General features: G+C 40.5%; 4 protein-coding genes across 11 annotated transcripts; 2 read left to right on the top strand and 2 right to left on the bottom strand.

The window, feature by feature from the left end:
* Positions 1-16,871: 16,871 nt before the first annotated feature.
* On the bottom strand, positions 16,872-84,193 carry TNFSF10 (TNF superfamily member 10). 2 transcript variants are annotated; one of them, XM_072142792.1, is made up of 5 exons: positions 84,067-84,193; positions 25,369-25,518; positions 25,210-25,255; positions 21,136-21,264; positions 16,872-19,703 (listed from the first exon to the last, which is right to left on the bottom strand). In XM_072142792.1, exons 1-5 carry the CDS (start codon positions 84,121-84,123, stop codon positions 19,294-19,296), a joined length of 792 nt encoding a protein of 263 aa, XP_071998893.1. In that variant the 5' UTR covers positions 84,124-84,193; the 3' UTR covers positions 16,872-19,293. The 2 variants fall into 2 exon arrangements, with proteins under 2 accessions (XP_071998893.1, XP_071998892.1); XM_072142791.1 differs by lacking the exon at positions 84,067-84,193 and adding an exon at positions 33,973-34,137 and having other exon boundaries at positions 16,876-19,703.
* A 16,928-nt stretch (positions 84,194-101,121) lies between these two features.
* On the bottom strand, positions 101,122-124,973 carry NCEH1 (neutral cholesterol ester hydrolase 1). Its single transcript, XM_072142790.1, has 5 exons — positions 124,679-124,973; positions 120,927-121,155; positions 115,657-115,726; positions 109,259-109,430; positions 101,122-105,678 (listed from the first exon to the last, which is right to left on the bottom strand). The coding sequence occupies exons 1-5, from the start codon at positions 124,814-124,816 to the stop codon at positions 105,061-105,063; spliced, it is 1,227 nt and encodes a 408-aa protein (XP_071998891.1). The 5' UTR covers positions 124,817-124,973; the 3' UTR covers positions 101,122-105,060.
* A 38,690-nt stretch (positions 124,974-163,663) lies between these two features.
* ECT2 (epithelial cell transforming 2) lies at positions 163,664-203,227 on the top strand. 4 transcript variants are annotated; one of them, XM_072142785.1, is made up of 27 exons: positions 163,664-163,846; positions 169,370-169,443; positions 169,533-169,676; positions 171,419-171,498; positions 171,586-171,678; positions 175,112-175,294; positions 175,774-175,863; positions 177,033-177,140; positions 177,602-177,675; positions 178,718-178,848; positions 179,041-179,156; positions 179,242-179,304; positions 179,910-180,132; positions 180,967-181,103; positions 181,294-181,413; positions 181,624-181,692; positions 183,649-183,759; positions 184,651-184,747; positions 185,478-185,559; positions 187,107-187,185; positions 187,333-187,452; positions 190,322-190,460; positions 194,624-194,778; positions 198,606-198,713; positions 198,976-199,125; positions 200,031-200,349; positions 201,988-203,227. In XM_072142785.1, the coding sequence occupies exons 3-26, from the start codon at positions 169,550-169,552 to the stop codon at positions 200,334-200,336; spliced, it is 2,961 nt and encodes a 986-aa protein (XP_071998886.1). In that variant the 5' UTR covers positions 163,664-163,846; positions 169,370-169,443; positions 169,533-169,549; the 3' UTR covers positions 200,337-200,349; positions 201,988-203,227. The 4 variants fall into 4 exon arrangements, with proteins under 4 accessions (XP_071998886.1, XP_071998887.1, XP_071998888.1 ...); XM_072142786.1 differs by lacking the exon at positions 171,586-171,678; XM_072142787.1 differs by lacking the exon at positions 200,031-200,349 and having other exon boundaries at positions 163,666-163,846.
* A 459,930-nt stretch (positions 203,228-663,157) lies between these two features.
* NLGN1 (neuroligin 1) lies at positions 663,158-1,152,940 on the top strand. Of its 4 annotated transcripts, none has more exons than XM_072142782.1 (8): positions 663,158-663,692; positions 875,469-876,267; positions 876,659-876,718; positions 975,929-975,988; positions 982,758-982,910; positions 1,146,011-1,146,223; positions 1,149,241-1,150,030; positions 1,151,465-1,152,940. In XM_072142782.1, exons 2-8 carry the CDS (start codon positions 875,775-875,777, stop codon positions 1,152,273-1,152,275), a joined length of 2,580 nt encoding a protein of 859 aa, XP_071998883.1. In that variant the 5' UTR covers positions 663,158-663,692; positions 875,469-875,774; the 3' UTR covers positions 1,152,276-1,152,940. The 4 variants fall into 4 exon arrangements, with proteins under 4 accessions (XP_071998883.1, XP_071998882.1, XP_071998884.1 ...); XM_072142781.1 differs by lacking the exon at positions 663,158-663,692 and adding an exon at positions 849,098-849,510; XM_072142783.1 differs by lacking the exons at positions 663,158-663,692; positions 876,659-876,718 and adding an exon at positions 849,098-849,510.
* The last annotated feature ends 493 nt before the right edge of the window (positions 1,152,941-1,153,433 follow it).

The following is a 1,153,433-nucleotide window of genomic DNA, read 5'->3' as shown; positions in this document are numbered from 1 at the left end:
GTAAATATTTGCATACAATACTTAAGGTGACACGTGAATATTATTTTATGCACTCAGGACCAGCTGCCACATGCAATATTCATGATAAAAGCCAAGTAGCAATTTAGAGAAAGTAAATTGCATAACAAAAATGTCAACAGATCCAGAATGCACGGCAGCAACAAATGGGATTTCTTACCTAGTAACGTGTTTTCCAGCATAGTCTATGTATTGATATTCTTATCTGCACTGATATATGATTTAAGTCATCCATATATTGAGTTGTATTTCATTTCCTCATACTGATTAGCTGAAAAGAGTTGTACATATTAACTAATTAAGGATCAAAAATCGTAAATTGGCTTTGGCCGTAAACTCTTCACCATTGAATCACAGAGCGGGTTTATACTCCTGCAATTAGCAATCTAGAAGCGGCTAATAATTTTATTCCTCTATGACTTAATCCCTTTATTGGCGTCAACAATCATATGATTAAACGGTGCTCCAAAGCATGGCGGAGCTGCTTGGTATTAGCCAATCCAGATAATTTATTACTGTCACTATGAGGGTTGTATTTTCCGGTAACTAGGACCCTTAGAGTTCTGTGCAAAATAAAAAGTGCAAAATAATTGTGTATAATAGTCTCTGCTGAATCCCATAAAAGATTATTCTATTATAATTTCAGTTGATCATCTCATAATGGAGTTTCCTTGTTTTTGTGCCATTGCCATTCTAAGGATTAAGGCCGCCCAATTAAGGGCTCTTTCGCATTGGTGTTTTTCATGTCTGTGGTCCAGTGATCTCCACAGATGCCTCACAGAGCCATTGATTTCTATGGCTGTTTTCACATTGGCTTTTATATTCACTGATTCATTGTCTGTGGAAAAAATTATGAAACGTCATATTTTCTTTATAGATGCGGATCACGGAAGGCAATAGAAGTCTATGGGTCTGCAAGAAATACGGATGTGATGTTTTCAAACCAATGTTAACCTTCAGTCTTTTTTGCAGACATGGAGACAAAACTGATGCACCACGGAGACAAGACAGAGAAACACTGAGACAAAACGCAACTGAATCTGAACATCAACGCCAATGTGAAAGACGGAATAGTAAGTCTTGGTGTATATAAAGATATACGAAGAGGGCTCACGGGCTGGAGGCAGGGTCTAAATCAGAAGCAGCAAAATACAGTAGTAATGCAGTATACTGTAGGAATAATCAAGTATTATAGGGGATATATAAAATAGTAGAATTTAGGAGAAAAAAAGGAGTAATTGTTCTCCACCAAGGGATTTTAGGAAAAATGCAAATATGTTTTCCAGGATGAGAACAGGTAAACCACACATCTTTTGCTACCTTGTAAGGCAGCAACAAGGTGCAGAAGAGGAATGGTTTTCCTTGTCCCATCCTGGAAAACTATTTGCATATTTCAAAGAAAAACTAATCAGCCCTGGTTCCCTAGAACTAAAATAAAAAGAAATACCCAACATAGCAGTGCCAAATCTATCAAAATATATTTTTTTAAAAACTACTTTTCCCTATACCTTGTGACGGAAAATAGGTGGTCCAAATTACCACCTCACAGTTTTGTCACACATAAATTCAGTGCCTCCAGGTCTGTTAAATTGACTTTTATACTAGCAATAAAAAATGATAAAATCTTTACTAACCTTCTCTGGATCCCCAAACATGCATTGCAAGTTCAACCAGAAGACCACGCAGTGGAGTAATGTCCTATATGTTTCTTTGCAGGGTGTAGGGTCTATAATCTTTATTGGCCTTTTGATATAGTTTTAAGCATTCATGGATATCCGTTTCTTTCTCTGCCTTCTCCTCCACCTTCTTTTTGGTTCTCCAAACTGGATGCCTTTTTTAATGTCTAAAATTATAACAAAATTGAGTTTAAGAAATCTGCCCCTATGTGTATGTTACACACTTTACCAAAGTACAGAGAACATCAAAATATACTGTAAATATAAAATCCAAATATCACAATGGTGCAAAGCAACTTGAGAGTCTTTCCCGAAACATCCACATTAAAACTTCTTTATTTATATAGGACACACAGATTACACAGCGCTACACAGAGATTGCCAAATCGGTCCCTGTCCCCAATACCCCCTATTATCTTTTATAAATTGTACATCGGTCAGCACAGATAATATATATAGCAGATACTGTATATCAGTGTATATAAACTCAGATGAAGCTTCCAGGAGACAGAAAATGTCATCCTTGCTAAAGTCCAGTGGTAGAATGGATGCTGGTAAAGTTACTCTGCCCATGTGAATCTATATGAGTAATATAAGTATATACAAGACCTTGCTAAAGCATTCAACCCCTTAAAAGGTCAAGAGATTTATCCAGATTATAAATGGCAATGACAGAACCCACTAAGGCACTGCCGTGTAAAACTAAGAGTTATGTTTTATTTTTCCAGACATGAAATTCCTAATATTTAGGTATGAAAAATGGAAAAGCTCGAGTGGTTAATTATTTTGTCTACTTTACGCTACTTTAGGCTTGATCTATGTGTTTACATTTGAGAATGTGTCTTGATGTTTGGAATGGTGGTTTTTGGAATGGTGATGGGCATTTTATTTTGCTTGGTTTAGCACAAGTGACTTTATCTTCAAGAAAAAACACCTGATAAAAATCTTCTTCAGCAGAACCCAGGGCTTTCTGCTATGGACATTTCATTAAATGGGGCATCTGCTATGGACATTTCAATAGATGGGACATCTGATGTGGACATTTCATTAAAGGGGGACTCTTCTATGGACATTTCATTAAATGGGGACTCTGCTGAGGAAATTTTTGTAAAGGGGGACTCTGCTATGAAAATCTCTGTAAAGGGGCATCTGCTGTGGAAATTTCATTAAAAGAGACTGCTGTGGACAGTTCTTTAAAGAGGGGCTCTCCTAAGTAGATAACATTAAAGGGGGGCTCTCCTAAGTACATAACATTAAAGGGAGGCTCTGCTGTGGACATTTCTTTAAAGGGGGCTGTGCTGTGGACATTTTATTAAAGGGAGCCTCTGTTGTGGACATTTCTGTAGAGGGGGCTCATTTCATTAATGAGGTGCGGCTGCTGCTGGAGTAGTGGCTGCATTTCCTATCCTATGGCTTAGACACAAGTATTTACAGTGTAGCAGTCCACACCTACTGCAGTGTCTGGGAGATTTGGCCTGGACGGTAGTTGTGGTGGATGGTTTCATGCAGTTAGGCAATGTAATCGGTTTTCCTAAATAGATGGGTTATAAGAGCATGTTTAAAGTTCATCATTAATGAATTACTTTTAGGAACAGTGCAAGATTAAGGATATAGAGTATATAGAGTAGTACTTAAGTCCTAACATCCGGGCACATGTTGGGTTGGATGCTGGAGGACCCTAGTTGTGTGAACAGCCCAGGGCCCATGGGACACTTAATCCGACACTGGACAACATAAATATATAATGTAGAAAATAAGGTCTGAAAAATCTGAAAAAAAATAGCAATAACCATAAGTCTGTAAAAAAGTATGATAAAAACTGCCAATACACAAAAAAACATTATGTTACTTGCACCCCTGTAACAACCCAGGATAGAAAACTGTAATAGTATTTTTCCCATACAACTAAAAATTTAGAAACATTACCTGAATTAACATTTTGAAATCATCCATTACACAAAAATTATATTAAAAATACCAAAAAGCTTTATGAACTCCAAGGTAGTATACAATGAAGACAAAAAATAAGCCCCATACAGCTGCAAAAGGTTTTTTTCTGCCGCCAAAAGATCGAAATCATTTGAAATAAAAATCGCTATAAATGTGGCATTGTTGTCTTCGCACTGACCCTGAGAAAAAAAAAATATTTTAAAAACCAGCATCAGATTTGCAGCGGTTTTCAAATATATTATTTCATCTAGAAAAATAACATATCCAGCTATAGTGACAGAAAAATAAAAACCTGTTATTAAAGCTTGTAGAAGGCAATGAAAAAAGCTGACAAATAGCCTGGCCATGAAGGTTGTAAAGAGTTATCTATGTCCATTTAAGAATAAAGAAGTTATGGCTCTTAGAAGGTGAAAACACAAAAAGAACAAAATACTGGGTCCTTGAGGCCCAATTAGGTCTGGTGATTCAGGGGTTAATGAGCCTGTGTATTTTCGGCAGCAGTTCTCTCTGTATTATTAACCTGTACATCATGTTGTGACTGGATTTAGCAGATGAGGGAGGTGAGTAATATAAACCCTTAGGTGTGTGCTGGCTATGTCATGTTCAGGATTATTAGGTGGAATATATTTTCTGCTACATTTTGATGCCCTCTAGTGGTAAATTTAACAATGTACATGACAAAGTAAAAACTGCAGTAGCCTACACGTGTATATAGGTAGCCCGTCTGCTGTATACATTAGATCCTTAGATATCAGACAGGTGCATTCCAAAAAACTGCTTCTGAGGTGCTACATAAGGAGTGTAAAAGAGGGGCCTGTACAGGACTCCTAAAACTGCATCTCAACTGCATCGTTATATGTTTTGTGAGGATTTAGGTGCAATTTATTAATTTAACAGGTGAAAGACATGAAGTTAATATGCTTTAATCCCTACATACAAGATAACAGTAGAGTATGACATGGTGAGGGCTGATTTAGAGCACCACAAAGTACTTTACCTTACATACAAGATAGAGTCCATCAGTTTGTTCTTAAATTGAATTTGTATGCAAGTCGAAACTGTATATTTTATAATTGTACCTCCAGAATTTTTTTTTTTGCCCTAGTGACAATTGGATTTTCAAAATGGGACCAAGGATTATCAATAAAGCTTCATTACAGACACTTTACAGCTGATTATTGCAGTCAGGGCCCACCAGGCAGCACGGTGGCTGGGTGAGTAGCACTTCTGCCTTGCAGCACTGGGGTCCTGGGTTCAAATCCCACCCAGGCAAAGAGTTTGTATGTTCTCTCTGTGTTTGCGTGGGTTTCCTCCGGGTACTCTGGTTTCCTTCCACACTCCAAAACATACTGTTAGGTTGTTTAGATTGTGAGCCCCATAGGGACAGGGACCAATTTGACATGCTGTGTGCAGCTCTGCGTAATCTGTGTGCGCTACATAAATAAAGAATTATTATTATTATTATTCAGAAACCTTCACCAGAGGTCACAGTGGTCAGAGGGGACTGTCTTTAACTAGGTGTGGTCTGTAAGTCGGGTGTCCTTAAGGACGCAGGGTATTTTCGCTAATTTCTCGCTCTCCATCTTCAAAAATCCATAACTTTTTCATTTTTCCGTGTACAGAGCTGTCTGAGGGCTTATTTTGTGCGTAACAAATTTTACTTTCCCATGATGTTATTTATTATTCCATGCCATGTAGTGGGAAGCCGCAAAAAAATTCCAAATGTGGAAAAATTGAAAAAAACTGCATGTGCGTCTTGTTCTTGTGGGCTCAGTTTTTACGACTTTCACTCTGCGCTCCAAATAACACCTCTACTTTATTCTTTGGTTCGGTGCGATCGCGGTGATACCAAATTTATACAGGTTTTATTGCGTTTTAATACATTTTCAAAAATTAAACGAATGTGTACAAAAAAGAAAAAAAAAATTTGCCATCTTCTGACGCGAATAACTTTTTCATACTTTGGCGCACGGAGCTGTGTGAGGTGTCATTTTTTGCGAAATGAGCCAACGTTCTCATTGCTACCGTTTTGAGGACTGTGTGACATTTTGATCATTTTTAATTACATTTTTTATGTCATCTAAAAAGGTGTAAAAGTTGCGTTTTGGACATTTGGGCGCCATTTGCCGTTCCGGAGGTCACCGCCGTCAATAACCGTTTTTATATTTTGATAGATCGGGCATTTTGGAACGCGGCGATACCTAATGTGTTTGTGATTTTTACTATTTATTATATTTTATATCAGTTCTAGGGAAAGGGGGGTGATTTGAACTTTTAATATTTTATTATTTTTTTACATTTTTTAAACTTTTTTTTTCTTTTTTTTCCCACTATTTCTTAGACCCTCTAGGGTACATTAACCCTAGATGGTCTGATCGCTCCTGCCATATACTGCAATACTGCTGTATCGCAGTATATGGCATTTCTGCTCACTATACATTACAATGAGCCACAGGCTCATTGTAATGCATATGCAGAAGCCATGTATCCTCGGGTCAAACGAAGACCCGAGGCTACCATGGCAACCGATCGCCGCCCCCCGATGACGTTCGGGGGAGCGGCGATCGGAGGTAAGATGGCGGCACCCATGCGCCGCCAAATTTAAAGTGCCGCCGGCGCCTTTGCCGGCGGCAAAGAAAAGGTTAACACCCGCGATCGGTGCAAGCACCGACCGCGGGTGATAGCGATGGGTCTTTGCTGCGATATGCAGCAAAGCCCATCTCTGTATGAAGAAGGCTCAGCCCGTGAGCCTTCTTCATACAACCTTCACAGCTCCGTGGCGGATATATCCGTCACGGAGCGTGAAGGGGTTAAAAAGGGGAAACATACAAGATAGGAGTTACATACAAAATAGCTTCTGTGGGTTTCTACTTAAGTTGAATTTATATGTAAGTTGGAACTGTATATTTTATAACTGTAGCTTCAGACAATGTTTTTTTTTGTCCCAGTAACAATTGGATTTTTTTTTTCATCCTTTCGTGGAAGAGTTAATAAAATTCAATCAACAAATTATAGACACCATAAATGGACACCAAAAAGTACAACTCTGGAAAAAAACGAGTAATCAACCAACAACAAACGTGGAAAAAAACGTTAAGTCATTTAGAATTTACGGGAAAAAAAGGAAAAAGTGGTATGATCCCGGAGACCAAAAGTGGTTCTGTAAGTAACCGCAGTAAGTGAAAACACCCTCCCTATTGTCTCTTTTAACCTCTTAGGTAATATTCACATGCTACACAGATATCCATCTGAAAGCCATTAAAGCCAGGTGATTTACCTTTGCCCTAACCAGGTCTGCTGTGTAATGGCCAATGCAACCATAGAATCTCAATTCTCTGTATTAAGACAACTACAGTGTCCCTATAATGTTGAGAAAATATACAAAGTTTTCCAGGATGGAATAAGGAAAACCACTCCTCTTTTTAGCTACCTTGTAAGGCAGCTCCCTTGACATCAAGCATGACCTTCAGGAGGCCTTATGACATGATGCCGGATCAAAACCAAGCCAGTCTATCTATTCCAGAAGGAACGGACTCCCAACTGTAGACAGCTTTGTTTTGATCTGAATAGGTCTCCTCAGTACAGCATAGGGAACTGGTTTGGCTGGGTGAGAGGCTTGTAACTAGGGTTGGGAAGTAAGAGTTCTCCTTACTGAGCCTGCCAATTAAGGCCACCATGTAGGCGTGAATAGTATTATAGCCATGGATGCTCCACTAGAGGGATTCTGGGAAAATATGCAAAGTTTTCCAGGATGGGATAAGGAAAACCACGCCTCTTTTAGCTACCTTATAAGGCAGCTCCCTTGACATCAAGCATGACCTACAAGAGGCTTTATGATTTGATGCGGCATCAAAGCCAAACCAGTATATCTTACTAGTGATAAAACAGACTTAATACCCCTCATAAGATTGATATACAAAGAGCACACAGTAAAGATTAAAAAATAAACCAGATATGAAGTCATGAAGTTAGTACATAAGAATAAAAAATACATCTGAAGATCCACAGAACAGAAAATAAGGATTAAACAAATTTGATCTACGGCAGATGCACACTTTTTGAATGGCCGATACATGGCTGGTCCCTTTTGCGTCACGATACAATACATTATTGATCTCATTGGGAAATGTTTTGTACATGGTGTCCGGAGTAATTTGCACCTGAAATGCCCTTTGACATTTTAACATTTTTAGGCTGTTTTCTGACTCTTCTGAAAAGGGGTGTGTCCTCCGTAAAAGAAGGCGCGGCCCTGCCAGAAAACAGACGTAACAACAGAAAATTCAATATTGTGTAGCAGCAAACAAGACCGACTAATAGGAGGTGCAAAGTAGGACTCACCAGTCTTATCCGGCACCAGATAATTCATCCAGTATCAGACACAATGAATAATCTGGTGCAGCAGAGAACTGCCTAGTTCTGGTCTAAAGATCTACACATTAATACATCCCCCCCTCGGTCATCTGACTGGATCTTCTCTACAGTCTTAGTGCTCTGATAGCATTCAGTGTTCTTGCTCTGATCTGCCAGGTGCCAGTGCTCCAGTTGCCAGTGCACCGAGCCTTCTGATGCTAGGGTCCTGCTGGCTGGATCGGCAGGAGGTCCAGTCAGCATCTTAGGAACATACCTTGTTTGGTTGCAGGTGGTTTACTGTATCTGTACTCAAAGCTTTAGCTGAGGTTAGGTGCACTGTGAAAAATTTTGGACAAAAATAACATTAGGTATAACTTAGAAATGCAGAAATGGGTCAAATGCAGTTTTTATGACAGTAAGGCATTTTCCTTCATTAGGGATTGTTATTGGAACACATAAGAAAAGACATCATCCGGCCGTACCTTAACAGGAAAAAACAGTTGCAGAATAGCGTCCTATTCCTGCCTGCTCGATTACAGGAAACTTGGGCTTAGTCCAAGGCATATTTGTTAACATTGTCAAAAAAACCTTTCCAGAGACATTAGTTGTCAATGGAGCCTAAGGTGCAGCACAATTTTTATTACTTTCAGATAAAAACTACAATATTTAGGTGAAAACCACCTAGAGTTCATTCATGTTTAAGATAAATGTACAGATCACTATACTGTTCATGCCCAGTATTAGGGAGCATTAGATGTATAAGTAGATGGTATACATGAAAGAACCATACAGATTGCTCACAACAGGGCCATATGGTAAGTAACATCACATTGTAATGAACCAGAGGGCAATACTAAATTGTTATAGTTAATGCAATATAGTGTATGTAAGTGTAATGTAATGTTAACCCCCTAGAACCTGTTTATTATTACTAAAAGCTGACTGATATCTGGATGGATGGGTAACACATCCTTAGGGTACACTCACATGTGGTATGCCCGCCGTGTGGGCATACTGCCGTGTGCTGGAGGTGAGGAGGAGGTGTCCCCTCCTCCATCCATAGAAAACAGCGGCGCACGGCCGCACACTCACAAAAAGATAGAGCATTTTCTATCTTTTTGAGGTGTACTCAGCGGATCAGTGCCACACATGTGTAGAACCGTACCGCCGCCGGGCCGCCATTGCTGTCTATTGGTAGTGCAGTCTTATGTTGAGTTTGGAGGTTCCGTGAGCAGGAAGTAAAGCTGTAAAAGGAGAATTTCAGGAAGAGTAGCAAGGCTATTGTGTGAGGGCACTGCCTGAGAAGACCCCATGTATTTTTCTCTGAGCAGTTATTGGGCTCAGCCCTGCTTTAGCTACAAAAAAGAGAGTTACTTGTCTGAATAGATCCACACCCCACAGCTGTGGGTTCATTTTGGATGCCACAATAAGAATTAGGCCAAATTAACACAACCACATTGTCGTACGTCCCCCATAGATGGCAATTTCCGCACGGAGCATGCGGACGTACATATGTCCCCATAGACTGAAATGGCCGCACGGAGCGATACAGTGCCGCACACATGTGGCACCATACCGACATGTCCTATCTTTCCTTGTGTGCACAGCCCGCAACTCCTCCTCTCCATCACGCCGGATGTATGCCCACCCGGTTACGTGTAAATGCGGCCTTAGAGCAGAAGAGGACTCATTTAAAGCAGCTGTTGAAGAGAAGGACAAGCTTAACAAAACCATCACCACCATCATCTCCCTTCAGGTCTCAGCCATTTGCCAGCTTATAACCAAGTATTGTGCCACCATTTTATAGAAGAAGTTCTTCAGTAATGTAAGCCATCTGGTTTACCATGCTGCCTCCTGCCTCCATCTATCTTTCTTTTTCTGTGTCCCTGCTGCAATATACTGCACCAGCACATCAAAGGCCCTCTCAAATACCATCAGGCCAAGAACACTATACAGAAAGAGCGTCCCAAGGGAAACTAGTTCCACCACCATCACCAACATCAGACACCAGTGCGTCCCCCTCATAAGTTATAGAGCAGACTCCATAATCCACTGGGATATAGAAACAACATCACAGCTGGGCTGGAGGATTCACAAGCCACGAGCCTCCCTGTCATAAGTATAACCACCATCATCATCTCCCCATTCCTTCATCATACCATCTTCCCTAACTGGACTGCTTGAGGCATTGCTACTGCAATATAGAATAAAAAAAGTTTACAAAGTGCAGATTTTTAGATTAGGCACAGCATTAGGGAGCATTGGGCATGTTTGAGTACTGGTTTAGAAGTGGAATGGGCTTTAGGTTTATGTAGGTTTATTATGTAGTGTTTATATATTTAGCCACAGCCCAATATTTTAGGCCCCAACATCTCTTTATGGAGCACACCTCCAAACTCTAGGCATATTTGGACCTACTACTGCTATAATACTTCAGTAACATATAAATGTAACATCTGTATCTAGTTACTTCACTTCTTTGTGGGGCATATGGTGTTTGGTTAAACAGCTCTGAGAAGGGAGGATTAACTCCTTTTCTTAATGTTTGAATATAGTGCTCATATCAGACTGCAGCTAGGGAGAGAGCAGGGTTAACACTCACATCTGTGTAAAAAACATGAGAAGAGAGAGACCTACAGGATCGAAGACTAATTTGCCATAGCCATTGTAACTAAGGGGCAATTTGCAGTCTGTTTCTTTACAAACTAAGGCTACACTACCAGTAAATGCAGCCTACGGTGAATTTCTTAATACAGTATATTAGAAAAATGTCCACAACACCCCCCCCACACACACACACACACACAGACGCTTTATCAAAAATAATGTGAAATAATTCTTACAGTTTAAACCACACATTATTGTTATTATTGCTACACTTTATTCCTAAAAGCAAGTAATTACTGCCGAAAACATGTTTTAAAAGTATGCAAATTCATCTCGGGTGCTCCTGTGTACATCACGCAGGGCGCTATGCTAATTTCCAAATATGCAAATGAGCCTCAGGGGCTCCAGTGAACGTCACAGAAGCTCCTTATGGGCCAGTTTGCTGTCACACACTCTCTGGCAGGGGAAGGGGGGGACCATAAGCACCAGCTGATGGAGCCAGAAGGGGTTTCTGTGACATACACAGGAGCACCTAAGGCTGAAGTGCAAATTTTTAATGGTCCTTTTTCATGAAAAATATGCCATTAACAGCTAAATGAAGAACAGAACCTGTCCCAGAGGGCACACACCAGTGTGTAAGTATGCTTGGGTTAAAACCACTAAAGCGTGATGGATCATGGGGTATCCTGAGGTGTAAAGCATATCGGCAAGCATCTTCTTATACCATAACTGGTCAACACAAATTTTTTTTTTTTTTTAAATGGCAAACATTTTATCCCATTGATTTACATGAGTTGCAAAAGAAAGGAACTAGACCCTATCATTACTGCAGATCCAGGATGTTACAATTAACCTGTCACCTATAAGCTACAAGGTGTACATTATCCATATTACACCCACACAGCATGAAATAGAAGCAGCTAATCTGCCTATTACTGAAATGGTACATTACTCTCTGATGTCATCAAATAAAAGGTATTTATTATTCATGAGCCATAGCCACGTAGGAAGATAATCACAAACTTCCTGCTGCTGGTATGGAAATCTGCATGTGGCATGTAATGTAATGTTATACATACCAAACATATTATCTATACCAAAACTACTATATATACCAAAACTATTCATTCTACATACACCATGCAGCATTTATATGATGTAATCTGGTGGTTTTATTTCCTATTTAGACCAAATTTCATTTCCCATTTTAGACTATCAACTCTTATCAGTCTGGGCTCATTTAAAAAAGAGTTTTTCAACTTATCTGAAAGTTTGGGCCACTGAAGAGAATAAAAAATGAAACAAATAAAGCTTATCACTTCTCCCAGGTGCTGCTTTTAACACTACCCTCTGAACCAAGATCTAATAAGATATTGATATAATGTATAAAACTTGGTGAAGTCCCTCTGAAACAAGGATCAGGGTGTTTCTCTCCCAACTCCGGTCTGTATTCCGCTTACTGTGTTATTTATCCCAACTATGGGTGTGGACTGACTCCGTATTTCATGGTGTATTTCATATCTTAGTTTTTAGAAATTTTTAGTAATGGGGTGACATTCCCATTGGTGGTTTCCATTGTACTTTGCTTTACATGATTTATTACATTCTAAATGAAAAACATAGATATGCCAGGTCACTTGAATAAACAGTGATCAAAAGGTAAAAGTGGTATCAATAAAAACATCAAGTTTGCATAAAACATGAAACCTTACCCATCTTTGTACTCTGAACTATGAAAAGGTTATGGCTGTCAGAATAAGTTTGACATAAGATTTAAAGGTGTTGTCTGGGAATCTAAAAAAATAAATGACATTTCACTGGAGGTATAAACCTCTTATACTTACCTCCTTGTGTCCTCCAGTTCTGCTGCTGTGCAGTATGCCAATGCTGGCCTTTGTTTGTATACAGAGGCCAACAGCTGCAGGCCTGCTACAGCAGGAGTAGAAGGGAGTAGAAGGACCATTGCTGTGGTCAAGACTGCATCATCGGCCTCTGTATACAAACAGAGACCCAGCAGTGAGAGGTGATGATATAGTTGAACAGGAGTGCCAGAAGAGGTGAGTGTAAGAAGTTTATTATTTATACAGCAACACCTCCATAGACATAAATTATAAATTGTATTTATTATTGAATTTTTTTTCGCCTGTATCTCCACATTTTATGCCAGTACATTGCAGGTAATACTAAATTATCCCACCAGGAAGTACAGTTCATCCTGCAAATAAAAAGCCCTCAAATGGATCTATAAATTAAAAAAATGAAAATAAAAAAATAATGGCTTATGGAAGGAAGGGAATGAAAAACAGAAATGCAAAAAGAATGGAATAACATTGTACTAAAAGGAATTCTAACTACAATAAATCATTAATTAAAATCATTATCTTTTGTTGTATTTGGATCAATGTAGTGCTGTAGGGGAGATAAATACTCTGTGCCAGGGTGTGCAACTAATGAAAGGTTATGCCAGCAAAGTAACCGAACTACAAAACCACTGAGCTTTTAATTCTTCAGAATTTAGAAATGAGTTTCATTCATTCCCCAGAATAAATTGGTTTCAGGATGTCATTTAGTGACTCAGATTAGTTAAATGAATGGGTACCACATGACTAATCAGGCAACAGCCCAGACTTTATTTAGGTGACATATTATCCTACTTCTATGTAAAGTTATTATTATATGAAAGTCTAAATGAAGGACAGAACTAATAAGGCGATTGTTGTAATAGGCATAAAGCAATTTATAACACAGTGAAGAACCTTTATAGCTGGAGCCTTCCCAGTCACCTTGTAATGTTATAGTGTTAACAAGCTGCAAGAAGAATTACTAGCACTAATATTGACTCGCATTGATTCAAAGAAATATTAGTTCTTATTGTTTTCCTTTTCTGCCTATAGGAAGCCACTTCTGACTACTGTATTTCCGCCACGTAAGACGCCTCCCAGCATTTCCAGTTTGGAATATACTTGCCGTATAAGACTATCCCTCTTCTAACGCACAGATGGTAAATTCCATATGGCAATTTTAATGAATTAAAACCTTCTATACAAAACATAAATCTTCATTTTGCTATCCTCTGGCGCTAAGAACTTTTTCATATTTCAGTGTATGGAACTGAGTGACATGTAATTTTTTTTGCCAGAAGAGGTGGTGTTTTCATTGTTACCATTTTGAGGACTACATGGCCTTTTGATCACTTTTTATTACATTTTTATGTGATTCAAAATGACAACAAAGTGCCGCTTCGGACAAGACGGGAATAACTGTTTTTTGATAGATCGGACATTTTGGGCAATACCTAACATGTTTATGTGTGCCCCCCACATCAGCAGCCACAGTGTCCCCCACATCAGCTGCCAGAGTGCCCCCCACATCGCCCCACATCAGCCGCCAGTGTACCTCCCACACCAGAGGCAAGAGTGCCCCTAAAATCAGCTCCCAGAGTTCCCCCCACATCAGCGGCCAGAGTACCTTCCACATCAGCGGCCAGAGAACCTCCAACATCAACGGCCAGAGTTCCCCCCACACCAGCCACCAGAGTGCCCCCCACATCAGCCCCCACATTGCCCCCACATTAGCACCCAGAGTTCCATCCATATCAGTCACCAAAGTGCCCTCACATCAGCCCCCACATCCAGAGCAGTTAATAAAATAACTTTAAACACCTTACCCTGCTCCCCCAAAGCAGCGTACGTCGTCTTTTTTCACTTCTATGAACGACGGCTGTATGCTTCGGCTCTGAAGCAGGCAGATGTAATGATGTGGCCGGGGTTTACAGTCGTCATTCACAGCAGTAAAGATGACGATGACTGCTGCTTTGGGGTAGCGGAGTAAGAGTTTTTTAGTTTTGGCAACGATGAAAGAGTTAACACCTGCAGGTGTTAAGGGTGGGTCTTTGCTGCAGGGGGCACCTTTTTGAATCTTGCTAGAAATGTTTGGGAGGGAAAGGGGACAGAAGAACGGCAGGAGAAGAAATCTCTCATCTCTAGTCCCTGCCATCTATTTCCCTAGTGTGGTCAGCAGCTACAGGGCTGCATGACATTAGATCTGTGATCTCTGATACCCCCAGGGATTAGAACAATGCCTTACACTGAGCAAGTACAAGTGTGTGAGTATAAATGTATGTGTATGTATATGCTGTGTGTGTATATACTTTATATATGTGTGTATATGTTGTATATATGTGTGTGAATGTGTATACATGGTGTGCGTGTGTGTATCTGCTGTGAGTGTGTATATGTAGTATGTGTGTATTATGTGTATATACTGTATGTGTATATATGGTATGTTTGTATGTTTAATTATAGGATGTATATATATGTGTGTGTATATGATGTGTATATACTGCACAAGTGTGTATATTATGTTTATACAGTCATGGCCATAAGTTTTTATAATGATACAAATGTTAATTTTTACAAAGTCTACTCCATTAGGCTTTGTAATGGCAATTTGCATTTACTCCAGAATGTTATAAAGAGTGATCAGCTTAACAGCAATTAATTGCAAAGTTAATATTTGCCTAGAAAATGAACTTTTTCCCCCAACACACATTTCAACTTCATTGCAGGCCTGCCTTAAAAGGAGCAGCTACAATCGTTTCAGTAATTTCTCCAGTAACATGGGTGTGGATGAGGACAGGGCTGGAGATCAATCTGTCATGATTAAGTAAGAATCACACCACTGGACACTTTAAAAGGAGGCTGGTGCTTGGCATCATTGTTTATCTTCTGTTAACCATGGTTATCTCTAAAGAAACACATGCAGTCTTCATTGCACTGCACAAAACTGGCTTAACATGGAAGAGTATCGCAGCTAGAAAGATTGCACTTCAGTCAACAATCTATCGCAGCATCAAGGAATTCAAGGAGACAGGTTCCTTTGTTGCCAAAAAGGCTCCAGGGCACCAAAGAAGGACCAGCAAGCACCAGGACCGTCTCTTAAAAGTGTTTCAGCTTCAGGATCGGACTACCAGCAGTGCAGAGCTTGCTCAGGAATGGCAGCAGGCAGGTGTGAGTGCATCTGTACGCACTGTGAGGCGGAGACTCTTGGAGCAAGGCCTGGTGTCAAGGAGGGCAGGAAAGGAGCCACTTCTCACCACAAAAAACATCAGGGATAGACTGATATTCTGCAAAAGGTACAGAGAAAGGAGTGCTGAGGACTGGGGTAAAGTCATTTTCTCTGATGAAGCCCCTTTCCGATTGTCTTGAACATCTGGAAAATAGCTTGTTCGGAGAAGACAAGGTGAGCGATACCACCGGTCTTGTTTCATGGCAACTGTAAAGCATCCTGCAACCATTCATGTGTGAGGTTGCTTCTCAGCCAAGGGAATCGGCTCTCTCACAGTCTTGCCTAAAAACACATCCATGAATAAATAATGGGACCAGAATGTCCTCCAAGAGAAACTTCTCCCAACCATCCAAGAGCAGTTTGGTGATCAACAATGCTGTTTCCAGCATGATGGAGCACCTTGCCATAAAGCAAAGGTGATAACGAAATAGCTGAATAACACATAGAGATTTTGGGTCCATGACGGGTGGGCAAACAAAAAACAACAAATTGTGACAAAATGCAATCATTGATCGTGCAAGAATGGACGGCTATCAGTCAGGATTTGGTCCAGAAGTTGATTGACAGCTGCCAGTGAGAATTGCAGAGGTCCTGAAGAAATATTGACTTGCTGCATTAACTCATTCTAACTGTGAATAAAAGCTTTTGTTACTTATAATATGATTGCACTTGTATTTCTGTATGTGATAAAAACATCTGACAAACACACATAAAAACCAGAGGGCAACAGATCATGTGAAAATATAATATTTGTGTCATTCTCAAAACTTATGGCCAGGACTGTATACTTTATGTATGAGTGTTTAAAAGAATGTATGACTGCATATGAGTATATAAATGTATGCGATTGTATAAACATGTGTGTGTTCAAAAATGTACATTATATATTTTTTTTTTGGGGGGGGGGGCTCATGCAGCAGTATGTAATGGGGCCCAGCCTCTCCTAGTTACTCCCCTGCCTGATATATTACTTCTGCATGGGGTGGAGGGGGTGGCGTTCTATAGCTCACCGCAGGCAGCAGAGACTTTAGATCCATCCCTGGTGCTACCTGTCTTTACTTTCTAGGCACCATCTGGGTCTTCAGTCAATAAGCACCTTCAACCATTTTATATGCAATAGTAAAATACACCACATGTTTGCATTGAAAATGTATCTGGTGTCTATGAACATGGCCTTTATTTTCCCTTTTCCCCACATTCCAGTTCATAGGCACAAACATAAATGTTGCTCTAATTAAAAACAAATTGTATAAAACATTAAAAGTACATTTTTTCTATGTTTTTTATTTATGTAAAAAAAAAATTGAAAGTACAAAACACATTCACCTAAAATGATAGTGAGCAGAAGATCACAAAGTGTTTGATTATATTGTACAACATGAGATAACTATACAGTCCTTCAAGAGATGCATGTAGGGGTTTTATGCATTTAGAATGATAGAAACATTAATAATTCTAATGCTATTTCATTAGTCAGAATGAAAAGAACTGTTGTGCATGAGTAAAGATTGCTAATGGCTGCATTCATTATTATCTTGATTTATATAGTTTCTCCTTCAGTGGTTTTCCCCTATTGGTAGGCCGTCTAATGGCATATTTTTATATAACATATTATTACATGTGATTATCGTATTCACGTCTATTTATGAGATGAGAAAATCGAAGGGTTGCCTGCTACTTGATTATAGACATAAAATCTTAGAAACCTGTACAAAATTCTACATTATCTACAGTCACATTGTATCTTCATATGTTGTTCAGGCTTAATATAAGCAGTATTCACATTTCCATTGAAATATTATTTTATAAGATAATCTTACAATGCATAGACAGGGCACAACTATCCTTATGACACCACATCATAAAGATATCTCCTACAGTCATTCTTCAAGAGGAGAATCGCTTGTTTGGCAACATCCTGTGGAACCTGCAACACTTTGTTGGATTTGAAGAATTTTTAGAAAGCATGTAAAAGCAATATGCTGATACGTGGGTGAGTACTTGAGTGGAAAAAGTCAAGTCTAAGCTTGGTGGTCACCGGTACTCCCCTTATTCTCATGTCATATACTGTTTGTTTCAACAGTAAACACATAGTCAAAAACTATTGTCCATTCTTGTGTAGCCTCTTATTCACATTTTTTCACACAAAAAGGTGGACCTATTAACTTGACAACTAGCTAGAAACCCAAATCACAGTCCCAGAACACAGGCCATTAATAAACATGGCTAGAATAGAACAGGCCATAGCATGCTACGTGTTCATCCAACAGTTATGTTCTGAATAATTGGAAACCTTGGTGGGTCATCTGTTCGTTGTCTTAAAAATCAACAGCTGTTGATATGAAACTGATTTGTTGGCTACATTTGCTATGTCTGCTGTGTCTTCTTAGATGTTAAAATGTATGGAAACTTGGTAGTGTTATCAGTAGAGCTGAAATGTTTTGGATTTATTCCAAGACATTCACGATCAGAAAAATCCCCATTCAAAGAGAATTAAGCATGCGGTAGGTAGGTAGGTAGGTAGGTAGGTATGTAGGTGGTACTTGATGCAGCTTTTATTGAAAATCTAACATCAAAATCAAGCCTGCTAAACCAGGGTCACTTACTCATAGATCCAGGCACCGTGACTGTGGTCATCTTCTTATATTTGTTGTCCATGGCCTCCATCCTTCTAAATGAACTTTTCTAATTATGCTTGAATGGCTCTGGTGGTGTAGCTTCAAAGGCTATTACAATGAGCTGAGTAGGTCTCCCCCTCCCACCGCACTTCCTGCTGTGGCTAGATTACACAGGCAGAGGGTGTCAGGAGAGAGCATTGGCTTGATCTGCAACATGTAACAGCCTGTGAATCTGCAGCACTGATTGAAAGGAAGGAGGCCACGGATAACAAATTTAGTAAGATTATCACAGTTACGTTGCCTGGATCTATGAGTAAGTGCCCCTGGTTTATCATGATGGATTTTGATGGTAGATTTTCTTTAAGCTTAAAGGAACACTAAATGTGTAAGTAAATGAAATGAAATAACAGGAATCTTTGATTTTTTTATCCCTTCCGGTCATATATTAAGATTAGACTAATGTTTTGTATCCTAATTCTCCTGTGTGCTTCCATGGAGATTACCCATTTCTCTGTTCCTTCTCCTCACAATCCGGTGTCTGGCTTTAAGGTGACTGGCTGCAGCAGGAGCCTCTCCCTACTGCTCTGTTAGCAATAGGAGACAAGGATACAATCTGCGCCCCAGAAACTGATCAGTCAGTATCGGAAAGATTAGGAGGAAATCTACATCTGAGTTCTCTGGAGAACTTCTACATTTTCTTAGGAGACATGCAGAAGCTCCTACAGACTAACAAACAGTGTGAGCAAGTGCATCTCCAGTTTACCTTGAACAGTCATTTCTACATTAAATGTTCCTTTAAGCCAGTGGTATGGGACGGCACAGTCCTCGGACAGGACTCCATGTCATAGGTATTGCACAAGTTCCTTCCATTGCCTCTACGTATGTCTGCAATGTCAAAATTGCCTTGAGATACATGACACTCAAGACATTAAACTGGATGGCTTTAAACTTGATGCTTAATTCTCTCAATACTTTTGCAAAGTTATTAAATTTCTTCATCCTTTTTTTCAGAAAACTAGGAAAGCTCCAAAAAATGTTGCTTTTTCATCCATATCAAGCATATTTCTGTGACTTACGGTGACAAATAACCGATCATTTTCATTTAGTTTAAAAACTCCGCCTTGATAAATGGAATGAAGTCCATATTCTGCACTTTTCGACCAACAAGTCGTTTTCACGTTTTTCATGAGTTCTAAGGGATCTCGGTAGCTTGTAATTTTATAAATGTGTTGTACTAGTTGTTTTACTTTCCCTTCATCATCCGTATTACGGAAATATGTCTGGGCGTATATATAATAAAAGCCGCTTTTTGCAATGACCAGTTCTCCATTCTGCACTTTGATGCTGTTCATATCTGACAGGGTATTATTAGACCATCCTGTAATTTTTTGGCCCTTGTAACTTCTATGTGGAAAAACTGTTGAGGAAAGAGTGACATATGCATTAATGATGAAAACTTGGATACATAAGAAATAAAAGGAAAATTGTTTACAGACATGCAAATATTGGGGGCACATTTACTTAGGTATTTGCGCCATTTTTCTGATGGACTTTGCACGTTCTTTTAGGTGTAAACTGCTTGCACAGGTATTTAAGAAGTGTCTGCATTACAAATGTGTCGCACGTGACTGTTTTGTGGCACAGCTGCACTAGCCACCATATGACACAAATTAGGGGGCGTTCCGGTGCTAAGTCGGACCGTGCGCCTGATTTAACATGCAAAGTCTGTTGCACGCCCTATGTTAAAGGTGCATCACAAAAAGTTGGTGAACTCTGTCGGGCCAGTGCAGGGAAGCGACAGATTCATGATTTCTGGTGCACGTTCTTCATGAATCTGTATCATTATACACAGGCAGAGCACTTTTAGTGTGGTTTTCCACATTCTTAATGTAAGTGCCCCATTGTGTATTCTATGGATAAAGGATTTTCCTAGGATATCAGATTGGAGATGGCAATCAGCCCCACCAATCAGCCAGTCATTGTCTAAGTGGCCATCATCAAATATTTGAGAGACAATGGATAGGAAGTGGAGTACAGTGAGGATCTGTGCAGTAACTCAGACAAGAGGGTTAAGAGAAAGGTTGGCGGCAATTAACAGCTTACCATTAGTACCCTATGGTATTTCCTTTCAAATATTGTAATATACTGTATGTACAAATATACATTTTAAAAAAGTGGCATGTGGGTGGTGGATGGGGAAGAAAGTAGCTATTTCCTGGCTGTGCACCATGAATTTTGACTTTTTCATGCCACAAAGCTGCCATATAATGCATGATAAATGCCCCCGCAGACCATGATACCCCTATATGTAGATGGGGTTTATCATGCTCCAAATATTTGCATATAGTACTTTTTGAATTCAATGAGTTGATAAGTGAAGCAATTTAGTTAGATAAATTTCAAATATAGGTCATCTCAACCAGTAATACCTGCTTATCCAGAATTCTACCAGCCGGCTGAAGTATGCAAGTAAGACTTCTTATATTTCTTTTATGTGTGTTTTGTATACTGACTATAGTGCATATCGGTTTATGTTTATGCACAGGAATACAACAGGAAAAAAAATACACTAATGGCTTTAGGTCTGCAACCATGGAGACACATAGGTTTGTAAGTGAGCTGCAAACATAAATTGGTAGGATTTTCATTAAGACTATGGTAAAAAAAATAAATGTTTGCCCAGATGTCTGGCTCATACGTCATAGCTGTAAGGCCTACGATGTACTGCTTTAGGTGAAATAAAATCTTACAAAATATATGATCTTTCATACCTTTACATCATCACCATTCAAAAATCACCATACATTATTAGATTTCTTATTAAAAGCTATTAAAACCTTGTAACATACGTCTCAAAGTTGTCTCAGTGTTTGTTGTCTCATCGTTCTTATTGTTTCCAGTGAGATGGGCCGCAATCATTGGGCTGGCATAGACTTGTTTCTCAGCCACTGAGACTGGGAGAACTTCTGAGACCTTTTCTGGACAAAAAGAAGGATAGTATTTATAGAATTATACATATGTATGTACTCAGACACAATGTTTTACTGGCACAATGGAGACAATGGTGCAGATTTATCAAGCAGTCTGAAAGTCAGAATATTTCCAATTGCCCATGGCAACCAATCACAGCTCCCCTTTAAAATATTCATGAGCACTGGTGAAATGAAAGCTGAGCTGTGATTGGTTGCCATGGGCAACTGGAAATATTCTGACTTTCAGACTGCTTGATAAATCTGCCCCAATATATTAAGACTGGTGCACCCAATGCACAACACTCAGGTTCCAACCTCTTAGTAATCCCGACAAAGGACTGACTTGAAATCTACGCAAGGTCCGACCTTAGTGGGATGCTGGAGTTTTCTAACTCCCACATAAACAAGACATGGCTGTCTTTATTAATATGGGGGTTTACAGTTTGACTAGACAGTTTAAGAGATGATATTCTGTAATTTTCACAGCCGATTTGCCTCAAAATGGCATCTATTTATCACTAGTCTATGAGTGAAAAGGTATTATGACTTGGATACTCTAGTTTATGACGGACTGGATGCACAGTCTGTTAAAGTAACGTACATGATTAATGACCCTGATGGCCTTAGACTGTCCAGTCTACCTCTCCCTCTTAGCTACCTTGTAAGGCAGCTTCCTTAACATCAAGCATTACTTTTTCAGAAAGCCTAATGTTGAGGGGGCCTTACAAGGTAGCTAAGAGGCAATGTTTTCCTTATCCCATCCTGGAAAATGTATATTTGCATATTCCCTAGTATCTGTACTGACACATTTAATACTGTCTATTCTAACTTCACCTGCACCTCTAACTTTCTGGCTTAAAAAAATATGTTGGAATCATGTTATTCATGAGCGACACATCTAAAACCTTTTATAAATAGTGGAAGGCATTTTTTTGCTGCAAAATAAGACTGGTTTCTATCTTTAACAGATTGATAAATATGCACCAGTACATTAATGTTGAGCTGCCTGTAGCTGTATATATCAGAGTTTCATTAGATTTTGCCAGTCATTCAGGAAGACATTTTATCGTATATAAGGACATGATCAGACATCACATATAACTGGCCATGAATCATGCTGATAGTACATGTATAAGCATAGCCCCCTTGTGAGTCATCTCCAGCATTTCTATTTCACTAATAATTCACAAAGGAGGCATGAAAATAGGACAAATATGCTCTGCCAAGTTTATGTGATTCTCTTGTCTTTTAGAAAAGTGAGTTAAAGAGGTAATACATTTTTAGTAAGGTTTATGGTTTTCATATAGAAAGACTTCCAATAAATCCTACTTTGTTTTTCTTTTACATTTGAGTGTGCACATTGTATACATATACAGTATGTGTTGTGGTTAACATATGCTGCACCCCACCCTTTGATTTGCTATGCCTATTGCAGTATTAATTATTTTAATCAATTCAATAACAATAATATGGGAATAAATGGGTATTCTCATCTGGGTAGTCACATTTATTTTAATTGTCACATATATACATTTCTTCAATTGGATGTTAATAAAAATATGTACCTGTGTGAAGATAATTTCCCATAAATGTAGCCATGATGTCCCTTAGAAACAAGATTTTTTTTCCCTTGGATATGGCTACCTCTGCTGGAGGGATTGCACAAAGAAACAAATTGTTTTTGCATATCCCAAATGTGTCCTGTGGTAATAGATGCTGAATGTAGGTGGTCAGGCAGGACTCAGTAGTGGATGTATGGCCACCACTGCCAGGGTACGGGGGTGGTCGTAACCAAGGAAGCTATCTTGTTTCTATTGGACAACATGGCTACATTTATGGGAAATTATCTTCACGCTTAATGACAACCAATTGAATAAATGTATGTATATGGCAGATGAATTTAATGTGAATGTCCAGATGGAAATACCCCTTTAAGGAATTTATGCAATTGATATAGATAAATACAATCAATAATATTTCTGCAAGAAAGTACAGGTAATATTGACAATGAAATAATCTACTTTGATCTACTTGTATTCTAGGTAATGACTTTGCTACAAACACTTTGGAATCCTGTGTGTTATTGGCGTTAACCTTGTGCACAATGTCCCATGTAACTATGCACCTATTTAAAGTTCAGAAACTAGTGAAAGGTTCTCTAACAGACATTAATAATTACTAACTTTAGCAAATATGTACCTAATAGAAGAGACTGGTGACATGAAATATTGATTTATTTATGACAGGTATCAAGTTAAATTTAATAGTGAAGCTCGGACTTTGACTATGTGATCAATGGGCATTAATTTTGAGTTATGCTAGAGTAGAAGAAGAAAATCTGTAAAAAGCAAATTGTAAGGAAATATATGGGAAACAGTTTTCTCAAAGGCTGCAATGTGTAAATCTAGTTTCCCTTCTTCGGATGACTAATATCCTGTCTGAGACAGCAAAGCAGACATAAGAGGAAGATATCCAACTAGCTCCTATGGCCAATGAAGTAACTTCTCATTAGTTGTAGATGTCATACATGGGGGTGTGGGAGAGTCTCTTGAGGCTAAAGTCTGTGGACTCCCTGGACCACCGCAGGGGATGATGGTACTAGCCACAACCCGGGACCGGAATCTAAGTGGCCCCTGGTCTTCGCCAGAGCCCACCGCAAAGCAGGATGGTCTTGATGCGGCAGGAAGCCACCAGGTCGTTCCACGGGTGTGACTAGGCCTGCGGTGGCAGCCATGGTATGGACACAGGGAAGGCAGGACCTCGGGAAGACAGGACCTCAGGTAGGCAGGACCTTGGGATGGCCTCTGGGATACAGGACCGCCGTAGGAGTACAGGACCGCCACAGGAACACAGGACCGCCACAGGAACACAGGAATGCCACAGGAGCACAGGAACCCCACAGGAACACAGGACTGCCACAGAAACGTCACAGGAACACAGGACCACGGAAATACCACAGGAACATGGGAAACACGGAGGCGTCTGGAAACGCACAGGAAACACGGAGGCGTCTGGAAACGCTCAGGAGGCTTTCAATTCAGTAGAATAACTTGAAGATCCGGCAGGGGATGCTGGGAGCCGCCGGATTATGTAGCAGGGCCGGGAATGCCAGCGGGAATTAGGAGGATCCTGGCCCTTTAAGTTCCTGGAGAGTCGGCGTGTGCGCCCTAGCAGCGGGAGCACGCAGCCAAGCCAGGAAGCAGACCTGCGGCGGAGCCATCAGGAACTGGGGAGGTAAGTGTGGACCTGGGGGAGCAGGGACCACAAATGAAGGCATGGGGGGGGACCCGCAATCTGTACCGAGGATTGCGGGTGTAACCATGACAACAGAGTTCTGATCTCATAGTAAAGGAACAGAGAAGATGCTCTAACAAACCCAGAATTGCTCATTATCAAAATAAACAGCAAAGTCATCTAGTGATTGTAAATTGTTGTCATCAAACCTTAGCCAACAAGCATCTGGCGTGAGAACATGGGGGTGATATGTGTTTATTTTATGACTTTGCATCTGCCTTTTTTCTGGGTTTTAGGTGTGTGTTTAATTTATCTTAGCCAATGTTACATCTTGCAAGTTGAGTATTTTGTTATAGACTATTTTTTTAAAAAGTCAGACATTTTTGTGGGGTATTTTCTGTGCAAAAATGTACAACTTTAAGGATTTTAACATCTGGGTTCCTAATAAGGCACAACACAGGAAAATCAGGCGCTGTGAGCGAGAGAGTGTCTTGGGCGGAAGAAAAAATGCAAATCCACCATTGTGTCAAAAAAGCTGCAAAGATTAAAAAGAGAGAAGATCCAAAAATGTGATAAATCACCCCAAATATGAGTAATAAATAGTAGGGTTTGGAGGAGTAAAAAGGATATAGACACATTCAAGATCATTTATGAGAAATATTCATCCTCCAAGATCAAGTACTAGCATAAATTAGAAAACACAGTGTAAATAGATACCTTTAATCAATGATGTTATCTCAAGTCCATACTTTTCCTCCAAAATCTAAAAGGAAAAAAATGAAAGAAATTGTAATAATACAGTCAATTATCCAACAAATGTCACAGTGACATGGATGGCAGTGTAAACTAATAGGTAATAATTGCAGAATAATTTACCATTCTAATGACACGCCGGACCTGCTTCCTCACTTCTCTACATGGTTCATTCTTCTCGTCAATGTTATTGATATTGGCTGGTTGTAAGATATCATTTAGGTCATCTCCCACCAGACAGGCAATATTGTTTCTGATGTAATTTTCATTCATCTAGAAAAAAAAAGTCTGTATTTAAGGATATGTATTTATTCAAGTACCTGAATCTTATAATGTTATTAAGAATACATAAAAATAAAAATATTTTTAATATGGAAAGGATCGCTACCAAGAAGGCACACTCAAAAATTTTTCATATACTTTTCCAGCATTGCATCTCATATATACTACCAATAGCTCCTACATCAGGTGCCTACCAGTATTGTACAGCCATGCAACACAAAGAGGAATTATATCCTATTCCAAGATTTCCAGATTTCTATATAGATTGACATTCAGGCTTTATCTCAGGAAGCTAAATGGCTAAACTATAGGTTCCCAGCCATTGGGTGTGTATAACAGCAGCGCATCAGATATGCACGGCCCACACAGCCTTCACATACACTGCTACAATCTGTGCATTTTACTTTGCTGAGTCACCTTTCTTATGGGACATTAAATGAAAAAAAGGGAAACATCTGGATGAAGTCTGTGATCAGCAGATTTATATAGGGTTCTTCCAGTCAATGGCTTTCCAGAAGAATAGGCCGGCAATCTAAGATGTCACCATATCTTCATTGTAAATAAATGTAATGTGTCAGTGATACTATTAGTACAACATTCTGTAGCGATAATGATAATATTAGTATTGCAATTATTAATTGCTAGAAATGATAAAAATATATCAATAAACCTGATTTTTCTATCACTTCTCTTGAGCATCTAAAATTGAGGCGCATCTATCTGAGAGTTACTAATCAGCAGCAATTTTATATGTATATATTTTATGCTGCATAGATAGAAGTTGTTCCTAAATCCTGTGGTTGCCCTTAGGCTGTTCAGATATAAGAAGAAACCTTTATAAATGGAACATGATAATTGTTACATTTAGGACCTGGGAGCTCAAGTTATGCCTCTATCTCTAGTCTCAGCCATAACCTTTCTTTGGGTTATGTCTCTGTTTCCCTTCAATCTATGGATTGTACATGTCTATTAGTCACAAAGACCCCTAACCACCACTATGCCCTCCAGTGTCCAGAGAACTGCTTGGAGTTTGTGCCTTTATAACCTGGTATCCTGTAAATGGTTATTGCCTATGTGGAATATATCAGACTTAGCTGCTTCACCCCAGTTTATAGCCTAATAACAAGCAGAACAGGGACTACAGGGTTCGGTAAATCAGGATGTGGCTATTTGCCATTGTCTATTTCTGTGGAATAGGGTACAGGTAAATAAAAAGAAGGATTAGACATGAGAACCTTTTATATTATTTCACTGATGGCTGACTAAGCCATTTAACAAATATTCTGAGGTCTGGAAATATTCTTTAACGAGACATAACAGAATGAGTCATAAAAGAGCATTGGGTTTAATGATTCATCAGCAATATCAAGGAAATACAGTAAGAAAAAAATATACATTTCATCAGTATTTGCTGACTCAGTGCTTTCAATGGTCATGCCAGATCCAAATCCATATGTATTTTACCAGACTGAACACATTATTTATATATATGTTTGAGTTGTGTTTAGATCACTCGCCTTAGACCTTCATATACATGCGTCATAGAGGTATCTGATGCTGGGGGTGCCTTTTTCGTATAATAATAATTCCTTTATTTATACCTAGCTGTGACCAAGATACAGTTTGGTTTTGTGGGGAAGAAGGGACTCCCTGCATCAAATATCACTATGATGCAGAAACCCAGTGTCTGCACTGTGATCGATACATGAGATCCAGCTACTGCACAGTCCGCAATTCATGGACAGAACATGGAAAAATCCACATCCACTTTTGATAGGTCTTCCCATACACAAATTCTTTTAGTAAGTGGAGTGTGAAACCTAAAACTTATAAAAAAATAAGCAATTTGTACAGATCTGTGCAAAAAGGGGCAGCTTTTTAAAGCTAATAATACCCCTCATAAACCCCCCCCCCCCACACACACACACACGCACACACGCACACACGCACACACGCACACACACGCACACATTTTTTCAACCTGTAATATAGTAGATAACACTAGGAAAACTAGCAGGGGATAATCTTCTTATTAGAGACCCAGTCAAAATGAGGTTTTCTGCTGTTATAGATTGAGCTCCACAGCTTTTGTTTATTGTTGAAGGCATGAGGACATTTCCTTGTAAAGAATTGAAACGAGTTTCCTTATTGCTACAGGTCAATTCTTGGGAATTTTTTCAAACCTGCTTTAAAGATAAAAATAGCAGAAAAGCTTCTGCCTTTGTTTCCTGGATTGGAATTCCCAGACCCATCTTACATTCACCTTGCAGAGCGGAATTTGTACCCAGCAGTTCTACAACTATTAAATAAGGAATACTTCCTTAAAATTACTCCAGAAAATACATTTTCAGTGTGTGAATTGCTATTTTTATAGCTCTGATTATAGGTTACACTATAGATATCTCTAAAGTCCATTTGTAGTATCAAAGAGCTCTGGCACCGTTACAACAGAAATACAGGCCCTACCCTACTTAAGAACACCCGACTTACAGACAGACCTCTGAATATTGGTAATTTACTGTACTTTAGCCTTAGGCTACATTAAAAAGTTATAACAGTTATTAAAGGTGTCTGTAATTAAGCTTTATTGTTAATCCTGCTTCTCACGTTCCACTATTTGGGGCAGGGAAGACTAGGTGGGGCAGGGAACAAGGCAGACCAGAAAACTGGCATATATAATAATTATGATCGACTCAAAAATGAAGTCCCGCACACAAAGCACAGGTCTTAATACACCAACCTACGTTTTTTCTGAGGAACTTGGGGAATGTCATGGATATGAACCAAAATATGTACCTTTTTGTTAAGTGTCTGCCACATTTATATTCACAGGATAAATCTGGAGAAGTGATAAGTGAAGTGGGTTGGCAAAAAGTTGAAACATTTGGTTAAAAAAGGGCACCAATTTTGAGAAATGTTGAAAAAAGGAAATTGATGTAAGTGAAATGATACATGCCCCATTGTCTCCTGCCGCAGAATTGTTTTGCCTTGAACTGGACGGAATTTCTTTCTCAGATGTTTTAGTGACCGTTGGCATATGCTGCCGATATGTGGTTGCTGCACGCCATTGCCCCATATGTGGCACTGCTCTTGAGGACTCTCCAACATCTTCTTATCCACAGCATTAGAGGAAGCAGACCAGTATTATCCAACAGAGGAGGCCTATAAATATTTTACTGTCCCATGTGGTGTGGCACCACTTCAGCAGTAACACCAGCAGTAGCAATCACCCACCCGCAGTGTCTTCCCAGCAGAACGATCCCCCCCTCCCCTTCCATAGAGGTACCTGTACCAGCCGATGAGATGTAGTTCCGGTACCAGTACAAAAAAAAACAATCGCAACCCCTCCACCTGACCCTTATACCCCAATTCTAGGACCCCATCCCCAAGTACCCTTCAACTGTTAATGTGATATTTCTAGCTACCTTTGTATTAGTGCTGAAATTGGGATAAACACTGTACGCTGTACCTAGGTGATTGTCACACATGGCAGATCTAGACACCGGCACTACTGAAACAGCGGCCATTGCCCCAAATAGCGCTGTGTATGTGTGAAACCATAACGGTCTAGTTTGTGTCCCTCTGTTTGTACTGATTGTTACTGCTAGGCCTGCGCACTGTATACAAAGTAATTCCCCCAACGGGAAATACAAATTCTATAGAATTTGGTTTTGTAAATCTGCATTTAATTGTATTATACCGTAAATGGTTGTAGGAACCATGCAACATTCTGAAAAATAATTCTACCGCACTGCATGAGGCCTGTTGCATTCAATGATGAACTTCATGCATAAAGATCTGCATCAGAAACCACATGGAAAATCTGCACAAATTGCACAAATAATATTAAGGAAATCCTTATTAAGAAAACGGACATCCTGTGGATAATAAAAATCTTCAACACTTATCAATTTCTATGCCTTTTATATGATATAAAACTATAAATGTACTGGCTTAACTACTGAAAACCTGCCCTAAGTCATTGTGCACACCACAATGTGAGGAGTCAGTTCACATCTTTCTTTTTAGGACTTCACTCAGTTTCCTTGTTTGAGAAAAATGAAACAGGATGAGATCCAGACACTCCCAAGGTTAAGCACAAGTTAAGTGCTTAAAGAAAAACAAAACTTTGCATTGTTTTTTTTTTTTTCACAGAAGTTGGATTGTACTTCACGTTGGTGAATTAGAAGTTTGTGCAGCATCAATGCCGTAGATGTTAGCATCCTATTATATGATGCTGGATTTATCTTGCATATTTCTCTATACTGTAGTTCCTTTCCTAAAAACAAAAACTTGTGCAATCAACATCTGGAACAGATTATTAAGGGCGAGTTCACACTGGGCAGTTTGCTTGCTTTTTCATGGCCAGATGTGCAGCTTTAATATTCCTTGTCATACAACAGAGCATTTGAGAATTGTGTCATTGTTTTGGTGTTTGTGATATCCAGATGTTTTACCTTATTTACATCAGTGAGAGAAAAATACAAACACTAAAGTAAATGTAAATTTATTAGTAATTAGTAATTTTTTCGATACAAAAGCTTACTTAAGAACATCCGACTTACAGACGACCCCTAGTTACAAACGGACCTCTGGATATTGGTAATTTATTGTACTTTAATCCTAGGCTACAATAAACAGCTATAACAGTTATCACAGGTGTCTGTAATGAAGCTTTAGTGTTCTTATGACAACCTAACATTTTTAAAATACAATTGTCACAGAGACCAAAAAAATTCTGGCTGCGTTTACAATTATAAAGTATACAGTTCCGACTTGCATACAAATTCAACTTAAGAACAAACCTACAGACCCCATCTTGTACGTAACCCGGGGACTGCCTGTATTTACTTTGATGGATGCCCAATGCATTAAAGAAGAACTCTTCTATTCCTTCTGATCCTCTGGATCATCCCTTCTCATAACTCTACATTGTTTTGTTGCTCTATCGCTCCTCGGGGGTGTGTCCTATCAGTTCTATCAGTGCCAATGTATAGTTAATGGGCAACTCTCCCTAGTGGATAATGCTGGTATGTTATAATGTAATCATTAAAGTCAATCTACCATCAAAATCCATCATAATAAACCAAGGGCACTTAGTCATAGATCCAGGCACAGTGACTTCTTATATTTATCCATGGCCTACTTGCTTCCAAAATAAACTATGAAATTATTCTAATGATCCTGAAGGGCTACTGTGGCAGTTCCAAGAACTCCTCTGTGCTGCAGCTTCACAGGCTGTTACATTGTCCACCCTCCACCAGCACTTCCCTTTCCTCTGCCTGAACTAATCACATTGCAACACTGGAGGTTTCAAGACAAAGTAAGAGGGGGAAGTGCTTCTGCACAGTGTAACAGCACGTGGATCTGCAGCACCTGGGGGCTCTTGGAATTACCCAAATAGCCCTCCAGGCTCATTTGCAGAATTTTAAATGTTGATTTTAGAAGGAAGGAGACCATCGATAACAAATAGAAGAAGATCACCACAGTCACATTGCCTGGATCTATGAGGAAGTGTCCCTGGTTTACAATGCTTGATTTTTATGGTAGATTCCTTAGGGAATTGTCTATGTTATAAGAAAAGAATAAGTAAAAAATATATAAAAAATTACACCACTCATTGCTTTAGTTGAAAACAAAAATGTATGTATAAAAATAACTGCAGTGTAAACTCCTGACGTTTGGGCCAAACAGGTTTTACAACATTTTAGTTACTGTGGTATTTTTATAAAAAGTTCCATATATAAAATACAGGCAGTCCCCAGGTTACATACAAGATAGGTTCCATAGGTTTGTTCTTTAGTTGAATTTTATTTAAGTGTAACTGTATATTTTATCATTGCAGATCCAGACCAAAAATTTTCTTTGCCCCAGTGACAATGGAAATTTCAAAAATTTTTTGCTGTAATGGGACCAAGGATTATCAATAAAGCTTCATTACAGACACCTTACAGCTGATCATTGCAGCCTGGGACTATAGTAAAGCATCCAGAGAGCTTCACCAGAGGTCACAGGGGCAGAGGGGTCAGTCTTTAACTAGGTGACGTCTGTAAGTCGGGTGTCCTTAAGTAGGGGACTGCCTGTACATTAAAGACATAGAAAGGGTAACAGTTTTTGCGTTGTACCATACATGTATTTATGTGTAGAAACTGGTAAAGGAATATTTTGAAAAAACAAAACCATATGCATGTGGTTTTACCATTTTGGCAGTAAGTGGTGCTATTCTCAGAGGCAATTATTGGCTCTGCGTGAGTGCCAAGGGCTATAAGAAACAAACCAAAGCCAAGAAGTGTGTACTGAACAGTGTATCTTACACTGTTGTCAGGTTATACTGCTAGTGTAAACTAAGGTGAAGGTCCAATCCAAATCTGCGCTCAGCCTGTAAACACTAGCAGCAGCCAGGAACATTGCCTTGTATACTCGATAACATTTTGCAAAGTTAAACTGTTTTATATCCATGACCTTAATAAAAGATAACAACTGGATGTGTTTTTCTGAGAAAACTTAACTAGAATGCATTTGTTTTGGCTTATGGGCGTCTGCTCAGCCACACAACCAGGGACACAACAACATAGTATAGAGAAACTGACTGAATACAAAGGTTTAAAGTAAAAGGACATCTACCACCAGGATGAAGTCTTGTAAACCAAGCACACTGACATACTGGTGTGTGCCCCCTTTGGCATGATCTATTCTTCTTTAATTTTTCCTATGAGCTTTTAAGAAAAGCTTTTAAGAAAAAAAATGCTTTTAAAATGATGCAAATGAGCCTGAGTGGGCTCCAGGATCTATTAACACATATGGAGCCCGGAGCCCCTCAGGCTCATTTGCATCATTTTAAAAGCATTATTTTTGTAAATACCAGAGCATAAGAAACTAAAAGAAGAGCAGATCCTGCCATAGGGGGGACACACCTTTATGTCAGGGTGCTTGGCTTAATATCCTTGATCCTGGTGGTAGATGACCTTAAAAGAAGCATAACACAGTAACAACATTCACATAGCTTCCATACAATGGCCACAGCTCAGAACTTGGATTTTCCAGATAAACATTAGAGACTAGCAGTTATCTTATGTGAATCACTTGTAGATGCTTGGGGATATTTGCACCTTTTATCCTCCTTAGAATGTATGTGCACTATAATACACATGTTACTATCCCAAGTATTATGTATATAAGTTTTATGTATATAAAAGTATAGACATTATATTATAATCACTGAACATAAAAAGTTAACCCTGTTTTAACTAGTGGAAATGTTGCTTTTTGCTTTATGCGGTTGGTTGATGCCTAAAAACAGTACATATAGCAGGTATTATTTACCTCTAACTTTCCTCATATACTTTAGAGTATAAGATTATAATTGCTGACAGTTTTGCTTTTTTAGGCGCACATACACACACCCACATTCCTACTGTAGCCTCTAACAAGCTGTATACATTCAACTCTAATGCTTTCAAGGGAGCACAAGTTAACAGCAGAGGAACTGCACAAGATCACATGTTTATTACTATAAGGTTGAAACATCATAAAATGTTTACATGACGTTTACTGTATGTGGTTCCCACCATTGTACATCATCATTCTGCACATAGGAATCTTAGGTTAGAGGAGCTATAGACTTAGCTGCTTCTCAGATACAGTGGAGCTGAGTTTGTCATTGTGTTTATCTGTTGCTATAAGCTACAAGTAAACTTGAACATTAGAATCTTTTAAATAACTAGACACAATGCATCAGCGAAGAGTTAAATTGCAAATCCAGTCTATGAGAATCAATGTTAAAATATTTCATACAGGCAGATAAGGGAAAGATAAAAAGTTTTATAGAAAGGTAAGAAGATGCCAAAACTGCACTGGGAACATTTCCAGAAAAATCTTGGGTTTTCTGGAATTTAGCCAGAACTGTTAACTGTTGCATATACTGTAGTGCAGCTGCAGAATGACCCCGGACGATACTGCGAACACAATGGTTGCATATAACAAAGGATCTAAACTCTAGCAACAAAGAAAGTAGTAACTAGATCCAACGTGCAAAAAGAATATGGTGATTTCCCCCAAGAAGTACATATAAGAGGTATACTGTACTTATACTGTACTACTATACTGTACAGTGTATAGGTAAGTGTTATAGGGGACCCCAGGTCTTAGGAACATGTAAGAGGTATATACTGTTCTTGGAGTACATATACAGTATATAGGTAGGTGTTATAGGGGATCCCAGCTCTTAGGAACATGTAAGAGGTATATACTGTACTTGGAGTACATATACAGTACATAGGTAGGTGTTATAGGGGATCCCAGCTCTTAGGAACATGTAAGAGGTATATACTGTACTTGGAGTATGTGGAGTACATATACAGTGTATAGGTAGGTGTTATAGGGGATCCCAGCTCTTAGGAAAGCTCCAGTCTGGAAGCTCCAGAAGGTGAAGTAAATGCAGCCTACCTGTTTGATTTCATTTTTGAAGTAAATAAATGTAACTGCAAAAAATACAGACTGAAGCAAAACAAGGAATAGGATAAGTCCAGCCAGGGGGAGATAAGGGGATCCCGGAGCAGATTTCATGTTCATGGTAGGAGGATTGTTGCCTGAGTGCAGAGGTGAACATTACTCTGCTGCTTCTAATAGAGAGGGAGGAGCAGGCTGCAAACTTCTCCACTTTCTGTACTTTCATTTTCATCAGCTATGCAGGAGAGTTTTTATTGGAGGTACGTGAGAATCTAAGAATTTTATGATTTTGTTATTGACTGAAATCAAATTAAACTTTAGATTGGAAGGTTGGGAACAGACAGTGAGTTGCAAAATTATTTATACCCCTTGAATATTTTCTCAATTTTAAATGTTACAGCTACAAGCTTAAATGTTTTCATGTGGTTTTATGTGATACACAAAGTATCAAGTATAAGTAAAGAAAATGATACATCCTTACAACTTTTTGTAAATAAAAAAACTGAATAGTGTGGTGTGTTGTGACATGTATTTGTATCCTTTCTCTTCATCACTTTGCAAGACCACCATGATCTGCAATGACAGTTGTCTGTTGGGGAATGTCTCTACTAGCTTTGTACATCTAGAGGCTGGAATTTTTGCCCATATCTGTAGCTCAGTCAGATTGGTTGGAGAACATTTGTGAACAGCAATGTGCAAGCTACAGATTCTCAATGGAATTTAGGACTGTAGTTTGGGCCATTTTAACAAATGAATACGCGCGGATTTAAACAATTCCATTGTGGGCAGCACGGTGGCTCAGTGGATTCAAGTCCCAGGGTCCCATCTGCAAAGAGTTTGTATGTTCTCTATGTTTGCGTGGGTTTCCTTCGGGTCCTCCAGTTTCCTCCCCCATTCCAAAAACATACTGGTAGGTTGATTAGATTGTGAGCCCCATTGGGGACAGGGACCGATTTGGCAAGCTCTGTGCAGCGCTGCGTAATCTGTGTGCGCTATATAAATAAAGGAATTATTATTATTATAACTCCATTGTAGCTTTGGTTGTCTGTTTATTGCTCTGCATGAAAGTGAACCTGTGTCCCAGTCTCAAGTCTTTTACAGTCTTGAACAGGTTTCCCTCCAGAGTTGACATGTATTGAGCTTTGGTCCCTGCTGTAGCAATGGTGGCTTTCTTCTACACATAGCATTTGGCATTTACAACAAAAAGTTAGATTTTATTAAATATGTTAGCAGTACTTCCTACATAGAGTTACATAGATGGCATTCTTCTTGCTACTCTTCCATAAAGGTAAGATTTTTGGACTACACGGCTGTACTTTTGGAGTAACTGTTGTGCGATGGACAGATTCCCAATCCTGAGCTATGGATCTCTATAGCTCTGCCATATTGACCCTGGGCTTTTTAGCCGTTTCTCCGAGTCTGGGCTGTCTGATTAGAAGTGAAGCCATTGTTACATCCTCTATTTACAGATGATGTTTTGAACAGTGTTCTGTAAAATGTTGGATATTATTTTAAACCTAGACATGCAATAAACATTGCCCAAACTTCATCCCTGAGCTGAATGTTGTGTTCCTTGTGTTCCATGAAAACACGCATTTACGTTTGTGGCTGTATTTGAAACTGAAAAAAACTTTGATGGGTAAGAATTTGCAACCCACTTTATTTCTATTAAGTTTTACCTTTCATCCTGTTGATGAGCTGTGCCATATGGAGAGTCTTCTGCACCTAGAACCCGGGAGAGCTGCTTGTTTCAAGAAAATATTTCTGCATTAGTTCTCCTTTAATTCTCCACCCCTTCCTCCATGTCCCATTCATTTTCCCCTTTCTTTTCCCAGACCCCGCGTCCTTCTTGTATCTTGTGTCTGTAGATGCGCCTTATGCTTTCTGTTCATTATTGGCAGTCTAAGCCTTTGTTCTGTTAATTGACTATCTCAACTATCTCCTTAGATGTGTACTATTTATCTGACAGCACATACTAACATAATACTTGTATACATTTATATATGAACAATGCAAGATATACAATGCCGTGTAGAAAGTTTTATTACTATGCAACATTCAATAAAACCTTTTGTTGAACTATAAATCTTCACCAGCCTACAATGCCCCGACTCGTGATCAGGGGTGAACCTGGCTTCGCTGCTGCCTTAGGCGAACTATAAAAAGACGCCCCCTCCCCCTTGCAGTCCAATCATTATACATTATGTTAAGTACAAATACTCAATACGCATACAGCGATACTGAATTTATACGATTCTTTTTACATAATAAAATACTTTTGGGGAAGAAAACATTTATTTGCATCGCCACCTTCCGAGCACAATAGCTTTTGAAACTTTTTGTCAATGTGGCTGTGTAAGGGCTTATTTTTTGCGAAAAAGATTTGTAGATTTTATTTGTATATTCTTGGGGTTCATAAAATGTTTTGATTGTGATTAATATCTTTTTTGGTGTGATGGGTGATTAAAAGATGTCAATTCGAGAATTGTATTGAAGCTGCCTGATTTTGCTCCTATCCCTGCATCTGCTCACTGTATGGGTGCTTTCACACCTAAAGTATGCTCACCCAGCTGTAGCTTGGCAAGTATAAGGTAGCACGCTGGAGAGGAGCGCTACTCACCCCTTCCGTCTCCATAGCAAAGCACTGCACACGGCCTTAAACACGGCGAAAGATAGAGCATGCTCTATCTTTTCCCTGTGCACAGTACGTACCGCCTTCGGCCGTCTATAGCTGTCTATGGGGACATATTCTACACAGTACATCCCCACACGACATTACACCTTCTGTAGCCCTTGCATGCAATATGTTTATAATGGATCACTTACATGGCACCCTCAGGCTATTTCTAAGCATGTCCTTGCATGCCATTCCTACACCTATCGTCTAGTGCAGTGGTTCTCAACCTGGGGGTCGAACGACCAAAACCGGGGGTCGCCTAAAGCCATCGGAGCCGAAATTTTACTGTGTTTTTACTGTGAGTTGCATGGGGTCACCACAGCATGAGGAACTGTATTGCGTGGTCACCGCATTAGAAAGGTTGAGAACCACTGGTCTAGTGCTTTCCCTTCATGTCCCCATCTCCTGTGACATCTCTTACAGGAGCTTTGCGGCCCCACAGCATGCCACCCTAAAGTCAACCTGCTACTACTCACCATCTCACCCCTATGCCAGGCGTAACTAGGAGAGGCTGGGCCCCATTGCAGATTTCTGCATAGGGCCCCCCTTCCCCTTAAAAAAGTATTTGTAAAATCACACACATTTATATACTCAGATATACACACATTGATATGCAGACAAAGTTCTACCTTCATACACACATTAATACACACATGTATACACTCATATGCATAGCTTTTTCTACACACACACACACATATATATATATATATATATATATATATATATATATATATATATACTTGTGCATATATTATATGCAAACTCAAACAATATACACACATGCAATATACAGTATATAAATCATATAAATATATAATATTTACACATCATATACAACCATCCTGTATAGTTTACATTATACATACTATATATACAGAATATACTTATATATTGTATTATTTTATATACAGGCGGTCCCCTACTTAAGAACACCCGACTTACAGATGACCCCTAGTTAAAGATCTCTGGTGAAGCTCTCTGGATGCTTTACTATAGTCCCAGACTGCAATGATCAGCTGTAAGGTGTCTGCAATGAATTCATAATCCTTGGTCCCATTTCAGCAAAAAATTTTGAAACTTTAACCCCTTAACGCTCTGCGCCGTAGCTCTACGGCGCAGAGGTATAAGGAGTGTATGAAGAGGGCTCACGGCTCAAGTCCTCTTCATACAAAGGTGGGGGTTTTTGCATATTGCACAAAACCCCCACCGCTAATAACCAAGCACCGACCGCGGCTATTAACCCTCTCGTTGCCGCCGGCAAAGTCGCTGGCGCCGCCATCTTTTTTTCGATCGCCGCGCACCCGAACGTCATCGGGGGGCGGCGATCGGTTGCCATGGTAGCTTTGGGTCTTCGTTTGACCCAAGACTATCTGGCATCTGCAGATTCGTTACAATGAGCCAGTGGGTCCTTTTAATAATATACCCTACCCGGTATTATTCATTTACATACAACACCCTTATATACAGTGTAACCCTGACTAATTTATATACTATGTACATTATCTACAGCCCCTCTCAAATTCATTTACATACCGACCCCGCTAATTTATTAATGTGTATACCGCCTGCAAGTAAATGCCTCATTATAAAAAGGCCCCACCCATTTAAATTATTAAATAGATTTCCCATTCACGGGTCTCCGTGATCAGGAAAATGGGAGTCCAATGTACGGTGGTATATACAGCCAGCCCCCAGTAGTAGGTACAGCCAGCCAGCCCCCTGTAGTACGTACAGCCAGCCCCAAGTAGTATGTACAACCAGACAGCCCCCAGTAGTATGTACGGCCAGCCAGCCCCGAGTAGTAAGTACAGCCAGCCAGCCCCCAGTAGTACATACAGCCAACCAGCCCCCAGTAGTGCGTACAGCAAGCCAGCCCCCAGTAGTGCGTACAGCCAGCCCCCAGTAGTGCGTACAGCCAGCCAGCCCCCAGCAGTATGTACAGCCATGCAGCCCCGAGTAGTATATACAGCCAGCCCCCAGTAGCAAGTACAGCCAGCTAGCCCCCAGTAGTACTTACAGCCAGCCAGCCCCAGTTTTATGCACAGCCAGCCAGCCCCCAGTAGTACATACAGCCTGTCAGCCAGCCCCCGGTAGTACGTCCAGCCAGCCAGCTAGCCCCCAGTAGTACATACAGCCAGCGAGCCCCCAGTAGTACGTCCAGCCAGCCCCCAGTAGTACGTACAGCCAGCCTCCATTAGTACATACAGCCGGCCAACCAGCCCCCAGTAGTATGTACAGCCAGCCAGCCCCCAGCCAGCCCCCAGTGGTACGTACAGCCAACCAGCCAGCCCCCAGTGGTACGTACAGCCAGCCCCCAGTAGTACGTACAGCCAGCCAGCCCTCTGTAGTACGTACAGCCAGCCAGCCCACAGTAGTATGTACAGCCAGACAGCCCCAAGTAGTATGTACAACCAGACAGCCCCCAGTAGCATGTACAGCCAGCCCCGAGTAGTAAGTACAGCCACCCAGCCCACAGTAATACATACAGCCAGCTAGCCCCCAGTAGTACATACAGCCAGCCAGCCCCCAGTAGTGCATACAGCAAGCCAGCCCCCAGTAGTGCGTACAGCCAGCCAGCCCCCAGTAGTGCATACAGCCAGCCCCCAGTAGTGCGTACAGCCAGCCAGCCCCCAGCAGTATGTACAGCCATGCAGCCCCGAGTAGTATATACAGCCAGCCCCCAGTAGCAAGTACAGCCAGCTAGCCCCCAGTGGTACTTACAGCCAGCCAGCCCCAGTTTTACGCACAGCCAGCCAGCCCCCAGTAGTACATACAGCCTGCCAGCCAGCCCCCGGTAGTACGTCCAGCCAGCCAGCTAGCCCCCAGTAGTACATACAGCCTGCCAGCCAGCCCCCGGTAGTACGTCCAGCCAGCCAGCTAGCCCCCAGTAGTACATACAGCCAGCAAGCCTCCAGTAGTACGTTCAGCCAGCCAGCCCCCAGTAGTACGTTCAGCCAGCCCCCAGTAGTACATAGAGCCGGCCAACCAGCCCCCAGTAGTACGTACAGCCAGCTAGCCCCCAGTAGTACATACAGCCAGCCAACCCCCAGTAGTGCATACAGCAAGCCAGCCCCCAGTAGTGCGTACAGCCAGCCAGCCCCCAGTAGTGCATACAGCCAGCCCCCAGTAGTGCGTACAGCCAGCCAGCCCCCAGCAGTATGTACAGCCATGCAGCCCCGAGTAGTATATACAGCCAGCCCCCAGTAGCAAGTACAGCCAGCTAGCCCCCAGTGGTACTTACAGCCAGCCAGCCCCAGTTTTATGCACAGCCAGCCAGCCCCCAGTAGTACATACAGCCTGCCAGCCAGCCCCCGGTAGTACGTCCAGCCAGCCAGCTAGCCCCCAGTAGTACATACAGCCTGCCAGCCAGCCCCCGGTAGTACGTCCAGCCAGCCAGCTAGCCCCCAGTAGTACATACAGCCAGCAAGCCTCCAGTAGTACGTTCAGCCAGCCAGCCCCCAGTAGTACGTTCAGCCAGCCCCCAGTAGTACATAGAGCCGGCCAACCAGCCCCCAGTAGTACGTACAGCCAGCCAGCCCCCAGTAGTACATACAGCCAACCAGCCAGCCCCCAGTAGTACGTACAGCCAACCAGCCAGCCCCCAGGTGGTACGTACAGCCAGCCAGCCCCCAGTGGTACGTACAGCCAGCCAGCTTCCCAGTAGTACGTTCAGCCAGCCAGCCCCCATTAGTACATAGAGCCGGCCAACCAGCCCCCAGTAGTACGTACAGCCAGCCAGCCCCCAGTAGTACATACAGCCAACCAGCCAGCCCCCAGTAGTACGTACAGCCAACCAGCCAGCCCCCAGGTGGTACGTACAGCCAGCCAGCCCCCAGTGGTACGTACAGCCAGCAAGCCCCGACAGCTGGCCAGCCAGCCCCCAGTAGTATGTACAGCCGGCCAGACAGCCCCCAGTAGTACGTACAGCCAGCCCCCAGTAGTACGTACAGCCAGCCCCCCAGTAGTACGTACAGCCAGCCCCCAGTAGTATGTACAGCCAGACAGCCCCAAGTAGTATGTACAACCAGACAGCCCCCAGTAGTATGTACAGCCAGCCCCGAGTAGTAAGTACAGCCAGCCAGCCCCCAGTAATACATACAGCCAGCCAGCCCCAGTAGTACATACAGCCAGCCAGCCCCCAGTAGTGCATACAGCAAGCCAGCCCCCAGTAGTGCATACAGCAAGCCAGCCCCCAGTAGTGCGTACAGCCAGCGAGCCCCCAGTAGTACGTATAGCCAGCCAGCCCCCAGCAGTATGTACAGCCATGCAGCCCCGAGTAGTATGTACAGCCAGCCAGCCCCCAGTAGCAAGTACAGCCAGCTAGCCCCCAGTGATACTTACAGCCCCAGTTTTACACACAGCCAGCCCCCAGTAGTACATACAGCCTGCCAGCCAGCCCCCGGTAGTACGTCCAGCCAGCCAGCTAGCCCCCAGTAGTACATACAGCCAGCGAGCCCCCAGTAGTACATCCAGCCAGACCCCAGTAGTACGTACAGCCAGCCCCCATTAGTACATACAGCCGGCCAACCAGCCCCCAGTAGTACATACAGCCAGCCAGCCCCCAGTAGTACATACAGCCAACCAGCCAGCCCCCAGTGGTACGTACAGCCAGCCAGCCCCCAGTGGTACGTTCAGCCAGCAAGCCCCCAGTAGTACGTACAGCCGGACAGCCAGCCCCCAGTAGTACGTACAGCTGGCCAGACTGCCCCCAGTAGTACTTACAGCCAGCCCCCAGTAGTACGTACAGCCAGCCCCCCAGTAGTACATACAGCCAGCTTCCCAGTAGTATGTACAGCCAGCCCTCAGTAGTACGTACAGCCAGCCAGCTACCAGTAGTACATACAGCCAGCCAGTCCCCAGTAGTACGTACAGCCAGCCAGCTCCCATGTACAGCGAGCCCCCCAGTAGTATGTACCGCCAGCCAGCCCCCAGCAGTACATACAGCCAGCCAGCTCCCTGTAGTATACAGCCACCAGTCCCCTGTAGTATATAGCCTGCAAGCCCCCTGTAGTATATAGCCTGCCAGCTCCCTGTAATATACAGCCTGCTAGCCCGCCATAGCATATAGCCACCATCCCCCTGTAACATATAGCCACCAGGACCAAATGATTCGGACTAAGCGCGGGATTTAACATTTAAATTTGTGTCGCAAGCCATGCACTTACATGCACCAGGACAAAGAAGGTCAACTCCGGCGGACCTGAGCATGGAGCGACACATGCAGAAAATTGGACGCACGATCTTGTTTGAATCGCAGCAGCTCTGAATCCTCGTCGGACAACGCACCGCGGGGATCTTAACGGGACAGGTAAGTAAATGTGCCCTTGAACTGTATGCAATGGTACACCTTTGTTCTACACCTCTGCCACAATTGTTCTATTCACTGGGTTTATAATAAATACAGATTTAACATTAAAATACATTTTACTACAATTATGGCTGTTTCATAGAGTCCATAAATAGCCCATGCCGAGTGCCCCCCACACACACACACACTGCAGAGGGGTGGGACTCTATGCATCATATTAAATTATGATGCAAGGAGTCCCTGCTTCCCCAGTAAACAACAGCGCCAATACTGTAATGCATTGCAGCTCCAAGGATGTTAGGACTGAAACTTCTACTTGTAAGAAAATCCAGAAGTTCTTAATTATTTTGTGACTACATGTTTCAGTTGTAACATCATTCGTGTCCCAGCGTGACTCCATGTATGGACATACAGCAAGGGTCGCAGCCAGTCACCAAGTCGCCTCAGCCTAAAATTTATTACAGGAAAAACTTGATAGACATATGTCTGCCATCAAGTTTTATTTGATTTCAGTCAATAAAATGATCATAAAAGTTTTTAGACAAAACATCCAGTATGAATCAGCAGCAAACTAGTCTAGTTGCATCAGGAAAACACATTCTTATCAGCTTCCAGTGAGTATCTTACTATACCTCTGGACCACGCACATTAGTTTCACATCTTATACTGTTACACCATATCGCAAACATATGTTTACAACTATCATGGGACATAGGCTGTAAAGAGATAATTACAAGATTACTACATGTATACAGCATGAAACCAAACTACAACATACATATGATATCAGAAGTAATATTACTACATAGATAGAGTATCAAAATCAAAATTAGTAAATAGATACAGTATGTTACCCGAAGCAAGACTACTTAGATGTGTTACCAGAACCATGTTTACTACATGACCAAAATCAAGATTGCTACATAGAAGAACAAAGATTACTCTATAGAAACAGCAATGCATCTAAACCTACTACATAGATACATTACCAGAAGATAGAAATAGAACTGGAACCAAGCATAATACATAGATAAATGACCAGAACCAAAATTACTACAACGATATGTTACCAGAACTAAGATAACTACATAGATACATTACCAGAACCAAGGTTACAAGATAGATACAAGACCAGATTACTACAAAGATTTGTTACCTAAACCAAGATAACAATACAGATCTGTTACAAGAACCAAGATAACTACAAAGATTTGTTACCAGAACCAAGGTTACAACATAGATCTAAAATCAGGTTACTACAAAGATTTGTTACCAGAACCAAGATCACAATAATAAATCCAATAAAGAGTCAGCACTCCAAAGTGTGTTCCAAATCAAGGGTGATTAATTAATTCCATTGCGACATTGCTACGAAAAAACACCTTTTAGCAACTTTTCACCGAAACATTGAAATGGAGTTAACGATTCACCCTTGATTTGTAACATACTTTGAAATGTTGCCTCTTCATTAGATAATGGAAAAATAGATGATGGATAGATAGATATGACATGAGATTATATTTTTTGGATAGTCAGTATTACATATAATAATATATATTTGCCATCATAATAAAAGAAAACAACAACATATACAAGATCAATTAATGGTTAATTAAGACAACCTCTGTTTATGTCTCTGACAGCAGATGAACATCATTGTCTGCTCAGGATTTCCTTATTGAATGTATCATGAAAAGGAATCTGTACCTATGGCTTTTAGTATCTATAAATATATTGATAAGTATGAATTAGCAGCTTGCACTGCCAACAAAATGCTGTCTTAGCAGGGCCGTATTTAGTGTTGATGCTGCCCTTGGCACTCTCATTGCTATTGGAGCCGTCAAGCTACAACCTCTGCCCATAACCCCCAGCATGTTACTAGACGAGAGCAGCACCGAGCCCAAGAGGAGTCTCTGCAATGACCACTGCCAGCATTAGAATCAAACACTGCTTCAGGATGATCCCCAGGATCCGTTTGCCTAGTGTTTTGGGCAACATTTTGGGTAAACACATTGGACGAAATACTTCATCACATGTAAATATATTTTCTTAGTAGCAGCATGTGTGTGACATTGTTAGTCATCATTATTAAAGGGGATGTACCATCTAGCAAGTACAGTGCTCAGCTATCTCCGTCAGCTCCATAGATGAACGGGGCAGCTTGCGCATGATCTCATGGCCCTATCCGACAACCCCTTTAATATTAACGACCCCTTTAAATTTGGTGCACCTCTTGTTGCACTGATTATGTTGGATGAACTACCAATAGTCTCAAAACATGCATCAGAAGACTCCTATCTGTTGCTAATACAGACAATGCGGTAAAAATCTCTGCGGTTTCGAAACACATCAGAGACTGCTATGCGGGTGATTATATTGCTCTTAGGTGTAGGGGAAATGAAAAAATCATTAAACCAAAAAGGGGTTTATTCTTAAACGAATTCTCCTAAATCATGAAACTTTTTGGATTTTTACATTGCAAACCAGAATTCCATATGGTCTTAATAAAAAAACAAGACTTAATTAATTTTTGTTAAAATTCATGCGGTTTTGTACATAATGGGGGTCATTTACTAAGGCCCTGATTTGCGTTTTCCCGACTTGTCAATTGAATATTTCCGTTTTGCGCCGATTTTTCCTGAATTGCCCCGGGTTTTTGCCGCACGTGAACGGATTGTGGCGCATCGGCGCCGGCATGCACGTGACGGCATGCACTTACCTTCACCAGGAATAGGATCGTGAACTCCGGCGGACCTCGGCGGACTTCAGCGCAGCAGCGACACCTGGTGGAGGAACTGCCTTAGTGAATCGCCGGAAGACCCAAATTCACCGCAGAGAACGTGCCGCTAGATTGCGAATGGACCGGGTTAGTAAATCTGCCCCTATGTGTTATTCATGAAGTGCATTGCTTTTATTAAATGTTTCTACCATGGTAAGAGTTAAATTTGTTTCTGGGACCATGTGATCTGGAAATCAGGTTTATAAGGCAAGACTGCAGTAAGTAACGCAGAAGCCATGAATAATTGTAGCCTTCATGTCCTTTTATCCGTCCTACGTGATGTGCTGTTTGTTGTTGTTTTTTAAATGGATTAAATAAAATCTGGAATTTTTACCTATCAACCGACTCTTTGCGTCCAGCTGGATATCTCTTCGTGATTTCTGCTCTGTGTGCACCTGTGGCCTAGGTTGTCCATGCTGGAGGTGTTGGAGTTGGGAAACTGAGGACTGTCTGGACAATGTGGTGAGCTGATCTTACGGAAGTATATATTTCTTTCGTTGAATTGTTTCCTTTAATATTAAAAGCCAGAACACATGTTGCTACTTACATAACATATGTGTTGTCCGAGCTGAGGGAGTGAAAGAAAGCATTTGTACTTACCCTCTCTGGTGCCCCGGTCCAGTGCTGTGCCCCTCATTACTTCTGGACTGTATGTCTACAGAGGGCCAGCAGTAACATCACAACCAGAGCGGCAGCCACTGCAGGTCCTGCTATGGTTCGTGTAACACTTAAACAAAGGTGACTTGGACAAACTGAGTGTTTGGTCATCCACTCTTGGCAAATGAGGTTCAATGTGGATAAATGTAAGGTTATGAGGGCTAATAATCCACAGGCAACACATGTCCTTTGGGAGTAAATCTGGGAGAGCCCGTTGTTAAAAAAGACCTAGGTGTTCTAGTAGATCATAGATTAAAGAACATCATACAATGTCAATAAGCTGCCTCTAAAGTCAGCAAGTCGTGTATCAAAAGTGGTTTGGACTCTTGGGTATAGGGATGTAATATTACCACTATATTTAGAACATATCTGCTCATGTGTGTAAGTATGCACAATGCAGCACTAGAGCGGAATCAGAAGAGGGTCAAGTCGCAGAGGTCAAACAGTTCTGGGATATATTACCATAGAAAAAGCAGTATACAGCCTCACAATAAATACCCCTTAGGGCTTTTCATTGCAAGTCTTTAAGGTTGCAATCATAAAGGGTTTCTTTGGCCTTAAAACTATTAGGATAGAAGCACACAGCTGGGGGTGGTTTGTGATTTCATGGATCAACCACTAAGCAGAGGATGCGACATACGTCCTTGTTTTTTGTCTGTGGCTTGTGTTGTATGTCTTTCTTGTTTTTGCTCCTACATAATACATCTTTGGCTCTGGTTTGGCTCTGGTTGTCTGTTATATGTGTCTCTCTCTTTGCACCAGTGTTTGTGACAATTTCAGGCTCCATGACAAAGATTGCACAAACCCAGAATATGAGTATGCCTGGAGGAGGTATAAAATTGCGCCTAGAAAGTCTCAAGTTTGCCCAATAATAAGCTGTGAAAAAGGTGCAATTCAAAGTAAACATCTATCTTGCAAAAATATATTGGGAACATATATTGCAGAGCCCCTTAGGCTCATTTACATATTTTATTAAACACATTTTTCATCAAATAGCGAAAATTCCTGAATATAACAGAAAGGCTGCACTGGACTCCACTTTATCACATTGACATGTGAATGTTAGATGTCTACCATCATGATAAAATGGCACAAGATTTTGGCACCATAAATTTATGTTTTTTTCTGTTTTGAATTTTACATTTCTGAGCAGAGTAAATAGGTTCAGAATAAGACAGTCTGGTAATGCTGAATTTCCAAAGTTTGGAAGTTTTGCTCTGGGTATCTTATTATCATAAAGGAAGTGAAATTTAAAGTTGCTAAATCAGCTGGATTTACTTTTTCCTTCCAAACACTTTGTGCACATGACAGGAGAGAAACTGTGGTTTTTACAAGTAATGCAACACATACAGTATCCTAAAAAAACATGAATTGCATTACAAAATTTGGCAACATTGGTTTAAAACTTCTACAATAATACAAAAAGAACATGCACCTGGGCGGAAATTCAAAAAATTGCCATTCATTATGTAGGTGAAATGTCTGCAGTGTATCATAGTAGCAGCAAAGGCCATCCCTTACTCATCACTTTCCCATGCTGACGCCTCTTGGCTGCTGGGCCCCCTGGCACCTTAGAGCCCACTATGGCCACTATATCAGTAGTTACCCCCATGCACTGGACAACTGATCTCTGCAATTTTTTTTATAGTTCCTTTTATTAATGACAGACAGTAAATCAGATTACAAGAATGAGAGTTCCACTGGATGGCAACAGGTCAAATACAGTAGAATTCAAAATCTCAGAGATATACATCCACAAGAAATATAATGTTAATCTCTGCAAAATTGGATAAAAGGTTAATATGCTAAAAGTTGTAGATTAATGCTTCAAAATTTGGATACCTGTGAGGTACAGCTAAGAAGAGGCAAAGGTGACCTTATGTGGAACAAGACTTCCTATGGTCATAGAGGGCCACAGCAATGTCACCAAGGTTGATAAAATAGGAGACTCCTTTTGTTCTTATTTTTCTACTTTTTATGTTAAATGACACTAATTTGTAAATGGCATGAAATCTAATATGCCTGGACAACACCACATGTGGTCGCTGAAGCTCTTATAATAAGGTATAGTAAGCTGCATATTCGTAGATTAATAAAGTATAAATAAAAGTTTAAATATAGTCTCCATGTCTGTGTTTTTAGATGTGTATTCTCACTAGCTTTCGTTTCTTAGAACTGTAGATAAACTGGTAAGTCAGTACAGAAAGGGAGCAGATTGAAAAACGCTCATGAAAAACGCAGTAAGAACGCAAAAAACACATGCACGAAAAATGTAAAATGACTCGTACAAAAAACTGACCAAAAAGGCAGACAAAATTGTCACTTTTTTACGCATTACACTCTGACGTGATCTGCAACGCAAGTGTGTAAAGTGCCTTACAATCACCTTTTTAAAAAGATTTCTATTGCATATCATTACAGCTGGATAAAATAGTAGTTATGACCTATTAACCGTTTACTCAATGCACTTACTTACTGGAAGATACACTCTGGCAAAAACACTTTCCAACACGGCACCCCTGATGTCGTTGTATATCCCATTCCATGCTTCTTTCATTTATACTGTGCTCATATTCCTTTCAGCAAAGGCCCGGAACAAATAGCATCTCAACTTTAATATATCTAGGCCCTGTTATCGATCCCATCATGTTTACACATTGTATAATGATTAGAGATGAGCGAACATACTCGTCCGAGCTTGATGCTCGATCGAGCATTAGCGTACTCGTAACTGCTCGTTGCTCGGACGAGTATTTCGCCCGCTCGAGAAAATGGCAGCTCCCGCCGTTTTGCTTTTTGGCGGCCAGAAACAGAGCCAATCACAAGCCAGGAGACTCTGCACTCCACCCAGCATGACGTGGTACCCTTACACGTAGATAGCAGTGGTTGGCTGGCCAGATCAGGTGACCCTGGGATAGACTAGCCGCTGCCCGCGCTGCTCGGATCATTCTCTGTCTGGATGCCGCTAGGGAGAGAGCTGCTGCTGCTCAGGGAAAGCGTTAGGGTGTTCTATTAGCTTACTGTTAGGCAGGAGTGATTCTTAAAGAACCCAACAGCCCTTCTTAGGGCTACAATAACGTTATATATATTTTTTTTTTTTTATTTGCAGCTAGTACCATATTGTGAGGAATTAGCAGGGGGACTTGCTACCGTTGTGTTTAGCTCTTAGTGACACACATATCCACCTCAAACACCAAAGTGGGAAAATTTATTAGGGGTTTGAGTAGAATTAGGCACAGTCTGCTAGTTTCTTTTTATTTTACGTTTATTTTTTTCATAACTCAGCGTCATCTCATCTGGCATAGTAGTGTGCTGTAATACTTGGCTAGAAAATAGCCATAGGAGAATACAAACGTCTTAATTACGCCTGCAGTAGCGTTATATATATTTGATTTCTGGTTGATCTGCTGGTGGCTGTACTTGCTGCAGTGCATCTACTATCAAATTGGGAGCAATTTGGAGTCAGACTTGCGACCACTGTGTTTTAGTGACGCACATATCCATCGCAAAGACCGAAGTGGGAAAATTTATTAGGGCCCGGGGTTGTATTTCAATTAGGCACAGTCTGCCAGTTTCTTTTTATTTTACGTTTATTTTTTTCATAACTCAGCGTCATCTCATCTGGCATAGTAGTGTGCTGTAATACTTGGCTAGAAAATAGCCATAGGAGAATACAAACGTCTTAATTACGCCTACAGTAGCGTTATATATATTTGATATCTGGTTGATCTGCTGGTGGCTGTACTTGCTGCAGTGCATCTACTATCAAATTGGGAGCAATTTGGAGTCAGACTTGCGACCACTGTGTTTTAGTGACGCACATATCCATCGCAAAGACCGAAGTGGGAAAATTTATTAGGGCCCGGGGTTGTATTTCAATTAGGCACAGTCTGCCAGTTTCTTTTTATTTTACGTTTATTTTTTTCATAACTCAGCGTCATCTCATCTGGCATAGTAGTGTGCTGTAATACTTGGCTAGAAAATAGCCATAGGAGAATACAAACGTCTTAATTACGCCTACAGTAGCGTTATATATATTTGATTTCTGGTTGATCTGCTGGTGGCTGTACTTGCTGCAGTGCATCTACTATCAAATTGGGAGCAATTTGGAGTCAGACTTGCGACCACTGTGTTTTAGTGACGCACATATCCATCGCAAAGACCGAAGTGGGAAAATTTATTAGGGCCCGGGGTTGTATTTCAACTAGGCACAGTCTGCCATTTCCTTTTTTATTTTACGTTTATTTTTTTCATAACTCAGCGTCATCTCATCTGGCATAGTAGTGTGCTGTAATACTTGGCTAGAAAATAGCCATAGGAGAATACAAACGTCTTAATTACGCCTACAGTAGCGTTATATATATTTGATTTCTGGTTGATCTGCTGGTGGCTGTACTTGCTGCAGTGCATCTACTATCAAATTGGGAGCAATTTGGAGTCAGACTTGCGACCACTGTGTTTTAGTGACGCACATATCCATCGCAAAGACCGAAGTGGGAAAATTTATTAGGGCCCGGGGTTGTATTTCAACTAGGCACAGTCTGCCATTTCCTTTTTTATTTTACGTTTATTTTTTTCATAACTCAGCGTCATCTCATCTGGCATAGTAGTGTGCTGTAATACTTGGCTAGAAAATAGCCATAGCAATAGGATAGCATCGTTTGGTTTTAAAAACTAAAAAACACAAAAAAAAAAAAAAAAAAGTTAAAAAAAAAATACAAGTTATAACTCTCATTTTCAAAATGTTTAACCCGAGGGCTAGGGGTAGAGGACGAGGGCGGGGACGTGGGCGTCCAACTACTGCAGGGGTCAGAGGCCGTGGTCCTGGGCGGGGTGAGACACCACCTGCTTATGAGGGAGCAGGGGAACGCCGCAGAGCTACACTCCCTAGGTTCATGTCTGAAGTTACTGGGACTCGTGGTAGAGCACTGTTGAGGCCAGAACACTGCGAACAGGTGATGTCGTGGATTGCCGACAATGCTTCGAGCAATTTGTCCACCAGTCAGTCTTCCACGCAGTCCACCCATGTCACCGAAATCGGCACTCCTCCAGCTCCTGCACCTCAGCCTCCTCCCCCCCAGTCTGCCCCCTCCCAGCAAAATTTGCCATTTGAACCGGCATACTCTGAGGAACTGTTTTCTGGACCCTTCCCACAGTCACAAACCACTTGTCCGGTTGCTGATGAGCAATTTTCTGATGCCCAGGTTTTCCACCAGTCGCAGTCTGTGGGTGATGATGACCTTGTTGACGTAGTGGAAGAAGTGTGTAAAGAGGTGTCCGACGATGAGGAGACACGGTTGTCAGACAGTGGGGAAGTTGTTGTCAGGGCAGGAAGTCCGAGGGGGGAGCAGACTGAGGGATCGGAGGATGATGAGGTGACAGACCCAAGCTGGGTTGAGAGGCCGGGTGAACACAGTGCTTCTGAGACGGAGGAGAGTCCTCGACCAGAACAGGTTGGAAGAGGCAGTGGTGGGGCCAGACGGAGAGGCAGGGCCAGAGCTGGTGCATCAGCGCCAAATGTGTCAACTAGTGAAGCTCCCGTGGCGAGGGCTCCTGCGGCGAGGGCTAGATTTTCAGAAGTCTGGAGGTTCTTTAAGGAAACACCGGATGACCGACGGACTGTGGTGTGCCACATTTGCCAAACCAGGATCAGCAGGGGTTCCACCACTACTAGCTTAACTACCACCAGTATGCGCAGGCATATGAATGCTAAACACCCCACTCAGTGGCAACAAGCGCGTTCACCTCCGGCCGTGCACACCACTGCTCCTTCCCCTGTGTCAGCTGATAGTCAGCCCCCTGCCCAGGACCCTGCCACAAAAACCCCATCGTCACCTCCACGATCCTCCACAGCATCCACCAGCGTTCAGCTCTCCATACCCCAGACGCTGGAGCGGAAACGCAAATATAGTGCAACCCACCCGCACGCCCAAGCCCTTAATGTGCACATTTCCAGATTGCTAAGCCTGGAGATGCTGCCCTATAGGCTAGTAGAGACCGAGGCCTTTCGCAGCCTCATGGCGGCGGCCGCCCCTCGGTATTCGGTCCCCAGCCGCCACTACTTTTCCCGATGTGCCGTCCCAGCCCTGCACCAGCACGTGTCAGACAACATAATCCGTGCCCTGACCAACGCCGTTTCTGACAAGGTCCACCTGACCACGGACACGTGGACGAGTGCTGCCGGGCAGGGCCACTATATATCTCTGACGGCACATTGGGTTAACTTGGTGGAGGCTGGGACCGAGTGTGACCCTGCGGCTGGTCATATACTGCCGACGCCGAGGATTGCGGGGCCTACCTCGGTCCAGGTGTTTGAGGCCTACTATGCCTCCTCCTCCTCGCACCCCTCCTCCACCTCCTCCTCCGAACGACCATCCGTGGGCATGGCGCCATCAGTCGGTAGCTCTAGGCACAGCAGCAGTGCCGTCGCTAAGCGACAGCAGGCGGTGCTCAAACTGCTGAGCCTAGGCGATAAAAGGCACACCGCCCAAGAACTATTACAGGGCATCACGGCGCAGACTGATCTGTGGCTGGCACCGCTGAACCTGAAGCCAGGCATGGTTGTGTGTGACAACGGCCGTAACCTGGTGGCGGCTCTGCAACTCGGCAGACTGACACATGTGCCATGCCTGGCCCATGTGTTAAATCTGATAGTTCAGCGTTTCCTCAAGACATACCCCAATCTGTCTGATTTGCTCACGAAGGTGCGCCGCATCTGTGCGCATTTCAGGAAGTCCAGCACAGATGCTGCCACTCTCAGGGCAGCGCAGCGCCGCCTCCAACTGCCCGCTCACCGACTGTTGTGCGACGTGCCCACGAGGTGGAATTCAACACTGACCATGTTATCCAGAGTTTACCAGCAGCGCCGAGCCATTGTAGACTGCCAGATGTCAACTTCCACCAGAACTGGTAGTCAGGTCAGTCAGCTTCCTCAAGTCTACAATGAGGAGTGGACGTGGATGTCTGATATCTGTCAGGTGCTGAGTAACTTTGAGGAGTCAACACAGATGGTCAGTGGCGATGCCGCCATCATCAGCCTCACCATCCCGCTGCTTGGCCTGTTGAAAAACTCTCTGGTCAGCATGAAGTCGGAAGCTTTGCGCTCCTCACAAGAGACAGGGGAAGAAGATTCCCTTGTTGATAGCCAAAGCACCCTTAGGTCTGTTTCTCAGCGCATATCGGAGGAGGTGGAGGTGGAGGAGGATGAGGAGGAAGAGGAGGAGAATGTTGGCGAGACACAAGAGGGGACCATTGTTGAGTCCTACACTGTTGAGCGTGTATGGGCAGAAAAAGAGGAGTTGGAGGAGTTGGAGGAGGAGGAAATGGACAGTCAGGCCAGTGAGGGGAGTGAATTCTTACGCGTTGGTACTCTGGCGCATATGGCAGATTTCATGCTAGGCTGCCTATCCCGTGACCCTCGCGTTCAAAGAATTTATTCCAGCACCGATTACTGGGTGTTCACTCTCCTGGACCCACGGTACAAGCAAAATCTTTCCACTCTCATCCCTGGAGAGGAAAGGAGTGTGAGAATGCATGAATACCAGCAGGCCCTGGTGCACAAGCTGAAACAGTATTTCCCTTCTGACAGCGCTAGCGGCAGAGTGCGTAGTTCTGCGGGACAAGTAGCGAGGGAGAGTAGGCGAGCAGGCAGCTTGTCCAGCACTGGCAAGGGTACGCTTTACAAGGCTTTTGCCAGCTTTATGTCACCCCAGCAAGACACTGTCACCTGTCCCCAGTCTCGGCAGAGTAGGGCTGATCTTTACAGAAAGATGGTGAGGGAGTACGTAGCTGACCATACCATCGTCCTAAATGATCACACAGCTCCCTACAACTACTGGGTTTCAAAGCTGGACATGTGGCACGAACTGGCGCTCTACGCCTTGGAGGTTCTTGCCTGCCCTGCCGCTAGCGTCTTGTCAGAGCGGGTTTTCAGTGCAGCTGGTGGCATCATCACCGATAAGCGTACACGCCTGTCGACTGACAGCGCTGACAGGCTGACGCTTATCAAGATGAATAAAGCATGGATTTCTCCTAATTTCAAATCTCCAGCAGGTGAAGGAAGCTCAACCTGAATAATTTATCCACTCCTCCTCCTCCTCATTTTCCTCCTTCTCCTCCTCTTTCTACAGTAAAGCAGAGGAAACTGGCTGTTTTTTGACAGGGCCCACTGGCTCTAGGTATAGTACTTTATGCATTTAATTTTTCTGGAGGGCCACCGACACGGTCCTCTGTTTTAAACAATTTTTGGGAGTGCCACATACAGGCACTCAATCTATTCCATTTTTCTGGAGGGCCACCTACCTGCTCCTCTGGTTTGAAAAATTTTTTGGACTGCCACATACAGGCACTCAATCTATTCCATTTTTCTGGAGGGCCACCTACCTGCTCCTCTGGTTTGAAAAATTTTTTGGACTGCCACATACAGGCACTATCCAAATTGAATTGTCTCCATAGCAGCCTCCACACGTTGTCTCCATTGCTACCTCCAAAAGTCGTCCATATAGCTGCCTCCATACATCGTCCCTTTATCAAACGAGGTTTGTCAGGCCGAAATTTGGGTTGTTTTCATGGATTCCACATCAAAGTTGTTAACTTTGTCGCCACCCTGCTGTGTTATCCACAAAATACACTGGCAAACTTTTACCATTTACGGATATTATTTCAGCGCTTCTTGCGCATCTGTTTACATTCCCCTCACCCGCCATATCCTAAACTTATAAGAACGCTACTACACTTGATCTTATACAAAAGGTTCTTAGAAGTGCTGTTTGGGGAGTAGCCTAGAGACAGGGGCTTGGATTGGCGAAAGCTCGCCTAGCAGCGGAGCGCCAGCTCCATGCGCATCATGCGCTTCTTGCGCATCTGTTTACATTCCCCTCACCCGCCATATCCTAAACTTATAAGAACGCTACTACACTTGATCTTATACAAAAGGTTCTTAGAAGTGCTGTTTGGGGAGTAGCCTAGAGACAGGGGCTTGGATTGGCGAAAGCTCGCCTAGCAGCGGAGCGCCAGCTCCATGCGCATCATGCGCTTCTTGCGCATCTGTTTACATTCCCCTCACCCGCCATATCCTAAACTTATAAGAACGCTACTACACTTGATCTTATACAAAAGGTTCTTAGAAGTGCTGTTTGGGGAGTAGCCTAGAGACAGGGGCTTGGATTGGCGAAAGCTCGCCTAGCAGCGGAGCGCCAGCTCCATGCGCATCATGCGCTTCTTGCGCATCTGTTTACATTCCCCTCACCCGCCATATCCCAAACTTATAAGAACGCTACTACACTTAACTTGGTGCAGGCTGGGACCGAGTCTGACCCTGGGGCTGGTCATATACTGCCGACGCAGAGGATTGCGGGGCCTACCTCGGTCCAGGTCTCAAAGGCCTACTATACCTCCAAATCCTCCCACCCCTCCTCCACCTCCTCCTCCTCCGAATTACCATCCGTGGGCATGGCGCCATCAGTCGGTAGCTCTAGGCACAGCAGCAGTGCCGTTGCTAAGCGACAGCAGGCGGTGCTCAAACTGCTGAGCCTAGGTGATAAAAGGCACACCGCCCAAGAGCTATTGCAGGGCATTCCACATCAAACTTGTTAACTTTGTCGCCACCCTGCTGTGTAAGCCACAAAATATACTGGAAAACTTTTTTCATTTACGGATATTATTTCAGCGCTTCTTGCGCAGATGTTTACATTCCCCTCACCCGCCATATCCCAAACTTATAAGAACGCTACTACACTTGATCTTATCCGAAAGGTTCTTAGAAGTGCTGTTTGGGGAGTAGCCTAGAGACAGGGGCTTGGATTGGCGAAAGCTCGCCTGGCAGCGGAGCGCCAGCTCCATGCCAAGAACCAACTAACATAGTTTTAACTGCAGTACCTTTAATCTACTACTAGTTCACTGCCTCCATACATCGTCCCCTTATCAAACGAGCTGTGTCAGGCAGAATTTTGGATTGTTTTCATGGCTTCCATGTTAACTTTGTCGCCACCCTGCTGTGTAATCCACAAAATATACTGGCAAACTTTTATCATGTACCAATATTATTTGAGCGCTTCTTGCTCACCTTCTTTGGTTCCTCTCTGCTACCCATTGGTTTGAAGCCTGAGTCCATTTAGGGTGTGTCGCCATGCCACTCTCTAGCCTTCCGCTGCTGCCGCTGCCTCTGCATGCCGTCCCCTATAGTGTCAGGGTCAATTATTGGATGTTTTAGATGCTATCTAGCTTCATTCTGTCACTCTGTCATGGCCATGCTGTTGCCCATAATTTTGGCATAATGGTGCGATTAAGCAGCCTCAGAGGCATCCATGCATGCTGCCCCTGCTGTTTCCTGTCCATTTCCGTGGTGTTTCCATCCTTTTCTGAGGTTCCCAGGTGTTTGGCCAAGCTTCCCTGTGCAGAGCCTTGGTCCCCTTGAAAAATGCTCGAGTCTCCCATTGACTTCAATGGGGCTCGTTACTCGAAACGAGCACTCGAGCATCGGGAAAAGTTCGTCTCGAATAACGAGTACCCGAGCATTTTAGTGCTCGCTCATCTCTAATAATGATGTAATTTAAAGTTTACTACATCTATCGGCTGGAGGATAGAATATTGTTTTCTCAATATTTTCCTTACTTATCTTGGCGACTCTAAGCATTCACCCAGGGGTGCACCTAGCTATTCTGCTGCCTGAGGCGAGCAGTGAAATAGCGCCTCCTTCTCTCTTACAAGTGAAAAAAAAGCTAAAGTTACAGAAATTAAAACTGATTATATATTGCTGGCATATTATATAAGATGACTGCCCCTAACAACTATTTTAAGGAAACCTACCACTGTTTTCATGATGAAATCATACAAGCACACCACCCTGTAGGCTACTTAATCCTGATGCCGGCACATACTTTGGTTAGGCATAGTGATCTTTAGTTTAGCCCAAAAAAAACGATTAACTCACATATGTAAATTAGCCCTCCGGTGCTCCCCCCACGTCATCAGATGTCTGTCGAGGGTTTTCGTTTGTTAATTATTCACGCCTCGGTCTTTTTTACCCGCGACGTCACCGAGCTCTCTGCACTTATCATGCATGCGCAGACACTAACTCTCACACAGCCGGCCGGCGATAAGTGCAGAGAGCTTGGTTACCTGTGGGAGGGCGGGTAGAAAGATGGAGGCAACAATCTGAAGCCATCAACAGACGGCTGATGACGTTGGGGTAGCACTGGCACCAAAATATGCGCCGCCATCAGGATTAAATAGCCTACAGGGTGGTGTGCTCGCATGATTTCATCACGCAAGCAATGGTAGGTTTCTTTTAAAATAAAGCTGGATCAATAGCATAACATGCAGTAGTATTATCCAAAAATTGAAATGTAAAAATTTCAATTCACTTTTGTTTGATTCCTGCAAAAGAATTAAATGGTTAACAAACATAAAATGATGTTACCTGTGGGGGCTTATAGCACATAAGCCTTTATATGGCATTTCCAAACTAAATTGGTAACCAAAAATGTAGCTTTTTTCAAATCTCTTGAAAATCTAAAAAAACTAACTGATCAGCAAAATTATACTATTGAAAAGTTATTACCATAGAAAGACACTGGTCAGATTTTTTGCATAAAATGGGCTGAGCATTAATGGACAAATTGGCTACATCCTTAAGGGGTTAAGAATCTTGTCTTTGTGGGAATGCCCCTTTAAAGACTTGGCTGGGCAAGTGAGGTTATCCTGCACCCTTAATTAAAAGAGCATTTCAGAGGAAATGGCAAACCTCACAAGGTTACCTTTCTAAGATACAGGAAAAAGTAAGATTTCATCATATGTATGATCACTTTTGTTGTTTACATTCTAATGTGCCCATGTAAAAGGTGTTACATTGGAAAAACCATCAGGAATTTGTCAAAATTCAGGGAAATCTGCTACATCTGGCAATTCAATACCACAAGAAAAATAAGGAGTCACTCAATTCTCCAATAAAATTATATAGAATTTTTATTTCATTAACATATTTAAAATTAATTACAATGGATGTTAAATGGAGGATATCCAATACTATTGGTCTGAGTAAACTGTCCTCCTTACTAACACAAAGGGTATATTCACCATAGACATATCACAATTATTTACTTGTTTCCCCAGTAACTTAATAAAGTGCAGACTTGCCTGGAAAAACACTACTAAGTATAATAATTGATGATGAAGCCATCAACAGACGGCTGATGACGTTGGGGTAGCACTGGCACCAAAATATGCGCCGCCATCAGGATTAAATAGCCTACAGGGTGGTGTGCTCGCATGATTTCATCACGCAAGCAATGGTAGGTTTCTTTTAAAATAAAGCTGGATCAATAGCATAACATGCAGTAGTATTATCCAAAAATTGAAATGTAAAAATTTCAATTCACTTTTGTTTGATTCCTGCAAAAGAATTAAATGGTTAACAAACATAAAATGATGTTACCTGTGGGGGCTTATAGCACATAAGCCTTTATATGGCATTTCCAAACTAAATTGGTAACCAAAAATGTAGCTTTTTTCAAATCTCTTGAAAATCTAAAAAAACTAACTGATCAGCAAAATTATACTATTGAAAAGTTATTACCATAGAAAGACACTGGTCAGATTTTTTGCATAAAATGGGCTGAGCATTAATGGACAAATTGGCTACATCCTTAAGGGGTTAAGAATCTTGTCTTTGTGGGAATGCCCCTTTAAAGACTTGGCTGGGCAAGTGAGGTTATCCTGCACCCTTAATTAAAAGAGCATTTCAGAGGAAATGGCAAACCTCACAAGGTTACCTTTCTAAGATACAGGAAAAAGTAAGATTTCATCATATGTATGATCACTTTTGTTGTTTACATTCTAATGTGCCCATGTAAAAGGTGTTACATTGGAAAAACCATCAGGAATTTGTCAAAATTCAGGGAAATCTGCTACATCTGGCAATTCAATACCACAAGAAAAATAAGGAGTCACTCAATTCTCCAATAAAATTATATAGAATTTTTATTTCATTAACATATTTAAAATTAATTACAATGGATGTTAAATGGAGGATATCCAATACTATTGGTCTGAGTAAACTGTCCTCCTTACTAACACAAAGGGTATATTCACCATAGACATATCACAATTATTTACTTGTTTCCCCAGTAACTTAATAAAGTGCAGACTTGCCTGGAAAAACACTACTAAGTATAATAATTAATCTTGGTGAAACTTTAAGTAAAAGAACAGTGTCTTACCCATAATGTGGTGTAGGTAGGGACAGCTCCCAGACACCCCAACGCGCGTTTCGCCCACGCTTCCTCAGGGGGTACGAAACAGACGCTGGGGAGCCGGAATTTAAATGTGTTACCTGACCGGATGGGTTTTGCTGCGCATGCGCCTCGAACAAATCTCCGGCGTGTTAACATGCCCCACTTCCGGTGTCCGGGAGCTAGTGCGCACGCTCGGAACCCGACAGCGCTATCGGAGTTCCGGTCATGCGCAGTGCGCCCAAGACATCGGGGGATGCCAACCAGCCAGAGACGTCTACTGCGCATGCGCCATCATCCAGATCGAAATCAGTCCAAAGGTAAGGAACAGATGTATATAGATAAGAATACATAGATCGTAAAGGGTTGTTATTTGTTCAGAACAAAAATGGTAATCTGCATGTATATGTACCGAGGTAAAACATCTTGGAAGGTATAAGTTACCCTATTGTGAAATTTTAAGTATTGTGCTGCATCATATTAAGTATACATGTTGTGACTATACATATAAATCTCAAAAATAATAAAGTGCCCAGCATCAATCAATATTGTACAAAAATGTTCTCTAAAAATTGCATAAAGTGCAAAGTTTATAAAGTGCTAATTAACAAGTGCTAAGTGCAGTTTCATACCACATACAAACATTTATCAAAGATATACAAACAAACAATTTTATAGAAAAATATATATATACTTCTTCCTATATTTTAATATTTATCCAATTTAAAGGAGAGGGGTGTTATTCCCCCTATCCTTTCCAGAAAAAGTGCTAAGAATAGTGCAAGGAGAAGGGGTGTTAATCCCCCTATCCTTTCCAGAAAAAGTGCTAAGAATAGTGCAACCAATTAACTATTACCTTCCTTCTCTTAACCTTATGGAGTTAAGTATTTTCTCTTTAGGAGTCTACTCCATTTACAATAAAATGCTACATTTTTAAAAAATTATATATACATATACTCTCCTCCCAACATAATTTCTTTCTTAAACGTACAAAGCATATTAAGCATACAAAGCATATCACGACTTCGTTCCGACAACTTCTCATGTTCCATTATTTTCATTCCACAATACGTAGATTTCTTCTATTAATTAGTTATTCCTTCTCACATCATATTCCATCATAAAGTCCAGCTCCTCCCAGCATGTAATCTTTCTACTCAATATAAGAAAAAATATAGTTAAAAACTCATGAACGGATATAGACAATTTTTCAACTAGTTAAACTCACAAAAATGGAGCGAAGCTCAGGGCTTCATTGAGACCTGCTGGGGACATAGTGCCAAGTTGCACAATCCACCTACATTCTTTCTGGGCTAAAATCCTTTTCAGGTTACCCCCTCTGACTCCACAATGCACCACTTCTATACCTCTTACTTGGAATCCCTTCGGGTCACATCCATGGTGGTGGTAGAAGTGGCGCGGCACCGGTTTTAATTCCCTTACATTGGTCACACTTTTCGCCTTCATAATGTCCCTTACGTGTTCCCTCACTCTTGTACCTAGATCTCTCAAGGTAAGTCCCACATAAATTTTTGGGCACTCACACGTCGCGTAGTACACTACCCCCGTGGTGCCACATGAGATGTAATCCCTGATTTTATATGTCCTACTTCCATCTGCCGCATCAAAGGAGTGGGCACGTTGTATATTTTGACAAGATATACATTTGCCACATGGGAAACTGCCTACCTTTTTTGTCCTCTGTCCAAAGGGGTATTCCATCTTGGGGACATAATGGCTTTGTACCAACAGGTCTTTTAAATTTTTGCTTCTCCTTGCCGTAAGTAACGGTCTCTCCGTCAGCAGTGTTTTCAGTGTAACATCTGTTTTTAAAATGGGCCAGTGTTTACTAAGAATACCTCTCAAATTATCCCATTGTTTGTTATAGGTTGATATGAATCGGACATTGCGATCACTTTTTGTTTCCTTTTTTGACTGTAATAGTTCCATTCGTCTTTTCTTTTTGGCGTTACGATACCCAATTTTGATACAACGTCTGCTGTATCCCCGATCTTTAAATCTTTCTTCAAGGTCCTTAGCCTGATATTCAAATTTTCCATCTGTGGAACAAATACGACGGGCTCTTAAAAATTGACCTCCAGGTATGGAACGTATAGTGGACGGGGGGTGGGCCGAGGAGGCATGCAGGAGAGCATTTACAGAGGTGGGCTTTCTGTACATATCGGTCTGCAAATATCCCTCAGCATCAACCTCGATCGTAATATCCAGAAAGTCCACCCTGGTCCTGCTATATGAATATGTAAGATGGATATTAAATCTATTATCATTAAGCTCCTGCATGAACTCAATCAGCTCACCCTCCGTCCCTTGCCACACAACCAGGACGTCGTCCATATATCTGAGCCAGCACTGCACATGGGGGGACCCCCTGGCACCGTCATCGCCAAAGATGGTTCTCTCCCAGTAACCTAGGAATAAGTTGGCGTATGACGGCGCACAGGCGGCCCCCATGGCAGTGCCCTGCTTTTGCACATAAAACTGATCTTTAAAAGTAAAAAAATTATGGGTTAAAATAAAAGACAGGAGTTCCACTATCAGTGATCGCAATTCCAGATCCAATGTACTGTTTAAGAGGAAAAATCTTACCGCTTCCAACCCATCACGGTGTCTAATACACGTGTACAGGCTTTCCACGTCTATTGCTACCAACATCATGTCCGATTCGACACAGATCCCGTCGACCCTCAACAGTGCATCCATACTGTCCCTGACATATGAGGGCAAGGTTTCGACCAGGGGTTTTAAATAGAAGTCAATAAATTTACAACTGGGATCACAGGGGCCCCCAATGCCAGAGACTATAGGGCGCCCAGGAGGGTCGACGGGGTCCTTATGTATTTTGGGGAGTAGATAAAACGTCGGAACCTTAGGTTCCTTCACCACTAGTCCATCAAATACTTTTTTTGGGATCACTCCCGATTCCACTGCTGAGTCTAGAATGGAGATTATTTGACCATTATATCCTCGTATGGGATTAAAGGGAAGCTTCTCATAAGTGTCTTTTCTGCGTAATTGTCGCAGGGCCTCCTTCTCGTATTTATCTTTTGGCCACACCACGACGTTCCCCCCTTTGTCCGCCGCCTTATAGACAACGTCATCGAAGGACTGTAATTCCTTCAAAGCTGCCCGCTCTTGTGCTGTTAAATTATCATTCCTCCTACCCTTCAAGTCTGATAAGGCTTTCAGATCCTCAGCCACAAGTCTAGTAAAGATCTCTATTTGAGGGCATAATGACAATGAGGGGAACGTCCTGGATCTAGGCATAACAGCCTGAGGGAACCTACCTTGAGTTTCATTGGATTGTTCTTGTTGGAGTTCCTCCAATGCTTGTAGTGCCTCCCTTTCCCTTTCGTTATCAATTTCCAACCTTGCTTCGCCACCACCATGGAGTTTCCCCAAAAGTAATTTTCTTGAGAATAAATGTAAGTCCTTTAATGCTGTAAAATAATCGAGATTATTACTTGGGGAAAAATTCAAGCCCCTACTTAGTAGGCTACATTGTGGGTCAGAGAGGGACCTGGAAGAAAGGTTAATCACCTCAAGTTGGTTTTTTGATCTCTTCTCTGATTGGTTGTTCACTGTCCACTTCCGCTTTGCCCCAAGATTCGGAGGTTCGGTCTGAGTATTATTTTGAGAGTTCTGAGTGACTGTATCTCCTGTCTGTTTTTTAGTATTACTCCTAGTTTTTGGTTTTTGGTGTCCCCCACCAGAACCCTGTGATGAAACCGATATGGATCGGGATCGGGATCTGTATCTAGTACGCCCTCTTCCATGTGTCCATCTGTAAACTCGCCCTACTTGATAGTCCGTCATATCTCTTTGCAGTTTCTCGGACTTCGTATGGCAGACTCCTTTCTCCCATTTCCCAAAATCACTGTCTAGTTCTTGATTCAGTTTCTCTAGGGCTTCTTTTGATAGTGTCTGTTTAATTTGTTCCTGAATAGCATCTATTTCAATCTCCATTTCTACCAATTGTGAATTATTCATCTCGATCAATAACTCAATATACCCAAGTGAGCATTTTGAGGATAAGTCTTCCCATTTCTTTCTCATAATTTCATCCTCCACTTCAAATGAGGGGAATACCTGTATCCTAAGTCCCCTGGGTATTAGTTTCTTCTTTAGATATTTTTCTAAAAATGCCCTATTCCACCATATTCTAGTTCTTTTTTCTAGGAGTACCTTTAACTTTACTACAGAATCTCTCATGTCTCTACCGTTCACATTAAAATCAATATTGGAATCTTCTTTAAACATTACATCCAATTGTTCCAACCAAGATTGGTCACGGACTCTAAAATCCATATTTAGCGTTGAAGAAGTTGCTGTGAAAAACACAGAAAACGTAATCAAAAACCACATCTTCATTCTGCTACACAATGGGACCAGGCACCAAGCCCCCCATCCTCAAACTTATTCCTAGGTTACTGGGAGAGAACCATCTTTGGCGATGACGGTGCCAGGGGGTCCCCCCATGTGCAGTGCTGGCTCAGATATATGGACGACGTCCTGGTTGTGTGGCAAGGGACGGAGGGTGAGCTGATTGAGTTCATGCAGGAGCTTAATGATAATAGATTTAATATCCATCTTACATATTCATATAGCAGGACCAGGGTGGACTTTCTGGATATTACGATCGAGGTTGATGCTGAGGGATATTTGCAGACCGATATGTACAGAAAGCCCACCTCTGTAAATGCTCTCCTGCATGCCTCCTCGGCCCACCCCCCGTCCACTATACGTTCCATACCTGGAGGTCAATTTTTAAGAGCCCGTCGTATTTGTTCCACAGATGGAAAATTTGAATATCAGGCTAAGGACCTTGAAGAAAGATTTAAAGATCGGGGATACAGCAGACGTTGTATCAAAATTGGGTATCGTAACGCCAAAAAGAAAAGACGAATGGAACTATTACAGTCAAAAAAGGAAACAAAAAGTGATCGCAATGTCCGATTCATATCAACCTATAACAAACAATGGGATAATTTGAGAGGTATTCTTAGTAAACACTGGCCCATTTTAAAAACAGATGTTACACTGAAAACACTGCTGACGGAGAGACCGTTACTTACGGCAAGGAGAAGCAAAAATTTAAAAGACCTGTTGGTACAAAGCCATTATGTCCCCAAGATGGAATACCCCTTTGGACAGAGGACAAAAAAGGTAGGCAGTTTCCCATGTGGCAAATGTATATCTTGTCAAAATATACAACGTGCCCACTCCTTTGATGCGGCAGATGGAAGTAGGACATATAAAATCAGGGATTACATCTCATGTGGCACCACGGGGGTAGTGTACTACGCGACGTGTGAGTGCCCAAAAATTTATGTGGGACTTACCTCGAGAGATCTAGGTACAAGAGTGAGGGAACACGTAAGGGACATTATGAAGGCGAAAAGTGTGACCAATGTAAGGGAATTAAAACCGGTGCCGCGCCACTTCTACCACCACCATGGATGTGACCCGAAGGGATTCCAAGTAAGAGGTATAGAAGTGGTGCATTGTGGAGTCAGAGGGGGTAACCTGAAAAGGATTTTAGCCCAGAAAGAATGTAGGTGGATTGTGCAACTTGGCACTATGTCCCCAGCAGGTCTCAATGAAGCCCTGAGCTTCGCTCCATTTTTGTGAGTTTAACTAGTTGAAAAATTGTCTATATCCGTTCATGAGTTTTTAACTATATTTTTTCTTATATTGAGTAGAAAGATTACATGCTGGGAGGAGCTGGACTTTATGATGGAATATGATGTGAGAAGGAATAACTAATTAATAGAAGAAATCTACGTATTGTGGAATGAAAATAATGGAACATGAGAAGTTGTCGGAACGAAGTCGTGATATGCTTTGTATGCTTAATATGCTTTGTACGTTTAAGAAAGAAATTATGTTGGGAGGAGAGTATATGTATATATAATTTTTTAAAAATGTAGCATTTTATTGTAAATGGAGTAGACTCCTAAAGAGAAAATACTTAACTCCATAAGGTTAAGAGAAGGAAGGTAATAGTTAATTGGTTGCACTATTCTTAGCACTTTTTCTGGAAAGGATAGGGGGATTAACACCCCTTCTCCTTGCACTATTCTTAGCACTTTTTCTGGAAAGGATAGGGGGAATAACACCCCTCTCCTTTAAATTGGATAAATATTAAAATATAGGAAGAAGTATATATATATTTTTCTATAAAATTGTTTGTTTGTATATCTTTGATAAATGTTTGTATGTGGTATGAAACTGCACTTAGCACTTGTTAATTAGCACTTTATAAACTTTGCACTTTATGCAATTTTTAGAGAACATTTTTGTACAATATTGATTGATGCTGGGCACTTTATTATTTTTGAGATTTATATGTATAGTCACAACATGTATACTTAATATGATGCAGCACAATACTTAAAATTTCACAATAGGGTAACTTATACCTTCCAAGATGTTTTACCTCGGTACATATACATGCAGATTACCATTTTTGTTCTGAACAAATAACAACCCTTTACGATCTATGTATTCTTATCTATATACATCTGTTCCTTACCTTTGGACTGATTTCGATCTGGATGATGGCGCATGCGCAGTAGACGTCTCTGGCTGGTTGGCATCCCCCGATGTCTTGGGCGCACTGCGCATGACCGGAACTCCGATAGCGCTGTCGGGTTCCGAGCGTGCGCACTAGCTCCCGGACACCGGAAGTGGGGCATGTTAACACGCCGGAGATTTGTTCGAGGCGCATGCGCAGCAAAACCCATCCGGTCAGGTAACACATTTAAATTCCGGCTCCCCAGCGTCTGTTTCGTACCCCCTGAGGAAGCGTGGGCGAAACGCGCGTTGGGGTGTCTGGGAGCTGTCCCTACCTACACCACATTATGGGTAAGACACTGTTCTTTTACTTAAAGTTTCACCAAGATTAATTATTATACTTAGTAGTGTTTTTCCAGGCAAGTCTGCACTTTATTAAGTTACTGGGGAAACAAGTAAATAATTGTGATATGTCTATGGTGAATATACCCTTTGTGTTAGTAAGGAGGACAGTTTACTCAGACCAATAGTATTGGATATCCTCCATTTAACATCCATTGTAATTAATTTTAAATATGTTAATGAAATAAAAATTCTATATAATTTTATTGGAGAATTGAGTGACTCCTTATTTTTCTTGTGGTATTGAATATGTCTGGGAGCAATTCCGTAGTTTGAGGATGGGGGGCTTGGTGCCTGGTCCCATTGTGTAGCAGAATGAAGATGTGGTTTTTGATTACGTTTTCTGTGTTTTTCACAGCAACTTCTTCAACGCTAAATATGGATTTTAGAGTCCGTGACCAATCTTGGTTGGAACAATTGGATGTAATGTTTAAAGAAGATTCCAATATTGATTTTAATGTGAACGGTAGAGACATGAGAGATTCTGTAGTAAAGTTAAAGGTACTCCTAGAAAAAAGAACTAGAATATGGTGGAATAGGGCATTTTTAGAAAAATATCTAAAGAAGAAACTAATACCCAGGGGACTTAGGATACAGGTATTCCCCTCATTTGAAGTGGAGGATGAAATTATGAGAAAGAAATGGGAAGACTTATCCTCAAAATGCTCACTTGGGTATATTGAGTTATTGATCGAGATGAATAATTCACAATTGGTAGAAATGGAGATTGAAATAGATGCTATTCAGGAACAAATTAAACAGACACTATCAAAAGAAGCCCTAGAGAAACTGAATCAAGAACTAGACAGTGATTTTGGGAAATGGGAGAAAGGAGTCTGCCATCCGAGAAACTGCAAAGAGATATGACGGACTATCAAGTAGGGCGAGTTTACAGATGGACACATGGAAGAGGGCGTACTAGATACAGATCCCGATCCCGATCCATATCGGTTTCATCACAGGGTTCTGGTGAGGGACACCAAAAACCAAAAACTAGGAGTAATACTAAAAAACAGACAGGAGATACAGTCACTCAGAACTCTCAAAATAATACTCAGACCGAACCTCCGAATCTTGGGGCAAAGCGGAAGTGGACAGTGAACAACCAATCAGAGAAGAGATCAAAAAACCAACTTGAGGTGATTAACCTTTCTTCCAGGTCCCTCTCTGACCCACAATGTAGCCTACTAAGTAGGGGCTTGAATTTTTCCCCAAGTAATAATCTCGATTATTTTACAGCATTAAAGGACTTACATTTATTCTCAAGAAAATTACTTTTGGGGAAACTCCATGGTGGTGGCGAAGCAAGGTTGGAAATTGATAACGAAAGGGAAAGGGAGGCACTACAAGCATTGGAGGAACTCCAACAAGAACAATCCAATGAAACTCAAGGTAGGTTCCCTCAGGCTGTTATGCCTAGATCCAGGACGTTCCCCTCATTGTCATTATGCCCTCAAATAGAGATCTTTACTAGACTTGTGGCTGAGGATCTGAAAGCCTTATCAGACTTGAAGGGTAGGAGGAATGATAATTTAACAGCACAAGAGCGGGCAGCTTTGAAGGAATTACAGTCCTTCGATGACGTTGTCTATAAGGCGGCGGACAAAGGGGGGAACGTCGTGGTGTGGCCAAAAGATAAATACGAGAAGGAGGCCCTGCGACAATTACGCAGAAAAGACACTTATGAGAAGCTTCCCTTTAATCCCATACGAGGATATAATGGTCAAATAATCTCCATTCTAGACTCAGCAGTGGAATCGGGAGTGATCCCAAAAAAAGTATTTGATGGACTAGTGGTGAAGGAACCTAAGGTTCCGACGTTTTATCTACTCCCCAAAATACATAAGGACCCCGTCGACCCTCCTGGGCGCCCTATAGTCTCTGACATTGGGGGCCCCTGTGATCCCAGTTGTAAATTTATTGACTTCTATTTAAAACCCCTGGTCGAAACCTTGCCCTCATATGTCAGGGACAGTATGGACGCACTGTTGAGGGTCGACGGGATCTGTGTCAAATCGGACATGATGTTGGTAGCAATAGACGTGGAAAGCCTGTACACGTGTATTAGACACCGTGATGGGTTGGAAGCGGTAAGATTTTTCCTCTTAAACAGTACATTGGATCTGGAATTGCGATCACTGATAGTGGAACTCCTGTCTTTTATTTTAACCCATAATTTTTTTACTTTTAAAGATCAGTTTTATGTGCAAAAGCAGGGCACTGCCATGGGGGCCGCCTGTGCGCCGTCATACGCCAACTTATTCCTAGGTTACTGGGAGAGAACCATCTTTGGCGATGACGGTGCCAGGGGGTCCCCCCATGTGCAGTGCTGGCTCAGATATATGGACGACGTCCTGGTTGTGTGGCAAGGGACGGAGGGTGAGCTGATTGAGTTCATGCAGGAGCTTAATGATAATAGATTTAATATCCATCTTACATATTCATATAGCAGGACCAGGGTGGACTTTCTGGATATTACGATCGAGGTTGATGCTGAGGGATATTTGCAGACCGATATGTACAGAAAGCCCACCTCTGTAAATGCTCTCCTGCATGCCTCCTCGGCCCACCCCCCGTCCACTATACGTTCCATACCTGGAGGTCAATTTTTAAGAGCCCGTCGTATTTGTTCCACAGATGGAAAATTTGAATATCAGGCTAAGGACCTTGAAGAAAGATTTAAAGATCGGGGATACAGCAGACGTTGTATCAAAATTGGGTATCGTAACGCCAAAAAGAAAAGACGAATGGAACTATTACAGTCAAAAAAGGAAACAAAAAGTGATCGCAATGTCCGATTCATATCAACCTATAACAAACAATGGGATAATTTGAGAGGTATTCTTAGTAAACACTGGCCCATTTTAAAAACAGATGTTACACTGAAAACACTGCTGACGGAGAGACCGTTACTTACGGCAAGGAGAAGCAAAAATTTAAAAGACCTGTTGGTACAAAGCCATTATGTCCCCAAGATGGAATACCCCTTTGGACAGAGGACAAAAAAGGTAGGCAGTTTCCCATGTGGCAAATGTATATCTTGTCAAAATATACAACGTGCCCACTCCTTTGATGCGGCAGATGGAAGTAGGACATATAAAATCAGGGATTACATCTCATGTGGCACCACGGGGGTAGTGTACTACGCGACGTGTGAGTGCCCAAAAATTTATGTGGGACTTACCTCGAGAGATCTAGGTACAAGAGTGAGGGAACACGTAAGGGACATTATGAAGGCGAAAAGTGTGACCAATGTAAGGGAATTAAAACCGGTGCCGCGCCACTTCTACCACCACCATGGATGTGACCCGAAGGGATTCCAAGTAAGAGGTATAGAAGTGGTGCATTGTGGAGTCAGAGGGGGTAACCTGAAAAGGATTTTAGCCCAGAAAGAATGTAGGTGGATTGTGCAACTTGGCACTATGTCCCCAGCAGGTCTCAATGAAGCCCTGAGCTTCGCTCCATTTTTGTGAGTTTAACTAGTTGAAAAATTGTCTATATCCGTTCATGAGTTTTTAACTATATTTTTTCTTATATTGAGTAGAAAGATTACATGCTGGGAGGAGCTGGACTTTATGATGGAATATGATGTGAGAAGGAATAACTAATTAATAGAAGAAATCTACGTATTGTGGAATGAAAATAATGGAACATGAGAAGTTGTCGGAACGAAGTCGTGATATGCTTTGTATGCTTAATATGCTTTGTACGTTTAAGAAAGAAATTATGTTGGGAGGAGAGTATATGTATATATAATTTTTTAAAAATGTAGCATTTTATTGTAAATGGAGTAGACTCCTAAAGAGAAAATACTTAACTCCATAAGGTTAAGAGAAGGAAGGTAATAGTTAATTGGTTGCACTATTCTTAGCACTTTTTCTGGAAAGGATAGGGGGATTAACACCCCTTCTCCTTGCACTATTCTTAGCACTTTTTCTGGAAAGGATAGGGGGAATAACACCCCTCTCCTTTAAATTGGATAAATATTAAAATATAGGAAGAAGCATATATATATTTTTCTATAAAATTGTTTGTTTGTATATCTTTGATAAATGTTTGTATGTGGTATGAAACTGCACTTAGCACTTGTTAATTAGCACTTTATAAACTTTGCACTTTATGCAATTTTTAGAGAACATTTTTGTACAATATTGATTGATGCTGGGCACTTTATTATTTTTGAGATTTATATGTATAGTCACAACATGTATACTTAATATGATGCAGCACAATACTTAAAATTTCACAATAGGGTAACTTATACCTTCCAAGATGTTTTACCTCGGTACATATACATGCAGATTACCATTTTTGTTCTGAACAAATAACAACCCTTTACGATCTATGTATTCTTATCTATATACATCTGTTCCTTACCTTTGGACTGATTTCGATCTGGATGATGGCGCATGCGCAGTAGACGTCTCTGGCTGGTTGGCATCCCCCGATGTCTTGGGCGCACTGCGCATGACCGGAACTCCGATAGCGCTGTCGGGTTCCGAGCGTGCGCACTAGCTCCCGGACACCGGAAGTGGGGCATGTTAACACGCCGGAGATTTGTTCGAGGCGCATGCGCAGCAAAACCCATCCGGTCAGGTAACACATTTAAATTCCGGCTCCCCAGCGTCTGTTTCGTACCCCCTGAGGAAGCGTGGGCGAAACGCGCGTTGGGGTGTCTGGGAGCTGTCCCTACCTACACCACATTATGGGTAAGACACTGTTCTTTTACTTAAAGTTTCACCAAGATTAATTATTATACTTAGTAGTGTTTTTCCAGGCAAGTCTGCACTTTATTAAGTTACTGGGGAAACAAGTAAATAATTGTGATATGTCTATGGTGAATATACCATTTGTGTTAGTAAGGAGGACAGTTTACTCAGACCAATAGTATTGGATATCCTCCATTTAACATCCATTGTAATTAATTTTAAATATGTTAATGAAATAAAAATTCTATATAATTTTATTGGAGAATTGAGTGACTCCTTATTTTTCTTGTGGTATTGAATATGTCTGGGAGCAATTCCGTAGTTTGAGGATGGGGGGCTTGGTGCCTGGTCCCATTGTGTAGCAGAATGAAGATGTGGTTTTTGATTACATCTGGCAATTGTTGTCCCAGATTTATAGAACATGTAAAAGACGGTCATATGGTACAATATGACACAACTTTATTAATCCCCCTGTGCCGCGATTCACTAAGATTGTACGCCCAATACCCTGCATGTGTCGCTTCCCCGCCGGAGTTCACCTTCTTCTTTTTGGTGCGTGTAAGTGCTTTGTCTTGTGACAAAATTCGAATCTCAAATCCCACGCTCAGCCCGAATGAGTTGGATCGTCCGAGGGCACGCTCCCTGATTTCTGCCACATGAAAGCCAGCGCAGCCGCACCACAATCCAGTCGCGTGCAACACAATCCCCTGTTGAATACCTGTAACAGCGGCGCAAATCCCGATAACTTCGAAAATCCGACGAAAGTGCAATCTGCGGAACCTTAGTAAATAAACCCCTTTATTTTTGTGTCTCCCTTTATGCTACCTCCCCAACAGAATACAGCATAAAATATGATGGTGGCCATCGTGTTTTTGTTTTCTGAGACCATGCCTTTCTGTAAATCTTTTCACTGCTTGTTGTCCACTCCAGTTTGTTGCCCTGATTTTGATAGGGTAGCAATCTGTTTTGTTCCCATGTAGATCAATGACCATCTCCTTTGTTTTGTCCACTTTAAGAATAAGATTGTTGCTCTCCCTCCATTCTACGAAGTTGTCAATAGACCTCCTTGTAATCCACAGTAGTTTAGTGTCCTTTGTCACCGGCTGACCACACTGCCATGGATAGATGATGCTAGGAGTCTCTTCTTCCCTGCAAAAGAGTGGTCCTGGGAATGTAATAAATTAAAGTGTAGATTCTGCTGTTTAGCAGAGAAGCTAATCCTGTCCATGGCAGTGTGCTCAATCTGTGACACAGGACACTGCACAGTTGGGTGGCACGGTGGCTGAGTGCACCTGAGTAGCACTTCTGCCTTGCAGGGCTGGGGTCCTGGGTTCAAATCCCACACAGGTCAACATCTGCAAAGAGTTTGTGTGTTCTCTCCGTGTTTGCATAGGTTTCCTCCGGGTCCTCCGGTTTTCTCCCACACTCCAAAACACACTCCAGGTTGTTTAGATTGCGAGTCCCATGGGGACAGGGACCAATTTGGCATGCTTTTTGCAGCGCTGTGTAATCTGTAGGAACTATATGTAGGCACTCCAAGTTTATCTGCTAAAAGTAGGTGCCAGGGTGTGCAGTGTGTACTGCTAGGCCCCAATAGGCCACACAAAGTTGTGGCACTGGTCAACTACATGGTAGACAATCAATCGACTTCCTTGGGAATATGTTCGCCAAGCTCATCCTTAGTTCGAATTACCCTTTACATCACCCCCTTCAAAGTAGCAAGTCATGGAGCAGTCAACCATGCTGTATGATGGATCCTCTAGATGGGATTCCATGGCCCATCAACTTGTCCCTGCCCCAGTAGCAGAGAAAAGTTTCACAATTCCCAAGAACTTTTATAAGAGGATGACCAATACTCCTGCTCCGCTTCCTCCTGCAGCCGGTGCAGCGTCCACACCACCAAAGCCATGGGGAAATTGCAGCAGGCTATGCTAAAACTCATATGCCTGGGCAATAGACCACACACGACCCGGCAAGATGGTGTGCGACAACTGCCGGAAACCTGTAGAAGATTGGTTTGAGATAAACTTATACAAGAATTCTTGCCTCACATGATGCCTATATGAACATGTGCAGTCATTTTGTTCATCTGAGATTACACTGTGCCTGTCCACTCATGAAAAAAATCACTGATTCCTCAGAGTAGAGACCAAAGCTAGTCATGATACAACAGACCTGGTTTAGAACCTTAATATATTTTCATATTATATTTTACAACACTCACATACTAGCTTAGTTTCACTTACAGTAGTAATAATAGCAATAAGGAATGAAATCTGGCAGGTTTCCCTGGCATTGCTTGTAGGCTTACAGGAAAATGAAACCCTGATAGACAACAGTAAGAAATGAAAGCTACTAGCAGGTAACTAGAATAAGACAGCTAATGTTTATGACCAAAGGTTAACTCTGCAGAGATAGGGTTAGTATAGAAAGGTAGCTGAAGGCGTAAACCTTAGAATATTATTTGAACACATCCACGCCCTATCTGTATATTATCAGTCATTGGTGCAGTAGACAATTGACACCTTTAAAAAGTGCAGGAAACTGATTCAGAAAAGAAAATGCCTATTGAATTCTCTACTAAAACACATAAACAGATATTGTATCACTCAACTTGGAGATCTGACAAGACGTGAGGCGAAACAGGATGATTGCAAAACTACAGCTGTGACCACTTCTCCTCACCTCATGGGGAAAGAGATCTCCAATATTTCATTTCACTACACCAAATAACCTTGACCAAAGTACTGCTTCCATTCCGACCAACCCCTCCAGGCATGTACTATAAGGATAAAGGGGGTGTAATTATTAGGGCTTCTGTAGCCTGAAATAATCGCACATGCTAACTTATTTCTAGCACCTGCGATTATTTTTCCCTTTCCGCTACCTCCACGCTTGAGGGGCGTGGCTGGCCGGGGAGTGGGCGCGACCGGCAGAGGGGCCAAGGGCGGGGAACAAAATACAGCCGGCGACTTTTCATATGTGATGCAGCCTAGGTGCAACCTCTTGATGTACCTGGCTGCGCCCCAAAATCTCTATTTCTATGTATCTATGCTTGCTCATAAAGGTAATTTATTTTACAGAAAACGTAATACTCCTTGCTAATCAGCATGCAGCATTCAATTTTCTTTTTAGCATAAAGCTGATTCTTCTAGAATATAGAAATACATCAATGTTATTCTGTCTCTGACCTGGATTATAGTTTTGTGATGGCTCATGGCCTGAATCCTCCCAGTTTCCTTTAAATTTGTGTATGTTGATATCTGTGAAAAATTAATTTATTTTCCAGTTTTTCCAAGTGCAGTGAGGACCAAAGCTCACACAGTTGTGCTCTTAACTCTCTGCACAGAGACACCTATATGGTTAAATGGTATCACATATAATCTTCAAACTCTGCAGACAATTCATTAGAAGCAAAACACCTATTGGGGCACATGTATCAAACTTTTGGGTTCCTTTTTTTAATTTTTGAAACTTTTTATGGTACTTGTGTTCATTTGCGACCTTTTTGTGGTGCCTAAAACAGTCTCTCTTCAAAGTTCACCATTGTCTAGTTTTCTGCAGTGTTCCCTGAGTTATTACTTGAATCCAGATGTGAAAGTTTGACCTTTTTTTAAAAAATTAGCTTGGATCTGATTGCAACTTTTGGAGACTTTTATGCAACTTTTGTTTTACTTAAGGCCAAACGCCACATGTATCAATAAGGAAAAGCCGCTAAGATACATCTGACAAGAAGAAAAGCCAATAAAAGTCCCAAAAAAACAGACGGACAAAGCCGAACTTATGATACTTGTGCTCCATTGTAGTAATCCATGTTAGGAAGTCTAATGTTCAGATCATTGTTGGAATAAAAAGATTCCTACGGCCATGTTTTTATATCAAAGATAGAGATTTTTTAGGCATTTTATTTATTTATTTAAGGTGAATTCTAAGAATTTTGTTGACCTTCAACTGACACGCCTTACTGTATCTGAGCTTCTATAATCCACTTGGATAGTTGTTTTTTTTAACATGGTACAATCTATAAATTACATTTCCAGGAATGAAAATCATGTACAAACATAGAACCAGTGGGGAACATTGATGCATGTAATGTACCAAGTAGAAGAAATACACAATGGTTCTATTTTTTTAAGGTACACTTGAATTTCCATAGTTATATTTGTAGCACTCTGTAAGACAAAGCCTAGTAAATATAGTTACTTTTGGCATTATGAGCCAGAAACCTGCTGGACTAGTCTTGATGTTGTAGCTAGAAGGCTGATGTTTGTCTACATCAGAGGTACAATAGACACCGCAAGAAAGAGCGTAATATGAAACACTTTTTCTTACCTAACAAAGGAAGGGTTTATAGACAAGTTCAGAGAAGTCGCCGTTTCCCGTGGAAGTATGTGGAAAAACAATGTGTTGCAAACATTTCCTGCACAGTCAGCACGCCATGAAAACACAGATATGAGTTAGCTAAAGAGAAGACTGCAGCAGAACATGGAAAACACTTATACACTGTATGCAGGGTCCCAAAATCAGCACATGACTTCCATCTGTATAATAAATATATGTACAGGTCAAGCGGTGTAATATCTCACAAAATACACATCGGATCGGAAGACAGACTATCTGTCAAATATTTTTTAAAAATCTATTCAATGATACCAAACTCTGCCAGCCTACACCCACCCTCTAGTGGTGGGGCAGACAGAAACTTTTAAATCTTAAATAGGAACCACATTTTCTATTTCCTTAAAGGAAACCTACCACTTGGAAATGGTCATTCTGACTCACACTAACCTGCACATAAGTGGAGCTGAGCTGGTACAGGCACATATTTTGGTTAAACATATACTATCCAGAAGTCTTGTGCTATCGCGAGACTTCAGCAGTCTCCTCGCGTCCGCAGTGCGCATGCCCTAATGCTCCTGAGGGCTCGGTGAATTCACCGGCTCTCAGGAGCAAAGAAGGGAGGGTGGGGGGAGGCAGGGACGGCACTGTGCATGCCTCCCATATTGCTAATGCCCAAGCTCTGTGACGTAGAGAGAAGCGCCGAGTGGCTTATTAGCAAAGATAAGAATCTATAGTTATAATCCATCCATTTCAGTATATGTTTAACCAAAATATGTGCCTGCACCAGCTCAGCTTCACTAATGTGCAGGTTAGTGTGGGTCAGAATGACAATTTCCTTTGAGAAATTCCTTAAGAAAAATTACATTGATTCAGTCTACAATTCAAGTCATTTTATCGACAAAAATTAAAATGGGTAAAAAGTTGTTTAAAAATGGGGGCATTTCTCGGAAATTCTCAATTTTTAACAATTTTTTACCCATTAAAAAAATATGTGATAAATATTTCTTAAAAATGTATTCAATAGTATTAAAGTTAGCCCTGTATTTTCACCGCCCGGGAGTGCGGTGGGGGTATCTAATTTTGTATGTAGAAACTACATTCAGCCAAGGACCAGGTTTTCTGCTCTCTTCAGGGTGCTGCTTTAATGTGTTCCCTTGCCTGTAATACATCAAGAGAGCTTTATTAACTTAATACTCCTCCCCTCTGAAGAGGAGGATTTTTATTGCTGTCTACAAAGTTTGCAAATATTGAATGCTCTACTTGAAGTGCTCAAACTTGGTAACATTGGATAACTGTTAGAAAAATATTGCATAAGTCTATTTTCAGATTTTGGATTTTTGCACACATTTTGATTGTTGACAATTACAGTGCCATTTCTATTTTTAAGTTGCTTCCCAAGGGTTGGGGGTAGCAGTAAGAGGCCCGAGTTTGTTATGATTGGATAGATTTTTAAAAAAATATTTGAAAGGTATATTTTTACTTTTTCACTCTGATTTGTATTTTGCAAGATATTCCACCATCATGAACTTTTATATATATTATTAGGTACACCATGCTAGTAACGGGTTGGACCCCCTTTTGCATTCAGAACTGCTTCAATTCTTCGTGGCATAGATTCAACAAGGTGCTGGAAGCATTCCTCAGAAATTTTGGTCCATATTGACATGATGGCATCACACAGTTGCCGCAGATTTGTCGGCTGCACATCCATGATGCGAATCTCCCGTTCCACCACATCCCAAAGATGCTCTATTGGATTAAGATCTGGTGACTGTGGAGGCCATTTGAGTACAGTGAACTCATTGTCATGTTCAAGAAACCAGTCTGAGATGATTCCAGCTTTATGACATGGCGCATTATCCTGCTGAAAGTAGCCATCAGATGTTGGGTACATTGTGGTCATAAAGGGATGGACATGGTCAGCAACAATACTCAGGTAGGCTGTGGCGTTGCAACGATGCTCAATTGGTACCAAGGGGCCCAAAGAGTGCCAAGAAAATATTCCCCACACCATGACACCACCACCACCAGCCTGAACCGTTGATACAAGGCAGGATGGATCCATGCTTTCATGTTGTTGATGCCAAATTCTGACCCTACCATCCGAATGTCACAGCAGAAATCGAGACTCATCAGATCAGGCAACGTTTTTCCAATCTTCTACTGTCCAATTTCGATGAGCTTGTGCAAATTGTAGCCTCAGTTTCCTGTTCTTAGCTGAAAGGAGTGGCACCCGGTGTGGTCTTCTGTTGCTGTGGCCCATCTGCCTCAAAGTTTGACGTACTGTGCATTCAGAGATGCTCTTCTGCCTACCTTGGTTGTAACGGGTGGCGATTTGAGTCACTGTTGCCTTTCTATCAGCTCGAACCAGTCTGCCCATTCTCCTCTGACCTCTGGCATCAACAAGGCATTTCCGCCCACAGAACTGCCGCTCACTGGATGTTTTTTCTTTTTCGGACCATTCTCTGTAAACCCTAGAGATAGTTGTGCGTGAAAATCCCAGTAGATCAGCAGTTTCTGAAATACTCAGACCAGCCCTTCTGGCACCAACAACCATGCCACGTTCAAAGGCACTCAAATCACCTTTCTTCCCCATACTGATGCTCGGTTTGAACTGCAGGAGATTGTCTTGACCATGTCTACATGCCTAAATGCACTGAGTTGCCGCAATGTGATTGGCTGATTAGAAATTAAGTGTTAACAAGCAGTTGGACAAGTGTATCTAATAAAGTGGCCGGTGAGTGTATGTTCGTACAGTGTAATGCAGCTGTGCTTGGTATTGCAGCTCAGTCCCAACCACTTGAATGGGACAGTTCTGCAACCAGCCTGCATGACAATGGCCGTCATCTCACTGGTCACTGATGCCAGACACTTTTCATCTTTACTAATCTGAGACTGATCACCTATTTCTAAGGAGGGTTGAAGGTAATGCTTAACAGTCTGAACAAGGATCCTTTCTTTTACTAAGAAGTGTAAGTTGCTATGTATCCATTCTTTTCCTTTCGGTTCTGGAGATACCATGACCACATAACCACCTGAAATTCAAATTAATGAGACATTTCATGCGGTATAACATAAGCCATGCCCACAGTAATGTGCTCTAAGAATAAACACATACACGCCGGCTTTATAACAGAAACTTACATACCCAAATTGTTGTGCAGATTCTAACAATAGCAATAGGGAGTTGCCCGACAACACTGCACGGACAACATTCTCTAATGTTATTATAAATTTGTGCGACACTACATTATACAAAGATATCTTCTAATGATGATGACCCATTAACCTAATTTAGAATAAATATTGTACCATGAAGCAATCTGTATGAGGTACTTATTACTAAAGTATTACTCAAGGAAACAGATCAGCATGTCTACAACCTATACTTCACTATGCCCTTAAAACTGCAATCGCCTGTTGAGTCATCAAATTCAAGAGTATATTCTAGTGAAATGAGGAGCGTAATAATCCTTTTTTCCCCAGAAATAAGTGAGGTAATCGTGATACAAACAACAGGTGAGAGGGGTTGTAGGATCACCAGAAAAAAGAAGTTTAAAGATACAGTAGATAAGAGTTTCACAACCTGGAGCCCGCACATTACTACACGGAAGACCAATGAGCACTGCCATCACTGGTACAGGAGACCAGGCAATGCTAAGCATGTAAGACAAGTGCTCACCCCTCCCGGCATGTCCTGATCTGCCCTGGCTTCTGACACTGGCTGTAAGTGCTGGCATTAGGACCCAGGGTAGTGCAGTGCCCGGAGCGAGAGGGGACTCGAGCAGTGAGGACATGTCTGTTGTACTGCACTCACAGCTAGGACCCTCTCCTGCTTCAGGTGCTGCATTGCATTGGGTCCTAACGCCGGCAAATACAGGCAGCATCAGAAGCCTGAGCAGAGGAGGAGAGGAAAGAATGAACGGAGCCTGGATAAGTGATCATTTGTTTGTTTTTTTTTTGTCTGATCTGGGGGTCTCTACTATTATATGCCTGCTCTGGGAGACTCCGGTATAAGTGCCTGCTCTGGGGGTCTCTACTATTATATGCCTGCTCTGGGGGTCTCTACTATTATATGCCTGCTCTGGGAGACTCAAGTATTAGTGCCTGCTCTGGGGGTCTCTACTATTAGACATCTTTTCAGGGGGTCTCTATCTGCTCCAGGGGTCTTCAGTGTTATGTGACTGCTATGGTGGTCTCCAGTATTATAGGTCTGCTCTAGGGGTCTCCACTATTATACGTCTACTCCAGGGGTCTCCTATATTATGGGTCTGCTCTGGGATCTGTACTATTATACATCTGCTCTTGAAGTAGGTCTGCTCTGGAGGTCTCCAGTATTAGTGTCTGTTCTAGGGGTCTACTGTACTATAGGTCTGCATTGGGGTTCCCCACTATTATATATCTGCTCTGGGGTGTTTCCATTATAATAGGTCTGCTCTGGAGGTCTCCAATATTATACATTTTCTCTGGGGTGTCTCCATTGTAATAGGTCTGCTCTGGGGGGGGGGTCTCCAGTACCATTATCCAGTTATATATTATAGCCCACAAAATGCAAATCACTGTCTAAGAAAACAACAACAATTCCTTACTCCAACTTTGGCGTGCACACCCAGGCTGGAAGAGCATGATATACATATGTTTTAAATAGAGACAAGAGAATAAGCTGTTGCTTATTGTGATGAACCCCCGCTCTCTGGTCCAGTCACGGGGTAAACTTACTCTAGGGAGCCTCCCAATTTGCAACATAAATCCCATCCAACTATCCAAAAGGGTGTATTTTCACTCTCAGCGTTCACACAACTGCCACCAGCACCCACAATTCATTAAGAAGGTCGTAGGCACCTTTTGTGCACAGATAAGTCACGCTGGTAAATCACACAGGACATACAATTACTAAATATGTTTTTCTATAACAAAATAAAAAAACTGTTCAGAAACTCAGATTCTATAAGGCTAGAAGTTTTAAAATTTAATATACAAAAAAGTACAGTCCACACATAAAATATACACTTATCGGGTTAAAAAAGGTCATAGAACAATATACATCCATTACTTACAAACAGTTCTGAAAATAAAATGATATAAAAAAAACAAATAACTTTACTATGGGATAGTTAAAACTATTCGGCTGGGGAACTCAGCAAACACGATTCAGGTAGCCTTCCAGTAAAGATAGATTTCCCAAGACTGACCAAGAGTAGATGCTGGTATCCTCTTTTGAAATCTCTACCTAATCCTGCCCCCTTTGTGATCACCCTGTACCAAGGTGTGAGCTTTGCTTCCCAACCCCAAAATCCTTGGTGCTCGATACCCCAAAGGTATCTAAGGCAACAATCATTATTTCATTGACAAGGATTTGAAATTTATGAATTATGGCTGACTTTGAAGTATGGTATAGTATATACTATATAGTATAGTATATAGCAGCCATTTTAAGGGACATGGCAAATCACAAATGGGGAGCGGCCGCAGCATCTACTTTCATTGCCATTTCTTATTTATGGAACAGAGCACAAACAGAGCGGAGCAGGATAAGCATTCGTCCTGAATTATGAAATTTGGGGAATGTTGATTGCTTATCTATAAATGAAATTTGGTGAAGTAATTTATGAGAGCATGTGGGCCACAATTAAAAAAGAAAAAAAATGCAGAACTTGTGTAATATTATCACACTTATTCTTTTCATCAGCTGGAACAAAGTACTTTCTGGAGCAATTAAAAAAATGAAAGGCATATCTTTTTTTCCTGCTACATTTTCGATCTGATTTTTGTCATTGGTCACTTTGGGTGACATATATCTAATGCTCATGGTCAGCTTTAAATAAACACACAAAAGTTTCTTAAAACATAAGGGTTATTGCATGTCATTTCTTCATATCCCATGCAATATGTAGTGCATGAGGGTTCTCCTCACTAGTGGATAGTTTGTGGCCCTTGCAAGTCCCAAATTTAAACCATTCTCTTACATGCTGCCATGCAGCATAACAACAGGGAAATTGTTCATGGAGTTCTAAGTGCCACATTCAAAATTACAGTTTTGCTTAAGCCTTAAAGGAAATCTACCAATTGAAATGGCAGGTTTAGATGGAAATACCGAGCACCAGCTCAGGGTGAGCTGGTGCCGGAGCTTATTTTTGTTAGTGTTTTAAACCGCGGTATCGCGGTTTAAAACACTTTTTAAACTTTATAGCCGGCGCAGGGAGGTACGCGCTCGGCGCTTACCATGCGCGCGGCTACATAGGAAGTGAAGGAGAGCCGTGCGCATGGTAAGCGCCGAGCGCGTACCTCCCTGCGGTTTAAAACACTAACAAAAATAAGCTCCGGCACCAGCTCACCCTGAGCTGGTGCCCGGTATTTCCATCAGAAACCTGCCACTTCAAGTGGTAGGTTTCCTTTAAGGGTCCCATATATGTACATTGAAGGAGATTTAAAAAAAATGGGTGTGGGGTGGGTTTATGTATATTTACAGTCATTTATGTTTATTTGTGGATGTGTATTGTCTTTGTTTATTGGTTTGGTTTAGGTTGTGATAATCGGTTGGGTGGGGGTTGTGGTATTTGGTGTTTATTCATTTTGGTGCATTTTAAGTTATTGTTCTTGCTAGGTGTGAATGTGGCTGGACCAGCAGGTAAGTTATTGTATATATTGTATATTATGTTTGGTTTGTGTTATGTATTGTTATGTTTTTTTACTTTTATATAAAATAAAAGATCTACAGGGCCTGACTTAAGCTTGTGCTTTTTGTCACAAAAAAAAATAATTGTTATGTGAAAAAGCCAACTATAAATTCAATATTTTCTTATTCACATTTTTAGTGGATCTAATGTCTGTTCATGTGAAAAATAGAGCACGTCCTAGTCTAAGCCATTTTTATTCACAAAACCCTCATAAACTATATTTTATAGATATAAGTATAGGATAAGTAAAAAAGGATGGCACAAGAATGAAACTTGGAAAGTGGAAAGTGGTGTTGTGTTGAGGCTACAATACTCAATGGCCAACACACCAAAAACACTGTATAATTCAAACAAAGAAAAAGCCAGTGTGTATAGGCTGAAAACAAATATTAGTTTTATTATACAAATACTAAGCACACCAAAAAAGAGATGTCACAGTCATGTGACTTCCTCAGGGGTAAGTGACTTACCCCTGAGGAAGTCGCATGACTGCGACGTAACGCGTGGGGTGCCTCTGGCCACAGGTCCCGGACCATATCGTCCCCTTGGTTACGCTTTTTCACATGCCTCTATTTAGCTGCTTGACCCTGCCCTGTTCTTACACTTACCTCCTAGGATGCCCTCCTTTGTTGAGGACCTCTGCAGGAGTGCATGATTATTGTCATAGGGTAGTTTTGTATGCACATTTTATTATGTATTGACTTTATATATGGGGGACTTGTGTCCGCTCATTGATTGACTTGTGGCCGCATGTGGATCTCTGTTACTTGTATTGATCCACATGTTCATGTGTATTTGTACACTTTTTAAATGTTTTTAAGGTTTTGAGGTGTGACATCTCTTTTTTGGTGTGCTTAGTATTTGTATAATAAAACTAATATTTGTTTTCAGCCTATAGACACCGGCTTTTTCTTTGTTTGAATTATACAAGAATGAAACTTGGCCATCAAAAAGAATAAAAATGTCAGTTTTTCCTGGCCTAAAATTGGATATGTTATGTGGATTTACTTTTCTCCTTTGCAGTGGAGAGCCTGGTGCTTTATTTACTTAGAAGTATAAGCCTCTTAAAGGAAGTCTATGAACTCCCCCCCCCCCCTATTATAATTTGCCTTTGCTATAATTACCCTTATTATGTATTTCTATTATACTGCTTTTAAGAAATTTCCAGTTTAATCCATATGTTATTGGGGCAGTTGTTTCACCTAAGGAGTGTCCTCAGCATCCGGGTGACTGCCTGAGCCACTACCCTCTCCATTAGATGAGCAGGAGATTTGTCTTGTGGAACACACAGGGCAACATTGGAAGAAAGAAGGAAATGGTTTAGGTGGGAAAAGTAGGACTCAAGGGCTGGACAAAACATCCTGGATGCACCAACTGTCTCATTAGCATTCATATTACTATTGATCTATCTCAAAAATGGCATAATGGACAGAAATAATAATAACATGTCCATTAAGGTTGGTGAGGGCCCCTGGCCCAAAGTCTGGTAGGATGTAGCATACATACAAATCCTTCTGCTCACTATCTACTATCTCCTCAGTAATAAATTCATATGCAACTGCCTCAACCCCAGTAATGCATCTACATATAGTGCCTCATGCCCCAGCAATACATCTATACGCAGCCACCACCAGTAATACATCTATATACAGCCACCTCACCCCAAGTAATACATCTATATGCAGCCGTCAACACCACCAGTAATACATCTATATACAGCTGCTTCACCCCCCACTAATACATCTATATACAGCCACCTCATCCCCCAGCAATACATCTATATACAGTCGCCTCACCCCCTACAATACATCTATATGCAGCCGCCAACACCACCAGTAATACATCTATATACAGCCACCTCACCCCCAGTAATACATGCATATACAGCTGCCTCATCCCCCAGTAATACATCTATATATAGCCATCCTAACCCCCAGTAATACATCTATATACAGCTGCCTCATCCCCCAGTAATACAACTACATACAGCCACCAACTCCGCAGGAATACATCTGTATGCGACTGCCATATGCCCCAGCAATACACCTTTATACAGCCACTAACCACCCAGTAATACATCTATATATATCTATAAACCACTGCTGAGCATTGCTTAAGCCAGAGACAGTCAGCTCATATGAGACTGTATGGGACTCAAGGTACAAAGGCCAGCTCTACACAACTAGACAGCTCACTGCAAGCCGACTGGGAATCTGGGAATGATGTGCTGTGGCACTGCCGTACTATCTGGGAGCGGCAACGGCGCATCATGCGGGATGCTAGTGAAACATACAAATGTTTGACTGACACTATCATTCAGACATTGTTATCTGATGGAGACTCCTTTGGGAGCAAGATGGTGGCCTATAATCCGGCTCTGGGTATGTTGAAAATTGCATTTAATTACTCTACAACATGCCAAACGCATATTATAACGCTTGGTAGAGATGGAAGGCATTTCTCCTGAGCATACAACTATAATGTATAACAGTGTTTTCAAATTTGATATTATTTCAATCATTTTCCAGAAACTGACATATAATATATGATGAATGGCTTCCAATGTCTTGCATATAAGTCTTCCAAAACTGACAATTTCAAGCAACCATCTCATTTGCATTAAGCCCTCTGAATCCCCCAAGACTCACCACTTACGACAGATGTCAAGGACGAAAAGGATTTGGCAAGTTTAATTTCAACTTTCCGATCACCTTGTTTTGAAAATTAAAGAGCTGGCAGCAGCTACATCTACTTATTGAATGATGCTGCATTTACCTTGTGTGTATGGGTGCCTGTAGGCTGCAGGTATTTTATATGGAGGTAAACATTCATTTACATTTAGCAGCTCTTATTGCCATCACTGTCACTTCTCTTCATTATGTCGGCCTGCAGTATGCCCTAAAAGTGGAGAGAGATTAATAGATCAGGTAAATACACTAACCGGCCACTTTATTAGGTACACTTGTCCAACTGCTCGTTAACACTTAATTTCTAATCAGCCAATCACATGGCGGCAACTCAGTGCATTTAGGCATGTAGACATGGTCAAGACAATCTCCTGCAGTTCCAACTGAGCATCAGTATGGGGAAGAAAGGTGATTTGAGTGCCTTTGAACGTGGCATGGTTGTTGGTGCCAGCAGGGCTGGTCTGAGTATTTCAGAAACTGCTGATCTACTGGGATTTTCACGCACAACCATCTCTAGGGTTTACAGAGAATGGTCCGAAAAAGAAAAAACATCCAGTGAGCGGCAGTTCTGTGGGCGGAAATGCCTTGTTGATGCCAGAGGTCAGAGGAGAATGGGCAGACTGGTTCGAGCTGATAGAAAGGCAACAGTGACTCAAATTGCCACCAGTTACAACCAAGGTAAGCCAAAGAGCATCTCTGAACGCACAGTACATCAAACTTTGAGGCAGATGGGCTACAACAGCAGAAGACCACACCGGGTGCCACTCCTTTCAGGTAAGAACAGGAAACTGAGGCTACAATTTGCACGAGCTCATCGAAATTGGACAGTAGAAGATTGGAAAAACGTTGCCTGGTCTGATGAGTCTCGATTTCTGCTGCGACATTTGGATGGTAGGGTCAGAATTTGGCGTCAACAACATGAAAGCATAGATCCATCCTGCCTTGTATCAACGGTTCAGGCTGGTGGTGGTGTCATGGTGTGGGGAATATTTTCTTGGCACTCTTTGGGCCCCTTGGTACCAATTGAGCATCGTTGCAACGCCGCAGCCTATCTGAGTATTGTTGCTGACCATGTCCATCCCTTTATGACCACAATGTACACAACATCTGATGGCTACTTTCAGCAGGATAATGCGCTATGTCATAAAGCTGGAATCACCTCAGACTGGTTTCTTGAACATGACAATGAGTTCACTGTACTCAAATGGCCTCCACAGTCACCAGATCTCAATCCAATAGAGCATCTTTGGGATGTGGTGGAACGGGAGATTCGCATCATGGATGTGCAGCCGACAAATCTGCGGCAACTGTGTGATGCCATCATGTCAATATGGACCAAAATCTCTGAGGAATGCTTCCAGCACTTTGTTGAATCTATGCCACAAAGAATTGAGGCAGTTCTGAAGGCAAAAGGGGGTCCAACCCGTTACTAGCATGGTGTACCTAATAAAGTGGCCGGTGAGTGTATATAATTACAAACCTCAAAATTTGTAAATCATATAACTTTCAGCTGTTCCATTATCAGTTTGTAAGAATAAGGCCACATATAATCTTACATTTGGGTACTGTTGATTTTGGCTTTGTTGCAAAAATCTGTTTACAGGTTCACTTTGGAGTGCTATGACCTAGAACAACACAAAGCCTTGGTTAAATTCTATATACATCTTATGTTTTGTGATTCTTGCCTTCCAATTAACCATATTATGAAAATAAAATCTAAATATATCAAAATCAGCAAACAAACAAAGTGAGAACACAAAACAAGACTTACAAACAAATAACATAAAAAGAGAGGTCAAGTCACAGCAGAGATAACAACTACGGCACAAAATCAGAAACACAGAAGTATAATCAAAATATGTAAGTCAAGATCAGATAACCAGAAATACAGCAGAACAGCAAGCAAAGACAATAAGGAGCTAGCCAGGAAATAAAACCAGCACTGGGAATATATAGGTGGCCAGAAAACCTCAGCCCCATCTCATTAGAGCAATGGCCTGTCCATCACAGCAGATTAACTGTTGCTGGACCAGTGGAACTTCTTATCCTTCTTCCTGTGAATAAACAACCACTTTTTTATTGGAAGAGTATTATTAACTGCCTTTATCCAGTCCCAGAGAAATGGAGCATGAGCAGCAATCAAGAACCTGGCAACTGTTTTCCTACCATAATATATGGTTTCAGTAAGGCAAGCTCTTAATGTAGTAGATTGGAACAGTTTAGGATCTACGAGAAGGAGACAAAGCTTAGGATTGTCAGGGACGGCCAGTCCCATTTTATCAAACAGAAATTTGCAAACCTGTTCCCAGAACCCCTTGACCACAGGGCAAGACCAGAGTAAGTGAAAAAATGGGCCTGAGGTCTCTGAGCGCTTAGGACAGAGGTCTGGAAACCCAGGGCGAAATTACGCTGGAGCGGGTGTTTGCTTGGTGTGGGTGGACAGTAACTCACGTGAAAGGGAATAGTAAGATAGCAATCCATATCCCACATAATTTATTTGTACGGGTGGTGCTCGCAGCTGGGGGTTCTGGTGCTCAAAACCCAAAGTCAGGCATTGCCGATGGAGGAAGCCACAGCACCGGGGAGTTTAAATTCCAAAACACTTTATTTGCATATCATCCAGGCATAAAAACGTGACATTTCGATTCCCACCTAATCTTTATCAAGCATAAATAATAAGGTGAATGCAAACACATATATACAAAAATGCAGAATGACATAATTTCCCTTAGTGACATAATTATCAGTTTCACGTTTGTTACCCCTTACAAAAACTCATGTTTAAGAAAATACACAGTAATCTAATACATAGACACATAAGTCTAGTCTACATTTCAGTGTTTTATAAATAGTGCTTACAATAAAAAACATCTCCTCATGTGTGCATCGTAAGTACAACAAGCCCCTATCCTTATTCGTGGAACGTTTAGTCAACATACGCATGCATGGTTATTCTGGTTGTCATAGCAATCGGGTTAGTCACATGATCATTCTGGACTCCATGTCTTCATCATCTGTTCCGATCATGTGATGCTTTTGTTATATGTATGTATAACTCAAGAAAGCCATCTGGACAGTAACACACTATATAACCAATAAACAAGGGCCTCTAGCAGGATTGGGGGAACAGAAAAGGAGTTTTCTGCCAACTAGTCACCAGGGAACTGGGTGTTTATGGCGTGGAGGTATGAGAGGTGAAAGGAGTTTGGTAAGCCATGGGAGTCCTTCAGCTGAAACGCGCAGAGGACTCCGTCCGTACAGATGTACCTCAGGGCTGTATATTGGTAAACCAATAGCATAGTAATGGGAGAATATTCTTGCCCATAACAGACGGAGCTGGCGCAACAAGGGAGATGTCCCCCTCCCTTCTCCCTCCCCCAAATAGGAGATGCTCAGGTGAAGTATACAGGATAGAATGGGGGCCAACGGGAATGGTTTACAATTTTTAAAAATGCTTTTTAGAGCTTTGATCCTGGGATGGCATTGCATGGTATTATCTGCTATGATACATATGTCTACACTAACAACTAGACAACAAGGGCACAAATGTTTTTTTTGTCCGTGTGTTACCTGTATGAGTTTTTTTAGCGGATGTCACACTTACACAGTAATTTTCATGGAAACATGCACAAGTTTTTCACACATCCATATGGAGGTTGTAGAAAACTGGATGGAAGGATGGAGGTCCTATTCCTGCCTGATACCACAAAGATATCACACTGGTGTAATCTGAATGCATATTTATTTGCTGATCCGCTAAATAAAGGAAATCTACCATAATAATCAGGCATGATAAACCAGGGGCTATGGGGCGTGTTACCAGAGCCCCTTCATGATATAGCTTCACAGGCTGTTACTGTGTGCAGGATTAAAGGGGTTATCCGGGTTTAAATTTTTTTTTATGGCCGGGCTGGGGAGGGCTAGTTAAACATAATAAACATGGACTTACCCCCTCCGGCGCCGCCGATGTCCCGCGCCGCGGTCACTTCGATCCGTGCCCCTGTAAACAAACAGGGGCACGGAAGCCGCGCACAGGGAGCTTCCGGTCCGCGATGTGGACGGCTCCTCCCATGTGTCCCTATCTCTCAGCGTTGTAAGCGCTGGGAGATGGTGCGCATGGGAGCTTCCGGCCGACCAGAAGCTCCCTGTGCGCCGGTGTAATGAAACCGGCGCACGGAGAAGACCGGCCGCGGTGCGGGACATCGGCAGCACCGGAGGAGGTAAGTAGATGTTTATTATGTTTAAATAGCCCTCCCCAGCCCGGACATAAAAAAAATTTTTAAACCCGGATAACCCCTTTAAGCTCCCCTTCAACTTTGTGCTAAAATGCACTGCTGCCCTCAGTTTGCAGCAGGTAGAGGGCGGAAGGCAGTGCAGAGGGAGCAGGGGGTCGGGGGAGACATGTGCAACATCACCCACCGTGGCCTAGCCTTTTCTTGGATATTACAGATAGAAGGCCTTATTCGCAAGAACTCCTTTGCCTACACGTTGGCAGTGGTGTTGCACATGCTCATCCACGGTGTAACAGTCTGTTAAGCCAGAGCAATGAGGAGTTCTGGTATTTAAAAAAAATATATTTTAGAAGGAAGGAGGCCATGGAACACAAATATAAGAAGATTACTGAGTAATCGTGCCTGGTTATCATAAAGGATTTTGATTGTAGATTTCCTTTAACACAATTTTTTTTTCAACAGTAATGTCATTATTAGCTGGTGACAGGTTTCAATAGTCTATGCTATGCTGGGTTTAAAAATGCCTTTGTTTAGTAATCTGAATCATTTCAGTAGTTTATATAACTTTAATTCACATTACCTGGCTCCCTGCCAGTGGCATGTGGTGAGTCTCCGGGTAGGGGTAGATGCAGCCTGTATGTGCCTTTGTTTCCTCATGCATTGTTCTTCTACTCCACACCATCCGCCTTCCTCAACTGCCTGCTCAAGGCACATGACAGTAAATGGGGAGAGGACTCATCACCTGCTACTTTCAGGGAGCCAGGTAACTTAAAATAAACTGCTGAAATAATTCAGAATGCTGACAAAGGCATTTATAAAATGTTATTATTCTAAAATATATGACACATTTTTTTTATGGACATGCGGCTCCTAAACTGATTACACACTGATGACATACAGAACACAAAAACTCACCACGGATCGATTGTTTGCGACCTCTGAGCAGAATCTGTTTGTGTGTAGGTAGCAACATATAGTGACAGCTGACAATCACAACTGCTGAACAATATCTATTGGATGCAGCCTCATCAAATCTCTGCCACCCAATCACTTATCTTCAGTGTTTATCAGAAGCAATTGATTAGCTGCCAACTACTTTGGCGTTCCTGAAACAGTAGAAAGTTGTGCTCTGCAAACATGGCTTAAGAGATTTTGAATTGTGATCATATTTCAGACACTCAACTTACCGTAAGGTCAAATGTCTCAATCAGGTCCAACAGGAAACAGAAATAAAACGAAATGCCTTAGCTATTCCTCACTATTTATACAGTCAGATAGATAGAGAGAGTGTTATTCAGGACAACCTCTCCTTGTTATGTGAGTTTTCTTAGTTTTATTTAAAGGTATCACAAGGATAATGATAGTTGTAACAATCCAAGCAGTTCCCGCAGATCAGTGGAAGGCAGTGATAGATAAGGAAGTCCTGTGCCCTGTGTCTTGTTGTAGTGGTCTCACTTTTTAGCCCCACTAAGTAGGGTATTCCACAGCAGCAAAATAGCTAATTATTACAGTCTACATAGGAAAGCATTGTACATAGTAATCCTACACAAAATTCCATTATTTCCAGGAGCTCTCCATTCAAAACCCAAAAGTATCTGATACACAGTATATTCACTGGCAGGGTTCTTTTTTCTTTTTTAAATTTGTATTCATCGTGTGGGTTCTATAATGACCATATATTTAGCTAAATACCATATATTTAGCGGTGTTGTGGTAATGTTAACTTTTTGACCAAATATGTCAGTTTTATATCTATAGGCGATGTTTGGGGAATTTTTAATTTATTATTTTTTAAATCATTATTACCTTTTTTTTTAAAATTTGTCCCACTGATTGGTTTTGCAGTATAATGCGGTAATAATGATACTAACATTGGTCCCAGCTTTCTGCAGGTCATTCACTAGGTCCCTCATGTGGTTCTGGGAGTTTTGCTCACCGTTCTTGTGATCGTTTTGGCCCCGCGGGGTAAGATCTTGCGTGGAGCCCCTGATTGAGGGAGATTATCAGTGGTCTTGTATGTCTTCCATTTTCTAGTTATTGCTCCCACAGTTGATTTCCTCACACCAAGCTGCTTGCCTATTGCAGATGCAGGTCCAGCCTGGTGCAGGGCTACAATTTTGTTTCTGGTGTCCTTCGACAGCTCTTTGGTCTTCACCATAGTGCAGTTTGGAGTGTGACTGGTGTCTTTTATACTGATAACAAGTTCAAACAGGAGCCTTTACTACAAGTAATGGAGGACAGGGGAGCCTCTTAAAAAAAGTGACAGGTCTGTAAGAGCCAGAAATCTTCTTGTTTGTAGGTCACTGTCATACCGTATATACTTGAGTATAGCCGCATGCTGACGTTCTACTATGTATGCTGGCATCGGCATACACTATGGTGTCAGCGAGTGGCTGACGTCACAATCCCTGCAACGGACCGGGACACGGAGCCGATGCCAGAGTATCGCTGTATAGAAAAGAACCTGCCGGCGGGGTATTGGAAGGTGAGTACACAGTTTGTTTCTTTGCAGGCTATATACTACAGGGGGCTGGCAGGCTAAATGATACAGAGGGCTGGCAAACTATAAGCTACAGGGGGCTGGCAGGCTAAATACTACAGGGGGCTGGCAGGCTATATGCTACATGGAGCTGCTTAGCTGTATAAAACTAGGGGCTGGATGGCTGTATATTACTGGGCGCTGGTGGCTATATACTACAGGGGGATGGGAAGGCTATATGTTACAGAGGGCTGGCTATATACTACAGGGGCTGGCAGCAGGGCCAGATTAAGGGTCCCAGCGTTATGGAGCACCTCATTTAGGATGGGGCCCCCCCAGCTCAGCAGCCAATGCGGGGCCCCCTCCCATAACAATATATGTAAAAGATATCACATAGTTACACAGTTTCAAAGCTCTAGAGATATTAGAAACAAAGATATCTTTAGTTTTAGATAAATTCCTACTTTTACTAAATGATTTCCAATTTTGGTCCATGACAAACTAAAAAATACTACCAACATATTATTACTGAATAATGATACCACAATACTGTTACCAAAAGAACTAACATAATTCCAATATTCCAAACAATAGCGCTACAATTTGCAAGTGATCCCTTGAAACTGACCCACAGGATTACCACAACATGACCAGTATTACCAATAATTTACCAACTATAAATTCCATTTACTGATGATCTGTATTGTTATAATACAAACACCACCGAGCACAGTGCACTAATGATACCGCTGTACAGGGCCCAAATAATAGCATTACATCATGATTATCACCACTACAAAATGACTACAATACTAAATGATAATCTACACACACAGACCAGTATGTACCACCATATAGTGACCATATAGTAGCATATACCAGTCCTGCACAGAGGCCGCAATGTCATCCAATCACTTACAGGTGACGTCTTCCCTTCTCTCTGATCTTCCAGGAGACTTCTTCCAGCCATGACTCATCTCTGCTGGTTTATAAAACAGACATGGTTGACTGTGCCCCCATATGTATACCCCTCACACCACAACTGACCACACTGTGCCCTCACATATATCATATATACCCCTCACACCACAACTGAACACACTGTGCCCTCACAAATATCATATATACCCCTCACACCACAACTGACCACACTGTGCCCTCATATATATCATATATACCCCTCACACCACAACTGACCACACTGTGCCCCACATATATCATATATACCCCTCACACCACAACTGACCACACTGTAGCCCACATATATCATATATACCCCTCACACCACAACTGACCACACTGTACCCCCACATATATCATATATACCCCTCACACCACAACTGACCACACTGTACCCCCACATATGTCATATATACCCCTCACACCACATCTGACCACACTGTGTCCCCACTTATATCATATATACCCCTCACACCACAACTGACCACACTGTGTCCCCACTTATATCATATATACCCCTCACACCACAACTGACCACACTGTGTCCCCACTTATATCATATATACCCCTCACACCACAACTGACCACACTGTAGCCCACATATATCATATATACCCCTCACACCACAACTGACCACACTGTCCCTCCCATATATATATATATATATATATATATATATATATATATATATATATATATACATATATACTCATACCAAAACTGTTCACACTGTACCCCAATATATATCATATATACTCCTCACACCACAACTGTTCACACTGTACCCCAATATATATCATATATACTCCTAACACCACAACTGTTCACACTGTACTCCCCACATATATTCTGCTCACCCAAATATATCATATATACCCCTCACACCACAACTGTTCACACTGTACCCACACATATACCCCCCACACTATACCCCTGACCAGTGTTAATACACACACAGTGATGTCACAGGACAGAGGGTTAATACACACACAGAGATGTCACAGAACAGGGGGTATTACAGTAAAGTCACAGCACCAACATTATCAATAAGATAAAACCATAACAATAACTGATGACAATAACCCCACACCCCAATGCTGCCTCACTATAGACACTATGAATATAACAGTACATGTACAGTACAGGCTGAGAGCTGTCTCACACTAGAAGGTTAGTCATTGAGTACAATACTGATCTGACACAGGCAGAAGTGTGCTCTAGTACCTCACAGGTGACATGTCTTCTCCTTCAGGGCCAGAATCGGCGTAACTTATGGCTGAAGAATCTTCCACCAGATGTCTCCAGCTCCTGACAGCACATGCCCCACACTGGGCACCTAAAAATACCACAGTTACTCACAGTACAATGCCACCTGGATAACAGAAATATGCCCCCCCCCCAAATATAGCCCATAATAAAACCTGTGTTCCCTGCATATATTACTATACTACAGACCCGGAGTAATACTGCACCTCTAATTATATGTCACCTCCCAATTACACAATAAATGGATCCCCCATGACTTAATTTATACATTGATCCCTTTAATGAATTAATTTCCCTATTTATGGCCCTTTCTAATATACTGGGGTGCCACATGAATTTTAGAGGCCCCTCAAGTAATTATTTAATATACTGCCCCCCCATTTAGTTATTTGATATGCTGCCTCCCCCACCCTTTGAACTATTTTACATACTGGGCCTCACCCCCAATACATTTCATACACTGGGCTCCTCTGTAAATTATTTTATATTCTGCTCCCTCCATTAATTATACTGGGCACCCAAATGAATTTTGTACACTTCACTCTTTGGGTCAGTAAGATCAGAGGGATACTAAATTTATGCAGGTTTTATTGAGTTAAATTAAAACCTCATCACGAAAAAAGGGGGTTTTGTCATCTTCTGACGCTAATAACTTTTTCATTCATATGTACTTGAGTATAAGCCAAACTTTTCGTCTTATACTCGAGTCAAGAAAAAAAAAAAGAAAGTCAAAACTCACCTTTCCGACCTGAGCAGGCTGATGGAAAGGTGGCGTCGAAAAGGTGAGTTTTGACTTTCTTTTTTTAAGTGCTACCGAGGGCAGGAGCTGGCTATATATGGGGTCAGGTGCAGGCTATATACCAGGGCAGGATCTGGCTATATACAGGGGCAGGAGCTTGGCTATATCGGGGGCAGGTGCAAGCTTTACACCAGGGCAGTAGCTGGCTATATCGTGGGCAGATGCAAGCTATATACCAGGGCAGGAGCTGGATATATACAGGGGCAGGTGCAACCTATATACCAGGACAAGAGCTGGCTATATACGGGGGCAGGAGCTGGCTATATCAGGGGCAGGTGCAAGCTATATACCAGGGCAGGAGCTGGCTGTATACGGGGGCAGGGGCAGACTATATCAGGAGCAGGTGCTGTGTATATATGGGGACTGGCTGGCTATATCAGGGGCAGGTGCAAGCTTTATAGCACAGAAGGAGCTGGCTATATAGGGGGGCAGGCTACATCAGGGGCAGGACCTGGGTGTATATGGGGACTGGCTGGCTATATAGGGGCTGGAGGGAGGCTATATACAGGTGCAGGAGGAGAGCTATATCAGGGGCAGGTGCTGGCTATATAAAGGTTGGCTTATACTTGAGTATATAAGGTACTGAGATGTGTGAGGAGTCATTTTTTTGCTGGGATGAGCTGAAGTTTTCTTTGCTACCATTTTGAGGACTGCAAGACCTTTTTATCAGTTTTTGTTACATTATTTATGTTATGTAAAATGGTGTGAAAGTCACATCTGGGACATTTGGGCGCTATTTTCAGCAATGTGGTTCAACATCAGCAATAACCGTTTTTATATTTTGAAAGACCAGACATTTTGAGACACGGCGATACCTAACGTGTTTGTGATTTTTACTGTTTAATAAATTTAATATCAGTTCTAGGGAAAGGGGAGGGGGATTTATTTTTTTAAACTTTTTTTTTTTTTACTATTTTTTAGACCTGTTTCTACCATATACTGCAATACTACTGCAATACAACTGTATACTGTATACTGTATTGCAGTATATGCCACTGGCACATTGTAACGAATCTGCAGAAACCATGCAGCCTTGGGTCTGACAAAGACCCAAGGCTGTCATGGCAACCGATCGCTGCCTCGATGACGTCGTACGTACCAACATGCCACCATCCTTTAAATGTTGGCGGCGGCGGCATCAGACCGGTTAATACCCGCGGTTGGTGCTAGCACCAATCACGGTTATTAGCAGTGGGTCTTTGCTGCAATATGCAGAAAACCATACCTCTGTTTGAAGAGGGCTCAGCCCGTGAGCCCTCTTCATACAGCCCCCGTACCGCTACGCCATACACGTATGCTGAAGAGGGCGAAGGAGTTAATAGTTAATATTCTAAACCCCCACACACAATTAATTATTTAATATGCTGTCCCTCCCAATTGATTGGTTAATATGCTGATGCCCCCCTTAATTAGTTGATATGCTTGCTGCCCGCCCCACAATTAACTATTTAATATTCAGCCCCACCCCCAATTAATTATTTTATATATTTAGGGCCCCCACCATCTTTTACTGCTGTTCTATTAAAAAAATAAAACCTTATACTCACCTCAGGTCCCGCATCTTGTTTCTTCTTGCTGCGTCTGGGCAGAAAAGGGTGCGCGGCTGCGTGATGACATCATCACGCGGCCGCGCATCCTAGTGCATGGAGCGATATGCGCCGGGGTTGTCTTCCGGCCACATCGCGCCAGTTATAGTGCTCTAGTGGCCGGAAGCGGCCGCATCGAGCACTATACAGTGACGGGCAGGAGCTTCCGGTCCGGACGGACGGAGGCCCCTGCCTGACTGCCGATGTGTCCGGCGGGGGCCCCAGCAGGAGCTTAATCATTGGCGCTATTGGAGTGCCAGGCCGGGGGCCCCTAAGCAATAAATCTGGATCCGGGGGCCCGGCGCTGGCGCTCCAAGAGCGCCAATGAGGATACGGCTCTGGCTGGCAGGCTATATCCTGGGAGGCTGTGACCAATGCATTTCCCACCCTTGGCTTATACTCAAGTCAATAGGTTTTTCCAGTTTTTTTTGTGTTAAAATTAGTATATCGAGTATACTAAAATATAGTATATCGAGTATATACTATACTTACTTTCCACCATAATTTGCTAATTAATTCTATAAAAACCAAACAATGTGATTTGTTTTCACTTTTTGTGCACGCCGTGACACAATACCGTGCACATGAGTGGCTGTTCCAGTGCACAAGAAAACAAGCACATTCAGCTCATGCACTTTGGGCGTTCGCAGCGTTCTCCGGTCTTCATGAAACTGTTGCGTGATGTACATGGAGTACAGTGTAAGGAACTTGCACAATTGGTAGCTGACTAAATACTTTATTCCCAACTGTATGGGGGTCATTTATCGTCAGTAAGACTCATTTATCTTCTATTCCAGATGTATTAAATGTCGCAAATAAAATTTATCTGTTCAAATTGTCTAAAATTTTCAAAATTTTTTGCCACAAAATACTCCAGAAGAAACCATACTTAAGGGAAACTTAGAAAATGTAAAGAAGTAAAGAAGAAAAATTTGTAATAAAAACCCATTTAACACAAGGAAAAGTGAGAATGATTACCAAAGTAGCAGACGGAAAAAAGACAGGAAAGATAAGAGATAAGATAAATTACCACCTTTATATTTTACTTATATACTTCCAAAGGTGGTGGGGGGGGGAATGGTGCTTTTTTATGGTAGTCCAAGTTCACAGTTTATCTGATAAACACTTTGCTAGCAGGAACAATCCAGGCACATAAACTTGCAGAATACTATGTCTCAAGAATCCAGATAGACAAGTTGAGTGATAAGAGGAAAAGCCAAGCATATCCAAAGTACAATGACATTTTAAAATGAACTATTACTTTACATAGATAGTAATAGATTTCATGCAGCATCTAGGAAGATAAATATGCAAATAGGTTTTCCAGGGTGGAATAAGGAAATCTTTCTCTTAGTTGCACCTTGTATTGGCAGCTGCAAACAAGCATGGAAGTGGGACCGAGCACAGTTCAGTGGATGGGAGTTCTTGCATTACAGAGAAATATGATGCAGGGAGTCCCTGTTTGGCAGCTGAACAGCATTTACAAACTATAACAGTTGGATGTCCCCCAATTTGCCTGGCTGGTAGGTGATATATGATGCACTAAACTGCTTGGTCTGTGGACCTAACCAGCACATAGTCCCTTTTCCACAGACCGGGAATGTTTGTATGCCTAAGGTAGCACTCTCCTTATCAAGTGTGACTTTCATGAAGCCTAGTAAAAGGATGATGTAAAATAGGCTAAAGGAGCAGAGTCCTGCATGACTGTACTGATCCATGGGCTATTACAAGTGACAAAAAAGAAACAAAACTGTATTTGCCCCGCTTGTGCTACAGTTCCAGTTTGAAATTATACATTACATTCAATAAATGTATCTATTGTGTAGAGGATTATCACAGAGTATAAGGTGGCTGTACCACTGCAGTTTCATCTGATGAGTGCACCAATTTTTAAGCAAGGCAAACTTCAGAGAACTTAGCGCTTCTGACATGAAATCAGAATAAACCTTTTGTATTTTAGGTCATTTAGGATTACCAAAAATATTCCTTTGCCAAATGCAAGAATAAAAAGTGAAAATTCCTAAGGCATCTTTAATCTGCAAAGTCAAAGTTTTACATTTCATTTGTATTTGGTACCATTGCCCTTAACCCCTTCAAGCTCCGCGCCGTACATAAGCGGGGGTGTATGGAGAGGGCTCATGAGGTGGAGTATGATGCATATCGCAGCAAACTCCCAGCAAATAGCCGCAGTCGATAATAGAACCAATCGGGGTATCAACCCAGGCAAAGCCGGCAGAGGCATTTAAAAGACGGGAGGCAAATGGGCACCATCATCTTGGTTCTGTTCGTGCTCTCCCGAACGTCATCCAGGGGCAGCACTCGGTTGCCATGACAGCCTCAGGTCTTTGGCAGACCCGAGGCTACATGGTTTTATAGCCCATGTTTATGCAGGACTTGTTTCACTGCGGATAATGACACACACTCTTACCAGCTTCAGCCGGCATCTTCACAAGGTCTTTAGCTTTTGTACTTGTGTTGTTATGCACATTTTTGGTTAAAAGAGGCTCAACTCTGGGACCCAAAACTCGTCTCCCTGCAGGGCGGTATGATGGGTGGACATTTTCCTATTGTTTATACTTGCACATAATTGTCTGTATAGAAAAAAAAGAGGCACCTTCAGATATCTGGAAAGTGCACCCAAGGATGAACCAGACTTATGCAAGTCCACAATTCCCTGTGATATATTGGCTGATTTCTTTCCCATGATGTAACACAACTAAGCAGTGTGTTTCAGGTGTGCCTTAAAATGCATGTACATCTGATTAACTAAGATGTTGCCAATAAATCAGAAGCCATAACATTATCATCATATGTGCTGTTTCAAATTGTTTAAAGGCGCAGTAATTGTAGTGTATGTAAATTTTTGACTTGGCAGAATGTAATAAAAAGGTGTTGAATTGTCTCTCATTCTGGCATTTGGAAAATATCAATTATTTTGGGAATTGTAAGTGATTTAAAACGGGACAGGTATATTCTGATTTCATGTCATGGCTAAAACCATACATATGTGTCTAACTACTAAACTACTCTAATAAATATGTAGCCCAATACACCAAAGATATAAAAAAAACCCCGGTAAGATCCTACCTAATGATAAATCCGTTTTACAATGTGTTTTCCTTCAGTGTTTGATCTGTTAGGCCCATGTACTGCTCAAGGCGGTGGTCAGTCATTGAGTCACGTTGCCGGATTCTGTGTACTGGCCACAATGGCAAGGATGGGACTGTGGGTATTATAGTGAAGTATGATGCAAGGAGTCCCTGAACCAATGAAACAGCAGTGCGGATTTATAATCCACACTGTATTCGGTCTGTAAATTCTGGCCACTGCACAACCCATGATTTACAGCCCTTCCACGGCTGGGTGTTTCAATACAGACAGACCCCTACTTAAGGATACCCAACTTTCAGACGGACCCCTCTGCCCACTTTGACCTCTGGTGAAGCTCTCTGGATGCTTTACTATAGTCCAAGGCTGCAATAATCAGCTGTAAGCTGTCTATAATGAAGCTTTATTGATAATCCTTGGTCCAATTACAGCAAAAAATTTGGAACTCCAATTGTCACTGGGGCCAAACATTTTTTTTGTCTGGATCTACCATTATAAAATATACAGTTTCGACTTAAAATTCAACTTAAGAACAAACCTGTCTTGTATGTAACCCGGGGACTGCCTGTACTTGGATACAGTCCATCAAAACAAGGTTTAATAAGCACTTTATCCCCAGTGTTATGGATTTTACTACATTTATCAGATAAGAAATATACATCCTAGACACATGAGACACAAGTGATTCTACCATCATCTTCATTTACTACAGCAAGTTTTTCTGAACTTATAAACACAAATGCAAGTGACTTACAGAAGATCTTTCCACATTTGTCCTTAGAATTCCCCATGACTCATTATTTTCTGCCACGTAAAACAATACAAATAGATTAATAAACATAGGTCATGTAATGTTAATAACATGGTTCAGATGTTGCCAACGTATTTCAGTGTCAAGATAGTAGCATAAGAAAATAAACAAATGACTTGTTATAAATTAGGAAGCGAGGACAAGTGTGAACTGTCTAAACTCTTGTGAAGTGTCCATCTGCTGGCAGAGAACTGAATTACATCTCAAAATAAATTAAACCAAACACTCCCAAGCCTTGTGTTCTGTGGAATATGAAAACAATAAAATTATAGCAAAAGTCTACCAAAGTCACGGGCAATGCTGCGTTTACCAAGCCAGGGGCACTTGGCAATCACTGCCACCGTAAGAGGCAGGGTCTCTGTTGCTTCCACTTTTCAGTAAGAAAATCTAGTTTTAATGACAGTAGCGGGATTTCCTCGCAACCTTGAAATCTTTCCTCATAAAGGAACTATGCCAAAAAGTTACAAGATGTCCAATATATCACGAGGGAATGGCACACATTTACTAAAAACAGCGCACTGTGTGACACTTCTAAAATACATGTGCAAGCAGTTTGCACTGAAAAGAACGTGCAAAGTCCGGCAGAAAACTGGCACAATCACCTTAGTAAATGTGGGCCGTTGTGTCACCACCTATTGAACATTGGCTATATTTATCTAGATAATCCTAGTGACCGACTTCTGCAGTAGGCACAAACCCTGCTGGAAAGCTGGAAGTTCATAGTGCTGGACACAGTCACAGATTCCCTTTTCTTACCACAATTATCCCTGGGTCTGTTCCACATTAGAGGGTTTTTGTTAAATACCCCCAAGTAAACAGCAGGGTGGGTAAAAATGTAGGAACTTGCATTCAGAACATCGCCACTGGCAAGTCAGAGGTCCAGCAGTGGATCGCCTGCAGAGAAAAGAGTTTTGTGGTCAAATGGGTTTGCCCATGAACAAAAGATAGGCCCTATCCGCGGGAAAGGGCCTAACTTGCAGATCAGTGGGGTCTCAGTGCCGAGACCCCCACAGATCGCGAAAACGAGGTATTCTGCTTCATTAATCCCTATGGAGCTGATGGAAATTGGCGAGCCTTACGCTCAGCGATCTCCGTTGGCTCCATAGAGATTAATGGTGCAGAACGGTCATGCGCGGCTGTCTAATTCATTAGTCCGACAGAGCGGCGAGGGGTCCGATGGATCCCTCGTTTTCACGATCTGTGGGGGTCGCAGCACTGAAACCCCCACTGATCAGCAAGTTAGGCCCTATCCCGTGGATAGGGCTTTACTTTTGTTTGTGGGAAAACCCCTTTAATTGTACACAACGGGTAAAATAAAATGAAAACAATTCTCAAGTTTCAGTTAGTATGGGCAAAGTAATCAATGAGGAATTTAAATCAACCAAATGTCTGTGTTATCAAAAAACCTCCAGTATGGACGGCGGATGGACGGCGGGTCCCTATGAAATCCCTCTGAAGAGTCATAAGACGAAACGCGTCAGGGAAGGTGGCGCAGTACAGGGGGCATGCGTATTATTTATTAAGGACAGTTGTGGACTGCCCTTGTCAGGGCAGGAGTCTTGGGGTACTCATAGGGAGAGTAGAGGTCCTTATGCCCCAGGATACCCAGCCCGGTATCAGGACGTCTGAATCACGGTAGGACTTGGTTACCCATATACGCAGTTGGCGATACAGTTACCTTGACTGCAAACGGTCATAATCCTATCTAGTGGACGATATATACCTTTGATTGCACTTCTTTGCATTCTGTACTACATAGTGCAGGTGTTTTCTTCTTTTTTAATATTCTGTATCCTGGCGTTCACACGGATGCGGTTTTACATAATTATTTATTAAAAGTTATGTTTTATATCCTCCATCACCCTTCATTGCTGTTTTTTCCAAAGTAATCAATGAATCAACAAGTTTTAAGTTTTTCACTTTTATTCATTTTTTTTATCTTTACAATCTTGGAAATATTCCTAACATATTTGTGGACATTGAAAGTCTGGTGAAAGTACAATAAGGCAATTTTTCTGTGTAAATATGGTTTTGGTGACTGGTACAAGGTCAGGCAGTAATCATTATATAAACAATATAACAAGATTAATACAGAATGATCTGCCCTATAGTGCAGTATGTGGAAGAGGCTATTTTCACATTTTACTATTGTAAGGAGTGGTATATAATGTCACCTACAAATTGAGAAGTTTTTGGATTGAACACATTACCAAAATGGTCATGTCACATCTTATGTAATACTGTTCAGGCAATTGGATTGTGCAGATAACCAGAACAGCTAAAAGATATTCCAAAGGTTTTGTGCAATAAAAGCATAGACATACATTATTCTGTGCAATAATATGCTTAATACATGAACAAGAAGAGTAAAAACATTTTTTTAGTATCCCGAACCCGGAGCATTCATAGAAAGAATGAAATGAAATTTGAATGAATAAAATGAAGTTTAGTTTGTTCACATCCATATAAAATATACATTATCAATTGAATACCATCTAAAGTAAAGTTAATTTCCTTAAATGTACTGTATATCTGCAGCATATTAATCTACCTATAATCTATATTATTTGTCTGTGAAGCAACACTGCTAGCTGTGCCAAATTTTTTCTTGTGCATGGGACCCAGTGTAGCCAATGTTTGAGCCCCATTGGGCATCAGTAAAAATAAACAACATCATCCATAGGATTCCAGGGTGGACCCATTAGAAATGGTTGACAATACCTATAAAAAAAAAAAAGCACATTCGCATTGCCCTCAGTACAAGGTGAGGACCACCCTGTGTTTTACCGTTGGCTCCTATTACTTCTTTTGTTGCTCTAGTTTACAGTTCCTATTTCCTACAAGTCCACTTCCGAGTCACTAATATCGTGGCGGGTCCTATTCCTGCCCAGTCGTCTTCTACAGTCATTGGCGCTTGAGTGGACCTGAATGCCACTGCTTGTTCTTTCCACCCAGGCCTATATAATATCCATATTGACTATCACATACCAAACTTGAGCTGCACCCTACTGTATGTCAAGACTGTTTGTTGTGCTCAAACAACATATGGACCTCACAGAAATATAAGACTACACTCAGAATCCAATGTACAGTGTTCAGTCTGGAAAATATGTTTGACCGACAGGTCCATATATCTGGTTATACTGCACAGAATTAATAAAATAAAAAGCACAAGCATACAAGTCACATTCAGAGAGGAGAACGTCAGATTTTCACTAACAAGTAACATCTCAGATCCCTTCGGACCATTTTAATGTGTTGCAGCTGCAGAACACAAATCCAGGATTATATAAACCCACACACAGCACATACACATCCATATCTACCCTAAAATACTACACGTTGCTTCTACGAACACTACTACTACTACTGTAAAACATACAATTGCATTGATTTTCTCTGCTGGAGGTAATAATAATCGTTTATAGCTTAAAAACAACACAAAAGACATTACAAAAAAAAAAACACACGAAGACTGTGCACAGGCTCCTGGGCGAGGGCCAGTCACATAGGCGTTTCCTTTCACTTTTAAACAATAAAGGTTAGTCGGGGTTAGTGCAAAGTATCTGCAATGTTTAGCAGCAGAAATATTACAGCAGATATTATTTCTATGCTCAGAATCTGTGATGGGCAGAAAAGCAGAATTTAAGGTTCTCCTCCAAGTGACTGGCAAACATTCCTTGCATTTCATTCCATGGTGTGTTTGTCAGGGGCGAGGAGTGGTTGTAGCCTGGCTTACATGCTCACGGTGTGTAAGGATACTCTACACTTACAACATGAGCAATCCTGAACAGAAATACTAGTAACACTTTGTTATACACTGTCTGCATATATTGCACTCCGCATTGCTAGAGGTATGAACACCAACATAAAATTACATGGAAGCAGATGTAGTAAAAGTATCTAAAAGTTGGAATGACTCTATTTGCAGTCTAGTTGTACTTTGCACCTACAAAAATAGGGGCACGTGCATATTTATTTGGTACTTTTCCAGTGAAGCTACACCCCTTTCATCCCTGATAAATGTGGTGCAAGACATTTTATCCATTTCTTTTTGGTACAAATTAAGCCAGATTTCTGTTCTAGACAGATTGATAAATCGTGGCCATTTAGTCTGCAACAAGTCAGTATGGGGCTGTATACATACAATGACACTTACATGAAATCTGCCACTGCCATTTAACTACAGAAACTAACTTTCCTGCCTAAGACAACAAAAATACCCCCAACACCAATAGCAATGTAACCAGACAACAAGGCTGCTCCTACTGGATGACATCTTGTCAGGGCGATTTGGGAAACCAAGTCACCAACAAGTCCCCATTGACCAGAGGTTAGGTGTTCCAAATCACTTTGAGAGGCGTCCAGGGCCACATTTAAAAAACATAAAATGATATTTAAACACTTATTCTTTATTGATTCTGCTACCTCTGCGTTGGATAAATGAAGCCCGAGATGTACACCACATCTTTATTAAAGATGGTGCCAGAAAGGAGATAGAGAAGAGTTTAATGAGACCCATCTAAGTTGGTAAAGAACTTTATGTAGTCAGGACACTGCTGAAATCGGATGATTTGGGACACTACATTACCAGTCCATAATGAGCTTCAAATCAAGTGAACGTATTAAAAAAATAAATAAAAACATAAACCTTTATACTCACCATGTCTCTCTCTCCCTTCGCCCGCTGCACGTTGCAGTGATGTCAGCATAGTACACCCTGGCTTCACAGCACAAGCTCTTTAGTTATGGCACACTCACAATGAAGCTGGGGCATTGTCCAGGATTCAGTCTCCATATCGTGAGAGGACTGGCACGGATCTTCTGATGCCAGTTTGATGTGCTTCGTCGAGTATAAAAGTTTATTTTTTTATTTTTTCAATAAAAACCTAATGCAGATTGATTTAGGACCCTAAAACATAGGTCCATAAGAAACTGTAGTTGGTTTAGGGTGCCAAATCGACCTAACAGGTCTTCTTGAACGACTCCTCCCTAAGGGTATGCTCAGAATTGTGCCTAAAAGGACATCTACCACCAGGATAAAGGATTGTAAACCAAGCACACTGAAATGCGGGTGTGTACCCCCTCTGCCAGGATCTGCTCTTCTTTAAGCTTTAACCCTTTTTTTTTAAGATAAAAAAAGCTTTAGAAATTATGCAAATGAGCCCGAGGGGCTCCATTAACAGCTATGGAGCCGTCAGCACTGATTTGCATTATTTTAAAAGCCTTTTTTTCTTAAAAACAAGGGCAAAAGGAGCTAAAAAAACAGAGTGGATCCTAACAGAGGGGGCATACACTAGTATGCCAGTGTGCTCGGTTTCCAATAAATGAACAGAGTTGATGTCCATGTTTGGCTGCCTGATCAGAATGTATTGCCGGATTGGCAGCTGATCTGCCAATGAATGGCCCCTTGCAACTAGACAGGGCTATGAACTTGGACATCAAGTCCACACATCTCTATTTGTAAGCCAAAGTGGATGCAATACTGAGAAGAAATACCATCATAGAGATTAATGGTTCTGTAATTTCTGGTCATTTCACCCTTGGTTAGAGCGGGATTTGAGCCAATACTATGGCTTGTATTAAAGGGATAGCTTATGGCCGTCTACATGCGTCCTAGAGGGGATTCATTTGGTTGCATTTGTTTTGGGGATGGGATAGTGACAGGTTACCTTTAAGGCTGTTATACATACTTTCAAGTATAAAAACAAGAGTAACTACTTACACAGTGGTGAGACATGGTCACAAACTAAGGGCATTTCTATAAAATTCCAGTTCCGCTGTATTATAGACATACAAATATAAAGAAGATATAGATATAGAAGATTCCTAAATATATCATTATAGATTCTCTCTAAGCCATTTGATATAGCCATCTCTTGTTTTGGCCCCAGCTGAAAAGTAAGTTGGCCAGCTAGCAAAGAGCATGCAGCCATGAAAGCAATCTTCATAATGATCATGAGTGACGTCTACACCGGCTTCTTCTAGACGCTTCACATACATCGTTCCATCATCCCGCAAGACATCATGTTCACATGTTAGCATATAGGTCTTTGGGACCTTCTGAAGAGTCTCTTTGAGTGCAATCAATGGAGACACCCGGGGGTCAAATAGACCAGGAACCTCTTGAACAATTCTGGGGCTTCCTAAATCTTGCATCAGAGGCTTGAAGTTCTTTTTGAAAGATGAGGGCAACAATGAATTCCAGTTCAGAAGTTGTCGGAGTGCAACTGCTTCACCAACGTCCAGAGACGTGTGATTATTTACCAGCATGGCATGAGCAAAAGTGTGGCTTCCATTTAGGTAGTCTAGCCAGAACTTTATCATGACAAAGCGAGACAGGATCGGCATGTTCATATTTTGCTGATAGGAGGGAGTGCTGAAATCTAATACTTGGAGAACTGGATAAATCAAAGCTTGGAGTTTCACTCTGGTTGTTATAGTCTTGTCTTGTGCAAGCTGTATAGAAAAGGAAGAGAAGCATAAGTATCATAAAGAAATTAAACTCTAGATCTCTGTTAAAGATTTCAGTATGACGGGCAATGTGTTATACATATGTAAAGAGTACTGGTTGCCTCGTTAGGTGTTGTGCATTCAGGCTGTTTTATAGCCATAAAATAGTCCAGAAAAATTAAAACAATTCAGCTGTACTAGAAAAATCAGGTGCTCAACCTTCAGGTTTCTTAAATCCTATTGCATATAAAGGTCAAAAAACGGTGGCACTCCAAGTTCAGTGAAAAAGGAATTCTTTTATTCCAAAAGTGCTACATTTCAGCTCCCATATCTGGAGCCTTTCTCAAGCTTTGTACTTTGAAATAATGTCTGTTATTTACATACACTGAATTAACTGTATTTATGCACATGTTTGATATGATGTCACTTCCTTATAAAACGTTTGTATGTATCACACTCATTTGGCTTAAAAAATGCTCCAGATATGGGAGCTGAAACGTAGCACTTTTGGACTAAAAGAATTCCTTTTTCACTGAACTTGGAGTGCCACTGTTTTTTGACCTTCATAAAATAGTCCATATACATGAAACTGGCAGCTATATCCACAATATACAGCCCAACTGCAGAGGTGCGCCTTGTGTGCCACAGCAGGGAAGTGCTAGGACTGATGGTTTATTGTAAAAATCATCTGTGAGCACACAGAAGGACAGTATAACACAATACAGTTCTAAAAGATGCTCAAAACCTGCTATTTTTCCAAGTAAAACAAGTTAATGCTGCAAGAGACAAGGGGAGAGGTGACATGGTGAGCAAGCTGTGAATTACTTTATGTTGAGGACAGAGGATTATCCACTGTCCTGTACAGTACAAAATGTGTAGTACGTGGTAACATAATAAAATATATAATAAGAGAAATATCTATTCGTGTTTTTAAGCGAAATATCATGAGCATCTTGTATATGGTATTATTACTAGGTGACACTAGATGTCACTTTATTATACAAATACAATTTTCAAAACAAGTAGCAACAGCGCCACTTAGTGGGCAGTAATGAGACTGCAACATTGGGTCATGAATCCACTGCTGTGGTGTCTTTTAGTAGAAATGTGAAAGGAAATACAGGTTCCTTCAATAATGTAAGGGATGAACTAGGTAAAATGATCACGTGACTGCCTTGTATAAATCTAGGCCAGCACATTTACAGTGTTTTACAGCTTCATGTAGAGATGGTGAGTAATGACAAGCTGTCAGATATACAGTACAGACTAAAAGTTTGGGTACACCTTCTCATTCAAAGAGTTTTCTGTATTTTCTTGACTTTACAAATCATGGATTGGCATTCAAGGCATCAAACTATGAATTAACACGTGGAATTATATACTTAACAAAAAAGTGTGAAACAACTGAAATTGAAATATTCTAGGTTCAAAGTATCCTCCTTTTGCTTTGATTACTGCTTTGCACACTCTTGGCATTCTCTTGATGAGCTTCAAGAGGTTGTCAACTGAAAAGGTTTTCCAATAGTCTTGAAGGAGTTCCCAGAGATGCTTAGCACTTGTTGCCCTTCTGCCTTCACTCAGCAGTCCAGCTCATCCTAAACCATCTCAGTTGGGTTCAGGTCTGGTGACTGTGGAGGCCAGGTCATATGGCGTAGCCCCTAATCACTCTCCTTTTTGGTCAAATAGCCCTTACATAGTGTGGGGGTGTGTTGGGGTCATTGTCCTGTTGAAAAATAAATGATGGTCCAACTAAACGCAAACTGGATGGAATAGAATGGGACTGCAAGATGCTGGTTCCCTATACCTTCAATTTTGAATAAATTCCCAACAGTGTCACCAGCAAAGCACCACCATACTACCACACCTCCTGCTTCATGCTTCACGGTGAGAACCAGGCATGTAGAGTCCTTTCATTAAAGGAAACCTACCACTTGAAGTGGCAGGTTTCTGATGGAAATACCGGGCACCAGGGTGAGCTGGTGCCGGAGCTCATTTTTGTCAGTGTTTTAAACCGCGGTATCGCGGTTTAAAACACTTTTTAAACTTTATAGCCGGCGCAGGGAGGTACGCGCTCGGCGCTTACCGTGCGCACGGCTACATAGGAAGTGAAGGAGAGCCAAGCTTGGTCCCAACCCCATTTAAACGGCAAGAAATCCCACTTATAAAACCTGACAGGGCACACCTGTGATGTCAAATCCTTTCAAGGTGACTACCTCTTGAAGCTCATCAAAAGAATGCCAAGAGTGTGCATAGCAGTAATCAAAGCAAAAGATGGCTACTTTGAAGAACCTAGAATATAAGACATATTTTCAGTTGTTTCAAACTTTTTTGTTAAGTATATAATTCATAGCTTTGCTGCCTATAGTGTGAATCTACAATTTTTATAGTAATGAAAATACAGAAAACTCTTTGAATGAGAAAGTGTGTCCAAGCTTTTGGTCTGTACTGTACATTAGGGGAATTTTTCATCTGAGGAAAAATTCCATGCATTAATGTAAGTCAACTAGCTAATATTGTCATTCAGGACTTGTTACCTTTTAGTACGTTTCTTGATCCTAACAAGTCATAAGGTTCTCAATCCTTTTTCCTTAAATGTTTCTTCTAATGTAACTGGAATCATCAATCCAAAAATTATATTAAAGGGGATCAGAAAGTTGTATGAACCCCATCGCTGTCAAAATGAAAACTATACCTCTTTACGCAAAAAGTATTTGCACAATTCAAATGAACCCACTTTTCCCCTAGAATGCACATCAACATGTTGAACCCACTGATTAAAAAAATACATGATTCATTTGAACAGAAAAATAATCCCAGAAAAGGTAAACAGCATAAAAGGAAAAATCCACATACCCATATCCCAGCTTTAACCCCCCCCCCCCCCCCCAAAAAAAACCTTTCAGTAAAAATTAATGGTAAATATCTTGAAAAAGGTATCAATGAAAACATCACTTGGTTCCACAAAAATGATATCATACACCACTACATGCACCAAAAGTATTAAGAGAGTCAATGGGGGTCATTTACTAAGGGCCCGATTCGCGTTTTCCCGCCGTGTTACCCGAATATTTCCGATTTGCGCCGATTTCTCCTGAATTGCCACGGGATTTTGGCGCACGCGATCGGATTTTGGTGCATCGGCATGCACACGACGGAAATCGGGGGGGCATGGCCGAACGAAAACCCGATTCGGAAAAACCGATGCATTTAAAAAAAAAAAAAAAAAGTGTAGCGAAAATTGCACTTACCTTCACTCGGCCCAGCTCGGTGTATTCCAGTGCGTTCCAGGGAACTTCAGCGCAGCAGCGCCACCTGGTGGACGTCGGAGGAACTACCTTAATAAATCCCGGCCAGACCCGAATCCAGCACAGAGAATGCGCCACTAGATCGCGAATGGACCGGGTAAGTAAATCTGCCCCATTGTTGCAATTACACTGACCCAAATTATAGAAAGGGGATTTCTCAGGGGATGTCCATTTGGACTGCAAAAAAAAAAAAAATCTAAACCTAAAAATAAAAACCATAAACATATGGCACATGACTAATGAATAACGGAAGCTGACAGACAAGTATAGGTGCATGTTACCTGCTGACACACTGCTGCTGCCAGGTTCCCACCAGCACTGTCTCCAGAAATCGCTATCCTGTGCGGATCCACAGAGTACTTGGCAAGAACCTCTGGTTGCAAAAAGAACTTTGCGGCTGTAAATACATCATTTATTTGTTCTGGGAAATGGACATTTGGTACCAGTCTGTACCTAGAAAAAAAAAACATTCTACATATTAATAGATCATAGTTAAAATGAGAGGATTCTACATTAAAATATCATATGATAGATCTGCACTCATCGGGATAAGCCCCGAGGAGGGCTGTGGAGCCATTTTGGTGGAGTTATGAGAAAATAGACCGACTCCACAAATATACAATAAACTATAAAAATGATGAAATTTCCTGTAAATATCTGTTCTGTACCTGATCTAAGGATATAGGCCAGGGGTGAACAATTAAGCAGCACCCTAGATGCAGGCTAGAGATGACTACTAGTATTTGGCAACATATGTTGAATTGTGTATATTGAGTTATGGTATCAATCTTTACGGAAGCCTACCATCACAGATCTACCTAATAAGGTATATCCGGTGGCAGGTTTATCCAATGTATTGAAGCCTTATCCTTTTTATGCTGATCCCTTAGTGGCCCAGAACATCATATCTTTTATCTGGGGCATGAAGTAGCCGTGCCGTGGAGCGGGAGCTATGGTTTATCCATACCACAGTAGCATCTTTGAATCCCCCCTACCCTCCTGTCTTCAGTGCGCAGGAGGTCGCCAAAACATTTTGAGGGTCTTCGGAGCGAGAAAACATTGATTTATTTTCCCCTGTGGGGAGTGCAAATCGCCCGTAGTACGGCCTTTAAGATGCCAATGTAATTGACAGGCAGAGCGGTGCCGCACACACGCGCCAGCGTGCACCGCTCATTGTGTGTAATGACATCACGCACGTTGGCCTGTGTCCCTTCACCAGGCTACGCGACAGCCGGAAGAAGAAGACGAGATGGAGTGGCAGGGGAGCACTAGGGCCGGAGGCTGAAAGTAAGTATTAGGTTTCATATTTTTTGAGGTGCCATGGCTGTATATAATGTCACTTAGGGTGAGGGGGGGGGCTGTCTATAACACTACTGAGGGGATGGGGTGCTGTGTATAATACTACTAGGGGGACGGCTGTGTAGAATACTGATGGGGGCTATGTTTACTATCTACTAGGGAGATTTTTTTTATACATTTTACTGGGTGGGGGCTCTATATACTGTCTACAGGTGGTGGCGTGGCTCTAAATTCTGTACTGTACTTGCCGTGTATACGGTCTATTGGGGGTGGCCTGGCTGTGTAATGAAAATAATTTTGCGGTTGGGGGGGTCACCAAAACATGAGAAACTGTATTAGAGGTCATGACATTAGGAAGGTTAAAAGCCACTGCTTTAGAGTATAATTATTGCAGTAGGTTATAATAATGCCTACACAATAAATAGAAGAACAAACTAAGCATATTATTATGGTTTCTATGGCATATTATTAGTCGCCATCTCTTGCCTAACGTGACATTAACTTGACTAACTTTGTAAATAAATAATGAAAGTTAATAGCGGGTAGCACTAGTCAAATTTTAACATCACTTTCTGAGTGCTCAAAACATTTTTAATTTGTTACAAATAAAAACCACAGTATAGCACAAAACGCCATCAGTAATGAGTGGCCCCGAAGTTTCCATTCAGGTACGTTCCGCACGACCCGGACATATCGGCAGATTGGCGGCTGAACAACCAATCCGGCAAACTGATGCACCTAGCTCCCTGGTCAAGGATGTCCCCTGGCCAATCATAGCCATGGCTAGTTAGCTAGGGGAGTCAATTTATCAGATTGGCTGTTCGGCCACCAATTTAGTAATGTGTCCAGATAGTGCAGGACACACCAGGACCCACATAAAAGCCTTGCAGTTCATCTCTAAATACCTCAGGAACCAAATACTGTATCCATAGCAGACAAAGATAGTGGACACTGCAGAGAAGAAAATACTGGAGATCCCCCAGAGCAGACTGGTTACAATAAAGACCACATAAAAGACTAGTAATACTGAAGATTACCTCCCAGATCAGACAAAAAACAAAATACTCTCGTCTCCTGGCTCCTTTTCTAGTCCCTGCGTCACACAGCAACTTCTTCTCTCCTCCATGTGTCACTCTGCTGTGTGTCCCGTGATGGTTGCATGAGGCGGCAACAGAACCCGGGCAGAGCAGTGTGAAGAGCAAGATAGGACCCAGGAGCAGTAAAGTAAAGCTAACAAGTACTATGTATGTGCAAGTGTGGGTCCTCACACTTGCACATACAACCAGTGTCAGCACACGGAGCAGAGTGGCAAGAGAGGAGCTGCGAGCAGGGTGGAATACACAGCTGCACTCACCACTACCTGGCCTTTTGCACAAATGAATACTTCCATCAGTTATGGAAGGGCTCATTGGACTCAGACTGTCAGCAGGGTGCCGGACACAACTTAAAGCTTGACAAGTCGCCTTCATGTTCCAGGCTTTAGGTTTGAGATGAATGTGTGCGCTTTATGTACATGCTCAGTAGTGAAGCTCCTGGAAAGGAATGCTAGTCAATGGGAAGGAATGCTAACACTCAAGCTAGAACTGCTAGGGTAACCAGGGCTCTGGAGTCAGAGTAAGGGAAATTGAGGTGATGAAATCTATACAAGGAATAAAAAAACTAGAAGTTCATAGATTTTATCTATGACGGAGAATACAACTGATCCATAGACAAACATAGCTCAATAGAAAATTGAAGCACGCGGTTTCTCTATCTGGCAGACAGAAACAATTTCGATGAATAAGGGATCCTTTCTGGCATCGGTTCCCTCTGGCTTTTCCGCATCACATGGCATGGACAGAGGAAATATCTGAGCCCTTTGAAAGCATAGCCCCAGAGGTGAAAAATAAAAACATCAATGTAAAGCAGATATACCACTGTATGCAATGTTAAGGGCCAGGACCAAACACCTCAGATTCTCCTTTTGTTTTTGCAATAGTTATTGTGAGCCAAAACCAGCAGTGGTGTCCACAAAGAGATAAGACATAATAGAAAGACCTGCAACTGGTCTGTGTGTTCCAATACGCCAGGTTTGTACAATGAGCAGCGCAGAAAAAATAAAAAAAATCATACAAAAAAACTGCACGCCAATGTAAAACTTTTGATTAAACAGATAGCACATAGACAAACAGTATACTTTGGGTTCACATACGGCGCAAGTATGAGCCGACTGCCCAAGCAAAAACTTGGGCAGTCTTTTCGGGCGTAAAAAACAACGGACCACTTTGTTTGCCTCACTATAATGCAAATAGAGTTGCAGTCAGTTATGGTCACTAGGCCTTATAGTTCCCATTAGCTGGGTCATTCCTGTATACAAATAATATATTTATGTATGCTCATAGTGTGACATCAGTGTCAGGCTGCTAGAAGCACAGTCATTTATAGTGAGCAATTTCCTATCTGGGTGTGTAGACTACATATTTATGTATGTAATGTACTTTCACTTATTCCCTATAAAGAATATGTGTATTAATAGAATAGTAATAAAACAAATACAGTAAATCATATTTACAGAATTGTCCACATCATACATGTGATGACAATGTTATACTTTTAGTACAATGCTTTAAAGGCTGAAAGAAAAGCAACGCCGATGATGTTGCCGAACCGAATATTTCATATAATTATTGCCATGTCAATGCCTTCCAGACAAATATTTCTTTAAACTTAAGTTGTATTAATAAGAAGATTAAGTAAAATTGCTGCATCAATTACTACATAGAATCAATAAAACAATTACAAGACGTCTAAATCCTCTACACAATGTTGTAGTGCTTAGAATGTAGGAGCTCCTTAAAGGGGCTGTACCAAGTTACAAGCTTATCCCCTATACACAGGATTAGGGATAACAAAGTGACCATTGAGGGCCCTTCAGCTAGACCCCTATGATCACAACAACAGGATCCCCTGCAATCTCCGGCGCTCTCACACACTAAATAATAGGAAGAGCAGAGTGCTTGGCAATTTCCATCCCTCCCATACTATTGAATGCATGTTTGACTTGTCTCTCCACCTCCTGTAAGAATGGGGCACCACTTCTTGCTCTTGTGATCACTGGAGGTCCCAGCAGTTGGACCTTCACATATTTTTATCCCCTACCCACAGTGCATAACTATTCTAACAACCTGGTTCATACCATATACTAAAGCATATGGGATTTTACTGATTGTTTGGCAGACAGTTACAGATTCTGCCAAGAGACAGGTCAGGGAGACTAAAGACTCCAAGGGTCCTGGTGACGGTTCGCCACTCCAGAATGACTTCTTGCGGGAGGAGACTATCACAGCCAAGGTTATGGTGTGCATGTTAGCTGCGTAATGCAGCAAACACTGGGTGAAGTATGGAGACAACTCAGCCTTTATGTATGACCTCTATCCATACCTCCTTAATTCCAAGACAAAATAATACATCATTGGTCATCATTGGGTTAACTAATCCAGTTCCACTTCCCTATAATTACAGAAATAATTGGAATCAAGTGTTCTTGTCCAATCGAGCTACTGATTAGCGGAGCCCAAACAAATGCTAACTGGTTGGTGGAGTGCACAGGCCAATAACAAGAAAATTATCAGCTGAACATTGAAGTTTCTACAGGGAAATGTTCCGTCAATATTCCTGCATCTTTTCTACTACATAAAAGATGCAATCAGCCGATCACCGAACGTTTACTTGTTGGTTTACCATCGGCAAAACAATTAGTGACTGCAATTATTGGGAGGGTCCCTTCCTAGGAACTCTTTTTTCCTGATAATTCCCACAATCATTGATCTGCAAAAGGCCCTTACACATTGATGTGCGCTGATAATCAGTGGGGCTGAATGGTGGCGGAACGATCACCATATTGATCATTCTTCTGCCTTTCACTTAATAGTAATACTGGCAGCTCTCTGCTCTCTTTCAAATAATTATCACCACTTTCTACTTATTCGCATTCACAAGGAAGAAGAATGGAAAAAAAAAAAGGATTGTCCTATTTAGCCCTTGAAAACCAAATAGTCTCTCTACTGCAATGGGTGGTCCTGTGAGATAGCTGGGTCCCATCTTTCTGACCAAAGAAAGTAGAAATAATGAAAGTGGAAACCGGAGACATATCCACAAGAATAACGCTATATTTACACGCGCGTGTCGGCTCCAGGGAGGATACACCCCTCACCTCTACCCCTCTCCATACCGGTGTATGGTGCACGGCGCCATATTCCGGGTAAGGGTAGGACATGTCCTATCTTTTCCCCGGCTACAGAACAATACGGTGCCTCATGTGTGCTGCACCGTACCGCTCCAGTACAGGGCTGTGTGCCCATTGCCGTCTATTGGACGTATATACACCAAATATACGTCGGCCTCACATACGCCCCCCATACGGCCGTGTGAATGTAGCCTAAGTGGTACAAAACATTGTGGTTGGTGAGGGTGGGGATAATGTTCTGGGTGTTTCAGTCTATGACCAAATATAATTTTGCATATTTCTGTAAAATGTTGCAATAGATTGGCCTCAAGTTAAATTCTAGTGCAGACAAGTGAACTGCAAGATGTAAATTTACAGCTGTTTTGAGGCTACAACTACATGCCCCGGGCTGTCACTGCAGCTTTCACAACATTTTAGGTGTAGAAATGAGATATGTCTAGGTTTCTGGCCAGCTTAAAGGGTTATCCAAGTTGCTTAATTTGAGCATTGGGTTGAAAAAGGTGAAGTAAACTTGCTTCACTCTTGCTTGTTCTGGTTCATTACTGACCTCAGTGCTCAAGACAAACAGCATTTGGTTACGCAAAAATTGCAAGCTTTCAAGACCAATTTTAATCAGCGATTTAAGTTATCCAATTACAAGCATCAGTATTTTCTTTGGTTTCCGAGTCCAGTTGTCCAGTGTCAAGCAAAGCGAATTGAGGTCATACCCAAGAACAGTGATTTGTGGGTGAGCCACCCTCACAAGACAACACTACAACAAGTGTAGCTGCAGCCATTACATGTCATCCAGCACTGGAAGGCAATGGTCTCATAAGTTTATTTTACCCATTTTTACCACTGTGCTGGAAGCAGCTTTGATTCGAGTAGGACAAGAACAGAATGAAATACCCTTGTATAAATCTGGAAAATAAAGTGCACATCCTACCCATCGTACATATTTGGCTTCACTTCTTCATGAATCACTAATCAAACAATTAAATATTTAAACACTTGACTTATATGATAATATCCAAGCGTGCAGAGCACATTTCAGCAGTGGGTGTGAGAGCAAAAACTCCACAGTGATTCACTACCAGGCAAGTTTTATTTAATCAGGTCACTGATTTCTGACACTGTGCTCCATACAGTATAAAGAATGAAACCGGAAGAACTTACTCTATGGAAACAACAACCGCATCCACATCTTCTGCAATCTTTCTACACAGGCTGTCGTAGGATCGCGTTCCTAAAATAGACGTAATAAGAAATATAATAAATATAAAAAAAGAGGAAAAAACCTGCTAGCACACTTGCACAAGGCTGTGTGCTCAACTGGGCATAGCGTACAGACAGGTGCAGGAGGAAGGGGGGCGAGTGCTCCTCACCCCTCCCCTCTCTATAAGAAGCCTGGTCGGCCTGACATTGTGCAGTGGGCAATATGTCCATTCAAACAGATGACCATATTGCCCACTGAAGTGAATGTGGCAGTTTGCTACCCCTATAAAAACGTTAGGAAAGAAACTTCCATGTGCAAGGGGCCTAATACTAAGGCCTGCTAAAAAATAGAAATGTACTGATCAGTTGTGAGAAATCCAATTGTCATTCATACTTTAAATGAGCATAACTATAGTACTAAAGCAAAATTGCTAATATTTTTTATTTCTAAAGCATCAATCATGTAAAAATGGATAAAGTGTCCCCTTCAGAGACCCTGCAAAAATCAGTTCTAATACAAAAAAGAACTAGCAATTCATGTTAGTTACCCCTGTGGTGGCACTGCATGGATGTACACTCACCGGCCACTTTATTAGGTACACCATGCTAGTAACGGGTTGGACCCCCTTTTGCCTTCAGAACTGCCTCAATTCTTCGTGGCATAGATTCAACAAGGTGCTGGAAGCATTCCTCAGAGATTTTGGTCCATATTGACATGATGGCATCACACAGTTGCCGCAGATTTGTCGGCTGCACATCCATGATGCGAATCTCCCGTTCCACCACATCGCAAAGATGCTCTATTGGATTGAGATCTGGTGACTGTGGAGGCCATTTCAGTACAGTGAACTCATTGTCATGTTCAAGAAACCAGTCTGAGATGATTCCAGCTTTATGACATGGCGCATTATCCTGCTGAAAGTAGCCATCAGATGTTGGGTACATTGTGGTCATAAAGGGATGGACATGGTCAGCAACAATACTCAGGTAGGCTGTGGCGTTGCAACGATGCTCAATTGGTACCAAGGGGCCCAAAGAGTGCCAAGAAAATATTCCCCACACCATGACACCACCACCACCAGCCTGAACCGTTGATACAAGGCAGGATGGATCCATGCTTTCATGTTGTTGACGCCAAATTCTGACCCTACCATCCGAATGTCGCAGCAGAAATCGAGACTCATCAGACCAGGCAACGTTTTTCCAATCTTCTACTGTCCAATTTCGATGAGCTTGTGCAAATTGTAGCCTCAGTTTCCTGTTCTTAGCTGAAAGGAGTGGCACCCGGTTTGGTCTTCTGCTGCTGTAGCCCATCTGCCTCAAAGTTCGACGTACCGTGCGTTCAGAGATGCTCTTCTGCCTACCTTGGTTGTAACGGGTGGCAATTTGAGTCACTGTTGCCTTTCTATCAGCTCGAACCAGTCTGCCCATTCTCCTCTGGCATCAACAAGGCATTTCCGCCCACAGAACTGCCGCTCACTGGATGTTTTTTCTTTTTCGGACCATTCTCTGTAAACCCTAGAGATGGTTCTGCGTGAAAATCCCAGTAGATCAGCAGTTTCTGAAATACTCAGACCAGCCCGTCTGGCACCAACAACCATGCCACGTTCAAAGGCACTCAAATCACCGTTCTTCCCCATACTGATGCTCGGTTTGAACTGCGGGAGATTGTCTTGATCATGTCTACATGCCTAAATGCACTGAGTTGCCGCCATGTGATTGGCTGATTGGAAATGAAGTGTTAACGAGCAGTTGGACAGGTGTACCTAATAAAGTGGCCGGTGAGTGTATAAGCATTACACAGTTCCTATATTATTCCTAGTAAAATCAATCTAATTATGGAAAAATCCTGGGATCTTTATTACCGTATATACTCGAGTATAAGCCGACCCGAGTATAAGCCAAGACCCCTAATTTTACCACCAAAAACTGGGAAAACCTATTGACTCAAGTATAAGCCGAGGGTGGGAAATGCATTGGTCACAGCCTCCCAGTATATAGCCAGCCTACCCCCTTAAGTATACAGCCAGCCCAGCCTGCCCCCTTAAGTATACAGTCTGCCCAGCCCTAAAAAAAAAAAACAAAAAAAAAAAAACTTATATACTCGGCACGGGTCCTCCTCTGTCTTCTATCTTCCTCTGCTTCTGCAGGGCGTCGCCATATTTCCCGGGCGGCAGGTGCATAGTATGACGTGGCCGGTTCTGACGTCATACTATGCGATGGCCGGAGAAGAACATGGCGTCGCGCTGCGGAAGACAGAAGACAGAGGAAGATAGAAGACAGGAGAGGACCCGCGCGGACATCGGGTGAGCAGTGCGGACATCGGGGCCACCAGAGGGTGAGTATATACTTTTTTTTTTTTTAAGTGCTGGGCTGCCTACTAACTCGTGTATAAGCCGAGTTGAGGATTTTCAGCACATTTTTTGTGCTGAAAAACTCGGCTTATACACAAGTATATACAGTAATTGTATTGTGGGGCTATAGTTTCCCGTCTTTGGCTTAGTATGTATAAGCTAATTAGTATACTTCATTCCCACCTCCCAGAGCATTAATCTCTGTACACCACTGCCGTGCTTCGTCTGTGACTCATGGACCTTAAAGGACACCTGTCATCAGTTCTGTGTCACTTGTCCTGTCACTACTACCTGTTGGAGCAGCTCACAAGGATCCCATCCCAGCCTTTATCTAGTTATTTCATACATCAATCATTGTAAAATCATCTATTCTTTATCATGTAAATGAGGCTGGTCACATGGTCAGAGGCAGTGATGTCACCCCTGTTACCCCTCCCCTCTCCTCCCCCTGCTCATGTCTGTGTGTAATGTATAGTAAAGCATTGCTAGTGTGTGCTGCATCTGCTGACATGCTGCATCCTCCTAATACACAGGTGAGAGGCACAGACATCAGCTACACATGAATCTGACATGTTCTGCTGTAACATGGCTGCCTGGAGCTGCTGTATCTCTCCAAACACACACACATGCACACACAGGCTGCAGGGGGCGTGGCCACCAGCACCAGGAAGCACATCATCCTACAGCCTCACATCATTATACAGGCTGTCAGTCAAGCACTGGGGGTGTGGCTGTGCCTCCCACTCATGAATAGAGTGGACAGCTTGAATATGCTAATGCTTCATTGGACATTTCACAGGTCATTTGCATACAGCTTTAGGACCTCATTGCTTAGGTTTACAGGCATGTAGAGGGACAATGAAGGGATAGAGGCAATGCTCTCTAATGGCAGTTTATGAAAATATATTTAGTTTAGGGGGGTTATTTTGCATGACGGGTTCTCTTTAAGGTGTCCTTTATCACAGACCGAGCACAGTGTCGGAATGGGATTCCTTACATCAAATCGATATAGGATATTAGTAATCTCTGCTTCCTTACTAAACAGCAACGTGTAATCATTACAAGTCAGCTCTGCTCTTTAGTGGCCGCTCTGTGAAACAGCACCGAGCATTCCATGAATAACGGAACGGCCATGGCAGTGTGAATCTGCCCTTAAGAATACGTTCACAACTGTGAACAATTGCAGACTCTGTTGGTGTCCAATAATTTACAAATCAGGGGCTTACCTTTTTTATCTATAATGCAGAACAAAACAGAAGCCAGGATGTTAGTGTAAACTTAGCCTTCCAAAACTCATCCAACCAACTAGTACGCTCATCTATACTGATAATAGGGTAAAAAGCCTTATCAGCCAGCGCAGAGGGACTGATGGAAATACAGGGTGTGTCACTGAAAGACACTGGCGTCTGCATTTTCCAGATGACAACAAAAGTGTCAATACAATAAAAAGGTCTATTCAGTGTATCTCCAGACAGAAAGGGAAAATTCTGCTTTTATCTGGAGTTTGGCCCTCTGCAAACTGACTGGCATGTTCATAAAGCATCTGGTAGATGGCTAAGCCCTTACTTTCTCCCTGGGAGGGATATGCTAAAGAGGGAACACAAATTACTGGGTTTTAGGAAACCAAATAAAGCCAGCGGCACACGTGGCGTTTTGAACCCATTTTTGGGACGTTTTTAAGCAGTTCGTTAAAAACCGCATGTGTTTTTGTAAAACACATGCGTTTTTTGAAAACGCATCCGTTTGTGACCCATTTTAAGATAATTGGTAAAACCAATCAAAAACAGACGCGTTTCCAAAAAACGTACTGCTTAAAAAAGGCCCAAAAACGGGTTCAAAATGCCACGTGTGCCGCCGGCCTAAGTTCTACAAGTGCTGGGATACTACTATTTATTTGTGCGACAGGAATTTATATTCATTTTCGTTAAAAGAGTTCAGTTCTGCTGTTCCATCAGAGGAAGAAAAAAAGCCCATTGGATCGATTATAAGGCTCAATTCACACCTGTGGCTCGCTCCTACAATGGCAGGTGAACAGAAAGTCTCAGTTCACCTTCCATTCCCCATCAAATTCAATGTAAGGAAACCCTTTCCGTTATAGTTCTGTTATAATAGCAGGGAAAAAAAAAAAAAAAAAAAGAGATAGAAACAGAACCAGTCGATCACAGGTGTGAACTGAGCCTTTTACATTGATTTCTATGGGTGTCTAAATGCATCAGTTATCATCAGTTTGTCATCCATTATCCGTCCCCATCCATCAAGCTTCAATTTTTTTGCATGTAGGAAAAAGGCAGACAGTACTTCTAGAATAAAATTAATGATCCCTGAGAAAATGGATGCAAATTCATGGCAACTAAAATCAATTTTTTTTTAAACTACAATATTCATTTTTTGTTTTTCTTTAAAAAAAAAAAAAAAACAGAAGGACTGACAGTAAAATTCAGATCTGAACTTAGCCTTACTTCCAAACTTGTCCTCTCACAAGAGTTTTTCCAGTCTCTAGTTTGCTTCTCTCATTGCAGGAAATGCTCCCCCTAGCTAACACCAGGGACAGTCTCCCCCTCAGCACTCACACTACTCCTGAGGCGCCTATAAATATTACAGGAAATTTTTATAATGCGTCTCAGATGGGATTTGAACTCAAGACCTTTGGTATTAGCGGTAGCAGCAGAGTGTTGTAATATGAAAATGAAAATGAAGATTTTCGTAGCCTTCACTAAAGACACAAAACGCTAGCATATGAAAATAGGAGGAGACTCTCCCCAATGTCAGGAAGGGAATCAATTCCTGTTGGATTAAAAGGAAGGTTCCCACCTGAAAGTAAAAGCTGAAAACCATGTGATGATGAAGCAACTCTCTATCCACGTAATGAACACATACTTGCACTTCCGAGGGCCCATCCTCCACCATGGACATAGATGATGCTGAGCTGTAAGGAACCATGCAGCTCCTTCTGGGGTTCAAAGATTCTGACCTCTATGCCATCAAACACAGTGTCTGTGACTTTTAAGCGGGCAGATGAGTATGGATCCAGCTGGTCAAAGTAGTTGGATACAAAATTAAGAATTCGCAAGTGATGACTGAGACCAATATAATGACCAAAGTTGCTCTGAAAAATAAAAAGAAGAAAGAGTAATAAAAATGTATAAAGTTAATGCAGTTCAGGAAAATAAGGCTGGATTCACTTACTTTTTTGTCCTCCATTGTAAAGATACGTCAGGTGGATTCCCAACGTAACCTAACAAATGAGGACATGGACGTACCTACTGTATGTACTAACCTTGTCCTGTTCCTCCCATCTGAAAGTAGGTGGAGGAGTAACTATTAGGAGCAGTCAATAGCTGCTGGGGGAGGATGTTCAGGGTGTTTCCCCAGTGATGTAACTGTGTATTATATGGGCAATTACATCACTGTGGACCTCCCTGAGCAGAGGCCAGAGCTTGATGCAATATGTTGCATCCGCCCCCTCATAGGACCCAACGGCCTCCACTGAGGGAATAATTGGCAGGATGGAAAGATATAGCTTTCTGCATCTTTCCATCTTACATATCTTATAGGATATAATGTTAATGGTACAGACGGAGGCAAAAAGGGAGTCTTCATCTGCCAATATAGATTTATGTATATGCCAGGAGCTTTCCTGGTGTATATGATGAGCGTATGCAAAAATCAAACTTGATGTGAACGTACATTTCCCATGGCACTATTGTGGTCAGCATTTTGCATGGCAAAATCAGAATTGGATACACCGAAAATGTGTCTCGCTCCATTTGAAGGGGTTTGCCTATAAAAGAAAATTCTCAAATTTCAATCCCCTAGTGATGTTTACAGAATAAAGATCATTTTAACCCCCTTCCTTTTACTCAGTTTTAATGGTGAGTTTTATTCCTATCACTCAGTGACGGTCAGTGTAAGATTCCTCTCTAAGCAGATACATTATGATCCCTGTAGTGCTGTGAGATGCAGAGTGCTACCAATGTGCTTACATTATCAGGGTACCGGTTTATATACACTTTCATCTAGCTTCTGAACACTGAACAACTGACACATAGAAAGAGAGAGATGAGATGATGAGATCCATGAGATGCATATTTCACACAGAGACACACTGTCAGCACTGCTACATCTCTGCTCTCACACTTTCAGATCTGATGTGCCTCCCGCCCCCAGATAAAGAACTTATCTGGTATATTTAAGAAACTTGTCTTTGTGGGAATATTCTATATGATCTATTTCTGGTTTTGCCATAAACATGCTAATGGATAATACTGATGAAAATACTGTTGTGTGAAAGTATCATAAATATAATATATTACATTCCATCAAATAAAAGAAAAACTTGGAAATACGAAGCAAAAAGTTGCCCTTGAGCATGGGGGAAATACAGTAGGTATTTCTAGTCTGGATGTGTGCAGGTAGCTATTTTCGATCTGGCTGCATATGACCTGCATGTCCTGTGACCACACTCAGCAGATGGAGAAGTCCAGGCGTAACATATTTGGAGAGCCTGGGAGAAGTAGGTGATAGGTCATTGTACAGGGAATGTCAGGCTGGAAAGCAGTGAAAGTCTGGCATTCTTCTGCCCTGCCTCGGGAATACTATGACCTCCTATCACCTTACTATAAGAATGTAAAGAAGGTCAGGTCATAGTTCATGATGGATTATGGGTTATGGCAGAACTGGTACTCTGGAGGGATTTACACGGATCCATTCCGTTTTGTAATGGGGATTGCAAAATCCGACACCATGTAAAACCACAACTTTCTGAAGCATAGATGAAGAAATTCTGCTCTGACAGATTAGTGTGTGCAAGTTTACTGCAAGTCAAGATTGTGGGTGAGCGGTCAGCACCAGCGAGACGGATCAGTGACCCCTTGCCTCAGTCTGGGGGAGCTGCTGACATCTGCTCACTATGCGCTTGTTTTCACACATGTACTGTATGAGTATACTGAACATTAATCCAGAGCTACAACACATATACGTATATGTGTGGTATTAAAGAGACTGTGCAGGATTTCTGACAGCTGATACTGGACCTCCACTCATACCAAAAAGATAGTTTATTGATATTAAATTCCCAAGAAATCCCTTTAATAATTACTGACCCGTCCGTATGGACATGCATGCACTGCTGGACACAATTGGGCACATTTACTTACCCGGTCCGGAGGAGTTCCCGAAAGTGCATTGTCCGACGATAATGCACTGTGCCGCCATTCAAGAAGATTGCGTGCCTGATATCCTGCATGTGTTGCTTCCCCGCTTAGGTCCGCCGAGTTCACCATCTTCCTCCCGATGCATGCATGTACTTGGCTTGACACAATTTTTAAGTTAAATCCCGCGGTTTGTCCAAATCCGTCGGATCATCCGATGGCCCACCCCCCGATTTGTGTCACATGTAAGCCGGCGCGATTGCAACTAAGTCCAATCGTGTGCGACACAATCGCCTACTAAACACCTGTCTCAGCAGCAAAATCCCCGAAAACGTCAGAAAACCCAACAGAAGTACGGCCGGGAGACCCTTAGTAAATAAGCCCCAATATGAACAATCACTGCTACATTATGCTTAGTTTCAGGACTACTCAAAGTTGTATCACCTTAAGAACGGAATGATCTCAAAGCGATTTATGAGCTCAGCGTTTTTTACTTAAACACTCCCACTTGCCCATTTGATGTGACAGCCAGTAGACCTACTTACTGGGTTAGGATTTGTTTATACAAATCCAAGGAGATAAAACAAAACTGAGCAGATTTTATTTCCGTTGTACCTTATCCTTCTTTCGTTTCATGATATTTATCCCCAGGTTTCTTGCTGCGCACATGCTCGCACATCCTGAACTTATGTAAACATTTGGGCTACAGGTGAGGTCACGTGCCCTATACCTCTTACACTAAACCCTGTTTGTGGGCGGTTATGTCACTAGATCACAGTGACGATATACTCTGTATATTTGACTATGGGATTCAGTGTACAAAAGGAAGACTTTATTTCCATTTGTTATTAAAGGATCACCAGTAAAGTCCTATCTACTACAGATCTGGTATGATATGTCCTTCCTAGAATTCCCTCTTTAACATGAAAAATGTTTATCTTCTCCATACGACATATGCAAATGAGCAGAGAAGAGTCACTTTTTGCCTTAGATGAGTCACTTTCAGAGACTGGAGGAGAAAGTCACCTCAGGTGCCTTTAACTTGGGATCTATAGAGGCCAAATACCATAATAATAGTCTGGAATTGGACCTTTATCTGCAGCTACGTCTCCATCTCCCATTGTATAGCTTCCCATCTCTGGGCTGTTTGCTCCATAGGAAAAGTAAGTAAAGCTCATCGAAGGATCGTGCCATCCCTGGCATCAGCCGCCATATGGCGTTTATTCAGACCTGACCTCGGCCATGACATGCACATATGATGTCTGATGGGACCAGAAGCCCCAGAGACCACAGGTTCTAGGACCAGGGGGAATAAATCTATATCACTACAAAAGAAACTGCACCAGTGCACTAAAAACATTCTGAAAACTATTAGCACAAATGGTTACAAGCAGTACATAGAGGTGGGGGCCTTTGTCCAGCCTATGTGACCTACATGCAGCAGATTACCGAGGATCTCCTTCCTGACAATGCACTCACCAGATCCTGGGCAGCTCTGAAGGTGGCATCGAGCAGCAGGAGCTTCCAGGGCTCTGCCAGGCTGCCGGGCAGCGGGGTGTACACATAGTAGGCAGTGAGAGCTGCCAGGGCGGTGAGCAGGACGGGCACAGTCCTCATGCTGGCGGCTGCACATACAACTCCCTGCTGCTGCTGCACAAGTTTGTGTTGGTTTCATTGTAGCAGCCCTGCCAGAAGTGACCAATCAGAGAGCGGCAGGGAGGAAGCCACAGCCGGGTGTCATGTCCTTGTGTGTGTAATGTAAGCCGGCAGCCTGGCGAGCTCAGCATCGCCACCGCCTGGCAGCTCTGTGTACTGCTATCCACGCTCCACCTACAATACTTGTGATAACCAGACGAGGCCGGACACCGTCATGTACAGTAATAGCCCTCAGTCATATAGTAATACATGATGTATACATCTGCCATATAGCGATACATGATGTATACATCAATCCTATAGCGATACATGATGTATACATCAGTCATATAGTGATACATGATGTGTGCATCAGTCATATAGCGATACATGATGTATACATCAGTCCTATAGTGATACATGATGTATACATCAATCCTATAGAGATACATGATGAATACATCAGTCCTATAGCGTTACATGATGTATACATCAAGCCTATAGAGATACATGATGTATACATCTGCCATATAGCGATACATGATGTATACATCAATCCTATAGCGATACATGATGTATACATCTGCCATATAGCGATACATGATGTATACATCAATCCTATAGCGATACATGATGTATACATCAATCCTAGAGATACATGATGAATACATCAGTCCTATAGTGATACATGATGTATACATCAATCCTATAGAGATACATGATGAATACATCAGTCCTATAGCGTTACATGATGTATACATCAATCCTATAGAGATACATGATGAATACATCTGTCATATAGCGATACATGATGTATACATCAATCCTATAGAGATACATGATGAATACATCTGTCATATAGCGATACATGATGTATACATAACAGAAATTTTTTGGGGAAAAGACAGAAGCCCTAAGAATCTCTTAGAGACTTTGCCCTTTTCCTACAGGAGATGTGGAAGGCTATCATCCGACTTGACCCTTAAGAGGCTGAGAATTCTGACCAACCCCTGCGGGAACAATTTATTAATGGACTTCTGGATAAGCATAATAAATGTCAATTATAAATGCTGTCTCTTCAACACTCCCAGGCTTGTTTTCTTGAGTTCAAGGAGATTGCCATCGACATCCTTGGAGAACGCTTGCCTGCCCCAGGAGCAGCCTGAGCCTGTGGAGCTGGAAGATGCCGATCTAGCCTCTTCTCCAGCGCAACTGTCAACATCACCTCCGGTGGCTGAAGAAGTTGCTATTCTGGCAGAGCAAGTCCTGGCACGATGAGCAAAATGCTTGAGCGCCTAGTGCAGTTGGAAGTAACTTCCCCTTTAGGTCGGCGCCACACGTGGCGCTTTTGTCTGCGTTTGCAAACGCAGACAAAGTCGCGCCCACCGGGGCGGGCCTCGGCCCGATCGCATCGGCGTTTCTATGGAAACGCCTGCGATCGGGAACGAGCCGCCGGTGTTTCGCGTTAAATTAACGCAAAACACCGGCGGCTCGTTCCCGATCGCAGGCGTTTCCATAGAGACGCCGATGTGATCGGGCCGAGGCCCGCCCCGGTGGGCGCGACTTTGTCTGCGTTTGCGTTTGCAAGCACAGACAAAGCGCCCTGTGTGGCGTCGGCCTTAAAGAGAACAAGAAACACCTGATGCTTCCTCACAGCCAGCCACCCCCTGTGACTCCCAAGCCAAGTTGTGGCCAACTCTGACAAAGTCTCTCGAGACCTGGAGACGAAAAGAAACAAGATTGTTTACTGACTACTGCTGCTAATACGGATATGAGAACAAATGCCATTGGTTAAACAACAAACCTTTGAAGCTATGGGACAACCTTCAAGGGATGAACCTCTAAATCCCCGAGATTCCACGTGGATGACAAGGTTTGTAGGGGCTCGACCTGTGACCATCAATGGATTAATCCATACCGGCTCAAGTGACCACCATCCGCAGTGCTACCATTGAGAAATGCTGCAGAGGAGCATCCCTGTTACAGCCTCCAAGGGCTTATTTGAACATCATTGCTACTAATGAAAAAACTAAATACACGGCTACTGGGACCTCAGGCTCGTCATTGGGGATACCACTACAAGGCATAGTGGTAACGCAAGTACCTGAAGATGGTTACTTTTCCCTGTTATTGGGTACCAATATCCTCCGCCACTGCTGAAGGCTCTCCAGAATTCTCTACCATCTGTGCCCAGTGACTCCAAGAAGGTGATTCAAGAGATAACGCAAGTCCTAACGGCGCAACAGAACTTTTCTGGCCCTGACTGATAAATTTGTAGAGTCCGGATCAAAGATCCTCAACCTGTCCGCCTCTAACCTGGGTCTGAGACATTGGTATGGTGTCAAGCCTCCATGGGTGTCCAAGGTCAAGACTACCAGGGCATAGTAGAACCTCTACCAGCCGATGAAGACCTACTCATTTTGGCAGCCAGAAGTCTAGTCACAGTGTCCCGAGAACAAGTACCTATCCCACTGCTAAATGTGGTAGACTCCTCAGTTGATCTGAGAAGATATCTGTGGCCACCCTCTTCAGCGTCCACCCCGAAGACTTGGTGGAAACCTCACTGTCTGCCTCCCAACAGTTGGAGGTCAACCACAGCGCTGAAGGCGAGCCTGCCGAGAAATCCTGGTGGCTTGAGCTTAATAATAATAATAACAATCTTTATTTATATAGCGCCATCAAATTCTATGGTGCTTTACAAAGGGGACATACAGTCTATGTACAAACAGTCATATGGAAAAATAGGACTGCTCGCAAGAGCTTACATTGTATGAGGATGTAGGGAGGGACACAAGAGGTAAAGAGCTTGTACAATGGTGCAGCCATTCTTTATAAGGAAACAGTATAAAATAATTTAATAATTAAAAATTCTGCTGCTTGAACCAGGCATTAGCTGTAATCATATATACAAAGTCCAAGGTGAAAGTGACTGCAGAGAAGCAGTGAGTGATCAGTCTGCGAGTCTCCTGTCCTGTGAATGTGCAGGATGGAAGTGGGTCCGGCCAGAAGTGACCCGGTTGTGTGAGGGTCAGATTGTGAGTCTCCTGTCCTGTGAGTGATGAATCTGCAAGTTGGGTCAGGCCAGAAGTGACCTGATTGTGTGAGAGTCAGTCTGCAAGTCTCCTGTCCTTTGAATGTTCAGGTTGTAAGTGGGTCCGGCCAGAAGTGACCCAGTTGTGTGAGGGTCAGTCTGCGAGTCTCCTGTCCTTTCAATGTTCAGGTTTTAAGTGGGTCCGGCAATAAGTGACCCGGTTGTGTGAGGCTGCAAGTCTCCTGTCCTCTGAATGTTCAGGTTGTAAGTTGGTCAGGCCAGAAGTCACCCGGTTGTGTGAGGGTCAGGCTGCAAGTCTCCTGTCCTCTGAATGTGCGGGTTGTAAGTGGGTCCGGCCTGAAGCGACCCGGATGTGTGAGGGTCAGATTGTGAGTCTCCTGTCCTGTGAGTGATCAGTCTGCTAGTTGGGTCAGGCAGAATTGACCGGGTTGTGTGAGGGTCAGGCTGCGAGTCTCCGGTCCTGTGAGTGATCAGTCTGCGAGTTGGGTCAGGCAGAATTGACCCGGTTGTGTGAGGGTCAGTCTGCGAGTCTCCTGTCCTTTGAATGTTTAGGTTGTAAGTGGGTCAGGCCAGAAGTGACCTGATTGTGTGAGGGTCAGATCGAGAGTCTCCTGTCCTGTGAGTTATCAGTCTGCAAGTTGGGTCCGGCAATAAGTGACCTGATTGTGTGAGGGTCAGGCTGCGAGTCTCTTGCCCTTTGAATGTGCAGGATGTAAGTGGGTCCCGCAATAAGTGACCCAGTTGAATGCAGGTCAGTCTGCGAGTATCGTATCCTCTGAATGTGCGGGTTGTAAGTGGGTCCGACCAGAAGCCCCTGGTTGTGTGAGGGTCAGATTGTGAGTCTCTTGACCTGTGAGTGATCAGTCTGCAAGTTGGGTCATTCCAGAAGTGACCCGTTGTGTGAGGGTCAGTCTGCTAGTCTCCTGTCCTTTGAATATGTTGGTTGTAAGTGGGTCAGGCCAGAAGCCCCTGGTTGTGTGAGGGTCAGATTGTGAGTCTCTTGACCTGTGAGTGATGAGTCTGCAAGTTGGGTCATTCCAGAAGTGACGCGGTTGTGTGAGGGTCAGTCTGCTAGTCTCCTGTCCTTTGAATATGTTGGTTGTAAGTGGGTCCGGCAATAAGTGACCTGATTGTGACCTTAGTCTCCTGTCTTGTGAGTGATCAGTCCGCAAGTTGGGTCCGGCCAGAAGTGATCGGGTTGTAAGTCTCCTATCCTGTAAGTGTGCAGTCTGTAAGTGGATCTGACTAGATTACTCTGTTCACGTTCCAGAAGTTATTATCCTATGAAAGGCCGGTGGTGGCTTTTATAGATCCAGTCTGTGTGATCCTCAACCACAAATGCCAAGTCTGTGAATGAGGAGACATAGAAGTTATTCTGAGACTAAAGAATTAGATATCACACACAGGTCTAATAATTACATGTATATGTGATGTCTTCTGCCCCTAAGGCCCCTTCTACACTCGCGAATTTTTCCCTGACACAAATTGTCCAGGTTTTTTGCCTTCTTCTGGATCAACAGCTTTAGGTATAGGAAGGGGGTTGTGTATAATAAACCATGTTTAACCCTCCACATGCTTTGTCCTGGTTATTTTTCTGTGATACATAACTCTCAGGTCATTCTGTATATTGGTTCCTAGGCCTGTAACCCATGGCGATGGCCGTATAACGCCACACGGATATACAGGAGGGAATTATGGCGTAGGTCTATTATCTGCGCCAGTTTTCTGTCTGAATTTGCACTAGAAACAACGTGCAAACTGGTTATACATGTATGTAAAGGACGTCCACAATCTGTACCACTGATGGTAGGTGTGCGGCACTTACCTCCGTGTTTCTTTATGTAATAAGGGGAACTGTTCTTAAAGAAAAATAAAAAAATTTGAAAAAAAAGAAAAATCGCCACCTAATATGGAGTGTTAGCTCTTAGTTGGAGTTTGTGACACATTTAATGCAGCGACTCTACAGACTTGTGGCGGACGCTGTATAGTAAAGTTGGTGCCCACTTCCCGAACAGCGCAGGGGGCGCCAGATAATTGGAGACCCTGCGCCAAGTATACAATATTCTGCTGCCCCCTTCAAACTGCACTGCTTCTAGATTGCACTGCTTTAGATACATCCGGCCCTATGGGGTTACTAGAGGCCATTGGGCCCTAAAGCAAAATTCTTAACAGGGTCCACACATCAGGTTCCATCAGAATGTCTCCCATTGGAGTCATTTGTAGCACAGCTGAGGGCTTTGGTCATGAAACATGCCCGTCACCAGGGCCGCCATCACAAGAGGTCTAGTGGGACTGAAACCCCACAGCACTACCTGTCGCCATCGGTCTGAAAAAAATAAAATAAAAACCTAAACTCACCTTCCGTCTTCTCCTCTTTCTGCCCTGCATCACTGTGACATCACATGACCGCGACACCGCCGCCTCATGGTTTATGTGCCCGGGCCACAAGGAGAAGTTGGAGCCACAGGGCGGGGGAGAGGAAACCAAAGGGGAATATAGGTTTTTATTTTTCAAGAGGCCCCTGCTGTGGACATTTCATTAATGATGGGGTGGGGGGTTGAATTTATGTAAAGGGGATATCAGAGGTGGACATTTCATTAAAGGGGGGTATCTGGGGTGGACATTTTATTAAAAGGGATTATCTGGGGTGCCCCTTTTAATAAAATGTCCGTGGGGCATCTGGGGTGCCTTTTTTAATAAAATGTCCACAGCAGATGCCCCCTTAAAAGAAATGTCCACAGCAGGGTCCTCTTGATAAAAAAAAACCCCTTTATACTCACCTCTGTCTTCTACTCTTCCTGCTGTCTCAGCAGACGCACCCACTATGACCTCACACGGCTGCCATATCATAGTGTGTGCAACAGGACCGGAAAGAGAAGTTGGAGCCATGGGGCCGAGAAAAAGAACCCGGAGGTGAGTATAGATTTTTTGCGGATCTTCATATAGGGCCCGGGTCGTGGGCCCCTCAGAAGCCAGAGGCCCCGGACACCAGCCCATATCGCCTAATTGAGGATCTGCCATTGATTTCCCCCTCTTATTGTGGCAGCTCTTCTCTCCTCTTCTTTCTCTGCTGCTGTGAGCGTCTGTGATGACATGAAGGATCCCAACTCTATCTGATCAAGTCCCAAATGGAGTCAGCAGGGGGCAGAGTCAGCAGGCAGCCAGTCCAACGCTCATGGCAAGAGACATAGTAAAGAATGAATCAAGGACAATGTGTGACCTCCATTGTAGTCATGAGTAAGGAGTTACCTTTATTTAACCCCTTATTTCTGCAGTCCCTTTCTGTTTATTCTATATACCTCACCTTCCACAAGCCATGACTCTTATTTCCGGCACAGAGCTGGATGAGGCTCGTCCTTCCTCATGGCCCCATTCAATATTCCTGGGAAAAATTACAAAGGTGATGTCATAATCTAAAAAGTTATTTGTGCCATTTTTTATGGGCTCTGTTTTCACAACTTTCACTGTCCGCTCCTAATGACACGTCCCCTTTATTCTAGGTTGGTCCGATCGTGGAGATTGCGCTAAAATCTTTTTCATACTTTGGTGTACGGAGCTGTGTAGGGCGTCACTTTTTGCAGGAGGAGCTGACGTTTTCATTTCTTCTGTTGTGTAGATGGCGCATCCATTTACATCACATTTTACTCCAATTTTTATTAGCTGCAAAATGTAAAACGTGGTTTACTTTATTATTTTTTAACACTTCTGAGGCCTGAGGGTGTTTGAACTCTAGGGGCTTCTGATCGCTCCTTCCTACAGAAGATGTTTAGATATTCTGGCTGTCATAGCAACAGATTGCTGCTCCCGATGACCTATAGGGGTGCAAGGTTCAAACAGGGTCCTCCATGGTAAGGAGCATCTATTTGCCATATAGGCTGTTCGGCCGCCAATCCGGCAATATGTCCGGGTTAGGCGTGATACTGCTGTGCCTCAAACCTCCTCACTGTACCCCTTATTCCACTGCTGTGCCTCATACCTCCTCACTGTGCCCCTTATCCCACTGCTATGCCTCATTCCTCCTAACTGCACCCCTTATCCCACTGCTTTGCCTCATTCCTCTTAACTGCACCCCTTATCTCACTGCTATGCCTCATTCCTCCTAATTGCACCCCTTATCCCACGGGTGTGCCTCATACCCCCTTACTCTACCACTTATCCCACTACTGTGCATTATTCCTCCTCACTGCCTGCTTACCTCACTGCTGTGCCTCATACATCCTCACTGTACCCCTTATCCCACTGTTGTGCCTCATTCTTTCTCACTGCCCCCTTATCCCACTTATATGCCTCATACCTCCTAACTGCACCCCTTATTCCACTGCTGTGCCTCATACCTCCTTACTGTACCCCTTATCCCCGTGCTGTGCCTCATACCTCCCTTCTTTTATTACAGCCAATCATATTGCAGCTTTCATTTCATCCACTTATTGGAATTGGAAGCAGGGCTGTGATTGGTTACTATGGTCATCTATGACACGCCCAACATTCCATTTCTCCTGGATGGAGAAGGAAAAGACAAGCGTCAGCGGGCGCCACAATGAGCAGACTCCTGTTTGGACCCCAAATATGTGCAGAAAACACCTCGAAAACCTAAAGGTCAGATTCTGGGGCTCGAGTTTCAGTTTAGGATGGAAAGAAGAAAGGGGAGTGGCTAATAGAAGATGAGGCGCAGCAGTGGGTGGAACTAAGAGAGATATAGGACTTATATAGGGGATGAGGGGGCACAAAGAATGGGTGTAGCTAGTACATACATCACCCAGGGGAAGATTCGGATCAGTACCCCACCCCGTACCCTCTACAGGCCATCAGGCCATGGCCTAGCCTTGTGGATATCCTCCTCAACCCAACGCTTATCCCACTGATGTGCCTCCTACCTCCTCATTACCCCTTATCCCACTGCTTTGCCTCATACCTCCTCACTGCCCCTTATTCTATTACTATGCCTCATACCTCATCATTTTACCCCTTAACACACTGCTGTGCCTCATACCTCCTTACTGTACCGCTTATCCCTCTGTTGTACCTCATACCTCCTCACTTTAATTCTTATCCCACTGCTGTGCCTCATACCTCCTCACTGTACCCCTTATTCCACTGCTGTGCCTCATACCTCCTTACTGTACCCCTTATCCCCCTGCTGTGCCTCATACCGCCCTTCTGTTATTACAGCCAATCATATTGCAGCTTTCATTTCATCCACTTATTGGAATTGGAAGCAGGGCTGTGATTGGTTGCTATGGTCATCTATGACACGCCCAACATTCCATTTCCAACGGCCGTTTCTTCCAACTGTCTCCTGGATGGATAAGGAAAAGACGACCTTCAACAGCCGCCACAATGAGGAGAATCCTGTCTGGACTCCAAATATGTGCCGAAAACATAAAGGACAGATTCTGGGGCTCAAGGTTCAGTTTAGGATGGAAAGAAGAAAGGGGAGTGGCTAATAGCAGATGAGACGCAGCAGTGGGTGGAGCTAAGAGAGATATAGGACTTATATAGGGGGCGAGGGGGCACAAAACATGGGTGTTGCTAGTACATACATCACCCAGGGGAAGATTCGGATCAGTACCCCACCCCGTACCCTCTACATGCCATGGCCGAGCCTTGTGGATATCCAGAACAGGGTGTAGCAGGACACAATTAGCCCGGCCCACATTATACCCTAGACCTGAGTATACCCAGGGGCAGGGGTGCACCTAGCCTTTCTGCTGCCTGAGGCGAGCTATAAAAAGACGCCCCCCCCCCCCATTCCATATATGTATTACATCAAGGAGTGTCAGGACCAGACCCAAATCATATTGGTTTAATTTGAAAATAAAGCAAAAGTACATAAGAGTGTGCCACCATGTACTATATAATGCACACAGCGAGCTACCATATAGAACAAAATACATACAAGAATCAATACATCATGCCACCATATATTATAAAATACATCCAGCGTCCTCCATGTAATATATAATAGATCCAGTGTGCCACCGTATACCATATAATACATACAGCGTGCCGCCATATACCATATAATATATACAGTGTGCCACCATATATCATATAATACATACAGCTTGCTGCCATATACCATATAATACATACAGCGTGCTGCCATATACTATATAATACATACAGTGTGCCCCCATATACCATATAATACATACAGTGTGCCCCCATATACCATATAATACATACAGCGTGCCTCCATATACCATATAATACATACAGGGTGCCTCCATATACTATATAATACATACAGCGTGACGCCATATACCATATAATACATACAGTGTGCTGCCATATACCATATAGTACATACAGCGTGCCGCCATATACCATATAATACATACAGGGTGCCGCCATATACCATATAATACATACAGTGTGCAGCCATATACCATATAATACATACAGCGTGCCGCCATATACCATATAATCCATACAGTGTGCCGCCATATACCATATAATACATACAGCGTGCCTCCATATACCATATAATACATACAGTGTGCCGCCATATACCATATAATACATACAGCGTGCCTCCATATACCATATAATACATACAGCGTGCCTCCATATACCATATAATACATACAGCGTGCCGCCATATACCATATAATACATACAGTGTGCCGCCATATACCATATAATACATACAGCGTACCGCCATAAACCATATAAAACATACAGCGTGCCTCCATATACCATATAATACATACAGGGTGCTGCCATATACCATATAATACATACAACGTGCCGCCATAAACCATATAAAACATACAGCGTGCCTCCATATACCATATTATACATACAGTGTGCCGCCATATACCATATATTACATACAGTGTGCCGCCATATACTATATAATACATACAGTGTGCCGCCATATACCATATAATACATACAGTGTGCCGCCATATACCATATAATCCATACAGTGTGCCGCCATATACCATATAATACATACAGCGTGCCGCCATATACCATATAATACATACAGCGTGCCTCCATATACCATATAATACATACAGCGTGCCTCCATATACCATATAATACATACAGCGTGCCGCCATATACCATACAATACATACAGCGTGCCGCCATATACCATACAATACATACAGCGTGCCGCCATATACCATACAATACATACAGCGTGCCGCCATATACCATACAATACATGCAGCGTGCCGCCATATACCATACAATACATACAGTGTGCCACCATATACCTTATAATACATACAGCGGTATGCTGTATGTATTATATACTATATGGCGGTATGCTGTATGTATTATATGTACATTGTATGTATTGGCATGCCGCCATGTTATATAAAATACACACATTGTGCCGCCATATACCATACAATACATACAGCGAGCCGATATATATATATATATATATATATATATATATATATATATATATATAGTATACACACACTCATACAGCATGTACACATATATACAGCAAATATACTCATATAGCATGCATATACACACACTCACCACACACAGTATAAACACACTTATATACAGTCATACAGTATACAAACACACACACTCACCGTACAGTATATACATGTACACAGAGATGCATATAAATATACATGTGTGTGTATATATATGTGTATATACATGTATACACATGTAAATTTAGATGCATCTTAGGATATAATAAATACACACTTACCATGACAGCGGCCGCGGACGGGTGAAGCAGGCGGTGAAGCAGGCGGCCGGGAGAGTCGGGCGGGCCGCGGAGGCATGAGGCTGACGGCGAGTTGCGAGTTGGGAGTTGTGGGCCGAGGAGGCTTGAAGCGGGCGGCTGGGAGAAGTGGGCGAGCCGCGGAGGCGGGTGGCTGGGAGTAGCGGGCCGCGGACGAGTGAAGCGAGACACTGGCGGCCTGCGCAGGTGTGAGGCCAGCGGCCGGCCCGCGGACAGTTGAAGTAGGCGGCCGGGCCGTGGAGGCGGGCGGCCAGGAGTGGCAGGCCGTGGATGGGTGAAGCGGGTGGCCGGGAGACGTGAGCAGGCCGCGGAGGTGTGAGGCGGGCGGCCGGAAGTGGCGGGAGAGGTGGGCGGGCCGCGGATCCATGAGGCGGGCGGTCGGGTCGGGGACAGGGGAGGCGGGCTTCAGATGGGAGACGTCGGCCGGCCAGAGGCAGAGAGGGAGGGGGGCGGACCACGGACTGGAGAGGCGAGCCGGGGGTCCGGGAGAGGAGGGTCAGAAGGCGGCCGCAGACAGAAGGGGCCGAGCTGTGGTGAGTGACCTGCCTGATGCCGCCCCACCGTCCACCAGGAGGCGGTGCCGCCTGAGGCGAGTTTCTCAACTCGCCTCATGGTAGGTGCGCCCCTGCCCAGGGGTATAAAATATCCTAATTATACCCCCCCCCCAGGCCAGAATCTACCCCTCTAATATGGTACAGTCCGGCCCAGGCCTCATTACACCCTGGGGTAAACTCTATAGCAGGGGGTGTAACATTCACCTCTATAAGATGAAGTTTACATCATATTCATATCAACTGTGTTTATGTAAACATAATTTGAATGTCATGTTTATGTTAACGCAATGTGAATGCGATAATGCACCGCTTAACCCCTTCCTTACTGCTGAGTCCTCTCTATATACGGTGGATGTCGGCTCCGATTGCGGCAGTTAACCTGTTAGGTGCTGCAGTCGAAGCTGACAGCGGCACCTAAGGGCGCATTCACACGTTGCGTTTTGGCCTGCGTTTCCATTGCATTTGAAACACATTAAATAAGCTGAGGAAAGGTGATTTGCCTAATTACATTACTGTTAACATTTCTGTTTACAAAACGTATTGTAAACACAATGTTAACTCACACATTTTGTTAATGCAATCGTTAACGTTGCGTTAACACACATAAACAGTAATGTCATTTGGCCAATCACCTCTCATCAGCTGTTGTAATGAGTTTCAAATGCAATGAAAACGCAACCAAAACGCAAGAAAGGTCACTATTAGACAGGTGTAATATGTGCGCCATTGTATTAGCATTAGGACGCCATAACACAGGTATAAATAATATTAATACTAGGGACAGGAAGAGCTGTCATAGGGTCCCTTAAAGCGTGGTGTATGGCGGCTGTAATGTGCCTGTGCTCTTATTCCCAGGAATCCTCACACTGGAGAAGATGTGGCCGGTTATTCTTGGAGCTTGTTATGGAGCGGAGAATCTGCGTCCGATAATGAATGTGAACAGCGGTCGAGTGACTGTAACTATATTCTGGGGGTGAAGGGGTTTCATTAGCAGAGCGACTCCTGCTCAGGCTTCACTAAGTTAACTAGGCCGGATACTGCTTTTTAATTCTTATCCGATTCTTCTCCCCTCAGCAACGCAACTCTCTGGTCTTGTGACATTTACTTACCTCCCAACTTTTGGGAGAGAGAAAGAGGGACAAGAAGCCCCTCCCCCTTTTTTTTAAACATGTGGAAATGAACCGCCAGGCAGAACTCTATTCTCTGCCAGGGTGCTGAGGTGGTCATGTCCAAGGACAACTATCTTGTTTCTAGGGGATTATATATGGCTACATTTATAGGAAATTATATTCACACAGGTAATTTTTATTTTTCATCACATGCAATAGAAGAGATGTATGTATATGGCAGATGAATTAAATGTGAATTTTCAAATAAGGATACCCCTTTAAAGGAAATCTACCACCAGAATGAAGGATTGTAAACCAAGCACACTGATATACTGGTGTGCGCCACCTCTGGCAGGATCCACTCTTCTATTAACTTATTATGCCCTTGTTTTCACAAAAAATTAAGCAAATGAGCCTGAGGGGCTCTGGGCTCTATTAACAGCTATGGAGCCCAGAGCCCCTTGGATTCAATTGCAAAATTAAAAAAAGTTTTTTTTATAAAAACAATTGTATAAGAAGGTAAAAGAAGAGCGGATGCTGCCAGAGGGGGCGCAAGTCACACAATACAGATGCATCACTTCTTTATATTGTTTTTCTTCTGAATAAATATTTAATAAATTACAATACAAAGAAGTAGGAACTCTTATCAGAAGTTACCAGTCCAAATATCATCCAAAGTGAGTCTCCTGTCCTGTGAGCGATCAGTCTGCAAGTTGGGTCCGGCCAGAAATGACCCGGTTGTGTGAGGGTTAGTCTGCGAGTCTATCGTCCTTTGAATGTGCGGGTTGTAAGTGGGTCAGGCCAGACGTGACCCGATTGTGTGAGGGTAAGGCTGCGAGTGTCCTGTCCTATGAGTGATCAGTCTGCAAGTTGGGTCAGGCCAGAGGTGTCCCGTTGTGTGAGGGTCAGGCTGCGAGTCTCCCTTCGTTTGAATGTGTTGGTTGTAAGTGGGTCAGGCCAGACGTGACCCGATTGTGTGAGGGTAAGGCTGCGAGTGTCCTGTCCTATGAGTGATCAGTCTGCAAGTTGGGTCAGGCCAGAAGTGTCCCGTTGTGTGAGGGTCAGGCTGCGAGTCTCCCTTCGTTTGAATGTGTTGGTTGTAAGTGGGTCAGGCCAGAAGGGACCAAATTGTGTGAGGGTCAGATTGTGAGTCTCTTGTCCTGTGAGTGATCAGTCTGCAAGTTGGGTCAGGCCAGAAGTGACCCGGTTGTTTGAGGTTCAGTCTGCGAGTCCTGTCTTTTGAATGTGCGGGTTGTAAGTGGGTCTGTCAATAAGTGACCCAGACTTTTGAGGGTAAGTCTGCAATTCTCCTGTCCTTTGACTGTGTAGATTGTGCCGGGTCGGCCAGAAGTGACCCGATTGTGTGATGGTCAGATTGTGAGTCTCCTGTCCTGTAAATGATAAGTCTGCCAGTTGGGTCAGGCCAGAAGTGACCCGGTTGTGTGAGGGTCAGGCTGCGTGTCTCCTGTCCTTTGAATGTGTGGGTTGTATGTGGGACCGGCCAGAAGTGACTCGATTGTGTGAGGGTCAGATTGTGAGTCTCCTGTTCTGTGAGTGATTAGTCCGCAAGTTGGGTTCAGCCAGAAGTGACCCGATTGTTTGAGGGTCGGGCTGTGAGTCTCCTGTCCTCTGAATGTTCAGGTTGTAATTGGGTCAGGCCAGAAGTGACCCAATTGTGTGAGAATCAGGCTGCGAGTCTCCTGTCCTTTAAATGTGCGAGTTATAAGTGGGTCCGGCTAGAAGTGGCCCGATTGTGTGAGGGTCAGTCTGCGAGTTTCCTGCTTTTTGAATGGGCTGGTTGTGATTGGGTCCGGCTAGAAGTGACCAGATTGTGTGAGGGTCAGTCTGCGAGTCTTCTGTCCTTTGAATCTGTTGGTTGTGAGTTGGTCCGGCCAGAAGGGACCCGGTTGTGTGAGGGTCAGTCTGCGAGTCTCCTGTCCTGTGAGTGATCAGTCTGCAAGTTGGGTCAGGCCAGAAGTGACCTGATTGTGTGAGGGTCCGGCTCAAAGTCTCCCGTCGTTTGAATGTGCGGGTTGTAAGTGGGTCAGGCCAGAAGTGACCCGATTGTGTGAGGGTTAGGCTGCAAGTCTCCTGTAATCTGAGTGTTCAAGTTGTAAGTGGGTCAGGCCAGAAGTGACCGGCTTGTGTGAGGGTCAGATTGTGAGTCTCCTGTCCTGTAAATGATTAGTCTGCAAGTTGGGTCAGGCCAGAAGTGACCCGATTGTGTGAGCGTCAGGCTGCGAGTCTCCTGTCCTGTGAGTGATCAGTCTGAAAGTTGGGTCAGGCCAGAAGTAACCCGATTGTGTGAGGGTCAGATTGTGAGTCTCCTGTGCTGTGAGTGATCAGTCTGCAAGTTGGGCCCGGCCAGAGGTGACCTGATTGTGTGAGGGTCAGTCTGTGAGTCTCCCGTCCTTTGAATGTGTTGGTTGTGAGTGGGTCCGGCCAGAAGTGACCCGGTTGTGTCAGTGTCAGTCTGCGAGTCTCCTGTCTTGTGAATGTGCAGGTTGTAAGTGGGCCCGGCAATAAGTGACCGGATTGTATGAGGATCAAGCTGCGAGTCTCCTGTACTTTGAATGTGTAGGTTGTGAGTGCGTCCAGCCAGAAGTGATCCAATTGTGTGAGGGTCAGATTGTGAGTCTCCTGTCTGCAAGTTGGGTCAGGCCAGAAGTGAACCGATTGTGTGAGGGTCAGTCTGCGAGTCCTGTTCTTTGAATGTGCGGGTTGTAAGTGGTTCAGGCCAGAAGTGACCCTATTGTGTTAGGGTCAGATTGTGAGTCTCCTGTCCTGTGAGTGATCAGTCTGCAAGTTGGGCCCGGCCAGAGGTGACCCGATTGTGTGAGGGTCAGTCTGTGAGTCTCCTGTCCTTTGAATCTGTTGGTTGTGAGTGGGTCAGGCCAGAAGTGACCCGGTTGTGTGAGGGTCAGTCTGCGAGTCTCCTGTCTTGTGAATGTGCAGGTTGTAAGAGGGTCCGGCCAGAAGTGACCCGATTGTGTGAGGGCAGATACTGTTCTGTGAGTAATCAGTCTGCAAGTTGGGTCAGGCCAGAAGTGTCCCGTTGTGTGAGGGTCAGGCTGCGAGTGTTCTGTCCTGTGAGTGATCAGTCTGCAAGTTGGTTCAGGCCAGAGGTGTCCCGTTGTGTGAGGGTCAGGCTGCGAGTCTCACGTCGTTTGAATGTGTTGGTTGTGAGTGGGTCAGGCCAGAAGTGACCAGATTCTGTGAGGGTCAGGCTGCAAATGTTCTGTCCTGTGAGTGATCAGTCTGCAAGTTGGGTCAGGCCAGAGGTGTCCCGTTGTGTGAGGGTCAGACTGCGAGTCTCACGTCGTTTGAATGTGTTGGTTGTGAGTGGGTCAGGCCAGAAGTGACCAGATTCTGTGAGGGTCAGGCTGCAAGTGTCCTGTCCTGTGAGTGATCAGTCTGCAAGTTGGGTCAGGCCAGAAGTGACCCGATTGTGTGAGGGTCAGGTTGTGAGTCTCCTGTCCTGTGAGTGATCAGTCTGCAAGTTGGGTCAGGCCAGAAGTGACCCGTTGCGTGAGGGTCAGTCTGCAAGTCTCCTGTCCTTTGAATGTTTAGGCTGTAAGTGGGTCAGGCCAGAAGTGACCCGGTTGTGTGAGGGTCAGGCTGCGAGTCTCCTGTATTCTGAGACTAAATTATTAGATATCACACACAGCTCTAATAATTATATGTAATTATGATGTATTCTGCCCCTAAGTCTTTATTTCCTCCTTTTATTTGGTGCTATTAGTAATAGTCCTCAGCCTCTCCTATAGGGGGCAGTGTGTGTTCTCTCTTTCAGCAGTGGAGATGAATGACGTTCGGCCTGTGAGGTCCAGAGGAGACGATGGTATCGGGAGCACCCCCCACGTTCTGCAGTACTGGACTTATATTGTGGCTTTGGTCCAGGGTTTTAGAACTGATCGCCTTTTCCAGGGGATCGAGAAGGAATTTTTCCCTGAGACACAAATTGTCCAGGTTTTTCGCCTTCTTCTGGATCAACAGCTTTAGGTATAGGAAGAGGGTTGTGTATAATAAACCATGTTTAACCCTCCACATGCTTTGTCCTGGTTATTCTTCAGTGATACATAACTCTCAGGTCATTCTGTATATTGGTTCCTAGGCCTGTAACCCATGGTGATGGCCGTATAACGCCACACGGATATACAGGAGGGAATTATGGCGCAGGTCTATTATCTGCGCCAGTTTTCTGTCTGAATTTGCACTAGAAACAACGTGCAAACTGGTTATACATGTATGTAAAGGACGTCCACAATCCGTACCACTGACGGTAGGTGTGCGGCACTTACCTGCGCGTTTCTTTATGTAATAATTGGAACTGTTCTTAGTGCGTAAAGAAAAATTTAAAAATTAGAAAGAAAAGAAAAATCGCCACCTAATATGGAGTGTTAGCTCTTAGTTGGAGTTTGTGACACATTTAATGCAGCGACTCTACAGACTTGTGGCGGACGCTGTATAGTAAAGTTGGTGCCCACTTCCCGAGCAGCGCAGGGGGCGCCAGATAATTGGAGACCCTGCGCCAAGTATACAATATTCTGCTGTCCCCTTCAAACTGCACTGCTTCTAGATTGCACTGCTTTAGATACATACGGCCCTATGGGGTTACTAGAGGCCATTGGGCCCCAAAGCAAAATTCCTAACAGGGTCCCCACATCAGGTTCATCAGAATTATTAACATTCCAAACAGATTTATGTCATTAAAGCCCCTAGAAATGACCCCAGTACCCTACTGTCCCCCATTGGAGTCAATGCCCGTTACCAGGGCCGCTATCACAAGGGGTCTAGTGGGACTGTGTTTAAGGAGCTGAAACCCCACAGCTGACCCCCCTGTCTGTCGCCATCAATAAACCTAAACTCACCTTCCGTCTTCTCCTCTTCCTGCCCCGAATCGACACCACCGCCTCATGGTTTATGTGCCCGGACCGCAAGGAGAAGTTGGAGCCACAGGGCCGGGGAGAGGAAGCCAAAGGGGAATATAGGTTTTTATTTTTCAAGAGGGCCCTGCTGTGGACATTTCATTAATGATGGGGTAGGGGGTTGAATTTATGTAAAGGGGGATATCAGAGGTGGACATTTCATTAAAAGGGAGTATCTGGGGTGGACATTTTATTAAAAGGGAGTATCTGGGGCCCCCCTTTTAATAAAATGTCCGTGGGGCATCTGGGGTGCCTTTTTTAATAAAATGTCCACAGCAGATGCCCCCTTAAAAGAAATGTCCACAGCAAATGCCCGCTTGGAGAAATGTCTACAACAGATGCCCCTTTATGGAATGTCCACATAAGATGCCCCCTTTAATACAATACCCACATCAGATGCCTCCTGTAATAAAATGTCCACATCAGATGCCTCCTGTAATAAAATGTCCACATCAGATGCCCCCTTTAATGAAATGTCCACAGCAGGGTCCTCTTGATAAAAAAAAACCCCTTTATACTCACCTCCGTCTTCTACTCTTCCTGCTGTCTCAGCGGACGCACCCACTATGACCTCACACGGCTGCCATATCATAGTGTGTGCAACAGGACCAGAAAGAGAAGTTGGAGCCATGGGGCCGAGAAAAAGAACCCGGAGGTGAGTATAGATTGTTTTTTTTGCGGATCTTCATGTAGGGCCCGGGACGTGGGCCCCTCAGAAGCCAGAGGCCCCGGGCACCTGCTCATATCGCCTAACTGAGGATCTGCCATTGATTTCCCCCTCTTATTGTGGCAGCTCTTCTCTTCTTTCTCTGCTGCTGTGAGCGTCTGTGATGTACAATACAGCAGGGAGGATCCCAACTCTATCTGTGCCCAGAGGACACAAATAAAGATGAAGTCCCAAATGGAGTCAGCAGGTGTCCACCAGTGGCCAGTCCAACGCTCATGGCAAGAGACATAGTAAAGAATGAATCAAGGACAATGTGTGACCTCCATTGTAGTCATGAGGAGTTACCTTTATTTAACCCCTTATTTCCCCTAAATAACGTTACCTTTATTTAACCCCTTCCACAAGCCATGACTAGAGATGAGCAAGCACTAAAATGCTCGGGTATTCGTTATTCGAGACAAACTTTTCCCGATGCTCGAGTGCTCGTCTCGAATAACGAGCCCCATTGAAGTCAATGGGAGACTCGAGCATTTTTCAAGGGGACCAAGGCTCTGCACAGGGAAGCTTGGCCAAACACCTGGGAACCTCAGAAAAGGATGGAAACACCACGGAAATGGACAGGAAACAGCAGGGGCAGCATGCATGGATGCCTCTGAGGCTGCTTAATCGCACCATTATGCCAAAATTATGGGCAACAGCATGGCCATGACAGAGTGACAGAATGAAGCTAGATAGCATCTAAAACATCCAATAATTGACCCTGACACTATAGGGGACGGCATGCAGAGGCAGCGGCAGCAGTGGCAGGCTAGAGAGTCTCATGGCGACATACCCTAAAAGGTTGACGGTATATTTAGTCGATAACACAGCATGGTGTCGACATAGTGACCAAGTTCCATAACGTATCTGGTGAAACACCCGAAAAATGAGCCTGACACAGCTCTTTTGATAAGGGGACGACATGTGGAGGCAGCCATGGAGACGACTTCCATGATTAAGAGCGACAGTATGGGGCATTCATATTGCGCTGCTATGATTGCAACTTCAGGTCGCCAGCATGGCGGCGACAGATGGGCCGAGTTCCACTATGTATCTGGTGAAACACCTGAAAATTCTGCCTGACACAGCTCGTTTGATAAGGGGATGATGTGCTGCATATCCTCTTGTGCTCCAGCGTCTGGGGTATAGAGAGTTGAAATGAGACATTGGTGGACGCTGTGGAGGATCGTGGAGGCAAAATGGACAGGAAACAGCAGGGGCAGCATGCATGGATGCCTCTGAGGCTGCCTAATCTTGGGATGGAGCTGGCGGTCCACTGCCAGGCGAGCTTTCGCCTGTCCAAGCCCCTGTCTCTCGGCTCCTCCCCACCCAAAATGGGCCTGGGGGCCAGAAGCGTTTACTTTGAAAAAATTATAATTTTCAAAGCAGGCCGGGTCGTTTGAATATTTCACCTAGGAATAATGGAATAGCATAGTGGTTCTATTTTTAATTGTTTTTACAGAAATGGTTCCATGATTAAGAGCGACAGTATGGGGCATCCATATTGCGCTGCTATGATTGCAACTTCAGGTCTCCAGCATGGCGGCGACAGATGGGCCGCATTCCACTATGTATCTGGTGAAACACCTGAAAATTCTGCCTGACACAGCTCGTTTGATAAGGGGACGATGTATGGAGGCAGTGAACTAGTAGTAGATTAAAGGTGCTGCAGTTAAAACTATGTTAGTTGGATCTTGAGATGGAGCTGGCGATCCGCTGCCAGGCGAGCTTTCGCCAATCCAAGCCCCTGTCTCTAGGCTACTCCCCAAACAGCACTTCTAAGAACCTTTTGTATAAGATCAAGTGTAGTAGCGTTCTTATAAGTTTAGGATATGGCGGGTGTCTTGCTGGACAAGCTGCCTGCTCGCCTACTCTCCCTCGCTACTTGTCCCGCAGAAGTACGCCCTCTGCCGCTAGCGCTGTCAGAAGGGAAATACTGTTTCAGCTTGTGCACCAGGGCCTGCTGGTATTCATGCATTCTCACACTCCTTTCCTCTCCAGGGATGAGAGTGGAAAGATTTTGCTTGTACCGTGGGTCCAGGAGAGTGAATACCCAGTAATCGGTGCTGGAATAAATTCTTTGAACGCGAGGGTCACGGGATGGGCAGCCTAGCATGAAATCTGCCATATGTGCCAGAGTCCCAACGCGCAAGAATTCACTCCCCTCACTGGCCTGACTGCCCATTTCCTCCTCCTTCAACTCCTCTTCTTCTGCCTATACACGCTGAACAGTGAAGGACTGAACAATGGTCCCCTCTTCTGTCTCGCCAACATTCTCCTCCTCTTCCTCCTCATCCTCCTCCACCTCCTCCGATATGCGCTGAGAAATAGACCTAAGGGTGCTTTGGCTATCAACAAGGGAATCTTCTTCCCCCGTCTCTTGTGACGAGCGCAAAGCTTCCGACTTCACGCTGACCAGAGAGTTTTTCAACAGGCCAAGCAGCGGGATGGTGAGGCTGATGATGGCGGCATCGCCACTGACCATCTGTGTTGACTCCTCAAAGTTACTCAGCACCTGACAGATATCAGACATCCACGTCCACTCCTCATTGTAGACTTGAGGAAGCTGACTGACCTGACTACCAGTTCTGGTGGAAGTTGACATCTGGCAGTCTACAATCGCTCTGCGCTGCTGGTAAACTCTGGATAACATGGTTAATGTTGAATTCCACCTCGTGGGCACGTCGCACAACAGTCGGTGAGCGGGCAGTTGGAGGCGGCGCTGCGCTGCCCTGAGAGTGGCAGCATCTGTGCTGGACTTCCTGAAATGCGCACAGATGCGGCGCACCTTCGTGAGCAGATCAGACAGATTGGGGTATGTCTTGAGGAAACGCTGAACTATGAGATTTAACACATGGGCCAGGCATGGCACATGTGTCAGTCTGCCGAGTTGCAGAGCCGCCACCAGGTTACGGCCGTTGTCACACAAAACCATGCCTAGCTTCAGGTTCAGCGGTGCCAGCCACAGATCAGTCTGCGCCGTGATGCCCTGTAATAGCTCTTGGGCGGTGTGCCTTTTATCGCCTGGGCTCAGCAGTTTGAGCACCGCCTGCTGTCACTTAGTGATGGCACTGCTGCTGTGCCTAGAGCTACCGACTGATGGCGCCATGCCCACGGATGGTAATTCGGAGGAGGAGGAGGTGGAGGAGGGGTGGGAGGAGGAGGAGGCATAGTAGGCCTTTGAGACCTGGACCGAGGTAGGCCCCACAATCCTCGGCGTCGGCAGTATATGAGCAGCCCCAGGGTCAGACTCGGTCCCAGCCTCCACCAAGTTAACCCAATGTGCCGTCAGCGATATATATAGTGGCCCTGCCCGGCAGCACTCGTCCACGTGTCCGTGGTCAGGTGGACCTTGTCAGAAACGGCGTTGGTCAGGGCACGGATGATGTTCTCTGACACGTGCTTGTGCAGGGCTGGGACGGCACATCGGGAAAAGTAGTGGCGGCTGGGGACCAAATACCGAGGGGCGGCCGCCGACATGAGGTTTCGAAAGGCCTCGGTCTCTACCAGCCTATAGGGCAGCATCTCCAGGCTAAGCAACTTGGAGATGTGGACGTTGAGGGCTTGGGCGTGTGGGTGGGTTGCGCTATACTTCCTTTTGCGCTCCAGCGTCTGGGGTATGGAGAGCTGAACGCTGGTGGATGCTGTGGAGGATCGTGGAGGCGAAGATGGGGTTTTCGCACGGGAGGTGTTTGGGCCGTAGTCCTGGGCAGGGGGCTGACTAGCAGATGACACAGGGGAAGGAGCAGTGGTGTGCCCGGCCGGAGGTGAACGGGCTTGGTGCCATTGAGTGGGGTGTTTAGCATTCATATGCCTGCGCATACTGGTGGTAGTTAAGCTAGTAGTGGTGGAACCCCTGCTGATCCTGGTTTGGCAAAGGTTGCACACCACAGTCCGTCGGTCATCCGGTGTTTCTTTAAAGAACCTCCAGACTTCTGAAAATCTAGCCCTCGCCACGGGAGCTTGACTACGGGCAACATTTGGCGCTGATGCACCAGCTCTGGCCCTGCCTCTCCGTCTGGCCCCACCACTGCATCTTCCAACCTGTTCTGCTATAGGACTCGCCTCCGTCTCAGAAGCACTGTGTTCACCCGGCCTATGAACCCTGCTTGGGTCTGTCACCTCATCATCCTCCGATCCCTCAGTCTGCTCCCCCCTCGGACTTTCTGCCCTGACAACAACTTCACCACTGTCTGACAACTGTGTCTCCTCATCGTCCGACACCTCTTTACACACTTCTTCCACTACGTCAATAATGTCATCATCACCCACAGACTGCGACTGGTGGAAAACCTGGGCATCGGAAAATTGCTCAGCAGCAACCGGACAAGTGGTTTGTGACTGTGGGAAGGGTCCAGAAAACAGTTCTTCAGAGTATGCCGGTTCAAATGCCAAATTTTGCTGGGAGGGGGCAGACTGGGGGGAAGGAGGCTGAGGTGGAGGAGCCAGAGGAGTGCTGATTTCGGTGACATGGGTGGACTGCGTGGAAGACTGACTGGTGGACAAATGGCTAGAAGCATTGTCCGCAATCCACGACATCACCTCTTCGCACTGTTCTGGCCTCAACAGTGCTCTACCACGAGTCTCAGTAACTTCAGACATGAACCTAGGGAGTGTAGCTCTGCGGCGTTCCCCTGCTCCCTCATCAGCAGGTGGTGTCTCACCCCGCCCAGGACCACGGCCTCTGACCCCTGCAGTAGTTGGACGCCCACGTCCACGCCCTCGTCCTCTACCCCTAGCCCTCGGGTTAAACATTTTCCAAATTAAAGTGTAAACTTTTAATTTTTTTTTTTTTGTGTTTATTTTTATTTTTTTTTAACAAAACGATGCTATCCTATTGCTATGGCTAGTTTCTAACCTACACTGACAGCACACAACTGGATTTTGTGCTGTGCCTGATGAGTTTGAGCTATAAAATGAAATAAAGGTAAAAAAAAATAATAAATCAGCAGACTCTGCCTAATTCTAATCAAACCCCTAATAAATTGTCCCACTTCGGTGTTTGAGGTGGATATGCGTGTCACTAAGAGCTAAACACAACGGTCGCAGGTCTCCTAGCAAATTCCTCACAATATGGTACTAGCTGCACTACTAATGCCAGCAAGCCCAGCCACAAGCAAACAAAAAAAAGGAAAATATAACGTTATTGTAGGCCTAAGTAAGTCGTTGGGGTTCTCCTATGGCTATTTTGTAGCCGACACTGAAAGCACACTGCTTTGCAAGATGAGTTTGAGCTATAAAAAGAAATAAAGGTAAAAAAAAAAAAATCTGCAGACTCTGCCTGATTCTAATCAAACCCCTAATAAATTGTCCCACTTCGGTGTTTGAGGTGGATATGCATGTCACTAAGAGCTAAACACAACGGTCGCAGGTCTCCCAGCAAATTCCTCACAATATGGTACTAGCTGCACTACTAATGCCAGCAAGCCCAGCCACAAGCAAACAAAAAAAAGGAAAATATAACGCTATTGTAGGCCTAAGTAAGCCGTTGGGGTTCTCCTATGGCTATTTTGTAGCCGACACTGAAAGCACACTGCTTTGCAAGATGAGTTTGAGCTATAAAATGAAATAAAGGTAAAAAAAATAAATAAATCAGCAGACTCTGCCTAATTCTAATCAAACCCCTAATAAATTTCCCACTTCGGTGTTTGAGGTGGATATGCGTGTCACTAAGAGCTAAACACAACGTTAGCAAGTCCCCCTGCAAATTCCTCACAATATGGTACTAGCTGCACTACTAGTGCCAGCAAGCCCAGCCACAAGCAAATAAAAAAAAAATGTATAACGTTATTGTAGCCCTAAGAAGGGCTGTTGGGTTCTTGTAGAATCACTCCTGCCTAACAGTAAGCTAATAGAACACCCTAACGCTTTCCCTGACCAGCAGCAGCTCTCTCCCTAGCGGCATCCAGGCACAGAATGATCTGAGCAGCGCGGGCAGCGGCTAGTCTATCCCAGGGTCACCTGATCTGGCCAGCCAACCACTGCTATCGACGTGTAAGGGTACCACGTCATGCTGGGTGGAGTGCAGAGTCTCCTGGCTTGTGATTGGCTCTGTTTCTGGCCGCCAAAAAGCAAAACAGCGGGAGATGCCATTTTCTCGAGCGGGCGAAGTATTCGTCCGAGCAACGAGCAGTTTCGAGTACGCTAATGCTCGACCGAGCATCAAGCTCGGACGAGTATGTTCGCTCATCTCTAGCCATGACTCTTATTTCCGGCACAGAGCTGGATGAGGCTCGTCCTTCCTCATGGCCCCATTCAATATTCCTGGGAAAAATTACAAAGGTGATGTCATAATCTAAAAAGTTATTTGTGCCATTTTTTATGGGCTCTGTTTTCACAACTTTCACTGTCCGCTCCTAATGACACGTCCCCTTTATTCTAGGTTGGTCCGATCGTGGAGATTGCGCTAAAATCTTTTTCATACTTTGGTGTACGGAGCTGTGTAGGGCGTCACTTTTTGCAGGAGGAGCTGACGTTTTCATTTCTTCCGTTGTGTAGATGGCGCATCCATTTACATCACATTTTACTCCAATTTTTATTAGCTGCAAAATTTAAAACGTGGTTTATTTTATTATTTTTTAACACTTCTGAGGCCTGAGGGTGTTTGAACTCTAGGGGCTTCTGATCGCTCCTTCCTACAGAAGATGTTTAGATATTCCGGCTGTCATAGCAACAGATTGCTGCTCCCGATGACCTATAGGGGTGCAAGGTTCAAACAGGGTCCTCCATGGTAAGGAGCATCTATTTGCCATATAGGCTGTTCGGCCGCCAATCCGGCAATATGTCCGGATCAGGCGTGATACTGCTGTGCCTCATACCTCCTCACTGTGCCCCTTATCCCACTGCTGTGCCTCATACCTCCTCACTGTGCCCCTTATCTGACTGATGTGCCTCATACCTCCTCAGCCCACCCCTTACCCCACTGCTGTGCCTAATACCTTCTCAACCTAAACCTTATTCCACTTCTGTGCTTCATGCCTCTCCCTTTACCCCTTATCCCACTGCTGTGTCTCATACCTCCTAACTGCACCCCTTATCCCACTGCTATGCCTCATACCTCCTAACTGCACCCCTTATCCCACTGCTATGCCTCATACCTCCTAATTGCACCCCTTATCCCACTGCTATGCCTCATACCTCCTTACGCTACCTCTTATCCCACTGCTGTGCCTTATTCCTCCTCACTGCTTGCATACCTCACTGCTGTGCCTCATACATCCTCACTTTACCCCTCTTCCCACTGCTGTATCTCATTCCTCCTAACTGCACCACTTATTCCACTGCTGTGCCTCATTTCTTCTCACTGCCTCCTTATCCCACTGATGTGCCTCACACTACCTGAGTATACCCCTTATCCCACTGCTGTGCCTCATACCTCCTCACTCTACCACTTATTCCACTGCTATGCCTCATTTCTTCTCAATGCCTCCTTATCCCACTGATGTGCCTCACACTACCTGATTATACCCCTTATTCAACTGCTGTGCCTCATACCTCCTCACTGTACGCTTTTTCCCACTGATGTGCCTCATACATCCTAACTGTACCCCTTATCCCACTGCTGTGCCTCATACCTCCTAACTTTACCACTTATCCCACTGCTGTGTCGCATTCTTCCTCACTGCCTGCTTACCTCACTGCTGTGCCTCAAACTTCCTTACTGTACCCTTCATCCTACTGCTGTGCCTCTTACCTTCTCAATGCCTCCTTACCCCACTACTGTGCCTCATACCTCCTGATTATACCCCTTATCCCACTGCTATGCCTCAAAGCTCCGCACTGTAACCTTTATTGCACTGCTGTGCCTCATACCTCCACTGCACCCCTTATCCCACTGCTGTGCCTCATTCCTCCTCACTGTACACCTTATCTCACTGCTGTGCCTCATACCTCCTCACTGTACACCTTATCTCACTGCTGTGCCTCATATCTCCTAACTGTACCCCTTATCGCACTGATGTGCCTCACCCCACCTCTTACCCCACTGCTGTGCCTCATACCTCCTCACTGTACCCATTATCCCACTGCTGTGCCTCATACCTCCTTACTGTACCCTTTATCTCACTGCTGTGCCTCATACATCCTCACTATACCCCTTATCTCACTGCTGTGCCTCATACCTCCTCACTGCCTGCTTAACTCACTGATGTGCCTCATACATCCTCACTTTACCACTTATCCCACTGCTGTGCCTTATAACTCCTAACTGCACCCCTTATCCCACAGCTGTGCCTCATACCTCCTCACTCTACCACTTATTCCACTGCTATGCCTCATTTCTTCTCACTGCCTCCTTATCCCACTTATGTGCCTCACACTACCTGATTATACCCCTTATTCAACTGCTGTGCCTCTTCCCTCCTCACTATACCCCTTATCCCACTGCTGTGCCTCATACCTCCTAAGTGTACCCTTTATCACACTGCTGTGCCTCATAGCTCCTAACTGTACCCATTATCACACTGCTGTGCCTCACCCCACCCCTTACCCCACTGCTGTGCCTCATACCTCCTCACTGTACCCATTATCCCACTTCTGTGCCTCATACATCCTCACGTTACCCCTTATCTCACTGCTGTGCCTCATACATCCTCACTATACCCCTTATCTCACTCCTGTGCCTCATAGCTCCCAACTGTACCCCTCATCCTACTGCTGTGCCTCACCCCACCCCTTACCCCATTGCTGTGCCTCATAGCTCCTAACTGTACCCCTCATCCTACTGCTGTGCCTCACCCTACCCCTTACCCCATTGCTGTGCCTCTTACCACCTCACTGTACCCCTTATCCCACTGCTGTGCCTCATACCTCCTCACTGTACCCTTCATCCCACTGCTGTGCCTCAAATCTCCGCACTGTACCCCTTATCTCACTGCTGTGCCTCATACATCCTCACTATACCTCTTATCTCACTGCTGTGCCTCATGCATCCTAACTGTGCCTTTATCTCACTGCTGTGCCTCATACCTTCTAACTGTAACCCTTATCGCACTGCTGTGCCTCACCCCACCCCTTACCCCCTGCTGTGCCTAATACCTCCTCACTGTATCCATTATCCCACTTCTGTGCCTCATACCTCCTTACAGCACCCTTTATCTCACAGCTGTGCCTCATACATCCTAATTGGACCGTTTATCTCACTGCTGTGCCTCATAGCTCATAACTGTACCCCTTATCGCACTGCTGTGCCTCACCCCACTCCTTACCCCACTGCTATGCCTCATACCTCCTCACTGTACCCATTATCCCACTGCTGTGCCTCATACCTCCATACAGCACCCTTTATCTCACTGCTGTGCCTCATACATCCTCACTATACCCCTTATCTCTTTGCTGTGCCTCATACCTCCTAACTGTACCCTTCATCTCAATGCTGTGCCTCATACATCCTCACTATACCCCTTATCTCACTGCTGTGCCTCATAGCTCCTAACTGTACCCCTTATCGCACTGCTGTGCCTCACCCCACCCCTTACCCCATTGCTGTGCCTCATACCTCCTCACTGTACCCCTTATCCCACTGCTGTGCCTCATACCTCCTCACTGTACCCTTTATCCCACTGCTGTGCCTCATACATTCCCACTGTACACCTTATCTCACTGATGTGTCTCATACCTCCTAAGTGTACCCTTTATCTCACTGCTGTGCCTCATACAACCTCACTATACCACTTATCTCACTGCTGTGCCTCATACCTCCTAACGTAACCCTTATCGCACTGCTGTGCCTCACCCCACTGCTGTGCCTCATACCTTCTCACTATACCCCTTATCTCATTGCTGTGCCTCAAACCTTCCCACTGACTCCTTTTCCCACTGCTGTGCCTCATACCTCCTCACTGCCTCCTTATCCCCCTGCTGTACCTCATACCTCCCTTCTTTTATTACAGCCTATCATATTGCAGCTTTCATTTCATCCACTTATTGGAATTGGAAGCAGGGCTGTGATTGGTTGCTATGGTCATCTATGACACACCCAACATTCCATTTCCAACGGCCGTTTCTTCCAACTGTCTCCTGGATGGAGAAGGAGAAGACGAGCTTCAGTGGTCGCCACAATGAGGAGACTCCTGCCTGGACCCCAAATATGTGCCGAAAACACCCCGAAACTGTAAAGGTCAGATTCTGGGGCTCGAGGTTCAGTTTAGGATGGAAAGAAGAAAGGGGAGTGGCTAATAGCAGATGAGTCGCAGCAGTGGGCGGAGCTAAGAGAGATATAGGAATTATATAGGAGACGAGGGGGCACAAAACATGGATGTAGCTAGTACATACATCACCCAGGGGAAGATTCGGATCAGTACCCCACCCCGTACCCTCTACAGGCCATGGCCGAGCCTTGTGGATATCCAGAACCAGGCGTAGCAGGACTCAATAACCCCGACCCACATTATACCCTAGACCTGAGTAATACCCAGGGGTATAAAGTATCCTAACTATACCCCTCCAGGCCAGAATCTCCAGACCACATTACACCCGGGGGGGGGTAAACTCTATAGCAAGGGGTGTAACATTCACCTGTATAAAATGAAGTTTACATAAAGTTTACTTCATGTTCATATCAACTGTGTTTCCGTAAACGTAATTTGAATGTCATGTTTATGTAAACGCAATGTGAATGAGATAATTACACAGCGTTTGCTTAACCCCTTCCTTACTGCTGAGCCCTCTCTATATGCAGCGGATGTCAACTCCGATTGAGGCAGTTAACCTGTTAGGTGCTGCAGTTGAAGCTGACAGCCGCACCTAAGGGCGCGTTCACACGTTGCGTTTTGGCCTGCGTTTCCATTGCATTTGAAACGCATTACATCAGCTGAGGAAAGGTGATTTGCCTAATTAAATCTCACTGCTGTGTCTCATACCTACTCACTATACCCCTTATCGCACTGCTGAGCCTCATACCTCCTCAGCCCACTGCTATGCCTAATACCTCCTCAACCCAACCCTTATCCCACTGTTGTGCCTTATTTCTTCTCACTGCTTCCTTATCCCACTGATGTGCCTCACACTACCTGATTATACCCCTTATTCAACTGCTGTGCCTCATACCTCCTCACTGTACCCTTTATCCCACTGCTGTGCCTCATACCTCCTCACTGTACCCTTTATCCCACTGCTGTGCCTCATACCTCCTCACTGTACCCTTTATCCAACTGCTGCTGTGCCTCATACTTCCTCACTATAGCCCTTATCTCACTGCTGTGCCTCACCCCACCCCTTACCCCACTGCTGTGCCTCATACCTTCTCATTGTACCCCTCATCCCACTGCTGTGCCTCATACCTTCTCACTGTACCCCTTATCTCATTGCTGTGCCTCATACCTCCTCACTGTACTCCTTTTTCCACTGCTATGCCTCAAACCTCCTCACTGCCTTCTTATCCCACTGCTGTGCCTCATACCTCCTCACTGACTCCTTATCCCACTGCTGAGCCTCATACCTCCTCACTGTACCACTTATTCCACTGCTGTGCCTCATACCTCCCGACTGTACCCATTATCCCACTGCTGTGCCTCATACCTCCTAACTGCACCCCTTATCCCACTGCTGTGCCTCATACCTCCTCACTGCCTCCTTATCCCACTGATGTACCTCACACTACCTGATTATACCCCTTATTCAACTGCTATGCCTCATACCTCCTCACTGTACCATTTATCCCACTGCTGTGCCTCATACCTCCCCACTGTACCCATTTTCCCACTGCTGTGCCTCATACCTCCTAACTGCACCCCTTATCCCACTGCTGTGCCTCATACCTCCTCACTGTACACCTTATTTCACTTCTGTGTCTCATACATCCTAACTCTACCCTTTATCTCACTTCTGTGCCTCATACCTCCTCACTATAGCCCTTATTTCACTGCTGTGCCTCACACCTCCTAACTGTACCCCTTATCGCACTGCTGTGCCTCACCCCACCCGTTACCCCACTGCTGTGCCTCATACATTCTCACTGTACCCCTCACCCCACTGCTGTGCCTCATAACTTCTCACTGTACCCCTCATCCCACTGCTGTGCCTCATACCTCCTCACTATACCCCTTATCTCATTGCTGTGCCTCATACCTTCTCACTGTACTCCTTTTCCGCCACAATGAGGAGACTTCTGTCTGGACCCCAAATATGTGCCGTAAACACCCCGAAACTGTAAAGGTCAGATTCTGGGGCTCGAGGTTCAGTTTAGGATGGAAATAAGAAAGGGGAGTGGCTAATAGTAGATGAGGCGCAGCAGTGGGCGGAGCTAAGAGAGATATAGGAATTATATAGGGGGCGAGGGGGCACAAAACATGGGTGTAGCTAGTACATACATCACCCAGGGGAAGATTCGGATCAGTACCCCACCCCGTACCCTCTACAGGCCATGGCCGAGCCTTGTGGATATCCAGAACAGGGTGTAGCAGGACTCAATAACCCCGACCCACATTATACCCTAGACATTAGGTATAAAGTATCCTAACTATACCCCTCCAGGCCAGAATCTACCCCTCTAATATAGTACAGTCCGGCCCAGGCCACATTACACCCAGGGGGTAAACTCTATACCAGGGGGTGTAAGATTCACCTGTATAAGATGAAGTTTACATAAATGTTCATATCAACCGTGTTTACGTAAACGTAATTTGAATGTCATGTTTATGTAAACGCAATGTGAATGCGATAATTACACAGCGTTTGCTTAACCCCTTCCTTACTGCGGAGCCATCTCTATACGCGGCGGATGTCGGCTCCGATTGCGGCAGTTAACCTGTTAGGTGCTGCAGTCGAAGCTGCCTGCGTTTTCATTGCATTTGAAACACATTACATCAGCTGAGGAAAGGTGATTTGCCTAATTACATTACTGTTAACATTTCCGTTTACAAAACGTATTTTAAACGCAATGTTAATGCATGTTTTATGTTAATGCAGTCGTTAACGTTGCGTTGACACACATAAACAGTAATGTCATTTGGCCAATCACCTCTCATCAGCTGTTGTAATGTGTTTCAAATGCAATGAAAACGCCACCAAAACGCAACGTGTGAACACGCCCTAACAGCGCTTACAGTCAGAGACAGACACAGATATATTACTGTACATTCCCTTATACAAGGGTAACCCCCCAAATGATAAACTACATATCCATAAACCACATGAGATAAAAAAAAGGTCACTATTAGACAGGTGTAATATGTATTAGCATCATGACGCCATAACGCAGGTATAAATAATATTAATACTAGGGACAGGAAGAGCTGTCATACGGTCTGGCGGCTGTAATGTGCCTGTGCTCTTATTCCCAGTAATCCTCACACTGGAGAAGATGTGGCCGGTTATTCTTGGAGCTTGTGACGGAGCGGAGAATCTGCGTCCGATAATGAATGTGAACAGCGGTCGAGTGACTGTAACTATATTCTGGGGGTGAAGGGGTTTCGTTAGCAGAGCGACTCCAGCTCAGGTTTCACTAAGTTATCTAGGCCGGATACTGCTTTTTAATTCTTATCCGATTCTTACCCATCAGCAACGCAACTCTCTGGTCTTGTGACATCTCCCCCTTTTTTCTAAACGCCCATTGTCCCACCCACAAGCATAGTATAATATTGACCTTGATGGTCTCCCAGTAGTACAATGCTGCTAACTTTGGCCACCCCCCCCCCCATCCCGTACCCATATAATACACCCCTAATGCAAATCTCCATTAAATAAAACCCCTCTTTAATTTTATCCCCCCTTAACATTTGGTTTTCCACTTTAATTTATCTCCCCAAACTTACACATAATAATATCTGTACTACTACCCCCACCCCTCCTCACATGGTATGGTCCCTGTCCTCCTGTAGCCCCCTGTCCTCCAGCCTCCACCTGTGGCCTCCTGACCTCCAGCCTCCACCTGTAGCCCCCTATCCGCTATCCTCCTCCTGTCCCCAGCCTCTTACAGCCTCCTCCTCCTGTCCCCCAGCCTCTTCCAGCAAACCGGGGAAAGTGGAGAGAACTCAGGACATTCTCTCAGCCGCCCGTGACCATGGGACAGAGCCCAAAAAACGGGACTGTCCCACCGAATCCGGGATGATTTGGAGGTATGCATTTCGCTTGCCCACGATGGCGTCTCACCAGTGCCAAGCCAAGGTCCATTAAACGAAATATGCCTGAGAGGGGGGCGCGGCCTGTACATCTTATACACATGTGCGTCATATTGTGAGACCAGAGAGTGACGTAGCTGAAGGGCAAAGCCTCGGAGACGGCAGTGGGCACTTCATCCTGATACTTATAGGGTTGTTCTCATCTGGGCATTGACATTTATTTAAATTATCTGCTGAATATACACATTTCTTCAATTGGATGTTATAAAAAAATAATTTCCCCATAAAAGTAGCCATGTTGTTCCTTAGTAACAAAATGTCCTTGGATACGGCCGCTTCTGCTGGAGAGATTGTAAAAAGAAACAAATAGTTTTTGCATATGAAATGGTTAGTAGTAACTGCATGTCCCTCAGCCGACATGTGGAAATGAACCGCCAGGCAGAACTAAATAGAGCATGTCTGGCAATCGCTTCCAGGGTGCGGAGGTGGTCGTATTTAAGGACAACTATCTTGTTTCTACAGAATTATATATGGCTACATTTATAGGAAATTATCTTCACACAGGTAATTTTTATTTTTCATCACATGCAATGGAAGAAATTTATGTATATTGAAGATGAATTAAATGTGAATACCCCATTAAAGGAAATCTACCACCAGAATGAAGGATTGTAAACCAAGCACACTGACATACTGGTGTGCACCCCTTCTGGCAGGATCCACTCTTCTATTAACTTATTATGCCCTTGTTTTCACAAAAAGGCTTTATAATTTAATCAAATAAGCCTGAGGGGCTCTGGGCTCTATTAACAGCTATGGAGCCCAGAGCCCCTTGGATTCATTTGCAAAATCATTGTATAAGAAGGTAAAAGAAGAGCGGATGCTGCCAGAGGGGGCGCAAGTCACACAATACAGATGCATCACTTCTTTATATTGTTTTTCTTCTCAATAAATATGTAATGAATTACAATACACAGAAGTAGGAACTCTTATCAGAAGTTACCAGTCCAAATATCATCCAAAGTGAGTCTCCTGTCCTGTGAATGTGCAGGATCTAAGTGGGTCCAGCCAGAAGTGACCAGATTGTGTGAGGGTCAGTCTGCGAGTCTCCTGTCCTGTGAGTGATCAGTCTGCAAGTTGGGTCAGGCCAGAAGTGACCCGATTGTGTGATGGTCAGATTCTGAGTCTACTGTCCTGTGAGTGATCAGTCTGCAAGTTGGGTCAGGCCAAAAGTGACCCGATTGTGTGAGGGTCAGGCTGTGAGTGTCCTGTCGTTTGAATGTGCGGGTTGTAAGTGGGTCAGGCCAGAAGTGACCCGGATGTGTGAGGGTCAGTCTGCGAGTCTCCTGTCCTGTGAATGTGCTGGTTGTAAGAGGGTCCAGCCAGAAGTGACCCGATTGTGTGATGGTCAGATTCTGAGTCTACTGTCCTGTGAGTGATCAGTCTGCAAGTTGGGTCAGGCCAGAAGTGACTCGATTGTGTGAGGGTCAGGCTGCGAATCTTCTCTCCTTTAAAGTGTTGGTTGTGAGTGGGTCCGGCCAGAAGTGACCCGGTTGTGAGAGGGTGAGTCTGCAAGTCTCCCGTCGTTTGAATGTGCGGGTTTTAAGTGGGTCAGGCCAGAAGTGACCCGATTGTGTGAGGTTCTGTCTGCAAGTCTCCTGTCCTTTGTACGTTCAGGTTGTAAGTGGGTCCTGCAATAAGTGAACCGGTTGTGCGAGGGTCAGTCTGTGAGTCTCCTGCTCTTTGAATGGGTTGTTTGTGAGTGGGTCCGGCAATAAGTGACCCGATTGTGTGAGGGTCAGTCTGTGAGTCTTCTGTCCTTTGAATGTGTTGGTTATGAGTGGGTCCGGCCAGAAGTGACCTGGTTGTGTGAGGGTCAGTCTGTGAGTCTCCTGTCCTGTGAGTGATCAGTCTGCAAGTTGGGTCAGGCCAGAAGTGACCCGATTGTGTGAGGGTCAGGCTGCGAGTGTCCTGTCCTGTGAGTGATTAGTCTGCAAGTTGGGTCAGGCCAGAAGTGACCCGGTTGTGTGAGGGTCAGGCTGCGAGCCTCCCGTTGTTTGAATGTGCAGGTTGTAAGTGGATCAGCCCACAAGTGACCCGGTTGTGTGAGGGTCAGTCTGTGAGTCTCCTGCTCTTTGAATGGGTTGGTTGTGAGTGGGTCCGGCAATAAGTGACCCGATTGTGTGAGGCTCAGTCTGTGAGTCTTCTGTCCTTTGAATGTGTTGGTTGTGAGTGGGTCTGGCCAGAAGTGACCCGGTTGTGTGAGGGTCAGTCTGCGAGTCTCCTTTCCTGTGAATGTGCGGGTTGTAAGAAGTGCCCGATTGTGTGAGGGTCAGATTCTGAGTCTACTGTCCTGTGAGTGATCAGTCTGCAAGTTGGGTCAGGCCAGAAGTGACGCGGTTGTGTGAGGGTCAGGCTGCGAGCCTCCCGTCGTTTGAATGTGCAGGTTGTAAGTGGATCAGGCCAAAAGTGACCAGGATGTGTGAGGGTCAGTCTGCGAATCTTTTCTCCTTTGAAGTGTTGGTTGTGTGTAGGTCTGGCCAGAAGTGACCAGATTGTGTGAGGGTGAGTCTGCTAGTCTCCTGTCGTGTGAATGTGCGGGTTGTAAGTGGGTCCGGCCAGAAGTGACCTGATTGTGTGAGGGTCAGATTCTGAGTCTACTGTCCTGTGAGTGATCAGTCTGCAAGTTGGGTCCGGCCAGAAGTGACCCGATTGTGTGAGGGTCAGGCTGCAAGTCTCCCATCGTTTGAATGTGTTGGTTGTGAGTGGGTCCGGCCAGAAGTGACCCGGTTGTGTGAGGGTCAGTCTGCGAGTCTCCTGTCCTGTGAATGTGCGGGTTGTAAGAGGGTCCGGCCAGAAGTGACCCGATTGTGTGAGGTTCATATCCTGAGTCTACTGTCCTGTGAGTGATCAGTCTGCTAGTTGGGTCAGGCCAGAGTGACCAGATTGTGTGAGGGTCAGGCTGCGAGTGTCCTGTCCTGTGAGTGATTAGTCTGCAAGTTGGGTCAGACCAGAATTGACCTGGTTGTGTGAGGGTCAGGCTGCGAGCCTCCCGTCGTTTGGATCTGCGGGTTGTAAGTGGGTCAGGCCAGAAGTGACCCGGATGTTTGAGGGTCAGTCTGCGAATCTTCTCTACTTTGAAGTGTTGGTTGTGAGTGGGTCCGGCCAGAAGTGACCCGGTTGTGTGAGGGTGAGTCTGCTAGACTCCTGTCTCGTGAATGTGCGGGTTGTAAGTGGGTCCGGCCAGAAGTGACCCGATTGTGTGAGGGTCAGGCTGCAAGTCTCCCGTCGTTGGAATGTGCGGGTTGTAAGTTGGTCAGACCAGAAGTGACCCGATTGTGTGAGGTTCTATCTGCAAGTCTCCTGTCCTTTGTACGTTCAAGTTGTAAGTGGGTCCGGCAATAAGTGAACCGGTTATGTGAGGGTCAGTCTGTGAGTCTCCTGTCCTTTGAATGTGTTGGTTATGAGTGGGTCCGGCCAGAAGTGACCTGGTTGTGTGAGGGTCAGTCTGCGAGTCTTCTGTCCTTTGAATGTGTTGGTTGTAAGAGGGTCCGGCCAGAAGTGACCCAATTGTGTGAAGTTCAGGCTGCGAGTCTCCCTTCGTTTGAATTTGTTGGTTGTGAGTGGGTCAGGCCAGAAGTGTCCCGTTGTGTGAGGGTCAGGCTGCGAGTCTCCCTTCGTTTGAATTTGTTGGTTGTGAGTGGGTCAGGCCAGAAGTGACCAAATTGTGTGAGGGTCAGATTGTGAGTCTCCTGTCCTGTGAGTGATCAGTTTGCGAGTTGGGTCAGGCCAGAAGTGACCTGATTGTGTGAGGGTCGGGCTGTGAGTCTCCTGTCCTTTGAATGTTTAGGCTGTAAGTGGGTCAGGCCAGAAGTGACCCGGTTGTGTGAGGCTCAGGCTGCAAGTCTCCTGTATTCTGAGACTAAAGTATTAGTTATCACACACAGCTCTAATAATTATATGTAATTATGATGTATTCTGCCCCTAAGTCTTTATTTCCTCCTTTTATTTGGTGCTATTTGTAACAGTCCTCAGCCTCTCCTATAGGGGGCAGTGTGTGTTCTCTCTTTCAGCAGTGGAGATGAATGAGGTTCGGCCTGTGAGGTCCAGAGGAGACGATGGTTCCGGGAGCACCCCCCACGTTCTGCAGTACTGGACTTATATTGTGGCTTTGGTCCAGGGTTTTAGAACTGATCGCCTTTTCCAGGGGGTCGAGAAGGAATTTTTCCCTGAGACACAAATTGTCCAGGTTTTTCGCCTTCTTCTGGATCAACAGCTTTAGGTATAGGAAGGGGGTTGTGTATAATAAACCATGTTTAACCCTCCACATGCTTTGTCCTGGTTATTCTTCAGTGATACATAACTCTCAGGTCATTCTGTATATTGGTTCCTAGGCCTGTAACCCATGGCGATGGCCGTATAACGCCACGCGGATATACAGGAGGGAATTATGGCGCAGGTCTATTATCTGCGCCAGTTTTCTGTCTGAATTTGCACTAGAAACAACGTGCAAACTGGTTATACATGTATGTAAAGGACGTCCAACAATCCGGCCCTATGGTGTAACTAGAGGCCATTGGGCCCCAAAGCAAAATTCCTAGCAGGGTCCCCACATCAGGTTCCATCAGAATTTTTAACATTCCAGACAGATTTATATCATGAACGCCCCTAAAATTGACCCCTGTACCCTAATTCCCCCCATTGGAGTCAATTGTAGCAAAGCTGAGGGCTTTGGTCATGAAACATGCCCATCACCAGGGCCGCCATCACGAGGGGTCTAGTGGGACTGTGTTTAAGGGCCCCCCATTTTCCAATCAAAAGGGGGGCCCAAGGAGCTCAAACCCCACAGCACTGTCTGTCTCCGTCAGTCTGAAAAAAATAAAATAAAAACCTAAACACACCTTCCCTCTTCCTGCCCTGCATCACTATGACCATGACACCACCGCCTCATGGTTTATGTGCCCGGGCCGCAAGGAGAAGGAGGAGCCGCAGGGCTGGGAGAAGAGGCCAAAGGGGAATATAGGTTTTTTTTTTTCAAGAGGGCCCTGCTATAGACATTTCATTAATGATGGGGTGGGGGGTTATATTTATGTAAAGGGGGCATCAGAGGTGGACATTTCATTAAATGGGGGTATCTGGGGTGCCTCTTTTAATAAAATGTCAACAGCAGATGCCCCCCTAACCCCTTCACGCTCCGTGGTAGATATATCCGCCACGGAGCTATGAAGGGTGTATGAAGAGGGCTCATGAAGAGATGGGCACCAAATATTGCATATCGCAGCAAAGACCCATCGCTAACACCCACCGATCGCGGGCGTTAACCCTTGCTTTGCCACCGGCGGCACTGAAAGAATGGCAGCGATCGCTTGCCATGGTAGCCTCGGGTCTTCGTCTGACCCAAGGCTGAATGGCTTCTGCCTATCCGTTACAATGAGCCAGTGGCTCCTTATAATGTATAATGTGCAGAAATGCCATATACTGCGATACAGTAGTATTGCAGTATATGGTAGGAACGATCTGACCATCTAGGGTTAATGTACCCTAGATGGTCTAAGAAACAGTGAAAAAAAAAAGTAAAAAAAATTGAATAAAATATTAAAAGTTCAAATCACCCCCCCTTTCCCTAGAACTGATATAAAACATGATAAACAGTAAAAATCACAGACACATTAGGTATCGCCGCATCCCAAAATGCCCGATCTATTCAAATATATAAACAGTTATTGATGGCGGTGACCTCCAAGACGGGAAATGGCGCCCAAATGTCCGAAACGCGACTTTTACACCTTTTTACATGACATAAAAAATGTAATAAAAAATTATCAAAATGTTGCTCAGTCCTCAAAATGGAAGCAATGAAAACGTCGGCTCATTTTGCAGAAAGTGACACCCGCCCTCCAGCTCCGTGCACCAAAGTAAGAAAAAGTTATTAGCGTCAGAAGATGGCAAAAAAATATTTTTCTTTTTTGTACAATTCGTTTAATTTTTGAAAATGTATTAAAATGCAATAAAACCTATATAAATTTGGTATCACCGCGATCGTACCGAACCAAAGAACAAAGTACAGGTGTTATTTGGTGCAAATTTTTTTTCAATTTTTCCACATTTGGATTTTTTTTCCGGCTTCCCACTATATGGCAAGGAATAATAAATAACATCACGGGAAAGTAAAATTTGTTACGCACAAAATAAGCCCTCACACAGGTCTGTACACGGAAAAAATGAAAAAGTTATGGATTTTTGAAGATGGAGAGCTAGAAATGAGCAAAAACACCCTGTGTCCTTAAGGGGTTAACAGAAATGTCTAGATGAGATGCCCCTTTAATGAATTGTCCACTGCAGATGCCCCTATTGCTGCAGTTGTTAGTCGTCCTTTGCACAGTCTGGCTTTTATGAATGTATTTGTGGGTTTGGTGTGGTACATGTATGCAGTGTACTCTATGAGGCGCAGCACCGCAGCAGTACACGGCCATTCCCACAGACAGGAGAGGAAGGTAAGCAGCGTCTAGCAGCCGGTGGGCGGTGTTTCCTACGTTACGTCACCAGTCAGTACGCCGGAGACTTCTTACTGAGTCCGTTATCATCCAATCATTCAAACTTATCTGTGACCAATCAGAACGTAAATACGTCATCCCCAGAGACCTGGAGGGAGGCGTCGCAGCCAATCAGAGAGAGTGTATGTGTCGTCACGTTCTGTGTTAGCCAATGACGGCTTGGATGACAAGCTGCCTTCATGCGACCAATCAGAGGGCTGCTTATGGTTTGGCTCGAGTTTTGAATACGGTTGATGGCCGCTGCTGGACCGGTGTGGTGGATGCGGGTCACCTGTCTGCTGTAGTGTGGTCCCGAGCCGCCCGCCTGTGTGACAGACCTCTGACGGGTAATGGAGGATACTGGGGCGGGTTCTGGTTGTGTGTACTCTGTACTGGGGCTGAGGTGGGTGCTGCAGGTGTCAGCCCTGGCCTGTGTGCTCCTCAGCGGGGGAGGAGGTGCAGGTGTCCTGTGTGTGACACCTGTCAGTCACAGTGATGACTATACATCACCATGACACATTAGTTAGGATCTCCTGGACCTAGGGACACATCAGAAGGAAGAGTTCACTGCCATTTATACAAAGAAGGGCACACCCACTGGGCACTTGCAGAGCTATGTGTATGAGCTCTGGAGTGCACACCTGGATGTGTTTGCACTGCTTCCACTCACCTATTTAGCTGCCTGCAGGTGGAGTGAGCTTTTATGTACTGACTGGTTTCCTTTATATCTGTGCTCTTTTTGTTTTTGTCTTTTCTGCAGACTAAAAGAATTTATTCTAAGTATTAAGTGCAAGTTCTGAGATTGTGAATAGTAACGCTATACTTATGCTATATGTTTGCTACATTAGTAAACACTACTACTCTCAGCTGAGTGTTTGCTTCAGTTGTTTGCTCTCCTCTGAACAGTCCTAATACTAGGAATGTATTTGTATTGTGGGCTTAGTTTTCTACATATGTATCCAATCTAAGCTTGGAGATATTTATACTGGAAATACTGGTTCAAAGAGTTCCATTCACTGACAAAAAGAAAAGTCATGCTCAAAATGTGTCTCTTAACGGCTGGGAACAATCTGGAAACTTTTTTAAAGGGGTTACCCTCCTTTGGCACAAAATATCCTCTTGTGCTGCTGTATGATGCTGTCCCCACCCCTCTGCCGCCTTCTGATGTCTTTGGCAAGGCGGCTGCGCAGCGTACAGCCCTGCCGGGCATATGATTCTAATGCAATCTGTGATCTTTCAGCTGTGGTACATTGTCTGCTGTAGGGAGTGCATAGGCGTGGGCCACTCCCCCACCAGCTACGACCCTCCACGACTATTGGTGATTTGTAGGTTATTGTGATTATATCAGGCCGTACAATTTCCCTTTTTTTTTTTTTTTTGCACATGTGATTTGTCATAGTGGCTCAGACAGTTTGATAAATGTGGCACATACAGCGGGAAAAAAAAGTGTATTTAGGCAGACACCCATTGTGCAAGTTCTTCCACTCAAAAAGATGAGGCCTGTAAGTGACATCATAGGAAGAACCTCAACTATGAGAGACAAAATGTTAAAACAAATCCAGGAATTCACATTGTCTGATTTTTAAAGAATTTATTTGCAAATTATTGTGGAATGAATATATATATTTAATTAAAAACAAAAATTCATCTCAATGGCAGATGTCGAACGTGTTCTGTGATGTTTTGGGGCTGTCGCTGGGCAACACAGACTTTCACCTCCCTCCAAAGGTTTTCTACGGGGTTGAGATCTGGAGACTGGTTAGGCCCCTACAGGACTTCTTACTAATCCACTTCTTTTGTTGTCCTGACTGTGTGCTTGCTCTCTAGCAAACTTCAGATGGGCCCAGGTATGTACGGGCTTGTGCATGGGGGACACATCTGGCACTGCATGATCTGAGTCCCTGGTTGGGTAGTGTGTTACTGACAATACCCTTTGTTACGTTGGTTTTGGCTTTCTGCAGGTCATTCACCAGGCCCCCTCTGTGGTTCTGGGAGTTTTGTTCATTGTGCTTGTGATCATTTTGACCAGACTGGGTGAGATCTTGCGTGTAGCCCCTAATCATGGGGGATTATCAGTGGTCTTGTACGTCTTCCATTTTCTAATTATTGCTCCCACTGTTGATTTCTTCACACAAAGTTGCTTTCCTATTGCATATTCAGTGGGGAACATTTACGAAGGCGTTTCCGCTAGTTTTGTGGTGCTCTCACCGCATGTTCTACTCAGAAATCAGACAATGTGATTTTCTAGGTTTTATTTTCACATTTTGTTTCATTTGACGTTCTACGGTCTTCTTTTTAAGTGGGAAAACTTGCACAATTGGTGGCTGACTACTTATTTTACCCACTGTATGGTGTTAATATCTTCATTGTAGTCGCAAAAAGTGGCAAATTTGTCTCACCTTTTGGATTTGTGACTTTGAGACGTTGCATTTCATGAATCTGTCCATTGCATCTGGATTCACGTGATAAATCTGGAGCAAATTATCTACAGTAAGAAGCAGAGTGGAGTATTTACAATGTATACTTTGGTCAAGCGAGTATCTCTGTGGCTGCATGGATGGCCCTTTCCTCTAATGCAAAATGTTTAATATTTTGCAAATATTTAAAAGAAAAGCCTGAATTTGTTGCAAAAGAGCAGATGCAACTACTGTGAGACTTTTTGAAGACTGAAAACTGATGTGACTGCATAATCTGCTTTAGTTTCCTAAACCGTATCAAATGGTCATAAAAACCCAGCAATGCACCCGGGATGATAATGCTTGTTGCATTTCATTGGTAAAATGTTGCAGTTTGAAATCCCGCAGATGATGGGATTTCTCAGGAGTACTGGAGTTGCTATTGCTGATCTTTCTGCAGCTTATCTCCTTTGACATGCCCTGCAGACACCTGTTGATGTGTGATGGCTCTAGGAGATGTTATATTCTCTGTTTTGTATGTTACCCTAGTGATAGTGTTGATGTAGTACCTGTATCACAATCCGTCATTGTTTTCAGACCCTTGAGTGACAGATTATGTCATCTTGGTGATCATGAGAAATCTTACTATATATATGTTGGTGATCATGAGAAATCTTACTAATTATATATATATTGGTGATCATGACAAATCTTACTAATATATATATTGTGGACCCTAAAATGCAAAATGGCAACATTTTGACATAAAAAGGTCCTAATCCGTTTTTCACTTTTTATAGCATTAGTGACGTTTTACTTTTCAAAGATGGCTCCAGTGCGGAAAACTACATAGAACATATGCCAGTCTGCTGCCACCTGAAAATCGCAGATTTTGATGTATATTTGGTTTAGTAAGCACCTCCTAACCTAAAGGGTTTATTTGGGGTGTCGGGTCCTCCATAAGGACACCGGACTTATAGACAACCCCTAATTACAGAAGGACCCCTCTGCCCAATGTGACCTCAGGTGAAGGTCTCTGTATGTTACTTTAGTTGTCTGTAATGATGTTTTATTGATGATTCTTTTTCCCATTACAGCGAAAAATGTTGAAAATCCAGTTGTCACTGGGGCAAGAAAAAATAAATCTTGTCTGGAGCTACAATTCTAAAATATACAGTTTCGATTTGCATGCAAATAAACTTGGTAACAAACCGAAAGAATCTATCCTTCATGTAACCTGTGGGCTGCCTGTAAATTTTTTTTTTTTTTTGGATACAGGCACATGGTACATTCCAAACTGCACGTAAAAAAATGACCCACGGTTTTTTGATGAGATTGCAGTTTTTTTTTTTGTTTTTTTTTTCAGTTACTGTTTTAATGGAAAGTTAAATTTAGAAAATGCAGGGAAGATAAATCCAGCAATTCCTCCTCCCTTACTCTCCTCCTCTTCACACCCCATAACACAAACAAAACTGTGAGAAATATGAGAGGAATTCTCCAGGGTCTCCCAGAGGATCTCCATTTCTTCCTCCTCCCGCTCACAATCTTATGGGGGGATGTCAGGGCACAGATGCTGTTTTCTCATCCCTTTCTGGAGAGGGAACAGGAATTAGTTTGCCCACTTATTTTGTAGCGTCTGACTAAGGCTACATTCACACGATGTATGCCCACCGTACTGTAGCACCGCTCACCACCACCCCTCTCCATAGGCATATACAGCGCACGGCGGCGTATCACGGGAAAAGATAGGACATGTCATATATTTTCCTGGGCTACGGAGCGGTACGGTGCCGCACGTGTGAAGTGTATGGGGGACGTATATCGGCCGTATATACGTCCCCTATACATGTGTGTGAAGGTACTATAAGCACTTTAATGAGCACATCGTAGTGATCAAATACAAATTTCACAGAGTAGTTAGCAGCACATTTTGCACTTTAATAGCACATCATAATCTAGACACTTTGTCTAAGAAAAGACGAGTAGTATAGTGATTAGAATACACAGAACAACAATAGTGACATAATAGATACAGCATTCTACATACACCTACCTGTGAGCGCATCCCGGTGGTGAACTCCGCTGGAGACGTCCTCCTCCGTCAACATACAAGTGCGCATGCGCTAGTCTGAATAAGGGATAGAGATTCTCTCTCCCCGCTCGGACGGCGCAGGCGCAGTGGTGACCGGAAGAGGGACGTCGCCATATTAGTACAGGCAGACGTAACGGAAGGGCATGCGCCAATCAACAGGTGAATACCGCAACACGCATCCACCAATCACAGTAGGTGTAGTGACCACATGACTCACTCCCAGGGCTTTAAATAACCGGACATCCTCTCAGTTAGACACGCCTCCTGAGGAAGCAATAGACGAAACGCGCGTCGGGGTGAGGGGCGCACGGCGGCCACAGTAGCAAGGTAATTAAAACTAACCTTTTTCAATGGGAAGAAAAAAATTAATCTAAAATGATGGGAATGCCAATATAGGACACTGCAATGTAATGTATCTTTGACTTGCGACAACTGGGCTGCCTGAGCCTCAATTTATCTTGGGATTATTTTAAAGCTGAAATAAATTGTTAAATAGATGTTTTATTGTTAATGAAATAAAGAGATTTTTATATATGAAAAAATATATTTTGTAAGTTCCCCTACTTTTTAGGGTGCGATAAGTTAGATTGGGGGGAAGCTACCCGTACTCCTCTATAGGACGTAACTTATTTGGGTTATAATGTGTGTGAAGGTAGCCTAAGGCGGACCATTGTTTTTACACAAACGGATGTTAACAATGTTGGACTTCTACCTATATGTGCTGCTATCAGAGGGCGCACTAACATTTTGCCAGAAGCGTAACCATACTCCTCTTACTGAGTTTGAGGAATATTTTTAGCCGAGGAGTATGAAATTTTCAATAATAGAAATATGACTCCTAGTTGTATATAGTTCATTTTTCACTCTCCACCTTCAAAAATCTATAACTTTTTCATTTTTTAACGTGAACAGAGCTGTATGAGGTGTTTTCAAACGCACCACAATAGCGAAGAAAGGGAGATTTGCCTGATTACATTGATGTTAACATTGCATTAATGCATGCCTTTTGTAAAAGCAATGTTAACAGAAATGCAAATCTGCTCTTCTAAGATGTTGTAGTGCGTTTCTAAACGCATGCGTTAGCGCCACATGTGAATACACCCCTGGCACAACTGACTTGACCAGGTCAGTACTGCACCTCTAACTGCGATTGTAACCTCATTCACACAAACATTTGGCTTTAACAATAGCGTAATCCCAACCTCCTTGACTTGTGCATTGCTCTCCCCTCCACCACTCTGCGATAGAGGGAGTCATTGACACAGATGTAAACAGAGGCTAAACTTTGTCTTTGCTGGTATTGTATTGAGATGTTGACTTTAGAGCTTTAGAACTAAAATTATTATGCACATTACAATAAAATTGTCAATCTTTTCATTCAGGAATAAAATGCACCACCAAGAGCATTGAAGCTGGTTACAGTCTGCTCACAGGAACAGAGTTTGCAACCTTCAGTGTAAGTGTTCTAGATTGTGAGAGTTTCTTTGTCTCAGTATCTTTCTTCTATAGTACAGGCTTTGACTCTTCCTATGTTTTATTTTATAGGCTGCTAATAAACAATCATGACTGACAATAGTGTCCTGGTACCTGCCGGGGGCAGGAGTCTTCTGGTTGACTCTTCTGTATTTGATTCCAAAATAGCAGAGACGTCAAAAGAAAATCTATTCACAGGATCTGCAGATGTTGATGGTAAAGTCCAATGAGAAATACACTTTAGTTATGTGTTTCAAAAATGTTAAAATATATATCATAGTTTTTTGAATTATAATACACAATACAGATTTTGTCCATCAAAATAAAGGATAAATATATTTGACAACCATTTAAAAATTCCCTGTTTGTTTTTCAGGACAACGCTGACATGTTTGCTAAGTTCACACACAGATGGCTCTTCCACATTGGAGCACACTACTCTGCCACATTCATACACACACCATATAATGGCTGAACCCCCTACATATCCTCAGCTATGGATCCACAATATTTAATAAATACCCTGCATCAGCTTCCCATCCCTTCAGTGTACCCACCCCACAGATATTCAGCTCTCACAACCTCTTGTACCGTATTTTCCGGACTATAAGGCGCACTTAAAAGCCTTGGATTTCCGTGGAAATCCAAAGTGCGCCTTATAGTCCGGTGCGCCCTATGTATGGCGCTGGGCAAAGGGCAGCGGACCATACTTACATAGGTCCCCGCTACCGGAGACCGGAGATCTCCAGCGGGAACTGCAGACCACGCGGCACGAACAACTTCTGCCGCGTGGTCTGCAGTTCCCGCTGGAGATCTGCTGTCTCCGGTAGCGGGGACCTATGTAAGTATGGTCCGCTGCCCTCCTCCACCTTCCCCGCTCACCTTCCCCGCGTTCCCCGTCGGGTCTCCGCCACGCCCCCGGACCCCGCGCCTTATAGTCCGATGCGCCTTATATATGTAATTATTACATATATAAGGCGCATCGGACTAATGCGCCTTATAGTCCGGTGCGGCTTATAAGCCGCAAAATACGGTACTTAAGGAATATTAGCCCCTAAACCAACAATGGCTGCTGGTAAAGTGTTAAAAGTGTCCCCATTTCACCTAAAATTAACTGCCAGTGATGCACTGTACCTTAATTCCAGCCTTCTTTTATGTAAATTGGTTGCCTTGACTCATATCTCCTGAGTTTGACTCTTCTCCTCCCCCGGGCTGCCAGTGACCCCCCCCCCTCCCCCCTTATTTTGACTGACAGCTCTGTATCTTTTCAAATCACTGCCCTGCCTCCTTGTACTTTAGGGGCGTATATATTAAACTACAAACATATAAAGCTCTATTTACTTATAGGAAATATTTTGCCTTGTGTTAGTCATGTCATGTGGCTACTGTGTTGTCATCGAATGTCCTATACCCTTTAAAGTTGCAACATCTACCCCATGTATGTATTTGATTACATGAAATCACAGCAGCCTCCATGGAGATTGGAGGGGATTAAAAGGCAATGGAGGCTTCTGTGATTTTATGTGATCAGATACATACATGGGGTACATTTGGCAAATGTAAAGGGTATATGACCTTAAATGACATCACCCTGGTCACAACAGCTGTTAAATAGTAAGGAGGCATAAAGCATGGGGAGGAGTAGATGGAAGGGGCTGGCTGAGCAGGAAACACCCCAGGAAATAAAAGATAAAGTTGATTTATGGTGATCAAGACGGAAGGAGATTTCATGTTGGCTCTCCCCTACAGTCTCCATTTAGCTGCAGAGCACAGGCAGATTAAGAATTTGTATGTAAACAATGCAAAACTTGTGGAGCTCTTCCCTGGTGGCGTATATGATCTGGGGTACCTTCCCCTCTGTGTGTGAATTGCGTATGTAGCGTATCAATGTGGCCTGAGCGGGATGCGTTTCGCATACTTGTGCTTTTCCCTCATATTGAGTTTCTTCATGTTTGCAGAAGACATGCCGCAAATCGAGACCAGAGTGGTTCTAGTCCAGGACGCTGGGAGACATGAAGCTTTATTGAGGGCTCTTGAGGTACTGACTCCCTCACAGGCTCTATATTCCTTCCAGAAATGTTCATATATTGTGTTTGTAATATTCTCTGACTCTTCCTTTCCACAGACAATTAAGCTAATGGAAGTTCCTGTTATAAAGATAAGGGAAAATTGTCGTGAAAAATCCCGAGACTCATTTATAAAAAGTATTGTAAATATGGTATGGCTGTTTCTTCATACCAGCTGATGCTGCATGCAGCGCCTCACAACTGCACCATTAACCCTTCATCCTGAGGAAGGCTGCCTCTGCTTCATCACCATAATCTTTAACACACGGCCAACGTTTTGCTCTTGGGCATTTTCAATAATTGGGTAATTTAATCTTGGGATTTAACACGTGGTGAAGGATTCTGGTTTCTTTAAGAATGATTTTTCTTTATCTTGGTAGATCTATTGAGCTTCATTTATCAGAACTGGTCTTGTTGCCTAAAGCCGGGACCTAGCTGTAGAGGGGTGCAGAGGTTACAGCTCTACTCAAGGGCCTGGAGTGAGACACATCCTGTATTTTACATCACTTGCCTTTGATAGATGTTGGGCGATTAGAAATGCTACTTGGAGTCTAAAGCTTCAGGCCTTATCCAGTTATAGATTTTATCTTTTCTGATAAAGATAAAAATTTGATCTGTTATTGGTTAATAAAGAGCAACAAGTCCAGTTATTGTATAATATGATTAAATGAGGCTCAACAGGGGACAATTCACTTGGGAACCCTCATAGTATTCTGTTGTACTTGGCTCCTGACAAATTAATTTTATGTGCCACTTATGCATTATGTAACTGTAAAATGCAGCCAGTTTTAGGATCTCCGATTATGTGAGGCAAGACACGATGTATGCAGGTCAGCCATGAGGAAGTCTTGTGAGATGCATTTCCTAGTTTTTCAAATTTCTTGATTCGCATTTTTTACAACAGAAGTGGTGATTTATCAAGATTATATCAGCTTTACTGGCTCCTCTCATAGTCCACACTTGTCCATTTCAGGGTCCTGTGTTCTGTTTGCATGCCCTCTCCTAATGACCATTGATGCGTGTACAATTGACCATTCATGTGTTATAGGCAGATTAGAAGCCAATTCCGTTGTGCGATTTGCTTGGATAACAGTCGTTCTTTTGTGGCCTGTTGTAGGTTTGATGCCTACAGGGAAGCGCTGAATACACACAATTTAAAAGTAAAAACGAAAAGGTCACAACTGTCAACACAATAATGTGACATTCTTTAATCTGCACGAAGACATCAAGCTTGCACGGAATTATGTATCTTTACATCTATTATATCCACTACAATAAATCACAGGAAGCCTTTTTTTCTTACAATACAGACACATTTATAGCTCTCATGATTATAATACTTGAAAGTGACATTGACCATACAGCCAAACCTGCAGACAGCATGTTACAGAGCAGGAAGGGAGCTATAGGGACCCATTTATATAGTTTTGTGTGAAAAAAGTATGTAACTTTTATGTTCTCTATAAGGGATAGGAATTTTTTGTTTCATGTATTCTGATTAGTTTTTCTTTGTTTAACCTACCATTGAAATCAAGCATGATAAACCAGGGACATTAATCGAGGGTGCATTCACACATTAAGCTTTTCGGATGAAGTTTTTGAAGCCCATAGCAAGAGTGGATAATGATGGATAAAAATATATCATTTAGAAAAGTTAATCCGCCTCCTTTTTTTTTTTTTTTACTCCACTCATGGTGTGGACATCAAAAACGAATTCTCCACATCTGGGACTGGGAATCATCTTATATTTGTTATCCATGATCTCCTATCTTATTAAATCAGCTTTTAGAATTATGCTAATGCGCCAGGAGTGTTAAGAGATCATCCCTACTGGAGCTTCACAGAAGGTTACATGGTCTTCCCCTCAACACTTCCCCTCCTTCTGCCAGAGGGGCTCTGGTAATGCCTCTATAGCCCTTATGGCTCAACATAACATAATTTTAAATGTTTATTTTTTTGGAAGGCGCCCATGGTAAACAAATATAAGAAGATTACCACAGTCACAGTGCCTGGAACTATGAGTAAGTGTCCCTGGTTTATCATGCTTGATTTTGATGGTAGATTTCCTTTACAAAACAAGACACACGTAAACACGTCAAAAATCTCACCTATAAAACTGTGTTCGGATGTTATTTTGGGCGCTGGTAAACTTGTGGCCACGTTTGCAGATCTTAAGGTTTAATTTGGCAGTGGCTGAGGATGGATAAGAAATGTGGTATGTATACCGCCTGCCTCGAAGATAACATCACCTACTTATTGGCCTAGTCCATACTAAGATATTACACCACACCCATTTCGCCTAATACACTGCCACTTGTCTAATGTAAAAATAAACCAAAACTAATACTAGAGGCCCTACTATTGTGGTGCCTCTTACTCTATATCACTGGTGCAATACCTTGTTTATTCACTGCTCAAAAAATGAAGGGCACACTCAAATGACACTTCATATATCTGAATAAATGAAACCTTCTCATTGAATACTTTGCTCTGTATGTTGTATGTGTTGACAACAGAATCACAAAAAAATCATCAATGAAAATCAAATTTATTAACCATTGGAGACTTAGTTTTGGAGTCGCCCATAAAATAAAAGTGGAGAAGCGCACTACAGGCTGATCCAACTTTGATGTAATCTCTGTAAAATGAGGCTTATTATTGTCTGTGGTCCACGTGCCTGTATGACCTCCCTACAGCGCCTCGGCAACAACGTTTTCTGTGTGTCAGCATAGTGTCCACAGTCTGGAGGCACTACTGGGAGACAGGCCAGTACACCAGGAAACTAGGAGGGCAAAAATCCATCAGCAGGATTGCTACCTCTGTCTCTGTGTCTGCACAAACGGTAAGAAACCACCTACATGAGAAAGATGTGAGGGCCCAATGTCCACTTATGGGGGTTGTGCTTACAGCCCAACACCATGCAGGATGCTTGGCATTTCCCATAGAACACCAAGATTGGCAAATTCGCCACTGGCTCCCTGTGCTCTTCAGATGAAAGCATGTTCACACTGAGCACATGTGACTGACACGACAGTCTGGAGACACCGTGGAGAGCCATCTGTTGCCTGCAACATCCTTCAGCATGGCCAGTTTGGCAGTGGGTTAATAACGGTGTTGGGTGGCATTTCTTTGGAGGGCCGCACAGCCGGATGCTTTAGTCCAGGTTTTTTTTTTTTTTTTCCACTGATTTCCATTACTGATTTTTCAGATTTTTTTTTTTTTTTTTTGTGAGCGCATACAACTTTGTACAGAACAAAGTATTCAATGAGAATATTTTATTCATTCATGTGTCGTTTGAGTGTTCCTTTTATTTTTTTGAGCGGTGTGTATACCTGCTCGCTCTTCTTTATAAAAGAAAATGTTAATAAATTAAAGAAACATTTACATTTCTTTTATTATAATTTGTACATTATAAGTTTTGGTTTTGATTTCCTTTTTAATGCTGACATATAAATGTGCGCTGGAATCTGGTGGTTTTTGGCAACTGTTCCGCTTTCTATTAAGTAGATTTCTTCTTTATTGTTTATGTACTGTAAGGGTTACAGTCTTTAAACTTTTTTTATCTTTTATGGACCAAAAAAACAGGAAATCAAGCATCCATATGTGACGACGGAGTCTGCAGAAGAATATGCTGAAGCAGATGCACCAGAATTTGAGAACATATTTGTTATATCAGATTTCCAGCACCCGTCCTTTCGATACCTCTATAAAGCCGACTGCAGAGTGCTCGGTCCTCCCATCATTTTATATTGTGCACAGAAAGGAGAGGTAGAGTTTTATTGTATTTTTTTCCTTCTTTGTTTTTCTCCTCCACTTTGGGCTGCATTCACACTGCCGTATGGGGGAAGTATATGTATACGGCCGACACGGCGCTGTACGGCAGCGGTATGGTGCAGCACAAGTGTCCTATCTATTCCCGGAATACGGCGCCGTGCCCCATTTTTCTCTATGGAGAGTGGTGTGGGTGGGCAGCACTCACGCCCCCCTCCTCTCGCCGACGTGTGACCACCGTGCTACGGTATGGCGGGCACACATTAATGTGAATATAGCCTTACACAGGGTTTAATCTGCCATCTATATGCTGTCTCTCGAATAGTTTAAGCTAAAAGCAGATTATCTATTTTGATTATTTAATGGGTTGGATATGTTACTCTGATAAAACCATAAACTATTTGTAATAAACTTGAGGTACTTGTTCCAGTCTTTTTGGTATCTGCAGTTACATTTTAGTTTTTTTCTCTTTCTAGCCATTGCCATTCACTTCTCGTCCCCTGTATTGTGCCAGCATGCTGAATCTCGTACTGTGCTTTACAGGATTCAGAAAGAAGGAGGAACTGGTAAGCTGCACTGGCTAAAAGCGTGTGTATAATTTAACTAGAACTCCGAGACTTTCCAGAGCATTTTAAAGATAATATTGATGACCTTTCTGCAGGGGTGAATATCAGCTGAGCTGCAGTTGTATAGTATTTTCAACTCTGTTCTGTCTTTGGTCTGGTACTGCAAGGCTCATGGGCTCATAAAAGAGGATCCAAGGTATCGGACCTTTACTGAACTGATATTTGATGACCGATAGGTCATCAATATCCTTATCCTAAAGAAAACTCTCTAACAATGAAATGCCTATGTCGGACTCCCAGCCCCTGTGCTATTTTATAAATTGAAAAGGTCCTGACACTTGCATGAAATTTTTTTTTTTTTCATAAACTGTCATTAGAAAGCATTGCCCCTAACCCTTCTCCCTCTGCATGCCTGTAAACTTAAGCAATTGGGTCCTAAAACTGTATGCAAATGAACTTGTATGGCTCCAATGAGTCCTCATCATATTCATCAGTCCAGCTTATACATGAGTGGGAGGCACAGCCACACCCCCAGTGCTAGACTGTATAATGACAATTCTGCTTCTTGCAGCTATGCCCCCTGCAGCCTTTGTGTGTATGAGATGCTCCTATACCCATGACTGACAGCCTGTATAATGATGCAACACTCCTAGTGTTGGTTCCTCTGTGTTTGCTGGCGGCCATGCCGCCTGCAGCCTGTGCGCATGAGATACAACTGATACATGATTCAGCCATGTGTATGGGAAAACACAAGATGTCAGGTATTTGTGTAACTGATGTCTGTGTCTCTTACTTATGTGTAGGAGGAGAGCATGTCAAGAACTTGTGTACATGTGTGTCTCTCAGGTAGCAGAGCACTAGCAATACTTTGCTTTCCTCCCCTGCTCATGTCTGCGTGTTATGGAGATGGGAGGGGTAACAGGGTAACATCACTTACAATAGCTCTGTTATTGGATTGATGGTGTTGTCGAGGGTCAGACATCGAATATTGATGACTTAATTATAAGAATAGATAATTATATCGAAAATCCTGTTCTTTTGTGTGAATTCAAAAGGGGCCATTGACCATCTCCTAAAAAGAACAAATAGTAGAAATCCGTTGTGGTAGTTTGCAGGTTGTATAAAAAAATGAAATGCATGTATGATATGATCTGTCTTTTCGTGTTTAGGTAAAGCTGGTGACATTGGTCCATCACATGGGAGGAACTATACGAAAAGACTTCAGCTCTAAAGTAACACATCTCATCGCCAATTCTACTCATGGTGATAAATTTAGAGTATGTATCTTTTTTATATTTCTGCTTCAACTTTCAGATATTTCTACTGTTTATTGACTATATGTTGATGAAGTGATTAGTTCTTGTAGTTTACGTATGGATGGTACAAAAACCGGTATAAAGATGGTCTTCTTAAACTTTGGTGTAGGCTGCATGTCTGTTTTCAGGCTTTCCTCGTGACCTAGGACTGCATTGTGCAGTTTAATCTTTTGTTTTTTCCAACCATCATTACATTTTGCTGCACTAATGGCATGCTGGGATGTATGTTTCCTGAGGTAATGGAGTGCTACATCCATGGGACTCTTTGGGACTCCTATGATTGCCTCAGTAGCTTTAACATGTATTATTGCACTGGGCCATACCTTATAGTAAGATCTGGTTATGAAAACATGAAACATTGGCTTGAACTACAAGGATCCTTAAACTATGCTTTAACAATTTTATTTTTTCCTTTTCCATAGGTTGCTGTCAGTCTTGGGACTCCCATCATGAAGGCTGACTGGATATTGAAGGCATGGGAAAGGAGGAATGAGCTGTAAGAACCACTGTGATCTTTGCTTAGAATACAACCAAAAGATAGTAAACTTTTTTGTATGTGACTGGAAACTCAGCACCTTGCCATTGTCAAAAATCCAAGGTTAATTGCAATATGGGGAGCTATGTGTAAACTGTGGTTAAGGAAGCTGACTATACAATGCGGGGACCTGCTGGGTCACCAGGAGTTAGGATTTTACCAGGAATTGTAAGCTGGATCATCCAAATAAAACTCCGAATTGTAGGGCACTTGACAGTGATTAAAGTGAACCTGTCACTCGAAATAAATACTGTAGGAGCACTTACCAAAGTAAGCAGCTCCCTAGCCCTATCCCAGTAATAGCAGTGTTAAATCACTAGCTGTTTACCGATAAGGCCGGCAAACGCTGCGGTACATAGCGCTCCAAGCGCTGGACAAAGCACTCCCTTCTCCTTAGCTTCTGCCCCAGAACCGCCACCCCCACACCATATGCAGTCAGTGACTACCAGGTTCCATGCTGCAGTCGCCACATCCTCGGACCGCCACCGCAACAAGCCACACCCCGCCCCCCAGGTCGTGAATATGCCGGACCGCTGTACGCTTGGTCGGGCATTCAGGCGGCTATGTACTGCAGTGTTTGCTAGCTTTATCGGTATGTAGGGCTTTGGCGCTGCTTACTTTAGGAAGTGCTGTTAAAGCGCTTATTTCGGTTACAGGTCCTCTTTAAAAAGATACCATTTCTTTGCATTAGCTGCATTTGGGCAGAGAATTCTTGTTATAGCTTTCCTTAAAAGTGCCCTCAGATTGCCTCTGCCTCCCGACTGCTTTTTAGTGATGGAGGCACAACCTTCAAACTTCTCAGAAATATTGTGTCACCAGTAGGAAACAACAGCTTTATGACACATTCTTGTCTACTATGCAGCAGGCCTACAGGTGTAAGCAACAGATTAGTTCTAGTAGGTGCTGGTGGCTCTGTTTTTTCCAGAAATAGATATATAGATGGATATAGACCTTTATTCGTGTTTCTTTACAAATGACTAAGCTTATGCCTTTATTTCTTCAGAGAGTTCAGTGCAACCGATGAGGAGTTCAAAAGTGACTTCAAGGTCTCCCCATTTCAGGACTGCATACTGAGCTTTCTTGGATTTTCAGAAGAAGACCGGGTTAGCATGGAAGAAATGACCGTAATGCAAGGTACAGAGAATGTGAATTTAGTTTGAACACACTTTACTTTATAATGGAGCTAAATAATACATCATAAATCTACAGTATATGAGAGGAACACATTTTTGTTATAGTTAATATTCATTAATGAATAAAATAAAGACCCTGAACATTCTCTTCAATAATGTGAATATATACTATTTTATTTTTTTCTCTCTCTAGGGGGGCAGTTTTTACCAGTTGGAGATGAAAATTGCACTCATCTTGTTGTTGAAGAAAATTCTGTCAAAGAGCTTCCCTTTGAGCCTCCAAAAAAGCTATATGTAGTGAAGCAGGAGGTGAGTGTCTCATGTGGTGTCCTGGCAGCCTGAGCAACAGAAATGTCTTGTGCTGGTTTCTTCATTTCTGTTCTTGTCTCTTCAGTGGTTTTGGGGAAGTATACAGATGGATGCCAGAGCTGGAGAAACAATTTACCTCTTTGAAAAGGTAATGGACATTGCGCTTTTAGTCCTTTGTCATTTGCCGCCTCTTTAAATAGATTATGACTTGCATGTGGTCTGAAGCAACATTGTCCTTTTTATAATGTATAGATTGATCAGGGATTATATTTTACAATATCCTATTATTTTTTAGAAAGTAATGTCATATTTCCTATAGTAATCTACTTATACTGGATACACTTCCAAGACCATCTAAGCCACACATCAGTATTTTGGACAGGATTTTACTTTGAAGCTTTTGTTTATTTTCAGTATTTGGGACACCAAACTGACCTTTTCCCTGAATATGATTCTCTCTTGGTTTTTGCCTAAAATATAATTTGCACAACTTTGGTCGCTTTTTGTAGAAATAAAGTGAAAGTAGCCTTAACAAGCTAAATATGTTAATGGTTCAGGGTCATCAATATGAGGTTTATGCAGTACAACACCTACCACTACCTTTTAACGGTTTGCAAGGCTTCCAGCAGCGCTGTAAGTGTATGATGGCAAAGTCTTCTGGCAATAGATGATTTAATGAGTGTCACTTTTTTATATAAATGCCATCATATAGTAGAGTATCTCTGTGCCATTTGTCTATTTGTTTCTTTGTAGCATGATAGCCCAGCCCTCAAGAAGTCTGTCTCGCTGCTTTCTTTGAATACTCCAAGTAGTAACCGCAAGAAACGCAGACTGAAGGATACCTTGGCACAAATCACCAGAGAAACTGACATTTCACCCTTTCCACCTCGAAAACGGCCTTCAGCCGAACATTCATTGTCTATGGGATCATTGCTTGACATCTCAAACACCCCAGAATCTGGAAAGTCTCTTTCAGGTAAATGTTCAGACCTGGTCTAAAACCGATGAGACTAATGTGATGGACCCTGTCAGATTTGGGGCATCTTGACACATCTATATTTATCTATATTTTCATTTGTGTTCATACAAATGACATACACCCTTTTAATTAATAATTTGCCAGCTGTGTTAATTTTTTAAATTATTTTCTTGATCAGATATTTCTTTATTGTTTTAGCATAACACATTAACACGGAAACCCAACCCTTCCCAAACCAACGTTACATTGTTATGGCAGAATTGGCAAAAAAAAAAAAGGAACCATACAATTTGCCACACGGGGCAAAAAGGTCCTTTCAGAAAAGGTTGCAGAATCAGCAGATTACATGAAGAAAACAACCATGTTAGCTCAATAAAAGTATTGCCCTCAGCATCTCTACTGACTCCATTCTAGGAGTGTTTATCCATGGGGCCCAGAGTTTTTCAAATTTGGCCCTTGCTTTCCTTTTCCTATATATTGTTCTCTCATTAACCAAAATTGCCATAGCGTTCTGTAGGAATTCCACTTTGGTAGGGGAAGCTGATTGAACCCATCTAGTAGCAATCGTATTTTGTGCAATCTATAACAACCTTCCTACTGCAATTTGGCCCATATTATTTACAATTTATTCTGTATACCCCAATACACATGTAATTATGTGCCTAGAAACCATTATTGAATACGCCCTGTCAATAAGGTCTAAATTGTCTGTCCAAAACCCACAAACATCAGGACCGCACCACAGCATATGTGAAATATCAGTCTGACCTTCCCCACACTGGCAATTTTAAGTGAAAACATATATATATATTTTTTTTTCCCCTGAATCAGATACCCCCAAAATTTCTTCTAAACCATCCAAGATTTCCACACCTGTGCCCCAAAAGCAGTCGGCAAGATGGCAGGTTGCAATGGAACTCTATCAAACGGAGAGCAACTATGTTGATATTCTTACCACCATAGTACAAGTAAGTTTACATGCCCTACATTGTGGTGCGATGAATGATTTTTTTTTTTTTTAATTTTTTTTGTACAATAAATAATAATAAAAAATATATAATTGGTGTGTGTTTATTATACGTACATAATGAAATCTTACATTTTCTGATGTTAGGAAATTTATTTCTGTTTTCTACTTTCTCTCTTGCTTTTCAACAGCTTTTTCACGTTCCTTTAGGGAAAGAGGGACAGGTAGGAGGCCCAATTCTTGCTCCTGAAGAAATAAAGACAATTTTTGGAAGCATTCCAGATATTTTAGATGTCCATACAAAGATAAAGGTATGATACCAGTGTGACGTGAAATTAAAGTCTGACTCTGTACGGTAAAGACAAAGTTATTAGCAATGTGGCACCTGGACGCATATTCCTGTCACTTTCTTGTCTGCTGCTCTCACGTTGTCTATATCGGTCATCAGCATTTGTGCTCATTGGATACTTGGCAAACTTGTCTCTTTTCTTTTTAATTTTTTTTTTTTCTGCCTTTTTAAGGGTGACCTAGAAAAAATGATGATGGACTGGTCAGAAACCAAAAGTATTGGAGAAGTGATTCTTTGTTATGTAAGTCTTTTTAAGTGATTAAAAACAGTGTTTTAAAGAGGACCTGTCCTCTATATCAAAGGCACTAAGTGCTACTTACTGAAGTAAGCAGCTCCTGGTGCTACAACAGATGCAGCAGTGTTACACTGCGAGTGTTATCGGAAACCTGCTGTGCTGCAACATAGAAACGCTGGACAGGGAAAGGGTTAGGTGGCTGCTTTAGTAAGCAGCTCCAAGGGCCTTTTATATAGATGACAGGTCCTCTTAAAATATGCAGGGTTCTATTTAAACTAAATAAGAAGTGTTCTGGGCTTAAAATATTGATAACTTTTACATTAACTAGATCCTCGATTGTTTTGGACCCAGCATCCCACAGCAGTTTTCACAGAGAATGAAAGAGGAAATGGACCGCTTGCCTCTCAATATTGTGGGCAAGTTTTCTCACCTAATTGAAACTGATCTGCAGTAACCTGATTTGGCCACTACACTGAAAATTTCACGGTCTGCTTCTCATTACATTCTCGGCATCCGGTGCTGAATACTGCTGGTCTGTAGGGGTGTTGGACTTCACCAATCTGAGATTTGGAGGAGAAGACTTCACTGCTGTGGCTCCCTGCTCCCTCTGCGTTGAGATTTTATGTAATGAATACAGAAATGGAATCTACCTTTGGAAGATATAAGAGGAGGGATCTGTATGCTGCACATATGCAAATAACAAATTAGAAAAGCACAAGGAACATATGTCAAGCAGCCAAAAGAGATATGATTAACAATATTTTATTATATTGAAGTACAAATATACACGGAAAACTCAAAAGGACAAAAATATAAAAACATTTAAAACACAAAAATGCAGGTCAACTGCCTTCGTGACTGCACATAGCAGGTGATGCCATACAATAGTGGCAAACCACCTGCAACAGGGCCCCCCAGAACACACCAAAGGATGAAACAACCTAATACCACATGCTGCACTCAAGCTATAACAAGGAATGTACTACACAGTGTAGAGGTCTAAGCAGGAGAGGACCAGGTGTGAGTCAACTCCATATAACGCCACCAGGGCAAAAAACAGTCGGCCCTGGCGGTGTAATGTATGGTCCGCAGAGTGAAAAATCACTCAAAATAACCAAATCCAATGAAAGAATGAGCAAAATCAATAAAAGACCCAGATGGCTATGGATAAAGCTGAGGCAGAATATTACCGAGTGTGTGGAGGTGGTCCAAGGGAGCCCAGGCATTGCTCCCTTGGACCACCTCCACACACTCGGTAATATTCTGCCTCAGCTTTATCCATAGCCATCTGGGTCTTTTATTGATTTTGCTCATTCTTTCATTGGATTTGGTTATTTTGAGTGATTTTTCACTCTGCGGACCATACATTACACCGCCAGGGCCGACTGTTTTTTGCCCTGGTGGCGTTATATGGAGTTGACTCACACCTGGTCCTCTCCTGCTTAGACCTCTACACTGTGTAGTACATTCCTTGTTATAGCTTGAGTGCAGCATGTGGTATTAGGTTGTTTCATCCTTTGGTGTGTTCTGGGGGGCCCTGTTGCAGGTGGTTTGCCACTATTGTATGGCATCACCTGCTATGTGCAGTCACGAAGGCAGTTGACCTGCATTTTCGTGTTTTAAATGTTTTTATATTTTTGTCCTTTTGAGTTTTCCGTGTATATTTGTACTTCAATATAATAAAATATTGTTAATCATATCTCTTTTGGCTGCTTGACATATGTTCCTTGTGCTTTTCTGAGATTTTATGTAATCTGACACCTCAGTGGGTTTCTGTCTTCCGGTTTGTAAGACAGAATTAAGAAAAGTGCTGATTTGGGTGGAGAAATTATAAGAACTGCAGCTAGTGGCTATGGAAGAACTATGTTGTGATAAGATTCATTGTTCATACTGTAGTTTCTTGTACTGTTGTTTCTTTTATGTAAAACATGTTAAATTTAACTTGAACATTTTCCTTTTTAGTCAAAGGAATTGGTGAAAACATATCCGCCGTTTGTAAATTTCTTTGAAATGAGTAAAGAAACGATTATAAAGTGTGAAAAGCAGAAACCAAGGTTCCATGCATTTCTAAAGGTATGCAGCAGACTTGATGCTCTATACTACTTTGTTTGTTAAGGTGAGGTGGGGCCAGGGGTTGCAGAAGATTCAATGGAGCCCTATTGGACCCAAAATACAGTTGTTGTGTTTTTTTATTTTATTTTTGTAGTTGTTTTTTGTAATAGGAGATGAAATGGAATAATATAAAAGAAGGAGATTAGTGGAGTGGTGGGATATTTTTGTGATATTTCTCAGTTGTTTTTTTTTTTTTTTTTTTTTTTCAAATTAGGTTTAACTTTTGGCTATGAAATTCCACAGTATTACAATGTACACATTAACAGGGTGCTGTAATATTGCTTTTAGAAATGCCTACATATTTACATTTGTTTTTATTGCACATTTTCCTATAAAATTACATTTTTCTTTCAAGTTGGTATGTCTGATATTACATGACAATGCTCGACTGAATTAATAGTTTGCAGTATAAAATAAAAAATCATTTTGTAGTACGAGATTTTACTGAATTCTGTTGTAGCTTGTAAGGCATTGGGCCGAGAATTTATGGGACCATACTAACTTAAAAATGTTTTAATTAACAACATAAAAGAGACAGTTATATGTTGTATATAATGTCTATACACGATGAAGATTGAATATGTAAACCTGCAAAAGACATGTTTAATACAATTAACATCTGTATGTTAAATATTTTGGAAAAAATTAATAAATAATAAATAAAAAAATCATCTGCTTAAAATTGGGCACAATCCATCCAGAATGGATGCAATATCCCTCTTGTAGGTGGGTAGTATAAAAGTGTGGCAACCTCTCAGAATAGAATTGTTAGGCCAAATATATCCAACCAGCTGCGCCATGTGATGCATTCATCTTAATATTGTTGTGTAATATAATCTTCTGTGCTTGCAGATTAATCAAGCAAAACCAGAATGCGGGAGGCAAACGTTAGTTGAATTGATGATTCGTCCAGTACAAAGATTGCCGAGTGTTGCTCTTCTCCTTAATGGTAAGAAAATTGTAGATAAATTTAGATTTTCCTTTTAACAGAGGAAGCATACATAATACTTCAGAGGTATAGTGTATATGTATCCCCAAATGTTGTTTTTTTTTTTTTACTTCCCAGTAACTTGTATTTCTTTTTTTAATGTGACTTTTTTATTTTTTTTTTTCCCTACTGTGTGCATGTGCTCTTCTTCCTTGTGAGTGTGGTAACCGTGTCTGATATGTCTTACAAAGTTGGACTGAATATGACATGTCAGGATAAGTGACAGCGGTCCTCTACGAGCCCTCAACAGTTTTAGAGACTGCCTATAAGGGCTCTCCTACAAACATACTGTCACGGTAGCAGCATCCAGGCGCCATGGCAATCCATCAGCAACTTAAAACATGTCGCTGTGGATTATAGAGCTGGTAACATCACTGACAGACCCCTTTGTGGCTACAGTCTACATTGATTGCAGCAAATAAGGGGGTTAGTCAGATTTGACATTTTCAGAAAAACATACAAACGCATATGAAATTGATTTTGTCTTCGTGAATACACTTCATGTCTACTAATTAACACTAGTCATTAAAGGGGGTTGTCCAAAATCTGAAAGACAGGAGGGTGGCTATCTTCTGAGAACACCCCTGAGCAACTCCTGCAAACCCCCTGTAATGAGTAACTGCATTCCCACATGTGATGAAGTGCTGTTATCTAGTGGACACACTATAGCCATCATTATCTGTGTTTCTAGATCTTAAGAAACATACTTCTGAGGACAATCCAGATAAAATGATGCTTGAAAAAGCTATTGAGTCGCTAAAAGAAGTGATGACGTAAGTAATAACCTACAAATGGCATAACTACTGCTACCTGGACTACTAGATACTACTAGCTTGTGAATTTATTGTTTTACTGTCAATCTGTATTAATTAGGATATTTGTCCAGTGTCTTCATTTAATTTATAGAAATCTATAGGTCATTAAGTTACCATTTTAGATTTTAAAGGGGTTTGCCCCTTGTAATCCTAGTGATGGTTACACAATAAAGATAACTTTTAACCCTCTTGCTTTACAATTTTACTCAGTTTTTTAATTGATGTTTTAGCTCCTATCACTGAGTTGTGGTCAGTTTAAGATTCCAGTGTGGACGGGCACTAGACACTTCTTGTTTCCTCTGTGCTATGAGATTCTGGGTGCTGACAATGTGGTATAGGGTTTATCTACACTCTTATCTTTTGAACATTCACTAGTATGTGACGCATAGAAAAAGAGAAATGAGACCGATCAGAGATTAGATCAATGAGTTGGATATAAGACACAATGACAACACTCTATCCATGCTACCACCACTTAACTGTATATTGTACCCTGTACTCCTTTTGTATCTATGACACTTGCAGGGAAGGTTTTTCTCCGGGAAAAAAAAAAGTTTTCTGAATATGAAAATTCTATTACAAAGTGTTAAATAGAATAAGCTGTAAATAGTTTAGTCATTAGTCATAATCTTTCCTCTTTTGCGCATAAAGAAATGACACTAGCTTGATTTTTACATTTCTTGTGCTCTGTTAACTTTGTTTTGCTGTTTAATACCATGAGGCCTCAGGACAACATGATCTGACTATATCTGCTTGCTGTGATGCACTGTACTTCTCTCCATCTGATTTTTGTGCAGTATTACACAGCTTTGGTGCACCATGCACAGTCTATAATATCTAGCAATTTGTTCCATGAAAAAGAAGCTAAAAATAGGCAGTTTTGCCATTAATGCTGGCACATTCTTATGGTATCACACAGCAGTATGCTTCAAGCTGTATTGATGGCAGCTTATGCAGTTTTCAGATCCTAAGCACCAGTCTCTTACACTTTGAAAGGGGTCACTTAGCAGCCCCCAAAGGTGTTGTGAACCTGCGCCAATCCCCATCTTTCCACTCCTTCACACAGTATTGATTTCTAGTATTATCTCTGAGCATCAGTGCAGCCTCCACTTATCAATACTATCAGAGTAATGTCACAGAGATCTTGTAAATGAGTCTGTAACCTACAATCACCCTACACCCCTCCTAAAACCGCACTGTATTTGGCTTTTGATGGGCTCTTTGAAATGCATTTCTCGGGCATATATTTATAGTATGTAATCTCTCTCACTTGACTACATAAATATTTCACTTTCATGACATTCTCTGCATTACATATTCCCAGCAATAACCAGATAAACAAGCAACTTCACATTGATCAGTCATCACTAATCCCATCCTTTCAGCCTGACAAAGCTTTTATTGCGCTTTTATATATTTGTATCAAAGTCTGTTTTAAGCCATTAAAGAGGAAGATGAGGTGGTTTTCAGTGCATAAATCTCCAGCTTTTGCTTCCTATTGGCAGACACATCAATGAAGATAAAAGAAAAACTGAAGGGCAGCGACAAATCTTTGATGTGGTCTATGAAGTGGATGGATGTCCTGTAAGTGGTTAATCTATATAATGTCTATAGATCAATTACAAGAGTTACTGCCCATTAAGGCCATTTAATGTTTTTTTGGGGCATATTTTTTCTTTACTATCCCACAACTAACGTCACAGTGTGTCTATCCCCTTTTCTTTGTTGTAGGCAAATCTGTTATCTTCCCACCGGATGCTGGTACAGAGAGTGGAGACTATAGCTCTGGGGGAAGACCTCTGTGATAGAGGAGAACAAGTCACACTCTTTCTATTTAATGATTGCCTTGAGGTGAGACCGTATTCAATGTCAACATCTGAGGAGATGGAGGGTGATCTGGTGGGAACTTTTTAATTAAAGAAGGTTGTTAGAAATGTTACATCAATTGATTAGCTGAAAATGTGTGGAAATTGATCCTTTTTCCTGTTTTTAGTCCAAATCTTTAGGTTCTTACACTGGTTTATAAAATGTGTTCACATTTATTCATTTTATATTTTATTTGTTTTGTTTAAAATCAATTTGAATGCCGAATGTTGCTCAATCTATTTTACACATTTCACAACCTATAGCTGCCACGTATATTACAGAGCAGGAAAGGAAAGGAAATCTACCACCACAATCCATCATCATAAACCGGGGTTCTTATTTGTACTTCCCAGGCAGTGTGACTGTGGTAATCTTATATTAGTTACCCATGGCCTTCTTTCTTACAACAACTTCTTTAACCCCTTCCCGACTTAAGCCGGGGCGAGCCCTCTCCATAGCCGGTAAGTCTTTACTTTATATTGCAGCAAAGGCTTACCCGACGATCGCCACCGGCAATGTTGCCGGCGGCTTCAAAAAGATGGCGCGGATCGTCGCTCCCCGTGCCGCCATCAGGGAGCGGCGATCCGTCACCATGACAGCCTTGGGTCTTCCGAAGACCCGAGGCTACTTTGTTTTAACTCATTCATTACAATGTGTGATCAGCACATTGTAATGAATGAGGAGGAAAATCCACATATACTGCCAGACTGTAGTATGGCAGTATATGATAGGATCGTACAGACAATCTAGGGTTAAAGTACGCCAGGGAGTTATATTTCTAATTAAAAAAACCTAAAAATTCTAATCGCCCCCCCCCCTTAACCTAGAACTGATATAAATATTAATAAACAGTAAAAATCATAAACACATTAGGAATCGCCACATCCGAAAATGCACCCCGATCTATCAAAACCTTATAACGTTTTTTCACTGTGTTTTAACCTGTAGCAGGAAATCGCGCCAAAAGTCGCTATTTTGAAAAATATAAAAAAAATCTAGAAAAAGTGATCAAAAGGTTGCACAGTCCTACAAAATTATAGCAATGAAAACGCCATCAAAAGACGCAAAAAATGACATCGCCCACAGCTCCGTACACCAAAGTATGAAAAAGTTATTGGCGCCAGAAGATGGCAAAATTATAAAACCTATACAAATTTAGTATCCCCATGATCGCACCGACCCAAAGAATAAAGTAGACCTGTTATTTGTGGCGCACAGTGAAAGCTGTAAAATTCAAGCCCACAAGAAAACGTTGCAAATGCGGGTTTTTTTTCAACATTTTCACTGAATTTGGAATTTTTTTTCCCAGTACACAGCATGGAATACTAAATACAGTCACTATGAATTGCAATTTGTTACGCAAAAAATAAGCCATCGCACAGCTTTTTATGTGTAAAAATAAAAAAGTTATAGATTTTTGAAGGTTGGGAGTAAAAAATGGAAGTGAAAAAACTAAAAAAGGCCAACTCATTAAGGGGGTTAATTATGCTGATGAGTCGGAAGGCTCCTGTGGGTGTTACCAGAACCCCTCAGTGCTGTAGCTTCATAGCCTGTTACACTTCACTATAGCACTTCCCTCTCCCACTGTGTAATGTAACGTCCTTTGCTGCTATGAGACTACAACAGGTAGTGGGAGGGGGAAGTGCTGAGAGAGCAGAGGATGGGGGTGTAATAGCCATGAAGCTGCAGCATGGAGGGGCTACGGTAACACCCTTATGTCTCATAATTTTGAAAGTTGAAAGAAGGATTGTGAGAGTCACGACACCTGAATCTATGAGTAGGTATCCCTGGTTTATCATGCTTGATTTACCTTAGAGGGCGCTTACGGTTTTTCTTTGCAGCAAATCCGCATTGCAGTGTTTTTAGATAAGTATAGTACACAATCTCCCAAAAAGTAAAATCTGCTTCTGAATCCTGCATACAAGAGCAAAACTATGGCATAAAAACACAAAATAAGCCAATTTTAATGTGGTTTGATGTGGAATAGCTGAAAGTTACAGCTGTGGTCATTTCGGCAGCAGTTCTGCTACATGTGCAGATAGTGTAAGGGGCTGCTCTCTCTGCCTTTGTTTTCATTGGTTGCCATCGGAATCCATATCTCTGGAGATTAGAGCAGGGTGGGTGGATCTTGTTGGGATGGGCACTAGTCCTGACTATTGCTAGCAGTATGTAGTTTCTGACACCTAGAGAGAGATGAGATCCATGAGGTGGATAGAACATTCTCAGCACTGCTACATTTAAGCTACACTCACACACTCTCAGATGAGATGGGCCTCTCCCCCCTCCCCTGGATAAAGACCGTATCTGTCTGTAGCTGTACTCTCCTCACACACGCCAACAGAGAGTCTCTGTGTGAGCTTGACCTGGAATGCAAGGTTGGAAGAAGAGAGGAGCTCAGTGCAGCTTCAGACAGAACAATATGGCTTCCCCGACCCCAAGTTGAAGATTCATGGTCAGAACCAGGGGCAACTGAAATTGTGTACACGAGGACTGATAGAGACAGGTTGGAAATATATCTGTGAAATGCTGTATTTTTGTTAATAACAGTGGCGTTGAGAATGGTGTTATTTTCTTATTGTAACTTTTAAGTATCTTGTCTTTGTTCCAGTTGTTGCACAAAGGGGTATTTCCACAAAGTTCTCTCCCTAGCAACACTCATAACCACGTGTGTTATACAGCTAGTATTGGAAACCTAACCTGCCTCTTCTCTCCATATGCTGCGTATATCACTGTACCGTCATTTTAACTTTTACATTTTATGATCTTAATTTTTACGGACCAAATGCTTATGTCCTGAAGAACGTGCCCCCCACACATGCTCCTATACACATGTAAAGTCATTTTGTGTTTTCAGATTGCAAGGAAGAGGCATAAAGTTATCGGTACTTTCAAGAGTCCTCATGGACAAACCAGACCCCCTGCATCTCTTAAGCACATTAGCTTGATGCCTTTGTCACAAATAAAGAAAGTTCTTGACATCCGGGAAACTGAAGGTGTGTTGTATTTTAATGTCTTTTTACTAAACTCTGTCTCTTCTATGCAACATTGGGTTTCTATTCTCTGCATCTCTTATTACAACCATCATTCTAGGAGATACAATGGGGCACATTTACTTACCCGTCCCTGCGCGATCCCTGAAGATCGTGCACCCAATATCCTGCATCTGTCGCTTCCCCGATCAGGTCCGCCGGAGTTCACCTGGTCCATGTAAGTGCTTGGCTTGTGACAAAATTTAAATGTTAAAAGTCCCGTGCTTAGTCCGAAACAGTCGGATCGACTGATGGCCCTCCCCTGATTCATGTCGCATGAAAGCTGGGGCCTGTGTGCCAAAATCTCATCGCGTGCGCCGAAATCCCCAGTTAAATGCGTCGCACAACAGAAATCGGCGGAATATCCAACGACAGTGCGGTCCGCGGACCATTAGTAAATGAGCCCCAGTGTGGTTGAATGACACATTTGTCCCTTCTCGCAGTCCATCAGTTTTCATGGTTATACATTTACATAACTAGAGTGGTCTTCTGTAATTTCAGTTAATTTCAGACAATATCAGTTAGCAGAATATTCAATTCTAAAGACATTAAGTAGATGGGCAGAATGAAACCCTCATGAAGGAATTTTCTGTGTTTCCATGTAAATAGTCATTAGCGGGTATAGACTGATCAGTACAATCATCTGACCGGAAAACTGTTCTAGTTGCTCATGGCAACCAATCAGTGCTCATGATTCCTTTTGTAAACAGTTGTTTGAGCTTTGGTGTAGGACACTTTTGATACATCTCCCCTATTTACTTTCTGCCAACAAAATTTATTAATTTAAACGGGTCGTTTTGAGATCATTTTATATTGTTTCATGTGGCATTTTGTTAACAATTTGTCCTATATACTTTAAGAAATTCCACTTCTTTTAAAAAAAAATATATATATATTATTATATTATATTAATTATACAACTCCTTCCTCAGTGACCGTTTTTACCTCTCTGTAGAGATCTGTATTCCACCCTGGCCATGGAATAGATTTACTGGCTGTGTCATTAGGCTTCATGTTAAAGGGGTTTTCCATTTTCAGTAAATAATTGATATCATTTGTGTATCGATAATTATATAACTTTTCTTACATTCTTTCTTTATCAATTCTTCATGGCTTTCTAGACCTCTGCTTGCTGTCCTTCCATAGATAGCTTGGACATGTTTCTATCCACTAGAAGTAAACATAGAAGTTTTCTATAGAAGGACAGGAAGTGGAGATCTTGAAAACTGAGGAATTGATAGAGAAAGTATATTGGAAAATTGTATTACTTTTAATTGCACAAACCATATCAAATACCGTATTTTCCGGACCATAAGGCGCACTTAAAAGCCTTGGATTTCCGTGGAAATCCAAAGTGCGCCTTTTAGTCCGGTGCGCCCTATGTATGGCGCTGGGCACAGGGCAGCGGACCATACTTACATAGGTCCCCGCTACCGGAGACCGCAGATCTCCAGCGGGACCTGCAGACCACGCGGCATTAACAACTTCTGCCGCGTGGTCTGCAGTTCCCACTGGAGATCTGCTGTCTCCGGTAGCGGGGACCTATGTAAGTATGGTCCGCTGCCCTCCTCCACCTCCCCCTCACCTTCCCCGCGTTCCCCGTCACGTCTCGGCGTCGCGTCGGGTCTCCGCCACGCCCCCGGACCTCCGCCACGCCCCCGGACCCCGCGCCTTATAGTCCGATGCGCCTTATATATGTAATTATTACATATATAAGGCGCATCGGACTAATGCGCCTTATAGTCCGGTGCGGCTTATAAGCCGCAAAATACGGTATTTGCTGAAATTGGGCAGCCCCTTTTAAGGGGGCTCCCTTACAAAGTAGTTAGAGAGGCATTGGTTTCCTTACCCCACACTGGAAGCCTTATTTTCATATTTTCCTGGCTATGTTATTCTATTTTTTTCCTTCTCATTTTTCTTCTCATTCTCAGCTCTTTCCTTATGAAACTAAAGGTAGATTTCCTTTAAGTATATTCATAATGTCTGACACACTATTAAAAATTATCTCTTTTAATCACATTGTATTATACTGAAATAAATCAATAAACAAGGGTTTTTAATCAAGTTAGGGCTCATTCACACGGCCGAGTGTTCGCCCGGACCGAATCACAGGGACGGGAGGAAGGGTTGGGATGGGTGAGCGCTCTTCACCCCTCCTACCTCTGTAGGCAGAAGAGCTGCTTTAGTCGTATACTTTGCATTGTGGCTGCCAGACACCGTCGTGGTGTGGTGAGGAGGGCCTTGATCTGTTTGAAAATCGTGCACCCAGATCACGGCCATGTGAATAAGGCTCTAACATGTATGCAAATGAGTTTGCAAGTGCTAACAAGGTGGCCTCCGACACTCCTTGGTAAACAGTACCCTGGTCTTTTCAGACTTGATTGGCAGCATTGTTCACATCGCCCCCTAACACAAGGAACAGTAATTTAAAGTGTAAACCGTTTTCTGTTCTGAATGTTTTAACACTCTCTCACCAGAGGTGGAGTGGACGGAGACTAACAAACCACTTCCTGCCCACGGTTTACTCTGCCCACAGTTCCCATGGTGCCTTATGTTCTCTTTCAAAGTAATTTAACAGCAAATCCACTGAACATTGCATTGTATGCATACATGTTGTATATAGTGACTAGCCTGAGAGCTTTCATCTCATGGGGGTACATGGAGCAAGTAAAATAAATTGTTAATAAATGGTTACATGAAGTTTATAGTCTGTGGTTTTTGAGCATTAAAGATGCCCCCCAACACTAAATATATTCATAAACTGCCATTAAAAAGCATTGCCCCTATCCCTTCATTGTCCCTCTACATGCCTGTAAACTCAAACTATCAGGTCATAAAGCTGTATGCAATGTCCTGAGAAAGGTCCAATGAATTATCATATTCAGCAGTCCAGCTTATTCATGTGTGAGGCACAGCCACACCCCAGTGCTTGACTGTATAATGATGTAACACTCCTGGTGCTGTCTCCTCTATGTATTTCAATGATGCTGGCGCCCCCTGTAGCCTGTGTGTGTATGAGAGATGCAACTGCTCCAGGATGCAGCCATGTTATAGCAGAACATGTCAGGTACTTGTGTAGCTGATGTCTGTGTCTCACACATGTGTATTAGGAGGGAGAGCATGTCAGCAGATAAAGCACAATGCTTTACTATACATTAAACACAGACATGTGCAGGGAGAGGGGAAGGGGAACAGGGGTGACATCAGTGCTTCTGACCATGTGCCCAGCCTCATTTACATAATAAAGAAAATGTTTGTATGTATTAACTAGACAGGCTGGGATGGAAATCTTGTGATCTTCTCCAACAGGTAGTGGTGACAGGATTAGTGACACGGTTGTGTGCACTGATGCGGGTGGTGTCTAATGACCTCCTAACACGCTGTCTGTCTGTGCCACTCTGGAGTACCCAAACTGGTTCTTCGCTGCTCATCAATGGCATCTGCGTCATAAGTACATAGATGCAGTTGATTTATCTTGCGGCTCTACAAACTGCAATTCTGCCGCCCCCTTCAGGACTCCATCATTTACTGCCAGAGGCAGGATTCTCATTCCTCCTCACAGCAGATGAGGCTTTTGCTGTCATTACTTTAATGGTGGGGAAAAAGGAAATGGGACTCCATTTAATCTGTGAATACGTGTGTGTAGTGTGCAGCAATAAGCAGCACTTGGTTTTATCACTAGCTATAACCATGTTTGTTTCAATAGTAAAACCTGTTTCTCTGGGCACAGCATGCCAGTGTAGTGTGCCCATCTGCCATTATAAAAGCTGCAGCGAATTAACAGCAAGACTCAGATTAAAGTTAACATTCATAGCTATGTAATTATATACTGCTTCCTGGTTACACAGCTAACAGTACAGTCTAAATCTAAAAATATAAATTTACAGATAGTGCTGAATTGTTCACGCCTGACTGCTCTCCGTCATGTCCGCTGTGCTGCAGTGTTGTAGTGTGCCTTAAGCAGAATCTCATTAATAAGCTGTAAATTGTTTGTCTGTATTTTATATCATAAGTAGGACATAAAACACAGACTCCTGCACAGGCCAAAAACCTTGTGTTTATTTTTGAATAAGCGCGCATGGCGTTGGCATCATAAAACTGACTAATGTTTTCATTTGGATCTGCAGAATGCCATAACGCATTTGCATTGGTAGTGCGACCTCCAACAGAACAGACAAACCAGTTATTTAGCTTCCAGCTGACATCCGAGGAACCTCCGAAGGTGGATTGGCTGAAGATGCTATGCCGGCACATCGCCAACACGATTTGTAAAGCAGACTCTGTAAGTAGTGCTTCCCCCTCCCTACCTCCAGATATATGGGAATGTGTGAATTGCAGCTTTATTTTCCCACCACCTTAAATGTTTGTCGTGGTTTTTGTCCTCCCCTCCCACACCAGAGAATTAAATAATGGGTATAGAGATAATCTATGGCTCGATTACATCGGAGACACTATAACGCATGGGCCCTAACACTGCACAGTGGTAGCGCGGTCGATAAGGGTGCACATGCATTGGTGTACTCCCCACTTGCGTGCCGGCATGTGTGCTTTAGTAGGCACTCGTGTGGAGAGCTGTGTAATTGCTTCCGGACGCCACCGTAATTTCGCTTCTGTTACATCTGGTTACTGAAGAACAGCTGAGAAGCAATGGGAGGAACCAGGCTGAGTACAAGGCACTGTATCCCAGATACATGAACCCATAATGGCCGCCAATGAGCAATCAGGATGGGGCTAGGTATACGATGGTCGTATTGCAAGAAATATGTGGGATAAAACACAAAGGAAAACATTGTGAAAACACTATTGCAACAAGATGACTGTGCAATCGGGGATACAGGGGGTCAACCAACATTTAGTACAATCTATAGAAGCACAGACAACCCCTTTAAGCAGTGAAGAGGATGCTGATCTTGTCTGAATGCTGCAGTCTCTTCAAATGGCCGATCGGAGTCGGTGTCAAACCCCCGCTGATCAGAGAACAGTGATCTATCCTGAGCACATCATGTGAAGCTTCAGAGTTTACTATCATGTTTCAGTCCTTTGCACCTTCCTTTATTATGTCAGCGGTGATTGGTTTGGAAACCAGTAGTGAAGTGCCCTAAATGCCTCCTATAGGCGCAGTGTTGCAGCCAATGACGGCTTTGAAATTAACACAAATATTGGCTAATAATTGATCATTTCTGCTGCACTTGCTCCAGCCTTTATATATTCATGAATACTTTGTACCAAGAAATGGTGCTCACAGAATTTACCATAGCCCTCTAATGGTTTCCTGAAACAGCAGGTAGGACATTATCATTTTAGAGATTGAAATGGAAGGAGAGCTAGCACAAACCTGTGAGATTGATATTGAGTCTGCAGTGTGGCTTACATTGCCCTGAGCCATGTGGTGGCCGCTAGGAAGTCATTTTGTATGTGCATAGCTGACAGACCAAGGGAAGGAACAGTCTTTGCCAGAGGGGCAGCAGACAGCGGTGTCTGCAGTTTTCATGAAATCCAGCCAAAATAGTCTCTGCTGCATGGGAAAAGATTGTCATTTTCAACCTGTTGTAAAAATAAAAAGCATAAATTGGATTAGTTGAATATGGGCAATTCTCTCTTTCTACTTTTACTAAACCTTGTCTAGATACAGTCCACATAAATCTCCAACTCCTCTGGCAAAACTTTCTTTTCCGTTAAGCTAACCTTTAAAGCAACCACCGTAGCTGTGATAGTAGCCTGGGACATCATCAGGAGGTGATACATAAAACCACCAGCAGGTCACAAGAGGAATTTTCAAATAGGAAGCAATAATTAAAATGTAACTAATCTTATAGGAAAGTGTTATCAATGAATATAGTGAATTAAAGAATCCTGTTCCTGTGGGGTTTTTTCCTATTTGTGTAAATCCATGGGCAGCAGAGAGATAAGTGCCTGATAGTCTAGTGACTGTGTGGCTGGTCCCAGTATTGGCTGCAGCAGTGCATTTATATCATGCTGCAGACTGAGGGGAGGTGAAAGCATCTGCTCCCCAGGCTGTGACCAGTGCTCAGGCACAGGCAGAACAAGCTGCAGATTTGGTCTGTCACTGTGACAGCTTGTGCTGGACATGCAGACAGAGGAGGAGGGCATATGGACTGCTCATGCTGTTATAGAGGCAAACGGAAAAGAATAATAAGATATAGAACAATTGTGCCGACTTGGATACAACCAAAACCTTCTGATAGTGATGTGCATAGAGGCTGATTACTTGATATTTCACTAACACTGCCTGCTCCTAAAAAAAAAACTCCCTGATAACAGTTATGACTGGTAAAATACACAGAACAGTAGCAGGCCTGTCCTTTTATCTTGCCCTGTAGCTTTTGTGATGTCAGGTTGGGCAGTTCCACTTTTGGTACATTTGGAGTTGACCCTCCAGCCGGGGCTCAAACGCTCTCTAGTCCACAGCATATTGCCACTCAGAAACCAAGGAGAGATGTCTTTGTGTAAGTAAGGATCATCCTATGCACAGTAAGATACTATTTATTAGCTAATTTGTGGAGAAAGTGGTGCACTATATGACGTGGGGGGGAGAGAAAGTGGCGCACTATATATGACGTTGGGGGGAGAGAAAGTGGCGCACTATATATGACGTGGGGGGGAAAGAGAAAGTGGCACACTATATGACGTGCGGGGGAGAGAAAGTGGCGCACTATATATGACGGGGGGAGAGAAAGTGGCGCACTATATATGACGTGGGGGGGGAGAAAGTGGCGCACTATATGACGTGGGGGGGGAGAAAGTGGCTCACTATATATGACGTGCGGGGGAGAGAAAGTGGAGCACTATATGACGTGGGGGGGCGAGAAAGTGGCGCACTATATGACGTGGGGGGGGCGAGAAAGTGGCGCACTATATGACGTGGGGGGGGCGAGAAAGTGGCGCACTATATGACGTGGGGGGGGGGGCGAGAAAGTGGCGCACTATATGACGTGGGGGGGCGAGAAAGTGGCGCACTATATATGACGTGGGGGGGAAAGAGAAAGTGGCACACTATATGACGTGCGGGGGAGAGAAAGTGGCGCACTATATGACGTGCGGGGGAGAGAAAGTGGCGCACTATATATGACGTGCGGGGGAGAGAAAGTGGAGCACTATATGACGTGGGGGGGCGAGAAAGTGGCGCACTATATGACGTGGGGGGGCGAGAAAGTGGCGCACTATATGACGTGGGGGGGGCGAGAAAGTGGCGCACTATATGACGTGGGGGGGGGAGAAAGTGGCGCACTATATGACGTGGGGGGGGGCGAGAAAGTGGCGCACTATATGACGTGGGGGGGGGCGAGAAAGTGGCGCACTATATGACGTGGGGGGGGGGGCGAGAAAGTGGCGCACTATATGACGTGGGGGGGGCGAGAAAGTGGCGCACTATATGACGTGGGGGGGGGCGAGAAAGTGGCGCACTATATGACGTGGGGGGGGCGAGAAAGTGGCGCACTATATGACGTGGGGGGGGGGCGAGAAAGTGGCGCACTATATGACGTGGGGGGAGAGAAAGTGGCGCACTATACTTGCACATGCTGCTTGAATTTCTGCATGGACTGAACTGCACTGAAAGAGCTGAGGAGCTGCTCCCTACACACGTCATGGGAATTGTATAGTCTGCATGTAAACCGGCAATGTGCCATATAGGTGGTGTGTGTGTTACAAATCATTGGCATGTCGAAACGTGGGCACAAGTATTGTTAATTATTTACTATATCATCTTGAGGATTTTTTTTTAAAGGAGCATTTTTTGAGCCAAGAACAAAATTGGTGCAACCTTTGGTCGGGACTAACAAGCCACAGTGTGATGTATATATTTCTATTCTTAGTGTAGGACATGATGATATGCGCAGAAATGTAAATGCCTTGCGGGTGTAAGACCTTATTATTTAAGAAATCAATCAGCAGATGCCGGGTGAATATTTATTTGGCAGTTCCCTATTTCTCCACTTGATGGCAGTATAGAATTGAGGACTACCTTGTTATCCTTGTTCACTAATCTTATCTGTGGCTTTTGCAAAATTGACTTTTGTTTCTACAATTTCCTTTTCCAATCTCAACAGAGTAAATTTCTGTATCTGCATGTATTTTATTTTTTTGTAGGAAAATTTGATTTATACTACTGATCCCGATTCATTAGAAGTGAACACAAAAGATGTGGATAGTACATTGAGCAGAGCGTCGAGAGCCATAAAGAAAACGTCCAAGAAGGTAAGTTAATTTCTTGGCATCTCTCCGGTAGAAATTTCATTATATTACATGTTTGTTTTAATTTTAAAATATTTACACTGTGATTTTAAAGTTCTTGTTGCCTCCTTCAGTGTACTTGGCCTAGTGTCTTACATGTAACAGGACCTCACTAGACGAATATGTATTATTGTGTTTTATATAGTATGCTTTCATATATATCCCGGTTTGCCTTTTTGTTTTTGTATTTTTAGTTCCAATTTTTTTTTTTGTATCTAATTTCTAGGTTACAAGAGCATTTTCTTTCTCGAAAACTCCCAAGAGAGCCCTGCAGAGGGCGCTGATGGTACATAATAATACTCCTGATGCACGAAGCCCTGGCCCAAGCTCAGAGGGAATGGCAGGCAGCCGCATGCCAAGTACCACCTCTCTAGCAGTACGTAAAGCATATTATACACTTCCCCTTCTGTGGTCTCTCCTCACAGCTGTCCTAATAAGAATCATTTTTAATATTGATCTCTTCATAAGCGGCTAGATGACGATTCTTTGTGTTTCCATACGGGTAACTGTGTGCATCTAGCAATGTTCTGCTTAGTGAGATTACACTAGCCAGAACCCAAATATATGTAGTCTTGGCATTTAGTGCTGGCATCACTTGAAGATCTTGTTCAAGGACTAGTAATGATTGAGAGGATTTCTCTTTTGTTTTGTACGCTTTAACCTTTTCATGATCAAGGGTGATTGGTGCCTGAACGTTCAGGTAAATTTTTTCCAGTTTTGTTTTGCTCCTCTTTACATGCAGATATCTTTGGAACCGCTTTACAAATCATTGCAGTATTTACTTTTTTTTTTTTTTTTTTTTTTTTTTCCAAGACATGTGAGTTTAATATGATAGTCTAAGAAATCTTTTAAAAAAATTTAATTATTAAAATTATTCTAACTAGAGCCTGAGATGCAGACAACCAAAGACATAGTTGGAAATGTGAACTGCAGATAAGCAGGCAGTAACAAATTGTTGGGAACTTGATCTTTGTCTAGTTTTGCAGCTTAAAGAACCATCAGCATGTTTCTAGGTACTATCTAACCAAAGATACGGGTGTCTTACTGACACTACCCCCGCAACCACTAAACTTGACTGAACTAGGGGTAAATCCTGGTGACTCATCCCCTGTAAGATGGATTTTGATAGGATTTATAGTTGTATAATTATAAGCTATTCAGAAAATACACGTCCTCACATTTAGTAGTGAATTATTTTAAAATCTAATTCTACTGATAGGAAAGAGGAAAATAAGGTTCACGGAGTATGTGTCTTAACAAACGATTCATTCCTGTTCATAGATTACACGCTCTTCCTCTACATACAACCTAAATGGACCTACTAAACACACTACTGTGCAACGATCTAACTCCCTTGATGGGAACTCGCAGAGTCCCAGGTCCCGCAGCATATTGGGCTCTTTGACTCGCACTTTGAAAGGAGAAGCAAGCCATTCCACCCCTCAGTTATGTGCTACTAGTCATCAGGGTGAACCGCGTGTTATTCCCAAAATTCTTACTACAGAATATAACGGCCAGGATGCTCAGGGCACAGACTCTCCGCACAGCAAGAAGCCTACGATCATGCGATCGGAGTCCTCGCAGTGACCCTCGTGCCTGTGTGAGCTTCAGAGATTTCTTGTGTCACAACTATCACTAATGGTCACCTCATTTGAGAACTGGTGCTAACACGTCCTCCCCTAGGCACAATTATCATTTAGGCTTTCTTTCCAAGGATTTTAATGCCAATTATACTTGTTTGCTTTCTACTTTACTGCGCAACACTGGGGTACTTCTCAGTTATTTGCTTATTGTCTTTTAGTCTTGCACTACATTGTTTAGTGGCTGTGCTGGAATATAATAGCTCAGCTACCATTTTCTTGATTGTTTGCGGCCTGATAAAGTAGATAACTTCTGTACTGCCGCTTACCTTTAAAGCATCTGTGTGTTGCAGCATGTGTGTAATAAATTGATACCACACAAAATGGTAGGAAAGACTGCCAGAGCCACAAACACAGACCGGAATAAGACCTGCTCTGCGTTTTGTAGCTTGGATAGCTGGCAGTGGAAACCGTGTGTATGAGCCCCAAATTAACAGGTAGCACAAGGACGATATGTCATTGCGGTGGAAGACTTGCACTGTGTTATCTAAGGATAGGACATCAATACCAAAGTCTTAGACATCCCATATATATATATATAAATAAGTGTACAAAGCCGCGTTCAACATCTTGCACCCTTGTGTTCTAGACGTAGCCTACACCTTGTGGTGGATAGACCCAGATTCTGGATTTGCAGCCCTGATATGGGTGTAATACATTTTGTTACATTCATTTAAGATCCTTGCTGTGTTACCAGCCATGTAAACTAGAATGAGCAAATCTTCACTACAAATTGTACTCTGCATAGAAATTTACATGCTTTGTGCATTTTAGATTTTCCACTACAGATGTACAGGGCGGGGCAGATGATTGGAGACCATGCCCAGTATTCAATAATCTGGGGCCCCTTGCACTACTTGGGAATGTATCATTTTTTTTTTTTTTTTTTGTGCATCTTTAACGTACAGCATGCAACACCATTCTAGTAATAAATGTGTTGCAAACTCCATCTAAACACCTACATGCTCAATTGGCTGCACATTTTTATTTTAATCTGTTTGCCACAGTGCAGCCGCGACACAAAACTGGCAAAAAAACTTCTCAAATACATGTGCAAGCTCCAAAGCCTTTCTTTTCAGTGCAGACAGAAAACTGGTACAGCCAGAATAATAAATCTCCTATAACAGGAGAAATGGACTGTCAGAACCATGAAAAGGGACAGTAATAGAAGCTGCTCTGGCTCTTGGAGCCAGATCACACATGGAGCCATGGAAATGGCAGCCTTATGAGAGGAGGCATGTGCTATCTGAGTCACTAGTTTCCTTCCATTATAACTGCAAATGAACTCTGGCCATATAGTAAATTTTCTGTAGTGTGAGAAACTTGATGGAATGGATCCTTCTGTACATGCAGGTCTGTGGCGACTATATGGGAACGGAATGGCTTCCTTCTACCATCAATATTACGTGTCTGTCATACTGGTCACTGTTAATTTGGCTAAAAACTTGGAAAGAAAGCTGAATCTCCATGGTCACCGATGCACACACTGGGTCTCTGGTTTCACTAATCTGTCTGTACACCACCACATATTCTTCATGGTTATCGGTTATTATTGTGATCATTTGATGCTTATGTGAAATATTTCTTTACTTCTCCAGCACGTCCCATCTCCGTCACTGGTGAACCTATTTGAGCGCAAGTACCATACCTTCAGTCGTTCAACCACTCATCTTATCTGAGGAAGGAAGACTATTTTTACTGATATGACTGACTAAAGCAGCGGGCTGTTCTTGTAGACGACGTCGTCCCAGTATGGTACTTCACACTAGCACTTCTTCTAATGAAGACAAAGACTTGATTCTGAGAGATGTCGAATAATGAGCTGTACCCAAGCGCAAGGGCTAGCGCTAAAGCTTAATTTGTATAAATGATTGATGTTGTGTCTGTGCATTATACATGTTTGTGCTGCCATGATCTATGCATGTATGATGACTTTACATACATGCTGTAGGAGTGGCTCCTTTTCATCTCTGTTTTTAGATGAGGTTTCACAATTTATATATTATGAGAATATTATGATGGTAAATTTTCTTTGGTCCTTGGTAAAAATCATTCCAGCATTGCCTACTGGAACGTATGTGCATTGCAGGCCTGGGTCATGTGAGTAGATAAGACCTGCTTACAGCATCAAAGGGGTTATTTGGGGATTGTCCTAAGCAGGAATTTAACCCTTGGACACCCGAATGCATGGAGGGATGCTGGTAGATACTCTGGTATAGAAACCGTCCCTGTACCAAAGAGCAGTCAAGACGGCTCAAAGAGCAGTTTAAGACACTACAAACTGTTTCTCAGGATACCTGACAGGTAACAGACTAAACAATGTCTGTGTTGTTGAGGAATTGTTCTGAATGTCTGCACCTGGAACAAACTGAAATTTCTTCCCACTTTTTTTTTTTTTTTTGCTTTCTTTAGTGCATATATATCTATATATTTTTGTGATTTCTTAGAGGAATAATTAAGCGTAACCAGAGGCACCTGGAAAGTACAATGTTTGTGTTACTTTTAATATTTAAGAAAAGAATGGTTAAGACTGTCTGGAACACGTTTCTGATTTTGTTTTAACCAGTCACATATATATTTATTTGTAGTCAGTTTGTTTCACGCAGGGAAATTCTAGTCTCTTGATGGTTCTGTGTACTAACACTACTATTCCATGTGTGATGATCTTTTAAAGTAGGAAATTTTGGGATGTCAGAAAGCAGCTGCTCATCAACTCTGATAAAGACGTATTGTATTAGGATAAAAAGCAAGTCGCTTCATTTTAAAACGGTTTGTGTTCTCAGCAATAGTAACTTGTATGTAAATAAATTGCTAAACTGATGGCTTAGATTATTATCATTCTGTGTTTGTAGCATTTTACTTTGACCCCCAAGAGCAATTTCTTGTTTCTATGGACTGTACACCACTGAAACGCCGCAATCTGATATCAAGGACCTGCGAAGAGGAATTTCCAGCAGTCTCCACGAGCCATTTACTTTATTGAGATTTTTACAGTTGAGCTTAAAAGAAGCCACCACTAGAGGGAGCTAATAACATACATTTGTACAACTAATGAACTGACATAGTGAGCTCATTCATGCAATCAGAGGTACGGGTGGGAGATCCCTTACAGCACATAGAGCAATTCTTGCTGACTGCACTTGTTCTTGGACAAGAGGCCTAACATTTTGCCCTATGACTTAAGGTAAGAAGGTGATCTGGAGATGTGAAGGCAACAGAGCTTTGACCCCCTATAATTCTAAACTATTAAATTCCACGCCTTGCTATACATTCCTATGACTCGTATATTTTTTAAAACGTTCAATATAGGAGCATAAATAAACCCCTCCCACACCATGTGGAAGTATTTTCCGTAACCAGACATTGCGCTGGCATGGTATCTATGCAGTCCATGTCAGCCAGAATGGGAGATGATCCATATCTGTTGTGGCATGATGATGGGGTGGCATCTGGAGAAACAGACTGGGGAAGATATAACTTCTGTGTATTCATATACTGTAGATGTGTGTATATTACTGTATCTCAATCTTTGCTGCTTGTCAGGAGACCTTTTTATGCTGGGATTAATTTCTTCGTAAGTTGAATACCAAGTTAGTATGTTTTTTTTTTTTTTGGTTTTTTTTTTATGGAAAGGCTATTACTGAACACAGAAAATCCATGTTCATGGGAAACCATAAAACTTTTGCCTAAATGGTCAATGAATGAAAGTAACATGGCCTTGCTATTACCGTCTGCTCTGGCAAGGGTTGTCACTGTGCTTTGCAGTTTATCTAGAAGCAGATGTAAATACAAGGATAATTGATTCTCAAAATGTCTGTTTTCTGAACTTGTGCCTTGCAGTTGGTATGTCAGTAAAATCAGCAGTGATTGCTAATTAGAAAATGGAATATGTTGGAGGATTTCACACATCTTCCTTTCTTCCACTTAATACAAACTTCAGAAGTAGACGTTTTGCAAAGCGTAACAAGAAAATGTATAATTAACTGCCATTTTTCTTTTCCGTCAACAGATCATGAAGGGCGAGCTGCATCTGACTGATGGCGCTGTACTTCTTACAAATGCCATGTCATATTTGCATACGATGATCAAAACAAAATTGTTTGCTTCTGTATAAAAAGTGATGGCTGCATTGCTGGAGGTCCTGCAGCTTGATGGACTCTGTCTAGACAACATGTTTTATTTTCATTAATGTTGTTTTTTGATGTAAGAAACCTTTCCAGTCATAATATCAAAACTGATAACATATATACGGTTACAACTCTGCAATTGCTAGAAATATTGTCTTCTGGCTTAATCCATGAATCTGTTGTGGTTTCTTATTAACCATCACAGCTTCAGCATAGCTCTCCCCATCCTTGGCCAATCCATAGCTATTAGATGTATATATCACTTTTTCTGCACGAACATGTGATCTCCTATAGCTGATCTTTCCCCTACACTTCCATCTGTGCTATGAAATTCTGTGGACCATCCTCTCCCCTCTTAGACTTTCTGACGTCTGCAGTTTCACAGGCCACAAACTGTGGGCCTATGCTCCATCATTTGTGGCCTGAATGTCATCGGCGTATGAAGTCTGCTCACGCATAGATTTTAAAAGCAAAAGGTTGCCTAAGAAGCAGACTCGGAGCAGGTCCTATTCTGGACCATCTGTGGCATCTTTGGTGTGAACTGGACATTCACAGGGCTATGGAATACACGAGGAATGTGCACAAGATGCCCATAGACGCAAATAGGGGCTTGTGCAATCTGTTTTTTCAGCAGCTAACACATGTGCCCATTTAGCGTTTGTATGCAAGAGACCTTCCACTGTGATGTGGAAGATCCACTGCTCCCCATCACCATTTTTAAAACTTCCTTTAACCTACCATCAAAATCAAGCATGAGAAAACAAGCAGCACTTGCTCATAGATCCAGGCGCTGCACAATTCCTGTGGAAACAGGGGCAGGGTGAGACAGTGTAACATCCTGTAAAGCCAGATCACAGTAGGGTAGCTCTTCTGGCTTATTGAGACAATATTGGCCTCCTTCATTCTATAATCAATTTTTAAAACTATGGCAGTCACTGGATCTATGAGTAGATGTTCCTGATTTATCATCCTTGGTTCTGATGGTAGATTTCCTTAAAAATGAATTATATCACCTCATTTATCATCTACAAAGCAATACCACTGCTTTGTAGAGGTTAACAAGCTTAATGCTAGCATACTACACTTTAAACATTTAGGCGCGGGGGGCGGGTTGTTGGTGGGAACATTATTGGAGCCCCTCTTGGCAGGGTGTAGGGAGCTGGATGAGTGAAGATGAGAGGAAGAATGCATGTGGGAGCAGACACAGGCTGTGCAGCTGCATTCCTCCTGGACTCGGTTAATGAGTAAAAAAAAAGCTACTGAAATTATTCAGAATGCCAATAAAGGCATTTTACAGTCTGCACAGCATAGGCTATTGGAACCTGTCACCGGGGACAGGTTTGCTTTAACGATGTAGCGGATGCTGAGATCCGCTCAGCTAGGAGGCAAGTGGAGCCACGGGGACCACCAGAAGGTGAGTAACTTTATCTTTTTATTCACTTGTGTATAGGCTGAGGCAGTATTTTTAGTGCGTTTTTTTTGTGCTGAGAAGCGCTGCTTATATAAGAGTATTTAGGGTATTTTATTATGCAATAAAAAGTGATTAAAAAAACTTCCTCCACAATGATTCTGGTGAAAAGTTTTCACATTTGGAATTTTTTTTTCCTGCTTCCCAGCACACGGCATGGAATAATAAATCCCGGAAAACTAAAATTTGTTACGCACAAAATAAGCCCTCACACAGCTCTGTACATGGAAAAATGATTAAAGTTATGGATTTTTGAAGGTGGAGAAATGTGCGAAAAAAAACCCCTGCGTCCTTAAGGGGTTAAAAATCTTTGGTGTAAGATTCCAGAGTGTGGGTGGGGACTCTGAGCAGAAACTTCATGATCCCTCTAGTTCTGTGGGGTGACAATGTGGTTAGATTATCAGGGCCCAGGTTTGTATATACTTTTATTTACCTTCTGAACATTCATTAGTATCTGACACATAGAAAGAGAGAGATGAGAGATGATTACACACAATGACACTTTCCAGTTGTTGCTTCAACTACACACACACATTATCAGATCTTGTGTGCCTGCCTCACATTTATCATGCAGTGTCCAACAGAATTGTGTCGCAGGTTCTATGTTAAACGTGCACCAAAATAAGTTCCATTCTACCAGAGCAGTGTAGGGGGCACCAGATTTGTCACGAATCTGTTGCACACTGCTCATTCTGATGAATGTGGGCCAATGTGCTGTAAACCATGCTGTCAACCCTCTACCCCCCAATATGCCAGGAGCATCATCTTTTCACAAAATTGTGCAGTGATCTGCTGTCATCCCTACACCCCCCTGTGTGTTCTGATGTGCACAGTACCTAGTCTGACTGCACCACAGGCAGCGATCATATCACAGAAAACATCATGAAGCTTCATTTGACTTGTAGCTCCTGTTATTTTATTAATAATGATTTTTGTAGCTTGATTTCCTCATTCTATTGTTGCTTTCTTCCATAGCCTCGCATTCCGCCTGGGTACAAATGGTTTGCATTTGCTTGTACTCAGTAATTCTTTCTGATTTACAAAGTCTGTCAAATACAATGTAGTGTAGTGCATAGGTCCAGCTGAGAACCGTGGGTTCTAATATTGTTCAGATTGGCAAATATTCAACAGCATGGTAGGAGGCCCAAGCTAAGTCGATAGCAATATTCGGTGCACACCTCCAGCACGCTGGGTTGTATATCTCATCACTTGCAGATACGTGTCACTTTTTCTTTGCTCTGTTACAGCTAACATCTGTATTGTATTCTTTGCACTCTGTGTGATCTCTAATTATACAGAGTGCAAGTATCTGCTGCCTGGCGCTGCTTACACACTGCCTCCCACTTGCTTGCAGTACTGCCATAGAGTGTCAATGTGGTGTTGGGAAACAAGTCAATGTCAATCAATGAGTAGTGCTGAGTTATACAGAGGAGGTGCCCATTAACAGCTGCACATAGTAGGACGTTCTGGTCAGCGCTTCTGTTTGTTCTAATATCTGACCCGTCCTGATTAGGGCTTCCATTCTTTGCAGGTATATTTATATAAGCAGCTTTGCCACTGCCAGCTAAGAATAATGATGTTCATGATCTCCTTGCTACAGGATAGTTGGTGCATGGGGACACCTCATTAATCCAAAGACCAGCCTTTGTTTTCCATGCTGTCATCCATCTGTGGTGCTAATGTCCTTGCCGCTTATTTTTGAGGGTCTTTCGGACGTGGTGCTGTCCCTGCAGACTGACAAAGCCGATCTTTGAAAGTCTCTTCATATTCATCCTTTTCCTTCAAGCGAATAGTTGTTTTTGCTGTTTCTTTATCTGCCTGACTTCTTACTGGCACAAAAAAACCCCTTCAATTTGGTCAATCTACAATAGAACAGCAGACACCAGACTGGATCATAAGCTGAAAGTTGCGCTCCGGCGTATGAAACAAAACTGTTTACTCTGAAGGGAAAAGGGAGCGAGATCTGAAAGGACAGAAGCTGCAGAAAGCTGAAGGTTTCTCAACAAAACACTTCTTCAGAAAAGTAGATATTCCTAACTTTTTCCTGGGGGATTCAATTACTTTGCATTTGTAGAGCAGTATGAAAAAGAACCTCTTTGACGACTCCAAATTGGGAATTGCACCCGTGTTCCTGAATGGCATTGAATAACAAGCACTTTAAAGGGAATGTGTTATAAAGAAATTAATCTCTGCTACTACATGGCAAACAGATGGTTTGGAAGTGTCCCATCAATTATTTATGATAAAATGGCAAAATACTCTATCCATTTACAATGCAGCGGCAGGTTACACTGTGCCACTTGTGAATCCCGTCAGATTCTGTTAAAGCAATACTAGTTGTCTTAAAGGCAATGTATCATCACTACCAAGGCTAGCAGGAACATGTGGTGCAATGAAGGTGTTACAGGGGGCATGGTGATGTGCTAACCCATATATGAACTATAAAAAAAAGAGGAATGTGCCGTATGACAATACAAGAGTAAACCTTTATTCAAATACAAAACAAAGCAAATCTCCCGGCATAGGGATGATAGAAAACATAAAAACATTTAAAAATGTACCAAGTACATATCAAACCATATCGTTGGTACTGCCAGGTAAGGCAGTCCAACAAACCATTTCCTCCACCGATAAAAAGGAGGTATAGGAACCACCCTTGATGGTATATAGGTCAAACAAATAATATCTAAGTAGGCACACAATACAAGCTCTAATATAGATAATACAGTAGTAGAAATATAACAATGGTCTAAAAAGCAATGTGCTATCCCCAGAGCCGGCGTCAGCACCCGGCTGACCTGGGCAAGTGCCGGGGCCCCAGAGCTCCACAGGGGCCCACCACGACGATCCATGAGAAACAACAGCTCTATTACGTGCCCCCGGGCCGTTCCACTACCTACTACTGATTGCTTAGGAGGTGAGCGCGGAGGTAGAGGGACGGTCCCGGGGGCAAAGTATGATCCCATCCACTCCCGGCCTGTTCCTTGACTGCTCCTGAAGGATCTTGACCGGTCTGCCTGCCCACTTCACATGTGACATGGCGCATCCCGTGCCTCTATTCCGACCCGGCCAGCTGCCTCTCGTCCGGCTTATCCTGCGCGCTTCTCCTCCGAGCAGGCCAGAATCCTTCTGTCCGGCCCCGTCCGCGCGCCTCTCCTCCATGACATGGCGCATCCCGCGCCTCTTGTCCAGCCCAACCTGCGCGCTTCTCCTCCATCCCGGCCGGCGCACCTCTCCTCAGGCAAGTCTCCTCTCGTCCAGCCCAGCCTGCGAGCTGCTCCTCTGTCCCGGCCTCCCCGGCGGGCCCGTCATGTCTGCCCTTAACCGATCCGCGTGACTCACAGGCCTGTCCGCCTTCACCTAAGCGGTCTCCTACTGGGGTGAGTATAATTGCTACAAATGTAAATGTTGTTTGTTTGCTGTATATGTGTTTATGCGTATTTCTGTATATGTGTTTGTGTGTGTATCTGCTGTATATCTGTGCGTATGTGCTGTGTATACTGGATGTGTGTATATCTGTGCGTATGTGTTGTATATACTAGTTGTGTGTGTGTTTATATATGTTGTATATCTGTGCGTATGTGTTGTATATACTAGATGTGTGTGTGTGTGTGTGTATATATGTTGTATATCTGTGCGTATGTGTTGTATATACTAGTTGTGTGTGTGTTTATATATGTTGTATATCTGTGCGTATGTGTTGTATATACTAGATGTGTGTGTGTATATATGTTGTATATCTGTGCGTATGTGTTGTATATACTAGATGTGTGTGTGTGTATATATGTTGTATATCTGTGTGTATGTGTTGTATATACTGAATGCATGTGTATATCTGCTGTATATCTGTGCGTATGTGCTGTGTATACTGGATGCGTGTGTATATATGCTGTATATCTGTGCATATGTGCTCTATATACTGGATGCATGTGTTTATATGCTGTATATCTGTGTGTATGTGTTGTATATACTGGATGTGTGTGTATATATGCTGTATATGTTGTGTATACTGGATGCGTGTGTATATCTGTGCTTATGTGCTGTGTGTGTATATATTGGATGTGTGTGTGTATGCTGTATATACTGGATAAGTGTGTATGTATGGTGTAAATTTGTGTATATACTATATGTATGTAAAAATGCTTGTGATTTTGTAAAAACATGCATCCATCCCCTTCAATGGTCTGCTATGGAGCCAAGCCTCTGCTGGTTACGCCGCTGATCAGAAAATGTAATTACATCAGCAACGGCATCCTGGTTGCCTATGTAATTGAAATATATGATTTTGTCTGCGTTCGGGTGGTAAGGCCATGCCACCACATGAGTTCACTGTTAAGGGGCCCACTGAGGCTCTATCGCCCAGGGGCCCACTGAAACCTGGAGCCGGCCATGGCTATCCCTATTGTATCTAGAGGTAAGTCAGTGTCCATACATTACAAGTCAGTAAGACAGGTCAGGAGGCTGTGTGGGACAAAGGCCCATGCTGTCCACAGTCAGGGTGGTTCGGTCGGTGGATTGGAAAGGGAGATTTGCTTTGTTTTGTATTTGAACAAAGGTTTACTCTTGTATTGTCATACGGCACATTCCTCTTTTTTCTTTCTAGTTCATATATTGCTATATATGTGCCGATGTGCCGACATTGTATACAGTTTAGGTTGTGCTAGGTCCCCTGCATATTTTCATGATGTGCTAACCCAGTGATGGCGAACCTTTTAGAGGTCGAGTGCCCAAACTGCAACCCAAAACCTGCATATTTTGTGCAAAGTGCCAAAACAGCAATTCAAGCAGTAAATTGCTATTTTCTTGCTCCGTGCTGTACCACAGCTTTCAATGGGCCTGAGTGCACCAATATCTTTGTCAGGAGAGGAAATTTGGGTTGTCACTGGAGCTTCCTTGACAACCTCCTAAACGGGAAGATTCAGGGGTCCACAGGAAGGGCTCCAGTAATAACCTGACCCTGTCCACACCTCCTCTCTCTTCCTGCAGCTTCAGGTATACCAGGATGCTGCACATTAAAGGACACCTGTCATCAGGTCTGTGTCACTAGTCCTGTCACCTCTACCTGTTGGAGCAGCTCACAAGGATCCCATCCCAGCCTTTATCTAGTTATTTCATACATTATTCATTGTAAAATCATCTATTTTTTATCATGTAAATGAGGCTGGTCACATGGTCAGAGGCAGTGATGTCACCCCTGTTACCCCTCCCCTCTCCTCCCCCTGCTCATGTCTGTGTGTAATGTATAGTAAAGCATGGCTAGTGTGTGTGCTGCATCTGCTGACATGCTGCATCCTCCTAATATACAGGTGAGAGACACAGACATCAGCTACACATGAATCTGACATGTTCTGCTGTAACATGGCTGCCCAGAGCTGCTGTATCTCTCCTATACACACACACATACACACACGCACACACACGCTGCAGGGGGTGTGGCCACCAGCACCAGGAAGCACATCATTATACAGCCTCACATCATTATACAGGCTGTCAGTCATGCACTGGGGGTGTGGCTGTGCCTCCCACTCATGAATAGAGTGGACAGCTTGAATATACTAATGCTTCATTGGACATTTCACAGGTCATTTGCATACAGCTTTAGGACCTCATTGCTTAGGTTTACAGGCATGTAGAGGGACAATGAAGGGATAGTGGCAATGCACTCTAATGGCAGTTTATGAAAATATATTTAGTTTAGGGGGGTTATTTTGCATGACGGGTTCTCTTTAAAATAATGCTAAACATGGCAAGTCCTGAGACTCCAGGAGGATCCCTGTCTGGCGAACTCTGCCATGGTGCAGCAGCCTGAGTGCCCACTGAGAGGGCTCTGAGTGGCACCTCTGGCACCCGTGCCATAGGTTCGCCACCACTGTGCTAACCCATGCTTCTTCTAAAAAGTCTGCAGGAATTCCTACTGAAACTGTGTTAAGTGTATAACCGGGAAACTTTACAGTCTCTTTCCGTCTGTGAGAGGTGATCACAGCTCCCTATAGGTAATGTTAGTAATTATTCCTTTTATATAGTGCACACAGATTACGCAGCACTGTACAGTGTTTGCCAAATTGGTCCCTGTCCCCAGTGGGGCTCACAATCTTAGTACCGTATAAGGCGCACAAAAAATCCTTTGATTTTCTCAGAATTCAAAGGTGCGCCTTATAAATGAACGGTACTTACAGACAACAGCTGCCTTGAACTGTGCACAGGTCTGCCACCTGCTTGTCATTCATCCTTATAATCACGTGCGCCTTATAATCAGGTGCCCCTTTTATATGAACCTAGACGTTTTAGCAGACATTTATTGATGGTGCGCCTTATAGTCCAAAAAATACGGTAACCAATCATTTTGTTTTTAAGTGTGGGAGGAAACCCATTTAAACACGGAGAGAACATACAAACTCTTTGCAGATGTTGACTGTGGGACTTGAACCCAGGTCCCAGCGCTACAAGTGATAATGTTAACCACTAAGCAGGCGATTAATATATTGTTGGTTGGAGCAATGAATGGAATTCAAATTGAATTCAACGGCCAAGGATGGGCCTACAACTCATTTTGGGAGATGTTTCTTGAGACTCTCAATAGACACTACATATGGCAGGGCTTATGACAAACAAGTCATGCAGTTGCAAGATGTGGGGCACTAATGCTAGCAGAATTATTTAAGGAAACTTTTTAGCTTTAACCCCACTAAATTAACAGCCCCCTCAGGTAGGGTATAAAAAAAATCTCCATACTAGAATTTCCTCTTTTATGTGAAATCTCACCTGTTTTACGACTAGAGAAACAGAAATCTCCTCAGTCATATGCAAATGAGTGTAAAGGATTATATTTTCTCTTTAGAAGAGTGGCAGGGAGCCCATAGCGTAAGCTAGTAGAGCCATGCTTTTCAGATTAACAATGAGAATCTGTAATGGCCCGGAGGATGGGCCATCATGAACTTATACACTCCAGTTGGCCTCCTGGAAAGCTGATGGAGTCTGACCAAGTGTCGAATAGGTGGAGGAAGGTGGGTGAAAGGTCATACAGGTCTGTATAGAAGGCTGTGCAGGTATCTGCTATTTTCCAAGTCTTGTATACCTGCGTTCCTACAGAATTTTTCACAGTAGGGATATGCAAAGCTGCTTGTCCATCTCTAACATAGTGCCCGGTTTATTACCCATCCTGTAGTATTAGCAGGAGCAAAGCGGAAAAAGGCACTTTTGGCTGTGGTCAAGTATGGCCCTCAAGTCATGCCTGACCTTTATAAGATCCAGTAGCGTCTCCTGCTGCAGTGTCTGCTTGTGGTGAGATGCAAGATCCTGTAGCTGAGATAACAAGGCCTGGATCTTACATCCAGCAGATTTCATTGAGCGAGACCCATGCGTTCTAAGTATTCCTCTCCAGGAGGATTTCAGCCCTTCCCATATGAGAGCTGGTGGGGCAAATCATGAGAGTGATCCAAGTTGTAGCATTGAACCTCAGCCCAGAGATCAGAAAAGCATAACACGTCATTCAGTAGCGATTTTGTTCAGTCTCCAGTTCAACCCCAATGGGAGGGTGGTCAAATAGGTAATATAATATATATATATATGTCTGTATGATTGATGGAAGGAGGACCTGATGCGCAAAAATATAATCAATGTGGCTATATGACTAGTGGACAGCAGAGCAGAAAGAGTAATCTCTCCGGTCAGGGTGATAGTGTCCACATATCGCACTACGACACTGCATGTAGGGATTTCCACAGTCTATTAATTCTGTTGTGGGGAATGGACGATCTATCTGTGGATGTATCGAGTAGGGGATTAACTGGAAGGTTACCCCTGGTAAAAGGGACACAACTCATTCAGGGTTTTAAAAAAATGTCAATGTAAAATTATTAATGCTACATCTTCGAGATGGCAACCTAGCAGAGGGATCAAGTTTAGTGTCCAGGATTTTCAGCAGCAGAGACTTGTGGAAGAACATAGACCACCCTTTGATTTACTGGATTTGTGCAGTGCACATGTGTTAAATGAAGTGATCTTGATTATAAGTGACCAGACACGGTGACTACAGTGTATTAGCCAAAAGAGGAGTGGTTTGGTGTGGCACACCGAGTCACCTAAGGGGAGGGGACAGATTTTGGAGCGTTAAGAGGGGAAGGAAGCAGGAGGAGAACTGACAAAAGCGAGGGTTTGCCACAATAAACAGTAGTAAACCAGATACAAAATGACTTCCGGCTCTCAAACAACAAAAACTACAACTCGAACCTTGGAAATACAACCTAAGGTTCACCTAATGGGGGGTGTATACAAGGATCTGTAGAGGATCACGTTAACTATTCAGTAACCAAGGGATTTTTTTCACATTTTTTTGAGATTCGCCCAGTACAACAAGTTACCTAGAAACTTCCCGGAGTCTGAGATAATGTGGAAAAGTCTACTTTGCTAAGCCTGCGTTCAGGCATTGTTTTTAAGATGTTTTCTGAAATGCAACTCAAAACAACTGGAAGGGGCTTAGTCTGATTACATGTACATTTCTACGGAAATCCTTGATACCAATGTTTACATGCCAAACACTTGGAGCTCATTCCTGATCCCATTATTTTCAGTGGAAATGCATATGTGATTGGGCCCCTCCCTTTGAATTGTGTTTCAAAACGTAATTGAAACGCAACGTGTACACGCAGCTTTAGAGTATCTGCACATGCTATTGAGTGAGGGTACGTTACGCAGAAAATCCGCCATGTCAGTGGGTTTTATTACTATCCTATACACACTTTGAGGAAAATATCTGTGGTGTATAAGTGACCTGTCATTTACTATTGCGAATGGTGTGGAAATCAACTATGCAAAATGGCGGCATTATAAGTGTAACAAATCGGTCAATTTCAGCTGTTTTCTGATTCTTATAGAAAGACTGCAAGGATTATCGCTGGCGTAAATCTCACAGCCTGCAATGTGATAGGTTTTCACCATAATTTAAAGCAGCATGAATTTTTCATTGTTGGATAGAATTTAGTCCTGCTAAATTATACAACAGTATCTTAAAGAAGACAGATTCATTGATACCATGAGCATGAAAGCACTGATTGTAACAAACTATAACTCCACCAATACACATAGTTTTTATTGTATTGTTATTGTATATGCCATGCCTGCAATACTTCACCGCTTGAGCCGTGTACAGACACTGCTCTCGCCTCCCTTCTTCTAACTGCATCGTAATGGATTTGACATTTCTGTAGACCAGTGATTTCCTAAAGCTCTCCGGACTGTCTAATATACTGCAATGTGATAGCACATTACGCTTCTAGCTTTCATTATAATGCACTTTCAGATACACTACCAGAGAATATTACAGAAGACAGAAATCTCACAAACTCCAAATAAAGATAATTTAGCAATACAGGTGTCGGTAAGTGGAGACGTGGATGGAAATTTTTTTTGACCAGGAAATCCTTTAAGCATCTTTTTCATTTTAGCTTTGCATGAGGGAATTTTCAGCTAAGCCGGAGCAAGAAAGATATGCAGTACATTGTATAAGTCACATAGAGCCACGCGCCATGGCCAGGAGTTATCAGATTTATCATACTGGCTTAAGCTCGGTAAATGTGGCATGTTAGATTTTCATGTTTGCAGTGGATATGCAACTTTTTATGTTAAAAAGTTGCTCAAAAATCTAACTATTGCATGTGTTTTTCTAAGCCGCTGGGTTATACTAACATGGATTTGCACCGAAATCTTATCAAAAAGTCACATTTCAGAAATATTTCTGACACACATGAATTAATTTCATAAATCTGGAGTAAAGCCGGTACAAGCTATTTCGGTCCAAGAAACATGCTCTGTGGGTGTGATTTCCTAGACTGATTCTCGATCCACCGGACTGAACTGACTGGCTGAGTACAGTCCAGTGATATAAGGTTCTGAATTCCCTCATGGGCAACCAGCGTAAGTTGGCTGAAGTAAAAAATTAATTGTGACAAACCAGGCATATTCGACAACTGTGAACTGCGAAAACGAATTACTGTATATATTTGAATATAAGCTGACCCGAGTATAAGCTGAGGCACCTAATTATACCACCAACAACTGGCAAAACCTATTGACTCAAGCATAAGCCTAGGGTGGGAAATGCATTGGTCACAACCTCCCCCCCCCCCAGTATATAGCCTGCCCGACCCTGCCCCCATAGTATGTAGCCTGCCAGCCCATATCCCCCATTATATAACCAGTCCCCTGCCCAGTATATAGCCAGCTCCATGGAGAAAATAGCCTGCCAGCACATAAAAAAAGAAACTGATTACTCACCATTCTGCTGCCCTGGTAGCTCCTGGTCGGTTTCCAGAGCCCATAAAAATTGAGTTGTGAAGTGGTAATTCCCCTTCATCTATACATAGACCCCACTGATCAGATACTTATTGATGTGTTGTTCATGTGAAAACACTTTATACCGTGTTCATACAAAGTTTGCATAGCAGATGTAACAATTGTGAAAACGCAATTCAAGGATGGAGGAAGGAGCTTGGCCTGATTGCATTGTGTTAACGGTGTGTTTACGTAGTGTTAACATTGCACTTATTGTAACACTATGATTGTACGTTTAGAAGTTTGAAACTTTTTCCATGTGGCGGAATGGAGAACAGCTACATATATTTTGGAGGTTAAGAGACAACTTGGATACAGAGGTAGGGGCCCACTATTTGACAGGTTACAATGAGTTTTTCAGTGTGTGTAGTGACCTAACGAGGTCCTTGTGTACCGTGGCCCACTCTAATTACGCACTTGGTTGTTTAGTCCAGAACTAAATAGACATCAACAAGTACCCCTTTCTTGTAGGGGAAATGGACACAAACAAGATTAAGATAATAATAAAAAATTGAATCTTTATTAGTACTGCAATATATATACAAAAACATGGAGGTGCCAAAATGGTTGGCGCTGGTGTGTACATAAACAATGTGACATACAATATGAAACACAGTGGTTTGGCACAGATAAAAAAGTGTACCAGCCTGAACAGAGGAGACAGATTGATGGTATACATAAAGCAATTAATGTGGAGCTGGGCAAAAAGGTGTGTTAAATGTATAATGTCTCCATAGATCACATGTCTAGGAGCAATGCAAAGAGACTCCTGTAAAAGTGGAATATTAGTGTTAGATCTATCTGACAGGTGTGTGCCAGCTCTTACCAGTTAGGGGTGATAAAGCTCCTCTGCCCAAGGTAGGCCGCGTCCCCGACGCGCGTTTCGGCTCGGAATGAGCCTTCGTCTGGGGGGTGGCGTCTACTTAATGCAAGGGTAATATGAAATAAAAAATGAGCCAATGAGAATACGGCTGGACGATCACGTGCCCGTGAACTCCCGGGTCACGTGTTAAAGTCCCGCAAGAGCACGGGAATGCGGTGTGCCGGAGCAGGATACGCGGTCTCGCGAGAGCAGGGCACCTGTTCACGGCAGGGATCCGAGTATTTGACCTGGAGCGCATGCGTGAGAGGCGCCCCATACAGGGATATGTTTGGCTGTGGTACTGCTGGGATGGGTATAACAACTAGAGTCATACAAGTATTGCATTTAAACAGTGAAAAATGGTTGTGAACATTATAATAATGCCATTGATTAGTAAATGACAAATAACCCATATGTTTCTGGGTTCATAAATGTGGTACATGACAATAATTATAATTATAGTGGGTACCATAAAATACCATAAACCATGGTTGGAATAAAGTGACGTGTGCATTGAATAATAACATAAAAGGTTAACATAATTACACAAAGAATGATTATGATACTTATAAATATGTGCTACAAAACACAAAACATGTTAAATGCTGCAAACAAATAAATATATATATACATACACATAGATATATGTCCCTGCAAAGGGAAAAACAAGATAAAGTTATTTAAGTACATCGAATACTGTACAGTAAATTTGTCCTTATGACATACATATATTGAAATCAAATGAATAAAAGTGAAGTGTGGGAAGTGCTGGGGAATGAAGTGAGGAAAAAGAGGTGGTGAAGTGAGGGGAGAAAGTGAGGGATGGTGAAAATACATATTATAAACAACTCAATAAATATTAGACTCAATAATGCAACCCTATGTTACCCAATAGGATCTATGTACTACCAATTTGTAGTCATATTTATAGTCAAGAGATTTACCAGGAGATGGTTATGATATTGTATCGTACTTCTAAATGAGTATTTTTGACATGGTGGTATAAGCCGCGGCGGGCCCTGGAGTGAAGGGAATTAATGTATTCAACCAGATTGGTTATATCGTAGGGTTTAGTCCCGTTTGTTCTTCGTCACTTGACGGTGCAGTCATAGAGGCTCATTGTTGTTGATGACATATGTATATCAAGAACTATGAAAGAATATTTGCTGAAACATAAAAATATAGAGTTAGAATCAGTTAAAAACAATTAAAATCTGGAGTGCTAAGACGCCAGAATGTGTATGCATGACATGAACCCAGTAGTGTAAGGGGGTCAAAAATTAAATTAGGGAGATGAGAATGTTATGGTGGGAGGGTTTTTTTTTGGATTATGTTTGTTGGAGAAATGGAGCGAAACTGAGGGTCTCGTTGAGACCTCTTGGTTTTAGGGTTTTCAGGGTCCAGATCCATCTGGTTTCGTGCTGTGCTAAAACTTTCTGAATCGGACCTCCTCTAATCCCGAGGTCCACTTTTTCGATGCCACGTACCTTTAAGAGGTTTGGGTCCGATTTTTGTTTCTCCTTGAAGTGGGCTGCAACTGGTTTGCCCTCACAATCCGCATCGCTATCAAGTGTGGCCTTGATGTCCCGCATATGTTCTCTGATTCTCACTTTTAGGGCACGCATTGTTAAGCCGATGTAAATCAGGTTACATGGGCACGTGGCATAGTATATTACTGCTGTGGTTGTGCATGAAATGTTATGTAAGATGTTATAGGTCTTAGTACCTGATGAATCTGTAAAGGTATGTGCATGTTCCACATTGGGACATGCAATGCACTTTCCACAGGGTTTACATCCACCTGTTGGACGATCGGCCCCAAAAATGGTTCCTGATTTGCCCGAGGTATAGTGACAAGAAGGTCACGCAGGTTTTTGGATCTTCGGGCTGTTGCTGAGGGATATGATGTAACATATTTGCCTATGATAGGGTCCCCCGATAAGATTGGCAAGAAACGCGCCAGAATTTGGCGCATTTCATGCCATTGGGAGTTGTAGTTTGTGATGAATCTTACCAGGTCTGGGGCTTTTTCCTTTTCCTTGGGTATGAGCAATGTTTGGCGTGGAGTGTTTTTTGCCCGTCTGTATGCTTGCTTCAGAGATCTTTTGCTGTAGCCGCGCTGGAGAAATCTATTTTTAAGATCTAATGCTTGTGATTCAAAATCCTCTTCTGTGGAGCAGATTCTCCTGATTCGGAGGAATTGGCCCGTAGGTATGGCTCTGATGGTTTGGGATGAGTGAGACGAAGTAGCGTGTAATAATCATTTTTTATTATTATTATCTTAATCTTGTTTGTGTCCATTTCCCCTACAAGAAAGGGGTACTTGTTGATGGATATATATTTTGGAGGGCTCAAGAAGATTGATCAATAAAATAGACATCCGTTTTAAAAATTCAGCCCAACACTAGGTATCACATACACACATTACTGGACATTTATGTTACGCAGGCTCCGTGCACTGGCATATGATGAAGACCCAAACCTTCCAGCGACGCCAGATCCATCAGGAGCCTCCGGCCTACTCATGCGTCCATTATGTCGGTGTACTATTGTACGCAGGGCCCTGTCACTTGGTGTGGAGGGGACGTAAAGGAGGAAATAACTTCTGGAGGTTTACTAGTAATTAGGATTATTTCAGGGCTTGTACACCAAAACACTAGCATACAAGCCCTGATCGATGGCTCACATTGTGCTTTTGCTCATGCTGATTCATTGTTCTTATTTGTCACCCACTTTCTTCTTCAATTTGATAACCCAGCAATCTCCATGAGACCAAATGCAGATTTATTATATCACATCCAATTCTCCTAAACATTATGCAGAAAAAGGTTAACTCCAGGCAATGACATTTAGTGTTACTTTTAATCAGGCCTTCGATAAAAATGTCCACAGAAAACTTCAGAGTCATCTAGTGATTGAGGCTTTATAGCCAAACTACTGATTGATTTAGTGCGATTCTTCCTGGAAATGAGCGCTTACATAGACGACATGATCATATACACTCACCACATCGCTGAATCTTTATTTTCCTCTCAGTAAGGAGGCAGCGTTCACATATATAAAGCACATAAACACGTAGGGGTTTGCATTCTAAAATATGCCTGCATTCAGAAATGGGATTGCACGCCGCATAAAAGGCAGGTGGATATATACCAAAAGCACTTCAATAAATGTATTTACAGACAATAGATATATGAATAGTATATATATATCTTCTGGGAGACACTGCAGTTATCAAGAACACTTTTTAGAAACAACCTAAAGTACTCAGTTTTGGGTCTAAAAGAAAGGATACAAGAGGTGAGCAAATGGTAGCTGCAATAAAGGAGGACTTTCAGGGAAGGTTCCTTATAGTGCCCTTAGACGAAACCTACTATAAAAGTCAAGCATGATAAATCAGGGAAACTTACAGAGTCCTTTATCCCGACTGACCAAACTACCAGGAACAGGATTCCTTGCATCAATGATGCAAGGAGTCCCTACTTTCCCACTAAATAGCAGCGCTTACACTCTAATCAATTAGTGTCGGTTCTGCTGTTTAGTGGGGAAACCATTGGGATTCACTGGCGGGCCCCTTATTCAGAGTGGTCTCTCAATTGCTCACCCCATGCATGAATATCTTGCAGTACAGTAATTGCACTTAACAGCATCCCTACAACATAAGCCTCCAATCAACTGAGTATATAATAACTATATATATATATATATATATATATATATAATAAACACAGCTAGTTGTCGAAATAACATCTAGGTACATGTATGGGTGATAATATCACGTTTCATGCATAACAAGTACTGATTGTCAGATAAGGATGGTGATCTATGGTACCACACAGGATGACAAGGTCCACATGTGTGGTTTATGCACGAGAACTCTCTGCGTCCACAAAAACTTGTGTTCTGCATTTGCTACGTTTATGAATTTGTATTGACATGGCAATGTGTGAGTGGATGTTACCCTAATATTCATTGTATTGCTAATCCTGTGTGCAGACCTACAACAACTGTGGAGATTGCTATGATAGGTATGGGGAAGACCCTACAATGACTTGCTATTGTTTGTGTATACTAAAGTGTGTAATGGTGATGACATATATTATCTCTGCATGTACTTACAAGGATCACAGGGGGCCTGGCTGTCCAATCAGACCTTTAGTCTCTTGAGGATAGAGGTTAAATGTTGTTTATACATTGTGTTAAATGTTATTGTAAGATGAACAAATATTTATGCCAAACTCTACACGGAAAGGAACAATGTTTCGACTCTGGCCCTGCACAGGGGGATTCCTCTGTGTCCTGGCCTGATCTGTACCAGCTGTTTGTACAAAGACTAGACAATGGTAATCCTAAACTTATCACACAGCTACAGGCAATAAATATTGTGTCAGCAAAGTCTTGTAAGAACTGGACCGTGATCCCATTCAGTGCTGTTAGCATAATATCAGAGTTTGCTAGTTGTGTTATCTATGTGCTACTATGAAATGGCGAGCTGGTTTAAACATTCAATTCAGTGAGAAAATATTGAACGTAACCTTATTTATGAAGACTCGGAGAAAATGTTCCTGTTAGTTGCTAGGAGACTGGCTGTAAATTTCTCCCACCATATTTTAGGACTGATGAATACCACAGAATCTATTTGGAGCAGAATGTATATGATTCTAGGTCCTGCAAGGTCAGACAAAAAGCCTTCCTCTCTTATAAGCATGAAATTGTAAGAAGTGGTTATCTAAATGTGATGCTTTGTAAAGGTGATCATGTATTTTTATGTATCACTCCTCAGTCACAAGGTCACCCTCAGCCCAGGTCAAAAAGCCTATTTATTCAGCCATAATGCCGTTTGGGACACCAGGACAGTCGCACAAATTATATCATCTGAATAATTCATTGAAACTTTCCTATTCCCTAAAAAGCCTCACATTACACGAACAAGCTGATTCAAATAGACAGGTGATGAAAGGCCCAAGTCACAGCAGAAAACAAGGTCAAAATGCTAAAAATTATATTATTTTCCAGCTATTATTGATTGGTGGCTCCAAGGCATTCATCTAAAGTAGACCGTGCAACAGGGAGTCTTTCCTTTCCTAATACACGCTGCAGCTTTCCATCCACTTTTTACAGGAAAAATCAGTTTGAAGGCTTTAGTTTAACATCAACCTGAAGTTCTCACACAGGACCAAATCTAACCTGAAGGAACATGCGATGGCTTTGCAGAATGTCTAATACAACTTCAGTATCAAACACCAGCCATGTAGCCGGATGTCTATCCTAGTCAGTGATTGAAAATACATATCTAACTTATCAAGATAATACTTTTTCATTGTTATAGTATGTCTAAAATAAAAAAAATACTACTGCAATAGGTTATAAAGAGAACCTGAATCATAAAATGCAGTGTAAGCTGCTAGAAGCATGTTCTAGAGTCCAGAGAGGAGCCGTCCTGTCTGCATGCAGCATATTATACAGCTGGAGGAGCTAAATAGGTTGTACATACATCCCTGTCTGCAGGCTGCATGTTAAAGGAGTATAGACACAACCATGTAACTTCTGACTTAGGGTGCAGTCACATGTTGCAGTTAAAACTGCATAGCAATCGGTTTTGTGGTGGTTTTAGGTGCAGTTTTGTCACTTTCACAGGTGAAAGACGTGAGCTGAATGGGTGAATTTGATTTTGAAGGAGAAACCTGTTCAACAAATGTCATTCACCTGTTGATTTGATGTCTTTCACTTGTTAAAATAAGTAATACCACCTAAAACCACCCCAAAACTAATTGCAATGTAGTTTTAACTGCAACGTGTGACCCTTAGGGTTGGGCAGCCATCTTGGATGAGATTGTGCAGATCAGATTTCTGTCCGTCTCTGCTGTGTTGCTGTAGCCCAGCCCCCTGCACAGAGCTCACAGACACTCACTGTCACTCAATGTCTCCTGTCAGGAGATTGTGAGCAGAGTGAGAGGCTGCAAACTACAAACTAAAAGGAGAAAAGTGATCCGGGGGAAGGGGGAGGCAGGCACATATCTGTGAGATGTAGTAGAGCTCACAGTGTAATGGTCTGTCAGCCTCTGTGTAATCTCATGCATCTCTGATCTGTCTCATCTCTCTCTTTCTATGAGTCAGTGTGTTAGTACAATGTCGGACACCAAATGAAAGTGTATATACACCTCAGAACTGAAAATCTAACCACATTGTCACCCCACATAACTAGATAGGTCGAATGTATCTGCTTAGAGAGGCCCCATCCACACCCTGGGATTTTGCTAAAATAAAATTCTGTAAAACTGTAAAGTAAAGGGTTAAAATGATCTTTACTGTGCTAACATCACTAGGGGATAGAAATGTGAGAATTTTCTAGTAGGAAAACCCCTTTAAGGATTAGGAGAAGCTGCGCAGATTAGAAATAGTGCTGGAAAATGTTACAGAGCAGGATGAGCTGAGCAGATAGGACACTTGGGGCACATGTATTAAACATTTGGCTTACCTTTTTCTTAAATTTCGAGACTTTTCATGGTGCTTGTGCTCATTTCTGACTTTTTTTGAGCCTAAGACAATCTCACATCAAAGTTCGCCCATTGTTTAGTTTTCTGCAGCGTTCCCTGAGTTATCACCTGAATCCACATGTGAAAGTTGCACATTTTGGCACCAATCTGCAGTTGCCCTTGACCAGGCGTAGAAGTTAGCTTAGGGTGTGTTCACACGTTCAGTTTTTCAGATGCAGTTTTCAAAGCCAAAAGCAGGTGTGGATCATAATGGGTGAGAACATATCATCGAGAGGTACTGCTACTCCTCTTTTTTTCACTCCACTCCTGGTCTGGACATTGGAAACTGCATCTGCAAAGCTGAACATGTGAACGCACCCTCAGAGTTGATTGTGATTTTTGGTGGCTTTTGCTTTAAAAAGTTGCAAATTAACTAAAGAGCAAATGCCACAAGTATCAATAAGGGAAAAACACTAAAGTACATCCGACCAGCGGAAAGACCTAAAAAAAACCGGACAAACAAAACCAGACAATACATTTGCCCCATAGTGCTATCTTCAGGCAGATTGAGGAGCAGGAACAAATTAACAGATTGTATGTGTCCTATCTGCAGGTTCCATGTTAGAGAGCAGGAGGAACTGAGCAGGTTATAGTGTCCTCTGGTGGAAAAATGTTATAGAGCAGGAAGAGCTTAGCAGATTGTAATAGTTTTCTCTCTGCAGGCAGCGTGTTATAGAGCAGGAGGAACTGAGCAGTATGTATATCGTGTACTCAGCAGGCAGCATATTACAGTATAAGATTAGTTGAGTTAGTATATTGTACAATCTGCAGGCATCATGTTATAGGGCAGGAAGTGCTGAGCGATTCGTATATAGTGTCCTATTTGCAGAAAACATATCATACAATAGGAGGAGCAGAGTTAACTGTATACAGCTTGCTATCTATATGCAGCATGTTATAGGCCGGCAACCCTACACAGTTTCTATATTGTCCTATGTGCATGCAACATGTTATATGGTAGGAGTCTACCAGGACCATAGAGATGATCTTTTTACAGATAATCAAGGCCAACTGAGATGGGATTATTTTACCAACAGACAGCCATAATGAAGGTCCAGACTGGAAATGAGATTCCCTGATAAGGGATGGTGGTTCCAAAGGATAGTCGGAGGAGCACTTGATCTTTTCTATAAAACCTAGAAAATATGGCGTCCCCTTGTCCACTTGCTGAATGATTTGCATTCACATGTTACCTTTAATACTAGAAACGCAGGTGGATAGTAATGTGGTAGATTCAAGCAACATCGGAAAAGGACCTCATTTTCACCTCATGAATTGCCCTATAATTCTATATTCTCCTATTTATTCTATAATTTCTCCTTCAACTGGTTACACCTAATTAATAATGTACTTATCAATGGGGGTGTAACTAGTAGAGGCTGAGCCCCATAAACAATTTATGAGTAGGGTCCCCTTCCCCTGTAAACTCATACATGTTTTTAAAAACACACATTAATACACACCTTTATACACTCATGCAGGCACATTTATATACTGATATATACATTTATACACTTATACATACAGTATATACACTCACCGGCCACTTTATTAGGTTCACCATGCTAGTAACGGGTTGGACCCCCTTTTGCCCAAAGAGTGCCAAGAAAATATTTCCCACACCATGACACCACCACCACCAGCCTGAACCGTTGATACAAGGCAGGATGGATCCATGCTTTCATGTTGTTGACGCCAAATTCTGACCCTACCATCCGAATGTCGCAGCAGAAATCGAGACTCATCAGACCAGGCAACGTTTTACCAATCTTCTACTGTCCAATTTCGATGAGCTTGTGCAAATTGTAGCCTCAGTTTCCTGTTCTTAGCTGATAGGAGTGGCACCCGGTGTGGTCTTCTGCTGCTGTAGCCCATCTGCCTCAAAGTTCGACGTACTGTGCATTCAACCTTGGTTGTAACGGGTGGCGATTTGAGTCACTGTTGCCTTTCTATCAGCTCGAACCAGTCTGCCCATTCTCCTCTGACCTCTGGCATCAACAAGGCATTTCCGCCCACAGAACTGCCGCTCACTGGATGCTTTTTCTTTTTCGGACCATTCTCTGTTAACCCTAGAGATGGTTGTGCGTGAAAATCCCAGTAGATCAGCAGTTTCTGAAATACTCAGACCAGCCCTTATGGCACCAACAACCATGCCACGTTCAAAGGCACTCATATCACCTTTCTTCCCCATACTGATGCTTGGTTTGAACTGCAGGAGATTGTCTTGACCATGTCTATATGCCTAAATGCACTGAGTTGCCGCCATGTGATTGGCTGATTAGAAATTAAGTGTTAACGAGCAGTTGGACAGGTGTACCTAATAAAGTGGCCGGTGAGTGTACACATCAAATACACACACATGTAGTATATATATATATATATGTATATATATATATATATATATATATATATATATATATACACATAATATTATCACACATACAGTATAAACATACATATATACACACTGAATACACACATACATAGAGTACCATATACAGTGTATATAATGCTGCTACTCTTCATTCTCTCTTCATAGTTGGGTGGTGGGGCCCCATGAGACTGGGGCTCCTTAGAAGCTGCTATGGATGCTGCCCTGTCATTACGCTTCTACTCATTAAGTTATAGAATTAACAAATAGACAACAAGAAACATACTATATAAAAAGTCCGGGAGTTACTGCAGGTCCCACAGCCGTCCTGTGATAATGATTGCTGAATCCCGGTGGTCCGGCAGGACTCTATAGCGCATGTCTCGCCACTGCTGCCAAAATGTGAGGTGGTTGTATCCAAGGAAGCTATCTGCAAGGGATTTAAGGAATGCAGGGAACTGTAGATTAAGGAAGATGGTATTGAGGCTAAAAGTCCTTGAAGGGCATTACCTGGGTATCGACTGTTACGGCTTAATTTATCTTCCTGTTGCTATTCAACAGAATGCATAGTCTAAGTGTACTTCTAATAATCCTACTAGGGTCTGCTATTCCAACACAGCCAAGATTTCCATCCATTAAATGAGTATCAGTTTACTGCAGTTTACAGTTACTGCCTCTTACCTGTTATGTGACTGACTGTATTTGACCTGCTCTTGAGGGTTTTTTTGTGTTATCTTACAATTATGCACATCAGGGAATCAGTGAGTGTCTCTGAGCTCTGTGCAGGGGGCGTGGCCACAGGCTCAGAGCAGAAAGACATAGAAGCTCAGCAAGCATGGCCTCACGCAGAAATCCAAGATGACAGCCCAGAAGTCAGAAGTTACAGGGTAATGTCTGGGGGAAACTGAAATTGTATGCAGCAGGACTGATAGAGACAGGTTGGACTTATATCTGTGAAATGCTGTATTTTTTTTATTAACAATGAATTAGATAATGTGTTATTTTGTTATACATATAATAAACTTGTCTTTGGGGGAATACCCTTTAATAATCATTAGTTAGGACCTAGATGAATTTTCGGGGATGGTGAAACTCAATAGAAGTCAAATGTGGGTCAGAATCAGAATATTTAGGTTAAAAAATCCAAAAGGGGAAACTAAGTAAAGTCAAAAATCTAAGGAAATACTCAGAAGTATAATATTCCTAATTGTAAGATAACACAAAAAAACCCTCAAGAGCAGGTCAAATACAGGCAGTCACATAACAGGTAAGAGGCAGTATCAGTATATAGAAACTGATACTCATTTAATGGGTGGAAATCTTGGCTGTGTTGGAATAGCAGACCCTAGTAGGATTATTAGAAGTACACTTAGACTATGCATTCTGTTGAATAGCAACAGGAAGATAAATTAAGCCGTAAAAGTTGATACCCAGGTAATGCCCTTCAAGGACCTTTAGCTTCAATACCATCTTCCTTAATCTACAGTTCTCTGCATTCCTTAAATCCCTTGCAGATTGTTCTACATCTTTTTAACATTATGTAACAAATGTGCTTGTTTGGAATACCTATGCTTAAGGTACGGCTGAGGATGCGCTGATAAGTATAATTTTTTTTCATTCTGTCTTTGCTAGTCTGAGTACTGTTTTAATCTTTTCCTAGTAGCCCTAATTGATTTCCACCACACCCATCTATCTCCTGTGAACTTTGCTCTGGTTTACTAACAGTGCACTGTAATGGACAGAATCTTTCCCAAATCTCATTACTATATTGTCTGAAAAAGTATCCAATGATCTTCTGGATTGGGGCTCTGGAATCTTATAAAGGTTTTGTGGACTACTGCCCGTTGCTTGCCATAGTATTGTATTGAGATAGGAAGTATGCATTTTACCTTCTGTCTTCTGGCATATTTGACCTTTTACTTGATTTTCTGAGGTTTGCCTAGTGATTTTGTACTGCATTGTTCTCTTGGTTTTGACCCATATTTGGTATTTATCCTTTTCTGTTTGTTTTGTTTTGTCTTGTCTTTGTCTCAGTATATGCCTGTTACAGAAGGAAGAGAACGTCAACCAGTTGTTTCCTATTGCTTAGGGCAAGTAAGGCAAATAGGCAGCAGCTGGGAGGGTGTTTTTTACCCAGCATCACAAATTGGTTCTTCTTGTTTCTCTGTCACCATGTCCAGTCTGAGTAATAGAAAACCAAGCACTAGCAGAGAGACCCATTTTGTTTTTTTCATCTATGTCCCTGTATTAACTCTAATCAACTTGGGCATCTAAAAAGCTTTTGAAGATAATTGAAATATCAAGCCAATTTACAGCGAATATGTCTATACGAGATAAACACACTTGGCACTACTGCAGTCTATTCAAATGTACTTAAAATTAGAATACATTTTTCTGGTTTTGTGTAAACATTTCCTAAAAATGAAGACATTTATAAAAAATAAATAAAAAAAGGGAAAGGATCCAACAGAGAAGCTGATGGTGAAATATAAAAGCTGCATAGCTTCAGATGTGTAACCTGCATTGTGTTTTTCAAAGAGGAGATGACTGAAGGAGGGTGTTATTTTAACCTAATTACAGATGACTAAACGTGGCGTGCAGAGATAAAATGACTCATCCCTGCCTCACTGAGCCCATGGCTCTCACCAGTCTCTGTGGTCATAGTTTTTTGGTCACAGCACTGACAGAAAACTATTTCCAGCAGTTTTAGCCCAAGGTAGTTTGTTAAGCCTTTTTGTTAAACTTATCATTCAGAAAATCCTCCTTCTGCCGAGCTGCAGATGAATAGTGCTGTTGTTGAAAGGTCTCTCTAATGCTCTATTCACATCGCTAGATTTTCGCAATGTTCAGCCAATCAAGCGATCCAATTAGCTGAACATCCCGGAGTGCTTTATAAGAATGAACAATCACCACGCAGTGTATATTTTTAATGGACACATCACTTTCATTTAATCTTTTGCATCTTTTTCCTTCTGCGCTTTAATTATTAATGCAGATCCCCCCCCCCCAGTTCAAAAACAGCACTATCATTTTTATCATAGTTTTTCAACACTTTTGCTTTGCTGCATTTATAAACATGTTAAGGAAATCACTTGCGAGAAGGGAAAACAGGAGAGAAAATAAAACAGATAAATACAGACGTTTAACCTCTAGAGAAACGTCCTTTAAGATGTTTTTGTCTTATGACCTTATCTCCTTTTGTGTGTCTATAAATAGAATGATGAAAAGCCACTGCCGTCTCTGCTGTCACCGTTACACAAAGACACTTCATTGCTGCAGATCATGGAGAGATGAGAGGCAGAATTAGCCTAGGTAGTGGTATAAAGACACGCTAACTCAATTACTGCGGCTCCTGCGTTAATTCTGATTTCAGTCCAGATGGGGAATAAGTTTGACAGTTCATTAGTTAAAAAGAGCAACAATGTATCGATCACAAAAATTGCAATTTTTTTTTTTTTGCAGGCAAGGCTAGTCATAAATTGCAAACAGTTCTATTTATTTCCACATAAGGCAACACATGTAAACTGCAGTGCAAATCTATGCAGTGACCTCCAACTACCAAGGCCATAGGAATAATGGGAGATGGGAGACAGTTGCATCAGTAAGCAGCTATCAATGCAAAAAGGGACTGGAAAATGAGCTGTGGGTACAAAATGTCATTTATGATGACTGATCATTTTCAATACCACTTACACACTTGAAAGGCAATTTACCATTATAATAGATGGAATTTGCCTTACTAATATAACTGTGCCTTTTATCGTGAACCTTCATGGACATGTAGGAATTTGTAATATTTACTGGGTTCAGTTTTCACTTGTTGTTGAAAATGTTGACTTGAAGATGATAAAAGATGTCAGTGTATGCTATGTGTTAGAGAATATAGAAATCTTTTAGTTAATCTGCAAGTCAGTAGAGGTTGCAAATGGGTAATAGAAATATGCACCAGCCTAAAATCTCAGTCAATAATGAGTCTCTGTAGAGGGCAGCGCTCACTAGTGTTCTGAAGACTTCTGCCATGTTATTAAATGAAATGATATGCCTATTAGACACGTCACTGTTCATTCATCATGGAAATGTCTGTAAGTAAAATAAAAGGTTTGCATGTGTAGTATCCTGAACCCTATGGATAGCATTGAGAATAACTACATGTTGGCTATGTATTTTTAATGAGTTTATTATTTTTATAATATTTTTATTATAAATGTTATTAAGCTTAAAGGACATCGACCTCCAGGATGAAGGATTGTATAACAAGCACACTGATATACTGATATACATGTGCCCCCTCTGGCAGGATCCACTTTTTCTCTAAGTGTCCTATAACTTGAAAAATTATGCATATGAGTCTAAGGGGCTCCATTAGGGTATAAGAAGCTAAAAGTAGAGTGGGTCATGCCAGAAGGGGCACATGCCAGTAGGGAGCACGGCAGTTGGCTTGGTTTACAATCCCTGATCCTGGTGGTAGATACTTAATTATTTAATTCTTATTATTTAATTATTATTAAGTTTTGTCCTCTTTTACGTTGAAATGTAATTTTTGGCAGAATATGATAATGTGCATTTAACCCTTTTGAAACAAAAGTTACAATACCTAACAGTGGATCCCTTAGTACTGGGATGTCAGCTTACAGACTCCTAGAATCCGGCGAGAGACCTTATACTGAACCCAAGACCCATCATCACCACCTTAGCCAGATTAGAAACTTGCCAGTGTTCTAAGACCACAATAGAATGTAAAACTGTAGTGTAGCAAGCAGATGGGCCAGTTATGCCAAGAGAAATTTAGAGCCAAGGAAGATCTTGAGATAAAGGTCGCAGTTGACACATCAGAGGGTAAGGGACCTGTGGAGATATAAAGACAAGGTCATGTGCCAGTGTATGATAGCCCCACCACCCTTCCAAAGCAGTTGGATACATCAAGAGGTTTGCAACTCCCCTACCCCTTCAAGCCACATGCCCCAATGGCGTGGAGTTGTTGGTAAGGTGAAAATAACCACAAGTAATAGTTATACACTAGTATGTGCAATATTTTAAGTGACTTTTCTGCCACTTTTGTAGCATAGAAGTCCTGATAAATACCAACCATCGAGAGCATTATTTTGAAAGGTCATAGTCACATAACTTATTTGCAGTGCCTGAATTTGATTGCCTGACATTGCTTTGTTTACTGAACCTTGCCTCCTGATTCTGTACTACATTTCCATTTGATTGTGCCTTGGTTCATACCATGGCTCTGGATTCTCTAATTTGTGATTTAGTTCTGATGACACACAGTATAGCACGCAATAGCAAGCAAAACGGACAACAGATGTCAGGGGACCGAAAATTTAACCAACAAGCTGTCCTGCATGGCCAAAAGTTTTGAGAATAATACAAATGTTAATTTGGTTTTCAATGGCAATTTGCATATATTCCAGAAGGTTATAAAGAGTGATCAGCTTAACAGCAATTAATTAATTAATTAAGTCAACATTTGCCTGTTTTTCCCCCAAAAACATATTTCAAGTTCATTGCAGGCCTGCCTTAAAAGGAGCAGCTAACATCGTTTCAGTGATTGCTCCAGTAACACAGGTGTGGGTGTGGATGAGGACAGGGCTGGAGATCAATCTGTCATGATTAAGTAAGAATCACACCACTGGAAACTTTAAAAGGAGGCTGGTGCTTGACATCATTGTTTCCCTTCTGTTAACCATGGTTATCTCTAAAGAAACAGGTGCAGTCGTCATTGCACTGTACAAAACTAGCCTAACAGGGAAGAGTATCGCAGCTACAAAGATTGCACCTCAGTCAACAGTCTATCGCATCATTAAGTAATTCAAGGAGAGAGGTTCTATTGTTGCCAAAAAGGCTCCATGGCACCCAAGAAGGACCCACAAGCGCCAGAACTTCTCTTAAAAGTGTTTCAGCTTTGGGATAGTGCTACCAGGAGTGCAGAGCTTGCTCAGGAATGGCAGCAGGCAGGTGTGAGTGTATCTGCATGCACTGTGAGGCGGAGACTCTTGGAGCAAGGCCTGGTGTCAAGGAGGGCAGCAAAGAAGCCACTTCTCTCCAGAAAAAACATCAGAGACAGACTGATATTTAGCAAAAGGTACAGGGAGTGGACTGCTGAGGACTGGGGTAAAGTCATTTTCTCTGATGAATCCCCTTTCCGATTGTTTGGAACATCTGCAAAACAGCTTGTTCGGAGAAGACAAGGTGAGCGATACCACCAGTCTTGTCTCATGCCAGTTGTTAAGCATCCTGCAACCATTCATGTGTGGGGTTGCTTCTCAGCCAAGGGAATCGGCTCTCTCACAGTCTTGCCTAAAAACACATCCATGAATAAAGAATGGGACCAGAATGTCCTCCAAGAGCAACTTCTCCCAACCACCCAAGAGCAGTTTGGTGATCAACAATGCCTTTTCCAGCATGATGGAGCACCTTGCCATAAAGCTGATAATTAAATGGCTCAGGGAAGAAAACATAGAGATTTTGGGTCCATGGCCTGGAAACTCCCCAGATCTTAATCCCTTTGAGAAATTGTGGTCAATCATCAAGAGACGGGTGGACAAACAAAAAACAACAAATTGTGACAAAATGCAAGCATTGATTGTGCAAGAATGGACTGCTATCAGTCAGGATTTGGTCCAGAAGTTGATAGAGAGCTGCCAGGAAGAATTGCAGAGGTCCTGAAGAAGAAGGGTCAACACTGCAAATATTGACTTGCTGCATTAGATCATTCTAACTGTCAATAAAAGCTTTTGTTACTCATAATATGATTGCACTTGTATTTCTGTATGTGTGTAAAAACTGACAAACACACATAAAAAGCAGAGGGCAACAGATCATATGAAAATATAATATTTGTGTCATTCTGTGTCAGAACTGACGCAGATAAATAGTAGTTCGTGTACGCTACCCTGAGCAGCACACTAATTAGATCATCCATCATTAAATCAACAGAACAGAACTCAACACAAAATGAAACACTCAGTTTTCTTCAAGAAAGAGATCCTGAAAGGCAGCTGCCAATCAAAAGCATCCATGGGAGTGGTTTTCAAGCCCATAAACCTAAAAACTGGTCCAATTCAGAGGCTTATAATCTCTTATACAAGATCAAATACCGCAGGCTCCCTGTACATATTTTTTTTCAACGTGAAAATGAGGAAATTTGTAACTATGCATATGATTCAGACGCCATTTTTCATTAAAAAAGATGAGAATATCTGGTGTCACTTGAGTAGTGAGGGGTAAGTTCTTTTACTCTTAAAAAAGTTAAGTAGCAGAGGTGCTCATTACAAGACTTAGAGCTTTGTACTCACTAATAGTTCCTTGGTGACTCCTAATATTCATATAATTTACAGTAAGAGGTGAATTACACTATATATTATCAAACAAATTATCGTAACTTTCATTATCTAAAGACCATGAATACAAATGTCCTAATGATAAAAATGCAGTGTCAGATACATAAAAGATTCTTAAAAATGACTCCTGAAAATGAAAGGGTTTCCGCAACGTTTAAAAGGAACCTGTCACCAGGAGACACATTTTTAGCACTCCCCCAGTCCCCACAGAGCATAGTACATACTCTGCCAAAGTGTTTTTTGTATTAAAATCTGGTTTTACAGAAAAAAAAGATATGCTATATTGTACCTTTCAGTAGCATCTGCTGTGTGACTAGGCACTTGTCCACTGGGAGTGGCTATAGAGGAGAAGTTTCCCCCCACCCTTGGGAAACCGCTCCTCCATGTGTCCTTTTCAAATATATGAAAAACACCTATCACTTGGCTTAGCAACGCCCCCTGCTCCTCTACAGCCAATCCAGAGTGAGGGGAGTTATTCATATATTTGAAAAGGACACATGGAGAAGCTGTTTCCCAAGGGTGGGGGGGACTGCTCCACTCCAGCCACTCCCAGTGGACGAGTTCCTAGTCACACAGCAGATGCTAAAGAAAGGTACCATATAACATATTTTTTTTCTGTAAAACCTATTTTTTTTTTATACAAAAACACTTTGGCAGTGTATGTACTATGCTCTGTGGGGACTGGGGGAGTGCTAAAAATGGGTCTCCTGGTGACAAGTTCCCTTTAATGCCATTTTAATGAGATATGTTATGAAGATCACATCAGTAGGGATCTGGCAGCAGGGTCCTCACCGATGTCTCCTGTAGGACATGTCAAGTCTACCAATGTAAAAAATCTTGATGAATTACATCACAAACTAAATAGGTTTTTGGCCTGGTTGAGCAGAGGAATTGATGAATAGAATTAATTGTATTATTTGCCGTTATCATTTCCTTTTAGCGCACCATAAATTACAAGGCACACATATAAAGGGCTTTACATACACGGCACAAAACAATTTCAATAAACATGACTCAACAGGTACAGAAGATGAGATCTACATTCTACAATCACAATCATCTACAATCATAACGGTATTGATACCGTTAATATTTTTGTTACTATAATACTTTTTTACTAACACGCAGTATCATGCAGAGTTACAAAAGGGATCATTTAGGTGTTGTTTATGAAATTCCTAAAATCCCTACTTCCTAAAAATTTTATACAGATAAACACTTAATATTATATATATTATAATTGGATTTAAAGACCGATCCAGCAAAATCAGATTGATGGCAGTCTGATACTGGGTCCTGCATGGAACAGTTTGTATTTACTGTTGTAGCTATGGCAAAAAACACAGTGCATAGAACTAGAAGTAGATAGATCCATACAGTATTTAGTGGCTGAGCTCATAATTCAGATTAGGTTGAATAAAAGATTTAGGTCCATCAAGCAACTCACATGAACAGGGAGGCTTTTAGACAAAGTGGGGCCCCAAAATAAAACTATTTTATAAGCAGTTCCATTCAAAAAGACTAATAAGATTTATAGACAATAATAGATACATGGTTAGACAGATATATAGAAATGAAATAGGCAAATTATAGGAGATATATAGAATGTAGATAGATGATAGATATATAGAATGTAGATAGATGATAAGCATCTTCACCCGGGCATTCAACCAAGGGATATTAAAAGAGGAATACACCCTCTGCCCACAAAAGTCCACATGTAAAGGGCCCCTTTAGGACATGGGGCCTTGGGCAAATGCCCAGTTGTTCACCCCCTAACACTAGCCCTGCACATCAAATGGATCTGTGTTTTTCAGGTTTCATACAATATGTTATTCTTTGCTTCTGATAATAGACCCCCAATAGTTAGGTATTGATAACTGATCCTAAGGATAAATCATCAATATCAAAATCCTGAAAACACCCTCTCAGAATTATGTTAAATCTATCACAATCACTTGCTGAACCTACAAAAATCACAGATTAGTAGTTGCTTGCAAATTTTCTTGCAAGAACCAATAATCAGGTTACTGATTTGGCCTAATCGAGCTACAAAAAAGTTCTGTGATGTCACGTGCATGGGTCACATGGTCTATTTCTATTTCATCCCCCTTTAACTGAATGGAGTTAAGGTGCTTAACCAAGCCCCTATGCAATTTAGAGAACTGTACTTGTCAGACCTTTAAGAAGCACCATGCTAATCTGAATATTGCAGTCATCAAAAAAAAAAAAAAAAAAATTGGATACCCCCTTTAAGCATTCAATATATTACCACTGGTGACAGTATAATTTCAAATTCAGTTTTAAAGAAATCCAATGGTTTATCAAGAGAGCTGGAATGGATTTGTATTTACAGTATATGAAATTTATGGATTATGCCATTAGTCTACACAAATCCATGTGTTATTATTCTAATGAACAATTCAATTAAAACATTTTTAATTAAAAAAGCAAAAAAACATTCATGTCACTAAAATGCCAAGTTTGGGATTTACTTATTAATAATATCCCAACGATGGGTGTCAACCCTTTTGATAGGAATGAAGAGGTCTGGGCATTCCAATCTCTTATTATCAATGCTCTCAGCGCCTATTACTGTGTATCACATCTTCTTGGCTGAATGTTACATCAGGGTTTATAAGACCTTTGAACTTCCCTGCTGTACACACTCAAGTCAGGCAGGTGCAGATCATAATATTAATCGCATCAGGTCAGGAGAATAGAGCGGCAGTAGTCAGGTCACTTTATCTTTGTTTCTTTTATATTTTGTTGTACAATGTAAGTCTATTTTTAAAGTCAGCATAGGAAAACACATTGAATAGCAATCCCATGGATTCCTGTATGAAAACCCCTCCCCATGTGTGCAAAAATGTAAGAATGAAAAGAAAACATCAACTGTTGGGAATATGGAGACTGACAATATGAAATAAGACATGTCCAACCTTTCCTCCAGCTATAATCTAATTGTGGTTTTGCCCTGTAGCAGTTTTTGCACTTCAGGTCAGAATCCTGACTCCAGAACCAGTCACTCCAGAAGCACAAATTATTTCTCAGGAAACCGAGAGAAGCACCAAACAGATAATGCATTGAAATAACTTGTAAAGGGGTTACATGACCATTTTAAATCGTTCTACCTCTTTATCATGGGCATTGGCGGTCTTTTAAATGCTCAATCAATGATATTGATGTCCTCAGGTTGGCAGAGAGAAAAAGACCAACTGTAATGATCAGGAGGGGCAATATAAAGGGATGAAATGTACATTGACCACTAGAAAGCTGCAGGGGCAGGACAGATGGAGCTAAATTGAAGCTCTATAACAATGACCAAAAACCAATGGCACTGGTGGCACTCAGCACCTTCTAGGGACATTCAAGCCATTTCCCCAGCACAGAGTTCACCAGAAAGGAACATCCCAGGACATGCCAAGTTCAGCTTAACAGAAGCCACATAGACCAAAGACCTAATAATGGAGATCTGAATTGGGGGCTATAGAGAGATTTCTAGGTATCCTCTGTGACCTGTGCAGAGGTCGTGCAGAGCTGTGACTATCACCTCTTGTGAATAGTGAATCCTTGATCATGAATATATAGATGTTACATGTAATTATAATGCTGCATGAGACTGAGTAATGTGAGGCTACACTTAAAATTGACCAGTCCCAGGTCACAAGCTTTTTCCTATGAAGAGTATTGGGGGGAGCTGAATGTTGTTGCTGAGGAGGTGATGGATAGAGGTCATGAGTCTTAGAAGAATGAGCAGCCGTCAGCCCTACATTAACAAGTCTCTAAAAAGAGTATTATGAATATTTTTGTAAGCAGGATCTAAGCATCTGTCAATCTGTAGTAAGCTTACAAATTCATAAGGAATGGACTGACATAGCTTTGCTACAGAGTAGGGACTTCTAGAGTTTCCTGGGAGCTGCTGCCCATGTAATGATGGCTGAATTGTATTTTGTTCCCATTTGCCAGTGTGTTTCAGTTTCATTGGGTCTAAAATTGTTGATGCCGAGATGAAACTGTAATAAGGAATTTCATAGGTAAGTCATTAGTTTCAAATCATGTAGTCAGCATGGTAGGGGTAACTACATATTTTAGATGACATTGGGGGTCATTTACTAAGGGCCCGAATCGCTATTTTTCTCGGGTTTCCTGAATATTACTGATTTGCGGCGTTTTCCCTGAATTGCCCCGGGTTTTGGCGCACACGATCGTATTGTGGCGCATCAGCGCCGGCATGCATGCAACGGAATTCGGGGGCGTGCCCGTCGGAAAACCCGACGGATTCGGAAAAACCGCAGAATTTTTTTAAAAAAATGTGTCGCTTGACATGCACTTACCTGCACCAAGAAATAGAAAGTGAACTCCACCGGACTTCAGCACAGCAGCGACACCTGGTGGACATCGGGCGCACCACCTTAGTGAATCCCGGCCGGTATCCGAATCAGCGTCGGAGAACCTGCCGCTGGATCACGACTGGACCGGGTAAGTAAATGTGCCCCATTAAGTCAAGGTCCTTATTGATAGATTGTTCTGTTTCTGAAATGTTATAACTTATTGTAAATTATTTTATGTCATTTCAAAATACTGTAAATACACTTTTTTACACTTTGAAGGAATTATTGTTCTCACGGTTTACCTAAAAAAGCTTTTCACCCACTTCTTGTGGAACCTATCTCACAGAAAATGGGATTGACTGATTTAGTTCTCTCACTCTTATGCCCTATATGATGTGTACATGAAAAGTGGAACTTTTGATTTCAGGGAACAAGGCTTTTAGCTATTGTGTGGGAATAATACTGGAAGAATAATTCAGTATGCATACAGAACCAAGTGCTCTGTCTAGAAATTTGCAGGAAATTGTCAAGGTTATTACATATGGTATCACTTAGTTTTCCAGTTTGCCAGAGACTGTAGGCAGCATTTTATATTGTCATGTTGATAAAAAAAATCAGTGCAGTTTACAACTGCGACAATATGAAATTCCGAAAATAAGCACATTTTTTAAAGAAAGGTATGAAAATCTAACTATTAGTTCAAACACACAACTGATGGATGAATATATATTCAATGGTGTTCTCCACTTAGAGGACTTTTCATCTCTCTTATGGTCAGTGTTACATTATTGCTGCCAAGTGTGTCAGAAGGTTGCAACATTAGTGCTGGATCATATAGAGATAAGTAATACTTGTTTCATCATAGGGAGTCACTATATCACTTTATACATTTCAAAATCTCAGTCAACATTTCCTGCATGTTATCTTGGCCAGTTGCTGTCATACAATGCCCCAGTGCAGAAGACCTAGGGGCAGATTTATCAAGCTGTCTGAAAGTCAGAATATTTCTAATTGCCCATGGCAACCAATCACAGCTCAGCTTACATTTTACCAGTGCTCATGAATATGGGGAGCTGTGATTGGTTGCAATGGGCAACTAGACATATTCTGACTTTCAGACAGCTTGATAAATGTGTCCCATAGACTTGTGTGACAATCAGTAGCCATAATAACATCAAAGACCATACATAAAGTACGTAAATGTTCATCGTTGTGGACTATTTTTTTAACCCCTTAACGCTCTGCGCCGTAGCTCTACGGCGCAGAGGTATAGGGAGTGTATGAAGAGGGCTCACGGGCTGAGTCCTCTTCATACAGAGGTGGGGGTTGTTGCATATTGCAGCAAACCCCCACTGCTAATAACCGCGGTCGGTGCTTGCACCAATCACGGCTATTAACCCTTTCGTTGCCTTTAAAAGACAGTGGCGCGCGGCAATCGGTTGCCATGGTAGCCTCCGGTCTTCGTTTGACACGAGGCTACATGGCATCTGCAGATTCGTTACAATAAGCCAGTGGCTCATTGTAATGAATGACCTGCAAAAATGCCATATATTGCAATACAGAAGTATTGCAGTATATGGTAGGAGCGATATGACCATCTAGGGTTAATGTACCCTAGATGGTCTAAGAAATAGTGGAAAAAAAAAGAAAAAAAAGTTTAAAAAATTAAAAAAATTAATAAAATATTAAAAATTCAAATCACCCCCGTTTCCCTAGAACTGATATAAAACATAATAAACAGTAAAAATCACAGACACATTAGGGATCGCCGCGTCCCAAAATGCCCGATCTATCAAAATATAAAAACGGTTACGGCCGGCGGTGACCTCCGAGACGGGAAATGGCGCCCAAATGTCCGAAATGCGACTTTTACACCTTTTTACATCACATAAAAAATGGAATAAAAAATGATCAAAATGTCAAACAGACCTAAAAATGGTAGCAATGCAAAGGTCGGCTCATTTAGCAAAAAATGACCCCTCACACAGCTCCGTGCGCCAAAGTATGAAAAAGTTATTAGCTTCAGAAGATGGCAAAAAATTTTTTTTCTTTTTTGTACACATTCGTTTAATTTTTGAAAATGTATTAAAACACAATAAAACCTATATAAATTTGATATCACCGCGATCGCATCGAACCAAACAATAAAGCTGAGGTGTTATTTTGAGTGCACAGTCAAAGTAGTAAAAACTGAGCCCACAAGAACGTGACCATGTGCGTTTTTTTTTTCAATTTTTCCACATTTGGAATTTTTTTTCAGCTTCGCAGTACATGGCATGTTAAAATAAATAACATTATGGGAAAGTAAAATTTGTTACGCACAAAATAAGCCCTCCCACAGGTCTGTACACGTAAAAATGAAAAAGTTATGGATTTTTGAAGGTGGAGAGCGAGAAATGAGCGAAAAAATCCTGCGTCTTTAAGGGGTTAAACAACTAAAAAATTTCAGATTTGATCAACTTTTTGATTATATATATATATTTTTTTAATACAGAGCTTTAAATGACATCTATGACCAGATTACTAGTGACAGAGTGTCCTAATTAGGTTGCTCATTCTGTCTAGGGTATTGGGGGGGACTCTTTTTTACACATTTTCTGGTGCATAAATTAAAATCCAGGGAAGCCGTGAGGTGCTTGGGCACCATCTGCCTGAGCGTCTCCGGCTATTTTACAAACTTAAAATTTCATTATTAAAGATGACAAAAAAACATGTAAAAATCAGTCCCCCATCCCCTAGATGGAATGAGCAGTCTTATTAGGACACTCTACCCCCAGTAATCTGGTGATATGTGACCTATAAAGGGGCATTACCATATGGACATTTACTTTTAATTGAATTAATCTGTCATATACATACATTACTTCAATACCTGAGATAGCTGAGTTGGTGAATACTCTCTATTTAAGTCATATAGTCAATTTCATTATTATTATTGAGTTTAACCCCTTAACTGCACACACAATTAGGCCTTAACACTACTTTTTTTCTTGGAAGAATTTCAAAGACTATTGCCTTTATAATTTTACATAAATGTAGTTTTGTGAATGTTTATTTTTTGTAGAGCTGAGTTCTCTTAATGCAGGGCAAGTGTGAGCTGTATTTTAAAGCAGGCACTTGCAGTTAACTGCTGTGATTAATGTTGCCGACCACTGCACCCAAAAATAACATTGGTGCCGATTGGTGCCCCTTGTGACGTTTCCATGACAGTTGGGAAACTCTCAGTGACTCCCGGACCTGTCGTTCTGCCTGATCTAGAAAGGTCCACCAGACATAGACTGTTATAGATGAGCAGTACTTTCACAATATTCCGCAATACACTTGTATCATATTATACTGTTTTATTATCACTATGGGGAATAACATCATAAATATAAATAATCTTATAAAATTAAATAAAATAATAAAATCATGAATCATCACTGTGTTCCAATATGTCTGATCTATTAAAATATCAATCTGAACAGAAGGAAATGACAGACTGTGAAACCAAAAGGGGAAAACCTCCACTGTCACTTGTTACAGGACTGTGTAGTGTGTAGAGATTGGGGCACATTTACTTACCCATCCCTGGGCGTTCCCCGAGGTGCGTTGTCTGACGATCATGCACTGTGCCGCTATTCACTAACATTGCACGCCCGATATCCAGCATGTGTCGCTTCCCTGCTGAGGTCCGCCGGACTTCACCATCTTCTTCCTGGTGCATGTAAGTGCATTGTCTTGCCACACAATTTAAATGTTAAATCCCGTGCTCAGTCCAAATCAGTCGGACTGTCTGACAGCCCGCCCCCTCGATTTGTGTCGCATGGAAGCCGGCACCGATGCGCCAAAATCCTATTGCGTGTGGCACAATCCCCTGCTGAATGCGGCACAAATTGGAAATCGGTGGAACATCAGACGATAGTGCGGTCCGGGGACCCTTAGTAAATGAGCCCAATCGTGCGACTTAGCACATGTTTAGATTTTCCGAATTCTTTTCCAAATGGATCTTTTCTAAATTGCGTCTGTATTTTGGAAGCTGGAGTTCATTCAGTAGAAATAGCTGTTAACTCATCGCTTGTGACTCATTTTACAAGTACTTGCCCCACACTTGACTTTCATTGTGTATTGGCTTTTAAACAGCATGAAGAGGTAAAAAAAAAACCTATGTACAACCTAATAACCTAATAACAAAGGCATGTGTTATGAATTCTATATACCTATTATATATTCATAACATTAACATTCAAGATAAATACCAGTGCAGTGCAAAAATGATAATCACCAGTAATGAGAGGTTACAAGTAGCTTTTTTTTATTGTTTCATTGTTTTTTATTAGGTAGCAAATTGTATCTGTTTAGCTCTCAGGTCTTCCAGTTTAGATTTTTACCACCAGCTGTTATGATAGATTACACCCAGGATATTTTAATAAATAGTTCCACCAGATGGGAATATGTATTCAGGGGAGAAAAGGTAGATATACAGTATTGAATCAATATTTGTTATGAACTACAACTTTGAAATTTATTGCACTTGTATAGCTAGTAGTCTTGGCTCCCTCATCACATCTTGTGCAAACTATTCAATAAGGAAACTGCCTTTAATATATTATCTGCTGGATGGCCCCTTATCCTTATGTGACCTGTTATGTGAAATCAGCAGAGGATTTGTTCGAATTTACTCACCCGCTTCCACCTAGCCAGCTGCTTGAATGAGGAAACATACTAGATCTATGCTCCAGCATCTCATACAGATATCCATGGACCTGAGGACCTGCAAAGGGCAAAGGTAACTACATGACCCTAATAGGGACATATTTTGCTTACCCTACTAAACTTGAGGCCTCCTATGATGTTCCATGTCCTGCTGGATTCAAGTGGGCCATGCACTAATTACTGTATGTATATACTCTCCATGATAACCACTCCCATCAGTGATTGTGGTGCATGCAGATATCCTTGGCCGCCCCTCCAACAACAGACATGTGACTCCCCTGGACTTCAGAGAAAGTTCCTCGAGGTAAGCACAATATAGGTGACCCTCTTAGCGTGTTGTTATTACACTAGTTTATATTACTGGCTCACCCAGAGGCATAGCTAGGGGTCCAGCATAGGGGGGCAAAACCCCTAATCCAAGTATACTAATATAACTACTATTTAGTGGTAGATATTGGTTACACTTAAACTCCTTAAACTGATCGTAACTCCTAGGGACACAGGGTTGAAAACATGTCAGTTGGCCCCTCAAAGTCCAGGGGCCCAGAGCCATCGCCCCCCTTGCCCCCCTGGTAGCTACACCTCTGGGTCCACCCCTATGAATAAAAAAATTACATTATGACACTAATTGACAATTTTATATAGTTAAATGCTTTCAACATATCAACATATGATACCGTGTGACCGCTATAACTGCACAATGATGAGAGTAGAAAAACCTGTGCACTGAGGAAAAAAAAAAAAGTAAAAGTAGTCTACTGTATATAATTTCAAGTTAAATTGTATAAACCATAATATATCCATGTGGGCTTTATACAAGCTCATAAGTCTTAACATTTCAGACACGTCTACAAAGTTACACATCTTTTCTAAGAGATGGGAATGTGGTTTTTTTAGCGTTATTCTAAAGAAGAATAATGGCATGGGCTGCCAAGACAGTGTTACTGTATACAGCTAAGGGCATCTAGCCTCAAAATGAAACTTTTTAATTTAACGTTTGTTACCATTCAGTTATTTCTAGTTTATATGATAAAGAAGTAATGGCTGTAACCCAGCAGGAAAAATTTACACCTGCAAATAATGAGTTATTCATGTAGCAGAGTAAATTCAATAACAGCAATTAAATATATTTCCACCATTGCATTTCTCTCATGTTGTTGTTTGTGCAACCAAGGATCTCAGAAAGGGTATCTTGGGTAATTAAGGATGTCGAGTAAGGGTAATTGGGTAATTAAAGATGTCTTTAAGGCATCATTACATTTGATGGTGTGACCTAAAAACGAAGCCTGGTTCATTTCTTGCTACTGCTAATGCAGAACACACGGTAAATATTTGCTAATGAAAAACAGAGTATGGGAAGTGCCTTTTACAGATCTCCTCGTCGATTTTTGGGTATGTCTAATAATAGTACTAGAATACAAAGATTGTCTTAATGTATCAACAATGTAGTAACTGATTGGTTTCATTGAAATGCTGGGAACAGCTACTGAACCTAAATTATAAGTCTATTTCCATCATCAAATCTTATTACTGAAATCATTTAGGATCCAGGATTTGACAATGGAAAAATATATGTTTTATTCAAATAAATTGAGGTAACTGTGGAATAAGTGAAGCGTATTTACAAGCTGTTCAGAGCTTTAATCGGTTTCTTTATATCACTTTCTATAAAGTAATTCTTATCACTCAGTAAACTGACTCAATCTACAGTGTCGATAATCATACAAAAATATATTTATACAAAACATAATATCATTGACCAGTAAAATGTACTTACACCATATGGACAAAAGTATTGGGCCACAGGTCAGGACAGTGAAGAAGAGCAAGACTTGCGCCTCCCCAAAGTCTACTTGTCAGCACTTAGCTAATCAAAGGAGACAACTAGGCAAAAGTCCCTACTCTGGGTTCACACACAAGACAAAAAGACAAACAAGAGATACTGACAAGGGAAGGCAAAGTGAGTCAAAACAAAGGTGGCGCTGAGGTACAAGACAAAGTATGGTAAAAGATACAAGACAATGGTCAGATACACAGCAACAGCACATAGAGAATAAACGGATAGCCATAAGCCAGAAGAGTCGTCTAAAAAGCACTGAAGGAAGTCACCAATGCATTAAATTGAAGTGCCTGGATGCTGATTGGTTGGGCCATCTGTCACTCCAACAAGCACAGGTGACACACGCCCCGTTTAAGAGAGATGTCAGCCACTTAGCCCTCTGCAGAGCATACAACCGGGTGTGGGACCCATCCAGTGGAACAAAACCTGACTCCACAGCCTTTAAAAGGGTTAACAAGTAAGCAACATACTATGTAGAATGTAATAGAATGCATTCAGTCACTGCACATTTTATACTCCCTCTGGAGTAGCTATTTATTTATATTTATTCAGTTTTATTTTCTATTTTTTGCTGTTAACAGGGCCAAGGTCCATCCTAAAACTAACAAGGCTAGAGCTGTATTTTCATCTAACGCTTGTAAACACAAAGACTGAAAAACTTGTATCTTTACTGAAGCAGGATTGCAACAATTTCACTGATTTCAGGTGTGAAGGGAAATTCAAACCTCTGTTATTTTGGATGCAATGGAGAGGAGATGAGAAAGCGCTTGATTGCAGTGTTCACATATACAGTTATCTATCATAAGCACTCATTAAGACAATTGTTTGTATGATTAAGACATTATTTGTGTCATCATTTTACTCTTACAGTTTTCTGAGAATGGGGATGAATTGAATGTTTGTTCTCTGTAAAGTCTGAAAGCAGCAACTAAGAACATTACAAAAAAAAGAACCCATTAGCCTCTAAACTTGGGTCATTAGAGAGGATTTCTTGGTATAGGTTAATTGTCTCCTCTTCTGTTCCCTATTCTTTGGTATTGGACACATTGGGGCAGACTTACTTACCAGTCCCGCGTGAACCCCCGAGGTGCGTTCCCCGATGAGAATCCACAGCTGCCGCGATTCACTACCAGCGTGCACCCGATATCCTGCACCTGTCACTTCCCCGATCAGGTCCGCCGGAGTTCACCTTCTTCTTCCAGGTGCATGTAAGTGCTTGGCTTACAGCACAATTTAAATGTTAAATCCCGTGGTTTGTCAGAATCCATCGGATAGCAGGGTCAGAATTTGGCGTCAACAACATGAAAGCATAGATCCATCTTGCCTTGTATCAACAGTTCAGGCTGGTGGTGGTGGTGTCATGGTGAGGGGAATATTTTCTTGGCACTCTTTGGGCCCCTTGGTACCAATTGAGCATCGTTGCAACGCCACAGCCTACCTGAGTATTGTTGCTGACCATGTCCATCCCTTTATGACCACAATGTACCCAACATCTGATGGCTACTTTCAGCAGGATAATGCGCCATGTCATAAAGCTGGAATAATCTCAGACTGTTTTCTTGAACATGACAATGAGTTCACTGTACTCAAATGGCCTCCACAGTCACCAGATCTCAATCCAATAGAGCATCTTTGGGATGTGGTGGAACGGGAGATTCGCATCATGGATGTGCAGCCGACAAATCTGCGGCAACTGTGTGATGCCATCATGTCAATATGGACCAAAATCTCTGAGGAATGCTTCCAGCACCTTGTTGAATCTATGCCACGAAGAATTGAGGCAGTTCTGAAGGCAAAAGGGGGTCCAACCCGTTACTAGCATGGTGTACCTAATAAAGTGGCTGGTGAGTGTATAAAGGAATTAAATAATTAATTAAGATGCAGCTCTTTTGATTCCAGCAGAGTTAGCATCTTGAGACAAAATTACATCTTTCCCGAGCAACCAGTGATTTAGAATTTTTACTGTCAGATGGACGATGCTTGGCTGTCTGATCCAGCCCAGGACCACCCATCTGACAGTACAGAACCTCATTAGTATACTTTCAGCACAGTTTCTCTACCCAATATAATTACACTCTCTAGTGTCAGGTGGGTGGTCCTGTGCTGGGGCAGCCTAGCATCGCCCATCTGACAGTAAAAATTCTAAATCACAGGTTTTCGGGAGACAAAATTACAACTCTGCTGGAATCAGAGCAGCGGCAACTAACAACCAGCGATTTTGAAACTGTGCTGAAAGTATGCTAATAAGGTTCTCTACTGTCAGATGGGTGGTCCTGGGCTGGAACAGACAGCTTGGCTTCACCCATTTGATATATTGACACTGATTGCTCAGGAACAATGGGGGGTCAAAAAAATAAACTCCAACTGTGCTGGAATCAGCTGAACAATAGAAAAAAAAGATGGTGGAACAAGTTGGGATTGGTTAAGGTACATATCATAATCTTCACTTAGTTTTTTTGTCATTTTCCATTAAAAACCTTTTTAAAAGCAGTAAACCAGTACCAACCTTCACCAAAAAATATCTTATAAATATGTCCATCCATCGCCATTTTCCAGGTACAGAGGCAGAGGGTGCAAACTATCTTCTGCAGCTCCCTCTGTTCTCTGCCTTCAGCTGACAGGCTAGAGGTCGACTCATTTGAAGTGGCCATATGTCCTGACACCTTGAAACACAATTCTAATGTCCTATTAAAAAGAAGAATATCCAAACTTTAATATCAGGATTGTGTTTCTAGGTGAAACAGAATCGGTAATATCCACTCTTAAAGTTACAGTCAGGAATTGAGATCTGTATTCAAAAATCGAATATTAATTGTCGGATATCTCTGGTTCTTTTTCAACTAGAAACGCAATCCTGATATTAAAGATTGGAGATTCTTCTCTTTAATTGGACACCAGAATTGTGTTTCTAGGTGCCAAGGTTTAGGAGTTATAACCTGAAATGTTTACACTGTCATGATGTGTACAGTATATACATGTTATCTGCATGGGGCAGGTACAAATAGGATGTACATTGCCATAGCTTTGTTTGGTTTGTTATTTTTACTGTTGGAGCCTAGTATAAGTATATGTTTTTGGAAAAATCAGGATTCATTTTATCATCTTTTCTGGTGCATGTCAAGCAGCCCATGTCTATTGACTTGTTTGTATTAAACAAAAAGAAGTGAATAGAACATGGCAAGACAAGTATGCCAGTGTCACGCTCCCCAGAAATCCCTGTAAATGAAAGTTACACTCAGTTGATCTGACAAGTGTGATGTCTTGCTGCCAAAAGTCAGATATTTTGACTCATGCTTTGTCTGTTCCATTCTGGAAAAATGTTTTCATATTGTACATGGCAATTTTCACATAGCAGACAGGCTGGCTGCTGCGCTACTGTCATTACATAAGCAGAGCTGAAATCTTAAGTGTGTAGCATTTAGCCCTAGCATTACATTTACAAGTGGAGAAGAACTGACCTTGACTTTTTATTGTTTATGTATTGCTTATGTATTCTTCACATTTACATATATGAATTATATTTCAGAAACCGTCGCTATGATGCATTTTATTTTCCCTAGATAGTGATTATCTATTTCTAAAGAAACAGATTCCATTTATATAATTTTCTTTTAATTTAAGAGTAAATATGAAACATGTTTGTCACGGGTGCTCCCGCCATACATGTCGCGGATCGTGGGTGCACCCGTGCTCCGCTGCCTGCCGGTCCCCTTCCCCCCGCCCCCACTTACCTCTCCTGGCTCCTGTCTGTGCTCCGGCTCCCAGCGTGTAGGCTGCACGCTCCTTCCCTGCAGCCGCACGCTCCTGCCGCTAGGTGACACACGCACTGACTTCACATCCCTGTACTTTGGCTGCCACCGCGGGCCTCATACCATCTTCCGCGGTGGTCCAGGGAGTCCACTGGTCCACAGACTCCTCCCTCTGGACTTTTCCCATAGAGACTTTTAGTTCTGTTGTCTGTGTGACCCGTTACAATGTGCATCAACTTCAACCAAGGATGGAAAAGGGCATAGCTGACTGGAGGGGATGTGGGGGTAAAGAATGTTGTACAATTATACAAGTACAGTATCAATGTAAAATGCTTGCTACAAGAAGGCATCTGGGACCTTTAAAGGGGTATTCCCATTACAGCAAATTAATGTTATTATTTGTATTATTGGAAGTTGAACAACTTTCAAAAATACTTTCTGTATCAATTCCTCATGGTTTTCTAGATCTCTGCTTGCTGTCTATCTATAAAAAGCTACTATGTTTACTTCCAGTGGACAGAAATCTGACCATGGTCACACAGGTGCACAGCTCGTTATATAACACAGCTCTGATTACTCTCCCTTTGATATAACGAGCTGTGCACCTGTGTGACCATGGTCAGATTTCTGTTCACTGGAAGTAAACTTAGAAGCTTTCTATAGAAGGACAGCAAGCAGAGATCTAGAAAATTGTGAGGAATTAATACAGAAAGTATATTGGAAAATTATATAACTTTTTATCATAAAAACAATAACATTACTATGCTGAAATGGGAATACCCCTTTAAGAAGCATTGATCTTAGCTCTTTTACATCATCCACCTCTGTAAAATCTTGGTGCTTCCTTGTCAGAATCCAAAATCCACTATGTGACAAATGTACTCTGCTGTCCACCAAGTCTGCTATACTCACGTGGTCAGCTCTGCTATCTGTTGATATCTTTTTTTTCAACAAACAAGTCATCCGGCCCATGTGTGTCTGCGTCCTATCTTCTTTTACCGATAATGTGGAACAGATTTCCAATACCTTGTTTGTATATAAAACAAAATAGATGACAATGATGGTTACCACCTGAATGGAATATGATTGCTATTTATCTATTACATTCATTGTGACATTTGTAATACCCTGTTATAACGTGGATGGACCTTACTTCTGATGTCTCATTCCTTTCTGTGTTCTTGTGGTTGATACCTCCTGCCCAGTAGTCAGCATTCTCCCTCCTGTGACCACCAAGCCCACTGATGAGCCGCGACAGTAGTGTAACCACAGGCACTTCTGGACAAGCCAGAAGAGTCAACAAAGGACTAGAGGACCAAGCTGTGAGAACGAAAGCAAAGAAAGGTGAGTACCTTCATTTCTCTCACCTCCACCCTACCTGCCCAGAGTTTTTCTAATACTGAAACTGGCTTGGGTCATGATAATCCTGTTCTCTTCTGTAGGTTGGAAAGGGGAATAGGATCTAAAACACCTCATGTAGGCTACATTTTTCCATGCGGAGTAGAAATAAATAATAATGACCCTTAAATGTTGGTTACCATTACATTGTGGATTATGACTAATGGGGATAATGGGGCTCATTTACGTACCCAGTCCTGTTGTGATCCAGCGGCGCGTTCTCTGGATTGGGGTCTTCCAGTGATTTAGCAAGCTCGTGCGTCCGGCTTCCTGCAGGTGTCACTGCTGTGCTGAGGTCCGGCGAGTTCACCATCTTCTCCCTGGTGCATGTGAGTGCTTGATTTGGCGGCACACTTAGTAGTTTTAGGGTTTTCCGACGGCCACGCACCCGATTTCTGTCATGTGAAAGCCGGCGCGATTGTGCCGAAATCCGATCGCGTGCGTCAAAATCCCAGTGGAATTTGGCGCAAAACGGAAAAAGTCGGGAAACACGACGAAAGTGCGGCCGTGGAGCCCTTAGTAAATGAGCCCCTATATTTTTAGTTTTGGTTTATTAGCAGTACACTTTTAAGAGAGTATTTCACATGTAAGATTGGTTACATATTTTATTGGATTAGATAAAGTATCATTAGGTATTTGGCAATGCAGACAGTTAGACCCCCTACACATAGGAACACAGTTTTATAGCTCTGGACAGGAGACATACAATGAGTGCTTCTTGTGAATCAGCAGTTGGTAGATCAGGTTGAGTAAATCCCAGCATAGAGAGTACAGTAGTAAGTTATTGGTATAGCGTGGATAGGACGAGTCTATAAGGCACTAAAACTAGCAACACTACAGGATCATTGAAGTCCAAAAGGACCACAACAAACCACATTACTGCAGGAACATTCGATTGGTGCACCAACCGGGACATTTTGCCGATCCCAATTTTGGCCGCTAGTGATTAACATGATTAACCACCTGATATTTTAACCAGGTGAACCACTCTTCAGTGTAGTATTGCAAACACATTGGATTAACCCACTATCCACAGTAACAGAAGAGCAAGTTGCTAACCTTAAAGGGGTATTCTCATCTGGGCATTCACATTCAGTTTCATTAATCTGCCATAAATAAACATTTCTTCAATTAGAGGTTATTAAAAAAATGTTCCTGTGTGAAGATAATTTCTCATAACTGTGGTGACATGGTCCCTTGGAAACAAGACTGTGTCCTTGGATACGACCACCTCCGCTGGAGGGATTGCACAAAGAAACAAAAGGTTTCTGAATATTAAATGTCCGAGGAGTTACTGCATGTCGCTCATTTCGTCCTGTGGTAATGAAGGCTGAATCCAGGAGGTCAGGCAGGGCTCAATAGTACATGTCTGGCCACTGCTGCTAGAGTGTGAGGTGGTCGTAACCGAGGACACAGTCTTGTTTCCAAGGGACCATGTCACCACAGTTATGAGAAATTATCTTCACACAGGAACATTTTTTTAATAACATCCAATTGAAGAAATGTTTATTTATGGCAGATTAATGAAACTGAATGTGAATGCCCAGATGAGAATACCCCTTTAAGTCCACCACTTGAGGACTTCACCATCTCTCAAAAAAAAGGCAGCACCATCATCACCTTAATTCTATGGACTGGCCTGCTGCATTATTTATAGGATCTTCCTTTAAAAGTCAGAAGCATTGAATTCCCTTCCAGTTTGCCTGTGTGATGCTTATATCAGGACCGGTGGCATTTGGCAGAAAGTAGAAATTATTATTGGCATGCTCCTATGGACATTGTGTTGGGACTACAATGGCTTTGACTGACAACTCTCGCTGTACACCATTCATCTGCAGTTCTCTTTTCTGTGCACCACAACACCCCATTAGTCCAGGTGAAATCTTTTTTTCCCCTGAACACAATGGAGAAAAATCAGGCTGCGATGGATATACTAAGAGGCATGGAATTACTCTGTAGTCTGTCTCATGGACTGGTACAGGATATTACTAAAGCTCCAGCACAAGGCATCTCTGCCCCTCTTGCCGTGGAGGTGACATAAAGGAGGAAAAATCACAGTTCCGGCCTTATAACAGGAATTATGACTTATTCAAGGCTTGCACTATAGTACAAGACTTGATAAACCCTCCATATGATTTTCATTTTTTTGCCCTCTTCTGAAGGTTGCAATGACAATCAAAAATACCATAGTCCTAAAAGTTACATTTAAAGGTTGATAAACATGACTTATAAAGGAATAGAATTTGCAAGTTGAAGCCCTTTTAAAATTCACGCTATAGTTCTCCGATCTAAATGCCACAATTGCAAGCACTTTTCTTCATCATTAAGCAGAGCATATGACATTTGCAGTTTGACTTGTTACACCCATAAAAACATATAAGGTGATATAGATGAGATGACATCTCACACTGTTCAATGAGATTGTCTAACATACAACTCGGATTGTGAAAATTTCAAAAATATGTCACCTTGGCATTTACCATAATTAGCGTATTGTAAAATGACCGAGAGCATGCATTCCCAATCCGGGTGTCAGACACTGCTTGATAGAGTCTAAATGGCTTCATATATTGAATCAGAAGATAGGTCTTACTATCTCTATACGGTAGTTTGCTGTATTGTATCTATTTGGCAAAACCTAGGCTGTAAAAAAAAATGTTACTTGTGCTTCCTCCTCTTAGTAAGTCTTTACAAGGATTACAACCATCCACTACTGCCTTATTGCAAATTCAGTGTTCTGCGGAGGTCACCAGTTTTCCAGTGCTGCTTCACTTGTGAAATGATAATTATATTGTTTTCTTCCTTTTCTTTCCCTGTGATGGGAAGGTTAAATCCCAGGACACCGGTCTTAAGGGAAATCATAAAAATGAAGAGCCGACAAGTCTAAAGAGACTTAAAAGATTTTAAAACAGTGAAGAGGCTGACGGTGTCTTAAAGCGGCATTATGCGCCCATGATAGGAATTTAATGGGTTCAAATAGAATTCTTATAGGGGAGACAGGTCAAATGTGACCTGTGAGAGGCATAGTGATTATCATGGTGAATTTATACATAAATAAGTGGATTATATTAATAAGAACCTTCACAGAACTTAAAATAATAACTAAAAGATATATTGGACTCATCAAATTCCATTTTATTTAGTAAACATTTAGTTATTTAGTATTAGTATTATTAGTGTTTTGTAGATTGTAATGTCTAAACTTGTAGGGTTCAAATATGACCCATGACAGTATCAGAAAGAGGCACATTGCCAAGGCCAAGTGAAGGGGAAGCCACTTGGGTATGATATGTTTTCCAATCTTACTATATGATACCTTATTAATTAGGTGGTGCATTTAAACAGGGGCAGAAGTGGCACTGCCCTTGTAAGGGTGGGAGTCATATTTATGGCTTTTTTTGGGCATTTACTTCTTTCCCTTTGTTTTTTTAGATCTGCATGCCATCAGATGCCCAATCTCCTGCCCAATCTCCTCCCGAGAATTAAGAGTTGATGAAGTTTTGAAAGTCAATAGATGGCAGAGTATGGGCTCCACCATATTGTCTTTGTATTGTCTTTCGGTCCCTGATGTCATTGAGGTGTGCCATTTTTGCAAATAAACAAAATTCACATATACTGTCATACTATAGTATGGCAGTATATGGTTGGATCAATCAGATAATCCAGACAATACCCTAAGGGGTCTGAAAAATAGTGAAAAATATATTTGTAAAAATAAAAAATAAACAAAACCTTAAAGTTAAAATCGCCCCCTTTCCCTATGCCTGATATAAAAATAAATAAACTGCAAAAATCGTAAACATGTTGGGTATCACATCCAACTGCATTCCAAAAGTCCTCATCTATCAAAATATAATAATGTCTATTCTCTGTGTTGAACCTCTTAACAGGAAATAGTGCCCAAATGTCCAAAACGCCATTTTGCAACACATAGAAAATGTAGTAAAACTTGATCAAAAGGTCATACAGTTCATGGCAGCAAAGAAAACACCCCTCCATACATCAAAGCTCCATACATAAAAGTATAAAAAAATTGTTAGAGCCAGAAAATGGCAACCTTTTTTTGTACAGAAGGTTTTAATTTTTTTAAGTGTATTAAAACAGGATAAAATCTATATAAATTTAGTATCCCCATGGTCGTACCAACCAAAAGAATAAAGTGTCATAGCAGGGGGAACAGTAAAAGCCATAAGCACCGAGCCCACAAGAAAATGGTGCAAATGCATTTTTCACCAATTTCCCCACATTTGGAATTTTTTCCCACTTCCCAGTACATGGGATGGAATATTAAGTACTATCACTGCAAAGTACAATTTGTTACAGAGAAAACAAGCCTTCACACAGCTCTGTACACGGAAAAATAAAAAAGTTCTGTGTTTTTTGAAGGTGGGTTGTGAAAAATGAAAACACAAAAACAAAGAAGTGGCAAGTCTTGTAGGTAACCTGGTAAATCAGCCCCAATGTCTTCATTAATGGAGGTAAGATGGGCGGAGAGATGCCCCGCCTCTGGGTGCTGTCAGCAAAACTTTTCAGCATGTCTCCTCTGACATGCATGCCATAGGTTAATAATCACTGATCTAGATTATCGATATCCTAAGCGGGTCTTCTTGGAGATAATCCTAGTATTGTGCCTTACTTCTCACATCTCCTGTGCTTTATCATGCATGTTTAAACTGATTTGTTTTTGGCTGTTTTTTAAGCATTTGGATAACTAAACGTTATTAAAAATCGTCTCCACATTTCTAAAGACCTCCTTCATGTGGAACATCTGGTCACTGTTGTTATCCTGCTGCTAAAAATGTGTTAAAAAAAGTGACAGGTGTGAACCTCGCTTCTAAGTGTCATAAAAACTACTGTAGGCTGCTCATTTCCCAAACATTGAGACAGTTTTAAGACACCTTGGTTAAAATGAATGAACAAGAACAAGTCCCTGTGACTTCCTCATCCAATGTGTTCGGCGCTGAATATATTTGTTGGCGACAAGTGCGTTGTATCACTGCATATGACATTGAGCCCACCTGTTCTCAGGATGTTATGCTAGTGTAGCACAGATAAAATTATCATGTAAACACTTCTAAACTTGTGCTTTGCTTCCATTGTTCTTAGCTTTTCAGCTTTCTGAGTGCAATCAGTAAAGTAATGGCTGCTTTCATCCTGACTGTCGTCATCTAGGGACATGTATAGTACAGTGCTGAACTCCATGTACATGCTCATAGACATGTCAGCTCTTCACATTATATGCTGTCCTTCTGGTGTCTGGTGGCATGAAACAGAGTCCATACTGATCAGCTCAACAACCCTGCAAGGTCTGACATATGTCTCTTAGGAGATAGATAGTGACAAAGTATATGTTAGATTGCATTTACATGCTCCAAAGCTGTGAAAATCACATTATTAGAATGAATATGCATCAATTTTTCAATACTTTATAAATAGCATAGCATAGATGGCATTCTGAGATAACATCATTCATCTGTATGTTGAAAGCCTCGGATTACACTTAGTGATGACTACAATAAGCCATGTCTGTTGACACAAATATTTAGCATGTCAGATTAAATTCAATTAAGATAAAGAGAATTGTGAAGTGGAGATGATGGTTTTGGATGATTTACACGCAGTGATTATTTCTAGATAAGGTTGAAATTAAACGCTTGCAAAAGCTTGATGTCTACCATCCCCCAAGTCATCATGTATCATAACATATTGCAAAGTGCTTCATTGCCTTTAATACAGGATATATATTGCAATATATATTATACACTGATCAAAACATTTAATCCTAACATTAAAAGATTGCCAAATTAAGTGAATAATATTAACTATCCTTTGACAATGGCAGCATCAGTGGGTAAGGATTTGTTAGGCAGTAAGAGAACAGTCAGTTTTTAAATATACTGTGGGGCTTTTATCAATTTTGGTGCAAGGTGGCTCAGGAAGTGTGCTATAATTTTCAGTGGGATGTAAATTTGCAGGGCAAGGGATTAATGAATTGGTACATGGCCAAAAATAGTCTAAACATACATCCCCAAGGTGAAGGTGTGTCATGGGTGTTCCCCTGCCGGATCTTTGTGCGCTATGCCATAGAGAAAGCTTGTTTCCTTGCCTTGCATCAGTGTATTGACTTCCCGTTGTGACCCCGGACCTTTTACCGTTTACGCTCCTCCGCTGTCAGCCCTGACATTGTTCTCTGCCTCTGACCCTGAACCTTTGTGCCCTGCCTCGACCTCCTGTCTCAGACCACGAACCTGCCTTCTGTTTCTGTACCTCACCTTGGCTGCCACCACGAACAAAGTCGCACCTGTGGAACGACCAGGTGGTACCACGGTGTAGCAAATCCAGCCCACTTTGCGTCAGGCTCTTGTGAAAATCGGGTGCCACTTAGTCTTGGTGTCAACTTACGTCGTTTGCAGTGGTCCTGGGGGTCCACTATCCCTGGAGACTGACAAGGTGAAATAGAACTTCCTAGACCAGCTTTATGCTGCTCTAATTTTGCACCCAAAATTGCACCAACAAATGCAGCAATGTGTGAGTGTCAGAGGATAAGGATCTAAAACACTTTGATAAGTCCCCAATTGTAATGGGTATATAAGGAATGGATTAGAGTATCTCCATAAATGCAGCTAGTCCAGATATAGTGTTGCAGGGTAGTGTTTTTGGCACCTGATTAACACTGGGATGTTAGATTGTGGAGCAAGGGTTTAATGAATTGGCGCATTATCGAAAATGGTCTGAACTAACACTGCATTCATGAAGGTGATATAGAACATGGTAGACAAGCTTTTGGTTAGTCTTATTTTACATCAAATATTGTGCCAATAAAAGTGTCTGTAACATAGAAGTGCAGGAAAAGTGTTGGGATTCCACAGCCCAAATCGTGTCACCAAAAAGAAAAGGTGTGGAGGTCGGGAAAACATTTGTGGCACTGTTCATAAATATGGTGCAGACATTGCAAACACCAACTATCGACCAAAGACCACCAAAAAAAGCAGTAAAAATGATAATGAATGCCCCTGGAAGTGTCTAGTGTTCGTCACAGGGTTAGGGGATCCAAGACTCACTGAGGTGTAAAGGGATTGAAGACACAAATTGCCCAGATGAGGGCCCATGTAGACTTCTCTTTACCAGCGTGCCTTTAATGGGAACATAAGCACCAGGGTGGTGTAAGAAAGTGAATTGTTCTCATGAATCACCTGTTCTTTTACATTGTGCGGATGGCTGTGAGGATGGGTGTCACTTACCTGGGAATCAAATAAATCAGAGTTTATAAATAGAAACGTAAGGTTTATACATTTCTTTTTATGTGATTGAGATTATTGGAAGCATTGTCACCAATGTTTGCAGGTTTTTATTGCAGATTCACTCTTTTTGCCATGCAGGACTTTTTATATCTGCAGCAATTTCCATAGATTGTTTCACAAATTGCTACAGAAGTTCTGTTCTATTCTGTTTCTTGTGTGACCGTACCTAGGGGCCAGTATCACACAGCAGTATTGTGAAGTGTATTTCTTTTAATAAATCTTTTTTGAAGCCAAATCCAGCAATGAAACTTATCTATATTAAAGAACATAATGAGAAGTAAAATACCACATATAGCAATATTAAAATAGTAATATATCAAAAAGTGGTCTATACCATTTTCTTTACAGGCAACATTCCCACACTGTAAGCTCATGGATGTGGTAAGAAAAAAAATTCTGTGTCCCATCCTCCAGCCAATAGCTCTGAAAATACCTGCAGTACCATATGCAATAACAGAGGATGCAAAGCCAAAGTAATCAATAATGTTGGATTGCAATTTTTGCCATATACTAGAACACTGGAGTATTTGTAGGCGCAGCACACTGGAGCTTTAATCCATTCTAGACGAGTTTCAGATGGACATTTAATAAGGGATTTGCATCCCTAAAGACTTGGAGCATATTGCTCTGTTTTCAGTTATATTCACTGCTTGCATGGCACGAATGATTTAAAGAATGCTTACGACTTCAGCATTTTGTTGACGGATCTCCTGCAAATATGGGATAGTTGCTGGTTCTGCCAGAGCTTGATTAGTCACTTGGGACTGTTTCTTTACGCGTTGCGATTGACTGAGAATGCTGGCATGGTGCAGCCTTTCTATCACACCTCAATATGGAGAGTTGCCACTCTACACTCAGCACAATGAGACAAACAAATGCATATCCGATAGGGTGAGATACATATTAATTCAGTCCAAAGTAGCAATTTAACAATGCTATGCTTGGCTCTATACAAAACTTTAATGAGTCCCTTAAGTGCCGGACATTATAAAATAAATGTACGATCAGTTTACTATAATCCAGTGTCTTCATTGTTGGCATTCGGTAGATGCTAACCTTTATTTAAGAGAAAGAAACTCTTTTCAAGCTAATAGCAATATATTCTCGCTCTTGTTTAGCTTTTGTAATGCAGTTTTTTTCACCCGAAAGAGTGGACTGTAAAAAAATATAAGCTCTGTACTAAAGATACTCTCTGACTTTAATTTCAAAAATCTACATAAAAATTACTGAACATGTAAAGCCTGGGGACAGATGGGGCAACATGACTGTGAGAAATCCAAATCAATTACCAAAGCAACAAAAAAGTGGGTTTTAGGCAGTTTTTCTGCTGCAGTGGATGTGGGGTGGGAGGGGCGAAGTCCTATAACACACATAGTTCTGATATATGCCCCCCTGCTAGATAAAGACCTTATCTGTCTGTAGCTAGTAGAGTGAATAGAAAAAAAAAAATATATATATAGCGGCTCACCTTTGCCTGAAGCCGTGCTCGTGGAGTACGTCCGGACCTTGACGTGGTAATGCGGCACTGACGTGGCTTGGTTAAAAAATTTTTTCCGTTTTTATTGTCATCCAAAGTTAAAACATAAAAAGTTGACAACCCAATGGCAACACCAGTTGTTACAAATAGCGGGACAAAGCCTACGCGTTTCAGGTGCTACACGCACCCTTAATCATGGCATAAGTGAGAGTACAACACCTCGGGGTAAATATGTTAAGTACGTGATGACGTAATGGGTGTGTTTCCGGTATGCACAATCGTACTCAATTAACCCTAAAATCAACATTGTGTGTTACATAAAAAAGCTAAAGTAGATATACTTCTCCTTAGTAAAAGGCTCCTCAAATATATACTTATATCGGAGAGATATGATCATTTCCTAATTGGATAACATTTACGGTCATAGGTTACGTGGGTTAAACGCCAAGTTCATGGGCAACAAAAACGCCCTTTTTTTTCCCCGTAATATATGCATACAACACCTCCTGATATGTTAGATTCTCCTACCGCAATGTCACAGAAGGAGACAGGGCGAAAACGAACATAGAAAGAAGCAGCAAAATCAATACAACGTTGCCTAAGTTGTAACTCGGTTGGTTACTGATAATTCAGTGGGAATATGTAATGATATAATAAGGATGTATCTCCGAGGCAAAGGTGCGTATAGGCTCCTCCCCTAGACTACGGGAGGACCCATTCTGGACCAACAAAAATACAAAAATAAATTTGACTTAAACATCAATTAAAACATCCTCACATTTCTAATGATATTCCTATGGAAATGCACAAACAATGTTGCATAATGTAAGTAATATGGGACCAAGGGGGTTAGGACTGGTGTTCTGGAGGTATCATATATATATGTGTGTGTCCAGGTAAAATATGAATTGTAATAGTAAAAAATGTTTTTTGTGATTATTTATATTTTCATATTATTTCCCGTTTGATATTCAATGTTCTTCATTTATTATGAGAAATATATATCACTTCCAATTTAGGAAGGGGAAGCCTGGAGATGAAGGCATAACATATATTTAGTAATGAAATAGGAACTCATGTTTATAATTTAACCCTCTCGGTGTTCTTGTGTCCAAGTGGAGGATCCAAAATGCCTCCCTGTCTCGTAAAATTTTTAGCCTATCTCCTCCTCGTATAAGTCCCTGTATTTGTTCAATGGCTTATGTTTCCAGGCTGGATGTATTACCTTGGTGAATTTCTAAGAAGTGCCTGACGGCCCCAGAGATATTTCGTTTGTGAGTTTTTTCTGTTTTCTTATTATTGTTAATGTCTCTGAGGTGTTCGGTAAATCGCTCTTTAAATTTTCGTATGGTACATCCAATGTACATTAGATTACAAATATTGCATTTAATGATGTATATGATGTACCTACTGTTGCAATTGAGATGTTTTTTGATGTGAAATGTTGAGGTTCCGTCAGTATTTGTGAAGGTTTTGATGTTTTTAGTGTAGCCACATGTGATACATGGGTACGTACCACACTTGTAGAAACCTTTTGTGTCGAGCCATGTCTCCTTTCTAACTGTCGAGGGATCACGTAACATACTGGGGGAAATGTGGTTGCCCAGTGTTGGTGATCTTCTCGATACTACTTTACATCCTTGCTGTAATATGTTGGCCAATACTTCATCTTCCTTTAAAATTGGTAAGTTTCTTTCGATGATGTGTTTAATTTGGAAGTATTGGTTACTAAATTGTAGGGTGACATGTGGTATGTCAGTAGTAACATTGCATGAGGTATCTTTGGAATTGTGGTATAGGAGTTTTTGTCGATCTTTCTTATCCACTATATCTTTCGCTCTGCCTAACATCCACTTCGGGTAATCTCTTTGTCTGAGTCGGCATGTGATGTTGTTGGCTTCTACCTCATAGTCATGTGTGGTATTGCAGTTTCGCCTGGCTCTGGTAAGTTCTCCCACAGGGATGCTTTTGATTGTGTGTGTGGGGTGAGAGCTGCGGGCGTGTAAGATGGTATTACCCGATGTCTCCTTACGGTATGTTCGTGTCGTGATATTCCCTGTGTCACTGATAGTTAAATGTAAATCCAGAAAAATCATGTTTCTATGGTTGACACAGTGGGTAAACCGCAAGTTAAAGGAATTGTTATTGATGTATTCGATAAAAACTGGTATGGCAGATACATCACCCTCCCAAATCAGGAGGAGGTCATCGATGTACCTGCCATACCAGTGTATCGAACACAAAAATGGGTTGTCATTAGAGATGAGCGAACATAGTCGTCCGAGCTTGATGCTCGATCGAGCATTAGCGTACTCGTAACTGCTCGTTGCTCGGACGAATACTTCGCCCGCTCGAGAAAATGACAGCTCCCGCCGTTTTGCTTTTTGGCGGCCAGAAACAGAGCCAATCACAAGCCAGGAGACTCTGCACTCCACCCAGCATGACGTGGTACCCTTACACGTAGATAGCAGTGGTTGGCTGGCCAGATCAGGTGACCCTGGGATAGACTAGCCGCTGCCCGCGCTGCTCGGATCATTCTCTGTCTGGATGCCGCTAGGGAGAGAGCTGCTGCTGGTCAGGGAAAGCGTTAGGGTGTTCTATTGGCTTACTGTTAGGCAGGAGTGATTGTACAACAACCCAACAGCCCTTCTTAGGGCTACAATAACGTTATACTTTTTTTTTTTATTTGCTTGTGGCTGGGCTTGGTGGCAGCTAGTACCATATTGTGAGGAATTTGCAGGGGGACTTGCTACCGTTGTGTTTAGCTCTTAGTGACACACATATCCACCTCAAACACCAAAGTGGGAAAATTTATTAGGGGTTTGATTTCAATTAGGCACAGTCTGCCAGTTTCTTTTTATTTTACGTTTATTTTTTTAATAACTCAGTGTCATCTCATCTTGCATAGTAGTGTGCTTTCATACTTGGCTAGAAAATAGCCATAGGAGAATCCAAACGGCTTACTTACGCCTACAGTAGCGTTATATATATTTGATTTCTGGTTGATCTGCTGGTGGCTGTACTTGCTGCAGTGCATCTACTAGCAAATTGTGAGCAATTTGGAGTGAGACTTGCGACCGCTGTGTTTTGCGCTTAGTGACGCACATATCCATCGCAAAGACTGAAGTGGGAAAATTTATTAGGGCCCGGGGTTGTATTTCAATTAGGCACAGTCTGCCATTTCCTTTTTTATTTTACGTTTATTTTTTTAATAACTCAGCGTCATCTCATCTGGCATAGTAGTGTGCTTTCATACTTGGCTAGAAAATAGCCATAGGAGAATCCAAACGGCTTACTTACGCCTACAGTAGCGTTATATATATTTGATTTCTGGTTGATCTGCTGGTGGCTGTACTTGCTGCAGTGCATCTACTAGCAAATTGTGAGCAATTTGGAGTGAGACTTGCGATCGCTGTGTTTTGCGCTTAGTGACGCACATATCCATCGCAAAGACCGAAGTGGGAAAATTTATTAGGGCCCGGGGTTGTATTTCAATTAGGCACAGTCTGCCATTTCCTTTTTTATTTTACGTTTATTTTTTTAATAACTCAGCGTCATCTCATCTGGCATAGTAGTGTGCTTTCATACTTGGCTAGAAAATAGCCATAGGAGAATCCAAACGGCTTACTTACGCCTACAGTAGCGTTATATATATTTGATTTCTGGTTGATCTGCTGGTGGCTGTACTTGCTGCAGTGCATCTACTAGCAAATTGTGAGCAATTTGGAGTGAGACTTGCGACCGCTGTGTTTTGCGCTTAGTGACGCACATATCCATCGCAAAGACCGAAGTGGGAAAATTTATTAGGGCCCGGGAATGTATTTCAATTAGGCACAGTCTGCCATTTCCTTTTTTATTTTACGTTTATTTTTTTAATAACTCAGCGTCATCTCATCTGGCATAGTAGTGTGCTTTCATACTTGGCTAGAAAATAGCCATAGGAGAATCCAAACGGCTTACTTACGCCTACAGTAGCGTTATATATATTTGATTTCTGGTTGATCTGCTGGTGGCTGTACTTGCTGCAGTGCATCTACTAGCAAATTGTGAGCAATTTGGAGTGAGACTTGCGACCGCTGTGTTTTGCGCTTAGTGACGCACATATCCATCGCAAAGACCGAAGTGGGAAAATTTATTAGGGCCCGGGGTTGTATTTCAATTAGGCACAGTCTGCCATTTCCTTTTTTATTTTACGTTTATTTTTTTAATAACTCAGCGTCATCTCATCTGGCATAGTAGTGTGCTTTCATACTTGGCTAGAAAATAGCCATAGGAGAATCCAAACGGCTTACTTACGCCTACAGTAGCGTTATATATATTTGATTTCTGGTTGATCTGCTGGTGGCTGTACTTGCTGCAGTGCATCTACTAGCAAATTGTGAGCAATTTGGAGTGAGACTTGCGACCGCTGTGTTTTGCGCTTAGTGACGCACATATCCATCGCAAAGACCGAAGTGGGAAAATTTATTAGGGCCCGGGGTTGTATTTCAATTAGGCACAGTCTGCCATTTCCTTTTTTATTTTACGTTTATTTTTTTAATAACTCAGCGTCATCTCATCTGGCATAGTAGTGTGCTTTCATACTTGGCTAGAAAATAGCCATAGGAGAATCCAAACGGCTTACTTACGCCTACAGTAGCGTTATATATATTTGATTTCTGGTTGATCTGCTGGTGGCTGTACTTGCTGCAGTGCATCTACTAGCAAATTGTGAGCAATTTGGAGTGAGACTTGCGACCGCTGTGTTTTGCGCTTAGTGACGCACATATCCATCGCAAAGACCGAAGTGGGAAAATTTATTAGGGCCCGGGGTTGTATTTCAATTAGGCACAGTCTGCCATTTCCTTTTTTATTTTACGTTTATTTTTTTAATAACTCAGCGTCATCTCATCTGGCATAGTAGTGTGCTTTCATACTTGGCTAGAAAATAGCCATAGGAGAATCCAAACGGCTTACTTACGCCTACAGTAGCGTTATATATATTTGATTTCTGGTTGATCTGCTGGTGGCTGTACTTGCTGCAGTGCATCTACTAGCAAATTGTGAGCAATTTGGAGTGAGACTTGCGACCGCTGTGTTTTGCGCTTAGTGACGCACATATCCATCGCAAAGACCGAAGTGGGAAAATTTATTAGGGCCCGGGGTTGTATTTCAATTAGGCACAGTCTGCCATTTCCTTTTTTATTTTACGTTTATTTTTTTCATAACTCAGCGTCATCTCATCTGGCATAGCAGTGTGCTTTCATACTTGGCTAGAAAATAGCCATAGCAATAGGATAGCATCGTTTGGTTTTAAAAACTAAAAAACACAAAAAAAAAACAAAAAAAACAAAAAAAAGTTAAAAAAAAATTCAAGTTATAACTCTCATTTTCAAAATGTTTAACCCGAGGGTTAGGGGTAGAGGACGAGGGCGGGGACGTGGGCGTCCAACTACTGCAGGGGTCAGAGGCCGTGGTCCTGGGCGGGGTGAGACACCACCTGCTTATGAGGGAGCAGGGGAACGCCGCAGAGCTACACTCCCTAGGTTCATGTCTGAAGTTACTGGGACTCGTGGTAGAGCACTGTTGAGGCCAGAACAGTGCGAACAGGTGATGTCGTGGATTGCCGACAATGCTTCGAGCAATTTGTCCACCAGTCAGTCTTCCACGCAGTCCACCCATGTCACCGAAATCGGCACTCCTCCAGCTCCTGCACCTCAGCCTCCTCCCCCCCAGTCTGCCCCCTCCCAGGAAAATTTGGCATTTGAACCGGCATACTCTGAGGAACTGTTTTCTGGACCCTTCCCACAGTCACAAACCACTTGTCCGGTTGCTGCTGAGCAATTTTCCGATGCCCAGGTTTTCCACCATTCGCAGTCTGTGGGTGATGATGACCTTCTTGACGTAGTGGAAGAAGTGTGTAAAGAGGTGTCCGACGATGAGGAGACACGGTTGTCAGACAGTGGGGAAGTTGTTGTCAGGGCAGGAAGTCCGAGGGGGGAGCAGACTGAGGGATCGGAGGATGATGAGGTGACAGACCCAAGCTGGGTTGATAGGCCGGGTGAACACAGTGCTTCTGAGACGGAGGAGAGTCCTCGACCAGAACAGGTTGGAAGAGGCAGTGGTGGGGCCAGACGGAGAGGCAGGGCCAGAGCTGGTGCATCAGCGCCAAATGTGTCAACTAGTGAAGCTCCCGTGGCGAGGGCTCCTGCGGCGAGGGCTAGATTTTCAGAAGTCTGGAGGTTCTTTAAGGAAACAACGGATGACCGACGGACTGTGGTGTGCAACATTTGCCAAACCAGGATCAGCAGGGGTTCCACCACTAATAGCTTAACTACCACCAGTATGCGCAGGCATATGAATGCAAAACACCCCACTCAGTGGCAACAAGCCCGTTCACCTCCGGCCGTGCACACCTCCTTCCCCTGTGTCAGCTGATAGTCAGCCCCCTGCCCAGGACCCTGCCACAAAAACCCCATCGTCGTCTCCACGATCCTCCACAGCATCCACCAGCGTTCAGCTCTCCATACCCCAGACGCTGGAGCGGAAACGCAAATATAGTGCAACCCACCCGCACGCCCAAGCCCTTAATGTCCACATCTCCAGATTGCTCAGCCTGGAGATGCTGCCCTATAGGCTAGTAGAGACCGAGGCCTTTCGCAACCTCATGGCGGCGGCCGCCCCTCGGTATTCGGTCCCCAGCCACCACTACTTTTCCCGATGTGCCGTCCCAGCCCTGCACCAGCACGTGTCAGACAACATCATCCGTGCCCTGACCAACGCCGTTTCTGACAAGGTCCACCTGACCACGGACACGTGGACGAGTGCTGCCGGCCAGGGCCACTATATATCGCTGACGGCACATTGGGTTAACTTGGTGGAGGCTGGGACCGAGTCTGACCCTGCGGCTGGTCATATACTGCCGACGCCGAGGATTGCGGGGCCTACCTCGGTCCAGGTGTTTCAGGCCTACTATGCCTCCTCCTCCTCCCACCCCTCCTCCACCTCCTCCTCCGAACTACCATCCGTGGGCATGGCGCCATCAGTCGGTAGCTCTAGGCACAGCAGCAGTGCCATCGCTAAGCGACAGCAGGCGGTGCTCAAACTGCTGAGCCTAGGCGATAAAAGGCACACCGCCCAAGAACTATTACAGGGCATCACGGCGCAGACTGATCTGTGGCTGGCACCGCTGAACCTGAAGCCAGGCATGGTTGTGTGTGACAACGGCCGTAACCTGGTGGCGGCTCTGCAACTCGGCAGACTGACACATGTGCCATGCCTGGCCCATGTGTTAAATCTGATAGTTCAGCGTTTCCTCAAGACATACCCCAATCTGTCTGATTTGCTCACGAAGGTGCGCCGCATCTGTGCGCATTTCAGGAAGTCCAGCACAGATGCTGCCACTCTCAGGACAGCGCAGCGCCGCCTCCAACTGCCCGCTCACCGACTGTTGTGCGACGTGCCCACGAGGTGGAATTCAACACTGACCATGTTATCCAGAGTTTACCAGCAGCGCCGAGCGATTGTAGACTGCCAGATGTCAACTTCCACTAGATCTGGTAGTCAGGTCAGTCAGCTTCCTCAAGTCTACAATGAGGAGTGGACGTGGATGTCTGATATCTGTCAGGTGCTGAGTAACTTTGAGGAGTCAACACAGATGGTCAGTGGCGATGCCGCCATCATCAGCCTCACCATCCCGCTGCTTGGCCTGTTGAAAAAATCTCTGATCAGCATGAAGTCGGAAGCTTTGCGCTCGTCACAAGAGACGGGGGAAGAAGATTCCCTTGTTGATAGCCAAAGCACCCTTAGGTCTGTTTCTCAGCGCATATCGGAGGAGGTGGAGGAGGATGAGGAGGAAGAGGAGGAGAATGTTGGCGAGACACAAGAGGGGACCATTGTTGAGTCCTTCACTGTTCAGCGTGTATGGGCAGAAGAAGAGGAGTTGGAGGAGTTGGAGGAGGAGGAAATGGACAGTCAGGCCAGTGAGGGGAGTGAATTCTTACGCGTTGGTACTCTGGCGCATATGGCAGATTTCATGCTAGGCTGCCTATCCCGTGACCCTCGCGTTCAAAGAATTTATTCCAGCACCGATTACTGGGTGTTCACTCTCCTGGACCCACGGTACAAGAAAAATATTTCCACTCTCATCCCTGGAGAGGAAAGGAGTGTGAGAATGCATGAATACCAGCAGGCCCTGGTGCACAAGCTGAAACAGTATTTCCCTTCTGACAGCGCTAGCGGCAGAGTGCGTAGTTCTGCGGGACAAGTAGCGAGGGAGAGTAGGCGAGCAGGCAGCTTGTCCAGCACTGGCAAGGGTACGCTTTACAAGGCTTTTGCCAGCTTTATGTCACCCCAGCAAGACACTGTCACCTGTCCCCAGTCTCGGCAGAGTAGGGCTGATCTTTACAGAAAGATGGTGAGGGAGTACGTAGCTGACCATACCATCGTCCTAAATGATCACACAGCTCCCTACAACTACTGGGTTTCAAAGCTGGACATGTGGCACGAACTGGCGCTGTACGCCTTGGAGGTTCTTGCCTGCCCTGCCGCTAGCGTCTTGTCCGAGCGGGTTTTCAGTGCAGCTGGTGGCATCATCACCGATAAGCGTACACGCCTGTCGACTGACAGCGCTGACAGGCTGACGCTTATTAAGATGAATAAAGCCTGGATTTCTCATAATTTCCAATCTCCACCAGGTGAAGGAAGCTCAACATGAATAATTTATCCACTCCTCCTCCTCATTTTCCTCCTTCTCCTCCTCTTTGTACAGTAAAGCAGAGGAAACTGGCTATTTTTTGACAGGGCCCACTGGCTCTAGCTATAGTACTTTATGCATTTAATTTTTCTGGAGGGCCACCGACCCGGTCCTCTGTTTTAAACAATTTTTGGGAGTGCCACATACAGGCACTCAATCTATTCCATTTTTCTGGAGGGCCACCTACCTGCTCCTCTGGTTTGAAAACTTTTTTGGACTGCCACATACAGGCACTCAATCTATTCCATTTTTCTGGAGGGCCACCTACCTGCTCCTCTGGTTTGAAAACTTTTTTGGACTGCCACATACAGGCACTCAATCTATTTCATTTTTCTGGAGGGCCACCTACCTGCTCCTCTGGTTTGAAAACTTTTTTGGACTGCCACATAGAGGCACTCAATCTATTCCATTTTTCTGGAGGGCCACCTACCTGCTCCTCTGGTTTGAAAACTTTTTTGGACTGCCACATACAGGCACTCAATCTATTTCATTTTTCTGGAGGGCCACCTACCTGCTCCTCTGGTTTGAAAACTTTTTTGGACTGCCACATACAGGCACTCAATCTATTTCATTTTTCTGGAGGGCCACCTACCTGCTCCTCTGGTTTGAAAACTTTTTTGGACTGCCACATACAGGCACTATCCAAATTAAATTGTCTCCATAGCAGCCTCCACACGTTGTCTCCATTGCTACCTCCAAAAGTCGTCCATATAGCTGCCTCCATACATCGTCCCCTTATCAAACGAGGTGTGTCAGGCCGAAATTTGGGTTGTTTTCATGGATTCCATGTTAACTTTGTCGCCACCCTGCTGTGTTTTCCACAAAATATACTGGCAAACTTTTATCATTTACCAATATTATTTCAGCGCTTCTTGCGCATCTGTTTACATTCCCCTCACCCGCCATATCCTAAACTTATAAGAACGCTACTACACTTGATCTTATACAAAAGGTTCTTAGAAGTGCTGTTTGGGGAGTAGCCTAGAGACAGGGGCTTGGATTGGCGAAAGCTCACCTGGCAGCGGAGCGCCAGCTCCATGCCAAGATCCAACTAACATAGTTTTAACTGCAGCACCTTTAATCTACTACTAGTTCACTGCCTCCATACATGGTCCCCTTATCAAACGAGCTGTGTCAGGCAGAATTTTGGGTTGTTTTCATGGCTTCCATGTTAACTTTGTCGCCACCCTGCTGTGTAATCCACAAAATATACTGGCAAACTTTTATCATGTACCGATATTATTTGAGCGCTTCTTGCTCACCTCCTTTGGTTCCTCTCTGCCACCCATTGGTTTGAAGCCTGAGTCCATTTAGGGTATGTCGCCATGCCACTCTCTAGCCTGCCGCTGCTGCCGCTGCCTCTGCATGCCGTCCCCTATAGTGTCAGGGTCAATTATTGGATGTTTTACATGCTATCTAGCTTCATTCTGTCACTCTGTCATGGCCATGCTGTTGCCCATAATTTTGGCATAATGGTGCGATTAAGCAGCCTCAGAGGCATCCATGCATGCTGCCCCTGCTGTTTCCTGTCCATTTCCGTGGTGTTTCCATCCTTTTCTGAGGTTCCCAGGTGTTTGGCCAAGCTTCCCTGTGCAGAGCCTTGGTCCCCTTGAAAAATGCTCGAATCTCCCATTGACTTCAATGGGGCTCGTTATTCGAGACGAGCACTCGAGCATTGGGAAAAGTTCGTTTCGAATAACGAGTACCCGAGCATTTTAGTGCTCGCTCATCTCTAGTTGTCATCAAGATAAATGTATTTCTCCTCCCAGTAAGCCATGACCAAGTTAGCTAGTGATGGGGAATATTTTGCCCCCATTGAGACCCCACAAATTTGTAAGTAATGAGATTTATCAAAAGAAAAAAAGTTGTGTGTCATTAGATACCATGTTAATGCCTTAATAATCAATTTGTGGTTAAGCTCGTATGAGGTGTATTTGTCTAAGTGGTGATTGAGTGCCTCCATAGCAACTGCATGGGGTATACTAGTGTACAGGGAGACAACGTCACATCCGACCCAAACAAATTTTGAGGACCACTCCATCTTATCCATAGATCTTAAAACACCCCTCGTATCCTGGATATAACCAGGTATTCTCTTTACCAGAGGTTGTAGTTGTGAGTCCAACCATTCGCAAGCGTGTTCATTTAGGGACCCAATGCCCGAAATAATTGGGCGCATGGGGGGAGGGTTGATTTTTTTATGTACCTTCGGAAGAGCGTGTAGTATAGGCATAGTGGGATGGGAAACCTCCAAGAATTCCCTTTCTTTTTGGGAAAAGACACCCAGCCCCACTCCATCATTTAAAATTTGTGTTAATAGTTTGGCATATGTTTTAGTGGGGTCCCCTGACAATTTGATATAGGGCGCCCGGTCCTCCAATAAAATTTGGATTTGAGTAATATATGTCTCTAAATCCATCACAACCACACAGCCTCCCTTATCTGCCATTTTTAGGACTCGAGAGGTGTCCTCTTCAAGTTCTCTTAGGGCTGACCGTTGTTTGTGATTGAGATTAGATTTAATTTTATAGTCACTGGAGGAGCAGGAATTGTACAATTGTTTCAGTTCTCTTTCAATAATTTCTTGATATCTGTCCATAGATGGAGTTCTAGACTGAACTGGGTAGAACTGGGAATTAGGAATATTTAATTTTTTTACATTTTGTTGTGTAATTGTTGAACCCAGTTCATCCAGCTCAGTTAGAGTCAATATGGACAGTTGTTCTGAGAAACTGAAACCTGTAAAAATATTACTGTGATCAGGGTTGGCATAAGCTCTCTGTTCCTGATTTGGGGCTTTGTCTAATTCAGATGTGCTGAAGTGTCTCTTAACTGTGAGACTCCTGATAAATTTATTAATGTCCTTCAGTGTATTGAACAAATTTTTACTAGGAGAAAAACTCAATCCTAGTGACAATACATCAGACTGATCTTTTGTGAAGGGTTTACAGGATAAGTTCAGTACATTTATTTTTTTTTGTTGGTCGTGGCTTGTTGGCTGCGGAGTGTCCATTGTGGGGGCGGAGGAGTATTTTTTGTTCTTCCTTCGTCCGCGTCTCGTCCGTTTTTTGAAACCTTCTTGTTATTTTTCGGCTTATTGTAATATGCTGATTGAGACGATGTCGCTTGGTTGAAGTTGTCAGCGTCTGATAGATCATCGTTATAATCAGAAGTGTCTCCATCTGATGACAAAAAATTAACCTTTGGGGTGTTTCGATGTTGTTTATTGTGTCTCCTGTGTTTTTTCAATATTGATCGTGGTGTGGTTTTGTGGTAGTCTCTTCTTCCTTATTCATATACTTGATTATGGGAATAATCGTAGCAATCCCTCTGAAATTTTTCTTTCTTTGTGGTCATAATGTCTTCCTCTAGTTTGCTAAGTTTTTCTTGTATTTTACGTTCAAGATCTTTCATGGACTCTGTTGGCATTTGTGTTTGGATTGACGTTTTCACAGTTTCTATTTGTTCCTGGAGTTCTTTCATTTTACATTCCTCGTTCTCCACAGTTTCATGAGTCGTATGGAGCAATCTGACAAAATGGTGTTCCAATTAGTAACAAATTCAGGAGAGTATATATAAGTAGGAATCTTTTTGATTCTCAAGCCACGTGGAATCATGTTTTTCGCGAGGTACTTGGTGAGTGTGGTGTGATCCCACCATATTCTACACTCTTGTGTAGCAAGATCCTCCCAGGTTCTAGTGTCCATTGATGCATTATTATGGGGATTTTCCTCAAATTCAAGGTCACAAAAAACTTGGGCGGCTTTACTTTGCCGATCTGGTGGGGATCTGTTCACACCTATATCCATTTCTTTAATGATTCCACTGCCTATTCCCGTTAGTGAATACTGGTGTGCCTAGATTTCATGGGTGTCAAAATGGGAGCAACTCTATACCTCGGTCCAAGAAACGCAAGTGAATAGAAAAAAAAAAAAATATATAGCGGCTCACCTTTGCCTGAAGCCGTGCTCGTGGAGTACGTCCGGACCTTGACGTGGTAATGCAGCTTGTGAAAAAAAGTCACTCCGGCACTGACGTGGCTTGGTTAAAAAAAAATTTCCGTCTTTATTGTCATCCAAAGTTAAAACATAAAAAGTTGACAACCCAATGGCAACACCAGTTGTTACAAATAGCGGGACAAAGCCTACGCGTTTCAGGTGCTACACGCACCCTTAATCATGGCATAAGTGAGAGTACAACACCTCGGGGTAAATATGTTAAGTACGTGATGACGTAATGGGTGTGTTTCCGGTATGCACAATCGTACTCAATTAACCCTAAAATCAACATTGTGTGTTACATAAAAAAGCTAAAGTAGATATACTTCTCCTTAGTAAAAGGCTCCTCAAATATGTACTTATATCGGAGAGATATGATCATTTCCTAATTAGATAACATTTACGGTCATAGGTTACGTGGGTTAAACGCCAAGTTCATGGGCAACAAAAACGCCCTTTTTTTCCCCGTAATATATGCATACAACACCTCCTGATATGTTAGATTCTCCTACCGCAATGTCACAGAAGGAGACAGGGCGAAAACGAACATAGAAAGAAGCAGCAAAATCAATACAACGTTGCCTAAGTTGTAACTCGGTTGGTTACTGATAATTCAGTGGGAATATGTAATGATATAATAAGGATGTATCTCCGAGGCAAAGGTGCGTATAGGCTCCTCCCCTAGACTACGGGAGGACCCATTCTGGACCAACAAAAATACAAAAATAAATTTGACTTAAACATCAATTAAAACATCCTCACATTTCTAATGATATTCCTATGGAAATGCGCAAACAATGTTGCATAATGTAAGTAATATGGGACCAAGGGGGTTAGGACTGGTGTTCTGGAGGTATCATATATATATGTGTGTGTCCAGGTAAAATATGAATTGTAATAGTAAAAAATGTTTTTTGTGATTATTTATATTTTCATATTATTTCCCGTTTGATATTCAATGTTCTTCATTTATTATGAGAAATATATATCACTTCCAATTTAGGAAGGGGAAGCCTGGAGATGAAGGCATAACATATATTTAGTAATGAAATAGGAACTCATGTTTATAATTTAACCCTCTCGGTGTTCTTGTGTCCAAGTGGAGGATCCAAAATGCCTCCCTGTCTCGTAAAATTTTTAGCCTATCTCCTCCTCGTATAAGTCCCTGTATTTGTTCAATGGCTTATGTTTCCAGGCTGGATGTATTACCTTGGTGAATTTCTAAGAAGTGCCTGACGGCCCCAGAGATATTTCGTTTGTGAGTTTTTTCTGTTTTCTTATTATTGTTAATGTCTCTGAGGTGTTCGGTAAATCGCTCTTTAAATTTTCGTATGGTACATCCAATGTACATTAGATTACAAATATTGCATTTAATGATGTATATGATGTACCTACTGTTGCAATTGAGATGTTTTTTGATGTGAAATGTTGAGGTTCCGTCAGTATTTGTGAAGGTTTTGATGTTTTTAGTGTAGCCACATGTGATACATGGGTACGTACCACACTTGTAGAAACTTTTTATGTTTTAACTTTGGATGACAATAAAGACGGAAATTTTTTTTTAACCAAGCCACGTCAGTGCCGGAGTGACTTTTTTTCACAAGCTGTAGCTAGTAGAGTACGTCTCTTCATGTTGCTTGACAGGAAGTGCCTGTTTCTGAGCTGTTCTTGAAATGTATGAGGGGAACATGAAGCAGAGATAACTGAAGTGTACAGATAGGAGAAGCTATTCATGAGAAAAATCTGACCATAGTGAGAAGATTTACGGTCAGATCCAGGGGCAACCAAATTATGTAAACCAGGACTGATAGAGACAGGTTGGAATTATATCTGTGAAATGCTGTATTTTTGTTAATAACAGTGAATTAGAGAATGTGTAATTTTGTTATCTTGAATATATTTAAGTATCTTGTCTGTGTAGGAATACCCCTTTAATATTTGTTGTAGAAGTCTTAAAACTGACTTAAGCCCTTGATAAGTGTTGGGCAAGGCATTTAAAACAGTATCTTGGTGCAAATAACAACACATTTCCTTATTAACCAGATCTAGCAGCGGGCGCGTCAAAGTATGCACCTGTCGGCAGAGTGCATGGCCGCGTCTCTGCCGGCTGTTACAGAAGACTGAAGACAGAAGGGGAGCCGCGCTGAGCATCGGGGCTGCCAAAGGGGGAGTATATAAGTTTATTTTTTTAAAGTGCTGGTTGGGCTGGCTGTATACTACTGGGGGCTAGCAGGCTGTATACTACGGGGGCAGGCTGGCTGTATACTACAGGGGCAGGCTGACTGTATACTACTGGGGACAGGCTGTCTGTGTACTACAGGGGGCTGGCTGGCTGTATACTACAGGGGGCAGGCTGGCTGTATACTACATGAGGCTGGCTGTATACTACATGGGGGCAGACTGGCTGTATACTGCATGGGGGCAGGCTGGCTATATCCTACTAGGAGCTGGCTGGCTGTATACTACTGGGGGCTTGCTGGCTATATACTGGAGGGGCGGGGGCTGTGACCAATGCATTTCCCACCTTCGGCTTATACTCGAGTCAATAGGTTTTCCCAGTTTTTGGTGGTAAAATTAGGGGCCTTGAGTATATACAGGCATGTTTTTTTAAAAATTGGTTAAATAAATATAACAGGTTAAAATACATACCACACAGACTGGACAGCATGGCATTGTGAGTAAAGTGCTATATACAAAAGATAAGGAAGAATGCATATCATAAAGTAGGTTCCGGTTATATGTTAACATGTTAATGATACAAAATCAAGTGGATATCACCACGACCAGGTTAACAAATATAAAGTCAGACCTTTCTCAAAGGGCCCACATTGTATATGACATGGTTTGAACAGTCTGTTGAAGGTAAAATTTTCAATAAAATAATTTGGCACATGTTTGACTCTCCTTACTTCAGAATGTGCGTTATAATATTTCAAATTTCCAGATGCAGGTTAATGGGAATCTGTTGGTCTGGGAAGGCCATTCCCTCATGGAACTTTTTCAATTGAAAAAAAACCCCAAAAAACACCACTTTTCTGGGAAAAAGAATAGCGGCACACAGTTTATTACGTAAAAAAGTTTGATATATAAATTCTCCTTATTTAGACAGTGTGATGTCACCAGTACTGGAAAACAGGGAATCAGGAGGCCTCAATATATGAAGTAGGAGGATATATAAAAAAACGTATAGTATGAAGATTTGCAAGAGGAGATTTACATTTCTCTCTGATATGCTGCATTGTGCTAAGTTACTGGAAATCATTTCCAAAAAGAACTATCATTTTAGTCACTCTTCATTCCTATATAATGTGTGTAGGTTTACCGGCAGCCCTTGTGCTGTTAAGGAGCATTAAAGTTCCAATGTGTAGAGAAAGCCTATACAAAATACTGCTGCTGCCTGCAAAGTCAGTATATTGTCTCCAAGACTGTTCATCCCGGGATTCATTTTCTTTTCTGGCCGGGAGCTTTTTCCTCATTGACCATAAATTCCTTTAGTTTGTATATAGCAAGTATTCTTTCTTTATTTTTTTATATATATTAATATAATTGTATTAATAAATCAGCAAAATAGCTATAATCTACATTATATTTGAACAAAGCAAAGATCCATAGAAAGAGAAGATGGCCCATATGTTAGAAATGAGTATATAAGGCATGACAGTAAGACTCATTAACATGTTAAGGTTAAAGGTGAAGTGGACCTGCCACGACTTTCTCCAGATTCCTGATTGAGAGCTGCATTATTTATCTCTTGGGAGCCTCTATTTCCTGAAATATTTACACTGTAAAGCGCTGAATCAAAAATTGCTGAAATATTTTGTTACTTTTTGAGAAAATGTTTTTCCATTTAATTTACTCTCTCTCTCTCTCTCTCTCTCTCTCTCTCTCTCTCTATATATATATATATATATATATATATATATATATATAATACCGTATTTACTTCAGTATAAGCCAGACGAGTATAAGAGGTACAAGGTACCTAATTTTAAAACTAAGAGGAAAAAAATACTGACTTGAGTAGAAGCCGAGGATGCGAAATGCAATGGTCACAGTCTCCAGCCAGTATATTGCTAGCCAGTCCTCTTCCCCCCAGTATATAGCAAGCCCAAATAGTAGCCCTCTAGTATACAGATAGCTAGCCAATGGCATCTAGTATATAGCTAGCCATCCCATGCTGCCAGAATATAACCAACCAGCCCATATCCCCAGTATATAGCTAGCCAATCTCCTTCCCCCTAGTAAATAGCCAGACCATGCCCTCTAGTATATAGCTAGCCAGCGCATGCCCTCTAGTTTATAGCTAGTCAGCCCATGCAATCTAGTATATAGCTAGCCATCCTATACCCCCCAGTATATAGCCAGCCAGCCCATACCCCCACTATATAGCCAGCCAGCCCAGGCCCCCTAGTATATAGTTAGCCCATGCGCACTAGTATATAGCATGCCAACCCATGCCCACCATGCCCACTAGTACACAACCAGCCTGCTTATACTCTCAGTAGGTAGCCAGTGATCCAATGCCCCGGCTGGCCCATGCCCCCGGCTGCTTGCCGACATCATTGGTTTTGCACTGTGGCCACTGCTTGTGTCAGCAAGCATCTGACTTCATAATGGGGGTGCTGGCAGGGACCCAAAGACGGACCCGGAGTACCGGAAGCAAGAAGAGGACATGCAGGGGTGTTGGAAAGGTGAGTGTTCATTTTTTTTATAGACTCAAGTATAAGTCAAGTTAGATTTTTTTTCAGCACACTTTCAAACTTGACTTAAACTCGAGTATATACGGTGTATATATATATATATATATATATATATATATATATATATATACACATGTATATACATATAAGTATGTAGTATTTCAAATTTTTATCGCTAATCTAACAGATCAATAAATTCATAACAGTGTGATTCCTTTTATGTAGGTTTTATATTCCATTGACATGCCCTAGATTTGTGTCTAGGCCAAGGGGAAAAAAACATACATAAGATTTATGAGCAAATTCATTTTTTTTTTTACAGTTTACGGATTTATTGATGCTCTGGTAACATACAATTGGGCTATACCCTTAAAAATACATTACATTTGTGAACATTTCCTAAAGAAAACTACAGCTCCCAGGAGGTATAAAAATATGCAGATGTCCCAAAATAGCGGGAGCTGCAGTTTTTAAAGCTTAAACTCTGAATTTTAACTGCATCTGAATAGTTTTATTCAAAATTTATAGTGGTAATGTACAGAACCCAAATGAGAAAAATATTGTCTCTGTCCATGTGCCTATCTGTATGTGGTCAGTCAACTTACTCTCTAACACACCTCCAAACCAAACTTTAACTCCTCTACTTGGCTAATCCATTTCTCTCCATTTTTATTCACTCATTCAACTAGTTACTTAATATACAACACATTTGGTTTAAAATATTAACAATGACTTTCAAAGCCATCCACAACCCTTCCCCTCCATGTATGTATGAAATAATCCATCAACCCTGTCCCACAAGAAATCCCGATCCTCGCAAGATTCTCGCTAGACTTTCCACTGCAGTTTCTTACCATCCTCTCTTCTCACTACCGTCTCCAGTACTTCTCACACTCATTTGCCATATTCAACTCCCTGAACTTAACCAAAATGTGTCAGATTGTCCCCCACCAACCAAAGTTTTAACCATAACCTAAATTATTTAGGATTGCCTACAAAACACAAGAACCCAACTGCTATACTCCCTTACTTAGTGCCTCCTTCTACTCTTACATATAGATTCTGAGCCCTCACAGACAGGGTCATCCCTCCATGTGTTGCATTTGCTTTCATCTTAATATAATGTATGTGAACCCCTTTTTGTTTGTAGAGCACTATGGTATGAATGGTGCTCTGTAAAAAATAATAATGATATTGCAAGCTTGGATGCACACAAGGCTTGGAGAGCTGTCATGGGAGCCAAGGAGGGGAGAGTATAGGTTTTTCTCTTTTGTTCATCAAGTTCTGCCTGCTAAGATTTTTTTCTCATAAATGGAAAACCCCTTTTAGTATGGTGCATGCAGTTTCTTATAACTATGCTGACAATTTTGTAGGTCAAGTTGATTGAGATTGAAAATGTTTAATATTTACTTGCAGAACGTGGATCTGAATGCATTTTAGCATACACATATAATATAAAGTATATTACAGTATTTACTGGGTGGAAAAATAATTAACATAACATATATATCTGATTTGTTTTTTTAATCCTTTATTAGTTAGATGAGCTTGGCCTATACATGCAGTCCCCGGGTTACATACAAGATAGGGTCTGTAGGTTTGTTCTGAAGTTGAATTTGTATGTAAGTCGGAACTGTATATTTTATCATTGTAATCCCAGCCAGAACTTTTTTGGTCTTTGTGACAATTGGATTTTAAAAATGTTGGGTTGTCATAAGAATCAGGATTAACAATAAAGCTTCATTACAGACACCTCTGATAACTGTTACAGCTGATCATTGTAGCCTAGGACTAAAGTACAATAAATTACCAATATCCAGAGGTACGTTTGTAACTAGGGATCGTATGTAAGTTGAGTGTTCTTAAGTAGGAGACCGCCTGTACTGGCATATTTCAAAATCTCTAAATATCTTGGCTGACTCTTGGCACCCTCCACTGATCCAATGTTTGAATGGGCAGTGGTGCTGTTAATGGTATTTGGCCTCCTCAATGCAAGTAGACAAAGATAAACCCTGAAGAGACCAAAGTGCTACAAGGGTTAGTTTTCATTTTGGGTGCCTTTAAGCAACTGTACGTCATGATGCAATTAAAAGACACCTGTCATCAGGTCTGTGTCACTTGTCCTGTCACCTCTACCTGTTGGAGCAGCTCACAAGGATCCCATCCCAGCCTTTATCTAGTTATTTCATACATTATTCATTGTAAAATCATCTATTTTTTATCATGTAAATGAGGCTGGTCACATGGTCAGAGGCAGTGATGTCACCCCTGTTACCCCTCCCCTCTCCTCCCCCTGCTCATGTCTGTGTGTAATGTGTAGTAAAGCATTGCTGGTATCTATGCTGCATCTGCTGACATGCTGCATCCTCCTAATATACAGGTGAGAGACACAGACATCAGCTACACATGAATCTGACATGTTCTGCTGTAACATGGAGCTGCTGTATCTCTCCTAAACACACACACATGCACACACAGGCTGCAGGGGGCGTGGCCACCAGCACCAGGAAGCACATCATTATACAGCCGCACATCATTATACAGGCTGTCAGTCAAGCACTGGGGGTGTGGCTGTGCCTCCCACTCATGAATAAGGTGGACAGCTTGAATATGCTAATGCTTCATTGGACATCTCACGGGTCATTTGCATACAGCTTTAGGACCTCATTGCTTAGGTTTACAGGCATGTAGAGGGACAATGAAGGGATAGAGGCAATGCTCTCTAATGGCAGTTTATGAAAATATATTTAGTTTAGGGGGGTTATTTTGCATGACGGGTTCTCTTTAAAGGTTTATGGAGGGGGCTCTAGGTCAAGCCCTCTCAATACAGGGCAAGCGCCTACTATATTATACAGAAGACACCTGAAGTTAACTGTGTGCTGCAATAAAAAAAGCTCAAATCTCCCCCTTTGCCTAGAAAACAATATATAAATAAACATACAAAATCACAATTCTCCTGATCCCAAAATGACTGTTAAAATATAATTATCCAAGTGAAGCCTCTAAATAGAAAACAATGTCTGAATTTCCAAACAGACCCTTTTTTTGTCATACATCACCAGAAACAAGTTCAGTGTATAAGTATTAACAACCTGAAGACTGTGCAGAAGGATACGATCCTGATCATCACAGAACATCCCTGATTGTCACAGAACAAAAATTGGACTTCAGTCCTGACATGTCTGGCGAGATAAATTCTTGTACATATATACGCAGTGACAGGTTCCTTTAGAGCCTTATTAACTGAATAACACCCTTCTTTTAGCTAAAAATGGTTTCACTTACATCCACATAAATCAATTTTAGCTTATATTAACTGGAATCAGAGGGGTGTGGGCCCTCCCATCTACTCCTCCCCATGCCTTATGCCTCCTTACTGATCATAGTTCAGGTCATGTGACCAGAGTGACATCTTGGGGCCTTTATCTTCTTAATAATAGTAAACTGTACCCCATGCATGTATCTGACCACATGAAGTCACAGCAGACTCCATGGACTTCTACTCCTCTCCATCCTCCATGGAGGCTGCTGTGATTTCATGTGATCACATGGTGTACAGTTTGCTATCAGAAAACTCCCTGTAATTAAGGCAAGTGACCCAATGGCAGCTAATTTTAGGTGATGTAGGGAGGACCTGTAACCTTTTATCAGCAGGCATTGTTAGGCAGGGGGTCAAAATCTGGTGACAGGTCCTCTTTAAGTAATTCCTCTTTATATGTTCATCCAGACCTCAGATGATTCGGTTCAGGAGGCCATAAAATTGGTGGATGGATTCGGTTTCTTCTCAGGATTAAAGATCAATTGGGGCAAATCAGTCCTCCTACCATTGGATGGAGTGGGAAGAGAGGAAGACCTCCCTATTTCTCGGTTAGAAAGGGGTGCTTCCTTTAAATACTTAGGTATATGGGTTTCCGGGGATTTTGGGAGGTTTGTGGAATTAAATATAACCCCGCTCATTAATAAGTTAAGAGGGAATATTTCGGGGTGGATAAAAATGCCCTTTTCTAGAGCTGATAGGGTAGCTATTGTCAAAATGATCCTTCTCCCACAGCTCCTTTACCCTCTAGCGGTGTCCCCAATTTGGCTCTCCGGGAAGCTATTCAGAACTCTTGAAGGTTTGGTCAGAGATTTGATTTGGGGGAAGAGGCGGGCCCGGATTGGGTTGCCCTCTCTCTATTGTCCTCTGGAGGATGGGGGGTTGGGGGTTCCCTATTTTTTTGGCTATTTTCTGGCCTCCCAACTTGCTTTTCTGGTTATAAGAAAGAACTGCAGTGCATATGGTAGGTTAATAGAGTTCAGTGTGGGAAGTAGGGATTCCATTTTTTCTCTGCTAGAAAGTGGGGAACTTAGATTTAATAATTATAAGAATATTCACATGGCGAAGTTATTAGATAGATGTTGGGGAACATATAAAAAGCTAAAGGGTATAAGGGGTATTTTTTGGTTCACCCCAATATGGGAGAACTTTCACTTTGATGAATTTAAATCTATTCCAGATAGTGAGCACTGGTTTAAGAAGGGGGTTCGATTTTTCTCACAGATTTTAGATGGGTCTCAATTATGCGATTATAGGGTGTTTGGGAATCGCTTCACAGGGTTGGATTCGAGTCTTTTTCGATTCATGCAATTGCAGCACGCATTTAATGCAGTGAGGGGTAAAGATAGATTTACCTTATGCACAGATGTAGGAATAGAATTTTTGATCAGTACTAGTCTTAGGAAGAAGGTGACTTCACAGATGTATAAATATATTATGCACGGGTTTGCGAAAGGGGTGGTTCATCCCTCGAGAAATAAATGGCATATGCAAGTTGGGGAGATATCGGAAGAGCACTGGAAATGGTGTTATAAAGGTATCGGATTGTCCTCTCGGTCTTGGAACCATAAGATGGTCCAATTTAATTTTATTCACCAGTTATATTATACCCCCAGGGGCTTATTTAAGATGAAACTTAGGGCTGATTCTAGATGTCGGAGGTGTCCCCTGGAGAATGCGGACTTTTTTCATGTAGCTTTCGGTTGCCAGAAGTTGAGGAACTATTGGAGTGAGATATTGGACTTTATAAATAGTACCTACAATTTGAGACTTACTTTCTCACCCCAAGTTCTGCTCCTGGGCCTTATAGACTTAGGGAGAGATGAATCTAGGAAAAGGCTGATAGTTCATAAACTTCTGTTCCTGGCTAGATTGATCATTGCCAGGAAGTGGGGTAGTGCAGAATCCCCGTCCCACGGAGAATTCATGACAGAGGTACAAAAATGTAAGAGCTATGAGAAACTTACTGCAGAGAGAGGTGGATCTATGGATAAGTGGAGGAAGATCTGGGGCGTGGGTATGTAAGACAGTAGTTCTATTACTTGCAATATTCTATTTATTTATTTATTTATTTTTTTTCTCTTTTTTTTTTTTTTTTTTTTTTTCTCTTTTTCTCCCTTTTATGTTTAGTTTTGGTTTGAACGGTCAGCTCCGAGTCTCTCCATCATCCTCCTGGTAGGGTGGGAGGGGGTGGGGATGGGAGGGTAGGGGGGGGCGGTACGGGTTTCATAGTTCAGATCGCACTTTAGTATGATGTGCAATATTGTATATTATATATGGTATTTATTTTTTGGTACATATGTATTATTTGAGGAATGGTATTGTACATGTTCATGAGAATTGAATAAACAAAAAATTCAACAAAAAAAAAAAAAACTGCATACAACACACACTGTATGCAGGGTTTCTCCCTTCAATATTCAGAATATTTAATTCATCTAAATTATAAAAGAATTATTTTAGAATTTCATGAGTTTAGATAACATAGAAAAAATATGGAAAAATACCTAATTCCAATAGGCACTTTGCTCCTATGCATTGCACAGTCTTCACAGTGACCTCTCTGCCATGCTGATGGGATGATGAGGTGATGATCCTAATTCAATCTACTGTTGATCTTTATCTAATATGTATGGGTAGCATTATGCTCCATGTTTAGTTTATACTTGAGGGTGAAGAGAAATTTGGAAGGATTTTGATTATATTTTATGTTGACCTATTATAACCCTGGGGAAATGACCTTCTTGGCTGCTAGTCTTCATGTTATTAAACATAAGCTTGATAAATAAATCGTGAGAATCCTAAGGTCAGTAATCACTATTCATTTCCTAAGAGCGTTTTTGGTGTTATTCACGGTCTCACTCTGTAAAGCCCTCTGAAGGTATGATGGTAGGAGTGGGGATGCAAATTAAGAACCCTTGAATAGCAATTCATTTCTATCTCTCTACCGCTGAATGGAATAATAAAGCCAGATGGGAGAATTATTTTAGTAGCTCTTTTCAACAATGTTCACCGATGAAGTACTGAAATGAATTTATTTACTTCATTAAATGCTAATCATTTCTTAAACCACATTCATTAAAAGCTTGAATTGAAAGGGAATTCAAAGGGAAAGCAAAGATGATACATTGGTAGATATGTAGATTGTGTATGTTGCAGTACATTCTGCAGTAGAATAGAGGCTATTGGGTTGAGCGTACTGTTAATCAATTGATAGTCGTGTATTCTTTCATTGCCTCTTCAATTTTCATGTGTTGAAATATGAGATAAAAGCCTCCAGTGGACCTATTGTATTTCTAATTACAAGTATGAACTTTACACTGGATCCTGTCTTCAAATTGGATCAACAGCACTTTAGGCAGCATTTCTAATTATTTAGAGATCCTGTCCGCCCTTCCTACTTGTCTGTCAAGAATAAAAACAAGATGTCAAGAGGAAGCAACACTGATTGACAATCAATTTCACAGGCAATTAGCAAGACACAATCAATAAAGGAGTGGTTCTGCAGGTGGGGACCACAGACCACTTCTCAGTACCAATGCTTCCTGGATGATGTTTTGGTCAATTTTGAATGTTGATGGTGCTTTCACACGCGTGGTAGCATGAAACGGACTCTACAACCCGCATAAGTGGCTCAGTTGGTGCAGCTCATCCAGGATGGCACATCAATGCGATCTGTGACAAGAAGGTGTGCTGTGTCTGTCTGGTCGTGTCCAGAGGCTGGAGGTACTACAGTATGTACAGTAAATTATATTTTGTCTTAATTCCTTTTAGAATGTCTCAAATATCTTCTAGAAGATCTTTGCATAGATATAAATGTTCCTTTCATATTAAAATTGTATATATTTCTTCAACATTTTACGAAGAGGGACAGGGAAAGGTTATCTTGATTATATGTGTATATCAGATTATATGTGTATCCACTGATGTACTGTACTTTGTTCTCCTCTGCTGTTTGCTTTAATTTCTTTTTTATTACCACCTGATGAAATACATAATATACCAAGTCCATCACTTATTTACCACTACAATATCTAAATAATGTGTCAAGACAGGGAAGAAGTGCAAACCCTGTGCTTTCCACCACCTCTATTCCTGCCTACTTGCTGGCCTGGCGCTATACCTCAGGCAACAACTGGGTCAGATGCATAATTAGGAGAGGAAGGATAGACTTCCGATTGGGCCCCTCACCCTTTAAAGTATACATATTATAATCCTATATACAGACAAATATTTATATACTTATAAAAATGCAGTTCTTCACTCATACACATGAATTTATACACTCGCACACACAAATAGACACATATAGAGCATATACACCTCACAAATACACACACAAAGCATATGTACAACACATGTACACACATACAGTATATACACACCATACACCATAAACACATACAACATATATGCATCACATATAGACACACATATACAGCATAAAAACATCACATTTATGTTATTATATACATATTATAGTGTACAATTTGCAGCAAAATGGGGCTAATTTACTTACCCGGTTCAGTCAGCGCATTCTCCAACGAGGATTCGGGTACTTCCAGGATTCAATAAGGTTGTGCGCCTGATATCCAGCAGGTGTCGCTGCTGCGCCGATGTCCGCTGGAGTTCACCTCCTTTTTCTCGGTGCATGTGAGTGTTGCTCTTGCGACACATTTTGTTTTTTAAACTCCGCACTTTTTCGGAATCCATCGGGTTGTCCGATGGCCACACCCCCAATTTCTGTCGCGTGCACCAAAATCCCAGCATAATTCGGCGCAAAACGGAAAATTTGGGGTAACCTGACGAAAATACGCCCGCAGAGATTTTAGTAAATGAGCCCCAATATGCCTGTAATGGTGCACATCCTTCATTCTTTAGTGTCAGGTCACAAGATGGGCCTCCTGACATTGGGGGACCCATAGCGGCTGCTATGGTTGCTACCACTGTAGTTACGTCCCTGAACTGGGTGGTAGTCTCTACATTGTGTAAGTTTAGAAGAAAAAAGACATAAAAATCAAACAGACATAAAACAGACAACTAGGGAAAGTCAGGCCAGTTCAAAACCAAGATGGTAGCGAAATACAAAATGGTCAAAGAATGGTCAATATTAAGCCAAAGGTCAGAATTACAGTAAAATACAGCACAGTATTACAGAATACAACAGGAGCTAGAAATGCATATCATAATAGGCACCTTTATACTAGCCAAGCAGACTCTTGCTGCACATCAAACCTCAATGTGGTGCGCATCCAGGAGAACTTAATCTGCAGAGCTAGCTCTTGCAGAAGTTCTTGCATCATTGTTCTAGTTCCCCAACAGGAATATGACTTTTCATTTTTTATGTTACCAATCCACATTTAAATTACTAAGGCTAGCAACAACTTGTTTGCTGTCTATGTTCTGCATACATGTTTTTTTAATTATGCTTTGTATTTTCTTTCTTTTATCTAAGTAGTATGCTTGTGGAAAACAGTTATGCTGAAAAAAAACAGACAAACATCAAAGACATGTTGTACATGGAAGCCAAATTGTTCTTGGTGGGCCTCATTATGTCCACTCTCAACATAAGTTTTTCCCCTCACAATAACCAACTACTGACACTTCTTTGGAAAGAAAACATTTCTGAAAGACAGAATAAAAAGATTTGCATTGCAGTCCAGCATATGCAATTTAATAAAATCATGCTGTGAGATTCTCATTGAAAAACATATTCTAAAACATTTTTACCCTGTGTTTTCATGTCAGTCTGTAGAGGTAGCAAATAGCAGTGAAGTGGCTTCTCAAGATCAGCTTCTGCTAGATAACAGCCCATAAAGGGTTTGTGTATAGATTTTGCTAAAATCTAAAATGTCAAACTAATTAAATTTGGGGTTTTGTAATGGTCATAATTATAGCATTCAGCTCTTCAATAAATTCTGCTAGCGGGAATTCACATTATGTGGAAAAAAAACCTTTCCTTGGTACAATTTGTTCTATATATTTTTATTAATTAAGTCCATTAAACAAATCTTATTGTAAGATGCCCATTCTTTAAAGTTTTTTTCATCCTTGCTTGGGATTTGTTTTAAGTGCTTCTAGATGTCAATATCTAAGCTCATAGTCTAGATTAGAGGTAAATAAAAGCGTAGACAAATGCATCTACTGGAGGTCTGGTAACAGTTGAATTACTAAAAAACATGTGATGAAATATCTATAAACAAAATATAGCAAGATAGAAATCATTTTCAAAACATCAAAATTACATTTTATCAAAATGTAATGAAAAATTACATTTGAATAAAAACAAAAAGCTTGTTTTTTTATTAAACTTTTAGCTTGACACGGCAGATATTTTTTCCAAAAAGAAACAAAAGAAAACTTTCATTTAGTTTTACATTAAAAAGTAATTTTTTTATGGGTTAAAAAAGATGTCCAGTTAAAAGGTAACAATCAATATGGCTGCACTTTCTACTCCAACTTTAAAAATTTGCCTGGAAAAGTAATAGTATACATTATGATTCGATTGGTAAATCTCAATATTTACCGTATTTTTCAGACTATAAGGCGCACAAAAAATTCTTTGATTTTCTCAGAAATCAAAGGTGCGCCTTATAATCCAGTGCACCTTATATATGAACCATACATCAGCTGCCTTGAACTGTGCACAGGTTTGCCACCTGTTGGTCATTCATCCTTATAATCAGGTGTGCCTTATAATCCAGTGCGCCTTATATATGAACCTAGACGTTTTAGCAGGCATTTATTGATGGTGAGCCTTATAATCTGGAAATATGTAGATCTTGTAATAAATTGTTCATGTAAATGTTTTAAAAACAATTTAATCAAAATATATCAAATCATTAGGAGGTCATTGTCAAACTTTAGTAATGGAAATCAGAACTGTTGTAGTTGCTTATAGAAACCAGAGATCAGATTTAATTTTATAAACTGCTTTTGAATGCTGAGCTCTGTATATTTCTGCTCTCAGACACTTCTAATAAATCTCCTCCATGCTGTCTATGTTGTCCAGTTTAAGTTTAAGCTTAGCTTTAAAAGTTGAGATTACGTCACGTCGGCTGGATCTATGAGTAAGTGTCCCTGGTTTATTATGCTTGATTTTGATGCGAGATTTCCTTTAAATACATTTATCCCTTATCCACATTCTGCTGATCATTTTTGGTTGACTGCTTTCAAGGAGATGAGTGAAAAAATGTCATTATTGAGCAATCTGCTTTAATGGTTTTGTCCACATTGTTATGATCATGGGGTTCAACAGCTTTAAGAATAATACAAATCCTCAATGTGTCAGTGTTATTTTTTTACTTGGTTTGTGTTTCTTTCTATTTTTATTGACTTTACTAGACAATGACTTGGTTTGCAATCAATGAGGCACATTTACTTACCTGGTCCCTGCGTGATCTCCGATCCGGACTGTCTGACGAGGATGAACTCTGCCTCGATTCATGAAGATCGTGCGCCCGATATCCTGCATGTGTCGCTCCCCGCTCAGGTCCGACGGAGTTCACCTTTTTTTCCCGTTAAGTTTGTCTGAATCCATCGGATCACTCAATGGCCCACCCCCCGATTTGTGTCGCATGAAAGCCGGCGCGATTGTGGCAAAATCCAATTGCATGTGCCAAAACTGCAGTGCACCTTAGTAAATGAGCCCCAATATGTTTATAAATGATACTGACAGTACATGCATGCGATGATAAAATACGTCACCACTATCTTATTTGAGATCGCTAATCCCTGCGACGTCATCCGAAAGCGGCAATCTGTTGCTATGACAGCCTTAGGTCTTTGAGATGGTTTCTGAAGATTTGTTACAGTGTGCCAGTGGCACATTGTAATGAATCCTATGTAAAAACACCATATACTACAATACAGTTGTATTGTACTACATAGTAGGAACAATCAAACCATCTAGGGTTAAAGTACCCAAGAGGGTCTAAAAAAATAGTAAAAGTAAATGTACATTTAAAAAAAAAACCAGATAAATAAAAATTCATATCTTTCCCCTTTCCAGAGAACTGATCTAAATATAAATAAACAGTAAAAATCACAAACATGTATCACCTAAAAAAAATTTAATATACCAATTATTATGTTTGCATGCAGATACTCTTTAGAAATAAGTAAGAGTGTATAAAGAGAGTTATATAGAGAGACATCATGTAAACTTTTTGCAAACCTTTGCCAACTTTTTTGTAAACATTTCTGTAAACATTTTTTAAATAAACTTTTGTAGATGAAATTAGATGGGTCGGTCAGGGGGAAGAAACTAATGACACTCACTAAATAATCACAATAAACCGAACAATTCCATTTTGGCATTAAGACTAGAGATGAGCGAACACTAAAATGCTCGGGTACTCGTTATTCGAGACGAACTTTTCCCGATGCTCGAGTGCTCGTCTCGAATAACGAACCCCATTGAAGTCAATGGGAGACTCGAGCATTTTTCAAGGGGACCAAGGCTCTGCACAGGGAAGCTTGGCCAAACACCTGGGAACCTCAGAAAAGGATGGAAACACCACGGAAATGGACAGGAAACAGCAGGGGCAGCATGCATGGATGCCTCTGAGGCTGCATAATCGCACCATTATGCCAAAATTATGGGCAACAGCATGGCCATGACAGAGTGACAGAATGAAGCTAGATAGCATCTAAAACATCCAATAATTGACCCTGACACTATAGGGGACGGCATGCAGAGGCAGCGGCAGCAGGCTAGAGAGTGGCATGGCGACATACCCTAAATGGACTCAGGCTTCAAACCAATGGGTGGCAGAGAGGAACCAAAGGAGGTGAGCAAGAAGCGCTCAAATAATATCGGTACATGATAAAAGTTTGCCAGTATATTTTGTGGATTACACAGCAGGGTGGCGACAAAGTTAACATGGAAGCCATGAAAACAACCCAAAATTCTGCCTGACACAGCTCGTTTGATAAGGGGACCATGTATGGAGGCAGTGAACTAGTAGTAGATTAAAGGTGCTGCAGTTAAAACTATGTTAGTTGGATCTTGGCATGGAGCTGGCGCTCCGCTGCCAGGCGAGCTTTCGCCAATCCAAGCCCCTGTCTCTAGGCTACTCCCCAAACAGCACTTCTAAGAACCTTTTGTATAAGATCAAGTGTAGTAGCGTTCTTATAAGTTTAGGATATGCCGGGTGAGGGGAATGTAAACAGATGCGCAAGAAGCGCTGAAATAATATCCCTAAATGGTAAAAGTTTGCAAGTATATTTTGGGGATTACACAGCAGGGTGGCGACAAAGTTAACAACTTTGATGTGGAATGCCCTGTAATAGCTCTTGGGCGGTGTGCCTTTTATCGCCTAGGCTCAGCAGTTTCAGCACCGCCTGCTGTCGCTTAGCGACGGCACTGCTGCTGTGCCTAGAGCTACCGACTGATGGCGCCATGCCCACGGATGGTAATTCGGAGGAGGAGGAGGTGGAGGAGGGGTGGGAGGAGGTATAGTAGGCCTTTGAGACCTGGACCGAGGTAGGCCCCGCAATTCTCTGCGTCGGCAGTATATGACCAGCCCCAGGGTCAGACTCGGTCCCAGCCTGCACCAAGTTAAGTGTAGTAGCGTTCTTATAAGTTTGGGATATGGCGGGTGAGGGGAATGTAAACAGATGCGCAAGAAGCGCATGATGCGCATGGAGCTGGCGTTCCGCTGCCAGGCGAGCTTTCGCCAATCCAAGCCCCTGTCTCTAGGCTACTCCCCAAACAGCACTTCTAAGAACCTTTTGTATAAGATCAAGTGTAGTAGCGTTCTTATAAGTTTAGGATATGCCGGGTGAGGGGAATGTAAACAGATGCGCAAGAAGCGCTGAAATAATATCCCTAAATGGTAAAAGTTTGCCAGTATATTTTGGGGATTACACAGCAGGGTGGTGACAAAGTTAACAACTTTGATGTGGAATCCATGAAAACAACCCAAATTTCTGCCTGACACACCTCGTTTGATAAAGGGACGATGTATGGAGGCAGCTATATGGACGACTTTTGGAGGTAGCAATGGAGACAACGTGTGGAGGCTGCTATGGAGACAATTTAATTTGGATAGTGCCTGTATGTGGCAGTCCCAAACATTTTTCAAACCAGAGGAGCAGGTAGGTGGCCCTCCAGTAAAATGGGATAGATTGAGTGCCTGTATGTGGCAGTCCCAAAAATGTTTCAAACCAGAGGAGCAGGTAGGTGGCCCTCCAGTAAAATGGATTAGATTGAGTGCCTGTATGTGGCAGTCCCAAAAATTGTTCAAACCAGAGGAGCAGGTAGGTGGCCCTGCAGTAAAATGGAATAGATTGAGTGCCTGTATGTGGCAGTCCCAAAAATTGTTCAAACCAGAGGAGCAGGTAGGTGGCCCTGCAGTAAAATGGAATAGATTGAGTGCCTGTATGTGGCAGTCCCAAAAATTGTTCAAACCAGAGGAGCAGGTAGGTGGCCCTGCAGTAAAATGGAATAGATTGAGTGCCTGTATGTGGCAGTCCCAAAAATTGTTCAAACCAGAGGAGCAGGTAGGTGGCCCTGCAGTAAAATGGAATAGATTGAGTGCCTGTATGTGGCAGTCCCAAAAATTGTTCAAACCAGAGGAGCAGGTAGGTGGCCCTGCAGTAAAATGGAATAGATTGAGTGCCTGTATGTGGCAGTCCCAAAAATGTTTCAAACCAGAGGAGCAGGTAGGTGGCCCTCCAGTAAAATGGAATAGATTGAGTGCCTGTATGTGGCAGTCCCAAAAATTGTTCAAACCAGAGGAGCAGGTAGGTGGCCCTGCAGTAAAATGGAATAGATTGAGTGCCTGTATGTGGCAGTCCCAAAAATGTTTCAAACCAGAGGAGCAGGTAGGTGGCCCTCCAGTAAAATGGAATAGATTGAGTGCCTGTATGTGGCAGTCCCAAAAATTGTTCAAACCAGAGGAGCAGGTAGGTGGCCCTGCAGTAAAATGGAATAGATTGAGTGCCTGTATGTGGCAGTCCCAAAAATGTTTCAAACCAGAGGAGCAGGTAGGTGGCCCTCCAGTAAAATGGAATAGATTGAGTGCCTGTATGTGGCAGTCCCAAAAATTGTTCAAACCAGAGGAGCAGGTAGGTGGCCCTGCAGTAAAATGGAATAGATTGAGTGCCTGTATGTGGCAGTCCCAAAAATTTTTTAAAACAGAGGACCGGGTAGGTGGCCCTCCAGAAAAATGGAATAGATTGAGTGCCTGTATGTGGCACTCACAAAAATTGTTTCAAACAGAGGACCGGGTAGGTGGCCCTCCAGAAAAATTAAATGCATGAAGTACTATAGCAAGAGCCAGTGGGCCCTGTCAAAAAATAGCCATTTTCCTCTGCTTTACTGTACAAAGAGGAGGAGAAGGAGGAAAATGAGGAGGAGGAGGAGGAGTGGATCAATTATTCAGGTTGAGCTTCCTTCACCTGGTGGAGATTGGAAATTCTGAAAAATCCAGCCTTTATTCATTTTAATAAGCGTCAGCCTGTCAGCGCTGTCAGTCGACAGGCGTGTACGCTTATCGGTGATGATGCCACCAGCTGCACTGAAAACCCGCTCGGACAAGACGCTAGCGGCAGGGCAGGCAAGAACCTCCAAGGCGTACAGCGCCAGTTCGTGCCACATGTCCAGCTTTGAAACCCAGTAGTTGTAGGGAGCTGTGTGATCATTTAGGACGATGGTATGGTCAGCTACGTACTCCCTCACCATCTTTCTGTAAAGATCAGCCCTACTCTGCCGAGACTGGGGACAGGTGACAGTGTCTTGCTGGGGTGACATAAAGCTGGCAAAAGCCTTGTAAAGCGTACCCTTGCCAGTGCTGGACAAGCTGCCTGCTCGCCTACTCTCCCTCGCTACTTGTCCCGCAGAACTACGCACTCTGCCGCTAGCGCTGTCAGAAGGGAAATACTGTTTCAGCTTGTGCACCAGGGCCTGCTGGTATTCATGCATTCTCACACTCCTTTCCTCTCCAGGGATGAGAGTGGGAAGATTTTGCTTGTACCGTGGGTCCAGGAGAGTGAACACCCAGTAATCGGTGCTGGAATAAATTCTTTGAACGCGAGGGTCACAGGATAGGCAGCCTAGCATGAAATCTGCCATATGCGCCAGAGTACCAACGCGTAAGAATTCACTCCCCTCACTGGCCTGACTGTCCATTTCCTCCTCCTCCAACTCCTCCAACTCCTCTTCTTCTGCCCATACACGCTGAACAGTGAAGGACTCAACAATGGTCCCCTCTTGTGTCTCGCCAACATTCTCCTCCTCTTCCTCCTCATCCTCCTCCACCTCCACCTCCTCCGATATGCGCTGAGAAACAGACCTCAGGGTGCTTTGGCTATCAACAAGGGAATATTCTTCCCCCGTCTCTTGTGACGAGCGCAAAGCTTCCGACTTCATGCTGACCAGAGAGTTTTTCAACAGGCCAAGCAGCGGGATGGTGAGGCTGATGATGGCGGCATCGCCACTGACCATCTGTGTTGACTCCTCAAAGTTACTCAGCACCTGACAGATATCAGACATCCACGTCCACTCCTCATTGTAGACTTGAGGAAGCTGACTGACCTGACTACCAGTTCTGGTGGAAGTTGACATCTGGCAGTCTACAATCGCTCTGCGCTGCTGGTAAACTCTGGATAACATGGTCAGTGTTGAATTCCACCTCGTGGGCACGTCGCACAACAGTCGGTGAGCGGGCAGTTGGAGGCGGCGCTGCGCTGCCCTGAGAGTGGCAGCATCTGGGCTGGACTTCCTGAAATGCGCACAGATGCGGCGCACCTTCGTGAGCAAATCAGACAGATTGGGGTATGTCTTGAGGAAACGCTGCACTATCAGATTTAACACATGGGCCAGGCATGGCACATGTGTCAGTCTGCCGAGTTGCAGAGCCGCCACCAGGTTACGGCCGTTGTCACACACAACCATTCCCGGCTTGAGGTTCAGCGGTGCCAGCCACAGATCAGTCTGCGCCGTGATGCCCTGTAATAGCTCTTGGGCGGTGTGCCTTTTGTCGCCTAGGCTCAGCAGTTTGAGCACCGCCTGCTGTCGCTTAGCGACGGCACTGCTGCTGTGCCTAGAGCTACCGACTGATGGCGCCGTGCCCACGGATGGTAGTTCGGAGGAGGAGGTGGAGGAGGGGTGGGAGGAGGAGGAGGCATAGTAGGCCTGAAACACCTGGACCGAGGTAGGCCCCGCAATCCTCGGCGTCGGCAGTATATGAGCAGCCCCAGGGTCAGACTCGGTCCCAGCCTCCACCAAGTTAACCCAATGTGCCGTCAGCGATATATAGTGGCCCTGCCCGGCAGCACTCGTCCACGTGTCCGTGGTCAGGTGGACCTTGTCAGAAACGGCGTTGGTCAGGGCACGGATGATGTTGTCTGACACGTGCTGGTGCAGGGCTGGGACGGCACATCGGGAAAAGTAGTGGCGGCTGGGGACCGAATACCGAGGGGCGGCCGCCGCCATGAGGTTGCGAAAGGCCTCGGTCTCTACTAGCCTATAGGGCAGCATCTCCAGGCTAAGCAATCTGGAGATGTGCACATTAAGGGCTTGGGCGTGCGGGTGGGTTGCACTATATTTGCGTTTCCGCTCCAGCGTCTGGGGTATGGAGAGCTGAACGCTGGTGGATGCTGTGGAGGATCGTGGAGGCGACGATGGGGTTTTTGTGGCAGGGTCCTGGGCAGGGGGCTGACTAGCAGCTGACACAGGGGAAGGAGCAGTGGTGTGCACGGCCGGAGGTGAACGGGCTTGTTGCCACTGAGTGGGGTGCTTAGCATTCATATGCCTGCGCATACTGGTGGTAGTTAAGCTAGTAGTGGTGGAACCCCTGCTGAGCCTGGTTTGGCAAATGTTGCACACCACAGTCCGTCGGTCATCCGGTGTTTCCTTAAAGAACCTCCACACTTCTGAAGATCTAGCCCTCGCCGCAAGAGCCCTCACCACGGGAGCTTCACTAGTTGACAGTGGCGCTGATGCACCAGCTCTGGCCCTGCCTCTCCGTCTGGCCCCACCACTGCCTCTTCCAACCTGTTCAGGTCGAGGACTCTCCTCCGTCTCAGAAGCACTGTGTTCACCCGGCCTCTCAACCCAGCTTGGGTCTGTCACCTCATCATCCTCCGATCCCTCAGTCTGCTCCCCCCTCGGACTTCCTGCCCTGACAACAACTTCCCCACTGTCTGACAACCGTGTCTCCTCATCGTCGGACACCTCTTTACACACTTCCACTACGTCAAGAAGGTCATCATCACCCACAGACTGTGACTGGTGGAAAACCTGGGCATCGGAAAATTGCTCAGCAGCAACCGGACAAGTGGTTTGTGACTGTGGGAAGGGTCCAGAAAACAGTTCCTCAGAGTATGCCGGTTCAAATGCCAAATTTTCCTGGGAGGGGGCAGACTGGGGGGGAGGAGGCTGAGGTGCAGGAGCTGGAGGAGTGGCGATTTCGGTGACATGGGTGGACTGCGTGGAAGACTGACTGGTGGTGGACAAATTGCTCGAAGCATTGTCAGCAATCCACGACATCACCTGTTCGCACTGTTCTGGCCTCAACAGTGCTCTACCACGAGTCCCAGTAACTTCAGACATGAACCTAGGGAGTGTAGCTCTGCGGCGTTCCCCTGCTCCCTCATCAGCAGGTGGTGTCTCACCCCGCCCAGGACCACGGCCTCTGACCCCTGCAGTAGTTGGACGCCCACGTCCCCGCCCTCGTCCTCTACCCCTAGCCCTCGGGTTAAACATTTTTAAAATGAGAGTTATAACTTTATTTTTTTTTTTTTACTTTTTTTTTTTTTTTTTGTGTTTTTTTTTTTTTTTTTGTGTTTTTTGTTTTTTTTTGAGTTTTTAAAACCAAACAATGCTATCCTATTGCTATGGCTATTTTCTAGCCAAGTATCAAAGGAAGCACAGTACTATGCCAGATGAGATGACACTGAGTTATTGCCTAATAGAAATCCAACCCCTACTGAATTTTGCCACTTCGGCCTTTGCTATGGATATGTGCGCCACTAAGCGCAGAACACAGCGGTCGCAAGTCCCACTACAAATTGCTCAGAATTGGCAAGTACATGCACTGCAGAAACTACAGCCACCAGCAGATCAACCAGAAATCAAATATATAGAACGCTACTGTAGGCTTCAAGATCAAGAAGCTGTTTGTATTCTCCTATGGCTATTTTCTAGCCAAGTATCAAAGGAAGCACAGTACTATGCCGGATGAGATGACACTGAGTTATTGCCTAATAGAAATCCAACCCCTACTGAATTTTGCCACTTCGGCCTTTGCTATGGATATGTGCGCCACTAAGCGCAGAACACAGCGGTCGCAAGTCCCACTACAAATTGCTCAGAATTGGCAAGTACATGCACTGCAGAAACTACAGCCACCAGCAGATCAACCAGAAATCAAATATATAGAACGCTACTGTAGGCTTCAAGATCAAGAAGCTGTTTGTATTCTCCTATGGCTATTTTCTAGCCAAGTATCAAAGGAAGCACAGTACTATGCCGGATGAGATGACACTGAGTTATTGCCTAATAGAAATCCAACCCCTACTGAATTTTGCCACTTCAGCCTTTGCTATGGATATGTGCGCCACTAAGCGCAGAACACAGCGGTCGCAAGTCTCACTACAAATTGCTCAGAATTGGCAAGTACATGCACTGCAGAAACTACAGCCACCAGCAGATCAACCAGAAATCAAATATATAGAACGCTACTGTAGGCTTCAAGATCAAGAAGCTGTTTGTATTCTCCTATGGCTATTTTCTAGCCAAGTATCAAAGGAAGCACAGTACTATGCCGGATGAGATGACACTGAGTTATTGCCTAATAGAAATCCAACCCCTACTGAATTTTGCCACTTCGGCCTTTGCTATGGATATGTGCGCCACTAAGCGCAGAACACAGCGGTCGCAAGTCCCACTACAAATTGCTCAGAATTGGCAAGTACATGCACTGCAGAAACTACAGCCACCAGCAGATCAACCAGAAATCAAATATATAGAACGCTACTGTAGGCTTCAAGATCAAGAAGCTGTTTGTATTCTCCTATGGCTATTTTCTATCCAAGTATCAAAGGAAGCACAGTACTATGCCGGATGAGATGACACTGAGTTATTGCCTAATAGAAATCCAACCCCTACTGAATTTTGCCACTTCGGCCTTTGCTATGGATATGTGCGCCACTAAGCGCAGAACACAGCGGTCGCAAGTCCCACTACAAATTGCTCAGAATTGGCAAGTACATGCACTGCAGAAACTACAGCCACCAGCAGATCAACCAGAAATCAAATATATAGAACACTACTGTAGGCTTCAAGATCAAGAAGCTGTTTGTATTCTCCTATGGCTATTTTCTAGCCAAGTATCAAAGGAAGCACAGTACTATGCCGGATGAGATGACACTGAGTTATTGCCTAATAGAAATCCAACCCCTACTGAATTTTGCCACTTCAGCCTTTGCTATGGATATGTGCGCCACTAAGCGCAGAACACAGCGGTCGCAAGTCTCACTACAAATTGCTCAGAATTGGCAAGTACATGCACTGCAGAAACTACAGCCACCAGCAGATCAACCAGAAATCAAATATATAGAACGCTACTGTAGGCTTCAAGAAGCTGTTTGTATTCTCCTATGGCTATTTTCTAGCCAAGTATCAAAGGAAGCACAGTACTATGCCAGATGAGATGACACTGAGTTATTGCCTAATAGAAATCCAACCCCTACTGAATTTTGCCACTTCAGCCTTTGCTATGGATATGTGCGCCACTAAGCGCAGAACACAGCGGTCGCAAGTCTCACTACAAATTGCTCAGAATTGGCAAGTACATGCACTGCAGAAACTACAGCCACCAGCAGATCAACCAGAAATCAAATATATAGAACGCTACTGTAGGCTTCAAGAAGCTGTTTGTATTCTCCTATGGCTATTTTCTAGCCAAGTATCAAAGGAAGCACAGTACTATGCCAGATGAGATGACACTGAGTTATTGCCTAATAGAAATCCAACCCCTACTGAATTTTGCCACTTCAGCCTTTGCTATGGATATGTGCGCCACTAAGCGCAGAACACAGCGGTCGCAAGTCTCACTACAAATTGCTCAGAATTGGCAAGTACATGCACTGCAGAAACTACAGCCACCAGCAGATCAACCAGAAATCAAATATATAGAACGCTACTGTAGGCTTCAAGAAGCTGTTTGTATTCTCCTATGGCTATTTTCTAGCCAAGTATCAAAGGAAGCACAGTACTATGCCAGATGAGATGACACTGAGTTATTGCCTAATAGAAATCCAACCCCTACTGAATTTTCCCACTTCGGTCTTTGCTATGGATATGTGTGCCACTAAGAGCTAAACACAACGGTAGCAAGTCCCCCTGCTAATTCCTCACAAAATGGTAAAATATGCAAATTAAAATAAAAAAAGTAGAACGTTATTGTAGCCCTAAGAAGGGCTGTTGGGTTCTTTGAGAATCACTCCTGCCTAACAGTAAGCTAATAGAACACCCTAACGCTTTCCCTGAGCAGCAGCAGCTCTCTCCCTAGCGGCATCCAGAGACAGAATGATCCGAGCAGCGCGGCCAGCGGCTAGTCTATCCCAGGGTCACCTGATCTGGCCAGCCAACCACTGCTATCGACGTGTAAGGGTACCACGTCATGCTGGGTGGAGTGCAGAGTCTCCTGGCTTGTGATTGGCTCTGTTTCTGGCCGCCAAAAAGCAAAACGGCGGGAGCTGCCATTTTCTCGAGCGGGCGAAGTATTCGTCCGAGTAACGAGCAGTTTCGAGTACCCTAATGCTCGACCGAGCATCAAGCTCGGACGAGCATGTTCGCTCATCTCTAATTAAGACCCATCGGGGCCATTGAGCCAAATTCAAAAATTTGTCTGGATTCTGCTTCTGACATCTTGCCAATAAAACCAATGCCAATCCTTTTCTACAGAATGTAATGCAAAAAAACGGACTAATGAAGGGTTCTTATTTTGATGTGTTGATAAATGGGAAATAAAGAATGATTTTTGATTCCATTTTTTAAGTTTCGTAAATGTTCACCCGTGCGTTGTTTTAAAGGTCAATTTGTGCATCTGAAATATTGTTTAGAACATGGGCATTCGATAAGATATATTATCCCCTTGCTATTACATGTTAAGAGTTCTTTGATCTTATGTACGTGGAAGAGGATTAAACAGAGTCTGGGCCAGGAAGTCAGGAACCTGGTTGTAGCAGAACACATACCTTTGTATCACTCATTTTCACACATGAGGATCTCCCATGAAAGTCTATAGGTCAGTGAAAAATGACATCACTTGCTCATCAGCTCTTTTTCACTGTTTCTTAACTATATGCAAGTGATGCAACATTCATCAGCTTATTATTTACAGGAGCTGTACAAGTAGTGTTTTATTTTTAAATTGACCCCAAATTCCTTAAAATGACCACATAACTATAAATTACCTTTTTTTTGCCCAAGCGACAACCCAGGGATTCAACTCTTGCTTATCTTTAGCAGCACATTGACATTATTGGGACACCAGGAAGGAGCAGATAATGGAAACGTGAGCAAAGACTAGATTCAACTGAACTATAGATATATACAGCACCTTGCTGTTTCTATATTCTGCTGTTGTCACCTGACCATTACTATGCAGCTGAATGCAAACAAATACCTGATTAAATTAACTGAAAATTGCATAATCACACTGCAAATAGCATGACATTTGCACAAAAAAGAAAAAGTTTTCCAAGCTTAAAAATTGACATTTGAAAACTTATCACAGAATTTAATAAACTCTATCTGATCATTTTCATGGACTATAAAAAAAGACAAATGTCGAGCGAGTGCAAATGAAAGACTTTGCTGTCAAAATGACTATCTTCGTTACTTCATAAAGCAATTTGTTGTGAGAAAAAAGTTGAGGAGACCAATATTATATGACCTGCGCAAAGGTGATTAAAAACCTTTAATACAGGGATCCAGGAGGATTGGAAGGGGGTTGTAAAAAAATAAAAAAGAGCTGATTTTGACCTCCTCCAGCACTGCCCATCACATCCGGCTTTAGTTTGTACACAGCTTGAAACTCCTGCTGTAGCAGGCATTGGGCTGTCGACAACAAGTCACTTCCAGTCTTTGTATACAGCCAGAAGCCAGCAGTAAGGCTGCTTTCACACAGCGTTGTGTGAACATATATCCGAGCACAAGCTTGTGGCTGGACATACGTCCCTATAGATGCCTATGGTGCCCAGTGGCTATACAGTGCTCTCTCATGCGCCATCTTTTCCCATGTTGGCAACCAGGTGACGTGCATCACTATGGAGAGGGTAGGGTTAACAGCACATATTGTGCATCACCAAACCAAGAAAAATACTAAGAGGAGACAAATGTGAATGTGCCATTGTAGAAAAGGTGCAACCTAAAATGCATAGTATGCATTTTCTTACAAAAGAAAATTCTGAAATCTCAATCCCCTAGTGATGTTTAAACAATAAAGATCTTTTTTGCTTGATCTTGCGACACAAATGGCTTTTTAAATTCTGTGGTTTTTCCGAATCCTTCGGGTTGTCCGGTGGCCACGCCCCCCGATTTCTGTCGCGCGAAAGACGGCGCGATTGCGCCAAAAATCGATCGCGTGCGCCACAATTTCGTGAAATACAGCGCAAAGCGGAAATATTCGGGAAAAACCCGACGGATTCGCGGCTGCGGACCCTTAGTAAGTGTGCCCCATTATGATCCTTTTAGTTCTATCAGGTGACAATGTGGTTAGATTATTAAGGTCCAGGCTTATATACACTTTCATTTAGTTTCTGAACATTGTTCTAGTATCTGACACATAGAAAGAGAGAGATGAGACAGATCAGAGATGATGAGATCTATAAGATGCCTAATACACACTATCAACTCTGCTACATAGGTGCTCTCACACTATGAGATCTCCTGTGCCTGCCTCCCCCTTCCCCTGGATAACTTTTCTGCCTGTAGCTTGCAGCTTCTCGCTCCTCACAATGTTCTGTTTACTGGCAAGAAGTGTCTGTGAGCTCCATCCTGGATTGCAGGGAGGCAGGACAAGAGGCACAGAGCAGAGAGAGAGAGAATCTCAGCTGCACAGCCGTCACACAGAAATCCAAAATGACGCCCTGACCCTAAGTCAGAAGTTTCAGGGTCATGTCTAGGGGTAACTGAAATTGTGTACAGCAGGACTGATAGAGACAGGTTGGGCGTGGAAATATTGTATTTTTGTTAATAACAGTGAGTTAGAGAATGAGTTATTTTGTTATCCTGAGCACATTTAAGAAACTTCTCTTTGTGGGAATACCCCTTTAAGAGACAGCTTTAATCTTACTTTGATAACTACTAATTGCATACCCATACCCATTAATCAGATTAACTACCTTGATTGGCAGTCTCCTCAAGCACCCACAATTGTCCATTATATAAATTCTACATTACAACGTACTCTTTAGTAGTGTAGTTCTATTGCAGGTACCTACACTGTAATGAAGCTCAGTTTCTGTATAAAAGTAGGTGGCTACAAGTCTGTAGACCACTGACTAACACACATTTATAAGCTTGTTGGACATATCACCTATGTGCTAATATAGATTAAAGCTTAGTTTTCATTCTTTTCACAAGGCTCTCCAAAAAATGTTGCACTGATAATGAGTGAGAATGTCTGACGAGTAAGTGAAATTTCAATTCTTCTCAAAGGTGTTGCAAATATTGAAACAGTTATGCCAGATGGAAAAATATTTCTCTCAATCTGTTGTCACAAAGATGGAAGTATAAAATTTTCTAAAATGTGCATTTTGTATTGCATGGACTTATGGGGCATATGGGGCATATTTATCAGGGCTTCAGCGCCACATCAGCCCTGAAATAATTGCAAATGCCAGCTTATTGTTAGCGCATGCGATTATTTAGCCCTCTCTGCCACATTCACAGCAGTGAGTGGGTGAGGAAGTGTCTCCGCCACTGCGCACTCGCTGCAGCCAGTGGCTTTTCACATGTGAATAAACGCCGGCTGGGTTTTTTTTCTATGCCAGGCAAGGCCTTACTTCTGCATGCCCTCTGCGTGCCTCTGTCTCACCGGGCTGCACTCCGGAGAGATGGCGGCACAGGATACCAGAAGCGACTGCGGAGGTAAGTACAAGTTTATTTTTTTAAGCAGTTTCCAACCACATATCTATTTTTCATAGGGTCTCGGACAACACCTTTAAAGATGGCACTTTATGTCTGAAACTATTGTTTAAGTTGTAGCCAGTTCATATCTTGATTTATCGGCTTTGAGCCCAAACTAGAAGTGTAAACTCTATTCCAGTGGCTGTTAGATGTGACAAAGTGCACCAGGACCATTCCCAAATTCCGGTAGGAAATTGTTGCTCAAAGTAAACCATTTAATCGGTATAATCGTACAGACCAAGAATGCACCAAATTATCAGGCAGACATACAACAGGTGAAGCTCTCCTTCAGATACTTATGGGAGGATGAGGTGGATAAACCAGGCTTATTCCCAGGAACATTCCCGGCCAGACCAAGACCCTCACATGAGCCAGCGTACTCATCCAGCATCAGCTGGAGAAGAAACTGGAACATTTTTAGATAAGTAAATATGCCACATATTAAAGAAACGTGAAATTGTTATTTGTATGTGAGACTGCATTCACTCTACAGTGTATGCATATGGCATAACAGGAGAATATAATGAAGAATATAATGAGAATATATTACATAAGTTGTAGGAGTAATTGTCAACGCAAGCTACCGGGAATAAACAAGAAGCCAACGCTGTACAATAAAAAAGTCAGACAATAGGAAAATATTAAAAACATCTTTAGAAAGTGCTGCTTCTTTCTCCAAGGTTACTTAGAAGACCCATCTCGCTAATTGCAGAAAGGGTAGCTAAGCAGTAGGACTGCAATGACCACATAAATGTGGCTGGTGATTGATAACATCACTTCTGACCTTCATCCTTAGTTTCCATAACACCTTTATCATTAGTATGTGATTTATGCTTTCTCACTGGGAAACATTTGAGCCGGCTGCAGTTTTTATTGTTATTGAACAAATGTAAAATGCCATTCAATGAAGGGTTCATGAGATAAGAGATTGTGCATGGCTTTTTGGTCTCTCTCACTGCTCAATATTGTGGCATTTTGTTTCACGTAATGCATATTCCTTCGTCATTTAGGTGAGGACTCATACATCCTTGGAGCACATTTTCAAGTCAAAAGCTTCCCCATTTACACACACTGTGCACTCTTATTACAGGAGGTAATTAGGACTTGTCTTCTAAGGTACTGTATGTTTTACTGGATGAGTTTAATGCTGCCCATCTATCCAGGATGCTGCAAACAAATGGCCTTTTAATGACATGCAGGTTATTAGCGGTTGCTCCGTTTGTTTTTAAATATGTCTTCCTTTACTTAACTTATTCCTACAGCCCACAACATAGCAACACAATGTTTTCTGTAATTTATGGAGCTGGCTTTGCTCTTGGCAACCTTACCACATGAATATATATAGCCTAAAATAACATCATCAATGGATGTTCAGGGCAGAGTAAGGATGTTTGATTCATGTGTATTTTCTATTTATAATTGCATAAACTCTAATAATATAGTGTATAATTGAATACTAATTATTTAAAGGGCTCTTCCATTTTAAGCACATTACAAAAAAGAAGTAATATTGTTTGTGGTATGAAAAGTAAATAAATTCTAAAAATAGATGTCTGTATCAATTCTCCTTGATTTTCTAGATCTGCTTGTTGTCTCCTTGCAACAGGAAGCTTAATTTTTTTTACTTCCTGTACATAAACACCAGTCTGTGATGTCACACAGATGCATGACTCCTTAGCATAACGCAGCTCTGATTACACTGTGTATTATAATGAGCCGTGCGCCTGGGTGACATCACATGACCATGGACCTGTGTTTATCTAAAGGAAGAAAACAATGAAGCTTCCTGTTGCATGCACGCAGGAAACTAGCAAACCGTGAAGAACTGACGCAGAAAGCATATTGGAAAGTTTTGTAACTTTTTATAACACAAACAATATCCATTATTTGCAGGCATGTGCTTAAAATGGACAACCCCTTTAAAGTAAATAACTATCTTTTACACATGTTGTCTTTATAAATGTGACAGCTACCCACCCTCCTTGACTTGGTTGTTTTACTTAATACTTACACTCACCGGCCACTTTATTAGGTACACCTGTCCAACTGCTCGTTAACACTTAATTTCTAATCAGCCAATCACATGGCGGCAACTCAGTGCATTTAGGCATATAGACATGGTCAAGACAATCTCCTGCAGTTCAAACCGAGCATCAGTATGGGGAAGAAAGGTGATGATAGTGCCTTTGAATGTGGCATGGTTGTTGGTGCCAGAAGGGCTGGTCTGAGTATTTCAGAAACTGCTGATCTACTGGGATTTTCATGCACAACCATCTCTAGGGTTTACAGAGAATGGTCCGAAAAAGAAATAACATCCAGTGAGCGGCAGTTCTGTGGGCGGAAATGCCTTGTTGATGCCAGAGGTCAGAGGAGAATGGGCAGACTGGTTCGAGCTGATAGAAAGGCAACTGACTCAAATCGCCACCCGTTACAACCAAGGTAGGCAGAAGAGCATCTCTGAACGCACAGTACGTCGAACTTTGAGGCAGATGGGCTACAGCAGCAGAAGACCACACCGGGTGCCACTCGTTTCAGCTAAGAACAGGAAACTGAGGCTACAATTTGCACAAGCTCATTGAAATTGGACAGTAGAAGATTGGAAAAAACGTTGCCTGGTCTGATGACTCTCGATTTCTGCTGCGACATTCGGATGGTAGGGTCAGAATTTGGCGTCAACAACATGAAAGCATGGATCCATCCTGCCTTGTATCAACGGTTCAAGCTGGTGGTGGTGGTGTCATGGTGTGGGGAATATTTTCTAGGCACTCTTTGGGCCCCTTGGTACCAATTGAGCATTGTTGCAACGCCACAGCCTACCTGAGTATTGTTGCTGACCATGTCCATCCCTTTATGACCACAATGTACCCAACATCTGATGGCTACTTTCAGCAGGATAATGCGCCATGTCATAAACCTGGAATCATCTCAGACTGGTTTCTTGAACATGACAATGAGTTCACTGTACTCAAATGGCCTCCACAGTCACCAGATCTCAATCCAATAGAACATCTTTGGGATGTGGTGGAACGGGAGATTCGCATCATGGATGTGCAGCCGACAAATCTGCGGCAACTGTGTGATGCCATCATGTCAATATGGACCAAAACCTCTGAGGAATGCTTCCAGCACCTTGTTGAATCTATGCCACGAAGAATTGAGGCAGTTCTGAAGGCAAAAGGGGGTCCAACCCGTTACTAGCATGGTGTACCTAATAAAGTGGCCGGTGAGTGTACATCCCCATTGAAGCTCCCTGTCTGATTTATAAAGTTGAGGAGATCAGCAAGAACAGTTGGTGATCCTGATGGAAGACACAGCTACATTCTTTGTCAAAAGTTTGTTTATTATGTGTGCACAATACTTTTGGCTTAGTACATAAGAATTGCTTACATTGTTCTTGTTGAATTCCTCATATTCTTCCGTGATCCAACGGCTGTGCGGATGCCTGTTGCGCAAGCAACCGATTCTCAAGATTCGATACTTATTCATATTCATGGACATTTGGTGAGCAGAATAAACCCCATTATTCTGATTGTTTGTGATCTGTTAATCTACATTTGAATCTGGACTTTATTTCTTGTTTTTAATGTCTTCTGCTGCAACCTTGGCATGTTGAGCATCCACCCTAGGACACAGCCCAATTACTCCATTTACAATATTTACATAAGGATTGAATTAACAACCAGGACATGTTCTGAGGTTGCTTTGTTATTCTTTCATGTCATTTCTAGTAAAATAAGTAGTTAATGTGTGCTACCAACTGAGGGATCTCCCTGCAGTGCCATGTCCATTAAGTGCTAAAAATGGTAGAATTTACATTTTTCCTATTACCTACTTGCATAACTACTTAAGGTAATATAGAAATCTATAACATATGAGAAAAGTGGTGCAAACTGCCTTTGAGCAGTTTACCTCACTCATGCACAGGTTGCGCCAGCTGATCCAATAGTGGCGCACCATGTTCAATTATATGACACAATTGGCGAGCACCACCAGTGTCTATAAGTATGAACAAGTGCACTTGCACATCAGCATTGTATTTATCAAGAGAAAAACATGGCCAAAACTGCTGCCCTCCACAGATCTAAATGCAACCTTTGCGTTGTGTTTGTATTAGCAAATAACCACAATCCCACAATCACATGACGATCCCCCCAATGTATCTGATGATCTTAAAGGTTTCTATGGGGACTGATGACTAAAATAGTTAGGCATGATATAAGATTAGCCATACCCTAAAATCTTATTCATATCTAGCCTATAACGAAATTTTCATACATTACTTTCAATGTGGTTTTTCAGTAGAGGTGCTGGACCGCTCTCAAAGCGGCCTGGCGTATTAATGAGGGAGTGGGATTATGGGCGGAGACTGCCACATGAAGCTTGGCAGTCAACACTGACCTATGAAGTGGGCAGGGCGGTCCGGCGTTTCTAGTGTACATCGCGGCAGTGTCTGCTAGCGTTATCGGAGTTTTAGGATAATGCTAGCAGTGTGACACTGCTGCGTCTGTCATAGCACTAGGAGCTGCTTACTTTAGTAAGTAGATCCTACTGCCGTTTTTACAGGTGACAGGTCTTTAAACTGGAGTTGGTCTTTTGTTTGATTTGCGCTTTGCAATGTTAATTGTAGGCACACATATTAGCTTCAGTCCACACTAGTGTTCATCCCACAGTGTTGTTTGTTGTCGTGTTAATGGAGTGAGAAACAGAGGATTGTAGGATAGTGTCAACTTTGACAATTTAGTTAAATAATACATTACAAATAAGGCACTTTTCTCTGACATGTTACGATATCTGTGTCATCCTGTATGCATATTTTAAAGTAATAATGATCGTCTAATGATCTGGCCAGGTTGATTGGAGCGTTCTGCTTCAATCTTGCCTTTAAAGGCAGTTTGGTCTGTCAAGTCCTTGGCTGTTTTTACATGTAGATTATTTGCTGTGGCAATGACTACTCCAGAAAAATCCAAGCATTAAAAGTGTTCTTTCAAAAGTTCTTTCTATGGCACTTTTTTTTTTGAGTAATTACCTTTTCTGTACTTTGATTTAGGTATGGTTTCATAAACCATGGAGCTTATATCCATTGGCCCCGAGATTTTTTTTAAAAAAGTGAAGCTTAGTTATGTAAAGCCAAATTCTTCAGCAATGCAATGCTAGAATGATACTGAAGCCATGTAATATAGTATAGAAATTAATTTTGCAAGGCCATGTATTGAGTGTGAATGAACGGTTTGTGGTTTTAAGGCATTTTCCAGATTTTTTTATAGATGGGAAAAAAAGATGGATCGTTTATCCAAAATCCGAACTTCACGTGACACAGATCTGTAATCCACCTGCATCGCAGAGGAACAAAATCCAAGAGCAGACCACAATCAGAACATCTTGCATATACAGGCGGTCCCCTACTTAAGAACACCCGACTTACATACGACCCCTAGTTACGAAAACAGACCTCTGGACATTGGTAATTTGCTGTACTTTAGTCCTAGGCTATAATGATCAGCTGTAACAGTTATCAGAGGTGTCTGCAATTAAGCTTTATTGTTAATCCTGGTTCTTATAAAAACCCAACATTTTAAAAATACAATTGTCACAGAGACCAAAAAAATTGTGGCTGGGGTTACAATTATAAAATATACAGTTTAAGAACAAACCTACAGACCCTATCTTGTACGTAACCAGGGGCTGCCTCTATACCAAACACTATAAAAACAACTAGAACACACTAAAAAACACTGCCAAAATCACAAGTTTTGTGCCCCAGTAAAGTTCTCAAACTTTGAACTGTTTTACATCGGGTCAAGAATTACACATCAAAACCTGACCATATTATAATTAAGAGTGCATAGTTTTACTAGTATTACTATCTACTGCTTGTAGCACAACGCCCCCCCCAAAAAAAAAAAAATTGTTGAATCTATTAGAGGTAGTATGCTACACTGCTTATTATAATAAAACATATTATTAATTATGAGTTGTAATTTCACCATATTAATAATACTTGATCATGTAAATACTAACAAAGATTTCATTTCCATTGAGACTAGCACAGATGTTTAGAATATGTTTTTATATTGGTGTAGGGTTCCGGTGATCATATGACTGTGACATGGCTGACCTGTGTGTTAGTAAAGAGTTTCGCCGCAGCAAACCTCTCACTGCAGACTGCAGGCTCTTGAAAGGTTACATCTCACTCTGTCTTCTGTCTCTGTCCCAATTTACTGAACACTTCCCTCTGTCACTGTGGACATATTTCACGTGTATAGTGGGAATTATGTCACATTTCATATACAAAATGTCATCGATAAACTCCTAACTATGATAATTTCATGGAAATGGAACATCAAGAGAAACAATCTGAGGTAAGAGACTTCTTAATGACAGTGAATTTATTTCTGTAGCCTCAATTTTATTATAATCTGTCCAGACCCAGACAGTGAACGAAACGATCCACACTTATACATGTTTTATGGACTTTAACAAAATAAAAACTCCAGCCGAAGGCCAATATAACCCCAATAAAAGTATGGGTTTCAGAATGGAAATGATAATTTTTTAAATAATATTTTAAAAATATATTAAAAAATAAACCTTTTTGCTACTGAAAAAATAAATGCGTAAGGGGCAACAATTTCATTCCTTCCATGCCAGAAAATTGGTGTTGCAATTTTTGGTACACACTATAAAAATTGTGACTTTTTGTGGACTTTGTATCTGTAAACTAAACCTGTCCCTGACTGGTAAATATTTTATTTCTGCAACTCTCAGAAATTTTATGAGATGGAACCTCCAAATAATTGTCACATCTCTGCTGTCAGACAGCCAGATGTTAAAGGCAGGAGTACAAAGCACCATAATATATCAGCCCCATTGGGTTCCTGTTCTTACCGGATTTAGACAATATATCACATATAACAGTATGTGGTGGGTGAGGCTGGGGGTATTTGTGATTACTACACTTTTCAGTGGTTCTGTTACCTGGGCTAATGTTGGGGGTTAATGCAAAACGGTCATTTGGCCAGGGCCCCTGTCCAAAAGGGGTCTGCTGGCCATATGTAGCTGTAATTTTGTCAGTTCTGCAAAATTAATTGTTGAATAACCAGATGCTTTATGAAGGACTGTTGAGATGTAGGGTCTTCTGGTCTAAAAAAAAGAAATCTTTACTCAGGCTTCAGGTCCAAAGAAAAGGCTTGCATTTATTTGCACAAAAATAAAATGTACAGAACAAAAATGCAGATAATTCAGGGGTCAGGTTGCAGCTACCTTGGAACAAGCAGCTCCCCTGTGGTCAGATCAGACACTCTGACCTAGAGACAATCCATATACACACCGGTGTCATTAAATACCCAACTATTTCCCTTGAGTCTTAAAGGGATACACCCCTGGGTTGCAAATTTAACAACAAACATCACACAAAGATATATTTCTTACTTAATATATATAACACCACAATACAGTATAATACACAATATAAAAATAAAAAGGGGGGTTTACAATATACACAAAGTAAGAAATACAAACATAAACCGCACGGCTTCAGCTCTGCATCACCTGGCAGTAATCAGGTACAGGCTATATAACCCCAGCTCACCCTCTGCTCAGGTTTTGCACACACACAGGTAAGATCAGGTAATGCTGATGTGGAGTGGTGACTGCTGAACTGGTTTGTCTGTTGAAACAATAGTGGACAGAGACAAAGGTTTGCTGGCCAGCAGGAGGAGTAAAAGAAGAAAAGGTACAAACACAGAGACAGACAAACAATTCACCATTCACCCCTCAACAAGGACCCAGACTCGGATACCACCTGGGCACATTTCAGCATTTGAAGGTTGAATTGTATGGCAGAGGCCATTGCCATAGGTTACAGACTCTTCTTCAGTGCACTGGACCAAAGCATCTTGGTGCAAAGGGTGTTATCATTTTACTTCATTGCACTTCTCCTATTGTACAAATACCTTCCAGTATTTAATAGAATTGTTTTAAGAAGATGGAATAAAAGAAATTTGTTTTTCTACCTGTTGAGTTCCAACTATTCTTCTTCTATATTAATGGACATCATTTAGAATATGGCTGAGGGTGGCGGGAAGCAGTACAGCTCCTGAAGAGCATAGAAGAACTTGAGAATAGAGCAAAAACAGCTCCAGTGCCACCCTCATCTGAGGTGGAGCCTGCTGTGGCTCAAGGCAGAAATCTCAACCTGCCTCATCGTAGATATGGCACTTCTGGTAGTTATGTCCTCATGGTAGTAATTGCTCTCATGCTAGTGATTATTCACTAACTGCATGTGGATGACATTTCTCTTGGTAGAGCAATATTACTGCTTGCAGAGTGATAACTTTATTTTATATTTTTTCCTGTTGATGTGGTATATACATAGATGGCAGCATCCGCTCTTATGATATTGATGACCAAACAACATTGTGCTTTGCCATTGGAAGGGAACATGTTGTAAATTTAAATTCAACCTCTGGGTTAGCCCCTGTACCAGATGATGAATGCCATGATTAAATAATAATATTTAATCACTTTAGTGTAGCTCCCTATTTGTCAGCGTACCACCTGGAGGCACAGCTAAATGTGTGTAACTTTTTGATTTAGCTACATAAAGAAGAGGTTTAATGAAGAAATATATGGTGGTAATGTGGTAGAGAATCTAGCAGCTCCTCCCCATGGTTTCTCTGCATGCAGAAGTAATGTCATGTTACCATGGTGACATCATCACAGGTTTGTTAGCTTTGTAACATTACCAAACTGTACACCAATCACATGAAATCACAGCAGCCTGCATGGAGAGGAGTCCACGCAGGCATGCTGTGATTTTTTTTAATGCGATCTGATATGTGCATGGGGTACAGTTTGCTAATGTTAAGAGGCTTAAGGACCTGTAATGATGTTATCCTGGTCACGTGAATTTAGACCATGAGACGCTCTGTATCCCTAGATACCAGGCAACCCAAAATGGTTGTTCGAACAGCACCAAAGGATCTGGACAATTTGAAGACAGTTGAGGGGCATTTGAAAATCATGTAAACATTTTTATATGAATAATCCTGAGATTATTACCATGAATAATCCTGAGATTATGCCCTACTAGGTTGGGTATGAGTTATGTGTGACAGCCTGGTAGTTGTAGATATTTTCCTTAAAGGGAACCCGGCACTGAAATCAATCCAACCTCAATAAATATTTTGTTAAAAACTATAATTAAAAGCATTTTCCTTATCCCTAAAGGGTTCCTTTCCATGATCCTGCGCATTCAATATTCACTGAACTGACCTGGCTCCCTGTTTCCTCTACACCATTCTGCCTGTATGGAACTAGTACTTGGGAACCATCTGCCAATATTCAACTATAGACATATACAGCTCCTTTTACTTTCCCCTGCAGTGGCTGCTATCAGTGGTAGGAAATTCTACACAACCCCTTGCTGAGATGTTGAAAGAAAGAGACAGACAGGGGTTGTGTGTGACGCAGCACTGATACATAATTAAAGGAAATCTACTATTGAAATCAAGCATTGATAAACCACGGACGCATAGATCCAGGCACAGACTGTGATAATCTTTTTATATTTAGTATCCAAGGCCTCCATCCTTCTAAAAGTTCTAAAGTTTTAAATTAATGCTAATGTGCCAGAGAGCTCTGTTGTGTTAACAATGTTTACAATGTGTAATCTAGCAGCACAAGGATGTGCAGTGGGAGAGGGAGAGCTGCTCTGCTCATTATATAAGCCTGTGAAAATACATCACCCAGGGGCTCATTATTTTAAAACTTTCTTTTAGAAGGAAGGATGCCATGGATGACAAATATAAGAAGATTGCCACAGCAACTGTGCCTAGATCTATGAGTAAGTGCCTCTGGATCATGCTTGATTTTCTTAAAACACTCCCTAAAGAAGTTGGAGGCTAAAAGAGACTTTATAAAGATAAATCAACCTGAAGCTTTCCACAGGAATACTCTTCAGAGAGTCACATGACTCTCACATTCATGAGGGGGACTGGGATAGCAGTGCCATCTTCAGTGAGGAGGTGGTATATACAGACAGTATATTGCAGTTCCCTGCCTACATGACTGGATCAGAGGACAGCAATAAATATTTTTTTAGAAGAATGATGTCTCTAATTCCTTGGAAGAAGGCATCAGTGGAACATGTATAGAAATATCTAAAGGTACTATGTGTATAGTTTAGATGGTGGAATTGCTGGTGACAGGTTCTCATTAATGATGGAGAGAACATAGATGTCATTACAGTTATTCTTGTAATTCCACAATACGTGATGTATAAACAGTACAGTATAGCAGAAATGAATATAGAGAGACAGTGGATAGTTAGTGCAGGGTTCTTATCATGTGACCTAGCAGAGGGCAATGGAAATTGATGTGATTTAGCTTGTAGTAACTCACCCTGTCTTGCTAAGAGAAATTATAATTAGAACAATTATATTACAATGACATTTCCTGCATAATCACATCTGCAGTTTCTTCTACTTCTAATCTCTATATATCACTTTCACCATAAGCAGTGTTGTCATTTTTTAAAAATCCCAGTTATCTTCACATCTAAAATTAGCTGTAAATGTAGACCTTATTATTATTGGATTTTATCCCAGGCACTGTCTCTGGCTGTAATTTTCTCTGGTTACACATACATATTAAATAACACATACCCCTTTATATACCAGCTACCCAATGTACTTCAATGATTTTTTAAAGAAATCTATTTACATTTTTTTAGTGCTTAAAATGAATTAACATTAAAAAAAATAACAACTGTATCCATTCGAGGGAGATTTTAGACATATGTTCCCATTCATACTGGCCATCCTACACCATTCAGAATCTAGTTGTGTATGATTATACCATAACTTTTTATTTTTGAGGTTTACATAGACATGAAGAGTTGCTTTTTTGAAAGTTGTTCTTTCTAGTGACACTTTTTAATATTCTTTGTTATGTATCAAGAAGCCTCACCATTTTAGAGTCTGAAAATTAGGTGTGATGGATCAATTAGAAAGTCTGGGTAAGCTGTTTGTTCAGGGTGGATCTGCCTCAGGATAAAAGGATGAGCACTGTATTATTAAAAGAAATCAACATCCATCATCATAAAAGGGGCACTTACACATAGATGCAGGCATTGTGGCTGTGATAATCTTCTTATGTTTGATATGCATGGCCTAGGTCCATAACCAGAGCCCCTCTATGCTTCACAGGCTGTTACACTGTGTAGGAGCATTTCACCCTCCCATTGTGTGCAGAGACTTTCTCTGCTGCCTGGAGATTATAACAGGCATAGTGAGGGGGAAGTGCTGACTATGCAGGGAGCAGGGTGAGACAGAGTAACAACCCATGAAGTCATAGCATGGAGTGGCTCTGGTAACGGCCCCCAGAGCCCGACTGGATCATTAGCATATTTTTTTAGAAGAAAGAAGGCCGTGGATTACAAATATAAGAAAATAACCACAGTCTAGGTGCCTGGATCTATGAGTTAGTGTGTTTCTGGTTTATCATGATGGATTTTCTTTATGTGGATTCTATTAATAGAACAATAGGACAATTTATTTTGATATTACAATGATGTCTTCTTTAGGTCAGAAATCCTCCTGGTTTTGAGCCAGTGTGATTGAGTTTGGATAAAAGATAGGTTAGTATGGGAATGTAAATTTACCTGGCTGCTAATCTGCTGGTTATTCATTTTCTGTTGTAGTAGCTCCAATTGTACGCTCCCTCCTTGGTCTTCCTCAGCCTTGTTTTATTTTTATGAAGTTTGCAAATAAGATTGTTGACATAAGAGAGAGACTCTGTGCAAGAACAATGTATGAGCCCCCATTCTACAGTTTACCCATCTTCAACAATGATTCTTTTGATGTAGCTCCCTATACTATGGTTGATAAAGAGGGACTCATCTTTGGCATCTATGAAGCAGGTAAACAAGTGAACATTTTATTAACATTGTTAGTGTTTTACGCAAGGATTGAAAGGAACATTTTGGAGGTAATCGGTGTGATCTGTATGAAGCTTTCAGAAAAAATTGGATTGTTGTTGTCTACCTCTCATAACACTTTTTACCTTGCCCCCTACCCTTCTGTTGGTGTTCGCCCACGCATCTCACATGCGCTGGAACTTTCTACCAAAATGTGTCACACTGTCCTCCATCTATCAATCCTCTAAACATAACCTTAAGACCCAACTTGTTTGGAATTGCCCACAACCCTTCAGCTCTGCTCCCTCCCCTTGTATCTCTATCTGACCTCCCATATAGTTTATGAGTAGAGATGAGCGAACACTAAAATGCTCGGGTACTCGTTATTCGAGACGAACTTTTCCCGATGCTCGAGTGCTCGTCTCGAATAACGAACCCCATTGAAGTCAATGGGAGACTCGAGCATTTTTCAAGGGGACCAAGGCTCTGCACAGGGAAGCTTGGCCAAACACCTGGGAACCTCAGAAAAGGATGGAAACACCACGGAAATGGACAGGAAACAGCAGGGGCAGCATGCATGGATGCCTCTGAGGCTGCATAATCGCACCATTATGCCAAAATTATGGGCAACAGCATGGCCATGACAGAGTGACAGAATGAAGCTAGATAGCATCTAAAACATCCAATAATTGACCCTGACACTATAGGGGACGGCATGCAGAGGCAGCGGCAGCAGGCTAGAGAGTGTCATGGCGACATACCCTAAATGGACTCAGGCTTCAAACCAATGGGTGGCAGAGAGGAACCAAAGGAGGTGAGCAAGAAGCGCTCAAATAATATCGGTACATGATAAAAGTTTGCCAGTATATTTTGTGGATTACACAGCAGGGTGGCGACAAAGTTAACATGGAAGCCATGAAAACAACCCAAAATTCTGCCTGACACAGCTCGTTTGATAAGGGGACGATGTATGGAGGCAGTGAACTATTAGTAGATTAAAGGTGCTGCAGTTAAAACTATGTTAGTTGGATCTTGGCATGGAGCTGGCGCTCCGCTGCCAGGCGAGCTTTCGCCAATCCAAGCCCCTGTCTCTAGGCTACTCCCCAAACAGCACTTCTAAGAACCTTTTGTATAAGATCAAGTGTAGTAGCGTTCTTATAAGTTTAGGATATGCCGGGTGAGGGGAATGTAAACAGATGCGCAAGAAGCGCTGAAATAATATCCCTAAATGGTAAAAGTTTGCAAGTATATTTTGGGGATTACACAGCAGGGTGGCGACAAAGTTAACAACTTTGATGTGGAATGCCCTGTAATAGCTCTTGGGCGGTGTGCCTTTTATCGCCTAGGCTCAGCAGTTTCAGCACCGCCTGCTGTCGCTTAGCGACGGCACTGCTGCTGTGCCTAGAGCTACCGACTGATGGCGCCATGCCCACGGATGGTAATTCGGAGGAGGAGGAGGTGGAGGAGGGGTGGGAGGAGGTATAGTAGGCCTTTGAGACCTGGACCGAGGTAGGCCCCGCAATTCTCTGCGTCGGCAGTATATGACCAGCCCCAGGGTCAGACTCGGTCCCAGCCTGCACCAAGTTAAGTGTAGTAGCGTTCTTATAAGTTTGGGATATGGCGGGTGAGGGGAATGTAAACAGATGCGCAAGAAGCGCATGATGCGCATGGAGCTGGCGTTCCGCTGCCAGGCGAGCTTTCGCCAATCCAAGCCCCTGTCTCTAGGCTACTCCCCAAACAGCACTTCTAAGAACCTTTTGTATAAGATCAAGTGTAGTAGCGTTCTTATAAGTTTAGGATATGCCGGGTGAGGGGAATGTAAACAGATGCGCAAGAAGCGCTGAAATAATATCCCTAAATGGTAAAAGTTTGCCAGTATATTTTGGGGATTACACAGCAGGGTGGCGACAAAGTTAACAACTTTGATGTGGAATCCATGAAAACAACCCAAATTTCTGCCTGACACACCTCGTTTGATAAAGGGACGATGTATGGAGGCAGCTATATGGACGACTTTTGGAGGTAGCAATGGAGACAACGTGTGGAGGCTGCTATGGAGACAATTTAATTTGGATAGTGCCTGTATGTGGCAGTCCCAAACATTTTTCAAACCAGAGGAGCAGGTAGGTGGCCCTCCAGTAAAATGGGATAGATTGAGTGCCTGTATGTGGCAGTCCCAAAAATGTTTCAAACCAGAGGAGCAGGTAGGTGGCCCTCCAGTAAAATGGAATAGATTGAGTGCCTGTATGTGGCAGTCCCAAAAATTGTTCAAACCAGAGGAGCAGGTAGGTGGCCCTGCAGTAAAATGGAATAGATTGAGTGCCTGTATGTGGCAGTCCCAAAAATTGTTCAAACCAGAGGAGCAGGTAGGTGGCCCTGCAGTAAAATGGAATAGATTGAGTGCCTGTATGTGGCAGTCCCAAAAATTGTTCAAACCAGAGGAGCAGGTAGGTGGCCCTGCAGTAAAATGGAATAGATTGAGTGCCTGTATGTGGCAGTCCCAAAAATGTTTCAAACCAGAGGAGCAGGTAGGTGGCCCTCCAGTAAAATGGAATAGATTGAGTGCCTGTATGTGGCAGTCCCAAAAATTGTTCAAACCAGAGGAGCAGGTAGGTGGCCCTGCAGTAAAATGGAATAGATTGAGTGCCTGTATGTGGCAGTCCCAAAAATGTTTCAAACCAGAGGAGCAGGTAGGTGGCCCTCCAGTAAAATGGAATAGATTGAGTGCCTGTATGTGGCAGTCCCAAAAATTGTTCAAACCAGAGGAGCAGGTAGGTGGCCCTGCAGTAAAATGGAATAGATTGAGTGCCTGTATGTGGCAGTCCCAAAAATTGTTCAAACCAGAGGAGCAGGTAGGTGGCCCTGCAGTAAAATGGAATAGATTGAGTGCCTGTATGTGGCAGTCCCAAAAATTGTTCAAACCAGAGGAGCAGGTAGGTGGCCCTGCAGTAAAATGGAATAGATTGAGTGCCTGTATGTGGCAGTCCCAAAAATTGTTCAAACCAGAGGAGCAGGTAGGTGGCCCTGCAGTAAAATGGAATAGATTGAGTGCCTGTATGTGGCAGTCCCAAAAATTGTTCAAACCAGAGGAGCAGGTAGGTGGCCCTGCAGTAAAATGGAATAGATTGAGCTCCTGTATGTGGCAGTCCCAAAAATGTTTCAAACCAGAGGAGCAGGTAGGTGGCCCTCCAGTAAAATGGAATAGATTGAGTGCCTGTATGTGGCAGTCCCAAAAATTGTTCAAACCAGAGGAGCAGGTAGGTGACCCTGCAGTAAAATGGAATAGATTGAGTGCCTGTATGTGGCAGTCCCAAAAATGTTTCAAACCAGAGGAGCAGGTAGGTGGCCCTCCAGTAAAATGGAATAGATTGAGTGCCTGTATGTGGCAGTCCCAAAAATTGTTCAAACCAGAGGAGCAGGTAGGTGGCCCTGCAGTAAAATGGAATAGATTGAGTGCCTGTATGTGGCAGTCCCAAAAATTGTTCAAACCAGAGGAGCAGGTAGGTGGCCCTGCAGTAAAATGGAATAGATTGAGTGCCTGTATGTGGCAGTCCCAAAAATGTTTCAAACCAGAGGAGCAGGTAGGTGGCCCTCCAGTAAAATGGAATAGATTGAGTGCCTGTATGTGGCAGTCCCAAAAATTGTTCAAACCAGAGGAGCAGGTAGGTGGCCCTGCAGTAAAATGGAATAGATTGAGTGCCTGTATGTGGCAGTCCCAAAAATTTTTTAAAACAGAGGACCGGGTAGGTGGCCCTCCAGAAAAATGGAATAGATTGAGTGCCTGTATGTGGCACTCACAAAAATTGTTTCAAACAGAGGACCGGGTAGGTGGCCCTCCAGAAAAATTAAATGCATGAAGTACTATAGCAAGAGCCAGTGGGCCCTGTCAAAAAATAGCCATTTTCCTCTGCTTTACTGTACAAAGAGGAGGAGAAGGAGGAAAATGAGGAGGAGGAGGAGGAGTGGATCAATTATTCAGGTTGAGCTTCCTTCACCTGGTGGAGATTGGAAATTCTGAAAAATCCAGCCTTTATTCATTTTAATAAGCGTCAGCCTGTCAGCGCTGTCAGTCGACAGGCGTGTACGCTTATCGGTGATGATGCCACCAGCTGCACTGAAAACCCGCTCGGACAAGACGCTAGCGGCAGGGCAGGCAAGAACCTCCAAGGCGTAGAGCGCCAGTTCGTGCCACATGTCCAGCTTTGAAACCCAGTAGTTGTAGGGAGCTGTGTGATCATTTAGGACGATGGTATGGTCAGCTACGTACTCCCTCACCATCTTTCTGTAAAGATCAGCCCTACTCTGCCGAGACTGGGGACAGGTGACAGTGTCTTGCTGGGGTGACATAAAGCTGGCAAAAGCCTTGTAAAGCGTACCCTTGCCAGTGCTGGACAAGCTGCCTGCTCGCCTACTCTCCCTCGCTACTTGTCCCGCAGAACTACGCACTCTGCCGCTAGCGCTGTCAGAAGGGAAATACTGTTTCAGCTTGTGCACCAGGGCCTGCTGGTATTCATGCATTCTCACACTCCTTTCCTCTCCAGGGATGAGAGTGGGAAGATTTTGCTTGTACCGTGGGTCCAGGAGAGTGAACACCCAGTAATCGGTGCTGGAATAAATTCTTTGAACGCGAGGGTCACGGGATAGGCAGCCTAGCATGAAATCTGCCATATGCGCCAGAGTACCAACGCGTAAGAATTCACTCCCCTCACTGGCCTGACTGTCCATTTCCTCCTCCTCCAACTCCTCCAACTCCTCTTCTTCTGCCCATACACGCTGAACAGTGAAGGACTCAACAATGGTCCCCTCTTGTGTCTCGCCAACATTCTCCTCCTCTTCCTCCTCATCCTCCTCCACCTCCACCTCCTCCGATATGCGCTGAGAAACAGACCTCAGGGTGCTTTGGCTATCAACAAGGGAATATTCTTCCCCCGTCTCTTGTGACGAGCGCAAAGCTTCCGACTTCATGCTGACCAGAGAGTTTTTCAACAGGCCAAGCAGCGGGATGGTGAGGCTGATGATGGCGGCATCGCCACTGACCATCTGTGTTGACTCCTCAAAGTTACTCAGCACCTGACAGATATCAGACATCCACGTCCACTCCTCATTGTAGACTTGAGGAAGCTGACTGACCTGACTACCAGTTCTGGTGGAAGTTGACATCTGGCAGTCTACAATCGCTCTGCGCTGCTGGTAAACTCTGGATAACATGGTCAGTGTTGAATTCCACCTCGTGGGCACGTCGCACAACAGTCGGTGAGCGGGCAGTTGGAGGCGGCGCTGCGCTGCCCTGAGAGTGGCAGCATCTGGGCTGGACTTCCTGAAATGCGCACAGATGCGGCGCACCTTCGTGAGCAAATCAGACAGATTGGGGTATGTCTTGAGGAAACGCTGCACTATCAGATTTAACACATGGGCCAGGCATGGCACATGTGTCAGTCTGCCGAGTTGCAGAGCCGCCACCAGGTTACGGCCGTTGTCACACACAACCATTCCCGGCTTGAGGTTCAGCGGTGCCAGCCACAGATCAGTCTGCGCCGTGATGCCCTGTAATAGCTCTTGGGCGGTGTGCCTTTTGTCGCCTAGGCTCAGCAGTTTGAGCACCGCCTGCTGTCGCTTAGCGACGGCACTGCTGCTGTGCCTAGAGCTACCGACTGATGGCGCCGTGCCCACGGATGGTAGTTCGGAGGAGGAGGTGGAGGAGGGGTGGGAGGAGGAGGAGGCATAGTAGGCCTGAAACACCTGGACCGAGGTAGGCCCCGCAATCCTCGGCGTCGGCAGTATATGAGCAGCCCCAGGGTCAGACTCGGTCCCAGCCTCCACCAAGTTAACCCAATGTGCCGTCAGCGATATATAGTGGCCCTGCCCGGCAGCACTCGTCCACGTGTCCGTGGTCAGGTGGACCTTGTCAGAAACGGCGTTGGTCAGGGCACGGATGATGTTGTCTGACACGTGCTGGTGCAGGGCTGGGACGGCACATCGGGAAAAGTAGTGGCGGCTGGGGACCGAATACCGAGGGGCGGCCGCCGCCATGAGGTTGCGAAAGGCCTCGGTCTCTACTAGCCTATAGGGCAGCATCTCCAGGCTAAGCAATCTTGAGATGTGCACATTAAGGGCTTGGGCGTGCGGGTGGGTTGCACTATATTTGCGTTTCCGCTCCAGCGTCTGGGGTATGGAGAGCTGAACGCTGGTGGATGCTGTGGAGGATCGTGGAGGCGACGATGGGGTTTTTGTGGCAGGGTCCTGGGCAGGGGGCTGACTAGCAGCTGACACAGGGGAAGGAGCAGTGGTGTGCACGGCCGGAGGTGAACGGGCTTGTTGCCACTGAGTGGGGTGCTTAGCATTCATATGCCTGCGCATACTGGTGGTAGTTAAGCTAGTAGTGGTGGAACCCCTGCTGAGCCTGGTTTGGCAAATGTTGCACACCACAGTCCGTCGGTCATCCGGTGTTTCCTTAAAGAACCTCCACACTTCTGAAGATCTAGCCCTCGCCGCAAGAGCCCTCACCACGGGAGCTTCACTAGTTGACAGTGGCGCTGATGCACCAGCTCTGGCCCTGCCTCTCCGTCTGGCCCCACCACTGCCTCTTCCAACCTGTTCAGGTCGAGGACTCTCCTCCGTCTCAGAAGCACTGTGTTCACCCGGCCTCTCAACCCAGCTTGGGTCTGTCACCTCATCATCCTCCGATCCCTCAGTCTGCTCCCCCCTCGGACTTCCTGCCCTGACAACAACTTCCCCACAGTCTGACAACCGTGTCTCCTCATCGTCGGACACCTCTTTACACACTTCCACTACGTCAAGAAGGTCATCATCACCCACAGACTGTGACTGGTGGAAAACCTGGGCATCGGAAAATTGCTCAGCAGCAACCGGACAAGTGGTTTGTGACTGTGGGAAGGGTCCAGAAAACAGTTCCTCAGAGTATGCCGGTTCAAATGCCAAATTTTCCTGGGAGGGGGCAGACTGGGGGGGAGGAGGCTGAGGTGCAGGAGCTGGAGGAGTGGCGATTTCGGTGACATGGGTGGACTGCGTGGAAGACTGACTGGTGGTGGACAAATTGCTCGAAGCATTGTCAGCAATCCACGACATCACCTGTTCGCACTGTTCTGGCCTCAACAGTGCTCTACCACGAGTCCCAGTAACTTCAGACATGAACCTAGGGAGTGTAGCTCTGCGGCGTTCCCCTGCTCCCTCATCAGCAGGTGGTGTCTCACCCCGCCCAGGACCACGGCCTCTGACCCCTGCAGTAGTTGGACGCCCACGTCCCCGCCCTCGTCCTCTACCCCTAGCCCTCAGGTTAAACATTTTTAAAATGAGAGTTATAACTTTATTTTTTTTTTTACTTTTTTTTGTTTTTTTTTGTGTTTTTTTTTTTTTTTTTGTGTTTTTTGTTTTTTTTTGAGTTTTTAAAACCAAACAATGCTATCCTATTGCTATGGCTATTTTCTAGCCAAGTATCAAAGGAAGCACAGTACTATGCCAGATGAGATGACACTGAGTTATTGCCTAATAGAAATCCAACCCCTACTGAATTTTGCCACTTCGGCCTTTGCTATGGATATGTGCGCCACTAAGCGCAGAACACAGCGGTCGCAAGTCCCACTACAAATTGCTCAGAATTGGCAAGTACATGCACTGCAGAAACTACAGCCACCAGCAGATCAACCAGAAATCAAATATATAGAACGCTACTGTAGGCTTCAAGATCAAGAAGCTGTTTGTATTCTCCTATGGCTATTTTCTAGCCAAGTATCAAAGGAAGCACAGTACTATGCCGGATGAGATGACACTGAGTTATTGCCTAATAGAAATCCAACCCCTACTGAATTTTGCCACTTCGGCCTTTGCTATGGATATGTGCGCCACTAAGCGCAGAACACAGCGGTCGCAAGTCCCACTACAAATTGCTCAGAATTGGCAAGTACATGCACTGCAGAAACTACAGCCACCAGCAGATCAACCAGAAATCAAATATATAGAACGCTACTGTAGGCTTCAAGATCAAGAAGCTGTTTGTATTCTCCTATGGCTATTTTCTAGCCAAGTATCAAAGGAAGCACAGTACTATGCCGGATGAGATGACACTGAGTTATTGCCTAATAGAAATCCAACCCCTACTGAATTTTGCCACTTCGGCCTTTGCTATGGATATGTGCGCCACTAAGCGCAGAACACAGCGGTCGCAAGTCCCACTACAAATTGCTCAGAATTGGCAAGTACATGCACTGCAGAAACTACAGCCACCAGCAGATCAACCAGAAATCAAATATATAGAACGCTACTGTAGGCTTCAAGATCAAGAAGCTGTTTGTATTCTCCTATGGCTATTTTCTAGCCAAGTATCAAAGGAAGCACAGTACTATGCCGGATGAGATGACACTGAGTTATTGCCTAATAGAAATCCAACCCCTACTGAATTTTGCCACTTCGGCCTTTGCTATGGATATGTGCGCCACTAAGCGCAGAACACAGCGGTCGCAAGTCTCACTACAAATTGCTCAGAATTGGCAAGTACATGCACTGCAGAAACTACAGCCACCAGCAGATCAACCAGAAATCAAATATATAGAACGCTACTGTAGGCTTCAAGATCAAGAAGCTGTTTGTATTCTCCTATGGCTATTTTCTAGCCAAGTATCAAAGGAAGCACAGTACTATGCCGGATGAGATGACACTGAGTTATTGCCTAATAGAAATCCAACCCCTACTGAATTTTGCCACTTCGGCCTTTGCTATGGATATGTGCGCCACTAAGCGCAGAACACAGCGGTCGCAAGTCCCACTACAAATTGCTCAGAATTGGCAAGTACATGCACTGCAGAAACTACAGCCACCAGCAGATCAACCAGAAATCAAATATATAGAACGCTACTGTAGGCTTCAAGAAGCTGTTTGTATTCTCCTATGGCTATTTTCTAGCCAAGTATCAAAGGAAGCACAGTACTATGCCAGATGAGATGACACTGAGTTATTGCCTAATAGAAATCCAACCCCTACTGAATTTTGCCACTTCGGCCTTTGCTATGGATATGTGCGCCACTAAGCGCAGAACACAGCGGTCGCAAGTCTCACTACAAATTGCTCAGAATTGGCAAGTACATGCACTGCAGAAACTACAGCCACCAGCAGATCAACCAGAAATCAAATATATAGAACGCTACTGTAGGCTTCAAGAAGCTGTTTGTATTCTCCTATGGCTATTTTCTAGCCAAGTATCAAAGGAAGCACAGTACTATGCCAGATGAGATGACACTGAGTTATTGCCTAATAGAAATCCAACCCCTACTTAATTTTGCCACTTCAGCCTTTGCTATGGATATGTGCGCCACTAAGCGCAGAACACAGCGGTCGCAAGTCTCACTACAAATTGCTCAGAATTGGCAAGTACATGCACTGCAGAAACTACAGCCACCAGCAGATCAACCAGAAATCAAATATATAGAACGCTACTGTAGGCTTCAAGAAGCTGTTTGTATTCTCCTATGGCTATTTTCTAGCCAAGTATCAAAGGAAGCACAGTACTATGCCAGATGAGATGACACTGAGTTATTGCCTAATAGAAATCCAACCCCTACTGAATTTTCCCACTTCGGTCTTTGCTATGGATATGTGTGCCACTAAGAGCTAAACACAACGGTAGCAAGTCCCCCTGCTAATTCCTCACAAAATGGTAAAAGATGCAAATTAAAATAAAAAAAGTAGAACGTTATTGTAGCCCTAAGAAGGGCTGTTGGGTTCTTTGAGAATCACTCCTGCCTAACAGTAAGCTAATAGAACACCCTAACGCTTTCCCTGAGCAGCAGCAGCTCTCTCCCTAGCGGCATCCAGAGACAGAATGATCCGAGCAGCGCGGCCAGCGGCTAGTCTATCCCAGGGTCACCTGATCTGGCCAGCCAACCACTGCTATCGACGTGTAAGGGTACCACGTCATGCTGGGTGGAGTGCAGAGTCTCCTGGCTTGTGATTGGCTCTGTTTCTGGCCGCCAAAAAGCAAAACGGCGGGAGCTGCCATTTTCTCGAGCGGGCGAAGTATTCGTCCGAGTAACGAGCAGTTTCGAGTACCCTAATGCTCGACCGAGCATCAAGCTCGGACGAGCATGTTCGCTCATCTCTATTTATGAGCCCTCTCAGGCAGGGTCCTCCCTCCACATGTTCCAGATCGGTGTAGTTTTATTTGTATTTTCTCCTTGCTTTTCTTAATGTAATGTATTTGAACCCCTTACTGTATATACAGCGATTAAAGAGTTATTCCCATGAAGACAATTTTTGTAAATATACTCAGGATAACAAACTGACTCATTCTCTAATTCACTGCTATTAACAAGAATACAGCATTTCACAGATATAATTCCAAACTGTCTCTATCATTCCTGGTGTATATAATTTCAGTTGTCCCTGCTTTACGACCATGTACTTTGGGTCGGCAGCCATCTTGCTTTTCTGTCCACTCTGTGGAGCTGATCTTTTTTCTGCTCTCTGCCTTTAGCCCTCTCCCGCTGGATTACAAGACAAACTCACTTACTGACTTCCTGCTGGCAAACAACACATCGCATTGTGAGTTACAAGCTACAGGCAAATAAGTTCTTTATCTGGGGGAAGGGAGGCACATCAGATCTAACAGTGTGTGTATGTAGCTGAGATGTAGCAGAGCAAAGAATGTTATATGCAACACCCTCGCCGATGCAAGGCAGAGGAGTGGTTGCGAATACGTCCCACCATGTAGCTTGCAGCCTGTGTAGGGTCTGACTAGCCCCATAGCATGTCACTACATCACACTACATAGTCCTTATAGGATACATGGAAACATTGCAGTGGTAGATCCTGCCTGGTAAGGCAGGAGTTAAGTGTTTTATGTGATGTCATATGTGTCAGCCAATCACATGTGTCACACACTGTTTCTGTGAGCTGAGATGTAATTGGAGGAGCAGCCACCACCTGACCAGGGGGAGTAACAAGACCCTGTCAGGAAACTTCCAGAAGAAGTCAGTTCTCTCTCAGAAGAGAGTGCAGTGTGAGGAGAGAGTTCACTCTCTCAGATTAGAGACTCAGAGGAGCCAGTGCAGCTAGCACACCAGACCAGAGCAGGAAGAGCCTAGCCCCTGCCTGAAGAGTGGAACTAATAGCTAGTTTAGTGAGGAAAGGGGTTTCATCCTACCTTTAAGGGTGATACCTGAAGCAATCCAGGACAAGCTGAAGCATCCTTTTAGGACACAGCTATCTCCCAGCCTGCCCTCTGCATCCAGGCTGGCGCTCTACATCCTGTGGCTCCCTCCAACTGCATCTCAGCACTCCACTACTCTGTTAAAGGCACGTTGCTGCGGTTCCTGTCGGTTCCAATAAAGAACTGTAAGTTGTTTTTGTTCAACCTCTGCCTCCGTCTGGTCCCTGCTACTACGGCTGCCATAATCACAGGCACCCTGTCCACTACACAGAGACTTATACTCTAGACACCAAAGGGTTGCCCCACGGAGATCCGCTACAGCAGCCTCTCCCTCATCATTTCTTGCCAACACCACCCTGCTGGAGACCTGCCAGGCTGTTGGACAGCCCTCCGGTTCCCCCATACCAAGCACCGTGACACTAGCGTGCCTAGGCCGCAACCGCCAGCCACTCCGGTACTGCGGGCCCCGGCTGACTCCAGGCCCCGAGAAAAGGCTAGGCCCCGGTGGGGGATGTTGCATATGCATCTAATGGATCTCAACATCTCTGATCTCTCATTTGTTTCATCCCTCTTTCTTTGTATCAGAAACTAGTATAATGTTCAGAAGCTAAATGAAAGTGTATATAAACCCTGTACCCTGATATATATTTTTAGCTCATAAAACTAGTTGGATCATAATGTGTCTGCTTAGAGAGTCCCCGCTCACACTCTGGAATCTTACACTGACCATCACTAAGTGATAGGTGCTAAAACAGCAATAACACTGAGTTAGATTGTAAAGTAAGGGGTTACAAATGATCTTTTTTGTTTTAACATCAATATTGGATTATGATATGAGAATTTTCTTTAATGGTGGTATTAATAATAAATAATAATAATCCCTGGGGTCAGAGTGGACCCTTCCTCTCTTTGGACAACTATCTGAACAGGATGCACTTAATACCCTGACCTCAAGTATATTATAGGAAATAACAACTAATGTAAACTGTAGAGTTTTCTTGAAAATGTACCGTAAGCATGCAACTTGAGACACTTTTATTTGCAATGATATCTTTCACTGTATCATCTGGATCTTGGCTACTGGTCGGTACTGTGACATTGCTGTAATAAAGACATGAAAAATTGAGATCTCAATTTTCCTTGAGGTTTATTCTCCTTTTTTCGTGTGGGTTTAATATTCGACATCTATTATTTGCACTGTTACCAGATTTCAATTACTAATTGTAAATAGATTAATTTGCATACATTATGCTTTTTCCTTTCTTCACTGCTGTTCACTGCCCCACACAATTAGAAATATGGCATGAAATTATTTTATTTTCAAGTTAAAACAAAAGAACAGAAGGACATTCAGAAATAGATGTTGGCAAAAGAAGATGTGACGTAGTTTAACTTTTTTTTTGCTATATCCTTCATTGCCTCAGGCAGAACACAGCACAATTGCTGCAGATCTGGGAACAATAACTTCTTCTGAATCCCCAGGACTGGTGACAACTATTTCCTTTGCCACTTTCACAAACCCCAAACTCTATAGATAAAATGTCTAAATGACTTAATGTTATTTACTGGATTATGTTAATGTTGCTTTTTGTAATGGCGGTTAGCTTGATTTTAATGGATATGCTCAAGTCCCCAGGACATCTGTGGATTCTTAAAGAAACATCCCAGCATTTTTTTTTCATTGATGCACACCTTCCCTGATTGCACTGTACAGGATAGTAGTGCCAGGTGTGAGAGAATCTCACGACCACCTCACATCTTGGCAGCAGAGGCCAGACATGTACTAATTGGGTCCTGCTTTACCACCTGGCTTTAGCGATCATTACCACAGGACGGCTGTGGGACATGCAGTAATCCCGGACATTTCATATACGAAAACCTTTTGTTTCTTTATGCAATTACCCCAGCAGAGGTGGCCATATCCGAGGAAGCCATCTCGTTTCTAAGGGACAACATGTTAACATTTATGAGAAATTATCTTCACACAGGAACATTTTTTTAAATTATATCCAATTGAAGAAATGTTTACATATGGCAAATAAATTCAATTAATTGTAAATGCCCAGATGGGAATACCCCTTTAAATAAAAAAGGAACACTCAAACCATATAAGGTAACAACACGTTATGGCATGATGGAAAGATGTCGCTTGCTACGTTTTTCCATCTTGTGTTTCCCACATTTGAGACATTTAGGCCCCTTCCACACGCGTTTTTCATGCGTGTGATCTGTGCATGCTTTTGACGTGCAGAACTTGCATTGCACTTTGACCCATTGTAATCATTTGGCTTTTTCAGACTTTAACCCCTTAAGGACCAGGGCCTTTTTCGTTTTTGCGTTTTTATTTTTCACTCCCCACCTTCAAAAATCTATACATTTTTTATTTTTCCATTTAAAGAGCTGTGTGATGGCTTATTTTCTGTGTAAAAAATAGCACTTCGTAGTGGTAGTATTCAATATTCCATGCCATGTACTGGGAACCAGGAAAAAAATACTAAATGCAGTGAAAATGATGAAAAAACACATTTGCGCCATTTCTTGTGGGCTTAGTTTTTACAGCTTTCACTGTGCGCCCCAAATGACGGGTCTATTTCATTCATTGGGTCAATACAATCACGGGGATACCAAATGTGTATAGGTTTTAAAAGGTTTTCATACATTTACAAAAATGTACAGAAAAAAAATTCTTCATTTTGCCATCTTCTTGCGCTAATAACTTTTTCATACTTTGGTGTACGAAGCTGTGGGTGGTGTCATTTTATGTGACTTTCGATGACGTTTTCAATGTTTTTATTTTTAGGACTGTAAAACCTTTTGATCACTTTTTATAGAATTTTTTCTATTTTTCAAAATTACGAGGTTAAACGCAGTGCAAAACCGTTATTATATTTTGATAGATTGGGCATTTTCGGACGCGGCTATAGCTAATGTGTTTATAATTTTTACTGTTTATTTATATTTATATCAGTTCTAGGGAAAGGGGGTGATTTGAATTTTTAGGTTTTTTAATATAATTTTTTTTTACTTTTTTATTTATTTTCAGACTCCCTAGGATACTTTAACCCTAGGTTGTCTGATTGATCCTATCATATACTGCCATACTACAAATCGCACATTATAATAGCTAGCCGAGATCATGATAGCCTCGGATCTTTGTGTGATCCGAGGCTGTCATGACAACGGATCTCCGCTCCCCGATGAAGTCACAGGGAGCGACGATCGGAGCCAAGATGGCGGCGCGTGGGCGATGGCGGCCAGCTCTTTAATGCTGCCGGCAGTTTTGCCGGGGGCGATCAAAGGGTTAACACCCGCGTGTTAGCAATGGCCGTTTGCTTCATTAGGAAGCAAATGCCCGGTGAGTATGAAGAGGGCTCAGCCCGTGAGCCCTCTTCATACTCCCCCATGTGCAGCAAGACGTAAGGTTACGTCTTATTGCGCTATGGGGTTAAATCTCAGCATGCTCTACTTTTTCAAGTCACCCACGTGAAAAACGCACCATACAAGTCTATGGAGACACATGAAAAACGCATTGCACTCAGAGACACATTGAAGTGCAATGCGTTTTTCATGCATCAATTGCCATAGAAAATATAGACCTCTGTCCTGAGTCCTTTTCACACGCGTTATCTGTGCGTGGAAAATTAATTGAAATTGCATTGAAAAGGCATGTGAAAAACTGAGACACTCAACAAACTCTGACTGAAAACTGATTGCACTCTGATGCAAAATGTCAGTTTTTCACTGACCAAACCCTGATCGCACCCTGATCAGACTGATCGGGAATGCAAGTGTGGAAGGGGCCATACTGGTCATACAGAGGCACTCAGCGATCAGCCAGAGCTTTCCTGGTGTATTCACTGAGAGTATCAAAAGATCATGATCTGAATGTTGCCTTACTCACTTATTAAGACTGCAATAAATACAAGCCATTATGTGTTGGTTTTCAAGGAAAAGAATGATTAGGGGTAGTAAAAGAATAAAAATTTACTTCAGAAATTAAGTAAATCTAGCACAACGTACTGTATATGATATTATTCATGGTACAAATCTAGTTAAACGAAATTAATATATAAGGCCTGGGGTATAGCATAAGGCAAGATTTTAAGGTGTCTTATAAGAAGTGCAAGCATTTAATCCAGACATGCCTGACTAGTCTGTGGAAGGAAAACAGCAAGTGTAGCTGCTGAAGGAGGAATTCTGATACCCAGCACACCCATAAAAGTGTAACAACCTCATATTAACATACCAAGGCCAGAAACACTGTTACAGGGGTTTACCTTACCCACTCAGCATTTGCAAATATGCTGTACTAGATGGAAAAAGGAAAACTGCCCAGCATCACCTTTTGTAAAGTAGTTCTTTTGAGTTACTGTATCAGTTCTTGATTTTTAAAAGAGGATTATTAGGGCTTATTCATTGTAGGAAAAGGTAAGGGTTAAATTGGTATTATCATATTACTTACTATTATTTTTAACGCCTTGTATTACATATCTTTTGGAGGTAGAAAGCATGAAAATTTTTATTTTTTTAAAGTTTTTTTTACCCTTCACAATACGGGTATAATAATATAACATCTACTTGGCCAATGTTGCTACGGACACAACAATACCAACTTTGTGTGTGTATCTGTCAGGGGCCTAATAGAGATCTTCATCTGACTTCTGGCTGCAATGGCAAACCCCTGACATCCTGCGATTGTGTTGTGGAAGGTCTGGAGGACTGAGAGAGGGTTCAAACTGTTTACCAGTTTAAACAGTTAAGGGGTTAAACTAATGGTGTGGGTGCCAAGCTGTATGTAAACAGCCGGTCTCCTGAAGCTGATTGTACTAGCACACTGGCAGTGCCAGCACCATCAGCAAGACAAAATAGAACATCCAAATGTGGCAACGGCCCACTAATTTGGACAATCTATTTCGTCCTGCTTTGTTAAGCAGTTAAAGGCCATGTATGTTCCTCAGAGAATTCTGGGAAAATAATATGCACATATGTTTTCGGAGATGGAAAAGGGGAATTTGTGCCCACTGCTCCATGTTTTGTAAGGTAACTACCCATAAATCAATGTCCAACAAGACAGTAGGGGAAAATTTAGTAATTTTGGTCAAATGGTCAAATGGTCTGATAAAACTAGTCTTTAGCTCCACCAAATTCATCATTTTGAAGATTAATTCTGTCGCAGTTTGAGACTATTGAGTTCTACTTTTAGATCTACTTTTAGCTGCAATAAACTTTGTGGTGCAAGGAATGTTTTTCTTCTGACCACTTTCTCTTTTCCCGAGACCATGTTAATTTCCAGGGGCCACAAGTCAAAAAATTGTATAAAATCCTTGATAAATGTGGTGCAAGGCAATCTACCAGAGGTTCACACAATTGTAAAGGTGGTGCTCGAGGTACATTTTTCTATATTTCTATTTAGGAAAACCTATATTTATGTTTCCATCCCAGAGTAAAGCATGAATTGCTCTTTTATTGAATACATTTTTTATTCAATAAAAATGCCAGCAACATCCTGTATACTTATGCTTAAGGATAGAGCATAAACTTGGGTTTTCAACATGAAAAATTACTTCAAAATTTGAAAGACAAATGAGTGCACAGGTTATCTGTAAAAATATGAATTTCTCAAAAGTCAGTGCTGAAGTCTTCCTTCAATGTTTAGATACTTCAAGCAGCTAAAAGGTCATATCTGGAATGCAATGATCTCCATAAGTATAAGACCCAAAAAGGCATTATTTCCTGTTAAAATATAAAATACTTTCCCTCTTTTGTGCATGTGATATGTGAAAGGTACTTATCTATTGTCTGCTTGAACCTTGGGATGGAAAATTCATACATAAAAACCTCCTTCAATATACTTCTGGCATCTGTAAACCCATTGCTCCTGAGGTTACATTGGTTAGAGCTGCGTGTTTTTATCATCTACCAGGGTTCTCAACAAATCATCTACTAGGGTTCTCAAGAAATATTCATTTTGGAACATAACTGTTATTCTGTAATGTCTATCCACAGTTCATCCTCTTTCTGAACTCCCTAACGCCCTTATCCACATATTAGCCACATACTAGAGCAATGTGAAGCCAACTTCTTGTTCCCATAAAAGGCAACTATTATGTTTTGAACTCATCTATGATCTGTAACTCTAGCAAGCAGCAATGAATCATCTGTAGGATTCCTGTCGTCACTGTAGGCTAAACAAGAGGGGGCATAAGTGCAGTAATACTTCACTCATAGGTGTTCTCCAAATGACCTGCATGCTCTTTTTTTTGACAAGGTACGCTGTCCTACTATTTTTGACTATAGTATTCACAGGCCTTTTAAGATGTTGGCTAAATACATATGCTCCCACAGGAAGCTACCTGAGCAAAGGACGCTGGCTTGTTAATGTTGCTTAGGTATTTATCATTGCTTCTGTGTTAGTGTCTCTCTAGTTAATAGACCTGCTCTAACACTCATCATGCCATTCCCTATCTGCCCTGTCGTGGTCAGCTGTCATCAAAATAGGGACTACACCAGAGTCCGTGACTGGGTGGTTTTCAGTAGCAAAATCTGAATTCCAGTTGGATGAGGAATGATAAGAAGCCTAAAGCCAAGATGATTTCTTGACACAGTGGGGGATATGTGTAAAGTCTTAATAATCCCACCCGCTACTATGAGGACTTTGGCCTCTTAGTAGATCTGCAAGTTTTCTCTGCCAGGGCAGATTGTCAGTAGACTAGTTCTTTGCTGAATATTTTAGCTATGGTCTCGCCAGTTTTCAGGAGTTTTCTGGAGGAGACTTTAGTAAATACAGTGGGCCGTGGCGTTCATGCCTGTCCCGCCTCCTGCCTGCCCCAACTACTAATGACCCACTCTTTACCCCATCCTCTGAAGATGGTCATGTTCTGTGTCAACAACATACCACAGCCATATTCAAAGTTCTAGCATCTAAACAATTCTAGTGTGAGATAAGCATGGGTTTATGAGAGATCGGTCCTGTCAGACTAATCTGATTGGTTTCTACCAGGAGGTAAGTTCAAGTCTGGATCTGGGAGACGCTGTGGATGGTATATAAAATGAGACTGCAGGGAATAGGAGAAAATCTGTGTATTTGGGTATTGGTGGATGGTAAACTTAATTTTAGTTACCAGAGCCAGACGGCTGCTGCTAAAGCAAATAAAGTCATGGGATGTATCAAGAGAGGAATAGATTCTTATGATAAAGACATAGTTTTGCCCTTATAAATCCCTGGTCAGACCACACATGGAATATTGTGTACAGTTTTGGGCACCAGTGTATAAAAAGGATATAGTAGAGCTGGAAAGGGTGCAGAGGAGAGCAACCAGGATTATTAGGGGGATGGGGGAACTAGAATACACTGACAGATTAAAAAATTTGGGATTATTCAGTTTAGAAAAAAGACGACTGAGGGGAGACCTCATTACAATGTACAAATACCTGAACGGACAGTACAAGGATCTCTCCAAAGAACTTTTTATACCTAGGTCTGTGACCAGGACAAGGGGGCATCCTCTACGCCTAGAGGAGAGGCGATTCTACCATCACCATAGACAAAGGTTCTTTACTGTAAGAGCAGTGAGACTATGGAACTCTCTGCCGCAGGAGGTTGTTATGGCCGACTCTATGTACATGTTCAAGAGAGGCCTGGATGCCTTTCTGGAGAGAAAAAATATCACGGGTTATGGGGATAAAACATTTATTTAATTCTTAAAGGTTGGACTTGATGGACTTGCGTCTTTTTCCGGCCTTATATACTATGATACTATGATACTATGATAAGAACACCTACACCAGAAAGAAACTCATTTACAATTACAATGCTTGTGAAAGATTAATTAGTCTGTAGTGTTTAGAAGTTTTAGAATGGTCAGTGAGGTTTCTTCTATTCTGTTCGATCCATTACTAAATGCCAATATAGTCAGAGGTGTGCTGACATGCTCCTACCATATGTATGGTCTGTCAAGCTGTAGGTGAAGTCAGCAACCATGTCAATCCAAATGAAGAATGTAGAATTTACAAAAGTGGGGAAGGTTCTATCTATATTCATAAGATTTCTGTTTTGCTTCAGAAAGAGAAATTCCTGTTCCCCAATGCAATACATTCACATATATGTCACCAACTTATCTTTTAACAGACACTAAACTGAAATAAAGGAAATGCCTGTTAACCCTTTAATATTGCATCTCTTTTTTTCTAGTCCCCATTTTAACTCTCAGCATTCTACAACTTATTTATGTTTTAGATTTAGGTTTGAGCACTTTTCTGTAGATCAAATTGTACTTTCTGAAGGCCCCATTTACCTGTTCATGCAATATACTGGGAAGCTAATTTATTTCAGGGGTTCTCATTTATTTCAGCTATTATTATTGCTATTGCTCTATTGTCCAAATGGCACTTACACTATATTACTAGGGTCAGAGTGATCAGAGAAAAATTCATACAGTTTGAAAATGGTTTAAAGTCTTTAGCAAAAAAATGTATTGCCAAGTTCTGACAGCTGTAACTTTCTATACTTCAGTTTACGAAGATGAAGATGTTGTAATTTTTTACATGACTTGACCTGTTTTTTTGATTGATTCCAGAAAATGTATGACCATTTTGGTAATTACCTGTAATTAGAGATGAGCTGACCCGATGTCCATGTTTGCGGAGACACGCCCTGGCCAATCAATGCCATGGCTAGTTGCAAGGCGTATCAATTTGCTATTTGGGATTGTGTCCAGGGCATTCAGCGAAACCTGAACGCGGACATTGGATATGCCCATCTCTACCTGTAATTCCTTTTTTTTTTCATGCATCAATTTTTTTTTCTTTTCAGTGTTTCAGCCTGCTCTTTAAAAAAAAAATGGGATTGGAGATGTATTCACATGGCTTCATCATGTGATGTAAAAATAACATTGTCTAACAGTATATAAACAATATTACCAAATTGCAAGGGCAGTGCTAAAGTGTCAAAATGGTCACAATTATGAGAGGGTCTAAAAGCAGCATGGCCCACTGCCCTCTCATTTACCTTATAACCCCCATTCCATCGTGACACTAGAATCATGACTATAGCTGCTATAGAGCCGAATATTCCAGTCTCTGAAAGTGATTCATCTTAGGTAAAAAGTGACTCTTTTCCATTCATTTGTATATGACTTTGGAGTTGTGTTTGTATTTTTAGGTAAAGGAGCATTTTTAACGTCAAACACGGAATAATTCATATTGTCAGTTTAGTGGTGTAAAAGTTGGTGAGTCACTTAAAACTATCATTTATCTAACTCTCTAGTGTAAATTATAATACATTTATTGAGTTATGGATTTTCATGCCCCATCACTGAGCCCAGCCTATACACAGGGCCGCCGATAGGGCAGTACAACTGGTACTGCCCTATGGGGCCCGGACTCTAAGACACTAGGGGGGGGCCCGCAGGGCCGCATCTGCCATGAGGCGAGATGAAAATCTCGCCTCGGGCGGCAGAATGCGGCCCTCTTTAAAAGCGGCATTTTGCAGCTCCAATCTGGGCGATTCTCCCTTCAGATAAATCGCACCTGTCTCTTTAAGAAACAGGTGCGATTTACATGCGGAGCGGCGCAGCGCCTTTACGGCTGCTGGCGTCGCTCCGTACAGTGCAGTGACACAGGCGGCTGATGATGACGTAACGCGCCTGTGTCACTCAGCCAGAAGAGCCGCTGCCAGAAGAGCCGCGTGAATATGGGAGCCGCGCGCCGTGGGAGCACCCTGCCGTGAGGTAAGTACAAGTTTTATTATTTTTATTGTCCAATTATTAATTAAATATATATATTAGGGGGCGATTACTACTGTAACGGGGGGGGGGGGGGGTTTGTCTTCGATATATACTTTTTTACTAGGGAGGCTGTGTATAGTTATAAGGGGCCAGATCCCATTTTTCCTGGGGGGGGGGGTTGTATATATTTATATGAGGGGCCAAATTCTTATTACACTGGGGGGGGGGGGGTGTATATATTTATATGGGGGGCCAAATTCTTATTACACTGGGGGGGGGGCTGTATATATTTATATGGGGGGCCAAATTCTTATTACACTGGGGGGGCTGTATATATTTATATGGGGGGGCCAGATTCTGTTTATTCTGGGGGGCTGTATATATTTATATGGGGGGCCATACTCTGTTTATTCTGGGGGGCTGTGTATATTTATATCGGGGGCCATACTCTGTTTATTCTGGGGGGCTGTATATATTTATATGGGACCAGATTCTGTTTATTCTTGGGGGGGGGGGGTATATATTTATATGGGGCCAGATTCTGTTTATTCTGGGGGGGCTGTATATATTTATATGGGGCTGGATACTGTTTATACTGGGGGGCCTATAAAAATAAATTATATATATATATTCATTAGGAGGTGCTATATATTTACTTCAATCAGGGTAGTACTCTATATAAATTCACATGTAACATAATAACTGGGTGGGATATATTATTCATAAGATACAATAGATTACTTTGCATCATGTAAACCAAATATTGGGGGGGGGTCTGTATTAATAAATTAGGGGTGTTGTATATTGATTGGTGCTGTACATGCTATAATTCCAGTAGAATATTTATATATAATGAGGGGATGTGTTCTATGTGGGGTAGCGTGCGGTCACTTGTGTTGTGAGGGTTATTTAGGAGCGCAGTGTTGTTATCCAGGAGACTTTATACTGTAAGTGACTGTGGTATTTTTAGGGACGCCGGGTGGAGATGCTGCACGGAGCTGAAGATATCCAGCTGTGAATTCACCTGTGATACGTCATGGATTGGAGAACCCGGAATAAAGTCCTCCTGATGGAAGAGATTGTCATCTATAAGGTACTAGATGCCACTAATGACTCCCAGATCCTGTAGTCAGTCACACAGTGTCAGGGAGCTGTCTGTAGGGTTGTTAATTGTTAGTAAAGTTTTCAGCATTTTCTGAACAGGTAGCGGAGGGGGGGGGCAGCATTTTAATATTCGCCTCAGGCAGCAAATATGCTAGAATCGGCCCTGGGGGGGGGGGGGGAGTGCGCAGTGCGCTGCGTACAGTTCTTTCATGCTTACCCTGCCGCCAGCGCCAGAGTGAGCAACGTCTAAACAGCCTAGCAATCCTCTCCATTGAACATGAACTTGCGAGACAACTCTGTTATAAAGATTTGATAAAAGATTTTGCAAATCTGAAAGTAAGAAGACTGATTGCTCCGTGAATCTGAATTTGCGGTTACTTTGCCAAGATCTAGCTGATGTGGCTTCAGGCCAGAGTATAATTTGTAGAACATGGTCCTTGCTGACCGCGTCACAAGGACTGCACCCTAAGCCAGTTATAATGCAAGGAATTCCACAGTGCTTGGAGTGGCAGTGCACTGTAAAGACAAACGATGTCATTACAGTTCACTGCAGCTCCAAGTGCTCAGAGCTCCCTGCATCATATATGGGTTATGATGTGAGAAGTGCAGTCCTTGTGATGCAGTCAGCACAAGGACCATGTTGCACCAACTGTACACTTTTTTGGAGCTGCTGGGACCAACTGTTTGTTGCAATAGAGGCTCAAAGTGATTTGAGTTGGGTTAATTTTTTGTTTACACCTATGGTGAAGTTTACATATATTTATAAACATTGTTGCATTTACTTTATCCATTGAATGCTGATGCTTATTTATTGGCATTCTTGTGACTACACACTTATAGATGCATGCATCTAATAAAGTTATTTTTATAGTGTGGTACATGAGTATTTTGTCTTTATATATATCCCTTGTTTAAAGGGAATCGAGCACCAGGTGCACAGCATAGTACCTGAAGGTATCATGCTATGCACCTGATGACCCTGACTTCAGCACTGTAAGTTCCATCAAAATGGCCTCTATGGTTATCCTTTAATGCTTTTATAAAGAATTATGTTAATTACCAGCTTAGGAGCAGTGGGAGTGCTCCAGTGCACCTAAGGGCTCCTTATGTCACCCAGCGGCCAGTCCTGCGGACTGCGGTGATCCGAAATCCCGATACCTGTGCCTGCTCAGCAGCCTCTGTGAATCAGTGTGCAGGTGCTGGGACTTTAGGTTTCCTTGGGGCATGCAATGAACGCTCCTTCTTTTCCTTCCCATTGGTTCTGAGGAAATATGAAGTCCTGACCCTTATGCAGTGATTCACAGAGGTTGCTGAGCAGGCACAGGTACCAGGACTTCAGATTACCTCAGGACTGGTGGCAGGGTGACGTAAAGAGCCCTTAGGTGCACTGGAGCACCCCCACTGGTAATTAACACAATTCTTTATTAAAACATTAAAAGATAGTGGCGGCCCTAGCAATTGCACTTTATAATGTTATATTTGTTATATGTTGTCTGTTAAACACTTTTATATGTTTACTGTTCACCATGCTTTAGTTTTTGATTCCATATTTGCACTATAATAAATATACTTGACCAAAAGTATGACTCCTATTGGCAATCTACCAGAAGAGTGTGCCTTGTCGTAGCAACAGGCCTCAAACCCTGTTTGTGAAAGGTCACTGCGGGGGGCAGGAGGCTTGTTCGGTTTTGGGGTGTGTTGGGGCCCAGACACTTTTGCTGTATGGGGCCCCGAATTTCCTGATGGCTGCCCTGACACCATTTGCTGAAAAATCACTTTTTTAGGCACAAAACATATCTTGCACTTTCACTTCTCTCAGTATATTTGGTGGCAAGAACTGGTATATTATATTTAATGTATATGTGTGTACAAAATTGTGCTGTAGCTGAATTACCACATAATCCCAAAGCCAGAGGACAACTGATAGCTAAGCAACATAAATAGGTATTCTCAAAATCATAAGAATTACAAATTACATTTATGGGATTTGCTAACAACTAGTGATGATAGACGTTACCCCCTCAATGTAAACTAAAAACTTTCTCTGTAAAACTTCACTTACAAAAGAAATGTATAGAAACATTAAGCACAAAAGGTAAAAGTTTTTTTGAGCAAATTTGATCTTTTTTTTATATTCAAAATAAACACAGTTTTCATACAGGGGCAGAAATATCTTTTCAATATTTACCTTCTTATTCCTGTATTACTACAAATGGATCCAAGGCAATTTAGGCTTCCATTCTATGCTTCAAATGCATCATGTAAAACATCCCAAAACACATCAGCATTAATGATATATTTTTAGGTACGTTTAGGTACAGCTTGATAAATCTGCCCCATAATGTGAACGCCGCCTAAGACTATGTGCACAAGATGCAATTGAATTGTGTTTTAGTGAAAAAAAAAATAGAATTGTGTTTTACAATGCATTTTAGGCGCATCTGGAGAATCTCCTTTCCGGAACACAGATGTGTTTTGACCAAAAGGCTTGTGTTCAGTAAGTAGTAACGTGCTTTCTTGTTACTTACCCAACACAAACATTTAAGTCTAAACAAGTCTGAATTCCAGGAGGAGACTTCATTCAGAGAGGAGATTCTCTAGATGCACCTAAAATGTAATTCGATCTTGTGAGCATGGATTGTAAGGTCCACCATCAGGTAGGACCTATTGAAAAAAAGAAATCAGTGCCTCTGCCAGCTCCTATTGTGGCCGCTCACCTATCACTCATATTGTGACCTCTCATCTCACCCTCAATTTGTGGCGGCTCGCATCTCTTTCTCATATTGTGGTTTCTCTCATCTCCTCCTCATGTTGTGGCCTCTCTTCTCCCCCTCATATTGTGGCCTTTAATCTTCCCCTCATATTGTGGCCTCTAATCTACCCCTCATATTGTGGCCCCTGATCTCCCCCTCATATTGTGGACCCTCTCATCTACCCCTCATATTGTGGACCCTCGCATCTACCCCACATATTCTGGCCCCTCATATCCTCCTCATATTGTGGCCCCTCATATTGTGGACCCTCGCATCTACCCCACATATTCTGGCATCTCATCTACTCAAAAACAAAGGAAGGTAGGGATCGGCACCCAAGGCTTTCTAAAACATGAATCTTCTTTATTCAAAATCCATTAAAATATACGAAGTGATCATAGTGCATAGTCCATAGACCTACGCGTTTCGAACATTAACATTAGTTCTTACATATGGTCCATGAGTAACTCATGGTCCATGGTACTCATGGTCCATGGTCCATGGTCCATAACTAATGTTAATGTTCAAAACGCGTAGGTCTATGGACTATGCACTATGATCACTTTGTATATTTTAATGGATTTTGAATAAAGAAGATTCATGTTTTAGAAAGCCTGGAGTGCCAACCCCTACCTTCCTTTGTTTTTTGATTACACAGGGGCGTTCCGACAAGCCCACTGTGGATTCGTGCACCGGACTACACAAGTGTTTCCTGAATATTGAATTTCAACACCTGAGAATTTTGCTCTCCATAGAAATAAGCCACCAGAGGTGCTTACTGGCAATGGCTTAATTCATTCTTACTACGCTGAAAGTGTATACACATCCGGTCAAATCAAGCACACCTATGTATACCACCCGAATAAGAGCTTTGTTTGGTTTACCCATGATGTCTAAGGAAAAAAAATTAACTAACATGTTAAAGTTCCTGTGACTTCTCCATGAACTCATCACATTTTGTATGAACTCAGTATATTCTGCTTCATTTTATTTTCAGTATGGACTTAAGGTCAGGAGGAATGTATGCGGCATGTGTCTATGTTCCTCTATGGACAGGCACAAAATGAGTCCTGAGGGGATCATTGTGGTCTATGTAGGATAGGGACTTCATAAATGTCAAGGAATGAACAACACATCATATCTATATTGATAGATATATGACTTTAATAAGGAATTACTGCTGTTGAAAAGAAACATTTTATTTACAATCAGACAACTGAATAGAAGACTAATGCTCTGGAAGTGTAGAGAACCCTCAAATACTGACTTTTCTATTCTTTGTTAGTGAAACGTTTTGCTTGACCAAGTTCTATCCGTGCACACATCATCTGTGCTGTCTTACCCACATGGACATACTCCCATATATATATATATATATATATATATATATATATATATATTGTGGGGATTTGGCCCAGTAGAGACCGTGGTAGCGGGGTGCTGTGATGCAGTTCAAGACAGTGACACCAAGATACAGTCCAAAAAACAGGTCTAGCCTGCGTTTATTGCAGCAGGAAAAACAAAACAGCCTTTACATTCAGGCACCAAAACAAAATAATATCCTACCCGTCAGGGTGCTAACTAAACATTGGTTCGCTGACTCACCACTAAGGAAAAAAAACACTTGGCTGCTCCAGGCACAGAGGTCAAGGCTGCGTGCTCTCCAGCCTCCTTCCAGAGAGACAACCTCTTCAACTCTGCTGAGCGGCCTTATGAGGCTAATTGGGCTGTTCCCACCACCTGTGTCCAAGGAGCTGGACAAACCCACCTCAGCACTAAGGCCTTGCATAGAAGCAAAACCTAGGGGAAACATACCGCCCATCCACAGTTAACCCCTTCAGTGTCTCACATACCCTCCCCCTCTGTTTGACCCTGTGGGGACGAACACTTTTGGCCATCAGACAGTGGGTACGGGATAGGGCATCGGCATTCCCATGCAGCTTTCCTGCTCGATGTTCCACCGTGAATTTAAAATTCTGGAGCATTAGGAACCACCTTGTGACCCTGGCGTTCCTCTCTTTGGCCTGACTCATCCAGGTGAGGGGAGAGTGATCGGTCACCAGTGTAAACTGCCGCCCTACCAGATAATACCTTAGGGATTCCAGAGCCCATTTGATCGCCAAGCACTCCCTCTCAACTATACTATAGTTCTTTTCAGGAGGTGTGAGCTTGCGGCTCAGGAATGTTACAGGATGTTCCTCACCCTCCACTACTTGGGACAGGACAGCCCCCAAACCCACGTCAGAAGCGTCAGTCTGCACAATGAAGGTCTTGGTGAAGTTAGGGGTGATCAGTATCGGTCCCTCACACAAAACCGTTTTAAGTCGCTGAAACGCCCCCTCAGCCTCTTCACTCCACTTTACCATCACCGCCCTGCTACCCTTAGTCAGGTCAGTCAGGGGTGCCGCTATTGTCGCAAAATCGGGGATAAATCGGCGATAATAGCCCACTATGCCCAGAAAAGCCCTCACTTGCTTCTTGCTCAAAGGTCGTGGCCACTGCTGGATCGCCTCTACTTTATTTACTTGGGGTTTGATGACCCCTCGCCCAATACGGTACCCCAGGTAACGGGCCTCTTCCAGACCCAGTGCACACTTTTGGGGGTTCGCTGTCAGCCCTGCTGCCCTCAGGGAGTCTACCACTGCTTGTACTTTAGCTAGATGACTCTCCCAGTCGTTACTATAGACTATGATGTCATCTAAGTAGGCCGAGGCATAACTCCGGTGAGGTTTTAGCACGAGATCCATTAACCTCTGGAATGTGGCGGGAGCCCCATGTAGCCCAAAGGGGAGTACCACGTACTGAAAGAGCCCATCAGGGGTAACAAAAGCGGTCTTCTCTTTAGCCCTGTCAGTCAGGGGTACCTGCCAATACCCTTTCGTCAGGTCAAGGGTGGAGAAGAACCTAGCCTGTCCAAGCCGTTCTATCAACTCGTCAACCCTGGGCATGGGATAGGAATCAAATTTGGACACCTCGTTCAACTTCCTAAAATCATTGCAGAACCGTAGGGAACCATCAGGTTTGGGAATCAACACAATAGGACTCGACCAGTCACTTTTAGATTCCTCGATAACCCCCAGGTCTAACATCTGCCTGACTTCTTCGGATATGGCAAGCCGGCGCGCTTCAGGGACCCGGTAAGGTTTTTGGTGTACCCGGATGTGGGGTTCGGTTATGATGTCATGCTTGATGACTGAAGTACGTCCCGGTAACTTAGAGAACACATCCATATTTCGGAGCACAAACTCCTTCGCTTCCTGAATCTGGGCCCTGGAGAGGGACTCCGAGATCCGTACTTCAGGCACCTTGGCATCGGGTACACCTACCTCCGGTGTCCCCTTCTTGGAGACAGACGCCTTCTCTACTCCCATGGCCATCAGGGACTCTCTTTCCCTCCATGGCTTTAGGAGGTTCACGTGGTATATCTGTTCGGGTTTCCTCCTCCCCGGCTGAGATACCCTGTAGGTTACCTTCCCCACTCTCTCCATGACCTCATATGGTCCTTGCCATTTGGCCAAGAACTTGCTTTCCACGGTGGGCACCAGAACTAGCACTCTGTCGCCTGGGTTAAAGGTCCTGAGTCTGGCTGACCTATTGTAGACCCTAGACTGGGCCTCTTGTGCCCTTGTCATGTGCTCCTTTACAAGGGGCATTACCGCCGCTATGCGGTCCTGCATAAGGGAGACGTGTTCTATCACACTACGGTGGGGGGTCCTCTCCTGTTCCCAGGTCTCCTTGGCTACATCCAAAAGCCCACGTGGGGAACGGCCATATAACAGCTCAAAGGGTGAGAAACCCGTGGAGGACTGGGGAACTTCCCGTATGGCAAACATCAAATAGGGCAACAAACAATCCCAGTCCTTCCCATCTTTGCTGACCACCCTCTTAAGCATCCCCTTCAAGGTCTTATTAAACCTCTCGACCAGGCCATCTGTCTGAGGATGATACACAGAGGTGCGGAGCTGTTTTACCTGTAGTAACTTGCACATCTCCTTCATTACCCTAGACATGAATGGGGTACCCTGGTCAGTCAAGATTTCCTTGGGGAGGCCTGTGCGTGAGAACACCTGGAACAGCTCCCTAGCAATATTTTTGGAGGAGGTGTTCCTTAATGGAATCGCCTCGGGATACCGCGTAGCGTAGTCCAGGATAACTAGGATGTATTGGTGCCCCCTGGAGGATTTGACTATGGGGCCAACCAGATCCATTGCAATCCGTTCAAAGGGCACTTCTATGATTGGTAGCGGGACCAAAGGACTCCTGAAGTGGGAGACCGGGGCAGTAAGTTGACACTCAGGGCAGGAGCTACAATACCGGTTTACCTCCTCCCACACCCCGGGCCAGAAAAATCGCTGCAGGATCCTCTCTCGGGTCTTCTTAGCACCTAAGTGCCCTCCCAGCACATGTTTGTGTGCCAACTCTAGCACCAGCCTACGGTGAGATTGGGGTACTACAAGTTGCTCAACCTCCTCACCCCGTATCTGGTCGACCCTGTACAACAGTTCCCCAATAATCACCAATCGGGGGTATATTTTATCAGCCCCTGGTATTTGGAGTACCCCATTTACCACCTTAACATTCTCCCGTGCTTTAACCAAGGTAGGGTCCTGTAGCTGTGCAGCCCCAAAATTTTCACGGGAAATCTCAAGGTCCAGCATGTCGGCCATCTCCTCGTGGCCCTCGACCTCACCAGCTAGGACCTCTAGGGGAGAGAATTCATCACATGGGGTCACCCCTACTGCTGGTGTGGGTACATCGGCCTCAAAGGGTTCAGGGGCCAAGGCCGGACATACCTGATGTCCATTATCTGCAACAGCACCTGAGGTGGGTCTTCGTCTCCAGAGGTCCCAAAACACCGGTAAGTCTCTGCCGATAATAGCCTCATGAAAAAGGGTCCCCACCACCCCCACTTCATGGGTAACAGTACCACAAGGGGTATGTAGGTTGATGACAGCAGTGGGATATTCGCGAGTGTCCCCATGTATACACAACACTCCCACTCTCCGCCCACTGTATAGTCCAGGATCAACCAAAGTTCCCCGCACCAGGGTGACCAGACTCCCTGAGTCTAGCAAGGCTTCCACTGTGTGACCACCGATTGTGACCATGCATACTTGGGGTTCTGCATCCGTGACTGACTCAGCCGCCAGAACTGGCCGGGCAAACAGTGACACTCGCCGGGTCTGGTTGCAGTCCATTGGCTCCACTGACAGTGGACAGTTGGCAGCAATATGGCCCATTTCATGGCACCGCCAGCACTGGATACGGCCATGACCTCTGTCACGAGCCTCACTGGGTTTCTGGGTATCCATGCCCCCCAATGAACCCCCTCCCAACATGACATGTCTCCCCTTTTCCGCAGTAGCAGTCTTACCAGCTGGTTTGGTGACCCTGTCACTGGCACTGCTTCGTGTGGGAGAGGTAAGTAGAAGGTCCTCCGTAGCCCGATACCTCTCTACAAGGGACACAAGCTCCTCAGCTTTTGTGGGACCGGCCTGTCCAACCCATCGCTGGAGCCGAGAGGGCAGAGAACGGGTGAACTTGTCGAGGACCACTCTCTCTACCATCTGTGCTGGGGTGCAGTCCTCTGGTTGTAGCCACTTCCGGACAAGATGGATCAGGTCATGCATTTGGGAGCGTGGGGGTAATTTTTCTGAGTATGCCCACTGGTGGACCCGGCTGGAGCGAACTTGAACGGTGACCCCAAGACGAGCCAGAATCTCCGCCTTTAGCTGGGGGTACTTACGGGCCTCCGTTTCACTCAGGTCGTAGTAAGCCTTCTGCGACTCGCCGGTCAGGAACGGTGCCAGGACATCTGCCCACTGCTCAGCCGGTAACTCCTCTCGCTCAGCTACTCGCTCGAACACAGTGAGATACGCCTCCACGTCGTCGGTCGTCGCCATTTTTTGTAAAGCCTTTTGTACTGCAGCCCGTGCGGAATGCTGGACAACCGGGTACCCTTACAGACCAGTATGGGACCCCTCAGTAGTCGTCGCTTGCGGTGCTGCCATCATGCCAGAAAACTTCTCCATCATCAGCTGGAACATGGCTCGGGACTCTTCCTGCTGTTGCTGGAGCATGGCTTGCTGCTGGCGGGACCTCTCCTCCTGCTGTTGGAACATGGCTTGCTGCTGACGGGACCTCTCCTCCTGCTGCTGGCGGGACCTCTCCTCCTGCAGCTGGAACATGGCTTGCTGCTGGCGGGACCTCTCCTCCTGTTGCTGGAGCATGGCTTGCTGCAGCTGCCGATTAGCCTGGGACTCTTCCTGCTGCTGCTGCCGATTAGCTCTGGCCTCCTCTTGCAGGTATTTAATAAAGTCCTCCATCTTGGCTGTATCCTGCAATTTGCCTGCTGCTTTCACCCAGGCCATGCAATGTTGCAGGATGTATCAAGCCTTTCAGGTGTGTGTCTTTTTGAACTGCCCGCAATCCGAAACACCATATGTGGGGATTTGGCCCAGTAGAGACCGTGGTGGCGGGGTGCTGTGATGCAGTTCAAGACAGTGACACCAAGATACAGTCCAAAAAACAGGTCTAGCCTGCGTTTATTGCAGCAGGAAAAACAAAACAGCCTTTACATTCAGGCACCAAAACAAAATAATATCCTACCCGTCAGGGTGCTAACTAAACATTGGTTCGCTGACTCACCACTAAGGAAAAAAAACACTTGGCTGCTCCAGGCACAGAGGTCAAGGCTGCGTGCTCTCCAGCCTCCTTCCAGAGAGACAACCTCTTCAACTCTGCTGAGCGGCCTTATGAGGCTAATTGGGCTGTTCCCACCACCTGTGTCCAAGGAGCTGGACAAACCCACCTCAGCACTAAGGCCTTGCATAGAAGCAAAACCTAGGGGAAACATACCGCCCATCCACAGTTAACCCCTTCAGTGTCTCACAATATATATATATATATATATATATATATATATATATATATATATATATATACAAAGCACAGCATTCAGTTTATCAAAAGCTTGTCTCAACCAAATACATGTAAATAAACCTTGAGCATCCAATGTGTGATAAACTCCACCAAACACCCTCACCCTACATGCATCGCTAGCTGTCTGTGTGCCTATAGTCCTGTCTGCCATTGGTGGGTGAGCACTGTTCAGCCTCTGACTGGTAGGAAACCTCTTACTAATTCCACCATTAATAAGACTCAATGGGGCACATTTACTAAGGGTCTGCAGCCGCGAATCCGTCGGGTTTTTCCCGAATATTTCCGCTTTGCGCTGTATGTCACGGGATTCAAGGTTCACGTGAGTGAGCGGTACGCTCAATGTGTTTTGTTACCTCTCATCTACTCCTCATATTGTAGACCCTCTTATCTTCCCCTCATATGGTAGACCCTCTCATCTCCCCCTCATATTGTAACCCCTCTCATCTCCTCCTCATGTTGTTACCCCTCGCACATCTCCTCCCCATATTCTGGCCCCTGTCATCTCCTCTCCAAAATTGTGCCCCCCTCTCATCTCCTCCTCATATTATGGCCTTTCATCTCCTCCTCATACTGTGGCCCCTCCCATTTCTTCCTTATATTGTGGCTTCTACCATTTCATGCTCATATTAGAGGTCATTTACTAAGGGCCTGAATCACGTTTTTCCGTCAGGTTACCTGAATATTACCGATTTGAATTGCCCCGGGTTTTTGTCGCACGCGATCGGATTGTGGCGCATCGGTGCTGGCATGCATGCAATGGAAATCAGGGGGCATATTTGTGGGCCCCCTCTCATACCCCCCACGCAATATTGGAGGACCCCTCTCATATCCCCTCCTATATTGTGGGCACCCTCTCATATCCAGCCACATTGTGGGCCTCCTCACATTTCCTCCCATATTGTGGGTCCCCTCTCATATCCCCTTATAGTGTGGGCGACCTCTCATACCCACCAAATCGTGGCCCCTCTTATAACTCCCCCATATTGTGCCCCCACTTGTTCTCTTTTCCATGTTTCAAATGAATTTAAAGATGTAAACACCACATACTTAACTATCCTCATTCCAAGGCAGCTCTCTTCTTCTCATCTTCCTCTGTGGCTGCTATGCCGGGAGATGATGACATCATCTTTCCGGCGCATGCCAGTATCATAGCCTCAACAAGGGAACAATGATGCAGAGAGCTAATTGCTCCCTGCACCATCCAATATTCAGCACTATCTGTGTTCTCTGTGGAGCTAGAATTAAAATCCTGACATGGGTGGGCCCAAAGGTGCATTCACCAGCACACTGGTGGCCCAGTCTGACCCTGAGTATATTGAATTTCAACACCTGAGAATTTTGCTCTCCATAGAAATAAGCCACCAGAGGTGCTTATTGGCAATGGCTTAATTCATTCTTACTACGCTGAAAGTGTATACACATCCGGTCAAATCAAGCACACCTATGTATACCACCCGAATAAGAGCTTTGTTTGGTTTACCCATGATGTCTAAGGAAAAAAAATTAACTAACATGTTAAAGTTCCTGTGACTTCTCCATGAACTCATCACATTTTGTATGAACTCAGTATATTCTGCTTCATTTTATTTTCAGTATGGACTTAAGGTCAGGAGGAATGTATGCGGCATGTGTCTATGTTCCTCTATGGACAGGCACAAATGAGTCCTGAGGGGATCATTGTGGTCTATGTAGGATAGGGACTTCATAAATGTCAAGGAATGAACAACACATCATATCTATATTGATAGATATATGACTTTAATAAGGAATTACTGCTGTTGAAAAGAAACATTTTATTTACAATCAGACAACTGAATAGAAGACTAATGCTCTGGAAGTGTAGGGAACCCTCAAATACTGACTTTTCTATTCTTTGTTAGTGAAACGTTTTGCTTGACCAAGTTCTATCCGTGCACACATCATCTGTGCTGTCTTACCCACATGGACATACTCCCATATATATATATATATATATATATATATATATACAAAGCACAGCATTCAGTTTATCAAAAGCTTGTCTCAACCAAATACATGTAAATAAACCTTGAACATCCAATGTGTGATAAAGTCCACCAAACACCCTCACCCTACATGCATCGCTAGCTGTCTGTGTGCCTATAGTCCTGTCTGCCATTGGTGGGTGAGCACTGTTCAGCCTCTGACTGGTAGGAAACCTCTTACTAATTCCACCATTAATAAGACTCAATGGGGCACATTTACTAAGGGTCCGCAGCCGCGAATCCATCAGGTTTTTCCCGAATATTTCCGCTTTGCGCTGTATTTCACGGGATTGTGGCGCACGCGCTCGATTTTTGGCGCAATCACGCCGACTTTCGCGCAACAGAAATCGGGGGGCGTGGCCACCGGACAACCCGAAGGATTCGGAAAAACCGCCGAATTTAAAAAGCCATTTGTGTCGCAAGATCAAGCACTCACATACACCAGAAAAAAGCAGGTGAACTCCGGCGGACCTCGGCGCAGCAGCGACACCTGGTGAATATCGGCGCACGGACCTTAGTGAATCCCGGCAGAACCCGAATCAGCGTCGGAGAACCCGCCGCTGGATCGCGACTGGACCGGGTAAGTAAATGTGCCCCAATGAGTGCACAATGGGCCTGTCTTAATAAATCAACCCCGTCATTTCACAAATTAGAAGAAATTAGATTTAAAGGAAATCTACTATGAGGATCATGGATTATAAACCAAGTACACCTACATATAAGAAACTGCTCTTCTTTTAGCTTTTTATGCCCTTGAAGTTTAAGAAAACATGCTCCAACAATTATGCAAATGAGCCTGAGGAGCTCCAGGCTTCATTAACTGCAATGGAGCAGGGAGTCTCACAGGATAATTTGCATAATTTTAAAACCCTTTTTACATAAAAACAAAAGCATTAAAAGCTAAAAGAAGAATAGATCCTAACAGAGGGGGCACACACCAGCATGTAAGTGTACATGGTTTATAATCCATAATCCTGATGGTAGATTTTCTTTAACCATTTGATTCCTGAAGATATATATATACTCTAATATAGCCATTAGACTCATGTCAGGTGATTTATCATTGTTTTTTTTGTCTGTATTTAGTGTTGTTTTGGTGCAGTTGTGGAACAAATTCTGTTTTTCGACTTTTCAATGCGACAAAGTGACATAGGACAATACAAAGTCACTTTGACATAGACCGTGTCTGCACAAAATTCATTATTTGCATAGACTAGTATTTACAATTGGACTGAATTCATGAATTTCAACTTTACGTTTAGGTGAAAGCTTTGGTGCAAATTGACTTCAGTCCCCACCTTTTCTTTATTATGCAAATGAGCTTCAGCACTCAACTTGAGAAAGTTGAGTGAGGAGACTTCCCTATTGTTCCTCCCATGTCCTTCCCCTGTTCATTTTTCTTTTGAAAGTAAAATATATTTGTAGTTATTTTGCTTTAGTTGCTGCTTGTGAGAGGCACAAATAAGGGAGCTACATCAAGTACCTTTCCCCTCAGCACTATTAGCATCCTACCCACATAGAGAGGGACAGTACCTGCAGCTGAAACCTCCTCCTCTCACAAGCTATGTACAGTTCTGTGAGATCGAGGAGGACAGGGCTGGGGAGTGGCCAGTAAATTCCTGTTCCTCTCTCCATACAGATCACAGATGAGAGCGGATCATCATATGGAGTGTCAGTCAAGAACAGGGAGGCGTGGTTGTGCAGGAAATTCAAGAATAAGCTGGACTCAGTTTCAGGGAAGACGCTGATTGGACTTACCACAGGTCATTTGCATACAGCTTTAAACTGTATGTTTAAATTTACAGGCTTGGAGAGGGTAAATGTAGAGTTAGGGGAGAATGCTTTCAAATGGCAGTTTATAAAAATATATTTAGTTTTGGGGAATTCATTTGACCAATAAATCCATATATTGGGGTACATTTACCTACCCGTCTGGAGGAGTTCACAGAAGGTGCATTGCCAGACGATCATGCACTCTGCGCAGATCGTGCGCCTGATATCCTGCATGTGTTGTTTCCCTGCTCAGGTCCCCGGAGTCCATCTTCTTCTTCCTGGTGCATGTAAGTGCTTAATCTTGCAACAAAATTTGAAAGTTAAATCCTGCACTCAGTCCGAATCAGTCAGATCATCCGTCACATGTCACATGAAAGCCAGCGCAACTGTGCAAAATCCGATTGCATGTGACACAATACCCTGTTGAATACCTGTCACAGCCGTGCAAAACGCAAAAACGTCGGAAAGTGCATCCGCGGACCTTTAGTAAATATGCCCCATTACATTGTTCCTGTTATTCCCTCTAGAAATATATAAGGCAGCTGACATTGCAGTGTTAACATTTGCGGTTGCATTCTTACATAGTCTGATACTATCCAGTCAGTGCTGACTCTACAGACAATGTAGGGACCTGCTTTGTTCAAAGAGGGAAGGGTTACACTCAGAAGGGAATTTTCTAATGTATTTTCAGTATTCATCAAAACAGGCATTTCAGATGAAGTGACAGGACCTCTTTAACAGTGAAAGTAGCAATGCATTATCTTGGATTGACTCTCAGAATTTGCTCGGACAATCTGTGAGCCTTAGTCATTATTTACTGTAAAAACGTATAATTTATGACATTTTCTTGTGAAACAACCATGTATAAACGCGCAGCAATTGACTAATTTCGCTTTATATTCTTCAGATGACGATGAACCTTGCAAGAAGCTGACAAAATCTAAAAGGTAACTTTAAGTGCATTCTAAGATTTGTAACATTGTATTTTGTCTCCGTGTAAAGACCAATCATGCACATCGAAATGTTTTTCAGAAATTCTCTGGAATCAGTAAAAGCTGACTCATTTCCTTGTTGTGCTGTTAAACTCTTCTGTTGGAAAAGAACTTGAAACACTTGTCAGGTAAAAAATAGCAATGCCACATAGGTGAACATGAATTGGATGAACAGCTATATAAATATAAAATTATAAAAGTGTGAAACCAAGAACTACAAAGTGAGAGTTTTTCTTTTGTATGGATCTGATCCGATAGTTCTTGTTCCCTATGTTCTGTGTATGCGCTGCTTAGGATGTACTTTTGGCACCTGCTAGTCATATATTTGTTAGCATACTTCTTTTAGACTGTGCAGGCAAATTCCATGTCCTGAGCTTTCCATATAGAGGCATATGGTACAGGATCTTTATAACTGTCTTGCATCCTTTTACACCATTCAAAGAAACAACCATCTCATTTAGAGTATGAATATCATTTCTAGCATTCTAATTTTATATTTTACATTAATTGGAATACTCCAACAGTAATACCTTTACCCTAAAGTACACACAATAGGTAAGGTAAGCCTGACCAGAAAACCTCAACAGAAATAATTCTCGGCTATAGTGCCCCCAAAAGTTAAAGGGAACCTACCACCAGGATTCTACCTATAAAGGTAGAACGGGTGGTAGGTGGATGTATGGAACGTGAGGATAACCCTTTTTAGAGCTAATCCTCATGTCCCCGCTATCTTTTTATAATCTTTAATACCCTAATATGTGAATTTTCTAAAGCGGCAACTGGGGCGTGGAGTAGCCGGACAAGAGGCTACACGTCGCGGATACTCCACTCCCCAGTAGCCGCTTTAGAAAATTTACATAAAAGATTTTAAAAACACAGCGGGGACATGAGGATTAGCTCTAAAAAGGGCAAACCCGACGTCCCATACATCCACCTACCACCCGTTCTACCTTTATAGGTAGAATCGTGGTGGTAGGTTCCCTTTAACTAGTTTATGCTACTAAAGATTCTTTATTTAAGTATGTATGAACAGCATATGACCAGTGAGACCAGATATTGAATTAGCAATTACATGTAGAATGAATGTGCCTTTAAGGTAGTTAGAAAAAGGGTGGAATGTATTTTTAATGTAATAACAGGGATGTGGCAGATGTGTGAATTTTAGATATTAAAGTTTAACTATGATAAGTTATTTTCAGAAAATCAATAGCTCTACTTTCATTAGCCATGTCCAGCAGTTCCTTTGCTATCCTCCTCAGTTTAGGAGAAGTCTGTGATTCCTATGTATACTGAATCTCTGGTTCCACAGAGGATAGGACTCTCTTTGTTCACTCTGACGGGAGGAGAGGTAGGTGATTTGATAGAGCTCTCTGTGTGTAGCTAGCAGATGAGCCTTGTGTCTGCAGTAATGTGGATGCAGAAGACTACTGGAAAGAGTTAGAAAGGCTCCCCAGGATTCTAACAGTCCCTCCATTCCAGTCTGTGATTTGTCAGAACTCGATCTGCACACCATGTGCAGTGAAGTGAAGTGTTTCATAGACTCTTCATACCTCCCCTAGCCTCTGCTCTCTGGACACTATCTTCACAACAGCGAAGCTGTTAACCCTGTCCACAGAACTTTATGTAAATATCTGACTGCTGATTTTTACTATTTATTCCTTGCTATTCCTGGGCCACCAGGCTAATCACAATATAATCCTGTATGTGCTAAGTGGATTTTCTTGTTGGAATGTCATTGAATTTGCTGCTAAGCTATTTTAATAGAGAACATAAGGCATCATGTGATCTGTGGACAGCCTATAATCAACTTGAGAGCAAAGACAGGAAGAGGTTGTTCCTAGCCCACTTCACTGCTGCTGAGGAAGATTTTTGACAAGCAGCTTCTGACTATGAAAAAGTTGCGCAACACAACCAGGCCCCATTTTTAATATTTGAAGGAAGTATCATATTTGACAATTTTATAAATATTTGGGTCACACTTTTTAAAGTATTTTGTTATTATTTATTGTTCCAATAAATACATGGGGTGTCCCTACCATTTCATTGACTATATAAACTTGTACATATAAGTGAAGCAAATTCACAGCTCAAAAAATAAAATAAAAAAAGTATATCACAAAGAAGGTAATTAACTTTGACTGATGTACTTATGAAACCAATTGCTTAAAATAAATTAGTGAATGTAGTTTAACTGTATAATTAAATATTAATGCTGGCCATTCATATAAAGACAGATTAAAAAGATTTATAGGATTAAAAATTACTTTTGCTGTTGTATTGATTAGTAGAGATCATTTGCAAAGACTACTTTAATTCATATATAAATCAATAATGATAAGTTTATAGAATCTGGACAGATAGTAATTCAGACATATATTTAGAACATTATGTTTATAAATCACTGGCTCAGGTGAGATTATGAAGAATATATAGACCATGCATGTGAGCAATAATATAAAAATTAATAACTTAATTTACTAATACAAAAATTTAATAAATCAAAGAAGGAAGTCAATGGGCGCAGATTGAGATGAAGTCTTTTGAACCAAAACTCTTATTTTATCTAAAATGCCTTATGAAAAATTTTAAACACTTTTACGGGGCAAAAGGGGCATGTCCTTTCAAAGGAAGGTATGGGTTCAGTAGTTTATAAAAGTTTATTTTACATTATCTGTCTCCCTAACAGTAGCACATAGTAAGTCCCGTGGGGGCAGCTGCATGAGTTGGAGGAAAGAAGACTGATACAGGCACACACATGCTCTAGCTGCCCCCCTCCCCCACCTTCCCTTGGGACTGACCACATACTGTTGGCAGGGATACAGGTAATGTAAAATAAGGAAAACATTGTCTCTTGAATACCTTGTGAAGCAGATCTCTTAAATCAAGCATGTCTTTTTCAGTAAGCCAAATGACATGATGCGCCCTGCTTCCCGCAACCCACTATTCAAATATTACACTTTGAAAGACTTACTTGGGTTGACAGCTCTGTGTGGTAGGAAGGATTGTAGAAAGTTGGATGGCCCTTTGGATCAAATATAAGTTGCTGTAGAAGCATTAAGCAGAGTGATTTGAAAAAGGTTGGCCATGTCTGAACATAAGGCAAAGAACTGAAGGTGAAAGACCTTTCAGTGATGTTTCCAGAGGTCCTGCTTGTAAGTAGTGGTCAGGCATATTGGAATTTATTTACAGTAAGTGCATTCAATTCACTTGAACTTACTTTTTAGACAGTCAAGGGAACAGATCCTGTAAAACCCACCTACCAGACTGAGGTCTCAAAACATCCATAAGTGCCTTTAGTGAGATTCTTGATAAAACAGAGCTCCAGGTAGAATTTCACAAATTCTTTTGACATATGCTGCACCACAATCCTGGAGCACTACAAGGCACCTAAGGCAGCTTTAAAATTCATGAATTATTTAGGACTTCCGAGAGTTTACAGCTACTTGGTTAAGCGCCAGATTCAGTTTCAAGTCATTAAACTATTCTGCTAGTTTCTAGAACATATTGTACCAAAACTCTAAACTTGTGTTGCTTCATTGAGCTTACATAGTTTGCTGTGCATGAAATCAATATAGACTTATCGGCATAGTATCTATTTAATGTTACAGAAATACATAAAAAGGAATCTGGACCAGACGTCTATTTATGGTGATCTGTTGACATTAGACCAAATGAATAAATCTGGACATGAGTTTATTTGTACACATTTTGGTGAAATAGCAAAAGACTTCAGGGAGACCTAGTATGAGAGAATTTCTACACTAAAAGTGTGGCACTGTATGGTGTCCACCATTATACAGCACCTGAACTTATGGCTCTGCGCTCCATCATCCCACAGATCACAGATTCAATACACTACTACTCCAGGAAAAATGAACCCAAAACTACTACTGCAGGACAATGAACTATTTTGACTGTGTTTATGCAATTCGAAAGTCTCTCAGGGAAATGTGATCACAGCCTACTAAGAAATCACAGTATTTTTTTTTAATTTTTAAAATTTTCTAATTTTAATAAACAGTGTAATTAATTTATGTATGAGTATTGCAGAAAAATTCTTGAAACCTACAGAGAGCATTAATATTTATAGATTAAACAGATATTAAATTAGAAATTAAATATATGTAAATTGTAATGTAAAAATGTAAAAAACCTTTTTCATAATTACCTTAAGTCTAAATACACAGCATAAACATGTTGTATAGTGAGTGTATAGTTATGTCAAAATTTACATTAAACTAATTAATTTCACAAGAAAGAGTTGTTTTCTCCATGGACATGTAGCAACAAGGAAGCTACGTTCCTGTATTTAGAGTTTTTTTCAGTAATGAATTTCCAAATCTGGTGACATAGAGTTAGCAATATATAATTGCCACAGGTACATTAAAGCTACATACATTTATCTTAGCTTTTGTTGCTTGAACCGATTTGATCTCATTCCAAAAGCAAGCCAACTAGTAGTATATTTTGGAGTGTGGAGAAAACCAACAGAGAAGATGTGAACTCCATGTAGATGATTAAAATCCAAGAAGGCAACTATGCTACCTATCTTAAAGGGAATATGACAAAGACGAAAGCGATGCACAAAAAAACGGCCAATACACATATACTCAAAATATACACCAAAAAATACTCATCTTATTAATATTAAAGGACAAACAAGAATACCAGACAAAGACATCTAAAACCATTTAAAACAATAATATACATAGAATGACCAGAGTGGAGATCCCGGTGTGAGTCTTCCACAAATGACCTCTTATCCAGACAACAAATACTGTCTAAACACCTCTTTCCAAAAAAGTTATGTCCAAGAATTGCATGAATTGCATGTAAAGCCCTAACCAACAAATTGCAGGGAGTGAACAATTACCCTGGCCCCAAGAACATGCTACAATAATGACCAATAGACCTATAAAGTGCAAGTGCTACAATATAAAACAACGACCAGTCCCCCGTTTTTATTTTACAAGGTATAGTTCAAAGTGCCTGATAACAGAAAAAAGAGAGAAAGTGCTGATATGCAACCCCATGGGGTCAAGGCTGAATTCCTACAACGTATCAAAAATTATGAAGAGAGTCCTGCAAGGTTGGTAAAGCAGTGGAGATGAGGTAGGATGCGAGGTAAACGGCTCCCCACGCGTATCGTCGTCCCAAGGATGACTTCCTCAGGGGTAGGTCGTCCTTGGGACGACGATACGCATGGGGAGCCGTTAAAAGGAGCTGGAAAGGAGCAGTTCCCCCCCACCCTTGGGGAACATGTGACCTTTTCAAATATATGAATAACTCCCCTCACTTGGGATTGGCTGTAGAGGAGCAGGGGGCGTCGCTAAGCCCAGTGATGGGTGTTTTCATATATTTGAAAAGGTCACAAGGAGTAGATGTCTTTACACATCAAGTCCTTTTTAAACATTCAATTCAATTAACATGCCTTAACTTTCTTCAGTGATGCTCTGCACTTTTACTGTAATGCAAGGGTATGATGGCTCTCAATGTGGATCTTGCTTGGTCTATAGACATAAACAAATCTTGGACCTTCTTTAGGTATGTTTTGCTGAGAAAAATCTATCTGCATCCAGCAATCATGAAAGGCTGTCAATGTCCTGGTGGACAATCTATCATTCCTTGTACACCAGTTTTTTGGCAAACAAGCCATTAATAAGTCACAATTTCTGGTATATGCTACGGAAATGGTTACTTTTCTGCCTTTTTAACATAAACCAAACTGGAGAACTAGAAATACTAAGAATTTAAATCAAGTCATATTCCAGCTATGCCAATCATTATGACTGGCATACGATACATCTTAAAACATTGACCCCATTTTGTATAACCAATTAAATTCTATGGTTGCAATGTCATGGTGGATTTTCAGGTGGTAGAGTAGTTGGTACAAGAGTTGTCTCTGGCCTTCACAGTGGATAGCTAGCTGTAATGTAGAGCTGAAATCCACTTCAGTTGGTACAGGCGGACATGGTATGATGGCCCCACCCAGCCTCATTAATGTATATTTTTTGCACTTTTAAAACTACATATTGCATGGTATTTCACAGCAAGCAGTTAATGTTTTCACTTTCATTTACTTTACTTTAGAAACAAGGATGCACATTTTGCATTCTATCTATAACCATTCCTCTTGAGAGACCTGTGAAAAGATCTTTGTAGTTAACCAATTGTTCTATAGTTATAGAAAATCTTTTTCAGAGAAAATGAACATTTAAAAGGAAAAACACAAATCATAGTGGCTAGAGGAACAAAAAGCATTCAAGTAAGTTAGCTTTGCAATTTAAAGGTCATGTGCCTCCCCTTGATCACTCCCTATGAAATGTGGTTTTCCCCATTTGTTGATATCTACCTGAGTAAAAAACATACTCATAGCATGTAGCAATACACAAAGCCATAAGGTATTGACATCATATGCTCAATAGTTAAAAAAAAAATGTTACAACTCTCAATGGGGTTGACGTATCAGTGTCTGATTTCTTTTACTAAGTTTTGAGACTTATTTGTTCCAGTTGCAATATACACTCACCGGCCACTTTATTAGGTACACCTCAATTCTTCGTGGCATAGATTCAACAAGGTGCTGGAAGCATTCCTCAGAGATTTTGGTCCATATTGACATGATGGCATCACACAGTTGCCGCAGATTTGTCGGCTGCACATCCATGATGCGCATCTCTCGTTCCACCACATGCCAAAGATGCTCTATTGGATTGAGATCTGGTGACTGTGGAGGCCATTTGAGTACAGTGAACTCATTGTCATGTTCAAGAAACCAGTCTGAGATGATTCCAGCTTTATGACATGGCGCTTTATCCTGCTGAAAGTAGCCATCAGATGTTGGGTACATTGTGGTCATAAAGGGATGGACATGGTCAGCAACAATACTCAGGTAGGCTGTGGTGTTGCAATGATGCTCAATTGGTACCAAGGGGCCCAAAGAGTGCGAAGAAAATATTCCCCACACCATGACACTACCACCACCAGCCTGAACCGTTGATACAAGGCAGGATGGATCCATGCTTTTATGTTGTTGACGCCAAATTCTGACCCTACCATCCGAATGTCGCAGCAGAAATCGAGACTCATCAGTCCAAGCAACGTTTTTCCAATCTTCTGCTGTCCAATTTCGATGAGCTTGTGCAAATTGTAGCCTCAGTTTCCTGTTCTTAGCTGAAAGGAATGGCACCCGGTGAGGTCTTCTGCTGCTGCAGCCCATCTGCCTCAAAGTTCGACGTACTGTGCCTTCAGAGATGCTCTTCTGCCTACCTTGGTTGTAACGGGTGGCGATTTGAGTCACTGTTGCCTTTCTATCAGCTCGAACCAGTCTGCCCATTCTCCTCTGACCTCTGGCATCAACAAGGCATTTCCGCCCACAGAACTGCCGCTCACTGGATGTTTTTTCTTTTTCAGACCATTCTTTGTAAACCCTAGAGATGATTGTGCGTGAAAATCCCAGTAGATCAGCAGTTTCTGAAATACTCAGACCAGCCCTTCTGGCACCAATAACCATGCCACATTCAAAGGCACTCAAATCACCTTTCTTCCCCATACTGATGCTCAGTTTGAACTGCAGGAGATTGTCTTGACCATGTCTACATGCCTAAAAGCACTGAGTTGCCACCATGTGATTGGCTGATTAGAAATTAAGTGTTAACGAGCAGTTGGACAGGTGTACCTAATAAAGTGGCCGGTGAGTGTATTTGTCACAGCTGAGACATATTTGTCCCAGTTGAGACTCATTTGTCCCAGTATCAAGTAAATGAAACCAGACAAGGTGGTGATAGATCACCCCAATATCTTACAATCTAAAGCTAATCTTCAATCCACAATTTTTGGAGTTCTCTATTCACCCACAGTGACCTGACATTATCAGGTTGTTGAAATGGCTGTTATAATTCTAAATTCATTGTTTCATCAATGATGGCACACTGCTCTTACCCAGATACAATAACAATAGAAAACCAAACCATAGTATCACCATTAAGGTTTCCAAAATGAATGAGGATTTTATGCTGGAATTTAATGTGACCCATTTACAAACCATTGTTCCAATAGCTGTTTGGTTGGTTCAGATGATTCTTAGCAAATTACAGGGAGAAAGCAATGTACATCATGTAGAGCAATTACTTTTTCCCTGCAATACTGACCTGCATATCCATGAGCTAAACATTAACATTAGGTCATCATGTCATAATTCACCTGGCGGATTGGTCAGGAAATATTGGCTTTGGAAGCCAATAGCAGCTCTTTTTACTAGCATTACTATAGGGGTTGCAAACGGAACAGGGTCACTAAGCCGAAAACAACCTTGTTAGCAATACGTACATGTTAAAGGTTGCTTTATTAAAGAAGATTTTTTGGGCACTTTGTGTTTTTGCCCTGCAGCACTACACTGCCCAAATCTAAGCTACAGCTTACTGTAAATAGGATATGATTTTGTTATCCAATATTAAAATATAGTACTGTAAAATCTGCCTTTGTTAGGTTTCTTTAACTAGTTATAACTTTTGATGGTTGAAAAGCACCAGTGGCACAGAAAATGTACCTTATATACTCGATTATAAGCTGACCCGAGTATAAACCGAGACCCCTAATTTTAACAAAAAAAAATCAGGGAAAACCTATTGACTCGAGTATAAGCCAAGGGTGGGATATAGCAAGCCATCCCCTGGAGTATATAGCCTGTCAGCCCCTGGAGTAATTAGCCTGCCAGCCCCCAGGAGTATATAGCCTGCCAGCCCCCTGGAGTATATAGCCTGCCAGCCCCCTGGAGTATATAGCCTGCCAGTCCCTGGAGTATATAGCCTGCCAGCCCCTGTAGTACTGGGAAGTATGCTGGGCTGGCAGGCTATATACTAGAGGGGCTGGCAGGCTTTATACTACAGGGGCTAGGGTCAGACAGTAGGTGTTCTCCTTATGGCGACATTGCCAATTAAGGCCACTTTAAAGGCATGTGGAGACTTAAAGCCATAGATGCTCCACTAGGGAATTCTGGGAAGTATGCAAAAACATTTTCCAAGGTGTTAAATGGAAAACAATGCCTCTTTTTGCTACCTTGAAAGGCAGCCCCCATAACACCAAGTATGAACTACAAGAGGTCTAAAGACCTCTTTAGTATGTAGCCTCCAAAAAACTAAACAAAACAGTATACTCACCTTCCAACACAATCCCCCCCCCCCAGGTCCTCTTCAATCAATCGCTGTTCCGGTATCTTCTCTGTGTCCCAGTGCCGTCCGTAGCAGGGATCGTGACGGCAGCGCTCTCTGACATAATACTGTGTGCTGATGCAGCCGCACATAGTAGAACGTCAGCAAGCGGCTGATTGAAGAGGACCTGCCAGGGGGATCGGAAGGTGAGTACACGGGTTGTTTGTTTTTTCTTGACTCAAGTATAAGTCAAGTTAGGCTTGTCAAAAAAACTTGCTTATACTGGAGTATGCATGTATATATGTATATATATATATATATATATATATATATATATATATATATATATATATATACGAATATGTATATATACGAATGCTGGCGTTACATTGGTATATGGGTAATGTGGATAAACATTATAATTATTAAGATTCACCTTGGCCGCAAGTCTAAACTAAACTAGCTTGAAGTTTTATGTTTTGTTACCCATGAAGAAAGCATGATTGTGCAAAGAGTTTCCTCTAAAATGGCTACAATCCTATTTTTATTCTGTTGACTAAGCATTAAGCATAGTCCCTCCAGTAGAAGATTTTAGTTTACTTATATGATTTTTTTTGTCTAAATCATATATACCGTACATTATGTATGAATTATATGGGGGCATTTACATTTCCCATTAGCCAATTTAGAGAATTGATGAACAGCTCTAAAAACTTCTACATTACACCTCAGTGCTATAAAAACCCCTACTTGTGAGCATGTGCAGGCACTCCCCAACCCCTGCCAATACATAGGCAGGCTGGTAGTTGTGAACCACAACCTCTCCAGGTTAGGAGCTGTAAGAGGGAGTCATGAACCCTCTAGTAAGTTTCTAGCACTGAGAGATTATGTAATTGCAGCTGTAGACTCTGCCTGGCAAGGCAGCAGTTAAATGGTGTAAAGTGTTATCCAATCAATTGGCTGTATTGTACACTGGAGTGTGATTGGAGAGGTGCTACCACCTGACCAGGGGAGTATAAAACCCCTGGGCACTGGGAGCACATAGTTGTCTGCAGAGTCTTAGCTGGTCTGTCTGACCTCATTTTCTTTGCCTGTCAGCAGTCCAGACCACATGATATGAGTGAAGAGAGAAAGTGTAGAGCACACCTTCAGTGCTGCTACGGAAACCAAGGAACTGAGTCATGAGACTCTAACCCAGAGCTACAGCTTTCACAGTTTGGACACAGCTCCATCTAAATTCTCCCAGCCTGCATCTACTACCAGGCTGGTGAATTATTCCTGCGGAACACTCCACGACCACTCCAGTACCAGAATCCGAATCTGCTACCTGTTGTTCAGTAAAGAACCGCAAGTTGATTTGCCAACGTTGCCTCCATCTGATCCCTGGATACGTCTGTCTACCACCATGGCCTTCCCCAGGGACCTATCTTACAGACACTCAGGCCGCAATTGCAACCACTCCAGAATTCTGGGCCCCAGCTGTTTCCAGGCCCCAAGAAAAGGCCGGTGAGGGATGTTGCATAAGCATACCCGACTTGGGCTACATAAGAAAATCTACAGTGGCAACCAAATTGGACATTAGTCACATTAGATGTGACATTATTATATACATGTATTGACCATAAAAAGGGAATAGAAGCCACCAAGTACCACCTCAATAAGTCAAACCTTCTACATGAGGACCAAATCAAATTTCTGCTTGACAGTATCACATTTATTTTAACTCACAACTATTTTTCTTTCAATTCACAGTTTTTTTGCAGTGTTTTTTTCCCATGGGGACCAGATTCGCGCCCAGTTACGCCAATTTATTTATGGCCCATTGGGAAGACCAACATATCCAACCCCGACTGGACGCGAGTCTGGTCCTCTGGCAAAGATATATCGACGATATTGTATGTATTTGCAATGGGACCCATGAAGATCTCGCATGATTTATACACTCACTTGATGACAATGAAATTAACCTCCGTTTCACCCCCAAGACCAGTTCTCAACAAATAGAATTCTTAAATCTTCTTATTTCAATTGATAACACCAGATTATGTTGCAGCACCTTCAAAAAACCTACAGCTAAAAATGGCTATATCGTTTTTGATAGTTGTCACATACCATAGTGGTTAATGAATGTCCCATACGAACAATATAGACGTATTAGGAGAAATTGTACCAATATAAAGACCTTTGAAGAGGAAGTAGCTGCCCTTACAGAACAATTCTCACAAAAACAATATCCCAAACCCCTACTACTAACAACCTGGGAGAAAGCAAGAAATATAGATAGAAACACAATATTAGGGAGAGACAGTACAGAACACAATCTACCAGTAATAGATAAATCAATGATGGATCAATCTAAAATTGCACTGCCATTCAATACCCAATATACCAAAATCAAAAAGATCATTTATAAATATTGGCACATTTTGAAAAATGACAAAATTATTGGCGACTCTTTACCTCTTCACCCCCCTATAGTATTTACGAAAGCTCCCAATTTGGGCATGCAGATAGCCTCAACAGTAAAAATAACCACACATAACAACAAGTCTACACCTATGATATGGCTATCATTAAAAGGTTTTTTCCGCTGTGGCAGATGTATGTGCTGCAGAACCACTTATTTTGACCGTAAAACAACTTCTTTACTATCCAACACCAATGATTTCTCTTTTCTAATCGATGAAGCACTCACTTGTAACAGTTCTAGAGTGATATACAGGCAGTCCCCGGGTTACGTACAAGATAAGGTCTGTAGGTTTGTTCTTAAGTTGAATTTGTATGTAATTTTGGTCTCTGTGACAATTGGATTTTAAAAATGTTGGGTTATCATATAAACCAGGATTAACAATAAATCTTAACTACAGGCACATTTAATAATGGTTATAGCTGTTTATTGTAGTCTAGGGACTAAAGTACACTAAATTCCCAACATCCAGAGGTCTGTTTGTAACTAGTAGTCGTCTGTAAGTCGGGTGTTCTTAAGTAGGGGACCGCCTGTACATGATAGAATGCCCATGTAAGAAACAATATATAGGCAGAACCAGTAGAAAATTAAAAGAAAGAATTGGAGAACATTTTAGACATATAAGATCAGGGTTCGAACATCACAGTTTATCTTTACACTACAAAAAATATCATAATTGTGACCCTAAATACACAAAATTCAGTGCCATCCACTCAGTGACCCGAGCTAAAATGTCAAGGTCTGAATCAAAAATGATATATAATTTTGATACCTTTATCCCGAAGGGATTAAATGCTGAGATGGAACTATTTGGGTTTTTGTGATTACATTTTAAGTTCACCCTGATGGAACCGTGTTCACACCACATATCGATGTCAGGCTGCTTTCCAGCACACCGATGTCTGTTGTCTCTTTGTATCTAGTTCTATACTGATTATTCCCAGTCACTGTCTTCATTATGTGATTATTTATGTTTTTACTACTTCAAAGCCCAGTAAACAAAAGATGTCCCATTACAACTACAGACAGTAATGAGTTAATGGTTATCATCAGACTATTCACACCATAAACAACCTGTCTAGGTTGCGAAACACTGTTCAACTAGTTTCCGGTGCATATTCCATCAGCCGTTGAACCTTATATGTACTATATGTCAATAACAATGTTCAGTTTATATGACCAATGTATAGGATGTAGTGGTTAGACCCACTGGAAAACATATATAGCACTTTCTCTTTCCTTTTTTTATATTGATCTAGTAAATAATGCAAGTGCTAAATATTTCACTATTTGTTCGTTTATATTGTCAAATCTATGTATTTCTATTTGTATTCATTCACTTGTATTATTTGTTCTTTTGTACTTAATTCTATTATGTAAACAACCATCGTTAACTATGAACATCGTTAAAGATCCAGGCCGGGTTTTTTGTATAAAACAGGCAACATGGGCGGTTAACTAACATTCAGCTACTGATGAAAAAGCCAAGAGGAGGCTTTAAAACGCGTTTAGCGATTTTATTTTAAACTACCTTTTTGGACGGTTACCATGGAGATTAACGCTAGAAAAAGACGCCAGAAAAAGAGGACATTTTATTATATGAAGCATCTAAGACAACTTTTAATAGGTGCTAATATTTATTTGTACCTATGGGATTACCTCCGTTCCACCTGTGGATTTGGACTACTGAGAGGCACGTTGGTTGAGATACGGCAGACATAATCCCACCAAGCACAGTGGGCTCACACATGTGCACAACAACTTACAGGACGCTGAGTCAAGACGATCGCTACCACATGCAACGTCCGTGGTGGCTGGCTTCAAGAACCCCTTAATAATAGCGGGGTGAAACCGTGAGTGCAATACCCCACGTTTATATGCAGCAAAGACTTACCGGCTATGGAGAGGCCGACCCGTGACGTGCTAATACGTCACGGGTCGTGAACGAGTTAATACGGTACACATTTATATTGTCCATTGAGTATAGATAGGTGCTCGGCTCTATACATTTCTTACTTGACCATTTTCTATTATTACAGATAGGCAATTGTAATTGGCCGCTAGCACATCTATTACCCACATTAGTCCGGTAACAGTATTGGGATAGTGCTGAGATACACATTTTGGTTTATATCTACATAAGAGTTATGAAAGGGGTATGAAATGAAACTTATTTGTTCAATCTTGCTATCATGAAAGTCCACAATTGTGTAAATCCTATTGTCACAGGGACAAAAAAAATCTTTGTCCGGAGTAGAACTTACAATATAAGTGTTCTGACTTACACACAAATTCAACTTAAAAATAAACAAACAGAACCAATCTTGTGCCTATATTAAGGCACATGGATTTGGCATTTATGAAGATTTAAGAGGCAGTCTTTTGAAGCATCCTTCTAGTGGATTAAAAACAGCTTTGGCTTCTTTCTATCATTAGTCAATGTTTCAGAGGTTGAAGCGTTTAGTTTGTAAATACAAGTCAGGGGAACCGTATAGAGATCAATGGAACTCACAGAAATATCAGACATACACTGACAGTATAGAGGTCTATAACGTTGACAGTTGCTAAAAAGCAAACACAGCAGTTTTACATATAGGATATATATATTTTATAAATGATAAAGCTGAAGCCACATATATGAATGGCTATATAATGCTTCTCTGATACCAATTTCATATTTTTTTTTATCATTGTTCTGTCTTTTGACTTTTGTCAAAGGGGTTGTCAGACATTAATAATAACTTCACTGGGGGGCTGAGAAAAAAAAAACTATACTTACTACCTTCGGCGCTCCGGGTGTTCCCACCATAGTGAGCCAGCAGTCCCAGCAGATTGCCGCTCAGGGCCAACAATTTGGTCAGCTCACCACCATCTTGCAGCAACTGTTGGCTACCCAGCACCAGCATCTAGTGCCTGTGATACCACCCACTACTATGGCCAAACTGTCATCACTGCTTGCCTCAATGAATTCCGGTCTGTCTTTGAGGAATCAGCTTGGGCATTATCTATTGAGACGCCCTGCTGAACTTTTACCAAGGGGACTGTTGGACTTTAGCTTCTGAGCTTGGTTGGAATGTGGTAGCCTTGGTCGCTACCTTTAAAAAAAGACTCTCTGGACATATTAAAGACGCCCAGTTTGCATGTGATCTACTGTCTGAGTGGTCTTAACTCCTTGGCCACTTGGATTGACATCCGGTTTTCAGAACGTCAGTAAGAGCAGCGTCTAGAACTAACACAGGCCAGGACCCGTCAACAGCCCGAATGGCACCAGTCTTTCAAAGGCCAACACAGCCGTCCTCCTTGTCTGCTCCAGAGGCCAGGCAGGTGAATAAAGCATGTCTGACTCCCCAAGAACGCTCCAGATGTCAGCAATAGAATTTGTGCCTCTATGTTGCCAGCCCGGAGCACTTTCTCGGGTCTTGACCACTCCCCCCACAGTGTTCAGGAAACGCACACACCCAGGGTTTGTGAGAGAAGGTCCCAAGGTGAGAATAAAGCTTCTCTTCACCTGAATATTCCTACTCAGCTCAAGAACAAGTGACCAGTTTCAAGCTTCTGCCTTCCTGGATTCTGGCTCTGCAGGACACTTTGTGGATGCTGTCCTGGTATCCCAGCATCATCCTCCTGTGGTCCGTGTTGAGAAGCCGCTGGTCATCTCCTCTGTCAGTGGGCAGATCCTCTGGGATCCAGTCCGGTACCCCACTGAGCCTCTATTTCTGCATGTCAGGGCATTGCACAAGTCATTTTATTTGCTACCCCGGTCCATGTCTTTAATCCCTCTGGGTCTATTGTGGTTGCACAGCCATGAACCCATGCTCATCTCGCAGATGGGAAAGGTTCTTTGCTGGAGACTGAAATGCCAGTCACGCTGTTTGATGGTACCTCATCCTGTATTCACCACGGCTTCCTCGGTGTCCTCCAAAACCCTGGTGGGTCTCCCCACTCCAAGTATGGACTTTGTGGATGTCTTCTCAGAGAAGAAAGCTGAGACACTGCCACCAAACCAGCCCTACAACTGCCTTATAGACCTGTTGTCGGGCACATGTCCACCATGGGGTCGGATGTATCCACTGTCAGTGCCCGAAACTGAGGCTATGTCAGCTTATGTGAAGGAGAATCGGCAGAAGGGGTTCATACACATGTTCTCTTCTCCTGCCAGTGCTGGATTCTTCTTCGTGGCCAATAAGGATTGTTCCCTTTGCCCATGCATTGACTATCGCAGTCTTAATAAAGTTTCGGTGAAGAACCGCTTCCCACTACCTCTCATCAAAGAACTCTTCAACCACCTATGTGGAGCCAAGGTCTTCACCAAATTGAACCTATAGGGGGCATACTATCTCTTCCGCATCCGTGAATGCGATAAATGGAAGACCACCTTCAATACTCGTTATACCTGTGTCGTGGTCTACTTGGACGATATCCTGGTATTCTCTATGGACCTTGAATTCCATGAGGTCCAAGTACAACAAGTTCTCAGGCACGTAAGCATCAATTGCCTGAATGCCAAGCTCGAGACGTGCCAGTTCCACCGAAAGAGTCTTCCATTCCTCGGTTATATCATCTCTGACAAGAGTCTACAGATGGATCCCACAAAGTTGTCTGCGGTACTTCAGTGGCCTCGGCCAGTAGGATTTCTGCTATCCAGGAATTCCTGGGCTTTGCTGACTACTACAGACAGTTTATACCACATTTTTTCTCCCTTATGTCTCCCTTTGTGGCAATGACCAAGCAAAACGCTAATCCTAAGCTCCGGCCTCCAGTGGCTGAAGAAGCTTTCTCCAAGCTGAAGTTTGCCTTTTCCTATGCTCCCGGTCTCACCTGACCTGATACTGTGAAAATGTTACTGCTAGAGGTTGACACCTGGCCCAAGCACGCGGCTTCTTCTCTAAGACCTTCTCAGCCACAGAGAGGAATTATTCCATAGGTGATCAGGATCTTCAGGCCATAAAACTTGCTTTGGAAGAATGGCGTTATCTTCTGGAAGAAGCTTGTCATCCGGTCTACACAGATTACAAAAATTTCCTGTATCTCTAGACCACTCAGCGTCTCAATCCATGACAGGCTTGTTGTTCCCTCTTTTTCTCCCGCTTTAACTTTCTGATACATTTCTGTACATCAAAGAAGAATGTTAAAGCCGATGCCCTCTCTTATGTCTCAGATGTAATTAGGAAAGAACCAGCTCCTCGACATATTGTTCCTCCTGAACGACTGGTTGTTTCCGCTCCTGTGGACCTACAGCATCCTTCTCCTAGCAAGACCCATGCCCAACCTGCTCTTCGGAAGAGGATACTAACTTGGGGACATTGCTCTCATGTGGCTGGGCACCCTGGGGTGCAGAGATCTGTCGCTCTAATATCTTGTTTTTACTGGTGGCCAGCTCTGGTCAAGGATGTACAAGACTTTGTGAGTTCCTGCTCTTCCTGTACTCGTACAAGCTGTCACGTCTCAAGCCAGCAGGTCTGCTCCTGCCATTGTCTATACCAAGTTGCCCATGGACTCACATAGCCATGGACTTTATTACGGATCTTCCGCCATCTTCCGGTAATAACGTCATCTGGGTTGTCACAGACCGGTTCTCCAAGATGTCCCACTTCATTCCTCTGCAATGTCTACAGTCATCTCCTCGTCTTGCCAGCCTGCCTTTGTAATGCAGTCAACCACAATACATTTTTAATTAGGACATTATTTACTTTTAGTCCAGTCCGTCTGTCAATACTACTCAGTTTATCAGGCCATACATAAAAATATATAAAACAACTACTACAAAATATAAAAGAACTACTTGTCCAATCTTTTACTAGGATCTTATGTGTCACGGGTGCTCCCGCGATCCCTGTCACGGATCGCGGGCGCATCCGTGCTCCTGCATGTGCCCCCGCTGCTGCCCGGTGTCTCTTACCTCTCCCGGCTCCTGCGCTTCCTCGGACTGCCGTGCGCGCGCGTCCCCGCCTCCTAGGGCGAACGCGCGGCTCCGGCCGAAAATTTAAAGGGCCAGCGCACCGCTAATTGGTGCACTGGCTGAACACCTCACCTTTAAGAATCTGCCTCTTCCTGTGTTCCTTGCCGGATCTTTGTGCCTCATAGCCTTAGAGAAAGCTTCCAAGCGAGTATTCCTGCGTTCCCGTGTATTCCTGCGTTCCTGTGTATTCCTGTGTATTCCTGTGTGTTCCCGCTCCTGAGTCCTGTGTTACCTGAGTTCCTCCGTGTTGCTGTGTTCCGTGTGCCTGTGTTCCCGTTCCCACCTGCCTGGACCTCCCGTTGCTGACCCCGGACTTGGACCTGACGTTGCATCTCTGCCGCCTGCCCTGACCCTGTGCCTGGACCTGTCTACGAGATTGTCATCCGCTAAGGTACCTCGACCTCGGCTGCCACCGTGGGCTAGTCACACCTGGGAACGACCTAGTGGTATCCTGCCGCAGCAAGTCCAACCCGCTTTGCGGCGGGCTCTGGCGAATACCAGGTGCCGCTGGGCTCCGGTTCCGGGTGTTGGCTAGTTACATCTCCCGCGGTGGTCCAGAGGATCCACTGATCCTAACAGTAAGATCCGGCCATGGATCCCGCCGAGGCTTCTTCTCCCAGTCAGCCTGATCTCGCCACCATCGTGATCCACCAGTCCCGGCAGACTGCAGCACAGCGGAATCAGCTAGAGCAAGTCTACGCCATGCTACAACAACTACTTGCTACCCAACATCAGCAACAGTCTCCAGAAGTGGCCGCTGCTACCCCGGCTTATCATCCTGCTGCTGAACCCAGGCTACGGCTCTCTTTGCCCGGCAAGTATGATGGAGATCCTAAGATGTGCAGGGGCTTCATCACCCAGTGCTCCTTGCACATAGAACTCATGCCGTCGCAATTTGCCACAGAGCGGTCCAAGGTGGCATTTGTCCTCAGCCTTCTTTCCGGGAAAGCCCTGGCCTGGGCTACTCCGCTTTGGGACAGAGATGACCCGGTTGTGTCTAGCCTCACTGCGTTTCTGTCAGAGTTCCGGTCAGTCTTCGAGGAACCAGCACCAGCCTCCTCTGCGGAGTCTGCATTGTTGAACTTGCGTCAGGGCAACTCATCGGTGGGAGAGTACGCAGTTCAATTCCGCACCCTGGCTTCAGAACTGGCTTGGAACGATGCAGCCCTCATCGCTACATTTAAGAAAGGGCTCTCTGCGCAGGTCAAGGACGCACTGGCAGCTCGGGATCTTCCATCTACTCTGAGTGACCTCATCACCTTGGCCACTCGAATTGATGTCCGGTTTAAGGAGCGAGCTGAGGAACTACGATCCGAGTATCCCCAAGGCCGTGTTCGACGCATTCCTCCCCTGGCGCCAGTCTTCCAAAGGCCGCTCCAGGTCCCGCCTGAATCTTCTGTTGAGGAACCCATGCAGGTTGACCGAACCCGGCTCACTCTACAAGAGCGTTCCAGACGACGTCAGGAGAACTTGTGCATGTATTGTGCCAGCCCACAGCACTTCGTCGGGACTTGCCCTGTACGTCCCCAACGCCCGGGAAACGCCAGCACCTAGGCTTCTCAGGAGAAGCGTCCCTAGGTGTGAATAAAGCTTCTCCACGCTTGATTCTCCCTGTACTCCTCAGCATTGGCACCGGTACTCCGGTCCAGGTTTCTGCTTTCCTGGATTCGGGCTCCACAGCGAACTTTGTAGATGCTGCACTGGTCGCCCTGCATCACTTCCCGGTGGTTCGTCTTGAGAAGCCCTTGTCCATTGCCTCAGTCAGTGGCCAGATTCTCTCCGTGCCTATCTGGTTTCGCACTGAACCCCTGCTCCTTCAAGTTGGTGCATTGCATAAAGAGAGACTCTCCTTTTTTGTGCTGCCACAGTGCACTTCCACTCTCCTGCTGGGTCTCCCCTGGTTGCAGCATCATGCCCCTGTTCTGGACTGGTCTTCTGGGGAGATTCTCCGTTGGGGTCCGGATTGCCCCTCACGCTGCATGACGGTTCCACATCCGCTTCCTGTCAGGACTGCTACCTTGTCTCCCAAGCCCCTGGAGGGACTTCCAGCTCCGTACCGGGACTTTGCAGACGTGTTTTCTAAAAAACAAGCCGAGATCCTTCCTCCACATCGTCCCTATGATTGCCCCATTGATCTGCTGCCTGGATCTTCTCCACCACGGGGTCGTGTGTATCTGCTCTCGGTTCCTGAGACTGCCGCTATGTCGGAATATGTTAAGGAAAATCTGCAAAGAGGTTTCATCCGCAAATCCTCCTCACCAGCTGGCGCTGGTTTCTTTTTTGTCACAAAAAAAGATGGCTCTCTCCGCCCCTGTATAGACTATCGCGGTCTTAACAAGGTCACCGTTAAGAACCGCTATCCTTTGCCGCTTATCACGGAGCTATTTGATCGTCTGCGGGGTGCAAGAATTTTTTCCAAATTGGATCTTCGTGGGGCCTACAACCTTATCCGCATCAGGAAGGGTGACGAGTGGAAGACCGCCTTTAACACCCGTGATGGGCATTTTGAATATCTAGTTATGCCCTTCGGACTTTGTAATGCGCCAGCAGTTTTCCAGGAGTTTGTAAATGATATTTTCCGGGACTTATTGTACAGTTGTGTCGTGGTGTACCTGGACGACATCCTTGTGTATTCTGCCAATCTGGAGTCCCACCAGTCTCATGTACGGGAGGTTCTCAGCCGCCTCAGGACAAACCACCTCTATGCCAAGCTGGAGAAGTGCCACTTTCATCAGAGGAGCCTTCCATTCCTCGGCTACATAATTTCTGATAGGGGTTTGCAAATGGATCCTGCCAAGTTATCTGCGGTTCTTCAGTGGCCACGCCCAGTGGGACTGCGAGCTATACAAAGATTTCTGGGCTTTGCTAATTATTATAGGCAATTTATCCCACACTTCTCATCTCTGGTCGCGCCGATGGTGGCGCTTACGAAAAAGGGTGCTAATCCCCGTGTCTGGCCACCAGCAGCAGAAAAAGCCTTCACGAAATTAAAAACTGCTTTTTCCTCCGCTCCAGTCCTTACCCGACCGGATACTGAAAAGCCGTTCCTGGTGGAGGTTGATGCCTCCTCCGTGGGTGCTGGGGCAGTCCTTACCCAGAAGGGTCCCAGGGGACGAACACTCACTTGTGGTTTCTTCTCCAAAACCTTCTCCACCACGGAGAGAAATTATTCCATTGGAGATCGGGAGCTTCTAGCCATCAAGCTGGCTTTGGAAGAGTGGCGTCATCTGCTGGAGGGAGCCCGATTTCCAGTCAGCATTTTCACGGACCACAAAAACCTTCAGTACCTTCAGACGGCTCAGCGTTTGAATCCACGTCAAGCCCGGTGGTCCCTCTTCTTTTCTCGCTTTGACTTCCGAATCCATTTTCGCCCTGCAAAGAAAAACATCAAGGCTGACGCCTTGTCCCGTGCTTCTGATGTTATGGGGGAGGACTCTGCTCCGAGGCATATTGTTCCTCCAGAGAGACTTGTGCTTGCCGCGCCGGTGGACCTCCGCCAGCTGCCTCCCGGCAAGACTTATGTGCGACCTGGTCTCCGAAAGAGGATTCTGACCTGGGGACATTCTTCTCTTGTGGCTGGGCACCCTGGGGTGCAGCGCTCTGTGGCCTTAATTTCCCGATTCTACTGGTGGCCTGATTTGGTCAAGGACGTTCGGGATTTTGTGGGTTCCTGTATCTTGTGCCCGCAACAAGCCTTCACGACTTAAACCTGCTGGTCTTCTGTTGCCGTTACCCGTGCCTACCAGCCCATGGTCTCATGTGGCTATGGACTTTGTTACGGATCTACCGCCATCTTCTGGCAACACCGTTATCTGGGTGGTGACTGACCGCTTTTCGAAGATGTCTCACTTTGTCCCTCTACCAGGTTTGCCTTCTGCTCCACGTCTCGCCAGCCTCTTCTTCCAGCATATTTTCCGGCTTCATGGTCTCCCTCAGCACATCGTCTCGGATCGAGGAGTTCAGTTTGTGTCCAAATTCTGGAGATCTTTGTGCAACCAGTTGCAGGTGAACTTGGACTTGTCTTCTGCCTATCACCCACAGACTAACGGCCAAGTGGAGAGGGTGAATCATACTTTAGGTTGCTACCTCCGCCATTTCGTCTCTGCCCGTCAGGACGACTGGGCATCTCTTCTAGCATGGGCGGAGTTCTCTTACAATTCCCTGGACTCCACTTCTGCCGGTTCTGCTCTCTTTTTTATTAACTATGGACTGCATCCTCGGCCTCCTCTTCCGTTACCTACGTCTGCAGATGTTCCTGCTGTGGAGGACCTGGTACGTGATCTGAAAGCCATCTGGGAGCAAGTCCACACCTCATTGCTCCGAGCTACAGCCCAGACCAAACGTCAAGCAGACAAAAGACGCCGACCATTCCCTGTTTTAGCTCCTGGTGACAAGGTTTGGATGTCCGCCAAGTATGTTCGGCTGAAGATCCCGAGCTATAAATTGGGACCTCGGTTCTTGGGTCCATTTGAAATTCTCGGCCGCATCAACCCGGTGGCTTACAAGTTGCGTCTGCCTCCCAGCATGCGCATTCCTAATTCTTTCCACGTTTCTCTCCTTAAGCCAGTTATCTTCAACCGCTTCAACCGACAAATTACTCCTCCTCCGGCACCACAAGCTGATTCCACCGATGTCTTCGAGGTGAAAGAGATCCTGGATACTAAGACTGTGAGAGGTAGACGGTTGTTTCTGGTAGACTGGAAAGGATTTGGTCCTGAGGAAAGATCCTGGGAGCCAGAGGATAACATCCTGGACAAGAGCCTGCTCCAACGTTTTCTCAGGCCCAAGAAGAGAGGGGGGCCGAAGGGGGGGGGTACTGTCACGGGTGCTCCCGCGATCCCTGTCACGGATCGCGGGCGCATCCGTGCTCCTGCATGTGCCCCCGCTGCTGCCCGGTGTCTCTTACCTCTCCCGGCTCCTGCGCTTCCTCGGACTGCCGTGCGCGCGCGTCCCCGCCTCCTAGGGCGCGCACGCGGCTCCGGCCGAAAATTTAAAGGGCCAGCGCACCGCTAATTGGTGCACTGGCTGAACACCTCACCTTTAAGAATCTGCCTCTTCCTGTGTTCCTTGCCGGATCTTTGTGCCTCATAGCCTTAGAGAAAGCTTCCAAGCGAGTATTCCTGCGTTCCCGTGTATTCCTGCGTTCCTGTGTATTCCTGTGTATTCCTGTGTGTTCCCGCTCCTGAGTCCTGTGTTACCTGAGTTCCTCCGTGTTGCTGTGTTCCGTGTGCCTGTGTTCCCGTTCCCACCTGCCTGGACCTCCCGTTGCTGACCCCGGACTTGGACCTGACGTTGCATCTCTGCCGCCTGCCCTAACCCTGTGCCTGGACCTGTCTACGAGTTTGTCATCCGTTAAGGTACCTCGACCTCGGCTGCCACCGTGGGCTAGTCACACCTGGGAACGACCTAGTGGTATCCTGCCGCAGCAAGTCCAACCCGCTTTGCGGCGGGCTCTGGCGAATACCAGGTGCCGCTGGGCTCCGGTTCCGGGTGTTGGCTAGTTACATCTCCCGCGGTGGTCCAGAGGATCCACTGATCCTAACATTATGTCAGCAGTAAACTGGGGTCATACCCATCCCTGCTGTGTTTTCAGCAAGGAAACCCACCTGATCTACTCTTCTCTTAATTGGATGGCTAATATTTTTTTTGTGTTGATGTTAGGGTTTAAAAATAGCTGTCATGTTATCTTATTTTTGCTCAGAGTTGGTAACAATAGAACCCCCTAGCATGCTGTATCACTTGGAAATGAGATTAAATTGTTAGCAAGATGATTTATGATGAGTAAGTAGGGCTCTGAAATGGATTTATTAGGAATTTAGAACTTATAAATGAAGCCACCCGGGTCAGGTTTTCATGTTTCAATGCCCTTTTGACCTGCTCCAGGGTAATGGGAAAGTTCAACATCTTGTGTCAATGAAATGCAGCAGAGCCAAGGAACTTGTTTATCTCATACTGTGTAGGCCTAATCATTTTAGCATCTACCGTAGGTGTAACCTCTGGTAGTATAGGCATATTTATCTGCAGTTTCCTGTGGAGAAAATGTCTTCTTCTCATTATGTTCTAATATTGATATATAGCATATAATTTTATTATTTAAAACATAATATCTCACTATTGCTCACCAGCCTGCAATCGCACAGCTACTCACACCAGGCAGCTCATCCAGTGTAAACTTCCGAGTCATGTGACATGACCCAATGATGTCACTTAAGTTCCTTGAGTATCAGTGTTAGTATGGCAGAGAGAGGGAAAGAGCTGCACCGCTCTATCAGATTTCGGTCCATGTCCTGTAGCTATGTGCATGGTGACAGAGCAGTGTCTGACTGACAAGGGGGCCTGTGGTGTACAATTCAATGTAACAGCATCTGTTTTTGCACTGCACTCATACTGTCTTCTACCGGTATCACCACAGCCCACTTGGCTGATTCTGTTATATTGAGTTTTAACAGCTGCGGGCCCCCTCTCCCTGCAGATCTAGTGCAACCCTCCACAATAATTATACCCCCGGTATTGGGAAGGCATATATAGCCATAAAGTGCCTCACTACATCACAGAACATTACACACACCACTGTAATGGAGAATGTGATGGACATGGCACAAGACTAAATAAATGACAGAATACAGTATAGGCCCATGCCTATCTATTGTCCTCTTTGGAAGATTTGTACATCTCTGAAATATTTGTGCAACATGTAATATAGTAAATTAAATTCTATACAATATCATATTAGGACATAATAAAAATAAATCTCTCGTTACAATGTTATAAGATTAGGTAAATACAATACAGTACTTATTTAAAGCCCATCAAAACATATAAGTCAAAAATATATGTAGTCTGAAAAAATTAAGGAAACTGGTGGACAGTTCCTTTTGCCAAAACACAATGTACCAACAATATTGGTAACTTTATTTATATTTCCCATTTTTTAGAAGAAGCTAGAGCAAATATTTAAGACCTGTCCAGTCTGTTCTAAAAATAAGCCTTTGCTATAGTAGTTTATTGATCAGTATTTTACAAGGATTCAAGCCCTGGTCATAATCTGTTGAATGCACTACAAAGCAGCACACCGAGGATAGAAATCCCATGACAGTGTATCCTTCAGACAATAAACATTAAATCAGATTAACAGTTCACATTCAAGATTATGCCGTACAAGAAAAATAGCCTTAAACAAGCAGTATAAGCTTCAAACCACAGGAAGGTGAAAAAAGAAAAAAAAAGAGCCCATCCATTGAATTTTCATTGTATAGATCTTTGCATTTGTGACATAGTTATGGTCGTTGTGCTTCCTTCATGGCTTCTATAGGACAATTAAAAGATAGTTATTTTTTATTTGCTGTAGATTACAGCTGTATAATTGACTTTCTGCTCCATTCTTATTAGTGGCAATGGAATAGAGAAAGAGATTCTCTTCGTTGTTGATGTTGCTGATAAATGTATAAAAATGTACCACAAAAATAAAAATCCACATACTGTATAGGCAGTCTCCGGGTTATGTACAAGATTTTTGTTAGTTTTTTACTTGAATTTGTATGTAATAATAATAAATAATAATTCCTTTAATTATATAGCGCACACAGATTACGAAGCGCTACACAGAGATTGCCAAATCTACTCAGAGATGCTATATTTTATCACTCCATTATTTATTTTATTCTTATATTATTCTTTAACTCCAGAAAAAAAATTTTTTGTCCTGGTGACAAATTGGATTTTCAAAATTTTGTGCTGTCATGGGAAAAAGGATAATAATCAAGCTTTATTACTGGCACCTTACACCTGGGCATTGCACTAATGAAAAGCATCCAGAGAGCTTCACAGAGGTCACAATGGGCAGGTCCATCTTTAACGAGGGTTTGTCTGTAAGTCGGGTGTCACAAACTATGAGATGTTTAAAAATGACATTATTACACATACAATTCATTCTTAATGTAATGTCAATTTTTGTGATGAAAAATTCCCACTCAGCTTATACCCGAGTATGTATATACCTTAGATAGAGACTACCATATATACTCTAGTATAAGCCAACCTGAGTATAAGGTGAAGCTAGGGTGGAAAATGTACCTGCTACAATTTAATAAAATGCCCAGCATGGCTTCCACTTAGTAATAAAATGCCCAGCAGAGCCCACTTAAAATAATAGACTTAAAGTGTAACTGTAATGTTATAATGATTTTACCAAATTAGTATATGTGATTCCCCCTTTAAAATCAAACAGAACGATGCCCATATTGTAGCGCTCACGCTTTTCTTTCCAAAGTTATGGTAATTTAGTAAAATAACATTACTGTTATGCTTTAAGTTTATTATTTTGAAGGGGGCTCTGCTGGGTATTTTATTACTTAGTGGGGGCTTGCAGGGTATTTTATTACTGAGTGGGGCCCATGCTAGGCATTTTATTAAAAAATACTACAAACAGGTGGGGTTCTGATAGCAAGTGAACTATTTAAATCCCCTGCCTTAAAATTAGTACAAGAAACAAGAAATCTCCTTTAACCCCTTACTGACATTGGACGTAGTACGTCACGGGCAGCAGGGACTTGCCTCATAGTGAAGTGGTCCTGCTTTTGGCATAGGCTGCCAAGCTGTATATTACACCAACACCCGCCTCTAACACCTGCGATTGGAGGAGTGATAATCCCTTACACTCCGTGGTCACGCATGAACACGGCGTGTAAGGGGCATTTGCTGTGTCGCGTACCTGTGTGGTCTTCTCTGGGAGCAGCAAGCTAGTTGTGTTATATAAGACTGTGTAATATACCTGTATTACACTGTGTTAAGTGAAGAAGAGCTTGAATATACAATTAGAGCATCACTTGTTCACGCCAACCTGTAGAAATAAAAATTACTTTTTTTAAGCGAATAAAAAAAAATTAAATAAAGTGAAAGTCCACCAACATTCCCTATACACATTTCATAAAGTACAAATACCACAAAATCACGAAAACCACCCACATATTTGCTATCGCCACGTCTGTAACAATCTGTACAATAAATCAGTAACATTATTGGACCCACTCGGTGAATGCCGTAAAAACAAAACCTGAAACATTTGCCATAAATGTACATTTTTTTCAAAATCCGTTTTCCAATCCCTGTTCCAAAAAGGGATAAAGTGGTACCACGTAAAAGAGCAACTCAACATGTAAAAAATAAGCTCTAAACCAGCTCTGTCAACCAGGAAATATTAAAATGATGTCTCTGAATAGATGGCGATAAATAAATGAGATTTTCTCTATATTAGTTTTTCTTCAGTAAAATTGTAAAACTATATAAAAAAAACTATATAAATTAAGAATCAATGTAATCGTAGTGATCCATGGAATAAAGATAATATATTAGTTTTATAAAAAGTTGAATAGTTAGAATTTCAAGAAATCGAAAATTATTACAATTTTTCACCAAATAGCAGTTTTTTCATAAATAAATGCAAAACATACTACCAAAAGTTTTCAACTAACATGAAGTACAAAGTGTCATGAGAAAACAATCCCAAAGTTATAACCACTTATACTAACACATGTCAGATTTGAAAAAAAGGAAGGTGAAAAGTGCCTTTGGTGGTAAGGGGTTAACAGACAAACATTGGTCTTTCCCCACAAGTCCTCCCTCCCCCCTGCTTTGTTGTTCAATTTGTGAACATTGTAATAAAATCACTGCATCTTCAAGGAGTTTATATACTTTATATGCAGAGCTGGCACCAGCAATGGGCATACCCGGGCAAGAGCCGGGGCCCAGAGCTTCTGGAGGGCCCACATAAGGCTTGAGAAACCCTGAGGGTGAGGGGGGCTGTGTCTGATCAATCCATTGGGGGTGAGGGAGATTTGTATAAAATAACCTTGAGGGGTATGTTTGGGATGATAAACTAGAGAATATTTTAGAGGACAGGACTTAGTTTCTGAATTTGTAATGCCGCCATGTGAGTTCAATGCAAAGGGCCCTACTGAAACACGGATACAACCCTGTTAATATGGTACTAATGATAAATACCATGGTCTTTGCTTGGACACTTAAATGGAAAGTCCAGGTTGAAACTTATTATTGCCCTATTTAGAGAACTTGAAGGTTTTGAGCAACTCTCAATGAAAAGTGTCTGTTTGATTGGAAAGAGGAGAACAGAGGCTCACACAACCAGGTGCTGTGTGTGGCGACACAAAACGATGTGAGACAATGATAGGAATGATCCTCATTTGGTGTATGATAAACCAGGGCATGTAGGTCACAGTGTTGACTACTAACAACAGTAATAATCAATGGCCAGACCTTCCATTACTTGGCAGCCTGTACACCCAGTGGATTTGACAATGGTGAATGGCACAAATGTGGAAAAAATTACTTACACATTTGTGCTGTTCCCCATTTTGAAACTTAATCTTTCTAAGACTGAACTTCTTGTCTTTCCACCATCTACTAACCAAACCTCCCCTGACCTCTCCATCTCGGTCTGTGGGATCACTATAGCACCGAGGCAGCAGGCCCGCTGTCTTGGGGTTGTGCTGGACTCTGACCTCTCTTTTTCACCATATATTCAATCTCTTGCTCGCTCTTGCCGGATGCATCTCAGAAACATCTCCAGAATCCGGCCGTTTCTGACATTTGAAACTTCTAAAATGCTAATTGTTGCACTTATTCACTCTCGACTAGACTACTGTAACTCCCTACTAATTGGTCTTCCACTCTCTAAACTCTCTCCTCTACAATCTATTCTTAATGCAGCAGCCAGGCTCATCTTTCAGGCCAAACGCTACACGGATGCCTCCAGTTTGTGCCAATCACTGCACTAGCTACCTGTCTCCTTCCGTATTCACTTTAAAATATTAACCCTCATCCACAAAGCTCTGAATAATGCTGCACCTCCCTATCTCTCTTCTCTCATCTCAGTCTATCGCCCTTCCCGTGCTCTTCGATCTGCCAGTGATATTAGATTAATCTCTACCTTAATTCGAACCTCCCATGCACGTCTCCAGGACTTCTCCCGAGTTGCACCAATTCTCTGGAATGCCCTTCCCCAGACTCTCAGACTAATACCCACTCTCCAAAGCTTCAAACGTGCTCTTAAAACTCATCTCTTTAGGCAAGCTTATCACACTCGCTAACCGCATGAAATGTCAACTCTCCCTTTACTAATCCATCCTACCTGTTATCTGGCAAACAGCTGATATATACCAAGCTCCAGGCTTCTCGGCAGTCTTTTTCACCTAGGACCCTGTAAATAAGATGGCGGCTGATCATCGTTGTTTAGTAAATTATTTATTAAATTATTTTATATTGTTCCCTTATAAAGAATGGCTGGACCATTATACAACCTCTTGTGTCACCCCCTCATCCTCATAGTCTGTAAGCTCTTGTGAGCAGGGCCATCACTCCTATTGTTCTATATGACTGTTTGTTCTTTGTAATGTAATATAGTTGTATATGTCCCCTATGATTTGTAAAGCGCTACGTAATTTGATGGCGCTATATAAATAAAGATTATTATTATTATTATTATATTTTTATTGACCTAGCCATAGGTCCTTAATATCAGATAGGTGGGTGTCTTAAACATAGCACTCCCTCAAATAAAATGTTCACAGAAGCTGATAAACAAAGAATACATAAGCCATCAGACAGCTATGATTACTGTGTAGTAGCTGAATTATGAAACAGTAACTTACCAGTATTCAAATACATTTCAGCTGATCTGCAGTGATCTACTCCTACCACTACACAGGAAGTGGAGCTGTCTTCTTCCTATTCCTTTCTCTCTTTATCAGCTACAGAGAACAGCTGATCCGTGGAGGTGTTAATCTGATATTGTATAATTATGTTATTAGTATTTTATATCTCAGAAATCATCTTTATTAACTATTCTATTGATATCCATGTTGAAATTATACAATTCTCAAGAATACATAAGGGTAACTATTTAAGGATTATAATACATAGAATGTTGTAATGTTCTTCTGTAAAAATTGTTTCTCCGAGGAAACACAATCCTTTATTGTTCAATTATAAAGAAAATTGTAGATTTTATCTATTCTGTTCTAAATACATTTGGATTATAACATGTTTGATCATTTATATTATCAAATCTTAACAATATGTTATCCAACCTATAAACAATCAGCAATGGATTATAATATGGATGTATTAAGCAATGAAATGCTTTTAAAAGGGGGAGCAGAATGTTCAATAACGCTCCAAACATGAATTCACATAGAAATTCTGCTCAGAATAGCTAATCTGAACATATTGTAAAGCATTTAGAATAGGATGAATCAAGTACTTTCTGAAGCTATTTCTGTGCTGCAATGTCCCCACACAGTTACATATCATCCTGGGACAGTTGTGCTGATAATGCTGATATAATGGACTGAATATATTCTGTTGAAGTGACAGCAGATGTGGCAGCTGGTCTGCAGCCCTTCTAGGTTTCTACTCAATTATGATTTCCTTACTAGTTAACTTATTGTGGTCCCTTAACAGCGCTCACTTTCTGCTTAGAACAAACAAGCTATAAAATGGAACTTTAAATACAGTCCTAGCTCATTAGCACATATTAAAATAAAAATTATTATCCTCATCTACCATTTAACACACTGAACAACCCCAGTGAATTTCATATTAAAATAGTATGCCTTATTTACAGATAATTTCTAATATCATTATGCAATACAATGTGTAATCGCCTATTAGCACATTTTAATTAAAATATTAATATATTTTTCTATTTATTTTTAGGTGAAGGCAACGCTGCAGACTGTACTGGATAAAAAGCCAGAATAAGTAAGGGCAAGAATAAAAGTCACGAGATGTTTCGTTGTCTCTAATGACTGACAATTAAGTACTATATATTAAGGTTTAGAGATCCATAAAATTTTGCCAAGTTTCTGCTACATCTGCATTGAAAAAAGGCACTAAAATGAAAGGGTAAATTTATCAAGCTTGCTCCTCTTGTGTCAGAACTTGCTGCAGTGTTCTGGGCTTGTAACCACACTGGGGCTATGCTTTGTATGAGGCTGTGAATGACAGCTCTGAGCTGGAAGTGTGTCACAGGTGCTTTTTGAAGTGCCAGAAGGCCAAACCAATCAGCTGCAAGGGCGGTTTACAGGCACTTTACAAATAAGGGCCCAATATTGGATCTTGTAACTCCACTTGCTACTCTGCTGAGTATTTCTTGTTTCCTTAACTTTTGCCTGTTCCCTGACTATCATTTTGTTTCTGTTTTTGTACCTTGCTGCGATTTTCGTTATAATCTGATTTGATTTACATTGCCTTGTTATGCTATTCAGTTAGTTTGTTGACTGTATCTGTGAATATTCACATCTGATACTGTGCATTTATCCAGTGTATGATCTGCGGCCCTATAATTGCCTGTGATTTAGCACAGAGGCAGCTAGTAGGCAGGCACAGAGGTTGTAGGTAGCTCAGGGTTTAAGCTCTTTCTTTCCTTATATGAAATTCCTAAAGATGGATGGATTAGATGACACATCTATCACCATTCTTCATATAAAAGTCTACACAAGATTTTATGTGGAACTTTTTGGCTATATGGCCATTACGTTAAGTTTAACTTCACACATTATAGCCAAAAAGGACACTTTTCTTATACAAGAATTGAGCCATATATGAACAAAAAAGTAATAGAAAGAACAATTTTTATTTCTATCAGAAACAGAAAAAACACAGATACATACACAATCAAAAAGCAACTAAAAAGTACAAATATACATCCAACAAAAATAGAAACAGTGGGTTTGGTAACACCACTGAATCCACCTCCCCTGGCCCTAGGAATAAAACAGTCCGGTAGTTGCAGGTCAGTTGCAGGCAAATGAATCATAATAGATTGGCATCCAACACAGGAAAATATCTATAGGATGTACTCGTCTCGGATATGCAACAAAAAGATCACCTTTTTCATAAGTATCCACATGAGACAATCTCAAGAGAAAAGAATTGGAGCCGGACAGGAAGTGCCATGTAATAGAACATTGGAGCACCAAAAATTTTGACAGTTCTTCAAAAAGGCTTGAAATAAATCACATGTTAGCACCAAGATGGCAGCAAACGGTAAGTAGCACTTTCACTAAAGACCAAATACCCCATGTATCAATAAGGAAAAACCGCTAAGATTCATCTGACCAGCAGAAAAGCCAAGAAAAAAAGCAAAGACGGACAAAGCCGGACTCATGATACATGTGCAGTTTTCTTAAGACTGAAGGTTTACATTAAAAGGCTTTCCAGGGCTATTTTGGTGTAAAAACGTCTCAAAATATTACATTGAGGTTTTTTGGGACTTTTCACTGCTAAAAAGTCTCACAGGACTATTTACACCTCTTCATGAATCTGGTATAAACATAGAACTACTTAAAGGAAACCTACCACTTGAAGTGGCAGGTTTCCGATGGCAATACCGAGCACCAGCTCAGGGTGAGCTGGTGCCGGAGCTTATTTTAGTTAGTGTTTTAAACCGCGGTATCGCGGTTTAAAACACTTTTTAAACTTTATAGCCGGCGCAGGCAGGTACGCGCTCGGCGCTTACCGTGCGCGCGGCTACATAGGAAGTGAATGAGAGCCGCGCGCATGGTAAGCGCCGAGCGCGTACCTCCATGCGCCGGCTATAAAGTTTAAAAAGTGTTTTAAACCGCGATACCGCGGTTTAAAACACTAACTAAAATAAGCTCCGGCACCAGCTCACCCTGAGCTGGTGCTCGGTATTGCCATCGGAAACCTGCCACTTCAAGTGGTAGGTTTCCTTTAATGCCAGTGCAGCACCGTGCAAAGCCAGATTCATGACTTTTACAAAAGTCTCACAGCTACTCTGGTCCCCTGCTGGTGTATGTGCTGGGACTTTTTATGCATTTTGAGACATTGTTGGGAGTTTAAAAAAATCCCAGACAGAAAGTAGACCATAAGAACATTTATTAGAGGCCCAAAGCCACTTTAATGAATCTGATGGGCAGCGGAGCTCCAAAAATAGACATAGAACCGTCCCATGGGGCCTACCTAATGATAAATAACCCCCTTTATCGCTGTTTCCAATAAATTATTTTAGAAATTATTATCATGTATAAGACATTAAACGTATTAACTACTATCTGTTTTAAGTGATAACATAATTTTCCTTCACCTCACTCTGTGTAAGTTACTTGAAAGTGATTATTAAAAGTACAATACAAAATAATAAGCTCTAAACTCTACCTTGCAGCTTCGGAATATCTTCCAAGTGATCTAAACAGGAGCGCTTGAAAAAGGTGGTTTCGGAAGTATGATGGATTTGAAATAATACTACTTGGAGAGATAAAATAGATAGCTCAGTAATTAAATATGCCATTGTAATGCATAAAAGGATATTCTCAGCTTCAGTATCCTCTATGCAATACAGATTGACAGAGAAAGGGGAAAATTATTGCCACATCTAATTTTTACTTTAACAATGTACGGATATTCTCTTCTGAAAGAGGAAAGCACATTTTATTCTGCAACATTGACTCTGCCCTTTGTAGTACTCATAATAAGAATGGTCTCTGGAAATTTCAATAGAGCCATCGCCATTAATATCTATAAACATGAACAATGTTAATACTAGGGAAAATTAAACCATTATATTGCAGCTTTATCAAGGTAACTTATTTTCCATTATACACCAACAACAATACATTCCAGGCAGTATGTGAACATTTTGTATAGGTGATTACATAAGAGCTTCAAGGGTAATTGGAGTCTAAAAGTAAAGTCGGAGAATGAAGGATATATTGGTTATAGGATATGTAAACATGTACATGAAGATAAACATGTTATTCAATGCTTTCCATTTATACATGGCTGTTTACATACATATCAAAAGATAGATGATCAAGGCTAATGTTAAAGGGAATGTAGCACACATCTTTGTTTTGAGTCATTAAAACCGGATTACATAAATGTATTAACTTTTTATTATCTGATTGTAGATTTTTTTTTTCTGTTACTTTTAGTCCGTGATTGTGGGGGGTGACCTCTAGTAACAGCATTAAGTAATATGACGTATGACTAGTGATGAGTGGAACCATTCATATTTGAATTTGAAAAATCCTATTCAGGTCCGGGTTTGGATACCCAACCAGTAACACCCATGAACAGTGCACCAATTGCTGGTGTTAACTGTTTAAATGCCACTGGCAGGGGTGCCAGTAGCATATGAAGTACTGCAGGTGTGCACATTGGCACTAACCTGCAGGCAGTTCTGTGCAATGCCACTTTGGTGAGGATTGGGGAGCAACGACCCCCAAAATTGCAACACCCAGCACCACTGGAAAGTTTTTGCCAGCACACGTTTGCAGCCATTTAAATGCCACTGACTTTGCCAGTGCCATTTAAAGAGTTAATGCAGGCATTAACCATGGGGGAGAAGTTGAGCCCAAACAGGTCTATTTCCTGAACTTCTATTGGAGTTTGGAGTCGGTTCTGGGAGACCCAAGCCCACAAACTTCAGTATGAACTTTGTGGTTCAGGTCCATTCTATACTTCTTATGACCACAGGTTTGGAGAAAACCCATTGAAGTCTTTGAAGATCTTTTTAGGCATACTCTGTGCAGATAGTAGGTGTACAGGAGATGTGATATCATCTATTATGAGTAGAAGCAAATGACTGGACTATTCTTCAAGCACCTCCTTTTGCGGGCAGGATCATCTCCCCTATTATTTCATCTGACCATGTTATTACTCTGTAATGTCTTATTTTTGTACATACCCTATGACATCTCAAGTGTTGCAGAATATAACAATATGTAAATAAAGATTTATTACTTTATTTAAAATGGGTGTGTGCTTCATCAGGGCCCAATTCAAAAGTCCTTCAGGTTCATTAGAATAATTTAAGTTGATATTAGCCATTACCAGATTACCACAGTCACGGTGTCTGCATCTATAAGTTAGTGTCCCTTACAAAATGTTTACTATGTCTGATTTTAATAGTAGATTTCATTCTCTTAAATTACCTAAATCTCACTTTTGATTTACATCTGTTAGTTGGCTAACTTTGTCCAAAAGTATGACTAGCACGTGGCACAGAATATGAAATAATGTCACTAGAAATTACAATTTCTCTAGCAGATAACTAGCTTTGTAAACAAAAAGATCATATATATAATATATATATATATATATATATATATATTTCATCAGAGAAGTGTAAGTAAAAATGTAAAAATACACAAAAAAATTACTTGGTCTTGAACCAGTTAATAAAGTTTCCCCAAAGGATGAACTATTTTTTATTAAAATAAATTTAGCATGAGTCCAATTGCATCCCATCCATACATTTTATTGTTAAAAGAGGAATACTCCACAAAAGAAAAATAAAAAGGAAATAGTAAAGGTTAAATTCATACTTGATGTTTGATCAATATAAGGTGTCTCTTAAGTTGTAAATGCCAACACTAAAGAAATGGGGTCTTGATTCTGGCGGCCAGAACTGCACACATGGGCCATACTTCATTTTGAGTTCTTTTCTTACTGCTAGTCTAGTAAGTCATTTATTTGTTCTCCTAATGCGGCTTTATGCTGTAACCAGCCTTCTACTGCATTCAGAACAAAGAGATTTAGAGATGGCTGTTGTTTGAAACTGCAGTCAACAGCTTATAATAGCAGAATTGATTTTTCTCCAAAGTATTGGCTGTTCTGCAGATGAGCATTGCTATTGTGCAAGATCAATCATTTCCTTAGAATTGCATTTTTCACCCATCAAAAACACTATTTATTTCTGCTTCTTCTGCTCACACTACACCTTTTAAGTCTAATATAAGCTTTTATTTATTACATAAATAGTCATTTATAGACATCTATATTTATCAATTTGACATTCTAAATTTGTTTCTTTAAATTTTCTTTTGTTTTAGATGTTAAGGATACAATTTTTTTTTTTTGGGGGGGGGGTAGTTATAAATGTCTTGGGTGGGGACTTTATTAACATTCTGCTTCTGATTAGTTAGAAGGTTGTAAGAAGATAATAAAATTCACATCCCTTTTGGTGGTGCCTGCCGCTACTTTTCTGGTATTTCTTATGGCAAAAATAATGAGGGCTGTAGCTATATTTTTTGCCGATAGAAATAATGGATGCATTACAGAAATTAAGCTTGCATACGTGTAAGTCATTTAAAACAAATGGTAAAGGGAACAGCTTCCTTTTACTATTCCTATTAGGTTTCCATTATTTTATTCCATAGTGGTATAGCCTTTACCTGCTTACTCTAACACTACCTGGCTAGACGTTCCAGACTATATTTAGATCCATATGACATTTAAAAGGCTGCACTGTATATTTAAAGGGGACACTTACCCGACCCGAGCCTTATAAGTATAAGTCACTCTGTGTGCAAGACATTTTATTAATAAATGCTTGTAACTGTTGCCTCAAAAGGGACACAAGATATTTAATGCATATTTAAATGGAACCTGTCAGGGTGATTCGGAATAGTAAACCACCCACAGTTCCTTATGGACCAGTGGTTTAGTTTTCCAAAATCGGTGTGTATGAATTTTTTATGTGTGCACATTAAACAAAAACAAACATTTATACTTACCTTGATCCGGAGCTGCTGGTGCATATGTTTAGCAGCAAGTCAAGCTGGCATTGTGCACCCCGATTTCATTGTGTATGTGCCATAGTTATGGTGTATGAACAATGAAGCTGGGGAACTATCTCAGTTTCACTTGTACCAACGTGAGAGCATCTTCAGATGTGAGTCCAATGCACCTCATCGCACTCATCTCTCTTTTTAATTGAGGCCACGGACAGCTCTCATACAAGAAGATTTGGGACTAGAGATGAGCGAGCACTAAAATGCTCGGGTACTCGTTATTCGAGACGAACTTTTCCCGATGCTCGAGTGCTCGTTTCGAGTAACGAGCCCCATTGAAGTCAATGGGAGACTCGAGCATTTTTCAAGGGGACCAAGGCTCTGCACAGGGAAGCTTGGCCAAACACCTGGGAACCTCAGAAAAGGATGGAAACACCACGGAAATGGACAGGAAACAGCAGGGGCAGCATGCATGGATGCCTCTGAGGCTGCTTAAATGCACCATTATGCCAAAATTATGGCCAACAGCATGGCCATGACAGAGTGACAGAATGAAGCTAGATAGCATCTAAAACATCCAATAATTGACCCTGACACTATAGGGGACGGCATGCAGAGGCAGCGGCAGCAGCGGAAGGCTAGAGAGTGGCATGGCGACATACCCTAAATGGACTCAGGCTTCAAACCAATGGGTAGCAGAGAGGAACCAAAGGAGGTGAGCAAGAAGCGCTCAAATAATATTGGTACATGATAAAAGTTTGCCAGTATATTTTGTGGATTACACAGCAGGGTGGCGACAAAGTTAACATGGAAGCCATGAAAACAATCCAAAATTCTGCCTGACACAGCTCGTTTGATAAGGGGACGATGTATGGAGGCAGTGAACTAGTAGTAGATTAAAGGTGCTGCAGTTAAAACTATGTTAGTTGGTTCTTGGCATGGAGCTGGCGCTCCGCTGCCAGGCGAGCTTTCGCCAATCCAAGCCCCTGTCTCTAGGCTACTCCCCAAACAGCACTTCTAAGAACCTTTCGGATAAGATCAAGTGTAGTAGCGTTCTTATAAGTTTGGGATATGGCGGGTGAGGGGAATGTAAACAGATGCGCAAGAAGCGCTGAAATAATATCCGTAAATGAAAAAAGTTTTCCAGTATATTTTGTGGCTTACACAGCAGGGTGGCGACAAAGTTAACAAGTTTGATGTGGAATGCCCTGCAATAGCTCTTGGGCGGTGTGCCTTTTATCACCTAGGCTCAGCAGTTTGAGCACCGCCTGCTGTCGCTTAGCAACGGCACTGCTGCTGTGCCTAGAGCTACCGACTGATGGCGCCATGCCCACGGATGGTAATTCGGAGGAGGAGGAGGTGGAGGAGGGGTGGGAGGATTTGGAGGTATAGTAGGCCTTTGAGACCTGGACCGAGGTAGGCCCCGCAATCCTCTGCGTCGGCAGTATATGACCAGCCCCAGGGTCAGACTCGGTCCCAGCCTGCACCAAGTTAAGTGTAGTAGCGTTCTTATAAGTTTGGGATATGGCGGGTGAGGGGAATGTAAACAGATGCGCAAGAAGCGCATGATGCGCATGGAGCTGGCGCTCCGCTGCCAGGCGAGCTTTCGCCAATCCAAGCCCCTGTCTCTAGGCTACTCCCCAAACAGCACTTCTAAGAACCTTTTGTATAAGATCAAGTGTAGTAGCGTTCTTATAAGTTTAGGATATGGCGGGTGAGGGGAATGTAAACAGATGCGCAAGAAGCGCTGAAATAATATCCGTAAATGGTAAAAGTTTGCCAGTGTATTTTGTGGATAACACAGCAGGGTGGCGACAAAGTTAACAACTTTGATGTGGAATCCATGAAAACAACCCAAATTTCGGCCTGACAAACCTCGTTTGATAAAGGGACGATGTATGGAGGCAGCTATATGGACGACTTTTGGAGGTAGCAATGGAGACAACGTGTGGAGGCTGCTATGGAGACAATTCAATTTGGATAGTGCCTGTATGTGGCAGTCCAAAAAATTTTTCAAACCAGAGGAGCAGGTAGGTGGCCCTCCAGAAAAATGGAATAGATTGAGTGCCTGTATGTGGCAGTCCAAAAAAGTTTTTAAACCAGAGGAGCAGGTAGGTGGCCCTCCAGAAAAATGGAATAGATTGAGTGCCTGTATGTGGCAGTCCAAAAAAGTTTTTAAACCAGAGGAGCAGGTAGGTGGCCCTCCAGAAAAATGGAATAGATTGAGTGCCTGTATGTGGCAGTCCCAAAAAATTGTTTAAAACAGAGGACCGGAAAGGTGGCCCTCCAGAAAAATTGAATAGATTGAGTGCCTGTATGTGGCACTTCCAAAAATTGTTTAAAACAGAGGACCGTGTCGGTGGCCCTCCATAAAAATTAAATGCATAAAGTACTATACCTAGAGCCAGTGGGCCCTGTCAAAAAACAGCCAGTTTCCTCTGCTTTACTGTAGAAAGAGGAGGAGAAGGAGGAAAATGAGGAGGAGGAGGAGTGGATAAATTATTCAGGTTGAGCTTCCTTCACCTGCTGGAGATTTGAAATTAGGAGAAATCCATGCTTTATTCATCTTGATAAGCGTCAGCCTGTCAGCGCTGTCAGTCGACAGGCGTGTACGCTTATCGGTGATGATGCCACCAGCTGCACTGAAAACCCGCTCTGACAAGACGCTAGCGGCAGGGCAGGCAAGAACCTCCAAGGCGTAGAGCGCCAGTTCGTGCCACATGTCCAGCTTTGAAACCCAGTAGTTGTAGGGAGCTGTGTGATCATTTAGGACGATGGTATGGTCAGCTACGTACTCCCTCACCATCTTTCTGTAAAGATCAGCCCTACTCTGCCGAGACTGGGGACAGGTGACAGTGTCTTGCTGGGGTGACATAAAGCTGGCAAAAGCCTTGTAAAGCGTACCCTTGCCAGTGCTGGACAAGCTGCCTGCTCGCCTACTCTCCCACGCTACTTGTCCCGCAGAACTACGCACTCTGCCGCTAGCGCTGTCAGAAGGGAAATACTGTTTCAGCTTGTGCACCAGGGCCTGCTGGTATTCATGCATTCTCACACTCCTTTCCTCTCCAGGGATGAGAGTGGAAAGATTTTGCTTGTACCGTGGGTCCAGGAGAGTGAACACCCAGTAATCGGTGCTGGAATAAATTCTTTGAACGCGAGGGTCACGGGATAGGCAGCCTAGCATGAAATCTGCCATATGCGCCAGAGTACCAACGCGTAAGAATTCACTCCCCTCACTGGCCTGACTGTCCATTTCCTCCTCCTCCAACTCCTCTTCTTCTGCCCATACACGCTCAACAGTGTAGGACTCAACAATGGTCCCCTCTTGTGTCTCGCCAACATTCTCCTCCTCTTCCTCCTCATCCTCCTCCACCTCCACCTCCTCCAATATGCGCTGAGAAACAGACCTAAGGGTGCTTTGGCTATCAACAAGGGAATCTTCTTCCCCTGTCTCTTGTGAGGAGCGCAAAGCTTCCGACTTCATGCTGACCAGAGAGTTTTTCAACAGGCCAAGCAGCGGGATGGTGAGGCTGATGATGGCGGCATCGCCACTGACCATCTGTGTTGACTCCTCAAAGTTACTCAGCACCTGACAGATATCAGACATCCACGTCCACTCCTCATTGTAGACTTGAGGAAGCTGACTGACCTGACTACCAGTTCTGGTGGAAGTTGACATCTGGCAGTCTACAATCGCTCGGCGCTGCTGGTAAACTCTGGATAACATGGTCAGTGTTGAATTGCACCTCGTGGGCACGTCGCACAACAGTCGGTGAGCGGGCAGTTGGAGGCGGCGCTGCGCTGCCCTGAGAGTGGCAGCATCTGTGCTGGACTTCCTGAAATGCGCACAGATGCGGCGCACCTTCGTGAGCAAATCAGACAGATTGGGGTATGTCTTGAGGAAACGCTGAACTATCAGATTTAACACATGGGCCAGGCATGGCACATGTGTCAGTCTGCCGAGTTGCAGAGCCGCCACCAGGTTACGGCCGTTGTCACACACAACCATGCCTGGCTTCAGGTTCAGCGGTGCCAGCCACAGATCAGTCTGCGCCGTGATGCCCTGTAATAGTTCTTGGGCGGTGTGCCTTTTATCGCCTAGGCTCAGCAGTTTGAGCACCGCCTGCTGTCGCTTAGCGACGGCACTGCTGCTGTGCCTAGAGCTACCGACTGATGGCGCCATGCCCACGGATGGTCGTTCGGAGGAGGAGGTGGAGGAGGGGTGGGAGGAGGAGGAGGCATATTAGGCCTCAAACACCTGGACCGAGGTAGGCCCCGCAATCCTCGGCGTCGGCAGTATATGACCAGCCGCAGGGTCACACTCGGTCCCAGCCTCCACCAAGTTAACCCAATGTGCCGTCAGAGATATATAGTGGCCCTGCCCGGCAGCACTCGTCCACGTGTCCGTGGTCAGGTGGACCTTGTCAGAAACGGCGTTGGTCAGGGCACGGATTATGTTGTGTGACACGTGCTGGTGCAGGGCTGGGACGGCACATCGGGAAAAGTAGTGGCGGCTGGGGACCGAATACCGAGGGGCGGCCGCCGCCATGAGGCTGCGAAAGGCCTCGGTCTCTACTAGCCTATAGGGCAGCATCTCCAGGCTTAGCAATCTGGAAATGTGCACATTAAGGGCTTGGGCGTGCGGGTGGGTTGCACTATATTTGCGTTTCCGCTCCAGCGTCTGGGGTATGGAGAGCTGAACGCTGGTGGATGCTGTGGAGGATCGTGGAGGTGACGATGGGGTTTTTGTGGCAGGGTCCTGGGCAGGGGGCTGACTATCAGCTGACACAGGGGAAGGAGCAGTGGTGTGCACGGCCGGAGGTGAACGCGCTTGTTGCCACTGAGTGGGGTGTTTAGCATTCATATGCCTGCGCATACTGGTGGTAGTTAAGCTAGTAGTGGTGGAACCCCTGCTGATCCTGGTTTGGCAAATGTGGCACACCACAGTCCGTCGGTCATCCGGTGTTTCCTTAAAGAACCTCCAGACTTCTGAAAATCTAGCCCTCGCCGCAGGAGCCCTCGCCACGGGAGCTTCACTAGTTGACACATTTGGCGCTGATGCACCAGCTCTGGCCCTGCCTCTCCGTCTGGCCCCACCACTGCCTCTTCCAACCTGTTCTGGTCGAGGACTCTCCTCCGTCTCAGAAGCACTGTGTTCACCCGGCCTCTCAACCCAGCTTGGGTCTGTCACCTCATCATCCTCCGATCCCTCAGTCTGCTCCCCCCTCGGACTTCCTGCCCTGACAACAACTTCCCCACTGTCTGACAACCGTGTCTCCTCATCGTCGGACACCTCTTTACACACTTCTTCCACTACGTCAACAAGGTCATCATCACCCACAGACTGCGACTGGTGGAAAACCTGGGCATCGGAAAATTGCTCATCAGCAACCGGACAAGTGGTTTGTGACTGTGGGAAGGGTCCAGAAAACAGTTCCTCAGAGTATGCCGGTTCAAATGGCAAATTTTGCTGGGAGGGGGCAGACTGGGGGGGAGGAGGCTGAGGTGCAGGAGCTGGAGGAGTGCCGATTTCGGTGACATGGGTGGACTGCGTGGAAGACTGACTGGTGGACAAATTGCTCGAAGCATTGTCGGCAATCCACGACATCACCTGTTCGCACTGTTCTGGCCTCAACAGTGCTCTACCACGAGTCCCAGTAACTTCAGACATGAACCTAGGGAGTGTAGCTCTGCGGCGTTCCCCTGCTCCCTCATAAGCAGGTGGTGTCTCACCCCGCCCAGGACCACGGCCTCTGACCCCTGCAGCAGTTGGACGCCCACGTCCCCGCCCTCGTCCTCTACCCCTAGCCCTCGGGTTAAACATTTTGAAAATGAGAGTTATAACTTGTATTTTTTTTTTTACTTTTTTTTTTTTTTTTGGGTTTTTTTTTTGGGTTTTTTAGTTTTTAAAACCAAACGATGCTATCCTATTGCTATGGCTATTTTCTAGCCAAGTATTACAGCACACTACTATGCCAGATGAGATGACGCTGAGTTATGAAAAAAATAAACGTAAAATAAAAAAGGAAATGGCAGACTGTGCCTAGTTGAAATACAACCCCGGGCCCTAATAAATTTTCCCACTTCGGTCTTTGCGATGGATATGTGCGTCACTAAAACACAGTGGTCGCAAGTCTGACTCCAAATTGCTCCCAATTTGATAGTAGATGCACTGCAGCAAGTACAGCCACCAGCAGATCAACCAGAAATCAAATATATATAACGCTACTGTAGGCGTAATTAAGACGTTTGTATTCTCCTATGGCTATTTTCTAGCCAAGTATAACAGCACACTACTATGCCAGATGAGATGACGCTGAGTTATGAAAAAAATAAACGTAAAATAAAAAGAAACTGGCAGACTGTGCCTAATTGAAATACAACCCCGGGCCCTAATAAATTTTCCCACTTCGGTCTTTGCGATGGATATGTGCGTCACTAAAACACAGTGGTCGCAAGTCTGACTCCAAATTGCTCCCAATTTGATAGTAGATGCACTGCAGCAAGTACAGCCACCAGCAGATCAACCAGAAATCAAATATATATAACGCTACTGTAGGCGTAATTAAGACGTTTGTATTCTCCTATGGCTATTTTCTAGCCAAGTATAACAGCACACTACTATGCCAGATGAGATGACGCTGAGTTATGAAAAAAATAAACGTAAAATAAAAAGAAACTGGCAGACTGTGCCTAATTGAAATACAACCCCGGGCCCTAATAAATTTTCCCACTTCGGTCTTTGCGATGGATATGTGCGTCACTAAAACACAGTGGTCGCAAGTCTGACTCCAAATTGCTCCCAATTTGATAGTAGATGCACTGCAGCAAGTACAGCCACCAGCAGATCAACCAGAAATCAAATATATATAACGCTACTGTAGGCGTAATTAAGACGTTTGTATTCTCCTATGGCTATTTTCTAGCCAAGTATAACAGCACACTACTATGCCAGATGAGATGACGCTGAGTTATGAAAAAAATAAACGTAAAATAAAAAGAAACTGGCAGACTGTGCCTAATTGAAATACAACCCCGGGCCCTAATAAATTTTCCCACTTCGGTCTTTGCGATGGATATGTGCGTCACTAAAACACAGTGGTCGCAAGTCTGACTCCAAATTGCTCCCAATTTGATAGTAGATGCACTGCAGCAAGTACAGCCACCAGCAGATCAACCAGAAATCAAATATATATAACGCTACTGCAGGCGTAATTAAGACGTTTGTATTCTCCTATGGCTATTTTCTAGCCAAGTATTACAGCACACTACTATGCCAGATGAGATGACGCTGAGTTATGAAAAAAATAAACGTAAAATAAAAAGAAACTGGCAGACTGTGCCTAATTCTACTCAAACCCCTAATAAATTTTCCCACTTTGGTGTTTGAGGTGGATATGTGTGTCACTAAGAGCTAAACACAACGGTAGCAAGTCCCCCTGCTAATTCCTCACAATATGGTACTAGCTGCAAATAAAAAAAAAAAAAATTATAACGTTATTGTAGCCCTAAGAAGGGCTGTTGGGTTCTTTAAGAATCACTCCTGCCTAACAGTAAGCTAATAGAACACCCTAACGCTTTCCCTGAGCAGCAGCAGCTCTCTCCCTAGCGGCATCCAGACAGAGAATGATCCGAGCAGCGCGGGCAGCGGCTAGTCTATCCCAGGGTCACCTGATCTGGCCAGCCAACCACTGCTATCTACGTGTAAGGGTACCACGTCATGCTGGGTGGAGTGCAGAGTCTCCTGGCTTGTGATTGGCTCTGTTTCTGGCCGCCAAAAAGCAAAACGGCGGGAGCTGCCATTTTCTCGAGCGGGCGAAATACTCGTCCGAGCAACGAGCAGTTACGAGTACGCTAATGCTCGATCGAGCATCAAGCTCGGACGAGTATGTTCGCTCATCTCTATTTGGGACCTTTTGGACATGTAGTTGGTTTATGGTCTCAAATCGACCTGACAGGTCCTCTTAAATAAAAGGGACATTTTATTACGCCCTCTACTTTCCTCCCTTCATCCACATTTCCTTTTTCTGTACTGCAGTTCCAATTGGCGATGTACATAGATAGATGCTAACAGTCTAGCTTAATACTTACTACTTTTTAACACTTAGCACTGCAATATGAACACAGGCCATTCTCTGGTCATCACCATGGAACAAGATACAGATGGATGTTTTTTCTGTAATCAATATTATTATTGTAGATTTATTTATCATCTTATATATTTTTGGTGGTTAATCCACTGTGACATGACAAGACATTAGTGATTTGGACACTTCTTCAAGCAGTTATTCTCATTTTGTATAAGATGTGAAAATAGGTCCTTAATACAGAGTAATATGTTACCAATCATCTGTTCTACGCACCATTTGTGTGTGATTGTCCCTCCTGGTGGGTACTGGGGGTAGATACATTTGCAACGCCACACATGGTGTGACCAGTTTTATATAGAACGACCTCAAAGTGTGTCACACTATAGAAGAGAACCTAGAGGCGGTTAGATTATGGAGTTCAGCATGGCAGTGCAAAGGTATTACCATACGACACATTGTACTTTAGCTTAGTTTAAAAATTTTGATGATATTTTTTGTGGTTATTTGGAGAAATTTTAGAAAAATTATAAATTTTCGAATTTCAAAATTTTCAACGTTTAACACGTGGTCATAACACCAAAATAACTTGACAACTAACATTTACCAAATGTCTGCCTTATGTTGACATGGTTTTTTATGCGTCCTCTCATTTTTTTAGGATGTTATGAGGCTTAGAACTTTAGATCGAATCTTTTACATTTTTATTAAAAAACCGCTAAATCCAGCTTTTGAGGGACCTGCTCAGATTTCAAGTCACGTTGAGAAGCATAAATAATAGGAAAATTTGTAAATTACACCGTTTTAGAAACGACACCTTTCAATGTGTGTAAAACAACTTTATGAAGATTGTTAACCCTTTAATTGTTGAAATTTTTGTCTAAATGAAGGTACTTTAAAAAAAAAATTAAACATTCTCAGTGGATAAAATACCAAAATGCTCCACAAAGTTTTATGCCCAATTTCTCCCAAGTATAACAATCCCCCATATGTGGTGTAAACTGCTGTATGGGCACATGCCAGGGCATTGAAGGAAAGGTGCACCATTGAAAGCAGATTTGCATTGTCACTTTTTGAAGGCTTTTTTTGGTGATTTGGACATATAAGGACATATTTTCTGCAAGTCTTCTGTCTTCTGTCTATTTTCTGCGCCTCTTCTGTCTTCATGCCGGCTCGGGGCCGCGACAGCTCCGTGCGCATGGCCCGGCACTCAACTGTGATGTCATCTGCTGTTGACATCACAAAGTGCGCCGGGCGGGCCGTGTGCTCGGAGCTGTCGCGGCCCTGAGCCGGCATGAAGACAGAAGAGGCGCGGCCATGGAGCTGCCGCGGACCTGCTGCATGAAGATGAAGAGGAGCTGTCCGGGCCGTCAGAATGGTGAGTAGCAAGTTTATTATTTTTTTACCGGCAACAAGTGGCTGGCAGGCTATCTAGAGAAAGGGGCTGGCAGGCTCTCTAGAGAAAGCGGCTGGCAGGCTATCTACATAAAGGGACTGGCAGGCTATATACGGAAGGGGGCTGGCAGCTATATACTGGGAGGCTGTGACCAATGCATTTCCCCCCCTCGGCTCATACTTGAGTCAATAGGTTTTTCCAGTTTTTGGTGGTAAAACTAGGTACCTCGGCTTATACTCGGGTCGGCTTATACTCGAGTATATACGGTAACTTTTGTATTTTTCATTTGACAGAACTTGTTAAGGGATTTTTTTTACGTGTTAAGTTTTTCAGTTGTACCATTTTGGTACACATAAGGGAAGGGATTTTATGAAAGATTTACATTTTTTGGCATGTTTTTCAGGTTTTTTTTAACAGCGTTCACAGAGTAGGTCCAATAGTTTTTCTGATTTATTGCTCAGATTGTTACTGATGCAGAGATACCAAATATGTGGTTTTCTTTGTGATTTTGCGGTTTTTTAATGTTACGTAGTTTGCGTACCTGAGCTCTGCCAAGTCGAAAGGCGCGGAGAGGGTGCGCACGTGCAGTCCACTGCCAGGCTTATGGAGCCGACAAGCAGTTAACTACACAGGCAAGCAGGTGTAGCAACGGTGTAGGGCTCTACATGCACATGCGAGGTTTGCTGCGCGGTGAGCCGATGCCAGAGAGGGAGTTTAGGAGCTGAAAGGATGTGGGAGGGTTAGGAATAAAATATTAAAATATTAAAGAGCAGGGTAAATTATGCTACATTATGCTAACTATCCAACGAACGTTAGATTTGAAAAGAGCCATGAACCCTGGACTTGGCTAGGACTTGTTGGCAGGGAGCCAGGTAAGATTTATCAGGCGATATTTCAGGAACAGAGGGGAGCAGAAATCTGAAACTAACAGTTATGTAATGTACTAGGCAGTGCCTCTTGTAGCCTGTCACCATTGAAATTGTGCCTTCTGGTGAGAGGTTCCCTTTAAAAAAAATTTCCCTGCAGAACTAATGCTACTGCTTTACTGATTCTACTACTGCTTCAGTGGAGAATAAATCTATTGTTGATACTATAACATGATTAAGGACAAGTGAAAAACATCATTTTATGATTTTAAAGTTCAATATCTTAGTTCAATACGGAAGTTGTATGGACTCATTTTATGGTGTGAATAAGCCATATATAAGACAGACTATAAGTAAAAAGTTTACCTTTAGGTCTTAAATAGTGAATACAATATTAATATCTAAAGGCTATTTTGATTTGATCTACAACTTCTATAAATAACTGCAGATTCTTTAGCTTATTTTAAGAAAACCTACCACTACGGATCTACCTATTAAGGTAGATCTGGTGTCAGGTTCCTCTAACATATAGTAGTATAGCCCTTTTAAGGGCTAATTATTTCGTGGTCCAGAACTTTTATAAATTTTAATTCCCCCAATATGAAAATTTCCCAAAGAGGCTACTGGGGTGTGGAGTAGCCAGATCTGAGGCTACATGGCTTGGCTTCTCCACCCTGCGTGCACTCGTCTGCCAAGCTGAGTTCTGTGCATGTGCAGTAGCTCAAGCTTCAAAGCCAAGATTGCGCGGCTGACAGCCAGCTTTGCAGATGAGTGTGCGCCGCTCCTCGTAGCTGTGCACTGAAGATGGATTGGTAGATGCAGGCTGCTGGGGCGTGGAATAGCCGTGCCATGTAGCCTCAGCTCCGGCTAATCCATGCCCCAGTATCCTCGTTAGAAAATTTGTATATTAAAATTTATAAAAGTTCTAGGCCACAAAAGAATTAGCCCTAAAAACGGCTTTACTACTATACATTAGAGGAACCTGCCACTGAATCTACCTTAATAGGTAGATCTGTAGTGGTAGGTTTACTTTAAGCTCATATTAGCTTGGTTCAGTCTTGCCACTGACTATAGTATGTGAAGTACAAATACCAATGGATAGGACTGGAATGACGCCACAAGATAATTGCAGATGTCAGTTAGGCCCACACATGTGTTTATATATAGGGTATTTATTACGACTATTTACACGTTTCGGAGGTGGACTACCTCCTTTATCAGATCCTCGGGAGTCAGGCTCTGCAGCAGTGTGTGAATTGTGAAGGTTTTTTTCTTTCCAATAGATTGACTAAAGATGTATAAATGGTTTGCTTTCTGTACGTGAACTGTAAGTGTTCCTTTAAGTGTTTTGCTCTTGCCCTGAACAATAAGAAGCTATTCTGCCTTCCAATGAATTATCTCCCAGCGTGCTTTTAAATCACCTTCTGACAATTATTATTTCAGGATGTTTGATTGAGGGATTCTTCTGTGAAGAGAAAACCCCACCGGAGAACGGAAGTCTTCATTATGCTATTTAATTAAGTGTCTGTGAAAGGTTAATTCTAGATCACACTTTCCTACCAGCTTCATAGATATAACATTCTGTTTTGAGTCATGTATATTTACTAATAGATTACATAGAATATTATGATGTTACATTAGTGCTTATGTCTAGCTGCGGCGGATAAATATGAGTGGTAAAACACTACAGGAAGGTCATTATATTCTGACACAATACTAGGCAATACAAAAGACAATAGACAAACACAGTTTTATTTAATTTATTTTGTAGTTTTAGGTAGGATTAATAATGATGTGTACTGTATATTAGAAGGCACAAGCTGTACCGAATGAATGCGTAAGATGGCATGTTCTCGGATAAAACATGGGAATTAACACAGCATGTTCGGAGATGTGAAATCCATGGCTGTGGAGCCCTTAGAAAGAAATGGGGACATGTGCTAGCCACTATCAAATTGCTAGCATGCGACATGCGGCCCAAGAAAATGGCTGTGTGTATAAAACTTAAAGAGGTGTAACCACTTCCCACATCCTGACGTAACTGTACATCATAAGGTGCCGGTTAGAAGCTGAGCCTGGGCAATCACAGCAGTTACCTGCTGTATGTGAAAGTCGGGTTCCTGCAGTAACAGCCGGGATCCCAATTATCGAATAAAAGTCCCCTAATGCCCCATCCCATTTAAAAATCACACTACATAAAAAAGTGAAAATCGCCAAAAAAAAATTACACATTATGTATAGAGATGAGCAAACACTAAAATGCTCAAGTGCTCGTTACTCGAGTCGAACTTTTCCCGATGCTCGAGTGCTCGAGTGCTCGTTTCGAATAATGAACCGCCATTGAAGTCAATGGGATACTCGAACATTTTTTCAAGGGGACCAAGGCTCTGCAATAAAATGTGTCTTTTATTGAAAAATAAGGAAGTCAGTCCTGTTTGTTTGTTTTTTGTATTCAATGGAATATTCATGGAACTTCAAAAAGGAGAATGACCTGTGTTAAACATCTGCAATGTGTTCTTCACACATATTGTTCTTCACATACTATTGTGAAGAACACCTTTCTGCACTAATGTCTTCTGATAAGTTAGCAGATGTATGGAAACATCTGAAATGTGTTCTTCACTGAAGAGCACATTGCTGATGTTTCCATACATCTGTCAACTTATCAGAAGACATAAGAAAATAAGAAAGCTGATGACATAATGGGGGTCATTTACTAAGGTAAAGATCGCGTTTTTCCGTCGCGTTACCCGAATATTTCCAATTCGTGCGATTTTCCCTGAATTGCCCCGGGACTTTGGCGCACACGATGGGATGCCGGGGCCGGAAAAAACGCTGTATTTTTTAAAAAAAAGTGTCGCTTGACACACGCTTACCTGCACCCAGGGTAGGACGGTGAACTTCAGTGAACTCCGACGGAATTCAGCACAGCAGCGACACCTAGTGGACATCGGGCGAACTACCTTAGTGAATCGCTGGAAGACCCGAATCCTCCACTGAGGATGCGCCGCTGGATCGTGACAGGACTGGGTAAGTAAATCTGCCACAATGTTGTGAAGGAACAAGACTTGTGATGTGACCGCTGAAGTGTTCCAAATATACAACTTTGTCTGCAGTGTAAGAGGTACTGTGTTTCCCCAAAAATAACATCTACTCAGAATATTAGCCCTGGCATGAGTTTTTCATCTTTTCAGAGTAGAGCTGAAATATAGGCCCTACCCCAGAAATTAAAGGGGTATTCACAGTTTGGCAAATTAATGTTATTGTTTATATTATAAAAAGTTATACAATTTTCCAATATACTCTCTGTATCAATTCCTCACATTTTTATAGATCTCTGCTCACTGGCATTCTATAGAAAGCTTCTATGTTTAACCCCTTACCGACGGGTGTGAATGGAGAGGGCTCACGGGCTGAGCAGAGAACACTTTGCAGCAAACACTTAACGGTAAGACCAGCGATCAGTGCTAGCACCTATTGCGGGTATTAACCCATCCATCGTCGTTGGCAAATCGCATGGGCGCCGCCATCTTGGTGAAGACCCAAGGCTGTCTGGTTTTAACCTATTCATTACAATGTACGCTTGTAATGAATGAGGAGGAAACTCCCCTTATGGTAGGATTAATCAGACAACCTAGGGTTAAAGTACCCTGAGGGTATGAAAAATAGTAAAAAAAAATAATTAAAAAAAATTGGAAAAAAAAATATATTTAAAAAACCTAAAAATTTAAATCAACCCTCCTTTTCCTAAAAGTCATATAAATAAACAGTAAAAATCATAAACACAGTAGGTGTCACTGCTTCCCAAAATGTATTAACAGTTTTTCACTGCGTTTAACCCCGTAATGGAAAATAGCACCCAAAGTCGAAAATGCAACTACTTTACCATTTTGAAAAATATAAAAGTGACCAAAAAGCCATACTGTCCTAATAATAGAAACATTAAAAATGTCATCAAAATTTGCTGAAAATTATACCACCCACAGCACCGCACACCAAAGTATCAAAAAGTTATTAGGGCCAGAAGATGGCAAAATAAAATGAAAAAAGATTTGTGCAAGAGGTTTTAATTTTTGCACCGACCCAAAGATCTAGAAAACTGTAAGGAATTCACTGTTATTAACAAAAATCACAATTCACAGATATGATTTCAAACTGTCTGGAATTCCAAACGGTCCTGGTGTTTATATTTTGGTTTTATTTTGGCTGTGCCTGGAACCCACAAGAAAGAGACTATTTAGATTGTTACCTCGGGCTTCCGTTGCTATTTTTTCGTTTACGGAATTCTCCGAAAAAGGTAAATAGTTGAGGTTTTCAGCTTTACAAACTAAATACGGTATACCGGTTAATTTTAGCTTTCAATATCTACAAATCAGAGAATACTTTAGAACAAATAAAATACTTGAAAAAAAATCAAAAAGAAGCTGTCATGTCATTGCAGATATGACTTTCTTCATCCCAATAAAACTGTCAAAAGGGGTATCTCTATTATCTATTTGGAGTTAATGGGTCACATTTACTTACCCATCCTGTCGCGATCCCTGAGGTGCGTTGTCCGACAAGGATTTGGAGCAGATGTGATTAACTAAGATCTTGCGTCCAATTTCCTGCATGTGTCGCTTCACCGCTGAGGTCTGCCGGAGTTCATCTTCTTCTTCCCAGTGTATGTGAGTGAATGTCTTGTGACACAATTTGAAATGTGTCGACCCGCCCCCCGATTTGTGTTGCATGAAAGCCGGCGCGATTTCACCAAAATTCGATTGCATGAGCCAAAAACCCTAGTTAAATGCGGTGCAAAACGGAAAAAGTCGTGAAACCCAACGAAAATGCGGTCCGCGGACCCTTAGTAAATGTGCCCCAATATGTACTAAAACTAGGTACAAATTAAATTACATGCTAAAATGGGAAGGCTATCTTAACAAGCAATTTACTATCGAGGAGTGCAGAAGAGCTCTGTATTCAACAGGTAAGACAGCCATTTGTATTAATCACATAGAAACACTTAAGAAAATTCAGCTAAGCTGGCACCTATCACACTCTAGAATTTCAAAAGCACTTAGTTTAGTTTATTTACCACTATAGTGGTAAATGTTGGAGAGGGTGTGGGATGAAGGCCAATATCTATCATGTTCTCTGGTCCAGCCCCCAAATAAAAGATCTCTGGGACAGTATTTTTATCGTTATCTCTAAGGTATCTGGCTTTGTGATTTGCCCTAGTCCAGAATTAGCATTGCTGAATCCAGCTACAGAAATAATTCCAACAAAAGTAAGATGGATAATCAATAAATTGTTTGTAGGCACCCGTGCTGAGCTTACTTCAAAATGATATAGATATGAAGAAATATTATCTAGGGACCTATTATCTATGGAGATACTCCATATAAAACAATTTAGTGAAAGATGGGCTCCCCTATTAAAGATAAAGAGATTGTCTAATTGTCACGGTTACACCCGCGATCCTCGGTACGGATTGAGGGTGTACCCGTGCCTGCTGCTGCGGTCCCCGCTCCCCCAGCTCTCACTTACCTCTCCAGGCTCCGGCCTGCACTCTTGCTCCCAGCGTGTAGGCCGCATGCTGTTTCCATGCAGTCGCGTGCTCCTGCCACTAGAGGGGGCGCGCCCAGACTTCTCCCAGCCTTAAAGGGCCAGCGTCCTCCTTATTGGCTCTTGCATTCCTGGCTCGGCTATATAGCCTGGCGACTCCCAGCATCCCCTGCCGGATCTTCATGTCCTATTACTGAAGAGAAAGCCCTCTGTGTTCTCGAGCGTTTCCAGACGCCTCTGTGATTTCCGTGTTCCGTGGTGTTTCTGTGTTCCTGGTTTCCTGTGTTATTCCTGTGGCGGTCCTGCATTCCTGTGGCGGTCCTAGATTCCTGTGGCGGTCCTAGATTCCTGTGGCGGTCCTGCAATCCTGTGGCGGTCCTGCAATCCTGTGGAGGTCCTGCCAGCCGTCCTGTGGAGGTCCTGCCAGCCGTCCTGTGGAGGTCCTGCCAGCCGTCCTGTGGAGGTCCTGCCAGCCGTCCTGTGGAGGTCCTGCCAGCCGTCCTGTGGAGGTCCTGCCAGCCGTCCTTTGGAGGTCCTGCCTTCCCGTGGTCCTGCCTTCCCGTGGTCCTGCCTTCCCGTGGTCCTGCCTTCCCGTGGTCCTGCCTGCCTGCCTTCCCGTGGTCCTGCCTGCCTGCCTTCCCGTGGTCCTGCCTGCCTGCCTTCCCGTGGTCCTCGTGTCCCTACCTTGGCTGCCACCGTGGGCCTAGTCACACCCGTGGAGCGACCTGGTGACTCCCGCCGCAGCAAGACCATCCCGCTTTGCGGCGGGCTCTGGCGAAGACCAGGAGTTCACTTAGACTCCGCTCCCGGGTGCGGCTAAGGTTGTTATCTCCCGCGGTGGTCCAGGGAGTCCACTCACTTAGTCCTAAGGGACTATTCCCCATAGACTGTGACAGTAAGATCCGGCCATGGACTCCGCCAAGGTCATGATCTCTGCCAAAGCCATGAACAGTGTCAAGGATCCGTACCAGCTTCTGGGTGACTTTCCCAGCACTATTGCCCAGCAGGCCCAAGAGATTGCTGCGCAAAAAGAACTCTTGGATAAACTTGCTGCCACCCTGCGGATTATTGCCTCCCAGCAGCAGGCTCCTGTGACTCCTCCTGTTGTTTCTGTCCCACAGCCATGTTTTTCGGCAGCGAACTCTGGATCAGATTTTTTGATGCCAAACAAATTTGATGGCAACCCCAATTTTTGCAGGAGTTTTGTCGTCCAGTGCTCGTTATACATCAAGCTGACGTCCTCCCAGTCCACCCCCGAACGCACTAAGTTGGCATGTGTTTTTTCTTTGCTGACTGGAGAGGCGCTGGACTGGGCTACTCCTCTATGGGATAGTGGTGACCTGGACATGGTTACTCATACCAAGTTCCTGGCAAAAATCCAGTCCAGATTTGAACCACCTCAATTTCGATCACCTCATCTGTCCTGCATGGTTCCAGGGTCGCCAGTGTCTCTGCAGCTTCCCAGAGCTGCTCCAGCGGCGCCCAAGCCTCCACAGCTTCCCAGAGCTGCACCAGTGGCGCCCAAGCCTCCGCAGCTTCCCAGAGCTGCACCAGCGGCGTCCAAAGCTCCGCAGCTTCCCAGAGCTGCTCCCGTGGCTCCGCAGCTTCCCAGAGCTGCTCCCGTAGCTCCGCAGCTTCCCAGAGCTGCTCCTGTAGCTCCGCAGCTTCCCAGAGCTGCTCCCGTAGCTCCGCAGCTTCCCAGAGCTGCTCCCGTGGCTCCGCAGCTTCCCATAGCTGCTCCCGTGGCTTCGAAGCTTCCCAGAGCTGCTCCCGTGGCTCCGCAGCTTCCCAGAGCTGCTCCCGTGGCTCCGCAGCTTCCCAGAGCTGCTCCCGTGGCTCCGCAGCTTCCCATAGCTGCTCCCGTGGCTCCGCAGCTTCCCAGAGCTGCTCCCGTGGCTCCGCAGCTTCCCAGAGCTGCTCCCGTGGCTCCGCAGCTTCCCAGAGCTGCTCCCGTGGCTCCGCAGCTTCCCAGAGCTGCTCCCGTGGCTCCGCAGCTCCCCGCAGCTGCTCCCGTGGCTCAGCAGCTTCCCAGAGCTGCTCCCGTGGCTCAGAAGCTTCCCAGAGCTGCTCCCGTGGCTCAGCAGCTTCCCAGAGCTGCTCCCGTGGCTCAGCAGCCCCCCGCAGCTGCTCCAGTGGCTCCGCAGCTCCCCGCAGCTGCTCCAGTGGCTCCGCAGCTCCCCGCAGCTGCTCCAGTGGCTCCGCAGCTCCCCGCAGCTGCTCCAGTGGCTCCGCAGCTCCCCGCAGCTGCTCCAGTGGCTCCGCAGCTCCCCGCAGCTGCTCCAGTGGCTCCGCAGCTCCCCGCAGCTGCTCCATTGGCTCCGCAGCTCCCCGCAGCTGCTCCAGTGGCTCCGCAGCTCCCCGCAGCTGCTCCAGTGGCTCCGCAGCTCCCCGCAGCTGCTCCAGTGGCTCCGCAGCTCCCCGCAGCTGCTCCAGTGGCTCTGCAGCTCCCCGCAGCTGCTCCAGAGACTCTCCAGCCTCCGCAGCTCCCCGCAGCTGCTCCAGAGACTCTCCAGCCTCCGCAGCTTGCCAATGCTGCTCCAGAGACTCTCCAGCCTCCGCAGTTCCCCGCAGCTGCTCCAGAGACTCTCCAGCCTCCGCAGCTTGCCAATGCTGCTCCAGAGACTCTCCAGCCTCCGCAGTTCCCCGCAGCTGCTCCAGAGACTCTCCAGCCTCCGCAGTTCCCCGCAGCTGCTCCAGAGACTCTCCAGCCTCTGCAGCTCCCCGCAGCTGCTCCAGAGACTCTCCAGCCTCTGCAGCTCACCGCAGCTGCTCAAGAGACTCTCCAGCCTCCGCAGCTCCCCGCAGCTGATCAAGAGACTCTCCAGCCTCCGCAGCTCCCCGCAGCTGCTCAAGAGACTCTCCAGCCTCCGCAGCTCCCCGCAGCTGCTCAAGAGACTCTCCAGCCTCCGCAGCTCCCCGCAGCTGCTCAAGAGACTCTCCAGCCTCCGCAGCTCCCCGCAGCTGCTCAAGAGACTCTCCAGCCTCCGCAGCTCCCCGCAGCTGCTCAAGAGACTCTCCAGCCTCCGCAGCTCCCCGCAGCTGCTCAAGAGACTCTCCAGCCTCCGCAGCTCCCCGCAGCTGCTCAAGAGACTCTCCAGCCTCCGCAGCTCCCCGCAGCTGCTCAAGAGACTCTCCAGCCTCCGCAGCTCCCTGCAGCTGCTCCCATGGCTCCGCAGCTTCCTGCAGCTGCTCCAGTGGTGCCCCAGACTCTGCAGCTTGCCACGGCTGCTCCAGTGGTGCCCCAGACTCCGCAGCTTGCCACGGCTGCTCCAGTGGCGCCCCAGTCTCCGCAGCTTGCCACGGCTGCCCCAGAGACTCCGCAGCTTGCCACGGCTGCTCTGGCCTCCCCTGAGGCTGCTCCGGTGTGCCTAGAGCCGACCCAGCCTGCTTCCCAAGTCTTCCCGGTGCCTTCTCTCCTCCTAAGGTGTCTCATCACCAAGAAGAATTGGAGGAGGCGAAGAAAGAAGAACAGCGGGCTGAAGAAGAAGAGAAGAGGGGCCCTAAGGGGGGGGGGTACTGTCACGGTTACACCCGCGATCCTCGGTACGGATTGAGGGTGTACCCGTGCCTGCTGCTGCGGTCCCCGCTCCCCCAGCTCTCACTTACCTCTCCAGGCTCCGGCCTGCACTCTTGCTCCCAGCGTGTAGGCCGCATGCTGTTTCCATGCAGTCGCGTGCTCCTGCCACTAGAGGGGGCGCGCCCAGACTTCTCCCAGCCTTAAAGGGCCAGCGTCCTCCTTATTGGCTCTTGCATTCCTGGCTCGGCTATATAGCCTGGCGACTCCCAGCATCCCCTGCCGGATCTTCATGTCCTATTACTGAAGAGAAAGCCCTCTGTGTTCTCGAGCGTTTCCAGACGCCTCTGTGATTTCCGTGTTCCGTGGTGTTTCTGTGTTCCTGGTTTCCTGTGTTATTCCTGTGGCGGTCCTGCATTCCTGTGGCGGTCCTAGATTCCTGTGGCGGTCCTAGATTCCTGTGGCGGTCCTGCAATCCTGTGGCGGTCCTGCAATCCTGTGGAGGTCCTGCCAGCCGTCCTGTGGAGGTCCTGCCAGCCGTCCTGTGGAGGTCCTGCCAGCCGTCCTGTGGAGGTCCTGCCAGCCGTCCTGTGGAGGTCCTGCCAGCCGTCCTGTGGAGGTCCTGCCAGCCGTCCTTTGGAGGTCCTGCCTTCCCGTGGTCCTGCCTTCCCGTGGTCCTGCCTTCCCGTGGTCCTGCCTTCCCGTGGTCCTGCCTGCCTGCCTTCCCGTGGTCCTGTCTGCCTGCCTTCCCGTGGTCCTGCCTGCCTGCCTTCCCGTGGTCCTCGTGTCCCTACCTTGGCTGCCACCGTGGGCCTAGTCGCACCCGTGGAGCGACCTGGTGACTCCCGCCGCAGCAAGACCATCCCGCTTTGCGGCGGGCTCTGGCGAAGACCAGGAGTTCACTTAGACTCCGCTCCCGGGTGCGGCTAAGGTTGTTATCTCCCGCGGTGGTCCAGGGAGTCCACTCACTTAGTCCTAAGGGACTATTCCCCATAGACTGTGACACTAATATTAAATAAGGACTACCTCAAGTTTTTATTGTAGCAATACTCCTAGTGGACACTAAGAGATTAAAGGTAACTATTGTACCTCAGGAACTTGTTAAATTATTTTCTGTAAATTAATTGGGATCAGACATTTCTATGTCATTTTTTGTGTTATTTGTTATTTTAATCTCTAATCTGTCTAATCTCTTTTGTGTTAGATACTAGTATAATGTTCAGAAGCTAAATGAAAGTGTAGATAAACCATGTACCATGATAATCTAAGCATGTTGTCAGGACTGTGAATACCTCCACCACACATAAACTAGAAAACCGAGCTCAGTAAGTTAGTGTTGTTTTTTCCATTGCTTCCCCACTCCCAAGGCCCCTGGAATTCCTTAAAAAATTAGCAAAGCCTCTTTTCTATAAAAAAAAAAAAAAGATTATTGGGCTAATGTGAACCCGCCTACTGTTGGCGAAAAAAGGATGGATCCTGTCAACCAATGAAGATAAAGTACATCCCAGTAACAAATCTGTCAGATTTAAAGAGAACCTGTCAGGCAAATTAATTCCCCAAAACTAAATATATTTTAATAAGCTGCTGTTAGAAGGCACTGCCCCTATGCCTACATTGTCCCACTACATGCCTGTTAACTTAAACTTAAACAGGTCCTAAACCTGTATGCAAATGAGATTTGCAATAGTCCAATTAATCATTATTATATTCATCAGTCTAGGTTATTTATCAGTGTCAGGCACCGTCACACCTTCCAGTGCTTGACTGACAATCTGTATAGTGATGTCACACTCCAGGTGCTGGCTCCTCTATGTGCTTCCTGCTGCTGGCAGCCACGCCCCTGCAGCCAGTGTGTGTATGAGATACTCCTATACACATGATTGACAGCCGGTTTAATGATGTGAAACTTCTGATGCCGGCTCCTCTATGTGCTTCCTGGTGCTGGTGGCCACGTTCCCTCCAGCCTGTGTGTATATGACATACTGCTATACACATGACTGACAGCCTGTATAGTGATGTGACACTCCTGGTGCTGGCTCTTCTATGTGCTTTCTGGTGCTGGTGCCCCCTGCAGCCTGTGTGTATGAGATACTCCTATACACATGACTGACAGCCTGTATAATGATGTAACACTCCTGGTGCTGGCTCCTCTATGTGCTTCCTGGAGCTGGTGCCACCTGTAGTTTTTGTGTGTATGACATACTCCTTTACACATGACTGACAGCCTGTATAATGATGTGACACTGCTGTTTCTGGCTCCTCTGTGTGCTTCCTGGTTCTGGATGCCACACCCCGTGCATCCTGTGTGTATGAGAGATACAACTGCTACAGGAGACATATGTATGGGTAGAAAGAGCATGTCAGGTACTTGTGAAGCTGATGTCTGTGTCTCTCACATGTGTATGGGAGAACACAGCATGTCAGCAGATAAAGCACAAGCATCTCTCTCTCCATTTCCAGGTTTATTTGCACAATAAAGAAATATGATTTTAGAATGATTAATGTATGAATTGACTAGATAAAGGCTGGGATGGTATCTTTAATGTACCTACTATTGCCTATTCTCATCTTCATGTGGAATACTAACTTAAAAATCCCCCAAAACTTTCACAGGCATTATAATTTATGTTATTGGCCCTTTTACTAAAAAATGCAAAACCCTTCTCTTCAAGTTGCAGACCCTATATATATATATATATATATATATTGTGGAGGATTTGGCCCAGTAGAGACCGTGGTAGCGGGGTGCTGTGATGCAGTTCACGACAGTGACACCAAAGTACAGTCCAAAACAGGTCTAGCCTGTGTTTATTTCAGCAGGAAAATAAAACAGCCTTTACATTCAGGCATCAAAAACAAAATAATATCCTACCCGTCAGGGTGCTAACTAAACAATGGTTCTCTGACTCACCACTAACAAATACACTTTTGTTGCTCCAGGCACAGAGGTCAAGGCTGCGTGCTCTCCAGCCTCCTTCCAGAGAGACAACAACTTCAGCTCTGCTGAGCGGCTTTATGAGGCTAATTGGGCTGTTCCCACCACCTGTGTCCAAGGTGCTGGACACACAACCTCAGCACTAAGGCATAATAGCAAAACCTAGGGGAAACATACCGCCCATCCACAGTTAACCCATTCAGTGTCTCACAATATATATATATATATATATATATATATATATATATATATATATTTCACTGCGTTTGGACCTTGTCTTTTTAGTGACACTTTGGCAGAGTAATAGTGAATACTTTTAACAATAAGGTTGCATGTACTAGTTTAAAGCCATCTTTGACCAAAAGGACCAATTTACTATAGATGAAGTCAATGATATGTCTAAAGAAGTGGCACAAACAATCCCATGTTAGGAGGACAAAATAGGTTGTACTTTGATAACATAGTTGACATGATAAAAGCGAAAAGTGAACACAAAGAAAGAGTAAATGGCCCTTAAAGATGCCATGGCATGCTATTTCTTACTGATCTAAGTAATTTTGGTCACGCTCTCTTATTATTTTTGAAGTTGGTTCCAGATCATAAATATCAAACTAATATTTTAACTGTCAGATATTTTGAGTAATATAAAAGCAGAAAATATTTCAATTTACCTTTTTCCTCTGTACTCACTATAAAAGCCTTTTGTAGATCATTTCATCATTTCTTCTCAACCGTTAGTAATATTTCAAACTAGAAGCTGACATTTCCATTTTTCTTTGCTGACATCTTCTACCAAAATAATTCAACATTTGCCCTATTATCTTTCCTGTGGGCTCTTTGAAAACAATACATGGTCATCAAAGCCCTTGTGGACACGTCAATGAGCCCCTTCTGCAAGTTTGCAATGCGTTTGCAACAAAGTCCAATCACTATCCTATAAAGTCTAACCAATTGTGTCTCCTGTAATTGATCATGCTGTTAGAGGTTTTCAAAGTTGTGGGTCAAGGGTGGCTTGACTTGGAGAGGAGACAAACAGATCTATTGCCCTACTAATGGGTTTTTATACGCCTAACAGTATTTTTAGAAACTTAAAGTGAGCTGTAGCAAAGAATATAGAGTTTTTTCCCGTATATGAAAGTCATTCCCTGTTCACATATCTCTGATACAAGTGGGAGGCTGCACCACTGAAACCAGCGATGACTTGGAAACCCCATTCTTGTGGTTGATGAGGGTCAAAAGAAATAAATGATTTGGGGAAAACTACTGTGAATAAGTCTTGGAAAAGGTATTGGTATTATGCAAATAAAATGAAACCTGAAAAAAATGGAAGAAAAGGAAAATAAACACATCAGTTTTTTTTTAGTAGTTATGGTTTATAGAGGGCTTATTGGCCATTTTCTAGTAGTCATTTTTAATATCTAGAGTCCAGAATTGGGTTTCCACTTCTCCAAGCTTTCGCATCATTTGCTTTGTCCTGTCTCTTAAAGATTAGTGTGAACTTTATCCACTCATTACATTCAGCTTCCCCTCTTTTCCTGCTCTGAACACTGAGGTAAATGTGAAGTAGAGATACAAATAAATTTGTTTAGAGGACTAAACAGCCAAGCAGTTTTTCTGTGATTGGGCAGAATACTTCACTCTATCAAATCTCTAAGTGTCCTACTTGTATGTAGTCAACTAGGATACTTTCATAGTTGAATGGGCTATGCCTAAAATGAAGTAATCTCTTTCTTTCCCATGTAAATGTCCCTGCTTGACAATGACTGAATGAATGAAAGATTTGTCATTGACAGGACTATTTCCATGATTTTTTTTCCAAACTTTTATTGATAAGTGTTATGCGAGGAGGATAAAACAATGGGCAATTTTGTGGTTTTTTAATTGTACAATGCGGCTTTTTAATTCTGTGTCAGCGTTTTTTTCTTTATATCATTCACTCATCAAATTTATAATATTGGGATATTCAGTGCAACCCTTTTTAACCACAAAATCACTACTATTCCATATTAAAGTTTCTTAGTATTACCTTGCAATACCCCTTAGGCTACATTCACACGATGTATGCCCGCCGTACCATAGTACGGTGGGCATACATGGGCGCTGGGGATGAGCGCCGCTCAACCCCACCACTCTCCATAGTGATATATGGCCACGGCGGCGGATTACGGGGAAAGATAGGACATGCCCTATCTTTCTCCTGGCTACGGAACAGTGTCACATCGCTTACCGCTCCCATAGGGCGCCCTTAGCCCATAGCTGTCTATGGGGATGTATATATGCCGTACATATGTCAGCAGATTATACATCCCCCATACGTTCGTGTGAATATAGCCTTAGCTTGCGCAAAAAGGGCTTCTGCTCTTTCTGCATTCTGATACACATGCGTACAAGGAGGAGTGCCATGGGGATGGGTTTTGGGTGCATGACTGCAATTGAGCTTTGTGATAGGTCTGTATGTACAGATTTGGTGTCATCTGTCTGTAAAATTTAAATCCTGGGGCAGGGAAAACACTGTACCTTCTGACAAAGCTCTTGTGAGGGAAATAAATATCAAAGTTACATTCTGTGCTTCACATTGCTCTTTCCATTTTGCACACCAGTAAGCGCTGATTTATGGCTCTAGGTTGTACCCCTGTTTTATTCCTTAAATTATAGGACTGTTGGACTTTAGGTGTCTATTATGGTTTTTACTTGAGTGTGAGTTATTTCTCTGGAAGAATTACATATTTACTATTATACATTAGGGAAAGTTGAGACATGATTTTCTTTTGTCCAGTGGTTAGTCTATTCTACCAACTGCTCTGCTCTGCGCTCCAACTTTTGTATACCCACCCAGAACTTTAGATTTTACTCAAATTTACTTAACTTAGATTGAGCCATACAATGTAACATAAAGTTAGTTGTGGATTAGGACTAATGTTTTTTACTGAACCTGAGGTCATACACATTTTTAAAGAACTTTACTGTATATGAATCTTATTGGAATTAATATTCCTACTCCATTTCATCAAGAAAATAAAGATGCCAAGGCTTCATTTCAAAGAAAATTCACCTAAAACACAGATATCATAGAACATAAATCAATTAAAGTAGACAAGTAAATGTGATTTAACTGAGATTGAAATGATAATGATGGGCAGAATATTATACTGCTGAGCACATATTTTGTTCTCTAGCATAATACATCCATTAGCATTGCTTAATAGTAATAGTGAAAAATATATTAGCACCATGGCACATTGTACATGTAGATGGCAGGTACAAAGGTGTAGTAATATGGGGCATAGCTTCCTTGTTGTATTTCAAAATCTAACAAAAACAACAATTGCATCTGTCACATTGGTTTTGTGGATGAGTAGAAGATTATTTTTGTGGACAGCTGCAATTGTCAGAGACAAAATGACATACCAACTCACCTAGTAAATGGAACATCAGTATAGCACAAAACATACTCCCACACAGTGCAGGATTTAGATAACAAAGGATGAGATGTGGTGAAAAGGATTCCAAACAATTGTCAGATAGAAAAATGAAATGCACGCAGTAGGAGAATGGCCCAGACAGGACAATACAAATACTATTCTTTTCCTTATTGAATGCAAAATAACACATATAAAAGGCACAAAGAACCTTTCATTTTATCTGAAATTTAAACCTAAGAGCTGGTATGTGAGTAATGCATTTCTGCAAGACGAAGCTATAAAAGTAGCTACATATGTTTTTTTTTTACACTTTGGTATGAGTTATCCTTATCGGGTGGGCATAGGCAGACAGCTGTATATGTGAACAACAAAAGATGAACATGTGTATACTACGGCTCATGGATACAATAATAATTCTTTACTAAATAAGTATGTACTGTAAGTCAAAAAACACAAAAATACATAAGTATACCACACAACATATCATACCCTCATTCTACCTGATCCTACAAATACTTTCAAGAGTAAACTGGATTGACTTTTTAAAACTTACAATATGGTGTTATCAACAAAAAAGAAAGTTAGTTTCTCATGATCCCACATGAAGTCATAAAATATTCTATATGCTACCAAAGATCCACAATTCCATAACCCAAACACCATAAAGACCTATTGAGTCAGGGAATGGGGGACTTAGTGAAAAGATCTACCGTATATACTCGAGTATAAGCCGACCCAAGTATAAGCCGAGGTCCCTAATTTTACCACAAAAACCTGGTAAAACCTAAAACTAGGCTTATACTCGAGTATATAAGGTATATGTATATTGACCATTATTCCCCGTATATTGACCTAAAGCCCATATATAATGAAAACCACTAGAAAAAAGAAAAATGCATATACAGGCAGTCCCCTACTTACACCCGATTTACAGACAACCTACAGTTACAGACGGACCTCTCTGCCCCCTGTGACCTCTGGTGAAGCTCTCTGGATGCTGTACTTTAGTCCCTAGATGCAATGATCAGCTGTAAGGTGTCTGTAATGAAGTTTTATTAGTAATCCCTGGTCCCATCGCAGGTGAAATTTTGAAAATCCAAGTGTCAGTGGGGCAAAAAAAAATTTTTTGTCTGGAGCTACAATTATAAACTATACATTTTCGGCAGACTGGTGGCAAACTGTCTCCTCGATTCATCTCTGCCTCTCCTCTCTGTCAATCTCACCACTGGTTACCCATCACACTGCAAATTCCATTTAAAATACAGTGACCTACAAAGTCATCCACAATCTGTACCCTCAATATATCTATGAATTTATCAGCCAATACCGCCCCACACTTAATCTCCGTTCCTCACAGGACATTCAGCTTTACTCTATTACTATCTGCTCTTCTCACAAGTGCATCCAGGGCTTCTCCCGTGCATCTCCCATACTCTGGAACCCTCTACCAAAATGTGTCAGACTGTCCCCTACTTTCCAAACCTTCAAATGTAACCTAAAAACCCACATGTTCAGGTTTGCTTACAAAGCACATTAACTGATTAACTCTTCTCCTTCACCTTATGTCTCCATCATCCCCCTGATATATAAAGAGAGAAAATTGGAGCAGCACTTGTATAGGTCAATGGGTGCAAGTCTTCAAAAGCAGCTGATCCAGACGCATCAAAAGTTCTCCAGAAAAATACAGGAACGAAGCAGCACTCCTTCGCTACTGTATTCCCCCCCATGCAGATTGTGAGCCCTCATTGGCAGGGTTCTCCTCTCACTTGTCTACTGATAACTGTAGTTTTGTATGTTGTACTTGCGTTTGCTATTGTTTTAATCTAATGTATGTGACCCCTTACTGATTGTACAGCACCATGGAATTAATGGTGCTCTATAAGTAAATAATAATAATAAAAACTGTGCTAGACCAAAAAATACTTTTTTGGATGAGTGTATTGTTCAATATTGAAACTGGCTGCTACATGCATAAATATAGAACAATGATAAGAACAATGATGAGAACAAAGTGAAAAGTAGCAATAAAAGACAGACAGATACAAAATAATGTAGCAAAGATAATAATATGCTAACTATTTCATTACTAACTCATTTCATTAGCCTGGGGCCGTGGGATGAAACCTGACATGTATCCCATAAGAAAGAGTTCAACAGGGGTAAATCTCAGGCTATTCCTGTATACTAATTATGTCCACGCAAATGGCTTTAGTGCTATTTAATATTTTCTGGATAAACTATCTATTGGGGACCATAGACAAAATTCCTATTGTATTTATTGGAATTTGTTCTTAAGCATAAATATTTCATTTTTGACTCTATCAACCATAGCAAGAGAAGTTGGACATTCAAAGCCCACTCTGCAGTGACCAAACATCTTAATAGCAGATAGAATCAATTTTCTAGACACACCTTTGCTGAGGAGCATGTGGTGTGGACAGAGAATTGGTCCACAGTTCATTTTAGTGGTGAAAGCAAGATTAATTTAAAAAAAAAAAAAAGAAAACCCAAACTGTGTGGAAAAGTCAGTGAAAGGTGGTGGTGGAAGTGTCATGGTTTGGGGAATGTTTACTGCTGCAGGAGTTAGCTCCCTTATGCAGTTACATGGCAGAATGAGTTTATCAGAACCTTCTTGAACAATACTTGGTTCCTTCCTTGCATTCTTCATTTAATCAGCCAGCAATTTTTATACTTGACAATAGCCCCAATATAACACAGCAACGTTGATAAAATAGTTCCTTGAAACAGGTAACATTGAAACAATGAAATGACCATCCCATTGTCCTGATTCAATGCAAATGTCAGGACACATCCTCCTGATTGGTGACTGGTGTAACCTTCAGAAAATATAGTTATTTTTATGTGTGCTACAGTCATTGCTGCTCTCTAATTATGACCATCATGGTTTTTGCAAAAATAAAGGTTTTATGTTGATATACTTTGGTAATTCTTTAAAACACTGTTTGTATAACATGCTGTACCCCTTACAAAAAATCCATCAAATGTTGATCTAATTATTTCATTATTTCTATAAAAAAGCATGTGATCATACACTTCATCATTGACTACTTTTTCTCTATTTATGGTTATTCAGAAAGTTCTTATTTTTTAATATGGATACTTACCAAAAACTCTTAATTGTCTCCTCAATGCAGGGAAGAAGTGCATCCCACAACCCCCGTCCCTCCATATTTGGTGTCCCTGCGCCAAATAACAAGTGACAATTGGGTGTGGGCACATGGGTAGTGGGAAAAACTATCCAAATACCATACAACACAAAAATGTAATGGGCACCATGTCATTTTATGCAAAATATATACACAAAACTTTATTCTAACCTACAAAACAAACCAACCAAAAAACTAAAAATTCATTAATTCTCCTTCATTCGTGTTACATACCCACTTATTGTACATTCTTGCTCTTCGGTTTCATTTATTTATTTTAATTATGCCTTTTTGTTTCTTGTGGACAAATGATTGTTCTCATGTGACCATTATGTCACAGGGGGTTTACTAACTTGTTTCTACGCTGTAGGTATTCAGTGACGCTAGCCACATGCTGCATTCAATATATACAGGTATTGTAAATTTACAAAAAAGCATATGTATAGCCAAAAACAAGGCAATTGAGACAGGACCCCTGAGGAAACTAGCTCATGATACAAAGTTTTTAGAGGTCTACCCACAGGTTGGTATTTGAATGCTACTTGGTATCACTATATTCATATATTGCAGTATTAGCATTTTTGATGATGTAACCTTTTTTGAAATATTGGTCCTTATGTGATGCATCCCTGTTTGTTATATGTAGGTGGCAACCTCTGGTTATAGTATTTCCTTTCTCTATGGATTAAAAACTCCTGATATACTGTTCTACAACTAGATTGTTCTGCTCAGTCACTAACTAACTGCCCGTTAGTCTCAGGCTGACGACAATTACAGTTGTATCACTAAGTCCTTATAAATCTCACTCCAGAAACTTTCGGATACAAATTGTACCAAGCGATCTAAAACAACAGATTTTTTAGCATTTGGCCATTTCTCCAGCGGAAATAAATGACTTATTTTAGAATACTGATCTATAACTCTCACTACAGTCATAACTTGAGAGGGAGGTAATGATATTTAACCCCTTAAGGACGCAGAGTTTTTTCGCTCATTTCTCGCTCTCCACCTTCAAAAATCCATAACTTTTTCATTTTTACGTGTACAGACCTGTGTGTGGGCTTATTTTGTGCGTAACAAATTTTACTTTCCCGTAATTTTATTTACTTTAACATGCCATGTACTGCGAAGCTGAAAAAAATTTCAAATGTGGAAAAATTGAAAAAAAAAACGTACGTGCGTCAAGTTCTTGTGGGCTCAGTTTTTACGACTTTGACTGTGCACTCAAAATAACACCTCAGCTTTATTCTTTGGTTCGGTGCGATCGTGGTGATATCAAATTTATACAGGTTTTATTGTGTTTTAATACATTTTCAAAAATTAGACGAATGTGTACAAAAAAGAAAAAAAAATTTTGCCATCTTCTGAAGCTAATAACTTTTCATACTTTGGCGCACGGAGCTGTGTGAGGTATAATTTTTTTGTGAAATTAGCCAACCTTTGCATTGCTACCATTTTGAGGTCTGTGCGACATTTTGATAATTTTTTATTCCATTTTTTATGTGATGTAAAAAGGTGTAAAAGTCGCATTTCGGACATTTAGGCGCCATTTTCCGTCTCGGAGGTCACCGCCGACCGTAACCGTTTTTATATTTTGATAGATCGGGCATTTTGGGACACGGCGATACCTAATGTGTCTGTGATTTTTACTGTTTATTATGTTATTTATATTTATATTTTTCTGCATAACATTTATGCAGAAAATGTTATGTTCATCTAGTCATTGCTCAATATATGTTAATAATATCAAAAACCACAATGAATATGTACTATGTCATCATCCATATTAACATTATTTTACCTGTAATTGGCCTTACTGTATTCCATGTCTTTAAATCTCAAATATGGTATGAAAAAGAACAGATTGATGTTTAAGGACAATCTTGGTTAAATCTGATTTTTCTGTAGCATTTTATCAGTATTCACAGCACTGGCTTTTAGTCCAAAGTCAAAGACAAACTAATCAAACTGATTCTGTAGAACCTGAAAAGTCACGTTGCATTATGATTGTGCTGGATGACCTTCTGCCCTAATCACATAAAATGTTAATTATGTCCTTTCTTAGAAGGTCTGCTAATACTGTACTTCATCCTTGATGCATACTATGACATAAAACAGAAAGCGTAACATAAGATATATAAAGTCAATGATACACAAACCATTGAGGAATATGTATTGCACCACATATGTATGAAAACTAGATCAATTTTGAAACTGAGTGATCCTATAGTAAAATACAGTATGTATGCAATAATACATACACATATAATAATAATAATATAAATATCAACTTATACTAAAGGGATAGAGATCTGCATATACGTGGCTCTCTTTTCTGCCTTCTGCTGGTTTGTGTAAATTCCCTTTTTTCTCACTCTATAGACCAGTGCTCACCAGTGTGATGTATAGGCAGTGATGTGTAACATTCAGAAATCCCCTGCTGTTTATTCCAATTTTTTATATTATGCTTACACACTGATGGAGAAATGATACAATATCACAGCCTTCTACTCCTTTCTTCAGATATGTTGGTTGACGGTGGAGTTAAGAGAACATTTAGTGGTAGTCTGTGAACATGAAAAAGCAAATTACTGACTTCTCGCAAAAAGATGTCACTGTTCTTACATTAACCAAACATCACGTAAAAAGCAAGAGAACTGTTTTTTTTACTTTGAAAAAAGTTTGTGATCCAACATCAACACTCACAAGTTGTAGGCTCCACAACCCCTGTAAAGGCTCTTGTAGTTGCAATTATATATGTATATATTCCTGATTATTTCTCGAAGTACTGGGTTTTGGGAGTTGGTGGTTGGTTAAAAGCAAGCCCCCAATATCTCATCCAGTAAGTGCTCCACAACATACAACTTTACAGACTTATTTTTATCCAAATTTTTATATAAAACATATATTTTTTTTTGGGGGGGGGAGTCTTTATTTATTAAACAATACTATAAGTAGTAGCAATTTTCACCCTGGCCACTAGGCTTAATAGTAAATTGACACTTGCTTCATCTAAAGGGTTTTACAACAGAAGATAACACCTATATAGGAAGCGCAATCATTGCCCCCGCAGGTTATTTACACCTCATCTCTTTCTTTTCCATTGACAACAATGATTTGGCTTAAAGCAGGAATGCACAACCCGCGGCCTGCAGGCCCTCGGCTTGTGCCCCCCCCCCCCCCAGCTGCTTCTAGTACAGCAGCAGGGGCTGCGGCAAAAATTAAATAAAACGTGTGCAGTAACAACACAGTGCTGCAGAACCTTCCCTGATGTACAGAGGGAAGCTCAAAGACCTGTCATCATCACATGAACCTCCGGCTTCTTCTCTGTACAACAGGCTGGGGAACAGGGCTGCTCACAGTAAGGACTGGCAACTAGACCTGGGGGGGGATTACACTGGGGAACAGGAGGAGAGGGGGAACTATACCTGAGGGCAGACAGAAGAGTGGAAACTAAAGTAGATATATTCTTGTACATAGGGGGGAGTATTATAGTAGTTATATTCTTGTACATAGGGGGCAGTATTGTAATAGTTATATTGTTGTACATACGGGCAGTGTTATAGTAGTTACAGTCTTGTACATAGGGACAGTATTATAGTAGTTATAGTGTTGTACATAGGGGACAGTATTATAGTAGTTATATTCTTGTACATAGGGGGCAGTATTATAGTAGTTACATACTAGTACATAGGGGCAGTATTATAGTAGTTATATACTAGTACATAGGGGCAGTATTATAGTAGTTATATTCTTGTACATACGGGGCAGTATTATAGTAGTTATATTCTTGTACATAGGGGCAGTATCATAGTAGTTATATTCTTGTTCATAGGGGCAGTATTATAGTAGTTATATTCCTGTACATAGGGGCAGTATCATAGTAGTTATATTCTTGTACATAGGGGGCAGTATTATAGTAGTTATAATCTTGTACATAGGTGGCAGTATTATAGTAGTTATATTCTTGTACATAGGGGCAGTATCATAGTAGTTTTATACTTTTCATCTCAGTCAGCAAAAAGGGAAGTATCAGTCCTGTACAGCAGATAATAAGAAAGAATAACTAGCTGGATGCAGGTAGGGCACACTACTGGGGTCTTCCAGAGCCCCTGTGTGAAGCCAGGTATTCACAATTATTACCTGTTGTATGGGTTCAGATAATTTCCATCATCATTATTATCATCTGTACTGCATTGTTGTCTGCTGTTACTTATTGTACAAATACAGTATTATGCAGTAGTGGTTTCTGGGGGGAATTTCCGATGTACTGCGATTTTTGGCACATCTAGGGGTTTGGTTAATAGTGTGGACACCTGAAGGGTAATGACAATGTGGCCCTCAGACCAAAAAAAGGTTGTGCACCCCTGCCATAATGCATATCACTAAATGTAGCTATTGGAACTCATGCAAGATGGCAGCTTCCATAATCATAGAAATGAAACAGAATAAAAAAAATATATAAATAGATTAAATAGATGGATAATCTTTATAAAGCTTTTATCATTGCATTTAAAATAGTTGACTACGGAAATGACCCTTTTTCATAAATATGATACCCAATGCGGTAAAAAAAATCATATGTGGTCTCCATTTCTTCATATACAAGTCTCTAAGCACAGATATTTACTAGTAGTTTAATTAGTAGTAATCCATGCATAAACTAATTGCTTTGCTGGTAGATACAACAGATGCTGACTGCACTGACAGATAATTGCCTGTCAGTCCAGGTTAGAAAATCAAATAGCAAGAAGTCTAACAGCAGTTACACACAGATTAACAGCAAATCACTATGGGACGTAGATAAGCGATTCAGAATTTTCTGCTTAAGATGGATATAATATGGTGACCACAGCAGTTTTGTGCATTCAGGTATAAACTTATAAAACAATATGTGTATACAATTATCATTTATGATAACATCATCTACCCATCCCCCACAAACATGCTCTTCTACTAGACTATTTCCAGCCGGTGTTCACCAGCAGCATCTGGATGATAGGAAATTGACCAGCCATGATTACTTTATTTTCTTCTACCGTGTGGTTTGGGTGGTAGCCTATGGCCCGTGGCCAACCTATTCACCCACCAAATTTTAAACAGAGAAGGACCTTCACCTATTAAATCCTTATACATTTGTTCCCGCTCTCAATACACATGTACACAAGAGCCATTTCATGACCTTTGAAGATCCTCCAATGGTACTGAAACCACAGATTGAAAGCGGCATAAGGGACATATCCTCCATTCCCTGAGAAGCCTGATTCTCATACCATATGTAGGAAGTGATTTCCAGACTTGTAGGGGCTATAATATTCATACAGCCCAGGGCCCATGGCAGTCTAAATCCACCCAGGGTGTAATACAGCAATAAAAGTGACAAATGAACATAGGAAAGCTTTTTATTTCCATCCTTACTAATATCTAAAACATTGCAACAAAAATCTACAGTACGATGTAGTATGGCAGATTAAAAGCAAGAAACTTAAAACCAAAAAAGACTCTGAAGTCAGTAGCCACACAGGATAAAATAGTTGAAGTGTTGAAGGTTTGAAACATGAGCCTTTTTACCTTTGTTTTTGCTGAAGTTCTGGGTTGACTTTTGGGTTGACTTAGCTTGCCTAGAGTCTTAAAGGAGTCTATGGGGCTTATTTACTAAGGGTTGCACTGCTCACTTTCATTGGACTGTGCGCCGTTTTCAGGATTTGCATGGCTTTGACAGGTATTTAACAGGGGTTTGTGCTGGGATTGTGTCACACGCAATCAGTTTTTGAACTCCGTGGACCAGGCTAGTAAATGTGCCTTCACACCCCAAATCGTAGGCACATCTGGTTTGATCCTTGCAGCTAAAAGCAGAGTTACATTTTGTAATTTAACATTATTAAATGTACCAAGATAACTCATTCTGGGATACCATTTAAAAATGTACGTGCTATGTACTGTAAAGTACTGTAGTTTCTGCACCTGAGACTCCATGACAAACCACACTGCTCATATAAACAATCTCTATATCGGGAGGCAAAGAATAACTAGAACTAGGAATGAATGTCCGGGTCTGTTCCAAACTTTGCGAGGTTTGGTTTCCCGAACCTGGACTTGAACCAGTTGAACCAGCAGTTAACCCAAAAAAAAATTGACTGGAAAAGTGCTGGCTGCATTTTTAATGTCGCTGACACACAGACAGCATTTAAATGCCAGCATTCAACATAGTATCAATTCTGGTGTACCAGTGCCATTTTTTTTTTCAGGTTTGTCTGGAACCGGCAAACCCAAACCTGACCGAGTGCCCCATCACTAAACATTTTAAAGATAAGAAAACCATAGCATGAGCAATATAGAGGTCTACAGACATCCTTCTTGTACTTGTATAAATTGCCATTAAAGGAAATTTCTCAACAATTTTAGACCCAGCAACACTACAGACAGATTAAGGTAGCATCATAAGAGAGTTTTTTAATGGAACTTTTGTTTGTAAAAGCATAGCTATGAAAAATATTTACCGTATATATTTATACTTTGTATTTTTTTAAGCTTTTCAAAATGCCATGGGGGATATCCTAACACTGTTCTTCTCTTAGCTCCTTTTATTGAACTACTCTATAGAATCTCCCCTCTGCTCTAAATGACTGCTATGGTATTAAACCGAAAGCTTGTTACAACTTTTCCACAAAAGAGAGGGGAGTCTATTTAGCTGATTCATGCAGATAGCTAAGAGAACAGCAGTGTGAGGAAACACATTATAGAGTCATAAGTTCAGGATTGTTATTGCTTGTCTCCTGTCCATTACTTAGAACAAAGCATAGCTAAAAAGAGCAAAAACTAAAACGGTAAAACAGTAAATGTAAACCATACAAACCTCTCTTTCCTGAAGTTTTAGAAATTTTTGATTCATAAATTTATTTTTTAAAACTATTTTAGAAAAATGTCAGCCATTGCTTCTTCTTTTCAAGTACAGGCTGTCCCCTACTTAAGGACACCTCACTTACAAATGACCCCTAGTTAAAGATGGACCCCTCTGCCCACTGTGTCCTCTAGTGAACCTCTCTGAAAGCTTTACTATAGTCCCGGACTGCAATGATCAGCTTTTAAGGTGTCTGTAATGAAGCTTTATTGATAATTATTGGTCCCATTACTACAAAAAATATTAGAAACTCCAGATGTCACTGGGGCAAAAAAAACTTTTGTCTGGAAATACAATTATAAAATATACAGTTTCAACTTACATACAAATTCAATTTAAGAACAAGCCTATCTTGTGGACTGCCTGTAGTCTCTTATGTTCCTATACCACTGAATGATTAGCCTGGCTAACTGGGAAGCAAATCTAGTATCAATGCATCTATGTATATGAAGGATTCTATAGGGGCTCTTATGGCTTTCAATTCTCTGGAGAAAAGGGACAACTGTAACTGAAAAACTGAACATGAATTTGATAAACTTAGTAAATGGGATGTGGGAAGGGTAAGTGCATTGTATGATGATATGGGTTTTGTGTTCCCGACCTATACATCTGAGTTTTTGGAAATACTCATTGTGCATAGTCTTTTAGACAGCTTTTATTTTTTGTTAATTACTACTTGTGTTCTTCAGTAAATGTAATAAATCTGTCTGTGTATTGTCGATGCTTTGCACATATAATGCTTTTTTAACATGATCTCACTTACTAAAATCTTCATGAGCAAGCTTAATGTTTATTCAGTACGGTTAACATTTACATGAAATTACAGTAAAAAATGGTTCAGTAAATGCAAATAAATGCAGAAAATTAACATTTAAATTTTCCTTCATGATTATCTCAGCCATTACAAGACGAGGAAGACATCAAACAGATTGGGAAGCAAACATTTCACATGCTATGGGTAACTGATGGCTGCAAGCTATTTTTAGCCGAGGCAATCAGAGTAATTTATTTATCTTTTTTTAAAGGCTGGCTCTATTGATTATGCTGCAGGCTCAAGCTTTACACTAATTACAGCTCAAAATACATATATTTTTAATAAAGCATATTGCAATATATTTCCCATTGTAGAATAATGGGACATGGTTTGTGCAAGTTGACATATGTGGCAGCGATACATGTTTGATATCAATTGGTGGCACTGTGCTGGTCACTTTGCTGGTACCAATTTCCGTTACCTTGTTTATTTAGAAACATGATGATAAGAGTACGCTTTCCATTCTGTTTTGTACACAGTAGCACAACATATGGTAACACAAAATGTAGCCTTTTCCCCCGGGGTCCAGATTCTAATGTCTAATGAGTCAAGTCTCTGCTGAACAATTACTTTTTTGTAAACATATTGCTAAATTTTCACAACGTCCTTGAATGCTCCAGTGTCTGAGTAGTTGGCTGGCTTTGAAACTCAAAGAAGTCTGATATTCATGTAGTTTAACTGATCGCTAAATTGAAAAATGTTCTAATTTTATTTATAGGCAAATAATTGCCAAGGACCTGAAAACTGTGACTTACAGCTGAAAAACCATGGTAAAAAGGCACAGCTTGTCCAAAAAATAAATTACAGGCCCATGACGCTAATCTATTATATGTAGTTTAAATAATATTTTTGTTTAGAATAATATCTGTAGAAATACCAATATAAATATTAGATTTATTTATATTTCATTTAGCTTCTTAAGGATTGTAAAATTTATGAAATCATTCAACAGTTCTTGTAACAGTGATTTCTAGTTTATCGTTTTGGAGTTTGCAAGTAAGATTTTAAAGAGTAACTGGGATTTCAAAAGTTTGTGAACATTTTTCTAATATTTTTCATTGAGAAATTCTGCTTAGTTTGTAAAGAAATGGACTTCAAAGTTTCCCTTAGTAACGGCTTCACTTTTTCGATTTCAAGGATGATCTTCCTATCAGGCAGTAGACAGGACTATCCTCTCTGATGTTTACATAACTCTGAACAGTGAGTGTTAAAGGGGTATTCTGGGAATATGAACGTCCGCTACCAAAACCCATGATGCTATAGATAAATGAATATAACAAAACTCAATGTCATTAGTCACAAAATGGATCTTAGATAGTTTGATTTTATGATTCACAAAATTTTATGGCCTCTCTAATGTATGCAAAGTTATCACCAAGATGGCCGCCATTGGAAACTACAGGTCCCATGATCCTTTAGTTCTCAGTAACTCCTCCTACTTCTTATGCTCTGCTCCCAGTGATGATGTAACAGACTTTCTTGCTCTGTTACCATAGTAATGATGTGTAACTGCCATTACTGTACACTACTTCACTGAGATGACATGTCACCATAACACTGACTATACTGGATGTACTGCAACCAACCAATTACAGCCAAACTTAGTGGTAATCACATGGCCTGCCCAGACAGGTGCAAGACATGTGATGCGGTCATTTGAAAAGCGGCCATCTTCTGTCCTGTGTCTGCTCCGCGTGGAGGAAATCAATGGACTGATTAAAGGGCCAGTAGCATTTTAATTCTTCATTATAGTGTATGTCCAAAGCATTTTTCTGCTAAGGGGAGCAACATTTTAAAACATCTAATTACATATTGGCTTACTGACCAATTTGTACACGAATTATGCTGATTCCTGGCTGTAGTATGCTATGAGCATTATTTTCAAATATCAAGATGTAATTGAAGGGGTTAATCCTTACTTCCTACAGCTATATTAAAAACATAGCAAGATTAGATGTAAGCTCATAGTCAGCCACCATAATCTCACACAATACAGGCTGGAATAAAGATTTCTACAAGAGGGAGCTCTATAGACTGATATTTTTTACAAACCTAGGAATCATTTAGATTTCCATGTGCTCAGTCGGACTGGATCCCGGATGAGCACATGGCCGGGAGGGGTGAGCTCTTTTCACCTCTCCTCCCTCCATAGGCAGGCAGGCGGTCAGGTCACAGTGTGGTAAGACACAGTTTGTGAAAAATGTTTTCAACACTCCCCTCCATACAATATTAAAAATGTTCTCAAATGATGATTACTAGAGATGAGCAAGCACTAAAATGCTCGGGTACTCGTTACTCGAGCCGAACATTTCCCGATGCTCGAGTGCTCGTTTCGAGTAACGAGCCCCATTGAAATCAATGGGAGACCCGAGCATTTTTTAGTAAAATTAAAAACTGAACGAGCACTGTTCAGTGCAGATGTTTTCACTAAAAGAACACAGTGAAAGAACACTGCAGAACAGATTGCAGATGTTCGCGAACATCTGCGATCTGTTCCGGAGACACGCGTGCAGAACGATGTTCTCTGCAATAGTATTTGAAGAACAATATGTGTGAAGAACAACTTGCAGATGTTTGGAAACATCTGCAAGTTGTTCTTCACTAGAGATGAGCGAACATGCTCGTCCGAGCTTGATGCTCGGTCGAGCATTAGGGTACTCGAAACTGCTCGTTACTCGGACGAATACTTCGCCCGCTCGAGAAAATGGCAGCTCCCGCCGTTTTGCTTTTTGGCGGCCAGAAACAGAGCCAATCACAAGCCAGGAGACTCTGCACTCCACCCAGCATGACGTGGTACCCTTACACGTCGATAGCAGTGGTTGGCTGGCCAGATCAGGTGACCCTGGGATAGACTAGCCGCTGGCCGCGCTGCTCGGATCATTCTGTCTCTGGATGCCGCTAGGGAGAGAGCTGCTGCTGCTCAGGGAAAGCGTTAGGGTGTTCTATTAGCTTACTGTTAGGCAGGAGTGATTCTCAAAGAACCCAACAGCCCTTCTTAGGGCTACAATAACGTTCTACTTTTTTTATTTTAATTTGCATCTTTTACCATTTTGTGAGGAATTAGCAGGGGGACTTGCTACCGTTGTGTTTAGCTCTTAGTGGCACACATATCCATAGCAAAGACCGAAGTGGGAAAATTCAGTAGGGGTTGGATTTCTATTAGGCAATAACTCAGTGTCATCTCATCTGGCATAGTACTGTGCTTCCTTTGATACTTGGCTAGAAAATAGCCATAGGAGAATACAAACAGCTTCTTGAAGCCTACAGTAGCGTTCTATATATTTGATTTCTGGTTGATCTGCTGGTGACTGTAGTTTCTGCAGTGCATGTACTTGCCAATTCTGAGCAATTTGTAGTGGGACTTGCGACCGCTGTGTTCTGCGCTTAGTGGCGCACATATCCATAGCAAAGGCTGAAGTGGCAAAATTCAGTAGGGGTTGGATTTCTATTAGGCAATAACTCAGTGTCATCTCATCTGGCATAGTACTGTGCTTCCTTTGATACTTGGCTAGAAAATAGCCATAGGAGAATACAAACAGCTTCTTGAAGCCTACAGTAGCGTTCTATATATTTGATTTCTGGTTGATCTGCTGGTGACTGTAGTTTCTGCAGTGCATGTACTTGCCAATTCTGAGCAATTTGTAGTGGGACTTGCGACCGCTGTGTTCTGCGCTTAGTGGCGCACATATCCATAGCAAAGGCTGAAGTGGCAAAATTCAGTAGGGGTTGGATTTCTATTAGGCAATAACTCAGTGTCATCTCATCTGGCATAGTACTGTGCTTCCTTTGATACTTGGCTAGAAAATAGCCATAGGAGAATACAAACAGCTTCTTGAAGCCTACAGTAGCGTTCTATATATTTGATTTCTGGTTGATCTGCTGGTGACTGTAGTTTCTGCAGTGCATGTACTTGCCAATTCTGAGCAATTTGTAGTGAGACTTGCGACCGCTGTGTTCTGCGCTTAGTGGCGCACATATCCATAGCAAAGGCTGAAGTGGCAAAATTCAGTAGGGGTTGGATTTCTATTAGGCAATAACTCAGTGTCATCTCATCTGGCATAGTACTGTGCTTCCTTTGATACTTGGCTAGAAAATAGCCATAGGAGAATACAAACAGCTTCTTGAAGCCTACAGTAGCGTTCTATATATTTGATTTCTGGTTGATCTGCTGGTGACTGTAGTTTCTGCAGTGCATGTACTTGCCAATTCTGAGCAATTTGTAGTGGGACTTGCGACCGCTGTGTTCTGCGCTTAGTGGCGCACATATCCATAGCAAAGGCTGAAGTGGCAAAATTCAGTAGGGGTTGGATTTCTATTAGGCAATAACTCAGTGTCATCTCATCTGGCATAGTACTGTGCTTCCTTTGATACTTGGCTAGAAAATAGCCATAGGAGAATACAAACAGCTTCTTGAAGCCTACAGTAGCGTTCTATATATTTGATTTCTGGTTGATCTGCTGGTGACTGTAGTTTCTGCAGTGCATGTACTTGCCAATTCTGAGCAATTTGTAGTGGGACTTGCGACCGCTGTGTTCTGCGCTTAGTGGCGCACATATCCATAGCAAAGGCTGAAGTGGCAAAATTCAGTAGGGGTTGGATTTCTATTAGGCAATAACTCAGTGTCATCTCATCTGGCATAGTACTGTGCTTCCTTTGATACTTGGCTAGAAAATAGCCATAGGAGAATACAAACAGCTTCTTGAAGCCTACAGTAGCGTTCTATATATTTGATTTCTGGTTGATCTGCTGGTGACTGTAGTTTCTGCAGTGCATGTACTTGCCAATTCTGAGCAATTTGTAGTGAGACTTGCGACCGCTGTGTTCTGCGCTTAGTGGCGCACATATCCATAGCAAAGGCTGAAGTGGCAAAATTCAGTAGGGGTTGGATTTCTATTAGGCAATAACTCAGTGTCATCTCATCTGGCATAGTACTGTGCTTCCTTTGATACTTGGCTAGAAAATAGCCATAGGAGAATACAAACAGCTTCTTGAAGCCTACAGTAGCGTTCTATATATTTGATTTCTGGTTGATCTGCTGGTGACTGTAGTTTCTGCAGTGCATGTACTTGCCAATTCTGAGCAATTTGTAGTGGGACTTGCGACCGCTGTGTTCTGCGCTTAGTGGCGCACATATCCATAGCAAAGGCTGAAGTGGCAAAATTCAGTAGGGGTTGGATTTCTATTAGGCAATAACTCAGTGTCATCTCATCTGGCATAGTACTGTGCTTCCTTTGATACTTGGCTAGAAAATAGCCATAGGAGAATACAAACAGCTTCTTGAAGCCTACAGTAGCGTTCTATATATTTGATTTCTGGTTGATCTGCTGGTGACTGTAGTTTCTGCAGTGCATGTACTTGCCAATTCTGAGCAATTTGTAGTGGGACTTGCGACCGCTGTGTTCTGCGCTTAGTGGCGCACATATCCATAGCAAAGGCTGAAGTGGCAAAATTCAGTAGGGGTTGGATTTCTATTAGGCAATAACTCAGTGTCATCTCATCTGGCATAGTACTGTGCTTCCTTTGATACTTGGCTAGAAAATAGCCATAGGAGAATACAAACAGCTTCTTGAAGCCTACAGTAGCGTTCTATATATTTGATTTCTGGTTGATCTGCTGGTGACTGTAGTTTCTGCAGTGCATGTACTTGCCAATTCTGAGCAATTTGTAGTGGGACTTGCGACCGCTGTGTTCTGAGCTTAGTGGCGCACATATCCATAGCAAAGGCCGAAGTGGCAAAATTCAGTAGGGGTTGGATTTCTATTAGGCAATAACTCAGTGTCATCTCATCTGGCATAGTACTGTGCTTCCTTTGATACTTGGCTAGAAAATAGCCATAGGAGAATACAAACAGCTTCTTGAAGCCTACAGTAGCGTTCTATATATTTGATTTCTGGTTGATCTGCTGGTGACTGTAGTTTCTGCAGTGCATGTACTTGCCAATTCTGAGCAATTTGTAGTGGGACTTGCGACCGCTGTGTTCTGCGCTTAGTGGCGCACATATCCATAGCAAAGGCTGAAGTGGCAAAATTCAGTAGGGGTTGGATTTCTATTAGGCAATAACTCAGTGTCATCTCATCTGGCATAGTACTGTGCTTCCTTTGATACTTGGCTAGAAAATAGCCATAGCAATAGGATAGCATTGTTTGGTTTTAAAAACTCAAAAAAAAACAAAAAACACAAAAAAAAAAAAAAAAACACAAAAAAAAACAAAAAAAAGTAAAAAAAAAAATAAAGTTATAACTCTCATTTTAAAAATGTTTAACCCGAGGGCTAGGGGTAGAGGACGAGGGCGGGGACGTGGGCGTCCAACTACTGCAGGGGTCAGAGGCCGTGGTCCTGGGCGGGGTGAGACACCACCTGCTGATGAGGGAGCAGGGGAACGCCGCAGAGCTACACTCCCTAGGTTCATGTCTGAAGTTACTGGGACTCGTGGTAGAGCACTGTTGAGGCCAGAACAGTGCGAACAGGTGATGTCGTGGATTGCTGACAATGCTTCGAGCAATTTGTCCACCACCAGTCAGTCTTCCACGCAGTCCACCCATGTCACCGAAATCGCCACTCCTCCAGCTCCTGCACCTCAGCCTCCTCCCCCCCAGTCTGCCCCCTCCCAGGAAAATTTGGCATTTGAACCGGCATACTCTGAGGAACTGTTTTCTGGACCCTTCCCACAGTCACAAACCACTTGTCCGGTTGCTGCTGAGCAATTTTCCGATGCCCAGGTTTTCCACCAGTCACAGTCTGTGGGTGATGATGACCTTCTTGACGTAGTGGAAGTGTGTAAAGAGGTGTCCGACGATGAGGAGACACGGTTGTCAGACAGTGGGGAAGTTGTTGTCAGGGCAGGAAGTCCGAGGGGGGAGCAGACTGAGGGATCGGAGGATGATGAGGTGACAGACCCAAGCTGGGTTGAGAGGCCGGGTGAACACAGTGCTTCTGAGACGGAGGAGAGTCCTCGACCTGAACAGGTTGGAAGAGGCAGTGGTGGGGCCAGACGGAGAGGCAGGGCCAGAGCTGGTGCATCAGCGCCACTGTCAACTAGTGAAGCTCCCGTGGTGAGGGCTCTTGCGGCGAGGGCTAGATCTTCAGAAGTGTGGAGGTTCTTTAAGGAAACACCGGATGACCGACGGACTGTGGTGTGCAACATTTGCCAAACCAGGCTCAGCAGGGGTTCCACCACTACTAGCTTAACTACCACCAGTATGCGCAGGCATATGAATGCTAAGCACCCCACTCAGTGGCAACAAGCCCGTTCACCTCCGGCCGTGCACACCACTGCTCCTTCCCCTGTGTCAGCTGCTAGTCAGCCCCCTGCCCAGGACCCTGCCACAAAAACCCCATCGTCGCCTCCACGATCCTCCACAGCATCCACCAGCGTTCAGCTCTCCATACCCCAGACGCTGGAGCGGAAACGCAAATATAGTGCAACCCACCCGCACGCCCAAGCCCTTAATGTGCACATCTCCAGATTGCTTAGCCTGGAGATGCTGCCCTATAGGCTAGTAGAGACCGAGGCCTTTCGCAACCTCATGGCGGCGGCCGCCCCTCGGTATTCGGTCCCCAGCCGCCACTACTTTTCCCGATGTGCCGTCCCAGCCCTGCACCAGCACGTGTCAGACAACATCATCCGTGCCCTGACCAACGCCGTTTCTGACAAGGTCCACCTGACCACGGACACGTGGACGAGTGCTGCCGGGCAGGGCCACTATATATCGCTGACGGCACATTGGGTTAACTTGGTGGAGGCTGGGACCGAGTCTGACCCTGGGGCTGCTCATATACTGCCGACGCCGAGGATTGCGGGGCCTACCTCGGTCCAGGTGTTTCAGGCCTACTATGCCTCCTCCTCCTCCCACCCCTCCTCCACCTCCTCCTCCGAACTACCATCCGTGGGCACGGCGCCATCAGTCGGTAGCTCTAGGCACAGCAGCAGTGCCGTCGCTAAGCGACAGCAGGCGGTGCTCAAACTGCTGAGCCTAGGCGACAAAAGGCACACCGCCCAAGAGCTATTACAGGGCATCACGGCGCAGACTGATCTGTGGCTGGCACCGCTGAACCTCAAGCCGGGAATGGTTGTGTGTGACAACGGCCGTAACCTGGTGGCGGCTCTGCAACTCGGCAGACTGACACATGTGCCATGCCTGGCCCATGTGTTAAATCTGATAGTGCAGCGTTTCCTCAAGACATACCCCAATCTGTCTGATTTGCTCACGAAGGTGCGCCGCATCTGTGCGCATTTCAGGAAGTCCAGCCCAGATGCTGCCACTCTCAGGGCAGCGCAGCGCCGCCTCCAACTGCCCGCTCACCGACTGTTGTGCGACGTGCCCACGAGGTGGAATTCAACACTGACCATGTTATCCAGAGTTTACCAGCAGCGCAGAGCGATTGTAGACTGCCAGATGTCAACTTCCACCAGAACTGGTAGTCAGGTCAGTCAGCTTCCTCAAGTCTACAATGAGGAGTGGACGTGGATGTCTGATATCTGTCAGGTGCTGAGTAACTTTGAGGAGTCAACACAGATGGTCAGTGGCGATGCCGCCATCATCAGCCTCACCATCCCGCTGCTTGGCCTGTTGAAAAACTCTCTGGTCAGCATGAAGTCGGAAGCTTTGCGCTCGTCACAAGAGACGGGGGAAGAATATTCCCTTGTTGATAGCCAAAGCACCCTGAGGTCTGTTTCTCAGCGCATATCGGAGGAGGTGGAGGTGGAGGAGGATGAGGAGGAAGAGGAGGAGAATGTTGGCGAGACACAAGAGGGGACCATTGTTGAGTCCTTCACTGTTCAGCGTGTATGGGCAGAAGAAGAGGAGTTGGAGGAGTTGGAGGAGGAGGAAATGGACAGTCAGGCCAGTGAGGGGAGTGAATTCTTACGCGTTGGTACTCTGGCGCATATGGCAGATTTCATGCTAGGCTGCCTATCCCGTGACCCTCGCGTTCAAAGAATTTATTCCAGCACCGATTACTGGGTGTTCACTCTCCTGGACCCACGGTACAAGCAAAATCTTCCCACTCTCATCCCTGGAGAGGAAAGGAGTGTGAGAATGCATGAATACCAGCAGGCCCTGGTGCACAAGCTGAAACAGTATTTCCCTTCTGACAGCGCTAGCGGCAGAGTGCGTAGTTCTGCGGGACAAGTAGCGAGGGAGAGTAGGCGAGCAGGCAGCTTGTCCAGCACTGGCAAGGGTACGCTTTACAAGGCTTTTGCCAGCTTTATGTCACCCCAGCAAGACACTGTCACCTGTCCCCAGTCTCGGCAGAGTAGGGCTGATCTTTACAGAAAGATGGTGAGGGAGTACGTAGCTGACCATACCATCGTCCTAAATGATCACACAGCTCCCTACAACTACTGGGTTTCAAAGCTGGACATGTGGCACGAACTGGCGCTGTACGCCTTGGAGGTTCTTGCCTGCCCTGCCGCTAGCGTCTTGTCCGAGCGGGTTTTCAGTGCAGCTGGTGGCATCATCACCGATAAGCGTACACGCCTGTCGACTGACAGCGCTGACAGGCTGACGCTTATTAAAATGAATAAAGGCTGGATTTCTCAGAATTTCCAATCTCCACCAGGTGAAGGAAGCTCAACCTGAATAATTGATCCACTCCTCCTCCTCCTCCTCATTTTCCTCCTTCTCCTCCTCTTTGTACAGTAAAGCAGAGGAAAATGGCTATTTTTTGACAGGGCCCACTGGCTCTTGCTATAGTACTTCATGCATTTAATTTTTCTGGAGGGCCACCTACCCGGTCCTCTGTTTGAAACAATTTTTGTGAGTGCCACATACAGGCACTCAATCTATTCCATTTTTCTGGAGGGCCACCTACCCGGTCCTCTGTTTTAAAAAATTTTTGGGACTGCCACATACAGGCACTCAATCTATTCCATTTTACTGGAGGGCCACCTACCTGCTCCTCTGGTTTGAAACATTTTTGGGACTGCCACATACAGGCACTCAATCTATTCCATTTTACTGCAGGGCCACCTACCTGCTCCTCTGGTTTGAAACATTTTTGGGACTGCCACATACAGGCACTCAATCTATTCCATTTTACTGGAGGGCCACCTACCTGCTCCTCTGGTTTGAAACATTTTTGGGACTGCCACATACAGGCACTCAATCTATTCCATTTTACTGCAGGGCCACCTACCTGCTCCTCTGGTTTGAACAATTTTTGGGACTGCCACATACAGGCACTCAATCTATTCCATTTTACTGCAGGGCCACCTACCTGCTCCTCTGGTTTGAACAATTTTTGGGACTGCCACATACAGGCACTCAATCTATTCCATTTTACTGCAGGGCCACCTACCTGCTCCTCTGGTTTGAAAAATGTTTGGGACTGCCACATACAGGCACTATCCAAATTAAATTGTCTCCATAGCAGCCTCCACACGTTGTCTCCATTGCTACCTCCAAAAGTCGTCCATATAGCTGCCTCCATACATCGTCCCTTTATCAAACGAGGTGTGTCAGGCAGAAATTTGGGTTGTTTTCATGGATTCCACATCAAAGTTGTTAACTTTGTCGCCACCCTGCTGTGTAATCCCCAAAATATACTGGCAAACTTTTACCATTTAGGGATATTATTTCAGCGCTTCTTGCGCATCTGTTTACATTCCCCTCACCCGGCATATCCTAAACTTATAAGAACGCTACTACACTTGATCTTATACAAAAGGTTCTTAGAAGTGCTGTTTGGGGAGTAGCCTAGAGACAGGGGCTTGGATTGGCGAAAGCTCGCCTGGCAGCGGAACGCCAGCTCCATGCGCATCATGCGCTTCTTGCGCATCTGTTTACATTCCCCTCACCCGCCATATCCCAAACTTATGAGAACGCTACTACACTTAACTTGGTGCAGGCTGGGACCGAGTCTGACCCTGGGGCTGGTCATATACTGCCGACGCAGAGAATTGCGGGGCCTACCTCGGTCCAGGTCTCAAAGGCCTACTATACCTCCTCCCACCCCTCCTCCACCTCCTCCTCCTCCGAATTACCATCCGTGGGCATGGCGCCATCAGTCGGTAGCTCTAGGCACAGCAGCAGTGCCGTTGCTAAGCGACAGCAGGCGGTGCTGAAACTGCTGAGCCTAGGCGATAAAAGGCACACCGCCCAAGAGCTATTACAGGGCATTCCACATCAAAGTTGTTAACTTTGTCGCCACCCTGCTGTGTAATCCCCAAAATATACTTGCAAACTTTTACCATTTAGGGATATTATTTCAGCGCTTCTTGCGCATCTGTTTACATTCCCCTCACCCGGCATATCCTAAACTTATAAGAACGCTACTACACTTGATCTTATACAAAAGGTTCTTAGAAGTGCTGTTTGGGGAGTAGCCTAGAGACAGGGGCTTGGATTGGCGAAAGCTCGCCTGGCAGCGGAGCGCCAGCTCCATGCCAAGATCCAACTAACATAGTTTTAACTGCAGCACCTTTAATCTACTACTAGTTCACTGCCTCCATACATGGTCCCCTTATCAAACGAGCTGTGTCAGGCAGAATTTTGGGTTGTTTTCATGGCTTCCATGTTAACTTTGTCGCCACCCTGCTGTGTAATCCACAAAATATACTGGCAAACTTTTATCATGTACCGATATTATTTGAGCGCTTCTTGCTCACCTCCTTTGGTTCCTCTCTGCTACCCATTGGTTTGAAGCCTGAGTCCATTTAGGGTATGTTGCCATGCCTGCCGCTGCTGCCGCTGCCTCTGCATGCCGTCCCCTATAGTGTCAGGGTCAATTATTGGATGTTTTAGATGCTATCTAGCTTCATTCTGTCACTCTGTCATGGCCATGCTGTTGCCCATAATTTTGGCATAATGGTGCGATTATGCAGCCTCAGAGGCATCCATGCATGCTGCCCCTGCTGTTTCCTGTCCATTTCCGTGGTGTTTCCATCCTTTTCTGAGGTTCCCAGGTGTTTGGCCAAGCTTCCCTGTGCAGAGCCTTGGTCCCCTTGAAAAATGCTCGAGTCTCCCATTGACTTCAATGGGGTTCGTTATTCGAGACGAGCACTCGAGCATCGGGAAAAGTTCGTCTCGAATAACGAGTACCCGAGCATTTTAGTGTTCGCTCATCTCTATTCTTCACATATATTGTTCTTCAAATACTATTGCACCGTGCAAGCGTGTCTCCGGAACATCTGCGATCTGCTCCGGAGACACGCGTGCAGAACGGTGTTCTCCGCAATAGTATTTGAAGAACAATATGTGTGAAGAACAACTTGCAGATGTTTGACAACATCTGCAAGTTGTTCTCTACACATATTGTTCTTCGAATACTATTGCGGAGAACACCGTTCTGAACGCGTGTCTCCGGAGCAGATCGCAGATGTTCGCGAACATCTGCTATCTATTCTGCACAGTGTTCTTTCACTGTGTTCTTCAATTAAATGATTAAATTAAATGTTTTAATTGTATTTTTTTACTGTTCTTTACTTTTTTTTTAAAAATTAAATGCTCGTTATCGAGCAGGGCAAATACTCGTCCGAGCAACGAGCCGGTCCGAGTATGCTAATACTCGACCGAGCATTAAGCTCGGACGAGTATACTCGCTCATCACTAATGATTACGCTGTAATGTTGCAAGCATAAAAGAATTTCGGGATTCAGAACATTTGTGAAGGAATAAAACATAAATGACTAGCAATTTGAACTAAAAGAGAGGATTGGACAAAATAAACTTTTTTGATGAGTTGCACTAGAAGGACTGGTAATATCAGATGTTTTAGGAGGAAGATCTCGTACATGTCCTATACTTAGCACGGCCGCCCATTTCGGTCATGGTTCAGTGAGACACCATGGGGCTTATTTACTAAGGTCCGTGGCTGCACTTTCGTAGGGTTTTCTGACGTTTTCGGGATTTGCGCAGCTGGGACAGGTATATAACTGGGGATTGTGTTGCACGTGATCGCATTGTGGCGCGGCTGTGTTCGCTTTCAGGCAACAGAAATCGGAGGGCGGGCCGTTAGACGATCCGGCTGATTTGTACTGAATGCTGGATTTAAAATTCAAATTGTGTCGCAAGACAATGCACTTACATGCACCGGGAAGAAGGTGGACTCCGGCGGGAATAGGGAATCTTAGGGAATAGCGGCACAATATGTGAAAAATGTTTTCAATGCTCCCCTCCTTACAATATTCTTTGACGAGTTGCACCATAAGGACTGGTAATATCAAATGTTTTATGAAAAGATCTTGGTAGACAACTTGCTCCATTCTAGTTCATCTCATCCATTAATCTCTGATTAATGTTATTCTTTTTGTACAATTCTTGAGGATCTGTCATATTTGTTCCATAGCGAAAGACTTTGAGAAACAAGCTGTTTATCTAACATCTATATAAGAAAGCTGTGGGTACAGCAAATTATCTACCAAACAAGCACATGAAAGTTATTCCCCACACCAAGATACAAGATGAGAGGAGAAATACATTCAGTTGTCCTACTGACAGAACCAATATTATATTGTGTTTTCATAATGTCCGCCCATATGTTTATTGTTGTTGTATTGTTGCTTTTGGGACATATTAAATAATTATAATCTTTTATTACAGATTTTAATGGGTACTATTAATAGAGTTACAATCAAGCAACTATTCATTAATTTTTGAATAAGGGTACAATGTTATATTCAAATACATTTTGTATACCTATTTATATACATAGGATATGCATGAACAGTATACTTCCTCGTAGAATCAATACCTTTTGTATGATCCAATATGTTCTACATCTTACCACTATGGTCTATATATTGAGGACAGACAATCTTGCCCTCTTCCAAGAAGGTGCCCACAGTTCGGGCATGCACATAGTGCCATCAGTGCCATGTGATGAGCCCAGTGATGATGCACACACCAAAGTAACATCCTAGCAATGTGGGCGGGGCTAAAATACGATCAGAAATTTTTTTTAAGATGAACCTCCCATAGATTGGCGCATTTTTAGTTCATCATTTAATTAGTTGTGAACTTTTAGGGGGGGTCATCTGCATAATCTCCAGAGATAACTCTTTATAAAGTTGAGTTGTGAGTCCCTTGGGTTTGTTTATGTATGAGGTTGTATATTATGTTTGGCAGATATGTATTTTGTGTATAAAAGTCTATGATAGCTTTCCTAAATTGAGATATAAAAATTTTCAAATTGTCTGCTAATTGAAGCGTTCCCTTCAGGGGAGATTTGGTGAATAAAATGAATCCCTTTTTCACTATGGGGTTTAGTTTAGAAAGTTTTATTTAGGTATTCCATGACCTGAATGGGTATTTGAGTATGGCTCTTAGAAGAGCTATTTTGGAAGGCTTTTGGCAGTGATTTCCAGTCCTGGATTGAGACGGCTAAGCTGGATAGGTTTGAGGGAGGGATTTTTGGGAATAATGTATGTGCTAACACTAAATGAATTAAAAGATGGTTGTTGTTGAGAGTTTTTTCAATTAGAGGCTATCTATAGGCTGGAGAGTATATCCACTAAGATTTCATCTGTTGAAGTAAGAAAACTATTCTGTATCTTTGAAGATTGGCTACTTCCAATCCTCTTTGGATCTATTAGTGTATAGGATTGTTGCTGCAACTCTGGGTTTTTTGGCTCCTCTTATAAAGGAGAGCATTTGTTTCGGGAGTTTTGAAATGAATAGTTTAGGGATATGGACCAATATGGTTTTAAAATAATATAATATCTTAGGTAATATAAACATTTTATAGATTACTATTCATCCCATCCATGAGAGCAGGTTTCTTTTTAAAGCCTCTAGATCTTTCTGTAGTGAAGATAATAGAAAGGACATATTATTTTTCGCTAAATGTTTAACCCCTTATTGATATGTGATGTACTACTACGTCACATGCCAACTCTGGTGGTATAGAGAGGGCTTAAGGGCTGAACCCTCTCCATACAAGGTGGGCGTTTGCTGCATATTGCTGGCACCAATCGCAGTTGTTAACCCTTCGGATGTCTCCAGGCAGAGTTTCCCGGAGGCATTTAAATCTTGGATTGGATCGCCTCCCCCCATGATGTCACAATATTTCTATATTTGGGCACCTAAAATTATCATATACGTTTTGTGATTGTAACCAATTGTTGGGGAAGTTGTAGAGAGTTGGGGAATTTTTAGTTCTTTGGGATGTGGAGTCTAGGTATATATTTGGAATAAGGTTAAGGTCTCCACACATTATTAAGGATCCTTTTTTGATTTTTTGGACTTTTCGTATCATTTTGTGTTGTGTTTGTTTGGAGTCTAGAGGTTTACAAGAGTGATTATGGATGAGTTTATTTCACAAAAATAGCAAAACTTTTCCATAAGTAATTCTGTCATCAGGTATATACAAAAATCTCAGCAAGACAAAATATTTTTTGACAGTTAAAAGGTATAAGTTTAATTATATTCCTCTAAAAAGTACCTAAGGTACCAAGAGCTCACACACACACACAATAATAATTCACCTATTTGATCCCGTATCCGCTCGATCTGCCAACACCAGGCACGTCCTGGCCCGTTGCTGTTTATGTCCGTCTGCTAGGATAAGCTTCGCTAATCACAATGTAAGAGTTATGCAGCATACCCGCGACGCAGGTACGCGGATGCAGCATCAGGGGTTGCTTAGCAACCTCCGGAGGTAACTTCGGCCGCCACCCCGGAAGTGACGTGCGACACTTCCGGTTCGTCAACCAGTGGGTCACAGATGGTAATTAAGAGTGAGTATGTGACGAGTACACTGGGGGACCTATCGGGTGAGTCCACCGTGAACGGAGACGTCACGGGGGGCGGGGCCGGTCGGCTTTTAAACTTAGCTCACACCTTGGAAAGGCGTCACACGCCAAGCCACCCGGTGTGAACATGAGGTATTGTTGGTGAGAGAGGGCACTCCCTCCCCACCTAACACCTCTTTGAAATCAACCACGGACCCCTAAGGTGAGTGATGCGACACTTCCTTTAGGTAGTTTGTTTGGAGGCACTGTATTTAAATACTAAAATTAGTGTTTCCATTACCCTTTTTCTTAGGGCCATTTACATGTATTCTCCCTCTGATGAAGCCTGATGGTGGAAACGCGTCAGGGAGGTGTGTGTTTTGTGTGCTACTTAGGACAAGGGACAGATTCTTGGGACTGCCCTTGTAAGGGCGGGAGTCTTTTTGGGGTGTAGGGTGAATTTAGACCACATCTCACACCTCCCCCATCGGTCCATGAAAAACAGAGGATGGACCTTCTCCCGTTTTAGGCCCTTTCAGAACTGGCCACACTAGGAGTGGTAAGTGTGGATCCAAGAGGGGTCTCATGCAGTTTACGCCCCCTCAGGGTATGTAACTAACTCAACTTACCAATCTACAGCTTTTTTCTGAGGTTAGTCTATTTTCTATCTATTTATTTGTTGGCAATCAATTTGCCCTTGTACTTTTGTGCATTTGTTTATATAAGGGTGAATTCGCACTAGGGTGCCATTGCTTGGTGCGCTATTGAATTATTATTGTGTGTGTGTGTGTGAGCTCTTGGTACCTTAGGTACTTTTTAGAGGAATATAATTAAACTTATACCTTTTAACTGTCAAAAAATATTTTGTCTTGCTGAGATTTTTGAGTTTATTTCACACACCAAAAAATGTATCTCCCTCTACTATCCAAATGAACCTTCATTTCTTTGTATAATAAAGTGTCTTTAAGTGGTCGGGTGGGAGGCTCCCCACATGTATCGTCGTCTCAAGCATCTTTCTCAGGGGTATGAAGCCTCATAAACCCCTAGCTCACCTTTATAGCAGTTAACTATAAAGTAGGCATTTATAAGTTCATTGTGTGAACTTGTAACGTCTCACATTTTAGTCTCTAGTAGATATATTCCTCCTCCCATCTCATCAATGTTTTGTCCAAATTTTTGGGCTGGGTGGGTTATATCAGATTGTAGGGATCCTCGGAATACTACCAGCATTTCTTTTAGAAACTTTTCAGAGGCAGCTTGTTTAGTGGTGCACATGGAAAAGAAGGGGTCATCAGCGGGTGAAGAATCAGGTATGAAGGAGAGATTTACCTTTGTGGACGCTCATATGATAGCCCCGCCGCTGCTCTTGTGCAGCCCGATACATCAAGAGGCTTTAGCCTGCACAGCGTTTATCTTTATGCCAGGCTGGAGCACTTTAAAAAATTTGCCAGCTGCCGGTGTGGGAAAAGTAACGCCCCACTACCTGGCGTGAAGGTGGCGGATTGGGGGAAATAATCATAAGTGGTAGCTATAAGCTAGCATTTAAGATTATTTCAGGGCTTCTACTCTGCTGACATGGCCCAGAGGCCCTGATAAATGTCCCCCTTGGTCTCTGTTTCTCCAGGCTACATTATGGAGTTGTGGTTTGGTTAATAGCCCGCCTCATGGTTAGTGCCATCTTGGAGCTTACACTCATTGGCTGTTTTCTGACTGAGGGTTAGTTAGAGGGGTGTTAAGTGCCAGGGACTACCTCTAAGAAGGAGCGGGTCACGGTAATAGGTGATCTGAGATGGTTCAGATGGCATTCAATGCTTGCTGCCGAAGCTTGTTGGAGAGGAGCCGCTGGAACACATGGAGGTAAGGCCACCTCGCGCATCTCTGCTTGGCATGCATTCTGAGAGCATTTTGGGCCCACTTTACCCGTTCTTCTTTTTGTGACCATCTCCTCTGCAGTTCTAATTGGAGGGTTATTTCAGCGGTGATTGTGGCTTTTATGCACTTTCTGGAGGTTCTAGCAGATGGAGCTCAGTCAAGCCACACCTCTCATGTGTCTTTATTGAATTTGAAAACTTGGATTTTCCGTCTAGTTGAATTGGGTTTTTATACTTACTGTTACTATGTGGTTACTACTTAAGACTATTCCATTGCTGCCTTTGTACCTTTTGCTTTCTAGTTTACAGATGTATTTTTGTATTTGAGGAATGATTGTATTGACCCTGCTTGTATTTGATAGAGACCACTACAACATGTTTTTAATGTCTTTTTAGGTCTTGGTGACAGCCTGTAATTTTATATTGCTCTAATAAAGATTTGCTCTATTTTTCTCTATATACCGTGACAGACCTACTAGCAAGAGTCTACTTTCCTAGCAGAACCCAAGGTACAGTATTCACTACAAGAGGACCCAAATGGGTTGTTACGCAGGAACTATGTAGCATGCCTCAATGCTACTAAGGCAACAAATAGGCCTTAATGGTCAAACCATTAGAAAAAAAAGTAACTTTTTAGCTCAGAGAACCAAGCTTGATGGAATCTAAAAGGTGAAATCTGTATCATTAATATGACCCAAAAAGCTATGTACTATAGTACCTCCTTTTCATAAAAAAGGCCTGGAGATGGCCATTAAAACTAATATCTTTATTTGGATTCTTTAAAAGTTATAATCGATTGACACTAACAGACAATCTTTTAAAAATCTACAGACAGTAGGACTTATTTCTTATCAAATTAGTCATAAAGATGATTGTGACTGTGATATTGTGTGTGCTGCTTTTATTGGCAAGAGGCACCATATTAGTATATAGCGATGTATGACAGTGGTTTGACCAATGTGTCTTTGTGAGGCCATCTCCAGGCCTTTTTGCGAAAAGTAATTGAATTGATGCGGACCCAGTCAAATAACTCATCCACAATTTGCCTGTTGGTACTATAGTACCTCCTGGCCCATTACAGCCATGGCTAGTAGGTAGGGGTGTCAATTTGCCGGATTGGCTGCATGGCCGCCAACTCGATATTTCGCGCTGGTTGCGCTGGTTGTGTGCACCTGAACTCTCATCTCTAATAATAATGAAATGTAAGGTCTGTCCTCTGACAATTGTACTCTGTACTTACAAAAGTTGCGGTAAAAGTTTGGGAAAAGAGCTTTGAAACTACTCAACAGAAGACACTAAGCAGAATTTATTTAACCCTAAATTTTTATGGATGTCTAATTTACACAGCATAATGTCATGTCACCATAACCAAAATGGATACAGATCTACAGTGCGCAAGCAATCACTCCATTTTAAAATAATTATACTTAAAAGCATATATTATTGTCAAAGGGAAAAGATCTGTATTTTGCAAAATCATTTTCTACATATTTCAGAAGCTCTGTATTTATTAATGACACTCCACAACAATATCAATAGTTTCTTACTAAAAGCTTAATGTAGAAGGACGTGAATTTCAGTTCATTATGTCAAGATATTGATCAAAAAACCTCTAAAAATGGCTTTGATATCTGATCCACTCCATTAATGACTACGGTTGACAAGTGGAAATAGACACGCAAGAAGGTGGCATTGGAAACATTTCATTGTTACATTTACTTTGAGCCGAAATCAATATTTTTCACTGCTACTGATAAGCATTTTTAATAAACACACCACTCCTGCTGTGGTCTTGACTTTATTACAAATGTCAAAACAAACCCCATAGTGACATTTCCTTCTTTGTTTAATCCATTGTCCAGTGGGGCCATTTTGAATTTTGTAGTTCAATACACAAAGTAATTACATATGTCTAACATCGGAAAGTGTTTCAGAGTTTATCAATTTACTGTAATTTCCAGGAAAAAAACCCTCAACATTAATACAAACAGAGGGAACCGTTTGGAAAATTCCAAAAAAGTGTCAATGCTCACCTGCTGACCCCCACTGGCACCGAATACTTGATAACCCATTATTGTTATTACTGACATTGATACATAAAGTTTTTCATTACATTTTTGGGAGATCTTCCTGATGAAGAGGATCTTGTTGATAAAAGTCCTTCTTGTTGACGTAGATTTGGTCTACTAGTAATATATTATAGATGTGTCCCAAGAGTCCATCACATTTGATACAAGTATTAGTTGTGCTGTCATAAACATTTTGTTATTATGTCACAGCGTTAAAGTACATACAACAATAACAGGAAGTGTCCAGAGCACCAATATTCAAACACTATTACTGTTGCATGAACTGATTACCAGGGTTATAGTATAGTATTTATTATCTCCCCTATATTTATGCAAGTACAATATGAAACACAATGCTAAATTAAAAAATACTAAATTAAAATTATATCAAATACATCAAAAAATCCATCAAAGAGTGCATAAAATATACAACAAAGAAAAAAAAGTTTTTTTTTAAATCAGAAAAGCCTGTAAACCAACATACTTGTTCCACCAACTTCTCTAGATATATCTGCCATGGAGTGTCTCTATAGCGAAATGATCCTGCCTAAATGGCAGTGTTAGATGGGATTTGTATATCAGAGTATCTCTAAGTATGTAACCAGATATTTATCAAGATAGCAACAATTTATTTGTCCAGATAGCGACAATTGTTGAAAAATCCGCAGTTGTTGCAATTGTACCTTCAAAACGCGTCCAGCGAGCAGGACTTGTTTGACACATGTGAATACATAATCCCGGACCAAAAGAATTTTTCTCCAAAAAGACCAATACGAGAAAACAATGATACCTCCGGTACCAACTGGGGAGACTATTTGAAATATATGCATTGCAGGAACCAAGTCTGTAAGAAAACGGAGCTCCAGAGTGACACAAAATTTAGTATTTTTTAATTTAGCCTTGTGTTTTATATTGTACTTACATAAATATAGGGGAGATAATAAATACTATACTTCCTACTATAACCATGGTAATCAGTTCATGCAATAGTAATAGGGTTTGAATATTGCTGCTCTGGTTCCTATTTTACTCATTTTCAGTTTTTGATTCTCTAAACTATCCATGAGCACAATCTATACATTCCCAATTGGTTGAGAAGGTATGCTTTGAGTAGCCCCACTTTTTCTTTTTCTTTTCCCGGTAACATACAACAATACAACAGTGTTCTAGTGTTTTTTTGTTGCCGGTTACTTATGGATTAGTAAAAATAGAAGGCCCGAATGGGGTATGGGTGGATGTACGCACAAGTAGTGTTCATTTGGTTGATAACTTAGTTGATATGAAGGGATTCTTTTTCTTTCCAGTGTCTAGTAATTAGTATTATAATGGACAATAGAAGGAGCGTGATTATGTTTTTTTCCTCCTGTGAAAAAAAGTTAATTGTTGACTAGTAGAAGGGCTTTGTTAGAGAAAAATCTCCATCTCTGATGTGATGTGTGTCCAAATCATTGTATAGTACGAGCTGCTCGTTGAACCACTCGGACCTTCACATGTTTGAGAGAATTCCAGATTCCAGAGAATTTAGGTAGCAAAAAGTTTTTATAGGTTCTTGAGACAAAGAAACTTACTGAGCATGCTCGCATTTCAATTGCCTTGAACAGGATATATCTGTAAGATGATCTGTGTTTGCGGGGCATGGTACTATACATAGAGGTCTTTGTTAAGATACATGGTGTGAGAACACAATAGAAAATGGATTCTATTCCCTCACAGCTTGCTCTGATGGTATTGTTATGTCTTTTTTGTTTTATTTTTTATTATTGTAGTTCCATAGTGCCAGAGCTTTAGGACATTCCTATAGCATGTAAAGAAGGTTTATTTTGTTCCCACATACCCACCAACAAAGTGGTGAAGAGTTTGAATATATAAGATTTAGTCTGTAGGGCGCAAAATACCATCTTAAATGTGTTTTCAGGACATTACCCTGAAATACAGTAATGTAGGCTAAGTAATCTTCATCACTTTAACTATTCTTAAATCTTTCTAGATTGTTCATAGTTTGATGTATATCATGAGCAGAGCCTCAAGATTACCCTTATCAAAAGTTTAGATGAGGGCTTGAACGGAAGAACAATATCTCAGGTTCCTGTCTATGCACAAAGACCTAGCTGCCTGTGTCTTTGTGAAAAGTTTGTGGGTATGAGAAGACCAACTGGATAACTCTTTGAGTCTATATATCTTTGCCACTTTGTCAAACCTTGCTGTTATAGGGGGTGTTACACTCTGCATCCAAATTGAAGGGATTGAGGTTTTTGATGCTGCAGGCAAGTGTGTGTCCAGATCTGAAGCTTAAAAACGTTTGCCTCCCGGGGACATACCTAAGCACAATAAAGGCAAGTTAATGGTGAACTGTGATCAGTTCAAATTGTGTCCTGGATTGTGTTTCAAAAGGGAGTAATAATAGGGTATGTCCACCAGATATATTCAAAGGAGTCTATTGCGCCATTACAGCACCAACAGGTGCCAGTTGGGTGTATGACCCTTCTGTGTAAGGGGACTGATGTCTTCTACCAATGGGCTAGTAGCTTGTAATGATTTTCATGCATGTGTACACTTTCGAACCACAGTTCTAGATGTTCCTAATTTCTTCACATGTGCATGGCATGCAGTTTTTAGTTGTAGCAATGCATATTTTTTAATGCTCTCAGTTCCTTAAAAGGTTTCTTTCGCATTACTTTGTTTTGGGATACAAGGTTACAAAGTTGTGAAATGAGTTCCTTTATAAGAAAAATGGCGTTTTATAGTAAGAATTATATCATTTCATGGTCACAAAGAAGTGTAGCCAATAGAAAAATCATTGTGGAATCCTTGAAAAGATGTTTTATCTTCCTTTACATTTAAATATATGTCTCATTGACTAGAACTCTGCCTAATCTTATTTATTGCAGTGAAGTGGACAAAAAAATCTGTTTCAAAATGTGTTCATTTTCTCTAACACTCACATAATAATCAAATAAATTTAATAACGTTTTTGTCACATATCAGGCAAATTCTTACTTATGGTGGTGAGTATTTTCAGGATCAAAGAACTAGACAAAAAGGTTTTATTTTTATTATTCAGTCTCACAAACACATTTCATTGCATTGGTTTTAAAGCTTAAAGGAAAACTTATGTGTGAAATTTTATGTTTAATGAATAGAGATGAGCGAACATGCTCGTCCGAGCTTGATGCTCGGTCGAGCATTAGGGTACTCGAAACTGCTCGTTACTCGGACGAATACTTCGCCCGCTCGAGAAAATGGCAGCTCCCGCCGTTTTGCTTTTTGGCGGCCAGAAACAGAGCCAATCACAAGCCAGGAGACTCTGCACTCCACCCAGCATGACGTGGTACCCTTACACGTCGATAGCAGTGGTTGGCTGGCCAGATCAGGTGACCCTGGGATAGACTAGCCGCTGGCCGCGCTGCTCGGATCATTCTGTCTCTGGATGCCGCTAGGGAGAGAGCTGCTGCTGGTCAGGGAAAGCGTTAGGGTGTTCTATTAGCTTACTGTTAGGCAGGAGTTATTCTCAAAGAACCCAACAGCCCTTCTTAGGGCTACAATAACGTTCTACTTTTTTTATTTTAATTTGCATCTTTTACCATTTTGTGAGGAATTAGCAGGGGGACTTGCTACCGTTGTGTTTAGCTCTTAGTGGCACACATATCCATAGCAAAGACCGAAGTGGGAAAATTCAGTAGGGGTTGGATTTCTATTAGGCAATAACTCAGTGTCATCTCATCTGGCATAGTAGTGTGCTTCCTTTGATACTTGGCTAGAAAATAGCCATAGGAGAATACAAACAGCTTCTTGAAGCCTACAGTAGCGTTCTATATATTTGATTTCTGGTTGATCTGCTGGTGGCTGTAGTTTCTGCAGTGCATGTACTTGCCAATTCTGAGCAATTTGTAGTGAGACTTGCGACCGCTGTGTTCTGCGCTTAGTGGCGCACATATCCATAGCAAAGGCCGAAGTGGCAAAATTCAGTAGGGGTTGGATTTCTATTAGGCAATAACTCAGTGTCATCTCATCTGGCATAGTAGTGTGCTTCCTTTGATACTTGGCTAGAAAATAGCCATAGGAGAATACAAACAGCTTCTTGAAGCCTACAGTAGCGTTCTATATATTTGATTTCTGGTTGATCTGCTGGTGGCTGTAGTTTCTGCAGTGCATGTACTTGCCAATTCTGAGCAATTTGTAGTGAGACTTGCGACCGCTGTGTTCTGCGCTTAGTGGCGCACATATCCATAGCAAAGGCCGAAGTGGCAAAATTCAGTAGGGGTTGGATTTCTATTAGGCAATAACTCAGTGTCATCTCATCTGGCATAGTAGTGTGCTTCCTTTGATACTTGGCTAGAAAATAGCCATAGGAGAATACAAACAGCTTCTTGAAGCCTACAGTAGCGTTCTATATATTTGATTTCTGGTTGATCTGCTGGTGGCTGTAGTTTCTGCAGTGCATGTACTTGCCAATTCTGAGCAATTTGTAGTGAGACTTGCGACCGCTGTGTTCTGCGCTTAGTGGCGCACATATCCATAGCAAAGGCCGAAGTGGCAAAATTCAGTAGGGGTTGGATTTCTATTAGGCAATAACTCAGTGTCATCTCATCTGGCATAGTAGTGTGCTTCCTTTGATACTTGGCTAGAAAATAGCCATAGGAGAATACAAACAGCTTCTTGAAGCCTACAGTAGCGTTCTATATATTTGATTTCTGGTTGATCTGCTGGTGGCTGTAGTTTCTGCAGTGCATGTACTTGCCAATTCTGAGCAATTTGTAGTGAGACTTGCGACCGCTGTGTTCTGCGCTTAGTGGCGCACATATCCATAGCAAAGGCCGAAGTGGCAAAATTCAGTAGGGGTTGGATTTCTATTAGGCAATAACTCAGTGTCATCTCATCTGGCATAGTAGTGTGCTTCCTTTGATACTTGGCTAGAAAATAGCCATAGGAGAATACAAACAGCTTCTTGAAGCCTACAGTAGCGTTCTATATATTTGATTTCTGGTTGATCTGCTGGTGGCTGTAGTTTCTGCAGTGCATGTACTTGCCAATTCTGAGCAATTTGTAGTGAGACTTGCGACCGCTGTGTTCTGCGCTTAGTGGCGCACATATCCATAGCAAAGGCCGAAGTGGCAAAATTCAGTAGGGGTTGGATTTCTATTAGGCAATAACTCAGTGTCATCTCATCTGGCATAGTAGTGTGCTTCCTTTGATACTTGGCTAGAAAATAGCCATAGGAGAATACAAACAGCTTCTTGAAGCCTACAGTAGCGTTCTATATATTTGATTTCTGGTTGATCTGCTGGTGGCTGTAGTTTCTGCAGTGCATGTACTTGCCAATTCTGAGCAATTTGTAGTGAGACTTGCGACCGCTGTGTTCTGCGCTTAGTGGCGCACATATCCATAGCAAAGGCCGAAGTGGCAAAATTCAGTAGGGGTTGGATTTCTATTAGGCAATAACTCAGTGTCATCTCATCTGGCATAGTAGTGTGCTTCCTTTGATACTTGGCTAGAAAATAGCCAGAGGAGAATACAAACAGCTTCTTGAAGCCTACAGTAGCGTTCTATATATTTGATTTCTGGTTGATCTGCTGGTGGCTGTAGTTTCTGCAGTGCATGTACTTGCCAATTCTGAGCAATTTGTAGTGAGACTTGCGACCGCTGTGTTCTGCGCTTAGTGGCGCACATATCCATAGCAAAGGCCGAAGTGGCAAAATTCAGTAGGGGTTGGATTTCTATTAGGCAATAACTCAGTGTCATCTCATCTGGCATAGTAGTGTGCTTCCTTTGATACTTGGCTAGAAAATAGCCATAGGAGAATACAAACAGCTTCTTGAAGCCTACAGTAGCGTTCTATATATTTGATTTCTGGTTGATCTGCTGGTGGCTGTAGTTTCTGCAGTGCATGTACTTGCCAATTCTGAGCAATTTGTAGTGAGACTTGCGACCGCTGTGTTCTGCGCTTAGTGGCGCACATATCCATAGCAAAGGCCGAAGTGGCAAAATTCAGTAGGGGTTGGATTTCTATTAGGCAATAACTCAGTGTCATCTCATCTGGCATAGTAGTGTGCTTCCTTTGATACTTGGCTAGAAAATAGCCATAGGAGAATACAAACAGCTTCTTGAAGCCTACAGTAGCGTTCTATATATTTGATTTCTGGTTGATCTGCTGGTGGCTGTAGTTTCTGCAGTGCATGTACTTGCCAATTCTGAGCAATTTGTAGTGAGACTTGCGACCGCTGTGTTCTGCGCTTAGTGGCGCACATATCCATAGCAAAGGCCGAAGTGGCAAAATTCAGTAGGGGTTGGATTTCTATTAGGCAATAACTCAGTGTCATCTCATCTGGCATAGTAGTGTGCTTCCTTTGATACTTGGCTAGAAAATAGCCATAGGAGAATACAAACAGCTTCTTGAAGCCTACAGTAGCGTTCTATATATTTGATTTCTGGTTGATCTGCTGGTGGCTGTAGTTTCTGCAGTGCATGTACTTGCCAATTCTGAGCAATTTGTAGTGAGACTTGCGACCGCTGTGTTCTGCGCTTAGTGGCGCACATATCCATAGCAAAGGCCGAAGTGGCAAAATTCAGTAGGGGTTGGATTTCTATTAGGCAATAACTCAGTGTCATCTCATCTGGCATAGTAGTGTGCTTCCTTTGATACTTGGCTAGAAAATAGCCATAGGAGAATACAAACAGCTTCTTGAAGCCTACAGTAGCGTTCTATATATTTGATTTCTGGTTGATCTGCTGGTGGCTGTAGTTTCTGCAGTGCATGTACTTGCCAATTCTGAGCAATTTGTAGTGAGACTTGCGACCGCTGTGTTCTGCGCTTAGTGGCGCACATATCCATAGCAAAGGCCGAAGTGGCAAAATTCAGTAGGGGTTGGATTTCTATTAGGCAATAACTCAGTGTCATCTCATCTGGCATAGTAGTGTGCTTCCTTTGATACTTGGCTAGAAAATAGCCAGAGGAGAATACAAACAGCTTCTTGAAGCCTACAGTAGCGTTCTATATATTTGATTTCTGGTTGATCTGCTGGTGGCTGTAGTTTCTGCAGTGCATGTACTTGCCAATTCTGAGCAATTTGTAGTGAGACTTGCGACCGCTGTGTTCTGCGCTTAGTGGCGCACATATCCATAGCAAAGGCCGAAGTGGCAAAATTCAGTAGGGGTTGGATTTCTATTAGGCAATAACTCAGTGTCATCTCATCTGGCATAGTAGTGTGCTTCCTTTGATACTTGGCTAGAAAATAGCCATAGGAGAATACAAACAGCTTCTTGAAGCCTACAGTAGCGTTCTATATATTTGATTTCTGGTTGATCTGCTGGTGGCTGTAGTTTCTGCAGTGCATGTACTTGCCAATTCTGAGCAATTTGTAGTGAGACTTGCGACCGCTGTGTTCTGCGCTTAGTGGCGCACATATCCATAGCAAAGGCCGAAGTGGCAAAATTCAGTAGGGGTTGGATTTCTATTAGGCAATAACTCAGTGTCATCTCATCTGGCATAGTAGTGTGCTTCCTTTGATACTTGGCTAGAAAATAGCCATAGCAATAGGATAGGATTGTTTGGTTTTAAAAACTCAAAAAAAAACAAAAAACACAAAAAAAAAAAAAACACAAAAAAACACCAAAAAAAACAAAAAGAAGTAAAAAAAAAAAAAAAGTTATAACTCTCATTTTAAAAATGTTTAACCCGAGGGCTAGGGGTAGAGGACGAGGGCGGGGACGTGGGCGTCCAACTACTGCAGGGGTCAGAGGCCGTGGTCCTGGGCGGGGTGAGACACCACCTGCTGATGAGGGAGCAGGGGAACGCCGCAGAGCTACACTCCCTAGGTTCATGTCTGAAGTTACTGGGACTCGTGGTAGAGCACTGTTGAGGCCAGAACAGTGCGAACAGGTGATGTCGTGGATTGCTGACAATGCTTCGAGCAATTTGTCCACCACCAGTCAGTCTTCCACGCAGTCCACCCATGTCACCGAAATCGCCACTCCTCCAGCTCCTGCACCTCAGCCTCCTCCCCCCCAGTCTGCCCCCTCCCAGGAAAATTTGGCATTTGAACCGGCATACTCTGAGGAACTGTTTTCTGGACCCTTCCCACAGTCACAAACCACTTGTCCGGTTGCTGCTGAGCAATTTTCCGATGCCCAGGTTTTCCAACAGTCACAGTCTGTGGGTGATGATGACCTTCTTGACGTAGTGGAAGTGTGTAAAGAGGTGTCCGACGATGAGGAGACACGGTTGTCAGACAGTGGGGAAGTTGTTGTCAGGGCAGGAAGTCCGAGGGGGGAGCAGACTGAGGGATCGGAGGATGATGAGGTGACAGACCCAAGCTGGGTTGAGAGGCCGGGTGAACACAGTGCTTCTGAGACGGAGGAGAGTCCTCGACCTGAACAGGTTGGAAGAGGCAGTGGTGGGGCCAGACGGAGAGGCAGGGCCAGAGCTGGTGCATCAGCGCCACTGTCAACTAGTGAAGCTCCCGTGGTGAGGGCTCTTGCGGCGAGGGCTAGATCTTCAGAAGTGTGGAGGTTCTTTAAGGAAACACCGGATGACCGACGGACTGTGGTGTGCAACATTTGCCAAACCAGGCTCAGCAGGGGTTCCACCACTACTAGCTTAACTACCACCAGTATGCGCAGGCATATGAATGCTAAGCACCCCACTCAGTGGCAACAAGCCCGTTCACCTCCGGCCGTGCACACCACTGCTCCTTCCCCTGTATCAGCTGCTAGTCAGCCCCCTGCCCAGGACCCTGGCACAAAAACCCCATCGTCGCCTCCACGATCCTCCACAGCATCCACCAGCGTTCAGCTCTCCATACCCCAGACGCTGGAGCGGAAACGCAAATATAGTGCAACCCACCCGCACGCCCAAGCCCTTAATGTGCACATCTCCAGATTGCTTAGCCTGGAGATGCTGCCCTATAGGCTAGTAGAGACCGAGGCCTTTCGCAACCTCATGGCGGCGGCCGCCCCTCGGTATTCGGTCCCCAGCCGCCACTACTTTTCCCGATGTGCCGTCCCAGCCCTGCACCAGCACGTGTCAGACAACATCATCCGTGCCCTGACCAACGCCGTTTCTGACAAGGTCCACCTGACCACGGACACGTGGACGAGTGCTGCCGGGCAGGGCCACTATATATCGCTGACGGCACATTGGGTTAACTTGGTGGAGGCTGGGACCGAGTCTGACCCTGGGGCTGCTCATATACTGCCGACGCCGAGGATTGCGGGGCCTACCTCGGTCCAGGTGTTTCAGGCCTACTATGCCTCCTCCTCCTCCCACCCCTCCTCCACCTCCTCCTCCGAACTACCATCCGTGGGCACGGCGCCATCAGTCGGTAGCTCTAGGCACAGCAGCAGTGCCGTCGCTAAGCGACAGCAGGCGGTGCTCAAACTGCTGAGCCTAGGCGACAAAAGGCACACCGCCCAAGAGCTATTACAGGGCATCACGGCGCAGACTGATCTGTGGCTGGCACCGCTGAACCTCAAGCCGGGAATGGTTGTGTGTGACAACGGCCGTAACCTGGTGGCGGCTCTGCAACTCGGCAGACTGACACATGTGCCATGCCTGGCCCATGTGTTAAATCTGATAGTGCAGCGTTTCCTCAAGACATACCCCAATCTGTCTGATTTGCTCACGAAGGTGCGCCGCATCTGTGCGCATTTCAGGAAGTCCAGCCCAGATGCTGCCACTCTCAGGGCAGTGCAGCGCCGCCTCCAACTGCCCGCTCACCGACTGTTGTGCGACGTGCCCACGAGGTGGAATTCAACACTGACCATGTTATCCAGAGTTTACCAGCAGCGCAGAGCGATTGTAGACTGCCAGATGTCAACTTCCACCAGAACTGGTAGTCAGGTCAGTCAGCTTCCTCAAGTCTACAATGAGGAGTGGACGTGGATGTCTGATATCTGTCAGGTGCTGAGTAACTTTGAGGAGTCAACACAGATGGTCAGTGGCGATGCCGCCATCATCAGCCTCACCATCCCGCTGCTTGGCCTGTTGAAAAACTCTCTGGTCAGCATGAAGTCGGAAGCTTTGCGCTCGTCACAAGAGACGGGGGAAGAATATTCCCTTGTTGATAGCCAAAGCACCCTGAGGTCTGTTTCTCAGCGCATATCGGAGGAGGTGGAGGTGGAGGAGGATGAGGAGGAAGAGGAGGAGAATGTTGGCGAGACACAAGAGGGGACCATTGTTGAGTCCTTCACTGTTCAGCGTGTATGGGCAGAAGAAGAGGAGTTGGAGGAGTTGGAGGAGGAGGAAATGGACAGTCAGGCCAGTGAGGGGAGTGAATTCTTACGCGTTGGTACTCTGGCGCATATGGCAGATTTCATGCTAGGCTGCCTATCCCGTGACCCTCGCGTTCAAAGAATTTATTCCAGCACCGATTACTGGGTGTTCACTCTCCTGGACCCACGGTACAAGCAAAATCTTCCCACTCTCATCCCTGGAGAGGAAAGGAGTGTGAGAATGCATGAATACCAGCAGGCCCTGGTGCACAAGCTGAAACAGTATTTCCCTTCTGACAGCGCTAGCGGCAGAGTGCGTAGTTCTGCGGGACAAGTAGCGAGGGAGAGTAGGCGAGCAGGCAGCTTGTCCAGCACTGGCAAGGGTACGCTTTACAAGGCTTTTGCCAGCTTTATGTCACCCCAGCAAGACACTGTCACCTGTCCCCAGTCTCGGCAGAGTAGGGCTGATCTTTACAGAAAGATGGTGAGGGAGTACGTAGCTGACCATACCATCGTCCTAAATGATCACACAGCTCCCTACAACTACTGGGTTTCAAAGCTGGACATGTGGCACGAACTGGCGCTGTACGCCTTGGAGGTTCTTGCCTGCCCTGCCGCTAGCGTCTTGTCCGAGCGGGTTTTCAGTGCAGCTGGTGGCATCATCACCGATAAGCGTACACGCCTGTCGACTGACAGCGCTGACAGGCTGACGCTTATTAAAATGAATAAAGGCTGGATTTCTCAGAATTTCCAATCTCCACCAGGTGAAGGAAGCTCAACCTGAATAATTGATCCACTCCTCCTCCTCCTCCTCATTTTCCTCCTTCTCCTCCTCTTTGTACAGTAAAGCAGAGGAAAATGGCTATTTTTTGACAGGGCCCACTGGCTCTTGCTATAGTACTTCATGCATTTAATTTTTCTGGAGGGCCACCTACCCGGTCCTCTGTTTGAAACAATTTTTGTGAGTGCCACATACAGGCACTCAATCTATTCCATTTTTCTGGAGGGCCACCTACCCGGTCCTCTGGTTTGAACAATTTTTGGGACTGCCACATACAGGCACTCAATCTATTCCATTTTACTGCAGGGCCACCTACCTGCTCCTCTGGTTTGAACAATTTTTGGGACTGCCACATACAGGCACTCAATCTATTCCATTTTACTGGAGGGCCACCTACCTGCTCCTCTGGTTTGAAACATTTTTGGGACTGCCACATACAGGCACTCAATCTATTCCATTTTACTGCAGGGCCACCTACCTGCTCCTCTGGTTTGAACAATTTTTGGGACTGCCACATACAGGCACTCAATCTATTCCATTTTACTGCAGGGCCACCTACCTGCTCCTCTGGTTTGAACAATTTTTGGGACTGCCACATACAGGCACTCAATCTATTCCATTTTACTGGAGGGCCACCTACCTGCTCCTCTGGTTTGAAACATTTTTGGGACTGCCACATACAGGCACTCAATCTATCCCATTTTACTGGAGGGCCACCTACCTGCTCCTCTGGTTTGAAAAATGTTTGGGACTGCCACATACAGGCACTATCCAAATTAAATTGTCTCCATAGCAGCCTCCACACGTTGTCTCCATTGCTACCTCCAAAAGTCGTCCATATAGCTGCCTCCATACATCGTCCCTTTATCAAACGAGGTGTGTCAGGCAGAAATTTGGGTTGTTTTCATGGATTCCACATCAAAGTTGTTAACTTTGTCGCCACCCTGCTGTGTTATCCACAAAATATACTGGCAAACTTTTACCATTTAGGGATATTATTTCAGCGCTTCTTGCGCATCTGTTTACATTCCCCTCACCCGGCATATCCTAAACTTATAAGAACGCTACTACACTTGATCTTATACAAAAGGTTCTTAGAAGTGCTGTTTGGGGAGTAGCCTAGAGACAGGGGCTTGGATTGGCGAAAGCTCGCCTGGCAGCGGAACGCCAGCTCCATGCGCATCATGCGCTTCTTGCGCATCTGTTTACATTCCCCTCACCCGCCATATCCCAAACTTATAAGAACGCTACTACACTTAACTTGGTGCAGGCTGGGACCGAGTCTGACCCTGGGGCTGGTCATATACTGCCGACGCAGAGAATTGCGGGGCCTACCTCGGTCCAGGTCTCAAAGGCCTACTATACCTCCTCCCACCCCTCCTCCACCTCCTCCTCCTCCGAATTACCATCCGTGGGCATGGCGCCATCAGTCGGTAGCTCTAGGCACAGCAGCAGTGCCGTCGCTAAGCGACAGCAGGCGGTGCTGAAACTGCTGAGCCTAGGCGATAAAAGGCACACCGCCCAAGAGCTATTACAGGGCATTCCACATCAAAGTTGTTAACTTTGTCGCCACCCTGCTGTGTAATCCCCAAAATATACTTGCAAACTTTTACCATTTAGGGATATTATTTCAGCGCTTCTTGCGCATCTGTTTACATTCCCCTCACCCGCCATATCCTAAACTTATAAGAACGCTACTACACTTGATCTTATACAAAAGGTTCTTAGAAGTGCTGTTTGGGGAGTAGCCTATAGACAGGGGCTTGGATTGGCGAAAGCTCGCCTGGCAGCGGAGCGCCAGCTCCATGCCAAGATCCAACTAACATAGTTTTAACTGCAGCACCTTTAATCTACTACTAGTTCACTGCCTCCATACATGGTCCCCTTATCAAACGAGCTGTGTCAGGCAGAATTTTGGGTTGTTTTCATGGCTTCCATGTTAACTTTGTCGCCACCCTGCTGTGTAATCCACAAAATATACTGGCAAACTTTTATCATGTACCGATATTATTTGAGCGCTTCTTGCTCACCTCCTTTGGTTCCTCTCTGCCACCCATTGGTTTGAAGCCTGAGTCCATTTAGGGTATGTCGCCATGACACTCTCTAGCCTGCTGCCGCTGCCTCTGCATGCCGTCCCCTATAGTGTCAGGGTCAATTATTGGATGTTTTAGATGCTATCTAGCTTCATTCTGTCACTCTGTCATGGCCATGCTGTTGCCCATAATTTTGGCATAATGGTGCGATTATGCAGCCTCAGAGGCATCCATGCATGCTGCCCCTGCTGTTTCCTGTCCATTTCCGTGGTGTTTCCATCCTTTTCTGAGGTTCCCAGGTGTTTGGCCAAGCTTCCCTGTGCAGAGCCTTGGTCCCCTTGAAAAATGCTCGAGTCTCCCATTGACTTCAATGGGGTTCGTTATTCGAGACGAGCACTCGAGCATCGGGAAAAGTTCGTCTCGAATAACGAGTACCCGAGCATTTTAGTGTTCGCTCATCTCTATTAATGAACTTTATTTTAATTTGTATATTTTATATCAGACTTTTCGTTTTTTTCAGTCTGAAGCTTTACGTGTGTTTATCAAATCCAGCTAACTAGTATCAATGTCTAGCTACTTATCCCAACATGGAAGTAATGCCACCTAAAAGCAGCATTGTCCTTCAACCCCTTAATATTTAGCATCATAATTAGAGATGGGTGAATCGATTCTAATGATTCTAACTTCGGTTAGAATTTCAGGAAAAATTAGATTCGTCACGAAGCCGAAGTTTATGCTGGAACGAAGTTGTTTTTTTTCCCCTCATGTTCCTGCTAAATGGGCGCGAGAACAACGTGTTACAACACTTCATGTTGTAGCGTCCAGCTGCTGCTATTGTACTGTGCGATTCTTGCTGGAATCCGTCGCTGTTCTCTAAGGGGGTTCTATATACCCCAAATAGCAGTTCTATTTAGTGACAAAATCGAATAGGAAGAAATCTGTTTGACAGTCATGCATCTGCAGTAGTGAGCTGTCAGTTGTGGGGTATCTGTATAACGCACATTGCTATACCTTATTGTGGCTCTAGTTTACAGCCATATTTACGTGTGAAATTTACATAGTTTATACAGGGATTTTCGCTGAAATTACACTGTCAGTTGTGGGGTATCTGTATAACGCACATTGCCATACCTTATTGTGGCTCTAGTTTACAGCCAGATTTACGTGTCAAATCCACATTGTTTATACAGTGATTTTTGCTGAAATTACACTGTCAGTTGTGGGGTATCTGTAAAGCGCACATTGCCTTACCTTATTGTGGCTCTAGTTTACAGCCATATTAATGTGAAATCCACGTAGTTTATGCAGTGATTTTCACTGAAATTACACTGTCAGTTGTGGGGTATCTGTATAACGCACATTGCCATACCTTATTGTGGCTCTAATTTACAGCCATATTTACGTGTGAAATCCACATAGTTTATACAGTGATTTTCGCTGAAATTACACTGTCAGTTGTGGGGTATCTGTATAACGCACATTGCCATACCTTATTGTGGCTCTAGTTTACAGCCATATTAGGTGTGAAATCCACATAGTTTATGCAGTGATTTTCACTGAAATTACACTATCAGTTGTGGGGTATCTGTATAACGCACATTGCAATACCTTTTGGGGGCTCTAGTTTACAGCCAGATTTAGGTGTCAAATCCACGTAGTTTATAAACCACTATGTCAGACAGAAAGGTGGCAGGAGGAGCAGGCAGAGGTGGCAGCACAGTAAGGGGATGTCGCAGCAGGGGTGACTCTGTGAGTCCAGAACTGCCGTTGTCATCTAGTGGCAGTGTGTTGATCAACAACCCAAAGGTTGTTGAATGGTTGACTAGGTCATCCAATTCCTCAAATATAACATCTGACAACCCCAGCCAAGAGTCCGTGGGTTCCTCTGATACAACAATTAGTTGGCATGGCCCAGGAGCAGGTCAGCGGGCCTCACCTGTCCTCAACCGGGCTCGGTCCTGTTCCTTTCCCGCAGCCAGAGAGCTACCAGGTGGTCTGGGCTCAGCACCACTATTCAGCGAGAACGAAGTGTTTGAGGACAGTCAGCAACAGTATTCGCTCAGTGCAGAGTGTTGGCGGTAGAATTACCACCTCAGTGGTGTGGCAGTTTTTTGTAAAGACACCAGAGGAGACGAGCGTGGGTATATGTCGTATCTGTGGGCAGAAAGTGAAGCGTGGCCAGGGAGCTAACCTTGGCACCACGGCCCTGCACCAACACATGCAGCGTCACCATCCAATGGCAGTGTCAGATGCTGTTCATCCTCCAGGCGCAGCAACAGCAGCAGCACCTAGTGGCACACATGCTGTTTTAGCAAGTCAAGGCCCCTCTGCCGAAGGGAGCTGTTTGTCTTTGACATCATCTCCCAGTCCAGATGCTCCTGCTCCTCGCTACACATGGCGCCAGCAGTCGTTGAGCAAGGCGATTACAAAAATACAACTCTATGCGTCCAGCCATCCTAAGGTGACCGTGCTTTTGTCGAAGTTGTTGGTACTGCAGTCTCTCCCTTTCCAAGTCGTGGACTCTGCCCCCTTCAGAGAACTAATGGCTTGTGCCAAACCGAGGTGGAGAGTTCCAAGCCGCAATTTTTTTTCCAAAAAGGCTGTGCTAGCCCTTCACCAATATGGACAACAGAAGGTGGTCCACTCCTTGAGCTTATCAGTTTCTTCCAAGGTGCACGGCAGTGCGGACGTGTGGAGCTGTAATTATGGTCAGGGCCAGTATATGTCCTTTACGGCCCACTGGGTGAATGTGCTTCCCACCCAGCCACACCAACAACTTCCACAAGAGACAGCGCTTTCTCCTCCACGTTGTCAAACTGCTGCTCCTGCGCCAGTGTCTGCCTACTCCTCCTCCTTCTCCACCACCACCTCAGCCTCCACAAATGCTGCTCCATCATACCACATGTGCAGGGCACAGCGGTGTCACACAGTTCTACACCTGGTTTTCCTGGGCGAACAAAGTCACACAGGGGAGGAAATGCTCCGCGCCATGCAAGAAGAAATCAAAATCAAAAATCGGAACCATGGTGACAGACAATGGGAGGGACATGGTGTCTGCGCTGCACCGAGGAAGGATGGTCCATGCGCCCTGCATGGCGCATGTGTTCAATCTGGTAGTCAACAAGTTCCTGAAGTCTTACACCCATCTGCAAGACATTCTAAAAATGGCCAGGACACTGTGCACACACTTCAGCCATTCTTACAAGGCCAAGCACACCCTCCTCAAGTTACAGCGCCAGAACGGCCTACCCCAACATAGTCACCGCCTAGTAAAGAGGGTAGCCACCAGCAGCAGCAGCAAGACATGATGCTGATCCTGCACCAGCAGGTGGTGGCCTACTTGGACAGCACTTTACCACCTGATGTAGAGGATCCCATGGACTACTGGGCAGCCAAACTTGATGCGTGGCTGAAACTTGCGGAGTTTGCAGTAGAGAAGCTGTCCTGCCGGGCCAGTAGTGTGGCATCAGAGCGGGTGTTCAGTGCAGCGGGGGCCATCGTTACCCCCAGGAGAACCCGCTTGTCCACCTGTAATGTGGAGAGACCTTTGTCAAGATGAATCAGGCTTGGATCGGCCAGGATTTCAACTCACCAATGTCTAATGCATCAGATTAGATCAGCCATGACGCCTCCACCAAACGTTGAGAAATGAGTCAGGTTCTAACTACTTGCCTCAGCTACTATTCTGATGCTGCCACCCGCCTGATGCCACACATCTGTTGCTTGTTGCACCATCTGCCTCCTACCATCTTTACCAGGGACTGGAATTGTCCGTCCCCTCCACACTATATCATGGTGCCACTCTGCGGGCTCCTGCTTCTTCTGATGCCGCCTTCACACTATATCATTGTGCCACTCTGCGGGCTCATGCTGCTGCTGCTTCTGATGCCGCCTTCACACTATATAATTGTGCCACTCTGCGGGCTCCTGCTGCTGCTTCTGATGCCACCTTCACACTATATGATTGTGCCACTCTGCGGGCTTCTGCTGCTGCTTCTGATGCCGCCTTCACACTATATCATTGTGCCACTCTGCGGGCTCCTGCTGCTGCTGCTGCTACTTATGCCACCAACACACTATATGATTGTGCCACTCTGTGGGCTCCTGCTGCTTCTGATGCCGCCTTCACACTATATCATTGTGCCACTCTGCGGGCTCCTGCTGCTGCTGCTTCTGATGCCACCAACACACTATATCATTGTGCCACTCTGCCGCTCTTGCTGCTTCTGATGCCACCTTCACACTATATCATTGTGCCACTCTGCGGGCTCCTGCTACTTCTGATGCCACCAACACACTATATCATTGTGCCACTCTGTGGGCTCCTCCTGCTGCTGCTGCTACTGTTGCCACCTTCACAATATATCATTGTGCCACCCTGCGGGCTCCTGCTGCTGCTGCTTCTGATGCCACCTTCACACTATTTGATTTTGCCACTCTGTGGGCTACAGCTGCTGCTGCTTTGGATGCCGCCTTCACACGATATCATTTTGCCACTCTGCAGGCTCTTGCTGCTGCTGCTTCTGATGTCACCAACACATTATATCATTGTGCCACTCTGGCGCTCTTGCTGCTTCTGATGCCACCTCCACACTATATCATTGTGCCAATCTGTGGGCTCCTCCTCCTTCTACTGATGCCACCTTCACACTATATCATTGTGCCACTCTGCGGGCTCCTGCTGCTGCTGCTGCTTTTGATGCTACCAACATACTATATCATTGCATCACTCTGCCACTCTTGCTGCTTCTGATGCCACCAACACACTATATCATTGTGCCACTCTGTGGGCTCCTCCTGCTGCTGCTGCTACTGATGCCACCTTCACACTATATCATTGTGCCACTCAGCAGGCTCCTGCTGCTTCTGATGCCACCTTCACACTATATCATTGTGCCACTCTGCAGGCTCTTGCTGCTTCTGATGCCACCTTCACACTATATCATTGTGCCACTCTGCAGGCACCTGCTGCTTCTGATGCCACCTTCCCACTATATCATTGTGCCGCTCTGCAGGCTCATGCTGCTTCTGATGCCACCTTCACACTATATCATTGTGCCACTCTGCAGGCTCTTGCTGCTTCTGATGCCACCTTCGCACTATATCATTGTGCCACTCTGCAGGCACCTGCTGCTTCTGATGCCACCTTCACACTATATCATTGTGCCGCTCTGCAGGCTCATGCTGCTTCTGATGCCACCTTCACACTATATCATTGTGCCACTCTGCAGGCTCTTGCTGCTTCTGATGCCACCTTCACACTATATCATTGTGCCACTCCTCAGACTCCTGCTGCTGCTTCTGATGCCACCTTCACACTATATCATTGTGCCACTCTGCAGGGTCCTGCTGCTTCTGATGCCACCTTCACACTATATCATTGTGCCACTCTGTGGGCTCCTGCTGCTGCTGCTTCTGATGCCACCTTCACACAATATCATTGTGCTACTCCTGCTGTTCTACTGATGCCACCTTTACACTATATCATTTTGCCACTCTGCGGGCTCCTGCTGCTTCTGATGCCACCTTCACACTATATCATTGTGCCACTCTGCGGGCTCCTGCAGCTGCTGCTGCTTCTGATTCCACCAACACACTATATCATTGTGCCACTCAGCAGGCTCCTGCTGCTTCTGATGCCACCTTCACACTATATCATTGTGCCACTCTGCAGGCTCCTGCTGCTTCTGATGCCACCTTCGCACTATATCATTGTACCACTCTGCAGGCACCTGCTGCTTCTGATGCCACCTCCACACTATATCATTGTGCCACTCTGCAGGCTCCTGCTGCTTCTGATGCCACTTTCACACTATATCATTGTGGCACTCTGTGGGCTCCTGCTGCTGCTGCTTCTGATGCCACCTTCACACAATATCATTGTGCTAATCCTGCTGCTGCTGCTGCTGCTACTGATGCCACCTTCACACTATATCATTTTGCCACTCTGCGGGCTCCTGCTTCTTCTGATGCCACCTTCACACTATATGATTGTGCCACTCTGTGGCTTTCCCTGTTGCTGCCACCATGTTGCTGACACCTGTGGACTCCTGCTGCTGCTTCTTCTGTCGCCACCTCCACACTCTTATCATTGTGCCACTTTGTGGCCTCCTGTTGCTGCTGCCACCTCCACACTATATAATTGTGCCACTCTGTGGCTTTCCCTGTTACTGCCACCATGTTGCTGTGGGCACCTGCTGCTACTTCTGCTGCTGCCACCTCCACACTCTTATCATTGTGCCACTTTGTGGCCTACCATGTTTCCGCAACCTCCAAAATTTGTCATTGTGCCACTCTGCAGCCTACTCATGCTGCTGCCAACTGACCGCTGTCTCCATGGAACACCCTGTGATTTCCATAATGCTGTTTTCACCCGCCATCACTCTATGACGTTGCCATTATGTTTAGTTTCCCCCTTCATTTCATCTGTCAAAAGGATGAAAAGCTTCAGGATTGATAGCCAAAAGCAGTAATGGATATAGAACACAGAGGAAATGCAAGTATCCCATTTGCTGCTCATCTCTATTCTGGATCAACTCCTGTTTGTTTTTGGCTTTAGCAATACTGATAGATTATTGACCGATTGAAAGAGGACACTGATGCGTTAAAAGAAGGGCAAAATGATCAGTGACGTCAATGCAAAATTACTGCCGACATCCTCTGCACTCTTTTGGGGGGCTTTCCACATGTATCCGCCTTCAACAGAACAGGTTCTGTCGTAATCTATGGAATCATCTGATGTCAGTGTAAAAAGAGTGCACTCTTTGATGTTATAGTGGGATCTTGGCCCTAAGCTCAGTCCTTTCGAGCTGGCACAGACGTTACCTTGTCAGGCTACGTTCCCGCTTTGCTTATTTGGGGAAGTTGGCCTATGTAAGTGCACATGGAAGTGAAAAAGTGAAGCGATTCTAAGAGCTGTGGCTGTCATGTGCATGTCATACTAAAACACAGCATTGTTTGAAGACCAAACCACGCTCCATATGCATATTTAAGCATGGCACAACGTTTTACAACACCCTACAGCAGTGGTGACGAACCTATGGCACTGGTGCCAGAGATGGCACTCGGAGGCATCTCTGTGGGCACACAGGCTGTCTCCCAGGCACAGAGTTTGCCAGACATGGCATCTTCCTGCAGTCTCAGATAGTGCCCTGCTATGGTAAAGTGACCCATCCTGTTCTGCTTGGTCCTGTCCAAAGAGTGAAAAGGTGTCGGATTGGAGCTCAAAGATTCTGGTAGCAATACGTTTGTTACTGCCTAAATTGCTGTGTTGGCACTTTGGGAAAAGCTAGTTGTTTTTGAGTCTCACTTTGGGCACTCGATCTCTAAAAGGTTCACCATCACTGCCCTACAGGCTCTCTGCAGCCAGGAAATGCCTGTTTTTTAACGTGATTCGTTTTGATTCGATTCGGGTCGATTCAAATTTTTTCAACGAATTTTAACAAATTTGCCCATCTCTAATCATAATAATGCTGGCACTGATGTTGTTTCAGCTCAGCACTTAAATTGTGTAATGTCACTTGGGGCAACAATCTGTTAGATTATATTGCATATTGCAGTATTTTGTATCATTGTATGTTGAACATGAGTGTTCAATACGTGCCCTAAAAAATAGTAAAACAATTAAATAAAAAATTGATTAAAAAAGGAAAGAAGTAAAAAATAAAATACAATGCCAAATGGCTCCCTAGAATGAAAATTAAAATAATTAAATAAACCCCAATTCCAAAATGCCCAAACAAAATATAAAAAATTATTATGTATTGTGGTATACCCCACAAAGGAAAAAATATTTCATTTGTCCAAATCAACACTTTTTCTTCATTTTCCCACACATAAAAATTTTAAGAAAATTTGATGAAACGATTGAACAGCCACAAAATTGTATTAATGAAAAAATCAGCGTGTTCTGAAAAAATTGTTCAGCAAAAAAGCTCCTTATGTTATCAGAATATGGTAATACAGCCAAAACATTTCTTCTAAAGATTTACATCTTTAAAAAAAACTATTAAAAACAGCACAAACTATATAAAGTTAGGACCTCTGTTACTCTACTTACCCAAAGAATAAAAGGGGAAGGTGTCATTTGTATATACGTTCTTTGCAGGTATTTAAGAAGTGTCTGCACCACAGAGGTGTCACACATGACCCTTTTGTGTTGCGGCTGCACTATTCTTCATGCGACACAAATTTCTGCACTGAAGTTTGTTTTCTGGTGACCAGTCGGGCCGTGCGCCAGATTTAATATGCAAAGTCCGACAGAATTGTGTCACACGCCCAATGCTAAAGGTGCAGATAAAAACCCCTATAAAAAAATGGAGCCCAAAATTTGCTCTGGAGCTTGTGTCCATGCTGACTGTGCACCAAAATGCAAAAAAAAATAATATTTCTCTGCATGTAGGTTAAAGATTTTATGAAGACAGACATGCAGGACATATCTTCTACCGGGCCATCTATTTCGGCTATACATGATCCACAAGCTGACAGAGTTCCAGGACTTTGAGTATGTAATAGCAGATTAAATAAACTTTGTGTTTATGTGTCTTTAAGCGTTTATTTTTAGGAGATGATAAGTTACTTTTGTTAATACCAAAGCATCTATAACAATGCTTTGACACCATTGTAGGCTTATTTTGCTAATTACTTTTTCAGAAACAATATGAATAATTTTACGTGCCGTGTTTGTTCGGGACTTTCTATCACAAGGATGTCATCTTTGTCACAATGTTATCCATTAGCCTATTTTGCTTCATTCTCAGTGCCATGTTTATTCCAAGTTTCTATTCATGTATTTTATTTTGTCCTTGGTTCTGTACTATACCTTTTTATTTACACCACAGAAAATAACTATTCTAATGACACAATAACAGCACATGGCTCTGTACCTTACATCTGCCACATCACCTTTTACTACTTAATACATGTTCCTCTAAAATGTTTTTATTATGCATTCTATTAAAAAAAAAAGAAAAAGATAAATAACCAGCATATGAAGTAAATTATGACAATGAATTATTTTTTATTTTAGTTTAAAAATGTGATTGCATTGCTAATAAGGGAGTGTTAATGAGAACTTTGATGAGTTTTCTTTATAAAATATTAGAATAGTGCAAGGAGTTTTATCTGCTAAAATTGATTAAAAACGACCACAAGGGTAAACTGTTTCACACGAGGGCATATATTTTACCACACTTGTTTTATTTGGTACAGTTTAGCTGAAAAACCAATAAAAAAATTTCTCACTGACTAGGGACTTTGTACAGTATATAAAATGGTGGCTGATGGTTGGCCCAAGCAGCAGCATTTTTATTTGTTAAATTATTTTTATTGTATCCCCTTACAAAAATAGGGGGACCATTAAATAAGCCCTGGGGAGCCCTCACTCCTATGGTTTCACATGACTGTTGTTACTCTTTAATGTCTTATTTTATTTGTATGTTCCCCAGAATCTGTAAAGTGCTACGGAATTTGATGGCACTAAATAAATAAAGATTATTATTATTATTAATGTGAAAAAGTTGGTCTTAAATTTCTGTTGAATTAAATTTTGGGGTTTAAAGCTTATAATTTATTTATTTCGACATGTCTTTTTTTCCTTCTGATTTAGAAGAAAAAACTTCACATCCTGTAATGCACGGTCCTGTAATGCAGGACTAGAAATATAGGATAGAGTGTCCAAGTTATCCTACCTGCTTTCCTCACTCTATGCAGGAAGGGACAACTAGTAGATGTTCCATTCCTGTGTTAATGCGCAAAACACAGACACAAAGAAGAGAAATCTCCACAACTAAGAGGGCAAATGCAAATCACAAGAGTAGAGAAAACACAAGTCTAAGGTCAGGATACATGAAAACCAGAGATCATAATAAAAAATAATCCAGATCTAAGACAGATCTAAGACAGATCTATAGCAAGCAAAATCCTCAGAATGGGAAGTACTCTTACGGGGTGTCAGAGTTAATGATTGGGTCAAAGCTCTGAAATCCAACAAATACAGAAGAGAAAGGAGTGACGTGAGTAGAGGGAGAATATAACTGTGGGTTAACTACTAATAAACCAAAAGTAGAGCTGCAAGAGTAATGGGTCAATCAAAGCAGCCAGCAAGTACAGTATAAAGCAGTGTTCATGCTGAAGATGTCCAAAAGAGGCACAACGAGAAACACTCAATCCTGAGGATGACAATGGCATGGATGTCCTATGTCAGTGGTTCTCAACCTGTGGGTCGGGACTCCAGCGGGGGTCGAACGACCAAAACCGGGGGTCGCCTAAAGCCATCGGAGCCGCAATTTTACAGTGTTTTTACTGCGAGTTGCATAGTTTGGGGTCACCACAGCATGAAGAACTGTATTGCGGGGTCACAGCATTAGAAAGGTTGAGAACCACTGTTCTATGTCATTTCCAAAGTGTTGCTACCATGATCACCATTAATAAACCTATGAATAGTGGTCCTCTAAGCATTTATTAAGTGTCCCATATAATAAAAGACCTTTCATAAAAGGTTCTGAAATGGATAAAAACCTTTAACACTATTATAGTTTCAAAATGTTTATATATACTGTAAGTGCTTCTCAATAAGTTACAATATCAGCAAAACATTTTTATTTCAGTAATTTAATTCAAAAAGTGAAACTCATATATTAACTTATATACTCAAGCATAAGCCGAGTATAAGCCAAGGCCCCTAATTTTACCACAAATAAATGGGAAAACGTATTGACTTGAGCATAATCTGAGGGTGGAAAATGCATTGGTTATAGCCTCTTTGTCTAATGTAATGCCCTGCAGCAGCCCCCTAGTAATGAAATGCCCTGCAGCAGCCTCGAAAATAATGGAATGCTCGAAGTAGCCCCCTAAATAATGAAATGCCCAATGTAGTCCCCCCAAATAATGAAACGCCCTGTAGTCCCGCTGTTAATTAAGAGTTTTGCAGTCCCCCTATTAAAATGCCCTGCAGCCCCCATTAATGAAATTCTCTGCAATCTCCCAAATAATGAAATGCCCTGCAGTCCCCCAAATAATGTAATGCTCTGCAGTCCCCCTACTGAAATGCCTTACAGCCCCGTAGTTTATAAAAAAATAAACTTACATACTTAACTTGTGACACTCCCTGATGTTCCGTGCAGCTCCTCTTCCTTTTTCTCTACCCTCATAACAGAGTGGGCAGAGATCAGAGAGTCCATGCGCTCTGCCCGAACGCCTCACAATATGATGCGGTTATGTCATAGAGTGAGCCGACGCACAGAGCTCATGGACACATCTTTGCCTGCTACATGAGAAGAGAAGAAGGAAGCACTGGGAACCTTGGGGAGCACTAGAAGGTGAGAATGCATGAGTATATATGGTATAAAGAGAAATTACACACTTTTTCAAGTGTTTGTTTAATGTAATTATTATGGTTTGCAGCCAAGAAAAAAACAAAAGTCATTATTTTAGAAAATTAGAATAATTAACCCCAAACACCTGTAAAGGCTTCCTAAGTGCAAGCTCTGTGCAGCGCTGCATAATCTGTGTGCGTTATATAAAGGAATTATTATTAATTGTTATTTTAAAAGCCTCTTTAGTCTGGTCCAGTAGGCAAAACAATCACGGGCAAGATTGCACCCAGAAGGCAGTCATTGACACACTACAAGATTAAAATAAACCACAGAAGGTCATTACTTAAGAATCTGGCTGTTCACAAAGTGCTGTATCAATGCAGTTGGTCTTCTAATATTCAAATTATCTGAGATAATATTTGTTCCCTGGCTGTAAGCCATAATCAACATTAACATAAAAAATTTACTTTGTTTGTAATGACTATATAACACGTGAGTTTCTCTTTGTGGATTAATTTACTGAAATAAAAATAAGTTTTTACTGATATTCTAATTTATTGAGAAGAACTGCAACAGTTAAAAGTGCTGTGTGTGTCATGACGGAGAAAACTAAATCCAAACATCGAAAATTTTATAATTTATAATATTTTCAGGAAAGGTGAAATATTTTATATATATTTATTTACATTTTTAAATTTGTAAACAAATTCTATATACAATTGTGTGAAAATAATTCAGTTAAAGTTCAGGACAAAAAAAACATTTAAATTTAGATTGACAATTATGGAATGTAAACAATTTGTGATGGTAATACAAAACAGAAATGGAAATGCAGATCTTCAAATAATTCATCTTTATTATAAGTGGTGTATAGAATATGTCCTTCATAAACAAAAGTAACATTCTACCAGTAAAGTGCTTGCACAGTGTAAAGAAAATAGTTTTATCAATGTAGTTTATTCACCCTAGACATTCCTTCCCTGGACAGGTAATTTTCAGATCACTCATTTTCATTTCTGCAGGGTATGCACAATTTCTCGTGCTTGTCTTAATAACAGATGAGAAAAAAAAATAGAAAAACATTTATATACTGCAGGTAAAATAAGAACTTTAAGTACATATATTTCTAAAGAAGACATTCTTACCTGATGTCAGCAAAAATCATAGATGTCCTTAAATGATTTTGTATATAGTAATGAGAAATGACAATAAGAAAAATATTGAAAACTCCCAATTTAATTATTTTAACTTACAATATCCACTCTCTAACAGAGCAATATGATTACAGTGGTCTTAACTACTACCCTATACACATACCTACTGTCAATGAAAGGATTGTATGTAACTTAAAGCTTCACTAGAGCTTCCATAGTTACTGCCTTGGTATACAGAGATATCTTCACAGAGATCTCTCTATATCACTACATTATCCCTTTATAAAGCATATAATTAATGCAATAACATGGAATCAATAAAAATGTAAAGGAAACAAAATAAATTATATATTTTATACTAATGTTACCAGGACAACCTACACAATACATATAATAAACATAAGTAAAACTAAAGCTGTCCTTGCAAAACATGCAAAACACAGGTTGCATGTATTTCAATGTTGTATTTCAATTTTGAAACGCATATGTGATAGGGCTGAGCCCCTCCCCAGGCATTCACATTATGTTTCAAAACACAATGTAAATGCCCTATGTGACTGTATACTAATGTGACTATATGTGACTATGTGCCCTATGTGACTATAACAATTATATTAAAGTCAGATAATGCTTTTTTTTCCCCTCGAAAACATTGTATCGTATTGAGTATCATATTACTACTCCAGATAACTACTACTTTGAGATATATATATGTGTGTATATATATAAATAGATATATACTGTATATCCGCCACTCCCTGTAGCTCCTCTTCTCTTTTGGGCTTCTATGCTCTTTACTAGCTCACACGCTATAACATTGCATTGTTGTTGCCACTAGAGTGACCTATCTCACTTTGCTGCTAAACAGGAAGCCGAGAGGGAAAAGGAGCTGCAGGGATTGCCAGAAGGAAGTACTGAGTTTATTTTTTTACACTACCGCTCAAAAGGTCGAAAGTTGGATGGGATGTCTGGGGATTTACCGGGTTTGGGGAGGTTCCAAGATGTCTCTAAGGGTAGTACTCATTGGAAATTCCATCAGTGGTGGGGGATCTGTTTAATTTGAGAGATGTAATGACTTTTAAGATTTCCTACAACGTAAATGGGCAAGCTAGAGAGGATACATGGGCAGAAGATAGCTGGGAGAGGGGTATCTGTGCTAGGAAAGAGCAAATCTCTTTCTCTAGGTTACATTAATCTTTCAGATTGTAGAGAGATGAGTGGTAAAATGCAAATAGATCCACTATACCTTGGGAATCTAATATCCTGCCCCCTTGAGAGTCACATGTGTATGGAATACATATATATATATGTATAGGCTGGGTGTTTCAGACATTTAGCCAGAAGGGCTCCAGCATTGTTCCCATTCTTACAGAGGGTAAAAAGTTGTGAGGTCAGTAAAGAGATTTGGGTATTCCTATCTTTGATTTCCTATCAAAGTTTTGTTTATTAAACCTATGCAATTTAGCCAGCTGCTCAAGTATTTGGGTCTCCTTGAACAAGTGTATAACTTTTATATGAGCAGCTTGTTCGATAAAATAACCTCAGATGATGGCATTGTAGACACACTGTAGGTTGGTGTTGTCTACTGCGCTAATTTCATTAGAGCAAAAATATTCTTTTACAGCAGAGACTGTGGCAGGGGCATAATCAAGGTGTTTATTTAGACAAGGAAGTAGTTATTTAGACACCAATCTGCAACTCTGGTTAAAGTTTCTCTATCTACCAGAAAGAAGTCTATTCGTGAGTATCATTTGGTTGGTGGGGTGGTGTATACACCATGTATCATAGAAACCATACTTAAACACAGTGATGGAATATGGAATGGGTTTCTGAAGGTGGGTGAGGGATGTTGAGTCAATGGAGGGACATAAAACCTGTTTAAAGTCTCCCCCAATGATGAGAGATCCCTTCTTTAACATATTGTCATGACTCGCAAATTGTACTGATGAGATCAGTTTTCAGGCTTCTTGCTGGGAAACCACACCCAGAGCTGCCTGTGATTGACAGCTGCATTTCTGATCCTGGGAAAGCTGGGTGTGCCTCTGAACTCGTTTTTCCTGCAGCTGCGGTTTGAGTGATGGACGGCTGAGCCAGTCAGAGCTGGAGGCAGTGTCCATTACTGCCTTATATTCTGCTCAGCCCCTTCATTTGGGCTGGTTATTGCAGTCTATCTGTGTATCTAGTGCTCTTGCTATTGTGTTTCTGGTTATTCTATGTACTGACTTCTGCTTTTCCTACTGACCATTCTATTTGCTATATGAATCTGTACCTTTGCCGCCATCTTGGTTTTGACCCGGTTTGTTTGACTCCGCTTGTCTGTCTGTATCTGTTGTTTGTCCCTCAGTATCGTGTATCTCCTTGTGTGACCCCACCTTCCTGTCTGTCTAGTGTTGGTTTCTGTTACCAGTGTGAACACTGACCTATATCAGTATTCCGGTTACCTGTCCGCTCCACCATCCAGCAGCTGCCAGACAAAGTAGGTTTTCCCTGTCATCTTGTAGGGTCACTCAGGGACCATCAGTTAGGTTCCTGATAGTGGGTTCGCCCTTACCAGGGCGGTTTATCTGCTTTAGGCAGGGCCTTAGTCCGCAGGGACGTCGCAGGGTGAGTTCGCCACCACCTACCTAGTCTGACAGCTAGCGCCAAGCCTGGTTGTGGTTGCGCGGTTGCTGGACAGGTGCTGACACATATGCACTTTCCCTATAAGTTTCTTCAGATAGGAGTGTTGTTTAGTCTTAGGAATGTATACTGCAACCAAAGTGCAATCCTTGCTGTGTTCATAGTGCACACAAGAATTATATAGTGACCCTTATCATTGATTAACTGATCATGGATGTTAACAGCTGCTTCTGAAGGCTATGGACACACCACACCTCGTTTGTGTTTCAGTCTATAGCAATCTTCCTGGTTGAGATGAGATCAGTAAGAGTTGACCATTTTCAAGGGGAGAATCTATAGATTTTGCAGAGTACATTGGGTACACCAACCCCTGGACTACTCTTTACTAACCTCTAAGTTGGTCGTGGAGTGGTGGGAGAGGCATTCTCAGAGGGACAATTCTTTTGTCTTATTCCCTATAAAAAAGACATGTGGTGTACCCTGAAGTAATCTTACACAATTTCTATATGATCCTCCTTACCACAGACTGCCCCAATTGATTACCCCCTTTCTTAGTAAGCGCATTTTTTTTGCATCAAATCTTAGTGTCTACTTTATTAGTTAATGTCCCATTTCTGTTCCTGTAGCAAAAAAACCCCAGTAATACTTGCTCCATAGAAACTTCAACATAACTAAACATTTTACAATGGGATAGTGCCAAAAACAATCTTACTGCACAGTTACAACAAAGTTAAAACTGGAACCAAGATTACTAAATAGATAAGTTACCAGAATCGATATCACCACATAAATACAGCAATTCAACCAAGCTTACTATATAGCAACATTTCCAGAACCAAGATTACTACATATATATAGCACTAGAACCAAGAATACTACATAAATGTCATGGTCCTACCCGCAATCCTGGCTGCGGATCGCAGGTATGCCTGCACTCACCTCTCCCCACTCCTGGTCCGGCTCTGGTCCCGGTCTTCTATGTCCTGGCTCCTGCTCCCGTCCAGGACTGGACCTCGCGAGTTCCCGCTCTCTAGGGAGTGCGCGCTTCAGTACTCTGTGATAGTGTATTCCTAATTGGCGTCGGCATTTCCGGCTCTGCTATATAATCTGGCAGCTCCCAGCAACCCCTGTCGGATCTTCAAGCCATTCCCCTGAAGTGAAAGCTCTCCTGTGTTTCCAGTGCTCCTCTTTGTTCCAGCGTTTGCAGGTTTCCTCCGTGTGTCTGTACTCCAGTGTTCCTCTGTGTTCCTGGGTCTTCTGGATCCCTGAGGCGGTTCTGTGTCCCTGTGGCGGTCCTGTTTTCCTGTGGTCATCCTGAAGGTCCTGCCATCCTGAGTTTCATTCCTGTTTCCTGCTCCTATGGTCCATCCGTGTGGTTCCTGCTCTTATGATCTGTTTCTGTGCCATCCTGTGGTTCCTGTGCCATACTGTGTTCCAACATTGCACTCCTACTGTCATCCCAGGCTCGGACAGTTTCCTAGTTGTACCCGTGGAATGATCTGGTGGCACCCCGCCGCAGCAAGACCAACCCACTTTGCGGCGGGATCTGGCAAAGCCCAGGTGCCATTTAGACTTCGGTCCCGGGTTGCGGCTAGTACCATCATTCCCCCGGTGGTCCAGAGGGTCCACAGACTCATTCCATAGAGACTTTTCCCTACACTTTTCCCCACCAGTGTGACAATAAATACAGCCATAAAGAAGATAACTACATAGAAAAAGGACATATATTGCAGGAGATGTATCACAGTATCTGTGATAAATAAGATAATGGATGATGAATCATCATGATGTAGTATAAGACTGTCTCCATGTAGCTGTACCTCATGACAGAATATATCAAAGAGTGTCCACACAGCAGAAGTCAACATTTACACACAGTAGCCAAGTCACAATGCCCCCACAGTAACCAAGACACAATAAGTGCGATCCAGCGGCGCGTTCTCTGCGTTGGATTCGGGTCCGGACGGGATTCATTAAGGTAGTTCCTCCAACGTCCACCAGGTGGCACTGCTGCGCTGAAGAGCACCGGAACGCACTCAAGTTCACCGGCCTATTCCTAGTTAAGGTAAGTGCAAGCTCCGCAACCCTTTTTTTAAATTTTAAATGCGGCGATTTTTCCGAATCCGCCGGGTTGTTGTTCGGCCACGCCCCCGATTTCCGTCACGTGCATGCCAGCGCCAATGCACCACAATCCGATCGTTTGCGCCAAAATCCCGGGGCAATTCAGGGGAAATTGGCGCAAATCGGAAATATTCGGGTAACACGTCAGGAAAACGCGAATCGGGCCCTTAATAATTGACCCCCAAGGCCTCCAACAGTAGGACAATCAAAGTGCCCTCGAACAGTAGTGAAGCTACAATGCCCCCTACATTTGCCAAATCCCAGTGCCCCCCTAGTAGGCATTGTGCTTATTGCCCCTCCACACAGCCATTAGTCATATTGCTTGCTCACAGTAGCCAATATTCATATTGCTCCCTCACATTAGCCATTAGTGATATTGTCCACAGTAGGCATAAGTTCCTAATAGTTTAAGGGAAAAAAAAAAAAAAATACTTACCTTATTCCCCTTGTGTCTCCTTCATCACACAGGCCACACAGTAGCAGTCTGCATGATGTAGAGCAGCGGAGAATGAGAGCTAAAGGCTCCTGTGTTCTGCTGCGACACATGACAGGTGGGATCCGGCCTGGAGCACAGCTTCTTCCCTTTTGGATCCCACCACGATGTCTGATCAGGAAGGGAAGGATGTGTCCAGCCCATGGACCAGATGCAGGACAGCAGTCAATGTGCTTGATCAAGGGGGGACCTGTGGCTATCACAATTCACATGGGGTAGATGCTGTAATATATAACTGACATCCACCCATCCTCTATGACTGGAATCATTATGCACCCAACTTAAAGGCTTCTGTTCCTTACTGTATCTACCAATATGTTAACCTGTTAGAAATTGTATTTGATATTAAGTAAAATATGTATGTCTCATTGCATGGCATATATTTGCATAATCAGAAATTACCTACATCTTCTTTTTTAGAAGTTAATTGAAATCTTTTGGAGTCTGCAGATGAGCTGACAAGCAGTCAGGTTAAGTACCTTTGATACTATTACTTGTTATTTACATCACTATGCTATTTGTCAAAACAATGTGATTCAAGTCATAATATCAATCAACAAATGTTCTCACGACTTTCATTTAAAGTGAGTTCAATCAATGTGATTTGTTCTCCAGCATTTATGAACACATGGGGCTAACTAGCGCTAACATACAGAAAACACTGAGGTGGATTAACACCTGATCGAGATTTCTTCATAATATTTTGGGATTCAAATTTCATTTATAAAGTACCAATTATTATTCCCAACTAAACACATTGACAACCTGGTATAGTAATGAACCGTTTATGGATGGGTGCACAGCTTCGTGTTAACAATTTTGCCTAATCAATGAAAACACATTAAAAAATCTAATGAGTAACTCCCCACAGTGAAATGCTGGAACAAAAAAATTGAATATGTAAATGAAAATCCCAGGACACTGAAAGTTTTAGGCAATTATAAAGAAAATTTGCTTTCTTATGATAATCAACCTGCCAAAATTCAAAAAAGGTAACAAATGCCTGTTGTGGAAAAAGGAATCGTAATTATAACCTTCCTGTCAGATATTAGATGGACAAAGACAAAATATATGCTGCTTTATTGCTGAGGGAAGGGTTGAAATGCCAGGTAGGCAGAGTCAACTACTGTAGTAAAAATTGTAAATGTACTGCAAAAATGTTTACATTTTACTCATTGCTTTCTCCTTGTTTGAGAAAAGTTAGTCCTCTCCCTTGTAAAGGTGGGAACTCATGTAGTGAAAGTAATACTTAACTGAACTCTGTCTTACATTTTTCCCCAAATTCTTCTGTTATAGTACTCTAGATTTTTGCAACTCCAGATGTCTAGCCATGTCTTGAATTTCATACGGAAAACATTCTCACGGATGTAAAAATGTGTCACAAGAAACTAGATTTAACCCCACTAATCTACTAACCTTCTCAGGTAGGGTAAGATATGCCCTTTTTAGATTTCCCTCTTTTAAGTGACATCTCACCATTTTAACTATAAAACATCTCTCTTGAGAAGAATCAGACAAATGTGACTCTTCTAACTTCATTTTTACATGAGATGAATCAAGTTTAGTGACTGGTGGGCGATAGTCACTTCAGACCCTCTATCTTCTGTTCTTTAGTACATAGAAACATACTTTTTGTATCAGGTTTTTAATCATTTTATTGATTCCATCAAGCTTACAGTTCTATGATCTACAGAATGACAAACAGAATGTTAAAATATAGGCGGTAACTGGATCTTCATCTGCAACTCGCATTTCCAACTACCGCATATAGTCAGGTATAAGCCGAGTTTTTCAGCACAAAAAAAGTGCTGAAAAACTCCAATTCGGCTTATACTAGAGTCAATGAATAAAACAACTGTACACTGTACTCATCTGTACTCACCTTTACAATGTCTCTACCCCCCTGCAGGTCTTCTTCTTTCTCTGGCAGTGCTCCTGCCGTCGCACAGACATCTGCGGGGTAAGGGGGGGGGGCGCGAGTACAGTGTTTGTGTTTGGGCATATCTCAGGCAGGGAATGGCTATATATTGGGGGAAGGGCTGCAGGCTATATACTGGGGATGAATGGCTATATAGTGGGGGAAAGGGCTACAGGCTATATAGTGGGGGAAAGGGCTACAGGCTATATACTGGGGATGAATGGGCTGCTGGCTGTATACTGGGCACAGGCGAGTAGCTGGCTATATACTAACTGGAGGCTGTGACAAATACCTTTCCTAACCTAGGCTTATACTCGATAGGTTTTCCCAGTTTTTTGAGTTAAAATTAGGTACCTTGGCTTATACTTGTGTCTGCTTATACTTGAGTATATACCGTATGTTTTTAGCTGCCTGTATGTCTGATTCTGTAGATCACAGAACCACAAGCTGATGTGATCTGAAAGATGAGATCCTCATCTTTAATATGACATGGATGCTATTTAACAGATGATAATGGCTTCTGAAGTGACACTCTTCTGCAACCATTAAACTTGACTCATCAAGAAGAGTCATATTTGCCTGACTTTGGGGGAAATTTTTTATAGGTAAACAGGGGAGATTTCACATAACAGAGGGAGTTCTGGAAAGCACATTTCATACCTGACTTAACAGGGCCGGTAGATTACTGAGATAAAACTTGGTGACAGATTTTCTTTAATCTAATTGATCTAAGAGAATTCTGCAAGTTTTTGTGTCAGGGGAAGGGGTTTAGTATAAAATAGGTTGTCAATAAAGATAGGTCATGAAACGGGATATAAAATGTGTCTACTTTGTGTGAACGTGGACTAAACAGTTAAGTGATGCAACATAAATGACCTGACACCATCTTGCTGATTAGATCTCCTTTAAAATAAATTTTGTAACAAATTTACAAATAAAGAAATTGATTGTTAAATTACCGTATATACTCGAGTATAAGCCGAGTTTTTTAGCACAACTTTTTTGCTAAAAATTCAACACTCGGCTTATACTCGGGTATACAAAATAATAAAGTTACTACTCACCATTCCGACGGCCCGGACAGCTCCTCTTCTTCTTCATGCCGCAGGTCCGCGGGAGCTCCGTGGCCGCGTCTCTTCTGTCTTCATGCCGGCTCGGGGCCGCGACAGCTCCGTGCGCACGGCCCGTCCGGCACTCAACTGTGATGTCAGCCGCTGTTGACGTCACAGAGTGTGCCAGGCGGGCCGTGCGCACGGAGCTGTCGCGGCCCCGAGCCGGCATGAAGACAGAAGAGGCGCGCCCACGGAGCTGCCGCGGACCTGCGGCATGAAGATGAAGCTGAAGAGGAGCTGTCCAGGCTGTCAGAATGGTGAGTAGTAAGTTTATTTTTTTTACCGGCAACAGGGGGCTGGCAGGCATTAAAAACAAAGGGGCTGGCAGACATTTAAAAAAAAGGGTCTGGCAGGCATTAAAAACAAAGGGGCTGGCAGGCTATATAGAGAAAGGGGCTGGCAGGCTATATAGAGGAAGGGGCTGGCAGGCTATATAGAGGTAGGGGCTGGCAGGCTATGTAGAGGAAGGGGCTGGCAGGCTACATAGAGGAAGGGGCTGGCAGGCTACATAGAGGAAGGGGCTGGCAGGCTATATAGAGGAAGGGGCTGGCAGGCATTAAAAACAAAGGGGCTGGCAGGCTACATAGACAAAGGGTCTGGCAGGCTATATACTGAAGGGGGCTGGCAGCTATATACTGGGAGGCTGTGACCAATGCATTTCCCACCCTCGGCTTATACTCGAGTCAATAGGTTTTTCCAGTTTTTGGTGGTAAAACTAGGTACCTCGGCTTATACTCGGGTCGGCTTATACTTGAGTATATACGGTACATTTTAATGTTGTGATCTGTAATTTTATATCATATAGACACCCATGAAACAGTTTAAATCATTATAATGATAACTGCAGTGGCATTCATAAAAAACAGCTGGTTGAAAAAAATGAAACCAGTCTTTATTTCAATTTACTTTTGGGCTGTATATTAATCAAAAATATGTAGTAACTGTATTACCCTGTTAAAGTGATCATAAACCTTGCATGTTTTTGATTAAAGAAAGATTGGATATCTATCATTTTACTTGTAATTTGCAAATTGATCTGTTCCTGGAATAATCAACAGCTACAACATTATCATAAAAATCTCTACTATTCTGAAGAGTGCACATCTGTTATAATAGCAGCCAGAAAAGTTGTCTTAGAAGGTTTTTCTTTTTAGGAATAATTACATTACAAAGAACGTGAATCTTACTAAGTGAGCGTGAGTATCTGCACACATTGATATTTAACGTTAAAGGACATCTACCACCAGGATAAAGGATTATAGACCGAGCACACTGACATACTGATGTGTGCTCGCACTCAGGATCTTCTCTTCTTTTATCTTTCTATGTCCTTGTTTTTTTACAAAAAAGGGCTTTAAATTATGCAAATGAGCCCAAGGGGCTCAAACTCCATTAACACCGATGGAACCCAGAGCTCCACAGGTTCATTTGCATAATTTTAAAATACTTTTTTGTAAAAACCAGGGCTTACAATCCTTTATCCTGGTGGTAGATGTCCTTTAAGTAGTACACATAGATGTTTGCTTGACTTACACTTTGTATCATAAAGATACATCCTGGAGCTCTTTTTGGCATGGCCTTGTTTTTTTTGCATGTCATGGAGTCACCAATACTGGTGAGTAGGGACTTGCCAAAAGAAATTAAATGGGATGATCCTGTGCCTCTTTGGCTAGACCGTGAGACTGTGAAAGTTGTCTCTGACCTTCTGGAGCGCTTTCTGGCATAGCTGGGTGCCTTGTTCCTGTTATGACAGGATATCTACTAAGACCAAGAATCAATCTAAGAGTAGTCCTACTCCTGGAGCCCTGACTTGGCTTAAAGGGTGAGTCTGCAGCTTCCAGGGAGAGTCCATCAAACAGCACCATTCATATTCCCCCAGGCTGAGTCAGGGATCCAGGAGCATAGTTACTTTTGAATTTAGCATTGACTGGCTCCAGGAGATCATATATGGCTTTTATGACCCCCTGGTTTCGTTATGGCAGCCCAGAATCATCCAATTTATCTTTTTCCTGGTCTTTGAGGCTCCATTTCATATGAAATCAGCCACCAACTCAATTCAATTACTGTATATAACCACAAACTGTGAGTTTATTAAAAAGAAAATCTACCCATAATATTATACAAATGCTTAGGATGGCTAAGATGCTATCTGCTGAATATCTGTATGAAATACAGTATAAAATACTATGCCATGAACCCTTCACGCAGGGCTGGGGGCCCACCTAAATCAGGCCCACACCAGGCGGTTCAGCTGTTTAACCATTGGCAATTCCAAACCTGCAGGCATGCAATGTTCTAGTTTTCTTCTGAGAGCAATTTCCGAATGTGCTACAGAACATAGCAGCAAAAGCTATCACTTATGAAGAAGAAAGAGCAGATTTTGACCTTCTTTAACATTCTTAGAAGCATAGTCAGTATATGTAATAGGAGTCACCAATTTTTTGGCTGCCCATACATGAACCATCTTTGAGGTAAGAATGAGAGTAACAGGGGAATAATTCTATAATAAAGTTATTAATCACTGGTTAATAGGAACTTGATGTTACTGTTCTTTCGCTTTTTGGAGAGATTCTGGAAGGTCAGCATCCATTACTTTTCCTATCCTATTAGTTTTTCCCCTCCACCTCTTTCCCTTCATAGCTGTCAGTATAGTTTGCTTTACTTTTTTTGTTTTGTTTTTGTAAAAAAAAGTTAAAGTTATATGAAAGTGAAGAAAGAAGCAGGACAGAACGTTTTCATGAGACGCAAAAGGGAATCTTTAAAGAATATCTAATACCCGAATCTGTTTGAAAGTGTGTGGTACAGTATTTTATCTGGGATATAAACAGTTTCAGAGTAAGATGCATTGCCATGACTGTATAACCGAGGCTTTAAACTCTGCATGGTAATGTAAGTGACTGGCATAATCCTGAACATTTATGGAAGAAATTTACCATCCCAATAGTATTTCCAAATGTTCTTATTCATCATGTGAATAGTACAAAGTATGTTCAAATGTTATAGCAAATAGTAAAAAATACCAATTAATATGGTGTTTAGCACAAAGACAATTAGTGAAGAATTTGGTAACATAGCTGAACCTTGCTGACACAATCAATGTGCCGTGCATCAATGATAAGTTCCAATTTACAATCTAAATGGCCTTCAATTTCAAAATGTTTAATGAATATTTGTGGTAATTGATATGATCTTTTTATATGTGAAGTGAAGAAGAAGGTGTGAAGTTTCACTGATTCTCTGCTTTAATTAAAGATAGGAAAATCTGACATATTCATGACATATCTACCCCAGACACATTAGAGCTCCTGCCAATTAAGACTGTAAATACTTTAGAGTGAACTAATTATGTGCTTCAGCACCATGGACAGCACACCTAGCGTTATATATACAGTCTTATATGACACCACATTCATCTGCAGGCTTATACACTACACTGAGAGGACAGAGAGGTGAACATTCTCATGACACATCTCATATGGTGGGGCTTAGGCTAGAAACAAACTGATGGATGGTAATGGTATAAAGGCAGTATATTATTGGTGTATAGTGTATATTTCTAAGATTGTTTTATCAATGTTTTATAGAATATAAAGTTTACATCGGAATATTTATAAATTATAATGGGAGGGGGTATTTATGGTTTCTGGTACTACTTTTTGAGACTCAGTTAAGACAAAAAAATGACAACTAAGCCAAAATGTAGTACAAGAAACCAAACAGCATGGTGTAATCCATATTGAAAGGATATATTGAGGATATATTCACGTGATCAAACTTATTCATAACTGTGATGGCACAGCTTGCAGTAGTATTCCTGGCTAGATTTGTGGACTGAGGTCAATTACTGCACATGTTGAAAATAACCTCTTAACCCCTTAACGCTGAAGCCACTTTTCACCTTCCTGACACGGCCCATTTTTTCAAATCTGCCCTGTGTCACTATAAATGGTTATAACTTCGGAACGCTTTAACATATACAAGTGATTTTAAAATTGTTTTCTCGTGACGCTTTGTACTTCATGTTAGTTGAAAAATTTTGGTGTTTTGTTTTGCATTTATTTATGAGAAAATCAGATGTTTGGTGAAAATTTGGAAAAATTCTTGATTTTCGAACTTCAAAATGTTCCACTTTTTCCATACATAGTAATAACCGCAAAAAAATGTAATAACTAACATTCACTAAATGTCTAATTTAAGTGGACATGGTTTTTTATGCATACTCTTATTTTTGTAGGATGTTATGGGCCTTTGAACGTTAGGTGCGATTTTTCACATTTTCATAAAAAACACTAAGGGACCTGCTCAGGTTTTAAATCACTTAAGATAGGCCTAAATAAAAGTAAAACCCCATAAATTACCCCATTATAGAAACTACACCCCTCAATGTACGTAAAACAACTTTTATGAAGTTTATTAACACTTTAATTATTTTACAGGGGTTAAAACAAAATCGGATACAATTTTGAAAGTAAACTTTTTTGGCTAAATGAATGTGTTTTTCAAAAAATTTACGAATTCTCAGTGGATAAAATACCAATACGCTCCACAAAATTTGATACCCAATCCCTCCCGCGTATAACAATACCCCATATGTGGTGGTAACCTGCTGTATGGGCACACGCCAGGACATCGAAGGGAAGCTGCGCCATTCAGAGCAGATTATGCATTGTCACTTTTTATTGGCTATACAATCTTTATTTTTTGGCAATTTGGACATATAAGGGCTTATTTTTTGGGACATGAGATGCACTTTACAAATAATTCATTTTCGTGGGTCATTAGCTTATTGATGAGTATGGGTGAAAAGAAAATTGTCAATTTTGGTTTATTTTTTTTCGTATTTTTGGGGGGTCGTACACCGTACACTAAAAATACTATATTATCTTTATTCTATAGGTGATTACGATTATGGTGATACCTCATTTATATAGTTTTTCATTTATTTTTACAATTTTACTGGATAAAAACTAATATAGAGGAAATCTCATTTGTTTTTGCATCGCCATCTTTTTGGAGACGTAACTTTAATATTTTTTGGTTGACAGAGCTAGTTTTGGGCTTATTTTTTACGTGTTGAGTTGTTCTTTTCAGTGGTACCATTTTGGCGCACATAACTTTTTTTGATCACTTTTTAGAACATTTTTGTGTAGAGATTTTATGAAAATTTTTGCATGTTTTACGGGTTTTGTTTTCACGGCGTTCACCGAGCGGGTCCAATAATGTTTCTGAGTTATTGTACGGATTGTTACGGACGCGGCGATACCAAATATGTGGGGTTTTTTGGCGATTTTGTGTTTTTTTCACTTTATTGCATGTGTATAGGGAATATTTGTGTTTAGGGGACTTTAACTTTATTTAATTCTTTTTATTAAAAAATTATTTTATGTAGTGTTTTTAACATTTTTTAATTAACTTTTACACGTTAGCTTGAACAAGTGATCCACTGATCACTTGTTCAAGCTCTTCTTCACATTACACAGTGTAATACAGATGTATTACACTGTGTAATGTAACACACTGAGCATGCTGCGCATGCCCCTAGCACGCCGCGGTCAGCGCGACCGCGGCGTGTCAGGGGTTAACACCCGCGATCTGAGAAATCTCCGATCGCGGGTGTTAGAGGCGGGTGTCGGCTATAATATATAGCCGACACCCGCAGCTTCTGGCGCGGGCTCCGTTCTGGAGCCGGCGCTAGAAGCATGACGTACTATTACCGCATTTTGCGGGAACGCACCTCCCGCCATGCAGTAATAGTACGTCAATTGTCGGGAAGGGGTTAAAACCACTCAGAGGCTGTGAGGGCCACTAGGGATTTCAGGTGGCAGGGAATCACTATTCTTAACTGGCAAAGGCACGGGTTAGAGATTTAGGGAATTTGGGATCGTTGACAACAGAACTACATTGGAAGCATTATCAAGTTGATCTCTGTAAACTTTACTTCATATACATACAACTGAAGACCAAAAGGGGAAAGCAATTAATGCTCCTACCACATGTGGAGTGCAACTCCAGCACATGTGTTACATGTCAGGATATAAGCCGGGGTGTACCAAGCCTGTCTGCTGCCTGAGGCGAGCCATAGAGAGACGCCCCCCCCGCCATTTATGTAATATATAAGGGAGTGTCAGGACCAGATCCATCATATTGGTTTGGTGTGAAAATAAATCAATGCAAAATACATACAGAGTACCGCCATGTAGTATAAAATGCATACAGCGTACCACTATGTAATACAAGATAGATATAGTGTACAGCCATGAAGTATAAAATTCATAGAATACCGTCATTTAGCATAAAACATATACAGCCAGGGCCCCCATTGAATGTAGTCCAGACAGGGAACAGTAGTATACCCCCCAAGCCAGCAATGACTGTATACAGCTCCCCCCAAAGCAAGCAATCACTGTATACATATATATCACACACACACATCACAAATTTCACACACATTACACCTATATCTACACCCTTTACATGGTATACCTGCATATACACATACATGGCACCTATATATACACACCTATTAAATGTTATACAACTATATACACACATATATAATACATTACACCTATATATACAGTTATTACAAGTCATACACATTACACCTATATATACAGCTATTACAAGTCATACCTCTATATACACACGCATTACACACACATATATATATATATATATATATATATATACAGCTATTTCATGTCAAACCTCTATATACACACAAATTACACCTATATATACTGCTATTACTCTATATACACATGCATTACACACACACACACACACACACATACATATATATATATATATATGTGTGTGTGTAATGCATGTGTATATAGAGGTATGACGTGTAATAGCTGTATATATAGGTGTAATGCATGTGTATATAGAGGTAGGACATGTAATAGCTGTATATATAGGTGTAATGCATGTATATATAGCGGTATGACATGTAATAGCTGTATATATATATATATATATATATATATATATATATATATATACACACAGCTATCAGCTATTACATGTCATACCTCTATATACACACACATAACATGTTTTACACACATATACACATGACAAAACACATATAAACAGGGGACACACACACATATATGCACATGACAAGACACACACACATGTATATACACAGGGAAGACACACACACATGTATATACACAGGGAAGACACACACACATGTATATACACAGGGAAGACACACACACAGGTATATACAAAGGGAAGACACACACACATGTATATACACAGGGAAGACACACACATATACACGTGTCACTTACCTGGTATACAGCAGCAGGTCCAGGTCAGGCAGGGGATACATCAGGCAGTGGATGGAGCTGTCTCCTCTGTGCTGCAGGCCCGGGCTGGTGGGCGGGACTTCTCCTGTCAGCTCTGCCCGGGCTGCACCTCCAGGGAGACCAGCCACAGGTTTGAATGTGGCGCTCCCTCTCCTCCTCCTCCCCCTCGCTCCTCCTCCTCCTCCAGGCTGCCTCTGCACTAGTGACACAGGAAGCGCTAGTAAGCGCTTCCTATGTCAAAGCAGCTCCGCACAGGACGTCCTGCGCGGTGCTGTCAGCAATGGTACTTGCATCTGAATGATGCAACTACTATTGTAAGTAGTAACCGAGCAGCCTGGCAGCCTTCAAAATGCCGCCCCTCCACCAGCAGGAGGCGTGCCGCCCTGAGGCGAAAGTCTCAACTCGCCTCATGGCTGGTGTGCCCCTGGATATAAGGCATCTAGGCCTGATAGGAGTCTTTACCAAAAGCAAAAAAAATTGTAGATGGTCTTCTGAGCCTAATAGGACACATGCTCTACCTTTTGATGTACAGACACATGGTCTACTGAAATGGCAATGTGGAAAGACCCCTTGAAACATATTGCATTTTAGTACCCATGTGGGGATCACATGACCTTTTTAAATGACCATGTGAATAAGCTGCAAGACTTTATTAAATGTTGGCTGCAGAGTAAGAACATTATTTTTGAGGGATCTAGACAACCAAAATATCTATTCAGTGAAGCAGGACTATTTTATTCATGGTTCATCTCAACTAGTTTTCTATTGCCAGTTAGAGATGCTCAGTAAAAGACATTTCTATGGCATGAAATAGAATATTCTTCAAGGTAGTAATTTGAAATGACCGTTATGAAGTGATTCAGTGGGTTTATTTCACTTGCCTTGTCCAATAAAACTTGAATCCCAGAAGGCACACCTGGCTGCAGCAGGTGGCAGTCCCAGGCTGGCACTGCCTGGCTGCTGGCGTTGTAAGGGCTTGAGGGCAAGAGGACCCGGATGAAGACAGCAGAGCGGAAGCCCTGGACCTGATCGAAGGACTGAGGTAAGTATTTTTTTTTTAATGATCACATTAGTCCATGGGCGCTGAGGAGGGACTGCATATAATCCATGGGGATGAGGGTGACCCGTTCTGCATATAATTAATCCATGGGGAAAAGGGGATCTGCATATAATCCATGTGGGTAAGGGGTCTGCATATAATCCATGGAGGTGAGGGAGCTGCATATAATCAATGGGGGTGAGGGGGCTGCATATAATTAATCCTTGGGGAAGAAGGGAGTCTGCATATAATCCATATGGGTGAGGAAGCTGCATATAATTAATCCATGGGGAGTAGGGAGACTGCATATAATCCATGTGGGTGAGGGAGCTGCATATAATTAATCCATGGGGGGAAGGGTGACTGCATATAATCCATTGTGGACAGATTTGGCAAGATCTGTGTAGCACTGCGTAATCTGTGTGTACTATATAAATAAAGAATTATTATTATATTATTATTATTCTATAATTTTGTAATGCCATCTATAATAGATATAATAGGCATATAGACATAATTGTATTTTCTAAAAGATGGTTGGCTGTTTCTATTTTGCCTAGTTACAAATTCTGTAGCTCCAAATATGGAGAAGAGAACAAAGAATTATTTTCTTTATATATTTGGCCTTTGTAATCTAATTCTATACAATGAGTATACAGAGTAAACAGATTGCACAGCAAGTATTCAATAAGTAGTTCAGTATATACAGATGGAATCATTATACAATGTCTTATTATGTTTGTACTGTTTGGACTATGTCTCTTATACTTGTAAGATAAACAATCTCATTTACATGAATTAATGATAGCACTACTTATCACTGTCCCTGCTACTGCCAGTATTTTACAAAAGGAGCTGGAACATATTCATTTTAAGCTGAAACAATTATTGGAATAATGGATATCAATGCAATTAACAGGAACATATTAGTTCTGAAAAGCGACTGCTCCACTATAAAACACAACTTTCAGAATGTGATTAATGTCATATATTGTAAAGTATGGAAAGAGCTCACATAAATGCATGAATGGGGATTTCCTATAAGCTTTTGTGGTATAAAGATGACGGTGTATGAGTGTTTAATTGCTTCTTTATCTATAACTGAAGAAGTTACTATGTGAACCCAAAAGTTATTGCAGTCCCAGGAAAGCATAATCCATATGATCAGGAAATTGCATAGCAGTTTTTTTTGCTAATAATTCAAGTCTAAAGTTAATAGTGTTATAAACTGTACTACATACAACTTCACACCGTACAACCATTTTACCTATGGATACCTATGGACAGCAGACAAAACTAATACACATCACAGCAGCTGGAAGCATTCTGCAATGTTTAGAGCTTCTTCAACGCTCAAGTAAAAACTGGAGCACAGAGTTCAGAGCCAGAAAGAAGGGACCAAGAACCGGCAAGTGAAACAACCATTTCCATCGTACTCCTATGATTGATGATGACCCAAATGTTAATTGATGGGAGAAGTGGTCTCTATATATACAATTTAAAGATCAACCATTGGAAAGATGAAGTCATAGAAGAAGGTAAGGCGAAGGGTTGATAAGTAGAGAGCAATTTGCCGAGCGTCTTGCCCTTCAATGACTGTTATTCCCAGTATTATCAAATTCCCTATATCATTAAGTTTCCTGCTGGGGCACTATTTAAGCTATTTAATCCGACCAAATGCTTGACTGACAGATATTCTTCTTGATTCCATAAATAGGTGTCATCTTCTAAGTACTGCAAGCATGTGTTCAAAATAGGGGCACAGAAATAATTCCTGCTTTTCTGGTCCTAAAAAGACCACAGATGCTTATGCTTCTTATTTCCAGCATTTTAACAAGTAGGAAATATTATTGTTCTTCTCAAAGTAAAAGTAAGTGCAAACCACCTAATAAGATTGATGAATTTCCCAAATGCTGTGAGAAAGTCACAGACCAAGTAAATTGACGATGGTAAGTCCATGAATGTGACATATTTTACTAGGCAAAGTACTTGGACAAGTAAAGAAAGTTGCAGTGGAGCCTCAGATTTATTAAAGTGTCTTTGACCCATTAATAAATGTTCTTATGGTCTACTTTCTGTCTGGGAATTTTTTTCAAAAAGTCCTAAAAAAGTGTCAAAATCTGGCTTTGCAAATTGTTGCACTAGCAGTAGTTCTATGTTTACACCAGATTAATGAAGTGGCAGAAATAGCCCTGCATGCCTTTTTAAAAGTGAACAGTCCTAAAAATGCTAAATTTTTTTTGACTTTTTTAACGCCATCTAAAACCCCCTCCAAGAAAAGCATGATAAATAACTTATTTTCAAGTGATGTTTTCTACGAACAAGAATTCACATTTATTGTTGAACAAAAAAAAAAAATCTATATTTATTAATATACTGTACTCACACACATCAGCATAACCATCTGAATTCAAGAATGTCTTGTGACTCTATTTCCATCTACAATAATCTATGGAACAATTACTGATCCCAGCATTTATGAACAGAAAGCAAGAATTTTTATTTAAAGACAGTGAGGTCAATAATTTCTGTGATATCCTTATAACTCCTTGTCCAAACCCTGAATTCCATCAAGTATTTATAAAATAAAAGCAACATTTATTCTTATGAATCTTATGAAACATCATCATAACTCTCCAAACTCTGAATTTTGTGCTGAATTTCTTGTGATACCATTTCTTTTAGAATCACTGGCCTCAATCTCATAGTTCAGTATGTACTATGCAGGGTGCACCAGATTCATGAATTGTGGCGCCCGTTCTTCATGAATTTGGCCATCCCTGCACTGCTCGGAAAGAGTGCACCACCTTGGTTGTTTTGGTGCAACTTTAACATAGGGCGTGTGACACAATTCTGTTGGACACTGCATGATAAATGTGGCACACAATTCGACTGTGCACCGGAATGTGCACCAGAAAACTGGGGCAAGGGCTTAAATAAATGATTTTATCCCTGGAATTCTTCACCCATGTTACATCCACTTGCAGCATCTACATGATCTACTAATACTAATGTACAGCGTAGTGGGGAACTGTAGCAAAGGCTGCCGCTAGGTCTTATTTTCAGGGGAGGCCTTATATTTATGAGCATGAAAAAAAATTCTACCAGGTCCTATTTTCATGGGAACAGGGTAGATCTCTGTTTGCATAGAAAGATTCTATGTTTACCTCCAGTAAATAGATGTCACACTCCTTTGTCTGTGCTTATTAAGATGAGCATGTAGGTTCATATAACAATAGTCAAAGGCAGAACTTAATGGGGCAGATTTACTTACCCGGCCCATTCGCGATCCAGCGGCGCGTTCTCTGCGGTGGATTCAGGTCCGGCCGGGATTTATTAAGGTAGTTCCTCCGACGTCCACCAGGTGTCCTTGCTGCGCTGAAGAGCATCGGAACGCACTGGAATACACCGTGCTGGGCTGAGTGAAGTTAAGTGCAATTTTCGCGACACATTTTTTAAAAAAATGCGGCGGTTTTTCCGAATTCGTCGGGTTTTCGTTCAAACCCCCCCCGATTTCCTTCACGTTCATGCTAGCGCCGATGCGCCACAATCCGATCCCGTGCGCCAAAACCCCGGGGCAATACAGGGAAAATCGGCGCAAATCGGAAATATTCGGGTAACACGTCGGGAAGACGCGAATCGGGCCCTTAGTAAATGACCCCCATTGTGTTTATAACATAAAATGAAGTTTTAAATGATAACCTTACCAACCCTTTAACTTCCATCCCCTTTAAACATTCTTTTTCTTCTCAAAGACATCCGGCACTTCAAACATCCACTCTATATACATCAGTCACTTCACTCCCACATCAGTCTTTCACATTGCTCAAGGGAGTAACTTAATGCATATTTTAAACATCACTCAATATTATTTCATTACACTGCAATATCTTTGTACATGGTGTTTTTATAAGCTCTTTTGCAACTCGTGTAATGCAGAGGTTGACTCCAACCAGCTCAAAAGAGGTTTCTCAAGGGCAACACCCAATGACATACAGAGATTTGCGGCATACTTCTTCTAGACAATGTATGTAGAGAATTCGGTTAAAATAATATTCTTTAAAGGGCTATTTGGAAAGATGGTTGTCAATAGCAGGGACATAAACCTGTCCATAAAGGCTACAATGTCACACTTCATTCTGCTAATTGCAGACACCAAGTTCATGAACTTATGGGCATGGTAATTGGTTGCATCCCATAAAACCCTAGGGGCAGTAACAAACAAAAGATGTTACTCTGTAGAAAGATGTTTTAAAACCATCACATTTCAGCTCCATGTCCCAAGAGTGTCAAATATTCTATTTCTTGTTTCCTACAAAAAAAATGTTTCCGCTTTTGACTTGTGTTTTCTTAGTCTGTATCTTCTGCCTCCTTGTATGTTCCTTCAATGTTTTATGAGTTTTCCAATACACAAATGAATTTTGAAGAATATATATATATAAATATATGTACATATATAAATTCCTGTAACAATGGATTTAAAGGATTTAATGGGATATCCTCTTTTAAAAAAGTATGGCATATCCACTAGATATTCAATACATTTTTGTATTTGCATGTGAGTCTGGACCTTTAATAAGAGAAATAGTTGGAAAAAGATGGGCATGTCTATGCCCAAATTGTTGTATATTGATGAGTGTTTCAAATCAGAAATGGCTGGGGCCTAACAGACTGGCATTGCAAGGTACATGTTTCACCTAGCTGCGGTCACTAGAAAACTTCAGTTGAGGTATGAAAAGTTTAGAAAGCCATCTGACAAATGTAAATAAAACCATTATTTTGGGGCATTTTATTAGAATTTTTGTAGTGTATTTTAGTGGTATTGTTTAAGTTGTGTCATTTTTGCAAATTACTTTTTCCAGAAAAAGATCCATACCTAGAACATCATGCATTTTGCAAATAAAACACAAAAATGCCACAAAACTAAAAATCTGTGTGTCAATACAGAGAACTAAACCGAGGTGACAACTGGACAACATTCCCTACAATGAGTACTCAGAATAGAAGACAAACAGAGAGAGACAAACAGACAGATAAATAGATAGAAACAAGCCAAGTTAGAATATCTGGTTTAAATCCAAGATGTCAATGTGGTACAGAATCGTACAGGAAAAAGATAGAGCAAGGCCAGAATACTCAGCACACAAAATAGTGAAAATTGCATTACAAGTAGTATAGCCAGGCCTAAGCACACTATGTATTAGATATTTATGGAGTTCCAGAAAGCCACCCTGGCTGCTGATTGGATCAGTTGTCTGTCACACAAACCACGACTTAATCACACACTCCTATATTAGAAAAAGTATCTTATCACTCAGCCTTCCACAGAACATACACCCAACTAAGCCAAAAGAACTAACAGCAGAATAGGCCGTCAGTCACAGCTCCAGTAGAGAAGCCCTGGGTGTGGTTAAAGAACCTAGAACTCTTCAGCAAGAACACATTGAGCAAGTACTGACACTGAGTTAACACATCATTTCACATAAGACGCTAGATGTATAGAATAAAAATATAGATGTATTAATTAGTATACATACTTCACGCTTTCCATATAACCAGGTTAACACCTGTCAATTTGATGTTCACATCATTTTAAAGATCAGATTAATTAGAATAATTTAAAGAAAATGTCTATTAGTGTAGAAATAAAAAATGTTTTGTTGTACAGACAAAGACATTATGCGAGTAGTGTGTAGTTTCTTCAAGATTTCCTGTTCATTTTGACTTTCTTGACCTCTTCTACATCTGTGCCTTGTGATGCTGGGAGTGGATCTTTATATATGATGCCTGCTCAGTGGTAGGGTGAGTCCTTCACACAGAAATATTACAAAGGTTAAGTTGTCAGAATATATTGAGATTCATATGATTGTACTGACCCATACAATAGTGATAGGGATCATTTATCAGGGCTTGTATGCCAGTTTACACCAGAAATTACGATTATTTCCCCCTTCAGGGTGTTAACTGTGTATATGCCTGGAAAAGTCACCAGCAACATTTAAACCACTGAGGCCACGCTCCAACATCAACCTGCTCTGAATTTACAAACAAATCTTTATAAAGTTCCCATAATTATTATTATTATAAACAGCTACCTCAGATGTTGTATAGAGCTCACCCCCAAAGTTTATATACAGTTCCCCCCTCATACAACATACAGTGATAGCCGTAAAAGCTAATGTCCACAAGAAAATGGCACAAATGTGTTTTTTCCACGCTTTCATTGCATTTTGAATTTTGTTCCAGCTTCCCTGTAACCGGCATAGAATATGAAATACTGTCACTAGCAAGTGTAATTTGCAGAAAACAAGCCCTACTAAAGGTCCTTAAAGGTTTATAAGGATATTCCCATCTGGACATCAGATACATCAGACACAGAATCAATGGCAATAATAATATAATTGGTATTTTATAATGCTCCTGGGTACAATGCTTTGATAACCAATGCAGTAAAAATACTCTTTATATTTTACCTTTGTCCATTTAGCCTATTATGAAGAGCTTGAGTGGTTTTGCCAATGTATTGAAGCCCACCCTCACACTCAAACCACAAATTTAATTTGGCAAACATGTGTGAATTAATTGAAAAAAATTTCCTGAAAAAGGAGGTGCTGTTATGTTGACGGTACAACAGAAGAATTGTTTCTGAGACCTTTTTGCTTGTAGGTACTTAATTCTCCTTTTACATTTTAATTGGCCAACATGTCCTTTGGGGTGGGAGCTCTGCAGTATGAAACCTGTGGTACTTTTTGCAGTATGGTATTTAAAATGGGATCCCTTTTAAAAAAGATACTAATGCTTTCTGAGTATGTTATACACTTTTTTTATTTTTACTGTTGAACCCTGTAATATATTTTAATGTAAAAGAGTTACCTTTTATTTATTCTTTTTGCTCCAGTTGGGATATAATTTTGGTGAGCTTGTACTCCCTTATCACAAAATGTTTGGGGTACCCTTTTTCTATAAAACTTTGTGTAGGATAGGTGCTTTTTTCTGGAAGGTTTTGTACATTTTTTCCATACTAGTTTGTACTGACTTTAAGGGATGTTATCCATTTTTGCTAGTGGGAACTTGCGTAGTTAAAATAACTGTTGTTGTCCACTGTTTTGAAAAAGATGGACATAATGGGGCACATTTACTTACCTATCCATGCGCGTTTCCTAAGGTGCGTTCCCCGACGAGAATGCACAACTGCCACGATTCACAAAGATCGTGTGCCCAATATCCTGCATGTGTCACTTCCCACTCAGGTCCATCAGAGTTCACCTTCTTCTTCATGGTACATGTAAGTGCTTGGCTTGTGACACAATTTTGAAATTAAATCCCATGGTTTGTCCGAATCCATTGGATCGTCCGACAACCCGCCTCCGATTTGTGTCGCATGAATGCCGGCGTGATTATGCCAAAATCCCCTTCTAAATTTCTGTCCCAGTGGCGCGATCCCTGAAAAGTCAGAAAACCCGACCGAAATGCGGCCGTGGGACCCTTCGTAAATAAGCCACAGTGATTTGGTCTTATTTATGTTGAATATATAAATGCACAATTGTAATTTTGTTTTACTGTACTCCATCGCCAAGGCAATGCCCCAAGAATTACAATTCAGATGTTCCTAGAAAGGTTTTTTGTGCTGTTCATCTATGAAATGATGGTACAGCTTGATGTTTTCAAGATAAGGCCGACCTAAGTAGATGTGCATTTCCTCATATTTGCCCATAAATAAATTGCCATAGAAGTCTAGTTATTTTTAGTACATGTCTGCTCCATAGAAAAAATAGTTGCTTTTAGAAACAATTTTAAACATTAAAATTTTTAACATTTCGGGTAGTTAGATCTTAGTCACAACAGATCGGATCCTGCCAATACCTCTTTCATGTTGTATGTTCGAATATAGAGAATTTACTTTCATTGTAAGGAACATATAGGATTCTAAGCAACTAAAGGATTTAATATCCTTAATATAATATCCATATAATATATCGCAATAAACTGGTCCAAGTCTTTAAGACCTGGAACTGGGTTTGTATTTTTTCATTTTTTAACTGCCATAAACCTTTATTAAGTATATATTCAATATACAAAATAAACCATAAAACCTACTCTTTGGCTTTCACAAGATGAGTATGCATTGAAGGGGTTATTTTCTTGGTATTTTGACTGTATGGCAAAGTGTCTCTGTACAATAAGTTTTCTTCTACTAGTATCTGTCACATAGAAAAAGAAAGATGAGACAGATCAGAGATGAGAGAGGATGAGATCCATGAGATGGAAATAAAACACCATGATACTCTCAGTTCTGCTAACTTACCTATAACACACACAAAAACACAAAACTTATGTAGCCTGATAGAGACAGGTTGGAATTTTATTGGTGAAATGCTGTCTTTGTTAATAAAAGAGAATTAGAGAATGCATTATGTCATTATCCAGAGTATATTCAAGCATTTTGGGGCACATTTAATTACCAGGTCACTCAAGTTCAGTGAAATGGCATGGTCCATCTACAATGCAGCGTGCGGCAATCATACGCCAGAAATCATGAATGTGTCGCTTCCCCGCTCAGGTCCGACAGAGTTCAGCATCTTTTTTGTGATGCATCTTAAACATAGGGTGTGCGACACAATTTGAAAGTTAAATACGGCGCTTGGTCTGAATCAGTCGGACTGTTCGGCAGCACGCACCCTTACTTGTGTCGCATTGAAGCCAGAGCAACTGGGCCACAAAAGGGTTTCATGCGACACAATCGCAGCGCAGACACATCTTAAATACCCATGCAAGCGGTTTTAGCCATGAAGAAAGTGAACTGTCCGACTAAAGTGCAGCGCAAAGCCATTACTAAATGTGCCCCATTGTCTTTGTGGCAATACCCTTTTAAATATTTGACTGTGCTTTATTTTGCTGTCCTTTGGATATGTTTAGTGGCTGGTCCCGAGGGGAGTAAGATGTAGTTTTGTTGGAGAGCCTGGTTGTGTTTCCAGTGCTATTAGGGTCTTATGATAGAGAGCTATGTGGATGAAGTTGCCTGTTATCGTTTTTTGTATCATATGCGATAATTTCAGTTTGATTTGTTGCCTGCTCTTTGCAGTTTAGACTCTTTTTTTTATATGTAGACTCATTCTCCATTTTCGCAGTCTATCTCCTAATTTGAAATTAATTCTATGAAAATCAGGGGGAGTAACAAACTGTTCTAGTTGTGTAATAATATATTGAATGTGCATATTAGCATTTTGACATATACAAGCATTTATTTCTGATGAATTCTATGATGTTTTCAGAGAATTTATAAAAAAACTTTTCATTGCACCAAATTAACATAGGATAGTGCAAAGTAATTTTAAAATAGACCCTGCTTGTCCCAAATTAATTTTTTGCTTAGATTAGTTTTCATGATACTGAACAAAATTCATGATTTGCGATTTGGCACAAATTTTCATTTTGGTGCAAAATGACTCCAGTCCCCCCCTGGCGTAGAAATAGGACAAAAAACACTATCAAATTTATTAAAAAACAATTACTCATTAGAGGGACATGTGGCAAAAAAATTTTTTGTGACAAATGCAGAAAAAAATCCAATATTATGAGACAAAGCAAAAAAAATAAACAAACAAATACAACAACATACATACACTCACTTGATAAATTCAAATAAAACAAACATGGAATTGAACATTGACAACCAAGTCAAAAGCATATTGTAATGATAAATTCCCCCCACCATGTCTGTTTGGTGTTGTAATTCACCCTTCATATTAGACTCAAGTTTATGGAAAAGGTCCAGCAGGGATTTTCTTCTAAGAAATGGCAAGAAGTTGGTTTTTCAGGTAAATTATTCAGAGTATCATTTCTTCAGGTCAATCGTTGGATCATATTCATGTGGGAATTAACCCTTCTATTGAAGTGATCATTATATAGAAATGCTCTAGGGGAACCTGAGCAAGAAGAATACTTCTTTTGATCACCAATATGCAGTAAAGTCCAAAGAAGAAACTCTGCCAATACAATAATAGAACTGAGGAAGGGAAAAGAATAGACAAGCTTTCCCTAGTGCAAAAGTCATCCTTGGGCTTGTGCGTAAAACAAAGTCACAAAAGGTAACTGCTTACCTTTCTGAGTTGTGCTGCAGGCACAAATCTGCTATTAACATATCATAATTGCTGCTGCAATTTGTTTAACCCCTTAACGACTTGGCCTTTTTTAGTTTTTTCACTTCCATTTTTCACTCCCTACCTTCAAAAATCTATAACTTTTTTATTTTTCCACATAAAGAGCTCTGTTATGGCTTTTTTTCTGTGTAACAAATTGCACTTCGTACTGGGAAGCGGGAAAAAAATTCCAAATGCAGTGAAAATGGTGAAAAAACACATTTGCGACGTTTTCTTGCGGGCTTGGATTTTACAGCTTTCACTGTGTGCTCCAAATGACATGTCTATTTTATTCTTTGGGTTGCTACGATTATGTGGATACCAAATTTGTATAGGTTTTATAATGTTTTCATACATTTAAAAAAATTGTCATCTTCTGGCGGCAATAACTTTTTCATACTTTGATGTACGGAGCTGTGGGTGGTGTCATTTTTTGCGACTTTTGATGCCGTTTTCATTGCTATCATTTTTAGGACTGTGCGACCTTTTTATCACTTTTTATTAATTTTTTTTATTTTCCAAAATGGCAAAAAAATTTCATTTTTGACTTTGGACGCTATTTTCCGTTACGGGGTTAAACGCAGCGAAAAACCGTTATTATATTTTGATAGATCGGACATTTTCGGACGCGGCTATACCTAATGTGTTTATGAATTTTACTGTTTATTAATATTAATATCAGTTCTAGGGAAAGGGGGGTGATTTGAATTTTTAGGTTTTTTTATTATAATTTTTTTTTTTTAACTTTTTTTTACTTTTACTTTTACTATTTTTCAGACTCCCTAGGGTACTTTAACCCTAGGTTGTCTGATTGATCCTACCATATACTGCGATACTGCAATATGGCAGTATATGGGGATTTTACTCCTCATTCATTACAATGGGCTGATAGCACATTGTAATGAATGGGTTAAAACAAGACAGCTTCGGGCCTCCGTGAGACCCGAAGCTGTCATGGGAACGGATCACCGCTCCCCGTGACGTCATCGGGGAGCGATGATCCGCGGCATTGCTGGTGGTGATCGCAGTGAAAGCACCCGCGATCGGTGCCGGCACCGATCGCGGCTGTTACCGGTAACCCTTTGCTGCAATATGCAGCAAAGACTTACCGGCTATCGAGAGTGCTCGGCCCGCGAGCCCTCTCCATGCACCCGGACCCGGCGCACGCCGTACTAGTCAGGAAGGGGTTAAAGTTGTTTAAAACATCAGTTTCAAAAAATGTGACGTTAAGAATTTATTTTTTTATTTTTATATTCAAGTGAACGTGACTTACTGGTGCTGGACCCAAAATTAAATTTAGCCCTGTAATGGAGCACACTAAAAACAGAAAGATGGACACAGGGGGGCACATTTACTTATCCGTTTCCTTTGCGATCCCGGAGGTGCGTTGTCTGACGAGGATGAAGTCTGCTGGGAATCATAAAGATCGTGCAGCTGAGATCCTGCATGTGCATGTATTGCTTCCCGGCTCAGGTCCGCCGGAGTTCACCTTCTTCTTCCCGGTGTATGTAAGTGCATTGTCTTGCGACACAATTTGAATTGTTTAATCCCACGCATTGTCCGAATCCGTCGGATTGTCAGACGGCCCGCAACCCGATTTGTGATGCATGAAAGTCGGTGCGATTGCATCACAATCCAATCACGTGCGGCACAATCCCTGGCGCAATACCCGAAAGCATCAGAAAACCCGACTGAAATGCGGCATTGGGGCCTTAGTAAATAAGCCCCAGTGTGTGAGACGTAAAACTGAATCCAGCAGACGGTCCCTACCTACTTACTGAAAACCACCCTAGGCTTTGGCCAGTCCTTCAGTCCTTGCTTATCAACAAATGAGGACAAAATAAAACAAACATTGAAGAAAAGTCACTAGAAGCAAATTGACAAATAGACGATAGGTATAACCAGAAAGACAAGGAACTAGAAGAAACTAGATATAGACAGAATAAACCTAAGCTTGGTCAAGTGTGAACTGTAACAAGCACTGAGGATAAGTCCCAAGGACCTTTTATGAGAGAATGCTGGTCCCAACGCTGATAGTATAAGGGTTCGTCCTTTACAGGAGGTTTTCTGTTAGGCTACATGCAAACGACCATTGGTGGTCATGATCTGGCTACGCTAATTGTGGCCAGATCACAGCCCCCAAAAGAGGTCTATTACACCCAGTAAATGTGCAGTGAGCACACAGTGGGGGTCATTTACTAAGGGCCCGAATCACATTTTTTGGTTGGGTTTCCTGAAATTTACTGATTTGCGCCGAATTGCCCCGGGTTTTTGGCACACGCGATCAGATTGTGGCACATCAGCCCCCACATACACACGTCGGAAATCTGGGGCGTAGCTGTTGGAAAACCTGACGGATTTGATAATACGGCAGAATTTGAAAAAAAAAATTTGTTGCTTGACACGCACTAACCTGCACCCAGGATAGCTTGGTGAACTCCAGTGAACTCAGACGGACTTCAACGCAGCAGCAACACCTGGTGGACATCGGGCGCACTACATTAGTGAATCGCCGGAAGATACGAATCAGCGTCGGAGAATTCGCCGTTGGATCGCGAATGGACCGGGTAAGTAAATCTGCCCCAGTATCTACCGCCAGTCACGTGACCACTCCATCAAATGTAGAGCAGGTCCAATTGTTGATCGGTTTTTCTCTGAAGCCGCTCAGCTTCCTATGTATTTGCAGTATATGGGACTGTATGTGTTTATATTTGCTGTCTATATGCTCTCTGTGTGTGTATATGTGATGTGTAAATGCTGTATGTGTGTATATGGTGTTTCTATATGCTATATGCGTGGGTGGTGTATTTACTCTATGGGAAAGATTTATCATTAGGCAGAATTTTGAGCAGTTGTCTATGTGTTCGACTGGCAGGTTTCCAACTGTTGGATTTATAATTAGAGATGAGAGAGCACTAAAATGCTCGGGTACTCGTTATTCGAAACGAACTTTTCCCGATGCTCGAGTGCTCGTCTCGAATAACGAGCCCCATTGAAGTCAATGGGAGACTCGAGCATTTTTCAAGGGGACCAAGGCTCTGCACAGGGAAGCTTGGCCAAACACCTGGGAACCTCAGAAAAGGATGGAAACACCACGGAAATGGACAGGAAACAGCAGGGGCAGCATGCATGGATGCCTCTGAGGCTGCTTAATCGCACCATTATGCCAAAATTATGGGCAACAGCATGGCCATAGAAGAGTGACAGAATGAAGCTAGATAGCATGTAAAACATCCAATAATTGACCCTGACACTATAGGGGACGGCATGCAGAGGCAGCGGCAGCAGCGGCAGGCTAGAGAGTGGCATGGCGACATACCCTAAATGGACTCAGGCTTCAAACCAATGGGTTGCAGAGAGGAACCAAAGGAGGTGAGCAAGAAGCGCTCAAATAATATCGGTACATGATAAAAGTTTGCCAATATATTTTGTGGATTACACAGCAGGATGGCGACAAAGTTAACATGGAAGCCATGAAAACAACCCAAATTTCTCCCTGACACAGCTCGTTTGATAAGGGGACCATGTATGGAGGCAGTGAACTAGTAGTAGATTAAAGGTGCTGCAGTTAAAACTATGTTAGTTGGATCTTGGCATGGAGCTGGCGCTCCGCTGCCAGGTGAGCTTTCGCCAATCCAAGCCCCTGTCTCTAGGCTACTCCTCAAACAGCACTTCTAAGAACCTTTTGTATAAGATCAAGTGTAGTAGCGTTCTTATAAGTTTAGGATATGGCGGGTGAGGGGAATGTAAACAGATGCGCAAGAAGCGCTGAAATAATATTGGTAAATGATAAAAGTTTGCCAGTATATTTTGTGGATAACACAGCAGGGTGGCGACAAAGTTAACATGGGATCCATGAAAACAACCCAAATTTCGGCCTGACACACCTCGTTTGATAAGGGGACGATGTATGGAGGCAGCTATATGGACGATTTTTGGAGGTAGCAATGGAGACAACGTGTGGAGGCTGCTATGGAGACAATTTAATTTGGATAGTGCCTGTATGTGGCAGTCCAAAAAAGTTTTCAAACCAGAGGAGCAGGTAGGTGGCCCTCCAGAAAAATGTAATAGATTGAGTGCCTGTATGTGGCAGTCCAAAAAAGTTTTCAAACCAGAGGAGCAGGTAGGTGGCCCTCCAGAAAAATGGAATAGATTGAGTGCCTGTATGTGGCAGTCCAAAAAAGTTTTCAAACCAGAGGAGCAGGTAGGTGGCCCTCCATAAAAATGGAATAGATTGAGTGCCTGTATGTGGCAGTCCAAAAAAGTTTTCAAACCAGAGGAGCAGGTAGGTGGCCCTCCAGAAAAATTGAATAGATTGAGTGCCTGTATGTGGCAGTCCAAAAAAGTTTTCAAACCAGAGGAGCAGGTAGGTGGCCCTCCAGAAAAATGGATAGATTGAGTGCCTGTATGTGGCAGTCCAAAAAAGTTTTCAAACCAGAGGAGCAGGTAGGTGGCCCTCCAGAAAAATGGAATAGATTGAGTGCCTGTATGTGGCAGTCCAAAAAAGTTTTCAAACCAGAGGAGCAGGTAGGTGGCCCTCCAGAAAAATGGAATAGATTGAGTGCCTGTATGTGGCAGTCCAAAAAAGTTTTCAAACCAGAGGAGCAGGTAGGTGGCCCTCCAGAAAAATGGAATAGATTGAGTGCCTGTATGTGGCACTCCCAAAAATTGTTTAAAACAGAGGACCGGGTCGGTGGCCCTCCAGAAAAATTAAATGCATCAAGTACTATAGCTAGAGCCAGTGGGCCCTGTCAAAAAATAGCCAGTTTCCTCTGCTTTACTGTACAAAGAGGAGGAGAAGGAGGAAAATGAGGAGGAGTGGATAAATTATTCAGGTTGAGCTTCCTTCACCTGGTGGAGATTGGAAATTATGAGAAATCCAGGCTTTATTCATCTTAATAAGCGTCAGCCTGTCAGCGCTGTCAGTCGACAGGCGTGTACGCTTATCGGTGATGATGCCATCAGCTGCACTGAAAACCCGCTCGGACAAGACGCTAGCGGCAGGGCAGGCAAGAACCTCCAAGGCGTACAGCGCCAGTTCGTGCCACATGTCCAGCTTTGAAACCCAGTAGTTGTAGGGAGTTGTGTGATCATTTAGGACGATGGTATGGTCAGCTACGTACTCCCTCACCATCTTTCTGTAAAGATCAGCCCTACTCTGCCGAGACTGGGGACAGGTGACAGTGTCTTGCTGGGGTGACATAAAGCTGGCAAAAGCCTTGTAAAGCGTACCCTTGCCAGTGCTGGACAAGCTGCCTGCTTGCCTACTCTCCCTCGCTACTTGTCCCGCAGAACTACGCACTCTGCCGCTAGCGCTGTCAGAAGGGAAATACTGTTTCAGCTTGTGCACCAGGGCCTGCTGGTATTCATGCATTCTCACACTCCTTTCCTCTCCAGGGATGAGAGTGGAAAGATTTTGCTTGTACCGTGGGTCCAGGAGAGTGAACACCCAGTAATCGGTGCTGGAATAAATTCTTTGAACGCGAGGGTCACGGGATAGGCAGCCTAGCATGAAATCTGCCATATGCGCCAGAGTACCAACGCGTAAGAATTAACTCCCCTCACTGGCCTGACTGTCCATTTCCTCCTCCTCCAACTCCTCTTCTTCTGCCCATACACGCTGAACAGTGAAGGACTCAACAATGGTCCCCTCTTGTGTCTCGCCAACATTCTCCTCCTCTTCCTCCTCATCCTCCTCCACCTCCTCCGATATGCGCTGAGAAACAGACCTAAGGGTGCTTTGGCTATCAACAAGGGAATCTTCTTCCCCCGTCTCTTGTGACGAGCGCAAAGCTTCCGACTTCATGCTGATCAGAGATTTTTTCAACAGGTCAAGCAGCGGGATGGTGAGGCTGATGATGGCGGCATCGCCACTGACCATCTGTGTTGACTCCTCAAAGTTACTCAGCACCTGACAGATATCAGACATCCACGTCCACTCCTCATTGTAGACTTGAGGAAGCTGACTGACCTGACTACCAGTTCTGGTGGAAGTTGACATCTGGCAGTCTACAATCGCTCGGCGCTGCTGGTAAACTCTGGATAACATGGTCAGTGTTGAATTCCACCTCGTGGGCACGTCGCACAACAGTCGGTGAGCGGGCAGTTGGAGGCGGCGCTGCGCTGCCCTGAGAGTGGCAGTATCTGTGCTGGACTTCCTGAAATGCGCACAGATGCGGCGCACCTTCGTGAGCAAATCAGACAGATTGGGGTATGTCTTGAGGAAACGCTGAACTATCAGATTTAACACATGGGCCAGGCATGGCACATGTGTCAGTCTGCCGAGTTGCAGAGCCGCCACCAGGTTACGGCCGTTGTCACACACAACCATGCCTGGCTTCAGGTTCAGTGGTGCCAGCCACAGATCAGTCTGCGCCGTGATGCCCTGTAATAGTTCTTGGGCTCAGCAGTTGGAGCACCGCCTGCTGTCGCTTAGCGACGGCACTGCTGCTGTGCCTAGAGCTACCGACTGATGGCGCCATGCCCACGGATGGTCGTTCGGAGGAGGAGGTGGAGGAGGGGTGGGAGGAGGAGGAGGCATAGTAGGCCTCAAACACCTGGACCGAGGTAGGCCCCGCAATCCTCGGCGTCGGCAGTATATGACCAGCCGCAGGGTCACACTCGGTCCCAGCCTCCACCAAGTTAACCCAATGTGCCGTCAGAGATATATAGTGGCCCTGCCCGGCAGCACTCGTCCACGTGTCCATGGTCAGGTGGACCTTGTCAGAAACGGCGTTGGTCAGGGCACGGATTATGTTGTCTGACACGTGCTGGTGCAGGGCTGTTACGGCACATCGGGAAAAGTAGTGGCGGCTGGGGACCGAATACCGAGGGGCGGCCGCCGCCATGAGGGTGCGAAAGGCCTCGGTCTCTACTAGCCTATAGGGCAGCATCTCCAGGCTGAGCAATCTGGAGATGTGGACATTAAGGGCTTGGGAGTGGGGTGGGTTGCACTATATTTGCGTTTCCGCTCCAGCGTCTGGGTTATGGAGAGCTGAACGCTGGTGGATGCTGTGGAGGATCGTGGAGGCGACGATGGGGTTTTTGTGGCAGGGTCCTGGGCAGGGGGCTGACTATCAGCTGACACAGGCCGGAGGTGAACGGGCTTGTTGCCACTGAGTGGGGTGTTTAGCATTCATATGCCTGCGCATACTGGTGGTAGTTAAGCTATTAGTGGTGGAACCCCTGCTGATCCTGGCTTGGCAAATGTTGCACACCACAGTCCGTCGGTCATCCGGGGTTTCCTTAAAGAACCTCCAGACTTCTGAAAATCTAGCCCTCGCCGCAGGAGCCCTCGCCACGGGAGCTTAACTAGTTGACACATTTGGCATTGATGCACCAGCTCTGGCCCTGCCTCTCCGTCTGGCCCCACCACTGCCTCTTCCAACCTGTTCTGGTCGAGGACTCTCCTCCGTCTCAGAAGCACTGTGTTCACCCGGCCTATCAACCCAGCTTGGGTCTGTCACCTCATCATCCTCCGATCCCTCAGTCTGCTCCCCCCTCGGACTTCCTGCCCTGACAACAACTTCCCCACTGTCTGACAACCGTGTCTCCTCATCGTCGGACACCTCTTTACATACTTCTTCCACTACGTCAAGAAGGTCATCATCACCCACAGACTGCGAATGGTGGAAAACCTGGGCATCGGAAAATACCTAAGCAGCAACCGGACAAGTGGTTTGTGACTGTGGGAAGGGTCCAGAAAACAGTTCCTCAGAGTATGCCGGTTCAAATGCCAAATTTTGGTGGGAGGGGGCAGACTGGGGGGGAGGAGGCTGAGGTGCAGGAGCTGGAGGAGTGCCGATTTCGGTGACATGGGTGGACTGCGTAGAAGACTGACTGGTGGACAAATTGCTCGAAGCATTGTCGGCAATCCACGCCATCACCTGTTCGCACTGTTCTGGCCTCAACAGTGCTCTATCACGAGTCCCAGTAACTTCAGACATGAACCTAGGGAGTGTAGCTCTGCGGCGTTCCCCTGCTCCCTCATAAGCAGGTGGTGTCTCACCCCGCCCAGGACCACGGCCTCTGACCCCTGCAGTAGTTGGACACCCACGTCCCCGCCCTCGTCCTCTACCCCTAACCCTCGGGTTAAACATTTTGAAAATGAGAGTTTTAACTTGAATTTTTTTTTTAACTTTTTTTTGTTTTTTTTGTTTTTTTTGTGTTTTTTAGTTTTTAAAACCAAACGATGCTATCCTATTGCTATGGCTATTTTCTAGCCAAGTATGAAAGCACACTGCTATGCCAGATGAGATGACGCTGAGTTATGAAAAAAATAAACTTAAAATAAAAAAGGAAATGGCAGACTGTGCCTAATTGAAATACAACCCCGGGCCCTAATAAATTTTCCCACTTCGGTCTTTGCGATGGATATGTGCGTCACTAAGCGCAAAACACAGCGGTTGCAAGTCTCACTCCAAATTGCTCACAATTTGCTAGTAGATGCACTGCAGCAAGTACAGCCACCAGCAGATCAACCAGAAATCAAATATATATAACGCTACTGTAGGCGTAAGTAAGCCGTTTGGATTCTCCTATGGCTATTTTCTAGCCAAGTATGAAAGCACACTACTATGCCAGATGAGATGACGCTGAGTTATGAAAAAAATAAACGTAAAATAAAAAAGGAAATGGCAGACTGTGCCTAATAGAAATACAACCCCGGGCCCTAATAAATTTTCCCACTTCGGTCTTTGCGATGGATATGTGCGTCACTAAGCGCAAAACACAGCGGTTGCAAGTCTCACTCCAAATTGCTCACAATTTGCTAGTAGATGCACTGCAGCAAGTACAGCCACCAGCAGATCAACCAGAAATCAAATATATATAACGCTACTGTAGGCGTAAGTAAGCCGTTTGGATTCTCCTATGGCTATTTTCTAGCCAAGTATGAAAGCACACTACTATGCCAGATGAGATGACGCTGAGTTATTAAAAAAATAAACGTAAAATAAAAAAGGAAATGGCAGACTGTGCCTAATTGAAATACAACCCCGGGCCCTAATAAATTTTCCCACTTCGGTCTTTGCGATGGATATGTGCGTCACTAAGCGCAAAACACAGCGGTTGCAAGTCTCACTCCAAATTGCTCACAATTTGCTAGTAGATGCACTGCAGCAAGTACAGCCACCAGCAGATCAACCAGAAATCAAATATATATAACGCTACTGTAGGCGTAAGTAAGCCGTTTGGATTCTCCTATGGCTATTTTCTAGCCAAGTATGAAAGCACACTACTATGCCAGATGAGATGACGCTGAGTTATTAAAAAAATAAACGTAAAATAAAAAAGGAAATGGCAGACTGTGCCTAATTGAAATACAACCCCGGGCCCTAATAAATTTTCCCACTTCGGTCTTTGCGATGGATATGTGCGTCACTAAGCGCAAAACACAGCGGTTGCAAGTCTCACTCCAAATTGCTCACAATTTGCTAGTAGATGCACTGCAGCAAGTACAGCCACCAGCAGATCAACCAGAAATCAAATATATATAACGCTACTGTAGGAGTAAGTAAGCCGTTTGGATTCTCCTATGGCTATTTTCTAGCCAAGTATGAAAGCACACTACTATGCCAGATGAGATGACGCTGAGTTATGAAAAAAATAAACGTAAAATAAAAAAGGAAATGGCAGACTGTGCCTAATTGAAATACAACCCCGGGCCCTAATAAATTTTCCCACTTCGGTCTTTGCGATGGATATGTGCGTCACTAAGCGCAAAAGACAGCGGTCGCAAGTCTCACTCCAAATTGCTCACAATTTGCTAGTAGATGCACTGCAGCAAGTACAGCCACCAGCAGATCAACCAGAAATCAAATATATATAACGCTACTGTAGGCGTAAGTAAGCCGTTTGGATTCTCCTATGGCTATTTTCTAGCCAAGTATGAAAGCACACTACTATGCCAGATGAGATGACGCTGAGTTATGAAAAAAATAAACGTAAAATAAAAAAGGAAATGGCAGACTGTGCCTAATAGAAATACAACCCCGGGCCCTAATAAATTTTCCCACTTCGGTCTTTGCGATGGATATGTGCGTCACTAAGCGCAAAACACAGCGGTTGCAAGTCTCACTCCAAATTGCTCACAATTTGCTAGTAGATGCACTGCAGCAAGTACAGCCACCAGCAGATCAACCAGAAATCAAATATATATAACGCTACTGTAGGCGTAAGTAAGCCGTTTGGATTCTCCTATGGCTATTTTCTAGCCAAGTATGAAAGCACACTACTATGCCAGATGAGATGACGCTGAGTTATTAAAAAAATAAACGTAAAATAAAAAAGGAAATGGCAGACTGTGCCTAATTGAAATACAACCCCGGGCCCTAATAAATTTTCCCACTTCGGTCTTTGCGATGGATATGTGCGTCACTAAGCGCAAAACACAGCGGTTGCAAGTCTCACTCCAAATTGCTCACAATTTGCTAGTAGATGCACTGCAGCAAGTACAGCCACCAGCAGATCAACCAGAAATCAAATATATATAACGCTACTGTAGGCGTAAGTAAGCCGTTTGGATTCTCCTATGGCTATTTTCTAGCCAAGTATGAAAGCACACTACTATGCCAGATGAGATGACGCTGAGTTATTAAAAAAATAAACGTAAAATAAAAAAGGAAATGGCAGACTGTGCCTAATTGAAATACAACCCCGGGCCCTAATAAATTTTCCCACTTCGGTCTTTGCGATGGATATGTGCGTCACTAAGCGCAAAACACAGCGGTTGCAAGTCTCACTCCAAATTGCTCACAATTTGCTAGTAGATGCACTGCAGCAAGTACAGCCACCAGCAGATCAACCAGAAATCAAATATATATAACGCTACTGTAGGCGTAAGTAAGCCGTTTGGATTCTCCTATGGCTATTTTCTAGCCAAGTATGAAAGCACACTACTATGCCAGATGAGATGACGCTGAGTTATGAAAAAAATAAACGTAAAATAAAAAAGGAAATGGCAGACTGTGCCTAATTGAAATACAACCCCGGGCCCTAATAAATTTTCCCACTTCGGTCTTTGCGATGGATATGTGCGTCACTAAGCGCAAAAGACAGCGGTCGCAAGTCTCACTCCAAATTGCTCACAATTTGCTAGTAGATGCACTGCAGCAAGTACAGCCACCAGCAGATCAACCAGAAATCAAATATATATAACGCTACTGTAGGCGTAAGTAAGCCGTTTGGATTCTCCCATGGCTATTTTCTAGCCAAGTATGAAAGCACACTACTATGCCAGATGAGATGACGCTGAGTTATGAAAAAAATAAACGTAAAATAAAAAAGGAAATGGCAGACTGTGCCTAATTGAAATACAACCCCGGGCCCTAATAATTATTCCCACTTCGGTCTTTGCGATGGATATGTGCGTCACTAAGCGCAAAACACAGCGGTTGCAAGTCTCACTCCAAATTGCTCACAATTTGCTAGTAGATGCACTGCAGCAAGTACAGCTAGCAGCAGATCAACCAGAAATCAAATATATATAACGCTACTGTAGGCGTAAGTAAGCCGTTTGGATTCTCCTATGGCTATTTTCTAGCCAAGTATGAAAGCACACTACTATGCAAGATGAGATGACACTGAGTTATTAAAAAAATAAACGTAAAATAAAAATAAACTGGCAGACTGTGCCTAATTGAAATCAAACCCCTAATAAATTTTCCCACTTTGGTGTTTGAGGTGGATATGTGTGTCACTAAGAGCTAAACACAACGGTAGCAAGTCCCCCTGCAAATTCCTCACAATATAGTACTAGCTGCCACCAAGCCCAGCCACAAGCAAATAAAAAAAAAAAGTATAACGTTATTGTAGCCCTAAGAAGGGCTGTTGGGTTGTTGTACAATCACTCCTGCCTAACAGTAAGCTAATAGAACACCCTAACGCTTTCCCTGACCAGCAGCAGCTCTCTCCTTAGCGGCATCCAGACAGAGAATGATCCGAGCAGCGCGGGCAGCGGCTAGTCTATCCCAGGGTCACCTGATCTGGCCAGCCAACCACTGCTATCTACGTGTAAGGGTACCACGTCATGCTGGGTGGAGTGCAGAGTCTCCTGGCTTGTGATTGGCTCTGTTTCTGGCCGCCAAAAAGCAAAACGGCGGGAGCTGCTATTTTCTCGAGCGGGCGAAGTATTCGTCCGAGCAACGAGCAGTTACGAGTACGCTAATGCTCGATCGAGCATCAAGCTCGGACGAGTATGTTCGCTCATCTCTATTTATAATCAGATGTATGTGCAGTGATAAATGTCTTCTGACTATCAGCTGTGTGTGCTCTATGTGACTAGACTGCACCTGTCACACAAATGTGTAACATCTGCTCAATTTCTGCCTTTTTGTGATGTTTTTGCACACTATGTGTGTATATTCTCTATGACTGTATATCGTATTGTATTTATGTGTATATATGTGATGTGTATATACTGTATGTCTGTGTATATGGCTTGTGTGTGTATATGCTACTGTATGTATGTTGGTGTATATGATGTGTATATAGTGTATATATGCCTATACTGCACACATGTGTGTATATATAGAATGTATATACTCTGTGTAATAATATTTTTTATTTAAAAATATCTTTATTATATCAAAATCTTACTTATATAAATAACATACAAAACTATTTCATTCACAATATAAATTTCTAATATTACTCCTTCTCTCTTGGTTTTCTAAGGGACTTCTAATTCCAAACCAAAACTAAAAAATGTGATTACCAAAATATATTTATTTTTTCTACTCACTATAGGAGGAAATAAACGTAGTAGCCCAAATTGGACTAAGGAGAGATATTTAAGTCAATTTTTTCATTCAATAATTGAAATATTTCCAGCTAAAGTGGAGGACACTAATACAACTCCACATCACATGAAAAATATTTGCATGCATCATCCCAAAACTAAAATATTTTGATTTATTTTTCCAATTAAATTTTGCTAATAAAACAAAATGTAATTGTAGTGTGTTCCGAATATAATATTCTGTTATGTCTGTTAAATCAGTCTGTCATTAGGGTTCATTGTGGCAAAATTCTAAATTTCTAAATATGATATCCCATTATTTCTTATCCAACACACTCTCTTTTCCATTTATTCTGATTAGAGTGAAATAAATCTATCACTACTCTAATTTTCTTATATTTATACGGGACAAATGTTTATCCATTCCGTGTTTCTAATTATAAATTATTGATAGAACCTCACGCGATTCTACTACATACAAGTCTCTATTTGTTCCCTCTTATATGCATGACATATTTGCAGGTACAGTATCTAAACAGATCATTCTTGTTCAGAATCTTCTTAGCAACAAGTGTATTGAAAGAAAAATTCACTTTATAATTGACCAACATAATGAAGACATTTCTTCTCCCAAAATAGTAAATATGTGAAAGCAAAAAGCTCCCTTAACATATAATTAGGTCACAGAGGAGTATAAATAATACAGCTTTTTATTTATTTTTGTCCTAGCTTTTATGTAATAAAATAGAAAAGGCAAGCCTATTTATACCAGAACACAATTTATGTGTAATAGGTATGTGTGATAATATGATGTATTTATACTGTGGGTGTGTATAAAATGTATATATACTACATGATAAGTAGTACCACTTTTGGGGTTACATGGGGAGGAGTAAGTATCTAGTGTAGTTTACTGTTCAACATGTTTATAGTTATTACTCCTCAAATGATTTATACCTTCTATATTGGCCAGTATATAGCACAAGCACCTATTTAGAAATTAGGCCAATTTACACATGTAAATAAAGTAACAACGTCTTTATTGAATATATACATGAACATTACAGATATATATTAAAATACAAGATAAAAGAGGGAAGGGAAAATAATGCAGGTATCGGAATGGGAGTGAAGATGGAAATTCATCACAATGGATAGGTCAGATAACCGTAGGGACATCAGAGGGGGGCGAAGGTATCAAGTTCATGGGTTTGTAGTATTATAATTGTTTTAGGATATACAACCCAATCACTTAATATCGTAAAGTGCACAATGCAAATAAATTGCTCCTGTCTCTTTGAGACACAGTCGCGATTTATATGCGGAGCGACGCAGAGCCTTTCCGGCTGCTGGTGTTGCTCCGTTCTAAGCAGTGACACAGGCGTCATGATGTCATGTCACCTATGTCACTGTGCGAAGCCGTGGCTCACAGAAGACCCATGCGAAGACCGGAGCCGCACGCCGAGGGAGCATCTTTTTTTGATGTAATTTCATTAATTCTATGTGGCTAATAAGGGGGAGTGGGGAGGTGTCGTGTTATACTGGGAGGGGGGGGGGGATACTGTATATATTATATGGGACCATAATTGTTCTATACTTGGGGGTGTTGAATATATTATATGTGGCGATAATTGTTTTATACTGGGGGGCGATGTATACATTATATGGGGCCATAATTGTTTTATACTGTGTGTGGGGGGTTATATATTATATGGGGCCATAATTGTTTTATTCTGTGATGGGGGTACTGTATATATTTTATGGGACCAGAATTGCTTTATACTGGGGGGATGCAGTATATAATATATGGGGCCAGAGTCATTTATACTGGGGTGGGGGGTGCTCTATATATTATATGGGGCCATAATAATTTTATACTGGGGGATTGTATATATTATATGAGGCCAGATTTTTCTTTTCCTGGGGGGGTTACCGTATATATTATATGAGGCCAAATTATTTTTTTCCTGTGGGGGCTGTATATATTTATATGGAGCCAGATTTCAGCTGGGGGGTAAACAGTATATTACTAAGCTAGGGCTGTATATGGGATACAGTATATTACTAAGCTGGGAGGGGCCGTATGGGATAAAGTATATTACTAAGCTGGGAGGGGGCTGTATATGGGATAAAGTATATTACTAAGCAGGGAGGTTGTATACGGGATACAGTATATTACTAAGCTGGGGGGATGTATATGGGATACAATATATTGCTAAGCTGGGTGGCTGTATATGAGATACAGTATATTACTAAGCTGGAGGGCTATATATGGGATACAGTATATTACTAAGCTGGGGGGGGGGTTGTATATGGGATGCAGTATATTACTAAGCTGGGTGGCTGTATATGGGATACAGTATATTACTAAGCTGGGAGGCTGTATATGGGATACAGTATATTACTAAGCTGGGGGGCTGTATATGGGATACAGTATTTTACTCAGCTGGGAGGCTGTATATGGGATACAGTATATTACTAAGCTGGGGGGCTGTATATGGGATACAGTATTTTACTCAGCTGGGAGGCTGTATATGGGATGCAGTATATTACTAAGCTGGGGGGCTATACATGAGGTACAGTATATTACTAAGCTGGGAGGATGTATATGGGATACAGTATATTAATAAGCTGGGGGCTGTATATGGGATATACAAGGCCGTTAAATATATGAGGGCAGGACTTTTAAAAATAATAAATTTATACACAGTATATATTCATTAGAGGTGCTATATATTCACATTGGTCAAGGGAGCACTGTATGTAAAATCATGTAACATAATGACAGGGTGGTATATATTAGTTATAGCAGTGATGGCGAACCTTTTAGAGACCGAGTGCCCAAACTACAACCAAAATCCATTTATTTACCGTGAAGTGCCAACATGGCATTTTAAGCAGTAACTTATTGCTACCTGTTCTTCCACTTCTTTCAATTCCATCGGACGCCTGAGGCAACCAATACAGTTGAAAGAAGGAGGGCAAATTCAGACTATCATTGTAACTTCTCTCCAGGGTCTCTCTGTACAGGAGGAATGGTGGGTCCGGCAGGGTGACCTCCAAAGATAATGCACTTTTTTCAACAACTTCTCACAAACAGTCAATGAAGTGTCGCTGTAAAATACCGCTGAGAGCAGCATCTCTTAAGTTGCCTGGGACTGCAGGAATATTTGATGGATTTGGTCCTGTTTGGTGAACTCTGTACCTAGGCGATGGCCTGAGTGCCCACAGAAAGGGCACCCATGCCATAGGTTCGCCACCACTGAGTTATAGGATACCATAGATTACTTTGCATCATTTAACCTAAATGTTCGGGGTCTGCATTAATAAATTGGAGGTGTTGTATAATGATTGGTGGCTGTGCATGCATTAATTCCAGTAGAAATATATATATATATAATGAAGTGATGTTTTATATGTGGGGGAGTGTGTGGTCAGTTGTGTTGTGAGGGGTATATACTATTTAGGAGCACAGTGTTGTTATCCAGGAGACTTTATACCGTAAGTGACTGTGGTATTTTTTCTCAACTGACGGAAGAGATTGTCATCTATACTATACTGTACTAGATGCCACTAATGACTCCCAGAATTTCTAGTCAGTCACAAAGTGTCAGGGAGCTGCCTGTGGGGATGTTAATTGTTTTCAGCATTTACTTAACAGGGAGCAGGGGGGGGGGGGAGTGTAGGCAGCATTTTAATATTTGCCTCAGGCAGCAAATATGTCGGCCCTGTGTGTGAGTATACAGCGGAAAGGGGGGCCCCATTCAGAAGTCTGCGTTAAGGCTTTGCCTCTCCTAGTTACTCCCCTGTACAGTAGCTTATGTGGAATAAGTAAAACTGTGATGTGTCAATATTGTATATGCAGGATTAGAGCAGTGGTTCTTTATTGGGCTCATATGTAGGTTTATAGCTGAAAATAAATGAGCAATAGAAAAACACCTAACATTTCTGTTACCAGTCAATATAATAGCAGCAAACGGGTAAACAGTTAAAAATCTATTTTGTTATGATCTGTTATAATAGTATAAATATTAGTGCAAATGCTCACACAGGGGATAACAGACCATAGGCATACAAGTCCCAATACCACACCCTAGTGGACATATACACAAAAACTTACCACATAATTACCTAGGTGCATTAAATTGGATATATATACGCAGGTCAGTATCATAGAGACTGAAAATGTGGTAGCTGGATATATGTAGGAACATACCTACCCTCGGGTGGTCTTGGTGTCAGACCCACAAGGAGTCCTGCTTACCCATATACTTGTGAGTGTCAGTCTCAATGGCAAAAAAAAAAAAAAAAATATTCATTTTCATTGTCTAAGATAACACTTAAGACAATGGAGATAAGGTCTGGTTTTGAGCCTCTTTTGATAACCTTTATGTGACCATGGCACTCCTTTAGCTTATTGTACCATCTGAACATACACATCATGTATATCTGAATACTTACCTATACCCCTGTTCTTTTTGAGATGTTGATCCCTATCATTGTTATTTGAATACTTACCTATACCTATATGTTGTTTGAAATGTTGATCCCTGATAATTGACTTATAGGATGCGTTATGCGGTATTACAATGCTGTGCAACGCATTAACATTTTATACCTGTACTATAAAGTTTTCAGCCCGAGCATAAAGAGTATAAGTCTGTTTTCCGTGATACAACTACGCAGGCGCGGCTCTCTTAAGTGTTGCCTCAGTAACATTTAGCGTTGTACTCTTTGGCCGGCGACCCGGAAGTGACATGTGTGGCACTTCCGGTCTGATAGCCAGCGTGATGCACGCATGCTTCGCGGCATGAGGAATACGCTGGCGGCACATCGTTAGTCCTACTGTGTGCAGTGATGTCACGGAGGGCGGGACTTTTTAAGTAAGCTCACATCTGATAAGGGCGTCACATGCCTGTAACCCGGTGTGAACACAAGAGGCATACTGGTGGGTGAATGTACTCCTCTCCCACTGGGACGCCGTACATGGAGCTACTTTGTGAGCTTTTAGTAAGCATGACAGGCGGTTCTGACCCCGCTAAAGTGGACTTGATGTTTTATGACTTTAGTACTAAAACAACTCTATTCATCACTTTCAGGGCGATTAATGTATGGATTCTCTCCCTCTGAAACTTTTGTGGAAATGCGTCAGGGAGGTGACGAGTATTTAGTACAATGGAAAGTACTTGGGGACTTCCCTTGTTAGGGCGGGAGCTTTTGGGGACTAGGGTGAGTCTATTTTAGGGCGTCACACCCTCCCCCACTTACCTCCAGAAGAGGAAGAGGTGGCTCCTTCCCAGCCCTGCTATTGAGACTGACACTCACAAGTATATAGGTAAGCAGGACTCTGTGGGTCTGACACCGAGACGACGAAGGGTAGGTATATTCCTACATATTTCCAGCTACCACATTTTCAGTCTCTATGATATGGACTTGCGTATATATACAATTTAATGCGCCTAGGTAATTATGTGATAAGTTTTTGTGTACCGTATTTTTCGGCCTATAAGGCGCACCGGAGTATAAGGCGCACCTCTAATAAATGCCTGCTAAGACATCTAGTTTCATATATAAGGCGCACTGGAGTATAAGGCGCAGGATCAAAAGCAGTACCCAAAAATGACCAGCAGGTGGCAGACCTGTGCACATTTCAAGCCAGCTACACTTCCCGGGAAACTTGTCTTCAGCGTGTCAGAGAGCTCTGATCTCAGAGGTATGGGCTGCTGGGGGTTAATACAGGGTGATGCAGCAGGGGTTAAGCTGCCTCCCTTTGCCCTTCTCCTTCCCTCCTCAGCCAGGGTATTATTCCTGTGGGGTTCCCAGTGGCTCCTTCTCTTTCCCCTGTTACAGGGCTGGTAGGTATGGGGGATTGTTTACTGATGATGATGATGATTGCCTCGTGGTCGGCACTATGGCAGCTCCGTTCTGTCCGTGCTAGGGGAGGGCAGGATGGGCACAATGTTAGTTGTGGTGCCAGGGCACTTCAGGAGCCAGGGACCCTGTGTACAGTGTGGGAAGATGCAGGAAATTTCTGGGGATGGAGCTATTAAACACTGGTAAATGTACAGTACATCTTGTCTGTAGTACATTTCTGTATAAGTTCATATATAAGGCGCACTGGCCTATAAGGCGCACCTTTGATTTCGGAGAAAATTAAAGGATTTTTGGTGCGCCTTATAGGCCGAAAAATACGGTATATGTCCACTAGGTTGTGGTATTGGGGCGTGTAGGCCTATGGTCTGTTATCTCCCGTGTGAGCTTTTGCACTAATATTTATACTATTTTATTAGATCATAATAAAGTTGATTTTTAACTGTTTACCCATTTGTTGCTATTATAGTAGCTAAAAATACACACATACACGTGGAGTGAAAGACAGACACATATAAAATCTCACACTTATATCAAAAAACAGTAGAAACGGCACTCACCAATCTTCTTCTTTTTAAATGTTGCTTTATTATTGCATACTCACAAAAATTTTTTTTTCTTAAAATCAGTTGACCAAATGGCAGGGGTAAGGGAGGACACGGACAGACTCACGAGACAACCAAACACATGACAGCTGTTTCGCGCCGACAGCGCTTCATCTGACCTGTTTGTTAACACACTACAACACAATGGCTTTTAAAGCTCCATAGCTCCTCCTCTTCCCCTCCCTTCTCGGACTCCTATTGGTGTATTGGCTCTCGATAGTAAAATGAACTGACATATTGTATAACTTATATTTTTAGCAACTTGCCATAATCCTTCTGTGTATCGCTGTCCTATTAGACATGGAGCTGCTTAAATATGTGCTACTTACTTGAGCACTTTGTCTCTGCAGACTCGCGTGAGCGGGAGACGTATGGGGCCGTCTTGCCATCCCCAAGATGGCGGCGGCGCACGGTGTACGATGCTGCCCGGCGCCAACCAGGGGGAGGGGGGTTGGGCTCGTCACGTCCCCTCAAGGCTCGTCGCCTCAGGAGGTGTGTCAGTAATGCCGTGTCTATTGTTATGATCGCTGAGACCGGGGCTGTTGCCGGTAAGTAGTGCAGCTATCTTGTGCATATGGATATATACAGTATGGGAGGGAAGAAATGAAGACGGGGGAGACAGTGGGTGGACTGGGAGCTTTTAGTTTTACGTCTAGCCACAAACATGTATACTGCTAAAATATTAGTAATGTAGTATTACTATGGGACCGGACTCAGCCAATTGGAGGTAGATATGTCTCCATGGTGGTCCTTCCTATGAATTGTCTCTCAATACAGTGCAAAAGATAAAAGAGGGGATGTTTACTATTTTGAAAACTGTGAAACCAGGTATATGATGTTATATCGCCGTAGTGTAGCCTATAGAAAGACACTCATGTCTAATTTATCATTCAGGCCTGCGGGTCCCAGGGCTCCTGTCTTTAAGATCCATCTACCTTCTTTTTGCAGGAGTAGGCGCTGTCTGTCCCCTCCTTTTTTCATAACGGGGACTCGCTCTATTCCCATTATTTTGAGGACTCGTGGGTCTGAGTTGTGGTCCTTCCTGACATGCTCTATTAGTCTCGGAGCACCATTCCCTGTCTTTATTGATCTAAGGTGTTCTCTGAATCTAACGTTCAGTTTCCTTATCGTCTTCCCTATGTAGAACCTTTCACATGTACATGCGATCTTATAGACCACGAAGTCTGTTTTGCATGTGATCAATTGTCGGACTCTCACCTCCTGTCCTCCACACTGGACCGTTTTAGTTTTCACGAATTGAGTGCAGTAATTGCAACTACCGCAGGGAAAGTTGCCTTTTGGAGTGCTTTTCTCTAACCAATTCTCAGTCTTTGGATCGAGCCCACTAGTAACTAGCTCAGATTTGATAGTTTTGCTTCTACGAAAAGTGACCAAGGGACCTCTCATTGCTATTTCATTAAGCTCTCTGTCTTGTTCTATAATGTACCAATTAGATCTTATAGCCCTTTTTATTATATCTGCTTGGGGGGTATAGGAGAATGAAAATGTAAATCTTTCTTCCTTCTGTCTAGTACTTTTCGTATAAGTGTGTCCCGCTGTACGTTTTAGGGTTCTATTCCTTTCCACCCTTTGGAAAGCTTCTTCTATTAGTGCCTCCGGATACCCTCTGGAGGATAACCTCTTTTTCAATTCCTCTGACTGGGCTATAAATCCCTCGTCTGTGTTATTAATGCGTGAAATTCTCACAAATTGGCCATATGGCAGGGCTTTTTTGATATAATGTGGGTGGTAGCTTTGATAGTGAAGCAATGCGTTTTTTGCCGTGTTTTTCCGAAACACTTTTGTTTCAATGCCAGACTGCTTAGCTTCCACTAGGACGTCTAGAAATTCTAAGCGTTGTCCCCCTATATTGTAAGTAAACAGCATATTCATTGTATTATGTACATTAAGATAATCTACCATGTCTTGGAAGAGTTGATCCGATCCCGTCCAAACAATAAAGACATCATCCACATAGCGTCTGTACACGCGTATGTAGGCTAAGTAGGGATTATTCTCTGAAATTATGTATTTGTCCTCAAATACGGCCAGGAAGAGGTTCGCATAAGTGCAGGAGACCGGAGTCCCCATAGCGGTTCCCTCTCTCTGGCCGTACCAGGTCCCATTGTGCTGAAAGGCATTATGTGAGAGTATAAATCGTAACGCTTCACATACAAAATTGATAAAACCAGCATTCTTATTCGCTTTGACTAATATGCTTCGTATGGCTTGTATTCCTGTGTCATGGGGTATTCTTGTGTACAGGCTTTCAACATCTATAGACATTAATTTGTCACCTGGCTGCCATTGTAAATCATTAACGATGTTTAAGAAATGCTTTGTGTCTTTAATATAAGATGGTATATTCTGCAATGCTGGTCTTAGTAGCCAGTCCACGTATTGGGATAATGGCTCCGTTACCGAACCTATGGCAGCGACTATCGGGCGGCCTGGGGGAGCTTCTATGTTCTTGTGTATTTTGGGGACAAAATACCAGTTTGGCTTCTTCGGGGTGAGTGGTAGCAATTTTTCTGCTGTCTTTTTGGAGAGCATTCCTTTCTCCACATTCTCCCTTAGAAAAGTCCTTAATTGGGAAATGTACTTAGACGTGGGGTCTCCTCTGAGTTGTTCATAGGTTTTTTGATCCCCTAATAGTCTTGCTGCTTCTTTAAGATAGTATTCCTTAGTTAAGAGTACCGTCCCCCCCCCTTTATCTGCCTGTTTTATTATTAAGTTCTCTTCCTTCTTTAAGGTTTTTAAGGCAGTCCACTCGGCTTTACTGATGTTGGATTTGTCTTGTCTGTACAAGAGAGACTTTACTTCTTTTAATACTTGTGTTTTAAAAATATCTATTGTACTGCCAGGTTGTATGTGAGGATTAAACCTGGACGGTAAGCCTCCTCTAAAGGGTGTTGTGGGTGGGGGGGTGGTAAATTCTCTTCTTCTTGGTCAGTAAGAAACATAAGACATTCTTCTTCTATCTCTGTCAATTTTTGCTCAATGAAAAATCCTAGTGGGCTGACTCTGAGGGGAATTTCTGCTTCTTCTGGTGTTACTTCTTTCCTCTGTATCTGGGAAAACATTTTTTTCAGTGCTATCTTTCTCGTGCCTTTGAACAGATCGATTTCAAAATCGACGCTGTCGAAATTGTCTGTGAGACAAAAATTAAGTCCTTTTTGCAATAGGGCTTGATGCGCCTCTTCCAGTTGTATTTCTGATAAATTGGTAACTAGATCGTTTTCTGGTTCTACTTCCATGATACTTTCTTCCGCTTTGGGCGTTGTTTCCTTAGGTTTCTTGGGTCGTCCTCTTCGTGTGCTTCGTCGTTTTTTTGTTGTGCTTTCTCCAAAGGGGCTTGCTCCTTAAATTCTGCATTCGTAGATGATCCTTCGTCCGAATAGCTCGATTCTGAATCCGTCGTCCAGTAGTCTTTTCTCTCCTTATTTTGGCGTTTCCTCTGAGTAGGTTGATTGTGTCTGTTGGGTCTGGGTCTCCTCTTAGTATTCCAGCTAAAGACTTGGTTGTCTTCGTAGTCTTTTTTGTCCCTCATGAATTTGTCCCTTTTTCTTTCCTTGATTAAAGCTTGTGTTGGAACTAGGGATTTTTCTAAGCTTTTCATGAAGGCATCTATCTGCTGGGCAGTCTGTCTTCTACGGAGTTCCAGTTTCGCCTTGCATAGATCGGCGGTCACTGTTTCATATTCCTGAATATTTCGGGTCAGAACCAATTTTAAAAGATTTTTTGCATGTTCATGATGGACCTCTTCCCAGGCTTTTACGTATGCATTATCGTCTGCAAATTGGGAAGGTGGTTTGTAGGTCCTCAAACCTCTTGGGACCCTCCCACTTGCACTGTATGATTTTAATGAGTTGACTGTCCAAAATAGCCTGACTTCTTTTTCAGCTAATGTTCTTATCTTGAATTCAAGGCTTCTAGTACTTATAACTTGAATGTCCTCTTTCTCATTGCACTGTGCAAAGAATGTGCCTGCGTCCTCCCTTCCCTGTTTAAGTAAGTTTTCTTCGTCTGATTTAGTATTTGCCATGTCTATGTCTGATTCACTGATCATTGTCCTTTTATCTAATGACCCTATTGGGACGTGCTCTACCCTGTTTGAAGATAAGGAGGTTTATCAAATGCAAATCTTGGTAGATGAAGAAGTAGGGTGGCACTATACCATGGTCATGTTATGGTGTGAAGGCATAGTTGTCATAAAGGCATAAATCTGACATCAAAAGTGAGGTGGTGCTCTGGTTCCAAAAAATGCGGATGAGTCCCAATAGAAATATCAAAAAACAGTAGAAACGGCACTCACCAATCTTCTTCTTTTTAAATGTTGCTTTATTATTGCATACTCACAAAAATTTTTTTCTTAAAATCAGTTGACCAAATGGCAGGGGTAAGGGAGGACACGGACAGACTCACGAGACAACCAAACACATGACAGCTGTTTCGCGCCGACAGCGCTTCATCTGACCTGTTTGTTAACACACTACAACACAATGGCTTTTAAAGCTCCATAGCTCCTCCTCTTCCCCTCCCTTCTCGGACTCCTATTGGTGTATTGGCTCTCGATAGTAAAATGAACTGACATATTGTATAACTTATATTTTTAGCAACTTGCCATAATCCTTCTGTGTATCGCTGTCCTATTAGACATGGAGCTGCTTAAATATGTGCTACTTACTTGAGCACTTTGTCTCTGCAGACTCGCGTGAGCGGGAGACGTATGGGGCCGTCTTGCCATCCCCACAACACCCTTTAGAGGAGGCTTACCGTCCAGGTTTAATCCTCACATACAACCTGGCAGTACAATAGATATTTTTAAAACACAAGTATTAAAAGAAGTAAAGTCTCTCTTGTACAGACAAGACAAATCCAACATCAGTAAAGCCGAGTGGACTGCCTTAAAAACCTTAAAGAAGGAAGAGAACTTAATAATAAAACAGGCAGATAAAGGGGGGGGGACGGTACTCTTAACTAAGGAATACTATCTTAAAGAAGCAGCAAGACTATTAGGGGATCAAAAAACCTATGAACAACTCAGAGGAGACCCCACGTCTAAGTACATTTCCCAATTAAGGACTTTTCTAAGGGAGAATGTGGAGAAAGGAATGCTCTCCAAAAAGACAGCAGAAAAATTGCTACCACTCACCCCGAAGAAGCCAAACTGGTATTTTGTCCCCAAAATACACAAGAACATAGAAGCTCCCCCAGGCCGCCCGATAGTCGCTGCCATAGGTTCGGTAACGGAGCCATTATCCCAATACGTGGACTGGCTACTAAGACCAGCATTGCAGAATATACCATCTTATATTAAAGACACAAAGCATTTCTTAAACATCGTTAATGATTTACAATGGCAGCCAGGTGACAAATTAATGTCTATAGATGTTGAAAGCCTGTACACAAGAATACCCCATGACACAGGAATACAAGCCATACGAAGCATATTAGTCAAAGCGAATAAGAATGCTGGTTTTATCAATTTTGTATGTGAAGCGTTACGATTTATACTCTCACATAATGCCTTTCAGCACAATGGGACCTGGTACGGCCAGAGAGAGGGAACCGCTATGGGGACTCCGGTCTCCTGCACTTATGCGAACCTCTTCCTGGCCGTATTTGAGGACAAATACATAATTTCAGAGAATAATCCCTACTTAGCCTACATACGCGTGTACAGACGCTATGTGGATGATGTCTTTATTGTTTGGACGGGATCGGATCAACTCTTCCAAGACATGGTAGATTATCTTAATGTACATAATACAATGAATATGCTGTTTACTTACAATATAGGGGGACAACGCTTAGAATTTCTAGACGTCCTAGTGGAAGCTAAGCAGTCTGGCATTGAAACAAAAGTGTTTCGGAAAAACACGGCAAAAAACGCATTGCTTCACTATCAAAGCTACCACCCACATTATATCAAAAAAGCCCTGCCATATGGCCAATTTGTGAGAATTTCACGCATTAATAACACAGACGAGGGATTTATAGCCCAGTCAGAGGAATTGAAAAAGAGGTTATCCTCCAGAGGGTATCCGGAGGCACTAATAGAAGAAGCTTTCCAAAGGGTGGAAAGGAATAGAACCCTAAAACGTACAGCGGGACACACTTATACGAAAAGTACTAGACAGAAGGAAGAAAGATTTACATTTTCATTCTCCTATACCCCCCAAGCAGATATAATAAAAAGGGCTATAAGATCTAATTGGTACATTACAGAACAAGACAGAGAGCTTAATGAAATAGCAATGAGAGGTCCCTTGGTCACTTTTCGTAGAAGCAAAACTACCAAATCTGAGCTAGTTACTAGTGGGCTCGATCCAAAGACTGAGAATTGGTTAGAGAAAAGCACTCCAAAAGGCAACTTTCCCTGCGGTAGTTGCAATTACTGCACTCAATTCGTGAAAACTAAAACGGTCCAGTGTGGAGGACAGGAGGTGAGAGTCCGACAATTGATCACATGCAAAACAGACTTCGTGGTCTATAAGATCGCATGTACATGTGAAAGGTTCTACATAGGGAAGACGATAAGGAAACTGAACGTTAGATTCAGAGAACACCTTAGATCAATAAAGACAGGGAATGGTGCTCCGAGACTAATAGAGCATGTCAGGAAGGACCACAACTCAGACCCACGAGTCCTCAAAATAATGGGAATAGAGCGAGTCCCCGTTATGAAAAAAGGAGGGGACAGACAGCGCCTACTCCTGCAAAAAGAAGGTAGATGGATCTTAAAGACAGGAGCCCTGGGACCCGCAGGCCTGAATGATAAATTAGACATGAGTGTCTTTCTATAGGCTACACTACGGCGATATAACATCATATACCTGGTTTCACAGTTTTCAAAATAGTAAACATCCCCTCTTTTATCTTTTGCACTGTATTGAGAGACAATTCATAGGAAGGACCACCATGGAGACATATCTACCTCCAATTGGCTGAGTCCGGTCCCATAGTAATACTACATTACTAATATTTTAGCAGTATACATGTTTGTGGCTAGACGTAAAACTAAAAGCTCCCAGTCCACCCACTGTCTCCCCCGTCTTCATTTCTTCCCTCCCATACTGTATATATCCATATGCACAAGATAGCTGCACTACTTACCGGCAACAGCCCCGGTCTCAGCGATCATAACAATAGACACGGCATTACTGACACACCTCCTGAGGCGACGAGCCTTGAGGGGACGTGACGAGCCCAACCCCCCTCCCCCTGGTTGGCGCCGGGCAGCATCGTACACCGTGCGCCGCCGCCATCTTGGGGATGGCAAGACGGCCCCATACGTCTCCCGCTCACGCGAGTCTGCAGAGACAAAGTGCTCAAGTAAGTAGCACATATTTAAGCAGCTCCATGTCTAATAGGACAGCGATACACAGAAGGATTATGGCAAGTTGCTAAAAATATAAGTTATACAATATGTCAGTTCATTTTACTATCGAGAGCCAATACACCAATAGGAGTCCGAGAAGGGAGGGGAAGAGGAGGAGCTATGGAGCTTTAAAAGCCATTGTGTTGTAGTGTGTTAACAAACAGGTCAGATGAAGCGCTGTCGGCGCGAAACAGCTGTCATGTGTTTGGTTGTCTCGTGAGTCTGTCCGTGTCCTCCCTTACCCCTGCCATTTGGTCAACTGATTTTAAGAAAAAAATTTTTGTGAGTATGCAATAATAAAGCAACATTTAAAAAGAAGAAGATTGGTGAGTGCCGTTTCTACTGTTTTTTGATATTTCTATTGGGACTCATCCGCATTTTTTGGAACCAGAGCACCACCTCACTTTTGATGTCAGATTTATGCCTTTATGACAACTATGCCTTCACACCATAACATGACCATGGTATAGTGCCACCCTACTTCTTCATCTACCAAGATTTGCATTTAAAATCTCACACTTATCTTATGGTCCTTTAATCCAACAGGGATACATACAGTGCACTTCATGTGCCAAGGATTTTCTTGCATGCTGCTCATAGATTACATTCTATCCTTCTTAATGTGTACGCCTGTGCCGACACTCTGCCGGTACAAGACATGCAGCAGTGATGATAGAGTTAAAGATTGTGTGGTTCTTCGTACATATATTTCTCAGTTTAAACATGGTATTAATGTTGAATTCTTCACTCGCTGTATCAGTTTCCTTAGCAACCACACCAAGTAGGATTTTGTTTTTTCACAAGCACCTAGACATACTTATTTCCTCTATTGTTTCAGACACTGTATTGTGGATGTGCACGGTATTAATTGAAAATGTGCAAGCTTGAAATTGAATAATCAATAGAAATATTTCCTATCAAAGTTACATTTTCAGTGATTATGTAATTATAAAGGTAGATTAGAAAAGTTTGGTTAAAGTGAACCTGTCATTAAAAAAATTCAGTCCATTATGCACGAGACATGTTTTATAGAAAATTTTGTGAAAAGTATTGTCATAAAGGAAGGTTTTATGAAGAAAGCTCTAAATATTTTCCAAAAAACCTATATATATACATGTATACACACAACTTTCTACCCCTGGTCCAAAATTCATCAGGATGTAAATAGGCAGTGCATGCTATATTATACCTATACACCTGTATAAAAGTTTGTCTTTAGCTTGTTCCCATTAGCCATGACTAAGGACGGCTAGTCCGTCCGAAACGTGTCAGCGTTTTTTTTCCCTGCTGTGGATTTTAAATACATGCCTCAATAAAGAATTTTGCAGTGTTCCGGAACTGGCTGGATATTGGATTTTTCTTTCATAGCATACTGCCCGTACAGAGGGGCAATCTGTGCCATACAAGGACATTCTTGCTGGAAGGTGAGCTGACCTCCAATCTATATTCAGTGCATGCTATATTCCAGGATTACAATCAGGATTGCAATCCGGCTAACTGTTTCCATACCCGCACATGGTTAATTCTTTTGATGCTGTGGTCATAGCAACCGCAGCAACTAAATGAGTTCTGCGGCAGAGGTAAGTTATCAACTTACTTCAACCAGCACCTTGAAGTTCAATAACGGTGTTCGCTGTGTAACGGAGAATAACTGGGGGCCTAATGAAGTCATCATTAGACATACAGGAGACAGAGGGGCAGATTTACTTACCCAGTCCATTCGCGATCCAGCGGAGCGTTCTCTGCGGTGGATTCTGGTCTTCTAGCAATTCACTAAGGCAGTTCCTCCGACGTCCACCCGGTGTCCCTGCTGCGCTGAAGTCCGCCGAGGTCCGCGATCGTATTCCTGGTGAAGGTAAGCGCGTGTCCAGCGACACTTTTTTTTAAAAAACTGCAGCGTTTTTTCAGAATCCATCGGCTTTTCGTTTGGCCACGCCCCCGATTTCCAAAGCGTGCACACCGGCTCCAATGCGCCACAATCCGATCGTGTGCGCCAAAAACCCGGGGCAATTCAGGGAAAATCGGTGCAAATCGGAAATATTCGGGTATCGGGCCCTTAGTAAATGACCCCCAAAGTCTCTGTCTCCGGTAAATAAAAAAATTAAATATATTTAAAATAAGATAATACAAAATTAACCTGCTTATATGTGCAACACAATATTTAGTTCCTATGGTAAAATAAAATGTTAAAGCATTCTAAAAAAATTACTCATTTTTGTTTACCCACTATGAAAAAAAAATCTACAGGCTGTCCCCAGGTTACGTACAAGATAGGTTCTATAGGTTTGTTCTTAAGTTGAATTTGTATGTAAGTCGGAACTGTGTATTTTATAATTGTAACTCCAGACAAATTTTTTTGGTCTCTGTGACAATTGGAATTTAAAACTTTTGAGTTGTCATCAGAACCAGATTAACAATAAGGCTTAACCCCTTATCATCGACGTTAGTTTTCAGCTTAATGACCAGACTCGATGTTTTTGAATCCGACATGCGTCACGAAAATTGGTTATAACTTCTGAATGCTTTAACATATCCAAGTGATTTAGAGATTGTTTTCTTGAGACACATTGTACTTCATGTTAGTTCTAAAATTTAAGTGATTTTTTTTTTATTTAAGTTCATTTTAAAAGTTTGAAATGTTCTGCTTTCCAGACAGGAAGTAAAATTACCCTAAAAAGCCAGATAACTAACATTTATGGAATATCTTCTTTATGTTGAGATTATATTTTAGGCATCCTCTCATTTTTCTACGATGTTATGAGGTTTAGAACTTTTGGTGCGATTTTTCTCATTTTCATGAAAATCGCAAAACTCACATTTTGAGGGACAACTCAGCTTTCAAGTGACCTTGAAAGGCTTAAATAATAGTAAAACCCCTTACATTTTCCCCTATAGAAACCTCAACATATGCAAAGCAACTTTTAGAAACTTTTGAATATTTTTGGAAAATACATTAATTTAGGCCAAAACTGAAATTTTTATAATGAATAAAATTATGAAATGCTCTGCAGCACTTAATGCCCAATTTCTCCCATGTGTACCGATACCCCATGTGTGGTGGTGACTGCTGTAGGGACGAACGGCCATGACGTCTGTATTTTTCTGTTGACAGATCTGGTTGAGGGCTTATTTTTTTGCAAAAGCAGTTGTTCTTTTCAGTCGTATCATCTTAAAGTCCATAACTTTTTCTGATCACTTTTTGTGATTGTGTTTGTGATTGTAAATTACGGGAAGTTTTTGTGAAGCGAGCGGGTTCAATATTGATTTAGATTTATTGTACAGATTAAGGCTACATTCACACGAACGTATGGGGGACGTATATACGGCCGACGTACATACGGCGTATATATGTCCCCCATACACTTCAATGGGCTTGCGGCGCCATATGGGAGCGGTAAAGTGCAGCACATGTGTGGCACCGTAGGGTTCTATAGCCCATTGACAGATAGGACATGTCCTATCTTTCTACGGAATACGGTGCCATGCACTGTGTATTCCTATAGAGAGGGGCGGGGTGAGCAGCGCTCTCTCCCTGCTCCTATCCCCGACGCCGATGTATGCCTGTCACTACGGTACGGCAGGCATACATTGTGTGCATGTAGCTTAATACAGACACGGTGATACCAAATATGTAATTTTTTTGTGTGTTTTATATACTTTTTATACTTTTGACCTGGTATGAAGTCAGCTTGTTACTTGTAAACACCATACATTATAAATCACAAAAGGTCAAAATTAGCATTTTTTTCTCACGTGAAGAAGATGTGCATAATTAGCAGCATTGCACTTCTTGTCCCCGTTAATTATAAGTCTTTTTTACTAGGTGATCCCAGCATGTTAACATTAAAGAAGACAAGTGTAAAGACAAGATGAAGAAAAGCGCGGGTGAGTATCCTTAGAATTTTTTTTTAAGTGGTTCATTTCCTTTTAAGGGCTTGCCCACTTTTCTTCAAGTTTTCTGCAATGTGTGGGGGCAGCATATTAGGTTATTTACCAATATATATGTATTAAAAGTTCTCTTCCGCTTTCTTGATATGTAAAGTGAAGTCTACTGCCCTTTACCTCATCAGCCAGACATAGTTGTCCATAAAATGGCTGCAGATGCTTATGAACTCTGTCCATGATCAATCTCCTTTCCAGGACTATGATATTATTAAAGAATAGTAACAGAAGGTCCTGGAAGGGATATTGTCATGAGCATTTAGGATCCATCTCCAGCCAGGTATAGCAGCTGATGAAGAAAAAGGCATTTCTAATATATGTATATTGTTTTCGTAAAATCCTGCCCCCATACATTACAAAATACATAAAGTAAAGTGGTCACCCCTTTAATTAGCAGTTCAGTACCATACAGATCACAAAACTATCTTTTCTTTGTTATGCATTTGTATGCATGTTATCCATGCATACAAATTTGGACCTTTTTTTCTTGCTCCACAGGTCCAAACAATCCAAAATGTCGCTAGAAAAAATATGAAAATTCACTTTGTAGAGAAGGGTTAATAAAATGAAATTTTCTGGGGCAGATTTACAGTTCTGATAGATATCTACTCAAATATTAAAAAATCACTTAGCAGCTACAAGGTGACTTTCACAGAATACTTTGAGAACAGTCTCAAGTTTCAATATAAAAACTTAAACAAACAACATGTTTTCCATCTAGGAGAAATGCAAGAAAGTACCTGCTGTAAGCAAAGGTTACCACGGACATGATTTATATAGCATCTTGTCTAGTACTATTATTAGACACAAATACCTTAACTCGGGAGATTTGAAGCAAATACGTATGGCATCCCTTTTCCTATACAACACATTTTTTTACATAGAATCTGTGCCAGCGTGTATAATCTATTATTCGTGATAAAGGCCTTGTTTCCTGAGAGCAACACTAGTGCTAAAAAAAGAAATCTGTATTCCTGTCATCATTTTTTTTAAGTCCCACAATTTCTTTTTTAAGTCCTCTTTTTTTAGACCCAGCTTGGGAGACTATTCATATCTGTTTGTACTGTCTTCTCTTTGTCTTCTTATTTTGCACTTTGGTGTAGGAAGGGATTGTTGGGCCTAGTTGTCCTTTACCTCTAGGATTTGCAGGGCAATCAAGTAGGGGATTCTGGGTAGTGGTCTAAGAGTTAGGGCCCACCATCTTTGTCTAATTTCATTGCCTATTTCCAGACACAGCATTACGTCATGTTTTTTTCCCAGATTGCTCTTTGTTCAAAGTTATACATAATTGTTGAGAGCAGGAATGCAATATTTGTTATATCTGGCAAAGCTAAGAGTGTTATTTTTGGGTTACATGTTTTTTAATAGATTCATCATAGGAAGCTAATATTTGGACTATTTGGAATATTGAGAAGTGTGTGATCTGCATTTTAAGTATGGTGTGAGTGATATGGGACATACAACGGATAATACTTCCCCCAATTTGATCAAGCAAGCGGCAAGCTGACAATCAGGAATGGCATGCAGTGACTTATTAAGCCTAACTCCCATAAAAACCAATACTCCAAATGAAAAAAATAATGTATTTATGGGTATTTCACATGGAATAGGTGTAGGAGGGCGTTATTGCCTCGCCACTTTAGTATTATAGGTATATTATGTACATTTTGGAAATATATTTGAAGGGATAAGTACATATCTATATGCATTGGTAGTGGTATTGTCCTAAATTTCTTTGGAGACATCAAAAATAGAGTGGATTACAATTTTCACATGGTAAAGTGTTTTTTTTTATAAATTAAACACGGATACATGCAACAGGAAGGATATTGGATAGTATGCAACATTGGGGTTTTGTGTAGTGGATATATAAGGGATGTATTATTCTACAGATTGTACATATTGGAGCACATTTTCTCACCGAGTCCGGTGCAATTCACTAAGGTCGTGCGTCCAATTTCCTGCAGGTGTCGCTGCTGTGCCAAGGTCCACCGGAGTTCACATTCTTCTTCCTGGTGCATGTAAGTGCTTGATCTTGCGACACATCTCGTTTTTTAAATTCCGCGGTTTTTCCGAATCCATCAGGTTGTCCGACAGCCATGCCCCCCAATTTCTGTCGCATGCAAGCTGGTGCCGATGCACCACAATCCTATCGTGTGCGCAAAAAACCTGGAGCAATTCATCGCAAAATGGAAATATTTGTGAAAACTCAACGGAATCACGCCCCATGGACCCTTAGTAAATGTGCCCCATTATGTACGAGATGTATTGGGTATAGTTAACATCTCCAAATATGCAAAATTATTTTTGTATTTATAAAATCGCCATGTAAGAATGATATAGTAGATATCGCAGACATATAATACTCTGCAGATTATAGATTAAGATCAGGGATGTTTATGTAGTATGAATACAGTTTTACCCGAAGTAAGTGACAAGACTGCCTCTCTCTAGTTATTTCTCTGCTGCTCTCTGGTGATTGGAATAACAAGGGGGGTGTGTGGAAGGTGTTTCTTCGATATGCCGGTATAGGTCTTTTCTGATTGGCTAAGCTTCCTTCCGGAAGGTGTCAAATGGGGGCATTCCAATTGGTTCAACAAGCGTACTGCAGGCAGTTGGATTATCCCCACGTGACTTAAGCATTCTACGAAACAAAGGAAATTTAAAAAGTGTAGGTGTATAAGAAGATTGTTGTTTTTTCAAAATATGTCATTGATATGTGGAATTCTAAATTATATGCGCATTTTACCTCTTTTTATGTGAGTAGTATGACATTAAAAATTCACTTTAAAAAAAAAAAAACGTCTACAATATGTCCGTGTACATTTTTTCCGTATAGCTGGAGAGCTTTTGGAAGAAAATTGAGGATTAAAGAAAACAGTAGCGGTTTTGTGTTGGAATCACATCTTATTCCAACTGAAATTTGTGCTTGGTCGGATTACTTCATGAGCGAACAAGAGTTTTTAAGGGAAGAAACAATTGAAACTTTTAGAGCTCCGGTCATACAATACTTAATACTATATAATAAACCAGAATCCTTACTAGACCCACACGGTAAGCGCCGGAAAAAACCCTTCCAAAAAATGAAAATAGCTAATTTTTAATTAATACCTTTAAAAAAATGCTCTAAAAAGTGTGTTAAATATGTTACTTGTTCCAAAATAAAATAATTAACCGGTTAAGGACTGGGCCCTTTCCTGTTTTTTCATTTCCATTTTTCACTCCCCACCTTCAAAAATCTATAACTTTTTTATTTTTACACGTAAAGAGCTGAGTGACGGCTTGTTTTCTACGTAACAAATTGCACTTCATAATGATGGTATTGAATATTCCATGCCGTGTACTTGGAAGCAGGAAAAAAATTCCAAATGTAGTGAAAATGGTGAAAAAATGCATTTGCGCCATATTCTTGTGGGCTTGGATATTACGTCTTTCACTGAGCACCCCAAATGACATATCTACTTTATTCTTTGGGTTGGTACAATTATGGGGATGCCAAATTTGTATATGTTTTATAATGTTTTCTTACATTTACAAAAATTAAATCCTCCTGTACAATTTTTTTTTTTTGATTTTGCCATCTTCTGGCGCTAATAACTCTTTTATACTTTGTTGCACGAAGCTGTCGGTGGTGTCATTTTTTGCGACATTTGATAATATTTTCAATGATATCATTTTTAGGACTGTAAGACCTTTTGATCACTTTTTATAGTTTTTTTTTTATTTTTCAAAATGGCAAAAAAGTGCCATTTTCGACTTTGGGCGCTATTTTCCATTACGGGGTTAAACTCATTGAAAAACCGTTAATATATTTTGATTGGTCATTTTTGGATGCATCAATACTTAATGTGTTTATAATTTTTACTGTTTATTTATATTTATGTCAGTTCTAGGGAAAGGGGGGTGATTTGAATTTTTAGGTTTTTTTATTATAATTTTTTTTTAAACTTTTTTTTATTTTTACTATTTTTCAGACTCCCTAGGGTACTTTAACCCTAGGTTGTCTGATCGTTCCTATCATATACTGCCATACTACAGTATTTTCCTCCTCATTCATTACAATGTGCTATCAGCACATTGTAATAAAGGGGTTAAAACGAAATAGCCTTGGGTCTTTGGAAGACCCGAGGCTACCATGGAGCTGGATCGCCGCTCCCCGATGACATCACGGGGAGCAATGATCCTAGGCAAGGTGGCCCATGCGCCGCTATCTTTTTGAGGCTACCGGCAGCTTTGCCGGCAGCCATCGCTGTGATAACACCCGCGATCGGTGCTAGCAATCTGCAGCAAAGACTTACCGGCTACGGAGAGGGCTCAGGCTGTGAGCCCTCTCCATGAAGTGGGACCCGACCGCTGCCGTGAATACACAGTGGGTGGTTGCGAAACCGTTAAAATGAACAATTCTTCTTGCAAAAAATAAAAAAGTTATGCATTTGAAAAGACGGTGATGCTAAAATTAACAACATTTTCAATTAACAACAATTAGTTTTTATTCAGTACTTTTGGGAAAAAAGCTAAAAAATCTATATAAATGAGGTATTTTCTTGATTGATCGATAGAAAAAAAATTCTTTATTATTTTTATGGTATGATGAATGGCCAATAAAACAAAGCAAAAAAATCTTAGCAAAAGAATTAATAAAATCTTAGCTATGGATGCCACAAAATTATGTACCAGAAAAGTGTATCTCACGTGGCAAAAAAATAAGCTCCTGTACACTCACCGGCCACTTTATTAGGTACACCATGCTAGTAACGGGTTGGACCCCCTTTTGCCTTCAGAACTGCCTCAATTCTTCGTGGCATAGATTCAACAAGGTGCTGGAAGCATTCCTCAGAGATTTTGGTCCATATTGACATGATGGCATCACACAGTTGCCGCAGATTTGTCGGCTGCACATCCATGATGCGAATCTCCCGTTCCACCACATCCCAAAGATGCTCTATTGGATTGAGATCTGGTGACTGTGGAGGCCATTTGAGTACAGTGAACTCATTGTCATGTTCAAGAAACCAGTCTGAGATGATTCCAGCTTTATGACATGGCGCATTATCCTGCTTAAAGTAGCCATCAGATGTTGAGTACATTGTGGTCATAAAGAGATGGACATGGTCAGCAACAATACTCAGGTAGGCTGTGGCGTTGCAGCGATGCTCAATTGGTACCAAGGGGCCCAAAGAGTGCCAAGAAAATATTCCCCACACCATGACACCACCACCACCAGCCTGAACCGTTGATACAAGGCAGGATGGATCCATGCTTTCATGTTGTTGACGCCAAATTCTGACCCTACCATCCGAATGTCGCAGCAGAAATCGAGACTCATCAGACCAGGCAACGTTTTTCCAATCTTCTACTGTCCAATTTCAATGAGCTTGTGCAAATTGTAGCCTCAGTTTCCTGTTCTTAGCTGAAAGGAGTGGCACCCGGTGTGGTCTTCTGCTGCTGTAGCCCATCTGCCTCAAAGTTCGACGTACTGTGCATTCAGAGATGCTCTTCTGCCTACCTTGGTTGTAACGGGTGGTGATTTGAGTCACTGTTGCCTTTCTATCAGCTCGAACCAGTCTGCCCATTCTCCTCTGACCTCTGGCATCAACAAGGCATTTACGCCCACAGAACTGTCACTCACTGGATGTTTTTTCTTTTTCGGACCATTCTCTGTAAACCCTAGAGATGGTTGTGTGTGAAAATCCTAGTAGATCAGCAGTTTCTGAAATACTCAGACCAGCCCTTCTGGCACCAACAACCATGCCACGTTCAAAGGCACTCAAATCGCCTTTCTTCCCCATACTGATGCTCGGTTTGAACTGCAGGAGATTGTCTTGACCATGTCTACATGCCTAAATGCACTGAGTTGCCGCCATGTGATTGGCTGATTAGAAATTAAGTGTTAACGAGCAGTTGGACAGGTGTACCTAATAAAGTGGCCGGTGAGTGTATGTCCACATTATTAAAAGAAAAAATATATAGCTTGTACAATTTGACAATGAAAATCTGCTCTGGATGGCGCCTCTTTCCATTCTATGGCCGGCCGTGGGCTCATTTAGCAGGTTACCACCACTTATGAAGTATACTTGGGTGAAATTGGGTATCAATCTTTGTGGAGCTTTTATCCATTGTGAATGTTTCATTTTTCACATAAAATGAATGTATTGTCCAAAAATATTACAATATGTAGACCGCACCTCCATTTTGTTTTAACCCCTATTAAACACCAAAAGGGTTAAAAAAACTTCTTAACAGTGCTTTTTCATATGTTGAGGGTGGTAGCTTCCATAATGGGGTAAATTATGGGTCTTGCTATTACTTAGACCTCTCACAGTCATTTGAAAGATATTTTCCAAAAAATGGGAAAAATGGCATATAATGGTTCTGGTAAAATACGTGGAATCTAACAAAACCATGCCAACATAAAGCAGACAATTGGGAAATATAATGTATGAATTAATCTGGGCGTTATAACCATCTGCTAAAAAGTAGAGAATTTAGAACTTTGAAAATAAAGAATTTTTTTTTAAATGCCAAATTTCCATTTTTTTCATAACTAAACACAAATGATATCATCCAAATTTTTAAACTAATTTGAAGCGTCCCATATCTATAACAACTAATAGTGACATTTATAGTGAAAAATGGGGCCGCATCCTAGAGGTCAAAATAGGCCTAACTGACAATAATCCAGTGGGTCGTGTGATAAACAACACAGTCAATAATCATTTATATGACACATTACTCGAGAACATAGTCATCCTTCTGATGCATGGGGATCCCGATTCTTAACACATAGCAGTTTGCAGTTTGTGCAGTCACTACGCCTTCACAGTTTGTGCAGCAACACAATTTGTACAATCGCTTCAGCAATCGCTTCCCTTTTCTCTTATACAGGCAGTCCCCGGGTTACATACAAGATAGGGTCTGTAGGTTTGTTCTTAAATTGAGTTTGTATGTAAGTCGGAACTGTTTATTTTATCATTGTAATCCCAGCCAGAACTTTTTTGGTCTCTGTGACAATGCATTTTAAAAATGTTGGGGTTGTCATAAGAATCAATATTAACACTAAAGACACATTACAGACACATTTGATAACTGTTACAGCTGATCATTGTACCCTAGGAGTAAAGTACAATAAATTACCAATATCCAGATGTCCGTTTGTAACTAGGGGTGGTATGTAAGTCGAGTGTTCTTAAGTAGGGGACCGCCTGTATATATATTCAGGTTACTCACTCCAACAAACGCTTCCAATGTAGTTTCTGCACTCAATGCCATCAGCGGACACCGGCGTCCCGGTCAGCTGATCATACTGTGTTCTGGAGACATGCACTGATCATAAAGGAATGTCGCAAGTGAGTGAAGAATATAGAACATGGACTCTGAATATTTCCAAGTTTCTTAGACTCAATGTAACAATTAGCAGAAGTGCAGGATCGCAAAGAAGGGGTCCAAATAAAAAAAAAGATTTAATCAGGCGCTATTGATTAAAAATCAATAAAATAAAGTTAAAAAAGATATAAAAGATGACACATTTTGCGTCATTTACCTAGGTTGTCTACAAACATGTGGATATAAATGAATTTAGTACTTTAGGTAATGTTTTTAGACACTCCCCAATGTGGGTGCGTTTTATGAGCACTATTCTGTATAAATGCTCACTTCTGCTTACCGTTGTTATTAACTTGACAAAATCTTGTGTAAAACATGTTGCCTTTAATATCTTTTTTACGTTGTTTTATTGATTTGTAATAATAATAGGAGTTCTTTGCATGTGCCCCAAAAAGTCCTATTTTTCCTACTTGGTCCTCTTCTTCGGGATCCTCCACTTGTACTGAAATAATCACGGTTTTCAATTTACCAGCTTATGCCTCTATCCATTAAGAAGCTACTGTGCTTCCATCAGGGTCATAATTAGAAATGATTGATTCATTGGGTTAAGGCTAGAGATGAGCGAACACTAAAATGCTCGGGTACTCGTTATTCGAGACGAACTTTTCCCGATGCTCGAGTGCTCGTCTCGAATAACGAACCCCATTGAAGTCAATGGGAGACTCGAGCATTTTTCAAGGGGACCAAGGCTCTGCACAGGGAAGCTTGGCCAAACACCTGGGAACCTCAGAAAAGGATGGAAACACCACGGAAATGGACAGGAAACAGCAGGGGCAGCATGCATGGATGCCTCTGAGGCTGCTTAATCGCACCATTATGCCGAAATTATGGGCAACAGCATGGCCATGACAGAGTGACAGAATGAAGCTAGATAGCATGTAAAACATCCAATAATTGACCCTGACACTATAGGGGACGGCATGCAGAGGCAGAGGCAGCGGCAGCAGGCTAGAGAGTGGCATGGCGACATACCCTAATTGGACTCAGGCTTCAAACCAATGGGTGTCAGAGAGGAACCAAAGGTGGTGAGCAAGAAGCGCTCAAATAATATCGGTACATGATAAAAGTTTGCCAGTATATTTTGTGGATTACACAGCAGGGTGGCGACAAAGTTAACATGGAAGCCATGAAAACAACCCAAAATTCTGCCTGACACAGCTCGTTTGATAAGGGGACCATGTATGCTTACAGTTCATGCCAGTCGCTGCACTGGCTGCCAGTCTCCTTTCGAATACAGTTTAAAATAATAATAACCCTCATCCATAAAGCTCTGTATAATGCTGCACCCCCCTACCTCTCCTCTCTTATCTCAGTCTATCGCCCAACCCGTGCTCTTAGATCCGCCAGTGATCTTAGATTAACCTCTACCCTAGTGCGGACCTCCCACTCGCGTCTCCAAGACTTCTCTAGAGCTGCACCAATTCTATGGAATGCTCTGCCCTGGACTATCAGACTAATACCTAACCTCCAAAGTTTCAAACGTGCTCTTAAAACCCATTTCTTTAGGCAAGCCTATAACACTCATTAACTGCATGAAGTTTTAACTCTTCTACTAACCCGTCCTGTGTCGTCCTCCCATCTGTTATCCAGCAACCAACAGGCACCAGACTTCTCTGCAGTCCCATTCACCCTGGACCTGGTATATAAGATGACGGCTGAGTGGTTCAAGCGACAGCAATTCCATTTATTATATTTTTTTCTATTCCCTAAGAAGAATGGCTTGACCATTAAATATTCTTTTACCTCGTGTTACCCCATCATCTTCATAAACCGTAAGCTCTGGCGAGCAGGGACCTCACTCCTGTTGTTCCATACAAATGTTGTGCTCTGTTACATTACATTTGTATTTGTTTCCTATGATTTGTAAAGCGCTACAGAATATGATGACGCTATATAAATAAAGATTATTATTATTATTATTATGGAGGCAGTGAACTAGTAGTAGATTAAAGGTGCTGCAACTATGTTAGTTGGATCTTGGGATGGAGCTGGCGCTCTGCAGCCCCTGTCTCTAGGCTACTCCCCAAACAGCACTTCTAAGAACCTTTTGTATAAGATCAAGTGTAGTAGCGTTCTTATAAGTTTAGGATATGGCGGGTGAGGGGAATGTAAACAGATGCGCAAGAAGCGCTGAAATAATATCCCTAAATGGTAAAAGTTTGCAAGTATATTTTGTGGATTACACAGCAGGGTGGCGACAAAGTTAACAACTTTGATGTGGAATGCCCTGTAATAGCTCTTGGGCGGTGTGCCTTTTATCGCCTAGGCTCAGCAGTTTCAGCACCGCCTGCTGTCGCTTAGCGACGGCACTGCTGCTGTGCCTAGAGCTACCGACTGATGGCGCCATGCCCACGGATGGTAATTCGGAGGAGGAGGAGGTGGAGGAGGGGTGGGAGGAGGTATAGTAGGCCTTTGAGACCTGGACCGAGGTAGGCCCCGCAATTCTCTGCGTCGGCAGTATATGACCAGCCCCAGGGTCAGACTCGGTCCCAGCCTGCACCAAGTTAAGTGTAGTAGCGTTCTTATAAGTTTGGGATATGGCGGGTGAGGGGAATGTAAACAGATGCGCAAGAAGCGCATGATGCGCATGGAGCTGGCGCTCCGCTGCCAGGCGAGCTTTCGCCAATTCAAGCCCCTGTCTCTAGGCTACTCCCCAAACAGCACTTCTAAGAACCTTTTGTATAAGATCAAGTGTAGTAGCGTTCTTATAAGTTTAGGATATGCCGGGTGAGGGGAATGTAAACAGATGCGCAAGAAGCGCATGATGCGCATGGAGCTGGCGCTCCGCTGCCAGGCGAGCTTTCGCCAATTCAAGCCCCTGTCTCTAGGCTACTCCCCAAACAGCACTTCTAAGAACCTTTTGTATAAGATCAAGTGTAGTAGCGTTCTTATAAGTTTAGGATATGCCGGGTGAGGGGAATGTAAACAGATGCGCAAGAAGCGCATGATGCGCATGGAGCTGGCGCTCCGCTGCCAGGCGAGCTTTCGCCAATTCAAGCCCCTGTCTCTAGGCTACTCCCCAAACAGCACTTCTAAGAACCTTTTGTATAAGATCAAGTGTAGTAGCGTTCTTATAAGTTTAGGATATGCCGGGTGAGGGGAATGTAAACAGATGCGCAAGAAGCGCTGAAATAATATCCCTAAATGGTAAAAGTTTGCCAGTATATTTTGTGGATAACACAGCAGGGTGGCGACAAAGTTAACAACTTTGATGTGGAATCCATGAAAACAACCCAAATTTCTGCCTGACACACCTCGTTTGATAAAGGGACGATGTATGGAGGCAGCTATATGGACGACTTTTGGAGGTAGCAATGGAGACAACGTGTGGAGGCTGCTATGGAGACAATTTAATTTGGATAGTGCCTGTATGTGGCAGTCCCAAACATTTTTCAAACCAGAGGAGCAGGTAGGTGGCCCTCCAGTAAAATGGAATAGATTGAGTGCCTGTATGTGGCAGTCCCAAAAATGTTTCAAACCAGAGGAGCAGGTAGGTGGCCCTGCAGTAAAATGGAATAGATTGAGTGCCTGTATGTGGCAGTCCCAAAAATTTTTCAAACCAGAGGAGCAGGTAGGTGGCCCTCCAGTAAAATGGAATAGATTGAGTGCCTGTATGTGGCAGTCCCAAAAATGTTTCAAACCAGAGGAGCAGGTAGGTGGCCCTGCAGTAAAATGGAATAGATTGAGTGCCTGTATGTGGCAGTCCCAAAAATTTTTCAAACCAGAGGAGCAGGTAGGTGGCCCTCCAGTAAAATGGAATAGATTGAGTGCCTGTATGTGGCAGTCCCAAAAATGTTTCAAACCAGAGGAGCAGGTAGGTGGCCCTGCAGTAAAATGGAATAGATTGAGTGCCTGTATGTGGCAGTCCCAAAAATGTTTCAAACCAGAGGAGCAGGTAGGTGGCCCTGCAGTAAAATGGAATAGATTGAGTGCCTGTATGTGGCAGTCCCAAAAATTTTTCAAACCAGAGGAGCAGGTAGGTGGCCCTCCAGTAAAATGGAATAGATTGAGTGCCTGTATGTGGCAGTCCCAAAAATGTTTCAAACCAGAGGAGCAGGTAGGTGGCCCTGCAGTAAAATGGAATAGATTGAGTGCCTGTATGTGGCAGTCCCAAAAATTTTTCAAACCAGAGGAGCAGGTAGGTGGCCCTCCAGTAAAATGGAATAGATTGAGTGCCTGTATGTGGCAGTCCCAAAAATGTTTCAAACCAGAGGAGCAGGTAGGTGGCCCTGCAGTAAAATGGAATAGATTGAGTGCCTGTATGTGGCAGTCCCAAAAATGTTTCAAACCAGAGGAGCAGGTAGGTGGCCCTGCAGTAAAATGGAATAGATTGAGTGCCTGTATGTGGCAGTCCCAAAAATTTTTCAAACCAGAGGAGCAGGTAGGTGGCCCTCCAGTAAAATGGAATAGATTGAGTGCCTGTATGTGGCAGTCCCAAAAATGTTTCAAACCAGAGGAGCAGGTAGGTGGCCCTGCAGTAAAATGGAATAGATTGAGTGCCTGTATGTGGCACTCACAAAAATTGTTTCAAACAGAGGACCGGGTAGGTGGCCCTCCAGAAAAATTAAATGCATGAAGTACTATAGCAAGAGCCAGTGGGCCCTGTCAAAAAATAGCCATTTTCCTCTGCTTTACTGTACAAAGAGGAGGAGAAGGAGGAAAATGAGGAGGAGGAGGAGTGGATCAATTATTCAGGTTGAGCTTCCTTCACCTGGTGGAGATTGGAAATTCTGAGAAATCCAGCCTTTATTCATTTTAATAAGCGTCAGCCTGTCAGCGCTGTCAGTCGACAGGCGTGTACGCTTATCGGTGATGATGCCACCAGCTGCACTGAAAACCCGCTCGGACAAGACGCTAGCGGCAGGGCAGGCAAGAACCTCCAAGGCGTACAGCGCCAGTTCGTGCCACATGTCCAGCTTTGAAACCCAGTAGTTGTAGGGAGCTGTGTGATCATTTAGGACGATGGTATGGTCAGCTACGTACTCCCTCACCATCTTTCTGTAAAGATCAGCCCTACTCTGCCGAGACTGGGGACAGGTGACAGTGTCTTGCTGGGGTGACATAAAGCTGGCAAAAGCCTTGTAAAGCGTACCCTTGCCAGTGCTGGACAAGCTGCCTGCTCGCCTACTCTCCCTCGCTACTTGTCCCGCAGAACTACGCACTCTGCCGCTAGCGCTGTCAGAAGGGAAATACTGTTTCAGCTTGTGCACCAGGGCCTGCTGGTATTCATGCATTCTCACACTCCTTTCCTCTGCAGGGATGAGAGTGGAAAGATTTTGCTTGTACCGTGGGTCCAGGAGAGTGAACACCCAGTAATCGGTGCTGGAATAAATTCTTTGAACGCGAGGGTCACGGGATAGGCAGCCTAGCATGAAATCTGCCATATGCGCCAGAGTACCAACGCGTAAGAATTCACTCCCCTCACTGGCCTGACTGTCCATTTCCTCCTCCTCCAACTCCTCCAACTCCTCTTCTTCTGCCCATACACGCTGAACAGTAAAGGACTCAACAATGGTCCCCTCTTGTGTCTCACCAACATTCTCCTCCTCTTCCTCCTCATCCTCCTCCACCTCCACCTCCTCCGATATGCGCTGAGAAACAGACCTGAGGGTGCTTTGGCTATCAACAAGGGAATATTCTTCCCCTGTCTCTTGTGACGAGCGCAAAGCTTCCGACTTCATGCTGACCAGAGAGTTTTTCAACAGGCCAAGCAGCGGGATGGTGAGGCTGATGATGGCGGCATCGCCACTGACCATCTGTGTTGACTCCTCAAAGTTACTCAGCACCTGACAGATATCAGACATCCACGTCCACTCCTCATTGTAGACTTGAGGAAGCTGACTGACCTGACTACCAGTTCTGGTGGAAGTTGACATCTGGCAGTCTACAATCGCTCTGCGCTGCTGGTAAACTCTGGATAACATGGTCAGTGTTGAATTCCACCTCGTGGGCACGTCGCACAACAGTCGGTGAGCGGGCAGTTGGAGGCGGCGCTGCGCTGCCCTGAGAGTGGCAGCATCTGGGCTGGACTTCCTGAAATGCGCACAGATGCGGCGCACCTTCGTGAGCAAATCAGACAGATTGGGGTATGTCTTGAGGAAACGCTGAACTATCAGATTTAACACATGGGCCAGGCATGGCACATGTGTCAGTCTGCCGAGTTGCAGAGCCGCCACCAGGTTACGGCCGTTGTCACACACAACCATTCCCGGCTTGAGGTTCAGCGGTGCCAGCCACAGATCAGTCTGCGCCGTGATGCCCTGTAATAGCTCTTGGGCGGTGTGCCTTTTGTCGCCTAGGCTCAGCAGTTTGAGCACCGCCTGCTGTCGCTTAGCGACGGCACTGCTGCTGTGCCTAGAGCTACCGACTGATGGCGCCGTGCCCACGGATGGTAGTTCGGAGGAGGAGGTGGAGGAGGGGTGGGAGGAGGAGGAGGCATAGTAGGCCTGAAACACCTGGACCGAGGTAGGCCCCGCAATCCTCGGCGTCGGCAGTATATGAGCAGCCCCAGTGTCAGACTCGGTCCCAGCCTCCACCAAGTTAACCCAATGTGCCGTCAGCGATATATAGTGGCCCTGCCCGGCAGCACTCGTCCACGTGTCCGTGGTCAGGTGGACCTTGTCAGAAACGGCGTTGGTCAGGGCACGGATGATGTTGTCTGACACGTGCTGGTGCAGGGCTGGGACGGCACATCGGGAAAAGTAGTGGCGGCTGGGGACCGAATACCGAGGGGCGGCCGCCGCCATGAGGTTGCGAAAGGCCTCGGTCTCTACTAGCCTATAGGGCAGCATCTCCAGGCTAAGCAATCTGGAGATGTGCACATTAAGGGCTTGGGCGTGCGGGTGGGTTGCACTATATTTGCGTTTCCGCTCCAGCGTCTGGGGTATGGAGAGCTGAACGCTGGTGGATGCTGTGGAGGATCGTGGAGGCGACGATGGGGTTTTTGTGGCAGGGTCCTGGGCAGGGGGCTGACTAGCAGCTGACACAGGGGAAGGAGCAGTGGTGTGCACGGCCGGAGGTGAACGGGCTTGTTGCCACTGAGTGGGGTGTTTAGCATTCATATGCCTGTGCATACTGGTGGTAGTTAAGCTAGTAGTGGTGGAACCCCTGCTGAGCCTGGTTTGGCAAATGTTGCACACCACAGTCCGTCGGTCATCCGGTGTTTCCTTAAAGAACCTCCAGACTTCTGAAGATCTAGCCCTCGCCGCAGGAGCCCTCGCCACGGGAGCTTCACTAGTTGACACATTTGGCGCTGATGCACCAGCTCTGGCCCTGCCTCTCCGTCTGGCCCCACCACTGCCTCTTCCAACCTGTTCTGGTCGAGGACTCTCCTCCGTCTCAGAAGCACTGTGTTCACCCGGCCTCTCAACCCAGCTTGGGTCTGTCACCTCATCATCCTCCGATCCCTCAGTCTGCTCCCCCCTCGGACTTCCTGCCCTGACAACAACTTCCCCACTGTCTGACAACCGTGTCTCCTCATCGTCGGACACCTCTTTACACACTTCCACTACGTCAAGAAGGTCATCATCACCCACAGACTGTGACTGTTGGAAAACCTGGGCATCGGAAAATTGCTCAGCAGCAACCGGACAAGTGGTTTGTGACTGTGGGAAGGGTCCAGAAAACAGTTCCTCAGAGTATGCCGGTTCAAATGCCAAATTTTCCTGGGAGGGGGCAGACTGGGGGGGAGGAGGCTGAGGTGCAGGAGCTGGAGGAGTGGCGATTTCGGTGACATGGGTGGACTGCGTGGAAGACTGACTGGTGGTGGACAAATTGCTCGAAGCATTGTCAGCAATCCACGACATCACCTGTTCGCACTGTTCTGGCCTCAACAGTGCTCTACCACGAGTCCCAGTAACTTCAGACATGAACCTAGGGAGTGTAGCTCTGCGGCGTTCCCCTGCTCCCTCATCAGCAGGTGGTGTCTCACCCCGCCCAGGACCACGGCCTCTGACCCCTGCAGTAGTTGGACGCCCACGTCCCCGCCCTCGTCCTCTACCCCTAGCCCTCGGGTTAAACATTTTTAAAATGAGAGTTATAACTTTATTTTTTTTTTTACTTTTTTTTGTTTTTTTTTGTGTTTTTTTTTTTTTTTTGTGTTTTTTGTTTTTTTTTGAGTTTTTAAAACCAAACAATGCTATCCTATTGCTATGGCTATTTTCTAGCCAAGTATCAAAGCACACTACTATGCCAGATGAGATGACACTGAGTTAGTGCCTAATTGAAATCCAACCCCTACTAAATTTTCCCACTTCGGTCTTTGCTATGGATATGTGCGTCACTAAGCGCAGAACACAGCGGTCGCAAGTCTCACTACAAATTGCTCAGAATTGGCTAGTACATGCACTGCAGAAAGTACAGCCACCAGCAGATCAACCAGAAATCAAATATATAGAACGCTACTGTATGCGTAAGTAAGCTCTTTGTATTCTCCTATGGCTATTTTCTAGCCAAGTATCAAAGCACACTACTATGCCAGATGAGATGACACTGAGTTAGTGCCTAATTGAAATCCAACCCCTACTAAATTTTCCCACTTCGGTCTTTGCTATGGATATGTGCGTCACTAAGCGCAGAACACAGCGGTCGCAAGTCTCACTACAAATTGCTCAGAATTGGCTAGTACATGCACTGCAGAAAGTACAGCCACCAGCAGATCAACCAGAAATCAAATATATAGAACGCTACTGTATGCGTAAGTAAGCTCTTTGTATTCTCCTATGGCTATTTTCTAGCCAAGTATCAAAGCACACTACTATGCCAGATGAGATGACACTGAGTTAGTGCCTAATTGAAATCCAACCCCTACTAAATTTTCCCACTTCGGTCTTTGCTATGGATATGTGTGTCACTAAGCGCAGAACACAGCGGTCGCAAGTCTCACTACAAATTGCTCAGAATTGGCTAGTACATGCACTGCAGAAAGTACAGCCACCAGCAGATCAACCAGAAATCAAATATATAGAACGCTACTGTATGCGTAAGTAAGCTCTTTGTATTCTCCTATGGCTATTTTCTAGCCAAGTATCAAAGCACACTACTATGCCAGATGAGATGACACTGAGTTAGTGCCTAATTGAAATCCAACCCCTACTAAATTTTCCCACTTCGGTCTTTGCTATGGATATGTGCGTCACTAAGCGCAGAACACAGCGGTCGCAAGTCTCACTACAAATTGCTCAGAATTGGCTAGTACATGCACTGCAGAAAGTACAGCCACCAGCAGATCAACCAGAAATCAAATATATAGAACGCTACTATATGCGTAAGTAAGCTCTTTGTATTCTCCTATGGCTATTTTCTAGCCAAGTATCAAAGCACACTACTATGCCAGATGAGATGACACTGAGTTAGTGCCTAATTGAAATCCAACCCCTACTAAATTTTCCCACTTCGGTCTTTGCTATGGATATGTGCGTCACTAAGCGCAGAACACAGCGGTCGCAAGTCTCACTACAAATTGCTCAGAATTGGCTAGTACATGCACTGCAGAAAGTACAGCCACCAGCAGATCAACCAGAAATCAAATATATAGAACGCTACTATATGCGTAAGTAAGCTCTTTGTATTCTCCTATGGCTATTTTCTAGCCAAGTATCAAAGCACACTACTATGCCAGATGAGATGACATTGAGTTAGTGCCTAATTGAAATCCAACCCCTACTAAATTTTCCCACTTCGGTCTTTGCTATGGATATGTGCGTCACTAAGCGCAGAACACAGCGGTCGCAAGTCTCACTACAAATTGCTCAGAATTGGCTAGTACATGCACTGCAGAAAGTACAGCCACCAGCAGATCAACCAGAAATCAAATATATAGAACGCTACTGTATGCGTAAGTAAGCTCTTTGTATTCTCCTATGGCTATTTTCTAGCCAAGTATCAAAGCACACTACTATGCCAGATGAGATGACACTGAGTTAGTGCCTAATTGAAATCCAACCCCTACTAAATTTTCCCACTTCGGTCTTTGCTATGGATATGTGTGTCACTAAGCGCAGAACACAGCGGTCGCAAGTCTCACTACAAATTGCTCAGAATTGGCTAGTACATGCACTGCAGAAAGTACAGCCACCAGCAGATCAACCAGAAATCAAATATATAGAACGCTACTGTATGCGTAAGTAAGCTCTTTGTATTCTCCTATGGCTATTTTCTAGCCAAGTATCAAAGCACACTACTATGCCAGATGAGATGACACTGAGTTAGTGCCTAATTGAAATCCAACCCCTACTAAATTTTCCCACTTCGGTCTTTGCTATGGATATGTGCGTCACTAAGCGCAGAACACAGCGGTCGCAAGTCTCACTACAAATTGCTCAGAATTGGCTAGTACATGCACTGCAGAAAGTACAGCCACCAGCAGATCAACCAGAAATCAAATATATAGAACGCTACTGTATGCGTAAGTAAGCTCTTTGTATTCTCCTATGGCTATTTTCTAGCCAAGTATCAAAGCACACTACTATGCCAGATGAGATGACACTGAGTTAGTGCCTAATTGAAATCCAACCCCTACTAAATTTTCCCACTTCGGTCTTTGCTATGGATATGTGCGTCACTAAGCGCAGAACACAGCGGTCGCAAGTCTCACTACAAATTGCTCAGAATTGGCTAGTACATGCACTGCAGAAAGTACAGCCACCAGCAGATCAACCAGAAATCAAATATATAGAACGCTACTGTATGCGTAAGTAAGCTCTTTGTATTCTCCTATGGCTATTTTCTAGCCAAGTATCAAAGCACACTACTATGCCAGATGAGATGACACTGAGTTAGTGCCTAATTGAAATCCAACCCCTACTAAATTTTCCCACTTCGGTCTTTGCTATGGATATGTGCGTCACTAAGCGCAGAACACAGCGGTCGCAAGTCTCACTACAAATTGCTCAGAATTGGCTAGTACATGCACTGCAGAAAGTACAGCCACCAGCAGATCAACCAGAAATCAAATATATAGAACGCTACTGTATGCGTAAGTAAGCTCTTTGTATTCTCCTATGGCTATTTTCTAGCCAAGTATCAAAGCACACTACTATGCCAGATGAGATGACACTGAGTTAGTGCCTAATTGAAATCCAACCCCTACTAAATTTTCCCACTTCGGTCTTTGCTATGGATATGTGCGTCACTAAGCGCAGAACACAGCGGTCGCAAGTCTCACTACAAATTGCTCAGAATTGGCTAGTACATGCACTGCAGAAAGTACAGCCACCAGCAGATCAACCAGAAATCAAATATATAGAACGCTACTGTATGCGTAAGTAAGCTCTTTGTATTCTCCTATGGCTATTTTCTAGCCAAGTATCAAAGCACACTACTATGCCAGATGAGATGACACTGAGTTAGTGCCTAATTGAAATCCAACCCCTACTAAATTTTCCCACTTCGGTCTTTGCTATGGATATGTGTGCCACTAAGAGCTAAACACAACGGTAGCAAGTCCCCCTGCTAATTCCTCACAAAATGGTACTAGATGCAAATTAAAATAAAAAAAGTAGAACGTTATTGTAGCCCTAAGAAGGGCTGTTGGGTTCTTTGAGAATCACTCCTGCCTAACAGTAAGCTAATAGAACACCCTAACGCTTTCCCTGACCAGCAGCAGCTCTCTCCCTAGCGGCATCCAGACACAGAATGATCCGAGCAGCGCGGGCAGCGGCTAGTCTATCCCAGGGTCACCTGATCTGGCCAGCCAACCACTGCTATCGACGTGTAAGGGTACCACGTCATGCTGGGTGGAGTGCAGAGTCTCCTGGCTTGTGATTGGCTCTGTTTCTGGCCGCCAAAAAGCAAAACGGCGGGAGCTGCCATTTTCTCGAGCGGGCGAAGTATTCGTCCGAGCAACGAGCAGTTTCGAGTACCCTAATGCTCGACCGAGCATCAAGCTCGGACGAGCATGTTCGCTCATCTCTAGTTAAGGCTAATCACAATAAAACTGTACACTGTTTTCTGCAAATTTATGGGCAAGCACTGCATGGGCTGCCCCTATGTAGGCACTCCGATTTCAATCATTATGGGGGAGAGGACTTTCCGAGTTGCTCATCACAACCAATCGGAGCTCAGCATTCATTTTTCCACAGTTGTTTATAAAATTAAAGCTAAGCTCTGATTGGTTTCCATGAGTAACTTTTCTGATAATTCTCCCCCATTGAGAGTGGATGAGGGTGTTGGAGATAGTTGAGCGCAATTTCGAATGCTACCTAAGTACTGAATGGAGCAGTGAACATGCTCAATCTACCACTTTTTTCAATTACTTACAACAGGATGTTTGTTCACATGGCTGCTGGCATACATTTTCATGATCAATGGGAGTCCCACTCTCAGGAGTAAGATTGTTATCCTGTACCCTTTGGAATTGATGCAATTCATGCACTTTTGTGACTCAAACAACACCCTTGAAAGCTTGCAATTCACAAAACAATCATTGGTAAACCACACGTAGACTATCACTATGTAACACAACGTTATAGAGCAAAATTCTATTGAAAGCTAATCATTGTGTGTCACATATATTTGGAAATGTCCAGCCATGAGGAAAGGTAAGGAAGGACACATTGGGGCATAGTATTTATTGGCAATTATGTACAGTTGGAAAAACGGATCCATAGGAACAGATCACTGCCTCCTGATGAGCAGTCACCCCCCCCCCCCCCTTTATGGAGAGGACTTGCTCTGTGAGACCTTTAAATAGAGCCTTTACACCTCTGGATTGTACTAGTACTGGTTAACTACTGTACACTGATACATCAACTGTAAGCAACGTCTCCACAAATGCATCACCGCTTCTGTCAGAGGTATAGTACATGTGACTAATAATAGCTTTGTGTTAGTCAAAAAACAATAACTACACTAAACAATCTACTGCCAAACATAATGCGATCATCATACAGATATAGCTAACACTGCCTTTAAGGGAAACAAAAGCAAAACCTAAGAAAAGTGAAGTGCCACGGCATATGTTTTGCACATATTGTCAGATGGCTACAGCAGCAGATGACTGACAGCAAAATAGAAAATAAATCAGTACTACATACTAAGCCATATAAATGCAAAGTCAAAGACACAGAAGGAAAACAGGGCTAGAGATGACACCCAAACTGGAAGCTGAGCAGATGCAGGAAATATGCTGAAATCTGTTACGTGGGCGGGCTAAAAAAAGAAAAGGAGATGGATTCAGGTTCATTTAGCTTTAGAAAATCTAACAGGCAAGGGCAGGATTCAGGAAAGCACATGGAGTAAGATGGATCACTCTCCTACACATATTGTACATTGTACAGGCTAAAGTTATAAATTCGTTTAAGTACCTGATATGACCTTTCCTGAGTTCAAGTCAAATTAAATGACGACCCTTGCAATTCCATGAGGGATCATATTAGGATTACTGAGGATACCTTAGGTGGCAGGATTAACTTGCTATGACAGGAAATGTCTCCAAGTGATGTTAGTTCCAATGTAACAAATCTTTGGAATTTAACTTTAGATAATGATAGACAGTGATGTCACAACACAGCCATAAATTTTAGAGATTAAGGTTACAGCGACGTCACAGTAGAGGAATAATTAAGGATAATGTAATTTTGGAGGGAAAATGCACACTGTACAGGCATAATAATAACAGAGATGTCACAGTACAGAGATAATACACACAGCAATGGCACTGTTCACAGAAAGGGACACATGTAGCTTGTTTTTGCATTTTTTCTTTTCTTTCATTTTATCTTTTTCTTTCATTTCACAGTACTGGAATAATACACACAATTATGTCACAGAAGAGAAAGAATAGACATGGTGATGTCACAGTACAGAGATTATAGACACAGTGATGTCACAGTGCAGAGCTAATAAACACAGTGATGTCACAGTACAGAGATAATACACACAGTAATGGCACTGTACAGGGATAATACACACATTAATGGCACTGTACACAGATAATGCACACATTAATGGCACTGTTCACAGAAAGGGACATATGTAGCTTGTTTTTGCATTTTTTCTTTTCTTTCATTTTATCTTTTTCTTTCATTTTGCACATTTTTTGCGACTTTTTCATGTGTATGAAGCTTGTGTTACACTTGTTTTCCTGCTTTGTGCCAAATTAATCCTTGAGCTATGCCTGCTGGCAGAAGTTGACACTTGATTTATCACTGATTTGCACCTAAAAAGTTGAAAAAAATGCACGTATAGATTACAGTCCCCATCAGACAGAGAAGACTGTTTTGTATAGGCTGGGCCAAAAAGTGTGCAATATTCAGAATTGCGCAAAACTTGTGCAAAAAATTCCCACCCGATTTAACTAAAGGAAATCAACCCATAGATCAAATCAAAGAGCAGAAGTGTGGACCCCCCCAGCTTGTACGCCTGTTTTCAGAAGCCAAAAAATCTGAACATGTATCACAAGTAAAAATACATGATCATACATAAGACGCAAAACAGAGCTGCCAAATGTCTCAAACATATCTGCATATTTATTATCTAACAGAGCATTCGTTTATTTCTTATGCGTTGAGAGCAGAAAGAATATTTTTATTGTTTACATTTGTTTAATTAATAGTGCTTAATACAAAAAAAATCGATGTTCAACAAATGTCAGGGAATGTTATCAGGATTGTGAGATAGAACACAAAATGATGTACTTACAAACCTTCCTTTATTCTAATAAAGCCAAGAGGATCTTGTATTCATGCGGCTGGAATTGCTATTGAAGAAATATGACAGTAATCTTCTAACTACTGGTAATATTCATAAACCCTGGCGTCCTGCAATAGGTGTCAGACACAATGGTTTTACTCATTTTACACTTTTTTCTTGCTTGTTTTATAAGGATGACAGCCAGTTCTATACTGGGCATACACTTAATCGAAAATCTAAAGCATAAATCTTTTTTATTTCACTTTTTATGTGGTTCACATTTTTTTTTAGTATGAAAACTAGACACTTTACAGCCTCTCCTGGGAGATACCAGCTAGCTCTGAGAAAATGAAATTGTAAGATATAAAAAAAAGAGATTTTTTTTTTTTGGTTCAAAATGCATACATAAGTGAAAAGGATACTATTTGTTTTAAAACTTAATATATTTTCTAAAGAAAGAAAGGACAACATATAGCAATATTAAACAAAAGAAAATGAAACCAACCATAGCAAAATGCAGCAATATATGTTGTTTAAAGTACCTAAAAGTGGATTTATAAACAGTGGAAGACATTGGTGTGAAGTAATCATCGTAAGAGAATAAAACTCAGAGAGAAAAATTCATGGCTGAATTTATAGCAGCTAGTGCAATGGAAAAAAATTCTCCATCTAGGTAAAACATTTTGCTATAGCAACAAGACAATCATTTTGCAGTGCGGATGAAACAATGTCCCTTGATGCAGAACTAGCACAGGACAGACCAAATATAATTTGGTCTATTAGGGATAAAAGTACAAATTATGCAGCAAGTTAGGATTAATCCAGGTCAAACTGATGGTAGATACTGTATAAGTAAGTAAGCAGCATATTAAGAATTGAGTTTCATTCGATCTTTAGAAAGGGATTCTAAGGCTAATCATACAACGGCCACTGACTGCATGGTTGAAGACTGTTACATCTGCTTGGGGTTTATATTTTCTCTTTCAATGTTTCTTTACTGAAAAGCTTTTAAATATATCGTAAGCAAAAATAAACAGTAATAAGCAACATTAAAATCTTCTAGAAACATAAATGAATTTTCTAACATTTCCAACACTGGAACTTATAGGTTCCCAATCTTTAATTATCGGAGATACAATACAATATTCTATGTACATAAGGAACAAGCTAGGCCACTAATAGGCTGCAGTGGTCACCTGGGATACATGGTCACATTTCTGGATATTGGCCAGAGCAATTTTTACAATTTTGACATTTACAAATAAAATCTAAATTACAGCAAAAAGAATTAAACTAAACCACAGAAAACCAGACACTTGCCCCATTTTCAAAATTGCATTAAAGAGTTTACAGACATAGGAGCCTTCATGCAATTTTGATTCATTCAAAACATTTTATAAAAAAATACTTAAAATTTGACTTTGATGGCCAAAATTGTGCTCCAAACAGAAAATATTTACCTTCACATCTCCTAAATGTAATACATGGACATGTGTAGAGTTCACAAATGCCTCAAAATGATATGTTCACATAAATAAGTCAACATAATATCACTAAAATTTAAATAACTAAATATCTTCTTTTCTGCTGGAAATTTTAAGACAGTCACAACCTGCAAAATATATCAATAAAACAGATTCTATGGGAATCCAGGTCCTTTTGTACTAAAGTCGTTCAACTCCCCAGGGTCAGTTCCCACCTGAGGGGAGGTGAATGGTGACCAAATTGGATGTACAAGATAGGAAGAGTAAACATCTGTGGTCCACCATTTTGGGGGGAAGGGACAAAGGAGAGACTTATAGTGCGATGGGTGTGGAGCATAGAGAGAAGAAATATTCCATGGATACCAGCTAGGAAGGGAGAAGGAATCTCCACTCATCACCAGCCAGGAGGATCGCCACACAGAAAACAACATAGTACCTTTCCAGAGTTGGCTGAGTACCTGTATCCCTTCCCATCTCCCTGTTAACCTGTTAATCTGTCCCCTATTAATCCCTCTTAATCAATTCTCCTGTTAACCTCCCCTAGCCTATCTCTAAATCTTCCTGTTAGGGATAGTTAGGTGTAAGGATTATTATATGTGGGTGGGTGTGTGTTTGCATGCATTGTTGTGGGTTGGATTCTGTGGGTTTTGTGGGTTTTTTGTTTAACATTGCATACTATTAGTGTGTTAATAAATATTTTTAGCATTAACCCTGAGTATGGTAAATTATAGTATACAACACAGAAACAGAAGATATAGAATATTGTAAACAGTACAAGGAAGTTAATGATATCAACCATTATATTGTATAGAACTACAGTGTCCCTTTACACCTATATCATTTTGAAAGCAGACAACCAGGCTATGCATTTGGCAATTAATATTTGTCTGCCTGTTCCACCCTCATGTAACTTTGTAACAAACACCAATTTTTAAACAAAAAGTGCACTGAAAATGCTTTGTTAACTTACATCGAAGTGGAGGTTTACGCACAAATAAGGATTTAAAAATAATAACACAAAGTCAGCAGATTTATATATACCACAATGCACAACATCAAGAATTTACACTCCCAAAATTCAAAAATCTAATTTTTCCAGAAATCACCATGTAAACAAGAATAACTTTTAAATTCATACACACTACCACCTTCATGCAACTTTGCAGCAAATGGCAATAAAATGCAAAAATTGCATGAAAATTACAAATTTCCTCTAAAATATGTAAAAATCCAGAATACTTATATAAAGAAAACATACTTTCCTCAAACAGCAAGAAGTGAGGAGATCATACAGACCCCACATGTGTATATTTATCAAAATATGCAGCAAAGGGGAGGTTAAATCCACAGGCGACACCAAACTATTTTTGCAGAAAATTGCACTGAGCGTCACACAGATCTATCATTGTATGTTCCCTTATCCAGTGGTAACCCAAATAAATAACTATATATCCATAAACCACTTTGCCTCACTTTGCCTAAGTTAAAGTCACCTAAACACCAGCATTCCCTATACATACCTAATAAAGTACAAGAGCATTGCTTGTTCAAGACAGCATGTAAAAGTAAAAAGTTTAAAATACTTAGTAAAAACAAAAGAATTAATTAAATAAAGTGAAAGTCACCAAAACACCAGCATTCCCTATATATACCTAATAAAGTACAAAAAACACAAAATCATGAAAAAAAACCCCCAAATATATGGTATTGCAGCATCTGTAACAATCTGTACAATAAATCAGTAACTTTATTGGACCTGCTTGGTGAATGCCGTAAGACGAAACCCAAAAAACTTGCCAAAAATGTAAATATTTCATAAAATCCCTTCACAAAAATGTTCCAAAAGTGATCAAAAAAGGCATGTGTGCCAAAAAGGTACCAATGAAAAGGACAACTCAACTCATAAAAAATAAGACCTAAACCACACTGGCACACAATGGGGCAGATTTACTTACCCGGTCCGTTCGCGAACCAGTGGCGAGTTCTCTGCGGTGGATTCGGGTCCGGTCGGGATTCACTAAGGTAGTTCCTCCGCCGTCCACCAGGTGGCGCTGCTGCGCTGAAGTTCGCCGGAGGCGCACTGGAATGCCCTGAAATTCACCGGCCTATACCTGGTGAAGGTAAGTGTAATTTTCGCAACACATTTTTTTTCTTAAATGCGGCGGTTTTTCCGAATCCGTCGGGTTTTCGTTCGGCCACGCCCCCCGATTTCCGTCGCGTGCATGCCAGCATCGATGCGTCACAATCCGATCGCGTGCCCCAAAATCCCGGGGCAATTCAGGTACAATCGGCGCAAATCGGAAATATTCGGGTAACACGTCGGCAAAACGCGAATCGGGCCCTTAGTAAATGACCCCCACTGAGTTAGGTTTTTTGTGGGCACTGACATAACATACATAATTGAAAGTATATATAAGATATCCAAATGGCGGCATGATTTCGATGTACAGCTTTATATTTACAATTTATAAAATAGATCATGCCTGCTTTCTGGATTTCTGGTACAATAACCCTCTTCTTTTTCTCCTTTTCTGTCCTTCTTTCTCCTCCCCCACATACATCTCTGCTTACATCCTGTGCCCGGACTATTCTCCCTGAATACCTGTCCCCTCAAGGCTGCAGAGGAGCATTGCGTGCCCTGGGTAACATGTTTCCAGGTCCTCAACCACATCCTCTGCTAGTCATTGGGGGTGGGACCATGGAGGCAACAGGGGAGATCATGTTGATGTCAGCGCCCGGCCGAGTCATGTGCCGCCAGTGGTTTTCTTCTTGCATCTTGATCCGGCCAGAGTGTGGGTGTCCTCTATCTTTCCACACATGGCACGTCAGGGGTATAAATTTCACACAGCCACATGCAAGTGGCGGCACACGAAACGTGGTTTGGGGTACCTCATCCATGCTCACAAAGTAACTATACATCATGGGTAAAGTAACTTGGAAAATGTAGCCGCTAGGAAAACCACTAGGGACCCTAGTAATTACCTTGCTTTTTTTTTTTTAAATACAGCAGTTTTTCCGAATCCGTTGGGTTTTCTAAAACAACCATGCCCCCGATTTCCACGTGCATGCCGGCGCCGATGCGCCACAATCCGATTGCGTGCGCCAAAAACCCGGGGGCAATTCAGGGAAAATCAGCACAAATCGGTAATATTCGGGTAACCCGTCGAAAAAAATGTCATTCGGGCACTCAGTAAATGACCCCCTGTGTGATGAATTATGCATGAACCGGTTTTCACTCATATGTCCTTTGGTCTTATATTGAGTTGTTGATGGAGTGGGTTCAAATGAGAAAGATTTGCCTAGGGCGAATGTTATTTGACTTTGTGCTGACTATTTGGTTTGTTGTATGTATCTGTCAGCACCTGTCCAGCTAACGTGCAACCACAACCAGGCTTGGCGCTAGCTGTCACACTAGATAAGTAGTGGAAAATTCACCCTGTGATGTCCCTGCGGGCTAAGGCCCTGCCTAAAGCAGATGAACCGCCCTAGTAAGGGCGAACCCATTATCAGGAACCTAACTGATGGCCTTGAGTGTCGCTACAAGATGACAGGAAGACTTACTTCGTCTGGCAGCTGCTGGATGGTGTATCGGACAGGTAACCGGAATACAGGAATAGACCAGTGTTCACACTGGTGCACAGAAAACTAACACAGGACTGAGACAGGGAAAGCGGGATAACACTAGGAGGTAAACGATAATGAGGGACAAACAACAGATACAGGACTTCAGGCAGGTATAAACAGGTCAGGTCAAGATACAGGTAGACAAGCGGAGACAAACAAAACAGGTAAAAACCAAGATGACTGCAAAGGTACAGAATCGGATACAAAACATAGAATAGAAAACAAGATAGCAAGAACACTAGATACACAGGTAAGACTTGAAGAATAACCAGCAAGGTATGATGGGAGTAGGCAGGTATTTAAGGCCGTTCCGGACACGCCTCCAGCAGCACACTGGGGAAACTGTCCATCAGGCCAGTAACCCCTTGCTGGGCAGGACTGAAATACAAGGAGCAGGGTGTGGCTCAGTTAATCCAAACACAAACATTATGCCACAGTTCACACACAAATAAACGCCATCTATTCCGCAAAGTTTAGGCTAGGACGTTACAGTATCTTTGTATGACCCGAGGCTGTCATGGTAACCGATCACTGCCCACTGATGACTTCACGGGGGGTGGCAATCAAATCCAATATGGCGATGCCCACGCTCTGCGGGGATCTACCAGCACAGTCTGCGGGTGTTACCCAGCAGCAAACGCCCACCTTGTATGAAGAGGGGTTAGCCTTTGAGCCCTCTTCATACACCCACAGCTGACGTGTGGCATACAGAAACCAGAGTCACTCCATGCTCTAAGCACTCCCTCCCTTCTTCCTCCTGTGATATCAGGGCAGCAGGAAGTCACTCTGTAGGAGGGGAGAATTGGCACAGTATAATAGCAAAAAATGAAGTTAAAGAGGTTCTTGTGAACATAACTTTAATTTCAAAACTGTCCCCATGTCTTCATTTTGATGGTTGTGTGTCTACCAAATTAGTTGCTGCCTCTCAATTTTCTTTCTGTATCTCTCTACAGTATCCAATGTGCTGTTCATATCAGAGACTAGTGGTCTGTAACACTACATTCCCGAGCCCTGTTTACTAAACCTTCCTATCCCGAATCAACACAACCCCCAGGCTCCCTCACACATACCATCTTCGAACACCTTATACCCCAGCCACCCAACACCATATTCAAACTTATTGCTCTGGTCTACAAAATACATGCATTGCTATGTATTGTTTAGGCTTTATTTTTTACCTTGATATTTAAAAAAAATCAGGACATAAAAATAGGATAAAACAAAACTGTGTCCATGCTTTCATGGCCTTTAATGGCAATTACAGCCATTCACTGAAGTTTTCTGTCATGCTCTGCACACAACTTTTATTAAGAAGACAATACAGACACGACAGTCATAAAATGTATGAACCATCAAGGAGGTCACTTCTACCCATATTGTATTTTTCTGTTGATTTTAGAAGGCCAAATGTTCAACCAGCTTGTAAGAGTACTGGAAAGACCTTGATATGTTCAGTAGACTATGATTATTTGTTCTTGCTTCTACTGTCTTTCGGCTTTTGTTGTTTCGGTTGTCTTGCTATTATTAAGCATTAGGCAATATGATTCCTGTATATAAGCTCCCATTTCGTAGAATAAAAGCTAGAGCCTGCATTCTCTGTGAGGGGATAAATCAGGTGCAACCTGTATGCTGTTACTGTGGAAGCCAAATTGCTTGCAGCATTTGTTAGTGGGTGGTGTTATTATTGCTAAGGTCTGGCTTTTGTACATTTAGTCACATCTGTTTTCTTTCTTTTTGAAAACTGTAAATGCATGTGAAGGGTCCTCTTTCGATTTTGTGAATATGGAGTTGCTTATTTAGAATAAGTGAGGTGAAGGGAAGAACTATTAAGCATGTCTGGTCCACTGGTAATTACACAGAACAAAAAGCAGCATACTTTTTGGCTCTTGACTATGAGCTTAGAGAATACAGACCTGGGTAAATCAGAATATGAATAGTAGGAAAATAATAAGCAAATCAAATGTATGCTTATTTGCTTTTGGCTTTGATAAGAATCTATTATCATCCTAGGGGGTAGTAATAATAATGAGCCATAATTTCAACTGACCAAGTTCTTATGAAGCATATATTTTGACCAGCTTTACATGAAAAGGCTCTTTGTCTATTGAGCTTTGCACTGCTGCCCGGTCTTAATGCTCAGCAACGTCGTAAGAGGATGTGGTTTTAAGATAGAACAGCTACTCATAGTTAATAAATAACACTTTCACTGCTTATCCGATCAGATGATGAGCAAGTGCAATTGCAGAAATGCTGCCTACCTGTCTTGTAACTTGCTCAGAATCTCCTCTTACACTCAACATCAGGAACAACTTGTACCTTATATACTTTAGTATAAGCCGACCTGAGGCCCCTAATTTTACCACCAAAAACTAGGAAAACCTATTGACTACAGTATAAGCGGATGGTGGGAAATGCATTGCTCACAGCCTCCCAGAATATAACCATCAAGCCCTCTGTAGTATATAGCCTGCCCCCTGTAGTATATAGCCAGACTGCCCCCTGTAGTATATAGCCAGACTGCCCCCTGTAGTATATAGCCAGACTGCCCCCTGTAGTATATAGCCAGACAGACCCCAGTGGTATATAGACAGACAGACCCTATATGGTATATATCCAGCCCCCTGTAGTAAATAGCCAGCCATCCCCTTGTGGTTCATAGCCAGACACCCCACAGTTTGCCCAGCACATAAAAAATTAAACTTACATACTTACCCTGATGCCCTGCACTGGTCGCGTTGCTCCTATACTCGCAGCTCCTCTTTCTTCTCTCTGCTGTAACAGCTGGCAGAGGCGCGGCCATGTGCTCTGTCGGCCGTCGCACACTATGACACAATCAATGTTGACACCACCGCCTTATAGTGTGCGCTGGCCAACAGAGTGCAAGGGAGCCGCAGGTAGCATCAGGAAGCTGTGCCGAGCATAGGGGGCACCGGAAAGTGAGTTGACTGTAATTGATCCAATCAATTGGAGTGCTGCCTTTTTTCTATATGTATATTCATTTTCTGAATGTTTAATGCTTATCACACTCATTTTCGTTCATTGAAATATTTAACCTAAAATGAAAATTTGTTATGAAAAGCTAATAATTCCTTCATATGATCAACAATGGGATTTTAAGGTCTAGTCTAATGACAAGCCAGAATGGTAGCATATATTTTTTTGGTAATAAGAAAATAAGTCAAATGACTGCATTGTCATTCTGAGCACATTCATGCTTCTATACAGGAAGCAGGTACAGCACCAGATGGTGTTGAAGAACATCAACAGGAAAAAAACACATGATAAAGGTTAAATCACCAAGTATTTTGAAATACTGTAGATGATGGCTTTTTTTATACTGCATCATGCAAAAATAGTTCTAAAATGTTTATATGATTATGGGAAGTCTCACAATGGGGTGCAGCTGCTTAGCCAAGACCAGTTTTGAGGACATGGAAAAATGTAGACTGCTGACTTATACCCTTCACATGTTGTATTGGTGAGCTTAGGGTGACAAAACAGCTAATAGAGAAAATATCATGATGGTTTTACTTATTAAAACTAGATAACATGTAAATCTGTTTTTCTTCCACAATATCACATACAACTTTATTAGGTACACCTGTCCAACTGCTCGTTAACGCTTAATTTCTAATCAGCCAATCACATGGTGGCAACTCAGTGCATTTAGGCATGTAGACATGGTCAAGACAATCTCCTGCAGTTCAAATCGAGCATCAGTATGGGGAAGAAAGGTGATTTCAGTGCCTTTGAACGTGGCATGGTTGTTGGTGCCAGAAGGGCTGGTCTGAGTATTTCAGAAACTGCTGATCTACTGGGATTTTCACGCACAACCATCCCTAGGGTTTACAGAGAATGGTCCGAAAAATAAAAAACATCCAGTGAGCGGCAGTTCTGTGGGCGGAAATGCCTTGTTGATGCCAGAGGTCAGAGGAGAATGGGCAGACTGGTTCGAGCTGATAGAAAGGCAACAGTGACGCAAATCGCCATCCGTTACAACCAAGGTAGGCAGAAGAGCATCTCTGAATGCACAGTACATCGAACTTTGAGGCAGATGGGCTACAGCAGCAGAAGACCACACCGGGTGCCACTCCTTTCAGCTAGGAACAGGAAACTGAGGCTACAATTTGCACAAGCTCATTGAAATTGGACAGTAGAAGATTGGAAAAACGTTGCCTGGTCTGATGAGTCTCGATTTCTGCTGCGACATTCGGATGGTAGGGTCAGAATTTGGTGTCAACAACATGAAAGCATTGATCCATCCTGCCTTGTATCAACGGTTCAGGCTGGTGGTGGTGGTGTCATGGTGTGGGGAATATTTTCTTGGCACTCTTTGGGCCCCTTGGTACCAATTGAGAATTGTTGCAATGCCACAGCCTACCTGAGCATTGTTGCTGACCATGTCCATCCCTTTATGACCACAATGTACCCAACATCTGATGGCTACTTTCAGCAGGATAATGCGCCATGTCATAAAGCTGGAATCATCTCAGACTGGTTTCTTGAACATGACAATGAGTTCACTGTACTCAAATGGCCTCCACAGTCACCAGATCTCAATCCAATAGAGACATCTTTGGGATGTGGTGGAACGGGAGATTCGCATCATGCATGTGCAGCTGACAAATCTGCGGCAACTTTGTAATGCCATCATGTCAATATGGACCAAAATCTCTGAGGAATGCTTCCAGCACCTTGTTGAATCTATGCCACGAAGAATTGAGGCAGTTCTGAAGGCAAAAGGGGGTCCAACCCGTTACTAGCACGGTGTACCTAATAAAGTGGCCGGTGAGTGTAGTTATATGTATTCAGACCCTGGAAAAAAGTCGAAAAACCCAACGAAAGTGCGGCCGCGGAGCCCTTAGTATGACCCCCTATGTGTCAGATGCTACTAGTAGAATGTTCCGAATCTAAATGAAAGTGTAGATAAACCCTGTTCCCTGACACTCTGGAATTTAACCATTACTGAGTTATAGGAGCTAAACAGCAATAAAACGGAGTAAAATCTCAAAGTAAGCAGGTTAAAATCTTTAATAATAATCTTTATTGTGTAAATATGGCTAAGGGGTTATAATTTCAGAATTTTTCTGTCAGGGGCAAATCCCCATAAAGTGGTAATCCGAGGGAGAAGTTTCTTAAATATACCTAGAATTACAAAATAATTACTGGTGAGAGAGGTATACTTTTGGTGACAGATCGTCTTTAAATGGATTCTTAGAACATCGACAATGGTAAATATTACATTAAATTAAAGCAAATAAGACAATAAAAGGTAACTCTTGAGCTTTCATTGAAAACTACTGCTGAATATTTTAAGTAAAAGTCTCCCTGGATGTAAAGGTCAAAATGCAACTGATAGTATAATCAGTTCATGAAGATTTTAAAGCAACATTATCTACGCTGAATGAGTGTTCTGTGGACATAAAACTTAAGATATTGAACACATACAAAAAGAATTGTCCTCATTAAAGCTCCAAATGGACATTTGGATGCTAAATTAGAAGGAAATCTTGCTGCAGAGAATTGTAACACAGAACCAACAAGTTTACTGCTGAGTTCCAGCAAATTGTTGTACAATGAAAAAGGACAAAGTTTGATTGCACACAGGTTATCACTGTCCGAAGATGCATCTTCCTCTCATACTAAGGCTGAAGGTCCTTGCATCATAGTGATATATAATGCAAGAAGCCCCTGTCTGTCAGCTGATCAAAACTGTAACAGTTTTTAACAAAGACAACTAACACTTGCCGACACATGCCACAAATGGCAGCAGGTGCCAGATTCTAACTGGAGCATGGCAAATATACTGCTCTGAACATAGGCACATTTGTGGGCGCCGATCAGATGACATGATAGCAGGCTCTCATTCCTGTCAGTAGACTCTATTGTGGATTCAAGTATCCTGTGGGGTTGAAAATAAATGTAAAAATAAATAAATGAAAAAAACTTTTGAAGAATATGAAAAAATTAAATCACCCCTTTCCCTAGAATACATATAAATATGAAATCATAAATATGTTAGGTATCTCTGCATACCAAAATGTCCAACCTATCAAAACATAAAGGTAGTCATTTACTAAGGGCCAAAATTGAGTTTTTCCGGCGGGTTACCAGAATTTTTTAGTTTTGTGGCGATTTTCCCTGAACTGCCCCGGGTTTTTGGTGCACGCGATCAGATTTTGGTGCATCGGCGCCTGCGTGCACGCAATGGAAATCGGGGGGCGTGGCCATACAAAACAAAAAAAAAAGTGTCGCTTGACATGCACTTACCTGCACCCGGCCTGGCTTGGTGAACTTCAGTGCACTCCGACGGAACTCAGCGCAGCAGCGACACCTGGTGGACATCAGGGGAACTACCTTAGTGAATCGCCGGAAGACCCGAATCCTCCACACAGAACGCGCCGCTGGATCGCGAATGGACCGGGTAAGTAAATCTGTCCCATAAAATATTATGAGCAAAAACAACAACAACAAAAATATATATATATATATATATATTCAAGTCAGCTCATCCAGATAATCCAAAGATCTTGCTTATTTCCATGTGTTGTTAATGGTGCACGGAGGTAAAGGGTATCCACCAATTCATCCAGTCTTCCAGCACTCCAAATTCATTAAACATTCATCCTTTATTCAATCATGTTAAAAAATGGTATACATCTCATATGTGGGTATCGACCAACGCGCTTCGAGCCTTTGTATGCGGCTCTTAGTCTTAGTTTACAATTTTTAACATGATGGAATAAAGGATGAATTCTTAAAGAAATTGGAGTGCTGAAAGACTTTTTCTTTTTTCATAAAAACTATTATCCCAATGCTGTAATGAAAAAAAAAATCCAATTTTAAATTTAGCGCGATTTGCATCCCATTTTGAATAAAAAAGTTCCAAAGGTTGTACAGTTGTCCAAATAATGAAAACATTTTTTTCTTAACAACATCCCCTTGAGGAAGATGAATAAATGTGCCATGAGGGTGGTGTGGGGGTGGGTTGTACATGATTATGGCAGTATACAGTGCTGAGGTGGGTAATTTATGGTATTCTGCTTGTACTATTGCGTTTGAATCAAGATGTTTTGTGCATTGGTTTTCCAGTAGTTTTTAGAATTATGTTATTTTTGACTACTAACACAACACGCCTTTTTAGATTTGTATTTTAACTTTCAATAATGCATTTTGTGATTATAATTGAAATTGGTCTCTAAGTTTTTTGAGGACTGTTGTGATCCCTGGTATATGTTCCAAAGGTAATAATGTCTTATGATTGGTAACTGCAAATTCCAGTTTTTTTCTAAGAATTATTTGAGAAAATGAGCAGCTCATGGAAACTAAATCCCTTAAGTTTCCAATGATCACTCACAAGCGGAGGTCATCTTCCGCATTTCTAAGCATCAGGTAGCGCATTGAAAGTGATAAAGAGTTTAAGTCAATGGACTCTACTAGTGTGCAAACATGAATCATACATCACTATCTGTCAGTGTAATGTATTATTTTTGGCTTGGCAAATGCCATTAAATTACTTTCTGCTTGAACATGAGTTTAAAACAGTAAAGTTTCATACAGAATGAGGAATGACCTAGAACTATTACTGTGGATTAAGGCAAGGTCTCAAAGTTTCAGTAAACAAAAATCTAACTGCAGTTTTTTGTTTTATTTCGGCAGAGTTTAATCCCTGTTCTACAGATTTCTGAGAATTTGTGTATTTTAACCCCTTTTTGCGCCTTGATGTATATCATAAGGCTCAGTATCTGAGCCCGGTTGATCCCTGCAATATGTAACAGCTACGCTCCCACATTAACAGCTGGGATTGCGATAGTCACAATTCCTGCTGTTTAACCCTATGGACGACCCAGTCATGGTGACATTCTCTTAATGCCACATCCTTTTTCAAAATCATAAAAAAACATAAAACAGTAAAAATCACCACAACAACCCTATATAAAATTGTATTTTCACATCCAACCTAATAGAAACTTGATAAAAGTGATAGAAAAGGATCATGTATCCTGACATAGTTCCAATTAAAAGCATAGTTTGTACTGCAAAAAACAAGCCTTACAAAAGTGCCATAAACAAAACAATTTAACCGGTTAAGGACCGTTTTTTTCATTTCCATTTTTCACTCCCCACCTTCAAAAATCTTTAACTTTTTTATTTTTACACGTAAAAAGCTATGTGACAGCTCGTTTTTTGCGTAACAAATTGCACTTCATAGTGATCGCATTGAATATTCCATGCCATGTACTGGGAAGCGGGAAAAAAATTCCAAATGCAGTGAAAATGGTGAAAAAACGCATTTGTGTCGTATTCTTGTGGGCTTGGACATTACGGCTTTCACTTCATGCCACAAATGACGCATCTAATTTATTTTTTGGGTCAGTACGATTACAGGGATACCAAATTTGTATAGGTTTTATAATGTTTTCATACATTTACAAAAATTAAAACCTCATGAACAAAAATTTTTTTTTTTATTTTGCCGTCTTCTTGTGCTTATAACTTTTCCATAGTTCGTTGTATGGAGTTGATGGTGGTGTCATCTTTTGCGACTTTTGATGATGTTTTCAATGATATTATTGTTGGGAATGTACGACATTCTGATCACTTTTTATAGAATTTTTATTTTTTTTTTAAATGGCAAAAAAGTGCCAGTTTTGACTTTGGACGCGATTTTCCGTTACGGGGTTAAACGCAGTGAAAAATCGTTATTATATTTTGATAGATCAGGCATTTTTGGACACGGCGATACCTAATGTGTTTATGATTTTTACTGCTTATTTATATTTATATGAGTTCTAGGGAAAGGGGGGTGTTTTGAATTTTTAGGTTTTTTTATTATAATTTTTTTTTTTAACTTTTTTTTTATTTTTATTTTTACTATTTTTCAGACTCCCTAGGGTACTTTAACCCTAGGTTGTCTGATCGATCCTACCATATACTGCCATACTACAGTATGGCAGTATATGGGGATTTTACTCCTCATACATTACAATGTGCTGATAGCACATTGTAATGAATGGGTTAACCCGAAGTAGCTTCGGGTCTTCGTGAGACCCGAAGCTACCATGGCGACAGATCACCGCTCCCCGATGACGTCACGGGGAGCGGAGATCCTCGGAAAGCTTTGCCGGCGGCGATCAGCAAGAAAACACCCGCGATCGGTGCCGGCACCGATCGCGGGTGTTACCAGTAAGCCTTTGCTGCAATATGCAGCAGAGACTTACTGGCTATGGAGAGGGCTCGGCCCGCGAGCCCTCTCCATGCATCGGAACGTGACCGCCGCCGGTCGGTCGCCGGCAGGCGGTCGCGAACCGGTTAAATGTTTTGCCTCTTAGAACATGCTGATGCATATACAGTCAGGGCCAGAAATATTTGTACAGTGACACAAGTTTTGTTATTTTAGCTGTTTACAAAAACATGTTCAGAAATACAATTATATATATAATATGGGCTGAAAGTGCACACTCCCGGCTGCAATATGAGAGTTTCCACATCCAAATCGGAGAAAGGGTTTAGGAATCATAGCTCTGTAATGCATAGCCTCCTCTTTTTCAAGGGACCAAAAGTAATTGGACAATGGACTCTAAGGGCTGCAATTAACTCTGAAGGCGTCTCCCTCGTTAACATGTAATCAATGAAGTAGTTAACAGGTCTGGGATTGATTCCAGGTGTGTTGTTTTGCATTTGGAAGCTGTTGCTGTGACCAGACAATATGCGGTCAAAGGAACTCTCAATTAAGGTGAAGCAGAACATCCTGAGGCTGAAAAAAAAGAAAAAAATCCATCAGAGAGATAGCAGACATGCTTGGAGTAGCAAAATCAACAGTCGGGTACATTCCGAGAAAAAAGAAATTGACTGGGAACTCAAAAAGGCCACGGATGACAACAGTGGTGGATGATCGCCGCATACATTCTTTGGTGAAGAAGATCCCTCTCACAACATCAACTGGAGTCCAGGACACTCTCAGTGAAGTAGGTGTATCTGTCTCTAAGTCAACAGTAAAGAGAAGACTCCATGAAAGTAAATACAAAGGGTTCACATCTAGATGCAAACCATTCATCAATTCCAAAAATAGGCAGGCCAGAGTTAAATTTGCCAAAAAACACCTCAAGAAGCCAGCTCAGTTCCGGAAAAGTATTCTATGGACAGATGAGACAAAGATCAACTTGTACCAGAATGATGGGAAGTAAAAAGTTTTGAGAAGAAAGGGAACGGCACATGATCCAAGGCACACCACATCCTCTGTAAAACATGGTGGAGGCAACGTGATGGCATGGGCATGCATGGCTTTCAATGGCACTGGGTCACTTGTGTTTATTGATGACATAACAGAAGACAAGAGTAGCCGGATAAATTCTGAAGTGTACCGGGATATACTTTCAGCCCAGATTCAGCCAAATGCTGCAAAGTTGATCGGACGGCGCTTCATAGTACAGATGGACAATGACCCCAAGCATACAGCCAAAGCTACCCAGGAGTTCATGAGTGCAAAAAAGTGGGACATTCTGCAATGGCCAAGTCAATCGCCAGATCTTAACCCAATTGAGCATGCATTTCACTTGCTCAAATCCAGACTTAAGACGGAAAGACCCACAAACAAGCAAGACCTGAAGGCTGCGGCTGTAAAGGCCTGGCAAAGCATTAAGAAGGAGGAAACCCAGCATTTGGTTTGGGTTATGTTTATTTGTCCAATTACTTTTGAGCTCCTAAAATGTGGAGTGTTTGTAAAGAAATGTGTACAATTCCTACATTTTCTATCAGATATTTTTGTTCAACCCTTCAATTAAACATTACAATCTGCACTTGAATTCTGTTGTAGAGGTTTCATTTCAAATCCAATGTGGTGGCATACAGAGCCCAACTCGCGAAAATTGTGTCACTGTCCAAATATTTCTGGCCCTAACTGTACAAATAAGCTATGAACATAATAGTGGTGACCCATAGGAAAAAAAATATTATTTTTATTGTGCGATGAATAGACGGAAAAAAAGCAAAAAACCCTAAACCAAAAGGAGTGATTTTCTTAATCCCCACAAAATATTTAATAAAATCTCAATCAATGTGAGGGAATAGAATTAATTTTCTCTTTTGTTTCCCCCACCATGTGTTTTACATTGCCTCTATGCATAGCACCATCCCCCGCGCACACAGATCATTTTACACTGATATAACTTGTTCAAAGTGAAAGGAATGTGACGCATGCTTTGTAAAGTGTCTTTGTCCCAAGAACCTATAAAAACTCTCTGCTACCTAAATAAATTGGAATGTTCAAACACATGAGGGTCTGAGTGGTTCACCGAGCAGCTCGTCCTATACAATGATTTGGACCCACATCACATCAGAGATAGAGATATTTCTCTAACATCAATTAGCTATTGAATCCGCCTAAATGATAAAAGTGGATCTCATCCTCCAAAAATGACCTCCCATAGGTCCAAATTATAAAAAAAATAAACATCGTATAGCCTGTAGATCTGCTCTGAGTGGCGCTACTTCCGTTGTGTGCCCTGTCGTGGCCATACAGCATACAAAATATATTGGGTATAAGCATACTATAATTTAGGCCTTTCAAAAACACTTAAAGAGGACCTGTCACCCAAATTTTAGGCACTAGGAGCTGCTTACTAAAGGCAGCGCCTCGGACTGCCCCCTCATGAATACATCGGACCACTTTGCGAGTGGTCCGATGATTACATTGTACCCCGCCGCAGTGGTTGATAGCATTACCGGAGGTTTCCGGCTATCACTCTAACACTGCGGCGTTTGTTCAAGCACTAGAAGGTGCCTAAAATTTGGGTGACAGGTCCTCTTTAAGGCTGTGCAGGTTATATAGGCTTTGGCAAAAAAATGTAAACAAATTTTAAAAATTGCACAAAAAATTGTAAACCTTCTGTGACAAGGCACAAGGTATCGTGGTTGATGACCAATACATGTCACCGAGGTTCCTGGCCTTGGTGAAGTAAGCTGCTAATCTTTGTCAGTAACCTTAGGTCGCTGACCCTTATTTAATAGTAGCATAGCTGCTTTTTGCAGCTGACCCCGGCCAGCTTTTACTGGAGGAGTCGAGAGCTGGGTGGGATGACTACTCCCATGAATCCAGACCAGGTGTTCCCTTGCATTTCTTAGCTAGGAGGTGTAGCAGGGCTGAGTGTGCGTGGCTCCTGGCCTGAAGTGTTGGTGTGGTGTCCTTCTCCTGCTGTATTCTCAGGACTGGGTTAGTGACACTGGAGGACTCTTCTGTAAGCTTAAAGACTGTGTTGTGAGGATAACCTGTCTTATGCTAAAGCCTTTTGCCTGAAGAAAAGTGAACTTTATGTTATGCCTTCATTTTGAACCCTGTTAAAGAAAACTGTTTATTTTCATTAGTGACTTCCATTATTAGTGACCTTTGTGACGAAGCATAACCCCGACACTTCTAACAACCTAGAAAAAATAAGAAAGCCACCCTCACTTAAAGCAGACATTCAGGAAATCTTAGTTATGAAGTTATTTGGGAGCGATGACTATCTGCCTGAAAAGCAGAGAATTTAGAACTATGAAAATTGAGAATTTTATTTTTTCACAACTAAACAAAAATATATCATCCACATTTTTCAACTATTTTGAAGAAATATGTGTCACAAAAAAATCTCAACATCCCCATGTTAAAGGGTTCCAAAGACCAGACCAGATTTGAAAAATCGGGCTTGGTCCTGTAGCACTAAAATGGCTTAGTTCTGAAGGGGTTAATTCCTTTATTTTTTTTTAAATTAATATATTCCTCTTATTATCCAATACTATGTACATATGTACAATCACACATTCAGCCTAGAAGTGGGGCAACTGTGTAGTTAAAGCAGAATATTGTGACCCAAAAAAGATCTTGAAAGTGAGATCATAAATAGTTGAAATGATGTTAAACCGTTCGGTTTCGTTAGCAGAGGTATGTTAAAAAAGGACTTCAATCACTTTACAATGATGCTGTATTAAGTGACCTAGGAAACTATGAGGCATGTGAAGTTTTGTTCCCAAGTTTGCACCTCCATATGTTGCCTAATAATAAGATGTAAGGGTAGGAGAGATCAAGCTCTATAAGTGACCTATGTTGCTGTCCTAGGTAACATACAGTGCTGGAATACACTTACATATAACCATAAAATAATGCATAACAGAGAACAGTCCACACTTGGGAATAAAATGCTACATGCAACATGATGGCCTTGGTCGCTGTTTAACCCCTTAACGACTTGGCCTTTTTTAGTTTTTTCACTTCCATTTTTCACTCTCCACCTTCAAAAATCTATAACTTTTTTATTTTTCCACATAAAGAGCTGTGTTATGGCTTATTTTCTGCGTAACAAATTGCACTTCGTAGTGATGGTATTTAATATTCCATGGTGTGTAGTGGTAAGCAGGAAAAAAATTCCAAATGCAGTTAAAATGGTGAAAAAACACATTTGCAACGTTTTCTTGTGGGCTTGGATTTTACAGCTTTCACTGTGTGCCCCAAATGACATGTCTACTTTATTCTTTGGGTTGCTACGATTATGTGGATACCAAATTTGGATAGGTTTTATAATGTTTTCATACATTTAAAAAAATTAAAACCTCCTGTACAAAAATCTTTTTTTTTATTTTGCCGTCTTCTGGCGGCAATAACTTTTTCATACTTTGGTGTACGGAGCTGTGGGTGGTGTCATTTTTTGCGACTTTTGATGGCATTTTCATTGCTATCATTTTTAGGACTGTGCGATCTTTTGATCACTTTTTATTAATTTTTTTATATTTTGCAAAATGGCAAAAAAATTTCATTTTTGACTTTGGATGCTATTTTCCATTACATGGTTAAATGCAGCGAAAAACCGTTATTATATTTTGATAGATCGGACATTTTCAGACGCGGCGATACCTAATGTGTTTATGATTTTTACTGTTTATTAATATTAATATCAGTTCTAGGGAAAGGGGGGTGATCGTAGTGAAAGCGGCGATCGTAGTGAAAGCACCCGCGATCGGTGCTAGCATCCCTAGGATTGTTGTTCCCTGATGATGTCACAGGATGCAACGATCCTAGGGAAAGGGGAGGCAGAGACATGCTGGAGGCATCCAGCTCAATTTAACCCCTTAAGGACGCAGCCAGTTTATACTGTATATTAAGGCTCAGTCCCATTTTTTGTATTCTGACATGCGTCGTTTTATATAGTTATAACTTTTGGACACTGTTACTTATCAAAGTGATTCTGAGATTGTTTTTTCCTCACATGTTGCACTTCATTTTAAAATGAAGGCTGATAAGTTTTGCATTTATTTTTAAAGAGAAAGAAAAAATTATGAATTTTTTGAAATACTTGCCATTTCCAAAATTCTAAATCACATTTTCAGGCAGATAGATTTACGACCGAAATAAGTTTCTGAATAACATATCCCATATATTTACTTTACATTTTCAGAATTTTTGAAATGTCTGGATAATTTTTTTATGTTGGGCGGCTTACAATTTGAATTTCGGTTTTCCGTGTTTTCAGAATTTACTATTTTGGGGAAAATTACTGTTTTGAATGAAATTTTACATATTTAGCATTAAAAACCCCTTTACAATCAACCCATTTTAAAATCTGCACCCCTCAAACCATCAGAAACAGCTTTTAGGAAGATTGTTAACCCCTTGAGATCTTCAAAGTAATTACATCAAAATGGAGGGGAAATTTAAAATGGTGAAATTTTGTCGGTTATACGTTCATTTGGAGATGTGTAAATTTTAGGGCTAAAAGATAAAAAGAGAAAACTCATCTTATAATTTGTTATGCAATTTTTTCTGAGTACAGAGACCCCCACACACACACACACACACACGTGGCCGTTACTCGTTTTAGGGGCGCCCTGCAGCTGTCAGGATTATGGTTTTATCATTGACCCCTATTGTAGGCTATAAAATTTTAGCTTTTTCGTTATTGGGGCCATGTGATGGCATATTTTTTGTGGAATGAGATGCTATTTCCAGTGTTACCATTTTGTGGTCCATATCCCCTATTGTTGAAAATGTATTAACTTTTTTTGAGAGGGGGGGAGCATCAATTCTGTTTTTTTGTGCTTTATATGTTTCTTTATGCGTTTTGGGGCTTATGGGCATTTTTATTAATTTATTAGTTAATTTTATATTGAATAATATCAAAGAAAGTATACTAGTGCATACAGAGCTAGACAAAGGGCCACTTGACTTACCTGCCCACCTGAGTACACCTGTACACCCACTGTCTTATGGTCATTGTGGTTTCTTATGGTCATTGTATACAAGAGTTTTTTCTCTTTAGATTTGAGTTAAGTTCCCATTATCCCTGTGCTATACTTGTATGGTGGATGTGTAAACCAACTTTCTAAGACCTTGAGAACTTGGATGGAAACCTTTCTGAAGAGTATTTTTTTTGTTCTTTTTTCACCAGCAAATCATATTCTAAATGGTTTCACTAAAAGGATGATTGTCTTAAAAGAGGTTTTAACTTTTCGTAGGGGTGACCTTTGAACTTTTAGAGTTGTAACGGGCCATAAACAGTATGTGCAAATCAAACAAACTGCAAGGCAAAGACCTCGTGTGAAGCTCTTAGAAATGTTCTCACTTTATAAATCACAAAATGAGAAGCGGGATGACATGGTATCTCAGCAACAACTTGACAACAGATGTAAAATGCTTCCTTAGAGAATAGAAAACACATCATTTGTCTCCGGCATAGGTGTTTAACATTCTAAGCCACTCTTACCATAAATTAATTTTCTCGTACACAAGCATTATGTTATATTTGGATTAAGCATTTCTTGATATAGCTTCTCATATGCATTTCCTAATTTATTCTAATATATTATCAGAGAAAACAAATTCCCGGTAGCAATTTCAAAAGTGATGCTTGCAGGTAAGATGTCTAGCACTACCTTCTTCAATATCCAAAAGGTATATTATCCAGGATACTAATGTCAAACCTAATATCACACAGGTAGATGTCACCAAGAGAACTGGCCTTGGTTATGTAAAAAACCGAGTACCAGTAAACCAGGGACATTATGCTGCTGTGTATGGTTTTTTTTGCTGCTGTACTTCGGGTCCAGGTTTTTTTTTTTTTTGTAGAAAATAAAAACTTTTTGTTCCCTCTGCACTTATACCTGTGTCTGTGTTAAAGACATCTGTTTCTGTCTATGATTGTCCATGTCTTTGGCTATCTCTGTCTGTCTCTGACTCCAGTTTTCTCTGACTGTTTCTGCCTCTGAGTGTCTCCGGTCTTCTTTGACTGTCTCTGTCTATGACCGTCTCTGTCTCGGAGTGTCTCTGTTTCTGCTGGTCTCTGACTGTCTCCATCTCTGACTGCCTCTGTCTGTCTCTGACTCCTGTTTTCTCTTTCTGCCTCTAACTGTTTCTGTCTCTGGTTGTCATTGTCTCAGATTCTTCTGACAGTTTCTGTCTCAGAGTATCTCTGACTGTCTCTGTCTCCTAATGTCTCTGTCCCTCACTGTCTCCATCTCTGTCTCTTAATGTCTCTGATTATCTATATCTGTCTCTGACTACAATTTTCTCTGCCTGTCTCTGACTGTGGGTCTGTCTTTGACCATCACTGTCTCTTATCATCTCTCTGACTATCTCTGTTTACGAATATGTCTGAATGTGTCTGAGAGCAGAACTGTTCTAGTTGCCCATGGCAACCAATCAGAGCTACAGTTTACAGCTGATCTGTAATTAAATTAAAGAGGAAGGACCAAATTCAAATTAATTTATGGACATTTATGGACATTTGCGGAACGTGTTTTGTAAATAAAAAAAATATGATATTATAAAGAATATTTTTACAAAAAAACCACTACAGTCCATCTTACAACAAAGCCAAACTACCGACACCACAACCTGGTAGAGTATAATGAACTTCTTACAATACTTCCAGTATACGTTTCAGCGCCTTGAGAGAGAAGCTGTTGTTCTTTTCTCCCCTTATAACATTGGTCCAATGATATGCTGCTGCTCATATGCCTTAAAGGGGTTATAAAATAAAGGGCTCATGAAATGATGTTCTCGAAGTGTTATCCCCTAGTTATGTTTACACAATAAAGATCATTATCTCCTTAATTTACTATTCTACTCAGGTTTATTGCTGTTTTAGCTTCTATCACTCAGTGATGGTCAGGGTAAAATTCCAGAGTGTGGGCAGGGACTCTCTAAGCAGTGCTGTGAGATGCCATGTGCTGACAATATGCTTAGATTGTCAGGGAACAGGTTTATATCCATTTCTATTTAGTTTCTGAGCATTTTGAACTAGTATCTGACACATAGAAAAAGAGAGATCAGAGTCATGAGATGGATATAAAACACAATGACACACTCATTTCTGCTACCTCACCTAAAACACACTCAGTCAACACTGCTATAATGACCTTATCTCCTCTGCAGTTTGAGTAAACTCTGCACAATGCTTATTGCCTGCACAAAGTGCCTGTGTCTGTAATGTGTCTGAGCTGGTCTTGTAATGCAGGGGGGAGGAGCAGGAGGCAGAGGGCACTGCAGTTTGCAAACAAGAGAAGCTATTCATAGTCAGAACATTTATGGTCCTATCCAGGGACAGCCAAAATTGTAAACACCAGGACTGATAGAGACAGGTTGGACTTGTATCTGGGAAATGTTGTATTTTTGTTAATACAAGTGAATTAAATAATATGTTATTTGCTATCCTAAGTATATTTAAGAATCTTGTCTTTGTGGGAATACCTATATATGGCATACTGGCATAGGGCCAGTGTCTGTATGTAATGTGACATACCTTATCAGCCTAGCTGCGCTATTTCATCTCACTGTATCTACTATCAATTGCAGCTCTTACAATATAGTGAGTTTGAACGGCAAAGCAGTCAGGGTAACTGCGGTCATAGCCTGGTCTCCACATCACACCACAGGGTATATGACTATTGAAACAATCTAACGACGTGATCAATGTCATAAGGCACCTTTAGCCCTATTGCCTAAGTGTGGTCATACAAATCTGACCTCCACCTTAATACAATTATACTCTGCCTAACGTCCCAAATATATATTACTACCACTGTGTACTACATACATTTCAGCTGACCAGACCTGTGACACATGCTACATAGTTTTTTTAAACACACCTCCTTGAGCACCAAGTAGCATATGCTACCTCAGTTTTGGTATTCTTTTATTTGAATAAAAGTGACATTTTATTTTTCCTTTTTTGTCCGGATATGGGTTATTTAGCCTTCCGATAGCAGTTTTGTAGAAAATTGTAAAAAAATCTGTATGGGAAATTAGGTCCGCTTTTGTAAAATATTTATGATTTTGAATACCTTGTATTGATACTGTATGCATTATTTATATAAACACTAGAATTGTTATGCTATCTTTAGGAGGGAATTGTTTGATCAGGTGACCTCTGATTTACCCATAAACACTCACCAGAATGAACTGTACTTTGCTTCAGGAAGGCCTTAAATGGAGCAGAAACATCACTGCTTAAAATGGAATAAAGGGACCACTTGTTTGTACTTTGTCTTGGCCTGCTTTTATCTTGCAACATATTTTTTTTTTTAAAAAACCTGAAGCCCGCACTTGATTGATGTGCACTTGCCTGTTCTCACTTGGTGGACTTTCTATAAGTATCTATACAGTATATCTACCTATTTGGACATCAAAAATTGCACATGCTAGGGTTCTTGATATTATGTTCATCAGTGACTTGACCTATCTGCAATGCTAACACATAAACACTATAAAATGTATAATGCTTTGCTTGTTAGACTTGGAAGACACTTGTGCAAATGCTGTAGTCTCTAAACAACTGATTAATGGAGCTAGAGGGTGTCCTAATACTTCATCTTAAATTTTAGCTTTCAATAACAAATTCTGGGACCATCCCTTTTATTAAGTATGTCACTGATACTTTATACATAAAAATATTCCTGAACAAAGAAAGGTTTATTCCTTGCATTTTAGCGTCTTAAACCATTGACAGCATTATTAGTGGAAGTCAGAGCCAAAACCAGAGTTTGTCATTATAAATATGTTTAAGTACTGAGAGCTGGCACCAAGCTTTCCATCCAATCTCAAGTACTTATGATGGTAAATATCACTTTATGAGTCATCTCCAGTCTGTTTCAGGAAGCACCCACGCAGTGTTAAAGGTGCATTATTTAATACTGTACAATTTTGAATTGTATTCTTGTATATTTCATGCTGGCTTAAAAGCCAACATCACTCAAATTTTGCTTTTATTAAAATGAATTAAAATATTATCGAGAAAGGCTCATTGGCAAGAGTAAATTTTTGCTAGGCTAAACAGGGCTAAAGAGTAATTATATATATTATTTTCTATTATCCTCCATTTGTACAGCATCAGTAGAATGGAACAGAGGTATTCATTTGGATTAGTCGCTGCATTGAAGGTTATAATGTAATTTACAACAGTAACACACAGAATATAGGGACATATTTGTAACAAATGTGATTTTTACACATGCTATTTTTAAACATTAACAATTGAAAAAAAACTTAAACAAACATATTCTATTTAGTTGAATTCAGATGGTTCACTGCTTGAAACCAGGTCATTAGCCCCTGTATCACACATTTTTATATGTTTAGTTATTTCTCTAATAAGGAACCTCAAATGCATTGGTGAAACATTCAAAATAATTTACCAAACTATTTTCTTTTTGACTGTAAATTAATTAAAATGAAATTGAATGTAGTCATTTCTGTCATAGGAGGATGATTTAAATAAAATAAATAAAAAGGCTAAGTGCAGGACATATGATCAAAAAAGTCCCTCACTGAATATCCTTCTCCGGTGGTCCTTGTAGTTTTTGTTTACTTCCTTGAAGTGATCCATAAGTTGTACGATATATATGCACTTGTGTTCACAGCCAACCATAAGCCATACCATTTAACATAACAATAGAATGTGCATTTATGTATATACACTGACAATCAAAAGGGTAACAATATAATGACCTTTTCACTTTCAGGCTCCATTGGACGCACAATCTTCGGCTGTTCCGAATACTCGGCAGACATTCTGGATCGGCGGGGTCAATGGGACAGGTAAGTAAATGTGTCCCTATGTGTCCTGGAAAAAAACACTGCAAAAAAAAAAGAAAAAAGTTATGGCCCTTAAACAGGCGGTTACGAAAATTCATTTATTGTCCGGTCACCAGAGCCTTTTCAGGCCGTGCCACTAAGGGGTTAAATTGCCAAAGTTGCCAAAGCTAACCAGCATTCAATCACTGCACAAGCTCTGTATATGATAACTGGACTTTACAGTTTCGTAACTACAGCCTAGCTAGAACAGGTTGATTGGCAATGATCAAGGGAAACTTTATTATCACTTCTTCTAGCCATTATCTTTACACATGGGTAATGTATCAGTGAGAGGAGTGATGACATAATAGCATAGTGGCACCTAACAAGCAATTAAAGCCTCAATAGGATATTGGTTTCCCATGCATCTGGGGCTACAATGGAGGCCATATTTAGAATAAATTACCAGGTTTTAAAAATAAATGTCATTGAGGTCTGTACACTCTTCAAAGAAGTGGATGGTAGTTCAGTCCCTGTATGGATTTCCTGTATAGATCTAGTGGCAGGTAGCATTTCAGTGTTGTTATTGGGGACAGTTCAAAATTCTGGGGGTTGCAATTTCTATAGTATAGGAAATGCACTGGAGAAAGCAGTGAGATGGTTGTGTGAATGTTGGATGAGGTATTTCTCGGATTAAAGATTGCATGTGGGATAGATTTATTTGCAGATACACTACAGTAAATAGGAGACATGATGTGGATTGCCGTCCATATAATTGTTTATATATTCTCTTGAATTTGTTGGACAAATGGTAACCATTAAAACCAAATGTACAGTACAGGGTAGAATGCTTTGGTAGTCTTGAATGGCATGATGATATGTATGTTTTTTGACACAAGTGTGTTTTTTGATTCAGGCCTGAGGTAAGATCACATACAAAAAATGTATAAGGCAAGAAGCAATAAGGGCTGGATAAACAGCTTGAAAATATGGTGGAATCCAAGGTTACCCCAAACCTGTATAGTCAGGTGGGTGAGTGAAAGATAATGAATACTGAGGAGGAGAAGAAGGAGGTGGATATCATTGCTAGTCTAGAAGGTGGGATAACACAGATGTCAGAGAGGTAAATTAAAGTGTCATTACCATATTAGTAGTAATACAAATACAGGCGGTCCCTGACTTAAGAACACCTGACTTACAGACGACCCCTAGTTACAGATTGACCTCTCTCCCCACTGTGACCTCTAGTGAAGTTTTCTGAAAGCTTTACTTTAGTCCCAGGCTACAATGATCTTCTGTAAGGTGTTTGTAATTATGCTTTATTGAGAATCCTTGTTCCCATGACAGCAAAAATTTGGAAAATACAATTATTAGTGGGACAAAAAAACAAAAGAAACTATCTTGTACGTAACCCAGAGACTGTCTGTAATTAGATTCTATGGGACACATGTATTACATTTTTTGCCTGAATTTTTCTTCTTTTTTTTGTGCCTCAGACACTCTCACTTCAAAGTTTGCCATTGTTAGTCTTCTGCAGATATCTCTTAGGAGTTATCACCTGAATCCAGATATGAGTTTTTTAATAAAGTCACTATAGTTGAAATAAAGTCACAATAAAGTCACAGTTTTGGCGCAAATCCATGGCTACCTCCTGCCAGGTGTAGTCAGCTGAGAGCTGATTGCGACTTTCTAGTGAATTTCCAACTTTTTTATAGACCAAATGCCACATGTATCAATACGTAAAAACCGCAAAAAATACATCTGACAAGCATAAAAGCCAAAAAAAGAAGCAGGTGCATAACATAGCAAGACATATGTTACAAGTGTCCCTATAACCTTTACAATTCCAAAGATATAAATAGAGAAAACAGAGCCAGAACACAAGAAACAGAGAACTAACATGTAGGTGGTACTCAAGTGACGGGCACTGAAAGAATTATTAGTGAAGTATGAAGATTTCCAGCAGAGGGCCAAGTGTGTGATGTAAAGGGATTAGACAAATCCTAAATGAAGGTGGTGACCAATGTACACAGCAGAGGTCAGGTCTAGGAAAAAAAAGTTTAAAATAATGTTGTTCTGCTTTAGTTTCCTATGATCAGTACTTTATAAGCTATAATATTATTCATGTTCTGAAAGCCTCCAGATAGGGACATAGGAGTTACAGAAAACATAACTAATAATTACTTATGAATTGAAAACTTTTCATGTAATGGCCCTTTATGAATACAATTTCAAATATTTATGAAAAACATGGGACATATTACAATGGAGGGAAAGAAAAAGCGGGTTCAGAGCGTGTTAGGAGAAACGGTTAAAGATGCATGCCAACAGAATTGCAAGTGCTATTTCTGTTATCAAGTAACAGATGTGTGATATAGATGGCTACTAACCCGCTAAATGAAAAATTGGAGATATATCTTTCAGTCTTTGGTGATTATTTTTCTTTACATGCTATGGGGTCCTATAGCATGAGCATTGTTCATCTGTAATAACATGTGCATTGGTGCTGACCAAATCCATCTCTTTGAAGACATTGGGGCAGATTTACTTCCCCAGTCCTGTCCTGATCCAGCGGCGCGTTCTCTGTGGAGGATACGGGTCTTCCGGCGATTCACTAAGGTAGTGTGCCCGATGTCCACCAGGTGTCGCTGCTGCACTGAATTCTGCAGGTAAGCGCCTGTCGAGCGACACTTTTTTATAAAAAAATAGGGGTTTTTTTCAGAATCCGTCGGGTTTTCTGATGGCCACGCCCCCCCATTTCCGATGCATCACAATCCGATCGAGTGCGCCAAAAACCTGGGGCAATTCAGGGAAAATCCGCGCAAATCGGTAATATTCGAGTAACCCGACGGAAAAAATGCGATTTGGGCCCTTAGTAAATGACCCCCATTGTTTCTCCCTGTTCACAGAGCTACTTCCTTTGGGACAGTACATTATAATATAATGTGCACAACATCTCAAGCTAGTCCTATGAACACTACAAGTGAATTTTTCTTGATCAAGTCGGCAGCCCTGTGATGGTACCTGGGGGTTTGATAAAGTTCAGCAGGGCCCAAGAAGATGATTGTCTTAACATTGGCCTTTACGAGCTGTGAAAATCACTCTGCAAGCTAGAATAATATTCCCTGGCTGGTCCCCAGCTAGTGTTGTGTGAGGAGGCCCAAAATATTATGATGTGATGGTGCAAATGAAGCATAGGTTTTACTGTTCGCAACCATGCACTTACTTTTATTACCATTATCATATTAAGCAAGGCAAGACAAGGGTTCCTATAGGAATATGTCACAAAGCCGACTGCTCGGGCTTAGATTTTTCTTGTAAGGTACAAGCCTGCAGGATTGTATAGTAATTTTTAAGAAATTATATTACATACCGTATATACTCGATTATAAGCTGACCCGAGTATAAGCTGAGACCCCTAATTTTACCAAAAAATACTGGGAAAATCTATTGACTCAAGTATAAGCCGAGGGTGGGAAATGCATTGGTCACAGCTTCCCCAGTATATAGCCAGCCAGCCCCTGCCCCAGTGTATATAGCCAGCCAGCCCCTGCCCCAGTGTATATAGCCTGCCAGACCCTGCCCCAGTGTATATAGCCTGCCAGACCCTGCCCCAGTGTATATAGCCTGCCAGACCCTGCCCCAGTGTATATAGCCTGCCAGACCCTGCCCCAGTGTATATAGCCTGCCAGACCCTGCCCCAGTGCATATAGCCTGCCAGACCCTGCCCCAGTGCATATAGCCTGCCAGACTCTGCCCTAGTGTATATAGCCTGCCGCCGCTGCCGGACAGATCGCACAGAACATATACAGGGGTCGCCGGAAAGGTGAGTTTAGATATATTTATTTTTTTGACTCGAGTATAAGCCGAGTTTGGGTTTTTCAGCGCATTTTTTGTGCTGAAAAACTAGGCTTATACTCGAGTATATAAGGTATATTGATTTTTTAATCTAAGGTTCGAGTGCTGGAAAAATCTTTCCTTATTCAGCTCATAGTGCAATTCCCCTAAGCTGACCACTATGCAAAATCCCAAAAGTGCATTAGGCTTAAATAGGTAATATTTCTCCCCTTTCCTAGATTTTGAAAATTGGAAAAATAAGAGGAGTTCAAATTTCAACTGATCAGATAACACAAGTCATAACACATTTAAAACATGGTCACGCAATTTATAATATTTAACAGTATACGTGTAAGGAACCTGTCCAGCAACAGTGCAACTACAACCAGACTTAGTGCTAGCTGTTAGACTGGGTAAGAGCTAGTGAACTCTCCCTGCAATGTCCTCCTGGGCTATGGGCCTGCCCGCAGCAGATAAAATACTGATAAATCAGGAACCTAACTTACAGTCCCTGAGTGACTCTACAAGGTGACATAGAAGACTTACTACTTCTGGCAGCTGCTGGATGATGGAGTGAACAGGTAACAGGGGATTAGAAATAGACTAGTGTACACTCTAGTACACAGAAAAGATTCAAGGCAGAAACAAACCAGGCTGGGACAGGGAAAACGGAGTAACACCAGGAAAAACACAATAATTATGGCAATCAACAGATACAGACAAGCAAAGTAGGAAAGAACCAGGTCAAAACCAATAAAGCAACAAAGGTACAGATTCGTATAGTAATAGAATGGTCGGTAAATGTAACAGAAGTTGGATGCATAGAATAGCAAAGATAGCAATAGCACAAGCAAAGACATGGAGAAGGACTTTAACCCCTTAACGACTTGGCCTTTTTTAGTTTTTTCACTTCCATTTTTCACTCCCCACCTTCAAAAATCTATAACTTTTTTATTTTTCCACATAAAGAGCTCTGTTACGGCTTATTTTCTGCATAACAAATTGCAATTCGTAGTGACGGTATTCAATATTCCATGGCTCGTACTGGGAAGCGGGAAAAAATTCCAAATGCAGTGAAAATGGTGAAAAAACACATTTGCGACACTTTCTTTTGGCTTGGATTTTACAGCTTTCACTGTGTGCCACAAATGACATGTCTAATTTATTCTTTGGGTCGGTACGATCACGTGGATACTAAATTTGTATAGGTTTTATAATGTTTTCATACATTTAAAAAAATTAAAACCTCCTGTACAAAATTTTTTTTTTTGATTTTGCCATCTTCTGGCGGCAATAAATTTTTCATACTTAGGTGTACAGAGCTGTGGGTGGTGTCATTTTTTGCGACTTTTGATGGCGTTTTCATTGCTATCATTTTTAGGACTGTATGACCTTTTGATCACTTTTTATAATTTTTTTTATATTTTCCAAAATGGCAAAAAAATGCCATTTTTGACTTTGGACGCTATTTTCCGTTACGAGGTTAAACGCAGTGAAAAACCGTAATTATATTTTGATAGATCGGACATTTTCTGATGCGGCGATACCTAATGTGTTTACCTAATTTTCACTGTTTATTAATATTAATATCAGTTCTAGGGAAAGGGGGGTGATTTGAATTTTTAGGTTTTTTTATTATAATTTTTTTAAAACTTTTTTTTACTTTTACTATTTTTCAGACTCCCTAGGGTACTTTAACCCTAGGTTGTCTGATCGATCCTACCATTTACTGCCATACTGCAATATGGCAGTATATGGGGATTTTACTCCTCATTCATTACAATGTGCTGATAGCACATTGTAATGAATGGGTTAAAACGAGACTGCTTCGGGCCTTCGTGAGACCCGAAGCTGTCATGGCAACAGATCACCGCTCCCCGTGGCGCCATCTTTTTGGAGCCTCCGGCAGCATTGCCGGCGGCGATCGCCGTGAAAGCACCCGCGATCGGTGCTAGCACCGATCGCGGGTGTTACCGGTAAGCCTTTGCTGCAATATGCAGCAAAGACTTACCGGCTATGGAGAGGGCTCGGCCCGCAAGCCCTCTCCATGCACCGGGACCCGTCGGGAAGGGGTTAATAACCAGAACCCTTTGAAAGAATTGGGCTGAATATAAAGAGAGCATTGGACATTGCCTAGAGCACTGACTGGTGCAGCCATCCATCACTCAAGCCACAGCTGCAGACAAAAGAGCTCAAACCCAGCTTTCCCTCTGGAAAGATTCTCAAAAAGAACTGTCAATCACGACTGCTCTGGGTGTGGTTTTCAAGCACAGAAGCCTGAAACCTTATTTCATTCAGAGCAATTTGAGATTTCTGACAATATGGCAGCAAATCCAGTATATTGCTATCCAAATAGTTACTTTAGAAGATCTCTTTTAAATAGGGTGTGAGTGTCCAGCACCAAAGTTTTCTTGCTATTTTCAGCCAAAAATGTACAGTAAAACACCTGACGCTTGGTACTGGGTGTCATGGGGGTCATGGGTGCTCCCGTGATCCATACCACTGATCACAGGCTCACCCATGCCCCTCCTTGTTCGCTGGCGCGGCGCTCGCGCTGCTCCCCTCTTCCCACTCCTGATTCCCATCCGTGGTCCATGTGCATGCATCCCTGTCTCCTAGGGCGCTCGCACGCCGGCTTAAGGAAATTTAAAGGGCCAGCGCACCGTTAATTGGCGCTGGCCATATCCCAGAAATCGATTTAAATCTGCCTCTCCCTGCACACCCTGCCGGATCTTTCGTGCTACTGCCAATGAGAAAGCTGTTCCCTGAGCCTCGTGCATGTGTTTTAATTTCCTGTTGTGACCCGGGCCTGTTTTTGACTTTGCTCCTCCGCTGCCTGAACTCTTGCTTCGTACCTGACCCCGCATCACTGCCGCCTGCCGCCTTGACTATCTGCCTGTCCCCGACTACGAAATTGCCTGCTGATTCTGTACCTGGACCTTGGCTGCCACCTATGGCAGCAAACTTGCGCCTATGGAGCAAACTTGTTGGTACCACTCCGCAGCAAGACCAACCTGCTTTGCAGTGGGCTCTGTTGAAGACCAGGTGCCACTTAGATTCTGGTCCCAGGTGTCGGCTTGTATCATCATCTGTGATGGTCCAGGGGGTTCTCTAACCCCGAGCCTTGCCAATGGGATACTGCACATGAGATTGTATTAAGAAATATCTCTAATGAAGAGCTGAATTTTGATGCCATGAAGGATCTAAAGCATGAATATACAGCAAGTGAAACAGCAGCAAGTATATTATGTCACCATTTTGATATGGACCAGAACCTCAGAGGAATGTCTTCAGCAGCTTCTTGGATCTTTTTTGCAAGCAATTTGAAGGTTTTTGTACTATTATATAGTGGATACCAGTTTATATGTACATGTGTCAAGTATATAGTGTGTGTTTGTCTATCGTGTCTGTTAAATAATCTGTCTTCATTCCATTTCAATACTTTCTGTCATACCTGTCATGACCCTGGAATTCCTTACAGACAAGAACAAGTAATATTAAGATGCATCCTTAATAACTGATGATGTGACCAAAAGAAAAAAAGAAAATCTCTCTCTGGCACTTAGTACATATGATTATAGCTTCTGGTCCTGCAGGGATCAGCTTAACGTTTCTTAAAATCAATGACTAAACTCCAAGAAAAAAGAATTAATCTCCAAATAGATTAAATAAAGTCCTTGGAAATCAATGATTCATTTACAACTGCTGAGGAATTGGCTGCAAACAGATTAAACAAGATTTGGTATTATTGTTTATTCATTTCCTTGGAAATTTCAGTATTTTTGGAAATTTGGATATAGGTGATTACTTAATTTACATTAGAAAAAAAATACCAATACCACTGGTTAGCCACATCTAGCAATTCATTTTAGTGTGTTTTAGACTTTGTAGATTTACAGTCTGTTACAAACAGTAGTTTGTGGACCCGCTGTGCTAATCAACTGGTTTGAAGGGCATTATCCCCTCTAGTTTTCATGCCTGCAACCCTGGGGATATACTAGGCACAGACATGCATGTAGTCAGGACAGACAGAGAACAAGCCAGAGGTTAGGGCAGGTAGGGAGGGATCAGGGACAGGTCAGGCCAAGTTCAAAAGTTTGGACATAAGCAATATGCACATCTTTGCTGGACACAGTAGTACCACAATGCTCAGGCACATCCAAACAGGGAATGGTGTCTTTTATTATCACAGGTGTGTACTGGTTGGTGGAGGACAGATTAGACTTACGCACAATGGGGGATATTTATCATACGCTGGCGCTCGTGCTGCTACAAATTCACAGCCCGATACATGAAGAGGCTTCTGCCTCTTCATGTATCGGGCTGCCAGTTGCGGGCTGCCAGTTGCGAGTGCGCAGGCGCGGGGACAGTAACGCCCGCGCCGGCCCACTCCCGTCCGGCCGCGCCCCCCCTTCACGCCCCTTCAGGCCCCACTGGCGTGCAATAAGCTAGCATTTGCGATTATTTCAGGGCCTCTGCACCACTGGCGGTGCGCAGAGGTCCTGATAAATATCCCCCATTGACCCTTTAAATGTTAGAAACTAATGTATGGCCTTGCTTTTGGATGTAGAAGTTTCTGCTAGCAGTAGGATGGTACACATGGACCAGAACACGCTGATGACCATGGTAAGCAGAGGGAACAGCAACTAGACATCTGCTTTGAAAGGTAACACAGACAGGCAGGCTATGTTGCTGTTACACTGTTATGTACCAAGTGCCTAATTTTTCTTTTTTTTTTTTTTTTTAAAGAAAATAGATAAATAGTTGACTTAATTTGCATAAAAACTTCAGCCGTACATACAGTCTACACTATAAGATTAGAAAATATATCTTTGATCTGTGAATAAGGTTCTACTCCTTAACCCTTTCAGTACCGATGGTCATTGGTGCCAGAAAGATCAGGTCAATTTTTGATGTTCCGCTATGCAATGCACAATATCTCTGGAAAAGGTTTAAATATCATAACAAATTTAACTTTGTGTTTTTTTCAAGACTTTGTCTTGAGACCTTATCTTGATATGATAGTTTTAATAATTTCATGTTTAAAATATGCCAATAATTGATTATAAATGTGCAAAAATTAGTTTTGTCATTTTTCCAGTTAAGGTGTTTTTTAAAAAGTAGTAACTTTTATCAAACAATGTTCTAAATGTGTAGAGCATTATTCCATCACCCATTCCCAGCTTCAGCTACAGATGCAGAGGGTGCATGTACTTCTGCAATAATGAAAAGTGAAAGTGTTTCCTGCAGCTCCTTCTACAATCTGCCTTCTGCTGCCCGACTGGAGGAGGGGTGCACTTCAAACGCCTATATCTCCTGAACCCTTGCGCCTAGAAACAAATTTCTGTCCAAATCCAAACACAATCCATATATTATATTAAAAAGAAAATTCTCCTGTTTAATTTGACACCAGAATTGTGTTTCTAGATGCCAGGGTTGAGGGGATATAGCCGTTGGAATTTGACTACTGTCATGACGTAAAAAAACATCCTTTCTGCAATCTGTCACAGTAAAACCTGCCAAATATTTACATGGTACAGTACTGAATGGGTTAAACTAAATTTACATTATGTTATATAATCTGATGTTAAAGAAGTTTGTAAAATATTTATCTTTTCCATTTTTTAATATTGATGTAGTAGTAATGCACGAAATCCAGATAATCCCTGATATCCAGACAATATGAAAGAAAAGAGAGGGAAAAGTTCTGTTTCTTTAAATTGTATATGAACAGGAACAAATTACCTCCAGTAAGAACACAAAATATAATTATAACAACAATTATGGGAGCATTGATCTTTGTGTTTTCATCCATTTAGCTCTTTCATATCTAATGAATACCTTTCATTTTCATTGAATCTTAGAAGATATTAGTCCTATAAATATATTAAAAGAAGCACCAGATTTACTAAGTGTGTTAAAAATCAATGTGCCTAAAGGCTTATGAAATATACTTCTTCTGTGTGCCCCAGTTCTTGTTACAGCATTTTCTGTCAATTACTGCTGCATTGACCTGGTACAAACGATAATGAGAGTAGAGTGGCTAAAGGATGATGGCATATACAAGAAAATATGGATCATTCTGGTGCTTGAAGAGAGGGCACTTGAAGATTGTATCTTCCAAAGACCCACACTAACAATATAGGGGTCCAGATCTAAGGGTTACACTGGAACTACTTGTTTTGCTATTTAAGTGACATTATAAGGACCCAAGAAATTGGCAGTTTTAAAAAAATATGTCCGTATTATACCAAGCATGTATATAGAACAGCCATTCATTATCTTTATCAAAGAAATTAGGTGTTTTGCTTAAGTGTAGTCAGAGCTTACTAAGCAATCAAAAGAGCAAAACAGAATTGGATTCAAATCCTAATTCCTGGAGTGGCTTAAGCCACGTTGCTCCATAAAATAATGTTGGAGGCCTATTTGGCTTGATCCAAGTTTATTTGCAATGTGCTTTTTATGGCTACATATGCCTCTTTATCAGGCTAGACACATCAAACATACGAATACATAGATGCAGAGAGTAGACTATCAGCCTTTGTGAGTAAATAATATCATAGGGATCCTATTGGTCTTAGGTAAGTATTAATGTTAAACCTGTTGAAGTTTGGGTTCAATGAGTTTGGCTGAATTTCTAACACAATTTCAATCCGAGCACAAGTTCACTTGAAGACTGTATGAGTATACACACACAATTAGTATCACTGAGCTACAATAAACTATGGATATTATGGACATATTTATGCAGCTAATGTCATTGCGCTAGAAGATGGTATGAATACATGCAAAATGGGGCTCATTTATTAAAGGTCCAAACACCGCACTTTCGTCAGGTTTCCCGAATATTTCTCTTTTTCCCTGAATTGGTGCACACGATCGGATTGTGTCACATCGGCGGTGGCTTGCCTGCGACAGAAATTGAGGGGTGTTGCCGTCAGACAACAAGACGGATTCGGACACTCACATGCACCGGGATGAAGAAGGTGAATTCTGGCAGAGTTCCTGCGACACATGCAGGAACTCGGATGCACAATCTTAGTGAATCGCGCCGGACCCGAATCCTCGTCGGACAACGCACCACAGGATTGCGACGGAGAAGTAAATGTTCCCCAATGTTACTGTCACTGCGCTATTGGGACATTTGGGTATATACATGTAACTTATGTCACTGCACTAGAAGACACTATGGAGGACATGTATCTTTATTTCTGCTAGTTTTTTGTTTCATTTTTGTCTCATATGTCTCATAACGCTATTTTAACATGTGGCAGCAATGTAATTAGGCCAATTTCCTCTTCTCAGCTGTTGTGATGCGTTTGAAAACGCATGCCTCATATGCCATCATCTCCCTGGGGTGTGAGTAGAGTGCTTAAAAATGCAGGATACAGCTTCAAATCCAAAATTTACAGCAGTGGCCCCTCCTGTATATAACCCCCTCACATGGATTGTGTCAATGTGGATTTGAGAAATTTGCAACATAAAGTCTCAAAAAAAGCCAAAAGTTGCACCTGCCAGGCAAAATTAAACATGTATCACAAGAAAAAAGACAGGTTCATACATAGGACACAAAAATGATCTACCAAAAGTCTCAATTATACACCAAAGAAGAAAAAACTAAGATACATGTGTATACACACACAGCTTATGTCACTGCACTAGAAGATGGAAAATGTATACACACACAATTTATATGTATATTTTAATTTATGAATAATAAATTATGATATATTATATTTAATATATTTCAGAATTTTTACTTTTAAGCAAAGTAAACGGCTTAACCCCTTATCGATACGTGACGTATCTGTAGCACCCTTGCATCTGTATGTCCCCACCGGCTGCTTCACCTGATGCCCGAATGTTGTGCTAGTTAGTTTGCTCGCTGTCTGAGATAGAGAAGGCACACACATGGCGAGGTCAATCAGCTGGCAAACAGTGAGATAGCTGGTGAGTATGCCAATAGTAAAAATGTGCCGGGAGAGACCAAGGTCTTAGATTAAGCCACATTAGCATCCAGTTTAATCTTATGGCGTGGCATGTAGGTGCAAACACTACAGGATTTGGAACAGAATCCTTTTTCTCCTTTGATTGCATTCTTGTGTAACTGGGCTTTATTTGCCTTCATCCAGTGGAATCGAACCCAGAAGGAGCCAACACACTGATTATATATGACTTTATAGTACTTATGCACTTAGCATAACTGCCCCAGGTAAAACTACGCCGTCTATCTGTCACCTGTTACCTACCACAACGGACAAGTATCAGAGGTTGCTTAAAGAGCTTTTTTTTCCTTCTTATCTCCTTTAGTAATTTTTTATTCTGAGAGTTTACTAGGCAGCATTTAATATGCTTTTGGGGCTAATGTTCCCCTAAATAACTTTTAAATAATGCTTGACTGTCATGGTTTCCATTCACTTGGTCTCCTAGACAGGACTGACCAGAGTCATTATCTCACTGTTGACCTGGAATAAGTTGGCAGGTGTGGATGACAGAAAATGAATGGACCAAACAAGAAGAAGAAGTTGATGGACGCAAAATCCACTTTTTCAAAGACAAAGTAATGTTTGCCATTAGGGAGATTACATTTACTTAAGAAAACCAATTACTTTGTTGTTTGCAAATTAATGCTAAGAAACAGTAAGTGCATAATCAAGCACATTACAGCTTAAAGGCATGCAATGTGAATAGTGTTAAAAACTCCTTTAAATGATCTATTATATAACGCTATGCTAGACCAAGAATCGCAGACTAATTCCTAAATATGCCCCAGAACTTCACTTAAAATATACATGAATAACTTTTTACTGATTATTTTTACTATTACCCTATGAGATACAAGTTGTATAGTATATTTTACTGTATATTTGCATCATATCACATTATATATATTACACTTTATTTACCATTAACCTCGATAACCCCTTTTCTCTTCTATACCTACTGAGAAAGTGGTGTAAGTCTTTGATCCTCCACCTTTTTGTAACCAGGGATACACAATTTTTTCCCAGGGACTGGAGAGGTTGTGTCTCAGTCCCTGGAAAGGAAATCTGTGGGCCTTTGCAAGAGTGTTCCCTGTTCCTAACCCCAACCACTGAAATAGGTAACCTTAGAGAGGGGTATTTTCATTATTTATTTTAATTCTTTTTACTATTTTAGGACCTGCCTGGTCCAGTTTCCGAGCAGGAAAACTGAACCACAGACAGCTAACTGCAGGCAGATATTTATTTTGTAGACCTTTGCTGGAACAACATGATCGCCAATTCCAGCAGCTAAATTATGTGAAGTGCTGATTGTTGGTTAACAGTCTACAAAGCAGTCAGGCTCTAAAAAGGGCCTGGATCTCAGTTTACTAACAGCTCTACTTCTAAGCTGAAACCCTGCAATTCTCTGCGATCATTAGGCTTATACAAACAGCTTTACAGACATATATACCGTGTTTCCCCAAAAGTAAGACAGTGTCATACATTCTTTTTACCCCCAAAAGTCCCACTATGTCTTACTTTCGGGGTATGTCTTATATTGGAAAAAGTTAAGGAAACTTTACATGGTGCATTTTGTGAATTGCTTACTTGGTACCGTAATGGCGATCGGATCAATTCCTCTGCGGTGCTGGGTACAGGTGTGGATTCTTCTTCCTCATGCAGAAGCTGCTGGGCCAATCAGAGGGGCCACCAGCGGCTGCACATGAGGGCACTGAGGCTGCGTGTTTTTGTATGTTGTCCATGGTACTGATGAACCACGGACAACATTACTGCTGCTCCCGCAGCCTCCACATCCCTCTGCTCATTCCGCTCCAGATCCGTCCGCATCCCGCTCTAACTGGCCGAATCCCGCTCTAACCGTCCGCATCCCGCTCTAACTGTCTGCATATCGCAGCAAAAGGTACCGGTACTATGGATTATATTTTTCTAATGTACAGTTTACTATGTCTTACTTTCGGGGTACGTCTTACATTAGCCAACCCCTCTAAAACCCTCACTACGTCTTACTATCAGGGGTGTCTTACAATTGGGGAAACGGGATAGAGGCAGTCAGGGAGAGTGAGGGACAGAGAGGCAGTCAGTGAGAGTGAGGGACAGAGAGGCAGTCAGTGAGAGTGAGGGACATAGAGGCAGTCAGGGAGAGTGAGGGACAGAGAGGCAGTTAGGGAGAGTGAGGGGCAGAGAGGCAGTCAGGGCGAGTGTGGGACATAGAGGCAGTCAGGGAGAGTGAGGTACAGAGAGGCAGTTAGGGAGAGTGAGGGGCAGAGAGGCAGTCAGGGAGAGTGAGGCAGTCAGGGAGAGTGAGGGACAGAGAGACAGTCAGAGGGAGTCAGAAACAGAGAGACAGGCAGAGGGAGTTAGAGACAGAGAGACAGGCAGAGAAAGTGTGTGAGAGACAGGCAGAGAAAGTGAGTGACAAAGAGGCCATCAGGGAGAGTGAGTGACAGATAGATAGTCAGGTTGAGTGAGTGACAAAGAGATAGTTAGGGAGAGTGTGTGACACATAGATGGACAGGGAGATTGAGTAACTGAAAGACAGTGAGTGACAGTGAGGAACAAAGAGAAATTCAGGGAGAGTGAGGAACAGAGTTAAAAAATTGTATTCAATTGTAAATGAATTCTTTGGGCAGATCAACATTCATGGAACACTTTATAGAATGTACACACATTCTACAGTGCATTTTGCAATCATTTTTCATCACTTTTTTACACTCCGTTCCCTTTATTCTTCTGTGAAGACTCTTTAAAATATCACAAGGGTCTGTGAAGTCTTTTTAAAGTTCCACTTGAGTTACATTTTATTGTGCTCAATACCAGCCATATGAATCTCAGCTGAAGAGGAATGAGGCTGAGCGCCCATATGTACACACCCACAGTTGAAAAGTCAGAAGATTGAAAGTATAACATAAAAAATGTTGAATCTATTTCAATATTGAATCTAATTAAAGGAAATGTGCCACCAGAATTAAGGATTGTAAAACAATCACACTTACATACTGGAGCGTCCTAGCAGGATTTGCTCTTCTTTTAATTTCTTATGCCCTTATTCTTACAAAGAAGTCTTTACAAATTATGCAAATGAGCCTGAGGGAAATTAAAAGAAGAGCAAATCCTGCCAGGACGCTCCAGTATGTAAGTGTGATTGGTTTACAATTCTTCATCCTGGTAGTAGATTTCCTTTACTGTAATTTGAATATTTTGTTTTATATAATAAAAAAGGAGCTTCAGTTATACTCAAATGTTGTGAAAGACTTGCTCTCTACAACAGTACGTATAACTTACAGTTCATTCTGAAGGGGACCTGTGATACTTCAGTTGCCCCTGATGCCCCAAGTCTTGCCTTGCTTTATTTTCTGTTTCTTAATGATTATATTACTTTATATTCTGATCTACCTGAAACTTCTTCATGAAAATAGAACAAGTGTTACCTCCTAGGTATGTCCACAAATGCAGCATAATGTCCATATGTGTTTTCTCAATCATTGGTATACAATTCATACACCAATCTTTTTTTTTTTTTTTAAAGTACAATGTCTTAATTAGGTTGCCTTAAAATAATTCATGTTGACCATATCTGCACCAATCAATTCAGGGGTGGGATCTGGACAGTTTTCCCTTGTTCTCATGAATTAATAGAACAGCTATCTCAGAAGACCAAGAATAAACTGGGTGCTGATCACCACCATCATCACACTAAATTTAGTTGCAGCAAATGGTAAACCAAGGAGCAACAGGTTCCTAGCTGGTAAAATAGGAAAGATAGAAAAAAAGCAGTTTAACCTGCTGCTAAGGTTACGTCTTTTAATGTAACAGTGAAGCATTTATTGAAAAACAGGATGGGCTATGTGTTTCTGGAATGGAGGTCATCATCATGTCCTAAAGGAAGGGGTCAGAAAAATCATGTCCAGGTTAGCTTACAGCTCATTGTATAGGATTAGTCAAGGAACTGGTTTACGTTAGGGAGCCAGAACAAAAAGTAACACGTTTTTACAAATACAATAGACAGAAAATGATAATTTAACAAACTTAACAAGAAAAGATTAACTGTTAAATTATTGTGGTGCACAGTACGGTAAATCTTCCAAGTTATACAGCATAGCTTTACAGTACACAGTACAGTACTGGGATATTATGAATTGGTGTAAAAACAAACCGTAGTGATGGAATGAACATTACACTGCTCATCAAACATCTAAGTGACTAGGAAATGTACATATTTGGAAGCACATTTCTCATTGAATATATTTAGATTAAAGTGTGGATGATTACATAAATATGACAAATATGCCGAATGCAAGGAAAGTCTGAAATATGTAGTATAGGCAAAGAAATATTACAGATAACAAATTACACATAGTCACATCTCCGAATGATTCCATTATAATATAAAACATCTGCATCTCACAGAAGGATATGATATAGGGATTAATGTACTTAGTACAAGATGAGGAAAGTTTTACATCAATTCTGTACGTTACAGAGATTGCATGTTATGATTTGCCGTCTTTTGGAATTTTATCAATGGCTTCCTGAAAATTCTCATAAATTGCCTAGATTATGATAGAGTGATCAATCATATTGATGAGCGATTTGTTACAAGCGGTTTCATTTGTTGCTCTACTGTCTTGCTAACCAAATAATAGATATTATTCATCATGCCCAACTCTAAGCCTCCCGCAAAAGACCTTATAGTGGAAATATAAAGCAATAGATTGATCTCAGATTTATAGCAAGTGATATTAAAATGGTAAATATGGAGAAAGGCCATGGACATATATTCCTGATTAATGTGCGTTTTGATTATACATTTTATGTCCAGGTAGATAATCTCCTGATAGAGCCTTTCTGTCATGTCACAAGTCTCAGTAGACTGCCCTTGACATTAATGTCTCAGCTAAGCCTTTCACTAATGAGAAATAGGTGAGAGGAGTAGTTTTCTGGGAATATTTCATACATCATTATATGTTCATCCTGCAGGGAATGCTCCAGCATATTAAAGAATTTAAAAATAGAATATTTTAAAGCAATATTCTTCCTGTCTACACAGAGATTCTACTGCGCTCCTTGTCTTCTGTAGTGAGAAGGGAAAACATGTGCGGGGTCCGGAGATATAAGAATATTATTCATTTCAACCTCATTTCCCAGAAATGTTATATTTCAATAAGAAGCCTGGTGCTTATTCATAGATCTAGAATGTCTCGTTTTCATTTTTTCACCTTTTTCTTTCAGACAAATAATGAAAAAAACAAGTCAAGTTAAAAAGAAATTGAGAGAGAAATCCAAACAGGTCCCCAGTTGTTTCTTTGGAAGTCTGCAGCTGATCTCCAGTATGTGTAGGGTGGTGAGATGTCACTAGCTGCACATTCTTGGAGGAATTATTATATTCTACGGTTTTAGGTTAGATTTACATCAAGTTATTAGGATTGAAATGGAATTTGTGTCCAGGCATGTGCAGTTGGATGTCTATGCAGTTACATAGCAACTACATCTATTAAACGTCTTTTACTATATCTACAGTGTTACTGTTCACTATATCTATGCTAGATCAGTGGTGGACATGTGCGATTGGATGTCTATGCATTTGCATAGCTGCTACATGTATTAAATGTTATTTACTCTATCTATACTAAATAAGTGGTGGAGTCCTGAGACTCCTGAGACAGAAGGAAAATCAGCTGTTTTTGAAAAATTGCAGGTAATTGCCATCCCCTCCAGGATATTATTATGGGTTAAATTTGTTGTTTTAGCACTAAGTTTAACCCCTTAAAGACGTAGGCAGTTGATCACTTAAGGTCCCGTTCACACCTGCGTTTTTCACGTGCGTGTTCTACGTATGCTTTTAACGCGCAGAACTTGCACTGCACTCTGACCCACTGTAATCAATGTTTTTTTTCAGACTTGCATTCTTTTTCATGCACACACATTTTTTTAATGCGTGTTTAAATTTCAGCATGCTTTACTTTTGCAAGTGCATGAAAAAAACAATCTCACGCACCACACAAGTCTATGGAGATGCATCAAAAACACATTGGGGGTCATTTACTAAGGGCCTGAATCCTGTTTTTCCGGCGGGTTACCCAAATTTTTCCGTTTTGCGCCGATTTTCCCCGAATTGCCCTGGGTTTTTGGCGCACTTCATTGGATTGTGGAGCATCGGTGCCGGCGTGCACGCAACGGAAATCGGGGGGGCATGGCCGTTCGAAAACTCGACGGATTCGGAAAAACCGCATTTAAAAAAAAGTGTCACTTGACATGCGCTTACCTGCACCTGGCCTGGCTTGGTGAACTTCAGTGCATTCCAATGTAATTCAGCGCAGCAGCGACACCTGGTGGACATCGGGGGAGCTACCTTAGTGAATCGCCGGAATGCCCGAATCCTCCACACAGAACACGCCGCTGGATCGCTAATGGACCGTGTAAGTAAATCTGCCCCATTGCACTCTGAGACACTTGCAAGTCCAATGCAAGTGCAATTCATTTTTCACTGATCAATTGCCATAGAAAAGATAGACTACTGTCCAGAGTCCTTTTCAAGGGCGTTATCTAAGCGTGAAAAACACATTGAAAGTGCATTGAAAATTCATTGAAAACGTGTGAAAAACTGAGACACCGAACAAACTCTGACTGAAAACTGATTGAACTCTGATGAAAACTGTTTTTCACTGACCAAACACTGATAACACCCTGATCAGACTTTGTCATGCTCTGCAATGCAAGTGTGGAAGGGACCTAAGGCTGAGCTCCATTTTTTGTATTCTGACTAGCTTTTGAACACTGTTACTTATCAATGCGATTATGAGATAGTTTTTTTCCTCACATGTGGACTTCATTTTAGTGGTAAATTTTGGCTGATACGTTTTGAGTTTATTTACAAAAAAAAAAGAAAAAACAATGAATTTTTTTTAAATATTTTCCATTTTCGTAACATGTGGCCATTACTTGTTTTATGGGCGCACAACAGGGTGCAGAAGGGAAGGAGGGACCTGCAGCTGCAAGGATTTTAGTTTTCTCATTGGCCCCTTTTGTAGGCTATAAAATTTTAGCTTTATAGTTATTGGGGCCATGTGACAGCATTTTTCTTTTTGTGGGATGAGATGCTTTTCCCAGTGCTACAATTTTGAGTTTGGGTTCCCCTATTGTAGAAAATTTATTAAAGGGGTATTCACATCCAGATTAATTAGTCTGCCATATATAGACATTATTTCAATTAGATGTCATTAAAAAAAATGATCCTGTGAGAAGATAATTTCTAATTAATATAGTGATATGGTCCCTTAGAAACAAGACTGTGCCACCTCTGCTGCAGTGATTGCACAAAGAAGCAAAACGTTTTTGTATATGAAATGTCCAGGAGTCACTGCATGTCCCACATCAGTTCTGTGGTAATGATTGCTGAAGCCAGGTGGTCAAGCAGGACGTGTCTGGCCAAAATGTGAGGTGGTCGTATCCAAGGAAGCTATCTCGTTTCTAAGGGACAACATGGCTACATTTATGAGAAATTATCTTCACACAGGAAGATTTTTTTTTAAAACATCCAATTGAAGAAATGTTTACAAATGGCAAATGAATTTAATAAAATTTAAATGCCCAGATGAGACTTCCCCTTTAAGTATTTTTTGAGGGCAGGAGTAGAGAAGCATCAATTTTGTACTGGAATTAATTTTTTTTGGTATTCAGCATATATCCTAATAATCATGTTGTCTTTATTCTGTGGGTCAATACAATTACGGGGATACCATGTTTTAATATTTTTTCTTATGTTTTACTAATTTTGACAGATAAGACCATAATGTGGGAAACAATCTATCATTTGTTCTTCGTCTTCTCCTAAGTGGCATAACATTTTTATTTTTTTGGCTACAGAGCTGGGTGATAGCTTGTTTTTTTGTGGCACATTGGAGTACATTTTTTATCACTTTCTATTGCATTTTTTGTGCAATGAAATACCATAAATACTCGAGAATAAGCCGACACGAGTATAAGCCGAGACCCCTAACTTTACCACCAAAAACTGGGAAAACCTATTGACTCAAGTATAAGCTGAGGTTGCAGTATACAGCCAGCCAGCCCCATGTAGTATACTGCCAACCAGCACCCATGTAGTATGCAGCCAGCCCCCATGTAGTATACAGCCAGCCCCATGTAGTATACAGCCTGCCCCCAGTATGCCAATCGAATAATAATAAAAAAATAAACTTAATACTCATCCTCCGACGATACGGCTCCCGCTCCTCGGTGACGGCTGCAGGTCCCCGGCGGCGGCTCCCGGTCCTCGGCGGTGGCTTGAGGATCCGGGTGCCAGAGGGTGAGTATTCATTTTTTTTTAAATTGATTCGTGTATAAGCCGAGGTGAGGTTTTTCAGCACATTTTTTGTGCTGAAAAACTCGGCTTATGCAAGAGTATATACGGTAGGTAATAATTTGGGCGGGTTTTTAAAAGTCTTGTTTTACACCATTCATTGTCTGGGTTCAATAATTATTTACTTTTATTCTATGAGTTGTTACGGATGTGGTGATACTATATATGTGGAGTTTGTGTTATAATTTAGATTTTTTTTGTGCATTATATGTCTCTTAATATGTTGTGGGGCTTATGGGCATTTTTATTGTTTTATTTTTTTTTATTGAATAACTTTTTTTTTACTTTTTTATTTCTTCCACCATGGGACATGAACAAGCAATCAACCGATTGCTTGTTTATAATAATACTCTGCAATACTGATTTATTGCAGGATATTAGCTGTGTCAGCTAATCCTAGGTGTGTTCCAGCCACCCACTGCAGTGGCTTACCTGCCCACGTTTCGGCCTAACATCCGACGACTGTGCGCACCCATCCCCGTCTTCTAGGGTGCGTGCGCGCCGGCTTCAAATATTTAGTGCCAGCCCACTGCTGTGTATATGTGTATTGATCTCCTGTTGTGACCCTGAACCTGTTCCTGTTTACAATCCTCCTCTGCCTGTCCCTGACCACAAACCTGCCTTCCATTTCTGTACCTCACCTTGGCTGCCACTGCAGGTAAAGTCATACCTGTCGAACGACCTGGTGGTACCACGCCACAGCAAGTTCAACCGCTTTGCGGCGGGCTCTGGTGAAAACCAGGTGCCACTTAGACTCCGGTCTCAGGTGTCGGCTTAAGTCATAGTCCGCGGTGACCCAGTGGGTCCACCAACCCTCGATCCTGGCACTGGCACTATGTAAGACACCATCTTATAGGCAATGCCTGCAGGCAGCCCTGATGGGAACTCAGGACTGCCATAGCAACGATCAGCATCCCCCGAAGATGGTGCAGGGGCAGTTTAAATGCCGCGGTCGCACTGACCACGGCATTTAACTGGTTAAACACCCGGGATCGGAGCCCACTCCAACTGCGAGTGTTACTCGGGGATGCCAGCGGTAGATTATTACTGACACCCCGCAATTCCCGATGCTGAACCGTCATAGTCTCAGTGCTGTACTTGTACAGCGCTGACCACTAATAGCGGGAGCCCGCACCGTAATAGTACGGTGCTGAGCAATAAAGAGTTAAACTATTAAACTGTAAACCTGAGAGTTTGAAACAAATATTTATTCCTTCTGCCAACATAAAAGTAAATGAAAAGAATAAGATATAATGGGGGTCATTTATTATTTGATTTCTTGTTTTTTGACAACCACTTTTTCTTCTCCTGCTGCACCATATGCGCCTTGTTTATTATGTGTCGGTGCCACAAAATAGCTTCTTTTCCAAAACTCTAAATTCGGGAGCAACTTGTGAATCCCAATACTTTTCCTGCTCTTATAATTGAATGTTTTACTGGATCAATCCCTAAAAAATATAAGGGTTATAAACAGAATATATTTTGCAGCAAGAGCAGTGATGTAATGAATCGGAAAACTGACTCTGTCCCCACAACTAAGAATGCTGAGAAATTTGTAAAGAAATAAGATGAGTGTCGTTCCTATGAACAATTTAGTTTGGTGTGAAAATTTGGGTTTTGTCTAATGCTTTGTAGAAGTGTGATGATCCTAGTTTAAAAGGAATAGAAAATGTTATTGACTTTCCAAATCTTTTTATATGTAGAAATAAATGATTTGTAGGCATGTTCCTTAATTTGAAATGTTTTACATGCATTTCATGGCTTTTTTCTTGCAAGCATCAAATAATATAATGCCTCTTTTGTGTTAAAGAAATTCTACTATAAAAATCAAGCATGATAAACCAGGGACACTTAGTCATAGATTTAAACACTAAGACTCTGGTAATTCTCTTTTATTTGTTATCCATGGTTTTCTTTTTTCTAAAAATCAACTTTTAAAATTATGCTAATGGGCCTAAGGGGCTCCAATAGCGTTACCAGAGCCCCTCAGTGCTGTAGGTTCACAGGCTGTTTCTCAGCTTCTCAGCTTCTCTGTCAGCACTTCACCCCTCCCTCTGCCTTCTGTAATCTCACTGCATCTTGCACATTGTAATAGTCTGTGGAGCTGCAGCACAGAGGGGTTCTGGTAACATCCCCATTAACTCTTCAGGCTCATAAGCAGAATTTTAAAAGGTTGATTTTAGAAGGATAAATGAAGTACAAGAAGATTACCAAAGTCACTGTGCCTTAATCTATGAGAAAGTGTCCATGATTTATCATGCATGATATTGATTTTGACCAATCTTAAGCAACAATGAAAGCAGTGCTAAAGGTCTCTGGAAACAATTCTCCCACTTGTCTCTAAAGGAATAAATATGCATGTTGGTTCCTCTGGTGTCTATTTTTTAGCCCTTCATCGGTTTTTAAAATAAGGAAGTTGTTTCTTCTATATACGTCCAATGTAAATGAATTCCAGTTAAGTTGTGACTATGTGAAAAACATTAATCAGGTTTTCCACGATAGCCAAAATATAACGCCAAACCAAGATTTAGGCCACAGGAAATATGAAGTCTTTATCCAAAATTGATAAATTCTTATTTGTGTTGTAACATTGCAATTTTCTTTTTATAATGGAGACTTCCCTCCACCTGTTCCTGATTTTCTTCATTGTAGAGACCATTGTGATGTCATTCAGTGCTGTTTTTACAAGTGTAACATATCGCAGGCCCATTTGTTTTTATAAAACTTCTGTATGTTAGAATAATTTTTGAATAAACTGTGAGACACTGAAGGGGTTAACTGTGGATGGGCGGTATGTTTCCCCTAGGTTTTGCTTCTATGCAAGGCCTTAGTGCTGAGGTGGGTTTGTCCAGCACCTTGGACACAGGTGATGGGAACAGCCTAATTAGCCTGGATAAAATGACTCAGCAGAGTTGAGTGGGTTGTCTCTCTGTGGAAGGAGGCTGAGAGGACACAGCTCTGACCTGTGTGTCTGGAGCAGCCACGTGATCTTTGTTTAGTGTGAGCTAGTGGACTATTTGTATAGTTAGCACCCTGACGGGTAGGTTTTTCTTTTGTTTATTCAAATACCTGAATGTAAAGGCTGGTTTTATTTTGCTGCAATAAACGCAGGCGAGACCTGTTTGGACTGTACCCTGGTGTCCCTGTCTTGAACTGCATCCCAGCACCCCGCTACCACGGTCTCTACTGGGCCAAATCCCCACATATGGTGCTTCGGATTGCGGGCAGTTCAAAAAGACATACACCTGAAAGGCTCGCTACATCCTGCAACATTGCATGGCCTGGGTGAAAGCAGCAGGCAAATTGCAGGATACAGCCAAGATGGAGGACTTTATTAAATACCTGCAAGAGGAGGCCAGAGCTAATCGGCAGCAGCAGCAGGAAGAGTCCCAGGCTAATCGGCAGCTGCAGCAAGCCATGCTCCAGCAGCAGGAGGAGAGGTCCCGCCAGCAGCAAGCCATGTTTCAGCTGCAGGAGGAGAGGTCCCGCCAGCAGCAGGAAGAATCCCGAGCCATGTTCCAGCTGATGATGGAGAAGTTTTCTGGCATGATGGCAGCACCGCAAGCGACGACTACTGAGGGGTCCCATACTGGTCTGCAAGGGTACCCGGTTGTCCAGCATTCCGCACGGGCTGCAGTACAAAAGGCTTTACAAAAAATGGCGACGACCGACGACGTGGAGGCGTATCTCACTGTGTTCGAGCGAGTAGCTGAGCGAGAGGAGTTACCGGCTGAGCAGTGGGCAGATGTCCTGGCACCGTTCCTGACCGGCGAGTCGCAGAAGGCTTACTACGACCTGAGTGAAACGGAGGCCCGTAAGTACCCCCAGCTAAAGGCGGAGATTCTGGCTCGTCTTGGGGTCACCGTTCAATTTCGCTCCAGCCGGGTCCACCAGTGGGCTTACTCAGAAAAATTACCCCCACGCTCCCAAATGCATGACCTGATCCATCTTGTCCGGAAGTGGCTACAACCAGAGGACTGCAACCCCGCACAGATGGTAGAGAGAGTGGTCCTCGACAAATTCACCCGTTCTCTGCCCTCTCGGCTCCAGCGGTGGGTTGGACAGGCCGGTCCCACAAAAGCTGAGGAGCTTGTGTCCCTTGTAGAGAGGTATCGGGCTACGGAGGACCTTCTACTTACCTCTCCCACACGAAGCAGTGCCAGTGACAGGGTCACTAAACCAGCTGGTAAGACTGCTACTGCGGAAAAGGGGAGACATGTCAGGTTGGGAGGGGGTTCATTGGGGGGCGTGGATACCCAGAAACCCAGTGAGGCTCGTGACAGAGGTCATGGCCGTATCCAGTGCTGGCGGTGCCATGAAATGGGCCATATTGCTGCCAACTGTCCACTGTCAGTGGAGCCAATGGACTGCAACCAGACCCGGCGAGTGTCACTGTTTGCCCGGCCAGTTCTGGCGGCAGAGTCAGTCACGGATGCAGAACCCCAAGTATGCATGGTCACAATCGGTGGTCACACAGTGGAAGCCTTGCTAGACTCAGGGAGTCTGGTCACCCTGGTGCGGGGAACTTTGGTTGATCCTGGACTATACAGTGGGCGGAGAGTGGAAGTGTTGTGTATACATGGGGACACTCGCGAATATCCCACTGCTGTCATCAACCTACATACCCCTTGTGGTACTGTTACCCATTAAGTGGGGGTGGTGGGGACCCTTTTTCATGAGGCTATTATCGGCAGAGACTTACCGGTGTTTTGGGACCTCTGGAGACGAAGACCCACCTCAGGTGCTGTTGCAGATAATGGACATCGGGTATGTCCGGCCTTGGCCCCTGAACCCTTTGAGGCCGATGTACACACACCAGCAGTAGGGGTGACCCCATGTGATGAATTCTCTCCCCTAGAGGTCCTAGCTGGTGAGGTCGAGGGCCACGAGGAGGTGGCCGACATGCTGGACCTTGAGATTTCCCGTGACAATTTTGGGGCTGCACAGCTTCAGGACCCTACCTTGGTTAAAGCACGGGAGAATGTCAAGGTGATAAATGGGGTACTCCAAATACCAGGGGCTGATAAAATATACCCCCGAATGGTGATTATTGGGGAACTGTTGTACAGGGTCGACCAGATACGGGGTGAGGAGGTTGAGCAACTTGTAGTACCCCAATCTCACCGTAGGCTGGTGCTAGAGTTGGCACACAAACATGTGCTGGGAGGGCACTTAGGTGCTGAGAAGACCCGAGAGAGGATCCTGCAGCGATTTTTCTGGCCCGGGGTATGGGAGGAGGTAAACCGGTATTGTAGCTCCTGCCCTGAGTGTCAACTTACTGCCCCGGTCTCCCACTTCAGGAGTCCTTTGGTCCCGCTACCGATCATAGAAGTGCCCTTTGAACGGATTGCAATGGATCTGGTTGGCCCCATAGTCAAATCCTCCAGGGGGCACCAATACATCCTAGTTATCCTGGACTACGCTACGCGGTATCCTGAGGCGATTCCATTAAGGAACACCTCTTCCAAAAATATTGCTAGGGAGCTGTTCCAGGTGTTCTCACGCACAGGCCTCCCCAAGGAAATCTTGACTGACCAGGGTACCCCATTCATGTCTAGGGTAATGAAGGAGATGTGCAAGTTACTACAGGTAAAACAGCTCCGCACCTCTGTGTATCATCCTCAGACAGATGGCCTGGTCGAGAGGTTTAATAAGACCTTGAAGGGGATGCTTAAGAGGGTGGTCAGCAAAGATGGGAAGGACTGGGATTGTTTGTTGCCCTATTTGATGTTTGCCATACGTGAAGTTCCCCAGTCCTCCATGGGTTTCTCACCCTTTGAGCTGTTATATGGCCGTTCCCCACGTGGGCTTTTGGATGTAGGCAAGGAGACCTGGGAGCAGGAGAGGACCCCCCACCGTAGTGTGATAGAACACGTCTCCCTTATGCAGGACCGCATAGCGGCGGTAATGCCCCTTGTAAAGGAACACATGACAAGGGCACAAGAGGCCCAGTCTAGGGTCTACAATAGGTCAGCCAGACTCAGGACCTTTAACCCAGGCGACAGAGTGCTAGTTCTGGTGCCCACCGTGGAGAGCAAGTTCTTGGCCAAATGGCAAGGGCCATATGAGGTCATGGAGAGAGTGGGGAAGGTAACCTACAGGGTATCTCAGCCGGGGAGGAGGAAACCCGAACAGATATACCACGTGAACCTCCTAAAGCCATGGAGGGAAAGAGAGTCCCTGATGGCCATGGGAGTAGAGAAGGCATCTGTCTCCAAGAAGGGGACACCGGAGGTAGGTGTACCCGATGCCAAGGTGCCTGAAGTACGGATCTCGGAGTCCCTCTCCAGGGCCCAGATTCAGGAAGCGAAGGAGTTTGTGCTCTGAAATATGGATGTGTTCTCTAAGTTACCGGGACGTACTTCAGTCATCAAGCATGACATCATAACCGAACCCCACATCCGGGTACACCAAAAACCTTACCGGGTCCCTGAAGCGCGCCGGCTTGCCATATCCGAAGAAGTCAGGCAGATGTTAGACCTGGGGGTTATCGAGGAATCTAAAAGTGACTGGTCGAGTCCTATTGTGTTGATTCCCAAACCTGATGGTTCCCTACGGTTCTGCAATGATTTTAGGAAGTTGAACGAGGTGTCCAAATTTGATTCCTATCCCATTCCCAGGGTTGACGAGTTGATAGAACGACTTGGACAGGCTAGGTTCTTCTCCACCCTTGACCTGACGAAAGGGTATTGGCAGGTACCCCTGACTGACAGGGCTAAAGAGAAGACCGCTTTTGTTACCCCTGATGGGCTCTTTCAGTACGTGGTACTCCCCTTTGGGCTACATGGGGCTCCCGCCACATTCCAGAGGTTAATGGATCTCGTGCTAAAACCTCACCGGAGTTATGCCTCGGCCTACTTAGATGACATTATAGTCTATAGTAACGACTGGGAGAGTCATCTAGCCAAAGTACAAGCAGTGGTAGACTGAGGGCAGCAGGGCTGACAGCGAACCCCCAAAAGTGTGCACTGGGTCTGGAAGAGGCCCGTTACCTGGGGTACCGTATTGGGCGAGGGGTCAAACCCCAAGTAAATAAAGTAGAGGCGATCCAGCAGTGGCCACGACCTTTGAGCAAGAAGCAAGTGAGGGCTTTTCTGGGCATAGTGGGCTATTATCGCCGATTTATCCCCGATTTTGCGACAATAGCGGCACCTCTGACTGACCTGACTAAGGGTAGCAGGGCGGTGATGGTAAAGTGGAGTGAAGAGGCTGAGGGGGCGTTTCAGCGACTTAAGACGGTTTTGTGTGAGGGACCGATACTGATCACCCCTAACTTCACCAAGACCTTTATTGTGCAGACTGACGCTTCTGACGTGGGCTTGGGGGCTGTCCTGTCCCAAGTAGTGGAGGGTGAGGAACATCCTGTAACATTCCTGAGCCGCAAGCTCACACCTCCTGAAAAGAACTATAGTATAGTTGAGAGGGAGTGCTTGGCGATCAAATGGGCTCTGGAATCCCTGAGGTATTATTTGGTAGGGCGGCAGTTTACACTGGTGACCGATCACTCTCCCCTAACCTGGATGAGTCAGGCCAAGGAGAGGAACGCCAGGGTCACAAGGTGGTTCCTAATGCTCCAGAATTTTAAATTCACGGTGGAACATCGAGCAGGAAAATTGCATGGGAATGCCGATGCCCTATCCCGTACCCACTGTCTGATGGCCAAAAGTGTTCGTCCCCACAGGGTCAAACAGAGGGGGAGGGTATGTGAGACACTGAAGGGGTTAACTGTGGATGGGCGGTATGTTTCCCCTAGGTTTTGCTTCTATGCAAGGCCTTAGTGCTGAGGTGGGTTTGTCCAGCACCTTGGACACAGGTGATGGGAACAGCCTAATTAGCCTGGATAAAATGACTCAGCAGAGTTGAGTGGGTTGTCTCTCTGTGGAAGGAGGCTGAGAGGACACAGCTCTGACCTGTGTGTCTGGAGCAGCCACGTGATCTTTGTTTAGTGTGAGCTAGTGGACTATTTGTATAGTTAGCACCCTGACGGGTAGGTTTTTCTTTTGTTTATTCAAATACCTGAATGTAAAGGCTGGTTTTATTTTGCTGCAATAAACGCAGGCGAGACCTGTTTGGACTGTACCCTGGTGTCCCTGTCTTGAACTGCATCCCAGCACCCCGCTACCACGGTCTCTACTGGGCTAAATCCCCACAAAACCTAAATATTTTTTTTTCTGTCAATACAGATAAATATGCAGACACATTAGTATCAAAGATTGGGTGCAAACTCAGGAACAGGGTACAGTCTCTAAAACAGGGTAAGGAGTACAGGTCTGGGGTTTCAAATCAGGTCGGGGTTTGGGAGTTAATAAATCTGGCAGGTAACAGAATGCTAGGTAAGACAAGATTCCAGGTCAGGGCTCCAGATCAGGCTGGGGTTCCAGGTTTCCAGATCAGGCTAGGGTACAGTGTTCTGGATCAGGTCCAGATACACAGATCTGGATCAGGTCAATATACAGGGTTCCAGATCAGGCAGGAAACAGAATCAGATACAGGTTCCAGTTCAGATTGGAGGTCAGGGCAGCTGAGGCTGGAAACCTGCTCAGATACAGATTACAGTTAAGGATGGGGTTCAGGGTACCAGCTTAGTCTGGATACGTTCAGACTGGGTATAGCTGGTATCCAGCCCAGGTTGGGTACCAGCTCAGATGCAGGTTACAGTTCAGACTGTAAAATTATTTTACATTCTTTTAACAATTTTTCCATCCATTAGGTTCTTTCTTTTGGACCGTACAGTGCAGGCAGTAAAAACAAATCTTGAAAGAAAATGGCACGACAAAAATTTTTTGTTAACTCCTCCACATTTGGAATTTTTTCAAGCTTTCCATTATATTGCACATAATCTTAAAACATACCAGCAATAGGAATTTTTATTCTATTCACTGCTTTTGATTTGCAGTCAGTTCCCCAATATGTTATAATATTTAATCATACCACTTGGAAATACACTTTGTACTGCAGATAACAAGCATTATAACTAGAAAAATAGCAAAATGATGGCTTTTGAAAAGAAAGCTACCAGCACCCATTAAGTAGATTCCATCTTTTATCTCATTTGTTTACCTATAAAAAAAAACCTTCAATGGCATATGAAAGTAAGCAGGAAAACCTAAAAGAAGTGACTTTTAGAGGCTGAAGAGGGAGTGTCACTATTCTTGGTTCTGTAGAAGCTTGAACCATTCCTTTATTTTTAGCTATGCCATTCTATATTGCAGCACAGGCAACATGATGGGTCATTACCCAGACTAGATTACTCAGTTGTGTAAGGTAATGAAGTGAACTGCCCTTTCGGTGTGTTAAGTAAATAAGTTAAAGGACATCTACCTTATAAGGGAACAATATAAAATAATGTAATAAATAAGTTAATAAATAAAAACTCTGCTGTTTGAACAAGCCATCAGCCACCATCTTATTTACAGGGTCCTAGCTGAAAAAGACTGCAGATTCAGAGAAGCCTGGAGCTTGGTAAATATCTCCTGTTTGCCGGATAACAGACGAGAGATAGGACATAGGATGGATAAGTAAAGGGAGAGGTGACATTTCATGCAGTTAGCGAGTGTGATAGGCTTGCGTAAAGAGATGGGTTTTAAGAGCATGGTTGAAGCTTTGGAGGGTGGGTATTTGTCTGAGAGTCCGGGGAAGGGCATTCCAGAGAATTGGTGCAACTCGGGAGAAATCCTGAAGACGTGCATGGGAGGTTCAAATTAAGGTAGAGATTAATCTAATGTCACTGTCAGATCGAAGAGCATGAGAAGGGCGATAGACTGAGATGAGAGAAGAGAGATACGGAGGTGCAGCATTATTCAGAGCTTTGTGTATTAGGGTTATTATTTTAAAGTGAATACAGAATGAGACAGGCAGCCAGTGTGTTCCCACGTTGGCAGGAACCACTCTTCTTTTACAAAAAAGGCTTTTAAAATTAAGCAATTGAGACTGAAGTGTTAATGGAGGCTTGGGGCTTTTGCATAGTTTTTAAAGCCTTTTTTTCCTATAAACAAGGGTGTAAGAAGCTAAAAGAAGAGCATATCCTGCCAGAGGGGAAACACCAGCATGTAAGTGTGCTTGGTTTACAATCCTTCATCCTGGTGGTAGATGTTCTTTAATCCACCTTGGACCTGATTTTAACCCATTTAACTACTAACTCCCTTATGGTAGAGTATGAAATGTCCTTTATTTTGGAGGAGATATAATATAGATAAAGCGGTTCACATATAGTAAAAATATTTATATGGAATAATGCACATGATATTCTAAGACTCTCTAGCTTCTTGGTATATTGGGTGCATGATGGTGCACCTAGATGAGTTTTACTCCAGGACTCCTGGTGTACAATTCTCCTATAGCGTGAGGCAGGATTTCAGCACAAGCTATATCAAACACACCAGGTCTTGGCATCCCTCACCTGTCCCAGTCACGCTTACTTGATATAAGGATGTCATAGCGGTAAAAACTGTAATATAAACCATGGAGCACATTTACTAATAACAGTGCAAACTGTACTATATGCAGTTTGCCTGTTTAGTGTGCAGAGGGCGCCATATTTAAGATTTCTGGCACCCATTCTTCATGAATCTGTCACCCACTAAACTACCCCGACAGAGTGCACCACTTTTTTGGTGCACTTTTAACATGGGGCGTGTGACACAATTCTGTCGGACTTTGCATGTAAAATCTGGCACACGGTCCGACTGAGCACCGGAACATCCCCTAATTAACATGGACAGCAGAACAACACAAGATGGTCAATGTAACACAAATGTGGTGCAGACACTTCTTAAATACATGTGCAAGCAGTTTACACTAGAAAGAATGTGGAAAGTTCAACAGAAAACTGATGCATGGACCTTAGTAAATGTGCCTCATAATGTTTCATTGTTTCAATAAAATTTTGCATTATAACTACAAATACTTGCTTCATTGTCTATCAGTTACTGCAAAAAAGTCACCGCTACTACCCAAGATGCTGCACATGTTCTTCATGATGTCATGCAGAAGGAAATGTAAACTGTATTAACGATGCAAAAATGTATTTAATAGATTTAAGAATATGCTTAATGCAGAAAATCACAACATAAAACATGAGTTTTATCATTCTATCCCCAGTATATTCCATTGCATTGATGAAATATTCTGAAAAAAATGTAATAATAATAATAAATAATATTACAATGTAAAATAATATGACTTTGCATCATTTTTTATGCTTGAACTGATTGATAAAACCTTTTGGTGAAATAGTACAAAAGAAAAAAAAGGTGCTTTTCTTACACCTGATATAGTCTATGCATTAGTTTAGGTCAATAAATACTGTAAAAACTTTCTACATTCAAACAATTTGGTTAATAAAGGCAGTTAATGTTGAGTGCAGTCATTGGAAAGGTTGTGATTTATAAAATTACTGCCTTTGTAAAGTCCATTAACATTATTATACTTTTTAGTCATTTTGCCTATTTTACTTTAAAGTTACTTCTTAAGATTAAGTAAATATACCACAGCTTTTTGTGAGCAACAATTTGTTCCCAGGCACCAGGATGTAAAAGTGGTTGCTGTAGTAATGGAAAGACTTATCATATCATCCCATGAATCGGGTGCTAATGGTGCGAAAGAATTGATGTGTCCTTCATAACCTTTATTCTTGGAAGGGCTTGTTCACACATGCGTAATGAAATACTTAAAGCAAAATGGACCCAATAAGCCACTACCGGTACATTGTCAAGCATCTTAAAGGGGTTGTCCACTTTCAGTAAATTATTGATGGTTTGTGTAATTAAAAGTTATACAATTTTCCAATGTACTTTCTGCATCCATAACTCACAGATCTCTGCTTGCTGTCCTGCTGTAGAAAGCTATGTTTACATCCAGTGGATAGAAATCTGTCCATGGTCTGTGATGGACAGGTAGGTGCACAAGCTGTTATTACAAGAGATGAGCGAGCACTAAAATTCTCAAGTGCTCGTTACTCGGGTCGAACTTTTCCCGATGCTCGAGTGCTCGTATTGAATAACGAACCCCATTGAAGTCAATGGGAGACTCGAGCATTTTTCACTGAAAGAACACATTGAAAAAACACTAAAGAAGAACACATTGCAGATGTTTGCAGATATTTTCACTGAAAGAACACATTGAAAGAACACAGTGAAAAACACAATGCAGATGTTCCGTACATCTGCTAACTTATCCAAAGACACGCGCGCCATACAGCGTTCTTCACAATAGTATATGAAGAACAATATGTGTGGAGAATACATTGCAGATGTTTCCATTGCAGATGTTTCCTGAGTTCACTGTGTTTACTATATTAATTGTATTCTTCACTGTCTTTTCTTAATTAAATGCTCAATCTCGAGCAGGGGAAATACTTGTCCGAGCAATGAGACGTTCCGAGTACTCTAATACTCGAACGAGCATCAAGCTCGGACGACTATACTCGCTCATCTCTAGTTATTACCACACAACTCCTATTACCTCCGTGATAATAACGGATTGTGCATCTGCATGTCCATTGCAGGACCATAGACAGATTTAGAAAACTGTGAGAAATTGATATGGAAAGATTATTCGAAAATTGTATAACTTTTCAATGCACAAACAATATCAATTATTTTCTTAAAGTGGACAACCCCTTTAACACCTTCCAGATCATGTTTCTTTCATGGCCTTTCATGGCATCATCCAGAAAATCATCTTTGAGGTATATATGTGAACTGGTAGTATAACGTTACAGAGGCAGAGAGTTTAGTCAAGCTCTCCCACCTAAGAATACCTCTTTGGATGTATCTGATGCCCTCATGTCTAGGATAATCACTAATTGACTCTCTTGAAGTTAAGTGAATAATGTAAATCACATCAGAAGGTGTATTCTGATGCAGAGAGAGCTTGACTTTAGCAGTAAACTCTGCCTCTGTGACTTTATGCAAAAATGTAGATGATATTTCAAAGGTGGTTTATGTCTCTGGCATTTTATCTTAATTCAGAAATGAGTAGAGCAGGTGATAATAGTAACCTTTTTACATACCGTATATACTTGCGTATAAGCTGACCCAAGTATAAGCCATGGTACCTAATTTTACCACTAAAACTGGGAAAACCTATTGACTCCAGTATAAGCCTAGGGTGGGAAATGCATTGGTCACATCCCACACCCAGTATATATCCAACCAGCACATGCCCCCTAGTATATAGCCAGCCCCCTTAGTATATAGCCAGTGCCTGCCCCCTAGTATATAGCCAGCACCTGCCCCTAGTATATAGCGAGTGCCTCCCCCCTAGTATATAGCCATATAGCCAGCAGCCCATGTCCCCAGTATATAGCCAGCAGCCCCATAGTATATATCAAGCATCCCCATAGTATATAGCCAGAAGCCCCTTAGTATACAGCCAGTGCCTGAGCTTCAGAAGACACAAAAAGACCTGTGGGGGGCATCAGAAAGGTGAGTACAGAGTTTTTCATAAGGTAAAGCAGCTTCCCTGTCCCTTTTTTACTGCTTCTTCATTCTTCTTTAGTGAGCAGCATATCCGAAAGCCTTTTTCTCATGTCAGTACATCACAGACAGAAGGCTAAAGATGAACTCTTTCCATACCTAGAGAATGTTTCACTTGAGTTCAGGTCTGTATGAAGATGAAACTATCCAGTGGCTTCATGTAAGTCATTACATTACAGATAATTGGGTTTGAATGTGAATATTAACCAGTTTACCTATATTACTACTGTTTTCTAAGGATATATCATAGGTCAACAAAGAACAAAGAATTGTATAAATCTATCTGATTTTTGCTTATATTTTGCTTAGGTCTAAAACCCTAAGCAAGTCGGATGCGATTAGGTAGCATTGTGTGGTTGCTGTAATGTCCGTCCAGAATGCTTAGATTGGAACTCAGCATAAGTTTCATGCAAGTTAGTCACATCAGAATCACAAATGGGTTTGAGACCTTACACACAACTGTCTGGTCACCCAGCTGGAATAAAGGTAAATCACATGGGCAGCTAGAGAAGGCCACCAGAAGCCAAGCATCAGCACCAAAATTTGGTCCTGCTATATATTTTGCATTGTGGCCTCAGTGATCAGCCTACAATTTTTGTCAAATGTGCAATAATGCACCATTTTTCCAGTAACATGACATGCTGCTTCAAGGATAGCTGATTGCTGTAGCTCGTTGCCAGCTCTGTACTTCTGGTGTCCAATATCCTTGTTCTTGAACTATTTTTTGTATCTGTAATTTTGTTCCTTTCAGTTATCTCTCAGTTGTGACCTGGACTTCTGACCTTCCTTTTGTGTTGTTTGTCTTGTTTCCTTTCCACACTTTGTCTCTTAGAGGGGCCCTCTTTATGATCGTCAAGTATCGCCTAGGATATACTGAGGCAAGCAGGCAGGGCTCTTGGGAGGCTGGAGTTTTAGGGTTCACTGTCTTTTCTTTCATCCCTGAGTCCATTGTCCCATTACCCAAATAACAAAGAATGATAGACTCATGTCATGGTTTCCATCCAAAAAAAAATGTAACAGCAGCTCATGTTATAGATTTTTTAAAATAAAGAATAGCTTTATAGACTATTTACTAGACTACTTACCAGCACTCCTAAAGGCAGATCCTAAAAGAAGTGGAAAACAGTGAAATTGATTAAACTGTTTCATGACAATATTTTTAGAGAAAAGTTATAATACACAGCACAGAAACATTGATGATGGTTCTACATGACAAACTGTAAGTAAATACCCAATATAGACAATATTTAGGGAAGAAGTATCTCATCTCAAATAAGAAGTTACATCTGCTTGTGAAAGATACTTGTTAAAAATGATTAATCCTTCCCACATTATTTCCAGCATCTTCCAGATATCATTATAATATTTTAGCAACAAACCCCCACAACAGCATGAAGGTAAGCAACAAGATTATGTACAACCAAGAAAAGATTCAATTTCTGCAACGTTATTATGTGTAACTGGACGATGATAAAGATGTGTGTCTCGGGTAATACATTTAAATTGGGGTAATCGAGAGAAACAAAATATAAGTCATCCAGTTCTGTTCTGCTCCAGCTCTAGAATTGCTGTAATCAATAAAATTATTTCATTACAAAAAGCATAAATCGTGGCATATTTACATAATATTAGCAGTAAGGAGAAATAATGCACTTGGTCAGAGTTAAGGATGGTTAGCTTCATTGGAATGATTATATTAAAGTGATGACATAAATTAATGCTTGTAAACTACATGTACAAACAAGAAGACTGTAGCCGTAGTATCTTATATCTTAGCATAAACACTTCAAAAGATGAAACCTGAAGAAATTATCAAGTTTGCCGATAAAGTCAGCAAATATTCAATCTTCTAAATTTATTCATTTGAATGCAAAAATAGAACCTCAATATGCAAAATATTTTTTTCAATAATAACTAAATGTATAACTAACAACCTTAGATAGGTGTTCTCCAGTGACATATAAATTAGCCCCTGTTTACAGGATATAGGCTGAATTGCTCATTGCAGGGGGTCTCAGTGACCCCTATGGATGACGAGAACAGGGGACAATATACCCCTGTTGTGCATGTATCAGCTATTCTATATATCTTTATGGCGCTGAGGGAGGTTGCCAAGTATGGCGCTAGCAGGGCCAGCACTGGGCATACCTGGGCAAGAGTATTTAACAAGGTTTTAACAAGGGCAAGTGAAGCATGATGGGGCTCATCTACTAAGGGTCGCACAAAGTTTTGTCAGACTTTGCACCATTTTCGGGGCTAAAACGGCTTGCACAGGTATTTAAGAAGCGTGTACACTTGGATTGTGGTGCACATGACCCTTTTTGTGGCGCAGCTGCGCTGACTTTCATGCGACATTAATTAGGGGGCGTGTCGTCGGACGGTCCGACTGATTCGGACTGAGCGCGGGATTTAACTTTCAAATTGTGTCACAAGCCCTATCCTTAAGAGGTACTACTAAAAAGATGGTGAACTCTGTCGGATGTGAGCGGGAAAGTGACACATTCATGATATTGGATGCACAATCTTAGTGAATCGCCGCTCACTGCATTATAGTCGGACAATGCACATTCTATGAACTCCGGTGAACCTGTAGGTAAATGTCCCCCATGTGTAAAGTCCTCATATACTGCCATTGTGTTGTATAGCAGTATATGGTAGGATCAATCAGACAACTTACAGTGAAAGTACCCCAGGGGGTCTGAAAAAGAGTAAAAATTAAAAGCTAAAAAAAAATTAAATAAAAAAAAAATAAAGTTTCAAAACCCCCCTTTTGCTAGAACTGATATAAATATAAATAAACATAAAAATCATAAACATGTTAGGTATCGCCACATCCTAAAATGTCCAGTCTATTAAAATCTAATTACAGAAAATAGCACCCAAGTTCAAAAATGCCACTTTTTAGATAAATATAAAAAATGCAAAAAAGTGATAAAAAGGCTGTACAGTCCTAAAATAGAAGCATTGTAAACATCATCAAAAGTTTTTTACTCCAATGTCATTTAGGGTGCTCAGTGAAAGCTGTGAAATTCAAGCCCACAAGGAAACATTACAAATGCATTTTTTTCACCAATTTCACTACATTTGGATTTTTTTTTCCGCTTTCCACTACACAAGCCCTCATACAGCTCCTTACATATAAATGTTAAAAAAAGTTATAGATTTTTGAAGGTGGGGAGTAAAAAATGGAAACACAAAAACCAAAAAGGGTATCAGCATTAAGGGGTTAAAGCAACTCATCAAGCCTTAACCATTGTGGGGTCTTGATAAAATAAATGATTTCTGTTGACCAAGGCATGAAATAAATTTAATTGTCACAGTTGGGGTAATTGATGACCAGGCTTCAATCATTGCACAAGCTCTGTACAAGATACCTTGATGTCATAATGTCACTGTGGGGAGGGAAAAATGAAAATGCAAAAAACAAAAAGGGCCTGATCATTATGGAGTTAAGCTACATTCACACGAATGTATGGGGCCGTATGTATGGCCGACATATATTCGGCGTATATACATCCCCATACACTTCTATGGGGGATAGGGGATGGGAGCGGTACGGGAGCGGTACAGTGCAGCACACGTGCGGCACCGTACTGCTCTGTAACCCATAGAAAGATAGAACATGTCCTATCTTTCTACGGAATATGACCCAGTGCGCTGTATATTCATATGGAGAGGGGCTGGCATACATCGTGTGAATGTATCCTTAAAGTGAACCTGTCTCTGTATATAGAAAATTATTTGCATGCTACAGAACAGGAACTGCTGGGATAATGTATGAAAATAGGGAATTTGTCAATTCTCAGGCGACAGTTGTTGTATATCTAGAACCTGCCCATGCCCACTCTATTATGTGGGTAAAACATTTCAGGAATTTAAGACCATGATTCTCAGACATATTGGGGATTTCTCCAATGTCAGGGATAAACCTTTTTCCAATCACATCATTCAATATCATGGAGGCGACCCAAAGAACCTAAAGGCCATTGAAAGAGTGAGATTGATTTGGATAATTAGATCTAGAGAAAGGAGGCACAATGAATTTTTCACATGATATGTATAAAACCCAGAGGTTTGAATGGCACTATATCCTTTTCCCCTTCTATTCATTGATGTCCATTCTTTTGTTAATCATAGTCCTATAGTTATGTATGAATTCTCCGTATATTATCCTCTAAATGCATTACTATGTTGTATTTGTCTGAAAGTTGTATTATGGTCTCTACAGTATATTGGTGGTACTGGCATTTTCAATCAATAACCCTTAACATGTGCTGGAATTAATTCAACCCAGCGAACAATAGGGTATTCTGGGCTATATATGAGTCCAATGTCTAAGTGTAGAAAGAAAAAGATTCAGTATAGCTATAGTCTGTTTTTTTCAATGCTTAGGACTCTTAGTGACGATTTTGTCTGTGATGGCAGATCCCAATACATTTTAATTGACAGGTTTCCTTTTAATCTGTGCTCCCAAAGTTGATAGGTTCGGCCTAGTTAATAGAAAATAGAAAATAAAGATCCCATAGAAAGAGAATCTATTGTAATAATGAGAAGGATCCTACTTTGCCAATCTCTACCTTTTGGGCTGGTAACTGTTTAAGTGCTGTTGAACGCCCAGTTATTTGGGACTTAAAATATAAAATGAGTAAAAGTTAAATCTCAAAGATGATCCATGCTTAAAAATATTTGCCACATCCTATTAAATCATCACATGCTAAAACACCGAAATACATATCACTGAAATACATATGGACACCTCTGGTACCTTCGATGGTGAATTTAATCAATACTATAGCTTCCACTGCAATGGGCATATTTTATCGGGTGACTCGTTCAGATGTAGCATCCTCTGCATAGTTTAGAATATTAAATGCTGCTGATTGCATACTTTGATTGGGCATATATTTGGGATATGGAAAATAGGAACATAAGAATAGCATAACCCTCAACAAATCTAACTGGAAGGAACTTTGTAACTGCTGATACTGTATAAATAATCATATAATTTTGCAGCTGTTCCACTGATATAAGTCAGATTTTCTGCATACTCACAATGAAGGGTAATTACTCAATGCTCTCCAGCACAGACAAATAAGACAAATGCAAAATTCCCTAAAAGAGAATTAGGTCATTTGAATACAAACACGGCTTTTCATACAAGGTTATTATTGGGTATTTAATAGAAAACAAAAATAAAAGGTAATGACATGTCATAAAATAGGGTCAAAAAGTTCAGCCCATCGGATCAGTACAGATGATGTATTGTTTTTTAAGTATTTATCATTGCAACAAACAAAAGAAAAAATCTGTATGGTTAGAACTATTAAAATCAGTAGAATTCATTTAAAAAGGCCTGTAAGGTCGGTTTGGGATCCTATACCAACTACAGGTCTACCAACTACCAACTTCCCCTTAAAGGGAACCTACCACCACGAATCTACCTATAAAGGTAGATTGGGTGGTAGGTGGATGTAAGGGACGTGAGGATACACAGCGCGGCTACTCCACGCCCCAGTAGCCACTTTACTCCTCCTACCCTGTTGCGCGCGGCGCGCAGCTCCTCATAGCTGCACGCCCTCGTCCGTCATGATGGCGGTCTGCGCATGCGCAGAACGCCGGCTGAGCAGTCCCAACTCCGAGGCCGGAGCTACTGCGCACACACAGCTGCGCGCCGCACACACAGGGTAGGAGGAGTAACGTGGCTACTGGGGCGTGGAGTAGCCGCGCTGTGTAGCCTCGTGCCGGCTACTCCACGACCCAGTAGCCGCATAACGAAATTTACATATTAGGTCAATAAAGTTTCCCAAAAGTTAGCGGGATGTGAGGATTAGCTCTAAAAAGAGCTATCCTCACGTCCCTTACATCCACCTACCACCCGATCTACCTTTATAGGTAGATTCGTGGTGGTAGGTTCTCTTTAAGTGTTAATTAAAATCATGAATTCAGGGTTTCAGTATATGTCTTTGAGGCTTTCAACAGCCATTGATCATAACATGCAGGTAAACATGCAGAAAATGAACAATACAGTAAGATTTACATAAAAAGAGTAAAAGATCTCGGGAGCATCAAAGGTATCCATGGGAAACCATATCCATAACTCTTTTTTAAAATAATTAGATAAGATTTATTAACCTGATGTGTTTTGAAACAATGGATTTAAATTTACACCCAGAGGTTACCATCCTACCATCCCATATATAATGACACAATACATTGGTCAGTTGTACATTTGTGTTTCTCTTTCTCTTTATCATTTGTTGAAATACGATACATTGGGGGGAATTCATTAAGACTTGTGTTTTGAACTCCAGTCTTAAATTTCCCCTGCATCAAATCCGCCAAATGCCCCATATACACTAAAAAGCTCTGGCCTGAAAACGGGCACAAAGTCCACCAGTTTGCACTGGTCAAGCTATATAGTCCCATCGCTTTGCAGTGAAGACTGAAGTAAATCTGGTGTGCCGGCCATTAACACACCTGCATTATTATAATGTCACATGGCTTAGAAAATCAAACATTATTTTAAAGGAGATTTCAGAATTTACTTTTTGGGGATCTTTTTTGTTTTTAATAAACTTTGAAATATATATTAGAAACCCCAATGGATCACCCAATTTTAAACCTATACTCCACAAGCCATTCAAAACAGCTTTTAGAAAGATTTTTGACCCTTTGAGATCTTCATAGAAATGAAAACAAGATACATGTGAGTTTTAGAATTTAAAATTAATAGATTTGTGAACATAAGCAACAGCCATGAAGCTTAAAGTTAGGAAAAGTGTTAAAGTATTTATATAGAATTAGTTCAAGGGCGGTTATGACCCTGAGGTTCGAGCATACATTGAACAGGGGATGGTAGCTAGTGGTCTGGTCTATACCAGGACAATCCTTATTGGACATCTTCAAGACTGTTGGCCTGGACCACTCGAGACACAGGAATGGGTGGCCGAGATTCTACTTACGCTCCGAAAAAAGAGAGGTCCAGAAGCTCAAATGGGGGCTTATTAACAGCCACCACAATGGTTGGGTTCGGGCAAGGAGGGGAGAAAATATTTGTGTTATTATGTTATTCTGTTAAGGGTTCAATGTATTATTTTGTATTGTTCTGATGCCAACATACTCCAACTGATAATACCTGGAAAATGTACTCATTCACTCATCACAACTAGCCCTTGGGGGAGACCAAAGGAACAACAACGACAAAAACAAAGAACTAGGCAGTGGAGAAGGGGGGCCCATTACCTATACTCCTTTACATAACATACTTTTATTCCACCTATTACTGACATAGTTATTAGCTAATGAGAGATATTACGTGGAATGTGAAGGGATTAAGATCTCCACAGAAGCAAACCAAAATCCTGAGACACCTAGGACGGGCTCGTCCAGATGTTTTACTACTCCAAGAAACCTATTTAGGGGATGAGGATTTTTTTTGCGTCAAAAAGTTCTGGGTGGGGCAGGTGATGGGCTCTCCAGCACAAAATGGAAAAGCGGGACCACTTATCCTACTTCACAAAAATTTTGCGGGTATGACACAGAGGGCAGGTGTGCCAGAATTCAGGTAGACTACCACGGAGAGATTTGGTCTATATATAGTGTTTACGGCCCCAACGACTCTAACGGTCCGTTTTTTTGCAATATGACCAATACGCTGCTAGGGGACGGAAATGACCTAGTCATTGTAGGAGGGGACATGAATGTGGCTTAGTCTCCCGATGAAGATCGCAAGCGAAATAGACCAACTCTTCACATAAATAGGCCACAGACGCGGTCAAACGACCAAGCTCTACCGGCCTTCATGACATGGGTGAGACTAAACGATGCATGGCGACTAATGCACCCAGATACCAGGGAAATTACCCATTACTCACACTCACATGACTGTTGGTCAATAATTGATTATGTTCTGCTCTCAAATAAATCGTGCCAACGGCTCCTACAGGCACAGATAGGTGAAATAGCCATCTCAGACCATTCCCCGGTCCAGGCAGAACTACACAATACATATCCCAAAGGAACAGATATATTATGGGGTTTCCCCACATTCCTCACAAAAGACGACACATTTAACAAAATACTAGAAGGATGGTGGGAGGAGCACGCAGCAGATGTTGGGAACCCTGCAGATAATCCTGGGGCGTTCTGGACTTCGTCAAAAACAGTCATTAGGGGCAGACTTATGGCCTATGTAGCCAGCTTAAAGAAAAAGATAGAGACAAAGTATGCAAAGGCTAGTGCAACATTGCGTGCTACCTATACAACCTACCTAAACGGTGCATCACAGGAAAGCAAAACAGCGTGGGAAGAGGCAAAATCTGACTATGATCTATGGCTTGATAGGAGGGAAGAAATTTACTGCCAATACTTTGAATCTGAGCTCTTCCGCTATGGAAACAAATCAGGGCGTTTACTGGCTAGGCTAGCTAAGGGCCAATATAGGACCGCACACATCCATGCGCTACGCACAGCAAATGGTAGCCAAACTACTTCCCTGAAGGAAATAAATAGTATTTTTCAGAAGTTATACTCAAAATTGTATGTCAATGAAAATAGGGGGGAGGGAGCGGCAAAATCCTTCCTGGAGGGAGTTAGGTTCCCGAAACTGACCCAAACACAATTAGACACCCTAAATGCTGATATTACCCCGGAAGAAATAGACAGAGTCAAAGGAGGTCTAAAAAATGGAAAAGCCCCCGGACCAGATGGGTACACAGCAGAATTTTTTAAGGCCATAAAAAACAAGATAACCCCTGTTCTGGCGCCCTATTTTAATAGCCTACTACTTGGGGAGGCCCTTCCCGTTCTCTCCAAGACAGCATGCATAAAACTGCTACAGAAAGAGGGGAAAGACTTATTAAACACAGGTTCATACCGCCCGATATCCCTAATAGACCAAGACATAAAATTACTATCTAAAATTATGGCAGATAGACTTTCCCAATACATGCCGGGGTTGGTAGGGAAGGCCCAAGTGGGATTCATAAAAGGAAGGGCAGCAGTGACCAACATTAGAAAAGTACTGACGGTTCTAGATAGGGTTCAGATCCAGTATTGGTGGCACTTGATGCCGAAAAACCTTTCGACAACATCAGATGGCCTTGGCTGTGGGTGGTCCTGAAAAAATTTGGTATCACAGGGAAGTTCAACACATACCTTAAGAACCTATATAATACTCCAATGGCAAGTATACACACGGGTGACTTTCTCTCTCTCCCCCCCTTCGAACTCCAAAAGGGCACACAACAGTGTTGCCCGCTGTCCCCGCTGTTGTTTGATTTGACACTAGAGCCACTGGCTAGAACACTAGAGGACTCCGGCCTCTTTGACGGTATTAAGGTTGGAATGCAAGAAGTGAAGGTGGCATTGTTTGCGGACGATGTTATTCTCTTTCTCTCCAATCCTAAATACCAACCCCGAAAGGTGTTTAACCGTATAGGAGAATTTGGAAAATTTGCGGGTTTTTATATTAATGTTTCAAAGAGCGAAGTTCTAGACTTAAGGCCAAATCAGAGGGACACAGCTTAGCCCGAACCGGAACTGGGAATTAAGCTAGCCAGCACTCATCTGACATATTTGGGAATTCACATAGGCCGGAGTCCAACTTCCATTTACACGCTTAACTATCCCCCCCTTATACAAAAAATATTAGCGGAACTGTCACGGTGGCAACAATTACCTTTAACAATGATGGGAAGGTGCCATTTAATTAAAATGATTCCATTTCCCAGACTACTATACCCACTGCAGACTATCCCTGTGCTATTGAAGCATGTGGATGTGAATAAAATAATGAAGGCCTTTCAAACTTTTATTTGGAGAGGGAAAAGACCGCGTATAGCTGCAGGGAAATTAATGCTAGGAAAATGGGAGTGAGGGGTAAATTTGCCAAACATAAGGGGATATAACCTGGCATGCCTGTTTCGTCATGTACGTGACTGGATACATGGGACAGGACAGTTTCCAATGTAGAGCTGCAGCAACAATTGGCAGCACCAAATGACCTAGGGGCTCTTTTGCACACAAAATACAACAGATGGCCCGCGATAGTGAAAAAGTCAATAGTCCTGAGAGACACGTTGATAGCGTGGAAAGAGGTTAGAAAGTTGTATACCCTTCTCTTCTTGCTCTCCAAATATATGCCCTTATGGTGCCATAGTAAATTTATGGAAAGTGTACTATATCGCCCATGGAAGGAAAAAGGGATAAAGAAAGTGGGAGACCTATTCCATGGGACAGAACGACGCTGGCTAACTGAACAGGAGTTACAACAACAATATTCCCTGACTGGCTGCGTGTCATTCACGTATCACCAACTACATAACTTTTTGAGAAGCAGGGTAGCAGATGTAACCAGGGAAGCGCCCGAAACGTCCTTCTCAGCGCTGCTGGGTACCCCACAGAACACACGTTCCATATCTATACTGTATGGGAACCTAAAGAGTCAGATGCTTAAAGGAGCACAGTTGACAGTAGGAAAATGCTGGTCATGAAAATTCCCAGACAGGGAAGTGCTGGAAGGTAGCCTAAAGGGTTGGGCCAAAATACGCAAATGTGTACGGAGCGAACAGTGGAGGGAGACCTTTTTTAAAATCTTGCACCATGCTTACTATGGCTTTAATCTACCCAAAACACCCGCGAAACCTGATAGGATCACCGAATGCCCTAAATGCGCCACACCAAACACTGATGTGTGGCATGGCCTATGGCAATGCGAGCATTCACAGAATTTTTGTAATTCAGTTAGGGAACATATCAAAACACATTGGAGGATTGACTGACCCATGGACCCTCTGCTTCTTATCTTGCATGATGCGGAAGGGAAGGAGGGTAGGGATGAGATTATAACCCTACGTTTAGATATACATGCCTTTTTATTGGTAGCAAAAAGATGCATAATGGCACATTGGATACAGCAATCCATACCAACAATATCAGAACTTATAGCCCAAATGAGGTACCTGATACGAATGGACAGGTTAGAGACCCTAAGACATAAAGATAAGCAAACAAAAGGATTCTTCAAAAAATGGAAGACTTTTATTATCACACATATGAATAGAGAAGAAATAACAGAGTTGGTCTCACCAATCCGCCTGACGCAATGGTATACCAAAGAACAACTCAAAGGCACTCTAGGAGCCTTACAGGTGTAATGTGTTCTGCGATAAAAGTCCCATTATGAGTGCGCCCTCCTCGTGGGAGATCAAGTAGGGGGTCCATGGGTGTTTCATAGGGTCGTCTCCCCCATGGGCAACACGCTCTAATGGCTTTTTGTCAACCGGAAAATGTCAGCATAGTGATCAACAAACACTGGAGTGTTGGTAATTATTTTCAATTTAAAGAAATGTACACTGATATACACGGCATATATGTCATAATGTTTTATGTTTTTGTATTGAAAACCGAATAAAATGTGTTTAAAAAAAAAAAGAATTTAGAATTAATTTTGTTTGTAATATGTTAATTTAGCCCTAACATTTACACATTCACAAAAGATGAAGAGAGACCCATCTATAGAGCTATACGAGGGCTTGTTTTTTGTGGGACATGTTGTACTTTACAACAGTACCGTGGTATAGATACATACTAACTGCATGAAATGTTAACTTTCTTTTTACTAATCCACCCTGTGTCCTCCTCCTGGCAGTTATTCGTGAAACACCAGATATATATCAAGCTCCAGGCTTCTCTGCAGTCACTCTCACCTTGGACCCTGTAAATAAGATGATGCTGTTGGCTGGTTCAAGCAGCAGAATTTTTTGTTTTTTAGTATTATATGCTGTTCCCTTTTAATTAATGGCTGGATAATTATACAAGCTCTTGTGTCATCCCCTCATCCTCATAGACAGTAAGCTCTTGTGTCACCCCCACATCCCCATAGACTGTAAGATCTTGTGAGAAGGGCCCTCACTTCTATTCCTCCATATGACTGTTTGTACTGTAATATAGTATTTCATTTGTATATGTCCCCTATTATAGGTAAAATTCTGCGAAAGTTGATGTAGAAGTTGGCGCTATATAAATAAAGATTATTATAACCTTTGGTGGGTTTAAATAAATAAATATATATATATATATATATATATATATATTTATATATATATATATATATACACATTGTAAGGGTTATTATGGATGTACCATATGTGTGGGGTTTGTATGGTGATTTTCACTTTCTCATTATATATGTCACTTTTATATGTAAGGAGGTTTGGGGGCATTTTTATTGATTATTTAGTTTATTTTGTATTTGAAAACTTTTTTTTACCTTTTTTATGGCACTATGGGACAAGAACGAATAATCACCTGATTACTTGTTCATAATAATACCCTGCATAGGCTGTCGCAATCACATAAGGAAACACGGCTCCTGTAAGGTCCTGTATGTGAGCAACCAGGTAGTGAGCAGGTGTCTAGACATTGGTACCCTAAAAAAATATGTGGGGATCAGCTCTGCTATTACAAATACACCATACAGAATTTGACTAGACAAAGGTATTCTTTTACTGAGTATGCGTTGTAGGGTGCTATCTTTTTAATTATCTGTTCATGTATCCAGATCCTTATTCTCATATGTCTATGATCTTAGCTTTGGTTTAACAATTTAATCTTTTCGTCTAGTCTTTGGCTACTAATCTGGTGGCTCTGTTTAGATTGACTGTGTTTACCTATGACATTGATTTACATTTTTATTTTATTGGGTTTTTTTGCTATTACATTATCTATTCACTTATTCACTATTCAGAAGACAACTCAGATTTTTTGCAGAAAAGTCAAGAACCCTGTACAGTAGTTAAATGAAAACTACTATTAAAATAAATCATACTAAACCAAGGACACCTACTCATAGATCCAGAAACATTGCTAAAATCAACTTGCACAATATGCAAATGCACGTGTGCTGCACCATACAGCTCCGTGGGCCCATTGCCGGCCTACGGGTCGTGTGAATGTAGCCTAAGTGTGAGTATGTGCTCAAAAAAGGAAGTGGCTGGTAGGAAACATCTTCCTGTCTCATAGCACAGATCTTTGGCATTACATCAGTTACAATTATAAATAAAAGGAGTTAGACATGTTAATACTATAGCTCTGTGGAGTCACAATGACACGTATGGTGATGAGAAGTCTTAGACTATAGCATTGAGACACTACAACCTCTATTAGAGGAAAATTTAAGATGGTAAATAGTCTAATATTTTGAGAACGTCTTGTTAACTTACATATAGATTTGGTGCTTATTTGCCCCACTGATACACAAAACAAGACGTTTTACTCCTGCTTTACAATAGCATTAGGGGCCTTAGGTAGCATTTGGCAGGAATGTGGCTGTTTTCATAAGGATGTTGAGGGTCATTTGCAGTTTGCAGCTTCTGTAATTAGGCTGTCTGCTTTAGCTTAGAGAAATGAGATGCTTACTGACAGCTAATTTTTGATTCTTCCTAAAAGGCTTCACTCGTTATGAAAGACAAATAGAAAACTTCCTCCTGGAGCTCATTACAGGAATTATAAAAGAACAAGAATTCTACTTGTGTTTAGACACAATACTGTGCTAAAGGATGAATGTAGATCGGTGCTTAATTCATTATCAGTATTCACAAGGTATAAAATTTGACCTTTCCAGGGTCATGTCTTTAGGATTATGTAATTACTATTATTTGCTCCTGACAGTGCTTTGTATGCAATAATAAAATGACAATAACAATACTGGGGTTCATTTGCTAAGGGTCAGAACGCCACACTTTCATCAGGTTTTGCGATTATTTCCATTTTGTGCCGAATTGCCCCTGGTTTTTGGTGCATGCGATCGGATTGTGGCGCATCGGCACCAGCTTGCATGGGGGGGGGGGGGGGCGTGGACGTCGGACAACCCAACGGATTCGGTCAAACCGCGGAATTTAAAAAAAAAAAGTGTCGCAAGATCAAGCACTCACATGCACCAGTAAGAAAAAGGTGAACTCTGGTGGATGATTGCAGGAACTCGGGCACACGACCTTAGTGAATTGCGGCAGACCCGAATCCTGGTCTGACAACGTACTGCGGGATCGCGACAGGAACGGGTAAGTAAATGTGCCCCACTGTGATAGTATAACCAGTCATATCTTTTAACTTGTCTGCCAACACTATCTTTCAATTTCTTAATCAAGAGTTTTGCATTTTCACTTTTGCAGATCGATAGGTGAAGTATGTGCAAATTATTTGTGTAAATTATTAGTTATTGCATTTCTCATCAAAAGTTCATAATTATAATTTGTTGTGCAGGTTATAACTGTAGACTGTATAGATAGTTTGTATAGCAGATTAATGCAAATTTTTCCTGTTTTTAATCCCCCATTCTCCCCTACAGGTAACAACCTGCCCAAATAAACCTTTGAATACTACAGCCTGTACACAGAGAGAAGACAGCTAATGGCAATATGCTGCCTGAGAGAGGTCATCATTATTTTGCTATTGATTATTTTTCTATTGACCCTTTGAAAATGGACTCCCTGCTGAACTCAAATTCTAAGATGTTAGCAAATGCCATAGCGATAAAACTGCAAAGTGGGGCTAGGTCAGTGGTTCATCATGATCAGTCGGGGATCATGCAGGGGAGATCGATCAGGTATAATATCCAGCTCTTGTGGTTGAATCTACAAGTCCCTTGTGAAGTGTGAAGAGAAGTGTTGACTTGTAGTTTGGATGAATTACTATATCCTGATGCATTGTCAGAGTAAGTGTGAATGGCAAGGCCTCCTTTGCCTGGTCTCTTTATAGAGGGACTTGGAAGGGGTGCCCCCTGTCCCCTCTTCTGTGCTCTCTACAGTGGTTTCAGAATCCTTAACCTGTGCCCTGAGAACATGTCAGCAACCAAATGTATGACCAATTGTAGCAAATCTCCTCTTGTATGCAGATGACCTGCTTCTTCTTTTAAAGAAATATTATAAGCTTTTATGAATAAATTGACTTGAATGGTCAGTTAAAGATAAACTGGGACAGTTTTGCCTGTTTTATGTTGGATCTAGATGCTGGGGAGGAAGTTGACTATGAATTTCTGACAACATAAATCTAGCAGTCAGTAGAGACCCTGCACAGTATATTCACTTAACTGTCAGTACTTTAATACCAGGAGCGTAACTTAGAGAGGCAGGGCCCCATAGCAGACTTCTGAATGTGGCTCCCCTACCGCCTTAGAAAATATACATGTTTGTATGCTCACACATTTATTCACTGATATATACCGTATTTTTCGGATTATAAAGTGAACTAAAAATCCTTTGATTTTATCAGAAATCAAAGGTGCGCCTTATGTCCAGTGCGCCTTATACATGAACCATACTTACAGACAACAGCTGCCTTGAACTGTACACAGGTTTGCCACCTGCTAGTTATTCATCCTTATAATCAGGTGCACCTTATAATCCGGTGTGCCTTATATATGAACCTAGACGTTTTAGCAGGCATTTATTGATGGTGCGCCTCCGGTGTGCCTTATAGTTCGAAAAATACTGTACATTTATATACTTACACAGATCTGTCCAGTAGGTGCTGACCACATGGTGGATGTACATGGCAGGAATTAGAGATGAGAGATCCCGAGTCCTGTCATTCTGCTTTTCTCTCCCTTTTCCCGATATTTATTCTCTGAGCTGCCGATTCATGCTGTATACTGTGGAAATGTGCACTGTTACATACCTATTATGTTATATAATGTGCAGAATAATATGAATGTTATAGTACACATACACCATTCTTTAGTGTGTCAGATTAGATGCCGGGCCACCTGACACTGTGGGCCCCACAGTTATGGCTGCTATCACTGCAGTTACGCCAGTTACCTCTCTGTTTAATACCCAAAATTAGGGACAAATTGGTGATGTAGTCTAAGCTGAATAGTTCTTTTAAATATGGTAATGCTTCCTCAGGTCTTGTTCATACTGCTAAATTGCCCAGTACTGATGCCAGCAAAAATATACTTGATATTTTAGTTAGTTGAGAGCTTATTTTATTTACTATACTACACTCTTTCTTGGGGCTATTTTGGGGTAAGTTTTAAAATGTGATCACTTTTCCATTTAAACTTTTGTTTTTGTCTATAAAGTTGCTAGGAAGTTATATTTCATATTTGATATTTTGATTCTTTTAACATCATAATGCATCTTAACCCCTTAAGGACCTGGCCCTTTTTTGTTTCTTCATTTCTATATGTTTTCTGTATTGCAAACTGCACTTCATAGAGATGGTATTTATTTTTCCATGCTGTGTACTGGGAAGCGGGAAAAAAATTCCAAATGCAGTGAAATTGGTGAAAAAATGCATTTGCAACGTTTTCTTGTGGGCTTTTACGGCTTTCACTGTGCACCACAAATGACATGTCGTCTTTACTCTTTGGGTCATTGCGATTATGGGGATACCAAATTTATATAGGTTTTATAATGTTTTCATGCATTTACAAAAATGAAAACCTCCTGTACAAAATTTTTTTTTCAGATTTTTGCCATCTTCTGGTGCTAATAACTTTTTCATACTTTGGTGTATGGAGCTTTGTGTGGGGTCATTTTTTGCGGCATCTGATGAAGTATTCAATGTTTTCACTTTTAGGGCTGTACGAGCTTCCGTTATAATATTTTGATCGAGAATATTCGGACATAGTGATACCTGATGTGTTTAGAATTTTTACTGTTTATTTAAATTTATATCAGTTCTAGGAAAAGGAGGATGATTTGAATTTTTAGGTTTTTTTAATTATAATTTTTTCTCCTTTTTTTATTTTAACTTTTACCATTTTTGAGACTCCCTAGGGTACTTTAACCCTAGGTTGTCTGATTGATCCTATCATATACTTCCATACTACAGTATTGCAGTATATGGGGATTTTCCTCCTCATTCATTACAATGTGCAATTAGCACATAGTAACGATTGGTTTAAATCCAGACAGCCTCGGGCTGTGATGGCAATGGATTGCCGCTTCCCGATGACGTCACAGGGAGCGACGACCTCCAACGCGTTCCGCCATATTTTTGAAGTCGTCGGCACCAAAGCCGGCGGCGATGTGCGGGTTGTATGTGCGGGCTATATGTGCTGGTTATATGTGCGGGCTATATGTGCTGGTTATATGTGCGGATGATATACAGCAAAGACTTACCTGCTGTGGAGAGGGCTCAGACAGTGAGCCCTCTCCATGCACCCGCAGTCGACCCGTGACGTGCTATTACATCACAGGTTGTGAAAGGGTTAATTAACATGCATCTGTTTCATTTTTATAATTTTTGAAATGTTTAAAGGAAATCAAGTATGATAATCTAGGGGCACTTATTCATAAATCAAGGTGCAGTCCTTGAGTCAGGGTCTACAGTGAACAGTTAAATTCTTTACTGAAGAAATTCAGGTGCAAAGCAATACTAACAAATCAAAGGGCTGGCTTCTCCAATATCCTCCTTGGCAGAAGAAGGGTTTTATGCGGAGGAAATCCTCTTCCTCAGAAGGCTGGTACCCTGGTCACAGGTTAGGAGACCAGGGTCTATAGCAGAGTAGCCACAGTTCAGCTTCTCGTTTTGGTTGTTCAGGTAGAATGTCAGTCTTCTCCTGACATCATGGTTACATTTCAGCACAAAAACAATGACAAAGCATTTCCCATAGACTTACATTGAGCCCCCATAATATTCTATGGCAGCAGGATTCTAAACTGTAAACAACTTTCCAAACAGCACCTGTCATTCTAAAGGTCAAGCTGTACTATAGCTGTGGAAAATTACTGGCTTCTCTGAGAGAACGAGATACACAGTCAGAAATGTCTCTCAGTGTTCATTAACCCTTTGTACTAGTCTATACAGATAGAGTACTAATAAACAGAATGCCTATAACAAAAACACTATAGATTAATGCAAGTTAACCCTTGAAAATTAAAGTAAAATAAAGTAAGAAACGCTAAGTTTGCATAGGGGAAATACTACAATGTCCACAAATGTCCAAAGTTCAATGCTCCTCTGTTACAGGGTAGTACACAGGCACCATGACTGTGGTAATCTTCTCATATTTGTTATTCATAGCCTCCTTCCTTCTAAAATCAACTTCTAATATTATGCTGTTGAGCCTGAAGGGCTCCTGGAGCTATTACCAAAGCTCTTCTGTGCTGTATTGTTACACTGTGCAGGAGCACTTCCTGTGCTGATGTAACGTCCGTGCCTAAATGTCGCACTATCCGCAGTTGGCGGAATAGATGGCATTTATTTGTGTGTGAACTGTGGCTTACTGCTTGAGTTTGGATTAACTGAGCCACACCCTGCTCCTTGCATTTCAGCCCTGCCCAGAAAGGGTTACTAACCATGATTGACAGTTCCCCCAGTGTGCTGCTGGGGGCATGTCTGGGAGCGGCCTTATATACCTGCCTATTCCCATCATACCTTGCTGGTTATTCTTCAAGTTCTACCTGTGTATCTAGTGCTCTTGCTATCTTGTTTGGTGTTCTGTGTTTTGTATGCAATTCTGTACCTTTGCAGCCATCTTGATTTGGACCTGGTTTATTTGTCTCTGGTTGTCTGCCTGTATCTTGATCTGACCTGTATACATCCCGCTTGATCTTGACCTGACCTGTGTATATCCCACCTGTCTTCCTGTATCTGTTGTTTGTCCCTCAGTATCATTTACCTCCTAGTGTTATCCCGCTTTCCCTGTCTCAGACCTGTGTTTGTATTCTGTGCACCAGTGTGAACACTGGTCTATTCCTGTATTCCGATTTCTGTCCGCGTATTCTGTGCACCAGTGTGAACACTGGTCTATATCTGTATTCCGGTTACCTGTCCACTCCACCATCCAGTAGCTGCCAGACGAAGTAGATTTTCCTGTCATCTTGTAAGGTCGCTCAGGGACCATCAGTTAGGTTCCTGATAGTGGGTTTGCCCTTATCAGGGCGGTTTATCTGCTTTAGGCAGGGCCTTAGCCCACAGGGATATTGCAGGGTGAGTTTGCCACCACTTACATAGTCTGGCAGCTCCCAAGCCCTTCTGGCTCATGAGCATAATTTTAAAAGTCAATTTTAGAAGGAAGGAGGCCATGGATAATAAATATAAGAAGATTACCACAGTCACAGTGCCTGGATCTATGAGTAAGAGCCCCTGGTTTATCATGCTTGATAAATTTAATCATGCGTGATAAAAATAAACCATGCTAAATTTCTTTTAACCACTGTATAGGCTTCTTGACGTTCTGTAGTAAATATCCGCAGATCCTTTGATTACGCATTTATTTATTTGCTGTGCAATATAAATGTTACCCCCCCCCCACTCTTGAGACAAAGGCTCCTGCGCATGAACTGCATGAATTTCTCTGGGCTCCAGCCCACACCTGTGATTTTTACAGTCCCATATGAGAGCCAACTGCCAGAGCTTCAAAACTCAGTTCAAATCCTATTCCTGCCCATGAATGTACGGGTGTACATTTACATACCAGGACGGTGGAGTTCACCGAAAGTGCATTCACTATGATCGTGTGCCTGATATCCTGCATGTATCACTTCCCTGCTCAGGTCTGACAGAGTTCACCATCTTTTCAGTGGTGCATCTAAATGCTTAGGTTTGCGACACAATTTGAAAGTTAAATCCAGCACTCAGTTCGAATCAGTCGAACTGTCCAACGGCATGCTCCCTAGAGTGTTTTGGATGGAAGGCAGTGCAGCAGCACCAAAAAAGGATCGCATGCGCCAAAATCCCAGCACATACATTGTTGAATACCTGTGTAACCCCTGAAAAAGGTGCACAGTTCCACAAAAGTGAGCAGCACGCCCATAGTAAATGAGCCTCATGGTCCTTTCATATGCCATCATTGTGAGGTCTGAAGTGTCTAAATGTCTTTTCATTGAGGTAAGAACTGAAGTTTTTTTTATAAAAAAATTTACACTGCAGTTTAGAATTCCCAGCATGTAAATTATTGCTGTGAATTGTAAGTCTGGAATTCAACAACTTCAATGGGAAGGTTGCAGGTAAATCGAGGCTCAAGCCTCAACTGAAATCTGTTGTTTTTATGGTGTTTCTGTCTTTGCTGAAATCGCAGCAGAATCCTCATGGTAGATATCCTGCAACATTTTCAGTTTGTATGCCTCAAGCCGATGGTGTATGACCAGCTTTACTTAGGAAATCAGCAAATGTATACATTTTAATTAGAGCATAATACATTCTGCACATTTGGTTAAAATGCATTGCACAGAAGCAGATCTTTAATTTGCATGTGCGTGCAACAATTAACATACGCAATCTAATTGTATGTGCCATCCTACTAAGCAATTTAAATTCAATTTATTTTGTTTTGAAGTAGCAAACTCACTTTTCCTTTGTTTTATCTCAAGCAGAAGCACATGTCTAATTAAAGTTGTTTACAAAGGTTTGGTATAAGGCGATGTTTTTCTAAGACAATGAGAGTTAATGGTGGGCTATTTTTAAAGAACACTTTAGGGGATCGAATGAGACCACTGAAAAAAGGTAAGTATGTCAAATCTTTAGACAACATTAGTCAATAGAATTTTCATGTATAACATCACAATTTGAAGTGACAAATGTTTCTATTATGGGAATTTGATACCGAGTATGTTTAGGGGGTAGTATGAGAAAGCCTTCAGACATTGGATTGTGTAATTTAGATATCTATGTGACAAAGAACATTGGGAGAATTCTGCTTTGCGGCTGGAGAAGCTTCTTAGTAAATTAAGTTTCCATTCTATTACAAGCTTTAACAAAATGACAAGCTTGACAGACATATGGGTTGTTTACATTCCTAAGGCATTTTATTTTTTAAGTGCCTCTAAAATGTATCTAGATAGATTATATCACATAGCCACTCATTAATTATGTTCTAATTCATTCATCTATTGTTTGCGTTTTGTGCAATTTAGTTACAAAAATACAATGTCATAGCTGCTTAACCCCTGCTAGGCAAACAGTGACTAGTTCCAGTACATGCTAGGAAAATGTAGAATTAGTTTTCATATTTTATTGAAAACTTCTTCCCCTGTAATGTTTGTGTATCTGTATGGGTTTATGATATATATCTAAATGACACAGACAACAAATTATTCGGGAGAATTTATCATTACAATTTGTCCTTTACTTGTCCATTACTTGGTTGTCTATGTTCAATTCCATTTTTTTATCTGAATTTATCAAGTGAGTCTTATGTATGTTGTTGTATTTGTTTTTTTTTTATTTGTCTCAAAATATTGTTTATCACAAAATGTTCTTTCCTTTGGGGCACATGTCCCTTTAAGGAGCAATTGGTCTTGATAAATTTCGTAGGGGTTTTGTTCTATTTCTATGCTGGGGGGTGACTGGAGTCATAGTGCCAAAACATGCTCCTCAACAAAAATCTGTGCCAAATTATAATCATGAATTTAGTTTTTTAGTATTTAGTATTGTGAAAACTAGTTTAAGCAAATAATGAATTTGGCCCAAGCAGGGTCTATTTTAGAGTAACTTTGCCCTGTTCTATGTTCATTTGGCGCAGTGAAAAATCGCAAAACAGCAATTGTATCAAAACTGCACTAAAACAACACCAAACATAAATTGATAATGCCAATGATTTCCCCCATTGAGTCCATATATGGACAAAATGAGAGGAAAACAGCCTTAATTGTGAAAGTCCCTGTAAGGTAAAGTCTTTATTCCCGGACCTAGTCAAAAGCCTTTCATTCAGCTTAACCAGCTACCTACTCTGTACTGAGAAATGCAAAGGCATTGCAATCATGCAATCTACAGTTGGGAATATGTTCCTTTTAGAATAGATATACTGGTTTGGTTTTAATCCCACATGATGTCATTAGGTTTCTTTAAAGTCATGCTTGATGTTAAAGTATCTACCTTACAAAGCACCCATAAGAGGCAATGCTTTCCTTATCCCATCCTAAAAATCAAATTTTCATATTTCCCAGAGAGGACTATGTCTTAATAGAAAGATAAAGAGAATACAGAGTAATATAAAGAGAATATATAGAGAGAAAATATAACATTTGACATAAGCATGTTAGGTACAAAAGTAAGACATTCATAGGCACTAGAGAGTATTCCAGAAAAAGATTGTGGATATTTCCAATGGAGGTTTGTTAAAATTCTCAACCAATGATTATAACATGGCATAACCTCTTAAAAACTGCATAAAGTCAATAAAAATACAAGGAAAAAGTTAATGTAAGACATGTGTGTGACATGAAATGTGTTGTCTTTTATTTATTTTATGCTATATTTTAACCATTGGTTGATATTTTCAATAAATCAGTATTAGAAATGATCTCTATTAAAGATATTTTTATGGAATACTAGCCAGTGCCTATGAATGCCCTGTTTTTGTACGTGTGTGTCTACTCATTGGGATCCACTCATCTAGATTACTTTCATCTGTGAGACTCTTCCTCCCTGGACTGGACACGAGAGCAGCTACTTCTCCTAATATTCGGCCAATATACTATCTTCTTATTACAGTAGATGCTTACTAAAAGTTATGTATATTTATCATTCATTTTATTGCACAATGTAGTCAGGCTGAAGATCTCAATTATAGAAATAAGTATTTGGAAAATCACTCTTGCTGTTCTACGCTTTGCAATGAGCTGATATGCCTAATGTTTGAGAGCAATGGGGTCTTTAGTATTTCTTTAATATTGCAAAACTGTTATAATGGGCAAAACTTGATAACAAATGAAAATTTGTGTCAACAAAACAGGATCCAATCATTGGTTTGAGAAGATTCATCTGGGATTGAGCCGAAGCCGAAGCCTATTAACTAACAATAATAGATCAATAGACAAGAGGCAATCTTAGGTTTTACTATGCTTTGGGGATTTTTAGACAAAGAAATCAAAACATAATTTTATTTTACAACAGAATATAAGATAGATTTGCCCTGAGATTATTGTATTGGCATAAACACAGACCTAGTTTTTACAGATATTTTTGTTAACTTCTTTATTTGGAGATGGAAGCTTTAACAAGTTTGCAAATACCAGTATAAACTACTACATTTAAAAAATGGAATCTTCATTAGGATCTTTTAGAGTTATAAGCCCAGAATTAGAGGCTTACATATTAAATCATCAGTAAATATATACTGTAACAATTATATTTAAATAAGTTTAACCCTCACACTCACTACTATAGTTACAATTTAGTGGACAATACACAAGTTTATGCTATCTTTTTTACCAAACTATATAATTTATACCATCTTTATACCACACTTTATACCATCGAGCAATAATATAAAACTTTGTTGCATAATATTGGGTAGGTGCCCCTCTTGCCACTAAAACAGCTCCAAACCATTGAAGCGTAGACTCCACAAAACCTATAAATATGAATTCTGCCACCTAGACATTTTCCATAGAGCTTACAAAGGGAAGGCTTATTTGTTTTTATCTTCTGATTTTAGACTTTTATTCCGCTATTTTCTGTACATGATTTTGGGGGGTTGCTATACTTCAGTAAGTGATATGTCCGAGTGAAAGTTGCAGGATATAGTATTCAATTATTTACTAAATTGGGATAGAAATGTATACATTTTTTAAACCATTGAGAATTCTTGAAAATATTTTGCTGTTCTGAAGACACCATTCCATTTAGTTCTATAAACGGTTTTGAGACCTAGGAAATTTAGTAAATACAAAACAGTCTTTATATATTACTCAAACTATCCTTCCACAAGATATCCATAGCGTATTATTGATTATACTCTGTGAACCTCTTCTCTGTGAAGCTCTACTTGACCATGGTCTGCTGACTTGCTGTGTACCTGCCAATGCTGGAACCTAGTTTCTGCCAGTATTTGGAAAACGTCCCAAAGCCAGTAACTCAGTATAGTCTGGGGCCTTTTCTTGTCCTGCCAGCATGTCTGGAACCTTGCATTCATTGTGCCAGCAGCCTTGGGTCTCTGCAACTTGCCATCATCCATGGAGCCCTGTGTTTTACCAGTGTCTGGTCCGCTATCTGTTCTGGACAAAATACACTGACCATCAGTCAATTAGTGTGCCTCCATAATTGTTAATATTTATAAGTAATAATATTCTATAATAATATTCATTGCAATGTACTAAGTAGTTGAATAGAAATTTTGTGTGGTGGTATTTTCATACTGCCTTTGTTTTAGGCCTTTCACTTTCCGAATAACACATCTCCGTTATTCTTTGCATTAGTACAGTCACTGAGATACTAAATGTGTATAGGTTTTGTTATTTATTAAAACCTTTAAAAATGTAAAACATTTGGAATAAAAATTTTCATGATATTCTGACACCTGTACATTTTTTTTTTAATTTTGGTGTTTAGATCTGTACAAAATAAGCTCTCTGATTTTCATTTATACCTTTTCTGAAAATTGTTTGATCACTTTTTATTGCAACTTATGTGGGTGTTAAACTTTTTAAGTTTTTTCCTTTATGGCTTTCACCGTTTCTGTAAGGGATCTTTATATTTTAATGAATAACGAAATGCCCACCAGCCTCCACAACTATTGAAATGCTTAGCAGTCTTCCCTCACTAATTCGAAATTCCCATCAGCTTTCCCTCACTAATGAAATGCTCAGTAGCCTCCCCTCACTAGCAAAATGGCCATCAGCCTCCCCTCACTAATGAAATACCTAACAGCCTTACCTCACTAATGAAATGCTCAGTAGCCTCTCCTCACAAATGAAATGCTCAGCAGCCTCCCCTTACTAATGAAATGCCCAGCAGCTTTCCATTACTCTGCCCTGCAGCAGCCTCTCACACAGGGCTCCTCATTATACAATATCTGAATCAGTGTCTTGAAACCCAATACCGATAAGATATTTTCAAGGAATGAAAAAAGCATTTAAAATGTTTATGGTGCGGTCACATGGGGCATTTGTGTTTAGAAGCGCAATGCAAACACCTGAGGGTGTTTTGCAGGGAGAGCTTTAGTTTATGACAAATTATCAAATTGTATTGTACAGTCTGTCCTGATTAAGTTGATATAAAATATATCATTTATTTTTTGCCCTGCCTCTCCTAGTTACGCCCCTGACTCCATAGAGTTAGCTATGCTACCTACATAAGCAGACAGCCTTATAGTCTGGCACGCTGAAGGCAATTGCAAGGGTCCTGTTACTTCCACAGCCCATCTCCCTCCCAGGAAAATTTGTGTTGAGGCTCCAGCATGGCTGGTATGTGATAGGCTTCACAAAAAGACAGAGAATTCAACTATTTAACCATGGAAAGGTAAATTGATTTGTAATGTTTAATATGCGTTCAATATTATGTGATATATTATGTGATATATTATGTGATTTATATGTGCTTATACATGTGTCTGCATGTAATATATGCTTATATTATGTATACCTTTTAAGGACAATTACATTTGCTAAAGTTTGTGATTTATTTTATAAGACTTATGTCAAGACTTATGTCAAGAACAACATATAGAGATAACATCTATTAAATATGCACAGAAAAGAACTAAAATAAATCTTACACTAAAAGCAATTGAAAGGAGAGTCATAAATGAGCATTCATTTTCGTCAATAGGGCATAGCCACCCCAAAATAGTATAATCAAAAAATTTAGTTTGTCCTGCAAAAAAACAAGCCCACACTAATGGAAAACAAATATTTTATAGTTTAACAAAAAACTTTGTTTCCCATAGGGCAAAACTGGTAGTTGCATGACCCTTCTGGCAGTATCTTCCCTTCTGCGTCTTGCTGTGCGCCCATACAACATATAATGTCCACCAGTGGGGTGTTTCTGTATAAGGAAGAAATTCCATAACAAATGTTAAGATGGATTTTCTCCTTTTATTTTTTGTGAATAATCCACAAAAAGTCAATTCTGAAATCTTGCAAATCCGGAAATGCATTGTTCGATTTGATCTCAATCTGGAATTCCTCCAATGACGCAGTGTCTTTTTTCCACACACAGTGACAAATCTGCACATCCAAAGTCCAAGAGCATAGGACAATTTTTGGCCAGTTGAAATATACAAAGGTCACTATATGTGGTTTATTGGTCTGCACCAAATATGTCTCTTGGGGGGGGGGGTGACCCTATAGGTTGATTATTCCACCTAAGTGGGTTTTCTCCCATTGTAGCTTTCAGACCATTCATGTATTGGGACACCATTGGGCATGACCATGGAGTTATTCCAAGGGAGTGGATACCCTTATGCTGGTTGGTCAAGGTGCTATATAGACCGTGTTGCAAATACTTTTGAGTGCAGGAAATAGGTATGGAGACATTACATTAATCCGCTATATTTCTACTCATTAATCTGATTGTCCTTAAATACATTAAGAGATGGTTCACCGCTCTTTCTTTTAAAACATTGTTACTTACCTGGGGTCCTGTTCCAGCGATCGCCATCACATAAAGTGCCTGACAGCTTGAGTCGTGTCTCTTCTACAAAAGGATTGGTAACCGCACATGTGCAGATGAACAGTACATATAGGAGCCAGCAGTACAGCAGCTGATAGAGACCACAGGATTTAGTGTGAGTACACATAGTTGTTATCTGAATGGCAGTTGATAGTAAATATTTGTAGATAGGATGTTGGTACGCTCTGATTATTGAAGAACAATACCAAATTGTTTGTATTTAACACTGTAACCAGTGTAACCAGGTCATGTGACATCTGCTTTTCCGGTCATACGGACTTGTATCAGAATTTCACTAATGTATTCACTAACAAATAGTGTTGCACAAGAGATGTTGCATATCCTATTGCTATATTATACTTGATTGCTGCACACATTATTTGAATCTTTGTATTGATGTATTATGAACACAGGAAATGATGTCACTGTTATTTACTAAGGGTCGCGGAGTGCACTTTCAACAGATGGTTCATTGTTTTCAGGATTTGCGCTGCTTTGACAGGTATTTAACAGGAGTTTGCACTGGGATTGTGCTGCATGCGATCAGATTTTGGCGCAGTTGCGCTGGTTTTCTTGCAACAGAAATCGGGGGCAGGCCATCGCCAATCCGACTGATTCAGACTGAGCACAGGATTTAACTTTACAATTGTGTCGCAAGACAATGCACTTACATACACCAGAAAGAAGAAGGTGGACTCAGGTGGACCTGAGCGAGGAAGCGACACATGCAGGATATCCGGTGCACAAACTTAGTGAATCGCGGCACAGTGCATTCCCATTGGACAATGCACTTTTGTGAACTCTACGTGATTGAGTAAGTACTGTATATACTTGCGTATAAGCCGACCAGAGTATAAGCCGAGACCCCTAATTTTACCACCAAAAACTGGTAACATATGGTATACAGCCAGCCTCCATGTAGTATACAGCCAGCCCCAATGTAGTATACAGCCAGCCCCATGTGGTATACAGCCAGCCCGCTGCCAAAAAAAAATAAAAAACTTAATACTCACCCTCCAGTGTCCGGAACGTTGGCGTGGGTCCCGATCTTCAGCGTGAGGCTCCTGATCTTCGGTCTGGGGCATAGTTATATATTTTTATGCTCATAATATTCTTTTAGCCAACATTGTTTTTTCACAATGTATAATAACTAGAGATGAGCGAACACTAAAATGCTCGGGTACTCGTTATTCGAGACAAACTTTTCCCGATGCTCGAGTGCTCGTCTCGAATAACGAACCCCATTGAAGTCAATGGGAGACTCGAGCATTTTTCAAGGGGACCAAGGCTCTGCACAGGGAAGCTTGGCCAAACACCTGGGAATCTCAGAAAAGGATGGAAACACCACGGAAATGGACAGGAAACAGCAGGGGCAGCATGCATGGATGCCTCTGAGGCTGCTTAATCGCACCATTATGCCAAAATTATGGGCAACAGCATGGCCATGACAGAGTGACAGAATGAAGCTAGATAGCATGTAAAACATCCAATAATTGACCCTGACACTATAGGGGACGGCATGCAGAGGCAGAGGCAGCGGCAGCAGGCTAGAGAGTGGCATGGCGACATACCCTAATTGGACTCAGGCTTCAAACCAATGGGTGTCAGAGAGGAACCAAAGGAGGTGAGCAAGAAGCGCTCAAATAATATCGGTACATGATAAAAGTTTGCCAGTATATTTTGTGGATTACACAGCAGGGTGGCGACAAAGTTAACATGGAAGCCATGAAAACAACCCAAAATTCTGCCTGACACAGCTCGTTTGATAAGGGGACCATGTATGCTTACAGTTCATGCCAGTCGCTGCACTGGCTGCCAGTCTCCTTTCGAATACAGTTTAAAATAATAATAACCCTCATCCATAAAGCTCTGTATAATGCTGCACCCCCCTACCTCTCCTCTCTTATCTCAGTCTATCGCCCAACCCGTGCTCTTAGATCTGCCAGTGATCTTAGATTAACCTCTACCCTAGTGCGGACCTCCCACTCGCGTCTCCAAGACTTCTCTAGAGCTGCACCAATTCTATGGAATGCTCTGCTCCGGACTATCAGACTAATACCTAACCTCCAAAGTTTCAAACGTGCTCTTAAAACCCATTTCTTTAGGCAAGCCTATAACACTCATTAACTGCATGAAGTTTTAACTCTTCTACTAACCCGTCCTGTGTCGTCCTCCCATCTGTTATCCAGCAACCAACAGGCACCAGACTTCTCTGCAGTCCCATTCACCCTGGACCTGGTATATAAGATGACGGCTGAGTGGTTCAAGCGACAGCAATTCCATTTATTATATTTTTTTCTATTCCCTAAGAAGAATGGCTTGACCATTAAATATTCTTTTACCTCGTGTTACCCCATCATCTTCATAAACCGTAAGCTCTGGCGAGCAGGGACCTCACTCCTGTTGTTCCATACAAATGTTGTGCTCTGTTACATTACATTTGTATTTGTTTCCTATGATTTGTAAAGCGCTACAGAATATGATGACGCTATATAAATAAAGATTATTATTATTATTATTATGGAGGCAGTGAACTAGTAGTAGATTAAAGGTGCTGCAACTATGTTAGTTGGATCTTGGGATGGAGCTGGCGCTCTGCAGCCAGGCGAGCTTTTGCCAATCCAAGCCCCTGTCTCTAGGCTACTCCCCAAACAGCACTTCTAAGAACCTTTTGTATAAGATCAAGTGTAGTAGCGTTCTTATAAGTTTAGGATATGCCGGGTGAGGGGAATGTAAACAGATGCGCAAGAAGCGCTGAAATAATATCCCTAAATGGTAAAAGTTTGCCAGTATATTTTGTGGATAACACAGCAGGGTGGCGACAAAGTTAACAACTTTGATGTGGAATGCCCTGTAATAGCTCTTGGGCGGTGTGCCTTTTATCGCCTAGGCTCAGCAGTTTCAGCACCGCCTGCTGTCGCTTAGCGACGGCACTGCTGCTGTGCCTAGAGCCACCGACTGATGGCGCCATGCCCACGGATGGTAATTCGGAGGAGGAGGAGGTGGAGGAGGGGTGGGAGGAGGTATAGTAGGCCTTTGAGACCTGGACCGAGGTAGGCCCCGCAATTCTCTGCGTCGGCAGTATATGACCAGCCCCAGGGTCAGACTCGGTCCCAGCCTGCACCAAGTTAAGTGTAGTAGCGTTCTTATAAGTTTGGGATATGGCGGGTGAGGGGAATGTAAACAGATGCGCAAGAAGCGCATGATGCGCATGGAGCTGGCGCTCCGCTGCCAGGCGAGCTTTCGCCAATTCAAGCCCCTGTCTCTAGGCTACTCCCCAAACAGCACTTCTAAGAACCTTTTGTATAAGATCAAGTGTAGTAGCGTTCTTATAAGTTTAGGATATGCCGGGTGAGGGGAATGTAAACAGATGCGCAAGAAGCGCTGAAATAATATCCCTAAATGGTAAAAGTTTGCCAGTATATTTTGTGGATAACACAGCAGGGTGGCGACAAAGTTAACAACTTTGATGTGGAATCCATGAAAACAACCCAAATTTCTGCCTGACACACCTCGTTTGATAAAGGGACGATGTATGGAGGCAGCTATATGGACGACTTTTGGAGGTAGCAATGGAGACAACGTGTGGAGGCTGCTATGGAGACAATTTAATTTGGATAGTGCCTGTATGTGGCAGTCCCAAACATTTTTCAAACCAGAGGAGCAGGTAGGTGGCCCTGCAGTAAAATGGAATAGATTGAGTGCCTGTATGTGGCAGTCCCAAAAATGTTTCAAACCAGAGGAGCAGGTAGGTGGCCCTCCAGTAAAATGGAATAGATTGAGTGCCTGTATGTGGCAGTCCCAAAAATGTTTCAAACCAGAGGAGCAGGTAGGTGGCCCTGCAGTAAAATGGAATAGATTGAGTGCCTGTATGTGGCAGTCCCAAAAATTTTTCAAACCAGAGGAGCAGGTAGGTGGCCCTCCAGTAAAATGGAATAGATTGAGTGCCTGTATGTGGCAGTCCCAAAAATGTTTCAAACCAGAGGAGCAGGTAGGTGGCCCTGCAGTAAAATGGAATAGATTGAGTGCCTGTATGTGGCAGTCCCAAACATTTTTCAAACCAGAGGAGCAGGTAGGTGGCCCTCCAGTAAAATGGAATAGATTGAGTGCCTGTATGTGGCAGTCCCAAAAATGTTTCAAACCAGAGGAGCAGGTAGGTGGCCCTGCAGTAAAATGGAATAGATTGAGTGCCTGTATGTGGCAGTCCCAAACATTTTTCAAACCAGAGGAGCAGGTAGGTGGCCCTCCAGTAAAATGGAATAGATTGAGTGCCTGTATGTGGCAGTCCCAAAAATGTTTCAAACCAGAGGAGCAGGTAGGTGGCCCTGCAGTAAAATGGAATAGATTGAGTGCCTGTATGTGGCACTCACAAAAATTGTTTCAAACAGAGGACCGGGTAGGTGGCCCTCCAGAAAAATTAAATGCATGAAGTACTATAGCAAGAGCCAGTGGGCCCTGTCAAAAAATAGCCATTTTCCTCTGCTTTACTGTACAAAGAGGAGGAGAAGGAGGAAAATGAGGAGGAGGAGGAGTGGATCAATTATTCAGGTTGAGCTTCCTTCACCTGGTGGAGATTGGAAATTCTGAGAAATCCAGCCTTTATTCATTTTAATAAGCGTCAGCCTGTCAGCGCTGTCAGTCGACAGGCGTGTACGCTTATCGGTGATGATGCCACCAGCTGCACTGAAAACCCGCTCGGACAAGACGCTAGCGGCAGGGCAGGCAAGAACCTCCAAGGCGTACAGCGCCAGTTCGTGCCACATGTCCAGCTTTGAAACCCAGTAGTTGTAGGGAGCTGTGTGATCATTTAGGACGATGGTATGGTCAGCTACGTACTCCCTCACCATCTTTCTGTAAAGATCAGCCCTACTCTGCCGAGACTGGGGACAGGTGACAGTGTCTTGCTGGGGTGACATAAAGCTGGCAAAAGCCTTGTAAAGCGTACCCTTGCCAGTGCTGGACAAGCTGCCTGCTCGCCTACTCTCCCTCGCTACTTGTCCCGCAGAACTACGCACTCTGCCGCTAGCGTTGTCAGAAGGGAAATACTGTTTCAGCTTGTGCACCAGGGCCTGCTGGTATTCATGCATTCTCACACTCCTTTCCTCTGCAGGGATGAGAGTGGAAAGATTTTGCTTGTACCGTGGGTCCAGGAGAGTGAACACCCAGTAATCGGTGCTGGAATAAATTCTTTGAACGCGAGGGTCACGGGATAGGCAGCCTAGCATGAAATCTGCCATATGCGCCAGAGTACCAACGCGTAAGAATTCACTCCCCTCACTGGCCTGACTGTCCATTTCCTCCTCCTCCAACTCCTCCAACTCCTCTTCTTCTGCCCATACACGCTGAACAGTAAAGGACTCAACAATGGTCCCCTCTTGTGTCTCGCCAACATTCTCCTCCTCTTCCTCCTCATCCTCCTCCACCTCCACCTCCTCCGATATGCGCTGAGAAACAGACCTGAGGGTGCTTTGGCTATCAACAAGGGAATATTCTTCCCCTGTCTCTTGTGACGAGCGCAAAGCTTCCGACTTCATGCTGACCAGAGAGTTTTTCAACAGGCCAAGCAGCGGGATGGTGAGGCTGATGATGGCGGCATCGCCACTGACCATCTGTGTTGACTCCTCAAAGTTACTCAGCACCTGACAGATATCAGACATCCACGTCCACTCCTCATTGTAGACTTGAGGAAGCTGACTGACCTGACTACCAGTTCTGGTGGAAGTTGACATCTGGCAGTCTACAATCGCTCTGCGCTGCTGGTAAACTCTGGATAACATGGTCAGTGTTGAATTCCACCTCGTGGGCACGTCGCACAACAGTCGGTGAGCGGGCAGTTGGAGGCGGCGCTGCGCTGCCCTGAGAGTGGCAGCATCTGGGCTGGACTTCCTGAAATGCGCACAGATGCGGCGCACCTTCGTGAGCAAATCAGACAGATTGGGGTATGTCTTGAGGAAACGCTGAACTATCAGATTTAACACATGGGCCAGGCATGGCACATGTGTCAGTCTGCCGAGTTGCAGAGCCGCCACCAGGTTACGGCCGTTGTCACACACAACCATTCCCGGCTTGAGGTTCAGCGGTGCCAGCCACAGATCAGTCTGCGCCGTGATGCCCTGTAATAGCTCTTGGGCGGTGTGCCTTTTGTCGCCTAGGCTCAGCAGTTTGAGCACCGCCTGCTGTCGCTTAGCGACGGCACTGCTGCTGTGCCTAGAGCTACCGACTGATGGCGCCGTGCCCACGGATGGTAGTTCGGAGGAGGAGGTGGAGGAGGGGTGGGAGGAGGAGGAGGCATAGTAGGCCTGAAACACCTGGACCGAGGTAGGCCCCGCAATCCTCGGCGTCGGCAGTATATGACCAGCCCCAGGGTCAGACTCGGTCCCAGCCTCCACCAAGTTAACCCAATGTGCCGTCAGAGATATATAGTGGCCCTGCCCGGCAGCACTCGTCCCCGTGTCCGTGGTCAGGTGGACCTTGTCAGAAACGGCGTTGGTCAGGGCACGGATTATGTTGTCTGACACGTGCTGGTGCAGGGCTGGGACGGCACATCGGGAAAAGTAGTGGCGGCTGGGGACCGAATACCGAGGGGCGGCCGCCGCCATGAGGCTGCGAAAGGCCTCGGTCTCTACTAGCCTATAGGGCAGCATCTCCAGGCTTAGCAATCTGGAAATGTGCACATTAAGGGCTTGGGCGTGCGGGTGGGTTGCACTATATTTGCGTTTCCGCTCCAGCGTCTGGGGTATGGAGAGCTGAACGCTGGTGGATGCTGTGGAGGATCGTGGAGGCGACGATGGGGTTTTTGTGGCAGGGTCCTGGGCAGGGGGCTGACTAGCAGCTGACACAGGGGAAGGAGCAGTGGTGTGCACGGCCGGAGGTGAACGGGCTTGTTGCCACTGAGTGGGGTGTTTAGCATTCATATGCCTGCGCATACTGGTGGTAGTTAAGCTAGTAGTGGTGGAACCCCTGCTGAGCCTGGTTTGGCAAATGTTGCACACCACAGTCCGTCGGTCATCCGGTGTTTCCTTAAAGAACCTCCAGACTTCTGAAGATCTAGCCCTCGCCGCAAGAGCCCTCGCCACGGGAGCTTCACTAGTTGACACATTTGGCGCTGATGCACCAGCTCTGGCCCTGCCTCTCCGTCTGGCCCCACCACTGCCTCTTCCAACCTGTTCTGGTCGAGGACTCTCCTCCGTCTCAGAAGCACTGTGTTCACCCGGCCTCTCAACCCAGCTTGGGTCTGTCACCTCATCATCCTCCGATCCCTCAGTCTGCTCCCCCCTCGGACTTCCTGCCCTGACAACAACTTCCCCACTGTCTGACAACCGTGTCTCCTCATCGTCGGACACCTCTTTACACACTTCCACTACGTCAAGAAGGTCATCATCACCCACAGACTGTGACTGGTGGAAAACCTGGGCATCGGAAAATAGCTCAGCAGCAACCGGACAAGTGGTTTGTGACTGTGGGAAGGGTCCAGAAAACAGTTCCTCAGAGTATGCCGGTTCAAATGCCAAATTTTCCTGGGAGGGGGCAGACTGGGGGGGAGGAGGCTGAGGTGCAGGAGCTGGAGGAGTGGCGATTTCGGTGACATGGGTGGACTGCGTGGAAGACTGACTGGCGGTGGACAAATTGCTCGAAGCATTGTCAGCAATCCACGACATCACCTGTTCGCACTGTTCTGGCCTCAACAGTGCTCTACCACGAGTCCCAGTAACTTCAGACATGAACCTAGGGAGTGTAGCTCTGCGGCGTTCCCCTGCTCCCTCATCAGCGGGTGGTGTCTCACCCCGCCCAGGACCACGGCCTCTGACCCCTGCAGTAGTTGGACGCCCACGTCCCCGCCCTCGTCCTCTACCCCTAGCCCTCGGGTTAAACATTTTTAAAATGAGAGTTATAACTTTATTTTTTTTTTAACTTTTTTTGTTTTTTTTTGTGTTTTTTGTTTTTTTTTGTGTTTTTTGTTTTTTTTTGAGTTTTTAAAACCAAACAATGCTATCCTATTGCTATGGCTATTTTCTAGCCAAGTATCAAAGCACACTACTATGCCAGATGAGATGACACTGAGTTAGTGCCTAATTGAAATCCAACCCCTACTAAATTTTCCCACTTCGGTCTATGCTATGGATATGTGCGTCACTAAGCGCAGAACACAGCGGTCGCAAGTCTCACTACAAATTGCTCAGAATTGGCTAGTACATGCACTGCAGAAAGTACAGCCACCAGCAGATCAACCAGAAATCAAATATATAGAACGCTACTGTAGGCGTAAGTAAGCTCTTTGTATTCTCCTATGGCTATTTTCTAGCCAAGTATCAAAGCACACTACTATGCCAGATGAGATGACACTGAGTTAGTGCCTAATTGAAATCCAACCCCTACTAAATTTTCCCACTTCGGTCTTTGCTATGGATATGTGCGTCACTAAGCGCAGAACACAGCGGTCGCAAGTCTCACTACAAATTGCTCAGAATTGGCTAGTACATGCACTGCAGAAAGTACAGCCACCAGCAGATCAACCAGAAATCAAATATATAGAACGCTACTGTATGCGTAAGTAAGCTCTTTGTATTCTCCTATGGCTATTTTCTAGCCAAGTATCAAAGCACACTACTATGCCAGATGAGATGACACTGAGTTAGTGCCTAATTGAAATCCAACCCCTACTAAATTTTCCCACTTCGGTCTTTGCTATGGATATGTGCGTCACTAAGCGCAGAACACAGCGGTCGCAAGTCTCACTACAAATTGCTCAGAATTGGCTAGTACATGCACTGCAGAAAGTACAGCCACCAGCAGATCAACCAGAAATCAAATATATAGAACGCTACTGTATGCGTAAGTAAGCTCTTTGTATTCTCCTATGGCTATTTTCTAGCCAAGTATCAAAGCACACTACTATGCCAGATGAGATGACACTGAGTTAGTGCCTAATTGAAATCCAACCCCTACTAAATTTTCCCACTTCGGTCTTTGCTATGGATATGTGCGTCACTAAGCGCAGAACACAGCGGTCGCAAGTCTCACTACAAATTGCTCAGAATTGGCTAGTACATGCACTGCAGAAAGTACAGCCACCAGCAGATCAACCAGAAATCAAATATATAGAACGCTACTGTATGCGTAAGTAAGCTCTTTGTATTCTCCTATGGCTATTTTCTAGCCAAGTATCAAAGCACACTACTATGCCAGATGAGATGACACTGAGTTAGTGCCTAATTGAAATCCAACCCCTACTAAATTTTCCCACTTCGGTCTTTGCTATGGATATGTGTGCCACTAAGAGCTAAACACAACGGTAGCAAGTCCCCCTGCTAATTCCTCACAAAATGGTACTAGATGCAAATTAAAATAAAAAAAGTAGAACGTTATTGTAGCCCTAAGAAGGGCTGTTGGGTTCTTTGAGAATCACTCCTGCCTAACAGTAAGCTAATAGAACACCCTAACGCTTTCCCTGACCAGCAGCAGCTCTCTCCCTAGCGGCATCCAGACACAGAATGATCCGAGCAGCGCGGGCAGCGGCTAGTCTATCCCAGGGTCACCTGATCTGGCCAGCCAACCACTGCTATCGACGTGTAAGGGTACCACGTCATGCTGGGTGGAGTGCAGAGTCTCCTGGCTTGTGATTGGCTCTGTTTCTGGCCGCCAAAAAGCAAAACGGCGGGAGCTGCCATTTTCTCGAGCGGGCGAAGTATTCGTCCGAGCAACGAGCAGTTTCGAGTACCCTAATGCTCGACCGAGCATCAAGCTCGGACGAGCATGTTCGCTCATCTCTAATAATAACATTTTGGAAAATGCCATTTGTTTGGTGTGCTTTAACACCTTATCATCCATTGCTTGTTTTCAGCTTAATGACCAGGCTATAGTTTTAGAATCTGACATGTGTTACAATAATTGTTAGTGCCAGGTCTGGGCTGTGATCTTCTGTCCTGCAATCTACTTTTGACTTGTCGACGTAGAAAGGCGGCACGTCAGAAGAAGTGCCCTTAATGGCGGCTGCAAAAGCATGATACAACAGTCATTAAGGGATTCATTTTAATATTTATCATTTTCATATTGATTTACTCATTTTATTAGACCCAGGCTAATAGGCTTGGCAGACCCATGGCATACTGTTTTTGCAATGTGGGGGCCATGGAGGTGAAAGGGGGCACTACCCACTCTGATTCCTTGGTCAACCTTAAAGAGCACCCCTTAGTAACAATGCCTGCTAATATAGGGTTATAAGTCCTCCCCATATCACCTAAAATTAGCTGCCAATGGGGCACTGTACCTTAATTACAGACGTTTGCAAATTAGCTTTTGGGACTCATGTCTGTTGTTTGTGACTCTTCTCTCTCCCAGGATGGCCCCATTATTCTGACTGACAGCTTTGTGTCTCTTTAAATCACTGCTCTGCCTCCTTGTACTTAGGGACTGTCTGATAATATTCACCTACAGACATATAAAGCTCTATGTACATATGGGAAATAGTGTGTACATTTTTTACATGGCGCCTTACATTCATGACATGTGACCAGTGACATAAATCGCAGGTCTCTCAGCCTTCTGACAACAGCAAGTTGTACACCATGTATTTGATACATGAAATTACTGCAGTTTTCATTAAGGATGGAAAGGAGTAGAGGTCCATGGAGGTTGCTGTGACTTCACGTGGCAATATACCTGCATAAGGTACAGTTTGCTATTGTTAAGAGGCTACAGGACCTGAGATGATGTCACTCAGGTCACATGTCACGAACTGTGACCAGTAAGGAGACATAAGGCATGGGGAGTACTAGATGGGAGGGGCAGGATGAGCAGGACACGCCCTCTTTGATGCCAGGTAGTATAAGATAAAAGGTGATTTCTGTGGATGTAACCAAAGCAATTTTTAGCAAACAGAAGGGGGTCCTTTTTTTAATAGGGCTCTATAGGAACCTGTCACTGGCTGTATATGTGCAAAAGTAGTGACAGGTTCCCTTTACGTTAAAATGCCATAATCTCTTTTGGGCTTTCTCTCTCCGCAGGAGTGAGAAAACTAGAAGAGTGGAAATACTCGCTGCCCAGGATGCACATTTTTTTTCTATCCCCAACCGGTAAAAGAGGTATAATGGTCTTGTCTAAATGTCACCAAGTTTAAAACCTATATTATGTATTCTTAATGCAGGGAAATGTCAATGCATAGGAAGAAAGCAGACATGTTGATAAAAATACCTAGATGTCAATCAGGAATATCAAAATATGAATTATATGAAGACAATAACCATCTCACGGAGTAAAAATGTATTATGTATCATTCTAATGGAATATGACAAATATTGAAAAGCGTAGATACGGGTTTAACTGCAGCTTGAATCATTTACAAATTGAACATTTAGACTTTTAAGAGTATCATAATATGGAGGAAATGCAAATACATTTATAGTTATACATATCTCTGTGGATTTCTACAATAAAACACAATCATCTAAAATTCATGGGGATCTCTGTGAGAAAAGTTGAAGGTGTATTTGAAATTTTGTGTAGCTTTCTAAGCGCTGGCTTTTCAATCTGTATGTGATAGTGTCCCTTGTGTAAAGTGACCTTTAGGTTTCTTTGAATCTGTCCATCTTAAATATTTTTGTTTGGACAAACTAATTCAGAGGCTTTATATTGTTAGCTGACTGGATGTCTCCTGAGGGCTTCTAGACTCTGAATAATATGAAGTACTAGAGATTTAAGAAAATTGAATGCCTTTCTTAGATTCCCTGTGACAAGTTCCATTCAATTCTTAGTGACGCTAATATTTTCCACAGCTTTTTTCTTATGCAGAATAAGTTGAATAGGAATTTTAGAGAAAAATATGTGTTAAAGTCAATGACTTATTAAATTATATGTTCTACAGAGCTTAAGCTTTCGGTGAGAGGCATATTGGCAAGATGAAAATCAGGTAAATACATTCACTTACTGAATCTGAAGAACATATTTTAATATTCGGTAAATATAGATGTGTTTGTAGGCAAAGGGAAAGAATTGTAGGTGGGGAATTCAAGGGGTACAAATTTGTTTACTAGGTCACTTCAAGCGTCATTGTGCAGGCACATAAAATTGAACATAAAAAACTCCAATCATATAGTCAGGAAAGTTAAACTACCAGTCAGGGGCGTCACAAGGTCCAGATCCTGTATCTTTTGACCTGTGCTCCGGATGTCCCTGGCTGAGCAACTTGTACCACTGTCCGGGCATCCCTTACGAACTCTCACCTCTATAGGGGCAAGTACTGTAGTAAAGCACAAGACTGTGAGCTCCATGCTCCACTACAGAGGCTAGGAGACATCATTACACCACACCTGCTTGTAACAGCTGACTACAAGGCTGGGAGCAGGAGGCGCAGTATGATGACGTCACATCGTCGCGTTCTGCACACAGAGAAGAAGAGGATGAGATAGAGAGGAAGGTAAAGGTGAAAGGGGTTTATTTTTTTATTATACCTTAGGAAATGGAAGCACATTAGGGGGGCTGGGGGGCCATAACTGGGGGTAGCCTGGGAGGACATTACTAGGGGTCTTTGTGGGTATGTGATAGCATTACTGGGTAGGAGGCTGTGAGCACATTACTCAGGGGCTGGGGAGGACATTACTGGGGAGGCTGTGGAGAACATTACTGAGGGCACTGTGGGGCACATTGCTGGGGGCACATTATTAGGGGGGTTGCATGGAGATAAGTTGATGGGGTTGTGGGTACATTACTGGTGACTGTGGCAAAATTACTTACTGAGGACTGTGTGGACATTACTTATCTAGTGTTTGGGCACTATTCAGTATGGTGCTATTTTTTAATGGGGAGGGCATTATTTATTATGGGGACTCCTTTCAGTGGACGTGATTAGAATGGGGCATCAGGGGGCATTTCATGTTGGGGAGTCCAGGTGACATAATTCAGTGCAGGTCACATTGAGGGAGAATTAGTGGAGGCCACGGTATTAAGTGGAGGTTTCGTTATTACATTTGAGGCCACTTGGCCACATTTCCTGTGTTTTCTGTAGCTGAAAATGATACAGTTGTTTTTCGGTGCAAGAACATGTGAGTGAGGTTATGTGCAAGATGTACATACGCAGTAGAGTCCATTTCCCGGATCTTTTACAATCCTTCCAACACTCCTACTACTGGTATATATGCATCAATACAATCAGTATATTATCAGATTACAGACAACACAGCAACATGTAACATATAGGAGGATCTATAAATAATACAATGTTATGGGAGACAATAGTGGAAAAACACACCGTTATGGGCGATCTGTAGATGAAACATTGTTATGGAGAATATGTTAATGACACACTGATCAGTGAGTGTTATACTATTGTGGGTAATATGTGGATGACATACTGTTATGTAGGACCTGTGGATGATGTACTATTATGTGTGATATGTGGAAGCAGGAGCATTGCTAGGGTTTTAAAAGATCAGGGGCATGGACCCCTACACCCCTACACTTAATTCTTTGATTGTGGCACCTTTATAATCATGCCCACTGAAATAATACCCTATGCCCACACATAATAATGACCACAATAGACAATGTCCTTCCCACTAAAAAGTAACCACACACTAAGTAGTGCCCATACATTAAGTAATGCCCCCACATGATGTATTGTCTCCATTGTGCACAGTAAGTAATGTCCCGCCAGCCATGTTCTCACAGCCCCAAATTATGTTGTCACAGCCCCCATTAGTGTCCCCCATAGCCCCTATAATAATGTACTCACAATCTGCCAGCAATGTCCTCACAGTCCTCCAGTAATGTCCTCTCCCAGTAATGTCCTCACAACCCCCCCCCCATGTAATGTTCCTCACAGCCCCCAGTAATGTGCTCACAGCCCCTAAGTAATGTCCCCCACTGTCATCCCAGTAATGTTGTCACAGCTTCCCAGTAATTTCTTCCATCCTCCCAGTAATATTCTCACAGCCCCCCAGTAATGACCTCACAGCCCCCCTTATGTGGCACTGTAGTCAGCTGCTTGAAGCAAGAGGTGCAGTAAGGGGGCTTCAGCATGTCTCCTGCCCTCTGTAGTGGAGCATGGAGCCCAAATCCCTATGTTTCACTTCAATACTCACCTCTAACTACGTCTGGAGGACACAGATAAAGATGAGAGTGAGAGTATGTAAGAGCAGCCTGGAAAGCAGGACAATAGTGTTATGTGGGGACCTGTGGATACGACACTGTTATAGGGGATTGTGAGAATGATACACTGTTATTTGGGAACTTTGGATGACATATTGTTAATAAGGGGTTGCCACACTGTTATGTGATATCTGTGGGAGACAGATATAGGGCTTATTTACTGAGGGTCCCGCAGGCGCATTTTTGTCAGGTTGTGACACACGCGAATGTTTTTTAAATCATCGGTGCCGGCTTTCATGCAACAGAAATGGGGGGGGAGGGGGTCATCGCACGAACTGACGTATTCTGACAAACCGTGGGATTTAACTTTGAATTTGTGTCGCAAGATCAAGCACTTACATGCACCGGGAAGAAGAAGGTGAACTTCGGCGGACCTGATCGGGGAAGCGACAGATGCAGGATATTGGGGGCACGCTCATAGTGAATCGCGGCAGCTGTGCATTGGAGTCTGGGAACACACCTGTGGATCGTGCAGGGACGGGTAAGTAAATTTGCCCGTAAAGTAGATCTGTGGATGACACTTTCAAATGACTAGATTGCAAGCCTTTGGCTCCTAAAATCTGTATATATGCTGTATTTTGATGGTTTTCATTCAAGACAGTTGCCATGTGCATTTTGCTTGGGGAAATTAACACATATTTTGACCACCCTCTGGGGCCCTACTGAATGTGGTACTGAATGTGGTACTACTGTGGTACTGTATAATAAAAAAGCCATAATGTTTTGTGTTTTTCATTGGCTCATTATGCAATTACATTTTTATTTTTCTGTTGCTATAGCCATATGAGGGCTCATTTCCTGCAGAATGAGGTGCATTATTTTTAATGCTATGATTTCAGATTTCCTACAATTAGAGATGAATATTATTATGTCTATATGGGCATGGATAAAAAAGATATCAACTGTGTCATTGTTTTTTAACATTGTCTTTTAAGCAATTCAACCAATAGTCATACATCACCACAGTCACGGTGCCTGATCTATGAGTACCGGTATGTGGTGTACATTTTCATGTATATACTGTACCTGATATGGCGAGCAGTGTGAGTTCTTGGCGTGGTGATCAGCACTGCTTAGCCTAGTGTTCTTCCTTAGGGTAGGGTAAGGCCTACAGAGAGTAATGTGTGCAGACTGGCTGAGAGCTAAGATGGAGATGTATCCAATAATTGCACTCAGCAGAAAGTATATTGAGTCCGATGGGCAGCAGGAAATTATATATTAGGAGCAGGAGTGAGCTGAATTGCAGAAATGTCACACAACTAAAGATGCAAATCAGCTCACTCCTATTATTCTTGGTAGTCATAACATCTTGCAAGAGCTAAAGTTTTTGTGGGACTTATAAGGCCTGACATTCCTCTCACTTGGGATGTGGTATAAATTGTTTTTACTGGGATATACCCATCTCAACTGAGTACAGCAGAGACTGGAATACACATTTACTTCCTGTTCACCGAGTTTCCATAAATCCCATAGAGGTGAAACAGTGAAGCAGAGCGATTTCTGATTCCAAGGGGTTGATTACCTTTAGCTTAAATAGTTGAGCAATAGCTGGGATAAATGGGCTAATAAATTATTCTCTTAGATGGTGCTAAATCCACTCACTTTGCTCTGGTTTCCAGTCATTTCACTGCTAGCTCCTTAAGTGGGAGGAATCAGCAGACAAAATCTTCTTGGGTGGCACACGTCACACACATCTCAGTCGAAAGAAAGTAGAAACGAAAGAAAGAAGAAGAAAAAAGATAAAACAGAAGCCGCTAGACCACATGTGACCATCAGGACAACGATGGAGAAGTTATAATGAAAGTAAGTTTGACAAATGTTTTTTTAGCCTGCCCTCTTGCCTTAGTTAAGTTTTAAATTAGAGTCGCCCACCCCTTGAACTACTACTCATCCCTCACCACTTTACAATGAGGGCTGCACATGACAAAAACCGTGTAAAAAAAACAACCACGTTGGACTGTCCCTGTTACCACCCAACTGAAAAGTGATTGTAAAAAATAAAAGCCATTTAATGATATTCACTTTTACTTTTCTATATATCGTTATTTGTTAATTTTTCTGAAAACCCATCTAAACCATGAAAAGTAAATTTTGTGTTAAAAATCTTTTGTTAAAGCAACTTATTACTTAAAGTGGAGTAAAGATCACAAGTTACATAAAGTAAAAAAAAAAATGAAATGAGACGCTAGCAGAGCACTTATAGTTTTATTATTTTGATGGTAAAAGATACTCTTCTTTTATTGGGTTCAGATTTTTGGTAAAATGACTTAGTGTTGTAGTTGAGACCTTAAGGGACCTGCAGAGAAATGTTACAGAATTAATCACGTGTAACAAACTGAAACCACTTAATGCTCTTTTATGCTTACTTTAAAACACATCTTGACGGAAAACATGAGAGCAACACGTGCACAGTAAAGTGTTACCTCTGCGATTGCTTTCAGTTCCAACTAAATGTCTTGAATGTGAGCAGTTATGTGATCTGCTGTGATTTAGTTGTATGCATTCCAGCTCTTCAAATTTTCGTCACATAACAGTTTTCAGACACAATTACAGAATCTTTATGTTTTCTATCTTACAATGTAACCAAGCCTATTTTGGATTTGTGGCTTTAAAGTCTGTCTCAGTTTGCTACACAATGGGTGAGATTCATCAAAACTAGCATAAGGCAAAATTCACACATGCAGTTTTGGTGAACTGAATGGAAAAAAAGAAATAATTTACACAAAGAATTTATTTTAGGCTGAAAGCTATATATTACAAATACATAATATCACTGATTCCTTCATGCAAAAGTAACACCATGTTACAGAATGTTTTGCTTTAATTTGTCCTAGTGGGTACCAGAACCAAGCATACTATATAGTTCCAATACCAGAACCAGGCTTACTACCTACAGCTCCATAACTTAGCATACTACATAGACACCAGCTTAGTACCAGCCTTAGCACATAGAAATCGCACTAGAAATAACTTAGTCCATATATACAGTACCACAACAAAGCTTGCTACATAGATACAATACCAGAACCTGACTCAGTAAATAGATATTGTTCCAGAACCAAACAAACTAAATGGATATATTATTGGAACAGAGCCTGCTAGATGGCTACAATACCAGAACCAAGTGTACTGTATATAGGACCAGAACCAAAATTAGAAAATAGATGCATACCAGGACCAGGCTTATTACATACATATTTTACCATAACCAAATGTATTACATAGAAAAAAGCAGTAACTCCGGTAATGCTAACACTGCGGTGGAGTACAATGTAAACGCCAGACCGTTCGCCAAGCGGTCTGATGTATTCATGAGGGGGCGGGGTTGGGGCGGGATTAGGGGTGGTGACTGGAGCATGCAGAGCGGCAGTCACTGCTGGCCTATGGAGCGAGCGGGGCAGTCCGGGGAAGAGGCAGCACCTCGGACCATCCCCTCATGATTACATCGGACCACTTTGCGTGTGGTCCAACATTTACATTGTACTCCACCGCAGTGTTTCCGGTAACGCTATCACTCTAACATTGCGGCATTTGTTTAAGCACTAGGAGCTGTTTACTGTAATAAGCAGCTCCTAGTACCGAATTTATGGGTGACAGGTCCTCTTTAAGATAAAATGTGGAGAACCCTATACACATCTGATGGTCAGTATGCATGATTAGTTCACAATCATAGCTCATAGAGTGATGCACATACCGTGGATACTGTTTGTGTCTCAATGTAGTAACACATAAAGGGTAGCAAGGCATCAAATCAAGTGACAAGTAGCTATGGTGACCAAGTCTACAAACAGTATGACCCTGGACGTATACCCAGAAAAAACAGTATGTGATGTCATAGTTTAAACACATAAAAATTATAATCTATGGAGCCTTAGAGAATAAGAAAAATCATTAGGTAAGATAAAGGAAAAACATTTTGGCTATTTGGTCAATTTAAACTTGGTATTAGTGAACCTTGTGTACCAGATGGAGCCCTATACAGTGCGAAACCGCGTCCTTTTGTCTTGATGTAAAGCCCTGCACCTGTTTTGTTTTCTCCTCCCTCACTGTTATGGTTTTTTTTACCATGCTTGTATAAAGTTTTTATAAAGAAGACTCCTTTTTTCTACCCTCATTTCAAGCTCTCCTGTACATTGGGAATATATCACATTGCAAATATAGCATATTGCTTGCCAAGTCACCTATGGTTTATAATATTGGAGCAGTAGCCAGTCCGTCCCCTCTTTTTTCTTCTTAGGAACCAGATGCTAGTAGGTGCTCATCAATAGCAAGCAAATGTACTCAAATCTGCGAAAGGAATTCCAACACAAGAGCTTTTGGAGACTGTTTTAATGCCAAAAATAGCCCAGCAAATCCATTGATAAATAACTTTTACTGCTTGCCAAATAGTTCACTGCTATGATAATAGTCTGTGAAGGGAATTAGACCAATGTATGACTTTAAGAAAGATTAGTGTGTCCCTACTGCAAAATAAAATGTATATTTTTTTCAAAGAAATTCATTATAGACTATAATTTCTATAGATTCTTACAAACCTGTATAGGGTGTTGTTCTGTAGCTATATGCACCTCCAAACTGACTTCTGTAGAAAAAGGGGGGGGGGTTATAAGCCTGAGATACTATATTTGTTGGCATGGTAAAATGTGCGTCAGAGACTGCTGAAACCATAGAAACCATATTTTAACAGTGAAAACAAAGAGTACAAAGCCTTTACAATTTGCAGGTAAAGAGCACTTATGAACAATGTAATTTCTGATTTCTTATTGTCTTTTGGAGTTTTCATTCAATAAGAAGAGGATCCATAAAGAGATCAGTAAGTGCTCCTGTAAAAAATTAAAGATAGCAAAAACTAAAAATATACATTAACGTGTACATATGGGCCATCACGTGACATCATGGAGCTGGTGGATGTTGGATTATAGAGAATTTTTACTTCTTGACACCTCATTTCAAGATACCTCACAAAAGCTCAAAATTTGCATGGGTAGCAAAACATTGAGATAACTATTTTCTCATACACGGCTCATATATGGCAGCTGCTTCTATTGCTGGTTTGTGTTCAGACGGGGGATTGGTTGTGGCCTCTCCAGGGCTCCCATGTGTGTCATAGTCCTCATTACATTGCATTAGAAATACTGCAATAAACTTGCATCACATCTTTATAGGAGCAATCATGCAAAATAAAATAATTTTGACCATTTGCCTCCATTAGCTTCAAAATCCCCCCACAGATAAAAAATTATGGATTCAAGTGATTCTAATCTCCTTTCTCTCAGAGGTCTTTATATTTTTCTTACAAGTTACCTTCTAGTTCCACCATGTACATGGTGCTTACAATGTATTTTTTCTACATGGGATCAGGGCTGACATTGAGGTCGGGCACTGAACAACTGCACAGGGCCCCATTCACACAAAAGCCCCTGCTGTTAATAGTACATGATGCATCCAATAAGGGTCATGTGAATATTAATATTCCTCTAAAAGAAGTTATGAATTGTATCTGTGTCTAAATCATCAAGCACACAGGTAGTGCAATACAATGGTGTCATTTGTACTGCTTCTGTAGTTACCCTGGAGCCTGGGCAGCAGTGTAGAAGATTTACAGAAATGAATGGAGTACTGCCATTATCTAATATAATAAAGGGGAACTTTATATAACCATTTATAATGGGGGGCTGTATACCATTCATTGGGGGGCAACATAAATATTAAAATTAATTTTCTATTTTAAAATAGAAATAACAAAATTTACATGACACTTTGGGATTTACTGTATTATATAGAGCAACATGCACTGATTTATCTAATTACAGTATATACAGACATCACCTTAACAACTTGAATTATATAAATAAATTAATTGTAATGAGTAATTATATATAGGCAATATATAAAATATTTTGGTCAGGGAATTGTATATAATTAACTAAGGAAATTACTGTATATAATTCAGTCAGGGGATGCTGTTTTTATTATAGTAGAATTAATTTAAGAGAGGTTGCTGTTAGAGATGAGCGAGCACTAAAATGCTCAGGTGCTCGTTATTCGAGACAAACTTTTCCCGATGCTCGAGTGCTCGTCTCGAATAACGAGCCCCATTGAAGTCAATGGGAGACTCGAGCATTTTTCAAGGGGACCAAGGATCTGCACAGGGAAGCTTGGCCAAACACCTGGGAACCTCAGAAAATGATGGAAACACCACTGAAATGGACAGGAAACAGCAGGAGCAGCATGCATGGATGCCTCTGAGGCTGCTTAATTGCACCATTATGCCAAAATTATGGGCAACAGCATGGCGATAACAGAGTGACCGAATGAGGCTAGATAGCCTCTAAAACATCCAATAATTGACCCTGACACTATAGATAACGGCATGCAGAGGCAGCGGCAGCAGCGGCTTCAAACCAATGGGTGGCAGAGAGGACCAAAGGAGGTGAGCAAGAAGCGCTGAAATGATTTCCTATGTGAACAAAAGGTTGACGGTATATTTAGTCGATAACACAGCATGGTGGCGACATAGTGACCAAGTTCCATAACGTATCTGGTGAAACACCCAAAAAATGAGCCTGACACAGCTCGTTTGATAAGGGGACGACATGTGGAGGCAGCCATGGAGACGACTTCCTTGATTAAGAGTGACAGTATGGGGCATCCATATTGTGCTGCTATGATTGAAACTTCAGGTCTCCAACATGGCGGCAACAGATGTGCTGAGTTCCATTATGTATCTGGTGAAACACCTGAAAATTCTGCTTGACAGCTCGTTTGATAAGGGGATGATGTGCTGTATATCCTTTCACGCTCCAGCGTGGAGGATCATGGAGGCAAAATGGACAGGAAACAGCAGGGGCAGTATGCATGGATGCCTCTGAGGCTGCCTAATCTTGGGATGGAGCTGGCGGTCCGCTGCCAGGCAAGCTTTCGCCTGTCCAAGCCCCTGTCTCTCGGCTCCTCCCCAACCAAAATGGGCCTGGGGGCCAGAAGCGTTTACTTTGAAAACATTATCATTTTCAAAGCAGGCAGGGGCTACAAACAGCACTTCTAAGAACCTTTTGTATAAGATCAAGAGTAGTACTGTTCTTATAAGTTTTGGTTATGGCGGGTGAGGGGAATGTAAACAGATGCACAAGAAGCGCTGAAATAATATCAGTAAATTATAAAAGTTTGCCAGTATATTTTGTGGATAACACAGCAGGGTGGCGACAAAGTTAACTAGTTTGATGTGGAAGCCATGAAAACAACCCAAAATTCTGCCTGACACAGCTCGTTTGCTAAGGGGATGATGTGCTGTATATCCTCTCGCGCTCCAGCGTCTGGGGTAAAGACAGTTGAAAGTTGCGCATGGAGACATTGGTGGGCGCTGTGGAGGATCGTGGAGGCGAAATGGACTGGAAACAGCAGGGGCAGTATGGATGGATGCCTCTAAGGCTGCCTAATCTTGGGATGGAGCTGGCGGTCCGCTGCCAGGCGAGCTTTCGCCTGTCCAAGCCCCTGTCTCTCGGCTTCTCCCCAACCAAAATGGGCCTGGGGGCCAGAAGCGTTTACTTTGAAAAAATTATCATTTTCAAAGCAGGCGGGGGCTTCTAACAGCACTTCTAAGAACCTTTTGTATAAGATCAAGTGTAGTACTGTTCTTATAAGTAATTGGCTTGGTTATGGAGTGTGAGGGGAATGTAAACAGATGTGCAAGAAGTGCTGAAATAATATCGGTAAATGATAAAAGTTTGCCAGTATATTTTGTGGATAACACAGCAGGGTGGCGACAAAGTTAACAAGTTTGATGTGGAAGCCATGAAAACAACCCAAAATTCTGCCTGACACAGCTCGTTTGCTAAGGGGACGATGTATGGAGGCAGCTATATGGACGACTTTGGGAGGCAGCTATGGAGATGATGTGTGGAGGTAGCAATGGAGACAACGTGTGGAGGCAGCTATAAAGACGTCGTGTGGAGGCTGCTATGGAGACAATTAAATTTGGATTGTGCCTCTGTGTGGCAGTCCAAAAAAGTTTTCAAACCAGAGGACCGGGTGGGTGGCACTCCAGAAAAATTAAATACATAGAGTACCTGTATGTGGCACTCCCAAAAATTGTTTAAAACAGAGGACTGGGTAGGTGGCCCTCCAGAAAAATTAAATACATAGAGTACTATAGCTAGAGCCAGTTGGCCCTAGCAAAAAATAGCCAGCTTCCTCTGCTTTAGTGTACAAAGAGGAGGAGAAGGAGGACAATGAGGAGGAGGAGTGCATACATTATTCAGGTTGAGCTTCTTTCACCTGGTAGAGAAAGGAAATCCTGAGAAATCCAGGCTTTATTCATCTTGAGAAGCGTCAGCCTGTCAGCGCTGTCAGTCGACAGGTGTGTATGCTTATCGGTGATGATGCCACCAGCTGCACTGAAAACCCGCTCAGACAACACGCTAGCAGCAGGGCAGGCAAGAACCTCCAAGGCGTACAGCGCCAGTTCGTGCCACATGTCCAGCTTTGATACCCAGTAGTTGTAGGGAGCTGTGTGATCATTTAGGACGATGGTATGGTCAGCTACGTACTCCCTCACCATCCTTCTGTAAAGATCAGCCCTACTCTGCCGAGACTGGGGACAGGTGACAGTGTCTTGCTGGGGTGACATAAAACTGGCAAAGGCCTTGTAAAGCGTACCCCTGCCAGTGCTGGACAAGCTGCCTGCTCGCCTACTCTCCCTCGCTACTTGTTCCGCAGAAGTACGCCCTCTCCCGCTAGCGCTGTCATAAGGGAAATACTGTTTCAGCTTGTGCACCAGGGCCTGCTGGTATTCATGCATTCTCACACTCCTTTCCTCTCCAGGGATGAGAGGGGAAAGATTTTGCTTGTACCGTGGGTCCAGGAGAGTGAATACCCAGTAATCGGTGCTGGAATAAATTCTTCGAATGCGAGGGTCACGGGATAGGCAGCCTAGCATGAAATCTGCCATATGCGCCAGAGTCCCAACTCGCAAGAATTCACTCCCCTCACTGGCCTGACTGTCCATTTCCTCCTCCTCCAACTCCTCTTCTTCTGCCCATACACGCTGAACAGTGAAGGACTGAGCAATGGTCCCCTCTTCTGTCCCCTCTTCCCCCGTCTCTTGTGATGAGTGCAAAGCTTCTGACTTCATGCTGACCAGAGAGTTTTTCAACAGGCCAAGCAGCGGGATGGTGAGGTTGATGATGGCGGCATCGCCACTGACCATCTGTGTTGACTCCTCAAAGTTACTCAGCACCTGACAAATATCAGACATCCACGTCCACTCCTCATTGTAGACTTGAGGAAGCTGACTGACCTGACTACCAGTTGTGGTGGAAGTTGACATCTGTCAGTCTACAATCGCTCTGCGCTGCTGGTAAACTCTGGATAACATGGTTAATGTTGAATTCCACCTCGTGGGCATGTCGCACAACAGTCGGTGAGCGGGCAGTTGGAGGTGGTGCTGCGCTGCCCTGAGAGTGGCAGCATCTGTGCTGGACTTCCTGAAATGCAGCGCACCTTTGTGAGCAAATCAGACAGATTGGGGTATGTCTTGAGGAACCGCTGAACTATGAGATTTAACACATGGGCCAGGCATGGCACATGTGTCAGTCTGCCGAGTTGCAGAGCCGCCGCCAGGTTACGGCCGTTGTCACACACAACCATGTGCTGCTGCTGTGCCTAGAGCTACTGACTGATGGCGCCATGCCCACGGATGGTAATTCGGAGGAGGAGGTGGACGAGGGGTGAGAGTAGGAGGAGGCATACTAGGCCTGAGAGACCTGGACCGAGTTGGCCCCGCAATCCTCGGCGTCGGCAGTATATGATCAGCCCCAGGGTCAGACTCTGTCCCAGCCTCCACCAAGTTAACCCAATGTGCTGTCAGCGATATATAGTGGCCCTGCCCGGCAGCACTCGTCCACGTGTCCGTGGTCAGCTGGACCTTGTCAGAAACGGTGTTGGTCAGGGCGCGGATGATGTTGTCTGACACGTGCTGGTACAGGGCTGGGACGGCACATCGGGAAAAGTAGTGGCGGCTGGGGTCTGAATACCGAGGGGCGGCCGCCGCCATGAGGTTGCGAAAGGCCTTGGTCTCTACCAGCCTATAGGGCAGCATCTCCAGGCTAAGTAGCTTGGAGATGTGGACGTGTGGGTGGGTTGCATTGTACTTCCTCTTGCGCTCCAGCGTCTGGGGTATGGAGAGCTGAACGCTGCGCATGGAGACATTGGTGGATGCTGGGGAGGATCGTGGAGGCGAAGGTGGGGTTTTCGCACGGGAGGTGTTTGGGCCGGGGTCCTGGGCAGGGGGCTGACTAGCAGAGGCAGCAGATGACACAGGGGAAGGAGCAGTGGTGTGCCCGGCCGGAGGTGAACGGCCTTGGTTCCATTGAGTGGGGTGTTTAGCATTCATATGCCTGCGCATACTAGTGGTGGTTAAGCTGGTAGTGGTGGAACCCCTGCTGATCCTGGTGTGGCACAGGTTGCACACCACAGTCCGTCGGTCATCCGGTGTTTTTTAAAGAACCTCCAGACTTCCAAAAATCTAGCCCTCGCCACGGGAGCTTCATTACGTGAAACATTTGGCGCTGATGCACCAGCTCTTTCCCAGCCTCTCCATCTGGCCCCACCAGTCGCCTCAGTCTCAGAAGCACTGTGTTCACCCGGCCTATCAACCCTGCTTGGGTCTGTCACCTCATCATCCTCCGATCCCTCAGTCTGCTCCCCCGTCGGACTTCCTGCCCTGACAACAACTTCACCACTGTCTGACAACCGTGTCTCCTCATCGTCCGACGCCTCTTTACACACTTCTTCCACTACGTCAACAAAGTCATCATCACCCACATACTGCGACCGGTGGAAAACCTGGGCATCGGAAAAGAGCTCAGCGGTAACCTGACAAGTGGTTTGTGACTCTGGGAAGGGTCCAGAAAACAGTTTCTCAGAGTATGCCTGTTCAAATGCCAAATTTTCCTGGGAGGGAGCAGACTTGGGGGAAGGAGGCTGAGGTGGAGGAGCAGGAGGAGTGCTGATTTCAGTGACATGGGTGGACTGCGTGGAAGACTGACTGGTGGACAAATGGCTAGAAGCATTGTCCGCAATTCACGACATCACTTTTTGCACTATTCTGGCCTCAACAGTGCTCTACCACAAGTCCCAGTAACTTGAGACATGAACCTAGGGAGTGTAGCTCTGCGGCGTTCCCCTGCTCCCTCATCAGCAGGTGGTGTCTCACCCCTCCCAAGACCACGGCCTCTGACCCCTGCAGTAGTTGGACGCCCACGCCCATGCCCTCGTCCTCTACCCCTAGCCCTCGGGTTCAACATTTTCAAAATTAAAGTGTAAACTGTAAATTTTTTTTGTTTTTTTTGTGTTTCTTGGTGTTTTTGTTTTTTTAATAAAACAATGCTATTCTATCGCTATGGCTAGTTTCTAACCTACACTGACAGCACACAAAAGGATTTTGTGCTGGGCCTGATGACTTTTAGTTTTGAAAAAAAAAAAAGAAAAGAAAAAGCAGACTGTGCCTAATTCAATCAAACCCCTAATAAATTGTCCCACTTAGGTGTTTGAGGTGGATATGTGTGTCACTAAGAGCTAAACAGAACGTTCGCAAGACTCCCTGCAAATTCGTCACAATATTGTATTAGCTGCACTACTAGTGCCAGCAAGGCCAGCCACAATCAAATCAACCAAAAATAAAATATATAACGTTATTGTAGCCCTAAGAAGGCCTGTTGGGTTCTCGTATGGCTAGTTTCTAGCCTACACTGACAGCACACAACTGGATTTTGTGCTGTGCCTGATGACTTTGAGTTATGAAAAAAAAAAAGAAAAGTAAAAAAAAAAAGAAAAAGCAGACTGTGCCTAATTCAATCAAACCCCTAATAAATTGTCCCACTTAGGTGTTTGAGATGGATATGTGTGTCACTAAGAGCTAAATAGAACGTTCCCAAGTCTTCCTGCAAATTCCTTACAATATGGTACTAGCTGCACTACTAGTGCCAGCAAGCCCAGCCACAAGCAAACAAAAAAAAAATCAAATGTAACGCAATTCTAGCCCTAACAAGGGCTGTTGGGTTCTTGTAGACTCACTCCTGCCTAACAGTAAGCTAATATAACAGCCTAACGCTATCCCTGCAGCAGCTCTCTCCCTAACAGCATCCAGACAGAGAATGATGCGAGCAGCGCGGGCAGGGGCTAGTCTATTCCAGGGTCACCTGATCAGGCCAGCCAACCTCTGCTATCGACGTGTAAGGGTACCACGTCATGCTGGGTGGAGTGCAGAGTCTCCTGGCTTGTGATTGGCTCTGTTTCTGGCCGCCAAAAATCAACTGGCACATATTTATAACATCTAAGTCATGATTCAAGAGTCATGATTATAAATATGCACCAATAAAGGAAGAATCATTGTTTTCCAGGAGCTGGAGCTGAAATTTGTTAGTTTTCTACAAACTATGGCCCGCGTGCCAGATGCGGCCCCTTAGGCCATTTTTCCAGCCCCCGGGTCCCGAGTGCCAGACAGTCAGCAGTGAGCAGTGATGCTGTAGCACATCGCTCCCAGTGACAAAAAAGTAAAAAATGGTGCTTTTACTTGGAAAGTGATGGACTCCCTAAAGCATTCAATATTTTAAGGACAGTGGCATGATGTCATTAACCTTGTATGGAGAGGGCTAACAGGCTGAGGCCCTCTTCATGCATAGCTGCTGTCTACTATATTGTGCATAATACATATTATATCCAGCGTTGTTGAACTTGGCCCTTGTCGATTAGTTGCCTTGTCTGTTAGAAGCTCCAATGACTGTCAATCAAGTACCAGTTTAGCTGGCAACATACTTCAACATAATTTTACTGCATTATGAGGAGTGTATGTGTAACCCCCTAAGGTTTTGGTGCTATCAAAATATAAAAAGGAATATCCCACGTGCTGAACGCTGTAACCAAAAATGTCTTAATGGGAAATCATTATTACTTGCACCCACAAAAATTTTGAATAAAAAGTGGTTAACAGGTTGTAAAGTTGTAACAGGTTGTAAACCATCAGCCCATCCCAAAAACAATTATACTGTAAATATCTCTGAACACTGAAGTATAAAAATAAGTGTCAGAAAATTTGTACATCAAATGTTTTTTAGAATTATTATACAGGCAAGATAGGGTCTATTGGTTTGTTCTTAAGTTGAATTTGTATGTAAGTCGAAACTGTATATTTTATAATTGTAGATCGAGACAAAGAAAAGATTTTGCCCCAGTGACAATTGGAGTTTCAACATTTTTTGCTGTAATTGGACCAAGGATTCTCAATAAATCAGACACCTTACAGCTGATTATTGTAGTCTGGGACTATAGTAACATCCAGAGAGATTCACCAGAGGTCACATGGGGCAGAGAGGTCCGTCTTTAACTAGGGTTTGTCTGTAAGTCGGGTGTCCTAAAGTAGGGGTAGTATTAAAATAGCTAATACTATATAGATTTCTTATCTTCATGATCATACTGTTCCATAAAATAAATTGGATGTGTCACTTGAACTTCACAGTGAAAACTGAAAAAAGTTATGGTTTTTGCAAGGGGTGAGTATTAAAAGAAAACCCCAAAATGTAAAAAGGTTAAAGGTAATCTGTCTCCAATTTTTGTCCAAACAGATGCTAAAAAATATATAAATGTTTTCATTTAATTTTATATTTTGTTTCTGCCTGTACTTTTTTCAATGATGATGAAGGTTACCATCTTGCTCTAGAAACATCAGTTAATAATAATTAGTTAGAAATAAGTGTAAGTAAGTAGTAGATAGTGGCAAGAGAGAATAGGGAGAATAGTGTGACATCTTTGAGTATAGATTTAAATGTGAAGGTGAAATGGTGCTCATTGTATGTGGTTGTGCTTAGGATAGGCACAACACTATTAAGAGCTTCAGGTTTTTTTTGGTGCTGCCTCCAGATCTCCTGTGTAATGTAGTCACACATATATAGGATAAGTGCGTATATAGATAATGCTTATGGTTGTGGTCTGATGGAATGGGGCACTCAGAGTTGGAAACTAAAACGTGTTTTATTGAAAACCCGGTCTTAAAGTCACTTTAAAAAAAAAAAAGTAGTTTCCACCTCTGAGTGCGCCATTCAATTAGACCACAACCATAAGCATACGTGTAAGTTTTGGCATCATCCATTGCCAATACTTGGGGCAATTATGAGTTTTATCTTTTTTCCAATCCTGTCTGTGATGCAGAGAAATCCCCAAATTAAAGTTAAAAATTAGCTATTGTCAGTCTGTTATTAACTCTACTGTCAATGAGAACTGAAGGGCATAGCATATTTTATAAAACCTAGATAGTGACATGGAAAACTATTTTATGAATCATTTAGAAAACTAAAAAAAATATGTATATGAACACTTTAAAGACACAGGATGGATCTATATGTCATTGCGTCAATAAGGATGTAGAAAGAGGGCTCTTGGACCGATCCCTCTATATACATAGTGACGGTTTGCTGTATGTGTTAAAGGAGTTTGCCCATCAATAAAAGTTCTCAAATGTTAATCCCCTAGTGATGTTTAAACAATAAAGATAATTTTTAACCTCTTACTTTGCAATTTTAGTGTTGTTTTTGGTCCTATCACTCAGTGATGACCAGTGTTAGATTCAGCAGTACGGGCTGGCACTAGCTAAGCAGACACTTCATGATTTCTCTGTTTTACATGATGCTTTGTTCTGACAAGGTCATTAGAGATTATCAGAGCACAGGGTTTATCTACATTTTTATTTAGTTTCGGAACATACTATTAGTATCTGACACATAAAAAGAGAGATGAGACAGATCAGAGTCAGGAGATGGATATAAGACAAAGTGACACACTCAACTCTGCTACCTTCCTAAATCAATAAAACACACATTCAGCACTGCTATGTCACACTTCCATTGGATCCAGACCTTATCTTGTCTGTAGAGTGGCTGCTGTCCCCTATACACGCTAATTGCTACACAAAAAATGCCTCTGTCTGTAGTGCACTTTGCCTCCTGTCCCTTCTCCTGCAGTAGAAGAGAAGCTATTTCATGAGAGGAATCTGCTGGACCAGTCAGGAGTTTATAGTCATATCCAGGAACAACCGAAATTGGCAAAATGTCCCCTATGCTCGGCATGGCTGCCGATGCTCCCGTCCCCGTCGTGGCTGCTCTTGTTTCTCCCCTCTGCTGTAACAGCTGGCAGAGAAGCATTCATGCACTGTGACAGCTGTTACAGCAGAGAGAAAAAACATGAGGAGTCGCGAGGAGCCGCATGGAGCATGGTGGAGCCGCGCCAAGCATCGGGAGTGAGGGAAGGTAAGTATGTAAGGTTTTTTTTGTATAGACTCGGCTTATACATGAGTATATATGGTAAATATCGTCACAATGTAGGGCAATTTGTTACGCAGGAAACAAGCCATCATACAGCTCCTTATGTGGAAAGATAAAAAAGTTTGGGATTTTTGAAGGTGGAGAGTAATTAATGAGAATCCAAAAAACAAATCAGATGTAGGAAAAGATTTTTTTTTTTTTTTTACTATTGTTCAGACTCCCTTGGGTACTTTAACACTAGGTTGTCTAATTGATCCTACCATATACTGCCATACTACAGTGTGACAGTATATGGGGATTTTATAGATCATATATTACAATGTGCAAATCGTAATACTGTATTGGAATACTTTGAGTAAAAAGAGATATACTCGGGTTTTCATGTGAACTGAGGCTGTCATAGCAATGGATTTCTGCTCCGCGAAAGACATCATGGGGAGCAACGAACTGAGCCAAGATGAGGGTGCACATGCAGCAGAGCTTCCATTGGCAATCAACGGGTTGCCACCTGCGATGGGTGCTTGTTTTTTTTCTAATATGCAGCAAACACTTACCGGCTATGGAGAGGGTTCAGCACGAGAGCCCTGTCCGGTCACCCGCAGCTGACACCTGACTGCTATATCATGCATTGTATTAATCCAAACTCCCCCATGTTTCAGTGGTAATCAACAACATATATATACAGTATAAATACTTATCTGGTTTCTTCTACTACTTTTTTATACTTTATAGTCTCAGTTGAGACATAATGGGGGACACATCTTTATTTTGATCTGTTTTTCTCTTTTTTTTTAGACTTTAGGTGAATTTTTGCGACTATGCCAGGGTCTGAAGAAGCAGCAAATTTGTAGTATGCTGACTTTAGCCAAAGGAAAACAAATGATACATGTGCCCCAATGTATTTGTCTCAGGCTAGAGAGACTAGAATAAGGGGAATAGAAAAAGCCAAAGTTGTGAAAAATTCCCGCACTGATGAGTCATATATAATGTTAGAATTAAAAAAAATGTATATTAGGGATCATAGGGATGGGTCTGGGAATAACATTTGTCCTGATTAATTATTTTTCTTCCTTATATATTTCCTGATCATGTTATTAATGCTTTTACACACATATAGTACTTGTTTCAAACTTGTTTAGTTGTTCTTTAGGATAAATTCTCAAACGTTAAAGTAAACTTTGAGTGCCCTTTTTCTAGAAAATACCAGAATATGTGCCACAGGGTATTTAATAATGACAGTACTGCTCTTCCAGGACCTTTCACACAGTGATGGCACTGTTTATCACTAAATTGATTTTAGAGGTGTAACAATCAAAAGTTATTCACACTGCGACAGGGAGGGGAGGAAAACAAAAACAATAAGTCAATACGAAAAAACATCCCTGCCTCTGAATTGCTGTAGAAAGCAGATGAAGTCTCATAAGCAAATGGCAAAGTTTGACAAATGAATCAAGACTTCACTGCAAAGGAGAATTATGGCGCAGTAGTTGTTTTTTACTTTTTAATGCGGGATAAGTTTTAAAGTTATTGATCATGTTCCCCTTTTTGTTCTTACCTTGAAGCTATCTCTACATCATGTATTGTATTTCTTACAATGGTATTATATTTCGGCAGAGATAATTGTTACAGTTTTCTAATATACTTTATATTCTAATTCCCAGACAATAAGCATTGAAGGCTTAGATGACTGGCAACAAAGGATTGGAAAAATATTCAGGAACTATAGGAGTTATGTTTGGTTGTTGAACATATATTGGAAAAAATACATATATGGGTGCACAAGTAGGTTACTTGAGCGCTCATCTCTCCTTTCCACCTGCTCCAGCGGTCATAGCACCGCATTTCATCTCCATTTCTACTTATACCTTGCAATCTGTGCCTTTTTTTGTTGGATTGCTATACTCTTTATTCTGGATTAAATAAATTTTCCTTAATTTTTGACCTATAAGGAATGCCAAGTCATCTTTTCTCTGTTTGTGCAACATAATCTGAGCATTATCATTAGGATTCTATGGTTTGCTTCTGACTACTGGTGTTTTCTCCAAATTATAAATGAATAAGAAAGGCTCAATTTGATGACCCAAAATGTTGTGCATTCTGGCTAAATGAATATTTTAGATAGATGGGCTTCAGTGAACCTTAGTTGTTTGTGCTGTTGACATTTTTCAGTGAAGACATTTAGAATATGCACATGACATCCCAAAAAATATAATGATAGTCATGATCAGTCATACACATGTCACACTCTATTTTGTAAACTAGCCCAACTTGAACAGATTTGTAAGTAATTTTGGAGAAATTGGCATATGCGTGCCATAATGTACTTATAATGTTGCCTATGCAATGATCAAAGTGAGTATCTTTTTCCTTCCTATGCCAGATGTTGAATGGCCAAAGATGGTAGCAATGTTTAATATGATGTCCTGCAGTGTGTTAACTTATTGCACTGAAGACAACAAAAGCCATAAAATCGTTAACATGCTTAGGGTCAACTTAAACTTTGCTTTATACAAGCACAGTACCAAACCTTGTAAAGGGACAGATGCTAACACCAAGTTATGCCATATCTTATGCAAAAACAAAGTATGGATAGTCCTTTACAGCCAAATCACATAGGTAAATAGTGTCTGCAAGTGAGTGCTTAGCCTCTACATAAAAGTACAATCAGCTATTTTGAAGGTATTCTCCAGGTTTGGGCCCATAAATCCTTATCACTATTGCTGCCCATTTCACTTGGGAGAGTAATTGACATATTTCAGGGCATAACACAATTGCTCTGGAGCATCTATCCCTTTCCTATAGAAAAGAGAATGTTACACAGTATTAGTCCTGCTCTGAGTGCACAGAGCTGGAGCCTCATTCATTGCTTGTAGCAGCAGCATCCATCACAGAGGATGCTGTGTGGCTGGACCAAAGCAAGTGTTGTCTCGTACATGGTCCACGTACTGCACAAAGCCAAGTGAACTGCTGCAGAAACCATATATGGGCACGGGAGGTGTTAGCTGCTTCTCCTGGATGTACAGACAAGAGCCAGTGGAAGACCTGTTCATTCTGATTGCTCCTTCTAGGCATCTATTCAAAGCTTCTCCTCCTCAGCCCCCTCCCCACTTTCCTTTCACTGGGATTTCTGTCTTATTAAGCTGTCTTGGAATGTGTGGATTTTGGCTTTTGGCACGTTAAGTTGTTTTCTGATTTTTTTAGATTGCTTTCTGGATGTATCTCTTAATTTTTTTGGCTGTGATTGTAAATTCGGAGTCTTGCTGGAGCTGCTGGCTATCCAGGCTTCCCTAACAACAGAGCATTTATTCATTAAGTGAAGGTACTGCACAATGCTTCAGTTCAGCATCCCTCCATCCTTTTATTAGGCTCACTTGAGTATTTCTGATTGCTGATCCTGGACACATGTACAAGGTAAGAGATGGAAGGTGCTGGGATGATTTCCTATACAACCTAATTGACAAAGCTATAAATAACTTTTCTCGCTATTTTCTCCCTGCTTATTTGTTTCATTAATTTTAACAACTATCAAGAGACTTGTATTTGATGAATCAATGCAAGAAGAATATTGAATATCTAAAGCATAATTAATATATGTATCATCTGCATAGATGATTGGTCAGACAGGTAGATGAGCCCTGCAACCCGCCTGCTTAACTGAAAGCAAGATCTGATTCACTTAGAGCTTCCCTTTGCACTGAAATACATAGAAATACAGCTACATGTAAGGAACTTAAGCAGAAGTCTTCCATGCATATCTGTTTCTCGCTCTGATTATCCGCTGTGTTAAGATCCAATAGCTTTTATTCATAGATGACGTTAGAATGAAGAATAAAGTAGTCTGGCCGAAAAACCATGAGCTCCAGACTAAAGGGAGGACACAATCCTCTCATTATCCATGCAGATGTGATAATCTGCTAATTCACAGACCAAGTCATGTCAAGGAATGAGGGTTTTTTCGGTGACTGGCATAACTTAAGAAGCCTAGTGTAGTTCATGGGAATATATGCAACATGACATGGTCTGTGCTGTCTGCTATTGTCTCTAATAATCTGCTGGATATGGTTGGATACTTCTACTGTCTTGTGTTTCTATTGCACATAGATTCAACTAGGTCAATCCAGTGCAGGGTAAATACAGTCTCATAGTCATTCATGGGAACCGTAACTTTGCCAATGGATGGGTTAAATAAAGGGTTATGTTAAGCATGGAGTGCTGTGCTCAGCTCAGCCATAAAGTGAGTTTTTTTATATATTAACACTCCAGTATTTAACTCTTCTGGTTCCAAATCTTTAAGTTCTAGGGAGCACTTGAACCAATTATCTTTTTCATTACAAAGTAGTGCAGATGACCAAATGAGCCATAATATAGATCCCACTGGATAAATACAAATTGCTTAAACATTAGGCTGGCCGCTTGATTTTCCAACCTGTTACCTATTAGAAGTCGCATGTTGTCTGCTTGAATGATAGTTTCCTATCTGTAACCATGGGTAGTATATGCAACGGTAATTATTGTAAGACTCCTATTACTGCCATCTGCCAGGAAGAGGTGTCTGTTATGTGTGGCTATTAAACCATGTAAATGCCTTTCTTAATACTAATTTTACGCAGGAGAAATCCACAGATTACTGCATTATTTTACCATTACTGCTCAGGATTTTTCACAAGGAACCTCTTGTATCTGTAATTATTTACAATATATTGCATTCAATTAAGTATATTCAAAACTATCAATTTTTTTTTTGATGTGCACATGGACACCGAGAGGTGAGGAGTTTCCAGGACAATACCCTTTACCAGTATGTGAAGGTTACAATACATGCATTAAGCCATTGCTTTCACAGATTTGCATATTTTTATGATTTTCCATCTTTCAATCACATTTAATTTACAAAATAAATAAATGTCTATTAAGATCAACATGAGAGACTTTGATAGTGATGGTGGGGAATATGGAAGAATGTATTGGACATCCTACTGGAATCTAAAATTCTACAATATAAAATATGTGTGTTATAGGAAAGGATGTAATGAAAAGCTTTCCTTTTACAAATGAAAGCAGCCAGGGCACCATGGCCAGGCCTGGAGAATCCCCCTTCTCAGTACAGATCATCTTTTCACACTCTCTAGGTTACATCCAACAGGATGCAGCTGTTTGGGAAGCTGATTCTGCAGCTTGCAGGGTCATTTATCAAAGTATTTTGGTCCCCAAACTGTGGCAAAAGTAGAGCAATTACATATCAGCGCCAATTCTGAATCCAGAGCATTTATCAACTGACAGTGATCATAGTAATAAGATGTGATGATGCTTTAATGGATGTGTAGCCATAAACCTCGATAGGACTGCTTGTGGTTTGACCTTTCCTCCACGCACCACACATCAGTTCATGAAACTCTTGCCACATTCTTTTCTCAGAACGGCCAAGTCTTTCGCTTTCTCATTTGTCATCTCCCCTTATTTTATTTGACATCCAATTTGTGAACCTCAGTCGTGTTTAAGGAAGTTGATAGAATCAACAATGTCTCCTGCCTGGGCATCTCCATGTGTATAACAGAACATCAATCCATCGTTTACCCCTTACTGTTTTTGGGTCTGTTGCCTTTGGCTCTACCTACTGGGTTGGAAGATATTACAGAGACAGTATTTTTCTGCATTGAAAGTAGATCTTTTTTCGCTTAGAGGGTTTTATAACATGTGGCTGAGTTTAATGTGTCGTTTTGAAAATTCTGTCTTGTTTTTAGGTTTCCTTCCATATTACTGGTAAACCTAAAGACCATTAGATGCTAATTCTTCCAAGGTTGTTTGACAAAAAAAATGAAGAATCCTGGATTGTATTTTGCCGGTCCTGAGTTTAGCAGATGTTAAATAGAGATGGGAATATTGTAGCACATATGAGCGGAGAGAGCAGTGAGCTGATTTGCTAGGCTCAGATTTTCTGCATTTGGAGGAAAGGAGAGCAAGCATCAGGCGCAAGTGAAATAGACTGAGAAAAGGATTGCCAGATGCAGCAGTTATAAAAAGAAGGAGCATAATTAGGACCAGAGGAAATGTTTCTGTTAGGAGGGAGTGAAAAAAAGCAAAATAACACAAAGCTATTGAATTGGAGTCAGAGTCAGCAGACACATTGTATTCAAGCAGTGACTTTCAACTGAGCTGTCTAGAGCGTAGCCGCTCTGATGTCATTCCATTTATATTTCAATTAATTTTAATTAAGTTATTGTATTGTGTTTCAAGCACTTCTTGCCTCATTTAGCCAAGAAATATAATGCTTATATATAAAGAGATTGGATCCTCACCCAATGTAATTGAAATATCTGGATGAAGGGGTTAAATGCTGCAAAGACTTGTGGCAAGGAATTTGGGCTGTATTGATCTGCCACCGAGCTCTGCTTTTATATGGGGTGGATGAGAAGGCCAAGGAGTTATTGCCAAAAAGACAGGAGGTTGGGACTTCATCAAAATCTTAATCAATAATGTTTTACAGATCTTGAAACACAGACCATTTTGAAAATAGGCCCCAGAGAATTACAATGATTTAATGGGAATGTGTAACCAAAGATGACACTTTTGAAACAAAATGTTTCTGCTACATATATTTTATTTTTTCATATTTTTTAAAAAATATTCTATATATGGCATTATCTATGCATTACCTAATCATAAAATCTCCTGCAGTTTTTACTCTGCAACTGAATCACATAATAGGCTGACACATTCTTATGCTGAACATAAATGATTCCTCCCCCTCCCTGCACCTCTATATAGGTAAGACCACTGACCCATCATTACATCATTAATGAAAATAGATGATGTCACAGCTTACCCCACCACTTCATGCACAATGACCTCTATATAGATAACACTGTCCCATCATTACATCACTACTGACAATAGATGATGTCACAGCTTATCTCCACCCCCTCCCTGTACAATGACCTCTATATAGATGACACTGACCCATCATTACATCACTACTGACAATAGATGATGTCACAGCTTATCTCCTCCCCTCCCTGCACAATTACCTCTATATAGATAACACTGACCCATCATTACATCACTACTGACAATAGATGATGTCACAGCTTATCTCCTCCCCCTCCCTGTACAATGACCTCTATATAGATGACACTGACCCATCATTACATCACTACTGACAATAGATGATGTCACAGCTTATCTCCTCCCCTCCCTGCACAATTACCTCTATATAGATAACACTGACCATCATTACATCACTACTGACAATAGATGATGTCACAGCTTATCTACTCCTCCCTGTACAATGACCTCTATATAGGCAACACCACTGACATCCCTACTAACAATTATTATTATTACTGACAATAGATGATGTCCCAGATTATCGACTCCCCCTCCATACACATTGACCTCTATATAAGTAACACTGACACATCATTACATCACTACGGACAATAGATGAGGTCACCACTGATTTTCTCCCCCTCCCTATACAATGTCCTTTATACAGAAGACACCACTATCCAATCATTGCACCATTACTGACAATAGAGGATATCATAGCTTATCTCCTCCTCTCTGCTTAACGACCTATCTTTCTATACAGTGGTGAACCTACCTTCTCTCCTGCCTGATGCAAACTATAAAAATACACTGCCTACCCCCGCATGCAGACACACCTTTGTTGTCCATTTTAGTCCATCGAATCCAAAGTAGTCCATAGCAGGCACAGTCCTGGAAGACAAAAAAAGGAATAACACACATAAAAAGGGCTTCTTGCCAAGGGGATGTGAGGGACATGCTTGGTGCCAAGGAGATTTGCGGGACACGATTATTGCTAAAGGGGAGGAGAGGCCATGCTCATTGCTAAGGGGGGAGGGGAGCATGCTCATTGTCAAAGGGGGCAGGGGGACATGCTTGTTGTCTAGGAGGCATTTCAGCAGCCACAGCAGCCAAAACACAATCCACAAAGCTTTTATACAAAAAAAAAATTCTTTATTTTGCCCTATTCTGACACAAATACATTTTTCATACTTTGGCGTACAGAAATGTCTAAGGTGTCATTTCTTTGCTGTACATGATGATGTTTTCATTGATACCATTTTGGGGGCTGTATGACCTTTTGATCGCTTTTTATTCCACGTGTTACAAAAAGTGGCGCTTCAGACATTTGGGCGCATTTTCCATTTCAGGGTGATGATGTAGAAGGTAACAAATTCGGCCGCAAATTTTGCAGTTGTATAAACCACCCCATAGACGGCTATGACGACTCGGTTGTGCGCTGCCTGTGCACGCACAGCATAGTTTGCCAAAGCCACCCCAAGAGGTCCTGCACGCAGCACAGCAAACCTTTAGTCTCAATGCCGTTCCCCCCTTCTCCTGCCCAACTGACTCTCAGCCAGCCTCTAGGACATGCCGCAGTAATAATTATCTTAACATGGCATTTTCTGGCTTACACTACAGCTCGGCCAGTGTACGCTGAGTCCTGCCACCTGCTGCCCCCAAATTGACCACAAGGAGGTGCTGCCTGAGGTGAGAATCTCAACTCGCATTATGGGTGCTGCACCCCTGTATATAATTATATATAACACCACTGGTCTATCATTAAATAACTTCTGATAATATCTCATCCCCTCTCTGCACAAAGCATACCTATACTCTCCTATAGACCACAATGATTTGGCTTCAGTCTATTGTTCTCTATGACCATGAGGACAGTTTATTAACAACTGCAGTTATAAGAAATTTAGGCAAGACAGCAACCCCTATAGTCTGGTACAGAAATACCCAATGAGAAAATAAAGGTTTAGACATTTGATAAAATGAACGAGATCTGCAAGATTCAGTCTTATCTGAACCAGGATTATGCAGTTTATATGATTAATATTGCCATTTACAATGTCAATCAATACATTTCTAATATCCTTTTAAGATCATTAACTTCTGTAGGTTGGGAATTAGCGTTTATTCATATAAAGTCAGATGGTGCAGGTACACTCCCAGAATTTGGAGCCAAGAGATCTGTTGATCATCTTGCACAGATTTCTCATTTATTTTTGTGTAGGAAGGATGTTACTCATTGCTGCTTCATCCCTTGTCACATGGAAACATTTTTGGAACAGTTGTTTACTAACAGCATGAAGAAAGAACCATAGCAAAATTACAATTACAATGTTATTGTTGTCTTGTTTGTCGTGGATTGTTTGTTCAGGATTGCTCCAAAACAAACGTCTTTGTAAATCTGGTAGTTACACTCAGACCAAATGTAGGAATAATTCCAAGAGACCATATTTTTTATTTTTGCTTTTGTTTTATTACTTAATTAGAATGTTACTAGGAGAAAAGATGGGCATTAGCTTTTTTGATGCTTTTTTCCATCCAGGAACCTGTTCACTCCCCATGCCATGATGTTGCTCTGGTGGTCCCAGTTTTCTCTGTTGACCCTCTCAAGTTAGGAATTGCTCTACATTCATATGAAAACTGCAGATAATAATTTCTTATGTTTTTCATATGTTTGTCATTGTTTTGGTGCAGTTGTAGTACAAATGCTGTCTTTGAGATTTTCCGTTGGGCCAAATGAACAAAGGATAGTGCAAACTCACTATAAAATAGACCCTGCTTGCAGAAAATTAATTATTTGCTTAGACTAGTTTTCACAATACTGAACTAAATTCATGATTTGCGATTTGGCACACATTTTCATTATGGCACATGTTTTGGCACAAAAGGACTACAGTCACCCCTGGCGTAGAAATAGGACAAAAACCACTACCAAATTTATCAAAACCAACTGATCTTTAGAGGGACATGTGTCCCAGAAAAAAAAGAACATTTTGTGAGAAATGCAAAAAGAAAAAAAAACAATATTATGAGACAAATCAAAAAAAGAAAAAGAAAACATTAAAACATCATACATAGACTCACTTGATGAATTCAGATAAAACAAAAATGGAAATGAACATGGACAATCAAGACAAAGACAAATTGTAATGAAAAATATACCCCATCAATTCTATCTTTTCCTTTTTCTTTGATTTTATTACTTAATAAAAATATTACCAGTGGAAAAGAAGAATCAAATCAAATGATGGGCATTATCCATTAGTATGCGGCACTCACTGGAGTAATGTAGGACAAACTTCTTTTTATTGTAGCAGAGGTGACAGAACAGAGTGAGGAGCTGCCTCGCCAAGCCTTTGAGAAGGCTTGAGAAAGCGTGTGTATAACGCTCGTCGCCTTTGCGGGGCAGCTCCTCACTCTGTCCTGTCACCTCTGATTCAATAAAAAGAAGTTTGTACTACATTAATCCGGTGAGTACTGCATTTTTTAAATTTTTTCTGCTTCATTGGACTGTGTATACTAGATGTGCACCCCGGCTGGTTGGACTTCCCTAACGCCTGGTCTCCTGCTATTTGTCTGCCAAATGTGCCTGCTAATTATGGTGTGAGCAGTGCCAGCTACTGGATCCCTTTTTTCCTCTCCACTGTGATTAGCCATTAGTATTCCTCTCTCTAATGGGCTTTTCAGGTTGATGAAGAATTGATGGTTTAGCTGGAGTGATGCTATTTTTTCCTCCAGGAAAGCATATCCCCTGCCATGTTGGTGCTCTGATGGTCCCAGTTTTCTCTGTTGACTTTTCAAGTTAACCATAAAAGGAACACACCAGACCCATTACAATGCAGCAGACTATTGCTGGTGTAATAGATCTTGTAAAATACCAATTTCATTCTCCTGCTTCTATTATTGGAGCAGAAAAGTTGAATAAACAACATACAAATGTGAACATAGGCCAATGTGCTTGCTCTCTCTAAAAATAAATGATCAGTGACAAAGTGCTTTGAGAAATATCCAATGATTTACCATGTTTTGAAAATGATGTACTAGCTGTAGGACCTGGCAGTGGTTCTATAGTGATTTGGGGATATTAGATGGCAGCCCTACAGTGGTCTGAAGTGCATTTCACCATGTGTCTACACATTGGCCCCCCTAGAGTTATTCCTTGAATGTGTCTCATGGAGGGGTGTTATAGTCACTTATAGTCTTCTTCTCATCACTTAAAGTGAGGGATTATGGGAGAGAATTCAAAAAGCCATTGCAGATATAAGACTGCAGCTCTGGAAGTGACTGGAGAATCAGAGATGATATAACTGCTGATTGATACTCCAGTCAAATCCAGAGCTGCAGTCATCTGAGATGATATAATAATAGATAGATAACTGGAGCTCTGGATGTGACTGGAGTATAAGAGATGATCAAAAGCCTCTTCAACAATTGTGGCTAAAGTGCAGAGTCTACGATGTTCCCTGAGTCACAGGAGCTGAATGTGAAAAAATTTGTGATTGTAAATGTGATGATGTGCATCACTTTAGCGAACATACAAACAAACACATACACTTAGCTTCATATGTTAGATTATTTAATATATATGGTGTTACTGGGGACAGAAATCTTTAAAACTGCCATAAGTACAAAGTAGCTATCATCTAGAAAGTGCAACTGACTTATGAGAAGCCATGAAAGTGTAGAGTATGCTTCTGCAAGTACTGCCCAAGGGGACCATATAGACTATTTTCTCACATAAATTGTCCTCAGGTATCGTGGTAGTCAAGCTTATCCTGACTACAACTAGGCTTATCAAGGCGCTTGTCATGTACAGGAACCTAACATTTTCCCTCACATTTTCACTGCACATTCGCTTTGTCTGCTATCATTACGTTCATACTGTTTTAACTTTAGAACATTGTACAACTGTGAATTGATTTCAGGAGACACAGCTAAGAAGAATGTGTCCATTATTGTGCTCACACGTGAAACCCTCTGCAGCTTAGGCTGATAACACATTTGTTTGTTTGTAGCTTCAGATTAAGTTCAAATTATTCAGACAAAAAACATAATTTACAGAGTTAACTTGCATTTCTTCTTGTAACCAAATAATTTATTGCTCTAAAACATCCTTCCAGCTGCAGATATCATCCATCATAAAGAAAATGGACCAATATCAATTAGAAACCTTGTAATTAAAAAGGAACATTCACTCCATTATGCACCAAGCACATTTTCCCTTAAAATACATCTGTTAATTCTCTTTGCTGTAGTGGCTGGGATAGGAAAATTAGAGGGAAAATATGCAGTCATTGTACATTCTACTTCTGGTTTACTGCACCAAATTTGACATAATGTTGAATGGGCTTGCACTTGGGCAACCCAAGAGGTATATTGTACAAAGTGAAGAGAACATGAGATGAATTTATTCATTATGCAATATGAATACTGGCTCGTTTTTTTGAAGTTTTCCTAAAATTTAGAGCAACAGTAAAACTTTAGTAATTTGGAAGTCTAATTTTTTACAACTCTAGTATGAGCATCAGGTCCAGCATATTTGACCATTATTTGATAATTTATTAATACCTGAAAGTATGTTCGACCACTCTTTAAACTTTATGGTAGAATTAAAGGGGTTGTCCACTTTCAGGAAACAATTAAAATTTTCTTTGTAAAGAAATAGTTATACAATTTTGCACTTTATTTTTTATATCAATCCTTCACTCTTTTTTAGATGTCTGTTTTCTGTCCTTGAACAGGAAGATTCATTGTTTACTTCCTGTGGATAACAACCGCTTCATGGCCATGTGATGACAACACGGGTGCAGGTCTTTTTAAATCATCTAGATCTTTCAGCCAATCACGTACAATAAATTGCATACTGACCATGTTCTCTAAAGACATTGGGGCACATTTACTAGTGACTTTGAGCCAGTTTTCTGTCAGACTTTGCACATTCTTTTATGGGCAAACTGCTTGCACAGGTATTTAAGAAATGTCTGCAACACATATGTGTCGCACGCGACCCTTTTATGTTGTGACTGCACTATTATTCACACAACACAAATCGTCATTGAAATGGGCGTTCTGGTATGAATATCACAAAACTTAATGTTATTAGTTACAAAATGGAGCTTAAATAGCTTAATTTTATGATTCACAAAATTTTATGGCCTATCTAAAGTAAGTGAAGTTATAACCAAGATGGCTGCCACTGGAAACTACAAGTCATTACACCTTCAAGTCCCTTGATCCTTTAGTTCTCAGTAACTCCTCCTCCTCTTATTTTCTGCCCCCAGTGATGATGTAACAGACTGTCCTGCTCTGTTACCATAGTAATTATGTGTAACTGCCATCACTGCACATCACCAAAACACCGGCCATACTGGATGCACTGCAACCAACTGACTACAGACAAACATAGTAAAGATCACATGACCTGCCCAGGCAGGTGCAGGACATGGGATGGGGACATGTGACCAGCGGCCATCTTCTATCCTGTGTCTGCTATATGTGGAGAAAATCAACGGACTGATGAAATTGCCAGTAGCATTTTAATTCTTCATTACACTGTAGGTCAACAGCATTTGTCTGCTAAGGGGAACAAAATTTTAAATAACAACTAATTACATAGTAACTTATATTTTACTGACTCGTTTGTATATGAATTATACTGGTTCCTGGAATATCCCTTTAAGTCTACTGCTGAGCCACATTGTATTCTATACTTATATATCAAGATATGCATATGAAGGAGTCTGTTAAAATGTTACTGATCTGTCCAAAAAGATGATTTACCCCTGTTCCAGTCTAGGCCCCTTTAAAGAAGCGAAATCAAATGTGCAAAAAAAATCTAGCATTGATTCTTTTCCTCGTACAATTACTCTTGTCCTCATAGATTTTTGATAAGTCAGCATTTTGCAATTTGGTATTGATTTTGTTTAGAGAAAATTTGGAGTCCTAAATTCAAGCACAGTTATGGGTGGACACATTTTACTTTGGTCACAAGCACGGTCAAATAGCAAATTTGCAGTCAGGATCCTTTGTGCCACAGAGGTACCCATAGGCCTCCTCTGTCTACACATGGATACTGATTGTATGCACTCTGAATGCTTTTGTACATATCCGTGCATACAATATGACTGTGTCATCTTCTGAACATCATATACAATCATTCCATATCTCTATCCATCTATTTATCTAATCATTATTATTATCTTTACAACATTATGGCAGATATTCCACTTCCATTCCACCAGGTATAATTCTAGTGCTGTGCATTGCATAGTCAGTCAAACAACAAATCACATATGATAAATGGGACAATTTCATTGAGCACTTCTTTTCCCTTTTAAATAAAAAGCCCCCAAAGGATTAGAAAAAAATGCAGGTTTTGACTAAACTGCTGATCGCAGTTAACTGACTAAGTATGGTCGTGCTGACATAATTGACTTGATTTATGTAGAGGCGCTACCATATCTTCCAGTATGATTGCTGATTAACAGCAAATGTATCACAATTATATTGTTTGAGTCGAGGGAATCAAAATTGCTTTTTGTGTGTGTGCTGGGTCAGCAAAAACCTTATTGATACGTTGTGCACACTCCTAAAAACAATAACATTTTATTGGGATTCTTGGCTATTCTCTTGGCTACCTTTAAATTATACAATAGGTTAAAGGGCTTCCAAAATCTATGGGTTGCTCACTAATAAGAAGAGGCACTTATTGGAATACATGTCAGGGTTTCTCAGTTTACAAAATTAACTCGAGAAAAGAGAATTCCAGGGAGACCGGTGGTTTCTGGTAATCATTTCTCCAGCCTTTTCTTCCAGGTTCTATATAATGTATTAGCTTTATAGCTAAAGTAGCTATTTAAAAAATAATGGAGCAGATTTATGAAAAATACTCGGTTTTAAGCTAACCGCACAAATAGCAGCTAGCATAAGGCCGTCATAGAAGTGCATTGTGCATGGGCAATATATGGTAAGCACAACTGCTCTGCTCGGCTCCCGATGAAGAAGTGAGGGGTGAGGAGCACTCTCCTTCTCCCCTTCTTCAGCCGACTATAAGCTACATCCCATGTCCTGGCCAAGGCGAGCAGCCATAGCAAGAGGTGTAAATATTCCAGATTGGCTGAACCCGATTGCTGAACCTGAACCCCAAACCTGAATGGGAAGTTCGGATCTACACATTTCTAGTCTTTAATAATAATGATAGCTGCACAGACCAATATCTGAGGTATGGCCAGCTCAAAGCATATGCCATATGATAAATCTCAGCAACTGTGGACTTATGATTTGTATCACTGCCAGACTATATCACACTCAAGAGAGTTTGCAGCCTGAATACATACAGGGCTCCAGCATAAAAAGGCTGTGAAATTAACCTTAAAAGAAGTCTAAGTAACATAGAACATCTACATAATTACAAAATGTCAAAATACTGAACATTTCTAGCAAAACAGCGAGTGCCACTATAATTGGTTGCTTAGAAGTTGCCCATGACACCACAGTTCAACAACTCCTCTTTAGCATCATTTGGAGAGTCTACTAGTAAATGATTGCACTTCTACCAGTTGGCACTAGGTAAATTGATATTATGTCTCCAATGAGTATCTTATGCAGTAGTTCCAAAAATGACAGCTGGTAGCAAGCTACGTTATTTAGCAATGTTTGGATGCATAAATACCGGGCATTTTACAAATCCAACCAATTATGTCAATAAAATCTGAGCTGGACAGAATGTGAGAAATGATCTATCTATCTATCTATATTGTTGGGGGTCTTTTGATGGATTCATGGGGGCGCTGCACCCCTCCTTTTAAGGAGCCTGCTTTTCCCATGAAGTTGATCTGGACTTTCCATAGGATCTATCTATCTGTCTGTCTGTCTTTCTGTCTGTCTGTCTGTCTATCTATCACTATCTATCCTGTACCCAACGTATGATGTAGATAGAATAGATAGAATTATAACTAGGTGATACTTCTGCTGAAGTCAGTAGAATATTAAGTACAGGACACACATCCATGATCTGCAGTAAAGTTTATTTAATATGGAAACTATAGGTTATGTCCTACACTGAGCACTCAAATGTTTCTATTCTAATCTGGTGTTTCCATCCATATTGATAGATTGATAGACACATAGGAAGAAATTAAGCAGCCATAAAATATATATCTCACATTACTGGCATCAGTCCACAACGCCCGCAATTCCCGAAGTAGATACCGCCTTGAAATGTTTCTCCTATTGATAAGTTAGGCACAGACAAAATGAGAGAAGGGTCAGTTTTACTATACTACCACTTTACCTTTTAAGAATTGGAATATATCTGGCATAACAGGATAAACACACCAACTTTCCTTCCCACTTTTCAAAATTGGAGTAAGAGGAACAGTGCTGAATATAACATGAGGCCAGTTGAGCCTTTAACCTCAGATGGCCGTGTGCAGTAAATCAAAAAGCAGCATAAATTAATCCTGCTTAGTAAATTTCTGCAGCACATTTTAGCTTCTTTTACTGTACTTTTATTTTACATGCTGGAGTCTACTAAAAAGTCCCAAACCTTCCCTGCTTATAACATGAGAGTGGGATTGCCAAAATGTGGACCAAGAGACACCAGTAAGGAACACATCAAGCAGAGGTGAAGTTAATCATATATGTATATAGAGAGAGACGTTATGCTGCTATTAACTCATCATCCACCAAGTATTACATTAATATATACAGTACTGTATCAATAATGTCAATAGAATGTACAATTTATTTTAAATGTCACCTTTATTTACTTCGGTCTATTTATATATCTATATAAATTAAATGGCTAGAGGGGCATTTGAATTTGGACCTGTATATTGCCTCTGTTGATAGGCCATAGCGATGAAGCAAGCTCTTAGATATGGACGCATGCTAAGATTTTGCTACTTAAACCGTGAACAACAAGTAAAAAAATGTTCTTGTTTTCTGTTTGTAACTAACGTAACTTGATGACGAACAAATACTCAATAAAAACAAGATATGAGAAGAGGCAAGTGGTCTGCAAAATGTATAGAGGAAAAGAAATTCTGCCATGGAGAATCTCTTCTGGTTAAGGGATTGGTAGAAGGGTTACTTCAAAAAGATATCTATTCAACTCATTTCTGAATATTGTTTTTCTATTGTCAGTATTTGCGAAATCTACAGGGCCGTACAAAGAGATTAGCAATCTTAAATCATTACGCATCAAGCAGTGTTAATATCAAGGGTTTAAGCTTGTCTGTGTCCTCTGCTGCCAATCACTGAATTCGATAAGGTGTTATTTATGAGAGACAGCCAAGGTTGAATGGCAGCCAAATAGCAATGCTAAGCACAAATCAGAGGAACACCTCTTAACCTAGGACGAGATATAAAAATCTACATAATAATCTAACACAAGTGGGGATTTTTTTGTAATAAGAGTATGCAGCCAATCAGTAACACCGTAATGGGCTATGGAAAAAAAGAATATTGGATTGCTTCATTAAGTAAATGTTGATTGCATGTTTCACTGTTGCCAGTTTCTAACGTACAACAGTGTATGGAAAGGAGTGCAACAAACTACCAAATTCTTAGCTTACCTCTAAAGACACATTGTACATACACTGCAGACCTCCACCAATACCCGATGTAGAAAATATCCCAGTAACTGGGTTGTTAAGTGACTGTTTACCACATTAAAGCCCCAGCAACCACAGAGAACATGATGGTTTCATGCAGTGGGTGGGTAACCATATCCTTAAGTCAAGGAGGCAGAGAGTTCGACACTAAAGTCAAGCTTTCCCTTCCCTAGAACCCCCCTTTACTGTAATTATAGTCCTGCCTCCAGAGACATCATTGACCAGATATCCAGCGCATGATGTCAATTACATGGGAGGGGGTGTTAAGAAACAGGGAAGGTTGACTTCAGTGTTAAACTCTCCGCCTCCCTGACTTCATACATCTAACTTGCATCTCACTTCAAAGTTGATTTTCTGGATGATGCCACCAAGCTGGGCCATGATAGAAACATGATCTAGAAGCTAAAAAATTATTCACCGCTTCAACATCTCTGTCAGCTCCACAATGTATATGGGGCAGGCACACTCTAGAGGTGTTTAGATTAGTTTGCACAGTACCTCTGATGCTCTGTCTCCCAGGACCGGGGTTCTCCCCCGTCTATCACAATGTGTGATAGACTAATTACTATAAATAGTTAACTTTTTACGTACGCCGGTAAGCCCCAGAAGAAGCCATGAAGTCGAAACTCTCAGTCAGGCATGGAGGACCGAACATGCGTTTTTAAAATTCACATTGAAGGCCTTTTTATACAATTGTTGGTGAGTATATTGATTAAACAATTTTATTCTGATTATAAGAACTTGCTATACTATTTCGTGTCTTATTACCTTATGGGAACGGAACCGTAAACATTTGGAGCTTGACGGCACTGACAGTTAGGAGGTACCGGTTTCAAGTCGGAAGACTGAGGATCTACACCCGGAAGTAACTGTGCCGTTCAAGCAACCCAGCAACCCGCGAAGGTACGCTAACGCGGAGAGAAGAGACAAGTGGAGAACCCTGGTCCTGGGAGACAGAGCATATACCCATATACATTGTGGAGCTGACAGATGTTGAAGCGGTGAATAATTTTTTATCTTTTGGACAATTGTTGTTTTTGGACTTTTTTCTTATTTTCTCCTGCGCCGTCTCATTAGTCTTGCTGTAATTTTTTGGAAGACTTGTTGTATAAGATACATTTGTGAAGAATTGCATTTGGTGAATCTTGGTGCTCTTCTCAGTTTTGCAGTGGGTAAATTCTTAATAATTGTTTTTCTTCCTCATCATCTAGAAGCTGTTCAACTGCTTGACAACATACTGGTCGTGGTTTATTAGGCCAATTTTCCGATGACAGGTTCCCTTTAAATAAAAAGCTGATTGTTTAGGATCTGATTCCTGGAATCTCCATTGACCATGAGAGCAAACTCCCAATGATCCAGATAATGGAGGTTGCACTCTCACTAATGGCTGTAAGAGTGTTGGGAATTGCCAAGCAAAGCCATTGGCTTTTTCAGGCACTCACATAAACAGTGAATTGGAGTAATGGAGATAGGTGAGCGTTGTGCTCAGAATTTTCAGACACTCCAAGAATGGAGCTTCAGGACATGCTCAGATTGCTGCTCCACCTACTACTGAGAATAAGACCCCCATTCTCTGGATCTCTCTGGATCTCTGTTATAGTGTTTTATTTTTTTTCCTGTACATGATTTTTTGGAGCAGCCATATTGGGGAAGATTAATCAAGTGTCTGAAAGTCAGAATATTCCTAGTTGCCTATGGCAACAAATCACAGCTCAGCTTTCATTTTACCAGTGCTCATGAATATTTCAAAGGGGAGCTGTGATTGGTTGCCAGGCAGTTTGATAAATCTGACCCATTATCTCTTCTCAGCCAGCAGTAGATTAGAGATGTTTTACAGCAGACAAATAGATCATAGCAGCAAATTAATGAAACTGTCTAACTGGCATTGCCCATAGCCACCAAAGACAGCTTTTATTCCACAATACAGGCGGTCCCCTACTTAAGGACACCCAACTTACAGACAACCCATAGTTACAGACAGACCCTTCTGACCTCTGGTGAAGATTTCTGAATGCTTTACTATAGTCCCAGATTGCAATAAGCTGTAAGGTGTCTGTAATGAAACTTTATTGATAATCCTTGGTCCCATTACAGAAAAAAATGTTTAAACTCCAATTGTCACTGGGGCCAAAAATTTTTTTTACTAGATCTACAATTATAAAATATACAGTTTCGACTTACATACAAATTCAACTTAAGAACAAACCTCCAGACCCTATCTTGTACGTAACCCGGGGACTGCCTGTATGGTCTTGAGAATGCTGTGCTGTTATTGGTTGTTTTGAGCAAGAAATATAGTTGATTTCTTGTTGAGTGTATCTTGGCAACCAGTTTTTCACAGACTGATTGACTTTAATTGTACAAACCAGTCAGTGAAGATGGTTCATACTAGGACATGCTGTACTTTAAACACAAAAAAAGTGTGAAAAAAATGTGTGAATTGATCCTTCAAAAAGTATTACATTTAGCGCAGCCATGTGCTGTCAGGTAAGGAAACTGATTACACTTGGCCGTTTCTTGTGTGCATGACCCCTTACAGAGTATGTTGTGGGCATGCTCCGATGACCGTGTAGGAAAGGTTAGGAGGTGACCCTTGATTGTCACTGATTTGCAATGATTGAATGTCATTTATGTTCAGGATTTACCTTTCATTGTGATCTTGAATATGATGATAATGTAACGTCTGCTGAACAGTGTCAGTGATTATACATTCCCTTCAAGACAAAATTCTAACTTTTGCAATGTGTCGCTGAACTGTATTGAATGGAGTTTATCAACTGATGACAGTTTATATTAAATAAAAATGTTTATACAGCGTTCTTATCCCCAAAATATTTCTAGTCATCAACTATATTTGGATCAGATTTACGACTGTGGTCTTCTTCCAGAATGATAAAAACGGCTGCTGCAAGATTATATTTAGAACAGTCTTAAAAGCACATTAGCTCAGGGAGGTTATGGATACATTGCCTCTAAATGTATGTAAATTACAATTTTGTAGCTCTGGAGCCTTGAGATCAGTGGCATTGAAATCGTGTGAGATTTGCTGATTCTTGACTTTAGTGCGAGCAGGTAAACAGCCAGTTATATTGAATTGTACATTGAAGATCAATTTTCCCTTACCCATCATTTTTGATGTGAATAATGATCGGAATAATGGATGGAAAATTTGCATATTTTGCAAATGTGTTGTTTACTGTGTTGTAATTACTAAACTTTAAGAAACCTAAAGTTACTCAGCAGTAAAATGTCTCACATAATACTTCAGGTCTTAAAAAAATTGTTCCTATACTTTTAAAGCAGTATATTGGGTACATATTCTTACAATAAGAATAGCTTCTTACAAACCAAAATTTCAATCAAGCTAAATTTGTAATCTGCTGCTCTATAACATGTTGCCTACAGGGACACATGTACAATCTGTTCAGCTCCTTCTGCTCTATAACATGCTGCGATTTACATGAGTGAGGACTATCTCATTGGGGCACATCTACTAACAGCCGGGCGCCAGTTTTCCCTCAGACTTTGCACGTTCTTTTCAGTGTAAACTGCTTGCACAGAGACACATTTCTGGCGTATGCAAATTTTTGTGGCACAGCTGCACTATTCCGCAGCTGAAATAATTTCTCCCTCAGGGGATCAATAAAGTTGTATAGTATTGTATTGTATTCTACATGTAACTGAAATTTCTGCACTGAAATGGGCTTTCCGGTGCTCAGACGGACCATGCGCCACAAAGTCCAACAGAATTGTGTCACTAGTCCAACAGAATTGTGTCACTAGACCTGCACTGTTCTTAGTAAATGTGCCACATTGTCCTTTGCAGAATATATTGGCATTATATTAGCAACATGGAAAAGTAGATCTTTTAAATAAACTGTCTTAACGTGAGTCTGTCACATTGATCAGGATACCTAAGTTATAGAGCAAGAGGATCTGAGCAGATTGAAATATTGTTTAATAGGGATAAATTCTATCTAACATTGTACTATTCCATTTATTCAAATTTAAATTGTTATAATAAGTCCAGTGAGTGGTCCTACTCAGCAGACCTCCCTTTCTAAGTGTGTACACTGAGGTAACTGTCAGATAGATAATAGATAGATACATAAGGAAAAGTGATCACTCGGGAATATAGTGAAGAAGGGGCTGATCTTTTTATTCCACCATGTGATGTTTCAGTGCATTACACCAAAACCTTGCATCATGTAATAAAAAGATTACTCTCTGCTCACTCTTCCTTGGATGAATACTGATTACCCCAAACAGAGGCCGTATAGCCTAGCACCCAATCCTGCTGTGCTTCTTCAGACTTTCCTTTCATAGATACTGTAGATAGTTAATTTCAACACTTAAAGGGAGTCTAACAGGCACACCCAGTCTCTCAAAAACGGTTCTACCTCATTTACTGTAGTGAATTGCTCTGCATCACGATTTTGAAATGAGTTAGCCGATCCTGTGGAATATAAAATGAACCCCCCACTGGATTGAGTCAGCTGGGTGTTCTTGATCATGCAGAGCAACTCACATTTGGTTTGGGGGAAAAAGATGTGTCTGACAGGTTCTCTTTAAGAAACAAGACATTTTAATACCATAAAATTGAGGAAGGAGCAGTAACACTTGTACAGCAGTTTTCTGGATGAGAAAGTAGTTGAAAGTGTCAGTATAATAATCTGTAAGTGTAAGCTGTAGCCTGCAGTCATTGTATTTGTGAACATGTAGCTGAGTCTTTGCATTTATGCAGCTCTGTCAATGTTTACAGGGATTATACAGTGGGTACGTAAAGTATTCCGGTCCCTTTAAATTGTTCACTCTTTGTTTCATTGCAGCCAATTGGTAAGATCAAAAAAGTACACTCTGCAACACATCTGTACAGAAAAAACTGAAATATCACATGGTCATAAGTATTCAGACCCTTTGTTATGACATTCATATTTAACACACATGCTATCCATTTCATTCTGATCCTTCTTGAGATAGTTCTACTCCTTTATTGGACTCCATCTGGGTTAAACTGATTAGACTTGATAAAAAAGGTACAGCCCTCTGTATATAAGACCTCAGAGTTCACAGTGCATGTCAGAGCACATGAGAATCATGAGGTCTAAGGAACTGCCCAGAGAGCTCAGAGACAGAATTGTGGCAATGGGCTGATTTGGTTGAGGTTCTTATGCACAGGAGAGCATAGTGGCCTCCATAATCCTTAATTTGAAGAAGTTTGGAAGGACCATAACTCTTCCTCAAACTGGTCGTCCAGCCAAACTAAACCTTGGTAAGAGAGATAGAGAAGGACCTCAAGATCCCTGTGGCTGATATCCAGAGATGCAGTAAGAAGATGGAAGAAAGTTCCACAAACTCAACTATGACTGCAGCCCTCCACCAGTCGGGGCTTTATGGCAAAGTATTCTGAGGGAAGCCTCTCCTCAGTGCAAGACATAAAAGCTGCATGCAGTTTGCAAAGAAAAAAACACATAAAGGACTCCCAGACTATGAGAAATAAGATTCTCTGGTCTGATGAGATAGAGATTGCACTTTTTGGTGTTAGTCCTAAGAGTTATGTGTGGAGAAAACCGGCTGCTGATCATGACCTGCCAAATAGAATCCCAACACTGACACATGATGGTGGCAGCATCATGATATGGGGGTGTTTTTCAGCTGCAAGGGCAGGATGACTGCATCTTTCCTTTCTCTCTATATGCATTTGTCTTTATGAAAAAAGGCTTTAAAATTATGCAAATGAGACTGAGAGGCTTTCAGCACACTAAGCAGCTATGTAGTCTGGAGCCCCTCCAGGTCATTTTTGCATCATTTTAAAACCTTTTTTTCATATAAACAAGGGCATAAGGAGCTAAAGGAAGAGTGGTTCCTGCCAGGGGGGTACACACCAGCATGTCTGTGTGCTTGGTTCACAGTCATTGATCGAAGGGGTAGATTTCAATTTATATTTTATGTTATTATCTGTTAACTGATATGTTTTATGAAATAAAATGATAACATACAGTAAATTAACAGGGAAAATATCCTCTTTTTTATTATTATGCCATCTATAGATGACATAGTTTATATCAATGTGTAATAAAATAGTGTGCTGCAGTTTAGCATCAGAGGAGGATGGGGAATGCCCCAGATGACACAACCCCTGCGAGTTGGCAGGTGAAGCCCATTTTCTCCTGTGATAAGTTTGAAGTAAACGTCCACTCTAAAAAAAAATTACAGTTAACTGATGAATTCTTTGGACAGTTCTCTACTATAGCAATCAATCTGCGGAGCTGAAAGCATTAAAGAAACACTTTGCAATGATTCAGACTGGGAGACTTGGATTATAAATGTACTTTTGCTTGTGTCATAAATCCCCAGAAAAAAAAAAAATCTATATTAGGTCCCACATTGAAATGCCACATATAGGTGAATAATCAGAAGATCTTTGGTAAAAATGATAAATCTATCTAGCAGTGCAAACAGAAGGTCACTGAATTTTAATGTGCTTTTTATTAGCTAGAGCATGTTAAGTAGGTATTAGTAGTCAAAAGAAGGATTCAGATGACAGATGAACTTGATAATCCCCAGAGATAAACACCTTGTTTATGCAAGAACGTCTCAAATCGCCTCCAAGAATTGCCTACATAATAACATTTTCCGTTGTTTCAAAGATATTTAATATGTGGATAGTTTCTTACCTGCCCGTATGAATTCTTCTCATACAGACCTGCAGGAGATTCTGTAATGCAAATGTACACAGTGGAATATGAAGCTGTCTCATTTCCATATCACAGGCTAGCATCATTATGTCCTCACCGCTACTAGTAACCTCTGGACATATACCATGACTTTCCAGAAAGACTCAGAGAATACCTTGTTCTGGGACTGCTAATAAAAGAGGAAGATAGAGCTGCTGGTTGTACATGATCCATAGAAATACAGTGGTCTGTAACCTGCATACGGGGTCCAGTGCTACACAAGTAGGTCACTCAAAAAAATGACATCTGAATACCTTTCTATTAAAGCACAAGTTAGAAGTGGCAACGGTTACTTTAGCTAATGTCAAACCGGTCCTCCTAGGAAGGTGTGGGAAAAAGCCAGAGGATCCAGCCAGCCTGTCGAAGGATTAAATTCCCATCTTTGGGAGTCATTTATCTTAAGATATTCTCTTTTTTTCTTTTATTTTTGTGACCACTTGTATACTTTCCCTAAATATGTTTGCTTTAAAATCCAGATGTTGATGTATGACAAAGTTGCAGTTTTCGTGCACATTGTGTTAAAAGAGTTGCAAATAAACTCCACTCCTGAACAGATAATGGAAAAAGTTTGGAAGGATTTGCAAAACAGTTTGCAACCTTTTATGTGCTACTTTTATGCGACTTTTCACAAAAACACACAGGCTCAGCTATATGATATATCAATCTCCAGAAAAAGTCCAACATCCAGAAAAAAAACACACACACACAATTGTCCCAAATTAAGATAAAGGACAACCTTTGACTTTTTAACATTAAACATAGGATTGTAAAAATATGACCAATACATAAATGAAATAAATACATTTTGGCTTTTAATGTTCTTTTAAAAAAATACTTAGCATTGTGATACAAAGACTAGGTTGATTTTATGTAATTTTGTGTTAAAATAAACTCACCCTGATCCTGTGCTTAGTGTCAGCTCCTAAATACTATGCTACTGAGGACAGTCATTGGCTCCATTAGTAACCTCCTTAAACTATAACAACAGAAGAACTGGAGCTTAAGATGGTGACACTAGGTCCCCAATGAATATCTGCCAGTCACGGAAAATGGCCCATGAGAGGTAGCCCAATTGTGATAGGTCTCATTCTTTTACATACTGTGTGAAAGAACGAACAAAAAAATGACTCTTCTGTCTTGAGTACCCTGCAACACGCGATTCACTTTGATATTTGTGTTGGTACCTTCTTTCTTCTGTGTACACCCCTACTGACATTATTAATGTAAACCTGTCACCAGGAATGTCATTTTTAGCTGGTGTGTGGTACAATAGCCAATGCTATGCTGAGTTTAAAAATGCATTCTGAATTATTACAGTACTTCAGTTACCCTCCCCTGCCTGCTCAAAGCACATGAGTCCCCGGGGGACTCGCCACACACTACTGGCAGGGAGCAAGGTAATATGAATAAAACTTATATAAACTACTATAATGCTAACAAAATCATTTTTAAAATCAGCATAGCATAGCCTATTGGGACCTGTCACTAGTTCAGATGACATTCCTGGTGACAGGTTTGCTATAAGATCTGATCATGATCTCTGATTCATAGCAGTGTTTCCTCTCTATGCTTTTGCAGTGAATGACGGAAACCTCCAGAGGAATTTCTTAGCTTGTACCAAGCCTGACATAATAGAACTACTCCATTACTTTTCTTAGCCATGGGTAATTTAACATGGTATTTCTCTTAATAAAAAGATTTCCTATGATGCTTAACAAATTAGTAAAGAAATAAGCTGGCATGGCTCAGTCTGACTTGTGCATAAAGTCTAGATGTCAGGCCATGCTTTCACAAAGCAATAACCTATGTATCACAGTGTATCAATTGCTATTATTATACTATGATGCACTGAAATGCCTGGAAGATGGAAAACATTTACAGTGATATTCATGTATAATCAGACTCTAGTGAATGATATTTTCTATTTTCCATTACTGATGACTTTACATGAAGCCAATAAATGTCAATTGTAGCCTTTGGAACCATATTAGTGATTGCTTCCTTGTGATAGACTTCTAATATTTAATGTGCAGTTTATTAAAAACTAATTACATAAGTAATCTTCCAGCACTATACCAATACTATATAACTTTTATAAAACTTCTTTCAACTTCTTGCCATTCCATGGTTAAAGTTATCACTACATTATTTTAGGCACAAGTTACTGGTAGCGTTGTCTTCTCTTTTGATATATACCCATACCTAAGTCTGGTTCATAATTGCTCATCTTTGTTCAAATTTGTTTCATATTATAAATCTATGGGTTATTTTTACATTATGACAGAGGAAGGGTCTTAACATGACCAGTTAAGGTAGAGATGTGATCTCTGACTACAGAATACCTCCTGCTCATCACTGGTTCATGCCTCTATTCTGCCTCTCAGTATCTTGCGGTTCGGTCTTCTTAGACTAGCTATTATGTTGGTTATCTCCATAGAATCCTGGATGTATAGTTTTCATTACATTCAGGGATGTAACTAGGTGAGTCTGGGTCCCAGAGCAGACTTATGAATGGGCCCCACTTCCCCTTTAAAATGTCCACAGTCGCCATATTGGATGAGGGAATAATACAGCTAAGTAACGTTCAGCAATAACTATAGGGATAATCCAAAGTGATAATAACCCTCCGGGAATGTATATATTTTGGATCTGTGGAACAGACCCATCTATGTAAGTGGTGCCCATGGATAAATCCATGAAAGCACCTGAAGAGTAACACACCGACCCAAAATATGGTCTAACTAGACTTAAGAAGAACCTAAAGTAAATGTGTCCCAAATAATGTGGGTAACAATACAACGGGTACAGCAAGCTGCACAACATGTAAGCATGGAGGACCGCACTGTACTGCAATGTACATGAATCCATCTCCACGACAGATGGTCTGCGGTCTCCCTCACTAGTGGTGACTGTGGACACAGAGACGAGGTCTGCGCGTCCAGGATATTAGTTAATAGATTGTACCTTCCCCCTTTTGATTTGGTTAAGATACCCTTTTCCAAGATGGCATCTGTAGAAGCCCAAATAATTTATGCGCATGCGTGACATGCTCACTTCTGAACTGCTCCCCACTGCAGGTCACGGACATGTGCAGCTGCGCTGTTGAGACGCGATTAGCGTTTGTTATGATTTTGAAAAGGAGATTCCCACACAAGTGAGATTTTACACTAATTTAAGGCAAAATATGAATTTTTAAACACAGGATTACCCTACTATGGTTATATATGTACTTCACTATTGCACAGATTGATGTATTGACCTGAGATTGTTGCAACATTGAGAAATGAAGCACGATTATATGTATTCATGTAATGTTCATTTTCTGTATGATGTATGATGTCACTGCACTGCGACTATATATATCTGTATGTATTCAGACATTGCTTGACAAAGGCTGAACACAGCTGAAACATTGTGGGAGGTGGAATAAACACCAGGTTTGTTTTTCACTACTTTGGAGTGCTGCCCTTTTTTCTATTGGATATTTATCGGCCTCTGAATGGTGAGAGTCAAGGATAGCACCCATTATTATCGCTGATTAGGACTGTGCTGCTGTTTTTTGATATATATATATATAAGGCCCCATGTCCTATCACTGGAAAAAAACCTGAAAAAACTTGGCAGTAAAAATAGAAAAACATCATGCCACTCTGTCTTCTGTCAGTTCTGCTTGACTTTTTGTGGACACATGCATGAATGGCAATTGAATACAATTACTATAATTCCTGAAGCCATCTGGCAAAAACTCAGCAGATACATCAGCAGATAAAGCGCTAAAATTCTTTCCATTTTGTTTTAGGGGCAGGCATGACTAGAAGGCCCTTCCAGGGAAATATTGGTTGGGCAACCACCAGTGTATTTAGTTCCATGTCATGCAAAATAACAAAGCTGAAAACAAAATAAAAAATAATCAAAGGTTATAGGTATACATCACATATGAAATATAATCAATATACATAAGCCAAAACAGTACGGCTATATATACAGTGAATAGTCCCTTCATAACAGACATTTATAGTACAGAACCTGTCAATTACCAGGGCTAGAGACACTAGAGGGAGCTACTTGTCCACTTCTATCTTGCAAGGCTCGAAGAATGAAGTGTTATGTGTAGTTTTACAGAAAAGAAGAATAATTTAATAAAGAAACATATGTGCAAGCCTGGTGATAGAAGTCATACTCGGATTATTTATAATTGGAATTTCTACCCTATTGTAACGTAATCAGCATAAAGACAGAGGAGAGGGACATATGAGGAAACATTTCCCAACAGCTTATCAATGGCCTGTTACCTCTTCTTCTTCTTTACTCTCATTGCCAGTCAAAAGATAAGGGCTGGTTTATGTATATTGATACAATAGCGCACCGTCAGTAGTAACATCATGCAAATCATCCTCGTGGTGATCCTGCGTAAACAGGATATACAGGGGATTCCCTACTTAAGGACACCCGACTTGCAGACAGTCCCTAATTACAGAGAGACCTCTCTGCCCACTGTGACCGCTGGTGGAGCTCTCTGGATGCTTTTCTTTATTCCAAGGCAGCAATGATCAACTGTAAGGTGTCTGTAATTAAGTTTTATTGATAATCCTTGGTCCCATTACAGCAAGAAATGTTGAAACTCCAATTGTCACTGCGGCAAAAAAAATTTGTCTGAAGCGAAAATAATAAATTATGCAGTTTCTACTTGGGTACAAATTCAAGTTAAAGAGGTATTCCCATTTCAGCAAATTAATGTTGTTTGTATGATGAAAAATTATACAATTTTCCAATATACTTTCTGTATCAATTTCTCATGGTTGTCTAGATCTGCTTGGTGTCCTTCTTTAGAAAGCTTCTATGGTTGCTTCCATTGGACAGAAATCTCACCATAGTCACACAGGTGCACGGCTCATTACAGTCACGGAGTTATCAGAGCCATTTGTTATAACGAGCTGTGCACCTGTGTGACCACTGGAAGTAACCATAGAAGTTTTCTACAGAAGGACAGCAAGCAGAGATCTAAAAAAAACTGTTTAATTGATACAGAAAGTATATTGGAAAATTGTAAAACAAACCTATGGAAGCTATCTTGTACGTAACCCGGGTACTGCCTGTACATGTGGGTAGATTGCCTAAAATCCCCCCCCCCATACTTAAATACACAAAAAGAATGGGGTAAAGAGGCAATCCCTTTTAATACATTGGTGGTCTGCATGATTTGCATATTTGCGTAGTCCTTGCTTTGCTAGAGATGACCACTTGTAGTGGGAAAATCCTTATACAAAAATGTACAAGCCTTAGGGACATCATTTGAGGTAGTCAGAGGTTGTGGATGCACTTAGGCCCAAATTGACCAATATTATAAATGATCAATTAAAGGTTGTTGGGCCTGGGAAAGATTTTACATTGGTGCCCGCAGCTTCAAACTCTCTAGCCAGAGCCTTTAAAACAACTAGGATCTTCCTAAATGATGGGGACTTTTATTAGTACTGTACAACTGACTGAGGTAAAGAGTGAACTTTGATATAATTAAACTAAACACTAGGATGAAGGATTGCAAACCAAGCACACTGACATACTGGTGTGTGCCACTTCTGGTAGGATCTGCTATTCTTGCAGCTTCATATGCCCCTGTTTTTAAGAAATAAAAGTTTAAAAAATTGTGCAAATGAGCCTTGGGGCATCTATAGAGCCAGAGCCCCTCTGGTTAATATGCACATTTTTTTTTAAACAAGGTAGTAAGAAGCTAAAAGAAGAGTGGCTCCTGCCAGAGGGGGCACACACCATTAAGGTTTACAGTTCTTAATCCTGGTGGTAGATGTCCTTTAAGGTACTCTAAACTATCACAGGCTCTATTTCTATTCCACAACAACAAGAACATTTTATAAATATATTAACAATACTATAATTGTATTGTTTCCTCTTTATCGAGCAACGTGAGGCGCAGGTGTTTTGCATGTGATTAGAGATGAGCGAGTATACTCGTCCGAGTATACTGCTCGGTCGAGTATTAGTATACTCGGACCGGCTCGTTACTCGGACGAGTATCTCGCCGGCTCGAGATCGAGCAGTAAATTAATAAAATAAATTGAATAAAAGTATTTTTATTGTAAAAAAAAAATATTACACATGTTTGCAGATGTTTTACTTGTAAGAACACATTGAAATAACACTATTCTTCACTTTCCAGGTGTTCGCGCGTGTCTCCCGCTAAGTTAGGAGATGTGCACGAACATCTGGAATGTGAAGAATAGTGTTCTTTCAATGTGTTCTGCACTTAAATGCTCCTGTGTTCACTGTTTTTAATGTTTTCATTCTATTCTTCACATTGCAGGTGTGCGCGCGTGTCTCCCGATAGGTTCGGAGATACGCGCGCACAGCTGCAAAGTGAAGAATAGTGTTATTTAAATGTGTTCTGCCCTTAAATGTTCGTGTTTTCACTGTTTTTAATGTTTTAATTCTATTCTTCACATTGCAGGTGTGCGCGCGTATCTCCGAACCTATCGGGAGACACGCGCGCACACCTGCAATGTGAATAATAGAATTAAAACATTAAAAACAGTGAAAACACGAACATTTAAGGGCAGAACACATTTAAATAACACTATTCTTCACTTTGCAGCTGTGCGCGCGTATCTCCGAACCTATCGGGAGACACGCGCGCACACCTGCAATGTGAAGAATAGAATGAAAACATTAAAAACAGTGAACACAGGAGCATTTAAGTGCAGAACACATTGAAAGAACACTATTCTTCACATTCCAGATGTTCGTGCACATCTCCTAACTTAGCGGGAGACACGCGCGAACACCTGCAAAGTGAAGAATAGTGTTATTTCAATGTGTTCTTACAAGTAAAACATCTGCAAACATCTGGAAATTTTTTTTTTGCACTGTTCTTTTACTGTTCAGTTTTATTAAAAAAATGCTCGGGTCTCCCATTGACTTCAATGGGGCTCGTTATTCGAGACGAGCACTCGAGCATCTGGAAAAGTTCGTCTCGAATAACGAGCACCCGAGCATTTTAGTGCTCGCTCATCTCTACATGTGATGTATTGGAGATATGATATATTCTGCAGCTTATTGTTGTTGTCATTGTCAGAGAGAGCCACCATCATTGGAATATTTGTCAAAGAATATGCAAACGCTTACAAGTGTTTAATTAGAAATACTTAGAAGTACTTAAAGGGAACAAGGTAAATCCGGTTCAAAAGTGGACTCCAATCCGTTTGGGTAAAATCGAAGAACTTTATTGAAAATACGTGCATAACATCATAAAAAGATTGGCATGGATAGTGAGGGACATCTCTTATCGCCATATCAATAAAGTTCTTCGATTTTACCCAAACGGATTGGAGTCCACTTTTGAGACGGATTTACCTTGTTCCTTGATTGAAGTGCCTCCTGTGATATCCGAGCTTGAGCATACTCCCCTACCAATCCACTGTATCCCAGGTGAGCTGACAGACTTGTTTTCGTTGTGATTTACTTAAAGGGAATGTATAACCAAGAGTTTTGAGGGTAATTAATTTCTGATACCAAGACATATTTTTTTTTATAAATTTCTCCTTATTTCTATTATAAAATTATTTTTATGTTGCATAATAAAATAGTTTTTTTACTAAAATCTAGAGTTTAGCTTTACTGGAGTCTGTAGATGATTCAATGACTTGCGTGGGACATTGTATAAAGCTTGCTAGGTGACCTGTGTCAAGGTCATTGTGCAGGCAAGGGGAGAGAGCTGAACCTTTTGTAAATTGTACATTCTGTTTTTATGTATTGATATAGAAATCACCAAATGCATCCAGTTCTATCTATAGATGTAGAAATTGCCAAATGTACTGATGTAGTGGCATGATAATCAAATAGAGTTGTCTGCCATTCTACAAATTACATCAATGTATACAGTATGTGGGTTACCTTGCATCGTGATTCTGCCTGTGATATAATGAGATGACTGCTGAGAAGTTTTCTCTGCAGAACAGAAAGTTCAGTTGCCGATATTAAAACAGCCAGATTTCAGAACTGTTTTAACAGTGTAGTGAAAATTGAAAATACATAAATCTCTGAAATAAAAGTTGTTTGCCATAGAGACCTTTCGTTTTGAAATCTTTTTTATTGGGGTTTTCTCCATTTATTTTTCAAACAGTACATACAAAACATCCAACACAAGGTAAACCTACAGTAAGCACAAAATATATCTCAATTCAGTCCCATCCAGGATAACACAATTGAGGCTGTTACATGTGCAACATCCCCCACCGGGGCCTAGCCTTTTCTTGGGGCCTGGAGACAGCCTGGGCCCGCAGTACCTGAGTGGCTGGCGGTTGCGGCCTAGGCACGCTAGTGTCACGGTGCTTGGTATGGGGGAACCGGAGGGCTGTCCTACATCCTGGCAGGTCTCCAGCAGGGTGGTGTTGACAAGAAATGATGAGGGAGAGGCTGCTATAGCGGTTCTCCCTGGGGCAACCCTTTGGGGTCTGGAGTATGAGTCTCTGTGTGGTGGATAGGGTGCCCGTGATGGTGACAGCCGTAGAAGCAGGGACCAGACGGAGGCAGAGGTTGAACAAAAACAACTTACAGTTCTTTATTGGAACCGATAGGAACCGCAGCAACGTGCCTTAACAAAATGGTGGAGTACTGAGATGCATTTGGAGGGATCCACAGGAGGGATCAACAGCCTGGATGCAAGGGCAGGCTGGGAGGTAGCTGTGTCCTAGTAGGATGCTTCAGCTTATCCTGGAGTGCTTCAGGTATCACCCTGGAAGGTAGGATGATACCCCTTTTCTCTCACTGTCTTTCTCACTACACTTTACAGTCTCACTGCTTGGTCTGACTGGCTAGTCTTTCTGACTGAATCCTGTCAGACTCACTTCTCTGGCTGAACTGACTGTTGGAAATCTCCAACCGTCACTTTTTCTCAGCTCTTGGTCATGTGGTGGTTACTCCTCCAATTACATCCCAGCTTACAATACATTAAGATAATACATGTGATTGGATGACACATTTTATATCACATAAAGCAATTAACTCCTGCCTTGCCAGGCAGGATCTACCGCTGCAGAGTTCATCTGTGTTATCTAGTGTTATGTAGTGACATGCTGTGAGGCTAATCAGACCCTACACAGGCTGCAAGCTACATGGTGGGACGTATTTGCAAACACAGCTCTGCCTTGCATCGGCGAGGGTGTTGCACATGGATCTTTACAAATAACATCTGTACATAAAGATTGCACATAACAAGCAAGATATGATCATGTAGGAAGGGAAACATACCTTCTAAAGTGAAAGTTGGAGGTCAGACACCAGTTCCTGTCCAGGAGGCCACATAGGTTCTAATTACTTGATTCATCCGCAACTGGGGCACAAGAGGGATGGGAGGGGGGGCAGAGAGGGACAACAGAAGGACAAAGGAGGGAAGGGAGCGGTGGGCATCAGAATTGTGACAGCACTGAAAGGGAATCCCTGTTGGTTGCTGTCAAGTAACATTTTCAGCGGTTGCTTGCAAAAAAGGAGCTGAGTTCCTCCAGCCTTGCAATCTGGGACAACCTTCCTAATCCATTGTCCTATAGGCGGAGGCTCAGTCATATGTCAGCACAACTTGAGACCTTTTTATTCCAAATGTTACAAGGAAGACGTCCACATAAATTTGTAGGCTCAACTATTACACAAGTATTTTGTCATCATCTGCTGAAATTTCTATACTATGAATGAAGATACCTATTAGATTTTTCTTATTCTTGATTATTGCTTTCGACTTCTACGGATTAAAGAGGGAGGGGTGGTTGGATGACCCTGGATGAAAGGGAGGTATATTAAAGTATGTATGAGTTCTTTGTGTGGTAATACTATTATGTTTTTAATTGTTTGCATTTGAATAGACAATTTGGCCCCAAGGAAAAGTTATTACATCATGGGACACATTTACCTACCTGGCCGCTGGAGTTCACCAAAAGTGAATTGTCCAACGATAATGCACTGTGTCGCGATTCACTACGATTGTGCGCCCGATGTTCTGTATGTGTCGCTTTCCCGCTCAGGTCCGACAGAGTTCACCATCTTTTTAATGGTGCATCTACGTGCATGGGCTTGCAACAGAATTTGAACGTTAAATCTTGCACTCAGTTCTAATGAGTTGGACTGTCCAATGGGACATCCCTTAAATTGTGTTGCATGGAAGCCAACGCAGCTGCGCCAAAAAAGGATTGTGTGCGCCCAATTCCCAGCGTAGATACTTGTTAAATACCTGTACAAGCCGTGTATTCACCGATAAAGGCGCATAGTCTGATGAAAGTGAGCAGAATGACCCTTAGTAAATTACCCCCTATGCTTTTTATGTCTTTTAGTTTTTTAAGATTATAAATAAAAACTGTAATCTATATATGATTTTAGTTAACTGGATATTTTATACTTTTAAGCTCTCCAAATATGTCTGCATAATCAAAACTTCTACAGAAAATGTCAAATATCTTTCTCAGCTAATTTCATGGTGAATGTAAGTGTTCCAAGATATTTTTATAGCCCAACTTTCTAAGGTTATAATCATCCATATGTTTTCCATTTAAACATTATGGGAAATCCTTTTAATCAGTTTCAACTTTGAAACTGAAATGGAATTTTATTTGCGCTATCACATAAAGCTTAAAATTGGCATTCCTATAGGAATACCTTTGAAAATGGAAAAACATTTTTTGTTTTTGGTAAATGGTTGGAGAACAACAGATTGAAAAATATTGTCACATTTTAGGAGGTTATAATGACCATGTTTCACTTTTTGCATGTTTATTGTTCTGCATAAAATACTTTATTATTATGCAGCGCTGACTTTACGCTGTACTGAGATAAAAAGCATGCGTGCTTGCTGGATTGGATGAAACAAGTTTTCGGCAGTTTAAGAGAGCCATTGGCTCCAGCAGTCACCACTGCAGATAAGATGCCAATGTTGGAACCTAGTGAATCACCGTAAAATGTTGTCTGGCCCCTTTTGGTACTTATGACCTGTTTGCATTGTAGATCTTTAGGGCTAGATTGGTTGAGGGTCAGGCTCCGTAACATATACACTGCACTTTGCCAGTAGCTGTCTAGTTTATAGCAGTGATGGTAATATGGTAGTTTTTTAGTGAAACAACCTTGTTTATGAAGTAACAAATGGTACTGGACTTATTACGAAAAGATAAGTGTTTAAAAAATTAAAATAAATTAATAAACAAGGTAAGAGGGAGAAAGAGTTTGGGCAGTTTGGGGCTCACACCCTCTTGACACAAATCCAGGATGCACATGTGTCATAGTGTTATAAGGACGCTCCGAAGCCATTGCCCAGAGCTCCCCGCTCGTCCTTATTTTTAGACATAAGGAATAAAGCAGAGCAGTTGATGAATTTTATCTTTTTTTCATTTTTATACTGGTATTACTTTGCTGCATGGATATGATGCACATCACCTTAGCTTGTTTTTAAATCTTTCCACTTCACACAATACCGCAGACTTCTTGAAAGCTGAGTGCATTTTGCTGTTCAAAAGGACTCTGTCCCTGAAAAAATTTTCTCTTCAACTTTAACCTCTGTTCATTCTGAAGTAAAGAGTCAAGTGGCCCACCCTTCTCATTTACTGACATGAGTGTCTTCCTATGAGTGTGCATTCAGAGAAGTCCTGTTATCATTAGAATAGCCCACTGGACACCTAAGACCAGAACAAGCATTTGTAAACATTCTACTGAGTATTTTGCCAAGAAACCATTTATGGATCTATTCAACAAAGATACGGGGGCAGGAGAATGTACAGTATTGCTGAGGAGACAGGTTTACACTGAAGTAGTTTTCCCCTAGAAATACCCTTTTAAAAATGTGTTTCATATGAATGAAATAAATGTTTGAAATAGATCTTAAGCAATATACAGCAAACAAACCACACTAAATACCAGAAAAACTAATCATTTACATTTGCAATCTTCTGTCTCTCTGTTCTGAATACATATGAATAAATTGACAATTAAGTGTTGCCCCTTTCTGAAACTAATAACATTGATTGGACAATGTGAGAATGAGGCAGGGACCTAACATGTTTTTAGGGACCTAAAATCTAACACACAGGAGCACATTTACTTACCTATCCCATCGCGATCCCTGAGGTGCGTGGTCCGATTCGGAGCTGCCGCGATTTATGCAAGATTGTGCGTCCATTTTCCTGCATGGGTCGCTTCCCCGCTGAGGTCCACCGGAGTTCACCTTCTTCTTCCCGGTGCATGTGAGTGCATGGCTTGCGACACAATTTTGAATGTTAAATCCAGCACGTTGTCCGAATCCATCGGATCGTCCGATGACCAGCCCCCCGATTTGTGTCGCGTGAAAGCTGGCACCGATGCGCCAAAATCTGATTGTGTGCAACAAAAAGCCCTTCTAAATGCATCGGATATTCCGACAATAGTGCGGTCCGTGGACCCTTAACAAATGAGCCCCACAGTTGTCAATTTACCAAAATTTATAGACAGAACACAAAAAGAAAGTAACATCATAAAAATGTGTTCTAATGTGACACATTTTTCTAATTTCCTATTCACTCTAACTTCAGATCTCGATTTTAATGTTAGTTTGTTATTTTAATTCATTAAAGTAATATTAAATTCAACAACCATCCACCTCCTACTTTACTGATCAACTGCGCGAAGTGGCGATGGTGGCTCAGTGAGTGGATACTCTGCTTCCTTTGTCTGTGATCCCATGTTCAACGGTCATATTGCCTGGGTTCAGCTGAATTCCACTTAGCTTAGCTGCAATATTAAATGCAACTTTAATAAAATGTATGCTACTTTGCTTGGTGAGCAGTTGAGTGATCAGTCAAAAAATCATCAGTTGGGTCATCAACAACTATGTTCACTTACCCACTTTATGGGGCCTAGACTGCGACCCTGTGCTGATTATCTCTATGAATCAATATAGTATTTACATAAAAGATATAGAACATTTCACTGCTCCCTGCAGAGGGAGTAGGGAGCTGTAATTTGAAAGTGCTCTCTGTGTTGCTAGCAGAAAATACTTGCGCCTGGGGTTCTGTTGATACAGAAATCTCCTAAAAGGAATATTGAGGTAGAAGGGCTCCCCATTTCCCTATCAGTCCCTCCATCCTAGTCTGTGTTTCTGTAGAACTCCTCTCTATCGACTCGTCTCTATCTCTAAACTTCCAGAAGTGCCATAGACTGTTAACCCCTCCCCTTCCCAGACACTATCTTCACAGCAGGGAAGCCCTTATACCTTAGTGCTGACACAGCCCAGACTGTACACTTCATGTTCTTGTTTCGCAGTTGGTTTCTACTACATATTCTGTGCTTCTCCATATGATGAAAGCTGACAGGCAAGTCACTATATAGTCCTGTATATGCATACTAGTGCTTAGTGGAATAACTTGTAGGCATCTCACTGGAATCGCTGCTAAGTTCTTTTTGAAAATGGAAAAACATTTTTTGTTTTTGGTAAATGGTTGGAGAACAACAGATTGAAAAATATTGTCACATTTTAGGAGGTTATAATGACCACGTTTCACTTTTTGCATGTTTATTGTTCTGCATAAAATACTTTATTATTATGCAGCGCTGACTTTACGCTGTACTGAGATAAAAAGCATGCGTGCTTGCTGGATTGGATAAAACAAGTTTCCGGCAGTTTAAGAGAGCCATTGGCTCCAGCAGTCACCACTGCAGATAAGATGCCAATATTGGAACCTAGTGAATCACCGTAAAATGTTGTCTGGCCCCTTTTGGTACTTATGACCTGTTTGCATTGTAGATCTTTAGGGCTAGATTGGTTGAGTGTCAGGCTCCGTAACATATACACTGCACTTTGCCAGTAGCTGTCTAGTTTATAGCAGTGATGGTAATATGGTAGGTTTTTAGTGAAACAACCTTGTTTATGAAGTAACAAATGGTACTGGACTTATTAGGAAAAGATAAGTGCTTAAAAAATTAAAATAAATTAATAAACAAGGTAAGAGGGAGAAAGAGTTTGGGCAGTTTGGGGCTCACACCCTCTTGACACAAATCCAGGATGCACATGTGTCATAGTGTTATAAGGACGCTCCGAAGCCATTACCCAGAGCTCCCCGCTCGTCCTTATTTTTAGACATAAGGAATAAAGCAGAGCAGTTGATGAATGTTATCTTTTTTTCATTTTTATACTGGTATTACTTTGCTGCATGGATATGATGCACATCACCTTAGCTTGTTTTTAAATCTTTCCACTTCACACAATACCGCAGGCTTCTTGAAAGCTGAGTGCATTTTGCTGTTCAAAAGGACTCTGTCCCTGAAAATATTTTCTCTTCAACTTTAACCTCTGTTCATTCTGAAGTAAAGAGTCAAGTGGCCCACCCTTCTCATTTACTGACATGAGTGTCTTCCTATGAGTGTGCATTCAGAGAAGTCCTGTAGTTATTATTAGAATAGCCCACTGGACACCTAAGACCAGAACAAGCATTTGTAAACATTCTACTGAGTATTTTGCCAAGAAACCATTTATGGATCTATTCAACAAAGATACGGGGGCAGGAGAATGTACAGTATTGCTGAGGAGACAGGTTTACACTGAAGTAGTTTTCCCCTAGAAATACCCTTTTAAAAATGTGTTTCATATGAATGAAATAAATGTTTGAAATAGATCTTAAGCAATATACAGCAAACAAACCACACTAAATACCAGAAAAACTAATCATTTACATTTGCAATCTTCTGTCTCTCTGTTCTGAATACATATGAATAAATTGACAATTAAGTGTTGCCCCTTTCTGAAACTAATAACATTGATTGGACAATGTGAGAATGAGGCAGGGACCTAACATGTTTTTAGGGACCTAAAATCTAACACACAGGAGCACATTTACTTACCTATCCCATCGCGATCCCTGAGGTGCGTGGTCCGATTCGGAGCTGCCGCGATTTATGCAAGATTGTGCGTCCATTTTCCTGCATGGGTCGCTTCCCCGCTGAGGTCCACCGGAGTTCACCTTCTTCTTCCCGGTGCATGTGAGTGCATGGCTTGCGACACAATTTTGAATGTTAAATCCAGCACGTTGTCCGAATCCATCGGATCGTCCGATGACCAGCCCCCCGATTTGTGTCGCGTGAAAGCTGGCACCGATGCGCCAAAATCTGATTGTGTGCAACAAAAAGCCCTTCTAAATGCATCGGATATTCCGACAATAGTGCGGTCCGTGGACCCTTAGCAAATGAGCCCCACAGTTGTCAATTTACCAAAATTTATAGACAGAACACAAAAAGAAAGTAACATCATAAAAATGTGTTCTAATGTGACACATTTTTCTAATTTCCTATTCACTCTAACTTCAGCTCTCGATTTTAATGTTAGTTTGTTATTTTAATTCATTAAAGTAATATTAAATTCAACAACCATCCACCTCCTACTTTACTGATCAACTGTGCGAAGTGGCGATGGTGGCTCAGTGAGTGGATACTTTGCTTCCTTTGTCTGTGATCCCATGTTCATCGGTCATATTGCCTGGGTTCAGCTGAATTCCACTTAGCTTAGCTGCAATATTAAATGCAACTTTAATAAAATGTATGCTACTGTGCTTGGTGAGCAGTTGAGTGATCAGTCAAAAAATCATCAGTTGGGTCATCAACAACTATGTTCACTTATCCACTTTATGGGGCCTAGAGTGCGACCCTGTGCTGATTATCTCTATGAATCAATATAGTATTTACATAAAAGATATAGAACATTTCACTGCTCCCTGCAGAGGGAGTAGGGAGCTGTAATTTGAAAGTGCTCTCTGTGTTGCTAGCAGAAAATACTTGCGCCTGGGGTTCTGTTGATACAGAAATCTCCTAAAAGGAATATTGAGGTAGAAGGGCTCCCCATTTCCCTATCAGTCCCTCCATCCTAGTCTGTGTTTCTGTAGAACTCCTCTCTATCGACTCGTCTCTATCTCTAAACTTCCAGAAGTGCCATAGACTGTTAACCCCTCCCCTTCCCAGACACTATCTTCACAGCAGGGAAGCCCTTATACCTTAGTGCTGACACAGCCCAGACTGTACACTTCATGTTCTTGTTTCTCAGTTGGTTTCTACTACATATTCTGTGCTTCTCCATATGATGAAAGCTGACAGGCAAGTCACTATATAGTCCTGTATATGCATACTAGTGCTTAGTGGAATTACTTGTAGGCATCTCACTGGAATCGCTGCTAAGTTCTTTTGAGAGAATACTAATCATGATGTGAAGGGAGGCCAGCTTATAACTGATTCAACTTTAGGGAAAAGACGGTAAGAGATTGGACTTCCCCAACTTCACTTTTGCTGATAAAGTTTTTGACAAGTAGCTTCAAAGCAGAAAATGTCAGAACTCTGAAAAGAAAAAGATTAGAAGCTAAATGTAGTCACTTTTCTGTTTGTCTTGAAGAGGCGACATATGACAACACCACATACAATGAGTTGGTAATAATCATTAAGAAAAAAAAAATCTGAGTTACACTTGAAGGTGGATTGTTCAAATTGTGAGTATTACCAAAGGTTGTAATCATTAAAGGGTAGGTGCAGAGAATGACATAGTATGATAGATTAATTGGTGTAGTCCCCATTTATAGTAGAAAAACCACATTGTCGATACCACTGGAAAAAGTCTGAAAAATAGAAAAGAAATTGAGGTGTGCTGCAGTGAATAACTGTATAAACTGGAAATGAAATGCCCGGGCTAAAGGTGAATTAGACTGAGGATCTAACAATGTTTTTATTTAGACATTTTTAGAATTTGTTTCCTTCATAAACAGGTGTAGCAAGTAGCATTGAGAACATATTTGCATAAGCTCCATGCATTCCATGTACCTGTAATACTGCTTAAGCATAAAGATAAATTTATCCTCATTTTCTTCTTCATTTATCTGGGTATATGTACTTAAGCATATAGTGCTCGAGCTGATTAGTGAGTTATGCATAAGTGTTGCTATCAAGGAAATCATACAGAGATGAGTCATATTTCCTAGTTAAACTGCAAGGTATAGCATTTCCCGCTTTTAATGGATAATTTTATGTGACAGCTTGATAGACATCTAAAATACTGTTAGGTTACACATCTACATACACCTCATGGCGCTAGTTATTAATTTTATGAGCACATTTGTTAAGGAGACACACAGAATGAGAAAAATATAGCAGAAAATAGATCGTTTAACTTGCAGACGGATGCTTGTATATGCATGGTGCATGGTGTTAGGGAGTTTACATAGTGACATTGCACTTTACAGGAAGATAACCTTGGGGTGAGTATTAGGGGGGCTGATCAAAGAAACATATATTTATAGAATGCTATAATAAAAAAGTACATTCATAACAATTCAGTTTGGAAAGGGAAATCAAAACGTTTTCATGTCAGACAGATATGGATTTTTCTGTATTAAAGTTTTACATTATAAAAACTGGGGTACAACCTAAACATAGGTGAAACTACACAAAATGAAAAAGGGGCAAGGAACGTAGATGAAAAATGTAGGTGTTTTTAAATATAGGAGCTTTTAAAATGTATGTTTTTTATAAATTTGTGCATTATACAGGAATCAATGCATAGAGTATGAGAGAGTACGAAGGCGGTTCCACTGGTTCCACAAATTTGGATTAAGTCCAGCTTTGCCATTCTAGTAGCATTTTCCAGTATTTGATTGCTATTGGACAAAAATATATTAAAAGCTGTGATTAGCCTTGACTCTTTTCCATACCATTATGATCTTGGGGTTGTTGTCAGATTTCCAGTTTTGTACTATGCCTCTAGTTACAGTTGATCGAATATGAATAGGAAGTTCTCTAGACCAATTCTCAGCTAAGATAATTCTGGTTTGAAAACAAAGATTATTCTTACAATTTTCATAATTGCTTGAAGTACAGAGTCCTAATTAGATTGTGTAGTTAAGGACATTCTAAAAATAAATGTGGCTGACTTGACCACACTATCTTCAGTTTAAAGAGATTGGCCTCTTTACCTCATGTTTCTATAATGTGTGTATAAGTGTGGGGTGCAGGATAGTAAGTTATTTACCAATAAACATCTACTAAAATTTCTGCTCCGCTTTCTTCATATGTAAAGTGAAGCCTCCTGTCTTTTACCTCATTAGCCGGACATTTCTGTCCATAAAATGGTCACAGATGGAGGGTTGTGTGATCTCTAAATATCAAAATATCAGGAATACTATTAAAAGGTCCTGCAGGGCGATTGTTCAAGGACAGATAGAGATCACATGACCCTACATTTGCGCCCATTTTATGGACAAGAATCTTAATAGTTATGTCTCTAGTTAAACCCTAGATTTCCACAATAAAGCTCCAAGGTATATCAATAGAGACCATTAATTCGTATTTACCTGCAAGGACCACTATTGGACCCTAAAAGATTAATGAAAATGGATTTGGGTTTGTCCGGGACTTAACTCTGTTTCTTGCGGCCATGCCCCGTTTTGCTTACAGGGGCGCGGAAGCTGCACTCATTACAGCTTCCGGCCAGCCAAGGCCACGCCCACCAGTCCTCTGTTCCGGTGCTGTGATATGGGGATAGGTGGGCATGGCTGGCCGGAAGCTGTACTGAGCACAGCTTCCGTGCCCCTGTAAACAAATCAGGCCATGGCTGGGAGGGACCACGGAGGTTAGCATATGTTTATTTAATTTTTAGGTCTCAGGCAACCCCTTTCAATCTTGAGTTCAGTGTGTGCAGTATGCAGTAATTTTTTTTCCCCTAGATATCATTACAGAATTTTATAATTTCAGGTACAGCTATTCTAGAAGGGATTCTAAACTTTTAGATTCCATTGTGAAACCCTGAATACTTGACTCTTATCAAAATATATATATTTTCCATGTTTCACTATGGCTATAAATTTCAAATGATCCATTTTCCTTGTTAATGGTCTACACAGTGTTGTTACAATAGCTTGAGCGTTATCGTAAAAGAGTAGCTGTATGACTAAATTTTATGTTTATTGTTATACACTTGTGTCTATCATTATGCAAATCCTGGAAAAATTTTCAATTTTAGGTTAAAAGTTTAAGATATAAACAGTAAAGATAATCTGTTTTGTCGCGCATCTCACATCTCCCATGAGTGACAACTGCTCTTTCCCGATTAGCCTATTTATGGCGGTATGAGTCTAGCCTGCAGATTGTCTTTATTTAGTTCCTTTCTGAGGAAAGAAGCTGTGTCAGACAAACATTTCTGTATACTATAAGGAATGGAGACTCATCTCCTCATTTTATCACACTTTCAGTGCTTTATTGTACCATTGTATTTCCAGACACTGTTCCATTGACAAAGGGAGTCTCTGTTGGAGAGAAGTCTAAATATCTTCACAAATATAACATCTATCTTGAGGAATCAATGTTTCACTCTTTAACTGTATCTTTCAGAAGCTGGACATCCACTTAAATCAACTGCAATAACTTTTTCAGCAGTTTTTAGGTTTTATTCCCCGCCATTATTTTTCTCGATTTGGCTTTATAAAATATTAACAGTAGCTGAACGGTAATAAAAACATGCTGTTTGATTTTTTTTTCATTCCCTATTTGCAATAAAGTGAAAGGAATATCCCAACTTAGGCACCATAGGAAATAATTTAAAACCCAAATAATAAAAATATTTATTTAACTGTTTAAAGGACATCTACCACCAGCATGAAGAATTGTATACCAAGCACAATGACACATGGTGTGTGCTTCCTCTGGCAGGATCTGCCCTTCTTTTAGCTTCTTATGTCCTGGTATTTACAAAAAAAAACTTTTAAAATTATGCAAATGAGCCTGAGGGGATCCAGGTTCTATTAACATATATGGAGCCTGGAGCCCCTCAGGCTCCTTTGCATAATTTTCAAAGCTTTTTTTTTTCGTGTTTAAATCTTTTTTATTGAGACCATCAAATTATACTAAACAGATTTTACAGCTCCATACATTTTGTACAGTCTCTTTTTTCACATAAAATTAGCTAATTACAGCAAATCTTGTTAAGACAAGAACAAAAAAGTACTAAATCAGGTGAGTAAACTTAAGAACAAAAGACGGAAGGTGGGGGAGGGTAGGGGGGGGTTGGTTTCACCAGGGATATGATTTTTGTTAATCCCATTTCAGTCAATTGTTATTACGTTGAGAGATGAATTATTAATATTGGAGGCTTCTATCCAAGGGTCCCACATGTTGTGGAATGTACTTAAAGTACCTTGTCTCAGGGCAAATGTTTTTTCCAGTAAACAGTTGGCATAGTAAGCTTAAAGAAGAGTAGATCATGTCAGATAGGGTATACACCAGTATGTCAGTGTACTTGGTTTACAATGCTTGATCCTGGTGGTAGAAGTCCTTTAAAGAAAGAAGTTTGCATTTATGTTTATACTATAGAGTAAGGGTAGGGAGGCAGATGTGGCTCTTTTGATGCCTGCATCCGGCTCACAGATTAATCTGTAATATAGCGATCAGTACTTTGTGCATCTAAGATACACACAGTGCTGATCATGTAACATTACTGCCTGCATCCTTGGTGTAACTTGGGTCCGCCATCAACTAAATAATAGCAGCAGGTCACCTGGGTCATAAAGAAGAGCATGGGAGCAAGGAGGAGCTGGCTGCAAGGAGCGCAGGTAAGTGAGTATTAATTTTTTTATCTGTGATTACCTATGTACTGGGAACATATGCTGTGGCTACCTATATACTGGGGGTAGTTGCATAGTGTATGGCTCTTACAAAATTACATTCTAAAATATGTGGTGTTCATGGCTCTCCCCGCAAAAAGGTTCCTGACCCCTGCCATAGAGCACAGCTTGGATTGATTTCAAAACAATGAAGAAAGACGGTAGATATGCTTGTGACTTTTAATATCGTACTTTCAAAACATGATAGCGGGGGTGGCTTATCACCACATTGTCTGGTTTCTTTTACTAATTTTGAGACATATTTGTCCTTTTTGAGACTTTTTTTCCCAGTCTCAACTGTCTCAATTTGGTCATCTTAAAAAATAGTTAATGAAACCAGACAATGTGGTCATAGGTCACCCCATAGTATATCGGCCCTTGATGCCATTTGTGAGTATCTGGGCAGCAACACTAGGAAAAGTATCTTACAGCATTGATTAAACCCAAATGTGCCACCTATTTGTTTGAAACAATCTAAGGTGAAGTTCTTGTTTAAAAAGGAATGCATGAATACCTTAACAGACAAGGAAAGATTAACAATGAGCTTCTTTACTGTTTGGGCCCCATGGATAGGCCATTTATCTTTATATTTGAAGCATCAGTTGAAAGCCCAGCTTGAATATAACGATTTTTGAAAGAACTTTTAGAAGGGTGTGATCCTATAGGGACTAAATCCAGGAGCCTTGTTTCTCTGTATATCATTGCCATTTCTCCTTTTCTTATTTCTTCTCCTTTTTTCTTCTGAAACGCACACAGGGGGGTGGATATAGGAGGGGAAGAGGTAGGGAATATTTATTATTGATACATATAATATCTTTGTTCTCTTTTCACTATGTAATATACATTGGGTAAAATGTCAATAAAAAGAAAATAACAGATACATCAGAATTGTGTACATATCCACTATTTGAGTATGTACATTTCCACTAATTAAAGGTTTTAAATTAGTGCAAATGAGCTTAAAAAAAGGATAGCACTGCATTATATAAAGACACTCATTTGATTAATCTTCAGCTCCTTGTAATCTGATTTATGCTGTCGTTTTGCTAGTTTCTAGTTAGGCCCCTTCCACATTTTGTTGTGCGTGTTCTGCACATGCTTTTGACGGGCAGAACTTGCATTGCACTCTGTCCCATTGTTTCCAGGGGGCTTGTCCTTTCTTGCTTTTTTTCTGCGTGTGCATGCATTTGTTTTCACACGCGTCAAAATCATAGCATGCTCTACTTTTGCGTTTCACGCCCCATTCAAGTCTAAGGAGACCCATCAAAAATGCATTGCACTCGCGAGCATTGCGATGCAATGCATTTTAAATGGATGGGTTGCTAAGTGATGTGAAAAAAAAAGAAAGTACCAATTAGGAATCATGTGATTTAGAAAACGCGTGTTAAAAACACACCGAAAGCGCAAGAAAAACGTAAACAATGCGCGCCTGAAAAACGCAAAAAAAGCTAATGACTCCAAAGAACAAAGGACCAAAAACGCAGCAAAAAACACCAGTTTTTCACGCATTGCACCCTGACGTGATCTGCAAAATAAGTGTGGAAGGGGCCTTACTGTTCAAAGCTTGAAACTAAGATGGCTCAATGAAAGACCGCCCAGACAAGCACTGATAACAGTGGTGACCCACCCTTTCCATCGAGGGGGGATTTGCTGTGTGTTAAACCAGGACCAGTATATAGAAAATAAAATATAACCAGTGTGATACCAGTATCAACATCTGAACAGGAACGGTAGATAAAAAGTCACATTATGGCCCCTTTCACACATTCGTTGGAAGGACCTATATTTGGACACACAATATATCGGATATCATCATACCGTACTGCCGATGGGGAAAAGATAGAGCTTGATCTATCTTTTCCTTTATGTACATCTGGGCACCATGGCCTGCTATGCTGCTGTTCACCATTCCTCCTCTCCAGATGAACGTATGCTACGCCCAGGTCCTGGACCTACGTAGCATGCGTTTGTGTGAAAGGGGCCGTACTTCTATTTTTAGTGTCTTCTGCCATGCTGGCCAGATTCTTAGTTATTCTTAGTTATATGGAGCCATAATATAGTATAATGCCTCATGCACATGACCTTATGGTATTTTCTGTTCTGTATATAGGGCTGTATTCTGGCCATAAATAGGGGACGTATTGCAACCGTATGCAATGTATGGCATCCGATCCGTACCATATCCTAGGAATCTAGGTTCCTCCCGTTGGCCCAGGTCTCCATGGAAATTGAATGTATATATGGCAGAATATGGTGCACAACCATATGCAGCACATATATAGCCCATATTTTATACCTTTCCATTGAATTCTATGGGCTGTACAGAACAGAAATATGGTATGATGCGGTGGAGGAAAGCATGCCATGTACATGGAAAGCATTGGAATGCATGGGGCCATATGTCAGCCGTAAATACGTCCGTTTCAATACGTTCTCTACATGTTCATGTGCATGGGGCCTTATACAGCATCATATCATACTCTCCTTCTTTGGGGTATTTTACATCCAAGTCAAGCAGGATTATTTTGTATTTGAGTGGTTTAAGTTAAGATTGCGAAATTTCACGTATCAGCTATGCTTTTCTTTTTGCCTTATTTGTTTTTCAAGTAATTTTTCCAAGAGAAAAAAAGAGCTGATATAGTTCAATACCTTGATATCATAGTGACAGCTCTCTCGGATTTACTACTGTGGAATTCAGAATTTTGCAGCTCTTAGCAACAGTCTGACAATTTTGTTTTCAGTGTATAAATAAGAGAAAATATTTGTCTTTCTTCAGAAAATACAGTGACCTTTTTTGGTTCCCGGGCTAAAAAATGTGAAATAATGAATAAAAAAAAAAGGGTATGTGTAATGTCTAGACACCAAATGTTTTCGTGTGACACTCCAGTTCTTTTGTTGTGCAGACAGCTGTAATTATTTCAAGTGGTAAAAAGATATACCGTATATACTCGAGTATAAGTCGACCCAAGTATAAGCCGAGGCCCTAATTTTACCACAAAAACCTGGTAAAACCTATATATTTTTTACTCGAGTATAAGCCGAGTTTGGGTTTTCAGCACATTTTTTTGTGCTGAAAAACTAGGCTTATACTCGAGTATATAAGGTAGTCATTTAGGGACAAAGGCAATAGTGACACGTACTGTTATTCTGAAGCCTTGTTTTAAAGGGAACCTGTCACCAGGAGACCCATTTTTAGCACTCCCCCAGTCCCAACAGAGCATAGTTCATACACTGCTAAAGTGTTTTTGTATAAAAAATTGGTTTTACAGAAAAAAAGATATGTTATATTGTACCTTTCATTAGCATCTGCTGTGTGACTAGGCCCCTGAAGAAGCATGGGCGAAACGCGCGTTGGGGATTCCGGGAGGCAGCCACAGACAGCATACAATGGGTAGGACACTTGTCTGTTACTTTATATTGATGTGCTTATTATAGAACCTAGCAATATACCCCAGTATGTAGTCATGCGGTCTTTTTATCTCACTGGACCTTTTGTTTTGGATTTCCTCTGCATAAAATTCACTAATTACATCTTTTTAATAGTGTATGACAGTACAATTTTGTGTTGTCTTGTGTCAAAAATAAAGATTTATATGTATTGATTTTATTTGAACGCTGTAACTCTTTGTTTCTTTTGTGGTAATGTGTGACTAGGCAGTTGCCAAAAGGGAGGGTCTGGTAAGGAGCAGTCCCCCCCCACCCTTGGGGAACAGCTCCTCCATGTGACCTTTTCAAATATATGAAAACACCCATCACTGGGCTTAGCGACGCCCCCTGCTCCTCCATAGCCAATCCCGAGTGATGGGAGTTATTCATATATTTGAAAAGGTCACATGTTTTCCAAGGGTGGGGGGGACTGCTCCTTACCAGACCCTCCCTTTTGGCAACTGCCTAGTCACACAGCAGATGCTAATGAAAGGTACAATATAACATATCTTTTTTTCTGTAAAACCTATTTTTTATACAAAAACACTTTGGCAGTGTATGTACTATGCTCTGTGGGGACTGGGGGAGTGCTAAAAATGGGTCTCCTGGTGACAGGTTCCCTTTAAGTGTGTCAACATAATCTACAATGTGCATGCTTTATTATAGTTTTTTGACTTTTCATTCAAAACAAGGATTTTATGTTTCTTTAGTAAATTGTTTTGCACACATTGATTGTTATGGTCATTTGTTGCTTGTTCCTTACTATAGTAAGTATGATATAGCCAAGCAGTAGGACACATATAAGAGGGTGTTTGTATGAACAGATTCTAAATACAGACTTCACCCTACCTAAGAAGACCCGACTCACAGATGACCCCTAGTTACAAACGGATGTTGGTCCTTAATTGTACTTTAACCCAAGGCTACAATGATTAGCTGTAACAGTTATTAATGGTGTCTGCTATTAAGCTTTATCCTGGTTCTGATGACAATCCAACACTTTTAAAATCCAATTGTCACAGAGACCAAAAAATTCAGCTTGGCTTATGATGATAAAATATAAAGTTCCGACTTACATACAATTCAACTTAAGAGCAAATCTACAGAACCTGTTCGTAACCCGGGGACTGTCTCTTGTTTTATTACCTTGTTGACTCAGATTCTTGCTTTCACGCAATGTATATTGAAATATCAGAGATACATAATTATTAAAACTGATACTTAATTAGCAATTTATTGCAAAGTGCTTCATACCCAGGATAGCCTATGAACAGCAATAAATTGAACAACTCAAATTCTGGTCTTATCTCACAAGCAAACAACACTTGTTGGTCATTTGTACAATGAATTGAAGAAGTTGTTATTGCTATCCCCATTGGTCATCCCTCCATGCTTGGTCCATAATACAATAAATTGGTTAACATTTACATAAACATATGTATGAACATGGAAAATACAGGAAATTTAATAATGCAAGTTGCATGTTACATAAAGTATGTAGACTTCCTGTGTAAAGCCAATAATTAGCCTATGTTTCGATCCAGATTTTGACTTGAAATGGAACATTTCTAGAAATTCTAAAATATCTTGCTTGGCTAACCTGTGCCCACTCTTTATGTAAGCCATGCCACAGCTAGTCAAGAAAAATTACCATAACTACTTGGCTCCATTGGGCTGCCTATTCATGCCCTAATTACCTGGTCCAAATTCTAGGATGTGAATAGGCAGCACGATCCTTGGGTGAATAATTTCCTTTTCTTCCTTCCCTCTTCTAATACTGTTTTAGTAGAGTGCAGTGAGCTATATAGAAAAGTATAGACGACTGTTAACTCTTGAGATGTCGCAGTCACAGCAACCACAGCATCTAAATGGGTTGTGTACAGAAGCGGTAGAAGTTTTTTAACATTATAATCATCATATAAAGTATAGTTGTGTAACTAGATGGCAAAATAGTGGCCATGCTAATACTTTTAAGAGCCCAAAAAATTTCAGATGCATAATCCATAAGGGGGTAATCAATGATAAACGTTATTGATCCCAGGACCCAAATACTACTTTTTGAGACATTTCCTGACATGTCAGTGTTCTTCACTGAGCTGCAAAGTGAAAACTTATGACAATTGCAGCTATGTTGCAAATGGAAAAAATACTCCACTCATATGTAATCTCTTTTCCTGATACTACAAGAGATATGAAGGATATCGAGCTATGTATTTCTTGCTAAGCAAATTGCTTTGCAATACCCTATGCACTTTCCACTCAGCTATGATTGTGAGATTTTATCGAAAGCTTACAACAACTTATATTAAGCTGATTATACAGTACTATTAACAATAAAGCCTTATACTGTTATTAACCTTTAATACAAAGCACAATTATTATATTATAGTAACATTTTATATACTTAAAATTAGCATTAGAAAGAAAAAGTTTTCATGGTTATTGGCACTCGATGATGCATAAATTTCATGTGACTGTGTATGCAGAATGAGAGACCCAAGTGGCCCAATTTGCATAACAAGCTTGTTAAACAACAGATAAACCAAAAAAGATAATTGCTCTGAGATTAGAAATCCCTCTTTTTTCACAAATAATTTTATCTTCTATTCATCGCTTGACCTCAAACACTGCATATATTATACGTGTCCCTTTGTAATTTTGTAAAAGAAAAACTTGCCCAAAATAAAAGCCAATGGGGGGATTTATTTAAACCCGCTGGCACACTGACACCATAGCTCCAGCCTCTTAATAAATAGGGTGCAATCTATGCTTGTTGTTATCTAAGACCAAGAGATTACTGCTATAGTCTCTACCGGTTTTCCAGTGGAGACTATCGTATATATGTCTGGTCCAAGTGGCATTCTGGTCAGAGTAACAGGGAAACTGGCCAACCAGAGTACCAGAGGATCCTCCAGCAGGCCCTGGTTCAACCCAATTCTGAAACCCAGAAGTCGAGCAGGAAGCAACCAAAGTTTACTGGGGGATAATGAATAATGAAGAGTGGGCCCCCAGATCAATTTTCTCTGGTAGGCTGAAGGAACCCCAGTTGACACCTATCTCCCCAAAAGTTAGCAGAAAAGGCTAAATGAATGTTTGGACCTATTAAAGAGAGTCAGAAGCCACTTCATCTCTATACAAGTATATGTGCTGTTTCCCGTTTCCCAGCAATCAGTTTTTAAAAAAAAAATCTGCTTCAGATGTATTAAGGCTGGAACGTTGTGTGCCAATCCAAATGATCAGCCTCAGGTGTGCACCACGCCTGTATGACTAAGAGGTTACAACCTTTTAGTTATTTTGGAGATGCACTCACATGCCAGATTTAGAATCCATACCAGTAGGAGTTTTCTGGTGAAGGTTATAGAAAATAGGGCCGGCTAAAGCATCCCTACCCTGCCTCATCTTCCTCACTTATTAAAATTGAGCAAAAAAATCATATTTCACATGGTGTATGCCATAACTTGCCTCTTTTTCATCCTTGTGAGCATGTACAAGGAATGATATCTCAGACCCCATTTTTATTTTTATGCAAACTAGCTTTTTGTTTGGCTGTGTGGACTTGCTGGGTGGCACTGTTTTGCATAAAAAGAGAAAAAAAATGCACCAATATGTACAACCGCATCACTGGTGAACAGATCATCTAATTTCCATAAAGATAAAAACTGAATCTTCTCTGAATTGACAGATTCTTGAGACAGAGGAAAAGCATGCACATAAAACTTAGGGCCACATTAATTATTAGTGAGGCAAATTGGAGTAACCTCACTATTGTGCAGAGACTACCTGACCCATGAAGACCTGTGCTTGGTCTTCATGTATCTGGTTACCATGTGGGCACTGAAAGTGTATGAACTGAGTGCCACAAGTATGTAAGACTTACAACATAAATGTGGTGCATGGTGGGAATACGCACCTAAATGGCCCTTTATGTGCATAATATTGTGTCATGGCATGCATACTGCAGCTGCAACACAATACTGGCAGAAACACTTCATAAATACATGTGCAAACAGTTTGCACATGTAGTTATGTGCAATCTATGCCAGAATATTGGAACAGACTGCTTTGTAAAAGTGGCCCATAGAGTGTAGGAAACCCTCTTTAAAAAAATCTACCATCAAAATCAAGCATGATAACACTTATTCATAGACCCAGGCACGGTGACTGTGCTTATATTTATTATTCATGGTCTCTTTGACACTGAAAAGTCAATTTGTAAATGTATGCTAATGAGTTAGAGCATTTTTCAAATTTGAATTCCCTTTGGCAGGGAGACAGGTACTTCAGTATAACACCTGAATTATCTGATCTACACATCCCACCAACATGCCAAAAGAAAATATGCTTTTGTCATGTTATGAGTATTCGGAACACGTGAAAACCATAAAATAGTGCGTTGGTGACAGGTTCCCTTTAAACATTTGGCATATAGCTGTTTTCCCAATGTACCTTTTCCTTATCTACGCTGCTCTCTCTGTGAACGTCCAGAGGAGCTTGTTCTGCTCTTTCTCTAGTTTCCAAAGGGTAAGATCTACATGAGCATGTGGATCATTGGTTTTTCAAAAAAATCTAAATTTTTTTATCTTGAAAGCCAAATTGTTTTGTATTCACAACAAAAAAACTGGTGTAAATCCATTGATTAATCTGACCTAAAATTCCTAAAGATAGGTTTCCCGCCTTCACTTTTTCCCCAGTATGAATGACTTTGCCTTGTGTATCAATGCATTATGATAAGTTATAGCTGTAATTAGAGAGTGAATTAAATTTTGTTGGAGGCGAGCATATTAAATGAGATTCATAGATAATATATGTACATTCCAAAACCCTTCCTTGCTATGTGCATCAGAACAGCTGCAATAAAAAAGGGAGAAGTGTTCTATTTATTTGTTACAAAATTACATTTTATCATGAAGAAAAATAATTACACCATTTATATACGAGACTGTAAACTGGAGGTCAGATAGGTTTCAATAATAATAAGTGACCTTGAGGGGAGAGGAAAGGACACAAATAACAGATAATTACATTTCAGTCTTATTAGATGCGAATCCTAAACAATAGTCCTCCAGCACCACCATTTTTTGCAGCCAAAGAACATGAGCACCAGAGCTCTGCAACATGAGTCTAAGATGGATTTCATACATCATACTAGTAAGGAATAAAGCCAGTAGATGATAAGAGTGCCTACTGTAATGGTAGAGTCAAGGAACAGAGTTCATTGGTTTACTGATAATTTTTATTGCCTGGTAGTATGCTAGAATGACAGTTCTATCCATCAGCCTGGAGCAGAAGCACAGGTCTGAGGACTTCTGTGAAGGAACATTAAAATGGTGTAAGAATAAAAGGTATTTTTACCTTTTAGGATTATTTTTTCTCTATATAAATCAGTCAGTAATTGTGACTTGTAAAATAATTAGCATTGTCAAAACAATCTTAGATACTAAAAAAAACATAGCTGCATAGAGGTCTGTGGTTCCATTACCTATTGGGACCCTGTGCATCAGAACAGGTTACGCCTATGACCTGTTCGCCTGTAGTATTAGCCATTTTCTTCTTTACCATTGACAGGGATGGCTTTAGATACTAAGATCCTTTTGGAAACCTATTCATTTCTTGACAGGTGTAAAGGATGCTCTTTCTTTTATATTATTCTAGTAGGTCATGAAAAATCGGTGAACTTATAGAACAGACACTGGGGCACCATACATGACTAGGCTGAGAAATAACTAAGGGAACTGCATGTCAGGATCTTCTTGGTTATTGTTCACCTGGTATTCCTGACAGCATTTTCTCAGTTTCTTCCACTTCTGCAGTAAGATTATTTCTGGATGTAGAATAATATTTTCTCTATTTCCTGACCTACTTGTTCTGGTAGTCATGGGGGAATATGGCCTCATTCCAAGTTCCCAATGGTTATGTATTACACACAATTTCTCCTTTGTTTTCCATTAACATGCCTAAACAAATATATCATTGTATTTACTGAAGGATAGTAATCATCATTATTTTAACAATAAATGACTTCAAAAACTCTTGGAACTTATGCAAATATGTTTTCCGGGATGGGATAAGGAAAGCATTGGCTCTTAGCTACCGTGAAGGAAGCTTCCTTAACATCAATCATGATATATTTTAAAGACAATTCTTTCTCATAGCGGGGTTCTCTTATTTGGATCTCAATCTAATGGCCACAGTGCATTCCACTAAGAGTCTATTGATTTGGTCCTGGGCTATTCATACAACTAGGGCCCCTCAGCATCCAAACCAACATGTTCCTGGGTGTAAGGACTTAAGTACTACTCTATATCCTCTATATACTCTATATCCTTCATCTTATACTGTTCCGAAAAGTAATTTATAATAATAATAATGAAAAACTTTAAATTTGCTCTAATGTGATCTATTTAGGGAAGCCAATCACATTCCCTAGCTCCATGAAATTATCCAGCTCGACTACCATCCAGAACAGATCTCCGACAGTGTAGGAGATGTGGACTTAAAAGACGAAGACATCCCAGTAGTGTTTGGTTCCAAGTAGATAAAAATACTTCTTTATTAGCACATGATTAAAAACATCAAAATGCCATGAAGCTCTAAAAAAATGGCTGTCTGACTGAATCAAATGTGATTCTTAATCGTAGATGACTGTTCCATCTGGCTGGCCCGGCATATCTGCGCTCAGCTGCTGAATCCCCCCTTATACTGTAAATACTTGTGTATAAGCCAAGGCTCCTAATATTATCACAAAAAAACCTGGGAAAAGTTATTGACTCGAGTATAAGCCCTAGGGTAAGAAATGCAGCCGCTAACCTAATAAAATGTCCAGTAGCCTCATTAGGGAAATTTCCACGGCAGAGCCCCCTTTAATGAAATGTCCAACGCAGATGCCCCCCCTTATTAAAATGTTCACACCAGATGCCCTCCTTTAAGATAATTTCCACCACTGATGCCCCCATTAATAAAATGTCCACAGCAAATACCCCTTTAAATAACTGTCCACAGCAAATGCCCTCCTTTAATAAAATGTCCACAGCAGATGTCCCCTTTAATAAAATGTCCACACCAGATGCCCTCAATTAAGGAAATGCCCACTGCTGCTGCCCCCTTTAATAAAATATCAACAACATATTTCCCTTTAATAAACTGTCCATAGCAAGGATTCTTCAGCTCTTTTAAAAAAAAACCCTCTATACTCACTTTTGGCTTCTTCTCCCCAGCCCTGTGACTCCATCTTCTCCTCTTCCTGCCCACGTGACACATACACTATGACGTCACACGGCCATGACACTGCCACGTCATAGTGTATGCATGAAAGGGGGAATAATCGGGAGAAGAAGACAAAGGTGAGTATATATTTTTTAAGACTGATAGAGGATCTTCATGTAGGTTTTGGGTATAAAAAATAGATGATTTATTATTTTATATGGACTGATGTTATCTACTAAGGGTCAATGACAGTTCTTCCCCATCATTGAACTGCTCAGGGGCACAACTGTTACTGTTGACCTAACTTGGCCAACAGTAAAGAACATCTCAAGAAGGAATAACAAAGAACTTCACAATAGTGATTTATAAGACAAGATGGGGGAAAAAGGGGAAGTGCATTTTTTGGTTAAAACAGCCAAGTGGGAAATAGCAGGTTCTGGGAAATACCAGGAATATATGTACCAATAATATATATACCAATATATTAGATTTTGACAATGGATTTAAACGAAACTGAATATAATTATGTCTTATGTAAAAGTGAGGTTCCCTCTTCTTCATGCGGACGTGTTGTAACTGTCATGAGATAAAAACATGTTTGTATCACACATGAGCCATAGTTCTTTCACTCTCACTTCTGATGTCCTTTATAGCAATGTCAGATGTCTGAATACAAGCACCTGAATAAAGGCAATTGTTGTGACATGCTGGGAAGAATATTTCAAACTTAATGTCATGTTGAGAAAAGACTAACATTTTACAGTATTACACAACCTTACATGACCTTGTAACATTATTGCTTGTCTGTCTTTCATTTTTCCCAAAAGGTCCTTAAAGGCACTTTTCTAAGATCCCAAACTGAAATTTTCGATATTTTCCATTCCAGAAATTGCCTGTGAGACTTCTTTAGGACAAAGTACAAAGTTCACAATGTATTTTATTTTTCTCTGTGTGGAATAGTCTCTATAAAATCAAGAAACAGGTTGCCATGAAGTGTTGTGTTGATGCCTAAAGTTTTCTTAAAGAGAACTTGTTCCTTTTGTGTGTTTAATGTGGCCTCTACAATAACCGAGAGCTTTTTATGTAGTTCCTTCGTGTAGAAAACACATAAAATGATCTGGCTCCAGAGACAGAAACCATAAATCACTACTACTCACTACTGGACAGCATAGCTCAGATTATCTGTCACAGACAGTGGATTTATACTACACAGAGAAAGCTTAGAGTGGGAAAGACCAACTCTACACGCTCCACAAACCACAACTTTTGTATTGGTAACTAATATGCCATAGTGACCAAGAAAATAAGTACTTTTTATAAAGTTATGTAATAATTTGTCAATAAGATAAAAACAGGTGTTGATATACATTCAGGCACAGCAGCAACACATGGATTATCACTTATTTCCAGGATGGACTTGTCCCTTTGTTTAATATTGCAAATAAAGGTGGAACAAAAAGATTGTGCGCCCTATATCCTGCATGTGTCGCTTCCCCGCTGAGGTCCCCCGTAGTTCACCATCTTTTTCCCTGTGTTTGTGAGTGCATGTCTTGCGACACAATTTGAATTTTAAATCCTGTGCATAGTCTGAATCAGTCGGGTTGTCCAACGGCCATGCCCCCAATTTGTATCGCATGAAAGTCAGTGCCAAAATTAGATCGTGGCTATCGGAAACAGTCGGGAAAACTGCAGACCCTTAGTAAATGTTCCAGACTATGTCTCATTCACAACTGATTTCCCTTCTATGAATTAATCTTTCTTCTTTCAACAAGCTCTTGTGAAGTAAAGGCAGCATCAACATGAATTTCAGGCCTTTACACAAAATGGATTAGGTTAGCACTTTATTACTGAATGTATGTCATCATTGACCTCATATTTGAGATTCCTTAGGACCTTAGGCCGAAAGATATCTGCAAGACAATATGGGTAACCACAACTGGCCGCTGTCCAGGGTCATGTGATCCATCCTTTCTAGCAGGGTGGCAAATTAAACTGGATTTCTTTAACGCAAATTACCAACAGTTCCTTTTAAAAACTTAGGAGGAAATTAGTTTTGTACAAAATGCTCTGCTTATCTCTAACATTCACAGGCTTGATAAAAATATTCATTTGTCTGATTTGTGAGATTAAGAGCCCAAATGAACAACCCCTATTGAATTGTCTTCTAAGAAGGGACATTAATGGTGTTTTCGAGGAGCTTTTTAAATCATTTGCCAGCAGCACACTCTGTGCAAGCAAATTAGGTTTAGTTTGCCCGGATGTATGGCTGTCACAGAGATCTTTGATTCGTGTACAAATCTATTCTTACTGCTTACACCTACACATTTGTTAAATATAGGTGCTCTGAAGATGCTCCACAGCTATTGCAATTTTCATATGAATCAGCCTTAAGGAAGATATATTGTGCTTTTGTTAGACACCAGTTATTTCCCATTGTCATGAGGGTTTATCATTGAAAATAGTCTCAGCGGTAGTTTTACAACACTAACAAACCACACTAGAATTCACATTTAGAGTAAAGGGGGTACATTTTCAATTCTGTTCAGTGATGCTCAATGGGTTTAGGTCAGGGCTCAAGAATTGTCACAGAGTTTGTCTGAAGCCATTGCTTTGTTATTTTAGCTGTGTGCTTTGGGTCATTGTCTTGTTGGAAGGGTAACCTTCGGCCCAGTATGAGGTCTAGAGCACTCTGGAAAAGGTTTTCATCCAGGATATATTTGCACTTGGTTGCATTCATCTTTCCATTAACTGCAACCAGTCGTACTGTCTCTGCAGCTGAAAAATACCCATATAGAATGATGCTGCCACCACCATGTGTCACTGTTGGGATTGTTTTTGGCAGTTGACAAACAGTGCATGTTTTTTTCACACATACTGCTTAAATTAACACCAAATAGTTAAGTATTCATCTAATCGGACCAGAGAATCTTATTTCTAATAGTCTGGGAGTCCTGCTTTTATATGCCTTGCACTTAGGAGAGGCACACTCTGTCATAAAAACCAGACTGGTTTGGAAGTTTTTCCCATCTCCCTACTGCATCTCTGGAGTTCAAACACAGTGATCTTGGGGTTCTTCTTTACCTCTCTCATCAAGCCTCTTTTCCCATGTTTGCTTAGTTTGGAAACAGCTGGGTTGAGGAAGGGTTGTGGTCATACTAAACTTCTTCATTTCAGATAGTTTTTATTAACCACTTAACCAATTTTCCATTTTTGTAACACAGATCCAGTACAAACATTACATTGCACAAACATTAGTGACACATTAGGAGAATTCAAACAAATACAAACAAAATGGAATACAGACCTCCCCTCCCACCTACCACCCTCCCCAGCCCAGACTGAAGACAGGAGGTAAGAAAAAAGGAAAACAACAGAGGACGGCGCCTCGGGTGATAACGTAAGAAAATCGGCAATTTCGTAGAGATGGTCTAGGATGCTCACCTTCGGTTTCTCTTTGGGTAAGGCATATAAGGTCTCTGGAGTAGGTACGTATTCAGGGTGCGATGTACACCAGGGAGGACTAGATGCAGTCTTCAGAGAAAGAATTTTCACGGGTAGAAAACTAAGAGGAGCAGCTCTCACAACTTCAATAGACCGGACACCACTAGGGGCCGGTTAGCAATGTATATGAAGGGAGGAGAAAAACACGAAGTATACGTGGAGCGCTAATAGTACCTCTACCCAGAAGGGAAGATGAAATCTTCCCAGAAACAAAAAGAATTACTTTAAAAATAAAGTTTTTATTTACCTTTATCTTAAAAAGGAAAAATAGCCAAGCCCTAATAGGACTTGGCTATTTTTCCTTTTTAAGATAAAGGTAAATAAAAACTTTATTTTTAAAGTAATTCTTTTTGTTTCTGGGAAGATTTCATCTTCCCTTCTGGGTAGAGGTACTATTAGCGCTCCACGTGTACTTAGTGTTTTTCTCCTCCCTTCATATACAGCCCAGACTGAGAGAGTCAGTAATCTAATGTGTCTTGTTTCCTACCCATCTGGTTAGGGGATAGGGTCCCTAATTGAATATCACTTTTGTATGCTTTTTGATCCTATATGTGGATCAGTGGAGCCTTTAGTAGGGCTCCAGATGACAATCCAGGGGTAGCCATCCATTATCCCAGGACAGCATCAAACTTTTTAAGCACACCTCATTTTTTATACACTGCTTTTTCCAGACTTATATCATTATTTAATCTGTTGCAATTCAGTAGCAGATGGGATTAATCCAATGCGTATGTTAGCAAGTGTGACAGGTCTCTTGTCACATACATCTCCTAGGTAGCCCAGCACACAGGTGATTGGAGAGGGCTGGAGATTCAAAGAGCATACTTCTCTAATTAGTGCTACCACCTTGTTCCAGTATTGCCCAGGTTTAGTACATCCCAAAAACATATGCATTAAATCCAAAACTTCTTCTGTTTAAGCATTATGGAGGCCACTGTTGTCCTAGGAACCTTGAGTGCTGCAGAAATTCTTTTGAAACCTTTGCCAAATTTGTGCCTTGCCACAATTCTGTCTCTGAGCTTTCTGGGCAGTTCCTTAGATGTCATAATTCTCATGTGCTCTGACATGCAGTGTGAGGTCTTATATAGATAGTTGTTTGCCTTTCCTAATCAAGCCCTACAGTGTAGTTAAACACAGCTGGAATCCAATAAAGGAGTAGAACCATCTCAATGAGGATGAAAATGAAATGGACAGCTCGTGAGTTAAAAGGGTCGCAGCAAAGGGTTTGAATACCTATGATAATGCGATATTTCAGTTTTTCTTGTTTAAAAAATTAGCAAAAATATCTAAATTTTTGTTTGTTTCTGTCAAGCTGGGGTGCAGAGTGTACATTAATGAGCAAAAAAAGAACCTTGTTGATCTTACTAATTGACAAAGAGTGAAACATTTAAAGGGGGCTGAATACTTTCCTTACCCACTGTATATTCTACACTACATCAATAGTTATCAATATATTTTTTCCATTAAAAAGTACTTGACTTCAAAAGAACAATATATTAATTCACCACTTTATGTATAACTAGTAGGATTGAGCTGACCCGAAAGGTAATGTTCATGTCCGTATCGAACATTTCTGATTCGAGTTCAGCATTCAGGCTCATCCCCCTTGGGTAACTGGCAGCAAACATGAGTATTAACTCTTTAAATGCCACCAGGAATTTGTCCATGGATCGTCACTCACCTTTGACATTCAAGGTTCAAACCCAAACCTCAATGAGTCCGCTCATCACTAATCACTACTGTGGATGATCTTATCATCACCCTTTCTCATACTCATTCTGGATGGAATTCAGTCCCTAATATATTTTAACTGTACCCAAATCTCCTCCTCCCGTAGTATTTTGCCAAACCTTTCATTTAAGAAATTCTGTTTAATTGTGCAAGTTATGTGACTTTTTAAAATTTTCTTCTGTTTGAATTTTTTTATTTAGAAAGAAGTCTTGGCCCTAAATAATCTCAAACAGTTGCTTAGCAACAAAGGTTACAGTCTACTAGTGACAAAGTAATATCTGTTAGTTCCAGTTTTATTGCAATGAAAAGAGATGCTAGTTAAAAGTCCCATAAGCTGAAACAAATATGACTTCTGTTATTGGGACTAGTGCAAAACACTATGCAGTGTAGTCATAAAGGTTTTTTATATATTTTTAGTTTGTATGGGGCAGTTATATTTCTATTTTATGCTGAATTCTATTTTTACTAACGTTGGATAATCATTAAAAACATTATTTTTGAAGTGCAGCTTAAGGTGGTAAAAACATTAAGTCATGAACAATATTTGACTATCTGACCTCTATCTGTGTGTAATGTGATTGCTGATTGAGAGCGCCTGAAATATTTGTAAAGTATTTCTATGAAGAAGTGCTCTCCACAATTATATGCATTACTTTATTTCTCATTTCTAAGGGTCCTTACATAGATTCCTCTACTTTTCAACTGAAGAGAAGCTGAATAGCAGATATTAAAGTTGCTATATCTCTCAGATGTTGATTATCTGTGCAGTTTCACAGAACTCTTGAATATAAGTAAATTCTTAATACAAGCTTGACTGCCTCAGTGTTTATTACCATACATTATTTAGTTTAATAGCACTAGAAAACCCCATTTAAGTCTTTCAGTAAATGAGATCATGGTGTCCAAATAATGCATGTTACCACTACTAGATGCATTTGGAATCATACAGTATGTGCTGGACTAATATTACAAAATATTTGTGGATATGGAAGCAATTATTACGAACAGGTCCAAACAATATGCAAATTAAAGGAAATCTAGCATTAAAATCCATCATGATAACCTAGGGGCATTTACTCATACATCCAGGCACTGTGACTTTAGTAACTTTGCTCCTTGCACTCTGTAACAGCCTGTGATGTATTAAATATTAAACTGAAATTATGGGAAAATTTTCATTGATAAGTACAGTTGAACTTCTTTGGTCATTTACCATACTATTAGTATTTTAAATTTACTTCCTCATTGCCAAAATGCTCAGCATTGTATAATATGTGACACTGTTGACAACAGAAGTTACAAAATATACCACCTTCAATTGTAATCACTTCCTATTCTTCAGGTTCAGGAAGTAAGAGTTCTCCTTAGGGAGAGTTTGCCAATTAAGGCTACCTTACAGGTAGGTAGAGACTTGGAAAATATACAAATATGTTTTCGAAGGTTAAAAACGGAAAACAATGCATCCTTTGCTACCTTGAAAGGCAGCCCCCTCAACACCAAGCATGACTTACCCATCATATTATTTCTTATTATTAGGCTTCTTGTAAGTAATACTTGGTGTTGAGGAGTCTGCCTCGCAAGGTAGCAAAATGAGGCATTGTTTTACATTTCCCACCTTGAAAAATATATTTGCATATTTCCTATTCTACAGTTAGAACTCCTGCTCTACCTGTTCTCTATGTTCACTCTGCAGAAGATACTGGTGAGACCTTTCCTCTTAGATTACCTAATTACAATTGCTTTTCGACTATGGGGCAAATTTCCAAGCTGTCTAAAAGTCACAATATTCTTAGCTGCCCATGAAAATATTCATGAGCACTGCTAAAATGAAAGCTGAGCTGTAATTGGTTGCCATGGACAACTATGAATATTCTGACTTTTAGACAGCTTGATAAATCTGCCTCTATATGTCTGTGAGCAAGATGAGGTCTGTGACCTCTTGCAAAGAGTCAAGGCAAGAAGGTAATCAGTGTCCTTATCAACTAACATTTTATATATTAGTCACCATTGGTTATGATCTACTTCTTACAGTTTCAAAAGCCACAATATCTCTGTCTCTCATGTTTTGCTCACAGTTCTTGATCCTTGGTGACTTGCAGACATAATGACGTGAACAATGCTTGATTGATGTTGTTTTCCAAAATATAAAAATAACTTAGTCTTAAAAATCATAAAGTCATTGTTACGTCTTTGCCTGTATCGTCTTCTGTCCGCAGTATGCGGCTTAGAAGGCGTTGAGGTTGTTCAGTGTTCCTGTGTGTGAACTGAGACTGAGATTGCTGCAGGGTTGATTGTTGCACCACACCCGCTTCCCTGCAGTCTAGCAACAGTTAACCTGCTGTGAATGACAGATCCCTCCTCCAGTCACCTTGAGGGGAGGTTCCCCAGTCACCTATATTACTTCCCAGCACAGGTTTCCCAGCGCTGGTAATACTCGTATTTTCAGCTCCCCAGTCCTTTCAGCGTTTTGTTCTTATATTGACTTCTCTGGCATTCTGACTTTGGCTTTCGTTACTTACCTCGGCTCTCGCTTTCTGATTCTGCTTATATATTGCTCTCTCCGTTGTGACCCGGTTTACCTGACTTCGCTACCTTTGTGTATTGTTTGTTTGTCGTGTTCTTTGTCTGCACTGTGGCCTAGGAAGGGATCGTCTTCGTGGTTGTCCCGTATCAATAGGATACCGGAGGCAAGTAGGCAGGTGACAGCATTGGGGGGCTCAGACTTAGGGCTCACTGTCTGGTTTGTTGTCCCTGTATCCCCGAGCCATCATTACAGTCATGTCATGTTTTTTTATGTTCAGGTAGAGATCTTAGTTCTATCTAAACTTAGAATGCTACATTTACTAGATTTGATGCTCATGGACATTACTAACCAGCTTTTCGGAAGTCTTGTGCATGATGTCAATCACAACAGATGGGGCATTCTGAGGCAGTAATATCTTGACTTTAATGCTATAATTAACACCATGACTTTATTAATCTTACTTCAAAATCAGATCAAATATTATTGTTTACCCAGCAGTGGCTGCATTTAGTGCACAGATAACTTCCAACGCGTTTTGGCTAGAAAGTATTTGTCATGATCCGACACATCTATCACAGTGAAGTTTGGAACCATTGTCTACACAAGAGTTCTGGAAAAATAATCTTTCTGCCGCTCATTAAAGAAATATGACCTGGAAGGTGTCAATCTGCTTCTCACCATACTGATCATGGATTTTTAGTAATGCAATAGGACACAGGTATTACACATAACGTATCATAAAGTAGGTATCATTTTAAGCCTTAAGCTATACGTTTGAGCATTAAGCCATGTAAAATACTGAACTTTAATAATTTCACTAGAAGCATATAACAGTTTAGGCTCATACTGACCTTATAGTATATTACACTAAAGAACAGTAGGTTTACATCTTTATGTGCTGATATAATTAATTATGTACTGAACTAAAGCAATAGGAAGCTGTGAAAAACCACCAAACCATTAGTGGATAGTGTCTACTGTGTCTAATGGTATTGAATCATAAGACTAATATAAAACATCTGACTTTTTGGACAATACACTATGCAATATATACTGAATAGGCACCAAAGAGATGAAAGTGTTTGAATATCAAGCAAATCGTTTGTGTTGGGAATTAACCTCCCTCTACATCAATTAGCCAGTTTTATCCCATTTATTCTATTTACAATAATAGTCATTTTAGGTACCTGTATTTATGTATATACGCCACGAAAATTGCATTTAATGGTTGAAGATATTTTGCTTACAATGTACCTGAAACACCATCTATTCAATTGCCTAAAAGCAATACATTTCTGGTCCCAAGTCCAAAGTGTACCCAAGGGATCCATTTTTATCGCTAACATTGTTACTGCAATTTTAAGAAAGAATTATAAGCAACACTGCTCTTTAAAGTGTATTATGGCTGTAAAACTAGAAAAATAAAACTCTGCCAATTATAGCTATTTTATAAAGTTTCTGTTGCCATGGTTTCCTGAAAGCGCAGTTCATATGCTTCTCTGCTATGTAATTTTTCTAGAACTTCTGTTACCATAATAAATAGGAAATATTCTAGTTGCTGCAAAGGTATTATCTAACATAGATTTATCTCTCTCTCTCTACAATTTCAACCAAGTTCTCCCTCTCTTTCTATGTCTGTTTTATGGCATAGTTTCGAATAAACACACCAATGGGCACTGTATGCCAACAAGAGCCCAGGTGACTCTGCAACGATGCCAGCAATGGCCGTATATAACGGTTCTGCATTTGAGGTGTCTGAATTCCTGATCACTGTGGTGCTCTACAATTACACAAAGTTATACAATCTCAATATAATAGAAAACACACTGGCACTCAGCTTTTCAGATTGTTTCTTCATTAGTAATTCAGAATAGCAATGAAGAGAGGTATAACAGATAGGCAGACAATGGCTGTTTGGCATCAGTCTTACATGCCTCTCTCCATGGTGCTGTTTTTATAGATTTTCTAACAAAGACACAGAGGCACATCGCATCGGCGCCGGCTTGCATGCCACACAAATCGGGGGGCGTGGACGTCGGACAACCTGACTGATTCAGACAAACTGCAGAATTTAAAAAGCAAATTGTGTCGCATGATCAGCACTCACATGCACCGGGAAGAAGAAGGTGAGCTCTGGCAGACCTCAGCGGGGGAAGCGACACATGCAGGAAATTGGATGCACAATCTTAGTGAATCGCGACAGACCCAAATCCTCGTCAGACAACGCACAGTGAGGATCGCGACAGGACGGGTAAGTAAATGTGCCCCACAGTCTGATTGCTACCACACGTTTTCTATCTTGTTGGACATTAAGGGAGCCATTTCTCTTTAGTCAGGACATTTGTGCATGTTTTTTCTTATTTTTTTCTGGGTATGAACTTCTAAAAACAGTCGCACACAAAAATCGCACAAAGGTCTCAAACTCTTAAACAACTTCTTCTAAAGTTTTTCCTACACCTGGTCCGGACTGGAGTTTATTTGCAACTTTTAAACCTTGATATGCGCCAAAGTTGTGACTTTTTCATATGTTTACATCTGGATTTTAAAGATATATCTTGTGTAGCAAACTTTGCTAGGTGAGTGGAAAAGTCACAAATTTAGGTGCAAATATATGATGTGTGCCAAGAAGGGCATAAGGGGTCGTTTATCTTAGGCTTTTCTTTTTTTCTCTTATATTTGCAACTTTTTTGGGTGCATTTGCATATTTGCGCAAAATTTTGAGTCTTTTCCCCTCATCTGGCAAAATTAGCCACACAAGAATTTTTCAGTGTTGCATCCGATATATCTTTAAAATTCAGTTGTGGATTCTTATAAATGGTGCAATTTTGTCAACAAATCAAAAGATGGTGCAGCCGTTATGCAGTAGTGATGCAGTCAGCTGCATCAATTAAGAAACTGGAAAAATAATTCATATCAATATGATTATTTAGTGACAGTTTCATGTACGGTTAATGTTAAACTGTCACTGAATAATAATTTCTTTTTAAATTATCCCCACAATTCCTTATTTCTTGCAGCCGGCTGTATCACAACTGCACCATCTATTCACACTGTAAAGGTGATGCGTAGATGGCTCTATGTAGTGAAGGAGTGGGGGTTCTTACTAGGCTTCTTGTGGCAGTTTTTCAGACTGTCTTAGGAGATTTTAATTTGTCAGATTTTCACAGTGGCTTAGACAGCTTGATTAATGTGGCACAGGAGGTTTTAATTTTTGCATTAGATTTGAGAATTTTTGATATAAAGTCACAAAAAAGGCACACATTTTTTGCACAAATGGGCAGTTAAAACATTTTTTAGGCATTTGTATGCTCGAAAACTGACATAACTACAATGATTTATTCCTCCCCCAAAACAATATCAATCTTAGGCAATACCTGAAAACATTACATGACGGATGACATCAAAGCCCAATTTCCAAGGATGAGTAACGTGGAACTAGTAATGGAATAAAAATACTTCCTAAATTCTGAGAGTGTCTTTATAAATTTTCACCCACACATCAATGAATTCAGTGGGGTTATAGTATCTTTAACTTTTCTGTCTTTGTGTGGCATTGTTTTGGCACAATAACATTGCAGTTACATTTTTGCGACTTTCCATGCGACAAATGAACAAAGAGCAAAGCAAAGTTACTTTTGCAAAGTCCCTGTTTGTGACAAATTCATTCAACTGTTTTTTGTGAATTTTTACACTAGAAATAAATTCATGTAATGGGACTTTCTATTTAGGCACAAGATGTGTCCCAAAAGGATGCCAGTAACCACCCACCCCCACCCCGATGTATGTGCAGAAACTTGTTATTTTGTTACATTTCAGTTGACTGCTGCAGGCAACTAACATAGCATAAGAACACTACAAACAGATTGATTATTGGTACAGAAGCCTCTTTGATAAATCTGAGGAGCAGCAGAACTCCAAATACTGTAATAGAACTGTCCCAAGAAGCCGGCCTAGTGATGTCTCCCAATGTCTCCCAATCAATTCAAAGCTCAAAATTAATTTGATGGACTGCATGACATAGTTATCTTTAATGTCAATATAGCCATGATTGATGACAGATAAAAAAAATATGGGAAAACATACTTAAAGAAATTGAGACTATACCATTCTCCTAAATGGACCACTTGTGGAGGGGATCCCAAATATTTAGTATACTGCATACTTTTTTATTCAGATCCCCATGAGTGATATGGTGTAAAAGTTTTCCAGATGAAAAGAATATAGCCTCCAACCATCTTACTACTTGGCCACAAAACACATTGGTCTCTTCTCAGTATCTCATCAATAATGGGTGGTCTGAGCAGTCTAAATATTTAGTTTAAAGTGTGGCTAAAGAGGCAATGCCTGCATCAATGAGACAACCAATAGGCTGGATCAAAGTTATAGATATAAAATTTCTGTGGGTAAAGGGGACACCATTATTTGTCCATTTTAATGGACTTATTTCAGTTTCCAAGTTTCCAGTTGATTCTTGAATTTCATTAGGTTAATATGTACAGTTAGTATGGAAAGTATTTAGACGCCTTTAAAATTTTTACTCTTTGTTTCATTGCAGCCAATTAGTAAGAAAATTTTTTTTTCTCATTAATATACACTCTTCACCCCATCTTGACAGAAAAAAACTGAAATGTAGAAGTGTTTGCTCATTGAACAAGGCAAATTGCAATATAACATGGTCATAAGTATTCAGACCCTTTTCTGTGACACTCATATTAAACTCACATGCTGCTATTTCCTTCTGATTCTCCTTGAGAAGGTTATTTTCCTTCATTTTACTCTGTGTTTAACTAAAATTATTGGACTTGATCAGGAAAGTCAGACACCCGTCTATGTAAGACCTCACAGCTCACAGTGCATGTCAGACCACATGAGAATCATAAGGTCTTAGGAACTGCCCAAGGTGCTCAGAGACATAATTTTGGCAAGATCTGGACAGAGTTACAAAATAATTTCTGCAGCAATCAAGCTTCCTAAGAGCACAGAGACCTCCATAATCCTGAAATGGATGAAGTTTGGGAAGACCACAACTCTTCCTCAACCTGGCTGTCCAGCAAAACTATGCAATCATTGGAGAAGAGTCTTGGTGGGAGAGGTAAATAAGAACCCCAAGATCACTGTGGCTGAGCAGTAGGAAGAATAGGGAAAGTTCCGTAAAGTCAACTATGATTGCAGCACTCCACCATTCAGGGCTTTATAGCAGAGTGTGCAGACGGAAGCCTCTCTCCAGTCTATGAAAAATAAGATTCTCTGGTCTGATGCAATAAAAATGTAACTTTTTGGTGTTAATTCTAAGCGGTATGTGTAGAGTAATCCAGGCACTGCTCTACATCTGCCAAATACAATCCCAACTGTGAAACATGGTGATGGCAGCATCATGCTATGGGGGTTGGGCTAAAGGTTCACAAAAGAAGACACAGACCATAAGCACACAGCTAAATTAACAAAGCAGGGGCTTCAGAACAATTCTGTGACTGCTATTAACTGGCCCATCCAGAGTTCTGACCTACACCCAATTGAGCATGTGATAGACCATTATTTTAATATTTTAACATTTATTTTTAAGATTTTTTCAAGGACTGGTTCTGTTCCACAGGACTGGTGCATAGCAAATGTGGTACCAATATACAAAAAAGGATCAAAAAACGATCCTGGAAACTACAGACTTGTGGGTCTAACTTCTGTTGTGGGGTTTGTTATAGATGCTATCTGGAAGTGTCTCTCTGTACATAACCTTATAATTTAGCATCAGCATGGGTTTATAAGGGATTGGGTCTGTCAGACTAATATGATGATAAGTTTAATTGACTAATCATAATTAGAGATGAGCGAACATGCTCGTCCGAGCTTGATGCTCGGTCGAGCATTAGGGTACTCGAAACTGCTCGTTGCTCGGACGAATACTTTGCCCGCTCGAGAAAATGGCAGCTCCCGCCGTTTTGCTTTTTGGCGGCCAGAAACAGAGCCAATCACAAGCCAGGAGACTCTGCACTCCACCCAGCATGACGTGGTACCCTTACACGTCGATAGCAGTGGTTGGCTGGCCAGATCAGGTGACCCTGGGATAGACTAGCCGCTGGCCGCGCTGCTCGGATCATTCTGTCTCTGGATGCCGCTAGGGAGAGAGCTGCTGCTGGTCAGGGAAAGCGTTAGGGTGTTCTATTAGCTTACTGTTAGGCAGGAGTGATTCTCAAAGAACCCAACAGCCCTTCTTAGGGCTACAATAACGTTCTACTTTTTTTATTTTAATTTGCATCTTTTACCATTTTGTGAGGAATTAGCAGGGGGACTTGCTACCGTTGTGTTTAGCTCTTAGTGGCACACATATCCATAGCAAAGGCTGAAGTGGCAAAATTCAGTAGGGGTTGGATTTCTATTAGGCAATAACTCAGTGTCATCTCATCTGGCATAGTAGTGTGCTTCCTTTGATACTTGGCTAGAAAATAGCCATAGGAGAATACAAATAGCTTCTTGAAGCCTACAGTAGCGTTCTATATATTTGATTTCTGGTTGATCTGCTGGTGGCTGTAGTTTCTGCAGTGCATGTACTTGCCAATTCTGAGCAATTTGTAGTGAGACTTGCGACCGCTGTGTTCTGCGCTTAGTGGCGCACATATCCATAGCAAAGGCTGAAGTGGCAAAATTCAGTAGGGGTTGGATTTCTATTAGGCAATAACTCAGTGTCATCTCATCTGGCATAGTAGTGTGCTTCCTTTGATACTTGGCTAGAAAATAGCCATAGGAGAATACAAATAGCTTCTTGAAGCCTACAGTAGCGTTCTATATATTTGATTTCTGGTTGATCTGCTGGTGGCTGTAGTTTCTGCAGTGCATGTACTTGCCAATTCTGAGCAATTTGTAGTGAGACTTGCGACCGCTGTGTTCTGCGCTTAGTGGCGCACATATCCATAGCAAAGGCTGAAGTGGCAAAATTCAGTAGGGGTTGGATTTCTATTAGGCAATAACTCAGTGTCATCTCATCTGGCATAGTAGTGTGCTTCCTTTGATACTTGGCTAGAAAATAGCCATAGGAGAATACAAATAGCTTCTTGAAGCCTACAGTAGCGTTCTATATATTTGATTTCTGGTTGATCTGCTGGTGGCTGTAGTTTCTGCAGTGCATGTACTTGCCAATTCTGAGCAATTTGTAGTGAGACTTGCGACCGCTGTGTTCTGCGCTTAGTGGCGCACATATCCATAGCAAAGGCTGAAGTGGCAAAATTCAGTAGGGGTTGGATTTCTATTAGGCAATAACTCAGTGTCATCTCATCTGGCATAGTAGTGTGCTTCCTTTGATACTTGGCTAGAAAATAGCCATAGGAGAATACAAATAGCTTCTTGAAGCCTACAGTAGCGTTCTATATATTTGATTTCTGGTTGATCTGCTGGTGGCTGTAGTTTCTGCAGTGCATGTACTTGCCAATTCTGAGCAATTTGTAGTGAGACTTGCGACCGCTGTGTTCTGCGCTTAGTGGCGCACATATCCATAGCAAAGGCTGAAGTGGCAAAATTCAGTAGGGGTTGGATTTCTATTAGGCAATAACTCAGTGTCATCTCATCTGGCATAGTAGTGTGCTTCCTTTGATACTTGGCTAGAAAATAGCCATAGGAGAATACAAATAGCTTCTTGAAGCCTACAGTAGCGTTCTATATATTTGATTTCTGGTTGATCTGCTGGTGGCTGTAGTTTCTGCAGTGCATGTACTTGCCAATTCTGAGCAATTTGTAGTGAGACTTGCGACCGCTGTGTTCTGCGCTTAGTGGCGCACATATCCATAGCAAAGGCTGAAGTGGCAAAATTCAGTAGGGGTTGGATTTCTATTAGGCAATAACTCAGTGTCATCTCATCTGGCATAGTAGTGTGCTTCCTTTGATACTTGGCTAGAAAATAGCCATAGGAGAATACAAATAGCTTCTTGAAGCCTACAGTAGCGTTCTATATATTTGATTTCTGGTTGATCTGCTGGTGGCTGTAGTTTCTGCAGTGCATGTACTTGCCAATTCTGAGCAATTTGTAGTGAGACTTGCGACCGCTGTGTTCTGCGCTTAGTGGCGCACATATCCATAGCAAAGGCTGAAGTGGCTAAATTCAGTAGGGGTTGGATTTCTATTAGGCAATAACTCAGTGTCATCTCATCTGGCATAGTAGTGTGCTTCCTTTGATACTTGGCTAGAAAATAGCCATAGCAATAGGATAGGATTGTTTGGTTCTAAAAACTCAAAAAAAAACAAAAAACACAAAAAAAAACAAAAAACACAAAAAAACACACAAAAAAAAAAAAAAAAGTAAAAAAAAAAAAAAAGTTATAACTCTCATTTTAAAAATGTTTAACCCCAGGGCTAGGGGTAGAGGACGAGGGCGGGGACGTGGGCGTCCAACTACTGCAGGGGTCAGAGGCCGTGGTCCTGGGCGGGGTGAGACACCACCTGCTGATGAGGGAGCAGGGGAACGCCGCAGAGCTACACTCCCTAGGTTCATGTCTGAAGTTACTGGGACTCGTGGTAGAGCACTGTTGAGGCCAGAACAGTGCGAACAGGTGATGTCGTGGATTGCTGACAATGCTTCGAGCAATTTGTCCACCACCAGTCAGTCTTCCACGCAGTCCACCCATGTCACCGAAATCCCCACTCCTCCAGCTCCTGCACCTCAGCCTCCTCCCCCCCAGTCTGCCCCCTCCCAGGAAAATTTGCCATTTGAACCGGCATACTCTGAGGAACTGTTTTCTGGACCCTTCCCACAGTCACAAACCACTTGTCCGGTTGCTGCTGAGCAATTTTCCGATGCCCAGGTTTTCCACCAGTCACAGTCTGTGGGTGATGATGACCTTCTTGACGTAGTGGAAGTGTGTAAAGAGGTGTCCGACGATGAGGAGACACGGTTGTCAGACAGTGGGGAAGTTGTTGTCAGGGCAGGAAGTCCGAGGGGGGAGCAGACTGAGGGATCGGAGGATGATGAGGTGACAGACCCAAGCTGGGTTGAGAGGCCGGGTGAACACAGTGCTTCTGAGACGGAGGAGAGTCCTCGACCTGAACAGGTTGGAAGAGGCAGTGGTGGGGCCAGACGGAGAGGCAGGGCCAGAGCTGGTGCATCAGCGCCACTGTCAACTAGTGAAGCTCCCGTGGTGAGGGCTCTTGCGGCGAGGGCTAGATCTTCAGAAGTGTGGAGGTTCTTTAAGGAAACACCGGATGACCGACGGACTGTGGTGTGCAACATTTGCCAAACCAGGCTCAGCAGGGGTTCCACCACTACTAGCTTAACTACCACCAGTATGCGCAGGCATATGAATGCTAAGCACCCCACTCAGTGGCAACAAGCCCGTTCACCTCCGGCCGTGCACACCACTGCTCCTTCCCCTGTGTCAGCTGCTAGTCAGCCCCCTGCCCAGGACCCTGGCCCAAAAACCCCATCGTCGCCTCCACGATCCTCCACAGCATCCACCAGCGTTCAGCTCTCCATACCCCAGACGCTGGAGCGGAAACGCAAATATAGTGCAACCCACCCGCACGCCCAAGCCCTTAATGTGCACATCTCCAGATTGCTTAGCCTGGAGATGCTGCCCTATAGGCTAGTAGAGACCGAGGCCTTTCGCAACCTCATGGCGGCGGCCGCCCCTCGGTATTCGGTCCCCAGCCGCCACTACTTTTCCCGATGTGCCGTCCCAGCCCTGCACCAGCACGTGTCAGACAACATCATCCGTGCCCTGACCAACGCCGTTTCTGACAAGGTCCACCTGACCACGGACACGTGGACGAGTGCTGCCGGGCAGGGCCACTATATATCGCTGACGGCACATTGGGTTAACTTGGTGGAGGCTGGGACCGAGACTGACCCTGGGGCTGCTCATATACTGCCGACGCCGAGGATTGCGGGGCCTACCTCGGTCCAGGTGTTTCAGGCCTACTATGCCTCCTCCTCCTCCCACCCCTCCTCCACCTCCTCCTCCGAACTACCATCCGTGGGCACGGCGCCATCAGTCGGTAGCTCTAGGCACAGCAGCAGTGCCGTCGCTAAGCGACAGCAGGCGGTGCTCAAACTGCTGAGCCTAGGCGACAAAAGGCACACCGCCCAAGAGCTATTACAGGGCATCACGGCGCAGACTGATCTGTGGCTGGCACCGCTGAACCTCAAGCCGGGAATGGTTGTGTGTGACAACGGCCGTAACCTGGTGGCGGCTCTGCAACTCGGCAGACTGACACATGTGCCATGCCTGGCCCATGTGTTAAATCTGATAGTGCAGCGTTTCCTCAAGACATACCCCAATCTGTCTGATTTGCTCACGAAGGTGCGCCGCATCTGTGCGCATTTCAGGAAGTCCAGCCCAGATGCTGCCACTCTCAGGGCAGCGCAGCGCCGCCTCCAACTGCCCGCTCACCGACTGTTGTGCGACGTGCCCACGAGGTGGAATTCAACACTGACCATGTTATCCAGAGTTTACCAGCAGCGCAGAGCGATTGTAGACTGCCAGATGTCAACTTCCACCAGAACTGGTAGTCAGGTCAGTCAGCTTCCTCAAGTCTACAATGAGGAGTGGACGTGGATGTCTGATATCTGTCAGGTGCTGAGTAACTTTGAGGAGTCAACACAGATGGTCAGTGGCGATGCCGCCATCATCAGCCTCACCATCCCGCTGCTTGGCCTGTTGAAAAACTCTCTGGTCAGCATGAAGTCGGAAGCTTTGCGCTCGTCACAAGAGACGGGGGAAGAATATTCCCTTGTTGATAGCCAAAGCACCCTGAGGTCTGTTTCTCAGCGCATATCGGAGGAGGTGGAGGAGGATGAGGAGGAAGAGGAGGAGAATGTTGGCGAGACACAAGAGGGGACCATTGTTGAGTCCTTCACTGTTCAGCGTGTATGGGCAGAAGAAGAGGAGTTGGAGGAGTTGGAGGAGGAGGAAATGGACAGTCAGGCCAGTGAGGGGAGTGAATTCTTACGCGTTGGTACTCTGGCGCATATGGCAGATTTCATGCTAGGCTGCCTATCCCGTGACCCTCGCGTTCAAAGAATTTATTCCAGCACCGATTACTGGGTGTTCACTCTCCTGGACCCACGGTACAAGCAAAATCTTGCCACTCTCATCCCTGCAGAGGAAAGGAGTGTGAGAATGCATGAATACCAGCAGGCCCTGGTGCACAAGCTGAAACAGTATTTCCCTTCTGACAGCGCTAGCGGCAGAGTGCGTAGTTCTGCGGGACAAGTAGCGAGGGAGAGTAGGCGAGCAGGCAGCTTGTCCAGCACTGGCAAGGGTACGCTTTACAAGGCTTTTGCCAGCTTTATGTCACCCCAGCAAGACACTGTCACCTGTCCCCAGTCTCGGCAGAGTAGGGCTGATCTTTACAGAAAGATGGTGAGGGAGTACGTAGCTGACCATACCATCGTCCTAAATGATCACACAGCTCCCTACAACTACTGGGTTTCAAAGCTGGACATGTGGCACGAACTGGCGCTGTACGCCTTGGAGGTTCTTGCCTGCCCTGCCGCTAGCGTCTTGTCCGAGCGGGTTTTCAGTGCAGCTGGTGGCATCATCACCGATAAGCGTACACGCCTGTCGACTGACAGCGCTGACAGGCTGACGCTTATTAAAATGAATAAAGGCTGGATTTCTCAGAATTTCCAATCTCCACCAGGTGAAGGAAGCTCAACCTGAATAATTGATCCACTCCTCCTCCTCCTCCTCATTTTCCTCCTTCTCCTCCTCTTTGTACAGTAAAGCAGAGGAAAATGGCTATTTTTTGACAGGGCCCACTGGCTCTTGCTATACTTCATGCATTTAATTTTTCTGGAGGGCCACCTACCCGGTCCTCTGTTTGAAACAATTTTTGTGAGTGCCACATACAGGCACTCAATCTATTCCATTTTTCTGGAGGGCCACCTACCCGGTCCTCTGGTTTGAACAATTTTTGGGACTGCCACATACAGGCACTCAATCTATTCCATTTTACTGGAGGGCCACCTACCTGCTCCTCTGGTTTGAAGAATTTTTGGGACTGCCACATACAGGCACTCAATCTATTCCATTTTACTGGAGGGCCACCTACCTGCTCCTCTGGTTTGAAACATTTTTGGGACTGCCACATACAGGCACTCAATCTATTCCATTTTACTGCAGGGCCACCTACCTGCTCCTCTGGTTTGAAGAATTTTTGGGACTGCCACATACAGGCACTCAATCTATTCCATTTTACTGGAGGGCCACCTACCTGCTCCTCTGGTTTGAAGAATTTTTGGGACTGCCACATACAGGCACTCAATCTATTCCATTTTACTGCAGGGCCACCTACCTGCTCCTCTGGTTTGAAGAATTTTTGGGACTGCCACATACAGGCACTCAATCTATTCCATTTTACTGGAGGGCCACCTACCTGCTCCTCTGGTTTGAAGAATTTTTGGGACTGCCACATACAGGCACTCAATCTATTCCATTTTACTGCAGGGCCACCTACCTGCTCCTCTGGTTTGAACAATTTTTGGGACTGCCACATACAGGCACTCAATCTATTCCATTTTACTGGAGGGCCACCTACCTGCTCCTCTGGTTTGAAACATTTTTGGGACTGCCACATACAGGCACTCAATCTATCCCATTTTACTGGAGGGCCACCTACCTGCTCCTCTGGTTTGAAACATTTTTGGGACTGCCACATACAGGCACTCAATCTATTCCATTTTACTGCAGGGCCACCTACCTGCTCCTCTGGTTTGAACAATTTTTGGGACTGCCACATACAGGCACTCAATCTATTCCATTTTACTGGAGGGCCACCTACCTGCTCCTCTGGTTTGAACAATTTTTGGGACTGCCACATACAGGCACTCAATCTATCCCATTTTACTGGAGGGCCACCTACCTGCTCCTCTGGTTTGAAAAATGTTTGGGACTGCCACATACAGGCACTATCCAAATTAAATTGTCTCCATAGCAGCCTCCACACGTTGTCTCCATTGCTACCTCCAAAAGTCGTCCATATAGCTGCCTCCATACATCGTCCCTTTATCAAACGAGGTGTGTCAGGCAGAAATTTGGGTTGTTTTCATGGATTCCACATCAAAGTTGTTAACTTTGTCGCCACCCTGCTGTGTAATCCACAAAATATACTTGCAAACTTTTACCATTTAGGGATATTATTTCAGCGCTTCTTGCGCATCTGTTTACATTCCCCTCACCCGCCATATCCTAAACTTATAAGAACGCTACTACACTTGATCTTATACAAAAGTGCTGTTTGGGGAGTAGCCTAGAGACAGGGGCTTGGATTTGCGAAAGCTCGCCTGGCAGCGGAGCGCCAGCTCCATGCGCATCATGCGCTTCTTGCGCATCTGTTTACATTCCCCTCACCCGGCATATCCTAAACTTATAAGAACGCTACTACACTTGATCTTATACAAAAGTGCTGTTTGGGGAGTAGCCTAGAGACAGGGGCTTGGATTTGCGAAAGCTCGCCTGGCAGCGGAGCGCCAGCTCCATGCGCATCATGCGCTTCTTGCGCATCTGTTTACATTCCCCTCACCCGGCATATCCTAAACTTATAAGAACGCTACTACACTTGATCTTATACAAAAGTGCTGTTTGGGGAGTAGCCTAGAGACAGGGGCTTGGATTGGCGAAAGCTCGCCTGGCAGCGGAGCGCCAGCTCCATGCGCATCATGCGCTTCTTGCGTATCTGTTTACATTCCCCTCACCCGGCATATCCTAAACTTATAAGAACGCTACTACACTTGATCTTATACAAAAGTGCTGTTTGGGGAGTAGCCTAGAGACAGGGGCTTGGATTGGCGAAAGCTCGCCTGGCAGCGGAGCGCCAGCTCCATGCCAAGATCCAACTAACATAGTTTTAACTGCAGCACCTTTAATCTACTACTAGTTCACTGCCTCCATACATGGTCCCCTTATCAAACGAGCTGTGTCAGGCAGAATTTTGGGTTGTTTTCATGGCTTCCATGTTAACTTTGTCGCCACCCTGCTGTGTAATCCACAAAATATACTGGCAAACTTTTATCATGTACCGATATTATTTGAGCACTTCTTGCTCACCTCCTTTGGTTCCTCTCTGCCACCCATTGGTTTGAAGCCTGAGTCCATTTAGGGTATGTCGCCATGACACTCTCTAGCCTGCTGCCGCTGCCTCTGCATGCCGTCCCCTATAGTGTCAGGGTCAATTATTGCATGTTTTAGATGCTATCTAGCTTCATTCTGTCACTCTGTCATGGCCATGCTGTTGCCCATAATTTTGGCATAATGGTGCGTTTAAGCAGCCTCAGAGGCATCCATGCATGCTGCCCCTGCTGTTTCCTGTCCATTTCCGTGGTGTTTCCATCCTTTTCTGAGGTTCCCAGGTGTTTGGCCAAGCTTCCCTGTGCAGAGCCTTGGTCCCCTTGAAAAATGCTCGAGTCTCCCATTGACTTCAATGGGGTTCGTTATTCGAGACGAGCACTCGAGCATCGGGAAAAGTTCGTCTCGAATAACGAGTACCCGAGCATTTTAGTGTTCGCTCATCTCTAATCATAATGCTTCTATGAGGAGGTAAGTTCCAAAGAAGTCTCATGACTGTACTAGCGGTAAAGGTACAGCTTCTAAACTGAGCAAAGGGTCTGAATACTTATGACCATGTGATATTCCAATTTTTCTTGTTTAATAAATTTGCTAAATTTGATTTGTAAATAACTGGTACGATATAAATAATATTCTAAAAGATTATTGTTATAATTATTATTTTACCATCAAGATGGAGTGCAGAGTTTACATTAATGAGCAAAAAAGAAGCTTTTTGATTTTTCCAATTGGCTGCAATGAAACAAATACTTTCCATACCCACTGTAGATATAACATAGTTGATACATGGACATATGGTTAGGTTGCAACCTTCTTTATCCATATCTTGTATCCTTTTTTGATAACAAGACTCTTAGTTGACTGTATAAATGATCTTCCTTATTTATTCTATAGTATCCCTGATGCTGTAGTAGCATTTGTCTGTATAACTTTGGAGTGTTTACAGGCAAAGTTTATTTATAAGACAAAATGAACAAAATGTAGGCCTGCTTCTATATTTGTTGACAGCATGTTTTTGGTGGATCCACTTATTTAAAACATCTGCAGGAAAGAAAATTATAGGGATAACATTAAGAGCTGAACAATGAGATATTGTTGAATTCAAATGTAATTTCTCTGCTGAGGTTACTAAAAATATAAAGCTAGTTTTAACCATATGCATTAATTGTCTTTCTATTGTTGTAATTAAATATCCCAAAGTTCTTAGAAGTCTTTGTACTGTACATAGCCCACAGTGTCCACATCTAAACAGACTTTTGAACAACAGCATGAATGCCCCTCCATGAAGTGTACTATAGTCTCCAGGCTACCCTACGGTGGAGGAGGGGGGGGCATTAAGTGTGGTGTACCAAACCAGTTTTCATATACTCCGCCATTGTGACCATTCCAGGCTTCTTTCATGTATATTGAACTCTTATACCTTTAGTGTTAGTTTTCCACAGTTCCTAATCAGATAGCATCTTAGCTTTCATTTTTCTCTCTCTTTAATGATCTGTTATCAATCCCATCAAGTCTCAGCACAGCATCAAATGTGCAATTAATATGGCACTATATATATTTGTTTTTTGTTTTCAAACTCTTTTTATTATTTAATTTTAGAAAAACATAACAAAGCAGTTACACAAGTTTCTTGTTTGCGGTATATACACATTGCATGAATAACTGTCTTTTGACAATAATCATGTTAACATAATAGAGAATGCAATATAATAGCCATATAATAAATTCCTTCCGTTATGTCAGTGGTCTTTACCATAGGCTACTTGTATGAGTGCAGAAATATAAGCATATAAAAACAACAACGTAACAATACTTACAATAATATATCTACACAAGACAAGACAGGTAGGGGGAAAAAGGGGGGGGGTCATAAGAGAATATCGGTATATGCCTCTGCTTTTACTTAATGAGTTGAGCCTTGGTTTTTGCTAAGTGTACCTTTTTCTACTTCAGCTTTCCTTTAATGGGGGGGGGGGTCCTATTTCATTGTCTTTTAGACATGTATTTTCTCCATGGATCCCATATCTTAAGAAATTTCTCTCTTTTACCAATATCCCAATGTATCAACTCTTCCATTCGGTAGATTTCTTCCACCTTCTGAAACCACATTTGTTTGGTAGGTGGAGTGGGGGATAGCCAAAGCTGTGGAATTAGTAACTTAGCTGCTGTTATTAAGAACGTCGGGAGATTATCTACTCCTGGTGTTAGTACCTGGTTTGGGATCCATAGTAGCATAAGTTTCGGTTCAAGTTTCAGTAGGGGAAGGCATATTTTATTAATTTCTAGTATAACAGATTGCCAGTATTTTTGTATTTCAGGACAGGTCCACCATAAATGATATATATCGCTGTTTGAATCCTGGCATCTCCAGCAGGACCCTGATACGTTCTTATCTATTTTATGCCGTATATATGGGGTTTTGTACCACCTAGTTAGTAGCTTAAATGAGCTTTCTTGTATCCGTACACATTTAGAAAAACCATGTGCCCCTTTTGTTATGCCTTTAATGTCTTCTTCCGTGAATCTTGTTCCTAGTTCTTTTTCCCATTTCCCTATATATGGAGGGGGGTCTCCAATCTGTAGTGAGAGTAGGGATTCATATATTTGTTTAGTATTTTTCTTTTGTGGTGCCTCTTCTGCTATCTGTTTCTCTAACCATGTGTGTTCTCTGGGTAGTATAAACTTCTCTTGTATCTTCCTACATGTGGAGGTTAAGGCGTGCATCTGTAAGAAGTTAAGTTTTCTTCCTTTGTCTGCTAACCACTTAACTTTATCTTGTAATTGATCTTTCGAAACTAACCATTCTCCTACTGTGATCTCTGAGTAGTCATCCCAAAAGGTAGCCTCTTTGTGTTTCTGTAAGTTATTAATGTATGGGGCTAGTGCCATGGGCATAAGTTTTGTATATTTTCCTATTAGGTTCCATTTCTTGTTTAGTGTTAGAACGGTGGTTACTATTCCTCTCAACAAACAGCTGTGCGGTGTTTTATTATCATCTCTATTATGTATGCCCCATAATTGAAGTTTTTCCTCTTTAGTTAAGAGATTTTGCTCTAGTTGGGTGCAGAGGCTATCAGGGGCTTTGTGTAAAAGTCTCAATAGGCGCTGTATTTGCGCAACTCTATAGTAATTAGTGAAGTCTGGTAAACCCATGCCTCCCCATTGTTTAGTAGCAATCTGCATTTTGTATTGCAGCCTGGACTTTTTATTTGCCCATATGAACCCTCGGAACAATTTCTGGTTGGTATGCGGTAATTTAGGGATTTTCCCTTCCTTGAAGTGGGTCTCTTGTAGCAGTAACACATCTGCTTTATTTTTCTTCAATAATCTAAGAATTTGGTGGCGCTTGCAAGGCTCGTTCATACCTCTTACATTATAAGTAACAATTTTCACATCAGACATCTTATGTATAATACATCATACGACCTGTGTCTTTTGTATGCATCAACCAATCAGACGTCTGCTCGTATCTTGGGTTGGATCCTATTCTCTGATGTTGGGGAGTACAGGGTAGGGAAGACACAGGAGGATTAGGGAAAAAGACAAGACAATTACATACGAATGAAAACAAGTAAAAAACATAACTGGTTTGCTTGGGTAAGCTGGATTTTAAAAGGACCTCACTGTCCCCGATGCAGCTTCTTGGGTTTGCGCCCCCTAGTGGGAAATGTCCCATATCTCGGAGCCAACTTTCATCGGGATGAGACAGATCGGTTATCTCTCAAATAACTCTAACTCTTAACTTATGTCTGTACCGTTTATATCACTATTTAGATATTTAAAACATTTAACTCCTGAAAATTGTTAACCGTTTGATTAATCACCATCAGATGCTTATTCTTCTAGTTGGGGTTTTCCTTTCTGGGGCCCCATATTGAATTCTGTATAAAGGCAGTAGGTTCTGGGACGGGCGGTAGGCGGGAAGGGGGGTGGGCGGAGGGTTGGCGGGGGGGGAAGGGTAGGGGGGGGGGGAAGGGTTAGGGGGGGGTGGAGGGTGGGTGGGGGGCGGGAGGGAGGGGGGGGGGATGAGGGGCTGGGAATATTCCGATTGGGGGGGGGCTGAAATGGGTTGGGGGGGGAAAAGGTAGGGGGGGGTGGGGGGGGGGTAAATGTTAGTTAACTGCCTATTCTGTAAGGATGCATCTGTGGTTCTAATCTCCTTACTTCTATTTCTTATATATATACTCTAAGGTGAATAAAGAGTCTCTCTTCTTTTCTTCTACTTTTACCCATCTCTGTCTGAATTATTCTTATGCTTCTTTTTCTTGCTGCTGTTTGTTACTTTCCAAGTGTCCATGCTTGGCAGGGTAGGTAGAGTGGAATCTTCTTGTATTGGCATCCAGGAGGGCACTTGTATGGGCTCCATGTTTAGCTGATCCCATGCTGCTGTTAGGTTGTCTGGTGTACGGATCACTATCTGTTTGCCGCTTTTGTTTATTGAGATGCCAAATGGGTATAGCCATCGAAATTGCATATGTCGCTTTCGCAATTCCTCTATAAGTGGCTTCATTAACCTCCTTTTTGCCAATGTAGAGGGTGCTAAATCTTGATAAATGGAGATATCTTTTTCTGCATATTTTAACTCTGCTGTGCTCCTTGCTCCTTTTAGGATATCAGCCGCATCCGTGTATCGCAATAGGCCACATATAACATCCCGCGGTGGGTCTGTTTGGCGGGGTTTCGTGCGAAGCGCCCTATGTATGCGCTCTATGTGTATCATGGAGGCTCTTTCTGGGCCCAAAATGTTTTTAAATATTTCTAACGCTACCTTGGGTAGGCTGTCATGCGGGATGTCTTCGGGGAGTCCTCTCAGCCGGACGTTCTTTCTACGGCTGCGGTTTTCTTGGTCCTCCACCCACAGCAGTGCTGCATTAAGCTGGACCTTGTGGCTTTCTAGGTTACTGCGGACTGCTTCCCCAAATTCCAGTATGGCACCTTGTCTGCTCTCTAGCTCCTCAACACGTGCGCCAATATGGCGGATGTCCGCCTTAATGTCAGCAAGTTCTTTCGCTATAGGGTTGAGAGCCTGATATAGGGTCTTTTTTATGAAGTTCCGCGACACCGGTGCTATGGCTTCTTCCCCTCCCGCTTCGGAGCACTCACCTCCGCTGTCTTGCTCTGATTCTCCCGCCTCATCATAGATCTCCGATTGTGGCGGCGCCATCTTGTGAGTTTTGGTCGGCGGGGTGGACAGCTTTCTTTTCAAGAATTTATCTAAATCTTGTTGCTGGGAGCCTGAGCGGTGTGTAACTCTCTGCTCCTTAGGTGCCTGGTTGCCATATTTCACCATTTCTGCTGAGGTAAGGTGGCTTTTGTAGCTGTTTCAGGAGTTAGGTGTCGGGAGCTGATCTTTCACACGTCCATCTCCTTGCTCGGCTTGGCTCCGCCTCCCACTATATATATTTGTACCTGCTTATAGACATAGCAGAGAATACAAGTATATAGTCAGGTAGGTTGAGCTGTGAGATTCCCCATTATATCTGTGTTATACAAACTTTCTTTTCATCAACAGTACTTGTGTTGCTCTGTGTAAACATTGTATTGCTCAGTGAAAAGCAGCTCATGTTATAATACACATATGTCATCATGGTAAAAGGACATATTATAGTAGATGGACAAAGATGTATAGCTTGACAGGCAAGAGGCAAGATCAAAGCTCATCTTACAGGTTTCTTGCACCTACAATGACTTAGAATTCAACACACTTTACGGCCTCTTAGTAGATCCGAAAGTAATCTCCACTAGGTCAGACAAATTTCGACCACACCCAATCTGGTGGAGATTTCAGCTTTACTTTCCAACGTGGCAGAGTGTTGGCAGAGATTGACAAAGACTATAGTAAATATGTCGGGATTGGGTGTTCATCAGCTGAGTGCCTTCTGGTTCCAGCCACTAATCAATTATTCATGCCCCCGTAATAAAAATTCATACCGTGTCCCTCCCACAGAGCACTTCACACAGCCGGTGATGTCCTGCAAGCCCTGCATATCCATCGTAACACTTGCCTTGCGCAGCTGGCTGGAGACCAGCCGGGTTTCCTTGCGCAGATGCACTGGTCTCCAGCCGGCTTCACAGAGAAAGCATTACTGCACAGCCGCCGGTGATGTCACCCAGCTATCTGCCGCACTTGCGGGAGGGACACAGTATGAATTTTTTATTAGGGGGCAGCACATAATTGCTTAGTGGCCGGAGCCAGAAAGTGCTCAGCTGATGTAAGCAGGAACACCTCTGGCTTATTAACATATTTTTATAAAGTTGATTTCTTGGACAAATTGTCCTTACAGAAGATATAAAAAAACTGCGCCCAGTACCTAATAAGAAAAGGAGCATGACAGTGGGGACGGTCTACCACAAGTAAATATGGTGGTAGATGTCCTTTAAATTGTCTTTGACAGTGACAACATATTTATTAAACAATTACAATGTAACTTTTTATTAAGTTAATTATCCCCAATAACCAGTTACAGAATCTGCTGTATCTGCTGTTCTTTGACTATTTCAGAAAGATATGATCCTACCATGTCATTGCTGTTACTGGTGTATTTTAGAATATAAAGCAATTGTTATATATTCAAGGGTCTCAATATCAATATCTTTATGATGAGATAAAGTAAGTTTTGTATTTCCTAGATAGCTTCATAAACTAAAACAACTGCAATTTATTTTGTTATATCTGGAGTGTGAGGCATATCTACTGCATAATAGGAAAACAAATAAACTGGAAAGATACCATAATATTTCAGGCATAAATTTGAAAATTTAAATTGAAAGGCTGAATCTTTATTTTTAAGAAAGTATTTTTCTATTAGCAGTGCACTTAAAAGTCATGTCATGGGGAAAAAATTATGTTAAAATATACAAAAGTTTCTTAGTTGTTTAAAGAGGTTTGAAAATAGATATACAGTGTTTTGAATTAATAACTTGTAGGAAATTGGCATTTTTTTAGTTTATTCAAACCAGATAAAAAAACAAGCAAAATTATCTCTAAAGTCTCTCTAGATGCTACATGTGGTAAACAATAAAACTGTAAAACACTGGAAGGATCTTAACATGCCTTGTCCACCAGTTTTCTGTCAGTCAAAACATGTGAAGATCAGAATTTCCTGCATTTTTACCTGATTTCTTCTGGTACCCCCTGTTCTCTAGTCTCTTCTAGAATTCAATTGGAGACTGTAGCTTAAATTTCCACTAGGTCTAACCTCACAGAGATTGCTTTCCAGTGCTGATGTTCAGCACCAGATTTACTAAGAGGCCAGCGCCACAAACCAAGAACATATGTGCCCATTACAGTCAAAGAAATATTAAAAATTCATTAGATATCTGCTTAAGAAATGAAGATACCTTAACCGATATTACAAAACACAAGGAATAAATAGGGCAAAATGTATTCTTTCTTCCACATTTGGAGACTGGCATTAGAAGGTGGGGGTTTCATTAACATAACTTTACTAAAGTTAAATGCTGATGTTTTCAAACGGGGGAAGGATGTATAAAACATAACTTTTACTCGATAATTGGTAAAACCTAAACTATAAAATTATTTACAAAAGTTAAAAATAGTAGATTAAACAACTGAACAATTGTGTCCAAATGCATGAGTGGACCAATCATTCCAAGGTACAGGAAGCTTCCAATTAGCAATTTAGAAATACATTTTAGCTGCCATCAATGGTGCAGGGAACAGTCTACTGGGTGGAGAAAAGTTTCAAACTCGAATCACTTGCCCTATTACACCCTAATGGATAAGCTAGACTTAAATAGTAACCCCAGTAGATCCCCCACCCTTAAAAAGCAGTCCCACAATTGTCCCTAGAATCTGGTTATCCCTGGTAAGTCCCTAAAGTACATCCCAACACGGTTCCAGAGGCAGTATAAATCATTCATTAGGAAATAAACTGAAGTCATGACAACATGCTTCTACATCACTGTTAGTGGATAAAATCCAGCCATTTATTTCTTACTGAAAGTTGGAAGCTACCTGTACCATGGATCAATTGTTCCACCCATGCAATTGAGATCAATTGTTAAGTTGTTTAGTCTGTGTGTTTTTTTTTTGGTAAAGCTTTTTAATTTATCGAGTGAAAGTTACATTTCATACCTTCTTCTCCTGTTTGTAAATATTTGTGCTCTGGTTAGTCATTTAGTACCCGGTATCCTAGTCCACAGCAATATTGGATGCAGAACAGTTGGCGGGTTCCCTGTTTTTGTATCTAGTGACTACTGATGTACTTTTCATTAATTTTATGATGAATATGTGATTATTTATTTTACCATCATGTATTTATGATATATACTAAAAAGTAGTACAAACTGCATACATTATACAATTGCACATCCTGCATCCAGATATAATTATCAATTTTAAGTGACCATTAAACAATTTTCTACTTTCAATTCACTGGGCTCTTTCAAGTCCTCTGAAAGCATATCCAACTCTTAGATCTGGTTTGACAAGCAGTGCATTTGACAGAATGCTCTCTAAGTGAGTACGGGGACCATCTGACAAATGTACTGCTTGTCAAAATAAAGCAGAGTTTGGAGAATCATGAATGTGCTATAGAGGACGGAGGACCCAGAGATGCTGGATCACTGACATTGAGCTTGTTAACAGTGATGTAAATGAAAGGAAATTAAATTATACCAGAGTGAATAGGTAATTATTCCAAATGTCACTTTTGGAATCGTTTGGAAATTATGAAGTGATTGGCTACGACATCATAAAGGTTTTTTGCCTTTCTGTTAGATAATAGAATGACATTGATGGGATTTTGGAAGTTTGTCTACAACATTCCATAAAGGCATTTATGTACATAAATACATAAAAATGTATATCACTTCACTTGGAGAACTCAACTCAATTGGAGAATTTCACTGCACAATTTGAGATAATTTATATATTTATAATACACCTTTTTGAGCTTGTCCCCTACTCCTAGCTTCTACAGTAATGTTATTATTGGAGTGATGGAGTCCTGTCAATCTGTTTTGTTGGCTTTGATGATGTTCCATCATCCAAGGATTTAATCATTTAGGGAAATTTTATGAAAGACATTGGTCAGGTTGCACGTGGAGTGTGCAAAGTGCAGTGGTGCACGTTTTTTTTTAATATGGTGCAATCTGCACTGTCCAGTGTGAACCAACTTTTTTGTGGTAATAAATGTGGTGCACAGTCTTACTCTGCACTAACCCTTTGCAGAATTTTGTGGTTGGGCACAGTGTAGTCTTGACACAATACTGGTGCAAACACGTAATAAATACATGTGCAAGTAGACAAAAACTGGCGGAAACATTTTAATAAATGTGGATCATTATTTATCAAACTCTATGCTAGTGCTTTTAAATTTACTGCAACATCTTTTTTTGTCCACTTTTCTAATTAGTTTTTTCCTTGTCCCTTGTCGCAAGGAGTTTTTCTGTGTTTTCTATCCAAGTTTCCTAGCTGTGACAAGGCAATCCTTTACAAATATTTTTTTGCAAATTTCTTAAAAAGTTGTCAGATAGAATGTGCTACGAACACATACAAAACATCTCAAAAACATTGATAAACTGAACTTATGCAATACTAAAAAGTCTCAACTGATAATGTAGTACATGAAACCAGACAAGGTGATCTCTACCCAGACTCTTATACTTTTATTTTAAGTTTAATAGAGCTTCATAACAAATCTCAGGGGTAACCACATAAACCTATTTAATTTCAGCCTTTACTTTGACATTCTTGGTGACATTTTTTTTGTCATTAGAACTTCAGAGGAATAAACAATCCACATTTTTTTTTAATAAATGTAGATCACACAAATTCAAATTATAACTAAAGAAACTATCTGTAAATTAATAATAATAATAATAATCTTTATTTATATGGCGTCATTAAATTCCATAGCGCTTTACAGATTCTGGGAAACATACAAATAAAATACAGACATTACAGAGTAATAACAGTCATATGAAACAATAGGATTGTTGAGCAAATACTCAATTTTGAAAAATATATGCCTTTACGTTGACATTCTGCTGATGAATAAACTATTTAAACAATGTTTAGCATACATTCAGATAACATAAAGGAGTTGAAGATTTCATTCCACAAATTCATAATCAAAAGCTCTGTATACATGTGAGGGAAGAGTCAGAAAGTGTAATACCTGGGAATATGGAGAATAAATAATTTCTTGTGGTATATATTGTATAACATTAATTGATGTTATAAATGGGATATAACAATTGATAATATGTGTCTACTTAACGGCGTTATACTTAAATATTACATTTCTATTTCATCCCAATAAAAATAACAAATTCTCAAAGTAATAATCCTTGTCTAGACGTTGTTGTCATGTAAGCTCATAGCAATTTTTTCTCATTGTCCTAGAATATCACCTAATATACATCTTTCATACAACTGCTACACAGATGCCTATACCTTGTGCCACTTACCCCAATGGTTACTGCTTACCTTTGAATATATTTTAGATTCACACAGTCTACAGTGATGAACTTTTCTCTCGTCACTGTATGGCACCCAATTTATGCACCCTTTTCTGCATGCTATTTCAGGGTATCTGTACATGAAATCCTTTGTGCAGATACACTCAGACTTATTTGCTCCATAATCCAAACAAAAATAAGCATATAATTTCTCTTGTCATTCTCCATCATTATTACTGTGTGACATAATTCTGTTGAATTGACAGCAATAAGACTCTATTTACATTTCCTTTGTGGGGACATATATAAGGCGGTAAGCTCCCCATAGACGGTTATATGCATCCGGTAGCACTATATAACACATGTATGGCACCATACCGCACCATACAGTGGGAAAATATAGAACATGTCTTGTGCCGTGCATCCCTATGGAGAGGCTCATCTTCAGCCCGTCTACCTGTCAAGCATACGGTAGTGTGCATGTGGCCTGTGATAGAAGCTTGTCCTCACCCTGTAGGATCTCTTTTTGGTATTGTCAGTGTAGTGTCGTCATCAGGTGGTGATCTTCTGTGGAAGTACCGAATCAGTAAAATACTCAGCAGGTCACAATCAGATCACATAACATAACTGATAGGATCAATAGCAGCTATTTATATGATGGAAGCTAAAACTTAAAGGTACTGTTCATGGAATTAATACTAATATTATAATATTAATATCATTAAAATAATTAAAATAATAATATTAAAATTTGAAACAATATTCATACCATAGAGCAATAACTTTAATAATTTGTTAATTTAATGTTTTCAAATGATAACTTAATTCTGAATAACTGAATATTACTCTCTGTTTTGTTAAAACACCATTTTACAGGGACATGAAAAGATAAAATTGCTGCTTTGACACTGCTTGTCATGTTATAGGGAGGCTTCACTTTACATATGAAGAAATAAAAACTGTAGATTCATTTTGGTAAAGTACCTAATATCCTACCCCCCAATACTTACACACAAATTACAAAAAACAAAATAATTTCAAACATATCATTCACATTAATTCAGTCAAGGTATATTTTATAATATATTATTATGATGGTGGTTCAGGCCTGCATTGTGAACCCTTGGTGTTCTTTGTGGTTCCTCTTTGCACCTTTGTGTCGTACAAGGAGGAAAACAGTATATTAAAAAGCTATAAAAAGTCCTACCAAGGCATCAATTTGGGGTGTACAGCGTAATTGTAAGAGGGAAAAAAACTGACTTCATCCAGGCATATTCTCTGACCTAAAGTACTTGTTTTTCCCAAATAAAAGTTAAATATTTCAAAATATCACTGGCTCCTTGAAAGCAATTGTCAAGCATACCTTGAAATTATTTACCTTTATTTGAAACAAAAAGTTTAGATATTTGTAGTCGTTTTTGTTTTGCTCCTTTGTGGCATTCATCATATAGCTCCCCTGGACCTGGCTTCATCCTGCATTAAGCTAATTTTGACTTTGAATTCAGTAAGGACGGCATCTGCAGTCCCTTCTTCACTGAAAGGGGTTTTCATCTACCATCACATACTGTAAAATACTTCCATTCAGCTCTTTACTAACAATTAATAACTGTTTAATATCCATTGACTACATTTTACTTTAAAAAATGAAAATTCTGATAACTAATGGAATAAGATGGAACATTTACTTCTGTATATAGCTAATATTTTATATATTTTTATCTTTATTAGAAGCAGAGGTCTCTCATTCAAGCTGGATAATAAATATGACAATAATGATGGGCATATAATAAAAAGATGCTTTCAGATATAAAAATGATTGAGAAAGAACATGTTTCATTGGTTTTCCTTGGATGAGCTTAAAAGCTTAAAGAAATAGCAAAACATTTATTAGCAGCATCTATGGACCTTGTATGGGTGAACGTCTGAATATTCATTAGGAGCCGTTTTGATGGAGAAATACAGATGGAATTGAAGAGAGCCATGTAATTTAATTAGATGACATAACCCTTACATATTATAACATATATTTATTATATCATTCTAAACTGATTGGTCTAAAAACAGGAAAAGAGCATTTTCATGACAGATGCTCTTTAAGCTAAGCTCACGGCCAAGTATATATTTTAGTCTTATGACTAACAAGATATGTTATGCACTTACTGTCAGAAATTTGTAATGACAAAGCTGCCAAGAGTTTTCCCTCCTCCAAAGGGAAAAAATGAAATATACAAATAGTATCATTCTGGTGCTCAAGGGCATATTTCTGATAACTAAAGAAAAACAGCATCACAAAAACCTTAAAATAACACAGGGACATAAGAAAAGGACTGATGTCCTATCTAATACTACCAACCTACTATAAATACATGGGTTACAGTGAAAACTGTATCACTATTATCACAGGAAATTATGGCCTGTGAAAAGATATAATCTCTGAGAAGGCGGAGAAGGGTTCCAGATCTACTAAGAGGATGTATATCCAGGAACCGGTAGAGTAAATAATTTGTTTTTGCCCATGAACCCCAAAAACTTGTTGACGTGGTTTTTGGCATTTAAGCTAGAAATAGAGATAGAAAACCAATTTCGGATACATAAATTCCTTGGTTGATTTTTATGGACAAAACCAAAAATATTGGTGATATGTAGACTCCAACCACCACTTTGTGACACAGACTATTATGATATATGATATACACGCATATACATACATACAGTATATATTCTAGTGATGTATACAAGTCCAGCTGTAGGTGATCATACATCTATTATTTATCCTGATGATTTACCACTGTAAAACAGGCAAGGAGCTTCTGACAAATGCATACTAATATTCAGGAATTCCCTTTTCCAAGGGAAATTTCCCAAGGTAATTGCACAGGTCATCAGACCACATAAAATGGCGATAAAGTTTCCCTTTTATTAGAAACCTGCAATCTTGCCAATTTATGATTTACTTCTCTATGAGTAAAATAGAAAAACATGGTGATTGTATGAGTTTCTTTCGAGCAGTAACAGGGTTTTACTCGCTAATCTCTCAGTGTGCCGGTAGGTTAATCACTGTAGACTGGAACCTGAAATCTCCACCGTAACCTCTGAGATTCCGTAAAACACTTTGGCAGATACATGTGCTGCAAAAACATCAATACCACAATAAATTATTCCTGTTTGAGAGCAATGTATGGAGGGGTTATATCTCCTGATGATTCTTAGCTGTACAAAGTGAGATTACCTTACTGTATGTTTATCGTGCTTTTGATTGCTGCCGAGGTTCATCTCAGAAAGTTCACTTTGATGTCGGAGTTCTAACAAATGAAATATAATGCAATGATTGTCGATTGTAAACCGGAACTCACAACATAACCTATAATACTGGCATTCAGTCTTCTACCTGAGGCATGATTCTAAATCTTGCTGTGCTGCAAATACCAAAAAACTGCATCGCCCTTGAAGCTTTTCACAGCCAGGACTTCAAATCCAAGCACATCGCTGCAAGCATTGTTGGTTCTGCATAGGAAGAGAAACATAGAGCTGAGGCACAAAGGAAATCATTGTACTTTTACAATCTGGTTATTCCAACACAACATACGTGATTCTGAAGAGCCCCCACCAGTGTCATCTAAGGAGCCGTCTTTATTCAAAGAGATTTATTTCAATTACAATCTAGAACTTGTGACCCATCGACAGAGACCTGCAAGGAAACATCCCTACCCCATTTTTTAGCTTTTGAAAAGAAATGAAGCTAATCTATTTTGGTAGATAGGGTAAGTGTAACATTTGATCTGGCACAGCTGGAACAAGTCAACCTTCTCGGTATGGTGAGAGATACCATAACATCAAAGAAGGTATTATGTGTTTAATTCAATCACAAGGCTGCTTGTTAAGTTAAAGAAAGGGGATTAGCTCCCCGCTGGGTATGATAGGTAGGAAAATGTAAGTTCTATTGATATAGAAGTAAAGTCAGACAAAGTCTATCATTAAATTAACACTTAGCAGCAATGGCATGTCTAATTGTTTGGTGTTTATAGATATTACTCATAAAATCTTGGAATAAAAATTATATTTATAGCTAAAGTAAGTTTTTTTAATGTGTTAATCTCTTATGATTTCAAGTCTCAGGTTTCCTGGTGACCATGGAAACAGAAAATCAAGGAAATTGACAATTTTGAATGCACTGATTTTGAATATATAATCTAGAATCTTCTATCTTCTATATGTATACACTTTACTGTGCAATAATCTATCATGAAATCATATTGCTTTCCAATTATCTATCCATTCTTACATCCCAGGAAAATCTTTTTTGACAGTCTGGAATCTACCCAGGGTCCAGATAACACTGTTTTATGCTATCCTGAGTCGCTGATTAAGCTACAGTACACTGTGGACTCTTCACTGCAGCAGAACTGTTACATTTTAATAGATCTTATGCGTTAAATTAACACTTGATAAACATATCTCTGAAAACTGCAGTTTTCTGAAAAAGCAGCAGTGCAACTATCCCTATTACCTGAAAAGTTCCACAGTCCATTTGTAAATTTGACTCACCATCTATGCATATGCATTCTCCTTTTGCTCAGCCGCACCTCAATCTTGATTGACAAGGGGTCTTATTTCTCTTCAGGATTCTGAATGACTTGCTGAAGAGAATTCCGGAGGGAGAGGTAAATGAGGTTGTTGATAGAGATACTTGGGGATATTTATCATACGCTGGTGCTCTTAGAAATTAATGCAGCCAGCCACTTATCACATGTGAAAAGTCACTGGCTGTAGCATTTGCACAGGCCTGGGGACAGTAACGCCCCGCGCTGGCCCACTACTAGCCGGCCAGGCCCTCTGCTAGGTGTGAAGAAGGTGGAGAGGGCTAACTAATCGCAAGTACTAGCAAGGAGCTAACATTTGTGATTATTTCAGGGCTTTTACACCTCTGAGGTGGCACAGACTCACTGATAAATATGCACCACAGGCTGTGTGTGATTGGCTGAAGTGAAATCAACTTACCTCTCCCTCAGGAATTCTCTTCATCAAGGAGAATGATCTGGAGGTATGGCTGAGCAGGAAAACATAATTATGTCAGACACACCTTTGAGAAAATGTGATTATTAGACTCACGTTTAGTTAGTATGGGTTAGTAAGTGAGAGGTTCCCTTTAAAGATGTTTTCCGATAAACAATTACTCATCTATCCACAGGTCTGGTAGTATAAGTATGATTTCATGGAGTCCATGCTAAATGGAGCTGTAGTTTTTTAATCTCATGTACATGACCAAGTGTATCATTTGAAGCAATGGTTTTGAACATTATGGTTCCTAAAAAATAGAAAAAAACATTTGGCAACCCACCCTCCATTCTATTGAAATATAAAAATATTTGTCCCAAATGTTGAAATCTGAAAAAGAAAAAAAATTATTCCGTTTCAACACCCATAAAATTGATTAAAAAATCATGAACCTTCCAAAATACAAAACTATATGTTAAACATATTTATAGAGTTAAATCACGTGATCTGTGCAAGTAGCAATTGGGTAGTGGGGGTGGTAGTCAGGGGGAACCTGAACCAAAACTTCTAATTAGGCACAGGGTTGGGTCTGGGGGACATGAACTGACAAAGTTCAGTACAAACCAGAACTTTGTGGTTTGGGTCAACCACTGTAGCCACTGCTGTAAATTATAAGAAAAAATAATTCCCCCAAAGTTTTAAAATTTTAAAAGTAATTTTTAATTTTTAGGGCATAAAATCATTACAAAAATGATAATTAAGTTGTTTCCCGGATCATAATAGTTTGAGAGATATAGGTCATGTGTCATAGAAAAATAATAGCCGTACAAAAAAGGAATGATTGCCAATTTTGCCAATTCTCCCACATTTGGAATTTTTTTGGGGGGTTTCTAGTATATTGTAAGACACATGAAAATGGTTCCATTAGAAAATTCATTTTGTCCTGCAATAATAAGCCCTCATACATCTTTGTAAATGGCAAAATGAAAGTTATATGGCCTTGGAAAAGTGAGGAGGGAAAAACATGAACCCGAGAAGGGCTGTGTTGTTAAGGGGTTAATGAGACAAAGCATATTCTTAATAGAATGCAATGAGTTTGTCACATGTGTAAAACCATTTCAATTAAATAAGCAAATGCATTGGGCACTGAACAATGGCAGCTTTCAAACACTTGTACTAAATGCTTTCCCAATAGCTCCGAGAATAGAGATATGAAATTGGAAAAAAAAATGTTTACTTTAAAGCATAAATGGTCTTTTGTATATTTTACTCTGCCTTCCCATTTGAGTTTGCCGAGCATTATCTAGATGAATGGATAGATGACTTTGTATTAATGCACTTGGTTTAGACGATCATGAAAGTATCTGAATGAATGATGAATACATCCTTTACCAGAAGCTAATCAGTAAAGAATGCCATCTCCATATATTTCTGGAAGAAATTGCTTATCATTACTAGTCCTCTTCTTTCTTCTGCAGTGGATTTAATGCTTTGATTCTATTGGAAAGAATGTGAGCAAAAATGTTTTGCAACTCCTCATCTGTACATACAAATGTATAAAGAGCACTTGAGAAAATGCCCTGCAAATAAGACAGTTTTTTACCATAAACCCTCTGTTATTTTACAGTCTTTGCATTCATAATTTCCTCAGAGAGAAAGTGGTGTCCATTTCCTAAATTTGCACAAATTGGAACTGAATTGCCGTGAAATTAAGGTAATCACGGCCACACTCCTCTATATAATATATAAAGAACACTTTCCGAAAGAGAAATAGCTAGCGCAGTAAGGTTTGTAATGCATACTTATCTATCTTTATATCTAGCTGCCTATCTAACTATCCATCTATCTCTAGCTTCTCTCTCACTCACTCACTCACTCACTCGCTATCTATCTTTAGAAAGAATCTCATACAGAGATTGTCACCTGAAAACAGCCACTGAATGTACATTATGCACATTTAGGATCTTTGAGTAGGGTACTCATCGGGTTGCCCCTCATGCAGGCAGAACTTGTCTATATAGAAACCCATTTCATTTCATCAGAACCTTCTAATTCTATAGTAACAGCAACAATGACAATGGCTGGTTGCTGTTAGAGATGTTGGACCCACAATGATCAACTATTCAAAAACATTTGACATTAGATATAACCCATTTCAGCAAAACCTACTACAGCATCTTCAGGGATGCAAAGTACCAAATAGTTGAAACACACTGTGAGGGCAGTGTGGTCCATGCTGGTCCATGGAGTGGATGTATCTATGTATTTCCACCATACAATCTCCAATAATTTGGGTTCAAATGTAAAATGAATCAATTTGGGTTGTCCTGAGAGAGAAATTGGTGGAAACGCCTGAGCAAAAGTAAGACCATTTTAATCCAATGAAGACTCTCAGCAGAGCTGGGAAGACTTCAATCATCTTCACACAGTTATTTTTCCTGGAAGTTCATAATGAGCCAGTGGAACATATTAGGAAAAAGACCTACATTCTTTGGATCTCTAGTATTTAGAACTTTGGCCACATGGGTTTTAAGGGGACATTCAAATGTATTAACTGAGGGCAAACAGCTATTCCCCTGGTCTTGCCATTAATATCTCTCACTGTCTGTATCTCACTCATGCTCCCTGCCTGTTTCCCGCTTTTAATGCCTGTCTGTCACTCTCCCTGCCTGTATCTATGTCTCTCACTCACTCTTTCTGCCTGTCTCTCACTCTCCCTGCCTATCTCTATGTCTCTTACTCACTCTCTCTATCACTCACTCTTTCTGCCTGTCTCTGACTCACTCTCTGTCTGTAACTCTCTCGATCTGTCTCACGCTCACTAACCCTGCCCGTCTCTCTGTCTCTTAATCACTCTTCATGCCGGTTTCTATGTAACTCACTCACTCTCCCTGTCTTTCTCTCGCTCTCCCTGCCTTTCTTTCACTCTCCCTGCATGTCTCTGTCTCTCACTCTTCCTGCTTATCTCTGTCACTCACTCTTCCTGTCAGTCTGTCTTTCATTTTACCTGTATCTCACTCAATCTCCCTGCCTTCCTCTCTGTCTCTTAATAACTCTTCCTGCCTGTCTCTGTCACTCATTCACTCTCCCTGCCTGTCTTTCTATCATTCACTCACTCTCCCTACCTGTCTTTCTATCACTTACTCACTCTCCCTACTTGTCTCTCTATCACTTACTCACTCTCCCTGCCTGTCTCTCTGTCTCTTACTTTCCCTGTCATTCTCTCTCTCACTCGCTCATGCTCCCTGCCTGTCTCATAGTTTTTATCCCTATCCATATTACCTCACACATAAGCTGTCTTATGCTCATTTACTAAAGTAACCAATCAAAGCCCAGAGCTCATATTAATGATCTGTGGAAAAATGTTAACCCATCACAGCCCAACTTCTAACATCCACAATAGCTCCTGTATGTGGTGGTTATTAGGTGTATTTTGGAAAGTGCTGTGTGAAAATTTTGATTTAAAACCTTGTCTATGACGTTCCCTGAGTAAGTGACTGTGCAAAATTTTCTGGTTGTAAACGCAACAGTGCAGATTCCTATATATATTTACTGCTCAAAAACATAAAGGGAAAACACAACAAAATCACAACAAATCATCAATGGAAATCAAAATTCCATTTGGATTTGGAGCCAATTAAAAAATTAAAATGGAAAAACACACTGCAGGCTGATCCAACCTTGGTGTAATGCCTGTACAACAAGGCAAAATGAGGCTCATTATTGTCTATTTCCACTACGTGCAGACCTGCTCTTAATATTGGATGCAGCAGCATTATAGTTGGGGGCACAGACTTTGCACTGGGGCCCATCAGCTTCTAGTTATGCCACTGAAGGCATTAAAATCCCTACCCCGCTGTACTTATAATAAAATATAATATTATTAAATTTACAGCCTCTAAAATATATCTTTTACTTGAAGATAAAAGTATAGTTCTGTTTTTACAAACTGATCACCTATCCATAGGACAGTGGGAACAATTTGAGATTGCCAGGTATCAGACACCCAGGCCCATCACTTGTAGGCTTGGTTGTAGTGCAATATGGAGCTTCGTCTGTCCGTTGCAAGCCATAACCATCTATAACATGGCCTGCTTTCAGCTCACTTAAGTGAATGGTACTGAGCTGAAATGCCATGCACAACCACTGTACTTTATAAGGTGGTAGAAATGTAGAAAATGAGGAGACCCTCGGTGTTCATTGGAGCACTGAGGTTTCTTCACAATTAGGATTGTAGAAAACCCCTTTGATATAGTAAACATTTTTAATTTAACAATATTTATATTTTATACCCCAGATATCTTATTGCAGATAGAGTGATACTGCTAAAATAAAAAAAAAATGTAAAAAAAATTTAACTCATTTTTAAAATATTAGCTTGAATGGACAATGTTTTGCCATAATAAATTGCTGTAGTAACACTCAATCACTGTCCATGTTGGTGACATCAGTTTGCATGGCCTGTGAATGAAATCAAAATCAAGCATGGATAAACCATGAAGACTTACTCATAGATCAAGGCACCAGGACTATGATAATTATATTTGTTATCCATGGCATCCTTCCTTCTAAAATCAACTTTGATAATTATGTAAAAAAGGGCTCTAGAGGGTGTTACCAGAGCCCCTTTGTGCTGCAGCTTCACACCCTGTTACACTATGCACTTTCCACTTCGCCACTGTTCCACTGGCACTTCCCTATCCCTCTGTCTGCTGTAATCTCACACAGTGGGAGGGGGTGAGATTAAGCTACAGCACAAAATACTGTTTTTATTACAGATAAGACGGAGCCCCTGATGCATATGGGAACAGTCTCCTAAGCCACATGAGAGTTGCACTTGGATTTGAATATGTAACAACATTTATTCATCAGAACATATGTTTGTTTTCATGAACCACAAGATAAATGTTGCAACTACAAAAAAGTTAAAATCAATGAGTGAAAAATAGATACAACTCTAACATAGGGCACGCTTGAAGGTATGAAAATGTAACATTTTACGCCGTAATGGAAGACTCTATTGAGTATGTGCTGGAGGTTTTCCTTGGTATTTAGGGAAATGTGAGTATTGGAAAGTTGCCATTACAGACTAATTAGAAGAATTGTGAAACCTAAGGCTATACCGTCTTTAAAAAGAAAGATGAATACAATGCATGCTTTCATATTATATGAAAATATCATGGTCAAATTGTTTTGATGTTGCATCTGTAACACAAGTTAACTAACTAAAACATTGTACCAGACTGACACTTAAAGGGCAATAATGCAAAACAATGGGCATGTACTGTACATTACTTTAGGGCATTACTTTTAAAGGACATCTATCACCAGATCAAGGATTGTAAACCAAGCACACAAAAATACTGGTGTGCACCCACTTTGGCAGGATTTGCTCTTCTTTTAGCTTCTTATGCCCTGGTTTTTACAAAAAAAAGGCTTTTAAAATTATGCAAATGAGCCCGAGGGGCTCTAGGCTCCATAGGAGTTAATGGAGCCTGGCTCATTACACAATTTTTAAAGCCCCTTTTTCTTAAAAACAAAGGCATAAGAAGCTAAAAGTACAGTAGATCCTGCCAGAGGGGGCATGTATGAGCATGTCTGTATATCTGGTTTACAATCCTAGATCTAGTGATAGATGTATGTGAAAGTCACATTCATTTATAATTCTTTATTAATCCAATATGATTAGTTGTATTTATTGATAAGCACTATGGGTATATAAAGGATTTATCACTTTTTCACTGATTCAATGTAACTAAAAGAACATAAACATAAATGAATAATTTATTTAGAAAATATGTTTTCCTGAATAAACTTAAAGGGGTTTGTCCATGATAGAAAGTTCTCAAATTGTAATCTCCTAGTAATGTTTACACAATAAAGATATTTTTTAACCCCCTTACTTTACCATTTAACTCAATTTTATTGCTGTTTTAGATCCTATAACTCAGTGTTGGTCAGTGTAAAATTCCAGAGTGTGGGCGGGGCATCCCTAAGCAGACACTTCATGATTCCTCTGCCCTATGAGATGCTGTGTTCTGACAATGTGCTTAGATTATCAGGTTACAGGGTTTATATACACTTTCATTTAGATTCTGAACAGTCACTAGTATCTGACACATAGAATAGGAGAGATGAGACAGATCAGAGATGAGAGATGATGAGATACATGAGAAGTATACAAAACACAATGAAACACTGAGCTTTGCTCCCTCAACCTACCAAATGAACATGCAGTCAGCTCTACTTTAAATAACTTAACTGTCTGTTAGCTAGTAGAGTTAGTCTCTGCCCTCTACTGCTTTCTGGCTGGAAGTGCCTGTGTCTGAGCTGGTCTTGTAATGCAGAAGGGAAAGGTAGGAGGCAGAGAGTACTGCAGCATGCAGACAAGAGAAGCTAATAATGAGAAAAATCTGACCATAGTCAGAAGATTTATGGCCGAATCCAGAGACAACAAAATTGTGTAGACCAGAACTGATAGAGACAGGTTGGAATTATATCTGTGAAATGCTGTATTTTTGTTAATAACAGTGAATTAGAGAATGTGTTATTTTGTTATCCTCAGTATATTTAAGAATCTTGACTTTGTGGGAATACCCCTTTAAAACAGATGGAAAAATTTTGCTCTGCTTTGCTCTGTAATGTTAATTTAATAAATAACAGCTAATAGATTTTGTGTCACACCGATAACTTTAGCCTTGCACTTTTGAAGTGATGGAGAACGCCAGCATTTATCCGAACATTGCATAGTGGGCCTCTGTGATAAATAAGCCATGGTAGGGGCTAACAGTGCCAAAGAATGATGGAAGTGATTACTGCCTGAGCTAAAAGCTTCACAATCCAGTATTATAAATAGGTGGTTGCCTGTGTCAAGGTAATTTTGAGTGATGTTGCAGGGCAAATATCACTTAGCAACACATTTTTTAATGTATTATTATTCTCTAGTTCTCAGTTATTCCATACTAGAAGCTGCTTTATATACTTTTGTTCAGATATCTCAATCAATTTTGCTGAAACATCATATGCTGGAAGTAATCTTTTTCATATTTGGTATGATCATGTGTCCTTCATAGCCAGCTTTAAAATTACCAATGGTCTTTCATTAGAAAAGACAATCAATATTAGATCAGTGGAGATCAAACTCTCAGCAACCCTCTCGATCAGCTACTTGATGAAGCAAAATTGTTTATGCAAGATGCAGTCACCAACTCAGAGAACTGTATTTTTCATAGCGGCTGTTTTAAATGTTGCAGTTTCTCCCATTCCTTTGAAGGTGAAGCAAACTGTTATCATGATCGGTTTAGCAGTGCTGTTTTCTGGGGAAGAAGGGACTCCTCACATTGTAAATCATTATGATCTGCAGAGTCCCATCCTCTGCTTCGTGGTTAGTACATGAAATCCAATACACATTTGTTATAGACTGACCACAGTTTTGTGCCGCTAGTGTAAACGTTGGTCCACTTTTTATTATGGGAAATGTGTAAATATGTTTTCCAATAGGGGATAAGAAAATATCGCCTCTTGGCTACCTGGTGAGGCAGCCGCCTGGTCTTACATGGTAGCCAAGAGGAAATATATTCCTTATCCACTCCCAGAAAACCTATTTCAATATTTCCCAGAATCCCCAAATGGAACAACAAGTAAGCCTCCACATCCCTGCAGAGGCAGACTTTAATAGTAAAGTCTCTCTTCTTACTTCCCTGATCCATTGTATTAAACCTGCACTCCTATAAGCTGGATACTGGCTATTTTACCAACTATTTCTACTTAGCATTGAACTGCATTTTACTTATTACTTTTGAGAATTTGCTGCAGTTCACAGAATATGAGGTGGTAAGCAGAGACTGTTAATGATCGCTCAACAAATCAGGCTTTAAGAAGTAAATCAATCCTTAAGCAATGTGTCAATGACATTGGGCATTACATTGAGTATGACATTCTAACATCATGTTCTTTCCAACCCTGCTTGGCATAATCATAAAACAAAGATCATGGCAGAAAATGGAAAGAATAATCCAATTAGGCTAAGGCCAAAAAATAGAGAAACCAAGCTGCAAGCCTCTGAGCTCCATTACTCCAAGGAATTAACCTCAGGAACAAAAGCAAATACAGAAAAAGAAAAGATGTACATTATAAGCCAACGTGTTAAAATTAGTGTTAGTGTATATGCTGGTTGCAAGTACTAAGAGGATTATTTATCGCCATTGTCGTATATATAAGCCTGGATTGTTCCTAGAACCATAGAAACAAATGAGACAATGGCTTACATTTTCAATATGTTCTACAGAAGTAAAAGCTAAAGGCTGTTCAGCGATAACCACAAAGAACACTGTTTTGCAGAACTTTTTTAAAATAAGCATGTAAGAAAATAGGAAATACATGTATGATCAGGGGGCACTTATTAATGCCAGTACACTTTACTCACTTCCCCCAGCCTTATGTGAATAATGTATTTAAGTTAGGAAGACAAGCTGGAGAGTGTAATTTACCTCGTGGGGAGAGCAGGTAACTTACACTTACACAGGCCTACCAGCACCAATATCTTTCAGAGAGTTCTGTCCACTTTTTAAAAAGTCAGAAAGGGCCATAAAACCTTACTAGTTATCCAACCAATATGCTAGTTATGGATATATGGTCCATCCTAGCCCAAGGCCAAATACATATCTGGGATCAGAATATATCGAGGCAAGCGCATATCTGGGTTTCAGCTTATTCCAACGGCCTTGGATAAGGAGACATGCAGAACTCTCAATAGGTAGATGGTAAGTGGGTCATGTTTGGTCTCAACAGAATCCACAGATCCAGGCGGATTTAATGAGACCAGAATCCTGATTCTATTTGAAAGCTAGAACTCATCCAAGGTCCTAGATCTGATCCAAGGTGAGATGATCCCTAGAGGGTGTCAAGGGTTGTGGCTACTGCTAATATAAGCAAATCACCCCTCTGCCCATTGTCTTTTGCCTGGGGGAACTTTTACCATCACATCAAGAGCAGGAAGGATCTTCAAGTGTGGACTAACCTCTTTTCCCATTAGTTCAGAACAAGGTTACTTGTAGTGCTGTAGCTTTGTATATATAGTGTATATACACTGTATGTAAATATATATATATACACACTCACCGTCCACTTTATTAGGTACACCATGCTAGTAACGGGTTGGACCCCCTTTTTCCTTCAGAACTGCCTCAATTCTTCATGGCATAGATTCAACAAGGTGCTGAAAGCATTCCTCAGAGATTTTGGTCCATATTGACATGATGGCATCACACAGTTGCCGCAGATTTGTCGGCTGCACATCCATGATGTGAATCTCCCATTCCACCACATCCCAAAGATGCTCTATTGGATTGAGATCTGGTGACTGTGGAGGCCATTTGAGTACAGTGAACTCATTGTCGTGTTCAAGAAACCAGTCTGAGATGATTCCAGCTTTATGACATGGCGCATTATTCTGCTGAAAGTAGCCATCAGATGTTGGGTACATTGTGGTCATAAAGGGATGGACATGGTCAGCAACAATACTCAGGTAGGATGTGGCGTTGCAACGATGCTCAATTGGTACCAAGGGGCCCAAAGAGTGCCAAGAAAATATTCCCCACTCCATGACACCACCACCACCAGCCTGAACCATTGATACAAGGCAGGATGGATCCATGCTTTCATGTTGTTGACGCCAAATTCTGACCTTACCATCCGAATGTCGCAGCAGAAATCGAGACTCATCAGACCAGGCAACGTTTTTTCCAATCTTCTACTGTCCAATTTCGATGAGCTTGTGCAAATTGTAGCCTCAGTTTCCTGTTCTTAGCTGAAAGGAGTGGCACCCGGTGTGGTCTTCTGCTGCTGTAGCCCATCTGCCTCAAAGTTCGACATACTGTGCATTCAGAGATGCTCTTCTGCCTACCTTGGTTGTAACGGGTGGCGATTTGAGTCACTGTTGCCTTTCTATCAGCTTGAACCAGTCTGCCCATTCTCCTCTGACCTCTGGCATCAACAAGGCATTTCCGCCCACAGAACTGCCGCTCACTGGATGTTTTTTCTTTTTCGGACCATTCTCTGCAAACCCTAGAGATGGTTGTGCGTGAAAATCCCAGTAGATCAGCAGTTTCTGAAATACTCAGACTAGCCCTTCTGGCACCAACAACCATGCCACGTTCAAAGGCACTCAAATCACCTTTCTTCCCCATACTGATGCTCGGTTTGAACTGCAGGAGATTGTCTTGACCATGTCTACATGCCTAAATGCACTGAGTTGCCGCCATATGATTGGCTGATTAGAAATTACGTGTTAACGAGCAGTTGGACAGGTGTACCTAATAAAGTGGCCGGTGAGTCTATATATATATACAGGCAGTCCCTGGGTTACGTACAAGATAGGGACTGGAGGGTTGTACTTAAGTTGAATTTGTATGTAAGTCAGAACACCAGCGAACGCTTCCTTAGTTACCTGTACCCCGCGATACTGCCGGCATTTACTTACTGTATACATCGGCAGCGGATCCCCGTCACCTCCATTGTGCTCCCCATCACCTCCATGGCGGCGCCAGTCTTTAGCTCCGCCCAAGGAACCCCGTCATCACCCGCCCAATGAGGACGCGCAGCACGTCAAGCAGCGCTACGAAACCAGGAGGTGGACCTGCCTTCCCAATGAGGACGCGCAGCATGTCAAGCAGCGCTACGAAACCAGGAAGTGGACTGCGCATTCGCGGCATTCCGAGTGCCCCGTTCGTATCTACGGGTTGTCCTTAAGTCGGGGACTGCCTGTATATACATATATATATATATATATATATATATATATATATGTATAATATTGTTTTGTCTAGAGTATAATTATTACTAATTATTATTATTATTATTGTATATATAAAATGCAACCTGCATTGTTCTTTTATTTCGATCTACAATCCCCCATGTCTGTCCAGGTTGACTTCTCACCTGATATAATCCCAATATGGACTGGACTTATACAAAAACAGCAGTAGGTAGCAGCCTACTGTACTAATAGCTGTTTCACTGAGGCTAGTGCAAGGGGACTTTCAGCCACTCAAGGTTGTGCCTTACCGGAGGTTGTGTGGATAACTGTATCTCACTTCCTGCGCTTCCTGGAACCAGTGCGTTGAGGGAGTGTTTATAAAAACAACAAACAATTGACCTTGCATACCCTTGAGGGGTCTAGAACGTCACAATCATGAATTGTAAGTTCTCTCGAAGCAGGTCACTCATTCCTATTGCTCTCTAACCATATTTATTGCTTTGTAATTGTATTTTGCCTGTATACGTACCCATGCACTGGTAACGCTCTGCAGAATATGTTCTCAAAATAAAAGTTTATTACTTTTATCATTATGATCAAAATGGAGATATTCAAGTGAGGAAATCAGAATCCTGGACAAAGAAATAAGCTAAACTCTCGATATTTTCCGTTTGCTTTGCTTTCTTATATTTTTAGCAGATGCTGTGTAAGATTGTACAAGAAGATTACATTAGAGGTGTTCTCCAGGACACTTATTAAAAAGAGCACAAAATGTGCCACACTTATATTGTATTAGGAGTACATATGTTTGCCCCTGACAGGCAACAACCCATATCATTTTCCTGTAATATATGGGATATTGGACGATATAAAGATATCCTGTTATTTGCTTGAGGTAGTCGCAGGATAGTCATATACTATTAGTACGCAATTGCTATGCATCAGTCTATTTTCAACATAAATCCATAAATATGGTTACCAAGATATTCCCGTAATGTTTTGCCATAACAGTATCCCTTGTCAGGTAACATTTTTGAGCTGTAGAAAATAGTAGGGTTAGACTGTTCTTCTCAAGTACCAAAGTACCCATAGGTCCATGTATTTTCATACAATGAGCCTCAAAAATTTAGCAGCATGTACCCTGCTTGGATCAATTGTCACTAGGGTAAATTTGTTATGTATGCTTTCAAGCTACCATGTGCATATAATATTTTGTGTAATTGTAAGGATATTATATGTTGGAGAGTGGCCCCTGCATTATTTCCTCTGCTGGGCAAAAGGAAACTCTGGCTGCTCCTGGCGTAGCCAATTTATCTGTTCACCTTCATAGTCACTATAATGTCATATATCATTTTCCTCAAATTCCAGATATTTGGCTTGAAGGTTCCTCACTTCACCAAAGCTTTACTGACACATCTGGATTGTCACATTTCTGTATCTGTAGTTTACTGCATTCTTTCAGTGTGCTATAAGTTGTGATAAATAAAATGTTACTCTTAATTTAGTTCTATGTTTGACATCTATGTTATGCCCTCATTCCTAAACATATAGGGATATTGCATCACCGTCTCCATTTTAACACACAGCTATAATATTGGTCACTGGGAATTTCAGGGGGCTGCAGCACAGTCCATTAAGCATTTAAAGGAAAGCTGTCATTAGGATTTCATATTTTGACCCAATGGCAAGCCCCCATAAGCTTTTTAATACCAATAACCCATCTTCTTTCTTTTATTCTTAGTTCCATTCAGTTTTAAAGCTATATCAAAGTTTACCTAACTCCCTGCCAGGATATAGGATTTGCTCATTCATATCTGTTATATTGTGTTTCTTAAAGCTCTCCCTCCCCTTTCACTCCCTTATAACTCCCCCCTCTCTCCCCCTTTCCTCTCCCTCCCTCTGCTCCCTTCCCACTGCCTCAAACTCCCTCAACCCCCCTCCCTCATGCAGAAATGACATAACCATGTGCTGTAAGCAAATCTCAGTCAGCTTACATCAGAATGAGTGAGGGGTTGGGAGGGAGCAGGAAAGAGGGGAGAAGGAGAGTAGGCAGGTCTCATGACTCACAATCATAACAGACACCCCATTACTTAGTCCTCTTAGCTGGAAGGAAGACCGGTATACTTTTTTTCACTTTTAAAAATTGAATGCGGCTAAAATTGATTATCATAAAAGAAGATTAGTAATTAGTATTTAACAGCCTTTGCGAGGTCAACATGTGAAATCCTGATGACAAGTCCCTTTTAAGACGAAAAGCAATCTATAATAATATCTACCATTGAAGCAGATAATTAAAATTTCCCTGAAAACAAACAAAGCTAACCAATATGGAGATATTCAGACACAGCAGAACCCAAAAACATTTCCTTCACAGAATCCATTTTATTCTTATTTAGGTAATAATCTATACCGACGGTAACATAATCATTTCCTTTGAACTAATCTCCAAGTTAAATTATTTTTGTGCTTCTCATAAATGTTCAGTTACTATTCAAATAGAATATTTTTATTCTGCCAACACCTTGGTGCATAATAAAATAGTTTTGACAAAACACGGTAAATGAAGACAGTAATATGATAAAAAATAAGAGAAAAGCCCAAAACATATGCAATGTTTTGTGAAAGTGTATCTCATTAAATATCCATGAGTAGGAATGATCAGCATTCTTTCCAAGCTGAGAACATAATCCCTAAGAGCATATCATGATAGACCACAATTGTAAGACACTTTAAAAACTAGATAACAAAACGAGCTGGGGGAGTATCGTGTTCTCAGATCACATTTGCTAATAGACTTTTAAATGTAGTTTCACATAATACTTAAACATAGCAGTGTGGCAGAAAGTCTCAAAATGACTTATTCAGTCATTTACAACCCACGCACACTTTCTGAGTTGTGTTATAAAGCTTTCTTTTGCTTATGAAAGGGTTAATCGTGACACTTGTTTTCATTTCTTATAAGCACAAGAAAACTATAGTGAAGTCAAGAATCTTTATTGTCTTGCAATAGTATTTATTATTGTGTTACGCACTTACTGAAGAAATCAATACACATCTTAATCGAGTGTATAAATAAACCAAAAAAGAAATCTATGTAGATGGTTTAAAGGGGTTGGCCATCATTGCAACACAAAAATAGCATAATAGGGTCACCCTATGTAGTAATAGGGTCAAATAATAACCTAATAGGGTTATGCAAATAGTACTTACTTGGCTCAAGTTTCTGTAAAGCCAAAGGGACCCATGGGTCAGCTGATGTTTGGCTTCCTTCCAGTCTGCATGACCCCTCCTTAATAACCACTCCCATAATAGTGATTGGAAGGGTGGCACACCCCTCCAACCACTGCTATGAGTGTGACAAAGGAGCATGCAGCCAGTAATGACTACATAGCCCTCTCCATCCGCCGGCAAGCAGCAAGACGAAGACACATGGTACAGGTACAAACCTTAACCCCTTACTGGCGTGTGACGTAGTAGCACATTACATGTTGGCTGTATGTCGGCTGGTGGTGTTGACCTGTAAAATTCTGGCAGCATTAAAAAGATGGCGGCGCATGGATGATGCCATCTTGGCTCCGATCATTGCTCCCTGTGATGTTATCAGGGAGCGCCGATCCATTGCTACGACAGTCTCAGGTCAAACAAAGACCCAATTTCTTGTTTAGGCTATATATTACAATATGCAATTTACACTTTGTAATACATGATGTGTAAAATCCCCATATACTTCCATACTGTAGTATGGCAGAATATGGTAGGATCTATCAGATAACCTAGGGTTAAAGTACAAAGTAAAAAAAAATGTGTTTAAAAAAACCTTAAAATTGAAATCACCCCCTCTTTCTATCAAAATATAATAATGGTTATTCCTGCATTTAACCCCGTAACAGAAAATGGAGGCCAAAGTCGGAAATGCCACTTTTTTGATCATAACGACCCAAAGAATAAAGTAGACTTGTCATTTGGGGCTCTCAGTGAAATGGTCATTAAGGGGTTACTATTAGAGATGAGCGAGCACTAAAATGCTCGAGTGCTCGTTATTCGAGACGAACTTTTCCAGATGCTCGAGTGCTCGTCTCCAATAACGAGCCCCATTGAAGTCAATGGGAGACTCGAGCATTTTTCAAAGGGACCATGGTTCGGGAATAAAATGTGTTAATTAATTGAAAAAGAATGTCTTCTGATAAGTTAGCAGATGTATGCAAACATCTGCAATCTATTCTTCACTGTTCCGCGCGTATATTATCTCCCGACAAGTTAGCAGATGTGAAGAACAGTGAAGAATAGAATAAAAACATTGAACACAGGATCATTTAAGTGAAAAACACAGTGAAGAATAGATTACAGATGTTCTGCACATCTGCTTACTTGTCGGGAGATACGCTGTCCCGGCATCCGCTGCTCTTCTTCCACTGAAGTCTCCCCGATGTCTCCGTGCCACTCCCCGATGTCTCCGTGCCGCTCCCCGATGTCTCCGTGCCCCGATGTCTCCGTGCCCCGATGTCTCCGTGCCGCTGCCCGATGTCTCCGTGCCGCTCCCCGATGTCTCCGTGCCGCTCCCCGATGTCTCCGTGCCCTGATGTCTCCGTGCCGCTCCCCGATATCTCCGTGCCGCTCCCCGATGTCTCCGTGCCCCGATGTCTCCGTGCCCCGATGTCTCCGTGCCGCTCCGTGCCGCTGCCCGATGTTTCCGTGCCCCGATGTTTCCGTGCCCCGATGTCTCCGTGCCGCTCCCTGATGTCTCCGTGCCGCTCCCCGATGTCTCCGTGCCCCCATGTCTCCGTGCCGCTCCCCGATGTCTCCGTGCCGCTGCCCAATGTCTCCGTGCCCCCAATGTCTCCGTGCCGCTCCCCGATGTCTCAGTGCCCCGATGTCTCCGTGCCCCGATGTCTCCGTGCCGCTCCCTGATGTCTCCGTGCCGGTCCCCGATGTCTCCGTGCCCCCATGTCTCTGTGCCGCTCCCCGATGTCTCCGTGCCGCTGCCCGATGTCTCCGTGCTGCTCCCCGGTGTCTCTGTGCTGCTCCCCGGTGTCTCTGTGCTGCTCCCCGTTGTCTCTGTCCTGCTCACCGTGTTCTTCAATGTGTTCTTCACACATATATATTGTTCTTCACATACTATTTTGTTCGCTCCGTTCCGCGCGTATCTTCCGACAAGTAAGCAGATGTGCCGAACATCTGTAATCTGTTCTTCACTGTGTTTTTCACTGTGTTTTTCACTTAAATGATCCTGTGTTCACTGTGTTCACTGTTTTTATTCTATTCTTCATTGTTCTTCACTGTGTTTTTTTAATTAAATGCTCGATCTCGAGCAGGGGAAATACTCGTCCGAGCAACGAGCCGTTTCGAGTAGCTTAATACTCGAACGAGCATCAAGCTCGGACGAGTATACTCGCTCATCTCTAGTTACTATGTTTTGATTAGTGTTATTTTTTTTTCTATTACTTCCCAGAAAGAGTTAGTACACAACCAATCAATGAAGTTCTCATGAGGCTACATGGACCAAAAGAAGTCAGGGCTCTTTGTGTAGGACAACCGAGAAATAGCTTTGTCATTAAGGAGTTGCATTACTTGTCATGTTTTGCTAAGGAGTCTAGTGGCAGGGGAATATAATTGTATTGTATCAGTTAGTATAAAACGGGGAAGTCACTAGAATCGTATGTTACTAGTAAACATCTAGCCCAATGGCATTAACGTAGCAGAGTTGCCATTTTAGCCATCCCATAAGTGCATTGAACACAAGACATTATAAATTGTCCCCTAATTGTTAGAAATGCTTATGAAGAAGAGGAAAAATGCATAGAAAGCATTGCAAACTTTATAAAAGAAAACTCAGGACTTCACTTCAAGGGTACCTTAATGTGCCTTATGTCTTATATCTCTTTAACCCCTGCCAAAGTAGTATGGTGCGCGCCGGGTCCCGGTGCCAATTGCTGTCGGTGGCTTCAAAAAGATGGTGCCATCTTACCGAGGATCGTCGCTCCCGGTGATGTCATCCAAGGCTGACTCGTGTTAACCCCTTCATTACAATGTGCAATATTGCATTACAATATGGCAGTGTATGATAGGATAAATATAGTTATAGATTTTTGAAGGTGGGGAGTGAAAAATAGAAGGCCAGGTCATTGAGGAGTTAAAGAAGCAGAGAAGAATGAAATATGTGAACATTTTGACCAAGTTATCAGTTAAAGTATGTTCTCTTCAGAACCAAGAATCACAGAGATTCAAGTGGCTTTTGAAAGGTTGACAGCTCTTAAAAGTATGTATAAAACATGAGCACAAAACAAACTATGTAGAGTAGTTCATTCTTATGCTTATTGGCATTAGGAAGACAAGTTACTCCAGGTAGAAGGAGCAGTAAAGGTCATCGATGATCTATTCTCTTGCTAGTCATTTGGAATGTAGTTTCAAAAGTAATTGAAAACTATGCAGCCACTGTCCAAGGTACTGTTTACATCATTCACATTCATCCTCATGCTCAGCATAGGCTCAGTTCTCTACTACATGGCTGGAAATCACTGTTTCTCGTAAGCTATAAACTGTGGAAATGATAGAGTTAGAAAACCTTGCCAATCATCAGGTACCTAGACTACACAGATAGACTAAGAAATATTATACTCAGCAGATAGGTAGGACTATTATTAGCCTTATGAAACTCACTGTGGTAGATCTGCTAACTTAAGTATACAAAGTGTGGCTAGGTATACATGAGTAGCACTACATTAAATGTTTTCATGCAGCTTTTGAATCTCAGCAAGGCGGGCAGAAAGGAAAAGCATGGCTGTGCTGTAATCGTATGCACAATATCAAATTTGACAATAAGCCACTAAATTTATCTCACAATGTAAGTGATTTTGATTAAAGGGAACCTGTCACCAGGGAACTCATTTTCACTAAAGACTGGATGCGGGAGCCCATTACACCTGCATTGCAAATATATCTTTCTGCATTATCTAAGCATTTGCATTGCAATATAAATAATAATATAATAATAATAATTCTTTATTTATATAGCGCACACAGATTACGCAGCGCTGCACAAAGCATGTCAAACTGGTCCCTGTCCCCATGGGGCTCACAATCTAAACAACCTAACAGTATGTTTTGGAGTGTGGGAGGAAACCGGAGTACCCGGAGGAAACCCACGCAAACACGGAGAGAACATACAAACTCTTTGCAGATGTTGACCTGGGTGGTGGATTATAACTTACCTTGCATCCTGACAGAATCCTATATGTAGTCACAGGGGTTGGGCTTTGATTTGGATGCATTTCAAAGAACAACACATGACTTTTCTGTACTGCAGGCTGCCTCCATCTTTCACCTGCTGTACAGATCCTCCCTCTCCCACTGATGTCAGCTCACCAGGCTGTGACCAATATCTGAGGAGTGAGTAACACAGAGAAGGCACCTGCTGTTTTTTGAAATGCGGTTTTGTGACTACAAAAATTATTTTGTCAGGATGCAAGGTAAGTTATAAAACACACTAATATTGTAATGCAAATGCATTGTTTTCATTGCAGGTGTGATGGGCTTCTGCAACCTGTCTTTAGTGAAAATGAGGCCCCTGGTGACAGGTTCCCTTTAATTTATTATGGAAATTTGCCCAGTTTCCAGTCCTTTTTATGCTGTCATTTGAGCAAATTCATTCAGGCTTCATGATTTGGGCAAAAATGTGTGACAGAGGTTGTCCCTGTCTGATAATTTTGTATCTGTTTCACAGCCACCTAATCTGAGTGGACTAACATTGATAGTATCTGAAGTTTGTGATACTTTCAGCATAATTTTTGTTGTTGGTACTGAATAGGTACGGGGTAAAAGTTGCACATGGTTGTGATTTCTTTCCCAGGTTCAGGAATTTTGGAAAATTAGTAAGTTGTAATTAATTCAGAAAACATCTCTGCTGGGGATCCTTGGACTTTGGCCATCCTGTTGAACATAGATTTATTATGTATCAAGACCCAGGAATTTACAACGTTTTTATTTTTTGCTTTTGCTGTTTAGATAGATTAACATGTAGAGTTAAGATTGTTAATCTTGTTAAAGTCAACATTGGAGGTTTAGATGTTTGGATTAGTGTACCCAGCATGACCAGTAGGTTGGGGCTCACATGAAGCAGTGCCAATACATCCCCCCATTGATTTGGTTATCTATATTTGAATTACTCCGGAAGGAGTTTCCCTGACTTGTAGTTTTTCACCTACATAATATATTTGTTTTTTGTAGGATCCTTAAAGAATTAGAAGTTGGTAGTACGCTTTTTCATGTAAATCAATGTACATAGCAGACCATGCATGTAAATCTTAAAAACAAACTAGTTTAATTAAAAGTTGTACATACATAATAACAAATATAATGGGGCACATTTACTTACCTGTCTGAGGAGTTCAATCAAAGTGCATTGTTCTGATGATTATGCACTCTGGCACAATTCACTTGGATCGTGCGCCGGATATCCTGCATCTGTCGCTTCCCCGCTCAGGTCCGCCGGAGTTCACCTTCTTCTTCCTGGTGCATGTAATTGCATTGTCTTGTTAAATCCTGCGCTTAGTCCGAAACCGTCGGATCGTTCAACGGCCCGCCCCCTCATTTCTATCGCCTGAAAGCCGGCGTGATTGCGGCAAAATCCGATCGCATGCAACACAATCCCCTTCTCAATACCTGTCCCAGCTGGCAATCCCCGAAAACGTTGGGAAGTCCAAAATGTGATCCACGGACCCTTAGTAAATAAGCCCCAATGTGTCTGCAGAAATTGTACTAAACAGTAAGAAACTCTCAAATCTCCCCTGCTTCTTACGTAACAGAAGACTTACATTTATTATGGGGCAGGGGGCAAGTTTACAGTGAACAGTACAGACAAACTGGTCCAGATAATACTTTGTACCTATAGTACAATTTGTAGGTTTACCTGAGAGGAACCTATCAGGAAGATTTGGGACACTAAATCACTAATGGAGCTGTGGTTTTGTTCCCCAAACCATATTGTTTTGTGGCTCCTATAAAAAACAAACATTTATTCTTACCTAGAGATTTCAATAAGACACAACAGACTCATCTCTGGTGCACCTCCCGCCAGCGTGTAGTTTCAGTGAAACTGACCTAGTACACCCTGGGTTCATTGAACAAGCAATAAGAGGTAAAAAGTGAAAATATTCACATCTGCATTAATAACTCACATATTACCTAATGTATAGTATTTACATTTCCTTTTGTATATTATTGTTATTGTCAACACAACAACAATCTAATTTTCTTTAATAACATTTAGGGATGGGAGTGTATAAATACGCTAAATCATTTTGTCTGAGGAACAATAGCTTAATCCGTTTTTTTTCTTCCAGGAAGGTTAAGTGAATTGGCCCCATGTTACAAGTAAACTAGTCTTTGAAGAGGACACAGATTATTTATTACCAAAGGGCAAAAGTACAAGCCCACAGCAACTATTAGCTCTAATCAATCTGGAGCACATTAATCACACACATGTCGGACTACTATGGGTTACTATCCAGTAACATGTTGTGTGAGTAATAACCCACTTTAGGGCTTTCTTAATAACATTCCATTTAAGCACAAGATTTTACATAAAAGATATTATTCAATGTTGTCCTATAAAATTAAATCTAATTGCTGATGGGGTGGGAATCTCACACTTGGATTCCAATGAGATCTATAAAAATGACATCACATTAAGCACATACATATGATTGAAGTTTTCAATAATCATAGTGTATAATGTAATTTGTTACATAAATACTATATATGAATGTATAAATATGTGAAATTGTTTGATTATGGATATAGTTTAAGAATTTAGTATATTTTAAAGTAAGATTGGGAAGTTTGCCTGAACAGATAAATTTCTCCATTACAATATATTTCTTCCAGTATATTCTAAGTCCTGACAGATCCCTCTGACAGACCCCTTAATTTGTTAATTCTTTCAAAATCAAAGAGTCAGATGAACTTCCTAAATATATATATATATGAAGTAAAGTCCAAGTCAGCACAATCTTATACACACCTAATAAGGAGGGGTGAAGGGCCCCCAAAGGTTCTGGCTTGATCCTCTTGTAGATAAATAAAGTGGTGATTTTTCAGTGTAAGACACCTTCATCAAGCAACTAACAAGTGACCCACATTGGATATACACTCACCGGCCACTTTATTAGGTACACCATGCTAGTAACAGGTTGGACCCCCTTTTGCTTTCAGAACTGCCTCAATTCTTCGTGGCATAGATTCAACAAGGTGCTGGAAGCATTCCTCAGAGATTTTGGTCCATATTGACATGATGGCATCACACAGTTGCCGCAGATTTGTCGGCTGCACATCCATGATGCGAATCTCCCGTTCCACCACATCCCAAAGATGCTCTATTGGATTGAGATCTGGTGACTGTGGAGGCCATTTGAGTAGAGTGAACTCATTGTCATGTTCAAGAAACCAGTCTGAGATGATTCCAGCTTTATGACATGGCGCATTATCCTGCTGAAAGTAGCCATCAGATGTTGGGTACATTGTGCTCATAAAGGGATGGACATGGTCAGCAACAATACTCAGGTAGGCTGTGGCGTTGCAACGATGCTTAATTGGTACCAAGGGGCCCAAACAGTGCCAAGAAAATATTCCCCACACCATGACACCACCACCACCAGCCTGAACCGTTGATACAAGGCAGGATGGATCCATGCTTTCATGTTGTTGACGCCAAATTCTGACCCTACCATCCGAATGTCGCAGCAGAAATTGAGACTCATCAGACCAGGCAACGTTTTTCCAATCTTCTACTGTCCAATTTCGATGAGCTTGCGCAAATTGTAGCCTCAGTTTCCTGTACTTAGCTGAAAGGAGTGGCACCCGGTGTGGTCTTCTGCTGCTGTAGCCCATCTGCCTCAAAGTTCGACGTACTGTGCATTCAGAGATGCTCTTCTGCCTACCTTGGTTGTAACGGGTGGCGATTTGAGTCACTGTTGCCTTTCTATCAGCTCGAACCAGTCTGCCCATTCTCCTCTGACCTTTGGCATCAACAAGGCATTTCTGCCCACAGAACTGCCGCTCACTGGATGTTTTTTCTTTTTTGGACCATTCTCTGTAAACCCTAGATATGGTTGTGCGTGAAAATCCCAGTAGATCAGCAGTTTCTGAAATACTCAGACCAGCCCTTCTGGCACCAACAACCAGGCACTCAAATCACCTTTCTTCCCCATACTGATGCTCGGTTTGAACTGCAGGAGATTGTCTTGACCATGTCTACATGCCTAAATGCATGGGGTTGCCGCCATGTGATTGGCTGATTAGAAATTAAGTGTTAACGAGCAGTTGGACAGGTGTACCTAATAAAGTGGCCGGTGAGTGTATATAGCAAAACATAGTAAGTGATTAGCAAAAAGAGGCGTGTCTTAAAGTGCCTGTGCAATATTGTGTAATTCATCATTGTACAGACATATTAAAAAATACATACAAAGGTATAGTGCATCGATATCAAATACATGTACAGGCAGTCCCCGGAACTGTATACTTTATCATTGTAACCCCAGCCAAATTTTTTGGGTCTCTGTGACAATTGGATTTTTAAAATGTTGGGTTGTCATAAGAACCAGGATTAACAATAAATCTTCATTACAGACGCCTGTGATAACTGTTACAGCTGATTATTGTAGCCTAAGGATAAATTACAGTAAATTACCAACATCCAGAGGTCCGTTTGTAACTAGGGGTCGTCTGTAAGTCAGGTGTTCTTAAGTATGGGACCACCTTTATATAACAGTATCATTATTCGCTGTCCGATTATACAGTACAAAGTGTAATCATAAGGTGTACAAGTGCAAAGACAAGTGTGTAAAGAATGGGTTAAAATTACTCAAAAGGCTCTGGAGAGAACTCTCATGGTGGAAGCCTCAGGTCCACAACTGATGTAATCTCAGCGTCTGTGGATCCAACCTGCACATGTGCAGTGGTGCCCAGAGGCTGCCGAGCAGCCATCTTGGAAAAGGTCGACCAAGCCCTCAATGCAGTGTGCACAAAGGCAAAAAAATATATCCATATAACATATACATGGTTGTGTAGGGATTTAGCGCCAAATTGTGCCACTAAATACCCACATATATGGGTATGGTTGTCAGTAGGTTGCCAGCTGCAGATTCTTTGGATCTTCGTGTTGGAGGGTGTGAGCGTGATATATGCTCCATCTCCAACCGTGGTATTTTACCACCTCTTTGGGAGGGAATATTATCATTAAATATCCCACTGGCGCACATTCTTATGCTCTTTACCATCTTTCATTAGGTGATGTATCACCATAGTGGGCACCTAGACCTAACCCATTCTTTACACACTTGTTTTGCACTTGTACACCTTATGATGACACTTTGTACTGTATAATCGGACGGTGAATAATGATATTGTTATATACATGTAATTGAAAGCAATGCACTTTACCTTTTATTTTGAAATTGGAACCACGGAGTTCTGCCCGCTTTTTCCTAATCTACTTCCCTGTTCTTTTTTTTCTACATTCACTTCATAAGACTTTAGACCAGTTGACTAAAATAAAATGTCAAGAAAAATTGTACTATAGAAAATGTCATTTAATGAAATGAGACTTCATACCTTTGTGTCTAAAATAAAATCAAAAGTACTGGATGGATATAATTTTTATAAAAAGTCTAGTTTTCAGGATCAATATTGCATTTAATCTAAGTTTTGGTTTACTAGGGTTTATCTTTGATTTTAAAGCAAAGAAAGAAAAGCAGACTGCAATTCTCTGAGCTCTTGTCACATGTAAAATAAATCATCAAAATGGATTGCAGTGAATTCCTTCATCATTCAAGAACTGGACTGAAAACATATAATGAACTCTTGTTATGTTTTTTTTCTATCATTTTATAATTTAGACATCTTGGTAGGATATTTTATGATAGGAAATACTGTATGTCTTCATAAAAAGATGGTACATCTGATAACGTCTATTACAGTATATATACAAATTCTATTATATACATACAGACGGTCCCCTACTTAAGAAAACGCGACTTACAGATGACCCTCAAGTTACAAAAGGACCTCTGGTAGTCGGTAATTTATTGTACTTTAGCCCTAGGCTACAATAAACAGCTGTAACAGTAAGGTTTCTGCAATTAACGCTTTAAGGCCCTCGCCCTTTTTTGTTTTTTCATTTTTATTTTTCACTCCTCACAATCAAAAATCTATAACTCTGTGGCTCAACAAATTGTACGTCATAGTGATGGTATTTATTCTTCCATGCCATGTACTGGGAAGCTGGAAAAAAATTCAAAATGCAGTGAAATTGGTGAAAAAACGCATTTGCAGCGTATTCTTGTGGGCTTGGAATTCACGGCTTTCACTGTACAACCCAAATTACATGTCTACTTTATTCTTTGGGTCGGTGCTATCACGGGGATACTAAATTTGTATAGGTTTTATAATGTTTTCATACATTTACAAAAATGGAACTCGTGTAGAATTTTTTTTTTTATTTTGCAATGACTTACCGGCTATAGAGAGGGCTCAGCCCATGCTATTATGCCACAGGTCGTGAAAGGGTTAAGCTTTATTGTTAATCCTGGTTCTGATAACAATCCAATATTTTTAAAGTCTAATTGTCACTGAGACAAAAAAAATTGGCAGTGGTTACAACTATAAAGTATACAGTTCCGACTTCAACAAACCTACAGAGCCTATCTTGTACGTAATATATATATGTATATAAATATTTTTCCCTCTAGACTAGTAAAATGTTAGGTGTGGGAGGAACATACAGGGAACAATTATTTCATATTCATTTTTACATAACCTATGTATTGTTGTTATGTGAGATCTCATTTATTACCAGTCATATTTTCTCATCTTATCTCAAAAATGTCTCAGTAGATTAGAACACAGTTAAAATACTTTTCTATTTGATTGGAAACCATTTTACCAAAGCTACTTATAAGATCACAACCAAAAGCTATTCAAAGCTATTCACTCATCTGCGGTCACCTGATCTGTGAGGTCCGTATAAAATGGGAATGTATGGAGAGGGGGTAGACACTGCATCAGCAAACCTAACTCAGGTACTAAATAAAGAAAACCCTTACCCAAGAGGAATTGGGTTATTTATTTCATGGAAATCCTCTTGCTCCTTAAATGTGTTGACCATTTAATTAAGACAAATTAGTGCAGTAAAATGACCTAATCTGACAGAATCTTTAGAAGTCATCATTTATTCATATCCCCTAAGGGGTTGTACAGTTTCCTATCCTTTTAAATGTGTTTTTAAGGAGTCTCTCAGTGTTTTGTATTCCATTTTTTATATATCCATCACAGAGGTGACCCCAGTCCTTTATCCCCCTCATAATAATAATCTGTATTTATATAACGCCATCATATTCCTCAGCGCTTTACAAATCATAGGGGACATATAAAAATATAACAGAGTACAAACAGTCAGATGGAACAATAGGAGTGGGGGCCATGCTCAAAAGAGCTTACAGTCTATGAGATGAAGCTGGGTGTCTGCTGAAACATGCTGGGGTAGTATTTTGGGGTTCTGTGTATTGTGCTCTTAAGGCAGCTATCTCAAAAGGAAACCCTGTGAATGCTACATTGTTACAGTAACATCTAAATAACCAGTAAGAAGTAAGAAATTCTTAAGGAAGCACAGATGACTAGATAATGCAAGCAGCATAGACAGTGGGTCTGGGATGGCAGCGCAGGGGGTTTCCAGGGATTGCTGGTCATATCAATCCCAATGGAGTTAGCAGAAGTAGCTGTGGTGATGTGACAGCACAGCCAGGTGACTAGTAAAAGTAGCACAGACAGCAGAAAGTACTGACCATTTAGGCTATAACTATTATCGGAGGATAATCTGGTTGTACAATCAAAAGTAGCATTAATCAACGTCTTGAGAAAGTTTTGCAAGTTTTTTAAATAGGAATTATTTCTTCCTTTTTTCACCTTTTATTTGTGGCAAGTGGAAAATTGGAAACAACCCTGTAGCCATAATGTCCCTGGCTAGTATGCAGAACAAGAGCAAAATGAGTCAAATTGAGTTTGGTTTTGTTATTATTTAATAGAAACATCCCTGGAGGAAGCTGTATCCGCACCGAGCAGAGTGTCCCTGTGCAGGAACAGTTAGGACTACAGGCGGTCCCCTACTTAAGGACACCCGACTTACAGACAACCCATAGTTACAGACAGACCCCTCTGATCTCTGGTGAAGCTTTCTGGATGCTTTACTATAGTCCCAGATTCCAATAATCAGCTGTAAAGTATCTGTAATGAAGCTTTATGGATGATCCTTGGTCCCATTACAGCAAAAATTGTTTAAATTCCAATTGTCACTGGGGCCAAAAATTTTTTTGTGTGGATCTACAATTATAAAATATACAGTTTCGACTTACATACAAATTCAACTTAAGAACAAACCTCCAGACCCTATCTTGTACGTAACCCGGGGACTGCCTGTATTGCTCTATAAACAACTCTGTTCATACAAATAGCTTCTCCTCTACATCTCTGTAAATCTACCAGTAGTTATAAGCAAAATTTTACATCTCATTCTCTAGCATAAAATCTACAGTAATATACAGTAGGAATGTGATTTTAATGCCCCTTGTACTTATCTATTCGACCACTGTATTACTCTACAAATTGGATTTAGGACTTAGACTCAAAACCCACCAACAGGACGGTGACAGGTTAACAATGATGTACTTATGTTACCTTACGTACTTATGTATATGTTAACCGTTTCCCACATTTGGATGTTACTTACTATCCTGTTGCAGTAGAGGGTGTATGAAGAGGACTGGTGGGTTTTTAACCATTTAAAAGCTGCCAACAAAGGGGGGCTTTAAATGTCAGTGGTGCACGGGAACCACCATCTTGGTTCCAATCATGCAGTTCCGATTGGGTTGCGATGATCAGTCGCCAGCACAGTTGAGAGTTTTTGTTAAACTCCCAACCCTGTCTTTAGACAGTTTCTCCAACAATCTGTGAGCGATACAGAAGTACTGTAAAACCCTCATATACTGCAATGCCGTAGTATTGCAGCATATGGAAGGAGTGATCAGACCCCCCCTGGGTTCAAGTTATTTAATGAAAAATAATTAAACTTAAATCATCCCTCTTTCCCTAGAATTGATATTAAAATTAATAAACAAATAAAATAATACATGTGTTAGTTTTTTTTCCCCAGATTCCCAGTACACTTCATGGAATATTAAATAAAGGGAAAATTTGTTGCGTAGAAAACAAGTCCTAACATAGCATAGTACACCAATAAATTTGAAAAGTAATAGATTTATTTTTATGGAGGGGAGTAAAAAAAAATGGAAACACAAAATGAAAAATGGACTTTAGATGCTGTATTCAAATGACCTAGAGTCACAGGAGTGGAGAACAATAAGGAGAGCCTGACATCCTTTTATTGCTTTCTCATATGGTAGATACTGTACATGATCACAAGTCTGAATGGCATCTGCTGAAGATAGCTTATGATAATGTACCTGTAGTTTATAATGTACCTGTAGTTTATAATGTACCTGTAGGAGTTATAATATTCATACAGCCCTAGGTCCAAGGCCATCCTAATCCAGCCCTGCTGGCTGAATAAAGCTATTCAGCCTGTATACAGAATGTCTCTGGTAAGTCTTCCACAATAGGACAAATTTCTGCAATATTGTACATTGCCTATTTGCTGTCTTAGTTTGCAACAGAAAATGGCCCACATTAAGTGTTTCCACTGCGCCACAAAATTATGCACCTAAAAGGGCACTCTGCAGAATCAGACCATGTGACACATTTATTTCATTGCCACATGTATTACTGTGATTGTGTTGTGCTTCCAAAAAAAGTTTATGCATTGCAGGGTGCGCCAATAATTAATAATCTGCTGCACTCTCCACATTAGTGAGGCAAACTACACATAATGCAATTTTCTCTGCTTTTGATAAATGTGGGCTACTTTTGGAACATTGGAATATTTTTGATACAACTAAGACCAATACATTGGGACACATTTACTTACCCGATCCAGTCGCGATACAACGGCGGGTTCTCCGACGCTGATTCGGGTCCGGCTTGGATTCACTAAGGTAGTGCGCCCGATGTCCACCAGGTGTCTGCGCTGAAGTCTGCTGGAGTTCACTGGAGTTCACCATCCGTTGCTGGGTACAGGTAAGCACGTGTCAAGCAACACTTTTTTTAAAAAAAATATGTCGGTTTTCCCGAATCCGTCGGGTTTTCCGATGGCCACGACCCCTCCGATTACCGTCGCATGCATGCCGGCGCCGATGCCCCACAATCCGATCGTGTGCACCAAAAACCCGGGGCAATTCAGGGAAAAACGACACAAATCGGTAATATTCAGGTAACCCAATGGAAAAATGCGATTCGGGCCCTTAGTAAATGACCCCCATTGCGTCATAAACTTACTGATATCTAGGCCACTGTCTTTCCTGCTAATAATTGCGCTATACTTACCTCACAGCTAGCAAATCATTTTTGCCCCCCAACAATAAATATTCTTTTTCCCTATGTCCTAAAATTCATCCTGCTAATACAGTTTTTGGTAACTTGCCTCTTATTACAACAAAATAATATCTGCCCCGCTTTCTCCAGCAGTAAACGACTGTACTCCTCTATATTAATGTGTTTATAACATTTTTCTAGTGAATAATCTGGAAAGTAACATCATATGCCACTCTGTAAGCAGAAAACCTTAGGCAAAGCTGAGTAGGAACTGGAGGTCTTGAGAATGTAGCAACAGCGTACGAAATAGCTTTATCAGTATTTTATATTTGCATTTTTATAGATAGCTATGGGCCAGGGTATGTGCATTCAGTAGCTCCTGGTTTCCAAATGTGGACAACCATTTCATAATAATGTCACATAATCTCTTGTATGTTTCTTACATGTTTCACGCCGTGTTGTCAATGGATATGTGAATTGTTCCACTCAAATATTGATTATTGAGTTTCACAGCATGTGATATAAAAACAAATACTGCAATAAGTAAGACAAAATGGTTATTTCTTCTGTCCAAATGCTTTCGTTTTCAATGCAAAGTACAATATTTGAAAACGAATATATAGAGAAAAAAAGGACAATGGATACAAGTTACTCAGTATAGCTGAAAGGTAGTCATTTAGAAGGATTCAAAGAAGAAAAGCATGTGAAAGGTTAACACAGGCTCCAGGATGTTCTGTCTGTCAGCCATGATTGACAACCTGAGTAACATGCCTGCATATTCTACACAACATCGGCTGATTCAAAGTAAACACCCTTTATTTCCAACATATTTTTGGCCTATAGTTTCTCACCTAACAACCATATTTCCTTTATCACCCCTGTGATCCAGAAGTATTTGGTATGTGATTGGATATGCTAAGCTTATCATAAAGTTCCACATTATTACACTATTTTGTCTTTCAAATATTGAGTGTTTCCGTTATCGGTCATTATTTAAAAGTTCTTTACTATAAATACAATTTTAATGGAAAAAGAAGACAATATTTTGTAAATCAGATCTGCGGTGATCAGCTTATTACATCAGCTTGTTTAATCAGAAAGGGTTGTCTGCTAATTCCAATCCATTTAATGTATATTCCTTGAAATTGTTGGCAGGATATTTTATTCTATGTATAAAGAGTCTAGAAACATTGTAACAATGGGGAGGTAAAAGTGTTCTAGTTACCCATGGAAACCAATCAGAGCTCAGCTTTAATTTTATAAACAGCCATGGGTAAATGAAAGCTGCGCTCCGATAGTTTGCCATGGACAAAAGTTCTGCTCTCAGACACTTCTGATAAATCTCCCCCATAGAGCACTGGCAACATCCATGGAAGACTCTTTTTGTCTGTGTTGGGTGATAAATCATGTTCCAACATAAAGTGGTTTCAAAAGCAACAGCAAAAAGATTTTAAAAAATCTCCTAATATTCACCTCCGATCAATCAAGTGTGTTTCAAACTCTTGCCAAATCATATTGGATGTTATGGAAGCAATGATATACAGCTCACACCTGTGTTTAGGTGATTTCTGTTGGAGAAATGGGAAATATAATTTAATTTGCCACTGAAAACAATAAAATTACATCCCATTGTAGGGTGTAAAATTGTTTTGAGTTTATCATTTAGCCAGGACATGGGACAGCACATACTGTACTCAAATCGTAAATGAATGAATATCGATGTTCACCAACAAAGTTGTTAAAGGAAAACTCCAACCAAACCATGGCAGTATCTTTATGATATTCCATGTCAAAACCAAGATAGCGTCAAAGGAACACAATTGAATCACTAGAGAGAGAGTCAGTCTAGCAATGGCAGAGGTTGGATACACAGAATAGCAAAGATAGTAATAGAAAAAGCAGATGCAAATATATAAAGGGAGTAATGGACACAGCCCCCAGCACTGACTGGTTCAGCTTTCTATCACTCAAGCCACAGCTGCACACAAAACGATCTAAAACTTACACCCAACTTTCCCTAAGGGACATGCTAAAAAGGAGCTGTCAAACAAGGCAGCTCTAGTGTGGTTTTCAAGCACAGAAGCCTGAGATCTGATCTCATTTAAACATTTAACTTTTCTCAAGCCAATAGAAGCAACTGAATCAATACAAATCAGTATTTATAAAGGAATGTATAGTTTGATAGAGAAGAACAATTTTATTTAAGGTAGTATCTTAGGCTTGTCTGTTCTCTTGTACAGAGGTTGAGGCTACAGATCCACAACCATGGATTGCTCTTGGGCCACAAACAATGGGCCCATTATTTTTGGCCCATGTGTCATTGGTGAGTGAGATCCTCACACAGGCCAATGACTGCAGAAAAGTCTGCCCGAGCCTCAAATTTGGACAGGAAAAGGACCTGATCTGAGTTTTGTGGCTTGAAGAGAGGGATTGTATACAGGGCTGTGGAAACCTTATAGAAAAACAAGGGACTGTGTGTTATCCGTTGAAACAACAGTTAGCATACATTCAAAAATATCTAAGTGTAGCATAGCTCCATACCTACTATAGATATGACTGTAGTTTACAGGGAAAATAAATTAATCTTAAAAACAAAAGAACTAAGAACTATAGGCAAAGGTGGCAATAATCTTATAGTGCAGTTTGATAGTTGATAGATGTTATCGTTAAATTTTTTTAAAAAATGTTTTATGTATTTATATGTTTTTTTTTATTTGTTGACTTTTATGGACTTTTAAGTGTCACATATGTGTCCAATGTCATCACATGCCAGAAAAATCACAACCATTACTCTTGTCTTGCAACTATATTGACCATTTGGCCATTTCCAGAGAGTAGAACCTAATATTACTGTACTTAGAAGATATCTTAGGAGAGTGGGTCATTCAGAACTACTCTTGGCTAAAGTGTTTTGTTCCTGCTTACGGTTTGGAGAAACAGCAAATAACTGTAATAGCCCTTAACGTTCTATTTTAGAAGAGATGTGCGAGAAATAACAAAGTTTAAGTACTATTAATGACACAATCACGGAAATTGTAAGGCTTGTTTGCAGAAAGAGGATATTATGTGTTTATGAGAATTAAGAAAAGAGTTCCACAGATTTTCTGAATATATTCTAATTGTTAAACTAACTACAAGGGTAAATATTTACCTTAAAACTTCTCACAAAGTAGGGTTTTAATTGGTTATTCCATGCTCTTGTTACCATAAAGTATATTTTAATTTTTGCGGACAAATTTATTCCAACGAATCGGAACAATGAAGCAAAAAATGGAACAAAAGATAATTGGCATTAGTTTTCCCAATTGAGCCAGAGGTTAATGACAATAACTTTAGCATAAAAGTGTTTCTTTTGAAAACGCTCTTCCACATTTCAATAAGCATATTAATCTTAGTGGAATGGCTTTTTATTACATGATGGTTATTGCAGAGCGTTGTACTGAGTTCTGCAATCTATTTAATTAATTAAAAAATTACATTTATATGAACACATTCCCATTGCTTACCAAACACTCTGCTAATGAATTGCTAAATTATTCAGTTTTCCCACTTTATTTATGGTACTTGATGGATTGTTTAACACTCGAAAACAGTAAGCAAGTGACCTAATCTGCTGAAGACATCATTCACTAGCACTGATAGCATTTCACATTTGCATATGATCATGTAGCAACAGAAAAGGAATACATGCGATACAAGTCCAGGAACAAAAAGAAGCTGAAAACCAGATACTTGAAATAAAATGTAGACATTTTTCTATTTATAGATTTAGCCAACAAACAGATAGCTGGGGTGTACTGTTAAAGTAACGGAGCCTATGTCAAATTAACCCAGTGTCCCATCCATACGCTTAGTTTTGGTGGACTACATATAAAGCAGCATGCCTTGCTACATCAACAGTGTGGTGCACCAGTTTCTCCTCTATATACTGTAGTGGAGTATAATATAGGTCAGTGGTGGCAAACCTATGGCACAGGTGCCAGAGGTGGCACTTAGAGCTTTCTCTATACACCATCACCCTAGCGTAGAGTTCGCCAGATAGGACTCAAGGTCTCTTGCAGTCCCAGGTAGGACAGGACCCTAGAAGGTAGTTACAATGATAATCCAAGTTTCTCCTCCTCCTTTCTACTGTATTGGGTATCATCAGGTGCCTATACAATTTAAACATGTGACAGAGCAGGGAGTAATAAGTTATTGTTTAACTTGTCGCATCAGCAGTTTGAGAAAAATATGTGGGTTTTGGTTGTTGTTTGGGCCATCACTAATATAGGTGGTTTGGGCGGTAGCCTTGTAGGCTACCCAAACCACCCACCAAATTTTATACTGAGAAGGGTCTTCACCCATGAAATCCTCATACACCTTTTCCTGTTCTCAATACACATGTGCACAAGAACCATTGCAGGACCTTTGAAGGTCCTCCTAAAAGTCCATAAACTGCAGATTTAAAGCAGGTAGAAGGGGCACATCCTCCATTCCCCAAGAAACCTAAGTATAATACCATATGTGTTAAGTGAATTCCAGACATGTAGGGGCTATAGCATTCATACAGCCCAGGACCCATGGCAGTCTTAAAGGGGTTGTCCGAGTTTAAAAAAAAAATTATATGTGGCCGGGAGCGGGCTGACTAAAACAATAAAGATGTACTTACCTCCCGGTGCCCTCCCGTATCCAGCGCTGCTGTCGCTCCGGTCCGGGCGCCATGTAAACAAACATGGCCGCCGGAGCAGCGCTGGACTCAGTTCCGGCCGGACCCGACAACCTTCCGGCCCCCATACACAATGCTGTGTATAGGGACGGATAGGCGTGCCCGGCCACGGCCGGCCGGAAGCTGAGTCCAGCGCTGCTCCGGCGGCCATGTTTGTTTACATGGCGCCCGGACCGGAGCGACAGCAGCGTTGGAGGGCACCGGAGGTAAGTACAGCTTTATTGTTTTAGTCACCCCCCTCCTGGCCACATATATATATATTTTTTTTTTAAACTCGGACAACCCCTTTAATCTGTTCCTCTCTTTATATGAAATATAAAATTCTAAACTTTTATAGTCAGCCACATAATGATAGAATTAGTTTCTTTGGAAGTCCAATGCTTCCCAAAGCTGTGGGAAGGAAAGGTTATGGGCATCTAAATTATTTTATTCTAAAGATAGTACAGTTACAAATAGTCACCCAATCAATCATTTCCTATTGTTTCCATGGCAAAATATTATGACAAAAGATCAGATTTGGAGACAATAAAGTGATGGTCATCCCCATCATGTCATCAGTCATTAATCAGACAATAGGACTGTATATAGTTGTGCACTGTCAGCCATGATGCCACGGTGGTTACTATAATAAATTGAGTAAAATGAACAGTTCTGTAGGTAAAGAAATTGAGTAATGGGCAAGTCAAATGTAACAGTAATCATCAAAGAGATGAGATTATATTGTGATGTAGATCATTGCTTGTTATTCAAATAAGGCAGAAGTGCTTTAGGGGGCTTTGGCCGGTACTCCTCTGGGCTCCAGTTTTACTGCCTAATCCATGCCCTCCACGGCATTTATAGCTCACTTGCTTTCTCCTACAAAGCCTTTCTGATAATGTAACTATTCTTTTTAAATCTGGCACTGGCACACTCACTCTTGGCAAGTGCTGCCTCCGAATTACTACACTGATACCTTACTGTTGCTGTGTCTACCAGGAATCGGCACCAGTGAAGTGAGATGGAGGTAGAATTCCTTCATATGTAAAAAAATGCATTTTTGACTTGTTGTCTATGATATTGTTAGAATGACAATAGAAAGAGTAAAATTTTTCTCTCTCTGTGTTTTCTGAATAAGGTCGAGACTGCAACATGTAGCTCACCAGATGGTACTTTCCATAAGCAACACAGCACAATAAACAACTAGGCACAAACTATATATATATATATATATATATTATATATATATAATTTTATAGCACATGTAATGCTATATTATCATGTTTGTTGAATAATTGTGTGGAACAGATTCATATGATTTTGTCTAGAAATGCCTGTCTGTTGTGTCCTGCAATATGTACAAGTGAGAAGAAACAATCTCATTTCCACCTTATTCAGATTGGCCGTCAGAAGTGAGGCATCCCATAATTAGCCAATTAGTCGTTTGCAAAGGGACTCAAGGGCCTCTTTATAATCTATTTAGCCAGGTGTGCATTTCATGCTTATAATGTTGACAAACAGAAAAATAACAGCTCTGGGCAAGCAATCTGTAGACATGAGACGAAAATCAACACTAAGCTCAATCCTTTTAGATGCTTATTTAAACATTACACCAGTGGACTTCTATATTGGCACACTGGGCATTTTACACCAAAGAGCATATGGGAGAAGCATTGAAATATATCATTTACTTTCAATGTTATCCCCCTATTAACTGTAATCACAGCACATAATGGTGTTTCTACAGGGAAATGACAAATGTAAAGGGTTAAGGTTGTTGGAACCATGCACAAAATAATGTGAATATGAGATTAATTTCATTTTGTATTGCTTGTTTTGAAATATCCAAAAACATTTTCTGAACATCTTAGAGGACAGCTACCATTAAGGTAACCGATGGTACACTAGTCCTACTTACAAGCTCGTGCAGAATCATTCCTTTTAGAACAAAACAGTCTTGGTTGCTCTGGCTTACACTACTGATGCACCTCTGAGCACCTCATCTTATAACTTGTTCACTCCTCCATTACACTTCCAGTCCCACGGTGGGACCACAAGGGACTTTAAGAGTAATGTGGAGTGAATACATTATAAGACAAATTGCTCAGAGGCACTTTGGTGACCCCAGAACTAACAATATATCGTCAAAATGGCAGCGTATAGGGTTATAATAAAAGGAGTCTTGTGGAGAATGATTATGCACAAGTTTGTAAGTAGGACTATTCACCATCAGTAATTCTACCATCAGTAAACTTGATGGTGGATGTCCTTTAATAATACAGTGGAACCTCTTTGAGCTAACAAATTGGCCTTTAGAATGGGTGGTCTGCTCAAAGGTGGGGCAGATGACATATATTGGACAAGGAGGGGGCGTTCTCAAAGGGGGGTTGTTTTAAAGCACTATCACTGTATATCTATAGAAGTAAGGACTTTCATCGGATTCTATACTAGTTAAGCCTCACAAAAAATGTAACATTCTGTTCTAAGTAGCTCTAATTTACAACTTCTATAATGCTGATATAATTTATTTAACACTTCATTTAGCTGAATTTATGAAAAAATAAGGAATGTAAATGGAAAGTTCTTAATTCCCAGGCACGATTTTGTAGACGTGCACATTCCCATCAAACAATGATTTTCTTGTAAATCATCTTCCCAAATCAACTTCTAAAAGTAGGACATCGTAAATGTGAGAATTAGGAAAATAATAGAGGTACATAATGATAAAACAGGATAACATTCTCAAAATAAACTCCCTGACTTATTGAGTGGTTTTATAATTTCCTGCTCTAATTTTGTTCACCAAATGCAAATTTATCTTAATGTTCTTTTTTATATGCAAATGTGATAAATTCAAACTATATGACAACTCATAGAGTTTGATTAACTGGAAAATAATTTACAAAATGTAATTTGCCTACTTCTTGCCAGGGAGATATCATAAATAGACATGCATTTTCCACATTGAAAGTGACATAATTTATTGGTTGTTTAATTGGTTTCTTACAGTATGTTAAGTGCTTCATTTAAAATGTTACAAGCCAAAAAAATTGCTTGCTATATGCACTATATATTGTGGCAGGAATAGAAGAGAAGAGGTTCTCATTTGTTACACATAAGAAAACAGATGACTGATTCCAGCTAATCTGGGCAATTTCCGCTCCTTTGAAAGATGATGTCAGGAGAAGGATATGTTGTGTTGATTTTCAATATCCAATGCTTTTTGTAATAAGAAGGGGTTATCCACTTTCAGAGATATCAAGTATCTGCTTGCTACCTGCTAACAACTCTTCTTGTGCAGAGTACAGGTACAGTCAGACAATGCAGTTAACAAACTTTGCATATGTGAGTTATTGAAGGTGTATGGCTTAGTTTATTGACATGAGAAGTTAAGGAAAATCTGGTATCAAAACTAAGCACGATAAAACCAGAGTCACTTACTCACAGACCGAGGCACCATGACTGTTAATCTTCTTAAATTTGTTATCCATCGCATCCTTCCTTCTAAAATCAACTTTTATAATTATGCTAATGAGCCAGGAGGGCTCTTACAGAGCCCACCTGTGCTCTGACTCACAAGCTGTTACACTGTGCGGAGCCTTTCCCCCGTCCCACTGTGTGCTTCTGTTGTTAGAATAAAGTAGGACGAGGGAAATGCAATTGCCAGGGAGGAGTAAGACAATCTAACATACTGTAAAGTTTTGCATATTCTTTCCCCAGAATTCTTTGTGAAGCAAGCATTCCAATAATATTTCATATGCCTGCAAAGGTGGGCTCATTTATGGGAAATATCGCTTCTATTAAATCAAACAGACTAACAGCTTTGAGAAATCAACATTGTTATAAGTCTAAGAAGACAAAGGGATGAAAAAAAAACTAATTGGGCAAAATTTATGAAAATCTGTCTTTGTCTTAAAGAGGTAACTTTTAAAGAGATAGATGCAAGTTAGTTGGTGATTTTGTGAATGTATCTCCAATTGTTAGAAACCGTATTGAAGGACTGCTGCCTTCCAATTCAAAAAGTTTTGTTCCACCTCAAATCTCAAAAATTCAAAATAGAGCAGTGACTGCCTGTAAATAGCAACATTAAAAATATTAATCTTTATTAATTATAAAGGTAAAAGCTCGGCCTATAGCCAAAGAATTCTTGCATTAATTTCATACATATACAGGCTTAGGTACCTCTATTAGTACCAAAACATCTTCCAGCACTCTGCCTGAATATTTGGGTCGGAGGATATACATATAATGATCTATCACCTCACTTGTTACCCCCGTTACTTAGTGCCAAACGAGTGCCGGCGTCTTGTCTAGGTAGTCAGTCAGTGCTGTGTGCAAAATACATTAGCCAGTGAGGTAGGAACTAATAATATATAAAGTATACTAGCTTGAATCTGGTGCACGATCCAGTGAGAACCACTGACCCAGACACTAATATGGCACATCAACAATCTCTAGACGGGCCATGGCGTGAATAAGTGTGAGATGGCACGCCAATACCCGGTCTATATGTGCTATATCTCTATTGAATACATGACACACCTCTGATGAAGTGCTACTTCGATCAGTAGCAGGGAAACGCGTTAGGTGCATAGGTGTAAGTGTGTGACCGTGCAGCTGTATGTTACTGCTACAAGGCACCTCATAAGATTTTTATGTATGGGTGGAAGCCATAGGATTGATATCTTTGGGGATTGAATACCCTATCCTTGGCTTTTTACTCCAGCATGTTAGTAGGTCCTCTAGGGGGTTAATACCCTGTAAGAATTGTGACCAAGTGACACTCCAGCCGCCACTGTTAAGTAACGGGGGTAACTAGTTAGGTGATAGATCATTATCTGTATATCCTCGGACCCAAATATTCAGGCAGAGTGCTGGAAGATGTTTTGGTCCTAATAGAGGTACCTAAGCCTGTATATGCATGAAATTAATGCAATAATTCTTTGGCTATAGGCCGAGCTTTTACCTTTATTATTAATAAAGATTTATATTTTTAATGTTCCTATTTACAGGCAGTCACTGCTCTATTTTCAATGTATCTCCAATTGTTGCCATTAAAATCTACTACCTAAAAGCAACCTATCATAAAGCGATAGTAATGGAGAAATTAAAAAGGTTATTTTAACAGGGGTCCAGTAGTGGATTATAATATGGGTGGCTTGGGGGTTTACCTGGCACCCAAGTCTTCTAGGGTGCCCATGACCACCCAAACCACCAGCCAAATTTTATGGTCAGAAGGAGCTTCACCCATGAAATCTGTTCCTGCTCTCAATATACATGTCCACAAGAGCCATTTTGGGACATTTGAAGTTCCTCCAGAGGTCCTGAAATCACAGATGAAAGCAGACAGAAGGGACTCATCCTCCATTCTCCAAAAAGCTTGATTCTACCATATGTAGGAAGCCTTGTAAGATCTATAATATTCATATAACCCAGGACCCATGGCAGTCTTAATCCACCCCATAAGGGATCCAACTATTTATTCTGATTTCTGGGAGCAACAATGAATGGAGGAGTGTCTGTTCCCATAAGCAATTCAATAATTGAATAGTACTTTGGGTGTCAGCCTCACTAAAAGTCTCATAGAAAACCTGTCCATCATAATCCTCCAGATCACTTTAGGGTGTGTTTCCCCGCACTCCCACTCAAAAGGGGCGCTGGTATTTGGGACCCTGCTTATCATGTATTTATCTCTTTCCTGTGGAGATGGGGGGCATTTGTTTGATGAGATAACCCTTTTATGTCTCATAAAAGGCCATTAGATTGGTAGCACATCCCTCCATTACCATGTCCTTATTTTACCCAGACCACTTGTTAGGTAAATGTTCTGTCTAAGTGACTTCCATCATCAGGGGTTAATGTTGGTCAGTATTTAGAATCATAAGTAAAGTGTGACAGATGAAATATTAGTTATATAATCTAATCAATACTATCTGAAGTGATGTGCTTACAGTATTTGTCACAATGGTAAATTAAGGCTATAGTAGCTCATTTGTGGTTTCATTATACTGACACAAAGTGCTTTATGCTTTGGTCAAGGTAACTGGAAATACCATGCAATAATATTACTTTAGTGTGAAATGTTGCCAGTCTAGTATGCATGACATATAGTCCCACTTATTCACTTGTAGTGACACATGAAGGGAGATATGCTGAGCAAAATGCACCATAATTCTAGTATGTGAAAAATATGTTCAACGGTTTATCAAGTGTTTTAGACACTTCTTAGACATTTTTAGGACTTGTTTGAAAAGGGACATTGCTTCTATAGAAGTAGCCATGGTCTAAGGTGAAACATTGTTTGGCAAATTTGTAACACAATTTTCTGGCACAAACAAGGCCAACCGATAGAAATTACATAGTTTTAAAATATTTGATCCAGATGAATTATGTTATTAAGGGTCTTACTGATGGGAGGACTGGAGCTCACATGGAAGTTGAGGGAACAGCACTACAACTCTTACAGGGGGCTTGAGCCTCCCCATTCTCATGATTGATCAGACACCCAGTGTTAGGAAAGGGGTTTTTTTGCTACCAAAAAGATAAGGCTACCTACTTCAGAGCCAGCATAGTATTAACTGTTACATTGCTGACACTGAAGTTCATCCGGTAGACATACAGATCCATTCCCAATAGCTGCACAAAGGACAAGGTTTTCTTAATCTTACCGGAGCTCACAGTTGTTGTAATTTTCTATTCCAATGAATATGTATATCTGACTTCCTTCAGTCCATGAAGATATTTTCAGACTAAAGATTTCATTGGGAATAAGCCACTTAGTCTGAATATATCTTCATGGACTGAAGGAAGTCGTATATACATATTCATTGGAATAGAAGATCGCAACAACTGTGAGCTCCAGTCAGATTAAGAAAACTTAAAAAATTTGCATGTTGGATATTTGGTGGATCCATCCGGGACCGTTCTTATGTGCAGCTCTTAATCTGTGTTTGGAAGGTGCTACATCTTTATTTTTGTGTCTTGTACAAAGGATAAGGGTTGTTCATAGAAATACTCCTTTAATCACATGTAAAACAATATTTGTCATAATCCACCAGCAGATGTAGAAGATTCTAAATATAATTTATACAAAATGAAAACAAAAAAAGTTGAATATTGGTTGTTATTAGCAAAAAGGTGTCTTTATCCTGACAGTATACTATCATCATTATTATGTGTGAGATGAATGTCTTTTTCCAATGATGTTACCTTCCTGTTCCCATCCCTCTGAAATACAAATTTTAACACTATTCACTCTCTAGCAATGCGAAAGATATAGAGTGTTTCAACCTGTGCTCATGACTTTCCTCCTTCTCGTGTAGTCATACACTGGAATTACTACAATTCTGCTAAATTGCATCGATTTACATAAGCGCAGTCATGCCCCCAACAGCTTACGGAAGACACCATTTTCTGATTTAGTCTTGTTACAAAGTTTTCAAGAATTATGTCAATTTCTTAAGTTCCACGTACCAAATTGACTCTGTTTAAAATGTGTTTGAAAATGTCATCCAACGGAAGGGAATAGTGTGAAGAATTCCTCAATTTCTAAGGAACTTGTTTAGATTTCTACCAGATGGTTGTTGCTGCCCATCTGTAATACATCAATGTTTTCCAAGTGCAGAATATTCTCAGAATTTTCTACCGATTTCTCTCAAAAGACTCCTAATGATGCTCAAGTCTACTCTTAATCATAGATTATGGGTTTTACGTAAGATAAAAAGTATCTAATTGTTACCATAGCGATTTGGGTTATTAACATCTATCTGCTCATCAATGTGAAGGACTCAGCTTTCATCCAGGTTGTTCAAGAGGATTAAATTGTGTTTTATTTTTAAAGGAAACATGAAAAATCCTTGCAAGTTGTTGTTTCTTGTAACTAGGGCTTGCCAATCTGTTCCATAACTATAGTCGCAGGTGTCATTGGCTTATCATATCAAAGCAAGTCATAGGTAATTACAAGGCTTGTTAGTGTCCTTCCCTGGAACAGACATATGTTGTATTACAATCAGAGGCACATTCAGAAGAATGTAATTGTAAATTATAACTGTAAACAATGGCATCTTTTTCCGAAGATCTTACTAAACTTCATCAAAGACTGTTACTGAAATACAATTCACCAGGGAGAAAAGAATTTGGCTCTTTAAACAGTGTCCATCACCGTGATCATGATCTGAAAATTCTTCCATTGTCCTGCTTCAACCTCTGGTGGATTCAATCCTCTCAATAAAAGAGGTTATAACTAAAGTGTAATGTGTATAGAAACACATTTTTCCATCTCAGATGCTAGCAGACAGACACAACACACACAAACAGTATATACAATGTTCAAACGTCTGTAGAAACTATATTCAGAAATAGCCGGCTTAAGGTATTGACACTGGTAATCTGACAGCAGGCAATACTCCAATATAATTTCTTATATTTCTCACTAATATTTATAGATTTGACAGGTTTTATCCTACAACATAAGATTACGTTTTCCACCACAGAACTACAGTTATGATCTAAACACCACCATTAACTGCCCAAATAATTGTAAAGGACTGGATAAACAAAGGAAGTGCCATATATTGTCTATGTATACCAAATTTGTAAAGCAACAAAAATGTACACCATCCACTGGAATACATGTCACACGTCTTATGTATATTTTATTGAACAAAAAACACTAAAAATAAAGTTTTATAAAAAAAGGATTACTATATCATGGTCTTGGGTTTCAGGATATTATTTCATTATATGCTTTCCTTTATGATGACATTTTTTTCTGGATTTCAGATTTTGTAAATCCAAATTTTAATTATGGTTCTTTTATGAATAGGAAAAATTGTCCAATTGGAAAAAGTTTGAGTTCTGGCAACCCAATCATAGTGATAACCCATACTGACTAAGTACTCTGGGGGGATGTCGGTGAGAGTGAAAGGGGCAAGCCTTTCCACAGCTTCAAGGGGCTTTCCAGGATCTTTGGAAGACCCAGTTGGGACTGGGCTCCTAAAAAGTGTATTTACTCTGCTCCAGCTCCCACTCTGCTCTTTGGCAATTTTAGTTTTTGGCCTGTATCCTGCTGGAAGTTACGGGTTCACAGGACTCACTTTGGCGACATCATTTCCTCTGCAACATCACTTCCTATGACTATGAAATATTACTTTCTTTGATGTCCCCAATCTGAGAAGGCCATTCACTGGTCATAGTGGGTCCCATTCCTCCCTAGAACTTTTGGCCAGGTGCAGGGTCAAAAATTAGAAGTACCAGTGTGATGTGGGTTCTTCAGGTAAACATTTCAGCACTAAGTCACTAGTGTGGAGCACCACCAAAATAGAGTAGCATGTTATTGTTCAGATGTCACAACGATTATCAGTCGTTATGTTGATGCTGCTTTCTGTACATCTATGTGTAAATTGTGCAAAGGAAAGAATCTAAGTCATAAGTCTAAAACTAAGTCTAAGGAAGAAAAAAGTCATAAACTTAGCAATGCCATAAGGTAAATTAATTTTTCTTTATCCAGATAGTTCTCCCTGGATTCTTGACAGTTTTTTGTAGATCCCAATAAGTGGAAGCGCAGAACCGTATAACTCATACAATATTTTATATTATTTTATTCAAAATAAAAATATATCTAAACAAAATTAAATAATTTAAATAATTTAAAATAAATAAATAAGAAGATTGCAATACGCTTTTGCAGTCCGAAGAACACTATTCACCAGTTGCGGTATAGAAGAATCTGTTCCAGACTGGAAACACGTCTTGAAATCCTTTTATTTATTTATTTAGAATTTTTATATAGATATATTTTTATATTAGCTGAAATAAATATTTTAAAATATATAAGGTTCTGTGCTTCCACTTACTGGGATCTACAAAAACTGGCAAGTATCTAAGGAGAACTAAATCTGTACACATCAGAGACCAGCCACATGGTGAATGGAGGGGCTCTTACAAAGCAGTGAACCTAAATGAGAAACACATAGCGAGTGGTGGCGGTATTGCAAAACATTTTAAGTTGAGAGTCGAAAAATATTTTTTTTTACTGTCTCTTCAAGGAGGTTTGCACATGATGCACTGTCTACTTTTTCCTTTTGTTTTTCCTTTTGTCCCTTATATCTATCCAGAGAGATAGATATAAGGGATGTATGATAGCCCCGCCGCTGCTGTTTCGCAGTATGATACATCAAGAGGCTCCAGCCTCTTGATGTATCTGGCGGAGTCCAGTGTTTATTTCTACATCATGCCACATGTGAAAATTCGACGGCTGCCAGTAACACCCCATGCCAGCCTACACTTTCACTGGCGTGAAGGTGGTGGATTGGGGTAAATAATTGCAAGTGCTAGCAATAACCAATGACGTGGCACATTAGCCCTGATAAATATCCCCCAAGATATGCAAAATCTAAAGACACTAGGTTCGCAATTAATAACAGTGTTACAAACTGTATCTACCCTTAGTGACAAATTTAGTATGCTTTTTAGCAAAAATATTTTCTCTCATTGGAGTTCTAAAATGACAAGATTTATTATTGGGTGGTATCCTATGCTGATGTATGTAAGCCAGCCAGTGGAAGGTGTAAGAAAGAAAAAAAAAGTCTGATATGACTACCAGGATGCAAACAAAATTCACAAAATATGCGCTATTGTTGGTAACTTTTCAGGCTGTCTTGTTTAGATTAATGATATCCCATTTAGCACAGAATTGTGCAATACTTGTGTCACATCACTCTAAAAGCAGAGAAACAACATAATTGCAAGGCTCCAGTGGTAGTTGGGTTGGACTTGCCTGTGGTGTGGTACCACTAGGCCGTTTCACAGGTGCGACTTTGTCCACGGTGGCAGCCAAGGCAAAGTACAGTGACGTTGAGCAAAATCGTAGTCGGGGACAGGCAGGAGGTCAGGACCGCAGCTCGCGATCGAAGTCAGGGACGGAGCAATAGGTCAAGGTGGGCAGCAGAGGAGCGTAGTCAATAACGGAACCGGGGTCACAATGAGAAATCGCAATTACAGCACAGGGCATGAGACAAAGTTTTCTCTAAGGCACAAGGCACGAAAATCCGGCAGGGGACACAGGAAGGGGCTGGAATTTAAACAAAACGGGTGGCTGGTCATGTGCCAATTATCGGCGCACTGGCCCTTTGAATCTCAGGAAGCTGCTAGAGTCAGCACTGGATTGCAGCAAGGTAAGTGAGCCAGAGGGGGACTGGAGCAGCAGAGAGGGGCACAGGTGCACCTGCGACCCGGGAGGATGCTCAGAGGAGACAATAACCCGTGACAATAATTGTTTGATTTAATAATTCACTTCGTAAGGACCAATCAATGGAACATGGAATGATATACTTAATTTTCCCCAAGAGACAGACAGGGCAATAGCAGAATATTTGTGGATTCTTACTTAATAGGTGTTTATTATTCATTAATAGCTAAGGCACCATATGCTAGAGTCAAGGAAACTTGAAATTTACTCTGCTTATTTATTTGTAAGTTTCCAGTTCCAAGAGTGAATTACAGCCACTCTCATTATTATCGCTCAAGTCAGTGAGGCTGTGGGGAGCAAGAATCTGTAGAATAATATGATGAGCTTGTTTGCTTGGAGTATAGGCAGATGTTATGATAATAAGCGAAATGCAAGACAGTTTCCAAGGCAATGTGTACATTTTGTGAAGGTTCTTCTAAAAATTGAAAAAACAAGACAAAACAACCTATCCAAAAGTGCTCACAATTTGGACATGTTGGCTACATAATAAAACATTTAGCCAAAAACAATGAAAAATTAATCCCGCTTATGATTTGGATGCAGATTTTATTTGCAGAACTTTTGGACAGAAATGTAGGCATAAAAATAATCTTTGTACCAGTTATGAAAAATAACATTTAACACAGGACATATTGTTAAATGTAATAAAATGACAGATGTTTACTTACAAATAATTAGATCTGAGGGTCAGAGCCGCAAACACTAAAGAAAAAAAATCAGACTTTAGAATAGATGCTGCACGTCGCAAAGAAAGGAGATGGCATTTTCTATAGTCTGCATTGCTAAACGTAGCTTTTTCTGGAGGATTGTAATAATTATTTACTGAGGGTGAACAGGTTCTAACCAGCTGCATTGCACTTGTAATGGCTGCTTTTTTAATGTCTACTTTGACTGACAATCATTTTTTCATGTATTTTGTAAACATAGATAGAATGTAACTCTCCTGGCAATGAAGAAAATACATTTCATGTACTCTACATTGAATGTACTCATGAGATACATCTGCTGCATTAATGGTTAATGAATATGGACCCACTAGCTATATTTGACCTTTTATACAGCAGACAAAGCAAAGGAAGGAGCTTGTTCTCAACCAGCCAAATCTAACAAATGCAGCAGAGTGGAGTTTACCAAAACGGTAGATTGAGTTCGTCACATCACTTAATTACCAGTGGTAGTAGAATTATTATAAGATGAACACTTATTATGTTTCATTTGTATTATACATAGATAATACAATTTTCTATATTCAACAGTATTTATAGCCTTCAACCATCATCTATTATTATAATCTGTATAAAGGATGATGGATGGACAACCATATGATGTGAAGGACCCACATTCCCACATTCTCCTTACCTGTAACTTTTTAAAATATCATTGCACCGTGTTTTAAATGGGTTGTAGGTGAGATGAAAAATTCTTCTATTATCCTTGGTTACTATCCTATTAGAAAGGAATAATGGACCTGCAAGAAATACCTGCTTATTGTCTTTATATTGTGTTGCAATATGACTTTTTAGTATAAGGTTGATCATCTTAAAGATACCTCTGACAAACCTCTCGACTTCCACTGTCCATGTTTTACCATTGTAGAATAAAGTATTGATTTTGTTTGTGTGAGAATGGGTCACTCTAAAGAGAAGATCCACTGTAATAGACATAAGAGGGGGGTTCATAGAAGTCTCTGCTCCTACATTAAGAGGCTCTGACCATGCCTGTCATGGAATTGTTCCGTAACTTTCAGTCATGAAAGTTTGCAGGTTATGGCAAGTGTACAGGGACTTTACTCCATTGCCGGTCAAGCCCTTCTTCATGCCCCTCCATGTCAACTTGGCATGGAGATGATGCAAAGGGGGAAATTGTTGTGATTATTTCAGGGTTTGTACACCATAAAACTGACATACAAGCCCTGATAAATCTCTCCCAAGGTCTTTTAGTTAGCATTTGGCATATGCATTGATATCAAAGATTACAATTCATATAAAGGAAATGTGTGATTGACTGTACAAATGACTATTTCCCAACATCGTTATGCTATTAAGATGAAAGGATGAGTGGTAAACTAGACACTAAGGTGTGGACGTATCACCTCTTTGGTTCCTTCTACTATTTTTTGAAACTTTTTCATCTCAGTTGAGATTTTTTTGGTCTCACCTAAGAAAAACGAGTCTCAACTGAGACAAATAATATAACTATTATTTATAATAATAATCTTTATTTATATAGCGCTATCATATTCCATAGGGCTTTACAAATATGTCTCAACTAAGACGGTAGGAAGCCATGAGATTTCCAAGAGCAATGGGTACCAGTCTGCTTGAAGATCACCATAGTACCTTTGTTAAACAATGTGGAGGTTTCATTAGCTTCATCTGACAATGAAGTTTTACAACAAATAAGTAATTTTCCTGCGTGAATTCTCTTTCCCACATCTGATGTATGTTTTAGGTATGACATGTATGGCAGATAATAGGTGACATAGCCACATTATCGCTTCTGCTTATGGACTATTAACCTTTAAGATTTGAAGCGGTGAGATGTAAATATGGCATTCACTCCCAATGAAAGGGAAATTAGCAGAGTGGTACTGTAGCATCCGTGCTGGCGTCATCCTCAGTCATCCGTTCTATATGACTGAAAATGTGTTGATTTGTATGTGTTTCATTTGTCAATTGCCTGTTTGAACTCAGACTTAGGGTACATTTACATGGCCACATATACGTCTCCATATATGGCAATGGCGGCCAGGCGGCGGTACGGTGCCACACATGCATGCTCTATCTTTCCCCATGTGTGCAGCCATTTGGCGCCGTTCTCTATGGAGAGGGGAGGGGGTCATCCCTCCTCCTCTTCAGCGCACAGCGGTATGCCCGTCTGGCTGTTGCCGGGTGTGCATATGGCTGTGTGAATTTACCCATAACTTGGAGGTTGTTTTGGAGTTGTTTGTACCATACCCCTATCCTCCAACAATCTGCTTGGTCCAGCAACAGTTAATGTTTTGATTGACAACATTCTGCTCCAATCACCTGGAGCAGTCTTCTACGTTTTTTGTTCTCATTCAGTCCAGGACCTGTTTTAGTTTTGTTCTGAGATTATCCCTTTGTATCTGTGTTTATGTGCCTTATCTATCTCTTATTTTCCTATTCATTTGGCAATACAGCAAGGTTGCCATTGATTCGCAAAAAAACTGAAAAAACAAAAAAAGGGTCTTGGAAGGGGTTAATTGTTTATAATATTCATCTAAGAAACTTTAACTTTAGGTATTATCTTTCTTATAATAAGATCAATGACTTCTCCATGGAACTGATAATACATCTTCTTCCAGGTTGTAAGGGCTTGTGACTTACTTGCAAACTGAAATCTACTCCAAGGGGGATATTTATCATTAGGCAGGATTTTGAGCAGTTGTCTATGTGTTAGACTGGCAGGTTTCCAACAGTAGGATTTATAGTCTGGTGTATGTGCAGTGTTAAATGCCTTCTGATATGTGCTGTGTGTGCTCTATGCGACTAGACTCAGTCACACATATGTGTAACATCTGCTCAATTTCTGCCTTTTTGCAATGTTTTTGCACAGGAAATTCTCAGATACCTCAAACATAAAATTGAGCCAAAAATTCAAAATTTAGCAAAACATTCCTCCTGTAGTAGCAATAGACCCACATGCACTACCTCCTATGTGGTGTAGTTTTGTGATTAAAATGTGGTGTTGCACGGTGTGTATTTTTTCCTCCATTGTGTGACTTTAGAGTTGTGTTCTTTTCTTGCTTAAAAAAAAACGATGTGTGCGCAAAAATTTGCGACAATTAGAGGCCAAGAAGCACATAGGACTTATGATAAATCTCCACCCAAGTGTGTATTAAATGTCACCATGTTGTAAAAACGGATATAACAGATATAAAAGTGGATTTTTATTTGAAGAACTTTACATGGTAGTTCAAGTTCACTATGGGATTTTAATGTGGAATTGTTAGAACTGAACCGAATGTATTTGCAATTTATATCCTAGACATTTCTATCTGCATGAAAACCCAAAGTAATGGAAACTGAATCTCCTGAAAACAAAAATCTATCTATGATGTGTCTTTGTTTCTACACGTCTTGTCTTCCTCGTGCTGGGTTGAAAGTAAAAGCATGCTAAGATTTTTAAGTTGGCTCATGCCAGGTCAAATTGCTATTCTTGTTTGCCTACCACTTAGATGCTATTCCTTCATCTGGATTCCCTCCAAATCTGCATAAATGTTTTTGTTTGTGCTTCATTGAATACATTCATGGAGTGCCTAAAGCATGTATATTGCATGCAGGAAAAAATCAAAGATGTAATTAATGTATGGTGTTTGACACGTGGAAGAAAATATAGAAAGTGTTGGCTTATTTCTGGTGTTTGCATCTTTTCTTATTTGAACGTTCGCCCAGTAGCTAAAAACTACTAAAAGCTTTCATTAATCAAGACGCTACTTTGCAAACAGCAACTGAAATTCTACTCATATGGAAAATTGGCATGATTTATATGGTAATGACAAATTAATCACAAAATATTGCAATACAATTTTTAACATCACATACATTTTATGTTACTTAGGGATAATCGCAACGAGGCAAGATATGTGACATGAAATGTGTAATATGGCAATGATAATGTATTTGCTCATATAAAACAAGGGATGATGAATGACATAGAGCGGAAACATTTACATATCCATAAATTACGACAAACATGGTGTAATATCTTATTATATCATATTCCATTAACAGGTAATAGGTTATTAGAGCAGAATACAACAAAGTATGATATTATCTTAAATCTCCAGTAAGACGGTGATTTATTCCTACCGATCTTTTATCAGGATTAGGATCAAGAGCACATTTCAGTAAATTTTTTCTAAAATGATATGATTAGTACATATATTGTATATTAATCTATGTGACTGCTGTTTTCTTGTTTTGAATATATCTTAATTGTCCCCATATGAAGATTCATTGGGAGTATGCCCTTGCCGAGCCCCCTTGAAAAATAGAATATAGCAAATGATATTATGATGATGTGACCACATATTATTCACTGAGCTATACTAAGATCTAACTGAAGCTTTAGCTTTTAGGCTCATTCACTATAGGATGAAGGTTACATAACATGCAGCAATGAGACACTAAGGTGAAATATATCCTATGTCCTTAAAGAAAAGCTACCATCAAAATCAAGCCTGTTAAACCAGGGACACTTACTCATATCAGATCCAGACACTTTGACTGTTGTAATCTTCCTATATTTGTTATCCTGGCCTCCTTTCTTCTCAAATAAAGTTATGAACTTATGCTAATTAGCCTAAGGGGCTCTGGTGGGTGTTTCCAGAGCACCTCAATGCTGAAGCATCACAGGCTGTTTCAATGAGCAAAGCATGTCTCCCCTTCCACTGCTCTCCCCTCCTCACTCAGTCTGTGTAATCTAGGCTGAGACCTGGAAGTACAGGTCAGAGGGGAAACCTGCTCTGCTCATTGTAACAATCAGTGAAAAGACATTACTGACGCACCCCCAGAGCCCCTCAGGCTTATTAGTATAATTTTAGAATGAAGGAGGTCATGGTTAACAAATAAAAGAAGATTACCAGAGTCACAGTGCTTGGAGTAAGTTTCCCTGATTTATCATGCTTGATCTTGATGGTAGATTTTCTTTAATTAAATATGTTATATTATAAGATAACTACAAATTGGTGAAGTCTAATGTCATGTTGTAGACTACTACATAATGAAAATAAAATGGTGAATCATCTGGTTGTAGCTGTTTTGCAGATATTAATGGATACTAAAAGTAGATATAGAAATTATATGTAAATGTACAGTCAAGAAGATCATCTGTCGAATCCCAAATTTCTCAGCATCCACCAAACTGTTTATAACATGTTTTGCAGTAAAACCTCTCCTCTGCCCAATGAAAATGGCTCAATATTATTTTTAGCTCTCTTTTGTTTTCTTTCTATGCTTGATTTGCTATCAATCCCATAATGCCTTAACACAGCATCACATGACCAACCAGAGCCAGAGCGATCTTTTGATAGCCGGGGATGAACTGTGATTGTCCACTCCGTCTATATGTGAAATGGCAGTTCAGGAGCACGTGAAAAGTCTAAACTGCTATTTGCCATTTATGAAAGGTCTTAGATCATTGCTAGACACTTGCAGAATTAGCACAACAAAAGGAGCGTGGCCTATAAGTGGCCTAATTTGTGTCACAAACGTGCCATATATGCCATATTCTTCCTGTGTAAACCAAACACATAGGAGGGGCACAGCTAGGCCAGACAGCCAACTACAACCCATTTATCATCCAGTGTCAGACACTTTCATAACTCTGGTGCAGTATAAGACTGTCTAATCTAGTAGTGCCCCATACATCTCCATAGACTTAAGTGGATGTTGTATATCTGGACTTCTCAAAGGCATTTGACACCGTGCCACATAAAAGGTTGGTATACAAAATGAGACTGCTGGGAATAGGAGAAAATCTGTGTATCTGGGTAAGTAATTGGCTTAGTGATAGAAAACAGAGGGTGGTCATTAATGGCACATTCTCAGATTGGGTTGATGTTACCAGTGGAGTGCCACAGGGGTCAGTATTGGGGCCACTTCTTTTTAATATTTTTATTAATGACCTTGTAGTGGGTTTACACAGTCAAGTTTCAATATTTGCAGATGATACTAAGCTGTGTAAAGTAATAAATACTGAGGTCGATAGTTTAGCATTACAGAGGGATTTGTGGAAGCTTGAGGGATGGGCAGAGAAATGGTTGATGAGGTTTAATGTAGATAAATGTAAAGTTATGCACTTGGGCCATGGAAACAAAAAGTATAATTATGTTCTAAACAGTCAATTACTTAGTAAAACTGAAGCTGAAAAGGACTTGGGCGTATTGGTGGATGGTAAACTTAATTTTAGTGACCAGAGCCAGGCGGCTGCTGCTAAAGCAAATAAAATAATGGGATGTATCAAGAGAGGAATAGATTCTCATGATAAAGACATAGTTTTGCCCTTATACAAATCCCTGGTCAGACCACACATGGAATATTGTGTACAGTTTTGGGCACCAGTGTATAAAAAGGATATAGTAGAGCTGGAACGGGTGCAAAGGAGAGCAACCAGGATTATTAGGGGAATGGGGGGATTAGAATACACTGACAGATTACAAAATTTGGGATTATTCAGTTTAGAAAAAAGACGACTGAGGGGAGACCTCATTACAATGTACAAATACCTGAACGGACAGTACAAGGATCTCTCCAAAGATCTTTTTATACCTAGGCCTGTGACCATGACAAGGGGACATCCTCTACGCCTAGAGGAGAGGCGATTCTACCATCACCATAGACAAAGGTTCTTTACTGTAAGAGCAGTGAGACTATGGAACTCTCTGCCGCAGGAGGTTGTTATGGCCGACTCTATGTACATGTTCAAGAGAGGCCTGGATGCCTTTCTGGAGAGAAAAAATATCACGGGTTATGGGGATAAAACATTTATTTAATTCTTGAAGGTTGGACTTGATGGACTTGCGTCTCCTTCCAGCCTTATATACTATGATACTATGATAAGTATAGAGACAGTTTCATGATGTTGCTTAGCAATAATCCTATTATGAAGATAGAAACAGCAAGAAAAAGAACAAGTGTATGGCATATGTAGGACTTTCATTCAAACACAATTGTTCTCTTGTCCAATGTACTAAAATTTAATAGCACTCATCAGGAAGCAAAAATTGCAGTCAAGAAGTTGAGTATCTGCATTCTCAGGACTATAAATATTACTGAACTAGACCTACCCATACAGTATTTATCATTTATCTGCTCTGCAAAAGATTTCTTCCAACAGCCCCTGGAGGTGTGGACAGATCTATTGACTAGGGCCCACATCCTCAAAGATGTCCCCTGCCAGTAGCACATTATCCCCAATTGTCACCGAAAAGCCAATCCTAGCTGTCCATTATAAATTAATTTGTTCATTCATTTAATCATGAGAAAACCCCTTTAAATGCCTTATCTACGTGCCCTGGTAGTACATAAGATCAGTTTTACTGACCTCTGACAACATATCTTCTATGTATACTTTTTAACCACAGTAAATTTTGTCCAGGTTCACACTTGTCTAAAGCCGAATCTGTTATCAGTAATATCTGCAATATTTAACAAACAAAAGAAAAACTATTTCACAGAGGTCCAGTAGCAGATTTGAGAATTTACTGTTTGTAAATGACACATCTATCAATACTTTTCATTCATGAGTAAATCACCAAGAGTTTGTTTCCCCCCCCCCCCCCTATTTTTATTGAATTGCATCAAATGATAACTGCTCATATTCATGGAGATTCCATCCCTTTAAAGTTAAGTACTGAGGAATATGTAATATTCTGATCTACATAATTGCTAACAAGAAAGAATACTTAAATGTTATATAGTGTTTCATTGAGCTGGATAATTTATGCAGACATTCATTGGGTTTAGGCACCTGCCAACTGTTTCAGGAACAAAAATGCATGTACACAAATTGCCAAACAGGAACATTGATAAAACAACGCAAACTTTTGAAGATTCGCTATGACTTTTATCAAAATATATTTGATATAAAAAATGCATAAGTCCTTGAGGCATCCTCATGTGTGTTTTTTTCTTGTTTGTTTCATGGTGGTTTAAGTTATAACTGCTGGTAGCTATGAGTAATGTCGATGGAATGGATACATAACTGGTATTTATCCAATGAAGTCTTACTGAATAGAGAAGAATAGGAACCAGATGAAGAAAGGATAATTGCCTGCGTTTGCCAGTTTCGATCTCTCTTCCCCACTTCCAATTTCAAGTGTTATTGGCTTTTCCCAGAGAAAGGGAATAGAGAGTATTGATGAAAGGACCGGATCCACAAAGTTCAGATACTTATTGAATTTGGCGTCTTCAACAACTACGATCTCGGAGCCTACTGAAAGGCTGTCTTTCAGGCTTTGGGTTTGTGTTCAGCAAAATGTGGCAAGCTGGTTGAATGACAAGCTTGTGTATTATCTGCATACACCCCCACATCCTGTAGTACATCCTGGTGCGCAAAGGGGGTTAAGGGGAATTACTATAACAATTCAACAAATGTGATCACTTTTTACCCCTCTTACCATATATCTCCATTGTGTTGGTCCTCATCGGTCTGCTTTTTTGTGTAAATTGTGTAAGCAAATGGTACTAACATTACAGAGCATCCTTGTTATTTGCAAGGCTTTGACACCTGTTGCTAATGCTATTTGAAGAACTTTGTTCTGTGTAATATTTCAGGGATATATTTTGAAAAGTTTTTCTCAGAACCCTCCGAATGAGATCAGGTTTCATGCTTCTCTGAGGGCTTCTTTTGATTGACAGCTGCCTTTCAGCATCTGTTCCTATGTAATTCTGGGTGTGTCATTCTTAATTTAGTTCGTGTTCAACTATATATTGAAAGATGGATGTCTGAGACAGTCTGCTGCTGGGAGAGGCGGCCAGGAACCTTGTTATTTATCTGCCCAGTTTTGATATCAGATTGCTGGTTTATTCTGACACTTGTTTCCTGCTTTGAGTTCTATACTGTGTAATTGACCTGTTATCACTACATTATGTGAATATTCTCTTGCTATTCGATTCTGTGCCCTGCCACTATATTAGATTCTATATTAGATTATATTAGATTCTATATTAGATTAATATATATATATTAGTTTATGCCTGATCTCACTTGTCTATTTATTACATATTGTTGTGTCCCTCTGTGTCTTGTCATCTTCCCTGTGTACTTATACAGTGTAGAGATTGTTGACCAGAACTCCCTGACCGCTAGGATTTGCAAGGCGTGTCAGGGTAGGTGGTTGAGTTTAGGGCCTGCGCCCCTATCTTTCTCTATGGTGACACTTTTGTAATGCAAAGTTATTAACTGCTTTCTTACTTGACAACATTGGATCATCTTCTTAGTAATTCACTGATTTCCAAGCATGCGTTACACAGAGATATAGATAGTAAAGTATTGTTGTGCAGATTGTACAGCTATACTAAAACCCACACAATACAAGGCTTTTTGAGATGCCCTTTAGCTGGGGAGAAATGTGTCATTGTGCTGTGTATCCTCCAAAACAGATTATGCATCTGGCTTTGATTTATGCAAATGTATCCACAGAGAACATGCTAAATAAATGCCTTATATGCTAAGATATCGTATCTCTGTCTTGTAGATTGCCAGTGTTATTTTGACAAGTGACATCCTAATTCTGGTATTAGCTGTGTATTTTATAGTTTTTTGTTTTATCGTTTGAACTGCAAACGTGATTTAGACTTAGTCAATTGCACAGCTAAGGCAGATACAGAAGTAATTGTTTCATATCCCACTGTGTTTCCTCATCCCATCACTTTTTACTTGTCACTTGCTTTTGTATAATTACATTGCTTTATTTGTGAAGCTGTTTAACCTATTTCAGCTCCATTGTAAATAAGGTTTATCACACAAAATAGTCTACCCAATGGTAACCAAATCTGGGACTTATTCCAAAACATGGTGCCGCCTCTGTATGTTGCACCCTGGGGTTCCAGGTATTAAAGGGAATCTATAGAAAAAATATAAGCAGCAATAGGACACATGTAAAAGTAAGAACATGGTTCTATTGGCGATTTATTATACATATCTGAGGTAACAGGATCCCTTTAAGTCATAAATCACATTCATTTTCACATGGCTAACACGGTACAAATCTACACTACTAGCATTCATTTTCCCAAACATATATGGACACATTTACTTACCTGGTCCTGTTGTGTTCCCCGAGGTGCGTTGTCTGACAAGGATGAAGTCTGGTGCGATTCACTAAGATCATGCGCCCGATATCCTGCATGTGTCGCTTCCCCGCTGAGGTCCGCCGGAGTTCACCTTCTTCCTCCAGGTGCATGTGAGTGCATGTCTTGCAACACAATTTGAATTTTAAATCCTGCATCAGTCGGGATGTCTGGCGGCCACGCCCCCCAATTTGTGTCGCATGAAAGTCGCCAAAAACCCCTGTTAAATGTGGCGTAATCGGAAATAGTCGGGAAACCCGACGGAAATGCGGTGTGTGGGCCCTTAGTAAAGGTGCTCCATAATGATCACCAATTTGGCATAAATGGTAAAAATGAAAATACTGTAATTAAAATGAAAATTCTGTAGTTAGGGTGAAAGTCATATATTCATTCTAAATTCAGACATTTCGTCAGCTGCATTGTATATCCATTTGAAGAAATAACAAGATAAGTAAGATTAAATAAAGGAAGTGACCATTTTTTGGTCACAAAATAGCAGAAATCATGCAAAATTACTCTAATTTGTTTAAATATTGATAATTATTTTCTCGAGACACTTAACAATGTACTTTTCTCTTATGTGTGGGTTGTAAAGAAGTAAAAGCTTAGTATTAGGGGAGCCTCTGAGACATTACTTGGGGTTTTAGGCCAGAAAAATACCAAATTTGCAACTAAGTTTCAATAATGTTCCTTACCTCTTTTTTCATTCTTAAGGGAACAGAAGCAATAAAACAGTCAAGTAGCACCACTATTTGATGTATATATTAACCCCTTCCCGACATTTGACGTAATAGTACTGCATGGCGGGTGGTGCGTTCCCGCAAACTGCAGTATTATTACGTCAAGCTTCTGGCGCCGGCTCCTGAACGGAGCCGGCGCCAGAAGCTGCGGGTGTCGGCTATATATTATAGCCGACACCTGCCTCTAACACCCGCGATCGGAGATTTCTCCGATCGCGGGTGTTAACCCCTAACACGCCGCGGTCGCGCTGACCGCGGCGTGTCAGAGGCATTTAAATCTAATATAAGTTGAATCGGACCCCCCCCCCCCCCCGCGGCGTTTACCGGGGGGGTCCGCTGCTCCGATCGCAGCCCCGGGACTGCCGGTGCCCTGGGCTGCGAGATCTTGATCCGGAAGCCGGGTCCGTGCCTCCTGGCAGGACCCGGCTGTAAGACACTGGGCATGCGCAGCATGCTCAGTGTCTTACATTACACAGTGCAATACATCTGTATTGCACTGTGTAACCTGTAAAATAGCTTGAACAAGTGATCAGAAGATCACTTGTTCAAGCTTAGATGCCATTAACTGTAAAAAAAAGTTAAAACAATAAATAAAGGTTTTTTAAAATAAAAATAAATAATAAAAGAAAGTGAAAGTCCCCCCAAACACCACATTTCCCTGTACACAAGTAATAAAGTATAAAAAACACTAAATCACAAAAAAACTTCACTTATTTGGTATCGCCGCATCCGTAACAATCTGTACAATAAATCCTAATCATAATTGGACCCTCTAGGTGAACGTGGTAAAAATAAAAACCCAAAAACTTGCCAAAAATTAAAACTTTTTATCAAATTGCTTTACAAGAAATGTTCTAAAAAGTGATCCGAAAAAGTAACAAGCGCCAAAATGATACCAATGAAAAGAACAACTTGTCACGCAAAAACTAAGCTCACAAACAGCTCCGTCAACCAAAAAATACTATAGTTATGCTGCTATAAAAATGGCAATACTAAAACAAATGCAATTTTTTCTATTCTAGTTTTCCTTCAATAAAATTGGACAAATATAAATAAAACTATATAAATAAGGTATCACCGTAATCGTAGTGATCCGTAGAATAAAGATAATATATTATTGTTATGCTACAGTGAACACCCCCCCAAAAAAATGCTAAAAATCCAAAACAAGAATTGATGATTTTATTTTCCTCCACACGAAAAAAGTTAATAAAATTTCTTCGATAAGCTAAACACCCTCTAAAATAAAGGTTTTTTTACAGTGCATCTCGTCTCGCAAAAAATAACCCCTTATTTGTCTAAATTGCTTAAAAAATAAAGATTGTATAGCCTATTCCCAACGCGCGTTGTAATAGAACGGTGCCGCGGGTAGTGACTTGCCAACACAATTCAGACACATTGATCGGGGCAAGATGGCGGCTGATCCTGAAAGCCATCCATCCTGCCCCATGGAACAGAATGGTTACGTACCCCCGCACCCCCCCCCCAGTTCATGATCGGTGCTATTGGCTCATCAATGCAGACCAGCCAATAGCAGCGAATTTACTTATGACGTCAGTAATACCGGTCACTATGTCTGTAGACACGGTGATCGGGGCAGGGTGGCGGCTGTTCCTGACAGCCACCAATTGTGCCTTGTGGTTCAGAAGGGTTTTGTAGCCCTCCTCTGTCCATGTTTGCTGCTATTGGCTGGTCGATTTGGTCCAGCCAAAAGCAGCAATATTCGTCACAATGGGCATCGCTAGGGTGAATAAGAGCAACACTTGGCGATAATTTCCCTACGAAAAACGAAGATATGGTACAAAAGCGCTGGCTGTGCACATTGTTCAGATGATGCTGTACAACTCTTACGAGCTGTTCCAATGTGCAGGTCCTGCCGTATCATTTCTCCGTTTTCAAGAGGAAGATATTAGGAAACTAATATTGGGAAAAGAAGGACGGGGCCCCAGTATCTCTGGTTTAGATGTTCCTGTATTTTGCCAGGACAGCATTTTCCCGGTGAATTCGGCTGCTTCTAATGGTAGGACTCAATAAAGAGTCTGTTCCAAAAGAGGAGTTAGGATGGACACTACATACTACTAAGAGACCTGCGACAACTCTAGAGTGACAAAAGTTTAGTTGGTCCCTTGGTATATTCCACCTCCTTATACGCAACACATTCACAATTGACACCCAACCTGTTGTGAATGAATTTAGGTAAAATGAATAATTGTAACAACTGTTATGTCCCGTTGCTCCCTATACCCCTCGATTATCTCATAAGGGGCGCCACATAACGGGCACTGAACTTTCCAGAAATAATTGCAATTTGCATCTTGGACTCCATTGCACATCGTATTTGGAAACCACCTGTATGCTCAAAATGCTCATTTCACCACGTGTATTACACTACACCACATATTACACCTTGCTAAATTCCCCAAGGGGTGTACATTCAACAATTAGGGTCACTTTTCGGGTTTTCCTCTGCTTTGGTACCACTACGGCTCTCCAAATGCATCCTGACACATGTGAAGGATTTCTTACAAATTTGGCCTCTAAAAGACAAACACCCCTCTTTTCCTCTACTGTGCGCCCATAAAGCATTTTATATGCACATGTACGGTACTTCTACACTCGGGAGAAATAGTTTTACACCTTTTTTGGTGTTATTTAATATATTATCCCTTGTGGCTTACATAAATTAGGGGTAAAGTGACATTTATAGGAAAATTTTCACCTTTTTAATGTTTAGGGCCTAATTGGATCATTCACCTATAGGGGCCAATACATATATAACACATTGCAAAATTCTCTAAGGGGTGTGCATTCAAAAATTAGGGTCACTTTTCGGATTCTTATCTGTTTTATACCACTAGGGTTCTCCAAATGCATGTCAAACATTTCTTTCAAATTTGGCTTCTAAAAGGCAAACCTCCCCCTTTCCTTTTACTGTGCGCCCATAAAACATTTTATATACACATGTGGGGTACTTCTACACTCGAGAGAAATAGCTTTACACATTTTGGGGGGTTATTACATTTTTTTATCCCTTGTGGCTATAGAAAATTAGGGGTACAATGACCTTTATAAGAAAATGTTCACCTTTGTTCTATTTAAGCCCTAATTAAATCAAACACCTTTATGGACAAATACTCATATTACACCTTGCTAAATTCTCTAAGGGGTGTGCTTTCCAAAATGGTGACACTTGTTGGGGTTCCCCTCTGTTTTGGTACCACTACGGCTCTCTAAATGCATCCTGACACATGTAAAGGATGTTTGTCAAATTTGGCTTCTAAAAGGCCAACGCCCCTCTTTCCCTTCTGAGCTTCATTGCGTACCCATACAACATTTTATTTGCATGTGTGGGGCAATTTTATACTCGGGAGAAATGCTAGTACACATTTTTTGGGGTTGTTTCATCTTTAATGCCGTATGGGATACAAAAATTAGCCGTAAAATTGACTTTTTTGGGAAAATGTTCATCTTTTTCCTTTTAGGGACCTAATTGAAGCAAACACCTGTGGGGGAAAATACACATATTACACCTTGCTAAATTCTCCAAAGGGTGCACTTTCCAAAATGGTGACACTTGTTGGGGTTCCCCTCTGTTTTGGTACCACTAGGGCTCTCCAAATGCATCCTGACACTTGTAAAGGATGATTGTCAAATCTGGCTTCTAAAAGGCCAAAGCCCCTCTTTCCCTTCTGAGCCCTACTGTGTACCCATACAACACTTTATATGCAAAAGTGGTGCAGTTCTGTGCTTAGGAGAAATAGTTTTACACATTTATGGGGTTGTTCCATCTTTTATCCCTTGTGGCTTACAAAAATTTGGGGTAAAAGTGACTTTTTTGAGAAAATTTTCACCTTTTTTCCCTTTTGGGGCCTAATTGAATCAAACACCTGTTGGGGCAAATACACAAATTACACCTTGGTAAACTCTCCAAGGTGTGTACTTTTCAGAATGGTGTCTCTTGTTGGGGCTTTCCTCTGTTTTGGTACCACTATGGCTCTCCAAATGCCTCCTGACACATGAAAACTTTTTCAGCCATATTTGCCCTGTAAAAACGAAACAACGCTCTTTCCATTCCAAGTGCCCCCCTGTGCCCGTACAGAAGGGTACAGTGACAAAATGGGTATTGGCATACTCAGGAGGAATTGCCCTCAACATTGTAAAATGCATTTTCCTTTTTAACCCATTGGGAATGTGCAAATTTTAGTGTTCAATGAATCTATAGTAAGATAAAATTACATTTCTGTAATTTCACTTTCATTTATCTTTCACCCTCATGAAACGCTCATAGGGTTAACAAAATTCCCAAAGGTTGTTTTGAATATTTTGAGGGGTGTAGTTTCTAAAATGGTGTCATTTGTGGGGGTTTTCTATCATGTAGGCCTTATAAAGTCACTTCTAACTAAACTGACCCTCCAAAAGTAGGTTTTGATGATTTTCGTGAAAATCTGAAAAATTGCACCTAAAGTTATAAGCCTCCTAACATCCTAAAAAAAGGAAAAGATGTTTGAAAAATGTTGCCAAGTTAAAGCAGACATATGGAAAATGTTAGTTATCAAGTTATTTTAGTGATATGACCAACTTTCCAAAAAGTAGAAAATTTTGAATTTTGAAAACATTGTTTTTTTCAAAATTTTGGGCAAATTTCCATTTATTTCATAAATAAATACTAAATATATTGATTAAATTTCTCGACCAACATGAAGTACAATGTGTCACAAAAAAACAATCTCAAAATCAACTGGATATGTTAAAGCGTTCCAAAGTTATAACCACTTAGATAGACACATGTCAGATTTTAAAAAATGGGCCGTGTCAGGAAGGTGAAAAGTGGCTTCAGCGTTAAGGGGTTAAGCTACCTTTTTATGCACTCTGAAAAGAAAACAGTTTAATCAACACACTAGTCATACATTTTAGTGTTGTGTCTACTCAAGTCTTACTGTGAAAAACACCCTAGTTGTCCATTTACTCAGAACTACTGAGTTAGAATAACAGAGGAACAGCCCAATACATTCTGTCCTTATTCTGTCCCACACCGGTGGATGCATTCATTTTGTTACATTCTGTACTTACAAGTCTGAACATTGCTTTACTATTTTCCTGGCTGCCTTTCAATCATACCAGTCTGTCTCCTGTGGATTTTTCTCTGGTTTGCAGACAGTTAACATAGCAATGTTTTGAAAACATTGTTTTTTTCAAAATTTTGGGCAAATTTCCATTTATTTCATAAATAAATACTAAATATATTGATTAAATTTCTCGACCAACATGAAGTACAATGTGTCACAAAAAAACAATCTCAAAATCAACTGGATATGTTAAAGCGTTCCAAAGTTATAACCACTTAGATAGACACATGTCAGATTTTAAAAAATGGGCCGTGTCAGGAAGGTGAAAAGTGGCTTCAGCGTTAAGGGGTTAAGCTACCTTTTTATGCACTCTGAAAAGAAAACAGTTTAATCAACACACTAGTCATACATTTTAGTGTTGTGTCTACTCAAGTCTTACTGTGAAAAACACCCTAGTTGTCCATTTACTCAGAACTACTGAGTTAGAATAACAGAGTAACAGCCCAATACATTCTGTCCTTATTCTGTCCCACACCGGTGGATGCATTCATTTTGTTACATTCTGTACTTACTAGTCTGAACATTGCTTTACTATTTTCCTGGCTGCCTTTCAATCATACCAGTCTGTCTCCTGTGGATTTTTCTCTGGTTTGCAGACAGTTAACATAGCTGAGATGGACATTTTCTTCCTCCACTCACACCTCTCCACTACTGGTCTGCATGACCTGAGTGTCAGGTCCAATCATCTTCTGGACCTGAAGTTTGATTAACAGTTTGCTTGCTAGTTCATCTTTGCTCGCTGCAGTCTTTATTTGAGCTGGCTAGCATTTTCTTTCTTTTGGATCATTGAATCCTCTTGCTTGTCTTTTCCCTATCCATTTGTATCTCAAGCCTTCTCCAAGTGTCTGTTGAGTGGTAGTGTGTTGCACAGGCACATATGTAACACAAAAACATTGTCTTGTATGGACGTGCTGATATTATAGTGTACCAAACGTTTCAGACAGGTTCTCTTTGATGAACTGCAACAAGATTTGATATATATGGGGCATTTATGAAAGTAGAAACTATTTCACAGTAATAGCAAAATATCATCTTTTTATTTATGGTATTTAAAACTTTGCTTTGTGGGAAGTTTTTAATTAAACATCTAAAGACTCCCTCTTGACCCTTTGAAATATTATACAATGCACGGCACAATGGATGCTGATTATAGAAAACACATATTCTTTAATTTGTAAACCGCACTCAACACCATTGCTGTGAAGAGGAGGTGAAACGTACAGCGGGTGATCTCAGAACTGCATAATCAGCATTTCAATATCTTGTAGCAGTGAAACAATAGTGACAATTTAGGAACAATCGGTATTGCCATTATATATTAAAATGATCCATTATTTTAAAGTATGAGCCTTTTGTTCAATCTTTCTAATTGGTTTAAAAGCGTCATACAATCATTACTAATAAATATTTTTTCTGGCAGCTACTGTACATAAAAAACATTTGCAGAAGTGCCATTCTTGTATCAAATCACTTTATATACTAAGTGACCTTCACTGTAGGTAGCTGTCAACCTCTCCTGCTCAGCTAATTCTTACGTCTTATGAAAGGCTTACGTTGAGCAGTACAAGTACAGCTTGTATGACCTTAATCTACATCACTGTCACTACTTTCTACAATATAAGATTGTTTATGGTTTCATCCTTTTAATATGCTGAATTGACGACAAAGCTGATGATATAATCTTGTTGTATCACTTTCTGTATTCCGCTTATAACCAGCCTCAACTCTGATAAGTTGTATAAGAAAACATAGGAAACATGTTAGTGGAGATATCCCATTGGCGAACCTATGGCACGCGTGCCACAGAGGGCACGCAGAGTCTTCTCTGTGGGCATGCGTGCTGTTGCTACCACAAGGTCCAGATTTATTATTGGTGGAGCTCCAGCCAGGCAGGAGAAGCTGCTGCAGGCCAGGAGCTCCAGTGATTCATCAGCGTCCCTGCAAGCTGAGCTGCTCTGCACTCGACTAGTTTCCCCTGAAGCAGCAGCAAAGCAGTGCCAGCCCCTTGGATCCCTCCCCCTCGGTCTCACTGATCAGTCTGCAGTCTTGGAAGAGAGGTTCAGTAGCTATCCAGGGGATGTAACAGTGCGTGCAGTTCCTGTGTATGGGTTAAGGAAGGTCCATATGGGTGAAGGAAGGTCACTGATGCCAGGGTCCGATGCTTGCTATAGCAGCCCCGGGGTCAGGTGGCTTTACCTGGGGCTGCTGCTGCCTCTGCCTCTGCGTGAGCTGGGTCTGCTTACTGCAGGACCCGGCTGTAAGTGACTGAGCATGCGTCAGTGTATTACAGTGTGTAGATGCATGAACAAGCGTTCCAATGAAAGCTTGTACATGCCCAAGTCTAATTTAAAAAAAAAAATTTAAAAATAAAGTTAAAAGCATTTTTTAATATTAAATAAATAAATAAAATCCCTGCCCAAAATACGACATTTTACATTACATAACTTAATAAAGAATAAAAAAAACACTTAAATACTACACATATTTGGTATCACCGCGCCCATAGCAAACAGTACAGTAAGACTGAAGCATTATTTGACCCGCATGCTGCAAAAAAAAAAAAACACGACAAAAAATAGATTTTTCAACGCCCTTCACCAAAATTGTTCTAAAAAGTGATCCACAAAAACTATGTGCCCCAAAATGATTGCACTGAAAAGAACAAAGCTTCTCACAAAAAATAGGCCCTCAAACATCTGTCAAATAAAAAATGAAAAAGTTATACCTCTGAAAATATCACAATGCAAAAAAAATAAGATTTTTTCAAATATGTTTCTATTCAGCAAAATATTGAAAAATAAAAAGAATATATGTAAATTAGGCATCCCCATAGTCGCATTGGCCCAAAGAATAAAGGTTAAAAACTTTTTATGGTACAATGAACACTAAAAACAAAAAGTAAAAAACCCCTAAAAAGAATTGATGATTTTTTTCCTACTCCCAGAAAGAGTTGCGTCTCATCCTTCAAAAAATAAGCCCTTATATGTCCACATGGCATAAAAAATAAAAAAAATTGTATCCTGTTCAACATGACAAAGCAAATCTGCTCTGAATGGCACACCCTCCCTTCAATGTATTGTCGTGTGCCCATATAGCAGCTGACCCCCACATGCACTTTATGGTGCATATTGGCATTAGATCCATTGTAAATGTGAAATTTTGGGGCCAAAATCAATGTATTTTCCAAAAAAAAATTTAATTTCTAGATTGCACCAACATCTTGTTTCAAATCCAGCGAAAACCCCTAAAGGGTTAAAAGGGGCAGTGCCCCTATTTTTCTATATATTTGCTCTCACAAAGTCTTGTGATGTAGGGTTCACTTTGGCAAAATGTGGTACATAAGAAGTAAAAGAGGGAAAAGCAACTCACATGCAGTTTCTTTAGTTAAAGAGGACCTGTCAGGGTGATTTGGGACACTAACCACCCACAGATCCCTATGGACCAGTGCTTTAGTGTCCCAAATCGCCCTTTATTAATTCCCACCATGGAAACAATGAAAATAAAAAAGACTTTATGCTTATCCAGCGAGAGGTCCGATGAGGCGCAAAATCTGATGTAAGGAATATCTTCTGCTCTCTAGGATTCATTAAAATTAATGAAAATAATGTACTTCTTTACAAGCAGAGAAACAAAAAGTTGGTGGACGCGCCCATCAATGAATGTTCATTGGCCCAGGGCAAGAGGACAAAAGTGAGATTCAATATCCATAAAACGTCATTCTTTATTAGTTAATCCATTGATCCATTGGATTTTTTATGAGAATGTCTTAACCAATCTAGTATTAAGCTTTATGGGTGCGATTTCTCTTTGTTTTTGTAGCAGTCATTTAGTTGGCCCCAAAGATAATTCATGAGATGGATTATCAACTTCAGATCAGTGGGGGTCTAAATCCTAGAATACGGTACACATTGATTGGTTGTTACTGACACCAATAATGGAGACGATAGTCTAGGCCCATTACCTGTATAGTAACCGGCACCCCAAGCAGCAGTGTATAAGAGCTCTGTTACAGTTTGCATCACAGAGCTGCAGAGTTGTCCGAGATTGATTATATTTCCAGGATTTTTCTGGGAGTCTTTTATGTATGGGAAGGGGTCTTCCGGAGCTGTGCTGCCACACTAAGTGTTACCATAACACTGATGATTACATTTGACAATGGTTCCTTTAAAACCTGACACTGTTTAACCACGATGATGCTTGCAACATAAGAAGTAATAGTAGTAAATCTGAAATACTGTACACTCAGCGGCTGCTAAATATCAGGGCCCAAATGAGATGACAATGAATAGATGATGGCTGTAAAAGGCCATCGTTCAAGCCTCTTATCAGCCACTTCAGCTGCTGGACAGCTATTTTGGAAAGTATTCCCAGTGACTATGTAAATGTACTAAATGGGTTACCATTGTTGCTCCTGCTGCACTCATAGGCTCTTACCTGTCTCTTTCCTTCCACCGTATTGTTTCCACTCTTTGCCAATCCATACAGATAATTAGCTGCACTTTTCCTCTTTTTTTACTGAGTGTTCTATTTTCACTCAGTGACACATGCATTGCAGTCTAAAAGGTTTATTTCAAAGTCTTCTTCTGGGCAAGAGCATTGAACAGGGTGAACAACAACTGCTCTACTGTGGTTGTAATGTTCCCTTTTGATTTCCTTGGAGCCATTATGTTCAGCTTACAAATTGCCTAAATGTGACATGGAAGCAATTATAAGAAGGTAGAGGGAAAAACACATGCAATTTCAATGCTGTTCTAACTCCATCTCAGTTTGACACTTTTATCGCTTGATAACATCTGGTCACTGAAAGTTTATATGTGGTTAGCCTTTGAATAAGGATAATTTCTATATGTATGTATACCGCATATTTCATTTATATGCACTCAATGCCGATTGCTGAGTATTAAGCTCTTCTTATTAGGAATGTGCAAGTTTCAAATTACAAGCAGAAACGCTATAGCTTCTATTCAAGAGCTAAAGATCTGAGCTATTCAGGTAATATGTATAGAGAAATGTTTCTACCATCATTTCTACAGTTCTAAAGACTAAAATGTAGAGCATAATAAAAACTATAATATAATGCAATCATATTGTAGTAATATGAAATAACAAAGTACAGAAAAGTACAGAAATATCCAGAAATACAAATTCAGCAAAGTTGTTTAGAATGTCTTATACCAGACAAAATGTTAAAGGAGTCTTGATACGGAATTCATATATAAGACCTTGGTGCAGAATCTCTGCAGAATGTCTATAATCATTGCTGTGTTATAGGGTTAGAGCTCCACCTTTGTATTACAAAGGTTAAATTCTACACCCATAATCTAAAGCAATAATTAAAATGCATTAGAGAGCCAAGACTACCCCAGGCTGCGTAGAAATTGTGAGCCCCCAATACTCATGAGTTTTTAAATACACAGCTGCAGCCCACTGCCTCTGATTTCCTCATCAGAACCCCAAAATACTGGCAACTAAAGACTAACAACTACCAATTGGCTGGTCAGTGACTACATTAGCCACCGACATAAGTGCCATCTATTAGCTAACAGGTAGCAATCTACTTGATGACCAGCACATCATCCCAGCAGCATGTGACAGCTACTTAGAATACATTATACCTGGATATCCCACACTGCGCTCCAAAATAACATATTCTTAATGTTACAATTGATCACAATTTGACCCCTTAAAATATTCTAATATTAACCTAATTATCTAACATAAATATAATATTAATGTGATTTTAGTCCCTTAATAAATAAGTTACACACTAATTAAATAAAATTTACTATGCCCCTTGTTATGTAATATATTGTTCCCTATAATGAATTTACTAGTTCAATATGTTGTATAACATAAAGTGCCTGCTGAACTACATCCCCTCTTATTTATATACAGCACCTACTTTATTTTATCACTGTCCCCTTTAGATTAATTTTAATATAGAATGCAGTTCTCCCTTAATGCTCCTATATGCTGCATACAACAAAATAGCTTTAATATAGTATAAAGCAACCTTTCATTTATATCCAGCTACCCCTAGAAAATTATTTTATATGCATAACCATCTCATGTCTGTATTTCTCTTAGTACTATTTCACATTTTTCAAAAAGTTTACACGTTAAACTCCCTATTAGTAATGATCAGAACAGTTCATGTTTGGGTACCAGAACCCGAACACCCACCAGCAACACCTACTATTCATCCTTTACATGCTACTGGCAGCATTCAGATGCTGGTGCACCTGCAATCAGTGTCTTCCCTTATCAGAGTTGTTACCAGCGGTAACTCTGAACACAAACTTCTGGCTGAAGTCTAGGTGCTAGTTCTGGACCTAAAGATTGTAGTTCAGGTCTGCTCATCCCTACTCACTTTACAACCAGGTATAAGCCTAATTTTAATCAGGATACAAGCAAACAGTGGGAAATGGCAGAAACTAAATAAGTACTAGAACCCTTCTTCTGCCTAAGCCTTAATAGTTTTATCTTAATGATAGACATGTGTTTAAAGCAGTGATAACTTGTTTCTTTTGTTAAACTAAAGTTTTGTAGAAATGGGAAAAAAAGTCTGCCTGTAGTGACCACATGGAAGATGGCACAGACAAATGCAGCATAAACTGATGATCAGATTATTGTTCTAGGAAAATGTATTCAATAACAGAATAAGGGCAACTGTTTGCTCTAAGCAAATTTTTTTCTTTTATTTTTTACTATTACTCATTATGAAAGAGTATCTTGTACCACTACAGAATATCCACTGGGTCATTGAGTATTTTGCATTGTGCAGAATAAGAGATTCATCTAGGAGAGATAGGCTTTATTCAAAAACAGCCATGTAGATTATTTTTAATGCCAATTTTTTAATAAATTGCATGTCCATTGTATTGTAGGGTAAAACATACCCTAGTCTAAACTGTTTCTCAAGGATACTTTATGGACTATAGTAAAAATGGATATCACAAATATGTGTTGCAGTCATGGAAAACATATGCAAATTTCCATTTTTATGGCTAGGATCAAAATGAATAAAGCTTAACAGGGCAGATTCTGGCCTTTTTGCTGCCTGAGGTGAAAATTTAAATGATGCCCCCAACAGAGGACTCTTGTTCCCCCATTTGCAAAAAGTGCATACAAAGCTATAAAAAGCATCTACACCTGATCAGAAAATGCTGACAAAACAACTAACAATGGAGAACATCTCCACCCAGCGCCACCAGATCACTGACATCATGTGACTGACACTACATAGGGTGACGCTGTCTCACACACTAGTATAGGGACACAGACACAAGTAACATCTAGGTCATGATCTGCTCCATCAGGAAGAGCAATTCAATGCCAGATCTTAAGCTTTATGCAGCTGATCTCCACACTGTGCACCTAAAATATCACACTTACATTAGACACATAAAGTATAATGTCACCTGGAGAACATAGTTTATATGGTTGAAAAAAGACACATGTCCATCAAGTTCAACCAAGGAAGGGAAGGAATTTGATGAGGAAGGGATTTAGGGGACACAATTCTACATAACATAACTGTCAATGTTATTTAGGTGTAAAAAGGCATCTAGACCCTTCTTGAAGCTCTCTGACGTCTCTAATGTGACCAGCACCTGAGACAGGCTATTCCTCCAATTGACAGTTCTCACAGTAAAGAAGCCTTGTCCCCTCTGGTGATGAAACCTTATTTTCTCCAGACGGGGACAGGACCCCCTTGTTTTTTATTTGATTTAACCTGGTACAACGGGAGTGCAGGTGGACAAGTGGGAATGCAGGCGGACAAGTAGTAGTGCTGACAGAGAAGCAGTAGTGAGGGTGAATAAGTGGGATTGCTGGTGGAAGAGCAGGAGCGTGGGCAGAGGAGGGGTAGTTTGGGCAGATGTACCTGTAAAGGATTTGTAAACGAACTTGCCGTTGGCATTTTACAAATGCAGTATATACCAATATACTGCAATACTGTACTGAACCATACAAAACAAACAAAGTTTATAAAATGTAAAGTTCAAATCACCCCCCCCCCCCCTTTCACTAAAACATAAATAATTGCCTGAACTGTCAAAATATAAAAATGATTATTCCTGGTAGTAAAGTCTGTAACAGAAATGTCCAAATTGACACTTTTTTGCCATTTAATGACACATGAAATTAAAACAATATCAAAATCGCAAGAATGTTAGAAATCAAAAATATCAGCTCCCACAAAAATTGAAACCTTACACAGGTCCATACACCAATGTTGGAAAAAGTTATTGGTGTCAGAATAGGGGGGATTAGATTTTTTTTATTTTACAAAGGTTTTAATTTTTTAAAAAATATTTTAAAACCTAATAAAATCTATATAAATTTGGTATCCCTGTGATCTTAGCAACCCAACGAATAAAGCAGAGATGTAGTTTCAGTACAAGGTGAAAGCCGTAAAAAATTGAGCCCACAAAAAGATGGTGCACATGCGTTTTTGTCAATTGCACCGCCACTAGAAACAACAATTCATTAGACAAAAAATAAGCACAGCTCCATACACAGATTTTTTTTTTTAAAAAGCGAAAAACAGTCAAGGGTACAGTTATAAAGAAATACAGAGAGACCTGGTGAATCCCATCATGTCCAGTGATTAAGCAGTTAGTAATAACTTTGTATATTACAGATTCGGTAGTTGAAGCACATCAATGACCTGCTATTGTTTATCTCAACTGTTCAAGCGAAGCAAAAGTTATTCCCAAATTACAAATAATAGAATATTATCAAATGTTGAGGAAAGGTTAAACAGAATTTATCATCAGCTCATTGAGGGTTTGGTCACGTCCATGTAGTTTAGGTCATTTGTGACTCAATCTGGATAGAAAGTGACATGTATTTAGCCCTGAACCGAAGTCATCTGTCTTCCTCATTTTCCATTCAGTGACCTCAGTGAATTCAGTGTCTTTAAGTCTTTCATTGTCTGGAAAAAGAAAATAATACAATTTCTTCATCATAGTTCAGTGAGGGTAAAAAGCATCTAAACACACATGATATATGGCTATGCGTAACTCTGTACTTCATCTTGCGTTAATGGTTTACAACCAGTGAGATTTCCCTTTGTATTGTGAAGTGGAATTCTGAGCAGTGTTGCTCCATAAATTTCATAATACCTCTCTATAAGATTTTGTGGTCTCTCCCTGTAATAAAATAGCCTAGCAAGTGTTCACGTTGAGCTCTGCTAGCTATCCATTAAGCTTGAATGAAAGGTTGCAACTTTAACATAGATTTCCTGGCAGAAAGGCTTGTACTTGTGCCAGTTCCTAAATCTTAGTTATTTCACTCAAATACATTGTCTAGTGTCAGGCTGTTTTACTTCTCCTCTTATTCCTGCTACCATAATCTGTCATCTATAGAGTGACATCAACAGATTTTAGGAGCTTGGCTATAATCTGCCCTGTCCCTGTAAGGATGTATTGTGTTGTGTGTGTCAAACCATCAGAAACAAAGAATCTCCATAAATAAATAAAATTAGAAGCGTAAACCAAAAAAATGCAATCCAATTTGTAATTTCCATGACAAAGGAAATGTTCTTACTTTTTGTAATATCTGATTACAGCAGGGTCAGCTTGAGGTTTCAGTAGGCCTCGGTGTGACAGAGCCTCAGTAGGCCCCTTTGAAGTGAACTCAAGTTTCAGCATTAAAATGAAAGAAATAAAAACAGTCTCCTGTTCACTAAAATATTCCCTTGTTTATCATGCCAAGCAGCCCTCTCATGGTTATTTTATATACAGCCTCCTCATGGCTATTTTATATAAAGCCCCCCTCCCCATGGATTCATTAGATACTGCTCCCCTCCCCCCAATGAATTTCTTATGTACAGCCTTTTTTGCCCCCCCCCCCCCCCCCCCATGTCAGATTGTTTTTGCAGCAGAATGTCTGCGGCTGATTTTCTGCAATACCCTATATTTCCCCAGTGTAAAAAAGCATATTTTATTTAATTATTGAGATATATGTGGCTTACTTCAGTGGATTTCATGTGTAAAAAGTATAGTGCAGGAGAATAAATGTAGTATATCAGTAACTTTTTACACCTTTCAAGACAAATTAAATCCTGCTACTGTAGAATGATCTTGGCAAATGTTTATGACCAATTGTGTTGCATAATGGTAGAATATTCTGGAATCATTTTCTGTTCCCTTTGTTCCTTTATAGCCTATCTTCCAAGATTTTAAATAGCTACAGAGGGACCTTTACACTTTTATATTCAACAGATGCATATTGCTTATATTTCGTCTCATTACGACTTTTTGGCAGTCACTCTGCTAAAAAGCGGTTTATTCCAAAATAAAAAAAAGTGTTGATTCTATGACTCAAATGCAGTCACTGGGCACTGACAAAGAAAAATTTTCAGTCAACACAACTTAGTCCCTCCACAAAGGAAAAACTGAGGGACTGACTGGTGGAGGTTCTGGTGATTCAGGGTTCTGATCATCAATATCAGTAGCCTGAAAAATCCCTTTACATAAATGAAGACGACATGCGTTCAATGGAATATACAGTGCAAAACCAAGGTTTCATTTCTATGTCTGTAAACGTAATGGTCCACATTCATCAATAGTGAGGTAAACCACACATAGTGCAGTTTGCACTATTCAAAGCAGTGAACAGGTGCTTAGAATTATGATCTCTTATTAAGCTCCAAAATGTGAACAACAAACACAATTCCACAATATTTCCATGGATTTTGTTTTCAAGAAGGTTCTCTTGAAGCTGTTCATGTGTTGCACTTTATGACCCAGTTTTATTATTAGTGAGGCAAACATACTACTTTCAAATGCAGAGAGCGCCTGATTATTGAGGAAAGGTGCAAGGTCTTCAATAATCTGGCGCATCTTGCATGTGCCAAATGCGCTTAAACTGAACGCACAATCATGTGAGACTTCCGACACAAAGGTGCTAGTGCGAGTCTGCACTGTAATGCCCCTCTAGGTGCAGAGATTTGTGTTTTGCGATAGACACTGCACTAGAGACACAAAACTGGTGCAAACACTTCATAAATACGTGTGCCAGCAGTTTGTACATGTATTTATTTGCAAAATGCACCTGAAATGTTGTGGGTGCTACGTGGCTTTGTGCCCCTAAATAAGCTGATAAGCCTAAATAGCAAACAGTGAGGACGATACAAAGAAAGTTTGTGTGCAGCTCACCTTCTCAATGGCCATGGATTTTTGGATACTCTGAGAGTACAATCTTCGCGTGGATCCAGCACGTCCGGAGTGCAATCACATTGCCTGCTAGGACTGCAGGTGTGGTATGAAGACTTGATCAAAGGAGGTAAAACGTGGCACTTCCTTGTAGGCAGTAAATTTTCTGAACTACCATGCTTTTAATTTTGAATTGGATAAAGATGCAAGTTTTTTAAAGGAAGTGCCGTGTTTTACCTCCTTTGATCAAGTCAGTAAACAGTGAGGCTTTGTTTACATTAAGTTGAGAGCTGCCCATCTAAAATGTGGACAAAAAGTTCTGTGGCCAAAATATTTATGACAATATTTGTTTTGTCACATTGTGTCATAAAGTGCTATGTGATAAGTATCTACTTTAATAATTTACGGCTCAGGAGGTGAAATAAAATGTACCTGCCCTTTGGAGAAGATGTAAGGGAAGAGAGAGGAGGCCATCATCCACATATGTTTTTGGCTAGTCCCAATGACATTATCAGATTGCTCTTGTGGCGGTGTTAAGGGTAGGTTCAGAAATTGTGTTCACAATTTTGGCAAAGTCACTGAAAATCTGTGGCAGAATTTTATTTCATTTCATTTGCAAGGGTGAAATGGCAGAAATATTTTAAAGAAATGTCCCCAAATCATACACATCCAAGGTGACAAAATTCTAAAATGTGCTTTGAATTTTTATTGCTCCCCCCCCCCCAAAAAAAAAAAAACATTTGGATGAGCTTTTGAAGAAAGCCCATGTGTATTTTAGTTTGGATTTGGGATTTGCAAGCATCTAAACACACACTACAGTGCAGGTTATCTGTAAATATATTATTCAGTTTATAGTCATTATAGTTTTGGGCCCTTATAATTGGCAACATAAGAACATCTGCTCATTAGTTTCAAAGCACACCACTTCAATTCATCAGGCCATGAAGTCATTTTATAAAGAAAAAACATCTTTGGGATTATTTACTTCCTTTTGTTTTTTTTCATGTAAGAAGATAATTAATTACAAAAAATAAAGCATTCTGTCATTTTCAATATAACATAAACAATGTTACTGACCTCATGGTATACAGAGAAAATAGGACAGAAAACAGATAATTTTCTGAGGATGGGTTTCTAAGCCCTAAATGCATCATGTCCATTTTATTTTATTTAGAATAAATATTTTAATACAGAGTATGCATTGTCAATTTTAAGTTTTATTCAGCTATAAAACTGTTTCACTAAGGTTAAGTGTTCATGGTATATATTTTTTATTATACACTTAGAATAATATATCATATATACTTAAGTATCAGCCTAGTTTTTCAGCACAAAAAAATGTGATGAAAACCCAAACTCAGCTTATACTAGAGTAAAAAAAAATGTAGGTTTTACCAGGTTTTTGTGGTAAAATTAGGGGCATCGGCTTATACTGGGGTCAGCTTATACTTGAGTATATACGGTAATAATAATTCCTTTATTTATATGGCACACATAGATTATGCAGCGGTTCAAAGAGCCTGCCAAATCGGGAACAGAACAGAATTAAATAATTTAATAAATAAAAATGCTGCTTCTTCAACCAGCCACCAGTCTAAAGTCAATGGGACTGTAGAGAAGCCTGGAGTTTGGTATCTTTGTGGTGATTGCCAGATAACAGATAGGAGGAGGGCATAGATTGGATTAGTAAAGAGAGTTGAAATTTAATGCAGTTAGCAAGTGTGATAGGGCTTTGGAGGGTGGGTCTTAGCCTAATAGTCCAGGGAAGGGCATTCCAGAGAATTGGTGCAGCTCAGGAGAGGTCCTGGAGACGTGCATGAGAGGTTAAAATTAAGGTAGAGATTAGTCAAGAGTGAATCAAAGCAAACAATCAGAGCTTTCTATAGTATTTATAATTGTAAGAAAAGAGCGGATTTTGGTGATGTTTCTGAGATGCACACAGCAAGTTGATGTTTTGTGTTATGTAAAAAGTTTCAACATTTTTTATCAGTATCAGTGGCTGCTACTCCTATTTTAAAATTTGCCCTATAGGCTCATAAAGCAAAGTAAATTTGACTCGCCTTTTAAGGGTCTTTCTGATGTAGTATTGGAGGACTACACCTTGAGGTTGTTGCAACAGAAGTGATGATTTCACATTTATGGTTAACATGGCCTCCTAATAGACTTACTGTTTACATTTACAAGCAGCAATTGACCAATGAGATTAGTTTTCCATCACTTCCATTTTCTACTAGTTGCTGTTTGACTTCCTGCTTAGTTCAAATGATTCATTTATGATGCAAGTATCACTGTCCTCCATATTTGTCCTCAAGTGAACGGATCTAAAAATTATTACAGTTAAATGTAATGCAGTTTGACAGCTATTATCACAGTGGTTCTTATTAATAATCATAATTGCATATAAATATTCGCAGCTTTTCTATGATGTGTTTTTCATTAATGTATATCAAAATATCTTGTCTAAATTGCTCATAACAGTGGAGATTTCTCCTCACCTCCTCGCTCAATTGATATTGAATAATTAGCCAAATCTATCCAGCTAATTATTCACTCTTTTGTGACCCTAAAGTTAGATCTCTATACGCCAGCAGAAAGAAAACAATTTTGTCAGCTTGTCAACTATACAAGAAATTGTTCATCTATGAAAAGAGTAATAACAGTGTAATGCTTAATGTGCTACCAGGGGAAAAGGCATTGGTACAGTAGGTACATTCTTTTGTTTCAAGAATGTATCAAAGAATATTGAGGCAACAAACACAAAACACCCAAAGAAATTATAATGATTGGATCTAAAGTTCTGCATACAAACAATAAATAATTATTCTAAAGTGAGAAAAGAACAAATGGAAATCATAATGACATCTTCCCTGCTAAGATTGAGAAGGGGCTGTATACCAATTTCCAAGACAACTGGAGAAACAGTCCGGACCAAATAGATTCAGACTATAACCAAATCTTTTTGAAAATTTGTCAAAACTTCAGTAAACCAAATCTTGGATGATTCGCTGATTTTTAATAAACAGATGCAGCACTGGATAAAATGACTGGCTTAACCCGTTAACCAGACAAGATAACTCAGTTTGAGGTGTAAATAAATGGAGGGAACTGCCCATTTTCTGTGGTAAAGCAAAATAACTCATTTAGTTAAGTCATTTTAACCAGCGCTGCATCTGTACATGAAAAATACAAATGTAAATACAGTATAAGTTTTGTAATATCATGCACATAATTTCATATTTTATGAGAAATGACAATATTAATAATATTTTAGTAACACTCAGCCTCATACTATAGTCATTAATTTGTAGAAAGCTGTTTTGAAATGTGACAAAGGAACGTGAGAAGAGAAATACTAAGTGAAATGCGTCCGAAATTTGACACACTGGGGGTCATTTACTAAGGGCCCGATTCGCGTTTTCCCGACATGTTACCCGAATATTTCCGATTTGCGCTGATTTTCCCTGTATTGCCCCGGGATTTTGGCGCATCGGCGCTGGCATGCACGCGACGGAAATGGGGGGGGCTTGGCCGAACGAAAACCCGACGTATTCGGAAAAAACGCCGCATTTAAAAACGGAAAATGTGCCGCTTTGGACGCACTTACCTTCACTTGGTCCGGGTCGGTGAATTTCAGGGCATCCGGATGCTTTTCAGCGCAGCAGCGCCACCTGGTGGACAGCGGAGGAACTACCTTGATGAATGCCGGCCGGACCCGAATCCACCGCAGAGAACGTGCCGCTGGATCGCGAACAGACCGGGTAAGTAAATCTGTCCCAATATGAGTAAAATGAATTGTTTTAGACACTTGTTATTCATTGTTATGATTTGTTTAAGATGAGGGGCATTGGTGGTGTTTTAGTAAAAGAGGGCAGTTAAATTAGTCCAATAATGCAGTAGTTGTATCATCCATCTTCAGACACTGTGAGGCAGATTTACTTACCCGGGTCCATTCACGATCCAGCGGCGCGTTCTCTGCGCTGGATTCGGGTCCGGCCGGGATTTAATAAGATAGTTCCTCCGCCGTCCACCAGGTGGTGCTGCTGCGCTGAAAAGCATCTGAACACGCTGGAGTTCACCGGCTCGGGCTGAGTGAAGGTAAGCGCGTCCCGAGCGACACATTTTCAGTGCGGCGGTTTTTCTGAATACGTCGGGTTTTCGTTCTGCTACGCCCCCCAATTTCCACCAAAATCCCAGGGCAATTCAGGTACAATCGGTGCAAATCGGAAATATTCGGGTAACACGTCGGAAAAACGCGAATCGGGCCCTTAGTAAATGACCCCCTGTGAGTAGTATATAGAGTAGCAGCATCCATCCATCCATCGATCTTCAGACACCGGGAGTAGCATATAGAGTAGGAGCACTCTCCTAATGTTAGAATTTTCATGTCCTGCCTCTTTGCCACCACCGCTAGTCCCCCTTTTTGGAAGGAGGAAAGATGACTGACAGAAATACTCCTTTTTCACCAAATGCTGCACAAAGGGTGGAGTAAAATATGCCATGAGGTCTTTTCTTTGCAGTACAGGCAAAAATACATGCCCCCAGTAAATAAATCTCCAGTAGTTCTCAATAATGCAATCTCAGTGGGATTGCATTACAAAATATTTATGTCAGTACCTGTCCAGCAAACCGCGCAATCACAACCAGACCTGGCGCTAGCTGTCAGACTAGGTAAGTGGTGGCGAACTCACCCTGTGATGTCCCTGCGGGCTAAGGCCCTGCCTAAAACAGATAAACCACCCTGATAAGGGCAAACCCACTATCAGGAACCTAACTGACGGTCCCTGAGCAACCCTACAAAATGACAAGGAAAACTTACTTCGTCTGGCAGCTGCTGGATGGTGGAGCGGACAGGTAACCGGAATACAAGAATAGACCAGTGTACACACTGGCGCACAGAATACTAACACAGGACTGAACAGGTAACCGGAATACAGGAATAGACCAGTGTTCACACTGGTGCACAGAATACAAACACAGGACTGAGACAGGGACAAAACAACAGATACAAACAGGTCTACAGGCAGATTATACACAGGTCAGGTACAGATACAGGCAGACAAACCGAGACAGGTAAAACTGAAGTAGATACACAGGTAAGACAAGACTCAAAATAACCAGCAATGTATGATGGGAATGGGCAGGTATATAAGGCCAATCCTAGACACACCACCAGCAGCACACTGGGGGAACTGTCCATCAGGCTAGTAACCCTTGCTGGGCAGGACTAAAATGCAAGGAGCAGGATGTGGCTCAGATAATCCAAACACAAGCAGTAAGCCACAGTTCACACACAAATAAACACCATCTATTCCGCCAACTGCGGATAGTGCGACATAGGCACGGACGTTACAATTTATAGAAAACAAAATGTATACCATACTGTTCTTCAGAGACAAAATTACTTACTATATAAAGGATAGATGCTTAAGAATATTTGGCTGAACCAAACCTGTATATGTACTGTATGGGGGAGCTTTATTGTCTTATGTATAGGTGGTACTATGTTCTACTATGTGTGTTACTATGTTCATGTATACAACAAGAATTTTTGTACAATGTATACCATTTGCTTAGAAAGGGTTTCTACGTTTCTATTTATTTCCATTGTTTGAACAAAAAGAATAGCACTGTATGCATCACTTTTCTTCTTTTTCATAAATTATGATAGCATTTGTGAGTGATCTCCAAACCCAACATACAAGGCACATGAACAGACCCTATATAACTCATAATAATAGCTTCTAAAGTAGCATTCACTGTCAAAGTGTAATCCAAGGTAAAGTCTAATCATTTACATATTCTACATCTATATTCACAGAAGTAGATATACAATATATTAATGAAGTTCAAAAAATCATTGAAATGTTCTCTGTTAGTCATGTTAGTCAAGTGGAAAAAAGACAAAATGCTAATGAGTTTTCAAGGCTGCAGATCTTGCAAAATGGGAATTAACTGTACAAATATTTTTAAAAGATCTATATTGTAGTAATGTGCTGACTAATAGATTGGACAAAAACTAATGTGAAAAATAAGCATTTTATCCTGGCCGTAAACCCCCCGGGTAGGTGGTTCCTTAGATATGATTTGATTCACTGACTGATTAAGGAAAAAGTAAAGTATAATGTATATACTGTATATAGTGTAATGACTGAAACAGGAAGATAGTTGTTAACTGAATAATATAAATAGACAACAAAAGTTTTAATGCTTTGAGACCACGGCATAAAAATCTGCTATCAAGTTTTCTATTGGCAGTGCTGGCCTCTGAGGAAACCAAAGGTTTTAAATTATTTTTCTCAAAGCTGCCTCTCAGCCAGCTTATTAGCCGACTGTAGAGCCTCCTTGAGATGGGGATACAATGGCAGTTATTTAGTTACATGCTTTCTAGTTGCTTACCATCTACTCTTTTTTTCTGATTATCCTTTACATTTTGATTTTTTACTATGTTGCTCCCTGTTTTTTATTTTGTTTTATAGTATGACTAAGATTTTTTCTTTCACATACTCTCTTAGTTTGACTCAGTTTGCAGACCTGGACTTTAGCCTCCCAATAATCAGTATGGGGAATGTTGCCCGGTTGGGTCCATCATGTTGAGTAGTCGTTAGGGTCAGTGTGGTAGATGTTTAAAATCCTCTGCCTTTAAACCCTTCTGACCTTAAATTCACATTATGGATCCTTGCTCCTACTGTAGCTTGGCTGTACAGCATCAATTACAATCACTTTTCTTCTTTAAGAGCTACATTTGCCAATGCATGGGTCCTCATACAGAGTAATCCCATTGTTTCTTTATATACATTATAGGCACAATGAAGTATTGTATGGCCTAGAAATTATATGGACATAATATCAAGGGAAACATAAAACACAAATTCCCGTACAAAAATATAAGTATTGAAAAGATTAGAACTCTATAGAAGTCTATGGATATCCTATTATAGATGTAGTCTTGCTGCACTTGTTTTCTCTCATCCAGCCATAGAGAGACAGTAGTACATGCTGTATGGCACTTGCCATGGTAACCGTTTTACTCCTGGGAAGCCTACCGCAGGTTTTCAAGTAACTGTATTAGGACATGTGCAAGAGGCTCCTTAGGTGTCAGACCGGGCTTGAAAAACTGTGCAAGATCAGAAGGGAGGTCAAAGGTGAAGTGACACTTTATGCAAAGCGTTCTCACACATTTTACAGGGGTTACGAGTTACCGTGGCAAAGTTAAACACTTGCTATTTCCACTTGCTTTAATGCTTTTGCCCTATTGTTTCATTTTACCAATGTAAAGATTACATTGTTTACTGTATATAGAGCTCATAGTACTATATATGATGCAAAACATGTAAATCACACTGCAATGTGCAGAGCAGGGGGGGTTTAAGGTTGTTAAAGGTAATATCTCCCAAAGTAATGTAATTGTCCACTAGCCCCAAGCTATAACTAATGTTATATGTACGTTTAGTAGAGCTCCCACATATAAACCCCAATAAAACATCAATTGAGTATGGCGGCCCTGTATCCTCGGGGACCTTTACATGCACTGAAGCTTCATTGAACACCGTGGTGAATTTTCTCTCTCTGCATACTAGATCTATGAATAGGAAGCAATCCTGGGACATGGAGCAATAATGCATGTCTGCAAACCATTAGTCTGACTTGCAGTTGACTGCTCAAACCTAATTGTAGATTTGTTACAAGCTGAAACATAGCTTTGTGTATGGATAGGAATTTTTTAAATTCTCTTTATATCCCCTTAATTCAAATTGTGATCCTTTACAAATAAATGGCCATGTAATATTATATCTTTATAAATCTCCTATTAACATTATTTATACATCTATACATAAACATCTTGGTCATTAAAATATTAAAATTTAATTTGATAAAATATAAGCTTAAAATTGAATTTTTTGGGGGGTGTTCAATCACTACGTAAAACGCTGCAAGGAATAGATGGCAGACCAACGGATACATTATGTTTGTACCATCCACATTTTTTTACACGTCACTCTGAGAGATGAAAAATGAAGAGAAAAACCAAAAGCATTGTTATCGGTAAATAAAAGAACAGCTCTATTTACATAAATAAACAGTTTGCATTTACACTGGGCAGATCGCTCACATCAGGATTGAAAAGATGAATAGCTCATTTCAACCCCTGAGACTCTTCTGCAGACACTGGAAAAAGTTCTGACAAGGATCTTTGGAATGAAACTCTTTGAAAACAATGAGAAGGATACAAAGAAAACAGAAGAAAGGAACGGCATGAAGGCTGTGGGAGTTCAAGCTTAGAGTAGAAAAAAGGGAAAGGTTCACGATCAAATTGTGCCCTTGGTAAAGATGCCACATATAAATAGCTTGTGTTGTAAGCAAACTGCAAATTACTGCTATTTTTTTTTTGGGATGGTTAGATAATATTTAATTTTACCACTTGAACAGAGGAATTGGTAAATACATTTAAAAGAACGATAAAGGTCTGATCTTCAGGAACCTCATGCAATTATTCTGTGATATGTGTTTCATATCATAGATAGAAGCTGACTTGCGTTCCTGATTGTACAGTGATTTAGGACTTTTACCTGTGTTACCTATAGTAAATAAAGATGAACAGATTATGGGCTCTTTTCAGATCAGCTTAGCAGTGCAATGTCTGATCAAGCACCCGTTATGTATATATCAGGTGCAGTCTTCCAGGGGCATTGCTTAAATTGTAAAATTTGCACCTTCATGTTCTCCATGCGACCATTCCTCACTTATCCCCCCTCGTACATGTAGACCAAGTAGTGCCAAAACAGCAGTATAAATAATATGCAGTACATAAAACACAGGAGAAATCCATGACTTACAGCCAACCTGCAGTGGCTGCAGGTGACTTTTATAGTTTAAAAAATACACATGTCCATCAAGTTCAACCAAGGAAGGGAATGGAATTGATGAGGAAGAGATTTATGGGAAACAATTCTATATAACATAACCATCAATGTTATTTAGATGTAACATGCTCTCTGCTGTCCCTGCTGTGACCAGCGCCTGAGGCAGGCAATTCCACAGACTGACAGTTCTCATAGTAAAAAAAAAGCCCTGTCACCTCTGGTTATTAAACCTTGTTTTCTCCAGACGGAGACAGTGCCCCCTCGTCTTTTGATTTAATCTGGAACAGCTTACCAACATATTTTTTGTAAGGACCATTCATATATTTATATGTTATTTAATTTATGATCTACTAGTACCCCCAGGTCCTTCTCAACAAGGGACTCTCCCAGATTTACTCCCCCAAGGACATATTTTGCCTTTGGATTATTGGCCCCCAGGTGCATAACCTTACATTTATCCACATTGAACCTCATTTGCCAAGTGGATGACCAAACTCTCAGTTTGTCCAAGTCACCCTGCAGCCTATGGACATCCTCCGTAGACTGTATTACACTACACAGCTTGGTGTCATCTGCAAATATAGACACAGTACTATTAATTCCTACCTCTATATCATTAATAAATATATTAAATAGTAGTGAGCCTAGCACAGAATGCTGGGGTACACCACTTATAGCTAGTGACAATTCCGAGTAGGAATCATTGACCACAACTTTCTGGATACGATCCTTCAGACAGTTCTCAATCCAATTGCAAATGATTGCCAAACCAATAGACCTTATTTTACCCATCAAACATGCCTTTGACAGTGTCAAATGCCTTTGCAAAATCAAAGAACACAATACCCACAGCATTTTCTCCATCCAGGCATCACCTCTTCATAGAATTCATAGAAGCAGATCAGGTTAGTCTGACAACTTCTATCCTTAGTAAACCCATGCTGGCTGTCACTTATTTTACTATGTGATGTCACATACTCCAATATATAGTCTTTTACTAACTTCCAATATGGAAGTTAAGCTTACAGGCCTGTAATTGCCTGGCGAAGTTCTAGAGCCCTTTTTATATATTGGCACCACATTTGCCTTGTGCCAGTCACTTGGCACCACACCAGACATTACTGAATCCCTGAAGATTTTAGACTGCGGTACAGCAATAACAGAACTGAGTTCTGTAAGAACTCAGGGGTGTAACCCATCTGGTCCAGGAGTCTTGTACACAATGATTTTATTAAGCTTAGATTGGATCTTGTCTACTTTCAGCCAGTCTAGTATATTATAGGATGCATGATCTGCACTGGCACCGCCCACATCAGAAGTTCTTTCTTCTATTGTATAAATGAAGATAAAAAAGACATTTAGTATCCCCGCCTTCTCCTGTCACCTATGTCCCATTTTCAGAATAAAGGGGCCCAACCTACATGACCAATTTTTTTCACATGAAAAAATTTCTTAGGATTTGTTTTGCTATCTTTGGCCACTTGTCTTTCATTTTGTATTTTGGCTGATTTTATTTCCTTCTTACATATTTTGGTGAGTGTTTTTGTAAGACTTGTACTTGAATTGTAGTTGTTCTCATTCCTTATCCTCTTTATAAGGACCATCGCCACCATGTATTTCCTTCTAGCCACACAATTTGCTATGAAAGCCATCTTACTTTTTCATTGTCCTGCTGTACTCCTGTGTAACATACAGTAAAAAGTCCCCAATTCTGGCCCCACACTGTAAAATAACCCACACTTGATATGGCCCCTTTTTTGTTGTGTATACCTTTATTGTGGCCCAACACTTGATAATGCTCCTTCAATGTGACCCCCACATCTGATAATGCCAATTATTGTGTCTCCAAGCTTGATAATACCATTTGTGAAAAAATACACACAGATCTTTTGACCTAGCGAGGGCCCTGCAGCCATCAATATCGAACATAATATCGAACTTAATATCTTAGATGTTCTTGAAATTAGGTAGATACAACCTTAAATGAACAAGAACACAAGACCAATTATGCATGTAATTATTTATTTTGAAAAAACTTGCCCTTCCATAGAATGGACATAATTGTTACATCTAGATGCTGGGTCAGTCTCCAGATTAATTTCCACTAGTGTCCCCAAGGAACCCGATGTTTTTACTGCCCTGATATAAAATATAAATAATAGACAGAATGAAAGACAGATAGATGCTATAGAACTGTACATAGATGGCTATACATTTTGATATTCTATAGTTATTAAAAATATGTGGGACCAAGTTGTAAAAATCTTTTAAGTAAAACTGCCCTTGAGATAAAATAAATCTGCAATATACAGCACACTCTTCAGTAACATACTCTGGTTTACATTATGACTTTAGCATTATAAACTTTTGTATACACCCATCAGGGATGAGGAAATGTAAGTAAATCACTTCTTATGGAAACATTCAAGAATTTTCCATCCTAGTTTTCTTTTCATGAACATGAACCCCCAGTTACGTACATCAGAGACAGTTGGAAACTCTGAAATTTACATCCTCCTTTTCACTCCTTGATGTGTAGAAAATATGTATTTCATATCATTTTGATGTGTTCAGCCTTATCACATTCCTCAGAGCGCAATTGGAATATTAAAAAATGAATATAAAAACGATGGTAAAAAAATACATCCCTTTAGAATTCACATTTTAGTCACTGAAATACATGGAATCAAGTAAGATGTCACTCCTTACTTTTCCTCTGGGCTGGACTTATCCAGATATTTTTAATTTAATACTTTCCAAAATAATATTATTTTATGTTACTGTGTCAACAAGTAATATGTTACATTTCCCAAGAGTTTTTTTAGCAAGTCAAAATATTGAGGCCAAATATCTAAAAGTTAGAATAGACAGTCTTATGCTGCACTAGATTTAGACTGGATTCACATTACATTTTTACAGTCTGTAGTAAGGGTATGTCGGGAGGATTATAATAGCGTTTCTATAGACAGATACATCACTGGAGACTTCTCAGAGGCTATGCTCAAAGGAGACTGTGGGGCACATATACTTACCCGGTCCTGTCGCGATCCAGTGGCGCGTTCGGGTCTTCCGGCGATTCACTAAGGTAGTGCGCCCGATGTCCACCAGGTGTTGCTGCTGCGCTGAAGTCTGTCGGAGTTCACGATCCGTTGCTGGGTGCAGGTAAGCGCGTGTCAGGTGACACCTTTTTTTTTTTTATAAATATGGCAGTTTTTCTGAATCCGTCGGGTTTTCTGATGGCCGCGTCCCCGATTTCCGTTGCATGCATGCCGGTGCCGAAGCGCCATAATCGATCTCGTGCGCTGAAAACCCAGGGAAATTTTGGGAAAATCGGCGCAAAACGGTAATATTCGGGTAACCGGACGGAAAAACGCGATTCGGGCCCTTAGTAAAAAAAAAACCTGTATGTTGCATCTAGGGCTGTGGGGTCAGTAAGCCACTCCTCAATTTCCCTAACTTGGACTACCACTCCAGCTACACCAAAATTGTCATAGACTTTGACTCCATAGTCCTGTTTTCCTGGTAATTCTAGCAGTGCTAAGATAAATGTGGGCATTCCTTTGCAGTGCCTTATTACTTTACTTTACATTAGTTTGGAACATACTTGTAAAATGTAAGCTTGTCTTGCAAACGCTTGCAGACCAGATAACCGTAATCCAAGGTTCTACTGAATTTGTTTGACCTAAACCGAATTGTTTGAAAAATTATACAAAGCAAATCTCTGATTACTCGCACCTCTCATTTGAGACCAGTGAAACTTTGATAAGTGTTTGCCATTGAATACAAGAGTGGATACAAATAGAAGGAAAAATATTAAGGAGTGCCTATTTTTCATCGGAATCCATTTCTGAGCTTAGCCAAAAATTGTAAAGCCTCCTTGTTTAAAAATATAATTATAAGTATAATAGTTTTTAGCTACAATGCTGCAGTTTAGTTTCTCTATACACAATGTACGATAGGTTTTTCTTCTATCTTTAATGTCAAGCTGTGATGATTAAGTCAGTGAAATGTAATCTCCCCTCCTTTTTAATGAAAATACAATAAAGAATCCACTTATTTTATAAAAAAAACCTGAGAATTGAGACATATTTCTAAAGATTATTTTAGAGTCTACCAGCTTCCAAATAACACCACAATTAAAATAGTCATTCTGTATGACACTGTTTCCAAGCACACCTTTCCATTTTACTAAAATAAATCCAATTTTTATCTTTTATATCATTTAACTTCTAAGTGCAGAAGGGGCATCGATTTGCCTATATTACATGCCTATAGAAAGCTGAATAACATACATATGTTGTTTATAGAGGTGACATGTGTACAATGTGTGGATTTATGCAAAAAATTGAAATGGAGCTCCTTCATGGTTTACCAATAGGTTCTCACTGAGCTTCTGGCAGTGGTTTATTGCTATTGGGAAAAAAAAAAGATTCTTCCAACATCTGCCATTGAGGAGAGGTCGGGAGGTATACTTTTGTATAATTAGGGAATGTGTTCTATTTTCACTAGCATCAGGTTACAAAAACTTATTTCCAGCACCTAAAATATCATGATTCTTCCTTTTCACCTGTGCAACTATTCATAATCATTTTTATTTACTCAACACAGCCCACGTTATTCAGGAGCAATGGGTTCATGTGCAAACAAAATCGAATGATTCAGCGAGTAAAAGGTTTGCTACTATAGTGATTCAGTCTTGTTTTATATACAAGGTATTACATAGAAAGCTGCATGAGCCACTTACCAGACAATATCTATATGAGCAATCTGTCGTTATATTTGTCCAGTTTTATGACATTAGATCGTGAACTATAGTTTTATGGCTCTTCACGATAGTGTATTTGTACACTGCAGCCTGTGGCTGCCGTTGTCTCAACTGGACTCAAGAGACAGATGGTTTAGACACACAGTGTGAGTGTTCTCGTATTTCACACCCCACACTGTGTCTATAAAGTTGTGCAGCTGTAGATATTGTTATGCCGCTAGTAACCAGTGTGTAACAATGTTTTAATTACACTTTCTATTTGTTGTGGTGTATCAAGCTACCTGTACATGCCCAGCCGACTATGTAGGCAAAACTTTTCGCCAGTTTAGGAAGAGGATTCTAGAACATATGTCGGACATTAGGGAAAACAGGGATACCCCCATCGCTAAACACATGTGGCAACATCACCAAGGAAACCAAAAAGAAATTTCATTTCGAGGAATAGAAGAAGTACGACCATCCCCTAGGGGGGGAGACTGGGATAAACTGATACTTAGGAAAGAATCCCAGTGGACCTTTAAAATCAACTGTGTTCAACCATCTGGTCTGAATGACTTCATATCGTATGCAAGTTTTATTGAATAACCTGATACGATGTCTCCTAAAGAGCACCATGTGACAGCACCCCACAGGCCTAAGACTCGGTACACAAAGTTACTGTAAAATGAGCCTGCACTGAGCAATAAAGAATCATACCATAGGCGACTCTAGGTCATGAATGAATAGTTGGACTCCCCAACAAACAAATTGATCCCATACTAGCATTAACAGATGAAAAATATTTTTTCCCTTCTTGTTTTTTTAAAAAACAGTAAGAGACACTAGAATCTATTGGCACTAATCATGAAGCAGACAATTCCTCTGCACACTATGTAAGCGGCATCACTGTGATCTGTACATAATAACCTGCTAAGGAAGTCTGCAAAAAAGGCACTGGAAGCGGCGCTTTCCCTACTTAAATAAACATACCTCCCCCCAATTAAATATACCCTTAAGATATAGCCCATATCTAATAGAACCTATTGGAATATTAGTGATAGATCACTCCACGGTACATACCTGAAGAATCAGGGTACCACGGCTGGGAGAATGATGATCGAGCACTAGAGGGAGGTGCTGATAGCACTCTGTCCCTCCCACATGATTGTGATTGGCCGTTCACCCGGAATTCCAGTGACACGTCACTATGTGACGCTCGGTCCTTTTGATTGGACTAGAAGGGAGGCTCGTCAGCGGTGAAGAGTAGGGGGTGTTGAATAAAAACAGGACAGTGTCGGCGCGCGCCACGGCTAATACATACCGGGCGCGCACGCCGCACGGATGTCTTATCACCCTAGTGTAAACATGTCTAATCATAGACCCCTGAGGAATCTCTGGCAATGAGGAAATGCGTAGGGTCCTAGGGTTACTGTCAGCCGCCAGCTGAAATTAGATAGCCGCGTTTACTAATAACATAGAAACGGAGTACCCAGCAACAAATAGAAAGTGTAATTAAAACATTGTTACACACTGGTTACTAGCGGCATAACAATATCTACAGCTGCACAACTTTATAGACACAGTGTGGGGTGTGAAATACGAGAACACTCACACTGTGTGTCTAAACCATCTGTCTCTTGAGTCCAGTTGAGACAACGGCAGCCACAGGCTGCAGTGTACAAATACACTATCGTGAAGAGCCATAAAACTATAGTCCACGATCTAATGTCATAAAAGTGGACAAATATAACGACAGATTGCTGTTAAAAATAGTTTCAACATCTGTAGTTTTAGTCCTGACAAATATTTTATACTAGTAAAATAAAAGCTAAGTTTTATTTTTAACAAATACCTCCAATTACAGTGAATCTAAAGAGCAGGGAGATATTATTTATAGTACCGCATATAATAAAGAATCAGTGAATATCTATATGAGATTTATATCATATAACCTCTGTAAGAAGTTGACGACCGTAGTAGATACTGGTATTGGGTATTAATGAAGTGGATGGTCACAATGTTAATCCTGGATGCTGGGTTATAGATTGGAAAGAGGAAAGTTTGGGGAACGAAAAATCTATTAGCAGAGAGGAGGAGAATGACTTAGACAAGTATAACAGTTTTTGCCATTCAAACTGATTCTAGAGATGTTTTTAAGAAGCAGGAGATAAGAGCAGGCGAATTATCGAATAATAATAACTAAAGCAAAACAAATCCTAGCCTGCAGATATGTTGTCTCACATCTAGGGGTAGTTAATGGAAATAAAAGCGTTAGGTAATTTGGTGGGTGGTAGTAACCAAACATGTTCCAAAAAGGAAAGGATAGAGACCTATGAGACTTAAATACTGATGTTTTAAAGCCGTGTGCTGGTGATGTCATAGGAAGAAGTATAAAATTAGGTGTCAATAGCCTAGAGAAGCCACTGAATGCCAAATCTAGTCTAAGATGAAATGTGTAGAGAGAAAAGAAGACAGGACCATTGGTAGGTCCAAATAAAATAGCAAACTGAACAGGTGTACTATAGAAAAATGTCCTTTGCAGAAGGAGGATACAGGAGCATGAATTCTAGTTACCAATAGTTTTAGCCATCACAAGCCAGCAGTACCAAGACCCTGTTTCCCTATTGAGGCTCCAAGGGAATCCTAGCTTTTCATGGGAAATGGGGGGGTCCACTTGTGTGACTCACCACTTCAAAGGCCCCTGTCATGGCTTGTAGTACCACATTCTAGTCTACTTATCCCAGATCCTAAAACTGAAATCAGCAGACCCAATACATAGTTGTTAATTGTGGCTAGGCTTGAGCTCCCCAAACTGCAAAGTTTTGGGTACTACTTAACTAACCCCCCACAATTAACTACCATGATCAGTACTGCGATGTTACTACTTTTGCGTGCATGACTACAGTGGTTCAATTGCTGAAGTCGACTTTGCCAGTAGCATTTAAACAATTAACACTCGTGATTGGTTCCAAGACCTATCAGTGGTGTTTCTGGTGGGGGTAGCAAACCCAGATCTGAATATGATTTTAAAACTCAGACAAGGACTATTTTTATTAGGTCCACTCATCACTAGTTGAGGTAACATACTACATGACTGTGATCCATAAAACTGCAACTTGTTCTATAGTTTAAATCTGTTTGTAGTCAATATTTCATTTCTAACCAGCGTTCAATCTTGAGTTTTTATCTTATCTAGTTTTCAGCCACCAATTCCCACAATGATAGCAGTCGTGTAAATGAATATGTCATTTACTACATAAGGATATATATAGATTACAGACTGCACCTTTAAAGTTCAGCTCATTTCATCGATGGGGCAGCTCAGTTGCTTCCTCCTTACATAGTGTGTTAGGAACAATGAAAGATTCTTTTGTTGAATGTTCTGCAGACAGATAGGTTTTATCCCCTGTTGGGTATTGCATGCTGACTTACACTGGGAATAAAGGTTTGATAAATTCCATCATATGACTTTTTTCTTCTAGGTATAAAGTGTATGAAAAGCACAAAGGTGAAATTACTTTTGTCGCATTCCGTACAGGAGCGGCGCACGGTTTTATTCCCTGGAACACCAACCACAAAACAAAGTGCTCACATGCTCCGAATTAATTTTCATGTAGATGAAGGGTACATTACCTCAAAGACTTGTTTTCATTTTGTAAATATCTCACTGGCGCATATGACAATCGTAAGGAAATAAGAAAGGGCAATGTTCTTTTGGAAAGTTTTTAGAACTTACAGACAAGTTTATGGAGTGGAAATATTTACTGTATGTTGCTAATCTTTTTGCAAGAACAGCAGTTATAGACCGACCGTGTCACGACAGAAGTTGACTTTGGACAATTCCTTAGGGAAATATTACCATTTAAAGGGAACCTGTCAGCAGAAATTGACCTAATAAACCACTCCCAGCATGTTGACAAACAGGTGAACTTCTCCTAGATCATGTTTCTTTCATCGCTAAGTGTGGTGGCATCTTCTAGAAAAATCAACTTTGAAGTGAGATGGAAATTTGTTGTATAAAGTAATGAAGGCAGAGATTTTACAACTGAAGTCAAGCTCTCTGTTTCTCAGAAAGTCCCCTTCACGGTAATTGATGCCCCGGCACTGAGAGACATCACTAACCTCACCTCCTGAAGTCGGATCATTATTTCAAAGGAGAAGGTGTTCAGAGCTTGACTTCAGTGTTAAACTCTCTGCCGCTTTGAATCTATACATCCAATTTACATTTCACTTCATAATTGATTTTCTAGATGATACAACCACACTGAACCATGAAAGAAACAAAAACTAGAAGGTATTACACACAGAGTTAAACAGACCATAATCAAGACAGACAAAACAGGTACTGAGATAGGCTACCCGGATCAAGTAAAACAAAAAACAAATATGCAATAAGGTAACAAGTCAAGTAACAGCAAACTCAAGACATCAAGACTTAACTTAGCCAGTTTCACTTAGGAGAAGCCATAGGTGCTGAGATTGAAAATAAATTTTATTTACTGCAGATTTTTAAAAGGTCATCGTAGGATACAAATTCAGGAGCAAGGTGCACATGTCCAAGCAGAACATGTGGCAGATAGATTAACTGCTAACTAGGGTGTGTTTGTTATGAAAAAAAACTGCAGTCATTTTGACCTTTTGTGGCTAAGACAGCCTCCATTCAACTGGAAATTCCTCCCACAACATATTGTTGTGCTTTGGTGGCAATATGTACTGATTCAGCCATATATTTCTATATATATATTTCTGAGGCCAGGCAGTGATGTTTACTAAGGAGGTCTTTCTTTTCATTCATAGGACTCATCCCAAAGATGTTCTCTGGGAGGTAGATGAGGGATCTGTACATGCAACCAACTCATGACAGTCCACTATAATAAACTCTTCAGATTATGTACAATATTATTGGATTTTCATATGAAGAACACTGTGAAAACATATTTATTCAGTACATTATGTGTTTAGAATTCAGAAAATGTGGCTTCTACGGGTCTCTTGAAAACTGATTGTTGCTTCTTTGGGATTATTCTTAACTATGGACAGCAGCAAGCTGCATGGTTGCTTTGTAAAAACTACAGTTTTCTCATAGAAGTTAGAAAATCCAACCTAAAGGCTAAGCAACTCTTCAGAAACACTTCATACATTGGCTCTAGAGACCTAAGTAAAAGAAGTCACTTTCAGCAACCACCCACTGTTGTTGATCTACATGTACAGGTACAACTAGGGATGAGTGGACCCTATCTATGTCATGTAATTAATGTTGACGGCTCGCCAGCTATTCTATGCCATTGGACAGGTGCGCTGCAATTTTGGTAATTGTTATATGGAAGTGCTGATCCTCCTCCAATATGCTGGAGTCATTGTTATTTGCAGAAGTGCTGAGCTGACTGAAGTTTTTGCATGGGTTCTGGGCCCAAACTTGCAAGGTTTGGTACAGACCCACTCAACACTATCTATAAGATCTGTGATACTATACAGCACCAGTTTGCCTCCATGTACAACCATATCTTTTCTTGTATCTAGATAAGAAATGGGCCAATAGTATATCAGAGTCTCTTTTCTATTGTACAGTTTTCCCAATAATTGTATATTTTCATCATACACATGTAATCACTTAAAATTTATTTGATCCAGAAAACTTCTTTTTTGACTATACCTGTTTACAACATATTTGGAGGGTTTTTATTTCTGTTATTGAAAGCCAAATTGCAGAATAACCTTTCATTGTTTCCTTGTGTTCATAACTAGATTTCTAGAGTTTTTAGCATAAGAATCAGAATTAATTTGACACATGCCAAATCCTGATAAAGGAACCACTGGGTTAAAGCATCTCCAAATCGGTAGACCTGATGGGTTGTTCCATGGATGAATTGGTTAACACCTATTGAAAGTGATCGAAGCAAAGGCAAGTAGCAGAATTAGTGCCTCTTTAAGTTATAAAATATTGGGATCATACAGTAGATAGATATATAGATTGAGTAGATGATATAATGAAAGCAGTTATCTCTGATTAGACTACAGTACTTGCACCTACTTCACATTGTTTATTCATGTCAACATCTGCTTGTGAAAAGAAAGGAAAAGTCTGAAAAAAGAACAAAAATAGGTCTTATACCCCCTGACACTGGTTACCAGCTGCTATATACATTATGTGCACAGTAACTGACAAAATGTGTGCGAAATGGGCAACACAGGAAACCTCATAGGATGTTTTGTGTCCTACAGGTAAAGCCAGGAAGCCAATATGTCACTACTGTCCTTATTATGTCACCCGTGTTGTATGAAATAGTTTTAGAATGTTACCTTAAAATAGCACACGGTTGGCTGCAAGGTGTAACATAGCAGTGAATCTTGAGTCCAGCACAAAGGAATAGTCTACTATAGATTTGTTGTAAAATGTTGATATGTTTTCAAGGACTGATTATGAGCACAAAGACTGCATGTTCATTCCTGCTGAACTACATATCTGTAGTTGTCTGAAAGCAGTGCCTTGATCTGCACCACAACTTAGCTGAAGCTGAAGTTTAGAGGAATTGTGCAACTTTTTGCATCCTAAAGGGATAAGAAGTGTATATTGTAACTTAAAGGGGTTGTACCAAGTATAGATGGGTCGGGGGCCTATCATGAGAACAGGAACCCTAAGACCTGGAGATAAAGGCCACTGTTCTCACTAATGTCCTCATAATAAAAGTCCATTATATTGTATGAGAGTGCCAGGGTCTCGTTATCAGTGGGATCTCGGTATTGTGATCAGTGTAGGTCCCAGCAGTTGGACCCACAACGGTCACCTTGTTATTCCCTATTGTGTGGCTTTGTGATAAATTCTAAATTTGGGATAATGCCTTCAACTGTAATGTCTAGTCAACGGGGACCATAGTATGGCATAGTCATATCCACAAGAATAGGATACGCATTGTCATTGACCATCTCTTATGAAATAAGAGAATTTTTATCTATGATTTTTAATGCCCTATAAGGTCATTTGGAGAGGTGTTGTCATAATGAGCCAACCTATCACAGACAATAATTAGCAATTGAATAAGAAAGGCATGTTAGCTTGAGTTGGGTAGACCTGGATTTTCCATTACAGAATTCAGGTAAGATAAAGGGGCAAAAACCATAGGGTTTCCATAGTGGAAGTTGACAATTCAGAGCTGTATCTGTATAGATTAAGCCCAGACATGTTTTCTCTTTTTTCCAAAGACATCATGCTCTACTCTCCCATTGATTTCAATAAAAGAGCATTTGTGCCATACATTTTCCCTTGCTGAAGCTATCTGTAGTCCTAAAATCATTGATGCCATTTTAAAAAATAATTCTTGGCTAAAATGTCCAATCATGACGATGATATATTTCTCCACTTAGGCGCAATCACGAATTTCCATTTGATAGTTAGTAGTTTATTATTTACTACATGAATCTCAAAGAAGAAGAATCCTGATAAATAGTTGTGGAGATTTATTAATGTGTCTTACATTAGACCAGTAAAGAGTAGGACTAGACCAGTCTTCTGGCGTGTCATACTTTGAACCTCCTATTAGTTGGTCTATTTTGATGCCCCAAAATAATAAAATTCTTGGAGCAGCAATTAATTCTTTTTAGAACACAGGGGCACATTTACTAAGACTGGTTCAAACTGCACTAAGTGTGGCTTGCCTGTGTATAATGCAGGGTGCGCCGGATTCATGATTTCTGAGCCCGTTCTTCATGAATCTGGCGCTCCCTGAATTGGCCTGACAGAGTGCACAACTGTTTTCCTGGTCTATTTTTAACATGGGGCGTGCGATACACTTCTATCGGACCTGCATGTTAAATCTGGTGCGTGGTCCGAATGAACACCGGAACACCACCTAATTTGTGTCGCATTATGCCTAGTGCAGATGCACCACAAAACTGTCGTGTGTGACACATTTGTGGTTCAGACACTTCTTAAATACCTGTGTAAGCAGTTTGCACTAGAAAGAACATGCAAAGTCCAACAGAAAACTGGCGCAGAGCCCTTGATAAATGTGCCCCACATATTTTTTTTGGTAGAAGGCCATGTCCTCCCCAAGAGCACAGCCCTTTTTACACTTTGGAAAAGTGCCCAAAAATTTTATAAAATCCTAAATAAATGTGGAACAAGGCATTTTAGACAGACAGCTTGATAAATATCCCCCAATATGTCAAAATGCAAGCCTGATCTTAGGTATCAGTGAACGGCTGTATTTCTGTCCCATCCTGTTCGAAGCAATAATATAGCATCCATACCGGTGCACGGGGTCATATCAGAAGTGTAGCACAAGGTTTTACTAAAGAGAGGCCAATTGGACCCCTGTCCCAAATGGGGGTACGGAGGTAGTTGTACATCATTGTACATCATTGTTCTATAATGTTGTCCCTCTTCTAACTAAGAATAGCAGGTCACCAGCGGATTTTCAGGATTGTAAGCCTAGCTTTCATTATTACATATAGTTACAGTTTATACAGAAGAATTTTATCCTTACGGAAATTTTATTGTAATGGATAATTTAATCTATTTTCCACTGGAGAATTAAACCTGTGTACGTACTGTAGAAGCCCGCATTAATATGTGTGGCATAGAAATATATTAAGCATTAAAGATTGTGCCTTATGAATGCAACTTGTACAAACTTAATGAGAAGTTTCATGCTGCTGTTTTGTCTCGCCATTGTCTATATATAATTAAAATGGTATAAAGTATTGCCATGGAAATGCTGAAATATAGTGTTCCAGTTTCCTGTGAATTTTCAGTAGTAACTAATTATGAATATACCACCGAGCAGTGGGGTGTCTGGCTTCTAGAATTAACCCTTGGTGTGTTTGTTAGTCATCTGCTCAGTCTTTTTATTTTTGTAATAATCTCATTACACTAGAACTTGAGAAAATTGCATAAATAACAACACCATAAGATCATGTTTTGTGAATAGCCCGCTTATCAAGTAACTAAATACAGATGTATATACTATATAGTCGCTCTACATTTGGTATATGAACAAATGTTATACTATAGGCCAGTGGTGGCAAACCTATGGCACGGGTGCCAGAAGTGGCACTCGGAGCCATTTCTGTGGGCACTCAAACCATTGCCCCAGTTCACCAAATATGACCAAATCCACCAAATCTTCCTGCAGTCCCAGGCAACTTAAGAGATGCTGCTCTCAGCACTATTTTAAAGTGACACTTCATTGCAACTGTGGGAAAAGTGAGAAGGTGTTGACAGAACTGTAATATCTTTGGAGGTCCTCCTGGAGCCACTGTTCTTCCTGTACAGAGAGAGCCTGGAAAGAAGCTATAACGAAAGTATGAATTTGCCCTCCTTCTTTCAATTGTATTGGTGTCCTCAGGGGGGGATATGATTGAAAGATGTGGAAGAACAGGTAGCAATAAGTTACTGCTTAAGAAGCCATGTAGGCACTTCATGGTTATAAGTGGATTTAGCTTGTAGTTTAATATTCTGCCTGCATATACTTGTAGAGCAGTATGTACAATCTGCTCAGTGCTTCTTGCTCTATGACATACTACATCCAGAGAGGTCACTGTACAACCTGCTCAGTGCCTCCTGCTCTATGACATACTACCTCCAGAGATGTCACTGTACAATCTACTCAGTGCCTTCTGCTCTATGACATACTACCTACCACACAGATTACGCAGCGCTGCACAGGTGTGGGTTTCGAACCCGGGACTCCGGTGTTGTAAGGCAGAGGTGCTACTCACTCAGCCACCATGCCGCTCTTTCTTATATGTACTGCTCAACTTAGAAGGCTCATAATATGGCGTACCATATGGAGTATTGACTATACAATATATATCTGGAATTCGTCTAGGTATGAGAAGGCAGCATAAATACAAATAATAACTATCTTGAGGCTTCACATTCTCTTCCTCTTATTATAATTCGGCGTTTTATATATATCGATACCAGCAGGGGATATATATACTCAGCGCTAGCGCATAATGATAGAAGCCTTTAGATTGACTTTATTTCGAAACACCTCACTTGTGTGCAGCTAAGGCACTATGTAACATTCACTCTATATTTGAAAAAAAATGAAATCTGCAACAAAAATGACATAAAAATCCACATTTCTCAATTCTCCTGTGTAAAATCTGCAGTTTATTTGCCATGTGTGCAGCTGGCCTTGGAGTGCACTTGCTGCACTTGGGATGATACTTAATGCAATTACCATTTATGCAGTTGTCTTATTCTATAGATTACACATATATTAATAAAATATAAATTCCCTGTGCTGTTTTTATTTTGCTGTGATTATATCCCAGACATGCCATATCATTTATCTGTTTGCTGTTTCTACTTATTAAGTTTAGGGCTACAGACGATTGAGATAACTACTACCCTTTTCTTCCAAACATCTCATTTTCAGCAGTGTTCTGTATCGATGGCCATTTACTGTACTTGCCTAGCAAGGGAAAAAAAAAATCCCATCTATCCATGTGTTGCTTTTTTTGCAGTGCAGCTGTAGTTGCGCTCATCACCGCTGGGGGCGCATGTGCACCAGTTTTCGAGCAGGCAGAACATTAAAGTTCCAACCTGTGTAAGAGGAAAACAGGGCTAGAAAGCGGAGCGCACGGGATCCGGGAGATAACGGAGAAATCCCTGCCTGGCTGAGCACTGCTGCCAGATCTGTCAACCGGGAGCCTGCACTCACAGCCGGGGTCAATATTCCGTCGAGAGAATCCACGATCGCTGGGATTATGACCGCAAGGGATAAGCCCCCGTTCACACATACACTCTGCATGTGAATCTCGGCGGCTGCATCTTCCAGGGAGTAGTTGCATGCATCCACATGATGAGATTCTTATTGCCTTAAGAAGAAGAAAGGGGCAGTGTGTGGGATGCTGCCTGAGACAGAGCAGGGATTCTTCCTGAGCTCAGAGGAATGAGGCAAGAACATTCACATTGCAGAGATCCAATGCTGCAAGAAGACCTGGTAAATACTTTGCTGCTTTTCACACTTGGGGCTGAGATGCTGGGGACTGTGTAGGGGGCTATGGAAATCATGCAGGAAGTTGGGAGGGGGTGGGGAGCAGAACCAGCCCCCCCCACCCCTTAACTTTCAGGAGTCTTTTGGGGGTGAACTGAAACAAGCCCTGGAACTGCTAAGCCATATAGTCAGAGAAATATATTTATATCTCAGTTTCCATGTTCTTGTTAGTAACAGAGATCATTTTTAGAACACTCTGCAGCTCTATATATCCATCATCTATCTATCTATCTATCTATCTATCTATCTATCTATCTATCTATCTATCTATCTATCTATCTATCTGCCCATCTTCTATCTATTTGAGTTTATTATATCTTTCTATAGAACTATATCTCATCTATCTTTTCAATATCTCATCTGCTTATCTAACCAAATGGTACCTCATCTGTCTATCTAGCCAACATCTATCATTCATGCACTTCCTACTATCTATCTATCTATCTATCTATCTATCTATCTATCTATCTATCTATCTATCTATCTATCTATCTATCTATCTATTTACATTTATTGAGAAGACCTTTCATTGTGTCTGATTAGAATTTGCATGCATGGAGCAGGATTAACCTTTTCAAAGCCATGACACTCAGATGGCTTGCAAGTTAAGCAGTGAAAGGATTGGTGTTTTTTTTTGGCTGTGCTATTGCTGGATTTCATGACAATTTCCCTATGACATTATCGCCATTTCAGTTTAAAAAATATGTTTATACAGTATCTGCCCAGGCAGACAGAGGTAGATGGCTTTTTGGCCCAGTTTTGCTGCTGAGTGTTGCCCAGTATCTGTAGGACCATTTGCTTACGAGGCCCCCTCCTCCCAGCTCTGAAATAAAAAGAAATATATTTCCCCTAGAAAAATCCTAATATTTTTTCAGACAGTTTTTTTTTAAACATTTAACAATGGTCAGACTAAAGCTCCAAAACTGGGCTTTCTTATTTAGTGAAGGGAGGGATCCAGAGGATTAAAATGACTCTCGAAATAACAATAAAAAGAGGTTTATCAGCTTTTATATTATGGAGAATTTGTTTTCTATATCTAAAATACACCATTTTATCGGCTTAGCTTCCTGCCCCACTAAGGTCTGATGTGGAAATGTGCTCCATTGTTTATTGCAGTGATTGGATTTTGTCGAAAGAACATGAGAAACATTGTAGACAGTGAATGGAATGTGTTGATATTAAAACTAATTAGGAATCTTTTCTACTGATTTTATGCTTCATGTAAAAGCAATGCATGAAAGAATCTATTTTTAGTGTAAATCCCCAGCCACAGATGCATAGAAAAGCTGCACAGTTCTTTGTTAGGATGATATTTAGTTGTATCTTATTCATAATGACCACAGACTATAATGTCAATCAGGCCGCTATGCTAATGAGACACTTTCATGTCACTATTTATATTCCCTATAAGTTGATTTTTTTTTTTTTTGAGGACTGCCCATTAAGATACAAAGGGCTGTTGCAGACTTAACCATGTGTTATCATTGTCAGTGGATATTTTGTGTACAGTCTGCGTTCTGTTTATATATTACAATGGGATATTATTAAATAGAAGAAGCCCTGACATTCTGTGACATCACTTTTCTGTAAAGTCAAGCCCTATAAATTAAATTGGGACATGATGTCTGTGCTAGACAGTGTGCTGTAAATACAATTGTTGAAAGCTGCGTTGAAGGAGGTGAACTTTGCATTAATTTTTAAAAAGGTGGATGCCATTGTAATAAGTCCTTACAATTCATTGGCATCATCTTCCCCTGTCTGGAGAGGATGACTTAAACATAACATATTTCTTCCAGTTGAACTCCAGCAACCTCCTGTCATCTAGATTACATTCTTAAGTTACATTTTTTAATGCTCTTTACATGCTCATTATCTGGATATATCTGGAGCGGGGGCTCTGCCTTGTTAAAATGTTAGGATCAATAAACAGTAGGGGTAAAATACAAAAGAAAATCAAGCTATCTTCAGAATGAGAGGTCTCTTATTCGTCTTGTATGTGCGTGTAGTGATGGATCCACCATAATAAGATCTCACTTCTAGGTTATTATAGATCCAGTGTTGGTAATTACACTTTGATGCACACATAGTACATGTGATGAAGTAATAAATACCATCCATCAAGCCTGCCAGAGTGCACTGTCATGTTCATAAAACAATAGTGAGGAAGCCTTTGAAGCAGTTTATGTGGTGGTTTATCTTTCATGGAGCATTTCTGATTGCCTTCCCTGTAATTCTAGTCAGTATGTTGTATTTATGGACTTGTGTCATGGTAGAATTATGTAGGATAGAGAGTGTCCTCCATCAGCTTAACCCTTGAGGGATCTTCCTACTGACTACTCTTGGTGACTAAGTGTTGATATCCTTTCGAATGCCCAGTCTCATGCCTTCAAGCATCTGCCACTTACATGCAGCCTACAGATAATCTTTTCAGGAACAGGGTGGGCCTCTTCCCAAGGAACACAAGTAGTAGGCCAAGGGAAAATCATCATAACCAGTGATGTCATGTAAATTTAGATCACTCAGATCTAAAAGCATATATTATATTTCAGTTTTGGAAAGTGTTTTGCTTATTTTTTTTTTTTTGCACACATGAGTTTGTTTTCACCAGGATTTTAGACAATCTCAGATGGTAACCAACATAACAGGATCAGCTACAGTATTTTAAGTTATAGCAATTTTTTTAAAGAAATTAATCAGCGAACAGATCTGCTGGCAATATTGGTGGTTTTGTGGGGGTCCCACTTCCATTAGCTGCCAGCTGTATGCCTGTTTGCCCAAAATATATTCCCTCTTTATGCAAAGTCAACTGTTAGAACAGGAAATGCGCTTTTTTTTATACTTCCCCAAGTGGACTAGGAGTACGTGTGGTTCCGCTCTCACGAGACACATAGGGGCAGGTTTATCAAGTGTCTGAAAGTCAGAATATTTCCAGTTGCCCATGGCAACCAATCACAGCTCCTATTTAAAATATTCATGAGCACTGGTAAAATGAAAGCTGAGCTGTGATTGGTTGCCATGGGCAACTGGAAATATTCTGACTTTCAGACACTTGATAAATCTGCCCCATAGTGTCACCTGACGTGTTCACGCCGACACTGAGATCACACAGTCTTGCAGCTCAGTTTACTGTGCTCGGACCCTGTAGCGACGAATTGGTGGCGACACACAGTGTGCACTCACTGCGTCTGACAGGTATGGTCAGTAATAAGTGTGTTTGGGAAGCGTCACCCTGCTGAGGACCTTTTTCTCTCCGATGCGGTTAGCGTACTTGGTTGCCATCTGACATTCGCTCTCTGATCTAGATATAAAACGGTTGTGCCGAGGTGGTTGTCCCTCACTTTGATTATATGTATACATATATATGTATATATTTATACACATTTACACTCTTCACGTGTGATGGACTATGTTTAATAAATCTTACGAATATGTTATTGATTGCTATGTACACCGATTGGTTGTTACACATGATGTCACTTCCTGCAGGGGATTTAAGCCCGCCTTGTACCACTGTCCACATTGCTTGAGAATGGCTGCATAGAGTCAGTCGAAACGTTGCTTTTTCCACTTGTGAAATAAAAAAAAACACTTATTCCACCGAGTGCTGCTCGCCTGTCTTTTTCTCTTGGAGTTCTTGGGATTTTGGAGTCAGACCCCATCGAGTCTGCACCCACTTTGGATTTCAATCCGTTATCTCACTGTGCCGCCCTTTTATGTTTTCTTATTTTCTCCCATATATATGTACACTTCAGTTTTCTATATCTGGAGTGGATCTCATCATAAGGCTCATATTGTAATAATATGTTTTACCCCCCACCCTGTATATAAATACTGTACTTAATTATATTTGTTATTCTAACACAGTTACATTGGGGACATGTATAGCTCAGCAATAGAGATGAGCGAGCACTAAAATGCTCGGGTGCTCGTTACTCAAGCCGAACATTTCCAGATGTTCGAGTGCTCGTTTCGAGTAACGAGCCCCATTGAAATCAATGGGAGACCCGAGCATTTTTCAGTAAAATTATAAACTTAACGAGCACAGTGAAAATACACAGTGCAGAACAGATTGCAGATGTTCGGGAACATCTGCAATCTGTTCCGGAGACACGCGTGCAGAACGGTGTTCTCCGCAATAGTATTTGAAGAACAATATGTGTGAAGAACAACTTGCAGATGTTTGGAAACATCTGCAAGTTGTTCTTCACACATATTGTTCTTCAACTTGCAGATGTTGCCAAACATCTGTAATGTGTTCTTCACACATATTGTTCTTCAAATACTATTGCGGAGAACACCGTTCTGCACGCGTGTCTCCGGAACAGATTGCAGATGTTCCCGAACATCTGCAATCTGTTCTGCACTGTGTTCTTTCACTGTTTTCTTCAATTAAACAATTAAATTAAATGTTTTAATTGTATCTTTTTACTGTTCTTCACTTTTTTTTTTTTTAAATTAAATGCTCGTTATCGAGCAGGGCAAATACTCGTCCGAGCAACGAGCCGGTCCGAGTATGCTAATACTCGACCGAGCATCAAGCTCGGACGAGTATACTCGCTCATCACTACTCAGCAACCTTTCTCCATTCAGACACTTGGTAGGAAGATGCTGTACAGCTGTGTTCTGCTCCACAGCCGCACCAACATGGCTTTAATTTGACTTTTTGGCAACAAAATGTTACCAGTGAACAATAATAATAATAATAATAATAAGTCCTTTATTTTTATATCACACACAGATTACGTAGAGCTGCACACAGAGTTTGCCAAATCAGTTCCTGTCCCCAATTGGGCTCATAATCTAATGAACCTACCAGTATGTTTTTGGAAGGGGTATGTCTGTTTTTATACCTGGTCATTCCTTAACCCCTTAATAACCGCCGTATCGGCTTTTTACGGTGGCTTTTTACGGTGGTCATTAAGGGTACTTCTTCTGACGTGACGCCTTTCTACGGCGGCGCGTCAGAAGAAGATTTCGGGACATAGGGTCAACATAGCATGTTTTACACACGTTGAGGGGTGACGTTTCTATAGTGGGGTAATTTATGGGGTTTTACTATTATTTAGGCCTTTCAAAGTCACTTGTAAGCTGAGTGTGAGTTTTGGCAATTTGCATGAAAATGAGAAAAATTGCACCCCATAACATCCTAGAAAAATGACAGATCATCTCAACATAAAGCAGACATTCCGTAAATGTTAATTATCAAGCTTTTTGGGTAGTTTTACTTCCTGTCTGGAAAGCAAACTTGGAAAATGAAGAATTTTTACAAACTTTTGCCAAATTTTCACTTTCACTGAACGAAATCCAAAACTTATCACTTAAATTTTGTAACTAACATGAAGTACAATGTGTCATGAGAAAACAGTCTCAAAATCACCTGGAGATGTTAAAGCGTTCCGAAGTTATAACCAATTATCGGGAGACAGGGCAGATTTGAAAAATCGAGTCTGGTCATTAAGCTGAAAACTAGTGCTGTTGATAAGGGGTTAAAGGAAATCAAAGCCTTGTGAAACAGAATTGGTTGGTTGCAATTAAATATGCTGTGACTCCTGTAACTATGCCACTGGTAACATGTTTTCTGCCAAATGTGTTGGAATCTGCAACTCCTGTTAGGGGCATCAAACTTAAATCAGTCCCTGTTACCAACTGATCTCTCTATCTTGAGAACCCAGAAATAAATGAATATAATACTAAAACTTATCTCAGTAGAGAGACCATGTGTAATAGAGACTCAGTTAAGATCTCCCATTGCAAATTCTGTCAAATACAGGCAGAACCCAGGTTACATACAAGATAGGTTCTGTAGGTTTGTTCTAAAGTTGAATTTGTATGTAAGTCGGAACTGTATATTTTATAATTGTAACCCCAGCCAAAATCTTTTTAATCTCTTTGACAATTAATAACTGTTATGGCTGCTTATTTGTAGCCTAAGGCAAAAGTACAGTAAATTACCAACATCCAGAGGTCCGTTTGTAACAAGGGGTTGTCTGTAAGTGGAATGTTCTTAAGTCAGGGACCGTCTGTATAGCATAAAAAGGTGGTTTTCCATCTTGTAAGATGCAAGACACTGCAATGAAAGTGTAATGAGTTATACTATAAACCATAGGATCTTTTGGGCCCGTTGGGGCCCATCATTTTAGTGAAGAAGGGAAAGGAAATCTACCAGCAAACTAAATCATGGCAAAGGGCAGAGAAAACTTATAGAGTGTCATAGACACTTACAAGGAAATCTACCAGCAAAATAAAGCATGATAAACCAGGGACACTTACTCATAGATCCAGGCAGTGTGATTGTGGTAATCTTCATATATTTGTTATCCATGGCCTCCTACCTTCTATAGTAAACTTTTAAATTATCCTACCCTAGCACCTTTGATCTGGCTTTACAGGATGTTACACTGTCTAACCCGTCTTTCTGCTCCCTCACCACTGAGGGTGATACAGTGTAAAAAGAGTAAAGAAATCAGTGTCAGATCGGTGTGAGTTCATGTATTGATGGAGGCTCTGGCCTGTTTCCCCAACATAAAGCCATGTGGTTGGACACTGTTGACACTTAATAAAGTAGACCGCATTAGAAGACCTGCAGGAAAATGTCCCCTTGATCTTATGTAACTGCTGTGATTGAGGTACAGGTAGCTGGTTACCCGTGCAAATGAGCTGGCACGTTCTACACCTGTTTTGCAGGCAGGTTGAGGTACCATTTTCTGATGGGGGTCTCAGGGTACTCCGGACAACAAGTTGTTTCGGGTTCGGTGGTTGCCGCAAGGACAGAAGAGGAGGGACTGGGAATATTTCTAACAGCCTGTAAAGCCAGATCACAGAGAGGTTATGGTAGCCCCTAAGGCTCCTTGGAATGGAGCCCATGGAAGGAGGCCATGAATAACAAATTTAGTTTTAAACACTGTGATTGTGGTAATCACTGAATGCACTGCAACCAACCGATTACAGCCAAACTTAGTGGTGATCACATGACCTGCCCAGGCAGATGCAGGACATGTGATGTGGACATGTGACCAGCGGCCATCTTCTATCATGTGTGTGCTCTGCAACGGACCGCACGGAGGAAATTAACAGACTTATTAAAGGGCCGGTAGCATTTTAATTCTCCATTACAGTCTATGTCACCAGCATTTTCTGCTAAGAGGAGCAAAATTTTAAATAACAACCAATTACATATTAGCTTATATTTTAATGACCCATTTCTATATGAATTATGCCGATTCCTGGAATACCCCTTTAAATCAGGAGAACAAGTTTTGAAAGCAGAATCTGGTTGCTGCAGATTATTTCGGATGTGTAATGGGACTAACAGACCTGCTTATGCAAGTTCGGCCTCCCCACAATGATTTCATACTGTATATACCAGTAATCTGTAGAGCTTCTATTTTATATCTGTATAGAAAATCCAATAAAGCATGGATTCCAAGCCAAACAATTGGCAATATATGGAAGGAAGAATAAGTACAGAATTGGTACACTGGGATTTTATGCTTATAGTAATATGCTCACCTTAATAGCGACATAAGGTATAAGTGCATCTAGGAGGCATGCAGCTAGCAACATGGATATAAACAGGAGTGTTGTCCATAAAGAGCTACCCATTAAATGTATGTTAAATGGAAGCAAGAAAGATCCATTTAGCACTTCTTCCAGTTGATCATAGACAACAACGTGTTTTGGCTTTGTATCAGAACCTTCATCAGGTTAGAATATCAACAAAACGTAATACTTTACAAATGCAGAAAATTGACTTTTATACCCCAAAAAACTGAAAACCTATTTCTCACTGAAGGAAGTGTGTCAGGAGCTTGTGCTAACCCACGGATATGTGAAGATAGCTCTTTCCTCTGTACAAACATGTGACCCGAGTCCACAGTACAACACGTTTTACAATGACAAACAGACACATGATTAGATAAAAATGTATATTAAAGAGTTACAATAAATAGAGAAACATTGATCAAAATATTACACAAAAATATTACACAAACTTCTGGGTAAGTTTTATTATTAAGTTTTGTTGATGTACAACCTGATGAAGGTTCAGGTTCTTAGCCAAAATGTGTAGTTTTCTATCAAATTGGAAGATGCGCGGCCTTCGTGTGGATTTCTCTTGCTTCAATTTCACATATTTGTATTAAGAAATGGAGAAGTATAGTTCATATCAAACAATATCTAGCATCAAAGGCATGAGAAATCATTCCTGACTGGTTGACAGTAGCCTAGCTGTATAACATCATTGGTGCCTGAAATCAGCTTACTGCTAGATGACATTATGTGTAGAAGTATAACATAGTAAATGTATATGACATTTCTTTCACTTACATTATTTGTCTGACATAAGACCTTCATTGGTATAAGTACTATTCCACCTTTACAGAACACATGAATACTAGAGTCTTGTAGTTCATGGATTATCATGTTATCAGTTGTTTGTTCACAATGTAAAGCTCCAACACTATAGTTACCATTATTGTGACAAATAACAATGTTTATTCCTGAAAACCTCAGGGACCATAGAGCAGTTCTATACAAAATAATATTCCTACTACATATTCTGTACCTTGAGCAGATGTAGGTTTTATTCTAAGAAATCTGTACCAGGCTAGCAGCAGATGGACTTTGAGCAAATGAATCATGGCCCAGTGTTCTATATACAATTTGGGGCTGCGGTTTTTATAGCATTTAGGATTAGTGCTGATAAATAGTATGTAAATATATTTTAGGTGGATGGATGGTAATTTTTCATGAAATCTGCTGGTTCAGTCGATCAGGGGCATAATTGCTGGTGTAGAAACCATATCAGTTGCTATGGGGCCGCAGTGTCAGGGGGCCCTTGCATCTGGGGTATTGGTTGTGTATATACTGTATGTGTGTGTATGTGTACATGTATATACATATATAAATCGTTTGTGTATATATGAGTGTATAAATGTGTGCCATTGTAATGAGTATATAAATATTTTTATTTTGGGGGGAAGAGCGGCCCCATTCAGAAGTTTTCTATGGGGCCTTGCCTCTCCTAATTACGCCCTGCTGTTGACACATATATAAACCTATTAATTTTATCAGAACTGGAATCCAATATGATATGCAAAAGGCAAACTAACTCTTCCCCATGTTGAAGAAAAGTAGCATTGAAAATAGAAGATCTGCAAATACCCAATTAGTATCTAATTTTTAACTAACTGGAGATTAACATTTAATTTGATTTAATTCATCTACCTGGAACACTGAATCCAGGTGGTCAGACACCTCAATAGTGCATGTGTGGCCATCACTGCCAAGGTGTGGGGGTGGTCACATCCAATGAAAGCTGTCTTGTTTCTAGGGGACCACATGAGTACATTTATGGGAAATTATCTAAACACATTTACATTTTAACATGCAATTGAAGAAATGTATATACTGTATATGGTAGATGAATTTCAATTTGATTGTCCAGATGGGAATGCCCCTTTAAGTATACCAAGCAGAAATCGAACCATTTGTAAGGAATTGATATCCAAATTATGATAGAAATCCACCTACCTTTTTCAGTATACTGTACAATAACTGAGCTTTATTTCCTTAGACTGGAATGCCATCAGTTATGGTTCAATAAGGTTTTGTTAAAAGTATCATAAAAATCAGGTCAATGTGTGTGAGCGGATATAGGAGAATCACCCTGCGAACAAAAGTCATTGCTACTCTAACTAGCCTTAACTTACACAAAACATTCAAAGAAGATCACCTACATCCATAAATAGGTGAATAAAGAGGAAGGAGACTAATAATGGGATAGAATATAGACTCTGGACAGGATACACTAGATCAGCTAGACAGAATGCATCTTAGGGGCTGCATCTACTGTACCCAAGTTGGGAAGACAGGGTTCCATCTTGAAGTCATTGTGATCTACGGACCCTGAATTGAATCCAGGGATAACAAAGAGTTGGACGTGTTCCTTAATGCTCTGAGGCCTTCATCTAGCTGGCCCTTTAATTTATACATATGTTATTAAGATTTGGATACAAAATAATATATTATATTTGTCATTTATTACAACGGAATTGACTTGAAATCTTTTCTGTACCAGCCCAGCTAAAACAATATAACGCTTTGAAACAGACTGTGCAAGCGCTGACCGTAACCCAGTTACTTTTGTAATATTTAACATTTTGCATTTTCTATAGGAAAAAAATACACTTTTCCAATAAATAGATAGGAGTGAATAGGAGCACCATAGAACAGCACATAGAACAATGGTTGCTAAGAGATGTTTAATTTACTAATGTTACTGAAATAAAGCTTTGTATTTTCAGAGGCCTTGAGACATCATCACAAATTGCTACTGAAAGCGCATTTACAGCAACTTTCTGCAAACAGTTTCCAGATGAACATGTTGTGTTCCTAAAGTGTTTGCACTTCTGCCAGTTTTCTTTTGTGTTGAAGGACAATTCTGAACAAATGTAAATTTGCTACTGAAGAAGCTGTTTACTACAAATACATTGTAAAAGCCTTTTTTCCCCTTCATATTCCAAAATAATTCTCCCGTAGTGGATGTCCATAACTGCGCCCCACAATGGGTAGACTTTAATGATATATTTGATCAACATCAATCTGATAATTAACAGATTAAAAGATGTAGCAAAGCGTAACTTGACTCCCAACATATTCAGAACACAGTAGCAAAAGTGATAACTTGACTTTTTCAATGGCTTTTGTTGTCTTTTGAGATAAGTTATCTCAGTACAGAATGTTATCACTGTGCTAAAAGTCATGTTAAATTGTCCTCTGTCTGTAACCTGAAGCTGAGCACTAGAGGAGCTGTCATTCTCTGGCCCATTGAAAAGGTACATAAGTAAATGATAGTGAAGGTTATCTTCTTACTAGCCACTGTATTTCTTATCCGCTCCCTTCTGGTCCTCAGTAGTGTCATGTGACCAGTTAACAGACACAAAGTCTAATGTGTAAATGGAAAGTCACTTTCTCTACTAATTCCTATATAACTCGCATTAAGGCATTCATGAAGAAAGAATAGAGAAAGTGACTCCTGCCCACATACAAGACGCTTGTTTCATGGAGAAGTCTTGTAACTGGTCACATGACAGCTGGAGATCTGAAGGAAAAAATGAATCCCAAATGCAACCAATGTAATAAAATAAATTTCACAGCAATAAAATGTAGCATCTCATGTGCCAGAGATCACACGTTTGGGTCTGTATGATATTAGATTACTAATAATACTGTATATAATAATAATAGATACAGCAGGTGCAATGAGCGTTGCTATTGAATGTAGTATACCACTTCTAACTTTATGCCACTTCAACTTTTTATGGAGACTCTGTTGAAATGTAGACATTTGTTGCAAAAACTCCTATAAATTGCAGGTGTGTAGCTATAGGGGACACAGAATTAATCATAACGGGGCCTTAGGGAATGAGGGTGCCCAAAGGCTAAGAAGACAATAGTGATATAAACGGCACTTACTAAGTGTCATGTTAAGGATTTTGTGTTACCACCCAAAAGCTCCAATTAAAAAGAATGTATTGTTTGTACAATTTAGAGTTAGTTGAAATGTTTCAAACTAATTTTCAGTTATTTCACACTAGTTCTGTATCTCTGCTTGCTTTTACTCTATTGGAAGCTAAATTCCATGGGGAACCACACAGCTCTGATTACTCTTTATGATACTAATGAGCCATGCACCTGTGTGACATCACATGACCAGGGACAGATTTCTATCCACTGGAAGTAAACATAGAAGCTTTCTATAGAATGACAGCAAGCCGCGATAAAGAAAACCGTCATGAATTGATGTAAAAAGTATATTGGAAAATAGTTTTTAATATGCAAATAATAACATTTATTTGTGGAAATTGGACAACTCCTTTTTGATGTGCTTTTGTTACTGCATCATTTTCATGCATTTTTATAAGCCATATCAGTGTTAGTGTAGCCTATAAGATATCACCGAGGTTGATGTTCGACGGGATTTTTTTCCATTTATTTGGCTTTATTAAAGGAAATCTACCATCAAGATGAATTATTGTAAAAAAAAGCATACTTACATGCTGGTGTGTCCCCCCTGGAAGGGCCACTCTTATTTAAGCTTTCCAAATTATACAAATCAGTCTGAGGGGCTCGCATAATTGTGAAAGTTTAAAAAAAATAAAGGAACTAAAATAAGAACAGATCATCCCAGAGGGGGCACACATCAGGAGGTCAGTGTGCTTGGTTTACAATCGTTCATCGTGGTGGTAGATGTCCACATTTCTAATAAAATGGCTGAATTCTGTCTTTCTAGTAAGATGGGCAGAAGCACACTTAGGTTTCAGATTGCAGAGAAGTCTACAAAGATGGGAATCATCTAGAACTCTACGCATCAGCGTAGGGGGAGCTACAAATAATAAAAACCTCCTATAGAGGAACAGAAACTCTGTTATTGATCATGTGCACACATTGGACTACAGAAATAAGCAGTATATTTGTTAAGAGATCGGATATTCCTTAATACAGTGGATATATTAATTTGTTTTTCTATTCTGATTTAAAAAAAATATTGGGGGAATTCATCATAAGTGTCTTAGAGCAAAACTGTTCTAGTTGCCCATGGCTACCAATCAGAGTTCAGCTTTATTTTTCCCACAGCTTTTTATAAAATTAAAAGCTGAACTATGAATTAAAATGAACTATGATTGGTTTCCATAGGCAACTAGAACAGTTTTACCTCGGAAACGTCATGAAAAAACTCCCCCATTACGTTTATAAAATTATAAAAACTCATATTTCTATCCTCCCCTTTACTTTGACTGATACATATATACATATCAGCCATGAGAATCTTGTTACTGCATTTGTTTACATGTAACTTTATCCGTTTAATCAAAAAGAGGAAATTGCTACATCTAGCGTCCAAACAAATCATACGTTTTCTGTTGAAATTGTGGTTATTGCTTCCAAATAGCCAGTTGCCATAATTGTTCTTAAAGCAAGATAGAGAATCACTTCAGAAATCCATGTTATGTATCATGTGTATGACATGTCTGGCTAGCCGTATTATCATGCAGGCTTCAGTTATTGATAATGCATATAGGTTGTAATATTAATATATAAATGGACATTTTTAGAAAACCCCATGACAGCCTTAAGAAATGTATATTTATGGATATGTATTGATATATGGGTGTATTATGACAAATACAGGACACGGCTAGGCAAAGAAGAAAGATGCTCATGGACCTGTTATCTACAATTAGACTGGCTAACACCTTAGAACAGTGATGGCTAACCTATGGCACTGGTGCCAGAGGTGGCACTCAGAGCCCTTTCTGTGGGCACTCAGGCCATCACCAGAGATGACTCCAGGTAACTTCCTGCAGTCCCAGACAGCCCAGGACTTGCTGTGCACAGAGCTATTTTAAAGTGACAGCGCTACCTGGGACTATTTTCTGCTTTATTGGTGTCCTCAGGTGCTGATATCAATGAAAGCTGTGACAGAGAAGGGAGTATAAATCACAAATTAAATTTCTGTGTTGGCACTTTGCGATAAATAAGTGGGACTTGGTTGTAGTTTTGGCACTCGGCCTCTAAAAGGTTTGCCATCACTGCCTTAGAAGAATCTAAATTGCTCTTCCCTTCAATCATTATTACACAAGCATAATTGATAGCTAAAAATGTATTCCGGAAGTTTGGGAAATTGACTAAAGATAACAGAATAATCTCGATTGTAAATTTACATCTTGAATAATTTAAATATTTAGCTAAGCTTTTTTTCACTTATTCTTTTTACATAAAAAATATTTACTAACAAATCCTAATTGCCAATAAACATAAGGTTGTTCTCCTATTGTTAAGTTTAAGCTATTTCCTGTGTTGCTTTTTGTCTCTATATGGGTACTAAGTTCAGTTGTGTAGAACCATGTAATGTTTGTGAACGGCCTCCTAGGGGATGGCACTGGTACAGCTTTCCCATAAGTCAAAGGTGTTTTCCAGTCTTAAAGTAATGATGACCTATTCTAGGGATAGTTCATAAATACCATATTGGTTGTGGTCCAACACTCAACACCCCCACAGGTGTTCACAGAAGGAAATAAACATTGAATGGCACAGCTCCATTATTTCTATAATGGCTGAACAGAGTCACTGCAGCTTAGCCAACATTCAACATTCATTCATATACGAGCTGATCTGCAGTAAGCTGGTCTGACCACTACTCTGTGAATGGTGCTGTCTGCTTCCTGTTCCAGACTTTATTTATTAACTGCTGAGAACAGCGGACCTTTTGAGACACATCACTCCATAAATCCAGTGAACCAAACAACTTCATATACAGAATTTCAAATCTGGGTTAATAGAACAGTTGTGTGGCTGTCAATGGCTTGCTCTAAGGATTGATATTGTTTTTACTTCTGTGGTTGTGTATGGATTCCTGAACCAGGATCACATTTGCAAGAATCTGCTCTGTGAAAAGCCTATCAATATGCTGAACTTGAAAACCCCTATAAAACAGTAGCGGAGTTTAGCAAAAATGGGGTGATGGCAAAAATGTAGCTTGTTGTGCTGTTCTTATTTGTGTTCCCCTTAGTGTTTACAATCACTCATTTAAAAGGGTTATCCAGTGACCCTCCTTTGGGTCTCCCTCGTTTGACTAAAGAAGAATTTGTACAACATTGATTTTAAGTTCATTGTAGCTTTGAGTCCAATCACAATTCCGGTCCGTGGAACAACTTGTCCGGACGACAATGGAACAAACACAGAAAAAAAATTGAAAGAGTCTGACACTGGACTTAAAAAAATCTTCAATATTTTATTAGGTTTCATTAAAAGAGTGACTACATATATGCAGACAAGCTGACGCATAGCGGGCAAAAAGCACCCTTAGTCTTAGCATGTGGGACAGCTCACCATATGGCTGACGATCTCTCATTGTCTCCAGCACCTCTCCATTAAAGAAAAGCACCTCCTTCATAAATATTACCTTCTCCCATTTGGGTTTGATACATATAACATGACTTAATTACAATGTTACCAGCCCCTTGCAATGATGTGAATGTGATTATGGGACACAGGGAGGAGTAAACAACTCCTTTGCCGTAACATGGTCAAATGATGTGGAGGGGCTCAGTGATACTACTTTCTTTATCACATAACCCTAAACTATATTGAAGAAACCTGTAAGCAGCGTAGCTGGACATGTATGAACAAGTATCTTGTAATGGGGAGTTCATTTCAATAGTGTGCATTAATGTTTCACCTCGATAACCCCTCATCTGATATATGGACAGTCTAATATTGATTTATCTTCAAGTAGTGTTTCTAACCATTTAGTAGAAGACAGATAAGAGATGTACACTGAGGTCTCAGGCTGCTCATATGATGGATTCTCCTGCAAAAGAGTGAGAAGGGAAACCATATTTATTGTCCCTTATGGTGTTCATAGCCTTTCAATATCTTCATAGAAAATATCATTACCACCAGTGATGACCCCCACTATCTGTAGAAGTCTGTTTGCAGTTACTAAATCAGAGGTCAAATGGCTCAATATGACAAGACATAGATATTTAGCAATAACATCTATCAATCTATGAAAGATTATTATGAAATGATAACCCAGGTGAAATCTCCCCCATTACTCTAATACCTATTTATATAGGTCTACAACACCGAAAAATGATGTGGTTCCCCCATGCTGCTGTCATGTCATGTGGCAGCTATGAGCCATTCTAGGAGGTAATCTTCAAAGTCTATTTTATTTTGGATAATACAGTTTATTGTTATTGAGAAGTACAGGACTCATTGTTTGAGCCATTCCTTAAAAAATTTGAATAATGGTTTTATGTTATAAAGCAAATAAAGTTCTTGACTTTTTAGAAAAAAAGTCACAGTAAAACTATTATTATGAGTTAATTATTCAGCATCTGTTTGTACTTTGATGCTTTACTATTAATTAGTTAGATTGCTCCAGGATATCAATATATTAAATGATATCAGTAGGTGCTCTAAATTACATCTAGAGTAGATTAACTTGAGGTGAATGAAATGCAGCTCATTAGGCCTACCGGTAATGTGATGTTCTATATTAGCTCCCAGGTCTTCATCAAACTTCCATAATGGAGTTATTAGAATTCTTTCTGTTGTTTGTCATTTTTTTCATTTTCTGTGAACTTGATTGTTGTATTAATAATGTGTAGCTGCCTCTAATCAATAGAAGAAGGCTTGATCAAACGCAACTTAGGAAATGAAAATATATGTAGCGCTTTTGAAGTTTATTGCTTATATTATGGCACTTTTAAAACACTTTTTGTGGTCAAACTAGTTACGAGTGAATAGTCTCCTTTAGCTATAACCCAGCAAAATGACTGTAGTAATTTTCTATTAGGCAATTCCAATATTAAGAGGCCCACAAGGTAATATTGCTATAGGAGACAGATAAAGCATACCTAAATATGGATCTTTATAGTGGCTTTATAGTGGCAAACATTTATGTATTTCTAAATGGGTGGCTATTTTCCACTCATCCTGGGGTCATGATCATTGTGACCACCTCTGTCACGAGGGTTGTCCAGTCGGTAAGCCAAACTTCCAACTTCAGCTCCACCAAAATGATTACCGACTTCAACTCCATGACTCCGATTCCACAGTCCTGTTTTCCTGCTCACTCCAGCAGTGCTGGGATGAATGTGGCCATTCCTTTTCAATGCCTTATTTCCCTGAAGTGTAGTAGAGATGCTTCACTACTGAGCATGTACATAAAGTGCAGAACACATGTATCTCAACTAAAAAACTAAAAGAGAATGCGCAGCCCATGGCGACAGGCCACATGCAGCCTGTCAAGCCATGACTTGCGGTTCAATGAGCTCTTCCATAACTGATGGGAGAGTTCATTGGTGCAGAAAGCCAGGTAATGGTGAGTGCAGCTGAAAAGTCCCCACCAGTCCTGGGTCTTGTCCTGTTGATCTGCTCTATGTTCTGACTCCTGAGACTGGTTGTATGTGTTGCAGTAAGGATACAGAGCAGAGTAGCCCAGAGGAGCAGGAGAAGAACCCAGTAGTGGTAAGTACTTGTCACATGTACTGTAGTGCTCATGGCTTCTCTACCTCTGCGGGAGGTTCTAATGCCAGGAAAGGAGATATTTTTTCTTTGTTGTGGTGGTCTTCTGTATTAGTACGTTTATTCTCTGTGGGTCTCAAGTATTATTTTTTGCTCTGTATTCAGTATTTGGTTTTTGGGGAGGTATTTATTGCTTTATCATGGTATTTAGGATTTCTGGGTTGGTATTATGTGCTGTACTGTGTTTTTTTTGCATCTAGGGTTCTGGTTACTGATATGGATGTTTAAAGTTGAGCAGTATGGCAATATGGCTCTTGGACCAAGAAATGTTGTTCACTCTGGCACGCTCTTAATTTTTCCTTTCAAGGGTATGGTGACACACATTTTTGCTCACCATATTGCGACTAGGTGCCATAGGTGTCTGTTGAGACAGATATCTGGCCTCAGATTGTGCGGCCAGATATCTGTCAAGCCGACATTTGTGTGAGAGGGGCCTTAATGTCTGAATTGTCAATAAAGCTAAAGTAAAATCATTGGGCATAACCTTTCCATGACTTGAAAAAGAGTTTAAAACAACTTAAAGGGGTGATCCTGTAATTTTCAGTTAGCCTCTACCCATTGTACATGGAGTAAGATTATAAGTGAGCATTCATACGGATAGTGAATAACATGTATGACCAAAATACACCATTTAAAATATTTGAAAAAACTTTACAACAATGTAGCAGGTTTTTCTCTAGTCCTATGTATAATTGCAAGTTGTGATAAAAAAATACCCCTTTTTCTTTTCTGCGTGGTAGAGAATACAGTAGTTGTAAAATAAAGTGACTATTCTGCTATATTTTTATCAGCAGGACATCCAGTCTCTGTAGAGTAGTTTGGTCCTTAATGTTGCATTTTTTTCATTTCATAAATAGCTCCCACAAGCCGTAAGCATCAGTCTACATTTCTCTCAGTGAATATTCCACCAGTGAATCAAGATGCCGATGGCAAAAGCATCAAAAAAGTTGAGCAGCAGTGTAACAATATGGGTAACTGTCTGCTCAGTGACAGCTATTCCACTGACAGGCTGAAACAAAGTGACTGCTGCTTGTAGTGCATGAAAGGATATAACCCATTGTTAGCATTGCTACATTTACTAAATTGGTCTTTGAAATCCTGGGAATTATATAAGAATGTTGTATTATCTTATTAGCGATGGCATCAATTGCAGTAGTAATATTTTAATTATAGTTATTAAAACTACATAATAATCATAACATTGAAATATGTTTATTAATTTCTGCCTACATATCTTTTCCGAGATTTATGGGGCATAAATTTTGCTTTGTTGCCAGGTAGGCAAGGTTACTCCCCTGCTTGATGGGTAGCTTTGGCAATTTAGTCAATGTACTAATCAATTAATCAATCATCTAATCAATGAATAAGACAAGTCTTGAAGATTACTTTGGTTATACCTAAATTGATGTACTCATTTGGAGTCAAGTAGGTATCCTCCTTCTGTAACGAGTGAAAGGTTTTAATAAGACAAAATGCATTTGGTGCAGAATGGTCATGGCAGGGAGGTCAAGGGCACCCTCTGCCATGTCCAAACTGAACAAGGTAAGGGGGAACCAGTCCTTGTAGTCTTACCTTTGCTTTACTGCAGTGGTCACAAAAAGGAATGCCTCTGATGCAGAACATTTCACCTCCAGGCCATAACTTTGGTTTATGTGTGACCCCCCAAACACCCACCACTAACACCCCAATTGCAGGTATTACCAATTTAAACACCCCTGACAAAGCTGTCTTTGCAATTGAAATACATGTGCACACCACATCTTTGCACAGATCGCCCCTCCTCCCCATAGCAATGGGGGTGGCAATCCATTCCCACGACAGTCTGGAGTCTCTTATTCAGCAGTGGCAGACCATTATAGATGAGCTGTAAAAATTCCCCATATACCTCAGTTGTATTGCCTTACATGGTATGAGCCATTAGACCACAGCTAACTTGATGATGCAGCAAAATGTTATTTAAAAAAAATAAAAAAGTAGTTAAACTACTTTAAAATAAATAAAAATAATTAAACATGTTAGGTGAAGCTGAGTCCTAAAATGCCTAATCTATCTAAATATACACTACTGCTCAAGGGTTTGGGGTCATCCAGACAATTTTGGTTTTCCTTGAAAACTCAAACTTTCATTTTTAAAAAACCTGGAACAGGAGTCTGGTCTTGAAGGTGAGCGTTACTTCCAAAACGAAAAGAACACAAATATAGGGCTTGTGTAATACTGAAAAGTTGGGGTATGCCTGGAAACGGAGATAGGATACACTCTCACCTTGGATAGGAGTGGAAGTGCATATAGTACTGTCCGCAGCAAACTCCGTGAAACAATAGGCCACACTGGTTCCAGAGCTCAGGATCAGCCATGTAGAATAGCGGTAATCCCACGGCACTTAGATACGGCAAGAATGACAGGTCAAATAGGGAGCTTATCTGTTTATCAATAAATATATAAGCTCCCTATTAGATCTATCATACTTGTCGTGTCTAAGCACTGTATGAGGACTCCGTTTTCCACATGCCATAACTCCTATACTTTTATTTTTCAAATGAGTTGTAAAATGAATATAAAATAAAGTCCAGACATTGACAACGTTTGAAATATTTTTTTTCCATTTGAAATAATAATTTTCTCCTTCAAACTTTGCTTTCATCAAACAACGCTCCCTTTGCTGCAATTCTAGCAGTGCAGACCTTTGGGATTCTAGCTGTTAATGGCTGTTGTAATCTGGAGCAATTTCATCCCATGCTTCCAGAAGCCCCTCCCACACGTTGAATTAGCTTGATAAGCTCCCACAACAGCTCAAAGGGGGCAATATCAGTTGCAAGACCCTGACTGCTTCATTTTGTTGCAGGATTATTCCAAACCTGCAGCTCTGGTGGGGCCCCACCTATCTCCAAAGGAGCCGTCCCTATAATCCGGCCCTGATTGCATGCAATATTAAACATTGACCCTAGGAAGTACAACTTGTTACACAGAAAACAAGCCACATACAACTTTGTAAATGTAAAATATAAACATTATAGCTTTGAAAGAAGGGAAGCGAAAAACTGAAACGCAAAAGGGAAAATGGGCATTGTCTGCAAATGGTTAGATTATATGTTAATGTGTGAGCTGAAATGTTTCTTAACATATTCTAAATAACAAAATATTGTTAGGGAAACATGAGCTCTGCACCTATAAGCGGCCAATGGATGCCTTGTACACACATTGGTCTGGCATACATGGGACTGACATATGGTTCTAGTTCTCAGTTGATGTCTGGCATGTGCTGGCAGCTCTTTTACAGATGGGACATACAAACAGTAATGTTCTTGTACTGCGCTGTAAAGCCATAATTATTCGTTTTTTGTTATAAGTCAGAGCCTTAAACTTCTATCTACAACCTTTTGCCATTTTTTCAATTACCTGTTGCTACGGGACAACACCCCTTCTCATGATATGTTTATTTTGTGGTATTGAAGTTTTTATGGAACTGTACAACCTTACAACCTCAGCCCTTTCCTTTATCTCTAATTTTCTGGCTGAATAGCTTTATGTACCTGTAAGGCCATCCAAACCATTTCTCTCTCACCTTCTATTATTTTCTCATTTTGATCTTTATTATTGCACTTTTGTATTATTGTGCACAATGGTCAGGTTCTGCATCCCTCGACTAACCATTACCGACTGTGTATCTGTGTTAACTACTTGAATACCAGCACTGGTATGTAGCATTCTGTATGATATACTGGTTTTCAGTAAATTCAGATTTAGTATAGGAAATTGTGTTGAGATTGTTGTAATTTTATGATAATTTTATATTGATGGCCAGATCTGTCATAAAGGTTTTATATAATTAACAAGGGTCTTCTGATGTTTACAGCCTTTGACATTCCAGAGTTTTATAATAAAATGTTAAAGACCAAACATTTATCATTCCATTTGCTGTCTATATATAATCTTCGAGGACGCAGCAAATATGCAGCACGCATGGAACTATTGAAGCATACGAGCTCTTGTTTTAAGGATTACAAAAAAAGACTTTTTAATTGGAGAATGCAAGCTAAGCGTGACATTCATTTTGTTATATATTCAACAGATGTTATAACAGAATATTTTATAATAAATTTACAGTAAGCAATTGAGGGTCAGGAACAACAGTATTATCTGGTCTCTATCATTTCCCTGACTGCCACTGCAGCAAAAGGCAAATATAAAACAAAGCAAAAATTAAAATGATAATCTGGCTTTTAATGAAGCAACTAAAAAATAATACATTGTAGAAGGGGAATTAAACTGTATTTATTTGTAGTTTAAAGATTTAGATATAAAAGTAGAAAATATAAGACATAAGGTAAATGGCCATGACGACTTTTAGGCCCCTTTCACACTTGCGTTTTTCATGCACGTTTTGTGCGTGTGCTTTTGATGCGCAGAACTTGCATTGCACTCTGACCCATTGTAACCAATGGGTCTTTTCAGACTTGCATTTTTTTCACGCACACACGCACATTTTTTTTAACGCGCGTTTAAATCTCGACATGCTCTACTTTTGCAAGTCACGCGCGTGAAAAACGCACCATACAAGTCTTTGGAGATGCATCAAAAACGCATTGCACTCTGCGACACTTGCAAGTGCAATGCAAGTGCAATGCGTTTTTCACGCATTGATATTGCATTAAATTGCATTGAAATTGCACGTGAAAAACTGAGATACTGACAAACTCTGACTGAAAACTGATTGCACTCTGATGCAAAATGTGCGTTTTTCACTGACCAAACCTTGATCGCACCCTCATCAGACTCTGACGTGATCTGCAACGCAAGTGTGGAAGGGGCCTTAGACTCTTAGAAGCAGATTTATCTCTTTTGCAACTTTTTTACTCAATTTTGTATTTGTGCCATATTTGCAACTTTTTGAGACATTTTAGCACCTGAATTTTACACAGGTATTTAAGAAGTGTCCACGCTACTATTCTGTCGCACAGGACCCTTTTGTGGCACAGTTTCACTAATCTCCAAGCGAGACAAATTAGAGAACATTACATATTTAACATGCAAAGTCTGTCGCATGCTCTATGTAAAAGGTGCACCACAAAAAAGTTGGTGAACTCTGGCGGGCCAGTGTGAGAAAACAACAGATTCATGATTTCTGGCTCATGTTCTTAATCAATCGGTCACACCTAGAATAATACACGGGCAGAACACTTTTAGTGAAGCTTCAGACTTTCTGTGCCCCATTAAGTCTGCCTGTCTGAGGTATTACTCCACTTTACTAACAAACCCTTTGCTGGAGTGAAATTGTGACAGATTTGGAAAATTTTTTAAATGGCTAATAAATGTGACTTAACAGGCTAACAGGAGTGCAGGACTTCTACAACCCCATGTGCATGTATCAAATTAAGACCTCATACACACAACCATATATGGTGGCTGTGAGCTGGCTGCAAAATTGGTAGCTAGCTAGTGGCTGCCATAGAGGTTCATTGTGTACGGGCACGGTTAGGTGAGCGTACTGTGTCTACCATTGCAAAAGATAGAGCTGCTCCTTTTTCTGTGGAGTGGCCACTCCTATGGAGATAGAGCAGAACTCATCTCCAAACCTTCTTCAACCAGCCGCAAACATACCGCAAACATGTGCATGTGGCCTACCATATAGCATGAATGTGCCATTGTAGCGTAGCTTAGACATGTGGTACAATTTAGAAGACAATGGCAAAGGCTTTGCTATCAAGTAGACAACATCTAAAGATGAATTCTGCAATGCTGAAACAACCAATTAATAGAAGTAGTGACTGATCAAATGTAGCGGGTCTGTATCATATAATTCAAGGTTTCACACATCCAAAGTTTCACGCATGTGAACAACAAAGAAAAGGAATGATTCATATATAGGAATAATACTAAATTTTATTAAAGTATATACCGGCGTATAAGACAACTTTTGAAGACTGAAAAATCTTCAGTCTGGTCTGGGGTCGTCTTATACGCCGGTAATGTTTCTTCTCACCTTTTCCGCGATCCACCGAAGCTCCGCTGCTACGCTCTAGCCGCCGGTGACAGCTCCGCGGGTGCCGGCGTCGCAGAGAATATGATGTCGGCACGCGGCTGACGTCATATTCTGTGAGCCGCCAGCGCTCAATGACCTGTCACCGCCAGCCGGAGTGTAGCAGCGGAGCTTCGGTGAATCGCGGGAAAGGTGAGAAGCTGTTGTATTATTAATGTGCCAAGCAGGCTGGCTATATAGAGGGGGAGGCGGCATTCTGCACAATTGGGGGGCCGCCAGGCTGTATAATAGCTGGCTGTATTTTGGGGGTACAGGCTGGCAATATACAGGGGGAGCTGGCTGTTGGAAAAGGGGTAGTCTTATATGGCGAATATATCTTAAACTCTATATTTTTAATGGGAAAGTAGAGGGGTCATCTTATACACCAGGTCGTCTTATACGCCGGAATATACGGTAAGTATACTAAATAGTTAACATGGGATAATACTAAATATTAGTAAACAGCAGTACTGACGGCTGGCAGGTTTAAGATTATCTTTATTTCCACTTTATTTCTAAGTCTTTCTAGCATGTCCACAACTTTGAAATCCTCTTTAGGTAGAAGTACACGAAGCATAAATGCCAATTTTGTTTCATGTTACAGTATCAGCCATGCAGAGAAGATTTTGAAAATATTGTTTATATGTGATCAGGTTTCAGGCTCCTGTTCTTAAAAACCACTCCCAGTACTGCTATTGATTGACAGATGCCTTTCAGGATTTGTTCCTTGGAAAAGATGAATGTGAAATTTTTAAGTTCTATTTGTGAACGAGCAAGTCAACTGCTGGGGAGGGTGTCCAGGAACTCCTTTATATATCTGATTACAGATTGCTGGTAAATGCAATCTTCTGACAATTATTATAATTTACTCTTGCCTTTTGCTGTTGTTATGCTATAATGCGTATCTGACCAGTTATTGTTACTTCATTTAACTATTCTCTTACTATTCAATTTTGTGCCTTACCGTCATCTTGGATTTGATCCATGTCTGCCTTTACTTCACGTCTTTATATTATCTTTAGTTTTTTCCCTCCGTTTCTTGTCATTTCTTCTGTGCACTAAATTGTCGACCAGAAGTCCCTGACCGCTAGGGTTTGCAAGGCTTGTTAGGAGGGTGACAGTTGTTGTGGTTGAGTGTAGGCCCTTCACACCTTTCTCTGTTTTGACATGTGGACTTTATTTCAAGCAAACTTCACTGAGTTTTAGGGAAGAAAGTGAATGTGAAATTCACAACACAATTGCATGTTATGCATATGGATTTTACAATGGATTAGCTATGGATTAGTAGTGAAATTTGCCATAGAGTTAGCAGTGTGTAAATCCACTCCATGGTCAATGGACCTTGAAGTGTATCTGTCATTATATCTGGAAAAATGTATACAATTAAGATATGAGTAAATGTAAAGTAAACCAATATAGACACAAATTATTCTCCTACAATCGAGTGAAAAGAGAAAAGTCTACTGATGCTTCAGTGAGCGTCAACTCAGTTAACAAAAGTCAATAACTTGGTAAATAATAATTTAATAAAGTCAAGTTTCCTAATATACAATTGTAACAAATTCTGCATATATTAAAATTGAAGAGTATATTTTACAGATACAATTTTGTAAATATCATTTCTCTGTCTACTCTTAGAATTAGTTCCTGAAACCTGGTTTCAGCGTCACATTCTTACTTTATTTTTGCTTCTTATGCTTTCTTACTTTACCCTTTTGTTCATTTTAGTACAATTATGAATTCACAGCAGGTATACCAACTGGAGATATTGCTTGCGGTGTTCATATTATATCACATGAACCAACTTGAAATTTTCTGTGCCGTAGGCAATAATATATTATTATAATTGACTCTCAGCACTTTATTCTGCTTCATTGTAGTGGATTTATTTCTAGTAATACTACATGCTCCATACGTAAGTTATATCATTTGTTGTAGAAAGGTTGGAAGAAAGATTTCAGGATTCCTCAATGAAGGTGGAGATAAATATAGTGATGTCATTTATAATATTTGTCTTTGGTAAAATAGGTAAAGGACCAGACATGAACGCTACTAAACTAGCTGACAAATTGTTTTTCAGTAATGGATCTATATCAAATACCTTAATGGCATTTATTTTAAAATTTCTACCGTATGTACAAGAGCCAGAAACATTTAAGGAATGCAATGCTATAGTTGTGTACCCCAACTCATCACAATACAAAGCACAAGATAAATGATCTATACTTGGACTAGGCATACTCATTCACATTTACATCAGATTGGGGTCTCAGATGTCTAAGACACGGTATTAAGAATTAATCTTAATAAATTGAATAGCATTTAACATCACTGCACTCCCTGCAACTGCTTCTATTATATTTATATATTAAAATGTATCAAATGGGTAAAATGATTTTGCTGAATTTCAACGGTGAACCACAACAGTGTAGACTTTGGATATACGGATGTCATATTGTGTTTTACTCAACTCCATCTATCCATCTTTCTATATTTACAGTATCTCTCTATCATCTATCTATCTTAATATGTCTATCACCTTATAAGTTTCTTTGAATTGTTTCCAGTTTTTGAAGTCTATGTTTATGCTGTCAAAAAATTCTTATTAATATTTTTTTCATGTTATAAAGAATAAAATATCTTCCCAGTTTATTATGAAATTAATGAACATTGTTAATTAGAAAAAGAAAAAAAATGATCAATACACGATAGCTTGCACAGCATGTAATTATTACTGTCCGGATGGTTTATATATTTTTCCCTATTAATGACTTATTCTCATTTTCCACAGGATATAGACCTTCGGCTAACTGGATTTGATTTATAAGAAGACAATGTGCAGTAAATGGCAGTTCTTCTGATATTGCTACTATGGAAAACAGAATTGTCAATAGAATGTATCCTGATAAATAGTGCTTAGTGAAGATGCTGCTTCAGTGAGTGCGAAATCAATGGAAGATTCTTACTGCGTGAAAACCCTTCTGAGATTTTCCTGGCAGGATCACATTTAACAAACCTGATACATTTCCTTCGATTGCCCTGTTTTACACAAGTGGATACAAATAATATTGCTTTCCTCGGCAACTAATGTGGGACTATGGCATTTCCAAGGTCTACTCGGTTGAACTGTCTATGGAGAGTAGCAAGGTTGCGTCTGCTACCCATTGGATTGGATGTCATGTTTCCTTTATGTATATTTGGATTTTTGCTTCACATTACAATTGTATGCTCACAAAAACTGGATGACGTGGACCCCATAGTTACAACAACTTATGGCAAAGTACGAGGCGTTAAAAAGGAACTAAATAATGAAATTCTAGGGCCTGTAATTCAGTTCCTTGGAGTTCCTTATGCTGCTTCTCCAGTAGGGGAGCGCCGTTTCCAGCCACCAGAGCCTCCGATAACTTGGGGAGATATAAAAAATGCCACCCAGTTTGCACCAGTTTGTCCCCAAAACATTGTGGGAGGCAGACTTCCTGAAGTCATGCTTCCTGTTTGGTTCACCAACAACCTGGATGTAGTTTCTTCCTATGTGCAAGACCAGAATGAGGACTGCCTGTATTTAAATATATATGTTCCAACTGAGGATGGTGAGTTACATGCGGAAAACAAAACCCAATGAGATTTCTTTTTTTCTTCTTTTGCTTTCCTCGGTTCTAACCATATTAATCCTGTATTTAGGTTGCATGCACGGTTAGTTGTTAGCATGCTGGCTTTTGATGTGCATGATGCTCTTTTGTGTGTGATTCAGTTTTTGTACTCATGTCTACACTCATGTTCTCCTAAGGCACGGGTATTACAATGGAAGGTATTTCTTCTCTCCTACCTGCCCATTGGTGATACATACTCCTCCATTTGCATGTGCAGGCGCCACAGCGTTGGAAGCATAGCCAAAGGCAGAGCTAGGTAAATGGTGTTGCATGCTCCTACTCTCTGTCATGGAGCTCCATGTTATTTTTTAGTTTTTTATTCATTTTTCAGTAAAAAGAATATCCAAGGAATGTGTCCGGAAACCCGGCAAGAAAATATGTAGAAAAGGAGGTATGTATTACAGCTCCAGAAAAAAACCAAAAATAAATTGGGAAATGCTGAGAGCAGGATTAAGCAGTATAAAATACATCATACTGTGGATATGGAAATAAAAAAAAAGATTAGGTATTGACATGTTAAACATTTATTGTAATAGTCAATACATGGAGATTCAATGAAACATTACCGGTCTGTTACCTTAGGTTTGGTAGGTTTGTGACACCCACTGATCAGCTGATTGCTGCAGAACCTGTAATGCTCCTACTCTGGGAATGGACCCGAAAAAAAACAACATTTACTTTAATGTAAAGTAATGTAAAGCCTGTCTGAGCTATCTGCTTCTGGTTCATCCTGTATGAAGTGGTGCATTGGGGCTGATGGGTGTTTCTACCCCTACTGATTACATATTAATGACCAATCATTTCACTTGATCTTTAATAGTTATATACTGGAAGAACCGTTTTAATAAATACAAATTACAGAATTTCTGCATTTATGTTTTCACACAAACAATAATTTTTTTAAAATTAATAGCTGAGGTTATTTTGTTACAGAATTGGAAAGGTTGGGCCAAGCTGCTTACTTTATTCTCGAGTCATACTGTATCATCAGCTAATAGTTACTAATATACTATACAGTATAATTGAGTGTAGTTATTTTTTGCCTGCTAAGGCTACATAGGTACAAAGCTGTTACAAAGGAATTAAAGTTGTATTATTCAGTTTTGTTATTCTGCTATTTTTTATTCCTTGTTGAGTTGTAATATTTTACTTTTCCTAATTTAATGAAACAACGTTAAATTTCCTAAACTATTTTTAACATTAATGTGGATGAATGATTTGCTCATGGGTATGGGTAGATTAAAGGAAACCTACCATTAGGAATCTACTTATTAAGGTAGATCCAATGGTAGGTTCATCCTAAGACCTAAACTATCTTTTCCTAATCCTTTTACATAGCTGAACCTGATCTTAGCTTTAGTTAACTAATATGCATAGCCTACTGGGGTGTGGAATAGCCTACAGGTTCTGGGAGCAAAGGCTACTGCACGCCCCAATCGGTTCGGCTGTTTTACCTCCTTGATGGTCCTCGGACAAGATATATTCACTCTTTCGTCTTCTGCAAGCTGTGTCAGGAGCACACGAGGATGTGCAATGAGGTGAAACAGTACCATGGAGTAGCCTTTGCTCCCACAACCAACTACTTGCCTCAGTAACCTTTGCCAAAAATTTACACATAAGTAAGATATAGTTAAGATTAGGTTAGGCTGTATAAAATGATAAGAGAAAGATAGTGTAGGATTAAGGATGTTAGGAGGAATGCCCTTAATATAAAAAAAAATTCCTGATTTCAGGTTTTCTTTAATGGCTTTCAATTTATTGATGGCATATTGTACCAGAACTGGGGAATAAGAAGGAGGTGTTGCCTTCTGCCAGCTTTCAGTTCAGCAATTAAAGAACCTTTTAAGTACTTTAAAAAAGTGAAGGATTTTTGTATACATGTACTGTATGTCGAGATCCAGCAGACATGAATGAGAATTTCAGGGCAGATACAAAAAGATACATTCTATAGCTCCATGAAATCATGGACAGTTACTATAGGTCTGTAGACCTTTGTGGTTCTTTCTGACTACCACAATGCTCTTCAAAAGCAACATTGCATTACAACATGTGATGGAGAATGTACTATAAGATTGGAGATACACTAAAATGCAGGTACTTTATGCAGTCACCATCATGTTACAGCTCAGCATCCTCCTTAGGACATGATTAAGAGCTACTAATCTGATTGAAACGCGTTGACATTTTTTATGGTTCTGTGCACATGGATGTTACATAAGCATTAATAAAGAAGATTTTTTCATGAGATCTTCATGAGCTGGATTTGGATTTCCTTCCTTTCTGTATGCAGTCACCCCTCATAGATGTTATGGCAGTCATACTCTGCATAGTGGATTGCTAAAAATGTTTTGGACCTTGTAAAAGGACCATTATGTTTTCCTTCTAGTTACTTATATCACCCAATCCCCTAAAGACTTGACTTCCTGAGTGTCTCCTGACCCTATGGAAGACCCTTAGGGAGACTGCACAGCCAGTCACCAGCTGAGAAGGGTTATCTCTCCAACCACTGATTGGCTGGCTGATTCTCCTTGTCTAGTTTAGTACGGAATAAGAAAAAAACCACACGCTTCATGTATAAAAAGTAGTGCAGTCAAGAACAGGATGCAAAAGCTAAAATCTTATCAGTTGCTAAAGGCAACAACCTCAGTTTGCCAATTTTATACATTTTACATGTTCAAAGTAAACCCCTAGCTAAACTTAACTAACTGAACTATAATGTTGTATAACATAGGCACATTGCAATCTGGAATCTAATTATGTGAACATTTCTTTTAAATGCCAAAATATAAATAATAAATACTATTTAATAAAAGACCTAACTTCATCCACGTTAAAACAGATTTTAATACACAGGCTGATTCTTACTAGTTGTATCAAAATATAAATTGCCCCTATTTTCTCTTACCAATTTTGAGCATTGAAGGCCACCAGGTCTCTCCTCTCCATCGGAACAGCCACATTTCAAGGACAAGGCTTTATTAGTTATATTACATCATAATATTAGTTATATTACATCATATTAATTGTTAACTAAATTAAGAAGCTGAATAAAATGTAAGTAACATCTGTATTATGGACATACCGAGAGTGTCAAGCTGCAAATAATTACTGGACAAAAACAATCACAAATTAATTTCTGGATGATTAAATGTGAACCACAAAACACGTGCCTCCATTAAGTTTTGTAAGCAAAAAAAAAAAAACAATAACTAAAGTAGTTTGCTGATTTCTGAAAAGAAAAAAAAATCTTGATTTTGTTTTGCTTTGAACTATTCAATTAAAATTATCAGTGTGATTATTAGTTAAAATGCAGTTTTAACCTTTAGAATATAATGAATGATATAATACCCATTGTAATTGGCATATCAACTAGTTTGTGCTCCGTATAATTGTGTTAGATGTCCCCAGTGAACTCAGGGTCACTTATGTCACTGTGAAATATTTATAATAATTATGTTGTTCATTGCTAGATAAAGTGACATATTTGGACCTGTGCTTCTGGCTTAAAGCTTTTTAATTAAAAGGTATTTGCACCTTTAAACATTTCTGACATGGTCGATGGGATTAATGAATCTATTAGGCAAGACCCAAAGAAAGTATCATGCCTCTTTGGCTTCCATCGACACTATGAACCTCTATAATACAATCCTCTAACATTGTATCGCATGACACGTCCAAATGAGTTGGAAGACCTAACTGATGCAATGAAACGATGTTACTCATGAAGTACATCAAATTTTTCTGTCCCTATGTCGCTGTAATTTCGCCATTTATAGCCAAATATCAGGCACGTTAAATCTTCAGGCTCCAATCCAAATCATGTGCCTCTGTTCATCTCAGCAGCAGTAGCAATCAGACAATAGGATCAATAATCCCATGGACTTGAAATATGCACATTGTGATCCATCAGAAACACCACATGAGCAATTTGCTTCGGCACCCAGCTTCTATTAAATGAAGTCTCATGAGATACGATGAGCTGATACTGCTTTTCTGCTGTCAAATTGTCAAATTAAAGATTGATGCAGTTTGTTGGATTTTAACCTCTAGGCTATGAGAGATATTCAGAACATGACATGTGAAAGACATGTGATTTTCTTTATATATCATCTTTAACGGAAATATAGTTATTAAGAAGTTGTGGGTATATCATTTCCAAAGACAACATCTTTTCAGTATTGTGTATGCAAAAGTTGACTACATCTGTCACCATGTCCACTGTTAGGCTAAAAACAGTCACTCCTCTGAGATTTCATGACTGTCACCCTCTGAATGTAGGATTATTTTAATGTCCTAGACCTTAACGTAAAGAGGATTTCCAGGGAGGTCTATCTACCAAAACCCCTAAAGCTTGGACTTCCTTTGTATCTCCTGAACACTAGGGGAGGCAGGGACGGGTTAAGAGTGCCATGGGCGCTCGGCTGTATAAATATTATAGCCCCTATGAATCTGGAATTCTCTTCCTACATATGGTACTAGGATCAAGCTTCTTGTAGGTTGGAGGATGTGTCCCTTCTGCCTGCTTGCAATCTGAACCTCGAGAACCTTGTGTACATGTATATTGAGAGCTTAAACAGACAAATACATATTTCATGGGTGAAGGACCTTCTCAGTACAAAATTTGGTGGTTGGTTTGGGCTGCCACGGGCCCTGGGCTACCGGCCAAACCACCTGTATTATGATCCTACTGATGGGAGGCTGTGCAGCCAATCACAGGCTGGGATGGATCACATCTTCAATCACTGATTGATTGAAATTGCTCCCTCCTGTTTTGTGTTCAGTATAAAATTAGAAAAAGTAATTACAACATGTGGATGAACTATAGGCTTTATTAACAATATGGAGTGCAGTTAAGAATCGGAGCAGTTGTACATTGAGAGCAAAGTTATCACTGCCTTTAAAAACACTAAAACTAAAATCTTGTAAGTTGATATAGGATAACATATTTTAGAAGTTTTGCAAATTCCGCATTTGAAAATATGTAAACCTTTTGAAACTGAACTATAATTTGGGATCACATAGACGCACTGGGACCAAGTCTGCATTGTATCCTTTCACAGTAAGTTATTCGCTTTCTTGTATTGAAATCAGCAGGGAAAGTCTGCAGGTTTAGTCATTGCAGATATTAAGTATTACAGTGTATAGTTGTGCCTGTGCCAGTATGTCATGATTGTAAATGGGGGTACAGTGGGCAATTCTACAAAGTGCTCTGTAGTCCTGGAGAAGGCTGCAGTAATTTACATGTCATTTGCTAGTGTGCAATGCAGCAGTGCTTCTTATTATGCAGCACGTCAGGCATATGTAATTAGCAGCACAACCTATTACACTGACTTAGGCTCAGAGAGGCGTAAATAAAGATGCATGACTCCTACGTACCCTGTGCAAACTTTTATTGCTATTCATCATTATAAAATCTCTTCTTGTTAACAGACGCCAGCCAAGTAAATTGGGTTTGGAGTGCGGCAATTGATTAAACGTTCTTATTTGCAAATAAAAGTTAAATGTGTGTCACTCTTTGACACTCTCGTTGTTCTAATGATTTATATTTCACTTGGAAAGATGCATGGACTGTATACTTATATCTGTGTTTTTCACTCTGACGTCGCTAGATGTATAGTCCGTAATTTATCTTTGTTCGATTTTAGAAGCGAAAGACTAAATTTAAAGAGGCTTGTAACATTAAAAAAAGTTATAGAAATCTTTCTTTATCTTTAATATTTGGGTTATTAGTCTAACACATGATATTATGAACATAGGTCGTTCTTGGTGGTTGAGAGGGAGTAGTAGGAAAAGGTCCATCATCTTGTAATAACATAGTGGGGGCTAGTTTAAAAGACTCCCTGATAAAAACAAAAGTTTTAGATTTGCCATTGGTGGAAATTCAGGATAACAACTGCAATTTGTAAATATATTTGTATATTTAATACTCAATATTTACCAGGTTGGGATATTCTTTTGATGTGGGAACACATGGGAATACTGATTTCATCATGCTCGTAGCATGTAGTGTGTCACTTAGGCTCAATCACACATTGAAGGTAGGAAGCAAGTGCTGCTCACACTTAGTCCAGCTCATTGCAACTGAAAAGAAATCTTCTATTCATCTTTTTGAATAGGACCGGATGGATTTATTTTTCCTGCTGGAGCTAACTTCACATGTGTTAGATGGGAGTTGTATGCCTAGGAAGAACAATACTTTCTATGTGGTGGCAGCAGAATATGCCGGGTCTTTTTTTTCTTGGAAGTGTTCCAGAAATGTCTAGTTATTAGGTCTTTGTGCAGAATTCATTAGTGCATAATTTATGATGTTTTCACAGTACATCCAGTAGGTCTTCTACATCTTTCTAAATTTCAGTTTTTGTAATTTGCACATTGACGCCAAGAATGCTGAACAAAAAAAGTCTTCGTGTGATAGCGTTCAAAATAAAGATATATCTATATATATATATATATATAAACGTTATATAGCATGTAAAGTTTACAAATTATTAGATCAAGCTTCTGTATTATTGTGCTATATTAATTCAGAGAAAAGCAGAGCTATCCGTTTAGATTACTGGGCACTAATTTAAGGGAATTCCTAAATTCCTTCTGTACTCTGATATGCCAGAATATACCAGAACATAAAACAGTTCTAATGTAATGAAAACTTTCCATGTAATGAAATCATGTTATCTCTTCTAAGGAACCCTATATTCCTAGAAATAGTTATTACTCCATGCAGTTTGCACCAAAGTCAGGGGCATAACTACAGTGATAGCAGCCCCTATGGGGTCCAAAGTGTGAGGCAGCCCTGACATATTGGGTATTGGGTGTATGGATATGTTAGTGCTATATTATATGGTATGTATATAATGTATGTGTGTATATATGCCATATATCTGTATATGGTACTATATGTATTTGTGTATATGCTGCATGGGTGAACCTGGTACTATATGTAAGTGTGTATATGCTGTATGTACATATATGTGGTGTGTGTATACTGTATGTAAGTTTATGCTATAGGTCAGAAATATGATATGGGGTCCTGCCTCTCCTTGTTACGCGCCTGACCAAAGTACCCAATAAGGTGGTTTAAAGAGGGTGTTGGGGCTTTATAAAAATAAATGTGTAACAGGCCTGAGGAGGCTATGAGGACAATAAAAATATTATCCTTTACCAACAGTGCCCCTCTTGTCCAGCAGCATGGCCCATCACTTCCATGCCCCTGTTTACAGAGGCAGACGCTCTTGTCTGACAAAGGCCATGTATCTGATCACTTGTGTATCAAGCGTGTGGAAGTAGTTGGACAGGAGCGTCAGCCTCTGTAAACAAGTGCTGGATGAGGTAGGTATAAGATTTATACTTTAAGCACTTTAAGGTCTGTATATAGTTTATAGGTTTTTTTTTTTTTTTTTATGAAAAACCTATGCAGAGTTGAATTGGTCACAAACCTCCATTGCCTTAAAAACACTATAATAATGACGAGATCGTGCAGTAGTAACCTCAGTCTGAGAAACCATCCCTTTAATATTATGGCTATCAATTGTACCAAATTTTACAGTCTTAATATTTAGAGGAGATATTTCAAAAGAAAAGCCAAAGATACAATAAAACATAGCAGATACATTTGTGATCACAGATCAGGGTCTCTTTCATGTTGATTATCTCAGTAGTTTTGAATTAAAGATGACCTTCTTCAGTCTGGCATAATCTAACAAACACAAAGATTACAATTATTTGGAATTGTTGACCTTAAAATTTTATAGTCATTTGATTCTATAAAAAATAAACTCAAAATTGGAAATAAAATGCTAATAAGATATTCAGTAACTGCTGTTTACAGGCTATTTAGAGGATTACACTGACTGACAATTTTTCATTTCATTTCCAATATTATTTAAGGTATATTTTCTAGTATTAAAATAAACTAGTAGGCAATTGAGTCGCATAATTCAATCCAAACATGTAATGCAATGACTGTTCATGTTCCTGGCATGAATGTTGCTTAACAAACAATAATTACTAACTCAATCCATTGTTCATAGATCCAAACCACAGGAATTTTCTGACAGTTTTTATTATTATCAGCATATAACATGACATGTCATTAATTTGCCTCGAGACCAAAGATTTTATCTGTAAACTAGGTGTTCTAGAGGCCGGGTGGGCTAGTGTTCATTAAATAAATGGAAAATGGGTGTGAAGTGTAGAAGTTTTGCAAGAGTGAAAGGTTAGTTACATTGGGACCATTGTAACAGCCTCAATAACAGTTAAATAGCTTGCTTGGAATCCCGTACGAATTTGACCACTTAACTTTATGTAAGTATCAAAAAATACAAATTGGTACTATGTTCACAAGCAATTATAAATATTAAATACATTTTATTAGTTATACAAAAAATTATTAATAACAACAAATTTACATAGCATGGTAGTTGTACAATGGGAATACATGATTAAAAACAGTGCATAGCCACATATAGAATAAGCAAAGTGCCATAGGGAATAAAATGAATCTGTATGGAGTAGAAGACCTAGTAACTAGAGGTAGAAGACAGCTATATACAAGCCTCAGCTTGCTTACATGGACAGCTCTAAAACAATACTAGAAAGTCATTGCCATACCAGGATACCGGGTGTGCACTGTGTAGCCCCAACACGTGTTTCGCCCACTCCCCTTGAGAAAGCCAGTGGGCGAAACACGTGTTGGGGCTACACAGTGCACACCCGGTATCCTGGTATGGCAATGACTTTCTAGTATTGTTTTAGAGCTGTCCATGTAAGCAAGCTGAGGCTTGTATATAGCTGTCTTCTACCTCTAGTTACTAGGTCTTCTACTCCATACAGATTCATTTTATTCCCTATGGCACTTTGCTTATTCTATATGTGGCTATGCACTGTTTTTAATCATGTATTCCCATTGTACAACTACCATGCTATGTAAATTTGTTGTTATTAATAATTTTTTGTATAACTAATAAAATTTATTTAATATTTATAATTGCTTGTGAACATAGTACCAATTTGTATTTTTTGATACTTACATTTTGGGGCACAGGATTCTGCAGTGGCATTTGGATTTGGTGCCCATATCCTTAGCTCCCCCATCTGTTGGATTTGATCACTTAACTTTATGTGTTAAGTCAATTCAGCATTGCCATACCGGCCGGTATAGAGCATTCGATTCACCTATTACAATGGTACAAAACTTTACAATAAACCATTAAAATCCTAATTACATGTAAATCCTAGACTGCCTAAAGCAATAGTCCTATTAATACTTGCTCTATACCCAGGAGTATTATGTGGTGGTGACCACCATCTCAGCCTTTTCAAGTCCTGCAAATCTCAGCACTAGATGAAAAAATCCATCAATATAGTAATTTCAAGGCATAATAGTCTTTTAATAAAATATTCTATAATATCTTTAGAGGACCCAACTGAGCTGGCTTGAATTGCATTAAGTTTAAAGGGAATATTCACATTTCAACGTCATCTGACATGTTTGAATGACATTATTGCTGGGGGTTTGAGACACGTTAGAAGATTTAATTGGTGGGGAGTCTTTGGCAAATGTCTAGTGAAGTATGACTCTTTGAGCATAACTATTCAATAACAGTCAACAGGCAACTTTCAACTACAATTTGAGAGATCTTGAAACTTTTGAAGTCTGAAGATGAAGGAGTTTGGCACTCAGTAATAGAGATATTTTTAATTTGACAAATATCTCAGATTAGCTGAATTACCAAAGGATCATATTTTCCAGCTTCTCCTTGCTATTTACCTAACTAGAGAATTTGAGAAGTAGAGCAAGCATATTTCTCAAGGGCGCCCTATGAGGCCATAATTAGGATGTGGACATTTATTGAGAGCTATTGTATGTACAAGTCCATTTACTGTTGAAGACTAGAGGGAAGCTTCAGGCAATTGGATTTTTCTGTGACTTCTGTTCCCTAGTTTTGGATTGTTTCCAGCAAATGTGATTCCTACTAGGAAAAGTATACAAAGCAATATTAAGTAATTGCAGACCAATTGGTTCTGTACTACTGTATTTGTAATGATTATAATTTCATATAATTTTTTCCCCACAAAAACAAATGTTTATTGTTTGGGAAAATGTTCTCATCTCCTATTATTTTAATAAAAGGGGTTTCCAGGACAAAATTATGTGGATCTGTTCAACAGAGACTATGTCCTTTAGCAGAGCTGTAGCTTGGTTTTGCTTCCTCGTTGGTAAAGATTGAGTTACCCAATACATATAATGGGTTTGTTAGTACAATCCCTACCAATAACTAACAGCTGGGAACACAAATGCTAATTCTGCAATTATTCTTTATGTCCTTTAACTATTAGTTAAAGTTATAGAAAAGATTCAATGGGGCACATGTATGATTAATAAACAAACTGGATACAGATTATGGCTAATATTTTGCAGGATTGCAACAATATCTATATGTATGCCACGGCCATAAATGTAGCCCTCTGTTTGGTCACCCAATATGGTAGCGCACCTAGTTATTTGGTCCAAAATAACTGAATTAACAACTAAGGTACCCCTTACTTGCAGGGGAAAAATGGACAACAACTAAACGTGTAGGCATAAAATTAAATCTTTATTAGTAACACACAAATAACATATACACAAAAGGTGCCAACATGAAATGGTACAATGATGTGAATACAGGTAAAATCCAGCAAAATACCGAGTGGTATGGCACAGAACGAAAACGGACCGACCCGGACAGTGTGGATGAAAGATGGTATACACAATGTAATAAGGTGAAGCTGGACAAAAAATTAACATAGGACATCCAAGTGGACTGTATGTTAAGATACCTAGTATAGACAGTTGCAGCAATCCCCTATATAGGGGCTGATTGTGTTGGGTAAGTGTTAGAAGAAAAGTGCCAGCTCTTACCTAGTCAAAGGAAGTGATGAAACTCCACTGTCTGGGATAGACCGCGTCCCCCCACGCGCGTTTCGGCTCAGGATGAGCCTTCGTCTGCAAATCAAAATTTGCACCACAGGTTAGAACTCAGAGAATGCTGCAGAAAACTAGACAATTGTGTACTTTGAAGGGAGGTTGTTTTAGGCACAAAAATACAGTGCTGCATCACCTGTCTTCCTCTATACCTTCTGAGGACTCCAGAGTATGTATGCTGAGCTGCTATCTTTATTTGTTAATTTGGATCTGCTGGCTTCATTGTCACCAGATAGAAGAGAGGGTTGTGAGGGGGAAGGACGGTGGATGAGCTAACTTGCCATCGGTGGGTGGATGTTGTTATTTGTGATTTAGTGACTACAGTTGATGACAGGAGTATATCAGGCTTGATTTTAATGTAACAGGTCAATGTGGTAGCAATAACATGGATGCATCTGATAACCCATGTTAGATCATTAGATTCTTCCAGTTTAGGTTCTGCAATAATTGCCACACCACAGTGTTAGTGTTCAATCAAGAGAGATAATGTCAAGAAAAGTGTTTGAAAGTAGTGTGGACACATTGTTGAAACGCATTGTCTTGTCCATCTATTTTCTGCCAATCCACCTATATTTGACTACTCGCCTGTCCATCTGTTGGTGCTCTTGTATCCCTGCATTTTTCAAGTCTAGATATTGTATGGAAAATTGCTGGACTTAGTTGAGTTTAGAAGACCATAATGATTTAAGTGCTTAGAGTGGCCTAAATGTATTAAAGTGTTTGTGCCAGTTTTGTGTCTGACTTTGCACTAGAAAGAACATGCAAACTGCTTGTACATGTATTTATAAAGTGTCTGCACCAGTTTTGTGTTGCGGCTGCACTTTGTCCAACAAGATGTGCACCTAAAGTGGCGTTTTAGTGCTTAGCCAGTTAGTTTCATGATTGCATCACATTTATTACTGATGTACGCCACAAAAAAAAAGGATGTTTAAAAATATGCAAATGAGCTGTAAGTGCTCCAGGGTGTCATAAAAGCCTCTCCAGGCTCATTCTGCACAAGCAATAACATGTCCCCAATAATATGTCCCCCAGGATGCAGACTGCTGGTGATGTTAGAGGCAGACTTGAAGCATTCGTGTAGGCATATTTCATGTGCAGCTAGAAATTGGACAGGCTCTGGCGACGCCCCCATAGCACTTGCAGCTCATCTTCTTTTTTTTTTTCTTAACAGATCTCTTTTAGGAAAAGGTGACCATAAAAATCTCTATAAAAAAGCCAGATCCTTCGCAAGGGTGAAAGTAGATTTACTCAGTAATGCTGTTTTATAATGGTGTGGCTAAGATAGTAGATTTCCTTTAAGGATGGCACAACCTTAAAGACCATTTGTAGACAGTTCTCATTGACCCCCTTTTCATCTGCTTCATATTCCTATGGACTGCACTCTTAAGTTTTAATAAAGTTTTGTAAATCCAGTCATACTGGTATGGTTAAGCTACTGATGATTGAATTCACAAAATATTAATCACAAATTATTATGAAAACTTGCTAGCTAGCATCCACTGCAGGGATCCATAATCTTAAATAGGATGCTAAGGAAAATGTAGCTCACCCTATTATATATAGAATAAATACAATAATTAAAGGGGTATTCTGGGAATATGAACGTTTGATACAAAACCCCATGATGCTATAAATAAATGAATATCACAAAACGTGATGACATTTGTTCCAAAATGGAGCTTAAATAGTTTGATTTTATGATTCACAAAATTTTATGACCTCACTAAAGTAGGCAGAGTTATCTCCAAGATGGCCACCACTTGAAACTACAAGTCCCATGATCCTTTAGATCTCAGTAACTCCTCCTCCCTTTTAAGCTCTGCTCCCATTGATGATCTTAAAGACTGTTCTACTCTATTACCATAGTAATGATGTGGAACTGCCATCACTGCACATTTTCTCACTGAGATGACATCTGATCTCAACACTGGCCATACCGGATGCACTGCAACCAACCGGCTACAGCCAAACGTAGTGGTGAACACTAGAGATCAGGCGATTTTACTTAATTAGTTTCGACCTGGTTTGCGGAATTTAAAATAAAAATTCTATTTGAATCACGTCAAATGCTGGGTGCAGGTGCATGGAGAGGGCTCACGGGCTGATGCCCGATATATCAAAATATAATAAGAATCTTTCACTGCGTTTAACCTCGTAACGGAAAATAGCGCCGAAATTGAAAATGGCACCTTTTTGCGATTTTGAGAAATATAATAAATTCTATTAAAAGTGACTAAAAGGTCGTACAGTCATTGATAACAATGAAAATGTCATCAAAAGTCGCAAAAAAATTACACCACCCACAGCTCCGTACACCAAGGAACACTACCTCCATACAGGGAAAAATACAGCCATACAGTGAGGAACACTACTGCCATGCAGTGAGGAACACTACCGCCATATGGTGAGAAAAACTACAGCCATACAGTGAGGAACACTACCGCCATACAGTGAGGAACAGTACCGCCATGTTCCTTTCTTCTTACCAGAGTTCTCTGCCCCTTGTAACACGTTGTGTTCACAGCCATTTTGCTAATAAAGGGAGGGATTCATAATTCGTTCGCAAATCAAGGTTTTCTTGAAATTCTAAACAAATTCCACTTCGTTAGAATCCATTCGCCCATATCTAGTGATCAAATGACATACCCAGAAAATGTGAACATATGATCAGGGGCCATCCTATGTCCCGTGTCTGCTTCACATGGAGGAAATCAATGGACGGATTAAAGTGCCAGTAGCATTTTAATTCATCATTACAGTGTATGTCCACAGCATTTTTCTGCTAAGTGGAGCAACATTTTAAATAACATCTAATTACATATTAGCTTATATTTTAAGGACCCATTTATATATGAATTATGCTTATTCCTGGAAGACACCTATAATTATCTTGTCCTGGATTTTTTACATTTTCCACATCAGATGTACTATGCTCTTTATTTTGTATGGAAGCAGAGTGTTCTCAAGTTTGGTTTTGTATACAGGCGGTCCCCTACTTAAGGACACCCGACTTACAGACAACCCATAGTTACAGACGGACCCCTCTGCCCAGTGTGATCTCTGGTGAAGCTCTCTAAATGCTTTACCATAGTCCCAGGCTGCAATGATCAGCTGTAAGGTGTCTGTGATGAAGCTTTATTGATAATTCTTGGTCCAATTACAGCAAAAATTTTGAAACTCCAATTGTCACTGGGGCAAAAGAAAAAAATTTGTCTAGAACTTCAATTATAAAATATACAGTTTCGACATACAAATTCAACTTAAGAACAAACCTCCAGACCCTATCTTGTATGTAACCCGGGGACTGCCTGTATTTAGAATTAATCCACATAAAAGTATGTAATGTGATCTAGGCAGTACAGTCATATTACATAACATTCAGATTGAATTCTTCATTTATCTCGCTTCTCTTGAGTAAATTATTGAGAAAGCCAGACTACAAGGACAATTAGATAGAATTATCTCTTTATTGTAACTTTTAATGAAGTATTTGAAGATATGACAGCTTGGCAGCTCATTGTGGCCTCTCCTGGCACTGATGACTAAAGACTGTGTGGTCCAGAAAAGTATCTAAAAACTTCACTAAATTTTTAGTAGTGCAGTGGTCAGACAAAATTCAGCCAAGTTGGCTAATTTTATCCAGTTTTTGCGGAAACACTTTGGCTGAAGATGGGTTTGGGAAGTAATACTGGAGAATGGTAGATAAAAGCTCTTGGCTCCTTTACGAAAATAATTAACTTTTCTTTAATTCAGTTGCAGATTTTACTACACTTGTTTAATAATAATTTGATTGCTATTTTCTTGCTATTAAATTGCTATTTTGCAGTCTTTTATGACTTATAATCAATGTAGATCATATTGAAAGACACAAAATCTGGTTTCATACAAGAAATTTTGTATGATCTAAAACAATTTGTTAAATCTTAATTATCCAATGTAGTTTAACAAATACTTTTCTAAAGCCCATTCAGACCATTTAGAATAATCTGAAATACACAGTTTATGTTGGAACCTTGGCTTGGCTGAATTGTACTCAAGGTATCACAATCTGGGATTCAGTAAGTTAAGTTCAGCCAAACCATGGGTAAATTTGTACTTGTCACATGTACCTTGTTTTCGGGACAGAAACCTTAATTAGCAATATAGTTTTATAGACCACTTTCAATGTGAATTCTCCTTAAGCAACTTAAAGTATTAAAATTAAAAAATACATACAAGTCAAATATTATTATTTTTATACAATTTATAATATAAAACAAATTATTATTAGAATAAATCCTCTTACCCTTCAAAATTTGTTGAACACTTGTCCAGCCAATAGATATCCCTCTTGACTAGCTTACCCCACACGTGTTTGGAATAGGGGGAGAGGAGGAAGTCATGGCCAAAAACTTCTTCTTTTTTTTTTAAGATTTTATTTTTCAATTTTCCAAGAATACAAAAGTGCACGAAACATCGCCACAAGGAAGTACAAGGTACAATCAGTGTGAAATTATCAATATGGGATAAATGCAGCAGCCAGAGGAGCAGTAACCGAGTGATATTTGCCCCACACGAGGCACCACTTCCCAAGGCGGAGAACACACATTCACACTCCCATTCACACCTCAAACATATGGAGCTATCCCTCCTCCTCTCCTGAAGTGGTCTGGTCTGTTACCCACACATCCCAGATGGAAGAGAAGCGATCTGGAGTGCCTGTAGCCATGTAAGTAAGTTTATACATTGGAAATTCCACATTAATCAGCAAGATCCATTTGGCTAATGTGGGGAGCTTAGGAGGCTTCCAATTCAGCAAGATAACCTTCCTACCATAGAACATTAGTAGTCTGAACAGAGCATTCTTAAGTTTTGTCTGCAGAAAGATCCCCAACAGGCCCAACAGACACACCCGAGAGGAGCAGACACCTGGACGACAAAGACGCTCATTGATGTAGGAATGAATGTCCAACCAATAATCCTGAATGGATGGGCAATCCCAAACCATTCGAAAGAAAGTACCTGTACCCTCCCCACATCTAGAGCACAAGTCTGAAAGTAGCCTGCATATCTGATGCAAGCGCAAGGGGGTCAAGTACACTCAGTGTAGCCACTTCACTTGTATTAACTGGTCTTGGGCAGTAATAACTGTTGAGCACCAGTTGTGCGTGATTTATTTAAGATGGTTGTCCTCTAAATCTGGGTTATCTCTTTGCCAGGCAAACACTTCTGACGGCTAATTTACCCTTCAGAAAATATAGATTTGGGATTAATATTTTACAAACCAGTTCCTTCTTTGTCCCAGCATCATCTACCATTGGGGAGTCCTATATAAGTCTGATAGCTGACTAGTCCACAAAAATGTTTTTTACTAAAATGTTTAAAGGCCTTAAGAAATTAAATATAAATGTTTTATGAACAAAGATATTTTGTATCTGCTGAAACATCCATGTGTTTCATGAAGAGATAACCAGCTTTCTGGTGGTAGATGTCCTTTAAGTTACATTCTGTCCTGTTCCCGTAAAGTGCCGTAGGGTTCCCAAATATTTTCAACAGAGAAGTGGAAATGAACTCCTCCTGAATACACTTCATGAGAATTTATGGAATCTACATTACAGATGACCTTATATTAAGTGTTGTCTAATTGGATAAATGCTTTTTTTTTTTAAACTAAACTGTAAATAGTTTTAATGGTGTCCCTGAGTCAACCGTGGCATGTAACCTGCCATGTGTTTTCTTTTTCACTTGACTAATGACTTCCCTCACTCCTAAATAAAAATAGACCTCAGCTATACATTTAATCATTTCTTTGACTTGTTCTCATTGATGGACATTTAGTGCTATTCATTTGTGTCTGTGCCTCTACTATTTCAGCTATGTTAATGCGTCTATCAACCTTTTGTGTCCATGTGAAAGACTTTTATGATTCAACCTCAAGTCCTTTATTTAAGAGCTTTCTGCAGTTCCCTTTTTGTCTGTGTCAGCAACCAGCTTGACAAATGGAATTTATTAGCTGCATAGTACCTGTAACTCTGGTATAATTAATTATAGAAAGATTGGACTCTCGTCCGCTTTTGGATTTTAAGATTTTTTTTCGAGTGCATTTATCCTCAGACCCATTCATGGCCCTTATTTAACTCCATCTTTGCTAGATACTTCTGCTTGAAAATGGCTTCTCATTAAAATAAACCTGAAGTAGCATATATCTTAAGAGAAGGTCAAGTGTAAAGAGCCCTCGGGGCGCATACATTTTTTGGTTGTTCCATGCCAAGGATTTTGAAGCTCAGCTTTCAGAACAGTACTGGCAGGGGTAAATCTTTTAGTTTTACACTGAGTGTCACTGTCAACTCATTGGAACTTCTAGACCCTACAGCTTAGGGAATAGTATTCCAATTATTTTAAAATAAGACCTGTGTCCTCAGAGACATTACTCATTCTGAATGAAGGTGGCCCAGCTTCACTACTAAGAGCGTTTCAGTGGTAAGAAATAGTCGGCAAGCATTGTATTCTTACTAAAAAGGACTAAAAGTCTACTTAAACTGGGAAGGATTCCCTGGATAATTAAAGGGAAAGGAGAAAAGGAGTGCATGAAAGAAGGAGAAAAGAGACATGAATAATGGAAAGAAGAGCACTGACTGCTCCTAGAAAAGATAGGGAGAACATAAAACGAATTATAAAACCTTGGTAATGCTGATGGTGGTCATGAAGGTGAAATGCTTCATTTCCTGTTTTAGTAATGGGGACATTGAGGTAATTTCTTGGAATCCTTTTTTGTTGTAAACAAAAGAACATTTTAGAGTATGTTAACATACTCCGAATGTACCACCATTTAATTATATTACAGTATGTTGCTATTTTTTCCACTTGTGGCAAAATCTGTTTTTAATCTGTGATTTAACCTCATTTAAGTCTGAATCTGCCTTGAACTTCCAGATGAATCAATGGGAGCTTGAAATGGTTATAAATCTGCATTGAAAATCATGACTGAAAGACAAGAAGCATATTTTTACCTCTATGAAGGATATTTATTATATGTTAATGCATTGTTCCCCCTGCTCCTCAGTTGCGGCAAATATATCAGGCTGCCCTGGCCTCCTGGTACTTATGGCAGGCAGCTGTGCTCATTGTTTAATTTCATATTAGGTCCTGTCTGGTGCAGAATTGTGCTCTAACCTAATTTTAGGGCTTGTACACCAGAAAACTGGCATACAAGCTCTGATAAATAACCGTTTAAGTATAAATACTATGCTTTTCAATACTTCCTACAACCTTAAATGCCTAAACCTTTTAATGTGGGATCTATAAACCTACAGTACACAATATTGGCTATAGAAAGTTAGTCCAGCAAAATGTTGCAGTGTTTCTGTGTGTTCTGGTTTCAGAGCCTTGTTACAATGTAACGTTTATGATATATAAGCAGTAATGTTAATGTTAATGCTAAATCACAGAACAGTATATTTATATATGTATAGGCACACAAGCTGCACTCTTGAAAAGTGAAAAATGCATTTGCCCTTTTCAAGTTTGCTATATACATTGCTACATCCTTCGAGGAGTGCCCCTTAGTTACAAGGTTACTTCTATGATTCTATGGCAAATCTGTCTGCAGGGTTCAAGATGGGTCACTCTCTCTTCGGTTTGTTACACAGATGTGAGTGTTATCCCTTCCTGCTCTCTCGCTGGTTGTATCATTCTATGATTTTCAAAGATCAAGCTGAAAGTGAAGGTGATAATCCTCCCTTCTAAGAGCTGTTTAACCAAACACAAGGGGATTAGATGTGAGCTCATGCAGCCTCCATAGAGACACACTGTACAGGCTGGAATACGCATTTTTATGGGAGAGAGTAGCTTGATTTAAAAAATAAACTAAACATAATATGTTAATGAAGTGAATTAGAATCATGGAGCTAGACACAGCGCTTGTAAAGCACAAAGCAGGTTGTCTTGTATAAGAATCTGCTAAATTAACTTTTTCTGCATTCTAGTGCAGGGAACATCTGATTTATAGCAGAATGTACAGTTGTTATTGATAGCTCCCACTCATGAAATAATATCGACCATGTTATGCATTTTTATGTATTTATACATAAAACGTTAACTACATTTTATGAATAAAAAAAAATCTGTATGCTTGGAAGCACATGAAACCGATTTCAAGTAATAAAAATATTTCATATCTAGCCTTTTTATAGCCTTTGCTTGGTAGATAGCCCAACACATAATTGAAGGAAAAAAATTTAATTCAGCAATCCGACATCTATTCCTAAAAGTTGTATTCGTTGTTGTATATCAAAGAAATCTCTCATAAATATGGACAGCATAAACATGGAAATGTTTCATGTATATTGTCCAAGTATTTAAAAATACATATACTTCTTACTATCTTTTTTTTTGGAACCTGGTTTTTATTTTTCCATTATACTTTTTTCTGTTTTAAGAATTTGATTCTGAATGCAGCCGTTATGCTTTTCAGTAGCCATATTTAAAGTGAACCTGTCATGAGGAATGTGATTTTTAGCTGGTAACAGGTTCCAATAGCCTATCCTGTGCTAATTTTAAAATGCTTTTGTACATTATTTCAGTACTTTATAAAAGTTAATTTTACATTACCTGTCTCCCTTCACGCAGAGGGTGGTGAGTCCTGGGAGGGGTGGGGTTTCAACTGTTTCAGCCTGCGTGTCTGTGTGAGTCTCCTCATCTCAGCAGTCATTCAGCTCCCTCAACCCTCCTCGCTTCCTATCATGTGTGCTGAGAAGCCATGGGAGAGGGATGGTGTGTAGTAGAGGAAGAATGCATGAGGAGATAAAGGCTGCTGTAGCGGCCCACCATCCCCCAAGAGAGTGATTGTCCCCTGTGTAGGAGCCATTTTGTTGGGAAGGGGTGTCCATCAACAATGGATCCTTTGTGTAGTTATTATCTTTCATTGTAACCCTACGTATAATGATGGAAAAACACATCCTAAAATATATGCTAATATAAAAACTTCTTTGACGAACATTGCCTTTGGAAAACTAGATTCTCTTTATATCTCACATTAAGGTATAGTATGGCACTTTCAGACTGGCGCTGTTAATCAGTAACAAACATATAAGAAAAAGGAATCCCAAAAAACATAAATCACAATGAAATGGCCAATAAGGTGGTAAACATTGTTTATATTTTATATTATATTTGGGACACTTTTCTTCACCTTTACCAATCGTGGTTGTTACCAGCATGCGGTTGAGACGAATGCCGAACCTCGACCTCTTGCTGACGTCCGGGTTAGAGATCAGGGTCAAGAACTTGCAATGTTTGGCATGGACCTGGATCACAGTTTGGGTCCGTTCATCATGACTCCTCCGGGATTAAAAAGGGATTACTCCTCAGGGTCCATTAAAAAGTATAGCATTTAGAGTAGCTGTACAAAATGGACCACACATTGCCATTTTTGCTGCCCTGTGAATAAGTCCTAAGACTGAGGCTACTTGCACATGAAACATGTGCATGTGAGATCCACTCAGATGGAGATGACAGTAGACAAGGACAGCCTGAGCTGCAAACACACTTAGGAATAGAGACAATTTACACAGAGAGAATTTACACCACTTACCAATGTTAAATCAGGCCTTATGTAACCCATTGTCTAGCCTTCGCATGAAACTTTCCTATTTGATGTGTATTCCACAATAAAGAAGAGATTGATTTAACATTGGTGAGTGACACTTCCTTCTCTCTGTGTGAATTTTCTGCCGCTTCCATCTACTGGCTGTGCATCCCGATGGTCAGCTTGGATGACCGTCTCTCTGTCTCAGTCTCTGCTGACATAGCCGCTAGTTCCCCTAATAAAGTCTCTATGGAAGAGTCCTGGTGTTGAATGGTGCTGGTCTAACTATTCTCTGTGTTCAGCTTACATGTAGGAATAGGTCCTGCTCCAAAATTAGTTGCACTGACAGTTGCCTCAAATTAGGGGCTACATGTGAGCCCATTGATATACATGGGGCTGTGTGCTAGCTCTTCAGACAACGGCTAGCTCACAATTTAAAAAACCATTTGTATGCATGTTGCCTGAGCTGTAGTCCCAGCGCATAGACAGAAGATCTAAACCATATCTTTAAGGTTATACAGAGTAGCCATATAAATACCCATGACATTTTGAATATTATTTTAAACGTGAATATATTTAATGGTATTTTGAACAGCAGATTGAATATAAGTTGTCCACTATAATACAAAGAGTTCACAAAGCACTTGCTGCCAGTGATGAGTAAAATTGTTCTTCAGATGTTTTGTAATAGCAGCATGTGTCCAGATTTTATATTGAACAACCAAGTATTTTCTGGGAGAAATTAAATCTGAAAATAGACAACATCATTTAGTGAGATAGCTGGTGACATATGCACAGCGGGAATTACCATTGATGCTTTTTAATATTGTCACAATAGCCATGTTTTGTTGCATCCCCAGATGAATTAAAAACATGGTACAAAAAGAATTGCTGCAACATCACAAACATGGCTGATGTTTGATGTGCTCGATAGATCTCTGCAGGCGCTCTCTGTCGTGCACTCTGCTTCTTTCTCTACCTTTTATTTTTATTTAAAGCATGGACTCATTATCTTTTAAGCTGACTGATGTCCTAAGAGCAATAGAAATTCTGTTTATGATATTGGAAAGGTGAAATATTGTATCACCGGGAAATCAATTTAGAAAGTATATAAAACTCGTAGAAGACAAAAAAAAGTACGTTCATTAACACAGACTGTGTGTTGTGGTTTTTAATTTGCTTATTCAGGCAGATACCATGGTGGATATTGACTATAAAGAAGCAAACACTGTATCTTAACAATATCTATACATAAACTAAAGGTCCACATTTACCAGTCTGAAAATTTTGTTAAGGAACTTCCATCTTCTGATCAAACTAATTAATTTTTGCATCATGTCGGCAACACCATCACAACTACTTGGTGGGCAAATACAGACAAATACATCAAATCATGGCTGGATTAAGGAAGGTGGCTAGGTGCACCATCTGGTGGGGGCCCCACTGAATGTAGCCCTGACAGTGGTACACAATACTATTCTAAATGATCATTAATGTTCTAAACTTTCTCCTACTTCAGTGATGGACAACCTTTTGAGCTTGGCGTGTCAAAATTCGCCAAAAAACCGAGCATAACTCGGGTGGTGTGTCACCTTGACAAAAAAAAACATAATTTTGTGATATTTATTGTTTAAATAACAAATATGTATAATTATTTAACTTCTAGGGTTCTTTAATCGTAGGTTGTGTGATTGATCCTACCATGTACTGCCATACTAAATCTATTTATTACAATGTGCTGGACAATCTCTCATCCTCCTGGCTACTGCACCTGGCTGTGTAGGAGCCGAGGATGAAACTTAACTCTCTGGCGGCCGCGTGTCACTGAAAATGGCTATGCGCGTCAGCACTGACATGCGTGTCATAGGTTGGCCATCACTGTCCTACTTATATGTTAGCCTAGCTGCTGGCCTAGTTGGGACAGTGGTAGGGGTCTTAGCCTAGCTGCTGGCCTGGCACAGTGGAAGTACTACTGACTACTAGTCATATTTGCCACCCCAATCCCAAGGGACACTGCTTCCCTAAAAGTTCTCTCTCCTCCTCTCACAGATTCGGCAGCATGATCTCTTAGGAAGTAAACTTAACACTGATTGGCTAGGATTTAATTGGCAACTGGTTCAGCCTGTGTTAAATGTTGGGTACTGAGAGGAGGGGAGATCAGGTGTCACTCGGCATGCAGTGCAGCTCATGAAAAGCAGGCTACATGTAGAATGCGACGGGGAAGGAAGGCACACTCTCACTGACAGAGCCAGTTAGTAAGTGCCGCTTGAAAGCAGGCGCATGTGCAACGCGGTGGCAGCTCTTCTGCACATCACTCCCTCAGACTGTAGGACATATCTGGTGGTAAGTGGTGAGAGGCGCACACCACTAGAGGCCTCCCTATAATCCGGCTTTGCATCAAATATATCTCCCTACTGAGCATTGAAAAATCTATTGATTCCCAGAAACCAAGTGTTCTTAAAATATCAACAAAAAGAAGCAAGAATTAATTAAAGTTTGTGCGCTGGTCTTAATAAACCAGACTTTAGTAAGTGATCTTTAGTAAGTGGGTCCAGACCTAAGAGATACATTAAGATAAAACAGTAAGGTTAAGTAAAATATACATATAAGTTACATATTCATAAATAAAAACCTACCACATAATGCTTGTTATTAGTTAAAATGCACAACACATCAATAACATAACTGACCCAGTGGGAAATTTCATCAAAGACAGTTACTAAAACTGCATCTAAATGACTGGGGGATGAGGGGCTATAGAAGGAAGTCACACATGCATTTTTTAATGTCTTTCTCTGGATGAAACAGAAGAAGTATCAATTCTTCCTTTGTTATACATCCACTCATAGGGGGAGATTTATCATTAGGCAGGATTTTGAGCAGTTGTCTATGTGTTAGACTGGCAGGTTTCCAACAGTCGGATTTATAGTCCGGTGTAAATGATCAGCTGTGTGTGCGCTGTGCAAATAGACTGCACCAGTCACACGTATGTTTAACATCTGCTCAATTTCTGCCTTTTTGAAATGTTTTTGCACATTAAATTCATCAAAATTGAGCAAAAATTTCAAAATTGAGCAAAAAATTCCCCCTGCAGTAGCAATGGACCCACATGCACTACCTCCTATGTGGTGTAGTTTTACGATTGAATTTGCGTTCTTTTGAAAACTTAGTTGAAAAATGTGGTGTTGCACACTCTGTGGTGTATTTTTTTTTCGCCATTGCGTGACTTTAGAGTTGCAATATTTTTTGCTAAAAAAACCCGCAAAAAATGCATATTTCGCAAGAATTTTCGCAAAGTCTTTCGCAAAGACTTATGATAAATCTCCTGCATAGTTTGATACCAAAATACTGTTCCAACATTGATATCAGCTCACTGTGTCAAACTTTACTTTAAACATTTTACAAACCTTAATGTACAATAAAGATTTGACTATCTCAGCCAAAGCTGACAACTAATCGAAAAAAAGTGATCTATTACAGCTCCTACTTTCACATAACCCAATCAAATGAGATGACATTTTCAAAAGTACATAAAATCCCCGTTGATCAGTGCACTTTTGAGTTACACCAAGCTAAAAAAAGAAAATTGTTGCCTTAAAAATTCTCTGTCTTATGTGTTGCAGGAAACAAAATTAATTTTACATATTAATAAGTAAACAGTACGCAAATTACTGCTGCATGTGTACTGATGTATAATGGAAAATAATGTACCATATTTTTCGGACTATAAAGCGCACTAAAAATCCTTAGATTTTCTCAGAAATCAAAGGTGAGCCTTATAGTCCGGTGCGCCTTATATATGAACCGTACTTACAGACAACAGCTGCCTTGAACTGTGCACAGGTCTGCCACCTGCTGGTCATTCATCCTTATAATTAGGTGTGCCTTATACTCCGGTGTGCCTTATAAATGAACCTAGACGTTTTAGCAGGCATTTATTGATGGTGCGCCTTATACTCCGGTGTGCCTTATAGTCCGAAAAATACTATATATAGTCTTATTAAACTAATATTGTACTGTTCTGGATCATATTATAATGTATACAAAAAGTACAACAGTTGACAATAGTTTAATCATTGTATCTCTGTATATAATATAAACTTTATAAAGTAATAGGCCTGATGCACTTGCAAAGCAGCAATTGAGGGAGTTGTTGGCAGTTCACTAATTAGCAGTTCGCTAATTATCATACATTTTTACGACGGATGGCCAATTAAAAAATATTGTTTTAAAAATATTACCAGAATTTCCAAAGAAACCATGTTGGTATTTCTTTGTCTCAATATATATTGATTGGCTGTCACTCTCACTCCTTATAGATATTCCTTCATATCTTAAGGATACTAATTCCTTTTTGAGAGCGATAGAGGAAATCTCATGGCATGGAGATCTTAGTCTGGTTTAGATGTAGAACGTTTGTACAACAGTATATCATACCAAAAGAGAATTAAGGCAGTTTGTCAGGTGCTTATGGATGTTGGTAAAAGTTCATCTTGCATTGATTTTGTTTGTGAAGCTTTATAACTGGTTACACACAACACCTTTACATTCACTGATAAATGGTATAGACAAGATACCGGCACTGCTATGGGTACATCTGTTGATTGCACTTTGGACAATATATTTTTGACAGTTTTTGAAGCTAGATACATCATGACTGATATTAACCTATTTGTATGGTATATCTTTAAATATTTAAGATATATTGACAATATATACATGGTATGGGCTGGTAGTGAGGAGGAGTTTGCTGATTGTGCTAGTATCTCAATTTTGAGAACAAAATGAACATGAAATTTACCTATAAGTTTGGGGGTTCAAGAATTTTTGGGCATGGAAGTATATATAGATGAAATTCAAATGATTGGTTATTGCAAACATACAGCGACAAATTCCCAATTGCATTTTGCCAGTTTGCATCCTATACATGTCAAGCAACCTGTCTCGTATGGACAAATTATACAATAAAGAAGAGGAAACTTTTTTTACACAGGCTCTAGAATTAAAAACAATTCTTTAACATAGAGGCTATTTGGAGAAGGATATAGACAGAGCCCTCAATAAGTCAGTAACTGGTTGAATGGGGATCACTTTTACATAAGAATACAGAGAAAAATCCAGACAAAGATAGGTTTATTTTTTTCTTCTAATTAAGCCCTAACATTTATCAATATGTCAAGCAATATGTTCAGTTATACAAAACAACTGGCACATATTAGAATCAGACCCTGCGTTGTAGAAAGTTACATCACAAAAACCCAAGTAGCATTTAAAAATAATCACACAACGCAATAACAGACATGTTGGTCAGAAGCCAATTTGTAGAGACCCCACTTACTTAGAACGTGGGATTCCGAAAGGTAACTTCCCCCGCCGCCAATGCAAAGTTTGCAAATTCAATATGAGATTATTATACATATGGGAAGTATAAATACCACAGTGAGACATTTGCAAATCCAATTTTGTTGTATACATAGTTTTCTGGTGGCAGATACTACATTGGTAAAACAATTAGACAGTATGTCAGAATGTTGCTTTTGTGAAAGAAGATAAAATATTTGACATTTGACATTGATAAAGAGATTTGACAAAGATAATAATGCATAATGAATGATGGGTTAACAATGAAATCAATATACTGTAAAATATCATAAGGAGTAGAAGTGGGGTCTAAGACTAAATTTATGCATATTGGACCAGCTATAAGAAGCACATTAACAACTAAGCAAATGGTTATCATTTAAGCAGCTATTTCTCTTTGCTTCCTTTGCATTGCAGTCATTGAATCTCTAGCCATAATGAACATGTATACAAATCCCTTCCACTATATTATAGGGAATTCTGATGGGTCTATCCAACATCAAACCTGCCCCATCTGCCATGTTTAGGTTCTTCTTCAATACAATTACAAAAATAAATATAAACAGAACCTTAGTTTTCTTGACCATATTGGCCACTGACATTTCAGCACTGAATTTTTATGCTATGATCCATGCAAAATATCTATTGTGTAATGTGATTGTAATTTTGTGTAATTTCTTGTAACAGAAACTACATGAACATCATTTTAATAATTCATAAATCAAACATTGCTTCAAGGAATGTAGGTCAGCAATAATATAACAGGAACACCGCACAATACATTTTGTTGTGTGATAGACATAAACTATGGATCCGATAATAGTTGTGCGACCTTTTTACTCAATGCAGGAAGATTATTTTTGAGATTTTAAATAGCCCAAAAAATTAGCAGAACTGCCATAATAGTGCAGTGATCTAACACTTGTAAGCAAGTATCACTTTTAGAATAAACTTTAAACATGTTGTCACTAAAATTCTCTTTTATTTCTTTGCTCCATATAAGTACAGAATACAGGCATTCCTCAGGTTATGTACAAGATAGTCTCTTTAGGTGTGTTCTAAAGTTGAATTTGTATGTAAGTTGAAACTTTGTAGTATAACTACAGACAAAAAATTTTTTGTCCCAGTGACAGTTTGATTTTCTAAATATTTTGCTGTAATGGAACCAAAAATTATCAATAAATCCAAAAAACAGTGAAGGAAGATCGGGGCACATCCAAATAAAATCCAAATGTAGTCTTTATTAAATGCTCATAAAAGATAACACACAGTTAGTGTGCATGGTCGGTGTAGGTGCAGTAACCTACGCGTTTAGGCTTAACACTAAGCCTTAGCCTTATACCATGACTAAGGCTTCGTTAAGCTGAAACGTGTAGGTTACCGCTCCTACACCGACCATTCACACTTATTGTGCGTTATCTTTTATGAGAATTTAATAGAGACTATATTTGGATTTTTTTTTAATGTTCCCTGGTCTTCCTTCACCGTTTTTTGGATTGCATTGATTGCCAGACGCCGTGGAGCATTCGCATATAGGACCCCACACATAGTGAAGCCTGGGTATGTGAGATTTCTTTTTCTATATTATTACTATGATTATCGATAAACTTCTTTATGAACACCTAATAGCTGATCATTGCAGCCTGGGACTAAAGTAACTGGGGTTGTCTGTGAGTTGGGTGTCCTTAAGTAGGGGACCGCCTGTAATTAAAATAACGGAAGCAACAGTAAAGTGACATCATAGGCGCCATCATGGACGCCAATGGAGACCAAACATTGTTTATAAAGGGATTTGATTAGCCTCTGTTATTTAGCAAGATAAAACAGTCCTCCATACATAAGTACTTTGTAATGGAGACCCCTAGAAGAGTCTTTGCTACAATGTACATTTGCCTGAAAACACAACTTTTAGTCTGAAACTGAAAATGTTATAATTTTAAAAAACAAGTTCATGTTCACTTGGATTCTGAAAAAATTGCAATACCCAGCACATCCACACCTAAATCTATAGCAATGTGAACAATGAAAGGCCACAGGTTTTTCTAGAGCCGTAGCTTCTTCAAACCTGAGAAGTCACTTTGTTCTAAAGTAAATGCTTGCAGCTACATAAGAAATCTGGTGCATGGTTAGAAATGCACAGGAAGAGTTTTATTGTTTCAAGATCTCGTCTGTGTATTCTAGGCAAACAAAACATAGGACGTTTGTACCGACTGACCTTTTTTGTAAGAAATGGAAAGCATTCTTATAAGACAACGTCCTCTGTATTCAGTGCATGAAGAGCGGTGAATAATAAGCAACAGAGGAAATGCACATACAATTCAAATGTAATCTCTAAGAGCAAATAAGACTTTGAAGATTTAAGTCAGTGAGATTAGTATCTTAATAGTACATAATGCCTCACTCTTTGTTGCGCTTGTAAATACATTATGTAAATTGTCCGAGTAGTTACACTTTTTTCCCAGCGCATGGTATTTGCCATTAATATTTAACACCAATGGTTCCGATGAAACATTTATTTTTTTCGGGCACATTAATGTTAGAATAATTTTTCGTGGAACTGATGATCTTTTTTACATTCAGTTGAAAAGATTTTAATATTAATGCCAGAATTACAAATGCCAGATAGAATAAAATATTCTTCTAATGAATACTTTATCTCCTGATGAATACTAATTCAATATGCATTCCTTTTGTCATCTATTTGGTCATAATATATATGTAGACCTGGGTACGAACCAGTTGTTCATTATGATGTAAATGAATATAATTAGTAGTTACATCTCACATGATTCACTTGTGGACATTACTGTATGTTGAAATGGAGGCTATACTACAACTGTGAGTTAATTTCTTAAATATCCCTTGTCAGTTTATTTTATATTACTTAACCATCTCGCCAGATCAAGGATTGTAAACCAAGCACACCGACATAGTGGTGTGTGTGTCCTATGGCAGGATCTGCTCTTCTTTTATCTTTTTATGCCCTGATTTTTACAAAAAAAGCTTTTACAATTATGCAAATGAGCCTGAGGGGCTCCAGTTTCCATTAACTCCCCTCAGGCTCATTTGCATATTTTTTAAGCACTTTTTTTCTTAAAAACAAGGGTATAAGAAACTAAAAAAAGAGCAGATCCTGGCAGAGGGGTCACACACCAGTATGTCTGTATATTTGGTTTACAATCCTTGATCTGGTGATAGATGTCCTTTAATGGTTGTGTATAGTAATGCTGTATGATGTCATACTGACGCTACAAAATTGTAAGCATCTTGTCAGTTTTTTGATTCGCATACTATGTAAAAATCTATAATTACTATTATTTTTTCAAAGTTTAATCATCGCTGATTCCTGTTTTATCAGATGATATCTTTCCTCTTGTCTTCCTTTGTACTGTCTCTTATGTTCATCCTCATCCATTGTATCTTTTGTTATGAAGATATGTGTTTGGTTGGTGTCTGTTAGTAGAACATATTCTGATTTTGTTTGGCTTTGTGCATCATGTGTCTGTACACTTTGTATAATGTAACACTGGGAAAAAGACTCAGCAAATGCTGATGTTTCCGTATGCCAGAGGTTACAAGAGTGTTTTTTTTAGGTCTCAATGTCGCCATTATGCTTTTTTCATACAGAGCCCATTTGTTAAAAGGCCTACGTTGTATTTACCATGCGATCCTATGTGTTGACATTTGTATGGTATTTATCACAAGTAGGGTTGATAGGACTTGAACTGCAATGTTCAAATCTGTACCAAACATTGCGGGATAAGATCCCTAAACCCAGACTTCAGCCTTGAGGCTCACCGGTACCACCCTGGATCAAACCCTTTAAAGTCCACCAACAAATACGATGTGCTCATTTAAATACATGTGCGCCACCATATCCTCCAGGATTGTTGTTCCCTGATTGCATTAAAGTGAGCTGTGATCTAAGGGAAATATCGAGCGCACCCGTGCTTATAAATAGTGCCAGGGGTATTTAAAGGGTTTACACCATGTGTGTTAACTAGTAATGAGCGGACCCATTCCTCTTAATAACCTGAACAGCAACCTAAAAGCACAACTCAACCAAACTTGAATGTGATCTGAATAGGAGAGCCACAAATCTTAAGTGGTGGCTTATCTTCCCTAAAAACAAATGGATCGGTTGAAATCCAACAATTTCATTCAATTTTACTTTGATTTCTGGCATAGGGGGAAGGTTAAGACTTTCATACACATGAAATGGTTGGCTGTTTCACGTGTTTATCTGTGACAAAATTTTGATTATAGATTCTGTAATTTTATTAGTCTGGACTTATTATTACTTTACCTTTTCAGCAATTTATTGCATTTTTATGAAATCCATTCATTCATTTTTGATTATATCTCTTGGGAAATTGCCTGATCTTACCTTCAAAGGTGCAAACATTATAATCCCCTAGTTTACACAGTAGATTGAGAGCTTTTACATTTATAGCACAATCTCTCATTTAATTAGGGTAGGATTTTTAATTACAGATAATGCATTTTGTTAAAATTACCTTGTAATGTAGAAGTGCTATGTGTCTACCACAGTCATATTATTGTGATAGCAATTAAGCCACTTAAATCTTCCCTGATTTCTATTGGTGTGTGCGTGCCATCCTCTTAACTGAATTATTGTTAGGGCACTGGTGGCACTCTTCTGTCAGGCTGATTTGACCCATCTATCTCCAAGTATCCTACTAATGAGCTTGGATGTGATCTCATTATTATAATTCTGCCACCATTAAATAATAGTACACAGAAGTCGCAATATAAAGGAAATGCCGGCATTAAGCTTCTCATACAGATCAGCCAGTTCCTGATTGCTTTTCTTGGCAGTGTCAATGCCTTGTTCTTCAGATATTTAGAATGAGGACTTCATGATAACCCTAAGGCATTAATTTTAAATTAGAGAGATATATGCACTGTACACAATACAGATAATGCTTGAATGATAAAAACGTGGTAAGAAATTAGATTCTAATGTCAATTCAAGTCATGTAATGTACTGTTCCTATAAATATTTTTTAAATACAAGGAATATAGCTCTTTTGAGTTCTGTATCTCAGAGGTTTTACCATTTTCTCAACTGGTAGGTTAGGTAGAATAAAGGTGCAGGTCCATGAAGTCCAACCCACAATCATACAGTGTGGATCCAGAGGTGTTCAAAAAACCTTCAAAATTAATTCTTCCCAACTCAAAATATGAATATATAAATGTGAATGGAGCCTAAGGCCTATAGCCCATGAGTGAGTGTGATGCAATTTACTTGCATCCCACTTATATCATAAGCTTGCCTAAATTTCCAGCCCGAATGCTTAGAGACCAGAACTGAACTGACATGCTGAGTTCAGTTCCGATCTCTGAGCATTTGGGCTGGAAATTCAGGCAAGCTTACAATGCAAGTGTGATGCAAGTAAATTGCATGACACTCACTTGTGGGCAATAGGTCTAAGAGTTAAGGATATTTACAAACATAACTAAATAAATACTGAGGTTTTTTTAATGAAAATATTATTAGGATCACAGGATGCAATAGAATAAAAATCTCTCTTTCTTGATACCATAAAATAGAAATAAAAAAGAGAAGATCATGCTCCCATAGCGTAGCAGATCAGTCAAATGCAGTAAACAAAGCCTGCAGCTTTCTAAGATCCAAAAGGGTGGGAGGTTACCTGATAGAAGCTGAAGAGTTAGCCAGTAGTCACAGTGGCAGCACACAGCCTAGTTCCTGGAAGTCGGAATCCACTGAAAGGTCATAGGTAAAGAGCAAAAAATAGGACTCATAAGCGCCACATTTGGATCAGAAACTGAACGGATTGTGCGTTTCGAGGGAGGATGAAGAAGGAAGTCTTCCCCCTTAGGTGTTGCGTCTAGGAGTCCTAATTTTGTTCATCACTCATGATCCCATACAATTTAATTCAGGCATTACATTTATTTCAGATATACTGGTATGTTACCATTGATTGATTAATGATGAGGAAATGGAGAGTATTCATTGTTATTAGAAACATTCGGTTTATTTCTTCATTGCAGTGTTTGCATCTTAGACATTTTACAAGAAAAGAATAATAAATTTAAGTAAAGGTTTGTAAAGGCCAAGACAATTTTAAGTAAAAATTAGACTCTTTTGGATATTATAGCACCATGTCCTTTTCAATAACCAAAAAGTGATATACAGTATGCAATAAAACACAAGGGAGGACGAGGTTAGAAGACATAAAGAAATACAAGGTCAGCCGCTAGATGCAAATCAATATACAATTTGACTTGCTGGTCATTGAAAGACCCCAGCCTGGCTGGTAGATTCTAAATAGGTACTCAATTAAATTCAATGTAATAATATTCTTTGAGACAAGAGGTCAAGAACGGTCACCATTTAGTCCATTTTGTCTCTTTTAATCTTGGTCCCTGTCAACTTATTCTTCTTACAATAACCAGTTAGAGCAAGCTATACGTGGCATTGCCATTACTTCTTTTTAAGACAGTGTGTAGGGTAAAGTAGAGGAAATTATGTAAAGAAAACTATTTAGATTATGTAGCCTTCCTATATCTCTAATGCTAATTTCATTCTAGTCATGGTCACTTCTAAAAACATCTTCTAGTAGATCATGTCTGAATATTAACAGGTTTAATACTTAAAATGTGCAGATTCATTGCTGGCACAATGGACCACATTTACTAAGCAGTCTATGCCATTATTCTGGCTGCACATAAATACGTGTACAAACTGGTTGCACATGTGTTTATGAAGTATTTCTGCCAGTTGTGTCGTGGCTGCACTATAAACAGTGTGACACAATACTGTGCACACAGTGCACCAAATTTCTGTTGGAAGTCTTACATAATTGTGGTGTGCGTTGATTAAACTGAGAGCACCAGAAAAAAATGGGTGCTCACTTTGGGTGCCAGATTCACAAAGACTATGCACTGGTCTTCATGAATCAGGTGCGCTCTGCAGTTTGCCATTTGGAAGCTAAAAATCACTGCTTCTCCAAGCCCCTATCCCTTTTTTAAAATAAGTAGCCGGATTCTGGTTGGATATTACATCGGTCATTCAGAACAGTAGGGTATTTTGAGCAGCTCAGTGCAGAAAGCAGAAAGTTGTCCAGGATGAAAGTCTCATCCAGACCTAAGAATGAGAAGATTATTTTTTAGAGTCCTTCTGCACAACCAGCTATCCTGGGCTACTACTGTTATTTCTGTAGTTTTGCATGACCTAGACCACTGAAAGATTCCTAAAAGCTAGCTATAACTAAGCTTTAACTGTCATATGCACACAATTTATCACACAGCATATGCTTGTCTAAGTTTATACTTTAAAATTAGGGTCCTCAGATCCTCTTTCCCCCAGCCAGGTGGAGTGGAGAGCTGGCCAAGCATGCACAGCTACTCTCCAAGAGTGCTTAAATTAGCAGAGCAAAAAGACTCGTCTATTTCCGGCGACCCTATAGACCAGAAATGAACTTCTGTTTCTTAACATGCCACTGCCACATACCTCAAGCTGCAGCTTATCTTTCTTGAGCACAAAAGGAACAGGTATGTTAAAATCTAAGTGCTGTTTCTCTCTTCTTCCACATGAGGACAAAATATGGAAACCCCATAGATATTAGATGGCTGGTGGATTTAGCATGCAATAATGTGGCATATTTATAAAAAGTGTTAGACAGTGCAGAGTTAGACTAGGCAGTCTTATCCTGCACCATATTTATAAAAGTTTCTGGTGCTCTCATGGGACAGACAGAAAACTGTCTAAAACCCTTTATAAATGTGGTGCGGACTATGTTAGTGCAAACTATGACAGTTGGGAGGGGGGGGGGTTAACAATGTGTCTAAGGTTCCACCAGTTTTATCACTGTAATGATGAATGCTGGTGCTGCATAAGACTGTTGGTTCCTACTTTAGACCTACTTTTAGTTCATCTAAACTGTGCGCCAGAATTTTGGGTGCATGGACGATTTCCTGCAAGCCATGCCCCTTTCTCGTGAACCACGTCCATCTCACGAAGGCCACGCCCCCTGAATCAGACAAGTCAGGAAAGTGCCAAAAAAGATCTAAAAGCCTTGATAACTGTGGTTCAAGGCATTTTAAACAGTGTTTTTGGCCAAAAACACCAGAATTGTGGTGCAAGTTTATAAATCACCTCCATTCTATGATAGATTAATAAATCTCCCCCACTGTCTTTACCTGCTTTAGATTACTACATCTTGTCTAGATTTAACTTATTTCCTCCTTGTCCCCATTTAGCTTTTTTAGCTTTCATATGTGGGTACATTAATATATCGATTATAAAACCTTCAACTGACCTATCCTACTCTTGGAAGAGTAAATGGCACTTGCAATATTGCAAGGACATGGTGTTTGAAGACTACTGTTGGTATCACATAATCTGCTGTTCTGATTTGACTCAATTTGTTTTATCCAGAACTAGTAACTAAAACTTCTGCAGATAGAACACCTGCCACGGAAGGGTGACTTTGTTCGAAAGAAAATTGTACTTGCTTATCAAGCCAGAACCCAGTCTTGGCTACTTCACAGCAGTATCCCTGATAATAAATGTACCAGGCTTTGGTGAAAACATTCAGGAACTTGAAATCAAGTCTTAAATGTGATGTAGTGTTTGGACATAAATGAGTAATTCATAACTTCATGCAGGTAGCAGAAGCCAATACTGTGTGATAACTTTGAAAGTGCTGTATATTTTTTGGATAGTGGGAGCAGAATTTTCATAGTTCATCATGGAGCTAGATAGTAAAATGCAACAGATCTTCTGTCCTACAGCAGTGTTTTGATTAACAGATAAATCATGTCATGAGCGGGGATTCTCTTGATGATATCCTTGTACTTTGAAACTGATCCCAGTCCTTGGATGTGTTACAGATTCATTGCTATCCAGAGAATTGAAACCTACACACCATCCAATACCAAATGACTGAATTTAAAGCACAGGTCTCCCAGAATATGATTTAAAAGAGAAAATAAAAGTGGTATTCTTTAATGGAACGCTGTCCCCTCGCTTCGCTCTAGATGATATTTTGTAACATTTAAAACTTGTATATACACAGCTTCTGGAGCCGCGAGTAGACTTAAGTAACAATACATCCTGGTTAAATGCACGGTATGATGGAAAGCCGGTGAATTAAAAGAAAGTTCAAGGCGACATTTAAAAAGAAAAAGATTTTCACACATAAACTTTAAGGGAAGCAAAATATAACATTGCTTTTTAAAGGGGGACAGGTTACATTTACATTAGGGCATGCGGATGATAAGTTATTAAAGCACAAATAAATGCTGAAATTGCGTGCAGTAAATGGGTCCTTGATCAAGAAGTATTCCCAGGTCAAGGATGAGGAGAAATGTCTCTATGTCACTATCCTGAATGAATGGGAGAGAGGATGATACTTATTCAATGGAGCAAACTTTTAACTTTGTGTAAAGCATCAAGCTTTAAGCATGAAGTGATCTGAGAACAATGAGTCTTAGGGAAATAAAAGTTCTCAGGGCATCCAGGGTTTGATCAACAATTCTGACGCACGTTCTATTCTTAAACCCTGGTGAACAGAAAAGCTAATATACAGAAATATATCAATGGCATTTCCCCAAAATTGACAGATCACTTGAAATTAGGGAAGGTATGTCTATACAATCCAGCTTTTATTTGTGGGTCATGTGTGAGCTTTAGACTCTCTTTAGAGGGGGCTGTAAATGTACGCCCTACATTCCTATATAACCCACTAAAAAGATGAAAGCAGTAGTGCACAATTTAGCAGGGATGGCAGACAGGGCCGGCATCAGCACTGGGCATACCTGGGCACAGAGATGCTGGGGGGGGGTCCACATAAGGCTTTACATAAGGAATCCATAGGGGTGAGAGGGGCTGTATATAATGAATCCATAGGGAATGTGGGAGGCTTTAAATAAAATAACCATGAGGGGGCTTCATATAAAATAACAATGATGGCGTTGTTTGGTACGATAAACTAATAATTTAAGGAACAGAAGACTGTTCTGAATTTTTAATGCTGCCACTTGAGTTCACTGCAAAGGGGCCCACTGAGGCTCTGTCTAACAGGGGTCTTCTGAAACCCTGATGGCAGACTTAGCAGCAATGCATTGCACTGACCCTTTATTTGGATAAAAAATAAGACTAAATAATATTTATATATATATATATATATATATATATATATATATATATGTATATATATATATATATATATATATATATATATATATATATATGTATATTATAAAAAATGTACAAATTAGGTAATTAAAAAGGCAAATAAATCTCTGTTTCTAACAGCTTAATATTGAGACGTTTCACCCACTAGTTCTTCTAGATATTTAAAAGGGGCCTGTGCTTATGAATATTCGATTTGTACAGTCATGTGCCATTATATACATGTAGAGAACTATTATACTCCTCTGCAAGTTAGGTGGCCATGATCACCAAATTAGGGCTCACAACCACCTCATTCATTCTCATGTATGCCGATTGTAAGCAGAAGACCGAAAGTCTGTTTGGACAGTCAAGTACAGTTCTAGGTTGTTTCCATCAGCACCAAAGAAGATAAATATAACTATAGTTCTATTTATCACCTGTATTGTGGATAATTATTTCATGTAGTTGTGGGATCATTTATCAGTGCTATAGAGTATGTATATTGTAACATAAGGACAAATTTGTTCTGGGTTACTCTGAATACATGTAATATGTTACAATTTGGAATTCACTGTACACTGTGTATTTTTGCATCTATTCTTCATTTCTTCCATTTTTATAAAATTTTCAGTCCTGTCACTACTACTTCTACTCATTTCTCAATCAGATCTGTCAGAGCCTATGATTCAGAAGACACCAGTTATTAGCCATAACCGCTATGCACAAGTACACCTGAATCAATAAAGCATGGTTGTCTAACATATTACACACAAAAAGTGCCAGCGAATAAATAGGCCAAGAATTGTTTGTATCTACATATATAAAAAACTAAATGTATCTGTAAGAAAAAGTAATATCCAAGCAGTGGGAGAAATTAAACACTTTTTACTCTCTTTAAATATTTGTAAAGACAAAGAGTCCTGCGAGGAAAAGCATTGCTAGCTAATTTATAAGAATGTAGTTTGTCAGGCCAGAAAATTGAGGTTAGAGGTTTGCTTTGTAATCCAAACTTTCAGGATATCAATAGTGAAGCACACTTCGGCCTTGTTCCCGCTCTTGGGCTCTGAGTGGGAAATCCTACGGCACAATCATTTATTTCCAGATCATGTATCCAGCTGCTGTGCTAGTAAAATCCAGGCAGACTTTAGTAATAAGCTTGTAATGCTGCGGGAGTAATATATGGCTGCTGCATTCTATATGCATACATTTCACTACAGCTCTTAAGCAGCGTAATTACAATGTACTCATAATAAAGTGATATAAAGGCATTGCAATAACATACACTTTTTCACAAGGCTTAACCCATAAAAATATGAGTGCGCTAAACTTGGGCTGAAAATATGGGTGGTTTAAAAGTCTTTTGTATCTTTAGAATAGCTGAAGTATCGGGCCATTTTTTTCCTCTACGATTGCACATTTGATATGCCAGCTATTTCTTACATATATTGCAACAATGTACATACAAAAGAGCTTTTAAAGTCTTTTTTTGCCCATCTGTGTGCCACACAAACTACTGTATGAATAATAGTTCTGACTTGGCTGTTGACTTGGTGGTGAACCTATTGCATGGGTGCTAGAGGTGATACTCCCAGCCCTTTCTGTTGTCACCCAGCACAGAGTTCACCAGACAGGATTCAAAGTATCTTCCTGTAGTTCCAGGCACATTCTAAAGCAAAGAAGCCGGTGGCACTCAAAAGAAGATGGCGCTTGGGCACCACCATATTTTTGGAGATCAACGCTCCCCCTGATGTCATCGGGTGGGGGGGGCATCAATCAGTTGCCATGAAAATCTGGTTTCTGAAGCTAGTGACTCATTGTATTGAATCCTATGTAAAAATGTCATATACGGCAATAGTGTAGTATTGCAGTATATGGTAGCAATGATCAGATTATCTAGGGTTAAGAAATAGTGAAAAATAATGAAATATTAAAAATTCAAATCACCCCCTTTCCCTAAAAAAATTTCAGCTCATCTTGCAAAAAATGACAACACACACATCTCCGTACACAAAGGTATGAAAAAGTTATTTGCGTCTGAAGATGGCAAATTTTCTTTTTCGTACACATTGTTTTTATTTGTAAAAATGTATTAAACCACAATAAAACCTTTATAAATTTGGTATCCTCGTGATTGTAATGAACCAAAGAATAAAAGAAAAAACTGATGCCTCAAGAAAGTGACGAAAATGTGTTTTTTCCCCAATTTCACCACATTTGGAATTTTTGTTCTCACTTCCTAGTACAATTTTACTGAGAAAGAAAATTTGTTACATTGAAAATAGGCCCTCACACAGCTCTGTACACTGAAAAATGAAAAAGTTATCTCCATCACTCATTTGTTATTAATTGCAGAAAAAAAGATCTTTTCACTATTAATGATTAAATGTTTTTAGGAAACTGACGATCACTAGTGTGAACTTAGCCTAAAACATGAGCTGACAAGTCCTTTAAGAAAATAATAGAGTATTTGTGTTAGACTCATTTCAGTAGTTCCTGAATATTTATTAGCAATGTGTCATGAGGCTCAAGGTAGATACATATGTGTGTCTTGAAATAGTTTAAAAATCAGCTCATTAATCATTTGTAAAGTGTTCTATCAATGTGACATAAATACGGCAATGAAATCAGATGGATCTATCTCTTTTATTTATTGCCGTCAGAGTGTGTTTCCGTTTGGTAGGACTTGAATACATATTTCCGCTGATGCTTTTGCATCCCTGATTTTCTATAGTGCTGATTCCGGAGAGATGAAGATGGAGTCTGCTTTGAGATAAGCAGCATAAAGGTTTTATTATTGGTATGTGAAAAGCGATTTTTGTCATGATAGATAATCATTGACTTCTAACCCTTCTCTCTTTCCTGAGAAACAAACTATTTCCTAAACGCAAGGTAAATTTGCAATCCCATTACGTCTCTGTCACTCCAAATGATAAATTCCCTGGATAAAAAAATATATTATTCAGGTTATCTTCATCATTGTATGCATGTTTTTCACTTTGCTTAGTCAACAGAGGAAGCTATTGTTTTGCAATTGCTGAAAGAGAGAGTAAACTGTTTTCACATTTATATCTTAGATGGTTTTTTAATTATACCCTTCTTATTGAAACTTCAATTTGTTCAGTTATTCGCTCTCCATTGTATTGCTGAATCACATATAATTCATTTTTATTGGCTTCATTTCTTCTCCTTCAGGTAATGCACATATATATATAGGTTTGTAGAGTATAAAATAGTTGTCAGGCAAGTGGCAACAGGTAATAGTAGTTTGGATCAGGGTTCAGCTCCACCTCCCTTCTCCCCCCACCATTAACGCCTCCGGCCCCCATCATGGGCGTTAACTCTTTACAGTTAAGCCTCCAGCAGCCACGTGCACTGGCACCAGCAGCAACTGTGTCAGATTTCACCCCCTTACCAATGATTAATAATCAGTATCTTTTTCATTAAACCCCAACAAGCTAAATCAAAATTGTATGCTTTTACATATTTCACTACTAGGTTTCATGATTTTGTTACATACCCTCAAGATTACAGAGGTAAAAAATCCTCCACAATTTGACTTGAAGACCTTTTGTCCAATTTTTCAAAAGATTCTGTTTGGGCCTGAATCGTTGTTGCTCCAGTTGTCTTGGAATTCTTCCGGGACCCATCATAGGTGTTAACTCTTGACAGTTAAGCCTCCAGCAGTCATGTGCACTTGCTCAATTGTCATGGATCCACCCAATACGTCTATATTATAGTCCACTGGAAAACCTTAACTGAGCAGAAAGTAATATATTGTATTGGTTGGAGTTTCAATTTTACCCAGAGATATCAAACAGTTTTTTGCCACATCAGCTTTATTGTTGCCTTAAAGAGGCAGATTGCACTGCTGCTATTATGCCAGCAGGAGCAAGGGGGGAACCTAGCTGACAATTGTCATATTATCATTATATGCCAGGGCCAGGGGTAGGAGCTGGCTATTGTGACGCTGTATGTAGAAACCTGAATTTTATTTGTAACGGACCTTGAGAGCAACATTAAATGAGGCGGTGGTCCTGATCTTTCCTGTGGGCCTTGAGTCGGATATGCGTTTTTAAAGGAGTGAGGGGGGTTCTTAGTTGTCTTTTTGTGGCCTAATTGCAGATGTTCTTATTGCAGGTGGCCTAACATCCCTGTATAAAGAGACATGCACTATTATAAGAGTGATAACACTTTAAACAGATAAATATGTCCTTTGTTTTTTATTGTCCAAGATCATAGTGTTTAGATGGTATTTTACAGTTAACTAAACTACACGTTCTCTCTGTGCCGCCAGAGGGAAAACATTAATGTATTTATGTCTTCCAGTTTTACAGCATTAAACACTGTGTGTTCGGTAACATTAATCTTTTCTTTTTTTTTAATTAAAATTAGTTCTGGGCAAAGTGTAAACTAGACATTATAATCTGTTCCAGGATTGCAGATGTTATCATGTAAATTTCTGTGTAATATACCCTTTACTGTATAATGCCCTCAAACTAAATCTGCCCTTTACAGATCAGGAAAACTAAGGAGAGAACTCCCATTGTCATATTTATATTTGGGATATTGATGGACAAAGATTTTGAGCAGATAATTTACATTGTGGGAATTAAAGGAAAGGCATTACCATTACTGGATCTGTAGTGTTCTGCGGAATCAGATCAGAGAGTTTCTGAAAAACAACAGCAAAGCTTATCAATTTTAAAGCAAAGGTGTGAGGTGCTCCAATATTAAGGTGTCATTTTAAGCTGGTGACAGGTTTCAATAGCCTATGCTATGCTGATTTGAAAAACGCCCTTGTTAGCATTCTGAATCATTACAGTACTTTATATAAGTTTAATTTACATTAACTAACCCCCTACCAGTAGTGTGTGGTGAGTCCCCGGGAAGGGGCAGCTGTACATGACAGTAAGTGGGGAGGGCGAGCTGCATGGAGAGAAGACTGACACGGCTGCCCCTCACTGGGAACTCACCACATGCTACTGGCAGGGAGCCAGGTAAGTAAAATTACTACTGATTCAAAGTGCTGACAAATGCATTTTTAAAATCAGCATAGCATTGGCTCTTGGAATCTGTCAACAGCTAAAAATGACATTCCTAGTGACAGGTTCGCTTTACGCTTGCGTATGGTAGGGTTAGACAGTTGATAAGATGAAATGAAGTTGATTTAGATAACTTGCACACACTAATACAGTGAAACCTCCCCAAAAGACTATTCAATTGAGAAGACCCTCTCCCTAACTCTTTTTAAGTGTTTGATTTTTTTTCCTGTTCTATTATATGGAGTCTACCCCATCCTGTGAGCAAGTCACCTCTTTAAAAGGCAAATCTTCTGTACAAAATTAGTTTTTCTGCTTAAAGAGGTTTCACTGTATGTTTTATAAAAGGGGGAAATATGGTTGCATGCCCTCTTTTAAGAGGTTATCACCATTGAATTAAAATTTAATTTGAGAAAACATAGCATCAAATTTTTAGTTTTTCTACAGTACCACCATAAAGGAAAAACGTCTAATATGGGACCCATCGAAATCTGTAGCCTGTTTGTTGAATGCATTATCTACATTTTTTGTGAAACAAGCTCTCTAAAAGCAGTGCAAATTTCTTAACATATTAACTAACAGTTATGAAATGAAAATGATGCCAATGTGTACTGAAAGTCTTCTCCCTCTCCTGCCTCCTTCATTTTACCGATTGTGGCTTTATGTTGCAATTGTAGTTGATCCTGTTAAATAGTTTACAATGTTTTTGTGTACAATAAGAGATAATTATGAGGTCTCCAGTGTTCATCTCAGCGGAGAATCAATTTAAATGAGCTCGTGTTAATGTGACAATGTATATAGACAATGTGAAGAACACTTGACAGTTACTAATTACAGTTTGCAGTCACAGGAACCCCACTGAGAAACAAGGCCAGAATGTGGCTAAATTAGAAAGCTGTGTTGACATGTGGGTTCAATCACTTTAATACGTGACAGTTAAGAATTCCCAGACCACTTGCACCTTCCTAGATTCAGGCCACTGACATTTTATAGATGCAAGGAAAAGAAATGCCAGTAGCAATTATTTTAATCTAATAAGATTGCGACAAGATGCAAAAAGAAATAAATGTTTCTCCTACTGATGTAATGAGTTAATATAGAAAATGGTAAATGGAATAAACTAAAAATGTTCATGTTCCACGAAAATAAACTCTTTTGAGGACATGTCATAATTGTTTGTATATTCACAGTCATCCTCAAGGGAGGGCATGTCACATTTGTCCTGCTGCCTCCAATCAGAATGACCATAAAAGTATTATCACATCGCAACGTTTCATTCTAGAGGTTAGACATTCGGAGGTGGAGTGCTGCACAGTAAGGTATAGCTCAGGGACCTCACAGCTCCCAAGGCATATGTCCTTAATTGAGATTATGGTTTAGGGGTTGTTATAAAATGCCTTAAGCATCGTCTTCTGTCTACACAGTCATTGTGTTTGACACTGTTCGTGTAAATACTGACACCTTATTATAGTAAGAAATTTATTTTTACTGCTCTGCAAATATCATATTGCACTGCACAGAAAATTTCATGTTTACAATTTGGCTTCATTTTGGAGATATTTTACAGAAGGGATTATGGAATTGCTTGAAGTACATTCACCAATATAGTTGCTTTGTGGAGCGAGTTTTGTTATTTAATAGGAATTTTCTGTCATTAAGTATAGGGCTACCATACTCTTTTACTGTGATTTTACCCGTTACCTCAAACAACTTTTAATAATAGTATAGTCAGGGGCGGTATCTGTAGAAAGAATACTATTCCTATTGGTAACAATCGACCAACAGGATTGATACTCACTGTTTGTGTGCTGACACATGATTTTGGTGTTTTTAATTTAAAAAAAAATCTTTAGCAGAGCAGTCTTGTGAAAAATATTTTCACTATCATTTTTATGAAACTGTTTAATGGGGATTGTCACAATAAGTGATTAGCAGACCCGAACCGCAACAAATGCTGCCAGCAAAACAGACATTTATGTGTCATTTAAAGGGTAACTGCCACGATTGGTGTAACGGTTTTAACAGTGGAAGTGAGTGTTTGGGTACTGAACCTGGCTGAACCTGAACTTGAATGGGTCTGCTCATCCCTAATTACTATGATAACTTTATATGTTCAGTATAGTACAATAATTTATAAAATGTTAAGCTCTGTTCACATATGTGCTGTATATATATATATATATATATATATATATATATATATATATATATATATTAGCAAAAAAATGAAAGCACCAGAGGTTTATAGTTTGGCACTTCTGGGACAGTGGTTTCTATCACCATGTCTGTTGTTTTAATCAACAAATATTGCAATATATTAAATCTGGTAGACTCATCTAAATAGAAATGCAGATAAATATGATGCATTTTGCAAATTGTATTGATATAATAAATATCATTTTAGGAAGACTGTTATCACAAATTATGGCTTGTCAAGAAGACATACAGCAAATCACTGATTAGTGTGAAAATCCCATTAATTTAACTATATACACAGTACGTGGTTGGCACCAGTCCATTCTCGGGATCACTGACACTGATTAGACTAATTTATTCAGATTTGGGACAGCTTGTTTTTTTGTTTATTTTTATTAAATATGAATGCTACAGTTTATAAGGGTAACATTGTTGGAGGTCATCAACAGAACAAACTGTAATTTGTTCAGTTACATGGCTTTAGCTGCCTGACCCCCAATGGTGTACCATTGTCAAGTTCTGCCCTTGTTCACACAACCTCACAGTCTCTAATTACTAATAAAAGTCATAGAGTGAGCTCAGAAAAAAAGATCACACCAAGAAGAGTATGGTATAATATCTCAATCTCTGTCAACACCTGATGCTATGCAAAGCTAGGCAGATGTGTGTATGCTTTATTTGTGTCACAAAGTATTTTACAGGGAAGACCTGGGCTTGGTTACTGAGGGACAAAGAAGTAATGTCCATAGTCCATTGGTTGGTAAATTATTACATAGGCATTGGAGACACAAAAGTCCTGTTTTCCCTAAAGTAGATATAGTATTGTAAATCCCTCTTGTCACATGGGTAAACATCGCAGAGGGGGCCTTGTATTCCTTTGGTGGAGAGGAGTGGACTTTGATCAGCTTCTGCCAAAGTCAAACGTCTTTATGGTATTCTCAGCATTCAGCAAGCATATAAAAAATAAAAGCATTTTCATTAAATCATAAAACAATACTTCACACCATATTAATTTATCATAAAACCCATACATAATAAAAAATATATTTTAAAAAGTGCCAACAGCATGCTTTGGATGACATGGGACCAATTTCCGGCAGCTATTATTCTGATCAGTGGGGGTCCATCTGCAGAAACTCCCACCGATCAAGATAGTGGAACCCCTCTAACCACACAGACAGGAGTCACAATCTCATAGAGCAGCAGGTCGAGAATACTTCCTGTCACTCAGCCTACAGAATGAACATCGGAAGATTAAAGAGAAGGAGGAGCTGGGCCGATTGATAGATGTTTTTTTTATAACTGCTTTTAGCACTTTTCAGCAAGGATTAAAAAAAAAAAAAAGTCTTGCTGAATCTGTTCCCACAAAAGTATATATCATTCTCCTCAGCTTTACTTGCTCTATGAAGTGCTGCCCTGCAGAAAGGATGCTGTGTACTGGAGGCACAACTATTCCTGCTCTATTATCTTCTGCCGGAAAAATGGTTTGCATGACGGGTTCACTTTAAGAGAATATTGCTGATTTATTCATAATATACTGTAAAACACTTTTCTGTTATGTGGATGCTAAATACTTAATGAAATATATCTAATTACCTATTTATTTGGCATTGGAGACTTACAGTCATAAATGTCATTCTTTTTTTAATGTGCTAGAACACAAATAGCCTGTCTGGTTTTCTATTTTCATAAGCTTCCATTAGGGAGGAGATGGCAGCCAAAAGAAAGATGGCAGGTATTATGGTTTATTAACTAAGAATTTATAGGATAATGCCGGGATAGAATTTATCACTAGTAGAATATGGAGGTGTTTTTTTTGTGTGGTTACATAAAATTCTACTTTTTGTGATTGACTAATTTTAATTGAAAATTTTATAAAATATGTGCAAATGCAAATGTTCAGCATACTAAGGTCCTTTTCCTCGTACCACAAAGTAAATGTTAGGTTCATCTACTTTGAACACTGGTGATCTATAAGAATGTTGCCTCTTTTCTCTTTGGAGGGCTTATACAGTTACTTAACTTGTACAATGCATAAAGCTCACTTAAAGGGGTTGTCCGAGTTTAAAAAAAAATATATATATGTGCCCGGGAGCGGGCTGCCTAAAACAATAAAGCTGTACTTACCTTCCGGTGCCCTCCGGTATCCAGCGTTCAGCATTCAGCTTCCGGCCGGCCATAAGTACAGCTTTATTGTTTTAGGCAGCCCGCTCCTGGCCACATATATATTTTTTTCAAAACTCGGACAACCCCTTTAAGCTTTGCAGAAATCGGTGCTCCTGTTTGTTGTTGAGGAGTTACATTGTAATCTTAATTTACTTGTGCCTCTCTGTATTCTAAGCCTTTTTCCATCTTTCTAGCAAGATGGAATTCAGCTGAAAATTCAGAATGAAAAGCAGATCAGGAAGTAGGGTGGATGATAAGAGTAAAGTAGGAATGTAAGGCACAATGTACTAATAGGGTATGTATGATATGGTGGCAAATCTTGCATTCTGCACCCAAATCAGTTCTACTCTATGTCCTATCTGGCATAGAGCTTCACTTTAGCCAGGGCCCAGAGTTCCCTCCATGCCAAAGGCGTACAGGCATACAAGTTGTGATAAATCCCCCTTGTGGCAACTGAACCTGGTAATTCTTATAAAGCTCTTAAGTTTGTCATTTTATGTTAATGACACAAAATTTGTTACATTAAATATGGGGGAATATTTTGAGTTAATCTCTTAGCGCAAGACTGCATTTGCAGATGTCAAATCTAGTTGTTGAATAGCACAGACTGATGCTTATAACCACCAAGGGATAAAAGTGAATTGTGCTCCTGCTCAGCCATCAATCTTATGTCTCTGTGACAGCTGTGCAGTGCAACAGTAAGGCACTGTGGTGAAAACCAAGCTTTACTTAGGGCCACTTTACATTACGAAATCGCATCATGTCTTTTTGAGTTATTTTCATGAGTTATTAAGTCCCACCAGAAGCAGCACACAAACACAATTATACCATTTGTTGTTGTGTTTAAAAAACACACATCCCTAATTGTTCCTAGAAATGTACAACTTTCAATAAACTTAATTTGTTTTTTGCAGGAAATTTCTCAAATTATTTAAGCTGGGAATTCATTCAGAATGGACAGTGAAAAAAGGTTTTAAAGCGGAATAGACCTTTCATAAACGATGGAGAATGTAAATATCATACAGAAACTCCATTGCATACAAACTTGCCACAGTCTTCCTAAAGGGGTAGTCTTTTTGTAGAGTTACCTGTGCAGGGGTGCACATAATGGGAGCATATTACAGTAAACCAATTTAAAAGGGTTGGCAATAGAGATCACCGGATCAAAATTGTTCAGGTTGGGGTGCGAGTACATGACCCAGAAAAATTGCCAGATTGGCTTCCAAACAGCAAATCCATCAAATTAATGCCCATAGCAACTAGTCATGGCTATGTTTGGTCAGAAGTGTCCAATTAGTTAATTACAGACATGGCTAGTAGCTAGGGGTATTTATTTGCCTGGGTTGCATGGGGTGCAGCCAAACCCCGAACACAAACAGGAAGTTCAGATCAACTCATCTCTAGTTAGCAAGTTGTAACCACAGCATGGACTCCTATCAAGCACCAGAAAGGGTTCCTGTTTTTCCATCTAATAAGAGAAGCAAGTTTCATTTGTCTCTTTTTGAATAGCTGTAGGTGGATGGGTACAGCACTCAATAATCTCCAGTAGTCCTAATATAAATAAATAGAGCCGCAGCCTCTACTGCCCAATCACATGGCTATAATGAGATCCCTGTTCTTCAATGGGGTCTCAGCAATCAGAACCTCATAGTTTAGCAAACTATCCTGTAGGTGACTATTTGGTAACTTGGTCCAACCCCTTTGAATAATATATTATATTGACTAATATTCTTCTCGAAATTTCCCATTAAATTAGTTTATCTAAGCTATTAAACTATTAATAAGCTGACTTTCTTTATTATAATTACTTCCAGATGACTACCTTAAATGAATAAGTGACATAATTTTATTAACCTCCTAAATAAATAAATTTTGCTTGTTTTTATTGCCTATCTGCCTGTGGCTAAGTGCCTGGGTTGCCCTTGCGGCTGCTGTACTCTATATAATTGTTACATATGTTTTTAATAGGATGTGTCAGGTTGTCAAGGAATCTTGCGTACCTGTGACAGCTCCAAGTTAAACAATTTAGCGGAAGTGCCCATGCGTCGTAAACCCACCCTGTCTTCTCCTGTTTTCCCTGTCTCATCTTGAGCAGCTTTGATATATGACCTTATAATGGACTTGCATCACTTTACATTGCAGGTAATCTGTCAGGGAATGCAGTCTGACCTTTTACTTGGCATGTCTTGTCAATCCCAAACCGGAGGTTTTAGGTATTTCTTGTAATCATTTTATGATTATGCAGTGACATTAGAGATTCTAGTAGCGGCACATCTCGATATTAAATAAAAGATGGCATAAAAAATGTCTCCCTTTTATTATAGAGCCAATCTAAATTTGATATAATTAGCTCTGGGAGCCTAGCGAGGTTCCTGCAATTTCTCAAAGAAAGCCAGCGGTCCATTTGGCTAATGAGCATTGCGAGCTGTCTGAATGTTTAAGGGACAAGCTAATGAGAGGGAAATGTTCTGTTCTCTTTTCTGTATCCCATTGTATAGCTCACACAGTTTCAGACACCCTGAGTTATCTAATGCGTTTGAACATGGTATCGTGACCTTACCTCATGCCATGTAATAATTGATTAATATAGTTCTGGAGAGATTAAATTAGGTACAATACCACTCCCATAAGATTATTATTGCAAGCAAGGAAATAGGGAAAAGAAAAGTGGAATGTTAGTTTTAACCATTGTATATATCTAGGAGTAAAAACATACACACTCACACATCCATATAGATTATATATGGCTGGATGGTTGTGCTATAAGGTGCTTTGTTACACTCTGAATTGTCATTTTTCCCCTTTGTTAGTAATGCCTACTTAAGAATAACCTGTCTCCCACATAGGTAATCGAGGTAGAATGCAATGTCTTTATGGCTTTAATAGTACTTAAGTGACCCTGTCCTTTCCCACTATATTTTTTCTCTGTGTGCCTGGTTTTCCTGACATTTTATACATGAGCCAGAACAATCAGGATGAACATTGCTTAAAGGGGTTTTATGGGTTTGAATGGATAGGTCATTAGAAGCTGAACATGAGGCCATAACACCAAGTATCTCTACTGATCAGGTCTTATACCCATACTGCCTATGTATACGTGAATGTTTTCTTCATGCTCAATGTAAATGCCAGGAACATATTCGCTGAATGTACTCACTGACATATACTGGCAGACAGAGATATAGTTTTATCAAAAAACAGGATAAAAAGAGACAGCAAGCTGCATCTTTCCATCAGGCTTCCTCCTGCCGAGTGATGTGCACTCTCAGGGGAGGGAATTGTAGCCTATGGGGATGTATGTAGCACTACTGGATAAAGAAGGTCCCCTGTGATGTCACTGTCCATAGAAGGCAGTATAATCACTGGGGAAACCTTGAACATCAGGAGTGGCCAATCACTGGCTGCTGCTGATGTTCATGGTGATATATTCCACTGTATACAATGTCTGATTCCTCCCGACATATCCTTACAATGGACGACTGTGACGCAATGATAATGCAACCTAACTGAAAATTAAAAAATAGGGATACTGCAAAAATATGCAGATGTCAATACATAATAATAGAAATAAATGTGTGACGTGCAATATACAAGCACTGTGCCATTTTGTTACTCAAAGTTTATTAAAAGGTTAGGTACACTTTAAAAGCTCAGTCAGATAAATGACCTTCTTCAGATAAGTGGGATTAGTGACCTTCAGGTTAATGTCTCCTTTGTATTTACATTTAATATAGTCTGATAGACTGCACTGTGCTAAATAGTGCATGTTTTAGGCATGTGATCATACATGCCGATAGAACTTTCTTCATATATACCAGTATACCAACAAAATGCTTATAAATAAATCTTTGCTTTATTTAGAAGTGGTAGAAGACAAATGTTCAGATGAAGTTTTTGCTTTTCTTTGATACAGAATATTGTAATGTAAAAATTATGCACAAAACTGCAGAGATAACAGAACGGCAGTGGCTGCATAAACTCATTCCTACACAAGGAGCTAGGTGATATATAATTATCTTTGTCTTCAAAGATCTCCAGATCTCCATTGGTACAGAATCTAATTCATAGAAGCATTTTATAGAGTTGCCCCAAACAGCTCAGCTGCAACAAGGAAATATATATTTTTGGGATATTTACAATGTCCATTTTTATACCATTTAAGCTACAGTCATTTCCTTCATCGAAACTTAATGCCAAAACAAATAAAAGCTTAGCGTTTTTAAGATTCTGAATATGGGGGTATTTTAGCCCTTATTTCATAATCGACTCTGGTTTGGCTCAACTCTACTCATATCACGGAAGACTCCCGACCTTGACACAGGTGCTAACATAAACCAATAAAGAGACCTAACTTATAACATTTCCTAGTGAAAATTAAAAAGATGAATCTTCTCTTCTCTATTATCATTTTTAATGTTCTCTTCTCTATTATCATTTTTAATTTTCACTAGGAAATGTTATAAGTTAGGTCTCTTTATTGGTTTTTATTAGCACCTGTGTCAAGGCCGGGAGTCCTCCGTGATATGAGTCCAGTTGCGTCAAACCCGAGTTGATTATTTGAGATAAAAGTTCTAATTTCTACGGTAAAAATTTTTACTAATTTTAAGTGATCTGATCTTGAAAGTCACTTGAAGAATGAATCCATATCATAGTGATGTTCCACTTCATTGCATCTTATGACCAGAGATGGGTTTTCCTTGCGTTGCATATGACTTGAGATATCAGAAGATCAGTTTTATTTTTTCAGTGCTGGCCATCTTATTCCACTGATCTTTAGATATTTTGCACCTGTATATAGTATTGTGTATGAGTTACACACACTTAGTTACACTGTACAAAAAGACAATGATTGTCATTTTGGATAGTGTACATAATCATGCTTTTTATACAATGACAAATCAATTCAAATTAGCATAAGATATAAGCTGAGGACATACCTGCTTTGTAGTTTAGGCTGCCCATACATGCCCATTGATGCATCTCGACTAAACCTACCAATTTCAGTGGGACTGGCCAACCCTGTGTTTAGTTCCTGAATTTAAACATAATTGAGGTCTTGTTCTCTCTCTCTGCCTTTTTACAACATATGCAACCTTGTGCATGTATTTATGATTGTTGTTGGGAAAGATAACCATTAGCCAAGAAAGCATCAGCTACTTTCTGTAGGATCAGCCTCATCTATGGAAATGTGCATGGCCACATGCTAGGACCCTGGAAACATCTCTCATAGGACCCGGGAGACATGTCTTTCTATTCAGTATGTAATTTGGATCCTACATTAGATAATTCATCTGCTGACACATTATGTACACACATATGATTTATAATTTAACTATAGTTACCCAAACCATTGAAAAAATCATCTTCCTATATCAATGAAGACAAAACACAATCCAATAAGAAAGCTTCACATTGGAGCATTATTGGTAATAAATCCATATATCACAATAAAAAAGTGGGCATCAAATAAAATATGTGAAATTCATTGATAGTAGAGTAGTCCTATTAAAAAGCTTATATAGGCATAGTGGTGGCCTAGTCCATGATGACACACTTGGCTGGACTTTGTTGTCTATATGAGTACCATTTAGAAAACCAGGTTGACTTTAACTCTTCAACCAGAAATAATTTAATTGTTTGGGACTGGCTGTCATTATTACACCTATAAGAAGGTGGCAGGCACATATTTTTTCCTGAAAATTTATGACATAGGTAATAAATCTTAAAATGGGTCGCATATTAGTCTAGATTGAGATAAAACCAAATATAACTAAACCAGTGACCTTTGAAGATAAAGGAAATAGCACTCAGTTCCAGATATTAAATTACAGACAAATTTACGGCTGTATTCAATAATGCATTTATTTCCGGGAGAATGATTTTATTATATTAAATATTTTAATAGATCCTTAAATTTGAGCTCTTTTACAAGCCTCCCCTGCTTTGATGTAGACAGATAATTCTTAATCATAGGTGCTTGTGCAAAATTATTACACTAGTAAAGCTGTAGAGATTCCTGGGTTTCGATAGATTCTCTGTTGCACTTTCTTATTCCTTAATTTAACTTTAATTTAGATGAAAATTAGCCACGGAAATTGCATCTACTAAACTAGATTTTTATGCCCCTATTTTACGTCTTTTACATCTTATCCTTAGGATTAATAATAAAGATATTAAAAATATTTATCTGTAGAAAAATCTATTGCAAATATTAACCAGAAACCTGACCATATTCTCTAAACACATTGGAGTACAGCATATATGGCTGCTGTATCATTATACATACACCTATTTTTTGGCATATAAGGCATGAAAATGTCTCAATTTGGGGCACACACGCAACTTTTCCAAAAATTTGCTGCAACTGGGTATGGAACAAGGCTGGCCAGAGCAAGGGAAACCTTGGCCAGAAAAAATTGTGATAACCTTCGTCAGAATACAGTATAGCTTAAACCTACACCATCCCAAGACTGGCATGGATTCCAATTCTGATTGCAGTCTTGATCTTATAGGGAAATAAAACGAAATCTAAGCGCATGTGTTATGTGTTATGCAATAATGTGGTCACACTTCTCTCTTCCTAAATGTAGAGTTACAAAACAACATAGACATTCACTGAATTTTGACAACACTCATTAGATTGTGGTTGAGAGCTGTGTGGGGGCTCTATATAATGGTTTTAATTTTTACATCCTACATTCCATGAAAGTCAATGCCAGCTTACTTTCATTTTATATAATAATGTTCATTTATGTGTAAAATATATAGAAATCATCATCAGTTTGCTTGTATTATAAATGAAATCCTTCCTGAACAGATTTCCTGGTGCTGACCCTGATGAGATCTTCTCGGCTAATCTGTGCAGAGCAATAAACTTGGGCAAAAATATGGGATTCGTCATTAAATTTACAGGCTTCTTTATCTCTGCGAGTCTAATTATGTGTGCAGAAGACTAATTGATAATGGCGTTGTCTTTATTGCTCATAGCTTTCTTTTATTCTAAAAAGAATGGCTGGCTTTGTAAGAAATAATTACGTTTTATAGTCCTACCTGCACTGAGTCTTTTGTTGAACATCTTATGGTTTTACCAATTCAAATCCTGAGAGCAATTAGAAGCGGCGAACGTATTGTTCCCTAAATCACACACATATTGTCCTATTGCATTTTAACTTGTCATTGCAACAGCTGCAGCTCTTAATATTTCAATATTGATGGGCCCTGGGCCCCTTCTGTCTCCGTCGCCGTGTTAACATAACAGTAATTGGTAATTCTTGCAAAACATTGAAGTTGGAAAGGTGCAGGCTGGAATGTGCCGTTCAGGTACATTTTTATCACTTGGCTGTAGACAAATGATCCTTCGCAGCCATTAAGTGAGCTGTACAAAGAGAGAATTGCTGAACATAAAAGTCATCCTCTGTTGATTATTGAAGTGACCAACAATTAGTCAAATACACCCAGGAGTTTAATAGAGAAATTCCGAGCTCTGTTTATATAACTAAGCTCACAAACGGGATAATAAAACCTAACAAAGGTGATTGCGTGTGTAGCCGTTTTTGGATGTAATTGTAGAAAAAATGTTATTAATTCCTTTATGATTGCTGGAATGTCAGGCCAGAGGTATATAAAATAATAATGTCTTCTGCTTCTCACTGCATCTCGAAAGCTCTCTCTTTCCTGCACTATGGAAATGCCAGGTTATTATCAGATATACAAAGTGTAAAGGGGTGACATGAGACTGAGAAGTTTTTTTTGTCTCATTATATAATAAATTCATAATAATATATTCTTATATTCAATTCAAACATTGCACAGAATTACCTGAATTTTTTTTCATTGATAATATAGAATTCTGACTTTAATCTTTTTTAATAAGAGGCCATTTAAACAGCCTATTACAAGTATGGGCTGGTGATTTAGCAAATTGACCACCTCTTTCTATTTATTTGCTGTAACATTCATCTATATTTTTTGTTAATATGATGATTTGGCTGATCACTTGTAACCTCACCCCTCCTATTTTTTCATTGTTTTGACGGAAGTCTCTCTACATTGCTGGATTCACAGCCCATAAATGTTGGTTTTAGTAGGTCAGCATAAAAGATGCAAGCAACAATAAACAAGCAAATTATTATTTGGTTGCTGGAGGTGTTTACACTGGGTAATCATTTTAATGAACGATCCTTCAGACTTTTATCGCCCTGCTTAAAATTTACCTTAAGGCTAGTTTTAGAGATGAACAAATCTTCCAAGGTTCGCTTTGCTTTAGCGTAGCCGAATTTTTCGAAAGAACCTTTTTGCGACTAAATCAATTCAATGTAAACCTATGCTGCTCCAGTTGCTCTGGGAATTGTTATATACCCCCTCTAAGTCTTCAAAAAACACATACAGGAAATAACAAACAGGACTGTAACAAAAATACTCAAAAACTGTAAATGGAGCATATGCCCTAGATATAAATTATGGGATGTCTATATAGTTACATCAATCCACCATTGACTACCACAGCTACATACAGTATCTGTATATCCCTCTTGTATGCACTTTCTTTAAGTATAGTTATGAACAAGTTGGATGTTTATATCAGATCTGTTGGAGATAATAGTATATGCAACCCCTCTCCACACTCTTAACCCCCCCCCCCCCTCTTTAGGAGTAAGCGTCAAAATGCCACAATTCCCGTTTTCATTCTTTGACTGCCAGAATATTCCTGAACATGCCATAGTAAATGACCCCCCAAATGTTTACCCAAAACTAGATGTATTTCATATACTGCATTACAGTCTTTTTCCTGTCTTTAAAGTGTCCTACATGAATGTTTAAATAAATTAGCTACAGATATGTATCAACTACATAGCTGTTGAATTTTTCTCCTGCATCAGTTTAAATAATTTTTCCTGACTATTCTCCACAGGTATAAGGAATGTACAGTATATGGATGCATGCTGGACCAAATGCTAGTAGCGTCCCCTAAAGATGATTCACTATAATGGTCTCAATATCTAATGTGCATTCCAGGAGAGACAAAATTTAAAAATTCTAAGAGAATTACTGTAACTCAGATATTATATCATTAAATGATTAAAGGGGTATTCCGGGAATATGAACGTCTGACACAAAATCCCATGATGATATATATAAATGAATACAACAATAGTCAATGTCATTAGTCACAAAACTGAGCTTAAATAGTTTGATGATCTAAGAGGTTTTCTTGCTCTGTTACCATAGTAATGATATGTAACTGCCATCCCCACAACACTGACCATACTGGATGCACTGCACCCAACCGACTACAGCCAAACATAGTGGTGATCACATGACCTGTCCAGGCAGGTGCAGGACATGTGATGTGGACATGTGACCAGCAGCCATCTTCTGTCCTGCAACGGACCGCGCGGAGGAAATTAACGGACTGATTAAAGGGCCAGTAGCATTTTATTTCTTCATTACAGTCTATGTCACCAGCATTTTCTGGTAAGGGGAGCAACATTTTAAATAACAACCAATTACACTTTGGCTTATATTTTGACTGCCCACTTGTATATGAATTATTCTGATTCCTGGAATACCCCTTTAAGGTAAAGAGCCTTTAAATTAATATTAACATTCCTAAAAGCCCCTTACATATATGGTATAATCAAAATTGTGCTTAGTAATTATATTATGTTACCATCCATTTTTTATATTACCGTCTTGTCTGTAAATATGTGCAATCCCTATAATGTACAATATATATTTCCATCTATTTAATAGTTGAAACGTATATATTGTGTTTATTGCAATAAGGCCAGATGTGTGTTTTTCTGTTTCCTATATATTAGACAGCCATACAGAAGTGCATGATTTAGGTTGTATATTATAAATTAATAATACTTGGATCTGCTTTTCTGACATGAGTTCAGTTTCAGAATGTGTACTGGGACTTGAACTTGGCATGGGCATTGCAATCCTTGTAAAAGCTGAGGTGACAGCTGGGAAAGTGGACAATATGCCAGATTCCTCCTTTTGACTTGTTTTCAAATATTTATTCAGAGTTAATAAAATGTCACTTACATGGAGATATTCCCAAGAAAATGGTGCACTGGGGAAGGTTTTCAAATACGCACAAATTCATAAACACAAAGTCCTTGTGTGGATATTAAACACCGCCACATATTAACGGTAACCTTGGATGAAGGAGCCGGTGATTATACTGTTGCCACTGCTAAGATTTATGAAAACAGGCATAATTCAGCCATATGTTTCCACCGACAGTACACATTCATCCATTGTGTTCTGTCCTGAAAGTACATGCAGTCTTGTATATCATCCATATTAGCATCAACCCAGGTATCTTAATGCAGTTGTCCTACCATAGATAGTTTAAGCTTTTGTTGTTATGTTGGACCTCACTTTGACAAGAGAATTGGAACTAATATTATTCTGTTAAAATATCCAAGTTACATAAAAATGAATGCAAAAAAACCATCACAAACCTTTACACCTTAAAAACAACATCTTACGATTTTATCTTTTTTTTAATTATTTTTCTGACTTTTTTTGGCACATTTGATATATTTACGGCTAAATTTGTGACTTTTCCATTCTTCTAGCAAAGTTAGATGCGCAAAGATTTTTCAGTGTTGCACCTGATATATATTTAAAATTTACAGGTGAAATTCTGAAAAAAAAAAAATCACAATTTTTTGTGTTAAAAAGTCTCACATAAACTCCAGTTCTGACCAGGTGTAGAAAGAACTTTAGAAGAAGTTGCAGAAGAGTTTAAGACTTTTGTGCAACTTTTTAATACAAGGTTGCAAAAACTCCATAGACTCAACTGCCTGATAAATGAACCTCTGAGATAAATCAAACAAATTTAAAACCCAGAACTTGTTTTTTTTATAGTACATACAGTATTTTGCCTACATTTTTTCTGGTCTTTTTCATATCCTATAGAAAAACCTATGGGACACATTTAACGATGGGCACATTATTGAAAAATAAACATGTACCAAAAATAAAGAAAAATGTGCACACAAAAATAATTGAATAGCTGTCTGGCAAATTATTATCCTCAGAACTTCAGACTTCACTGTTTTTAGAGAAGTCATGTGTGAAAAATCCAATAGTCCAGCATCATAGCAGACACAAATTTTCTGCATAAGTGATCTTTCATTTTAATAAAAATATAAGAATATCTTATCTTTAACCCCATATGAATAATGTTTGTTCTTAAGTTGAATTTGTATCTTTGTATCTGAAGCCTGAAATGTAAATTTTATAATTGTAGCCCCAGCCAGAATATTTTTTGGTCCCTGTGACAATTGGATCTTAAAAATGTTGGCTTGTCATAAGAATCAGGATTAACAATAAAGCTTCATTACAGACACCTTTGATAACTGTTATAACTGTTCATTGTTGCCTAGGACTAAAGTAGAGCAAATTACTAACATCCAGGGGTTTGTTTGTAAGTCAGGCGGGTGTTCTAAAGTAGGGGACTGCCTGTATATATATATATATATATATATATATATATATATATATATATATATATATATATAACTCACCGGCCACTTTATTAGGTACATAGGTGGCATAGATTCAACAAGGTGCTGGAAGCATTCCTCAGAGATCTTGGTCCATATTGACATGATGGCATCACACAGTTGCCGCAGATTTGTCGGCTGCACATCCATAATGCGAATCTCCCATTCCACCACATCCCAAAGTTGCTCTATTGGATTGAGATCTGGTGACTGTGGAGGCCATTTGAGTACAGTGAACTCATTGTCATGTTCAAGAAACCAGTCTGAGATGATTCCAGCTTTATGACATGGCGCATTATCCTGCTGAAAGTAGCCATTAGATGTTGGGTACATTGTGGTCAAAAAGGGATGGACATGGTCAGCAACAATACTCAGGTAGGCTGTGGCATTGCAACGATGCTCAATTGGTACCAAGGGGCCCAAAGAGTGCCAAGAAAATATTCCCCACACCATGACACCACCCCCACCAGCCTGAACCGTTGATACAAGGCAGGATGGATCCATGCTTTCATGTTGTTGACGCCAAATTCTGACCCTACCATCCGAATGTCGCAGCAGAAATCGAGACTCATCAGACCAGGCAACTTTTTCTAATCTTCTACTGTCCAATTTTGATGAGCTCGTGCAAATTGTAGCCTCAGTTTCCTGTTCTTAGCTGAAAGGAGTGGCACCCAGTGTGGTCTCCTGCTGCTGTAGCCCATCTGCCTCAAAGTTCGACATACTGTGCATTCAGAGATGCTCTTCTGCCTACCTTGGTTGTAACAGGTGGCGATTTGAGTCACTGTTGCCTTTCTATCAGCTCAAACCAGTCTGCCCATTCTCCTCTGACCTCTGGCATCAACAAGGCATTTCCTCCCACAGAACTGCCGCTCACTGGATGTTTTTTCTTTTTCGGACCATTCTCTGTAAACCCTAGAGATGGTTGTACTTGAAAATCCCAGTAGATCAGCAGTTTCTGAAATACTCAGACCAGCCCTTCTGGCACCAACAACCATGCCACGTTCAAAGGCACTCAAATCACCTTTCTTCCTCATACTGATGCTCGGTTTGAACTGCAGGAGATTGTCTTGACCATGTCTACATACCTAAATGCACTGATTTGCCGCCATTTGATTGGCTGATTAGAAATTAAGTGTTAACGAGCAGTTGGACAGGTGTACCTAATAAAGTGGCCGGTGAGTGTATATATATATATATATATATATATATATATATATATATATATATATATACATATATATATATATATATATATATATATATATATATATACATATATATATATATATATATATATAGAGAGAGAGAGAGAGATAAAGAGAGAGAGAGAGAACAATATAGCTGCACGAATGGGTTTGTGCCCTTCTATTGTTTCTGGTTTATCTGAACCAATTGTAACTTTCTAAACCGATTTTGCAATTTCTTCTTTTTAAATCAGACAAGATTTGCAATTGCATATTTTTCTGTAGGGTTGAGAAAATAATGTTTTTAGCTCAAACAAAAGGATTATCATGTATTGACAAAGTGGAGGTTTAATTAACAATGACAGATAAGACTCCTTGCTTTCAGAAACAGTTTGTAAAAGGCAACCTGATAAATGACATTTTTGGCAGCCAGAATATTAGCTTATGAATTTAAATGTAGGGTGTACTAAAATATATCCATCATAATGTGGAAATTACCCATAATTCATACAAATCAAAATGAGGACACTATGTGATTCATAAGAGAGGCAGACCACCACAAGCTTCTTGACTCGATTAACATTCCAGATTTAGAATGGTCTCATTTTGTCTCTCATATTATACAACTTTGCACATACAGTCCTATTTGTGCGCTTGTAAATGGGCTCTGAAAAAAAATAGATTACCTTTAGTTTCTATAGATTAGATTAGAGGTTAAATGTCAGGATAATCCCATTTATCAAGCGCTACATGTTGATGGCAAGGAACCATATTGATTGTAAAGAGATTCATGACACCCAAGAGACGCGTTTGCGTATTGCCAGGCATATTTTACAGATATTGCCCAAATTATTATACAGGTTACCATGAAAAATTGCACTGCGTTTGACACCGAGCCATTTGCTCTAGCTTGTAAAATACATTCATTTTCCGTGAATAAAAACAGGAAGGTAATTTTTTCATTGTTTTACATTTCTATTGAGTGCTACAGTAAGTCGCACAACTCTGAAATTGTTCCCATCTTTATGTTAAATAAATTATCTATGACCCACCACTTGCACCACTTATTTCTCTGCAGTACACAAGTAATTCATATTTCCCTATAGAAAAGGAATAGAAGACTCCCCATCAAATACAGTTGTGCCCATGTGAATAGAGCATTGACCTTCAGTTGCAAGGGAGTTCGGAAACAGTAATCTCTGAGAATCCTACAGAGGTAAACAGTATATTAATTCTCAAGGATCAAACACTAGGGGTTCCATTGAACAGACCCCTAGTGACCTATCTCCACTATGAACAAAGATAAAATGTGATAAGTAGAAAAAAAAATCCTTTATTATCTCAAGATTGTGCTAGAAACTGACCCAAAAATTGACAGAATGGGGATTACTTGAGGGATTCTGTGCTCCTGTACTGGTGGAGGACCTGATAAATACCCAATATGTATGTCTGGGACATCTATGGGACTCCATAGCAATAGTCAGTATTAAAAAGAAAATCAAAGTTGCAATTGGCAGCTCTTATTACTAGATTACCTGGCACTCATTGTGGGCCGTCCCTTTCTTTGAACACAAAAAGGGTTGGCTGAAAGGTAACATAGTGCAAAGTCACATACACCTGTCCTAAACTTTTTCTACTGCCATGCCAAGTAGCATCATGCTGGAGTGGAGGAGGGGTGAGCGCTGCTCTCCTCTCTCCATTCTATAGCGATGCACAGCGCCCGGCCGTAAACATGGGGAAAGATCATGCTCTATTTTTTCTCCATGCGCGGTACAGTAAGCTGCCACACATTTGTGGTCACCATACCACCTTCGGTCGACATAGCCATCTAGCCCACAATGGCAGTGTTAAAGGGGCCTAAAACAAGTCCAAGTAAGACAAATTAGACTAAGAAACAAGGCAAAAAAAAGAACTCATAAAAATCAATGTTAGACAACTTTTATACAGTCAGTTTATGATCTGTATTTTGTATCAGTTTTTTTGCTGGTCTTCTGCAATAAACAGAAAAATATGACAAAAAGGTCAAATTCTGGATTATATATTTTAATTAAAAATTATCAATGCATTTGTACCCTATTCTCATGCACTTTCTTCAAAGAACTACTGCAGAACTACTTGATAATTTCATTCTGCTGAGTTCTTTTCTGCTATCGAATCCACCGTTCATCTGCCATATCCAAACAATCAAAAAAGTAAGCTTCAGTCCCCAGTACAGAGAGGAGGGAGATGGCCTTAGGGATACTGTAATGTTCTGAACTAAAATTTTAGTGAGATATTAAAACTCCGACATATATGTCCCAATCATGGGATTCCCCCTCTGAGGTAATCTGCTGGGATGGGATTAATTTTTACGAAGTGTCATAAATTAGTCTATGGGCGTCAGGAAACCCACCGTCTTTGAATTCCCAATGCCAGCTATTAGGCTGTTATGGAACATTCCTGTAACTGATTGGATCAATTCCGATAATTATATTGTATTGTGAAATTGCCATTGAAGAAATTTCCAAGTACTGTATATTCTGCAGTATACTTCCAAGGTGAAGGTATGCTTACATTTTCTGACGTGAGCTTCCTTTTCTTTAGAACAAAATGTATTCTGCTTCGCTACAATGGAGCATATTGTGCACATCACCTGTGCTATTAAATGCTTATATAAATTGTGCATGAACTCACTTTGAATGGGAAATTTCCCACAGGTGCAAAGTGGAACACATCCAGAAGCAAATACGAACATAAATCACAATGTTTTTCCTGGAGATAATTTGTGTTTGTTGTGCTGTTTTAGAACCCACACAGAATAAAAAAATGACATTCTTTATCATTTGCTCAGCTCAGCACAATTTCTTAGCAACTGGTCCATTGGTGTTTCGATAATATTCATTATACATTAGATGCATTTAGATTGCTTTGCTCTCCTTTCATCAGAAATTCCTTAAGACAGCATAATTCCCACACAGAGGCTTCTGTATATTTATACACAGCCCATACTAAATGGTGGCAGCGCCAGCAATCCAAGCTGCTTTTTATAGAAAAAGAGGTATTTTTTATTGGAATATTTTCCCTTTGGCAAACTTCAGTTTTGTACTATTAGAGGACATGGGGAAATTAGGAAACTCAAGCTGTTTTTTGAAGATTAATCCCCTTGGCTGAAATGCAGAGTAAAAGACTTTTAGTCCGGTTTTGGATTTATTATCTGACATGTATGGCTGAACTGTTTACTGGATAGACTGATGGTTGCCTCCGGAATATGTGAAAATGTGAATTTACCTAAAGGGTAATGAAATCATAAGATAGTCGGAAAGCAATATTGATAGAGGGTAGTATATTTCAGTCAATAAAATATTATTACCAGATCAAACTGTGTTTACTGATTTATCCCTTAAATTACAGTAGAAGTTCCTTTTAATACATGTTCTGGCAGGGATGACTTCGAAATATTGCTTAATGCTTCAAAAAGTAGTCAGCTCATCACCTTACAGAAAAGCCATGGCCAGCCAGACATACTCCTATGTTAATAAATGTGAAAATCAAATAGATAAGTTGAAGGGTTTCGAGACTTAGGTCTCTTCATTATACCATGCATGATGAAGAGACCTGAGTAGTTTTGAAGGCTTGCAATGGTCTCATCAATCTTTTTAGTCAGCCAATAAAGGTATCAATCACTGAGGACTCTCAATTTTTATCTATTTAACCACTGGCTAAGATAGTGCGAAGAACCCTTTAGCTTGTGGAAATCCAGGCAATACAAGGATGGCTTGACCATTCTCATGATCAGCCATTTTCATAGGTTATTTTTCATTAAGTCCTCTCTATAATTTGCATATGCCCTAAAATGATACGTGGACTGGCAAATTTCAACTTTTAGAAAATGAATTATTATTACAATTACAATTATATTGCTATATACCACAACATTTTTTGCTCCCCTGGGTCAGAACCTGGGTGAAGTATACCAGCAGGTGGAGAAGGGAGGATACTGCTCCTCACCCCTTCCCTCTACATAGAAATGCAAAATAAGGCCAAACTATAACCTACTCTATATGTTAAGGTGTAGCCGCCTGGCTCGATCACAATGTGGTGAGACCCAGTGTGCTCACTGCACCATGACCGGGTGTAATAGAACTCTATGGGGATGTGATCAGTCCACAATAGTACTCTGTGAATGGAGTCTTAGAGTTAATTGCAAACAGTCTTTAACGGCTTTTGAACTCTCAAAAGCATCAGGTCCCAGTGACAATTGCTCCTTCCCGCTTTTGGAATACAAAGGACACGACCTGAAAAAAATTATGTTATGAACATTTGACTACTAATATCTGGAAACATTTCCAAAACTGAAATGAACTTGCATTGCCGATGGTGGGATGCTATGTAATATAGTAGTAAGTGCAAATAGTAAGCACATAAATAGTTCATAATAACCTATGACTGAAACTTTAAAGTTTATGAGAGTTTATGCATCTCTTTGTGGATATTACTTTGCATTTTATCAGTCATTGCATGAAGGAGAGATAAAAAGAAGGATGACTAAGACCAAACTTCAAAATGTCTGCTATCTAACGAAGCAGAAATAGCTGGAACTTACTAAGGAGACTTCATTTTGTTTACCATATGCCTGATGCCAGTGGACGCTGTTTACAAACTAATATACCAGGCACTAGGGAGTGAGTCATACTTACAATTATATTGCTAGACATTTTCTTCTCAATAAATGCATTTGCCTGTGCAAACAAATGCGCAGCAGGTGTTTGGGGCGATATTTTATAATGCCAGCTTTCAGGTACCCAAATTAGTGATATTCTTGTTAGTAAGGAGTTCGGCTAGAACACATTTCCAAAGTGCAGAAATTCAGCCTGAAAAAAATCCATCTACAATAAAGAACATTTATGCAGAATAATTTCATTTTTGTTCAGTTTCAATAAATCATTTCACACAAAGTGCCTTGAGTGAATTTTCTTCATTAGGAAAAGTTGATGTGATGGTGGTTGAAGTACTAATTTCCTAGCTGTGTATAGACCCATAAAAATGCACATTGTAACATAAAATGTCCCTCATAAAATGCTCTTTTTTACCATTTGCAGATTAACACTCACACAGTAAAAATTCTCTGCAGGTTCCCTCCAAATCTGAAAACATAAAGATTATTGTAAAAACATTGAGGGAATCTACCATCAAATTCAATTATAATAAACCAGGGAAATACACTAATAGATCCAGGCAATGTAATTTTCTTATATTTGTTATCCATGGCCTCCTAACTTTTAAAATTATTCTAATGAGCCTGAAGGGCTATTGGGGGCTTTACCAGAGACCCTCCTTGATGCAGTTTCACAAACTATTACAATGTGCTCCATGCACAGTTGAGTTTAGTAGGAAGAAGGCCATGGATAACACATATAAGAAGATTACCACGGTGCCTGGATCCATGAGTTCCGGGTTTATCATGCTGGATTTTGAAGGTAGATTTCCTTTAAGCAACTGTAGCAAATGTTTGTAATTGTTTTTGTATTTTTTATAATGGTTTCATATTTATGGTCATTTATGTAAATATATGGAAACTGTAGTTTAAGTTGCTGGACTGAAGTTATTTGGTGAGAGTCCATTCCCCATCTGCACAAAATATGTGCATGCCAACTTTAAAGGGAACGTGTCGCATAAACTAACCAACATTACCTAAACTTATCTTTGGAAACTTATATTATACAGCAGCGCAACTATCCATACATTGTTCCTTCCCATTCCTGTAAAGTTCCACAAACCATTCATGAAGTTGACTCACCATTTATGCACACGACCCTATGTGATGTGAGTCGGGCATATTCGTGTTATTCCTGAGGGAATTCCAGAGGGTGGAGTGAATGAAGGAGTTGAGAGACAGCTGAAAAAATCCTGAGGGAGGAATCATGATTTCTGGGGGAGGGTTGAATAAAGTAGCTGAGGTCTAGTGGATGAAGAGAATGCTGCCACCTTGTCATTAAAGAAGCTGGAGGTGCGGCTGATCTAGAACAATTTGAATATGCATAGATGGTGAGTCAATTATAGAAACAAATTGTGAAACTTTATAGGCATGGGGAACAATGGAAATATATTTGTTCTGCTGTATACTGGCAGTATTCAAAGAAATGTTTAGTTAGTTTGGGTATGTTTATTTGACAGGTTCCCTTTAAATTGCCAAAGTTCAATTTAGGATCAACCCACAAGATTTAGACCCAAGTGTAAAGTAGCTGATGCTGTCTACTAGGAAAAACTGCTAGTGTAATCTTCTTGTACTCTGGTGGGCGAGTCTGAGCATGTATCATCCTGAGACTTCTGCCTTAGTTTTGTATAGCAAAGTACACTGCAGGTTTATATGTATGTGCTGAGAATTCTAATAAAAACAACATTCACATAAATATTTAACAGACATTCCATGGTTTTGGTGCCCAATATTTAAATTACTCTTCCAAATGTGTTTGGTTGTTTTAGTTTGTATATTTAAGTATTATATTTACCTTTATACAATTGTAAGACATAGGTTATTTAGAATTTGAATAGCTTCCAAAATGATAAGCATTCTCCCTTTTGCAATTTATATTGAGATGTAGTCAAAAATATGTCATAACATAAGACACTCACAAAGCTCAACTTAATATATGTATTGTGAGAAGGATGCCAAATAAAGGAAGAACTGTGGTATTGTAAATGAAAGTGATGTACCCTTTCCAATATGCCAAACTGCCTTAGGGGGACACTAAAGATTAATGTAAACAGATGAATTTGTTCTGCCGTTTTAACTATACACATATAGACCTGGCAGGCTTCCTCAGACAAATTAGCTGTAACTCTACTTACTCTAAAATGGTAAAATAAAGGCTCAGAGTAATTAAAACAGCTACATCTGAACAAGCATTCTCCGGTAAGGTACCTCAAATTGTCCATGAAATCTCAAAAACATTGGACCCCTGTAGTTATGTTTATTCTCTAATCAGAAAACCCATATAGTCATTAGAGAAATAGCATAAATACCAGAGGACAAGACAAAGTAACCCAAGATGGTCAATTGTTCTTAAACGAGAACTTCCTTTATGTAAATATAGATTATTGAATTGATCAAATGACTTCCTTCAAGCTACAGTATATGATTATTTGGAATGAGGCACAGTGGACATTAGTTTTTGCTTATTTTTAGAGAGCACGTAATTAGATTATTGGAAAAGAGAAAGGATGGTGTATATTTCGGTTGTAAACATATGGAAGCTTATCAAACGTGTATAAAAGGACCACAATGCGTTCCAGGTTTTAACCAATACCGCTTTTTCAAGTAGTATTGTTTTCAGTCATGCATGTGTAATTCCATTTGATAATGGTGTATTTTTTAATCCCCGAAACACGTTGTGGTCCTTTTATACACGTTTAATAAGCTTCAATATGTTTACAACCAAAATCTACTCTTTGGAATTTAAATACTCAGTGTTCACCCTCCTTTATTTTTTCCAATTCACTATACTCTAGCTGGCCCAGCACTCCGGACTAGAGGTTTAAGACATAGGGCGCACCCGTGGGAATCATTGAACACACATACACTAGAGTTACATGTCTTAAGCTGGGCACAACCACCAGGTGAGCAGATTATACATATCTAAATATATATTGGTCGCCTTCACAATATTACCCTATGAGAGCGCTCTCTCATTTTCTTTTACTATTTCTCTTACATATTTAGATTATATAGCCAATTAAGGAAAAGAGACTCCTGCTCTATGGCAAATTTGGTTTATAACATTTTATAACACTTTTGTATAACTTTATTTCAACAAAACGTGGTTTATTACTAACCACTTTTGTATAACTTTATTCCAACAAATGACAGCTAACAACAGACAGTTATGCACTTCATTAAGGACCAGCCTCATGATAGTAGTGGTCAAAGCAATACTGCAATACTGAATACTTTGAATTGATTGGTACATACTGTAAAGTAGGTCCTTAAAGGTAACCCATCATCAGAAATTAGCCTAATAAACCACTTACAGCAGCTTGAACAGCTTCTAGATCATGTTTCTTTCATGACCCAGCATGGTGGCATCATACAGAAAATCAACTTTGAAGCTAGATGTAAAGTCAGGGAGACGGAGAATTTAACATTGAAGTCAAGCTCTCCCTGACTTTGAACACCTCCTCCCATGTGATTGACATCATTCACCGGACTTAAGGAGATCTGATCAATGATGAATGCCCGACCAATAATTTCAGTGAAGGGGTATTTTAATGCAGGGAAAGCTTGACTTCAGCGTTATACTTTGTATTGTGAAGGTTAAATAATCCTCCCTGAATCTGCAGCAGGTGAATGGAATTTGTATATATCCCATCCACTAACCCCTGCTAATGTAAATCAATGCAGGTTTCGCTGAAGATGATGGAGTGAACATGCCTTGTTTTTTCCTGTTCTAATAGAAATATTTCAGTACTCATTTACAATGAAGACAACTTTCTTCCTCTTTTGAAAGGAATTTATTTTTAGGTTACAGATTATATTGACTTGTGTACATCACATATATGCTATAGCCCAGTGATGGCGAACCTTTTAGAGGCCGAGAGCCCAAAAAGACACCCAAAACCCCCCTTATTTATTGCAAGGTGCCAACCAAAAATTAAAGCAGTAACTTACTGCTCCCTATTCTTCAACAATCATGTTGGCCTCCTGAGGACAGCAGCACAGTAGAAAGATGGAAAATTTGCATCATTTTAGCTTCTTTCCAGTGTCCCTCTGTAGACCTGTAGGGGCCAGCAGGAGGTCCTCCAAAGATAATTCGGCCCTGTCAATTTATTCTCCCTCTTCCTACAGTCCCAAGTAGTGAAGTAAGTATCAAAATATGACTGAAAGCAGCATCTTTTAAGTTGCTTGGAACTGCAGGAAGATTCTTCGAGTCCTGTCTGGTGTGCTGGGGCGATGACCCTGGTGCCCACAGAAAGGGGTCATCGTGCCATAGGTTTGCCCCCCACTACTATAGCCTGTTCTTTCTAAAGGGAACATGATAAGATGTTAACAAATGAAAGACACATACACTCACCGGCCACTTTATTAGGTACACCTGTCCAACTGCTCGTTGACACTTAATTTCTAATCAGCCAATCACATGGCGGCAACTCAGTGCATTTAGGCATGTAGACATGGTCAAGACAATCTCCTGCAGTTCAAACCGAGCATCAGTATGGGGAAGAAAGGTGATTTGAGTGCCTTTGAACGTGGCATGGTTGTTGGTGCCAGAAGGGCTGGTCTGAGTATTTCAGAAACTGCTGATCTACTGGGATTTTCACGCACAACCATCTCTAGGGTTTACAGAGAATGGTCCGAAAAAGAAAAAACATCCAGTGAGCGGCAGTTCTGTGGGCGGAAATGCCTTGTTGATGCCAGAGGTCAGAGGAGAATGGGCAGACTGGTTCGAGCTGATAGAAAGGCAACAGTGACTCAAATTGCCACCCGTTACAACCAAGGTAGGCAGAAGAGCATCTCTGAATGCACAGTACGTCAAACTTTGAGGCAGATGGGCTACAGGAGCAGCAGAAGACCACACCGGGTGCCACTCCTTTCAGCTAATAACAGGAAACTGAGGCTACAATTTGCACAAGCTCATCGAAATTGGACAGTAGAAGATTGGAAAAACGTTGCCTGGTCTAATGAGTCTCGATTTCTGCTGCGACATTCGGATGGTAGGGTCAGAATTTGGCGTCAACAACATGAAAGCATGGATCCATCCTGCCTTGTATCAACGGTTCAGGCTGGTGATGGTGGTGTCATGGTGTGGGGAATATTTTCTTGGCACTCTTTGGGCCCCTTGGTACCAATTGAGCATCGTTGCAACGCCACAGCCTACCTGAGTATTGTTGCTGACCATGTCCATCCCTTTATGACCACAATGTACCCAACATCTGATGGCTACTTTCAGCAGGATAATGTCATAAAGCTGGAATCATCTCAGACTGGTTTCTTGAACATGACAATGAGTTCACTGTACTCAAATTGCCTCCACAGTCACCAGATGTCAATCCAATAGAGCATCTTTGGGATGTGGTGGAACGGGAGATTCGCATCATGGATGTGCAGCCGACAAATCTGCGGCAACTGTGTGATGCCATCATGTCAATATGGACCAAAATCTCTGAGGAATGCTTCCAGCACCTTGTTGAATCTATGCCACAAAGAATTGAGGCAGTTCTTAAGGCAAAAGGGGGTCCAACCCGTTACTAGCATGGTGTACCTAATAAAGTGGCCGGTAAGTGTAGATACGGTAGATACAGTGCATGTAGATGAATAGCTGCTTAAATTAGTCAAATGAAGATATTTCTATTTCCATGATGACTAACATTCTCTAAAACACAAATTTAAAGCTGTGCAGGGCTTCAGCAATGCTCTGCTTATGTAACACAGCTATAGGATACAGTGACTCATAGTTGCTACTTTTGTTGCACATGTCACCATCGCTTACTTCATGTTATTTGCAAATTTAATATTTATGCTATGTGTGAAAAGCTGTGGCTGCAGCCTTAAATTCACCTTTTTACTTGTCAGGGTCTCTATTTTTAGTAGAACTGTGCAGAAATGTTTACCAAATATTAAAGTTATATAAAGTTCCTATTTTGTTGTCAAGTGTTTATTGTTGTCAAGTTTGCTTTACTGTTGATAGGACAAATATAACAAGACAATATGTAAAAAGTAAGTTATTATTACAGTAATTATTATTGTACTATTTACCTAAGTATTGATAAAGAAATAGTCATAATTTTAAAATAACCACATGAGTTGATACTTAAAGGAACCTGTCACCAGGGACCTCATTTTCACTAAAGACGGGTTTCAGAAGCCCATTACAACTGCATTGCAAAGATGTCTTTCTGCTTTCTCTAAGCATTTGCATTACAATATAATTGTGTGTTATAACAATTTACCTCGCACCATGACATAATCCTCTGTGTAGTCACAGGGGTTGGGCTTTGGTTTGGATGCATTTCAAAGAAACAACATGTGACTTGTCTGTGCTGCTGACTCCTCAGCTCTTGGCCCCCACCATTGTACTCCTGTGCAGCTTTTCCTTCTCCCACTGATGCCAGCTCACCAGGCTGTGAGCTCCGTGAAGGAGCAGGAGGGAGGAGCTGTACAGGAGCGGAAATGTGCGGCCAAGAGCTGAGCAGTCTTCAGCCTGGACAAGTCACATGTTGTTTTTTTTTAAATGCATCCAAACCAAAGCTCAACCCTTGGGTAAGTGCCAGGTAAGTTATAACACACAATTATATTGAAATGTAAATGTTTAGAGAAGGCAGAGGGGCATATTTGCTTTGCAGGTGTAATGGGCTTCTGTAAACAGTCTTTAATGAAAATGAGGTCCCTGGTGACAGGTTCCCTTTATGGACTGGTGGTTTAGTGCCCAAAATCACCCTGTGTGATATTCATATTTTGTCACAAATAAAAAAAAATAAAATGATACTCACCTTCCCTTCTGATCTCCCTGCGGGATGCTGCAAGTGAAGCTGGGGTAGTACAATCTGGCTTCACACTGTATTGCAAGAAGAGGTGCACTTGTGTAATAATAATTATAATGTTTTACATGGGGCCCACGTAGAAACCTGAAACAGGCTGATTTGCTAACCTAAACCACAGGTCCATATGGACCTGTAGTTGGTTCAGGTTCCCAAACTGGCGTGACAAGTTCTCTTTAACATAGACCTGGTTTCATTTACTTTTTATATTAGCTTGCTAGAGCAGCCAAAGATCAGTTTTCACATAGTTACTTCTTAGTTAGCTGCTAAGTTATTGTTCTAAATAGATACTCACACGCAAGGCTTTATAGATGTAGCATTTGAGGTTTCTAACTTGTTCTTTAGGGCACCCACAATCAGTAGACAAATACACAATAGCCATTTTTTGCATTAAAGGTTTATCTTTAGTCATATCTTGTGTCTTTTTTAACTTTTTCTGTGTTTTGAACTTGTTACATTTATTTTAGAGGGTAATATATGAGGCACATGTCTACATTATTTTTTCACTTTTCTTTTAAAAAGTTGCACAAAAATTGCAAATTCTTATGCAAATTCCTTTTAAAGTTTGCTAACCTCTTCTATATTATAAACTTAAAAGCTAAAAATTGCTAGTGCTGTTGTGTGTATAGATGCCTGATAGAAAGTCTTTAAGTGTTTAGCAGTAAAACTCTTGTTATTACTTGCATGCCCATTTTTCCTCCCTCAAACATTGGCTTTAGCTTTTCCACTATCTACAAGCCCCATATCCCCTGATGACTTCAGTCCATGAAGACTCACACTCCACTTAGACCTTCCACTTCCCTTTAATAAGAGTCTTATAAAATGTTTCCTAGTATTGACATATTGTTATTGAGGAGGTTGTCTCTCTGCTAAATTCTAACCTATTCATATGATAAGTGATAAGAGTTCTTAATGCCAGGGCCCCACGATCATTGGAATGGGTGTCCCATACCCTTATTGTCAATGGGACGTAGCAGGAATACATGGTGCCCCATAGTTGGTGAAAATAGTTTTAGGGACTTCCTCGTTGTAACGGTATGCTATGTGGTTGCTGTGTCAGCCTTGGGATAATAATATTACATGGATATGTGGAAAAAACAGGTTGTGTGATGACTTGCTACCAAGATCAGTCAAGTAGGATTGTCATTTAATAGTTTTATTTGTGAGGACTATACTTTTCCACACAAATAAACCCATTAAATGACATTTCTGCCTGACTCTAGGTAGCAGGACATCACACAGCCTTGTTTTTCCACAAATCCATTTACCAAAATTTCAATGTGTAACTCCCATAGAGCTAAACTAAAATTAAAATTGGTGGCAAGCAAATAATCTGTGTTGGGACCCAGCAGTGGGAAAAACAGCAATCATTTGCTTATCAATTGACACAGCAGAAAACCCCTTTAAATCTCTCTTTGTCAGGTTGATAAAAAGGTTGATATGAAGATTGTACAATGTGCAGACTCTGCTATGAAACCACTTTTAATCTGAAATACAAAACTGAATAAAAGAAGCTCAAAAGTATTCTGAATAAGCACCTGAGTTGACCACATCTGTTGCCATGGATTCTGAGCTGGAAACCAAGTTTCCTATTTGCATTATAAAATCTTCAGGGTCGGAACAGAAAATACAAGAAATTGATTCTCAGTGTGAAGACACAATCATTCCCTAAGGGCAATATTACAAACCAAAAGAGAGAAGACAAAGCCAAATATTGTACAATAACATCCCATTATTACTGTATTTCCTGTATGATTCTATAATACCTGCTTATCCTAAATATGACTGAAAACAAGGTTACTATTTATTCACACTTCCTCCAATGTCTATACACCATGTCCTGACGTTCACCCAATGTGAAGGGGAATCTCTTGAAATTGTTGGTTGAATATTACGGGAACTGGCATGGAGAATAAGCTTGTGGCTATTGAACATTTTTAGATTACTAGAACAGACATGTATGAGAAATTGTAAGCTTACTGATGAATGTAAAATGTGTTTTACTATTAATCTATCATTTTTAAATGGACAAAGCATTATACCATGCAAAATATCAAATATTTATTTTATTTTGATGACTCCAAGTTTGACTAAAAACATTCTTTTGGAAGATTTTTTTATTATTAATGTTAAAATTCTTTTTTTGCTGTTTACCTACTTGCCATTTAAAAAAAAAAGAAAACAACATGTATTTTTTTAATATTAGCACAAAATGGAGCCATCTGGTGTTCAACATGTATACCTAAGCACACTTCCGTCTGTTCCAAAATATATAACTTTCTGTTTACTTTTAATACATAAACTGTTGACTTTTAATGCATAACCCATTATAATTTTATTCCTAGAACCAAGGGTCGGCACCAGGTTTCAGTAGGCCCCTGGGCAACAGTCCTTCAGTAGGCCCCTTGCAGTGAACTCATGTAGCGGCATAAAAAATTCAGAAACTAACTAAAATTTTCCCTAGTTTATCATTCCAAAACATCCCTGTTATCAATATTTTACAGCTTCCTCATAGTTTAACTGTATAAAGTCACATAATGATTCTATTACATGAAGCCCTCCATGCATTTATAATATACAGCCCCCCCCCCCCTTCACCCATCACCAGACACTGCCAGGCTGCTGGGATTGAGATTCAGCTATTTTGCCCCCCCAGCAGATCTGGGCATCGGCAATTGTGTATGCTTGATGCTGGCGCCGGCCCTGCCTAGAGCCTTCCTTAAACCTAGAGTCTTGTTCCACCTTTCAGGCCCTGTAAAAGGGAGGAGTATAATTCAATGTATCAGTTGTGGTTAAGTGTTCCTTTCATTTCCTGTTGGGAAAAAGAAAGGGCCTTATTTCGATCAGAGCTTGAGGTAGATACCATAATGAAATCTGAATTGACTTGGACAGATTAATACCCAATGATCATGGGAGATCATCTGTTAACTGCTGGGGTCAAACTGCTGGGGTTAATTTCTCACCTCATGGCATCAATTGGTTCGAGTGACAGCTGTATTACAGCACAGTATTAGCAATATAATGCAATACAGTGGAGTACTTAGACCCTCTAAACAAAGTTTAAAAAAATTCACAACACCCCTTTTCCCTAAAATGCAAATAACTCTAAACATAAAAAAATCACAATATAAATAACATATCTTACGCATCCTGAAATGATTGATGTATCAATCCAGGAGATGCGAAGATCAAGGGCCAATTTACATCATTTCTCCGTTGATTCTTGCTGTACACCAAGTAAAGGTTTGTTTTACTAAGTACTTCAAAACAAATGGTAATTGTGCCCATATTTTGACAGAGAACATTGGAAATGTATTGAAGGATAACTCTAAATACATTTTTGCCAAATTAGTTTGCATTTGGAAGTAGCGGTGTGTTGTATTAGCCGTATTTTATAATGCACTTTTCAGAGCCTCGCATTAATATCTTGTGATACTTTCCAAACATGAAACATAAAAATGTGCGTTGGGAAGCTTTGGATTGATAAATAAATACTAATAATAGGGAAATTGTTAGCTCCGACACTGTCTGCGTTCAGCATTCTGTTGTTTTGTTATTTGTAAAACAGTTGTTAATACACTTACACTGAAAAAAAGGATTTCCATAGAATTCCAGCCTCTCTGATTACTTTTCACATCACGTTTTATACAAACACTGTGCTGCTTTAACTATTGCTTAGTTGCCTAGGATACACAGTCATTGCAGGCCTAAGATGCTACTGGCAGCTACACAGTACTATACCTTCAGGATTAAAATCTTCTATCATCTATTTGTCTATCTATTATCTATCTATTTATCAATCATCTATCTATGTATTATCTATTTATATCTATAAAATATCTTTGAAATATATACAGTATAAAATCTAATCTAAATCTAATCCCAAAAAATAGGCAAACAATAAAGGGTTTATTTCACCTCATGTGCTACATTTCAAGTCTTAAGGCTTGTCAGCTGAAATGCCACACAAAGTAAAATTAACCAATTATTGTTTGCACACAAGTACTGATGAGCGAACCTGTGAAAATTCGGGTTCAGTTGAATTGGAAAAATCAGTTTGAACCCCCCACCAGAAACACCTGCCATCAATGCTGGCACCAATTGTGGGTGTTAACTGTTTGAATTTTGCCAAAAAGTCACCGAAAGCATTTAACTTACTGTGGCCATGAGTGCACTGACTGGTGGCACCATTTTGGGTCAGGTCGTCATTCTTAAAGTCTTTATTGGGAAGTGATAACCCCCCCTAAAATGGTGGTGCCCTGCGGTTTGCCAGGGTTGTATAAAGAGTTAATGCCTGTGATCGTTGCCAGTAATTGCAGGGTTTACTGGCGGGATGGGTGCGGCTGGTTGTGTTGAGCATCTCAAAAAATCACCTCTTCTAGTCTCTACTCTTTGTAACCTTCAAACTGCTTATCCCTAGCCATGTAATTAATCAGTTCCATAATTTTAGGAACCATGTATGTCACTTATGCCTTCTACTATGGCATGGACCACCAAGGACTGCCCATGAGACAGTAGAGAGTCTAATTATTAAAGCAATTTGCAAAAAAAAGCAAAAAAACAAAACCAAGCCAATACTACAGTATTGCAGTATATTGAGAATTTACTAGGGATATATAACAGTGTGCCTCGGCAGGTCCTGGATTCCCCTACAAACTCCAGGCTGCCATGGGAATAGATTGCCGCTCCCCAACACACTAATTTAAGATGGCAACGATGCCAGCACCAATTGCAGGTGTCCGCAATCTAATCTGCAGAGTTATGCAGCCAACACCCATTATGTATGAAAAGGACACAGACTGCATACAGGCACGTCATAATGTGTTAAGAAGTTAAAGGTTTCAAAGAATTCGAGGTCCTCTACATATGTCAGTTCCGATAGGCTGAAATTTATGTCGTTATTTAATTTTTTTCAGTCCTGTTATAGGAACAGAAAAATGCAGATAACATCTTTCCAAATTTTTACCATAAAATAATAAATGTTTTTTTTTGTTTATGTAACTGTTGTATCTATTTATGGGTTCATGCATATGACTGTGTGACAAAGGTCCCCACCACGACACCATTAGATGGTATTAATAAGGCGACTTCCTCATTTCAATCAAATAGTTTTCCTTTTTTCATTTTGGCAGTCACTGTCATTGTGTCCTGTTAATTTCCAATCTAAGTAGTTGTAATTACAGACTCAAGAAGGTGTTACTCCCAATTAGATGGCAAAATGATGCCCAGACATTGTGAATAATTGAACTAGCTCAGAGATCAATGGAACTCGCCAAGCAAAATTGATGAAAACATATCAATAGCAATGCTGTTTACTAAAGGGGCTATTTTTATATGTTTTCAATATCTTTGACCTCTATGTTCAGCAGTTATAGTCTCTGTATAATAAACAGTAACTCTGTTATAATTTCTGTAGACTGTTACTGTGGTACAGTATTCTAATCTAAGCTCAGTGTTCAAAAACATTTTACTAATGAGCAGGCACCATACTAGGCCCAAATGACCATAGAAAACAGAACTAAAATTAAACATTAAAATTTAAAAAAATAAATAAAAAGATCTAATCACTCCTTGTTCTGTCGAATACATTACACAATATGACACAAATTTTCAAAAAATCACATTAAATATCCCCACATAAGAAATTACCCATAAATGGTAATCACCAATGTTTGCATACTTAATGTTTTTCATAAATATTGGAATAATAAGTGATTAAAGATCCTTATATTTACCATTAAGGTATCAATGAAAACTAAAGTGTATCCCCATAAAAAAATTAGCAAATAGTTCCATACATGGAAGTATTAAAAAAAAACTGGTGTAAGAATATGGCAATAGAACGATTTTTTTTCCCTTTAAACATAAAAGCCCCAAATAAATATAGGGGGCGGAATTCATTAGGACTGGTGTATTGAATGCCTAAATATTGCCGCCGCCCCCCTCCCCCCCAGCGTAATGGACGTTGTATATACCAAGAGGCTCTATTATCTTAGTGTATCTGGAAGTGAGATCCGCTGGCAGGATGAAATTCAACTATAGCCCCTGACAGTTTTCTACCAGTAAATATGACGGGTGTGGCATTCACACCTACCTGCGCCACCGGCCTACCCCACTCCCTTCCCTGTGACACCTGAAATCAGAAAACTAACAGTGTCAGTTTTAGTGCTTTTTACATGGCATTCCAGCCAGAAAACTTTTTACCCCCCCCGCCCCCAATGTCTCCATGATCATGCCAAACCATAGGGACGTCTCATTTTGACCTAAAAGTGAAAGCCGTTAACACAAAAATAGTAAGATAATTTAAAAAATGCATTATTCTGTCAGACCCCAATTGTAATTTTATTTTTCAGAAAACCGAGCCAACTATAACAATCTGAAATTAGAGCTTGGGTGGGGATTTGGTGGACAAAGTCTTGGGTTTCATTTTGGAGAAAGGTGCAGGTCCCAGTGGTGGGACCCACATCTGTCATACTTTTAAGGCATGTCCTCTGTTAGTTGAGAATTCTATCAGTGTGCTTAGACTTCTTTCCATGTCTCCACTTACAGCACTTTTTCTTTGATAATGGCTTTGCTGAAATGAAATCAAATGTGATGATATTTTCTGATTCCTACAATACTCTGCGTGTAATGTATTTTCATTAGCTGATGCTTTTACTGCAGAAGCACATAAATAAGGAGTGGGGAGGTGAAAGCAGTCTACGGACTGAAATGATCAGGTCAAGTGGATAGATTGTTATAAAATATTACAAGACTTTCCCTCTTTTCTCTTTACTTCCAGTAAGATAATATAGATCTGGTTATTAAAATAACGTTAAAAGGGGGGAAATAAGAATAATAGCTTTAAAATAGAATATGAAATGCATCAAGTTTTTTTCATAACAGTTTTTATAATAGAGAAACCTATTGTAAGTGTTTCCATTTACAGTACATAAACAGGATATTCTTATCCCTGAAATTCTTTAACAAATAAACCTATAATATTTCTGTTATATTATGGAAAGCTTTGAATTTAGTGTTATTGGTATCATACTATTGGCACAAGGATAATGAGGAGTGTTTTGAACTAGAAATCTTAAAGGGAATGTGTTGACATTTTTTGTTTTCACTCCTTAAATCGGCTGTGTTTTTTTGAGCAAATTATATTGTTTGTGTAATAAAAAGTTATACAATTTTACAAAACCGGTACCTTATGTATCAATTTCTTATTGTTTCTGGATCTCTGCTTGATGACATTCTATATATAGCTTTATTGTTTACCTTCTGTGGATTAATATGGGTCTATGGTCATGTGATTTCACACAGGTGCACAGCTCATTACAGAGTAATCACAGAGAGTAATCAGAGGCATGCACCTATGTGACATCACATGACCATGGACAGATCTCTATCCACAGGAAGTAAACAATGAAGCTCCTTATGGAATGTCAGCAAGCGAAAATATATAGAACAGTGAGGAATTAATACAGAAAGTATATTGGGAAATGTTGTTGTTTTCTGAAACTGGAAAACCCCTTTAAAACTATATAACCATACATGCCACTGAAACATATAACAATAGATATAACTAAAACTGCAATCCAGCATGTTTTGGGCTAGTGTTTGTGGAATTATTGGGGGTAATACCAAAGAGATATTTAGGGTAAAAAAGATTGGTCACATTGTATAGGTGATTTATGTCACAGGTCAGTTTTAGTCTCAAACCTAAATTCCAAGAATCCCATAATGAAAAAATGTTCCAAATGAGTACCTCTAGCATGTAACTGGCTTTCACCTTGGTGAGCTGGTGTTTCTGTTCTACTCCCTCTGAATTGACCTTAGGAGTGATGCTTGTTGGCTAGTGGTAAGCTGTTGTGGTCTGCGTGTGTAAACCATTTAAATGCTGCCGATGCTGCAACAAAATTTTGGGGAGGATTTATTAGGGAGTGCCAACCCTACCCAAAATAAAGTTTGATAAATTCTTATGGAGACTTTGCTGGTGGCATTTGAACAGTTAATGTCCTTACCAGCAGTTGGTGAAGCTGGACCCAACTGCCAAAGTACCTCACAAAACCATTGTTGACCTCTATGCAGAAGGTGGCGATAGCACATGCATTATTTATCTTGGCCATCCAGGGCACATTAGGAACAGTAAAATCTAATGAATAGGCTCAGGTATAAAGGAGGCCTGGAGGGTCAAATAAACTTAGTTATTGTACCCACATGTCTTAACATATCTTACTGACATAATGGGCCCCCCTGCCTAACAATACCCACCTTGGGTAGTGCCCCACAAAATATTCAAATGAAGTCCAAAGTTACTCCTTAGAGAGAAGGGAGAGAAGGCACTAATACAATCACAAATGTTTGTCATAAAATGTCATAATCTTTATTAATGCTACAATATATGATAAAATTCAGAAACCATGGAGACAAAATAGTGGCCTCAATGTTGAGGATATCCACAAGATACAACACAGTAATGGGTGGTAAAACACAGAGAACAAAAGGGTGGTTTAAAACTGGGCAAATTGGAGCTAATTCATATGTATATGCAATGTAATAGACTGGAAATTGAAGGAGTAAACCCTATACGAGCTGTCTAATGTATGCACTGTGTGCACAGTGTGGAGATGGTCACTGGAATGTGCATAAGATACACCAGGACCTCTCTCCCTTCTCTCTGAGGAGTAACTTTGGACTTCACATTAAGAACAGGAATATGTGCTGTGTGGTATGTTGGTACTGCAAGTTAGAAAATTACTACTATTGGTGGTCTCTCTCTGCCTCAGCCTCACTCCTTTCCCTCCTTCTCTTTTTCCTCTCCATAGACTTCATTGTAGAATGATCTGTCTGTGTAGAAGAATTCTGTGTATGAAAACATTCAAGGAATGTAAAGTTTAATAAGGTACAAAAGGAATGAAATAATCAAAGAAACTGGATTTTTTACAGATTTTGTTACCTTCACCTGCTACACGGATTCATGACAATAAAAAAAATTATGCATTCTACAAATACCCTGGGAGAACTTCTCAGCACATTGTGCATCTAGATTGTGTCCTTCAGGTTTATAAACACCTTTGTTAAACTTTTACAAATCAACATGAACTATTTATTTCAATCCAGGGATCCTACAAGAATGTATTTATTATAGTAAGGTACTGCTGGAAATCCAATTGGCATTCTGTAGGGAGTAACATAATAAAAATGCTGAATAAACATGTAGAATGCAAGAAGTAAAGGACAATTCAACATTCTGATCACTGAAAGTCAATATGTGGGGTAGCTAAAAAAATGTCTGACGCATATTAGTGCCTTCATTTTTACAATCAGCAATTGATAATTTTAGTTTAATGGAGTGAACCCAAGTAAAAAAAAGATGGAATATTATTTAAATAATGATGTTTCTTCCTTCACCATTTCATAAGCTTCAGGGCATATATGTTATACACTGCACAGTGAAAGCATCATTACCAATACCAGAACGAATGACATTTTCCATAGAGATGAAATGGCAATAAAATGATAAGCTACCATATAAATTAAGTGTTTTGAGACAGTTCTTGACTTTTCTTGGTACTGACATCAAAAATAGATTTTTTTTATGGGAATGTTTTAGAGAATGATGGACCCTTTGCATTTCCAAAGTAACTTCTCTGTTGATATCTTTTAATTTATTTAATAATAATTACCATATAAACTGGAGTATAAGTCAGCCCGAGTATAAGCCGAGACCCCAGATTTTACCACCAAAAACTGGGAAAACCTATTGACTCGAGTATAAGCCAAGGGAGGGAAATACAATGGTCACAGCCTCCCACTATATAGCCAGCAAGCCCCCAGTAGTATACAGCCAGCCCCTTTAGTATATAGCCAGCCCCCTGTAGTATATAGCCAGCCATACCACAGTAGTAAGCAGGAAGCCCCCTTTAGTATATAGCCAGCCCCCTTTAGTATATAGACAGCCAGCCCCCTTTAAGATACAGCCATCCCCCTGTAGTATACAGCCAGCCAGCACCCTGTAGTAGCCAGCCAGCCCCCTTTAGTAGCCAGCCAGCCCCCCTTAGTAGCCAGCCAACCCCCTTAAGTAGCCACCCCCCTTTATTAGCCAGCCAGCCCCCTTTAGTAGAAAGCCAGCCCCCAATTTGCCCAGTACTTAAAAAAAAAAATTACATACTCACCTTCCAGCGTCCCTGATTCTCGACATAGCTCCCAAGAAAACAGAAGAGGAGCCGAGTTCTGCAAGGATGACATATGCACAATGTATGCATCCATTTTATATGTTTTTTTCCCCAATTTCTTTCATTTAAAAACTTTGAACAAAAAAGTTTGAAAAAAAAACTTATAGAAACATGCAATGGATAAAAAGTTTGGACAACCCTTCTCATTCAAAGAGTTTTCATGACTATAAAAATTGTAGATTCACACTGAAGGCATCAAAGCTCTGAATTAACACATGCAGAATTATATATTTAAAAAAGTGTGAAACCGTTGAAAAGTCTTCAAAGTGCTTTGATTACTGCCTTGCACACTCTTGGCATTCTCTTGATGATCTTCAAGAGGTAGTCACCTGAAATGGTCTTCCAACAGTCTTGAAGGAGTTCCCAGAAATGCTTAGCACTTGTTGGCCCTTTTGCCTTCACTCTGCGGTCCAGCTCACAAACCACCTCGACTGGGTTAAAGTCAGGTAAATTTGGAGGCCAGGTCATCTGGCGTAGCACCCTATCACTCTCCTTCGTGGTCAAAAAGCCCTTATACAATATTAGAGCTTTAAAATCCAGCATTTATCAAATAACAAGCCTGGGGTAAAATTAGGGCAATGTGCCCTTCCGCTATGCCCTTTCCATATTTCAGTTAATTGGCAAGAGTGGTTTAAAATCATCAGAAATAGCAGATATCTTTATGTTTTAGTTTCCTTGACATGCAAGTGAATATTTAATTTGAAAATGATAGAATAAAAATCTGAAAAGTTCTATATATGATGACATTTTTTGAGCAGATTGCCCAGATATGTACCAAAAATTGGTCTTTTACAGGGGTGATCTTCTCATAGGGAGGCAATTTCCATTGAGAACAATGGGAAAAATATAGGACAATGAAAATAAATAGTTCTTTTAGAGAGGGGCTTCTCAAAGGGGTAGTTTTTTGGAGTCTTGTCCTTTTTGTATCATAAAAAATAATCTGTGAGCAAAATTTTGGATCTCATCCAAAAATGTTGTTAAGCTGAAGAACAAATATACTTCGCAATGAACTTTTTGACATACAATAAAATAATTTGCTGTAGACATTGATAATCTGTATATTGTTTCCAGGATGCGATTCATTATGTTCGAGGATACTCACTGCCTGTCATACTTGTTTTTCTGAATTTGACCATTGGTTTGGTCAGAATAACTCATATAAATTCCATATTTCTCTTTGATGAATACATCTATCATTCATATTGATTGGTAAGGAAACAAAATCTATAGCACATTTTTATGAGGCACCTTAATGCGGTAGTCAATCATTAAAAGTAGAGGAGAACAGATTTCAAATGACATTGGCTTATCTCCAGTTCCTGTTACGTGGATACTAATTAACGTTTTGACTAATTTACTTGTTCTGGAAATGTTAGGCTGAGGCTTTTTTCAGATGCTTGTTTATGTAACATAACCAATTTATGTAACATAACTTACTGTACAGTAGATCCCTGTGGACCTTACATAAGCCAGTTTTTTTTAAATATATTATAAACTGTGTATTGGTATTTAATATTAGATAGAGTTCAAGATAAATCCCTTTATACCGAGACCATCAATGTCTGATCACTCAAGTTACCTACCCAAACCTATGTTAGTAGGGCTATGCTCGCACATGTCATCCATACCTTTGATTTAATTGTCTGGTTGCTCCTTACATGCAAAACTTCAATCAAGCAATATTCCAATTGGAATGAAGGTCTTTGGGAAAATTAGAAGAATAACATATGGCCCTGACTCCACATGTTGTTAGAGCAAGGAGAATGAGAAGGCACTGGGCAGTGTTAGTGGTGTTATAACCCTGGAGCTAGAGAATTAAGACCCTCTGCTGACACCCCATAAATTGTTAACTTCTAACATAACATAGCAGTTAGATTGGGTAGGTAGTGACAGATTTCCTTTGCAGTGCTAAAAATCCTCTTTAAGAGGATCATCCTATCTACACATATGTAGTGTATCTAGAATTTGCAGCGATACCAGATATATATATATATTTTCTGTTTTTAAATAAAATCAATACGCATAATGAAATCTTTTGGTGGAAATTATTAAATTATCACCTGCCAAGTGCCTTGATTTTTGAATTTTTTTTAGTCAATGTGGCCGTGTAAGGACTTATTTTTGCATAATGACCTGTTGTTTGTGCTGTGGCTAGGTTGCAATAACACAGCCTAGCACCAACAGCAGCCGGTTGCTAGGTCCGGCAATATTCTTCTGATGTAGCACCATAGCAATGCATTGCGGCAGAAGAAGTACCTTTAATGACCATTGTAAAAACGATGACACATCACCTATTATGACCACATGAGTAAATGAATTTAAAAAACTTATGGCTTTCATTACACAGCAAAGAAGATATTATAAACAATCTGTAATGTTGCCAGAATAGATGCCGTTACTTTGTGTGTGAACTGTGGCTTAGTGTTTGCTGTGGCTTACTGAGGCACACCCTGCTCCCTGCATTTCAGCCGTGACCGTGAAAATCTGCATGACACTCTGCTTAAAATCTGCTTAAAATACTCTCGGGGAGATTTATGAGAGGTGTGTGATGTAAAACTGTTCTAGATACCCATGGAAACTAATCACAGCTCATTTAATTTTATAAACAGCTGTGAGAAAGTGAAAGCTCATCTCTGATTGGTTGCCATAGGCAACTAGAACAGTTCTGCTCTTAGATACTTATGATAAATCTCCCTAGCAGGATTTGATACAGATTTGTTGCAGATTTTCTACAGATTTTCACTCTTCCATAGACTTCAATGTAAAAGAAAAAACACATGCAAAAATCCTCAAGGACACACAAGAAAAGTAACATGTTCATTATTTTATTTTCCTTATAAAGAAACAATTTGCACACATTTCACTTTAACTTTCACTAATGTTACTGCAATACGCTGCAGATTTTCCATAACAAAATCCGTGTGTACAGTATTTTTCGGACTATAAGGCACACCGGTGTATAAGGCGCACCTTCAATGAATGCCTATATAAGGCGCACTGGACTATATTTCTGAAAAAAATCAAAGGATTTTTAGTGTGCCTTATAGTCCAAAAAATACGGTAATATATGTGCATAATCCACAGTGAAATCTGTACTTGTGTGTTTGGTTAACATTGGCAATTCTTCATCTTTTCTGTGTTATACACTTCTAAATAACTTCATTTTGTTGCTAGATAGACTGCAGGAAAATATCAGGACATATTATTTTTTCTGCAGCATGTACACTCTCAGACAGACATCAGCTTAAGGTTGTGTTCAGCCATTCCAGTGATTATTCCTATTGTTGGAAATCCTAGCTTTACCTTGCTGTGATATAATGTAATAGGCAGATACTGAGCAGATGTTAAATGGGAGAAGTAATCTTTGAATGACAAAATGTAATGATATTACAGCTGGCAGAAATAAAATGCCATCACTAGGCCAGCACCGTGTGCTATTGTCGTAGAAAAACAATTATCAATAAATAGTATATTTCATTCTAACTAGAATGGTAACCTTTCATACGGATTCCTAGAAAATACTCCATTCTTTATGGACGTGGCAGAAGAAGATGTAAACAGGTTACTGCTGCAAAAACTGAAGACTTACTCAATAATAATGCAGGCATTGAAATGCCAGCTGATACTGTTCATGCAGACAAAGATTTCAAGACCCTTTTTTCTTTAAAAACATATGGGAGGACATGCATCTTTATTTCTGCTAGCTTAATGGTCTCATTTTTGCGACGTTTGTCTTTTCTGCGACTTTTCACTGGGACTTTTGCTGTCGTTTTTCAAGTACACCTTGGTCTGCACATTGTGCAGTGAGCCTTATGTATCTTTGTTTTCCTGATGTTCCGTGCATTTTTCAGTTATTAATCCCTTTTTTTTGCCTATTTTTGCAACTTTTCTGGCTCAAATCTGCACCTGGTCCAGGGCAAGTGCAAAGGAAAGATTTTTTTTTTTCATGGAACCTGTTTTAACATGTGAATTGGAATTATTTCACATGCTTTAAATGTTTAAAATTTTGCACATAAATCTGTTGGTCATAGAAAGTTGAGGCTGTTTTGCATTTTTGCATTTTATTGAAATTTATTTGTTACTTCTAAGGGAGAGGCCACACCTGGCATTAACACATGCCTTTTCAAATGCATCACAACATTTAAGAAGAGTAGATTTGCCTAATTACATTGCTTTGAACATGGCATTTACAAAATGCATGCATCAACGCAATGCTAACACATGTTAACATTGTGTTAACGCATGTATTTTTTAAATACAATGTTGACAGCAATGTAATTAGGCAAATTTCCTCTTCTCTTTTGTGATGCATTAACACCATGTGTGACCCAAATTGTCATCTCCCTGTGGGTGTGACTAGAGTGCTTAAAAATGTCCACTCCTGTTTTTAACCCCCTCACTTGGATTTGAGATATTTACAAGAAAAGTCAAAAGAAAAGCCAAAAGTTGCGCTGACATTCAGGAAAAACTTAACATGTTTCATAAGAAAATAAACATGATCATATACAAGGTGCCAAAAGACCTAACAAAAGTCTCAATTATACACCAAAGGATAAAAACTAAGAGACATGCCCCCCATTGAATTAAAATTTTTCTAGTATAATTTTTCTGGATTAAAAAAAAATCAATAATCATCAGTTTATATAAAATTAAATGAAAAAGTTGACTATATGCAGATATTTGCAAGCTTTTCTGCTTGTTATTGCAAAAAGATGATATAGGATATTAATCATGTACCAAATAAGATAATTCAGCAAAACAGTTCATGATCCTATATATAAAATCACTCCATAGACACTGGGCCACAAGCAATGCCATGACCATGGCAGCCATGTTGAACTGGCCTAGTAAACAGTATCAGTGGACAATTTGGGCTTTTGAAAGACTGAAAAATCACTTTCTTGCACTCTATTTTTCAGTAGCATGAATATTAATGCATAAAGTATTCTTTCATGTAGGAAGAATTCTAAAAATACAGGAAAGATTTTCACAAGCTATTTAATAATATATGCAAAACTAGAATGCAAATGTAATTTGTATACATACTAATTGTAAAACATTATATCAGAATATGGTATATGAAGAATAATTATTTTCTTTACTGGAGAATGTGGTAGAAACAAAACCTACAGGATCAGTCATTAGTAGTGATAAGAATGCCTGAGAAAATCTGAACTCCACCAAACCCGAACAGATTGTGCTGGGGCGCCGCCCCGGGGACTCCTGGGGACCCGATCCTGCAAATTTTGTCAGGGACCTGAACTTCAACTGCTCAGCGGTAGTCATTATTAGTTAAACAGTGGGGATACAACATCCACTACCACACGGAACAGTTGTATGCACTATCACTGTGTGCACTGGCACTACATTGCAGTAAGCAGACAACTATATCCCTAGTTTATGGACCAGATGGAAGAACTGCAGGTGCATCTCTAATAGAAGGGCAGAGCTGTCTGCTACTTTCTCCTAATATATTGTCGTGGTATTGTTGTTGTGTCCCAAAATGCAAATAATCGAGGTTCCAGATGTCACATTCTTACTTATTAACTACTAATGACCTATTTTATGTTTCGGACATTAATAGTTAGTTAATTTACATAGAAAACCATTTAAAAAGTGACATTTATTGTGGACTACACTTTAAAATGTTGCATTATGCATTCATAATGTTCTACTTAACATTGATAGACACTGTGTAATCATATACAAATAAATGACCTACGATTCACGTGAATAGTGACCTCAAGCTTTAGGCCCCTTCCACACTAGCGTTGCATTTCACGTCAGGGTGCAATGCGTGAAAAACTGACGTTTTTGGCTGCGTTTTTGTTCCATTTTTCCTTGGAGTAATTAGCGTTTTTGCTTTTTTCACGCGCGTGTTGTTAGCGTTTTTTTTGCGTTTTCGGCGCGTTTTTCACGCGCGAGTCAATGGGAGACTCGAGCATTTTTCAAAGGGACCATGGTTTGGGATTAAAATGTGTTATTTAATTGAAAAATAATGTCTTCTGATAAGTTGCAAACATCTGCGATCTATTCTTCACTGTTCCCCGTGTATATTATCTCCCGACAAGTTAGCAGATGTTAAGAACAGTGAAGAATAGAATAAAAACAGTGAACACAGTGAACACAGTGAACACAGGATCATTTAAGAGAAAAACACAGTGCAGAACACAGTGCAGAATAGATTACAGATGTTCGGCACATCTGCTTACTTGTCGGGAGATACGCGCGGAACGGTGCGCCCAAAATAGCATGTGAAGAACAATATATATGTGTGTGAAGAACACATTGCAGATGTTTAAATACATCTGCAATGTGTATGTTTTTCTCTTAAATGATCCTGTGTTCACTGTGTTCACTGTGTTCACTGTTTTTATTCTATTCTTCACTGTTCTTCATTGTGTTTTTTAAATTAAATGATCGTTCTCGAGCAGGGGAAATACTGTTATTCTGGTCACCTAGCAACCCTTACGTTTAAAACGCATTGCACTCGCATTGCACTTGCAATGATTGCGAGTGCAATGCGTTCTTGATGCATCTCCATAGACTTGAATGGGGCGGGAAAAACGTGCGTGACACGCAAAAGTAGAGCATGCTGCGATTTTGACGCGCGTGAAAACGAACGCAAGCACGCGCGTGAAAACCAACGCTAATGAATAAAGACCCATTGAATACAATGGGACAGAGTGCAATGCAAGTTCTGCGCGTCAAATGCACGCGCAGAACTCGCGCGTGAAAAACGCCAGTGTGGAAGGGGCCTAGCTTTACCTTGCCTTAGGCCCCTTCCACACTGGCGTTTTTCACGCGCGAGTTCTGCGCGTGCATTTGACGCGCAGAACTTGCATTGTACTCTGTCCCATTGTATTCAATGGGTCTTTCTTCATTAGCGTCGGTTTTCACGCGCGTGCTTGCGTTCGTTTTCACACGCGTCAAAATTGCAGCATGCTCTACTTTTGCGTGTCACGCGCGTTTTTCCCGCCCCATTCAAGTCTATGGAGATGCATCAAGAACGCATTGCACTCGCAATCATTGCAAGTGCAATGCGAGTGCAATGCGTTTTAAACGTAAGGGTTGCTAGGTGACCAGAATAACAGTATTTCCCCTGCTCGAGAACGATCATTTAATTTAAAAAACACAATGAAGAACAGTGAAGAATAGAATAAAAACAGTGAACACAGTGAACACAGGATCATTTAAGAGAAAAACACAGTGCAGAACACAGTGCAGAATAGATTACAGATGTTCGGCACATCTGCTTACTTGTCGGGAGATACGCGCGGAACGCTGCGCCCAAAATAGCATGTGAAGAACAATATATATGTGTGTATTTAAACATCTGCAATGTGTTCTTCACACACATATATATTGTTCTTCACATGCTATTTTAGGCGCACCGTTCCGCGCGTATCTCCCGACAAGTAAGCAGATGTGCCGAACATCTGTTATCGGGAGATAATATACACGGGGAACAGTAAAGAATAGATCGCAGATGTTTGCAACTTATCAGAAGACATTATTTTTCAATTAAATAACACATTTTAATCCCAAACCATGGTCCCTTTGAAAAATGCTCGAGTCTCCCATTGACTCGCGCGTGAAAAACGCGCCGAAAACGCAAAAAAAACGCTAACAACACGCGCGTGAAAAAAGCAAAAACGCTAATTACTCCAAGGAAAAATGGAACAAAAACGCAGCCAAAAACGTCAGTTTTTCACGCATTGCACCCTGACGTGAAATGCAACGCTAGTGTGGAAGGGGCCTTAGAGTCTGGAGTGGCTGATTCTCTTGCGTTATATGAAAACCACAGCTCTAGTACATCTACCTCTGGCAGCCTTAAATACATTGCCTGGAGCGTGTTGCAATAGTTATGAGGCAGGTAAATGGCTTTTTACATTACTTTTCTTTAGCTGTGCATCTAATTTGGCATTGTCTAAAGCCCAACAATTAGAAATGTTTCATCATCTTAACACTGTTAACTCCCAGCTTAATTAGTATTGTGAAAGCAGAGATACAATTTGCTGTGACATTTTCTAATTAAAGTTTTGCACTTTATGAAAGTGTTCTCTTACCTGGGAGAATAAGTGTAGAAAACATAAAACAAAGTTTTAAGGTAGCGATCAGAGACATTTACAGCATGTGTGGGTTTTATGCTGCATTTCCCAATGGTGGAGGTAAAGATATACCGTACTTTAGAAACAATATGAGACTTCCTACTGTATGATACTATATGTTTAGTTTTTTTAGGATTATCGGGTGATTGGCGATTTGTCAGTAAGTGATTTTGTATATTTCAAACATAAAAAATTATTGACGGATCAATTCAAGAAATATAGTTTAAAGTATCACCTATTTATTTATTTTACTTAAACCAGATATTGGCACAAATGTTGTTTTTATGTGTTTTTATTTTGTAATGGTATATTTTTTTTTGTACGTGTTTATTGCAGTGGTCTTCTTGTCTGCACTACTGTTTACAGATATTTATTATGGCAATACTGTAAAAACCGCTTTTTGACTCCCATAGGGGAGTTTTCTATACAGTTTATGCAATGTGAGATTTGCAGTGATCTTCACAGGGCAGGAATTGTCAGCCTATTTAGAGGTTCAATTGGTAAAATATATCAATGGAGAGACAGTAAATAGGAACCAAAAAGTTCTGTTTGGGTACCAAACCAGAACGCTAACCTACACTGGTAACAACAGAGGTCAGTGCCAGTTACCCGCAAGGGGTTTTTCTCAACGCCAAACCGGAACTTCTGGTTGAATGCTTACCCCCACTAGTTTCATCCCTGATCTGTGAACAATGACCCTCCGGAAAATTGGGGCAAACCCAAAGTTATGTCTGAACTTTGCACAGACTTGAACATTGTGGTTTGGTTCCACTCATTACTTATATTAAATTTAATTAAAAAAAATAAACATATGTGCAATATAAAACCTTATGTAAAGAATATGTTTTTTCTGATGACCCATTGCCTTCTTTATACATGGATTAAGAGAGGGAATTGTTAAGGTACTTTTATTACTTTCTACAAAATAAAAGCTTACATACATTTCTTTAGTATTTAGTACATGTTCCCTTAAACTGTATGACTTGGGTAAAACATTTTGGATATCCTTCCACAAGCTTTTCACAATAGTTGGTATGAATTTAGGCCCATTACTCATGACAGAAGTGGGGGAACTGAGCATTTTCCACCTTGCTTGCACCTACTTTGTCAGATATTCACAGAAATTTTGAATTGAAATCAGGGCCTCTCCAAAACATTTACTTTGTTATCCTTAAGTCCCTTTGTTACTAGTTTGGCAGTAGCTTCAGGTCTTAGAAGAACCATTTAAAGAAACTTTCTGCCAGATGTCTTGTGATGTGGCTTCAGTTTTTCCACATAATGTTCTTTCCTCATGATGCTATCTAGTTTGCGAAGTGTACTAATTTAGCTTGCAGTAAAAGAACCCCAAAACATGATGCTGCCACCCCCATGTGTCACAGTTAGTTTCTTACTTTTTTCTCCATTATAGACAAACAGTTCAATTATAGTTTTGTGAGACCACAGGACATATCTCCTCGCTGGCAAAGTCGCCTTTCAAGCCATGTCCATTCAGTACTCTCTTCGTTGTGCATAGTGTGATGGTTAAAATATTTGGTGTGTTTGCAATGTGTCAGCCATGATTAAGAATAATACATCTGTTTGAAACACTTTGGCTGTTTTACTGGATGTCACTTTCAAAATTTTTATCTATTAACAATAAAGTTACAGCGTCTGCAGGTCAGCTGGTCCTTTCACCTTTTTTCAGTGAATTACTATACGTTCACAGCAAGGGGGACTTGTGCCTTACTGGACCTGGGTCTAGACGTGAGCTGAAGTTTATCTCTTGTATAGGACATTTGTCTGATGTCTCGATTATAACATAGTGCTTATGAAGATAGTAGGATTTGTTTCCTGGCCATTCAGCTCCAATCCCAGGAAACCATCATTTTGGAGTCAATAGACATCTAAGGCAAGTGGCAAACATATTGAGAATCAGCTAGAAAGAAAAAAATCCTGGTCTTTAGATTAAACTGAATCAATTAATTGATAGACACTTTAACTCAAGACAAAGAATCTCATTTACAGATCCCGTGGGATTGCTAAAAATTAAAGCAGGAGTCATCTTGTAGGATTGCATATTGCACTGTACAGCAGACAAGAAATGACTATTTATTCCTTTGAGCCCCAGTAATCCCACGTGAATTGCAATGTGCTTGTGCTATGTCTTATGTCAGTTTTCTTGTCAATGTGTCTATCAATAAAATGAATCCCCTATTCTAGTGTCACTGTGCCAAAACCTTTTCTTTCATATTGCTAGAGTTTGTTAATTTCCTATTATGTGAACACATTTCTACATTGTATTTGCTTTCCAATAATGACTTGTGTGTATTTCTACTGATGCAGTGTGAATCTTAATTTCAAGTAAACCTTAAACAACTCTTAACTCTAAAGAATGGGAAAAAGGATTGTCAGGCTAACTGATGATGGACATCTCGTAACAAATATGCATGCAGTACAATCTACCCTGGCCAGTACAGTTGGCTTCAAAGCATCACAAGTCACTTTTAATATATCAATAGTACATCATCATTTGGGTAGGAACCATCAGCGTGTTCTTATCATATGATGTTCCAATTTATTTAATCATAATTGAGAAGCTAATGGTATAATATAATTAGGATCAACTTAGGTTATTATAATGTCATCATTACCATAAGACTATGTAATAAAACAGGGGATTTCCATCTTTGCGCATCAGTTTAAGTACAATGCATTACTCATTAAGCACTGATACATTTAGCCTTAACTATACCTATTATATATTCCATTGTCATTTGTTGGTTATATGACATAAGACCTTATGATATAAATGTATATCTTGTTCAATAAAAATAGATTAATTTTATTCCAAACACAATTAATAAACAATAGTTCAATTTATTGAACATTGGGTGCAATGAAGTAAGGGAGATGGGTACAATGATTTTTTAAGTACTGACGCCTCAAAACTACCGCATATACTTGAGTACTTGAGTATAAGACGACTCAAGTATAAGCCGTGGCCCCTAATTCTACCACAAAAACCTAGTAAAACCTATATTTTTTTACTCGAGTATCAGCCGAGCTTGGGTTTTCAGCACATTTTTTGTGGTGAAAAACTAGGCTTATACTCGAATATATATGGTAATGGAAGTACATTGTCTCCAACTGAAATAACACATTAACACATACACTTTTTTTTAGTTTAGTTTAGATGGGAAAACAGAAACTTGAATTTTTTTCTCCAGCAATGTACTGTGTAATTGGGGAATTAGTTCTTAGTTATCCTGTGTGCTCACTGGCAAGTTCTATGAACAAACTATAACCTCTGTGCAGCATGGCATCTTAAATAAACCATATTGATTTAAATCGTAAAGTCGCCTGTAAACACAGATGTGTTGATATTGTTGAATATCAGCCATGTTTGCCAGCTGGGCACTAATTATTTATTATATTAATAAGGACAGATGGTATAAACCCTGCACCATAATCCTATTAGATCTTTCCTAAACCCAGCGCTATAATTAAGACTAAAATTATCAATTACACTTATATTACTGGTGTTAGGAGTTTTAACATTACCCTTTGGTTTAAGATTACTGCTAATCCCAAAAGGAATCAAAGTCATTCCAGAGTTCCTTAAGTTACTTCATGAATATGTAATTATTCTGTTAATACTGACTGGCATATATGGAACAGCTTTAAATACATTTTACAAGTGAATTTTTAGAATTTTACTACTTTTACCTCAATGGGTAAAAATTATGGTCATAACAGATTGCCTGACTGAAGGAATTTAAAGGATTGCTTGTTGATTTTGTTGTTTTCCATCAACGGCCATGTGATCATTGTTAGCATATCACACTGATGGTGGCACTTTTTATCCCTGAGTATAAGTATCCCTGAGTATTTTATTCCCTTGAATATGCCAGATTAATTAGTATTAATGATGCAGTTTCTATTCGTTAGATGATCGATATTTGCAAATTCCGATGCTTTTGTGGCATATTCACAAGGCAGAACTTACTTGCTTGTGATTACTATTATTGTTATTATTATTATTTATAGAGCACCATTATGTCTATGGTGCTGTACACTCTATAAGGCTTTCACATACAAAGTATTAAGGCCTAACCAAAAGCAAGTACAAAATATAAAAAGAGGAACCAGTGGAAGGAGGACCCTGCTCAAGTGGACACGAGGTGAGGGAGCAGAGCAGTGGGGTTATTGTGTGTTTTAGGCAATCCTAAATGTGTTGTGTTGTCATAACATGTTTCCGGTGGCCTATTTCAGCTTTAGATCCATTATTAAAGGGGCTCTACCAACTCCTAGATTCCAGCATAATTTTAAAAAAGCATTACAATCTATCCAGAAAAACATTTCTTTTTACCAGGATAGGTCATTTTACTAAAATAGAAATTCTTGTCTATCTTAATGCAAATGAGCAATTTACTGTACTGGAAGCATGGCCATGAAAAAAGGACAAAGGGACAGTATTACCCATAAAACGAGTACAGATAACTGTTCCTTAGGAAAGATATGCCTGAAAAGCATATGAAGTACCTTAAAAAATGTTGATGTAGGATGTTGGAGGATTTGGTAGCTGGACAACTCCGTTTACATGACACCACCTTCTGTGGGCCTTCACTGTAATTGCAGCTCAGCCTTATTCAAGCAATTAATTGATCTACCCAATTCACAATCTGCTTATTCACAAATCAATTTGCAATTCACCTGACATTTGGAAACATTGGTTGAATTGATTTCATGCTTAATGTTTGCATTTGACAAGTAATAGGGTAATCAATATGCCCATTGTACTGTATGGACTGGCATTTTGTGTGCATTCACTTATCTCGTAAAATACTGAAATGAGGTCAGGTGTAAACTGCTAATTTTTTTAGCACTACTAATTGATTTTAATCATTGAGCTATAGCTCTAATCTGAAACATGCATTTAGATGTAGGTTTTCAATTGAGGTTGTGTTCTCAATTTATCAGTAGCCCTGCAAAAAATGTATAGTCATGACCTAAGTTATACACTCTAGGTAACAGATTTCCACTAAAGAGCATATTTAAGAAGATTTACTAATCTGACTTAGTTTGGGCAAGAAAAATTCTGTACATGCCTTCTATAAGAAATGTATTTTAGACACTGTGCATCAATGGGATGGTAGAGCAGTTTGATTTAAATGGACATGTGCTACTGAAAAGTAGGTTAACTTATAGGGGGGTATAAGATTAGACAAAAGTGTCTCTAAAGTGCTCCAAAGTAATTTGTTGGACTTTTTGGATACCAGGTATTAGTTTACACTTAATGTTGGATGCTCTTATTTACAAAATTACGTTTTACAATACAGTATACTGAATTTGTCTACTATAACCAATCTAAATGATCTTGGAAGTACAATCTTTAACTCACCAATTATAATGTTAGATTAGCTACTTTCCGACATTGCTACTACATCATACAGCCATGATACCAAACCTTACAACCTTAAAACCCCCTGAAAATGTTTGAATACCCAAGGCACTCATTTTGTGTTCCTCAAGTTAGCATTATGTAATAATAGATAAAGCATTTTAAACTATGGGGCATTTATCAGGGTGGGGACACCCCGTATACTACATATGGATTTCTATGTGAGGCAAGGCCTGGTGTAGCTATGTGTCTCGTGCACAGCGTGAGTATGCCCACGTTTACAGATATATATGAATAGATTGGAACCAGCATATCATAAACCCACCTGCAATAATTCTATATTTTCCTGGTAATCATCAAGCTAAAAACACTTTTGCATTAATTCTGTAAAAGCAAACATATGGCTAGATGTATAAAACCGTATGCCCATATAGTTATATACATCTGCTATAGTTCTTCATTAAAAATAAACATATGTACTATAGCAGCAAAGCTGGTGCATACTGTATCTAGCAGACATATGCCAAAGAAAATGCCCCTTAACATATGTTTGGTTGTCAAAGTCTTTGGGCGTATAAATTAGGCACTTCCCATATATGAGCTTCTACGTATTGTGTGTTTTTATTATTTTTTTTACCCCAGTTGATAATGGAATAGTCATTTGTGTTTAATTATGTGTTTATCCATTTACATTAGGCTCTTGTGGACCACTAAAGATGTAATAATCATCAATGGCCCTTGCCGTTAATTTTCCTATGATCACTCACATGTTCTGCATTTATGAAGGAGGATTAAAACTAACAAGCCTTAAATGTTATGTGATATTTTATTATTTCCTACGTACACTGAAATGGTGTTTGAAATGAATAAAGCAATATGCAAATTTTACTGTTCAGGGTAAAGTTTAATTAACTGCAAAATCTCGGTGGAAAATCCTTATTTACTTGTGCTGGCACATGACGTGCGGATCATAGAGTGCATTACAATTGTGATACACGTGCAGTGTTCCTACTAGACTTTTAAGCTTTATTCAGTTTTTAATCCCTTACAGGTAAAACTGTTAAAGTGCTGTGCTTAATTGCACATAATGTTTCTTTTGCTATCTTTAATTATTAAAGTATTCCTGGGAATCATACACTGAGATAAAGGTTTGTGGATTTTACAGCTAAACTTCACTTCGGAACTTGCATACACCATGTATGTATATTATCATTAATCTTTACGCTGCTCTAACCTCTCAAAGGTAGCCACCCCCAAAAACGTGCACTATTGTTTTATCTGATCATACCAGCGAGCCACGGTTAGTAGCTAAGGGCATTAATTTGCAGGATTGTCCGTTTTGCAGCTGATCCGGCAATATGTCCAGGTGGTGCAGTGCACACACGAACCCTGAACCCGATTAGCACTAGTTGCAATTTTTTTGCACAAAAAAATCTGAGGTTTCTTGGGCCATTTGTCTCTCCATTATATACCATTGACATTGGAGGCCCAAGCATTAAGACTGGTTTTGAAATCTACACAGTCAGGGGCTGACATAGATTTCAGCTAGAAACTGTGCAAGTTATAGCAAATTTGCCAAGATGTCTCCATCCCAGCCTGCCATCACAAAAGAGCCAAAAATTGCACATTTTTCATGCATTTTGCGCTAAAATACTTGAATCCAATGCATAGTACATTGGCCTCAATGTGTAACCAAACAATGACGTAAATTCATCAATAGTCCTGGCTTTATTGATGAAAAGCAATAGGGCTTAGTTGCAACCTGACATAGTAATTGCTAAAGTGATGATTTTTTATGTGCTTAATTGTAGTACTTTGATAAGTAGTGGCAGGATTTAAAAATATATTCGGAGAAAACATCATGTTGTTCTTGTCTGTAGATGTCAAGAGTATTTATTTTATAAAGAACTAATTAATATATTTAATGAATTTGTCATAAGTCATTATTATCTTAGCGAAAAATAGTAATTATATCTTATCATTGTATGCTACAGAATCCTGCAATTAATTCTTTTTTCTCTAGTTTGCTGTGTTAAATAAATGGATTATTAATATGTAAGTTCCTTCACATGAAAATATGTGCTCTATAACCAATAATAGCATACCTGTTTAGAATGTGCAACTTTCCATTGAATTCCATGGCAGGAAGTTGTTTGAATTATCTCAGCTCAAATTTGGAAAGGTAGCAATGAGGCATTGTTGACTTGGGAATGATTTTATTTTTTGCTTAGTATTCTAAAGCATTTTTAGAAAGTTAAACTTTATAAGCTAAGCACTCCTTCAACAAGGAGGGGATTAATAAATGTGGGGATTTGAATCCCCTGCCCCTTTTGACATCTGAGTTTTTTCTAGAGACTATATCCCCCTGATATATCTGACGGTTGTCGCGCACTGGAACATTTCTATGACAGGTTCAGCCTTTTGTCGACTTGCTCTATAACCTGTGGGCATCATTTTTGTGCCCGTCTACACCCACTTGGCCATGCGCCAGGAATTTCAACTATTTCAGAGCTTGCACATCAGAAAAATACTGTACAAGCTCTGATAAATCCCTTACAAGGTCTGTTTTAGAGAGCCTTTTACAAAAACAAGACAGTCAATATCCAATCTGAAAGTCTTAGCTCAGCTTGTACCCCTTAAAACCTATTATATGAGCAATAGTGCTTGTTTCCTACTATTCTCTGTATAACATCTCTCATAAGTGCTTTCTACTACTAGAAGCTACTTGGTACTACTAGAAGCTACTTGGTTAAGGATGGAGAATGAGACGCTGCACTTGTGGATGTATTAAAAGTAATCTTTATTCACACAAAGCTTGAAATTATAGAATCATACTTCTTTCATCTCTACCTTTCAAGCCTTACCAGTCATTTCAGTGTCTTCATAGTCTGTAGATTAACCTTTTGAAATACAAGTGTCACTGGTCAGTAGAAGTGAAAAACTCAACAGCGGCAGAGGAGATGCGCAGGAAGCATCGGTATCTCAGGGTCACGGGTCATGATTCCTGTGCTGTAGATACTTTCAGTACATCTCCTCTGCTGCCACTGGGCTTTTCACTCTGGCTGACCACCGGCAATTCATTGAATTTCACAAGGATCTTCTCTAGACTATGAAACACTGGATTGACTTGTAAGGCTGTGAAGGTGGAGATGCAAGAAAGATCAAGTATGATTCTATGGGAGTCATTTATCTTTAGTTGGGACATTTCTGTATGTCTTTGTTTTTTCCGACTTTTGGACTTTTGTGCATATAGGGTTTTTGAATAAAAAGTCACACAAAAGTCTCAAACTCTTCTTCAATGTCTTCTAAAGTTTTTCCCACGCATGGACTGGACTGGAGTTTATTTACAAATTTTTAACCACAATTTGCACCAAAATTCATATGTTTCACATCTGGATTTTAAAGATATATTAGTAGCAACACTGGTGCCACTATTTTTGCTAATGGAAAAATCACTAATTTAGGCACAAATATATAGGAGAAATTTCTAAGATAAATGACCCCCTATGGCTTCATGCCACATGCAAATAAAGATTACTTTTAATACACTTATGGATGCATCACCTCATTACCCCTTTTTCACCAAACCTGTGTACCCACTACCATGTCATGTGAAGTATCTATCTGGGACAATGCACAACTTTTGAACATTGTTGCTGGCTGTCAGCTTCCTCTACACGGTATAGAACTTGAGATCATGTAATATGCTTTTCTGCACTTCACCGAAGTTGAGTATCTCTTCTATTATATCCAGACATTTGGAGTCAATACGCTCCACTTGTTCTCATGCACTTTCTCTACTTTTCTATCACTAGCTGAGTACTCAGCTTTAACTATAAACAGAAAAAGTGGATGCTTATTGTTGATAAAGTGTCATGTTCTATTTATGGCTAGATGCACACAATGTTTAAGGTTAAAGGGAACCTGTCATCAGGAAAGTAATTTTTCATGATGGCAGGTAATCTGGCATGTTGATTCAAATATGCTTTTGTCATGCATCTGAATAATTTCACTGCTTTTTAATTGCTTCTATAACATTACCCTGCCAGTATGGTGTGGTGTGTTCTTGGGGACGGGGTGGGTATACAGTTCAAACGAGAATTGCTTGCAGCAGGCAACTGACCTGAGTGAGGGGAGGGAGCAGGGGAGAGGCTGATGGAAGGGGAGGGCAATGAGTGAGGGAGAGGCATTGAGGATAAGATGACCTGTGCTGTTTGAACTGCACACACCCCAGGACTCACCACAACCTGCTGGTGGGGAGCCAGGTAATGTAAAAGAAACAATTAGAAAACTGTGGAATTATTCAGATGCACGACAAAGATATTTTTGAAATCAATACTCCAGAGTCTAATGGAAACTGTCATCATATGAAAAATGACCTTACTGATGACAGGTTCCATTAAAGCATTCAAATCATATGCCTGTTAAATCTTCCAATGTTCATGTTATATATAGTTGTCAATAACATGTGTCAAAAGAAAGGTCTTCTACCTTGCAATTGGCTATACAAGTGGGATATACAAGTAGTTGTAATAAAAAAAAGCTTTTGACTCACAAAAATAATAAAATAAACAAGGTTAAACAGAAATGTAGCATAAAACTTAAGTCACTCCTAAATAAACACCATGAAAACTTTATTGTATTTCACTTTGTTGCTTTGTGACAGGGTGTTTTGTATGTTTATCATTGAAATTTACATTAGTTAAATACTTGAATGCAAAAGCATCAGTTAATATTCAGCAGTCAGCCGTCCTTTCAGCTCCTTTTCATGGCGACAATCATTTTAAATTAAATGTCTCAAAAGTCCTGTTATCTTTTTCAGAAAGTAAAATATGAGCTTTACAGCTATTTATATAGAACTAAATAATACATGATTATTGTCACTGAAATGACAGCAAAACTATATTTATAAAACCGCTAGGAGGAAGGCGTCTCTGAGTACATATTATGGATACATCCTACCGACGGGAGCTTGTTTATGATATATTTGCAGCAGCCTGTAGCCCATGGTGTTTTTATGGAGGTCTAATAATATTTCTCTTTATTTCTTTTTCAGTGACATACTGTGAAAAAAAAGAGATTTACAGACAAAACACTTGCAATACCTATACAAATTTCTTTAAATAATTAAATTCTCAATTTCAAGAACAAACATTCCATACTTCAAGGCAATGGTGTTGTCTGTGATGTTAACCTTGTGGTTGGATGGAATATTAATGTTTACATAACACTTGATTGAAAAAAAAAATTCTTTGAGTTACCTTTATCTTGCCCAAGGCGAATCTAAAAAAAAATGTAGTCCATAGTTTTAGTCTAAGATAGAGTTTTTTAGAGACACAATTTGAAAGAGCCTGGTGATATATTACTCTTCTATTATCCTGAGGAGCTTTAGCATTTTTTAAGATACATCATCTTGACAGTTAGAAAGTATATTTACTGAACATTGCCAGTTTTTCCTTGTGGACTCTGTGTTGATGCAATGCATGTTTCTTGATAAAAAGCTATTGACATCCACCTTTTCATCTTCTACTTGCTTTGTAGTGTTATTTTTTTATGCATGAGATGGTCCTGTTTTATTTTCTCCTGCAGCTAGTACTAACTTGAGCATCTTTGTTGTTGATATTGTTTTGTGCATGCCAAATGTTTTTACACAACATGCCATGTGCTGCTGCTCCGACATGTGTGAGCCCGAGACACATTCTATTCTTCCTTTGTGTTCATCTGTGTATTTTGATGTTGTGGCTGCTTTGCTTATATAAGCTAATAATACAAATAATTGAATATTTCACCATATTAAAAAATGTGTTACCGTTTTTGACTTTTTATTATTGTCTGATATACTTTGAACAATGTTTTTTGTTAGTAATAAAGATATATATATATATATATATATATATATATATATATATATATATATATAGGTTAGGGGTATCACTTTTTATTGAAAAAAGCTGTACAGTGTTACAACTGCATTGAATACATTTGATCTTATTCAATGTCATTGTTACTTAATGTCAAATTATTTCAGTTTAAGGTAAAAAAAAATCCATGGTTATTATCTGAAAATTAGTCAATAAAAACACAATCAAATCTTTTTTGTCTTTTTCAACATGTTGGGGATGTGTTATACCGTATTTTGATGTTTTTAATTTTTTTTTATATAAACTTTATTCTTGAACTGTTTTGCTCCATGTTTTCATTCTCAATCCTAGGTCCCCTTACAAAGAAACAGACAGATGATTTAGGTGATAATGAAGGTTCTGAAGATGAAGGTATTTTTTGCCACCAAACCGATTTGCATGACAAGGAATCCCTGCAAATATATCTCCTTTACTTTTTCTTGACTTCTTGTCTCTATTTTGAAGAGTTTTTCTTTTTATCCCATTTTTTGATTGATGTGTTTTGTCTTCTTGCTTGTTTTATATTTTTTTCTACGTTTTTTTTTCTCGACTGAATGTTGTTGCGTTTTACATTTTTATACAAACAGTAAGTGTGTACACCAAAGCTCTTCTTGTTTTCTTGACAAGAATTTTTGATAACTTACATCCCACTTCTTGAATATATTTTGTGAAATCTTTGAACTAACACTGTTTTAAGTCTCTCAACATACCCTTTTTTGCATGTCTTCTAACATTCCCTGAACATATTAATTTGAATATTGCTAATGAGAATATGTGGTGCTGTCTTTTTTTTCAAACAAAAGAGTTTGAAATTAATATATTTAATTATCCAACAGTTTGATGTTTCTTAAGATAGATATCTTGAGTCTATCTTTGAAGAAATATTGATACGCCAACACATTTGATCAAGAAGCATTGTCATTTTGAATACAAGATATTTGCTTTTTTGAGCTCTAAAAATATCTCTACATAGGGTCTCTGTGTGTAGTTAAGTTTATCTGACCAAGTGTTTTTATTAATTTATAAACTCAGTATAAGGACATCTTGAAAGATTGTAAAATATTTTTAGTAAAATCTTTTTATTAGATTGGTCCCTGATTATAACAGGTTGTACTCACTAGTTGACTTAAAGCAATGATTTGGAAGAGAAATCAGGCGGCAAAGTGTTTAATTTTCCCTGCATCGCCTCTACAGGACATCCTTAGCATTACACTGCTTCTAATACAACTGAAATCTATGCTCTCTCCTGGGTAGTAGCTGTGCTTGCTCTTTTTAGAAGTTATCGCATAAAGCCAAATTATTTAGGTTAGATAAGAGTGTAGATAATGTAGATAATAGAGTGTAGTTTAGCAATTCCCTTTTAGCATTTATTTTTATTATTGAATTTTCTACAAAAGTGATTGCTATTGCTAAAAAAAACAAAAAAAGCAAATATATCTTAAATTTTAATATATCTTTTTTGCAATAAACTGTTGAGTATGGATTAGGATTTCCATTTATTATTCTATTTAATCAGAAATAAAATGCCCTCCTGATTATACGAAAACAGATTATACTCTTATAAAACCTGTGGCAATAAGATTCCAGGAAATGTATCAAACTGATAACTATCAGAAGACTGTCAATTTTATTAGATCTAATTGACATCACAAATGAAGCACAATGGTTTTGTAGCTTGTCTTCAGTGACAGGTTAAAGAGTGTACCTATAAGAATCTAATTACATAGTCGTTTTCACTGATTTACACATCTTCATGCAGTGAGACACCATGTATTGGTAAGAGAAGAGGAGAATTTACTCCAGATCTAAAATAAACAACTATTTTGTAAGTACTCTACAATGCCTAACTAGTTTAACAGTAGTACTAACATTTCATTACTGTTCTCAGTGGGTACTCTGTAATTCTATGTTATTTTAATTAAGGAAGAGTTTTGAAACAATCTCCCTCTGTGTTACCTCCAAGCATACAATTAGCAGTGTACAATTCTGCTGTGAACATGCGGCTAATGATTTTAGATTAATAATTTATCTTTCAATCCTTAATCATATTAATGTCACAATCACAAAGACTAAGTTATCAACAGGTAATATTTGATAAATCCTCAGCTTTATTTTGCTACTCACAACATTGTTATAGTACAAGCCAAATAAACATTTTATATTCATACAAAGTCTAAAATGTTCATAAAATATTCATTTACATTCAATATCTGTATTAAGCTTGGCCATGTATGGTATATAAGGTTCCATTATAAATCAGATATAAAGACTAGACAGATGCTTTCTCTGAATAGAAATGTAGTCCATATAATTTTCTACAATAACATGCAATGTATTAGGCTTCATGGTCATCCAGAATTTATTCAAATCACATTTTTGACCTGACCAGGCAAAAAAATAATTACAACAATTTCCTTTCATTTTAACCTATTTTTATTTTAATTGTTGTACTCAATCAGGATAGTACAGAAAGAGAAAACAAGCATCAATTCTGCATTTTATTAATGGAAAGAGAAAAAATACTGTATAATAAGGAATTTATTTAGTTTTGCAACTTACACAAAATGTAAAAAAAAATTGATATATTTTTAAAAATAAATTAAGACCACAATATAAACTAATAATACAATAACTGAAATGTTCATCAACAATTTTCCAAAGCATCTTATAAAGATAATCAAAAAAGGACCATTTACAAAATTTACTAAGCCCACCAGTGTCTAGAAATTCCTGTGTGACGTACTTGTTTTGGTGCTCTATGGTGCTATTTTGAAGACCCCTGGAGAGTCTTTACCGACTGTGTTTTACTGGAGGGCACACATGCTCGGTAGCTGAGCCTAATGGTCTTGCCTTGTACATTAGTCACAGATTGATTCTTTATTTTCTGTCCAATGTTGCCCAACAACAAGAAAAAAATACATTACACAAAACATGGCAGAAAAGTACATATTTTTTAATGTTTACTAGTCAATTTGTAGAAATAGTAAAGAAATATGAATATCAAGCAGTTATATATAAAAAAAGAAAATTATTCAATGTACAGTTATGTTAACATTCCGCATTCAGGCTTGACAAAGTAATCTATTTTTTTGGGTATGCCTTCATTTAAAATAAATGTCTCCCCTTTTGACAAATTTTTATATTTAAAAGTTACAAATTTTATTCTGTTTAATTTGTGACAGTAGTACTGTAGTCAGTATTTCAAATACCCTGCATAGAAAGCTATTTATAACCATTGGGTTGCCCAATGGTACAAAGAGATAAAAAAATTTAAATGAACAAACACACAAATAAGGATTTACTACCCAAACATCTTGTGTGGTACCAATTCCAAAGACACTGTTGGACCCCAACAGCTACAGACTGGTGGCACTAACATCCCATTTGATGCAGGTTTTCAAGAGGATAGTTTCCACACGTCTCTGCCTTCTAGGGAGCTCATCTATGGACCCCCTACAGTTTGCTTATTGTCTTGGCATTGGGGTGGATGATGGCATCATCCACCTTCAACATCAAGCTCTTTCTCACCTGGTGAAACTGTGAGAATAATATTCTTTGATTTCTTCAGTTCTTTCAACACTATATAGACAGGGCTACTAAGAGATTAACTAGACTGCCTTACAAAATGACCTCATTATGTGATAGTCCGGGAATGTGTGGGACACTGTGATTTGTAGTACCAGTAGTACCTCAAGCTACAGTCCTGGCTCCCTTTCTCTTCCCATTTTACAAACCAGGCGCAATTCAACTAGCTGCTATCTTCAGAATTTCTCTGATAACTATTCTATAGTAGGCCTCATTAACGTGAGAATGACAGGGAGCACAGAAAATTTGTCTAGGAATTTGTGGATTGGTGCCAGCAAAACCACTTTAGGATAAACACTGGGAAAGCCAAGGAGATGGTGGTGGACTTCTGTAAGCGCAATCCTCCTTCTCAACCAGTGGTCATCCAGGGGATGGACATTGAGGTAGTAAAGCCCTATAAGTACTTGGGTGTCCTCCCCAACAATAAACTGGATAAAGCAGAGAACATAAATGCACTTCAGAGAAAGGGTCAGAACAGGCTATACCTGCTGAGGACTCTGATGGCATTTGTAGAGCAAGGGACACTTCTTAAGACTCTCTTCAACTCTGTAGTGGGATCAGCCATCTTCTTTGGTGTAGTCTGTTGGAGAAGCAGCATATCAGCTAGATAGAGAAACAGATTGTTAACTGTTTACAGGGGTGCACCTAGCCTTTCTGCTGCCTGAGGCGAGCTATAAAAAGACGCCCCCCCCCCACTCCATATATGTAATATATAAAGGAGTGTCAGGACCAGACCCAATCATATTGGTTTAATGTGAAAATAAAGCAATGCAAAATAGATAGAGCTTCCCATTGTACTATATTATAAACAGAGTGAGCTACCACAAAGAACAAAATACATACAACAATCCGCCATATAATATAAAATCAATACAGTGTGACGCCATATACAATATAATACATACAGTGTGCCGCCATATACCATATAATACATACAGCGTGCCGCCATATACCATATAATACATACAGCGTGCCGCCATATAGTATATAATACATACAGCGTGCTGCCATATACTATATAATACATACAGCGTGGCGCCATATACCATATAATACATACAGCGTGCCGCCATATAGCATACAACACATACAGCGTGCTGCCATATACCATATAATACATACAGCGTGCCGCCATATACCATGTAATACATACAGCGTGCCACCATATACCATATAATACATACAGTGTACCGCCATATACCATATAATACATACAGAGTGCTGCCATATACCATATAATACATACAGTGTACCGCCATATACCATATAATACATACAGTGTACCGCCATATACCATATAATACATACAGTGTGCCACCATATACCATACAATACACACAGCGTGCCCCCATATACCATATAATACATACAGCGTGCCGCCATATACCATATAATACATACAGCATGCCGCCATATACCATATAATACATACAGCGTGCCGCCATATACCATAAAATAGGTACAGTGTGCTGCCATATACCATATAATACATACAGTGTGCTGCCATATACCATATAATACATACAGCGTGCCGCCATATAGTATATAATATATACAGCATGACACCATAAACCATATAATGCATACAGAGTGCCACCATATACTATATAATATATACAGCGTGCCGCCATACACCATATAATACATACAGCGTGCCACCATATAGTATATAATATATACAGCGTGCCGCCATAAACCATAAAATACATACAGTGTGCCGCCGTATACCATAAAATACATACAGCGTGCCGCCATATGTTATATTTTACATGGTGGCATGCTGAATGTACACACATGCATACTGACTATACATACAGCAAATACATTTATAAACAGTATATACACCAAATATACACACACACACATACATATACCACATACAGAATATACAAATATATATATATATACATACTTACATACATACATACATACTTAAATATACATACATACAAAGAAGTTACCTTACCTTGTTTCTTCTTGTCCTCCAGTGGGGGGTAGGCTTTGCCAGGGAGGTGGGAATCAGTCCCGGGGGAAAGGGGGGAAATGGAGCCAGGGGGGGAAGGATCGGAGCTGGGGGAGGGGATCCGAGCAGGGGGTGGGGAACCGGTGTGGACTTTGGACCGGGCGGGTGGATGTGCCGGCCGGCGGGCCGCGAGGGGAAGTGCTGGGAGGCCTTTGGAAGTGATGAGCGGGCCGCGAGGGGAAGTGCCGGCTGGCGAGACGGTGGATGTGAAGGGCGGGCCGCAAGGGGAAGTGCCGCCGGGTGGATGTGATGGGCGGTCCGCTAGGGAGTGTGCCAGCCAGCGGGCATGTTGATGTGATGGGCGGGCTGCGAGGGGAAATGCCGGTGAGCGGGTGGATGTGATGGGTGGGATGCGGGGCGAAATGTGCCGCGCGGTTGGCTGTGATTGGGGCGGGCCGCGGGGGAGTGTGCCGGCAGGCTGGAGGATGTGATTGGCTGGTTATGGGCGAGTCTTCCGGCCAGCGGGCGGGTTGATGTGTAGGGCAGGTCCATGTGCCGGCTGACGGGGGACGTGGTGGCCGGAGCACATGCCGGCAGGTGGGAGCCCGACGCCGCCCCCTCGTCTAGCAGGAGGAGCGCCGCCTGAGGCGAGAATCTCAACTCGCCTCATGGCAGGTGCGCCCCTGACTGTTTAGGAAAGCCAGCTCGGTCTTGGGGTGTCATAGCCAGGTCTATATATGTAATCATAGTTATAGAAGAATCCAAAGTTGGGAAAATAGAAAATAATCAACAAGCATCAGGAAACACAATACTATTGAAGGAACATTTATGCTTAGACACATTGCAGTGGGGGAGTTGATGACAATACCTCATGAGGGCCAAATCAGTGGAAATATGTGATTGCCATTCAGGAAATCAAGGTTCACATTTGAGAAAAGGAGAATGACAGAATACCTGCCTGAAGATGAGCATCATGCTGAAGAGCAAGGATCCACCACTTCTAGGTGGAGGATATTGGCAGCCACAGATACAGTGGTACCCAACTTATTATGTTAAACATACAAACAGATCCCTATAAAGACATATTAAGAAATTATTCAGCACAGATTTCTTGACTTCTAGATTTCTAGATTTCAACATGCTTAAAATGAAATTTTTAAAACTGAAAACTATTATGGCTAAATTTAATTTAATGAAAGTCGGAACATTTAAAAACAAATAAACATTGAAAATCAAAATTTAAGAATTTCTAATAATTTTATCTCGAATAGGTAAAACAAGAGAATTGTATTGTGACCCTGTCAACAGTGCATTACTTTTCTAAAAAATATAGCAATTTATTTATAAAATACACTGCTACTTGATCTACAATGTGTTCATAGAGGAAAAATAAATTAGAAATTAATTTAACCTTTATTGTAAAGTAGAAAAAAGCTAACAGAAAAGAATCAAGGATAGAATCACTGTATCTTAGATACAATAGCAATTGAATTCAGACTTTTTTTTCTTAAGAAACATCAACAAAAGGGGTAAACTAATGTTTCTTTTGTTCTACTTACACAACACAATATTAAAACATGTTTTCTTTTCCAGACATCAGAGATAGTGGAGGTCCCAAGCCTGTGATGGTCTATATTCATGGAGGTTCCTATATGGAAGGCACTGGTAATTTGTTTGATGGAAGTGTCCTAGCAAGTTATGGAAATGTTATAGTCATCACCGTAAACTATCGCCTTGGGGTTCTTGGTAAGATGGACATTTTTTACTTTGACCTTTTATACCTAGCAGTAGACTGTACCTAGGCTATTTCAATTTCCTCCTTCAGTGTATGAATTGTTATTTTCAATTCTCTAAATTCATGACGTTCCAAAGCTATTAAATAGTTTGGACTTTTGGTAACATGTATTTCTATGGCTGTCTTACTGAGAGTTTCAATACAGTATCATATATTCAATTATTGCTGAAATTAACTCAAATGCTTTAGGTATAAAGAATCTCATTTTAATTTTAATAAGTTGTACATGGTTTTGATGCCTTGGAATAATGACCTAGTTTTCTGGTTTTATCTTTAAATTATAATAGTCTTTCAATGTATACGGCATTCAATGTATAGCTTACAAGCTATTTGATGACAAAGTAGAATTTTTAGGTATCTGTGTTTTGAAAGATGTGCTGTACACATAGGGGGATTTATCACTACATTTTCTGGTTTCTTTTGCTGCTTTTTAAATATTTTTGGTCTCAATTAAGACATTTAAGTAGAAAAATAAACATTCTTAAGGTCATTGATTAAGGTCATTAACACAGAGCAATATCACTGCTCTGTGTGATACTGTTTTATTAAGGTGCTATGGAGTAGGCTTATGAGCCTAGGCTTTGCATTACAGGGCAGACATCTTCTTTATTATTAACCTGATATATGACTCTGCAGCAGCCGTCATCTGGGGTTTGCAATCAGTTGCATAAAAGCCAGGAGCCAGGGAAAGCTGTATATTTCTGATATACTTCAATATAAGAATATTGCAATATATCGTATGAATTAATAGACCCTAAAGGTTGGACACCCTAAGAGGGATAACAATTAATTAAAAAAGGAGAAAATTGATAATTATTATAAAATTAAAACATTTTTAATACATACCTTACCCTAGAATTCACATAAAATTATATTTTACCATGTTATTTATCCCTGCATCAAAGTATACCCAATATATTTAAATCTAAAAACATTTTCTATACAGTAAATGCCATAATACAAAAAAATCTAAATGTAAAAATTCCTGATTTGCAATTTTGGCCACCCAAAACAGTTTGCATAAAAAGTAAGAAAAAGTTGCATAGATCCCAAAAATTCATTATCTGTCCTTGCATCATTCTTATTTTGTCAATTCATTTGCACTTTTCCTAGTACATTGCATAAAATATTAAATGCTGCCACATGGTAGTACATTTTTGTGCCTGTTATACATTATATTTAAAATCCAGATGTAGAAATCTGAAAAAGTTGAAATTTTGGGGGAGCAAATTGCAAATTTTATTTTATAACAAAGCACTATCAGTAATTACTACTAGATGTATTGTCGGACTATGTGTTTCACAATTCTTTTATCGCTAGGCTAATTTAACTATATAATAAGATGTTAGTTATAAGTGTTGAACTACCGTATATACTCGAGTATAAGCCGACCCGAGTATAAGCCGAGGTACCTAGTTTTACCACCAAAACCTGGAAAAACCTATTGACTCGAGTATAAGCCGAGGGTGGGAAATGCATTGGTCACAGCCTCCCAGTGTATATAGCTGCCAGCCCCTTTCAGTATATAGCCTGCCAGCCCCTTTGTCTATGTAGCCTGCCAGCCCCTTTGTCTATGTAGCCTGCCAGCCCCTTTGTCTATGTAGCCTGCCAGCCCCTTTGTCAATAATGCCTGCCAGCCCCTTTGTTTTTAATGCCTGCCTGCCCCCTGTTGCCGGTTAAAAAAATAATAAACTTACTACTCACCATTCCGACGGCCCGGACAGCTCCTCTCCATCTTCATCTTCATGCCGCAGCTCCGCGGCAGCTCCGTGGCCGTGCCTCTTCATGCCGGCTCGGGGCCGCCACAGCTCCGTGTGCACGGCCCGCCCCGCACACTCTGTGACGTCAACAGCGGCTGACATCACAGTTGAGTGCCGAACGGGCCGTGCGCAGGGAGCTGTCGCGCCCCCGAGCCGGCATGAAGACAGAAGAGGCGCGGCCACGGAGCTCCCGCGGACCTGCGGCATGAAGATGAAGAGGAGCTGTCCGGGCCGTCAGAATGGTGAGTAGTAACTTTATTATTTTGTATACCCGAGTATAAGCCGAGTGTTGAATTTTTAGCACAAAAGTTGTCCTAAAAAACTCGGCTTATACTCGAGTATATATGGTAATTGTAAATTTGGTACCCCACCTTCTCCACTACACCAAAATGTTTATGTTTCCTGAACAATATGTATAACAAGTATTTAATCTTTCCTTATGCTTTCATATTAGCTTTTGCTCAGACTGCCTGTAAAAAGCAATCTCCCCCCTAGGGATAAAACTTTATTGTATTGTACAATAGAAAAGATTTACTATTGTTGCAACTTTACTCAAAGTTAAGCACATGTATTTTTTATTTGCACATAGGAGGCATTTATGTGTTCCCACTTTCCTAAAGTGTCTATAAATGGGGATGCTCTGTATTTTTGTAAAATATTCCACACAACAGATATTTAGTAAGAAGGAAATAGTCTTACATCTGGTATGCCAAAAATGTTAATGAACAGCATGCTAGATCTGAAGCATCTTCTGACCACTTGGCATTTATGCTAAGTATTTGTAAATCTGTCCCAGTGTATGTTGATCATAAAGGGAACAACATAGACATTTTCATTTATTTTTAATAATATACCAATATTTATTAAACTATTTTCTTTAAAAAAGGACCAAAAAGAAGAATTATTAACATTATTTGCACTGCAACAGCCTAACTTTTGTTTGTCAACAAATAATTAGATTCTATGTCACTTTTTGTCTACTTCTCAATAACCAGTTCCCATCTGTTATCTAATGTAAAAATCACTGCTGATTGAAAAGAATATGTGTTGCCTAGCAACCCATTGCAGACTACAGTAGTAGCTACTGTAGGAAATAGGATCCGCTCACACAGCCTTTATTGGAAATGAACACATTTTCAGATTATTTAGACATTATATTCCATATGTTCCTGTTTTTATTTCCCAAAATTTTGTGGTTTTGATTAAAATCTGTTTAAGCAGTTTTGCATATAAATTGTTGACTTCATTTTATTATTATTATTATTATAAGAATAAGAATTATATACATCATAAGAATTATATTGAATCTTTGTGTTTCTAGTTTCCAGAATCATGATATGTTTTCTTTGCTTTTGAGCTTGAGGAAATGCATCAGTGGTTCAGCCATACTTGTAACTATCGCTTTAGTAGAGGGTTCCTATTAAATTTTACATTAAATCTTCAATCTTAAAAAGATAATTTTAATTCATTTTATGTATAATAATCACAATAACATTGAGCTAAAACTATTAAAGAGAACCCGTCAGGCAAAATAACCCCCCTAAACTAAATAAATTTTCAGAAACTGCCATTAGAGAGCATTGCCTCTATCCCTCCATTGTCCCTCTACATGCCTGTAAACCTAAGCAATGAGGTCCTAAACCTGTATGCAAATGACCTGTGAAATGTCCAATGAAGCATTAGCATATTCAAGCTGTCCACCTTATTCATGAGTGGGAGGTACAGCCACACCCCCAGTGCTTGACTGACTGCCTGTATAATGGTGTGAGGCATAATGGTGTAATCTCTCCTCCATGTGGCCCCTGCATCCTGTGTGTGTGTATAGGAGAGATACAACAGCTCCAGGATGCAGCCATGTTATAGCAGAACATGTCAGGTACATGTGTAGCTGATATCTGTGTCTCTTACATGTGTATTAGGAGGATGCAGCATGTCAGCAGATGCAGCACACACACTAGCAATGCTTTACTATACATTACACACAGACATGAGCAGGGGGAGGAGAGGGGAGGGGGAACAGGAGTGACATCACTGCCTCTGACCATGTGACCCGCCTCATTTACATAATAAAGACATGATGATTTTACAATGATTAATGTATAAAATGACTAGATGGGATCCTTGTGAGCTGCTCCAACAGGTAGAGGCAACAGAAATAGTGACAGAGACCTGATGACAGGTGTCCTTTAACTATCTACTATGTATACACATAAGGTAAGCATCTACTACTGGTTCTATTTTTAAATACCTAACAGTAGCTTTTTCATCTACTGTTTTTATTTTTATACTTAAAAGTCAACAGATGAAGCTAAAACAAAAGTACCCTTTGGAAAAAATTTAGTGTAGTCAATAAACTGTGTCCATTTTCTGCTAGGTTGCATTTAACAGCATGACATTGCATTACACAAAGTAGAAGCTAGAAAATGAGTTTGTGTAATGCTTTATATGCTTTGTGACATGGTAACTACTTGTCAGTCAATTCCACATCACTTGATAAAGTGCACAGAAAATAGAATAGCAATAAAAATTATAGGTTTTCAGGCCGAAAGGTCATAAAATAGAACAAATATCTGCCAAAGTATTATTAAATGTTCCATATCTGCTTTGAAATATAGTACTGAAGTTATTTTGTTTTGGGTTTTGTCATGTCTGCCTTTTATCTTTTTTAGTTAATCTTTAGGTCATCCTTCTGCACATTTCCTATATGAGTTTTATACAATCAATTGGAAAATCATTGTTGGATATATTTTAAAATTTTAAAAATATAATATGGTGCTAAAAAATATACAATTTACTACACCATGTGTAAGAAAAATGAGGATTCTGAATAGATTATCACAATTTTCCAAAGCAAACTACATTCTGTAAGGTGGAACTCATGGGAGTTGCTTCAATTGTTGGAGATGTCAAATGGAGTAATGAGGGAGTTAAAAAAAGCAAAAAATGAAAATATGGGGATATATATTATGACTGCAATATTTTGACGGACAAGGCATGGAAAAGTTTGTAAAGTTGGAGTGACGAGGGGACTTGGATGCCCTGATTCGTAATATGTACTATAGTGTTCACCTGAACAGAAACTACAGATGAAATCTCTGCCTGGTCAGACCTCTTCCCTTTACTGATTAGAAAGTTTCCTTCATGCTGTCAAGTTCACATATCACTACTTTTGTGTTTGACACGATTCCATTGTATCTTATCCCCAACCTTACCACTGTTTTTATTGCAGCTCTAATTTCTAATTTCCTTTAAACATGCAACTATCACATTCATCCAAAGAAACCATCTCTGGACCATATCTGCTGAATAATTGCCCTATGTCTCTATTCCTTTATTTGCTTCAAAAAACCTGGAACAACATTTGGGACTATTTTCCTGTCTTTCCACCAACGCGTTCTTTGACAAACTATAATGTGGTTTCCAACCCAATCACTCCTCTGAGACTGCCTTGACCAAACTCATATATGTTTTTCTGGCCCTTTTCTCGATCTCCTCAAACCTCTCCAGGTGGGTGTTGAGTATCTATCACTCTCACAACACCTCTTTGCCTTGCCCAATCTCTGTTGACTTCCCTCAAGGCTCTGCCTGGAACCTCTACTCTTCTCCATCTACACCTCTGGTTTAGAACAGCTCATTAAGGCCCACAGCTATCAATACCACTCCTATACTGATGGAATCAGATATCTATATCTCTCCATTCTAGTCAGAATTCTAGAGTTTTCAGCCATATTCTCCTTCTTCTCTTCTTGTTTTTCTAACAAAATGGATCTCATAATTTTTCCTAATACATCCCTCCTACCATCACAATTCATGGCAGTACACTCTGCCCAGTCCATATAGTCAGCTGTCTTGGAGTTATCTTTGACTCTGCCTTATCCCTTAAGCCTCACATCAAACCCTTTCTCAAAATTGCCGTCATGATCTCCCGCTTGAATTACTGCAATTTTCTTCTCTGTGGTCTCCCAGCTAATTTGCTAACACCCCATCAATCCAAAATTGGGATTCAAAATGTACACATTTAATTTCTGTACATTTTATTTATGCTCCATTGTCAATAAAGAAAATGGAAATTTAGAAGCATATCATTTATGTAGGTTGCAGCTTATATATATGACATGTGAATTTCATTTTCATTTTCCACACTTATTGTAAAATCGTATGTATAATATTGGGCTAACATTTTTTACAAGTTCCTACACTTTATTTTATCTTTTGGTTGTGCTTTGCAAGCCAGTGTAGTAATGTATAGACAAGCCAAATTTATGCTACTATCAAATGGTCCCTTGATGTGCATTCCTGATATGCACTTTGAGAAATGTTCCAACTGTTGAGGAAATGGAGAATGTGTTGAATATTTAAGCCTGACAATAAATCCTTATAGATCTTTGTGCTCTTTACTTAATGGATAGATATCATTCCAATGCCATTGGTCTTTCTCTGTGATGGATTAACAAGTAGTGAAGTATCTGGATAGGTGGGACTTCTGAACTGAGAAGTTAAACTTTGATAGGAAGGATCTATACATTCTATTAGACAGTTGTCTTGATTTTTTAAGCTACCTCATGTTAATAGTATCAATAAGTATAATTTTATAAGACGTTTCCTAAAAGTTTGGGAACTTTAGGTGCCAAGTTGTAGCACACCTCCCCACCAGGGTCTGTATAGATTACTGTAAGTTGAATCAGGATGTATGGTTACCTTCTTGAGTGATCTAATCCTTAAGCCTGAGGGAAAGAATTAGTTATAAGCTACTGCGAAATAGGTTGTAATTAATTTTTTAAGAAAAGGACTAATTTTAACTAATGAATCAAATATAATTAATGGAGGTCAAGTTGCCCAACGAAAAGGAAAATGTAATTTCCTTCATAAGCAAAGTAGTTTCTAGGGTCTATACATATTTAAGTTTTGTATATAAAGGAACAGAAAAATTATCATTTGATATTTTACTAATTTATGACTGGCTCACAGCTTTTTTGTTTGTTTTAAAATGAAACTGCCATCTGTACGGACCCCATTATTTTGGTAATAAGATGTGTTTTGATATAGAATGAGAACAAAAATGATTATGTTTGATCATCTGCCAATTCTTTGTGCCATGTCAGTCGGTGGTTAGACATAGCAATATGTGACATGAGACCACTAATGTAAATCTCTTATTTTTTCCAACATAACAGGGAATTTATCACATTCTTTTTTTTGTACTTTTTTGTGTGACATTTTTGAGAGCATTTGTGGATACTTTTTTTGCAAGTTTTTTACCTATCCAACAAAATTTCCTACGTCTGAGTTTTCTAATGTTGTGGCTGATTTATCATTAGAATCCAGACATTGATGTTTTAAAACCTCTCAAATTTTTGTGGAGGGGTTTCAAAAAGTAACACTTTGTACTCCCAAAAACTATAATATTCCCCTGAACAGGAAAATATTTTAAAAAGGTGCAAAATCCACCAGTCTCAAATGTCAGATTTAACACCCTTTAAGACAAATTAAACCAGCCCAACCCCCCTCCAAAAAAAGACAGGCTCCAATTTCCAGACTAAAGACCCACGCTAAGTCAGCTCAATAGTTCAATCAGCTTAAGTTGTAGTTTTTGATTCATCCCAACATGAGCAGAAAAGAAGACTTTTCCTTTTGTATACATTTCTAAATAGGGAAAATATTTTTTCCTTATATAAAGTAAGCCATTACACAATGTTAAAGTGCATTATAAAGTTATGTATTGTACTGTTTATTGTATTTTATTACCCCAACACACATTTGCCATCAGTATATATAAATATCTGTCGTGTCCCTGTGCGTTATTGCCTAGTGTATTACATTCTGCTTACAGCCTGAATGTGAAACGTGAAATTAATTTTTTATACATTTATAAATAGGCAGCCTTTTGCTCATGCATGTTTAAGAGTGTGGAAAATAAGATCCTGCTATGGAAAATTCTCTCTTGTGCATGTGGGCAGCATATTTTACTGCTGTGTATGTCTCCATCTAAGCATCAAGTCCAAGTAATTGTTTTACTGTAAGGTTACTGATTTGAGATATCCAAAATGAGTAAATTAGACTCCTGATTTGCTTGTTCAATGGGGTCAGTTTTGAAAAGTGCATTGTTCCTAAACTAATGAGGCAAACTTAATAAAAGCAATGCCACATTTTAATAAATTAGAGGAAAAGAAGAACAGCCAAAAACAAACACATTAGAAAAGTGGCCAAAAAGGTACCTTGATGCACCATGGTTATCATTTTATGGAGACACATAAGCACCTCACTTGACAAAGAAATAGCTTACCAAGAATGAGCACATCTCTAGACTGTCTAAAACTAGACTTTTTGGCAAATCTGCTTCAGTATCTGTGTTAAAAATTTAAAATGATAATGTGTTGCCAAATCTGGTCATAGCCGGAATTTAAAAATATAGATTTCTGCAATCTTCCAATGAATAATGTGTTGTCCATTCTTAAATGGGTAGTCCGGTTACAACAAGTGCAATCTATATTGTGCTATTCAACTGTGCGATTCATAATACAGAGTCATTGGAAGTTTCTAAGCATTTTCTTGTAAAAATGTTGCCTTTGTGGAAAACCCTGGCCAATATTTTATCCCAGCTTCCCATAGTTACAACATGTAGCTTTCCTCTCCCCCTAGCCATACAAGGGCATCTTCCCAGACTTGGAACTCCTTTCATCACTCGACAGTCAGCTGAAGCAAGAGAGGACATGGTGCCGGTGAGTAGCTGAACTGTACTCTCCACAACCATGTAGTCTGCTGCTTTGTGAGTTTACCTTTGGCTAGTACATTCACATCTTCGGGCAGCAAGTTACATGGAAAATGTAGTTTGCAGAGCTTTTGGAGAGTATGAGACATAAGTGAAGGCGCCTCAGTGAGGTGAGTGAATGAAATAAGCTGAGTGAAGATGTGACTACCCTGCTAAGCTTAGGACCTTGGAAGGGGGATAAAAGTTAAGAAAATACTGCCAAATGGTAAATAGCAATGATCAACAAGAAGACAAATACATGATTGCTATATTAGTTTTTGGAAAAAATGCAGTAGCAGAGTTTCTATAGATTGGCTCTACAAATGAAAACAGGATTGTTTCCAGCTCAAACTTATTCAAAACAGGAAATGATAATGAATTTGCAATTTAGCTTGTGATAATAATATGTGCACAAGGGGCATAACTAAAAGTGGTGTCCCTCATGCCAAACGGTCAACCATCCTAAGATCCTAAGTAACACCCACAGACCCTACATCAGACCGTAAATCATAATCCCCTAGTTCAGAGATCAGACTGTACATCTTGCAAATAATTCCTTCTACTGTATGGGTTAAAAAACTTATATACAGTGTAGATTATATGCTTGGTAAGCCATGTAATATTAGGCCCACACAGCTGGGGTAAAAGAATTTGTGTAGGCTATACATATTGAAGTGTACATTGATTGAATAAATATCCTAGATCTCCAATTGGCCCAGGTCTTGGTGGCAGACCTATTCTGAGAACAGATACAAAGAGTTCCATCAGGAATGCCTGTTCATTTTGATTTCTATGTATTACTTTTTGAATAGCTGTATATACTGAAGAGCATTAAACGTCTTTCATGTTATTGATGCTGAACGATGTCTCACAATAATCGAGGATGCTACATAAGGCTGGTAATCTTCTTTCCTGCTTTTTATGAATAGTGAAGTTTATTTTGTCTGCAGGCATAGGGAAGAGATTTCAAGGAGAAAAAAAGTAGCAGCCATACAAAAGAAAACTCTTAGAAAAGTGGAAAATAGATGGTGTGACTCATGATTCTAAAACATGAGCCCTTGCCACATATTTAAGTGCTTAGCTATTTTATCAAGATTCCTCGTAATATATAAAGCAGATGATGCCAGTGGTACCATCAGTCTTCAGCGCCTTAAATATAAAATCATTAAATCAAAGAACAAAGCATCTGAAACAAAAGAAGCTTAAAGGAATGTGTCACAGAATAACCAATTGTTTCAATAAAGATTTTATGTCAAACATTTAAAAAGTTATTATTATTATCAATGGTAGAAATGATTATTGCAAACAAGTTCTTTATTAGAAATTAACATTTCATTAATCATAATGATCAATATTGTTAATAATTTGAAAAGGTTCTTTTTGGGGGATTGCTTAGAGGTAGCCCTCTGTTTCCTCAATAATGAATGGCAGTCTTAATCCTATTTGCATGTGTATGAGGGAATGTTACAAAATAAGCAGTTTGTCATTAAAATAACATTGCTGGGGGAGAAAATAGACAAGAGCATATACAAAGAAACTTGCTGGATTTTTTCCGAAAGCATCAAGCAGCTGCTCTTGGTGTTCCCAAAGTAATTTAAAATTACTATCACGCATTGTTTATTTTCAAGGTTAATTTGTTATCTTGTCAAATGTATTAAAAGTTACAAGGGATAAATTTTAAGATGAAAAAAAGTGTTTAGCATGTAAAAGATCTTGTTTGCAGGATGCATCTCATTCAATAAATTACCAATACGAATTAAAAATAGAAAAATGAATATTAAATCATAATAAAACACTTACTGTATCATTGCTAGATCTTTGTTCTAACTGTTTTACTCTCTTGATTTAATGCAATAAAAATATTTATATAATTGATTGAGAGTTTATGTATACTACTATAGTTTTTATACATTATATAATCTGAATCAAACTTATAAAAAATCGGTAACAAAAGAGCACAACCCCAAATTATACTACTATATATACTAAAGTCTATATTACTTATATATTACACTATTTGCTTATTGTTATCTATGCCAGATTTAACCTGTGCATGGGGTACTATTCCATCATGGCGTCGGGAAGGGTGTATGGAGATGGCTCACGGGCTGAGCTCTCTACAAGGTGGGTGTTTGCTACCTAATGCTGTTAGCATCTGCAATCAGTGCTGGCACATTACATAGTTTTTTTTTTACATTTTGCAACTTATAAATTTTTTTTTAAAAATGGGATAAAAAGTTCTGTCCACGAAATTACAGCAATGATAACATCTGTTTGTCCCACAAAGAATGATGCTTTACACAGGTCCATACACCGAAGTATGAAAAAGTTATTGGCATCCCAACATGGGAATATGAAGAAATTTAGTTTCTCAGTGATTGTACCGACCCAAAGAATGGTGCAAATTCATTTTTTTTGTCAATTTCACTGCATTTGGATTTTTTTTCCAGCTTCCAAGCATTGAACATTAAATACTGACACTAGGAAGTACAATTTATTATACAGAAAACAAACTTTTATGCAGCTCTGTGTGTGGAAAAATCTCTGCATATGTTGTAAAGATGGCTGTCTAATTTGTAGAGAGTAATCCATGTCCTGAAATTAACATAAATACCTTAGACTATGGCAGCAGCTTGTGAAGAGCTGCATTTATATTTGATACGCTTTGTGTCTAGAAATAAGTGATTGCACGTAATTTTACTTAAACATACCTCTCGGCCAAAGATTATACATGTTTGTTGCTTTCTTGCACTACACCCTGTGCCACAGTATGTCAGCACTATTTTCTAAAAATCAATTTCAGTTAACTTTAATGAGAGCAGTATCTAGGAACTTCTGGTTAATGACTACAAATATACATCAGTGTCTAAGGTTATCCATCTGCTCTGCCACTGCACTTACCTTAATTAGTAGAACTTGAAATTCCTCTAGTTTGGAAATAGACTCGACACATAGTTAGCAGGAGTACAAGCATTCTGTGTATGACCCCTAAGAAAGATGGGCCAAAATATGATGATCCCACTTTTGTCATTTGTCTAATATAGTAAGTTAATGTTGTTAGTATAGGTTTTCAGACTTGCTGGAAATCATTACATTCAGCTGCTGTCTGAAGACATATCCAGAGGGAATCATATGGGTAATGATGCGGAAACACACAAGAAGTTTGCTATATGTCATTTAAATGACAAAATGGAAGAGCAAAAATGGACATTTGTTTTCTTCTTGACATATAAATTCCAACTTGGTTCATGAATAACATTTGCCTAACAAATAACATTTGGCCCTTATTACAAAATGTGTATGTGGCTAAGAAAATAATTATAATTATGGGGTTTATTACTTTTACATTTGGCAATTGTAAGATCGTCATTTTGAGTCATTTATTTACATTTATATTTTAGAGTTAAGTAAGTTTGATGGTTTTGTTTTTACTGTTCTTATTCTGACCAATTTAGTACCAAGGCAGCAAACAATAAATTAACGTAGCGAAGTGTAGTTTGATACTTCATATTCAGTTGTCTTATAGTTTTTGCTAATATACATTGCCATTGGAGGAAGGGTACAGATGAAAGAAAGACTGCCAGATCAGGCTGCATATTGTTGATTGTCTGTTAACTTGAATACATATTATTAAGACTAGGAATTCTAAAAAAGATTAATTCAATGTTTATTCAAGATCTTTATGTCTTATTTATGTGTGAAGAACATAAATTCAAGTTTCCTCTTTTCATTGGGGTAAATTAGTAATTTTATTGATGTTTGCTGGACACACTAAATTTTCATCAAATCAAATCAAAACATTTTATTCATCTCAAACATTGACATTTATTTTTGCATATATTGTAGTTACTATATTTTTCAGCCTATGAGAAGATATTTTTAGGAAGAAAAGGTAGGGGGTATTTCCGCTTGTTTTATATAAGTTGTTTTATAAAAGTTTATTTAGCTTTAGTGCCAAAGAACGTGACTAAGAGAAAGTCTAAAAGTAGAGGTGAAGGGATTGGAGGACTGAAGTTCCCATGTTCTAGTCATCAGTATAGTATATTATATTAGTACATTAGGAATATTACCAATATAATGTCACCTATCAAGTTGCTAAATGTTTCAGGCTCAAAATATTCTGTTATTTTAAAAGGGCAGCACTTTTTAGCTGGAGAACTATAAGTGTGGCACTTTCCCAAGTAAATTATGCATTTCACTCTGTAGTGCAGCTTATCAATATTTATCTGGCCTTGTTTGGAATGCAGAATGTATATGGAAGTTTCCTATTCTTACATAGTAGCATTGGTTGCTTTTTATTTTCAGGTCTAGCATTGTGAGAGTTCATAGTTATAAATGAACTCAGAGCTGTACTGGAAGAATTGCTTAGTTCTCATCTGCAGAACATTAAATACTGGCCATGCTTAAAGATAGAAAAATGACGACAAAGATCTCCGGTTTGAGTGATTCACTTTACATGCAAACACCCACTGTTAGATAAATCTGTTTTCTCTGCTGGAAATGTGAATTATACATACAATGATTCAATTCTTCAAACATTTCCATATTCAATCTGTACAGTTATTTTTACTTCTGCCAGTTCTGCTGTTGAAGCGGAATATGTGCTAAAGACATGTCCTTTCTACATGTAGAAACATAAACACATTTAATAGGACCTTACATCAATATGTCTACTCTAGTCAAGTTGTGTAAACTATTATTCAGCTGTCTTTCAGTTGCCTATGTTGCCACTATTACAGCCCTTTAATTAATAAAGATCAGATCTACCTACTACAATAGAATAGGAAAATAGGAGGCAGATTTACAGAAATACCTGGCTGACTTGCCAAACAGTCCTTAGCTTGGCACATCCATTCACTCACACACAGCTCTACTACATCTTTTTACTCCCACACAGCTAAGCTACACTCAGTCATATATACAGTTCAAATACATCAGTTCACTACCTATGTTATTGTAATTTACTTACACACAGCTCTGTTGCATACATCCATTCACTCACACAAAAAGCTCTGCTACATACATTGACTCATACACACAGCTCTTCTACATACCCTGTCCCAGTGGCTGTATGAAGAAAATTTCTTTTCCTATCCCCTGGCTTCATCATAACCTACTACTAGCAGCATGATATCAGTTACATGTTTCTTGCATCACTCTTACCTTCTTTATGCTGCAGGTAATACTCTTGTCAGGATGGACAGGGTAGAGGCTCTGCTAATTCAGAGATCTGCAGAGCTGCTTTATTAGTGCAGCAGTCAGGAGAGTCTAGCAGTCCTCCTGACTTCCAAATTTTAAACACAGACACCTCTTAGTTGTGGGTGATAATGTGAATTCTTTCAAGCTAAATAACATACAACTACGAGTTTTAAAATCTGCACCACCATAAAATAACATCCCTAACCATCTAAAATCCCTTTTTAAACCATTTTTAGACATCTACATGATGTGTACATAAAAGAAACCAATAAATGGGGAGTATAAAGCTGCATAAGAAAGTCGTTAGCTTGACTAAAACCTTGAACACTACCAGTTTAAGCCTTTAGAAATAGAACTTTTGATAGTAGTTTAAAAATGTTCTGTCTAACTTTGTACTGTTTACTTTTTAGACACTTTTAGTATATTTGGAAGAAGGTTATTAAAACAGGGCATATATTGTGGCATCTGAACATTGTGTTTATGAATAATAAAATCACTCCTGGATAGATTATTGTTAATTCAACAAGCCATAAATAGCTATAATTCTATAGCAGACATCTGTTAGATTGTAGGAAGTCTCATCAGGAGGAAGTATGGATTCTAACTTTGATCGCTAAATGTATGTCCTTAGGGATAGCCTCTAAACAGAATATGGTAAAATCCAGTCCAATGCAATTTCCTATCCATTGAACAGATATGAGCAACCTATAGTCTCCCAGCTGTTCCCAAATTAACTCTCGGCGGGATATTTAGATGAATGTATACAAAGCATATATATATATATATATATGTATATATATATATATATTTTTTTTTTTTTTCATGTATTTGAAAACAAAAACATATGTTTGATAACTATATTTAATATGATGTGAAGAATCATATGCTGCTTCCTGCTGTCAATTCAGTGTCTTCTAATTACTATATAACAGAAGAGTTTTCAATATAGTGTTGGTCTAGTAAAAATCTAGAGCAGCTTCTTAGGCATTGAAAACACTCCACTGTAATTTTGTTTGCATTAATTTTTTTTGGCAAAAACAGAACCTTCCATCTGTGAGCAGCATTGGAGCTGCAAAATGAAGCAGGCAACCATCAGTAGAAAGGATGGGTCATATGTGATTCTTTTAGATAATTTAACCCATTTGCTGCATTAAAAATTATTTTACATGTGATCAGATGACCCCTTTACCCTTTAATGTTCATTATGCCTGAATGGAAAGTGCTTGCATATCTCATTAAATCAAATCCCATAACAAAATAACACAACTGATTCTTTCAATTTCACAGTTTGGAAATTCTTTTTCAGATTCCCAGTACATAGTACAGAATATTAAATACAACTAAGAAATATAATTTGTCCCACAAAAAATATGCAGTTTTAAATGGAAATAAGGTCATGATGGAATTGTGCAGCCTGCTACATCAGCAGTAGGGGGCTGTAGGAGGCATACATATGTCAATGCCGTGTTACAGCTGGCCTTTGTAAACAAATAGAATCTGGTAATGAGCGTCCATGACATGCCTAAATAGGTGTGTATTTATTGTTTTTACAACCCTCAAAACCCTATGTACCGTATATACTCGAGTATAAGCCGACCCCTAATTTTACCATCAAAAACTGGGAAAACCTATTGACTCGAGTATAAGCCGAGGGTGGGAAATGCATTGGTCACAGACCCCTCAGTATGCAGCCAGCCTGCCCCCAGTAGTATACAGCCTGCCCCCAATAGTATACAGCTTGCCCCCAATAACATACAGCTTGCCCCCAGTAGTATACAGCCAGTCCCCAGTAGTATACAGCCTGCCACCAGTAGTATACAGCCTGCCCCAGTAGTATACAGCCTGCCCCCAGTAGTATACAGCACTGCCCCCAGTAGTATACAGCACTGCCCCCAATAGTATACAGCCTGCCCCCAGTAGTATACAGCCAGTCCCCATTAGTATACAGCACTGCCCCCAGTAGTATACAGCACTGCCCCCAGTAGTATACAGCTTGCCCACAGTAGTATACAGCTTGCCCACAGTAATATACAGCCTGCCCAGCAATAAAAAAAAAAAAAACTTATATACTCACCCTCCGGTGGCCCTGACGTGCAGCGCTGCTCCCCCTTGTCGCGCGGGTCCTCTTCTGGCTTCCATGCCCGTCTTCTTTCTTCTCTAACTTTGTGCTGGGCGCCGCCATTTTTTTCACCCAGCTGGCGTCTAGTATGACGCGCCGCTGCTGACATCATACTAGGCGCCGCCTGGGAGAGAAACATGGCGGCACCCAGCACGAAGTTAGAGAAGACAGAAGACGGCCACGGAAGCCAAAAGAGAACCCGCGCGGACATCGGGGGAGCAGCGCTCCTTATTTTTTAAATATTTTTTATGACTGATGTATGACTCATGTATAAGCCGAGGGGACGTTTTTCAGCACATTTTTTGTGCTGAAAAACTTAGCTTATGCACGAGTATATACGGTATTAGAATAAAAATTTTGAACACCCCCTATAAAGTCAAGAATGCATATTGTTATTGTGTGTAGTTTGTTATTTTGGACAGAAAAGTTGGAGAATCGGTACAGTATATCAAATCATTGCATAGATTGCTAACTTACAACTTGAAACTCACAAATCACAATCTGAATCATTTTTTACGCTTCATGTAGGTATTTTCTTTTATCCTTGACAAATATTTCATATATCCTAATGTACAAAATTTGGGGATCAATTTTGGATCAATATACTTACTCTTCAGTATTTCCATAAAACATTAGTTTCCCTAGGTGGGCACAATTAGAAATAGTCCGAAAATTGTACGGCAGACAATAGATGATCTTTGGAAGTTTCAGTTGGACACCATGTGAACTATTCTAAAAAAATATGATTGTCCAAATTTCACCTCTTATGCAAGAATGGATCATGGAATCAATACATAGTTTTGGAACTTGCATGAAGAATGTTTTATTTTCCTATTTTATGTTTGGTACTTGTGGAGTTGGCTTTGGTTGACCTGGAAATACTCCTACAAGGAAAGTCCTTATTTACAAAAACATAATTTTTCTCTATTTTACTGCATTTTGATGTGTGATTTTGCATGTTAACTTTCAAAATACTGTTCTTTGTAGCAGTTTTTAATAATATATCTCATGGAGATATAAAAAAAAGTTGAGAACTGAACACATTAATAATTTAAGTTTTGTTAATGGTGTTGTAATCATTCCAAGATACTCCACAGAGAATGATTTTAAACACATGGCTTTTACTTTTGAGGACATGGTTTAACAAGATCGAGTGTTGTAATCATGCTAGATAAATTACTTACCCAGAGTTGTATAACAATCAGTTTCATCATCCTTGTAGCCTGTGCAAATGTTGAATATTATCTAATTTTGGAGCAAAGATTGGACACTGTGAGTGGTCTAGAGATTACTTGGAAGTTCCCTGAATTATAGATACAGTTCGGACTTTCCTACATGGATTGAAGTAAAATTAGCTTATTGTAAAATGCTGTTGTACACTTTTAATGTAATGTATATATAAAGTGTACTATGTATTTTAATCTATAGAAATTGAGATTCTTTTCTAAATCTGCTTTATTATATGTTATTTATTTCTTTGAGAATTTTTTGAAGTGTCCTAACATTGAATGTTATAATTTTGTGCTGTATTGTAATATTTGGGGAAAATTTGGAGACATTCTTTTTTTTGCATATTTTTCAATTGATTTTTTACACAGAAAACATCAAGACCAAACAAAATAAATTACACTATTAACATGTAATAAGGACATGTTAATAGTACCTTTAAAGGGGAAAGGTACCAGGCTAGTTGAATTTTTCTCAATATATGTATATGATTAATGCAATATAATAATATTATTATTATCTAAGAGGGATGAGGGACCATGCACAAGTCTTCCATGAGGCACAGCCACTTCTAGTTTCTTCCCTGGTCCTGTGGAAAGATTCTTCCAGCTGTTATGTGGATCAGCTCCTCCAGAGTGACCTTGCTTCTTTAAATAGTGTTGTTCCCTTGAGGTGGGACTTTGGGTGGACGGCCATGTCTTCATGGATTAGCAGTTATGACATACACCTTCAATTTAATTATTAAGATGGATTGCACAGTGTTTCCTGAAATATTTACAGCATGGGCTATTTAAAAAAAAATCTAACTCATCATTTGTGATTCAATATTACATAAAATATGATTAAAATATTTAAGTTTGCAGCTTTAAAGTTCAAAAATTAGGAAAAATACAAGAGGTATGAATACCTATGCAATCCATTTACCGATGTAAGTATGATGTCTTGTTTTTACAAGAAATATGTAATTAAATATACACTCTATTATACATAATAGCGAAGTTTTGTGAAGTATTTCATATCATTACTTATTAGCTTTGTACTATTATAATCTATGCCCACTTTTTGAACAGTTTATTTTCTTAGAAAAGTAAATTAGGCATAGCCTAAGTAGTTTACTTTTAATTTGTCATGTAGTCCCTGCCTCATATGCAGTGTTTATAGTATTAAAAGTTCATGCTTTTTCAAGCCTTTTTTTTATCAGTGGTTATCCCACAGTAAACATACAACTTTAATTTAAAAAGGTGTCTGCTAGACCATTCCCTTGGTAATCCTTTACTCACACAATATTGGTTTTCATTTCATGTTGAATGTCAATTTTAAACCTTTAAGTTCAGAGGCAAAATTAGTTTTTTCTTCATTCTAGTCCTTAATTCATCAGTAAAAATAATTTGGTTTGAATAGGTCAAAGATTATCGCTGCAACCAAATGCACAAAACACATGTTATGTCCAAACAATGCTAAAAATATAACATAAATGAACTAGAATTTAACATGTGTATAAAACATTGTCTGGAAAGCTACCACTAAGCTGAGGGGGCTTTGGAATAGCAACATCTGGTGAGGTTAACCAGCTTTAAATCCTCATTTAAAGGTGACCAGCTACATAAATCCTGCTTAATTTTGTTATGCATAGAAATATAAAAGCTATTGGTTAACAAGATTAGTTATTATTATAAAAAAACACACAAAGACAGAATACTGGTGATTCGGATAGTTTCAGCTATTTCAAGGCAAATTATTGAATAATTAAAAGTATATAATTTAACATTCAAAAATGTTTTTATCATATTAGATAATGATATATATATATATATAATGTATATAGGTTTGGAGGGAGGCCAGATTATGATGACTGAAAAAAAGAAATGAATTTTCCAACCAAAAAAAGTTAGACTTTCCAACATTCTGGCTTTACATTTCGCATTATATGTAGAGCTACATGGTTGCTGTGAGCATTGTCTTGATATCCCCTACGCAGGTACTCAACATTCTGGGCATATTAATAAAATCCAGCCTCTTAGTATATCTGGCATGCATTCATGGGCCTGGATGATAAACTGTGCACAATCCTAGTGCAGGTTATAGTAAATGCACCAGACTGGGGTGACCACACTCTGTCTTACCCTATGCCTACACCTTTACGCTGAGAAAAATGAAAAGTGAAATACAAGGCATAATAAATGCACCTTGATATGTCTACTAAGTCAGTTTATTAATGTTCCGGACCTACTTTTCTGATTATGCTGGCGCAGCTCCATGGCTACCTTTCATTAACCTTCCTTTAACTTGCTTGGGAGAATGTTGAGTATATATTTGTGGTCATATCATATGATAAATGCTAAACTTCCTGTTACTCAGTTAGTTACTTGATCTATAACATGTAACAGTATATCAAGTTGATTTGTTACCTGATATAAGCTTAGGGACCCCCTGAGAAAGACAGAGAAATAGCTATATGTGTGGGGTAGGGAGTTTATGTGGTGCCCCCCACTTCTCTATAATGGTCTGTATATTTTCTATTTGCTTAGGGTATACATATGGTGCCACCAATCCCTTACATTCAGTGTATTGATTATTGTGTTATTCATGTGTCTTTTGTTGTAAATGACTACATACTATTTCAAGGTGTTACTATTTCATGGGGAAAATGGCGCTAGTATGTGAGTCTTATTATGGACCACTACCTGGTTTTTATATTGTATATATTTTATATGTGTCTGTTGTGGATTAATTTTTACGGCTATTTTATTTTGGTGTGCATTGTTATCCATTTCCCCCCTGTTGTGGTATATAGAGTGTTGGATGTCTTTGGGGGATTACTTTGCACCCAGACACTGTGCCCACTATAAGGTGTGTTTTGTAAAATGTCAGAACTTGTGATTGGTAGTTTTTTGAAGACTCTCAGTAATTGCTGGAACCGTTGGGCTTTATATATATTAGCTAGACACTGTCCTGTTTGGTTCTCTTAATAGAAGTGGTGGGTTTGTAAGGTATGACACATATTTTCATTAACACCCCCCATTTAAGTTTACAGTGTAGTAAGCACATATATAGAGAACTTGCCATTTTACGATGATGAAAACTTTTACTTATGTATGCAATTGCATTTTTCCTTTTTCATATACACACTAGCAAACTTATTTTATTGTCCCTCGTAACCTGCTGCTTGAGACAGCTGGCTCATTTCAAAAACATCTATGCAAGTAGAACTTCTTAGTTATTTTAAATTTTATTATGTTTAGACAAAAAATGTTTGCAATTTATTTTGTGCCTATTCAACTGGGCATAAAGGCTTCTACTGAAAACATTAGGGAGAAAAAACATCCTTAACGAAACATCCATAACGAATAAGTGAATTGGAATTTCAAATAGAAACCCCTGCGTGTTGCCAAGTGCAGTTAGACTCCGAGTAAATGTTCTAATGAAAATGTCATGTATATTATCTACACAAGCTGTTTATATTTCTCTGCAAGCAAATATGTGGGGGGCTAGAGATCAACATTGATTGCAAATACTTGACTTCATTGTGGTCTCAATGTAATTGCAATGTGTGTGTGTAATGAACAACAAAAGATGCTCCCTGTGGTTTGTTGGTAGCGCTATCCTGACAACAAATGCAAAGACGGGCCAATAATTGTGTTGTTTGTAAAACAGCGCTGTTATGGATTCAATTATATGACCATATCTAAGGACTAAGAATGTGAGGTTCTCTTATTTACCACATGATAATGACCATAGTTAATAACACAAAGGTCAGTGTTTCCATTATAATGAAGGTTGGGAGAAAGACTATGATGTGTGTAAAATAAGTGCATTAATAAGTTGTAGAAATTTCTTAGTCTGAGTAATTCATTTCTAGGATTGCATGTGCCACTAGCACTGAGGTTCAGTGTCTATGGTATCTGATGGCAATCACACATAGTACACTTTTTATTTTTTTTCATTCTTCAACCTACCCCAGAGGCTGCTAGTTTCTACAACCTCCCCTAATGGGTATGGAATGGGCACCTCTTCATTCTTTCATTCTGCTGCTCCATTAACCAGAGGAAAGCAGTGGCTGGAAACAGTTGTGGTCACATGTTAGGGAATTTGCCATATCAGCACCATTGCCTTCTGCACCAGACCAATAGCTGTAATGCCTTTGTTAAGATTGTACTATATGTCATCTGAGATTCCTCCTCTGCATGGCATGCTCTTGGTGGAAAATGTGTGACTTCTTCAGGTGTCTGTGGACTGGTCTGGATCACTTGGTGATGACATATCTGTTACAACCATTGGGAGGACTGGTAGAAGGTCTTGCTGAAGCTATAGTCAATAGTGAAGTGAGAAAGGAGGATAACTTGTGTTTGGTCATCAACAGGGGAAAATTCTCCCTTCTTTGCATTTGTGATGGTGGTTTGATGTTATTGTGGATATTTAATACCATATAGAAAACAGTATTTGTTGTCTATGGCAAACACTTACTGTGGATTTTTTTTGTCTATTGAGCTATTAGCTTATTCTAGGAAAGTACCTAGGTCTTGTTATAGGCCCTCCTCCTACCCATTCACTCAAGTGATCATTTATGGAGTATAGTGGTTAAAATCATCTGCTATTAGAATTGGGCTAAAGCTGTGGATTACTGCCTATCCCACCAAGTTCATTATTCCATGAACACACTGTGCATCAGCATGTATGCTGGATATAGTAATGACCTATTGCTCAGGCTGTGGATTTTCATGATTCCACATACTCTATATGATTATTAAAGAAACTCTGATAGGTCACACGTCCATAAAATGGCGCAGTTATGGGCATACATCTTCTTAGGTGCAAAAACACACACATCTCTTTAAGACTGTTTTGAACTACTTAAGATGATATATATTAAAAGAAAGAGTAGAGTAGGGGTGGGTACTTTAAACTTTAGAAGCTTTGCCACTTTACATTGGCCAAATATGATTGTCACATGTCGATAGCTATGTAAAAAAAAACTATTTCCAAACTCTGTTCCAACATTATAGTCCAGGAAGAAAATTTGCATGGATCCATATTTTCCCATTAGTGATACATTGGTGCTAGAATGTGTTTATTCTGCATAAGCACTTTAAATATTGGGAGAAATAAGATTTTTGGTGCCAGTTTCAGTCTATTCACTTGTAACATAATATGCAGTGTCAATATTTTATCATCCAGCAGACTGTTAAAGAATGCTACTATTATAATTAAAATAATTCATGAATTAATGCAGCTTTGTGGGAAAAAATTATATCGAAATGTTCAACAAATCCTATAAGGCAACATCCATTTTATTCCGAAAACTGTACAATAGCTTAGTATTTTAATTGCATTTTCTTTGCACGTGTTCTCATTTCATTCTGCTTCTGATTCTTCTAATTGACTTTTATTATTACTAAATTCTGCTACCAATTCTGTATAATTTCCCATTTTATACAATAAATTCCATTTGTCTACCTCCTGCACCATTACATAGTTATTAATTATTGCACATCTCTCTACATCTCTCTATTCTGCTTCTAATTGATCTTTTATGTTTCCGATAATAAGCATTTGCTTCCATAAAGAAATAAAAGTATCTTTACTTCTGAGGAAAATGTATGGCAATTGATGAAACTTTCTACCCAAATTGATGACTTTTTTCATGGAGAGTAAAAAAAAAAAAGTAACTGGAATTAAAGTCCAGTTATTTGTCTAAGTATTTGACAGTAGGCATGAAATAGCCCATTCAGGGAGCAGCCTCTTATAGACTTAACTAATTCTTACAATAAATCCCCTATCCATTATTCATCTAGTTGCTTTAAGATGTTCCCCGATTTTTTTTAACTTGGCTTTCAACACGTCAACAGGGGATGTGATGTTGACAAACACTGTGATGAATGATAAGTGAGTATTTGCCTATTTGTCATGTGATTGCAAGGCATGATTCCATGTGACAATGATCAGGGATAAATGTTAATTTGAGAATTTTATAACATTTGCTTTGCTAAAACTTCAATTAATATTTCTTAAGATTTGATTCGGGTGTAAATGTTCTTGGTCTGAACCAATGTTGCTTTAGTTCTCCAGATTTAAAATAGTGCCTGGAAACCATCAGAATTATATTGATAATTGATTATTAATCAATAAATATCTCATTACTAATGTTCATGAAAAAGTACCTTCATCTTATCATCGGATAAGGCGTTAAAACTCTGACAACCCGTGAGAGGCAAAGGCAAGGGAAAAAAAATCGACCTCCATCAGCTGTGTATTTAATCAGTTCAGCCCACTGGCTACCATGCTGACATTGCGAACAACTTAGTGTACATGCAATGGTCACGCTGAGGAACTCATTTGCACCTGAACTTAAATACATTTTTATGGCTTCTGCTGTAGTCTTCTTAGGTGATATTTTTCCCTTGATGGGTGAAACATGCCATGTTGGGAATAGCTAATATTTTGTCACCTTAGCTAAATTTAATTTTGGACATCTAACCCCTCTTTTTTTAGGGTTTCAATAGGGCATTTTTGTTTAGGGACATGTTGCAGGCATGATGGCAGCCGTCCCAAAGTTAGGAATGCAGGGTATAATAGTTCTTTGTACAGGGCACAGTAGGGCTGGTCTTCTGTGTCCCAGGGCACCCATTTCACCTCTACCTTTTTTGTACTGTGTTTTCTGTATCTGTACCTTATTTTCATTACCAGCATAATCCTATTTTTCCTATTGTTACTACACACTACACTATACATGATTGTGGACTTTGGAACCCTGACATAGCTGGTTCCCGATTTTTCGAATTGGAGTTGTAAACTGATCCTGAACATTTATCTTCCCCCTTACATGTCTACTGATAGGGGTAAGTTGTCTCTAACATTTTCCTTATCTATCATATTTTGAGACATATTGTTAGATATCTCTTTCACTCACGTAGTTATTTACAATTGTTAGTGAGCACTCCTATTCAACTGGTTTCATCTGTAGATATAAGATATAGTTAACTGTTTGGCAGTTGTGCCACTGATGCCACGTTCTTTGATCATATGTTTATAACACTGATCTGATGAGCAGTATTAATTGTAATTTTAAATTTAATACAACTTTAGTTTTATATTCACTATTTGGATTATTATTAATCACAGGATAAAATGAAAATGTAAAGGATCCCACGATTGCTGAGGCCATTTACTGTTCTCAGTGGTCACTTGTTAAATAACACTGCTATATTGCATGTGACAGAATCAAATTCTAGTTTGGGGTTCAGGTGCATCCCGTGCAACCCGGTCATACTGCCAGATTGGCTGATGAACAGCCAATGAGGCAAATTCATGCCCCTAGCTACTTGCCATGGCTCTGATTGGCCAAGGGAACACCATTACAGTGATATGTCCCATACCCTGAACCCAAATGGGAAGTTCGGGTCCTCTCATCTCTATATGACCCCTGATGCCAGTGGCTTTATTATATAATTTTATTTACCCCCTACTTCAGCCTCCCGGGTGAGCCTGATAAAGCTCTTTAAGATACAGTCTTAGATTCTGCTTTCATTAATTTAACTAACTTTGCGTTTCTAGAGTAAAGTCAGCAGTATAAATATTTATCTCAAATTTTGATTATAGCACCTCCACATTAGAATTTTTTTAAGCTATACTTTTCTTTGCCTGTACTGGGAATGCAAGAGTAAAATAAATAAAAAATCTGCATTTTAGAAAACAATCAGACTATATTTTCCCTTCTAAGGGTTCCAAGGTTTTAGCTCTGGTGCAATTGTTGTCAGACCTGAACTACTGATTTAAATTGTGAACCTCGTGGCTGAGCCAATTTGTAGCCCCAGTGATAACATGACATTCACACATGGCTGCAGAGGCCATAGATTAGCTAAGCTGCCATGTGAGGCCCAGTGCCACTTTTTGAAACCAAACCCTTAAGAAATTTTATTTTTAGGCTAATGTTATGAAATATAAAAAAATTAATTTAAAAATGTATTTTCTAGAACTATGTTTTTTGACACTTATGGATGTTTCCAACAATCTGCCAATGGACCACTGTCTATTACTTAGCTGACTTGACAGAACATTTTCACTAAGATATCTTCATATTGTATTGAATTATTGTTTTTCCCTGGAAATAAGACACAGTCTGCATTGTTTGGCACTGACTTCTATAAGTGATATCTTCTATAAGTTATCTATTAAATTATCTATTGTGGTAGATGCAAATCATATTTCTTAATGTAAGAATAAGACCAGCTGGGATGGAAGATGGAAAACATGCACATTTATGACACATTATCCCATCAATTTATTTTCTCTATTCATATTGTGTTCTATATCATGTAGTGTATATGTTAACCCCTTCCCGACATTTGACGTAATAGTACTGCATCGCGGGAGGTGCGTTCCCGCAAAATGCAGTACTATTACGTCATGCTCCTGAACGGAGCCGGCGCCAAAAGCTGCAGGTGTCAGCTATATATTATAGCCGACACCTGCCTCTGACACCTGCGATCGGAGATTTCTCCGATCGCGGGTGTTAACCCCTGACACGTTGCGGTCGCGCTGACCGCGGCGTGCAAGGGGCATTTGATCAGAATCGGACCCCCCGTGGCGCTTACCGGGGGGGTCCGCTGCTCCGATCGCAGCCCCGGGACTGCCGGTGCCCGGGGCTGAACGATCCTCTCCTGTAACACACTGAGCATCTAAGCATGTAATACATCTGTAATACACTTATCTCACCAAAAAATTGAAAAACACAACATCTAAAGTATATTTCGTATACTACAAAACAATCTTTATTGAGAAAAAATAGTGCATCACAATGCACCAGCAACAGTACAATATAAAAACAACAGAGAGTGCCACATAATATAAAGTTGATAAAACCAATGGAACAAGTAGAGACTGGTAAGTGTAGCCTATTAACAGTCACAATCTAAGTAGGAATTGCAAACAGAGGAGAAACGTCCCTCACATAAGAGCAGTAATGTTACCTATACCAGTAGGAAGGCACACGCTGTACACCCCGACACGTGTTTCGCACTTAGCTTTTTCAAGGGGAGTGTCTAGAGAAAGGCTTGATAGGTTTAAATACAGAAGTGCACCAATGAGAGAATAAGGCTGAAAAATGTAGATCAGGTACAGCTGTGTACCTATAGCTGATGAACGGCAGGGAAAGGAAGGGGCTGGACAACAAAAGATCACATGACATGGGAATGGATACCAAGAGTCCGAGATATCGCGGTATCTCGGACCAGGATATGTTTCCTACGCGTGCGCCAAAAAGAGCGAGTGCTGCGACAGATTACCAAGAATCTGGCGCAGCTGCGCCAGAAATCGGAAACAAGGTTCAATAGTCCACTATGTAGCTTGGGAATGCCCAAAGGGTATCCAGGGGACAGTGTTACATAATATCCTAGTATTGTAAAATCTAGAAGGTATTAAAACCATCATCAGAGATATAATTATTACAGGGAAGGGGGAACATCTACATCTAAAATATGGGAAAGGGAAGAGGCTCAGAGGATACTATATAAAGTGACAAGTGCATGGATCAAAATGGTAAAACACAAGTACGAATGCAATTGAATATATAGAATTGATGAAAGTGATGAGTGCAATAAGTACATTAATACAGATATATGTACAGAAATGTTAATGTAAACTTCCACATCTGGGATATATAAATAACAGTAGAGAGGACCAAGATACATATAGCCAAAAAAAGATGATAATAAGCAAACATAATATCATATATGTAAGAAAAACTATGTGCAGAGTGCAAACCAACATGCATGTGACAGTGCAAAAAGCGTGCAAAGTGCAAGTGCATCAAAGTGCCAACTAAGGTGGTGAGTAGGTAATATATAGTAGGCGAGAGGAAGGGGGGCATGGAGGGGTCCAGTATGGAGAATCAGTAGGATTGAAGGGGCCGTTCATATTAGTTCTCTCCGGGTGGGCTTCTAAAAAATAATAATAAGAAAATAGATAATACTAACAAAAAAATTATTAAATTATATATAGACAGGAGACTGCAGCAAGGGAGAGAAGTCCCAGAACAGAGGTTTTGTGTAAATAGAAGCACAAAACAAAAAAGAAAGATGGACAAGACAAAGACATAAATTATAATGCAATATAGTAATAAAACCTAAACCCTAAACACTAAATAAAAATAAAAGAGGAGCACAGTAATCTAGAGATATAAACCATTACAGGTAAGGGACAAAACTCATATTCTCGTTGAGACCTCTTGGAGATACCGTGTCCAAGAGGAAGATCCACTTCGTCTCTTTCTGAGCCAGGACTCGTTTCCAGTTTCCACCCCTGGAGTCTACCATCACCCTATCAATCCCTCTTACCTTGAATAGGGAGCTGTCACATTGGTGATACTCCTTAAAGTGACGTGGTATTGTCTTTAGACTCCTCACATCATGTTCATCCTTTGCTGCCTCTATGCCAAGAACGTGCTCCCGGATCCTGCGACGGAATTGTCTTGAAGTCAGTCCGATATAAATCAGACCACAGGTATTAACAACTTGTGCAAACCTATTTGTAAGCTCATTGATTATCATCTTCGTCCATCAGTTGAGACTTTACCCTCTTATCTCAAGGACACGACGGATGTTCTCAAAAAGTTTGTAGGACTCCATCTGGAACCGGACATGTACATCGTTATCTGCGACGTGGAATCACTTTACACGTCAATCCGACATCAAGATGGAATATCAGCTGTCAAGTTCTTCCTTGGTATGTCCAACATGGAAGGAGAAGTGATGGATTTACTATTGGAACTCTTGGAGTTCGCTCTATCACATAACTTTTTCATGTTTAAGGGAGGATTCTACCTACAGCTCCAGGGAACGGCGATGGGGGCGGCATGTGCGCCCTCATATGCAAACCTTTTCCTGGGGCTGTGGGAGAGGGAGGTTTTCCTCACAAGTCCTGGCAGACATGTTGATAAAGTGCATCTATACTTCAGATATATAGATGACATCATCATGATCTGGCAGGGACAAAGGGAGGAGTTGGAGGAATTCATACTATCCCTTAATGATAACATCTATAACATCAAACTTACCTACAAAGTTGGACGTAAGGACATGGAATTCCTCGATGTGCTGTTTAATGTGGATGGTGATGGATTTATTTCCTCCAATGTTTTTAGGAAGGAGACTTCCAGCAATGCCCTTCTTCACGCTCAATCGTCGCACCCTAGGAAACTAATTGATAGCATCCCGATCGGACAGTTTCTTCGGATACGACGTATCTGTTCGGATGACTCACTGTTTGAGACTCAGGCTAAAGATCTACGCCACCGCTTCGAGGAACGTGGCTACCCGGAACGCTGCATAAGAAAAGGCTATATGAGAGCTAAAAAAGTGAGAAGGGAGGACCTCATCATGAAAGAGCCAGAAAAGCGCACTAACGAAGATATCGTCAGATTCATAACCACCTATAACTCGGAATGGAGGAAAATGCAGACGATCCTCTCGAAATATTGGCATCTTCTTAGGATTGACGACACTTTACAGAAGTTTACATCTACACATCCATCGGTTACGTACCGCCGGGCAAAAAACCTTTGTGACCATCTGGTAAGTAGCACCCACAGGGAACCAACCAACAGGATCTTTGGATCTAAGGGCCCCAAATGGGGTAGTAGACCCTGTGGAAAATGTGTGGCATGTAATAATGTAGAAACGACCCAGGTCTTTTTTGACTCACACAGGCATAAGGAATTTAAAATCACATATTCCATTACGTGTACGACTACTGGAGTTATCTACTTTGCAACATGTCCGTGTGGTCTGATTTATATCGGACTGACTTCAAGACAATTCCGTCGCAGGATCCGGGAGCACGTTCTTGGCATAGAGGCAGCAAAGGATGAACATGATGTGAGGAGTCTAAAGACAATACCACGTCACTTTAAGGAGTATCACCAATGTGACAGCTCCCTATTCAAGGTAAGAGGGATTGATAGGGTGATGGTAGACTCCAGGGGTGGAAACTGGAAACGAGTCCTGGCTCAGAAAGAGACGAAGTGGATCTTCCTCTTGGACACGGTATCTCCAAGAGGTCTCAACGAGAATATGAGTTTTGTCCCTTACCTGTAATGGTTTATATCTCTAGATTACTGTGCTCCTCTTTTATTTTTATTTAGTGTTTAGGGTTTAGGTTTTATTACTATATTGCATTATAATTTATGTCTTTGTCTTGTCCATCTTTCTTTTTTGTTTTGTGCTTCTATTTACACAAAACCTCTGTTCTGGGACTTCTCTCCCTTGCTGCAGTCTCCTGTCTATATATAATTTAATAATTTTTTTGTTAGTATTATCTATTTTCTTCTTATTATTTTTTAGAAGCCCACCCGGAGAGAACTAATATGAACGGCCCCTTCAATCCTACTGATTCTCCATACTGGACCCCTCCATGCCCCCCTTCCTCTCGCCTACTATATATTACCTACTCACCACCTTAGTTGGCACTTTGATGCACTTGCACTTTGCACGCTTTTTGCACTGTCACATGCATGTTGGTTTGCACTCTGCACATAGTTTTTCTTACATATATGATATTATGTTTGCTTATTATCATCTTTTTTTGGCTATATGTATCTTGGTCCTCTCTACTGTTATTTATATATCCCAGATGTGGAAGTTTACATTAACATTTCTGTACATATATCTGTATTAATGTACTTATTGCACTCATCACTTTCATCAATTCTATATATTCAATTGCATTCGTACTTGTGTTTTACCATTTTGATCCATGCACTTGTCACTTTATATAGTATCCTCTGAGCCTCTTCCCTTTCCCATATTTTAGATGTAGATGTTCCCCCTTCCCTGTAATAATTATATCTCTGATGATGGTTTTAATACCTTCTAGATTTTACAATACTAGGATATTATGTAACACTGTCCCCTGGATACCCTTTGGGCATTCCCAAGCTACATAGTGGACTATTGAACCTTGTTTCCGATTTCTGGCGCAGCTGCGCCAGATTCTTGGTAATCTGTCGCAGCACTCGCTCTTTTTGGCGCACGCGTAGGAAACATATCCTGGTCCGAGATACCGCGATATCTCGGACTCTTGGTATCCATTCCCATGTCATGTGATCTTTTGTTGTCCAGCCCCTTCCTTTCCCTGCCGTTCATCAGCTATAGGTACACAGCTGTACCTGATCTACATTTTTCAGCCTTATTCTCTCATTGGTGCACTTCTGTATTTAAACCTATCAAGCCTTTCTCTAGACACTCCCCTTGAAAAAGCTAAGTGCGAAACACGTGTCGGGGTGTACAGCGTGTGCCTTCCTACTGGTATAGGTAACATTACTGCTCTTATGTGAGGGACGTTTCTCCTCTGTTTGCAATTCCTACTTAGATTGTGACTGTTAATAGGCTACACTTACCAGTCTCTACTTGTTCCATTGGTTTTATCAACTTTATATTATGTGGCACTCTCTGTTGTTTTTATATTGTACTGTTGCTGGTGCATTGTGATGCACTATTTTTTCTCAATAAAGATTGTTTTGTAGTATACGAAATATACTTTAGATGTTGTGTTTTTCAATTTTTTGGTGAGATAAATTTATACAACGGGGGGATCCTGTACAATCTATGCCCATACCACCCGTTTTATCACTTTGGTTTTATCTGTAATACACTGTCAAAATAAATAAAAAATGTTAAAAACATTACATAAAATCATTTTTAATAAAAATAATTAATTAAATAAAGTTAAAGTCCCCTAAACACAAATATTCCCTATAAACATGCAATAAAGTGAAAAAAACACAAAATCGCCAAAAAAACCCCACATATTTGGTATCGCCGCGTCTGTACAATAACTCAGAAACATTATTGGACCCGCTTGGTGAACGCCGTAAAAACAAAACCCGAAAAACACATCAAAAAAGTACATTTTTCATAAAATCTCTACACAAAAATGTTCTAAAAAGTGTTCAAAAAAAGTTATGTGCGCCAAAATTGTACCACTGAAAAGAACTCAACACGTAAAAAATAAGCCCTAAACTAGCACTGTCAACAAAAAAATATTAATGTTATATCTCCGAAAAGATGGCGATGCAAAAACAAATGAGATTTCCTCTATATTAGTTTTTATCCAGTCAAATTGTAAAAATAAATGAAAAACTATATAAATGAGGTATCACCATAATTGTAGTGACCTATAGAATAAAGATAATATAGTATTTTTAGTGAACGATGTACGACCTGCAAAAAATACGAAAAGAAAGTAAACAAAAATTGACAATTTTCTTTTCACCCATACAGTTAATAAAATCTCATCAATAAGCTAATGACCCACCAAAATGCATCTCATGTCGCAAAAAATAAGCCCTTGTATGTCCAAATTGCCAAAAAAATAAAGATTGTATAGCCAATAAAAAGTGACAATGCATAATCTTCTCTGAATGGCGCAGCTTCCCTTCGATGCCCTGGCGTGTGCCCATACAGCAGGTTACCACCACACATGGGGTATTATTATACACGGGAGAGATTGGGTATCAAATTTTGTGGAGCGTTTTGGTATTTTATCCACTGAGAATTTGTACATCTTTTGAAAAACACATTAATTTAGCCAAAAAAATTTTACTTTCAAAATTGCATCCGATTTTGTTTTAACCCCTGTAAAACAATTAAAGGGTTAACAAACTTCATAAAAGTTGTTTAACGTACGTTGAGGGGTGTAGTTTCTATAATGGGGTAATTTATGGGGTTTTGCTTTTATTTAGGTCTCTCAAAGTGACTTGAAACCTGAGCAGGTCCTGCAATAGCAGGATTTTGCGTTTTTTTATGAAAATGTGAAAAATCGCACCTAAAGTTCAAAGGCCAATAACATCCTACAAAAATAAGAGTATGCATAAAAAAACCATGTCCACATAAAGTAGACATTCGGTGAATGTTAGTTATTACGTTTTTTTGCGGTTATGACTATGCATGGAAAAAGTAGAACATTTTGAAGTTCGAAAATCAAGAATTTTTCCAAATTTTCACCAAATATCTGATTTTCTCATAAATAAATGCAAAACATACCGCCAAAATATTTCAACTAACATGAAGTACAAAGTGTCACGAGAAAACAGTTTTAAAATCACTTGGATATGTTAAAGCGTTTTAAAGTTATAACCATTTATAGTGACACAGGGCAGATTTGAAAAAATGGGCCATGTCAGGAAGGTGAAAAGTGGCTTCACCGTTAAGGGGTTAAAGTATATATTTTCCAGATGTTGGTATAAATTGTGTGCTACTATCAGAAGTATTTCTATTCTTTCCAATAGAAGAACTCAGTCCATAAGAATATATTTCACAAGATATTGCCACAAGATAGGTTTCCATATAGTCATATACATAATAGTGTTGAAACTAGTGTTGAGCGGACGTGAATCAAAAAGTTTGTGTTGGGTCCGAACTTTGCCAGTATGGGTGCCCCAGGTTCGGCTCAACGCTGCTGATAATCCCAGTGATAGGTGCTGACAACGATCACAGATGTTAATCTTTTTAATGCAGCGCTTGGTATTTAAATCAATGGATGTGCTGGAAGTCACATGCTGGTGTTGCCACCATTTTGGGAAGATCGCCGCTGCCCAATGACATCATGTTAGTGTGCATGAGTGTGGCCACAGTGATTTAAATGAAATGGTCACTGTTCTGGTAGCATTTTAACAGTTAAAACCCTTGGACAGGCCTGGCACTGGGGTAAGGTCTTGGTGGGGGTTCAGAGAGACTTTGAAAATTCATGCCTGCTCATAACCTATTAAAACCTTTTTTGACTGTAAGAACATTTATTTGCATCCGTCTTTTAATCGGTATGATACATTGCATCTGATATTCAAATATAACTTTTTAATTCTATTGTCTGCCTCCTCTATTACTTGATCTGAAATTGTGTGATTTAATCTGCTACACACTAAGTAGTGAGGTTGTTGGGGCTATAGTACTAGACAAACCCTTCAAGTATTCTGTGTTGGTTCTACTTAAGGTTATTGCTTTGAAGGCCTGCTTGCCCAGCTTGTGGATGTGTTTCTCTGTCACATAGGGATAAAAAAAACCTATTCAACTTAATAGAAGAGTTATATTTATTTAATTGCCTCTTCCAGGAATAAGAGATTCATGAAATCACAACCCATCTTCCTACAATTCAATGAACACATTTTTCTTCTTCTTACACTATCTTTCTAAATTGGTCATTCTCAACAATGTGACACAACACTCTGAATTTCTATACCGAAGGTTTTGTTGCATTTAGGAGAAATATAAATTGCTTTCTGAGTAGCAATAATGATGCTTTTCAATAGATTTGTAAGACATCCTTAGATATCTTGTAGAAAAAAAATCCTTTACTAACTGAAGGTATAATCAATTGTTCAATATAGAAACATGCCTGGGTAGAAAGGGATGGAATCTTGCTCCATTATAAGGTGTGGAGGTGGATAAAACATTCACATCAGTAGGAAAACTGCTATAAATTGTAGAGATGGTGGCATTAAAAAAGTGTTTTGAATGATGCCCTGTCTGCTATGGTAGCAGCCATCTTGACTCAATATCCTTCTTTTTTTAACTGGATTCACCATCAGTGTTTTTCTGAATAAATATAAGGAGAGAAGGTCATTGTTAAAAGCTACAGTATAGTAGGTTGGCATATCTACATAAATCACTATTAGAAAGTCAGGTAGGTGGGTATTAACAGCCAACATAGCAATCACTACTCAATCACTGTCAATCATTACTCATGTATTTTCATGTACATGAGGAAATCATGGATACTATATTAGAGATTTATCAGCCCTTATAGGCTATTACAAAATTTAAAAGAAGGTAGGAGACCAGAGCATCTGGTGCAGCAGGAGAGGCGGGGTTAACATCACATGCTAATGAATGATAGCCAATAAAATCGTTCATCGGTATACAGTATGCTTATTGTTAAAAGAACAGCCTTGGTTGATACAGGAACTGAGGATGTCAAGTGTCAAGTATTTTAAACTATCCACATTCATATTATTTGTGGGGCTTGTGTTTAAAAAGATCACAGTTTGGTTGAATAAGTGGTCCTATGAATGTTCATTCCCCTTCAAAGGACCATTTCATTAACTAATATTTTACTATTGTTAACGTGATAATTAAGAAATTATTAGCCATGACTTGGAACGATACTAGGGACAGATGATGTCATGTTACCTTTTTTTGTTTTTGCCCTGGAAAAAACAATAAGCCCAAATATTTCTCATAGGCAGCTAAACCATAGTCAGATCAGAAAGAATTTAAAAAATAGACATGAATGTAATGTGAGTAGAAAAAAGCCTGCTCATTAAGATTTTCTAGTATTTTCTAGTAAAAATAGGTTACCTAACAAGGACGATCTACAGATTTCATTTATTCACTATACAAAGTTCCTAAAAGTGCCAAATGCAGGATAATGCTGGAGGGCGGCCATTGCTCTCTTTTCAAAGTACAGGCAGTCCCCGGGTTACATACAAGATAGGGTCTGCAGGTTTGTTCTTAAGTTGAGTTTGTATGTAAGTCGGAACTGTATATTTTATCATTGTAATCCCAGCCAGAACTTTTTTGGTCTCTGTGACAATTGGATTTTAAAAATGTTGGGTTGTCATAAGAATCAATATTAACACTAAAGCTTCATTACTGACACCTGTGATAACTGTTACAGCTGATTATTGTAGCATAGGACTAAAGTACAAGAAATTACCAATATCCAGAGGTCCGTTTGTAACTATGGGTCGTATGTAAGTCGAGTGTTCTTAAGTAGGGGACCGCTTGTACTGTAGAAAAAAAAACCTTTAACAAGTGCTGTGAATAAATCAGTAACCGCTAAAAACTTAACTTATCTGGTGCAGTCACTTCATTGGAATATCCTAAGAACATTACAGATAACCGTTTGATTTTATACTCCCAATTTTTATCATTCCCCTTAAATGCAGCCTCTCTTTTGTGTTCTTTGAGATGATTTAATGAATAACATGAATATCTGATTAGTATGACTTACCCATTAATAATAGATTATACTTGATGATACAGAAGTGCAGAGGACAATATGATCCCTTCAATGGAAATTTTGTCTTATACATGGAATATGCGTTCCATCCCTTATTTGTTATTATAATCTTTCTAAATGGAAGGTTGCCTGGACTGATCTGCATTCCAGTGAAGCCCTTACTCGTACTTAGCTAATTCTTTCACGTTCTTTTTATCTTTAATATTAATAGAAATTTCCTCATTTATGGGTAAAATACACACTGCTGCCATTATTTTCTTCTAAGCACTTTCTTAGTAGATACTTGATGTATTTGGAGCATTGGAAGGTTCATAATTTCATATATAATCAATATTCTTAACTTATATTCTCCCATACATTATCATCTTGTCTAATGTTTTAGATAATGGTTTTCAAGCACTACAGAAAAATCTGTAAAGCAAACGCTTTATTGCATTTTAAAAATGCTCAACCTTCACTGACCCCCAAAAGAATGGCAAAACAAAAATGTTTTAGTGTAGAATTTTTACTAATTTATAGTTATATATGTATATTTATCATATTGTTTACGTAATGAACAACACTATGATTAGGCAATTAAATATGACTATTAAAGCATAATGAAAAGCATGGAAAACCTTTGTGTGTGATTTCAATAGAAAGGCAAACATTTTTTAGATATGTTTTTGTGAACACAATCATGACAAAAAGTTAATCTGGCTGGTACAAGTGATAATGAATAGTATAGCGGTACAGTTACCTTTGCTGGGCATCTGGTGCCGTGAGCACCAGTTGTCCATTATATGCACATGTAGAGGATAATAAAGGTATTTATTTATGCATTTATAAATGCTGTACACATCAATGTTCTATATTTTTACATGCTATGATTGTGCTGTCAACTTTTACTGACATATGACCCCTTTTTGTCAAACAATGTTAAATATTGTTCATCTTAAATGTATATGTGATGTAGAAAGAAAGAAAGTCTTTCCACATTTTTCTAATAAACCTCAATTAACTCGAGCCTAACCACTTACTGACTTGAGACGTCAGGCAGGGCAACCCTGAGTCTTTCCTGCACAGATCATTGACCTTGTTGAGAAGTTACAAATAGTATATCACTTCTTATATCTACTCCTTTCTTGCCGAACAAGCACTATGTAGTGAACAGAGCTTAAAGCAGTGTCGATACTGATATATATATATCATGCACGTGATTGCTGAGTCTGAAAGAGTTAACCAGATTTAGTACTGCTGTGATCGGTACATCTCCCGAGCACATATAATGTATGTGGTTCTTACATACATCTGTACCTCACATAAAACTGTACATTTAACCATATCTAAAACTTAAAATGTAAAAAAAAATCTATTAAGAACTGTCAATTTTTAACTATCCCTATATGCAAAAAGTGCTGGAAAATTTTTAAAGGAAACCTACCATCTCAGTTCTAACTACTAAGGTAGATTCAGGGGCAGGTTCAACAAATAAATGCAATCGTGGCTCTTTTTAGGGCTGCTGCGTTTGGAAAAGTTTTATTGCTGTAATATGCAAATTTGTGAAAGAGGCTACTGCGGTGTGTTGTAGCTGGAGCTGAGACTACACGGCACGGCTACTCCACGCCACAGTAGACTCTTTCAATCCTCCTACTCTTTGATTGTCATTGCACAGCTCCTAGTAGCTGCACACACTCATCCGCGCTCTGCATAGACTATCTATGCAGACCCGTCAGCTGTGCATACTTGGCTCTGAAGCCACAGCTACTGCGCATGCTCAATAGCTGTAGCTTTGGAGATGAGTACGCACAGCCGCCATCACTGCATAGATAGTCTGTTCAGACAGTGGATGAGTGTGTGCAGCTACCAGGAGCTGTGCGTTGTAGATGACATTGGAGGATTGCAAGAAGCTACAGGGGCGTACTTTTCCTAAAACTATGATGGTATTATTAGCTGAACCTGCCACCGGATCCACCTTAATAGGTAGATCCGAGATGGTAGGTTTCCTTTAAGGTAGCACACAGAATAATAAAATTATAGCCATAAAATCACCACGTGTGCAAATTCACTACAAATGCCCAGTCACTAGTCTTTTCAGGTCTCTTCATGAAAGGGTTAAAGTATAATGTCTCTTTTTCTTAAAGCCTCACATTGCACCATAAGTAGCTATTACTATTTAGTAATGAGTGTTTTTGTATCACAATGTATTGATTTTTACATTCAAAATTCAAATGAGTTCAACTCCAACTCTTTACATCCTTTAATTGGTTTTCTCAAAAAATCATTTGTTTTCCTCTGTGTGTCCATTGTGTGTTTTGTGTTGTCAATATTTGCAACATCACTTTTATTTTGTGGACCTATAGCCTTCCATTTCTAAAAAAAAATTTTACAGACAATGGATCAGTGGAAAAATGTTAATGGTTTTGAAATCAGTGGAGAAACAACTATTAATTAGGTAGAGAACTAGATTTGATGGAGGTTTAAGGTTCTCTTTAAATAGTTCATCATAAACTATGTAACAAGTACAGCTGTTTTATACATATAGATAGGTACAGGCAGTTTGTTCTTAAGTTGAATTTGTATGCAAGTCGAAACTGTATATTTTATCATTGTAGATCCAGACAAAAACATTTTTTTGCCAGTGACAAATGGAGTTTCAAATTTTTTTGTTGTAATTGGACCAATGATTATCAATAAAGCTTCATTACAGACACCGTACAGCTGATCATTTCAGTTTGGGACTATAATAAAGCATCCAGAGAGCTTCACCAGAGGTTACAGAGGGGTCCGTCTTTAACTATGGGTCCTCTGTAAGTCGGGTGTCAGGGTACCGCCTGTATAGATACTTATTTAGGTAATATTTGAGATTCCTTTAACGAAAAATCCAATTTGGGAAAGCAGCACTCCGTCCGATTCCTTTAACTTCATAGATTTTTTAACATTTTGACTTGATATGTCAGATTGTTTTCTTTCTGTAATTGTTGTAATAAACTGATTTATAGCAAGAAGAAGGAAGAGAAATTGGGTTGATGGAACCTAACTTTTTGGTATTGCCCCTTGTAGTTCATCACATTTCTGGTAGAAATGATCTTGTATAATACGTCTTTTTGTGTTAAAATTAAGTACTCTACTATGCACTTTTAAAAATAATTCTTCAGTTGTTAGGTCACACTGTGTGTTTTCTAAAAAAAAAAAAATTAGAATATATTAATTCAGTATAAATAATTGTTTGGATCATTACAGGCGCCGTCGCTTTTGTAACAGGTTTTCATTGCTGGCTCTGTAAAGTCAGGCAATTTATCTCCATTATCAGTCGATGGTAATATGAAAGTAACTAGACCTGAAATAAATCCATATTAACCTCAGCTGGAATAGCTTCTAAAAGAAGAGATAAAAACTCATTGGAATTCACAAAATGCATTAAAACATAAAATAGCCCTCTGGACACCATAGCAATACATAATTAAGCAGATGGAAGGACCTGCAAAGCTCTCAATGGTGACAAAAAAAAAAAGTTTCGAGGATTGCGACTGCATATAACTCTCATTGTTAATGCATCTACCAGGAAAGTTCAGTCAGGTTTTAACAAGAAATTGGGAAAAGCTTCAATTAGGCATCTTCTATGACATTGAGGTTTGCATTGCTTTTTACTCAGACAGGATAATTTATCTTAGTGTTGTTGCTATAGCAACAGAATTTCTTGCTGATCACGTGACAAAAAGATGCTTCTGCTGGCTGCGTCTGAGTTATCGGTTTTCAGTAAAGTTTCTGTTTGGCTAAAAGAAATTGATGTACGCTAGATAAGATGCAATATTAGTGGTGTCAGGCTCTGAGATTAATGCTTTGCCTTTGTGACATTTGTGTTTGCTTTGGTTAAAGAACAGGGATAGATTTAGCAGTAGGGCTACATATAATTGTGTGCCGCTCAATATAACTTTAAATAGTTTTATAAACTTTTAGTAGTTTTACATGCTGTAGTTAGTCCTTATATCCACATTTATATGTCAATCCTCCCCCCAAAATAAGGAATCGTATGAGGAAGTTTCTGATCTACCTGAATGTTGTTGTATAGTACATTAGTTAGGAGGGAATATTTGGTAATATTAACAGTACTTACATGTATTCCTTATTGGGACCGATGTATTATGCCTTCTGTGACAGTTTTTTTTGTCATACAAGGCATGAAAAAGTTGCAATCCATTGAATTTGCAGCTTTTTGGCCATTATGCACCATGTCTCTTTAAAACAAGAAAATGGCAAGGCAGAAAGGGAAAAAAGTAAGGCCAGGGTGGGGACAGCGCAAGTTATAGATAAAATCTGCATACATTTTAATTAATTAATTCGGAATTACTTAGTAGTTAGAACCTCTTAGTAGGCATATCATGTGGTGGGTTGCCGATTACTAAGACTGACGCACAACACCCCAGTCCTAATACATTGGGCCCATCATTGCCAATATTAGGTCACATTGGATAATATTGTTTTATATTCATTAACATAAAGTTTATAATTAGCATAATAGTTCTTCCTGTCTCACAGCATGACAGACCTATTATATTTCATAACTGATACAATCTATCAGGATTATTTTTGTTATATTTTGTTGTATATCTGAATCTTTGTGAAATAGTATATTGTTTTTTAAGTTAGTTTTTGGTCTGTGCTGACTGTAACAGGGGGAGGGAAATGGAAAAACAGTAACCAATGAAATAAATAATAAAATGAAACACAATGGAGCCGAAAACATCCCATTGACTATAATAGCTTTTGGCTTTTGTAAAGGTATCTGTCATTCAGATGTGAAAAGTCTTATGTGATATTAGTAACCTTTGCTAGATTCTGAAGATATATTTAAATAATTTGCTTTAATAATATTCTACATGGAGTGTCAGATTTATTTCAGTATAGTTTTTTTCAAATTTGCTTTTCCATCATATGCAATCAATGTCTTATAAGAAAAATCCTCTAAGGTCCCATACAGTTCTGTCATGAAATGGTAAAAACACATTTTTATTTGTTAATTAATTTAATGCTAATTACATTAATTTTATGTTAAATTAATATTTGTTAGAATTAATTTTATATATAATTATATATATATATATATATATATATATATATATATATATATATATATATATATGTATATATATATATATATATATATATATATACTGTATATATATATATATATATATATATATATATACATATATATATATATATATATATATATATATATATATATATATATATATATCAATGGTTATGAGAAAAGCTGTTCAGTATAGATAGAGTCATATAGTAGTGTATTATGCAGAACAATACATTCCTTCTAGTCTAAGCTTGTTCTTTATATTGACCTTAGATCACCACTACAATGCTGTTGCTCTGTACCTATTAAAATACAGGAAAATAATAGGACAGGGAGAATAAATGAACCGACTTGGGAACAAGCACATAAAACACTGCTGGCTATGTTGGCTTACTAAATAATTTTGAAGGTACTATAAAATCTAAGGTTGTTCCCTTGTTTTGTACTGTATATAAAGTTACCATCCACATGATATAATGCATTACATCTAAAGAATCCCACAGAAGTGTTACTGTTTATATAGATTCCTGCTAAAATCCTTAAAAATATCCATAGGAAAGTAATTAGGAGAAATGTACAAAAATTTGCTTTATGTTTATAACTTATGTTACCTGGCACAAGTTATGTGTAAAATCTATGCCAGGCTGGACCTCTTGTAGATTTCAACTCCACCACGAGTGCTGTGTCAGAGGTTCATACACACCGGGTCTTAACATCCATCTATTTTCTAGAGCACATTAAAACACATTAGGCTCGTGATAATAGCCCAGGTGCTCCCCCACTGTGAATTGTATAGTACGGAGCACATTTACTAAGCTCCGGGCAGCAGTTTTTGTCAGACTTTGCACTTTCTTTCTAGTGCAAACTGCTTGCACAGGTATTTAAGAAGTGTCCGCGACACATTTCTGCACTAAAGGGGGCGTTTTGGTGCTCAGTCAGACCATGCGCCACATTAAACATGCAAAGTCCAACAAAAATATTTTGCACAGTGGACCAGTGCAGAGGGTGCCAGAATCATGAAGAATGGGTGCGAGAAATCTTGAACCTGGCGCCCTATGCACGGGCATGATTTAAATTACACCAAATATTAACAGTCTAGTCTAGCTTTTCACAATGTAACTTTTAGACAGGTATAATAAATATGCACTACTAATTGTGAAGACATAAAGGACAGTTTTATGATGACATTTAGATAAACCAGTACCTTGTTTCAAAAATGGGGCCTCTTTTTGTGAAATGATGTATATCTGCACATGTGATAAGTTTGTACTCCAATAGTGTCTTTGAATATATTTCCGCTTTGTATATTAAATTAAAGAGTTACAATACAAAAGTGAACTGTTGAAGCACACAGGAGTTTGCTTGGTTTTGACATGTGTTTTCATGGGCCCATATGCTACAGGCGGTCCTTGGGTTACGCACAGGATAGGGTCTTTAGGTTTGTTCTTAAGTTGAATTAGTATGTCGGAACTGTATATTTTATAATTGTACCTCCAGAAAAAAAAAGAATTCTGTCCCTGTGACAAATAAATTTTCAAATTTTTTTTGCTGTCATGAGAACAAGGATTATCAATCAAGACACCTTACAGCTGATCATTGCAGCCTGGGACTAAAGTAAAGTATCCAGAGACTTCACCAGAGGTCACAGTGAGCAGAGGGGTCAGTCTGTAACTAGGGGTCGTCTGTAAGTCAATTATCCTTAAGCAGGAAACGCCTATTGCTGTAAAATATTGTAGCATATTAATTAAAAAAAGACACAGACAAAGACACACAAATTGTCATGTAAATGTCATAGTCTAGTATGTAATAAATGGTATAGGTACTGGTATCACATTGACTCTATGCCTGAAGCTGTAAGTCAAAGAGAATGATTTAATTCTTGTTTGCATAGTAACATCTAATGAATTATTCAGGAGCTTATGGCCAAAAAGATTTTTAAGGTATTGCCTTAGGGAAAAACACATTTCGGGCCAAGTTTTAACAAGGAACCTGAAACCCTGTGTCTGTGTTTTCTGATCTGTAGCAGGATAGCAGGTGAACACTGCTTTCAAGACTTGCCTCTTCTTTTTCAGAACATGTGCTTTGTCACTTTTCAGTTTTTCTTTCAAAATGTTATTTTTAGGGTCTTGAAATATGTTTTGGTCACATACAAATAAATTCATCAGGACAGTTAACATATTTATTCACTCTGAACCGTTATCTTATAGGGTTTTTGAAATGCTTTAAATGTATTTTCATGATTTTACATTTTGCAAGAAAAAACATTTTCTGTACATTTTAAGTTAGCGACTTTAACAAACAGTAGAATTATTCACACAGAAAATAATAATTAAAATCTACATACATTCAGTATAATTATTTTTGATAATCAGCGAAATAAGCTTCTCAAAGCAACAGCTTATGCATAAATTAAAATATTTTTCCACTAATACCAGATAGTAATGGAAAATAAACATGACTACATCACAAAATGTATTTCTTCCCCAAAACAATGTAGCATAAATCCAACTTACATCTGCTCAGTGTAACTTTTATGTATTTGTATTAGCTTGTGATAAGTGATGAGCGAACCCATCAATGTAAGGGTCTGGCGAATTCGACCTTGGACCCGATTGCGATTCTTTCAATCGATCACAGGTGTTATTCCTTTCATACTGCAGGCAGAGCACCGCCTTTTTGACAGCAAACTTTTCACTCCCTGGGCTGGTATTGTTGCTACCTGTGACTTCACAGTGAGGGAAAAGATAGCTGCCAAAACAGCATGCCATCACCACAACACTGGCCATACAGAATGCAGTGCAACCAACCGACTACAGCCAAACTTAGTTGTGATCACATGAGGTGACCAGTGGCCATCTTCTGTCCTGTGTATGCTCTGCAACAGACCGCGTGGAAGAAATTAACGGACTGATTAAAGGGCCAGTAGCATTTTAATTCTGCATTACATTCTATTTCACCAGCATTTTCTGCTAAGGGGAGCAAAATTTTAAATAGCAACTAATTACATATTAGCTTATATTTTAAGGACCTATTTGTGTATAAATTATGCTGATTCCTTTAACACCTGTGGTCGCTGCCAGCACAAATCGCCATTGTTACTAGTGGGGAGGGGTATGTACCAAGCCAGAATTCTGACTGAATTCCGGGTTCTTGTTCTGCAGATATTAACCTGCAATGTTCAGTATGAACTCCAAAATTGAGGTTCAGGTCCACTCATAACTATTTATACATCTTATGTTTGTAAATAAAATTCTTTACTATATAATTTATGCAGCAAAGTTGACAAAAAAATTTGAACAAAGCTTAATTGTCAGTGTTTTTGTATAAATTAAAACTATTCTGTTTCTATATTTATGTTATGTAAACCCATCAAGGCTGTTTGAACAGTTATTATTGTTTTGTGACAATGCTAGAATACAGGCAATCCCGGGGTTACCTACAAGATAGGTTATTTTGGTTTGTTATTAAGTTGAATTTCTATGGTACATTTTAAAATTGTAGCTCCAGACAAAATGAATTTTTTTGTCTCTGTGACAACTGAATTTTAAAATGTTTCTGCTGTAACAAGGATAATCAATAAAACTTCATTACAGACACCTTTTAGCTAACCATTGCAGCTTGGGTCTATAGTAAAGCAGAGACTTTAAAAGAGGTCATAGTGGACAGAGAGGTCTGCCTGTAACTAGTGAGCGTCTGTAAGTCGAGTGTCCTTAAGTCATGGACGGCCTGTACTGGAAGACACCTTATAGCTAACCATTGCAGATTGGGTCTATAGTAAAGCAGAGACTTTCAAAGAGGTCATAGTGGGCAGAGAGGTCTGCCTGTAACTAGTGAGCGTCTGTAAGTCGAGTGTCCTTAAGTCAGGGATGGCCTGTACTGGAAGCAATGAAGAGCATTGGGATGTGTCCAACCTGAAATTAGATTTGAACACAAACTATAATTTCGCCTAAAACCAATGGAAAAAAATCAAAACATGCCAGCAACTTTTGATATTTTGAAATGCAACCACTTAAGGTTATTGACATCATATAAATAAATATATATTATATTTTGACTCATTATAGAGAGCATTCATCAGGGCTTGTACGACAGTTTTCTATCACCTGGAATTGAGCCTACTTTCCCTGTGATACCACCTCAAAGTGAATATGAGTAGTCTGTGCCATTCTGTATATTAGAATTATACATACATATATATACATATATATATATATATATATATATATATATATATATATATATATATAGTACAATTCTAATTATGACTGGGATTGCCATAGCACAATTTGCATGGCAGTAACCCCAACATGAAGAGCAGGTACTCTTAGCAACTTAGAAACAATTGGAGCTACTCCTTGTTTTATCTATATAATCTAATCTATAAAAGTGTAGGATTGTCCAATATTAGACAACCCTTTAAAAATTATTTATTAAATCATACAATAGTTCAATAGATTACAAAATAAAAAGCAAACATTTTATAATAAATACGATGCTAACATGTAAAAAAAATGCTGTAACAACTAGATGCACACGATATAACTTTATGGACAGCCAGTCATTACGTCCTCTGCTCCATAAAGCAAGCTCAACAGCTCAGCATTTAAGCCTGTAGGTGTAATGAAATCAAGATTGAAAATGTAGAAAGCTTCTCTATAGAGGATAAGCCAATATCTGTCACTTTCAAACCCAAAGAAAAAAAGGAATATATGTTTGTTCAATACACATCACCTTTAATGAGAACACAGCTTACCACTATAGTTCCGGAGCACAGAATCTGTACAACCAAGACCTCACTAAAGTTCATTATTAATCAGTGCAGCACTAATCTACCTGTCTCTGTTTAATCACAAATCTGTATTCATTCCATGTGTTATCTGCCTGCTGAAAAGTTCCCTGTTGAATTTAATAATAAAGAGACCGAGTCTGGTTACAGTGGGGTATAACATAACTCCTATTATATGGAATAACTGAGAAAAAATATATATAACCAAAGAAGAATAAACAGGAGTACAAAGTCTACACCAGTCACAGTGTCGAAATTATTTACATACAAGTCTGATTCTTGTACAGAGGGACTAGGAACATAAATCCTAAAAATACAGTATTTTTAAGGACTTAATTAGAGATGAGCGAGTATACTCGTCCGAGCTTGATGCTCGTTCGAGTATTAAGGTACTCGAAACGGCTCGTTGCTCGGACGAGTATTTCCCCTGCTCGAGATCGAGCATTTAATTAAACAAACACAGTGAAGAACAATGAAGAATAGAATAAAAACAGTGAACACAGGATCATTTAAGTGAAAAACACAGTGAAGAATAGATTACAGATGTTCGGCACATCTGCTTACTTGTCGGAAGATACACGTGGAACGGGGAGACATCGGGCGCAGCAGAGACACATCGGGCGCAGCAGAGACACATCGGGCGCAGCAGAGACACATCGGGCGCAGCAGGGAGACATCGGGTGCAGCAGGAAGACATCGCGCGCAGCAGGGAGACATCGCGCGCAGCAGGGAGACATGGCGCGCAGCAGGGAGACATCGGGCACCAGGGAGACATCGGGCAGCAGGAAGACATCGGGCAGCACGGGGGAGACATCGGGCAGCACGGGGGAGACATCAGGCAGCACGGGGAGACATCGGGCAGCACGGGGAGACTTCAGTGGAAGAAGAGGAGCGGATCCCGGGACAGCGTATCTCCTCTCCCGACAAGTAAGCAGATGTGCCGAACATCTGCAATCTATTCTTCACTGCGTTTTTCACTTAAATGATCCTGTGTTCACTGTGGTCACTGTTTTTATTCTATTCTTCACTGTTCTTCACATCTGCTAACTTGTCGGGAGATAATATACGCGCGGAACAGTGAAGAATAGATTGCAGATGTTTGCATACATCTGCTAACTTATCAGAAGACATTCTTTTTCAATTAAATAACACATTTTATTCCTGAACCATGGTCCCTTTGAAAAATGCTCGGTTCTCCCATTGACTTCAATGGGGCCCGTTATTCGAGACGAGCACTCGAGCATCTGGAAAGGTTCGTCTCGAATAACGAGCACCCGAGCATTTTAGTGCTCGCTAGAGATGAGCGAACATGCTCGTCCGAGCTTGATGCTCGGTCGAGCATTAGGGTACTCGAAACTGATCGTTGCTCGGACGAATACTTCGCCCGCTCGAGAAAATGGCAGCTCCCGCCGTTTTGCTTTTTGGCGGCCAGAAACAGAGCCAATCACAAGCCAGGAGACTCTGCACTCCACCCAGCATGACGTGGTACCCTTACACGTCGAAAGCAGTGGTTGGCTGGCCAGATCAGGTGACCCTGGGATAGACTAGCCGCTGCCCGCGCTGCTCGGATCATTCTGTGTCTGGATGCCGCTAGGGAGAGAGCTTCTGCTGGTCAGGGAAAGCGTTAGGGTGTTCTATTAGCTTACTGTTAGGCAGGAGTGATTCTCAAAGAACCCAACAGCCCTTCTTAGGGCTACAATAACGTTCTACTTTTTTTATTTTAATTTGCATCTAGTACCATTTTGTGAGGAATTAGCAGGGGGACTTGCTACCGTTGTGTTTAGCTCTTAGTGGCACACATATCCATAGCAAAGACCGAAGTGGGAAAATTTAGTAGGGGTTGGATTTCAATTAGGCACTAACTCAGTGTCATCTCATCTGGCATAGTAGTGTGCTTTGATACTTGGCTAGAAAATAGCCATAGGAGAATACAAAGAGCTTACTTACGCCTACAGTAGCGTTCTATATATTTGATTTCTGGTTGATCTGCTGGTGGCTGTACTTTCTGCAGTGCATGTACTAGCCAATTCTGAGCAATTTGTAGTGAGACTTGCGACCGCTGTGTTCTGCGCTTAGTGACGCACATATCCATAGCAAAGACCGAAGTGGGAAAATTTAGTAGGGGTTGGATTTCAATTAGGCAATAACTCAGTGTCATCTCATCTGGCATAGTAGTGTGCTTTGATACTTGGCTAGAAAATAGCCATAGGAGAATACAAAGAGCTTACTTACGCCTACAGTAGCGTTCTATATATTTGATTTCTGGTTGATCTGCTGGTGGCTGTACTTTCTGCAGTGCATGTACTAGCCAATTCTGAGCAATTTGTAGTGAGACTTGCGACCGCTGTGTTCTGCGCTTAGTGACGCACATATCCATAGCAAAGACCGAAGTGGGAAAATTTAGTAGGGGTTGGATTTCAATTAGGCACTAACTCAGTGTCATCTCATCTGGCATAGTAGTGTGCTTTGATACTTGGCTAGAAAATAGCCATAGGAGAATACAAAGAGCTTACTTACGCCTACAGTAGCGTTCTATATATTTGATTTCTGGTTGATCTGCTGGTGGCTGTACTTTCTGCAGTGCATGTACTAGCCAATTCTGAGCAATTTGTAGTGAGACTTGCGACCGCTGTGTTCTGCGCTTAGTGACGCACATATCCATAGCAAAGACCGAAGTGGGAAAATTTAGTAGGGGTTGGATTTCAATTAGGCACTAACTCAGTGTCATCTCATCTGGCATAGTAGTGTGCTTTGATACTTGGCTAGAAAATAGCCATAGGAGAATACAAAGAGCTTACTTACGCCTACAGTAGCGTTCTATATATTTGATTTCTGGTTGATCTGCTGGTGGCTGTACTTTCTGCAGTGCATGTACTAGCCAATTCTGAGCAATTTGTAGTGAGACTTGCGACCGCTGTGTTCTGCGCTTAGTGACGCACATATCCATAGCAAAGACCGAAGTGGGAAAATTTAGTAGGGGTTGGATTTCAATTAGGCACTAACTCAGTGTCATCTCATCTGGCATAGTAGTGTGCTTTGATACTTGGCTAGAAAATAGCCATAGCAATAGGATAGCATTGTTTGGTTTTAAAAACTCAAAAAAAAACAAAAAACACAAAAAAAAACAAAAAACACAAAAAAAAACAAAAAAAAGTTAAAAAAAAAATAAAGTTATAACTCTCATTTTAAAAATGTTTAACCCGAGGGCTAGGGGTAGAGGACGAGGGCGGGGACGTGGGCGTCCAACTACTGCAGGGGTCAGGGGCCGTGGTCCTGGGCGGGGTGAGACACCACCTGCTGATGAGGGAGCAGGGGAACGCCGCAGAGCTACACTCCCTAGGTTCATGTCTGAAGTTACTGGGACTCGTGGTAGAGCACTGTTGAGGCCAGAACAGTGCGAACAGGTGATGTCGTGGATTGCTGACAATGCTTCGAGCAATTTGTCCACCACCAGTCAGTCTTCCACGCAGTCCACCCATGTCACCGAAATCGCCACTCCTCCAGCTCCTGCACCTCAGCCTCCTCCCCCCCAGTCTGCCCCCTCCCAGGAAAATTTGGCATTTGAACCGGCATACTCTGAGGAACTGTTTTCTGGACCCTTCCCACAGTCACAAACCACTTGTCCGGTTGCTGCTGAGCAATTTTCCGATGCCCAGGTTTTCCACCAGTCACAGTCTGTGGGTGATGATGACCTTCTTGACGTAGTGGAAGTGTGTAAAGAGGTGTCCGACGATGAGGAGACACGGTTGTCAGACAGTGGAGAAGTTGTTGTCAGGGCAGGAAGTCCGAGGGGGGAGCAGACTGAGGGATCGGAGGATGATGAGGTGACAGACCCAAGCTGGGTTGAGAGGCCGGGTGAACACAGTGCTTCTGAGACGGAGGAGAGTCCTCGACCAGAACAGGTTGGAAGAGGCAGTGGTGGGGCCAGACGGAGAGGCAGGGCCAGAGCTGGTGCATCAGCGCCAAATGTGTCAACTAGTGAAGCTCCCGTGGCGAGGGCTCTTGCGGCGAGGGCTAGATCTTCAGAAGTCTGGAGGTTCTTTAAGGAAACACCGGATGACCGACGGACTGTGGTGTGCAACATTTGCCAAACCAGGCTCAGCAGGGGTTCCACCACTACTAGCTTAACTACCACCAGTATGCGCAGGCATATGAATGCTAAACACCCCACTCAGTGGCAACAAGCCCGTTCACCTCCGGCCGTGCACACCACTGCTCCTTCCCCTGTGTCAGCTGCTAGTCAGCCCCCTGCCCAGGACCCTGCCACAAAAACCCCATCGTCGCCTCCACGATCCTCCACAGCATCCACCAGCGTTCAGCTCTCCATACCCCAGACGCTGGAGCGGAAACGCAAATATAGTGCAACCCACCCGCACGCCCAAGCCCTTAATGTGCACATCTCCAGATTGCTTAGCCTGGAGATGCTGCCCTATAGGCTAGTAGAGACCGAGGCCTTTCGCAACCTCATGGCGGCGGCCGCCCCTCGGTATTCGGTCCCCAGCCGCCACTACTTTTCCCGATGTGCCGTCCCAGCCCTGCACCAGCACGTGTCAGACAACATCATCCGTGCCCTGACCAACGCCGTTTCTGACAAGGTCCACCTGACCACGGACACGTGGACGAGTGCTGCCGGGCAGGGCCACTATATATCGCTGACGGCACATTGGGTTAACTTGGTGGAGGCTGGGACCGAATCTGACCCTGGGGCTGCTCATATACTGCCGACGCCGAGGATTGCGGGGCCTACCTCGGTCCAGGTGTTTCAGGCCTACTATGCCTCCTCCTCCTCCCACCCCTCCTCCACCTCCTCCTCCGAACTACCATCCGTGGGCACGGCGCCATCAGTCGGTAGCTCTAGGCACAGCAGCAGTGCCGTCGCTAAGCGACAGCAGGCGGTGCTCAAACTGCTGAGCCTAGGCGACAAAAGGCACACCGCCCAAGAGCTATTACAGGGCATCACGGCGCAGACTGATCTGTGGCTGGCACCGCTGAACCTCAAGCCGGGAATGGTTGTGTGTGACAACGGCCGTAACCTGGTGGCGGCTCTGCAACTCGGCAGACTGACACATGTGCCATGCCTGGCCCATGTGTTAAATCTGATAGTTCAGCGTTTCCTCAAGACATACCCCAATCTGTCTGATTTGCTCACGAAGGTGCGCCGCATCTGTGCGCATTTCAGGAAGTCCAGCCCAGATGCTGCCACTCTCAGGGCAGCGCAGCGCCGCCTCCAACTGCCCGCTCACCGACTGTTGTGCGACGTGCCCACGAGGTGGAATTCAACACTGACCATGTTATCCAGAGTTTACCAGCAGCGCAGAGCGATTGTAGACTGCCAGATGTCAACTTCCACCAGAACTGGTAGTCAGGTCAGTCAGCTTCCTCAAGTCTACAATGAGGAGTGGACGTGGATGTCTGATATCTGTCAGGTGCTGAGTAACTTTGAGGAGTCAACACAGATGGTCAGTGGCGATGCCGCCATCATCAGCCTCACCATCCCGCTGCTTGGCCTGTTGAAAAACTCTCTGGTCAGCATGAAGTCGGAAGCTTTGCGCTCGTCACAAGAGACAGGGGAAGAATATTCCCTTGTTGATAGCCAAAGCACCCTCAGGTCTGTTTCTCAGCGCATATCGGAGGAGGTGGAGGTGGAGGAGGATGAGGAGGAAGAGGAGGAGAATGTTGGCGAGACACAAGAGGGGACCATTGTTGAGTCCTTCACTGTTCAGCGTGTATGGGCAGAAGAAGAGGAGTTGGAGGAGTTGGAGGAGGAGGAAATGGACAGTCAGGCCAGTGAGGGGAGTGAATTCTTACGCGTTGGTACTCTGGCGCATATGGCAGATTTCATGCTAGGCTGCCTATCCCGTGACCCTCGCGTTCAAAGAATTTATTCCAGCACCGATTACTGGGTGTTCACTCTCCTGGACCCACGGTACAAGCAAAATCTTCCCACTCTCATCCCTGCAGAGGAAAGGAGTGTGAGAATGCATGAATACCAGCAGGCCCTGGTGCACAAGCTGAAACAGTATTTCCCTTCTGACAGCGCTAGCGGCAGAGTGCGTAGTTCTGCGGGACAAGTAGCGAGGGAGAGTAGGCGAGCAGGCAGCTTGTCCAGCACTGGCAAGGGTACGCTTTACAAGGCTTTTGCCAGCTTTATGTCACCCCAGCAAGACACTGTCACCTGTCCCCAGTCTCGGCAGAGTAGGGCTGATCTTTACAGAAAGATGGTGAGGGAGTACGTAGCTGACCATACCATCGTCCTAAATGATCACACAGCTCCCTACAACTACTGGGTTTCAAAGCTGGACATGTGGCACGAACTGGCGCTGTACGCCTTGGAGGTTCTTGCCTGCCCTGCCGCTAGCGTCTTGTCCGAGCGGGTTTTCAGTGCAGCTGGTGGCATCATCACCGATAAGCGTACACGCCTGTCGACTGACAGCGCTGACAGGCTGACGCTTATTAAAATGAATAAAGGCTGGATTTCTCAGAATTTCCAATCTCCACCAGGTGAAGGAAGCTCAACCTGAATAATTGATCCACTCCTCCTCCTCCTCATTTTCCTCCTTCTCCTCCTCTTTGTACAGTAAAGCAGAGGAAAATGGCTATTTTTTGACAGGGCCCACTGGCTCTTGCTATAGTACTTCATGCATTTAATTTTTCTGGAGGGCCACCTACCCGGTCCTCTGTTTGAAACAATTTTTGTGAGTGCCACATACAGGCACTCAATCTATTCCATTTTACTGCAGGGCCACCTACCTGCTCCTCTGGTTTGAAACATTTTTGGGACTGCCACATACAGGCACTCAATCTATTCCATTTTACTGGAGGGCCACCTACCTGCTCCTCTGGTTTGAAAACTTTTTGGGACTGCCACATACAGGCACTCAATCTATTCCATTTTACTGCAGGGCCACCTACCTGCTCCTCTGGTTTGAAACATTTTTGGGACTGCCACATACAGGCACTCAATCTATTCCATTTTACTGGAGGGCCACCTACCTGCTCCTCTGGTTTGAAAAATTTTTGGGACTGCCACATACAGGCACTCAATCTATTCCATTTTTCTGGAGGGCCACCTACCCGGTCCTCTGTTTTAAAAAATTTTTGGGACTGCCACATACAGGCACTCAATCTATTCCATTTTACTGGAGGGCCACCTACCTGCTCCTCTGGTTTGAAAAATTTTTGGGACTGCCACATACAGGCACTCAATCTATTCCATTTTACTGGAGGGCCACCTACCTGCTCCTCTGGTTTGAAAAATGTTTGGGACTGCCACATACAGGCACTATCCAAATTAAATTGTCTCCATAGCAGCCTCCACACGTTGTCTCCATTGCTACCTCCAAAAGTCGTCCATATAGCTGCCTCCATACATCGTCCCTTTATCAAACGAGGTGTGTCAGGCAGAAATTTGGGTTGTTTTCATGGATTCCACATCAAAGTTGTTAACTTTGTCGCCACCCTGCTGTGTTATCCACAAAATATACTGGCAAACTTTTACCATTTAGGGATATTATTTCAGCGCTTCTTGCGCATCTGTTTACATTCCCCTCACCCGGCATATCCTAAACTTATAAGAACGCTACTACACTTGATCTTATACAAAAGGTTCTTAGAAGTGCTGTTTGGGGAGTAGCCTAGAGACAGGGGCTTGGATTGGCGAAAGCTCGCCTGGCAGCGGAGCGCCAGCTCCATGCGCATCATGCCCTTCTTGCGCATCTGTTTACATTCCCCTCACCCGCCATATCCCAAACTTATAAGAACGCTACTACACTTAACTTGGTGCAGGCTGGGACCGAGTCTGACCCTGGGGCTGGTCATATACTGCCGACGCAGAGAATTGCGGGGCCTACCTCGGTCCAGGTCTCAAAGGCCTACTATACCTCCTCCCACCCCTCCTCCACCTCCTCCTCCTCCGAATTACCATCCGTGGGCATGGCGCCATCAGTCGGTAGCTCTAGGCACAGCAGCAGTGCCGTAGCTAAGCGACAGCAGGCGGTGCTGAAACTGCTGAGCCTAGGCGATAAAAGGCACACCGCCCAAGAGCTATTACAGGGCATTCCACATCAAAGTTGTTAACTTTGTCGCCACCCTGCTGTGTAATCCACAAAATATACTTGCAAACTTTTACCATTTAGGGATATTATTTCAGCGCTTCTTGCGCATCTGTTTACATTCCCCTCACCCGCCATATCCTAAACTTATAAGAACGCTACTACACTTGATCTTATACAAAAGGTTCTTAGAAGTGCTGTTTGGGGAGTAGCCTAGAGACAGGGGCTTGGATTGGCGAAAGCTCGCCTGGCTGCAGAGCGCCAGCTCCATCCCAAGATCCAACTAACATAGTTGCAGCACCTTTAATCTACTACTAGTTCACTGCCTCCATAATAATAATAATAATAATCTTTATTTATATAGCGTCATCATATTCTGTAGCGCTTTACAAATCATAGGAAACAAATACAAATGTAATGTAACAGAGCACAACATTTGTATGGAACAACAGGAGTGAGGTCCCTGCTCGCCAGAGCTTACGGTTTATGAAGATGATGGGGTAACACGAGGTAAAAGAATATTTAATGGTCAAGCCATTCTTCTTAGGGAATAGAAAAAAATATAATAAATGGAATTGCTGTCGCTTGAACCACTCAGCCGTCATCTTATATACCAGGTCCAGGGTGAATGGGACTTCAGAGAAGTCTGGTGCCTGTTGGTTGCTGGATAACAGATGGGAGGACGACACAGGACGGGTTAGTAGAAGAGTTAAAACTTCATGCAGTTAATGAGTGTTATAGGCTTGCCTAAAGAAATGGGTTTTAAGAGCACGTTTGAAACTTTGGAGGTTAGGTATTAGTCTGATAGTCCGGGGCAGAGCATTCCATAGAATTGGTGCAGCTCTAGAGAAGTCTTGGAGACGCGAGTGGGACGTCCGCACTAGGGTAGAGGTTAATCTAAGATCACTGGCGGATCTAAGAGCACGGGTTGGGCGATAGACTGAGATAAGAGAGGAGAGGTAGGGGGGTGCAGCATTATACAGAGCTTTATGGATGAGGGTTATTATTATTTTAAACTGTATTCGAAAGGAGACTGGCAGCCAGTGCAGCGACTGGCATGAACTGTAAGCATACATGGTCCCCTTATCAAACGAGCTGTGTCAGGCAGAATTTTGGGTTGTTTTCATGGCTTCCATGTTAACTTTGTCGCCACCCTGCTGTGTAATCCACAAAATATACTGGCAAACTTTTATCATGTACCGATATTATTTGAGCGCTTCTTGCTCACCTCCTTTGGTTCCTCTCTGACACCCATTGGTTTGAAGCCTGAGTCCAATTAGGGTATGTCGCCATGCCACTCTCTAGCCTGCTGCCGCTGCCTCTGCATGCCGTCCCCTATAGTGTCAGGGTCAATTATTGGATGTTTTAGATGCTATCTAGCTTCATTCTGTCACTCTGTCATGGCCATGCTGTTGCCCATAATTTTGGCATAATGGTGCGATTAGGCAGCCTCAGAGGCATCCATGCATGCTGCCCCTGCTGTTTCCTGTCCATTTCCGTGGTGTTTCCATCCTTTTCTGAGGTTCCCAGGTGTTTGGCCAAGCTTCCCTGTGCAGAGCCTTGGTCCCCTTGAAAAATGCTCGAGTCTCCCATTGACTTCAATGGGGTTCGTTATTCGAGACGAGCACTCGAGCATCGGGAAAAGTTCGTCTCGAATAACGAGTACCCGAGCATTTTAGTGTTCGCTCATCTCTAGTGCTCGCTCATCTCTAGACTTAATATTTTTTGTTAATTTCTTCTGATTTATCTTACAAGAAAAGTAACAGCTGCTCTACACCAGCAATGGATCCTACAGCAATGGATTCAAACACTCCCCAACCCTTAAGAAATTATTTCTACAAAAATTTACATTTATTTTTCATATTGATTGGGTGGAAGCATATTTTGTATGGTAATTTTTTAAAGATATTGGAAAGTTTTATGATGATCTAACCACCCAGGATCCATTCTAAGATTTCCATATAACCACCTGATACTTAGTGTGGGAAGTTATGGGAGACCCCCGGTGTTACTTGATATCACAAGGTGTGGAGCTTCTAAGCTATGCTTTGTTTATTGCTGCTGTAATACTTTGGAACGTTATCTTGTGAATGCAGCCTTAAGGCATCCGATAATTTAATTTCATTTGAGTCACATGTCACACTAGACATGTATACGATGATCAAATGTCCTTTACTTAAAGTCCACCGCGTGGACTACCATTGGTTTGGCTTGATCTTATTACAACAAATGTTTATTATGTTTTTCTTTGGTTTTGTATATAAAAGTGTGAAAATATTTGATATAAACATTTTGAAAAACAAAAAGAAAACGGTTTGGATTCCAGAATTCTTACAAATGTTGAAAATGATGATGATGTTTTTGCTTGAAAAAATGTACAGACATATGTTTGTCCATTGCATATATATATATATATGGCCACAATCAGCCGGCTGGCAAAATAACACTCAATTATTGTCTGATTACATCATTTATGTAGGTGTAAGAATTATTGGTTGTCAGCAGCAAATCACTTAATGTAATCAGGGAATTGTTGAAGATGGGAAACCATATGTGTCTTGGTAAATAATACATTTATGGCATAATGTACTTATGATTGTTCCATGTACTTGGTTTCTTTTGGGTTTGCAGGAATTTTCCAGAAATTCTTTGAAACCCTGTGAGGTTGGAGTTAGTTGGAGTGGGAGCTCATTGACATTAGTGGGAGTTACCTCTTTAAATGGCAATGGCAATGACAAAGTCGCAAGTGGCATTTTTGTTGCTGTGGGCGCAGACGCCAGCATCAGGCTTCTGGAGGTGCCGAGCGCAGTCATTTTGGGAAATATTGGCGCTTCCAGATTGCATCATGGGAAGCGATGACCCCCCTTTGTAATGGCACTGCTGGCATGTTAGTTCTGCCATGCTCTCGTGGCCACAGTAATTGAAATGGTAGTGTTGCTGGTGGTTAAATACCCAAACTTGGCAGTACACAAATTTATGCTCATCACTGGAATCTGCGCGCTTAATTTGGCAGAAAGTTTAATATTGTCATTAATAGTTGTAATATTCCTATAATATTTTAAAACTATTTGTTACCTGAACAAAGTATTTATAAAATAGATGAAAACTGCATAAGGCCGGGGCTTCAACACACATACTAGGAAAGTTAGATCAATGCTTGTTCAACTCTCTTCCCATAATTTGAACAGATAATTTGAAAGGATGAAAGAGTAAGATTATGGGACATAAGCCCTGAACAGACATGAATAGGAGCATAGGACTGTAGTTCCCTCTGCTGGCACTTCATTTGCCATTGACCTAATAAAGGCCACATATTTTTTTCTATGGCACCTACTTCTTGGGTGGACTTGTCTATAAATATATGTTTTATTTTTCACTCTCTCTCTGTTTGCATTGATCTTTAATTTGTCAGGCTAACATATGGTATGCACTTATCACAGACGTAAAACGACCCTGGCAAAATCTGGGTGCACTCTGCCTATTTTGGTATTTTACCATTTTTTGGATGTTTTTTTTATGAAGGGCCACTCAGCATATAATTTGTTCATATACAACTTTTGTTGATCAATAGATTGCCAATATTATTTCCTTTCTAGATAATGTTTATTGAAGATCACCAAAATAACTTATTTTCTGATAATGCTTACTGTGGATCATCACAATAACCTCCTCATTTATAATGCTCTTTATAATGCACTTTTACCCTTCAGTGAAAATTCACCTACTCCAGGCTATTTTTTATAAAGTACTTACCTAACGTCCTGTGATGACTTAATGGGGCACATTTACTTACGGCCGTGCACCACTTTTCTGTCTGACTTTCCATGTTATTTTAGGTGAAAACTGCTTGAACAGGTTTTTAAGAAATGTCTGTGCCACATTTGTGTCGCATGTGTCCGTTTTGTGGTGTGGCTGCACTATGCTTCATGTAACACAAATTTCTGAACAGAAGGGGGCGTTGCAGTGCTTAGTCAGACATTATGCCAGATTTAACATGCGAAGTCCAACAGAAATGTGTTGCATGCATTTCTCAGGGCATTGTAGGGAGCACCAGATTCATGCAGAAAGTCCACCAGAAATTCTGAACCTGGCCGACTCTGCTCTATACACAGGCAAATTGCACATAGTGCAGCTTGTACTATTCTTGGTAAATGTACCCCAATGGCCCTTCAAAAATGGTTTTATTTGGCATATTTAATACAACTACTTGTCATAAATTTGTATCTGTTGACTATTGTCCACTTTTTTTACTGCCTTTTCTGTTGTCTGTTTATATCCAGGCATCATCCTTTCTTAAATCAGTCTGTTTTCTGTATGCACTTTTTAGCGCTGTCTTCATACTGCTGTATATTTTTTTACTCCAGCATAAAGGTTACCTACTAGAGATGAGCGAGTATACTCGTCCGAGTATACTGCTCGGTCGAGTATTAGCATACTCGGACCGGCTTGTTACTCGGCCGAGTATCTCGCCGGCTCGAGATCGAGCAGTAAATTAATAAAATAAATTGATAAAAGTATTTTTATTGTAAAAAAAAATATTACACATGTTTCCATATGTTTTACTTGTAAGAACACATTGAAATAACACTATTCTTCACTTTCCAGGTGTCTCCCGCTAATTTAGAAGATGTTCGGAACATCTGGAATGTGAAGAATAGTGTTCTTTCAATGTGTTCTGCACTTAAATGGTCCTGTATTCACTGTTTTTAATGTTTTAATTCTATTCTTCACTTTGCAGCTGTGCGCTCGTATCTCCGAACCTATCGGGAGACAAGCGCGCACACCTGCAATGTGAAGAATAGAATTAAAACATTAAAAACAGTGAACACAGGAGCATTTAAGTGCAGAACACATTGAAAGAATAATATTCTTCACATTCCAGATGTTCGTGCACATCTCCTAACTTAGCGGAAGACACGCGCGAACACCTGCAAAGTGAAGAATAGTGTTATTTCAATGTGTTCTTACAAGTAAAACATCTGCAAACATCTGGAATTTTTTTTTTGCACTGTTCTTTTACTGTTCAGTTTTATTAAAAAAATGCTCGGGTCTCCCATTGACTTCAATGGGGCTCGTTATTCGAGACGAGCACTCGAGCATCTGGAAAAGTTCGTCTCGAATAACGAGCACCCGAGCATTTTAGTGCTCGCTCATCTCTACTACCTACCACTTATTTCGGTATTTTCCATTCATGAGATATTCAATTTACAGGCGGTCCCCTACTTGAGGACACCCGACTTACAGACAACCCATAGTTACAAACAGACCCCTCTGACCTCTGGTGAAGGTTTCTGAATGCATTTCTATAGTCCCAGATTGCATTAATCAGCTGTATGGTGTCTGTAATGAAGCTTTATTGATAATCCTTGGTCCCATTACAGCAAAAAATGTTTAAACTGCAATTGTCACTGGGGCCAAAAATTATTTTGTCTGGATCTACAATTATTAAATATACAGTTTCAACTTACATACAAATTCAACTTAAGAACAAACCTCTGGACCCTATCTTGTACGTAACCCAGGGTTACTGCCTGTACTTTGGTATATCTCTGGGTTAGGTCTCTTTTTGATACTCTTGCATCTTTGATTTCTACAATACACTTTAGATAATAATCCTAATTGCTTTTGCAGTGACATAGTTCCGCTCATACATGGCTCTGGACATGGAAGTATGAAAAGGTTTTCGTACAAAAGGTTTTATTTTATTTTTAAAAAATCTTTTAAATCCTAATAAAACCTATATACAATCACTGTGATCAATGACCCAAAGAATAAAGTAGATTTGCTATTTGGAGCACACAGAGAAAACCGTAAAAATTAAGCCCACAATAATATGGCGCAAATGAGTTTTATAAATAAATTTCACAGCATTTGGAATTTTTTCCAGCTTCTCAGTACACTGCATGGAAGAATACTGTCAGAAGCAAGTAAAATTTGTTATGTAGAAAACAAACCATCCTACATCTCTGTGCACAGAAAAATTTTATGGATTTTTGAAGTGGAGAGTGAAAAACAGAAACGTTGTTCCTCGTGATGTCAAAGGCAGCAACAAAATTGGTGGCAAAATGGCGCTGTGCATGCTCTGGGTGTTACCGGTAGGTGAGCGGACCCATTTAAACTGCACAAAAGGAAGAAAACAGAGGAGCACAGCGCTAACAAAACATCCCACAGCAGATTTTTTGGAGCATTAACTTGAAATCAATCAGTCCAGGCAATGAGGATCTGGAAACAAACTCTGTGAAGGGTGCTCTAGCTCACATAGTTTGCTTAGAAAACAATGCATTGAAGAGGAAAGAAAGAGCTGGCAGTCACCGCTGATGAAGTAAAATCAGTCTTTTATTCCATATCGCTTTAAAAACTTCGCTACAGGAGAGAGAAATAAAGCAGGAGCCCACAAGAGGCGACGGCCCATTTCGCGCTACAAGCGCTCAATCCTGCCACGATTAAGCGTTTGTACTGCTCTTTCTTTCTTCTTGGACCCATTTAAACGGTTACACCGATCACGAGTGTTTGGATTTGGGACTGGGTCCCCGAGCACAGACACTGCCAAAATTATCATCCCCTAAGGTTTAGTAGATAACCCTATTAGATTTTAGTATGGAGCCATTTGGACTATTATTTATAGTTCCAAAGTATCCTCCTCTTTCTATCAGTGAAGGACCACAATATTGGTTCATGTTGGTTTGAATTTTCTTTTGATATTTGCGTCCCTGACTGTAGATTATATTATTTTTTTATACCTTTATCATTACCTGGCTGACATTTTCTGTCCCTTGAATGACTAACACCTTTGTAATAATAAGTAAATTTGCATCAGGCATGAAGAGTTTTCTCATTGGATGAGTACTACTGATCTTTTCATAAATATTCATTAGATGGTGCTTCAATATAAATGAAATGTGGGTTAAGGTAATGCAATAAGAATGCAGGTTGAAGCTATTTTATTTCAGATATCAGTTTGTGACACAATTTTATTTCACATTATGCAGCCGAGACAAGTGAGAGGGATATTTTATGGAAAACAGAAGTATTAAGCAGGTTTAGTTATGCTGAATTGCCATACTTATATGATGTAATTGAGGTCATTTAAAGATCAGAGTGCAAAGCAGCTTTTTGTTTTAGTTAGCAGTGTGGGGCTTATATATGGCTCTTTATACTATTAAGTAGATCTAGTATACCAAAAATTATTATATTTATTTTTGTTTATAAGTTATTTTTTATTACTATCCAACAGATCTTGTAAAAATGGACTGAATTTTGATACAAGACTCAGAACAATAGTATGTTTATTTCACCCACCCTGCTGAGAATAATGTCTGTAATGTATGTAGAAGAGTGTCCTCCATGGATTCTTATTTCTAGTGCTATTTAGTGAACCATGAAGCTCATGCATTACTATACTTCAATGCTTGGATTACTATTGGCTTGTACCCTTTCCTTTGTGTGTATACATCTTATTGCCGAGATTTAAATTCTAAGAAAACGGCCATTGTTATGTAGCGTATCATTTGGAGACTTGGCTGTATTATTCTCTATGTGGACCTTCAGAGTTTAAATCACTATATTGGGGTCATTTATCCTTATTTTTCTTCCTGCTTTTTCTTTCTTTTTTTTACATTGTTTGGCACATTGCAATTTTTTGCGCCTTTTTGGGGATATTTTGAAATGTCCTCCGGATATTTGTTTTTCTTCAGTAAGCAAATTTATCTTCTATTCCAAATGTGCTAAATATCACAAATGACATTTATCATTTCAAATTGTCTCAAATTTGTGAAATTTTTTGGTGCAAAAAACTCCAGATTGAACCATACTTAAGAAAATCTTAGAAAATGGAAAGAAGTGACTTGAGACATTTGTGCAATATTTTTGTGACATTTGTAAAAAGAGATCTGAAAAAAGAAACAATTTAACACAAGGAAAAAGTGAGATTGATAAATCATCAAAGAGTCAGATGGATAAAAGGAAAAAACTAGCCAAAACAAACATTGAGTTGCATAGAGTTTGTATGCTCTGTGTCCTATGCTAATTGTTTTGTATAAATATAACTATATTTCAGATGAGAATGTCCATATTTCTTATATTGACTGCACATCTCTTTATTATTGTGACAAGAAAGGCTTTGCTTTTCAAAAAAATGTTGTCTTGCGATATTGTATCACAAAATGATTAGCTATACTTTACTTTTAAAAAATATCTACCATCAGATTACTTGATGGTAGATTACCATTGTTTACTGCCCTGTCATGTCCCCGTGTGTATCAAGCTTATCTTTGCATGGCCGCAGTTCTGTAAAAATAAGTTTATATGATATTCAAATCAGCCTGTGGTGCTCTGCAGAGGCTCCACCATAATATAATTTATGTGTGCCCGGGGCACACATGTCATCATGCATCGGTGATGTTATCATGCAGCGTGGATAAATTATATTACTTGTGGAGCCAAATGGTGCTCTGTTTCCAGTGGGCTTGTCCTTACTTGCGTTTTTTTTTTAATGCGCGTCAAAATCGCAGCATGCTCTACTTTTGCGTTTCACACACGTTTTTCACGCCCCATTCAAGTCTATGGAGATGCATCAAAAACGCATTGCACTCACGAGCATTGAGGGCCTAAGGGTGAATACATCATTATGCACTGCGTGTGTGGGAAGGGGAGACTAGATTCTAAGGCCCCTTCCACACTTGCGTTGCAGATCACGTCAGGGTGCAATGTGTAAAAAACTCATGTTTTTTGCAGCGTTTTTGGTCCTGTGTTCCTTGGAGTCATTAGCGTTTTTCAGGTGCATGGTGTTCGCGTTTTTCTTACGTTTTCAGTGCATTTTTCACACACGTTTTTTAAATCACATGATTCTTAAATTGGTACTTCCTGACTTTTTTTCACATCACCTAGCAACTCATCCATTTAAAACGCATTGCAAACGCAAGTAAGGACAAGCCCACTGGAAACAGAGTGCAAAGCAAGTTCTGCGCGTCAAAAGCACAAGCAGAACATGCGCATGAAAAACGCTTGTGTGGAAGCAGCCTAAGACGTTGGTAAGAATGGGACTTATGTATGAAATGACCGTTTAGAAAATGTTAGAAGGAATGGGTAATCTTATGTAATTGTTAAAGCTATTTTCATTATTAATTATTCAACTGATTTTTCACCTACACATATGTAAATTAAATCTGTCCATATCTCTTGTGATGGGCACTTCAAATTACTCCACAGAACCTATAATTTATGCAACCGCTAGAAAATTATTTTTCTTTTCTCAGGAAATGGTTCTATAATTCTTGTCACTTGTCATATTGTCATATTTTGACAAGCTTAGATTTTGATTTAAAACAGAATATTTGAGGAGTTTGATAAATATGATATAAAACACACAGCACACACATAAATTACCACTATTAAGAAAAAAATGGTGGCATATAGTTTTTCGGATGTTATTTATTATGATTTACTTACCTGAAAACCTTCTCTAAACTGAATAAAATGTGTCAATCCTCACCACATATATCCAAAAAGGTTATCTATGGAAACTTATAGATATGACGAATAGAACAGTTTAAAGTCAGGCTACAATCACATCCTGTATTCACCCACTGTTCACTGTATCCCCCTAGTGCTGTATCTGTCCATACAAAGACAAGTTCATCAATGTGTATGTTCGGTGGAGGCTGGGGTGGGTCATTAATAGAGATAAGCGAGCACTAAAATGCTCGGGAGCTCGTTATTCGATACAAACTTTTCCTGATGCTCGAGTGCTCGTATCGAATAACGAACCCCATTAAAGTCAATGGGAGACCCGAGCATTTTTCACTGAAAGAACACATTAAAAGAACAATGCAGAATAACACATTACAGAGGTTTACAGATGTATTCCTTGTAAGAACACATTGAAATAACCCTATTCTTCACTTTGCAGGTGTTCGTGCGTGTCTTCCGCTAAGTTAGGAGATGTGCACGCACATCTGGAATGTGAAGAATAGTGTTCTTTCAATGTGTTCTGCACTTAAATGGTCCTGTGTTCTCTGTTTTCACAGTTTTTATTCTATTCTTCACATTGCAGGTGTTCGCGCGTGTCTTCCGCTAAGTTAGGAGATGTGCACGCACATCTGGAATGTGAAGAATAGTGTTCTTTCAATGTGTTCTGCACTTAAATGGTCATGTGTTCACTGTTTTCACTGTTTTTATTCTATTCTTCACTTTGCAGGTGTTCGCACGTGTCTTCTGATAATTACGGAGATGAGCGGGCACATCTGCAAAGTGAAGAATAGAATAAAAACAGTGAAAACAGTGAATACAGGACCATTTAAGTGCAGAACACATTGAAAGAACACTATTCTTCACATTCCAGATGTTCGTGCACATCTCCTAACTTAGCAGAAGACACGTGCGAACACCTGCAAAGTGAAGAATAGTGTTCTTTCAATGTGTTCTTACAAGGAAAACATCCGTAAACATGTGTAATGTGTTATTCTTCACTGTAAACACTGTTGTTCTCTGTCTTTTATTAATTTAATACTTGATCTCGAGCCGGCGAGATACTTGTCCGAGCAACGAGCCGGTCCGAGTATGCTAATACTCGATCATCTCTAGTCATTAACTATTTTGGCTATAATGACCTCTGCTGAACGTATCATTTTTGACAGCAGGATCAAAAAGCGCAGTCTACCACACTTTTTTATCCAGTGTCTCATGTTTAGCAGACAGAGGCCCCATAGAGTCACGTTCAGCCAGTATGTCAGGGGCTTAGTATGAGCATTCACTTACAGCTAAGGTCTAGTTCATACCACAGTTTGTGTTGTCTGTTTCTAAATTATGTTGTTTATAACTTCAAAAATAATGCTGTCTGAGAATTAAAAAACATTTATGGCTCATTTATTTTATTTAAAAATTGTAGACAATTGGCCATACAACATACATAACAAGTTCCCTTTATGATTTTTGTTAAATTTGTTACAGTACCTTGGATAAAGGATCCTTATTCTGGTGGTACCAAACATATATAGTTTTATGCTATGCATAACCATAGACTACTGCTTTTACATACTGTAATTAAAGTACTTTGAGTAAAAGAGAATCTTAACGAGAAAGATATTATTTATGTATTTGTTTTTATTCATTTATTTAATTAATCTCTTTGCTGATATAGGAGTGGGAAAAAGGGCTCACAGTATATAGGTATAGGGAAATAAGTGTTAAAGTGTTCTTTAGGACTGAGGGCAAAGGTGGCAATGGTCTTCATAAGCGAGGATAGAAGTACTAACAGTCTTTTGGCATTGGGCCACAGGGAGGTTATATTATATACAAGTAAGGGCACAGAGAGTAATAGGGTAAAGAGAGAGAGGCACAAGGTTAGGAGAATGGGAGGAAACAAATTTGTCAAAGTATTTCATATTTTAAATATAAGATATAGAAGTGCATATAGTATAACAGTGGAAAACACATATGGTAGGTATAATTTTATGTAAGAAGGAGGAAAATTAGGGACTCAATTGTATTCAGAATAGACACAACAATGTAATGTGAGAGTTTCCCCCCAAAAAATTTAGCATTGTATAATGAATTCCAGAATCTCTCTATTGCTAATTTTTATTTAAGCAACAATATGTCAGTGTAAGAATTCATCAACCTAGCGAGACTGCCCAAGTATCATTATGATAACACAGTCTTGGTAATAATTGTCTAGTGTGGCAGCATGAGCTATAAATATGACCCTCGAGAAAAAAGGGGGGGCTATGCAAAATCCAAAAGAAAAAAGAAAAACACTTCTGGGCTTACAGAAAATCCAAAGTGATAGACAGTGAGGCTTTCAGATCTAGCACTGTGACAAAGAACAATGCATGTTCTCCCACAGAATCATAAGGCACAACGCAGACTGCAGAACTGATGAAACCGAGTAATATAATTATGATAACAACGTTCCTGTGACAGGTACAGACAAACGGACTCAATAAACAGCAGCAACTATGTTTCTATTTTTCTTCTGTGTTTTGTTGCCTCAAAAAGATGAAAAAATATAATAAAATAAAATCCATCATTAATGTATTGTCAAAAATAAATTGCTACCTGTGATTCACGCGTAAAAAACCATCAACTAATGAATGGCAGGTCATTTTCACAACACGTGGTAAACATAAAAGAAATTAAAAATTAATTTGAAATCATGCTTAGCAGTATTCTATGAAATGGAGGGAGCTTTTTGTCTCACCGCAGCCATGCAGTACTTAGCAGGTGCTTAATTTGTGTTAGGTAACTATAAGATTTTCTTGATTGACAGTTAAGAGCCTTTAATATTATTCCCATGAAATGTTTCCAGATATTTGATCTAGAATATATGCCATAAAAAATAAACGCAGCTTTTAGATATTTCTAAATGTGCAATATAAGGGGCAGTCTGCCAGGAACACCTATTTTTATTAGATCCCACAGTGTAACTAGAGAGGGGTGCAGAGAATAACAGGACCCAAAGTTTTTTCTTCTCCAAATTAGTTCATTTTTAATATAACAAATTAAATATAATTAGGAGTCCACCAAAAATAGTGGGGTCCTTAAATATTAAGTAATGCCCACCGCTTTATTCCCTGTATTTTGTCTTGTGGCAAACAAACTACAGGCGGTCCCCTACTTAAGAACACTCAACTTACATACGACCCCTAGTTACAAACGGACCTCTGTATATTGGTAATTTATTGTACTTTAGTCCTAGGCTACAATGATCAGCTGTAACAGTTATCACAGGCGTCTGTAATGAAGATTTATTGTTAATATTGATTACTATGACAACCCAACATTTTTAAAACACAATTGTCACAGAGACCAAAAAAGTACTGTCTGGGAGTACAATGATAAAATATACAGTTCCGACTTACATACAAATTCAACTTAAGAACAAACCTACAGACCCTATCTTGTATGTAACACGGGGACTGCCTGTGCTTCCAAATAAGCACAACTTTCACCAAAATCAATAAACTGTGTGTGTTATGTATAGAAACGCTGGATGCTCTGGGTAGAGTCCTGGAAAGGGGATCACTAACTATAAGCAGAATATTTAATGTTTTGTTATGAATAACTGGCCTCTACTTTGTTGTATTGTTTTTTTGTGGTCACAGTCATTTTGAGCTTATGTAGTAACAGGGTGATTGAATACTTATTTCCCATCCCATTGTATTACTATAGAAAGTTTGTGACTGTGCTTTTCTGACTAGAGAAGTAGAGAACATACAATCTATTCTTGGCTAATGGTGATTGTATTGCTGATTAATCCTTGTTCCACCATGCCACAAATATTGAAATTGGATATTATTAATATGTTCAAAATAATTGCAAAAACTAACAAGTTTAGAGGGAATTTTTCAAGATTTGTATCATAACAAAAGCATAGAAAAAGTTGCAATTCCTTCCTTTTCTTCTTTAAGGCCAGAAATATTGCGACCCACCTCCTTATGTCACCTCCATGTCAAGTAGCTGGGGAGTAGGCCAGGACACATAAGGGCTGGCACAAGGTGGAGGCACATTAGGTATAACCTGGGATAGTTAGTCCCTGTCGCAAGGCCTGGGGTAGAATTGATCCAGCCACCTGGTTGCAACAGATATACTTAAAGGATAATGTGCCAGCTCATATTAAATCCCCTCCAAAGTGGCAGATGATACATTAAGCGACATCTCTTGGGAAATTTTCATGTACATGAAAGTATTCACTCCAGCCATAACCCGAGCAAGCACAAGGGCAGGTGCAGGAGAGAGGAGAAATGAGTGATCCTTACCCCTTCCCTCCATAAAAAGAAGTACAGTCGCCAACACAAAATGGCAAAATATAGGACATGTCCCATATTTTACACAATGGCCAACAGCCAGGTCATGGTGTGCGGTGAGACAGAGTGCTCACCACACCGTGACTGGGTACCATAGACCTGTCTGTGGTGGCCAGATTATGCCCAAATTGGGCATTGTTTTGTTGTTATCATTACATTTGGAAATTTTTTGCCATTCCTCTTATGCAATCCTACTTTTCGTAACTGTGTAGTGATGCAGAAAAATACAATTTAAGTGAGGCATGCAGTGTAAGGTTTTTTTGTACAATTTTCTTTGTAAATTCTCATTGTTGTGTGTTTGAAGTTAAAAACAAACGATGAACAAACCAAAATACAAGAATGTTACTTTCATGCTATTTCATGTTACTGTTTAGCTACTCTGAAAATTCAGAGAGAATCTCTTCTATTCCAAAGTAAGAGTTACATTGTTCCTTGGGATACACCCACTACATTTGATACATAGTGACTGACACTAACATCTACAGTGACATTCACACTTACTGAGTTACAAATTCTGACCTGCCAGTACCATTTGCAGGTATATAAAAGCTTTCAGTGATGCAAGGGAGGCTAATTGGGCAATAACAAGTCACTCTTGTGGAAGAGGCATTCTCCCTGTTCTGTGTGATTGCAGTTAAAAGAGTGGGCAAGAAGGGATTCTTTTTGAACCTTTACCATACTATTTAAAACATCCTTACATTTTATTCATCTTCTGTAGTGCTATTACTTTATACTTAAAAGGAAATCAACCACTTCGAAGTCCAGTATTGTAACCAAAGCTACATACTGCTCTGCATTTTATACAAATGTAGGAACAGATTTTCATTAGCCCTAAAACCTTGTAATTTTGCCAAGAAACATTTTTTACAATTATGCTAATTAATCCCTGGCGCTTCTGTCAGAGAGGGTGCTTGGCGCTCATAATTATGCATGCCACCGCTTCACCCATTCCCTTTATTTCCTTGCTTGGAGCCGCACACTCCATAAACAAGCAACGGGGAAAAGCAGCTCCCCCCTCCTCCCATAGAAAATGTCAGATATTTGAGAGTCTGTATGAGGCATGGCAGGAGCCGCGGCTCAGACCCCTTTGTGGTGTATAGTAGGTGGCAGTAGTATTTCCTGTTTTTGTGTGCTGCTCTCCCTTCCTTCGCCCACCCCTCACTGTTCTGCCAGAAGATAGTGGCACTCTCCTAATCATTACTGGCTCAGAAGTATGGGAATAAAAGGGGGTGGGTGGAGAGGGAGCACACAAGCGGCCTTCGTGACATACGCAGTAGTTCCAGAGATTAATTAGCATAATATTCATATAAGTTTGTTGTCAAAATGACAAGGTTTAAGGACTGATTAATATCTGATCATGAATCTGCATGAAAACACCAAGCAGTAAGTAGTTCTGGTTACAATACTGGACTTCCAAATGGTTGATTTCCTTTATGTAAATGGCACAGTGATTTCACAGTTTTATTTTGTCAAGGGTTCTTATGACATGGATACAATACATGTCGAAAAACTAGTATATCTACTTTCAATTTTACCTTGTCCTAGTTAATAAAATGAAGCATTCTCATTTCCTATTTCCATATAATCTCATGAGTCTTTTACCATTTAGAAGCCAGGCATCTCTTTAATACTTTTATGCATTTGTTCTATTTATATAAGGTTGAAATTATATGACCTACATATGAAGATCCTCCATAACTTCCAAGGAAACTAAGCATTTTCTGAGAGAAACTATGCGTGGGATAAGGAATTATGTATTTGAGATGTGGATTTGTCAATATATGTATAATATGCTTAGCCTTGTATTAGTGGATCCTGTTGTGTATGCAAATCAATGGTTAGTTCCCCCATGTAGAACAATAGATGAGTTCATATCCATCTCAGCAGTTAACCTAAGGCACTGTTAACCTATATAGAATATTAGTAATGTTTAACTATAAATGCAACATTAATGGTTTAGTATTAAAGATGCCTCCTCCTCTACCCTTTATTAACAGCTTTTTGCAATATGTAAAAACTGTCATCTAAAAACAAGCTGTGATATTTTATCTATTATATATTTGTCTGTGTGTGGCCATTAAGTCATTGTGTAGCTAACTCTAACCTTTGCATTTTAATGTATGTGTATATTTAGTGCCTGGAATGTATGTCCTTTGCGCCCTGAATCTGAAGACTTAAATTTTTTTCCCTTGTGCCATATGATCTCATGGTGACACCTTGTAAATTATATTAGTTTCTAATATCTCAAGAATAAAGTAGAGGTGTTATTTGGAACGCATTGTGAAAGTTGTAAAAACCGAGGCCACAATAAAATGGTGCAAATTCCTTTTTTCACCGATTTCAACGTATTTGGAATTTTTTCCTCCGCTCTTTATGTTATGCAGAAATTACCCCTCACACAGCTCTGTACATGGTAAAATGAAAAAGTTATTGATTGACAGTTATAATCGATAATACTAAAAAAATACATTGGAAAGATGTCGCATAAAGTACATTCACAGGAAAAAAAACTTTGAATAACCTTTAGTTTCTAAACCTACAGTCTTAAAATAACAAGAGATTAACAATCTACATTTAGTACTTTCTGAAATCCCTGCATTTTTCTAATTGTCTCTGTACTCACATGTATCAACTAATTCTAATTAAAATATACATTAAGTTAGAAGAGAGATCAATGAAGCAGATGTCTCGGAAATACAACTCTACTTTTTCCTAGGAATTTTACTTGCGGTACTTAAGGTATCATCTTATAAAAAAAAAAAAAAAAACAACTACTTGGGTTTGGAAGGTGATTGACTGATAATTGGATTGAAACATTTTATAATTTGTTTCATGGCAGCTGTTAGGTCAGAATAAATCACAGCATCATTTCACGTGCCAAATCTTTTAACTTGAGCGGTACACATCTCCTGGCTTGTGTTTATGTCATTAGCAGTAGTATAGGACATGATCCGTGTGGTACACAACTTTATGCTGCCGCTACTTATGATTGCTTTATTTTAAGCATCTGCAGTTGCTTGGTAACTAGTTCGAATCATAGAAATGATGCATTGTCACTGGGGAACCTATTCCGCAGAATTGTAGGTTGCTTGTCAAAGAGTTGTGGTTCATGAATAAAAAGTGGGGGTGCAGGCACACATAATCAGTAATATCTTTTTTGGGGTGATCCCTTAAGTTTGCATGGGTCCCCTATGGGAGCTTCCTCTCAAACAAGATGAACAATGTAATTGATAGAACTGAAATCTGTCTCAGGCAATCTGACCTGCCTAAAGTCTTATGGAGAGCTAGGATATATACAATATATGCTTACAGTAGTAATTATCACAATGCACCTTTAATTTTTTTTTCAAAAGAAAACTGGAAACAAATCTTCCTAAGAACATGGAAATGCATAGATATATAATGTATCTTTAATTATATAGATATAGAAGTGGTGGTTATTAGTTCCCATTATAGATTATAAGACTCACAGGGGGTTATTTATCATTGGTTTTGTCAGACTTTGTTGGCATAAAGTCTCAAAAAAGTTGCATTGATATTTTATGGGACTAAAACGTTGCACAGGACTATTTCTACAACTTTACTTATCTGGCGTAAATATATAACTACTGCTAGTGCAACGCCATGCAAAGACAAATCTATGACTTGCGACTTTTGGAAAAAGTCCCATAAAAAGTTGCATAGTCTCTCTAGTCCCCTGCTGGTGTATGTGCTGGGACTTTTTATGCATTTTGCAACCTTTTTGAGACCTTTCCGAAAAAATAATCCCAGACAGAATGTAGACTATAAGAATGTTTATTAAAGGTCCAAAGCCACTTTAATGAATCAGATGACAAGCAGAGCTCCAAAAACTGACATAGGACTGTCCCAAGGAACTGGCCTAATGATAAAGAACCCCCCTCCCCATATTGTTTGTGTATTTCCATGTGCTAAAGGTTTTAGAATCAGAGCAGATGTACATTTACGTTCTTAGTATCCTAATCGTTGATAAATATACTAGAGCCCAGGATGGATGTCTCCCCATTTGTATACTCAGAAAGTGGGCTCCCTTTCCACTGATCCAATAATTATAGCAAACAACCATGTGAAAAGGATATTAGAGAAGGATTTCTCCAACTGCTCCGATCACAGGTTTGTTCCATATATTATAGTTACCATGCTTCCTTACTTTCACCAACACATCTGCTGTCTGCTCCAGAACAAGATAATTTATTTATTATTGTCATATTATAACAAAACAAACAAACGAACATTGATGCGACTGTATAGTGCTTGTGCTACAATAGATGGGTAATACACTTACTGCTGATGAAATGCTTATTTGCAATACAACTGACCTATGAATTTTTAGAGGGCACAGCTAGAACTCCAATTGTTAGTGCAAGGACAGCAATATGGCAGGTCAGAATCACCTCTAACCTAAAAGAAAATAATTACTTTCATCAAGCATGTGTTGTTAGAACTATGACGGGGCTACATAAAGGTTGAAGAATGGGCATTGTGTTAAACCAACTACATTCATCTGACTATATGTTTCTTCTACATATAAAGACAAGGGTATTGAAATGCAATTTTAGTCTCTGACAATCAAAGCAAAGGCTGAATATTTTAGAATTTTCTTAAAAGAATGAATTAAACTGTATAAGCCCAGTAATTGTAGTAATCTGGTTAGTATTTTACATCAATATTTGTAAGATAAAACCTGAACTGGAATCTAACACAGAGAAAAAGATTGACTTCAATGCTTAGGATCTATTTCTGATTTATATCCTGTAGTAAATAGAAAAAGCAGCACCAAACAATACATATAATGGAGAAGATTTTACTGATGAGAGCTGCTTTTTTATCATCTACGGGACATTTTGAATGACTCTCACTTTATGCAAGCTGAGCACCACTAGACTTTTGCACTCACTGCCTTTTTCTCTTAAAGGACACCTGTCATCAGGTCTGTGTCACTTGTCCTGTCACTACTACCTGTTGGAGCAGCTCATAAGGATCCCATTCCATCTAGTCAATTCATACATTAATCATTGCAAAATCATCTTTTCTTTATTATGTAAATGATGCTGGTCACATGGTCAGAGGCAGTGATGTCACCCCTGTTACCCCTCCCCTCTCCTCCCCCTGCTCATGTCTGTGTGTAATGTATAGTAAAGAGACACAGACATCAGCTACACAAGTACCTGACATGTTCTGCTATAACACGGCTGCCTGGAGGGGTTGTATCTCTCCTATACACACACACATGCACACAGAGGCTGCAGGGGGTTTGGCCACCAGCAAGCACATGGAGCAGCCATTACATGGAGCAGCTGTCAGTCAAGCACTGGGGGTGTGTCTGTGCCTCCCACTCATGAATAAGCTGGACAGCTTGAATATGCTAATGACTCATTGGACATTTCACAGGTCATTTGCATACAGCTTTAGGACCTCATTGCTTGGGTTTACAGGCATGTAGAGGGACAATGAAGGGATAGAGGCAATACTTTCTAATGGCAGTTTATGAAAATATATTTAGTTTAGGGGGTTATTTTGCATTTAAAGGGTCAGAAAAAGGTGGATAGCAGCTTTCCTCATTGTGTGTATTTCTGATTTTTACTTCTACAAACTGATGCAGAATATTGTCCAGAATAAATTCTGAAGGTAAATGGCCCTGTGTACAGCAAGACCACACAAGCTCTGCTTATCATTTCCTATTTTAATTCCATTTTCATTCATTTCTGTATATACTTAATAATATAAAGAAACATTCTAGCTTTATTGTGCAAATAGCCTTTTATTCTTTAAAGAGAAGCACTTTCAAAGCATATAGGCTTTATATTTCTGTCTTATTCAGACCATTATAAGTAGGTCTGACCATGCAATCATCATACAAAGGGTGCTTTAGGATGTTGCTTATTACTTGTCAAGCCTTATTTTGATGTTTATTAAAACTAATTAATGTAATGACTTACACAAATGATATCAGTTATATTCAGTGGCAAGAGAAGATGTATAATACAAAAACTCAACTCCATTGCAACGTTATTGAGCTCCTAAGTCTTATTTAAATTTCATTTTAGTAGATGTTGCTAAGAGACCATGTCTAGTGTGGCAAATGCATAAGGTCAGGTTTCAATCAGTCATCATGGTGTGTTCAGACCTTGTTGAAGATAAAATGTCAACCTGTATTGATCACTTCATCTGTTATCCAAATATACCGCTTGTTTATATTTTTTGACTTCATGAAATAACCGAGACTAGCTTCAAAATGAATTGTTAATCCAAAGGGCATCATTTGCCAGGATCATTTATTTGTCTTGAAAAGTTTTAGGTTTGAAACTTTCAGATTCTTTATAGTTTGTGACCCTGTGCACTTTGAGAGATGGCCCTAACCTCCACTATATTGGAAATGTTTATTTTCTCATTAATATTTTTGACTATCCCTTTGCGCACATTGCTTTTAATGTGGAAGATTAAAGGTAACACTCTCAGGATTTAGGATTTATAACCTCAACAAGTTTTGTAAGTCATATTAGAACCAAAGTTGTGAAATTTTAGAAAATACTATTCCAATCGATCACCATAGGAGGCATCTTTGGTTTGTAAGACAAATCACGGCCCGGTTTCTTTGTGGATTATATATTTTCTGGTAGTTAATTTTATAGGTAATCATTGCACTTAAAATGTAACAAAGTTTTTTTCAAACCTTTTTTATATTTTGGAGATGAATATAGCAGGTGATAATAGTAATCTGTTTTGATATACTTCTTTAAAAGAAACATCTTGTTTCTCATCTTTTTCTTGTAGTGAGCAGTGTATCTAAAAGTTTTCTGAGGTACCTCAACATCGGTCAAAAAAACTCTAATGATTGATTCTCTTGATAATTCAGATTTCTGAAAAGATTAGGCTATGTAAAGAGTTAAGTCATTAGACACTTTGGGCTTCTGCCTCTTGATGTATCCGGCTGCTAGCAGCGCAGCCTGGCGTAGAAAAAAACGCTGCTGGTGACTTTTCACGTATGAAATGTCGCCGGCAGCAGCGAGTGCGCAGGCACGGGGACAGTAACGCCCCGCGCCGGCCCACTCCCGTCCGGCCACACACCCCCTTCACGCCCCAGTGGCGTGAAGGTGGCGGATTGGGGAAATTAATCGCAAAAGCTAGCAATAAGCTAGCATTTGCGATTATTTCAGGGCCTCTGCGCCACTGGCGGTGCGCAGAGGTCCTGATAAATATGCCCCTTTATCTCTCAGCTGTCAGTGGATGCAGGACTTAAAGCTGATTTACACAAACTGCTTAAATAAGGAAGAAAGGCAGAGGAAAAAGAAGGACACATGAACAGATTTATTTATTAAAACATATTACAAAGTTTTTGTGCACTGTAATTATCATGAATTTTTTAACGGTACAGACATAGAGAACACCCCAAATAGTATCCCTTAATATACTCACAGGCAAGATAAGCTGAAATGTTTGAAGACATTTTTTATTCTATGAACATCATGTTGTTGATTGTTTGGAAGAACATATTAATTGCTGATGGCAGAAACTCTTTAACAGTTGTTAATAAAGAAAGTGTTTAACACATTTGGTAATCTCTGCTATTAGTAACGACAAGGGATTGCTAGGAAATAGTGAGACCAATCCAAGTCTGAGAATAGGCTCATCATTATTTTATGCTTATAGCCCATTATCCTCTTAATCTGGCACTGCTACCTCCACTGAAATAGTCTTATTCGTCATTTGGAATGTAAGCTGTAGGCATTTTCATGAGGCGAGCATTTGATAGGAAGTGAATCAAGGCAGAAAAGAGCCCTGCATGAGGGTTAACAGGAAAGAAATGTAGTGTTTCACATCAAAGCTGCCTGGTAACTGTAGAATGTGTTGGATTGTTTTCTTGTACACCAGTATTTCGGGAGCTCTGAAATAGGATAGACTTACCAGGGGTTTAATATGAATAGGCAGCTCCTTGGGACAGTCCTATGTCTGTTTTTTTAGCTCCGCTGCCTGTCAGAGTCATTAAAGTGGCTCTAGCCCTTTAATAAAGGTTCTTATGCTCTAATTGCTATATACATTTTTTTTTTTAAGTCCCAAAATATAAAACGCCCCAGCACAAACACCAGCAGGGGACTGGAGTCACTATGCGACTTTTTATTTGCAAAAGTCCCAAGTCATGAATCTGGCTTTGCACATTGTTACACTAGCTGTAGTTCTATGTTTATGCCAGATTATTTAAGTGGCGGAAATAGTCCTGTGCGACTTTTAGCAGTTAAAACTTTTTCAGCAGTGAAAAGTTCCAAATTCCTTTAATACAGCCAAAAAGTCTCACAATGATAAATAATCCCCAAAGTTAAGTGATCCAGACTTACCATAGATAAAAAGCCTAACATAATGAAGAGATGCATCTTCTGTTTAACTATATCATTTGGCCTCCCTTGAAATAAGACCTACTGCAGTTATTGCTACAGCTCCCCTCACACCAGACATTAGTATTGTGCAGACAGCACCCTAACAGGTGCGTGTTCAGCTCACCCCACAGTGTGATGGTCCACAGTCCTCTGGTATCAGCCTTGGTGCACGAAAAAGGAAAAACCACCTCCGGGTCCCAAAACAGCAAAAGATACAAGGAATCTCGGCACTCACATGAAGCCACCAGGTTTGGTTTAAATAAATTTCTTCCCCTTTATTCACATCTCCGGAACAACATGCAGTTACAGCTTAAAAGATGATCTTTTAAGCTGTAACTGCATGTTGTTCCGGAGATGTGAATAAAGAGGAAGAAATTTATTTAAACCAAACCTGGTGGCTTCATGTGAGTGCCGAGATTCCTTGTACCTTTTGCAGACATTAGTATTAGTAGATTATTTGGATACAGCAAATGGTTGTGACATGGGTGAAGAATTCATGGGATAAAATCACTGACTGTTACAGTGCATATGTGCTACAAGCAGTTTCCTGGACGATAATGGGTCATTTAAGGAAAGTAATATTGCTAAACATGAGAGATTAGGGCAATAATTCCAAGTATTCAAATAAGACATGTCCTGAAAATAAGACCTAGTGCCTCCTTAGGAGCATATATTTTCATATTTTCTGGGAAACACAGTATATGGCCTTAGTTCTCTTCGACATAGAAGAGATAAATGATATGTAGAAATATGAATACTTTGGATTTTCGGACAACGTTTATATCTTTGCCTGAATGCTGTTGCCTTGTTGTATTATGTTTCCCTGTTTTATATGTTGTTGTGTATACCCTGCATAAACTCTAATAGAGTTTTTCGGAAAAACTGTGATTCTAAGGAAGAATATCTAAAATGACCTGCAAGCAGGCCATATTTCATAGATATACATTAGTTGGCTATTGTATTTATAGGTGTTGAGTAAGTTTTAGTTAGTGAATCAGAAGTTTTTGGCAAGTTTGGCCACCTGTGTATATTTTGTCTAAACACTTGTTGTCTGCAAATTTTACTCTATAACCACAAATATGTATGGAAAAAAATTAAAGATATAGTGGTGTCACAGATAGTTGTTGAACTTGTGGGAAGATATAAACATTCTTAAAGGGATATTCACATCTCAACAAAACTTGTGCTATGATGTTTTTGTTAGTCCTATTTAGCTATATGGGGGGTCACAGAAACAGCACACTACAGCCATGCTCAGCTGTTTCCACAATTTCTTACTACCTGTATGTTGAGATGAGGATAACCCTTTAAGCATGTATTTCATTTAAATATGCTCATTGAAGCACATTTACTTAGGACTTTGCGCCACACTTTTGTCAGAATGCTCACGTTCTTCTGGGCTAAAACGGCTTGCACATTCTTGCGTATTCAAGAAGTATCTGCACTGCTATTGTGTCGCACGTGAACCTTTTACTTGCAACTTGTGTCACACTCCCTAAGTTAAAGGTGCACCACAAAAAATATGGTGAACTCTGTCGTGCCAGTGCAGGGAAGCAACTGATTTATGATTTTTGGCGCTCAATCTAAGTGAATCGTTGCACCGAGCATTATAGATGGACAATGCACTTTTAGTGCAGTTTACTATTTTCTAAGTAAATGTGCCATTATGGATATACACCATTCCTTTATCATTACTGAGAGACCAAAAGGCAGTAAAACATGTTTATACAGTATATGTCCCATTAGATAAGGTTTATTTCCATAAATCTAGAATCACCCATGTAAGGTTGGGGTTGTTGTATGTTTGCCTTAACACAAGAAAAAGAAAGACACCCCTCTAAGGTTACAAAAAAACATTGTTTTTTCTACTCATTATGCCATTTGAGCATAAAACAACAGAGTTATCTTAAGCAGTCCTTGAATATAATTCTTTAGAAATGATGGATTGTCTTGATTTACATGTGCACAGAAATTGATTCAGAGCACCCTTGTCTAAATCCCTTTCTTTCATGGTTACATGGATTACATACAAAGCTTGAACTTCACAACATCATATTTTATTTTCAAGTGAAGTCCTTGTATACACAGTCATGAGGCAAGAAATTGGTAGTAGAGTACTCAATTACATGTGCTGAATGACATAATTATTGAAAGGCCTGAATAATTTAATTACAGTGCATCAAGAGAACACTGCAGTGCTAAAGAAATCATCGAGTAAATAATCTAGTAATCTCATCATTCTCCTAAGGACTCCAATACGAGACATCTTCAGCTAACAATTTACAAATACAAACATTCCAGTTGCTCGTAGCAGTGAGGGAAAATGACAGTATTCATGCTGCATAGTGTGATGTATTAATGTTATCCTTATATTTGTAGATGCTTTGTTTTTTATATACTATGGTTATTTTAAAATATATATATATACTACGAGTAAATATTATACTATATATTTGCCATGGTAGTCATAGTTCTAAGAACAGGCGGGGCTGTGTAGATAAGAGGGAATTATTTTATAGTATAACTTATTCAAGTGGAACAAGTGGCCAATTCTTATTGGCATGATGTGGTATGTGGTATGATGTGGGCCATTCCTTATGAAAGTTGGATGGTGACCTAAAGCCTTCCAATGGGTGCTACACTATGCCATTACAGTTTAAAGCTTTGGCCGGCTGACTGCTCTGTTATTCAAAGCAGAGATGAGAATTAAGGGGGCACTCCAGACATGACTCTGTTTGGGGCACCAGAGATGCCAAATCCACCATTGGGCGCAGTTTATCAGTGAAGTGACTATGGTTTATTGAACTTGATGGACTTTTTTCAACCATATAAACTATGATACAATGACTGGAACTACAAACCTAAGCTTTATAATATGGCTTAGGCACAGTTCATGCTTGTGTCTGCTGTTTCCATAACTTTCTCTATTTTAGGACAGTGTAACGGAAACTAAGAACAGAAAATCTCTGTTCCCCTCTTTTCCCCCATTGACTTCCATGTACAAAAAGTTACATTCCATTAGATTTCCATTATAAAAGCAGAAATGACCGTGGCTGCTGTGCTATTTTTTCTGCTAAAGGACAATGGATCCTACTGAATACAGGTTTAAACTGAACCTTTGTCATGGTCTTCAGCAAGACATATTCAGTTCATATTATTCAGTACAGTATAAGGAATTATGTGTTCTATATGTGACATTACGGGAATTGTATCACAAATCGCATAGTTGAGGCTTTGATTGTTATACTCCATTATAGTAAAATATTTAAAATAAGGGGGAAGCAACAAAGCCTACAATTGTCTATTATGGTGTTCTGTGAACTTTGTTTTGATGTCTGTCATTTTGCTGGAAAATTCCTCAAAAGAAATTAAAGCAGGGAATCATGAATACCCTTCATGGTGGAAGCCACAGCACCAAGGATTAGATTCCAAAAGATTTATTTACATGTGCATCCAAACATGATAAGCGCAACGTTTCGATTCGCAATGAATCTTTATCGCCTTGATAAAGATTCATTGCGAATCGAAACGTTGCGCTTATTATGTTTGGATGCACATGTAAATAAATCTTTTGGAATCTAATCCTTGGTGCTGTGGCTTCCTCCATGAAGATTGTTCATCCCTGTTTCCCGGCATCAGAAACGCTGGCCGCGGGCACCACCGCAATTTCTCCTTAAAGGAAAGGATTCTCTGGAATCATGAACACCTTTACTAGATCACAAGGGATATATCTGAATGAATCAATTGAACTGTTAGGGTTGATGCTGTGTGACTATACATCAAATATGCATTTTACCTACTCTCTTTGAATATGAGAAAATGTAATTTCCAAGTATGCAGACGTTGAACACATTGGGGGTCATTTACTAAGGGCCCGAATCGCGTTTTCCCGACGTGTTACCCGAATATTTCCGATTTGCGCCGATTGTACCTGAATTGCCCCGGGATTGTGTCGCACGCGATCGGATTGTGGCGCATCGGCGCCGGCATGCGCGCGACGGAAATCGGGGGGCGTGGCCGAACGAAAACCCGACGTATTCGGAAAAACCGCCGCATTTAAAACCCGAAAAAGTGTCGCTTGGTGACCGCTTACCTTCACCTGGTCCGAGGTGGTGCATTCCGGCGCGTGGAGATGATTTTCAGCGCAGCAGCGCCACCTGGTGGACGGCGGAGGAACTGCCTTCATGAATCCCGGCCGGACCCGAATCCAGAGCAGAGAACGCGCCGCTGGATCGCGAATGGGCCGGGTAAGTAAATTTGCCCCATTGTTTATACACAAGGTCTAACGCTAATTTGGAATTATTATAAATATATTATTGTTAATTTACTTTATCTGTCCACTTCCATGGTTGGATGAAATATTAGGTCAGATTTAACAGTAGGCACTATAGACATCTCCTTAAAAAATTATAGGAAAATGTAAATATGAATACTAGTGAGTAAACTTGTAGTCTGGGTTCCATTACATAATTTTTACTTAGGCCTCACAACTTTCATTTATCCAAAAATTATTTTCACCTCTCTATCAAGTATACAGGTCTCTTAAAAAGTTTCCAAAGATTACAATAATAAATAACAGATTTGAGTTGGAGACCAAATTTGGTCTTTAAAAAACAATAGTTTTTAACTATAATACATATAATTGCTTTAAAATAAATATGACATGATGCATACAACTATGCATATGACTATCATATATGTTTCAGTGTATATTTCCATGGAATAACTTTTGACCGTGGGGGCTGTCACCTCATCAAGAGAGCACACAGAGCCAGAAGCAAGAAGTTAACCCTGTGTTCTTGTAGATGTTGGCCGCATTCCCTGCAGCCATGGCTCCCATTGAAATGGAAGCCTTTACAATTAAAACTGAGCAATATGCATTTTTGTGTAAATTATGCACAGGTGTATGTTATTGTATTCACACACACAGTGCCTTGGTATAGACAGGGAGAAACATATGATATTCTGCTTTAATTTTCAATGTTAGAATTAATTACCATATTAATATTAATTACATAAAATGCCCTAAGTGATAGAATCTAAAGTACAAGTTTGTATCTATATGACATAATCAGAACTGAATATGATAAAGAATGTTGGTTCTTTGTTCAGGGATAGACACGTCATTTAGGAAGTTCAAGTAAATTAGGCGGCCTATATAGGCGATCCCCTACTTAAGAACACTAAACTTACACCCAACGGCTCTCTGGTAATTGGTAATATGATGTACTAGGATACAATAAACAGCTATACCAGTTATCAAAGATGTCTGCAATTAAGCTTTTTAATCTCTGAAACCTACAGAACCTATCCTGTACGTAACCTGGGGACGTTCTGTATTAATTTTCGATATGAGTTATGTTCAGTGTTTTGATGCAGTTTAACCCCAAAACCAGAATGGTTTACAAAATTAAGATATTCTACACAGATTTTGACTTTAAAACTGCATAAAAAAAATCTTAATAATCTGACTGTGTACCTAAGGTCACGTATCAATGTCAGGAAGATTAGAAATAATGAGTGTTAGCCCTTATTTTTTCCCTATGTTAGATATTTACTTATTTTCATAGGTTTAATTTTTATTTATTTATTAGTCAGCCATATAATATGTGGTAAGCAGTAAAACCACAGCAGCTTATTTCTAATAAATTTCCAATATGCAAGAAATCTTGTCTTATTTTTAATGACCAAAGAATTTTTCTTTTTCGATTAACGAGTTGATTCTAATGCAAGCAAGTCAAATTGTGTCAGAGACTCCTGCTGGAGAAACAGTAGGCTGAATTATTTGTGGTAAGGAACTGTGAAGGAAGAGCTGATTATTTCCCTTAAGAAGCAACTCTCACTATCAATCACAAAGAATCATTCCAATTATTTCACAAACTTTGGAAAGCGGATGCTAACAATGTTCTGCCCAGAGGTCTTTAAGGATGTCAAGCAGATCAAGCCATATTAAATGATGCAATAGTCGTTTGGCTAATTTATGTTTTATTCTAAGATTTAATTTTGTTTATTAATAAAAATCAATCACAGGGATAAAAAATATATTCATTTATTCAATATACAGTATAAAGTATTTTTGGGTCCAATTTTTTAAGGCTAAGTACAGAACAACATCGATTTGTTAATAATGGTGGATTAAAGAGTCTCGAATACAGGATTCTTTGGTTGGCTAAAAAATATACACTCCCGTTGAAGCCCAATAGATGCCAATATACTAAATAGGGATTTTTGGAAGACATTCTATGTCCATTATGACTTCCTGTTATGTAACTGTCACTATAACAAAGAATAATAAAGAAGCCCTATAATAACATATGAAGTAATGGAGGAATCCTTGCCCAGGCCCACTCCCTTCCACTTGGCCTGAAGGTGGGATAACAGGGGAAAGTAGCAATTTCTGGCTGTACATTGTACAAGTCTTGATAAACACCATCCCAATGTACTTACAATTAGCAAAGAAGAAGGTGAACCACCAAAATAAACATAATTGCCATGTGCTTTATGTCAGCCCCTTGATATTGTTTCCTGTTTGACGTCATAGCATTACTTAACTTGGCAAGGAGATAAAAAGTGTATAACTAGTAAACACTAGGGTATAAGCCACATCACCAAAATTGTAATGATAATGTCTTAATTATAAAGTTTTTTTTACTCCAAATAATGATTAATGATTTTAGCCTCATGATGAAATAAAAAATTCCACACAAAAATACATTGTGAAGTTTTTTCAATATCCTGGTTCTATAGAAGGGATCTGGGAAGGAACAGGTGATAGTCGCACAGAAACATCTTAAAAGTCAAAACAAAATTGTATATAAGTTCCTCCCTGGTACAACCTTCTGCGAAAGCAGTATCCAATCCACACAGTACCTAAAAAATTAAGAAATCACAAAGCAGAAATATCTTCCAAGATGTGAGCTAAGCCTTAACAGGGAGTGAGTGTTCCTTCGGAGAAAACAGGATCTTTCTGGTTCCACCAGCTAAGGTTTCCCGCAGGGCTCAGGTAGAATATTCTTTTGTTCCAGATCCTCTCACTGTGGGACTCATTCAAAAGAAATGTTATAACATAGTGTAGCAAGGTTTACACAAAAAAAAATCCCCACCAGTTTTTATTATACTTACAAGATAAAATTCTTAAAAAGACCTTGTACAAATATCATTAAAATCAACAGTGGTCTGCACACCACGCTCCCAACAGGCCCAGAGCTTTTCAACATCAGGGTGGCTTTGTCCTTTCATGTACATTACCTAACTACTATATCTATTTTACTTTTCAGTCACTATAAAATAGCTCTTTATTTTCCCTGGTTACTGTCAGAAAGGTGAGGTGTTCTTTGTTCCTTCTCTTTAGATGATGGCTGACATGACCTAAAAGTTATCCTAACCCTTAAATCACAGGACATTATCGCATGTTTGCACACCGTAGCACACATGTACAGTGAGAAATGGCCAAGTAAAACAGCTCATTAAGGAGGTAGTGATTTCTTGATTTGCCTTCTTACTTCTATAAGACTGATTTGGTACAAGAGATCCTCTTTATTCATTCTGTAAAAGACTTTGGAAAAGTAGATTGTATCTGCTATGGAAATAAGGCTGAAAACCAATATGGCCACAATTGTAACACTATTGGCACTTTGATTAATCCTCACTTGTGATGCTGGTTATAGCAATATGTGCCTTGTTGAGATAATGTCATAATGATTTAAAGTGGGAATTAGTAAATGAATCACAGCTGTTCCGGTGAGAAATTCATTTGTATTGAAATGAATATTCATTGCATTTTTTTTAAATTACTTTTTTGCATTAATATAATTTTCTCACTTTAGAAATGGACTGTCACAAACGATCTTGTTTTACAGGTTAAAGAAGCCAGCTTTCCACATGTAATAATGCTGTTTTTTATTTCAGACCTTATATCCTTATTATGTAAAATAGTGTATGGAATAATCTATCCTACATTTGACATGACACCTATATTACAAGTCACAGAAAACCTTTTATAAGAAAGTCTTTCTATATAGATTATTTTTCAATATTATTGTTTTTACATACTAGATCAGTGATGGCGAACCTTTTAGAGACTGAGTGCCCGAACTACAACCAAAATCCACTTATTTACTGTGAAGTGCCAACGTGGCATTTTAAGCAGTAACTTATTGCTACGTGTTCTTCCACATCTTTCAATTGTATCGGCCACCTAAGGCCACCAATACAGGTGAGAGAAAGAGGGTCTCTCTGTAGAAGAAGAATGGTGGTCCAGCAGGATGACCTCCAAAGATAATGCAGTTCTGTCAAAGCCACCTCACTTTTCCTGCAGTTCCAATCAGCCAATGCCGTGTCGCTTTAAAATAGCGCTGAGAGTAGCAAATCATAAGTTGCTTGGGACTGCAGGAAGATTTGGTGGATTTGCTCCTGTTTGGTGAACTCTGTCCTGGGGTGATGGCCTGAGTGCCCACAGAAAGGGCTCTGAGTGCCACCTCTGGCACCCATGCCATAGGTTCGCCACCACTGTACTAGATAGTTGAATTTGTATGTAAGTTGAAACTGTATATTTTATAATTGTAGATCCAGATTGTATAATTGTATATTTTTTTTCTCCAGTGACAATTGTAGTTTCAATTTTTTGCAGTAATTAGACCAAGGATTATCAATAAAGCTTCATTACAGACACCTTACAGCTGATCATTGCAGTCTGGAACTATAGTAAAGCATCCAGAGAGCTTAACCAAAGGTCACAGTGGGCAGAGGGGTCCATCTGTAATTAGGGGTTGTCTGTAAATTGGGTGTCCGTAAGTAGGGGACTGTCTGTATATTCCTTATTTCAATACTTCAGATTTTAAGTCACTTTTTATGTTGCAAATTTAGCGTACATCTATTTTAAGCCATTCAAATCTATACCCATTTTCGTGCACTGGAAAAAATTATCCCTGGGGTATAATATGTAAAGTGCATGAGTGAAATTCCAGTACCAAACTTGTCTTCGAAATATGTATGCAAAAATGTATGCAGATAAGCTTCCCGGCTTGTTTTTTTGTTGGTCTAATTTTGATCCCAAAAAAATGTGCCAAAAACAGTGTTGGGAAAGTAGAAGTGCAGAAATAGTGCCAGGAAAGAAGAACTGCATCCAAATTGAGCGATAGAATAAAATGGTATGAGTATTGAAGGAAAATCTAAATTGTGACAGCAACATATAATAAATATGGCACAAATGGCACAGCAACACAGTACAGAAAAAAACATCTGCCAAAAAACTGGCACAACACCAATGATAAATTTCTTGCTTTGTCCAGTACACAGCAGTGGTAGCTCCTGTCATTCTTCTCTGCAATGGGGTACAACAAAATGTAAAATTACGAACTCTAATGGAGTTTTCTAACAGAACATCTTAAAGGAAATCAAAATTAAGCATGATACACCAGCGACACTTACTCATAGATCCTGGCACTGTGACTGTGGTAATCTTCTTAAATTTGTTATTCAAATTTTCATTCATACTTGCATTTAATTCCAACGCTTTAGGGAATATCAAAGTGAATTTATAGAAGGGCAGGGAAATCCACTTAAAGCAGTCTAAGGTTTAAAAAAAACTACCCTTATAGATGCTATCTGTCCTTAGTATTCTAGCTTCAAAGTAACTGTCCCTGTAGTAATAGAAGCTTTTCAGACCCTGCCTACTTTAACAAGTTCCATAAAAAATAGCTGTCTCAACATGCCGGAGGGAATTTATTACCTGTGTCATAGGACATGACTGCGGTGTTTCATATTAGCTGACAGTTTCTATTCTGTAATAGATTAGTGTGGTGCACAGACATAATATAATAATATATTTGGTGCATGACAGCACTATTTAAGTGCCAAAAAATGTATTACTATTTTGGCACACTGCAATAATAAATGAGGTGGAAGTATGTCTCAAATGAGTCTTCAGTAAGCCATGTTAAAGGACACTTGTCAGCTCCAAAAAATGGACTAGCTGCACATACTATTGAAAGACTATCACACTGTAAAAACTTCTAGCTTTAGCGGAACATACCAAAAAGCTGTGCCACTCTGTGGCATGTAGAGGTAGAAGCAATAAACCTATCTTCCTATGGTTCAGTGTATTCATGAGGGGCCATCCAGGCATTCCCCCCCCCCCCCCGCTTCTTCTTCTCCCCCCGGACCTCCACTCCCACATTAGATGCTGCAGTTGACTGTAGCATGCGCCAGGCTTGATGCTGCAATCACTGCTCCCAAAGACAGCCCCCTCATGAATACGCTGGACCACCAGAAGATAGGTCTGTCAATCAGATCACTAAGTGCCACACTGTGGCACAGCTTTTCTGTATGTTCGGCTAAAGCTAGCATTATAACAGTGTGATAATTAGAAAAGGGCTAAGGGCTTTCATTAGAATGTGCAGTAGGTCCTTTTTTTAGATGACAGGTGTTTTTTAAATTCCCCCACTACTATGTGTTGCTCCGAAAAGTTTCTAAAATATTGAAACATTCATGCGCCACCATAAGAAGCTGTGGGGCTGAGCTCAGGCTGAACAGAATTGAGTAGACAAGGCAGTCAATTTGCCTAAATAATTGAATAATAAAATACCGTAATGATATTCTGTTGCTAACTAGAAACCATGTCAGGGGCCATCGGAAGCCCATTACTGATCAATGTTGGTTGTGGGATCGGGCAGGCATTAATAAGTGGGGGTTCATTCTTTTTTTTTTCATGGTGTTGCTTGCCAACAAAATAATATTACCTGCAGTACAGTATATTTCATTTTAGTTATACCCTGCTTGTGCAGAATATATAAAGAAATAAATATTTTGTCGTAAATGTTTATGAAGCAGAAGATAGTTATTCTTGAGTGCTCCTAACACTTGAAGTTCCTGAATTACTATAATAAACTACATTTTGACTGTGCATTTTTTTAATGTTTTAAATTGCCTTTTTTGTTTCAGATCAGCAAAACAGACTTCTGATAGTATAGTCGAGGGAAAATGAAAATGTAGATACAATGCTTGCATCTGTTTGCTGCATTCACTTCTTCCATCTTCTGCATATTTCCTATAAAATATAAGTAGGCAATATGGACATCCTAGAGAGGAACCTCCATGAACTTTACATGTGTAAACTGTTCACATACCTGGTCCTTTTATTTATTATTATTATTTATTTATAATTCCAAAAACTACATGGTCTATCATTTCTCTGAATGGCTTGGTATGTAAAACATTACTAGACATTGCTTCCTTTAGCAATAACAGTTGATCACCAGGTATTCACCTTCTCTCTGAAAATATAATTGAATGAGCACTTTCTATACTCTTAGTATTATGGAGATAACAAGGAAATGTGTATTGAAGAAATTGCACATATTATTTGCCAATGCATTTTCTTTTCTATTAATACTCTAGCATATAATGTGTGTGTCACATTATTTTTCTTGTATACATATTATCTGTAGATTTAATGGTTTCTCCAGGATTTCGATACTAATGACCTAACTAACTCCCTGCTGATAGGTATGACAGAAGACATGTGACCAAGAGTCATGTGACTGTATTGAGCTGGAAGTTCCCAGCTATGTCCACTCTGTAGTGCCATGTAGATTAGCTCCTAATGAGAAATTAGCTGCAGTAACCAGATTCAGAGACTACAAGGTAGACTGGGCCGTTTACTCATACCTCTTTATTATGTGGTACTTCCAGTTCGTTGTGGTTGTGTATCTATTGACTAATGCCAAGGATACAGTTGGTCATCCGTATGTAAATCCTGGAAAGCACTTGATACAAGAACACAAAGGAGATGGAAGGGAGAATGACTACAGGATAAGTGCAGCTTTTTAGTCCCACAATATAAATTTATTCACCCAAAAGTATGGAATTGAAGTGTTGCCTCCATTTTTAAACCACTGCTGCTTACAAGGGATGAGCAGACCCAATAAGGTTTGGATTCTGAACACTTAACCCCTCTGGTAACATCCTTTTGATTCTACCTGCAGTCTATTTTCATGAGGATTGTCATTTCCTGAGAAAATCAAGTGGAGCAACAATCCCTTACAAAAATAGTGTTGTGCATGTGATACCAGCACTTAAATACGGCTGGTGGCATATAAAGATTAAAAAAATTAACAACGGGGTTAAACTGAATGAAAGCCTGAACTTCTTGCTGAAGTCTGGGTTGGGGTTCCAGAACCTGAACCCACAATGTTCGGCACAGGCGCACTCATCACTACTGCTTGCATCTCATTTTGACTACAGAGTAGAGCCATTAGGACAACATACAGTTTAACTTCTTGTATGGGGGCATATTATAATTCTGTACAACCTCATACTTCTATTGAAAGGTACAGTAACGTCTCCATTTTTGACTCATTTGCAACCCTTATTGCTTCTGATTTTATTCAGAGATTATGTATGAATCCAAATTGGAAAAAAATATCAGATACATAAAATATTGTTTCCTTCTTAATTTGTGTATAAAAAAGCAAACAAAACTGACTACATCTCTGGAATCAAATGGAGGCTGTGATACAAGATCAATACAGTTTGCATTATTGCAATCTATAGTTGCTGCTATAAAGGAGTTTGAACAAGGAAAACATATGAGTACATGAGTGTTAGTTTAAACGTAGTCCAACATCATTAATTAAATAATTGACTGCCAGTTCAAAGGTCCAAAATCCGTTTAAGCCTCGTTTTTATTCATCTTATAAAATCATCACAAATAATTTAGCTCAATTAGCAATTTTATTGTTTTCAATTAACTTTGCCGTTAATTGATTTTGGCAATTTCGGAATGCTTGAGGAAGCAAAATATATGTGCTGTCAATTTACATTTGTGTTAAATTTTTAAACAAATTATATATGCAATTATGCTAATAAATGTCCTTTTTGTCATAAGGGAAACATGACACCAATGCTGTAAATATAATTTATTGTTCTATTAAATGAAAACTATGCGTCCTCTCCACCAAGGTTAAAAACTTAAATTAGAACTGTTTTCTAGCTTACTTTTCAAATTGTCTCACTTTTATGAGCTCATTAGAACATAGCTGTGAAAATTCTCCAATCTCAATTAATTATTTCAACATTTAGGTCTCACTCCTACAGAGCTGTTGTTTTAAATAATGAAATTTAATGTGCCTTTTGTAAAGGAATCTATTACTTATGACATTTTGAAGAAGTTTGTTAAACTTGTTAAAATATGAATTTGATATCAACAATTGCAGAATAATAAGACCCATTTCTGATTATTTAAAGACTAATAATTTAAATCCTAACACTTGCCTCTGAGCAGCCGACAATTATAACTCCTTGGCTATGAAGCCGGATACGCATATACACTGTATGCTGTTTTATGTCTGTAATTATGACAAGGCAAGGAAACCAACAGATATCAAGTATTATTCACACATAAAATATTTATTAACAGTCATTTCTATTGATTTCATTCTACAATATATACCTGCTTTATTTTGGCATCATGATCTCATTTTTCTCCATCTACAACACTTATCCCTATACTGCACAACCTTAATTCCTTAACAGATGAAGAAAAAAAGGTGTAAATTAGACACAGGAAACATTTCCTGACTCCAAATAAATGAAGAGTAAAGAAAAAAGGGATGTGTTTATTGTGCTACTCTAGCTAGTGTATCTATATATAATTACAGTTTGTCAGAGGAAAAAGTGGAAAAGTGGAAAAAAGAGTTACAAAGTAGACAGCACACAAATATAAAACTGCTCATGTGCTGATATTGGTTTTGGACATTGGTGAACTGCCTAGTAATTTCTTTAAAATTTTATTGAATATCTCCAATAAGGGGGAGATTTATCAGGGCATGCACATCTGTTTTCTAGTGTGCGAGTCGGGAAGTAATCCGAATTTCTGGTGCACTACCTGTAATTGCTGTTTCCCCCCTAACAACACCTCCACACCCACCTGGGTGTGCAGTGGTCATGGCATTGGAGTAGGCTGCAGTGGGGGAACCTGCCCACTCTTTATAGCAGCCCTGAACGGGCAGGTTTAAGCACATCTAACTCCAAAATTATTTTATTATTTATTAAATTATTATTTCAATATATTAAAGTAAAGTCATAAAAGGACACAAGCAGAATGGGCAAACAGTGTCAAAAATGTATGCGTTTCAGATTAAAACATAACCTGATTATCCTGATTTCTGGTACAAGTTTGTCACATGAAATAAATAATTTGAGACTTTTATATCTTGGGCAGTAGAGGGTTTTTGAAGCTGGATGATGCAATGTTTAGTATACTACACTGCAAAGGCTTTCTTGCTCCCGATCCCTACTCATGGGGCATTCTGTGGCGCCCAGGGGAGCTGACTTCTAAAGCGAAATTGTATGCTAGACAGGACCTTGAATAGTGCAGCTACCCGTTCAATAAATCAGGAAGCCGTAACCTCTTGATATATCCAGCATGATGAAGGGGCAGGATTTCATTAAACAATGACGCACCTAGCACCATTACCCGCATTGACTGGTTTCTTATTCTACTTTTTTTAGACTATTTTGTACCATCTGTCAAGTTGAGACTTTTTGCTGAAGTTGAGATTTTTGATGACAACTGTATTAACAAAAAAAAATAATTATAAGCAACTTGGACTAAAATGTCAAATTTGTGGGAATTAACAATTATACATTTTTAATAGCAAGAAATTAAATGAATTATGCACATTTACATATTTTCCATTTGTGAATAATCTTTCTTACTGTAGAATGACTTTGACTTTATGGCATTATGCATGGATGTGGCCTTAAAACCTTTTCCAGATTGATGGGTAAAAGCAAATGCTCCTCTAAAATCTTTGCTGATGGTTTTGTTTGTGTTAACACATTCCTGAAACATTTTCTTGCAGCCCTGATTCCCATGAAAGGAGTGAGGCTGTGTTTATTTTTTTAAATATACTGTATTTTCCGGGCCATTAGGCGCACCGGAATATAAGGCGCATTAGTCCGATGCGCCTTATATATGTAATAATTCCATATATAAGGCGCATCGGACTATAAGGCGCGGGGTCCAGGGGCGTGTCGGAGGTCCGGGGGCGGAGCGGAGACCCGACGGGACGCGACGGGACGCGACGCGGAGAAGAGGCGCGACGCGACCCGAAGACGAGACCCGACGAGACGCGGCGACGTGGGGAAGGTGAGTGGGGAAGGTGAGGGGGAGGTGGAGGAGGGCAGCGGACCATACTTACATAGGTCCCCGCTACCGGAGGCAGCAGATCTCCAGCGGGAACTGCAGACCACGCGGCAGAAGTTGTTCGTGCCGCGTGGTCTGCAGTTCCCGCTGGAGATCTGCTGTCTCCGGTCTCCGGTAGTGGGGACCTATGTAAGTATGGTCTGCTGCCAAGCGCCATACATAGGGCGCAGCGGACTATAAGGCGCACTTTGGATTTCCAAGGAAATCCAAGGCTTTTAAGTGCGCCTTATAGTCCGGAAAATACGGTACATATAGTTTTATACAACATATATTTCTTACCTGTTTTTGTTCCATTACAAGGTTTTAGCTTTGTATTTTATATCTTTATGACAATTTTTATTATGTCCTGATATGCAAAAAGCAAAGAATACAGAGGATCTAACTTTTTTTTACCCCATGACTGTAGTTGGTACAATAATGTCGTGACCTCTTCATTATTAAAAAATACGCTAACTGTATTCTGCTGTTTCAAAATGTTCATCATAATTGAAATACAGTCCTGCTTTATAAAGATGTGTCCTTGGTAATATTTTGCCTCAGAAATTAATCGTTTTTTGGTATTGACCATGTACAAAATAATATTCCTTTGTTCTGGCTGCTAGATTAAATTCTTACCGTCAATTCATTTTCTCCAGGCTTTTTATGCTAAACTCTATTGAACCGATCTATTTAAAATGTAAAGAAATATTTTATAATAAGATTCCGTAACCATTTCATCATGGTGAATATTTTGATGAATACTTCTTTGAGAAAGCATCACATAAAAGGCTTAGGTTTACTAGCTAGTCTGTAAGAGCCCTTGGAATTTAGAATGTAGGCAGCTTTGCTCATTGACGTTTTCAACAGTAGGGAACTTCCAAGACAGCCTTTATATGTATATAACAGGTGGCTGACAAACTACATTTCACAAGCTGCAATATTTACCATCTTCTATAGACTAGCTATAATCATAGGTGTACCATTATTTAAAATTTTGACCTGAGGGTTAGCAGATTTAAACAAACAATAATAAAAGTGCACATTTTAATCACACCTGGAGTCTGATGAACATTGGTATCGGGCACCCTAACATTTGGTTCATGCAGCAGTGCAGTGGCCCACTGGGTGGCTTACATTTGATGAAGCACATCAAAGACAGTGAGCCAGGTTTCTAACAATTAACGTGATGAGATAAAACGAGATAAGATCCCTGGACCTCTAATCATTCACCTTACTGGATGAAACTGCATGCAAATCAGTGCCAGCTATCCAGAGGGAAACTTCATAGAGAACCAGAAACTAAATGGTCTTTCTTCCCTATTCCCAGGTTGAATAACCTAAGGACCACTGCAGAGTTTCCACCAGAGTTTTATCTGTCTTCAACATGCATAGTTTACCATATTTTGGATCCCATTGCACACAACCTTGCTCCTTCCCCTCAAAAGACCTATCAAAATGGAATATAGGGGTGCATCCATCATTGACCAGTTCATTTCATTGGGTCACAGAGTTTCAATTTTTTTTATTTTTCGTGTGGTGATGGGGGTGTGGCTTACAGAGTAAAAATACAGAGTAAAAATCTGATAGGAGGCTCCTTGTGCATTTAATTGTCTTATAACTATACAAATTGGGGCTCATTTACTAAGGGTCCCAGGCAAGCCCAGGCACAAAGATGCACCAGTAAAAAAAGGGGGGAAGCGACACCATCATGATTTCAGGCGCACAGTCTTAGTGAATCGAGGAATGGTGCATTATAGTCGGACAATGCTGTGCACTCTGGTGACCCTGTAAGTAAATGTGCCCCATTGTTGTGAAGAGCAAGTGAGTTGATGAAGGCATAAAGAGAATTCATTAAATTCTCATTTTATATTTGCAATGTGAGAAAAATTGGATCAATGGAAACACCAAAAGTGTGTTGAATTCATGTGTACATGTAGAAAAAAAAGGTTCTGTCTGTTATGGACAAAACCTCTTTTTTTTTTACACAAATTAGACGAGGATATTGGGCAAAAATGTAAGATTTCTTTAATCTAATGAAATATTATTATTAGAAAATATAATGACCGCATTTATCAAAAACAGTGCCTCTGAAGTGTTCAGGGTGCGCCTGATTCATGAACGTGGTGCACGTTCTTCATTAATCTGGTGCCCCAGCACTACTCCAGAAGTGAGCACCATTTTTTTTTTCACTTTGCTCATGCTACAGAATTGTGGCGCAGACAGAATTGTGGTGCACGTCTGACAGAATTGTTGATGCACCATCCGACTAAGCACTTACACACCCCTTATGGTGCACATTTTTTCTGTCTTGTCGGCACAGTGGAGTTGAGACACAAAATTGGCGCAGACTCTTTATAAATACATGTACAAGCAGTTCGCATGTTCTTTTCATTGCAAAGTCAGACAAAAAACTGGCACAAACACTTTCGTAAATGTGGGCCAATATTATTAAATACATATTGTTATAAATATGAACTATATTACCAATTAAACCAATCAACAACAATATCCATTTAACATACAAAAATACAGCAAGCCTTTAGTTATGTAGAAATAGAAACACAACAACGCTTGAATGTTACACTATTTTTCCCACAACAGTAGCAGAATAGAATAAGGAGACTGACCCATGCCAGTGTGAATGAACTTCAGAAAATTACCACTTGACATTAGAGGGCAGGGTGCTAATGCTACCAGCCACAGAAGAAATCAAAACAAAATCCCCGGGATAGAAAAGATTTATTAATGCCGTTGTTTTTGCTGTTGAGCTCAATAGTGTCAGTCTTTGAAAGTTCTGACAACAGAAAGGGTTCATTCCATTTTCAGTATATCCATTAAGATTGCTTTCTTCTTTTTCCTATTATAGTCATTGAGTTGTTTCATTTTCTCTTTACATGAATGTACAATGCTTCACAGTTTGTGACATTTAAATGCAGCATTGCGACTTGTCTTTTAGGTGAGACTTGTGTCTGTGATTACAAGAAAATGTTACTAATAATAGTGTACAATCTTCTGAAGTTCTTATTGTGATAATGTTACACTGCTTTTACATCTCATATAAAAATAGTCCTGCGCCAATCAATACAAAACATGTTGAGTGTTAATAATATAATATACATAATAAACATAGTCATGTAATATACATAATTATTAGCACATTCTGATGCCTGTGCATGTCTTCCAAAGAAGAAGTTTATTACAATGCCTTCCCCTGTGACAAGCTTTGATTGGTTGTTAATTTTATGAAAATTACCGCTCACCTAGTGTGGCATCTTTGTTACCAGTGACTTTAAATATAACATGTGGCATTACGTCACAGACATGAGGCCCCTAAGTTTAACTGTTCTCTTTGCACCATAGCATCTCTATATAGCATTATAATTTTAATGTAAAAAGTGGTAGGTAGAAAGACGCCCTTCAGCAGATGAGAATATGGAGTGATGTTCTTAATAGCCAGCAACCTGCACATGGCCATTGGAGTGCCTGCGTTGCAATCATCATCTCCTCTCTGCTCTGTTAGCCACTTTCTCCTCCCCCTCCCTCCCGCAGAGGTGAGCTAACAGAGATTTGCTTGGGGAAGGGGGGAGGGAGTTAGCAGAGCAAAGTGGCAATGATGATAATGTTTACGGCCATGAAACAGACGCCCCTGGTACTCCATGGCAGGGAGTTAGGTATACTTTCATATACTTTTAAAAGTGAGTGGAACCAGTAATGTTAATGACAAAAGCAGATTGGGAATTATTATTAGTAGGAACCTGTCATTAGGTGAAAGGTCCCCTTTCAGAGATTTACACCCTATCCAGAAGTCAGGAATTATTTCCAGATTGTAGGTTTCTCCATTCACTGGGACCCCTAGTGACTTACAGAATGGACCCTATACAGTATGGGACTTCCATATACATAGAATGGAGGACTTCCCTGAATAGAATGGGACTTCCCTATACACAGAATGGAGGACTTCCCTATACACAGAATGGAGGACTTCCCTATCCAGAATGGGACTTCCCTTTAGAGAATGGGACTTCCTATATGCTGTTCTGAGGTCCCATAGAATCACTGAACTGCAGTCTTTATAACTTGCAGTCCTTGTTTAGTGGATTGTCTGCAGATACAGTGAATTAATTTAAGCATTTTATCCAATAACTAAACCTTATTTTCTAACCAATTATCTTGGGATATGTCCAGTCAAGAAAGATAGTAAGAAAGGGGTCATCTGTACCTGACGCACTTACCATTTACCCTAGTAGCTATAGAAATGTGTATGAGATGCAGGACTATTGGCATAAGACGTACAATGGGAATGAATAAAGCTCCACAAGACATCGCTGCCTATGAAAGAAATTACTGGCAGGGGAACAGGATTATACTAGGTGTTGACTTTGTATATACAAACCAAATTTCTTTAATTACGGTTTTACTTCTACTCCAACCTTTTGAAGATAAATTGCAGGTCTCTCCTGTATTTGCCGCTGATGAAAATGTGATATTAGGTGCGATTTTGTTTTATTTCTACTCCTTCTCATCACATTTAATTAGACACCAGCTGTATGTTGCCTTATTTTTTAGCTAATTGTATTTGATTGTTTTGTTGTCTTTTTTAATATGCTGACTACTTGCCGTAGAGGAAGCATTGTCTGAGCAAATTCATGTGCCACCACTTCTTTCATACTGTAATTTAGTGTCTTTTATCAGCAATGTAAAAGAAAAATCTGCTGAATGTAATTGGTTTTAAATTGGTCTTAAACTGCAATCACAGCCAAAGGAGGGTTAGTTATGAAGAGGGGAAATTCTGCTGTAAAAAGAGCAAAACCTTCAGAATTTAGACTGGTGGCCTGTAAATTAGCATATTATTCAATAACTGGTAATTAATTGTGCAGTAAGAGCTGTGATGCATAGTACAACTCTGTTATAAACAGGCTTGAGAAAACTCTTTTGAACCAGTCGTGTTATTTTATTGTGGTTGCAGTAATGGGTCACGATAATAGCAGTATAAAAAACTAATACAGCTGAACAATTCTATTTTTTGTGAACAATTCCAATTGTGAATTCTAGATCCATATACTCAATTTTATTATCTTGATGCCACAGTGTTAGATAGTGTTATAGTTCATGGAATTGTTAGAAAGGAGATAACAAGATTTCTGCTCTTAGATCCATGTTCTGAATAAGATATATAACACCATATATCACCAAGAGGAGGAGAAACCAAAAATACAAATACTGTAAACTTTATACCATTATAATTATATGTCCCAGGGGGTTCTGTTCCAGTTTTGGGCACACATTCTTGTACTTGGAACTACTAGCTAATGATATCAAAACTAAACAGTCTCCTTAAAAGACCAATTTTTTTCCGCATTAGACGCTATCAAAGTTGAAAAGACCAACCCTTTAAAAGTTACATTTTCTGTGCAAAATTGGCTGTTCTGCTCAAAGAGATTTCACTGCATCCCTGAATATTCTGTAAATCATGCTATAAACAAACTTAAAGTTATTCACATATTTCTAAGAGAAGAAAAAAAAAGGAATTCCACAACACATTTTATACAGTAAAGCAATCTAAAAAATATTCCTAGAGTAAAAGTCAGACCCTTAATTAATTTGGTAATTTTGGTCAAAAACTGCAATCAATCAATAGTTTGTGCAAATTACAACATTTGGGGCTTAGTTTTAGCAAAATGGATGAAGAATTTTAAGTACATATGTCACTGTATTGGAATACTGTTTAGTGGGACAACTTTAAGCCCTGTAGGTAGACCACTATGGTTACAATCACAAAATTGTCCAGAAAATGTTTGCATATCTATGCAAGTCTTGTCCTCCTCTTTGTGATCTATTTTGTGGAACAATCGTGGGATCAAAAGTGTTTCCTAAAATTTATAGAGACCCTCTTTAAATAAGATATCTTTATCTCTTTAAGATGGGTGATCTATTTGAGATCTCAGTGGGTCCTACACCAGGCTCCCCATAACATTGACCACTTATAGTGAATTTTGCCAGAGGCATCATGAATATTTGACACAGTTCCCATTTGCGGCTCCATTCAGATAAATACTAAGCTCCGTTGATGTTCATTGTAGAGTGCAGGACCAGGACGAAGGGTAGTCAAGAGTAGGTGATTGTCTAGGGTGCTACCCTGCTACCCAACTTAGAGGGCTCCTTCCTGACTCTTAAAAGTAATCAATGGTATGTATGTATGAAGATGTGCATGAGTGTATATATACAGTATATGGGACACTATGTACTGTATGGGCATGAGTGTATATATAGTGCATGTGTAGCACTGTATACTGTATTGGCATGAGTGTATATACTGTATGGGAGGGGGGGATGCGTTATTTCATTACCATCCATTACCTTTGACTAAATTTAGTGCCAGACACCACAAATTGTGGTATAACTGAGGCTGTGTTCACATGTTTCCAACTTTGAAACACAATCCACATGGAATGAGTGAACACAGCCTGTGCCTTACTTCCCTATATTACAGGCACCTATTTTTTTATTTATTTGTGCAGTAAATTGGAGGTACTTTTTTTTGGGGGGGCGCTATATTTACTGCTGTAACTCCTCATTGTAATTGATCAGATAGCAGTCAGCCTCTTGGAGTTTGCTTGTATGGTTATGATTATCTGCCTAGGGCACCAAAATGCCTTGTAAATCAGTGTTTTTGGTAGGAAGAGTAGAGATCACAGCGCTCATCTGAGAGTTGCGGCTTCTTCATTTCACTATGTATAAGTTCCTGATGTTTTTATTCCTAGAATAAAGCCTTGCCTTTTCTTTTGGAGCAAGGAACATTGGCTCAGCAGTCTTGTGCATGTTGGTATATTATGTCTACACCGGAGTTCACTCCTGATGTAGGTTTTCAATTAGATTTTATTTCATTATACAACAATCCTGCATTGTAGACCTTTTCCATTTCTTTCCTTTTTTATTTTTGGTAGAAACAGTCTTGAGAATCCACTTGGAATACATTAGAAATAAAGAATATTTAAGTGTACAACAAAATGTAACTAAAGCTATGCAAATTAAAACATGATGAGCTGTGGATCATCTTTATTTGCACATTATCATACTATGCAATCTACTCTGTGTTATATTGCTGGGAATTTTATATGTTTCCATGCAAACTGTCGACTTTAAGTTCTTGTGAAATATAGAAAGTAATATCACTGAGTAAAGTACACTCTCAACTTTGGCAGAAGATGACAAGTATTCATAAAAATAAATCTTTGAAATATAACTGGAGCCAAATACCTCTATGCTCTATGAATTCGATTTCTGCTGGTAATGTAAAGTATTGAATATTGATAATACACAGACAAGCAGGAATTCCTGTGTGCTAAGAAAAGTTACTTCACCATGTATTTCATAGATAATGCCATAAAAATGTATATTAGTGTGTCAAATCAGCCCAAAAAATTATATTGTATTGAATTTTACGTGTTCTTCTGGTACATTTTTTGTGTTATATTTGAATAACAACAATACTTACAAAAATGATTTGCTTTTGTCTGATTTTGTATTTGGAGGCTTTGCTATTGCAAGCCATATCAACTCTTGCATATCATAGGTACATACAAATGTCTATTCTCTTACTGGACTTGGACTATTGGACAATTTTCTGTGTTGTGATGTTGGGTAAGACGCATATTAGACTATAATCAATCTGTTGGGATTACACTATGAAGTTTCTGTGAGCATGTGTCGGTGTAACAATGGCACAACAATTATGATCATCTGATGCAACACAAGAAACACATTTGATACAAAAAATACTTAGAAGTAAGAATTCCCAAGTTATTACTTAAAGCTATTTTACCTCTTGGAATTCTCTTCATTATTATCTTAATAGAAACCTTCAAGTTTTATTTTCCACCTACAATGGAAGCATTGGCCACCCATTCATTGTATTGTAGGGTATTGTGAGGGTATTTTAGGAATTGCAGAATATTGCATTAAAATTATAGATGGACACATCTAAAACTTTCACGATGTGTAAATTTGTATCCATGGCTAGGCAAAAGCATATTGATATGAGAAATGGAAATGAATCATTTTTAATGTTTGACTATCCCAAAGGTAAATCACAGCTGGTGGATTGAACATTGGATCTGGAGCTGGAACTCTTTCACTTAGGTTGAATTGATTAAAATTCTTTATTTGCCCTGCCCACTGATCACAAGAATGGGAGACCTGTTGTCACAAATTGATAATGCGGTGGGTGGAGCAATGCTCCATTCGACATTATGTGAGCATGGGAGCATCGGCACTCAGCCATCTACAGTATTCTCATGGAGTGCTGCTTCATCAATTTGTGAGACAGGGATCCCCATGGGATTCTTGTCATCTTGGTAGTCCCCCACCGAATTGATTGTTCTCCGTATGAGCGATAACAATCAAACTTGGTACAATCCTTTTAAGCATTGAAGAAAGGTAAAAACTGGAAAGCAGTTTATCCCTCCACCATTTAAAGGCAGCAAAACTACACAAAGAACTTGCTGGAGAGCCTCATACAATCAAATTATTCTGTGTATAGAATTTGTTCACTGTAATAAATAGAAAACATGTCTCTTGGCCTAAAGCAATAAAAACATTGCCGTTTTGCAAGCATCATTGCTATATTATATTGTCAGAAATCTCCTGTCTGAAATGTATTGGAAATGTGACTGTTATGTCACTCAGCAACACAACAGGAAACACCACAGTAAAAGTATATATTACAGCTACAACCTTTCACATAGGAATTCAGTTATTTGTTTCCTCCTAAGAATGACAGCTGCCGAGACAGTAATTTGAAATCACTTTTGTTATTTCAAATAAAGTGAAGAAGTCTTCATAGAACACAGTTTAGTTGATATATTTTTTCTGTTTTCTTCAAGGAAAATATTACGTTTTAAACTGTATAATGAAATCCTCCACATCTTGTCAGAATGAATTTCAAAAGGTATTTACTGTATGATTTGTATTCAAACACATGGAGTTGGTGAAGTAGCATTTGTAGAAATACCTACAGTTGCATTGGTTTTACAAGTTGTGACGCTGTGTGGAATAATGGAGGGCATTCACAACTGCATTGGGTTCAGTACTGTCTTTTGGATAGGGATGCAAAAGGAGGGCTCCGTGTGGAGAGAAAATGGTGGGATGACACCTATTAAAAATGGCCTGATCTTAGACTATCCAATGAGTCTTATTAGGGCTTAGGGCTTTGAGACTTGGACATATGGTAATGATAGCATATATATATATCATAGTAAATCGAAATGAAGGCTTTGAGACTAGGAAGTATGCTAATGACAGCATATAGAATAGCAAGTTCAGTTGAGGGCTTCTAGACTAGGAAATGATAGCACATAGCAAAGCAAGTCCATGCTAATATGGACATAAATGGGGGACATATATCAAGACTAAGGTAAGGTACAGGATTCAACAATTTCTATTTATTACAAAGCTCTTTATAATTAAGTGCATTTCTTGCCCGCTTTGCATCAGAACTTTATGTGCCAGAATTGCGCTATTGTTGATGGCAGTGCAGGCTTGAACGGTCGCAGGTAATAATGAGAGCACAGCTGTGAGCAAGAGCACGAAACTCTGGCCCTCTCTGCCACTGCCCATGCCCCCCTTCACACCCTTTCATTCCCACTTGGCATGGAGGTGGTGTGAAGAGGAAAATAATTAGAATTCCCGAAAAAAATCGCTAGGCATTGCAATTTTTTCAGGGCTTGTATGCCAGAAAACTGTCCCCCATACTGTTTGTAAATAAACTACACATTATTATAATTGTATCATGTAGTTATGAGACCACTAGACCACAGAGATTGCAGATTATTACATGGGTAATGAGTAGAGAAGAAATAGCAAAAATGTCCCCAAAATAGTTTCGTTTCCTGTTGTTATATACACACATGCATTTCTATATTCTCCCATTGTGGATTCACAGATCTTTCTCACTTGGGGTTTTATTTGACCTTGGTGTATTATGTCATTTGTACATCATTAGAATCTTGTAATGACATTTTGATGCAGACAGAATACAGAAAGGTCAAGTCGAAAGTTAGGAGCCAATGAAGTTGGGAAGAAAAATTGTGCTTGCGGTAGAGGTTGAGGGATTCATTATATTGGTGCTATAGGGTTTTCAGCAGAGTAATAACTAGGCCAGCAATAGAATGTAAATCTCCTCAGCCACTTAGTCTGCTTCCTTTTGATTTGTGGGGATATATTTCTAGTTGAGTAGAAGAAAAGTCATTACACTAAGGAAAACAACTGGGACTATTAAATGTGCTTTAGGTAGAATGGCGGAAGACATACAGAATGGCTCATACACAGTTTATGACACAAAGGCGACAAGAATCCTGTAATGTTGTTGTAATGAAATATAGGTTATTCTATACTTTCCAATAACTCACAAAAAGAAACTGGCTGTTTTGTGGTTTTAGTGTGTCCTATTTTATTCAGTATTAAGGTCAGAAATCCCATTCAGGCTTCTACTGTCTATAAATAGATATTTTCTTGCCATAGATACATTCTGACTGTAATGGCAAATCATAATGAAACATTTGCTGCAATTCCAGACAACAGAAAATCCTTATGGTGTCTGGGTTTCCTGCTATTGATTGAAACAATTGTAAATGCCAATACAGATGAATAGTTTTGTCCTAATTCATATGTATGGTATTTTCTTTAATATTTATAACATGCTCTGGAGAAACAGTTATTGAGTCCTAGTAAAAAATCTGTAGCAGTGCTCCCTTATGATCGCACATCATTTATAATACAGGTTTACTTCTATGGGACAAAGGGACTTTTGGGGTAGATTCGACAGTCACTGCACCCTCTAGGGTTGTACTCAAACCTATTTGCACTTGAGGAAAAAAAGAAAGTACATCCTCAAAGCAGGTAAGGTTTAAACCGATAAAATAATTCTATAAAATGAAAACTACATCAATTTTTTTTGTTTCAATTTTGACAATGTGTCATATGATTCTTCCTATTTTCGGCTGCCACTTTTTAAAGTTCCCTGAAGTTGGCCTATGTAATCATTGCAATGAATCTTAAGTTTTTCCACTTTGCGATACATGTGATGAGTTGCCTGTTTAGTCTCACTTTTGCGACTTTTTGTGGTGTGTGACTTTTTAGTCCCAAATACTAATTTACCAAAAGTAAGTCTGGATCTAGCAAGCTCTGTTTTGGGACTTATTAGGTGCAAGAATGGGACAGTTCCAAGCCCAAAAGTCTCAAACAAGATGAAGAAGCTGGTGCTGCTGGTTTAGAAAGAAAGAAAGATAGATAGATAGATAGATAGATAGATAGATAGATAGATAGATAAAGGTCCTCTTCTAGTGTCTCACTCAATAAAAAATAATGTTTTAAGAGGTTTGACCTTTGCAGGGGCCTTTTTCAAGGGTGAGAGTTTTGGATATGGATGCTTTGCTGTATTCAATGGGAGGACTATCTAAAGTTGGTGTTGTCTAGGTAGGCAGATATAAATAAAAAAATAAAAATGAAAATCATATCGACGCTTACAACAAATCTAAAAGCCGATTGGAGTTTTAGATGTAATGACCCACATTTATCAAAAACTTGTGGCGCCCATTCTTCATTCATTTTTTTGGCGCACCTTTAACATGGGGCATGCAACACACTTCTGTCGGACTCTGTATGATAAATGTGGCGCATGCTCCGAACACCCCTTTTTCTGAAGAAATTTGTGTGGCATGAAGAATAGTGCAGCCACGTCACAGAAGGGTCTAGTGTGACACATAAGTGCCGTGGACACTTCTTAAAAACATGTGCAAGCGCTTTTCACATAAAAGAGCATGCAAAGTCTTACTTGCACAGGGGCTTTAGTAAATGTGGCCCAATGTCTTCTTTTAATATAAATGAAATGCTAATTTATATTCCAAAGTGCTCAGCTGAGTTGTTGTTACTTATACAACCTTTCAGGAATGACACATGGATTATTCTGTTTTGCTGCCACACAGACACCTTGTATCTTTGTAATTCAAAGTGATTGACCTTGACTTTGACTTACATTAAACAGGTGCACCGAGGACAGGTTCAGCTCGCTGATTAAGGTCTTTGGTGCCACAAAATCTCCCTTGGCAGCATAAATAACTAAAATGATTAGAAAACAAAGGATGTATTAAAGTTTAACGACAGCACGAGGTAGCATCTGGTTTATAATGTTAAGTATCAAAATGTTAATCTCACACAACACAATTGCACTGAGATAAAACCAATATTGATTGACCTCACAAAGCTCTGTCTCATAAAGTGAAGGAGGACAGAGCTTGGAGTGATGAAGGATCCTTGTAGCAAACTTTTAAATACAATGCAGTTCTACTTTTTTACATCAATGGTATTGGCAGATGTATAACTGTACTAACTACACTATTGGGAAAAATATAGGTTCATTACATTAAATGTCTTTACTACACAGCTAGCACAAGGAAGAAAATGCTGCCTGAATTTGGTATATTAGAATGTTTAGGCATGTGTCTTAAAGCAAGAATCTGTCCCAATTTATTATTTTTATGTTAGTACTGCCAACCTACAGCACTGGAGTACTCACATCAAAACAATGTCATCTGTATGGTCTCAATTTGTTTAAATTCCTGCATCATAAAGGCAAGTCTTGTTAATCTTTTGATTTTAATTAACCCATTATTGATGAGGGGCAAAAAGAGGAAGTAGTTTAAGGGCCACAGGTTGGTGATAGTTAAAATGAACAAATGTTTAAGGATTTTTCGTTTTTAGTTTTCTTTGGGGTAAAAAGTAGGGCATTTATATTTTAGTCGGGTGAAACCCTTAGGCCATACCCAAACACTTTTGGAATTAACCCAAACTGGAACCTAACTTTTGTATTGCAGTCACAAGCATTATCTTTGTGCAACCCACAATTGATTTGTTATTTTTTTTATAAACAGTAGGTCCAATACTGTAAATCATACCTTGCACGCAGAAATATGAAATTAAGGACATGCAGAAAGTCAGAATTTCACAAAGCATCTCAGTGACCACACATAGGGGCCTTAAGGGGCCTTAGGCTAGGCTGATGGATTTCTCCTGTCCCCCTACAGTCTGGATTGGAATAAGGAAATAAGTGAAGCAACATGACATGACTCATCTTCTGTCCTTGCAGACCTAAAAAATTTCCTCAGGTCTGTTCTGCTCATTTGCCTGCTTCATCCTGTCTCTGACAGGACCAAATGCACTTCAATACATGGTTTCTGAGCAAAATCAAGTCAAGTTAAAAAAAATGTAATTATAAAGAAAACACATTAATTATTAATAAACATTATAAAATACCTAATATCAAAGTCTATGAAATAATTAGAATTTGCATCACTATTTTTCTTATTATCCAAAACATCATGATGTCTGTGAACACTGTTTTTACATAGGGACTACATCTGGTATTGAGAGTTTATTAAAATGTTATTTCTTGATACATTAAATATAATGATATTTTTCTAAATATATAACAATATTTTTCTGGAATAAGCAAAAGAATAATGAATGTACAGCAGTTGTATACTCCCCTCCCTCATAGAGTGTTCCAAAACTCTTTAGCCATCTAGCTATTAGTAATCACTGTTTGCCTAGACATATACATCTTCTGGTAAATTATTGTAATTACAATTTTTAATGACCTCTTAACATTGAAAAGAACATCTTCAATTATCTGTTAAATTCCATTGTCAATCTGTTGAACAAAATCCTGTGCATCTTACATTTCTGGCCGCTGAAGTGATGTTTTATTGTGTTTTTATGGGTAAATTCTGTTTTAGCGTGTTAAATCATGCATGTGCATAGTTTATGCATCTTTAATGAAATAAATTCATATTGCTTTGTTTGAAATTAATATGGGTTTATAGCATTTAAATCTCTATTGCAAATGACCTCAGGTGCCAGAAACATGCTTTACTATTCTGTTCTCGCACTGTCACTCGATTAGACTTTAATTACCTGACCAATTAAATTTGTATTTTTATTTCTAATTGGCTGCTCAATTTAATATTCGGTAATGTATCAAATAAAAACTCGGAATCAATCTAGTTTAAAATGAATGCACTTACAATAAACCAATTTTTTTAAAAGCATGTACATGGTTGCCTATTTTGCCTATTAGTAAAAATGTATTGAACATGGAATATTATGTGCAATATTTCAATTCATCGGGGCTTGTTTACTAAGGGTCCCATGGAGCGCACTTTCATCGGATTTTAGGTATTTTCGGGTTTCGCACAGCTGTGACAGGTATAAGAAGGGGATTGTGTCACACGCAATCAAATTTTGGCACAATTGCACCGGCTTTCATGCAACAGAAATCAGGTAGCGGGCTGTTGGGCAATCTGATTCAGACTAAGTGCAGGATTTAATATTCAAATTGTGTCGCAACTAATGCACTTACATACACCAGGAATAAGATGGTGAACTCCGGCGGACCTGAGCAGGGAGCGACACATGCAGAATATCGGGCGCACTCTCGTAGTGAATTGCGGCACAATCCATGATAGTCGGATATTCCAGATCGGGGATCATGACGTGGACAGGTAAGTAAATGTGCCCCATCATGTTAGTCTATATAAGGACTTAGTTGTTGCTAAATGGACAAGTAGAAATGCTACATGTTCATACTTTGGATCTGAAAACCTGATTTTCTCTTTGTTTTGATAGTAAGTTCATCCTGGGGACGATGAACTGGTTTCTGAAGCTATACACTTTGATATGCAAATCCATTTCCGTTACTTTGTTTGAAGTGAACGTCCACTAATTGTGTCCGTGAATGCCAGATAAAAGGAAGAGGCTTGACTTGTCAATACGAGGGCAGGTTAAAGTATCAATTCCCATCAGGATGTAGACAGGCCCAGAATTAGACAGGTAGAGCTCAGGAGCAACACAACACGTTACCTTTCTTTAAGAAGGAGGAGGCTTCTTAGTACTAAAACCTCATGCAAAGACTTTAATCTTCATGAATATTTTATTAGAATAGGGCAAATACTGTTCATCCCATGACTAGTGCTCTGTAATGCATGGGGTTAAATTATTGCTTCTGAATGATCTGCAAAGCTTTAAACTGTGATGAAGGGTCCTGTAAAGCTTCACCTGCACATGATGATTGAATGTTGAAGGTTAACCCCAAGTAATGATTTAAAAGTGATAAATGTGCCAATAAATTGTTAAAAAATTTATCCATAACTTAGGGCCTTAATATTTGGACCAGATCAGTTCCCATTTTTCTAATGATAGCTAAGCTTCTGTGACTGGGTTCAGCCACTACACAGAGAATGCAGTTCACTGTTTCATGTTCTCTTCTGTGTGTATTACCAACTAAGAATAGGGGATGTCTGGTGTTGGATCCCACAAATCTGATAATGAGGACATATAGGCCAGATCATTTAATAATTTTAGTTGGTAAAACCCCTTTAATAGCCTTATGAAATTCGTTGTCACCATCTTAGCGGCAGAAAAAAGTAATAATCACAGACAATATTTATGAAGTCGATAGTTTCACTCTAAGAAGCAGATCATTATAACCAATCTTTTGTGCGATCCACAATGATACATCTATTCAATCTTCAATATGTATAATTTATCAGCGTGTTCTTCAAGGTCATTGCACGGTAATTTGTCCTTCATAAATAACCCTATTAGACTGTACGATGGTCTGATTGCTTTTCATAATTTACTGCAGTCATTACAGTTAGAAAATTAGCCGTTTCCCGAGCCAAATATCTTGCATAATTTCTATATGTGTCAGATGTAAATGAGCTCATGGTGTGGCATTTGTTAACTAAGCTGTGCCGATCCACATTGTGCACTAAATACACCATATGCATTAGCCGTTCTCCATTCTCCCCTCAGGCCTCTCAGCAAGTAGTCAGTGACCCTACAATGAGTTTTAACTAAACCCTGACAGACGAAGTGTAGAACATTCCTCAGCAAATCCTCACTGTTCATACGCAGTATAGCTGTAGCAGAGAAAAAAACAAATCAAATATCATCCTTAACATTGGGATTTATGCAGCCATGCACATAAAATTATGGCCACAACTAAAATAGAGCGAGTAGAATATCATCCCATTTATATGCCTCTGGATCAAATGCTGTCTCTGACAATTTAATGCTCCAAGACTACATTTAATGCTCTCGTTTACATATAATCCTACTGTGTTCAACATTTCAATGCAAAAAAAATAGTTTCCTCACAAAGTAATATAACCATGCCTCGGGTTTTCACACTCAAAATAAAATCCATGGTGCTGTATTTAAACCACTTTGCCTGCCGAAGCTGAGGAACTTGTAATCTCAGTACAGTATGTAAGCACATTCATCTTTTCTAAAGTGTAAAATATAATAGCAGGGGACTAAGACCACTTGATAATCTAGATGAAGTCATGGAAGTCATGCAGGATGACTACTCCAAGGAAATATAAATATTTGAACAAAATGTTGTGCAGTTAAACATTGTAATTGTGTATGAGTGTGTGCACATACATGCCAGGGCCAAGTGATTCATGCTTAACCAATGTCTAATATGGTTTAAAAGGAAATCTACCATCAAAATCCATGGTTAAAAAAAACTAATTATAAAAAATTACAATGAGAAGGTCTCCCCTTCTCCTGTACTTTCTGCTGCTGCTAGATTACCCCGGCAGAAGGAGGAGGGAGACAGCAGTGGTTTGGGTGAGGCTTGTTCGGCCCATTCTGACAACTTGTGAATCTGCAGCACTGAGAGGCTCATTTGTTTAGAGGCCCTCCAGGCTCATCAGCATAATTATAAAGTTGATTTTAAAAGGAAGGAGGCTATGGATAAAAAATATAGTAATATTATCACAGTCACAGTGCCTTGATCTATGAGTAAGTGTCCCTGGTTTATCCTGCCTGATTTTGATGGTAGATTTTCTTTAAGTTATTAACTATGGTAATAGAAATAGTAGTCGGACATTCCATAATCCAAAAATCTTGATATTCTTTAGAAAATGATCCATTGATTTCATTGGTTAAGGTGGATTACATAAGTGATAGTAAGGTATATATATATATAGCCCCTGGGATATTCATATCATAAAAAGTGCAGTCTCCCATTGGTGCTGAGAAACAACTACAGAAAGATATACCACATACAGATGAACTAACAATCATTGGTAATTGTTCTATACCTAAATGGGGTTTGCTGTCATTGAGACTGTCACTGATCAGCTGATCAGGATTACAGCTGTGCCTTCACTATACAATGTCCATTATTAAGTGTACTGTTCTCTTCATCTTCTGCTCTCCTTAGACTTCGATTGACTTTCCATTACTTTCTGTTCTACTTCCAATATTTATAGTGGAAATAAAGACAATGGCGGGTGCACTTTCTTTTCCCTCATCACAGGGAAGGTGGGACCTTAGCCTTACATCACTAGGTAATATATTGATAAAGTCAAAACTATTTTGTTGTAGCCATTTTGTAAAGTTTGGTTCTGAGTAATACAACTAATTCTACAGCTAAAGTTCGGAGCATTATTGAAATACTTCCTCACCGGCTCAGCAGGAGATGTTAAGTTTTGTAGAGAGCATCAGACAGCAAAGTCTGTGACCTCTGAAAACCTTATTTATTCCCGTGGTGTACTTTGTAGGTTATGTGTAAATCACTTCATAAAAGTGCCTCTTATGTGTGTGGGGGTTAACTTGTTCTATAAATTGAGGTTGCTGTTTATGAGAAAATTTGAAATAGACCTCAAGTACGCTATAGATGGGAAGACTGTCTGTAAAAAAAATCAATAACTTTCAATGCCCAGGACAGACTCTGTGACAAGATTAATAAAGGCCGAGCACCTATTCTCCATGCAAGCAAAGACATCTATTACAGAACATGAGAAAAAAATGAAAAAGCTGATATGTGTGATAGAGTCAATTCACTGCACCTTAGTGTATTGTGTACTGAAGAATAGTGTATATTCTTTTAATAGAATGTCTTTAAGATGAGAACCTTAAACTGTAATTCAATTTAATAATTTGCTGATCCCTTATATTGTGCGTCTTTATGCCACAGTATTTAAAAATCACTGTCATATTATAGAATATTTTAAATGTATTTGCTTGAGATATTATTTGCACCTTGGTTTTTATTATGATTCATTCTTTTAATCCTAGATGTATTTAACTGAATTTTACATTTACATGTTTAGAAATATTTTTTAAAATGGTCAATGCTCTTAAATTCAATGACCTTATTTTTCAGACTAGGATACGTGAGCTGTGCTGGAGAGGAGATGGGGGTGACCCATCCCATCTCCGTGCTCTATCTTTCTGGGGCTATGGAACAGTATGGTGAGCACACGTTTTGCTCACTGAACCATTCCTTATGGCTATTGCATTCTATGGCGGACGTACATACATACCCCTCAAAGAACGTGTAAATGTAGCCTAAGATATACAAAAAACTTTTTTCTAAAAGGGGCCTATGTTTTATATAACAAAAGTTGTGGGGGATCCAGTCCCGACATCTGTTCTGCGGAGCCTCTGCAATTCTCTCTCTATTCTTTCTTACTGTCCAAAAAATAAGATATTCACATCATGAACATTAATGTTATATTCACAAGACATCCCTGTTCTAGAGATACTCGGTTGACATGCCACAAATGTCCAATGTAATGTTCCTATAAATTCTACAAGATATTCACCAGAAAATTCAAAAGGCCACTGCATGGTACAGATTACGTAAATATTTTTTTGTGATAGAACAGGAATTATAGGAGTTTGAAGTCACAAAAGATCACATGACTGATCTTGTTGTGCTACTGACACAATAATGAATGGTAGCCAAATGTAGCCTTATCAGTATCTAGAGGCATTGGCACTACCATACAACCATCCTTCAATTGACATAAGTGGGAGGAGGTTACAGAGGAGAATCCAAGGGAGCGGGAAAACGATGAGTTAGGAGGATGGAAAAGGCATTGTGTAGAATATAATTCATGCCGATTGAACTGCTCCCTAAGGACTTATCACATGCTGCTGGCAGAGAGCCACGTAATGTTAAAGAACCAATTAAAGATTAGAACATTAGAATGCTAGAGGCATGACCTTCATGATGATAGGTTCCCTTTCATCCTTTAAATAAAGTCACCTTAAAGGGAACCTACCACCACAAATCTACCTATAAAGGTAGATTGGGTGGTAGGTGGATCAATGGGACGTGAGGATAGCCCTTTTAAGGGCTAATCCTCACGTCCCTGCACTTTTTTAATAACTTTAATTTGGTATTTATTCAAATTTACTTATGCGGCTACCGGGGCGTGGAGTAGCCGCATATGAGATTACACGAGGCGGCTACTCCACGCCCCGGTAGCCATTTTACCCCTCCTACTCACCCATCTTCGGCGCGCAGCTCCGCGTAGCTGCGCGCCCTCGTCCGGCGATCCTGCCGTCTGCGCATGCGCAGAAGAGCAGGCCCGCGCCTGTTTCGGAGTTGTGACCGCGCAGGCGCGGGCCTGCTCTTCTGCGCATGCGCAGACGGCAGGATCGCCGGACGAGGGCGCGCAGCTACGCGGAGCTGCGCGCCGAAGATGGGTGAGTAGGAGGGGTAAAATGGCTACCGGGGCGTGGAGTAGCCGCCTCGTGTAATCTCATATGCGGCTACTCCACGCCCCGGTAGCCGCATAAGTAAATTTGAATAAATACCAAATTAAAGTTATTAAAAAAGTGCAGGGACGTGAGGATTAGCCCTTAAAAGTGCTATCCTCACGTCCCATTGATCCACCTACCACCCAATCTACCTTTATAGGTAGATTTGTGGTGGTAGGTGCCCTTTAAGGTAACTGTTAGGCAACATGCACACAACTGTACAGGGACTGGTGATATAGCCACACATATCCTAGCCCCCATTGAATTCTGACAGAGACGGGAGGCCGCCATGCTTAATATAGATCATGTCCTATATGTTGCTGAAGTACACATGTCTTCTTGTCTTGACACTTGTCTTCCCTCCTCCTCCCGGCCTTGTGCTTGAGCCCTTTGAGGGTGCAGTAGATAATAATTTAAAAAGTGAAAAAAACCTGATACAAAAAGCGATCAATCTCTTATGAAAAGTAAACCATAAAGTTGCTTTGTAAATGAAAAAAAGAATCAAATGTTCCAATGTATGAGTAAATATAGTACCTGTCTAGAGACATTGGGTGAAGACATTAAGACTCGCATATTGAGTGTTAATTTTTTCAACCGTTGCCATACTGCATGCCTCTCTGGTCTCTTAGTAAATCCAGTGATGTGCTCCGCCTCCAGAATCTAATATCCACCAGGTTAAAGTTAGATTAGATTTCAGATTACAGTTTTCTGGTGGAGACTATAGTAAATACGAAGGATTATATTGAAGATGACAATAGTAATTTCTACTTTCAGCTACAGGGCAGTCATCTAAAATGTTATCCTGGTAATAAACAATACCCTGTGCATATTTATGAATAATATTACAATATTAATTATGAATGATATAACAAAAGAATATCACCTTGTTACTAGGATAAGTTTGTTCTTGGACTGAAACAGCATATATATTGAATATTTCTATTCATAAAAATTGTCTAAAGTATTAGAGACAAAAGTCCAATGCAAACACACAACAAAGTCCCTCAGGAACCATCAAATTCATCTAAATTAACCATCAGAGTTTTCGAATTTTAGGTTCTCAATCTACTTGTTAATTCTGTAGCTCTTAGACCAATCTATTACAGAGAATAAGAAGTTCTATGGCAAAGCTTTCTTAATGACCAACAAGACCACATGCTGCTATGCGCCAGCAGGAGTTTAGAAGCACAAATAAGAATTGATTTTCTTCAACTGTTTATAGAATCTTACACATCTTAAGTTAGTAATGTATATATTCTAGGAAAGAACTTGTATGTTTTTTTTTCATATGTGTTCCTTTTGCATGTATTCAATTTTACTCCTTAGGTCAAAATTCAATTTTTAATGATACATTTTATTATATTTTGGGTATGAGGTGTCTTCTTGCCTCCTGCAGTTTGTGAACAGCCTACAGCACATGCCATACTTGAAAGGCTCTTAAAAATAGACTGATAAGAAGTAAAGTTAGTTTATTTCTCTGAAAGAGACAATGGTGGGAATTTAGAAAGAGCATTATGTGCCATTGCAGTTTCCCTTTAGCCAATAATCTGCTTTAAAAGTGAAGAACAAAATTTTTGAAGATGCAGTTTTCATTGTACTTAATGTTGGATCTGCCAGCCGCCCTGACTTTTAAAAATATTTTTTGTTTATCATGGACTGTATTACCAGTAAAAGCAAGCAAAAAAATAGCAGCCTTATGTACTCCTTATGCTCTGTTGCATACAGGTGGTCCCCTACTTAAGGACACCCAACTTACAAACGACCCCTAGTTACAAACGGTCCTCTGGATGTTGGTAATTTACTGTACTTTAGCCTTGGGCTCCAATAAACAGCTATAACCGTTATTAAAAGTGTCTGCAATTAAGCTTTACAATTAATCGTGGTTCCTATGACAACAAACCATTTTTAAAATCCAATTGTCATAGAAACCAAAAAAATTTCGACTGGGGTTACAATTATAAAGTATACAGTTCCGACTTGCATACAAATTCAACTTCAGATTAAACAAGCAAATTGACTGGTCACAAAGCTACTCTCCAGATGTGTGTGTAAAGTAGCAGATTTTCACAATAGGCTCTTTCACAGAGTGATAGGTTAACATACTACACCATCTATTCTCTATATGTGTGGTTTGGCCACTTAGTCATTTGTGTTGCTGCTTATAGATTTTCAGACATATCTGTAGGCATACAAATCATGGTCTTATTTTAGACAAATTTCTAAGTTACCTTCTCCACTCTTCCACATTATGATATGATTTGTAAAATCGTTATTTATTAATTTCTCTGGCTTTTCAACTACTGTATGAGTAAAATATATACATTTGAATAATTTTCAAGTAAATAAGTAAACTTCATAAATTATTAGTTAGGATATCAATTCTTCCAGTTTCTTTTAAAGTACACGTAAAGTGATAGAAAAGGTGTGACAATGTAACATTTATCCAGCCTAATGGGACAAAATATATACTATGTTCAATGCAGAACTTTATTATTGAAAGAGATACCTTTGTGTTGATTGGCCCGATTGAACAGCCTTGGAAAGTGTCAACATGCTGTCATGCCATGAAATTCAAGTTAATGGACAGCTAATATCATGATTGAATGGTAAAAGTGGAGCCTGATCTCTTAGAGGATGAAAAATCAATAGTCTATTAGATTCATCAGGAAGACAGAGAAAGGGAAGATAGAATACGAATGAGCACTAGAGAGAGTGTGCGCTTTATTTGCTTGCAATGCCAGTAGTGCAATAATTAAGAGCCCGACTTTTAGATTGAGGGGAGTCTAGAGAATTGAACTAGTAATAGGATTCAGGGTTGAAGTAAATGAAGAAACTGCACCATAAGGCTCGCTGACAGACAATTAAACCTCTTTATCAACTCACTTCTTTCCAGAAATAAATTCAACTTGTTCAGACAAAAATAACAAATGACCGAACAAAGATGACATTGTTCCAGGTCTTCTCTGGTTTATCATTGGCTCCAAAAAGACCAGGATCAGACTTATTAATTTATTTATGGGACAATTGCACATTTTTGTGGTTGTCAACATTTCTAAAATGGTTATTTTTACTTTTATTACCTGTAGACACAAAGTCAGGATTTTATCACCCATAGAATTGTTTCTCCAAACTTTTCAACTATTCTCAAAATTCTGGTTGAAGTGTGTCGAAAGACCTACACATCAACGGCCACCATTTTGTTCAATGCAGATCTTTATCCCAAATCTCTTAATAGAGGCAAGTTCAAGTAAATGCAACATGTATGTCACTGAGTAAGGAAAACCAAAATGTTTATTCTTACTTTGGGCTCCAATTCTGTGGTAATCAAATTCAGTAAAATATTGCAATGTGCTAGAAAATCCCCTGACTAGTCACAACACAACTTCTTAGTAGTCACACAGACATAAATAACATAGACAGACTTTTATGAAGAGTTTATGTTATTCTATTTGTGATTTGAATGTTGGTTAGTTTTGTGCGGTCTCTATAAAGTCAGCAGAGGTATTCTATAGAATGGCATTCAAATGGCACATATCTGCCTTTAATTTTAACACAATCCTCAAAAGCCACAGATAAAACTCAGTAGTTCAGTTTAGGGTCCATGGCAAATTCTGAGTATGTTGTGGATATTCTCTCTAGCTTGTTTATGGGTTAAAATATTATTTTAATGGGCAGAGTGTCAGAAGAATCTACACCGTATTTTTCGGAGTATAAGGCGCACAAAAAATCCTTTGAACTGTGCACAGGTCTGCCACCTGCTTGTCATTCATCCTAATAATCGGGTGCGCCTTATAATCCAGTGCGCCTTATATATGAACCAAGACGTTTTAGCAGGCATTTATTGATGGTGTGCCTTATAGTCTGAAAAATACTGTACTTGAATTCAGATAAAATCTTCACTGCCAAAGAAAACTCTGCTCCATCATTGTCCTACACAACATATGATGAGGACTAGTGTAAGTGAATAGAGAAACATGTAGGAGGAAGTCATAGGCCAAAGGAGGCATTTTAATAGGAGTCTATTGATTAAGGCACAAGAGGTGCTGGGGTTGACTTTTTCAGGGCAGGTGCTCTGCCAATATACCAAAATGAGCTAAATTCAAGAATTAAAGAAGCAAGGAGAAATTTAGATAACCAACTAAGTGTTCATGGACTGAACTGATCCCTATAATTTTATCTAAATACATCCACTGATTTCTTTTCATAAATGAGCCCCTTCAGTACCAACATAATGACACTGTTCACTATCTACATCTACATCTACGACACTATCTATTATATCTGAGCAGCTTTTAATATAGACCAATAAAAGTTATATTTTGGTTGTTATTTGTAGTTCAACAATTTGAGCCAGAGACCATACAGTACCCAGATTGCCTATAACAGACTTCTTATAGTATCTGTCCACACAAGACAAATAAGATCTTCAACTTGTAATCATGGTATAAAATATAGTGTAAATTAGAGTATGACCTAGCTTTAAGATACGGTATGAATTTTTAATAATTTAAGAACAATATTCTAAATATATATTCCTAGAGTTCTACCAGTTCCCCAGTACCATCTGTGAGACAAAACTAATGGAAGAGTGTTTTTATTTCTTGCTATTCTCAACAGAAAGCTGCTAATTGATGCCATAAGGAACAGGTGGCCATCACTATAGTTTAATGTATAGAGAACCTAATTTACATGAAGCACTCAGCGGCAATATGTGCATCCTGGTTATTGACACCGGATTTTGGAAACAGAATGCTTCATTTTTTTAAATTGTCTGTTTCACCAATATTATTGTTCATATGTTAGTGTTTTAACATATTGCATCCTGAATAAAAAGTGATTAAAAACTTTCTTTTACAGGGCAGTAATGACAATACATAGCATAAATATAAATATAAATAAATAAATATAAATATAAGAATATAAAAAATATGATTTCAGATAAGATTGATCCTTATCAGTGCCATGTTAAAGATTTTCTTTTAAAGCTGTTTTAGATGTAATACTGATGATTCAATAATATTTAATTTTTAATTACCATTTTTCATTTGATATTGCTAGGACATATCTTAAAAAGTAGCAGGACAATTATTTATTTTTAAAGCCATCCCTAATTCAAGGTTAAAGAAAATCCGCAAATTATTCAAATTACCACATTATTCACTTACCAATGCACTAAAGGGAGATTTTTCCTCGATTCCTACAATATTATTAGAAGCTTAAATACAAGCTATGGAGAGAGCTCAGTCTGTGAGTCCTCTCCATTCACCCGTGGCCGTCCCGTGACGCGCTATTACGTCGCGGATCGTGAAAGGGTTAAGTGTTAAATACCTTCACAACTGATCGTTGCTGTAGTCCATAAAAAAATAAGACTGTTTCAATCAGTAAATTTTATCTACTTCACCATCTTATTACATAGAGGGCTTGGCCCGTAGAGTTAGGAATGTAGGTGTCAATGTTCTTTAGGCAGTTATATGAAAAAAAAAAGAATCCAACACACTTTTCTCATTAATTTAATATTCATAATGAAACTCATTGTACATGGTAGACAACATTATGTCATCTATACGAAGAAATTAAGTCAAAACTCCACCGCCTCTAAAATACCACTAACCTTTTGTACAGCTGTTAATTGGCAAGTTGATGCTGTGTGAAATATATTGGCTGTCACAAGATAACATGATGCATCTTGAACATTTGCTCTTTATGAACATGCTCTACTGTGATAAAACAATTTGAATATCCAATGTCCCTGCTTATGAGAAAGAGAACCCTTCGTAAATTGTCTGAGATAGATTAAAGTCTTGTTAGCTGTCTAAGATGTGTTGTATCATTCTGTATTTCCCTGAAAATATAAAGGTCAATTAATGTTACCATTATCTTCCTCAACACTTCCTACATACCTGCCAATTAACCCAAGGTCTTGTCCGATTTAAGGAAGACTTTGTTTTAATAATCTTTCTTATCCTAGCTAAAATAAGAGGTCTGTAACACTAATTTTAAATGGCACGTCTGCTAGATAGTTATTTGCTTTCCTTTATTTTACTGATGTTATTGGTTTTGGCATATTATAAACATACACTTTCTTAGTAGATGAAAAACTTGATTAACTTGATTTAGGATTTTACGCTCGAACAGCATCTAATCAACCAAAGTATAGAAATATCATTAGTTTTCCTAAGCATGTCATTCTTGTTAATCCTACTATACATTGTCATTACTTATCATTCTTCACCAAACTGTACATTTACAGTGTTTTATTTTATGTATTTTTTTGGGGGGAGAGGGTCATTTTATCACACCTTGTGCACCAAGGAAAATTTAAATTTGGTGCATATTCCATGGCTATTTTGAATTTTGCATCCTGCTGTCCCCATTATTAAAACTTGGTATACAGATTTGGTTTATGGGAACTCTTAATGGATACAAAATGTGTGTGTGCGGGTACACAGTGCTTAAACAACCCTGCAGTCTATTATTAGCAAGTCTGCCAAATGCTGGAGTCCCACCAGTCATAAAAATATGGCATAATCTTGTGATAGGAATATCCCTTTGTGTCTAGGGCACTTAAATTGGGGATATCCCATCAGGAACTTCTCTCATAGGAGATTCACCTACCAGATGCTTAATCAAACATTGCATAAAAAGCTTGCTACACTTTTCTGAATCCTTCTCAATATTTGTAGATTTTATAGTAACAAAAAAGAGGAAAATTGACAAATATCAAAATAAACAGCAGATAATTGCTATCGTTATTAATGATATTAAACAATTTCCCCATACACTTTCAAATCAGTTCCTTAGTGTTATCTATATCTCTGCTTGGTGTCATTTTATAGGAAGCTGCATTGTTTTTTTCCTGTAGATAAAAAAAACTGTCCCTGGCAATGAGATGTCACAACGGACTACGGCTCAAGAGTAATCGGAGCTGTGTGTTATAATGAACAGTGCATCTGTGTGACATCACATGACCATGGGCTGTTTTCTATCCTCAGGAAGTAAACAATGAAACTTCCTGTTAAATGACAGAAATTCCTAGAAACCTTTGAGGAATTGATAAGAAAGACAGCCCTTTTCATATATTTGAATTTTCTGAAGACAAATACAGTCTATGATCAAATCACACTGTTATAATTAAGGATGACAGATAGTTATAGTTAATTGATAAGAACATAAGAGTGCATATTTATTAAAACTGTACTTCATTCTCCTTTGAAGAGACTATCATAATTTTTTTTGTCTATTTTTGGTACTGTTTTGGTGCATTTGTGCTCCAAATGCTGTTTGCGAATTTCCATTGCGCCAAATGATAATACAAAGTCACTTTGACATGGGCCCTGCTTGCACCAACTTTGCATAGACTAGTTTTAACAATTTGAATGAATTCTTGAATTGCGACTTTCCAGTTTGGCACAAGTTTTGGTGCAACTCGACTCCAATCACCACCATGACAGGCAGTGGAGTTCCATAGTCAGACATAGAACAGTCGCAAATAGCCTGCCTAATGATAAATGATCCCTACTGTACTGTACTTGTGCAATATATTTTCAAATATATTGTACACCACAAATGCAAAACGTTTGTACTACAAGGTCAATGGATGTGCATGCAGAGTGTCTAAGATAAGCTAAACTCAACAGTGTCCTGCTGTTTTAATGTTGAAAAACTCTCTAATGTGCTTTCTGTCTGCATTTAATATGGGTGGCTAAATCCAACTGTGCCCAACATGAACATGTCTTTGAAATATTTGCCTACACGTCTGTACCAGCAGGACATTTTCGTCTTCTTTTAATAATATTTTAAAAAATAAAGACTTTAAGCAGTGCAAATGACACATGACTTTAGGATCATAAACCTTCATTCAATTAGTCTACATATTTATATTTTCTTTGAACCTCCTGAAAATATCTTTATATATAATTTGACTTATCGCAAACCATTCTGTCTCGACAATCTAGGCCGAATCGTAATAACTCTGGAGGTAAAAAGGTTGAAAAGATGCTAAAATATCATCCTCCTAGGAGGCTGAAGTCATATCAATCACATGGTAGATTAGCAGTTTGGATGTGTGCCAGTCCATTACGCTGTGTATGATTTCCTTCATGCCAGTTGCACTAGCTTGTCTGAGCCACAGTGCTGCATAGCTAATGAAGCGTAGGAAAATAAATGCAGCAGAGCAATTGGTAGCTCCTGCTGTTTATAGTGTTGCTAATTATGAGCAGACACGATGCAAGGATGATGGAAATAGAAATTACCTTCCACCATCTAATGTTATTATGTCATTGTGTGTCTTTAACTTAAAAATATGCCGTACGGTAATGAAAGGCCAACGAAGCTAAAACATTTATTCCTTTACAAAAATATAGCAGAACATGTGTCATATAACCTAATATTTGTCTAACAAGTATGATGACAAGATTGTAGGTTTGGATGGATTCTCTGACGGTAACTTTTACTTGTGCTTAACAGCAGAGAACGCTGAATATTTCTGTGTAAAGGAGGAGAGCAAAGCTATTGCTGCATGTTTTGTAATGTTTTGGGGTATTTGCATGGGTACACATTTACTTTATTTACTTACATGCTATAATGTAACATCATTTTAGGAATGCACCCCATCTCTGAACAAAGATCTGTTTCCACAGTGCTGCTTTTTCCCTACTATTGCTCATTTTGGTCCATAGGTTAGGTGATAAGTGTCCAATTGGAGTAGATTTGTTCTATAGGGTAGGTAATAGGCGTCTAATTAATGTAGGTGTGGTCCATAGGTCTGATAAATGGTCTGATTGATGGAGGATTGTTTTATAGGGTAGTTGATAAGTATCTGATTTATGGAGAGTTGGCCCACAATGTAGGTGATTCGTGCGCCCGATATCCTGCATCTGTCGCTTCTTGATCATGTCTGCCAGAGTTCACCATCTTCTTCCTGTTGCATGTCACAAATTCAAAGTTAAAACCCGCGGTTTGTCCGAATCCCCCTTATTTCTGTTGCATGAAAGCCTGCGAAGATGCGCCAATCGCGCGTGGAACAATACCGGGCGTGATCCCGGTAAAGTCGGGAAAACCAGATGAAACGAAAATGCGGTCGCGGGACCCTTAGTAAATAATCCCCACAGTGTTTTCTACACACCTGGTTATGGCTCAGAAAACCTGCTTCAAAGGTGGATAAAATAACTAAGGTGTGTACTAGCTCTGACTTGGTTGTGATTTTAAACCCAGGCTATTTCGTATAGCATAAAATCTCCAGCTCTTACAATCTAGCAAGAGCAGGTCAGGCGCCATTGTGTCCTTGACAACTGCTCTGTTTTTTCTGTCAATGCTTCATATCACTCACAATGACCTGCCATCTCTTATCTGACTGCGAGTGGGGAGAAATAATACCAGAACCACCTTGAGTTAAATAAAAATGTAAATATAAAGTGGTGTTCATAAAAAGATAAATACTGTAATGCCTTTTTTTTTGCATAATTTACACATTATAATTAGCAATCTAGGGATAAATTTACTGTTAGCAAGTATATATCCCATAATATATACATTGCAAGCACAAACTGTTTCCATATGTGAATGATCTTGCTGTATTTAGTTGCTACAGCAAGTCTGGAAAACACCTCTTGGAAATCATGGCTGGAGCCACAGAATAGTTAGCTAGCACATCTTTCATATTGCTCTATTTACCACATCCCTGCTGGTTCTCATTTGACTATCTGTTTTGCAAGCTAAAAATGGAAACCTGTTATATTGCTCCACTTGGATTTAAAAAGAAAATATATTATTGGTTTAATGTGTAGTGCTGAGATTCAAGTTAAGAAGATTTTGCCTGCTGAGTGTAAAATGTCATTTTTCATAGCATTTCTTGGATTTGCACAGCTCTGAATATAAAAGTATAGTTCATTCTCCTTGGCTTGAGATGGGTCTGATTGTATAACGAGTATTATCAGGGTTAACAAAGGTAATATCTTTTGTTAAACTACAGACTTAGCCAGTGTTATGGTTATGTAAGTTTTATTTCTAGAATATATATATTTACATTTATTTTATATTGTTTGTAGAAAAGAGCTCTTTTAGAAGGGTCTATATAAAAATCTTGTCTACATCTACAGGCTTGGTGATAAGTATCTAAGGCTACATTCACACTGCACATGGGGGACATATATATGGCCGATGTATATACGGCCGATATACACCCCCCCCTTAGACGGCAATGGGCGCACGGCTCCGTACCCCAGGAAAAGATAAGACACAGCAGCGCTTACCTCCTCCTCTCCCCGTGCTCTGCTGTTTGCCCTCCGTGCTACGGTACGGCAGCAGCGTGCATGTAGCTTATGGCTTTTATTTCTGATGGTTCCATAGTTGACCATCTTATGAAAAAATTACACAGTACTGTGTGCTCTATATACTCAGTGTTATATTAAATTATTTATGTCTTAATTGCTATTTTTTAATTTAATTTAAAGGGACACTTTACCTAGAAGTACATGACATAATAAAAAAGAACTTGATAATAATCTCCCCATTGTTTATATAATTTCTTGTTGAAGTGGTCACATTTTGTTATTGCAAATAAGTTACTGGACTGTTCATTTAAATGGGAGCTAAGGTGCAGTGACTTGTTTAAACCACTATATATTGAGTGGAGCTGTATGCTTACTATTTAATGCTCTGTTTATTAGCTGCTGAGAACAGCTCATCTGTGGGGGTGTTGGATGTTGGACCCTTAACTGATTTGATATTGATGACCTGAAAGTAGGTTTCTTCTCAGCCTGACTATGAATTATAGATGAAGGGTCACATCTGTGGTTAGATACACAGATTAAATTTCTATATATAATTTTTAGCTCTGATGGTAAAATTAGACAAAATAAACCCAATGCAAAGGAGGTAAAACTGGAATTTTTTTTGTGATATACTAGTTTTTAGTATTTCTTTAAGTTGTTATCACTACTATCAGTTTCCATTTGCATGTATTGATCCTGTCTAAATGCCATGCTTTCACCAATATTGCTTTCTGAAAAGCACCTGTAATGATAATCACCCAAGTTTTACCGATTCGGATCCACAATCTTTCATGTTCCTTGCTGTAAAAGTGCTGTCAATGTTTCTTTTAAGATGTTTTTGAGGGAAATATGTAATTTTGTACTTTTAGTAGTGCAGAGCCATTTTAGCATAGTGTTCTTGATAGTAATCATTCTCTTTCCAATACTTTGAAAACACATCCCATGTGATGTGATAACTGATAAAGAATAATGCTACATGATTACAGTTGCCAGAACACAACTGACAATATTTTTTGACTAGAAACAGCTTTGAAAATGTGGACACTCTTATCCCTTTTAGCATTACAGTATTTTATGTTTCAAATTCCTCTGTCCAATGAAAGTTCAATAAATGACACCGTTTTTCTTTGGGGTTATCTTACTTTACACTATGATACTAAACTCCAGCACAATTTTTTAAGAAGAAAATATTTAATATCAATGTATAATAGACTCTATTATGTTACATAACTGTATATATCATTACATTGTAATCTGTGTTTATTTTAATATAGAGAATTTTTGAACATTTTAAGTAAGAAAAAAATATCCAAGCCAAATAGCCATGGCATTATACGGTATATGAATTTTTCCGACAAACCTCACAATTTTATTTTACAGTTGGTCTGTTCCCTAAACTTTCAGTAATTATATTCATTGAAGCACAACTAAGTACAAGTACTTTAGATAAAAGTGAATCCAGTTGGTATCTAGCTTCAAACAGTTTATATCCTTTTGCTTAAACTTCAAGCTCAGTAGGCAAAAATCATATCCACTTTCAGAAAGTACAATTTTATTAACTCTTCCACTGTGTTTTATTTTACATAAAACAGTTGAAATAAAGATACACTAGTCACCCACACGCTCATGAGTTTCAGGAACCCGTGGCTTTAGCAATATTTCACCACTTGACTTTCCTTGGAACCTATCTCTTGGAGATGCTCTGTCACCATTGTCAACCATCACAATTTGGGGTTGTCCAAAGCAATCAGTTCCTTACATTTGAGCACATTTCTATTGTCATTGTCAAAATAAAGTCTTATTCATTTACGCCCTTCTCTAGCACAATACTGCCATTCCTATAACGTTTTCTTCTACTGTACCAGAGGCAATTAGTATTTGTCAAAGACCTATTGAGAGGTCGAAACGTTACACGATATGTAAAGCCGCAAAACAAAAAATAAAAAAACACATTGGGGCAGATTTACTTACCCGGTCCATTCGCGATCCAGTGGCTCGTTCTCTGCGGTGGATTCGGGTCTTCCGGCGATTCACTAAGGCATTTCCTCCGACGTCCACCAGGTGTCGCTGCTGCGCTGAAGTCCACCGGAGTGGACTTCACGAAGTCACGAAGTCACGATCCGCTGCTGGGTGCAGGTAAGCGCGTGTCCAGCGACACTTTTTTTTAAATGTGGCGGTTTCTCCAAATCCGTTGAGCTTTCGTTCGGCCACGCCCCGATTTCCGTCACGTGCATGCCGGCGCCAATGCGCCATAATCCGATCGCGTGCGCCAAAAACCCGGGGAAAATCGGCGCAAATCAGAAATATTCTGGTAACCCGCCGTAAAAACGCGATTATTCACGCAATCTACTCTTGGAGTGCCAGGATATATTTCTCATCACTTTTCACCATCACTGTTTGTGCTAGTAATAGTATTTTAGTTGGTGATATTATTTAACAATAAGATGTATAAATATGATTTAGAAGTTTTAGTACTTGTGTTGTCAAGTTCATACTTACCATGGCAAAAGATCCATGTTACTGTTTCGGAGCTACTCCATATTGGTTGGTCTTTTCTTTAGCATCTTGGGGGCCTCTCTGTGGTATTTCAGGAATATACTGGATATGAGAACAACTTTTTTAGCTATCAAAGTGCAGCCTATAGATTATAGAAAAAGAATAGACAGAGACAAACTCAACATTCTGAACTTGCCCAAATTGTATTATCCACACTACTTCTACTAAAATCCAACACTAATTATGATGATCTTGATTAATACACATATGAAATAAAATGTTAACATTACAAAATATCCCAATAATGAAACAATAGAAATAATTAGTACTTGATTTATGTTGCAACAATTTTTAGTTAATATGATACATTCAAGTCACTGGTTAATGAATAATTATGTGTTTTAATAGTACAGTACCCTTTAATAGGGAGGTATATTATGAGGTGAATCCCAATATGGAACAGGGAAATATTAGCTTATGAACATGATTATGTTGACTTCCCATAGGAGATTTTCCTTTATTGGATTCCAGGATGGTATTTCACTAAGTCAACCTTTCACTAAATGCTTAAAAGGTTATATGGTCTTAGTCATATTAATCTTCTATTCATCTGCATTACCCTATTACTGCCGAAACCTTCATGCATGTTCAGGTAAAGTTTAAAATTGACAGGTGTTGGATTAACATAAAAGCATAAAAAGATTTAAGTGACTGTGATTTGGGGAGAGATGGTGTTGAAAATTTAATGTCTTAGTGTAGACATTAACCAGAGGAATTGGTTAACAATTCTTAACAATGCCAATGTGGAAAAATATTGAACACCATTTCCTACAGAATTTTGAATGATGGCCATGATTTGGTCTGAACCAAGTTCAGGCAATAGAAAGTATCATCATCATGGAGCTTTTTAAAGAAAATGGGTTATCATGTATTCTTCCTATTCAGAAAGCAGCAGAAAGAAGTGACAGAGATATGGTTTTCATCAATACTTCACTTTCTTTTGACTAGCCACATTTTTCAGAAAATCATTTTTGTAAACCAGTGACTGCACCATAAAGGAACAACCTGTCAATCATTGGTGGGAGGGACTTCTGGTCATAAATACAAAGACAACTCTTAATTTTATAAAAAGAATAGCAAGAGACAAAATAAGCCATAATCCATATTACTTCTTTATTATGCAAGAATAGCATTTTTCTTTTGCACAAAAGGGTTAATGAATATTAAAAAACATTTGGCCACCACCCCACTATTACTCCCACTACACACTCACCGGCCACTTTATTAGGTACACCATGCTAGTAACGGGTTGGACCCCCTTTTGCCTTCAGAACTGCCTCAATTCTTCGTGGCATAGATTCAACAAGGTGCTGGAAGCATTTCTCAGAGATTTTGGTCCATATTGACATGATGGCATCACACAGTTGCCGCAGATTTGTCGGCTGCACATCCATGATGCGAATCTCCCATTCCACCACATCCCAAAGATGCTCTATTGGATTGAGCTCTGGTGACTGTGGAGGCCATTTGAGTACAGTGAACTCATTGTCATGTTCAAGAAACCAGTCTGAGATGATCCCAGCTTTATGACATGGCGCATTATCCTGCTGAAAGTAGCCATCAGATGTTGGGTACATTGTGGTCATAAAGGGATGGACATGGTCAGCAACAATACTCAGGTAGGCTGTGACATTGCAACGATGCTCAATTGGTACCAAGGGGCCCAAACAGTGCCAAGAAAATATTCCCCACACCATGACACCACCACCACCAGCCTGAACCGTTACAAGGCAGGATGGATCCATGCTTTCATGTTGTTGATGCCAAATTCTGACCCTACCATCTGAATGTCGCAGCAGAAATTGAGACTGGCAACGTTTTTCCAATCTTCTACTGTCCAATTTCGATGAGCTTGTGCAAATTGTAGCCTCAGTTTCCCGTTCTTAGCTGAAAGCAGTGGCACCCGGTGTGGTCTTCTGCTGCTGTAGCCCATCTGCCTCAAAGTTCGACGTACTGTGTGTTCAGAGATGCTCTTCTGCCTACCTTGGTTGTAACGGGTGGCGATTTGAGTCACTGTTGCCTTTCTATCAGCTCGAACCAGTCTGCCCATTCTCCTCTGACCTCTGGCATCAACAAGGCATTTCCGCCCACAGAACTGCCGCTCACTGGATGTTTTTTCTTTTTCGGACCATTCTCTGTAAACCCTAGAGATGGTTGTGTGTGAAAATCCCAGTAGATCAGCAGTTTCTGAAATACTCAGACCAGCCCTTCTGGCACCAACAACCATGCCACGTTCAAAGGCACTCAAATCACCTTCCTTCCCCATACTGATGCTCGGTTTGAACTGCAGGAGATTGTCTTGACCATGTCTACATGCCTAAATGCACTGAGTTGCCGCCATGTGATTGGCTGATTAGAAATTAAGTGTTAACGAGCAGTTGGACAGGTGTACCTAATAAAGTGGCCGGTGAGTGTATAACTCCCAATCTCCCTTTTGATGCCACCAGAGGAAAAGCCACCATGAGAATTTAATTGCAGACAATGCAGTCATGGCGCTATTTCCTAGAGGTTGTCATTCGCCGATGACATCACTCACACATGTTTTTTAATATGTATTAACCCTTTGTAAGGGAGTCATCGGGGAGCGACAGCCTCTAGGAAATAGCGCCATGACTGCATTGTCTGCAATTAAATTCCCATGGTGGATTTTCCTCTGGTGGCATCAAAAGGGCGATTGGGAGTTATATAGTGGGTGTATCGTCCGTGCCTGAACATCACTCTATTCATAATTGGCAGAATAGATTGTTTTAATTTGTGTGTGAACTGTGGCTTAGTGTTTGGATTAACTGAGCCACACACTGCTCCTTGCATCTCTGTTCTGCCCAGCAAGGGTTACTAGCCTGATGGACAGTTTCCCCAGTGTACTGCTGGAGGCGTGTCTGGGAATGGCTTTATATACCTGCCTACTCCCATCAGACCTTGCTGGTTATTTTTAGTCTTGTCTTATCTGTGTATCTAGTGCTCTTGATATCTAGTTTGGTATTCTGTGTTTTGTACCTGATCTGTACCTGACCTGTATATAACTCGCTTGATCTTGACCTGATCTGTGTATAACCCGCCTGATCTTGACCTGACCTGTGTACATCCCGTCTGTCTTCCTGTATCTGTTGTTTGTCCCTCAGTATCGTTTACCTCCTAGCATTATCCCGCTTTCCCTGTATCAGACCTGTGTTAGTATTCTGTGCACCAGTGTGAACACTGGTCTGTTCCTGTATTCCAGTTACCTGTCCGCTCCACCATCCAGCAACTGCCAGACGAAGTAGTGGTTTCACCCTTATCAGGGCGGTTTATCTGCTTTAGGCAGGGCCTTAGCCCGCAGTGGCGTTGCAGGGTGATAGCTAGCGTCAAGCCTGGTTGTGGTTGCATGGTTTGCTGGACAGGTACTGACAGTGGGGCAGTGTCCGAACCCCAACTTCTTACCGATGTCTGGGTTCGAGTGGGGGGACCTGAACCCAGGATGTTTGGTAAGGATCTGAATATTGCGGGATTCACTATACAGCCATGAGGAAGGACGCATAGTGCGTTTGAAACGCGTTGCTGATGTATATTTTATAAGCTGTTACGCCAGAAATTTTATATCCAAGACCAAGGTCCGCTAATAAAGACATGGAGTTTTAACTTTCAAGCATTGGTGTCTGAGTTTCCTGTAGCTGGATCCAAGTCTACAAAGTGTTATACTTCGAGTGGGGGGACTTGAACCCAGGATGTTTGGTACGGATCTGAATATTGCGGGACTCAGGTCCGCTCATTAATAAAGATGGCTTTAAAAAATTCAACATGTCCAGCAAAAGAACGCACACTTATAAAGTTGTGTCAAAGAAAGAATATAAAAAACCTAATGATAATTAAATGATGTTTTTAACAGTAAGTCTGTAAGACTTCTTTTTATGCTCACTATTCTCGAAACATTTCTACATGCTATAAAAAGTGATAATAATATGTGGAGCACATTATATAAGCAAATGCTGAACTAACCGCTATCATATCATTTGCATATTCTAACATTTTAAATCTGTTGTTCTTAGACATAAGAAGCTTAATGTGTGAACCACGAAAGATGATGAATATACAGAAAAAAATGAATTCCTATTTCTATGATTTTATCTGCTAATGCAGCTCTTTTGCAAGGAACATTAAGAATCTTCGGAGTAGAGACATTTAGAAAAAAAAATGTTTGACAGCAATCTTAATACAGCAGGTGGTATTTAATAAGTAAATAATGAATTTTAAAAGCTTTTACTGTCAAGGATGAGTGCTCATTCTTATTAGTACAAATTAAAAATAAATCTTTAAAATCATAAACATGTTTCAGAATTAACTTTTAAATTCACCGAACTAATCTGACCTTGTGCCTTCGGCATGCTCCGGGCTATCCCTTTTGAATGTTATATACAGTAAGTGTTCAAATCATTTTAACAAGGCTCACTGGACTGTGATGTGAATTCAGCAAATCATTGGTGGAACCTGCACATTAAAAGAGGTCATTTTCTGCTCTGTAACAACGACATTATTTGCATATGGATTTCTTTTTTCTTTCTAAAGGCATTAGATTATTAAAGTTAGTTTCCTTTACTTAAAAAATAAATTGTTAAATAAATAATAATAAAATAAACATACGAATAAATGTATATTTATATCTATACAGCATTTGTTATTGCACATACACTTATTATTAGTTGATTTCTTTAAAGGGGTATTCCAGGAATCAGCATAATTCGTATATAAATGTAAGCTAATATGTAATTAGTTGTTATTTAAAATTTTGCTCCCCTTAGCAGAAAAATGCTGATGTCATATACTGTAATGAAGAATTAAAATGCTACTGGCCCTTTAATCAGTCCGTTAATTTCCTCTGAGCGGAGAAGACACAGGACAGAAGATGGCCACTGGTCACATGTCCACATCACATGGCCTGCACCTGCCTGGGCAAGTCATGTGGTTATCACTATGCTTGGCTGTAGTAAGTTGGTTGCAGTGCATCAAGTGCATGGCCAGTGTTTTGGTGATGTGCCATGATGGCAGTCACACACATCATTACTATAGTAACAGAGCAGTAGAGTCTATTACATCATCACTGGGGGCAGAAAAAAGACTGAGGAGGAATTACTGAGAACTAAAGAATTATTGGACTTGTAGTTTCCAGTGGCATACTTATAACTTCACCTACTTTAGAGAGGCCATAAAATTGTGTGAATCATAAAAGCTCAGTTTTTTAACTAATGACATTGAGTTTTGGTATATTCATTTATTCATAGCATCATGGGTTTTAGTATCAGATCTTCATAGTATAGGTTTTTCCTTTGTTTTGTTCTGTTCCCTGACATTGGTTTCAGTTAGACTTCCCTTGTCTTTTCACTGACAAATGAGATTTAATAGGATCTGAACAGTTTTCTTTGTTGGATCCCATAGAATATGAGCTTGTTGCCTTAGACAGCGGGTATGGGACCTGCATCATCTCTCTCCCCTGAGATGCATTGTATTAACAGTAGTACAGCACTATGACAAGAAGGAAACCTTTAGCCAATGATTAGCTGTATTCCCCCGAGTTATGCGTGGGCCAAAATTGTGTGTTGGAGAATTAGTAAGACGTAAACGACTTTGTGAAAATCAAGAACCTGTTGGGCATGCTTAGGATGCTCATGCGCATGGATTACAGCCGGGTCCTGCATGGTCCTGCAGAAGATTGCAGAGCCCGAGGGCACTGGCTAGACCCTGGTGCTGCCAGCGGAGGATTGGACCTCTGCCCCTCATTTAACAGCACGTGAAAATCTTCGATCTTGGGTGTTAAAGCAGGGTGTCAGCTGCAATATGCAGCTGTTATCTGTTCTTTATGGTGCCGGCTCCATACGTGAGCCAGCACATACTGCTTGCTGCACTATTATGTGATGTACTTTCCCGTCCTGCCGTAATGTTAGGCTATCTGTTATGAATGAGTCAGTGTTATGTGTTATGAATTTTCTTGTGCAAAATCTGCATCCAATACATGCAGTTTTTTTTTCTCTTTTTTTTCCCCATCCCTTTTGGCTGAGGGAATACGGCACAAAAACTGCACATTGAAACAGATTTGATGCACATTTTCACTCTCTGGCCGTATCCTGCCATACGCAGTGTATGCCAAGTAGCTGTGTACATGATCCTTCCTCTGCACCTGCCCTGGACCAGGTGAAGATATGCACCCAAAATAAATCACAAAAATAGAGTAAAAAAATTAAACATATGACAACTGTGGCATGGAACATCTGGAAAATAAAGATACATAAGGAACTGCACAAGGTGCAGACAAAGGTACTTGAGAAACAACAGCAAAAGTTTCAACAATTAGGCTACATGCACATGAAGTATGTGGGCATACATCGGTGATGGGGAGAGGAAGCCGGGGGGAGCACTGCTCACCCCCGCTCCTCTCCGTAGAAATACACAGCGCATGGCGCCGTATTACGTTGAAAGATAGAACATGTACGGCGACGCGAGGCCATTGAAGTGTATGGGGGACATATATACGCCATATATATCTTGGCCGTGTATACGTGCCCCATACGTTTGTGTAAATGTAGCCTAAGAAAAGTCTCTAAAATTCAAGAAAAAAGATACATGTCCCCCTATGACTCTGCCCTTGTGCCAGAACTTATTAACATAAAGTTGTCTTCATCCAAATATGAAAATCTGGGAGTACGATGGGGCAGATTTACTTACCCGGTCCATTCGCGATCCAGCGGCGCGTTTTCTGCGATGGATGCGGGTTCTGCCGGCATTCATTAAGGCAGTTCCTCCGACGTCCACCAGGTGGCGCTGCTGTGCTGAAGTCTGCTGAAATGCACTCAAGTACACCGGCCTATTCCGGGTGAAGGTAACTGCAAGCTCCGCAACACTTTTTTTTTGAATGTGGAGGTTTTTCTGAATCCGTCTGGTTTTCGTTCGGCCACGGACCCCGATTTCCGTCGCGTGCATGCCAGCGCCGATGCGCCAAAATCCGATCACGTGTGCCAAAATCCTGGGGCAATACAGGGAAAATCGGAAATATTCGTGTAACACGTCTGGAAAACGCGAATCGGGCCCTTAGTAAATGACCCCCAATGTCATATAACATTTGATTGGAAGGATTTTCAGATTCCAGATGTACTAGTGTTTTATATCAGATACATAAGCTTAGTGCCAAGATCTTTGAGTAAAACTGCACCAAAAGCTTATCATCATTGACATCTTGCAGCATGTGTGCCCCTGAGAATATTATGGATGTCACATATTCCATACACTTAAGTATAAATTTAAGGCCTTTTTTGTGGATGTTTTGTTACCTTACAGAGGAAAATATGGCATTGCAGTACAATAGAACGCAATTTACAGTAGTTTATGTGATTTCAGAACAATCTGAGCTCATACTGCTGTAGTGTTCCCAGCATTTTGACTCGTAGCAGGTCTGTCTGGTTTACCTTGAAAAAAAACTTGTATGGTGCGATTTAGACACCTTACTGTTGTATATTGATTAAAGTGCTTTTGTTTTCGCTAATACAAGAGCTCCTGCCAGCTGATGTCAGGAACCGCTGTGCAAAGATAACATTTAGTACAGCATCATATTATTTTAGAGAATGCAGGACTCACTCATGTAATGCTTAACGGGATAAAGAGCTTGCTGGGCTGATGTAAAATCCAGCAAACACTTCCCATAAAACAGATTCTATTATGGGTTTTTTCTTTTTTTTTTTCTTTTACACAAAGACGACATAGTAAAGAACAGAATGCAGCTCAGAACTAAAATTTCACTACTGCATAAAACACCTTCAAGAGAATAGAATGGTTTATAGATACAATCGGTACTCTGGGAAAATAGATTGACTGACCTTTATTAATATTAGGTTTTGCTTTGGTCAGTTTGATTTATTATTATCTGTTGTTTCAGGCTATAAACTGAAGCTTCAGATTAAACAACTTTAAGGGCCCATTCACACGACCAAGTGCTTTTGGTTTTATAATATGGTGTGCAATATAGGAAAATGCTGCAGGGACACATAGTTTTTTAGGATCAGCTAGATAGATAGATAGATAGATGAGAAGAGAATGCTTATTGTAGACCTGATTATGTTTATTAGTAGACCTGATTATGCAGTCCATAGTGTCTTCATACAGTGTATATTATGTACATAAATGTGCAAAAAAAGGGGTTAAAATTACACAGTATCCTCTGGAGATATCTCCAAAAGTGGAGGCTTCAGTTTCACATGTATATCGATGTCAACGTCTATAAGTTTGAACCAGCCATCAGCTGACGAGTGACCATATTAGAAAAGGCCAGCTGAAATTAAAGAAAAATGTATGAAAAACTCCTGTGGCAACCATTTGAGTAGCACTTTCTAGTGTAGATATATAAACTTGTACTAGGGAGAAATAATGCTGTATAGAATATGGTAATTAACCTGTGTCGATATACGTGTCCATCAACGCGGCGACAGAGCTACCAATAGAGCTCTACTAAGTAGAGCAACTCTATCGCCACTGTGTTGGTCTACTGATAAAACATTGCCATATGAATGTTTCTAGCACTTGAATTATTTATATATATACACTATTTTGTACTTTTTATATGTGTCACACTTGCACTTTAAGACACCCGTCTCTGTATGAATTGTTTACCATGTTTCCTATATATATCCTATGTGGGTCACTTGTTAAATTGCTTGATGAAGGTGTCTTATACCGAAACATTGCCACTTCTTCAATAAAGATAACCAACTTGGAATTTGGAACCATGGAGTGCTTCCTGCTTTTTACATTATTTATCTACAAGAGGGCCAAGCTAGGACCTTTGGGGGCACTGCACCCCTCCTTTTAAGGAGTTTACAAACTGTGAGGACTTGAATTTTACTACTTCTAGATAGATAGATAGATAGATAGATAGATAGATAGACTGTGGCCCCTATGACAAAACACTGTGGGGCAGATTTACTTACCCGGTTCTGTCGCGATCCCCCGGTGCATTGTCCGACGAGGATTCAGGTCTGCCGCGATTCAGTAAGATTGTGCGCACAAGTTCCTGCATCCGTCACTTCTGCACTGAGGTCCACCAGAGTTCACCTGCTTATTCACCATGCAAAAAAATGCATGAATAATCGTAACATCACTAAAACATAGGGTAGTGAGTGACTCTTTGACAACATCCTCTGTGATCTAGGATAGTTAATATGTACACAGTTACTTTCTAGGTGGTTTAGGAGAAAAAAAGGGCTTTAAGATGATGTCCTGGCTTCAGTAATGCATCTTGATCAAATTCTTGTCCTCTCCATTCTATTGGTAGATGCACAGTGCTGACCTGACATAAAGGACTGTCTGGCAGTACTTCACAAAGCTTAAAATTAAAGGGGTATTCTCATCTGGGCATTCACTTTCAGTTTCATTAATCTGCCATATATAAACATTTCTTCAATTAGATGTTATTAAAAAAAAAATGTTCCTTTGTGAAGATAATTTATCATAAATGTAGTCATATGATCCCTTAGAAACAAGAGTGTGTCCTTGGTTACGGCCACGTCTGCTGGAGAGATTGCACAAAGAAACAAAAAGTTTCTGAATATTAAATGTCCGGGAGTTACTGCATGTCCTACAGCCGCCCTGTGGTAATGATCGCTGAATCCAGGTGGTCAAGCAGAGCTCATTAGCGCATGTCTGGCCACCGCTGTCAGAGTGTGACGTGGTCGTATCCGGGGAAGCCATCTCGTTTCTAAGGGACTACATGACTACATTTATGAGAAATTATCTTCACACAGGAACATTTTTTTTTATAACATCCAATTGAAGAAATGTTTGCATATGGCAAATGAATTTAATTAAATGTGAATGCCCAGATGAGAATACCCCTTTAAGATTCCAAAAAATAGACCAAGATAATAACTTTGCTACTTTCTGATGCCCTCAAAGTTTGTATAAAACAAAAAAAAACAGAAGACATATTTTCTAAACCACCCATTGTGCATTATAATAGTTTTTACAAAATAAGAGTCATATCATAATTAGTTATATTCATATGAAGAAGATGTATCAATATGACTGCAACGTGATAGTGTTAATGCATCAGTCTACTCAAACAAATAATATTAATCAGATAGTATCGCACTTAGCAGTGAAATAAATCACACCAATGTTTATTATAAAATGAGGATTTTCCCTAATCAGGTGTAAATGGTTAAGAGCGCCCTCTAGTGAGACACCTCTACAATATGCACATTTTTCACCTGAATTTTTCTTAATAGGATTTACTGAAAACCAAAGCACTATACAAGAGAATAACAAAGAAGAAATGCATTTTGTACATGTTGCATCAGACTTGTGAGCTTCATGATGATTTGAAGCCTTGTAGCAAAATTGTGATGGAAGATAGCTCAATCGAGGTGCTCCGCAGTTTACTGCCCTAATCAGACTATTCTTTTTATTGATACAATTTAGGGCAACAATCAGAGCACAAATGTCTGCACATAAAAACAGTGAGAGCCTGAAGTTTCATCAATTTTACTGTCCACTACAGCACACAAGCCTCTTAACTCTGATCTCATCTAAATACCCTGCATTATCAGAAGGAAATAAAACTGCCTTGTCTCAACTGTCTATTCCATTACTTATTTTTCTCGCTATATACAATACAACTAGAGAATATACAGTGGGTGGTATTTACAAAACTCTCTGCAAATAGAAAATTATGATAATAATAATAATAATAATAATATAGGCAGAATAACAAATAAAGGGCACACAGAATCACATGGTGGAGGAGGAGGAGGTGAGCGCTGCTCACCCCCGCCCCTCTCCATAGAAAATACTAGCGCCACGGCAGTAGATACGGCCAAAGATAGAGTAGGCTCTATCTTTTTGCGGCCACGGTTTTGAACCGAACCAAGTCTGTATGCCACATCTGTCTATGGGGGACATATGTATGGCCGCAAGCGCCACTATAACCCCCATTACCTTTACAACTTGTCATCATCTCCCTGTGCAGGAATGTCGATCACTAAGTGAGAAGCCAGAGGTTTGGGGAAATATCCAGGAAATACAATGTTCCAGCACTTCAGACTGCAGTCTTACCGGATTTTGACTACAGGTTTTAACCGCTTAATGACCTAGCCCTTTTTAGTTTTTACACTTCTATTTTTCACTCCCCAGTTTCAAAAATCTATAACTTTTTATTTTTCCACGTAAAGAGCTTTGTGGTGACTTGTTTTCTACGTAACAAATTGCACTTCATAGTGATGGTATTTAATTTTCCATGTCATGTACTGGGAAGCAGGAAAAAAATTCCAAATACAGTTAAAATGGTAAAAAAAGGCATTTGCACCATTTTCTTGTGGGCTTGGATTTTACGGCTTTCATTATGCACCCCAAATGACTTTATTTTTTGTGTCGGTGCAATCGGGGGGATTGCAAATTTGTACAGGTTTTATAATGTTTTCATACATTTACAAAAATTAAAACCTCCTGTACAAAAACAGTTTTTTTTAAATTTGGCTAATAACTGCCGCAAATAACTCTTTCATAGTTTGCTGTACGGAGCTGTGTGTGGTGTCATTTTTTGAAACTTTTGATGAAGTTTTCAATGCTAACATTTTTAGGACTGTATGACCTTTTGATCACTTTTTATAAAAAACTTTTATATTTTTTAAAATGGCAAAAAAGTACCATTTTTGACTTTGGGCACTATTTTCCGTTACGGGGTAAAGCGCAGTGAGAAACTGTTATTATATTTTGATAGACCTGGCAATTTTGGATGCGGCGATACCTAATGTATTTATGATTTTTACAGTTTATTTATATTTATGTCAGTTCTACAGAAAGGGGGGTGATTTGAATTTTTAGGTTTTTTTATTATAATTCTTTTTTTACCTGCTGCAATATGCAGCAAAGACTTACCGGCTATGGAGATGGCTCAGCCCATGATCCCTCTCCATGCACTGGCTAAGGAGTTAAGGACATATTTTCATCTCCCTATTTTGAAGGCTCAATGTTATTTCTCTACTCCCTGTTTATATTTACAATTATAAACACACAGTCAATTTTTAGGTTTTTTTATTATATTTTTTTTTTTTACCGGCTGCAATATGCAGCAAAGACTTACCGGCTATGGAGAGGGCTCAGACCATGATCCCTCTCCATGCACTGGGTAAGGGGTTAAGGACATATTTTCATCTCCCTATTTTGAAGGCTCAATGTTATTTCTCTACTCAGTGTTTAAATTTACAATTATAAACACACAGTCAATACTGTAATATTCTATGGCTGCTAAGGTCACACCAGAATTTACTTATTACCTAGCTTTATGTTAAAGTCACTATCTGTGGTGCTTTTTTAAGAAGAAAGATAAAGTTGATGCTTAGGTGGTATCTTCTTTGCCTTTGGAATAGTAGATTGTGTTATAGGCAGCACGGTGGCTTAGTGGTTAGCATTATGGCCTTGCAGTGCTGGGGACCTGGGGTCAACATCTGCAAAGAGTTTGTATGTTCTCTCTGTGTTTGCATGAGTTTCTTCCAAAACATACTGGGAGGTTGATTTAGGTTGTGAGCCCCATTGGGGACAGGGACAGGGACACAGGCACTGTGTAACGCTGCGTAATCTGTATGCGCTATATAGATAAAGGAATCATTATTATGTTTCTGTAGATGGTGGACGTGGTTGAGAATGTATCATTATTATAGTGAGTCATGTAAGGTAAGGGAAATGCCATCATCATACTTTAGTAAGTAAAGGTTAGCTTAAGATCACAATTTTCTATAATATATTTTCTGATAAATACTTCTACTTGCCAATGATATATTTTACTATTATTCTCGGTAATTGTAAGCCTCAAGTTCTGTCCGATGTTCTACATTTTTTCAATGCACTTCATTCACTATGTGATAATTGTATTGTATAAAAGCATTTTCATAGAATACGCCTGACATGAAATGAATCTTTAATAGATACTTTTCACTTTTTCTGAAATACAAATGAAGCATCCACCTGCAACACTTCATCTTTATGAAAGTCCTATGCCATGTTACCAGGGCATAAATACATACAGTACTTTAACTAAGGATGCTTTTAAAAATCAAAGTGTTAATGAATTATTTTCACCAATCAATGACATTAAGTATGCATTAAGTAGATCTACATAAAATCAGCATAATTTCTTCTGGGTGCACATTCTATGTGAGGTATAGCTGAAGAACACACGTTTCCTTGCACTGTGGTAAAAAACTGAAACTTTATTTAAGTATATTAAAAATTTATATTATCTGTAAAATCAAAATTGACAAAACTAAGGCCATTTGTTTTAACCAAAATGTGTAAACGAACCATCAGTTTTTTAACAAAGTCCAGGGACAGTAGGATTTCCTCGCTGCATAGTGTAGCCACAGTCAATCATGGTACATGGGAACTATGGGGCTTTTTTACTAAGGATCCTGCAGCCTCATTTCCATTGGGTTTCACAATTTTTCGGGGATCGCGCCGGGGACAGAAATCGGGGGGCGGGCCATCGGACGATCTGACGGATTCGGACTACGTGCAGGATTTAACAATTCAATTTGTGTTGCAAGACATGCACTCACATACACCGGGAGGATGAAGCTTAACTCCGGAAGACCTGATCGGGGAAACAACACATGCAGGAAATCGTGCGCATGATCTTCATGAATCGCAGCAGATGGGCATTCCGGCAGACAACGCACAGCGGGGATCTCGCAGGGAGCGGGTAAGCAAATTTACCCCAATATGTGAAAACGGTCAACTGTATTTTTTTCCCCTTATTTCGAGAAAATTCCTATGTGAAGATCTATAGAGTACAAAGTTGGTAATAGATATGTTTACATCTGATACACCATATATAACAATCTTGGAAACGAAGTCACAAGTCAAGGATGATATAAAATAAGGCTACATCATATCAACATGGACAATGCAAGAGCAACAAACTAAAAAAAGGAGAAGATATAGGTCGTTTATAGAAGTTAATATATACTGATGGGAAGGCCAGTTGAGAGAATGCCATGACAAGGCATGAGAGTAGTATATGCTAAGAGTCAAATAATTTTATATGTACTGTGATGAGGAAAGAGGGCAAGAACATAGAGGACAATAGGTGGAGGGAGCAGGGTGAGTCAAGAAGGTATAGTATAATATAAGTTATGCAATAGGATACCTGTCTGTAGTATAAGGCTGACAGAGAAGGTAAGGCCTATAAGACAACAGGAGGACTAGCACTCTATAATTCCATATTGAAGGAGGAGGACTCATGACGTATAAAAGGAGGAATGGTCTCTCTCCAGCAAAGTGTCTCACTATAGAACCCAAAACCTTCACTCTCTATGGTGAAGGATAATTTTGAAGACCACTTTTCTATGAAAGAAAACACTTATAAAGCATATTTGGTGCATTCCCGGTCAAAAATTTACCTTTTCAACAAAACTGTTGACTACTGGTCAGGTAAACTGCTGAAAGGTGCATTATAATTACATACAGTCGTTTTTAAAGTAATAGTAGTTAAGTAGTAGTAGTACTTTATTAAAGTAGTAGGAGAGTCATTTTTAAAAGTGAGGAGCATTGTTTAAAGGCAGCAGCATCAGTATTGGAAACAGATTTATCCCAAAATTAGAATAAGTATTATAATACAATAGGATCATGAAAACCCTTATCATAATATAAGACTGATCAGGTTATCCAGAATTTACAAACCAAAATAGCAGGGATTTATGTAATTTTCAAAAAACAAAATAAAATGTAATAAGTGAAGGCACCTTTGGGCGTGCTACTCCTTCCTCTGTGATATTATTAGTTTAAATTGCATAGACCAGTTCTGTTCCTAATGATACAGTGAAGCTGGTAATACTGTATACAGTATCTATCTGCGTCGTCTAAACCAGGGATATTGAACACAAACTGTCATGCTCTGATCTTGGATTATATAACATGTAATCTGCAGTAGGTAAGTGGTTAGATATTATAACTGGCAGGTTGGGCCTGTGAAACAAACCCGGAAGATGAAAATGTCTGTTGTTGCTCTTTTCATGCTCGTTTCGTATCCAGCATTTCAGTGAATCTCTCATGGGTGCTTCTATTCTGTTAAAATACCTGACATACATAAAAAGACCTTTGAATCAGATGAAAAATGCAAAACAGCACTGCAAGGCCTGTAAAATGTATTGGATTCACTTAGTTTAAATGTGCATAAATAGTGTTTTAATCTTTGCTGATGCCGTGCACGGAATAAGGAACTCTACTGATCTTGCTTAGAAAGCATGGAATTCCTCCAGCATATCTCAGCAAACATTCATCTGGAAAATATTGAAAAGATAAATTTGGTGCGAGTTCAAATTTCTCTGAACCAAAAAAAAACACTATCACCGCAAACCATGGCTCTCATTGTCTTTTCTTCTTGTCATTTCAGCTATTACTATTTGAAATCCTTGTGTCTGTAATGTGCCAACTGCAGTATCGCCTATACACATCACATATATGAAACTGCTCAGGTTCTTTTATGTTCCTACCTGGAAAGGAGGCTTCCAGATTATGCACAATATAGCTAGAATTAACACAGAACCCATACATTTTACGATAACCTACGTCTTCTGTGCCTATAGGTATAACTTAATGCAGATCTCTGGCGGATGCAGTAGATATTATAACATTTCCATGCTGTTTCCATGCATATAAGGTATGTCTTAAGGGGTTTCTATGGCATGATATAAATAGACCTCTAGTAATGAAGTGCATGTAGAGCTCATGCCTAATACCAATCACTGAGTTAAAGTTCATCCCTTGGGCTCCGATTTTCCGAATTGCAGCAGGAGATAAATGTTTATTTATAACCCATGTATATGGTATCTGTGGGCATGACAGATTGACAACTTTACAGATGTACGTATCTTGTTTATACATGCCCCTTCATTAACAATGAAAACATCATGTTGGTTTATTACATTTTAGAATTCATATTTGGCTGCTTTTTAGTTATTCTGCATCTGTTTACACAAGGAATTGGAACCTGGTGAGGTATCTGAGGAAGGCCCCTTGCAGACCAACGTATGGGGGCTGTTGCTACAGCCGCACAATTTGCGGTCATATTATGGCCTCCATAGACCTCTATGGCACCCTGTCACGGTGTGGACAGAAGACACTGTCCAAGTAGGACATCTCCTTTATTTTGCTGTTTTTCTAGCACATCCACTCGTCTTTCAATAGAGAAGGGAGGGCTGAGGACCACTCACCCCTCCTCTCTCCTGCATGTGTCTGTAGCCTGCGCTAGCATACATTCACGTACAAAGTGCATAAGATGGTAACAAAGATGACCTTATGATACATTTATAATAATAATAAATCTTTATTTATATAACTTCATTATATTCCTCAGCACTTTACAGGTCATAGGGTACATATATACAAAGAAAATAAGTCATAACAGAGCAACAACATTTCCGGAACAAGGGGCCTGCAATAGGAAATAGGGCCCTGCTTGCAAGGGCTTACAGTCTATGAGGATGATGAGGTAACATAGAAGGTAACTTGTAGAAGTTTTTGTACAATCCAGTCCAGCCATTTTTTATTAGGGATTAATTAAATGTACTAATAAAGAATGCTACATAAACCAGTCACCAGTCGATATTTACAGAATCAAAGGTGCATCAATCTGCAGGGTTGCATAGATGGTGTCATGGGTGCTCCCGCGATCCCTCCCTCGGATCGCAGGCACACCTGTGCCCCTCAGTGTGCCCCCAGAGCTCCGCACTTCTTACCGTCCCTCGCTCCAGCAACAGCCTCTCATGCTCTCGCCGGCTATGGGCGCGCGACCCTGTCTCCTAGGGCGCGTGCATGCCGGGTCGCAGAGATTTAAAGGGCCAGTGCACCCAAAATTGCCGCAGGTCTGCTATAAGTGCCTGCCTCTTCCCATGACCCTTGCCGAATCTCAAAGTCTTCCAGAAGAGAAAGCTCTCCTGTGATTCCTGCGTTCCTATGATTCCTGCATTCCTGTGTGCCTGTCCGTTCCTGTGTGCCTGTCCGTTCCTCTGATTCCTGCGTTCCTGTGTGCCAGTCGGTTCCTGTGTACCTGCGTTCCTGTGTGCCAGTCCGTTCCTGTGTTCCTGATCCGTGTGTAAAATCCTTTGATTCCTGATGTGAGTCCTATTTTGCCTTCCTGTGCTATTCTTCTGCCATCAACCCGTATACAGACTGTCTTCTGTATTACTACCTTGGCAGCCACCACGGGCTAGTCGCACCTGTGGAACGACCTGATGGTATCCCACTGCAGCAAGAACATCCCGCTCTGGTGAAGACTGGGTGCCACTTAGACTCTGTTTCCCGGTTGGCTAGTACCATCTCCCGCGTTGGTCCTGAGGGTCCACAGACTCCCAGCCCTGACAGATGGGGGTGAAATCATTGGAGGTTGGACAAAAGAAAGTGAGAGTTACATGCATTTAGGGAATGTGATAGGCCTGCCTGAAAAGATGGGTTTTTAGGGCATATTTGATACTTAAGTAGTTGGTTACTCAAAAATAAAAAGGAATTATATGATACAAAACCAGAAATGTAAGGATAACTAACCAAGGTTTTATTTAACTTGGAGTGACTGTGGATGTTGTGATCACAGTTGGGCTTGATTAAGAGAAGATCCAAAAGGCCCCTTGGCATCAGTTCGAGGTGTGGTCTGAGGGCTACCTCTGATTCAAGAACTCATCAGAAGGTTGGTCACCTCTCCTGTCCACTAGTACTGATTGTATAAACACCAAAATATTGCACCTATAGGAAGTACAGGTTATCTCACAAATTTCTAATGAGCTGAATTTCAATGTCAACTAGATAAATTGTAAATTTGCTTGCTTCTTATTGGATTTCTTTTAAAGAAGCTGAAACTTGAGTCATTGCTTTAGGTTGCATTATATATGTAAAATAATGGCAGGATAAGCCTTCTTCAAATAGGTTTAGATCTTCTAAACCCTTCAGGTGTGACTGCCGACTCTTCAAGGTAGGATTTTTGCCAGGAGGTGGTAACATGTAGCTTTGTCTAAAATCCCCTGTGCATTTTTTGTGTTGTTTCTATAGACTGGGGCCAGGAACATCATTCCAGAGAAACATACAAAAAATTCATAGTTTTGCTTTCTAAATCGTAACGACATACCATATTGAGATTCTCTGAGAAGCTGAGTGCTTGCACACTCCAGGGTAAAAGCTGCTTTTGCATTTCCAGACAAGTTTGAAATGTGGATCTCAAGAGACGTTCCCAGCTTGTTGAAATGTTCATTGACTTGCAATTCTGGAATCACAGGGATTCAAACTGAAGTATTTAATTATATATAATTTTAAGCAGCAGTTTTTCCCCACAAATCATTTCCTCTGCAGAACATTTATAAAAAAAATAGTTTTACTTAAAGATGTTAAATGAATATAGTATATATAAATGAATGCTGAAGGGCAAATACCTGAAAGAGCAAATAATAATGCCAGACACATGCTGTGTTTTCAGTCTTTGGTGGTAATATTATTCTGTGCATAAAGCTGTTACATCAACAATAGACAGAACAAGTTTTCCATTTCCATCTAATTCTATTACACAAAGCTAGTGTTCGAAACAAAGCATTGGCTTGGTAAATTTAGATGCTTTGTGGTCATTCAGCTGCTAGAGTTTAGGATTACAACGACCCGAACGTTTTCAATCCAGGTGTTCCATAAATTGCGACTGTTGATGTATATGCATTGTGATTTGCTCTGATTCCTCAGGTGTCCAACTTTAGATCAATTGCAGAAGGATTTGAGAAAGCTGGGTGTTCACAATGATGGCACAGCCTCGAAGCACAGGTAGAATCATGATACTCATGGATTTTATTAAAAACAAGGAACATGTTTTGGCATTGAAATTATGTCTTCTTCAGGTTTAGAGCAACAGAAAAAAACTTCAGATGATGAGCCAGTACAAATACTTTAAAGGGGTTGGTCACTCCTTTACTTAAGTGGCCTATTTGCATTTACTGTCTTGTAGATAATTGATGAATGTTCATCAAGTGGTTCAGCAGTGTTGGTACTTACTTTTGTACTGTATGCAGTCCCTCCTTCACTCTTTCTCTCCATCTCTGAGCTCTGCTGAATAGGTGGAGCCTGCAGCAGCAGAGTTATGACACATACAGCTTCTCACCCCCATGGTGATGTCACATGGACATCCTGAAGCAGTGAGAAAAAAAGGTGTGTGTATAGCATGATAAGAATAGAGAAAGGCTGCAGCTTTTACAGGAGGCAAAGAAACAGGTACATATACATGCCTAGACATGTATGATGGAGCAGATTTGCCGAAAAGGGAATAACCCTTTTTTAACATCCTCAGTATTAAAAATTATGTTATTTAAAGTATATTTAAAGTGGAACAAGTCTCTATTTACTTACTTTAGATACAATGCAACCTTTCATCTTGCCCCTGTGGCTGAACCCCCTCCCGCCTCCATAGCATGATTCTTCCACCACCATGTGCCACTGCTGGGATTGTGTTTAGCAGGATATGAGCAGTGTTTGGTTTTCTCTACACATGCTGCTTAGAATTAACACCAAAAATTCTTATTTCTCATAGTCTGGATTTTGGATCCCACTTAAGTGCTGTATTAATTCTTTTGTAGCCTGTGTCAGATCTGTGTCTTGCCACAAATGTGTCTTTGAGATCCTTGGGCAGCAAATTTATTATTATTGTTTTTATTAGCTCTGCAAGGGCAAGCAATCATGTTGCAGTGGATTATACATTGTCAGCAGTGACAGACAAACTATTTTGCATAATACTTTAAACTCATCACTGACTGATGGCTCTGGTTCCTGCTACCATAATACTTACACTGTACTGCCTTTTCACATCCCTATTGGCTTTTGGCTCACTAGACATTGCATTTGAAATGGGGGGAGGAAGGATTGATTGGTTCCAGAACTTTTTATCTAGATAATTTTACTATTTGGACTCCTTTGTATACATTCATGCTAGTGTTTTCTAGCTTTATCTTAGTAAATACATTATATTGATCTCAGGTTTATAAAGAGGCTCCACTGCATAGTAATGTCTACTATTTCTCCTGGATAGTTAGAAGACATCATCAAATATATGTATATGGAGTCTCCCCCTAGTTTCTATACCAAGCTTGGATAATACAACTTGTATTTATCATATATAACAAAAAGTTTGGTATGTATGGTATCTCATGAAACTTGGTAAAAATGTTCTTAGTGTGTTTGTCCGCCAAAATATATGGTACAGCTGATGCTTTGTAAAAGATTGCTAAAATGTTTAATATGGAAAAGTTCCATGGTTGGTTTTACTTAGAAATGGTCTATGTACCCACTTAGCTTGGTTGAAAGCTGATGGGGGATGGTCCCCTGCCCGGGCCAAGGGAATGTGTATCTATTTGTATATTTTTTTATCTACATCATTTATTTTTCTCTCTTTAATATTTACCTATATTTTTAATAGTGTACCACATTGTAAGGCATAGTATGCTGTACAATCCTTTTAAAGCACAATTTATAGGGCACTGATTCTTACTGTAGAGACAGCATGAGAATTTTTGCTTCATTTGTGTCCCACCTTTATGTCCTGTCTTTATGTGCTATTATTTATTTGAAGCCTGAGGCCTTGAGTACAGTACATAACTGTTTCTCTGTAAGCAGATATATAAAGGAGCAATGAGCTATATAAAACGTCTACCATTTAGGTATTACAATCTAGAAATACGACTGGCTTGCTTTTGCTTTCAAAGGATTTCTTGAAAAGACTTTTACATGACGTGACCTGTAAGGTGTTACTGCTAATGTCATTTGACTCAGTGACTGTATCAATATAAGTTCTACATCCATTAATCTCTTCTTTGGAGACTGGATCTTTTTATACTACACAGCTGTGATTTCACCTTTCTTACTAGATAAGTCCTAAGTTCAAAAGGACACTAGAAATAGCTTAGGCACCCATGAATGGAAGCATTTGTATGCCATCGAGATCATAAATTGCAGAGAACATATTCCCTCCCTTGGTTTGCTACTGCACTCTTTATTATCACTTTTTTTTACATATTGGTTAACTTTAAGAAAGCAATAAATTAAAAGCTTGTGTTTTGGATGTAGCTTTGTCCGTGTGTATATTGATCACCACTTACATAAATGTTGTTTTTTAAACCGGTTAGGATGTAGATAATACAATTATTTTTTCAGGTTTATCTATACCATAGGATTAACTACTATGAAAGTTAATTGTGTAGTATAATCAACAGAGACTAAACAGAAGGAGGCAAGGGCCATCCGTATACGTTTGTATCATCATATTGGGATTTAATAGAATCTGCATCACAGTACATAGAAAGCTGCAGAATGCCATTCACCGCATTCACATTTCCTTTTGTTGGCTCAAATCTTCCTACTCTCATATTTGGTTCTGGAGTAATCTTGTAAGTCAATTTTGCTCAAATCCAAGGTTGCCAAATAATTTCATCATAGTTGAGCTGAGATGATCATTCAGGAGAAGAGAGAAGGGATGAAAACTCTGTGCTTCATAAGAGTTGTAGAAATGTTTAGTAATAGTTGTTGGACAAAAAATTCATCCTTCCGTTCATCCTACCATTTTGATCCAGATTTGATAAAAGAAGGCAACATTTTTTCAGCTTTTAAAATTCTATTTTTTTTTCCCTTAGCAGAAAAATACTGTTAACATACAATGTAGTGGAGAATTAAAATGCTGCTTGCCCTTTAATCAGTCTGTTGGAGCAGACACAGGACAGAAGATATAACCCAAATTTAGTGCATCCTTTAGTTTAGTTAGGATGAATTCCCCCCTAACCTCTAATCAAATACCCTACAATAAGGGGAACTCGAGAATAGTACATTTAAAAACATTCTAAATTTTTATTTCATATATATTAAAACTAATACAGACATTGTTTTAGACAAAAACTAAAAATGGTCCCAAGATAATAGGGGAGACCTCAGCAGCTCATCTGTAGCAAGCTAGTTACAGTTTTGAACAATGCATCAGATAAAAAGCATCCCTTTCTATAATAAGTGGTATACAGGTTATTACCTTGCTGTGGCTGTTTGTCTGCCCCGCGCCCCAACGCGCGTTTCGCCTATTGCTTCCTCAGGAGGCGTGTGAAGATGTCCACATCACATGTCCTGCAACTGTTTGGGCTGGTGATATGATCATCATCATGTTTGGCTGTAGTTGTTGGTTGCAGTGCATCCAGTATGGTCAGTGTTGTGGTGAGACGTCATCTTAGTGAGGAAATTTGCAGTGATGGCAGTTACACATCATTACTTTGGTAACCGAGCAGGACTGGGAGTGGAGCATAAGAGAAAGAAGGAGTTACTGAGAACTAAAGGATCATGGGACTTGTAATTTCCAGTGGCAGCCACCTTGGTAATAACTTTGCCTACTTTAGAAAGCCCATAACATTTTATGAATCATCAAACTATTTAAGCTTCTAATGACTGATGACATTGAGCTTTGTTATATTCATTTATTTATAGCATTAGGGTTTTTGTATCAAACTTTCATATTCCCGTAGTACCTCTTTAATACTAGTATACTTGTGAGTCACCCTTGAAAGTCATTTGTTTTTATAAATTATATATTGCTTTGCATCAGATTTTATTCAGTCCATTCACAATATGGGTAAAATATTGGTATAATGTTGTTCTCAATTCAGTGGTTTTCTATAACTAAGGATAAATAGAATCATAATATGAAGAAATATTGCACTGCTTCTATCCCCTTTGCCTAAATTATGCCCCAGAACATCAGCAGAAATGCTGCAGGTAGAAAAGTGAACCTAATGCAAGTCGGGTTCATATATTTTATTAGCATGATACAATTTCAAAATGTTAACCCATTATAAAAAGTCTCCCATTTTCTAAGTGATGTCTTTATACACATCTTCATTATCCTGTAGTTTGGTAGCACTCAGTTTGTGATAAAGGCAAAAGTAATTATTGTAAATGTGCACATAAATATTTATGATCACAAAGAGGCGCTATATACATCAGTAATCTTTCTCTTCATCTATGAATGTTAAACTGAGTTTTGGGTTGAAAGAGAATGTTCACCTTTAAGGACATTGAATGAAAGAAATAAAGGTCATTGGTGCAGCTCGATTTATGCTGATTGCAAGTTCATTGAAATTAATCTGAATGAAATCCTTGCATTAAGTAGAATGGGCATGATGCTTGATTGCTTTCTTTGTGGGTTTGTTCTCACAACTGTACACCAGTTTTCTGGCTTACTGTACAAGCCCTAAAATATTTGTAATTCTTGGTGCGCAGCCAGGAATTGTGACTATTTTTCACCTTATGCCACCTACACACCAAGTGGGCAGGAAGTTACCCATGTACGGCAGTGGAGTGGGCCATTCCTGCCCACACCTGTGCACTGGCCGCACGCTATCACCCAATTGTACGCCAGATAGGATGAAAGGGCTAGTCTTTACATCGGTTTATATTGTGAGATATCCAACCCTTCCATCATAACATTCCAGGAATTATGGTCAATAATCTTTTTCAACTGCAGATATACTTGTAAATTTGTCTTTGACAAAGTTTGATTGATGGTCTTAAACTGCATCAGATTTATCAAATTGTCTAATGTCTTAATTTTTAAGATTGTCCCTATGTTTAAAAACTGTCAAAGAACATAAATAAATATGGACTAATGCATTTAGATGTTTTTGGTGAAAGTAAAGTTGAATTCTGTTGAAGCAAATTCATTAATTTACCCCAATTCATTAATTTACCTCCATATGTCCTGTTCTCTACCTTCAGGAAGGGTATGAAATGCCATTCCCTACTTTATGTGAAATACCTTTAAAAAATCTACTCCAATGTCATGTGAAATTGAGCAGAGAAAGTCATATCTGCCTGAAATGAGTCATATTTAGAGGCTGTAGTGTCAGCATCACTGATAGTTTGTGTTAGTTCTAGCTGGTGGCTTTTTATATATCTGGCAGAGCAACGGGAGAACATCATGTTTGATGAATCCTAACCCCCATTCTTTCAGATTAAATATAAATCCCACTTTTTCAGATTTCATCCGGCTTGTGGTTCTGTGAGCTACCAAGCTGGAGATACAGGCAGGTAGAAATAGGCAGAAGCGGGTTCTTTATCTGAATCTTTCATTTTCTGCTATGTAATTAAAGGGAACCTGTCACCAAGAGCCCATTGTTTGGCTCCCTCAAAAAATGTCTTTTTCTGAAAAAAAAAAGATAAGTAAGATCAAAGTTTAGCTTTCTGTATGCAGAGCTGTGTCTGTTTTCCCATGGGAGTGGCCTGTGAGGAGTGATTTCCCCCCATCCTCTGGAAACCGGTCTGTTATGCATCGATTTCAAATAATAAAAAAAACTCCCATGTCCATCTCCATGTACCTCCCCCGTCGCTTCCCCCCTCAGGGCGTCATACGTGTCTGCCCCACTACTCACTGGCCACTCCCATGGGACTAGGGGTACAGCTCTGCATATAGAAAGGTAAAGTTTGATGTAACTTATCATTTTTTCAAAAAATACAGTTTTATTATAAAAACTCAATGGCAATGTGTACTCTATTCTCTATGGGGGGACATAGAGGAGCCAGAAAAAGGTCTCCTGATGACAGGTTCCTTTTAACTTCTTGTTTCTCTGGCTCTGTAGCTCACGAAACTGAAAGCCTGATTTTTTCTGTAAGATGAGATTCCTGCAGCTTCCAAACTTGACTCTTGCAGGCAAAACATGATGCATTGACTCTTGCAGGCAAAAGATATGTTCTATTGTACCTTTCATTAGCATCTGCTGTGTGACTAGGCAGTTTCCCACTGGGAGGGGCTGGAAAGGAGCAGTTCCCCCCACCCTTGGGAAACAGCTACTCCATGTGACCTTTTCAAATATATGAAAACTCCCATCACTTGGCTTAGCGACGCTCCCTTCTCCACTACAGCCAATCCCGAGCGTGGGGAGTTATGAAACCAGTTAATGGCCAATGTTGGTACCACATGTCAAAAACAAGCATTTCAGTGCAAACAAACAGAGTGACATGTTAAAGGTACCGACTCAATATATAGTTTTAGAAAACATATCAAATATCTTTATTTAAATTCATACTACAGATAAGTTAAAAACATTTAAAAGCACCAACATGTGCAAATTCATGTCCTATGTAATCAGTCAAGTATGTGCAAAATGATGCAAGGATTACAAAAGCAGCCACGTAGATATGCGCAAAGAATAAGCAGTGGTTGCTGTAAAACCCTATCCCCTGTAATGCCCGCACGATGCAATCAATTTCCTAGTATAATATAAAGCATAAATAAATACAATCAAAGCTCTATATGCTGTGAAATGGCTAAATAAAGAAAAAATATCACCGGGATGACAGGAGGGGGGGGCTGGCTCCCCACGCGTTGCGCCACCTAGCCCTGTGGCTTCTTCAAGGATGTAATCCTTGCATCATTTTGCACATATTTGACTGATTACATAGGACATGAATTTGCTTATGTTGGTGCTTTTAAATGTTTTTAACTTCTGTAGTATGAATTTAAATAAAGATATTTCATATTTTTTCTAAAACTATATATTGAGTCGGTACCTTTAACATGTCACTCTGTTTGCACTGGAGTGTGGGGAGTTATTCATATATTTGAAAAGGTCACATGTTTCCCAAGGGTGGGGGGAAACTGCTCCTTCCAGCCCCTCCCAGTAGGCAACTGCCTAGTCACACAGTAGATGCTAATGAAAGGTACAATATAACATATCTTTTTTTCTGTAAAAACATTTTTTAATACAAAACACTTTGGCAGCGTATGTACTATGCTCTGTGGGGACTGGGGGAGTGCTAAAAATGGGTCTCCTGGTGACAGGTTCCCTTTAAGAGGGGATTTATCATAGGTAAAATGGTGATATTTCACATAAAAGAGGTAATTCAAAAAGGATATTTCATACTTGACCTGAGGTGTATAGTCGTTTAATGAGACAAAATCTGGTGACAGGTTCCCTTTAAACATATTCAGATTGTACCATGGCAGAATGCTTTAGAGTAGGGGAAAGAATTGCCAAAAACATGAACAATACATAGTCGGAAAGAATCCTTCATGCATTTAGCTTGCTTTGTGAGATCATGTAGTACATATATTTCTAGTTATCCCTTGAAAACTGATGGACTGCATCCCTAAAGAAATCAATAGCGGAATTACATTATGTGTGAAACAAATGCATTAAGTGATCTATAAAGCAATCATTTGTTTCTTCCATAAGACAAAAAATGTTTCATATTTTCTAAATCAATTAATCATTTCTAGCAGTCCGCAAAACGGAAGAGTTTAAATGGTTTCTAAAGATATTGTAAAAGAAAGGGAAAACCAGCATGAAAGATTCGAAATGATTTGTAGATGTCAGAGCAATTAATGAACTTATTGGTTTTACAAACATAATTAGTGTATTGTTGTAATTCCTAGATTTTAGATGCATACAAGGAACACTGATATTGTCTCTAATAAGTTTGTACAGAGAATTTTAATAGGTTTTTTGGCTGAGTAATCATGGTTTCCAAATGGAGCAATAGATGCTGGTCTTTTGACGATCAATAATGGCAGCCATTAAAATGTCCAAAATCAAGGTTACAACATCTATCAAAGCGATGCTTGTTCTTCATGATGTTCTCTGTATGTCAATGTTCATCTTAATTTGGCTTTAATATTTAGAATAAACTGATTCATAGGTTCCTAATTTAGTGCTTCTCAACAGTTTGCTATGTGGCATTCAGTAGCTGAGAAGTAGAGTTACTGCAGTCAGTGGTCATAAGATTAAGACGATAATAATTACGATGCAATAATTAATTTGACAAAAACTAGGCTAGCATGCAAAAGCAGAGTCTTAATTCAGGAGACCCTCATTGCTCCCATAGCTCGTTAAGTGGGTAAGCATCATGCTCAGGCAACTAATCAAATGCCCCTGATTTTAAGTGTGACCACTTGAGATGAATGGATCCGACGTTCGGGTATGATGTTCGGGTTTGGCTGCCTGACCTGGATTTATTGCCGCATTGTTGTGTGAACAGCCCTAACAACGAGCCAGGGGTGTGTCTTCTTTAAAACGTGCTTGGTGTATGTGAAACCACCAGATCAAGGAATATCAATTTTAATGTAGGGGTCACTGCACTTGATAAATGTCCCCTTGATTCTTGCCTTTGAAAACCAGGCCTTAACAACTGCAGATGTGGAGCCATCTCCATCTCAGTGTGGACCCATCAAGTTTGTAAGTTCTAATACAATATGTGTAAATGTCACTGAGCCATCATATTACTGTCATTGTAAGAGATTTTAACCTTGTAAAACAAAGTGTACTTTTTTCTGATTAGTCAAAGAATTTTGCAATTTCAATTTCATGGAACGATAATAAAGCATTTTTTTCAAGTAAAAAAGTAGACTGTAAAAGAGATTTATCCATAGAAATAAATGAAAGGTTTTGTAGTGTGTGCACATTTCTGTATATGAAAACAGTGTAGATATTTCTACATTGATGTGATCCCATGAAAATGGTTCCTACCTTTGCTTATTGGCCCCATGTAATTCAATTCATACTGCATTTCCCCAGGCAAAACAATGCCCGAGGGTCCCTTGTGTTGTGTATTTAATATCGGGATACTTTTATTTGTAACATTTTCAAGATTATTTGTTTACCTTTGAATGATGGTTTGGGGGACATTCAGCTCGACAAAAAATAATATTATATAAGGCTTTGTAGGCTTAGGTTGTCCTGAATTAAGCTTAAGAATGTTGGTGTAATTCTAGAGGATATTTCTTGCATCTTAAGTCCTGCCTCTTTTCAGCAGCCCCTGCCTTTCCCAAAAGGATCTATTCCCTTATCCAACAAGTTGAAAAAAGTCTAAATGTGTTTCGCAGGAAGTAGTCAATTATCATAATGTTTGGAAAAAATCAACCCAGAATTCTGTCATAATTAGCTAAATGATCATCCACACTATATCTTAAGCATGGTGCTTTCTTATTATGTGAGCCATTGCATGTTTCAACTCTCAATTAGCACTAAGGAGGAATCTTGTGAAGGGTTCAATTAGAAGAACTGTATTTGGCACACACAATGGACACTTTCATCTCATTTACATGCAAAATATAGTGGGGGAAACCTAGAATAAACCCAATTATGATGTACAAAACGACAACCCGGACCTCCTTTATCATTTAATAATTATTTTATTTTTGTGGCACACGTATATATTAATCTATTACAGTGTACAGTGAAGAAGCTGACAGGTAGTCGGTAACACCACGGTCATAATAAATTACCATCAGTTTGATTTCATAGTAAATCTAAATCCAAATTAAAGCTTTTTTAATCATCTATGTGATTGGCTCTGTAAGGCTCATGAGATGTAATTCATTATAGACTCATTTTTCATTTAAGGAGGTGAAAGCATAAAATGCAACTAAATGCCCTCAAAGGATATGTGGATACAGTAGAGCCTGACTTATCTTAGCATTTTGTAGGGGTTTCAGCTATAGGTTACAGGCCAGTTTCAGTCATGTGTTGTTTCGGAGCCAATGATTTATCTATGCATTCAGTTTAATAGGCAAACTTTTACTTCCTGACCCTAGCCAATAGCCTCTTACGTAGACAAACCAGTTCCCTACTATACTGATGAAATACAACCACCTCAAAACTGTGCTTTCTAATCTGTTACTTCTGGAATATATATACTGGTTTGGCTTTAATCCCACATCATGTCATTAGGCTTCTTGAAATTCATGATTGATGTTAAGGGGGCTGCCTTACAAGGTAGCTAAGAGGAATTTGTTTCCTTATCCCATCCTGGAAAACATACAGTCATAAAAATGTCTGCATTAAATGTAAATTTAGACCTGTGTTTATATACTGTATGTGTGTTTATATACCCCAAATTTACCTGGTACCCTATGTAAAACTCGAAGCAGCACAGTATCACTTTACAGTTATTTAAAATAGTAAATTTCTTTATATATTTTCTGCCACATCTGAACATCTAATCTTCTGGATTTCCTTCTCCTGCGTTAGTCTTCACAGGGGATTCACATCCAGACATTGGTAAATACACTAAGAAAGCATATTAATAACAAAGTAATGAAAGTTGCAAATACCTAGAATTGTTCCTCATATTGTTTGCACTTGGATCGTCGGATTATTCATAGCCATTTTTATACAATTCTGATTGCAAATGATATTAGTAGTAGTTCTGCTCTGTTTCTTCAGCTACTGTGCTTCTGGGGCAAAGGTGACTGGAGACCACCATTAAGTAGCTTATCAATACACTAGAGGACTTGTTAGAGTTAATCAGTAATTTTTCACAGACGACATCTAATCTATGAGTATAAATTACTTTGCAGTCTTATTATTTCTTAATTGAAGTGCACCAATGTGAAATTGCCATAGATGTAGCTGAAATGATTTTCGCCTCAATTAACTTGTGTGGAATTGGAGTCTTTTTGTGGAGACTGTTGCTTAACAACCTGTAGTTGTTTAAAGGGTTGCTGGGAAATCATGGACAATTGGAGGTGTTTAATGTAATTTTCAGCAGAAAACACATATTTTGTAGTTTTCAGAGGTTTGTCCATATAAAAGTAATTTGCGTAAGTGTGTAGTACGTACATAAATGGATATACATTTACTATGATTTATAAAACTGTTTCCATTTACAGTTAAATATGCAGAATATTAAGTGTATAATATACGTTTATGCAACCTTAGTTACTTTAGGTATACTGAATATTTGTAGTGTGGACGGTGGTAAAGTCCAAAAAATAAATGTGAGGGCGATAGGATCTGAGTCAGTGGAAACAGGGATGGCAGTTATATTCAGAGTGGTACACTTAAAGTCAGCTAAATGAAATTAGAGATATATGACATTACATGATTTCAGCAGAAATTGGCAATATAATCTCCATTCTATTTCTATACAGGTGCAAAGACCACATAATACAGCAAAATCACTGTTCAATTTTTCATTTACTCACAAATGACATCTCTGATTGTGTATATTCTCTGTATTTTCATCTGGTTTTGTCCAACACAGACCTGATGTCTTCAGGGTTAATTTTGAGGTTTCTATGATCCTTTACTAGACTAGTGAGAACGCACCTATATGCTCTTGATAGTTCTGCAACATATGATTATCTTCAGTAGATAAAGAAATGATGACATTGTGCACTCACCGAAAAGATCCAGAATTCTTTTTTTTAGGTCATGCAAGGTAATGGAGCATGGCGAACACACAGAAAAGGGAGAGCAATAGGCCATTTCACACGGCAGGGCTTCTCTGGCTCACCCTCTTATAAGCCTGGAGACTGATTTCTTGTTGGACAAATAAAAAGTTGGTTTTACATTCAGTTGACTATTTGCACTTTTGTATCCCCATTAGTCCCATTGGAAGGAATTTATCAGAGGTTGTAGGCATGAAATATACAAGCCCTGTAATATGTGCAATTCCTGAATTGCGCCTTTTTTTCTCCCTTGCACCACCTCCATCAGGCACCTGCGCACAAGCTATAGCCTGTGCCCGCCCGTTCAGGTGCAAAGCAATGGGACAATTCTATGCCAGGCCATAACTGATGACGACATAGTACAGAGCTGCCCACTGGCTCCGGCCTCCTGATAAATCAAGCAAGTGTCAACACGCGATGGTGCACTTAGTGCCAGTGAATGATAAATGTACCTTTATTGATATCTAAAGATGCACCAAATTTTGCATCCAGTAGGCCTCTGTGATAGATCTGAATTATTTTCAGAATTATAAAGAAAACTACCATGAACAAAGATTTTCCCATAATCTTTGTTTCCATAATTAATAATAATCCATAATCTTCTCTATTTTCTATTTCTTTGCCTGAAAGTAACCTCAAATGTCCACTTATTTTAAAAAAAACTCATAAGATGAGGCGGTCTTTGAAAGTATTGCCTTCTCAAAGTAACTTTTACATTCAGGAATGGAAGTTGTCTATGTATTTTCAGAGAGAAACACCATAACTTTTTTAAAATACTGTAAGTAAAAGTTAAGGTAAAAAAAAAAGTGCATGTACCGAAAGTTTCTGATTAATTTCTTTTGTTTGTTTCCATCTGTTTATACATTGGAACAACATTGGACCAAAATTGCCTTAAAATTTTACTGATTAGGAATCTTGATTATGCGCGATCATATACGGGAAGAATGCAATATTTTTAATACATAATAATTCATTTAGCCATTATTCCTATTGTGTCGTAATGTGATCAATTTGTAGGCATCACTCAGTGACATTTGTATCCCACAAAAATATGAGTGAGAACATTTAAATTCACTTCTAGAAACTAGTCCATTTCAAGATTGCAGCCTCTATTAAAGGTCATAGGACCATATTTTCTGGTAATACAGAATTGAATAATCTAGACTACTGGTATTTAACCGATAAGAAAGTTATATGGTGTGTGCAGTATACTAAAGGTCAATAAATTACTCTCGCCAGGTTTGATAAAAAAAAAAGAGAAAATCCAGTATGTATGGAATATATTGAAGCCAAACATCACTTTTGTGGCTGTATCACATGTATCACAAAATATCATTTATGTAACATTATCTGGAAGGTTATTTGAAGTCACTATAAACATAGTAACTGAAAGATTTTCTTGTTTTTCTATTGGAAGTCATGGTAATGCCTGAAGGTTTGCCCACATAGCTTTCCAAGTGACTAATCTCTTGTATTAAAAGATTAGTAAACTGTGAATGTCAAGGGGATTTGATCTGAAGACTGTTTATTAATAAGATTACTTTATACGCATAGATAAGACCACCTTGCAAGTGATTTTACCTTTCTCATTTTACACTGGGATCTCTTCTATACAAAAAGTCACTATGTCTTTGTTCATTATCATAATATTGCCTGTTTTTGATAGTTTCTATTATAGATTTAAAAGATGATCATTTATAGGTGTTTATACATGTTATACATTTAAACATTTTTCTCTTTATATTTTTAAGTGGTACCAAAATCTTAGTAAAATTTCCATGTAATAACAATAGTTCTGGAGAAACTGTTCTTATAACTCTAGCTCAAGTTTGAGCACCATACACTGTCCATAATGTATGACTTGGTGTGATCGTGTTCTTAGGTTCCGTTCTATAATTTTTTAGTCTGATCACTGCTGTACTCCTTTCCTGGCTTTCTTAATTGATTCTGCCACACCACTCTGTCTCCTGTTGCAAACAGTAACGTTAGCTGAGATGGACAGAATCCTTTGCCAATTACCTCTTAGACTGGTATGCTAACATTCCATATATGGCTTGCCTGCCATTTCAACTGTGCTTGCAATAAGTCTTATTTGGAGCTTGCTGATATTTATATTGACTTCTCTATTTTGGATTCCTTTACCCTTTACCTAGTTTTCTGACAATCCATTTTGCCAATCTATTCTGTACTGCGTTGTCTTCTTGGTTCTGACCCATATTTTTTGGATACTCATCTATGTCTGTATTGTCCAATCTCTGTCTCTGTGTTTGTACTTTGGCACAGTCGTCACCTACTTTCTTTCAATATTCACCTACAGCTTAGACTAGGTTGGGCAATTAGATAGGGACAGTTAACAAGGGGTTTAGCCTTAGCACTCACTGTTTTTTTTTGTCCTTCCAGTCCATCCAAGCCATTCCTTCACTACATTACATTTGTCTTGTGTAGTTCTCATATGTAAAAGTTAATACATTAGGACAATTTGGTTTTAACATTCTTGTGTTCCAACACAACCGGACTCAGCAATAATTGGTGAAAGTCTGACCCTTCCAAGACCCAAACTAGTTACACTCAGCTGTCAATTAATTTATAACAGAGTAATGGAGGACCGACCTGTGGGAAATATTATTTTATTATTGTATTTACATCTCTACCATTTTTGGTTTTGGCTTCATCAAAAATATTGAAAATTTTAAGAAGTGCTGGAATATATAAATGTGTGCTCTACCCCTAATATTTCATTGTGTCTGCACATTTATTTTTTACTGGCAATATTTTTATATTGTAAAAGAGAAATACATTTTGGATTTGATGTTATGATAAACCCCCACTCTAAGTATTTATGGCCTGTAATCTCTGTGCAGATCCATTTAATATTACTGTTGAATCACTGGCAGGTTTATTAAAACCAAATATATAAATAAATTAAACAAGCAGAAATGCCTTTTCAGGTTCTAATTATTGTGGAATAAAAGTGACTATAAAGGTTACAGATGAGCCCTGCAGGAAACTGAGAGCTATAGGATATACTCTATTAGATATTGGGCTGCCAAATCTACTGTCACTTTTCTCGCAGTTCATGCTGAGCTGATTACTTCATTCCTGACCTGAGGACACAACCTGTTTGCGAGTGAGAATTAATATGAGACGGTAGATCTGTCTTTATGAGCACACAATGACAAGTGTGTGGAATGAGTTCTGCTGCTCTGCAACAAGGACATTGATGCACTGTTGTTCTTTGATTTGCTTGAAAGGTCAAAGCTCAACTTCAATTGCTGAGACATCTATGAACCATGTTTCCCCCAAATAACATAATTATAATCATAAAAATAGTACTTGCAGTCATTTGTCAAATTATTCTAGTTTCTTTACTTATAAAGGATAAAATTGGAAAGGTACATTTGCCTCATCTGCTATCTCTTGTAGCTTAGCTGCAAATGTTTTACGAAGAAAAATGTAAATAAAATTATGAAAATGGAACCCAGTATTGTACAATAGCTTCTTCCATTATAATGATTATTAAAGAATGCTAGATAGATAAAAGGGTAGGTGCATGGTTTATACACAGACCATTTGTATACATGTAGTTTACTCAAAAGTATATAACAGAAAGGTTCTACTCTTTGAGCTAGCCCATTTATGAGTAGAAACAACAAAGGTTGTTTGAAGGTTACATTGAACGGAAGCACAACAAAAAATAATAATAAAACATCATTGGATCTTTAAAAATGTCCAAAAGCACTGATCCTGTTACAATAGTGGGCCAGTCTCAAAAACAACAAACATAATAGACAAAATTGAGACCTTCCCATAATTATTGCTTAAAATACACTTGTTCCACAAAATACAAAAATACATAAAACAAAGTAACTATAGTAATGTAAATCTACTTGTGCTTTGCTCAAAATAAAAAAAAATATATACTAATGAAAGATATGGAAGAAATCATATGTGATATAACACAGATGGAGTTGATGCTCTACTATAGCCAGACTCCAGATTCACCTACTATAGCTTCATCCAAAGCACACAGCAAATGGGGGCCTCGCTCAGTGTACTGGGAGGTATGTTGATAAAGTTAAAAAATGATAATGCAGAGAGCAGTTTGATCCCTGCATCATCACAGTGCCACCCTTGTTGTGTACAGCATGAGCTGGCAGGTTCATTGATATTATGTCATTGCTGCTTCCAACTTTAGAGTGTATACAGCAGCAGCAGTGAATGGTAGAGGAGAGATGCAGGGGAACAGGGAGATGTGAGTAACTGATATTTTTTATATTTGTATTACGGAGATCAAGAAAAGGAGTAGGAGACAGGCCACAATATCAGGAGGACCTGGGTTGCACAATATGAGGGGGTCCCAATGTGAAGATAAGAAGATGCACACCGTGAAGGAGCCACAATATAAGGAGGAGCTGAGGGAGGCACAGTGGATGGGGTAGCTAGGGGAACACATTGGGTATACAAGGGAGTGAATAAGGGGTGGGTAAAAGATGGAGCTTTGGGCAAAAAAATTCCAGCATTGTTTGTCCCTCTTTCTCTGTCACAAAAGTTAGGGGGCATGGCAAAGGGACCCTCTAAGACTGTCACTGAGGGGCCTTCTTAAACCTGTCCTCGTGCATAAGTCCTTTAAGATATTTTAATTTAACCTTAAAAAGCAACTTGTTAAAACCTGTTGCAGATGCACCTCAAGTAAAAAGAACAAATGCTAATTCACAATCTACATTAATATTCGGTATACAAGTCTACCAGGCAGCTGCAGATTTACTTAGCAAACATAAGATCTCATGCAAATTTAAAATAACTTCATTTCATTCCATGTGTCTGCGTCCATCTAATTGTAAATATCATAAACAAGAGAAAATGATTTTACGTCTGTGCTTATTTAATTACTTTGTTATCACAATGCATTTGGTCTTAAAAGTCTTAGAAATTTGAAACCGGTAATTGAAATGTTATCAGTTTCATATTTAGCAGCCATAAACATGGTGTTGGAATTATGATTAGTGTAAGTTAATTAACTATTTTATTATTTTTTCTTGTAGTAATTGTTTCAACATTATTTTATTTATTGAAACTACTTTCACACCATTTGTTCTACATAACCTTCAGTAAATGGAAGACTCCCTATGATACTGTACCATGGTTACACCTAGTGCAGAGCATGAGGAGGTGGTGACCTTTTAATCCCAGTGTCAAGCTTCACTCCCTTGGGCCTTGTATTCAGTATACAAGTGTATTAGTATTGCTTTAATATTCATGAAAACATTAACAAAAAAACATAGAATTTTCTTATGGGATCAAACCAGTTAAGTAATATGGGATCACTCAAAGCAAATGAAAATCCATCTTTTTTCTGAATATAATTGCTTGATCATTCCCCTAAGTCTCACTTCATATAATTCTTTTTTTTAGGCAGGGTCAAACTGCCTAGTAGCATTCTATGGGATTTCCCATCAGTTATGGCACTGACATATACGTGTTCCCAACTGACTCAGCTAAGGGCAGCGTAGATGTAGTGTAGATGAACTTTGTAGCCAGTCAACAACCACCAAGATTTTTTTCCTATGGGATGATTCATAACAACAAAGCTTACATGAAATATACATATAGATACAACCACGGACCCCCAATCCAACTCAAATTTAAGAAAACCCTGATATTTATGATCATGATCCTCCTCCTTTGAATTGTTCTCTGGATTCTCTGAAGCTAAAGATATAAACCATTTTATTTCTTATCTTTGTCTACAAAAAATATATTTGCTGTTTTGTATTGCTTTACTTGGAAAAGCATCACATGACTTAAATCATAAGCAATAATTCATTTTGCCAAGATATCCGAGAGCAAGTAAACAGGCAACTGCGTTCTTCACTACACTACACTCCCCCTCCCCCCCCACACACACACGCCTTCCGGGGACTGATCTTGAAGACCCTTTACAATGGTCTGAGTATGCTTCAGTGGTGCATTCCGTAAAGCAGCATTACAAGCGGCATTCCAGTGGTAAAATAAAAAAGGAATACGGGTCACTCACCAAAGTGCATACTTTAATGTTAGCCGACAGGGCAGGTAGAGGGATGCTGGACACACCACAAACGACGGACCGTTTTGTGCTACAAGCGCAAACTGAGAAAGCGCTTGTAGCGCGAAATGGTCCGTCATTTGTAGCGTGTCCAGCACCTCTCTACCTGCCCTGTCGGCTAACATTAAAGTTTGCACCTTGGTAAGTGACCCATTTTCCTTTTTCCTTTTACCACTGGATAATTCATTGTGCATTTTGCAACTTTAACAATAACAAAACAAAAAACAATCAATCTCAGTGTCTAACAGTGAATTACATATTTGGCACAATATATACAAAATTAGCATTAATCTGAGGATGACCACCAAGTTTATCTGATACAAAGGGTATTGGGAACAGTTTGAATACAGAGAAGAAGTTTAAGGAGATTCCCCTAGTACTCCAAGTCTAGCTATAATATAATATGACATAGTAATTAACTTTTTACAGTAACGTTGCTACTCAAACTGCTTATGAACTAAAGCACCGGTATCTATCTACATTGGGTACTAGAGTGCTATAATCAGGCTTTGCTGTTTTTGCATTTAACTGCAAATCCCAAATTTGCGTAAAGCGCTCAGGTGCTCCCCTGGATTCATATGTGGGTTATGGTTCATATTACTCAAGCTTATCCACAAGAAATATGTTAAAGTGGGAACACCATTTGGCTTTACAATTCAAGTGTTGAGCGGACCTGAACCACAAAGGAGCGGACCTGAACCACAAAGCTTGTGTTCCATAAGAACTTTGCGGGTTCGGCTCAACTTCCTTCACACCATTAATGTGTTAACTCTTTCAACGTTACTGAAAAAGTTGCCATCTGCATTTAAATGGCTGTGGTTGGGCACTGGCACCAACCTCATCCGGAGTGATGACCTTCCCCAAAATGTTAATGCTTGCAGACGTAGCCACTGTAATTTAAATGCTGCCGGCATGAAAACAGTTAACACCCGTGATCAGTGCCAGGATTTTAAATTCTAATTTGAATGGGTCTGCTCATTGATAAACATAAACAGTGTTCTTTTGAATAATTCAAATTACCATTTAATCTACTGATATAATTTCTGTATGTAACCTTTTATGTAGGTCTTACTGCTTAGCCGACGAGTTAAGAACCTCTGTACAAAACATCAGATGCTTTAGAGAATGTTTCAATAGATTAATATTTGCTTTGGTATTAAATATATAGTATATATATAGTATAGTACAGTCACTTATTAGCTTACTTGAAGAAGTTAGAAGTATCAATTACTCACAGCCATAGTAAATACACTGTTATACAGTATCTATTTTTAACATTAAAGGATAGCTGATAATATAAGGCAAACATATATAAAATATTTTTCAGTATAAAGGAAATTAAACAACCTAGGTAGGAAATTAAAGTTCATACGGGTAAGGAATCATAAAACATAAACTTCATAGGAGTTTGTTTTTCCGTAATTGACAGATTAAAATACCAGATGTTGTAGAGTTTAATAAAGTATTCACTGAAACACAACTTTATTATACCATATAAGCATCCAAAATAGAAGATTTATATTATTTACCTAAAACGTAGGAGAAATTAAAGTATATATTGGTAGAAAGAAATACCTAGCTGCTTAGATTCCACAAAGTGGATTCCAATGCCTGTGCTTAAGCCGACTGCCCAGGATAGAGCAAAAGATAGAGCAGGACCTAATCCATACGAGTTTGTGGCCCTTGCAGTCTTTTTATATTGCCATCATCGAGTGAGGGGTATGCATAAGCCAATGACAGAGAGGACACAAACAAAGGATCACCGCCTGTTGTCTGGGTCCTGCAAACAGCACACGTTAGTGAGCATGAGCCTTAGTCTTGGTTCAGACCAATAGTACAGCTGCCCATCACTAACTACTGTTATAGAGGAGAACAATTAAAAGTAAATGCTAATTATAAATCCACGATTTTGGATGAATGGTAATGGTCACTGATAATGAATGGAGGGTCTTTTGTTTAGCATCAGAATTTGCTTTGTGTTGTTGATCATAATGGAAGACAACAACAGAAAGTTTTAATGTTTATCGGCTTTGCGGTAGGTTGATCTTAATGCAGATGAAGTTTTGCAGTTGTTATTTGTCAGTATCATTATATAACCTATGTAATTTTGAACTACTAAAAAATTAAGTATGAATGCCGTAGTTAAGTATTAACCCCTACCCACACCTGGACGTAATAGTACGTCTGTGCAGGAAGGTACTTTCCACACCCAGATATTCTATTATGTCCAGCTTCTGGCACTGGCTCAGAGCTGGTGCCAGAAGCAGCGGGTGTCAGCTGTATATTACCCACAGCTGTAACCCCTTACATGCTGCATAAGGTATTCCCCCTGGGGACTGGTGACTTCTTATGGATCTGTCTGTAAACTGTCTGACTGTAAACTATACATTAGTATTGCAGTGCAGTGTCTTGGACACTTTTAGTGGACTTAAACCAGCGATCAAAGTACCTCTGGTTCAAGTATACGTTTGTACAAAGTAAAATAGGTTCAAAAACTGTTAAAAGCATTTTAAATAAAGTTAAAATCCCACAAATCATACATTCCCATACAAAAACCTAATAAAATATAAAAAAACATAAATACACAAAACCCCTCCCACATATTTTGTATTGTCGTGTCCTTAACAATCTGTGTAATAAAACAGAATCATTATTGGTATTCATTATTGGTATTCATCAATACCTTTAAAAATGTTAAAAAGGGATAAAAAACAGTAACGTGGCGAAAAGCTCCAAAATAAGACAGCTAAAAAGAACAATTCTTTAGACAAAAATAAGCTTTTAACCAGACTTGTCAGATGAAAAATAAAAACATTATGCCTCTAAAAAATGGTGATGCTAAAATGAACAAAATTTTCTCCAAGTTAGTTGTTATTCAGTACTTTAGGTATTGCAGTTATCATTGTGACCCATGAAATAAAAATAATATATTATTTTTATGGTATAGGGAATGGCCAAAAAAAACATAAAAAATCTTCCAGTGGTCTGGCGTATTCATGAGGGGGCGGTAAGGGGAGGCGGTGACTGCTGTTGAAGCCTGGCAGTCACTGCCAGCCTATAGCACAGGAGGGACATTCCGGTGAAGAAGCAGAGGAGAGGGGAGTGTTCTAGACCATCCCCTTATGAGTTCTGAGGGTATGGAAGTGCAGTGCTCGCTAGCTTTATCAGAAAGGTTGCGGAAGGGGTAGCCTTGGGTGCTTTTTTAGGGTGACAGGTCCTCTTTAAACCCCCATATGTCCACATAAAATAAAAAAAAGTGACAATAAAGAACTGGTGTGAAAATTTATCATGTCCTATTTATCATGACACCAATTCAATAAAATATTGCTACATACAGTACTGTTTATAAAAGAAATGTTGGGCAGCAGCTTATTCTGTAGAGATATATAACCTACCCCCCTACCCTATACAAAATTCCAAAACACTATAGTATTGGAATTTTATTTTAGTGGCATAGACACATATGAACACATTTATCAGAGATGAAGAATTAGAGAGGACACATCTGTACAATTTGGGAGTCTAAATCTGTTCTTACTCCAATGTGCCGTTGACAGTAAGCTGCAGTTAAATGGCACCTCTGAAATAGCTGTAAAGTAGAGATTAGCTATTTTGGTGCCAATATCATACAGTATGCAATCATAATCCACATACAGTAGTTGTTGAGTACTTTAATATGATTATTATCATCCCAGTAATTTTAAGATATTTCCACTTTAGCACATACTAAAATTACACTCCAAACCTTGTCATTTCTCGATACTGTTAGATCATTTTAAGGCTGTCATTACGGTATCATGCTCATGCATTATTTCTATGTTATGAATATTATATACAAAGTGCTTGAAAATCAAATGAATCTTAGAAAGAAAAAAATAGACTATTGGCTAATAAGGTTTATTTCTATTCCGTAAAGCTTTCCACTTACGTTTATATTTCTATTTCTGCAGGTTTCCTAAGCACTGGTGATCAAGCAGCTAAGGGAAACTATGGCCTTCTTGATCTCATTCAAGCCTTACGTTGGACTAGTGAAAACATTGGCTTCTTTGGTGGTGATCCTTTAAGGATAACAGTTTTTGGATCTGGTGCTGGTGCATCTTGTGTCAATCTGTTGACTTTGTCCCATTATTCAGAAGGTAACCGTTGGAGCAATTCAACCAAAGGTATAATGCAGGTTGCAAATTTAGTAATTTTTGGTGTCTGCATGTGGCTGTATGTGACTGTTTTCCAGTTTCACAAATTTATTTTACTCAATATCATTTTTCCATTCTTTGCGTGCAATTAAAGTGTTGTTGAGTGGCTTGTGACCGATGTCTTTATCATGTATTTTTGAATTGCTTGTACATCATGAACACATTGCCACTTTGCTTGTCTTTTTCCTTGAAGGTGTTTTTGGGGAAATATCCTATGAACCACATTGAATGAGGTCAATTGTATTCTGTCATTCTTCAGTGGCAAGTTTAGCTTTTCACAGGAAACCTTGGCTTGTAAAAGCAAAATACAATTTTATTTTAATGGTTGCTGCTCAGGAAACATTATCTAGGTTAAAAGAGGAGTTTCAGGATAAGACATACTCACTGAAAATTCATGAGTGGAATTTATTACTGTCTGTGAGAAGGAAGTTTAAATGTTTTGCATGCATGATTCCGAATTGTCAAAGCTTTCAGCTTTTAGTCATATTTTATTTCACTCCAAGTTATTTTTCGCCCTGTCCTTTTTTAGTTCCACCCAGTGGAATGGAATGAAAGGGTTGTGTGACTTATTAATGAGAAATAAAGCAAGACTGAAGTTGGTCTAGATATAGATTAGAATTTATAAAAATAATTACAGTACATTTTCTCTACCTATGTCCACCCTTTCAATAAATAAATGAATCAAAAATCAATGGTTAAATCAAGGGGTTGTTTGAGAGTGTATAAAGACCCATTGGCTGCTGAGAGGGGGCTACTTAAAAAAAATAAACATTTACTTACCTTCGTGGCTCCTCCCCGGCGTCTTGTGCTGTCATCTCACTAATCTGTGCCTCATTTAGACAAACAGGGGCACAGAAGCCGCGCTGAATTAAGCTTTTGGACAGCCAAGGTGGCTGGCCACACCCCACATCCCGCATTATACAGCGCTGGGAATAGTGACGAGTAGGCATGGCTGGCCATCTTGGCCAGCCAGAAGCTGAATGCATAGCAGCTTCTGTGCCCCCATTTGTTTAAATGGGGTAAAGAGTGGAGAGAAGGCAGTGCAGGATGCCGTGAAGGATTGTGGAGGTAAGTCATTGTTTTTTACCCCCTCAGACAACCCCTTTAACCCCTCTCTACCATTTGACTTGGAAAGTGAGAGCTAAAATAAACATAACTTTTTATGGAACACTTAGAATATGAGTGCATAAATTGTATTGAAAACAGATCAGTAAAATACTGTTTTACTTACCAAAATTACTTACCAAACTTACTTACAAACTCAGGGTCTAAATGGCACCTGATATTATATTTAAAGCTACATTAAAGGACATCCACCATCAGATTAACTGATAGATTGTTATTACATCCTCATTGTGTCCTCCTGTTCCAGCATCTGTAATTCTCATATTCTGGAATGACCACGTTATCAAGAAAAATACATTTTAAAAATATGCATATATACCAGTGGCACTCTGGATTACGTCATCTGAGCCCTTCTCTACACCACTGTCTTTTCATTTATTTTACTATGCCGCAGTCCCACCCATAGAGATTGCAGAGAGCTGTTGATGTCGCCTGATTCCCTGCTATTGCAGTCCACTGCTATTCAGCTGACTGTGTAAGGAAAGTAGCAACGCGCATACATAAAATTGCAGACATCAGCTCTATGCAAACTCTACAGATAGGACCAGTGGATCGTTAGTGCAGGGCACAATAAATTAAACACCAGAGTTGATGGGCTCAGATAACTTAAACCTGGGTGCCTCCAGATAATTTGCATATTTTTAAAACATCTTTCCAGGATATCAAAATTACAGATGGCGGCACAGGAGGACACAATGGGGCTCATTTACTAAGGGTCTGAACACCGCACTTATGTGGGGTGTTTCCGAATATTTCTCTTTTGCCCTGAATTTTTGCCCTGGGTTTTTGGCGCACGCGATCGGATTGTGGCACATCGGCGCAGGCTTGCATGCGACAGAAATCAGGGGCATGGCCAACGGACAACCCGATGGATTCAGACAAACCACGGAATTTAAAAAAGGAAATGTGTCACAAGATCAAGCACTCACATGCACCAGGAAGAAGAAGGTGAACTAGGGCGTACCTCGGGGCAGAAGCGACATATGCAGGAACTCGGATGCTCGATCTTAGTGAATTGCGGTGGACCCGAATCCTCCGTGGGCAACGCACCGCGGGATCACGACGGGACCGGGTAAGTAAATCTGCCCCAATGAGTATGTGAGTCGCAGTAGTCTACCATCATTCAATCTGATGGTAGAAGTCCTTTAATATTGTTCCAACTAACAAGTGTGTATTTAAAAAAAAAATTGAAAACAGTTATTGGTTTTAAAAGATGGCAATTCTAAAACAAATGATATTTATTCAAAGTTGTTTTTATTGCATAACCATAAGCAATATAGAAAAAATCGATAAAAACTGTATTTCATTACCATAAACAAAACTAGAAAAAATATCTATATAAACTTGGTATTACTGAAACCCCTCACATGATGTATTCTGGGTGGTGAACAGTGCAACATTAGATATGTAACAGAAGCCCGTCCGGGATCCTAAAAAACATAATAAAAATACCACTTATCACAAAAATCAAACCAATATGCTACATTGGTGCAAGAATGAAAAAGTTATGGCCTTTAGAATGCATCAAAAAAGTTATGACATTTAGAATGGTTAAAAAATGTCTGAAAGTCGTGTACCTATAAGAAAGGAAGCAACACATGCACCAAGCATTTTTATTCTTCCCCATCCAAACCACATTTACATTTGCATGAAAGTATTTTAAATTTGTCATTAATTTGTTTACCCTTTATGTTTTTTTTCATGGTAATTTGCTATTTGATATTGCATGTTACCTTGTAAATTAATATAAAAACATTGCTTGAGCATGCATAATTCCTGTTTGATATGGCATGAATTCTAGCTTGAATACTTGTTTCTTTTTTAAATGTTCTTATCAAAACGTTTATTTGTTTTGGTCACAGGTCTCTTTCAAAGGGCAATTGCACAAAGTGGAACTGCCCTGTCCAGCTGGGCAGTTAGCTTTCAACCTGCCAAATATGCCCGGATTTTAGCTACTAAAGTTGGATGCAACATGACTGATACTGTAGAACTTGTGGAATGTCTACAGAAAAAGCCTTACAGAGAACTTGTGGACCAAGATATTCAGCCAGCCAGGTATCACATAGCCTTTGGGCCAGTAATAGATGGTGATGTGATTCCGGATGATCCTCAGATTCTCATGGAACAAGGAGAGTTTCTTAATTATGACATCATGTTGGGTGTAAACCAAGGAGAAGGACTTAAATTTGTGGAAAGTATTGTAGACCATGAGGATGGCATCTCTGCAAGTGACTTTGACTTTGCAGTTTCCAATTTTGTTGATAACCTTTATGGATACACAGAAGGAAAAGATATAATGAGGGAAACTATCAAATTCATGTATACTGATTGGGCAGATCGACACAATCCTGAAACAAGAAGAAAAACTTTACTGGCATTATTTACTGACCATCAATGGGTTGCACCAGCAGTTGCAACAGCAGATCTGCATTCAAACTTTGGTTCTCCCACATATTTTTATGCCTTTTACCATCATTGCCAATCAGACCAAGTGCCTGCTTGGGCCGATGCATCACATGGGGATGAGATTCCTTATGTATTTGGAATTCCTATGATTGGACCTACAGAGCTTTTCCCATGCAATTTCTCCAAAAATGATGTCATGCTAAGTGCAGTAGTAATGACATATTGGACAAATTTTGCTAAAACTGGGTAAGTACAATTCATTTATCCTTCCTATTCCTAACGTAGTAAAATTAACTAGGAAAAAAATCTTTTTCTCCACTAATCGTCATCGTGCCTTGTAAACTGTTTGCTCAATGTAAATTATGTCCTAAGAATCTCTATAAAATGTCAACTTAGTAAGGGATCAGGTTACATTCTGTTTATAGATGTACTGTATATGGAGATGGAAGAAACAAAACTGAAGAATATGCAGGCGATAGCTGCAGCTTCTAGTAAGTGTTATATTTACGCACAGTGGTTGATTGAAACCTACAATGGTCAGTTTTTATCTAAACTATTCTTAATACTAGTTTTGCTTTTAGTCTGTGTCATTGAGACAGAGAAAGGGGTCTCCTCTGTGTACAGTTTATAGTTGACTTACTGTAAGAGCTAGCCTCTACTTATTAGGTCAAGATACACTTAGAATTAGAGACAGAACCTGAAAAGGAGAAAACTGATAAACATATGTCAGGTTAACAAATTACACAACATACCAAAATCATCTTCCACAAACTATATTGCTGCTTAGCTTTAGTTTTGTTAAAAATGGTTTCAGTATAATGTTTCTATTCTTCCTCTTCCTTTATATTTTTGCTATTTCGATGCTTTGTAGCAGTCAACTTGCGTTCTCATGGAGGAAGTGCTACCAGTAACTAATGGCCGTGTCTAAGACTAGTCTTCTAGTAAAATGAAAATGTAGAAAAAACAAAGATATAATATAAATGCAGATATGACAAGTTATACTTAGTCTACAATACAAAACTATTTATTGATCTCCTCAACAAACCATGCTGAGTATCATTATATCTTATATCAAGTTTAACTGAATTTCAGTGACACGATCAGTTAACTATGTCTCTTGGATTGACTTTGGGGATGTTTACATGCCAATTAATTATTCACAGGGTTCTCAATAGTTTAAGGGGCTTTTCCTATCTAAACTATTTATAACATGTACATATGATGTAATAAATAGATGATAGACATTGGTTCTGTGTCAGGGACCTGCATCTATCTCGGCAGCAGAGTTCCTGCCTGCAGCCTAGCTGAGCAGATAGTGTGTTGTGCCTGCACGTACACAAAGCATATGGTCCACTCTATTGTCATCACTCCCGTGGAGTTGAATGGAAAGCTGGTTGCCAATGTGTGACAGACTCACCGCTCAACCAGGTGGAAGAGGGAGGTCCTGAGAAAGGTATAGGTCCCAAAGGTAGGATCTGCATCTATCATTTATTTATGACATATTATGTGGATATGTCAGAAATAGTGAAGATGGGAATATCCCTTTAATTATGTTTTTCAATATATATTGAGATAAAACATAATAAGGTATAATTCTAAATTGTATATCGACAAAGTTAATATATGTGCATTTATTTGTCTTCTTTTTTGCTAGAATTTAAAAAAAACTCTCTCTTTTAGGGACCCAAATCAACCTGTTCCACAAGATACAAAATTCATCCACACAAAGCCAAATCGTTTTGAGGAAGTTGCATGGACAAGATATTCGCAAAAGGATCAACTTTATCTCCACATTGGATTAAAACCCAGAGTTAAAGAACATTATAGGGCTAATAAAGTAAACCTTTGGCTGGAACTTGTTCCACATCTTCATGTTATAAATGACCTTACCACGACTAAAGGGCCATCTACAGATATCACTTCTAGACCAACAAGGAAAATCCCTGTACCTGTAACTTCAGCCTTTCCTACGATAAATGAAGATAACTTCAAGCAACAGCCTAGTCCATTTTCATTGGAAAGAGACTATTCTACTGAGTTAAGTGTCACTATTGCTGTTGGAGCATCTCTACTTTTTCTTAATATTTTGGCATTCGCTGCATTATACTACAAAAAGGACAAAAGGAGACATGATGTGCATAGGCGATGTAGTCCTCAGCGCAACACTACAAATGACATAGCCCATGCACAAGAAGAGGAAATTATGTCTCTGCAAATGAAGCACACAGACTTGGACCATGAATGTGAATCTATCCACCCTCATGAGGTTGTTCTTCGAAATGCCTGCCCTCCGGACTACACTCTGGCAATGCGAAGATCCCCAGATGATATTCCCTTAATGACCCCTAACACTATAACAATGATTCCTAACACTATACCAGGGATTCAACCCATACATGCCTTCAATACTTATACTGCAGGACAGAATAACACACTTCCCCATCCACACCCACATCCGCATCCACATTCACATTCTACAACCAGAGTATAGCCAGACTAGATGGAATACAGACTTTATTTTTGATGTATTACTGTAGTTGACCTAATTGGAAATTTCTTGGATTTTCAACCCACCAGAACTTGCATTATTTAAACGTGGAGGATTACAATGTGCATAATGCATATACATATCAAAAACATTTTGAAATTTTGGAAAAAAAAATTGTAAATAATCAAAATGGACAAAAGCAGCAATTGAAATAATTGTTGTGAATGATAGTGTTTTTTATTCATATTCAACTTTTTTTAGGATTTAAGTTACAAATTGGCTTTAGGCATGTGCTACAAAAAGAGAGGACAAAGACTTCAAATGTATTTATATGCACAAGGGACTCACACATGGAATGTCTGATATTTTTCACCCCTTTTTTTTTACTTTTTTTTTGTGTAGATCATATATAAGTGCACAAAGCACCAATGCTGTTAAGGCCTTAATTTAGGGCGCCATTCTATAAACTGCCAATAGAACAAGAGAAGTGTTAAGTCCTGGCAGGTATAACATTATCACTTAAGTGCTGTCACTTTCAATTGTGGGAATAAAGGAAACTGGATCTTTTTAGCACGACGTGCATGACAATTTGTATGCTTGGTGGCTCTGCTGCTGATTAAGCCACGATTAAAATAATTCTCATCCCATGAAAAACTTTTTTTTTTTTTCATCTAAGAACACAACATCAATTGGCAAATTGCATTTTTTTTTAATAAGAAGGGTAAAGTTTTTAAAGTCCTATAATTTACGTTAATGTCCTCAGTCTTTGTCTGAGATACAAGGTGCATCTAGGTTAGAAATAAATTGAGAAATATTTACTGGTGTGAATCCCAAAGGATACATGTATTTAAAGATATATTACATTTTCGTTTAGTCTGAAGAATTTCTAGAAATAAAAGTTTTATGGAAAATGATACATTTTATTTGGAATAGTTAAGATCTGATGCAATTGATAATAATGGTAAGTAACAATGCGTCCAAAGAAAACTTGAGTAATTGTCCCAATACTGATACTTTTGATATGTTTCTCATGTTGCATGTTCACATGTAAAAAAAAAAAATGACATTTTTCTTTATCACTGTATAATTTTTTTATATTGATGTTACCTCACAGGATTATATAAGTAAAATGTATACATATGTAGATACCAAGAACACACT

This window comes from Engystomops pustulosus, chromosome 3, assembly GCF_040894005.1.
Source record: "Engystomops pustulosus chromosome 3, aEngPut4.maternal, whole genome shotgun sequence".
Classification (NCBI taxonomy): domain Eukaryota; kingdom Metazoa; phylum Chordata; class Amphibia; order Anura; family Leptodactylidae; genus Engystomops; species Engystomops pustulosus.
The sequence above is the reverse complement of the archived record's forward strand: the minus strand, read 5'-3'. Positions and strand labels throughout refer to the sequence as shown.

What these genes read in the sequence shown, in the direction of transcription:
- NLGN1 (XM_072142782.1), top strand. Translation starts at nt 875,775, where the DNA reads ATGGCATTTCCAAGGTCTACTCGGTTGAACTGTCTATGGAGAGTAGCA. An exon ending in ATATGTTCCAACTGAGGATG is followed by an intron (nt 876,268 to 876,658) that starts GTGAGTTACATG and finishes TTCATTTTTCAG; the next exon opens with TAAAAAGAATATCCAAGGAA. An exon ending in ACAAATTTTGCTAAAACTGG is followed by an intron (nt 1,150,031 to 1,151,464) that starts GTAAGTACAATT and finishes TCTCTCTTTTAG; the next exon opens with GGACCCAAATCAACCTGTTC.
- ECT2 (XM_072142785.1), top strand. Translation starts at nt 169,550, where the DNA reads ATGACTGACAATAGTGTCCTGGTACCTGCCGGGGGCAGGAGTCTTCTG. An exon ending in CTTTATTGAGGGCTCTTGAG is followed by an intron (nt 171,499 to 171,585) that starts GTACTGACTCCC and finishes TCCTTTCCACAG; the next exon opens with ACAATTAAGCTAATGGAAGT. An exon ending in ATCTGGAAAGTCTCTTTCAG is followed by an intron (nt 180,133 to 180,966) that starts GTAAATGTTCAG and finishes CCCCTGAATCAG; the next exon opens with ATACCCCCAAAATTTCTTCT.
- NCEH1 (XM_072142790.1), bottom strand. Translation starts at nt 124,816, where the DNA reads ATGAGGACTGTGCCCGTCCTGCTCACCGCCCTGGCAGCTCTCACTGCC. An exon ending in ATGGGCCCTCGGAAGTGCAA is followed by an intron (nt 115,727 to 120,926) that starts GTATGTGTTCAT and finishes CGTCTATTTTAG; the next exon opens with GAACGCGATCCTACGACAGC. An exon ending in CAGCAGCAGTGTGTCAGCAG is followed by an intron (nt 105,679 to 109,258) that starts GTAACATGCACC and finishes TTTTCTATACAG; the next exon opens with CTTGCACAAGACAAGACTAT.
- TNFSF10 (XM_072142791.1), bottom strand. Translation starts at nt 34,098, where the DNA reads ATGAACATGAAATCTGCTCCGGGATCCCCTTATCTCCCCCTGGCTGGA. An exon ending in TCAAAAATGAAATCAAACAG is followed by an intron (nt 25,519 to 33,972) that starts GTAGGCTGCATT and finishes TTTTTTTTCTAG; the next exon opens with ATGAATGAAAATTACATCAG. An exon ending in TCCGGCGTGTCATTAGAATG is followed by an intron (nt 25,256 to 25,368) that starts GTAAATTATTCT and finishes TTTTCCTTTTAG; the next exon opens with ATTTTGGAGGAAAAGTATGG.